Genomic DNA, 1153433 nt, shown 5'->3' on the forward strand with positions numbered 1-1153433 from the left:
GCAGCAGCTCGGCTCTGGAGGGCCCAGCTGCAGCTCCACACAGGTGCCTGCCAGAGCCTGGCAGGCGTCTGGCTGAAGTGGCACTTTGTGATCTGGCACGGGCGGGAGCTAGCTCCCCACATCTGAACGCTCTGCAGCGCCAGTGGATTCAGATCCAAACCAGGATCTGACTCCAAATTCACAGCTGGCCCCTTCCCCCGATCTGGAGCGGCCCGCACCGTGTGGGGGTGGTTGATTTCACAAGAGAGGGGGCTTCCCACAGACTCTCCAACTCCCTCACTGTGACAAAGTGGGACTGTTCTTAATGTTTCCTCTGAATACTGTAGGGGTGCCTCAGTTTCCCCTATGCATTTCTTAAGTCTCTAGGTGGGGGGATAAAGGCCAGTGTGCATAAATGGCCAACACTCTGTCTCCTGGCAACTAATGTCCGGGGCCCTTCCCCCCTGCAAGGGGATAGCTAAAGGTGTTGGAGAACAAAGATCAGGTGACCTCCTGGCCCGGGAAAGAGACAAAGGCCAGAGAGAAGGGGCTGGAGAGTTTCAGTTTGGAGCTGCCTGGGGACAAGGAGTGAAGTGCAGATGTGGGTGTCTGGCTCACTGCCCCCCAACTCCCTCACTGTGACAAAGTGGGACTGTTCTTAATGTTTCCTCTGAATACTGTAGGGGTGCCTCAGTTTCCCCTATGCATTTCTTAAGTCTCTAGGTGGGGGGATAAAGGGGCACTTGGTAGACATGCACCGCCCAGCCAGGAGCTCGGGGAAGGCTCGGTGTGGCTGGCGATGCAATGGAAAAGCAGAGGCGGGCAATAGAAGATTCTCCTACCTGGAGTCAGGAGTGGGCAGAAGCCAGCGTGTATATGGGCCACCCACTTTCTGCTACCAGTGGCGGAGCTGAAACGGCCGGATCAGCTTTCCCAGCGGCACGTGCCAGCTCTCGCTCTGCCAGAGCCTAGCCTGGCAGTGAGGGGATGAGGCTTTGGCAGCCAGCAGGGGGCGTGTCACAATGGGCAGGCGAGTCACAAGCCAGCCAATGTGTGACTGCCCAGCCATGGGATGCCCCAGCCCAGATTACTTTTGGCCTGGCCGGGGCTTTAGAGCCTGTCCTTCCCCACCCAGAGCAGACTGTCAAAGGCCAAACCCCTCTCACCACCGGCTCTGTAGCTCCCCCTTGCTTTTGGTCTGTCTTAGGCACCATCCTGGCCCTCATCCCCGTGGCATCAGAGCACTGCCCAACCTCGATTGCATTTATTCTAACCGCCCCCTGCAGGGCAGGGCCTGGCTGCTACCCCCACTGAACAGACAGGGAACTGCAGCACAGAGGGAATAAGGGATTTGCCCAAGGCCACGCAGAGCATCTGTGGCAGAGCTGGGAAATGACCATGGGTCTCGTGGGTCCCAGGCTGCCACCTTCTCTTCCATCCTCCTGCCCCCTTTGTCCCTGGTTCAGTGTAAGCTGTGAGAGCTCTCTGGGGCACAGGAGCTGGCTGGTGCCCAGATGGAACTACATTGCCTATTGCACATATCTCGCTTTTCCCGAACATTGAGTCTGCTGCTACAACCATACCAGGGCCCGCCAGGATCCTTGCAGCTGGTCAGTGCTAAGTTTTGAAATGTGCTAAGTAGGGAAGACAAAATAGATCTTCCATCACTAGCGCAGCTCTGTGTTACTGGGGACTCACTGCTGGCTCAACCCAACCAGCCCTCCTCACACAGAGCCTGTAAATCCTCCAGCCCTGCTGTTCTCCTTTGTATTTCGGCAGTGCCCAGAGGGCTCAGTCCCTGATCAGGGCCCTGCGGTGCTAGACATTGTACACACACAGCCCGATTCCCCCCACGCTGGGTCTCCTGAATGGCTCCTGCCCGAAGGCGGGACGGCTCTATTCCTCACCCAATGTCTCCTGCTGGCAGAGATGCTCTGAGAGACGTCTACGCTCTGGGTCTCTGGGCTTCCCGGGCTGGGAGGCAAGCGTGGCTGTCTCCGGGCGGTTCTGCTGACTCTCCAGCAGCTGTACTTCAGGTGTCCTAATGCAGCCCTAGTCCTCTCCAGCGCTCAGGGGCACTGTCCTGGCATCGGACTGTCCTGGTAAATAGAACAATGGCTCCTGGCAACCTGAGAATGCCTGTTCCCCCGGCAACCTCAGTGCCATTTCCTATGGAAGTGATGGTGTCAGTAAAGGTGATGGAGGTGGTCAGGCCTAGTGGTTGGAGCTGGACTCAGGGGGCGGGGCAGGGCATGGGTGGAGCAAGGCTGGAGCGAGACCAGGGCTGGAGTAGGACTAGGAACAGGGCTGGAGCAGGCTCAGCCTGTTGCCTATGTCAGGCAGGAGCGAGTTCCTGGCCCTGGAGTGATGTTGAGCAGACTGAGCTGCTGCTGTGAGACTGATATACCTGCTCTGGGAGTCACAAGGCCAGTTCCTGGCTTGTGGATTGGCTGGAGCCCAGCACAGGAGGGAATCAGCACCTTACAGATGGCTCCCGGGACGCTTGGCTCCTGGCCCCGCTGGGTATTGACATGCCAGGTGCAGGGGGCGAAGTGCAGCGCCAGGGAGGAGATTGGGGAGGCAGGAGCACTGAGGTGGGGCTGAGCGGGCAGGTGCTGAGGCGCTGCGGCTGGCTGGCCAGCAGAGAGGAGGAGCAGCAGCTCGGCTCTGGAGGGCCCAGCTGCAGCTCCACACAGGTGCCTGCCAGAGCCTGGCAGGCGTCTGGCTGAAGTGGCACTTTGTGATCTGGCACGGGCGGAAGCTAGCTCCCCACATCTGAACGCTCTGCAGCGCCGGTGGATTCAGTTCCAAACCAGGATCTGGCTCCAAATTCACAGCTGGCCCCTTCCCCCGATCTGGAGCGGCCCGCACCGTGTGGGGGTGGTTGATTTCACAAGAGAGGGGGCTTCCCACAGACTCTCCAACTCCCTCACTGTGACAAAGTGGGACTGTTCTTAATGTTTCCTCTGAATACTGTAGGGGTGCCTCAGTTTCCCCTATGCATTTCTTAAGTCTCTAGGTGGGGGGATAAAGGCCAGTGTGCATAAATGGCCAACACTCTGTCTCCTGGCAACTAATGTCCGGGGCCCTTCCCCCCTGCAAGGGGATAGCTAAAGGTGTTGGAGAACAAAGATCAGGTGACCTCCTGGCCCGGGAAAGAGACAAAGGCCAGAGAGAAGGGGCTGGAGAGTTTCAGTTTGGAGCTGCCTGGGGACAAGGAGTGAAGTGCAGATGTGGGTGTCTGGCTCACTGCCCCCCAACTCCCTCACTGTGACAAAGTGGGACTGTTCTTAATGTTTCCTCTGAATACTGTAGGGGTGCCTCAGTTTCCCCTATGCATTTCTTAAGTCTCTAGGTGGGGGGATAAAGGGGCACTTGGTAGACATGCACCGCCCAGCCAGGAGCTCGGGGAAGGCTCGGTGTGGCTGGCGATGCAATGGAAAAGCAGAGGCGGGCAATAGAAGATTCTCCTACCTGGAGTCAGGAGTGGGCAGAAGCCAGCGTGTATATGGGCCACCCACTTTCTGCTACCAGTGGCGGAGCTGAAACGGCCGGATCAGCTTTCCCAGCGGCACGTGCCAGCTCTCGCTCTGCCAGAGCCTAGCCTGGCAGTGAGGGGATGAGGCTTTGGCAGCCAGCAGGGGGCGTGTCACAATGGGCAGGCGAGTCACAAGCCAGCCAATGTGTGACTGCCCAGCCATGGGATGCCCCAGCCCAGATTACTTTTGGCCTGGCCGGGGCTTTAGAGCCTGTCCTTCCCCACCCAGAGCAGACTGTCAAAGGCCAAACCCCTCTCACCACCGGCTCTGTAGCTCCCCCTTGCTTTTGGTCTGTCTTAGGCACCATCCTGGCCCTCATCCCCGTGGCATCAGAGCACTGCCCAACCTCGATTGCATTTATTCTAACCGCCCCCTGCAGGGCAGGGCCTGGCTGCTACCCCCACTGAACAGACAGGGAACTGCAGCACAGAGGGAATAAGGGATTTGCCCAAGGCCACGCAGAGCATCTGTGGCAGAGCTGGGAAATGACCATGGGTCTCGTGGGTCCCAGGCTGCCACCTTCTCTTCCATCCTCCTGCCCCCTTTGTCCCTGGTTCAGTGTAAGCTGTGAGAGCTCTCTGGGGCACAGGAGCTGGCTGGTGCCCAGATGGAACTACATTGCCTATTGCACATATCTCGCTTTTCCCGAACATTGAGTCTGCTGCTACAACCATACCAGGGCCCGCCAGGATCCTTGCAGCTGGTCAGTGCTAAGTTTTGAAATGTGCTAAGTAGGGAAGACAAAATAGATCTTCCATCACTAGCGCAGCTCTGTGTTACTGGGGACTCACTGCTGGCTCAACCCAACCAGCCCTCCTCACACAGAGCCTGTAAATCCTCCAGCCCTGCTGTTCTCCTTTGTATTTCGGCAGTGCCCAGAGGGCTCAGTCCCTGATCAGGGCCCTGCGGTGCTAGACATTGTACACACACAGCCCGATTCCCCCCACGCTGGGTCTCCTGAATGGCTCCTGCCCGAAGGCGGGACGGCTCTATTCCTCACCCAATGTCTCCTGCTGGCAGAGATGCTCTGAGAGACGTCTACGCTCTGGGTCTCTGGGCTTCCCGGGCTGGGAGGCAAGCGTGGCTGTCTCCGGGCGGTTCTGCTGACTCTCCAGCAGCTGTACTTCAGGTGTCCTAATGCAGCCCTAGTCCTCTCCAGCGCTCAGGGGCACTGTCCTGGCATCGGACTGTCCTGGTAAATAGAACAATGGCTCCTGGCAACCTGAGAATGCCTGTTCCCCCGGCAACCTCAGTGCCATTTCCTATGGAAGTGATGGTGTCAGTAAAGGTGATGGAGGTGGTCAGGCCTAGTGGTTGGAGCTGGACTCAGGGGGCGGGGCAGGGCATGGGTGGAGCAAGGCTGGAGCGAGACCAGGGCTGGAGTAGGACTAGGAACAGGGCTGGAGCAGGCTCAGCCTGTTGCCTATGTCAGGCAGGAGCGAGTTCCTGGCCCTGGAGTGATGTTGAGCAGACTGAGCTGCTGCTGTGAGACTGATATACCTGCTCTGGGAGTCACAAGGCCAGTTCCTGGCTTGTGGATTGGCTGGAGCCCAGCACAGGAGGGAATCAGCACCTTACAGATGGCTCCCGGGACGCTTGGCTCCTGGCCCCGCTGGGTATTGACATGCCAGGTGCAGGGGGCGAAGTGCAGCGCCAGGGAGGAGATTGGGGAGGCAGGAGCACTGAGGTGGGGCTGAGCGGGCAGGTGCTGAGGCGCTGCGGCTGGCTGGCCAGCAGAGAGGAGGAGCAGCAGCTCGGCTCTGGAGGGCCCAGCTGCAGCTCCACACAGGTGCCTGCCAGAGCCTGGCAGGCGTCTGGCTGAAGTGGCACTTTGTGATCTGGCACGGGCGGAAGCTAGCTCCCCACATCTGAACGCTCTGCAGCGCCGGTGGATTCAGTTCCAAACCAGGATCTGGCTCCAAATTCACAGCTGGCCCCTTCCCCCGATCTGGAGCGGCCCGCACCGTGTGGGGGTGGTTGATTTCACAAGAGAGGGGGCTTCCCACAGACTCTCCAACTCCCTCACTGTGACAAAGTGGGACTGTTCTTAATGTTTCCTCTGAATACTGTAGGGGTGCCTCAGTTTCCCCTATGCATTTCTTAAGTCTCTAGGTGGGGGGATAAAGGCCAGTGTGCATAAATGGCCAACACTCTGTCTCCTGGCAACTAATGTCCGGGGCCCTTCCCCCCTGCAAGGGGATAGCTAAAGGTGTTGGAGAACAAAGATCAGGTGACCTCCTGGCCCGGGAAAGAGACAAAGGCCAGAGAGAAGGGGCTGGAGAGTTTCAGTTTGGAGCTGCCTGGGGACAAGGAGTGAAGTGCAGATGTGGGTGTCTGGCTCACTGCCCCCCAACTCCCTCACTGTGACAAAGTGGGACTGTTCTTAATGTTTCCTCTGAATACTGTAGGGGTGCCTCAGTTTCCCCTATGCATTTCTTAAGTCTCTAGGTGGGGGGATAAAGGGGCACTTGGTAGACATGCACCGCCCAGCCAGGAGCTCGGGGAAGGCTCGGTGTGGCTGGCGATGCAATGGAAAAGCAGAGGCGGGCAATAGAAGATTCTCCTACCTGGAGTCAGGAGTGGGCAGAAGCCAGCGTGTATATGGGCCACCCACTTTCTGCTACCAGTGGCGGAGCTGAAACGGCCGGATCAGCTTTCCCAGCGGCACGTGCCAGCTCTCGCTCTGCCAGAGCCTAGCCTGGCAGTGAGGGGATGAGGCTTTGGCAGCCAGCAGGGGGCGTGTCACAATGGGCAGGCGAGTCACAAGCCAGCCAATGTGTGACTGCCCAGCCATGGGATGCCCCAGCCCAGATTACTTTTGGCCTGGCCGGGGCTTTAGAGCCTGTCCTTCCCCACCCAGAGCAGACTGTCAAAGGCCAAACCCCTCTCACCACCGGCTCTGTAGCTCCCCCTTGCTTTTGGTCTGTCTTAGGCACCATCCTGGCCCTCATCCCCGTGGCATCAGAGCACTGCCCAACCTCGATTGCATTTATTCTAACCGCCCCCTGCAGGGCAGGGCCTGGCTGCTACCCCCACTGAACAGACAGGGAACTGCAGCACAGAGGGAATAAGGGATTTGCCCAAGGCCACGCAGAGCATCTGTGGCAGAGCTGGGAAATGACCATGGGTCTCGTGGGTCCCAGGCTGCCACCTTCTCTTCCATCCTCCTGCCCCCTTTGTCCCTGGTTCAGTGTAAGCTGTGAGAGCTCTCTGGGGCACAGGAGCTGGCTGGTGCCCAGATGGAACTACATTGCCTATTGCACATATCTCGCTTTTCCCGAACATTGAGTCTGCTGCTACAACCATACCAGGGCCCGCCAGGATCCTTGCAGCTGGTCAGTGCTAAGTTTTGAAATGTGCTAAGTAGGGAAGACAAAATAGATCTTCCATCACTAGCGCAGCTCTGTGTTACTGGGGACTCACTGCTGGCTCAACCCAACCAGCCCTCCTCACACAGAGCCTGTAAATCCTCCAGCCCTGCTGTTCTCCTTTGTATTTCGGCAGTGCCCAGAGGGCTCAGTCCCTGATCAGGGCCCTGCGGTGCTAGACATTGTACACACACAGCCCGATTCCCCCCACGCTGGGTCTCCTGAATGGCTCCTGCCCGAAGGCGGGACGGCTCTATTCCTCACCCAATGTCTCCTGCTGGCAGAGATGCTCTGAGAGACGTCTACGCTCTGGGTCTCTGGGCTTCCCGGGCTGGGAGGCAAGCGTGGCTGTCTCCGGGCGGTTCTGCTGACTCTCCAGCAGCTGTACTTCAGGTGTCCTAATGCAGCCCTAGTCCTCTCCAGCGCTCAGGGGCACTGTCCTGGCATCGGACTGTCCTGGTAAATAGAACAATGGCTCCTGGCAACCTGAGAATGCCTGTTCCCCCGGCAACCTCAGTGCCATTTCCTATGGAAGTGATGGTGTCAGTAAAGGTGATGGAGGTGGTCAGGCCTAGTGGTTGGAGCTGGACTCAGGGGGCGGGGCAGGGCATGGGTGGAGCAAGGCTGGAGCGAGACCAGGGCTGGAGTAGGACTAGGAACAGGGCTGGAGCAGGCTCAGCCTGTTGCCTATGTCAGGCAGGAGCGAGTTCCTGGCCCTGGAGTGATGTTGAGCAGACTGAGCTGCTGCTGTGAGACTGATATACCTGCTCTGGGAGTCACAAGGCCAGTTCCTGGCTTGTGGATTGGCTGGAGCCCAGCACAGGAGGGAATCAGCACCTTACAGATGGCTCCCGGGACGCTTGGCTCCCGGCCCCGCTGGGTATTGACATGCCAGGTGCAGGGGGCGAAGTGCAGCGCCAGGGAGGAGATTGGGGAGGCAGGAGCACTGAGGTGGGGCTGAGCGGGCAGGTGCTGAGGCGCTGCGGCTGGCTGGCCAGCAGAGAGGAGGAGCAGCAGCTCGGCTCTGGAGGGCCCAGCTGCAGCTCCACACAGGTGCCTGCCAGAGCCTGGCAGGCGTCTGGCTGAAGTGGCACTTTGTGATCTGGCATGGGCGGGAGCTAGCTCCCCACATCTGAACGCTCCGCAGCGCCGGTGGATTCAGATCCAAACCAGGATCTGGCTCCAAATTCACAGCTGGCCCCTTCCCCCGATCTGGAGCGGCCCGCACCGTGTGGGGGTGGTTGATTTCACAAGAGAGGGGGCTTCCCACAGACTCTCCAACTCCCTCACTGTGACAAAGTGGGACTGTTCTTAATGTTTCCTCTGAATACTGTAGGGGTGCCTCAGTTTCCCCTATGCATTTCTTAAGTCTCTAGGTGGGGGGATAAAGGCCAGTGTGCATAAATGGCCAACACTCTGTCTCCTGGCAACTAATGTCCGGGGCCCTTCCCCCCTGCAAGGGGATAGCTAAAGGTGTTGGAGAACAAAGATCAGGTGACCTCCAGGCCCGGGAAAGAGACAAAGGCCAGAGAGAAGGGGCTGGAGAGTTTCAGTTTGGAGCTGCCTGGGGACAAGGAGTGAAGTGCAGATGTGGGTGTCTGGCTCACTGCCCCCCAACTCCCTCACTGTGACAAAGTGGGACTGTTCTTAATGTTTCCTCTGAATACTGTAGGGGTGCCTCAGATTCCCCTATGCATTTCTTAAGTCTCTAGGTGGGGGGATAAAGGGGCACTTGGTAGACATGCACCGCCCAGCCAGGAGCTCGGGGAAGGCTCGGTGTGGCTGGCGATGCAATGGAAAAGCAGAGGCGGGCAATAGAAGATTCTCCTACCTGGAGTCAGGAGTGGGCAGAAGCCAGCGTGTATATGGGCCACCCACTTTCTGCTACCAGTGGCGGAGCTGAAACGGCCGGATCAGCTTTCCCAGCGGCACGTGCCAGCTCTCGCTCTGCCAGAGCCTAGCCTGGCAGTGAGGGGATGAGGCTTTGGCAGCCAGCAGGGGGTGTGTCACAATGGGCAGGCGAGTCACAAGCCAGCCAATGTGTGACTGCCCAGCCATGGGATGCCCCAGCCCAGATTACTTTTGGCCTGGCCGGGGCTTTAGAGCCTGTCCTTCCCCACCCAGAGCAGACTGTCAAAGGCCAAACCCCTCTCACCACCGGCTCTGTAGCTCCCCCTTGCTTTTGGTCTGTCTTAGGCACCATCCTGGCCCTCATCCCCGTGGCATCAGAGCACTGCCCAACCTCGATTGCATTTATTCTAACCGCCCCCTGCAGGGCAGGGCCTGGCTGCTACCCCCACTGAACAGACAGGGAACTGCAACACAGAGGGAATAAGGGATTTGCCCAAGGCCACGCAGAGCATCTGTGGCAGAGCTGGGAAATGACCATGGGTCTCGTGGGTCCCAGGCTGCCACCTTCTCTTCCATCCTCCTGCCCCCTTTGTCCCTGGTTCAGTGTAAGCTGTGAGAGCTCTCTGGGGCACAGGAGCTGGCTGGTGCCCAGATGGAACTACATTGCCTATTGCACATATCTCGCTTTTCCCGAACATTGAGTCTGCTGCTACAACCATACCAGGGCCCGCCAGGATCCTTGCAGCTGGTCAGTGCTAAGTTTTGAAATGTGCTAAGTAGGGAAGACAAAATAGATCTTCCATCACTAGCGCAGCTCTGTGTTACTGGGGACTCACTGCTGGCTCAACCCAACCAGCCCTCCTCACACAGAGCCTGTAAATCCTCCAGCCCTGCTGTTCTCCTTTGTATTTCGGCAGTGCCCAGAGGGCTCAGTCCCTGATCAGGGCCCTGCGGTGCTAGACATTGTACACACACAGCCCGATTCCCCCCACGCTGGGTCTCCTGAATGGCTCCTGCCCGAAGGCGGGACGGCTCTATTCCTCACCCAATGTCTCCTGCTGGCAGAGATGCTCTGAGAGACGTCTACGCTCTGGGTCTCTGGGCTTCCCGGGCTGGGAGGCAAGCGTGGCTGTCTCCGGGCGGTTCTGCTGACTCTCCAGCAGCTGTACTTCAGGTGTCCTAATGCAGCCCTAGTCCTCTCCAGCGCTCAGGGGCACTGTCCTGGCATCGGACTGTCCTGGTAAATAGAACAATGGCTCCTGGCAACCTGAGAATGCCTGTTCCCCTGGCAACCTCAGTGCCATTTCCTATGGAAGTGATGGTGTCAGTAAAGGTGATGGAGGTGGTCAGGCCTAGTGGTTGGAGCTGGACTCAGGGGGCGGGGCAGGGCATGGGTGGAGCAAGGCTGGAGCGAGACCAGGGCTGGAGTAGGACTAGGAACAGGGCTGGAGCAGGCTCAGCCTGTTGCCTATGTCAGGCAGGAGCGAGTTCCTGGCCCTGGAGTGATGTTGAGCAGACTGAGCTGCTGCTGTGAGACTGATATACCTGCTCTGGGAGTCACAAGGCCAGTTCCTGGCTTGTGGATTGGCTGGAGCCCAGCACAGGAGGGAATCAGCACCTTACAGCTGGCTCCCGGGACGCTTGGCTCCCGGCCCCGCTGGGTATTGACATGCCAGGTGCAGGGGGCGAGGTGCAGCGCCAGGGAGGAGATTGGGGAGGCAGGAGCACTGAGGTGGGGCTGAGCGGGCAGGTGCTGAGGCGCTGCGGCTGGCTGGCCAGCAGAGAGGAGGAGCAGCAGCTCGGCTCTGGAGGGCCCAGCTGCAGCTCCACACAGGTGCCTGCCAGAGCCTGGCAGGCGTCTGGCTGAAGTGGCACTTTGTGATCTGGCACGGGCGGGAGCTAGCTCCCCACATCTGAACGCTCCGCAGCGCCGGTGGATTCAGATCCAAACCAGGATCTGACTCCAAATTCACAGCTGGCCCCTTCCCCCGATCTGGAGCGGCCCGCACTGTGTGGGGGTGGTTGATTTCACAAGAGAGGGGGCTTCCCACAGACTCTCCAACTCCCTCACTGTGACAAAGTGGGACTGTTCTTAATGTTTCCTCTGAATACTGTAGGGGTGCCTCAGTTTCCCCTATGCATTTCTTAAGTCTCTAGGTGGGGGGATAAAGGCCAGTGTGCATAAATGGCCAACACTCTGTCTCCTGGCAACTAATGTCCGGGGCCCTTCCCCCCTGCAAGGGGATAGCTAAAGGTGTTGGAGAACAAAGATCAGGTGACCTCTTGGCCCGGGAAAGAGACAAAGGCCAGAGAGAAGGGGCTGGAGAGTTTCAGTTTGGAGCTGCCTGGGGACGAGGAGTGAAGTGCAGATGTGGGTGTCTGGCTCACTGCCCCCCAACTCCCTCACTGTGACGAAGTGGGACTGTTCTTAATGTTTCCTCTGAATACTGTAGGGGTGCCTCAGTTTCCCCTATGCATTTCTTAAGTCTCTAGGTGGGGGGATAAAGGGGCACTTGGTAGACATGCGCCGCCCAGCCAGGAGCTCGGGGAAGGCTCGGTGTGGCTGGCGATGCAATGGAAAAGCAGAGGCGGGCAATAGAAGATTCTCCTACCTGGAGTCAGGAGTGGGCAGAAGCCAGCGTGTATATGGGCCACCCACTTTCTGCTACCAGTGGCGGAGCTGAAACGGCCGGATCAGCTTTCCCAGCGGCACGTGCCAGCTCTCGCTCTGCCAGAGCCTAGCCTGGCAGTGAGGGGATGAGGCTTTGGCAGCCAGCAGGGGGCGTGTCACAATGGGCAGGCGAGTCACAAGCCAGCCAATGTGTGACTGCCCAGCCATGGGATGCCCCAGCCCAGATTACTTTTGGCCTGGCCGGGGCTTTAGAGCCTGTCCTTCCCCACCCAGAGCAGACTGTCAAAGGCCAAACCCCTCTCACCACCGGCTCTGTAGCTCCCCCTTGCTTTTGGTCTGTCTTAGGCACCATCCTGGCCCTCATCCCCGTGGCATCAGAGCACTGCCCAACCTCGATTGCATTTATTCTAACCGCCCCCTGCAGGGCAGGGCCTGGCTGCTACCCCCACTGAACAGACAGGCCTCGTCATTGATGACTGAGGGGCGATTGAGAATTGCTTCAAAGTGTTCAGCACATCTCTGGAGAATCTGCGTCTTCTCTGTAAGGAGCACAGTACCATCAGAGTTCAGGAGGGGAAAGCTCCCAGAAGACTGTGGACCATAGAGTGTGTTGAGGGCTTCATAAAACTGCTTATAGTCGTTCCTGTCCGCAGATGCCTGTATTTCATCTGCTTTGATGCTCAGCCACAAGTCCCGCAGTCTGTACTGTTCTGCGAGCGTTGATAAAGGCGGTCTTCTTTGCGACTGAGGATGGATCGTTTTGATATGCACGATGCAGGCAGTGCTTCTCAGCAAGTAAGGCCTGGATTTCTGCATCATTTTCGTCAAACCAGTCTTGTTGCCTGCATGTGGAGGGCTCCAATATCTTCGATGCAGCTGTATGGACAGTGTTGCGGAATCGCTCCCAGTCTTTCTCAGCGTCATCCTCAATATGAAGATCAGCAAGCTCATTCTCTAGGTCTTCCGCTAGATTTTCAGTGATGCCGCTGTTCTTCAGCTTCGACACGTTGATCCTTTTGAGAGCCTTACAGCCTTGTGGTTGTCTCTTCAGCATGATACGGAGCTTTATTTTGGATACTATGAGCCTATGATCCGTCCAACAGTCAGCGCCACACATAGTTTTTGTAACATCTTGTCTGTCCCTTCTCCTGATGATGACATAATCGATCAAATGCCAGTGGTTGGAATGGGGATACATCCACGAAGTCCTGTTACGGGTAGGAAGGCGGAAGACCGTATTGCTGATCAGAAGGTCATGTGCTGCACAAGTTTTCAGCAGTAACAGGCCATTGCTGTTACACTTTCCCACTCCATTTTTCCCGATGACTCCTTCCCAGGCTGCGGCATCGCATCCAACTCTTGCGTTAAAATCGTCAAGCAGAATCAGCTTGTCTGTGCGGTGCACTGACGATAGCAGAGTATCTAGTTCTTCGTAGAATTTATCCTTCACATCCTCTGGGTTGGTCATTGTAGGAGCATATGCGCTGATCAAAGTAGCTTGTTTTCCTTTTTGAAGCGGAAGCTGCATTGTCATGAGCCGGTCATTCATACCCTTGGGGGAACTGGCAAGTTTCCAAACAAGATGATTCTTGATGGCGAAGCCAACTCCAGACTCGCGACGCTCATTACAGCTGCGGCCACTCCAGAAGAATGTATAGCCACCGCCTGACTCGGACAGCTGTCCTTCATTAGCAAGGCGAGTTTCGCTAAGGGCTGCAATGTCAATGTTGTAGCGTGCGAGCTCTCTAGCGACAAGTGCTGTTCTTCTCTCCGGTCTGTCTGCCGTGATGTTGTCCAGTAACGTGCGCACATTCCATGTGCCAATAGCGATCGGTGTCACTCTAAGTTTTGTTTTTGTTTTTGTTCGACCGCTTTTGTGGGATCCCCGCCAGCCGCGGTGTGCTGGCCAGGGTAAGGTGAAGCACAGGGCCGGCTTTAGGCCGATTCCACCGATTCCCCTGAATTGGGCCCCGCCCCTAAGAGGGCCCCGCGCAGATCGGGCAGCGTCCCTGCCTGAAGCAAAGCTCTGTGGCTCTCCGGGAAGCAGCAGCTGTTGCTGCTAGGCAACCAGAGACGCTGGCCGGCAGGGGGCTGAAGCAGAGGCAGCAGCGGCTGTTGCAGGTCAGGAGTGGGAGGGGGGGAGAAGGCACATGTGCTTTGCAGCCTTCCCCTCCCCTCCCCCCAGCACTCACCTGGAGGAGACACCGAGGGGGCTTCCGGTCCGGTGGGAGACAGGAATCTCTGCAGTGGACCTCACTCACCTTAGCAGCTGCTGGGGCTTCGGTCGGTGAGTGTTTGACCCCGTGATTCCCCATAGGTTTGCAATATTGGGTTGGTTTTGTGGTTTTCGGTGGTGTTGCTGTTTGAGGGTGAGTTTGTGCCTGCCTGTGTCTGTTTCAAAACTAAACTCGGGATCATGTAACCCAGGAAGAAAGCCCCGAGCCAGTACTTAGTGCTGTGAATTCCAGGTGAGAGAGAGAGGGAGGTTTGGAGGAGGAAATCAAATACATCCAGAGGGGAGAATGCAAAAGGTCTGCAACACGGCAGGCTGAGACTTTTATCTCTCCCCCCTCCCCCGAGAGAGGGAAACTGAGGCACGGAGTGATCTGATTCCCCTCTCCAAATTATTTTGCAAAGGAGGGGGACGGGGGCTCCTATCCAAACCAGTTCCCTTCCCATCAACTCTGCTTCCCCTGCTGCAAGACCACTGTAGGGGCTGAATATTTCCATTACTCTGGCTTCTTCATTTGCCCTGCAACAATAAAATAGACCGGTTTTGGGGGGGAGGAATATCCCCCCCCAAAGCTGTGTGGACATTAAGTTTTTTTTGGGGGGGCCACGATAATATTCCGGATCGATCAAACACCCAGCTCAGCTTTCTAGCCATCCAGCAGCTCTAGGGCAGGGAAGGAAGGTGCTCTTGGTGCAGAGTGGTCGCAAAACAGGGGTGAATTTAGCGAGGGGGGGGTCCGGTTGAAATCCCACCCGATGCAGGCACACAGAATCGCTGGTGGCGCTAGGAGAGGCCAGGAGTGGAAGCAGGTGGCCCGGGGGTGGGGGGACATTTGCCCTCAGTCCTGGGCTCTGGGATGGACTAGGCTGGGTGGGTGGTGGGTTCAGTCTAGTCTTCCAGCCTGTTGCTCTCGCTGGGGTTTGTGGTTTTCATCTGGCTCCACCAGAAAGATCAAACAAGCCCAGTAGAAAAGGGGGGTGAGAGAGGCGGGAAGGGGTTTGTAAGGGGTTAAAGTGACCCATCAACGAAAGAGTAAAACCAGAGTTTGACTGGGTTTCCCCCCAGCCACCACTCCTGCAAACACTGGGCAAGGGGCAGTCCCATCCCCCACCGAGGCTATGGTGAGGGGCAGCAGGGGAGGAAGGAAGCCACATGTGATGGCAGTCCCCTCCCCCCCAGCACCCACCACCCCCTCTCCGGCCCCCAAACTCTGTCCCAGAGCCTGCATCCACCCCTCCGCACTCCCTCCCAGAGCCTGCACCCCTCCACCCATCCTGCACCCCACACCATGCCCCAGCCCGGACCCTGCACCCAAACTCTGTCCCACTCAGCCCTGGGCAAAGCTCTCCTTGGCTGGCTCTCAGCCCCTCTCCAAGGGTTGCAGCTGTCTGGAAGTGCCTGCCTTCCACACCTTCCTCATTCACACCTCATTCATTCAGGTCAATTGATTACAAAGTGGGGGGAAGATCTTATTCTACTTCTAGCAAAAAGACATTTTTCTTTTACCTTAATTATACTACCTTAGGGGCCAGCTATAACATTACCAAGGTTCAATACAAAGTCATATAAAAGTTATACAAAAATGCATAATGCAGCGATTTATCTACAACTGCACTGATTGACTGCTGTGTGCAGTAATATAGTGACCCCTGGGTCTTTGAATGAGGCTTTATACTTTGGGGGGGGCGAGCAGGTGGGCAAGCGGCGGGTGGGTAAAGAGGCAAGCAGTGAGCCAGCAGGGGTTCTAGGGGCGGGCATGGGGGTTTCTGGCAGGGGAGGGAGAAGGTGAAAGGAGGCAAGTGGTGGGTGGGGGACTGACTAGGAGGGATGCAGCAAGCCAGCGGGGGGCTAGGGGGTGAAGAGGGGTGTGATGGTGGGGCCGAGCGGGGAGGGGTCAGGTCCTATTTTACTGCTGTGATCTGGTCACCCTATGTGTGCCGTTTCTTCCCCCCCCCCCCCCCCCCCGCCAACCTTCCTTTTCGGCCCACAGCTGTTTCGGCGGGGCGGCGCTGGGGAAGCAGGGTTTGTTTCCGCGGGCCAGGAGGCGCTGGGGGGTGGGGGGGAGGAGGGCACAATTTTATATTAATAAGGAAATATTTTATAAATTTTAATAAAATAAACATTATTGAAGAAAATCAGTTGTACAACTATCAAAATATAAATTATTTTCCTAATATGAAAGTGAAAATCAGCTAATTAATATATGATGCAATGTATGTAATATATAATTTTGTTATTATTTATATAGTCATGGAAAATAAATAATACATGGAAGAAATGAAAGGGTTCTTTTTAAGTGGCTTTTTTTTTAGTCATCCCTGCTGGGGCCCCGTCGAAACTGTTCAAATTGGGCCCCGCACTTCCTAAAGCCGGCCCTGATGAAGCAGGCAATGTTTAGGGCACCTTTTCTAGCCCCCTCCTCATTCTACGGAGGTGAGCAGTGCAATCCTGAATAGGGCTGCTCAGTCGCTCAAGAAGATGCCGAGCTCCACTGCTGCTTCGGTCAGTGAGGAACGACCATTATGCCTGAGCCGCCTATGTGCAGGTCCGCGGCTACAGCTCCCAGTGTATCCACACCTGCTGCTTCGTCGCTCGCCCATCGCCACAGGACTTGATATGATGTAATATGATATGATATGATGTCGAGACTTGCGCGTGAATTGGATTAAAGTGAGGGAGAGTTGCGCGACGTCAGCCTCACTCTCTCTTCCCAGTTCCTATCTGTATCCAGTGGCAGGACAGAAGTCGAGACGGCTGGAGATAGGGCAGGGCGCAGTGGATGACCAGGACGCCTACGTGTCTTGTCGTGCTCTTAAGCGTTCCACAACGCTTGCTGTCATCGCCTTCCTGACCATTGAACCAGGTTGACTCAGTCAGCCGGATCCAGCCTTCACATGCAATGGGTAGACAGGCCCTAACTCACCGAGAGTCTCATACTCATCGGCTACCCTCACCTGGTTTAGCCCACCAGTCGAGACGGTCTCCGGGGTGTGGCCGCTGTCGCATGCTGACAGCTACTTGGAGCCACAGGTGAGAGCTGGGTGTTGTCAAGTGGGGACCAAAGTGGATGAGCTACTCCTAGGAGTACGACTGCTCCCCCATCAGAGGTACTACCCCTCCCTGACAACCCCATGTGAGTAGGTAACCGCTCGATAGCTTTCATCACCATATAGTTTTTGACAGGTTTCCACGCCCCGTCCCCATTGCCGGCGCCGTCCCCATTTTTCTGTGTTTGGCCGGGGTAAGGTTGCGTGCTTGTGTTTTGACATATTTAGAGAAAAAGTATGAAAGACTAGAAAGAGAGGCTGTAAGGGGTTTGCAGCTCCCTCCCCGTCCGTCTGGGCGGGAGACAACGCCCCTCGCTATGATACTGTGACGGGTTGGATCACAGAAACCCCCTTGGGAGCTGCCATCCAATATACCGAGACTACTTCTGCTCCTGTTTTCCCTGCCAGCTCAGGACTCCAGCACCCTGTCTTGCTGAGTCAGACACTCCTGTCTGGCTCCAACACAGACCAAGGGTCTGAATCACTTGTCCTAAAGCTGCAAGTTTACCCAAAAACAGCTCACAGGAGTGTTCTTGTCTTTAGCACTCAGATGCCCAACTCCCAATGGGGTCTAAACCCAGATAAATCCGTTTTACCCTGCATAAAGCTTATGCAAGGCAAACTCATAAATTGTTCGCCCTCTATAACACTGATAGAGAGATATGCACAGCTGTTTGCTCCCCCAGGTATTAATACATACTCTGAGTAAATTACTAAATAAAAAGTGATTTTATTAAATACAGACAGTAGGATTTAAGTGGTTCAAAGTAGTAACAGACAGAACAAAGTCACCAAGTAAAGTAAAATAAAATGCGCAAATCTATGTCTAATCAAACTAAATACAGATAAGTTCCTCACCAGTTCCAGAATGCTCCCTTTTACAGGCTAATCTCCCTTTAGCCTGGGTCCAGCAATCTCTCACAACCCCTGTAGTCACTGTCTTTTGTTTCAGTTTCTTTCAAGTATCCTGGGGGGGTGGAGAGGCTCCTTCTTTAGCCAGCTGAAGACAAAATGGAGGGGCCTCCCCCAGGTTTAAATAGACTCTCTCTTGTGGGTGGAGATCTCCCTCCTCCCTCCTATGCAAAGTCCAGCTCCAAGATGGAGTTCTGGAGTCACCTGGGCAAGTCACATGTCCCTGCATGACTCAGTCTTTACAGGCTGAAGCCATTGTCCACATGGTATCTTGCATGTCTCCAGGAAGACTTCTTATGTGGATTGGAGCATTCCAAGATGCATTGTTCCCCAAGTGTTTCCTGATCAGGTACTTAACCTGGCAAATTCCTTTCTAAAGAAGCTGACCAAATGCCTCCCAAAGCTTACTTAGAAACTAAGCAAGCATACAGCCCATATTCTTAACCTCAAGTAGAAAATGATACATATATATGTACAAATAGGATGAATAGATATAGTAGACCATAACCTTTACGGAGATATGTTACCTGGCACAGGCAGCACAAAACATATTCCAGTTATGTCATACATACATTTATAAGCACCCCCTCCCCATAAAGCCTTATGGGGTACACCGTCACAGATACTTCTGGGATATCTTGGTTCAGGGGGAAATTAGCTCAGTGTTAATGGTTCAGGCCTGCAGTCAGACCGAGCAAAGACAGAGAGTCTGTGTCGCAGGGCAACGATTCACCGGTGAGGGATGACCTCTTCCGGCCTCTAAGTGCCCTCTACAGGCTGGTGTCTCGCCTGCCGCTGGTCCCGGTGTACCTCCCAGACCCCGGTGCCCCTCTACGTCAGGCTCCTGCCCCCGGCAGTAACCCACTATCTGGGTGTCCAGGGGCCATGGGGAACCCCCAACCCTCTAACTACACCTTGCCTCAGTGGCTACTGCCAGTCACTGTCTAGCCCCCGCTCACTGGGGCGGACTGCAGTATATAAACCACGCATCATCGGCAAGGGGGGTTGGACCAGCTGCCTCTGCCTATCTCTGGGCTGCCCCTCTGCAGCCCGAGTACCTTTTGTAGGCCTTTATCTAGGCCTGCAGCCTGGGGTTTTGCCCAGAGCCCTCAATCAGGGCGGGGCGGCAATCGAGAAGGGGCTGTGGCCTACAGGCAGGCAGGCAGAGCAACAGAAGGTCCATTTGCCTGGCCATTGATCAGGGTGGGGCAGCAATCAAGTAGGGGGGCTCTGGCCTACAGTCCAGCAGAGCTGTGGCAGTCTAGGGGAGGTTCTCTCTCTGGTGGGAGAGTCCGCACAACCGTCTGGCGTCCGGATTCAGGTGGGAGCCAGACCAATGCAGGCCTCCTGACAACCAGGTGGGGAGGCTACCACTCCTGATGGTGGGTTGCCAGGGGTAGGAGAACCCAGGCCCTCCCACTCACCTACGTCCCATCCCAGGGCCCTAATACAAGCGGAGTGGCCTGCCACTGGGTCAGCGGGGAAAATCCGACTGCAACACACTGGCCGGCTTGTAGTCAATGACACAGCTGAATCTGATTCGGCTTCCCTGGGCTCCTTCCTACACGACCATTCTTTGTGTACATGGGTTCCAGGGTTGTTGTTTGCTTCGGACCACGAAAAAGTTCAAGGAGCTGAGATTACAGAAAAGTCCCATAAAATGTAAAAGGGCTTAAAGCCAATGGGGTTCTCTCTCTCCCTCTTTCTCTCTCCACATACACCACATCTATCTATCTATCTATCTATCTATCTATCCCCATACACTCCCCCTATCTATCTATCCCCATACACCCCCTCTATCTATCTATCTCCATACACCCCCTCTATCTATCTATCTATCTATCTATCTATCTATCTATCTATCTATCTATCTATCTATCCCCATACACCCCCTCTATCTATCTATCTATCTATCTATCTATCTATCTATCTATCTATCTATCTATCTATCTATCCCCATACACCCCCTCTATCTATCTATCTAATCTATCTATCCCCATACACCCCCTCTATCTATCTATCTATCTATCTATCTATCTATCTATCTATCTATCTATCTATCTATCTATCTATCCCCATATACCCCCTCTATCTATCTATCTACATACTCCCCCTCTATCTATCTAATCTATCTATCCCCATACACCCCCTCTATCTATCTATCTATCTATCTATCTATCTATCTATCTATCTATCTATCTATCTATCTATCTATCTATCTATCCCCATACATTCCCTCTATCTCTCTATCCCCATACACCCCCTCTATCTATCTCTCTATCCCCATACACCCCCTCTATCTATCTAATCTATCTATCCCCATACCCCCCCTCTATCTATCTATCTATCTATCTATCTATCTATCTATCTATCTATCTATCTATCTATCTATCTATCTATCGGGAAAGATGCTTGGGGCCTGTGTTTTTAGATAAGAATAAGGCAGTTAAAGGGGGTGCGTAGTGAGGGGAGGGGAGGGAGAGGGCTATTGTTTAAAAATCTTGGATTGATAGGATTGGTTCAGGAAAATGCATTCTATGACTCAGCTGTAGAACATTTTCTGATTGGTCCGCCCGAGAGGCGGAGATAACCATGCTGTGGGCTGTGAGCCTTGGGAGCTCTCTCTTTTCCCGGGGGCAGCCGCAAGGATAAGTTCTCTTCCCCACCCCCACCCGTCTCTTCCCCGCTGCGTGACCCCAGACCTAATGGAGACCACTATCCTGACAGAGACCCAGAGGGGCTGACAGAGCTGCAAGACGCCGGGGTCTCCGACGAGCTGGTGGGGCTGCCACTAGCCGTCTACCCCAGCGAAGCAAACAACAACCCTGGAACCCATGTACACATGGAATCGAATGTAGGAAGTAGCCCAGGGAAGCCAAATCAGATTCAGCTGTGTTATTGACTACAAGCCGGCCAGCACGTTGCGGTTGGACTTTTGCCGCTGACCCAGTGTCGGACAACTCCACTGCAGTTAGGGCCCTGGGCTGGGACGCAGTGGAGCGGGAGGGCCTGGGTTCCTCTACCCCCACCACCCCAACGTCAGGAGTGGTAGCCTCCCCACCTGGTTGTCAGGAGGCCTGCATTGGTCTGGCACCCGCCTGAATCCGGATGCCAGACAGTTGTGCTGACTCTCCCACCAGAGAGCTAACCTCCCCTAGACTGCGACAGCTCTGCCGGACTGTAGGCCAGAGCCCCCCTACTTGCTTGCTGCCCCGCCCTGATCAAGCGCCAGGCAAATGGACCTTCTGGTGCTCTACCTGCCTGACCGTAGGCCAGAGCCCCTACTCAATTGCTGCCCTGCCCTGATTGATGGCCTCGGGCAAACAGACTCTCTACCATTACTTGGCCTGACTGCAGGCTAGAACCATTTCCTCTAAGCCTAACCAATCTTTCTTTTTTTAAAACTCCTTTCCTTTAAGGCCTCTGTAGCAAGGGGGCGTGGTCTCCCGCCCTGACAGACAGGGAGGGAGCCATGAACGCCCCCTGTTGGGCAGAACCAGGACTTCCGCGGCCACCCCACCGGAAGCAGAAGGGCGGGACAGGAAGCGGAACTATAAAAGGCTGGTCCTCCAGCTCAGTCGGGAGAGAGCTGCCGGAGGAGCAGGACGACTCTTCCCCGCTGCGTGACCCCAGACCTAATGGAGACCGCTATCCTGACAGAGACCCAGAGGGGCTGACAGAGCTGCAAGACGCCGGGGTCTCCGACGAGCTGGTGGGGCTGCCACTAGCCGTCTACCCCAGCGAAGCAAACAACAACCCTGGAACCCATGTACACATGGAATCGAATGTAGGAAGTAGCCCAGGGAAGCCAAATCAGATTCAGCTGTGTTATTGACTACAAGCCGGCCAGCACGTTGCGGTTGGACTTTTGCCGCTGACCCAGTGTCGGACAACTCCACTGCAGTTAGGGCCCTGGGCTGGGACGCAGTGGAGCGGGAGGGCCTGGGTTCCTCTACCCCCACCACCCCAACGTCAGGAGTGGTAGCCTCCCCACCTGGTTGTCAGGAGGCCTGCATTGGTCTGGCACCCGCCTGAATCCGGATGCCAGACAGTTGTGCTGACTCTCCCACCAGAGAGCTAACCTCCCCTAGACTGCGACAGCTCTGCCGGACTGTAGGCCAGAGCCCCCCTACTTGCTTGCTGCCCCGCCCTGATCAAGCGCCAGGCAAATGGACCTTCTGGTGCTCTACCTGCCTGACCGTAGGCCAGAGCCCCTACTCAATTGCTGCCCTGCCCTGATTGATGGCCTCGGGCAAACAGACTCTCTACCATTACTTGGCCTGACTGCAGGCTAGAACCATTTCCTCTAAGCCTAACCAATCTTTCTTTTTTAAAACTCCTTTCCTTTAAGGCCTCTGTAGCGAGGGGGTGTGGTCTCCCGCCCTGACAGACAGGGAGGGAGCCATGAACGCCCCCTGTTGGGCAGAACCAGGACTTCCGTGGCCATCCCACCGGAAGCAGAAGGGCGGGACAGGAAGCGGAACTATAAAAGGCTGGTCCTCCAGCTCAGTCGGGAGAGAGCTGCCGGAGGAGCAGGACGTCTCTTCCCCGCTGCATGACCCCAGACCTAATGGAGACCGCTATCCTGACAGAGACCCAGAGGGGCTGACAGAGCTGCAAGATGAGCTAATTTTCCCCTGAACCAAGGTACCCGGAAGAGCTGAGCTAATTTTCCCCTGAACCAAGGTACCCGGAAGTATCATAAATAGTATAAGGGCCCTACCATCAATCAAACCCTAACCCCGCCCCTTCACCCCTTAAGCCCCGCCCCTTGACCCCTTGGTCCCTCTCACCTGTCACCGGAAGTCCCCCCCCCACTACCCTCTACCAATCAGAAGGGGTTTTGTGCCGAAAGAACCACCCCGAGAGGAGATTTTGACCAATCAGGGGGACTTCCGGGGCGGGGGTGACCCGTCTGGAAGTGGGTCGTGTGACCCCTCTAAGAACTCCCCCCACCACCCTCTACCAATCAGGAGGGGTTTCGTCCCGACAGGACCTCCCCGAGAGGAGATTTTGACCAATCAGGGTGACTTCTGGGTTGGGGTGACCCCCTCCGGAAGGGAGTCGTGTGACCCCACTAAGAACGCCTCCCAAGGCCTTCCGCCAATCAGAGTGCAGCACCATTACCCCATAAGTCCCAGCGCCAGACAGAGGAGGCGGCCATCTCTTACCAAGGACACGTGTTTTCGAAAGCGCGGAAAGGCTGCTGAGAGGAAACATGGACTCCTTCACCACCCCCGTGAGAACTTCGGACTTTGTTTTAGCCCCAACCGTCTTTGACCTTGTGTGGAGCAGGCGTTACATCAGAGACAGTTCCGAGGAGGAGGAGGGAGCGACCGAGGGGAGCCCTTTGGCCCAGCCGTTGCTGGATACGCTGGAACCCGATCCCGAAACCCTCGTGAGACACCCCGATGAGCATGGCGGTCTCTCTTTGTCCACCCCCTCAGAGGTAGAAGGCGTAAAAAAGTCGTGCGGACTATTGTACGCGTTGCTGTTTATGCTATCCTTAAACACTGCCTTAGGGAAAAGCTTTTTGAAGATTGTGAGGGCTGTGTCATAGATGTGCCAGGCCAAAGGCACCATGATTGTGTGACTTGGACTTCAGTGGATATAAACTGCAAGCTCCGGGGCCTGTGTGCTGAGCTGTGTTTGGAAAGCTTATTAAACACTGTTGTTGCCATAGGTTATGGTATGCAATGTCTGTGCCTAACCCAAGAACATTTAGCGCAAGGGGTGACCTTGATAAATGCTGTGCAATTCAGTGCAGACCCTGACCGTGTTCTAAGGAAAATGACCAAACCGGAAGATGCCTGCTTAGAGCATTATCTTGACCGTCTAGTCCGCACAAAGAGTTACAGAACCCTGCTTAAGAAACAAACTATTTGTAAGAAATCTAAAAGGATTAAGTTAGAGAATGATGAGGGGACAAACATGCGATATAAAACTTGGTAGCTGTAAATTTTTTAAAAAGGGGGGTTTGTGACTATTGTGTTTTGTTAGAAGACCTTTGGCCTTTAAGTGAGCTAAAAAGTTTTAATGAAGCATCTTGGTTTTGTTTTCAAGAAGCTGTATGTTTTTTAAATAAAAAAATAAATTGTTTGTGAGAATTAGCTCTTGTGTTTTTTGTGTGTGTGTATAGCAAAAAGCTGAAATGTATGTTGTGGTGGGGAAGGGGAAAAAATCCTAAAAATGTGCTTACAATAAAACAACCAAGGCTAGTTCAGACATGTGTCTGAGTACAATAGAGTTAATATGGAGATATACTTATCTCATAGAACTGCCTTTACTAGCAGGGCCAAATATTGATTTTGCCCCAGAGCCCTAAGTGGCCCTCAAGGCTTGAACTCCCAACCCTGGGCTTAGCAAGCCAAGGCTTAAGCCACTGAGCTATCCTTAGTCTGTTGAACTGAATGGGGTTTTAACCACACACACCCAGACAAAATGGTTTCACTATCCCAGATCACAAAAGGGAATGCTATGGGAGGGGTGATTAAATTAACCTGTTAGCAACCATGTTGAAGTTTTGTTTGAAACAATGGGCTAAGAGGGTATAAAAACCTCAGGTATGCAGCAGTTTGTCCTTTTTCAACAGAAAACTTTCTTGGATAGCTGCTGGACTGCAAAAAGAGGTAAGACTTGCTGTCTTTAACTCTGAAACTATATATTATATAAGGCCACTCTTTGCCCATGCTGTCTTAGTAAATAATGGTGCCTATGTTTATTGCAGTGTGATCTGTTAGCATGGAACCAGTAACTTTAAACTGCATTTCACCACCAGGACAAGGTAAAAACCATTTTAACTATAGTTGTGCTTAATACTGTTGAATTAAAAAAAAAAAAAAAAGTATTACACAGGCTGTATAGGGATTTGGTGGTAATACTAACTAACATTTTTGCTTGTTCTTGAACCTGAAGGCTCAAGCACACATGAGGGGGAACAGAACAACCATGTGCCTGCAACACTTTATCCCATAGTGAAAGGTAACTTTATTTTTTTTTTTTTTGCAACAAGCTTTTAAAATGCATGTGGGTTTTTGAAAAGTATATGGCTGCAAACTTGGTTTGGTGTGTTTTATAAAGCTGCTGGTGTGTGTGTGTGTGGGGGGGGCCTGTGCAAGGCATAGGTTTTTTTTTTTTTTTAAAGTACTTGGCACAGGGGTTTTGGTTTTTTTACTGTGCATAATGTGATGGGTTTTTAAAATGGGGTGGATGCTACTAATTAAACAAAGGCACATGGCTGGGGGTCAGAAAAAACCATGTGGCTTTTAAATGCATGTGGGGTTTTTGAAAAGTATTTGGTTGCAAACTGTGGGTTTTAAACTGGTGGTATGGGTATTTTAAACTAACAAGGGTTTCTCTGCAAAATGGATTTTAAAAGCAGTTTTGGTTTTTATTCTGCAAAATGAGATGTATTTAAAAACCTGTTTGTTGTACAGCCTGAAATGGATTATTTTGTTGTAAAGCTATGACTTTTTAAATAGAAAAACACCCTAATGAAGTGTGTGTGTGTGTGTGTGTGTGTGTGTGTGTGTGTGTGTGTGTGTGATGTATGTTTACAAGACGGTTTCATGTGTTTTATAATAATGTTGTTGTTTGCTCCACAGTACGGTCAAAACATGAGAGATCCTTAGACCAGAGGGAAAACAAGCTGAAAAGAAAAAGGAAAGAGACCGCTGAAAAGGAAAATTCACCAGCATCAGTGACTGATGGATGGATGAAGCCCTGTAAATATATTTAGCTTATTGGTTTGGTTGTTCTATGAGGTTTTGTTTTTTAAGTAAATACATAGGTGTGGGTGAGAGAGGTGGTAAAGTTCAGTTTTTGTAAAATGTTGTTTTTCCCCCGTCATAGGCCTGGGCAACTTTTCTGACAATGCGGTAGTCAGAGATACAAGGACATCTCCTCCAGAACTGCCAACGAACCAGGAATCTGCTTTGAGACCTTTAACAACGCAAAACAGCACAAGAGTGCAGCTGAAACATCCGGGCGGTCCAAACCTCATATACGTCAAACCCAAGGACAAAACAAAAGCCTCTGGTAAAAAACAACCATGCCACCACAACTCCAGTTCCTCAGTGGCCACCACCACACCAAGCCCTGAGGAAACTGTGGGCGAAAACACCCACATTCACAAACCCAGAGCACGCACTCTAGGGGTTCTGAATGTGTGCAAACCTGGAGCATGTGCTCTAGGGGCTGCGTTTAAAAAACCAAGGACTAAAAGCTTCTGCGATGCTGAGGTATTGCAATCACACAACCAGCACTCTAGTTCCTCAGCGGCCACCACCACACCAAGCCCTGAGGAAACTGTGAGTGAAAATGCCCACATTCACAAACCCGGAGCATGCGCTCTAGGGGTTGTGAATAAAAAACCAAGAACTGACAAACCATTCTCCCAAAACCATAAGCTTGTCCCAGCTCCCCCATATTCTAGTAGTTGGGAAGGGGTTGAGGCTTCCCTCAGAAAAGTGGTGGAGGATGTATCCTCGGGTAGTCTAAAAGAACGGGATTCTAGAAAGAAATGGGGAAAAATATGATGCTTGGTTCAGAGCCATGCTGAAAAACATAAGGGCTGGAAAGGGTGGCTCTGAGCAGGCATGACTAGTCGTGAAAAGGGGCCTGGGTAAAAGGGGCACCCTCCAGGGTACACATCAGCTCATGTGTAAACAAAAGGGGGGACAGCGCTTGGGGGATAAACAGATGGCTGCCAAAAAGTTCCAGGCCCGGGTTGTTGTAAAAATTTTAAAAAGGGCTAAAGAGGTAATGAGGAAAAAAAACAAAAACAAAAAGAGATGCCCCCTACTGGAGGCTCTCAAACTGGCTTGTCTGAAAATGGGGAGGCGGAATCAGACTCTGGTTTAGCAAATTCCCCAGAGGGCTCTCTAGACGGGTCCCGTTCTACTCCCAATGACCCTCATGGAGGCGCCTCAGAGACTGACTCTCAAATAGCATATGATGTAAAAGATGCCCCTAATGATCCCGTAGAGGAACCCCCAAGTAACCCCGAAAATGCCGAGGTGTATATGGAGAGAGTGAGAAGTTGGCAACGTGAAGTATCCAGATTTGGGGGGTCAGTGTATTGTGAGGAATTTCATTTTGTTAATCTTGAGCAAATAAATCCAGCTCAGCAGGTTGTTGATGCCATACACCGGGGGATACAGTTAGTGCTCGATGACATTAATGGTAGGGTAGGCCCTGATGATTATGTTCAGTTACGTTTAGAGAGCCGTAATTTAACTAACGCTTTGTTTTCGGTCAAAAGAACTAGGGATGAGCTGTCTGCTGAGGATTTCTTAAATCAGACCTCAAAACTGCTACAGAGCAATAGAGAGTTGCATCTCGATGGGACGTTGCGCCTTGTTGTGACAGTTGTAAAAAACAGGGGTGGGGGCGCTCGTAGAGTTTTAAATACTATCCTTAATAGTCAAATTATTCATAAAAAGAGACAGTGTTTAGTAGACCTGACTTACACCGGTACCAATTTGTGTTTTGCGGGTGGGCTCTTGGCCGTCATGTCCGATCGTAAACCTACGGACGCGGAATTGTTAGCGGAGGCGAGAAAGTTACATGAGAAACTGGGGTGGTCAGATCAAAAAAAGGTTATGCTCAGCGACGTAGCAAAGTTTGAACAGCATTTAGGAGTTAACATACAGGTGGTGCTGTATACGGCGAAAGGCGGCTGGGGCTTTTTTAAAACGGGGGGCACAGTGTACCCCAAGACTTATTTTATCCTGTTGCACGATGAGCATTACTATGGGGTTCTGGATGTAAAAAAGTTGTTTCTTTAACAGCGCCGTCTGTGTAGACATGACTGTTACTGGTACCGTCTTTTACTACCACGAGTATGAAAGGGGACACATTCATATGGACACATTTAAATAGGTTTTATTAATCGCCTGGTTTAACACAACCTTTGGCAGCCACCTATAAAATGGATGCCATGACCCCTACCATAAGGGAGTCTCAGATGGTTCATTCTTCCATTTTGTCCTTTTCGGCTTGAGATCTGTGTCTCAGACATGAGCAAAAGCAGCTGACGCACGATATGTTTACTCCCACAGGGCTTCCAATGTATAAGTTCTTAAAGGCCTCTAAAAAGGCATCGTCGACCTGTTGAGAGATTTTCAGAAAATAAACCGTGTAAGCACCTCCACGGCTTGTTTTTTTTTTTTTTTTAATTTATGCCCACCCCTCCTCGACTGCCGCTTCTTAAGCATTCATTTACCTGAGCGCCGTCTTTTCCATTCGCTTTGTCCGCCGGTGCCTCCCCCGAGCCGCGATCGCCTTCCACCTCTGAGGGGGTGGACAAAGAGAGGCCGTCACGTTCATCGGGCTGTCTCACGAGGGTTTCGGGGTCGGGTTCCGACGTATCCATCAATGGCTGGGTCAAAGGGTCCTCCTTGGAACTGTCGCTGATGTAACGCCTGCTCCACACAAGGTCAAAGATGGTTGGGGCTAAAACAAAGTCCGAAGTTCTCACGGGGGTGGTGAAGGAGTCCATGTTTCCTCTCAGCAGCCTTTCCGCGCTTTCGAAAACACGTGTCCTTGGTAAGAGATGGCCGCCTCCTCTGTCTGGCGCTGGGACTTATGGGGTAATGGTGCTGCACTCTGATTGGCAGAAGGCCTTGGGAGGCGTTCTTAGTGGGGTCACACGACTCCCTTCCGGAGGGGTCACCCCAACCCAGAAGTCACCCTGATTGGTCAAAATCTCCTCTCAGGGAGGTCCTGTTGGGACGAAACCCCTCCTGATTGGTAGAGGGTGGGGGGGGGAGTTCTTAGAGGGGTCACACGACCCACTTCCAGACGGGTCACCCCCGCCCCGGAAGTCCCCCTGATTGGTCAAAATCTCCTCTCGGGGTGGTTCTTTCGGCACAAAACCCCTCCTGATTGGTAGAGGGCAGTGGGGGGAGTTCTTAGAGGGGTCACATGACCCACTTCCGGACGGGTCACCCCCACCCCGGAAGTCCCCCTGATTGGTCAACATCTCCTCTCGGGGCGGTCCTATCGGGACGAAACCCCTCCTGATTGGTAGAGGGTGGTGGGGGGAGTGCTTAGAGGGGTCACGTGACACACCTTGCTTCCGGTCAGGCGGCACCTTGACCCCGGAAGTAATACCCCCATGGGGTGGGACTTCCGGTGACAGGGGGGAGGGACCAAGGGGCGGGGTTAGGGTTTGATTGACGGTAGGGCCCTTATACTACTATCATAGCAAAGGGCGTGGTCTCCCGCCCAGACGGAAGGGGAGGGAGTCGTGAACCCCTTACAGTCTCTCTTTCTACTCATTCATACTTTTTCTCTAAATATGTCAAAACACAGGCACACAACCTTCCCCCGGCCAAACACAGAAAAATAATACAAAATAAATTTTCAAAATGGCCGACGGCGCCAAAAACATACACAACCGGAAACGGGGACGGAGGGCGGGACGTAAATGCTACACAGTGCATGGAAACCTGTCAAAAAGTACATGGTGATGAAAGCTATCGAGCAGTTAACTACTCACATAGCTGCGCAGGGCAGGCGGCCAATGGGGAAGAAGCCATGCTCTGGTACGAAGCTCCCAGGGACGGGAGGTTGGCTTTTCCCAGAGCTAGGGCAGCTGGGCAGCTTCAATGACCGGGCTCTCCTTAGTACACGTTGTTCTTATCCACTGAAAAAATGTGCATAGGCTGCAGCGGGCTGGAGGGTGGTTCTTGAACGCCCCAGGATGAAGGTGGTCTGATAAGCCAGGCTTTGGACCAAGGAGTTGCTGTCCTCCTGCAAGCCTTTGAGGTCTAAGATTGAAAGGAAGGAAATGGAGGTCAGAGCCAAAGCCCTCTGGAGAGCCCCAGCAGACCAAGCCAGCGCTGTACCTCTCGGCCTGTGACAAGGAGGCAGCAGGCTGGGAGGCGGGAGGCAGGGGACTAGCAGGAACAACCAGCAACCCTCACTAAACATCCCTGCTGCCCTCCACAAATGGGGGAGCCTCCAGACACAGGCAAGAAGTCCCAATGAACCCCATTCACTCACTATTTCTAGGACTGCCCCGTCCCTGCAGTATCTGAGCACCTCATCCCTGCCTGTATTTACCCTCCGCCTTCCCCCAATGCACAGATGGGCACTTAGGTCCAGAGAGGGGAAGAGTCACAAAGGGGGCTTGGGCATTGTTAGGCTATGTCTAACTTTAGGTGCCCTGCTGCCATCCAGGAAATGCCGAGGAGGGAGCTCAGCCATTCTCTAGCTCTGGTTGGGAGGCCCAGCTGTGAACCTGTTCTGGGAGTGAGGAGTCTGATCTATATCACTCCCCCCCCCCCCGCCATTCGCCAACAAATGTGGAGATGCTGCTCTGCCCTGCGCTGCCCAGGGGTCCGGGCACGCAGCAAGGAGGTAGGTGACCGGACGTCACCTCGGCCTCATTTGGAGCAGTGGCTTGACCCCAGGCACCCCACGTGGAGGTGACTGCTCCAAACACTGGTCTAGTGAGTGCAAGGGGGGAGGCAGCACCCCACCTCGGCTGTGTTTGGGGGGTGGCAATCGTCTGCAAAGGCCAGCCAGCTCAGGCCCAGTTTGGGGATCTGCCAGGCCGCAGCTCTGAGGTCAGGGCTAAGTGCCTGGCACATGCCAACCAGCAGACACGACAGGGTGAGGGGGCAGCTGATCAGGGGTTTGGGGATCTACATTTTGCATCCCTTTGTGGCTCTCGCCTGAGATCATGTTGCTGGTGTCGGAGATCGAACCCAGCCCACGGCCCTGGGCCATTCATCCCCCTAGCGCTCAGTGCTCAAAGCAGGTACCACTCACCGTTGCAGATGGCATCCAGCTTGTCCTGGCTCCTCTGGTCCAGCTGCCGGGCAGTGAGCCCTACACATACAAACAGCTCGTCACATCCCCGCATCCCCAGCGAAGGTGTCAAATGTCACCCTCCAAACAACCCCTCGCTTCCCCCGCCCCTCGCTGGCCAGGATGCGCTCCCAAGGGTCCCCAGGGGAAAGGGTGAGTCCCCAGGAATGGTTACAGGGCTGGTTGCCAAAGGAGAGCACAGCACCTTGAGGGTCCACTACCAAGAGCCCATGGTGGGGTATGGGGGGGGAATGGGGGACTGCATGGGGAGCAGTGGGGTTAGAGGGGGCCCATCAACCGATCAGGGCAGTTTGGGGTGAGCTTGCTCCTGCGGACTTCTGACACCCTTGATCCTTCATTAGACAATCAGGAGCCCAAGGGTTACTTCTCGCTGCTGGCAGGGACTGAGGAGAGCCTGGGACCGGATCCAGCCCCCCTGCTAAAGGGACCCCTGCTCTGTGGTTACCTATGAACCTGAGGGCCGCTTCTCTAATTGGAGCCTGTGGGTTCTCCAGAAAGGCCATGGTCTGGCACAGAAAATTGTTGGCTCTCCCCTTGTAGCGCGTCAGCTAGGACCAGAACAAGGGAGCACAAGGTTATTAAAGGCCTTTCTGTCCCGCAGGCCGGGTTCCAGGTGTGTGGAGCGCACGTCCTGTTTTCACCCCTCCTTCCTGTGCCGGGGGGATCATGCAGAGGGACTACACCCAGGGCCAGGAGTGGTCCCGGGGCTGGGGCTCAGTGTGGGCACAGAGCCGGGCAATGGGGGGTGCCCTATCCACCGATTCCCCCGCTCCTACCAGCGAGGGCTGCGCAGTGAATGACCTGAGGGCTCCCTCACCAGGCAGTCACAGCTTTGCCAGATATCCTTGTGCTGGATGAAGCCACCGAGCTGGTGCCACTTCAGGAATTCCGCAGCACTGCTGAGGGTGTCCCAACACACCTGCAAAACAAGTGGGGCCAGGGCGAGCCGGCCACGGTTACGGGAGCTGGAAGCCACTAGCCTCGTTACCCGGAGGCCGTGCGTGCTGAATGCTTCCCGGCCCCAGGTTGCTTGCGGAAGGGCAGCGGTGTGGCTAAGGCAATGGCTGGAGACGTGACTCAATTCCCAGCTCTCCCTGCGGGAACTCAGACAAGTTGCTTAGGCCCAGGGGTGCAAAGGGATTTAGGTGCCTAATGCCTATGGGTGATCAATACTTTTGAGGCGCTAGGCCTCATGCTGTGCCTCAGTTTCCCACCTCATGGTGAGTAGGAGGGTGAATTCATTAGTGCTGGTGGTATTTGGCTCCCAAGTGATGGTGGCCATGAGCGCTAGCATGTGCAGAGACACCTGGGGCGGCGGGGGGGGGGGGGGGGGGCGCGGCTTGGGCATCTCATGTCTAGTACGGGCTGTCCGGGCCGCTTGGCCAAGGGCACACTGGGTCCTGCGCACCATCTGGAGACTGGGTAGCCCTGCTCCTGGTAGGGGCCATGGCCAGGGTTGTGCTCTTCCCATCAGCACAGCCAGGGAATGTGTGGAGGCCAGTGGCTGTAGGAGTGGTGAGGCGACCCCTCCCCCCACACAATCTCTCTGCCTGGCTGCAGGGGGGGGGAGCGTTGGGCTCAGAGGATGCAGGGAAGACTCAGCAGTTGGGTGGGGCGCCATGGTCATGGCGCTACTGCACTCAACGTTCAAGTGATTTTGAGCGCCTGACTGTCACAGCACTGAGCACCTGCCCTCTGTCAGCGAGACCCTTTAAAGGGGGGGTGTCACATGTTGCCCCCTCAAAACAAATTACTGGTCACTCTGTAATGGTATCCGCTGCAGGCTCCAGCCCGTGGCCTCACCTGGGACACGTTGGGACGCCCATCATGCACAAGGAGGAGCAGCGGGACCAGGCTCTGGAGCACATGCTCCTTCATCCGCCTCCTGTTGAGCCCCCTTACAAGCTCCAGCAGGTGTTTAAAGAGGGTGATGGAGAGCACCCGGAGCCTGCTGGACACCTGCAAGAGACGACATGGGGAGGAGACGCTGTGACAGTCACTCTCACCCAGCGGGGCAAGCGCTCTGGCTTCCTCAGGACCCCACCTGGGGGGACTCGCTGTGGGAAGCGCACGGAGGGGCATATGCTGAATGCTCCAAGGAGAGACCCAGGAAGGTGAAGCCGTGTGAGCTTCTTGCCCTGAAGACAGCCTGCTCCGAGGGAGAGGAGGCTCCCCAAAGTCCTGACTGGCTTTGTGGGGAGCAGTTCCAGAGCATCGCCCGGGGACTCCGTGACAGGCTGCAAGAGAACTGCAGACAAAGAAGGGCGTCGGTGGGCTCGGTGGCCTTTCTCATGTGCCCAGATATTGGGTGATGAGAGACAGAAGGTGGGTTAGGGAATATCTTAGATTGGTCTAAGACAAGTGTTGGAGCTTTCTGTGTTAGCTTCTCTCTCTCACCCACAGATGCTGGGCCAGCCAAAGACATTCCCTCCCCCACCTTGTCTCTCTCATGTGCTGAGCCTGACAGGGCTACACCAACGCTGCAGACAGACATGACGGAGGCTGTCTTTGCCCAGCCACACCTGCCAGAGCCACGCAGGAAGCGGTTTACGCCAGGCAGCGCAGGGTGGAGAAGTAGCCGACTGACAGCACAGAGGCTGCAGCCTGTTCCACGCAGGCGATTGGGAGCCGCGTCTCACCCAGCGGGGAAGGCGATGTGGCCGTGTCCTGGGCCCAGGGACGGGAGATGCTGCTGCGGTCAGTTCTGGGCAGCAGCCCCAGGGACAAGACACTCACCGGGCAAGCAGCAAGACGCCTTTGTGGTGCATGTCGGCGTTCATGAGCATGCTCCAGCCACCCTGCTTCTGGATGAACGTGGCTTGGTCCCCGTAGCCAGCACATTGGAGCAAGGCTTGCATGGCATTCACCACACACCTGCATGCAGAGCGAGCCTCTTGTTACTGAGCGAGCCCAAGCCAGGCCCTGCCGCGTGCCTGCGGGCAACGGTGCAGAACCGAGGCGGGGTGTCGGGCTGGCAGTACCTGACGGGGCTGAGGGGTGCGGGCGTGTCCTCCTGGTTATGCACCCTCTGGTTATCGATGGACGGCTCCACCGTGTAGGTTATTTGGAAGAGCAGGGCGACGGAGAGCTAGGGAAGAGCTCCTTCACCTTCTGACTGCAGCCCTGCTGCTTGAGGATCTTGTACAGGACTCTGGTGGCCTGCAGCCAAGAACAGGAGACAGATGTCACTGCAGGGCCTTCGTCCTTCCCACACTCCCCCAAGGCACCTAGAGAGGAGGGGTGGGCTGGGGGCTAAGGCCTGGGATGCTGGGTTCAATTCCTAGCCTGTGTGACCTTGGCTAGAACCACAGAAGGGACTTGGGCTCAGCGTTGCCATGCCTAGCTTCATGTGCCCTGCTGCCCAGTGGACTCACAGCCCTGAGTTAAGTGCCCAGGCTCCATATACGCTCCAGAGGGAGAGTCAGTTGGGCCAATTGTTAAAGAGGGTAAACGGGATGGCCTGGGTAATTTCAGGCCTGTCAGCCTGACATCGATCCCAGGCAAGATAATGGAGCGGCTGGTACAAGATTAAATTAATAAAGAATTAAAGAAGATAATTTAATTAATGCAAATCAACATGGGTGTATGGAAAATATTTCCCGCCAAGATAATTGCGATCTGTTTTTCGATGAGATTACAAGTTTGGTAGAGAAAGGAAATAGCATTGGCATAATGTATGTAGACTTCTGTAAGGCGCTTGAGTTGGCGCCGCACTCCAGTTTGATCGGAATCCTAGAAGGATACAAAAGTAACGTGGCGCACATGAATTGGTTATAAACTGGCTGACAGGTCTCAAAATGTAATTGTAAACTGGGAATCAGCATTGCACTGGTGTGTTTCCAGTGTGGTCCCTGCAGGGATCGGGTCTTGGCCCTACGCGATTTAACATTTTTATCAATGACCTGGAAGAAAACATAAAATCATCACTGATAAAGTTTGCAGATGACACAAGAATTGGGTGAGTGGTAAATAATGAAGAGGACAAGTCACTGATACAGAGCGATCTGAATCGCTTGGTAAACTGGGGGGCAATCGAACAGTATGTGTTTTACTATGGCTCATTGTAAATGAATACATCTAGGAACAGGACGGGGGATTCTCTCCTGGGAAGCAGAGACTCCGAAAAGGACCTGGGAGTCCTGGTGGATAATCAGCTGAACAGGAGCTCCCAGTGTGGCGCTGTGGCCAAAAGAGCTCATGTGATCCTGGGATAAATAAACAGAAGAATCTCGAGTGGGAGTATTTGGCACTGGTGTGACCCACTGCTGGGATCCTGGGTCCTGTTCCAGTGCCCACAATGCAAGAAGAATGTTGATAAATTGCAGAGGGTTCAAAGAAGAGTCGTGAGAATGATTAAAGGATTAGAAACCATGTCTTATAGTGATAGGGTGACCAGACAGCAAGTGTGAAAAATCAGGACGGGGGTTGGGGGTAATAGGAGCCTATATAAGAAAAAGACCCTAAAATCAGGACTGTCCCTATAAAATCGGAACATCTGGTCACCCTACACAGTGAGAGACTCAAGAAGCTCGATCTATTCAGCTTAACAAAGAGAAGGTTGAGGGATGACTTGATTACTGTCTATAGGTATTTCCCTGGGGAACAAATATTTAATTAATTGGCTTTTCAATCTAGCAGAGAAAGGTCTAACATGATCCAGTGGCTGGAAGTTGAAGGTAGACATTCAGATTGGAAATAAGGCATACACGTCACAGTGAGAGTAATTAATCATTGGAACAATTTACCCAGGGTGGTGATAGATTCTCCATCACTGACCATTTTTGAATCACGATGGGATGTTTTTCTTCAAAGACCTGCTCTAGGAATGCTCTGGGGGCAGTTCTCTGGCCTGTGTCATGCAGGGGATCTGACTAGATGATCACAGAGGTCCCTTCTGGCCTTGAAATCTATGAAGCTAAGAGTGGGGAGCTGCCTAAACCAGCCAATAGGAAATGCTGAGGAGAGGGGTGTGGCCTAAGCCCCACCCCCAAAGGGAATTCGGTATCTATCTCTACTTGGGAACACTTAAATAGTCATTGGAGCAGAGTTTAGACCCCGGGTCTCCCAGTTGGGTGCCCTAACCACTCGGCTAGAGACAGTGGTGTAGTCCAAAATCTGAAGGTACTGGAATGCCACTAAAATATTGATTTTCATAAACATGAATTATACAAATTCACATTTTATTTGTCTACTGAATTTCTGGTACAGTAATTCTTGGCTAAACCAGGCATGGCTGAAGACAGGCCGGCTGTCCAAAATAACAAGGTATTGGATTTTTTTTTTAATTGTATACACCAGGGGTCGGCAACGTTTGGCACGCGGCTCGCCAGGGTAAGCACCCTGGCGGGCCGGGCCAGTTTATTTACCTGCTGACGCGGCAGGTTTGGCCGATCGCGGCCCCCACTGGCCGCGGTTCGCCGTCCCGGGCCAATGGGGGCGGCGAGAAACCGCGGCCAACACATCCCTCGCCCGCGCCGCTTCTCGCCACCCCCATTGGCCCGGGACGGCGAACCGCGGCCAGTGGGGGCCGCGATCGGCCGAACCTGCCACGTCAGCAGGTAAATAAACTGGCCTGGCCCGCCAGGGTGCTTACCCTGGCGAGCCGCGTGCCAAATGTTGCCAACCCCTGGTACACACACACACACACACACACACACACACACACACACACACACACACACACACACACACACACACACACACACCTATAGTAGCTATTCAATTCATTTTAACTGTTGAAATCATTGTGCTGAAATGCCATTAATGTGTACACAGCACACTATGTAAAAGATATAAATCTAGACAGTACAGTGATAAAAACCCAATGAATGCGTAGCACGTTTTCTTTTTACTTTAGCCTATAAGCTAATGAAAATACAAAATAAATCACGCTGCTGCACTATAGACATTAGTCTATCAGGCGGAAATAATAAAAGTTTATTTTAAATTGAAACTAGCTAGTAGGCTACACAAGTAACACAAAATACATCAAGGCATAACAGGGGCTGTAGTAGCAAAGGCCTGCTGTAATGCATTTATCTAATTTCTACAAATATTTCCACAAAGCGTCTTTCTCCATCTTGTAATTTATGTGTCTGTGAATCAGAGGGAGAACAAGGATGTCTGAGCCAAGTTCTGGCACAGCTGAGAGGATGCCACATGGAAAATGAAGGGCCACGTAGCTTGCTAAACATGAGCAATGACATATGCGGAATAAGCCGCTTGCCACATTTGCCATTCACAATCATAGTCATGTGGCTAAATCCACGCTCACACTCAGCCGTGCTGCATGAAATCACACGCGTGGAGCTGAACAGAGGTTTCAGCTGAGCTGGCACTTCTGACCAGTATAGTCAAGAAAGTCATGCTAGGCATTGACTATTCCTGTCACTGGTAGACCAAATCGGTTGCACAGCTGCCCTACCTCCTTTTCACTTTATCTAAGAATAATGGGTCACTACAAAAAGTAATTTTCCCTCTGCTGATACTCACATCTTCTTCTTGTTCTTTCTTGGTTTCAGGTGACCGGCAGTAAAGCGTATACAGTTTGTCAAAGAATTCCAAGTGATTTACAGCTCTTACTTCACTTAACGTTTCAGCAGCTGCCAAATCCAACCTGTGATTCACACACTACCTCGCTAGAACATTTGGGTACTTCTTCACAATACAGCTCGCTACGCCAGAGTTCTTCCGAAGCATAACACTAGCACCATCACTCGCAAATACTACAAGAGTAATTGTAATCAGAATTCGATTTATTGAGGCATTTCAGCTCACAATCTACAGTGCCTGAAGCCGTCTGATGTGGAAGTGCAATCAGATCAAGAAACATGAAGTGAGGATAATCATCCTTCAAAGTGTCACATTTTAAATAGATTCTAACTGTTGATTCATTGCTCAGAGTAGTTGATTCATCAACAGACATGGCTATCTTTCCGTCACTCTCCGGCATCTGTGCGCACATTCGTCATTTGCAAGGCTTTCGGTGCATTGCAGATGAGATAGGGTCTAGCATGTCTGTAGCACTGAATTGTGAACACAGACCGATACCAATATCTACACCATGCAGTATCTGGAATTCAGTTAAATCGGGATGATCAGAGTAGGGTCTGCCATGTTTAGCAATGTAATAGGCCATTCGCTTTACCTGCACAGTTGTGTCAAGTTCTGATTTTGTCATGTTAACCACTTCATCTTCAAAAAGTTGAGGTTTCTGCTTCTGTTGAAAGCTGTAAAGCTACCTCAGATGCAGTTGAATCTTTGTGTTCCTTTATCTTCATTGGCAGAGATGTTAATCTGGACTCTCAGCTAGGTCCATAAGGAGAAACAGAAAACTACCACCATCCTACTGCTATGGAGAGACCTTGATGAAACTTTGCTACAGTTAAGGCATCCAAGCTTACCATCATGGCAGGACAACCAAGGATAATCCCTCTTCTTCAGCATCCACTAACCAGAATTCATGCCAGCTGGTCTTTGGCTGTTGAAGGGTAATCTTCACGGTTCGTTCTCACTGCAATAGCCACCTCAGTGAACTCCATTACAGGAAGAGCTCTGTTTTTGTGTTTGTGTCTGCAGTTGATGCACGGCTGCTGCTGTCTTCGTCAGCACCTTTAGCCTTCTCAAAGAAGTAGTTAGGAAGAGAAGAATTTCCTAATGCTCTTTTCACTGCATCAGAGGACTGCTGGCTGTAACAGACAGTTGTGCCGGAGATGTGAATCATGTCATTTAGCTTGCCTACTATGTGCGTTCTGGCTCGATTACAACATTGTTGTCTGGTGTTGTTTCACATCTTTATTAATGACCTGGATGTAGATAGAGAGAGCAAACTGGTCAAGTTTGCAGATGACACAAAGCTAGGAGGAGTCACCAATACTTTAGAGGAAAGAGCTAAAATTCCGAGGGATCATGGTAAATTGGAGGACCGGGCTATAGACAACAAAATGAAATTCACCAAAGACAAATGTGAGGTGCTACATTTAGAGAAGAAAAATCAAATGCACAGATACAGAATGGGGGTAACCAGCTTGGCCGTGGCACTTCTGAGAAGGATCTGGGAGCTGTGGTGGATCACAACCTCAGCATGAGTCAGCAATGCGATGCTGTTGCAAAAAAAGCAAATGCAATTTTAGGTTGCATTAACAGAGCTATAGCATGCAAGTTATGGGAGGCGATAGTACCGCTCTACTCAGCACTGGTTAGGCCTCAGCTGGAGGACAGTGTCCAGTTTTGGTCACCAATGTCTAGAAAGGATGTGGAGAAACTGTAATGGATCCAGAGGCGAGTAACAAAGATGATCAGAGGGATGGAACACAAGCCATACGAGCAAAGGCTGAAGGAACTGGCTATGTGTAGTTTGGAAAAGAGGAGATTAAGGGGGGACTTGATAATGGTCTTCAGATACTTGGAAGGCTGCCATAAAAAAAGATGGAGAAAAGTTGTTCTCTCTTTCCACAGAGGGCAGGACAAGAGGCGATGGGGTCAAACTACAGCACAGCAGATGTAGATTAAACCTCAGGAAAAGCTTCCTAACGGTAAGAAGAGTAGGACGATGGGACAGACGCCTAGGGAGCTTGTGGAAACTCCTTCGCTGGAGGTTTTCAGAAGGGGGCTGGAGCCATCTGTCTGGGGTGGGTTAGACACAACAAGTCCTGCATCGTGGCAGGGGGCTGGACGAGCTGACCCTGCGATCCCTTCTCACCCTGTGCTTCTAGGAGTGCTGCTGAATAGCACCAGGAGAGTGTTTCGGCGTGTTCCGGCTCGACTATAGCACTGGCTAGCGACACGCTCTCTCTCTCTTCGGCCCAATGACTACACCCCATGGGAGACTGAGAGACACCCTCAGGCAGTGATGGGGACACACGGCCCTCCTTCCCTTGCTGCAGGGGCTGGTACTTACGGCCCAGGGGGCCTCTCTCTGAGAGACATGATGGTGGTCCAGCGGCTGCTCCTGCAGCGTGTTGAGCAGCTCCTTTAGGATCTTTCCTGTGGTCTGGCAGTGGGATCTCAGCATCCTCCACATCTCCGCAGCAACGCTGCAAAGGGAGAGAGCCAATGGCACTTGGTCAGAGCCCCGCCAGCCTCCTGTAACCCCCCCCGGCACTGGCACCCTGCTGGGTCTCCTCACACCGGCCAGTTCTTTGTTGCCCTCCCGCTGCTGCTGGTGCAGGCTGCCTAGGGACCGGGTCTGAGTGTCAGCCCCAGGGGAGGCTGAGGGATGCCATACAGGGTTTTTCAGGCTGGCCTGTCTCCAGGGCAAGCCAGCCTGCAAAACCCTCCAGGAGAAGCAGCAGCTCTGCAGGGAGAAGGAGATCTCTGGAAGGTTCTGCACTCCCCTGTCCCTGGCAGCGGGACCAGTCCAGGGGACCCAGAGCGCAAGCGGCGGCAGCCCCAGCCCCGTACCTGTCACATGACAGCGAGCAGCCCAGCAGGGTTCTGACCACCTCCTCGCTGTACTGGTTGCCCAGCACGAGAAGGGTCCTGAACAGCTCCTTCCGGGACAGCGGCTCGCTGATGGAGTCCAGGTTCTTGTAAATACTCCTCACAGCCTCCGACACCTGGAAGGGAAATGAGGAGATGGAGGCCTCGGCTTCCTCGCACTGCTATTGATCTGGGGTGCCAGGGACCTGCTGCACCTGAGAGCCATCTGCCCTCCCAGATCCTCTTCGCCAGCCCCAGACCTAGAGCACAGGACCAGTTCCCGGCCTATCGATTCATAGACTGCAAGGCCACAAGCGGCCATGGTGATCACCTAGACCAGGGGTCTCAAACTCAAATGACCACAAGGGCCACATGAGGACTAGTACATTGGCCCGAGGGCCGCATTACTGACACCTTCTCCCCGCCACCCTCGGCCCCACCCCCACTCCACCCCTTCCATGAGGCCCCACCCCTGCACCGCCTCTTCCCACCCCTTCCCTGCCCCCATTCCAACCCCTTCCCCGAAATCCCCACCCCAACTCCGCCCCCTCCCTGCCCTCAGGGGGTGCAGGAGGGGTGTGGGGTGTGGCAGGGGCTCAGGGCAGGGAGTTGGGGTGTGGGGTGCAGGAGGGGTGAGGGGTGCTGCAGGGAGTCAGGGCAGGGGTGAGGGATGCAGGAGGGGGCTCAGGGCAGTGGGTTGGGGTGTGGGGTGCAGGAGGGGTGAGGGGTGTGGCAGGGGGTCAGAGCAGTGGATTGGGGTGCAAGAGGGGTGCAGCAGGGGGCTCAGGGCAGTGGGTTGGGGTGCAGGAGGGGTGCAAGGTGCGTCAGGCGGCTCAGGGAAGGGGGTTGGGGTGCAGGAGGGGTGTGGGGTGCGACAGGGGCTCAGGGCAGGGGGTCGGGGTGCGGTGGGGGCTCAGGGAAGTGGGTTGGGGTGCAGGAGGGGTGTGGCAGGGGGTCGGGGTGCAGGATGCGGCAAGGGGCTCAGGGCAGGGCGTTTGGCTGCAGGAGGAGTTCGGGGGGCGGGCTCTGGCCCGGCGCGCACCGGGGGCAGGGCAGACTCCCTGCCCCGCCCCGCCCCGCCCCCGCGCTGCTCCGGGATGTGTGTATTGCTGTTGCTTCAGGTACCGCCCCCAGCATCTCCCATTGGCCGGGAATGGGGAACCGCGGCCAATGGGAGCTGCTGGGGGCGGTGCCTGAAGCAACATCAACACACACAGCAATGTGCCCCCCCTTTCCCCACGTTCCGGCCGCTTCCCGGCACGGCGCGGGGGCAGGGCAGGCAGGCAGGGAGCCTGCCCTGCCCCCGGTGCGCGTCGGGCCGGAGCCGCTCTAGGTAAACGCTGGGGGAGGGCAGGAGCGGGGGCTGCGAGGGGCTCGTGGGCTGCAGAAAATTACCTCGCGGGCCGCATGTGGCTCATGGGCCGCGTGTTTGAGATCCCTGACCTAGACTGACCCCCCTCCCCCCCCGCATTGCACAAGCGAGAGACCTGTCCCCCAATAACACCTAGATTCTCCCACGGATGGGCTCCCCCAGCAGGGTGTTCTCACTGCAGCTCTTACCCCCTCCAACCTTGGGCCGGGGACCCCCAGGATCCCATGCAACATGTGCCTGGCCACCACCGAGTCATGGACGCTGGTGTCTCTCATGCTGTCAATAGCAGTGAGGAGGAAGTCCATGCGCTCGGATCCATTGAAGTACTTCCCAAACATCTGAAACAAACCTGGCAGTGAAACCCCTTTTGCTGCCCAGCGCGGTTCCAGTCAGTGGCCGAGCAGCCAGGACTGGCCCAGCCAGGAGTGCAGGCAAACCCCACTCTGCCGGGACAGGGCTGGGTTACTGCACCTGGGCAGCACAGTACCCAGCCAGCAATCAGGAACTGTCGTGCATGGCAGAGGCCAGCCGGGCAGTGCACGGGGGCACAATACTGCACAGCACGGATACACTCTTTAGTGCTCAGCAGGGGCTGGTGCTGGTGCACAGATGCAATGATGCCTTTTATTGCATTAATCTCTGGGGAAGCTCCCACCATGCCTGACAAGGAGCTGGGATCAGGTTTGGATGAGCCCCAGTGCATCTTGGGATGTGGCATGTAGGGAGGCATATTGGGCTGCATTAGTAGAAGCATTGCCAGCAGATTGAGGGAAGTGATTATTCCCCTCTATTCGGCACTGGTGAGTTCACATCCGGAGTATTGCATCCAGTTTTGGGCCCCCCACAAGAGAAAGAATGTGGACAAATCGGAGAGAGTCCAGCAGAGGGCAACAAAAATGATTAGGGGGCTGGGGCACATGACTTATGAGGAGAGACTGAGGGAACTGGGCTTATTTAGTCTGCAGAAGAGAAGAGTGAGGGGGGATTTGATAGCAGCCTTCAACTACCTGCAGGGGGTGGGGGGTTCCAAAGAGGATGGAGCTAAGCTGTTCTCAGTGGTGGCAGATGAGAGAACAAGGAGCAATGGTCTCAAGTTGCAGTGGGGAAGGTCTAGGTTGGATATTAGGAAAAATGATTTCACTAGGAGGGTGGTGAAGCACTGGAATGGGTTATCTGGGTAGGTGGTGGAATCTCCATCCTTAGAGGTTTTTAAGGCCCGGCTTGACAAAGACCTGGCTGTGATGATTTAGTTGGGGTTGGTCCTGCTTTGAGCAGGGCGTTGGACTAGATGATCTCCTGAGGTCTATGATTCTATGAGGTGGAGTGGGCCATAGGCAGGGCTCTGGCCCAGATGAATGGGCTCAGTCACACGCCTGGGTCTGTCCCTTCCCCCGACTCCTAGGGTGTTAATTTCTGACTCCTGATAACTCTGGGCACAACAATCCCATGAAGCACTGACTGTACTTACGCTTGCGATATCGCTGGTGTTGGTGAACAAGGTGTCCCAGGAGCCGTACAGGGTTTGCTCGTCCTCGAGGAACTGCCGATACTCTGCACTGTTCCCCACCATCATTGTGGCTGAACCAGGGTGGGGAAACAGACAGCAGGCAATAGAAATCAGATGTTCGGTTAGCAAACGGGAGTTTTGCAAGAAAGTTTAGAGAGGGTGTGTGAGAGACAAGTACATCTAACAACCATACTGTAAACTCAGGCCAATAACCCCCTCCCCAAAACCAAAACTAAACAAACGAACCCCCCTGGAAGAGTAAAAATAAACCAGGCAGAAGGGCAGCAGCAGCATGGGGCTCTCCAGTTGATTGCACTGAATGCAGCATGTATGATTACCAGCCCTATGGGCAGGTAGCATATGTGGGCATTTGGCCCAAGGAGCTACTGGCCCTCGGAGACCAGGAGGCCAGAGGGGCTGAACTGGTGGAGCCAAGGGAGACAGCGAGGTACATAGAGGAGACTTTTAGGGACACAGTAGAGTGGTCCCACCCCCAGTCTGACAGCCTCTGTGCTGCTGAGGAGGGTGAAAGTTTCGGGGAAGGAGAACATCGAGCTAGAGCAGAGGGAGACGATCCCATAGTTGGGACCCACCTTCCAGATGAAGTCATGATGTCCTCTCAAATTGAGGTAGGAACCCCAGTTACAAAGAAAAGCCAGGGATTCAATCAATAGACATATAAGCAGTTTGGTTTGTGATGACTGGGAGAACCACATGGTAAATTGCCTGCCTGGTGCAAAGGTTGCAGCTCTCACGAGACATCCAGACAGACTTATGTGCCCTGTGGTATGTAACCTAGCGTTTAAATCGGCCTTTGTATGAGATAGCTAATGTGACAGTGAATTTTAAAAAAGTCTCCAGATGTGATCCCTGGTAAGCCTGACTTCAGTACCAGGCAAATTGTTGAAACTATAGGAAAGAACAGAATTATCAGACCCGTCGGTGAACACAATTTGTTGGGGCAGAGTCAACATGGCTTTTGTAAAGGGAAATCATGCTTCACCAATCTACTAGAATTCTTTGAAGGGGTCAACAAGAATGTGGAGAAGGGTGATCCAGTGGATATAGTGTCCTTGGACTCCTTTGACAGGGTCCCTCACCAAAGACTCTTAACCAAAGGAAGCTGTCATAGGATAAGAGGGAAGGTTCTCTCATGGGTCAGTGGTTAAAAGATAGGAAGCAAAGGACAGGAATAAATGGTCAGTTTTCACAGTGGAGAGAGGTAAATAGCAGGGTCCCCCAAGGATCTGTGTTGAGACCAGTGTAGTTCAACATAGTCATAAATGATCCAGAAAAAGGGGTAACCAGTGAGGTGGCAAAATTTGCAGATGATACAAAATGACTCAAGATAGTTAAATCCAAAGCAGACTGCGAAGAGCTACAAAGGGATGTCACAAAACCGGGGGACTGGGCAACAAAATGGCAGATGAAATTCAATGTTGATAAATGCAAAGTAATGCACATTGGAAATCATAATCCCAACTATATATACAAAATTATGGGGTTTAAATTACCACTCAAGAAAGAGATTTTGGAGTTATCGTAAATAGTTCTCTGAAAACATCCACTCAACGTGCAGTGGCAGTTAAAAAAGCAAACAGAATGTTGGGAACCATTAGGAAAGGGATAGATAATAAAACAGAAAAATATCATAATGCCTCTATATAAATCCATGGTGCGCCCACACCTTGAATACTGCGTGCAGTTCTGGTCGCCCCATCTCAAAACAGATATACCAGAACTGTAAAAGGTGCAGAGAAGGGCGACAAAAATGATTAGGGGGATGGAACAGCTTCCATATGAGGAAGGATGAAAAAGACTGGGGGCAAGTCTACACTTCAAACACTGTATCGCCTGTCGGAGAATAACAGAGTTCTCACTCTTTTGGTTGGGTACAGCACACGCCGTAGCTGCACCGGCGCTGTAGCATTTAAGTGAAGATGCTCCTATGCCAACAAGCTCTTAATCCACCTCCCGGAGCGGCGCTAGCTAGGTCAGTGGGAGAGGTGCTCCTGCCGACAGGGGTGTGGATTTTTCACACCCCTGAGCAATGTCGTTATAACAATATAGGTCTGTAGTATAGACCTGGGACCATTTAGTTTAGATAAGAGATGACTAACGGGGGATATGATAGAGGTCTATAAAATCATGACTGATGTGAAGAAAGTGAATAGGAAAGTGTTATTTACCCCTGCACATAACACGAGAACTAGGGGTCACTTTATGAAATGAATAGGCAGCAAGTTAAAAACAAACAAAAGAAGGTATCTCTGCACACAATGCACAGGCAACCTGTGGAAATTGTTGCCGTGGGATGTTGTGAAGGCTAAAAGTATAATTGGGTTCAAGATAATCAGGGCATGCAAACCCATACTCTGCATGTCCCTAAACCTCTGACTACCAGAAGCTGGGACTAGATGTCAGGGGATGGATCACTCAAAATTTCCCTGTTCAGTTCATTCCCTCTGAAGCATGAGGCACTGTCCACTATCAGAAGACACAATACTGGGCTAGATGAACCATTGGTCTGAGTCAGTATGTCCATTCTTATGTGAGTTATGAAGAGTAGAATATAGATAGGGGAAGCTAAAGACATCAGGGGAAACTCCAAGGCTTGCAGGACTAAGGATAATAAGGAGGTTTTTTAAAAAAAAGTGTATTAGGAACAAAAGAAATCTTAGCAGTGGTGTAGGCTCATTACTAGATGGAGACTGTTTAAAAGGTTGCAGAAAAGGCAGAAGTGTACAAGAAATATGTTTTCCGTGTTTGGAGACCCCATGTCAGTGTATTTAGGAAGGACAAGGGTCTCCAGGGCTTTTACATTTTAGCTGCAGCATGAAGGAGTAGAGGTGGTAAGATGCCAACATTGACGATCGGCAGATCTCCTGCTCCAGATGGCACAGAGTGACACACCCCACCAGCTGGCCCAGGACTCTGAACTCCTCCGCTCCCTGATGGAGAGAGGGCGCAAAGGGAGTCACTCGCCCCTGCAGGCCTAGCGCAGCGTGTCCCCCTGGCATTGCCCTAGCAATGGCTTAGAACTGGGGGAGGCAGAGCCCAGCGCAGAGAGACTGGGGACAATGAGAGCAGGAGGAGCCGTGGGGCCCATCACCAGGGGCTGAGGAAAGCTCAGCAGGGACGGGGAAATCTGGTCAGCAAAGTCAGCAAACCTTGCTCCCGAGTGGGGACCCGGGTAACGAATGAACTATCGTCCAGTCTCCATCTCAAGGGCAAGCGCCTAATCCCAGCCCCTTCTCCCATCCCCCTCCCTCCATTGACCTCAGGCCCAGGAGCTTGGGGTCACCTTGGACTCCTCTGCTCTGCATCCCGCCTCTCTCACTCCATCCTGGAGCTCCCCAGAGCCCTCCCTTTCTGCGCCATCCCCAGCCTGCCGGCTCTCTCCCGCCGGCTCTCTCCTGCAGCCTTGTCCTCTCGTCTCCCCCTCCTGCCAGACCTTCCCTTGCCCCTCCTGCAGCCCCTGCGCTGGCTCCCTGCTCTTCCCCACCTCGCACCAAGCCCCTTGCCCTCCTCTCCAGGGGTCTGCACAGCCTCCCCACACCCACTCCCCAGTGCTCTGGCTCCTTTGGCCCCTCCCATCCCTTTCAGTGTGTCCCCTCCCACCTCCCTCCTTCTGTTCTGCTGCCCCAGCCTCTGGGGGCACATCATCCAAGCGCCCCCCTCCAGCTGCCGGAGGGGAGGCCCTGACACAGGGGGGATGGAGCAGCTGGAGCAGCTCAATGGCCCTGAGCACCCAGAGCAGGGGGCGTTCATCTGGCAGGAGCTGATGCCAAAGCATCCCGCGGGCGACTGACAAAGGGGGTGAACAGACACCTGGGTTCAGAGGCGGCTCTCAGGGCCATCCTGTGTAAATGCACTGACCCTGTGGAGCAGACTTTGGTGCTAGGGGAACCATGCTAGCGGGGAGAGTCCTTGGAGACAGAATTATGGGGCTCGACCCAAAGCCCACTGGAGTCAGAGGACAGACCCATCGACATCAGTGCTCGGTAGATTGGACTCCTACCGAGGATCTTGCTGAGTCACTATTCTAGGCGCGGGTTTTCCCTGCCAGGGTGCGCTGCACCGCGAGGCTGCTCAGTGCAGTTAGGAGGCGGCCAGGGTCACAGGCTGCTCACCTTGAATTTGGGTTTTTCAGCCATGAATTCCGTCAGGCAGGTGATCCTTTCCACTGCCCTCAGCCGCTCATGCACCTCCTTGGATGCGGTCCAGGGGAGCAGGACCTGAGAGAAACAAATTGGGACAAATTGCTGAGGAGAAGTACCAAAAAATAGCACAAGCACATAGGGAGAAAATCAGAAAGCTTAAGGCAAAAATGAGTTCTAACTGGCAAGGGACATAAAAGACAAGCAGAAGCAGCTCTATAAATGCATTTGGAGCAAGAGAAAGACAAAGGAAACTGAGGGGCCACTACTCAGCAGGGAAGGAGAGCAAATAATGGATGACACAGACAAAGCCAAGGTGTTTAATGCCTTTTTTGCTTCAGTTTTCACTAAAAAGGTTAATGGCGACTAGATGCTTAACACAATATTAACAACAAGGGGGAAGGAATACAGGCCAGACTCGGGAGAGAACAGGTAAAAGACAATTTAGGTCGGTTAGATGAATTCAAGCTGGCAGAGCCACATGATATTCACCCTAGATGGAGCTAGGCAAAGCAATCTCTGAACCGTTAGGAGGGCTGAGGTCCCAGAGGACTGGAGAAGGGCAGACACAGAACCTATCTTCAGAAAGGGGAACGAGGAGGCCCCAAGGAATTATAGACCTGTCAGCCTAACTTTGGTACCCAGAAAGATACTGAACAACTGATTAAACAGTTTGTAAGAACCTAGAGGAGATAATAGGGTGATAAGGAAGAGCACCATGGATTTGTCCAGAACAAACCATGCCAAACAAATCTAATTTCCTTCTTTGACAGGGTTACTTGCCTAGTGGATGGAAGGAGGCAGTATATGATGATGTATATGAAGTTTAGTAAGGCTTTTGACACAGTTCCACAAGACATTCTCATAAGCCAACTAAGCCAGTATGATCCAGATGAGATTACTATAAAGTGGGCGCACAACTGATGGAAAGACCATACTCAAAGAGGAGTTATCACTGACTCGCTGGCAAAGTGGGAGGGTGTCTCAAGTGGGGTCCCCCAGGGGTGTGCCTGGGTCCAGTACTAGTCAATATTTTCATTAAGAACTTGGTTAATGGAGAGGAGAGTATGCTTGTAAAGTTTGCGGATGACACCAAGCTGGGAAGGGTTGCAAGCACTTTGGAGGACAGATTAGAATTCAAAATGAGCTTGCTAAATTGGAGAGTTGGTCTCAAGTCAACAAGATGAAATTCAGTCAAAACAAATGTGATGTAACGCACTTAGAAAGGAAAAATCAAATGCATAAAAACAAAGTGGGGGATAACCGGCTAGGTGGCAGTACTGCAGAAAAGGATCTGGGGGTTATCATGGGTCTCACACTGAATATGAATCAACAGTGTGATGCTGTTGTGAAAAAGGGAAATGTCATTCTGAGGTGTATTAGCTTGTAGCACTGTGTCCAGTTCTGGGCACCACTCTTTAAGAAAGATGTGAACAAACTGGGGCCAGTCCAGAGGACAGCGACAAAAGTGATCAGCGGTTTAGAAAACCTGACCTGTGAAGAAAGGTTGAACAAACTGGGCATGTTTCGTCTTGAGAAGACGGAGGGGGCACCTGGTAACAGTCTTCAAATACGTTAAGGGCTGTTATACAGAGGATGGTGACGAATTGTTCTCCATGTCCCCTGAAGGTAGGACAAGAAGTAATGGGCTTAATCTGCAGCAAGGGAGATTTACGTTAAATATTAGGAAAAAGTCTAAGGGTGGCTAAGCACTGGAACAGGTGACCTAGGGAAGTGGTGGACTCCCCATCACGGAGGTTTTAAAAAACAGGCTGGACAAACACTCATCAGGGACGGTCTAGGAATGCTTGGCCCTGCCTCAGTGCAGAGGGTGGAGTAGATGACCTCTTGAGATCCCTTCCAGCCCTGCACTTCTCTGTTCCCTCTTCCCAGGCTCTGGAATCGAGGAGACCGAATCTCTGTCAAGGACATTTCCCTCTTTTTATCAGAGGGGTAGCCGTGTTAGTCTGAATCTGTAAAAAGCAACAGAGGGTCCTGTGGCACCTTTAAGACTAACAGAAGTATTGGGAGCATAAGCTTTCGTGGGTAAGAACCTCACTTCTTCAGATGCAAGTGAGGTTCTTACCCACAAAAGCTTATGCTCCCAATACTTCTGTTAGTCTTAAAGGTGCCACAGGACCCTCTGTTGCTTCCCTCTTTTTGGAGCACAAACCACCCACAGAATCTACTTCCTGTGGCCCCAGAACTAGAACGTTGGGGGAATCTAGCTCTGGGCTCTGGCCAGGTTGGTGGGGCCCATGGTGAACACAAATGAATGCCAGGGTCAGATGGGGGCTCAGTGGAGAACACGGCAGATCCTGCACTCCTCCACCCCCACCCCGTGCAGACGTTTTTCAGATATAGCGGGGGCACTTGGCCCTCCAGCCCAAGAACCTTTGTATAGAACGTACTTTGAGGAGCCAAAGGCACTGGGAGGGGGGGAGGGGGGAGTGTCCCATGCTTGGGATTAAATGGAGCCTTGGTCCCTGAGCCCCACCCCAGCTACAGGACTAGTCCCCTTCCTGCCCCCACGCCTCCAGACCTCCAAGATGTTCTCCACCACCAGAAGGTTGGGCTCCTGATCCTCGCACACCAAGGCCTTCACCATCTCGTCCATGGCTCTCAGAGTCTGTGTGCAGAGCAGAGGAGACACCAGAGCAAGTGGCGTTACCCAGCCAGGAGATGAACCAATGCCCTGGCGTGTGACACCCCCCAGGCCACAGCAGCCCCTGGTATTCCAGCTCACCCACTCACTTGTACCCACAGGGGACCTACTGCAAACTCCTCCTGGCAACAGGACGCCACCTGCCTTTGCTGTCCCCAGAAAGGCCACTGCATGCAGTCTAACCCACTGGAAGAGTCAGAAAGGACTGCACATTTGGGGGGGAATTTTCCAGCCAAGCTTCGGTTCCCCTGGCCTGTGTGCGTCTGAAGCAGCCGATCGCAGGCCTGTGCCCCCAGCCAGGCACTGGGGATGAATGTGCTTGTGAAGGGAGTGTCTGTTCCCCACTAATTGTCGGTGCATGTGAAGGATAAATGCCTACTACTGCTACCCTATGAGGGAGTTACTCCTTTATCTGCAGCGGTGGGGCCTGTGCTTTGGTGCTGCAGGTCCTGAGCTGAAGTCCTGCCAAGGAGCTGTGATTATTACACTCATGTGCCAGTGCCAGGTTACCCAGGGGACAGGTACACGAGCGACTGGCAGGATTCCCACTCGGTTTGGGGCGGCTCCGCGTGGCCGGTTTGGGGCTTACCTTGGTGTAGAGAGCAGCCTCCACGCCCTGCATGGTCTCTGCTGGAGGCAGGGAGAAGACACTGGAGAAGCAGGTAGCCAGCAGGCTGGATTGTTCCAGGCCCCGCAGCGGTGGCTTCACTTTGCTAAGAGAAGAGACACGTGCGGATTGGAGGGCTGAGGCGGGACTGATGCGCTAATGTTGGCGTCAGGCTCCCAGGACATGGAAACACCTTGGGGGGCTCCGGATGGGAGGTGGCGGATGAGAACAGGTCAGGGGGCGGTGGAGGGAGCTGGTGCTGCCTTCTCTCATACCAACAGGCAGGGACTTAGTGTAGCCTGCAGCTGTCTGCTGTGACCCCACCAGGACTCACCAGCTGGGGCAGAGATCGCTGCGCTTCGCCGAGAAACGACATCCCGCAAACGGCACGGACGGGAGACTAGAGCCTGCTGGCACCAAAGTGCCTCTGAAACAAGTGGCCACAGTGCAAAGGAGTCTGCCAGTCCTGTCCCGCTGGGGGCAAAGAGACCCTCCCACCAGAGCCATCTGCACTGTGGCTGCACAGTCCAGGCCAGCAGAGAGATGCTGCATCAGCCCGCAGCAGGGCAGAATCCAGGCAGGGATCCAAGCCCTGACCCTTGACCAGAGCTCTCAGCCTGCTGGACAGGGCACCCAGCTGTGTGCAGGGGGGCAGGAAGGTGGGGACAGCCCAGACAGCATTAACCCCTTCACCCCCACTGCCAGAGCATGGCCCCAGCACATGCAATGAGGTGCCAGGTGACTACTTGCCCCCTGCAGGACAGAGCCGTGCCCCTCGTGGCAGGCGGCAGCCAGTGAGGAACAGCTACGCCCACTGCTGATGCAAATCACCCCCCTCCGCCCCAGCAGAGACGGGATCGTGGCCATGCCCCGCTGTCAGGAAGCCAGTGCCCAGTGGGGAGAGCCGCTCCAGCGCCTGCCCCGCTTCCCCCTCCCATTCCTGGGGAACCTATTGAGCCAACAGCGAGAGCCCAGCTCCAGCCCGCAGCATCTGCCACCTCCGGACGCCTGATGGGCAGGCTTCTGGGAAGCTCAGAGCAGGGCACCAGCGGCACTGAGAGAGAGCCCCCCATGGCACAGGCAGTGCCACGGGCCAGGGCTCAGCCTGCCCAACTTCTCAGCCACAGGGGGTCGCTGAGTTGCCGGTGTGATGCAGCTGGCACAGCTGGCAGTGACTTTGGTTGCTCCGCTCCAGCAGCACCCAACTGCCCCTCTCCCCCCAGAGCCATCGCCTGCGGGGTCCCAGAGGGGACCAGTCCTAACCCCCTCACTCCCTCCCCCACATCTTCATAAGGCCACGTGGAGAGGTCGCCAGGCACCGAAGAATCCTCCACCATCTACCCACTGGTGCCAGCCCACATGCACCAGCACCATCACCTGGTGCCACGTGCCCGGCGGAATCAGAAGATGGGGGAGGAGCAGAGGGGGGAATGCCCTGGAGAACTGGCCATGCCAAGAGGCTGGAGTGTCTGGCTGCACACAGCACTGGCTGGGGCTCGGCCGGGCAGGCTGGGTACCTCAGCTCCATGATGGCGAGCATCGCTTGCTGACGCACCATGTTGGTCAGGGAGTCGACGGACTCGTGATGAATCAGCTCCTGGGGAGACAATGTGGGGAAATGCCAGCCGGGCTCCAAGCTCCTGCAAGGCTCCGACTGGGGAGCAAAGCGCAGGGCCTGCAACATGTGGGCTCGGCAGCCAGGTTGTCCTACTGCGGACTTGATGGTGTGCAGGGCTCCAGCCGGGGAGCGCAGTGCAGGGCCTGTGGTCAGTGCCCCAGTGTCACGCGCCAGTGCACTGAAAGGCTCCATCAGCATTAGCACCCAGGGACACCACCTGAGATCAGGCCCCCTTGTGCCCAGTGCTGCACACACACAGTGAGAGCCAGTCCCTGCCCCAGAGAACTCACGAGCTAACTAGACGAGACAAGGCATGGGAGGGAAACTGAGGCACAGAGGGGGAAGTGACTTGCCCAAGGTCTTACTGCAGAACTGGGAGTAGAACCCGGGTGTGCTGAGCCCCAGCCCACTGGACCACCCACCAGCCCACGCTGTCTCACGTTCAGGGAAGGGAGGTGAGCTCTGGAAAGCTTTCTGCAGTGCTGGAGAGCAAAGACTTGCCAAATCTACGGAGCAGATTTGTTGCTAGTTCCCTAGTGGGCACTGACTGCGGAGTGTTGGGGCTCTGGGCAGGGAGACTGGCGTATACAGAGCGACCCGGTGACTTGGGAAGCTGGGTGCAAGGGAACACTCTACATTTCCATACAGTTATATGTTTAGGAACAAAGAATGCAGGCCACACTCACAGCATGGGGGGCTCTAACCTGGGAAGCGGTGACTCTGGAAAAGACTTGGCAGTCAGGGTAATCAGCTGCCCATGAGCGCCCAGTGCGACGCTGGGGCCAAAAGGGCTAATGCCATCCTGGGATGTAGAAACAGGGCAAACTCCAGTTGTTAGAGAGGTTATTTTCCCTCTGTATTTGGCACTGGTGCGACCGCTGCTGGGATCCTGTGTCCAGGTCCGGTGCCCACAATTCAAGGAGAATGTTGATAAATTGGAGAGGGGTCAGAGAAGAGCCACAAGAGTGATTGGAGGATTGGGAAACATGTCTGATAGTGAGAGACTCAAGGAGCTCAATTAGTTCAGCTGAACGAAGAGAAGGTTACAGGGTGACTTGATGACAGTCTGTAAGTACCTACACGGGGAGCAAATATTTGATAATGGGCTCTTCAGTCTAACAGACAAACGTCTAACACGATCCAATGATTGGCAGCTCAAGTTAGACAAATCTGCAGAGATCTCCAGGCCAATCACTAAACCCGCCAGGTAACACAGCCCCAGTGTGTGTTTTACTCACCTTTATCTTCTCCACTAGCAGGGCTTTGCTGGTCACATTATCCATGTTTTTTTTTGGGCTCCTAGCCCAGATGGCTCTGCTGGGGATGATGATGTCCTTCAAAAATTTCATTTTCTGGGCCTCGTCCTACGCCCCGCAGAGATTAGACACAAACAGGAAGGTTAGCGTGGAAAGGAGCTGCCAGTGGGAGAGATGTTAGAAAGCTTCCCCCCAGTGCTGCTCAGGCTTTGATATGCCGAATGGCAGAAGGCCATTCATCTGGTACCAGGAGTGACTATCTGGGGAGGGCAGGGCAGCTCTGTATGAAACCGGACCAGAGAGGGAGCAGATCTCACGGGGTAGGTGTCCAAAGAGGAACTGCAACATGGGGGCTAAGCAGCCAGACAGTGTTACTGGGGGCTTGACAGAGTGGGAGGAACAGCTGGGTGGGACACCCTGACATCCCAATATTCGCCACTGTCATATCATTAGGATATGTTTTGTACAAAGTACGTATTGTAAGGTATCATTCTAAAAGTCTTTATCTGCTAGACATTAATGTCTCATTGGATTGTATGTGCTATCGTTGTATGTGAAGTTATGAAGTTCAGCTATGTCTGTGTTCCTGAAACATGTTGTGAGGTTCAAAACAGCCTTTCAGGTACAACAGTAAAAACGCCAAACAATGGCTTAGTGAGGAAATGCACATAAGCAGAAGGGTTACCCCAGGAACTGTACTCAATAGAAACCTCTCCAAGAGAACGCTACACAATGGGAACTGTTGGACCCAGGTCACAGCAAAAGAGTTTTCCAGCGGGTGGGAAGAGGAGATAAAAGGTGAACAATGACATCGGGGGGGACCTCATGCTCCCTGCAATAAGACACCTGGAAACACCTGAGGGACAAAGATTGAACTATGAGAAGTGATGGTCCCAGGCTGGAGAGAGATTCCTAGCCTGTGTAAGAAAACCTGGGAAATCCAAGCTGCAAAGCCAAGGCAGCTTGTGCCTTAAGAATCTGCCCACCTGTTTATCACTCAGGGTGAGAATTTGCTAATGTAGAGCCTATCTATCCAGTGTGGAAAGCTTAGTTTGCGTGTTGTGTTTATTTACTAGTGCAATCTGCTTTGTACCGTTTGCTATCTCTTATAACCACTTACAATCTACCTCTTGTAGTTAATAATCTTATTTCTTGTTTATACCATAACCCAGTTTGTGCAATTAGTAACTGGGGGGGAGGGGCAAAGAGTTGTGCATACCTCTCTCCACATCGAGGGAGGGGGCGAATTTCATAAAACCTTTGGGTCTGTACTCCAAAGGAGGTGGGCACCAGAGTACTGGGACAAGTCCCTTCAGCTGAGTCTTGCCAGAGCTGATCTCAGTGTCTGTGTCTTTCTGCAGCTGGGCGTGGCCCTGCCTGAGTGCATGGCTGGAAGAGGCTTGTGAGCCTAGCCCAGCAAGACAAGGTAAAGGGGGCCCAGGCTGGCAGAACAGGTGGGCTCGGTGGTATCCCGGTACATCAGGTGGCACCTCAAAGGGGGGCAACCCGTCACACTAGGGACGGGCCAAATCCAGTGCGCACAAGTCCACAAGGGGCTGGAAATTTAAGCTAGACAAATTCAGACTGGAAATGTACGTTTTTAACAGAGAAAGTAATAGACCATTGAAACAACTGAGCAAGGGGCATGGTGGGTGACCTTTTGTAACTCAAGACGGGACTTTTTAAGATGCTTAAGTTTAAACAGGAATTATTTGGGGGCAGGTCTCTGGCCTGTGTTATACAGGAGGTCACAGTGGTTCCGTCTGGCCTTAGAATCCATGCATCATCTGGAGAAGGGCAGATGTGCATGTGGACAGGGCACTAGCTGACAGGTCAGAGGAGGGCTCTTGGTACCTGTTCATTGTCCTTCAGAAAGGCATCTATGCACTCCAGGGCCTCTTTCTCATTCAAGTATAGCCCCTTAAAGCAGGAGGATGGTGAATCTGATCAAAGACAGAGCAGTGGTAATACCTGGGTCTGCCAAGCTGCAGTCTGGGTGACAGAGATCTTAGAGAAAACCCTTGTCCCCACTCCCGCCCCAGCAGGGGAGCAGCCCCGATGCACGGCAGGGTCTGGCACAGCGACCCCTGGCTTCCCCACCTCTTTGCTGCCCAGCCCAGCAAAGACCCAGTCGGAGCCCTGGTTCCCAGCGGCCACCCCACTTCCCCACCCAGCATGCAGGCTCAGTCTGGGGATTTGGGGAGCGCCACACCTGGAAGGAGGGACGATGTCAGGCCATGAGGGGTGTCCCCACTCTCCGGGCCATTGCTGGAGGGGGCAGAGGGACTGGGAGTGAATCGGTCTGGTCCTTGCGGCAGGAGAGGGAACAGCTGCCCAGTCTGCATGGGATATGGGGACCCAGAGCCTGCCCGTTCTGCTTGTTCTGACTGCCTCTCCTGCCACCAACAGCCAGCCAGAGCCACTGGGTGTAACCTGGGCAGGCACTGGGCTCCCATCGTCAACACTCCCCCCCAAATGCCCTGTGCTGCGACATGCGACAAAGGAGCCAGCCAGCAGATGGGACTGCAACATCAGGGAGCATCTTATGCTCTGGCCGGCGCCCTGCAATCCTAGGCTTTAACAACCCACCGTGCACCAAGCATCCCCTTCGACTGGTGGAAAACATCCTCCAACCCTGCAGCGTGACAGATCGGGGTGGGCGATTCAGTCAGTCTCCACCTGATGCTTCTGCCGCTATGCCCCGATCAGCTTTAGTGGCTGCAGCTGTTGCCAGCAGGAGGGGCCATTCCCCCCTGCCTGGGTTTTCCTGTCTGTCTCTCCATCTCGTGGCAACCCAGAGCAGTACAAGGTCTATGGAGTCTTCTCCCCCCAGTGACACCCTAGTCTTGCCACCCAACCCCCACGGGGGCCAAGCCCCACCCCAATGCAGGGCCATGGCCCCAGCCATTTTTGCAGCCCCCTCCGCCCACCCAGAAGGCGCCCACTCACCGGCACGGAAGGGCTGAGGCACACACAGCTCCTGCTGCTGCCATGGCCTCTTCCGCCGACTCTTCCCTGGGGGAGGTTTTGTCTCCTCCCAGGCGCGCCTGGGCTCTGGGCGGCCCTCCTCAGCCATCCTACAAGAAGCCAGGACAAGGCATTGCTTGTGAGTGATGAGAGGCGATTGCCCCGTTCAGCAGCAGGGCCAGCCCAGTTATTTCTGTCCCACCAGCACCTACAGATGCCAGGTGAGCTCAGGGCCCTGTTGCACCAGGTGCTGCAGACAATGGCTGGGCTGTAGGGCTCAGACTCTAACTAGCCAAGGCAGCCAGCAGGGAAACAAGGGAAGGGATGTGCTCAAAGTCACCCAGGATTAGAACCCAGGTCTCCGAACTCCCAGGCCAGCAGCCCATCCCACAGGCCAAACGGCCTCCTCTGGGTCACGCCCACCTCTCCTTCTCCTGGTTCACAAGCTGCACAGCAGACAGGCTGCATCCAACCACTCAGGATTCTTCCTGCCCAATGAAATGACCCTGATCCCTTCCCCCAGGAATATTGGGGCCGTGGCAGTTTGCAGGTGGGCGAGGCCAGCGGGGTGGGGGAGCTGGGGCGGGCTCGTGAGCAGCAGGAGTTGCTCAGACACACCCGTGAAGGGGCAGGAGCAGAAGGCAGGAGAGCGGCAGGGAGGCTGGTACCTTCTCATCTAACCTCGGTGTGGTTGGCGATGCAATGGAAAAGCAGAGGCGGGCAATAGAAGATTCTCCTACCTGGAGTCAGGAGTGGGCAGAAGCCGGCGTGTATATGGGCCACCCACTTTCTGCTGCCGGTGGCGGAGCTGAAATGGCTGGCTCAGCTTTCCCAGGGGCACGTGCCAGCTCTCGCTCTGCCAGAGCCAAGCCTGGCAGTGAGGGGATGAGGCTGTGCCAGCCAGCAGGGGGCGTGTCACAATGGGCAGGCGAGTCACAAGCCAGCCAATGTGTGACTGCCCAGCCATGGGATGCCCCAGCCCAGACTAGTTCTGGCCTCGCCGGGGCTTTAGAGCTTCTCCTTCCCCACTGGGTTCATGGGAGGGACCTTCCGCTCCCCACAGTCACAGACGTTAGGCCGGAAGGGACCGCTGGGCTCATCTAGTCCCAGCTCCTGCAGACCCCAGGCCAGAGCTCCTCCCGGCGTCCATACAGCTGGAGCCAGGGGGGGGTCTCCGGATCCCCGAGTGGGAGAATCAGTTCCATCCCGGTTCCTCCTCATTGTGACAGCGCAGAACAGGGGTTCCCGAACTCTCCCCTCCCCCAGCTCCCAGCCCACGCGGGCGGCTCTTTGCGCCTGCCCAAGCTGCTGGGCGCCTTGGCCGTAGGATGTAAAATGGCCCCATCTCTGCTTCCCATCCCACCGCGGCAACAACACGGAAACTGCTTTCATAGCACCCCCCTACCCCCCCGCAGAACTGAGTCTCAGGCCTTGCTAGCCGCTCAGTGCCATGGCAGCCCCAGGAGATGATGGCTGCGGGAGTCTCAGCCCAGGGGGAGGCAGTGACTCCTAGAAGCAGGGAGAGCAGCAGCACCAGAGATCAGGGAGGTCTGGCAATGCCAGTGGCTGGCTGGGGTCTGACAGCCCAGGTACCCAGAGAAGACTGTCAAAGGCCAAACCCCTCTCACCACCGGCTCTGTAGCTCCCCCTTGCTTTTGGTCTGTCTTAGGCACCATCCTGGCCCTCATCCCCGTGGCATCAGAGCACTGCCCAACCTCGATTGCATTTATTCTAACCGCCCCCTGCAGGGCAGGGCCTGGCTGCTACCCCCACTGAACAGACAGGGAACTGCAGCACAGAGGGAATAAGGGATTTGCCCGAGGCCACACAGAGCATCTGTGGCAGAGCTGGGAAATGACCATGGGTCTCGTGGGTCCCAGGCTGCCACCTTCTCTTCCAACCTCCTGTCCCCTTTGTCCCTGGTTCAGTGTAAGCTGTGAGAGCTCTCTGGGGCACAGGAGCTGGCTGGTGCCCAGATGGAACTACATTGCCTATTGCACATATCTCGCTTTTCCTGAACATTGAGTCTGCTGCTACAACCATACCAGGGCCCGCCAGGATCCTTGCAGCTGGTCAGTGCTAAGTTTTGAACTGTGCTAAGTAGGGAAGACAAAATAGATCTTCCATCACTAGCGCAGCTCTGTGTTACTGGGGACTCACTGCTGGCTCAACCCAACCAGCCCTCCTCACACGGAGCCGGTAAATCCTCCAGCCCTGCTGTTCTCCTTTGTATTTCGGCAGTGCCCAGAGGGCTCAGTCCCTGATCAGGGCCCTGCGGTGCTAGACATTGTACACACACAGCCCGATTCCCCCCACGCTGGGTCTCCTGAATGGCTCCTGCCCGAAGGCGGGACGGCTCTATTCCTCACCCAATGTCTCCTGCTGGCAGAGATGCTCTGAGAGACGTCTACGCTCTGGGTCTCTGGGCTTCCCGGGCTGGGAGGCAAGCGTGGCTGTCTCCGGGCGGTTCTGCTGACTCTCCAGCAGCTGTACTTCAGGTGTCCTAATGCAGCCCTAGTCCTCTCCAGCGCTCAGGGGCACTGTCCTGGCATCGGACTGTCCTGGTAAATAGAACAATGGCTCCTGGCAACCTGAGAATGCCTGTTCCCCCGGCAACCTCAGTGCCATTTCCTATGGAAGTGATGGTGTCAGTAAAGGTGATGGAGGTGGTCAGGCCTAGTGGTTGGAGCTGGACTCAGGGGGCGGGGCAGGGCATGGGTGGAGCAAGGCTGGAGCGAGACCAGGGCTGGAGTAGGACTAGGAACAGGGCTGGAGCAGGCTCAGCCTGTTGCCTATGTCAGGCAGGAGCGAGTTCCTGGCCCTGGAGTGATGTTGAGCAGACTGAGCTGCTGCTGTGAGACTGATATACCTGCTCTGGGAGTCACAAGGCCAGTTCCTGGCTTGTGGATTGGCTGGAGCCCAGCACAGGAGGGAATCAGCACCTTACAGATGGCTCCCGGGACGCTTGGCTCCCGGCCCCGCTGGGTATTGACATGCCAGGTGCAGGGGGCGAAGTGCAGCGCCAGGGAGGAGATTGGGGAGGCAGGAGCACTGAGGTGGGGCTGAGCGGGCAGGTGCTGAGGCGCTGCGGCTGGCTGGCCAGCAGAGAGGAGGAGCAGCAGCTCGGCTCTGGAGGGCCCAGCTGCAGCTCCACACAGGTGCCTGCCAGAGCCTGGCAGGCGTCTGGCTGAAGTGGCACTTTGTGATCTGGCACGGGCGGGAGCTAGCTCCCCACATCTGAACGCTCCGCAGCGCCGGTGGATTCAGATCCAAACCAGGATCTGGCTCCAAATTCACAGCTGGCCCCTTCCCCCGATCTGGAGCGGCCCGCACCGTGTGGGGGTGGTTGATTTCACAAGAGAGGGGGCTTCCCACAGACTCTCCAACTCCCTCACTGTGACAAAGTGGGACTGTTCTTAATGTTTCCTCTGAATACTGTAGGGGTGCCTCAGTTTCCCCTATGCATTTCTTAAGTCTCTAGGTGGGGGGATAAAGGCCAGTGTGCATAAATGGCCAACACTCTGTCTCCTGGCAACTAATGTCCGGGGCCCTTCCCCCCTGCAAGGGGATAGCTAAAGGTGTTGGAGAACAAAGATCAGGTGACCTCCTGGCCCGGGAAAGAGACAAAGGCCAGAGAGAAGGGGCTGGAGAGTTTCAGTTTGGAGCTGCCTGGGGACGAGGAGTGAAGTGCAGATGTGGGTGTCTGGCTCACTGCCCCCCAACTCCCTCACTGTGACGAAGTGGGACTGTTCTTAATGTTTCCTCTGAATACTGTAGGGATGCCTCAGTTTCCCCTATGCATTTCTTAAGTCTCTAGGTGGGGGGATAAAGGGGCACTTGGTAGACATGCACCGCCCAGCCAGGAGCTCGGGGAAGGCTCGGTGTGGCTGGCGATGCAATGGAAAAGCAGAGGCGGGCAATAGAAGATTCTCCTACCTGGAGTCAGGAGTGGGCAGAAGCCAGCGTGTATATGGGCCACCCACTTTCTGCTACCAGTGGCGGAGCTGAAACGGCCGGATCAGCTTTCCCAGCGGCACGTGCCAGCTCTCGCTCTGCCAGAGCCTAGCCTGGCAGTGAGGGGATGAGGCTTTGGCAGCCAGCAGGGGGCGTGTCACAATGGGCAGGCGAGTCACAAGCCAGCCAATGTGTGACTGCCCAGCCATGGGATGCCCCAGCCCAGATTACTTTTGGGCTGGCCGGGGCTTTAGAGCCTGTCCTTCCCCACCCAGAGCAGACTGTCAAAGGCCAAACCCCTCTCACCACCGGCTCTGTAGCTCCCCCTTGCTTTTGGTCTGTCTTAGGCACCATCCTGGCCCTCATCCCCGTGGCATCAGAGCACTGCCCAACCTCGCTTGCATTTATTCTAACCGCCCCCTGCAGGGCAGGGCCTGGCTGCTACCCCCACTGAACAGACAGGGAACTGCAGCACAGAGGGAATAAGGGATTTGCCCAAGGCCACGCAGAGCATCTGTGGCAGAGCTGGGAAATGACCATGGGTCTCGTGGGTCCCAGGCTGCCACCTTCTCTTCCATCCTCCTGCCCCCTTTGTCCCTGGTTCAGTGTAAGCTGTGAGAGCTCTCTGGGGCACAGGAGCTGGCTGGTGCCCAGATGGAACTACATTGCCTATTGCACATATCTCGCTTTTCCCGAACATTGAGTCTGCTGCTACAACCATACCAGGGCCCGCCAGGATCCTTGCAGCTGGTCAGTGCTAAGTTTTGAAATGTGCTAAGTAGGGAAGACAAAATAGATCTTCCATCACTAGCGCAGCTCTGTGTTACTGGGGCCTCACTGCTGGCTCAACCCAACCAGCCCTCCTCACACAGAGCCTGTAAATCCTCCAGCCCTGCTGTTCTCCTTTGTATTTCGGCAGTGCCCAGAGGGCTCAGTCCCTGATCAGGGCCCTGCGGTGCTAGACATTGTACACACACAGCCCGATTCCCCCCACGCTGGGTCTCCTGAATGGCTCCTGCCCGAAGGCGGGACGGCTCTATTCCTCACCCAATGTCTCCTGCTGGCAGAGATGCTCTGAGAGACGTCTACGCTCTGGGTCTCTGGGCTTCCCGGGCTGGGAGGCAAGCGTGGCTGTCTCCGGGCGGTTCTGCTGACTCTCCAGCAGCTGTACTTCAGGTGTCCTAATGCAGCCCTAGTCCTCTCCAGCGCTCAGGGGCACTGTCCTGGCATCGGACTGTCCTGGTAAATAGAACAATGGCTCCTGGCAACCTGAGAATGCCTGTTCCCCCGGCAACCTCAGTGCCATTTCCTATGGAAGTGATGGTGTCAGTAAAGGTGATGGAGGTGGTCAGGCCTAGTGGTTGGAGCTGGACTCAGGGGGCGGGGCAGGGCATGGGTGGAGCAAGGCTGGAGCGAGACCAGGGCTGGAGTAGGACTAGGAACAGGGCTGGAGCAGGCTCAGCCTGTTGCCTATGTCAGGCAGGAGCGAGTTCCTGGCCCTGGAGTGATGTTGAGCAGACTGAGCTGCTGCTGTGAGACTGATATACCTGCTCTGGGAGTCACAAGGCCAGTTCCTGGCTTGTGGATTGGCTGGAGCCCAGCACAGGAGGGAATCAGCACCTTACAGATGGCTCCCGGGACGCTTGGCTCCCGGCCCCGCTGGGTATTGACATGCCAGGTGCAGGGGGCGAAGTGCAGCGCCAGGGAGGAGATTGGGGAGGCAGGAGCACTGAGGTGGGGCTGAGCGGGCAGGTGCTGAGGCGCTGCGGCTGGCTGGCCAGCAGAGAGGAGGAGCAGCAGCTCGGCTCTGGAGGGCCCAGCTGCAGCTCCACACAGGTGCCTGCCAGAGCCTGGCAGGCGTCTGGCTGAAGTGGCACTTTGTGATCTGGCACGGGCGGAAGCTAGCTCCCCACATCTGAACGCTCTGCAGCGCCGGTGGATTCAGATCCAAACCAGGATCTGACTCCAAATTCACAGCTGGCCCCTTCCCCCGATCTGGAGCGGCCCGCACTATGTGGGGGTGGTTGATTTCACAAGAGAGGGGGCTTCCCACAGACTCTCCAACTCCCTCACTGTGACAAAGTGGGACTGTTCTTAATGTTTCCTCTGAATACTGTAGGGGTGCCTCAGTTTCCCCTATGCATTTCTTAAGTCTCTAGGTGGGGGGATAAAGGCCAGTGTGCATAAATGGCCAACACTCTGTCTCCTGGCAACTAATGTCCGGGGCCCTTCCCCCCTGCAAGGGGATAGCTAAAGGTGTTGGAGAACAAAGATCAGGTGACCTCCTGGCCCGGGAAAGAGACAAAGGCCAGAGAGAAGGGGCTGGAGAGTTTCAGTTTGGAGCTGCCTGGGGACAAGGAGTGAAGTGCAGATGTGGGTGTCTGGCTCACTGCCCCCCAACTCCCTCACTGTGACAAAGTGGGACTGTTCTTAATGTTTCCTCTGAATACTGTAGGGGTGCCTCAGTTTCCCCTATGCATTTCTTAAGTCTCTAGGTGGGGGGATAAAGGGGCACTTGGTAGACATGCACCGCCCAGCCAGGAGCTCGGGGAAGGCTCGGTGTGGCTGGCGATGCAATGGAAAAGCAGAGGCGGGCAATAGAAGATTCTCCTACCTGGAGTCAGGAGTGGGCAGAAGCCAGCGTGTATATGGGCCACCCACTTTCTGCTACCAGTGGCGGAGCTGAAACGGCCGGATCAGCTTTCCCAGCGGCACGTGCCAGCTCTCGCTCTGCCAGAGCCTAGCCTGGCAGTGAGGGGATGAGGCTTTGGCAGCCAGCAGGGGGCGTGTCACAATGGGCAGGCGAGTCACAAGCCAGCCAATGTGTGACTGCCCAGCCATGGGATGCCCCAGCCCAGATTACTTTTGGCCTGGCCGGGGCTTTAGAGCCTGTCCTTCCCCACCCAGAGCAGACTCTCAAAGGCCAAACCCCTCTCACCACCGGCTCTGTAGCTCCCCCTTGCTTTTGGTCTGTCTTAGGCACCATCCTGGCCCTCATCCCCGTGGCATCAGAGCACTGCCCAACCTCGCTTGCATTTATTCTAACCGCCCCCTGCAGGGCAGGGCCTGGCTGCTACCCCCACTGAACAGACAGGGAACTGCAGCACAGAGGGAATAAGGGATTTGCCCAAGGCCACGCAGAGCATCTGTGGCAGAGCTGGGAAATGACCATGGGTCTCGTGGGTCCCAGGCTGCCACCTTCTCTTCCATCCTCCTGCCCCCTTTGTCCCTGGTTCAGTGTAAGCTGTGAGAGCTCTCTGGGGCACAGGAGCTGGCTGGTGCCCAGATGGAACTACATTGCCTATTGCACATATCTCGCTTTTCCCGAACATTGAGTCTGCTGCTACAACCATACCAGGGCCCGCCAGGATCCTTGCAGCTGGTCAGTGCTAAGTTTTGAAATGTGCTAAGTAGGGAAGACAAAATAGATCTTCCATCACTAGCGCAGCTCTGTGTTACTGGGGACTCACTGCTGGCTCAACCCAACCAGCCCTCCTCACACAGAGCCTGTAAATCCTCCAGCCCTGCTGTTCTCCTTTGTATTTCGGCAGTGCCCAGAGGGCTCAGTCCCTGATCAGGGCCCTGCGGTGCTAGACATTGTACACACACAGCCCGATTCCCCCCACGCTGGGTCTCCTGAATGGCTCCTGCCCGAAGGCGGGACGGCTCTATTCCTCACCCAATGTCTCCTGCTGGCAGAGATGCTCTGAGAGACGTCTACGCTCTGGGTCTCTGGGCTTCCCGGGCTGGGAGGCAAGCGTGGCTGTCTCCGGGCGGTTCTGCTGACTCTCCAGCAGCTGTACTTCAGGTGTCCTAATGCAGCCCTAGTCCTCTCCAGCGCTCAGGGGCACTGTCCTGGCATCGGACTGTCCTGGTAAATAGAACAATGGCTCCTGGCAACCTGAGAATGCCTGTTCCCCCCGGCAACCTCAGTGCCATTTCCTATGGAAGTGATGGTGTCAGTAAAGGTGATGGAGGTGGTCAGGCCTAGTGGTTGGAGCTGGACTCAGGGGGCGGGGCAGGGCATGGGTGGAGCAAGGCTGGAGCGAGACCAGGGCTGGAGTAGGACTAGGAACAGGGCTGGAGCAGGCTCAGCCTGTTGCCTATGTCAGGCAGGAGCGAGTTCCTGGCCCTGGAGTGATGTTGAGCAGACTGAGCTGCTGCTGTGAGACTGATATACCTGCTCTGGGAGTCACAAGGCCAGTTCCTGGCTTGTGGATTGGCTGGAGCCCAGCACAGGAGGGAATCAGCACCTTACAGATGGCTCCCGGGACGCTTGGCTCCCGGCCCCGCTGGGTATTGACATGCCAGGTGCAGGGGGCGAAGTGCAGCGCCAGGGAGGAGATTGGGGAGGCAGGAGCACTGAGGTGGGGCTGAGCGGGCAGGTGCTGAGGCGCTGCGGCTGGCTGGCCAGCAGAGAGGAGGAGCAGCAGCTCGGCTCTGGAGGGCCCAGCTGCAGCTCCACACAGGTGCCTGCCAGAGCCTGGCAGGCGTCTGGCTGAAGTGGCACTTTGTGATCTGGCACGGGCGGAAGCTAGCTCCCCACATCTGAACGCTCTGCAGCGCCGGTGGATTCAGATCCAAACCAGGATCTGGCTCCAAATTCACAGCTGGCCCCTTCCCCCGATCTGGAGCGGCCCGCACCGTGTGGGGGTGGTTGATTTCACAAGAGAGGGGGCTTCCCACAGACTCTCCAACTCCCTCACTGTGACAAAGTGGGACTGTTCTTAATGTTTCCTCTGAATACTGTAGGGGTGCCTCAGTTTCCCCTATGCATTTCTTAAGTCTCTAGGTGGGGGGATAAAGGCCAGTGTGCATAAATGGCCAACACTCTGTCTCCTGGCAACTAATGTCCGGGGCCCTTCCCCCCTGCAAGGGGATAGCTAAAGGTGTTGGAGAACAAAGATCAGGTGACCTCCTGGCCCGGGAAAGAGACAAAGGCCAGAGAGAAGGGGCTGGAGAGTTTCAGTTTGGAGCTGCCTGGGGACAAGGAGTGAAGTGCAGATGTGGGTGTCTGGCTCACTGCCCCCCAACTCCCTCACTGTGACAAAGTGGGACTGTTCTTAATGTTTCCTCTGAATACTGTAGGGGTGCCTCAGTTTCCCCTATGCATTTCTTAAGTCTCTAGGTGGGGGGATAAAGGGGCACTTGGTAGACATGCACCGCCCAGCCAGGAGCTCGGGGAAGGCTCGGTGTGGCTGGCGATGCAATGGAAAAGCAGAGGCGGGCAATAGAAGATTCTCCTACCTGGAGTCAGGAGTGGGCAGAAGCCAGCGTGTATATGGGCCACCCACTTTCTGCTACCAGTGGCGGAGCTGAAACGGCCGGATCAGCTTTCCCAGCGGCACGTGCCAGCTCTCGCTCTGCCAGAGCCTAGCCTGGCAGTGAGGGGATGAGGCTTTGGCAGCCAGCAGGGGGCGTGTCACAATGGGCAGGCGAGTCACAAGCCAGCCAATGTGTGACTGCCCAGCCATGGGATGCCCCAGCCCAGATTACTTTTGGCCTGGCCGGGGCTTTAGAGCCTGTCCTTCCCCACCCAGAGCAGACTCTCAAAGGCCAAACCCCTCTCACCACCGGCTCTGTAGCTCCCCCTTGCTTTTGGTCTGTCTTAGGCACCATCCTGGCCCTCATCCCCGTGGCATCAGAGCACTGCCCAACCTCGCTTGCATTTATTCTAACCGCCCCCTGCAGGGCAGGGCCTGGCTGCTACCCCCACTGAACAGACAGGGAACTGCAGCACAGAGGGAATAAGGGATTTGCCCAAGGCCACGCAGAGCATCTGTGGCAGAGGTGGGAAATGACCATGGGTCTCGTGGGTCCCAGGCTGCCACCTTCTCTTCCATCCTCCTGCCCCCTTTGTCCCTGGTTCAGTGTAAGCTGTGAGAGCTCTCTGGGGCACAGGAGCTGGCTGGTGCCCAGATGGAACTACATTGCCTATTGCACATATCTCGCTTTTCCCGAACATTGAGTCTGCTGCTACAACCATACCAGGGCCCGCCAGGATCCTTGCAGCTGGTCAGTGCTAAGTTTTGAAATGTGCTAAGTAGGGAAGACAAAATAGATCTTCCATCACTAGCGCAGTTCTGTGTTACTGGGGACTCACTGCTGGCTCAACCCAACCAGCCCTCCTCACACAGAGCCTGTAAATCCTCCAGCCCTGCTGTTCTCCTTTGTATTTCGGCAGTGCCCAGAGGGCTCAGTCCCTGATCAGGGCCCTGCGGTGCTAGACATTGTACACACACAGCCCGATTCCCCCCACGCTGGGTCTCCTGAATGGCTCCTGCCCGAAGGCGGGACGGCTCTATTCCTCACCCAATGTCTCCTGCTGGCAGAGATGCTCTGAGAGACGTCTACGCTCTGGGTCTCTGGGCTTCCCGGGCTGGGAGGCAAGCGTGGCTGTCTCCGGGCGGTTCTGCTGACTCTCCAGCAGCTGTACTTCAGGTGTCCTAATGCAGCCCTAGTCCTCTCCAGCGCTCAGGGGCACTGTCCTGGCATCGGACTGTCCTGGTAAATAGAACAATGGCTCCTGGCAACCTGAGAATGCCTGTTCCCCCGGCAACCTCAGTGCCATTTCCTATGGAAGTGATGGTGTCAGTAAAGGTGATGGAGGTGGTCAGGCCTAGTGGTTGGAGCTGGACTCAGGGGGCGGGGCAGGGCATGGGTGGAGCAAGGCTGGAGCGAGACCAGGGCTGGAGTAGGACTAGGAACAGGGCTGGAGCAGGCTCAGCCTGTTGCCTATGTCAGGCAGGAGCGAGTTCCTGGCCCTGGAGTGATGTTGAGCAGACTGAGCTGCTGCTGTGAGACTGATATACCTGCTCTGGGAGTCACAAGGCCAGTTCCTGGCTTGTGGATTGGCTGGAGCCCAGCACAGGAGGCAATCAGCACCTTACAGATGGCTCCCGGGACGCTTGGCTCCCGGCCCCGCTGGGTATTGACATGCCAGGTGCAGGGGGCGAAGTGCAGCGCCAGGGAGGAGATTGGGGAGGCAGGAGCACTGAGGTGGGGCTGAGCGGGCAGGTGCTGAGGCGCTGCGGCTGGCTGGCCAGCAGAGAGGAGGAGCAGCAGCTCGGCTCTGGAGGGCCCAGCTGCAGCTCCACACAGGTGCCTGCCAGAGCCTGGCAGGCGTCTGGCTGAAGTGGCACTTTGTGATCTGGCACGGGCGGAAGCTAGCTCCCCACATCTGAACGCTCTGCAGCGCCGGTGGATTCAGATCCAAACCAGGATCTGACTCCAAATTCACAGCTGGCCCCTTCCCCCGATCTGGAGCGGCCCGCACCGTGTGGGGGTGGTTGATTTCACAAGAGAGGGGGCTTCCCACAGACTCTCCAACTCCCTCACTGTGACAAAGTGGGACTGTTCTTAATGTTTCCTCTGAATACTGTAGGGGTGCCTCAGTTTCCCCTATGCATTTCTTAAGTCTCTAGGTGGGGGGATAAAGGCCAGTGTGCATAAATGGCCAACACTCTGTCTCCTGGCAACTAATGTCCGGGGCCCTTCCCCCCTGCAAGGGGATAGCTAAAGGTGTTGGAGAACAAAGATCAGGTGACCTCCTGGCCCGGGAAAGAGACAAAGGCCAGAGAGAAGGGGCTGGAGAGTTTCAGTTTGGAGCTGCCTGGGGACAAGGAGTGAAGTGCAGATGTGGGTGTCTGGCTCACTGCCCCCCAACTCCCTCACTGTGACAAAGTGGGACTGTTCTTAATGTTTCCTCTGAATACTGTAGGGGTGCCTCAGTTTCCCCTATGCATTTCTTAAGTCTCTAGGTGGGGGGATAAAGGGGCACTTGGTAGACATGCACCGCCCAGCCAGGAGCTCGGGGAAGGCTCGGTGTGGCTGGCGATGCAATGGAAAAGCAGAGGCGGGCAATAGAAGATTCTCCTACCTGGAGTCAGGAGTGGGCAGAAGCCAGCGTGTATATGGGCCACCCACTTTCTGCTACCAGTGGCGGAGCTGAAACGGCCGGATCAGCTTTCCCAGCGGCACGTGCCAGCTCTCGCTCTGCCAGAGCCTAGCCTGGCAGTGAGGGGATGAGGCTTTGGCAGCCAGCAGGGGGCGTGTCACAATGGGCAGGCGAGTCACAAGCCAGCCAATGTGTGACTGCCCAGCCATGGGATGCCCCAGCCCAGATTACTTTTGGCCTGGCCGGGGCTTTAGAGCCTGTCCTTCCCCACCCAGAGCAGACTGTCAAAGGCCAAACCCCTCTCACCACCGGCTCTGTAGCTCCCCCTTGCTTTTGGTCTGTCTTAGGCACCATCCTGGCCCTCATCCCCGTGGCATCAGAGCACTGCCCAACCTCGATTGCATTTATTCTAACCGCCCCCTGCAGGGCAGGGCCTGGCTGCTACCCCCACTGAACAGACAGGGAACTGCAGCACAGAGGGAATAAGGGATTTGCCCAAGGCCACGCAGAGCATCTGTGGCAGAGCTGGGAAATGACCATGGGTCTCGTGGGTCCCAGGCTGCCACCTTCTCTTCCATCCTCCTGCCCCCTTTGTCCCTGGTTCAGTGTAAGCTGTGAGAGCTCTCTGGGGCACAGGAGCTGGCTGGTGCCCAGATGGAACTACATTGCCTATTGCACATATCTCGCTTTTCCCGAACATTGAGTCTGCTGCTACAACCATACCAGGGCCCGCCAGGATCCTTGCAGCTGGTCAGTGCTAAGTTTTGAAATGTGCTAAGTAGGGAAGACAAAATAGATCTTCCATCACTAGCGCAGCTCTGTGTTACTGGGGACTCACTGCTGGCTCAACCCAACCAGCCCTCCTCACACAGAGCCTGTAAATCCTCCAGCCCTGCTGTTCTCCTTTGTATTTCGGCAGTGCCCAGAGGGCTCAGTCCCTGATCAGGGCCCTGCGGTGCTAGACATTGTACACACACAGCCCGATTCCCCCCACGCTGGGTCTCCTGAATGGCTCCTGCCCGAAGGCGGGACGGCTCTATTCCTCACCCAATGTCTCCTGCTGGCAGAGATGCTCTGAGAGACGTCTACGCTCTGGGTCTCTGGGCTTCCCGGGCTGGGAGGCAAGCGTGGCTGTCTCCGGGCGGTTCTGCTGACTCTCCAGCAGCTGTACTTCAGGTGTCCTAATGCAGCCCTAGTCCTCTCCAGCGCTCAGGGGCACTGTCCTGGCATCGGACTGTCCTGGTAAATAGAACAATGGCTCCTGGCAACCTGAGAATGCCTGTTCCCCCGGCAACCTCAGTGCCATTTCCTATGGAAGTGATGGTGTCAGTAAAGGTGATGGAGGTGGTCAGGCCTAGTGGTTGGAGCTGGACTCAGGGGGCGGGGCAGGGCATGGGTGGAGCAAGGCTGGAGCGAGACCAGGGCTGGAGTAGGACTAGGAACAGGGCTGGAGCAGGCTCAGCCTGTTGCCTATGTCAGGCAGGAGCGAGTTCCTGGCCCTGGAGTGATGTTGAGCAGACTGAGCTGCTGCTGTGAGACTGATATACCTGCTCTGGGAGTCACAAGGCCAGTTCCTGGCTTGTGGATTGGCTGGAGCCCAGCACAGGAGGGAATCAGCACCTTACAGATGGCTCCCGGGACGCTTGGCTCCCGGCCCCGCTGGGTATTGACATGCCAGGTGCAGGGGGCGAAGTGCAGCGCCAGGGAGGAGATTGGGGAGGCAGGAGCACTGAGGTGGGGCTGAGCGGGCAGGTGCTGAGGCGCTGCGGCTGGCTGGCCAGCAGAGAGGAGGAGCAGCAGCTCGGCTCTGGAGGGCCCAGCTGCAGCTCCACACAGGTGCCTGCCAGAGCCTGGCAGGCGTCTGGCTGAAGTGGCACTTTGTGATCTGGCACGGGCGGAAGCTAGCTCCCCACATCTGAACGCTCTGCAGCGCCAGTGGATTCAGATCCAAACCAGGATCTGACTCCAAATTCACAGCTGGCCCCTTCCCCCGATCTGGAGCGGCCCGCACCGTGTGGGGGTGGTTGATTTCACAAGAGAGGGGGCTTCCCACAGACTCTCCAACTCCCTCACTGTGACAAAGTGGGACTGTTCTTAATGTTTCCTCTGAATACTGTAGGGGTGCCTCAGTTTCCCCTATGCATTTCTTAAGTCTCTAGGTGGGGGGATAAAGGCCAGTGTGCATAAATGGCCAACACTCTGTCTCCTGGCAACTAATGTCCGGGGCCCTTCCCCCCTGCAAGGGGATAGCTAAAGGTGTTGGAGAACAAAGATCAGGTGACCTCCTGGCCCGGGAAAGAGACAAAGGCCAGAGAGAAGGGGCTGGAGAGTTTCAGTTTGGAGCTGCCTGGGGACAAGGAGTGAAGTGCAGATGTGGGTGTCTGGCTCACTGCCCCCCAACTCCCTCACTGTGACAAAGTGGGACTGTTCTTAATGTTTCCTCTGAATACTGTAGGGGTGCCTCAGTTTCCCCTATGCATTTCTTAAGTCTCTAGGTGGGGGGATAAAGGGGCACTTGGTAGACATGCACCGCCCAGCCAGGAGCTCGGGGAAGGCTCGGTGTGGCTGGCGATGCAATGGAAAAGCAGAGGCGGGCAATAGAAGATTCTCCTACCTGGAGTCAGGAGTGGGCAGAAGCCAGCGTGTATATGGGCCACCCACTTTCTGCTACCAGTGGCGGAGCTGAAACGGCCGGATCAGCTTTCCCAGCGGCACGTGCCAGCTCTCGCTCTGCCAGAGCCTAGCCTGGCAGTGAGGGGATGAGGCTTTGGCAGCCAGCAGGGGGCGTGTCACAATGGGCAGGCGAGTCACAAGCCAGCCAATGTGTGACTGCCCAGCCATGGGATGCCCCAGCCCAGATTACTTTTGGGCTGGCCGGGGCTTTAGAGCCTGTCCTTCCCCACCCAGAGCAGACTGTCAAAGGCCAAACCCCTCTCACCACCGGCTCTGTAGCTCCCCCTTGCTTTTGGTCTGTCTTAGGCACCATCCTGGCCCTCATCCCCGTGGCATCAGAGCACTGCCCAACCTCGATTGCATTTATTCTAACCGCCCCCTGCAGGGCAGGGCCTGGCTGCTACCCCCACTGAACAGACAGGGAACTGCAGCACAGAGGGAATAAGGGATTTGCCCAAGGCCACGCAGAGCATCTGTGGCAGAGCTGGGAAATGACCATGGGTCTCGTGGGTCCCAGGCTGCCACCTTCTCTTCCATCCTCCTGCCCCCTTTGTCCCTGGTTCAGTGTAAGCTGTGAGAGCTCTCTGGGGCACAGGAGCTGGCTGGTGCCCAGATGGAACTACATTGCCTATTGCACATATCTCGCTTTTCCCGAACATTGAGTCTGCTGCTACAACCATACCAGGGCCCGCCAGGATCCTTGCAGCTGGTCAGTGCTAAGTTTTGAAATGTGCTAAGTAGGGAAGACAAAATAGATCTTCCATCACTAGCGCAGCTCTGTGTTACTGGGGACTCACTGCTGGCTCAACCCAACCAGCCCTCCTCACACAGAGCCTGTAAATCCTCCAGCCCTGCTGTTCTCCTTTGTATTTCGGCAGTGCCCAGAGGGCTCAGTCCCTGATCAGGGCCCTGCGGTGCTAGACATTGTACACACACAGCCCGATTCCCCCCACGCTGGGTCTCCTGAATGGCTCCTGCCCGAAGGCGGGACGGCTCTATTCCTCACCCAATGTCTCCTGCTGGCAGAGATGCTCTGAGAGACGTCTACGCTCTGGGTCTCTGGGCTTCCCGGGCTGGGAGGCAAGCGTGGCTGTCTCCGGGCGGTTCTGCTGACTCTCCAGCAGCTGTACTTCAGGTGTCCTAATGCAGCCCTAGTCCTCTCCAGCGCTCAGGGCCACTGTCCTGGCATCGGACTGTCCTGGTAAATAGAACAATGGCTCCTGGCAACCTGAGAATGCCTGTTCCCCCGGCAACCTCAGTGCCATTTCCTATGGAAGTGATGGTGTCAGTAAAGGTGATGGAGGTGGTCAGGCCTAGTGGTTGGAGCTGGACTCAGGGGGCGGGGCAGGGCATGGGTGGAGCAAGGCTGGAGCGAGACCAGGGCTGGAGTAGGACTAGGAACAGGGCTGGAGCAGGCTCAGCCTGTTGCCTATGTCAGGCAGGAGCGAGTTCCTGGCCCTGGAGTGATGTTGAGCAGACTGAGCTGCTGCTGTGAGACTGATATACCTGCTCTGGGAGTCACAAGGCCAGTTCCTGGCTTGTGGATTGGCTGGAGCCCAGCACAGGAGGGAATCAGCACCTTACAGATGGCTCCCGGGACGCTTGGCTCCCGGCCCCGCTGGGTATTGACATGCCAGGTGCAGGGGGCGAAGTGCAGCGCCAGGGAGGAGATTGGGGAGGCAGGAGCACTGAGGTGGGGCTGAGCGGGTAGGTGCTGAGGCGCTGCGGCTGGCTGGCCAGCAGAGAGGAGGAGCAGCAGCTCGGCTCTGGAGGGCCCAGCTGCAGCTCCACACAGGTGCCTGCCAGAGCCTGGCAGGCGTCTGGCTGAAGTGGCACTTTGTGATCTGGCACGGGCGGAAGCTAGCTCCCCACATCTGAACGCTCTGCAGCGCCGGTGGATTCAGATCCAAACCAGGATCTGACTCCAAATTCACAGCTGGCCCCTTCCCCCGATCTGGAGCGGCCCGCACCGTGTGGGGGTGGTTGATTTCACAAGAGAGGGGGCTTCCCACAGACTCTCCAACTCCCTCACTGTGACAAAGTGGGACTGTTCTTAATGTTTCCTCTGAATACTGTAGGGGTGCCTCAGTTTCCCCTATGCATTTCTTAAGTCTCTAGGTGGGGGGATAAAGGCCAGTGTGCATAAATGGCCAACACTCTGTCTCCTGGCAACTAATGTCCGGGGCCCTTCCCCCCTGCAAGGGGATAGCTAAAGGTGTTGGAGAACAAAGATCAGGTGACCTCCTGGCCCGGGAAAGAGACAAAGGCCAGAGAGAAGGGGCTGGAGAGTTTCAGTTTGGAGCTGCCTGGGGACAAGGAGTGAAGTGCAGATGTGGGTGTCTGGCTCACTGCCCCCCAACTCCCTCACTGTGACAAAGTGGGACTGTTCTTAATGTTTCCTCTGAATACTGTAGGGGTGCCTCAGTTTCCCCTATGCATTTCTTAAGTCTCTAGGTGCGGGGATAAAGGGGCACTTGGTAGACATGCACCGCCCAGCCAGGAGCTCGGGGAAGGCTCGGTGTGGCTGGCGATGCAATGGAAAAGCAGAGGCGGGCAATAGAAGATTCTCCTACCTGGAGTCAGGAGTGGGCAGAAGCCAGCGTGTATATGGGCCACCCACTTTCTGCTACCAGTGGCGGAGCTGAAACGGCCGGATCAGCTTTCCCAGCGGCACGTGCCAGCTCTCGCTCTGCCAGAGCCTAGCCTGGCAGTGAGGGGATGAGGCTTTGGCAGCCAGCAGGGGGCGTGTCACAATGGGCAGGCGAGTCACAAGCCAGCCAATGTGTGACTGCCCAGCCATGGGATGCCCCAGCCCAGATTACTTTTGGGCTGGCCGGGGCTTTAGAGCCTGTCCTTCCCCACCCAGAGCAGACTGTCAAAGGCCAAACCCCTCTCACCACCGGCTCTGTAGCTCCCCCTTGCTTTTGGTCTGTCTTAGGCACCATCCTGGCCCTCATCCCCGTGGCATCAGAGCACTGCCCAACCTCGATTGCATTTATTCTAACCGCCCCCTGCAGGGCAGGGCCTGGCTGCTACCCCCACTGAACAGACAGGGAACTGCAGCACAGAGGGAATAAGGGATTTGCCCAAGGCCACGCAGAGCATCTGTGGCAGAGCTGGGAAATGACCATGGGTCTCGTGGGTCCCAGGCTGCCACCTTCTCTTCCATCCTCCTGCCCCCTTTGTCCCTGGTTCAGTGTAAGCTGTGAGAGCTCTCTGGGGCACAGGAGCTGGCTGGTGCCCAGATGGAACTACATTGCCTATTGCACATATCTCGCTTTTCCCGAACATTGAGTCTGCTGCTACAACCATACCAAGGCCCGCCAGGATCCTTGCAGCTGGTCAGTGCTAAGTTTTGAAATGTGCTAAAGAGGGAAGACAAAATAGATCTTCCATCACTAGCGCAGCTCTGTGTTACTGGGGACTCACTGCTGGCTCAACCCAACCAGCCCTCCTCACACAGAGCCTGTAAATCCTCCAGCCCTGCTGTTCTCCTTTGTATTTCGGCAGTGCCCAGAGGGCTCAGTCCCTGATCAGGGCCCTGCGGTGCTAGACATTGTACACACACAGCCCGATTCCCCCCACGCTGGGTCTCCTGAATGGCTCCTGCCCGAAGGCGGGACGGCTCTATTCCTCACCCAATGTCTCCTGCTGGCAGAGATGCTCTGAGAGACGTCTACGCTCTGGGTCTCTGGGCTTCCCGGGCTGGGAGGCAAGCGTGGCTGTCTCCGGGCGGTTCTGCTGACTCTCCAGCAGCTGTACTTCAGGTGTCCTAATGCAGCCCTAGTCCTCTCCAGCGCTCAGGGCCACTGTCCTGGCATCGGACTGTCCTGGTAAATAGAACAATGGCTCCTGGCAACCTGAGAATGCCTGTTCCCCCGGCAACCTCAGTGCCATTTCCTATGGAAGTGATGGTGTCAGTAAAGGTGATGGAGGTGGTCAGGCCTAGTGGTTGGAGCTGGACTCAGGGGGCGGGGCAGGGCATGGGTGGAGCAAGGCTGGAGCGAGACCAGGGCTGGAGTAGGACTAGGAACAGGGCTGGAGCAGGCTCAGCCTGTTGCCTATGTCAGGCAGGAGCGAGTTCCTGGCCCTGGAGTGATGTTGAGCAGACTGAGCTGCTGCTGTGAGACTGATATACCTGCTCTGGGAGTCACAAGGCCAGTTCCTGGCTTGTGGATTGGCTGGAGCCCAGCACAGGAGGGAATCAGCACCTTACAGATGGCTCCCGGGACGCTTGGCTCCCGGCCCCGCTGGGTATTGACATGCCAGGTGCAGGGGGCGAAGTGCAGCGCCAGGGAGGAGATTGGGGAGGCAGGAGCACTGAGGTGGGGCTGAGCGGGCAGGTGCTGAGGCGCTGCGGCTGGCTGGCCAGCAGAGAGGAGGAGCAGCAGCTCGGCTCTGGAGGGCCCAGCTGCAGCTCCACACAGGTGCCTGCCAGAGCCTGGCAGGCGTCTGGCTGAAGTGGCACTTTGTGATCTGGCACGGGCGGAAGCTAGCTCCCCACATCTGAACGCTCTGCAGCGCCGGTGGATTCAGATCCAAACCAGGATCTGACTCCAAATTCACAGCTGGCCCCTTCCCCCGATCTGGAGCGGCCCGCACCGTGTGGGGGTGGTTGATTTCACAAGAGAGGGGGCTTCCCACAGACTCTCCAACTCCCTCACTGTGACAAAGTGGGACTGTTCTTAATGTTTCCTCTGAATACTGTAGGGGTGCCTCAGTTTCCCCTATGCATTTCTTAAGTCTCTAGGTGCGGGGATAAAGGGGCACTTGGTAGACATGCACCGCCCAGCCAGGAGCTCGGGGAAGGCTCGGTGTGGCTGGCGATGCAATGGAAAAGCAGAGGCGGGCAATAGAAGATTCTCCTACCTGGAGTCAGGAGTGGGCAGAAGCCAGCGTGTATATGGGCCACCCACTTTCTGCTACCAGTGGCGGAGCTGAAACGGCCGGATCAGCTTTCCCAGCGGCACGTGCCAGCTCTCGCTCTGCCAGAGCCTAGCCTGGCAGTGAGGGGATGAGGCTTTGGCAGCCAGCAGGGGGCGTGTCACAATGGGCAGGCGAGTCACAAGCCAGCCAATGTGTGACTGCCCAGCCATGGGATGCCCCAGCCCAGATTACTTTTGGGCTGGCCGGGGCTTTAGAGCCTGTCCTTCCCCACCCAGAGCAGACTGTCAAAGGCCAAACCCCTCTCACCACCGGCTCTGTAGCTCCCCCTTGCTTTTGGTCTGTCTTAGGCACCATCCTGGCCCTCATCCCCGTGGCATCAGAGCACTGCCCAACCTCGATTGCATTTATTCTAACCGCCCCCTGCAGGGCAGGGCCTGGCTGCTACCCCCACTGAACAGACAGGGAACTGCAGCACAGAGGGAATAAGGGATTTGCCCAAGGCCACGCAGAGCATCTGTGGCAGAGCTGGGAAATGACCATGGGTCTCGTGGGTCCCAGGCTGCCACCTTCTCTTCCATCCTCCTGCCCCCTTTGTCCCTGGTTCAGTGTAAGCTGTGAGAGCTCTCTGCGGCACAGGAGCTGGCTGGTGCCCAGATGGAACTACATTGCCTATTGCACATATCTCGCTTTTCCCGAACATTGAGTCTGCTGCTACAACCATACCAAGGCCCGCCAGGATCCTTGCAGCTGGTCAGTGCTAAGTTTTGAAATGTGCTAAGTAGGGAAGACAAAATAGATCTTCCATCACTAGCGCAGCTCTGTGTTACTGGGGACTCACTGCTGGCTCAACCCAACCAGCCCTCCTCACACAGAGCCTGTAAATCCTCCAGCCCTGCTGTTCTCCTTTGTATTTCGGCAGTGCCCAGAGGGCTCAGTCCCTGATCAGGGCCCTGCGGTGCTAGACATTGTACACACACAGCCCGATTCCCCCCACGCTGGGTCTCCTGAATGGCTCCTGCCCGAAGGCGGGACGGCTCTATTCCTCACCCAATGTCTCCTGCTGGCAGAGATGCTCTGAGAGACGTCTACGCTCTGGGTCTCTGGGCTTCCCGGGCTGGGAGGCAAGCGTGGCTGTCTCCGGGCGGTTCTGCTGACTCTCCAGCAGCTGTACTTCAGGTGTCCTAATGCAGCCCTAGTCCTCTCCAGCGCTCAGGGGCACTGTCCTGGCATCGGACTGTCCTGGTAAATAGAACAATGGCTCCTGGCAACCTGAGAATGCCTGTTCCCCCGGCAACCTCAGTGCCATTTCCTATGGAAGTGATGGTGTCAGTAAAGGTGATGGAGGTGGTCAGGCCTAGTGGTTGGAGCTGGACTCAGGGGGCGGGGCAGGGCATGGGTGGAGCAAGGCTGGAGCGAGACCAGGGCTGGAGTAGGACTAGGAACAGGGCTGGAGCAGGCTCAGCCTGTTGCCTATGTCAGGCAGGAGCGAGTTCCTGGCCCTGGAGTGATGTTGAGCAGACTGAGCTGCTGCTGTGAGACTGATATACCTGCTCTGGGAGTCACAAGGCCAGTTCCTGGCTTGTGGATTGGCTGGAGCCCAGCACAGGAGGCAATCAGCACCTTACAGATGGCTCCCGGGACGCTTGGCTCCCGGCCCCGCTGGGTATTGACATGCCAGGTGCAGGGGGCGAGGTGCAGCGCCAGGGAGGAGATTGGGGAGGCAGGAGCACTGAGGTGGGGCTGAGCGGGCAGGTGCTGAGGCGCTGCGGCTGGCTGGCCAGCAGAGAGGAGGAGCAGCAGCTCGGCTCTGGAGGGCCCAGCTGCAGCTCCACACAGGTGCCTGCCAGAGCCTGGCAGGCGTCTGGCTGAAGTGGCACTTTGTGATCTGGCACGGGCGGAAGCTAGCTCCCCACATCTGAACGCTCTGCAGCGCCGGTGGATTCAGATCCAAACCAGGATCTGACTCCAAATTCACAGCTGGCCCCTTCCCCCGATCTGGAGCGGCCCGCACCGTGTGGGGGTGGTTGATTTCACAAGAGAGGGGGCTTCCCACAGACTCTCCAACTCCCTCACTGTGACAAAGTGGGACTGTTCTTAATGTTTCCTCTGAATACTGTAGGGGTGCCTCAGTTTCCCCTATGCATTTCTTAAGTCTCTAGGTGGGGGGATAAAGGCCAGTGTGCATAAATGGCCAACACTCTGTCTCCTGGCAACTAATGTCCGGGGCCCTTCCCCCCTGCAAGGGGATAGCTAAAGGTGTTGGAGAACAAAGATCAGGTGACCTCCTGGCCCGGGAAAGAGACAAAGGCCAGAGAGAAGGGGCTGGAGAGTTTCAGTTTGGAGCTGCCTGGGGACAAGGAGTGAAGTGCAGATGTGGGTGTCTGGCTCACTGCCCCCCAACTCCCTCACTGTGACAAAGTGGGACTGTTCTTAATGTTTCCTCTGAATACTGTAGGGGTGCCTCAGTTTCCCCTATGCATTTCTTAAGTCTCTAGGTGGGGGGATAAAGGGGCACTTGGTAGACATGCACCGCCCAGCCAGGAGCTCGGGGAAGGCTCGGTGTGGCTGGCGATGCAATGGAAAAGCAGAGGCGGGCAATAGAAGATTCTCCTACCTGGAGTCAGGAGTGGGCAGAAGCCAGCGTGTATATGGGCCACCCACTTTCTGCTACCAGTGGCGGAGCTGAAACGGCCGGATCAGCTTTCCCAGCGGCACGTGCCAGCTCTCGCTCTGCCAGAGCCTAGCCTGGCAGTGAGGGGATGAGGCTTTGGCAGCCAGCAGGGGGCGTGTCACAATGGGCAGGCGAGTCACAAGCCAGCCAATGTGTGACTGCCCAGCCATGGGATGCCCCAGCCCAGATTACTTTTGGCCTGGCCGGGGCTTTAGAGCCTGTCCTTCCCCACCCAGAGCAGACTCTCAAAGGCCAAACCCCTCTCACCACCGGCTCTGTAGCTCCCCCTTGCTTTTGGTCTGTCTTAGGCACCATCCTGGCCCTCATCCCCGTGGCATCAGAGCACTGCCCAACCTCGATTGCATTTATTCTAACCGCCCCCTGCAGGGCAGGGCCTGGCTGCTACCCCCACTGAACAGACAGGGAACTGCAGCACAGAGGGAATAAGGGATTTGCCCAAGGCCACGCAGAGCATCTGTGGCAGAGCTGGGAAATGACCATGGGTCTCGTGGGTCCCAGGCTGCCACCTTCTCTTCCATCCTCCTGCCCCCTTTGTCCCTGGTTCAGTGTAAGCTGTGAGAGCTCTCTGGGGCACAGGAGCTGGCTGGTGCCCAGATGGAACTACATTGCCTATTGCACATATCTCGCTTTTCCCGAACATTGAGTCTGCTGCTACAACCATACCAGGGCCCGCCAGGATCCTTGCAGCTGGTCAGTGCTAAGTTTTGAAATGTGCTAAGTAGGGAAGACAAAATAGATCTTCCATCACTAGCGCAGCTCTGTGTTACTGGGGACTCACTGCTGGCTCAACCCAACCAGCCCTCCTCACACAGAGCCTGTAAATCCTCCAGCCCTGCTGTTCTCCTTTGTATTTCGGCAGTGCCCAGAGGGCTCAGTCCCTGATCAGGGCCCTGCGGTGCTAGACATTGTACACACACAGCCCGATTCCCCCCACGCTGGGTCTCCTGAATGGCTCCTGCCCGAAGGCGGGACGGCTCTATTCCTCACCCAATGTCTCCTGCTGGCAGAGATGCTCTGAGAGACGTCTACGCTCTGGGTCTCTGGGCTTCCCGGGCTGGGAGGCAAGCGTGGCTGTCTCCGGGCGGTTCTGCTGACTCTCCAGCAGCTGTACTTCAGGTGTCCTAATGCAGCCCTAGTCCTCTCCAGCGCTCAGGGGCACTGTCCTGGCATCGGACTGTCCTGGTAAATAGAACAATGGCTCCTGGCAACCTGAGAATGCCTGTTCCCCCGGCAACCTCAGTGCCATTTCCTATGGAAGTGATGGTGTCAGTAAAGGTGATGGAGGTGGTCAGGCCTAGTGGTTGGAGCTGGACTCAGGGGGCGGGGCAGGGCATGGGTGGAGCAAGGCTGGAGCGAGACCAGGGCTGGAGTAGGACTAGGAACAGGGCTGGAGCAGGCTCAGCCTGTTGCCTATGTCAGGCAGGAGCGAGTTCCTGGCCCTGGAGTGATGTTGAGCAGACTGAGCTGCTGCTGTGAGACTGATATACCTGCTCTGGGAGTCACAAGGCCAGTTCCTGGCTTGTGGATTGGCTGGAGCCCAGCACAGGAGGGAATCAGCACCTTACAGATGGCTCCCGGGACGCTTGGCTCCCGGCCCCGCTGGGTATTGACATGCCAGGTGCAGGGGGCGAGGTGCAGCGCCAGGGAGGAGATTGGGGAGGCAGGAGCACTGAGGTGGGGCTGAGCGGGCAGGTGCTGAGGCGCTGCGGCTGGCTGGCCAGCAGAGAGGAGGAGCAGCAGCTCGGCTCTGGAGGGCCCAGCTGCAGCTCCACACAGGTGCCTGCCAGAGCCTGGCAGGCGTCTGGCTGAAGTGGCACTTTGTGATCTGGCACGGGCGGAAGCTAGCTCCCCACATCTGAACGCTCTGCAGCGCCGGTGGATTCAGATCCAAACCAGGATCTGGCTCCAAATTCACAGCTGGCCCCTTCCCCCGATCTGGAGCGGCCCGCACCGTGTGGGGGTGGTTGATTTCACAAGAGAGGGGGCTTCCCACAGACTCTCCAACTCCCTCACTGTGACAAAGTGGGACTGTTCTTAATGTTTCCTCTGAATACTGTAGGGGTGCCTCAGTTTCCCCTATGCATTTCTTAAGTCTCTAGGTGGGGAGATAAAGGCCAGTGTGCATAAATGGCCAACACTCTGTCTCCTGGCAACTAATGTCCGGGGCCCTTCCCCCCTGCAAGGGGATAGCTAAAGGTGTTGGAGAACAAAGATCAGGTGACCTCCTGGCCCGGGAAAGAGACAAAGGCCAGAGAGAAGGGGCTGGAGAGTTTCAGTTTGGAGCTGCCTGGGGACAAGGAGTGAAGTGCAGATGTGGGTGTCTGGCTCACTGCCCCCCAACTCCCTCACTGTGACAAAGTGGGACTGTTCTTAACGTTTCCTCTGAATACTGTAGGGGTGCCTCAGTTTCCCCTATGCATTTCTTAAGTCTCTAGGTGGGGGGATAAAGGGGCACTTGGTAGACATGCACCGCCCAGCCAGGAGCTCGGGGAAGGCTCGGTGTGGCTGGCGATGCAATGGAAAAGCAGAGGCGGGCAATAGAAGATTCTCCTACCTGGAGTCAGGAGTGGGCAGAAGCCAGCGTGTATATGGGCCACCCACTTTCTGCTACCAGTGGCGGAGCTGAAACGGCCGGATCAGCTTTCCCAGCGGCACGTGCCAGCTCTCGCTCTGCCAGAGCCTAGCCTGGCAGTGAGGGGATGAGGCTTTGGCAGCCAGCAGGGGGCGTGTCACAAGGGGCAGGTGAGTCACAAGCCAGCCAATGTGTGACTGCCCAGCCATGGGATGCCCCAGCCCAGATTACTTTTGGCCTGGCCGGGGCTTTAGAGCCTGTCCTTCCCCACCCAGAGCAGACTGTCAAAGGCCAAACCCCTCTCACCACCGGCTCTGTAGCTCCCCCTTGCTTTTGGTCTGTCTTAGGCACCATCCTGGCCCTCATCCCCGTGGCATCAGAGCACTGCCCAACCTCGATTGCATTTATTCTAACCGCCCCCTGCAGGGCAGGGCCTGGCTGCTACCCCCACTGAACAGACAGGGAACTGCAGCACAGAGGGAATAAGGGATTTGCCCAAGGCCACGCAGAGCATCTGTGGCAGAGCTGGGAAATGACCATGGGTCTCGTGGGTCCCAGGCTGCCACCTTCTCTTCCATCCTCCTGCCCCCTTTGTCCCTGGTTCAGTGTAAGCTGTGAGAGCTCTCTGGGGCACAGGAGCTGGCTGGTGCCCAGATGGAACTACATTGCCTATTGCACATATCTCGCTTTTCCCGAACATTGAGTCTGCTGCTACAACCATACCAAGGCCCGCCAGGATCCTTGCAGCTGGTCAGTGCTAAGTTTTGAAATGTGCTAAGTAGGGAAGACAAAATAGATCTTCCATCACTAGCGCAGCTCTGTGTTACTGGGGACTCACTGCTGGCTCAACCCAACCAGCCCTCCTCACACAGAGCCTGTAAATCCTCCAGCCCTGCTGTTCTCCTTTGTATTTCGGCAGTGCCCAGAGGGCTCAGTCCCTGATCAGGGCCCTGCGGTGCTAGACATTGTACACACACAGCCCGATTCCCCCCACGCTGGGTCTCCTGAATGGCTCCTGCCCGAAGGCGGGACGGCTCTATTCCTCACCCAATGTCTCCTGCTGGCAGAGATGCTCTGAGAGACGTCTACGCTCTGGGTCTCTGGGCTTCCCGGGCTGGGAGGCAAGCGTGGCTGTCTCCGGGCGGTTCTGCTGACTCTCCAGCAGCTGTACTTCAGGTGTCCTAATGCAGCCCTAGTCCTCTCCAGCGCTCAGGGGCACTGTCCTGGCATCGGACTGTCCTGGTAAATAGAACAATGGCTCCTGGCAACCTGAGAATGCCTGTTCCCCCGGCAACCTCAGTGCCATTTCCTATGGAAGTGATGGTGTCAGTAAAGGTGATGGAGGTGGTCAGGCCTAGTGGTTGGAGCTGGACTCAGGGGGCGGGGCAGGGCATGGGTGGAGCAAGGCTGGAGCGAGACCAGGGCTGGAGTAGGACTAGGAACAGGGCTGGAGCAGGCTCAGCCTGTTGCCTATGTCAGGCAGGAGCGAGTTCCTGGCCCTGGAGTGATGTTGAGCAGACTGAGCTGCTGCTGTGAGACTGATATACCTGCTCTGGGAGTCACAAGGCCAGTTCCTGGCTTGTGGATTGGCTGGAGCCCAGCACAGGAGGCAATCAGCACCTTACAGATGGCTCCCGGGACGCTTGGCTCCCGGCCCCGCTGGGTATTGACATGCCAGGTGCAGGGGGCGAGGTGCAGCGCCAGGGAGGAGATTGGGGAGGCAGGAGCACTGAGGTGGGGCTGAGCGGGCAGGTGCTGAGGCGCTGCGGCTGGCTGGCCAGCAGAGAGGAGGAGCAGCAGCTCGGCTCTGGAGGGCCCAGCTGCAGCTCCACACAGGTGCCTGCCAGAGCCTGGCAGGCGTCTGGCTGAAGTGGCACTTTGTGATCTGGCACGGGCGGAAGCTAGCTCCCCACATCTGAACGCTCTGCAGCGCCGGTGGATTCAGATCCAAACCAGGATCTGACTCCAAATTCACAGCTGGCCCCTTCCCCCGATCTGGAGCGGCCCGCACCGTGTGGGGGTGGTTGATTTCACAAGAGAGGGGGCTTCCCACAGACTCTCCAACTCCCTCACTGTGACAAAGTGGGACTGTTCTTAATGTTTCCTCTGAATACTGTAGGGGTGCCTCAGTTTCCCCTATGCATTTCTTAAGTCTCTAGGTGGGGGGATAAAGGCCAGTGTGCATAAATGGCCAACACTCTGTCTCCTGGCAACTAATGTCCGGGGCCCTTCCCCCCTGCAAGGGGATAGCTAAAGGTGTTGGAGAACAAAGATCAGGTGACCTCCTGGCCCGGGAAAGAGACAAAGGCCAGAGAGAAGGGGCTGGAGAGTTTCAGTTTGGAGCTGCCTGGGGACAAGGAGTGAAGTGCAGATGTGGGTGTCTGGCTCACTGCCCCCCAACTCCCTCACTGTGACAAAGTGGGACTGTTCTTAACGTTTCCTCTGAATACTGTAGGGGTGCCTCAGTTTCCCCTATGCATTTCTTAAGTCTCTAGGTGGGGGGATAAAGGGGCACTTGGTAGACATGCACCGCCCAGCCAGGAGCTCGGGGAAGGCTCGGTGTGGCTGGCGATGCAATGGAAAAGCAGAGGCGGGCAATAGAAGATTCTCCTACCTGGAGTCAGGAGTGGGCAGAAGCCAGCGTGTATATGGGCCACCCACTTTCTGCTACCAGTGGCGGAGCTGAAACGGCCGGATCAGCTTTCCCAGCGGCACGTGCCAGCTCTCGCTCTGCCAGAGCCTAGCCTGGCAGTGAGGGGATGAGGCTTTGGCAGCCAGCAGGGGGCGTGTCACAATGGGCAGGCGAGTCACAAGCCAGCCAATGTGTGACTGCCCAGCCATGGGATGCCCCAGCCCAGATTACTTTTGGCCTGGCCGGGGCTTTAGAGCCTGTCCTTCCCCACCCAGAGCAGACTCTCAAAGGCCAAACCCCTCTCACCACCGGCTCTGTAGCTCCCCCTTGCTTTTGGTCTGTCTTAGGCACCATCCTGGCCCTCATCCCCGTGGCATCAGAGCACTGCCCAACCTCGATTGCATTTATTCTAACCGCCCCCTGCAGGGCAGGGCCTGGCTGCTACCCCCACTGAACAGACAGGGAACTGCAGCACAGAGGGAATAAGGGATTTGCCCAAGGCCACGCAGAGCATCTGTGGCAGAGCTGGGAAATGACCATGGGTCTCGTGGGTCCCAGGCTGCCACCTTCTCTTCCATCCTCCTGCCCCCTTTGTCCCTGGTTCAGTGTAAGCTGTGAGAGCTCTCTGGGGCACAGGAGCTGGCTGGTGCCCAGATGGAACTACATTGCCTATTGCACATATCTCGCTTTTCCCGAACATTGAGTCTGCTGCTACAACCATACCAGGGCCCGCCAGGATCCTTGCAGCTGGTCAGTGCTAAGTTTTGAAATGTGCTAAGTAGGGAAGACAAAATAGATCTTCCATCACTAGCGCAGCTCTGTGTTACTGGGGACTCACTGCTGGCTCAACCCAACCAGCCCTCCTCACACAGAGCCTGTAAATCCTCCAGCCCTGCTGTTCTCCTTTGTATTTCGGCAGTGCCCAGAGGGCTCAGTCCCTGATCAGGGCCCTGCGGTGCTAGACATTGTACACACACAGCCCGATTCCCCCCACGCTGGGTCTCCTGAATGGCTCCTGCCCGAAGGCGGGACGGCTCTATTCCTCACCCAATGTCTCCTGCTGGCAGAGATGCTCTGAGAGACGTCTACGCTCTGGGTCTCTGGGCTTCCCGGGCTGGGAGGCAAGCGTGGCTGTCTCCGGGCGGTTCTGCTGACTCTCCAGCAGCTGTACTTCAGGTGTCCTAATGCAGCCCTAGTCCTCTCCAGCGCTCAGGGGCACTGTCCTGGCATCGGACTGTCCTGGTAAATAGAACAATGGCTCCTGGCAACCTGAGAATGCCTGTTCCCCCGGCAACCTCAGTGCCATTTCCTATGGAAGTGATGGTGTCAGTAAAGGTGATGGAGGTGGTCAGGCCTAGTGGTTGGAGCTGGACTCAGGGGGCGGGGCAGGGCATGGGTGGAGCAAGGCTGGAGCGAGACCAGGGCTGGAGTAGGACTAGGAACAGGGCTGGAGCAGGCTCAGCCTGTTGCCTATGTCAGGCAGGAGCGAGTTCCTGGCCCTGGAGTGATGTTGAGCAGACTGAGCTGCTGCTGTGAGACTGATATACCTGCTCTGGGAGTCACAAGGCCAGTTCCTGGCTTGTGGATTGGCTGGAGCCCAGCACAGGAGGGAATCAGCACCTTACAGATGGCTCCCGGGACGCTTGGCTCCCGGCCCCGCTGGGTATTGACATGCCAGGTGCAGGGGGCGAGGTGCAGCGCCAGGGAGGAGATTGGGGAGGCAGGAGCACTGAGGTGGGGCTGAGCGGGCAGGTGCTGAGGCGCTGCGGCTGGCTGGCCAGCAGAGAGGAGGAGCAGCAGCTCGGCTCTGGAGGGCCCAGCTGCAGCTCCACACAGGTGCCTGCCAGAGCCTGGCAGGCGTCTGGCTGAAGTGGCACTTTGTGATCTGGCACGGGCGGAAGCTAGCTCCCCACATCTGAACGCTCTGCAGCGCCGGTGGATTCAGATCCAAACCAGGATCTGGCTCCAAATTCACAGCTGGCCCCTTCCCCCGATCTGGAGCGGCCCGCACCGTGTGGGGGTGGTTGATTTCACAAGAGAGGGGGCTTCCCACAGACTCTCCAACTCCCTCACTGTGACAAAGTGGGACTGTTCTTAATGTTTCCTCTGAATACTGTAGGGGTGCCTCAGTTTCCCCTATGCATTTCTTAAGTCTCTAGGTGGGGAGATAAAGGCCAGTGTGCATAAATGGCCAACACTCTGTCTCCTGGCAACTAATGTCCGGGGCCCTTCCCCCCTGCAAGGGGATAGCTAAAGGTGTTGGAGAACAAAGATCAGGTGACCTCCTGGCCCGGGAAAGAGACAAAGGCCAGAGAGAAGGGGCTGGAGAGTTTCAGTTTGGAGCTGCCTGGGGACAAGGAGTGAAGTGCAGATGTGGGTGTCTGGCTCACTGCCCCCCAACTCCCTCACTGTGACAAAGTGGGACTGTTCTTAACGTTTCCTCTGAATACTGTAGGGGTGCCTCAGTTTCCCCTATGCATTTCTTAAGTCTCTAGGTGGGGGGATAAAGGGGCACTTGGTAGACATGCACCGCCCAGCCAGGAGCTCGGGGAAGGCTCGGTGTGGCTGGCGATGCAATGGAAAAGCAGAGGCGGGCAATAGAAGATTCTCCTACCTGGAGTCAGGAGTGGGCAGAAGCCAGCGTGTATATGGGCCACCCACTTTCTGCTACCAGTGGCGGAGCTGAAACGGCCGGATCAGCTTTCCCAGCGGCACGTGCCAGCTCTCGCTCTGCCAGAGCCTAGCCTGGCAGTGAGGGGATGAGGCTTTGGCAGCCAGCAGGGGGCGTGTCACAAGGGGCAGGTGAGTCACAAGCCAGCCAATGTGTGACTGCCCAGCCATGGGATGCCCCAGCCCAGATTACTTTTGGCCTGGCCGGGGCTTTAGAGCCTGTCCTTCCCCACCCAGAGCAGACTCTCAAAGGCCAAACCCCTCTCACCACCGGCTCTGTAGCTCCCCCTTGCTTTTGGTCTGTCTTAGGCACCATCCTGGCCCTCATCCCCGTGGCATCAGAGCACTGCCCAACCTCGATTGCATTTATTCTAACCGCCCCCTGCAGGGCAGGGCCTGGCTGCTACCCCCACTGAACAGACAGGGAACTGCAGCACAGAGGGAATAAGGGATTTGCCCAAGGCCACGCAGAGCATCTGTGGCAGAGCTGGGAAATGACCATGGGTCTCGTGGGTCCCAGGCTGCCACCTTCTCTTCCATCCTCCTGCCCCCTTTGTCCCTGGTTCAGTGTAAGCTGTGAGAGCTCTCTGGGGCACAGGAGCTGGCTGGTGCCCAGATGGAACTACATTGCCTATTGCACATATCTCGCTTTTCCCGAACATTGAGTCTGCTGCTACAACCATACCAGGGCCCGCCAGGATCCTTGCAGCTGGTCAGTGCTAAGTTTTGAAATGTGCTAAGTAGGGAAGACAAAATAGATCTTCCATCACTAGCGCAGCTCTGTGTTACTGGGGACTCACTGCTGGCTCAACCCAACCAGCCCTCCTCACACAGAGCCTGTAAATCCTCCAGCCCTGCTGTTCTCCTTTGTATTTCGGCAGTGCCCAGAGGGCTCAGTCCCTGATCAGGGCCCTGCGGTGCTAGACATTGTACACACACAGCCCGATTCCCCCCACGCTGGGTCTCCTGAATGGCTCCTGCCCGAAGGCGGGACGGCTCTATTCCTCACCCAATGTCTCCTGCTGGCAGAGATGCTCTGAGAGACGTCTACGCTCTGGGTCTCTGGGCTTCCCGGGCTGGGAGGCAAGCGTGGCTGTCTCCGGGCGGTTCTGCTGACTCTCCAGCAGCTGTACTTCAGGTGTCCTAATGCAGCCCTAGTCCTCTCCAGCGCTCAGGGGCACTGTCCTGGCATCGGACTGTCCTGGTAAATAGAACAATGGCTCCTGGCAACCTGAGAATGCCTGTTCCCCCGGCAACCTCAGTGCCATTTCCTATGGAAGTGATGGTGTCAGTAAAGGTGATGGAGGTGGTCAGGCCTAGTAGTTGGAGCTGGACTCAGGGGGCGGGGCAGGGCATGGGTGGAGCAAGGCTGGAGCGAGACCAGGGCTGGAGTAGGACTAGGAACAGGGCTGGAGCAGGCTCAGCCTGTTGCCTATGTCAGGCAGGAGCGAGTTCCTGGCCCTGGAGTGATGTTGAGCAGACTGAGCTGCTGCTGTGAGACTGATATACCTGCTCTGGGAGTCACAAGGCCAGTTCCTGGCTTGTGGATTGGCTGGAGCCCAGCACAGGAGGGAATCAGCACCTTACAGATGGCTCCCGGGACGCTTGGCTCCCGGCCCCGCTGGGTATTGACATGCCAGGTGCAGGGGGCGAGGTGCAGCGCCAGGGAGGAGATTGGGGAGGCAGGAGCACTGAGGTGGGGCTGAGCGGGCAGGTGCTGAGGCGCTGCGGCTGGCTGGCCAGCAGAGAGGAGGAGCAGCAGCTCGGCTCTGGAGGGCCCAGCTGCAGCTCCACACAGGTGCCTGCCAGAGCCTGGCAGGCGTCTGGCTGAAGTGGCACTTTGTGATCTGGCACGGGCGGAAGCTAGCTCCCCACATCTGAACGCTCTGCAGCGCCGGTGGATTCAGATCCAAACCAGGATCTGGCTCCAAATTCACAGCTGGCCCCTTCCCCTGATCTGGAGCGGCCCGCACCGTGTGGGGGTGGTTGATTTCACAAGAGAGGGGGCTTCCCACAGACTCTCCAACTCCCTCACTGTGACAAAGTGGGACTGTTCTTAATGTTTCCTCTGAATACTGTAGGGGTGCCTCAGTTTCCCCTATGCATTTCTTAAGTCTCTAGGTGGGGGGATAAAGGCCAGTGTGCATAAATGGCCAACACTCTGTCTCCTGGCAACTAATGTCCGGGGCCCTTCCCCCCTGCAAGGGGATAGCTAAAGGTGTTGGAGAACAAAGATCAGGTGACCTCCTGGCCCGGGAAAGAGACAAAGGCCAGAGAGAAGGGGCTGGAGAGTTTCAGTTTGGAGCTGCCTGGGGACAAGGAGTGAAGTGCAGATGTGGGTGTCTGGCTCACTGCCCCCCAACTCCCTCACTGTGACAAAGTGGGACTGTTCTTAATGTTTCCTCTGAATACTGTAGGGGTGCCTCAGTTTCCCCTATGCATTTCTTAAGTCTCTAGGTGGGGGGATAAAGGGGCACTTGGTAGACATGCACCGCCCAGCCAGGAGCTCGGGGAAGGCTCGGTGTGGCTGGCGATGCAATGGAAAAGCAGAGGCGGGCAATAGAAGATTCTCCTACCTGGAGTCAGGAGTGGGCAGAAGCCAGCGTGTATATGGGCCACCCACTTTCTGCTACCAGTGGCGGAGCTGAAACGGCCGGATCAGCTTTCCCAGCGGCACGTGCCAGCTCTCGCTCTGCCAGAGCCTAGCCTGGCAGTGAGGGGATGAGGCTTTGGCAGCCAGCAGGGGGCGTGTCACAATGGGCAGGCGAGTCACAAGCCAGCCAATGTGTGACTGCCCAGCCATGGGATGCCCCAGCCCAGATTACTTTTGGCCTGGCCGGGGCTTTAGAGCCTGCCCTTCCCCACCCAGAGCAGACTGTCAAAGGCCAAACCCCTCTCACCACCGGCTCTGTAGCTCCCCCTTGCTTTTGGTCTGTCTTAGGCACCATCCTGGCCCTCATCCCCGTGGCATCAGAGCACTGCCCAACCTCGATTGCATTTATTCTAACCGCCCCCTGCAGGGCAGGGCCTGGCTGCTACCCCCACTGAACAGACAGGGAACTGCAGCACAGAGGGAATAAGGGATTTGCCCAAGGCCACGCAGAGCATCTGTGGCAGAGCTGGGAAATGACCATGGGTCTCGTGGGTCCCAGGCTGCCACCTTCTCTGCCATCCTCCTGCCCCCTTTGTCCCTGGTTCAGTGTAAGCTGTGAGAGCTCTCTGGGGCACAGGAGCTGGCTGGTGCCCAGATGGAACTACATTGCCTATTGCACATATCTCGCTTTTCCCGAACATTGAGTCTGCTGCTACAACCATACCAGGGCCCGCCAGGATCCTTGCAGCTGGTCAGTGCTAAGTTTTGAAATGTGCTAAGTAGGGAAGACAAAATAGATCTTCCATCACTAGCGCAGCTCTGTGTTACTGGGGACTCACTGCTGGCTCAACCCAACCAGCCCTCCTCACACAGAGCCTGTAAATCCTCCAGCCCTGCTGTTCTCCTTTGTATTTCGGCAGTGCCCAGAGGGCTCAGTCCCTGATCAGGGCCCTGCGGTGCTAGACATTGTACACACACAGCCCGATTCTCCCCACGCTGGGTCTCCTGAATGGCTCCTGCCCGAAGGCGGGACGGCTCTATTCCTCACCCAATGTCTCCTGCTGGCAGAGATGCTCTGAGAGACGTCTACGCTCTGGGTCTCTGGGCTTCCCGGGCTGGGAGGCAAGCGTGGCTGTCTCCGGGCGGTTCTGCTGACTCTCCAGCAGCTGTACTTCAGGTGTCCTAATGCAGCCCTAGTCCTCTCCAGCGCTCAGGGGCACTGTCCTGGCATCGGACTGTCCTGGTAAATAGAACAATGGCTCCTGGCAACCTGAGAATGCCTGTTCCCCCGGCAACCTCAGTGCCATTTCCTATGGAAGTGATGGTGTCAGTAAAGGTGATGGAGGTGGTCAGGCCTAGTGGTTGGAGCTGGACTCAGGGGGCGGGGCAGGGCATGGGTGGAGCAAGGCTGGAGCGAGACCAGGGCTGGAGTAGGACTAGGAACAGGGCTGGAGCAGGCTCAGCCTGTTGCCTATGTCAGGCAGGAGCGAGTTCCTGGCCCTGGAGTGATGTTGAGCAGACTGAGCTGCTGCTGTGAGACTGATATACCTGCTCTGGGAGTCACAAGGCCAGTTCCTGGCTTGTGGATTGGCTGGAGCCCAGCACAGGAGGGAATCAGCACCTTACAGATGGCTCCCGGGACGCTTGGCTCCCGGCCCCGCTGGGTATTGACATGCCAGGTGCAGGGGGCGAGGTGCAGCGCCAGGGAGGAGATTGGGGAGGCAGGAGCACTGAGGTGGGGCTGAGCGGGCAGGTGCTGAGGCGCTGCGGCTGGCTGGCCAGCAGAGAGGAGGAGCAGCAGCTCGGCTCTGGAGGGCCCAGCTGCAGCTCCACACAGGTGCCTGCCAGAGCCTGGCAGGCGTCTGGCTGAAGTGGCACTTTGTGATCTGGCACGGGCGGAAGCTAGCTCCCCACATCTGAACGCTCTGCAGCGCCGGTGGATTCAGATCCAAACCAGGATCTGGCTCCAAATTCACAGCTGGCCCCTTCCCCCGATCTGGAGCGGCCCGCACCGTGTGGGGGTGGTTGATTTCACAAGAGAGGGGGCTTCCCACAGACTCTCCAACTCCCTCACTGTGACAAAGTGGGACTGTTCTTAATGTTTCCTCTGAATACTGTAGGGGTGCCTCAGTTTCCCCTATGCATTTCTTAAGTCTCTAGGTGGGGGGATAAAGGCCAGTGTGCATAAATGGCCAACACTCTGTCTCCTGGCAACTAATGTCCGGGGCCCTTCCCCCCTGCAAGGGGATAGCTAAAGGTGTTGGAGAACAAAGATCAGGTGACCTCCTGGCCCGGGAAAGAGACAAAGGCCAGAGAGAAGGGGCTGGAGAGTTTCAGTTTGGAGCTGCCTGGGGACAAGGAGTGAAGTGCAGATGTGGGTGTCTGGCTCACTGCCCCCCAACTCCCTCACTGTGACAAAGTGGGACTGTTCTTAACGTTTCCTCTGAATACTGTAGGGGTGCCTCAGTTTCCCCTATGCATTTCTTAAGTCTCTAGGTGGGGGGATAAAGGGGCACTTGGTAGACATGCACCGCCCAGCCAGGAGCTCGGGGAAGGCTCGGTGTGGCTGGCGATGCAATGGAAAAGCAGAGGCGGGCAATAGAAGATTCTCCTACCTGGAGTCAGGAGTGGGCAGAAGCCAGCGTGTATATGGGCCACCCACTTTCTGCTACCAGTGGCGGAGCTGAAACGGCCGGATCAGCTTTCCCAGCGGCACGTGCCAGCTCTCGCTCTGCCAGAGCCTAGCCTGGCAGTGAGGGGATGAGGCTTTGGCAGCCAGCAGGGGGCGTGTCACAATGGGCAGGTGAGTCACAAGCCAGCCAATGTGTGACTGCCCAGCCATGGGATGCCCCAGCCCAGATTACTTTTGGCCTGGCCGGGGCTTTAGAGCCTGTCCTTCCCCACCCAGAGCAGACTGTCAAAGGCCAAACCCCTCTCACCACCGGCTCTGTAGCTCCCCCTTGCTTTTGGTCTGTCTTAGGCACCATCCTGGCCCTCATCCCCGTGGCATCAGAGCACTGCCCAACCTCGATTGCATTTATTCTAACCGCCCCCTGCAGGGCAGGGCCTGGCTGCTACCCCCACTGAACAGACAGGGAACTGCAGCACAGAGGGAATAAGGGATTTGCCCAAGGCCACGCAGAGCATCTGTGGCAGAGCTGGGAAATGACCATGGGTCTCGTGGGTCCCAGGCTGCCACCTTCTCTTCCATCCTCCTGCCCCCTTTGTCCCTGGTTCAGTGTAAGCTGTGAGAGCTCTCTGGGGCACAGGAGCTGGCTGGTGCCCAGATGGAACTACATTGCCTATTGCACATATCTCGCTTTTCCCGAACATTGAGTCTGCTGCTACAACCATACCAGGGCCCGCCAGGATCCTTGCAGCTGGTCAGTGCTAAGTTTTGAAATGTGCTAAGTAGGGAAGACAAAATAGATCTTCCATCACTAGCGCAGCTCTGTGTTACTGGGGACTCACTGCTGGCTCAACCCAACCAGCCCTCCTCACACAGAGCCTGTAAATCCTCCAGCCCTGCTGTTCTCCTTTGTATTTCGGCAGTGCCCAGAGGGCTCAGTCCCTGATCAGGGCCCTGCGGTGCTAGACATTGTACACACACAGCCCGATTCCCCCCACGCTGGGTCTCCTGAATGGCTCCTGCCCGAAGGCGGGACGGCTCTATTCCTCACCCAATGTCTCCTGCTGGCAGAGATGCTCTGAGAGACGTCTACGCTCTGGGTCTCTGGGCTTCCCGGGCTGGGAGGCAAGCGTGGCTGTCTCCGGGCGGTTCTGCTGACTCTCCAGCAGCTGTACTTCAGGTGTCCTAATGCAGCCCTAGTCCTCTCCAGCGCTCAGGGGCACTGTCCTGGCATCGGACTGTCCTGGTAAATAGAACAATGGCTCCTGGCAACCTGAGAATGCCTGTTCCCCCGGCAACCTCAGTGCCATTTCCTATGGAAGTGATGGTGTCAGTAAAGGTGATGGAGGTGGTCAGGCCTAGTGGTTGGAGCTGGACTCAGGGGGCGGGGCAGGGCATGGGTGGAGCAAGGCTGGAGCGAGACCAGGGCTGGAGTAGGACTAGGAACAGGGCTGGAGCAGGCTCAGCCTGTTGCCTATGTCAGGCAGGAGCGAGTTCCTGGCCCTGGAGTGATGTTGAGCAGACTGAGCTGCTGCTGTGAGACTGATATACCTGCGCTGGGAGTCACAAGGCCAGTTCCTGGCTTGTGGATTGGCTGGAGCCCAGCACAGGAGGGAATCAGCACCTTACAGATGGCTCCCGGGACGCTTGGCTCCCGGCCCCGCTGGGTATTGACATGCCAGGTGCAGGGGGCGAGGTGCAGCGCCAGGGAGGAGATTGGGGAGGCAGGAGCACTGAGGTGGGGCTGAGCGGGCAGGTGCTGAGGCGCTGCGGCTGGCTGGCCAGCAGAGAGGAGGAGCAGCAGCTCGGCTCTGGAGGGCCCAGCTGCAGCTCCACACAGGTGCCTGCCAGAGCCTGGCAGGCGTCTGGCTGAAGTGGCACTTTGTGATCTGGCACGGGCGGAAGCTAGCTCCCCACATCTGAACGCTCTGCAGCGCCGGTGGATTCAGATCCAAACCAGGATCTGGCTCCAAATTCACAGCTGGCCCCTTCCCCCAATCTGGAGCGGCCCGCACCGTGTGGGGGTGGTTGATTTCACAAGAGAGGGGGCTTCCCACAGACTCTCCAACTCCCTCACTGTGACAAAGTGGGACTGTTCTTAATGTTTCCTCTGAATACTGTAGGGGTGCCTCAGTTTCCCCTATGCATTTCTTAAGTCTCTAGGTGGGGGGATAAAGGCCAGTGTGCATAAATGGCCAACACTCTGTCTCCTGGCAACTAATGTCCGGGGCCCTTCCCCCCTGCAAGGGGATAGCTAAAGGTGTTGGAGAACAAAGATCAGGTGACCTCCTGGCCCGGGAAAGAGACAAAGGCCAGAGAGAAGGGGCTGGAGAGTTTCAGTTTGGAGCTGCCTGGGGACAAGGAGTGAAGTGCAGATGTGGGTGTCTCGCTCACTGCCCCCCAACTCCCTCACTGTGACAAAGTGGGACTGTTCTTAACGTTTCCTCTGAATACTGTAGGGGTGCCTCAGTTTCCCCTATGCATTTCTTAAGTCTCTAGGTGGGGGGATAAAGGGGCACTTGGTAGACATGCACCGCCCAGCCAGGAGCTCGGGGAAGGCTCGGTGTGGCTGGCGATGCAATGGAAAAGCAGAGGCGGGCAATAGAAGATTCTCCTACCTGGAGTCAGGAGTGGGCAGAAGCCAGCGTGTATATGGGCCACCCACTTTCTGCTACCAGTGGCGGAGCTGAAACGGCCGGATCAGCTTTCCCAGCGGCACGTGCCAGCTCTCGCTCTGCCAGAGCCTAGCCTGGCAGTGAGGGGATGAGGCTTTGGCAGCCAGCAGGGGGCGTGTCACAATGGGCAGGCGAGTCACAAGCCAGCCAATGTGTGACTGCCCAGCCATGGGATGCCCCAGCCCAGATTACTTTTGGCCTGGCCGGGGCTTTAGAGCCTGTCCTTCCCCACCCAGAGCAGACTGTCAAAGGCCAAACCCCTCTCACCACCGGCTCTGTAGCTCCCCCTTGCTTTTGGTCTGTCTTAGGCACCATCCTGGCCCTCATCCCCGTGGCATCAGAGCACTGCCCAACCTCGATTGCATTTATTCTAACCGCCCCCTGCAGGGCAGGGCCTGGCTGCTACCCCCACTGAACAGACAGGGAACTGCAGCACAGAGGGAATAAGGGATTTGCCCAAGGCCACGCAGAGCATCTGTGGCAGAGCTGGGAAATGACCATGGGTCTCGTGGGTCCCAGGCTGCCACCTTCTCTTCCATCCTCCTGCCCCCTTTGTCCCTGGTTCAGTGTAAGCTGTGAGAGCTCTCTGGGGCACAGGAGCTGGCTGGTGCCCAGATGGAACTACATTGCCTATTGCACATATCTCGCTTTTCCCGAACATTGAGTCTGCTGCTACAACCATACCAGGGCCCGCCAGGATCCTTGCAGCTGGTCAGTGCTAAGTTTTGAAATGTGCTAAGTAGGGAAGACAAAATAGATCTTCCATCACTAGCGCAGCTCTGTGTTACTGGGGACTCACTGCTGGCTCAACCCAACCAGCCCTCCTCACACAGAGCCTGTAAATCCTCCAGCCCTGCTGTTCTCCTTTGTATTTCGGCAGTGCCCAGAGGGCTCAGTCCCTGATCAGGGCCCTGCGGTGCTAGACATTGTACACACACAGCCCGATTCCCCCCACGCTGGGTCTCCTGAATGGCTCCTGCCCGAAGGCGGGACGGCTCTATTCCTCACCCAATGTCTCCTGCTGGCAGAGATGCTCTGAGAGACGTCTACGCTCTGGGTCTCTGGGCTTCCCGGGCTGGGAGGCAAGCGTGGCTGTCTCCGGGCGGTTCTGCTGACTCTCCAGCAGCTGTACTTCAGGTGTCCTAATGCAGCCCTAGTCCTCTCCAGCGCTCAGGGGCACTGTCCTGGCATCGGACTGTCCTGGTAAATAGAACAATGGCTCCTGGCAACCTGAGAATGCCTGTTCCCCCGGCAACCTCAGTGCCATTTCCTATGGAAGTGATGGTGTCAGTAAAGGTGATGGAGGTGGTCAGGCCTAGTGGTTGGAGCTGGACTCAGGGGGCGGGGCAGGGCATGGGTGGAGCAAGGCTGGAGCGAGACCAGGGCTGGAGTAGGACTAGGAACAGGGCTGGAGCAGGCTCAGCCTGTTGCCTATGTCAGGCAGGAGCGAGTTCCTGGCCCTGGAGTGATGTTGAGCAGACTGAGCTGCTGCTGTGAGACTGATATACCTGCTCTGGGAGTCACAAGGCCAGTTCCTGGCTTGTGGATTGGCTGGAGCCCAGCACAGGAGGGAATCAGCACCTTACAGATGGCTCCCGGGACGCTTGGCTCCCGGCCCCGCTGGGTATTGACATGCCAGGTGCAGGGGGCGAGGTGCAGCGCCAGGGAGGAGATTGGGGAGGCAGGAGCACTGAGGTGGGGCTGAGCGGGCAGGTGCTGAGGCGCTGCGGCTGGCTGGCCAGCAGAGAGGAGGAGCAGCAGCTCGGCTCTGGAGGGCCCAGCTGCAGCTCCACACAGGTGCCTGCCAGAGCCTGGCAGGCGTCTGGCTGAAGTGGCACTTTGTGATCTGGCACGGGCGGAAGCTAGCTCCCCACATCTGAACGCTCTGCAGCGCCGGTGGATTCAGATCCAAACCAGGATCTGGCTCCAAATTCACAGCTGGCCCCTTCCCCCGATCTGGAGCGGCCCGCACCGTGTGGGGGTGGTTGATTTCACAAGAGAGGGGGCTTCCCACAGACTCTCCAACTCCCTCACTGTGACAAAGTGGGACTGTTCTTAATGTTTCCTCTGAATACTGTAGGGGTGCCTCAGTTTCCCCTATGCATTTCTTAAGTCTCTAGGTGGGGGGATAAAGGCCAGTGTGCATAAATGGCCAACACTCTGTCTCCTGGCAACTAATGTCCGGGGCCCTTCCCCCCTGCAAGGGGATAGCTAAAGGTGTTGGAGAACAAAGATCAGGTGACCTCCTGGCCCGGGAAAGAGACAAAGGCCAGAGAGAAGGGGCTGGAGAGTTTCAGTTTGGAGCTGCCTGGGGACAAGGAGTGAAGTGCAGATGTGGGTGTCTGGCTCACTGCCCCCCAACTCCCTCACTGTGACAAAGTGGGACTGTTCTTAACGTTTCCTCTGAATACTGTAGGGGTGCCTCAGTTTCCCCTATGCATTTCTTAAGTCTCTAGGTGGGGGGATAAAGGGGCACTTGGTAGACATGCACCGCCCAGCCAGGAGCTCGGGGAAGGCTCGGTGTGGCTGGCGATGCAATGGAAAAGCAGAGGCGGGCAATAGAAGATTCTCCTACCTGGAGTCAGGAGTGGGCAGAAGCCAGCGTGTATATGGGCCACCCACTTTCTGCTACCAGTGGCGGAGCTGAAACGGCCGGATCAGCTTTCCCAGCGGCACGTGCCAGCTCTCGCTCTGCCAGAGCCTAGCCTGGCAGTGAGGGGATGAGGCTTTGGCAGCCAGCAGGGGGCGTGTCACAATGGGCAGGTGAGTCACAAGCCAGCCAATGTGTGACTGCCCAGCCATGGGATGCCCCAGCCCAGATTACTTTTGGCCTGGCCGGGGCTTTAGAGCCTGTCCTTCCCCACCCAGAGCAGACTGTCAAAGGCCAAACCCCTCTCACCACCGGCTCTGTAGCTCCCCCTTGCTTTTGGTCTGTCTTAGGCACCATCCTGGCCCTCATCCCCGTGGCATCAGAGCACTGCCCAACCTCGATTGCATTTATTCTAACCGCCCCCTGCAGGGCAGGGCCTGGCTGCTACCCCCACTGAACAGACAGGGAACTGCAGCACAGAGGGAATAAGGGATTTGCCCAAGGCCACGCAGAGCATCTGTGGCAGAGCTGGGAAATGACCATGGGTCTCGTGGGTCCCAGGCTGCCACCTTCTCTTCCATCCTCCTGCCCCCTTTGTCCCTGGTTCAGTGTAAGCTGTGAGAGCTCTCTGGGGCACAGGAGCTGGCTGGTGCCCAGATGGAACTACATTGCCTATTGCACATATCTCGCTTTTCCCGAACATTGAGTCTGCTGCTACAACCATACCAGGGCCCGCCAGGATCCTTGCAGCTGGTCAGTGCTAAGTTTTGAAATGTGCTAAGTAGGGAAGACAAAATAGATCTTCCATCACTAGCGCAGCTCTGTGTTACTGGGGACTCACTGCTGGCTCAACCCAACCAGCCCTCCTCACACAGAGCCTGTAAATCCTCCAGCCCTGCTGTTCTCCTTTGTATTTCGGCAGTGCCCAGAGGGCTCAGTCCCTGATCAGGGCCCTGCGGTGCTAGACATTGTACACACACAGCCCGATTCCCCCCACGCTGGGTCTCCTGAATGGCTCCTGCCCGAAGGCGGGACGGCTCTATTCCTCACCCAATGTCTCCTGCTGGCAGAGATGCTCTGAGAGACGTCTACGCTCTGGGTCTCTGGGCTTCCCGGGCTGGGAGGCAAGCGTGGCTGTCTCCGGGCGGTTCTGCTGACTCTCCAGCAGCTGTACTTCAGGTGTCCTAATGCAGCCCTAGTCCTCTCCAGCGCTCAGGGGCACTGTCCTGGCATCGGACTGTCCTGGTAAATAGAACAATGGCTCCTGGCAACCTGAGAATGCCTGTTCCCCCGGCAACCTCAGTGCCATTTCCTATGGAAGTGATGGTGTCAGTAAAGGTGATGGAGGTGGTCAGGCCTAGTGGTTGGAGCTGGACTCAGGGGGCGGGGCAGGGCATGGGTGGAGCAAGGCTGGAGCGAGACCAGGGCTGGAGTAGGACTAGGAACAGGGCTGGAGCAGGCTCAGCCTGTTGCCTATGTCAGGCAGGAGCGAGTTCCTGGCCCTGGAGTGATGTTGAGCAGACTGAGCTGCTGCTGTGAGACTGATATACCTGCGCTGGGAGTCACAAGGCCAGTTCCTGGCTTGTGGATTGGCTGGAGCCCAGCACAGGAGGGAATCAGCACCTTACAGATGGCTCCCGGGACGCTTGGCTCCCGGCCCCGCTGGGTATTGACATGCCAGGTGCAGGGGGCGAGGTGCAGCGCCAGGGAGGAGATTGGGGAGGCAGGAGCACTGAGGTGGGGCTGAGCGGGCAGGTGCTGAGGCGCTGCGGCTGGCTGGCCAGCAGAGAGGAGGAGCAGCAGCTCGGCTCTGGAGGGCCCAGCTGCAGCTCCACACAGGTGCCTGCCAGAGCCTGGCAGGCGTCTGGCTGAAGTGGCACTTTGTGATCTGGCACGGGCGGAAGCTAGCTCCCCACATCTGAACGCTCTGCAGCGCCGGTGGATTCAGATCCAAACCAGGATCTGGCTCCAAATTCACAGCTGGCCCCTTCCCCAATCTGGAGCGGCCCGCACCGTGTGGGGGTGGTTGATTTCACAAGAGAGGGGGCTTCCCACAGACTCTCCAACTCCCTCACTGTGACAAAGTGGGACTGTTCTTAATGTTTCCTCTGAATACTGTAGGGGTGCCTCAGTTTCCCCTATGCATTTCTTAAGTCTCTAGGTGGGGGGATAAAGGCCAGTGTGCATAAATGGCCAACACTCTGTCTCCTGGCAACTAATGTCCGGGGCCCTTCCCCCCTGCAAGGGGATAGCTAAAGGTGTTGGAGAACAAAGATCAGGTGACCTCCTGGCCCGGGAAAGAGACAAAGGCCAGAGAGAAGGGGCTGGAGAGTTTCAGTTTGGAGCTGCCTGGGGACAAGGAGTGAAGTGCAGATGTGGGTGTCTCGCTCACTGCCCCCCAACTCCCTCACTGTGACAAAGTGGGACTGTTCTTAACGTTTCCTCTGAATACTGTAGGGGTGCCTCAGTTTCCCCTATGCATTTCTTAAGTCTCTAGGTGGGGGGATAAAGGGGCACTTGGTAGACATGCACCGCCCAGCCAGGAGCTCGGGGAAGGCTCGGTGTGGCTGGCGATGCAATGGAAAAGCAGAGGCGGGCAATAGAAGATTCTCCTACCTGGAGTCAGGAGTGGGCAGAAGCCAGCGTGTATATGGGCCACCCACTTTCTGCTACCAGTGGCGGAGCTGAAACGGCCGGATCAGCTTTCCCAGCGGCACGTGCCAGCTCTCGCTCTGCCAGAGCCTAGCCTGGCAGTGAGGGGATGAGGCTTTGGCAGCCAGCAGGGGGCGTGTCACAATGGGCAGGCGAGTCACAAGCCAGCCAATGTGTGACTGCCCAGCCATGGGATGCCCCAGCCCAGATTACTTTTGGCCTGGCCGGGGCTTTAGAGCCTGTCCTTCCCCACCCAGAGCAGACTGTCAAAGGCCAAACCCCTCTCACCACCGGCTCTGTAGCTCCCCCTTGCTTTTGGTCTGTCTTAGGCACCATCCTGGCCCTCATCCCCGTGGCATCAGAGCACTGCCCAACCTCGATTGCATTTATTCTAACCGCCCCCTGCAGGGCAGGGCCTGGCTGCTACCCCCACTGAACAGACAGGGAACTGCAGCACAGAGGGAATAAGGGATTTGCCCAAGGCCACGCAGAGCATCTGTGGCAGAGCTGGGAAATGACCATGGGTCTCGTGGGTCCCAGGCTGCCACCTTCTCTTCCATCCTCCTGCCCCCTTTGTCCCTGGTTCAGTGTAAGCTGTGAGAGCTCTCTGGGGCACAGGAGCTGGCTGGTGCCCAGATGGAACTACATTGCCTATTGCACATATCTCGCTTTTCCCGAACATTGAGTCTGCTGCTACAACCATACCAGGGCCCGCCAGGATCCTTGCAGCTGGTCAGTGCTAAGTTTTGAAATGTGCTAAGTAGGGAAGACAAAATAGATCTTCCATCACTAGCGCAGCTCTGTGTTACTGGGGACTCACTGCTGGCTCAACCCAACCAGCCCTCCTCACACAGAGCCTGTAAATCCTCCAGCCCTGCTGTTCTCCTTTGTATTTCGGCAGTGCCCAGAGGGCTCAGTCCCTGATCAGGGGCCTGCGGTGCTAGACATTGTACACACACAGCCCGATTCCCCCCACGCTGGGTCTCCTGAATGGCTCCTGCCCGAAGGCGGGACGGCTCTATTCCTCACCCAATGTCTCCTGCTGGCAGAGATGCTCTGAGAGACGTCTACGCTCTGGGTCTCTGGGCTTCCCGGGCTGGGAGGCAAGCGTGGCTGTCTCCGGGCGGTTCTGCTGACTCTCCAGCAGCTGTACTTCAGGTGTCCTAATGCAGCCCTAGTCCTCTCCAGCGCTCAGGGGCACTGTCCTGGCATCGGACTGTCCTGGTAAATAGAACAATGGCTCCTGGCAACCTGAGAATGCCTGTTCCCCCGGCAACCTCAGTGCCATTTCCTATGGAAGTGATGGTGTCAGTAAAGGTGATGGAGGTGGTCAGGCCTAGTGGTTGGAGCTGGACTCAGGGGGCGGGGCAGGGCATGGGTGGAGCAAGGCTGGAGCGAGACCAGGGCTGGAGTAGGACTAGGAACAGGGCTGGAGCAGGCTCAGCCTGTTGCCTATGTCAGGCAGGAGCGAGTTCCTGGCCCTGGAGTGATGTTGAGCAGACTGAGCTGCTGCTGTGAGACTGATATACCTGCTCTGGGAGTCACAAGGCCAGTTCCTGGCTTGTGGATTGGCTGGAGCCCAGCACAGGAGGGAATCAGCACCTTACAGATGGCTCCCGGGACGCTTGGCTCCCGGCCCCGCTGGGTATTGACATGCCAGGTGCAGGGGGCGAAGTGCAGCGCCAGGGAGGAGATTGGGGAGGCAGGAGCACTGAGGTGGGGCTGAGCGGGCAGGTGCTGAGGCGCTGCGGCTGGCTGGCCAGCAGAGAGGAGGAGCAGCAGCTCGGCTCTGGAGGGCCCAGCTGCAGCTCCACACAGGTGCCTGCCAGAGCCTGGCAGGCGTCTGGCTGAAGTGGCACTTTGTGATCTGGCACGGGCGGAAGCTAGCTCCCCACATCTGAACGCTCTGCAGCGCCGGTGGATTCAGATCCAAACCAGGATCTGGCTCCAAATTCACAGCTGGCCCCTTCCCCCGATCTGGAGCGGCCCGCACCGTGTGGGGGTGGTTGATTTCACAAGAGAGGGGGCTTCCCACAGACTCTCCAACTCCCTCACTGTGACAAAGTGGGACTGTTCTTAATGTTTCCTCTGAATACTGTAGGGGTGCCTCAGTTTCCCCTATGCATTTCTTAAGTCTCTAGGTGGGGGGATAAAGGCCAGTGTGCATAAATGGCCAACACTCTGTCTCCTGGCAACTAATGTCCGGGGCCCTTCCCCCCTGCAAGGGGATAGCTAAAGGTGTTGGAGAACAAAGATCAGGTGACCTCCTGGCCCGGGAAAGAGACAAAGGCCAGAGAGAAGGGGCTGGAGAGTTTCAGTTTGGAGCTGCCTGGGGACAAGGAGTGAAGTGCAGATGTGGGTGTCTGGCTCACTGCCCCCCAACTCCCTCACTGTGACAAAGTGGGACTGTTCTTAATGTTTCCTCTGAATACTGTAGGGGTGCCTCAGTTTCCCCTATGCATTTCTTAAGTCTCTAGGTGGGGGGATAAAGGGGCACTTGGTAGACATGCACCGCCCAGCCAGGAGCTCGGGGAAGGCTCGGTGTGGCTGGCGATGCAATGGAAAAGCAGAGGCGGGCAATAGAAGATTCTCCTACCTGGAGTCAGGAGTGGGCAGAAGCCAGCGTGTATATGGGCCACCCACTTTCTGCTACCAGTGGCGGAGCTGAAACGGCCGGATCAGCTTTCCCAGCGGCACGTGCCAGCTCTCGCTCTGCCAGAGCCTAGCCTGGCAGTGAGGGGATGAGGCTTTGGCAGCCAGCAGGGGGCGTGTCACAATGGGCAGGCGAGTCACAAGCCAGCCAATGTGTGACTGCCCAGCCATGGGATGCCCCAGCCCAGATTACTTTTGGCCTGGCCGGGGCTTTAAAGCCTGTCCTTCCCCACCCAGAGCAGACTGTCAAAGGCCAAACCCCTCTCACCACCGGCTCTGTAGCTCCCCCTTGCTTTTGGTCTGTCTTAGGCACCATCCTGGCCCTCATCCCCGTGGCATCAGAGCACTGCCCAACCTCGATTGCATTTATTCTAACCGCCCCCTGCAGGGCAGGGCCTGGCTGCTACCCCCACTGAACAGACAGGGAACTGCAGCACAGAGGGAATAAGGGATTTGCCCAAGGCCACGCAGAGCATCTGTGGCAGAGCTGGGAAATGACCATGGGTCTCGTGGGTCCCAGGCTGGCACCTTCTCTTCCAACCTCCTGCCCCCTTTGTCCCTGGTTCAGTGTAAGCTGTGAGAGCTCTCTGGGGCACAGGAGCTGGCTGGTGCCCAGATGGAACTACATTGCCTATTGCACATATCTCGCTTTTCCCGAACATTGAGTCTGCTGCTACAACCATACCAGGGCCCGCCAGGATCCTTGCAGCTGGTCAGTGCTAAGTTTTGAAATGTGCTAAGTAGGGAAGACAAAATAGATCTTCCATCACTAGCGCAGCTCTGTGTTACTGGGGACTCACTGCTGGCTCAACCCAACCAGCCCTCCTCACACAGAGCCTGTAAATCCTCCAGCCCTGCTGTTCTCCTTTGTATTTCGGCAGTGCCCAGAGGGCTCAGTCCCTGATCAGGGCCCTGCGGTGCTAGACATTGTACACACACAGCCCGATTCCCCCCACGCTGGGTCTCCTGAATGGCTCCTGCCCGAAGGCGGGACGGCTCTATTCCTCACCCAATGTCTCCTGCTGGCAGAGATGCTCTGAGAGACGTCTACGCTCTGGGTCTCTGGGCTTCCCGGGCTGGGAGGCAAGCGTGGCTGTCTCCGGGCGGTTCTGCTGACTCTCCAGCAGCTGTACTTCAGGTGTCCTAATGCAGCCCTAGTCCTCTCCAGCGCTCAGGGCCACTGTCCTGGCATCGGACTGTCCTGGTAAATAGAACAATGGCTCCTGGCAACCTGAGAATGCCTGTTCCCCCGGCAACCTCAGTGCCATTTCCTATGGAAGTGATGGTGTCAGTAAAGGTGATGGAGGTGGTCAGGCCTAGTGGTTGGAGCTGGACTCAGGGGGCGGGGCAGGGCATGGGTGGAGCAAGGCTGGAGCGAGACCAGGGCTGGAGTAGGACTAGGAACAGGGCTGGAGCAGGCTCAGCCTGTTGCCTATGTCAGGCAGGAGCGAGTTCCTGGCCCTGGAGTGATGCTGAGCAGACTGAGCTGCTGCTGTGAGACTGATATACCTGCTCTGGGAGTCACAAGGCCAGTTCCTGGCTTGTGGATTGGCTGGAGCCCAGCACAGGAGGGAATCAGCACCTTACAGATGGCTCCCGGGACGCTTGGCTCCCGGCCCCGCTGGGTATTGACATGCCAGGTGCAGGGGGCGAGGTGCAGCGCCAGGGAGGAGATTGGGGAGGCAGGAGCACTGAGGTGGGGCTGAGCGGGCAGGTGCTGAGGCGCTGCGGCTGGCTGGCCAGCAGAGAGGAGGAGCAGCAGCTCGGCTCTGGAGGGCCCAGCTGCAGCTCCACACAGGTGCCTGCCAGAGCCTGGCAGGCGTCTGGCTGAAGTGGCACTTTGTGATCTGGCACGGGCGGAAGCTAGCTCCCCACATCTGAACGCTCTGCAGCGCCGGTGGATTCAGATCCAAACCAGGATCTGGCTCCAAATTCACAGCTGGCCCCTTCCCCCGATCTGGAGCGGCCCGCACCGTGTGGGGGTGGTTGATTTCACAAGAGAGGGGGCTTCCCACAGACTCTCCAACTCCCTCACTGTGACAAAGTGGGACTGTTCTTAATGTTTCCTCTGAATACTGTAGGGGTGCCTCAGTTTCCCCTATGCATTTCTTAAGTCTCTAGGTGGGGGGATAAAGGCCAGTGTGCATAAATGGCCAACACTCTGTCTCCTGGCAACTAATGTCCGGGGCCCTTCCCCCCTGCAAGGGGATAGCTAAAGGTGTTGGAGAACAAAGATCAGGTGACCTCCTGGCCCGGGAAAGAGACAAAGGCCAGAGAGAAGGGGCTGGAGAGTTTCAGTTTGGAGCTGCCTGGGGACAAGGAGTGAAGTGCAGATGTGGGTGTCTGGCTCACTGCCCCCCAACTCCCTCACTGTGACAAAGTGGGACTGTTCTTAACGTTTCCTCTGCATACTGTAGGGGTGCCTCAGTTTCCCCTATGCATTTCTTAAGTCTCTAGGTGGGGGGATAAAGGGGCACTTGGTAGACATGCACCGCCCAGCCAGGAGCTCGGGGAAGGCTCGGTGTGGCTGGCGATGCAATGGAAAAGCAGAGGCGGGCAATAGAAGATTCTCCTACCTGGAGTCAGGAGTGGGCAGAAGCCAGCGTGTATATGGGCCACCCACTTTCTGCTACCAGTGGCGGAGCTGAAACGGCCGGATCAGCTTTCCCAGCGGCACGTGCCAGCTCTCGCTCTGCCAGAGCCTAGCCTGGCAGTGAGGGGATGAGGCTTTGGCAGCCAGCAGGGGGCGTGTCACAATGGGCAGGCGAGTCACAAGCCAGCCAATGTGTGACTGCCCAGCCATGGGATGCCCCAGCCCAGATTACTTTTGGCCTGGCCGGGGCTTTAGAGCCTGTCCTTCCCCACCCAGAGCAGACTGTCAAAGGCCAAACCCCTCTCACCACCGGCTCTGTAGCTCCCCCTTGCTTTTGGTCTGTCTTAGGCACCATCCTGGCCCTCATCCCCGTGGCATCAGAGCACTGCCCAACCTCGATTGCATTTATTCTAACCGCCCCCTGCAGGGCAGGGCCTGGCTGCTACCCCCACTGAACAGACAGGGAACTGCAGCACAGAGGGAATAAGGGATTTGCCCAAGGCCACGCAGAGCATCTGTGGCAGAGCTGGGAAATGACCATGGGTCTCGTGGGTCCCAGGCTGCCACCTTCTCTTCCATCCTCCTGCCCCCTTTGTCCCTGGTTCAGTGTAAGCTGTGAGAGCTCTCTGGGGCACAGGAGCTGGCTGGTGCCCAGATGGAACTACATTGCCTATTGCACATATCTCGCTTTTCCCGAACATTGAGTCTGCTGCTACAACCATACCAGGGCCCGCCAGGATCCTTGCAGCTGGTCAGTGCTAAGTTTTGAAATGTGCTAAGTAGGGAAGACAAAATAGATCTTCCATCACTAGCGCAGCTCTGTGTTACTGGGGCCTCACTGCTGGCTCAACCCAACCAGCCCTCCTCACACAGAGCCTGTAAATCCTCCAGCCCTGCTGTTCTCCTTTGTATTTCGGCAGTGCCCAGAGGGCTCAGTCCCTGATCAGGGCCCTGCCGTGCTAGACATTGTACACACACAGCCCGATTCCCCCCACGCTGGGTCTCCTGAATGGCTCCTGCCCGAAGGCGGGACGGCTCTATTCCTCACCCAATGTCTCCTGCTGGCAGAGATGCTCTGAGAGACGTCTACGCTCTGGGTCTCTGGGCTTCCCGGGCTGGGAGGCAAGCGTGGCTGTCTCCGGGCGGTTCTGCTGACTCTCCAGCAGCTGTACTTCAGGTGTCCTAATGCAGCCCTAGTCCTCTCCAGCGCTCAGGGGCACTGTCCTGGCATCGGACTGTCCTGGTAAATAGAACAATGGCTCCTGGCAACCTGAGAATGCCTGTTCCCCCGGCAACCTCAGTGCCATTTCCTATGGAAGTGATGGTGTCAGTAAAGGTGATGGAGGTGGTCAGGCCTAGTGGTTGGAGCTGGACTCAGGGGGCGGGGCAGGGCATGGGTGGAGCAAGGCTGGAGCGAGACCAGGGCTGGAGTAGGACTAGGAACAGGGCTGGAGCAGGCTCAGCCTGTTGCCTATGTCAGGCAGGAGCGAGTTCCTGGCCCTGGAGTGATGTTGAGCAGACTGAGCTGCTGCTGTGAGACTGATATACCTGCTCTGGGAGTCACAAGGCCAGTTCCTGGCTTGTGGATTGGCTGGAGCCCAGCACAGGAGGGAATCAGCACCTTACAGATGGCTCCCGGGACGCTTGGCTCCCGGCCCCGCTGGGTATTGACATGCCAGGTGCAGGGGGCGAAGTGCAGCGCCAGGGAGGAGATTGGGGAGGCAGGAGCACTGAGGTGGGGCTGAGCGGGCAGGTGCTGAGGCGCTGCGGCTGGCTGGCCAGCAGAGAGGAGGAGCAGCAGCTCGGCTCTGGAGGGCCCAGCTGCAGCTCCACACAGGTGCCTGCCAGAGCCTGGCAGGCGTCTGGCTGAAGTGGCACTTTGTGATCTGGCACGGGCGGAAGCTAGCTCCCCACATCTGAACGCTCTGCAGCGCCGGTGGATTCAGATCCAAACCAGGATCTGGCTCCAAATTCACAGCTGGCCCCTTCCCCCGATCTGGAGCGGCCCGCACCGTGTGGGGGTGGTTGATTTCACAAGAGAGGGGGCTTCCCACAGACTCTCCAACTCCCTCACTGTGACAAAGTGGGACTGTTCTTAATGTTTCCTCTGAATACTGTAGGGGTGCCTCAGTTTCCCCTATGCATTTCTTAAGTCTCTAGGTGGGGGGATAAAGGCCAGTGTGCATAAATGGCCAACACTCTGTCTCCTGGCAACTAATGTCCGGGGCCCTTCCCCCCTGCAAGGGGATAGCTAAAGGTGTTGGAGAACAAAGATCAGGTGACCTCCTGGCCCGGGAAAGAGACAAAGGCCAGAGAGAAGGGGCTGGAGAGTTTCAGTTTGGAGCTGCCTGGGGACAAGGAGTGAAGTGCAGATGTGGGTGTCTGGCTCACTGCCCCCCAACTCCCTCACTGTGACAAAGTGGGACTGTTCTTAATGTTTCCTCTGAATACTGTAGGGGTGCCTCAGTTTCCCCTATGCATTTCTTAAGTCTCTAGGTGGGGGGATAAAGGGGCACTTGGTAGACATGCACCGCCCAGCCAGGAGCTCGGGGAAGGCTCGGTGTGGCTGGCGATGCAATGGAAAAGCAGAGGCGGGCAATAGAAGATTCTCCTACCTGGAGTCAGGAGTGGGCAGAAGCCAGCGTGTATATGGGCCACCCACTTTCTGCTACCAGTGGCGGAGCTGAAACGGCCGGATCAGCTTTCCCAGCGGCACGTGCCAGCTCTCGCTCTGCCAGAGCCTAGCCTGGCAGTGAGGGGATGAGGCTTTGGCAGCCAGCAGGGGGCGTGTCACAATGGGCAGGCGAGTCACAAGCCAGCCAATGTGTGACTGCCCAGCCATGGGATGCCCCAGCCCAGATTACTTTTGGCCTGGCCGGGGCTTTAAAGCCTGTCCTTCCCCACCCAGAGCAGACTGTCAAAGGCCAAACCCCTCTCACCACCGGCTCTGTAGCTCCCCCTTGCTTTTGGTCTGTCTTAGGCACCATCCTGGCCCTCATCCCCGTGGCATCAGAGCACTGCCCAACCTCGATTGCATTTATTCTAACCGCCCCCTGCAGGGCAGGGCCTGGCTGCTACCCCCACTGAACAGACAGGGAACTGCAGCACAGAGGGAATAAGGGATTTGCCCAAGGCCACGCAGAGCATCTGTGGCAGAGCTGGGAAATGACCATGGGTCTCGTGGGTCCCAGGCTGGCACCTTCTCTTCCAACCTCCTGCCCCCTTTGTCCCTGGTTCAGTGTAAGCTGTGAGAGCTCTCTGGGGCACAGGAGCTGGCTGGTGCCCAGATGGAACTACATTGCCTATTGCACATATCTCGCTTTTCCCGAACATTGAGTCTGCTGCTACAACCATACCAGGGCCCGCCAGGATCCTTGCAGCTGGTCAGTGCTAAGTTTTGAAATGTGCTAAGTAGGGAAGACAAAATAGATCTTCCATCACTAGCGCAGCTCTGTGTTACTGGGGACTCACTGCTGGCTCAACCCAACCAGCCCTCCTCACACAGAGCCTGTAAATCCTCCAGCCCTGCTGTTCTCCTTTGTATTTCGGCAGTGCCCAGAGGGCTCAGTCCCTGATCAGGGCCCTGCGGTGCTAGACATTGTACACACACAGCCCGATTCCCCCCACGCTGGGTCTCCTGAATGGCTCCTGCCCGAAGGCGGGACGGCTCTATTCCTCACCCAATGTCTCCTGCTGGCAGAGATGCTCTGAGAGACGTCTACGCTCTGGGTCTCTGGGCTTCCCGGGCTGGGAGGCAAGCGTGGCTGTCTCCGGGCGGTTCTGCTGACTCTCCAGCAGCTGTACTTCAGGTGTCCTAATGCAGCCCTAGTCCTCTCCAGCGCTCAGGGGCACTGTCCTGGCATCGGACTGTCCTGGTAAATAGAACAATGGCTCCTGGCAACCTGAGAATGCCTGTTCCCCCGGCAACCTCAGTGCCATTTCCTATGGAAGTGATGGTGTCAGTAAAGGTGATGGAGGTGGTCAGGCCTAGTGGTTGGAGCTGGACTCAGGGGGCGGGGCAGGGCATGGGTGGAGCAAGGCTGGAGCGAGACCAGGGCTGGAGTAGGACTAGGAACAGGGCTGGAGCAGGCTCAGCCTGTTGCCTATGTCAGGCAGGAGCGAGTTCCTGGCCCTGGAGTGATGTTGAGCAGACTGAGCTGCTGCTGTGAGACTGATATACCTGCTCTGGGAGTCACAAGGCCAGTTCCTGGCTTGTGGATTGGCTGGAGCCCAGCACAGGAGGGAATCAGCACCTTACAGATGGCTCCCGGGACGCTTGGCTCCCGGCCCCGCTGGGTATTGACATGCCAGGTGCAGGGGGCGAGGTGCAGCGCCAGGGAGGAGATTGGGGAGGCAGGAGCACTGAGGTGGGGCTGAGCGGGCAGGTGCTGAGGCGCTGCGGCTGGCTGGCCAGCAGAGAGGAGGAGCAGCAGCTCGGCTCTGGAGGGCCCAGCTGCAGCTCCACACAGGTGCCTGCCAGAGCCTGGCAGGCGTCTGGCTGAAGTGGCACTTTGTGATCTGGCACGGGCGGAAGCTAGCTCCCCACATCTGAACGCTCTGCAGCGCCGGTGGATTCAGATCCAAACCAGGATCTGGCTCCAAATTCACAGCTGGCCCCTTCCCCCGATCTGGAGCGGCCCGCACCGTGTGGGGGTGGTTGATTTCACAAGAGAGGGGGCTTCCCACAGACTCTCCAACTCCCTCACTGTGACAAAGTGGGACTGTTCTTAATGTTTCCTCTGAATACTGTAGGGGTGCCTCAGTTTCCCCTATGCATTTCTTAAGTCTCTAGGTGGGGGGATAAAGGCCAGTGTGCATAAATGGCCAACACTCTGTCTCCTGGCAACTAATGTCCGGGGCCCTTCCCCCCTGCAAGGGGATAGCTAAAGGTGTTGGAGAACAAAGATCAGGTGACCTCCTGGCCCGGGAAAGAGACAAAGGCCAGAGAGAAGGGGCTGGAGAGTTTCAGTTTGGAGCTGCCTGGGGACAAGGAGTGAAGTGCAGATGTGGGTGTCTGGCTCACTGCCCCCCAACTCCCTCACTGTGACAAAGTGGGACTGTTCTTAACGTTTCCTCTGAATACTGTAGGGGTGCCTCAGTTTCCCCTATGCATTTCTTAAGTCTCTAGGTGGGGGGATAAAGGGGCACTTGGTAGACATGCACCGCCCAGCCAGGAGCTCGGGGAAGGCTCGGTGTGGCTGGCGATGCAATGGAAAAGCAGAGGCGGGCAATAGAAGATTCTCCTACCTGGAGTCAGGAGTGGGCAGAAGCCAGCGTGTATATGGGCCACCCACTTTCTGCTACCAGTGGCGGAGCTGAAACGGCCGGATCAGCTTTCCCAGCGGCACGTGCCAGCTCTCGCTCTGCCAGAGCCTAGCCTGGCAGTGAGGGGATGAGGCTTTGGCAGCCAGCAGGGGGCGTGTCACAATGGGCAGGCGAGTCACAAGCCAGCCAATGTGTGACTGCCCAGCCATGGGATGCCCCAGCCCAGATTACTTTTGGCCTGGCCGGGGCTTTAGAGCCTGTCCTTCCCCACCCAGAGCAGACTGTCAAAGGCCAAACCCCTCTCACCACCGGCTCTGTAGCTCCCCCTTGCTTTTGGTCTGTCTTAGGCACCATCCTGGCCCTCATCCCCGTGGCATCAGAGCACTGCCCAACCTCGATTGCATTTATTCTAACCGCCCCCTGCAGGGCAGGGCCTGGCTGCTACCCCCACTGAACAGACAGGGAACTGCAGCACAGAGGGAATAAGGGATTTGCCCAAGGCCACGCAGAGCATCTGTGGCAGAGCTGGGAAATGACCATGGGTCTCGTGGGTCCCAGGCTGCCACCTTCTCTTCCATCCTCCTGCCCCCTTTGTCCCTGGTTCAGTGTAAGCTGTGAGAGCTCTCTGGGGCACAGGAGCTGGCTGGTGCCCAGATGGAACTACATTGCCTATTGCACATATCTCGCTTTTCCCGAACATTGAGTCTGCTGCTACAACCATACCAGGGCCCGCCAGGATCCTTGCAGCTGGTCAGTGCTAAGTTTTGAAATGTGCTAAGTAGGGAAGACAAAATAGATCTTCCATCACTAGCGCAGCTCTGTGTTACTGGGGACTCACTGCTGGCTCAACCCAACCAGCCCTCCTCACACAGAGCCTGTAAATCCTCCAGCCCTGCTGTTCTCCTTTGTATTTCGGCAGTGCCCAGAGGGCTCAGTCCCTGATCAGGGCCCTGCGGTGCTAGACATTGTACACACACAGCCCGATTCCCCCCACGCTGGGTCTCCTGAATGGCTCCTGCCCGAAGGCGGGACGGCTCTATTCCTCACCCAATGTCTCCTGCTGGCAGAGATGCTCTGAGAGACGTCTACGCTCTGGGTCTCTGGGCTTCCCGGGCTGGGAGGCAAGCGTGGCTGTCTCCGGGCGGTTCTGCTGACTCTCCAGCAGCTGTACTTCAGGTGTCCTAATGCAGCCCTAGTCCTCTCCAGCGCTCAGGGGCACTGTCCTGGCATCGGACTGTCCTGGTAAATAGAACAATGGCTCCTGGCAACCTGAGAATGCCTGTTCCCCCGGCAACCTCAGTGCCATTTCCTATGGAAGTGATGGTGTCAGTAAAGGTGATGGAGGTGGTCAGGCCTAGTGGTTGGAGCTGGACTCAGGGGGCGGGGCAGGGCATGGGTGGAGCAAGGCTGGAGCGAGACCAGGGCTGGAGTAGGACTAGGAACAGGGCTGGAGCAGGCTCAGCCTGTTGCCTATGTCAGGCAGGAGCGAGTTCCTGGCCCTGGAGTGATGTTGAGCAGACTGAGCTGCTGCTGTGAGACTGATATACCTGCTCTGGGAGTCACAAGGCCAGTTCCTGGCTTGTGGATTGGCTGGAGCCCAGCACAGGAGGGAATCAGCACCTTACAGATGGCTCCCGGGACGCTTGGCTCCCGGCCCCGCTGGGTATTGACATGCCAGGTGCAGGGGGCGAAGTGCAGCGCCAGGGAGGAGATTGGGGAGGCAGGAGCACTGAGGTGGGGCTGAGCGGGCAGGTGCTGAGGCGCTGCGGCTGGCTGGCCAGCAGAGAGGAGGAGCAGCAGCTCGGCTCTGGAGGGCCCAGCTGCAGCTCCACACAGGTGCCTGCCAGAGCCTGGCAGGCGTCTGGCTGAAGTGGCACTTTGTGATCTGGCACGGGCGGAAGCTAGCTCCCCACATCTGAACGCTCTGCAGCGCCGGTGGATTCAGATCCAAACCAGGATCTGGCTCCAAATTCACAGCTGGCCCCTTCCCCCGATCTGGAGCGGCCCGCACCGTGTGGGGGTGGTTGATTTCACAAGAGAGGGGGCTTCCCACAGACTCTCCAACTCCCTCACTGTGACAAAGTGGGACTGTTCTTAATGTTTCCTCTGAATACTGTAGGGGTGCCTCAGTTTCCCCTATGCATTTCTTAAGTCTCTAGGTGGGGGGATAAAGGCCAGTGTGCATAAATGGCCAACACTCTGTCTCCTGGCAACTAATGTCCGGGGCCCTTCCCCCCTGCAAGGGGATAGCTAAAGGTGTTGGAGAACAAAGATCAGGTGACCTCCTGGCCCGGGAAAGAGACAAAGGCCAGAGAGAAGGGGCTGGAGAGTTTCAGTTTGGAGCTGCCTGGGGACAAGGAGTGAAGTGCAGATGTGGGTGTCTGGCTCACTGCCCCCCAACTCCCTCACTGTGACAAAGTGGGACTGTTCTTAATGTTTCCTCTGAATACTGTAGGGGTGCCTCAGTTTCCCCTATGCATTTCTTAAGTCTCTAGGTAGGGGGATAAAGGGGCACTTGGTAGACATGCACCGCCCAGCCAGGAGCTCGGGGAAGGCTCGGTGTGGCTGGCGATGCAATGGAAAAGCAGAGGCGGGCAATAGAAGATTCTCCTACCTGGAGTCAGGAGTGGGCAGAAGCCAGCGTGTATATGGGCCACCCACTTTCTGCTACCAGTGGCGGAGCTGAAACGGCCGGATCAGCTTTCCCAGCGGCACGTGCCAGCTCTCGCTCTGCCAGAGCCTAGCCTGGCAGTGAGGGGATGAGGCTTTGGCAGCCAGCAGGGGGCGTGTCACAATGGGCAGGCGAGTCACAAGCCAGCCAATGTGTGACTGCCCAGCCATGGGATGCCCCAGCCCAGATTACTTTTGGCCTGGCCGGGGCTTTAGAGCCTGTCCTTCCCCACCCAGAGCAGACTGTCAAAGGCCAAACCCCTCTCACCACCGGCTCTGTAGCTCCCCCTTGCTTTTGGTCTGTCTTAGGCACCATCCTGGCCCTCATCCCCGTGGCATCAGAGCACTGCCCAACCTCGATTGCATTTATTCTAACCGCCCCCTGCAGGGCAGGGCCTGGCTGCTACCCCCACTGAACAGACAGGGAACTGCAGCACAGAGGGAATAAGGGATTTGCCCAAGGCCACGCAGAGCATCTGTGGCAGAGCTGGGAAATGACCATGGGTCTCGTGGGTCCCAGGCTGGCACCTTCTCTTCCAACCTCCTGCCCCCTTTGTCCCTGGTTCAGTGTAAGCTGTGAGAGCTCTCTGGGGCACAGGAGCTGGCTGGTGCCCAGATGGAACTACATTGCCTATTGCACATATCTCGCTTTTCCCGAACATTGAGTCTGCTGCTACAACCATACCAGGGCCCGCCAGGATCCTTGCAGCTGGTCAGTGCTAAGTTTTGAAATGTGCTAAGTAGGGAAGACAAAATAGATCTTCCATCACTAGCGCAGCTCTGTGTTACTGGGGACTCACTGCTGGCTCAACCCAACCAGCCCTCCTCACACAGAGCCTGTAAATCCTCCAGCCCTGCTGTTCTCCTTTGTATTTCGGCAGTGCCCAGAGGGCTCAGTCCCTGATCAGGGCCCTGCGGTGCTAGACATTGTACACACACAGCCCGATTCCCCCCACGCTGGGTCTCCTGAATGGCTCCTGCCCGAAGGCGGGACGGCTCTATTCCTCACCCAATGTCTCCTGCTGGCAGAGATGCTCTGAGAGACGTCTACGCTCTGGGTCTCTGGGCTTCCCGGGCTGGGAGGCAAGCGTGGCTGTCTCCGGGCGGTTCTGCTGACTCTCCAGCAGCTGTACTTCAGGTGTCCTAATGCAGCCCTAGTCCTCTCCAGCGCTCAGGGCCACTGTCCTGGCATCGGACTGTCCTGGTAAATAGAACAATGGCTCCTGGCAACCTGAGAATGCCTGTTCCCCCGGCAACCTCAGTGCCATTTCCTATGGAAGTGATGGTGTCAGTAAAGGTGATGGAGGTGGTCAGGCCTAGTGGTTGGAGCTGGACTCAGGGGGCGGGGCAGGGCATGGGTGGAGCAAGGCTGGAGCGAGACCAGGGCTGGAGTAGGACTAGGAACAGGGCTGGAGCAGGCTCAGCCTGTTGCCTATGTCAGGCAGGAACGAGTTCCTGGCCCTGGAGTGATGTTGAGCAGACTGAGCTGCTGCTGTGAGACTGATATACCTGCTCTGGGAGTCACAAGGCCAGTTCCTGGCTTGTGGATTGGCTGGAGCCCAGCACAGGAGGGAATCAGCACCTTACAGATGGCTCCCGGGACGCTTGGCTCCCGGCCCCGCTGGGTATTGACATGCCAGGTGCAGGGGGCGAGGTGCAGCGCCAGGGAGGAGATTGGGGAGGCAGGAGCACTGAGGTGGGGCTGAGCGGGCAGGTGCTGAGGCGCTGCGGCTGGCTGGCCAGCAGAGAGGAGGAGCAGCAGCTCGGCTCTGGAGGGCCCAGCTGCAGCTCCACACAGGTGCCTGCCAGAGCCTGGCAGGCGTCTGGCTGAAGTGGCACTTTGTGATCTGGCACGGGCGGAAGCTAGCTCCCCACATCTGAACGCTCTGCAGCGCCGGTGGATTCAGATCCAAACCAGGATCTGACTCCAAATTCACAGCTGGCCCCTTCCCCTGATCTGGAGCGGCCCGCACCGTGTGGGGGTGGTTGATTTCACAAGAGAGGGGGCTTCCCACAGACTCTCCAACTCCCTCACTGTGACAAAGTGGGACTGTTCTTAATGTTTCCTCTGAATACTGTAGGGGTGCCTCAGTTTCCCCTATGCATTTCTTAAGTCTCTAGGTGGGGGGATAAAGGCCAGTGTGCATAAATGGCCAACACTCTGTCTCCTGGCAACTAATGTCCGGGGCCCTTCCCCCCTGCAAGGGGATAGCTAAAGGTGTTGGAGAACAAAGATCAGGTGACCTCCTGGCCCGGGAAAGAGACAAAGGCCAGAGAGAAGGGGCTGGAGAGTTTCAGTTTGGAGCTGCCTGGGGACAAGGAGTGAAGTGCAGATGTGGGTGTCTGGCTCACTGCCCCCCAACTCCCTCACTGTGACAAAGTGGGACTGTTCTTAACGTTTCCTCTGAATACTGTAGGGGTGCCTCAGTTTCCCCTATGCATTTCTTAAGTCTCTAGGTGGGGGGATAAAGGGGCACTTGGTAGACATGCACCGCCCAGCCAGGAGCTCGGGGAAGGCTCGGTGTGGCTGGCGATGCAATGGAAAAGCAGAGGCGGGCAATAGAAGATTCTCCTACCTGGAGTCAGGAGTGGGCAGAAGCCAGCGTGTATATGGGCCACCCACTTTCTGCTACCAGTGGCGGAGCTGAAACGGCCGGATCAGCTTTCCCAGCGGCACGTGCCAGCTCTCGCTCTGCCAGAGCCTAGCCTGGCAGTGAGGGGATGAGGCTTTGGCAGCCAGCAGGGGGCGTGTCACAATGGGCAGGCGAGTCACAAGCCAGCCAATGTGTGACTGCCCAGCCATGGGATGCCCCAGCCCAGATTACTTTTGGCCTGGCCGGGGCATTAGAGCCTGTCCTTCCCCACCCAGAGCAGACTGTCAAAGGCCAAACCCCTCTCACCACCGGCTCTGTAGCTCCCCCTTGCTTTTGGTCTGTCTTAGGCACCATCCTGGCCCTCATCCCCGTGGCATCAGAGCACTGCCCAACCTCGATTGCATTTATTCTAACCGCCCCCTGCAGGGCAGGGCCTGGCTGCTACCCCCACTGAACAGACAGGGAACTGCAGCACAGAGGGAATAAGGGATTTGCCCAAGGCCACGCAGAGCATCTGTGGCAGAGCTGGGAAATGACCATGGGTCTCGTGGGTCCCAGGCTGCCACCTTCTCTTCCATCCTCCTGCCCCCTTTGTCCCTGGTTCAGTGTAAGCTGTGAGAGCTCTCTGGGGCACAGGAGCTGGCTGGTGCCCAGATGGAACTACATTGCCTATTGCACATATCTCGCTTTTCCCGAACATTGAGTCTGCTGCTACAACCATACCAGGGCCCGCCAGGATCCTTGCAGCTGGTCAGTGCTAAGTTTTGAAATGTGCTAAGTAGGGAAGACAAAATAGATCTTCCATCACTAGCGCAGCTCTGTGTTACTGGGGACTCACTGCTGGCTCAACCCAACCAGTCCTCCTCACACAGAGCCTGTAAATCCTCCAGCCCTGCTGTTCTCCTTTGTATTTCGGCAGTGCCCAGAGGGCTCAGTCCCTGATCAGGGCCCTGCGGTGCTAGACATTGTACACACACAGCCCGATTCCCCCCACGCTGGGTCTCCTGAATGGCTCCTGCCCGAAGGCGGGACGGCTCTATTCCTCACCCAATGTCTCCTGCTGGCAGAGATGCTCTGAGAGACGTCTACGCTCTGGGTCTCTGGGCTTCCCGGGCTGGGAGGCAAGCGTGGCTGTCTCCGGGCGGTTCTGCTGACTCTCCAGCAGCTGTACTTCAGGTGTCCTAATGCAGCCCTAGTCCTCTCCAGCGCTCAGGGGCACTGTCCTGGCATCGGACTGTCCTGGTAAATAGAACAATGGCTCCTGGCAACCTGAGAATGCCTGTTCCCCCGGCAACCTCAGTGCCATTTCCTATGGAAGTGATGGTGTCAGTAAAGGTGATGGAGGTGGTCAGGCCTAGTGGTTGGAGCTGGACTCAGGGGGCGGGGCAGGGCATGGGTGGAGCAAGGCTGGAGCGAGACCAGGGCTGGAGTAGGACTAGGAACAGGGCTGGAGCAGGCTCAGCCTGTTGCCTATGTCAGGCAGGAGCGAGTTCCTGGCCCTGGAGTGATGTTGAGCAGACTGAGCTGCTGCTGTGAGACTGATATACCTGCTCTGGGAGTCACAAGGCCAGTTCCTGGCTTGTGGATTGGCTGGAGCCCAGCACAGGAGGGAATCAGCACCTTACAGATGGCTCCCGGGACGCTTGGCTCCCGGCCCCACTGGGTATTGACATGCCAGGTGCAGGGGGCGAAGTGCAGCGCCAGGGAGGAGATTGGGGAGGCAGGAGCACTGAGGTGGGGCTGAGCGGGCAGGTGCTGAGGCGCTGCGGCTGGCTGGCCAGCAGAGAGGAGGAGCAGCAGCTCGGCTCTGGAGGGCCCAGCTGCAGCTCCACACAGGTGCCTGCCAGAGCCTGGCAGGCGTCTGGCTGAAGTGGCACTTTGTGATCTGGCACGGGCGGGAGCTAGCTCCCCACATCTGAACGCTCCGCAGCGCCGGTGGATTCAGATCCAAACCAGGATCTGACTCCAAATTCACAGCTGGCCCCTTCCCCCGATCTGGAGCGGCCCGCACCGTGTGGGGGTGGTTGATTTCACAAGAGAGGGGGCTTCCCACAGACTCTCCAACTCCCTCACTGTGACAAAGTGGGACTGTTCTTAATGTTTCCTCTGAATACTGTAGGGGTGCCTCAGTTTCCCCTATGCATTTCTTAAGTCTCTAGGTGGGGGGATAAAGGCCAGTGTGCATAAATGGCCAACACTCTGTCTCCTGGCAACTAATGTCCGGGGCCCTTCCCCCCTGCAAGGGGATAGCTAAAGGTGTTGGAGAACAAAGATCAGGTGACCTCTTGGCCCGGGAAAGAGACAAAGGCCAGAGAGAAGGGGCTGGAGAGTTTCAGTTTGGAGCTGCCTGGGGACGAGGAGTGAAGTGCAGATGTGGGTGTCTGGCTCACTGCCCCCCAACTCCCTCACTGTGACGAAGTGGGACTGTTCTTAATGTTTCCTCTGAATACTGTAGGGGTGCCTCAGTTTCCCCTATGCATTTCTTAAGTCTCTAGGTGGGGGGATAAAGGGGCACTTGGTAGACATGCGCCGCCCAGCCAGGAGCTCGGGGAAGGCTCGGTGTGGCTGGCGATGCAATGGAAAAGCAGAGGCGGGCAATAGAAGATTCTCCTACCTGGAGTCAGGAGTGGGCAGAAGCCAGCGTGTATATGGGCCACCCACTTTCTGCTACCAGTGGCGGAGCTGAAACGGCCGGATCAGCTTTCCCAGCGGCACGTGGCAGCTCTCGCTCTGCTAGAGCCTAGCCTGGCAGTGAGGGGATGAGGCTTTGGCAGCCAGCAGGGGGCGTGTCACAATGGGCAGGCGAGTCACAAGCCAGCCAATGTGTGACTGCCCAGCCATGGGATGCCCCAGCCCAGATTACTTTTGGCCTGGCCGGGGCTTTAGAGCCTGTCCTTCCCCACCCAGAGCAGACTCTCAAAGGCCAAACCCCTCTCACCACCGGCTCTGTAGCTCCCCCTTGCTTTTGGTCTGTCTTAGGCACCATCCTGGCCCTCATCCCCGTGGCATCAGAGCACTGCCCAACCTCGATTGCATTTATTCTAACCGCCCCCTGCAGGGCAGGGCCTGGCTGCTACCCCCACTGAACAGACAGGCCTCGTCATTGATGACTGAGGGGCGATTGAGAATTGCTTCAAAGTGTTCAGCACATCTCTGGAGAATCTGCGTCTTCTCTGTAAGGAGCACAGTACCATCAGAGTTCAGGAGGGGAAAGCTCCCAGTAGACTGTGGACCATAGAGTGTGTTGAGGGCTTCATAAAACTGCTTATAGTCGTTCCTGTCCGCAGATGCCTGTATTTCATCTGCTTTGATGCTCAGCCACAAGTCCCGCATTTTGCGCAGTCGGTTCTGTACTGTTCTGCGAGCGTTGATAAAGGCGGTCTTCTTTGCGACTGAGGATGGATCGTTTTGATATGCACGATGCAGGCAGTGCTTCTCAGCAAGTAAGGCCTGGATTTCTGCATCATTTTCGTCAAACCAGTCTTGTTGCCTGCATGTGGAGGGCTCCAATATCTTCGATGCAGCTGTATGGACAGTGTTGCGGAATCGCTCCCAGTCTTTCTCAGCGTCATCCTCAATATGAAGATCAGCAAGCTCATTCTCTAGGTCTTCCGCTAGATTTTCAGTGATGCCGCTGTTCTTCAGCTTCGACACGTTGATCCTTTTGAGAGCCTTACAGCCTTGTGGTTGTCTCTTCAGCATGATACGGAGCTTTATTTTGGATACTATGAGCCTATGATCCGTCCAACAGTCAGCGCCACACATAGTTTTTGTTACATCTTGTCTGTCCCTTCTCCTGATGATGACATAATCGATCAAATGCCAGTGGTTGGAATGGGGATACATCCACGAAGTCCTGTTACGGGTAGGAAGGCGGAAGACCGTATTGCTGATCAGAAGGTCATGTGCTGCACAAGTTTTCAGCAGTAACAGGCCATTGCTGTTACACTTTCCCACTCCATTTTTCCCGATGACTCCTTCCCAGGCTGCGGCATCGCATCCAACTCTTGCGTTAATATCGTCAAGCAGAATCAGCTTGTCTGTGCGGTGCACTGACGATAGCAGAGTATCTAGTTCTTCGTAGAATTTATCCTTCACATCCTCTGGGTTGGTCATTGTAGGAGCATATGCGCTGATCAAAGTAGCTTGTTTTCCTTTTTGAAGCGGAAGCTGCATTGTCATGAGCCGGTCATTCATACCCTTGGGGGAACTGGCAAGTTTCCAAACAAGATGATTCTTGATGGCGAAGCCAACTCCAGACTCGCGACGCTCATTACAGCTGCGGCCACTCCAGAAGAATGTATAGCCACCGCCTGACTCGGACAGCTGTCCTTCATTAGCAAGGCGAGTTTCGCTAAGGGCTGCAATGTCAATGTTGTAGCGTGCGAGCTCTCTAGCGACAAGTGCTGTTCTTCTCTCCGGTCTGTCTGCCGTGATGTTGTCCAGTAACGTGCGCACATTCCATGTGCCAATAGCGATCGGTGTCACTCTAAGTTTTGTTTTTGTTTTTGTTCGACCGCTTTTGTGGGATCCCCGCCAGCCGCGGTGTGCTGGCCAGGGTAAGGTGAAGCACAGGGCCGGCTTTAGGCCGATTCCACCGATTCCCCTGAATTGGGCCCCGCCCCTAAGAGGGCCCCGCGCAGATCGGGCAGCGTCCCTGCCTGAAGCAAAGCTCTGTGGCTCTCCGGGAAGCAGCAGCTGTTGCTGCTAGGCAACCAGAGACGCTGGCCGGCAGGGGGCTGAAGCAGAGGCAGCAGCGGCTGTTGCAGGTCAGGAGTGGGAGGGGGGGAGAAGGCACATGTGCTTTGCAGCCTTCCCCTCCCCTCCCCCCAGCACTCACCTGGAGGAGACACCGAGGGGGCTTCCGGTCCGGTGGGAGACAGGAATCTCTGCAGTGGACCTCACTCACCTTAGCAGCTGCTGGGGCTTCGGTCGGTGAGTGTTTGACCCCGTGATTCCCCATAGGTTTGTAATATTGGGTTGGTTTTGTGGTTTTCGGTGGTGTTGCTGTTTGAGGGTGAGTTTGTGCCTGCCTGTGTCTGTTTCAAAACTAAACTCGGGATCATGTAACCCAGGAAGAAAGCCCCGAGCCAGTACTTAGTGCTGTGAATTCCAGGTGAGAGAGAGAGGGAGGTTTGGAGGAGGAAATCAAATACATCCAGAGGGGAGAATGCAAAAGGTCTGCAACACGGCAGGCTGAGACTTTTATCTCTCCCCCCTCCCCCGAGAGAGGGAAACTGAGGCACGGAGTGATCTGATTCCCCTCTCCAAATTATTTTGCAAAGGAGGGGGACGGGGGCTCCTATCCAAACCAGTTCCCTTCCCATCAACTCTGCTTCCCCTGCTGCAAGACCACTGTAGGGGCTGAATATTTCCATTACTCTGGCTTCTTCATTTGCCCTGCAACAATAAAATAGACCGGTTTTGGGGGGGAGGAATATCCCCCCCCCAAAGCTGTGTGGACATTAAGTTTTTTTTGGGGGGGCCACGATAATATTCCGGATCGATCAAACACCCAGCTCAGCTTTCTAGCCATCCAGCAGCTCTAGGGCAGGGAAGGAAGGTGCTCTTGGTGCAGAGTGGTCGCAAAACAGGGGTGAATTTAGCGAGGGGGGGGTCCGGTTGAAATCCCACCCGATGCAGGCACACAGAATCGCTGGTGGCGCTAGGAGAGGCCAGGAGTGGAAGCAGGTGGCCCGGGGGTGGGGGGACATTTGCCCTCAGTCCTGGGCTCTGGGATGGACTAGGCTGGGTGGGTGGTGGGTTCAGTCTAGTCTTCCAGCCTGTTGCTCTCGCTGCGGTTTGTGGTTTTCATCTGGCTCCACCAGAAAGATCAAACAAGCCCAGTAGAAAAGGGGGGTGAGAGAGGCGGGAAGGGGTTTGTAAGGGGTTAAAGTGACCCATCAACGAAAGAGTAAAACCAGAGTTTGACTGGGTTTCCCCCCAGCCACCACTCCTGCAAACACTGGGCAAGGGGCAGTCCCATCCCCCACCGAGGCTATGGTGAGGGGCAGCAGGGGAGGAAGGAAGCCACATGTGATGGCAGTCCCCCCCCCCCCAGCACCCACCACCCCCTCTCCGGCCCCCAAACTCTGTCCCAGAGCCTGCATCCACCCCTCCGCACTCCCTCCCAGAGCCTGCACCCCTCCACCCATCCTGCACCCCACACCATGCCCCAGCCCGGACCCTGCACCCAAACTCTGTCCCACTCAGCCCTGGGCAAAGCTCTCCTTGGCTGGCTCTCAGCCCCTCTCCAAGGGTTGCAGCTGTCTGGAAGTGCCTGCCTTCCACACCTTCCTCATTCACACCTCATTCATTCAGGTCAATTGATTACAAAGTGGGGGGAAGATCTTATTCTACTTCTAGCAAAAAGACATTTTTCTTTTACCTTCATTATACTACCTTAGGGGCCAGCTATAACATTACCAAGGTTCAATACAAAGTCATATAAAAGTTATACAAAAATGCATAATGCAGCGATTTATCTACAACTGCACTGATTGACTGCTGTGTGCAGTAATATAGTGACCCCTGGGTCTTTGAATGAGGCTTTATACTTTGGGGGGGGCGAGCAGGTGGGCAAGCGGCGGGTGGGTAAAGAGGCAAGCAGTGAGCCAGCAGGGGTTCTAGGGGCGGGCATGGGGGTTTCTGGCAGGGGAGGGAGAAGGTGAAAGGAGGCAAGTGGTGGGTGGGGGACTGACTAGGAGGGATGCAGCAAGCCAGCGGGGGGCTAGGGGGTGAAGAGGGGTGTGATGGTGGGGCCGAGCGGGGAGGGGTCAGGTCCTATTTTACTGCTGTGATCTGGTCACCCTATGAGTGCCGTTTCTTACCCCCCCCCCCCCCGCCAACCTTCCTTTTCGGCCCACAGCTGTTTCGGCGGGGCGGCGCTGGGGAAGCAGGGTTTGTTTCCGCGGGCCAGGAGGCGCTGGGGGGTGGGGGGGAGGAGGGCACAATTTTATATTAATAAGGAAATATTTTATAAATTTTAATAAAATAAACATTATTGAAGAAAATCAGTTGTACAACTATCAAAATATAAATTATTTTCCTAATATGAAAGTGAAAATCAGCTAATTAATATATGATGCAATGTATGTAATATATAATTTTGTTATTATTTATATAGTCATGGAAAATAAATAATACATGGAAGAAATGAAAGGGTTCTTTTTAAGTGGCTTTTTTTTTAGTCATCCCTGCTGGGGCCCCGTCGAAACTGTTCAAATTGGGCCCCGCACTTCCTAAAGCCGGCCCTGGTGAAGCAGGCAATGTTTAGGGCACCTTTTCTAGCCCCCTCCTCATTCTACGGAGGTGAGCAGTGCAATCCTGAATAGGGCTGCTCAGTCGCTCAAGAAGATGCCGAGCTCCACTGCTGCTTCGGTCAGTGAGGAACGACCATTATGCCTGAGCCGCCTATGTGCAGGTCCGCGGCTACAGCTCCCAGTGTATCCACACCTGCTGCTTCGTCGCTCGCCCATCGCCACAGGACTTGATATGATGTAATATGATATGATATGATGTCGAGACTTGCGCGTGAATTGGATTAAAGTGAGGGAGAGTTGCGCGACGTCAGCCTCACTCTCTCTTCCCAGTTCCTATCTGTATCCAGTGGCAGGACAGAAGTCGAGACGGCTGGAGATAGGGCAGGGCGCAGTGGATGACCAGGACGCCTACGTGTCTTGTCGTGCTCTTAAGCGTTCCACAACGCTTGCTGTCATCGCCTTCCTGACCATTGAACCAGGTTGACTCAGTCAGCCGGATCCAGCCTTCACATGCAATGGGTAGACAGGCCCTAACTCACCGAGAGTCTCATACTCATCGGCTACCCTCACCTGGTTTAGCCCGCCAGTCGAGACGGTCTCCGGGGTGTGGCCGCTGTCGCATGCTGACAGCTACTTGGAGCCACAGGTGAGAGCTGGGTGTTGTCAAGTGGGGACCAAAGTGGATGAGCTACTCCTAGGAGTACGACTGCTCCCCCATCAGAGGTACTACCCCTCCCTGACAACCCCATGTGAGTAGGTAACCGCTCGATAGCTTTCATCACCATATAGTTTTTGACAGGTTTCCACGCCCCGTCCCCATTGCCGGCGCCGTCCCCATTTTTCTGTGTTTGGCCGGGGTAAGGTTGCGTGCTTGTGTTTTGACATATTTAGAGAAAAAGTATGAAAGACTAGAAAGAGAGGCTGTAAGGGGTTTGCAGCTCCCTCCCCGTCCGTCTGGGCGGGAGACAACGCCCCTCGCTATGATACTGTGACGGGTTGGATCACAGAAACCCCCTTGGGAGCTGCCATCCAATATACCGAGACTACTTCTGCTCCTGTTTTCCCTGCCAGCTCAGGACTCCAGCACCCTGTCTTGCTGAGTCAGACACTCCTGTCTGGCTCCAACACAGACCAAGGGTCTGAATCACTTGTCCTAAAGCTGCAAGTTTACCCAAAAACAGCTCACAGGAGTGTTCTTGTCTTTAGCACTCAGATGCCCAACTCCCAATGGGGTCTAAACCCAGATAAATCCGTTTTACCCTGCATAAAGCTTATGCAAGGCAAACTCATAAATTGTTCGCCCTCTATAACACTGATAGAGAGATATGCACAGCTGTTTGCTCCCCCAGGTATTAATACATACTCTGAGTAAATTACTAAATAAAAAGTGATTTTATTAAATACAGACAGTAGGATTTAAGTGGTTCAAAGTAGTAACAGACAGAACAAAGTAAGTCACCAAGTAAAGTAAAATAAAATGCGCAAATCTATGTCTAATCAAACTAAATACAGATAAGTTCCTCACCAGTTCCAGAATGCTCCCTTTTACAGGCTAATCTCCCTTTAGCCTGGGTCCAGCAATCTCTCACAACCCCTGTAGTCACTGTCTTTTGTTTCAGTTTCTTTCAAGTATCCTGGGGGGGTGGAGAGGCTCCTTCTTTAGCCAGCTGAAGACAAAATGGAGGGGCCTCCCCCAGGTTTAAATAGACTCTCTCTTGTGGGTGGAGATCTCCCTCCTCCCTCCTATGCAAAGTCCAGCTCCAAGATGGAGTTCTGGAGTCACCTGGGCAAGTCACATGTCCCTGCATGACTCAGTCTTTACAGGCTGAAGCCATTGTCCACATGGTATCTTGCATGTCTCCAGGAAGACTTCTTATGTGGATTGGAGCATTCCAAGATGCATTGTTCCCCAAGTGTTTCCTGATCAGGTACTTAACCTGGCAAATTCCTTTCTAAAGAAGCTGACCAAATGCCTCCCAAAGCTTACTTAGAAACCAAGCAAGCATACAGCCCATATTCTTAACCTCAAGTAGAAAATGATACATATATATGTACAAATAGGATGAATAGATATAGTAGACCATAACCTTTACGGAGATATGTTACCTGGCACAGGCAGCACAAAACATATTCCAGTTATGTCATACATACATTTATAAGCACCCCCTCCCCATAAAGCCTTATGGGGTACACCGTCACAGATACTTCTGGGATATCTTGGTTCAGGGGGAAATTAGCTCAGTGTTAATGGTTCAGGCCTGCAGTCAGACCGAGCAAAGACAGAGAGTCTGTGTCGCAGGGCAACGATTCACCGGTGAGGGATGACCTCTTCCGGCCTCTAAGTGCCCTCTACAGGCTGGTGTCTCGCCTGCCGCTGGTCCCGGTGTACCTCCCAGACCCCGGTGCCCCTCTACGTCAGGCTCCTGCCCCCGGCAGTAACCCACTATCTGGGTGTCCAGGGGCCATGGGGAACCCCCAACCCTCTAACTACACCTTGCCTCAGTGGCTACTGCCAGTCACTGTCTAGCCCCCGCTCACTGGGGCGGACTGCAGTATATAAACCACGCATCATCGGCAAGGGGGGTTGGACCAGCTGCCTCTGCCTATCTCTGGGCTGCCCCTCTGCAGCCCGAGTACCTTTTGTAGGCCTTTATCTAGGCCTGCAGCCTGGGGTTTTGCCCAGAGCCCTCAATCAGGGCGGGGCGGCAATCGAGAAGGGGCTGTGGCCTACAGGCAGGCAGGCAGAGCAACAGAAGGTCCATTTGCCTGGCCATTGATCAGGGTGGGGCAGCAATCAAGTAGGGGGGCTCTGGCCTACAGTCCAGCAGAGCTGTGGCAGTCTAGGGGAGGTTCTCTCTCTGGTGGGAGAGTCCGCACAACCGTCTGGCGTCCGGATTCAGGTGGGAGCCAGACCAATGCAGGCCTCCTGACAACCAGATGGGGAGGCTACCACTCCTGATGGTGGGTTGCCAGGGGTAGGAGAACCCAGGCCCTCCCACTCACCTACGTCCCATCCCAGGGCCCTAATACAAGCGGAGTGGCCTGCCACTGGGTCAGCGGGGAAAATCCGACTGCAACACACTGGCCGGCTTGTAGTCAATGACACAGCTGAATCTGATTCGGCTTCCCTGGGCTCCTTCCTACACGACCATTCTTTGTGTACATGGGTTCCAGGGTTGTTGTTTGCTTCGGACCACGAAAAAGTTCAAGGAGCTGAGATTACAGAAAAGTCCCATAAAATGTAAAAGGGCTTAAAGCCAATGGGGTTCTCTCTCTCCCTCTTTCTCTCTCCACATACACCACATCTATCTATCTATCTATCTATCTATCTATCCCCATACACTCCCCCTATCTATCTATCCCCATACACCCCCTCTATCTATCTATCTCCATACACCCCCTCTATCTATCTATCTATCTATCTATCTATCTATCTATCTATCTATCTATCTATCTATCTATCTATCTATCCCCATACACCCCCTCTATCTATCTATCTATCTATCTATCTATCTATCTATCTATCTATCTATCTATCTATCCCCATACACCCCCTCTATCTATCTATCTAATCTATCTATCCCCATACACCCCCTCTATCTATCTATCTATCTATCTATCTATCTATCTATCTATCTATCTATCTATCTATCTATCTATCTATCCCCATATACCCCCTCTATCTATCTATCTACATACTCCCCCTCTATCTATCTAATCTATCTATCCCCATACACCCCCTCTATCTATCTATCTATCTATCTATCTATCTATCTATCTATCTATCTATCTATCTATCTATCTATCTATCCCCATACATTCCCTCTATCTCTCTATCCCCATACACCCCCTCTATCTATCTCTCTATCCCCATACACCCCCTCTATCTATCTAATCTATCTATCCCCATACCCCCCCTCTATCTATCTATCTATCTATCTATCTATCTATCTATCTATCTATCTATCTATCTATCTATCTATCTATCTATCTATCGGGAAAGATGCTTGGGGCCTGTGTTTTTAGATAAGAATAAGGCAGTTAAAGGGGGTGCGTAGTGAGGGGAGGGGAGGGAGAGGGCTATTGTTTAAAAATCTTGGATTGATAGGATTGGTTCAGGAAAATGCATTCTATGACTCAGCTGTAGAACATTTTCTGATTGGTCCGCCCGAGAGGCGGAGATAACCATGCTGTGGGCTGTGAGCCTTGGGAGCTCTCTCTTTTCCCGGGGGCAGCCGCAAGGATAAGTTCTCTTCCCCACCCCCACCCGTCTCTTCCCCGCTGCGTGACCCCAGACCTAATGGAGACCACTATCCTGACAGAGACCCAGAGGGGCTGACAGAGCTGCAAGACGCCGGGGTCTCCGACGAGCTGGTGGGGCTGCCACTAGCCGTCTACCCCAGCGAAGCAAACAACAACCCTGGAACCCATGTACACATGGAATCGAATGTAGGAAGTAGCCCAGGGAAGCCAAATCAGATTCAGCTGTGTTATTGACTACAAGCCGGCCAGCACGTTGCGGTTGGACTTTTGCCGCTGACCCAGTGTCGGACAACTCCACTGCAGTTAGGGCCCTGGGCTGGGACGCAGTGGAGCGGGAGGGCCTGGGTTCCTCTACCCCCACCACCCCAACGTCAGGAGTGGTAGCCTCCCCACCTGGTTGTCAGGAGGCCTGCATTGGTCTGGCACCCGCCTGAATCCGGATGCCAGACAGTTGTGCTGACTCTCCCACCAGAGAGCTAACCTCCCCTAGACTGCGACAGCTCTGCCGGACTGTAGGCCAGAGCCCCCCTACTTGCTTGCTGCCCCGCCCTGATCAAGCGCCAGGCAAATGGACCTTCTGGTGCTCTACCTGCCTGACCGTAGGCCAGAGCCCCTACTCAATTGCTGCCCTGCCCTGATTGATGGCCTCGGGCAAACAGACTCTCTACCATTACTTGGCCTGACTGCAGGCTAGAACCATTTCCTCTAAGCCTAACCAATCTTTCTTTTTTTAAAACTCCTTTCCTTTAAGGCCTCTGTAGCGAGGGGGCGTGGTCTCCCGCCCTGACAGACAGGGAGGGAGCCATGAACGCCCCCTGTTGGGCAGAACCAGGACTTCCGCGGCCACCCCACCGGAAGCAGAAGGGCGGGACAGGAAGCGGAACTATAAAAGGCTGGTCCTCCAGCTCAGTCGGGAGAGAGCTGCCGGAGGAGCAGGACGTCTCTTCCCCGCTGCGTGACCCCAGACCTAATGGAGACCGCTATCCTGACAGAGACCCAGAGGGGCTGACAGAGCTGCAAGACGCCGGGGTCTCCGACGAGCTGGTGGGGCTGCCACTAGCCGTCTACCCCAGCGAAGCAAACAACAACCCTGGAACCCATGTACACATGGAATCGAATGTAGGAAGTAGCCCAGGGAAGCCAAATCAGATTCAGCTGTGTTATTGACTACAAGCCGGCCAGCACGTTGCGGTTGGACTTTTGCCGCTGACCCAGTGTCGGACAACTCCACTGCAGTTAGGGCCCTGGGCTGGGACGCAGTGGAGCGGGAGGGCCTGGGTTCCTCTACCCCCACCACCCCAACGTCAGGAGTGGTAGCCTCCCCACCTGGTTGTCAGGAGGCCTGCATTGGTCTGGCACCCGCCTGAATCCGGATGCCAGACAGTTGTGCTGACTCTCCCACCAGAGAGCTAACCTCCCCTAGACTGCGACAGCTCTGCCGGACTGTAGGCCAGAGCCCCCCTACTTGCTTGCTGCCCCGCCCTGATCAAGCGCCAGGCAAATGGACCTTCTGGTGCTCTACCTGCCTGACCGTAGGCCAGAGCCCCTACTCAATTGCTGCCCTGCCCTGATTGATGGCCTCGGGCAAACAGACTCTCTACCATTACTTGGCCTGACTGCAGGCTAGAACCATTTCCTCTAAGCCTAACCAATCTTTCTTTTTTTAAAACTCCTTTCCTTTAAGGCCTCTGTAGCGAGGGGGCGTGGTCTCCCGCCCTGACAGACAGGGAGGGAGCCATGAATGCCCCCTGTTGGGCAGAACCAGGACTTCCGCGGCCACCCCACCGGAAGCAGAAGGGCGGGACAGGAAGCGGAACTATAAAAGGCTGGTCCTCCAGCTCAGTCGGGAGAGAGCTGCCGGAGGAGCAGGACGTCTCTTCCCCGCTGCGTGACCCCAGACCTAATGGAGACCGCTATCCTGACAGAGACCCAGAGGGGCTGACAGAGCTGCAAGACGCCGGGGTCTCCGACGAGCTGGTGGGGCTGCCACTAGCCGTCTACCCCAGCGAAGCAAACAACAACCCTGGAACCCATGTACACATGGAATCGAATGTAGGAAGTAGCCCAGGGAAGCCAAATCAGATTCAGCTGTGTTATTGACTACAAGCCGGCCAGCACGTTGCGGTTGGACTTTTGCCGCTGACCCAGTGTCGGACAACTCCACTGCAGTTAGGGCCCTGGGCTGGGACGCAGTGGAGCGGGAGGGCCTGGGTTCCTCTACCCCCACCACCCCAACGTCAGGAGTGGTAGCCTCCCCACCTGGTTGTCAGGAGGCCTGCATTGGTCTGGCACCCGCCTGAATCTGTATGCCAGACAGTTGTGCTGACTCTCCCACCAGAGAGCTAACCTCCCCTAGACTGCGACAGCTCTGCCGGACTGTAGGCCAGAGCCCCCCTACTTGCTTGCTGCCCCGCCCTGATCAAGCGCCAGGCAAATGGACCTTCTGGTGCTCTACCTGCCTGACCGTAGGCCAGAGCCCCTACTCAATTGCTGCCCTGCCCTGATTGATGGCCTCGGGCAAACAGACTCTCTACCATTACTTGGCCTGACTGCAGGCTAGAACCATTTCCTCTAAGCCTAACCAATCTTTCTTTTTTTAAAACTCCTTTCCTTTAAGGCCTCTGTAGCGAGGGGGTGTGGTCTCCCGCCCTGACAGACAGGGAGGGAGCCATGAACGCCCCCTGTTGGGCAGAACCAGGACTTCTGTGGCCATCCCACCGGAAGCAGAAGGGCGGGACAGGAAGCGGAACTATAAAAGGCTGGTCCTCCAGCTCAGTCGGGAGAGAGCTGCCGGAGGAGCAGGACGTCTCTTCCCCGCTGCATGACCCCAGACCTAATGGAGACCGCTATCCTGACAGAGACCCAGAGGGGCTGACAGAGCTGCAAGACGAGCTAATTTTCCCCTGAACCAAGGTACCCGGAAGAGCTGAGCTAATTTTCCCCTGAACCAAGGTACCCGGAAGTATCATAAATAGTATAAGGGCCCTACCATCAATCAAACCCTAACCCCGCCCCTTCACCCCTTAAGCCCCGCCCCTTGACCCCTTGGTCCCTCTCACCTGTCACCGGAAGTCCCCCCCCCACTACCCTCTACCAATCAGAAGGGGTTTTGTGCCGAAAGAACCACCCCGAGAGGAGATTTTGACCAATCAGGGGGACTTCCGGGGCGGGGGTGACCCGTCTGGAAGTGGGTCGTGTGACCCCTCTAAGAACTCCCCCCACCACCCTCTACCAATCAGGAGGGGTTTCGTCCCGACAGGACCTCCCCGAGAGGAGATTTTGACCAATCAGGGTGACTTCTGGGTCGGGGTGACCCCCTCCGGAAGGGAGTCGTGTGACCCCACTAAGAACGCCTCCCAAGGCCTTCCGCCAATCAGAGTGCAGCACCATTACCCCATAAGTCCCAGCGCCAGACAGAGGAGGCGGCCATCTCTTACCAAGGACACGTGTTTTCGAAAGCGCGGAAAGGCTGCTGAGAGGAAACATGGACTCCTTCACCACCCCCGTGAGAACTTCGGACTTTGTTTTAGCCCCAACCGTCTTTGACCTTGTGTGGAGCAGGCGTTACATCAGAGACAGTTCCGAGGAGGAGGAGGGAGCGACCGAGGGGAGCCCTTTGGCCCAGCCGTTGCTGGATACGCTGGAACCCGATCCCGAAACCCTCGTGAGACACCCCGATGAGCATGGCGGTCTCTCTTTGTCCACCCCCTCAGAGGTAGAAGGCGTAAAAAAGTCGTGCGGACTATTGTACGCGTTGCTGTTTATGCTATCCTTAAACACTGCCTTAGGGAAAAGCTTTTTGAAGATTGTGAGGGCTGTGTCATAGATGTGCCAGGCCAAAGGCACCATGATTGTGTGACTTGGACTTCAGTGGATATAAACTGCAAGCTCCGGGGCCTGTGTGCTGAGCTGTGTTTGGAAAGCTTATTAAACACTGTTGTTGCCATAGGTTATGGTATGCAATGTCTGTGCCTAACCCAAGAACATTTAGCGCAAGGGGTGACCTTGATAAATGCTGTGCAATTCAGTGCAGACCCTGACCGTGTTCTAAGGAAAATGACCAAACCGGAAGATGCCTGCTTAGAGCATTATCTTGACCGTCTAGTCCGCACAAAGAGTTACAGAACCCTGCTTAAGAAACAAACTATTTGTAAGAAATCTAAAAGGATTAAGTTAGAGAATGATGAGGGGACAAACATGCGATATAAAACTTGGTAGCTGTAAATTTTTTAAAAAGGGGGGTTTGTGACTATTGTGTTTTGTTAGAAGACCTTTGGCCTTTAAGTGAGCTAAAAAGTTTTAATGAAGCATCTTGGTTTTGTTTTCAAGAAGCTGTATGTTTTTTAAATAAAAAAATAAATTGTTTGTGAGAATTAGCTCTTGTGTTTTTTGTGTGTGTGTATAGCAAAAAGCTGAAATGTATGTTGTGGTGGGGAAGGGGAAAAAATCCTAAAAATGTGCTTACAATAAAACAACCAAGGCTAGTTCAGACATGTGTCTGAGTACAATAGAGTTAATATGGAGATATACTTATCTCATAGAACTGCCTTTACTAGCAGGGCCAAATATTGATTTTGCCCCAGAGCCCTAAGTGGCCCTCAAGGCTTGAACTCCCAACCCTGGGCTTAGCAAGCCAAGGCTTAAGCCACTGAGCTATCCTTAGTCTGTTGAACTGAATGGGGTTTTAACCACACACACCCAGACAAAATGGTTTCACTATCCCAGATCACAAAAGGGAATGCTATGGGAGGGGTGATTAAATTAACCTGTTAGCAACCATGTTGAAGTTTTGTTTGAAACAATGGGCTAAGAGGGTATAAAAACCTCAGGTATGCAGCAGTTTGTCCTTTTTCAACAGAAAACTTTCTTGGATAGCTGCTGGACTGCAAAAAGAGGTAAGACTTGCTGTCTTTAACTCTGAAACTATATATTATATAAGGCCACTCTTTGCCCATGCTGTCTTAGTAAATAATGGTGCCTATGTTTATTGCAGTGTGATCTGTTAGCATGGAACCAGTAACTTTAAACTGCATTTCACCACCAGGCCAAGGTAAAAACCATTTTAACTATAGTTGTGCTTAATACTGTTGAATTAAAAAAAAAAAAAAAAGTATTACACAGGCTGTATAGGGATTTGGTGGTAATACTAACTAACATTTTTGCTTGTTCTTGAACCTGAAGGCTCAAGCACACATGAGGGGGAACAGAACAACCATGTGCCTGCAACACTTTATCCCATAGTGAAAGGTAACTTTATTATTTTTTTTTTTTTTGCAACAAGCTTTTAAAATGCATGTGGGTTTTTGAAAAGTATATGGCTGCAAACTTGGTTTGGTGTGTTTTATAAAGCTGCTGGTGTGTGTGTGTGGGGGGGGGGGCCTGTGCAAGGCATAGGTTTTTTTTTTTTTAAAGTACTTGGCACAGGGGTTTTGGTTTTTTTACTGTGCATAATGTGATGGGTTTTTAAAATGGGGTGGATGCTACTAATTAAACAAAGGCACATGGCTGGGGGTCAGAAAAAACCATGTGGCTTTTAAATGCATGTGGGGTTTTTGAAAAGTATTTGGTTGCAAACTGTGGGTTTTAAACTGGTGGTATGGGTATTTTAAACTAACAAGGGTTTCTCTGCAAAATGGATTTTAAAAGCAGTTTTGGTTTTTATTCTGCAAAATGAGATGTATTTAAAAACCTGTTTGTTGTACAGCCTGAAATGGATTATTTTGTTGTAAAGCTATGACTTTTTAAATAGAAAAACACCCTAATGAAGTGTGTGTGTGTGTGTGATGTATGTTTACAAGACGGTTTCATGTGTTTTATAATAATGTTGTTGTTTGCTCCACAGTACGGTCAAAACATGAGAGATCCTTAGACCAGAGGGAAAACAAGCTGAAAAGAAAAAGGAAAGAGACCGCTGAAAAGGAAAATTCACCAGCATCAGTGACTGATGGATGGATGAAGCCCTGTAAATATATTTAGCTTATTGGTTTGGTTGTTCTATGAGGTTTTGTTTTTTAAGTAAATACATAGGTGTGGGTGAGAGAGGTGGTAAAGTTCAGTTTTTGTAAAATGTTGTTTTTCCCCCGTCATAGGCCTGGGCAACTTTTCTGACAATGCGGTAGTCAGAGATACAAGGACATCTCCTCCAGAACTGCCAACGAACCAGGAATCTGCTTTGAGACCTTTAACAACGCAAAACAGCACAAGAGTGCAGCTGAAACATCCGGGCGGTCCAAACCTCATATACGTCAAACCCAAGGACAAAACAAAAGCCTCTGGTAAAAAACAACCATGCCACCACAACTCCAGTTCCTCAGTGGCCACCACCACACCAAGCCCTGAGGAAACTGTGGGCGAAAACACCCACATTCACAAACCCAGAGCACGCACTCTAGGGGTTCTGAATGTGCGCAAACCTGGAGCATGTGCTCTAGGGGCTGCGTTTAAAAAACCAAGGACTAAAAGCTTCTGCGATGCTGAGGTATTGCAATCACACAACCAGCACTCTAGTTCCTCAGCGGCCACCACCACACCAAGCCCTGAGGAAACTGTGAGTGAAAATGCCCACATTCACAAACCCGGAGCATGCGCTCTAGGGGTTGTGAATAAAAAACCAAGAACTGACAAACCATTCTCCCAAAACCATAAGCTTGTCCCAGCTCCCCCATATTCTAGTAGTTGGGAAGGGGTTGAGGCTTCCCTCAGAAAAGTGGTGGAGGATGTATCCTCGGGTAGTCTAAAAGAACGGGATTCTAGAAAGAAATGGGGAAAAATATGATGCTTGGTTCAGAGCCATGCTGAAAAACATAAGGGCTGGAAAGGGTGGCTCTGAGCAGGCATGACTAGTCGTGAAAAGGGGCCTGGGTAAAAGGGGCACCCTCCAGGGTACACATCAGCTCATGTGTAAACAAAAGGGGGGACAGCGCTTGGGGGATAAACAGATGGCTGCCAAAAAGTTCCAGGCCCGGGTTGTTGTAAAAATTTTAAAAAGGGCTAAAGAGGTAATGAGGAAAAAAACAAAAACAAAAAGAGATGCCCCCTACTGGAGGCTCTCAAACTGGCTTGTCTGAAAATGGGGAGGCGGAATCAGACTCTGGTTTAGCAAATTCCCCAGAGGGCTCTCTAGACGGGTCCCGTTCTACTCCCAATGACCCTCATGGAGGCGCCTCAGAGACTGACTCTCAAATAGCATATGATGTAAAAGATGCCCCTAATGATCCCGTAGAGGAACCCCCAAGTAACCCCGAAAATGCCGAGGTGTATATGGAGAGAGTGAGAAGTTGGCAACGTGAAGTATCCAGATTTGGGGGGTCAGTGTATTGTGAGGAATTTCATTTTGTTAATCTTGAGCAAATAAATCCAGCTCAGCAGGTTGTTGATGCCATACACCGGGGGATACAGTTAGTGCTCGATGACATTAATGGTAGGGTAGGCCCTGATGATTATGTTCAGTTACGTTTAGAGAGCCGTAATTTAACTAACGCTTTGTTTTCGGTCAAAAGAACTAGGGATGAGCTGTCTGCTGAGGATTTCTTAAATCAGACCTCAAAACTGCTACAGAGCAATAGAGAGTTGCATCTCGATGGGACGTTGCGCCTTGTTGTGACAGTTGTAAAAAACAGGGGTGGGGGCGCTCGTAGAGTTTTAAATACTATCCTTAATAGTCAAATTATTCATAAAAAGAGACAGTGTTTAGTAGACCTGACTTACACCGGTACCAATTTGTGTTTTGCGGGTGGGCTCTTGGCCGTCATGTCCGATCGTAAACCTACGGACGCGGAATTGTTAGCGGAGGCGAGAAAGTTACATGAGAAACTGGGGTGGTCAGATCAAAAAAAGGTTATGCTCAGCGACGTAGCAAAGTTTGAACAGCATTTAGGAGTTAACATACAGGTGGTGCTGTATACGGCGAAAGGCGGCTGGGGCTTTTTTAAAACGGGGGGCACAGTGTACCCCAAGACTTATTTTATCCTGTTGCACGATGAGCATTACTATGGGGTTCTGGATGTAAAAAAGTTGTTTCTTTAACAGCGCCGTCTGTGTAGACATGACTGTTACTGGTACCGTCTTTTACTACCACGAGTATGAAAGGGGACACATTCATATGGACACATTTAAATAGGTTTTATTAATCGCCTGGTTTAACACAACCTTTGGCAGCCACCTATAAAATGGATGCCATGACCCCTACCATAAGGGAGTCTCAGATGGTTCATTCTTCCATTTTGTCCTTTTCGGCTTGAGATCTGTGTCTCAGACATGAGCAAAAGCAGCTGACGCACGATATGTTTACTCCCACAGGGCTTCCAATGTATAAGTTCTTAAAGGCCTCTAAAAAGGCATCGTCGACCTGTTGAGAGATTTTCAGAAAATAAACCGTGTAAGCACCTCCACGGCTTGTTTTTTTTTTTTTTTTAATTTATGCCCACCCCTCCTCGACTGCCGCTTCTTAAGCATTCATTTACCTGAGCGCCGTCTTTTCCATTCGCTTTGTCCGCCGGTGCCTCCCCCGAGCCGCGATCGCCTTCCACCTCTGAGGGGGTGGACAAAGAGAGGCCGTCACGTTCATCGGGCTGTCTCACGAGGGTTTCGGGGTCGGGTTCCGACGTATCCATCAATGGCTGGGTCAAAGGGTCCTCCTTGGAACTGTCGCTGATGTAACGCCTGCTCCACACAAGGTCAAAGATGGTTGGGGCTAAAACAAAGTCCGAAGTTCTCACGGGGGTGGTGAAGGAGTCCATGTTTCCTCTCAGCAGCCTTTCCGCGCTTTCGAAAACACGTGTCCTTGGTAAGAGATGGCCGCCTCCTCTGTCTGGCGCTGGGACTTATGGGGTAATGGTGCTGCACTCTGATTGGCAGAAGGCCTTGGGAGGCGTTCTTAGTGGGGTCACACGACTCCCTTCCGGAGGGGTCACCCCAACCCAGAAGTCACCCTGATTGGTCAAAATCTCCTCTCAGGGAGGTCCTGTTGGGACGAAACCCCTCCTGATTGGTAGAGGGTGGGGGGGGGAGTTCTTAGAGGGGTCACACGACCCACTTCCAGACGGGTCACCCCCGCCCCGGAAGTCCCCCTGATTGGTCAAAATCTCCTCTCGGGGTGGTTCTTTCGGCACAAAACCCCTCCTGATTGGTAGAGGGCAGTGGGGGGAGTTCTTAGAGGGGTCACATGACCCACTTCCGGACGGGTCACCCCCACCCCGGAAGTCCCCCTGATTGGTCAACATCTCCTCTCGGGGCGGTCCTATCGGGACGAAACCCCTCCTGATTGGTAGAGGGTGGTGGGGGGAGTGCTTAGAGGGGTCACGTGACACACCTTGCTTCCGGTCAGGCGGCACCTTGACCCCGGAAGTAATACCCCCATGGGGTGGGACTTCCGGTGACAGGGGGGAGGGACCAAGGGGCGGGGTTAGGGTTTGATTGATGGTAGGGCCCTTATACTACTATCATAGCAAAGGGCGTGGTCTCCCGCCCAGACGGAAGGGGAGGGAGTCGTGAACCCCTTACAGTCTCTCTTTCTACTCATTCATACTTTTTCTCTAAATATGTCAAAACACAGGCACACAACCTTCCCCCGGCCAAACACAGAAAAATAATACAAAATAAATTTTCAAAATGGCCGACGGCGCCAAAAACATACACAACCGGAAACGGGGACGGAGGGCGGGACGTAAATGCTACACAGTGCATGGAAACCTGTCAAAAAGTACATGGTGATGAAAGCTATCGAGCAGTTAACTACTCACATAGCTGCGCAGGGCAGGCGGCCAATGGGGAAGAAGCCATGCTCTGGTACGAAGCTCCCAGGGAAGGGAGGTTGGCTTTTCCCAGAGCTAGGGCAGCTGGGCAGCTTCAATGACCGGGCTCTCCTTAGTACACGTTGTTCTTATCCACTGAAAAAATGTGCATAGGCTGCAGCGGGCTGGAGGGTGGTTCTTGAACGCCTCCAGGATGAAGGTGGTCTGATAAGCCAGGCTTTGGACCAAGGAGTTGCTGTCCTCCTGCAAGCCTTTGAGGTCTAAGATTGAAAGGAAGGAAATGGAGGTCAGAGCCAAAGCCCTCTGGAGAGCCCCAGCAGACCAAGCCAGCGCTGTACCTCTCGGCCTGTGACAAGGAGGCAGCAGGCTGGGAGGCGGGAGGCAGGGGACTAGCAGGAACAACCAGCAACCCTCACTAAACATCCCTGCTGCCCTCCACAAATGGGGGAGCCTCCAGACACAGGCAAGAAGTCCCAATGAACCCCATTCACTCACTATTTCTAGGACTGCCCCGTCCCTGCAGTATCTGAGCACCTCATCCCTGCCTGTATTTACCCTCCGCCTTCCCCCCAATGCACAGATGGGCACTTAGGTCCAGAGAGGGGAAGAGTCACAAAGGGGGCTTGGGCATTGTTAGGCTATGTCTAACTTTAGGTGCCCTGCTGCCATCCAGGAAATGCCGAGGAGGGAGCTCAGCCATTCTCTAGCTCTGGTTGGGAGGCCCAGCTGTGAACCTGCTCTGGGAGTGAGGAGTCTGATCTATATCACTCCCCCCCCCCCCCGCCATTCGCCAACAAATGTGGAGATGCTGCTCTGCCCTGCGCTGCCCAGGGGTCCGGGCACGCAGCAAGGAGGTAGGTGACCGGACGTCACCTCGGCCTCATTTGGAGCAGTGGCTTGACCCCAGGCACCCCACGTGGAGGTGACTGCTCCAAACACTGGGCTAGTGAGTGCAAGGGGGGAGGCAGCACCCCACCTCGGCTGTGTTTGGGGGGGGGGGGCAATCGTCTGCAAAGGCCAGCCAGCTCAGGCCCAGTTTGGGGATCTGCCAGGCCGCAGCTCTGAGGTCAGGGCTAAGTGCCTGGCACATGCCAACCAGCAGACACGACAGGGTGAGGGGGCAGCTGATCAGGGGTTTGGGGATCTACATTTTGCATCCCTTTGTGGCTCTCGCCTGAGATCATGTTGCTGGTGTCGGAGATCGAACCCAGCCCACGGCCCTGGGCCATTCATCCCCCTAGCGCTCAGTGCTCAAAGCAGGTACCACTCACCGTTGCAGATGGCATCCAGCTTGTCCTGGCTCCTCTGGTCCAGCTGCCGGGCAGTGAGCCCTACACATACAAACAGCTCGTCACATCCCCAGCGAAGGTGTCAAATGTCACCCTCCAAACAACCCCTCGCTTCCCCCGCCCCTCGCTGGCCAGGATGCGCTCCCAAGGGTCCCCAGGAGAAAGGGTGAGTCCCCAGGAATGGTTACAGGGCTGGTTGCCAAAGGAGAGCACAGCACCTTGAGGGTCCACTACCAAGAGCCCATGGTGGGGTATGGGGGGGGAATGGGGACTGCATGGGGAGCAGTGGGGTTAGAGGGGGCCCATCAGCCGATCAGGGCAGTTTGGGGTGAGCTTGCTCCTGCGGACTTCTGACACCCTTGATCCTTCATTAGACAATCAGGAGCCCAAGGGTTACTTCTCGCTGCTGGCAGGGACTGAGGAGAGCCTGGGACCGGATCCAGCCCCCCTGCTAAAGGGACCCCTGCTCTGTGGTTACCTATGAACCTGATGGCCGCTTCTCTAATTGGAGCCTGTGGGTTCTCCAGAAAGGCCATGGTCTGGCACAGAAAATTGTTGGCTCTCCCCTTGTAGCGCGTCAGCTAGGACCAGAACAAGGGAGCACAAGGTTATTAAAGGCCTTTCTGTCCCGCAGGCCGGGTTCCAGGTGTGTGGAGCGCACGTCCTGTTTTCACTCCTCCTTCCTGTGCCGGGGGGATCACGCAGAGGGACTACATCCAGGGCCAGGAGTGGTCCCGGGGCTGGGGCTCAGTGTGGGCACAGAGCCGGGCAATGGGGGGTGCCCTATCCACCGATTCCCCCGCTCCTACCAGCGAGGGCTGCGCAGTGAATGACCTGAGGGCTCCCTCACCAGGCAGTCACAGCTTTGCCAGATATCCTTGTGCTGGATGAAGCCACCGAGCTGGTGCCACTTCAGGAATTCCGCAGCACTGCTGAGGGTGTCCCAACACACCTGCAAAACAAGTGGGGCCAGGGCGAGCCGGCCACGGTTACGGGAGCTGGAAGCCACTAACCTCGTTACCCGGAGGCCGTGCGTGCTGAATGCTTCCCGGCCCCAGGTTGCTTGCGGAAGGGCAGCGGTGTGGCTAAGGCAATGGCTGGAGACGTGACTCAATTCCCAGCTCTCCCTGCGGGAACTCAGGCAAGTTGCTTAGGCCCAGGGGTGCAAAGGGATTTAGGTGCCTAATGCCTATGGGTGATCAATACTTTTGAGGCGCTAGGCCTCATGCTGTGCCTCAGTTTCCCACCTCATGGTGAGTAGGAGGGTGAATTCATTAGTGCTGGTGGTATTTGGCTCCCAAGTGATGGTGGCCATGAGCGCTAGCATGTGCAGAGACACCTGGGGCGGCGGGGGGGGGGGGGGGCGCGGCTTGGGCATCTCATGTCTAGTACGGGCTGTCCGGGCCGCTTGGCCAAGGGCACACTGGGTCCTGCGCACCATCTGGAGACTGGGTAGCCCTGCTCCTGGTAGGGGCCATGGCCAGGGTTGTGCTCTTCCCATCAGCACAGCCAGGGAATGTGTGGAGGCCAGTGGCTGTAGGAGTGGTGAGGCGACCCCTCCCCCCACACAATCTCTCTGCCTGGCTGCAGGGGGGGGAGCGTTGGGCTCAGAGGATGCAGGGAAGACTCAGCAGTTGGGTGGGGCGCCATGGTCATGGCGCTACTGCACTCAACGTTCAAGTGATTTTGAGCGCCTGACTGTCACAGCACTGAGCACCTGCCCTCTGTCAGCGAGACCCTTTAAAGGGGGGGTGTCACATGTTGCCCCCTCAAAACAAATTACTGGTCACTCTGTAACGGTATCCGCTGCAGGCTCCAGCCCGTGGCCTCACCTGGGACACGTTGGGACGCCCATCATGCACAAGGAGGAGCAGCGGGACCAGGCTCTGGAGCACATGCTCCTTCATCCGCCTCCTGTTGAGCCCCCTTACAAGCTCCAGCAGGTGTTTAAAGAGGGTGATGGAGAGCACCCGGAGCCTGCTGGACACCTGCAAGAGACGACATGGGGAGGAGACGCTGTGACAGTCACTCTCACCCAGCGGGGCAAGCGCTCTGGCTTCCTCAGGACCCCACCTGGGGGGACTCGCTGTGGGAAGCGCACGGAGGGGCATATGCTGAATGCTCCAAGGAGAGACCCAGGAAGGTGAAGCCGTGTGAGCTTCTTGCCCTGAAGACAGCCTGCTCCGAGGGAGAGGAGGCTCCCCAAAGTCCTGACTGGCTTTGTGGGGAGCAGTTCCAGAGCATTGCCCGGGGACTCCGTGACAGGCTGCAAGAGAACTGCAGACAAAGAAGGGCGTCGGTGGGCTCGGTGGCCTTTCTCATGTGCCCAGATATTGGGTGATGAGAGACAGAAGGTGGGTTAGGGAATATCTTAGATTGGTCTAAGACAAGTGTTGGAGCTTTCTGTGTTAGCTTCTCTCTCTCACCCACAGATGCTGGGCCAGCCAAAGACATTCCCTCCCCCACCTTGTCTCTCTCATGTGCTGAGCCTGACAGGGCTACACCAACGCTGCAGACAGACATGACGGAGGCTGTCTTTGCCCAGCCACACCTGCCAGAGCCACGCAGGAAGCGGTTTACGCCAGGCAGCGCAGGGTGGAGAAGTAGCCGACTGACAGCACAGAGGCTGCAGCCTGTTCCACGCAGGCGATTGGGAGCCGCGTCTCACCCAGCGGGGAAGGCGATGTGGCCGTGTCCTGGGCCCAGGGACGGGAGATGCTGCTGCGGTCAGTTCTGGGCAGCAGCCCCAGGGACAAGACACTCACCGGGCAAGCAGCAAGACGCCTTTGTGGTGCATGTCGGCGTTCATGAGCATGCTCCAGCCACCCTGCTTCTGGATGAACGTGGCTTGGTCCCCGTAGCCAGCACATTGGAGCAAGGCTTGCATGGCATTCACCACACACCTGCATGCAGAGCGAGCCTCTTGTTACTGAGCGAGCCCAAGCCAGGCCCTGCCGCGTGCCTGCGGGCAACGGTGCAGAACCGAGGCGGGGTGTCGGGCTGGCAGTACCTGACGGGGCTGAGGGGTGCGGGCGTGTCCTCCTGGTTATGCACCCTCTGGTTATCGATGGACGGCTCCACCGTGTAGGTTATTTGGAAGAGCAGGGCGACGGAGAGCTAGGGAAGAGCTCCTTCACCTTCTGACTGCAGCCCTGCTGCTTGAGGATCTTGTACAGGACTCTGGTGGCCTGCAGCCAAGAACAGGAGACAGATGTCACTGCAGGGCCTTCGTCCTTCCCACACTCCCCCAAGGCACCTAGAGAGGAGGGGTGGGCTGGGGGCTAAGGCCTGGGATGCTGGGTTCAATTCCTAGCCTGTGTGACCTTGGCTAGAACCACAGAAGGGACTTGGGCTCAGCGTTGCCATGCCTAGCTTCATGTGCCCTGCTGCCCAGTGGACTCACAGCCCTGAGTTAAGTGCCCAGGCTCCATATACGCTCCAGAGGGAGAGTCAGTTGGGCCAATTGTTAAAGAGGGTAAACGGGATGGCCTGGGTAATTTCAGGCCTGTCAGCCTGACATCGATCCCAGGCAAGATAATGGAGCGGCTGGTACAAGATTAAATTAATAAAGAATTAAAGAAGATAATTTAATTAATGCAAATCAACATGGGTGTATGGAAAATATTTCCCGCCAAGATAATTGCGATCTGTTTTTCGATGAGATTACAAGTTTGGTAGAGAAAGGAAATAGCATTGGCATAATGTATGTAGACTTCTGTAAGGCGCTTGAGTTGGCGCCGCACTCCAGTTTGATCGGAATCCTAGAAGGATACAAAAGTAACGTGGCGCACATGAATTGGTTATAAACTGGCTGACAGGTCTCAAAATGTAATTGTAAACTGGGAATCAGCATTGCACTGGTGTGTTTCCAGTGTGGTCCCTGCAGGGATCGGGTCTTGGCCCTACGCGATTTAACATTTTTATCAATGACCTGGAAGAAAACATAAAATCATCACTGATAAAGTTTGCAGATGACACAAGAATTGGGTGAGTGGTAAATAATGAAGAGGACAAGTCACTGATACAGAGCGATCTGAATCGCTTGGTAAACTGGGGGGCAATCGAACAGTATGTGTTTTACTATGGCTCATTGTAAATGAATACATCTAGGAACAGGACGGGGGATTCTCTCCTGGGAAGCAGAGACTCCGAAAAGGACCTGGGAGTCCTGGTGGATAATCAGCTGAACAGGAGCTCCCAGTGTGGCGCTGTGGCCAAAAGAGCTCATGTGATCCTGGGATAAATAAACAGAAGAATCTCGAGTGGGAGTATTTGGCACTGGTGTGACCCACTGCTGGGATCCTGGGTCCTGTTCCAGTGCCCACAATGCAAGAAGAATGTTGATAAATTGCAGAGGGTTCAAAGAAGAGTCGTGAGAATGATTAAAGGATTAGAAACCATGTCTTATAGTGATAGGGTGACCAGACAGCAAGTGTGAAAAATCAGGACGGGGGTTGGGGGTAATAGGAGCCTATATAAGAAAAAGACCCTAAAATCAGGACTGTCCCTATAAAATCGGAACATCTGGTCACCCTACACAGTGAGAGACTCAAGAAGCTCGATCTATTCAGCTTAACAAAGAGAAGGTTGAGGGATGACTTGATTACTGTCTATAGGTATTTCCCTGGGGAACAAATATTTAATTAATTGGCTTTTCAATCTAGCAGAGAAAGGTCTAACATGATCCAGTGGCTGGAAGTTGAAGGTAGACATTCAGATTGGAAATAAGGCATACACGTCACAGTGAGAGTAATTAATCATTGGAACAATTTACCCAGGGTGGTGATAGATTCTCCATCACTGACCATTTTTGAATCACGATGGGATGTTTTTCTTCAAAGACCTGCTCTAGGAATGCTCTGGGGGCAGTTCTCTGGCCTGTGTCATGCAGGGGATCTGACTAGATGATCACAGAGGTCCCTTCTGGCCTTGAAATCTATGAAGCTAAGAGTGGGGAGCTGCCTAAACCAGCCAATAGGAAATGCTGAGGAGAGGGGTGTGGCCTAAGCCCCACCCCCAAAGGGAATTCGGTATCTATCTCTACTTGGGAACACTTAAATAGTCATTGGAGCAGAGTTTAGACCCCGGGTCTCCCAGTTGGGTGCCCTAACCACTCGGCTAGAGACAGTGGTGTAGTCCAAAATCTGAAGGTACTGGAATGCCACTAAAATATTGATTTTCATAAACATGAATTATACAAATTCACATTTTATTTGTCTACTGAATTTCTGGTACAGTAATTCTTGGCTAAACCAGGCATGGCTGAAGACAGGCCGGCTGTCCAAAATAACAAGGTATTGGATTTTTTTTTTAATTGTATACACCAGGGGTCGGCAACGTTTGGCACGCGGCTCGCCGGGCCAGTTTATTTACCTGCTGACGCAGCAGGTTTGGCCGATCGCGGCCCCCACTGGCCGCGGTTCGCCGTCCCGGGCCAATGGGGGCGGCGAGAAACCGCGGCCAACACATCCCTTGCCCGCGCCGCTTCTCGCCGCCCCCATTGGCCCGGGACGGCGAACCGCGGCCAGTGGGGGCCGCGATCGGCCGAACCTGCCGCGTCAGCAGGTAAATAAACTGGCCTGGCCCGCCAGGGTGCTTACCCTGGCGAGCCGCGTGCCAAATGTTGCCAACCCCTGGTACACACACACACACACACACACACACACACACACACACACACACACACACACACACACACACACCTATAGTAGCTATTCAATTCATTTTAACTGTTGAAATCATTGTGCTGAAATGCCATTAATGTGTACACAGCACACTATGTAAAAGATATAAATCTAGACAGTACAGTGATAAAAACCCAATGAATGCGTAGCACGTTTTCTTTTTACTTTAGCCTATAAGCTAATGAAAATACAAAATAAATCACGCTGCTGCACTATAGACATTAGTCTATCAGGCGGAAATAATAAAAGTTTATTTTAAATTGAAACTAGCTAGTAGGCTACACAAGTAACACAAAATACATCAAGGCATAACAGGGGCTGTAGTAGCAAAGGCCTGCTGTAATGCATTTATCTAATTTCTACAAATATTTCCACAAAGCGTCTTTCTCCATCTTGTAATTTATGTGTCTGTGAATCAGAGGGAGAACAAGGATGTCTGAGCCAAGTTCTGGCACAGCTGAGAGGATGCCACATGGAAAATGAAGGGCCACGTAGCTTGCTAAACATGAGCAATGACATATGCGGAATAAGCCGCTTGCCACATTTGCCATTCACAATCATAGTCATGTGGCTAAATCCACGCTCACACTCAGCCGTGCTTCATGAAATCACACGCGTGGAGCTGAACAGAGGTTTCAGCTGAGCTGGCACTTCTGACCAGTATAGTCAAGAAAGTCATGCTAGGCATTGACTATTCCTGTCACTGGTAGACCAAATCGGTTGCACAGCTGCCCTACCTCCTTTTCACTTTATCTAAGAATAATGGGTCACTACAAAAAGTAATTTTCCCTCTGCTGATACTCACATCTTCTTCTTGTTCTTTCTTGGTTTCAGGTGACCGGCAGTAAAGCGTATACAGTTTGTCAAAGAATTCCAAGTGATTTACAGCTCTTACTTCACTTAACGTTTCAGCAGCTGCCAAATCCAACCTGTGATTCACACACTACCTCGCTAGAACATTTGGGTACTTCTTCACAATACAGCTTGCTACGCCAGAGTTCTTCCGAAGCATAACACTAGCACCATCACTCGCAAATACTACAAGAGTAATTGTAATCAGAATTCGATTTATTGAGGCATTTCAGCTCACAATCTACAGTGCCTGAAGCCGTCTGATGTGGAAGTGCAATCAGATCAAGAAACATGAAGTGAGGATAATCATCCTTCAAAGTGTCACATTTTAAATAGATTCTAACTGTTGATTCATTGCTCAGAGTAGTTGATTCATCAACAGACATGGCTATCTTTCCGTCACTCTCCGGCATCTGTGCGCACATTCGTCATTTGCAAGGCTTTCGGTGCATTGCAGATGAGATAGGGTCTAGCATGTCTGTAGCACTGAATTGTGAACACAGACCGATACCAATATCTACACCATGCAGTATCTGGAATTCAGTTAAATCGGGATGATCAGAGTAGGGTCTGCCATGTTTAGCAATGTAATAGGCCATTCGCTTTACCTGCACAGTTGTGTCAAGTTCTGATTTTGTCATGTTAACCACTTCATCTTCAAAAAGTTGAGGTTTCTGCTTCTGTTGAAAGCTGTAAAGCTACCTCAGATGCAGTTGAATCTTTGTGTTCCTTTATCTTCATTGGCAGAGATGTTAATCTGGACTCTCAGCTAGGTCCATAAGGAGAAACAGAAAACTACCACCATCCTACTGCTATGGAGAGACCTTGATGAAACTTTGCTACAGTTAAGGCATCCAAGCTTACCATCATGGCAGGACAACCAAGGATAATCCCTCTTCTTCAGCATCCACTAACCAGAATTCATGCCAGCTGGTCTTTGGCTGTTGAAGGGTAATCTTCACGGTTCGTTCTCACTGCAATAGCCACCTCAGTGAACTCCATTACAGGAAGAGCTCTGTTTTTGTGTTTGTGTCTGCAGTTGATGCACGGCTGCTGCTGTCTTCGTCAGCACCTTTAGCCTTCTCAAAGAAGTAGTTAGGAAGAGAAGAATTTCCTAATGCTCTTTTCACTGCATCAGAGGACTGCTGGCTGTAACAGACAGTTGTGCCGGAGATGTGAATCATGTCATTTAGCTTGCCTACTATGTGCGTTCTGGCTCGATTACAACATTGTTGTCTGGTGTTGTTTCACATCTTTATTAATGACCTGGATGTAGATAGAGAGAGCAAACTGGTCAAGTTTGCAGATGACACAAAGCTAGGAGGAGTCACCAATACTTTAGAGGAAAGAGCTAAAATTCCGAGGGATCATGGTAAATTGGAGGACCGGGCTATAGACAACAAAATGAAATTCACCAAAGACAAATGTGAGGTGCTACATTTAGAGAAGAAAAATCAAATGCACAGATACAGAATGGGGGTAACCAGCTTGGCCGTGGCACTTCTGAGAAGGATCTGGGAGCTGTGGTGGATCACAACCTCAGCATGAGTCAGCAATGCGATGCTGTTGCAAAAAAAGCAAATGCAATTTTAGGTTGCATTAACAGAGCTATAGCATGCAAGTTATGGGAGGCGATAGTACCGCTCTACTCAGCACTGGTTAGGCCTCAGCTGGAGGACAGTGTCCAGTTTTGGTCACCAATGTCTAGAAAGGATGTGGAGAAACTGTAATGGATCCAGAGGCGAGTAACAAAGATGATCAGAGGGATGGAACACAAGCCATACGAGCAAAGGCTGAAGGAACTGGCTATGTGTAGTTTGGAAAAGAGGAGATTAAGGGGGGACTTGATAATGGTCTTCAGATACTTGGAAGGCGGCCATAAAAAAAGATGGAGAAAAGTTGTTCTCTCTTTCCACAGAGGGCAGGACAAGAGGCGATGGGGTCAAACTACAGCACAGCAGATGTAGATTAAACCTCAGGAAAAGCTTCCTAACGGTAAGAAGAGTAGGACGATGGGACAGACGCCTAGGGAGCTTGTGGAAACTCCTTCACTGGAGGTTTTCAGAAGGGGGCTGGAGCCATCTGTCTGGGGTGGGTTAGACACAACAAGTCCTGCATCGTGGCAGGGGGCTGGACGAGCTGACCCTGCGATCCCTTCTCACCCTGTGGTTCTAGGAGTGCTGCTGAATAGCACCAGGAGAGCGTTTCGGCGTGTTCCGGCTCGACTATAGCACTGGCTAGCGACACGCTCTCTCTCTCTTCGGCCCAATGACTACACCCCATGGGAGACTGAGAGACACCCTCAGGCAGTGATGGGGACACACGGCGCTCCTTCCCTTGCTGCAGGGGCTGGTACTTACGGCCCAGGGGGCCTCTCTCTGAGAGACATGATGGTGGTCCAGCGGCTGCTCCTGCAGCGTGTTGAGCAGCTCCTTTAGGATCTTTCCTGTGGTCTGGCAGTGGGATCTCAGCATCCTCCACATCTCCGCAGCAACGCTGCAAAGGGAGAGAGCCAATGACACTTGGTCAGAGCCCCGCCAGCCTCCTGTAACCCCCCCCCCCGGCACTGGCACCCTGCTGGGTCTCCTCACACCGGCCAGTTCTTTGTTGCCCTCCCGCTGCTGCTGGTGCAGGCTGCCTAGGGACCGGGTCTGAGTGTCAGCCCCAGGGGAGGCTGAGGGATGCCATACAGGGTTTTTCAGGCTGGCCTGTCTCCAGGGCAAGCCAGCCTGCAAAACCCTCCAGGAGAAGCAGCAGCTCTGCAGGGAGAAGGAGATCTCTGGAAGGTTCTGCACTCCCCTGTCCCTGGCAGCGGGACCAGTCCAGGGGACCCAGAGCGCAAGCGGCGGCAGCCCCAGCCCCGTACCTGTCACATGACAGCGAGCAGCCCAGCAGGGTTCTGACCACCTCCTCGCTGTACTGGTTGCCCAGCACGAGAAGGGTCCTGAACAGCTCCTTCCGGGACAGCGGCTCGCTGATGGAGTCCAGGTTCTTGTAAATACTCCTCACAGCCTCCGACACCTGGAAGGGAAATGAGGAGATGGAGGCCTCGGCTTCCTCGCACTGCTATTGATCTGGGGTGCCAGGGACCTGCTGCACCTGAGAGCCATCTGCCCTCCCAGATCCTCTTCGCCAGCCCCAGACCTAGAGCACAGGACCAGTTCCCGGCCTATCGATTCATAGACTGCAAGGCCACAAGCGGCCATGGTGATCACCTAGACCAGGGGTCTCAAACTCAAATGACCACAAGGGCCACATGAGGACTAGTACATTGGCCCGAGGGCCGCATTACTGACACCTTCTCCCCGCCACCCTCGGCCCCACCCCCACTCCACCCCTTCCATGAGGCCCCACCCCTGCCCCGCCTCTTCCCACCCCTTCCCTGCCCCCATTCCAACCCCTTCCCCGAAATCCCCACCCCAACTCCGCCCCCTCCCTGCCCCCAGGGGGTGCAGGAGGGGTGTGGGGTGTGGCAGGGGCTCAGGGCAGGGAGTTGGGGTGTGGGGTGCAGGAGGGGTGAGGGGTGCTGCAGGGAGTCAGGGCAGGGGTGAGGGATGCAGGAGGGGGCTCAGGGCAGTGGGTTGGGGTGTGGGGTGCAGGAGGGGTGAGGGGTGTGGCAGGGGGTCAGAGCAGTGGATTGGGGTGCAAGAGGGGTGCAGCAGGGGGCTCAGGGCAGTGGGTTGGGGTGCAGGAGGGGTGCAAGGTGCGTCAGGCGGCTCAGGGAAGGGGGTTGGGGTGCAGGAGGGGTGTGGGGTGCGACAGGGGCTCAGGGCAGGGGGTCGGGGTGCGGTGGGGGCTCAGGGAAGTGGGTTGGGGTGCAGGAGGGGTGTGGCAGGGGGTCGGGGTGCAGGATGCGGCAAGGGGCTCAGGGCAGGGCGTTTGGCTGCAGGAGGAGTTCGGGGGGCGGGCTCTGGCCCGGCGCGCACCGGGGGCAGGGCAGACTCCCTGCCCCGCCCCGCCCCCGCGCTGCTCCGGGATGTGTGTATTGCTGTTGCTTCAGGTACCGCCCCCAGCATCTCCCATTGGCCGGGAATGGGGAACCGCGGCCAATGGGAGCTGCTGGGGGCGGTGCCTGAAGCAACATCAACACACACAGCAATGTGCCCCCCCTTCCCCACGTTCCGGCCGCTTCCCGGCACGGCGCGGGGGCAGGGCAGGCAGGCAGGGAGCCTGCCCTGCCCCCGGTGCGCGTCGGGCCGGAGCCGCTCTAGGTAAACGCTGGGGGAGGGCAGGAGCGGGGGCTGCGAGGGGCTCGTGGGCTGCAGAAAATTACCTCGCGGGCCGCATGTGGCTCATGGGCCGCGTGTTTGAGATCCCTGACCTAGACTGACCCCCCTCCCCCCCCGCATTGCACAAGCGAGAGACCTGTCCCCCAATAACACCTAGATTCTCCCACGGATGGGCTCCCCCAGCAGGGTGTTCTCACTGCAGCTCTTACCCCCTCCAACCTTGGGCCGGGGACCCCCAGGATCCCATGCAGCATGTGCCTGGCCACCACCGAGTCATGGACGCTGGTGTCTCTCATGCTGTCAATAGCAGTGAGGAGGAAGTCCATGCGCTCGGATCCATTGAAGTACTTCCGAAACATCTGAAACAAACCTGGCAGTGAAACCCCTTTTGCTGCCCAGCGCGGTTCCAGTCAGTGGCCGAGCAGCCAGGACTGGCCCAGCCAGGAGTGCAGGCAAACCCCACTCTGCCGGGACAGGGCTGGGTTACTGCACCTGGGCAGCACAGTACCCAGCCAGCAATCAGGAACTGTCGTGCATGGCAGAGGCCAGCCAGGCAGTGCACGGGGGCACAATACTGCACAGCACGGATACACTCTTTAGTGCTCAGCAGGGGCTGGTGCTGGTGCACAGATGCAATGATGCCTTTTATTGCATTAATCTCTGGGGAAGCTCCCACCATGCCTGACAAGGAGCTGGGATCAGGTTTGGATGAGCCCCAGTGCATCTTGGGATGTGGCATGTAGGGAGGCATATTGGGCTGCATTAGTAGAAGCATTGCCAGCAGATTGAGGGAAGTGATTATTCCCCTCTATTCGGCACTGGTGAGTTCACATCCGGAGTATTGCATCCAGTTTTGGGCCCCCCACAAGAGAAAGAATGTGGACAAATCGGAGAGAGTCCAGCAGAGGGCAACAAAAATGATTAGGGGGCTGGGGCACATGACTTATGAGGAGAGACTGAGGGAACTGGGCTTATTTAGTCTGCAGAAGAGAAGAGTGAGGGGGGATTTGATAGCAGCCTTCAACTACCTGCAGGGGGTGGGGGGTTCCAAAGAGGATGGAGCTAAGCTGTTCTCAGTGGTGGCAGATGAGAGAACAAGGAGCAATGGTCTCAAGTTGCAGTGGGGAAGGTCTAGGTTGGATATTAGGAAAAACGATTTCACTAGGAGGGTGGTGAAGCACTGGAATGGGTTATCTGGGGAGGTGGTGGAATCTCCATCCTTAGAGGTTTTTAAGGCCCGGCTTGACAAAGACCTGGCTGTGATGATTTAGTTGGGGTTGGTCCTGCTTTGAGCAGGGCGTTGGACTAGATGATCTCCTGAGGTCTATGATTCTATGAGGTGGAGTGGGCCATAGGCAGGGCTCTGGCCCAGATGAATGGGCTCAGTCACACGCCTGGGTCTGTCCCTTCCCCCGACTCCTAGGGTGTTAATTTCTGACTCCTGATAACTCTGGGCACAACAATCCCATGAAGCACTGACTGTACTTACGCTTGCGATATCGCTGGTGTTGGTGAACAAGGTGTCCCAGGAGCCGTACAGGGTTTGCTCGTCCTCGAGGAACTGCCGATACTCTGCACTGTTCCCCACCATCATTGTGGCTGAACCAGGGTGGGGAAACAGACAGCAGGCAATAGAAATCAGATGTTCGGTTAGCAAACGGGAGTTTTGCAAGAAAGTTTAGAGAGGGTGTGTGAGAGACAAGTACATCTAACAACCATACTGTAAACTCAGGCCAATAACCCCCTCCCCCAAACCAAAACTAAACAAACGAACCCCCCTGGAAGAGTAAAAATAAACCAGGCAGAAGGGCAGCAGCAGCATGGGGCTCTCCAGTTGATTGCACTGAATGCAGCATGTATGATTACCAGCCCTATGGGCAGGTAGCATATGTGGGCATTTGGCCCAAGGAGCTACTGGCCCTCGGAGACCAGGAGGCCAGAGGGGCTGAACTGGTGGAGCCAAGGGAGACAGCGAGGTACATAGAGGAGACTTTTAGGGACACAGTAGAGTGGTCCCACCCCCAGTCTGACAGCCTCTGTGCTGCTGAGGAGGGTGAAAGTTTCGGGGAAGGAGAACATCGAGCTAGAGCAGAGGGAGACGATCCCATAGTTGGGACCCACCTTCCAGATGAAGTCATGATGTCCTCTCAAATTGAGGTAGGAACCCCAGTTACAAAGAAAAGCCAGGGATTCAATCAATAGACATATAAGCAGTTTGGTTTGTGATGACTGGGAGAACCACATGGTAAATTGCCTGCCTGGTGCAAAGGTTGCAGCTCTCACGAGACATCCAGACAGACTTATGTGCCCTGTGGTATGTAACCTAGCGTTTAAATCGGCCTTTGTATGAGATAGCTAATGTGACAGTGAATTTTAAAAAAGTCTCCAGATGTGATCCCTGGTAAGCCTGACTTCAGTACCAGGCAAATTGTTGAAACTATAGGAAAGAACAGAATTATCAGACCCGTCGGTGAACACAATTTGTTGGGGCAGAGTCAACATGGCTTTTGTAAAGGGAAATCATGCTTCACCAATCTACTAGAATTCTTTGAAGGGGTCAACAAGAATGTGGAGAAGGGTGATCCAGTGGATATAGTGTCCTTGGACTCCTTTGACAGGGTCCCTCACCAAAGACTCTTAACCAAAGGAAGCTGTCATAGGATAAGAGGGAAGGTTCTCTCATGGGTCAGTGGTTAAAAGATAGGAAGCAAAGGACAGGAATAAATGGTCAGTTTTCACAGTGGAGAGAGGTAAATAGCAGGGTCCCCCAAGGATCTGTGTTGAGACCAGTGTAGTTCAACATAGTCATAAATGATCCAGAAAAAGGGGTAACCAGTGAGGTGGCAAAATTTGCAGATGATACAAAATGACTCAAGATAGTTAAATCCAAAGCAGACTGCGAAGAGCTACAAAGGGATGTCACAAAACCGGGGGACTGGGCAACAAAATGGCAGATGAAATTCAATGTTGATAAATGCAAAGTAATGCACATTGGAAATCATAATCCCAACTATATATACAAAATTATGGGGTTTAAATTACCACTCAAGAAAGAGATTTTGGAGTTATCGTAAATAGTTCTCTGAAAACATCCACTCAACGTGGCAGTTAACTGCAGTGGCAGTTAAAAAAGCAAACAGAATGTTGGGAACCATTAGGAAAGGGATAGATAATAAAACAGAAAAATATCATAATGCCTCTATATAAATCCATGGTGCGCCCACACCTTGAATACTGCGTGCAGTTCTGGTCGCCCCATCTCAAAACAGATATACCAGAACTGTAAAAGGTGCAGAGAAGGGCGACAAAAATGATTAGGGGGATGGAACAGCTTCCATATGAGGAAGGATGAAAAAGACTGGGGGCAAGTCTACACTTCAAACACTGTATCGCCTGTCGGAGAATAACAGAGTTCTCACTCTTTTGGTTGGGTACAGCACACGCCGTAGCTGCACCGGCGCTGTAGCATTTAAGTGAAGATGCTCCTATGCCAACAAGCTCTTAATCCACCTCCCGGAGCGGTGCTAGCTAGGTCAGTGGGAGAGGTGCTCCTGCCGACAGGGGTGTGGATTTTTCACACCCCTGAGCAATGTCGTTATAACAATATAGGTCTGTAGTATAGACCTGGGACCATTTAGTTTAGATAAGAGATGACTAACGGGGGATATGATAGAGGTCTATTAAATCATGACTGATGTGAAGAAAGTGAATAGGAAAGTGTTATTTACCCCTGCACATAACACGAGAACTAGGGGTCACTTTATGAAATGAATAGGCAGCAAGTTAAAAACAAACAAAAGAAGGTATCTCTGCACACAATGCACAGGCAACCTGTGGAAATTGTTGCCGTGGGATGTTGTGAAGGCTAAAAGTATAATTGGGTTCAAGATAATCAGGGCATGCAAACCCATACTCTGCATGTCCCTAAACCTCTGACTACCAGAAGCTGGGACTAGATGTCAGGGGATGGATCACTCAAAATTTCCCTGTTCAGTTCATTCCCTCTGAAGCATGAGGCACTGTCCACTATCAGAAGACACAATACTGGGCTAGATGAACCATTGGTCTGAGTCAGTATGTCCATTCTTATGTGAGTTATGAAGAGTAGAATATAGATAGGGGAAGCTAAAGACATCAGGGGAAACTCCAAGGCTTGCAGGACTAAGGATAATAAGGAGGTTTTTTAAAAAAAGTGTATTAGGAACAAAAGAAATCTTAGCAGTGGTGTAGGCTCATTACTAGATGGAGACTGTTTAAAAGGTTGCAGAAAAGGCAGAAGTGTACAAGAAATATGTTTTCCGTGTTTGGAGACCCCATGTCAGTGTATTTAGGAAGGACAAGGGTCTCCAGGGCTTTTACATTTTAGCTGCAGCATGAAGGAGTAGAGGTGGTAAGATGCCAACATTGACGATCGGCAGATCTCCTGCTCCAGATGGCACAGAGTGACACACCCCACCAGCTGGCCCAGGACTCTGAACTCCTCCGCTCCCTGATGGAGAGAGGGCGCAAAGGGAGTCACTCGCCCCTGCAGGCCTAGCGCAGCGTGTCCCCCTGGCATTGCCCTAGCAATGGCTTAGAACTGGGGGAGGCAGAGCCCAGCGCAGAGAGACTGGGGACAATGAGAGCAGGAGGAGCCGTGGGGCCCATCACCAGGGGCTGAGGAAAGCTCAGCAGGGACGGGGAAATCTGGTCAGCAAAGTCAGCAAACCTTGCTCCCGAGTGGGGACCCGGGTAACGAATGAACTATCGTCCAGTCTCCATCTCAAGGGCAAGCGCCTAATCCCAGCCCCTTCTCCCATCCCCCTCCCTCCATTGACCTCAGGCCCAGGAGCTTGGGGTCACCTTGGACTCCTCTGCTCTGCATCCCGCCTCTCTCACTCCATCCTGGAGCTCCCCAGAGCCCTCCCTTTCTGCGCCATCCCCAGCCTGCCGGCTCTCTCCCGCCGGCTCTCTTCTGCAGCCTTGTCCTCTCGTCTCCCCCTCCTGCCAGACCTTCCCTTGCCCCTCCTGCAGCCCCTGCGCTGGCTCCCTGCTCTTCCCCACCTCGCACCAAGCCCCTTGCCCTCCTCTCCAGGGGTCTGCACAGCCTCCCCACACCCACTCCCCAGTGCTCTGGCTCCTTTGGCCCCTCCCATCCTTTTCAGTGTGTCCCCTCCCACCTCCCTCCTTCTGTTCTGCTGCCCCAGCCTCTGGGGGCACATCATCCAAGCGCCCCCCTCCAGCTGCCGGAGGGGAGGCCCTGACACAGGGGGGATGGAGCAGCTGGAGCAGCTCAATGGCCCTGAGCACCCAGAGCAGGGGGCGTTCATCTGGCAGGAGCTGATGCCAAAGCATCCCGCGGGCGACTGACAAAGGGGGTGAACAGACACCTGGGTTCAGAGGCGGCTCTCAGGGCCATCCTGTGTAAATGCACTGACCCTGTGGAGCAGACTTTGGTGCTAGGGGAACCATGCTAGCGGGGAGAGTCCTTGGAGACAGAATTATGGGGCTCGACCCAAAGCCCACTGGAGTCAGAGGACAGACCCATCGACATCAGTGCTCGGTAGATTGGACTCCTACCGAGGATCTTGCTGAGTCACTATTCTAGGCCCGGGTTTTCCCTGCCAGGGTGCGCTGCACCGCGAGGCTGCTCAGTGCAGTTAGGAGGCGGCCAGGGTCACAGGCTGCTCACCTTGAATTTGGGTTTTTCAGCCATGAATTCCGTCAGGCAGGTGATCCTTTCCACTGCCCTCAGCCGCTCATGCACCTCCTTGGATGCGGTCCAGGGGAGCAGGACCTGAGAGAAACAAATTGGGACAAATTGCTGAGGAGAAGTACCAAAAAATAGCACAAGCACATAGGGAGAAAATCAGAAAGCTTAAGGCAAAAATGAGTTCTAACTGGCAAGGGACATAAAAGACAAGCAGAAGCAGCTCTATAAATGCATTTGGAGCAAGAGAAAGACAAAGGAAACTGAGGGGCCACTACTCAGCAGGGAAGGAGAGCAAATAATGGATGACACAGACAAAGCCAAGGTGTTTAATGCCTTTTTTGCTTCAGTTTTCACTAAAAAGGTTAATGGCGACTAGATGCTTAACACAATATTAACAACAAGGGGGAAGGAATACAGGCCAGACTCGGGAGAGAACAGGTAAAAGACAATTTAGGTCGGTTAGATGAATTCAAGCTGGCAGAGCCACATGATATTCACCCTAGATGGAGCTAGGCAAAGCAATCTCTGAACCGTTAGGAGGGCTGAGGTCCCAGAGGACTGGAGAAGGGCAGACACAGAACCTATCTTCAGAAAGGGGAACGAGGAGGCCCCAAGGAATTATAGACCTGTCAGCCTAACTTTGGTACCCAGAAAGATACTGAACAACTGATTAAACAGTTTGTAAGAACCTAGAGGAGATAATAGGGTGATAAGGAAGAGCACCATGGATTTGTCCAGAACAAACCATGCCAAACAAATCTAATTTCCTTCTTTGACAGGGTTACTTGCCTAGTGGATGGAAGGAGGCAGTATATGATGATGTATATGAAGTTTAGTAAGGCTTTTGACACAGTTCCACAAGACATTCTCATAAGCCAACTAAGCCAGTATGATCCAGATGAGATTACTATAAAGTGGGCGCACAACTGATGGAAAGACCATACTCAAAGAGGAGTTATCACTGACTCGCTGGCAAAGTGGGAGGGTGTCTCAAGTGGGGTCCCCCAGGGGTGTGCCTGGGTCCAGTACTAGTCAATATTTTCATTAAGAACTTGGTTAATGGAGAGGAGAGTATGCTTGTAAAGTTTGCGGATGACACCAAGCTGGGAAGGGTTGCAAGCACTTTGGAGGACAGATTAGAATTCAAAATGAGCTTGCTAAATTGGAGAGTTGGTCTCAAGTCAACAAGATGAAATTCAGTCAAAACAAATGTGATGTAACGCACTTAGAAAGGAAAAATCAAATGCATAAAAACAAAGTGGGGGATAACCGGCTAGGTGGCAGTACTGCAGAAAAGGATCTGGGGGTTATCATGGGTCTCACACTGAATATGAATCAACAGTGTGATGCTGTTGTGAAAAAGGGAAATGTCATTCTGAGGTGTATTAGCTTGTAGCACTGTGTCCAGTTCTGGGCACCACTCTTTAAGAAAGATGTGAACAAACTGGGGCCAGTCCAGAGGACAGCGACAAAAGTGATCAGCGGTTTAGAAAACCTGACCTGTGAAGAAAGGTTGAACAAACTGGGCATGTTTCGTCTTGAGAAGACGGAGGGGGCACCTGGTAACAGTCTTCAAATACGTTAAGGGCTGTTATACAGAGGATGGTGACGAATTGTTCTCCATGTCCCCTGAAGGTAGGACAAGAAGTAATGGGCTTAATCTGCAGCAAGGGAGATTTACGTTAAATATTAGGAAAAAGTCTAAGGGTGGCTAAGCACTGGAACAGGTGACCTAGGGAAGTGGTGGACTCCCCATCACGGAGGTTTTAAAAAACAGGCTGGACAAACACTCATCAGGGACGGTCTAGGAATGCTTGGCCCTGCCTCAGTGCAGGGGGTGGAGTAGATGACCTCTTGAGATCCCTTCCAGCCCTGCACTTCTCTGTTCCCTCTTCCCAGGCTCTGGAATCGAGGAGACCGAATCTCTGTCAAGGACATTTCCCTCTTTTTATCAGAGGGGTAGCCGTTAGTCTGAATCTGTAAAAAGCAACAGAGGGTCCTGTGGCACCTTTAAGACTAACAGAAGTATTGGGAGCATAAGCTTTCGTGGGTAAGAACCTCACTTCTTCAGATGCAAGTGAGGTTCTTACCCACGAAAGCTTATGCTCCCAATACTTCTGTTAGTCTTAAAGGTGCCACAGGACCCTCTGTTGCTTCCCTCTTTTTGGAGCACAAACCACCCACAGAATCTACTTCCTGTGGCCCCAGAACTAGAACGTTGGGGGAATCTAGCTCTGGGCTCTGGCCAGGTTGGTGGGGCCCATGGTGAACACAAATGAATGCCAGGGTCAGATGGGGGCTCAGTGGAGAACACGGCAGATCCTGCACTCCTCCACCCCCACCCCGTGCAGACGTTTTTCAGATATAGCGGGGGCACTTGGCCCTCCAGCCCAAGAACCTTTGTATAGAACGTACTTTGAGGAGCCAAAGGCACTGGGAGGGGGGGAGGGGGGAGTGTCCCATGCTTGGGATTAAATGGAGCCTTGGTCCCTGAGCCCCACCCCAGCTACAGGACTAGTCCCCTTCCTGCCCCCACGCCTCCAGACCTCCAAGATGTTCTCCACCACCAGAAGGTTGGGCTCCTGATCCTCGCACACCAAGGCCTTCACCATCTCGTCCATGGCTCTCAGAGTCTGTGTGCAGAGCAGAGGAGACACCAGAGCAAGTGGCGTTACCCAGCCAGGAGATGAACCAATGCCCTGGCGTGTGACACCCCCCAGGCCACAGCAGCCCCTGGTATTCCAGCTCACCCACTCACTTGTACCCACAGGGGACCTACTGCAAACTCCTCCTGGCAACAGGACGCCACCTGCCTTTGCTGTCCCCAGAAAGGCCACTGCATGCAGTCTAACCCACTGGAAGAGTCAGAAAGGACTGCACATTTGGGGGGAGTTTTCCAGCCAAGCTTCGGTTCCCCTGGCCTGTGTGCGTCTGAAGCAGCCGATCGCAGGCCTGTGCCCCCAGCCAGGCACTGGGGATGAATGTGCTTGTGAAGGGAGTGTCTGTTCCCCACTAATTGTCGGTGCATGTGAAGGATAAATGCCTACTACTGCTACCCTATGAGGGAGTTACTCCTTTATCTGCAGCGGTGGGGCCTGTGCTTTGGTGCTGCAGGTCCTGAGCTGAAGTCCTGCCAATGCCAGGTTACCCAGGGGACAGGTACACGAGCGACTGGCAGGATTCCCACTCGGTTTGGGGCGGCTCCGCGTGGCCGGTTTGGGGCTTACCTTGGTGTAGAGAGCAGCCTCCACGCCCTGCATGGTCTCTGCTGGAGGCAGGGAGAAGACACTGGAGACACTGGAGAAGCAGGTAGCCAGCAGGCTGGATTGTTCCAGGCCCCGCAGCGGTGGCTTCACTTTGCTAAGAGAAGAGACACGTGCGGATTGGAGGGCTGAGGCGGGACTGATGCGCTAATGTTGGCGTCAGGCTCCCAGGACATGGAAACACCTGGGGGGGCTCCGGATGGGAGGTGGCGGATGAGAACAGGTCAGGGGGCGGTGGAGGGAGCTGGTGCTGCCTTCTCTCATACCAACAGGCAGGGACTTAGTGTAGCCTGCAGCTGTCTGCTGTGACCCCACCAGGACTCACCAGCTGGGGCAGAGATCGCTGCGCTTCGCCGAGAAACGACATCCCGCAAACGGCACGGACGGGAGACTAGAGCCTGCTGGCACCAAAGTGCCTCTGAAACAAGTGGCCACAGTGCAAAGGAGTCTGCCAGTCCTGTCCCGCTGGGGGCAAAGAGACCCTCCCACCAGAGCCATCTGCACTGTGGCTGCACAGTCCAGGCCAGCAGAGAGATGCTGCATCAGCCCGCAGCAGGGCAGAATCCAGGCAGGGATCCAAGCCCTGACCCTTGACCAGAGCTCTCAGCCTGCTGGACAGGGCACCCAGCTGTGTGCAGGGGGGCAGGAAGGTGGGGACAGCCCAGACAGCATTAACCCCTTCACCCCCACTGCCAGAGCATGGCCCCAGCACATGCAATGAGGTGCCAGGTGACTACTTGCCCCCTGCAGGACAGAGCCGTGCCCCTCGTGGCAGGCGGCAGCCAGTGAGGAACAGCTACGCCCACTGCTGATGCAAATCACCCCCCTCCGCCCCAGCAGAGACGGGATCGTGGCCATGCCCCGCTGTCAGGAAGCCAGTGCCCAGTGGGGAGAGCCGCTCCAGCGCCTGCCCCGCTTCCCCCTCCCATTCCTGGGGAACCTATTGAGCCAACAGCGAGAGCCCAGCTCCAGCCCGCAGCATCTGCCACCTCCGGACGCCTGATGGGCAGGCTTCTGGGAAGCTCAGAGCAGGGCACCAGCGGCACTGAGAGAGAGCCCCCCATGGCACAGGCAGTGCCACGTGCCAGGGCTCAGCCTGCCCAACTTCTCAGCCACAGGGGGTCGCTGAGTTGCCGGTGTGATGCAGCTGGCACAGCTGGCAGTGACTTTGGTTGCTCCGCTCCAGCAGCACCCAACTGCCCCTCTCCCCCCAGAGCCATCGCCTGCGGGGTCCCAGAGGGGACCAGTCCTAACCCCCTCACTCCCTCCCCCACATCTTCATAAGGCCACGTGGAGAGGTCGCCAGGCACCGAAGAATCCTCCACCATCTACCCACTGGTGCCAGCCCACATGCACCAGCACCATCACCTGGTGCCACGTGCCCGGCGGAATCAGAAGATGGGGGAGGAGCAGAGGGGGGAATGCCCTGGAGAACTGGCCATGCCAAGAGGCTGGAGTGTCTGGCTGCACACAGCACTGGCTGGGGCTCGGCCGGGCAGGCTGGGTACCTCAGCTCCATGATGGCGAGCATCGCTTGCTGACGCACCATGTTGGTCAGGGAGTCGACGGACTCGTGATGAATCAGCTCCTGGGGAGACAATGTGGGGAAATGCCAGCCGGGCTCCAAGCTCCTGCAAGGCTCCGACTGGGGAGCAAAGCGCAGGGCCTGCAACATGTGGGCTCGGCAGCCAGGTTGTCCTACTGCGGACTTGATGGTGTGCAGGGCTCCAGCCGGGGAGCGCAGTGCAGGGCCTGTGGTCAGTGCCCCAGTGTCACGCGCCAGTGCACTGAAAGGCTCCATCAGCATTAGCACCCAGGGACACCACCTGAGATCAGGCCCCCTTGTGCCCAGTGCTGCACACACACAGTGAGAGCCAGTCCCTGCCCCAGAGAACTCACGAGCTAACTAGACGAGACAAGGCATGGGAGGGAAACTGAGGCACAGAGGGGGAAGTGACTTGCCCAAGGTCTTACTGCAGAACTGGGAGTAGAACCCGGGTGTGCTGAGCCCCAGCCCACTGGACCACCCACCAGCCCACGCTGTCTCACGTTCAGGGAAGGGAGGTGAGCTCTGGAAAGCTTTCTGCAGTGCTGGAGAGCAAAGACTTGCCAAATCTACGGAGCAGATTTGTTGCTAGTTCCCTAGTGGGCACTGACTGCGGAGTGTTGGGGCTCTGGGCAGGGAGACTGGCGTATACAGAGCGACCCGGTGACTTGGGAAGCTGGGTGCAAGGGAACACTCTACATTTCCATACAGTTATATGTTTAGGAACAAAGAATGCAGGCCACACTCACAGCATGGGGGGCTCTAACCTGGGAAGCGGTGACTCTGGAAAAGACTTGGCAGTCAGGGTAATCAGCTGCCCATGAGCGCCCAGTGCGACGCTGGGGCCAAAAGGGCTAATGCCATCCTGGGATGTAGAAACAGGGCAAACTCCAGTTGTTAGAGAGGTTATTTTCCCTCTGTATTTGGCACTGGTGCGACCGCTGCTGGGATCCTGTGTCCAGGTCCGGTGCCCACAATTCAAGGAGAATGTTGATAAATTGGAGAGGGGTCAGAGAAGAGCCACAAGAGTGATTGGAGGATTGGGAAACATGTCTGATAGTGAGAGACTCAAGGAGCTCAATTAGTTCAGCTGAACGAAGAGAAGGTTACAGGGTGACTTGATGACAGTCTGTAAGTACCTACACGGGGAGCAAATATTTGATAATGGGCTCTTCAGTCTAACAGACAAACGTCTAACACGATCCAATGATTGGCAGCTCAAGTTAGACAAATCTGCAGAGATCTCCAGGCCAATCACTAAACCCGCCAGGTAACACAGCCCCAGTGTGTGTTTTACTCACCTTTATCTTCTCCACTAGCAGGGCTTTGCTGGTCACATTATCCATGTTTTTTTTTGGGCTCCTAGCCCAGATGGCTCTGCTGGGGATGATGATGTCCTTCAAAAATTTCATTTTCTGGGCCTCGTCCTACGCCCCGCAGAGATTAGACACAAACAGGAAGGTTAGCGTGGAAAGGAGCTGCCAGTGGGAGAGATGTTAGAAAGCTTCCCCCCAGTGCTGCTCAGGCTTTGATATGCCGAATGGCAGAAGGCCATTCATCTGGTAACAGGAGTGACTATCTGGGGAGGGCAGGGCAGCTCTGTATGAAACCGGACCAGAGAGGGAGCAGATCTCACGGGGTAGGTGTCCAAAGAGGAACTGCAACATGGGGGCTAAGCAGCCAGACAGTGTTACTGGGGGCTTGACAGAGTGGGAGGAACAGCTGGGTGGGACACCCTGACACCCCAATATTCGCCACTGTCATATCATTAGGATATGTTTTGTACAAAGTACGTATTGTAAGGTATCATTCTAAAAGTCTTTATCTGCTAGACATTAATGTCTCATTGGATTGTATGTGCTATCGTTGTATGTGAAGTTATGAAGTTCAGCTATGTCTGTGTTCCTGAAACATGTTGTGAGGTTCAAAACAGCCTTTCAGGTACAACAGTAAAAACGCCAAACAATGGCTTAGTGAGGAAATGCACATAAGCAGAAGGGTTACCCCAGGAACTGTACTCAATAGAAACCTCTCCAAGAGAACGCTACACAATGGGAACTGTTGGACCCAGGTCACAGCAAAAGAGTTTTCCAGCGGGTGGGAAGAGGAGATAAAAGGTGAACAATGACATCGGGGGGGACCTCATGCTCCCTGCAATAAGACACCTGGAAACACCTGAGGGACAAAGATTGAACTATGAGAAGTGATGGTCCCAGGCTGGAGAGAGATTCCTAGCCTGTGTAAGAAAACCTGGGAAATCCAAGCTGCAAAGCCAAGGCAGCTTGTGCCTTAAGAATCTGCCCACCTGTTTATCACTCAGGGTGAGAATTTGCTAATGTAGAGCCTATCTATCCAGTGTGGAAAGCTTAGTTTGCGTGTTGTGTTTATTTACTAGTGCAATCTGCTTTGTACCGTTTGCTATCTCTTATAACCACTTACAATCTACCTCTTGTAGTTAATAATCTTATTTCTTGTTTATACCATAACCCAGTTTGTGCAATTAGTAACTGGGGGGGAGGGGCAAAGAGTTGTGCATACCTCTCTCCACATCGAGGGAGGGGGCGAATTTCATAAAACCTTTGGGTCTGTACTCCAAAGGAGGTGGGCACCAGAGTACTGGGACAAGTCCCTTCAGCTGAGTCTTGCCAGAGCTGATCTCAGTGTCTGTGTCTTTCTGCAGCTGGGCGTGGCCCTGCCTGAGTGCATGGCTGGAAGAGGCTTGTGAGCCTAGCCCAGCAAGACAAGGTAAAGGGGGCCCAGGCTGGCAGAACAGGTGGGCTCGGTGGTATCCCGGTACATCAGGTGGCACCTCAAAGGGGGGCAACCCGTCACACTAGGGACGGGCCAAATCCAGTGCGCACAAGTCCACAAGGGGCTGGAAATTTAAGCTAGACAAATTCAGACTGGAAATGTACGTTTTTAACAGAGAAAGTAATAGACCATTGAAACAACTGAGCAAGGGGCATGGTGGGTGACCTTTTGTAACTCAAGACGGGACTTTTTAAGATGCTTAAGTTTAAACAGGAATTATTTGGGGGCAGGTCTCTGGCCTGTGTTATACAGGAGGTCACAGTGGTTCCGTCTGGCCTTAGAATCCATGCATCATCTGGAGAAGGGCAGATGTGCATGTGGACAGGGCACTAGCTGACAGGTCAGAGGAGGGCTCTTGGTACCTGTTCATTGTCCTTCAGAAAGGCATCTATGCACTCCAGGGCCTCTTTCTCATTCAAGTATAGCCCCTTAAAGCAGGAGGATGGTGAATCTGATCAAAGACAGAGCAGTGGTAATACCTGGGTCTGCCAAGCTGCAGTCTGGGTGACAGAGATCTTAGAGAAAACCCTTGTCCCCACTCCCGCCCCAGCAGGGGAGCAGCCCCGATGCACGGCAGGGTCTGGCACAGTGACCCCTGGCTTCCCCACCTCTTTGCTGCCCAGCCCAGCAAAGACCCAGTCGGAGCCCTGGTTCCCAGCGGCCACCCCACTTCCCCACCCAGCATGCAGGCTCAGTCTGGGGATTTGGGGAGCGCCACACCTGGAAGGAGGGACGATGTCAGGCCATGAGGGGTGTCCCCACTCTCCGGGCCATTGCTGGAGGGGGCAGAGGGACTGGGAGTGAATCGGTCTGGTCCTTGCGGCAGGAGAGGGAACAGCTGCCCAGTCTGCATGGGATATGGGGACCCAGAGCCTGCCCGTTCTGCTTGTTCTGACTGCCTCTCCTGCCACCAACAGCCAGCCAGCGCCACTGGGTGTAACCTGGGCAGGCACTGGGCTCCCATCGTCAACACTCCCCCCCAAATGCCCTGTGCTGCGACATGCGACAAAGGAGCCAGCCAGCAGATGGGACTGCAACATCAGGGAGCATCTTATGCTCTGGCCGGCGCCCTGCAATCCTAGGCTTTAACAACCCACCGTGCACCAAGCATCCCCTTCGACTGGTGGAAAACATCCTCCAACCCTGCAGCGTGACAGATCGGGGTGGGCGATTCAGTCAGTCTCCACCTGATGCTTCTGCCGCTATGCCCCGATCAGCTTTAGTGGCTGCAGCTGCTGCCAGCAGGAGGGGCCATTCCCCCCTGCCTGGGTTTTCCTGTCTGTCTCTCCATCTCGTGGCAACCCAGAGCAGTACAAGGTCTATGGAGTCTTCTCCCCCCAGTGACACCCTAGTCTTGCCACCCAACCCCCACAGGGGCCAAGCCCCACCCCAATGCAGGGCCATGGCCCCAGCCATTTTTGCAGCCCCCTCCGCCCACCCAGAAGGCGCCCACTCACCGGCACGGAAGGGCTGAGCCACACACAGCTCCTGCTGCTGCCATGGCCTCTTCCGCCGACTCTTCCCTGGGGGAGGTTTTGTCTCCTCCCAGGGAAGAGTCGGCGGAAGAGGCCATGGCAGCGGAAGAGGACCGATTTTGTCTCCTCCCACGGAAGAGGACCGATTCACTCCCAGTCCCTCTGCCCCCCCCCAGGGCTCTGGGGGGCCCTCCTCAGCCATCCTACAAGAAGCCAGGACAAGGCATTGCTTGTGAGTGACGAGAGGCGATTGCCCCGTTCAGCAGCAGGGCCAGCCCAGTTATTTCTGTCCCACCAGCACCTCCAGATGCCAGCTGCGCTCAGGGCCCTGTTGCACCAGGTGCTGCAGACAATGGCTGGGCTGTAGGGCTCAGACTCTAACTAGCCAAGGCAGCCAGCAGGGAAACAAGGGAAGGGATGTGCTCAAAGTCACCCAGGATTAGAACCCAGGTCTCCGAACTCCCAGGCCAGCAGCCCATCCCACAGGCCAAACGGCCTCCTCTGGGTCACGCCCACCTCTCCTTCTCCTGGTTCACAAGCTGCACAGCAGACAGGCTGGATCCAACCACTCAGGATTCTTCCTGCCCAATGAAATGACCCTGATCCCTTCCCCCAGGAATATTGGGGCCGTGGCAGTTTGCAGGTGGGCGAGGCCAGCGGGGTGGGGGAGCTGGGGCGGGCTCGTGAGCAGCAGGAGTTGCTCAGACACACCCGTGAAGGGGCAGGAGCAGAAGGCAGGAGAGCGGCAGGGAGGCTGGTACCTTCTCATCTAACCTCGGTGTGGTTGGCGATGCAATGGAAAAGCAGAGGCGGGCAATAGAAGATTCTCCTGCCTGGAGTCAGGAGTGGGCAGAAGCTGCCGTGTATATGGGCCACCCACTTTCTGCTGCCGGTGGCGGAGCTGAAATGGCTGGCTCAGCTTTCCCAGGGGCACGTGCCAGCTCTCGCTCTGCCAGAGCCAAGCCTGGCAGTGAGGGGATGAGGCTGTGCCAGCCAGCAGGGGGCGTGTCACAATGGGCAGGCGAGTCACAAGCCAGTCAATGTGTGACTGCCCAGCCATGGGATGCCCCAGCCCAGACTAGTTCTGGCCTCGCCGGGGCTTTAGAGCTTCTCCTTCCCCACTGGGTTCATGGGAGGGACCTTCCGCTCCCCACAGTCACAGACGTTAGGCCGGAAGGGACCGCTGGGCTCATCTAGTCCCAGCTCCTGCAGACCCCAGGCCAGAGCCCCGCCCGGCGTCCATACAGCTGGAGCCAGGGGGGGGTCTCCGGATCCCCGAGTGGGAGAATCAGTTCCATCCCGGTTCCTCCTCATTGTGACAGCGCAGAACAGGGGTTCCCGAACTCTCCCCTCCCCCAGCTCCCAGCCCACGCGGGCGGCTCTTTGCGCCTGCCCAAGCTGCTGGGCGCCTTGGCCGTAGGATGTAAAATGGCCCCATCTCTGCTTCCCATCCCACCGTGGCAACAACACGGAAACTGCTTTCATAGCACCCCCCTACCCCCCCGCAGAACTGAGTCTCAGGCCTTGCTAGCCGCTCAGTGCCATGGCAGCCCCAGGAGATGATGGCTGCGGGAGTCTCAGCCCAGGGGGAGGCAGTGACTCCTAGAAGCAGGGAGAGCAGCAGCACCAGAGATCAGGGAGGTCTGGCAATGCCAGTGGCTGGCTGGGGTCTGACAGCCCAGGTACCCAGTGCAGACTGTCAAAGGCCAAACCCCTCTCACCACCGGCTCTGTAGCTCCCCCTTGCTTTTGGTCTGTCTTAGGCACCATCCTGGCCCTCATCCCCGTGGCATCAGAGCACTGCCCAACCTCGATTGCATTTATTCTAACCGCCCCCTGCAGGGCAGGGCCTGGCTGCTACCCCGACTGAACAGACAGGGAACTGCAGCACAGAGGGAATAAGGGATTTGCCCGAGGCCACACAGAGCATCTGTGGCAGAGCTGGGAAATGACCATGGGTCTCGTGGGTCCCAGGCTGCCACCTTCTCTTCCATCCTCCTGCCCCCTTTGTCCCTGGTTCAGTGTAAGCTGTGAGAGCTCTCTGGGGCACAGGAGCTGGCTGGTGCCCAGATGGAACTACATTGCCTATTGCACATATCTCGCTTTTCCCGAACATTGAGTCTGCTGCTACAACCATACCAGGGCCCGCCAGGATCCTTGCAGCTGGTCAGTGCTAAGTTTTGAAATGTGCTAAGTAGGGAAGACAAAATAGATCTTCCATCACTAGCGCAGCTCTGTGTTACTGGGGACTCACTGCTGGCTCAACCCAACCAGCCCTCCTCACACAGAGCCTGTAAATCCTCCAGCCCTGCTGTTCTCCTTTGTATTTCGGCAGTGCCCAGAGGGCTCAGTCCCTGATCAGGGCCCTGCGGTGCTAGACATTGTACACACACAGCCCGATTCCCCCCACGCTGGGTCTCCTGAATGGCTCCTGCCCGAAGGCAGGACGGCTCTATTCCTCACCCAATGTCTCCTGCTGGCAGAGATGCTCTGAGAGACGTCTACGCTCTGGGTCTCTGGGCTTCCCGGGCTGGGAGGCAAGCGTGGCTGTCTCCGGGCGGTTCTGCTGACTCTCCAGCAGCTGTACTTCAGGTGTCCTAATGCAGCCCTAGTCCTCTCCAGCGCTCAGGGGCACTGTCCTGGCATCGGACTGTCCTGGTAAATAGAACAATGGCTCCTGGCACCCTGAGAATGCCTGTTCCCCCGGCAACCTCAGTGCCATTTCCTATGGAAGTGATGGTGTCAGTAAAGGTGATGGAGGTGGTCAGGCCTAGTGGTTGGAGCTGGACTCAGGGGGCGGGGCAGGGCATGGGTGGAGCAAGGCTGGAGCGAGACCAGGGCTGGAGTAGGACTAGGAACAGGGCTGGAGCAGGCTCAGCCTGTTGCCTATGTCAGGCAGGAGCGAGTTCCTGGCCCTGGAGTGATGTTGAGCAGACTGAGCTGCTGCTGTGAGACTGATATACCTGCTCTGGGAGTCACAAGGCCAGTTCCTGGCTTGTGGATTGGCTGGAGCCCAGCACAGGAGGGAATCAGCACCTTACAGATGGCTCCCGGGACGCTTGGCTCCCGGCCCCGCTGGGTATTGACATGCCAGGTGCAGGGGGCGAAGTGCAGCGCCAGGGAGGAGATTGGGGAGGCAGGAGCACTGAGGTGGGGCTGAGCGGGCAGGTGCTGAGGCGCTGCGGCTGGCTGGCCAGCAGAGAGGAGGAGCAGCAGCTCGGCTCTGGAGGGCCCAGCTGCAGCTCCACACAGGGCGTCTGGCTGAAGTGGCACTTTGTGATCTGGCACGGGCGGGAGCTAGCTCCCCACATCTGAACGCTCCGCAGCGCCGGTGGATTCAGATCCAAACCAGGATCTGGCTCCAAATTCACAGCTGGCCCCTTCCCCCGATCTGGAGCGGCCCGCACTGTGTGGGGGTGGTTGATTTCACAAGAGAGGGGGCTTCCCACAGACTCTCCAACTCCCTCACTGTGACAAAGTGGGACTGTTCTTAATGTTTCCTCTGAATACTGTAGGGGTGCCTCAGTTTCCCCTATGCATTTCTTAAGTCTCTAGGTGGGGGGATAAAGGGGCACTTGGTAGACATGTGCCGCCCAGCCAGGAGCTCGGGGAAGGCTCGGTGTGGCTGGCGATGCAATGGAAAAGCAGAGGCGGGCAATAGAAGATTCTCCTACCTGGAGTCAGGAGTGGGCAGAAGCCAGCGTGTATATGGGCCACCCACTTTCTGCTACCAGTGGCGGAGCTGAAACGGCCGGATCAGCTTTCCCAGCGGCACGTGCCAGCTCTCGCTCTGCCAGAGCCTAGCCTGGCAGTGAGGGGATGAGGCTTTGGCAGCCAGCAGGGGGCGTGTCACAATGGGCAGGCGAGTCACAAACCAGCCAATGTGTGACTGCCCAGCCATGGGATGCCCCAGCCCAGATTACTTTTGGCCTGGCCGGGGCTTTAGAGCCTGTCCTTCCCCACCCAGAGCAGACTGTCAAAGGCCAAACCCTCTCACCACCGGCTCTGTAGCTCCCCCTTGCTTTTGGTCTGTCTTAGGCACCATCCTGGTCCTCATCCCCGTGGCATCAGAGCACTGCCCAACCTCAATTGCATTTATTCTAACCTCCCCCTGCAGGGCAGGGCCTGGCTGCTACCCCCACTGAACAGACAGGGAACTGCAACACAGAGGGAATAAGGGATTTGCCCAAGGCCACGCAGAGCATCTGTGGCAAAGCTGGGAAATGACCATGGGTCTCGTGGGTCCCAGGCTGCCACCTTCTCTTCCATCCTCCTGCCCCCTTTGTCCCTGGTTCAGTGTAAGCTGTGAGAGCTCTCTGGGGCACAGGAGCTGGCTGGTGCCCAGATGGAACTTCATTGCCTATTGCACATATCTCGCTTTTCCCGAACATTGAGTCTGCTGCTACAACCATACCAGGGCCCGCCAGGATCCTTGCAGCTGGTCAGTGCTAAGTTTTGAAATGTGCTAAGTAGGGAAGACAAAATAGATCTTCCATCACTAGCGCAGCTCTGTGTTACTGGGGACTCACTGCTGGCTCAACCCAACCAGCCCTCCTCACACAGAGCCTGTAAATCCTCCAGCCCTGCTGGGTATTGACATGCCAGGTGCAGGGGGCGAAGTGCAGCGCCAGGGAGGAGATTGGGGAGGCAGGAGCACTGAGGTGGGGCTGAGCGGGCAGGTGCTGAGGCGCTGCGGCTGGCTGGCCAGCAGAGAGGAGGAGCAGCAGCTCGGCTCTGGAGGGCCCAGCTGCAGCTCCACACAGGTGCCTGCCAGAGCCTGGCAGGCGTCTGGCTGAAGTGGCACTTTGTGATCTGGCACGGGCGGGAGCTAGGTCCCCACATCTGAACGCTCCGCAGCGCCGGTGGATTCAGATCCAAACCAGGATCTGGCTCCAAATTCACAGCTGGCCCCTTCCCCCGATCTGGAGCGGCCCGCACCGTGTGGGGGTGATTGATTTCACAAGAGAGGGGGCTTCCCACAGACTCTCCTACTCCCTCACTGTGACAAAGTGGGACTGTTCTTAATGTTTCCTCTGAATACTGTAGGGGTGCCTCAGTTTCCCCTATGCATTTCTTAAGTCTCTAGGTGGGGGGATAAAGGCCAGTGTGCATAAAGGGCCAACACTCTGTCTCCAGGCAACTAATGTCCGGGGCCCTTCCCCGCTGCAAGGGGATAGCTAAAGGTGTTGGAGAACAAAGATCAGGTGACCTCCTGGCCCGGGAAAGAGACAAAGGCCAGAGAGAAGGGGCTGGAGAGTTTCAGTTTGGAGCTGCCTGGGGACGAGGAGTGAAGTGCAGATGTGGGTGTCTGGCTCACTGCCCCCCAACTCCCTCACTGTGACGAAGTGGGACTGTTCTTAATGTTTCCTCTGAATACTGTAGGGGTGCCTCAGTTTCCCCTATGCATTTCTTAAGTCTCTAGGTGGGGGGATAAAGGGGCACTTGGTAGACATGTGCCGCCCAGCCAGGAGCTCGGGGAAGGCTCGGTGTGGCTGGCGATGCAATGGAAAAGCAGAGGCGGGCAATAGAAGATTCTCCTACCTGGAGTCAGGAGTGGGCAGAAGCCAGCGTGTATATGGGCCACCCACTTTCTGCTACCAGTGGCGGAGCTGAAACGGCCGGATCAGCTTTCCCAGCGGCACGTGCCAGCTCTCGCTCTGCCAGAGCCTAGCCTGGCAGTGAGGGGATGAGGCTTTGGCAGCCAGCAGGGGGCGTGTCACAATGGGCAGGCGAGTCACAAGCCAGCCAATGTGTGACTGCCCAGCCATGGGATGCCCCAGCCCAGATTACTTTTGGCCTGGCCGGGGCTTTAGAGCCTGTCCTTCCCCACCCAGAGCAGACTGTCAAAGGCCAAACCCCTCTCACCACCGGCTCTGTAGCTCCCCCTTGCTTTTGGTCTGTCTTAGGCACCATCCTGGCCCTCATCCCCGTGGCATCAGAGCACTGCCCAACCTCGCTTGCATTTATTCTAACCGCCCCCTGCAGGGCAGGGCCTGGCTGCTACCCCCACTGAACAGACAGGGAACTGCAGCACAGAGGGAATAAGGGATTTGCCCAAGGCCACGCAGAGCATCTGTGGCAGAGCTGGGAAATGACCATGGGTCTCGTGGGTCCCAGGCTGCCACCTTCTCTTCCATCCTCCTGCCCCCTTTGTCCCTGGTTCAGTGTAAGCTGTGAGAGCTCTCTGGGGCACAGGAGCTGGCTGGTGCCCAGATGGAACTACATTGCCTATTGCACATATCTCGCTTTTCCCGAACATTGAGTCTGCTGCTACAACCATACCAGGGCCCGCCAGGATCCTTGCAGCTGGTCAGTGCTAAGTTTTGAAATGTGCTAAGTAGGGAAGACAAAATAGATCTTCCATCACTAGCGCAGCTCTGTGTTACTGGGGACTCACTGCTGGCTCAACCCAACCAGCCCTCCTCACACAGAGCCTGTAAATCCTCCAGCCCTGCTGTTCTCCTTTGTATTTCGGCAGTGCCCAGAGGGCTCAGTCCCTGATCAGGGCCCTGCGGTGCTAGACATTGTACACACACAGCCCGATTCCCCCCACGCTGGGTCTCCTGAATGGCTCCTGCCCGAAGGCGGGACGGCTCTATTCCTCACCCAATGTCTCCTGCTGGCAGAGATGCTCTGAGAGACGTCTACGCTCTGGGTCTCTGGGCTTCCCGGGCTGGGAGGCAAGCGTGGCTGTCTCCGGGCGGTTCTGCTGACTCTCCAGCAGCTGTACTTCAGGTGTCCTAATGCAGCCCTAGTCCTCTCCAGCGCTCAGGGGCACTGTCCTGGCATCGGACTGTCCTGGTAAATAGAACAATGGCTCCTGGCAACCTGAGAATGCCTGTTCCCCCGGCAACCTCAGTGCCATTTCCTATGGAAGTGATGGTGTCAGTAAAGGTGATGGAGGTGGTCAGGCCTAGTGGTTGGAGCTGGACTCAGGGGGCGGGGCAGGGCATGGGTGGAGCAAGGCTGGAGCGAGACCAGGGCTGGAGTAGGACTAGGAACAGGGCTGGAGCAGGCTCAGCCTGTTGCCTATGTCAGGCAGGAGCGAGTTCCTGGCCCTGGAGTGATGTTGAGCAGACTGAGCTGCTGCTGTGAGACTGATATACCTGCTCTGGGAGTCACAAGGCCAGTTCCTGGCTTGTGGATTGGCTGGAGCCCAGCACAGGAGGGAATCAGCACCTTACAGATGGCTCCCGGGACGCTTGGCTCCCGGCCCCGCTGGGTATTGACATGCCAGGTGCAGGGGGCGAGGTGCAGCGCCAGGGAGGAGATTGGGGAGGCAGGAGCACTGAGGTGGGGCTGAGCGGGCAGGTGCTGAGGCGCTGCGGCTGGCTGGCCAGCAGAGAGGAGGAGCAGCAGCTCGGCTCTGGAGGGCCCAGCTGCAGCTCCACACAGGGCGTCTGGCTGAAGTGGCACTTTGTGATCTGGCACGGGCGGGAGCTAGCTCCCCACATCTGAACGCTCCGCAGCGCCGGTGGATTCAGATCCAAACCAGGATCTGGCTCCAAATTCACAGCTGGCCCCTTCCCCCGATCTGGAGCGGCCCGCACCGTGTGGGGGTGGTTGATTTCACAAGAGAGGGGGCTTCCCACAGACTCTCCAACTCCCTCACTGTGACAAAGTGGGACTGTTCTTAATGTTTCCTCTGAATACTGTAGGGGTGCCTCAGTTTCCCCTATGCATTTCTTAAGTCTCTAGCTGGGGGGATAAAGGGGCACTTGGTAGACATGCGCCGCCCAGCCAGGAGCTCGGGGAAGGCTCGGTGTGGCTGGTGATGCAATGGAAAAGCAGAGGCGGGCAATAGAAGATTCTCCTACCTGGAGTCAGGAGTGGGCAGAAGCCAGCGTGTATATGGGCCACCCACTTTCTGCTACCAGTGGCGGAGCTGAAACGGCCGGATCAGCTTTCCCAGCGGCATGTGCCAGCTCTCGCTCTGCCAGAGCCTAGCCTGGCAGTGAGGGGATGAGGCTTTGGCATCCAGCAGGGGGCGTGTCACAATGGGCAGGCGAGTCACAAGCCAGCCAATGTGTGACTGCCCAGCCATGGGATGCCCCAGCCCAGATTACTTTTGGCCTGGCCGGGGCTTTAGAGCCTGTCCTTCCCCACCCAGAGCAGACTGTCAAAGGCCAAACCCCTCTCACCACCGGCTCTGTAGCTCCCCCTTGCTTTTGGTCTGTCTTAGGCACCATCCTGGCCCTCATCCCCGTGGCGTCAGAGCACTGCCCAACCTCGATTGCATTTATTCTAACCGCCCCCTGCAGGGCAGGGCCTGGCTGCTACCCCCACTGAACAGACAGGGAACTGCAACACAGAGGGAATAAGGGATTTGCCCAAGGCCACGCAGAGCATCTGTGGCAGAGCTGGGAAATGACCATGGGTCTCGTGGGTCCCAGGCAGCCACCTTCTCTACCATCCTCCTGCCCCCTTTGTCCCTGGTTCAGTGTGAGCTGTGAGAGCTCTCTGGGGCACAGGAGCTGGCTGGTGCCCAGATGGAACTACATTGCCTATTGCACATATCTCGCTTTTCCCGAACATTGAGGCTGCTGCTACAACCATACCAGGGCCCGCCAGGATCCTTGCAGCTGGTCAGTGCTAAGTTTTGAAATGTGCTAAGTAGGGAAGACAAAATAGATCTTCCATCACTAGCGCAGCTCTGTGTTACTGGGGACTCACTGCTGGCTCAACCCAACCAGTCCTCCTCACACAGAGCCTGTAAATCCTCCAGCCCTGCTGTTCTCTTTTGTATTTCGGCAGTGCCCAGAGGGCTCAGTCCCTGATCAGGGCCCTGCGGTGCTAGACATTGTACACACACAGCCCGATTCCCCCCACGCTGGGTCTCCTGAATGGCTCCTGCCCGAAGGCGGGACGGCTCTATTCCTCACCCAATGTCTCCTGCTGGCTGAGATGCTCTGAGAGACGTCTACGCTCTGGGTCTCTGGGCTTCCCGGGCTGGGAGGCAAGCGTGGCTGTCTCCGGGCGGTTCTGCTGACTCTCCAGCAGCTGTACTTCAGGTGTCCTAATGCAGCCCTAGTCCTCTCCAGCGCTCAGGGGCACTGTCCCGGCATCGGACTGTCCTGGTAAATAGAACAATGGCTCCTGGCACCCTGAGAATGCCTGTTCCCCCGGCAACCTCAGTGCCATTTCCTATGGAAGTGATGGTGTCAGTAAAGGTGATGGAGGTGGTCAGGCCTAGTGGTTGGAGCTGGACTCAGGGGGCGGGGCAGGGCATGGGTGGAGCAAGGCTGGAGCGAGACCAGGGCTGGAGTAGGACTAGGAACAGGGCTGGAGCAGGCTCAGCCTGTTGCCTATGTCAGGCAGGAGCGAGTTCCTGGCCCTGGAGTGATGCTGAGCAGACTGAGCTGCTGCTGTGAGACTGATATACCTGCTCTGGGAGTCACAAGGCCAGTTCCTGGCTTGTGGATTGGCTGGAGCCCAGCACAGGAGGGAATCAGCACCTTACAGATGGCTCCCGGGACGCTTGGCTCCCGGCCCCGCTGGGTATTGACATGCCAGGTGCAGGGGGCGAGGTGCAGCGCCAGGGAGGAGATTGGGGAGGCAGGAGCACTGAGGTGGGGCTGAGCGGGCAGGTGCTGAGGCGCTGCGGCTGGCTGGCCAGCAGAGAGGAGGAGCAGCAGCTCGGCTCTGGAGGGCCCAGCTGCAGCTCCACACAGGGCGTCTGGCTGAAGTGGCACTTTGTGATCTGGCACGGGCGGGAGCTAGCTCCCCACATCTGAACGCTCCGCAGCGCCGGTGGATTCAGATCCAAACCAGGATCTGGCTCCAAATTCACAGCTGGCCCCTTCCCCCGATCTGGAGCGGCCCGCACCGTGTGGGGGTGGTTGATTTCACAAGAGAGGGGGCTTCCCACAGACTCTCCAACTCCCTCACTGTGACAAAGTGGGACTGTTCTTAATGTTTCCTCTGAATACTGTAGGGGTGCCTCAGTTTCCCCTATGCATTTCTTAAGTCTCTAGGTGGGGGGATAAAGGCCAGTGTGCATAAATGGCCAACACTCTGTCTCCTGGCAACTAATGTCCGGGGCCCTTCCCCCCTGCAAGGGGATAGCTAAAGGTGTTGGAGAACAAAGATCAGGTGACCTCCTGGCCCGGGAAAGAGACAAAGGCCAGAGAGAAGGGGCTGGAGAGTTTCAGTTTGGAGCTGCCTGGGGACGAGGAGTGAAGTGCAGATGTGGGTGTCTGGCTCACTGCCCCCCAACTCCCTCACTGTGACCAAGTGGGACTGTTCTTAATGTTTCCTCTGAATACTGTAGGGGTGCCTCAGTTTCCCCTATGCATTTCTTAAGTCTCTAGGTGGGGGGATAAAGGGGCACTTGGTAGACATGCGCCGCCCAGCCAGGAGCTCGGGGAAGGCTCGGTGTGGCTGGCGATGCAATGGAAAAGCAGAGGCGGGCAATAGAAGATTCTCCTACCTGGAGTCAGGAGTGGGCAGAAGCCAGCGTGTATATGGGCCACCCACTTTCTGCTACCAGTGGCGGAGCTGAAACGGCCGGATCAGCTTTCCCAGCGGCACGTGCCAGCTCTCGCTCTGCCAGAGCCTAGCCTGGCAGTGAGGGGATGAGGCTTTGGCAGCCAGCAGGGGGCGTGTCACAATGGGCAGGCGAGTCACAAGCCAGCCAATGTGTGACTGCCCAGCCATGGGATGCCCCAGCCCAGATTACTTTTGGCCTGGCCGGGGCTTTAGAGCCTGTCCTTCCCCACCCAGAGCAGACTGTCAAAGGCCAAACCCCTCTCACCACCGGCTCTGTAGCTCCCCCTTGCTTTTGGTCTGTCTTAGGCACCATCCTGGCCCTCATCCCCGTGGCATCAGAGCACTGCCCAACCTCGATTGCATTTATTCTAACCGCCCCCTGCAGGGCAGGGCCTGGCTGCTACCCCCACTGAACAGACAGGGAACTGCAACACAGAGGGAATAAGGGATTTGCCCAAGGCCACGCAGAGCATCTGTGGCAGAGCTGGGAAATGATCATGGGTCTCGTGGGTCCCAGGCTGCCACCTTCTCTACCATCCTCCTGCCCCCTTTGTCCCTGGTTCAGTGTGAGCTGTGAGAGCTCTCTGGGGCACAGGAGCTGGCTGGTGCCCAGATGGAACTACATTGCCTATTGCACATATCTCGCTTTTCCCGAACATTGAGGCTGCTGCTACAACCATACCAGGGCCCGCCAGGATCCTTGCAGCTGGTCAGTGCTAAGTTTTGAAATGTGCTAAGTAGGGAAGACAAAATAGATCTTCCATCACTAGCGCAGCTCTGTGTTACTGGGGACTCACTGCTGGCTCAACCCAACCAGCCCTCCTCACACAGAGCCTGTAAATCCTCCAGCCCTGCTGTTCTCCTTTGTATTTCGGCAGTGCCCAGAGGGCTCAGTCCCTGATCAGGGCCCTGCAGTGCTAGACATTGTACACACACAGCCCGATTCCCCCCACGCTGGGTCTCCTGAATGGCTCCTGCCCGAAGGCGGGACGGCTCTATTCCTCACCCAATGTCTCCTGCTGGCTGAGATGCTCTGAGAGACGTCTACGCTCTGGGTCTCTGGGCTTCCCGGGCTGGGAGGCAAGCGTGGCTGTCTCCGGGCGGTTCTGTTGACTCTCCAGCAACTGTACTTCAGGTGTCCTAATGCAGCCCTTGTCCTCTCCAGCGCTCAGGGGCACTGTCCTGGCATCGGACTGTCCTGGTAAATAGAACAATGGCTCCTGGCACCCTGAGAATGCCTGTTCCCCCGGCAACCTCAGTGCCATTTCCTATGGAAGTGATGGTGTCAGTAAAGGTGATGGAGGTGGTCAGGCCTAGTGGTTGGAGCTGGACTCAGGGGGCGGGGCAGGGCATGGGTGGAGCAAGGCTGGAGCGAGACCAGGGCTGGAGTAGGACTAGGAACAGGGCTGGAGCAGGCTCAGCCTGTTGCCTATGTCAGGCAGGAGCGAGTTCCTGGCCCTGGAGTGATGTTGAGCAGACTGAGCTGCTGCTGTGAGACTGATATACCTGCTCTGGGAGTCACAAGGCCAGTTCCTGGCTTGTGGATTGGCTGGAGCCCAGCACAGGAGGGAATCAGCACCTTACAGATGGCTCCCGGGACGCTTGGCTCCCGGCCCCGCTGGGTATTGACATGCCAGGTGCAGGGGGCGAGGTGCAGCGCCAGGGAGGAGATTGGGGAGGCAGGAGCACTGAGGTGGGGCTGAGCGGGCAGGTGCTGAGGCGCTGCGGCTGGCTGGCCAGCAGAGAGGAGGAGCAGCAGCTCGGCTCTGGAGGGCCCAGCTGCAGCTCCACACAGGGCGTCTGGCTGAAGTGGCACTTTGTGATCTGGCACGGGCGGTAGCTAGCTCCCCACATCTGAACGCTCCGCAGTGCCGGTGGATTCAGATCCAAACCAGGATCTGGCTCCAAATTCACAGCTGGCCCCTTCCCCCGATCTGGAGAGGCCCGCACCGTGTGGGGGTGGTTGATTTCACAAGAGAGGGGGCTTCCCACAGACTCTCCAACTCCCTCACTGTGACAAAGTGGGACTGTTCTTAATGTTTCCTCTGAATACTGTAGGGGTGCCTAAGTTTCCCCTATGCATTTCTTAAGTCTCTACGTGGGGGGATAAAGGCCAGTGTGCATAAATGGCCAACACTCTGTCTCCTGACAACTAATGTCCGGGGCCCTTTCCCCCTGCAAGGGGATAGCTAAAGGTGTTGGAGAACAAAGATCAGGTGACCTCCTGGCCCGGGAAAGAGACAAAGGCCAGAGAGAAGGGGCTGGAGAGTTTCAGTTTGGAGCTGCCTGGGGACGAGGAGTGAAGTGCAGATGTGGGTGTCTGGCTCACTGCCCCCCAACTTCCTCACTGTGATGAAGTGGGACTGTTCTTAATGTTTCCTCTGAATACTGTAGGGGTGCCTCAGTTTCCCCTATGCATTTCTTACGTCTCTAGGTGGGGGGATAAAGGGGCACTTGGTAGACATGCGCCGCCCAGCCAGGAGCTCGGGGAAGGCTCGGTGTGGCTGGCGATGCAATGGAAAAGCAGAGGCGGGCAATAGAAGATTCTCCTACCTGGAGTCAGGAGTGGGCAGAAGCCAGCGTGTATATGGGCCACCCACTTTCTGCTACCAGTGGCGGAGCTGAAACGGCCGGATCAGCTTTCCCAGCGGCACGTGCCAGCTCTCGCTCTGCCACAGCCTAGCCTGGCAGTGAGGGGATGAGGCTTTGGCAGCCAGCAGGGGGCGTGTCAGTATGGGCAGGCGAGTCACAAGCCAGCCAATGTGTGACTGCCCAGCCATGGGATGCCCCAGCCCAGATTACTTTTGGCCTGGCCGGGGCTTTAGAGCCTGTCCTTCCCCACCCAGAGCAGACTGTCAAAGGCCAAACCCCTCTCACCACCGGCTCTGTAGCTCCCCCTTGCTTTTGGTCTGTCTTAGGCACCATCCTGGCCCTCATCCCCGTGGCATCAGAGCACTGCCCAACCTCGATTGCATTTATTCTAACCGCCCCCTGCAGGGCAGGGCCTGGCTGCTACCCCCACTGAACAGACAGGGAACTGCAACACAGAGGGAATAAGGGATTTGCCCAAGGCCACGCAGAGCATCTGTGGCAGAGCTGGGAAATGACCATGGGTCTCGTGGGTCCCAGGCTGCCACCTTCTCTATCATCCTCCTGCCCCCTTTGTCCCTGGTTCAGTGTAAGCTGTGAGAGCTCTCTGGGGCACAGGAGCTGGCTGGTGCCCAGATGGAACTACATTGCCTATTGTACATATCTCGCTTTTCCCGAACATTGAGTCTGCTGCTACAACCATACCAGGGCCCGCCAGGATCCTTGCAGCTGGTCAGTGCTAAGTTTTGAAATGTGCTAAGTAGGGAAGACAAAATAGATCTTCCATCACTAGCGCAGCTCTGTGTTACTGGGGACTCACTGCTGGCTCAACCCAACCAGCCCTCCTCACACAGAGCCTGTAAATCCTCCAGCCCTGCTGTTCTCCTTTGTATTTCGGCAGTGCCCAGAGGGCTCAGTCCCTGATCAGGGCCCTGCGGTGCTAGACATTGTACACACACAGCCCGTCAGTTTAGCATCCTCAATGTGAAATGCTGGGACATTAGTCACACTTCATTTTACCCCTCTCACATGTGGGGCTTCATATATGAACACTGAACAGATCATAAACAAACTTATTCTCTTTCTGGAATGCTAGATGTGGATAACATAAACAGCAGTAACCTTTTCAAAACTGTGAGAACTATACCTTTACGAGGTTCAGGATAACAAAAACCTTTCTGTATGTAATACTGGCCTTTAACTCTTAAGCACAAGGGAGGATAGCCCAGATTCACATATGGTTTCCATCTATTTATAATATACCATTAGACAAGTGATTGTAAAGTTAATTCAAAATACATTCTCAAAGTGGTGAGGAAATTGTGCCTGTGAATGTTATGTTTGCATTACTTATATACATTCACATAGTCTAGACTTCTTATTTGAGTATGCAACTGACTTTACGGTATTAACATAATTTACACTCAGTGAAACAAACCGTGGCAGCATATAGAGAAGCTCTGACTTGCCAATAATGAATCATTGTGGCTTTGTTAGCTAGCTGCTATATCAAGTTAAAAGATTAAGAAGTGTACTCCATTTATGCTCTCCCTGCATCCATGCAGCAGGCATTGAACCACAGCGTATAGATGGGAAGCCCACTATACCAATCTCGAGTTTCCTGTTTTTCCTAATGGAGTCATAATAGGATTTAAAAAGTGATGGGAACAAAAGAAGACTAAACGTAACCTTCCCCCTCCTACTAATTCAACACATATCAACAAGATATAATAAACATCATGCAACTGTCAAAGTTAGTGTAAAATACATATTTTAGGACTGTCAGGTCACCAAGGAGTAAGAAGCTACCGTGTAGATCTACACTATGGAGTCCCTACAGAGATGCATTAGAGTCCAGGCACTAACAATTTGGTAATAGTGGTGACATTAATCATTATAATCAAAGGTGAATTTTCACTGTATTGTATAATCTGGAAGACAGGAGTTGGCTTGCCTCTTTGGAGAAAAGGGGGGATGGGGAAGGGGAATGGAGAAAGGATCTCCAGCTGCCTCATGGATTGACTACTGAACACAATATTCATTAAAGCAATTGTATTCTCTGTGTGATCCTTTGGAAACTATGGACCCTGTACACACATGGCAAATCTCATAACTGCCAATTTAAGGAGGTGAGCATGAAAACCTCTCCTGACAGGATGGCAACCCCTTGGCAGGCATGTATATGTAGAAAATTTACCTGTGCAGACACAATGCTACAATACTGTCATCACTATTGGGTTTATGCAAAGAGCAGCGAAAACTAGAACAACAAGACCATAAGATAGTGAAAGTGAAGGATGACTTGCTTTGTGGAGATCTTATTTCTTCCCTTTGCTTTCAGTGTTCACCTTTTTCGTATTGTCAAATTGACCTACCATAGCTATATACAGTTGTCATAACTATAAAGGGAAGGGTAACAGCCCTCCTATGTACAATACTATAAAATCCCTCCTGGCCAGAGACTCCAAAATCCTTTTACCTGTAAAGGGTTAAGAAGCTCAGGTAATCTGGCTGACACCTGACCCAAAGGACCAATAAGGGGACAAGATACTTTCAAATCTTGGTGGGGGGGAAGGCTTTTGTTTGTGCTCTTTGTTTTGGGGGGAGTTCGCTCTTGGGACTTTCTGAACAAGTCTCTTATATTTCAAACTTGTAAGTACAGCCAGGCAAGGCGTGTTAGTTTTATCTTTGTTTTCTCAACTTGTAAATGTACCTTTTACTAGGGTGTTTACCTCTGTTTGCTGTAACTTTGAACCTAAGGCTAGAGGGGGTTCCTCTGGGCTCTTTAAGTTTGATTACCCTGTAAAGTTATTTTCCATCCTGATTTTACAGAGATGTTTTTTACCTTTTTCTTTAATTAAAAGCCTTCTTTTTAAGAACCTGATTGATTTTTCCTTGTTTTTAGATCCAAGGGGGTTGGATCTTGATCCACCAGGAGTTGGTGGGAGAAAGGAGGGGGGATGGTTAATTTCTCCTTGTTTTAAGATCCAAGGGGTTTGGATCTGTATTCACCAGGGAATTGGTGAAGAGTCTTTCAAGGCTACCCAGGGAAGGGAATTAGCACATTGGGAGTGGTGGCAGCGGACCAGATCTAAGCTGGTAGTTAAGCTTAGAAGTTTTCATGCAGACCCCCACATCTGTACCCTAAAGTTCAGAGTGGGGAAGGAGCCTTGACAACAGTACATTCAATAGCCAGGGCATGTCTACTGTTTTATAAGAGTAGAACAGGAGTGGCCAACCTGCACCTGAGAAGGAGCCTGAATTTACCTATGTACATTGCCAAAGAGCCACAGTAATACATCAGCAGCCCCCCATCAACTCCCCCCTGCCTGCCAGCAGCCCTGCTGATCACTGCCTCCCCCTCCTTCTCCATGCCTCCTGCGGCATGCAGGAGGCTCTGGGGGGAGGGGGAGGAGCGAGGGCATGGCAGGCTCAGGGAAGGGGGCAGGAAGGAGCAGGGGCCTTGAGGAAAGGGGTGAAGTAGGGGCAGAGCCTGTGGCAGAGTCAGGGATTGAGCAGTGCGCACCCCCTGGCAATTGGAAAGTTAGCGCCTGTAGCTCCAGCCCCAGAGTCGGTGCCTGTACAAGGAGCCGCATATTAACTTCTGAAGAGCCGCATGCGGCTCCGGAGCCACAGGTTGGCCACCCCTGGAGTAGCATGTTAACTCTCTTGTCTGGGACCTGTAGTTCTAGAGCAGTTAAGAGCTAAGCAATAAATGCAAAAGTTTGTTTTTATTCAGTTTCCCAGCTGAAACCAGAGACAGAATCTGTCATTACTGATGTGGACAGTTCTGTGTTTGTCTGGGCCAGTGGTACCTTTATATGTGAGTTGTTTAGATTTTAGCAGTGCAAATGCAGGCACTGCGAAGATCCACCAATTCAGTGTGGCCCTGACCTAGCAAAGCATTTAAGCACTGGCTTAACTTCTAGCACGCGTGAGTATTCCTATTGGCTCCAAATGCTTTCCTGGATTGGGACCTATTACAGTTACTGTATGTTCGCTTTGGGCCTTATCCAAAAGCCTGTAAGTCAATAGGAGTCTTTCCATTAACATTAGTGATCTTTGGATCAGGGCCTTTTTGATTTTAAAGCCTGTTTTATGGGGTTTTTAACCAGTATGAAATGCTATCTAAGATGGAACTTGGTAGAATCTCAGTTATATTTAGTTTATTCAGAAATGGTTTACTTGCAGTGGACATTTATAGTTATCCAAAAAAGGTCTATTAGTTATAGTTTATTAATGTAGATTATGAAAATCCCTGCCCTGAGAAACTTAGAGTCGATAAAAAGGACTTTCCCCATTAAATGGTGCTATATCTTTGATAATAAAATGCAAAATAGAGTGCTCTAGAAGGAAACAGTTTATCAAAACAACAGCACATGTAAATATCACAGAGCACCCATGTAGTTCATCTGGGGGAGAATATTGCAGCTTAACCTGAAAATATGTGGAACATAAGGGTTATTTACATTTCAAAATAAAATGATAACAAGGAATATCAGTGGTAGCCACTGAAAACTTCAATGCTGATTTTTACGATTGCAAAGTGAGTAGTATAATTATATCTTGATTCCACTGTAGGTCATGTTGGGATGCCCTGAGTTTTAAAGGAGCTACTATATGGTGTATAAACTCTGGTTCTGTTCTATTTGTTTGTAGACTGAAATTGTAGTAACTAAAACAATTATTGTAACCCCAAGGAAAACTTCCATAACTCAGCTGTTGAAATGGTTTGCCATCATCTGTTTCCATTTGTTAGGTTATTTTATGGTTGTCAATTGATTCCTAGGCAAACAGAAAATCATAAGGTTTAAATGCAAGTTCACAGGCCGATAAAGATTTTAGAAAAGAGTTTGTGTTGATTTGAATCCCTCACTGGGATTCAGCATCACAAAGCAACCCCTAAAACAAACAAGACAGCTGCTATGGGGTGAAGTTGTGGTCCTTTTAAAGGCAATGGCAATTTTCCATTCACTTCAATAGAGTTAGAATTTCACCCATGATCTATAATGGATATGCAGTAGCTTTCTTCTGTCTCCTTCTTATGCAAGTCACTTCAGTTTCACCTTTTGTACTAGTCAGTTCCAACACAACTAGTCCGACTTACAATTTGAATTTACGTAAAATTTTCAGAGGAGCCTAAGATTCATAAGTCCTATTTTCAAAAGTGACTGAGGAACTTAGGAGCCTAAATTTCACTGAAAGTCATTGGGACTTGGGCTCCTAAGTGCCTCAGTTACTTTTGAAAATGGAACATAAGTGCTTTTGACAATTCTGTCCTTCCTCTCTCAGTCCTGAATGTAAATGCTACTGCATGTAGTGAAGATGACATAAGAGAGACAGTGTTTTGTAATGGTTAGAACAGGATATGTGATGTTAGACAATTACTTAACCTTTCCTTGGTTCAGTTCACTCATCTGTAAAATGAATATTGTGACAGGGTGGACTAAATCCGGAGGCCCTCTGCTGAAGGCTTTGCGTCCCTGCTTCACTCCACCCCAGAAATAGCAGAAGATAAGTTCTCCAGGTAGTCTGTCAATCAGAGGGGCTGCTGGAGCAACCAATCGGGCCAAAAGGGCCATATAAAAGGAAGCAGCAGAGGCAGAGCAGTCAGTTGCTGTCTGGAGCTGGAAGAGGGAGAACCAGGTGCTTGGCTCGCTGGAAGAACAGGAGGACTGCAGACAGCTCACTGCAGGCAGGACTGAGCCCAGGGAAGGCTGCCAAAGACCAGATTCAGTCTGGAAGAACAGCAGGCCCATGGACAGGTCAGTGCGGGCAGGCTGAGCCTAAGGGACTGAACCCAGAACCTAGCCAGCAAGGGTACTGTGATGGGCCCTGCTGGTCTGGTTGAAGACTGAGTCCAGGCAAAGGCTGCCAGAAGGACACCAACTGAGGGTACCGAGATGGGCCCCGTTGGGCTGTTAAAGAAGGCAGTGCCTCTGCGGAGGAAGTCTTCATGCTATGGCCCCATATTAGAGCTGTGAGAAAGAACTAGAGATTGTATACCCTGGAATGGGGGACAGTGTGTGTGACTTGGCCGAAGGGCTGAGTTGCTGAAGACCCACTGAACAATTATCGGCCAGGGGAGGGGCGCTTACGAGAGGCGGGTGCCACCCCGTTGTAAGACCAAAGAAAGAAGCAGGCTCACACCTGACCAGAAAGGGGGCACCCATCAGAGGTGGATGCCCCTTCATTCAAAACTGAAGGATTGCAGGCACGTATCAGCCAGAGAGGGGGCACTGGCGAGAGGCAGATGCTGACCCTGTTACAGGTATAATACATCTCTGATGTAGGCATTATTGTCTCTTGTAATGAATGGTTGTAAAATGCATTGAAACATTAGAGTGAAATTATATGAATTATGTAAATACAAAGTATTATTTGTTAGTATTCTTACTGTGGCATAAACTCCATCTCCAAAGACCCTCTCTCACTTCAAATAATACTGGTATCTTCTGAGTTGATTGCAGAAAGAACTTGCCCTCCAGAACTTGCTAAGTGCCATATATGTTTACAGTACTCTCTATACCTCAAGACTTAAATTAAAAGGTCCCTGCAGCCCTCCCATGCATTCTTCTTAAAACCTGCATCCATGTTACCTTATGCCCTGTTCATAACTCATAAACTGAACAAGGCCAGGCCTTGTTCATACTTGGATGGGAGACCTCAAAGGAAATCCCAGATGTTGTAAGAGGCAGAATTGATGATTCACTCTTCCTGCTGAGTCAGCATTTAGCTATTGATCCAACATAGTACTAGCAGACACTGTGTTGCCAGAGGCTTCATCTTCTGGATTAGTTATATTACCTGATTGGAGGCCCTGAGTAATTGGGCTCATGGGTGTAGAGGTGTTTGTCTCACTGCCCTGGGCAATTTCCAAAATTAGTAATCACATTCTATCTTTTAAAAATGAGTCCTGTGGCTTCATTTGTCGAAAATATATTTTATCGCTCCTAACCAGGAGAAACTGTGTTAGTGTTGATAGTGCAGACAGGCTGCACTTGGGGTCATTTGCCCTATTTATTCTGCTTGTAAAGCACTTTGGGATCATCTAGGATGAAAAATGAATTAGAATCAAACTTCTAATACCTGTGTAAATTGATTTGAAATCTACTGGTGCAAAGAGCTATATAAGAGCTAAGTATTAGTATTAATATTAGAAAACATCTTTGAGGCAGAAGGAATTCAACAAAGCTCTCCATGCCCTCACTACTAACTGATGTACATCTTATAGTCAAATGAAAGAGGAGACACTCTTACAGTATAGGAAACTTGTCAGACCTTATCTAGAGTGCTGTTTGCAGTACTAGGCACCATGACATAAGGCAGAGGGCCTTGCCTAGGAGAGGATGACCTCTGAGGAGCCCTACATTTAATATTAGCAAAATCAAATGGGCTTGCTTAGTTGAATCATACCATGTGTCAAAATATACCTGGTGACAAAGCTGTTATAGCAGCCAGGTTCTGTACATTCCATCCATGGTGTTCACAGTATCTGGGAAGCTACAGAGAATGTGTCAGCCGGGTGTATTTTTAGAAGTGTGAGAATTGCCCAGTGGAACAAGGTCCTTCTGTCCTCCTCCTCCTTTACTCTTGCCAGGAGGTTCTTCCCACCACGCACTTCTAAGCTTCAATTTATTTTATTTTAAAAAAGAAAACTTTTTTGGCACTGCTTGCGGCTTCGGAGATTTGGCCATTGGTGACCACAGGCAAGTGTACTTTTCTCGAATTCCAGTGATGCTATTGCTTTCCCTTAATTAGCATCTGTTACCATCATAAATATGGCTCAGCATAGCTGTACTTTTCAGAGAGACCCAAGAGATTGAATACCAGAGAAGGGGAAGCTCCGTCAGTGTGGAATGAAATGGTTGTAGCAGATGCAGTTTCAATAGGATTTTTCCTGGTGTTATCCTGTTGCAGAGGGAGGTGCACCCAGAGTTTCTTTTTTGGATTGTTCCTTATTTCAAGTGAATTAGCAGAAGAGGGAGTCCATTATTTGGCTGCCACTGACAGACTTCATTAACTAAGGCCTGGTCTACACTACGAGTTTAGGTCGACTTTAGCAGCGTTAAATCGAATTAAGCCTGGACACGTTCACACGACGAAGCCCTTTCTTTCGACTTCAAGGGCCCTTTAAACCGGTTTCTGTACTCCACCTCCGACGAGGGGATTAGCGATAAAATCGGCCTTAGGGGGTCGGAATTGGGGTAGTGTGGACGGAATTCGACGTTATTGGCCTCCGGGAGCTATCCCACAGTGCTTCATTGTGACCGCTCTGGACAGCACTCTCAACTCAGATGCACTGGCCAGGTAAACAGGAAAAGCCCCGCGAACATTTGAATTTCATTTCCTGTTTGCTCAGCGTGGAGAGCACAGGTGACCACGCAGAGCTCATCAGCACAGGTAACCGTGATGGAGTCCCAGGATCGCAAAAGAGCTCCAGCATGGACAGAATGGGAGGTACGGGATCTGCTCGCCATATGGGGAGATGAATCAGTGCTGGCCGAACTCCGAAGCAGTAAACGAAATGGCAAAATATTAGAAAAGGTCTCCAAGGCCATGAAGGAAAGAGGCCATAACAAGGATGCACAGCAGTGCCGCGTGAAAATTAAGGAGCTAAGGCAAGCCTACCACAAAGCCAGAGAAGCAAACGGAAGGTCCGGGGCTGAGCCGCAAACATGCCGCTTCTACGCGGAGCTGCATGCTATTCTAGGGGGTGCAGCCACCACTACCCCAACCTATGACTCCCTCACTGGAGAAACACACAGGGAAGAGGGTTCGGAAGAGGAGAATGGAGGAGATAGCTCACAGCCGCAAGGAAGCGGAGAAACCTGTTTCCCCAACAGCCAGGATATGTTTGTCACCCTGGACCTGGAACCAGTAACCCCCGAACTCACCGAAGACCCTGAGGGCACACAGGGGACCTCTGGTGAGTGTACCTTTGTAAATATTACACATGGTTTAAAAGCAAGCGTGTTTAATGATTAATGATTAATTTGCCCTGGCAATCGCGGCCAGTACAGCTACTGGAAAAGTCTGTTAACGTGTATGGGGATGGAGCGGAAATCCTCCAGGGACATCTCCAGAAAGCTCTCCTTCATGTACTCCCAAAGCCTTTGCAAAAGGTTTCTGGAGAGGGCTGCCTTATCCCGTCCGCCATGGTAGGACACTTTACCACGCCAGGCCAGTAGCACGTAGTCTGGAATCATTGCATAACAAAGCATGGCAGCGTATGGTCCCGGTGTTTGCTGGCATGCAGACAACATCCATTCCTGATCGCTCTTTGTTATCCTCAGGAGAGTGATATCATTCACGGTCACCTGGTTGAAATGGGGCAATTTTATTAAGGGGACATTCAGAGGTGCCCGTTCCTGCTCTGCTGAACAGAAATATTCCCCGCTGTTAGCCACGCGGTGGGGGGAGGGGTGAAGTGATCATCCCAGAGAATTGGGTGTGGGGGAGGGGAATTAGTTGGGTTTGTGCTGCATTTTAACCCTGAAACCGCAGCCCCTCCTTTTACATTGCAAACCCATTTTAAATGGCCAACCCAACGGGTGCTTGGTATGGGAAATGAGAGCACTACTGTTTGAAACCATTCCCACATGTTAACAAGGTTAAAAGAGCCAAAAGACTGTGTCTTACCATGGCTGCCTGCAAGCTGAAATCTGTGGCCTGGCACTGCGTGAGTGATCTCTCACACCAAACCGGCAGGCCCTCAATATAAGAGGGAAAATGCGATCTTGTAACGAAAGCACATGTGCTGTGTAATGTGAACAGCAAAATTTAACGTGAAAGAGTGTACCCATTGTTCTCTAAAATGTGTCTTTTTTAACCACCTCTCCCTTCTCCTCCACCAGCTGCAAATGTTTCTCCTTCACAGAGGCTAGTGAAGATTAGAAGGAGAAAGCGAAGGACACGTGATGACATGTTTACAGAACTACAGATGTCCTCCCACGCTGACAGAGCACAGCAGAATGCGTGGAGGCAGTCAATGACTGATTATAGAAAAGCCCAATATGAACGAGAGGAGAGGTGGCGTGCTGAATCGCGGGATGAACAGAGCAAGTTGCGGGCTGAAGATGATAGGTGGCGTCAGCTTGCAGACAGAAGGCAAGAGTCGATGCTCCAGCTGCTGGAGCATCAAACTGATATGCTCCAGCGTATGGTTGAGCTGCAGGAAAGGCAGCAGGAGCAGAGACTGCCGCTACAGCCCCTGTGTAACCAACAACCCTCCTCCCCAAGTTCCATAGCCTCCTCACCCAGACGCCCAAGAACACGGTGGGGGGGCCTCCGGCCACCCAGTCACTCCACCCCAGATGATTGCCCTAGCATCAGAAGGCTTGCCTTCAATAAGAGTTAAAGTTTTAAACTGCAGTGTGTCCTTTTCCTTCCCTCCTCCCCCACCCATCCCAGGCTACCTTTGCAATTATCCCCCTAGTTGTGTGATGAATTAATAAAGAATGCATGAATGTGAAGTAACAATGACTTTATTGCCTCTGCAAGTGGTGCTCGAAGGGGGGAGGGTAGGGGAGGGTGGGGTGGTTGGTTTACAGGGAAGTAGAGTTAACCGGGTGGGGGGGAGGGGCGGAGGGTTCTTCAAGGAGAAACAAACAGAAGTTTCACACCGTAGCCTGGCCAGTCACAAAACTCGTTTTCAAAGCGTCTCTGATGCGCACCGCGCCATGCTGTGCTCCTCTAACCACCCTGGTGTCTGGCTGCGCGTAATCAGCGGCCAGGCGATTTGCCTCAACCTCCCACCCCGCCATAAATGTCTCCCCCTTACTCTCACAGATATTGTGGAGCGCACAGCAATAACAATGGGGATATTCTTTTCGCTAAGGTCTGAGCGAGTCAGTAAGCTGCGCCAGCGCGCTTTTAAATGCCCAAATGCACATTCCACCACCATTCGGCACTTGCTCAGCCTGTAGTTGAACAGGTCCTGACTACTGTCCAGGCTGCCTGTGTACGGCTTCATGAGCCATGGCATTAAGGGGTAGGCTGGGTCCCCAAGGATCACGATAGGCATTTCAACATCCCCAACGGTTATTTTCTGGTCCGGGAAGAAAGTCCCTTCCTCCAGCTTTCGAAACAGAGCAGAGTGCCTGAAGACACGAGCATCATGTACCCTTCCCGGCCAGCCCACGTTGATGTTGGTGAAACGTCCCTTGTGATCCACCAGGGCTTGCAGCAGCATTGAAAAGTACCCCTTGCGGTTTATGTACTCGGTGGCTTGGTGCTCCGGTGCCAAGATAGGGATATGGGTTCCGTCTATGGCCCCACCACAGTTTGGGAATCCCATTGCAGCAAAGCCATCCACTATGGCCTGCACGTTTCCCAGAGTCACTACCCTTGATATCACCAGGTCTCTCATTGCCCTGGCAACTTGGATCACAGCAGCCCCCACAGTAGATTTGCCCACTCCAAATTGATTCCCGACTGACCGGTAGCTGTCTGGCGTTGCAAGCTTCCACAGGGCTATCGCCACTCGCTTCTCAACTGTGAGGGCTGCTCTCATCCTGGTATTCTGGCGCTTCAGGGCAGGGGAAAGCAAGTCACAAAGTTCCATGAAAGTGCCCTTACGCATGCGAAAGTTTCGCAGCCACTGGGAATCGTCCCACACCTGCAGCACGATGCGGTCCCACCAGTCTGTGCTTGTTTCCCGGGCCCAGAATCGGCGTTCCACGGCATCAACCTGCCCCAGGAACACCATGATTTCCAAATTGCTGGGGCCTGTGCCTTGTGAGAGGTCTATGTCCATGTCCATTTCCTCATCACTCTCGTGGCCGCGCTGCAATCGCCTCCTCGGCTGGTCCTGGTTTTGCTTTGGCATGTCCTGGCTCTGCATATACTCCAGGACAATGCACGTGGTGTTCATAGTGCTCATAATTGCCGCGGTGATCTGAGCGGGCTCCATGATCCCAGTGCTAGCTATGGCGTCTGGTCTGAAAAAAGGCGCGAAACTAGTATCTGACGGACCAGGGGAAGGAGGGAGGGAGGGAGGGGCGAGTGACGACATGGCATACAAGTACAGGGAATTAAAATCAACAAAGGTGGCTGTGCATCAGGGAGAAACACAAACAACTGTCACACAGAATGGCCCCCCCCAAAGATTGAACTCAAAAGCCTGGGTTTAGCAGGCCGTTGATTTCACGGAGGGAGGGGGGAAGCAAATGAATACAGAACAAATCTATTTTTTACATCTTAAGACGACGGTGCAGCATGACTGATAGCCCTCGGCATCTTCTGGGTGCTTGGCAGCAAATACTGGGCGCTTGGCAGTTATGATGACGATGGCCTTCAGGCCTATTGCACGATCTGCTGCTCAGGGAAGACTCTGCTAATGTGCAATGATCCAACAGGGCGCTTGGCAGAAAATGGCATACTACGACTGATAGCCATCATCGTCATTGTGAAGGCAGCAGAATATGACTGGGGGGATGGGGGACTGGGGGACATACGGAGTTCCAGCCACTGCTGTACGACGAGGACGGTTACCAGTCGTAATAAACCATCTACTGCCAAAAGGCAAAAGGCAAGGGCTGGTGCAATGCAGCCCTACGGCTGCCAGCCCCACAGCTGCCAGCACCCAGATCACCGATGAAGGCTACCAGTCATGCTGCACCATCTACCGCCAAAAGGCAGTTACTGCTGCTGCTGTGTAGCAATGCAGTCCCACGTCTGCCGGCACCCAGATGACATATGGTGACGGTGAGCTGAGCTGAGCGGGCTCCATGCTTGCCGTGGTATGTTGTCTGCACAGGTAACCCAGGTAAAAAGGCGTGAATCTATTGTCTGCCGTTGCTCTGACGGAGGGGGAGGGGCCTGACGACATGTACCCAGAACCCCCGCGACACTGTTTTGCATCATTCGGGCATTGGGATCTCAACCCAGAATTCCAATGGGCGGCGGAGACTGCGGGAACTGTGGGATAGCTACCCATAGTGCAATGCTCCGGAAGTCGACGCTAGCCTCGGTACTGTGGACGCGGTCCGCGGACTAGAGCACTTAGAGCATTTTATGTGGGGACACACACAATCGGCTGTATACAACCGATTTCTATAAAACCGGCTTCTATTAATTCGACCTAATTTCGTAGTGTAGACATACCCTAAGACTTTCAACTGTAACAGTCACAGGTGAAGTTGAGCCTGGCTTTTTTGTACTAACCTGAATTGGATTCTAGATAGGATTTGTATTTCTGTCCTTATTCACCTGAATCTGGAGGGATGTGGGGAACTCCCAGTAAATCAAATGCAATGAAATAAACCAATTTATTTTTGTGTGCTTATGCTAGAATGTGCTAAGTACCTGACATTGCATTGAAACTCTTGTTGATTTAGAGTGGAAATCTCTCACTATCTCTTCTTACAAGTTTTCAGTTTTCGGATTCAGTCCTTTTTTGCTTCAAAATTCAATTAATCAGATGATCCTTATTCAGAAACATTTGGATACCTGAAATGGGGATGCCAAGTCCTGGTGTTTTAGTCTTATGGTATATTAATTTTTATGGCAATTTATTATACTGCTAAAATCTTGTAAATTTTTTAATAGATTAGTGGAAAATTGAGTTCAGCAGCTCAATTAAAAATGATTTCAGCAGAACCCTGGCTAAATTTCTTTTTTTTAACCTATTTTTTGGGGCAAAGCTCTCCTACAGACGACTTGTTTCCATAATCTTTCATGGACAGTTTTGTGATATACTCAAGGCCAGGTCTTTCCTGTCATGTGTTTTTCTGAAGGGACTCTATGTAATTTAATCTTCTAGAAATAAACAGCACTGCCACCACCCACTAACCTTGGTTTTCTTCCTAGATTAAAGCTGCATAATATGCAAGACAGTATTTGGCTTCACTCCACTCTAGAATTGTTTGATGGCGTTAGCTTTAAATCAGAAAAAGGTGGAGCTTGCAAAATTGTAACATCTGTTTCACCAGACCAAAACAGCGTGTCATCTGCCTGGCAGGCACTCACTGCACTATGTTCATGATCTCAGCCAGGGCAAACGGATTTCGAGACAGGATGATTTGCCGTGGAAAAGAACAAATCCCCTATCATACTGTAACACTGTGATCCAATATCTTCCTTGTATTTAACCCACTTACTTGGAGCCACGGAGGTCAACTTTTTCTTTTTTTCTTGCTTTAAATTTTTAAGGAAGGAAGGAATCAATTAATCTGCCAATTGAAATAAGCTTCATAAAAGTTTAAACTGTGAATCTGCAGGCAGAAATTTCATAAGTATTTTTCTGGAAATTTAGAGCTGCCTTCTGGAAAGGTTTTAAGTTATTTCACTCATGGTTTGACAAGCTGTCTACCAGAAACTTTACTTCATCGCAACTAAAATTAGTAGCGCCCCCCCCCCCCCCCAGATTTGAGAAGTATAGAGACTGTTTAATTACAAAGTGGTTTGAAATCAAGAAATAGTGATAATATTTTTGGATCCTAATGTGAAATGTTCCATGGTGCATTATACAGAAGCTTTGAAAGGTCATGGATTTTGCATCTGAACTTTGAAATGTAATTTAGCTAAAAATACATCTGCATTGTACAAAGAAATATTGGTTCAGTTTTCTCAGTGCCTCTCCACCCCAGAGCTGGCTGGAGAGGAGATCTGGAGTAGACTGGCCCAAGCTGTATTTTTTTTCATTGAGAAATATGTGGACAACCCCACAGCTCAGAGCTTTCCCTAGCAGTATTCTTTGACTGCACTCTCAACTCAAGTTAGAAGAAAGCTTTCTGCAGACCAGGTGTTTAAAACAGGATGCTTCTGCCATGTGTCAGGTTACTAATTTAGCTCACTGGTGGGTATTCCATGCTCCATTTGAAAGCCTCTATTTGAGATAGTACAAACTCCCAATAACCAGTTTCTAAAATAGCTCAGAATGGATCTCACAAACCAGATTAATAGCCCTTCTCATTCACAGAAAGCAACCCTTAACTCCCAAGATACCAGAACTTTTAAGACCAGTATCAGTTATCTCCAGGTAATATATAGGCAACACTTCTGTCACCATTACTTCATATGAACCCTAAAATCATTGTGCAGAATTGCACGTTAGTGTGTGCCACCACTTTACCTGCTTATCTCAGTGGAAACTGTTCTACCCTCGCTGAAATTCATGCATTTCAGCATTTGAACAATGTAAAAAAACATCTTCACAGCTCTATCTTCAGAAGCACCAATTCAATTCCCATATATTCTCTCTTTTATGTTGAATAACTTACATTTGGAGCTTTCCCAGAGATTTCTGTGGGGCAACTCACAGAATAAGTGAATGTTCACTCATTGTAGATAAGGGTGGCAGAATCTCGGTCCTATAGTGATTTCAGTGGGAGTTGCATTCATGTAACTGAGGGCAGAACTGAGCCAATCATCTTTTAATGCTGTCCAGAGATGATCATCTTGCCAACAGACAAGCAACCTCTGGAGTAATTTCCCCTCATATGGGAGGCACTGGACTCCCTGACATCCATTGTTCTCATGATGTTCTCAGAGATGACCATATTTCCTTCTAACTAAATAAGACAAGTCTACAGAGTCTGCACAAGCCAAAGGCTAGAACCAGAGACAGAGTCCTATAGATTAGATGGGGAGACTTCTTGATCACTGAATTAGATTAGGTGCCATGGAAAACCAGAAACTCGAACACCCAAAGAGCTTCCAAACTGATCCAAAATGTCTGTTAAATGGGACCATTTGTTTTACAAATGTGGCACTGCTATTCCATTATCCCTCCCCCAGACCTTTTAAAAAATGTAAATGTATTTTCTCTGGCAGGACCTGAGCTTTAGGCTGTAGATCAAACAGGTTAAAACATTTTTCTGGACTCTTTAAACTTAGCCATTTATTTTGATTGTTTTTTTTATATTCCCATCAACAACTACTTATATTATATTTCAATGTGGTTTGGCCAAAAGTCTTGACATATAGTCAAAAGTCTTTATTACTGGTTAAACAAAACAATAAGATGTATATTTTCATCCTGAAGCATGGGATAGTCCTTGCAATATGCTGTAGATGTTTTCATCTTCACTCTTTTTTGGAAACTTCCAGTGCTAAATAAGCATTGAACTGGCAATCCATTGGCTTTAGGCTCAATTACCTCTTCCTCTACTCTGGAATCACAACTTCTAAGTTTCAGAGGGGTAGCCGTGTTAGTCTGAATCTGTAAAAAGCAACAGAGGGTCCTGTGGCACCTTTAAGACTAACAGAAGTATTGGGGCATAAGCTTTCATGGGTGAATGCCCCTTCATCAGACGCAAGTAATGGAAATTGCCAGAGGCAGGTATAAATCAGTATGGAGATAACGAGGTTAGTTCAGTCAGGGAGGGTGAGGTGCTCTGCTAGCAGTTGAGGTGTGAACACCAAGGGAGGAGAAACTGCTTCTGTAGTTGGATAGCCATTCACAGTCTTTGTTTAATCCTGATCTGATGGTGTCAAATTTGCAAATGAACTGGAGCTCAGCAGTTTCTCTTTGGAGTCTGGTCCTGAAGTTTTTTTGCTGTAAGATGGCTACCTTTACATCTGCTATTGTGTGGCCAGGGAGGTTGAAGTGTTCTCCTACAGGTTTTTGTATATTGCCATTCCTGATATCTGACTTGTGTCCATTTAGCCTCTTGCGTAGTGACTGTCCAGTTTGGCCAATGTACATAGCAGAGGGGCATTGCTGGCACATGATGGCATATATAACATTGGTGGACATGCAGGTGAATGAGCTGGTGATGTTGTAGCTGATCTGGTTAGGTCCTGTGATGGTGTTGCTGGTGTAGATATGTGGGCAGAGTTGGCATCGAGGTTTGTTGCATGGGTTGGTTCCTGAGTTAGAGTTGTTATGGTGCGGTGCGTGGTTGCTGGTGAGAATATGCTTAAGGTTGGCGGGTTGTCTGTGGGCGAGGACTGGCCTGCCTCCCAAGGTCTGTGAAAGTGAGGGATCATTGTCCAGGATGGGTTGTAGATCACTGATGATGCGTTGGAGAGGTTTAAGCTGAGGACTGTAGGTGATGGCCAGTGGAGTTCTGTTGGTTTCTTTTTTGGGCCTGTCTTGTAGCAGGAGGCTTCTGGGTACACGTCTGGCTCTGTTGATTTGTTTCTTTATTTCCTTGTGTGGGTATCGTAGTTTTGAGAATGCTTAGTGAAGATCTTGTAGGTGTTGGTCTCTGTCTGAGGGGTTGGAGCAGATGCGGTTGTACCTCAGCACTTGGCTGTAGACGATGGATCGTGTGGTGTGTCCGGGGTGGAAGCTGGAGGCATGAAGGTATGCGTAGCGGTTGGTGGGTTTTCGGTATAGGGTGGTGTTAACGTGGCCATCGCTTATTTGTACTTGGTGTCTAGGAAGTGGACCTCCGATGTAGATTGGTCCAGGCTGAGGTTGATGGTGGGGTGGAAGCTGTTGAAATCATGGTGGAATTCTTCCAGGGTCTCCTTCCCATGGGTCCAGATGATGAAGATGTCATCAATGTAGCGTAGGTAGAGAAGGGGCGTGAGTGGACGAGAGCTGAGGAAGCGTTGTTCCAGGTCAGCCATAAAAATGTTGGCATATTTTGGGGCCATGCGGGTGCCCATGGCGGTGCCACTGGTCTGGAGGTATATATTGTCACCAAATTTGAAATAATTGTGCGTGAGAATAAAGTCACAGAGCTTAGCAACAAGTTGTGCTGTGTCATCATCAGGGATACTGTTCCTGACAGCTTGTATTCCATCAGTGTGTGGGATGTTTGTGTAGAGAGCCTCTACATCCATGGTGGCTAGGATGGTGTTTTCTGGGAGGTCACCAATGCATTGTAGTTTTCTCAGGAAATCAGTGGTGTCACGGAGATAGCTGGGAGTGCTGGTGGCGTAGGGTCTGAGTAGGGAGTCCACATATCCAGACAGTCCTTCAGTGAGATTGCCAATGCCCGAGATGATGGGGCATCCAGGATTTCCAGGTTTGTGGATCTTGGGTAGTAGATAGAATAACCCTGGTCGGGGCTCTAAGGGTATGTTGATTTGTTCCTGTGTTAGTGTAGGGAGTGTCCTGAGTAGATGGTGCAGTTTCTTAGTGTATTCCTCAGTGGGATCTGAGGAAAGAGGCCTGTAGAATTTGGTATTGGAGAGTTGTCTGGCAGCCTCCTTCTGGTAGTCAGACCTGTTCATGATGACAACAGCACCTCCTTTATCAGCCTCTTTGATGATAATGTCAGGGTGGTTTCTGAGGCTGTGGATGGCATTGCGTTCTGCACGACTTAGGTTATGAGGCAAGCGATGTTGTTTTTCCACAATTTCTGCCTGTGCACGTCCAGACTGTATAGGTCCTGTATAGGTCCAGACTGTCATTTCGACCCTCAGGAGGAGTCTATGTGGAATTCTTCTTCCTGTGTTGTTGGTGGGAGGGTATCTGTGTATCAGTGCGCTGTTCAGTGTTATCTTGAAAGTATTCTTTGAGTAGGCTTCCAGATCACCGCAGAACTGTATCATGTTCGTCGGGGTGCTGGGGCAAAAAGAGAGTCCCCAAGATAGGACAGACTCTTCTGCTGGGTTGAGTGTGTAGCTGGATAAATTGACGATATTGCTGGGTGAGTTAGGGGTACCCCTGTTGTGGCCCCATGTGGCAGGTAGGATTTTAGACAGCTTACGGTCCTTTTTCCTTTGTAGAGAGGTGACGTGTGTAATGTAGATCTCCTGTCTTATTTTAGTAAAGTCCATTTGTGTGGAGGGTTGGTTATTAATGAAAGTCTCCAGGTTGGAGAGCTCTTTCTTGATGTTTTTCTGTTTGCTGTATAGGATGCTGATCAGGTGGTTCCTCAGTTTCTTTGATAGTGTATGGCATAATCTCTCACTGTGGTCTGTGCAGTATGTAGATAGCAATGGATTTTTCACCTTCAGTCCATTTGGTATGATGTCCATCCGTTTGCATTTGGAAAGGAAGATGATATCTGTCTGTATTTGTGCAAGTTTCTTCATGAGGTTGATAGATTTCCATTCCATACGGCTAAATGCAGTGCCTTGCATGGTGTCACGTATCAGAGGGGTAGCCATGTTAGTCTGAATCTGTAAAAAGCAACAGAGGGTCCTGTGGCACCTTTAAGACTAACAAAAGTATTGGAGCATAAGCTTTCCATTACTTGCGTCTGATGAAGCTTATGCTCCAATACTTCTGTTAGTCTTAAAGGTGCCACAGGACCCTCTGTTGCTTTTAACTTCTAAGTTGGTGTCCAAGTCCATCACCCTGCGCTTCTAATGCATCAGTAGGGAGCATGGAAGGGAAGGGAATGCGGAATGGTGATCACATCCATTTACCTAAAATGTGTTGCTGCTACCGCTAACAGTCTTTGTCTATGTTGAGGATATAGCAAAATATCTCCCTATTGCTGTAGCACTGGTGCGGCTCCTCTTGTGTTAGCGTTGGCAGATGGGACACGGCATCTTTCCAATGTGCATGATTAAACAACATAATGGTAAAAATGCAGCCAACACTAGTACTCCCATCGTTACTGACACTGGAAGTGCTAGTGCAACAGTGGAACATTTTTCACTAGAAACTTGGTGTAGGGGTACTGCCACTGAGAACTCTTGTCCCCCCTCTGCCAACAATTTTCTTTGCTTTTCTTCCTTTTTCTCCCGCATCACCTGGGTTTGAAAACATCCAGAAGACTCCTATGTAGGGAATCCTCTGAGGCTTCTATCTTGTTCTTCAGAATCCCAGCTTTAATTTTGTCTTGTAAAAAGTCTCTAGCTGTTATGGTGAGGAAGGAAAGCTGCAAAATGAATGTAACTGATGCAGAAACGGGTCTGCAGAGAGCCTGGTGTGACGTTGCATTCTATATGATTTTATAAATATATGCTAATAAGTGAATATAATGTAACTGGAATATGCTTCATGCAAAAGGTCTCTTGTAAGGTATCATTACAAAGCCTATAATCTACTTAGTGTGATCATCCTATTTGTATAAATATATCACTCTTGTATCTGAAACTAGAAATATGAAATATAACTCTGAGGGCCTATTGTAATTATGCAAAGTGTGGGCCATTAATGGTGGTTTGGAATCTTGATGGCTCCCATCAATCAGGACAATTGACTGTGGATGGCTCTGTTTGCAGGCAAGCCTTCCTGTGAGTCAGGCTGGGAGGAATGAAGGCTTGAAGTCTTACAGTGACATGTGATCATGTCACCTGAACTAGAATCCATCTTTAACCTGGTGTCTTTCCATTGAGAAGGAGGGGGTGGGAACCCAGAGAGGGACAAAGGATTCCCGCCTTATGCAAAAGATATATAAATGGGTGGAACAGAACAAAGGGGAGAGCCATCATGAAGAATCCCCTAGCTACCACCTGAGCTGGAACAAGAGCTGTACCAGGGGAAAGATTTGTGCCCAGGCCTGGAAGGTGTCCAGTCTGAGGAAAAAACTTACTGAAGCATCTCTAAGGGTGAGATTATCTGTATTCAGTTTGATTAGACATAGATTTGCGTGTTTTATTTTATTTTGCTTGGTAACTTACTTTGTTCTGTCTGTTACTTAAATCCTACTTTCTGTATTTAATAAAATCACTTTTTACTTATTAATTAACCCAGAGTATGTATTCATACTTGGGGGGGGGGGCAAACAGCTGTGCATATCTCTCTATCAGTGTTATAGAGGGCGAACAATTTATGAGTTTACCTTGTATAAGCTTTATACTGGGTAAAACAGATTTATTTGGGGTTAAACCCCATTGGGAGTTGAGCATCTGAGTGTTAAAGACAAGAACACTTCTGTAAGCTGCTTTCAGTCAAGCCTACAGCTGTTAGGGGACGTGATTCAGACCTGGGTCTGGGTTTGCAGTAGGCTAGCGAGTCTGGCTCAAACTAGGCAGGGCACTGAAGTCCTAAGCTGACAGGGCAGGGAAATGGGCAGAAGTAGTCTTGGCACATCAGTTGGCAGCTCCCAAGTGGGTTTCTGTGATCCAACCTGTCACACCTGGAACCAGAGCTCTGAGAGGCATGAACTTCCCTATTCATCTCAATGAGGTGTTAGTTCAAGTATTCAGTGGTGATGATTTTACAAGTCAGCATTAAGTATTTCATCCCTCATGGACGAAAGCAGAGAGAGGGTCACAGATCTGCACAGTTTCCGGTGGGTGACATCTCATTTTGATGCCACAAGTCAGTGACGTTTGGACGATACCTCCACTTATTTCCCCTCCCTGCTAATTAAGCAGGAGCCAGCAGAGCCCAATGTCGTATTCAAGCCCCACAGAGGAGGAACCAAGCTCAAGGAACGTAGTGGAGCCAAGCAGCACCATGGTCAGACTTTGAACATCTGCACACTTTACTGCAAGTGGCATCTCCTTTTAGCAACTCACCTGGATGGAGCTTATTCTGTATACTCTCCCCCTCCCCCATCGGACCATCACTTACTAGGGAAGCAAACAAGCAACATGTATTTATTCCAGTAGTATATTTAAGAATTAAATGAGTGACCCATGAACCCAGATTACATTTCAGTCCCACTTCTTCCAGAATGTTTTGTGGCACCGACAAAGCTTTTTCTTTCCATATGCCTCTGTGCCCTCCCAGACCCCCACCCATCTCTCCCTGTTGTGAGCCCGAGTGCAGCAGATCACAGAGGTAAGACCTAGCTCCCAAAATGTCATAGCAAATTGAATTTCCCCTTTGATCGTCACCCCTCCCCCCATGCTATGACACACACAAGTTCTGCTTTCCTCTAGGTCACAGAAAAAAAGGCGAAAATGCTTTTCTTTTCACAGAACCAAGCAGGGACTCTAATTAGCCCTTGCACTGAAACGTTTACAATCACTCATTCCCAGGCAACTGCTGGACACAAGCTCAGATTAATGCCAGGTTTCCAGGACTGAGACATCACCTCTCATTACTGCAGGAGAGCAACTTGACTAGAAAAGCCAGCAATCGCTGTATGCAAAGCTGGAAATAGAGAAAACATAGCGTTGTTGTAACACACACTCTTGACTGTATGATATTAGCTGTGCTTTAGCTGTTTATTTTGTTCCTTTGGAAAATTCTAATGAGAAACTGTATTGATTTCTCCATCTAGTGTAGTGATCATACAATCAGTGCTTAGCAAGTTATCAGTAAAAAGAATGCAAATCTCCTAGAATCTCCTTTAGTCTAGCATACTGGTTAATTGTGAGGCAAGGGGCTTTACTGGGTGTTCATCTCAGCATACTATTATGCTTTTGCTACCTGACATTTTGCACTGGGGGAATCACTCTGGTGTTTAGCTAGTGATTGACTTTGTATTATAATGGACTACAAACCATAAGAAATGTGTCAGGGATTGTAAAGACAGGAGCACCATCAGTGAGGGTTAGCGGTGTTTAGTAAAGACATGTCCAGGCAGTGGCCCTGTCTGTAGGTAGTCCAGAATTGAAGGTCAGATAGGGAGGTTAGAGAAAGGATAAAGGCAGCATGTTTTCATCATGTGAAAGATGAAATCAGTGAGGGTGATGGACTGGGAGAAGGCAAACTCATTAAAATTGGAGGAGACACTCGGGCCCCTCCCAACTGCCAGTTAGTGAAGGAAGAGAGGAAAGAGATGAGACTGGAGTAAGGGGAGATGGAAAGAAGTCTTGCCATGCTTCCCTGTGTATTTGGTGTGTGGGGGAGGGGGAAGGTTGTAAATGATCACTCATCTCACAGTGAGGCACAGCGTTCTGGAATGGGCACCTTTACTGGGGTGTTAATTCTCAGTTTAATGTATCTTGCATATTTTATTACCCATTCTCAGATTTGCTATAACAGTACGTTGCCCCTGAAAGCATTTAACGTTTCAGCAAAATTAACAAACAGTGAAGCTTTCCTCCCTTCTGTTTTTTAAAATGTTGTTAATATTTATAGTTTAATTACCAATTTTATGAGAAAATAGTTATTCTTAGACGTGGGGCCAGGAGGGGTCATCATAATCTTCCAGCCTGACCTCTTGCTCAACACAGACCATAGGATTTCACACAGTGATTCCTAACTCTAGCACAGCAATTTATGATAGAGCTAGAGCATATCTTCTAGACAGACAGACAGAGACAGACATCCAGTTGATTTAAAGATTCCACCTAGTGGAGAATCCAGCATATCACTTGGGCAGCTTTTAGCACTTTGTGTCATCTCCCTTCTTCAATTAAAAGAATATTAAATAAAAAAGGGAGTTAAAAAGCCTCTTAAAAGTGTACATTTCTTCTTGATCAGAGCTAAGCATTGTTTTAATGTCAACAATTTTCTCTGTAGTTAAAAGATGTATTAGTGGTAGGTCGGTCAGCCTGAATGAACCTTTCCTGGGCAGTTGTTTTTAACTTGGCTACAGTTGCTATGGGGACACCAGGAATGGAATAAATGTCTTGGGAGAACAAAATTTAATGATTCTAATCTCCTATCTTGTTTTGAAAAGGAAAATGTAATGTTTTTTTCTAGGATAGGAGTCCAGGCAGCTGGGAAGAACTTTTTTGTTGGCCCCTCTGGGGAGCCATTTGTTTACATGGACACATCCTTTTTCATGCTTTAAATGTAACTCTCAAAATTGTAAAACTCATATTAAGACGTGTAATCACTTTGAATGATGAACATGGCTAGATATTGAAGTGCCTAATTCTGCATTCCTTGTACACCCAGAACCCTCAGTGGAAGTTTTGGGCAAACAAGGAAAGTGGTATCAAGCTCAAAATCTGCTTCCAGGTGTGAATGGATCTTACTTGATGTTGAAGGCCTACATGATTTCAGTGTTTGGAATGGTCAGCTCTCAAATGTTCTACAGACAGGGGAAAACGGGTAAGCACAATGAATCAAACTTTAAATCCAACTCTGAAAGATCTGAAGAGAGCGCCAGTAAAGTCGGCAGTAATGTCAGAATGGCAGAGAAGTCTCCCAGATTTGAATTCACATGTAACTGTCTGAACTAGATTTTTGCGCTCACCAGGAGTGATTCCAAGTTATTCCTCCAGAAACAAAGGGAATGAGTGTGAGTTGGCCACAGAAGACTATGGGGCTAGATTTTTCAGCTTGTGTAAATCAGTATAGCTCCATTGAAGTCAATGGATTTACTCCCAATTTACACCAGCTGAAAATCTGGCCAATAATCTTTCTCAATGACGACAAAATTGCGAAGAGAGATTTAAACCTCAACCTAGAAAGCCATCAAAATATCCATGAAATAATATTCATTAAACCCTTTCAAGGGCATAAGACATGTCTTGAGGGTCAGCATTTTCAAAGGGGGCCTCTGGTTTTGGGTACCCAAGTTGAGATGTTTTCGGCACTAATTTTCAGACCTGTTGAATACAAGGAAGGATATAGCAGAGAATCTGCCCTTTAAGTCTATAGTCCTGGTTCCAATCACTCTTACACTGCCGATGTCAGTGGAACTACTGAGTTACACCAGTGCAAATTACATCAGAATCTGATGCTGTCTGTGGACACTTAGAGGTATCCTGTTACCTGCAGGCACAAGCTACTTAGGTGCAGATTTGAGGCTTCATAGACCTTGCAAGCTGCAGGGGTGATGCAAACCAGACCTGGTTCTTTTTTTCTTTTGTCTTTTTTTTCTGTTCTTTTCCCAGCATAACTCAGCATAACTAATAACGGCACAAAAGTTCTTGAACAGAGGTGTGGCTAGCCAACTACTCAAAAACTGTCAATGCAATGTTAAAGATGAACACTTAAATGGAAAGAAAAGTCAGGAAGTGCTAAAACTCAGAAGTTCTGAAAATTAGTCCCCAGAATATCTCAATTTGGGCACCCACCAGGGATATCAACTCAAGTACATGTGCATATTATATATTTTCTCAGATACACTTTATGACACAAACTGTAATATAGGGAACTCTATGTTTAACAAGAAGAATAATCGAAAAGAGTACATATTCACAACTTGGCATGGCTGAAGTAATGCTGCTTAATTCGGGCATTTCAGGGTCTTCTCTGATTTTTTAATTGTGCATCCCTTTTTGTATATTTAATTTACCAGCACTGTTTATATATACCTCATTATCAGCATAGCAACCAGAAAAAGGAAGAGTAGATTACAATGCAAAACAAGTTGTGCACACAAATATTCACTTCAATCTATTGTGCCAACAAAACTGACACTAGTATCTGAGCATATGAAGGCCTGTTCTCCGCTGGTGGGAAAGAGGGTTGGGGAAATGGGAAAGAAGAATCAACATTCAATAAACTAGTAGGTGAGGTGAAGGATCTGAGTAACTATGCCACACACAAAAATAGAGAATACTTTTAATGAAAAACTGGAGTCACAATGTTATTTCTCCAGTGGAAAGTCCCTCTCATAGTTTTCCCACTAGGCCAATACACACTGGCCATACAAGAATATAACCCTTTTCCACTTATATCAAAATAGCTGAGTGTGTACACGCACAACTAGAAAAACATGGGCACTGTACCATTAATATTTTCATGATTTTCTTGTTGTGTGTGTAAATCCCTGAGCATCTGAGGTATGCTAGTCAGTCTCAGTGTTCATGAGGTCTTCACCTTACAGAATCCCACTGATAGTTACACTAAGATGATGGACACCAGTACAAAAGATAGATAGTCATCTATTCGGTTGCACATGTTTGAGTAGTCTGCTAGCTGGTATGTCTCAGAAATTACATGTAATAAATTACTCTGAGTTGTATTGAGGAAAGAACAGAAACCAGTATCTTTTGCTCAGTGAATGTTTTCTTGATAGGGTTCACTTTTTTGGGTATGTAATTAATGGAAGGGCTCAACTTGAGGCCCTGATCCTGTAAATGGATCCCTAGTTGGGAAAAAAAAAACCTGTGAGGCTGTGATTATACAGGCACTAATTCCATTGCAGAATTAGGCCTAAGTGAAGAAATATATACAATTATTTTTCCTCTTCTTTATAAAGAGGTTTGTTTCTACCATGAGTCTTTTTCTTCTCCTCTTGCAGTTTGGCTATTAGTCCTGTGTGTTGTCTTAATTCATCTTATTTTTGCCCATAATCCTACAACTCCTTCTGCTCTGTTTGGCATCAAAGCATCTATCTTACTTCATGAGTATCATGTTCAGATATTGACTGATTTTAGGCTTGACTGCATGGAGAAGCCCTAGAGGCTCCCAGATCCTGCTGGGACCACTGTGACTTATAAGAATTGCTCTGCTTGCATGGTTTTTTCAGACTTTTTTGCACCCACATGAGAACTCTACTTTCCCCTTAGTTATTATTATTATTTATTTAAAATGTATGTTTAGGTAAATGATGGTGTCTTCCCCAAAGAGCGTACAATCTAAAACAGCACTTGCAGACAGGATCCCCCAGTTCAGCAAGGTATTTAATCATGGGTGGTGGTGTGTTTCTCACATGCTTAGAGCTAGGCTTGTGCTTAAGTATCTTGCTGAATCAGGGCTGATTTTTTAACAAACACAAAGGTATCCCTGTGTTATGAGCTTGCAAAGTAAAACAAAATCAAAACACTTATTTGGCAGTTATCCAAAAAGACAGCATTCTGTTAATGCTCAGAACTCTATATTCCAAAGAACAGGGCCGGCTCTAGGATTTTTGCTGCCCAAAGCAAAAACAATTTTGGCCGCCCCCCCCCCCCATTTTTTAATTACCCCCACCCCCGGCCCCGCCTCAACTCCGCCCCTTCCCCAAATCCCCAGCCCTGCCTCCTCCCCCCAGGCTCTCAAGCCTGGGAGGGAGGGAGGGGGAGCAGCGGCGCGCGAAACAACTGTTTCGTGCGCCGCAGCCGCTCGGGATCTCCCCCTCCCTCCCAGGTTTGAGAGCCTGGGAGGGAGGGTGAGTAGCGGCGCGCGAGCGGCAGCGGAGGTGAGCTAGGGTGGCCGGGGCACATTTTTAGGGGCGGCATTCTGGCACCGGCCATGCCGCCCCTAAAAATGTGCTGCCCCAAGCACCAGCTTGTTTTGCTGGTGCCTAGAGCCGGCCCTGCCAAAGAACTTGAGAAATTAAAATAGTTGAACATAATTTCAGGTTGCCTTAAGATAGCTTATCTTGCACTCCCCCATGGATGCTGGATTTTGCATGACTATTTAATTTTTTTATTTTATTTTATTAATAAGGCTGACCTACTATTGCAAACCCTGTCCGGCATGGAGTACACAGTATGGCATGTTTCCACTCAAATCAGACTAGTTTCCTCCTAATGTTTGTAAGCTGAGACTTTGTCATGTTTTGTCTTTTTAGAAGCAAGTATGTTAAAGTGCACAAACCTATTTCCATAAATCTAATTCTCTGTTTTATTAAGTGTTTCATTTGCAGAAAGAAAATGTTTCCCTTATTTTTTTTTTCTTTCTTCCACTTGTAACATTTATCAGAAAGCCAACAATTTAGACAATATGATAAAGAAATACGTACTCCTGCTTCCTGTGCTACAGCCCTTGCCTCACTCTGGCCTTATAGGTAGGGAGGAAACATCTTTATAAGCATGACACAAAGCCCATTGAAGTCAATGCAAAGATTCCCATTGACTCCAGTAAGCTTTGGCTCAGACCCTACAGTACCATGTTCAAACTTTCTTTTGAGCAACAGTAAATTCTCTGTATGGAAAGCCTAAAACAATCCACATGCGAACAATGTTTGAAGAGAAATGAAAGGTCACATTTTTAAATGGTAGAAACTCAGGCTAAATGAAAAAATACAAGTGCAAACCTGCATTCATGAATACAAGCAGATATTTGTGCATTTGCGTGAATTTTCTTTTTGTTTGCACACCTCAGCCTCTACCTTAAACAAATCTTTAAACTATAAAGATTTGGCATAAACCCAGAAATTCAGAAGGTGTCTAAAAGTCCATCTGGAACTTCTTCCTATCAAACTTGTTTTGTGTGGTGAAGCTAATAGAACAGAATTTGGGCTGCTGCTGGTGGTTTGTATATACATACCTATATGCTTTTATACTGAATGTATTGCAAAGAACTTTATCAAGTAATTATCAGCAAATGGAGCTGCTAGTACGTGTTCCACAATGACACACAGTCTGGAGCAGTGGCATCTGTCTTAAGAAGAAATACAGGTCACAACACTGGGGAATTCCTTTACTTAACAAACCTCAGGACAAGGCTGGTTTACAAACTCTTTGTGGGCCCTGGTTCCTGTTGGGTACAGGAAATCAGGGATGGCATATGTGCGCACAGTGGGGAGACAGGGAATGCCATAGGTCTGTGCTGGGGGACACTTGCACACCCTGTATCAGCTGCTGGAAATGCATGAGTGAACGCTGGCGTATACTTATGGGGCTACATAGCTTTGTGAGGGTTTTGTTCCCCTGTGAGGTGGCTGAAAGTCATTAACCATTCTTTCCTGGGGCACTGCACACATTAAAGACAATTAACCCAGTGGAGATGCCATGTTATATCACTACAGGGTTGGGTTTGTGCTGTGCGGGGTGGCAGCCGAGTTGTAATGCAGTGATTGTGCAGTGTTTTGCCTTCAGTATTCACACTTGTTTACGAACCTCTGTTATTGTGAGCACTTAATCTCTCTTACCTGCCTTAAGAAGATTTTCTTTGGGGTGATATGCAGCTATTCTTTTTTTTTAACTGTTCATTGTCAGTGGAGCTAACTGCACTTTGTGGTTGTTAACAGAACACTAATCCTTACTAGAGTTGAAACTGGTTAAGGTTTCAGTGGGAAGGGAAAGATGTTTATGCACATGGTAGTGGCAGATGCTGTCATTTCCTGTATTATTACTAGAATTGTGTTTCAATTTTCTGCATGTGAACTAAGCCACATAGACATTCATCTACCCCTTATCTGTGTTTTACACTTCTGCTGTGTTGAAAACGGGTAGTGCTTTCTGTAAGCACATAACACTAACCGCACTTTCCCCATCCCTCCTGTGTATCCTTGGGACTTCGGATAGTTCTGAACCTGGAGGCAGGGTGGGTGGGAAATAGACAAAAAAGTGTTTGCAGTATTATGGTACCAGATAGTTATGCACCATTTACTTTCATGTGCTGTGAATTGTGGGACCCAATCCCAAACCTGAAAACATTTTCAGTTCATCATACTTAGGCAAGAGGGGCCACGCACAAGTCAAGGAGTCTATAACATTGATTAAAAGTAGTAGGTAGAATATGTCATTGAAATGTTTTTAAAAAGAAAGGCCAACCATAAATCTTAAAAAAAAAAAAAAAATTAAGGGAATGCAACCGGGAACACCGGTCAGATGTTGTCGTCTGTGCATTGTCTTCTTGGCCTCCTCCTGCCATGGAGGGGCGGGGACGGAGAGGGGGGAAAATGACTCGTCGTGGGTGTCTCGTATGAGCTGGGCACAACCAGCATCCGCTGCTGTCTCTGCTCTGCCTCCATAGCTGGGTAGCTGCTGTGGGGGGGGTGGGGAATCGCTGCCATGCCAGAAGCGGAAGGGCGGGACAGGAACAGGAAGTATAAGAGGCAGGCCCTCTAGCTCAGTGGAGCAGGAGTCGCCGAGAGAGACGGACGCTTCCAGCCCGCTGTTGGGGCCGGAACCTGCGGAAGACTTGGGCTGTCCCGAGGACACATCCGACGTACCAGGACTGCCATTCATGCCTGATGCCGAGGAGCTGCTTGGATTGCCACTGGCAGTGTATCCCGGGGAGACGAAGGGCGACCCCGGGGTTCAGCTACAGCCTCAGGGGAGGGGAGGAAGTGGCTGTGGGGCAGCTGACTACTGTCTGGCTATGTTGCTGGCTGACGCTAGGTCAGCGTGTTGCATCTGGATCCTCGCTGACCCAGTGGCAGACCGCTCTGCCACTGTTAGGGCCCTGGGCTGGGACTCGGTGGAGTCGGGTGGGCCTGCGTCCTCCTGTCACCCACCACTGGGATGGCAGGCTCCCCACCTTAGGCCAGGAAACCTGGCCGAGTCTACCAGCCGATGAGCTAGGACCTGTTCCAGCTCTTTGTAAAAGGGGCATGGTACACTGAGCCCTCCCAGAGCAACTGTTGGAGTCTTTTGTCCTCCTGTACAGGAGCCTCAAGTGCTTGATGAGTTCCCAGCACTGAACTGGAGTCCACTAAATGCCCACTTGCACCAACCTCTGTGAAATTTCCCAGTACAGGTACAGGTGTATGTTGCTGCCGCTTTGGGTGAAGTAGTGGGGGATGGTGTGCTCCGACCACACATTGATCAGGACCCGGGAGTGATCAGCAGGCCATGCGGCTGCTCTTGGAGCAGGATCCATGTTAATCTGTATTGATCTGCAAAGAATATAGCAGAAAGCTATTCTGATATGGTCCGCACAGCTTGTTATTACTGGTCAAAATGTGGGGGTGGGAGACAGGGACCTTTATAGATTGGGTAATGGTCAGAAAGAAAAGGGTTCAGTGCATTGCGGGAATGGGGATGGAGGCCTAACGAAACCTGTGACCTGGCCCCTTTCCCCCGTCCATGCTGCACGCTGGCATGTGTACAGAGCTGTGCCACAGCCCGAGGCATGTACTTATCCACACCCCTTAGGCGTATTAGCCCTCTCTTGCCTTCAACATAAGCTTCTGGGGTACAGATGTGGACAATAGAGGGTATGGCACAACCACGTGCATGGCCACTTGTTCAGTCACTAGTGTTGACATAATTTAAGGGAGATTTAACTCTTTAGCCAGCAACAGAATATTTGCCACAGAGAGAGAGAGAGAGAGAGAGAGAGCATTCATAAAAATTAAGACAGATAATTCCCATGTTCTTCACAAGGACCCAATCCATATTTGAACCAACTGGGTAATTTTACCTTTGCATGGACTGCAGGATTGAGTACTTGGGGAAAGTAGGAAAATTTGCTGGTCTAAATTCTGACATCAGTTCCCTAGATATTAATACCATTGTGTTCAGTAGAGCTACTCTGGATTTACACCAGTGTAGATGAGATCAGAATCTGCTCCACTCTCATTACGTCCTCACACATGACCCAGAAATACAAACCCATTGTTGCTTCCCTACTTAATTCTTTGCACCAGCTGAGTTTCCTTTTTCTGCGTGCTGCTACGCAAGTTCCAGGTAATCTGTGCCGCATCTTTCCCTCTTGAAGGGCATGAAATTCACTTCAGGAGATATATTTAACCAATCCAAATATTTCTCACCTGCTTCCTCTCACTTACACAGAACAAAGACAAGTTCACTTCATGAACAGATGCATACCTTGAAGGGTTTGAAGAAAAAGTAAGTATCAGAGGGGTAGCCGTGTTAGTCTGAATCTGTAAAAAGCAACAGAGGGTCTTGTGGCACCTTTAAGACTAACAGAAGTATTGGGAGCATAAGCTTTCGTGGGTAAGAACCTCACTTCTTCAGATGCAAGTAATGGAAATCTCCAGAGGCAGGTATAAATCAGTGTGGAGATAACGAGGTTAGTTCAATCAGGGAGGGTGAGGTGCTCTGCTAGCAGTAGAGGTGTGAACACCAAGGGAGGAGAAACTGCTTCTGTAGTTGGATAGCCATTCACAGTCTTTGTTTAATCCTGATCTGATGGTGTCAAATTTGCAAATGAACTGGAGCTCAGCAGTTTCTCTTTGGAGTCTGGTCCTGAAGTTTTTTTGCTGTAAGATGGCTACCTTAACATCTGCTATTGTGTGGCCAGGGAGGTTAAAGTGTTCTCCTACAGGTTTTTGTATATTGCCATTCCTGATATCTGACTTGTGTCCATTTATCCTCTTGCGTAGTGACTGTCCAGTTTGGCCAATGTACATAGCAGAGGGGCATTGCTGGCACATGATGGCATATATAACATTGGTGGACGTGCAGGTGAATGAGCCGGTGATGTTGTAGCTGATCTGGTTAGGTCCTGTGATAGTGCTGCTGGTGTAGATATGTGGGCAGAGTTGGCATCGAGGTTTGTTGCATGGGTTGGTTCCTGAGTTAGAGTTGTTATGGTGCGGTGCGTGGTTGCTGGTGAATACGTCCACCAATGTTATATATGCCATCATGTGCCAGCAATGCCCCTCTGCTATGTACATTGGCCAAACTGGACAGTCACTACGCAAGAGGATAAATGGACACAAGTCAGATATCAGGAATGGCAATATACAAAAACCTGTAGGAGAACACTTTAACCTCCCTGGCCACACAATAGCAGATGTTAAGGTAGCCATCTTACAGCAAAAAAACTTCAGGACCAGACTCCAAAGAGAAACTGCTGAGCTCCAGTTCATTTGCAAATTTGACACCATCAGATCAGGATTAAACAAAGACTGTGAATGGCTATCCAACTACAGAAGCAGTTTCTCCTCCCTTGGTGTTCACACCTCAACTGCTAGCAGAGCACCTCACCCTCCCTGATTGAACTAACCTCGTTATCTCCACACTGATTTATACCTGCCTCTGGAGATTTCCATTACTTGCATCTGAAGAAGTGAGGTTCTTACCCACGAAAGCTTATGCTCCCAATACTTCTGTTAGTCTTAAAGGTGCCACAGGACCCTCTGTTGCTTTTTAAAGAAAAAGTAAGTTTCACGTGCTTTCTTTGTGCCTTAGGGGACCTTGCAGTTGTGCTCTCTCTCTTTTTTATTAATTAGAAAAAAAAAGGAGGATGTGGGGGATGGAAGGAAGGAAAGAAAAAGAAATGCTAATCGGGAAACGGAGTCTGGTGTTCCTGGGAAATGTGATCTGATTTATTTTGAAAAATCAGAGGTATTTCTGTCTTAAGTCTTAAAGTGCACTTACTTTTAGCTTGTCTTTTAAAAACCGCACACTCTGCACAGTGTGTGTAATAATAATGTCTTTTCCATGTCCTTCCGTAAGCTCGGCTATCTTATAAAATTTGAGATTTTTATTAGGAAAAAAGGGAGTAAGAAACTAAGCAAAGAACATAAGGGTTTGAGCTTTGAGCTTGTTGCTCAATGGCAGGAGTGTCTGTGTGATTTCACTGAATGCCACACAGGCGATGGCAGGTTCTCTGAAAGTAATCCAAGGGCCCTCACACTGGGAGTGGTGCTAAAGGCAGCATGTAGTTTTGTGGAGAAAGCCATCAAATCTTTTGGAACAATTCCCGGAAGGGTTTGCAGGCGCCAAGTGCTGGACCTTAGGAATAAATACAGCTCCATGCGCTGATTCCATTGTTAGAGAAGAGAAATGGGAAGAAAATTAAGTGGGAGATGAATGTGTTCATTTACAAGTTCAGTATTATCTATGTTTTTATTTTAATCAGCAGGAAGATTGCCCACTGTGGGCTGGATGGTTTAGGTGACTGGTAATGGGATATAAAGCGTTTCAGCTCTGGTCCAGGTTGGCAGCTATTACATCATTGATATTACTCATATGTGTGGTATATTGTTGATCTCTATTCACTTCTTATAGACAGGTGTCAGTAACATCAAAAATAGCATCACTCCTGCCCATCTTGTTGGCAAAGAGAACAAATGCACATCAAGATGGAATGAGGTGGTAAAAACGGGCAAAGAGCAGAGGTGTTTGAATGCAGCAATTTAACATTGAAAATGATATACAGTTAAAAGGACCATGTGAAGAATTTGCTTGCGTTTGAAGTCCCTAATTGTTAGATTGAGACACAATTGCTCCATCTTGCCATTGGTGAAGATCCATTAAAACAGGAACTCAAGCATATAGACTAGTGGTATTTTTATTGTCTATTTTAAATGTTTGCAAGGAAGACAACAAGTTTTAATAGATGTAGGGAAATTGACTGTAATGTGAACCTGTGTTTAGCAGTTTTGAGATTAAGAGATTAAAAAACCCAAAATGTATTCTTCCTTCGATATATCTGAGTAACTCCCATGAACACAAATGGCAAACAGCAGAGTATGCTTTGTCGGGGTGTACCTGGCAGTTGGTGGGCCCATGTTGCTTAGCAGGCTGCAGGGTTTGCTGTAGAGGTTTTGTCATTGGGGAAGGGATTGGTGCATCTGTCACTGGAGGCGTACCAGAGAGGAGTGAGCAGTCAGCACAAAGTAGGTGTCCTTGTAGGGCTTTAAAGGGTCTCCAAGTTGATCTTTAGAGGTAAGTGGTGGTCATAGCAGGGAAGCAGATGGTGGTGCTTTGGGGAGCCTTTGGTGCATGTTGTCAGGGAGTGCAGTGGGAGATGTGCTCTCAAAAGAGCAGGACCCATACAAGTCAATGGAAAGAGATCAGGCTCTCAGTACATGTCTAAAGCTAACCCTGGATGTTATACACACAGACATATCAGCGGATGAATTGGACTCCATTGTCTCTGATTTGCACCAAAGAATGAGCATCAGAACAAAATTTTTTTTGTGTTTCCAGTTTTAACAATAATTGTCATTTTTGTTCCGTCTGTTTTCAGTAGTAATAGTCAAAGTAACACGCTGCACTGCTTTGCAACATTCCACCGAAGGATTTCAAAGTGGTTTAAAACTTCAGTGCCTACATTTAAAAAAAAAATAAAGCATTTAGTGGTTTTTGGGTTCCTGACTTTCTTGGGTGCTTGGTATGAGATACCCAAGTCCTGACTTTTCAAAAGTGCTGAGAATCTGTAACTCCCATGGACAGTCCACAATTCAAATTGCACAGCACCTTTGAAAAATTAGGCCTTACATAGCTCAAGTTGGACACTCAAACCCCAAATCTAGAGACACTTTTAAATATATCATAGAAATATCAAGCAGGTAGGAATCTCAAGAGGTCATCTAGTCCAGCCCCCTGTGCTATGGCAGAACCGAGTATACCTAGACCATCCCTGGCAGGTGTTTGTCCAACCTGTTCTTAAAAACCTCCACTGATGGGGATTCCACAACCTCTCTTGGAAGCTTATTCCAGAGCTTTATAACCCTTATAATTAGAAAATGTCTTGATATCTAATCTAAATCTCCCTCATTGCAGATTAAACCAATTACTTCTTGCCCTATCTTCAGTGGACCTGGAGAACAACTGATCACCATCCTCCTTATAGCAGCCTTAAACATAATTGAAGACAGTTATTAGGTCCCACTCCATCTTTCTCAAGACTAAACATGCCCAGATTTTTAAATCTTTCCTCATATGTCACTTTCTTTAAATCTTTTATAATTTTTGTTCCTCTCCTTTGGACTCTCTCCAATTTTCCCATATCTTTCTTAAAGTGTGGTGCCCAGAATTTAGTAGAGGTCTCACCAGTGCCAAATAGACTGGGGACAATTAACTCCTGTGTCTTACATATGACACTCCTTTATATAATATATCCTAATATATCCCTGAATGATATTAGCCTTTTTTGCAACTGTATCACATTGCTGACTCAAATTCAGTTTGTGATCTACTATAACTCCCGATCTGTTTCAGCAGTACTACCACCAAGCCAGTTATTCCCTATTTTGTATTTGTGCATTTGATTTTTCGCTCCTTAATGTAGTACTTTACATTGGTCTTTAAGGAATTTCACCTTGTTCATTTCAGATAATTCTCCAATTTGTCAAGGTCATTTTAAATTCTAATCCTGTCCTCCATAGTGCTAGCAACCCTTCCCAGCTTGGTGTCATCCACAAATTTTATAAGCATACTCTCCATTCCATCATCCAAGTCATTAATGAAAATATTGAATAGTACCAGACCCACAGTGTCTTGCTCAAGAGCACATATCAAATCAGTGGCCAAGATGAGAAGGCACCCCATGTCCCTTGACTGAGAGTCCTATATTTTAACCTCTATACCATGCTTTCTCCTTATTAATGGGTAACTCTCATTATAATTACCAAAACTCTATATTTATCAAACCTGGTATTTCATCAGACAGAATTGGGACCTGATTGACATAGGTGGGGGGAATTTTTTAGAAATACCAATATTTGGTAATTATTGTTACAATTCATTAGAATTTGAAAATAGTTAATGAAACAAATTGAAATTCATTTTTTGTTAAAATATGAAAAAATATTTACTCATCACTTTAATTTGGGCCACTTGATCAAGATCCTCATTATTCTATGGGAAAAGGTGACATTAAAACTAGTAAGAACTTATTTGAATAAAGACTTACTGAACAGTATTTACCTGAATTGATGACCTTTCATGTGCAATTCCTAGATTCTCTTCTACTGACTCCAGGGAGAGCAGGATTGGGCTCATTAATGTGCTTGTTCTGTTTTTATAGTTTCTCCCGTAAGTCTTTTTTAAATAGAGGATTATTTATAAGGCTGAAAGTGAGGATAAAAAGGCAGTTAAGCAATTCTAACCTCTGTCACTTATTACAAATGTTCTTTGTGTGTGTGCTTCTATCAGAAGTAGCATGGTGAAATGATTCTATGTTGTTAGTGATTTAGTAACTTTAGTGATTTTGTAAACTATAGTGAGGTGCTTTTTGTTGCCATTCGATTTGAGAATAACCAAGCAGCTGTGAAGAATTTGGATGAGGCAGCTAACTTGGCAACCAGGCTTTCTCCAGGTGTGTTCTCACTTTAGTGTGTGCTGATTTTATTCCTGTCAGCAGAGGCTTGCTTCATGGCATGCTATGTGCTGAGGAGACAGAACTTTATATGATGAGAACATCCAGATCAAGCTTCAAGTTTAACAAGCTTCCGTCTTCCCAGCTTTTTCACACAAGCTCCCACTGATAATTTAGGATTGTTTATAAGTCTCAGACTGGTGGAAAGCAGTGGGTCAACATTCTCCTGTTCTACGTTTTCATTAGACTGATATATCAAGGGAGAGATGTTTATCTATCTATCAAATCAATCAAAAGCACTTAATGGGAGTTTTGGGCCATAGAAATATTAAGCCCTATAAAATCTTGTCTGCCTAGAGGAATTTTCTAAAAATGTCCCTGTTGCTAAAACTAGTGCAACTGCAATGTTGGTGGGGGGGCAATGTAGATCAGTGGTTGCTGCCATTTTCAACGTGTAGCAATTAAATTATCTCGGAAGCTGTCTGATCAAATGAGGAGCCCCGGCCCCCTCAGGAAGCTCAACCCTATTCCAGAAGGTTATCTGTCTTAACGACTAGTGAGTTGACATGTGCCCAGGGGATTCAACCACACCACTGCCCTCCCTCCCTCTCCCCCCACTACTCACAGCTGGCTGGCAAAGAGATCTATAGCTCTGCAAAAATGAGACCCACAGGAAGGAGGAGGATATTGTAACACCATTTGCGAATGATTACCGGGAAGCTCAACTTTGCTGGCACAGACACATACAGAAGATGAAAGAAGAAGCCCTAGTGAAGAAGGGGGTAGGAAAGAGACACGAAAATAAGATGAAGAAGTGATGGATTGATTGTGTCAAAGAAGGTGATAAATAGGTGCATATAGTGCCATCTCAGACAGATGAGGATGGAGGATGCTTACCTGACAACCCAACTCCAGATGATGGGATATGGGAAAGAAGCAGCAGCTAAGTGCCTGCCGTGAAGGTCCTACAGTATAAATCGACAAACAGACCAAAGGTGGGAGAAAGGAGGTATTATTATCCCCATTTTACAGGTGTGGAACTGAGGCACAGAGAGATTAAGTGACTTGCCCAAGGTCATGGGAATTGAATCTTGATCTCGCAAGTCCCAATTCAGTGCTGGCACCACACAACCATCCTTCTTATAAAGCTTTTCCAAAGCCAAACAATAGAAAAATTTCCATTTTTTAAAATTCCAGTGCAAACCATTCACACATAAATATTCCCCTGAAGTGAGCTGTACTGTGAGTGAGATATACAACAGCAGGCACCCTAGAGGCATCCTGGTTGACTTAGTCACATTACCTGGAACAGAGTCCGCAGCATTTTCCAAAATGTTTCAGTGCGCAGATCCCTCACTTCACACTGGCCTTGGGTCATAGCCCTGTCCTCATCCATCTTCTCCCCACCCCTCTGCGGAATGTTTTAAAAACTCCATATATAAATAATGCACAGGAACCCCGCTCCACATACTTCAGTGTTTTGTCTATTAACCAATTATTTACATGCAGACAGAGTACTTCTGTAATGGAGCTCAAGGACTGGACGTGTGGGTGGCCTCTAGGAATGTGGCATGAGCTGGGATGTAAGTAAGGATAGAAGGTATGTGCCTTGGGCTCAGTGCTTAATTTGTAATGAAAGAGGTGCCAGAGCTCAAGCAATTTTTTTACTTGTGTAACCTACACACCTGGGTGTGGTGTACTGTCCCATCTAGTGGCACTGAGACCACTTAAAGAGAGAGAGATTGAGTCTGCGCTACAGCCTTAGCTAATAGCCCGTTGGCTTTTAGCTTATGCTGTAGAGGCTCATGCACTAAGCTCCAGAGGGCCCCAGTTTGATCCTGACGAATGGGGTCTGTCGGTGTTACACTTGCACAACTGATGTGGTAAGCCCAGAGGTGCCAGGGCTATGAACTGTCAAGCTGAGAGATGTCAGGGCTCAGCCCCGGCAAAATTAAGCACTGCTCAGGCTATGGTATGGCTCTGTTACCATGCCAATCCGAAGTGTGGACAGGGAAAAGAGCTGTGTACCAGGTCCAGAGTTTCAATAGTCCCCTTCCCCAACTCCCACAATGCACTGAACCCTTTTCTTTCCCACGGCTGGGCCAGCCATGATCTAAACTAATTATTATTGTTAATGTTTGCAGCCCAAGCACTGCTGCATTTAGCTAGTGTTTTATTTACTGTGCACTAGGTAATAACTGGAGACAATTCTAGTCTTATCATACTAAACTCTCTCTATTAAAGCAATTATTTATTATACTGCTCCAAAACCAGCTCAGCATTCCTAGTATTGACACACAGACTGACTTCCTAGAGCCTTCTCCAACTCTTCCCTCTAGTAACCTGTACTCCCCATCCAGGTTCCAAACAGGTTCCTACCGCTAGTTCAGGAGAAACTGAAAGAGAAATTGACTAGAATCTAACTAGTCTATATACATTGCCCAAGTTGAGAGTAATGATAAACTGTAACAACATAAAACACTGAATTTGATCTTTATAATTTTATTCAGTTAAACGAAGGTGCTATGTGAAACATAGGTCATGAATTTTTAAGTCTATAGGACTAGACTCATCCATGCTGGCAAAGAGGAAAGTAATTTTGTAGCTTGTGTGCTGCCCCTGCCTCGATCCTCCCACTCAGAGATTCACTCTGGTGATGTCAACTAAGGAGATACACTTAACACATCCTGAGTGGAGCCAGCACAGCCCAATAACTGTGTGATACTGGCTGGAGGAAGAGGGGGTAGGGCATGGCCAGCTCAGACATGTAATATACTTTTTGACTTAATATACTTAGACTTCTGTAAGGCATTTGACTTGATACTGCATGACATTTTGATTAAAAAACTAGAATATAAAATTAAAATGGCACATACAAAATGGATTAAAAACTGGCTATAGGGTAGACTCAACATGTAATTGTAAATGGGGAATCGTCATCAAATGGGTGTGTTTCCAGTGGGTTCCATAGCGGGTCAGTTCTTGGCCCTACAGTATTTACCATTTTTATCAATGACCTGGAAGAAAACAAAATCTTCAAAGATAAAATTTTCAGGTGACTCAAAAATTGGGAGAGTGGTAAATAATGAAGAGGACAGGCCACTGATACAATGTGACCTGGTCACTTGGTTAACTGGGCACAAAAGCAACCAATACACAGTTTAATGTGGCTAAATGTAAATATATACATCTCAGAACAAAGATTGGGGGAATGTATTCTGGGAAGTGACGATACAGAAAAAGCTTTTGCGGGTGTGGTGGATAATGACCGCCCTGCACTCTAAGCAGGGGTGCCGTTGCCCAGGCTTGCCGGAGGAAGGCAGTAGTGCTTTATGGTGGGGGGTAGGTGGAACAAGGTCAGAAAGTGCTGCAAAAAAGTGGTGTTGGTCAGCTTTGAAGCACTGACTCACCTCCTTGGAATGTAAGGGCAGAAAGTTTTAAAGGTGCAAGCTCTGGCACAACCATTTGCGGTAAGTGGTCAGTGAGGTTGTTTCCACAGCACTACGGGGCTTCCAAAGTGTACTGGGCCGCCCAGAACCACAACATTCTTCTACACTGAACCCAGGAGATGGGGGTGAGGCTGATTCCAGGGATGAGTGTGTTTTGCAACAGACTGAGGTTGGGGGGACAGGTAATATCCTGCCTTAATGTGACAATGTGTGGTGGTTGCATGGGCCTCAGGGAAGTGCATCATCCAGGCTCAAATTGTCCATCTCAGAGTGTACTTGAGGGGGACAGGAGTGAGCCTTGCGGGGTAACCAACAGGCCAGGGCCAGGAATGGGAGTCCCAGAATCCATATCAGACCAATCTGGAGGGTGCGCCCCTGCTGGGGACACTAATGGTGTTGCGCAGCTGCTGCAACAACTTCAGGCATCTGTGGGGTGTGAGTAGTTTACAAGCTTGGAGTTCAGGTCATTTAGGACATTCTCTTTGGCCTTTTTCACTGCGGTGTGGCAGCTTGCTTTGCTTCTTTGTATGCGCTTTCATTTACACTCAATGGGTTCATTTGTTCTCCTTTACACATCCTTCTTTGTCCTGCTTGCACAAACGTCTCTGCTGCACTTGCCCATAACTTCCTGTACTTTAATCTTGTTCCTTTTGAGCTTAGTTCCCCCCTTGTCCAACGCTCTACTGCAGTCTTTGCCACAAGAGGTGGCCACATGACTCATCCTCTTTTTGAACCATGTGTTACCTATCATCCATGGATTAGCAATACATGTCTAGTAACATTTTCCCTTCCTCATTCATTGTGCCTGGGCACTTACAACTTAGGGTATGTCTACACTGTATAGTAAACATGGGTCTGTGGGACTTGTGCTTCAGCATTACACAGCATTGTAAACCTGAGTTTACAGTTGCTGGATCTGAGTCTCACAACCATGCTAACATGTCCATACTGCATTATGCAGTCCCTCTGACTCAGGTCTGCGGCTTGAGATGCATCTACACTGCAAAATGACAGGGCTTGGACCTGAGTCACAGTGGGACTTGAACTTGGACCTACCCCCCCCCCCCCCCAGGTGGGTCCAAGGACCTGCGTGTGGAGTGCTTGCAGACCTAAGTCAGAAAAATTTGTGTGTGGACAGCTGTGAAGATTGGGCTCAAACCTGAGTCTGATCCAGGGTGACAATGCCCTTACTAGGAATTTGTACAGGGCCTACCATAATGGGGCCTCAATCTTTGCTGGGGACAACAGGAGTTACTGTAATACTACTGCTATTCCTAATTTTTTTTAAATGGCAAATCTATACTATCTGATCCAAATGAGCTCCAAAAATTTAAAGTATGACAGAAAATATGGCTGAGTAGTGTCTTTTTTTTTTTTTCTTTCTTTTAATATCTGGCACAAGTCAGTAGCATCTGATGGCTTTGCAGCAGCCTGTGAAAATTGTTGGTAGTCAAAGTCCAGTTGCTAGTGAACAGCTGTTCAGCTCAGAAAAACTACCATTACAATTGCCATTAAATGGACTCCCTTATTGGTAGTTTTATCACAGAGGCAAGGATTGAATGGACACAGATACTGAAATACCCCATGCATACTTGAAGAACAATTGCATTTGACCTCTTGCTAACACACTGTTGTTATGGAAAGGCATTGAAACCAGTGTACATTCTAGAGATTAACACAACAGAGAGACCCCTTATTTTGAGGAATATAGTTGTGCATTCTAGGCATGTACTGCCAGAGGACCTTCATTAGCCATAAAATATTGTATGTCCTTGATCCAGCAGCTGACAGAAATTTTCTGCCTTGAACTTCAGCTGGCAAAAGGAAGGACTCTGGTATAAATCTGCAATTCTTCAGAACGATATATGAGATCCTGAGGTTAGGAGTTGGTCTTTTTTTTTTTAAAAAAAAATGACCCTGTGATACACTGTAACATCTGTGAAATAAAAATATGAAATGTTTCTTAATAGATAAATCTATAGAACTATTTGTTGTTGGTATACTAAATTCTTGGGGCCAAATTCTGAAGAGGGTCTGAATTGGGACTGAGTAAAGGCTTCAGGATTTGACCCTTGATGTTTATCCTTGTTAGAGCAATTGTCTCCATCTTCTGGGAATGAGATTTGTTCCTTAGATCAAGGATTATACATTTCATTCTGATTCTCTTTGCGTGACCATCTCAGTTCCCTTTGGATTTAGGTGAAGCTGTATTAGGGAGTATTTGAGTGAAGTCTATTCTTTCTGTGTCTTTTTTTTTTCACCACCTCTCTTTTGTTGGTGGGAGGCTGAAGGGGAAATTCAGTCATATAGTCTTTTTTTTTTTTTTAAATCATTAACACTTCCCATGGGTGATTGACACAATCGTACTGAACCCTAATACTCCACGTGGGAGGGGCCAAGATGGCAACCTGCCACGCTTACCTCTTTTTTGTTGATGTTGCTTGATTAATATTTTGTGTATGTGTTGACTACCAAACAACTTTAAACAAAGGCCACTTCCTTCTTCCTGAGCTGGAAACTGTGAGAGGACACTTCAGGGATTTCTCATACTTTTCTGCCCACATACCTCAACCTTTATTCTATGGGGACCACCCAGGGTTGGCGAATCAGTGCCTTCTCTCACTGAAAGTTGGGAATCTCTGATGCAACAGCAGCTGCTTATTCCAAAGTGTATGGCTATTTTGTGACATGGGCAAATCTCTCTTGGGACGCTGGAGAGATTCTCCTAATATGGATCAGAGAAAAACGCAGTGAATTTTTCAGTTAGCCAGTCCTTATCCATGTATGTTGCCTTTGAAAGATTGTAAAAGCCTTTGTTTGAAGCTCTCTATTCAAATCATACTTGCACCCAAGTGAATGATAAAGGCAGATGGATTGCAAACTCATTCCCCATGTCAGAGAGGAAAGAGGGGTCTTTCCTGTCTGATGATTTGTGATCAGCACAATGGAAAAACCAACTCTGAATCAGTAAAGCATGCTAAGAATATTTAAGGAAATGTGCTGAGACTAGCTTTAAGATTTCAGATCATGGGAACTGGACAGATAAGTCTGAATGAGAATTGACGTAAATAGCCTTAGAAATGTTTCTTCTTATCCCTTTTACAGCTAAAAAATTTTGAACTCTTGCCATTTAACACTAATTAAATTACAGAATGCTAATTCTGAGGATCATCCCAGGCAGAGGGTGAAGAATTAGAAAGGACTTCTAAAGGTGAAACCTCACTTTTTTTTTTTTAACCTGGCACGAAACTTTGTACAAATGTAGGGTTGGTTTGTCTGTTTGTTTATCTTTTAAACAAAGGCTTTGATTTTAATCTTACACCAGCATATGTGAAATCAGAATTAGGCCCATAGGCTTCAGTTCTTTAAATTAGCATCATCAGCAGTAGAAATACCCCAATCTGTCTAAATACAGTGAACTCTGGGTAGTGGGCAGGAAAAGGATTCCCAGTCTACAGTATTTTGGGAACATCATCTATATGCTGATTGTTGACTTAAAGGTTCATCTTTGAGATGTCAACTAGTTCATCCCCCTTACGCTGAGGTAGGACCAAGTATACTTACACTATCCCTGACAGGTGTTTGTCTAACCTGTTCTTAAAAATCTCCAGTAATAGGGATTCCACAACCTCCCTTGGTAACTTATTCCAGTACTGAACTGTTCTTATAGTTAGATTTTTTCCCCTAATTTCTAATCTAAGTCTCCCTGCTGCAGATTTATGCTGATTATTTCTTGTCCTACCTGCAGAGGACATGGAGAACAATTGATCACCATCCTCTTCATGACAGCCCTTAACATATTTGAAGACAGTTATCAGGTCCCCTCCTCAGTCTTGTCTCAAGATTAAATATGCCCAGTTTTGTAACCTTTCCTCATAGGTCAGGTTTTCTAAACCATTTATCATTCTGGTTGCTCTCCTCTGGACTCTTGCCAGTTTTTCCACATCTTCCTTAAAGTGTGGTGCCCCAAACTGGACACGATACTCAAGGTGAGGCCTCACCAGTGCTGAGTGAAATGGAACAATCACCTCCCACGTCTTCGATGTGACACTCCTCTTAATACACCCCAGAATGACATTTTGCCTTTTTTTTTGCAACTGCATCATATTGTTGGCTCATATTCAATGTATGATACCTAATCTATTGTAACCCTTGATCTGTTTCAGCAATACTGCTGCCTAGACACTTATTCCTCATTTTATGTTTTGAGCATTTGATTTTTCCTTCCTAAGTGCAGTACTTTACAGTTATCTTTATTGAACTTCACCTTGTTGCATTCAGACCAATTCTCCGATTTGTCAAGGTCATTTGGAATTCTAATCCTGTCCTCCAAAGTCCTTCACATCAGAATGTGGAGTACAATTGTTAAATGATCACTAAACACTTCTGTACCCTCTCCCAGCTGCTCTTCATGACGAAGGCTGTCTCTCACTTTGGACCCAAATGACCTCCTGTCCTACAATGACTGGCTACTATCTTATTAAAATTACTGTCAATAATTCACACTGGGAAGGCAGAATTGTGAAACACAGGAGGTAGAAAATGTTGTTCATCAGAAAGAGATGAATACCAAATATATTTTAAGATTTCGCAACTCCTCCTCCTCTCCCTGCATACACAAGTCCCATATTTGAGCCTTGCAGGCTAAGGTGTACCAGGTGATATGTACCCTTTGCATAGTTCAGTATGCCATAGAAAGACTGGTTTGCAAGTGATAAAGCGACTTAGAGCAGAGAAATGTCAGTGACTTCACTGGGACTGCTTGTGAGCAGGCTCTTGTGTGAGAAATTATTTTTTAGCATGCAAGGTAGATTTACATGTGCATATGGCCTCTTGTGCAAATAATCCAAGGGATTTTGTTTTGCGTTACATGGTTTGAATAAGACCATGTTAATTAAAAAAAACTTTAAGAAAAGACTATGGTCCAGACCCACAGATGGACTAGATCAGCATAGTTCCATTTGCATTCAACACAGGTGCACAAGTTTACATCAGCTGAGGATCTGGTCCTCTACCTCATTGTCTCCCTTTCAAGGTCAACAACAACCAGATGCTTGGTGAACTCAAATGTTAATTAGTCACAATGGCTTGTGATTGAAGCTGGTATTTATGAATGGTACGAAGCATAGTATCCGATGGACATAATAAACCTTGTCTACACTAGGAAAATTACCAGTTGCTGACATTGGGTGTTGGCAGTATTGCATCTGCACTGGAGATGAATGAGATTTAGCTACACACGTAGGCAAAGACAAACTGTGTTGAGCACCACTTCAGAAACTGTGATTAAAACCAGGGATGCTGAACATGTTTGTTCTGAGCTATCCTGGCAGTGTTCAGCACAGGTACAGTGGAGACCAGGATAAAGAGAATGACCTGGGAGTAGAGTGAGAAAGCAAATCTTCTGAATCAGAAGGGTAAAGTGGTAAACTGCTGGTGCAGTTGGAGAGCAATTTTATAGTCAATAAGCTAGCTAACAGGAAGCCAGTGAAGCGACTGCAGAGTGGGAATGATTTGCTGAGATAGATTAGTGGGAGTAAGTACCCTAACAGCAGCTTTCTGAACCATCTGCAGATGCCATTACATCCTACAAAGAAGTTAAGTGAGCAATAGATTACTAATGTTAACATGCTGAGGTGTAAAAATAAAACAGTGAGTTGGGGCTTTACTGAACTTTTGAAGTTGATGCCAGTATCCCAGGGATATTAATATGTTGTGACAATTTAAACAAAAAGAACTAGCAGAACTATATTGTACATTTGTGTGTGTGTGTGGGGGGGTGTGTCAGTAATTGTTACTAACAACAGATTCTCTGTGTTCTAGCTATCAGTCTGTCTTTCTACACTGTGCTCCTCATCACAGAGTCCATCACAGTAGAATCTGTCACTAATTGTGTCAGAACAACGTTAGCCCTAGTACAGTAGTAGAAAGAATGCAACCACTTCTCAGAGTTAATTCCAATACTGCACCTTAACTTGTGACCTTTGTGCCTGTATCTGGCAGCATCCAGGATGCAGTGTGTACTATAATAACATCTACGGATATGTGATTTCAGAAATGCCTAAGCACTTGAAATGAGTTTATGAACATGTGTTGGCCTGGTTGGATTTCTGTGTTTTAGTTTTTTCCCATACTAGCCTGCTGAATCTCAACTATGTCCTGATGTTTCAGTCACATGAGCAGAATTCCTAGTGAACCTATACCTGTTTTGTGAGCAGTAGCTGTTATTGCTAAGTGCCAGCCACGTGCTCTAGTCCCTGCTCTGACGAGATGACAGCCTACAAGACATACACAGAAGTGCACTGGGAAAGCCAGAGGAGGGAGTAACTTGGTGGTTGTTGTTACTCACATCTTGTGGGCATTGTGAATAAATCTTTAGGAGGGATTTGAATGAGGAAAGAATTTGGCAAACTGGGTATGGGTAATTTTTAATTTGTATCTTTGCAAAAATATTTAGGATGGGCAACCCTAAAAAAGAGTGTAAAAAACTTGGGGGGGGGGTCATAACATAGCCACATGGTTGGACAACATGATGATAGATCAGGTGTGGGCAAACTACTGCCCGGGGGCCGCATCCGGCCCGCCAGACGTTTTAATCTGGCCCTTGAGCTCCCGCTGGCGAGTGGGGTCGGGGGCTTGCCCTGCTCCGCACAGCTCCCAGAAGCAGTGGCATGTCCCCCCCCTCCGGCTCCTAGGCCTAGGGGCAGCCAAGGGGCTCTGCATGCTGCCCCAGCAGCTCCCATTAGCCATGAACTGTGGCCCATGGGAGCTGCAGGGTCGGCGCCTGCGGACAGGGCGGCGCGCAGAGCCACCTGGCTGCGCCTCCGCATAGAAGCTGGAGGGGGGACATGCCACTGGTTCTGGGAGCTGCACCTGTGACCACCTCCTCCACCCCAACCCACTGCCCCAGCTCTGATCCCCCTCCCTCCTGCCGAACCCCTTGGTCCCAGCCCAGAGCACCCCCCCTCACCCTAACCCCTAATTTCGTGAGCATTCATGGCCCACCATACAATTTCCATACCCAGATGTGGTCCTCAGGCCAAAAAGTTTGCTCACCCCTGTGATAGATGAACTTCTGTGTTGAAAAATGCAGAGTAATATGCATTGGACCAAATAATTTGAGCTAGTCATATCCACTCCTGGGTTCTAAATCGACTGTAAGCTCTCAGGAGAAAGACCTAGGGTATGTCTACACAGCCTGCAGACGCAAGCCACCTAACCTGGATTGACAGGCTTGGGTTTGTGGGGCTTGCACTAGCACTCTAACAATAACTGAGTAGACACAGCTTTAAACTTGTCTCAGGCTGCAGCTCAGGCTCTGAAGCCTAAGGCAGGGGCTCTAACCTGAGTTGCAACTTCAAAACACTGTCTACACAGCTATTTTTGGAGTGCTAATGCGAATCTGTTGACCCAGGTTGGGGGGCTTGCTGCCATAGGCTGTGTAGATGTAGCCTTAGTGTCACTGTGAATAACTGCATGAAAGGCTCTGCTCAGCCCACAGTAGTGGTTAGAAAAGGCAAAGAAGCTGTTAGGATATGTAAAGAATGGATAGAAAATAGAACTGAGAGTATTAGAATGCTGTTATCAACCCCCACCTCCCCCAATTCCAACGACCAGAAATAGAAGGGGTTCAGAAATGGGCAGCAAAAGTGATGAAAGTCCTTGGGAGACTTCCATATGAGGAGAGATTAGGACTGCTAAATTTAGGGAGGACACAAATAAGAAAAGACGTGATATATATATAAAATAATGAATGCTTTGAGAAAACCCATCTGTTTTTCTTAGCTACCCTTTTTCATAACACAAGAACAGGGGACTGGACTAAATGACCTCTCGAGGTCCCTTCCAGTTCTGTGAACTAAACTAGGCTAAACTAACAAGAGACCATCCAATGAAACTGGAAGGCAGTATATTTAAAATTATGACAAGAAAATACTTTTTTTTGCACAACACATCATGACCCAGCACAACCCATTGTCATACCAGCTTTGAATGAGCCATCAAACTGATCCAATGTGGCAAGGCCTATGTTCCTAGTGCCACCAAAATCACTTGTGTTAGCACAAATGTCTCAAAATGGTAAACTGACGACTTCTTTGAGTATATACTATAACACAATCAACCAGAATTCATCCCTATTGTCACGCCACTAGTTTCAATGGAGTTATAGGATCGTTGAATTTGGCTTCATATGCATTTAAAATGGATAAATATATATTCAGGGACATTTGATAACCTCATTACATTCTACCAACTCTTACTGAAAGAACTGTAAGGTTCTACCATCGAAGTATAATCATGTTTTATAAAATTAATAATTAAGCATATCTTTGAAATGCATGCCACAATATTCACTCAATTACTCTCTAGTTTTCAGGCCAGTTCTTGTTTGACTAACTTTAAATAGACTTCCACAATACATCCAAGTGGGCAGCAAGCTACAATCCTGCAGTTTCTAAAAGAATGTAAATATGGGTTGTGGGTTCTGCTATCTCTGATTGGTGACAGTCTCTGAGAGTGGGGTCCTGCTAATACTGAAGTCAGTGACAATATTCAGTAGGAACTGAAATGGATTCATTATCATACAGATTGGTGATTTGAGTGCAAATCAGTTTTACTCATATGGACCTTTTACTTTAATTTTCTTGTGTGTGTGTTTGTTTTAAAGGAGTTATATGAGCACATTGATACATGCTCAGTCTTGCTGATATGTAACAGAAGCCGAGGGATTTATATTCGTAAGCGGCTTAAAGAATACAGTATCTGACTTGGGCATGTCTTGACAGTGGGAGGTGGCTGGACTGATTACAAGTTACCCTTTTCATGCATGCCCGCTGCACATGTACACAGGTACAATAAGACTTTAGCATTTTCAGAAAGCTGTCATATGATACATTGGATTACAGACAAACAAGATGAAATTTCTTTGCTATTTAAGAGCTTGAAGGGCTTGACTCCCACTTACATTCCTATTCTGTGCAATCCTAGTTCCCAGAAAATCAAGGTGAAAGAGAAGAATTAAAATGGAGATGTAAAGATAACTTCCATTCAATCTGCAAACCACACAGTAGAGTTATCCTCCTAGCTTCTCCCTCACATTAAAGACCATTTGCACCATGCCACTGGAATAAAGCCAGTGTAGCCAGGCATGGGAGGAATCACCCAAGCAAAGGAGAATCCCCTAGTGGTTCAGAGTTCCCTGCCACCCCACCTTCCTGTGGCTAGCATATAAAGGAAAAGGAGGGACTGGCCAGAGGAAAGGGATCTCAGCTGGGGCTTCTCTGTGCTTTGGTGATCTCCAGCCATCCCTTGGAGCTGACGACAACTGGTGTAACTTAGTGCATTCTATGGGCTACTCTAAGTTATGCCAGAGGACCAACACAGAGACAGCCCAGGATAGGAGATGCACAAAGCCCCTTGCTGTCACTATGCACTCCTCAGCTGCAAACAAGAATAAAGGCCAAGGAGTCTGTTCTTAATCCTGTGCCTTGCGTTGAATGCTGGCACACAGTAAAAAACAGAACAAGTCAAGTCATGCCGGTTCTTTCCCCTAATCAATACCTACAGCAGACAGAGCTGTGTCCAAAATGTTAAGAGTTATAACAATGTTTTTAGTCCCTAAATAGGTTTAATTCCATGGCTCCCATCTTCTGCCTAGAGGCACAGATACTTTCTGATGCACTTAAACTCCCTGGCTTGTTTGAAGAGCGAAAACCCCCGTCTCTGAAGTCAAACATCTTTTGGCAAACATGCTCTGTAACATGCACCTACTTAATGTCTGTCTCTTTCTCCTCAGAAACCAGAGACAACTGGAGACTAAAAAAGGATTTCTCAAGAGTGTGTGATTTCTAAGACTAACACTAAGGCTGCCTATTAGCTCTGGTTGCATTTGGTGTGGATTCTGAGGTAACTGAGGGCCCTGGGGCTGCTTATTTCTGTGAATGGGAAGGTAAGCACAGTAAGATTAATGTCAGGTAGGATTAAAACCTTTGTAACTATTGCCTCACAGGAATGCCTTTGCCCACAAAGAGCAACAATGTTCCTGGCAGACTTGTAGGTAGGCTGTGGTGCAGAAGGAACCCTCCAAAAACAGCATTAAAATTAGTTTATTTTGCCAATATCTATACAATGTGCCAATCACAATCTCTCCAGGCAAACTGTCAAGAAAATTTAAACACCCAAAATAATACTCCCAATTATTACTCCCATTAAATGAGCAGTGTGGAGGCAGAGGCAAATAAAGGTAATAAGGAGGAACTTTACATTTTCATAACAAGATACATACATGGTCTCTTGTTTATAGACTTGCTTACACAGCCTGCATTTGAAATAGAATAATTGCATAATTGACTGTGTCCCCCATGTAATTTAAACAAACAAACAAACACAAAACCAATCCAATGCACAAGAATAACCAATAGCAACTAGGAGTAAAGGGCTGATAAGGACAAAGGGAAATTTTGATTAAATATCAGGAATAGATAGAGATGGTGCAAGGCTGGTAGACTGTCTATGGGAATATGGGCTTTTCTGTTGAGTTAGTCTGGATTCAGTTGCCAAAACCAGGCATAAAATTCAGGATAAATACTTCTTGCTGACAGTTGGATGTAACCAGGGTATAAAGCAGATGGGAGGGGGGTTTCATTTGAGCCAGTGGCACCTAGCCAAACACCAGGAGAGGGTTAGTTTGGACATGACCTCAGGTTATATGATCTGCTGAGGACAGGGTAGAGTTTTTGGCCTGTGCGGAGACCTATGAGGCTGTGGAATAGTTTTCCAGGAAGAAGTGAAGGGGTGGGCTCAGCACTTGAGGCATTAAAAACTAGGCTGGATTAAACATGTACAGCATGGGAACAATTCTGAGTTGGCCGACCAGTAGGTCTTTGCCTTCTCCAATTGCTCTGATTCTATGACCTAACTCTACTATAACACTGAAATGGTTAATGTGATATCAAGAGAGCACTCAATATCCTATAACAGAACATGTATAGTATGTTGCAATTTAGGGATATTGCAAATATAAAAAGTGCAATTTACACAGATCAAATGTCAGCATTTTTAGTCCAGACCTACATGTTTTCAGTTGGTTTGTAAGGTTGATTCTACATTAGGATGCTTGAGAAAGAACTTCTGCTGGCTTGAATGTGAGCTGTATGCTGACATTGATCAGGTACACCTTTCCACCTCATATCTAACTCTTACAAGTCAGAGAACATGAATAATGGGTAATATGCATATCCAACCAGCTTCAGTCACGCTTTGACTAATGGATGTATCATTAGAACTGAATCACTTGACAGCAAACTTTAAGGCCCGATTTCTTGGGCACATTTGCTATTCCTGGGCAGCAGTGACTGATGGTTAGATGAAACTCTTGATCTTGGGAAATGATACCAGTGTCACATTTCAATTACCCCTCTTTGGAAGGAACATATGGCTATCTTATGAAGCAAATTAAGTGCCAGCTAGTGCGGTGTGTCGCTATGAACAGATGGTGATGGGGTTAGGGACCAGTTGTTGAAATGAATGCACTGCAGACTAAATACAATTACTTGATATACCTAAGCTAGGAAGAATGGAAATTGCAGCCTGTAACGTTTTCATACTGGCATGCCATGTAAAAGGGCCACTTCTTGGAGCAGCTACCCCAGTGGGAGGGCAGTGAGGGAAAAGAGGATAAAGGAACTGTCAGCTGATCTTGGTGCAGTCTCTTGAGGGGTCCCAACTTTCTCCTAATTGGTCCCCTTCAATTCACCTACAATTAGACCAGTCTAGAACCTCTTAACTTAAATTGGGCCTATTAGCTCTTAAACGCCAGGGCTTGTAGTCTCCTTTTGTCTCCCTGCCAGTTTCTCAGAGGCAGCTTCGTATAGAGCTGTTGCCCCTCTGCTATCCTAGGCCTTCCTGCCTCTTTTTTCCATGTTGTTCTCCCTCCTCTATAGCTGGGCTTGTTTACTGATCATAGCTGTAGGTGCATCTCTCCACAGATGGGCAGTTCTGACAACTGCCTGGGGGTGTGGTCAGCCCAGTCCTCTCCCTTCTGTCTATGCTCAGTATGAGGTTTGCAAAGACCCTTACAGAAACATAAGAGCAAGTGATGGGAGAGAGTGAGGGAGCTGGAGTTGGCACTCATCCTTGCTATGTGGGCCAGTGCTGACAAATTGCCACAATAGATTAAACTATTTCAATAATTTATCATGTACATGACAAAACAGATGAAATTTATTGCATTTCACAGCTCTAATAAACTTTTATGTAATTAATATATTTTCAGAAAGTCTTTTTCCAAAGCCAAAAGGCTGCAGCCCCAGCAGCATTAGGCATATATAGGATTATCTCTGGAAATGCTTCAACCCACAAGAACTATTTTTTGTTTTTTCCATTTCAAACTGGATCTTGTTGCTCAGGATGGGGTGGCAGAGGTTGCTTAGCAGGATCATCAGTCCCTGGATGACAATCAGCCTGTGGAAGATGTGGTGGGGAAAGAGGCTGACATACGTTTCTTCTGTCAGACAGTTTTTCTTGACTCATTGTTTTTAATTTATATTTCAGCAGCTGAGGGACTGAAGCACTTCTTGTCTATTTTTCAAGGTCTTGGCTGCTCCTGAGGAAAGAAGTTTGACAGGTTCTTGTCAAGCAGTGATATTTCTGGATAATGTTATACCATAGTGCTCCCCTTTCACATGGCTTAGTGCTTTATGGTATGAGCCATGGTGCATGGCTTGGACAGGGGAGTGTGTATGTGGTGGAGCAGATGTACTACACTTGTAGTCTTGCATGCTTATAAAGGAAGTTCAAGAATCCCCCAGCCCCCATGACATTTCCTATGGAGGCTTCCCCTCCTCACCTCAAACTCTGATACACCTCGTGCCACACATAGTCATTCATAGTCCCAGTACTTCAACTGTGGAAATGGGTCACAAGTGTGGGAGACACACTGGGACACTGTGATGTGCACACCCCTCTGACTGACTCTAAGGACTCATTAAGTCTTGCTTGTGCTCACAGATGTTACTGACTGTATCATCGTGTCAAAGAGCTTAGGAGAACAGAATGTCTCACCTAAACAATCTGCTTAGAGGTAGCAGCAGACCTCCTGGCTGTCTTTCAGGCAAGGGTACAACCTGAGAGGACTTTGTTGGTTGGGCAGACTGCTCCTCAGGAGGGGCAGCTAGGAAAGATGAACAGGAAAGGTATTCATACAAGGAAGGCTCTAGAACATTTTGCATCTTGAGGTAGTCATGCCATGAGAAGACCTCACAGGGCAGTCAAAAGATTTTGTCAATATGTGGTGCCCTTCCCCCCCGCCTCGCTTCACTGTGGACTTTCTGTGACGATCCAATAGTTGAAGTGTGATAGGAGGTTTGGAAGGGCACGGTATGAAAGTCTGGAGGTGGTGTCTGCCTCTCCTGTTCCCCAGAGTCATCAGCAGGAAGTTGGCCTAAGTGAGATTTGGGTTCAAAGTAAGATAAGTCCCCCAAAACAGGTACTTCTTTCGCCATGTCTAAGAGTTCCTTGAAGTTGGCTATAAAGAAATTCAGATGTATGCCACAAGATATCCTCTGCCTTTGTGTGACATCTTCTTAAAAGTGCAAGTGAATGTCCATGTGTAGAAAAGTAACGGGGCAATATTCTCGATGTATACATTGTTTTTACTTTGCAGGTTTGATTCTGCCATCAGTGCTCTTTTCACTAATTCTTTACCTCCACAATTATTTCTAACTTTCCAAGTCGCTGACAGCTTCAGACAAGAATAGTTATTTCTGTAAAAAGAAACTGTCACAGAAATATTCCCTCCTTTCCATTTTAAAGGTGTATCCTCCTCAAATTATAAACATCCAAGGCTCAGGACTGATAAATAACAGACCTGGGCCAGTGACAGGTTCAGAGTCTGAAATCTCATGAACCTGTCCCGGTTACAAACAGATGCTTTATGCCACTACTAGTTTCAATAGACTGTATTTCTCCATCTGCATTTAATCAGAAGGTTGCACCTTTCTTTCTTGGATGTGCACTTTGCCACAGTAATCCATGCCAATGTCACTCTATGCTGGACTGTTGCAAGGAGGGCTATCTCTTACATTTATTCAGTAGCTACTGAGGAATGCACTGGACGGGTTGGTAAGTGGAGTATCCTGTCATGAACATTACACCACTACTTTATGATCTGCCTTGGCTGATGTCTTCCTTTTACATGAAGTATAAACTATTAGTTTTGACATATGAAGCCTTAAATGACTTGGGATCTGCCTGCCTGAGAAATGACCTCTCTCCCCATCTGATACTGCCTCAGTTACAATCAGTGAGGTGCTTCAGCTGGTTTATAAGGGGGCTGCTGGTAGGATCCCTCATTTTTAGCTTTAGTTCCCCTCCATTGGTGTGAGATAACCCAACCCTGCATGCTCCCAAGCCTTTTAGAAAGGCATTTGACAATAGCTCAAGTGTGTGGGATGGAGATGGGGTTTTTGGAGACCTGAAGGATGGCCTCTTTATGTTTTTTGTGGAAGGGCTGTGTGTTCTGTAGTACCTGCTACGGAATTTTCTAATGTGTATTTTAATGGTTGTCCTGGGTAGTATTTTATTGTTTTGCCTACATCCTGCTTATGTCTTAAATAAAATATTAATTTGGGTTCACGTGAATAACTCTCACTGGGTCAAGCCATGAATGAGTTACTCAGGTCGTCTACAACAAGTGATGATAAAACCTTTGTGGCACATGATTATTTATGCACTCTCATCTCCTGCATAGAATATATACACACCATACCCAAGATAAATGTAACACTTTTGAAATGACCAGGATGTTCCTGGTAAGACAGCCATTGCTAAGAGAGGGGATATGATTTAACTTGAACCTATTTTGCACAATGCAAAGGGTAAATAATGTTAGAAATGTAGGGAAGTTGAGAGGCATTGGTAAAACGAGGGAGAGGAAATCATTACTTGTACAATGTAAATCACACTTGCAAGTAATTTCCTTGTTACCATGAGACTCCACTTACTCAGAAACAAAGCAGCTTGTGCAGACAGGTTCCAGCTTTATTAAAGAAGAACATGTTCATTGCATGCCTCATGGAGTACATGTAAAAAGCCCTCTTGCAACATGACACCATTTGTTGCCAAGATCTATCTAATTATATCAATGTTCTGCCTTCTGACCCCTTTTGTAAGGTAAGGAAGAATGATTCTCCTAAGAAACCTTATTTGCTACCAGATAAAAATGAGCTGGGCTCAACACATCAGGAAAATGCTTATATGCCCACCTACTACCTAACCCTGCAAGGTACTGGATGTTTCTGAGGAAGTTCAGCACCTCACAGCAAACTGAAGTGAGGCGTTAACGGCAACGCCTAGCACCTTTCAGGGCTGGGCTCCTATAGAGTAACTGTGATGTTCTATGTACTTCCCACTCCACAAAAGAATATGTTAATCCGAATTTACTTAATAAAAAGAACTATAAAGCAATCTCCTCTGTATGCCTCTACATCTGATTTCCCTTAGCTGCTCAGCTTCTGTCTCTTCTTCAGTGTACAGTTTTGCCTGCCTGGGGTCTGAGCTGGAGTTATTTTTCAGGTTCTCATGAGGCAGACTGACTGTAGTGTGTTACTTTCTCTGATGTGGGTGTTAAAGAGCAATTGATGTCTCCTGGAAAACAATTCTGCCCTGTCACGTGTTCTGGTGGTTTTCCTGCTTCATATTTTACTGTTTAAAACACCAGCATGAAAAGCAGGATATTTTCTAGCCTAAGAAATTATGTGCTCTTGCTGTATATTCCTTTTTTGAAATCCTAATCCTCTGTGACACTATAATAATTTCTGCAGCAATTAGTTGTGATTATATAAGCAAAATTGTTTCAAAATCAACTTTTTTCCAAAAAATTCCATCTGGTGTCAGCAGGTCTTTAAAGGCCTCATTACTCTTAAGGTTATCAAAGTTTTATGATTGCTTTTTCCCTCCTGCTGCTTAATAAGTGCTTTGGAGCTTGGCTTTACCTTGTACTGACAATAATCCTGGAATTCCAAATGCTGTAATTATTTGCATTTCACAACTTTCACTGATAATACTTTAAATTTAGAATCTTGATACTCTCCTGGGTTACTTCAGCCATAGGCATATTTTACGAATTTGAGGAAGGGAAGCTGGATATATTTTAATTACCACAAATTCATTTAGGAAGAGACAGTGGCCTAGCACATTACTACAGATAGGGAGTCTGGTCCCACAATCCCTTGGGAAAATTTCCACAGATTGAAGATACTCAACAAAACTCATGGGCCAAATTCTGTACTCAGAATGTAAGCATTCTAGTGTAAACCAGGAGTAATGTCTCTGAAATAGAAAAAAATTGCACTGTAATGTGGATTTGACTAAATCATATCTTTTTGTCCACAGGGAAATTCCCCACTTTTATGCATTTTCCAACTGTTTTCCTATTTTTTCCTAGTGTGAGAAGTGGGTTCCCCCTACTTTTTTCAGAGGAGAAAATAGAGAGGAAAAGAATAGAATTAGAGAGAAATCTTGAAGACTGAAAAATAGAAAACTGAAACTTTTTAATTTCCAAATGTTTTATAAGTGAAAACTCAGTGTTATTTGGAAACTAAATAAAATAAAAATTCTCATGGAAAACCCCAAATATTTTGGCTGAAAAGTTTCAAAAAAGGATTGTTTTTTCCTGTGAAATTTCCTGTGGGAAATATGTTTGGGTTTTCAGACCACCTCTAGTCGAGACTGTGATGGAGTGGGGTTTGCCTCCTTGCAGAATGGGCATAGGCGTGACCCCTTATGCACATGACTGTCAGTGTCCCATAACGTGTCAGGAAATTCCATGGATCCCTGCCCCATGTGAACAGCTCCATATTCCTGCCTGCACAAACACGACACCCACTCCCTGCCTCCCTCTGTGCAGATCAGACACCCACTGGAATTAACTGTCAGGAATCAGGGCTTGCAGCACAGCCCGTCTTTGGTGACCTATTGAGCACAGGTGGCCTGTAGTGGGCTGCCTAATTGCCTATGCTGCCTATTTAGTTGGAAGAGTCAGCAGACTGGCTCTTAAGCCCAGGAGCAGCAGTTCACTGGCTGCTGAAAGCATTTGCCCATGGCTGTGATAGTGCCTGCTTCTTCCTAGCCTTGTTCCAAGCCCAGCCCCTACCTTGCCTCCATGTAATCCAGTTCTTGTTCCAAGCCCTGCCCTTTGACTCTGGCTCTGGTATTGGGCCTCTGATTCCAGCTCTGACTGTGGAGTCTGGTTCCTGCCTGCTGGCTCCTGTTATAACTAACAGGCCTGACAGCTTCTCCAACCATTAGGCATGACCACCCACATCCTGGTCACGTGTCAGTAACTTTCAGAGTCAACATTAATTCCTCTGGGCATTTCGCTGTGGGTTTGACAGAGAATCATGCTGCTCAGAGCAATTGTTCTCTATCCAAGTACACCCCTTGTGAAACCATGGAAGCCCAAATGCCTAGGACTTTGGGGCCACAGAGATGGTGCCATTTAGCTTGAAGACCACTCTGACTTCCCTTGACAGATTGTTGGCCATTCTAGTGGGTTTTCTATTCCTTTCATCCACTCTATGCCTCAAAGTGGAGGTTGTGGTTTGGCAATAGGTATTCGTGCTGACAAGCTGTACTTACATGTTACACAGGCAGTATATAGACTATATATAGAGATGTATTTTTCTCCATGGATTTCTCAAAGTGGAAATTGCATCCATAATTCATAAAGAAAACTCTAAACACCTACTTTGGCTCTTTATTAAGTTCTTGTTTTCAATTTCCCTCTGTGGAAATGTGCAGATGTTTATAAATGAGCATTTGAGCTTTGGGAAAATGTTACATAAAAAGGGCAGGATCTACACATCTCAGTGTTGCAGCATGCAAATATGGGATTTGTTCCAGCTGTGCTTTGTACATTTGAACTGATGCATGATGCTGTGGATGCAGTGAATGCATCTGCTACAGAAAGAGAGGCTGAAATGTACACGATAACCTGCAAAGCAACAAGAGAGTGATCTGTGGAACTTGTTTGTGTAGCAGCACTACTCAAAATGTGTCTGTTTTGCTGCACAGCCATAAACAGTTTTATAAATACCAAGAAATGGTCCATCTGGACAGGCAACTATATTGGTGAATACATACTCTAGTAACAACACAGAGCTACATAAACAACATCTACCCATAACTGATATATGGTATAACCATAGAGTTAGAATGCCACTACTTTAAAAAAAAAAAAAAAACTAGACTCCCGGCCCAATGGCTTGTGGGAATTGCAACAGCCTATTGCAGAACAATTCCAAGATGTCAAAAGTTAGCTTTTGCAGAAATCTTAACTTTTTTAAATTTAAAAATAAACAACAAGAGATGTCTGTGTTGACATGGCGTGAAAGTGTCTAAATCTACTTAATAAAACTTTTGCTGCAAGGAGCTGCCCCTATTTTGGCATCAAACTCTATTGTTCAGTCCCATGGCAGTGCCTTGTTTTTTAGCCTGATGGCACTGTCTGTGCCATTGTTTTCAATGGTCTGCAATTACCACACAACACATCAGTGCTCAGTGACTGCAGCTATAGTAACTCACTACTGGACACTATCCAAGCGTAACAGAGCAGAACTGACTAGAAATGGTTTGTATGAACTGTATCTTTTTTCACTCATATGTTATTTCATCAAGATTTCTTTGGGTGTGGTGGAAGGTGGGTCCTTCTTTTCCTTTTGGAGATTAAGGGGCAAATTCTCTGCTGGTATGAATTTAGCCTAAAATGTTCCTTTCAACTGCAGTTTATCGCATTTTTCCCCCACGTGCCAAGGCTCAGGGCAAAGCCACTTCCCTTCTGGCTGAAGAGGCACCACATTTGCAGTCTATCAATGGCAGCACTCTATAATCTACTACAGCAAAGCATTGTTACTGAGCAATGCAAGATGTCCTCTTCCCCACAGAAGGGCTAGCATTCAGGTACTGGAGTGAATGGCACCCTGGAAATACAAGAGAGGTAGAACTTCTTCCTGGGCAGAGACCACGGTTAGGAGTCAATTATGGGCCCTTTCCTCTGAATGAAATGATTCAGAAGTTAAATGTAAGCAACTTTTTGCTCACAGTCTAAGGGTCTGATCCATTGTGAGGCTTTCCATTGATTTCAATGGGCTTTGGATCAGGCCCTAGGTTAGAAGGGTCTAAACAAATGTAGGGAATAAATTATCTTTACTGCTGGTTGTTCTGACTTTACTGTAATTACTCACAAAATTGACAAGGCCACATCTGAAATGCACAGCAGCGAAAACCAAACCTGTATGTGATGGGGTGTACAAACCCCACACTGGAAATGAAGGGGTTAAAGAGTTGCTCTGGGCCCAGGTGGTCCTGCCCCACTGCACTTGCAAGCCTGCACTGGATTGAGGAAGAGGGAACGGTTTAAAAAGAGGGAAGCTTTAAAAAGGGAACGGAGCAGCTCAATAGAGATGAGCTGATTTACCTCTGAGCTCCTGAGGCCATCGCAGGAGCTCTCGTTGCTTGAGGCCTGGCTACAGTGACCTGGCCAGGCCTATGATGAAGGGACCTGTGACTCCCTGGAGGCTAGAGATTATAGTTCTATGCTTTACTCTGTGGGAGGAGAGAGGACTGGTAGGAAATGATCTAGGGAAGCAGCTGAATAGCACCCCAGGGTGTAGGGTTTAGCAGTCTACAATTGGCCCTGGACTGGAGCCTGGTGAAGAGGGTGGGCCTAGGCTTCTCTATCAACTCTTAATGAGAGATGACTACAACTGCCTGTCCCTGATGTGAGGAACCAAGTTGTGGGGGAGAGACCCTGAAGATAAAAGGGTCTGGGCTATGTTATTGCAACCTAAGTGGGGAGACCTGAGGCCTCTTGCTTAATCCCAAAGGCTCTCCTATTGCTGGACTCTCTCTGCATACCCTAGTATTGAATATGTCACCTGGTCCCTGAGTTGCTGGAGGGACAGACCACTGTAGGGTGAGTGGTAGTGAAAAAGGGGGATGCCTGGGATGAAGACAATCTGCCTTACACCCCTGCTGGACCATTAGGTGGTGCTGGGGGGGAGCGCCCCACTTCACACTTTATTAAAAAATTATCTGCCCAGGAGGGAGGATTTGAAGATCTCTTGGACATGAGAATGACGAAATATGGTGGTTTAGAGTAACCATCGCTTTTTCTCTCATTTGCCATAAATACGAATGATACAAAAACCTTTTCCGCACAAAGAGCCAACTAGCATAGCTTGGATTTAATAAGTGATTGCTTTGGCTAAAGCGTCACCTATCCTAAGAGGTGTGTATGTGCATCCTTGGCAAGGTTTGCACATGAGGTAAATGCTTTTGACATAAAATGGCATCTCCCTACTCCCATTATGCCTATTTGATTTTGTAGCTGGGTTGTAATTAACCATACAGACGTGCTATGAGCTAAAGGAACTGGAAACTGGGATTCCAGGAACACTGCAGATTGAGCTATTGCTGTGTAGCTCAAAAACTATGTTTTTCTTCTGGCTTGTCTACAAATGTGTCCGATCAATGCTACTGGCCAATTTTTTTTAGTGGCTGAGCTGGCCCTTGAGAAAGTAGATCCACTTCTATGAAGAGTATAGGAATTAAATTTGATTTAAGTAATAGATTGTCATCATCTACAAGTTTTCCACAGCTTTCATTCAGGAAGATGAGCAATATTTCTCACAAATTTTATCGGGCTCTGATGCAATTAGTACAGTTTAATCCTCTGGAGACTGTGGGAGAGTATCTAATCTATGTGAGACTCTATGTATATGCTAACATATTCATTATTGCCTCTTGGCCAAGCAGACAAAAGTCAGGGCCTTGCAGGTTAACTTCCTGTTGGAGGAGAAATCAAGGACACAGAGTTTGGGTATTTTCCTAGTGTAACTTTTTTATTTGCAAATATAGCCCAGTTCTGGAAAAGTGCTGGTCACAAACAGTGCACAGGCAACACCCCAGCCTGCCTCTCAGGCATCTCAGCCCAAACACCAATGCACAGGCCCCAGGGAACAACTCTCACCTCAGGAATTGACTGTAGTTTAGGGAGTTTAAGGCAGAGAGAAAAGTCTCTTGCTGCTAGCCATGGCTCCCCCAGAGAAACTTCATCAGAAAACCAACAATACAGCATATTTTCCAAGGCTTGCTTGCTTGATAAGGAAAAAGAACTGAGCACCACCTGCTGATCCCTGCAATAAGAATAGGACCTACATTTTAAAAAATGACTTGTGAATTTGGGTACCTCGCCTTTTCACTGCCCAACTTGAGACACTTTAAGGGTGCTCAGTCTGCTGAACACCCATTCCCTGATGGGCCTCCTTCAGGCATTGCGAATTGGCCACCCAAAAATGGAGGATCCCAAAATCAGTAGCTGCTTTTTAAATGTAGACGGGTATGTACATTATAGGCACACCCAGAAGATTTCTCCCAGTTTGAAAGTTCTGCTGCTTTAAAACTTTGCTGCTTTGCCTCTCAAAGAGGTGAAATCTTTAAGGCTGGGAGGAATGCTTTGTTTCCCCACTGTATATCGCAAGAAGGACTTTTGTGTGTGATCTGGAAGAGGCCAGCACTCTGGGTTAAGTGCATGGTGTGTAATGAACAAAGGCTTTAAGAACGGAGCTAGATTGAGGAGATCTGAAGTCCCTAACCACCTTATTCATCCAAGTATACTTTCACATGCCTGTATGAAATGCATCTTGGACATCTAATTAAAAGGAACTGAAATCTACTTACATATTTGTGCAAAGACAAACACATTGTCTAGTCAAGTTCTCTTCCTCCTATTACTATTCAAGTGAAACAAATGCCTCTCCCTCCCTGCAGAGGATACAAGAGACTTTGTGGGGGCTAAGAGAGGCTTAACTCTGCCCTTTAGAAGAAAAAGCTTCCTTTAAGGGCCAATCATGCCTTTATTTGTGGGTGTGGCAAGCCCCTTGGCAATGGAAGTGATGCTGTGCTGCTGCACAGGGCAGGATATGGGAGAACATACTGTGCTCTGCAAGGCAGGTTGCTGTGGGGCCTGACTGGGCCAGAAATGGGACTTCCCTTTTCTTTCATTAATGCATGTGTATAGTGTGGAGGAAGGAGAGAGGACTGGAGCTTGGAGGTGTGTTGTGAGATTTGGAAGACCAGAGAACCAAAGTAAAGGAGACCCTGCCCCGACCTAAGGGGGAAGAGGATAAGAAACCCGCAGGGGTTGAGAGGGGCTGGGACTCAGAGCAAGGAGCAAACTCAGACCCCTCCCCTGCTTCCCTCCTCTATCACCTCTATCACCTTCCCGGGCCACTAGCGGGGCCCTTGGTGCCCAAGAGCAGGGGTAAGGGGGGGCATCTTAGCCCCCCCAAGAAAAGCGCAGGACCCACCATACGAACATCAGCCATCTTGTCACAGTGTTCCATTGCACTGTCATTGTCTGCAGCGTGGGAGAGAAAGGATGACCCGTGAGTGCTAACGCCCACCATTGACAGTAAAAGATGATGCAGATCTGCTTATCAATGCACGCTTGTGGGGGAAACGTGCACCAAAATGTTTTGTTTCATGCTAGTCCTCATGCAGTCAAAATATTTGAGGCCTAGATCAATGTTTTGATATTAGGCTTGCCTGCAGATCGGTATGCAGGTCGCTTATGCTCCAACTGTTTTCATGACTTCAGGCGTAAAACATGTAGGCATCTCCACCTCATGGGGAAGCAGGCACATATTTTTTTCACTTACATCAGGCACAAGCTTCTTATTTATATTTTTGTAAACAAGCTTCTTATGCTTCAGATTAATATCCTGATTGAATTGCTGGTACAAACATTCAAATATTTAGCAGTGAGTTGCCTGCGTACAGCATGAAATCACACGATGAGCAGGAATACTGTTGCCAGCGGTTTGTAATCTGGTATCTGTTCAGAGCCATAGCTCAGAGACTGGAATTCTGTGTTCTGTTCTCTAGGTAGTTCCCCAGAGTATTGCTCAGGAATACAGCTGTTTCAGTTGCAGATCCTAAATCTTTTCATCCTAGCTAAGGAACATGGTTTTGGCTGAGACTGTAGTTTCAGCGAGTCTACCCATGAGACCAGAGAGTCTCCCCCCTGAACTTTATTTACTAACTGCTCTTACATGTAGATTGGAAGCAGCCCTGGACTTGCACAGACCTTCTGTCTCAAAGACGAGTTTAGTTTTAGGGACTCGAGCCTGCATGCCCTGGGTTCAGTGTTGCACACATAGGTAAAAATATAGTGAGCAGGGCAGGCAGTATTAAGTAACCTAATTTTGCATTTACAAGAGCTCTGTTGAAAGTTACCAAGCTACTCCTGCTCTTATAAAGAGAGGAGTATGTAGCTTTGTGCCTCCTTTCTTGCTATGGATCACACTTAATCTCATGTCTCCTCAGCTGCAGCTTGTCTAATCACATCCTCTCTTTTTTAGACCTGTGTTTTTGAGAATAAGGGACTGAAGATTTAGGACCAATTTAGCAAAGTACTTCAGCACATGCTAAAGTTATGCACATACTTAAGTCTATCCTTATTCAGCAACTCACTTAAGCATATGCTTAAAGTTAAGCACATGGTTAAGTGCTTTCCTGAAATAGTCTTACTTCTGCTTAACTCTACCTGCATCCACATATAGCCTCCATTCACATGCACTAGATCAGAGCCATCTAGTGTTCTTTGCTGGTTACTGTGCTTAGGTAACACTAAGGTATATGTATAGATTTGTTTATATTTTCAAAAGCTGTTGAATGAACAAAGTTTGTCCTGATAGTTTGCTTTTTAAAAGAGATGTGCAAATGTATAAAACTTTGATATCCATTTGCTTTGTTTCCCCTCAACTAATGAAGCCTGGTGTACAGAAACAGAAATAAACCATCCTCTCTTTTGTAAGATTTATCTGCAAATCTGAGTGTTTCCTTACAGAAGAAACTAAACATGGATCTCACTGCTCAGCCAACTGTGTGTCAGGTAATGGGCCAATGATTTGTCTCAGAAGTTGTTTGAACTGGATCTGACAAAGACTTCCCATTGGAGCCTGAAGCTGGCAAGAGGCATAGGAACACAGGAATTGCTATACTGGATCAGACTAGGGGAACAGCTAATCTACGATCCTGCATCCCACAGTAGACAGTACTGCCTCAGAGGAAACCGTAAGAAACCCTGCCATAGGCAGTCCTGGGATAAGCTGCCTACAGGGAAATTTTTCTCCTAACTCATGTCAGTTAAAGGTCAGCTTCTGGCCTGAGGTATGGGAGTTCATATCCCTTCCTAAACTCTTATTTTTTGTTTTTCATCTTTGCTATCATAACTCTGCATATGGTTATCTATATAAATGTCCAGTCCTTTCTTGAAGCCTACCAAGCACTTCAACTCAGTGATCTCTTGTGGCAATGAGTTTGTAACAGCGTGGCCTGCCCCTATAAGAGCCAGGGAACGGTTCCTTGGGCCAGCCTGCCCTGTTCAATTAACCCCTCCTATGCTTTAATTAACTGCCTCCCACCCAGAAGGAGTGGGACTAACGGGGTCAGGTGTTACCATGACAAATATGTAGGTCTTATAAAACAAGCTGAGGGAAGCAAGGAACTCAGTCAGAGGAAGGTGCTCCAGGAAGTAAAGTAGATGTGTGAGGTAATCATAGAATATCAGGGTTGGAAGGGACTTCAGGAAGTCATCTAGTCTAACCCCCTGCTCAAAGCAGGACCAATCCCCAGACAGATTTTTACCCCAGTTCCCTAAATGGCCCCCTCAAGGATTGAACTTACAACCCTGGGTTTAGCAGGCCAATGCTCAAACCACTACAGGAAGGTCCTTGGGAGTCCCCGGGGGAACTGCTAGGAAAAAGGGCTTCTAGGGAGAGAGCTCTAGGAGGCTGTGCTCTTCCAAAAGAGCAAGAAAGTGCTCTGCAGGTCCTGGCTGTAGACATAAAGAACAGGGAACTCCAATGCATGGAAGATTGTGAGAGAGAAGGACTCCAGGGAAAGGAGCTTGGGAGTGGCTCTCTGAACAGAGCAGGAAAGCACTGACAGCCTAGAAGGAGTGAGAGCTGAGTCTAGAAGATGGGCTGAAAAGTAGCACAAGTGGGTCAGGATGTTTGGCTATTTCTTTGGACTTTGTTACCCTAGAAGGGTTTAAAATTTGTCGTATTACCAACCTTGTCCCAGGGTTGGCCGAGGGGACCCACCTCAAGGCAGGGAGTCCCTCCAGCACCACATTGGTTCAGAAGGGGGTGTGATTGGGGAGCCAGGCCCAGTGACAGTTCCACAAGCTAATCACATACTGTGTGATACAGAATTTAATTTGATCAGCCTAAAACTTGCTGCCTTTCCGTTTAATTGAACATTTCCTTCACCCGTAGGCAACAGAGGCTTCCTGCCTAAAAGGCTGATATACAGTATGCTTACACTAAGCTTCAGAGCTGTGAATAACAGTCAACTTTGTTTATGAGCTCGCTATCTTGTTCTGTTAGCTAGACAGTTTCGGGTGCTGAAATAAAAGTAGCACTCTGAAAAATGTCTTTAAGAAAACTTATCTACTCTGGAACTCACATTTCAGAGACATAAATAGTCTCTCATAACTGTTAAGTCTTTGTGATTTCATCTGCAGCATGGAAACCAGCCCAGTGGAAAAATCCTAGGGTGGACTCCTGTTTTAAACATATAAAATAGCCTGTAAACGAAGGGGTCATTATGTGCCAACTGGGATGGAAGTTGTTGTGACTGGGAACTTACCCAGCAGGAATTGAAAAGAGACAACCAAACTCATTTAATGTAGACAGAAATAGTCCCTTTCCTAACCATAATGGACCTGACTCTCCTCATTTGCATAAGTATAAATTAGGAATAACTTCACTAAAGTAAATTGAGTTATTTTGACTTTATATTACTGCAAGAGAGAGGAGAATCAGGTCTCATAGCATGTGAAGGGTTGTAACTTACAAAGTAACTGTAAGGCAAAGATTTATGGGTAAAAGTGCATGGCTTCCATGGAAAAGAAAATAAGAGAATTGATCAAGTGTAAAGTTCAGAAAGCTTTTTTTTTTTAAACAGTATTTCAGCCCATAATCAATAGAACTCTGACATGCGTTGGCAAGAATAGCAATGGGCTGACAAAGAATCCGGAGTAAATCAAACAGCATGAAATCAGGCTATCCATCAAAACTCAGCCTTTTGTTTCGTGACCAAGCAATTGCATCACTATTCAAAGGGCTCATTCTTGTGTCGTGTGTGTTGCCTTAGGCAAATTAGCTCTGGAAATCCACTTGGAAGGGGGGGGGGGGGGAAATCAGAATTTTGTCAAGATTTATCCAAAGTCAATATTTGTGAAGTCATAATGCCATAGGAGGAGTCCTGGCTGTTTCAGGACCCTCGGCCTGTCACAGGATGTCAGAGGTGTTTTCACACCTTTCAAACAGGCAAATGACTTACAAAGGCAGCTAATGTACGAACAGCTTCTCCTCTCAATAGCCCAGACCACATCGCTGCATGTAGAAGGGTCGCACCCCACCGGTGCTGAAAAGTGGTTCAGCCACTTCTGTAGCAGCACCCTCCCCTTCCTTAGACCACATTGAGGTCTCTCTCTGGGGCCCCAAAGAGTGGGAAGCAGCAGTGGGCAAGCTTGGGTCAGGTGAAGGTGGGCTGAGGAGCTGAGCCGGGGGAATGTTTACATTCCCCTCACATCATTCCCCGAAGTTTACTTGCAGAAAGCAGCGCTCTGTTTTCTGCAGAGTTCCTCCACTGTGGGGCAGCCTCCCCTTTAAGATGTTCCCAGATAGTCTTTTCACAAGCTACCATACTATAATTTCAGGGTATAATGTTGGGGTTTTCTGGGAATGGGAGCAGGAGGAGGCAACAGCATAAGAGGTGGTCACTGGTCATTTTTTTTCTTTTTTTGTTAAGTTTCCTAGCTCTATATTGTAAGTGGCAATAATGAAAAACATCCATCTTCTCTTGATGTGCAACTGTAAAGTTCCTTCGTGCTTGTGGGAGTCCCACAGACAAATCAAGGACAGAGAGCGCGAGATCCCCAACATGACTTCACAACAAAAACAATGCCACTTTGTAACTAATTCTCCTCCTTGCTCAGACCATGTAGGGCATGTGCAGTCTAATGTTTTCCTAATATATCCTCCTAGCAGTTGGATTTTCATTTTTGAGTCAGAACTTCATGTGCTCCAGGAAAGTGTGAAAGGGGTCAACTTTTATGAATTTGCTGTCGTGCCAATTAGATTTTAAAGCTGAAGTCTAAGGTTGCCAACTGGGTAAGTGTTAGCCAATATAGAATAGAATCTAAATCAAGGGTTCTCAACCTTTGTCTTTCTGAGCCTTCCCCTCACCCCCCCCCCCCCCCAAACATGCTATAAAAATTCCGTGGCTGACCTGTGCCTCAACAACTGTTTTTCTGCACATAAAAGCCTGGGACAGCGCGGGGTGTAGCAAGCAGCGCAATTGCCTGGGCCCCATGCTGAAGGGAGCCCCGTGAAGCTACATTGCTCAGGCTTCAGCTTCAGCCCTGGGAGGCGGAGCTCGGGGCACTGGGTTTCAGCCCCATGCGGTGGGGCTTTAGCTTTCTGCCCTGGGCCCCAGCAAGTCTAATGCTGGCTCTCCGGGGTGGCCTCCCTGAAACTTGCTTGTGGCCCCTCAGGGGGACCTGGGCCCCTGGTAGAGAAGCACTGATCTAAAGGATAACGCCCCTCTATTGAGTTCATGGGGCATTAGCTGACTAACTTTAACGTTGGGTTCTTTTCAGGTGAACTTTCAACTCAAACAGTATTTCTCAAATCAGGACTTGCTTATTCTTAACAAGCCAACAATTTATTAATTCACCCAGAACCACATTAGTATACAATCAACAGTCTACAATCAAGTGTAGACACAGCCAATGTTCTAGGTGTGTACTACACATGCAATAGCCTTGCAAGCAATTATCACAGACTAGAGTTGAGGCTCAGTGGTTATACCTCGGAACAAGGCAAATTATTAATATAATTAACTTATCAACTCTCAATTTCTTTAGTATCTAACACAATTATCACACTTCCAAGGATGCTTTCGTCTTTAGGGCAGTGGTTTTCAACCTGCGGTGCATGGACCCCTGGGCGGTCTGCACTCTGTGTCTAAGATTTCCAAAGGGGTCCGCACCTCCATTTGAAATTTTTTTAGGGCTTTGCAAATGAAAAAAGGTTGAAACCACTGCTTTAAGGCACTTTTAAGAGTGTGGTTACTAATTGTCTGAATGGGTTGGTCCAAAAGAGACAAGTTTAGAATACCAAAAGCAATTGTTTAAAGTTTTTGTTTTCCGTCTCTCTCAGGCCAATTTACTTGGACTTACGAAGAAGTTAAAATCTAAAATATGGTTACTTGAGGACTCACTAGAGAGTGCAGACTTAGTAAGATAATCTACAGTTATTTGTACTTCCCCTTCTATTCTTTAATATAATCTTTGAAATGAAATCTCACCATTCTTATCCTCTTACCCCTGATATGGGGAAGAGTCCTTTCCACATGACTGGTTTGGGCATTGGTCAGTCAGGTGTAGCAGAGACCCATTAAGCTAAACTAGCAATGATTGATGAGCAATAGTCCAAACACTAACAGTGGTGGTCAGACAGCCAGATGTCAGAAAATCCATAGCAAAGAGGAGAACTCTGCATATGTTCCTTAATTGAGCAACAGAAGAGAGGATTTTATTCAAGGAAAAAAGGAGCCAAATAAACCAAATGAATTAAGCAGGCACTTACAAAGCCCTGAAGTGAAATTTACATAAACTTTTTACTTGACACAAACAATATCCTATTGGCTCTGAGAGAGGCCAAGCTATCTCTCCTTAATCTGAGCTCAAAATGTCAGGCAAAGAGATCTATAAAGTGAGCGTGATACAGTGCAGATACACATTTATAAGATCAGAGTCCGTAGATAGGGTGGCCTTATCTCTTGTTTTTATTTTCGCTGTCTGTAGCAAGACTCTTGACCTACAGCATGTACCAAGTCTGTTGTCTTATATTTGTGTTCTTCTTGTTTTTCTGTTGTATAATTTAAATCATTTTTGTATTGTATCACACTCCAGGACATTATAATATTTATAAATGGAGAATGACTTGGCATAATACTTAGTGCAGCCTGTCTGCCGTCAGAGAAGCATTCTTCAGATCCTCCTTGTCAAGAGCTGGGAAATCTAAGCTGAAACTTCTTTGAAAAAGGCTGGGCACTGCTTAGCAGCAGAATTGCTGAGTGTCCTGAGAACTTCAGCTGCTCTGAAGGGAATTAATGTGAATGCTGGTACAGAGAAGAGAGAAATGCATCTCAGCCTTGGACCTTGGTGTCAGTTGGTTTCCTTGATTGTAAACATCACCTGTTGTTGATGTGCAAATGCAGCAGCACCTTGACAGCCCTACTGCAGTACTGCTGATATAAAGGAAGAGCTGTAGAGCTGAATATCACATTAGGGCCCGATTCATCCCTGGCGTAGTGCTATAGGCTTCTGTAGAGTTACGTCAAGAATGAATTTAGTCTATTGGACCAAGTCCTCCTTTGTGAACAGCATGGGTCCATCAATGCCTCAGCTGTTTTAAAACCTGACTGAAAGGGATTGTGTGACTGAGAGCCAGGTGATACCCAGGAAGGAGCCTTGTATAGTTGTCAGGGTTCCTTCCCCACTCTGAACTCTGGGTACAGATGTGGGGACCCGCATCAAAGACCCCCTAAGCTTATATTCCACCAGTTTAGGTTAAAAACTTCCCCAAGGCACACATTCCTTTCCTTGTCCTTGGACGGTATTGCTGCCACCACCAAGTGATTTAAACAAACATTCAGGGAGGGGCCACTTGGAGCCCCATCTCCCCCAAAATATCCCCCCCAAAGCCACTTCACCCCCTTTCCGAGGGGGGGGGGGGGAGGGCTTGAGAATAATATACCAACCAATAGGTTAACAAAGTGAGCACAGACCAAATCCCTGGGTTTTAGGACACTGAAAATCAATCAGGTTCTTAAAAGAAGAATTTTATTTAAAAATAAAAAGAGAGAGTAAAAGAATCACACCTGCAAAATCAGGATGGAAGATAACTTTACAGGTTAAATAAAAAGATTTAAAACACAGAGGATTCCCCTCTAGGCTTAACTTCAAAGTTACAAAAACAGGAATAAACCTCCCTCTTAGCATAGGGAAAATTCACAAGCTAAAACAAAAGATAATCTAATGCATTTCCTTGCTATTACTTACAATTTCTGTAATTTTTAGATGTATCAGTTCAGTATCTTTTTAGGAGCTGGGTTACCTGCTTGGTCTCTCTCTTTGTCCCGAGAGGGAACCAACAAAGAGAGCACAACAAAACCTCCTCTCCCCGTCCCCAGATTTGAAAGTATCTTCTTTCCCCATTGGTCCTTCTGGTCAGGTGCCAATTAGGTTAATTGAACTGATTAACCCCTTACAGGTAAATGACTCTGTACCTCTGGCCAGGAGGGATTTATGTTACTGCATACATAAAGGTTGTTACCCTTCCCTTTATATTTATGACAATAGTGTTGTCAAGGACTACACTTTAGTAATTAGTGAGGCCTGTTCTGAGGAGTGAAGGGTTGTGTTTGAGATACTATTAGGGTCTGGGACAGGTGGAGTGATGTGAGTCTGGGATCATGTCTGTGCAACTGCTTATCTTTTATGGGTCCCAGACAATCTGACTCATCCAATACCCTACTGGATCATCTATAGGTCACAGGCTGGTGCATCTAGAGTGGGTGGGAGGAAGTCTTTCACTGTGAGCCAAGGGGAAGGACTTGACCTGGGAAGAGTGGCTGGGCATTCTTTTTGGTGTGGCTGGGTAGCTGCCGTGACACTGTAAATCTATACTCATGCACTTAATTTGTGGAGTTACTCTGGAATTACACAATCTATTCAAGTGACACCATCATAGGGCCTAATCACATCAGCTATACCATCAGTGGCTCGTTCACCTGCACATCTACCAATGTGATATATGCCATCATGTGCCAGCAATGCCCCTCTGCCATGTACATTGGCCAAACCGGACAGTCTCTACGCAAAAGAATTAATGGACACAAATCTGACATCAGGAATCATAATACTCAAAAACCAGTGGGAGAACACTTTAACCTGTCTGGCCATTCTTTGACAGACCTGCGGGTGGCTATCTTAAAACAGAAAAACTTCAAAAACAGACTCCAACGAGAGACTGCTGAGCTGGAATTGATATGCAAACTAGACACAATCAACTCAGGGCTAAATAGGGATTGGGAATGGCTGAGCCATTACAAACATTGAATCTATCTCCCCTTGTAAGTATTTTCACACTTGCTTCTTATCAAACTGTCTGTACTGAACCATCTTGATTATCACTTCAAAAGTTTTTTTTCTCTTACTTAATTGGCCTCTCAGAGTTGGTAAGACAACTCCCACCTGTTCATGCTCTCTGTATGTGTGTGTATATATATCTCCTCAATATATGGTTCACTCTATATGCATCCGAAGAAGTGGGTTGTAGCCCACGAAAGCTTATGCTCTAATAAATTTGTTAGTCTCTAAGGTGCCACAAGTACTCCTGTTATTTTTACAATCATAGCTGAGACCAGAATTTGGATTGTAAAACAGGTGTCCTCTTTCATTCCAATAGGACAATTTAGGTCTTGTGTAACTTTCCATCTATTTATCTCAGAAGCTCTTTCTCAAACATGAATATAGGGGTTGGAGGATCAATTCCTTAAACTAGAAAAAATGAGAAGAGAACTTTACTCATGTAATGGGGTGTCCCCAACCTGATGCTATATTCATGGCTACATTAGTCCCATGGATCCCAGTGGGAGGATTTATGCTTAATCGCATGTCCTTTAAGCTTTAAGAACTGTGGGCCACCTCCTCAGCTGGTGTACATTTTTATTCCTCGATTGACTTACAGTGACTTACACCTGAGGAAGACATGGTCCTTTGCTTTACACTGTGCGCCTCAGCACTGTAAGACACAGAAAACGGATTCTGTTTGAGTCTCTACATTCAGTTCTCACTGGATCTCTCTTGCCTTCTGTTTATCTCGTTCATGCTGGTTTCCAGCCACTGATGAGAGGAAGTGCACACCCAGTAGAAATTAGTGTTTTTACCCTCCTATGTTCTCAGTTAAGTCCATTCATGGCTATTAGTCAGGATGGGTAAGGAATGGTGTCCCTAGCCTCTGTTTGTCAGAGGGTGGAGATGGATGGCAGGAGAGAGATCACTTGATCATTACCTATTAGGTTCACTCCCTCTGGGGCACCTGGCATTGGCCACTGTTGGCAGACAGGATACTGGGATGGATGGACCTTTGATCTGACCCAGTATGGCTGTTCTTATGTTCTTTTCCAAATAATCGTCTGTTATTTAAGAGGCAATGTGACATGTGATCTCTGGACTGGAAGTCCTGGAATCCATATCTCCTTCCCAGTTCTGCCACTGGCTTACTTTGTGGGTTGGGACAAGTCCCTTATCCTGTCTGTACCTAAGTTTGCTCTTCTGTAGAATGAGGGCAATGATACTTTTCCTTTGAGATGAGCTTTGAGACCTCTGGATGTGAAGTGCTAAATACTATTATTCAAGTTTTCAAAGCAGCAATTCTGTTAAAACCTATGATTGTCAAGTAGTAATACCCAGATGTGGACATGTGAATTTTTGTCACTAATAAAGTGATTGATTAACATAGAGATGAAGAGGAAACCTGTAGAAACTGCATGCTCCATCCAAGCCTGTGTAGGGTCTAACATTCCACTCGCTCAGTATCTGGCTCTGCATTATAAGGCCTTGGAGCAGGTTTCCCAGCCTTAACTATGACACTGATCTGTTGGATCCTCCTGCAGATCTAAAATGGGCTTCCTTGTACTGAGCAGCAGACTTCCAACTCTCTGCAATGTTGTTTCCTGCTCTCCCAAAGAATTGGAAATAGATCCATGGCACGTGCTTTGTCTTGAAAGTAGAAAGATCCTATTTCATCTGTTAGTGGCTCACAAAGAGATATGGGGATGAGTTATAAGGGATTGAGACAATTTTAAAAGAGGGAAAACTTCAGTACAAGAGTTTCTTATTCTCACAAAATCTCATCTCCCGTGTGGTGTTTTTTTCTCCTTCCCTACTACTAGAGGGAAAGGACAGGGAGTGGGGTCCCTGGCAGGGCAAGATGCTTCCTGGTGAATAGTAATAGGTACAAAATCTTTTGCTTTCCTGGGCAATCCCCTGTTGTTGTACCATAACATTTCTTCCTCCCCCAGTACTTTTACCTTGGGCAGGAACCTAGTGTGGGATTTTCAAAGGAGCCCTGAAGTCCACTTTCCAGGCTGCTGTGACCAAAGCATTTAAATGAAACCTTACAGAAACAGGAAATTATTCGCTCACTGCAGCAGCTGGCCTAAGAGCTGGCATGTCTTCATGGGCAGGAGTATCTTCCAGCTGTGAAGACAGAAGGATCCTGGGTTACTCTGTGCATTTCAAATGGATGTAGTTGCAATGTGCCCTTTAAATTAAGCTGGTGGATACTCCTGCCTATGACCTGATAGAAGGGATCTGGCTTGGTCGTGATGTGCTGAGTGAATGATCAAGTTTTCTGTGTGCCTAGTGGCACTGGTTTCACTCAGGCCTTCCCCAAAGGCATACTGTTTCAATCTTTCATCTATACCTACAGTCACAAGCTGAAGTATCAAATATTTTCTTTAGGGATTACTGCAGGAGAAATACTTCTAAACTCACTGTCAGTTCTGGTCCTGGAGTGCTTCAGTGAATCCTGTTTTCCTCCTAGCACCCATGCTCTGCTTTTGGAAAGAATGGTGTCTGTTTCGCAGGGTCCTTAGTGTTGTCTATATTTTAGAAACATAAAACCGCAATCAGAACGGACTTTTGCCTTTTTCTAAACGCACTGTATGAGATTATGAAATCTCTGATGAAAGCTTTAGGATTTTATTGGAGCATGATGATAAAGTGACATTCATAGAAATATACTTGTTGAAAATAAATTCTGCATGTCAGCTAATCTGAAGAACAGATACATAGAAATGGAAACATTGTTCCTCTTCCATTCACCAGCTCAGCAACAAATTTCCTCTTTGGCTGATGGAAAATGTGATGGCAGCTGTACCTGCCAATACTTAATCAGGCAAACTAGGGGTTCTGTTCATCTCTAGGCTCCTGCTTTAGCACTGGGGGGAAGAACTCTCTCACAAAGAGGAAAGGGAGATGAATGGTGCAGAGGGAAAGATGAGTTGTGGCCAGAAATGACTGCAGAAGAAGGGAGGGGAGGAAAAGAGATAAGAAGAAAAGTAAAATGGTGAGATGGGTGAGTGATTGGGTATATGCTCTGTCCTCTGCTTTTTCTGATATTCAGATCACCAATATTGTGAGTCTGTTATTTGTGACTGTAATTAATTGTGAATGGTGAACTTCAAAACACTGAGCCTTCTTCTGAATGCTATTAACATCTGTTTCAACAGGCATTTTGTTCATCCCACATACCTCTCAGCAGCATATAAACTGTTGTTGGTTGGACTTCTTTGTCCTGGGCAACTCAAACAATATTGTCCTTCAGCTTGAGTTTTGACAAGATTAGGTGGCCCAGCTTCACATCAGCATTCAATTATAGACTAAATCATTTGTTCTCAATCTCAGGTGTGAGAGACTGCTGCAATCAGACTGTGCCAGGATGGCAAATGCTCTGCAGTAAAGTACTCCGCTCTTTAGGACAAGACTAACAATCCATTCTGACTGTGTGTAAGGACCCAGGAAACTGGCATGGTTCTTGACAAAGAGCAGAACCTGGATGCTGAGTAGAGAATAGGGTTCACTGAAGCCCTTTGAACGGCATAAAATGAGGTAATTGGCATTCTTTACCCAGGACAGAGCCAGAGTGGATAAACTAGGGGTAATGCAGATCAGAAAAGAGGCTCTGTACACTGGCCTGTCTATGTGGGGAAGCTTTTAGAATGTTTGCTCACACTATACCTGATTCAAGATACTGCGTTTAGTCACTTGAATGCTGCTGTGGGCAGGGTCAAGAACCAAGCAAGCAAGCATTCTGCTAGCTATCTGGCACAGCTTTACCAATGTACTATTGGGCTGGCCTCAATCTTCCTTTCTATTCCCCTCCTAGCCCTTTCCCTGAGCTCAAACTTCTAATCAGCTTGAACTGTGGGCTGGCTTAGTAAGGTGCATACTGAAAGTGTCCACTCTAGATACCACCAACCATGCTTTACATGTCCCCTATGAAGATTTAAAGGTCTCCAGGAGGGAAAGGAAGCTGTATGAATCCCCTGACTGTACAGCCTAGCTCTGTGCTTCTGAGCACTAAACATTCATCACAGTCCCCCTAAAGTTGCCTATGGGAAGTAGGAAGCAATGCAACAGGGAGTCAAAAAAATCTTCAAAGTTTCTGCATTGTTCTTCAAATTTCTCCTTAAAACTCACCTCTCGCACTATGGTGCCAACAAAACACTCAAGAGTGCTTAGGTAGCCTGGACTGTGCTGTGATAGCTGCTTATTATCCCTATCATAAATCTCTCTTGTTACTTTGTGCTCCTTTTCTGTTTGTATCTGCTTATGTCATTTTTGCACTGCTTTGGGGGCTGGGACAGTCCTTTCTTGGTGTGGTGTGTGTACACAATACACAGCACAGTGGGCAACTTATCGGCCCTGCTGGGACAGTGCTACTATAATACAAATGCTACATCCCTCACCCCAAAATTTTTGTAAAGAAAAGTAATCTGTTTTACTTTGGTCTAAGTGCAAGTAACAAAATGGCTCCACCCAGCACCAGAATAATAGTGATTAACTTCCTAAATTGCAACGAGTCTTTCCCTGTGGATAGCTTGTTATGACACTGAGATCTCATTATGGGACACTTCATCATAAGGAAAGATTGTTAGTAGTAGTACAGGACTGTAGCTAGGTTATAATTTAGGTTCCAGTATATTTAATATGGTGTGGAGAGGCAGGCAAATACTTAAAATCTATTGTACATGGACTTGAAGTTCAAACAGAACTCCCTGTGTTTGTACTCATTTTGTGTTCCACTTTCCGCAGACGTCAGAGCATCACACTTTACTAGCATGAATGTTGACAGCATCAAATTTCAGAGTCCCCTGCGTAGAAATAAAAAGTTAACCTTTCTTTAGTGAGTATTCATGTTAGAAGTACTTCCCCACTCATCCATCCAGGAAACAAACCATAGGCTGTGGTTTACCAGATCAATTCTAAAACCAGGTAACACAACTGTTATTACAAATATTCATTAGTGCAAACTTGCAGCGACCTTTAATGACCAATCTATAAATAAGAAAAACTTAAAAGGTTCTAATAATGAATACATCAAAGAAATCTATGGCTATTCCACAATCAGAAAAAGGAGCTAAAATAGTTGAATACATTGTTTGTTGGAAATCATTCACTCAATTCTAATAGGGACTTTTTTTCTCGAAGTCTCCCAGGAAGAGAATGGTCTTGAAATGAGATCACAGCCACACACACAAAACACTTTGGCACTTTGTAAGACTGTAGCAGCTAACATAATTGCCATGTATACACTTAAATGATGACTATATTGCTGGGAGACAAATATTCCAGCGCTCCCTCCCATGAAAGAGAGCTGCTGAGGGCATTACTGTCTTGGCACACAGCAAATATTCTCCTTGCAATAAATTAATTGTGTAAGAGCATACATGTGAGTTACTCTGCCTGCTCTAGCCTTTTGAAGTGCCAGAGGACTCTAGCCTGAGTACTCTTTTCTGTAATCTCTCTGGGTTGGTTGGCAGGTGTTGGGTGTGGTGTTACCAATCCTTTTCACTTTAAAGTAGGGTTGGTGCTAGTTACCAAGGGTATGTCTACACAGCTGACATTAAAGCACTGGGAGCCTAGCTACCAGTGCCATAGCACTGTCTACACTGCCACTTTACAGCACTCGCTCAGGGGGGTGAAGTAAAGAATTTCTAAGTAGGCCTGTGTGTGTGAATGGAATCTCTTATTGTAATCCTGGCTGAGCATTCCCCTTGAACCAGAGGCTAAGCCAGGAGGGAACAGAGGAATTGCCATACAGGGTCAGACCTCTGGTCCATCTAGCCCAGTATTTCCCCTGTGGGGGGCTGGCCCAAGCATGCGGTTCTCAGGCTTCTCAGCAAGTCCCTTACTACTCAGATTATTGTCGTTTTCCCTCTTTGCTCCCACTTCTGCACATAGCAAAGCTACTAGGAGCCTGGGATTCACCCTTCCACGGCACCTGGCTAGCAGAGCTAGAACTCTAGCAGTGTTTTAAAATCACCCCGGCCCAGGAGGACAGCACTAGCCGTGCTAGGTGAGGGTCAAGTCCACTGGATGAACGAGGGGGCAGAGAGAGAACGAGGCGCTGCCTGGCTCTGACTTGCAGTTTGTTAAATGTCCAACAGTTGTTAGTGGTAGCTAAGTGGTTTCAGCCTGTGCCGAGGTGCGGAGGGAACCGCTGTGAGCCGAGCGGGAGATGCTGTTCTCCAGAAGAGCCGCCGGGTGGCAGCAGGGGCAGCAGCTCGTCCGCCGCTGCCTGTTGACTGTGTGTTTCTCTGCCCATTCAGGCAGGAGGGAAAGGGGAACGAGGAAGGGCGCCCGCGAGAGAGGCGCTTTCCCCGCAGCCTGGGAACCCGCCTCGGATCCCGCAGGGGTTTCCAGCAGGCGCTGCCTGGCTGTGCACTGGCCATTCCTTAGGGCCTCCCCGTTGCTCTCCATGGACTGAGGCTGCTCGGGCATCAGGCTTTGCATCAGCAGCACAGAGGGATCCTCGCCGAGGGGGACTGGACGTGAGCTCCCGGTGACACTGACAAGGTAAACGCTCTGCTTGCTCCAGCAGGTCTCCAGCCCTGCCCCGCTCCCCAGCCGCCGCTGGAGCAGCCGGCCTGCAGGGATCCCCCCACTCCAGCTGCGGGGAAAGGAGAGAGGCAGGTCACTTGGATCGGAGAGTGACCTGGTGCTTTTGATCTGAGAGGCTTTAGCCGGCGCGTACGGGGTGTCATTTCCCTCTTGGTAACATGCTGAACGTGTCTCTCTGGTGGTGGTTTGAAGGGCTGCTGAGAGCCCCACGTGCTGAGGCTGGAGTTTGCCTCTGTGGGACACGTTGTATAGTCACAGTTCCGAGGGGGAATTGGCCAGTTGTTGGGCCCCACAGGGCGTAAGTGACTATTCAGCACTCCTGTCTCCCAATCTGCATCTGCTCTTCAGGCCCCCTTGATGTCCCCCAATGGATGGCACAGAGTCCTGGTCTGCTAGCAGGCTAATGTGATCTCAGATCATGTGGCTTGTAGCTTTGAAGGCGTTCTCTCCTACACATTTCTGATCTCATCTAGGGGATTCCTGGCCCTTCTTTTATTGTTACTTGATTCTTTTCCCATAAGGAACCATTTCAGAGCTGCTTTCGCCTTCACACTGACTAACCCCGGGGTGGTTGTAATCATAATGTATGTAAGGAAGAGGGAGCCTCTTCTTGTTTTGGAATTTGTCCCATCCAGATAACCCAAGAGCTCATTCCAGAGGGTTTTGTACAAGCGGTTAAGGGGAAAAAGTTAGTTATTTTTATGAAGGATGAAGAGCCAGTGACCCTAATCTCTTTAATTTGGTAAGAGACATGTTGGGCCATATCCAGGGGTCCAGCTTGATGAATTGTGCAAATTGGGAAGGGTGAGTGGGTGTCTTGCAGCTCCCTATAGCACTCCCCTGATGCTGCGCTGTGCCAGGCTGGACCCTGGAAACTGTGCTAGAACAGCCTATGAGTTGCTCCAATTTACATGGAGCTGTAGTGGCTCCAGGGGGCTGAAAATTCAGTGCAGGATTGGGGTAGTATAGAAACATCTCAAAATGCCACTTTTCCTCTGGCCGCACTATAACTGACACTTATAAACTTAAATAATATACTGCTGGGAGACAAGTATTTAGCAGCAAGGAAGAGTGGTGTAAGAGTCACTACTCCAGCTCTACATCACCAGAGGAACCTCTTTACACTTCCTGGGTGATCTCCCCTGGGCTGGTAAACTCCCCTTAGAGCCAGATTATGCCAGCAGCATGGAGCAAACTGGTTAAACTGAACTGTAGAATCTGGCTCACTGTTACCATTGGGCATTGCCATAGTCCTTTTCTCCAGGCCACTTTTTATAAAAAGCCCTTGAATGAACATGTCCTTTCCTAAAAATGTACGGTTTTTTTTCCTTTAGTCTAAAGAAGTTTCAGGTCTGACATGGCAGAATTAAATAGTCACTGTGGTGATATGAACTCTCAACAGAAATAGTAGAAATCATCATTGTTTTCTATGCATCCCTCTACTGATAAGACTTTGTTCTTTGGATTGAAGAATAGTATCACTTAATTTTGCTAGTGTCTCAAGCACAGCACAATTACACAATTCTGTGGATGAGAGAAGCCAGTGCTTATTATCTTCTGACATCCCACCAGTCTTGTATGCACAGTGCTCTTGTCCCTGTCTTGTGTTCTGTGACCAGGGAATGCATTGGAAGAGACCAGTCCTTTGCTGAGTTTATTGCTGACCATGGTACCATCAGTGCACTCTGACTCACCTAACTGGTCCATCAATCCTATGGTACATGTTTCTGCCAACCTGGACTTCTCCCTGGCACAAGGTCTGGTGATGGATATGATTCCAGGTCATTTAGATATCATCAAGGATTCAAAATGAAAGCTAAAAATGGTGACATTATCCAGACTTTTGTAATGCTCAACTCTTCTTTTTGGGCCTTGTGAAAATTTCAAATATTCTGTTGTAACAATAGAGTTGAAATCCTGATTCTCTAAACTATGCTCTGAGAGTGAGTGACTTCAGTGAAAAAGCAGATATCCTTCAAGGAAAAAATGCCATAAAATAACAAGTGTCAGGGGCTAGAAAGATCAGACAAGCTGCTCTGACTTGAGCTATTTTATAGGTGCCTTAAACATAAGTATGGTTGGAATACCCAGCACACTTACCTGAGAACCTAATGCCTTAATCTGGCCCCTGATTCTTGCTAGTTAGGTTTTAGGAATAGATCAAAACCTGCTCTTATTTACACTGACTTAAATCTGGAGTAGTTCCATTGAATAGTGTTTGCACTAGCTATGTATTGTACTTCTTTTTTTTTTTCTTTTTTCCTGCTTCATACAATAGGTTTGCTCACAACAGTTGATTTAGTTGCAGAAAATTAATTAGGGTTACTGGTGTGCGGTGCTGAGTTTTATGATGGGAGTATAAAACATTTGCTTTAGAGAACACGGATAACTGTCTTTTTTTTTTTTTTTTAAACCTGCTGTCAATTAAAACCAAAAGCTACAATTAAAAAAAAGAGACTTGGAAGCGGCCCAAGAGAGTAACTCTGGAGATTATTTGCTGTCATCATTTTGGGCCCAATCCTCCACACCATTACACTGGTTTTGTGGTGTTGTAGACCCTTTGATCTTAGTGGAGCTGTGTGAGTGTAAAACTGTGGCAATGGAGTGTGGGATTAGGCTCTGCATTTAAACAAAAATTCCGCCAAAAGTCCCCTGCATTAAGGGCCTCATGCAAAGTCCACTGAACTCAAGACTACCCAGGGTTTTGGATCAGGCCCTAAGAGAACATTAAGTTTGGGTAGGTAAGTGCTTAAAATCAAGTGTGTATGTGCAACTTTAACAATGGCCTCTGCACTATCATCATAGGCTTTAATTATGTAAGGCCATCAGTTCTGGCAAATAGAGAAAATGCTGTTCTCACAGGAAGATAATTGCCATGTTGGCTGAGACCAATGTTCCATCTAATCAGTATCCTGTCTCTGACAGTATCTTTTCTGTCGCCCTAGATGCATATGTAACATTTTGTAACTTTCCATTCTTTTATACTTCACTCCTGTCATCCTTGTAATGTTCCATTACAATAGGCTTGAAAACTTACCTGTGAGAGCGCAAGGCTTTTCATATGTGTCTGAACAATTTTCTTTTCAAACGGCAGCACAGCCTGCCATAAGTACAAGTGAGGGGATGAGTCACTTAACTATGAAGTTAATTTGGCTGTGAATTTAGCGGCCTATATATGCCAGCTGATTACTCTAGGCTATATAGTTAGCCTGTTGGATGTTGTGTACCAGCGGTTTATTGTGTACTTCTCATCTGAATGACTTCCCTGGACTGTTTCTCTGGCATTCGAGCTAGCACATGATGCTAGAAAATGACACTTACTAGATAGCAAGTGTGTTGGGATGGGGGTGGAGTGGGCGAAATAGGCGCCTATATAAGACAAAGCTTCAAGTATCAGGACCAGGGCCACCCAGAGGATTCAGGGGGCCTGGGGCAAAGCAATTTCGGGGGGCCCGTCCATAAAAAAAGTTGCAAAACTATAGTAACATGTATTTGGAAATGTAAAAAATAACCAGTGAAATACATTTAAAAATTAATTTTTAATAATTTGAAAATACACAAAATACATTATTTGAAAACATTAAATGCTTTAATGGTATGTATACATTTGCAATTACATAATGCTTCTTATGAAATTGTTTTTTTACCAATTGTTCTGAACATTAATTATACAGCTGCAATTTTTTTCCTCGCTTTCATTTTGGTGAACTCATTAATAATGTCATCAAAATGTATGTCTTTGGCCATTTCATATTCTATGCTCAGGCTGAACCATTTACTCACTTTTTCTTCCCCGGTGGCTGAACGCAAACGATTTTTAATCAATGTTAGCTTACTAAATGCACGCTCTCCCGATGCTACCGACACTGGCAACACTGTTAGTAGGCGTAAACAAATACAAATCTGTGGAAACACATTTTCCAACCCTTTTTTGAAGAGAGCATTAAGAAGTGCAAGTGCAGAGGTTATATGTCCATCAACTCTTAAATTGGAATCTTCTTTTATTTTGTAAAAGATTCTAAGTTCCTCTTTTAAGATCTTCTCTCTGGAGGTCTTTTGGATATGCTGTGGCCAAAGTGTCAACAAAATTTTCTATAGAAGATTCATTCACTTTATCTGGCGGACACAAAATGGGTGAAAATAAATTTGAGACTTCAGCCATTCTTTCACCAAGACCTCCTAGCTCTGATAGAAGCAAATCCATTGTCGGGAAGAACATCTGTACTTTGAACTGAATATCGGGCGAGTCAAACGTATAGTCTGCATCCCCTGTGTTGTCAAAGAATCGCTTGCTCTTCCGGATCCTTGAGTCACTTTTCATTTTTGGGTCAATGCCGAGGCTTGAAGTGACTTGTTTGGCTTCTTCAAAAAAAATTGGCCAAGAATCTTTCAGTGTTTGAATTACCTTGATTAAGTTGCTCATGTGTTTAGCTCCCTCTTCCATTGTTGATTTGGCGCTTTGTAGGACCTTGTTCTTATCATCAATACGCTGAAGCACGTTAAACCATATTGTAGTAAGAAGTACAAATTCAAATGACTTAAGCCACTTAATCAAACAGTCAACATCTGCCTGGATTTCGGAAGATAAATGAAGCGCCTGTGTGGTTTTTTTTGTTTGTTTTTTGATTAGGGGGCGAACAGCATCAACTCTTGCGCTCCACCTAGTTTTAGATACAGAGTGAAGAGATATATTCGCAGTGGTCTACAAAATTTTCCATCTCGCAGGGCTAAGAGCAAATACTTTATAGAGTTTCTGAACATTTCCAAAATTTGTTTTTACCTCTACGCTGGTTTCCATAGCGTGGGTGCCACAGAGGTTCAGCGTGTGAGCAATGCATAGAGAAAAATAGGCTTGGGCATTTTCTTCCAAAATTCTTGTCTTTACTCCCTGAAATTTTCCTGACATGTTAGAGGCATTGTCATATCCCTGCCCTATGCACCAAAATAGTTCTAAGTCACATTCTTTTAAAAATCTCTTTATCTGTTCTGCTATATCTGCACCAGTCTTCTTTTCAAAATCTACTAGTTTAACAAATCTTTCATGCACATCCCAATTTCGGTTTTTTTGCATCACATATCTGAGAATAAAAACTAACTGCTCTGTGTGTGAAACATCAGGTGTACCATCAACAACAATGCTGAAATATCGGGCTTTTCTTACCTCTTCAAGAATAGAATTTAAAACTTTCTCCCCACACAGTTTCAAGAACTCATTCTGATTACGCCATGACAGGTAGTGAGCCTGCATTCTTTGACCAGACTCTCTGCACTGAGCTACCATGTCTAGATGTGGTTTCACCTCAGTATTGTACCTGCCCACAAGCTTCAGTATTGACAAGAAAAGCCCACAGTTGTCATAATCAACAGTAGAATGGCTACCATGAAATGGCAGATTATTCTTTGCTAGGAAAATAATTACATCAACAATGGCAGTTAATATTTTACGCCATTTTTCCTCCTCCTGTTTAATACTATGTTGTAATGCTGCATCAATGCCTCTTTTATCACTGAGTGTCTGAAATAATTCCTTCCACTTAATGTAATTGCTCAAATGTAAAGCGTTTTCTTCATGACTCTTGATTTTCTCGTAAATCTTTTTCCAATTATTGGCAATTCCACCTTCGCCAAATTTTTAATGATGTAATTGGTTAGTTTGAGTTGCACTTCTGTAGAGACTGCAAGGGAAACAAAATATTGCTTCAGCATCTTTACTCCACACCATCCAGTCTCTTTCAATACATTCGCCATTACTCAGATGTTTAGAAAAAACTGTTATCGGCAATTTCCTGCCAAAAGAATCATGAGGAAAGTTTTTGGGCTTATGTGGTGGACCCTTCAATACAATAAGATCTCTTTTCTTTATATCTAGGTACTTCCAAGAGGCTGGGTCGTTACTGCACAACTCTTCTTCGTCATTCCCATCTACAGCAGCAGGACTAGTCGACTGTACCAGTTTCTCAGTTATAGCAGTGTTACCGCTGTGTTCTTCATTGTCTATCCAAAGAGGCTGGATTTCCTTCTCTTCCTCTACAACAACCATAACATTGTTTTCTGAATGTGGTAATATTTTGGATTCCTCACACACCGCCTTTTCTTTTTCTCTTACCAACACCACTTTCACTTCCCACCTCTGAAGAACCTTGAATGTCAGCATCGATCAACTCAGTCAGCTGACTGACTTGACTTGGATTGTGCCTGAAGACATTTGTGAAGAGTTATTTTTCCCTTTTCTTCTTGCGTCTGTCTGGCTTTCTTCTGCTTTCTCTTCTCAAAACCTGAAAGATATGTACGTTTCATTTTTCTAACCCCTACGATCGTTGACTGTGATGATACCTGCAAACAAATGAATTCCCTTGGTATCTTTCATTTTGTTAGGTAGTGTGACGCTGTACCCCATAATGCTTTATGGGAATATGACACAACTGGAATATGATCTACTGAATCTATCTGCTACATATGCTATGTAACATATCTATATAAAGGTTATGATCTACTGAATCTATTAATCCTATCTGCATGCATGCCCAGGTAACTCCTAAACTCCATCTTGGAGCTGGACTGTGCATAGGAGTGAGGAGGGGGTCTCCACCCACAAGAAAAAGGTCTATTTAAACCCCTGGGAGAGTCCTCCATGGTGGCTTCAGCTGGCTAAAGAGAGAGCCTCCCTACCCCCCAGGATACTTGAAAGAAACTGGAACAAAGGACAGTAACTACAGGGGGTGTGAGTGATTGCTGGACCCAGGCTAAAAGGAGATTAGTCTGTAAAAGGGAGCATTCTGGAACTGGTGAGGATCTTCTCTGTATTCAGTTTGATTAGACATAGATTTGCGCATTTTATTTTATTTGGCTTGGTGACTTACTTTGTTCTGTCTGTTACTACTTGGAACCACTTAAATCCTACTTTCTGTATTTAATAAAATCACTTTTTACTTATTAATTAACTCAGAGTATGTATTAATACCTGGGGGAGCAAACAGCTGTGCATATCTCTCTATCAGGGTTATAGAGGGCAAACAATTTGAGTTTACCCTGTATAAGCTTTATACAGGGTAAAATGGATTTATTTGGGTTTAGACTCCATTGGGAGTTGGGCATCTGAATGTTAAAAACAGGAACACTTCTGTTAGCTGCTTTCAGGTAAACCTGCAGCTTTGGGGCAAGTAATTCAGACCCTGGGTCTTTGTTGGAGCAGACGGAAGTGTCTGGCTCAGCAAGACAGGGTGTCGGAGGCCTGAGCTGGCAGGGAAAGCAGGGCTAGAAGTAGTCTCTGGGCACATCAGGTGGGTGTACCACATCACATGAGTTCAGAAATGCCAGTAGAAGCCATTTGAAACTTGTTTTCACAGCAATAGTGACTATCTTTTATTTGTTCTTTCTGTATCAAATAGGGTGGAAAAAAGGCCCTGGCCATGCCACTTACCCCCACCTCTCCCCTCTCTGGGAGCCTCAGTGCGCCACATCCAGGAGCGGCCCTCGACAGCGCTGCAGCAGCGTGGCTTCGCGGGGGGACCTGAGCTCCTCCCACTCAGAGCTGCATGGTAAGGGGGTGGGGCTGTGAGCTCAGGTCCAGACGGAGCCCCGCCCCCTTACCACGCAGCTCTGAGTGGGAGGAGCTCAGGTCCCGCCGCTGCAGCACTGTCCAGGGCCGCTCCTGGATGCGGGGTGCTGAGGCGCCGGGGGATGGAGGAAGGCGGGGCCGGGGGGGAGCCTCAGACATTCTCATGGGGATGAGGGCCCCTGCAGGGCCTGGGGCAAATTGCCCCACTTGCTCCCCCCTCTGGGCGGCCCTGATCGGGACTGTCCCTATAAAATCAGGGCATCTGCTCATCCTGCACGTATCTGTCATGAGATTGTAGAAAAATTTTATGGTATTATGTTGTACAGAGAAATATTATGTAATTAAGGCCCCTTAGCTATATCCTCAACTGGTGTAAATGGGTGTGGCTCAGTTTACTCATTTACACCAATGTGTGTGGGGGTATTTTTTAATACTGCCTAAGGCTCTGGCTCTGTATCCTACTGCATACTGCTTTGTGCAACCTTTGCTTTGGCATTTCATGATTTTTTTTTTTTTTTTGCGCCCTTACCCTAGTAACCTGATCATTCCCTTAACCTAGTTGTGTAATAGAACTTCCTTGGTTTGTTTTTTTTCTCAAAAAAAGAGAGGAGAGAATAAACAAAGGTAAACAGGAACTTCAGTCTCCAGGACTCCAAAGCTCATCTGGCTTGCGATACCTGGCAATAGCAAGTATTAATTCCACAAGCTGGAAATACTTGCCTACACTGCACTGGAATGCCCTGTCCCACCCTGCGTTCCGATCCAAGGCCCATTGAAGGGAATGGAAAGAACTACATTGATTTCAATGATCTTTGCACCAGGGCTGATTCTTACTGCAGGGCATGAGTTAGTCTCTTGCTTACCTTACAGTCACACAGCAGCCTTCTCAAAACCCTTCACACCTTGCAAGGGCCACAGAGATTGAGCCTCTAAGGGCACAGCTTATAAAAGGCACCTGCGCTCCTATGGAGTCTTGCCTCAGCTTCTGCGCTCTCTCACTATGCTTTTCACTGCACGGCTAAATCAGCCACACGTGCATGTGCACTGTAACCTTTCTGGAGCTCCTAGTGACAAGTACACTGTATGTGCGCACTGCGGTTTTGCTGATTTTTTTCAATCCAAATCCGTTTCCTCTAACACTAAAAAGTGTTTCTCATCAATAAAGGATATTTCCATGGCAAAGGGCAACATTCAGGTGAGGAAACTTTAAATGGTGGGTGGGGGAGTTTCAAGCACTTCTAAATGGGGAAAATGTACTTTTTCGCACTCCTGAGGCTTCAGAGTGGCTGACTTATCCCACTTTGCAAAGATCTTCATTTTGGAGGTGGGAAGGAGCCTGGGAAGGCAAAAGTTTCAGGAAGTTGTGAATCCCTGAGACAGGGCTGGTATTGGACTGTAAATGTTGCTGCAACCATAACTATAGCTGCTTCTGCTGTAATGACTTTTACGTCTTAAATTCAAGAGCCTTCCTCTGTGAATTATGATTATTGCATAAATGAAAGGTACTCGATTAATTTGATGGAACAGGATACAACCCTTACTACACTGATATGGTGAGAGACTGCCACACACTCTCAAAGAAACTGAGGAACCTCCTGTACAGCAGAGAGGAGAAGATCAAGAATGAGCTCTCAAAACTGGAGACTGTCATACAAAACCAAACTTCCATGTGGCTGGACTTTACAAAAACGAGACAAGCCATTTACAACGCACACTTTACTTCTCTACAAGAGGGGGAAAAAGGACAGTAAACTATCTACATGCCACAGGGAGCTACAACAGTGGTACCCTCAACTCATCTAACAATATTGTTAATCCAGGGCCGCCCAGAGGATTCAGGGGGCCTGGGGCAAAGCAGGGGAGCTGCGGCAGGGGGCCCTTCAGTCGCTCAGCGTCTTCGGCAGCACTGAAGGGCCCCCTGCTGCCGAAATGCTGCCGAAGACCCAGACCGCCACCAGGCCAGGGCTCGCGGGGCCCCTACAGGGCCAGGGCCTGGGCAAATTGCCCCACTTGCCGCCCCCCCCCCCCCCCCCCCCGGACGGCCCTGTGTTAATCTATCCAACCACACACTTGGCCTGGCAGAAGATTCTGTCCTATCTCGGGGACTCTCTTTCTGCCCCACCATCCCCACGAACATGATACAGTTCTGTGGTGATCTGGAAGCCTACTTTTGTCATTTCCGACTCAAGGAACACCATGGCAACACACCACTGAACAGTGCACTGACCCACAGGAACCCTGCTACCAACACTACAAGAAGAAGAATTCTGCGTGGACTCCTCCTGACGGTTGAAATGACAGACTGGACTTCTACATAGAGTGCTTCCACAGACGTGCACAGGCTGAAATAGTGAACAAACAGCATCACTTGCCCCATAACCTCAGCCGTACAGAACGCAACGCCATCCACCGCCTCAGAAACAACTGACATTATAATCAAAGAGGCTGACAAAGAAAGTGCTGTAGTCATAATGAACAGGTCGGATTATGAACAGGAGGCTGCCAGGCAACTCTCCAACACCACATTCTACAGGCCACTATCCTCTGATCCCACTAAGGAGTACCAAAAGAAACTACACCATGTGCTCAAGAAACTCCCTGTTATAGCACAGGAAAAATCAACACGGTCACACCCCCAGAGCCCTGACCAGGGGTATTCTATCTGCTACCCAAGATCCATAAACCTGGAAACCTTGGAGGCCGCATCATCTCAGGCATCGGCACTCTTACAGCAGAATTATCTGGCTATTTGGACTCTCTCCTCAGACCCTATGCTACCAGCACTCCTAGCTATCTTCGAGACACCACCGACTTTCTGAGGAAACTACAATGCATTGGTGATCTTCCTGAAAACACCCTCCTGGCCACCATGGATGTAGAAGCTCTTTACACCAATGACTACAAGCTGTCAAGAACAGTATCCTTGATGAGGCACGGCACACCTGGTGGCTGAGCTTTGTGACTTTCTCCTCACCAACAACCATTTCAGATTTGGGGACAACTTATACCTTCAAGTCAATGGCACTGCTATGGGTACCCACATGGCCCCACAGTATGCCAACATTTTTATGGCTTCCTCAGCTCTCGTCCCCTAGTGCCCCTCCTCTACTTGCGCTACATTGATGACATCTTCATCATATGGACCCACGGGAAGAAGGCCCTTGAAGGATTGCACTTGGATTTCAACAATTTCCACCCCACCATCAACCTCAGCCTGGACCAGTCCACACAAGACATCCACTTCCTGGACACTACAGTGCAAATAAGTGATGGTCACATAAACACCACCCTATAACAGAAACCTACTGACCACTATATGTACCTACATGCCTCCAGCTTCCATCCAAGACACATCACACGATCCATTGTCTACAGCCAAGCCCTAAGATACAACCGAATTTGCTCCAACCCCTCAGACAGAGACAAACACCTACAAGATCTTTATCAAGCATTCTTAAAACTACAATACCCACCTGGGGAAGTGAGGAAACAGAGCAAGACGAGTACCCAGAAGTCACCTACTACAGAACAGGCCCAGCAAGGAAAATAACAGAACACCACTGGCCATCACATACAGCCCCCAGCTAAAACCTCTCCAGCACATCAACGATCTACAACCTATCCTGGAAAATAATCCCTCACTCTCCGAGACCTTGGGAGGCAGGCCAGTCCTTGCTTACAGACCACCCCCCAACCTGAAGCAAATACCAGCAACTACACACCACACCACAGAAACACTAACCCAGGAACCAATCCCTGTAGCAAACCTCGTTGCCTACTCTGTCCCATATTTACTCTAGCGACACCATCAGAGGACCCAACCATATCAGCCACACCATCAGGGACTCATTCACCTGCACATCTATTAATGTTATATATGCCACCATGTGCCAGCAATGCCCCGTGCCATGTACATTGGCCAAACTGGACAGTCTCTCTACATAAAAGAATAAATGGACACAAATCGGACATCAGGAATGGTAACATACAAAAGCCAGTAGGAGAATACTTCAATCTTCCTGGACATTCTGTAACCGGTTTAAAAGTAGTCATACTTGAACAAAAAAACTTCAGAAACAGACTTCAAAGAGAAACTGCAGAACTAAAATTCATTTGCAAATTTAACACCATTAATTTGGGCTTGAATAGGGACTGGGAGTGGCTGGCTTACTGCAAAAGCCGCTTTGCCTCTCCTGGAATTGACACCTCCTCATCAATTATTGGGAGTGGACTACATCCACCCTGATTGAACTGGCTCTGTCAACACTGGCTCTCCACTTGTGAGGTACTCCCTTCTCTACATGTGTCAGTATATAATGCCTGCATCTGTAATTTTCACTCCATGCATCTGAAGAAGTGGGTTTTTTTACCCACAAAAGCTTATGCCCAAATAAATTTGTTAGTCTTTAAGGTGCCATCAGACTCCTTGTTGTTTTTGTGGATACAATGTAATGCGGCTACCCCCTGATACTTAACCCTGATACTTACTACTATATTTTGATGTTAATTCACTTTTCCTTCACTGAGACGGTCTCTCTGCCCATGCTTTGGGTGTGTTAATGTTAGGGTCCCCACTTTTGGTGACTGTCAGGATTTTAATGCTGCTGCAAGCCCCTGATTGCCCCCTATATTGCTGGGGCAAACTGCAGCCTCTGTGGCAGTGCAAAAGGGACTACTTCTTCATTAGATACTAACTGGCAGCTCTGAGCAAAGAGATCCTGGGAATATCGAGTGCACTCATTTGAAGCTGCCTATCTCTGCAGCTGCCCTAGAAATTGCAGTTTGGAGCAGAAGCAACCTGAGGCATTCTGTGGCACAGCCACGCTTGCTTCTGCAAGGCCAGCATGCTTCTCTTGGAGGTAGCATCGGGGCTTTTGTCACTGAGGAGGGGTGTCTGATTAGGCCATGCAGGGAAAGGATTGCTAGGAGGGAATCTCTATGCTGATCTTCTTGCCCAAATTTTTCCTCCCCCCACCCCCCCAAGCCAGAGCCAGCCAAGTTATTCATCTCTTCGGGTAAAGATGGGAATGTCCCTGTGACTCCTTCTCTGTGACACCTGCACCTGCTGTCTGCTTGGAGGGCAGAGGTTGTAGGAAAGGCAGATGAACAACTGATTTTGCAAAATCTCTCAGCTAAAATGCAGGAAACCGTATGGTTGTTTCCCCCCCCCCAGCATTTTCTAGGGAAGTAACACCCTCCCCCCCCCAGTTCTCTCCATTTTTATCATATTGATACAGGTGTTTCTTTCTGAGCAAGTCTAAACTGCAGCATTTGTAGAAATGGGGGAAGGAGCACAAGGGGATATGTCCCTATGTAGTTCCACATACTGGACACTCTCCCCTCCCCCAACACACCATGATTTTGTTTTGCTAGAGGCCTGCTTGGTGATGGGAACTCCTTCTGGATGCATTTCTTCTCTTGTCCCTAGTTTCTTCCTCTGGCATGCTGTCACACATAATGGCCACTAAATTTGGTAAAGACAAGGTAGGTGAGCTAATATCTTTTACTGGATGAACCTCTGGTGAGAGTAGGGTGACCAGATGAGGGAAAGAAAAAATCGGGACACATGGGGTGGGAGTGGGGGGGAAGAGCAAAAAAAAAAAAGCCGAGTGCTGCTGGAGGATATCGGGACAATTTGCATCCCGACCCCAAAGATCGGTCGGGACGCGGGACACACCCTGAAATATCGGGATGTCTGGTCACCCTAGGTGAGAGAGACAAGCTTTTGAGCCACACAGAACTCTTCTTCAGGTGTGGGGAAGGAACTGTATACTGAACTTGGTAAACAGAGGCCTATTGGTGCCAATGGGCAAAGTGTTCACTGTTCTTTAGAAGCAACTCCTGTCTCAGACCTGACAGACTCACTACACATGATATTTATCCATGGTATTTATCCATGAAGGGTTGCATGTGAGGGCTCTGACAGTTTGTCTCTTGCCAACACACATGATTGTTGTGAGATGTGTGTACCGGTAATGTTTAAGGAATAATTTAACTCTATTGAAAAATTATGCCCTTATGGTATTGAAGTGAAAGTGATGTCATGAGCAAATCATATGTTTCTGTGACAGCCCATTCAAGTGAATTATTGAATTATTGTTCAATTGCTCAATTTCCCACTGTCACAAAAACACAGAAAAGACAATGGAAAACCATCAAAGATGTACTGTCAACATCAAAACCACTTGGAGGTAAAAAGGAGCATTATACTAGACAGGGGATCATCCTGTCTGTGAATAAGGACAAAAGACGGATTCAGTGTATCACAGGGTGGAGAAAGATGCTCTGCATCCATTCACTGAGGAGACATCTTGTTGAGTGGTATGTTTCATGAAAGATTGAGTTCTGGTTCCTGGGAGGCCAGCCAGCTCTCCGACAGACTGAACTCTGGGGGTGGGAGGGAAACCTACTTTATTACATAGGAAATAAGTGTAGGCCCTAGTTTACGTTTAATGATTTTTGTTTTGTATTGTAACCATCTGTTTCTATTAGTCACTCTTGTTTCTAGCGGAACCTCTATTCTTTCTTAAATAAACCTTCTTATGTTTTGTTATGAGTATGCGTAAGTGCTGTGTGTTCTACAGGGGCAGTGATTTAAGGTTAAACTGGCGTATATGGCTCCTTTGGGAGCAGAGGATCTGGGATTTCTGAGTAGCAGCCAGTGTTGGGCTGGAGATCACAGGGGAATGATTCAAGGATTGGGGTGCACCTCTTGTTAACCTGCAAGGCAAAGACAGGACTGGCATAGCCTGTGACAGTGGCTGAAAGGCTGGCAGTGTTGGGGAGTTGACACCCAGCTACCAAAGGCAAGACTCCCTCTTGCTAGAGACAAGGGGCAACAAGGTGACTCACAGTCCTGGGTCCCCTGAGAACCATCACCGTTCCTCTTCCAATTTTGACTGACATTGGCAATCCAGTGGTTAATGCACTTTGCTATTGCACTCCCTCTGCCCAGCATTGGGCTCCAAAGCTGCCAGGCAGAAAAACAAGACGATTTTGCTTTGGGGCCCTGTGAATTTAAGGCTGGAAAGGCACCCACTTCTACATTGGCTTTTACAGCTGCAGAATTGTGGCATTCTTGGAGCTTTGGTCAGTATTTATAATCTTGGCAGTGGTTGCCATTAAACCATCAACACTTGCCAACTTCTACCACATAGTGGCAGCTGGAGATACCAAGTAGTGGTAACTGCTGGCAAATGTTTGACTTCTTAATGGCAAGCGTTGTACTTGAAATGTTACAGTGCAGTGCAAATTGGGCATAAATGATCATTGTAAATAAAAAGGCAATATTGGCTAGATGCTCGGATTGGCTGTCAGGAGCTGGGCTTTTACTTTTCAACACTGTCACTGACTTTCTCTGTGACCTTGATCAAGTCATCTAGCCTCTTTCTCTGTTCCCCATATTGGATATTAATATTCCAAATATTAATTAATATTCCAGAGGGATATTAATATTTACTGACTAGTGCTTTAATGTATTCACATGAGAAGTATATTAGGCATCAAAACTATAATGTATAAAGAAATCACGTGATACAGTGTGTGTCCTTTGGATTTATTAATGTCTTTTTTTTTTTAATTGCAGCTTTAGCACTTGCTTTTTGGCTATTTGACATGAGCCTGGCGGTTCTGTGCTGCCACCTTTTGGCATCCCATTCCTGTATTTATTTTGGATATTCTGTTAACAGGAAGATTCCATACCCCTTATGTGGAAGACAGGTTTAAAAAACTTACTATTATAAATTGTTTTCTCAGTATCTGTGGGAGCCACTAAGAATCTATTTTCTGTAAGGGCCTGATCCAAAGCCCATTGAAGTCAATGGAAAAGCTCCCATTGACTGGAATGGCTTTTGGATCAAGCCCTATATGCATGATGTAGGAAAGGAAACAGTGAAAAGGAACAGTGCTTGGTTTGTGGCACTCATTTTTGTTTTTTACAGATTTGTTTTTAACTTAAAAATCCCCAGGTTTTACAAAAGTCATTGTTTGGTCTTTACCAATTTTCACCCAAATGTGGACCACTCATATATGAAAATATTGATTGTATTAAGAAAATTCAATACATTAGGGAGATGTATTTATGTTGTTAATACATTAGTCTAAGTATAAATGCAAGGCTGTCTGTTTAAAGTAAGGCAACATAGCGGAAGATACACGTGTGTGCATATGTGTACGTTCTGTTAATGTGCACTCCATGAAACAAACCACAGCATTAAATTGCTTTTACTTTCAATACTTTTACTTTTCTCCATTTGTTGCTTTTTTCTGTCTTCCTGTCCCCCAATATTAACCCCTAAAACTGAAGTTATTTTTTCACTGTTTTTTTTTTTTACATTTAAAAAAAAATTGTTGTAAACACTTATAAATTCATGGGAAACTTCTTAAACAAAATAGAAACTGAAAATGAAGGGTCTTCTACACAGTGTATCAGAACTTCAAACACAATCCTCTACAGATTGTCAGCCTGTGGGTGTCCTTACCCAGGCATGGAAGGTAGTAATTACACTTGTGTCCTCTTTCTGCTAGCACACGGGGTACTTCTGTTTTGCTGGAAAAGTAACTGTCAGAGCCAAATTAAAAGCACGCTTTATGATTACTAATCGGGTGATACAAACTGGTGGAATGACTTGATAGAACAAAGAGATGTAGACAACAAGGTCATCTTCTCCTCCAGCATTAGGGCTGGATTCTCCGGTGGCATAAATCTCTGGAGCTCCCTCTAGTATTTACAGCATGAAAACAATAATAAAAAAAAAAGTTAATATGATCAGAAAGTAAATGGACAAACTCCCTAACTTGGAGATGAGCCCTGTCTAAAGAGACTTGGGTTTGGAGTTCTCCTGACTCAAAGATATTCAACCCTCTTGCTACCCCAGCACAAGGGACTATCTGTGCAATGGGAGAGGTGTTAACCCCTTGTTCGCCACAACTGGGTAGTGCCCCTGCATCTTATGTGCTAGTTTTAAGGAGCAAACTGTTTGTTCTATTTACACTTATTTATAGAGAGAAATGTATGTGTGCTAGTGAGACAGAAAGCAAGTCTCTATGTGATTTGTTTGGAGAAACGGCCAAGTCTTAAACCTCTCAAAATAAAGGTTTCTAGTGAGATGACAGATGTTGCCATATAGGCACCTCTGAGGCCCTGCTCTGCTATTGCTTCACTACCAATTTATTACTGTGCAGTACTACCAACACCATGCATTAAAAGTCATGTTAGTCCCCTAAAATCTTGAGATTGGCTTATAAATGATGAGATTTTAAATAATACATTTTGCTTTATAGTTTTTTGAGCCCTTAGGGTTGTTGTTCATCAAACTCTTCTCTGAAGCTATGAGGGTTAGAAACTTACTCTTGTAATGAAAGCTGGGATGGTGATGTCATCCAGTCTCTAAATATTGCAATACTTGTGATAAACTCTTGAGAGTTGGCAATGCTGGGAGAAATTTGTCCCTGTGCAGAGAGTTAGCCCAAGGCTTATTCACCACTTCATCCTTCATTTCATGTTCTGAAGGAATATAGCCGTGAGATGCCAGAGGCTTAACCGGGGAACAAGCTTTATGGTTGTCCCCTGCATAGAGGTGAATTTTGCCCTGCAATAAGAGTAGAAAGGAATTGCTGCCTTCTGAGATTTCCCTCCCCCCCCTTTAATAAAGATGTTAATCATATATAACTCCATATAACCCATGGGGCTCTGTAACTGGACAGTGTAATACTATTTTGTAAGGTGCTGGATTTTCTACTGCCCCTTTGTTTAGTTCACTTTCTGATTTTGTTCAGTTCTTCACGTGATTCCTGGACTTCTAAAAATGCTGCTGTTAATAAGACATGGCTGCTCTTAAATCTGATGGTATATATTATAATACTGAATGGTTAAACTTCTGCACTTGCTGACCTCTCTCTTGCTGTGGAACCCACATCTGGGGATCACTTTAACAGCAGAGGACAAAGAACAAAGTTCAGCAGAGAAATCTGTGTGAATGGGACCTCGATGAAGAGAAAAGAGCTTTAGGGAGATACAAATGGCATGGTAGCTCACCATCATCCAATGTGCCACTGACCTAGTTGGATGTATTCCTGGCTCCCACTGCCAGAGGTTTGGGAAGTGAAGGGGTCAATGTAGCTGTTTTAAAACGCTTTTCTTCGTGATGACTACTGGTTGATGAACACTCATGCACTCCCTTCGGCGTGCCAGCTGACATCACCCCCTCACTCTGCTGCATCCATAAGGATGCAGGGGTATGGTAGTGTTCCCTTACAGGAAAACTTCAGCTAGGTACCCTAATATCTACGATTCTTACTCAGGCAACACTCCCATTGACTGCATTTGGACTAGTGTGAGCTCAAGATCACTCACAAGCATAAGGATTTCAGTATTGGGTCTATAATAGCTAAATAGTTAACTAAGACTATATTTTAAAAATTTATGGCATAGTGTGAGGTCAGCAATTCTGTGGGATCATTTAAAAAAAATTATCTCCTAAAATTGTCTTTAAAATCCTTTAAAATCCATATGAGCACCTGTATCTGTTCCAGTATCTCGCACGGTGACTGTTGTCTCTCCCATCAATGGCTGATGTTCAACTCATGCTGAATTATTACCTGAGCAGTCCCCAGGAGGTTGGATACTCACAGAGTAAGGTGCTACTTAGCATGAATAGGAGTATTGCAATCTAGCTCTTCGTGAATTGAAGTTTGCTAAGGACCAGATTCTACTCCCCTGTACTTGTGCTGAGTAATAGCTACCTTGTTGAGCAGTCCCATTAATTATCTTAGTGGCAGAATCTGGCTCTAAATATTAAAAATTTTTATTTATTTATTTTTACAAAAACCAGTGAGAATTTACTTGAAGATAACTCTGAAACTTTCTGATTTCCAGTTCTTATGGCAACGCCCATTGTGTCAGTTCTATTTTTTGAAGTTGCCAAGGTGGTGGTCGTATACATCAATTGTATTTTTATTTAGGTATTGTTTTGTGTATAAGATATACATTTTGTTTTTTTTATCTTACCTTTAATCCGTCTATCTGGTTGGCTAAGAGAAACCAGGTGTCCAGTCCCACGCCAAGTAATTATAATAAAATGACATTCCATAAGCTGCCCAAAAGTCAGGATATCCTACAGGATGGACTCAATTATTGAATCTGCCAGCAGTGAAAACTGTATCTAATACTTCTCTAGTCCCATGGAATAGTGCACGGGATAAATGAACGTGGAACAGCGGGTAAACCTGCTTGCTGTGACCCTTTTGGGTCTGTACGTGGAATTTAAACATTCAACTAGAGCACCAAGGGGATTATGACTTAAAAGAAAAAAGGAAATTAACTATTAACTCTTAGGTCGCTAGTACTGTTCAGGTCTGGCAGCCAAAGAAATACTGTGCTTTTTTTCTAGATCTGGTAGCTGCGGGGGTTCAGGATGAATGTCAGTATTGATCTTGTAGTGATACCTGACCATTAAAATGCAATTTCCTTTACTCCTTAACGTTACTATTATTGCTTTTAACTGTCAATCCATGTTATTCAGCAAAAGTTAGATTTTTATTATTCTTTGCTAGCCTACAGGTTAGGGGTCCAATCCAGTAAGTGCTGAGCACTCTCGTTGGGGCCAGGGGGTTGGGAGCACTCAGCACCATGCAGGGGAGATTTACAATGTTGCAGGCTCAGGCCTTGATTTATTACAGTGGTGCTGACAACACTGTTCTAGTTAATTGTCTCTAACCATCATCATTACAGAGTTTATATCCTGTCTGCTCAGATCTGCTGTTGGCTGATGCTTAGCACAGCAGGTCTCTGCTCCCATGCAGTGTTTAACATAATTTAAAAAAAAATCCATTTGGCAGTTTTGAATGATTGGGGTATGAAAAAAATCTTAGAAAGTCGTACGATGCTACTTCTGTTCTCAGGGTCTGAGATTGGTTTAACTTCTTTTGAATATTTACCTGTGACTAATAGTTTAAAACAAAAACATGATTTCAAAAGACTCTTTTCAGAAACCAGGGTTTACAATAAATGTTCAGTAGTTTTTGTTTCTCCTAATGGAAATTTCACAAAGATGGTTTTAGTATGCAAGTTTACTGTGCATGTGCAGCACCTGTATTGACCCAGTAGATCTTTAACAGCTCCCAAAGAGCCATTACAGTTGAGGGGGTCGTTGATCCACAAACTAAGCTTCCTTAAGCACATTGGTTATGCTGGTTCTGGCAGTGTTTCACATTTCTGCTTTCACATGCCCCTTTCCCAAACTGCTGTTGCATGGGTTGAAATGGAAGCTCCTGTGTCATTGGTATTATGACCTGCTTTCCTCTGACTTTTCTTAAATGAATATGCACAGTTATCAACAAACTCTATAAATGAGCTTCAGTAAGCGAGGTGGCAGGAAAAGTACCCCCAAATTTTTCACCTTTGATACTTGGTGCCTCAACGTGGTGGGAGTGGCAAATTTCGGATCTTAAAAAAATCTGACAGTCCTGCAAGTTTGGGTCAAACACAAAAATCAACTTGGACCCCTCAACTCTCCTTTTAAGATACAATAAATCCTGAAACTAAACCAGCATTTCTAAATTATCCACAATACAGTAGCCTCCACCACTGCACATAATTTAGGGCCTTTTGCAGAATTCCATACTTGTGCAAAACTCCCAGGGATTTCAATAGCTTTTCTTAAGTATTGCATGAGGAGTTCTGAATAGGGCCCTGATTGTGTCAGGTGAAAAAGAGGTCAGTTGTTGGTAGATAGATGTTGAACTAGTTTGTGCTCAAGGGCAAATTATTATGGAGCAGTGACCCTCACCTGCCATCAGCTGAAGTTGCAGGCAAAATACCCATCTGTATACAACTGAAAAAAAGGGGATTCACAATTTATTGAATGAGGAACTTCTTGAATTTGCAAGAAAGGGAACAGCAAAACTCAGCCCAATGCAAAGCTCTGGCTAAGGCAAGCATGAGACTTTCCACTGTGCTGGAAAAGAAAGATGAGCATAAGAAAGGGCCATCTCTGCAGTTTTGTAATTCCTCAAGAACAGTCTTGCATCCATTGTGCAATTTTTCTTTTCAGTGGCCCATGGTGTCTCAAGTTGGACACCCACCACGCTGAGGCATCCAGTATCAAAGTACCTATGTCTGCCATGGATGATAGGCTTTACTTCCCTTTTAAAAGAAAGGAGGGGCAAATTTCGGATCTTAAAATCTACATGAGGGGTCCAAGTTGATTTTCAGGACTGTCAGATATATATATTAGACTAATATTTCATTAAATATGATAATTCTATGGCTTGGGTTATAATTGAGTGCAGATTAGATGATTTAATGATCTCTTCTGGCCTCAAAATCGGTGAATACAGTAATAACCTTTATACTAGTCCTCAGTCTATTAAAATATTTTAAAAATTCACATACGAATGCATTCTCCAGAGACACTATATAATATTTACCTTCCCTTTAAGAGAGACATTTTTAACGTAAATAGATGGTGTCCATTTAAATTGCACTTAATACCACAAATCTCTTGAGTTTAATGATACATCTTGTCTCAATGGCAAGTCATCAATTTTGGCAGAACATGTGGTGAAGTTCCTCTGACTACCTTGTCATCTGAACTGATCTTAAGTTACCTCTGTACATTTTTGTAATTTCAGCATGTGAAAATGCTGGTGTAATCCTGTATTTTGGATTTATATTCTTTTACAGTCACTAGCACTTAAGTTAGTGAACTAAGCAGCTTTGCCCAGTGATAATGTAAGAAGGAAGGAGAATCCAAATTTTAAGCTACATATTTTTATTGAAGGTTGAATGAAATAAGCTAAGACTTTTATTTTTGTTTCGATTCCACACATGGAACTGCTAAATTTAGTGAGGAGCAGCATTTCATTCTCCAAAGAAACTAACTAACTTTTTGTAATTAGTGAATTGAGTGCTTATAAAAGATACTCCATTACTAGCACAGAAGGATAAGGTTCTGATCAAGACTTGTTGAAGTCAATGGACTTTGGATCAGGCCCTAAGAATCTCTCTCTCTTCAACAGTTAGAACATAGGCATGTATGCAGTGTAGTTGTAGCCATGTCAGTTCTAGGATATTAAAGAGACAAGGTGGGTGAGATAATATCTGTTATTGGACCAACTTCTGTTGGTTGGAGAGACAAGCTGTGTGTGGCTCAAAAGTTTTTCTTCAGGTCCTGTCTCACCAACAGAAGTTGGTCCAATAAAAGAGGTTCCTTCACCTGTCTTGTCTCTCCAAGAACATAGGCATGGAAGTTCTACTATTCAGGACCGTGCTGTTAAGCCTGTAGCTTCAGGGCCCCACAAAGCTTGGTGTAATATTTACTGGTTATGTTGCAGTGCAAGATGATGCTGAAGTCAGGCAACCTCATGCTGACTGAAAGATGTGTGGGGATAATAACTTGGGGGATCAGAATGTTTCCCATTTTTATTGTGCCCATGACCAAAGCTCACTTTGGGTTTCCCCTGTTTATCGGAAACTTCCATCAGCCTAAATCTCTTCACAAGCACATCCAGTAGTTCTGGACACATTGCTTATTATTTTCCCTCGTCAGCCTACCCTGCCCGTGCAATTTATGCAGCATATGAATTTGTGGCATATAGACTGCATCTTGGCTTTGCAAATGTGGGTTCCGATTGAGTGACTCTGCAAGTGACCCCAGGTTGGTTTGACCATGCTGCTATTTAGCCAATTCTAAGGTCCCAACTCGGATATACCACCAGGCAAACTCCCTTTTGGAGTCAAGGGAAATTTACTTATAGAGTTAGGGAGAATCTCAAGACTAAAACCTGACCTGGAAAGGACAACAACTGGGGCTTAAAGTAGAGTACAGGCTTCATGGCCCATTCGTTTCTTAGCTTCTTTATTGAGACTACCAATAAGGGTGCCAATTAGGGTGACCAGACAGCAAGTGTGAAAAATTGGGACGGGGTGGGGGGTAATAGGTGCCTATATAAGAAAAAGCCCCAAATATCTGGACATCTGGTCACTCTAGTGCCAATGTTTGGTGGTGGGTTTGTGATGTGACTGTCCACTACTCTGGCTAAGACCATCAACTCATTAAGGGTCCTGGACAGCAGCCTCAGACAACCTCTTTCTAAAGAGGGAGACTTTAATATTCAGCTTGTAAAACTTTTTAGCCCTGATGACTGATAACTTGAGTCTCTTAACACAAGGTTATCTATATTTTTGTGTGTCTGAGCCCCCATAGGATTGTAACACTCAGTGTAGTTGACATTAAAATGATAGGAACACTGAGTGCACAAAGCACAGCAGTGAACCAAAATCTGGGTGTGTCTAAAATCTTTTCCCAGACTCTAACAGGATAGGAATAAACAGTGTGAGCCTTCACATCTGATGAGATCACATCTTGGTTGTAAAGGTCAGAAGGCAGGTATAAGCCAGGGACGAATGGTACCAGGAGCGGATCGTCTGTTTCAAGCCTGCACCAGAATGAGAACTATGCACTGAAAATGTCCACAGAGATCGCTCCAGGCTTACATTGGTGTAACTGAGAACACAGTTTGGCCCTCTCTTTGCAGATGTGCAAATTCTGTACCTTAAATATATCCCAGGCTGCCTTAAATACCATACTGTCTCTTCCTTTCTCTTTCTTAGCTAGTAATGAGCATATTATCTTGTTCTGCCATCCTTGTTATTTAGTGCAGCCAGGGAATTTAACCTTTCTTTTCTCTTCCTGTTTCAACTTGCTCATTTTAACACTGAGGGGCAGAGGTGTAAATATAGGTTTCTTGAGGATTAAATAGCCCCTCTCTGGGTGATAGAGGGTCAGCAAAGTAGTTCTGACACATGCTGTTGCTATTTTGATTTCCTAAATATTTTCCTGTTGATTCAGAGGAGAGACTTTTTTTGTAAGACTGGTGAGCTCAGGCCTGCCGGACTTTGTATTTCCATGGATAAAGATATTCAGTGTCTATTTTGTCATGTTGGCCTGAGGCTTGTTACGAAGCTACCTATGTAAATAAAACTCTATGGAGCAGTCTTCAAATAGGTATTCTTGATTGCACTCACATTATTTGTTGGCATGTAGTCAACCTGCAGGTGCACATGCAGTTTGGCATCACAAGCATTCAGTAGACTTTTTGTCACTCATGCAGGCGGCTCTGAGATCCATTTAGCCCTTCATTTTCCTCTGCTGATACTTCTGAGAATTTTGCAATAGATTATTTGGTTTCACAGTGCTCTTCAGACCTTAATTAGATCCATTATCATTCTGTAGGAACATAAAAGAAAGTAATAAATCTTCAAAATGTTTTGGTTGTAATTTTCTTGCAGTATATGGGGAGTCTGAGCAGACAATTTTTTAAAGAGGAAGAATTTGGAAACTCATCAAGCATATTGACTTGTTAAACTACTTCATTAACTAATTAACTTAAGCAATATTCTGCAACTAATCTGTTTCAAAATGCCATGTGCCAGGAAATGTGCATAAACTATGCCACTGGCTGCTATTCTGTCCACGATCCAGAGTTTGTTCCTTATCTTTATACTGACTTTTTTTTTTTTTAAATGAAAAGCAACACACATCACTCATTACTAGGTAATTTGAATTCCTTTAGGAGCAGCCTTGCAGCTGCATTTCAATCAGAATTGACATACTTACGTTTTATCTGACTACCATAGTATTGCAGTATTATGTGACCTGAAGTCAACACAGATTTCATGTGCCATTTATCATCTCTTCAGTGGTACCTAAAGTCTACCCCAGATGGGTGCACAAGAAGCTTCTACTTTCACTCCTGCACAGAAGCTTTTCATTACTCCAGGATGCTCTCTCATGCTGCTCTTCAAAGGGGTGTAGCAGGATCTATTCTGGCTCAAGCACCCCTGCCCCTCTGTTGGTGTTGTGCCTGCATTGGGCACAGTATCTGTGAGCATTCCTACTGAGGTAGTGGACCTCTGCTTGACCCCCCCTAGTATAGAACTGTGGCTTAAAGCCACAATTTGTCCTTCTAATGGCATTTGAGTTACAAGAGTGTCTGAGCAGTGCTAGGTTGGTTTAAGTGGGGCTTGATTTAGATGGGATTTGGTGTGGGGGGGGCAATTTGGTTCTTGCTGCCAAAATAAAGCAATTGAGTTTCTTAACTGCAGGGAGAGGACTGAAGGGGAGAGGCGCTCCCCTTATTTAATATTTACCACTTGAACCCCGGTCACAGTTTCTGGACACTGGTTAGTGCAAAATGTACATCAATAACTACTCACTGTTAATTTCACTCCTCCTCTCCTCGCCACTTATGGTAGTACTGAAATGTGTGATAAAACATTTGTCACTAAAAACTTGTGTTGAAAAGGATTTAATGAGTTATTTTGGGATGTGTGCCCATATTAATTTCCATTGGAGAAAGTACAGGAAGCCAATGTTCTGTAATGCAGCACTCCATTGAGTCACAATGGGGTGCTCATTGTACTGTGCCGCAGACTACAGAACCTCTGTGCATTGTTCTGGCAGTCTCAACATATTGGAGCAGGATATTTATTTGGCCATGGCCCAGTGCTATCCACCTGTAAACATAATTTCTTTGTCTATATGTAGATATGCTAATAATCCAACACTGAATTGTCTTGATTGTAACCGTACTGAGGAAGAATTTTTATTTTCCTTGTTTAATAAATGACCCTTGTGTCTAAGCCCTATTAAATACTATAGGGAATGGCAACCTCTCTTACAAAATTCTGTGAGTTGGATTAAACATTTGAAAGAAAATTTCACAGATAATTCTTTCTATGGGCCTGATTCTTATCCCATTTGCATCAGTGTAAACTGGAGAGAATTCTGCTGAAGCTTATGAAGTTCCAACAGTTTAAGTGACTTAGAAGTGGGCCCCATAGGTTTTTATATCAATTTCTATAGAACCCTATGTGATACCTAGAGATCTCTATTGGGTTAATTTCTGTTTCATTCTATAGGACTTTCCTGTAGAAAAGTGGGAATCTTTAGTTACTGTTTCACTGGCACCCCATGGAGTTGAGCATCCAACTCCCATTTAATTTCTTCCTTTGAAAATCCCAGCTGAAAAGGGCAGGATTTCAACATCACTGGACATTCTTCTGTTTTTCCACAGAGCAGGAGTAGCTCCTTACACTGCCTTGTCAGTGTGCACCAGCCCTGATTTAGGGATGAGAGGGCTCATCATTCTTCATGCCAGATTTCTCCTGGGTTTCTCTGAGACAGTCATCAATGGAGGGCCAGTTTTAGTGGCTACATGACATGGATGCCTACTAGGAACTAAAACACTTCACATAGGCCACCAGTCACCAAATAATGGCTTGTGGTCAGATTAAACACAAGATTAAACTAGGACAAAGGCTGGAAGACCTTTATAGTTCTAGGAGGCTTTGTCTTCCTTTGTTTGCATCTCACAGCACCAAATGAGTGCAGGGAAAGTCATTGGTAAACTTAGAAACAGTTAGCAGCTGTGGTTGTAGAACTGCTCCAGCTAGAACCAGCACAGCAAAGCCATGCTTTGTGTTAAGAACAGCGATGTTTTTGCCATTGGGATGCATAGGGACTTTTGCCATTTACAAAAATGGGGGAGAAATCAAAGTAAAATCCATCTGCCTTCATCCTAGTCTGTGTCATTCACCCCGGTCACTCCGCGACCTGGTGTTTCTATCTTCTGGAGAAGGGGCATGTGTGACATTCCCCTGGTGTTATCTGGACCAGTGATCCGCCAGGTCACTACAATCTTCGACTCTGGGAGTCAGCGTTACCGTGCTCTGCTGCGAGAACCCCCACTCCTGGGTTGTTCCCGCATAACCTCTAGCATGTAAACTGCTCCTGGGATTGTGCAACTGAATGACACTAGCCAATATCGCCGGTCCCAGACACAACCCTATAACCTCCTGTCAAGGCTGATTCCCTACTCTGGAACTTTGAGTGCAGAAGGTGGGGGCCTGCCAGGATTCTAAAAATTAATACTGGCCACTTCAGGCTTGTATTAAACTCCCAAGGTTACAGGTTCTCTCTGACCTTGGATGGGTAGGTGCTGCCACCACCCAAATGCAAAACCCCTTGGAACCCAGGAAGGCACACTTGGGAATTCCTTCCAGTGGGGTACCCTCAAGTCCTTTCACCCGCCCCCCCAGGGAAGAGCTGAGAAAGAAAACAAAGGAAATTAGCCGTTTCCCCCAGCTAATTAAACAACAGATGCACACACCTCTGAGGACACCAAAAATCCAATCCTGTTCTTAAAAAAGGTAAATTTTATTAAAAACAAAAAGAAAGAAAATACATCTGGAACTTAGGCTTTTTCTAGATTTAAGAAACCCACTTACAAAAATTAAACATCAAGAATAACCTTCTTGAGGTCCAGCTTAAAGTTTACAAGCAAAGCAAAAAGCATTTGGGGTTAGCACAGCGGAATCTACAAGCTAATAAGAAATAAACCTAATCGCATCTTTCTAGACATTTTCTGATTTATGAGTAGGTTTTAGGTATGATCTGATGATTTCCATACCTGACCAAAAGCTTTTTACAACATAGTCCCAGCCCTGTCTCTGCTCTGTCCCCTCTCTCCGGAGAACAACAACAGAACAGACAAATGGAAGTTTTTCCCAATTTTAAAAAGTTCTAGCCTTTCCATTGGCTCTTTTGGTCAGGTGCCCACTCCTTTTCTTTTACCTGTGGACATTTTAAGCCTTTACAGGTAAAGCAAGTAGAGAACAGCTACTAAGAGGGATTTTTATAGCTAACTGGCTGGCTGGGTGTCCATAAAAGGGAGCAATAATGCTCAGTGCATCAAGAGCCCCTGAAGACACCCGACATGACAAACTTTGCATTGCATACCACACAATCATATTATAAGGATGAACATGGGGGCACAGGGTGTTTCCCCAAGATACAGAATGTCACCGTATGTATTTGAGTGCCCTAGACGGTGAGTCTGCACTCCAATGGGGTCTCCAGACTAGCTGCAGTAGGACTTCAGCGAGGGCATCTGCATTTTACAGCTTGGCAACTGCTGCTTTAAATCTTAAAGTCTGCTGTCTTTAAATAATTATCTGACCCCACCCCATAATTTCCCACTACTGTGAACATTTAAATAGATAATTGTTAAGTATTTTTTTATTTTTAACATTGATATCTGTTGAAATTATAAAAACATAAAAAAAATGAATTCAGCCAGGCCTAATTATACTAATCTGTGGGGTTGTGGAGGAAAGACCCTGGAATGAGAGACCTCTGTTGTAATAATAAAGCAGATCAGGTAAGGGGTAAGTTCTGGTTAGGTGTAAGGGATAAGGCCCACAGCATGGTGTCCAGCTTAGGTGATCAGGAGTGAAGTTGCCTATGAAGACCAATATAGCAATTAGAAACTTTCCTTACAATAAATTCTCTCTCAAAGACAGTTTCTGGGGCGCAGTTCTCCTACTGCGGGATATGGGTAATTCTCATTGATGCTATCCAGGTATGGGCAAATCAGCCCCCCTCTCCCCCCAAACTACTGTAGTTGGAAGACAAAGTGAAAAGAAAGTGGATTCTGGAAACTGTGGAGAAGGGGAGAGACAGAGGGAGGTTAGTAGAAAATATGATGGTTAATAGAAACTGAGCAGGAATGGAGTCCAACAATACTGCCAGAAACCTAGTTGAAAACTCGCTTGGCTTTGAGAGAGACCAAACTCTCAATTTTCAGTGATTAATTCCAGGTATCGATCGGTGTTTCATTTATGACTTCACCATGAGGAGGTTTTGATCCATGCTGTGATTTGGTTGAGGATCAGAGTCTAGGTGGTTTGGGAGTCCTGTGGGCCCCAAAGAATACTGCTGACAAATATAATGGTCAGATGTTCAGCCCTAGCCACTGACCTTGCACACTCATTTTTGCATATAAAGCTGCCTGCAGTCTCAGATGTGAATGTACACCCATTTTTAGTCATACAAATAGCTATTGTGCGCACATGTTGGGATGCACTGCTACTCATGCTGTGTATGTGTACATCAGCTGCATGCACAAAAAGGGATTCCCTAAATCGCAGGTTTGCTGAAAATCTGTCCCTAAGTGTCTTGAACTTTTAATTTTGGAAGCATTGTGTGATTTAGATAATTTACATTTTAAAAAAAATTTGGTGGTTTGCAATATGCAGAGTAGTGAGTATTCATTTGACTGGACCCAGGGTTCTGTTTTCAAAGGTGGGCACCTTCTTAGAATGGCTAGGTTCTACAGAGGCTGATCTTAGGCAATGGAGAATGGGTATTTACACCTTGATTAAAAACTTGTGACAAAGCTTGAGAAGGTTGTTTGAGTAGTGACTGCATGATGGGACACCTAGATAAGTGGCTCCCAAATATGTTTGGTTAGTACCCCCATTTTGTGATGCATTGGTGCTTGGGGGAAGCTTATACTCTGCTGTAGTTGCTGGGTCTAACCTGTCTTTATCCATTCTCTCTCTGCCTTTGCCACCTCCTTTTCTTTCTAGAGACCCGATCCTCCTCTGACTTGTTAATTTTATTTTAGTTTAGCTGCATTGACTGAAGTAAAGTTACTCCTGATTTACACCACAGTACCTAGAGGTTTTGGTTTTTTTATTCTCACTACCCCTCCTCCCATTCTCGCAATTATTTATCCCATCTTTTCTCCCCTACTTTCCTCCTCTGCCCCTCCTCCCCCACCTTCCGCTGAAGGTGTCCTGTAGGATCAGGACCTCTGCATGCATGCATTCTCTCCCTGGCTTTCTGCTCCTCCTTGCAAGAATTAAGTAGCATAAGATAATAGTGCTGATTGCCAAATTAAATTAGAAAGAACAATGTCTACAATCTTGGTTAATAGAATGCATCTGTTAGACTGTTTACTTTTCATTAAATCTTTGGAGTGAAAACAATTTGACCATGTGGAGCTCCTTTAGTTCCCTTGCACCTGTGCAGTGAATATATCCATGTTAGATGGCACGGAGTTCTGTTTATCCCTGCTCAAGAGAGAGCTGCTTTTACAGGGAATGTCATTCATGCTGATGATCAGAGCAAAACATAATGAGTTCTTGTTTAACTGAGTGGCTCCTTAACAGAGAACTCAATCAAAAATGACTTATGGCAATTTAAAATATATTAAGACTTGTCAAGTAATATCACTCATTTCTCAGCTTAAGGTAACAGTTGCAAATTGACTGAGTAATAAAGCTCAAGTGGGCAGACTGGACAGCATCTTTCAGTATGCTCAAGTGTCAGTAAAGTCATTGATGGTCTCTTCTCTTCTCTCTCTCTCTCCCCGCCCCCAGCCCCCCAGCTACCAGATTTACATAAGATGTGGAGATGGTGGAAAGATTTATGAACAGCAGCCATTCAGGAGTTGTCTGATATGCAGAGGGGGTGAAGTTGGTTGAAATAGCAGAGAATTGGTCTATAGAGAATTGTGGCTGCAATACAGGATGGGGAGCCAGAAACTCCTGCGTTCTAATCCCATTTCTGATAGTGACTCTGCCAAATGATACAGGTGGATGAACTTTTTGCTTCAGTTCCCACTGCCCCTCCCCAAATATTAACCTACCTCACAGGGGTGGTTTGAGGATTAATTAAGGAGCTAGATTTTCCCTGACACTTCAGCAACCCCACTAAAATCAATAGAGTTGCACAGGTAAAACTGAAGAGGAGAGGGGCTAATATAAGAATGGGTTAGAAGTTTGCTTTTTATTGATAAGCATCAGCAGACATTGATTTCCCCTTATGCACAAACCAATGAAAACATATTTCTATTAATAATCGTGGAAATGTACAAATAGGCAAAGTAAGAAAAATGCTGCTTGAAAATTTTAGTTTGATTTAAGAATATTTACTGTGTATATTTTCAGGGGCGATGTTGACAATTTGTGTTTTAACAGTTATAAATCTTTAACTTTTTGAATCTCAGCATCCACTGTCATTAAATAACTGTCTGAGCTCCCCCTTAATTTCCTGCAACTCTGAACATTTAAATACATAAAACTGAAAAAAATGCTTAAAACCCATAATTTTACATAACTGGTAATTTAAATTGATAAAAGCCAAAAATTCTTAAAAAATAAACATTGATATAACCAATTGAAATTATTAAAAAAATCAAATTCTGCCAAACCTGCATAAGAGGTGTCATAGAAGTGAAGAGAAGCTGATTGTCCAATAGGAAGATAGGAACCTAGACATTTAAAACGTCTTCTTTTCTCTGAATGACAGCTTTATCCTCAAAGATGTCAAGTACAAATTGTCTAGCATAGGAAATATCATCAAGTATACCATAAGCATCTAAGACACGTATGACCGAAAGAGTTCCTAGAGGCACATGCGTCATGTAGGCTACAAATGAACAAGAAGCAGTGGTCTCAAGTTGCAGTGGGGGAAGTCTAGGTTGGATATTAGGAAAACTATTTCACTAGGAGGGTGGTGAAGCACTGGAATGGGTAACCTAGGGAGGTGGTGGAATCTCCATCCTTAGAGGTATATAAGGCCTGGCTTGACAAAGCTCCAACTGGGATGATTTAGTTGGGGTTGGTCCTGCTTTGAGCATGGGGTTGGACTACATGACCTCCTGAAGTCTCTTCCAACCCTAATCTTCTATGGTTTAATAGATCTGTATCATATCCTCCCCCTTAGTCGTCTCTCTTCCAAGCTGAAAAGTCCCAGTCTTATTAATCTCTCCTCATATGGAAGCTGTTCCATATCCCTAATTATTTTTGTTGCCCTTTTCTGTACCTTTTCCAATTCCAATATATCTTTTTTTGAGATAGGGCAACCACATCTGCATAAAGTATTCAAGACGTGGGTATACCATGGATTTATATAGAGGCAATGTGATATTTTCTGTCTTATTATCTAACCTTTTCTTAACGATTCCCAACATTCTGTTCACTTTTTTGACTGCCGCTGCACGTTGAGTGGATGTTTTCAGAAAACTATCCACGATGACTCCAAGATCTTTCTTGAGTGGTAACAGCTAATTTAGACCCCATCATTTTATATGTATAATTGGGATGTTTTCCAATGTGCATTACTTTGCATTTATCAACACTGAATTTCATCTGCCATTTTGTTGCCCAGTCACCCAGGTTTGTGAGAATCCACATTATTGTAAAAATATAATACTGCACATTAGGATGTGTTGGAGAAATTTTGAAAAGGGAGGTTCAATATCGGGAAAGTTGTCCCTTTAAAAAATTTTTTTTATCCTAATCATTCGCGAACATTACAATATAAATTATTCATTTTAGACATAATGGCCAGATCTGAGTCGACTTAAACTGGAACACTCCACTGAAGTCAGTGGAATAGTGCTGATTTATACCAACTGAAATGGACCTATGGCACGGCTGAGGATGTGGCTCAGTAAGTAGGGTGACTGACCAGTGATCTGAGTCATCCAGACTGAATTCGGTAGTAGGTATGTTGCATTTCGAAATCTATTACATCTGTGCCAGACAGAAAAGGAAACGTTACATCAACAGCTTCAAACATCAGTGTATCTGCTGCTACCCAAAACAGGTTTAGCTTTCTCTCTATTTGCAGATGATGTTTGATGGGCCGTTCTTGACTCTCAAAGCATATGGCCTGGTAGAAAACTCTAGGCAGAGGATACTAGAAGTGGCTCAGGGTATCTTTTTGTGGGGAAGTGAAAAATCAGCTGGGTTTGTAGAGCGAAGGTATTTTTATTAATAAATGTTGAGAAAATCCTGTTCTGTATTTGGCATGTAACATCATTTGGTAGCTTTCCAACCTGAAAATAACAAGAAAAGCCATCCATCAATTTCCATGAGCTACCTGTGGTCCACTGCTGAAAGGAGTGGGCTCAGGCCAGTGATCTTAGTTTCAGCTATAGCAATGGATCTGTATAACCTTGACAGTAATACAGTTATAAGTTGTGAAACTCTTGCCAAGTGTCATAGGTTATAGCCATCCCCAAAGCATTTCCTTTCTGAACATCAGCACCAGTGTGATCACTTGTGTAACGGTAGAGGCAAACTGCAGTATGTGGTGATAAACTTTTTCAGTTGTCTCTGACTTCAAAGAGAAATCTTATCTTGTGAAAACACTCTTCATCTAGCAAGTGGTGAAAGGAGAGAATAAGATAAAGACCATTTTCTGTAAGTTATGTAGCTGTACTGAGCAGTAGATGAGATTAGTATGGATCAAAGAAAGTTAAGGGTGTGGGAAATTTCTTATATAGCCACCCATTTTTTGTATATTATACTGTCTATTATACCAGTTCTAGGACTACAATCAGACCTGTTGTGTCTCTGTCATCTCCTTGCAGTAACATTAGGGCTTCATTTTATACAACACTGATTTTTCTTAAATGCTCTGAAATGCAGCCTCGCCTGTATTTTAAAAGGTATTTTTATTATTTGATTTTCACCCAAGATATCTATTAGGAGATTGCAGGGAAAACACAACCTATTTTAATGCCTTTCCCACTGAGCAATGCACCGGTTAGAGGAGACTGCCTTCCCTCTATCCTGTCCAGAGCATTTGACATAGAACCTCCTCATCATGAAGGATCTCAAAGTGGTTTATAAACTGAAGACATGAAAGACCATTCACAAATCCCCACAGGATTTCCCGCTCTTTACTTGTTGTGGAATGTTCCACTGCAGCAAAAGAGGTTCCTCCCAAGTAAAACACAAATTAATATTTTAATATATTTAAGTGTCTTGATTAGTAGAGAGACTGACACATAATATGTTTACATAGCTGTAGTTGGTAGCCCCCCTCAAAGTCATAAGCAACCCCTCACCATGATGAAGCTGTCAGAATAACTCCCCTTTCCTCCTCAGCTGTCCCCACATCCAAGTGTATGCGGAATACCATGCTCCTAAGTACCCAAACAACATAATATTATCCTCATGCAGTTTGTTACTGAAAATTAGAGGCCTGCAAGGGAAAAGAGTATGGAGCTTTCTCTACCTGATACTTCTAGAGTACGTTAGTTGGGGGTGGGGAGAATGCAGTATTTTTGCACACTTTCAGATGGCCACATGGTCACCAAATTTCTTGGTCCAGATCCTGGTCTGTGCTACAGCCACTTTGCAGTGCTGATGCAAAGCAGCTCCGAAGCTGGTATGGCTGACCACGAGAGGATCTTTGTAGTGTAGGGGCTGTTCCACCAGTGACGAGCTAGTGTAATGACTCCTACACTGTCTCCCTTCCTGCAGCAATTGCAGGAGATATAGCTGAGATAAGAGGCATGGCAAGGGCATGTTTATACCCACTTGTACCCAGCTGCTGTATTAGCATCTCGGGGCCATTGGCTTATGCCGAGGGACCAACCCAGCATGCTGCTGGGCCAGAATTGGAGGAGGACAAAGGAGGCTAAAAGCCACCTCTACATTCTATGATGTGATAACTGGCTCTGTGGATGAGGGGAAAGCAGTGGATGTGTTATTCCTTGACTTTAGCAAAGCTTTTGATACGGTCTCCCACAGTATTCTTGCCAGCAAGTTAAAGAAGTATGGGCTGGATGAATGGACTATAAGGTGGATAGAAAGCTGGCTAGATCATCGGGCTCAACGGGTAGTGATCAATGGCTCCATGTCTAGTTGGCAGCTGGTATCAAGCGGAGTGCCCCAAGGGTCGGTCCTGGGGCCGGTTTTGTTCACTATCTTCATTAATGATCTGGAGGATGGCGTGGACTGCACCCTCAGCAAGTTTGCAGATGACACTAAACTGGGAGGAGTGGTAGATATGCTGGAGAGTAGGGATAGGATACAGAAGGACCTAGACAAATTAGAGGATTTGGCCAAAAGAAATCTGAGGTTCAACAAGGACAAGTGCAGAATCCTGCACTTAGGATGGAAGAATCCCATGCACTGCTACAGACTAGGGACCAAATGGCTAGGCAGCAATTCTGCAGAAAAGGACCTAGGGGTTACAGTGGATGAGAAGCTGGATATGAGTCGACAGTGTGCCCTTGTTGCCAAGAAGGCTAACAGCATTTTGGGCTGTATAAGTAGGGGCATTGCCAGCAGATCGAGAGACATGATCATTCCCCTCTATTCGACATTGGTGAGGCCTCATCTGGAGTACTGTGTCCAGTTTTGGGCCCCACACTACAAGAAGGATGTGGAAAAACTGGAAAGAGTCCAGCGGAGGGCAACAAAAATGATTAGGGGGCTGGAGCACATGAGTTATGAGGAGAGGCTGAGGGAACTGGGATTGTTTAGTCTGCAGAAGAGAAGAAGGGGGGGGGGGATTGATAGCTGCTTTAAACTACCTGAAAGGGGGTTCCAAAGAGGATGGATCTAGACTGTTCTCAGTGGTACCAGATGACAGAACAAGGAGTAATGGTCTCAAGTTGCAGTGGGGGAGGTTTAGGTTGGATATTAGGAAAAACTTTTTCACTAGGAGGGTGGTGAAGTATTGGAATGGGTTACCTAGGGAGGTGGTGGAATCTTCTTCCTTAGAGGTTTTTAAGGTCAGGCTTGACAAAGCCCTGGCTGGGATGATTTAGTTGGGGATTGGTCCTGCTTTGAGCAGGGGGTTGGACTAGATGACTTCCTGAGGTCCCTTCCAGCCCTGATAGTCTATGATTCTCCCTCCTGAGTTATGCTGTGCGCTCACCTGCTGAATCTGGGCTATTATATTCCACCCAGTTCAGATTACCTGTTGGAAAAGACTTTTTTCCTTCATATCAGAAGGACATGGCAGGACGGATTACCTCAGATAGATCGCTCTCTTTATAGGACTCTTCTCAAAAAAACATTGTTTGGATTCCATTGACCCACTTTGTTGTTTGAGGACTCCAAAAGCTGTTAGAAAGGAGCAATGCTTGGAATTCAGTGGGCTTCTTTCCACAGATCTGTCTGCATGTTGCAGAGTCTTTAATAACTTCAGACATTAAATTAAGATAATCTTTTTTTGCTGCTTTCTTTTTCAGAGTACACTGTTATACCTCCATACAAGTGCACGTTTCTATACAAAGGACTAGAATCTATAATTAGAAAAAGAAACTTGCGTGTTTTTAATAAAAAAAAAAAGACTTCCTGAGGAAGCCTTTGTGCAGTCTCTATGTATTGGGAGCTCTCTAGCTCTACTCAGTTTTACACTGGTATTAAGTGAACTGACTGCAGAGAAATTACTCTTTTTATACTCTGGGCTGAGGGAGAACTGGACTGTAACTCACAGCTTTCTTCTTCATTGTAACCAATTATCCATGGTATCTTGATAAATTGACTCTTGATACAGTTGGTACATTATATTAACTTCTCCTTTTATCTGCTTTTATTCTGAAAAACTTTAGATCCTAAGCATTTCAGAGTGGAATACTTTGCAATACCATGCTCTCTCTTCCTTTGCAGACTATATGGCTATGAATTGCCATTGTTCTATTGCTCAGTTTGGTAACGCAAGAGTCTTTCCAATAACTTTTCATAATGGCTTTGGCTGGGATATTTTCATTATTAGAATCAAAGTCGTTGCATGAAGGATCGGCTTATGGGTTGCCCAGTGATGCTTTTGTGGCAAATGATTTCCCCACCTCTTTCATATCGGGAACATTTATACAATATAATGCAATATGTCACAACAGCACAAGGGTTTTAAATATAGGACATAGTCAGCTTGTCTATCCTTTCTTGATCTGGGGTATTATTATTTGTCTGGTTTTATTCTGTCTCCAAGGTCTTTTGAAGTATGAGGGCTGTTTTAATAGGACATAATGCTCAGTTTACCTACTTCAGAAAAAAATGTGGAAAATGTTAAACTCTGACTATTGTTTCTTTATGAAAGGAGTATAGTAAAGCCAGGAAAAGATCAATCATGTGACAAAGACATAGCCAAGCCCTAATTTTGACCTTTACATAAGCTTTTCTAAGAAGGTTGCAGTGGAGGACAACACCGACTGATTCAAACACCTATTAATGTTAATCAGAGCCAAGACTGCTAGGCAAAAGTTGTTGAACTGGAGATGAGGTTGTAAGTGCATATTAGCATTGTAAGAAAACCTCAAGAATTGTAGCTACTAAAAAACAAATGTTAAGATATTCTGACTTTCTAACATTTGGTTTTGGGTTTTTTTTTTTTTTTAAGATTAAAGGGACAATCTGAAATCTAGTCAATTTCTAAAGATATGTTGGGAGTAGTTTCAGGTAGGACACTTTCCCCTGATTTCCCCTGCCAATTCTGGGGGCTTCATAATTGCATTTCTCTGTGATTCATCTCAGACTTTGACAAAAAAAATTCTCCTCTTACTAAATAAGCCACACGTGGAAAAATTGAACACGAGCAATATACATGACCCAATAAAAGTCATATAGAAAAGTGGAAGGGGGAACAAACACAGGCTTAAAATGGAAATCTTATTACAACCTTGACCATGGAGAGAGATGCATTGTCCTGTTACAAGAAGATTCCATTCACTTTAGTGTTTTCAAAGCAACCCTATCGTCATTTTGGGAACTGGGTATCAACTTAACCTACCCCCCTCAGGACTTGTGTGTTTATAAATCTAAAACCTTCCTAATCAACTTGATACTGATATCATCCCTGTGGGTTTCCTCCTCACCTGACATCAATTAATTCAGTCTCTGCTCATGATTCATGTCAGAATAATACATTTATCATGTAATCATCAACCCTATCATTTCATCTACTAAATCCACATTTCAACAATTAGCATATTTATGAAGTTGAAAAGCTTTTCAATGGATTTTAGAGGCATATCATCATCTTCAAGTACAAATACATGTTCAGTATAACCTTCTCTCCGATTCCCATAGTGATGACTCCCAGGGTAGTGTAAGTTTAAATGAACTGATGAATGAACCGAAAACAATTCATAAGAAAGCTACATCAATACTAAGGGACTTGGTTATTCCCAGTACAGTGAAACTACCTCCTGTACAAGCCTTGTTTTAGATGATCACTTTAAAATCTGTCCAGAGGTTCCAGAAGCATTTTGTTTGACCTCAGTTAGGCAGCTGCTTTCTAAAATGATTTTTATAAGAGAGGTTTTACTTTATAATATTTATTTATGCCAAACAGAATTTTATCTCCCCCAAATGTGTTGGGAGGGGCAACCAGTTTAATACAGATACTAGTAATATTTCTACTTCTCTTGTTCCAGGGCTTAATCCCTATCCTATAGGGATCTCCTACATCATGAAGAAGCCAAGGGAAACTGCCTCCCAACAAACAGGGCCTTTGCTCTCTCATGTGGCGCTGATTCCTCTGTCTTACAGGAAACCATTAGCTTAGGCTAGATCTGTTGAAAATTTTGACTAGTCATTCCTTTGCATTTTACAAGGTAAATGCTTGAGCTCTGGTAATTTCTGCAGTAAAATGTGTATTTGCTCCACATAGGCTAATGCAAGAATATGCTTTAACAATGGCAATCTGCAGCACAACACAACCTCATTTTCGCATGACAGTGTTTATGAATTTTGTGGGAATTACATCCCTGTCATCCAGATTTCAGAGATGAGTTTGGTTTTTGTAATTAATAAACAGTTTAAGAGTTACTGTATGATTCAAGACCCCATGCCACCAACAGCAAAAATTCAGTGTCCCACAGCGTATACTGGATGTGCAGGGTATATACAAGTTATCCAGCTTGATAAAGTTGCTGTAGTACACACTGCTTTTTGAGAGTGTTGTGAATGTAGTGCACTGAAGGTGATCCAAAGGACACATACTGTGCATAGATTAATAGACAGGAGCAGCTAGTAGGTAGACCACACTTTACTGACACGTCTGTCATTTTATTCAGACTATCTATGCTTTAAGGGATATTTGATTTTTCTTTTTAAAAGACAAATCTTGCTCAATGTTATTTGCTATTGAACTTTCCTAAAGTTAAAAAGAGAGATTATAAATCACTAGAAAATACTTTTTAAAAGCCACTCAAGTTTCATAGCTACTTCAAGTAGCCATTGTCAGTAGCTGGCAAGATACCCAATCCTACCAGAAAGATAAATAACAAGGGAAATGTAGCTCAGCTTCCATATATTTAAGTCAACAAGATAAAATAGGTTACACAGCACATACCTATCCTGAGTTTATGTATAAATCTAGATGATGGAAGCTTCATGCTTCAGGTTAAAGTAGTTTTATGAACTTTCTTATTGCACATGTGTACACACAGATTAAAGAGGGAGCTTCTGTGTTTATAGCTAATACACAGATAATGGCAAATGACAGGATGTAGAAAAATGTACAGGTTGAAAGAGTGACTAAGTTTGCATGGGAGTTCATGAAAGTGAAATGCCATCTATTCACAATAAACAAAAGGTACAATCACTTGCAGAATTCCATATGAGAGGTCCCATGAGATTTAAAAGGTTAAGATATCTAATAAATTAGCTTTCTGCATATTTTCAAACCTTCTCTTCGGAGGAACTCTTTTAAACTTACTTATCCTTATGGATATTGTGTTTTTTAACATGCTATAGACTCCCCAGAATAGCTTCCTCTTTTCTTAACTTCCTGAGCCCCATCAGATCTCTCCAAGTGATTATGATGATTTAGTACTCTGGAGTACCAGATACTTTATGTAACTTTGATATGTGGTGCCAGGGCTTTATTAGTTTCTGTACAAAAGTATATTCTGTCCTAGATGGCTACTGTTCTCAGTCCCTGCCTTTTAGGGCAGTGGTTCTCAACCAGGGGTATGCATACACCTGGGGGTACGTAGAGGTCTTTCAGGGGGTATATCAACTCATCTACATATTTGCCTAGTTTTACAGCAGGCTACATAAAAACCACTAGCAAAGTCAGGACAAACTAAAATTTCATACAGACTATGACTTGTTTATACTGTTCTATATAGTATACACTGAAAAATACAATCTTTATATTTCAATTTATTTATTTTATAATATGGTAAAAATCAGAAAGTAAGCAATTTTTCAGTAATAGTGTGCGGTGACACTTTTTATTTTTATGTCTGATTTTGTAAGCAAGTAGTTTTGTGAGATGAAACTTGGGGTAGAGAAGACAAATCAGACTTCTGCAAGGGGTACAGTAGTCTGGAAAGGTTGAGAATAATTGTTTTAGGGCATCTCATTTGCAGTTATTGTATAATGCTCTGCTTTCTGATTCATTGATTAAGAAAAAACATGAAAAGGAGACATATTGTGTGATTTTTTTTTTTATTTTTTTATTTTTTTATTTATTTTACCACCACCAAAAAATATTTCTTAATACATTCAGATTTGTCTTTGGCAATCTCCTGGATTATATGGGATGTGCAGCTTGTCCCATTACCTATAAACAATCCATATTTCTGGTATAGGGCACCTAACTATATCCATTTTTAAAAAGTTCTCATAAGCCTTGTCTTTCTCTAGCTGGCTTTTAGTTGTCTCTGTTTGTCTGTCTGGTTGACAGAAGTTACTAGCTCTTTATCTTTGAGCAGCAATGCTCTAATGCAGGGGTTCTCAAACTGGGGGTTAGGACCCCTCAGGGGGTCACGAGGTTATTACATGGGGGGGTCGTGAGCTGTCAGCCTCCACCCCAAACCCTGCGCTGCCTCCAGCATTTATAATGGTGTTAAATATATTAAGTGTTTTTTTTAATGTATAAGGGGGGGTCACACTCAGAGGCTTGCTATGTGAAAGGGGTCACTAGTACAAAAGTTTGAGAACCACTGCTCTAATGTTTCTGTTCATCGAATTGCATTTCAACACATAGCTACTTGTAAATGGCAAAACGCAGACAGGGCTTGATCCAGCTCTGAGATGCATAGATATAGGTTCAATCCTAACATGAAATTAAATTTAGAACTATACTGTGCTCCTCTGAAGCAGATTTTCTAGAATGGGTCCAAGTCCCGCCTCCCCATACCTGCCTTGTAAGTGTATATATATATATATATATATATATATATATATATATATATATATATAAAATGGATTGGAAACAGTAAGTGTTTAACAATGTGGGTGTGTGTGGTGGGAGGGGGATGAGGGCTCTGGCTGGGGGTGCAGGCTCTGGGGTGGGGCTGGGAATGAGGAGTTTTGGGTATGGGAGGGGATTTGTGTAGAGCAGAGGGTTGGGGTTGAGGGGATGAGGGCTGGGGCTGAGGGGATTGGGGTGTGGGAGGGGCTCAGGGCTAGGACAGAGGGTTGGGGTGTTGGGGTGAGGGCTGTGGTGTGGGGCTGGGCATGAGGGGTTCACAGTGCAGGAGGGGGCTCAGGGTGGGGCAGAAGGTGGGGGTGAAGGCTCTGGCTGGGGGTGTGTGCTCTGGGGTGGGGTTGGGGATGAGTTTGGGGTGTGGGAGGGGGGCTCAAGGCTGGGGCAGAGGGTTGGGGTGCGGGCTCTGGGGTGGGGTTGGGGATGAGGAGTTTGGGGTGTAGGCAGGCTGCCCCCTGGCTGGGGCCAGAGAGGAGGACTCCATAGTCCCCCCCCCAGCCCTGTCCCTGAGGGGAGCTCTGAGGGAGGGGGCCCCCTCTTCTCCCCACCCCCCACCCCCCAGCACCACACTCACCCGGCACTGTCACTACACGTACTCCTAGAGGCTGGACCCCTCTCAGGTCCAGGAAGCCCCCTCACCTCCCCTGTGGTGGGTGCCGGGGGGGAGGGGAATGCCATCACATGTGGCCTCCTCCCCCGCTACAGCCTGCTGCCCCTCACCGTAGCCTCATGGGGGATGGGACTGCCCTTTGCCCAGGGTGGGGCAGGAGTGGTGGCTGCGGGCAAGGGGGATCATACGGTCGGACACTCTCACCCAAGCCCCAGCAGCTGCTCAGGTGAGGTCTAGACTCCATCTCCCAGAAGCCCCTCAGTGTCGCCTCCCGGTGGGTGCCGGGGGAGGGGAGGGCTGCCAGTCATGTGTGCACCTCTTTCCCTCCTCAGGTGCAGCAGTTGCCTCAGCCTGCCGCCGGCGCCACTCTTGTGTTGTAGGCAGGAACACTCCGGGGTCAGGGGGAGGCGCCTGGGGGCGGCAGGCAGGGCCGGGCAGAGACCTGGCTCTGAACATTGGTGGAGCTGGGCACCCAGGCCTTGAATATTCCTGGAGCCTGGGCACCGCGGGCCCATACAACTCGCCACCCCTGTCTCATTCATATTTCAAAATCCCACTGCCGCTACTGGACACCCAGTATGTTGACTGCAACTTTACCAGACAAAGACTCCCCAGTGTCCCAACAGTTCAGAACTTATGCGCATGATATAATGGGCTAACAGAACTCATGTTTGTGTTTGCAAAACTAAAAGGCACAAATATAAAATGCTCTATAACTAGGAGAGGAAGGTCCAGTGATTAAGGCACTGCCTAAGATCTGGGTGACCTGGGCTCAATTCCATGCTCTGCCACAGGCTTCTGGTGTGACTGTGGGCAAGTCACTTAGCCTTTCCGTGCCTCGATTTCCCCCATCTGTAATGTGGTGTTGATATCACTGCCCTACATCACAGGGGTGTTGTGAGGATAAATACTTTAAAAATTGTGAGGCACTCCGGTAACTATGGTAATCGGGCCATAGAAATATCTAAGATACCTAGACAGACTACGTGATGAATTCAGAGAGGATGTATTGGCTCTTGCGTTTTGGCTGGACCACAGAGGAGTCTTATCTTCTGCAGTGTGCACTTGAATGCTTAGAAACGGTATTGGTACTAACATTTGGAAACCCTTTAAAAAATCTTTGTCATATCCTAAAAAAAATAAACGACCTGAGCCTGTGTGAGGCAGTCGTGAAATAATGGCATGGTGCATGCTGGCGCACCAGAGGGGAACTGAAGCCACCAAAGTGCCGTAACAGAGGCATGAAATAAAAAGACAAGTACCTTTTTTAACACTGGTTATTTATACTTTGTTGTTCAGACCATGATCCGGCAGTCCATTCCTTAAGTCCCATTGACTTCAGTGGGACTTAAATGTGTGCTTATATTTAAGCACATACTCAAGTGCTTTGCTAAATAGGTGTAGACCTTAAGTTCTGATCTGAATTGCTGCAAAGTCCAAAGGAGTTCAGCTACAGATGTTTGGTTGGGACCTATCTCTAGTTTCATTGGCATCCTGGAAAGTATTGAATAAGTATTGACAAATATTTTTTTTTCTCTATTTCTGTAGGATTTGTGTGTAATCTGCATTACGTTCTAACACACTGTCTACCCCAAAAGGCTTCATAATCAAGGATCATGGTAGACCGTTTAATAGTATCTTTGAGGTAAGTTGTACAATACAATTATTTTTAATGATTTAATATGCTCTTGTCACAGTGCAATAAGTATTGATTGACTGTATATCTGTAGACTTTACAAGCAAGTGTTATTTTAACTATTTGGACCATTAGTAGTTTAATGCAAAGTCCAGTCCAAATGATTGAATGGTTAAGTGCATAGATCACTTAGAACAATCAGGCAAGGGCAATCTTTGAGGGGGGAGGGGAGAATTGGAAAGTTCCCAATGTCTTGTTCCTGTTCCAGGAGGGCTTCTTTTCACCTTGTGTCGGTGTCTTAGCAGGATTTCTTGTAATTTGCAGATTTTTTTATACCATTTTTGGTGAGATCTAATGACTCCCAATTACAGTAAATGCCTTTTAAATAATTTTTATTCATTATTTGAATGAATTGTATTTGAATTTTATTTGAATGAATTGTAATGTATGCATTAAAGTTGTATGTTCTTGGAATGATTCACTCACATGTTCATGACTGCTAGGGCATTGCGTGTTTCCTTTCATTTGTGTGAAAATGGACTGGAAGTGACTTCTCAGGTCCAACCCTCTCTCTTCTGAATTTCAAATGCCAGGCTTTGGACCGAAATCCCCAGATCCAGACCTGCTTCTGTCTTGAGCTTTCAGCTCGGATTTCACACTCCAATGGATCTTCTGTATATTGCAGCCTATAATGGTGCTACCTTTTCTTTGGAGACTTCTCCCAGCCTCCCCCCACGCAGACAGACCAAGAAGCCCCCATGCTCAGGGAAGTCACTCACCATGGCTGCCAGAGGCACAGGTGATACAGAGTGGCCCCACAGCTTATACCATGAGGAGACAACCATCCCCCCCACCATAATCAATAATAGGGGAGAAACTCACTGAGGGGCATCTTTCTGCCCCTTGGGTTTTCTGTGGGGGAGGGGGGCCTTTTGACACTTCTCCCCAGATAAGAGTATTAGTGTCTTCAACAGGAAACCTCCCCCCCAGACATTGATTTAAACAAAAGATGGCATTGCCACTATGGGGGGAGTATGACTGAATACTTTGCTGTATTCTCCACCTGGTGTGAGATGGATGTTTTGGTTTGACAGTTTGATAGATCCCTACATACTCCACTTCAAATGTTGTGCCTAATTTTGATGTGTGCTTGGTATTTTTTTTGGCTTTCCCACCTATTTAGAATGTCTGTAACAAATCTTCAGAGCAGGATAAACCTATTTTTGTAGTTTAGAGAACCTAGAACTAGTCAAGCATGATAAATAAAATTACCAACTCCAGAGAAGCGGCCAAAGTCAACTAAGTCAAAGTGAAATAACATGAAATTAAAAAAAAAAAAAATCACAACCCCTCAATCAACCCAGAGGCTTTCCTCAGGAAGGCTTAAGTATTCCTGCCAGATTTCCTGTGTGCTTGAAACAGTAGGTTGATAACAAATATTTTTGGCAGACCCAAGCACATACACAGAGACAAACTATAAACTACCCTCATTGTCCCTGTGTGCGCGTGCACACACATGCTGAATTGTAATCCCCCTTTGTAGAGACTGGTCAGGAAAAGGTTGGCACAGAATAATCACACACATGCTAAGGAGTTCAGTTTTGAAGTGGGAACTTTTAATCTAGTAAGTAATTTGCTTTGAAGATTATAGTCCTTGCTCACTTTAGAACTGCCACCCTCATGCAGGATTTTATTAAAATGTATTCATAGAAATGTGCTGCCCATCGACAGAGCCTGGCCTTTTGCTGTTTATGAAAGTTTTTCCCTATGCAAATGCTGAACTTCCTATTGCATCCTCTGAGGGAACAGGGAGAGTAGAAGCCAGACAGAGGGTGAAGACCTCTGAAAAAGTAAAGCGGGTATTCAACTGGAGCAAATCAGATGTTCCAAAACTATTATGGGGATCATATAATGTGAGGCTGCCTGGGGGTGTCTGTGATTTGTATTCTAGCTAGGAGTTTGTCATAGTTCCATTAAAACTTCATTGAAATGGGGCACTATGAAGGAGATCACCTGTCCATGGGGGAAAAGCATATGTGGCTCCTGGATTACAGGACACACTTGGGAAGGCAGTGTGTTCTGTAGTTAAGGCACTGGACTGGGAGTAGGAAGATCTGAGTTCTATTTCCAGTTTTGCCTTTTATCTGCTATATGACCTTGGGCAAATTATTTCCCCTCTTTATGCCTCTGTTTTCTCCCTCCCTTTCTCTGGAAGTGCCCCCTCTTCAGGATGGGGACTGTCTCTTACTGTGTATGCAGAGGCTCTGGAACGTCTGGGTGCTAATAACAATAAAAGATGCAGCATGTTTTTAAAAGGGCTTTAAAATGTTCTGATTTAAAAACAAAGAAAACAAGACTGGCACTTTAGTTTTTATCCTTTTCATGGTTATTGCTTTGTGCAAGAGGACTAGAACATGATAATGAGGTGGTGATAGGCACTATATAATACTTATTATCCAATGGCCAGTTCCCCCACCCCCAGTATGTTAGTGAAGGCAAACAAATATCTTTCTAATATAGAGAATGTTTTTTCTTGAGTTTTCTATGTTTGTGGTAACCAAATGGCAAGTGCAAAAAAGTATCTCTGTTTGTTAGACCCCTGTGACAGTGTGTATCAGGCCTTCTCTGCCCCTGCTGGAGCTGTCGCTGCCCTGATGCACCCTCTCGAAGGAGACGTATGACCTGGGAAAGAGGGGTAGTGAGTTTAGACCTCCACACGCTGCCTAGAGAAGTGACTCAAACTTGGTACTGGGGGAACCAACAAGATTTGCCCCTCTGTCAGTTAGAAGAGCCAGGAGGAGGCAGTAGGCAATCAGGATCTACCAGACAAGATAAGATGGCTTGCCTGCTTCTCCTAGGGAGGAGTGCTGGGTAGGGTTACCACCTTTTTGAAATGCAAAAAACCCAGCACGCTCCCCACAAGGCAAGCCCACCACAACCCCAACCAAAAGTAACTCCACACATCCACATCAACAGCCACTTTATAGTATCTAGAGAGATAACATCATTTTCTTACCTTGGTTGTGTTTCTCCAAGCTGCTTTGTTTGTTTCGGTCTTCACTGAGATCCTTTCCCCCCCAAACTTCATTGATTCTATATTTTTAACTGTATACTTGAATGTGAACTTTCTGGAACTTTATACATAAAGAAAATCCATTTAGTCTTTTTCTTGAATTTATATTTGCTGTTTGAATTTGCCATTTGCAGCCATTTCTTATTTTTAACAGCAACATCATAGCATTGTTAGCTGGACACAGAAACTTCTAACATTAGATATCCCAGTGTATTGTGATAATAATGAAAATCTTTAGAACCAGTTCAAAAAACCCTGGCAGATTAAATTCTGTTTCTGGCAATACATAAAAACAAACAAACAAACAGGCCAGGCTGGTCAAATACCAGCCAGGTGGTAACCATAGTGCTGGGTGAAGATGGGTCAGGAGAGGATTTCCCGGGACCTAACCCAAAATACTCAGGCCTGGATCAGGACCTAACAACTCAACAGCACTTTTGGTTTAAAGCTTGTGACGCTGTTCATTTTTGTTGTGGAGTTTAAATGCCTAACTGGCATTTTTTAGTAGAATTTCAGTTAACTGTTTCAAGACTACCAAGGGGTTGCTGTACGAGACCCTTGCTCCTGATGAGATTTGTCAGCCCCCCTCTGAAAGTGTCTGAAACAATGTAGAATATTTAAAGGGTTGTGGAGAAGGGTGCTATGAGTGGGAAGTGCAGCTGGATTCTGTCTGATCTGTTAGGGCTTGTCTTCATGGTGGGGTAATATGCCCTATGGGGTGACGATTTCTAAAGCGCACTAAGACGTTGCACGTTAATTGATCTGTGTATATCCTGCTGGTGTGGACTAAAGGTTACCTAGTGCATGGTGCGCTTTAGAAATATCACCTCCGTAAAGCAAATTACCTGACCATGTAGATAAGCCCTTAGTTTGCAGCTGGATTCTTTGGTTTACTATGTTTCATCATCTCCACCATTTTTGTCTTTGCTTTTGGAATTCATCAGACTACTAGGTGTTCATAGGACCAGGTTAATTTTTACTGTAAATTCAGTGGGCTTGCTCAATCCAAGTGAGTGTAGAGAGAGGTAAAGGTTGCCATAAATTGCCTGTCTGCCTTCCCAGATCCTGGGGCTTCCTAGGGGACACACCAATCTCTGGTGCAAATTAGAGCAGCCAAAGGACTGTTCTAATTTAGGCTAACTTGTAATGGCCACTTAAGAGGCATTGTGATGGTGAGGCTAGACAGATCAGAGTTTCTCTGAGCTTCATTGTCATTGTGGTCTCTTCAAGGCTGGGTGAGTGTGACTGTAAGCACCCCTGTATTCACACTATTGTAATAATCCTTGTGTAAAATATGCCTTGTGCGGTATGATATGAAAACTGACTCACCGATCATTCAAATTCTTGCGTGATGTGCATATGCAGTGGGCATTAAGAGTTATGAATATATGCTGGAATTACAACCAAAGTGCAGATAAACCAGATATGTCAGGGGGAGTTGGTAAACTGATCTGCCCTAAACAAAGGAATGTGTTTTCCCCACTGGGAATTACTTTCTATGTACTTTTAAGGACAATGAGAATGTATTTACATATCACATAAACAGACCCAACAAGCTAACAAGGGGTGGAGGCAAACCTATGCTAACAAGTGGGTGAGGAGACAGCAGGGTGTCTACACCCACCGGGGGAGAGAAGCTTGGTCTGGGTTTTACTTTTTGGAAGAATCCATTTAAAAGGTTTACTGGTTTATAAAGACAGTCGGCTGAACCTCAGATGTTAAGCAATTGAATCAACTGATCATACAGTATTACTGTATTAATGAAGTGTATAGAGTGAGGTCTTTGCTGAAAGCTAACGACACACTAATTAATATCATTGTGAAATGTATGTATTAAAAGTATAGGAGGAAATATGGATACTTAATGATATTATGTTTTAAAGTCTGTGGAGAAACAGGTTCCCTCTCAGACAGGAGGGCAGGCAGCTATCTACCTGTCTCCTGAGATTAAGCCAGGTGTGACCAAAAACCAATGGAAGCTGCATTTACGCAGAAATCAGTCAAGGGGTGGGAAGGCCACAGGAAGGGAAAAAATAGCATGAGGTCATTCTGCCTCTTGGAACAGTCATTGGACTTTGGAAGATAAACAAAGACAGAAGCCATCTTTTGCATCTATAACTAGACAAACACACACAACAGAGCTCATGCAAGCTGAGAAAGATGGGTTCTTCAACCAAAGGGTGGTTGAACTGTCTGGAAACTGAATATAGGTGAGAAACTTGCATAGGTAAAGGTTGTACCTTGATAGATTAAGTTTGACATTTTTAGATCTGTTTTCATTTTTATTTGCTTGTAACCCTTTCTAACTTAATCATAGAAGTGTGGGACTGGCAGGGTCCTCGATAGATCATCTAGTCCAGTCCCCTGCACTCGAGGCAGGACTAAGTAATAACTAGACCATTCCTGACAGGTGTTTGTCTAACCTGCTCTTCAAAACCTCCAATAATGGAGATTCCACAACCATAGGTAATTTGTTCCAGTAACTACCCTGACAGTTAAGTTTTTTCCTAATATCCAACCTATACCTTCCTTGCTGCAATTTAAGCCCCTTGCTTTTTGTCCTATCCTCAGAGGTTAACGAGAACAATTTTTCACTCTCCTCCTTTTGTACCTGAACTCCCTTAAAATCCTGTCATCTTTTGTAAATAAACTTGTTTTACCATCAATCTAAATTACCAGTGCTGTGTTTGAATTAAAGTGAATCTTAACTCCAGTTAATGTGGCAAGCTGGTAGGTTTTGTGTCTTTAGAGGAACAAACGAACCTTATTATTTCTCTGAGCTGTCCAGGAGCGGGCTGGACATTACAGAGCACACTGTTTGGGGAAAATTTGGGACTGGGAGCAGGGCCGGCTCTAGGATTTTTGCCGCCCAAAGCAAAACATTTTTTGGCCGCCCCCCCTTTTTATTCGTGCCCCCTGCCCCCGGCCCCGCCCCAACTCCACCCCTTCCGAACCCCTTCCCCAAATGCCCAGCCCCGCCTCCTCCCCCGGGCGTACTGCATTTCCCCCCTCGCCTCATTGCTTCCTGCGGGGCCCCCCACGACCTCCCGCCCTAGCTCACCTCCGCTCCACCTGCTCCCCTGGGCACACCGCCGCTCCGCTTCTCCCCCCCTCCCTCTCAGGTGAGGGAGGGGGGAGAAGCGGAGCAGTGGCACGTTCAGGGGAGCTGGCAGAGCGGAGGAGAGTAGGGTGGGGGGAACAGGAAGTAACGGGAGGGTAGAGGAACTGCTCCCCACTCCAGCTCACCTCCACTCCACCACCGCCGCCTCCCCCGAGCGCCCCCCCACTCGGCTTCTCCTCCCAGCCTTGCTGCGCGAAACAGTTGTTTTGCGCCCAGCAAGCCTGGGAGGGAGGGGGGAGAAGCGGAGCGGCGGTGGCGCACTCAGGGGAGCAGGCGGAGGCAGAGCGGAGGCGAGCTGGGGCAGTGAGCTGGGGCGGCAGGGACACTTTTTCCCCATGCCTCGGAGTCGGCACCTATGATGGCCGGCGCCAGAATGCCGCCCCTAGAAATATGCCGCCCCAAGCACCTGCTTGTTTTGCTGGTGCCTGGAGCCGGCCCTGACTGGGAGTGTGCTGGCTGTAACTAAAGCTGGTGGAAGCCAGTGTGTGATGGTGTGTTGTTTCAGGTTGCTGGGGTCAGAGTCTGCTAGACCAGGGCTGAAGCTATACACAGACACTCAGGGTATGACCCTCCTGCTTGTAGGCTGGCTGTGAGTGGCCCGGGTTGAGAGCTACAGCAACAAAGTATTGTGAGGCACCCAGGGTTACAGGGCAGGTAGTGACACAACCTCTCAGTGGTCTGGATTGCACCCCTGAACCGAAACCCATCACAGAAAAATATTAGGTGCAACTGGTGTGCCTCTGACCAACAATCCCTTTTGTGCAGCCTTTTGAGCAGCACAAAATAGCTGGCAGCAGGGCCAAGAATGAGGCCCCTCACTGAGCTACATTTGGACCCATATAGATGTGACAAGGAAGCCCCTTATTGATGGTGGATCAGCGTCTGCCTGGTTGGTGGAAGAAGGGCCAGAGAGGCTCAAAAGCAGCTTGGAGTTTGGGGCCTGTAGCTCCACTTGGAGTGGGGAGCAGAGGTTGCTCAGATGCTATCTGCAAATCCTGGGCACTCTTTCTCTTTGTTGACATCTCATGGATGGAGAGAGGCAGGGGGAATGGGGATCATAAACATTGAACCATGTATTGGGCATCTGGGTGTGGTGAGAGTCTCTGGAGAAAGTGACAGGTGAGTTGTCTTGCTGCCCCCCAGGTCTTATGCTATAAAGTCTAGTCAGTCTCCACAGCTGACTGGAGAGGAACCTGTTCCCTTGCAGTCATGGAGGTTCTGTGCGTGTTCAGTGCTTCCTCAACACTATTTTACACAACTGTACTGAGGAGTCATGGCCCAGAAAAGAACTAAGAAGTGGGGTTTGGTTTTGTATGTTTACAGTCAAATTTTCCTTTGCACTTTTGAAAATCAGGGGAAATGTATCTGTTTGGACACCCAAAAATGGAGGGGCACAAAATTAATGGAATGCTTCTGAAAATGTTAGCTTTCATCTTTATTCAAGCATAAAGTGGGATACGGTTTGTAGCAATAAAGTGTGTGTGTGTGTGTGTAGTTGTGTGGCTTGCCCAGTTCTACCCTCTTTATTATCATGCTGGTAAGTTGCTTGGTATATTTTGCCTTTAAGAAGGGCACATGCACACAAGCATGCTGCAGAAATACACATTATATGGTCCAAGAAATGTTGTGTTATGTGGATGTTTCATGTGAGACTACCCATGTCAGTAAATTTATTCAAGTGCCTAAGCTTTTGTAGGCTCAAGCTTTGACAGTTAGCTGGGGTACGTGGTGTGGTTCAGTGATTATCTGCAATACATACACATTCAATATTATCTATTTTTTGCAGACTTCTCAGTTTCATAGTGGTATTAGGATTTCAGCTGGTCATCCCACAAACGTCAGTTGAACACAGAAAGGTAAGCTACAGAAATTCGGGTTTTGTATCATTAGAAGTAACACGTATGGTGTGTTAGTGTAAGAAACATAAAGTAACTTGGTGCAAATACCTCTGCTGTTAGGCATTATATGCAGGATCTTATTATTTAAAAAAGATGGGAGGCTGTCTGGCCCTGTGCCCTTGTGTTGGTTAGCATACTCTGTTGCCAAATGCAGGTTGGATTCCCAGTCCCCTGCTAGGATAGAGACTGACTAGTGCCTTCCATACTGGATGATTGTGGACTGGTGTTGGATGGGCTCTGTTATTCACTCTCTGCAAACTCAAAGAATTGGCCTTCAAGGCAGGATCTTAAAGTGCAGAGAGGAGGGGAATGTCCCTGCTAAAATGACATCGTAAGGGAGGAAGTTTCTCCAACCAGCTAGCCTTCTTCCCTAGAGGCATTTTCTTCCTTGCGATATCACTAAGGATAATAATTTGACAGAGTTCACTTACTGAGCGTTTCACCATTGGGAGCAATTTGTGGTGCAGTTTCTTACCAGTTTTCTGGGATGCTTCTGGTTTTACATGTTGTCCCTTACGCAGGGCCGGCTCCAGGCACCAGGCAACCAAGCTGGTGCTTGGGGCGGCACCTGGAGGGGGGCGGCGCGGCGCTCGGGCCGCCGGGGAGAGCGGGGCCACAGCCGGGCTCGCCGCCCTCCCCCCGGCGCTCTGGCCGCCCTCCCCCCCCCCCGCGCCCTGCGCTCTGGCCGCCCGGAGGAGAGCCGAGCCCCAGCCGGGGCTCGCCGCCCTGCGCTCTGCCCGCCGGGGGGGAGAGCCAAGCCCCAGCCGGGGCTCGCTGCCCTCTCGCCGCCCTGCCCCCGGCGCTCTGGCCGCCGGGGGGAGAGCCAAGCCCCCGCCGGGGCTCGCCGCCCTGCCCCCGGCGCTCTGGCCGCCGGGGGGGCGGGGGGGGAGAGCCGAGCCCCCGCCGGGACTCCGGCCGCCCTCCCCCCCCCCGCGCCCTCACCCCGGCTGCCGGGGGGAGAGCCGAGCCCCAGCCGGGGCTCGCCGCCCTGCCCCCGGCGCTCTGGCCGCCGGGGGGAGAGCCGAGCCCCCGCCGGGGCTCGCCGCCCTGCCCCCGGCGCTCTGGCCACCGGGGGGGGGAGAGCCGAGCCCCCGCCCCTCCCAGGGCTCCGGCCGCCCTCCCCTCCCCTCCGGCGCCCTCCCCCCGGCCGCCGGGGAGAGAGCGGAGCCCCCGCCGGGGCTCGCCGCCCCCCCCCCCGGCTCCGCACCCCCCCCCCCCCGCGGGGAGGGGGGGGGGCGGCCGGAGGCTTTTTTGCCTGGGGCGGCAAAAAAGCCAGAGCCGGCCCTGCCCTTACGTGCAACAGATCGTAGGGTTGCCAACCCTCCAGATTTAAACTAGATACTGTATATGGTGGTTTCTCTGTAACTTGAAGTCTTTAAATCATGATTTGAGGATTTCAGTACCTCAGCCAGAGGTTAGGAGTCAATTTCAGGAGTGGGTGAGTGAGGTTCTGTGGCTTGCAATGTGCAGGATGTCAGACTAGATGATCATGATGGTCCCTTCTGGCCTTAAAGTCTGAGTTAAACTTCCCCAAGCCCCTCTGACCCCACCTATCAACTGCCAGACAACAAGAATGTTAGCTGCTCAGGCTGAGAGAGACATCTTTCTAATTAAGTGTAAACTCTCAGGCTAGGTCTACACTGCAGCGGGGGTCCGACCTAAGATACGCAACTTCAGCTACGTGAATACCGTAGCTGAAGTTGCGTATTTTAGGTCGGCTTACCTAGCGGTGAGGACGCGGGAAAGTCGACCGCTGCCGCGCTGCCGCCGCCTCCGCTGCCGCCTCCTGCCGAGGTGGATTTCCGGAGTCGACGGCAGAGCGATCAGGGATCGATTTTACCGCGTCTTCACTAGACGCGGTAAGTCGATCCCCGATAGACCGATTGCTACCCGCCGGATCGGCGGGTAGTGAAGACAAAGCCTCAGCTTTGTCACTGGGGGAGTTGTTCCTGCTTTTATGTTGAGATTCTGGTGTTTGTTTGCTGAGCGAGTAACTTTGTACCCCTGCTAGCAGCTTCTGTGTTGAGCTCCTTTTGCTTCTGTGGACAGAAATTGCAGAACAGCAGATATGTTCGGGGAGAGGTTTTCTGCAGTGGAGCAGTAGCTGTTTCTAAAATTCTAGTGAATGATACAACTTAACATTGTTTGGCAACTTTCTTATGTACTCTTACAAGGCTTTATGGAATTAAAAATTAGAGTACACATTAAATGGGTGGATCTGAGCCAGTCTCCGGGAATAAAGAGACTGTTTAGTCACTGGTCCTTATGCATGTGCCTTTGGCATATTCATAAATCTTTGGTGCTTTAGTTTGTGGTGCTAGAAATAGTATGATTGCCGGGGGTGGAAGTAACTTAAAAGTCTTATTGGTACGGGGACCCAGCTCTGGGCCCTCAGGCAGAAGGGGTGGGGCCTCGGGCGGAAGGGGTGCGGCTGGGGGTCAGCCTTCCCCAGCCAGCCCTTCCACATTGCTGGGGCTCCGGAGGCGATTTAAAGGGCCTGGGCCTCTGGCCGCTGCTGCAGTAGCAGCGGCTGGGAGCCCTGGGCCCTTTTAAATCGCCGGGCCATTGGACAGCTGCCGCTTTTGCCCCCACTCCTCTGGGCAGGGCAAAAGGGGCAGCGATGTTAAAGCGCTGCCACGGTAGCCCTTTAACGTCGGTTGTGTACGGGCCCATACCGGCGGCCACTTCTTACTGGTACGCTGTACCGGCCCATACCAGCCCACTTTCACCTCTGATGATTGCTCAGTTTGCACCTTGCACAGTTGTTTTTGGCTCTTAAAGATAAAGACAGGAAATATACTCTGAGTCCTGGATGTGAATACTTGGGTGAATGTTCTGCTAAAATATTTGTAAATAGTCCAGTTATTTTCTTACTCTGAAGCTTTCTGGAAAATGAAGAGAATCCCCAATGCAGCTGATGGGAATCCAATTTAACTGCACCTCAGTGCAGTTAACCCACTTACAGTGCAGCTGGGACCTTGTATTTTATGACTTTATAGGCAGAGGTTTGGGGGTGGTGGTTTTCTCTCTCTCTCTGTCATTATGGGGGGGTCTTACTATTTTATTTTATTCTTTATTTCTCTTCCTTAACACCCTTTCCCGCCACCCCTCCCTCAAAGGTATCAGTGGTAGAAATGTTTTTTTCCTTCAAAGCAGCTTGAAATAGGTTCCTGCTGGTTTGGAAGCTTACATCATACTTCAGCTTGTTTGGAAGTAATATTGCTTTTGAACTAAAGTTCACCTGTAGTTTTCCCATGTACACTAACATTTGTTTTAATTAACTCGAGTCACTGCTTTGGATATGTTTCTAATAGGATTTGGCTTATTGGCTGTGTTAATATTAGTGGAGAAATGAAAGTCTGGTCCTGCATGCCAACATATAGTAAAAAATATTTTAGAAGAGAAAAACTCTTCTTCAGCAAATCCTGCAGGAGCTGAGCTGAATAGGTTACTTTGCTCAGAAACACAAAAATAATCTATTTTTGGCACACTAGCCTAAATTTAGCTAGAGAGGAAAATTAGCCAAATTCTTAAATAGTGCAGAAGTGCAAATGGAAACAGGCTGTAGGAACAACAGTACTAGTTGGGAGACTTTTCTTTTTGTTTGCAGTTTCTTATTCTGAACTTCTGTTGCCTTCAAGAGCAAAACTTCTGTTTATCAGAAAACACATTAGTTGAAATTGAATTTCACTTAAAATTTTTGTGGTCACTAGAAACTGATGAGCATTGTTAAATTTATAGGGTCACCAGGTCCCGTGAACTAAAAATGAAGAACGTATTCATGTGACTTTAGGAACTAACATGCTATTTATAGTAGAGCTATTTGTACTGCTCTGCTATTAACTCTGAATCTGAATAAAATAGCAGTTATTTTTATTTAAGGTTTCAGAGTTGAGGATCCAAGGCCATTCACATCTCTCTAAGCTATTGTTCCAGGCTGTCTGCTGACTCAGGAACAGTTTTTACATTTGAAAAGTTAGACTTATCCCTAGGATAAAGGACAAATGTTTGCATATTCATATATTCCATACATATAATATGCACATGTAGAAGAATTTACCACTGAAACAAACATGTGGGAAGAATCCACACTAGCCTTTATGAACATAGTGAGTACCTCAAGTTAATTAAACTATTAGCTTGATACTCAAAAGTCTAGTGAAGATGAATTATGTAGAGTGAGAGAAGTTTTTTGTTTCCTTTTAAGTGAAAGCTTAGATTCTAGAGTATAGCTTGACAGCAGCAAGAGGTAGATTTTCAGCAAATTTCCCATCCTTTAAGTTGTGGGATAGAACTGGTAGAAACAAGACACGCTTTTTTTCACATAATGTTTGTGAAGAATGTTATCCCTCATCTTTTAATCAACACTTGTGAAAATCAGGGATTATTGAACAGCTTTATCGTGGAGCTCTGAAAATAGTTTTCATATACACAGAACTGTAACCACTTTAAGCCTGGGACCTTCCAGGGCCTACAGCAAGTGCTGTGACTGGAAAGCTGGGAGATTCTCCTTTCCAATTGTATAAATCTCCCATTTCTAGACCAGGTGAGTTGTGAGATATTGGACCTTTAAATCTCTAACAGGTACAGGTAGTGTTGCCAACCCTCCAGGATTGGCCTGGAGTCTCCAGGAATTAAAACTTAATCTTTAATTCCTGAAGATTGTCATTTGATGAAGAAGTTTCCAGGAATACATCCAACCAAGATTGGCATCCCTAGCTATGGGACCTAACTTTGTCTTTTCTAGACTTGGGGCCCAGTGTAAATTTAGGGGAGGGAAGTTAATCAGACTGCCTACATTGTGGGAATCGCTAGTTGCCCCTTTAGGGCTGTTTTAAGGCCCCTTTTTTTGCTGCTGGAATGATGCAAAGGGGACTTAGCCATGGCCAGGAATCTGGCCAATGTGTTCATATAAATAAAATACTTTGGGGTCCATGTGAATAAACACTGTGCAGTGACAAGAGCATCATTTTGGCATAGCAGGATTGATCCTGCAAGGTACTGAGCTCCAACTCCTACTAGGAGTTGAGTGCTGATGACTTCCGAGAAGGTGTTCAGCAGCCTAAAGGATCAGGGACATGTGATCATCCGTGACAGGAAAAGAAACAGTTTTGTTAAAATATTTTTGACCATTGGCCTGAATTTGGTAGTGACTTAACCTGAAGAAGCCTCTCAGTTCTATAACTTGAGAGCCTGATGCTGATCTCCTTTACCTCAGTCAGGGCTGGCTCTAACTTTTTTGCCGCCCCAAGCAAAAAAAAAAAAAAAAAACCCGCTCCGCCGTACCAAAAACAACCCCTACCCCCCCGCCGAACCAAAACAAACAAACAAACAAAAAGCCGAGTGCCGCCCCGCCACCCCAAGATTGGCCTACCCTTACAAGATGCCGCCCCAAGCACGTGCTTGGTCGGCTGGTGCCTGGAGCCGGCCCTGACCTCAGTGTAAATCAGGAGGAGTCAAGTTGCATCAGTGTAAAATGGCTGCAGGTGGGATCAAAACTGGGCTGTGAGTTTCTTTGAAAGTACATGATCTCAGCTGAATTCCCAGTGGACAACATTCTCTGTCTTGAACACTGAGCTCACAGCCAACAATGGATGTGCTTTTGGTGTGAAAGATTAGGCACAGTTAGGAGGAAGTCTCAAGCTCTAGTCACACAAAGACTGTGCTAAATTGATTCAGAGCAGCTTACTTTCTCAAGTGTTTAGAAAATATTTAAGTCCCTTCAGATGTGGATGAAATCAGTTGGTGGGGCAGTTAAGCTTCTCAGGCATTGTAGCTCTCTGCAGTGACTCATGGATACAAAAATCTTCTATTTCCAGGGTTTTTAGTCCTTTAATCTTCACAGGCACAGATGTTTAGGCTGGGTTTTTTTTTTATACAAAGAACGGAAACCCAAACCATTTAATCTGGTAGTATTTACACTTACCATGTACTGTAAAATTCAAACAGTTTACTGCATCTCTGATTAAAGGCTTCCAAAAATGCACGAAAGGATTAAAATAGCAGAGCTCACTAACCAGGCAGACATGTACACATTGTGTGGTGATGTTTTAGTTGGCCTGTGCTCCATTCTTCAGCCACTCATCAGAGATCTGAGCAACTGCTATCTAGAAGTGCTTGGACTTGTTTGTCAGGCACTCATGAATAAAAGCCACAAATATTCTTGTAATTGTCATTAAATATTAATGCTGCTGTTCCAAGTGAACTTATATAATGTAGACTCTGCAGACTTAACTTAAATTGCTGGCTATAAATTATGTCCAATATACACATGGCCTGCATTACATGTAGTAGTCAATTCATTAGAAATCAGCTGGGCTAAAAGTGGGATCAGATCTTTCCATGGAGAAGAGTAGAATGGCGAGAGAAATATACTGTGGCCTTGGATCAGCGCACAACACTGACGGTGGTGAAAAGTGAAGTGAAAAAATCATCTCATTGTACTTTGCGTCTTCTGCTACTTGTGTCCACCTGTTCTCTCTCATTTTATACTTAGACTGTAAGCTCTTCATGGTAAGTCTTTTTGTTAGGCATTTCTACAAGTGCCTAGTGCAATGGGGCCCTGATCCCCGATTGGGTCCCCATTGTGCTACTGCAATATAAATAATTTATATTGCCACTTTACAACCCAAAATTATTTAGGTTATTCAAGGTTAGGTAGGATAGTGAGGCTCTCCAGAAGGACCTAAGAAAATTAGGATACTAATATGGCAGATGAAGTTAAATGTAGGTAAATGCACGTTAATGCATACATTAGAATCCATTTTAAAGCACCCCTACATGCTGATGGATTCTGCATTGGTTGTAAGCTCTTAAGGAGACGACATCGGGGTGCTTGAACAATTTTTATAGTGGGTGTGCTAAGAGCCATTGAATCAAACTGTAAACCCTGTATGTGATGGAAACCACTTCAAGCCCGGGTGGCGGTGGCACCCCTAGTTCCAGCACCTATGGACGACATAGTTTTAAACAGTTGATATAATGATTTTTTAGTAAACCTGGAATCTTGCTGTAGAAAAGTATTACTGTGGGCAAACCACTTCATAAGATATTTAAAAATTTACCTTTATGCAATTAAACATAGCATTTGCAAATTTACAATTAGGGATTTGAAATTCCCTGAAATGTAGCTAGTTTGTATACAAATCCATTCAATTTCTAAATATTTGGCTTGATTTGATTCTTGACCTGACCCAGGAAAAATATGTTGACCTCTACTAGTCCCCTAACCACTACCATACTTCCTCTCTTTCCTCATGACCTTGAGATCCCTAAATTGTTTAACTCCCGGCTAGCTTAGAGGCTACTTCTTGTGTGGTACAAAGAAAGAAAATATCCAGTGAGGCTCTTGAGCCACCAGGATCCCAGTTTAGAGAGAAGGGAAATGGAAGGGAAATGGTGCAATGTGTTCTTAGTAAGAAGTCTTGTTTCTAAGAAGCCTGGGTCTGACAGAGCTACCAGGTGCTAGACTGGGTTGCAAGAGTTACTTGTTCTCCCAAGCTTTTGAGGAGGAGGGGAGAGTGAGCTGATTTGAGGGAAATAAATGTTAGTCATCTTGGGCTAAATGGGTAGTAAGGATGACTCAGCTCACTGGCATGAGAAGCATGAAGGAGCCAGTTGTGGCTCTCTGAAGAGTTGAGGCCAGTGGGGTCATGCAGAAATCACAAAACAGAGGTCTCTGCCCTTGAGTGCAGGTAGTGAGAATTTACTAGATTACTATAAAGATAAAGCTAACCTGTTCATTGCTGTGTGAGGTGTTTACCCAAGTGTTTATTCCCATACCCATTAAGTTTTTTAATATGACCAAATATTATAAAATATTAGGAAATTTTCATTTATGAAACATTACTACATCTTCAGTTTCATGCACAACCAGTTAGATGTGAAATATTTCTGGCTTAAAATACTAGTGTTATTTCCTCTTTTGGGACATTCTCACATAGTTTCAACAACTGCTGTCTAAATCCCAAGATGTGGATCTTGTTTCTTCCTTGTCTAATAGAGGCAATGTTAGAAATTGCACTGGATTTTTAATAGCTTATGGACTGCTGGTTGCAGTGAAATTTTTGATTCGGAGCCAAAGTGATTATACATATTGGAAATATATGAAGGCATGAGAAACTGCTTTTCTGTTCTACAGGCAACCTATGTCAACCCACCGAGGGCATATTTCATAAAATATAAACAAAGGTTAATTATAACATGGCATAAGGGGTGAAAGTCCTCTGAGAGCTCTGATAAAGATCTCTAAGTATTAGTAAACAACGAAATAGTTTTAGGTTGTATCAATGGAATCTGCCTTAAAAGCCAGAAAAGTATTCAAATTTCCATAGAATAACTTAAAATCCCTATACCCTCAAAAGTCGGGAAATGAACAATGAAGGGATACAGCTGCCTAACTCAAGCCACATATTCTCCCCATATTATTAACCAATGTAAGTTATACTATTCCACTCAGTCTCAACTTTGCTCCCTTATAATTTACATAAATATATGTAAAGTTAGAAAGATGTGAGTAGGTGATTGTAAAATCCTCTTATCTCATCATCAAGAGGTCCATTTCCAATTTGCTACAATTCTAACTTGTAATAGTATTGCTACTTTTTGGGAGGCAGGGGAAGAATACAAATATTAATGGATTATCTTAAGAATTAGAGCTAAATAAATAGTAGATTTAAGTAGACTTAAATAAATCCCCATATACTCAACATATTTCATAGCTCCAAAGGTGACTCTCTTCACTTTTATTCATGACCCCCTCCTGTGCCTCAGTTTCTCAATCTGTGAAATGGGGACAATGATCTTGACCTCCTTTATAAACTGATTTGAGATCTGCTGAAAAGAGCTAGCTATTATTACTATTATTATTCATAAAAACCTCTTGCTACACAGTTAAAATATATTAGTTCACACCCTTACTCCTCTCATCCTCTGGAGTGCCACAGACATCTATTTTATATCTGGGTGGAGGAATCTGCACTAGTGAGTCAGCAAGACCCACTTGACATCCTCTAGCCACCTGTGGGTTTTCAGGAGAACACTACCAGACTTTTACACTAAGGTATCTGTACAATTCCCTGTTGTCGTATCATTCTTCATCACTCACTGTTCCCACCTCTGATTTACACCACCCACTTAAACTTAACGTTGTCTACCAATAAAATTTTCAAAAGTATATGCAGTAGTAAATATAATAGATGGGTTTTTGACAATCTCCTACTAATTACTTTCACCTTTTGGCATATCTGTACAAATTTTCTTTGAGGCAATATTGGGACTGCATGAGCATTATGTATGTGTGTGCGGGGGTGATGGTGATGGAGTGTGTGGCAGTGGAAACTGGCTGGATCCATAGCTGTTCATTTCCAGGCTTTTTCTAAGTCTTTTGTAAAGGATTCCCCCCCCCCCCTCCCAAAATATGTAATGTGTTTTAGGGAGTGTTGTCTGGATTCTGTGGAAATGCACTTTTAACCCTGTCTTTTTTTTGTTTTTAAAGTTTGTTTAAAAAGAAAAGGAAGATTTGTAAATGGAAAAAGCCAAAAGTTTAAGCTGGGTTGGCGTTTAAGATGAACAGGATGAGAGCCCTTCTTGACAGAGTTTGTGGCCCACCAAAGCAGAGCTCCCCTCCTTTGGCTGTAAGCATAAGAATGGCCATACTGGGTGAGACCAAAGGTCCATCTAGCCCAGTATCCTGTCTTCCAATAGTGGCTAATGCCAGGTGCCCTAGAGGGAATGAACAGAACAGGTAATCATCAAGTGATCCATCCCTTGTCGATCCATCCCTTGTCTGGAAAACAGAGGCTAGGGACACCATCCCTGTCCATCCTGACTAATAGCCATTGATAGACCTACCCTCCATGAACTTATCTAGTTCTTTTTTGAACCGTTATAGTCTTGGCCTTCACAACGTCCTCTGTCAAGGAGTTCCACAGGTTGACTGTGAGTTGTGTGAAGCATGTCTGTAGGATGGTGTCTATGGGGGGGATCATATCTCCATGAGATATAGCAGTAGTGGATACTGGAAGAGAAGAGAGGGAGGCTTTTATTCACATGGAGAATGTTTAACCTCTTGCATTTCCCTATTCTCGTCTGTGTTTCCCCAGGTCCCTTACAACATGCATCCTATTTGTCTTCCCTGGTTAACCATTATCAGTAAGGAGGGCTTTATTAAAAAACAGATTACCAAAATCTACCATCAGATACACTTATACAACTCCTATTGACCTCAGCAGCAGTTGCATGTGCAAGAACTCAGTAAATACGTAATTATCTTTCAATGTACACCATGAACTATACAGGATGTTCCGTGTAGCCAGGTTAATGTTGTGGTAGAAATACTTTTTTCTGTTCCAGTAATTGATTTCTCAATATCAGTAATGCATTGCATCTAGATTTGCATTTAATAGATATACATATATTGAAGTTGAGCAAATGTGTAACATAGAGACATGAATATATAGATTATACAGTTATTAAATCACAATATATTTAAATAATTGGCATTGAATAAGTTGTGCCACAATGGTTAAAGAAGATTGCCATTTTCCTCAAGTGTAGCACACATCTTTCATTTCTGTTAGACCAACACTGAGATAAATTCAAGAAGCAGAAATCAGAATACCTTCTCTCCAGCTACTTAACTTACATTCACTCCTTTTTAGGTACAGGGAAGCAACGTTTGCTGAAAGAGCCCAGTAGTGGTAATGCAGTATGACAAGATCAGCACTAGAATTATGCCAAGGCCCTTCATTGCCCTGGCCATTGCTTCACATGAAGGGAGACCAAACTAAAAAAAAGCCCCCCCCCCCCCATTCTGGTAGCTGGATTCCAGCACAGAAAAATACACTATAGCTGTGGAAGTTAGTCAGACTGTACTTAACTGTATTATTAGCTAGTAAGCCAATACATCTACATTATATTGTTTTATATAAGGAGAAGGGACAAGGTCCTGCTACCTTGTGCTAATTATTATTTTCTAAATTCTGCTACATAGGAAACTTTGGACTTCATTTCCTACAAAAGGATTTCTACCTATTTTTTCACTAAAGCCCCAATTTAGCACTGTACTTAAATATGTGCTTCATTTTAGTCATCTGAGTAGTCAATGAGATTTAAATTTAGGCATATGCTTACATACGTTGCTGAGTTAAAGCCTAAAAGACTCAATTATGTGAAATCACAGTACCTCTTATCTAATTTAACCATGTCACAGTATTGTCAACAGCAGATATTCAGAAATCGTGAACAGGTCACAAAAAATGATGAGATTGGCATTAAAGTAATGATTTAAAATAAATAAATAAATGTTGGTATCTTTTTCTTTGCCTTCTGCTATTTCAAATTTTTTACAGGCCCATGTGCTCAGGGTTTTCTCTGCAACCATGAGGGCTAGAAAGTTGCATTTAAAAAAAAAAAGAGAGAGAGAGAGAACTGAGATTCTCATATAATCACATGACTCAGGAGCTGAAGTTTTTAAGAAAAACTGCAAATATCATGAGACTTGCAGTCAAATCATAAGAGTTGGCATTACTGACTACTCCTCTATTTGAATCCCTCCATTAGCTTCCCATTCACATTTAAAACTCTATCCAACTCTGTTCCTCCCTGTTTAGCCTCCTTTGTTGACCTTGATTGCTCCCTGCTGCCTCCACTCTGCCAGCATTCCCACTCTTGTCCATTTGTATGTCAGCTTCTCCCACAATAACGTTTGTGTCTTTTTTTTCTTCAAGTCAACAGCCTCCTCACTTGGTTGGCCTGCTGGTCCCTATATTATTCAGATTTAAGTTCCTCTTAAAGATCTTCTTCTGCTGTGTTGTCTAAGGATAATCTTACTGAGTTGTTTAAGAAAATAGGGATTTGGTCCCTGTTACAGGGTGAGTTGCCCCTTTAGGAGGGATAAGGCCCAGGGAATAAGACTAATTAACTGCCTCTCAGTGGGGCCCGGTTGAATGCCCATGGCTTCTCTAAAAAGCCAGGCAGTACGTAGGAAGAGGAGCTAACAGGAAGCAGCAGGGCACTAGTAGAAGTTGCCTGGGGAGAGTTGTGTGAATCTGGAGAGAGGGAAAGAACCGTAGTTGGGGTAAAAGAGAGAGAACTGAGGAGTCATTGGGACAGTACTGGCCAGAGCTAGGGAAACATACCAGGTAGAAGGCTAGTGTGGAGGTCCCTAAGTAAAAGGGAAGAACTGGCTCAGCCAGGGGCAGGCCAAACCCAAGAACAAGAGGCTGATTTTGGAGTTGCTCACAGGGTTAGGAATCTCATCTGAAGGGGCTTGGAATGCTTCTTGTAGAAGCCCTGAGGTGAGCGATATGACAGAACGGTAATAAGAAGTGTGAAGAATGGCTAGTGGTGTGGAGGCTCTGGAATAGAGGCACAAGAATTACAGAACTGGGTTTATTCAATCCCAGGTAGATGGAAAATGGGCCCTGGAATAAGGGCAGAGGAAGTGGGAACAGGCTGGTTGTAGACTCTTGGGTGGGTGACCTGGAGATGGTGTCCCTGGAGTAGGGATGGAAAACTACTGCCTTTGCATCTGTTGTACTTTGCAGGTTGGTGATTTAGAGGAATTGGAATCATAGTAAAAAATAACCCCCAGACTCAGGGCCTGAATTGGACTTGAAGAGGAACATCATTCTTCTCTTGTGTGGGGGAGCTGACCATCTGTCTGATCTGTGGGAGAAAAGATGGGCAATTTGGTTGACCCTATGGACAGCAGGGGGAAGCTGAGGCAGGATTCACCTGTATTGCCATGGTTGACTGCTCAAGGGTGCAAGCCGTGTTACATTCCTCGTCTATTGTAGTGCTATGATTCCTTATGGACATTTTTTTACAGTAAAATTTAATCCTGGAATGACTGATTTTTGCACTTAGCACCGGGATTGAAATCCTGGCTCCAAAGGGAGTTTTGCCATTGGCTTCATAGGGCCTAGGGTTTCACTCAAGGACTCTTCTCCAGACTATAAACTCTCTAGGGTGGTGGTTGTCTTTTTTTTTTTTTTTTTTCCTTTTCCTCTTCCCACCCCCCACCATTAGTACAGTGCCCAGCACAATGAGTCCCTGATCCCTTGTTGGCGATTTTAGGTACTATTGTAATGTTAATAATAGTTGCATATGACCCATTTCTAGATGCTTTGGTTTCATAATGTTTTTGAGAATAATATATAAAGTAATAAAGCACACACAATCTATCATATTAAATTTTCTTCTATAACATATGCTAAGATTGTACACATTAATAACAATGCTTTAAAGTTTACATTTTACTAGGAAAATAAGAGAACAAAATACTATATATGTGCAAGTTTTGGGAGTTAAGAGAAACTAAATCTTGAACTCTTTATCTTTTTTTGAGTGCTCTATTTCACATTTTTAACATAGTATTCGGATGAGCGTGTGTTCTTTTCATTCCCCTGGGTTTCTCAAGAGAAAAATCTAGAGATGTGCAGCTTACAAGCTCTGTAGCCTTCATGAATGGAACTTGTCCATAGGGCCGGTCAAGAAACATTTTGTAAAATAATTCCAGGTTTTGAAATTGTTTAACACGAAACAAAAATGAGACCTTTAGAAAACTTGTTTTTTAAACACTGTTCCCTCCACCCAAATAGCCAATAACCTGGTTGGGGTACTCACTCCAAATCAGGCTGAGCAGGGAGTTGAACCTGGTTCTCCCACATCCCAGAAAAGCATCTTAAACACAAGGTTATTGGCTATTCTGTCACTCTGTTCTTCTCCGTCCAGAAATTCAACCTTGGACCTGATGGAAACTATTGTCCATAATATTTCTTTAAAAATTTTCGATCAGCTGTATGTGTCAGTTCCTTACATTGCAGCTATTTGGTTTATGTACTCAGCACACATTGCCAGAGGAGCTTTTAAATTTCTCGGAAGCTAATGAATTTATGGAGCTACTATACAAACATGCTGTAAATTCCTTGGTCTGGAGCTCGGCAGCTGGCTGCATCTTTACAAGACCCAATACCCCTTGCTCTAAAGTGATTAATCCTCCTGATCTTACCTCTCTTCCAGCTTCAACAGCTGAGCTTGTAAATTCCCCTAACATACAGGGTTAATTAACTGCCTGTGTACTACATCAGCCTTCATGTGCATAGTTAAGAACTTGAATTTATTAAGGTCAAGAAAGTGTGTTGGGGTTACTGGCCCCTTAAGGGGAGATGGGCCTGGCCCCACATGTGACTAATTAGCTGCATCCCAGCTGAGGTTGTGGGGCTAAGGGTCACTTGATAGCCTGAAGAGGACCTGGTTCTTATAAAAGCTAGTGCTCAACTGGGCTAGAGAACTGCCAGAAGGCTTCTCTAATAGGGGAAAAGAACCCAGCTACTAGGTGACTCCCAGGTAGGTGGCCTGGAACATAAGAATTGAAGGAGAAGATAGGTGCCTGCAGGAAGTCCCTGAGTCAGGGCACAGATCTGGAGGAGCTGAGACAGGGGAGGAACATGTCTCTGAGCACTGTAGCCAAGGTGGGGCAGAGGAACTACTTTAGCTGGATATGTTGTCCAGATATTTGGCTTAACCAATGAATTGAAGTGCCTGAAACAGACTTGGCTCTTGTGTTGGTTCTTTCCTTGACTGATGAAAGAGCCCACCAACCTGCACAAAACCTAGTTAGGCTCTTAAATAAGTAACCTGATTCTTCTGAAGTGCTGAGCATCCAGCAGCTCCTACTTAAATCAACAGAGTTGCACCTGCTTAAGGTGGGGTTGAGTTTGGTCCTGAGATCTAGTTCATGCTTCTATTTCAACCTGGTTAGATAGTTCCTTTCATCAGTTTCAACTTTTGCAGATATCTGCTGCTAGTTATACTTAAGATGAAGACTTCCCACAATATCAGTCCAGTATATTAACAGAGTTTCCCTGACTGCATATTTCATAATGTTGGGGTATGTTCATGGCCTTTTTCTCTGTTGCTATAGAGAGAGAATTCAGTTAATCTTGGGCACATTTTTAGTCTTATCTTGGGCACAGATCAAATCTCATGATTATACTTGGGTGGGTTCAAATACAGCTGAAGGCTATGTGGGATTTGTCCTCTAGCTTAAGAGCTGTAAAAACACACACACTGATTCTTTCAGTTTCAATTAAGAGATACTGGTGACGTGGTCTTAATGACCCCTCTCACAAAAAAGTATAGCTTTCTACTACAGAGTAGAGGGTGTGGGACGGTGTCAGTCTTACCAGCATGAGGTTGGGAGAGGCATGTGAATTACAAATGAGTAATGCAAATAACCCTAAATGCATGCTGATAAATCCTTTACTATTCAACTTCATTATGTATTCTGTATATGGCACATTTCAGAAAAACTGTTTTAGGCATTGTCTTTAGCTCCAAATAAGCTAGTCAGGCCTTTGTAATTAACTACAGTGACTTTTATTGGGTAAGAAGAATAAAAATGATTAAATAAAACACAAATGAATTGAGTTAGTACAGTTTACAAACTGTAACCAGCACCTCTTTGTTCAGTTTGGTATCCACCCCAGCTCCAGAGGCAGCTGATGGCCTTGAACTTTGCCATACTCTGTCACAGCACTTAAAGGTCCCAGCAGCATTTAACTCACCAGACCCCACAAACATGTTTTAGAAAATTTTTAAATATTTTATAGGGACTTTTTTTTTTTTTTTTTATCCCTGAACCTATAAAATGAGGTGCCTTAGTTACCATGAGTCCCACTATACCAGGCATAGAGGGATTTATTAAATCCCTGTACACTTTATGGATAGAAGACCCTTTTCAGATCATTTTAGAGGTGTTTAAACCCACAAATTTAAAGTCCAAAAGCTGAGTCTTTCCGGGACCAGTGTGTGCTGGATTCTGTTAGTGCCTGAGGACCTCCCCTTTTCTATGTTGCAAAACCTCTGTTTTACCTCTCACAAGGGCTACAAGAGACCAGACTTTAAACTTGTGAATTTTTAATATGTTGAATCGTGCCCTGATTGTGCATTTGTAATTTTTTTGAGTGGTTACATAAAACATCCGTTCAGGTATCAGTCTGAGTTACAGTAGTCCCACATCCCTGAGTAATTCTTATCCAAACTATGGCTCGGATTTCCAAAAGAGCTTAAGGGTATTAGTGGACAAATCCTATTCAACTGGGTGCCTAACTCTTGGGCTTTGAAAATTCTACCTTTATTATTATTATTTAGTAATAATAAACTGTGTTCAGTATGCACTTCCCCTGCACTCTGCCCACTGCTCCATCTTTGCTGAGGCTAATTTGAATAGTCTAAATCTCAGAGCAGCTTTGAGCAGCCACTTGCTTTCCCCCAAATATGGAATTGCCAACAACATTTCTCTAAGCTGATGCCCGGGACAAACAATTGTCAGTTGTTGTTTGCTGGGACAGATCTAAGATCTAATATCTCACAACCCAGCAGAGTTAGAAATGGGAGATTTATACCCTTAGAAGGCTATATTTTCCTCTGTCTTTCATTGCACTTGCTTCTGGCCCTGGAAATTCTTGAGATTTTGGAGTTTAAATTAGTGACATTTTTATATGTAGAAAAGCTATTTTAGGAGGGTTGGGGAGGATTTTAGAAAATCTCTGACCTTGGGTTTTAAGAAGCTGCTGTTTGTCTGTATTGCAGCCTTTGTTTCAGAAAGGTGATAGATATTTTTTTTCATGAGTAAAAGTAAAAAATTATTTATTAATTTTACTTGTGTCTGAATTTGACTGAGAGTTCATACAAGGTGTTTCACTCATACGGTATGTTCTCTTCTGAACTCAGTTAACAAGTATCACAAAAGCCAATATGAAGTAGTAACATATGAAGGAAATCACTGACTCTGTTGTTCTTACTCACACACAACTGACTGATCAGTCTTTAGTGTGTTCTGTTTCCCTGCTCATCCTCCCCTGTACAGGTGTGCTGCAGAGGCTTGGCAGAAGACTTCACTCTTACCCTGTACCCATTTTCTGGTTGCATGAGAGCAGCTTCAGACAGCCTGCTACCACACTGGAGCAGTGCTGGTGGAACTGGAGATGGGAAAATGTTATCTTTCTGAAAGCTTTACAGATCAGGACTGCAGCCTGGAGTAGCATGTATTGTAGCAACATGAGGTCCCAAGTCTGGAAGCAGGCTGGCTCTGAGGGTTCAGGTAGTCCCACAACTGCATTACATGAACTTGGAACCCCACATCAAAAAGGCTTTTGGTTCCAGGTGGGGGAAACATGGACGGAGAGGAAGCATTCAGTGTGGCTTCCTGAAGGATTGTTCCTATACATCTTAAAGGTATTAAGAGAGTTGGCAAATTACTTTCTTATAGCACTGAAATTTTTTTATATAAATAATGGACAGTTGGGGAGCTACAAGAAGATTGGAGCAAGGCATATGTAGTACAGTAACTCCTCACTTAACGTAGTTATGTTCCTGAAAAATGTGACTTTACGTGAAACGATGTTAAGCAAATCAAATTTCCCCATAAGAATGGGGGAGAGGGGGGTTAGGTTCCAGGGAAAAAATTTTTTTTGGCCATACAGTACTATAGTTGGGAGGTTCCCCCGCCTTACCCCACACAGGCACAGCCCACTGACACTGGAGACAATGAGGCAGGCAAGGAGGCTGAAGGTGGTGTAGGCTAGGAGAAGCATGTTGCACAGCAGCAGCAGAAGCTTCCCCTACTCTGCAAGCACCAGGGGCGGGGGGCTCAACCTTCAGCCCGCCCACATTCCCCCTCCCCCCAAGCCCCCACCCTTAACCCGCTTCTTCTCCTCCCCCCTACACTCCCTTTACTCAGCACGCCACGTCCTAGCTCCTCTCCCCGCCCTCCTGCCCGTGGCAATCAGCTGGTTTGTGACATTCAGAGGGCAGGGGGAGGAGCGAGGACTCGGTGCACAGGCTCCCCCCTCCCTCTCCTGCCCGAGTCAATCAGCTGGTTTGTGGCGTTCTGGAGGGAGGGGGAGCCTGCACGCTGAGTCCTTGCTCCTCCCCGCTCCCTCCTGAACGCCGCAAGCCAGCTGATTGCCGCGGGCAGGGGGGGGGGGAGAAGGCGCTGATCCGCAGGGTCTGCCGGCGGGCGGGAGGTGCTGTGGGGGGATAGGGGGGCTGCCAGCTGTGGACAAAGCAGGCAGCCAAACGACGTTACAGTGAAGCATTGCACAACTTTAAATGGAACATGTTCTGTAATTGAGCAGGGACGTAAGATTGAAACAACGTTAAGAGAGAGGACGTTAAGTGGGGAGTTACTGTACTGATGTACAATAAAGGGAAAAGGAGAGATCATGGCAATTACCATCCTGCAGATGTAACATCTGTTCAGTTTGTCACCTCATTACTAGAAAGCTACCAACAAATTGAAAAAAAGTTCGAAGAAGAGCATAAACCTGATTACAGTTCCGAATGAAGCAAGATTACAGTATCTTCACCTGAAGACTTAAGAGGGCACATGTTTAGAGTGTACATACCAAGGAGAGAAAAGGGAATAATTTAGAATACTAAAAGGGGATATAACTAGGAATAAGGATATGACAGTAAAAAAAAAATGTCAGTGTAGACATCCTGGCTGTGGGGTAATCTCCTGAGGGAAGCAAAGGAAAACTTCTTTTGTTGGTGCATTTACAATTAGACTGGATAATACTAGTTAATATACAGTAGGAAGCAATCCTTCTCTGTGGGAAAATGGACTAAATGGCCTAATTGATGACTTCCATTTGTTGAATCTGTAGACAGATGGATTTAGGTTAGTGGAGAAAGGTACTATGTTCACCATGTGTTTCACATTCTCTCCTGACATACATGCAGGGGAGGAAATAAATGTTATAAGACCTCTAGATAATTTTAACTGCAAACAAAAGGTCATAGTGATAAAGAAAAGGAGGGTCCCGCTATCTCTTGTCAGGTTCTTCCTTCAGGCAAATCCAGATTACACAATGGACAACTGAAGTCTTGAAGGGAGAGTAACAGACATGGTTAGAGCACAGGATTCGGAGCCAGGGACCTCTGAATACATAGGTCACCTTAGGCTATGTCTACATAGCCCTGCATTTAGAACTGGGGGCAGATGTGTGTGGGTGAATGGCAGCACATGCTAGTGTGCTGTATGGTAACTTCTCCGTGTGGATGCTGTGGGTGTGAACTAAAAGGTACATAGTTTGAATTAACGTAGTTCAGTTTAAAGAGGTCTATGTAGTCCAAACTGCGGTGCTATGTACATGAGCCATCAGACTCCAACTCCTTTGCAGCCTTGGGCAAATCAAAATCTCTGTTTTCCCAGTCTGCAAACTGGGAATTATGCCCACTCAGTTACCTGCTAGGACTGATGTGAGGAGTTAGTTAATGTTTGTAAAGTGCTTTGAAGATGAAATATGCTATGTATATGCTGTCAGATCTGCTATCTAAACTTCCCCTTTTCCCAGAATTTCCCCAACCTGTGTGCGTAAGTCTCATTAATGAATATAGCAGAGTATAAGACATGCTAGACTTTTTTGTTTTATTGCCTTCTGATTTAAATACCTAGATTAAAGCCGGCGGTGCTATCTCAGCAGTAAAACTAGACATGAAGGTGAGTGAAACTACTTTCCCACTGCCTTTAGCTAATCAAAGTTTTATTTTGTCTGAAACAATTCTTGCTATATTGAGGTCTGACAGACGGGAGGGTCTTTCTCTGGCAGGTCAACACTTGTCACTTTTATGTCTGTTTCTCTTTCTACGGAACAAAATGGTTCATTTTTAAGTGGTTGTCTGAGCTTGTTTGCAAACTGATAGATTCTAATCATTGCCTGGATGAATGCCTGTGGCTTTGCAAAAAGTTGCAGTGAATCACCATAAAAATGATGACTAAGCAATCCAAACAAAGTAAGTGTGATGTTTCTGATGAGAATGAACGTTTACTTCCATGACAAGTAAATTTCACTGCAAACTAGGGCCGGGTGCAAGAAAGATGATGGATGATTATCTTAATCTAACATGTGGCAGTTTTATATTTACGATAGTGCTGTGTTAACCCAGTGTTTCTATATAAATAGTAAGTGTTCAGTGAAGAAACGGCAAACTGATGAATAACTTAGTTGTTTGGTCATATTATAAGCCAGTGCTTTTCTGTTGTTGGAAATAGATGCAAATATAACTGCCAGAAACCAATACCTTGTTGCATATTGTTCATAATTTCAACATTATGTAGTTATTTGGTTGTACAGGCAATTGAATTTAATAGGCTGATGCCAAATGGGCTACCCATGGAAAAAGAAATATTAAATACAGAGACATCTGCTCCTGTTTTCTAAGTAACATTGCAGAAACTGAGAACACATCACATTAATACAGATGCTTTTTATTATTTGCTAGTTACAATTAAATGCAGGGTTTTTTTTTAATGTGGTTGGTGATGAAAGAGTGAGCGGAACCTCGGAGTGGGGGGGAATGTTTCAGATTATGTAGACCACAGCTGATAGTTACATAGTCCACCACAAACCCTGTTCTGGCTTGGGTTTTCATTTTGTAGTAGTGTATTCAAGCCATATTTGCAAACCACATTCCACTAAAGCCTTCCCATGTTTGTAGCTAGCTGTTCAGTAATGTGCTCTGACTGGCTGAGGGGGTTTGCAGTTCAAGCAGACTTTGACTGGAGGCAAATATTTAGTTGTTAATCTCTCCCCTACTACATAATGATGCATGGAACAAAACCATTAATGGCAGTTATGTTATTAAAAGGCCATCCTTTGAAAAGAGAATGTGACCTAGGGAGAGATCTGTGTGTCTATCTTTTAAAGATATGAGATGGCTGCATATTTGTATATGAAGGAGTAAAAAATTATTCACGACTATTCCATCTTTCCCATTCCAAGTGAAATGTTCTTTGGAGTGTGTGGTTCTTGTATTCTTGTTCAGTGGATAGATCATTTATTGACAGGAATGTTACCTGAAACAGCAAGTTTCAGCAAACATTATAAGATATTTGTGTAAAAAAGACTTCTGAATATACATAATCATGAGTATTTGCCTTGGAAACTTGATTAGAAGACTAAAGGCTCATCCTTTAAGAGCAAATAAACTTGTCATGAACTATGTCTAATCAAAATGCCTTAACTCTTGAATTTCAAATATGAAATACTCAACCCAGTACTAAAAGGTCTCAGTCATGACCGTGGGCCATACAGAGGAATTAGGAAACCCATTACTGCCCTGTGCAGGCTATCCTCATTGCTAGACACTGCACATGAGGAAGAACAGGCGTGGGTTGGCTGCTGCTCCTCATGCCACTCATGCAGGTGATTGGGGAATAGGCTGTGCAGCTGAGGGAAGTAAGCTGCTCCAGTGAAAGCTGCATCATCTTATTTCTCTCTCTGAACAACACAGAAGTAGATTAATAATCCAGGTCCTGACCTGCTTCTGAAGTTGTAAGGTTACAATCCAGCCCATAGCAGATTGCATTAATAGAAAAAGAGGATGCAGTGCACTTTTTCAGTAATGTAGCTTTCTTGTCCTCTTTGGTTTTGCTGCTTCTGTAAAAAGTTCAGTTTGAAATGTCATGTAAGCCTCAATCCACCACTTGCAATCACTATTGTTCAGTCACAAGCAGGGGAGAAACAAGCAGAGACATCTTAGTCTCTGTCACAGAGAACAAAAATGTAACTCTGATCTTTTATGTTGTCTTTCAGTAATTGTGTGGTAAGTGACTTGAGGGTGTTTTTTTTTTTTTATTTAACTAATTTCCCCTCCCATCTGACTTTGCTGTTGATGTGGAGGAAAAATATAGTTTTCCATCTCCACGCTTCTGAACTTTGCACTGAGCAGCATTTTCCACCATGGAGGCCAAAGGGAAATCCACCCCTGTCCAGAAAGTCCAAAAACAACTTTTAGTCTGAAGGGTTGATGGTTCTAAGAGGGATGCTACCTCCTGTGCTAGCAGAGTGAAGCAAATGTCGAATAAATATAAATTAATCAGCTCCCGGTCAGCTTGGGTTTAATTTCCATGAGGATGGAATGAATGGCTTTTAAAAGGAAAGTAGAGCTTTCCTTTATATTGCAGTGTAATTTCTAGTTACCCTAATTCTGTCCATCTGTGTCCTCAGGTTCCCCAGAGGATAGAAGAACAAAGTTCTGAAGACAGCAGCGCAGGAATCCCAGGCATATGGGGCAGTTGGGGCCCCTGGTCTGCTTGCTCTCGAAGTTGCAGTGGTGGGGTGATGGAGCAAACCCGGCCCTGCCTCCCAAGCTATTACCACGACAGGGCTTATTCTAGACCAGGGCAACAGTACCCAGCCTTGGAAAGAACTCTTGCACCCCAGCATTCCCACCGTCGTGAAGATCCATTGACCCCTTATTCCGGCCATGTCATTTCTGCCATCCGTACATCCGTGCCACTTCACAGAAACGAGGAGCAGCTTCAGAGAGGTCTTTGGGCTTCAGTTTCCTCCACGGGCCGCAATGACAGCCATCTGAACAGAGGAACGTTGAGAGGCAGCCGCCATTCTCAAAGGCAAAGAACCAAGCCAGAGAGGAGGTACTGTTCCTGCACGTGTAATTGATTCCATAGCTTGGTGTGAATGGTGTGTTTGAAGAATGTGTCTCTTCATGCCAGATTTACATTAATCGATGGGAAAATCTCAGGGAAGAATAGCATGGGTCTGTAATATCCACAAACTGTTTTGGAGGGCTGTCTCAAGAGAGAGCTTGTGATACTCTGTGTATTATATTTCAATATCTGCTGTTTATGTTCTAAAACCAAAAACGAGTGTGATAATTTTGCCTGCAGGCAAAATAAAACTGCAAGCTATTTTAATATCTCAGCTTAAAATATAATTTTGTGATCTAGTAATTTCCCCCATGATCCATTACCCTTTGCCAACCTAATATTAAACCTAGTAAAGGATAACTGTGCTATGCCCCTCAGGTACCAATCTCATCAGCCTATTCTAATTAGAACTAGTTTGAAATTTTGTCTTCAAACCTACTTGTGATGAAAAATGGCTTTTTAACCAAAGTTTGCGTTCTGGTCAAAATTTCCTGTCTTTCAATAAAAAGGACTTTTCAAGGACTTTTTGGTTTTCTGGTTCGTTGTTTTTGTTTTGTCGTCCCTTCCCTTTTTTATATCCCTTTTGCTTTTTCTATAGAAAAACTGATTTTTTTTTGAGTAAATGAACCTTTTTCCTTAAAAAAAAAAAAAAAAAAAAAAAAAATTTAAATGCTTACCTTGACTAGCTCTGATTTTAATATACACTGACTTCAGTGGATATTAATCATTTTAACAATTCAGCTCCTCTCTTCTGATTTAATATTAACTCTGTTCCTGTCGCTCCCCAAAGACAGAACTTCATTAGTTCATGCCAGAATCTCAAAGCTTAAAATATAGTTGAGAATGCACTTACCATCAAGCTACCTGTGGCCATGCCCACCTTTGAGGCCTAATTTCTTGGGTAGACCTGCGATCCTGTGCTACCTTGTCAAAGTTTGCCTTTCTATGCTCTGTTTCTTTGCTCCTTCAATTTCAACTGGCTGGCTGGTTGAGAACCCTTGCGCTTACCCTGAGATAATCCCAGCAATACACCTGTGGCTCTCCATTTCTGGGGAAAAGGGGCTGACTTGACAGCTTGCAGGAAAAACTCTCCAGTCAAACAGCAGCAGCATACTTGTTCCCCCTATGTTTGTCTCAGTGAGGCCTGCACGTCAAAGCTTACTTGAAATCAGACTAGGTTCAGATGCTGATATTTCTAGTTCTGGGCAATTTCACTTTATTCTTGTTTCTCCAAAAATACAGAAATTAAAGAAATAAAATATGTGAATGTCCCTGAATCAGCAGTGCAAAGCCATTCTAAAACGGTCTGTCTGATCCAGCCTTCCCTGCCTAGGTGGAATCCTCTGGTGGGCTACAGCTTCTGTAGCATTTCCGCTATCAACCTGCTGGACTTGTCTGGTGTTTCCCTCTCCACTCTGGCTATCCCTAGCTGTGGTAGCAGCTCCTGGGGGCGATTGGTGGCTGGCGCAGCTTATAGCAGCCTTTGCAGTTGGAAAAGGAGATGAACAGAACATTTAGGAGAGGAGAATGGGCAGAACTCAGTATTGAACGTTGTGTAGAAGTCAGTATTGAACGTTGTGTAGAAGCCTCGTAATATGGAATCTTAAAATGAGGATAAAGCCTAATTCAGCTCTGCTTTCCTGTATGATGGAAGTCCTCTAGATTTATGTTGGGGATTTTTATTTTTTTACACTTCTCTAGGTATGATGCAAATCTGTGTACAGATGTATAGCAGTTTTTCCAAGGATGAAGTCTTGAAAAGACAGTGATTGATATTGAGGTGTTTAAGTCTTATTTATGTAACAAATTATTTCCTCCTTGTGTAAAATGGTCCCTTGTGGCTTTAGAGCCTATTATGTTGTGTAACTTTGAGATGTTTTGCTGGTGACTGTAAAGACACTAGGAATTTTTTATTTTAATTTAAAATGAAATGGATTAGCATGGCAGGCCTAATATGTGTTCTTAATTTTGTAAAGTCCAGAGGTCAAATGTTTGTTGCGAGGGGGGGTGGGTAGAAAATGAATTCCAAATATTAATGAGCTCTACATACAATTTATATACTGTAAAATGTGTTCTTCAATAGCCCATACAATGGGGAGGAACTGTTCCAAGTCATTCAAAAAAGTCTGTATTTTAATAATGTAGAGAATTAGTTCAAAGTTTTTGGAATATTTATAATTACTGTTTTCAGATTTATATATGATCCATAATTTTAGTAGATTTCTTTAAAACAATAAAATAGGAATTAAGATTTGTGACTGAGAAGAGCTAACATCTGAAGCATAGTAAGATGAAATGGGACTGCTTCCAAGTCAAATATATTCCACAAGCAATGGGCGTCCTTCAAAAAAGCAAACTACGTTTGTACCTTTTGGAAAGAAGTGGAAAAGTTCTCAGGCAGCCGACCAGGAAAGTAGAGAAATCAGCAAATGTGAATGGTCTCTTAATGCAATTGAGAATGTAGAAACACTGAACTATAAATGGCTAATCAGGTAGAGTTAGAAAATTTTAAATGGCGGGGGCGAGGGAGTGGAGAGCTTAGCCCAAATTTTGACCTACTTTAAAATTTTAACTGGATTCCTTTTTGGAAGGGGAGAGTAAACCAGCTTGGACCTTAGGGCTCCATTGTGGCTTTGTTTGTATTGTGTATATGTGGGGAGAGAGGTGTACTGCTCCAACAGGAATACCTAGAACAGTGTTTCCCAAACTTGGGATGCCGCTTGTATAGGGAAAGCCCTTCGCAGGCCGGGCCGGTTTGTTTACCTGCTGCGTCCGCAGGTTTGGCCGATTGCGGCTCCCACTGGCCGCGGTTCACTGCTCCAGGCCAATGGGAGCTGCTGGAAGCGTCGCAGACCGAGGGACATACTGGGAGAGCATAGAGGGGCTTTTTCAGTTAAGCAATGTTTTGATTAGAGCTAGTCAGCAAATGGAATTTCAAATTGGGATGAAAAGACAAAATTTATTGTGGAATGAAAATTCCAAAAATATTTTCTTTTGGAAAAACTGCAACAACCTTATCAAAACATTTTGGTTTGATAATGTCTAAACGTTATATAATATAAAATGTTATAATTATAATGCAATGTTAAAATTGATTAACATTGAAATTAAAATGACAAAGATGAAATGAGAAAGGCAAGACAAAACACCACAGTTTGAATTGTTTTGAAGGTTTCCCATAGAAAATATCATCAAAATGACATGTTCCCTTTAAGTACCGGTATTTTAATTTTAACTGAACGTCATTTGCAGAAAAAAAACCTGCTCCAATGCAAATTTGTCAACCAGCTCTTGTCCTAACTAATAAGCCTTTTTTATTTTTTATTAACTTATAAAATTTGATAATTATTTCTTTCTTCAGTGGGTCAGGATCTTTTAGAAAATGACAGCTCCATCATGATGCTCTAAGAAAAGCTTGCTAACGTGTCTCCAGGTCCTATATTTATCTATACGATCCTTTGCCACAATAAACATGTTTTTTGGAGCTGTGTGGTCACTGTTGATGGTGTCCGTGCAAGACTAAAGATGTTTTAGAAAGATACAGTGCTAGAAGATCCCAAATAAAAACAGTCATGCTCATTCCAGCTCCATTCAGAACTGAGAGGTGAGGATGGAGGGGTATGGGAGACAATAATTTTACCCAAGTTATAAAGAAGACTGTTGAAGACTTACATATCCTTGAACTTCTGAGACGTAATTACAACAAATAAAAAACATATAGTTTGAATACATTGTAGAATGCAGTATTTTATTATCATGCATCAGGAAGGTAAAGGAGTCTTGCACCTGTTTTGGATGAAATAACGGCAGTATCAGCCACAGTGTTCAGAACACTGGATGATCAAGAGCGTCTCTGATTTGACCTTTTCCCGCCATCAAATATAAATGTGGCTGAATTGGAAATAGGAAAGCCACCGTAAAAGATTTGGAGATCATAACACTGAGAGGATGTAAACTGTTCATTTCTTTGAGAAAATGCAGGACATACTTTTGCTATCTCCTGATAGGCCCTTAAGGGTTTAGTAGTCGTTAGAACTGTATTATGCATGTACAGACATGTTTCTATGGCTAGTTCTTATTTTATGTATAACCTGCATCTGTATGAGGAAATCAAATAGCATAGCTAGAGGCACAATTTGCATATACATGTGCAGGTTTCAAGGGGTGAAAATGGATGCTCGCACAAATTTTGCACACCCACAAACCAGTGGCTCACTGACAAAGTAGTCCTAAATCCCATATTATTTTTAAATGTTTATGAAAGGAGATTTTGACTAAACGTTAGTGGTTCTAATCCATTACTAAAGGGGATATAGAGTTGTAAGCAATCAGGATCACCTCATCCCTCCCTGCTATTCCAGGTGTACTGTGTATTTTTGTAAGTAGTGAAATTGAAGCGGGAATACTACCATAATAGGTGCTATGTGTATAGTAGGTGTGTGCAGGATTAAACCTTCTGAGGTGGGGAGCAAGCAAATTGCCTAGCACAGGCTTAAGTGCTATAAAAATAACAGAACACCACTGGCCATCACGTACAGCCCCCAGCTAAAACCTCTCCAGCACATAATCAGCGATCTACAACCGATCCTGGAAAACAATCCTTCACTCTCCCAGACCTTGGGAGGCAGGCCAGTCCTCGCTTACAGACAACCCCCCAACCTGAAGCAAATACTCACCAGCAACTACACACCACACCACAGAAACACCAACCCAGGAACCAATCCCTGTAGCAAACCTCGTTGCCTACTGTGTCCCCATATCTACTCTAGCGAGACCATCTCAGGACCCAACCACATCAGCCACACCATCAAGGGCTCATTCACCTGCACGTCTACTAATGTTATATATGCCATCATGTGCCAGCAATGCCCCCTTGCCATGTACATTGGCCAAACCGGACAGTCCCTATGTAAAAGAATAAATGGACTCAAATCGGACATCAGGAATGGTAACATACAAAAGCCAGTAGGTGAACACTTCAATCTCCCTGGACATTCTATAACAGATTTAAAAGTAACTATTCTTGAACAAAAAAACTTCAGAAACAGACTTCAAAGAGAAACAGAACTAAAATTCATTTGCAAATTTAACACCATTAATTTGGGCTTGAATAGAGACTGGGAGTGGCTGGCTCATTACAAAAGCAGCTTTGCCTCTCCTGGAATTGACACCTCCTCATCTATTATTGGGAGTGGACTACATCCACCCTGATCGAATTGGCACTATCAACACTGGTTCTCCACTTGTGAGGTACTTCCTTCTCTTCATGTGTCATTATATAATGCCTGCATCTGTAACTTTCACTCCATGCATCTGAAGAAGTGAGGTTTTTTGCCCACGAAAACTTAGGCCCAAATAAATCTGTTAGTCTTTAAGGTGCTACCGGACTCCTTGTTGTTTTTGTGGATACAGACAACACGGCTACCCCCTGATACTAAACAATACTAGTGAGATCTCATTGGAAAATAAAGTTTTCTTCCACAGAAAGATTGAATTTTTTGGTAAAAAATAGAAAACGGGAAAACTTTCAGCTGACCACTGAACATTTTTATTTGGAAGTACCGCTGTGGTGCCTCATGTGAGTTGTGGTTTGGGGGAGTTATGTCCCCGCTCTTCTCTATAGGCCAGGCTCTCTGGCAGGAGCACGTCTTCCATGATGCACTATGGTCTCCTCTCTTGTTGTGGTGAGTCATAGGAGATTGTGGTCCAGCTGGGTAGCCTGACCCATGGAGAAGGATGAAAGCATGAGGCATCCAGTACTCATCGCCATGGAACGGCAACTCTCAAGTGGAACCAGGGCGGCATTTCTGAATAATTTTTGATTTTTTGGTGTTAGACTTTTTTGATTAATAAGTGGAAAATTTGCAGTGGAAAGCAGACTCCTTTCATGAAAAATTTGTGTTACTCGAAAACCTAATTTTTGACATATATATATTTATTTAACGGGCCCTAATAAAAACCTCGAGGCTGCAAATAAGGGAGTTTTTAAAAAGTTGCTTTTAGCAGCACTGAAAAGTAATCCTGTTTGAAATGGAAAGACGCAGATTCTCCTTCAGAAATGGCTTTGAAAAATACTAGATGTTGTGACTGTTGAGGAAGCTGTTGACAATAATAATAATTTTTCTTTAAAATGTGGGGCAAAGCAGTTAAGCATCTCCAAAATACAGTCCTGCTGACTTGCTTTATCTTCCCAGGTCTTGTGGAGGGGCATTGATTTGGGATTTTGTTCTTTTCTTTCCTTTTTCCCCCCATCAATAATCCTTCAGGAGAATGCTTTTGTATTAGAGTTTACCATATGATCTTGAGGTCCTCTCGTTCCCCTAATGCAGGTCTCATATGGATCTCATAGGCATCAGTATATAGTATTGGTATGTTACTGGCATTCCTTGTCTTGTTCTTAATACTGTTTTGCAGACTGTGCAATCCTTACTCACACTTAGTAGTACATACTTTTTCAAATACTCAGTAGGACTAATTGCATGATTCAGTGATACAACACAGCCTCAGTCCAGGAAAGGACTTAAAGTTAACCGCGTGCATAAGTGTTGGCCCTAAAAATAGAAGTTTTCTTGAATCGGGACCCATGTGAATAAGGACTGCAGAACTGGGCCCTGTATCTTTTAAAAGGAATTCTGGTACTGATTATCAGAAAATTGATGATAAAAATTAAATAACATACATTTAAAAAACAAACCAAAGTTGCTTCCAATCTGTTCCCACTTGAATGCAATTACATTATTTGGCATGAAATAAAAATTCTTGTGAAACTGATTGGAAAAAAATACTTTTCATATGCAATGGCCAATTTTTAAACCTCAGTCTTGGCCATTCTAATTTGTTTTAATTCCAAGGGGCTCAGATTTTATGGGTGATTAATGGGCAAGCCAAAGTCCATTTTAAAATCAAAGCTATCTTTGAGTTATACTACAAAAATGTCCCAAATCACCTCTGTTTGTCTTTTTTGCACGTTTATAGTAATGTCTGAAAAAAATTTTTGGGCAGGGGGCTGCTTTATGATATGTTTGGACAGCGCCTACCACACTGTTAGTGTTAACAAACTGCAAATAATACATTTCATTAACAATTGCTGCTCTCTTGGAGCATTGTAACTAGAATTTCTTCATAGTGCATGTATTTATCAGGAAGCCATGAATTCAGTAAGTTGAAAGTGGGGTAGGAGTTAAAAAAGCTGCAGATCCCTTAGTTGCTAACTGTAAAATGGGGAGCACACTCGCTTTATCTGGAGAGCTAAGTGCCCATTACAATTGTTTAACTGTATGATAATCTTATGTAATGATTTTACTTCTTAAAGCATCATCTCTGCTAGCTGAGGTACTTGGAGCACTTCACAGTTAAAACAATAGGAACAGGAACAAACCAGCATAAAATCGGTAGGGTAAAAATCCAAGTACTAAAGCATCTAAAAAAGAAGCAGCCGCATTAAAAAGGGGGCTTGACCATGCAGAAAGGCAGAGCGTTCAAAACAGAAAACACCTTTGCACTAGAAATAGCTTTCACAGACTAGTGTTTAAAGCTCCGAGAGCTCTGCATTTCTCACCAGTGAAACTGCAGAAATGAAGAGAGTTGAGGCCCCAGTCATGCAATTGATAGCACATAGATTGACTGCTGGGTCTCCGTAGCACCCCACTGGCTTCAAAGGGACTCGAGGTGCGGGGGCCGGCTCACATGTTTTAAATTGGAGGATCGGGGCCTAAAAGAGCAATTCAGATCCTAGCAGCTATGAAAGTGATAAACATTAAAGAACATGGGTAGTTCCATTGATGTGGATACTGGAAGGTGTCAATTATCTCTGGCACCAGAAAGGATGCGGGATTCATCTTTAGTGGAGAAGGTGGGGTTGCCATTGCCTGCTCTCCCTTGGGGGGATTTTCTGGGAAAGGGCAGTGTTAAACTGAGCCTGCTAAGAAACTGTGCAGAGTCAGCATATTCTTTAGTGGTGTAAGGGGACTGTTGCCCCCTTACTAACATTCAGTGGGGGTGTTTTGATTGGCTTGCTCCCAGTACTAAAAGGGGAAGGGTCGATGGCAAATCAGGAGCCTGAGACTGACAGTCCCCAGGAACAATGGGGAGAGGCCAATGCTCCAGATCAGCCTGATTGACAGGGCGGGCAGGCTAATCAGAGGGTCAGGAGGCCAGGGAGGTCCCGTCCTCCGTGTGAGCTGAAATTGCCTGGGTCAGACAGAGTGGGGCCGAGCTAAGGAGAGAGCAGGGGCCCGAGCTAAGTTGCTGGGAGCAGAGCTGCAGCCCCAAAGCCAGGGCACAGCCCAGAGAGAGCAGACCTGCCCTGGGAGGAGAGCTGCAGCAACCAGAGCCAGAGGGGCCAGACAAGCAGCCAGGAAGCAGGTCAGAGCTGGGAGCAGAGTCACAGAAGCAGCCTGCAGAGCAGACCTGTCCTGGGGGCAGAGCTGTAGCAACCAGAGCCAGAGAGGCCAGAGAAGCAGCCCAGGGAGCTGAAGGCAGAGCAGCAGCAGCAGCCGTGCTGAGCCAGAGTGGAGCTGGAGCTGGGGCTGGAGCTGGGGCTGGAGCAGTCCGGAGCCGGGTGCGGTGAGCAGCTGGGGAGAGTGAGGGGGACCCTGGCAGTGGGCCCAGCACAGGGAGATACCTCAGCCAAGAGGCCTTGCAGGCCAGACTTGGAGGGGGATCGTAACCCTGACAGGGCGGGGGCGACGCTGGGAAGAAGGGTCCTGCCACCTAGAGCCTGAGAGCGTGTGGCCACCGCCAGAGCAAGTGTCCAACCCGCAGCGTCTCTGCAGCACAGCCAGGGCCTGAGAAGGAGGCCTGGGACCTACAAGGAACAGACTGTGAACTGCCCTGACGTTCCAGAGACACTGCTTGTGATGATCCCTGCCACAGAGCAGGGTGATGGGTTTTCCTTTAACCTTTCCCATTTTTCCTTATTCTTTTTTAAAAGTAATTGTTAATTAAACAACTTGTATTTGCTTTAAATTGTATAAAATGATCAGTGGGTCAGGGAGGTGCCCAGTGCAGAGAGAGTACCCCAGAGTGGGGACACCCTAGCCCCTGTCCTAGGTGACCACAGCAGGGTTGGGGGTCAAGCCCCCCAGGAATCCTGGGCCCAGCCTTGTCGGGGTTTACGAGGACTCTGCCAGACAGGAGAGTGGAAGGGGAGTCCTCAAGGGCAGGGAGGCCTCTGGGTAAAGGAAGTGGGAGCGAGGACTCGGATCCTTTCGCTAGCCCACTTCACCGGGGTAGTGCAGAAGCCAGGAAAGTTCCCCACAATAGCGGGACCATTCCCCCGCTTACAGTGGCAACCACAAGTTGAGCTGCACTGGCTACCTACACACCCACATGCAGTCGAAGGACAATTGCAACTTTTCTGTCACTGCTACTTCATCTCCCTCTGCAAATGGAATTTTTACTGTGGAGCCCTGTGGCTGCATCAACATTGGCAGAAGCTGATGTGGACTCTGGGCTGAACTAAGCGCGTATGTGTATTTTTATTGAAAGAAGGAAAAATTGCAAATGTCAGTGAGATTTATGAGACATTAATGAGGTGGGTGGGTAACACAGACTTAGATAAACAGTGCAAGTTGAAAGTAATTACATCTCCCCATCCCCGCACAAATGAAAAATCAATCTCACTATAGTTTTGGAAACCTATTAATGGGGGAAGAGTTTCCTTAAGGCATTTCTGTATGTGGAAAGGGGGTGAGAGGGAGGATTTGTACTGAGGAAAGAATCCAAAAATTATCAGCCTTTCACATTGCTACGGCTGCATTTCCTTTCTTCTGGTGCCAGCAGTTGAAGTGGAAAGTCTGCTGTGCTTCTTAGTACCACGTAGGTTCTGCCTGGGACTTGCAAGAGGGGTTGGGTAGTTCTCACACTGTACATAAGGGAAGGGAGAGAGTATAGGTTATCAAAAGTGGCTTTTCCTTTCTGAAGCTACCTCTGTTGTCTCATCTGATAGCATATTTGGTGTGGGAAATGTAGGTCCCGTGGAACGTCTAAACTTAACCTCAGTCTCAGTAGGACAATACAGCTGTTATGCCCTTAACCAATTTACGCCTCTTCTGATGTGACTTACCTTGACCTACTGTTGTCAGCTCCAGTTTGTGGAAGTGAACACATATCTCGTCGCCTTGTTTGAAACAACAGAAACTACGTTCTCAAGTTGTTTACATATCTGGACTAGAAACGCAGCTCATATACTTCTCCAGGGGCTAGCATTATTGTTCTATTCTAACCGAATAAAAATTTGATGTATTATAACCTACGTAGAGTGTTTGTGTCTAGGGGGAGGGATAGCTCAGTGGTTTGAGCATTGGCCTACTAAACCCAGGGTTGTGAGTTTAATCCTTGAGGGGGCCACTTAGGGATCTGGGGCAAGTACTTGGTTCTGCTAGTGAAGGCAGGGGGCTGGACTCAATGACCTTTCAGGGACCCTTCCAGTTCTACGAGATAGGTATATCTCCATATATTATATTATATTATATTATTATTATTATGTGAAAACTGAATTTTAAAAAAATAAAATAGGATTTGCTGCTTTACTGGGTGTAAGTTCTTTAAAAGTATCCAGGTCATCAGCATTATTCAGAGAAATCATTTCCACGACACTCGGAAGGCATGACAGCACCAGGGGGGGGAAACGTTTATTTTCCTTCTGAAAAAAATTCTGAACAGGTTCTAATAGCAATAAAGACCTCAGTGCAAGGTATTTCCTGGGAAATGAATAGCTAACTGAGGTTATTTTGGCCTCAGCTTGACTTTGTGCTACCCCATCTCCCATCCAGATATTAATTCAGGAAGTACCCTGGGCCTCAATTGTTTTTGCCTAATTAATACTGTTTTTTATTCCATTACTGTGAGCAGACTTTGTACAGTGCTGTCAAAAATTAAAAAAAAAAACCTAACAATTGTAAAGCACCTTGGAATGCTATAGGGGAAGGCACCATCGCTGGGGTGAAATAAGGCAAACATGTCTCCCACCATAATTTGAATACCTTGTGGATGAACCCGATAACACAGCTGGAGGCCATATGCATTTAAATTCCTGCTCTCGTTCTCCCCCCTCTCACACACCTTTTCTGTTATGTGGCTGCAGCTTTGATATACACGTTAGACAAGGACCTGAGCTGCCAAATTTGGAGCCAGATTTTGAAAACAAACTCTCAGGATGTTGGGATTTGGGGTTTTATTCAACCTGTTACAGAAATAGGGACCAGCTGTGAAAATTAGATCTGGATCTGGGTTCAAATTCTGATGCATCACCTAGCCCTTGTAGTCGGGGGTTTGGGTGAGCTCACCTTTACATGTAGTTATTGGAAAAGCAGAATAACTCTAGTGTAGTGCTTTACCTTAAGGTTCTTGATGGGAGGTTAACAAGGACTCCAGAGAGTCTTTTAAATTGTATTAGTTTTTCATTTCCTCAGAGTATAGTTTAAAAAAAAAATGCAAAGGAGAACTCTGTATCGAATCTGAAGCTATCTTCTATCTATACCAATGCCTGCTGTTAATGCTCAGACCAGTGGATGCTTAACGCTGCAAACTATAATTAAGCCAATGAAAGTTGCCAATGTTTATTACCTCTGAAAATCAACCCATTTTTATATGGATTGAGGAGCTTGGCTTTAGGCACTCAAGTTTAAAATTATTAACCAACCTGTTAGTGGTATAATTTTAATTACACTGCAATAATTAATTATTCAAATGCCTGCATTGGGCTAATAGCAGTGAAATGTGATATTAAAGTGCAAACAATGTTATAGGGGGGCAGAAAAGTGTGGTTACTCATAGGAAGATGGACTAGTGTTTTCCCAGGGGCTATAGATTAATGTGACCAAAGATTTGTCAAAGGTGGCTGTTCATCATTTTGAGCTATTGTCTAGATTAATGTGCAGATCTGCACATATTTTTACAACACAAAACGGAGTCAAAGTTCTCCCCTCTTTCGTTCATGTTTAAACTATTTCCTCCTGATTGATTTAAAGCTGGTGAAAGGCGAGTGTGTGGAATGCAAAGCTGTGCAGTGCTGTGGTATAGTACTGTGAGGTGATATATGGTGGTCTTTGCCTCAAAACAGTGGTGCAAATCCACCTGGCTCTTAAGAGCTCTCCCTTTCTAAGGGGAATAAATGGCACTACACTCTCCAAGACTAGTAAATCAGTCATTTTCAGTAAAAAAATATGCTGTGTGTGTCAGAATCTACTGAAATACTACAAAGTATAAGCTTGACAGAAGTAGATGGAGTTTATCTTGTGACTTAAGATTTTAAGAAAACAGGGCAAAAATTTGTGGGGTACAGTTTTTCCAGACTAAACTTTTGATTTTGAATTGGATGCTTTAAGAGTATTTAGAACACACAACAATGCAGAAGTAGTAAGAGAACTGGAGAGTGTGTATGAGTGGGACAATTTTAGAGCAATTGTAGTTTTGAATCATGGAGTTGACAATGCCAAGAAATAAAGCCTGGTATCACTCGTATAACGGCACTGGTTCAAGATGAACATTTTTTATATGGCTATATATAAATCTTATGTTTACAGGAGCTTAAACATTTTTTTTTTAAAAAGCCCTTCACTGTATTTATTGCATACTGCTGCATCTTCCTTACTGAAAATAGGTATCCGTCTTCCTATTTTTTTTTTGATAATTGCACTTTTTAAATTTTCAATGACTGGCAAAATGTTGCAATAATTTCATTGCAAACATGGAAGGTTAATGCATGCTTTGGTAATTTAAAAAGAAAATCATGGTAACCTATCTATAGCCTTATATTTTTGTTCACAACATAATGATTTTTGTATCAAATATGAATGCTTTCAGTGTCTTAAGTATAATTTTAAGTTTTTAAATGAATTTTCACTCTGACTTAAGAGGTTAGATTTGACGTTAAATCCTGCTATCTTTACAAAAAATAGTCTTATTGAAATTAGAAATGTGCATAAGGGAGAGACAAGGGATAGATGAGACAGAACTGGGGGGGGGGAATCAAATCAGTATCTTATATGTCTGCATACTAATGTGAGAAATATGGGAAATAAGCAGGAAGAACTTGAAATCCTTGTAAATAAACACAACTATGACATGGTTGGCATCACAGAGGCCTGGTGAGATAATACACATGACTGGAATATTGGTATAGAAGGGTACAGCTTGCTCAGGGAGGACCATCAGGGAAAAAAGGGATGAGGTGTTGCCTTATATATTAAAAATGTATACACTTGGACTGAGGTTGAGATGGAAAGAGGAGACAGACTTGTTGAAAGTCTCTGGGTAAGGATAAAAAGGGTAAAAAACAAGGGTGATGTCATGGTAGGGGTCTACTACAGCCCACCTAACCAGGAAGAGGAGGTGGTTGGGGCTTATTTGTTTTAAAAAAAATATATATCCAAAGCACAGGACTTGGTGGTGATGGGGGACTTCAACTACTCAGACATCTGTTGGGAAAATAACACAGCAGAGCACAGATTATCCAACAAGTTCTTGGAATGTATTGAAGACAATTTTTTATTTCAGAAGGTGGAGAAAGCTACTAGGGGAGAGGCTGTTCTAGATTTGATTTTGAGGAATTGGTTGAGATTTTGAAAGTGGAAGGCAGCTTTGGTGAAAGTGATCATGAAATGGTAGAGTTCATGATTCTAAGGAATGGTAGGAGGGAGAACAGCAAAATAAAGACAGTGGATTTCAAGAAGGCAAACTTTAGCAAACTCAGGGAGTTGGTAGGTAAGATCCCATGGGATGCAAGTCTAAGGGAAAAAATAATTGAAGACAGTTGGCATTAAAGAGACATTATTAGGGGCACAAGAGCAAAGTATCCCACTGCATAGGAAAGATATGAAATATGGCAAGAGACCACCCTGGAGATCTTCAATGATCTAAAAATCAAAAAAGAGTCCTACAAAAAGTGGAAACTAGATCAAATTACAAAGAATGAATGTAAACAAATAACACAAGTATGTAGGGACAAAATTAGAAAGGCCAAGGCACAAAACAAGATTAAACTAGCTAGAGACATAAAGGGTAACAAGAAAACATTCTACAAATACATTAGAAGCAAGAGGAAGACCAAGGACAGGGTAGGCCCATTACTCAATGAGTGGGGGAAAACAATAATAGAAAATGTGGAAATGGCAGAGGTGCTTAATGACTTCTTTGTTTCGGTTTTCACCAAGAAGGTTGGTGGTGATTTGACGTCTTGCACAGTGAATGCCAGTGAAAATGAGGTAGGATCAGAGGCTAAAATAGGGAAAGAACAAGCTAAAATTATTTAGACAAGTTAGATGTTTTCAAGTCACCAGGACCTGATGAAATGCATCCTAGAATACTCAGGGAAGTGACTGAGGAGATATCTGAGCCATTAGCGATTGTCTTTGAAAAGTCATGGAAGACGGGAGAGATCCCAGAAGACTGGAAGAGGGCAAATATAGTGTCAATCTATAAAAAGGGAAATAAAGACAATCTGGGAAATTACAGACCAGTCAGTTTAACTTTTGTACTTGGAAAGATAATGGAGTAAATAATTAAGTGATCAATTTGCAAACATTTAGAAGATAATAAGGTGATAAGTAACAGTCAGCATGGATTTGTCAAGAACAAATCATATCAAACCATCCTGATTTCTTTGACAGGGTAACAAGCCTAGTGGACTGCTGGGGGGTGGTGAGGGGGGCGGGGCAGCGATAGACTTGGTTTATCTTGACTTTAGTAAAGCTTTTGATACTGTCTCACATGACCTTCTCATAAACTAGGGAAATGCAACCTAGATGGAGCTACTATAAGGTGGGTGGATAACTGGTTGGAAAACGGTTCCCAGAGAGTAGTTATCAGTGGCTCAGTCATGCTGGAAGGGCATAACGAGTGCGGTTGAGCAAGGATCAGGTCTGGGTCCAGTTCTGTTCAGTATCTTCACCAATGATGTAGATAATTGCATAGAGAGTACACTTATAAAGTTTGCGAACGATACCAAACTGGGAGGGGTTGCAAGTGCTTTGGAAGATTAGGATTATAATTCAAAATGATCTGGACAAATTGAAGAAATGGTCTGAAGTATATAGGATGAAATTTAATAAGGACAAATGCAAAATACTCCACTTAGGAAGGAACAATCAGTTGCACACATACAAAATGGGAAATGACTGCCTAGGAAGGAGTACTGCGGAAAGGGATCTGGGGGTCATAGTGGACCATAAGTTAAATATGAGTCAACAGTGTAACACTGTTGCAAAAAAAGCGAACATCATTCTGGTATGTATTAGCAGGAGTGTTGTAAGCAAGACACGAGAAGTAATTCTTCTGCTCTACTAATGGAAAAAGTCCAGAGAAGAGTAACAAAAATGATTAAAGGTGTAGAAAACATGACCTGTGAGGGAAGATTGAAAAAAAACTGGGTTTGTGGAAAAGAGAAGACTGAGAGGGGACATAAGTTTTCAAGTACATGAAAGGTTGTTACAAGGAAGAGGGAGAAAATTTGTTCATAACCTTTGAGGATAGGAGAAGAAGCAATGGGCTTAAATTGCAACAAGGGATTGAACATTAGGAAAAACTTCCTAACTGTCAGGGTGGTTAAGCACTGGAATAAATTGCCTATGGAGGTTGTGGAATCTCCATCATTGGAGATTTTTAAGAGCAGGTTAGACAAACACCTGTCAGGGATGGTCTGACTGCCCTTCCCGCAGCCCGCATTGGCCTCGAGCGGCGAACCGCGGCCAGTGGGACCGGCTTTGAGAACCACTGGTCTAGATAATACTTAGTCCTGCCATGAGTGCAGGGGACTGGACTAGACAACTTCTCGAGGTCCCTTCTAGTCCTATGATTCTGTAATTGAGTAAGGCAAGCAGGATTTGGCCCCTAACAAACTGAATGACTATGCCTCAGTTCTATAAAAGACTCCAAATTGCCTCTTGCTTTAAAAAATTAGATGTAACAAAGTATGATAACCTTAAATTGTTTTATAAACAACAACAAAAACTGAATCAAGCTATCCCCTGAATATTCCCAAGATATTTTCATTTAAATAGTAACAGGAAACTATGCATTTCGCTTTTCCATTTTTGCGTGTGTTCTAGTTCATTCATTTTTTATCACGTTAACTCAAAAATATAATGTATATTAACTCAAAAGTATTATGTGTATTAATAGCATAGAATGGTCAGGGAGGAGGTGTTACTTGATTCAAAGACCGGGGGAGACAAAATGTAGCATTTGCAATCCAACTGGCTCAGTAAAGGCCAATCGTGATGATCTTGCATTATGTCCTGTATGAGATACATCCTTAAGCATATGTCTGCATTGCAATAAAACACCCCCATCTGACCCGTGTCAGCTGACTTGGGCTTGAGAGGCTGGTACTGCACGGCTATAAAATTGCAGTGAGCTATTTGTTTTGGGGAACTGTTTAATGATGTACATTGGGAATGCTGGAATCTTTTTCTTTTAATTGGTCCTGGAAGGTTTGTACTGGGTCTAATTCTGCAATTCTTATACTCATAGGCTTGGTCTACACTTACCCCCCAATTCGAACTAAGGTACGCAACTTCAGCTACGTGAATAACGTAGCTGAAGTTCGAAGTACCTTAGTTCGAACTTACCTCGGTCCACACGCGGCAGGCAGGCTCCCCCGTCGACGCCGCGGTACTCCTCTCGTCTAGCTGGAGTACCGCAGTCGATGGCGATCACTTCCTGGTTCGACTTATCGCGTCCAGACAAGACGCGATAAGTCGAACCCAGAACTTCGATTCCCAGCCGCCGAACTAGCGGCTGGGTGTAGACATACCCATAGTGACATCAGTGAAACTGCTGAGTCAATCAGTGTGGAGGGGGAAGCACTGAAGCATGTGCTCAGCTTTAAATATTCTAGTCAATGGGATATAAGCATGTGCTTAAACTTAAACATCTACTTAAGTGCTTTGCTGAAGTGAAAAACTGCAAGATAAGGTCCGTGCTGTGGAAACATTTTTAAAGGTGTTGAAATACACATCAAAGTTCCAAGGGACCAGAAACGGTGGGTCCCTCACTATATCACTGAGATGTGTATAATATTTGCTGCTGTCACATTAGAGCAGTGGTCTCCAACGTGGGGTGCGCAAGAGGATCCTTGGGGGTGCGCGGCAGGAGGAGCGCTTATTTTTTTTTTTTGCTTTGGCGCGGCAGGGGTGCATGCTCAAAAAATTTTTACTGATAGGGGTGCGCGATCAAAAAAGTTTGGAGACCACTGCATTAGAGCACAGATTCCTTTTAGTAAGGAAATGTATCTGGTTGGCAGCAATTTGATGATTTCAAGAATAAATGTGTTTAAAAATAATCCTCCCCCTTACCCCCATCAAAAAAAAAAAAAAAGCAACTGAAAACCATTTTTTAATTAAATGTACACGTCAGATGGGATGTCTGTTAATAAGAGCGATAAATGTAGTGAATTTCAATTACGCTTTTTAGTTATCTACCCCTCTTCCCTTTCTATGACAGTTACTATTGCATTCAGGGCCGGCTCCAGGCACTAGCTCAGCAAGCAGGTGCTTGGGGTGGCCAAGGGGAAGGAGCGGCACGTCGGGCTCTTCGGCAGCAATACGGCGGCAGGTCCCTCTCGCGGCCCTGATTGCATTACTGCCTTTTGCTTCAAGTGGGTAGCTGCAATATAATTCATGGGTCAGTGAGACTCCCAGAAGGTGTAAATAGTTAAGTTTCCAGGAAAACCTTTCAAATGAGGCATAGCCTGCTTTTCTTTGTTCATTCACGCTGCTTGCTGCAGCACTGCCAGTGACTACTTCAAATACTCTTGTAACAATCAAAGGCCCTGCAAGGTCTAGGCCACATGTACCCCTTGCTCCCTCCTGCAGTATGTATGCTGCAGTTTCAAATAAAATGGCTTTTATTGCCTGATCTTTGTCTCTTTCCTCTGCCAGCACATTACAAGCTTCTAATAATTTTTTTTATTGCTTATCATACTATTTTATGACCATCACCTTCTGTAACTTCAGCTTTTTCTCCCTTAAATAGTAATCAACATTTCAAATCTCTCTCTCTCTCTCTCTCTCTCTCTCTCTCTCTCTCTCTCTGAAACTGAATAAAACTGTACCGTATTACAGCTTGCAAAAGACAGTAGGGCATGCTCATATCTGTTGTAACTCCATTGAGATGACTTTATTCCAAACAGCACTAGAAAAATAATCACTTCTAATTAGCAGGAAATTTGAGGCCCAATCCTGCAAAGCCCTGCATGTGTGTTGGAATGGTCACTTATTGTTTCGGAACCTGATTCTGCAATGGGATTTGGAGGTGCTTGGACCCAGATCCACAAAGGTACTTTCATCCCTAAGTACCAATTTTATATGCCATTACAATCAACAAAACTCCTGCACTGCTGCTGCCTACCTGTAGGCACCTAGCTTTGATGTAAGTTCCCTAGGCATTTAAGTTCCTACCTTCCAGGTGGGTGCCCTAATCACGCAGCTACACAGTCATTCTCACACACTCTCTGTCCCAATGTTTCTTTACGTATATATCCCAAGTCGAACAGCTTCAATAGGACAGACTGACAAAGCCCCACATCAGAATATCCTATAGCTCAGTGGTGAGAACACTTTCCAGAGAAGTGCAAGAGCCCTGTTCAAATTCTTTCTCCCCATCATGTGGAGTGGGGAACCAGGCCTGAGTCTCCCACATCCTAGGTGAGTGTGGCTGCAAGTTATCAGGTGGGCAGTGGTACCCTCCCTTCCCCCACTCTCCACCCCCATTTCATGTGGAGTGAAGCTGGCATCTAACTTGTACTCAAAAGGAATGACTTAGGCATCTAAGCTACCTGATTCCAAGACAGGAGTTCCCAGTTGTGGATCACTATCAGAGCTGGGTGCCTCCCTGCAGCCCACACTTGGGCACGTTTCTTCATGAGAGGGCACACCCCTCTTATCAGCATCTCCCATTGGCTAGCTGAGGTGGCTTCATGTCTAGTTGCTGGCTTTTGTGGATCACTGGCTTAGGCTTCTCTCTCTCCCTATAGCGCAGGCGTCTGGTGTTCGACCAGAACGCCCAGTCGAAAAGGGACCCTGGCGGCTCCGGTGAGCACTGCCGAGGGGGCGGTTAAAAGTCCGGTTGGCGGTGCAGTGGGGCTAAGACAGGCTCCCTGCCTGCTGTAGCTCCGCATGGCTGCCAGGAGTGACCGCCAGGTCCCTGCAGCCCCTAGGCGCATGGGTGTCCAGGGAGACTCTGCGTGCTGCCCCTGTCCCTGGTGCTGGCTCTGTAGCGCCCATTGGCCGGGAACCGTGACCAATGGGAGCTGCGGTAAGCGCCATCAGGACCCCACACCCTGAGCCCCCTCCGGCACCTCTGCCCCAGCCTGAAGTCCCCTCCCACACCCAAACACCCTCCCCCTGCACCCCCAACCCCCTGTCCCAGCCCAGAACCCCCTCCTTCATCCCAAACCCCTCAGCCCCACCCCAGGGCTCGCACCACCTCCTGCACTCTGAACCCCTTGGCCCCATCCTGGAGCCCCCTCCTGCACCCAAACTCCTTCCTGAACCCCACACTCTCCCGACACCCTGCCCCAGCCCTGAGGCCCCTCCTGCACCCCAAAACCCTCATCCCCGCTCCCCCAAATCCTTCTCCCCCTGGACTCTAACTCCATGCCCCAGCCTGAAGCCCTCTCCTGCACCCTGAACCCCTCATTTCTGGCCCCACCCGGAGCCCACACCCCCAGACCAGAGCCCATACCCCGCCCTTCACTCTAACTCCCTATCCCAGCCCAGAGCCCTCCCCACACCCCAAACCCTTCATCCCTGGCCCCAGCCCAAAGCCCGCACCCTCAGCCGGAATACTCTTCCCCCTCCCGCATCCCTACCCCAGCCCAGTGAAAGTGAGTGAGAGTGGGAGAGAGTGAGTGATGGAAGGAGGAGGGATGGAGCGAGCAGAGGCAGGGCCTCAGAGAAGGGGCGGGGCACGGGCAGAGGTGTTTGGTTTTGTGCGATTAGAAAGTTGGCAACCCTATGCCTCACTCAGGCTTTGTGGATCACAGTGATGTTCCTGTGATTTTCTGGGCACCTAACTTATAAGTAGTATGCAATGCTCATTGTCACAAGGCCAAGTCCCTTTGTGGATTCAGGCCTGGGTGACTTGTACAACTGGGCCCTCTGTGATGAGGCTGAGGGTTTTTTCCCCCTGTTTCAATAATACCTGGGGCAAAGCTCTCTTTCTCACTGACAACATTTCCATTCCACAAAAGCCAAAGCAGGGGACTATTCATGTAATCAGAAAACAGTCAAGGCATCTGTCCATTATAAACAAAATAAAACATTCTCTCTCTCTCACTCTCTCTCTCTCTCTCACATGCTTTTAAAACAAAAACTGCATTTTTTAAGTATAAGGAGTTACCTTAAGATAAAGAAAAGATAATAAACTTTAATGGCATAGTAATACAATTTTATTTAAAAGTAGGAAACCCTAGATTGCATTTTTCTAGCAAAAATGTATTTTACAAGCTATCGGAGTTTAGTGGTGCATTAAAATATCCATGTATTACAGAAGGCTTAGAGATGGAATTACTCTGATATTAAAGAAGGCTCCTGGTACTGAGTTGTGTATATATTGCACTATAAGTCCTTGCTGATCATTTTTATTGTCTTTTTATTAAGTAATATAGTATGAGAGTGGAGATTCGTTTACCCTAATGGAAGTCGAACAACAAACTCAGAATAATTTTTTCCTCAGTTTGTATCAAACACTTTTAACGTTCTTCCTGAATTGTGTGTTACACTGTCATCAGATGGGGGAAAAAACATCTGATTTGGGATTGAAGATTTAATTGCAATCTAAGTCTGAATTCAAATACTAATGTTTCATTTAGCTCCTGGGTCTCATTTCCAAGATGTGATAAACTAAAACTAATTCCAGCTTTGGAATGCAATACTGTTTGGGCCTCAGCTAGACTCTAAAAGTATTTTCTTTTTACTTGGACTTTGTGCTAGAACTGAATTTTAGACATAGTTCTGAAAACACAATGCGTCTTCCTGGGAAATGATTGTAAATAGCACATCCTGGCTAGTCAGTTGCTGAAGACGTTGCACAATGTTGTCTTAAACTGTGGAAAGTGTCACTATTAATGTACTGAGTGGTCAGGAATACAGGCAGTCCTCGACTTTACGATGTTCAAATTATGACAAACAGCACTTACACCGCTTCTACATTGACACCCTGATTTGACTTACAACTACAGGTTTCGAGTTTATGACGCTCAGTACTGCAATGATTGCAGTTCCGAGTTCCGACGTTCCGACTTACGACGCAATTGTAAGGAATCAATTGTGTCGTAAGTCCGCGGACCGCCTGTACCCTGCATGGATGATGCCAGTGGCTTATATGTGCCTCAGGTCAGTGTTTGATCAGATTTAGTATCTTAATATTCATTTAAGTGTGAAGTTAGAAAACTGAAATAGTAGCTTGATCCTGTAAGGTACTGAGCACTCTGGCCTCAATCCAGCAGAGCACTTAAGCATGTACTTAACTGTAAGCACCTTTAATAGTCTGAATAGTCCCATTGAAGTCAATAGCCAAGCATGTGCCTAAGTGCTTTGCTGGATTGAGGCCCGAGTGCTCAGCAGCTTGTAGGATCAAGTTACCATATGGTTGGTGTGCATGTATTGCTCTGAACTGCATTGAAACGGCACATGTCTGTATGAACTAAAGGCACATCAGAGCAGCAGTTTGGAAACTTGGTAAATTCTAGGCTATGCACTTGCGCTGTTCCAAATCTCTTTCCTACTCTCATTCCCCTTGAGCCTTGCCTACCTAAGGAAATGTAGCTATTGCTGACAATAGGTGTCAGTAGCAAGCGTGGGTAAAACCGGCACTGAAAATGGATTAATTGCAAGTCTAGACAGGACTAAACCATGGACAGCACATTTCAGGAACCACAGTTTCCTCATGTAGATAGGTCTGTACATACTCTCAGGTGAGGAACATAAACTGGTGGGGGATTGATATGACTTTGTGGTGGGGAGACTGGGCCAGTCTCAGAAAGTTATTTGCTTTAGTTTCCATTTACGTTGTTCTTCTCTGGTCCCTTTCCATCTCCCCCCCCCCCCCCACAAAGACAGTTAAGTTTATCATTAATTTAAATGTAATTACTTAAGACACTTCCTTTGTTCTATCGAACACAAGTCCTACATGTACCTGCCACAATCAGCAAGTTATTCTTGGCGGTGCTATTACTGAGGCTCTGCTGACACCACCCGTGTGATTTATATGGTTGTATCATTATCACTGATTGGGAAACCTACACAGCTCACCCCATATTCTTCCCTCCCACCCCCGTGGGAACTTGTGAGTATATTAGAGGAGTTGTGATCAGGGAGTCAATGAAGCCCAGTGCTTTTGCAAAGCTGATCTCCGAAGAAGCCTTTAGTAAATAGGATGCTACCACCATTGTCAAGCTACAAATTCACTCAACTATCAATCACATCTCTTTGCTTTGGGGTCTGTTTGAATTCTCAGTGGGGAGCATGCATTGCCTGTTCCGAATAGCTGCCAATCTGAATTGAATTGTCCCGTGGCTGTACCACCAGGCCTCCCCTGAGCTCATGGAGTATTATTTTGTGAGTGGAAATGAGAAGATCCAGGAAAGGCACTACTGAGTCTGGTGCTCCCCCTTCAGTTTTTACTCCTCCTTCATGATGGCCTAGCAACTTAGGGATGTTACACTTACGGTAATGTTTCAGGAACAGAAACCTCTGAAAAATAGGATGAAAGGTAATGAACTGAAAGTGGGGGAAATTGGAAGTTTCTGTGGAATCTTGCCAAGAAAATATTTTGACCGTAGTACAACAAACCTGTCATTGTATCACTAATGGATGTTTGCCACTGTCCAGCTCCTATATTTTGTCATTTACTGTGATAGAAATGGTAACCAAGAATAGTGATGATGAATGGAATAAAAGGCTACAGTGTTAATGGAAAATATATTCCCTAGCTCATGCATATGAGAGAGAGTGAGAAATCAGTACACTTCAGGTTTAAGCAAGCCAGGTAGGATATGTCCAGGAAACTGTAAGAGAAATGAAAGGAGAAAGAGAAGAAGCTGAGGAAAATGAAGACAATACTGAGGTTTGGGGGAGTCTCTGGAGGGAGCAACCAAAGGAACAGATGGGGGTGGGGAGGGGGAAGCGTTACTGATGCATTTCATTTAAAGTTTTTTTCTCAATAAATGATTCAGTTCAAAGAATACTTGTTTTCAATGTAAACAACAATCCCTCAATTCAATACCCAACTTCATTACTTAACAAAACTCAAGAACACTTGAGTCTGACAGCATTGTTCCCGACCTAGATCAAAGCACTGTGAGGAAAGGACCATGCATTTTTTGTCTATAAATGGCCATGCATGTCTATGGTTCTAGGTAAATAATTAAAAACAAGGGGAGTTGCCTTGCTACAGCTATAGATCAGTTTAATCCTTTGGAAATTTAACTTTAGAGCCAAATACTTAGGATTGTGATTGTAGCGAGTCAATGGAGCTACCATGATTTACCCCAACATCAGAGGAAGAATGGTCCAGTGGTTCGGGGGCTACCCTGGAAGACTCTGCTCCACAATGTGTGACTGTGGGCAAGTCACTTTAGTCTTTATATGCCTCAGTTCCCCATCTGTAAAATGGGGATAATAGTCCTTCCCTACCTTACACAGGTGTTGCACATTAAAGATTGTGCGCTGCTCAGATACTTCAGTAATGGTGGTAACTAAAATAGATTTTGCTTTTGCTCATTGCTTGCTCTGTTGTTTTACCCCTGTGAACTTTACTGAATTATCAAGTCGATCAATGTAGTACTCTATATTTTAAAATACATAGTAATTTTAATACTTACTGTAATCCTAAAACTAAGAACACTGAAACTGATTTGTCAAATTTGTCTTCTGTCACTCATCTGTGAATGTAAATGGTACCTATAGTTTGCATTAAGTTTTAATGTGTCAGTCATTTAGGCTACCATGGGCACTGACTAGATTTGTCTGAATACTCCTTTTGGGCAAATTGTCCTGCAGGAAGGATATTGCCAGATTTAAATTAAACAAATGCCTCCATTTGTTTAAAGCACAGTGATAAGGGATGCTTGATGGCTATTGTCTGGCATGAAACACTTGATGGCACTTGTCTTTAAACATATGTTTTCTGTTAAGCAGCAATTTGTCTTTTGATGATAACTGTATTCCTGATGGCACTTTCTTCCCATATTCAGTTGTGCATATTAGATGTATTCTCAACACTGATTGTGAAGGGCACTGAACTCTTGCCCTTGCAAAGGATTGTACCACAAGGGCAAGATTTTACTGTTAAGGGTTTATTTGAGACTAAAAATAGCAGGATAATCAGCACTTATAACAACTCAACAGTATTACCACAGTTGGCCTGCAAATAGATAGATAGAATGCACAAGCTTTATAATCCTTAGGCAATGGGTACCTATTTTTCTGGGGTTTGTTGTATGTTTCTGACTCTTGAACTGGTGTTTGGTGTCTGTGTCTATCCAAAACACTGCAGAAAATCGTTGATTAATATTAAATGCTTATTAGAAACAGTTAAATAAGTGGGGCCTAGTCTACACTAGAAAGTTTTACTGGCATAGTTATGTTAGCGAGGAGTGTTTTAAAAAATAAAACAAAAACAAAAAAAATCCTTCATAGCTATGCTAATAAAAGCCATAGTGTAGATGCAGTTATATCAGCAAAAAATCCTTTTGCTGGTGTAGTTTATTCCATTCAGGGATCTCTTTTGCTGCTATAATCTGCATCTCCACTAGCAGAGCTATACTGATACTCCATCTGAAAATTCTTTTAAGTATAGAAAAGGGCTAACTTTCTCACTTGATGGCCAGTGCCCTAACCACTAGGCTTGGGATGAGAGACCCCCCCCAGGTTCAAAACCCTGCTTGCCTGAATGATCTGGGGTGAAAATTCTGCTAAATCAGGTAGAACAGGGACTTGAACCTGGGTCTCCTATGTCCCTGGCTGCTGGCTTGACCATCAGACTAAAGAATGTGAGTATCAGTCTTTCTTTCTCTTTCCTCCTTCCAACCAATGCAGAACAAAAACGAATTCTGAAACCTCAAAATTTGCCCCCAAAAGGAAGGATCATCCTCTGGACAGCTCTAACAGTTACTTGAGACCAGCACTGGACTGCACACATTTTACAATAAAAGACTGACAAAATTCACTTATGACTAGTACAATAAAATTGTGGCTGTTCTCCAAGTGCTAAATCCACCATTGGACCCAGATGAGGATGGGAGTGCCTTTGAGGAAATTCATGTAAGAGGTAAACTGATAACCAAGTTTGCTCTGAGATCCAAAAAAGCATGTGCAAAAGAGCCCTGAATTTACACAACAGAGAAATAACATTGTAAAGATGCTGTAATTGTAAGGGAAGGAGCTGGAATAAAATCAGAGGATGCTTTAGTGACCTTCCCATGCCTCTCTCCTTATTACCTGAGTTGTTTCACCTTTTCAAAAGCAGTTTCAGCTTTCAGATGCATGTTAGATGGGGTTTTCTCTCCTGTTGTATTTTAACTGTCTTTTATATAGTTAAATTAGCTACAAGATCTTTTTTTTTTTTTAAAACAAAGCAACCCTGATCATGGAAAAGATCATCCTTGACTTAATCCCAGTGATACACTCCTCGAATCTACTTGAGTTCAATCCTGCAATCAATCTCATGCTTAACATTCCAGCTTTTAGTTTTAATACCTAAATGAATCCTCCTATACACAAAAGCTGTTCTGTACTGAGTGTAGCAAGCCATTTTACCAGGAGAGGCTTACAATATGTACTTTAAAAGGTGTAAATATGACTGTGAATGCCTGTTTTAATGGGAGTTATGAGGAATTTCTATAGAAACATTTGATATGCGTCAGTACATTTAACACAATTGGGTGCAAGCCTCTGAGATGGATAATTATCTTATGTCAGTACAGCTTGGCATGGTAAATTATTTTCAAACGCTGGGCCAAATCCTGCCCTCAGATATATGCAAACATCTCCTATTGATGCACTGGGAATTGCAGTTGTGTGTGAAGGCAAAATCTGGCCCTTTGCCAAAAGAGCTATGCTAAAGCTTAGACTAATACACCAAATCAGGCTGGGTTTGGGTTTCTAGTATACCTATGAACATCTGTCCGAGTGGCTGAAAGTTCATCGGATCTGGGCTGGTGCAATTCACACAGCCATAACTGCTACTGTCAGTCATCTCCTCTTCCCAAGCTCCAAGGATCCCTCTTCTTACCATTGCTATCTTCAGAGGGAGTGGTGGTCTTTTATACATGTGCTGTTTCTTCAAGCTATTGCCCCCACCCTGGATTTTCTGAGTGTGCTGGGTGGCTATGCTCCCTGTAACAACTTGGGGAACAGGGACAATGGAGAGTAGTTAACCTTAACGAACTATGCTCTAACTCAGTAGTTCTCAACCTATTTACCATTGTGGGCTGCATCCAATACTACCTGTATGGTCCTGAGGATGTCACATGGGCTGCAGCTGTGTGCTGGTTGGGCCGCAGGTTGAGAACCATCGCTCTGACTGAATATGGGCATGCTAAGGAGGTTGGTTGAGGCTGGGAGAAGCTAGTTCCTCTAACTTGTCAACAGGAGCGAGAAGTGGAGAGTGAAAGATTCCCAGCAGCAGAACAAAGGAACCAGGTGCTGTTGATGGAACATATTCACTTGAGAGACTCACTGAGACAGGAACAGGAATCTGTGGGCCGGAGAGGTCCTGTTCAACTGCAGTTAGAGAAGGCTAAGTGAGCTCAAATGGCTTTATGATTCTGAAGGGAAACCAATGAGCTGCAAGGAAAGGAACCTGGACACTCAGAGGGCTCTCTCCAAGCCTAAAGAACTTTCCGGAGTGTTGAGGAACCTGAGGCAGGAAAATGTATGTAGGTGTTTATAACTTTATATAGATCTGTATAATTCTCATGCTTCCTAAGTGAAGAGGTATGATGTTTTAGAATCCTGTGTAAAGTCTGTGTGTGCTGGCTTTCAAACTATCTCATGCCCTTGAAGAGTTAACTAGAAACCAGAAGGCTCACACATTTGGTAGCATTCTGAGGAATGTGCAAGAGCAGCTGGGGAGGCATGGGAAAAACAGTACTAGTTTCAAGGCCTGTGCAATTTGACCACAGAGTCCCCAGGGCCAAGAGGGTTATCATACATATGGTCTGCACCTGGAGTGCGCACCTACTGGCTCAAAGCGAGGGACAGTGCTAAAACAGTGCCCAGCCTCAGCAAACTAAGGGCAGGTGGGATTCCACGTTTAGAGCCCCTCACAGCAGTCTGGCGAGTATGCAGCTATTGGAGCTTGACCAGATCTAACACACACCCAGTGGTAAAAGTAAAATTGAAAACTTACCGGTACTGGGGCCGGCTCCACCCCCCCGGAAGGGATGGGGCCTCGGGCAGAAGGGGTGGGACTGGGGGTCAGCGTCCCCCAGCCAGCTGTTCCAGGCTGCCTGGCCCATGCCGCCCAGGGCTCCAGCGGCGATTTAGAGGACCCAGGGCTCCAGCTGTTGCTGCCGCCCATACAGCCTTACTTTCACCCCTGCACACACCCATCTTCTTTGTTTGGGGGGGATCTATTGGTAATTGCCCGTGCTCTGGAATCTAACTCCCAGTGGTTCCCTGCTAACTGTGCACTGTGCTTTAGGCGGTGCCACTCCCTGCTGACTTTTTTTTTCTGTTGCTCGCTGCCTAGGGTGAGGGCATATCCTAACTCCCATCTTTGTTATGATGGAAGGGAGTGGCACCCTTAATTACAGACTGCCCAAAAAGGGATAATGGGAAGTGGCCATTTGGTTTCTTCAGAGTAACTGGGAAAGGGGAGCACTCAAAAGCAGGCTGTGGTGAGGAATTAGAGGCATGTAGGTTATTGGGCCCTGAGGGTTTGTGGGAAAGAGGGGTGTCCTCAGTGATTGTGCCATCCCGTTGATGGGTCAAATCACAGAGCAAGCCATCTAGGCTTAGCCTACTTTCATCCCCTTCCAGCAGATGCTTGGGGGTGGGGTCAGTTTTGGGTAATGAACACAGCTCTTATCATTCGATAAATCTTTTTTTTTTTCATGGTTCTTGCATCTGCATGAATCTAGATATTATTCTCTCCCACAGTCTTGCATGACATCATAAATTATTCCTGACACTCCCCAAGAAATGTAAAAAACTAATTGCGTCCAAGTTATTTTTTTTTTACTAGGGTCTTAATTGCATCTCTTAATGCAACAACAAACTGCATTCCTAACTTGTAAGGATGTTGCCAAGAGTGAATGAAAAATGCTTTAAGGCAAAACAAACAGTGCTGTGTGGTTTCATTCCAAACAGTATTAGTTAAAATGAGGGCATGAACACTGATAAAGATGTTAATAATTAGAAGCTGCACGTTAAGCTTTATATGGTGAAAGAAATCTGGTGTGTCCTGCCATGAGAGAGACACCGACTCTCGTATTAAGGGCAATGTAATCCTCTGGCCTGAGCTCATGTGTAGAATGTCCAGCCCAAGACCTGGATCCTAACAACCTCAATTCAGACCTTGATCCAGCTCTAAACTGCTCAGGACAGTCTTTGGAGTTACTGTGACTTTGATTTTAATAACAAAGTTCAAAGTTCAGTTCAAGAACATTCTGTCTCCTCTTTTTCCTTTTAATGCGCAAGAGTGGACTGTGTTTTGGTGGTATGGTGAGGACAGTGGCTCTACCAGAGCATTAGAAAGTAGGCAATTCGCACTCTGATCAAGTTGGGGTTTTTTTGAGTGTAGGAGTAATGAGGAGAGCTGGTGGAAGCAGGCCCCATTAGGAAGTGAGGAACCTCTCTAAAAACTCGCCCCAGGTAGATGGACATAGCGATGTTTTGGAAAAAGCTTGGGGCCATGTAGGGGGAGTGACTGTGTTGTGAAAGAAGACACTTATTTTTCATTAAAGCCCCATGGATTTTTAGTTTAGTTTTGTTAAAGCTGGTTGAGACTTAAAATGAGAGAATGAAGACATAAAATTAGTTAAAATGGGTATGGTGTGGGAAAAAAGGATTATCTTTTTAAAAATCAGTAGCCATGAAAAATAGGGATAAAATATGAAGTGCTTAAGGAGAAGCTGGATCAAACCCTTGCTCGCAATTGAGCATTGCTTTGGAGCAGTGTTTCCCGAACTTGGGATGCCGCTTGTGTAGGGAAAGCCCCTGGTGGGCCGGGCCGGTTTGTTTACCTGCCCCGTCCGCAGGTCCGGCCGATCGCGGCTCCCACTGGCCACAGTTCGCTGCTCCAGGCCAATGGGAGCTGCTGGAAGTGGCGCGGGCCGAGGGACGTACTGGTTCATGTTATGAAGAAATTATTGTATCGGGGAATGCCACTATATGAATGTGGAATCTACCATTTGCTGACAAGGGACATAGCACATCCCTACCAGACAGAGGTGACCATGTGCCCCCCCCCACTCCCCAGATTTCTGCCAGGGTTTATATGCCCTGCCCTGAACTCTGCTGCATACCACCAGCATCTTTAAATTGTGGACCCCCCACTATGAACAGATATGCGTCATCTCTGCTACCAGAACAGGGACAATGGAGAGTAGTTAACCTTAATGAACTATGGTCTAACTCAGGTTCTCAACCTATTTACCATTGTGGGCTGCATCCAGTACTACCTGTATGGTCCTGAGGATGTCACATGGGCTGCAGCTGTGTGCTGGTTAGGCCGCAGGTTGAGAACCACTGCTCTGACTGAATATGGGCCGAGGGACATACTGGCCGCCGCTTCAGCAGCTCCCACTGGCCTGGAGCAGCGAACCGCGGCAAGTGGGAGCCGTGATCGGCCGGACCTGCGGATGGGGCAGGTAAAGAAACCGGCCTGGCCAGCCAGGGGCTTTCCCTACACAAGCGGCGTCCCAAGTTTGAGAAACTCTGCTTTGGAGGAAAGCTGTCTTGGTAACCTACTGTTCTGTTATTGGGTTCTCCCAATTGACAGGACGGTTCTCACATGCTATATGCATAAAAGTGATAGGTAACAAGTTTTGGAGGTTCAGCTTGAATAAGATCCACAATTTCAGATGTTTTGACCACTAAAGTACCTGACTCTCTCCAGTCTGCAAAATATGTTTGGAAATATCATGTAACCACATTTACTGGTTCTTCCTGTTTTTTTGGTTTTGCTCAGAATTGGGAAGTGAGGAGGGATGTGAAAATGAGAAGTAAGGGGCTTGCTTTATTTGAACTTCTGAATTGGTTTGTCCCTTTCTGATGCACACTCGTGTCCTCCTGATTTGTCATCTTAGGGTACGTCTATACTTACCTCCGGGTCCGGCGGTAAGCAATCAATCTCCTGGGATCGATCCCGGAAGTGCTCGCCGTCGACGCCGGTACTCCTGCTCCGCGAGAGGAGTATGCGGAGTCGACGGGGGAGACTGCCTGCCGCGTGTGGACCCGCGGTAAGTTCGAAGTAAGATACTTCGACTGCTGAAGTTGCGTATCTTAGTTCGAAGTGGGGGGTTAGTGTGGACCAGCCCTTAGTAATTACCCTTCTTTCCATCCCTCCCCCCCCCTTAACTTTACAAACCCATAATATTTCAGTATGTTAAGGTAGAGAAAGAAACCTTGCCTCAACAATGACCATCAGTCTCACAGAGCAGATTAACTCATATAAACAACTTGAGTGCTAGCCACTTATCTGGCTGGGTAAATCAACACTCTAGTTCACACATCCTTGAGGCATGAAGACGGATTAAAACTCCATATGGCCACTAAAGTTAGAATGTAAAGTAAATTACTTCCAAGATTTGTATGTAACAAGAGTCTTAGGAGACAATAAAAAAGAGAGAGGAAGAAATAAAGACAAGGCAAAATGAATCCAAAGAGAGTCTTTGATTTGGGGACTAATGCCTGACATCTGTAACTTCCAGTTTCCTAGAAAATATATGTTAAAAATATAACATCATTTTCATTGTAATCCAAATTTATATGTAATATGTAATAAAACAGGTGAATAAATTTTACAGACAGGAGATACGTTTCCTTCTTTGAAAAATGTATTCCTCACTGACCTGTGGAGAGGCTATTCATGAACAACTTCATCAGGAGATAAGCATTTGCTGTACAGTTGGAAGAAAACTATTGCATCAGCTCTAGCTCTCCAGGACTGCAGCATAAAAAAACCAAACCGGCCTGAAGTGACTTTGAGTTACAGTGGGTGACAAGGAAAAAAAAAGTAGCCGCTGCCTACAGTGGTATAGAATACTGGGATTAACATATATACTGCAGTAAAGTCATATAATGTGACATTCTAAGTGTGGGATATGTGTGTGTGTGTTATGTGACTTGTGCTTAACTTGTCATTACATACTTAAAATAAATGTTCAGTTCCAATGGATCCTACAACAGGTCAAAGGTGAAGATTAAGTTAACCATGAACTGGACCATGTTGAAGTAGAAAGTTAGAGTTTACATAAACCTGTTCATCTCTGAGCCAGAGATTTGCATGGATTTGCAATGGTGAAATATAGTTAAAACTGAACTACACTGCAGCCAATCAGGACACTCAATTTACGTGTGCAGTTTGATTGACTGACATTGCTCCAGACCTCAGTCTTTACCTCTGTTGGTATATACTCAGTGACTTACCACAAGATCGCTTATAGCCAAAGAGGAAGCAGGAGTTGTTGCACTCTCTGAGGGTTTGTCTTCACAGCCTGCAGAAGTGTGCCTCCCAGTCCGGGTCAATAGACTCGGGCTAGCAGGGCTCACTCTAAAAATTGCTGTGTAGATAGCACTTTGAAGTTGAGTCTTGCACGGGAGCTCAGGCTCTGAAGCCCAAACACCACCCTAGATTTCAGATCCTGAGATCCAGCCCAAGCCACAACTCCAAAGCACTGTCTACACAGCAGTTTTTAGCATGATCCCCGCTAGCCCGAGTCAGTTGACCTAGGCTGGGAGGCTTACTTCTGCAGGCTGTGCTTAGTGAAGAGGGAGAAACAGTAACAGGAAACTTGGAAATGGCAGAGATGTTTAATGACTTCTTTGTTTCGATCTTCACCGAGAAGTCTGAAGGAATGCCTAACATAGTGAATGCTAATGGGAAGGGGGTAGGTTTAGCAGATAAAATAAAAAAAGAACAAGTTAAAAATCACTTAGAAAAGTTAGATGCCTGCAAGTCACCAGGGCCTGATGAAATGCATCCTAGAATACTCAAGGAGCTAATAGAGGAGGTATCTGAGCCTCTAGCTATTATCTTTGGAAAATCATGGGAGACGGGAGAGATTCCAGAAGACTGGAAAAGGGCAAATATAGTGCCCATCTATAAAAAGGGAAATAAAAACAACCCAGGAAACTACAGACCAGTTAGTTTAACTTCTGTGCCAGGGAAGATAATGGAGCAAGTAATTAAGGAAATCATCTGCAAACACTTGGAAGGGGGTAAGGTGATAGGGAACAGCCAGCATGGATTTGTAAAGAACAAATCATGTCAAACCAATCTGATAGCTTTCTTCGATAGGATAACGAGTCTTGTGGATAAGGGAGAAGCTGTGGATGTGGTATACCTAGACTTTAGTAAGGCATTTGATACGGTCTCGCATGATATTCTTATCGATAAACTAGGCAAATACAATTTAGATGGGGCTACTATAAGGTGGGTGCATAACTGGCTGGATAACCGTACTCAGAGAGTTGTTATTAATGTTTCCCAGTCCTGCTGGAAAGGCATAACGAGTGGGGTTCCGCAGGGGTCTGTTTTGGGACCGGCTCTGTTCAATATCTTCATTAATGACTTAGATATTGGCATAGAAAGTACGCTTATTAAGTTTGCGGATGATACCAAACTGGGAGGGATTGCAACTGCTTTGGAGGACAGGGTCATAATTCAAAATGATCTGGACAAATTGGAGAAATGGTCTGAGTTAAACAGGATGAAGTTTAACAAAGACAAATGCAAAGTGCTCCACTTAGGAAGAAAAAATCAGTTTCACACATACAGAATGGGAAGAGACTGTCTAGGAAGGAGTCCGGCAGAAAGGGATCTAGGGGTTATAGTGGACCACAAGCTAAATATGAGTCAACAGTGTGATGCTGTTGCAAAAAAAGCAAACATGATTCTGGGATGTATTAACAGGTGTGTTGTGAGCAAGACACGAGAAGTCATTCTTCCACTCTACTCTGCTCTGGTTAGGCCTCAGCTGGAGTATTCTGTCCAGTTTTGGGCACCGCATTTCAAGAAAGATGTGGAGAAATTGGAAAGGGTCCAGAGAAGAGCAACAAGAATGATTAAAGGTCTTGAGAACATGACCTATGAAGGAAGACTGAAAGAATTGGGTTTGTTTAGTTTGGAAAAGAGAAGACTGAGAGGGGACATGATAGCAGTTTTCAGGTATCTGAAAGGGTGTCATAAGGAGGAGGGAGAAAACTTGTTCACCTTAGCCTCTAAGGATAGAACAAGAAGCAATGGGCTTAAACTGCAGCAAGGGAGGTCTAGGTTGGACATTAGGAAAAAGTTCCTAACTGTCAGGGTGGTTAAACACTGGAATAAATTGCCTAGGGAGGTTGTGGAATCTCCATCTCTGGAGATATTTAAGAGTAGGTTAGATAAATGTATATCAGGGATGGTCTAGACAGTATTTGGTCCTGCCGTGCGGGCAGGGGACTGGACTCGATGACCTCTCGGGGTCCCTTCCAGTTCTAGAATCTATGTCCAATATACAAAATGAGACCAGAGCTTTGTACATATGTTGTTAAAAATAAACGAAAGCTTTTGGTTCACCTGTTTTTGTCTAGTTTGTTGGCTGTAGATAAAGTTCATATGCGTATTTTAATGTTCATACATTTATCAGTGCAGTAACTGTTTTATTTTATCTTCCTTTAGAAACAGAAACCAAAGTCCCATAGGCCCAGGGAAATATGGATATGGAAAAGTGCCATATATATTACCACTGCAAACTGACACTGGGCAACTGCCTCAAAAAACACGGAGGCAGCGACAGTCAACAAGGAACCAAGCGTATGAGCAGAATCAGGGTCTTGGGAACACACACAATCATCCATCTAACCCTTCAGTTCAACATGGGAATCTTTACCAAGAAGAACGTGGACCTCAGGTGTTGGGGCCCTCAATTTATCAGCAGGCTTCAACCCATTCACAGGCCTTTCCTGCATCTCAAAGTTTGTTTCATGGGACTGACTCAACCCACCATGGCTCTGCATCCCGCCAGCCCTTCCAAGGTCAACCTCACTCTCCAAGGGCTGGAGCTATTGTGTGCATTGGAGCCTACAAGCAGTACAAACTCTGCAACACAAATGTAAGTCCATTCTTTTCTTTCTCAATTTTAAAGACAGCTCCCTGAGCATGCTGGATTTCTATTCTTCCTGTGGCTTAAAATCAAAAGATCTATATTGATCTTATTAACTATGGGAAAAAAATCCCTTCATTCTGTTAGTTAGTCATGGAATAAAAGAACCCACTGTATGTTGATTTAAGAGAAGAGTGGCTTGGGGGGATGTCCATAGTTGCTATATAATCTACCATTTGCATAGCAGTATCCATCCTAGGGGTATCAAATGGTTGTTAAATCTCACACACCGGTGGTATAAGTATGATTCCTGTTAGATAGATGGGGAAACTGAGGCACTGACTTTGCTTCACAGACAGGAGTAGGCAGAGAATAGGATGGGATTGGTAGTCAGGTTTCCCAGTCCCACGCTCTACCCACAAGACCACATGGCCTTTTTGTGACAGACCTTCCTTTTTGCCACATTTGGGAATTCATATACCCCAAACTAAGGTTTCTGATTTTAGGTGCCTATTTTTAGGGTAAATTGTGGCTTTTTAGGAGTAAAAATCTATTGTATTAGAAATTTTTTTAAATAACATTTTTCTTAAAGCTGTTTTAAAATATTTGGCTTTGGTGCTACTCTGTGTTCTGGGATGACCTCCCAGTTAGTTGTATGAGACCTCTCAGGGTCTGCTCTTCTGCTCCACAAACAAATTTCAGCATTGTAAGAGCTGTAATTTTTGGCTGTTTTTCTTGAAAATTTCTTAAAACGTCTTTCTCCAATGTTTGCCTTGGCTGGGTTTTATCAGTGTTTAACCTAAAACAAGAGGCCTTCTCCTTTCCAGTCTCTAGTGAATTAATATTGTTGACTTCAAGAGCCATGTTATTTGGATATTAATAATGGTTTTTTTCTAAAGTATTAGTGCTGTTGTATGTTGATGTAACAGAGAATTGGGCCTTAGGGTGCATATGTGAGTCCTAATCTGCCTTTATAGCCTTTGGGCCTTTTAAAACTGGGAGATGTAGTCATGGGGCACATGACTAGGGACAAGCATGTGACCTTCAGGAAGCCAGATGGACACTTCCTGTCTCTTAGGTGGGGGCAGGAGAGACCCAGTGTCAAGGATGCTTTGCTGTATGTTTCCCCATCAGTAGGCAGGAAAAAGTTACCAGAGGAGAAACATGCGTTTCCCCCTTCCCAGTTGTGGCAGCCAGAGACAGCAGGAAGAGTCTCTGTTACCAAGTGTGTTGTATGATTTTGAACCTTTTTTGCATTTTCTGTTAATTAATAAACTTGCATTGGGGAAAAGGACGTGGAATGGAATTTGAGTGTTTGGGCTTTAATTTGAACTGCCGTGGCTGGTGAATCTGCACACTGGTGCACAGGTAGGGTAGTAATACATCTCAGTCAGTCGTGTAACTGAGGGTAACAGCAGGTAAACACAGTTTATCACTTCTCTTTGGGGAATATGGAGTTTAGCTTAGATTAGTTTACCCAATTTTTTTTTTTTTTTTTTTTAACCACTACACCCTGATCCCACTGGTTCAGTACCTCTGCTATGTGCTTTTGTAACACAGCCCTTTCTAAACCCTGTGTTACACTGGTGTCCAAGACTCCAGTTTCTGTGGTGAGAAGTTCTGCTTCTAAATCCTTTCTAGTTGTTTTTCTTTGTAGTAGGTCCTTGCTTTCTCAGCCCTGAATCCTGCTTCCCCTTGTTCTTCCCTCTATTTCAGCCCCAGCCATATCAGGGCAGGAAGGAACATAATCATCATCCTCATCACTACACATAAAGCATCAGAAGGGGTTTTTCAAGAATGGTCTCTTTACAGGCTTCTCTGTGGAAACTTCTGTTTAGTCAACACTATAACCAGCACCCTCCCAAGTCTCAGTCTGTTCCTTGTGTGGGAGTGTTATGTGGGATGGACGCACCATTGGTTTGTTGTTTGTCAAGTTATTGGATAGTTAAGGATTATTCTGTATTGTACACAGCCCTGCCAGACACACGAGACATGGTCCCAGCCCAGAGGAGCTTAGAATCAAAACCAGGCTGACAAATGTGATACAGTGGATAACAGCTCAGACCTAAGAAATGGGGGGGAGGGATAGCTCAGTGGTTTGAGCATTGGCCTGCTAAACCCAGGGTTGTGAGTTCAATCCTTGAGGGGGCCACCTAGGGATCTGGGGCAAAATCAGTACTTGGTCCTGCTAGTGAAGGCAGGGGGCTGGACTCAATGACCTTTCAGGGTCCCTTCCAGTTCTATGAGATAGGTATATCTTCATATATGAAATATATTAAGAAGATGGGTTGATGTCATGGAGATCAGAGTTGGAAGGTTCCATTAAAGAAGTGAGGTGTAATGAGGGATCTGGAAGAGGAGTTTGCAAGATAGATGTGAAACAGACTATTGCAAATATGGAAAAAGATGGTGAAGGGCAAAGTTGGAAGAGAGGACTGTGAGGAGACTTCTATCCTTATTATTATTATTGGTAATGCCCACAATATGCAAGGGGCTTTCCAAACTCAAAAGAAAAGCAGTTTTCTATTCGAAGGGGTTACTAGAGTAGTGGAGAGTAAGGGAAAATCAGAGCAGAGATTAGGTGGGGGTGAAAATGTTTACAGTAAAGCCATGAAAACAAGTGCAAAGATCTTGATTTTACTGTTTTGAATTATATTAAGATTATGATGCAAAGCAACGAGGTGGGTGATGTGGATTGAGTGGCACGAGGGGGAAGATGGTTACAGCAGAAATATTTCAGATAGAGTTGAAGGTGATTGGAGAGGGAGTTAGAAAGGAGGAGATGACAGTAGCTAAGAGGAGCGATCAAGGCATGGACCCAATGCTCTAATAGTGGGGATGATGAAGAAGGGTCATTATAGAGGAAACTTGGCAAGAGGTGCCATCCAGGGAGTGGGGTGAAGAGAAAGTTGTAAATGTGGGCTTGGGAGAACAGTGAACATGTTAGCACTGATGGAGAAGGAAAGGAGAAGTTAGCTCTGATGAAGTTTTGGATGGTGGCAGGACATACAGTTCAGTGTAACTTAAATATGTTTCAGTGTTCGTGGGGGAGCTAGAGTGAATATGCATTCAGAGTAAATAATTTTAAATTTTGAAGCTACATTTAAGGATAGGACAGCAACAGGATACCAACCCCCACGCCCCCCCCAAAAAACCCAAACGTGTGAGCATATCCCCATCATTTCCCTGCACCTCTGAATGTAATCAAATTCTAAAGAAATGGGTATGACTATTCAATGATCTTTTTAACAAGAGAGAAATTGCAGGTGATGCAGCTAGAATTTTAAGTCCTTGCAGGCACATAGCCCTGTATTCTGATGATGAAGTTCTCAGGAACCAAGTGGAAGCTGTAATTGCCATCAGGGATCAGTTTCCCCTAGGATGTGGTATTTAATAGTTATAAACAATAATTAAGTAGGAGCAATCATAGGAGTCAAGGCCAGACCAGAGCAAAGCAAAGCTGATAGTGTTTGTCCTTATTTACTTGTTCTTCCTGTCTCTCCACTTTTATACATGGACTTCGATTTAATTTATCTTCAGTGACGTGTTCCAGAGCTGCTGCTGGCATCTAGAGAACACTAGCTTCTTTTTTCTTTTCTTTTCTTCCTTTTTTCTTGTGTGTTCCAAGAGGTAAATATAATTTATCAAGGGGGAAAGATTCTATTAACTGGTACCCTGGTGTTTGGTTTCTCCTAAGGGTAGTTAATTAATTGCAAATTAACTCAATCTGCCTTGGCCTGTTAGGTCATTTCCTCATCATTGTGCATTTAATGTGCTTTCATTTATAGCTGAACTCGTTTTGCATGACTGACAGCTTGGTTCATAAAAAGTTAAGCTTATAGATTTTGGTTAGTGAGAGGCTGGGAAGAGCTTCTATTTGTTCAAGTGTTTTTGCAGATCACGAAACTCATTTTCTCATTGTACAAATGGCTTCATCTCTTCAGCACTTGCATGTGTGTTTCCTGCCAGTCAGCCAGCTGATGGCTGAGCAGTCTCCCTGATCTGCCTGCTGGGCTTCCAGACTTCCCATGTTGCCCACCGCCATGGGACACTAGGCTGCCTCACTCCCCAGATGCCTAGCCAGATTGAGAGCTGGCTGGCTCCTTGCCCAGAATTTTTTGAAAATTTTTCCATTCTACAGAAATTTGCATTTGAGGCTTTTTGTTCTGATTCAGAAAAAACATTTTTTTGGAAATGTACAATTTTCCGTGGGGTGGAAATTCTGTTTCCTGTATTGCTTTGTTCACTACCAACACAGGGGTGAGGTGAGGATGTATTCATTAATATTTGTGGGATACAAAAAGTGAATGGGAAGGCATGTAAGTATGTCAGCAAGAACTTTGTTATTAAAAACTCTTTTTGTTTGGGACATCTGTGTACCTTGTTTTTACTCATTTTGAGTGTTGCGTGGGCTCTGTATTTGATATAATTTCAAAATGAGGTTAAGATGATCTTTTTCCAAGGAATTTAGCTTTGACTCTAGTTCGGGAGTTTCCTTTTGAACAGTGTAGGATTGTATGTGCATTTAACAGTTTGACATTTCTAGGTGTACAGGAAAGCTTATAAGTTTACATTACTTTAGGCTGTACTGTGGTTTCTTTGATTCTTTGAGGTTTGGGGTGGGATTTTTTAAAGTATTAGCTCAAAGGTCATTAGTGTTAGTGGCAGAAGTAATATGCCAGCCATTGCTATGGGAATAACGGTTAAACGTTCTCCTGTTTGTACATCAGTTGATCATTTGTCCCTTCCATGTAGATGTTACCCTAAAGAGTGACATATAGGGTATCTTCACTGAAGATACTGGGCCAAATTAATTTCTGTTGTAACTCTATAGCTGTGGCTATAATGAGATTACTCCAGTGATAAACTGGGCCCACTGTTTTGAATCTCTTTTCCATATTCCATAGAACACAATGTCTTAGGCAGGTCTCATTAGAGTCTGACTAAATAACAGGGACTTGGCTGAGTTAAAACACTGGGGAAAATGTTTGCAGGGTTGCAGTTCAGAAGCCTTCACTTTAATGTGTTTTGTCTAACCTAAACTTGTTTCATAGCAAGTAGTGATCTATCCTATAAAACCAGCTCATGGTCAGTCAGTCATCACAATATATTGTAGCATCAAATGTAATTACAGATGAAGAAAGGCCCAAGACTGTGGATGTAACAAATGTAGTTAGCCATTTGACAGTTTTGTGTTGACTTCCCTCCCCACCCCCAATAGGACCATAAACTCCAAATGTAGGCATGTCCATTACACAAAATGATCACTAACATAGGTTGAGGGATGGGGACTACCAGTGTGTTAAGAAAATAAATTAAAAATACTTCTCCACCAGGGAATGTACATTATTTTTATTGCCATAGTGCCTAGGAGCTCCAGGCATTGTCTAGGATCCCATTGTGGTAGGTACTGCACAAATAGAGAACAAAATAATGGCACCAACACCAAAGAGCTTACAATCACATAGTGTATGCATGCCTATTACAATCCTAGGCAAATTTATGTTCTCCAGGCCAGAGAAAAGTAATTAGTAGAGGAACCTCTAATGCTTTAGCCAGGGCTTTCTGCACCCCAGATGACAGGATTTCAGTCTTCTCCAAAAATATTTTAGGTATTGTGTAGTACAGGGGTTGGCAACGTTGGCACGCGGCTCGCCAGGGTAAGCACCCTGGCGGGCCGGGCCAGTTTATTTACCTGCTGACGCGGCAGGTTCAGCCGATCGCGGCCCCCACTGGCCGCGGTTCGTCGTCCTGGGCCAATGGGGGCGGCGAGAAGCGGCGCGGGCGAGTGATGTGCTGGCCGCGGCTTCTCGCCGCCCCCATTGGCCCGGGACGGCGAACCGCGGTGCCGCGTCAGCAGGTAAATAAACTGGCCCGGCCCGCCAGGGTGCTTACCCTGGCGAGCCGCGTGCCAACGTTGCCAACCCCTGTACTACACAATACCTAAAATATTTTTGGAGAAGACTGAAATCCTGTCATCTGGGGTGCAGAAAGCCCTGGCTAAAGCATTAGAGGTTCCTCTACTAATTACTTTTCTCTGGCCTGGAGAACATAAATTTGCCTAGGATTGTAATAGGCATGCATACACTATGTGATTGTAAGCTCTTTGGTGTTGGTGCCATTATTTTGTTCTCTATTTGTGCAGTACCTACCACAATGGGATCCTAGACAATGCCTGGAGCTCCTAGGCACTATGGCAATAAAAATAATGTACATTCCCTGGTGGAGAAGTATTTTTAATTTATTTTCTTAACACACTGGTAGTCCCCATCCCTCAACCTATGTTAGTGATCATTTTGTGTAATGGACATGCCTACATTTGGAGTTTATGGTCCTATTGGGGGTGGGGAGGGAAGTCAACACAAAACTGTCAAATGGCTAACTACATTTGTTACATCCACAGTCTTGGGCCTTTCTTCATCTGTAATTACATTTGATGCTACAATATATTGTGATGACTGACTGACCATGAGCTGGTTTTATAGGATAGATCACTACTTGCTATGAAACAAGTTTAGGTTAGACAAAACACATTAAAGTGAAGGCTTCTGAACTGCAACCCTGCAAACATTTTCCCCAGTGTTTTAACTCAGCCAAGTCCCTGTTATTTAGTCAGACTCTAATGAGACCTGCCTAAGACATTGTGTTCTATGGAATATGGAAAAGAGATTCAAAACAGTGGGCCCAGTTTATCACTGGAGTAATCTCATTATAGCCACAGCTATAGAGTTACAACAGAAATTAATTTGGCCCAGTATCTTCAGTGAAGATACCCTATATGTCACTCTTTAGGGTAACATCTACATGGAAGGGACAAATGATCAACTGATGTACAAACAGGAGAACGTTTAACCGTTATTCCCATAGCAATGGCTGGCATATTACTTCTGCCACTAACACTAATGACCTTTGAGCTAATACTTTAAAAAATCCCACCCCAAACCTCAAAGAATCAAAGAAACCACAGTACAGCCTAAAGTAATGTAAACTTATAAGCTTTCCTGTACACCTAGAAATGTCAAACTGTTAAATGCACATACAATCCTACACTGTTCAAAAGGAAACTCCCGAACTAGAGTCAAAGCTAAATTCCTTGGAAAAAGATCATCTTAACCTCATTTTGAAATTATATCAAATACAGAGCCCACGCAACACTCAAAATGAGTAAAAACAAGGTACACAGATGTCCCAAACAAAAAGAGTTTTTAATAACAAAGTTCTTGCTGACATACTTACATGCCTTCCCATTCACTTTTTGTATCCCACAAATATTAATGAATACATCCTCACCTCACCCCTGTGTTGGTAGTGAACAAAGCAATACAGGAAACAGAATTTCCACCCCACGGAAAATTGTACATTTCCAAAAAAATGTTTTTTCTGAATCAGAACAAAAAGCCTCAAATGCAAATTTCTGTAGAATGGAAAAATTTTCAAAAAATTCTGGGCAAGGAGCCAGCCAGCTCTCAATCTGGCTAGGCATCTGGGGAGTGAGGCAGCCTAGTGTCCCATGGCGGTGGGCAACATGGGAAGTCTGGAAGCCCAGCAGGCAGATCAGGGAGACTGCTCAGCCATCAGCTGGCTGACTGGCAGGAAACACACATGCAAGTGCTGAAGAGATGAAGCCATTTGTACAATGAGAAAATGAGTTTCGTGATCTGCAAAAACACTTGAACAAATAGAAGCTCTTCCCAGCCTCTCACTAACCAAAATCTATAAGCTTAACTTTTTATGAACCAAGCTGTCAGTCATGCAAAACGAGTTCAGCTATAAATGAAAGCACATTAAATGCACAATGATGAGGAAATGACCTAACAGGCCAAGGCAGATTGAGTTAATTTGCAATTAATTAACTACCCTTAGGAGAAACCAAACACCAGGGTACCAGTTAATAGAATCTTTCCCCCTTGATAAATTATATTTACCTCTTGGAACACACAAGAAAAAAGGAAGAAAAGAAAAGAAAAAAGAAGCTAGTGTTCTCTAGATGCCAGCAGCAGCTCTGGAACACGTCACTGAAGATAAATTAAATCGAAGTCCATGTATAAAAGTGGAGAGACAGGAAGAACAAGTAAATAAGGACAAACACTATCAGCTTTGCTTTGCTCTGGTCTGGCCTTGACTCCTATGATTGCTCCTACTTAATTATTGTTTATAACTATTAAATACCACATCCTAGGGGAAACTGATCCCTGATGGCAATTACAGCTTCCACTTGGTTCCTGAGAACTTCATCATCAGAATACAGGGCTATGTGCCTGCAAGGACTTAAAATTCTAGCTGCATCACCTGCAATTTCTCTCTTGTTAAAAAGATCATTGAATAGTCATACCCATTTCTTTAGAATTTGATTACATTCAGAGGTGCAGGGAAATGATGGGGATATGCTCACACGTTTGGGTTTTTTGGGGGGGGCGTGGGGGTTGGTATCCTGTTGCTGTCCTATCCTTAAATGTAGCTTCAAAATTTAAAATTATTTACTCTGAATGCATATTCACTCTAGCTCCCCCACGAACACTGAAACATATTTAAGTTACACTGAACTGTATGTCCTGCCACCATCCAAAACTTCATCAGAGCTAACTTCTCCTTTCCTTCTCCATCAGTGCTAACATGTTCACTGTTCTCCCAAGCCCACATTTACAACTTTCTCTTCACCCCACTCCCTGGATGGCACCTCTTGCCAAGTTTCCTCTATAATGACCCTTCTTCATCATCCCCACTATTAGAGCATTGGGTCCATGCCTTGATCGCTCCTCTTAGCTACTGTCATCTCCTCCTTTCTAACTCCCTCTCCAATCACCTTCAACTCTATCTGAAATATTTCTGCTGTAACCATCTTCCCCCTCGTGCCACTCAATCCACATCACCCACCTCGTTGCTTTGCATCATAATCTTAATATAATTCAAAACAGTAAAATCAAGATCTTTGCACTTGTTTTCATGGCTTTACTGTAAACATTTTCACCCCCACCTAATCTCTGCTCTGATTTTCCCTTACTCTCCACTACTCTAGTAACCCCTTCGAATAGAAAACTGCTTTTCTTTTGAGTTTGGAAAGCCCCTTGCATATTGTGGGCATTACCAATAATAATAATAAGGATAGAAGTCTCCTCACAGTCCTCTCTTCCAACTTTGCCCTTCACCATCTTTTTCCATATTTGCAATAGTCTGTTTCACATCTATCTTGCAAACTCCTCTTCCAGATCCCTCATTACACCTCACTTCTTTAATGGAACCTTCCAACTCTGATCTCCATGACATCAACCCATCTTCTTAATATATTTCATATATGAAGATATACCTATCTCATAGAACTGGAAGGGACCCTGAAAGGTCATTGAGTCCAGCCCCCTGCCTTCACTAGCAGGACCAAGTACTGATTTTGCCCCAGATCCCTAGGTGGCCCCCTCAAGGATTGAACTCACAACCCTGGGTTTAGCAGGCCAATGCTCAAACCACTGATATTTTAGGTATTGTGTAGTACAGGGGTTGGCAACGTTGGCACGCGGCTCGCCAGGGTAAGCACCCTGGCGGGCCGGGCCAGTTTATTTACCTGCTGACGCGGCACCGCGGTTCGTCGTCCTGGGCCAATGGGGGCGGCGAGAAGCGGCGCGGGCGAGTGATGTGCTGGCCGCGGCTTCTCGCCGCCCCCATTGGCCCGGGACGGCGAACCGCGGTGCCGCGTCAGCAGGTAAATAAACTGGCCCGGCCCGCCAGGGTGCTTACCCTGGCGAGCCGCGTGCCGAACGTTGCCGACCCCTGGTGTAGTATATTTCAAGGTGCACGTGCACACACAAAACCAAAAAACTATACACCATCAACACCCTCCATTTTAATGTAAAGGTTCAGAGTGCATATCAATAACTGAAGGATAAATAATGATGTTATAGGTGTCCCAAAACCAGTATATGCATTTATATGCCCAGAAAATTCAGAGTTAAGGTTACACTTAATTTCACACATTATGATAAGAAATTACTAATTAAGAGAACCAAGCAACCTTAACTCTGTCCTGTAGTGATATTATGCAATAATACCACAATGATCATTAAGGCATTTTATGGCATGTTGTCCCAGCTTAGACTTATAAAGAGACATTTTTAATATTTTTCTCCTCAAGGTGTCATGAGTGAAATGCATGTTCTACATTTTGTACAGATGTAGCAAGTGCCTCAGAGTGTGCTTACCGCAAGTCCCCCTGGGTATAATACCTTAGGTGGGCATTATTATTACTCCTCCTCTTACATGTTGCAGCTGCTAAAATCAGGATCATGATGTCAAACCTTGCAAAATCTTCCAGTTTTCCACTTTAAATAGTTGTTATAAATAGTCACTTTTAATTTCAACATTATGTAGTTCAAACAAATCTGCCCTTTAAAACTCAGTGAAATGTAACAAGATCAGATTCCTTTCCTCCTGAAACCCCTCCCTCCTATTAAAAGTCCAGACATTCTTTTTGGTATTAACCCTAAGTTTTCCTTTTTTCTCTTTCGTCCCATCGCTCCTTGGTACAGCCTCCGTGAACCAGCCAAAGGTTCCCTTGTCTCTTCTTGGAGTTTATACCTGGTAGACAGTTACCATATCCTCACATAAGATTAGCCAATTCACACACATGTTTAGCTCCTTTAGTCTTTCCTCAAGTCACTCCTTCCACACTCTCCTTCTGTGAATTCTCTTTAAATAGTTTAAATCTTTCTGGGACTTGTTGTGAAAGTCAGACATTTGGTTCATATTCTATGTCTGAAAATATTTCATTGGCATCCACACAATATTGGAAGCAGTTTGAATTCAATGTACAGAATCCATTCTGTTTTTGGTGGAAGGGTTTCAGGTACTTCATCAAATTCACATATTGGCATTTCAGACTTCCTGCTCTCCAACCATTTTGTAAATCCAGGAGTTTTCAATTACAGATCATTGAATGTACATGGCTATAATCCACATTGCATTTATTTTGCTACATACACAATGTAATTGGGACCTTTTAGAGAGTAGTAGTCGTTATGATGCTGGAGAGTGCTGTGTGTGGCTGGGGAAGTGTTTTCATCCAGACCAATACAAGAAAAGTCAATTGTTTTCTTGTGAAGTGGTGAAAATTAACACTTTTTGGGGTTTCTGGTTACTTTGAGTTAGCATGTACATTTACTGTATTGAATCAGCAAGGAAGAGAATGCATAACACTCCTGTACATCATCCATGCTTTGTCAAGATAAGTTTATCCCAGGAATATATTTTGCACATAATACTCAGAATCTCCAAAATCCTAACAAGAGAATAGTTTATTATCCTAATATTCTATAACTCTTCAGAAACTTTTTTTCTTCACTATGCAGTGCAAAACCTGCATGCAGCTAAGATTCCTGCAGTAACATCTTGGGGCTTATCTACAATAGATAATACATTTTGGTATTGCAACACCTTTGCAGCACCTCAGTGTGCCTACAAAACACCCCATCTGCACTCAAAAATGCTTGCATTGGTGCACAGCTGTTCTTGCTACCATTGCAGTTGAAGTTGCTCTGAAAAAAATATCCCCGTTGCAATCTACCCTGGGTCACTCTGCTCTGTTGCAATGCCAGAGTGGACAGCAAGGCTTTATGTGTACTGTGCAGGGGTGAAAGTGAGCCGGTACAGGCCAGTACTCCGTACCATAAGAACCCAACCCGCCCCGCCCCATACCCAGCCCACATTAAAGCACTGCTGTGGCAGCGCTTTAATGTCCCTGCCCCTTTTGCCTCCCCTGTCGGCAGCCCTGCCGGTAGGGTCGATACCGGCAGGGCTGCCGAAGGGGAGTGGGGGAGGGATGGGCAGTGACGTTAAAGCGGTACGGCGGCAAAGGGCCCTGCAGCGCTTTAATGTCCCTGCCCCATTGGTCTCCTCCTCCCCCGCAGCCTCCGACGGGCGGGGGGGGGGGGGAGCAAAGGGAGCAGTTGCCCTGGGGCCAGCAATTTAAAAGGGCCCGGGGCTCCAGGCCCCTTAAATCAACACGGGAGCCCTGGGCAGCACGGGCCAGGCGGCCTGGAAGGGCTGGTTGGGGGATGCTGACCCCGAGCCCCACCCCTTCCGCCTGAGGCCCCGCCCCTTCTGGGGGCAGGAGCGCCCCCCCGCCCGTACCAGTAAGTGTCCTAACTTACTTTCACCCCTGGTACTGTGCTTAATTTTGTGCAACTGTTAAAATTTAAATAGATAAAAATTGAAGAAATTTTTTAAAAATAAACATTGATAGTACCTGTTGAAACTATTTAAAAAAAATCAAATTCTCCCAAAACTACAAATATCTCTTCATGAGGGTTCATTATGGTATATGTTCTAGTATATGGTTCTGTCACTGGATCTGTCTCTGTTGGTGTGTAACCCTCTTCTGAAGTTTGAGGGATGTCTGTACACTGTTTGAGGTTGGATGGGGGCGGGGGATCTGTTTCTCTGAAGACTCAGATCCTGATTTGTGTCTAGAAATAGTGTGATAAATGAATGACTAACATTTTTATAACTGGCACCAAATCCATATCAAATTATTAAAGAGATTGTTTCCTGAGCTTTTGGCCAACTAAGTACAGTCGGTTTGATTTAGTAATTGGAAATGTCTGGGAAGTTACCTTAAAGTCAATGGAATTCATATGTCACGTTAGAGGGAAGGGGAGGGGGAAAACGGCTTGCAACATCTGATCACCTCATCAGTTCCAAGTAACAGTTTTAGCACTAAAAATTGAATTGTGGTGGTGATTCAAAGGTCATCATTCTGCCGCTTGTCAAGTTGAATTGAATTTATTTTTTTCACAATAAAATGATTTAGATGCACAGCTTTGTTATTGTTTGAAGGTAACCGCTAGTACTATATTTTAAAGATGAAAAGCGATTAAAATAAAATTTCCAGTTCAAAACTTCAACTACCTAAAGTCAGGTTGTTACACTGACAAATATGTCAGGAATGTATCCAAAAAAGAGAGTGAGAACTGTGTTTTTCTCTGACAGTATGTTTAATATTAGTGTGTAAATTTGAATATCTGTCATTGATCTGCACACACAAATGTCCTAGAAGGTATTTTAAAGCATTTTAATGTGTCTTAAATTCTCTTTTGTCTTTTCACACAAGATGCTTTGTCTGAATTTTGCTGCATTAATATTAAACACAGCCATAATTTGAACAAGAAATTCACTTTTTACTTATATGTTGGTTTAATTGCATCCAGGCTTTGGAAGCAGTGGAAGTCTCAGTCTTCTGGAAACCTCATTCAAGGGAGATCCTGTGAATTCATTTACAAATGCCATTAAAATTGTTTTCCAAAAAATGATGCTTTTTGAACATTTGGTAACTATTCATCGTCGCTCAAAAAGAATACAATAAAATACACATTCTGTCATACAGCACCTTCTGCTGGAATGTCTGTTTTGGTGAGAGCAGATTATGGTATCAGCAAGTCTACTCAAGGGAAGAATCTATTTTTCTCTGACATTTTAAGAAGGTTTGCCCAATACCACAAGCTTAAGGTGATTTGCTTTTCTAAGGCTGTGTGGACAGGTTCAGAAGTAATTAGAACAGGGCTGATCCTATGTTTTGAAGGTACTTCTCCGAAGTAAGGTATGCAGTGTGCCATCCAGCTTCCTCAATTGTGCACATTCGTTACCCACCCTTCACCCCTGCCGCCACTGACTGCCAAGCAAGCATTGGGTTGTACCTAAGCCAGACAGCAGGCAAAGAGCACAAAAAGAGTGCAGATGAGACCTGGCAGGGAAAGAACGCTGCCTTGGCACCCTGTTGTGCTGGGCCACAGATGGGTGGGGAAGGAACAGAAACACTGAACCGGGCTGCGGGGTGAGAGAGAGTTTGGGGAGAGGGTGGCTGGAGGGTGCTGAGAGAGCAGGCAGTATATGTGGAGCTCTATTACTGAAGCTGTCAGCTGTTTGTTAGCAGGGGGTCAGAGCGATGCAAATACTTAAGGAGCATGGACCTAAGGTCATAGCTAGGTAAGGGTATTTCCTGGGACAGAGCTGAAGGATAATTTGGTTCAAGGGTGTCATAGACAGCCTGCTCATTCAGAAGAGCTGAAAACTGAAGGCTGGCTCTAGATGTACTGTGATGAGAAAAGCAGTTGAATAGGCATTTTCTATGTGGTCTATGAGGGCAAAGTTCATAGATAACACTGCAAAGGACAAATAATTAGAGCAAACCTGCAGTGCTCTGTTTCGGCTTTGTCAGGTACTGAGGCTACATCCTCACTACAGGGGGGGGGTCGATTTAAGATACGCAAATTCGAATTTGACGTATCAGATCCGACTTACCCTGTTGTGAGGACGGCGGCAAAATCGACTGCCGCGGCTCCCAGTCGACGGCGCTTACTCCCACCTCCGCTGGTGGAGTAAGCGCGTCGATTCGGGGATCGATTGTCGCGTCCTGACGAGACGCGATAAGTCGATCCCCAAGAGATCGATTTCTACCCGCCGATTCAGGCGGGTAGTGTAGACCTAGCCTGAGACAGTGTGCTATGTGCTTATGCAGTAATAATGTCCAGGAGAGAAAGCCACACCGTATCTGAAGAGACACACTCTCGTGTACTGAACTTTCTTTGACTTTCCTTTGAGCAACACGTACAGTAATGCTGTTTTTCCACAAACATTTACCTTACAGTTATGGGAAAGCTAATCCCAAATTCCTTGTATTATTTAAGGCGAGGAAAGGAGCTGGGCACACTATATGAACAGTAGTTCTGTCATTACTATGCTTGCAGGGAAGTGATTGATTTATAGGGAGAAGAAGCCAAGGAAATATCCCCCAACTCTCTCCTGCCAACTGTCTGTGTCTCTGACTGTAAACTTGCAATAACTTCCCAGCCAAGGAATGCATTTTTCTCCTCTTCTATTTGTCTGTGGTTTGCATTATCATTTGCTGAAGATAGTAAAGCATGCTAATTACCTTGGACTGCAGCTCTGAGACCTTTGCCTGGTGGCTTGCTGGTGACAACATCTTTGTGGTGTTATATAAATTACACACAGAAATATATTAAAAGAACATTATTAATCTTTAATTACATGATCACATGCTACTTTTTTTCTACAGGACCCCTACCTATCTAGTGCACGGAATGGATGGTGCTCACTTAATGAGCTGCTGTTCAATATTTTGTTTTCTCAACATTATTCAATGTATGGCCCCATGCCTTATTTACCATATACTGTTCAAACCCTGCTCTGAAAACAGAATTAACTTCATCATGGGCTTTTCTATAGTGTTCATCACTCTAATATTGGAGTGCTTCCCAAATATTAATTTATTTTCACAATCCCCCCTTTGGAGATGAGGGGTTGCTATTTTATTATTATATTTTATTAATAAAAATAATATGGCAAACTGAGGCAAAGATGGTAAGGTCAAAAGTATCCACTGATTTTGTGTGCCCAATTTTGGACACCCAGGATATGATTTTTTTTCAGAGTGCTTAGCATTATATAGCTATATTCAAAGCACAACTCCCATTGACTTCAGTTGCAGTTGTGAGTTCTCTGCACTTCTGCTAATCAAACACCAGGGACTCGAGACACACACACACACACACACACACACACACACACACACCCCACCTGTGAAAAGTTTGGTTTAAGTGATTTGCCTAGCAAAATGTAGGAACTCTGTGGCAGAGACAGGGATAGAATCCAATGCTCCAAGGCAGCATTCAGCTGCCTTACCCATGAGACTTTCTCTTTCTACAATTCCCTGCCACCTTCACGACACACCTTCCAAGCAGTACCCAGTGACTCCTTAGATGCCTTTGAGGTGTGGTGGGTGCTGTCTGGGGTTCTCTGCTGAATGTCCCAGTCTGGAACCCTGATTGTAAACCTATGACCCTCACTCTCATTCCATTCCATTTGTTGTCCCCCAGAATTAGTTGATCCCTGATTCCCTGGGGTTATTTTTTTCCCCTGGTATTTCCCCTCTGAACAAATGAGCCCCTTCTGGTTTACTAGAGGGATCTCTTTTGGGGATCCATCATGTACATAGGGACCAAATAGGTCTGTGCACTCAATGAGGCTGGAGTCCTTTGGAGGAAAAAATAGTATGTTGTCTAGAACTGGTCAAATAACTGATTTTTCAGTTTGCTGGCAGTTGCGGGGGGGGGAGGGAAGGGAGCGAAGGGCGGAGTTTGACCTGAACCAAAATTACAAAAAAAAAAAAAAAAAAGACAAACCGAAAAAGCCTTACACAAAATCATCCCTTGCCAAATTTTGAGTCCCCCCTCCAAAACCAGGTGGCATTCAAGCTTTGCTAAGAATTTTTTTTAACATTGGCAAAAAAACCCATATTTTTGACTTGCCTCATTCCTCAGCCTGACCAATTAATCTGGTAAAGTGATAAGCAACTAAAACCAGGGTCTTATAATGGAAAGTGTCGGGTGACCGTAAAAATAATAGGTCGTGCTACTAGTCCTGCCTATAATAATAACAAAGCACTTATAACACAGTGATAAACAGAAATATTAGATTGGAACATCTTTTTATTTTAAGTATGAACCAGGGGGTGGATACAACGTGTTGGTAAAACACTAATAGTAAGATCTTATTGCATCAGCAGATATTCAGGGTCTTGACTTTGGATGAAAGCAAGAACCCCCAACATGAGAAATGGCATAGTATCCATAAAAGCAACGGAAAGGTTTAGCATAGGTAACTCTTTGACATGCTGATTGAGGAGCATAGTGCTGAGCAGAAGCCTAGAGGAAGCTGCATTTATTGTGTATTAAAATTTGTTCTAAAGAAAGTTGCTTTTTGTCTGTTTTTTGTCTAGTTCCTTATTTGTATTAAGGAATAACGGGTTAGAACAAAGTAGATACTCAAAGCAGATTTGCACACAATGCCCACTAGAAATACTAAATTTCCGTTTGTACTTTGTAGAAAACTGTAAGCATTTTGCTTTGAAATGATTCTGTTAATATACCTGTGAATTTTAGCTGGTGGTTTTCCTTCATTTGCATTGCTGGGGACATGGAAACGGGATTGTTGTGGTCAGTTCATCTGCTCCTGCTGCTTGGTCCTCACTTGAAGTCGTGATCCTCCATTAGTATCATCAGGACTGTTTGCTGTGATTAGGATTATTACTTCAAATGTGAAATAAACAGCAGGAGTAAATGAGCAAACACAAGGCTCCTATCCTGCTACTGGATCTGTGTAGACAGAGCCCTGAGTCTGTGCAGAGCCCAGTTGACTTAAGCAGAGCTCCATACACATAGATATATGTTTAATCAATGGGACTCCACATAGGTGCACAGACCCAGTGATAGGATCATGGCCATAGGCTTTCTACTTATGCTAGTGACCATAAATAGAAAATGAGAAATGAAAGGCAAAACCAGAACGTGAAAATGTACATCTAAACCTGCTTTTAGGTATCCCCTAATGATCCAGCAAAAATCAGTTGCCTAGTAGAGACGGTCTTTTAAAACCAAATCAAATATCACTGGCAGTCTTAGTGCAGATTTAATTGCCAGCATAATTTTCTACAAACTGAATGTGCCAAACACCACATCTCTGCTTTAAGTTTATTGACTTCAGTGGAGTTTCACCAAGTATTAATTTGGTTTAGTGTCTTTCAAAATTGGCATTGATACCTTTTTAAAAACAATATTGGAGTTGACAATACTTTTTCTTGTATAAAGAAAACACTTTTTAGTTTATAAAAACTCTGCTTGTGAAAGCATTTTGATTTGTTTTTATCTCTTGTATTAGGGCAACTATGCTGTGGCACATTTTTTGGTGATGACTCTAAATATATGCCATAATTTTTTGTGTGTTTTTGAACAGTAAAGCCAGATGAGACACTGAAGAACCAGCTAATCTGAAGGGTTTCATGTTTAGACATTCTTAAGACTTTTTGCCAGGTTTTCTCTAATAGAAATAATTCTCATTGGTTTCTCATTAAATGAGACAACAGCATGCTGTTTAAATGCCTCAGGCATGACACACGGTTTCTATAAATGTGGTTTAGTGAAAGGATTTTTGAATTTGGATGGACTCCTGCAGCATATTTATATAAACATGTGAATGGGAGCAGCCAGGGTACAAAGGTAGCTAAGAATTTGCAGTAAATTTGCTAAGATCAGCCAAAGAAGATCCCTTGGACAGCCCAATCTGAATGCTTAATGGCCTGTCCGTCTCACAGTGAAATGGACACTGACAAAAACTTGGGGAAATAAAATGTGAAGACTTTTTTTTCTTTAAATTCATTTCTTCTGGAGTGAGGTGATAGACATCTGGCCGTCTGATGGATCAAGGGTTTGGAAAGACAAGCAAAAGTGTAAATCAATGTAGTTCTGTATTCTGTGGAGCTATTCCTATTTACACCAACTGAGGAGATGTTCCCACATGTTTAGTTTTTGTTTTCATTTTCTTATTGTTAAAAATCGGTAATGTAGAAGCTGGGTTTTTTTCAAGTGGGTTTTTATTTTCCTGGAATAAATATTTGTGACTGTGAAATTTTAGTAATAGACAGCAGTGGAAGCAGGAGTCCTTCTTAAAACTGTGGACTAGGTGCAGTGGAGGCACTTGTATTGTTAGTTTTCCCACACCAGTTCTCTTGTGGACCTATTCAATACTGAAATGCCAAGTATGCTAAATTATACACAATGGAGTGATATGGACTGTTTATCTATGACTGAACGGAGTCACTAAATTTTATGTAAGACTTGAGGCTGTACTTGAATCCTCCCACTGGCTGTGGAAAATGTGAGATGAGATGAGATGTTTCCCCCCAGTCATTTAAACAGCTCTCTGCTTAGCAGATTTGCACAGTCAGAATAAAATACAATAATGATAAAAGCTAGACAAGAATTTTTCATTTTTCAAGTGCTTTATTAACTGAGATTCCTTGCCACTGGAAGAGCTGTGATTTAAGTTGGAAAGTGTTATTGTGGGGAAACAACTGGCTAGAGCAATAACAGATATACTTGCTGCATTGTCCCTGTTTCTGATGCATTGCAAAGTTAATAAAGATTAGATTCAAGTAACACTTCAAAGGCTTTGGAAGTGAATTCAGAGAACTCTTCAGTGCTGCAAAGCTGAAATCAATAGTAGAACAAAAGGTTTAAGGTTCGAGCTGCACTATTAAAAAGCTGGAGACAAACTCCAATCTGGAGATAGGCATTGCCTGTATTGTGTTCATACATCCAAAAGGCATATTCTGTTAATTGCATTTTAGCTGCAAGGAATGCAGAAAACTTAATGCAGTTGACAGATGGAGAAAGGAAGAAAGGTTAACAACACAGGATTGGTAAAGGAGTTACCTGGTAAAACTGAACATATTCAATCAGCAGAGCTAGATGAGATGCACACCAGGGTTTTAGATGTATTGGCAAAGGAAATTGCTGAACCTCTAGAAATATGTTTCAATAAAGTATAAGAATTTGGAGAGGTACCAGATGGCTTGAAAGGTAAATGTTATATGTACCAGTATCTTTAAAAAGGAAAGCCCAGGAAATTGCTGATCAATTAGTTTGACTTCCATACCATATAAAATATTCCAACATAAATTAAGAGAGCAGGATTGTGAATACTTGGGAGAAAAGACAAATAGCAGGGGATTCATATAAATTAGATGATGCTGTCAGACTGTCTGGAGTGGCTCACAACTGAGAGTGCCAGCCTCAGGACAGACTGTTACAAACCAGGGCACAAGCCCCAACTAGTTGTGTGTTTTATACTTAGATTTCACCAACCAAGTATCAAGTGTGAACTCCTCAAGCATTATAACCAGGGCCGGCTTTAGCAAGAGCGGGGCCCGATTCCTGGGGGCGGGGCTTGCTGCAAGCCCCGCCCCCAGGAATCGAGCCGCGCTCTGGCCGGGGTTGCCGGGCTTGGGTCCGACCTGGAGCCGTGCCGGGGCCGGACCCGAGCCGCGCCGCCGGGGCCGGGCCGGGGCCGAGCCGCGCCGCGGGGGCCGGGCCGCGCCGGAGCAGGGCCGCGCCGCGGGGACCGGGCCAGACCCGACCCGAGCCGCGCCGCGGGGGCCGGGCTGGACCCGAGCCGGGCCTGCGTGCTCGGCGGGAACGGGCGGCGCCTCCCCGGAGCCCTTCTCGCGCCCCCACCACCCCAGCTTACCTTGTGCTGCCGGCCCGCCCCTGCTCCTTTTCAGACTTCCCGCGAATCAGAGATTCGCGGGAAGCAACGGGAGGGGGCGGAGCATTCAGGGGAGGGGAGGAGGGGAAGTGAGCTGGGGGCGGGGTGGAGAGCTGCAGCGCGGGACCCTCTTGGCGCGGGGCCCAATTCAGCCGAATCGGCTGAATCGGCCTAAAGCCGGCCCTGATTATAACAGCATTAAAATGGAGTCACAGACAGTCCCCTTGGGCACTCTGGTCTGTCTTGCCACCCAGGCAATCCTGTCTTTGTGATAGATGATCCTTTACACCAAAAGTCACAACAATATTCAGGTTACTCCCAGTCCCAAAGGACCAGTCACTTACCCCAGGTCAATTGTACCTCAAAGACAACACTTGTAGCCAATCCTGTAATAAACTAAAGATTTATTAACTAGGAAAAAGAAATGAGAGGTATTTACAAGGTTAAAACAGGTAAACATACACTCACAAATGAATTTGTCTTAAGTATCAAAAAGAAATAGAAGCTGCTATAACGTGCAAACTCTGTATGTCTATAAGCTCAAATGTAGTGCCCACTCAGAAAATATGGCTCATGAGATATTGTATGTGAATCAGAGTCCTGGCAGTATATAAGAGCAAAACTTAAAACCCACTACTGTTGAATACTTATGATTTACTGGGGTACTGCCTAGCAATTACACCAGGCCAGTGCTCGATTGTGCTAGGCATTGCACAAACGTATAATAAATGGCAGTTTCTGCCCCAAAGAGCATAAATATTTGAAGAAATTCGAAGGGCCCATCTCCAGAATGGTATAACTATAGGGAATTCAACATACAAAGACAGCCTGTAGGAGTTTCATTTTTTTGCATTCTGGGAAAAATGGAGATTGAGAGCTATTACATTATACCGTACGAATCTCTTCAAAGAAACACTGTCAAGAAAAGATTATTCAAGTTATCTGAAAGTGGTTTTAAAAAGAGAGAAAAAATGGCCTACAGCTAAAATTGGAAAGAATTAGACTAGATAACTTGATAAGGTACAGTAACTGTTCTTTTCCATCTACCATGAAGTTCAGATTGTACCTTAGGAAAATGGCTTGAACAGGGAGAGGTTAGGCACGGCAATAGACTGTTGAAAGACACTGTCAGTAGTGCTCAAATGGGAATTATATATGGAAATGCCTGGCATGACATTGAGTTGATTGAAGTGAAAAGTTCTAATTATTTATGTTTGCCCTGTCAGTGACTTTATGATTTGCAGAAGGACAAGACTGAATGAGAGAGGCTGATGATGTGTGAGCATGTTAAAAATTTATTATATGTATTTGGAAAGCATGCTAAGCATGCCAGAGTTTCAACGTGTGTAGAAGGCATGTAGCTAAAATGTTAATTCCTATCTTTCTCTTTTCAAATTTTTTCTTGTCTGTCATTGACTAAAATAGAGCTAGTAGATCATGGGTATTTTGTGTGTGGATAAAATGTATTTAAATACATTTAATAAATTGAGTAGATTTTATTTGGAAACTGTTCTTTAAGTGAATCGAAAGGAAATTAAAAGCTTTCATGTGAAGTCAGGACCAGGTTGAGGAATCTAGTGTATTAAATATACTTTGAAAAGCAATAACTATACTGTGAAAAGTATGCTCTCTATTAAAAAAAAAAACATAAGGGCAAACATTTGCTTATTCAAGGACCCAGTTATTGTCATTTGTGTGAATTACTGGAGAAATATAGAAACCCTTTTTAAACTGTTAAGACATACCTAGTGAGTGTAAATAGTCAAAGTTCATCTTTTTAAATGATTGTGGAAGAACATAAGTATTCATGAAAGCAAAGAATGAATACAGGAATTTAGTACCTCACATAAAGTCTAATCCAAAGCCCATTGAGTTAAATGGAAAGACTCTGATGGCTTTGAATAAGACTCATAGTGAGGAGGGATTGTCCAGTGGTTAGAGCACCAGTCTGAGAGACTGGGGTTCAATGCCTGCTCTATCACAAACAGCCTGTGAGACCCTGAGCAAGTCGCTTAGTTCCCCATCTGTAAAAAGGGGATAATAGCACTTCCTTATGTCACAGGGGTGTTTTATCAGAGTGTGAGGTGCTCAGGCACTACAGTGATGGTGTTCATATAAGCAGGGCCGGCTCTACTATTTTTGCCACCCCAAACAAACAAACAAACAAACAAACAAAAAAAGCCGCTCGGACTGTGCCTCCCCTTAGCATGTGCCGCCCCAGGCACGTGCGTCCTCTGCTGGTGCCTGGAGCCGGCCCTGCATATAAGTATCTAAAATAGCTTATCAGTGCCTGCCTGCATGCACTATCCTCCCCTAGCTCTGCATCAGTGCAACTCAGTATGGGTCTAAAATATAGCCTCTTAATGAGCCTTCCCTGAGTAGGTACTTTCAGCTGTTCTGAATTTTGGTGGAAGTATGGTGATTTTGTGATATGGACACAAGCCTATCCAGGAAACATGAATTAGACCACCAAGGTCGCTTTCTTCTGTGACACAGAATAGGCTTGAAACCAGCTATTTAGCTATCAAGAAGTGAAAGTCTCTTTGCATTACCTGCTGCCTCAAACTGTACTCAAACTCTCGCTTCAAAGAACACCATTCCTTAATTGTTTTGTGTGGCTAACCATAACCAGGCATAGAAAAGTACTGCAGCAGACATGTAGATGCAACCTCAGTGCTTCAGGCAGGGCTGTGATTTAGTCAATTCAGGTGCTTATTCCTTCTAAACATGCCAAGATACAGCACTACTCACAGCTGGTAATTTTCACTTCTTGCCAACCCATATGTTCATGGTTTACTATCTATGGTCATGGTCTGTAACTAGAGTTGATCAAAAATTTTCAAAGTTTTTTTCCATTTAATAATGGCCCTTTTATAACTGTTTTTGCAAGAAGTTGGAACATTGTCAATTATTTTGCTTTACATTACATTTTTTAATCAAAACGTTTTCTGAAAATATAGAATAACATTTACAACAAAAAATGTCAGTTACCATAAACCTGTTTTTGTAAACAAAAACAAAAAAGTAAAACGTTTTAAATTAAAAAAATAAATAATGCAAAACTAAACATTACAAAGGGTTTGTTTCAAACCTTCTAAACAAAACCAACTTAATGAAATTAGTTTATTTTTCAACCATCTGTATCACTGAATTCTGATGCATGCTAGGCAGAAGAAATGCTGTTACATAATATTTACTTTATAGTATATAATTACATTGCTGTGCATGTGCTTTGGACATACAAGAAGAAAAAGCTTGTGGCCTCAAGAACTTACAACGTAAGGGCCAAATTCTGCTCTCAGATACTGGCATGTGATTTCCATTGACTTCAGTGAGACTCATGCACATGCATGTTGGGGCAGAGTTTGGATTACAGTGGGTGATAATGTAAAGAGCTGGAGAGAGACTCATATAAACATAGGAAGGGAATTCTGCTTTTGATAGCACATTGTTTTTTTTAAAGAAAGAAGATGCTGAATCATTATTTCAGAAATTCCCTTTTGTTTTGGTGGTATGTTTCCTTTTAAGAATGGTCAAAGTGTCAGTAAGAATAGATAGGACTGTAGAAGAAATTAAATGGGCCATGAGACAAAGAAAGTCTAGATAGACTCCTGCATGATTTCACTTTATTATGAAGCATTTACTTTCTGGAAATACATGGAAGACTTTTTTTGGCTATCACTTTTAGAAAATCCCTTCTAAACCATTTTCATGAAAGGCTAGGAGCTCACTGTAACAAAGGTTTCAAAGGTGAGGTGAATTTTTCCCCATTTATTTATTTATATACACTGAAAGTATCAGGATGGATTTGATTTAAATCATGATTTAAATCACTAGTCAGGAAGACTCGATTTAATCATGGATTTCTTACATAAAAGTGCATTCTTGTTGGTTGTTACCAACCTGAAGATCCTGCATGTTCAGACATGTTCCTTTCATTATCTTTGAAGCAGCTTCCTCCGGAGAAGGAACACTTCTCATGATGTTGTTTCATTAGGGCAATCAGGCCTTACATTTCTTTGTTGCACTGTTTGCATTTTGCACGCATGCCTGTCTTACCCACAGGTAGAGGAACTTCATTAAAATATTCCCAAACTGGGTCTCTTTTACGGCCTGCTGCCATTATAGGTTTTCCCTTTTAGTGAGAGAATGGTATGGTAGATCTCAAATCAATGAAGACTGCACTCAGAAAGACTTCAAGACTTCTGGAATATGCTGTTCAAACAGTTCCACATTTGTTTCTACTGCTTGTCCCTCCCTTCTCACATTTATCTCGAGACTTCTTCTCCTTGTCCAGATCTATTCCGCCCCCAACAATTGATTGAACTTTTTGAAACTTGGCACTTTTAGAGAGAGGTAAGGGATTGACTCTGTGTACACAAATTTTCAGAGGGACAATAGGGTTGAGGTCTGTTATTTCTCACCTCTCTATATATTATTTATTTATTTACATACATTTTTGCTGTTAACAAGCATATCTCTGGAGACACAAATCCACAGTTTGAGAACTGCAAAACTAAGCATCTCTGATGGTATCTTCTAGGCTGAGCACTGAGTCCCATTGGGTAGATAGAAAGATTAACCTAAATAATCTATATAGAAGCCCCTGGAACACCATAAGATTGGGTCCCTAATCCATGAACTATTGGAATTCATTTTCAAAACTTTTCTTAAACATTTCCTGCATATATTGTCTCATACTATGGAATTAGAATTTATAATCCATATTCCATTATGAGATATCTTTGAGCTATAATGTATCTTAATTAAAACTATCTTTAGATAGGTTTTTTCCTCAAAACTCTGATTTAAATAAAAAAATCAATTAAAAAAAAATCATTGATTTCATCCACCCTGGAAAGTATTCATCAGTGAACCGTACTTGAGTCTGGGAAATCCAGTGGGACTGTAAGGACTAGGAAAAAGATTTTGCCAGTGACTGTAGGTCAGACAAACGAAACAGTGCCAAAATCTTAGTGAATGGTTTAATTGCTTTTAGAGGTGATTTCAGAGTTAGAACAACCCCTTTGTGCATTTCCAAAAGTGAATTATCCTAGTGCAGCTTTGGAACAGTTTTGCTAATTGCGGGCATGTGTCCAGTTTGGGAAAGTGATAGTAATTTTCTGGTATTTAGCCAAAAGCTATTTAAACTGATTAAGATTTCAAGAAAAATTTAAAACCCCTGTTTCAAATATTTTTGAAAGGTGAGGAATAAATGAGGAGATTTAGTTTTTAAATGTTACATGTGGTAACTGCTCCCCATTGATGCTGATTTTGAGGCAACACTAACAATATGTGACATATATAATAAAGTGCATCACAATCCTAGATCATGGGCTAAGCTCAAGAGCTTTACCCGATACTTAGTGGGAACTACCAACTGTCTTTGAGGATGCCAGTCTTCCTGGTGCCCACCAGAAAGAGTCTCCTTGTATAAAAGTCCTTGTTCTACAACAAACCGGGATCGGTTAGAAGAGCTGAGAGGCGGTGGGGTGCTCCGCGCCGCTGCCCAAGCTTTCTGAAGGCTGTCATCTGCTTCCTGCTCGGCCTGGAACTGTTCCCTTGATGCTGGAGACATCAGTTCCTCCTTGGACTGTGGACTGGGGCTTGGTCCCTCTGGAAGCGATGCAGGTGCTGGGGCTGTTTCCATTGACTGTGAACCGCTGTCCGCTGGTGCACTATGTGGTATCTCAGGCTCTGGCTGAGCCTTTTGGGTAGGGTTATCTGCTGCTTCCGCCAGTTTAGGCTCGCTGGTGCCCTCTGGCATTGGAGTTGTAGACGGGTTTGCAAGCGCTGGACTCAGTGCTGGCAATGGTTCTGGTGCTGGTTGCGTTGCCAGTTCCGGTTCTGGGCCTGGCTTTGGCTGGGTCTCTGGGATTGGATCCACTACGGCTGTTGCAGTCGTTGGCAGGGGATCCCGTTCCACTACCTTTGTTTGGGCCTCCGGTAACACAGACGGGGCCCTGGTGGACGGCTCAGGAACAGGGATGGGGGTGAAAGCTTGCTTAGCCTGGCTGCGGGTGACTATTCCCACCCTCTTGGCTAGCTTCACATGGTTGGCCAAGTCTTCCCCCAGCAGCATGGGGATGGGATAATTGTCATAGACTGCAAAAGTCCACATTCCTGACCAGCCCTTGTACTGGACATGCAACTTGGCTGTAGGCAAGGTTACAGACTGTGACACGAAGGGTTGAATGGTCACTGGATGCTCCAGGTTGATGAGTTTGGGGTCCACTAGGGATTGGTGGATAGTTGACACTTGTGCCCCAGTGTCCCTCCAAGCGATAACCTTCTTTCCGCCCACTCTCAAGGTTTCCCTTCGCTCCGAGGGTATGAGAGAGGCATCTGGGTCTGGGGATCTTTGGTGTGATTGGGGTGTAATGAACTGTAATCAGTTGGGGTTCTTGGGGCAGTGAGCCTTTATATGTCCCAGTTCATTACATTTAAAACATCGCCCTGCTAAGGTATCACCAGGGCGATGTTGGTTGGTGTAGACTGGTGTGGTGGGGCGAGAAGGCGTCTGGGGTTTCCCTTGGGATGTGGGTGGGGCCTTGGGTTGTCCCCGGTGGTAAGGTTTTGTTTCGGCTTGCCCCTTCTGGTATTCGCTCCAACTGCTACTAGTTTTTTTCTTTTCTGCCACCTCCACCCATTTGGCTCCAATCTCCCCCGCCTCGGTTACAGTTTTTGGGCTTCCTATCTAGGATGTACCTTTCTATTTCCTCAGGAACACCCTCTAAAAACTGCTCCATTTTTACTAGGGAAACCAGATCTTCCAGAGATTTAACATTTGCTCCTGATACCCAGGCATCACAATTTTTGTCAATGTGGTAGGCATGCCGGGTAAATGACACGTCTGGTTTCCACCTTAGGGCTCTGAACCGCCGACGGGCATGCTCGGGTGTTAGCCCCATTCTGAGTCTGGCCTTGTTTTTAAAAAGTTCATAACTGTTCATGTGTTCCTTAGGCATTTCAGCCGCCACCTCTGCTAAGGGTCCACTGAGCTGCGGCCTCAGCTCTACCATGTACTGGTTTGGAGTGATGCTGTATCCAAGGCAGGCCCTTTCAAAATTTTCTAAGAAGGCCTCAGTATCATCGCCTGCCTTGTAGGTGGGGAATTTTCTGGGATGGGAAGTGGTACCTGAGGAGTTGCTAGGATGGGCTGGTGCATCCTGCCTAGCCCTTGCTACTTCCAGTTCATGCTTCCTTTCTTTTTCTCTTGCCTCCTCTTTGGCTTTTTCCAGCTCCATCTCTCTTGTGGGCCCCCTCTTTGGCTTTCTCTTCTCTGTCTCTCAGCTCTATCTCTTTTTCTTTCAGCTCCATCTCTCTCTTGTGGGCCTCCTCTTTGGCTTTCTCTAGCTCCATAGTTCTCTTGTGGGCCTCCTCTTTGGCTTTCTCTTCTCTTTCTCTCAGCTCCATAGCTCTCTTGTGGGCCTCCTCTTTGGCTTTTTCTTCTTTTATAGTCATTTTCCTGTTTTCTTGTGCTGGGTCACACCCCTCTGCAGTTGACTGAAACTGGGATGCACTCAGCTCAGGCTGCTGCTGAGTTAACAGAGACTTTCTAACTAGCTACTCCCGAGGATGTAAAAAGAAAAAAAACAATTCAGCTTGTAAATTCCTTTTACCAGTCAAAGTTTGCTCATTGATTGAACCCTTCTCTTAACAAAGGCCCTTGTTTAAAAAAAACTTAACACCTCTGCCTTCAGGCAAGGAGAGATAAGATATGCATCTAGCTTCAGCTCTGCTTTCCAAGCAGCTAGAAGGAAAAAAAAATTTCTTACTGGCTTTTGGGTTTAAAATGTTTCCCACCGCTATGCCACCATGTCAAGGCTGTATCCCCACTTTGAACTTTAGGGTACAAGTGTGGGGGCCTGTATGAGGACTTCTAAGCTTAACTACCAGCTTAGTTCTGGTCCGCTGCCACCATTCCCTTCCCTGGGAAGCTTTGAGAAATCTTTCACCAATTCCCTGGTGAATACAGATCCAACTCCTTGCATCTTAAAACAAGGAGAAATTGACCCTTCCCCCCTCCTTCCTTTCACCAACTCCTGGTGAATACAGATCCAACTCCCTTGGATCTAAAAACAAGGAAAAATTAATCAGGTTCTTAAAAAGAAGGCTTTTAATTAAAGAAAAAGGTAAAAATCATCTCTGTAAAAGCAGTATGGAAAATAACTTTACAGGGTAATCAAACTAAAAGAGCTCAGAGGACCCCCCTCTAGCCCAGGTTCAAAGTATAGCAAACAAAGATAAACACTCTAGTAAACGGTACATTTACAAGTTGAGAAAACAAAGTAAAACTAAGACGCCTTGCCTGGCTTTTTACTTACAAGTTTGAAATATGAGCGACTTGTTTAGAAAGATGGGGAGAACCTGGATTGATGTCTGGTCCCTCTCAGTCCCAAGAGCAAACAACCCCTTAAACAAAGAGCACACACAAAAACCTTTCCACCCCCAAGATTTGAAAGTATCTTGTCCCCTTATTGGTCCTTTGGGTCAGGGGTCAGCCAGGTTACCCGAGCTTCTTACCCCTTTACAGGTAAAAGGATTTTGGAGTCTCTGGCCAGGAGGGATTTTATAGTACTGTACACAGGAGAGCTGTTACCCTTCCCTTTATAGTTATGACAGAGACAGACTAGCAAATGGGCTTTTTCCTACCATCACACTGTAACTTTTAGAAGTAGCCAAGACCTCATTAAGGCAGTGCATTTCTCAGCTAGTGCAGGATTGTTTTGAACAATGTATTTTCCTAGCTTTGTCCTGTCCAACTTTTAATGACTTGAGCTGGGGTTTTCACCATTTCCTCTGGGTGACTCTTCCATAACTTTAAAATAGAAAATCCAGTGATATAAAATACAAAAAAAAAGACTACTTTTCGGCAACCCAACAGTGAATATTTTGATCTTTTTACTCATGTATGGTCTGCAGTTAGTAGGGACAGGGTGTACAGGAAATGATTTATGTGCCAGAAATACAGTACAGATAGGCAAGAGCATTAGCTCAAGACTGCAGAAGGAAGAACAAGCAAATACAAAACCTCAGACTGTCAGAAGCCGTGTGCCAAAATAATAATAATTTAAAAAAATCAGTGACATTTAAAAAAACAATTTGTGACATGTGGATGTGGCTTTGGCACAATATATTGCCAACTGGGAGAGACTTAGGCTTCAGTGCCTCCATCAGCCAAACAGATACATCTCTGTAGACAGAGGATGGATAATGACCAGCCAGCTCCTATGTTGGACCTTTGGTACGCTGTCTTCCACTATAAAGAAAACTGCTCCTTCACCTGACATAAATATATGAAAACCAACACATAATTTCAGCAATATCTCTCTTCTCACTGTTTTTTTCCAAAATAAAGTCGATACAGATGAATTAGTTAATCAATGGTACTTATTGCTTTTGTAAAATTCTGGGCCCATTCTTTTGAAATCTATCGCTTCTCAGTTGAAGAACTTGACATGCTGGTCTGGTTCTTTGTGTGACACCCCATAGTCTTTGTATGTACACACACATGCATTTTTGGTCTTGGACATTGTTGTTGTTTAGTTTCAAGAATATTGCAGCTGGGACTAAGACACAAATTGAAATACCCAGTAATGGAAATAATAGAATTGTATGTAGATAGGAAGAAAAAATAAACAAACCGTAAGATGGAATGAGTTTTAAATATAAACTAGCAAATAACTGTGGCCAGCTTTTAACATTTCATGCAAGTGTTTGAGTTTCAACTGTGTTGAATCTAAGCCCAGTAAATAGAATAATTCAAAGCTATTGTGAAAGGGAAATGACTAAATCTGGTTTATTGTATTTCTCTTGAAATATCATTTGATTGAAAAAATGACAGTTTAGTAACAAAGTTGCTTATTTTGGACAACTATTACCCCATTAACTCCACAAGCTCACAAATGTTTTCTTTCCTTGGATACTTCAGATTTTAATGTTATTGTAAATAATAATTACAATTTTAGTTATGACCATGGCATGAATATACTCATTTGTTTCTTGTTCTTACATTTCTATGGTGCTCATCACTGTAATATCAACATTGGGCCAGAGCTGGGTGAAATTCTTCTGACAAATAGCTTATTTGCCAAAAAATCCATTTTTTGGTCAACCCAAAATTATTCACAGATTTGATACGAATTCGTGAAATAGTTTTAGCCCCAAATTTTGGGGGGACTTTGATGGTGTGTGGCGAACTAAACAGGGTTGTGTGTTTTTTTTGTTTTGTTTTGTTTTTATTCAATAATTTTGTTTTTCGATTTTTGGATTCAGTTGGACCTGACTTTTTTTTTTTTTTTTTTTAATTCAGAACTGCCTATTAACCAACCCCCCCCAGCAGTATTCACCCAGCTCAACGTGGGACCTGATCCTACCAAGCCATTACTCATGATCCCCTGTAGCAGGATCTCTTGCATGACTTTTGGTGAGCAAGTACATAAGTCACTGCAGTAGTGCTATTCCACATGCTGCACAAAGTAGCTGAGGCAATTAGCATGCTTAGCCCCAATATGTTCACTGCCTGCTTCTGTCTATGGAATATGGGAAGGGCCAGGCAATCCACATGGTGATTGCTCAGAGGCATATTCACTAGTGACTTTTGCTGGTGAGGTCCCCCTCATGGCAAGACTTCTACTGGATAACAGGAGTTTTGACTGCACAGGACAGCTACAATTCCTCTACTATGTTGCAGAAAAGATGCCTCCTGTAATGTAGCTTTTTGGATCTGAGCTTGGGACATCTTTATTAGTCTTTTAAAAGTAATTAATAAAGAAGAAAGTGATAATGATCTCACTGGAAATCATAATATAACACCCCTGTTCTTTATTGCAATAGATGTGTCCTGAAAGCAGCAGAAATATCAGAGAGGTACAGTGTGCATCATACAACAACAAACCATTTATGGGTCGATTTTATGAGTGGGAACCTTTTGCAGAAGGTAAGAAGTCAAATCCATGTTATAGTTATTACATGTCCTGCATTTTGGAAAGGGAAACATCTTTAACCCAGGAAATATCAACAGGTTTTAACTGTCCTTAAACCCTGTTGACCTTCCTCTCTTCATCCACTGTAGGTATATGTGACTGATAAAATCCTAACACCAATATTTCCCAGTTACCTCCTTAGTTAGTACAACCAGAGGGGACTGTTTTTAACTTCTGTATCTTCTCTTCTGCTTTCTTACATTTGGGGGCTATGTCCTCAACTGGTGTAAACAGAGTGTCGCGCCATTTAAGTAAATGGAGCTAAACAATTTTACATCAGATTAGCATCTTGCCCAGGGTTCTTACACATCCTACTCGAGATTCTCTGAATAGTCATAATGCATTCTCTTCCTATGGACATCCTCAGCAGTTGGGGTGGTCAATAGCAGAGGATAACTGTGCTAGGAATTTGCCCAGCTGGGACTAGAACTGAACACCCTGGGATATAAAAGCATCAGCAGGTTACTAGTGGCTTGCCATCCCTAGTAGGAAGATGGTCCGGAGGTGAGGGGGGTTAGAACCCCTCTCTTCTAGAGACATTTTTGTTTTGAACTTTGAGGTTGAAATTATTTATTTATTCATCTTCGTGTAAGCAATGGTTGGGTCCCCCCCTCAGGCAAGATCTGTGATTATCGCTGTATAAATATTTATGGTGTATATAGAAATGTATTCTTCAAATATTTCTATGTGGGCTGAGAGGAGGCTAGTTCATGTTATGCTTTATTAACTTTGTCAAAAAGGCGGTGAAGTCATCAGTGGAACAAAGAGAACTCAAGCGCAGAGAAATATGTGCACTATCAGGGCAAGTTCCTCCCTGCTGACTGCTGGGTAAAAGGGCTGGAGAGGCCTAAAAAGCCTTGTATCTGGCTGCAGGAGGATTTCTCAGGTTGCAGAGACTGTGGAGACCAGCAGGCTGCTTCTGAGGTACCGCTCATACGATCTGGTGTAGGTGGTGTCTCAGGGTTTGGACTGCACCACTATGGAGTTTCTAGACAGTGCTGTTGGCCCATTATGCTCTAGCTTCTGGAGCAGCTCCGGATTACAAGGGAGCAAAGGAGACTTAAAGTCATCACTGTCCCCCGTCCCACTGGGCTGTGATTTCTGTGCTGCACCTCTGAGTGTAGCAGAGACGGTCACCCTGAACTTTGAAAGTGAGGATGTTAAGAAGAGTTTGTTGATCCATCCATTTTCCTCTTTTAGTATTTCTTTTAAATCTTTACCTCAGGCCCCTCATTCTGGCTGTTCTCAGCTATAGAGAGCCCTGTATTATTCCTGTCACTTGGATTGTGGTAGCACTGCAAAACATGCAGCAAAGAGATGGACCCTGCCCTGAGAAACTCACAATCTAGGGAAGAGAATGTATTTGGATGATTTAATTAGATTTTTTTTTCTTATTAGCTGTGCTCCCTGCTTCTTCAACTGCCCCTTCTTCAGCATAATGCAACACTCAGTAGTTGAAGTAACACATTTTGCCACAGCCACATTAACTTGAATAGATGCCTTTTTAGTAGCTAAATCTACTTTACTGGATACTCTGACCCTCTCTTTTGGTTAATGTCTGTAGGAATTTCTCTCCCTGCATCAGGCTTTTCAATCACAGTGGCAGGTTCCAATGGAGCTATCTATAATAGTCATTAATGCAAAGAGGTATTTTTACTTTCACACTCTGCCCCTTTAAAATCTGAAGTCAGCGTAGCCACAATGTTGCCTGTTTTGTGCATGTCTTCCATTTAGAGATCTTTTATGCTCTCTAGGTAAATCCTCTGGACTGAACCTACTAATTAGCTACTTGGGTATGTTTTACTTAATCCCAGGTTCAGCACTATGCTGTTGATGGAGTAGCATTGCTTTCCCTAATCCAAACAGGAAAAAAATTCCTAAGATTTTTCTTAGAATGTCATAAGGATTCTCTTTGCCACTTTGGGAGTCTTGTGTCTCCGAGCCAAAGATTTATTTATTTTTTTCTCCCTCCTCATCCAAAAATGTCTAGCAAATGGAGAGAGAGAGAAATTGTTTCATATTGATGTTTAATAATGTTTTAACTAATGATTTGTGTTTGTGCAGCACTGCAAATTGAGACTCACAAACATTCCTTAGTTAGTATAGGAAAATTAATCTACTAGCTAGCTACTAGATTGGATTATAAAAATCTCCTGAATAATAATAATAATAACAATAATTAATAATAATAAATACAGTGATGCCTTTTCAAATGCACCAATTTCTTCTTGGGTTGCAATTCTGCACCCCTCATGTTGAGTAGAACTTAGGTACATAAGAAGACCTACTGAAATGCTGCATAGTCTGAATTGGAAGATTGGGACCTTAATTTATAAAAGGCCTGTTTTTAAATGGAATTGGAGTAGGACAGAGTATGCTGAAATACATGTTCAGGGAATGGAATTCTTAAAGTGAGTGAAACACATTTGGAGGGCTAATTGTTTCTTTCCTCCATACTGAAGTCAGTTATATTTTAACAGAAGTCCTCTTCTTTCCCATTGTTCCCCACTACAACCTGCATTTGAAAAAAAATATGGTGCAATTAGGGAATGAGTCTTTACAACTTCTTGTCTGACCATTTCTAAGAACAAGTATTTTTAAAAGATATTTTGTTGCTGCTGTTAGCTTTGAAGAGGAGGTGGAATATTATTGATTTTTGTAAAAGCCCAGAGATGGTAAATTGTAACTCCTTTGAAGGTGAACATGTGGGCCTGCTGACATGGAATACAAATCAACCTGCCGTATGGTGGAGGCAGGAAGTAAGATTTCATTTCAGCGAGGGAGGTCCCAGCAAGCTGGCTCAGTGCAGGGCTCCTCTATTTCTATACAACTTCTCGAAGGGCACAACTTGGAAGAGGTTCTCATTGCTGGAAAAAATCTGTGGTTCACATATTTCTAATCACATTAGTCTTGCTTTTATATATATATATATATATATATATATATATATATATATATATATATATATATATATATATATATATATATATATATATATATATATATAAAATAAGGGAGCTGTCCTACTGGTAAAGGTTGCTTATCTACAATATCACCTGGTGAGACGGATAAAGTAAGTTTCAGCAAAAATATGTATATCCGTGCAAGTCTCTTGTAATGAAAATCACACTTGTTTCAATCTCTCCCTTTTTATTTGCTGAGTGTGAAATTGTAATTTTGTTGGAAGTCTTGCATAAAGTGATTTAGGAATCTAAGAATTTCGAAGTATTGACAGGCTCTAGTTGTTAGTGGTACTTGAATATAAGAGGAACTGCCCTTATTTAGCTGAAGCTTAACTCATAATCTTTTCATTTCTAAATTTTCATGGCTTAGCCCTGTAAAATACTGTAAGGAATGATTGTTTGATTATTTAAATAGGCGTGGCATTTTCCCAAACTTTCACTGCTTGAAGGTTATGTGACTTAAGCTGTCATTGACTGTAAGAACTTTCAGAGGTACTATACCTCCAGAAAGAGAATGCAATATATCAGCCACAGATCAGTGCGCTATATTGGTCATAGATGCAGTATGCTGGCCATAGAATAGTGTGGCTTATTTTTCTGAGCTATAACTTCTTGCTTGTTATCTGTTTGCCCAGGTAATGAATTACAAACATACTCACCGCGTACATCACAGATAGTCACTCTCTATATCAATACTGTTCTCCAGAACAGGGGAATCTGTCACAAAGACTGATTTGGGCAACTCCCCTCTCTCACATTTTAATCCTTCTATATGGATAATCACCACATGCAGAGCCATAAAACTCCTCCAGTTGATTGCACAATGGCAAAACCTCCATCTTGAAAGAGCAGAAGATTGAATTCTTCAGTCCTTCCTTGGCCTTTTCTTGGGGGGAAACTCCCATTATGGTCCAGGAGTGTTGCAAGAGTGCGAGGATTCCTTTTTTCCTGACCCAGGAATAGACACATGCCTCTTCTTGCCTTCTCTGGGCTGAGAAATAGCATCATTTCATCAACTGCTTTAGCTTAACAGGTGTAAGGAGAGGCATAGTTGACCTTGCCTACCCATACAGCTAAACTTGGGTCAACAGCAGGTCAGCTAAATGAGTTGCTGACACCTGATTGGTGAAATGGTGTTAACCGTTGGTTTATCCAAGGCTTCAGTCCTGGCTTTAACTCCAGCAGCGTGCTGCAATTAGTTATACTTCTGTATTTAAAAGCATCAACAGGGAAGTTTCTACAGTCGATATTGTGTTGTATTGTCTTAATTTAAATTCTGCCCTGTCTATGTGGTGGCACTGAGGGAAAGCCCAGAGAGCTGTACCCCTTTCACCCACCACATTGTGCAATCACGAAGAAGCAGGGCAAGGTACACTCCTAGCACGAGTGCTAAGAGGGAGGCCTCTCCACACAAGATGGCCCCAAAGGATCATGATACATAGGGGTTGCCAGGTGTCTGGTTTTCAACCGGGACACCCAGTTGAAAAGCGACCCTGGCGGCTCTGGTCAGCACCACTGACCGGGCCACTAAATGTCCGGTTGGCAGTGCAGCGGGGCTAAGGTCCCCTTCCTGCCCTGGCTCTGGCGGCTACTCAAAGCAGCTGGTATGTCCGGCTCCTAGGCGCAGGGGTTGCCACGGGGGCTCTGCACATTGTCCCTGCCCCGAACATCAGCTCCGCATCTCCCATAGGCTGGGAACCGTGGCCAATGGGAGCTGCGGGGATGGTGCCTGCAGGTGTGAGCAGTGCACAGAGACCCCTGGTCCCTCTGCCTAGGAGCTGGACATGCCAGCCACTTCTGGGACCTGCCTGAGGTAACTGCCACCTGGCCAGAGTCCAAACCCCCAAACCCCCACACTCCAATTCCCTGCCCCAGCCCTGAGCCCCCTCCCACACCCGTACCCCTTCCCACATCCCAACTCCCTGCCCCAGCCTTGAGACCCCTCTTGTACCCCAACCCCCTGCCTCCCAGAGCCCACACCCCACAAGTCCTCCTGCACCCCAACCCCTGGGTTGATCCCCCTCCCACACTCTGAACCCCTCAGCCCCACCCCTAAGCCCAGAGCCCCCTACTGCACCCCAAATGCCTCATCCCCAGCCCCACGCCCCCAGCCCCACCCCACACTCCCTCCTGAACCCCAACCCCCTGCCCCAGCCCTGAGCTCTCTCCTGCACCCTGAACCCCTCATCCCTGGTCCCACCCTGGAGCCCTCCCACCCTCCCACACCCAACCCACCTGCCCCAGCCTAGAGCCCCCCCCACACCTAGATCCCCTAATTTCTGGCCCCACCCTGGAGCCCACATCCCCAGCCGGAGCCCTCACCCCATCCTAGACCCCAACCCCCTGCCCCAGCCTGGTGAAAGTGAGTGAGGGGGGGGAAAGTGGGGGAGAATGAGGGAGGGAGGGAGGGAGGGAGCGGGCAGTGGGGCCTTGGAGAAGAGGTGGGGCAGAGGTGGGGCCTTGGGGAAGGACCAGGGTAGGGGATGGGGCAAGGGTGTTTGGTTTTGTGCAATTAGAAAGTTGGCAACCCTAATGATACACAAGCTTAGGGGTCTGGCCCCATCTCCTTGTATGCATGCGACAATTGACAGCATACAGTAGGCAGTGTGTGTGCTGCTGCTCGGAGGAGGTGCTACTTAGACCACCTCCTCCGCACCCCCAGCCTCTTCCCCACAGCAGCCTTGTCTCTTCTGCTCTGAGCTAGCAGAGACAACTCAAGGGACTTTACACACAACCACCACCCTTTCTCTTTCCTTCCCCCACATTGCACAATCCCAATGAAGAAGGATTTGGGGGGGAGCATTTTGCCCCTAGTGTTTATGTTGGAGCAGTGAGAGCAGCTAAACCATGATTTACAGCCCAGCCTTGATGGTGGAGTTATGTATAATTAGTATTTTAAAAAAAATACACATTTTTTTATTTCTTCCTTGTTTAGATTGGTGCAGTTGCAGTTCTGAACTGTATTTTACATACTTCTGCTCCAACACAAACTTCTGTCTTTATTAAAAAAAAACATATTAAAGGGACTATAAACCCTGTCAATTTAGATTCTCTAATGAAAAATACAAGTTGATGTTGGAGGAACAATGGCATAAAATGGATTTAAGGCCAGGTTCTGGGAGAAAAGTCACATTGTGAAAAGGAAAAGGAATAAAAGGAGGAGTATAATAAAAACAGCAAACCATTTTAAAATTACCATAACAAATGTTCTTATTATTTAAATCAAATGTAATTGTAATCATGTTTGTTTTGGATTGGGGGGAAAGGTTCTTTAACCTAAAGAGAACCCCTAATATATTTTGATGGCTTATGAACAGGTAACTGAAGGTTCAAGAAGAAACAGAACTGCTAATTCCTTTAAAAATGTATGGGTTTATCTGACCACAATAGAATCTGTCAAGGCAGATGAACTATTGCTATTTTTTGGTGGGGAAGAGGGGTGGAATAGTTGAAGATTCCAGTTCATTATCAGAAAAGCTGTGCAGGTTTAAAGGTGAAATGAAGTGCTTTTTAAATCAATCAAAATCCTACCTCTATAGCAGAACACACAGGTTAATCGCACACATTCCAAATACACGTTGAAACACAAAGTTTGAAAATCAGTTCTTCCCTGATGCACCTGCCATGTACGGCCATTGGTTCACTTTCAGTTCCATTTGCTAATGATATATTAGTTGGTAAACCCCTGATAAAGCATCACCAGCACTGGTTTAGATGTGACTGATAATGCAGAGGAAACACAAAACCCTGAACTCAGGACTTGGCAGATAAGTTACGGGGGAAATGACTTTCAACTACTAGCCTTTTAAAATAGTCTGTGTTTTGAATTTGAAAGGCTAAACATACAGGGCTTATTTATGGCTTGTAAGAGAGTCATCTGTGCTAGGGAGGGGATTCAATGCACGTGAGGCTTCGGGAAGATGAGAATGTGTCTTTGAAAGGGCAAAGGTGCTGTGGGTACAGTGTGGGCGGCATTGCAGTCTGTGCTGGTTCAAGAAGTGTAACTGTTGTGGGAGTTATTCCAGCATTCTAATTAGGAGAGGTGGGAGAGATTGCTCTTGTGCCCCTCCCTGGCCACCCTGGCCTTGCTAAACCAGCATGGGGAGCCAGGGAAGGGCTTCCTCTCCCTCTGGTAGGGAACCTGTAAAGGGGGAGGCGTAACTGAGCCCTTATTGTGTTGAATGTTAAATCTTTAAGAATGTACCATTTTGGTTTTTTATACAAGTGTTGCAGTTTACAGGCAGATTTCCTGAAGAGCTCACACCTTACCAGCAAGACAGGTTGGGAGGCGTGATATTCCCAGCATGTTTGCTTCTGGTGGCTAGTTACACTTGACCTACAGTGTCCCGATTTTTAAAATAAGTATTTCCAATTTTGCAGACCAAAGCTTCAAAACTGGGACATTGTAGGTTAAGGAGAACTAGCCCACAAGGAAAAGCTTCAGAGACCAGCTTTCAGCAAAGTTTTTTTTTTTTTTTTTTTTTTTTTTTTTGACAAAACAGAGAATTTGCTTCTTTTTGAAATTTTTCTACTTTGGGGAGAAAAAAATCAAAACCTGAAAAGTTTTCCTGATTCCTGGAGCAGGGTTGCAGCATGGCTGGGAGTGAGCAACCTGAATGGAGGTTACTGCAACCTTGAAGCTGCAGTAGCGGCTTTAGAATAGTGCTGCTCCTGTTGCTTCCTGTTCTGTGGAATATTTCTTCCACCCTTGCATCCCTGGACATCTGTTGCCAAACCCAGCTGCTCAAGGAAGGGGACATTTACCTCCTGTGCTTTTAAATGCATATGGGCTCTAAACAAAATGAAATCTATTACTTGCTAAGGTGTGCAGCAGATACTGTACTTGGTGCAACTTTGGCATGTCATAAATGCTTCTTATTCCTCATGATCCAGAGTGATTTTAATAGCAAAAAATAGTCTTGGGATTTTATAATTCTGCTCTTCCAGACGGCTGCATTTATTTATACATATTTATTTTGCTGGATTTCTAATGAGAAGTTTCACTGTTTGTGATTCAACAAAGACAGCTTTAGTATAGCAGGTCATAAAATTAGTAAGTAGCACTCTGTAATAATGGCCTAGTTGAAGTAATCCATGGTGAATTGTATGGAAATCCTGCAGTGCACAAGTAAAGGAGCTCATCTTGATTAATACAATTATAACAAATCTAAAAGGGAATGAAATTGATCTTTTAAAAGTCTCTTTATCTGCGAGTGAGAGGTGTAAATAACATAGCAACAAGGTTTATCAGTTGGTACCAGACAAAGTCGATGGGAAATGGCAGGCCAAGAAACTGTGCATCCGGTTCATTGTAGAGGAAGTGTAGAGACAGGCCAAAGAAGCAGTGGTGGCATTACCTGTGGATCCATAATTAAATACAACAAGGGACTGGAGGGTGTTTAGAGGCAATATTGCCAGTTTAGAGCTGTTTAGAGCTGCTCTGCGGCTGGAACCGCAGAGCAGCTCTACTGGTGCTATCTCACATGTGGAGGATTCTGTCCCTTGGACACTTGTGGAGCGTTCATATGCAAGCTCATTTACTCAGACTTGTGCAAAGGAGAGGGTTTGGGCCTGAGAGGAAAGCATGTGAGCTCTACCACACTAAAAGGGATATAGCCCTTGGAGCCCCATTGAATAGATTTTATGGAGTATCCTTAGATCCGACCAATTAGCAAATTGAATCTGCCCAAGACTAGTGACCTCAGGACACTCCTTCCTGGAAATGCTGCAAGTTTGTTAAGTGCTTTCTGTCTTGAACTCCAATCAATCTGCACTCGAAAGCTTTGCTGCACAAGCCATTCTTAGCTGTATTAGCAACTCCAGTTAGTTAAATGACCAGCATCCCCATCGCTGAAACCCGCCTTGCTACTACTTTCTGTTACCACTTACCCTTCAGGATCACTGAGTCACTTGCTTCTACCTCTTTAATCTGGGAAGGGTCTGTGTAGTCATGCACAGGATGCTTACCCTCATACTCTGGTGCTTTTGAAAAATTTACTTATGTTCTATTTTCAAAAGTGGCATAGGCACTTAAGAACCTCTCCTTCAGAGCAACGGGGCTTAGGCTCTGAAGTGCCGAAGTCACTTTTGACAATTTGGACTGCTTCATTTGGTGCCTGATTGAAAGCCCATTAAAATCAAAGGCAAAGCATCCATTGACTTCAGTGGTGAAGAATCAGGGCTTTACACTGTAGGCTTAGCCTTATCTGAAGTATATTATAGTATTGTCCACTTTAAAGTAGTGGGAGCTCCCAGGATAATTTACACAAGTTTCCAAGTTTGAAGCAGGGATATGTTGTATATTGCAAACTGGCTGCATTTCCTATAGCTCCCCCTGACTTTTTAAAATCAGAAGGCCTAATGCTTCCTTTGGGTTGTCAAATGGTTGTATTGTCTATTACATTTGCCATGAAAATAATGCCTTTTAAAAATTTAAATATATATTTGCAGGTAGAACCCAGAACCTTTTATCCAAACCTCCCTGAACTGTGGAGACTGAGATAAGGGGAAGTTTATTTTATTTTGTTACAGAATGAAAACCTTCCGTACGCAGTCCATCTCTACTATCAGGATTGAAATATTGGCACTTTAATGTAAATGTACATATCTTGTGCTACTTACAAAGTTCTGTAATAGATCAGCACAGCCAAATCACCATATCATTTCTGACAAGGTTTCATGGCAACTTTTGCATTGCCTTACTCCTGTCAAAACAAAAGAAACAAAAAACCACCCCTGAATATAATTAACTTGCTTCTTGGAGTAAGATATCCTAGTAGTGCTGCCCCAAGTATCTGGCCTGTCTCTGCAATGCCAATATTCATTTAGGCACTTCAGAGAACATCATTGCCGTCTTTTAGACGATAGAAGCATCTGCACAGTGCAACAGCAAAATAAACCAAAATCAAACTATGCATTCAAATAACGTGAAGAGTGAATTAAAAAAGCAAAAGCGAAGATACACATTTAACGAAGAATATCAACTTTATCCTTTTGTGTCATGATACTGTAGAGGTTCACTAAGAGCGGATGCTGTAGATCTATGTACCCAAAATATTGCAATACAAAAGACAATGATGGACGAGTATTATCAATTCAGATTCGATTTTACTTAGTATTTAAAGAGACTTCAGATATCCAAGCTTGATTGGTATTTATTAATCAATAGTACGGCACATAATAGAAAGGCGTATACATTATAAGTCTGGAACTGAAGCTTGCAGCTGATAACAAATGACAGACTGATCACAGTGCTTTCTGATTCTGATTGCCTGTTTACAGTTTTTGAGGATGTCTGCAATTTTGGTTCCTAGTTGTTCCCTTGCTCTGATTCAAATACAGTATATCTTGTTTTTCAGTATATTTCCAGACGTTGTATTTCATAAACTTCCTAACTGCATAATTAACATCTGCTGCTGACTCGTTATTTTGTTGCTGGTACATTATATACTTTCCCATCTATTGCCATTAAAACATTGCTTGCTCAGTTAAAAGTCACTATATCTTTCTTCACAAGTTTAGCAAGCTTATATTTTTCCCTTTTTAGCCTCATCATAGAAGATTATTGGAGTCTGGTACATGAGCAAGCTATAGACCTTGTATAAGTCTGGTTCATGGGTCAACAGAAAGAGGACATAGTTTTAGCTTGATCTTTGAATTCCCAAGGTTTTGTAGATGGGCTTATTGTTTTTTAAATATATGGGGCCAAGATCCTCAGCTGGTGTAAATCATTGCTCCAATTTCCACAAGTTGAGGATCTGGCCCGCTGTGCTTTTGATTTGATCTCTCTACAGAAGATTTCTCTCTCTAGGGATTTCCTTTAATATTGTTTGTTTTCAGTCCATGTAGGTTTGCATGCATTGATTTTTCACTCTGAATTTTTTGTAAAATTGAACAAACTAACTCAAAATCTCAAAGTGAAATGTAGCTGAAATGGTTTAATTTTAACAAATCAGATGAAACAGCAAATTTTACGTGATCTTGATGCAGATTAGTCAAGTCTGCTCAAAACTGGGCCCTGTCTCAATTCAAAGCTTTGTTAATTTTAGTGAGGTTTTACATGCATCAACTCTCAGTTTTGATAAAAACAACGAGGAGTCCAGTGGCACCTTAAAGACTAACAGATTTATTTGGACATAAGCTTTCGTACCCACAAAAGCTTATGCCCAAATAAATCTGTTTGTCTTTAAGGTGCCACCGGACTCCTTGTTGTTGTTCTGGATCCAGGCTAACACGGCTACCCGTCTGATACTTAATATTGTCTCATTGTACTCCCCTGTCTGTCTGCATCAATCTGTTGTCTCTTACCTTATATGTAGATTATAAGATCTTTAGGGCAGGGATTGTTTTTTGTTGTTTTGTTTTTTTGTTCTGTGTTTGCACAGTGCCTGGGGTCCTGGTCCATGTCTAGGGCTCCTAGTTGCTATGGTAATACAAATAATAAATAATTGGAAATGAGAGATTTGCACCCAGAAGAGGAGTAGTATATGACTCATATATCATTAAATATGTCTCTAGAGGGTAAGCTACAAATGTGGCATCAGTTAGGTATGGGACAGGGTTATCATAAGAAACATACGATCCTGCCTCAGTGCATGAGGTGGAACTAGAGGACCTCTTGATGTCCCTTTCACCCCTACATTTCCTTGATTCTATGATATCTATGTCAAATTTTCAGCTGTGACTTCCCAGTTTTCTACTTACTCAAGTGTGTGGTCATCTGTTTTCCCTTCACAATCGGGTATTTGCATGTAGAGACCCAGCTACGCTCTTTGCATGAACAATTTTCCAGTACTTAACACTTGCTAATGTATTTTTTGAACCTGGTTTAAAGCCAGCTAAATCTTTGGCCCATAGAATTCTGTGTGGAGTAGTAAATCAGTAAATGTTCTGTGCTAACCCTGAATACTTTATTACTTGTTTAAATCAGCTTAGTATGTTGATTTTTTCCTCATTGCATGTTTGAAATGTGCATAAGTGATGTGTATATATATATATACCCATTATTACAAGCATTCCTTTGGCACCCATTTTCATGTGTGTGGGGGGTATCTGCATATATAATATCACCATAAATAAAATGACTTGTAGCATTTATCTTGAGTATTTGGAGATAAATGGTATCAGTTTTATCATCTTACGCCTTTTGGATTGGAGAATAGAACTTTAGCTTTTGATGGCTAGGAATTGGCTGTAGAATATTTTCAAGTCCTCATTTTGTCCATAAGCAAAATATAGTAAGGTAGGCCATGATGATGTATGTTTCCTGCACACCTGTGATTTCTTGGCTGGGAGAGTGCAAGCCCTCTGAGGCAAAGGTAATTTAGTCCAGGCTTATGAATTCTTGGCTTTTCCTGAACAGTGCCTGCCAGTTGTATTTGTGACTCAAGATTTGATATGTGAATTAGCATTCACTTAGTTCTTGGTGCAAAACTTTGACATTTTCATAGCGACTTTTTTCAAACAATAAAATAAGTCTTCCTCTCTATATTTTCCTTAGCAAATTATTTTTAGTTAGTGGACATGCAGATGTTTTGAATATATACACAGTATCTCCAGACATAATCCAGCTGTGCTGCAATTCCTTCAGCTGTAAGGTATTATATCCAATGGGCCAGCTGTTATAAATCTCCATTTCTCAAGGCAACGGACCTTCTCCCTACCCACTCTTTATCTCCACCTGTTAGAAGTCTTTTTGATTGCTTTCTTTCCATTTTTGGATTAGTTGTTGTTCTTAAAGCTTATGCTTTAATTGCATACACTGTTTTAAAAGCCATTTTTTTTGTTATCCCACATTACATGAACTACTGCAATCAGCCAGATTCATCAGAGATAACAAACAGAGAGCTTTGGGGGGATTGTAATGAACAGATGGTATTTCTATTCGTTAGTTACATGGTGGATACCACCCTTCTGCAGTTATACAAACCAGCACATAGATGACAACTCTATTTGAGATTTATGACGTTTCCTCTTAAGAAAGCAAATGGATGATTTTTTACAGAAATTTTTTGTTGCCTTTAGAGTCTGCATAGAAAGCAGCACTCTGGGTTCTCAGATCTCTTAGTTTCTCCCCTGAACTAGCTCACCACACAGAAGCATGCAAACCAAACATCAAAATCTGGCTATATATACATATACATTTTAAAAAAAAAGCTTCTAAACAACCATCCGGATGTCACTCCATTCATATGCTCTGTCATCCCATCCTATACTGTTGCTACAGCTCCACACATATTTTTGGTAGGCATCACAGTATATCGTAATAACTTGAGACTTAGAAAATAGTCCAGTGTGTATGGTTGCAAAAATATCATTCATAATATTTATTATGGAAAAATACAGCTTCAGATCTTCAGTTATTGCTGAAGTTATATACTAACCATAATGGAATAATCTTTCATTTTCCTGCTGAACTAGGATATTTTAAAATTTGGCTGTTCTTAACCCCAGGTAGTTCAATACCAAAGTAGCTCTAAAAACAAGTGCGGTTTAAACTGGTTATAGCATATTAATAGAAAACTGGAAAGGAGAAATGGTCTGTATCAAAAGATTTTCTAAAAGATATTCCTGAGTTTTTTAAAAGGGGGCTGTTAATGGGTTTAGGTGCTCAAGTCCCATTGAATTTCAGTGGAATATTGGCTCCTAACTCCTTTGAGCTACTTTGAAAATCACAGTCTACTAGAAAACTAGGTAACTGAGGCAGTGAAATGTCAGTGTTTTTTAAACTGCTGTACATGTATAGTAGTTACTTTTTTCAAATGAAACCTATTTTAAAACTGTTGAACTGTAAGAACAGAAAGCATTTAAATACAAACACAAAGTATGCTTATTTAATATCATGCCTGTTCTTTTTGCTTCATGGAATCTTAATTTGTGAATGGATCAAAGAGAAAGCAGATAGGAGTTGGCAGTTTTAAAACTGTGGCTATGTTAAAATATCTGAGGCATTTCTCAAATATGATCCTTAATCAATATTCCTGTTTCCTGGCCGTCGGTTATGTGGAGTTTGGACAGTTGTAAATATTCTGTGTATTACTGAAATATATAATCCCTTCTATAGGAGGCTTTAATAATAAATGCGCATGGAGACTTATATACTTTTCAACTGATTGCTTCAACATGGCAGCTTATCTTTCATGGTATTTGTCAAGCTGTCTGGAGTGGCTCATGACTGAGAGTACCAACCTCAGAGCAGGCTGTCAAGAAACAGGGCACGAATCCCTGTTGTGTGTTCTGTAATTACATTTCACCAACCAAGCATCAAGTGTGAACTTCTCAAGCACTGGAACAGCCTTAACATGGAGTCAGACAGTCCCCTTGGGCACTCCAGTCTATCTTTCCACCCAGGCAAGCCTGCCTTTGTGATAGATGGTCCCTTCTACCAAAAATCACAACAATACTCAATATTCCAAAGGACCAGATTAATTGTACTTCAGGTTTCAAATCACAGACACTTGTAGCTTGTAAGAAACTAAGGCCTGGTCTACACTACGATTTTAGGTCAAATTTAACAATGTTACCTCGATTTAAGCCTGGACCCGTCCACACGACGAAGCCCTTTTTTTCGACTTAAAGGGCTCTTTAAATCGATTTATTTAATCCACCTCCGATGAGGGGATTAGCGCTGAAACCGGCCTTTCCGGGTCGGATTTGGGGTAGTGGGGACGCAATTCGACGGTATTGGCCTCCGGGAGCTATCCCAGAGTGCTCCATTGTGACCGCTCTGGACAGCACTCTCAACTCAGATGCACTGGCCAGGTAGACAGGAAAAGGCCCGCGAAAATTTGAATTTCCTGTTTGCCCAGCGTGGTGGAGAGCCCAAGTGAACACGCAGAGCTCATCAGTACAGGTAACCATGATGGAGTCCCAGGATCGTAAAAGAGCTCCAGCATGGACCGAACGGGCGGTACGGGATCTGCTCGCCATATGGGGAGACGAATCTGTGCTAGCTGAACTCCGTAGCAGTAAACGAAATGCCAAAACATTAGAAAAAGTCTCAAAGGGCATGAAGGACAGAGGCCATAACAGGGACGCACAGCAGTGCCGCGTGAAAATTAAGGAGCTAAGGCAAGCCTACCACAAAACCACAGAGGCAAACGGAAGGTCCGGGGCAGAGCCGCAGACATGCCGCTTCTACGCTGAGCTGCATGCCATGCTAGGGGGTGCAGCCACCACTACCCCAACCCTGTGCTTTGACTCCATCAATGGAGAATCACGAAACACGGAAGCGGGTTTTGGGGACGAGGAAGATGATGATGAAGACATTGAAGATAGGTCACAGCAAGGAAGCGGAGAAACCGGTTTCCCCAACAGCCAGGATATGTTTTTCACCCTGGACCTGGAACCAGTAACCCCCGAACCCACCCAAGGCGTGCTCCCAGACCCTGAGGGCACACAAGGCACCTCTGGTGAGTGTACCTTTGTAAATATTATACATGGTTTAAAAGCAAGCGTGTTTAATGATTAATTTGCCCTGGCATTCGCGGCCAGTACAGCTACTGGAAAAGTCTGTTAATGTGTATGGGGATGGAGCGGAAATCCTCCAGGGACATCTCCAGAAAGCTCTCCTTGATGTACTCCCAAAGCCTTTGCAAAAGGTTTCTGGGGAGGGCTACCTTATTCCGTCCTCCATGGTAGGACACTTTACCACGCCAGGCCAGTAGCACGTAGTTTGGAATCCTTGCATAACAAAGCATGGCAGCGTATGGTCCCGGTGTTTGCTGGCATGCAGACAACATCCATTCCTTATCGCTCTTTGTTATCCTCAGGAGAGTGATATCATTCATGATCACCTGGTTGAAATAGGGTGATTTTATTAAGGGGACGTTCAGAGGTGCCCGTTCCTGCTCTGCTGAACAGAAATGTTCCCCGCTGTTAGTGATCATCCCAGAGAATTGGGTGTGGGGGGGAGAGGAGGGGGGTTAGTTGGGTTTGTGCTGCACGTTAACCCGGAAACCGCAGCCCCTCCTTTTAAATTGCAAACCCATTTTAAATGGCCAACCCAACGGCCGCTTGGTATGTGAAATGAGGGCGCTGCTGTTTGAAACCATTCCCACATGTTATGAAGGTGAAAAAAGCCAAAAGACTGTGGCTTACCATGGCTGCTTGCAAGCCGAATTCTGTTGCCTGGCACTGCATGAGTGATCTCTCACACCAAACTGGCAGACACTCAATATAAGAGGAAAAATGCGACCTTGTAACGAAAGCACATGTGCTGTGTAATGTGAACAGCAAGATTTAACGTGAAAGAGTGTACCCAATGTTCTCTAAAATGTGTCTTTTTAACTACCACCTCTCCCTTCTCCTCCACCAGCTGCAAATGTTTCTCCTTCGCAGAGGCTAGTGAAGATTAGAAGGCGAAAAAGGCGCACTCAGGATGACATGTTCTCGGAGCTCCTCATCAAGGAGAAACAAACATAACTTTCACACCGTAACCTGGCCAGTCATGAAACTGGTTTTCTAAGCTTCTCTGATGCACACCGCGCCCTGCTGTGCTCTTCTAACTGCCCTGGTGTCTGGCTGCGCGTAATCAGCGGCCAGGCGATTTGCCTCAACCTCCCACCCCGCCATAAATGTCTCCCCCTTACTCTCACAGATATTGTGGAGCGCACAGCAAGCAGTAATAACAATGGGAATATTGGTTTCGCTGAGGTCTATCCGAGTCAGTAAACTGCGCCAGCGCACTTTTAAACATCGAAATGCACATTCTACCACCATTCTGCACTTGCTCAGCCTATAGTTGAACAGGTCCTGACTACTGTCCAGGCTGCCTGTGTATGGCTTCATGAGCCATGGTATTAAGGGGTAGGCTGGGTCCCCAAGCATAACTATAGGCATTTCAACATCCCCAACGGTTATTTTCTGGTCTGGGAAAAAAGTCCCTTCCTGCAGCTTTTGAAACAGACCAGAGTTCCTGAAGACGCGAGCATCATGTACCTTTCCCGGCCATCCCACATTGATGTTAGTGAAACGTCCCTTGTGATCCACCAGTGCTTGCAGCAGCATTGAAAAGTACCCCTTGCGGTTTATGTACTCGGTGGCTTGGTGCTCCAGTGCCAAGATAGGGATATGGGTTCCGTCTATCCCCCCACCACAGTTAGGGAATCCCATTGCAGCAAAGCCATCCACTATGACCTGCACGTTTCCCAGAGTCACTACCCTTGAAACCAGCAGCTCTTTGATTGCGTTGGCTACTTGGATCACAGCAGCCCGCACGGTAGATTTACCTACTCCAAATTGATTCCCGACTGACCGGTAGCTGTCTGGCGTTGCAAGCTTCCATAGGGCTATCGCCACTCGCTTCTCAACTGTGAGGACTGCTCTCATCTTGGTATTCTGGCACTTCAGGGCAGGGGAAAGCAAGTCACAAAGTTCTATGAAAGTGCCCTTACACATGCGAAAGTTTCGCAGTCACTGGGAATCGTCCCACACCTGCAATACTATGCGGTCCCACCAGTCTGTGCTTGTTTCCCTGGCTCAGAATCTGCGTTCTACAGCATGAACCTGCCCCATTAACACCATGATTTGCACATTGCTGGGGCCTGTACTTTGTGAGAGGTCTATGTCCATGTCTATTTCCTCATCACTCTCGCCGCCGCGCCGCTGTCGCCTCCTCGCCTGGTTTTGCCTTGGCAGGTTCTGGTCCTGCATATACTCCAGGATAATGCACGTGGTGTTTAAAGTGCTCATAATTGCCACGGTGATCTGAGCGGGCTCCATGATCCCACTGCTATGGCGTCTGGGCTGAAAAAAGGCGCAAAACGATTGTCTGATGTTGCTTTCACGGCAGGGAGGGAGTGAGGGTGGGGCCTGACGACATGTACCCAGAATCACCCGCGACACTGTTTTTGCCCCATCAGGCATTGGGATCTCAACCCAGAATTCCAATGGGCGGCAGAGACTGCGGGAAACTGTGGGATAGCTACCACAGTGCAACGCTCCAGAAGTCGACTCTAGCCTCGGTACTGTGGACGCAGTCCGCCGACTTAATGCACTTAGAGCATTTTGTGTGGGGACACACACAATCAACCTTATAAAAACTATTTCTAAACAACCGACTTCTATAAATTCGACCTAATTTCTTAGTGTAGACAAACCCTAACTAAAGATTTATTAATTAGGAAAAGGAAATAAGAGTTATTTACAAGTTTAAAGCAGGTAAACATACACGCACACAGATGAGATACAGTCTTCGGTTCCAATAGATGATAGTAGCTGCTATAATATATAAGCTTTTTATGTCCTTTAGGGCTAATCCACACTAAACAGCTGGGGGCCCCTTGCTTATGCTTAGAAGTCTTCACCCCTCAGAGTTCAAGCAGCACAGGAATAACAATCCCACATAAAAGGGATTGTTATCCCCTTCCCCCAGCGTTCAAGTTGGGATGGGAGGAGCACTTGTGCATGTACCCTCTTCAAGAATGTGGGGGAAGCAATCAACAAAGTCTTTTGTCCACTGATGTTCCACAATGGCTTGTTTGGTGTCTATAAGCCTTCTTTTGTTGGGGAGGAGATAACACCTCTTGTGGTGAACTAGTATTTCACCCTTGGGCCTTGGCTACACTGGCAATTCACAGCGCTGCACTTGCTGCGCTCAGGGGTGTGAAAAAACACCCCCCCTGAGCGCAGCGAGTGCAGCGCTGTAAAGCGCCAGTGTAATCAGCGCCTGCAGCGCTGCACGCTCCCTCGCAGCACTGCAAGCTACTCCCCTCGGAGAGGTGGAGTACTTGCAGCGCTGCGAGAGAGCTCTCGCAGCGCTGGCGGCGCGACTACACTCGCAGCGCTGTGAATCCGCGAGTGTAGCCAAGGCCTTGGTAATGCATCTCCCCTGACTTGGGTGGGGGGTTTACAGTGTTAGCAAACATTTTTATAGTTATGGAGCAAACACTTAAATAAATCTTATAACATGGGATACAGATATTATAAGTAAGATTAATACATGAAGCATTCTACAAGCATTCCATAAAGTCTAAACCCTAAATGTTCTTATAACTAATTTATATTAACAATACTAATACAGAGGCGAGCCAGACTGGTTTCCTGCTATCCATTTGTGAGTGTTCATTGGGGCCCAGGGGACTTGATATGAGCTAGCACCTGGTCTGCCAGCATCACAGTTTTCTTCCTAAATTTTTTTTTTAAACAGCACTTTTACATCTTTTTTTGTCAGTACAGTGCCAGCATCTAGCACAATGGGGTCATGATCCATGATTGGGTCTCCTAGATTGCAATTCAAATAATGTATTCAGTTTTATTCAATGTTGCTTATTCAAACAAGCCATAATCCACTGTATAAAATCATATCTCTTCCTACCGTAGCAGGCCACTTACAGAAGGTAATCTAGTAAAGTGAGCAGACAATGAGTTATAGTGTGGAATGGAAAATTTCTCCCCCGATCCACATAACTCATTGCACCTCCCTTACAGATGCTACAAACTGTAGCCAAATACTTTGTGTGGTAATGAAGGTTATTAGAACAGAACGGAATGTGGATGAAAGGTCTGATTTTTTTCAAAAGCGCCTAGTGGGTTAGCAGCACAAATCCCAATAACTTTCACTTAAAGTCAAGATAGACTAAGGGAGTGTTAGAATAGATCATTCCTAATAAAGGTGATATCCAGTGACAGAGTATTAGAAACATTACCTGAAATGTAAAAACTAGGGATTTGTTTTGAAATTGTATTATTTCCAGTGATTAGTCAATGGTTTATCTTCAGACTAGAGACACATGACTGCATCTCTGTGGAAGAGGAGACTAGGACTGAATTATATATGTGCTTGCAAGTCAGGGTTGAGATAAATTGCCAAACCTGTGCACCGTGATCTACACCAGGTGATCTATACCAGGCTTGATGCAGTACTTTTAATCTCATACTTTCATGAGTACAGAAGGTAGAGCATAAGACTAATATTTAATATCCCATTGTGGTATTCAGCACCCATTTGACAAGAATTTAGGACAATATGGAATTCTTTGCTGGGGCAAAATTATCCCTTTAATCTGTGGAACATTTACATATGTGAGGAGAGCCAAAACCGAAGATGAGTCCTGTGCAGATCTGAAAATGGTGCCTTTATTCAGCAAAACCTGTCATTTTACCTTAAGGTAAAGATTTCAGATCTAGTCTCAGTATTTTTAAACATGAAGCTATGATGTATTGTTTACCCCGCACAAGTTGTGAAAGGGTTAATGTAGGCCTGAGGCCAGTTAACCAGCCTGGGTACACCTGGAGGGTGGGCCATGTCTAATTAGAAATGAAGCCCAGCTGGGCAAGAGCAGGGTTTTATCTCCATAAAGAGCAGGGAGAGCCCAGCTGTGGGGGAGGAGAACTCCAGGAGAGGAGGTGGGAAGTGCAAAGGGCCTTGTCTTGGGGGAGCAGCCTGAAAAGAAGGCTGGGAGGGGGGAAAAATAGAGAAGGCTTGATAGGCTTCTCCAGGGACAAGCTGGAAGCCTGACTAAGATGGGCCCTATGACAAGCCCTTGGATTGGGGGGATTGATAGAACCAGGGAGAAGTAGAAGTAGCAGCACCAGCAGAGGCATTCCTGCACCGAGGTGACTATCTGCTGAGCCCAGCCATGCTGAAGGTTTGTTTTGTCTATGTATTTTTTGTTGGACTTTGATAAAGGACTATGTGGCCTCAGAAGGGCTGTAAAGTGGTCTGGTCAGAGGGCCAGAACACTCCTATGCCCAGGGTAGTCCATAAGAAGGTGAGGGGAACTGAGGCAATGCTCCAGCCAGGAAGTGGCATGTTGGGGCAGCAACTTTGTCACAGAAGCAAAATCAGTTTGATATGGAATGTTTAGGATCAAATCTACATTAGTTTAAACAAATAGTATAGTTAGGTCAAATTAGATATTCTGCAGATGTAACTTTGAGAGCTGCATTTCGCGTTCTCTCGACTGATCCATATGGAAAATGTCTGTTTCTTCTTTTGCATGCAGAACTCCCACTGCCAATAAATGAACAATTTCCATGTAGTTAGGGAACACCTTTATAAGAGGAGTGTCCCGTTTACTGTACTTTAAGTTCAGGATCTAAAGAAATTGCAAAATTGCAACTATTCATATGAATATTCTTAAGTATATTTTTTAAAAAGCCAATGTGTGTTTGATGTAGCATTGATTTAGCTTTGTTTCCACTTAGTCCATGAAGCTCCAATAGACCAAGTTTCAGGCAAAGTCAGATTATGTTTTATATTTCCTCCAGAAGAAGAAATTGCCTAATCAATCAATAGCATGAAAGTGAAAATGCTGTTGAAAATCATTTAGGATTGTTTTATATGCCCTTTCCGAAGACCCAAAACCACTTCAAAGCCCATTCTAGTATTTCTGGCAAGTGCTATAGTTCTAGTGAACTCTACATCTAGAATTTACAAGGGAAATAATAAAACAAATGGATTGCTCTGGCAAAAGAAAGAGAGAAGTTCTTATTGCAAATGGATTTAAATTCTCTGAAATATTAACTGGGCCTTTATTGTGGTTAAAGCATAAAACTGTTTGTAGCTCATGGTTATTGTTTGTTTGTATTACGGCAGTGGCAGCAGGTCCCCAACTGAGATCAGGATTCCACTGAGCTAGCTACTATAGATATAAATAATCACACTGGTAAAGCATTGTTGTTCCCATTTTACAGATATGGATCTGAGGCCAGAGATTAAGAACTTGACCCTGCATCTATTGAAGTCAGTAGCAAAACTCCCATTGATGTAGCAATGGGTCAGGCTTTAAATGACTTGCCAAAGTCACTTGTTGAAGGACCCTGTGGCAGAGTTGGGAACTGAGCCCACATCTCCTGAGCTCCAGTTCAATACTGTCACCACGAGAGCACCTGTCTTTTCTTCTGCTCAGCTTTTAAATTATCCCCTGGCTATTTGTAATTGGAACAAGTCCTCATGCATGTAGATAAAGTCAATCTGAAAGAAGAGCAGGCAGAAAAAGAACTGATATTAAGCTACCCTATTTCTATTGCTGGAGATGGTACATCTGATGGTCTTGATGTCATTGCACTTGGCTTTTACTACAGAACTTTCAGCATCACTCTTGGCTGCTACTCAGTAAAGAGCAATGGCATATCATTTTGGTAGTGAAAAATTCTGTACCACTGAATTACCTAGCTAGAATGGGTGGGTGAGAAATCTGAAGGTGACATCCTGGCCCCATTAAAGTCAATGGGTAATGTCACTATTGACTTCAGTGGGGCCAGGATTTCATCCTGAGAGTTTCTGCTGACATCAGTACACTTACTGGGTTTCAATCTGGCCCTTCTTTCAGTTCTTTTTATTATTACCAGCGTTGTTTCTAAATGTACATTAAGATGGGAAATTATGGGAAACATAATCTCTGTGGTCTGCTTTGATAATGTCTGTCTCGCTCTTCCTCTGCTATTACCTACAGTGCCGCTTTCATGCAGCATTCATGGCTGCAGCATTAACAAAAGTTCAGATGCTGAGAAACCTTATGGTCAAAAGATTCAACTGCACATCATCATAGTCTATGCTTTTTCCTATGAAATAGTCTCTGATTTCATTTAACCATTTGAAAATCTCAGCCATGGTGTAACACTGCTACAAATATAGCTTATTTTCATTAATCCCAAAGTGACTTGCAAATTTATGCAAGAGTGGTAAAATTTAAGGATTCAGTAATCGTGTGTGTTGCTAGTGGTGTGATCTCCTGTTGTGAAATAAACAAATTAAGTGAATGAATCCAGATGCTACCAATTATATTTTATGTATTAAGAATATTACTTGTTAAAAATCCTTGAAACAAACAAGTTATAGGCACCTAATTTTCAGAAGCCAGATATAATAAGGAAATTGTCAGGTTAAAATAATATATGTATATTTAAAAGAGGTCTTTGTGACGAATAACACTAACAATTACTCAAACGTGAAAGTATTTTAAAAATCCAATCGACTTTTAATTATTCTGTTTGATTATTACTTTTCAGCTTGAACAATGAAAACAGGAAAGTCAGTCTTATTTTAGTTTAGAGTCCTTTAGTAATGATTTTCACTTCCAGGTTCCCCAGCTCTAGCCTAGTGCTGCGAAGTTTAGAGTTCAAACACAGCTGGGGAGATGATTCTTTGTGTGTGTGTGTGTGTGTGTGTGTGTGTGTGTGTGTGTGAAACTACTTTCACTGGAATTTAAAAAATAAATAAATTATTCCTATTCGTCTTACACTGTGTAAACATTTATTTTAACAAAACTTAAACTCTGTGGCAAATTTGACCTGATAGTGTTCCTCTAACAATGGCAAATGGAAGTGCATATTCAAATCCAGCGATAAAGCAAGCCCTGCACAAAAACCTTACTTGGCAGCCAAAGATACTGTCCATCTTGCATAGTAAGGTAAAGTGGTGACAAGTTATGCACAGAACTCCTGTGAAATATTGTGTGGTGTTTTGCTCTGGTTACATGCTGCATATATGTAATAATTTCATCGGATGCAGTGATAACTCACTGCAGTGTTAACACATTACAACATAGTGGAGTAAATGATGTATGTTACCAATGTAATAAAGGTAAAGCCCTAGATGTGGATTGTTAATCTTGGGGGAAACTTCATAAGTAAAAACATACTTTTTGTAAGGGCTATTTATGCCTGGGCTGTGTTTGTTTCATAATACATTGCCAAATGGATGACTCTCCTACAGTTTTATAACTTCTGGAGAAGAATCTATTAGTAGTCAAATTAATATGTATATTTATAAGGTTTTTAAGGGATTGAAGAGGAACCATGTCCTTTTAAAAAAAATGGGTATGTAAAGTTCTTCCAATTATGTCACTCTTGTGAAATATTCTGTGCTAATTTCATTGTGTAAGAGCTGTAAATAGTATTTATGACAACCAGATTTTTTTGCAGGGGAGAGAAATAAATACTGGAATTAGGTGTTGACTAACTGAATTATTGAAACCATAAATGAAAGACGTGTCTGTTTTCAATGATTGGATCAAGATAAAATTGAAACACATAGTGTTCTTCTGAAACACATTAACGTTTGCGCAAAGATTGTGTTTACAGGGTATTGTGAAGGGATGTGTCAGGACAGAGAGAAGTGAGGAAAGAAGACATACCTTACGTGTTTCTCAGGGGTAATTTGATTCTCTCGCTCTAATCAGTTGCCACCATTTGCTAGAAAAATACTTCCTTACACTACTGAGCCAAAAATAAATTCAGTGTAATAGTTTTTGATCCTTAAAACCTTACATCGAGTAAAACAGTGAACAGCTTTCTCAATGCCTGACTTAGTCATGAGGCAGAGCATTTGACAAGATGTTCCACAGTATGTGACCCAACATGAGGTACAAAGGTTTATGGGCCAGATCGTCTAGCCCTGAGGAAGCCTCATTGTGCCTTGCCGGTGGCGTCCCAAGAGTTGCCTTAACTGGGCAGCTGAGGATTCCCACATTGTGGGAAACTGCCCATGTGGCATAGCGGTTAGCATGGAGTGTGGCATAGGTCCAATTCCTTGCTGGTGCAATGGGTATGTTTATCAATAGCCCCAAGCAGCTCCAGAGACTGGATTTACCTTTGCCATGCTCCTCCCACTTGGGTCTTGTGCTAAGTACAGGTCACCCAGACTCAAGCATTAGGCACTCTGTGAATTTTTAAATTTTATATTCCCCCCCTCCCCCCCCCCCCCCCCCGAAAAAACCCGGGACTGATTTCAATGAGAGTTGCGTGGGTATGTATTCTAGAACGGAGCTGGACTTTAGGATGAAAGAAGTCTTCTCTCTATTTTGTAGTGTTAGATACCTGTTGTATAATCTGTTTGTGGGACTGATAGCTTTGGGGCTTGTCTACACAGCAAGTTAGTATGTGGCAAGCCAACATTCGCTACTTGGTTTGTCGTGTATTAACTTGCTGTGTGAAAGGCTTCCAATGTTTGGACTAGAACAACATGGTCCGAGCAGTCCCTCAACCCTCAGTGGTAAACAAAGCATAAACTGGGAGTACCATAAAGTGTACTCCTTATTTTAATGAAACCTTAAAAATTGTGCTCTTGTCCCCAGTATAGATTTTGAGTACATTTTCAGAAGAGGAGACATCTTGCCTTCTTTGGTGCATGTAAATTGAGCCCTCCAAATTACACACACACTTTTTTTTGCCAGCAGAAAGAATCACAGGTGCAAATCTGGCTACTTGTATTCATATTTGCTTCCACAATTCTATTGAAGGAAAAATGTTGTAGGCACAAATGCAACAGCAAAAGAGAAGCTGCCATTTTAGAAAAATTGTCCCTCCAAATCCCATGTCATATATTTTAGATTAGAGGTTTGTATCTGTGTACTTAGCTAAAAATGACATTCTCCCCCCACCCCGCCCACTGTTATGCAGTACATTTTGAGCTATTCCTTCCAGAAGGGTTTGCCTTTCATAGGTACGGTATGGATGGTGTATATGTCTGAAGTGCTTTGGGATCCTTTGTGATTAAAGTCCTGTGTGAGATTATATTGCTATGATTATTATATTAACTTCAGTGGAGGGTCCCACGTACAAAGAGAAAGCAGAATATTATAGTCATGATTCACAATGTGGCTCCAAAAGAGTTTTGCCTCCTACACCATGTACAATGTTTAAGCTACTGGATCCACATAGTTCTAGCTTCTGTGGCTCCTCATCCATAGCTTGTAGGGAGTACTCCATTGCCATGCATGGCCTTTTATGGGATATCCACACAAGGAAGAATGTACCCTTATAGCTGTTCTTTTAAAGCAGGGATTATTTTTGTATTAGACCAAGATACCCTCTAAAATTATTTATTATTTTAAAAGTAACTTCATTTCCCATTGACCTCGGCTGGAGTTATGGATGCTCAGCGCTTTTGAAAATTAGGCCTTAACCTGATTAAAAATTAAAATAGCTACATGCTATATTTTCAAAGGGGTATAAATATGTGCAATCATTTCTTGTGCTAAGGCTCTCAATATTTTGCAGGTGTGTAGTTTTTGCACAAACCCTACTGATCCTGTCATGACTGCTAGCTCTATGAAAAAGTCTGGAGAATTAGAGAGCTGTAGTGTTGCAATACTGTAATAATTTTAATGTGTGAAATGTTGACATTGGGGGAGTATTGAATAAACAGTACAACAGTTAAGCGAAGGATCATCACCGTGTGTTCTATCCTTGTTGTTAAATTCATGGACTGTTTTCCCAATAAGTTTCTTGTGTCGTTTTCAATTTGTGGCAGTATATGTTCTTGACATTAAATATATACCTCTGTGAAATGTGGGCTGGTCAACATATTAAGGATTCAAGACTGAAAAATGCATGGTAAATATCTCTCCATGTTTAAGCAGAAATGAAAAATTGAGAGGTAGGAAAAGCATAAAGTCAGTTCTATATGCAAGTAAAAGGGAAGATAGCCTTCGTATCTACAAAATCTATTAAGCAGTATTGTCTCCATTTGTTATATAACTGTCGGTCTCCATTTGTTATATTTTTGAAGGAGTGTTCGTCTATTAACTGTTCCACAAATAACCTTGATATCACAAGATCAAGGGTTTTTTGGATCTAGTTTTATTTTACAATTGTCTATTCCAGTCCACTCTGATTGGCCTAATCTGGTGCTGTGTATATTCCAGGCTGTGGATCTCCAGGTCAGGTTTCTGATGAAGTTAAAGTTGAAGTTCATTGTGAGAATAGAATAAAATATTTTGTGTTGTTGAGATATGCACTGTAAACATGGTTTTATGGGGCCTGATGATCCAAAGCCTGTTGAAATTAATGGGAGCTTTTCCATTGACTTCAGCTTTGGACCAGGCCCATGATACAGAAGCATTTCAAAGAAATTGTGACCAAGTAACTGAAAAAGCAATGAACTTCAGTGACACTACTCACTTTCCATAAAGTTAAGCATGTGCATACATCTTTGCAGCACTGGGGCCTGATGGCCACCATGTATCTTATATCTACTCCAATGCTCTGTGATATGCAGTGTCTGGGGATTTTGTGTATTAGTTGAGAGCTTTACTGTATGTGGTCCTGGGTAGGGACAGTTGTGGAAACAGAGATTTTAAAGTATTAATTCCCTAAAATACCATAAAATTAGGAAATTTACTTTTTGTTTAAAAAAAAAAAACACCCACCCAAACCACTAGTTCTTAGTCTCTATTTAATGGCAATCACCAGTAGTTTGTCTATTTCCCATCTACTTAAGGAGGGTGATTAGTTCTGAATATTTTCCATCATACTGAAAGAGTTACATATTACAATACTTTTAATAAATGATTTGTTCACTTTGGGCCTGATCCAATATCCATTGATGTCAAAGGAAAGACTGCCACTGACTTCAGTGGGAGTTGGATCAGACCCTTAACATTTTTCAGTTCTTGGCTTCTGTTTGTGCACTCATTTTGTCCACTTGTGCACAATTTTACATGTGTGCACACTCCTGCACCCTAACTTTTTCAGTACTAACGATCACCTGCACATTCATGTACTAAACCTATTTATCCAAATGCTATTTGTAGTTGCGTTGCATGGATGTTAGAAACTGAAGAGCTGGAAAAAATGAACATACACAAGCGAAGGTTAGGTTCAGGCCATACTGAAAATTAGAGCTTTCGTTTGATCAGTTTAAAGAAGTGGTATAGCTCTAGAGGGAGGTCTAGTCTAGTGGCTTGTGCTGGTCTGGGAGCCAGGAACTCCTGACTGATCTAGCTGTGGCACTGACTCTGCATTTTACAGCAGCATTTTTGGATGGGTCATTGGCAGTGGTGACTTCAGACCTTTGGGTCGTAAAGCATGAACCTCTACTGCCTGAGTAGAAAGACCAAGCTCTACTAGGCAAGGCTGTAGCAGACTCATCAACCACTATGTCCCAGCCCCCACTAGAGGGGGACAGAGCCCCACACAGAGTGGGTGTGGGTTACAGTTGCATTGGGCAAGTCACTCCATGGTCTGGGGAGGAGGGTGTGGGATTTTAAAACATCAAATATTTCAGAGGTTTTGGTAGTGATTAAATATTTAAATACCGTAACTTATTTGGAAGATGGAAATACCTAAAACAGTGCTTAGAACAACATTTTCAAGTGTGAGTGCCTAATGTTAGGCACCTAAATATGTGTCCTGATTTTCATATCTGCCAACTACTGTCAGCTTCTATTGACTTCAGTGGAAATTAGGGGTGGTGAACCCTTTGGAAAACCAAACTACTTCTTTAGGTGCCCAAACAGGGATTTGGACAGCCATGTTTGAGCATCAACACTTAAAATGTGACTTAAGTATTTTGTGATTATTTTTTTTGGGTACTGTTTAGGTAACTTTTGAATTCAGCTGTGCTGAGACTATTATAAACAGAGTAAGAAAGAAGATTATGACAACTTGACCAGCATATATAACTGGACTGACATTTTATAAATGCTTGATATTCCCATTGGCTTTGGTGAATTACTATTTCCAAAGAAAGGAAAATTTTACCCAGTGTGAAAGAAAAGGTTATAATATGGTCAGATGTCAGAAGAAACAGATTGCCAATGGTAGTATATAATGAAAAGCAGAACCAGCTTCTGTAGTGCACTATTTCCATAAGACCTCTTGGAAATTTTCTAAGCAGTGGTACATAAATATCTAAACCATAGTTGGAAATCATTTAACAAATGATAGATCGCTCCCGCTAACAGCATTTTGGGGGTCAAACCTCACTTTTGTACCCAAATAGATACAAATCTATCAAGCATTTGCCCAAAGGATCAATACATGAATCTAATTTGTTTTCCATATTGTGCTCAGTAACTGTAAATTTAAATCCAGACACCACTAGTTTAAATTAGGTTTGAAAGGTCCAGCGCAAGCTATACATTAAACTTGTTAATACATCTAGAAAGAAAGGAGATCTGTTTCCGAACAATTGGTCAAAGGGTAGGTTGGACATTAAGAAAAATGTCCCAACTCTCAGGGTAGTTAAGCGTAGACTGTAGACTGTCGGTCCTTCATCAGTTAAGACTGAGCTGATCACAACACGTCTTCCAATCTTCTCTCGCTCTGGCCATCCTTTGCCATGTTTCTCCATATCTCCTTGTTAAGAAATCATCCCACCTCTTTAGAGGCCAACCGCTTGGCCGTTTCAGCTCTCGCGGTAGTTAAGCACTGGACTAAATTGCCTAGTGAGGTTGTGGAATCTCCATCACTGGAGATTTTTAAGAGCAGGTTAGACAAACCACCTGTAAGGGATACTCTAGACAATACTTAGTCCTGCCATGAGTGCAGGGGACTGGACTAGAAGACCTCTCAAGGTCCCTTCAAGTCCTTCAGTTCTATGAAATGTCAGGGGTATCTCGCTGTATGATTAGTGCCAGTGAAATAATATTGTAACAGTGCTGGATGATAACAAGGAACAAACTATTTGGATACATTATGCCTCTGAGTTAGATATCAAGTATAAAAACAGACCTCAAAGAGTCAAGCCTGATTTCCCCTCCTTCCCCTTGCCCCAAAGAGAACAATACGAGTCTGACATCAGATCTGATGTCAAATATAGACTGCTATGATTTTTTTCATTACCCCTGATATAAAGGTAACTCCATGTATGTAAAATGTAATATAACAAATCCTTTACCAATTCCCTTCATTGTAATAAATATTGTATCTCATTACAGCAGAACAAGTCCCCAGTTATGTCACATAACATCTGCTTAATAATTACAAGTTCCTCCAACAATGATGCCAAAACAGCTAAACCTTCAACATCCAGCCCACCACTTTGATCAAATAAAGTAATAAAATTTTAGATAATGAGCCAAATTCAGATCTGGCAAAATTGGGAGTAGATCTATCAATTTTTGAGATGAGTTGCAACTGCTTATTTATAGTCTTGTTGCTAAGGCACAGGACTGGTGGTTTGAATTTCTTTTGTAAGCCAGGCTCCTGGCTCCATTAGACTTCCTGTGTGGCACTGAGGAAAATAATTTAATCTCTCTGTGCCTCGGTTCCCCATCTGTAAAATATGGATTAAAAATACTTTCTTTCCTCACTTAGGCTTTGCGATTCATTAATGTATATGAGGCTCTGAAATACTCTGGGTACCAGAGGAAAGCATATAAGCAAACAGCAAAGCAAACCTTAGGTGAAAATTTGGCACAAGATTTTTAATGGTAGCTATTAACTGATTATTTTGCAAGTAAGGTCAGCTTCAGTCAGGGTGAAAGTGAGCCGGTACTGGCCTGTACGCAGCGCACGTTAAAGCGCTGCCGCTGGGGAGGGGGAGGAGGGTAGAGAGGGGCAACAATGTTAAAGTGCTGCCGTGGCAAAGAACCCTCCTTAAAACGCTGCTGCAGCAGCAGTGCTTTAATGTCACTGCCCCTTCCCGCCCCCCCCCCCCGTCAGCGGCCCTGTTAGTACAGACCCTACCGGCAGGGCCGCCGACGTGGAAGGCAAAAGGGGCAAGGATGTTAAAGCGCTGCTGCAGCGCTTTAATGTCGTTGCCCCTTTTGCACACACCCCCCGGGCTGCCAACAGTGGGGGAGGCAAAAGGGCAGCTGCTCCGGGGCTGGTGATTTAAAAGGGCCCGGGGCTCCCGGACGCTGCTGCTGCTACCGTGGTGGCAGCCGGAGCCCTGGGCCCTTTTAAATCGCCGCCGGAGCCCTCAGTGGCGGGGGCCAGGCAGGGTGGATGGGCTGGCTTGGGGAGGCTGACTCCTCAGCCCCGCCCCTTCTGCCTGAGGCCCCACCCCTTCCGGGGGTCGGAGCCAGCCCCCTTACTGGTAAGAATTTATTATTACTTTGACCCCTGGCTTCTGTGAAGTGATGACCTATCTAAATGGTCACACCTGTAACTAGAATTGGTTGGAAAATGGAATTTCTGACCCATGGGAAATGTAAACAAATTTCAAAACGTTGTTCTTCTGACTCAGAATGAACTATATCTAATCATTCTCAGTAGAAATTCAAAGAATATTTTGTTTGGCAGCATCAAATCATTTTGTTTCAATAATGTAAAACTTTAAAATATAGAAAGTGTGTGCACGTGTGTGTTTGTGTGTGTGTGTGTGTATATATATATATATATATTGAAGTATTCAAATGATCAGCAGTGTGTATAACGTTCATTCTCCTATGAAATTATCACAACTCAGTCAATAGACGTTATGGTGTAATAAATCCTACCTTTCATCTATTGTCTGTCAGTTAATGAAGATTAGAGCAAATATGATCCAATGATGATGAATAAATGCATTCTCTTCTATTTGTTTCACTTCATATTGCATTAAAGCTGTCTGAATCCTGAATGTGCATATTATGTTAAGGAGATTAATCCCAGTTTGAGCTCAGACTCAAAATAAAACAAAACATTAAAAGCGAGGACAAATATTGAATATGGTTTCTCTCTCTCTCTCTCTCTCTCTCTCTCTCTCTCTCTCATACAAATGTCTTTTAAAAATAACTTTTAAATGAGTACAATTTACCTATACAAGCAGTAGAGCTGGATTAATGTAAATGGGAGATGCCAGTTCACAGAACTGCATTCACAAAAACCCTCCAGCCAGGATACAAAGTTGCAAGCAGTATATCAAAGCCAACTTGCATTGATTGTTTATAGTTGCTGTCACTTACCTGGATAAATCATCTTGTTATCACATGTACCATATGTGTGTGACATTGCAAAAGTTTTGTGTACATGATCTGTTGTCCTCATCTGTTGACTTACTACTAATGGGAATTATGCATGTGTACTGGGGGAAAAATAGATATGAAAATAATATGCTGTGGACTATTTAAGCAGAATCCTTGAAGTAAGAGAAATTTACTGTTTTGATTACTAACCTTTCACCCTCACTTCAGAAACAAATACTTTATTAATTTCTTTCAGAGTAGCAGCCATGTTAGTCTGTATCCGCAAAAAGAACAGGAGTACTTGTGGCACCTTAGAGACTAACAAATTTATTTGAGCATAAGCTTTCGTGGGCTACAGCCCACTTCTTTGGATGCATAGAATGGAACATATATTGAGGAGCTATATATACACATACAGAGAGCATGAACAGGTGGGAGTTGTCTTACCAACTCTGAGATGCCAATTAAGTAAGAGAAAAAAACTTTTGAAGTGATAATCAAGATAGCCCAGTACAGACAGTTTGATAAGAAGTGTGAGAATACTTACATGGGGAGATAGATTCAATGTTTGTAATGGCTCAGCCATTCCCAGTCTCTATTCAAGCCTAAGTTGATAGTATCTAGTTTGCATCAGGGCCGGCTCCAGGGTTTTGGCCGCCCCAAGCAGCCAGCCAAACAAACAAACAAAAAAGCCGCGATTGCGATCTGCGGCGGCAATTCGGTGGAAGGTCCTTCGCTCCGAGCAGGAGTGAGGGACCGTCCGCCGAATTGCAGCTGAACAGCTGGACGTGCCGCCCCTCTCCGAAGTGGCCTTCCAAGCACCTGCTTGGTAAGCTGGTGCCTGGAGCCGGCCCTGGTTTGCATATCAATTCAAGCTCAGCAGTTTCTCGTTGGAGTCTGTTTTTGAAGCTTTTCTGTTGCAAAATTGCCACCCGCAGGTCTGTCACTGAGTGACCAGACAGGTTAAAAGTGTTCTCCTACTGGTTTTTGAATGTTGCGATTCCTGATGTCAGATTTGTATCCATTAATTCTTTTGCGTAGCGGCTGTCCGGTTTGGCCAATGTACATGGCAGAAGGGCATTGCTGGCACATGATGGCATATATCACATTGGTAGATGTGCAGGTGAACGAGCCCCTGATGGCATGGCTGATGTGATTAGGTCCTATGATGATGTCACTTGAATAGATATGTGGACAGAGTTGGCATCGGGCTTTGATGCAAGGATAGGTTCCTGGGTCAGTGTTTTTGTTCAGTGGTGTGTGGTTGCTGGTGAATATTTGCATCAGGTTGTGGGGTTGTCTGTAAGCGAGGACAGGTCTGTCTCCCAAGATTAATTATTAAATGCATTCAATCTGAGGAGCATTCGGTACATTTTGACATTAGAGGCCTGAAATTAGGTCTAAAACAGGCTGGGATATGTGCAACAGTAACATACAAAAACTTTTACTTCCATAATTGCTGAAATGTAGTCATGGAGCCCAGCCCGGAGCATTCTACATAGCTCATTGAGTGCAGGGTTTCCCTGAGGATCTGTATGTTGTAGTGCGACGAGATTTAAAAAAAAACTTCTTTTTTTTTTTTTTTTGAATGCTGATTTTTTTTAATTATTATTTTAACTCTGTGCCAGAGAGTCTGAGAAATGTCAAGTGTTCGTTTTGAAATGTTGTCATGGAAATATTGAACTGCCTCTGGGTGTGATTCTTTGGGTTAATATATAGATAGATAGATATAGAGATAAAGTTAAATTTAGATAAAAATCGGTGTGGAGCCAAATATATGCCAAATTTTCAAATATGTATGCATATTAATTGGAAAGAAATGGGTGACTAGCTACTTGAAAATCAAAACCCACCACTTACTTCATTTTCATATCAGATGATCCATCACCAAGTGAAGCAATCTGACAGGATGCTGGAATATTGCTCCTGGAAGGCCAGGCTGTATTAATAGGGGAGTTGTATGGTGCTTTGGTAAAAGCGGTTGATAAAAACTGTGGAAGTTTTTAATGTCATACAAGGGTGTCTGATTTTAGTCAGTCTAAGAATAATATGGCTCTGTGTAAATCAGCCAGAATTGGACAATTGGTCTTACTGGGTATGATTACCCAGCATTCTGGGGCAAACCTCCTAGTCCGGGTCACAGACCTGGGCTAGCGGGGCTCGTGCTAGAACTCTAAAAATAGCTCTCTAGCCTTTGCTTTGAACTTGTCGCCGGAGCTCCAGTCCAAGCTGCAACTTCAAAGCACTGTCTATAGAGCTCTTTTTAGAGCACAAGTCTGTTGACCTGGGAGGTTCGCTCCAAACTGCCATGTAGACATACCCCACAGTGGTCCCTTTGAGCCGGCTCTCGTTTAGGCTTATAACACTTCATGGCTCTCTGCACAGCAATAAAGCTGTGTGAATAACTGATTGCGGGGCGGGGAGGGATTTGCTGGCTGAACTGAAAAATTGGGGAAAAAATAGTTTTTGAGTCAACCCAAAACAAAAACTTTTTGACTTTTTTTGGAGAACTGAAAGTTTTTAAAAATGATTTGGGGTTGAATGAAATGTTACATTTGACTGAAAACAAAACACTTAATCTTAAAATTTGTAGCTCAATTTTTGTTTTAAAAAGGTTCAATTTCAAACAAAGTCATTTGAATTGACAATCGAAAGATTTCATTTGGAAAATGTTGAAATTAAATGTGTTCTTTTTAATTTTGGGGGGGATTTTTAGACTAAAACAATTTGTAGTATTTGATACAAACTCGTGAAATGTTTGGTCAATCCAAATCTGCATTTTTTGCCACGCCACCCCCCCCACAAAAAAAATTCAGTCCAAAACTTTTGCCCAGCTCCACACATGAGGGATGTAAAGAAATCTCTCGGAGGAGTTCAGCACAACTGTGGAGGATTTGATTTGTTCATTATGTTCCTGTCAGTGACATGACCCATCAGGTCATAGTAACAAAGAGGCATGACAGAGCCTTCAAATTCCTTACTGAAGCCAGAATATATGTCAGCTGAATTAGGATTCAGAGGGGTTTCTACACTACTTTTTCTCATTCTACCAGGCATCTTAATCTCATTCAGTGACTGCCAAAGCTTGGAAGCCTCTCTACATAGTACACTTTATATAAGATACAGGGGAAGGGAAATAATATTTTCAACTGCCTGCTGCTGGCAGGGAGTAGGGATCTGTAGCAGGAGAGGCAAATTCAGAGTTGGCAATTTAGGCTACTGCCTTTTACTAGGCTTTTAAAACTAAATAGCCAAATAATTTTTATTGCTCTAATGCTGTTTTATTCAACAATAGGAAATAGAGTCCAAACATATAATATAGGATTATAAGACACAATTCAACTCCCATTAAAGACAATGGAGGACTCCTGTTGACTTGAATAGAAGTTGGATTTGGCCCACACCAACCAACCAGCATCTGATAAATTTTAAGATCCAATGTAATACTGATGCTGGTGAATGCATGAAGAGTACAGAAAGTGAGTACAGCGAGAGAATATACCTTCCCTGGAACAATAGGATTTACTCCTATTAGATTTAACACCATCCTCGTAGGGTGACCAGATGAGAGGAAGAAAATATCGGGACACATGGGGGGGTCACCAGCGGAGCCAAAAAAAATAAATACCCGGAGTGCCGCCGGCGGAGGAAAAAGCAACAACCCCGCAGTGCGAAATATCGGGACAAATTGCGTCCCGACCAAACATCGGTCGGGATGCGGGACAAACGCCTAAATATCGGGACAGTCAGGACGTCTGGTCACCCTACATCCTCGTCACCTCACTGACACAATGCCACATGGAAAAGAAAAGGAAAACTCTTACCTATTTTCCTTTCCTTCCTCTTTCCCCAGCTCCTAATCTCTAGGAACTATAACATAATCCAAGGTACAAACGTGTACTAAACCTTCTGGACTGTAATGTATTCAGTGGCAATTCCCAAATGATACTGGCCATTCTGTATTCAGAATTTTCCTTAATTTTCGATTAATAAATTCATAGGGTTTTTTAAGGCCAGAAAGGACCATTATGGTGATCTGACCTAACCCCCTGCATAGCACAGGCCATAGAATTTCGCCCAGTAATTTCTGCACCGAGCCCATAACTTCTGGATAAGCTACAGCATATCTTTTAGAAAGATATCCAGTCTTGATTTAAAGACTTCATGTGGCGGAAAATCCACTATGTCACTAGTTAAATTATTCTAATTGTTAATTACCCAATTATCTTCTCTGGTAGTGATTCTAGGGATGGTCTCCAGAGCTCCTAGAAATGTGTTATTTCAGATAGGATTTAATCTGTCCTCTTTCCCTATGAACAGTTATCTCTGTAAGGTGGATCTCAAGCATTTGGGTGTACTAGAAACCCAGCACAGCGTGTTTTTGCAAGTAGCTAATAAACTCAGACCAAGGCAGTTAACAATAGCTCAGGAAAGGTTCTTAACTGTAGAGACCTCTCACAACAACATGAGTAAGGGAAGCAGCCATATTTCAGTGTGTGGGTGGTTTGAGATAATGCGTTCCAAAAGGATGGAGCTAAGTGGGAGATCATGAGCAATGAATTCAAATGGCGTGGTGTTTTTTCCATGTTGGGAATAAGTTGTTAGCCCCAGGAATAAACAGACTCCTCAATGCTGGGGTGATAGACAATATATAAATAATCCTACAAGGGGTTTACAGGACTTCAGTTGCTTCCAACAGCTCTTTATATTCCCTGCCAAATCATTTAAAAAGGAAGAGAAGCCTGATTCCAGACTGATTAAATGTACATCAGAATAAGAGAATAAACCATTGGTTCATGATCCGTTCTGTTGCATAGAGTTCAGTTGAGATTACTTTTTAACTACCACCACCCTCCAAAGCACTTGTAAAATAATATAGTGAGAGTAATTCATTGTACTGTTTGGCACAGTTTCTCCTTTTTACTCTAAAGTGACTTACATTGGCATCTTGGAATCAGCTCCTCTTATTCCCCCTACACTCTTCCTTGGTTCATTCCCAAACTTTTCTTTGTATGGATACTGGCCTGTTGCACGTGCAATTTGAGACCAAGGAAAAGGTGCTTTGAGCAGTTGGATCACCTAACCAACACTTGTTGCAATTGAATTTGTAAAAACTATTCTCCCTTTAAAGAGGAGAAGAATTTTCTCCCTGAGTTGAATTGTGGGTGGCCATAACTTGATATAAATATCCAGTTTAACTTTGTGCCTTCTACTCAGAATAACTTTCACTATTTATTCTGCAGTGTTTCAATTGTTTTACTTCTATTTAATGGTGTTATTGTTACCTAAAATATCCATGCAGAGTCTTAATGTAGTTTAAGACAGAAAACCAAACTCTGCTGATGGAGAGAGATTCTGAGGGCAGATGCTCATCAGGTATAAATTGTCATAACTCTGTTCACTTCCAAGGAGCAATGACAATTTACAGCAGCTGAGGATCTGCATCATATTATTGAAATATAGGTTGTGGAAAATATCTCTGGTTTTGAGAGTTTAATAGGCAAAAGTAGCCTAGTTCAGAGCACCAGAGGTGGCGCTGTGATGACAAAAAAAAGAAAGCAGCTTCAGGGGAATTATTTAGAAATATCTCTTTCCTCAACTGACTTTTTATGTGGTGTAATTGGATTATTCTGTGTTAGCTATTCACCAACAACCACCCCTGCAGGCCAGACATACATCTGAAGTAAACTACTGTAATTCCATTTGAATCAACAAACTTGTATCAACTGACACTCAGTTTGTATTTGGCTTAATGTGTGTGATACACACCACCTAGATATAAATAGTGCATGCTGTGAGATGGGTACCTTCTTGCTATGGGGAGAAAAGGGGAGTGATGGGTCAGAGAAGGATCCCATGTTTTTCTACATGTTTTTTCCTCCAGTACAAGCACTGGAAGTCTGAGAAATCTGTGCAGTCTACAGGCAAATTTGTGCCTAATGTAGAAGTAATGGCTTCTCCAGGGAAGTCAATGAGGATATCTGAGAGAAATGTTGCCTAGAGGTCATATTTTCACAAAACATACTTTTCAGCAGCAAGCTCACAGAACAATCATTAATTTTATGACCACAGAGTACTAGAACGTAGCGATGGAAAAGATGTATTGAGTTCATCCATCTTCCAGTGCTCGACTCTGCATTATAGTACATTTTTAATGCTTTCTAGTCTAAGTTTTAAATATCCTGAAGGTTTCACTGCTTCCTTTTGGAAGAATGTTCCATTATGTAAAAGATCTCGCTGTCAGGTTTTGTTTCTGATTAATTTTTTTCTTTCTGAATCTTCTTTCTTCTAATCAACTGCCCCTAGTATAACCCTTACTAATCACGCTTCATTCCTGGGTTTATGCACTTCTAGTATCATAGAATAGAATCGTAGGACTGGAAGGGTCCTCAAGAGGTCCCCTGGATTAGATGTGCAGATGGCTATGGAATATCCCCTTATTTGTCACTTAGCCATACAGCTGTATACATATTTAGCTTTAAAAAAAAAAAAGGAAGGAAAAGGTTGACTGTAATTCTTAGGATTTGTAATGGGGCAGAGGAGGCAGGCGCTAGGACTCTTCTGAAGAATGAAAAGCTCTTCTTTTGAGTCACCCTAATCAGATGCTAGAACCTTGCATAAAATACATAGGCAAGATTGTGTCATCGTCCTAACCCAGCTGCTCTGGGAGAAAATCCCTCCCTTACATTCCTGTTTAGTCCTGCTTAGATGGCGATTTCAGCTGCACAGGGGAAGAGCTGGAGCTATTCACTCTCATCTCTCATGAGCAGTTGAGTTGGGAGATGGTGGTCAGGGTGGGGAATGACAGGAACCCAGGGGCCATGTCTTAACTCCAAAGTTGGTCGCACAGGTTGGCGGAAGCTGCTTCACGATAGAGCTGAAGCAATTTGCAAGAGGAGAGCAGAGATGCATTGTGAGTGAGTCACAGTTCAGTCTCTGGTCTATTCAGAGGATGGGTATAGCTAGGAACCAACTTTTTAATTGGGGCAGACTGTAAATTACAGTCCAGCCCTTAATAATTTCTGCTGACAGATTCTGGCTGGTGGATCTTGTTATTTCTGGCCAGGGTGTATGTGCAAGTGTCTGTCTAAATCAGAGAGAACTATGGCTGGGACAGAGAAAGTCCTGCAGGGAAGCGTTAAACAGCCAGGCTTGGGAAGAGAGCTCAGGCTGAGATTTGTTATGTTGTTCAAGTGAGCAGCAAAGTCAAATCCCAGAGTGGGGGTAAGTCTGGAGTATATGCGGTGTGTGCATACTTTTTTTTCCAGAGTGAGTTTTATGCTCTGTTTTAAAGCATTTGCTTTGGAGGCAGACTCCCCTGTGTGGAGGTGTGGCCTGTACTTCCCTAGTATGCATAGTAGTATTATCTACTCTGCAGAACTTTAGTTTTGAAAAAAAATATTGTCAAAACAGAACTGAGACCTATTAAAATATAGATGTATCCTAAAATCACTAATCCATACGTTGCCTCCAGGAGAGCCAAACATACAAACACAAAACTCCACCAGATGAACTTTCATGATGTGAATTCACTGGTAGATATTTGCATTGCAATTCAAGGTTCTTTAATGTGAATTTAAGATTTTCTTTTAGCTGATTGTTCAAAAGTTCTTGATGTTTCTTTTGTATCACTAGGGTTTTAGCTGCAGTTGAATTGTGTTGAAAATATCTTTCTCCATATTGGATTTCCTCTTTCCTCTCCCTCTCTCTTATCTGACAATCCCTTAGTCTTTCCCACTTCCATCATGAGCACAAAGAAGACCTGGAACTCATACGCCGTAGTGCCTGCATCCACCCATACCTGTCATCACTTTCTAAATTGTGTGATGTTTGGGACCAGGACAACATCTTCCTATATGTTCATACAGCACCTAGCCAGATGGGCCCCAGTGCTGTTGTAACATAAAATTAAAATTCTACAGCAGAAGACACGTTTCATTACTAAATTCTGTAGAGGGAAAAACTATAGAAAGATTATCAATTTGGTCTATAATCTTTGCATGCCTTACAATGTGTACCATACAGAAATGTACATCAGTGAACATGTCTCTGTCCTTGTAAACTAGTGTCTGTCCACTGTTGTTGAGACACAGGAACAGAGATCCAGTGGATTGTTGGAAGTATATTGTACTCTTATTGCACAGACTATGGTGTGCATTATATTAGAATGATATGAAGTTTTATCCTTTTGGGAGAGTTTTGGGGTCAGAGTAATAGGATTGTTTTTGTCATATAGGATTGTTTTTTGGCAGTTGTTCTAAACACATACTTTACTATGATGTCAGCTCTGGCTCAGACAGTAGTAACATTAATTTTGTATTTTTACCACTGTTACCCCCAAGGCCAGATATTACTTTAAGTTCTAGGTGATGAATTAACTTAGTATGTTATAAAATGAAATAGCTGGAATGATGTGATAACACCGAGGAACACCACAATCACATCCACTCTTCAGGTTAGTGTAAGTGAAATTAAAAAAATAACTTGCTCATCAATTGGAGTTTTACCTGATTACTAATTAAATGTTGATTTAGTTGCTTCAGCATTTACTGTCATTTACTCTGGTTGTGTCTACACATCAAAGTAAGCCAAGGTTTTAGCCTGGGTTCAAGCCTTAAACCCCACCCCCCCCTCGCGTCCACACCCCATTTGTTTTAACCTAGGGCTCGAACCTAGGGTTCCAGGCCTGCAGGGTTTTCAGTGGCGATCGATCGGCTCTTTGCAAAGAGAGCTGCTTCCTTTTCACAAGAGCACAGACAGATATTGGTGCACGCTGCCCGGGCATCCCTGCACACACAGCCTCAGGGAGGGCCCACAGGGCCTGGGAGCAAGGGACGGAGAACTGAGAGGGACCAAGCGGTTGCCCTGCAGGGAGGGGGAGCAGCAGAGCTCCTGGCTCAATATGGCCAAGGGAGGGATGATCCCCAACATCATAGCAACCAGGAGCCGCCTCCTGCCTTTCATCTGTGCTCCCTGCTCTGGTACTTCCGTGCAGCTGCACCACTGTAAGCCTCTCTAAACTGACAGGAGAGAGCTCTCCCATCAACTTAATTAATCCACACCCAACGAGTGGCAGTAGTTATGTCAGCCAGAGAAGCTCTCCTGCTGACATAGCACTGTCCGCACTGGCACTTAGGCCGGTGTAACTTACATCGCTCAGGGGTGGCTTATTCACACCCCTCAGAGATCTGAGTTATTCTGACATAAGTGGTAGTGTAGAAGTAGCCTCAGATTAGATGGTAGTTCAGTATAAAACTTTCACAAACTGCAGTTATTCTACTGAAACAGCCATCAAAGGAGCTAAATATGCAGTTTATATATTCATGGGCTCCTTATGAATAGCTTAACAATAGCACTGCTCAGTTAGGAAACAGGGTGGGCAGAAGAGTTTTCCCACAGTGCACCACATTCATAGGGCTAGAGTGTCACATCTGGAGGAGCACCAGGCACTCTGGGATAGGGTTACTTTGACTCGGGTCCGTGCACTGCAATCTGGATGCCAAAGCCCTACGTTTGAGCACGGTTCAGAAAAACCTTAACCTGGGGTTAAAATGCAATGTAGACGCTTAAACCCAGGGTCCCTGACATGGGTCAGCTCTCTTTAGTCCCACTAACCCAAGGCATATATTGCTGTGTAGACATAGACTCTGTCAAAAAGCAATGCAAAGCAACACAATAAAACAAGGTCACTGAATTAAGAACTAGCTTTCAAATCAGACTGTTTATACCCCTTTATAGTTCCCATGGTACACGTTGCAGGAGTGAAGTCTCTCCCACGTTTGCTGGGTCATGCTTTTAGATAAATGGATCTCTTCCATGGGACTGTAATTTACTGTTTGCAGCACATGGACATAACTTCCATGCCATGGAAGTTTACAAATAATCATTAATAAAGGGATATGATTGGTCTGAATTGAAACTTGGTTTTTAATTGAGTGAACTGCTCAGAAACCGATTATAAAAATATTTGTCCAGTCTCGTATCTGTTACCCCTACTGTAGCATTTTTACTATACTTCTCCTACCTCTATTTAATTATATCCGTGTGTGTGTGTGTGTGTTGCATATACACAACATATGAAAGGTTGCATTGGATATTGAATCATTGAGGTAACCTAGGGGGAGTGGCCTAATTAGAAGCAGCATTCTGAAACAAGGTTTAAAGTTTTCAGATGTGAATAGTTTGTTAAATAGGAAAAAAAATCAGATTTGCAAAAGGATTTTCCTACAGTTCAGGAACCAGGAAGATGACAGTACTACCGCATCAGCAACTTTGCTGAGAGCTTTGCATGCCAAGGTAGTAAGATCAGATGAGAAATCTGTGTTCTTGGACAGTTATGTTTTTGTAGACTAGAACTTGCCCATCAGGTCACATTCTACTGAAGGAGGAATAATAGAAATGTTCTGCTAGTTGCAAAGAGCTAGGCCATATTATAAATGTTTATGTTGCTGGTTTTTGTCTTTGAATTCAGTTGTCCTGCCCTCCTGCTCCCCATAATAGTCCTTTTATACAAATTATAACAAAGTTCATAATAAAAAAAAATGCTCAGACTTGTTGTTTCAGATCTCTGAACATTACCTCTTGCCAGTGTTTTTCAGCTACAGAGATCTTGTAAGGACAAATAAATACATCACTACTCCCCAGTTGGGCATCCTCACAAAAATTATTCACGATAATTGTTTTATGGAATGCTGGCACCATGTAAGTTCCTTACACTTGTATGTGAAACACTGAAAGTTCAACCACAGCTACAGTATTGTATTACTATAACTACCACATGGCTTTGAGTCACAGTTCAGACAGTATGCCTTTCATTTTTAATCAGCTTTTCATGTATGAAGCCATGTTGAAATAAATGTATCTCAGTTAAAAGATCAAGCAACTACTGTATGGCAGAGCCTTTTCACTAACTGATGCAATTATGTAGATACAGTATTTGGGGTGTAGAATAACAAAGAGAGAGGGACAGATCTAGAGGAATATATTGGTATGCAAATAGCAATCTGAAATCAAAGCATTAGGATTTTTTAATGTTCTGAAATTTCTGGGGTAGCAGAAAAGATTTATCACTAGGGTATTAATGTGTTCAGCCTTTGACATCATCCCAATCAATGCACAATGGATTTTGACTGGTGTTCTGCTCTTCCTGCACCCACAGAACTCCCAATGAGAAACCGAAGTATTGGAACAGAAATCTGTCCTGCAGCTATGACATAAAAATTCTAGCCTTAAAAAAAGCATATGTTATGAGAATTCTGTTCCTTTTAAAATAACTGATTGGCTGTAGGAAGTGAACCTTCTTATCTTCGTTTTCTAGGTTCAAATCTGTTCTAGGAATGCACTTACATTTTATTGCAATCATTTAATAAAATCTGAGAATCAAAGAAAAGTAACTTTCCAAAGTTGACTAGCAGAACAGAAAGGTTTGATTTCCATTCTAATCATGCATGGCACGTTACCAGGACAACATTGTATAGCATATTGGTGTTAGAAGACGTGTTCTTTCTTCTGATATCTCCCAAATTCGCAAACTCAAGAGATGCAATAAAACTCTTCTTAAAATTCTGTTTTGTCTTTGCTGGAGAAGCTCCAGTGAAGAGTTTGCTTTTATTTGAACAGTAGTTTTAGATTTGCAAGGTCACACAATTGTGTCCTAGTAAATGTCCATCTAAAAGTCACTAGTCTGTATATTGTGCTTCCTGGGGACATGTGCCATTAAAATGAACAGTAATGGATAACCACTGAAAATCTAGCAAATAATTTATTGAGGAAATCAAACAAAATGACCTGATTTAGCCATAATTTAAAAATTAAATACAGTTCAGCTGCCACAAAGTGAGTCTACGATTGGATGACTTTATAACCATTCATGAACCAGGATTATAAATCCAGACCAGCAGAGTTATAGACCAGAAATAAGGACAAAATGTGAGCTGAAGTAAACTAATATTAGAGCAAAATTTTGACATTGTCCCGGTTTCTCCTTTATTGTGTCTCTTGAGTAGGAAAGAGAAATTAAAATTCAGTTAGATGAGGATAATCCAGACTATACACTATATTGAACCATTGCCAAGGAATTCGGGTTTAGCTCTTGTTTAGGCCTGTTGTGTTTTGTTTTTTATTGTCTGACAAGGTTTTGGGAGTAATAGAGAAGCACAGTAATGAGGACTTCCAGAAGAAGAGAATTGTGTGGATTAAGAGCTGTAGTTTTGGAAAAATAAAATTACTTGGGGAGAGAGTGTCAGGGAGTGTTTTACTTTACAAAACTTTATTTGCATTTTCAGATTTTGCAGGCTGGTTTATCTGTTGCCTGACCTACTCCTGGAGTAGGATGGTTTCGGAGCCCAGTTCCCAGCAGACCAATTTAGAGGAAAATTAAAATATGTATCGGTGAAGCCTAAATCCCTAGAGAAATAGATTTCCCACAAACACACAGTTAGTTGGTGGGATATACATCTCTTAAAATAAGAAATATAAACCCAGGGTAAACTGACCATAGTAGCCAGGAAGATGCAGTTAATTGGGAAATTAACATCTTTCAACACATGGGTGTAATGAAATGACACTTAAAGTTTGGTGGCACTGATCCTGTCTAGATGTTGGAGAACATGTGATTTTTTTTAATACATACTTCTTGATTGTGAATTATATATTCGTTATTGTTCAACTGTAGGGAACAGTTAATGACAGATGTGAAAGTCTGACCCCTTGTGGTTGTAAGTAATGTTTGCAATCAATACTGTCTGAATAGGAAAGATCCAGAGACTATTTACTGAATTTGGGTGAACAGAAAGGGAGAATGGATTGCATGATAGGAATGAGTGATAAGCCAATGATACTAGGCCAGATTCTGATCTCACTTATACAGGTGTAAATCAGGAGCAACTCCACTGAAATCAATGGACTTACATTGGTGTAAAAACAGTGTGGAACCCAAATCAGATCTACTTTCCCCCCACCAAATCCAGTGAGGATGCCATATTCTGTAGTTGGCCGATAAAGTAAAATATTTCGACCTATGCAACTCAATGAATAATGCTATCCAGTAAATGCACAATGAGGTTAGACACCTATAAGAAAATCTTTCTCCATCAGGATATTAGGGAGAAGATTAGATCTTGAAGGCAGTGCCTAGACCTTGGTTCTGGACAAAGGGGAAGAACTACTGCTCAAAAAGGAAAAAACATAAGAGCTGCAATTCACATCTGGGCTTTTAGAAACTAACCATAAAACTGGGTTTATAAAGAGCATTTACCCATGTAAATATATGCCAATCTCTGTGTATAAGTACAACTGAATAAAATTAGTAATAATCGGTGGTGGTAATCTAGGGGAGCTGCTGAAATCCATTAGAGAGAGACCATGTATTTTATAGCAAAGAGAAGCAAGACTGTTTAGATGCAGAGTAGAGAAGTGTCTGTAGGAGCTCTTCTGGCACACAAGTTATATATAGTTTGCAGATGCATGAAAGGAACTATAACATCACATGCAGTAAAGACTTCTGCACATTATCTAAAGTACATTAGAAATGCTAGAACTGTTTGGTTTGTATGAGGTCATGAGTTGGAAGGCTGCCTTTGTGAATGTTAGGGTAGAGAAAGCATGCAAAATATTTAGAGTATGTGTTGATGCATGTCCTATAGATATGTGTACTATAGCAAGGCAAAGTCAAGGATGGACTTTTCAGGGAAAATAAATATTTTCCCTGAATTCAGGGTCAATAATTCAATATTTTTCTCCGAGTTCTCTCTCCCCCCCGCCCCATTTTTCTTACAATCAATCCAATTTATATCTTCGGTAAAGCCCTGAATGTGAAAACTACGCATGTGCTTAACTTTATTCCTGTGAGTAGCCCTATTCATTTACTTAGTTTGGCTTAAGACTTTTGACATCTTGAGAAGGTTTATAGAGGAGTTTCCAATAGACAAGCTCCTTTTTTCCTCCCCCAGGTACCCCCAACAAACTGTAAGCGTGTCATAAATATTTGTATGAAAGTCTGTAAACTTGTGACTCTACTAATAAAATATGGAGGCTATTTTCTCACACTGTAGGGGAATTTATAAAGAGAGCTCATCTCTATTTTCCCATCGCTGCCTTGATAGTCAGTCCTTGTAAATATCTGACAGGTATGATAGCCACTCTCCAGGAAAGAGACTTTCCATCTGGCCAGTCTATAGCTTTTTATTTTGGTAACCAAGTCATTCTAATTACAGTTCGCTTTAAGCATTCGTTATTTTTATTTTAGAGTACTCCATATACAATAATGTTTATTATATGAGACTCTTAGGACAATTTAGGCATCTAGTGGGATTTTGAAAAGCACCTAGGTTCCTAAAACTCATTGAGTTCAGTGGACGTTAAGCACCCAGATGAATTTAAAAATCACACTAAGCACCTAAATGTGCTTTAAAATGTGGGTCTTAGTTAATCGTAGCACCCATTTCTTGAAAACAATCTCTATTTTCTAGGGGTTATGGTAAGAAATGTTTATGCTAAATTCTGGCATACAAGATCTTGGCTGCAAAAAAAATTATTGGTGGTCCCAATATTGCCAAACCAAATCATTAAAAAATCATGAGACAAAGATTTCTCTGTTTTCCTTCTGGTATTTGGAACCTACAAAGGGGTGTGTATGTCAATTTTTTCAAGCTTTTCTTTGCAACCCTGAGGAGTAGAAACTTGCCTTTTTTCAATGGAAGTAGAGTTTACCATATATTAACTTAAGAAAAACACCAGATATCCTGAGATTCATGGTAAAATCCCAAAAGTTGGCAACACTGTAATGGTCCCTATTTTTCATTACTGAAAGTCAGTTGGGTGACAAGCTCCATAGAAATTAGACTTAAACACACACAATACTGATGTGTGTCTCTGAAGTCAGTGGAACCTGTGAATTCTTGTCACTGCTGAAAATCAAGCCAATTTATGTGTAAATGCCTAAAAACGATTTAGGTGTCTAACTACAGGCACCTAAGTAAACAAATATTAGACTTTATCTCTGTTGTTTAACATTTAATGTTACAGTAGCACTTAGAGGCATTAATGCTGTAACGGGGCTGGGACAAACGAGTGGGCTGGCTTGGGTTTGGGGTGACGGGATAACAAATAATATAATGGCATGCTGACAGTTCTTAGCTGGACAGCAGGAGTGATCACAGCTCTTCACCTGCCTACCCATTATCAGCTTGCTGTTTGCTGTATGGGTTATGGCAAAAGTGAGCTTTAGGGAGGGTCTTGAAAGAGGACAAGGTGGTGGCTTTATGGATATTGACTGGGAGCTTTTCCCACTGATAAAAGGGCAGCATGGAGAAAGCACAGAAGTGCATTGGAAATGTGGAGAATCGGACAATTGAGGCTGGTGTTATTGGTGGAGTGAAGACAGGACTCTGATGTTTGGGGAGGAGAGAGGTGCATGAATGATATAACATACATTAATTGTGTATGCTAGAACTAAAACACAGCTGACTTTAAATAATGAGAAGAAGCTATCATCTTAATATGGTCTAATTGGTACTTCGCAAATAAAATTGAAGCATTGATATTAGTCCTTGAAATGTAGCTACTGCACTTGAGTAGTAATTACTTGTTAAAAACATTTCATAAGGAATTTTATTGCTGGCACATGCCTGAATAGCAATATGTATTTCTGCAAAACACCTTAATGACTCCACTGGGCAAATACACATTTTTACAATCATTACCAAATCTCTTAAAAGGCCCATGGTGTTCCAAACTGCACTCTCAAATAAGCCTTAAAAACTGAATGTCTTTTAAACAGGAAATTCCTGTATTTGAGTTAGTGGTAAAGCCCACAGCATCCAAAGGGCAGAGCTATATGAAACTCGGTGGTTCTAGTTCACAAGGTTCATTGAAAGCTTTCCTTCTGTTTTGAGTTGGATGGATTTGCAGCCTTGAAGTTTTGCTTGGAAGTTTAGATTTGAATGAACCTGCAAGCTTAAAGTGAGATTCAGATGAAATGGCTGAACTGAACAATTCTGTGTGAATGTGACTGCTGTGGGGTTTAGATACGAGCGTCTCTATCAACCCAGGTTGTGAACCTTTTCAGTGAATGCAGGTTGAGATTTGTGTTTGTAACACAACCTGAAACTGGGCAAGTTTCACGTGGCTTTGGGTTTAGTAACAGAAGTTTCACACTGTTTGGGTAAGAGCCTCTTCTAAGCATTGCCAGTCCCGTTTTGTAAAGCTTCATATTATTATTGTAATGCAGTACAACCAATAGACATGTTGGCTGAGGTAAATTAAGCAGTAATAAAAACATAGCTGGTTTATTTTAATCCAAAATCTAACTGGACTTAATTTTAGTGAGTCCAAGTGATCAGCAATTGCTTTAATTATGGGCTTGACATTGTGGAAGGGTCACATTAAGGGACTGCTTAGTTCAGTACAGACTTGTTCATCTTCCTTTCACGCTGGAGGTGGAGCGGTGTGCTACCGGGTATACTGGATTCCCTCCTTTCTGCAGTATAGAGGAGGCCTCAGCAGTAGATTTCCCCAGCCTCTTCCCTGAAAGTGTCCCCTTTCGGGTCCTGTATAGCCATATAATGTAGTACCTGACATACCAAACAATTCCTCCAATAAGAAGACGGAACAAGATCCTACCATTTCCTGAATTAAACACTGATTATAGAATCATAGGACTGGAAGGGACCTCAAGAGGTCTTCTAGTCCAGTCCCCCGCACTCAAGGCAGGACTAGGTATTAGCTAGATCATGCCTGACAGGTGTTTGTCTAACCTGCTCTTAAAAACCTCCAATGATGGAGATTCCACAACCTCTCTGGGCAACTTATTCCAGGGCTTAACTACCCTGACAGGAAGTTTTCCCCACTGTCCGACCTAGATCTACCTTGCTGCAATTTAAGCCCATTGTTTCTTGTCCTATCCTCAGAGGTTAACGAGAAAAAAAAGTCTCCCTCCTTGTAACAACTGTTACATGTCCTCCTCCCCCATTTTCTTTTCTTCAGACTAAACAAAACCAATTTTTTCGATCTTTGCTCATAGGTTATGTTTTGTAGACCTTTAATCGTTTTTGTTGCTCTTCTCTGGACTTTCTCCAGTTTGTCCACATCTTTCCTGAAACGTGGCACCCAGAACTGGACACAATACTCCAGTTGGGGCCTAATCAGCTCAGAGTAGAATGGAAGAATTACTTCTCATATCTTGCTTACAACACTCTTACTAATGTATTCCAGAATGATGTTTGCTTTTTTTGCAACAGTGTTACACTGTTGACCCATATTTAGCTTGTGATCCACTATGACCCCCCAGATCCCTTTCTGCAGTACTCCTTCCTAGGCCGTCATTTCCCATTTTGTATGTGTGCAACTGATTGATTGTTTTTTCCTAAGTGGAGTACTTTGCATTTGTCCTTATTGAATGTCTTCCTATTTACTTCAGACCATTTCTTCAGTTTGTCCAGATCATTTTTGAATGTTAATCCTATCATCCAAAGCACTTGCAACCCCTCCCAGCTTGGTATCGTCTGCAAACTGTAGAAGTGTAATCTCTGTGCTATTATCTAAATCATTGATGAAGATATGGAACAGGCCCAGACCCAGGACTGATCCCTGTGGGACCCCATTCGATATGCCCTTCCAGCTTAACTGTGAACCGCTGATAACTATTTTCTGGGAACGGTTTTCCAACCAGTTATGCACCCACCTTATAGTAGCTCTATCCAGGTTGTATTTCCCTAGTTTGTTTATGAGAAGGTCATGTGAGACAGTTTCAAAAACCTTACTAAAGTCAAGAAATACTATGTCTACTCCTTTCCCCCCAACAATGAGGCTTGGAATCCTGTCAAAAAAAGCTGTTACGTTGGTTTGACCTGATTTGTTCTTGCAAATCCGTACTGACTGTTACTTATCACCTGATTATCTTCTTGGTGTTTGCAAATTGATTGCTTAATTATTTGGTCCATTATCTTTCCAGGTACTGAAGTTAAGTTGACTGGTCTGTAATTCCCCTTTCTAAATGTAAGCAGACCGTTGTCTCCTTACTAACATTCAGTGGGGGTGTTTTGGTTGGCTAGCTCCCAGTACTAAAAGAATGGGGAGAGGCCAATGCTCCAGGTCAGCCTGATTGACAGGGCGGGCAAGCTAATCAGGGAGTAAGGCCAGGGTGGGTACCGTCCTCCGGGTGAGCTGGAGTTGCCTGGGTCAGACCGAGTGGGGCTGAGCTAAGGAGAGAGCAGGGGCCCAAGCTAAGCTGGGGAGCAGAGCTGTGCCAGATCCAGAGGGGCCAGAAAAGCTGCCCAGGAAGCAGGTCAGAGCTGGGAGCAGAGTCATGGAAGCAGCCCACAGAGCAGACCCAGAGCCAGAGACACAGCCCAGGGAGAGCAGACCCTGTGCTGGGAGCAGAGCTGCAGCCACAGAGCCAGAGAAGCAGCCCAGGGGGCTGGAGGTAGAGCAGCAGCATCAGTGCTGAGGCAGAGTGGAGCCGGAGCCAGAACAGTGGAGCTGGGGCTGGAGCTGGAGCAGTCTGAAGCCAGGTGCAGTGAGCAACTGGGGCCAGCCAAGGGGGGACCCTGGGCAAAGGGCCCAGTGCAGAAAGACACCCCCAGCCAAGGGTCCTTGCAGGCCAGACTGGGAGGGGAATCTTAACCCGACGGAGAGCTGACGCTGGGAAGAAGGGTCCCACTACCCAAAGCCCGGAGGTGTGTGGCCACCACCAGAGCAAGTGTCCAACCTGCAGCACAGCCAGGGCCTGAGAAGAAGGCCTGGGACCTACAAGGAACAGACTGAACTGCCCTGACATTCCAGAGACACTGTTTGTACTGTTCCCTGCCACAGAGTGGGGTGATGTGTTTTCCTTTAACCTTTCCCCTTTTTCCTTATCTTTTTAAAATTAATTGTTGATTAAATAACTTGTATTTGCTTTAAATTGTATGAAATGATCAGTGGGTCAGGGAAGTGTCCAGTGCGGAGAGAGCACCCCGGAGTGGGGACACCCTAGCCGACCACACCTCTAGGCGATCACAGCAGGGTTGGGGGTCGAGCCCCCAGGAATCCTGGGCCCAGCCTTGTCGGGGTTACGAGGACTCTGCCAGACAGGAGAGTGGAAGGGAAGTCCTCAAGGGCAGGGAGGCCTCCAGGTAAAGGAAGTGGGAGCGAGGACTCAGATCCTTCCACTAGCCCATTTCACCGGGGTAGTGCAGAAGCCAGGAAAGTTCCCCACAACAGCGGGACCATTCCCCTGCTTACATATAGATGGGCACTTTATTAGCCCTTTTCCAGTCCTCTGGAATCTCTCCCGTCTTCCATAAGTTTTCAAAAATGATCACCAATGGCTCAGATATCTCCTCAGTCAGTCAAAGTAATTTTTAACTTGTTCTTTCCCTATTTTAGCCTCAAATCTTACCACATTTTCACTGGCGTTCACTATGATCTCTACTAATCTTTTGGTGTCAAGTATCAGAGGTCTGATACTTGCGTCTGATGAAGTGGGCATTCACCCACGAAAGCTTATGCTCCAGTACTTCTGTTGGTCTTAAAGGTGCCACAGCACTTCTGTCATTTCCACATTTTCTGTTTTCCCCCTCCCGCCCACTGAGAAATGTGTCTGCACTATCCTTGGTCTTCCTCTTTCTTCTAATGTCTTTGTAGAATGTTTTCTTCTTACCCTTTATGTTTCTAGCTAGTTTAATCTCATTTTGTGCTTCGGCCTTTCTTATTTTCTCCCTACACGCTTATGCTGTTTATTTATAGTCATCCTTTGTAATTTGACTTAGTTTCCACTTTTTGTAGGACCCTTTTTTGAGTTTCAGATAATTGAATATCTCCTAGTAAGGCCAAGGTGGTCTCTTGCCACACTTCCTATCTTTCCTACGCAGTGGGATAGTTTGCTCTTTTGGCCTTAATCATGTCTCTTTGAAAAACTGCCAGCTCTCTCAAACTGTTTTTCCCCTTAGACTTGCTTCCCATGGGATTTTACCTACCAACTACCTGAGTTAGCTAAAGTCTGCCTTCTTGAAATCCATTATCATTATCCATGTTTTCCCTACTATCATTCCTAAGATTCATGAACTCTATCATTTCATGATCACTTTCGTCCAAGCTGTCTTTCACTTTCAAATTCTCACAGTTCTTGCCTATTTGTCAAAATCAAATCTAGAGCTACCTCTCCCCTTGTAGCTTTATCCACCTTCTGAATTAAAAAATTGTCTCCAGTGCATTCCAAGAACTTGTTGGATAAACTGTGCCCTGCTGAGTTATTTTCCGGACAGATGTCTGTGTTTTGAATGATGTTATTAGTTTAAAAAAAGCCTCATCCACCTCTTCTTTTTGGTTAGGTTGTCTGTCGTATACCCCTACCATGACATCATGGTGATTTGGGGCCCAACTGTTGCCATCAAGCTCAATAGTCAAACTCACATTGACTTAAATGACAGCAGAATCAGACCCTTACAAAAAAAAAACCCCAAAACTTGAAACTGTAATAACAAAATCTCCACTATTTAGACTGGAGTCATGCTTTTTATCATGTAACTCATCAAGAGGTGGCATTGAAAAAGGCTAGTGTGTTTTCTGTGCAATAGATTCAGCCCAGATAGGAACTTTCACTGTTCCTCCTCTGGAGACATTTCAGCTCATCTGTCATAAAAGTATTTTGGCTGGGAGAGATGTTTCATAGTTGGTCAAACCATGTTTCACTTTCGCAGTGGCTGCAATGGCTCTTTGAAATTACCTTTACAATGTATGAATTAACCATGGCCCCAATTCTAGAAATCATTTAAACATACACTTAAGTGCTTTCTAGAACTGGGGCCCAAGTCACTGTCATGCAAAAAAAGTCACTGGATGAAGTTCAGGTTGCAGGCAAATATTAGAGGTTTGAGTGCATCTTACCTTTCAAGAACAGAGTTAAAAAATATCAAAAATCCCTCTAACATTAGAGACCTAGGAAATACAGAAGTAAAGTTACATTTGTCAAACAAGGCACCCAAACTACTGTAACTTTACTCTGCAGATATGCCTGCCCCCATCTTCCTTTCTTTGCATGCAGAGTATTGAAAATGTTCTTTAGCACACAGTGTGTTTCACATATACATTATATACAGGATGCCTACAAGCCTGCAGAGCCATGAAACTGGTACAGAATATTCTTCCTGCTCTGAATTCTGTTCACATAGGAAGAAAAAAAATCAATATTGACATTTAGGCCCATATTCTGTAATTGGCTCTATGTGGGCACAAGGGTCTACAAGTGTGCATCCAAGTACAGGATCAAAGTCTTAAAGAGAAGAGAAATGAGCACTAGTGTTGAGTGCTGTTTAGCTGAGGATTTAAACTGTGATGTTAACATGTTGAGCAAGGCACACTGCCTTTAACGTGTTAAGATGGTCAAGTTAAAGCTGTGTGGGGAGCCCAGGTTTTGATTCGACCATTTAACTTGTTGAAAGCAGTGTGTCTCATCTACACTAGTCATTAGGTTAAAATATGTTCATTTGCATGTTAGTTACAACTTGCTCACATCAGACCTTTAGATCTTAGTCTAGAAAAGATGGTGGGAGGTTGAGGAGGGACCCATACAAAATAAGCTGCACTAGTATCTGCATACTTTAAGGGTCTTTTTCTAGGGTCAGGGCAACATATTCAAGTATTTTAGCAAACATAATTTTGTGTAAGGAGGAAAGCAGTAGCTAATGTGAGTGAAATATGTTCTAGATATTTAATGTACTGTTGAAGCCAGTTCTTGGCAGGTTTCAATTTTGGCTGCTTCCAAACTGTCTCAGTTTAAATCCTGTAGATTTTAGTAAAACAATTTCCTTTAAGGGTTTGTTGTTGCAATTATCAAGGTGAGATTAGCATACCATACCTCTCCCCCCTCCCCCCCCCCCCGAATCCAAAAGGAAAACTACTTAGCTTTAAGAGGAACGGAATGTAAACATAGTTACCAGAAAAATGCAAACCAAAATCCACAGGAACTTTCAAGTCTTAAATGTTTCTATATGTTTAAAATCTTCATTTCCACTTTATGATGTAAGTTTATCCTCAAAAAATGTTGGTTACAACTAAAGTCAGACACAAACCAGGGAGATGAGGTTCCTATTGGGTGATGGGAAGGAGTGTGCTCTCCAGAAAAGACACTTAAACTAAAAGATTAAATCCATTATTAACAACGGGACAAATCTTGGTCCCATTCAAATAAGTCAGACTTTTGCAATTGACCAGAATTTTTGTCCTTATGAGAATTCATGTAGTCTAGGTCTCCTCTACAGTGGATGGATATAGTTTCTTCTGGTATTGCGCAAAAAAGAAAAAGAAAAAAAGATGGGGTTGGGGGGGGGGTACTGTAAGAAGAGAAGCCAGAAATAGGGGACGTTTCTACAATTGTAAATACTACGAGAAGAATAAAAAATCCTTCAGGTTGATCCTGTAATTCTCTCTTCCTCTTCATATTTTCCATTACCCACAGCTACTTAATTTTTCCACAGAGCTAATAACTCTTATCTCTTCCTCCCCAGCCCTCACCCTATTAGAAGCCTCTAAGAAATGTAGCTAAATAAACCTGGGATAGAGGCATATTTTTGGACCTGGAGTTACTGAATCTTGATTTCATTTATTTGAAATTAAATTAGATTCATTTGGCCCTTAATTGTCTCATTTAGAAAAAAAAAAGGTTAATTATGTCAGAAGAATCTAAGTTAAGGCATGAAGTAGTAGGTTAAAAAACTCAAATTTCTAAACCTCTCTGAAATAATCAAAGATCACTAAGCTTGAAACTATGGAAAACAACATCAGGTCCTGTAATATTAGAGTTCTATGTCTGTCTATAAATGGGTAGATTCATGTTGTAACTTGCCTTCATCCTTATTTTTGGCAGCTGTGTCCTGGAAATAAAATTTGACCCACCCAAATAGTTACAGTGGTAAAGATGTAATTAAATCAATGTCTTTTGTTTTTTCTGCTGATTCTTCTCCATTTTGTCTGATGTTTCTTTTGTATTACACGGTGTGAAATAAATAACAGGAGTACTTGTGGCACCTTAGAGACTAACAAATTTATTAGAGCATAAGCTTTCGTGGGCTACAACCCACTTCTTCGGATGCATATAGAGTGAAACATATATTGAGGAGATATATATAGGTAGTGTTGCATCCAAAGTTTGGAGAAATCTGATATATCAGGGCAAATAAATCCACGTATTTCATAGTTCTATCTATTAATTAAAAAGGTAAATGTGGAAGGTAAATAGACGGCCTAAGTATGACCCAGTTCTGCTTTTACATATCTTTTCTAGAGGTTGGTATTTTAAGGAGTTGCTGCCTACTTATAGCCTCCAAACACTCCAGAACTTACCTCTTGCATGACAAAATTTGATGAGTAGAATAGATTGCCAACATTGGGAGAGCAACGCAGGCCTGCAGTAAAACATTTTTAAAAATCTGAATTATTGTCAGCAAGTCTTGCTTGCATCCATGTTCTTTTCAGATGCAATTCATATTATTATAGTAGAGGTTCATCATTTTATAAAATATAGTGTTAAAACAAAGAACAATTATGGACTCCTGACTAACTCTGCATAACCCCTCAGAGCTAAAATTCAGTGAGAGGGTCTGTGATAGTTTAGTTCCATTTAGTGTCTGATCTGCATCTCGTTATGAATTTAAAACATTTCTTCAGCTGATGAAGAAACTTCACAAACTAACAAGTTTCTTTCTCAGAGCTTGTTTTGGAAACTGACAACCATGCATTATTAGAGACAAGGTGGGTGAGCTAATATCTTTTCTTGGACCACCTTCTGTTGGTGAAAGAGACAAGATTTCAAACTGCACAGAGCTCTTCTTCAGATGTGGGAAAGGTACTCAGTGTCACAGCTAAATACAAGGTTGAACAGATAGTTTAGCATAAGTAGTTAGAACAATGTGCTATCTGTTGGATCTTGTGCCTCTGGGGCTTATCAACCCAGTCAGTCTTCTCCACTCACTGAACTGGAAGAGAATATGGGGTGCTGATATTTGGTTGGGGGTGTGTGTTTAATTTCAGTAAAACAAGTAGTAATAAGAAATAGATAATACATTTAATAGCATCTTTGTATTATTTAAAATGTTCTTTTACCAAGTTGTCCAATATGACTTGAGGATTTTCTTATGTCATGCTGACCTATTGCACTTTTTTGTCCCCTCCTACTTTACACTGTTCTGTTGAAAAAGAACAGGAAACTATACAGATAAAGTATCAAGAACACATGAATTCAGTCTAGTTATAGAAAGTATGTGGTCTCCGCTGTATTGCTCACTGTGGTCTCCGCTATATTGCTCACTGTGGTCTTGTTTTGGCTGAAGAGGAGATTTGGATAGGGAGTCTTTTAGATGACCTATCGGTCACAATTTGAAATGCTTGGATTTTCTCAGTTTACATCATAAAAAAGATGTAAAGCGTGAAGATCGCTAGTTGCTCCTTCCTCCAATGGGTGCCTGACTTTACTATGCATTTTAGAAACACTTCTGTGGAGCTAGAAATGCTGATTGCATGGCTAGATTACCTGTTACCATTTCAGCTATAATGAGAGAGCAACTTTCATTTACTTCAAAGACTGCATTATCCCCAGTTAATTCTCTTTGTGCTATGAGGTGTTTTCACTTCTGCCCTCACCTTGACTCACACAGTAAAAGAGAATCTGGGAAAGGGATGAACCCAGTTAAGGTAACTACTGTGGTGTTTCCTGGTCTTCTGGTTTTGAAGGGACACATGGTGTCAACAATAAGGACCGACTCCTGTCCTGCTCCATCCTTGGGAGCAGGGATATGGCACAAGGGTGCTCAGCTCTGGAAATATTGCTAGTCAGGACAGGATTTCACTAGGCATATGTGAAGGATGGGGTGTGCTCATCCGTGAAGGAGAAATGCTTATCTCCCTGCTAGCATGTGCTGCTGACGTATACACTAGTAGATGAAGGGAGAGCCATATGTGTCTGCTTGCTGGCAGACTTCATCTCCGTGGGGCTGTGGAGCACAGGCCGGCATGTTATTCTAGCTCTCTCCTGCTGCTCTTGGGAGCACCCTCTCCTGCCATTTGTGTGTTCTGTATTTTCATATACCAGAAGTTACCATATACTTTGTTTGAAAGACTTGTTTTGTTCTCTCTTAATTTAAATTAAGCACAACAAAAGAAATGTGTCCCAGAAAGAACACAGTGTGTGTTCCTCTGTTCCATCAGCTGCATCTCATTTATAACACCTGCAGACAGGCAGACTCCTTAGAAACATAAGGGTTGGTACAAAGAAAACAAAGGCGTAACTGTCATTGGGTATGTACATCACAAAACCCTTCAGTAACTGGATGCAGAAGATGGACTTGACTTCAGTAAGACTACTCACATGAGTAAAGTTACATCCATGCATAAGTGGTGAGAGGATCAAGGTCTCAGAGTGTAAGCTCTCTGGAACAGACTTTCTATGTTTAAGTGAAGTACCTATCTTAAAAATAAATTTTAAGTAATATTTTGAGAGAGACAAGGTAGGTAAGGTAATACCTTTTGTTGGACCAACTTCTGTTGGAGGCAGGTACAAGCTTTCCAGCTACACAGAGCTCTTCCGGTCTGGGGAAAGAAATCAAAGTGTCTGAGCTAAATACAAGTTGGGACAGATAGAAGTTGGTCCCATAATTTACCTAGCTTGGTTCTCTCGGATCCTGGGAGCAACACTGCAAACAAATGTTCTTTTGGTAAGAGAGGTAAGGAATTCTTTTAAACTGTGGGTATCTTGGTAACTTCTTTTTTTAAGGTCTTGTATAAAATTAAACACTTTCATAATGAGAGTTCTCCCACTCCTCCCTGCAGCAAGAGTTAACTACCATTTCCAGACCTATTCTAACATCATGAAGCTACTTCAGCAACAAGAAAACAAACCAATTAAGGTTAAGGGAGGGCAGAGAGTGGGGTTTTTTTTTTTTTTTCAAATGGAAATGACTGGTAGAGAAAAGCAGTTTATTTTCAGGCTTCCAAAAGGCTGTTGCAAACAGTATTTTTAAAGAAAGGAAACGAAATAAATAGTTGAGTGGTTTTTTTAAGTATGCAATAATTCTTCTCTTATTCAATTTGCTTGAGAAATACAGTACAGGAAACAAAGTATATCATTACGTGTGTTACAGCTCTAGCACGGCAATGAAGAGATGGCAACATGGAGGGAATAGGAAGGAACAGATCAAGCTTTCAGAAGGGAAAATTTAAGGAGGCTGCTGTGTAATTTAGCACAAAGAACTGAAGAGATGAGTTAAGGGGCTGATTTGGGGCAACTTGCTCCCTGTCTGACCTTGGGCAATCACTTGACCTCATTGTGTCTCAATAAAGCCAACAGGAACTGGGCAGAATGCAAGACCAAGCAGGAGACTATCTCTGCTGAGATTTTCCAAATAAATTACTAAAAGAAAAAAGAAATAGAAACATTCAAGGGTTCTGACCATGGGGGGAAAAAGTGTCAATAGTAAAAGCAAATGTGATGGGGTAAAGGGATGGTGAGGCAATATTATGTATAATTCTATTGCACTCCCCCGCTTCCTGAACCTCAGCTTAACTCTGTTGAAGCGTAGGCCAGAATTCTGTCTTTCCAAAAAGCATTACACAGTGTTAAACCTCAGAGGTATTGTACGTTAAATCCTGAATGTAACTGTTATTAGTTCCCTGTCAACATCAAAGAGAGAGTACCATACAGTTTCTTAGTAAAACAAACATTTAAAAAACACATAAACATTGCAAGTAGTATAAAACATTGTAAAAAGCGTTTGGAATACCCTGAATAACTTAAACAAAAGCTATTATACAGCAAATCTACTAGTGTTCTTTATATAGATTTTTCCCAATTTGTTGCTGTTACATATTTTAAATGCACAGTTGAAACATACCACTATATTATACACCTTTACCTCGATATAACGCTGTCCTCAGGAGCCAAAAAATCTTACCGCGTTATAAGTGAAACTGTGTTATATTGAACTTGCTTTGATCCACCGGAGTGCGCAGCCCCGCCTCCCTGGAGCACTGCTTTACCGCGTTATATCCGAATTCGTGTTATATCAGGTCGCATTATATCGAGGTAGCGGTGTATGTGCTAAAGTACAGAAAACACATTCCCCTCTGATATTCTATCAGTGATGATTTCTCAGTGTTTAGTGTGTGACCATAGTATGTAGTGTGTGTTACCTGGACTCTTCAGCAGCGTCTTATTTTTTCCCAAACACTTTAGAGCCCTGTCAGCAAACAAAAGTCTCTGGTCTCTACAGCTAGCAGCATTCCAGCCCTTGGGTTATAGCTGGCTGGGCCTTGGTGAAACAGGAATCTGTGGACTATCCAAAGTGGTAAAGGTATTGGGGTCAGCAAATAAAACACCCATTCCCAGGATTTCTATAAGGCTGTCTTCCTACAGAGCAGGTGGTGGCTCCACAGTACCTAAGGGAGACCCCTGGGAGTGTTCAGGGAACTACCCTCAGGAAGGCTGTTTACCAGCCACCCACCCTCCCCCCCATGCATACAAGGAGACAATGACCATGATATGCTGGCCAGGATATGTTCGGCAAACCCCACAGCGAGCCATTCAGTGGTTGGTACTGCTACCTTTTACCCCTTTGGGGGTTAGGGAATCTGAGACCATACTTAGAAGGACGAGGGCAATGGGAGCCAGGAGCCCCATCTCCTTCAAACATAAGCAGACTGTTGCTCAATTTGTATCACAGAGACCCCTGCTTAGGCAGATGGGGGTGCCCTAAGGGTTTTTCAGTGTCTGTACAGTAGGAGGTGCCTGTCAGCACCCTGAGAACTGAGACAAAGTTCAGCAACCGGCAACAGTTAAGATTTGACATATCCCAGCTAGTAACCTCTCACCAGCCAGTAAATCCATTGATGTTAAACATCAGAGCCAATAATACCACTGGCTGATCTTTTCAACCATGTGCCAGCTTCCTGGAGGTGAATGAAACCACAGGAGTCATGGCAACCATCCTGCATAACTACCAACCTTTTTGATTTTATTTTCCAATCTTTAATAGAGCAGTCTTGCACTTGTTTTTAAGACCAGCAGGTGGCTGGTGTTTTTCTGAATGTGCAAGAATGTGTGTCGCTGGAACCCACAAAACTTGAGAACAGTGCTTAAAGAATAATTTCTCAAATACGTAAAATAGCCCTCGTAAAACAACCCTGCTTTCTAAAAGATCATGCACACTTATTTTCATGGGCTAGGAGTCAATCCTGAGAAATATTATTTTCATCTAAATTTGTCATTTGAATTTTAACTATAACAAGATGTGGCATCTTTAATTCTATTGAAATGTTTCATTGTAACTGTGTGTTAGCCAATCTCTTCTTTTCCCTCTCCACTATCACCTAATTACCAATAATTTGGGCAGGCACAGGCTGTTTTATCTGGCATCAACATTAGCCTCTGCCTGGGAGTCATTTGACACTCCCTGAAACCTAAATGGATCAATAGGCATTGAGACTAACAATGTCCTGTTATTTTGTGCCTTCCAGTTAAACAAGACAACTGTCTCTCAAATTTTTGTATGGTTTTTATATGGAATTGTTGGTTTATTTGTGGTTTAATCAACCTGATAATTAGATTAATTTGATTTTTATATGCATTCTGTTTCTGCTTTTGCTGACTTTTTGAGTTCAGTATAAAATGGAAAACCTGTGTGGTTTGGATGTTCCCTCCCCAGACATCAGGGTTCCAAACCTGAGAAGTCCTTGGAGTGAAGAAGAAGCATCTCTGTGACTTACCTTGTGGTGGTCCCATAAAACCGACTCTGGTGCCTGAACTGGAACAGTTTGTTTTCTGAGGGAAGGTTGACTTATGTACTGATCATTTCTTTGGCCTGGTCTACACTATGAGTTTAATTCGAATTTAGCAGCGTTAAATTGAATTAACCCTGCACCCGTCCACACAACGAAGCCATTTATTTCGAAATAAAGGGCTCTTAAAATCGATTTCTGTACTCCACCCCGACGAGCGGAGTAGCGCCGAAATCGATAATGTCATTTCGAATTAGGGTTAGTGTGGCCGCAATTCGATGGTATTGACCTCCGGGAGCTATCCCACAGTGCACCATTGTGATCGCTCTGGACAGCAATCTGAACTCGGCTGCACTGGCCAGGTAGACAGGAAAAGCCCCGCGAACATTTGAATTTTATTTCCTGTTTGCCCAGCACAGGAGAGCCTTTAAATTATTACCTTTAAATTATTTAATAATACCTTTAAATTATTTTTTGAAAACTTACAAACTCTGCTCACAGTAAAAACAAACAACCCCCCCCCTTTTCCTCCATACTAGAAACAAAAGACCAATGACTATAGACATGCCAATTACAATGTGTCTTATGGGACCGATAGGCAATGTAGAAACATTCTTACTTTTAGCTTGTCACCAAATAAGTTAGCCTTAATCCCCCAAATGCTGACCCATTAAATACAAAGCCATACCTAGCTGAACTGCAGTACTGTTCAGTGCAGTTGGGAAATTGAACATCATGGTGTCTAATGACACTGCTGAGTTGTTTTAAAATTTCCCATTAAAAGCACAAAAACAATCTATGTCTCAAAGAAATTTGTTACAGCAGTAAAAATACAGCATCCAGAATTGAGTTTCCTCTGCCGACTTTGAGAGTTAACATGGTTGGCAAGAAACCTTCAAAACTAGGCAACCACAGTGTTGATAATTGTGGCCAGAGTACATAAATCCTGGTAGAAAGCTAGATGTCTTTGGTTGGTTTCATTAAAGGCAGACTGGTCTGAATTGCAAATGGTAAAACATAAATTGCTAATATAAAACAGACTGTATTGTAACTGTTGTGCAATTTCTCTAGTTCACGTGTTTTGATAAACTACCATTGAAAATGCATTTCCAGCATGGCGCTTGGGGATTTGAGTGCATAAGCACTTCAGGTATTTCTGTTTTATGCTAGTTTGAGGGTCTTAATGTCCACAAGCTTTGCTTCAGCTTTATCCCACAAAGTCTTAGAATAGCAGGTGTTCTGGAGTGGGCAGAATTAGGTAGTCGGTGAGTACATACCTTTCATCCTTGGAGACCTTGAGGTTTAAGTCTGCCTTAGTTCACATGTGAAAATGGAATTTTGTTGTCTCCTCCAAGCTATCGATTGTACACATGTCAAAGCTACTTCACAATTTAGCACAGTTGGCGAAAACCCAAGACTGCAGTAATGAGATGTTGCAGGAGGTCAGGATTGAGAGGCACTGACAGTTTGTCCAGCATATGCCCTTACTATGAGCCAAACCCTGTAATCTTTCCTTAGTCCTTACTCAGGTACAATGTCTACTGACTTCTATTTAGGTTCTTTCCTTTGACTTCAGTGGGAGTGTTTTGCCTGAGAAGGGACTGCATGATTTGGCTCTTCAATGCTGTTAATTCCTCACTTTACTAAGCATGACATTCACCCACCAGTATTTGAGAGACATGGGGGAAGGAAATGCTCTCATCTTTTCATTGTGTTGAGTACAATCACATGAAGATCCTAAATGTAAACAGATGTCTATTTTCTAAATAGTCAGCATATTGCTGAAATGTAATATTTTCGTTAACGGCATAGACAGAAATTTTATTGCAGAACATTGAATCTCTGGTTGTTTTTAAGCAATATTAAAAGATCATTTCTGTACTGAAATTGGGCAGGACTCCAGTAGGATTACTCTCTGTTTTCTCCTGTCTGTGGAAGAAATGGGAATTACTGAATTCCTTTGGCTATTGATACTCACCATGGGGAGGACTGATGACATGCAGGATTTTTTTTTCTTAATTTTCTACTGTTGTGTAAAATATGACACGATTATGCATAACTATCTTCCCTTGGTTAAAACCAGCACAGGAAGCAGGAGTCTATGGTGGCTTAGACTCGTTACGCAGTTTTAAAATCAAGTCCCTCAGGCATCACTGAGGCTTTTTTTATTTAGGGTGGTGGCTAAATGAAGTGTCCTGGCAAAGTATAGCCACAGGAGTCCTTTTTGGCAGCACAAGGGAAGTATATATAGCGATTGCATTCCAAGTCTATGGAGAAAGTGGGGGAAATGAAGGGAAATTGTGAGGGGGAAAATTAAACATAAGGAAATACAGAGTTCCTTCAGGCACTGTGCAAATACCCTAGTTATTTTGTTCAGTAAAGCAAACTGTTTAAATACCTTGAGTTGTGTATGAAACTGAGCATTTCACAAATGACACGATAGTTGTTTTCCTGTATGTTACTATGTTCCTGTTCCTGTTCTACTACCAAAGGATTCAAGTAGCTCCTGTTAAAATCAAAATAAATTCTGAGCTACCTTTTCATGGTCACTTTTCCAATGTGTTTACAGTGCCCTCCGTATACCACATTTTAAAGAAAAGTTGGAAACATTTTCCAAGTGATGATGGTTAAGCTGGAACATTTGACTTCAAACTGTCAAAGGACCTATTGTCTGGGATTTAGTTGATTATTGTTTGTTTGAAAAATGACAATGAATGAACAAGCTCAGCAGTTATTGCCACATAAAGAATTCTGAAAGTGGCTAGTTTGGAAGGACCTTATAATCAGGTTGACAAGTCTGTCTTTCTGTGATTCAAGTCCTCTGTTTTCTTTTGGGGCAGAAGTAGAGGATGGGAGGAAAGATCAGAATAAGTATGGAATGTTTAGGAAAAAGCTGAATTTAACAAATATACAGTTTGGGTTTTTTTTACTGGAATATGTATTTTTCAAAATGAATACAGTGTACATCAGACATAAGAATGTACTGGATTAGACCTATGGTCCATCTAACCCAGTATCCATCTAACCCAGCAGTGGCTGGTGCCAGATACTTTAGAGCAGAGGTGGGCAAACTACAGCTCGCAGGCCACATCCGGCCCGCGGGACCGTCCTGCCCAGCCCCCGAGCTCCTGGCCCGGGAGGCTCGCCCCCAGCCCCTCCCCTGCTGTTCCCCCTCCCCTGCAGCCTCAGCTTGCTCACTCCTCCGCCAGCACAATGCTCTGGGCGGCAGGGCTGGGAGCTTCTGAGGCAGTGCAGCTGCAGAGCCCGGCCTGACCTGGTCTCTGTGCTGCGTGGCGGTGGTGGTGTGGCCCGGCTGTAGTGCCGCCAGCCACTGGTGCTCCAGGCAGCACGGTAAGGGGGCAGGGAGTGTGCGGGGAAGGGGGGTTGGATAGAGGGCAGGGGAGTTCGGGGGGTGGTCAGGGGGCAGGGGTGTGGATAGGGGTCGGGGTGGAAACAGGGGTTGAATGGGGGCAGGGGTCCCGGGGGGCAGTCAGGAAGGAGGGGGGGTTGGATGGGGGGCAGGGGGTAGTCAGGGGCAGGGGTTCCGGGGGGTAGTCAGGGGATAGGGAGAAGGGGTGGTTGGATGGGGCAGTTGGATGGGGCAGGAGTCCTAGGGGGGCCGTCAGGAATGAGAGGAGGGGTTGGATGGGGCGGCAGGGGTCCGGGGGCAGTCAAGGGACAGGGAGTGGGGGTGTGTGGATGGGGCAGGGGTCCCAGAGGCGCTGTCAGGGAACAGGGGGCGTTGGAGTGGCAGATTAGGGGTAGTGGTTAGGGGAGGGGGTGTGTGTCAAATAGGAGGTGGGGGCCAGGCCACGACCCCCTCCCCTAACCAGCCCTCCATACAATTTATTAAACCCGATGCGGCCCTCAGGCCAAAACGTTTGCCAACCCCTGCTTTAGAGGGAGTGAACAGAACAGGGCAATTTATCAAGTGATCCTTCCCTTGTCATCCAGTCCCAGCTTCTAGCAGTCAGAGGTTTAGGGACACCCAAAATGAGGTTAAATCCATGACCATCTTGTCTAACAGCTCCATGAACTACTTTAACTGGGTTCAAAAAAGAATTTTATTTTTGGCCTTCACAACATCGCCTGGCAAGTTCCATAGATTGATTTTGCGTTGTGTGAAGAAGTACTTCCTTATGTTTGTTTTAAACCCACTGCCTATTAATTTCATTGGGTGACCCCTGATTTGTATTTATGGGAAGGGGTAAATACCACTTCCCTATTCACTTTCTCCACAGCATTCATGATTTTATAGACCTCTATCATATCCCTCCTCAGTTATTTATTTTCCAAGCTGAACAGTCCATCTTTTTAATCTCTCCTCATATGGAAGCTGTTTCGTACCCCTGATAATTTTTGTTACCCTTCTCTGCACCATTTCCAATTCTAATATATCTTTTTTGAGATGGGGTGACCAGAAATGCACATGGTATTCTAGGTGTGGGCAGACCATGGATTTATGTAGAGGTATTATATTTTCAGTCTAATTATCTATCCCTTTCCTAATGGTTCCTAACATTCTGTTAGCTTTTTTCCCCCACTGCCGCTGCACATTGAGCAAATGTTTTCAGAGAAATATACACAACGACTCCAAGATCTTCCTTGAATGGTAACAGCTAATTTTAGACCACATTGTTTTATGTGTAGTTGGGATTGTTTTTCAATGTGCATTACTTTGCATTTGTCAACATTGAATTTCATCTGCCATTTTGTTGCCCAATCACCCAGTTTTGTGAGATCCTTTGTAACTCTTCGTAGTTAAGTCCAAAGCTGATTGTTTTAAGTAATTTTGTATCATTTGCAAACTATGCCACCTCATTGTTTATCCCTTTTTCCAGATCATTTATAAATATGTTGAACAGCACTGGTCCCAGCACAGATGTTTGGGGAACCCTGTTATCTACCTCTCTGCTCTGAAAACTGACCATTTATTCCTATCCTTTATTTCATATCTTTTAACCAGTTATGGATCCATGAGAGGACCTTCCCTCTTATCCTATGACAGCCTACTTTGCATAAGAACCTTTGGTGAAGGACCTTGTCAAAGACTTTCTGGAAATCCAAGTACCCTGTAGCCACTGGATCACCCTGTGACATACTATACCTTGGGGGAGCCTCTTGTAACCCCCATATTCCTCATTTATATATAATTGTGATCTTGCATATAAAGCATGCCATGTGAGGTATCAGGGGAAAGGTTATGATCTGCTGAAGGTCATTTCTTTATCCATATATGTATATCATGAATTCATATGAAGTTATGAGAATTGTGTTGTATGGTTGTCACTAAAACATGCTGTAAATTGGGGAATCATCCAGATATTAACTCCCCAGAGACAAGGAAAGTAACCAGCACCCGGGCAGGGTATCAAACAACCCATCAGGGGAATTGCTCAAACTTGCTTGGGGACTCAGCAATGCCCATGAGACATGCCTGGACTTGTGGTCCCCAAGCACATGGGAGTGAGGGTATAAAACAGAACACAGGGGCTCCATTCTTGGCCTTTCTCCTGCCCCTACCTATGCTGCAAGCAACCAAGACACTCACAGAAGACTGAAGACTGCAGCAGAGGAGACTGGCCCAGGTTTAAGGGACAAACTTGTATATTAAAGACGGCACTATCCAATGGGGTGAGAAAAACTGCTTAATCTAGATGTTGCTCAGTCTAATAGGGTTGAGAGTTTAGAGTACGTGCTTATATTTTCTTTTCTTTTGGTAACTAACTCTGATTTTTTGCCTATCACTTAAAATCTATCTTTTGTAGTCAATAAATTTAACTGTTTATCTTTACCAGTGAGTTTCCCTGAAGAGTGTTGCAAATCTGCTCAGGTTTGCAAAGGCTGGTATATATCCACTTTCTATTGATGAAGTGGTGAACCAGTTAATAAATTTGCACTGCTCGTCTTGAGCAGCACAAGATAGTATATTCCTGAGATACTGTGCTGGGAGCTGGGGGGTTTTGGCTGGTGCCTTTCCCTGTATGATTCATGAGTGGCTCTGGGAGCATTCATGCAATCTAGCTGGGTGTGGGGCTCCACATGCTGTTGTGCTGAGTGATCACAGAACCTGGAGGGGTTTGCTGCTTGTCACTAGCAAAGCATTGTGAGAGTCAGCCCAGGCTGGAGAGTTAGGGGGGTACAGCTGTCCCACAGTCCCGGGCTGCACCCCAGGGATCCTGTCACACACCCTTGTCCACATGGTTCTTGACACCCTCCAAGAATTCTAATAGATAAGTGTGGCATTATTTCCCTTTACAAAAGCCGTGTTGGCTCTTCTCCAACATATTGTGTTTATCTGTGCATCTGACAAATCTGTTCTTTACTATAGTTTCAAGCAATTTGCTTGGTACTGAGGTCAGGCTTACCAGCCTGTAAGTGCCAGGATTGTCTATGGAGCCCTTTTAAAAAATTTGCATTACATTAATTAATCTTCAGTCTTCTGGTACAGAGGCTGATTTAAGTGATAGGTTACATACCACAGTTAATAGTTATGCAATTTCATAAATGAAATTCCTTCATAACTTTTGGGTGAATACCATCTGGTCCTAGTGCAGGGTCGGCAACGTTCGGCATGTGGCTCGCCAGGGTAAGCACCCTGGTGGGCTGGGCCAGTTTTATTTACCTGCTGATGCGGCAGGTTCGGCCGATTGCGGTGCCTACTGGCCGCGGTTCGCCGTCCCGGGCCAATGGGGGTGGCGAGAAGCGGCGCGGGTGAGCGATGTGCTGGCCGCGGCTTCTCGCCGCCCCCATTGGCCCGGGACGGCGAACCGCGGCCAGTGGGGGTCGCGATCGGCCGAACCTGCCACGTCAGCAGGTAAATAAAACTGGCCCGGCCTGCCAGGGTGCTTATCCTGGTGAGCCGCGTGCCGAACGTTGCCGACCCCTGTCCTAGTGACTTACTTTTTAATTTATCATGTGTTTTTTTTTTTTTTTTTTTTTTTTAAACACTTCTATTGATACCTCAATCTGGGACAGTTCCTCAGATTTGTCTAAAAAGAATGTGTTGGGTGTGGGGATATGAGGGAGATTCTCTGCAGTGAAGACCAATGCAAAGAATTAATTTAGCTTCTCCACAACGCCCTTATCTTCCTTGAGTGCACCTTTAGCACCTTGATTGTCCAGTGGCCCCACTGATTATTTCCAGGCTTCCTGCTTCTGATGTATTTTTTTAAAATTGCTGTTAAATTTTGTGTCTTTTGGTAGTTGGGCTCTTCAAATTCTAATTATACAATCTGGTTCCATTTTGGTTTAGGTGAAACCCATCCTTCCTGTATAGGCTCCTCCTTTCCCCAAAAGTTCCCTATTTCCTAATAAAGCTAAATCCCTCCTCCAAAGATCATTGTCTCATCCACACATTGATATCCTGTAGTTCTGCCTGCCTAACTGGCTGTGTGTGTGTGGAACTGGAAGCATTTCAGAGAATGCTATCATGGAGGTCCTGGACTTTAATCTCTGACCTAGCAGTCTAAATTTGGCCTCCAGGACCTCTTTTTTCTACCTTTCCCTATGTCACTGGTACCTACATACACCATGACCCACGGGTTGCTCCCCAGCACTGTACATAAGTCTGTCTAGATGTCCTGAGAGGTCTATAACCTTCACACGCAGCAGGCAATTCACCATGCAGTTCTCCCAGTCATCACAAACTAACTATCTCTATTTCTAATAATCGAATCCCCCATTACTATTACCTGTCTCTTCATAATAACTTGGCTTCCTTCCCCGAGAGAGGTATCCTCAGTATGAGAGGATATGATGACATCATATGGAAGAAGGCTCCCAACTATGGGACTGTTTCTCTTCGCTCTAGTTTATGTTCTTTCCCCCCCTCAACAGCAAATAGGCTGTCAGTCAGGGAATGGGACCACTCTACGGTGTCCCGGAAAGTCTTGTCTGTGTACCTCTTGGTCTCTCTTATCTCCTCCAGTTCAGCCACTCTGGTGTCGGTAACCAGTACTCGGTCTCTGAGGGCAATGAATTGCTTGCACCAAATGCGCGCACACGCTACCTGTACACAAGGCAGGTAATCCATACATGCTGCATTCAGTGCAATAAACTGGGGATTCTTCCCTCCCCCGCAACACACACACTCACTCTGCTGCTTGACTTCTGCCTGCATGATTTTTACTCCTGCGGCTTTTTGTTTTGTTTTGAGAAGGGGGCATTTATTGGCCTAGAGAATGTTTGTATGATGTATTTGCCTGTCACACTCCCTTGCAAAACTCCCTCTGGTCACTTAGGAGCAAGCTTTTTAAACCTCTGTTCTCCCTGAGTTAGCTCCCCACCTTCATCAAGGGATCCTAAAGGGATTAGGGATCCAAAAATGGCAGGCTAGAGCCCCGCTAGGAAGCTCTCAGCCTTGCGTAGCAGGCCTCTAGGCTCAGCACACAGATCCCCAAACAGACCACACTATAAACTTTAATCAAGCAAGCACATGGCAAACAAGCAAGCACACAACAAGCAAACAGACAGCAAACTTGCCCCAAGGGTTCACATAGTCTTTCCACCTTCACCTGGAAACTCTCTCTCAGACCTCCCCTGTTCGCTGCTCCTGTTTGCTAGCCACTGGAAAATTAAATACATTGGATCAGTCGTATGAAAATTAGTTTGAGTTATCAATGTCCTTAGGGCATTGCAGAAACACCAGATAAAATCCAGTTTAAGATGAGGTGAGACTGTGCACTGTGATAATATTCAAACTGTCAGCTTGGTTTTCCCTGCCAAAAACAGCTGCAGATTGTGCTGATGCTGCTTCCCCTTGATGAAGATGATTTGTCGCTGTGCTCCTTGTCACTGATTCTTGCTTTCGGAAGCTACTTCGATTCTGAAGACACAGTGGGCCAGATTCTGTCACCTTTACACACCTGAGTATTACCTTACTTTGCACATAGCTCCATTTAGATCAATATGACTACTTGCAAGAGTAAAGTGCTACTCAGTGTTAGAAAGGATGGTGACTCTACCTATTTATATTGCCCTCATCATGGTAGTAGAGGTCACACAGGAAGTGTCTGGCTGAGCCAGGATCTGAACCTAGATCTCCTGAGTTCCAGTCCTGTGCCCTATCCACTAGTACATTTTTCCTGCCCCTAAATCTGACTCTTAAAATTCTAAGAAACTGAATAAAATAGGAAGATGAACTACCTTTGAGTGTAGAGAAATGATGGTTCTGTTCATAATGAATCACCATGTATTCTAGACTTGATTGGCTGTCAGATCACATTTAATGCTTTGTTTAATCCTTTATATCATCATGGCTTGAGCAGGTAGTGGAATCTCTGGCAGTGAAGAATTCTGCCTGTCCAACTGCTGTGAACTTTCTTGGCAATTATTTGGAATCCATGTCAAAAACCTCTGATTGTTCAGCGGTTAGGTCCAACACAAAGTGTTGCTGGTCTCTGCTGTTAGTTAATTGAGTCTATAAGGGAGAGAATTAAAGCCTATGCAAGGCCATACAAATTCTTCATGATACTGTTGCTATCAAACTATCATTAACAAAAAGGGTAATAGAGACTGCACCCCACAACCTTTCAATTGAAATATCTCTTGAAATATTGTTTTACCTTCCGACTCTGATTATTTGCCATTATTTGCTCTGATGAACTTCATATTTTAGCCAAATCCCATTCCCATTCAACCTGCCCTTGGGCAGTCCTCTGACTTCTGAAGGGATTTGCAGCCAACGTAAAGCAGAATGGTGTGGGAATTTTCCACAGGGAATAAGTCAAAATGTAGTTCAGTTTTCAATGAGACCAGTTCTTGGGACTTACTGGGAAAGAGGTCTACGAGGGCAGATGGGATTCAAGCAGCAGTGACCCTCTCTCCCCCCCCCCCCGGGCTCCCTGCCCCCTTACCGCGCTGCCTGGAGCACCGGTGGCTGGCGGCACTACAGCTGAGCCGCCAGGCTGGAGGCAGCCACGCCACAGCGCAGCACAGAGCACTGGGTCAGGCCGGGCTCTGCAGCTGCGCTGCCCGGCTGCCCAGAGCATTGCGCCGGCGGCACGGTGCGCTCAGGCTGCGGGGGAGGGGGAATCAGAGGGGAGGGGCCGGGGATAGCCTCCCAGGCCAGGAGCTCAGGGGCCGGGCAGGAAGGTCCCACGGGCCATAGTTTGCCCACCTCTGAGCTAGATAGTATCAACCGAATTTTACGATTGAAATGCAGGTCTAGTCCAGTTATGGCCCCACTGTGCCACTCGTGGCATAAAGGGGCTGTAATCCAGCCACAAATCACCAGCAGAGAATTCTATTGGTTTAGGAAAATCCCTGCTGGAGGGCCTGGCCCTGTGCTGCTTCTTCCCCAGCCAGTTGCAATGCCAGTCATCCACTGGCACTGGGTCCATTAAGGGCCCTACGTCAGTGACATAACGTAGAGCTGCCTGGCAACAGTTCTAAATTGAATCATGGCTGGGACTGGTGCTCAGAATCAGGGAACTGGAATCCAGTCCTTGACACATACACACACCCTTGCACAGTGCAGAGTTCTGGCTCAGGAGAAAATCTGCCAAGGGTCATGCTCTAGGTCCATAGCAGAGCCAGGGGTACAGTGAGTGCCAATTGTCTGCTTCGACTAATAGTTGTGCTGTACTGTATGGTTCTTCGTACTGTCCATCATCAAGGAAAATAATCTCAGTGAATTGGATTCCTTGTGGAGTATGCTGGGGGATACTATTCATTTTTCACTTCTGTATTGTGTTACTGTCACTGAAAGCTAATCAGTATAGAGGCAGCCAGTTTTAGAGCATCTGAAGTGTTAGTATGAGGGTCCTCTAGCATGAGCACTTTGAACAGTCATGCTATTTTGTATCAATCACCTTTACAGAGGCTGCCTGTCTTGTTTGTATTCTGGAAAGCCACAGTATGTGAAAAGTGTGTTTTTTGTCAGTAATCTCTTACCTTTTCATCATCTAGCTGATTACCTTTAAATAGTGTGCCATGTTTTCTTGTCTAGTGAATCAGTGATACGCTACTAATCCCAGAAGTGTTGTACATTATATGGTAGCCACTTTGACTGTGAAACTGCTATATTTTTTCCTGTGCTTTTAGTTATGTGTTTTCAACACTTTACACTGGCTCCAAGGTGCTGACTTTCAGCTTTCCCTGGGGATGCTCCACCCCCACTTGGCCCCGAAGCCCTGCCCTGACTCCACCCCTTTCCCCAAGGCCCCACCCCACCTCTTCCTGCCACTGCTCTGCCCCCTTCCCTGAGCGCACACTGCCCCCAACCCTCCCACTCAAGCCCGCCGACAGCAATTCTGGGCCCCAGGGCAGAACAGTCAATGGACCCCCACACACGCACAAGCCACACCCATCCGGACGCAGTCCGCCTGACATTTGGGCAGGGCTGCACCTGTGCTGCTGGGCACGCTCTTCCAGCATGTCCAGGGCTTCCACATGACTGTCCGGTAGGGTTGCCAACTGTCTAATCGTGCAAACCAAAGACCCTTGCCCTGCCCCCTTCCCTTTCCTGAGGCCACGGCCCTGTACTGCCACTTCTGAGGCCCTGTCCCCTGCTCATTCCATCCCCCCTCCCTCCATCTCTCACTCTCCCCCACCCTCACTCACTTTCACCAGGCTGGGACAGAGGGTTGAGGTGTGGGAGGGGGTGCAGGCTGTGGGAGGGAGTTTGGGTGCGGGGTCGGGCTCTGGGAGGGAGTTTGGATGCAGGAGGGGGTGCGGGCTCTGGGAGGGAATTTGGGTAAGAGAGGGGGTGCGGGGTGTGGGCTCTTCGAGGGAGTTTGGGTGCAGGCTCTAGGCTGGGGCAGGGAGTTGGGGTACAGGAGGGGATCAGGGGGCCAGTGCTTAACTCGGGCAGCTCCCAAAAGCGACCGGCACTCCCCTCTGGCAGCGGCTCCGATGCAGGGGGCCCAGGGGATCTCCGTGCGCCGCTGCCCGCAGCCACTGCCCCCGCAGCTCCCATTGGCCGCAATTCCCAGCTCGGGGCAGGGGCAGCGTGCGGAGACCCCCCCGCTCCCCAGGGGCCGCAGGGACATGCTTGCTGCTTCTGGGAGCGACATGGAGCGAGGGCAGGCAGGAAGCCTGCCTTAGTCCCGCTCCGCAGCCAGTGGCGGTCCCCGGGCCCTTTTAAATCACCCAGGCCCCTGGGCAATTGCCCCATTTGACCTCCCCCCTCAGTGGGCCTGCTCCCCCTCCGCCCAGCGCCTCCTGCCTACTGCTGATCGGCAGCAGGCAGGAGGTGTTGGGTGGGAGTGGGAGGAGCTGATCAGCAGGGGGCTGCTGGTGGGTGCTGAGCACCTGCTGGTTTTTTTCTGTGGGTGCTTCAGCCCCAGAGCATCTATATGCTGGCTACAGTTTTTGGCTCTTCCTGCAGTGAGGTAGAATAGTGCCAGCTCATGTTGGTGTTCCTGGTTCACTGCAGAGTGTTTTAGGATTGAGGTGAATGCCAGATAATAGAAGAATACTGGGTGCATTGGGATGTTTAATGCTTTTAATTATGCTGGTGGGGTATTGAATAACAGCCTAAAACACTCTTGTGTTTCTTTATAAGGAAAATAAAGCAATTTCTGATATTTATTTCACTTCCTTAATTATTCAGTGTGGATTGGGCATCACATTCACCAAGCTGTTTAAAGGACTTTTACTAGCTGACTTTCCTCAGAAGATCAGGCAATCATTTGAAGGGTGGGGGGAGACTGCTGAAAGGCTGTGTGTGTGTGTGTGTGTGTGTGTGTGTGTGTGTGTATGCATAGTTTTAAGTATCTGAGGGAGTACGTGGCCATGGAACATGGATAATATCAACTTTTGTAGAAGCTGCTTTTTTGGCTTAAAAGATGGGCAATTTATAGTTTGCAGCCTGGGTATGCAATTCATTATTTTTCACAACAGACTTTTCCTGAAGCTTCCCCTCTTTTCCCCCTTTGACTCTTTACAGTTAGTAAAGCCACCCCGGGCCATTTAGACAAGAAAACTCTCTTCATCAACGAGGCTTGTGTATTTAACCCTAACTCTGCTCCCAGCTCTTGATTTGTGGTGCTTTACCTTCTGCTCAGCAAATATTTTTGGAATAGTTTATGTATTTGGCTGCATCTTTAGTGCCAGACTCAAGGGGAGTGCACTCTATATACTATAGTGCTCTTGTGACAGCTTGAGGAGGGAATGTGGTAACAGGCGTTAAGACTGTTTGTTTTTAATATAATCTGAGAGTGTTGTGATGATACTTGTCCCCCCTCATGTGTTATATTTTCAAAGTGCTGCATACTTTAATTAGTTGATTCTAAAATGACTTGTCAAGTTAGATGTTTGCCTTTTTCTAGAACTGTGTTTGTAAAAGAAAAAAGGGATGAAAAGGCTGTTGAAAGACCCTGGCTTTTATAACTTTCACTCCTCTTTGTCAGGTGACCCCCAATCAGCCTCTCCAGGATCAGATGATCTAAGTCCCCCACCAGGAGATCTGGTTCTTAGATATCAGGCCACCTGGGCAGAACTAATTTTCATGGTTTGGCCACTTTCTTTAGTGTATCGATTGTATTGCCCAGGTAGGCCTATTGAAATGGGAATGAGTCTAGATAGTCCACTCACCCAAACCAGACATGCATGCACCACTCCCCTGTCTCCTTAAGAAACGTAGTATAATGCAAGAACACAGTACAGATAGTCATAAGGATTTGAACTTAACAGAGTTCATAATCTCAAACAGAATTCCCAAATTGTACATGGACAGATTCCACAAATTGCCACAATTGTACACTTAGCATCACTGATGGATCTTTCTACCACTTTTGTGTATAGAAGAACACTCTTACATTGTTCCTCAAACTTAAAAATGAATGTTTGAATTAAAAGTAGCCCTTGATGAAACTTCTGTTACTCACAGGTGCCGGCGTTTTCCTTTGCCTGGCGGTGCTCAACCCCTGCTCAGCCCCAGACCCCGCCCCCACTCCACCCCTTCCCCCCAAGATCCCACCCCTGCCCCACCTCTCTTCCCACCCGGTTCCACCAATCCCCCGCCCGAGTGCATCCCATCCCCGGTCCTCTCCCCTTCCCCCAGTGCCTCCTGCATGCCGCAGAACAGCTGATTGTGGCAAGTGGTAGGTGTTGGGAGGGAGCTGTTTGGTGCGGCCGCCAGTGCACAGGAGGCACTGGGTGGTGGTGGTGGTGGGGAAGCTGGCTGCCAATGGGTGCTAATCCTAGGCTATTTATGCTTAGTCTACAATTCTCTTTATCTTACATTCTCTTGAGATCTACGCCATCTATTGCTATGTTCCACCCTACTATTTGACACATTTAGTGTTTGAATTCCATAATACAAAATTAGGTTTGGGACTTGCAAGACTGTTAAGTAGCAGAAGGTTTTTTTAAAAAAAATGCAATTTGGTGCATTACAGAGGCACAAATTGAAACTTTGGAGTCATCTTTATGAGGCAGACTAAAAGTAATCTCTAGTACAATACTGGCTTGCAAGGGCGGCTCCAGGCACCAGCGCACCAAGCGTGTGCCTGGGGCGGCAAGCCGCGGGGGGCGGCCTGCTGGTCGCCGTGAGGGCGGCAGTCAGGCTGCCTTCGGCGGCATGACTGTGGGAGGTCCGCCGGTCCCGCAGCTTTGGCGGCAATTTGGCGGCGGGAACGCCAAAGGCGTGGGACTGGCGGACCTCCCGCAGGCATGCCGCCGAATCCGTGTTACCAGCGGACCTCCCGCAGGCATGCCGTTGAAGGCTGCCTCACTGCTGTGCTTGGGGCGGCAAAATACATAGAGCCGCCCCTGCTGGCTTGGCAGTGTCTAGAGCAGGGGTCGGCAACCTGCGGCACGTGCCAAAGGCGGCACGCGAGCCAATTTTTACTGGCCCGCTGCTGCCAGCCGGGGTCCTGGCCACCGGCCCCACTTAGCCCGCTGGCGGCCAGGGTGGACGGAATCCCCAGACGGCAGCATGCTGAGTGGGGCTGGCGGCCAGGACCCCGGCTGGCAGGAGCCGGCGGACGGAACCCCAGCCCGGCAGCGGGCTGAGCTGTTCAGCCCGCCGCCAGTCTGGGGTTCTGTCCACCGGCCCCACTCAGCCCGCTGCCGGTCTGGAGTTCTGGCCCCTTGCCAGCCAGAGTCTCAGCCGCCAGCCCTGCTCAGCCCACTGCTGCCCTGAGTGAATGGAACCCCCAGCCGGCCGCGGCTGAGCGGGGCCGGCAGCCGGAACCCCAGACCAGCAGCGGGCTGAGCCACTCAGCCCGTTTCCGGTCTGGGGTTCTGGCCGCCGGCTGCTTGCCAGCCGGGGTCCGCTCAGCCTACTGCCGGCCTGGGATACCAGCCGCCGTCCCCGCTCACCTCGCTGCTGGTCTGGGGTTCTAGCCGCCCGGCCCCCTGCCAGCCGGGGTCTGGGCCTCCGGCCTCCTCAGCCCTCCTGCCGGCATAGGTTACCGGCAGCCAGCCCAGGGCTCTGCTCCTGGCCTGGTTCCAGCGCTCTGCAGCCCTTATCAAAAATTACACTACAATTAGCTTAAAAACTTGAAAACTTAAAAACTTTGTATGTTACAGTAATCATTAAAAAATGTATATGTTAATAAATACATAGGTTTGATGAAACAAAGTAGTTGTACTTACGTGCCTGTGCTTAATTTGTGTTTTCGATGATTTACCTTCTAAAAAAATCTTGCATGTCTCACACCCCCAGAAAGGGCATCTGGCACCCCCAGTGGGTGTGTGCACCCCAGGTTAAGAACCACTGCACTAAACAGATAAGATCTGCATTTTAATTTAATTTTAAATGAAGCTTCTTAAACATTTTAAAAACCTTGTTTACTTTACATGCAACAATAGTTTAGTTATATATTATAGACTTAGAGAGAGAGACCTTCTAAAAACATTAAAATGTATTACCCGCACACAAAACCTTAAATTAGAGTGAATAAATGAAGACTCGGCACACCACTTCTGAAAGGTTGCCGACCCCTTGTCTAGAGAGGGGGCAAGAGCACCACTAGAGGCAGGAAAGTCTTTCACTTGGACACTGGGCACATCTGTTTCTCTGACTGCTTTGGGATATTTAAACTTCCTTGGGAGAAGCTACAGGGGGTGGCTCATGCATGCAGAGCCAGTGGTGAACTAAGATTATTATTAATAATCAGGAAAAACAGTAAAGGACAACTCTTGGAACTTGCAGTGTATATATATAGAAACATCTCATTCTTCTTCCTGTACATAATCTCTGTAGGAGGGAGTACATGGAAGCACAGCAGAACTATTCAAGATTCTTGATTTCCGGGCACGTGTATGTTCTCCTCTTTTAAGTTGGCTGTTGGATAGTTATCTCTAATCAGTCTGTGGCAATCTGGCTCCTTTGCAGCACTCAGACAGTGGAAGGGGCAAATTCTGACTCTGAATGGCCAGCAAAGAGTTCCCTTGGTGGAGCAAAGCTCTTCAATGGGCTAAAACTGGTGGAGGCAGCTCCTGTACCAGCCATCACTCTCCCATGCTAGAGTGGGCAACATGTCGGGGGTGGGGAGAGAGCTCAGTACATTAAAGCACAGAATGCTTCAACTAATCCCTAAGATTTTGTTTGTCTCTTAGAGACTGTGGAAGGAGGCCAAGGAAATACACTGAGACACTTTAGGCCCAATAAAGGCCTTAATAATATTTAACTAAACAGAAGCATATTCCAGTATTTAAGAAAAACTCAGCACCTCAATAATGGTTTTCATTTCATTCAATATCTTAATAATGTAATTATCCCTCCAGGTATATACACATTTATTTCCTAATGGTTGTAGCAGTGACAGAACCCACTTTCCTTTCAATATGGGGCTCACTTTTTAGTCACTGTTCTGATTCTGAATTCTGTACTTGTCCCCAGATGAATCCCAAAGAGATGGCTGTTTGATATTTTGCCACAGAAGCTTCAAGGACTGATGGGTCTGGGTCACTGTAAAAAGGGATTTGGTCTTCTTGCTTGCACACATTACCTGTGTGTTTCCCTTGTTTCTCAATAGCTAAGTGAATGCTGCCAATAAGTACACGGTCTCCTTATGGTTGAAGGGATTCATGATTGTCCAAGCATGGTCAGAAAAATGTCAAGTGACTTTGCACTTAGATAGTAAGCTTTGTGTCTGGCACGTTTGCTGCCTCTTGCGTTTTTAATAAACTATAGGAATGGGAGCTATTGTTCATATTTGATTATAAGGAAATATATTATTAAAGAGCAAAAGGTCAGACTGACTAAAAGTTAAAAAAATCACCATGTTACCGGGAAGAAAAATATCCCTGTTAATTGTCTATCGACAATTGTAAAATGTTAATGGAATCATTGCATAGTTTATAACATATAATGTAACAGTGCCTAAGGGGAAAGAATAATGAGGAGCTGAGCCATTGCTGGCACTTGCATTCAGGCAATTTAACTTTCACTAGAGACCTTTCTGTTACAAGGCTCTGATATCTTGTCAAGTGTGTGTGTTGCAGTGACTGTGCTGTAATATGTTTAATCAATGTGTGTGCATTACTTTACACACATTGCCGACATACCAATCAGATGTGCACAACTATATATTAACAGAAAAAATAAATTCTGTGGAGGATTAAATGAGATTTTTTTGAGCATTTTAGTTTTTTGTGTGGCTTTTTAGCAATGTAATTGCACATCACACAGAGAAACAAAATGATCCCAGTGTCCTGTTTCGTAGTCTCATACCTAACATACAAGGTTGGTTTACTGGATTAAAAATTGCTGTATTTTCAATATTTGTCTGTTTGTTCCTGTACGTATTCACTAATTCCCCCAACATACACAGGTGTACAATCTTCCTCTCCCGCCCTGTCCCTCTCTAAGGGTTGAAGGGTCGTCACTGCGTTCTTTACTCAGGTGTATTTACAAGAGTACTGTGCCAACAATCTGCTTGTGAAAAAGCAACAGAGCTATTTAATAAAGCTGAACCTGTCATCGTTTTGGTACCAGGAATTATGGTTTCCCACTATGAAATAGTGGGCCAGATTCTTAGCAGGTGTAAATCAGCATAGCTTCACTGAAATCAGGATTTACACCATCAGAAAATTTGACACAGTAAATCCAGTGCTGCTACCATTTTCTTAGCTGCAGTCTATGCTGTAAATGGGGAGGTATCCATCAGAATCCTATGAAATGATTTACAGTATGTTAAACAAATCCTGAGTGTTTCCCTGGAATCTGCTCATAGTCTAGCAGACCCACTTTGTACAGGAACTTGATGGCTAGATAAGTGTTCTACAGTAGGATTTCACTCTTCCATCGCAGTCAGAATTGGTTAATAAGTAAGAAGCTCTCTGATAGATTTCCCTTTATATCAAGGGAGGGCTAGGACATGCCTTAAACAGTCATTGAGGTGAAATGCATTTCTTTAACATGTAAATAGCATGCCATTGTGTACACAGAAGTCAACCTCCTTTTTCTGGGGTTCTTTGGAAGTCCCACAGAAAGCATTTGATAGTCTTGGAGATCTGAGTATTATACTCATTACTTTTAATTTCAATTAAAATCATTACCTTGCACATTGTTACTGTTCCAAGATAGAGCCCCAGTTTCAGTTGGAGACACCTAAGCCCTTTAACTTTGTAAGCGTAAGTATTTTCTCAAGATGCAGACTCTAGGAGCTCTTGCTTGGAATGTTGCTGGAGGCTCTGCAAGCCCAAACTTGAATGTTCTCTTCTCTTCCTCTACCTCATGTACTTGCTTTTTCTCTGATGTGATATGATGTCTTTGTTGAATGGAATTGTATTTTACAAAAATGTGCAAGCAACACAATAGGCTGCTAGGCACTCTTTAAGGAAAGATTGTGTCCGGCATTTGAAGGTACATTTACAAGAGTTGGCAAAGTCTGTCATTTAACATGGTAACTTGCATGATTCCCCTTTGCATATTGCTTTTGGCTACTCTCTTTCCAACAGAGATGGACTCAAACCACAGAATTCAGATCTAGAGACAAGTTGGGATTTCAAATGCCGCAAATTTGGGGAGGATCGGATTTAAACATTCTAATCTTTACATTTTTGAAGAATAACAGAACATGGTGGCAGGGAGCTGCCTTTGGAGTCAATCCTGCAAGGGACTGAACACCTACAAGGCTGAACACCTAACTCCTACTCAAGGCAACTCATAGCTGGTGGCCCTCAGTACCTCTCAGGAACTGGTCAGCATCTCACAGGATTGAGCCATTTTTGGTTGTATTTCTCACATCAGATAGTGCAATTCATACAATATTTTTCTATGAAGAGAGACAGAATAAAAGTAATAAAGCCTGGAAGCAGGTCATGTTAAAATACTTGTCAGCTGTTCTATCTTTAACCTTAGTAGGGTTTTCATGACATGTATTCCAAGCATTTTTCAAAAATGTGCTCATTTTGTGAATCTCTCTCTGATATTCCTGTGAAAGAGATGATTTGATGAATCCTAAACTGTCCCATAATCTCCAAATGACTAAATGATCAGGCAGTGGATCTCTTCAATTTTACATTAATTGGCCATTCACTTCAATTAAAGAGTAAAAGGATGGGAGATAAATCTATTTCAGTTTTTAGAACAAGCCACTTTCCATGTATACCTGCTGTGGAGCCTTACTGTTACAATTTTTGCTATCAATCAGGGCATAAACGATTTGTGTTGAGAAAAAGGCAATGTGTTTTTCTTCTAAAGGTCTAGTGACATTTGGGTCATTTTAATTGGATTGTATGTGCTGTGGACGGGACTATTAATCAGAGCTACCACTAAAGATGACACATTGAATTGTTGTGTAATGACACATTGAATTGTTGTCCCCTGGGATTTGAGGATATGGATCTCTTTGATTATTGTGCAGAAACCAGCCGTATCCATCAACGTGAGGGGTATACCAAAGTATTGCCTTTTTAGAGTCATATTTTTCACCGGCAGAGGAGTACTTTAAACTGTATTTGTGTGGAGCAGTGGAGACATCCAGTGGCTAGTTACTTAATAGCTCAAAAATTGCTCGTATTGGTAGATGGCTGAATCCTGACTGCATAACACAGGGGAAGTTTTATGAGAGTGGACATTAAAAAAACCAACAACTCCAAAACCCTCATTAGATTTGGGCATTTTAGGTATGGATTATTTTTAATTTTGAGAAGAGTTCCAGTTGCAACATAGTAAAAACTAAGGTTCTTAAAGGTCACTTCAGTGCCTGTCCCACTTGCAATTAAAAGGGGTACTGACCGTGATCTAGCAAAGCAGTTAAGCATATGGGTAACTTTAAGCATGTGATAGACCTATAAAGTTAATGGAACTACACACGTGCTTATGATTAATTACATGCTTCTGTATCTGGTCAGTCTGGACTAAAATACAGGTTCTTGTTTAAAAAAGAATGAAAACCTATTTCTTGGACAAAAATGTATTTATAATGACTTAAAATTTGAAGGTAAAAAACCTATTCCTGTGTGTCCATGGGAGAAACTGGTGCAAATGAGGGTCAGCAAAGAAAATTTACCTGTATCATGTTACCAAATTCTTGAGGCTGTGACTTTTCCTAAACCTTTAACTAAATCACAGTGATTTAAAGATATAGAAATACTATCCACTGTGAAATAATGGTGAGATACCTTAAAATCTATTCATAACTTTACAATATGCAATGATCTGAAGCAGGCACAAATGTTTATTGTTAATAGATGTTTTATTTCACTACACCTCTATAATGATATTCGTAGGATTTCTCCTAATGTCTGTACAAAGTGTAACCAGACTTAGTCCTGCTTTTTACCCATTCCCTCTGGCATTGTCCCAGAATTCAAAATGTTTGGAAAGCAGTTTATGGAGAGCTCAATAATATATTCCCAGTTCTCCTTCCTTTGGGTCCTAAGCTTTATCTTCTGGATATTGGTTTGGACAGCCAGACTGCAACTTCTGCTTTTTTTGTTTTGTTTAAAAAAACAGTATTATTCCTAATACACAACTATATTTTTAAAAACTGGACAACAGCACACTGTCCAGCCCTTCATTAATAAATTCTGGTAAAGACACTTTACCAGTGGAAAAGATCATTGGATATTATACCGAATGTAAAGATGTTTTTGAAGATAAATGGCTTCCAGTTTTGCTATATTTTAGGTGAACTGGAATAGATTAGTAATTTGTTATATAGAGAGCTGTTTGGCCTTATATTACAACTACCCAATATCGAATACTTGAAGACTAGTAAAGGATATCAGATGTACTTATGGTTTAATTTAAGGGCTAAATTTACCAACGTGAACTATCTTTTTTTTTTTTTTGAAAGTTTCTGAAAATTCCATTGTCAAAATTTTTCCTTTCTTTGAGCTTTTCCCTTAATAAATATGACTCTGTTTAGGTAATAGCATTTACAGAAGTTGAGTTTTTATTCTGGTAACAGCCTGCACCATTCACTGTGTAAATGCCAGATGTTTATTTCTTGAAGTAGTTATGCTACTATTACTATGAAAAAGCCCACATTTTGTATGAATTATTATTTCTACATGCTAGAAAAGGAAGCCTTTGAAAGCTGCTAAAGTAACTCTTTGGATTTCTTCCTCTGACAAAAGTAGTTAAAGGTGGCAGATATGATTGAGTCAATTCCAGCCATTTCAGGAGTTTTATTAAAAAGCCAAGCTTCCAACCAGTTCATTTCTCTTCTCTCAAAAAGGAAACCATATGTAATATTGATGATATGGTCAGTCATATTTGAAGCCAACTAGAACAAAGAGCAATTTCACAAATTTGTACAGTTTGTGCCATTTTACTGGTTTCCAGATAACTCATTGTCCAAAGGAGTTTTTATTTTTGTTCATGTACACTTTTGTGAATAAATTTTTTTGTAATAGGTTTCTTTCTAATTTCACCAAGGAATAATGGTCAACTTTCCAGCTGTTTCTATTGGCTGACAGCAAATCTGGTAGCAAATAGTATCAGTAGTAGTCATTAGTAAACAGACGGATTTTGGACAGAAAGCATTTGGGGGAGCTTGCAATAAATGACAGGCTTTCCAAATTGCTCCATAAATTGCATAACTCTCAGTAGGCACTAAAAATGAATCAGGGATATTTGATTATGGGGGATCAGAGCCTTTTAGAAATACTTTGGTACATTTTATTTAAAAATGAATTAGTCTTACTTCATTGGATGTTCTTGGCATCCTAATTTTGTGCCATCATTTTTAATTCCCAATAAAAATTGAGCTGAATCTATTAATTTTGTAGATCTAATATTATCTACTGCAGGGGTCGGCAGCCTTTCGTAAGTGGTGTGCCAAGTCTTCATTTATTCACTCTAATTTAAGGTTTTGTGTGCCAGTCATACATTTTAACGTTTGTAGAAGGTCTCTTTCTATAAGTCTATAATATATAACTAAACTATTGTTGTATGTAAAGTAAATAAGGTTTTTAAAATGTTTAAGGAGCTTCATTTAAAATTAAATTAAAATGCAGAGCCCCCCGGACCGCTGGCCAGGATCCGGGCAGTGAGAGTGCCACTGAAAATCAGCTCGCATGCTGCCTTCGGCACATGTGCCATAGGTTGCCTACCCCTGATCTACTGACTGTGTATAACATCAAATAATTCATGGAAGGAAGAAAAGCAGTAAATAAAGGAGGGATTTGTAGGTACAGAATGGCAAGAGACTCACTAGGGAAACACCAACAGTAGCTGCTCTCATATCACTGAAGGAACTGAGATAGAGACAGTACCAACTGGGATTTAATACATACAAATGTAAGCATGAAAAGATGAACAGTACAGGGGTTCTCAAACTGGGGGTTGGGACCTCTCAGGGGGTCATAAGGTTATTACATGGGGGGTCGTGAGCTGTCAGCCTCCATCCCAAAGCCCGCTTTTCCTCCAGCATTTATAATGGTGTTAAATATATTAAAATGTTTTTAATTTATAAGGGGGGGTCGCACTCAGAGGCTTGCTATGTGAAAGGGGTCACCAGGGGTCACCAGTACAAAAGTTTGAGAATCACTGGTATATGTTGCTTAAATGAATATGTATCATGCATTGGTCTGCTAGCACAAAATAGAGACTGTACAAATAGCATTGTACATACCCAGCCCAAAATCTGTGATTTAAAAATACATATTTTGGCAAGTGCAGAGTACTCAGAAAGAACTCTGCTTCAAAATGTATGACACACATTTTATTTATCAATACAAGATCTCCTCCCCACCCATCCACCAAAGATCAATCATTACTAAAACCTTTTGGGGTCCATTATATGTGACATTATGCACCTTAGCAAGGTTATAACTAAAACTTGTTCTTCTGTTTCAGTAGTGAGTGGATAAAGGGGAAACTGAAATTATTGGCTCTTTAAGGTTTTATCCATTACTTGTAAACGAGAGATACTGGAGATTTTGCTCCAGGGTAAGATTAACATTATTAAAGAAAACAAAATCATGAATGTATGCTTTCCTTAGTCTCCAAGATAAGTCATTTTGGCTCCAATCCAATTCTCAATGAAGACAATGGAAAGATTCCCATTTACTTCAGTGAGAGTTGGATAGGGCTCATTTTGAGAACTCTTTCTTTCTGATGTTTAATGTACTACTCTTGTAAGAAGCTAATTCTGCACCCATCCCATTATCTCACATGATTGTAGAAGTCCCAGTAACAGCAGACCTGGCCCAGTTCTATTGTGTGGGAGGGCAGTTTGTGAGAAGCCTGCATACTCCCTGAATTCCCTTGACCACAGAGCACAGGGAGTTTTGGAGCTTAAGGAGGGGCATGACCACTGGATCTACAAGTAGTCATCCCACCCTTCTTCTGTGTAGAGGAACTGCAACCGTTGCAGCTGCAATAGTGCCCCTGGAGGCTCTTCACTGCTTCTCTATCTCTTGGAGGAGAGAGAGACAGGAGGACTCCTTCTCTCCTCTGGAATGTCTTTAGAGCTCTCCATTTACTCGGGCTGTGTGGGGGTTCTAGGATGTCATCTCGGTTGAGGAAGCTAGCAAAGCCTCATAGATGCTCATGTGTAATTTACACAGGGCTTATGTAAGAGCAAGTACAAAATGTGTTCCTTGTCAATTCAGTTTTAAATAAGGAGTCTGTGTGATTTTTGGATATTCTCCCTCTTATTTTTTTATTTTACAGAACTTGTTTATGGTTCTACATATATAAAAATACATACATATTAATTGGGATGAAAAATCAGGAAGGAAAGAAACATTTTGCACTCTAAGCTTAATTATTTGGCATATATAAACTAGCCATATTTGTAACTACTATATCTGCTTGAAGATGCTTGTTAACAAATATACCTTCACAGTAAGATTCTGTCACCCTTACACTGAGCCGCCTCTTATCTGGCAAATATCCTGATTGGAGCTGTTATTGGAGTAAGGTACTACTTCAATGTAAATAAGGGTGGAAGAATCTAAGGGCTTGTCTAAACAGTACAGCAGTGTGCACCAGAAGGATGTGAATTCTAATGTGCTCCAACAAACTGTGCACTAATTAGTTGGTGTAGACCCTGCTGGTGCACACAAATAGTCCCCTCATGGGTGTTAACCTAGTACTGTGTCCATAGTGTGTACTACATTAATGTGCGCAAGAAAACTTTTGATGTGCACTAGCAGGGTCTGCATGGGTCAGTTAGTGCACAACATGGTGAAGCATGTTAGAATTCACACCCTTTAGATATGCATTGCTGCACCATTCATTTTCTATTTAAAGGGGGAAAATGAGTTTGGAGTCTTGGGAGGAAATTCTGCAATGGAGCCAAGTCACCAAGATGAGGTAATAGGTAGTGGAAATTGCAATCTGATGAGCGGAGTTTAAGTAGAAATACATTTAAATTTAAAGATTTTATCCTTCTGAAAAAATATGATTTAATGAATCTATTAAACCCCACCACCACATCTGTTACCTTCAGGGAGATCATTAACTCAGGGCATTGCAGTCTTAGAGAAAATCTAGGTGAAATCACTTTTCCAAAGAACATTGGTAGGATTCTCAACAGCTAACAGTTTAGGGGCCCAATCGTACAAAATAGTGGAGTGTCTTCAGCTCCTGCTGAAATTGATGGGACTTAGGAGTGTTCAGCACATGGCAGGATTGGGTCTGAAGATGGGCTCATGTCTGACTGCTCATTCAGAATCATTAAATTACTTACACTGATATACAGTGTATGCATTTGTGAAATAATTAAAGGTCAATCATTACACAAACAAGTAGTCCCATTGAAATGAATAGGACAGCTCATGTGATCAACTTTTGCAGAATATTATATTTTTATCTATATATAAAATTGGGCTTTTTGTTTCCTTTTAAAAATAAAATAAAAAATCCACTTATTTTAAAACAAAAATCATGACCTTTCCAGTACTTTAAAGGAAATCCCACTGTTAACACTGTGTGTGTCCTAATATTTGTAATCCAAACAGAAGTATGATTCACTTTTATCTTTTCTAATACTGTCTATGGCAATGAAATAAATGAAGAGCTAGTCCTTCTTACTGTATTTCAGTTTCCAGATGATGAAAATAACATTAAAAGACCAGACTTTATATCATTTTTGTCCCTATAAATATGTCCCTGATGCATAAAAACAAAATATTTGGATTTACCCCAACACTACCTTTTTAGGTGGGAGTGAGGATGGGAGTTGGAGCTCGGATGTATTTGGTTTTCTATAAAAACTCAAATATTTAGCTTGTCTTTGCACAACATAGAATATATGAAATAAAAAATTGCTAATGCAATGAGAAACAATCAGCATTTTTAAAAGGGGAGAAAGCAAACCTTGACTGCAAGAAATGGAAATATTGTGTACAGCTGTGGAAAGAAGAGCGTGAATTAATTTTAAAAATAAGAGAGAGAGGAATAAAATTTCCCAAAAGCAAATAAAAATGAAAGAGACATGGCAAAAAATAAACAGAACTGATGGTTATTGTCAAAAGATCTTCCCAAAACAAATGTTAGCCCTAATAAGGACAAAGCATCAAAAGAAGCTGAAAACTCCCCACAGAACTAGTCCTTCTGTTGGGACATACAAATGTAGTTACATCATATGACTGGTCTAAGCTGCTATTTGTTGGATAATGTTTGCATATTATTAATTGAATCTCTTGAAACAGAATAATTTATTGTTGTAAATAAATGACATTCTATCTGGGCCATTCCTATAAACTTTTAACTGGAAATCAGTGGAGAAGCAGATTGACTCTGAATGAGTTTTAGGTTACTGGCCTAATGGACTTCTGGCATCCAACCACCAAAAATTGACAAAACCTTCCAACTTCACTAATTAAACCAGCACAGGAACTTCATCATCTTAAATAATTAAGGCTTTAAATTTAATTAGTTGAATATTTCTTAGAGATGCTGAAAAGCTATAAGATTTTTGTCTCCGTCTTCTTACACAAAGCAGTATGACTAAAATGACTAGATAGTGGGGATTTAGCACACCAATATTTGCTATCCCATCTGTGCTCTGTTATGAATGGATAGGGAATCACTAATTTTTTTTATATGGTGAAGTATGAATTATTCCGTTTGAACTGGAGTCAAGCCATAGTGTGTTGCTTTAAAGCCACCATATAGCTGTGAGCTTAGAACTCCAATACTGCAGGTGGAGAGACAAGATGCATGAGGTAATATCTTTTATTGGACCAACTTCTGTTGGTGAAAGAGACAAGGTTTTGAGCTTACACAGAGCTCTTCTTCAGGTCTGGGGTTCTAATGCACAAACTGTTACAGTGCATAAAAGCAGATTGCTAAAAGCTAGACTAATAGAAGCATGTTTGACCTGTTCTTGTTCCCATGTGGTGTTTGCGTGCCTGGAATTATTTTCCACATGACAGTACAATCACATGTCTTCTAGACAGAATGGTCTAGAGAGATGGTGTGCTTATTCTGGACCTTTGGAGTAGAGGCACCACTAGGTGAAGGTATGTTGTTGGATTAATTAGGAAATGTATAATGAATTTTCAGGGTTTTCTGGTTCCCGCATACAGAGGGTCCATCACTTGGCAGACTCATTTCCTTTCCTTATACTCCCTCCATCCAAGCCACTGCAGGATGCCCAGCAGTGCCTTCTGTTGCTCAAACCTGAACTGTACAATGTCACTTACTCAGATGCTGGATTGAGTGAGGCATGGATAACTTTAACTAAAAGCAGGCATAGTGTGGTCAGATACCATGAAAGCTTTACCACATAGTACTGCCAATATCTGCTACCCCCCATTAGGCTTCCTGTTTTAGACCTCTCTTCAGATGACTCAAAATTTTATTGTGGGCAAATACTGATTGCAGACTAAGCCAATTCTGCCCTAAAATCAACTGGATTTCTTAGGGTGCAAGTCAGGGAAGAATTTGGCCCTAGGACCTGGGTTCTAGGCACGTTTCACTGACTATTTGTGGAGAAGTGCTGTAGCTGATTTTGTAAGGCAATGTGCACACAGGCCGTTAAATGACAGAATGGCATCCTAATTTGAAACCACTAAATCCATAATGTAGTAGCAGTGCTAATGTGAAGTTTGCAAGCAAAATGGGTATTGCATGCAATTTCTCCTTGGGTGCCCTATGTGCCTGCTTTTGAAAATGCAGCACTTGTTAGCTATTTTCAGATATTTATTTAGAATGAGAAGACCTGAAAAATGGCCAAAGCCTCTGGTAGTATTCTACTCTGGGGAGCTACTGTGGCCAGGCAGATTACAGTAAGAGGGTTTGGATTGCATAGTTATTTAAGTATAGTCTACATGAATAATTAGTTTACAGCAAGCTGGGGTATAAGTCCACCCTGCAATACCTGCCATGCACTAAGGCAGTGGCTCTCAAACTTTTTTACTTAGCAAGCCTTTGAGTGCGACCCCCCCCTTATAAATTAAAAACACTTTTAAATGTATTTAACACCATTATAAATGCTGGAGGCAAAGCAGGGTTTAGGGTGGAAGTTGACAGCTCACGACCCCCCATGTAATAACCTTGCGACCCCCTGAGAGGTCCCGACCCCCAGTTTGAGAACCCCTGCACTAAGGATATGTCTACACTGCAATTAATAACCCACAGCTGGCCCATGCCAGCTGACTCAGGCTTGTGAGGCTCTGGGCTAAGAGGCTGTTTAATTGCAGTGTAGATTCCTGAGGTGGGAGGGTCCCAGATCTCAGGCTGCAGCCCAAGCCAAGAAGTCTACACTGCAATTAAACAGCCCCTTTCCCCAAGCCCCGCGAGGCTGAGTCAGCTGGCATGGGCCAGCCACAGATTTTTAATTGCAATGTGGACATATCCTGAGTGTCCGCGTGGACCCTGCTGCCATGCATTAACAGTTTTAGTTCACTTTGATCTAGTCTTTTTTCAAATGGGAGTAGATCAAAGTGAACTAATCAACACAGCAGCAGGATCCACATGGACAGTTAGTCCTTGGCAAGTTAACGCAAAATAGATTCACACTGCAGCTTGCCGAAAACTAACTATTGTGTAGACAAGGCCTAAGATTTGGGTTGGGAGTCAGCCAGGTGAGGGTACACATTTCCCCATCCCTACTATGTGGCACAGAGAATGAGAACTTTCTCTTTGTATTATTATTTATTATGGTAGTGGTAAGTGCCTAGAGATCCTAACTGAAATCAAGGGCTCTATTGTGGTAGGTGCATTATAGTCCTTTTCTCAAGGAGCTTACAATCCAAATAGTTAAGACAGAGGAGAGAGGACAGAAGTTATTATTCACATATAGTGGGGGACCCCTTTGCACTACGGTTAAACTTTCTTTATTAGTTTAGTTATCAGTTTTGTTATCAGTTGCATTTTGCTTTGATTTGGATGTTGTTTGGTACTGGGCTATTTAACGATTGAATAAATTATCGATTAAACGATTGAATAAATTATCTAGCAAATGACCTGCACTTAGAACTCACTATCTTGTGTAACTTTTTCCTGTTTTTTAAGAATGTCATTGGAGTGAAATGTCTTGCACTGGCACTCTGCCTGTTTCACTTTCTTAGTTCTATCCCCTTAGATTCTTTCTTCATTATAGAGCAGCAGCACTGCTTAGCATTGGCCTGCTTACTCATTGTGCTGTATCTCTTACCACTGATAATTCTTGACTATTTTCTTAGGCTAGGGGCTCACAAATAGGGGCATTATGCATTGGAATAGGAGGCTGGGGGAAGAGAGTTGTTGGCATGAAGTTCAGAAAGGCTCTGTGTAGTTAACTCTTAGTATAGGATTTCTGGGATGAGGGTCTCATCTGGAGTGATAAAATAGTGCTAGGGAGATGAGAGAGGCCTACTTTGAGAGAAGAAAGGTCAGAAAGAAAGATGGGTATATTGCAGAAGAGGAGTAGGAGTATAAAAGGACTCAGGAGGCAGGGCCGGCTCCAGGGTTTTGGCCTCCCCAAGCAGCCAAAACGCCCCCCAAAAAAAAAAAAAAAGCCGCAATGGCGATCTAAAAAAAGCCGCGATCGCGCTCTGTGGCGGCAATTCGGCGGGAGGTCCTTCACTCCCAGGCTGAGTGAGGGACTGTCCGCCGAATTGCCGCCAAATACTTGGACCTGCTGCCCCTCTCCGGAGCGGCCGCCCCAAGCACCTGCTTGAGAAGCTGGTGCCTGGAGCCGGCCCTGTCAGGAGGACACAGTATGAGCAAATGTAGATAAATCATTTCAGTTATCTCCTCTGTCTCCATTCTCTGGGGCTGCATTGACTTTGACCAAGTGCGACCAATGCAATTCTGCTGCAGATAGGGTGAGGCTGGATTTGGGGCCCCCACATGGGGGTCCACACAGCCTGCATACTCTGAGGTTGGCATAAGCGGACAATGAAATATGACTAGAGCTGTCTGGAGAACGACAGTTCTGTTTCATGAAGACTTTAGAGGTTTTGGAAGTTGTTTTCTCACCAGAACAAGAATAAATCTTTTGAAAGTTTTCACAAGATGGAATTTTGTTGAAATATCTGTTTTTGGCTCAAAAAGGGCAGATTTTTAGATTGTATTCTTTCTCTGGAATTGACCAGAGAATCCACCCTGATCCTCGAAAGTTTTCTGTCAGAAATCTCATAAAAATAAATACGTTTCCACAAAACGTTTCCAAGAACCGGCACTTTCTGATAACCATTTAGTCCAAAATGTTCCTACCAACTCTATATTTGACTATGTGCACTCATTGGCCATTTGTTGGTGATGAAATGCACTGGCTGTGTGGGGTGTTCTTACATTCTCCTCCTTTCCTCAAACTTGTGTTGATTCCCCTTAATGAAGCCCAACTGACCTTAGAATTTGGTCCTTAATACTAACATTTTAGTTAGGTTAGACATTGACATTAACGCACTAAAGAATAAACCAGAAAACAGTAGCAGAGTAAAATGGGAACACATATTGCAGGGGTAGATACTTTTGGAGGACTTCAGGTTGATGAAAGAAAACCTACTACAGTAATATTGGTCACAGTGGATGATGGACATTAGCCAGGATGAAACTTGGATCATATGGGTTTCTCCTACAAAGGGGTATGTTCGTGCCTGTCCCAAGCCGTGAGTTGGGAAATAAGACAATGTCTGAGATGACCAAATAGTATTTCAAGGGACTGATTCCATCACCAAAATGAGAGGGGCTGTGGTGCTGAATGCTTCTGGAAAGTGCTGTTTTTGCCCTCACTCTTAGTGGAAGTTGACGGCACTTTCCCATTTCAGGAAGCAGTCAGCGTCTTTTAGCATCGGGCATAAGTTAGTGTCTAACAGCAGCAAAAGGGAAAAGGAACAAGTACACGTTGTATTGTGATTGGATATCAGCAGTAACGAGCAGGAACCGAAAATGCCCTAATCACATTCTGCTACTGAATATGTAAGAGCCAAGAAACTGAGATAAGGCCAAACAAGTAAGAGTTTAAACAAATGATGAACTGATTTTTCTTGTTGCTATTTTTCCATTAGATTTTATTTTTTTGGTCTTCACTAAACTTTAGTGGTCAGATACATGCATTGTGATGCCCTGGCTTTAAAAATAGACAGATGGCAGCAAGAACAGTTTACTGTTCTTGTAATTTGTTATTTTTAAAGGACCAGATCTGGCCATTCCTGAAGCCCAATTAAAGAGAATAATCTTAGTCATGAGCAAGAATATGCAGTTGGAGGGTGGTACTGCTTTAATTGTTGGAGAAGATGATTCAAAGGCAGTCCTTAAGTGAGTCGCTTGGCCTGTGGGCTGTAGAATATGGTAGTGGAGGAAGGGCTGTTTTTGCCATGCTTTTTTATGCTCCCAAACAAACTGTGCTTTTGTTCCCGCCCTGCTTTTCACCCAGTGCAACAAAGAAGGCTTTAGACTGAAATTTCAATTAAGTCCTGGTTTGATGAGCTCATAGAGTTCTTTATAGTGCTGTAAAATTGAAATCCCTCCCCTTCTTTTTAGGAAGAGGTGTATTGGGGTTGTGCAGTTGGGTTTTCTTTTCAAGTCTATGTAAATCTCCATTTGAACTAACTTTGTTTTTCATTAAGGAAATGAAATGTGTTTATATTTCTTTGTGACTTGGGGTTGATTGATTTGTTTAAAACACCTTCGAAGAATAAAAGCAAAGTAACAATTCATGTTGGGTTTTTTTTCTGTCTTGCATTCATTTTAAAGTGAGTATGGCTGACTGTGTCAATTTGATAAATAGTGTTCTAGAAAATCACCTTTTTGCCTCTTTTTCTCACACTTGCACACATTAGTCTATGTAAGCACACAAAATGCAGAAAAGATCTAAAGAAAGCATGTCAAAAAGCTAACGTGAACCTTAACACACTGATGAATAGGGCAAAATTAATTGGGGAGCATGGTGGATTTGCTTACTTGTTGACCTTACTACTGGTAATGACTGATTTCCAACTGCAGCCCTGTGGAGAGATTATGACTTCTAAATGAGTAAAAGTGCTCCGTTTCCAGGTCTTGATAAAACATGCAAAAAAGCCCCTGTGGTGGTAAATCAGAATAGAAAGAAGTACCTTGACTGGCTCAGTGACCGTTATGAACTCAGAGCAGACACTGATCAGGGGCTTGCAAGAGAAACATTGTCTTATTTTTGGTTATGTTACAATTGCGATGGAAACTTGAACTACTTTTCTGTCTGTGAAATGGAAATCAAGAGCCAGAAAAGAAATACTTCACTTTATCAGAATTGTTCATTAAAGATGCCTCCATCAATTCATTAAATAGTTATTAGCACTGACTGGCCGCGTAAGATAGTGTTAAATTTCATCTATGTTCTCTAGTCATAAGGTAGTTAAAACAGGGTAACTTGAGCATCACTGCAAAGACTGAATTGGGGTAAAGCAGGCATGACAATGAAAAAGCAGAGCTCCATTATGTGGCATGTGAAACAGTGCCTGTATAGTGAGCCTTCTCTGTGAATGTGTCATGGTTTTAAAGAGAGTCTGCTTTTGAGTGGAAATGCATCTTCTTGCCAGCTGGTCTGGAAAATCTTCACCTTGAAGTCTTACTTTATTCCCCAAAGTCAGATAGCCCCTTTGTGAAGCCCTGGATCAGATGACATAGTACTTAATGTGCTGCCTGTTGTGGAATCAATCGCTTCACAGCTCATTGCTTAATTGACATTTTATGTACAGTTGCCAAGCAAATGGTGTAGTTTGACTTAAGCCTAAAGGATTTAGAGGAACCAAAGAGCTGTGACAAATAATTTGAAAAAAGTTAAGATACATGTGAGGCTAATTAGTAATGGAGCATTCTTTTTCGACTAGCTCGGCACCTAGTTTTACAATGGAGTTCTAAGATGCATTTGCTAATGATCCCAGCACAGTAAGTTCTAACTATGCACCATGGCAATGAACATATAAAACCTACCGATGAGATCTCACCACTTGGGGCTCTAGTCACACAATGCGTTCTGCAACCCCTAGGCCTGCAGGGGGCAGTGGGGCAGAGGATATAAGAGAGGCCTCATTTGAGTGAAGGAAAGGTCCAAATCCCTCCAAAAGTGTTTTAGGCCATAAGAGACTTGTTGTATTAAAACAGCAGTTATCTGTATATGGTCTGAGTCATCAGCTGACCCCACAACCTTTCTCAGTTGAGGAACAATCTGAATATCAAAGAGTGGCTGGAGGCTGAGACAGTCATAAGAACTTGTACTGTGACATTAAACTTAGGTAAGGTGATTTTGTTAATGCCCTATTTCTGTAATATTGAAGTCGATTTTACCATTGACTTCAATGGGAACAGTATCAGGGCCTAACTGAGGAAATTAACTAGAAGTAAAGACAAAAGTTAAGAAATAAAAGCCTGATTCTGCAAAGCAGATGGCTACATGCTACATTACTGCTATAGAAAGTTTACATGTCTCAAAACAAGAAAATAAAACCAGACGCGAGGAAAGAATACTATAGTTAAATGGCAAACTTATTCAACTTCCTGGGAAATCTGCCCAAGTGAAGCCAATTTGGAGGACTAAGGTTGAATTTTCAAGAACAAATAACCTAATGGATCAAAAGCAAATAAGAAATTAATTTAAATATATTTGAGGAGAAAGGACAGGAAAATCACTTCTAGGTTACCAGTGAGTGAAGGGAGCAAACATTACAGAAAAGCTAAATGACTATTTTGCACCAGCTTTTACTATACAGGGAGATAAGGAAATGTATACTCCAGAGTTGCTGCTCTAAAACTGTTGTTTGCAGGTAATAAAAATGTGGCACTATCAGATGGAGATGACAAAAGAGGCAATGATGGAACAAATAGAGGATTTAAATTATGATAATCAGGACTGGCTGATATGCACTTGAGAATTCTGGACTTTTTAAGAGTCAAGTGTCTGAGCTGCTAACAAAAATATGCCAATTATCATTCAAATGCATTATAGGATTGGAAGGTTGGGAATATAAGTATTTTGTTTAAAGTGCTAAAGGTGATGTTATAGGTAGCAAACTAGTGAGTCTGTTTTCAATACCAAGCCAATTAATTGAAGGTATTATTTGAAAATCATCTAGCTGAGCATAATAATATGCTAAAGACAAGCCAGCATGGCTTCCGCAAAGGAAAATTGTCTGCCTCCAACTTACTACAATTATTTGAAGGGTTTAACCAAAGAAAACCAGTTTCAATTGACAAGGTGTACACAAGTGGCAGTTAAAATGAGGTAGTTATGGGCTGAGAGGTAAAGACTATCATGGATTAGAAACTGGTTATAAGAGTGAAATACCAGTTGAAATGAGTGATCAGTTTTTGACTTGAAAGCCCGTTGTTAATGGGGTGACCCAAGAAGCTATCTTAAGACTGATGTGGTTTAATAGATTAGAAGATCCTCTTTTGAAAACCTAAAATATCTAGCATTTTCAGGTAACCATCCAAGCTTTTGCGGATTTGGTTTCAAAGAAGCACCTACCAGCCAAGATTCTATCTGAATAGTTTGAAGCTCTTGGGTCTGTGAAAATGGACTGGAAATCCCACAAGTACTGGCTCCACCATGACATTTTCGGTATTTTCTGGATCAGGACTGAAATACCACAAAAGCAGCCTTTGCATGGCATTTGGCATGTCCTTCTGTTTCTGGTTGTGGCTTTTACCTAGTAGAGTAGAGATGAAGACTTGTTCTTGTAGTTGTCTGAAATTTTATCATACGTTAGAAATTTGGATCACTTCTTATTTTATCTGAACTGGTCCCTATTGGCATGTCCACTAAAATTTTGCCATGGGCTAGTCTTTTAAAAAGGAATGTTATTATTACATTATTTTCTACATGTGATGGAGTAGTTGGCATTCTGTAAAATGGGCTTTGAGTCTGGTCCTTTGTCCCTGACTATGCAAAAGAAGAAACCTACATTGCCAAAATAAAAGGAATTTCTTTCTGATTCATCAGTCACTATGGAACAATATCACTCTCAGTGTGAAGGAAAGTTAAGCTAGTGCCATTTCCCTTGGCAAATCAGGGGTGATTAACCTGCTACAACTTAAACATTACAGATTAAGTGTATTAACTGACTTGATAGCATGCAATATGTAGTTGTTAGAATATTTCTGTTTAAATGATAAATTGGTACCATAGCACACAGGATTTTGTTTCTGTTTTGAGGAGAATTTAAATCTGTGATGCTCTCACATAGGAGTTCAGGGGTTAGTGTTTCTTATGGTTTTTACATATTAACAGTGAACACTGGCACCAGACAATTCCGTAGATTTTACTCGTGATGAGATTTCAGCAATTTTCGAACAATGATGTGGCAGAGTTTTTTAAAGCTTTTCTTTACCCTCTCAGTTTTCCCTCAAACTAAAGAATGAATCATAGAATCATAGAATATCAGGGTTGGAAGGGACCTCAGGAGGTCATCTAGTCCAACCCCCTGCTCAAAGCAGGACCAATCCCCAGCCAAATCATCCCAGCCAGGGCTTTGTCAAGCCTGACCTTAAAAACCTCTAAGGAAGGAGATTCCACCACCTCCCTAGGTAACCCATTCCAATACTTCACCACCCTCCTAGTGAAAAAGTTTTTCCTAATATCCAACCTAAACCTCCCCCACTGCAACTTGAAACCATTACTCCTTGTTCTGTCATCTGGTACCACTGAGAACAGTCTAGATCCATCATCTTTGGAACCCCCTTTCAGGTAGTTGAAAGCAGCTATCAAATCCCCCCTCATTCTTCTCTTCTGCAGACTAAATAATCCCAGTTCCCTCAGCCTCTCCTCATAAGTCATGTGCTCCAGCCCCCTAATCATTTTTGTTGCCCTCCGTTGGACTCTTTCCAATTTTTCCACATCCTTCTTGTAGTGTGGGGCCCAAAACTGGACACAGTACTCCAGATGAGGCCTCACCAATGTCGAATAGAGGGGAATGATCCCGTCCCTCCATCTGCTGGCAATGCCCCTATTTATACAGCCCAAAATGCCGTTAGCCTTCTTGGCAACAAGGGTACACTGTTGACTCATATCCAGCTTCTCGTCCACTGTAACCCCTAGGTCCTTTTCTGCAGACATGACAATGGAAACTCGCCTTTTAAAGTTGCATATTGAAAAATTGAGAAGAGTCATTTTTTATTTCATCTAAATTATTTAGAGAGACTGTGTATTCATATGTCTCATAAGACGGGGAGGTAGAAAGGATATAACCCATTTATGGACCACTCAAACTATGTGCTTCTGATTCAGCCATATAGTTTAGATGCTGTTTCTAGTTGGCAGTGCCATAGCCGTAGCATGAATTTTTCTTTGTTGACAAAGAAGGGAACGTGCTTCTGTACCAAATTAATTTTTCCATCATCAGAAATACAGTACAGATCTCTGTGATTGGGTTTACCATGCCTTTGAGGCCCTTCCTGAATCATCATGGTTCTACCATACCCCACCCTAAAAGAGGAGCAGTAAAGGTGAGTCCTCCAGGCCTGCCTAGAAAGGTTGTGAGGAAGCAGCCAATCAGAGCACAACAGGCTTTGTTAAAAGGAGCTGCAGGGCCTAAGCAGAGCAGTTGCTGGATGGACTAGAAGGATGAGGAAGACTGGAATTCTCCAGGTCATCAGGCTTGGGAACAGACAGAACTTCAGCCCTGAGGTGAAGGTGAAGAGGAAGGGACTAGATGGAAAGAGGCCCAGGGAATAACAGTAGCAATTATTAAAGGAAGCAGCACATGGCTGCTATTTGTAGGGTTCCTGGGTTGGGACCCAGAGCAGTGGCCAGGCCCCGAGAAGGGGGCAAGTGTTGTTTAGAAGCCCAAGAAAGGGGCTAGAATTTAAAGGGCTCAAGGATGGGACTAAGACCCTAGAGAGGGCCAACCATTTGTTGAACTTTGTTACCCTGCCTCCTTCCCCCGCACTCCTCCAGAAGGGAACTGAATGTGAGAGGTGACCTGGCTGGAGAACTGCCCTTCTGGGGTAAAAAAATCCAGCCCTGCCCTTCTGGGGTAAAAAAGGTCCACCAATAACAATTGCTCTACCCTTGTTGGTGGCTGCAACCCTGTCTCTGGCCTCAATTCTCAGCCCCTTCTGTGCTAGCTTTAAGTCCATCCCTGTCCTGTTAGGAACTAGAGCTGGGTCTTCAGAGAGGAATCCCTGCTGGCACTGCTTCCTAACAGGACAGGGATGGACTTAAAGCTAGCCCAGAAGGGGCTGAGAATTGAGGCCAGAGACAGGGCTGCAGCCACCAACAAGGGTAGAGCGATTGTCCTTGGTGGACCTTTTTTACCCCAGAAGGGCAGGGCTGGATTAATTCAGGGGCTTGAGGGGCTGCAGCCCAGGGCTTTGGGCTAAGGGGGGGCCCCACAGGCCGGATGCAGCCTGCTGCTTCTTTTCATCTGGCCCGCGGTAAGTCTCTGTGCCATGGGCCTGATACCGGTACCCGAGCCTTGGCGCCCCCCCGGGACTGGAGCTGCAAGTGCCGGCTCGCCGATGTGCCCCTGCGGTGCCTAGGTGAGGGGCATTCAGGGAATATCTGTGCACTGATCCCACCCCCCAGCGCTGGCTCCACAGCTCCCATTGGCTGGGTACCGCGGCCAATGGGAGCTGCGGGGGCAGCTCCTGCAGGCATGGGCAGCGTGCACTGCGCAGAGTGGCCTGGTCCCTCTGCCTAGGGGCCGGACATGCTGGCCACCTCGGGGAGCAGAGCAGCGCCGAGCCAGGGCAGGCAGGCATCCTGCGCCGCCAACCAGGAGCCACCTGAGGTAAGCGCCTCCCAGCCGGAGCCTAAACCCCACACCCCCTCCTGCACCCTAACCCCCTTCCCCAGCCCGGAGCCCCCTCCTGCACCCAAACTCCCTCCCAGAGCCTGCACCCCAAACCCCCTGTCCGAGCCCAACCCCCAGCTGGAGCTGCACCCCCTCCCGCACCCCAATCCCCAGCCCTGAGCCCACTCCCCCACTCCAAACCCCGAGGAACTCCACAAAATCTAATAGCCCCAGGCCCACCAGAGAGTTAATCCGGCCCTGCAGAAGGGGTTCATCCATTTTAGATTTTGTGTGATTTAACTGGAAGGCTGAGCCACTGAAGATCTACCTGATGAGATTAACAGCTGAGATGGAGCGCCAGGAGCAGAGAGTGCAAATTCACACCTGTCTGACAGAAGGCGCTCACAAGAGGTGAATGGGCACTGTCACAACCTCTTAGTAGTTTCCCCACATGGGAAACAGAAATATGCTAATTAATGGCTTCAGACCTGTTTGAATATTCTGAACTGCCAGGGCACTAACCCTTGACAAATCACCCTTGTCAACCTTGAAACCCTTGACTAACCCTAGGCGGCTGCTAGCTAGGATATTTTCTCATGCTTACTGCCAGTGTTCCAGTTACACCCACAGTTTGGAAGAGGTGTGAGTGAGAGAGAGAGAAAGAGAGCAAGAGGCATGGTTAAGCCTCTCAGAAATTTCAAATGTACCTCAATTCTGAGGGCATGAAACATAGGCTGCTCCTAGGCTAGAATAGCTGCAGAACTACTTGACTGATGTGCAGTGTCTGGGGAAAGAACATTCCTTCCCACCCCTATGCTGCCCAAAAGAAAAATGTCAGCATTCAGGTAGGCTGCGTGGGCCTTGTGCTGGCTTCAGGCTACAAGTCAGTGGAAGTTTACATCACTCTTTTTTTTTTCTCTTCAGATTTGTGTTGGACTCAGACTCACAACTTCACATTTAGAGAGACAAGGTGTGTGAGGTAATATCTTTTATTGGACCAACTTCTATTGGTGAGAGAGACAGAAGTTGGTCCAATAAAATATATTACCTCACCCACCTTGTTTCTTGGGACCGACACAGCTAAAACTACACTGCATACCGCATTGCATTTGGAAGATTATAATCTCTACCATAAAGACTATTCAACCAGCTTTCCTGAAAATACTAGTTATTTGGGTTCCCTGAGGCTGCATATGCTGCCCAACAGGCCCTATCAGGCTGTTTGTGCACTCACAATTGCAGTAAAATGGTGCCAAGCATAACATAGTTTACATTCAACTACTACAGTGGTAAAGTGCAGTGTAATAATAAAACTGGGCAACAAATCATTTGAGGGGAAAATAGTATAGAATCTGGCAGTGAAGAGCTATTGTAAATTAATAAACAAACTTTGAGTTACAGCAGTGTCAAGCTGAGGCCTAAACATCTGGACCATTTCCTTTTAATTGGAGTAGACACAGTCTATGATATAATTTTCCCAGGTCTGGTTTAATTAAACTGGTAATTCTAGAATGCATGGGGTTTATTCAGGTTATTTTGTAACCCTTTCAAAAAGGGGAAAAGAACAAACGGTATTTCAATAGAAGAATTAAAATATACCAAACAGGTGGCCCTTTAATTTCTTAGTGTGTCAAATATTATTGCTCATATCCCCACCCTGATTTCCACATTTAATGAATGTTTTTACCTTGGGGGACTGGATGATGTTGGCAGTAGTTAATGAGCTAATGGTGCCTTTCACTTTGGGAATGCTAGTTCAAAGCCAGTCCCGATTAATGGTGACCAAAGCTGTTGTCCTTTGAAGAATGGTTAGCAATCTGTGCGTAATGACCTATCTTAACCCACTTCTTCATGGGTAGGCATCCACAACATGAGAGTGGGAGAGGAGTAGGTTGCCTAATAGTTTTCTCTCTATTTGCTGGAATCTTAGTTGACATTAATTGAATCCCTTGTTGCCAGTAACAGCAGAGAAGCAAAGGATTGAATGGGCAGGGAAATGAAAAATCTCAGCCGTTCAAGTGGATCCTACAGCTTAAGGATATTGGTAGGGCAGTGTGAAATAAGCTTGCTTGGTACCAGACCTGCTCTGGATACATTAACATCTTCATGGGCAAGAGCTGTCAACCTGGCATCTTTCATGAGCACCAAATTCACTTTTTTAAACAACATAAATAAATATATGTTTCCTCAAAAAAAATTACACTCTTTACAGTACAGTCTCATCTCAGCACAGGTCTCCTGGGAACTGTACTTCTGCAGGTTGGGGTCAACTCCAGCAAAGTGCTCACCTGAGTTGCTGAATGCCCTCAATTTCCATTGAAACAAGGAGGCTCTCAGCACCTTTGCATGATCAGTCCTTTACACAGAAATAGTCTGCTAAGTGTTTAGTTTAATGCTATATAACATTTAGCTTTTTAAAGAAAGCTAAATGTTACTGGATTTGCAAAAATAATTTCTGACTTTAGCGGTCTCCCCCACCCCCCAATTTATAGGCTTAATGAACTCAAGTGCTTTAAGAGCCCTTGCAGATTTTTTCCATCATTAATTTAATGCTATGAAGTGAAAGCTATAAATCAGGGTTTCTCAAACTATATATGGTAGTCACACAAATGGGACTTCATCTCACCTAATAAATTGGGAGTAACTCAGAGGATCTAATAACAAAAAAAGTAAATGAATTAAAACTACCTTTTAAAAATTCATCAGAATGTGAACCAGCCCCTGGGAGCTCCGGTCCCAGAGGGAAAGGAACTCTGTTATCTTGTATATGGTCACGTTGTCTTTTCATCTTAAATTCAGAACCTGTCCATGTCATTACAGCTTCCTACCCTGTGTTGTAGCCCAAGAGAAATGCAGCAGGGCTTGTGTTGGATTTACAACTGGCTTGTTCTCAAAAGGGCAGTTAAATATGTAGCAAGAACAGCATGTGTCACAAACTCTTCCATAAGAGGCCAAGAACTTTACCAAAATGACATGTGCTGCCCTTCTCCTTCTTCCCCACACCCCTGCTCTGCCTGGAGAGTGGAAAATTGAGCACTTTAAAATAGAATAGGAAGTTCAAGTACTTTGCAAATCAAGTGTGATTTGTTTTTTGACTCAGACCTCAGGGAGTGTTGCAGTGGATGAAGCCCATAGGCCCCAATCTAGCTAAGCACACATCAGGGCCATAATATCCAGACATCCTAGTGGTGGTTGCAATATGCATTATTTAAAAGTAATCTATTCCTTATAGAAGGTGTTGAAGTCCTCTGTTTGGTCACAGATTAATAAGGAAGAAGCACGGAAAACTTGCTTCATCTGGCCCTCTAGCATATCTCAGCCACATTTTTGAGAAACTACTAGTAGGAATAACAGGGTCATCCAGAGGTATCAGTAATGCAAGTGCCAGTTGCAATATGGACAGTTGGACTGAACTAAGATCATTAACTCAATACATGCAGGCCACTGAACAGCCATGAAATGGTAATGATTTTGTCACTTTCACCTAAGGATGGATTTGAACTGGTGACTTAAAGATGAAAGGCTTTTTAGCTTATTTCTAAATCCATGAGCCATCCATTTCCTACAGGAGTTGTGTATTTAATCTGCTGTGTGAGCATTATGAGCAATTTACCCCTTTATAACACTATACCTTTAAAAGCGTGGTGGATAGATTCTCTTTCATTTAAACAACATCAACTTTGGTCCATATGTTTTTCATCCATATATAGCAGGATGAATACTCTCTTCTTCCCATTTCTTTGCCATTGAACTTGGGGATTAATGAATATACATTATGACCATGGAGACTTTGCTCTCTTGTTGAGAAGGCCAGATTACACCCTCTGAGTATTTCCCATGCTTTGAAATCGATTCTTATTTAAGGATTACTGTATTTTGATATCTGGAGAGCCTGGTCTCTGACATTAAGGTGGTACAGTAGCTGTATTGAAATTAGTTGACGCATTATTGTAGTTGCGGTAATAAAACACTTTATGTTGGTTGCATTTGCAAGAAAGGAAACATTGATATCTGGAGGATTGTTTTAAAGAAGTGTCTACAGACATTTTCTTTCTGCCAAAAAGAAGTTTTCTAGAGACAGGGGTTTGTGTTGATAGGAGTTTTATGACTGTTTTAGAAAGAATTTAGAACACGAGGCTAAGCTGAACACTTGTAATAAGCAAGCAAAAATTTAGGGCATATAATACCGAACGTAATAGGACAGTCTGCTGCACTGCTCAGCTATTCTTCAGTACTTGAACTGCTGATGTTTCATCATGAAGGGAAAAACATACTATATGGAAATGTTTCTGTTGCTGGTATGGCACCAACAGTGTGCCAGGTGCCTTTGCAGACTAGAAGAACACATGGTCTTGCACTGAAGGATTTGCAATCTACAAAGACCACTTACAGATGAAGGCTGGGTGATGGGCTGAGATGCAATAGAAGTATGGGGTATAGGTTTTAAAAGTTGGGAGGGGTGGGTGGATGACCAGCTTTGTGCTCTCAAACACCTCAGGGAATCACGCAAAATATAAGAGTTGGGGAACTGATTCCAGGGGTGACTGCTAATGCCGAATCTGTACTGTCACAGGGGTCGTGGTGGGCTACCCTGGATCAATGTGAAGACACAAAGCTTCTTCCTGGAAGTCCTTGTGTCTCTAGTGATCCACTCTCTTTGGGAACTAGAGCCCCTGTTTATTTTGTTTGTGTTGACAACCCATTCACACCTACCTCAATGGAAGAATTTGGAGAAAACTCCCTCAGGTCCAAATGGGTTTTGCCACAGTGGAGGGCAGCTTGGCCCTGGGTAATTCAACTATAATGTTTAGAAAATGTCTTGTTAGTTGCACAATTTTTTGCATGGATTTTTTAAAACATTTTTGTTCATGCATTGTGTTAAGAGTTCATAGAATCGTAGAATATCAGGGTTTGACGAGACCTCAGGAAGTCATCTAGTCCAACCCCCTGCTCAAAGCAGGACCAATCCCCAACTAAATCATCCCCGCCAGGGCTTTGTCAAGCCTGACCTTAAAAACCTCTAAGGAAGGAGATTCCACCACCTCCCTAGGTAACCCATTCCAATACTTCACCACCCTCCTAGTGAAAAAGTTTTTCCTAATATCCAACCTAAACCTCCCCCACTGCAACTTGAGACCATTACTCCTTGTTCTGTCATCTGGTACCACTGAGAACAGTCTAGATCCATCCTCTTTGGAACCCCCTTTCAGGTAGTTTAAAGCAGCTATCAATCCCCCCCCATTCTTCTCTTCTGCAGACTAAATAATCCCAGTTCCCTCAGCCTCTTCTCATATATCATGTGCTCCAGCCCCTTAATCATTTTTGTTGCCCTCCGCTGGACTCTTTCCAATTTTTCCACATCCTTCTTGTAGTGTGGGGCCCAAAACTGGACACAGTACTCCAGATGAGGCCTCACCAATGTCGAGTAGAGGGGAATGATCACGTCCCTCCATCTGCTGGCAATGCCCCTACTTATACAGCCCAAAATGCCGTTAGCCTTCTTGGCAACAAGAGCACACTGTTGACTCATATCCAGCTTCTCGTCCACTGTAACCCCTAGGTCCTTTTCTGCAGAACTGCTGCCTGGCCATTCGGTCCCTAGTCTGTAGCAGTGCATGGGATTCTTCCATCCCAAGTGCAGGACTCTGCACTTGTCCTTGTTGAACCTCATCAGGTTTCTTTTGGCCCAAGCCTCTAATTTGTCTAGGTCCTTATGTATCCTATCCCTACCCTCCAGCATATCTAACACTCCTCCCAGTTTAGTGTCATCTGCAAACTTGCTGAGGGTGATCCTCTAGATCATTAATGAAGATATTGAACAAAACCGACCCTTGGGGCCCTCTGCTTGATACCAGGGATGGAGGGATGAGTATGGAGTAGAAAATATCAAATTTCTTTCTCTCTGAGCCTGTAGCCCTTTTACTCTGCCTCTAGCACATCCACAGATGTTGCCTGCTGATATATTATAACCCTTACATAGTCATGTACTCTCATTTGTATGTACAGATTGCCATCAGCTTTAGTATAATCTGTTGTGCCTTCCCACGGACGTCCCTTATTAATACACTTTATAACTTCTTACCAGTCCACCTCAAATGAACCTCCGTAATGGTGACAACTCTTCCTGCTTTCATTTCCTAAATAACATATTTGCAGAGCAAACTGGCTATTAGTGCATCTTTTATTTATTAAAGTATTTGTCTAGTTACGCACTTTCCAACAGAATCAAAAACATACAAAAATATTGGTCACTAAAACCGACTCAGACAATTGGCAGTGTCCTAATTCTCAACAGGAACTCACCTGCTGTAATAATAAATAAACTGACTACGTGTTGTATTTTGATTGAGCAGAAAAGACTTCAATGTGACCTGAAGCTCATCAATATCAGGGTTTCTCTGACCATCATAGGGAATGAATTTCAAGCTCAGAGACAGCAACTAAGAATGCTCTGTTGCTGATCCTGAGCAATTGACTTCCAGGCACTTTCTTCTTTAGATGTGATTTAAGGTGGAATCTGCACTTTCTCCTTTTTTCTTTTCTTTTCTTTTTCTCTATCATCATCCATCTCTGGGACTTTAGAATCACAGATGAGCCTGTGAAGGGTGCCTATAAGCTGTGGCCCAATTGTACTGGAGTATATTTTGATGGGCTCAGATTTGAGGATGTATTTCCTCAGTTTTGATTTAAGGTCTGGTTGAGGCTCCAATCCAGCAAAGCACTTTATGCACATGAATTGAACATGGAACTACGTATGCACTTAAAGTTAAGTATGTACATAAGTGTTTTGCTGTGTCATGGTCTTAGTAGTGTCAGGATCTTAGAGGAGAGTTTTGTTCAACCAAAGTATCCAATTTTTAGTTTTTCATTCTACGCTGACCTTTCTTCGTTAGGGCCCATTGTTGTTTTAGTTATTTAATTTTATATCTCCCAAGTTCACTGACTGACAAAAGGGAAGACACAGTCTCTGCTCTGAAGGACTTCTAATCCGAAGAGAAATCATGTAGACAAAGGAATAGGAACAGGAAAGGGAAGCAACAATCAGTACCAGGTGACAGAGCCATGAAGTTAGGCATTTATCATGTTAGTTGTATAATATGTGTGTGTTCCTCTCTTTCTGGGTCTCTCTCTCAGCTACAGTATTACATTCAAACTACTTGGAGTGAAGGCCGGGGTTTATAAGGCTGGTGTTTGGAAAAGCTATTCTGTTGTTTTAAAAAATCTTCTGTAGAATTCTCCAAAACCAGCAATAATCTTGAGGTTAAAAAATGATATTTTCCTATCCAATATTTGTTTGATATAGATAGGAAATTTATAGACTACTTGCCTACTTGGTTTTTTTCCTCTCCACATCAGGGGTAAGGTCTTAGCCTAATATTTAATTTCTTTTTTTAAACCACATCTGTAGACTTGGTAGCAGGAACTTATGCCTTTTTCTTTCTTTAGTGAAGGGAAGTCAGAAGTGTGAACTGAATTGCCGAGCAATAGGCTACCGGTTCTATGTGAGACAAGCTGAAAAAGTAATAGACGGCACGCCATGTGATCAAAATGGAACTTCAGTCTGTGTGTCTGGGCAATGCAAGGTAAGTCCAGCATCTTAATATGTGAACTTTAGCAATTCATCTTGGGGAGTCTCTTATGTGTTATGTGAGTTACAATAATAATTGATGCAATCTGATTTGTGAACGTCTGGTGTCTTGTTAACTTTACATGTACTGTATATTTTTCATAGGAAAAATACGTGCCCTTATCATACTTTAATTATATGTAAACCTGTAAAAATAGCGACTGAGAGAATTTTGAAAGGTTGTGTGGAAGTTTCTGACCAGAATTAAGATGGCTTTCAGTGAATTTCCTCATATATTTAGCTTCTTGCAAAAGAGGTGTTTATCCCTATGTCAAATTAAACTCCCCAGTAATTTTAAGCTAAACAATGGAAGTAAAAATAAAAAGTAAGAAAGCAACTTCACTTTAGCTTTGGAATGTAGATATCTCTCTTCTTTCTCAGCTGAAACAGATGGTAAGACTTAGTGGTTCACTTTTATTCAATTAAATGTTAAAGTACATGTCATTTAACCAGCTACACTGTAATTTTTCCCATCATCCCATATGTGCAGTTAAGAGATGCAAATTATTCTCCTTATTGGTTATCTACTGTTCTGTTGGTAGAACATAAATTATTGTATGTTGGATATACAGTCATTTCTTTGGAGTTCAAATGAGGTACTGTGTTGACTTTTCACAATCTGCTGTATGGATTCTCATCATAAAGGGTAAATGTCCTGCAGTTTCTGTGAGATGATGGCACTCTTATGCAAAATGTGATGTTTATGTTTATTTAAAACCTCTGATGCAATAAGATAAGAAAAATATGTAAAAAGCTCTTATCTGTTGCATTTGCAAAAGAGAGCTTGTTTTTCGAGTCTCTGGTATATGGGAAGGGGTTTAGAAAAGAAACCTAATAATTGCAAATAAGTGGCATTCAATGTTTGACGTTTCCAGTATCAGTAGGCAGAAGAAACATTGGGAAGTTTTAACAAGTGGTGTGAAATGTGACTTATGAATCCAGATATGAAAAAGGACAAATTTAGTTGTTGCTTTGCCAGAAGAAATCCCATATAAATTAGAACCCTTTTCTATTCCTCCTACTTGTACACATCTGGACAATGCCATGTATATGTCTATATTTGTATTTTTAGCAGTACAGGCAGTCTTAGATTTGAGTTTTCTTTGTAGATGACAGATATGTGTGAAGTTGCTTATCAGTAAAGATGCCTTGATCTAAAACTGATTCATAAGGAGCCAGAATTTTTTTTAAATTACAATTCTGATCGGTGGCCAATAGCGGAATTGAGATATGGACTTTTTATTGAACCAGCAGCCCTGTTTTCCTGATGCTTTCTGCAAATACAGAATATCGGATGATGTGTGTATATTTGGAAGTCTAGGGTAAAAAGGAATGATGGCTTCTCAGGAACCTAATGAGAAATATTGTTCAGAATTTTGCCATCATGAAGTTCATATGCAGTTTGTTAATTTCCAAATCTCCGGATGAGATGTCAAAAACCTAATACGTGTTCCAAATCGCTAGTGTGAATATGAAATGGGTACTACCTGGGATTCTTATGCTTTGTTACTTACTATTATACTGGTCACGTCTGTATTTATTTTTAAAGCTCCTTATTTCAGTAATGTTCAATGAATTGGCATAGCATATCGTTCCCAAAAGAACTTAAATGAAACCAATTCTGCCCACTTCTATAGGTGCTAAAGGCCCTAAAAGCACTCTACACCTCTATACTCTGTGTTGGTTCTCTCAACATCAGAGTAGAGTGAGAGGGTAAGATAAGCTAAGGACATGGATAGTGTCTCCAAATAGGCAGGAGAAGGGGCTCAATTGTTTGCAGGTACAATTTAGGTTATTTAGACATTAATGTACTTGATTCATAGGAACAATCAGGTGCTTGGACATTGAAATTATCCATATTGTGTATGCACGAATATATAGCTTCAGTAAAGGTTTCCTATTATGGGTTAATAAATCTAATTCATTCAATAGTGTAATTGTAATCACTGCAATGTGTAACATTTCTACTTGGACAGAAAAAAATCTTCTTTCCTAGATTTAATGTGTGGTGTTAGTGTATCAAAGGGGCAGAATATGTTCTGCTTGCTAGATTACATCAAATAAGTTAAATGTTTTTACTTAATGTTGAATCCTTCCTTTGTGGTTTTAAATCAGAACTGTAACATTATAGGATCTAAAAAAAAAGAGGGGGAAATCTGTCATGCAGGTATTTAGAAGATGACAGAATAGATTAGTTTATCATGTATGTGAATTAAGGTGACTTAAAAACACTTACACTTGATAAACTCTAACAGCTCCTATCATGTTAGTATGTACACAGCAATTATTAAGTTGATACAGCAATTTGCATTTCCATAGTGCTTTCCATTTGTGGAACTCAATAAACACTGCCAAATTAAGTGTAAAAATGTAATAAGAAAAGCCAAAGAAGAGTTTGAAGAACAGCTAGCCAAAAACTCAAAAGGTAATAACAAAATGTTTTTTAAGTACATCAGAAGCAGGAAGCCTGCTAAACAACCAGTGGGGCCCCTCGATGATCGAGATAGATAAGGAGCGCTTAAAGACGATAAAGTCATTGCGGAGAAACTAAACAAATTCTTTGCTTCAGTCTTCATGGCTGAGGATGTTAGGGAGATTCCCAAACCTGAGCCGGCTTTTGTAGGTGACAGATCTGAGGAACTGTCACAGATTGAAGTGTCACTAGAGGTGGTTTTGGAATTAATTGATAAACTTAACATTCTTATGCCATTCTTATGTTTTGATTAATACTCAATGTGTGATGTTGTGTATATGTATCCTTACCTCAGTTTGTGTGTGCATTTAGGGGATTTGGCTTAAATTGGGCATGCTTTTCTGCACTCTGCATGTGCATTTGGAGATATGACTACAGCTTGTTTGGTTTGAAGAAAAATTAAAATTTAAAACCTGTTTAATTATTGGACAAATGTGACTTCTCCCCTTTTGAAATTGTGCAAAATGCTGTTCTTGTATGGAAAAGCTTTCACACCAAGTACTACATAAGAGAAGCACCAGAAAGAGGATAAGTATTTAGAAATTTGGTCACTCTTTTTAGTGTATTCAGAGGAGGGTGGGCTCCCCAGCAAGCAAGCCAGAAACTTTAACCAGGTTCTTTGAATATTAAACTGATCCTGAAAATGCAAGTTTCCGAAAAGAGAACCTATTTTAAACTATTCCTAGTTTAACTATACTCACTAATGAAATCCCTTTTTTTTCCCTGTGACTTTCTTCAGACTTCTGGGATTATTCTGTCTGCTCCTGGAGTTTTGTCCGTACTTTAATTTCTTGACCACCTGTTCTGACATGATTCTGATTCCCTTCAGAATTCCTCCTTCCTGCTTTGGTAAATGCATTTCTTAGCCTCATCTGCTCGGACCTTCTTTTGCAAACACTGTGAGGTCAGTAATTCAATACTGGCTGTTAGCCTTCTTTAACCAGCATGGTAACATGAGTTGTTTGCATAATTATTATATGACGGGGTAGTTTATAGTTACCATTATTTTTCAGTGAAACTACTGTATACTGAAACTACTGTATACTTACTACAAAATCTTGTGCAGTTTTGCTATAACTATGGGATGTTCATAACTCATGTCATAACTGATCACATGTATCAGTTAACTTAATTTGGCGTGCAATTATCTCATTATTCTCCAGTTCAATAATTTAAAAAAGATTAGATTGTATAACTTGCATTTCTTCTCTGCTTGATGTTTTCTACTTTGATACATCTTTCTTATTTTTCACTATTTTTGCACCATCTTATTCCACCCTATTTTTTTTGTTCTTGTTTTTATCCCAATGATTTTGTTGCTAGTTGCAGTAGTGATAAGTGAACCTCAAAAAGTCAGGGTTCTCACTTGCTCTGTCCTAATCACGTGGGCCTGCAAAACTGAGCAAGACTTCTCATGAGAACAAGCTTTTGATGCAACCTTTCTGGCACTCCTTGTTAAGACAGAAATACTGCAAGCACAGTTTTTCATGTAGTATTTTTGCACTTCTCGTCTGTGGTTCTGGATGGGAAGACGAAGATGCATAAAATTAAAAAAGTTTTGGTTCAGGTTCTCATAGCCCTCCTTAACCCTTTTACAAGGCTGGTGGATGGTAAGGTCCAAGCCATGGGTCGGCTGGGGGACCTGGATGGAAACAAAGGGGTGCTGGTGAAAGCCCCGGAAAACTAATTTGAATAAGCATGGATTAAACAAAGGGGGGCTGGTGAAAGCCCCAGAGAATTGATTTGAATAAGCATGGATTTGCCTGCACTGTACACTTTATCTGCCGGGTAGTCCCAGACATATAATAAAGTTGCGGCCTGATTAAAACCCATAACAAGTCTCCTGTCCTCCTTGTGGTATACCCAGACAATGTCTTGGATCAATACATTAAAAATAACATTTGTAGGATCTTGCCCTTTCCTCATCGAGTAAGCAAACAAGTCAAGCTTGTCTAGTATTAGTGTAGTATTCCTAGGCATAGCAGTGAAGGAATAGGTGGGAACAAACGCTTGCTATCACATTACCGGTCATGGGTACTCCAGATGTGACCAAACAAGCATTGGTGCCCGGAGGAGCTGGATATTTTCAGCACAAGATTAAAGCTTCGGTCTTCAAACAAAAGCTGGTTGCATTGCAGGAAACTGCTTCTGAATGGAGCTGAAAGGTACAAAGAAATCTTGCCAATAAAACTGCACAGCTGAATGGAGCCCCAAAATGTTTTCCTTAGGGATCATGACTGTATTTGACTGCACATACCACCCTTTGGGTCGGACGGTATATGTCAGGGTTTTGATAATGGGATGCAGATTGTCAGATTCAGAACTGCACTGAGCCAGTTGATTAGAAAGGCCTTCAGAGAGTGAGTAATTAATTAGCTTATTTATGGAACTGTGGCAAAAAACATTTTTCATTTGTAGTTCTGGCATACAGTGGGCCAGATTCTGCCTTTGGATAGGTGAACGGGGATCCCATTGGAATCAAGTGGAAACATGTGCAACCTAATATTCACTAATATTGGGGCATAATTCACCCCAGTGTCTTGGTGCAACATAGTTACTAATTTAGGACTAGATTCGTCCACCTTATTAACCATGAAATAACGGACTAAGTTACTACTCAACATAAATAATGGTGGCAGAATCTGGCTCTTAGCCTCTTTGCAACTGGACTTTAGTGAGCAAAAACCCTAACAAGACACAAGCAGGCTTGTGTGTCAGATGAACAGCAATATGGAGGTAAGTTTCACTGCATTCTATCTTGAGATGAGCCATTTCAACTTGACTTCTTATAGTAAGATGGGAGAGTAACTAGAACAGTTTGTTTCCTGATGTTGACAGCAGGAGGAATGTATTAAATTACATTTTTTATTGGGTCAGTCACTTTAACCACAGGTTACTGAAAGGCAGTTATTCAAAAACTTTCCCTTAGTTGTAAGAAAGATCTTATGGGGGTGGAGAGGAAAGAACTTAAAAACAAATAAAACCCAGGAAGTTGGAAACCGATCTTTAATTTTGACAGGTTTCTTTTTTACTTTACTGTTTCCCATTAGAAATGTTCCTCCTTTAAAGTCAAACAAAAAGGTTCACAGGTTTTTAAAGTTTAACTAACAGGCCTGGAAAGATTTGAGGATAACTTCTGCGCCTACTTACACCATTGTAAATCTGGAGTAACTCCCCTGACGTCAGTGTGTTCCTCCAAAATGTTTATGCATCGTTATCAGCTGCTGACAAGCAAGAGATTACAGTGATTAAGACAAATATTTGCACATCCAAGTTTTTAGGGGATAAACAGTTCAAACTGTATCTCATGGCCTTTCCCTTTGCTAGCAAGGGAAATCATCAACACACTTCGTCATGTTCTAGTTCTGTTTTCTCCAGCCATCCAAAACATATCTTTACAAGCAAAGTTCCAACTGGCAGTGTTCATGTTTCAATCCTGTGCCATGCATTAGATACAGATACTTGATTCATGGCTTCATTTAGAAGAGAAGATTTGCTTTAATTTTATAAAAAAACATCTGTATGATCTTATTTGGTAACCTACCTTCTACCTCCTTAATTTTGTCCCCTCCACCCCCCCCATCTGCTCTATATCAGTTTGCTTGGCTGTGCAGAAGGATTTCTGTTTAAATGGGAAGCAATTCTTACATATGTATTATCAAGAATGTAGGAGAGGGGTAGCTGTAATATAATGTATGCCTATTATATGATTCTCTGTTTGCTTGCTTTATAGTTATCATTTTGCTTGCTAAACAAGAACTAGAGGATAATTTCCTGAAGATATGTGACTTCAGTCTCTTAGGTGGTTTTGCACATTGGCAGGAACCAAAGCCAATGGCTTCAGATAATCCAAGCGCTGGTAATTAACAAATAATACAGTGTCGATTCTTTGAACTTTTACCCCTGCCATGTTCTGAGCAACAGGCTGTCTGGTAGCTCCAAAGTGGGGCCAGGGAAAATCCAATCAGGGAAGATGAAACAGTGAACCTTGGGGGGTTTAAAAACCTCAGCCCTAAAGCTGAAGAGACAGAAGAAGGCATTGATTGCTGGTCTTGACGATTGACCCTTCAATGCCAGAAACAGGGGTGTCTGTGATAAGTTAGATCTACCTAAGCTTTAAGTAAGGTGTATGTGGCTTTCTTGTTGTTAAAATATTTTTGTCTGAATGCTTTGTTTCTATGGATAAATACATAATACTTTGTTTTGGTGAAGCTATTCTAAATTGTTGCATTTACCTACTGTTAACAGCTCCCATAGGGATGTCTCTTGCAAATGCCAAACCAAACCCAGTTGAGCGATCTCAGGACTCATGGTTGGTGAACAGGGGTGTTGTAGCCAGTGGACTTGTGCTGTGAGTGGGAGAATTGCAGGATTCCACTCTAAGAGGAATAGTGGTGCAGGACCTATCACTTAAAAGGTTGTATTCATTATAATGATAATTCAGTTGTTTTTTGTGCACAAAGAGCAACTTATAATTTCAGTGTGAATGACTTTACTTTTTTTCTTTCTTGGTTTTGATTTTAGTTTCCCTTTAATTTAAAATTAAAGTATCCTTGAGACAGCATAGTATGTGTATCTATGTCCTATCTTGGGCTGAACTAAACACACAATAGTAGCTGCATCCAATAGTCTCCTAGAAATGTAAAGGGATGGTACATAGGAGACAAAAGCATTAGTTACACAGCTATTTGCAGCACAATAAATGCTAGAATATTAATATAATCTGTGTGAGAGGTGCTGGGGTAAAGGCAATACATTTATCCTCTCATGTTGCTGAACAATGAATCTTCCATGGGATTAAAGAGTGGTGCTAATAGAAACTACAGAGAATCTCATTAAGTTTTCCTCAGCTGGAAATATGGCACAGATCACCTCCATCATTATGCAAGTAACTGAGGGAGCTATTCATGAAATATTCATCCTGGCTACATTCTTGTGCCCCTTGTGAGGGTAGCTATTACTGGTGAGTAGTGAAATTGGTAGTGGAGATTATATGGGTTTTTTGATGTTGTTGGTTTTTTAACTTTTAAATTCTAGACCATCCCTTGACAATCAGATCTAGGATCAGTAATGAGCAAGTCTATGTGAACATAATTAAACAACTTCACAGTCTTATGGGAAATTGAGCAATGTGGGTTTTAGCTTTATTTGTAATACCCCATGGAAATTTTGGAGAAAAGAGTAAATTTGAATTCTGCATTTACTGGGCTGGGTGAAAGCCAACTCAACCTCCTTGTATACATAAGATATTTGAATAAACTATATTTTTAGGGCCAAATTTTTTTTATAGTTTTGCACTGAGTTTTGTTTAATGTATTTTATTTATTTAAATAAGGTGTAAGGCTTTCATCACTCAAAAAGCATCTGGGTAATGTCTATAAAATACCAAAGTTTAAAAACCATAATGTTGACCCAGTGGTCCAGATATATAGACCTCCAGCATCAGTTTGCTTTCATGCGTACTGAGGGGTTGATGGAAATAAGGAAAATAAAATGGGGAGGATTGAAATAATCCAAATGTATTACCTAATGCTACAATTTCTGCAGTTTGCCTTCAGTGTTTATAGCATCTTTCTGTGGCCCATGACTATAACGCTACACGTATGCTGCTCAGAAAAAGCTTTGAGTAAATTTTAAGAGGGGAAGCATTTAACTACTGTTTGATAGCATGTTTGTTTGATGGTCCCAACACCCATTCTCAAAAGGAAATTAAATACCGTTAACCAAGAGGTTGCTATTTTTTCATAAATCTGGCATTTTGGAAAACTATGACAGGAATTGCAGATGCTCAGCACCTCTCAGAATCAGGCTGTATGGCATTAGCACTGGGTAAAGAGGGTTTGGGGTGGTTTTTTGCCACTTTTGAATCTTTCAGACATTTCCTGCCTGGCTGTGTTGTACTGCCTGATGAAATGAGGGGGGTTGCACATAGAACTCCTATTACACTGTTAGAATTCACAAGCATAAATCACTTGCACAGCCAATGGAGTCTGGTCTAAATGGTCCAGATCCACAGCTGGTGCAAATCAGTGTAATTTCACTGATGTCAGTGAAGCAATGCCATATTTACAGCAGTTTAGGATATGGCTCCTAATCTTCGTATTAACTCTCATTTTTTTTCAGTGAAGATAAATACCACAAAGAATAGGTGTCATTAAAGTAATAGTGGGACTGGAAATACCTTTAGAGATTTTCTGTAAATACTCTTAAATTGTGTAAAGTTAAAAACAAACAAACAAAAAACCCTTCCTCTTCAGTTGATGACTTGTATCTGATGTGTCACAGTTTACCAGGTGCCTTTTAATGCAGTAGGATGTGGTATTTTAGTAAAAGCAAACTTCGTAGATACCTCCAGCGTTCTCAATTTGCTGTCTGAAACTAAACTGAACTGCTAGTGTGACCTGTCTCGGATAGATTCTTCGGAACCTGTCTATTTTTAATTGTTTCAAAGCCCCGATTTGGTATTTTAAGGGGATCTTTCAAGGACATTATATTTCCCTAATCTTAGTATACAGTGTCACCTAGTGTTTATTACAGGTACTGTAGTTACCATATCCCACCTACCCCATTTATAGCTCAGATCTGCTTCCCGTGAAGTCAGTTACAAAACTCCCATTGATTTCCCTGATTGCAGGATGAGGCTCATGGTAGAGTGACACTATATGGGTGAAATCCTGGCTCCATTGACGTCAGTGACAGTGGGATTTCACCTTCTGTGTTGAAACAAAGTCCGTGTATGATATTGTAACTTACATATCAGATTAGCTGTCTCTCGTTTCGTGCCTTGCCTCTTGAGAATAATTTACCTCTTCTTGTGATGAGAAATTTTAAACAATGCAGTCTCAGTCATCAGCCATTTCCCATTGTATTTGAAATTATTGAGGGAGCCAAGTTTTACCTAACTTAATTGTCTTGCACCTTAGGGATTTCTTATCAAAGTAACTTGTGTACAAGCGAATCTTTAAAGCAGGAAATATTGCCTGTCTGCTTGGTTTGGGGGGTTTGTTTTTTACATATTTGGAAAGCACCTTGTGCTTTTAAAAACTCTGTAAATATCAATAACATGAGTCTCCATGGATTGTCGAATGAACACAATGATACATCACAGGAATGAAGTAAATTAAGAAACCAATAGATTTGTGTCTTTTGTGCTAAAGAGTGGCTATTTTTCTGAAAGAAGTATCCCCCCTCTCTTTCTCTCTGACTCTGCACACACATGCACAGAGTTCTGTTTGGGAAAATGTCTTTTAAAAATTTAAATGATTTTTGGAGTGGATGCTACTTGCATAGCTTGATTAACATGAAGCACCATATTCAATAACACATACATTTACTTTATTAAGCAAGTCTTACCCATTATGATTTGCTTGACAGTTTTCCCCTTAGTAACATATGAAATGATTCTCTTAATTTTGTCTGTAGATGCCAATGATGTTTTTACAAGTAGGGATGGGCAAACTGGTTTGGATGAAATAAGAACTGACCTGGAGCCCTGCCTCCTGTTGTAGCTAAATAGGTTGGTTTAAACTTTAAAAATATATTTTTCATTACAAAAATATACTACACAACAGCTGTTAGCAGTACTGGAGTCTGCTCACTCACAGACTACAATAAAATGCATCTCAAAATGATCAAGCTTACTGAGAATATGGTTATACACTGCAGTTATTCCTAATTTGCACATTATTTTGTTCTGCTATGGATTTTATGGAAAAATAATTTAGAAAAATGGCTGAATACACTGTCTAAAGAGCCAGTTTACATGGTCTGTATCACTATCTTCTGGACCCTTACTGAATGAGGGAGGCAACCTAGTGACTGAGGATGTGGAAAAAGCTAATATACTCAATGATTTTTTTGCCTCTGTCTTCACAAACAAGGTCAGCTCCCAGACTGCTGCACTGGGCAGCACAATATGGGGAGAAAGTGACCAGCCCTCTGTGGAGAAAGAAGTGGTTCGGGACTATTTAGAAAAACTGGACGTGCACAAGTCCATGGGGCCGGATGCATTGCATCCGAGGGTGCTAAAGGAGTTGGCGGATGAGATTGCAGAGCCATTAGCCATTATTTTTGAAAACTCATGGCGATCGGGGGAGGTCCTGGATGACTGGAAAAAGGCTAATGTAGTGCCCATCTTTAAAAAAGGGAAGAAGGAGGATCCGGGGAACTACAGGCCAGTCAGCCTCACCTCAGTCCCTGGAAAAATCATGGAGCAGGTCCTCAAGGAATCAATTATGAAACACTTAGAGGAGAGGAAAGTGATCAGGAACAGTCAGCATGGATTCACCAAGGGGAAGTCGTGCCTGACTAACCTAATTGCCTTCTATGATGAGATAACTGGCTCTGTGGATGAGGGGAAAGCAGTGGATGTGTTATTCCTTGACTTTAGCAAAGCTTTTGATACGGTCTCCCACAGTATTCTTGCTGCCAAGTTAAAGAAGTATGGGCTGGATGAATGGACTGTAAGGTGGATAGAAAGCTGGCTAGATTGTCGGGCTCAACGGGTAGTGATCAATGGCTCCATGTCTAGTTGGCAGCCGGTTTCAAGCGGAGTGCCCCAAGGGTCGGTCCTGGGGCCGGTTTTGTTTAATATCTTTATTAATGATTTGGAGGATGGAGTGGACTGCAATCTCAGCAAGTTTGCCGATGACACTAAACTAGGAGGCGTGGTAGATACACTAGAGGGTAGGGATCGGATACAGAGGGACCTAGACAAATTAGAGGATTGGGCCAAAAGAAACCTGATGAGGTTCAACAAGGACAAGTGCAGAGTCCTGCACTTAGGACGGAAGAATCCCATCCACAGCTACAGACTAGGGACCGAATGGCTTGGTAGCAGTTCTGCAGAAAAGGACCTAGGGGTCACAGTGGACGAGAAGCTGGATATGAGTCAACAGTGTGCTCTTGTTGCCAAGAAGGCTAACGGCATTTGGGGCTGTATAAGTAGGGGCATTGCCAGCAGATCGAGGGACGTGATCATTCCCCTCTACTTGACATTGGTGAGGCCTCATCTGGAGTACTGTGTCCAGTTTTGGGCCCCACACTACAAGAAGGATGTGGAAAAATTGGAAAGAGTCCAGCGGAGGGCAACAAAAATGATTAGGGGTCTGGAGTGCATGACTTATGAGGAGAGGCTGAGGGAACTGGGATTGTTTAGTCTCCAGAAGAGAAGAATGAGGGGGGATTTGATAGCAGCTTTCAACTGCCTGAAGGGGGGTTCCAAAGAGGATGGAACTCGGCTGTTCTCAATGGTGGCAGATGACAGAACAAGGAGCAATGGTCTCAAGTTGCAGTGGGGGAGGTCTAGGTTGGATATTAGGAAACACTATTTCACTAGGAGGGTGGTGAAGCACTGGAATGCGTTACCTAGGGAGGTGGTGGAGTCTCCTTCCTTGGAGGTTTTTAAGGCCCGGCTTGACAAAGCCCTGGCTGGGATGATTTAGTTGGGAATTGGTCCTGCTTTGAGCAGGGGGTTGGACTAGAATGACCTCCTGAGGTCCCTTCCAACCCTGATATTCTATGATTCTATGACACTTTGTTTCTTTAGTATAACAAGAATAAATCCCTATTTCAAATAACACGATCTGTTCTGATGACATTTGTGGTCTGTATTTTGTGTTTGTTGGGGGAGTAATACTGACACCACCAATTGTTTTAAATTCTGCTGTGGACTCTTCACATCTCATTCCAATTAAGACAGAAATGATCATTTCAGAAGAGTGATGTGCTGGGTACATGATCTTGTACGTACAGGGGGCAAACTTGATCTAAGGCTTTTCCACCTCTAATATTGTGTATTTTTTGAGCAGACTCCATATTTTCTATGGAAGGGGTGTGTGAAGGAGTTATATTTATTCAGCTAGACTTTCTTGTTCTGAAATCACTGTTGCCATTTTATGAGTGTCACGGTTACAGGGCTAGCTGCACTTCTGTCCCATCCCTCTGAGTGCAGGTGGCAGGCCTCATACTTTTACTTCTCTGGGGTGTAATCCATATGGTTTTTGCAAAAATAACAGGAGTACTTGTGGCACTTTAGAGACTAACAAATTTATTAGAGCATAAGCTTCGGGGCTCTGGACTACATGATGGATCAATCATGCTACCCCAGCAATGGTCTGGAATCTGAGACCAGTGGTGAATTCAGTGACAAGGCAGCCTTCTTAAACCAAAGTATTATTTAACCTTAACAGTAGAAATGTAGCATAACATGAGGTGGGGGGAAGGATTTTAGAACAGTGTCTATATGTATGCCTGTGTTTTACCTAAAGCCCTACCATCCAGGCTGACCTAGGTGACCCAGGCTGGCCTAGGCTCTTCAGACATGCCCAGCGCTGTCTGTGTGTGTGTCACTCTCAGAACAGCATCTCAGCAGCAACTTCCTGACCTCTGGACAAAGTGTCTCTTTATAACTGCTTAAATTATTTTTTGTAGTGACCCAGCCACTCCCAGTCTTTATTCAGGCCTAATTCAATGGTATCAAGTTTGCAAATTAATTCCTGTTCTGCAGTTTCTCGTTGAAGTTTTTTTTGTTGAATAATGGCGACTTTTAAGTCTGTTACTGAGTTTGTTATTGTTATTATAGTTTTCCCTCTGTTGATATTCACCCCTTCTTGTCAACTGTTGGGATTGGGACATGTCCACCCTAATTGAATTGGTCTCGTTAGCACTACCCCCCACTTAGTAAAGCAACTCCCATCTTTTCATGTGCTGTATATTTATACCTGCCTACTGTATTTTCCACTCCATGCATCTGATGAAGTGGGTTATAGCCCACGAAAGCTTATGCCCAATAAATGTGTTAGTCTCTAAGATGCCACAAGGACTCCTCGTTGTTTTTATGGGGAGGTAGTTTATCTCAATCTATTGTTTGTTTCCTGGTTGTTTTTTACAACAGCCTAACGCTAAACTACACCATTGTATTCATACAGTTAACATACCAGTAGCCACCCTATATACAGTATTAACAAATTATTGCAGAGCTGCCCCACATCCATCACAATTATTATGTGCTTCCTGGGCTGGACTCTGAATTCCATATGAAACCAGCCTCTTTCACAAACACTTTAGTCATTTAAAAATGACCCTGGGAAAAATAGGAAAGATTGTTAATACTTTTTTTCAGCCCACCCAAAAGCAGGAAGTACCAGAAATCTCCCAAGAGCCAGTTTTATTATTTATTTACTGATATTGTGGGTTTTGTGTGTGCGCGCATAATTTGCAGCCTTTGAACAGGATACTGCCTGGTGAGTTTTGGGGAAGATCTCACCTTTTGGGTGGTCATTTCATCAAACTTTGCCTCACTATTGTTGTTAGTTGTTGTTATGGCAAATGCTGAATAGCTGTGCATTGCTAATACATGTACACCAAAATACAGGTCTGGAAATAGTTTGTCAATATAATCTTTTATATTTGTCTTTTTTTGCTTTATCTTGCCCTCAGGTGTCCTAAACCTCCATAAAAGTAAGTTTCAATGACTGAAATATCCCTGGATTAAGGACAAATCTGTCTTTCTCCAGCATCTCCTCCAGCCATAAGGGTCATTTGATTCTAATGCCAGGAGACCCCTTTAGCTTCACATCAATATCAGCCTTTCTTGATTTTTTTAAAGTCAGGAAGGTGAGCTTCAAAGACTTTTAAAAGTATGAAAGAAGAGTGTAAATGGAATTCTGAAGGGTTTTTAACCACTAAGGGAAGAAAATCTGAGGAAAGATTTATTTTAAAGAATTTATAGTACAGGCCATCACTTTGATCTCATTTTTGTACTGTTAGTGGAAGTTTTGTATGTTAAATTCTAGACAATTTACAGTACTGTAGATATTTCCCACTCATGACGAATAAGTGGGAGAGGGCATGTGAACAGTGGAGCAATGTAGTTTTGAAAAGAGCAAAATAGTTATTCCAAAGCTGTAAAGCAAATGACAAAGCAGTTGATTTTGCAGAGAAACTAGTAGCCACAAAGTGGCGCACTTTACAAGAGGACATCACATGAAGACTGGATTGAGATAGAAATTATCTCGCTCCCCTGATGTTGCGCTAGACAGCAGTTAAAAGGCTCTTGTAAATTGTCTAAATTATATGAAGAAGCTATTTCCTTTCTCTTCTCATTTTTGATGTCTAATTTTCTCATTTGAGTGCTTGTTGATATTTCATCCTCCAGGTAACTTCTTGTAATATCTGATCGGTGAATATCAAAGCAGTTCCACGATGCAGTCAGTAAGTAGCTTTAGTTTAGTAAAGAAAGGACCCTCAGTCAAGCTGTAGACATTTTATTTTACAACCTTTCAAAGATATAATTTATACTGAGGAAAGCACGTATCATACTGAAATCCAAGCAGACTTTACGGGGTAGAGATTCAGTCAGCCATATGAAACATGGTCCATTCTTCTGCAGCTCTGGCATACAAAAGTGTGGTTAGGTAAGGAGCTCCCATGGCGACCTAGACGCCAGTGTCAAGTTAGCAAAACTATGGACCACACCATAAATATAAATTAGGAAATTCTAAAGATGATATATATAAATCAGAGCCAGAAAACATAACAGTAGGAACTGTGGAGTTTCCAGGTGTTAGTGCTTTTCTCATAACTCACAAGTGGTGGAAGGTAGACATTGGAAAGGTTAAGAAAGATCATTCCCATGTGGGAAAATCTATTTCTCATAGGGATCTCACCTTAATTATATACTGCTTATTCCACTTCCAGTATTGAAGATTATTACATTTCTAATATTAAGGGCCAGGCTTTATATCCCTTACCCCTACCTACCCTGTGTCTGTCTTGTCTGTATAGATTGAAAGTGCTTTGGGGCAGACACTGTGCATATACAGTATCAGGACAATGGGGCTCCATTTTAAATATAATAAACATGATTAATAGCACTACCATAATAAACATGACTACTAGCAATAATAGTGTGTGGTTGTCCCTTGCATTAGTGTGTAAGGGGGAAGGGCATGTGGACCAATGGGCTTATTCCCCGTTTGAACCCAGTCAAGTGAATTAGCTGACCATGGCCATCTGCTTGTCTTATTCCATGCTCCTTCTCATTCTGAGTGCATCCTCAGAGCTGGCACAGTGGGGGTGCTTTCTCCAACATGCAGGGAGCTTTTGTAAAGGTTTGTGCCTGAGGTACAATAGCTCTTGGAATGTCCTGTGGGGCCACAGCAGTTCTGCACCACCCTAAACACAGGCTTGTGCCTTAATGGCACAATGAGGTCTGCAGTGTTTAATTGGAACCACACAGGCACAGTGGGGGTCTGAGGTTTGGAACTTTGTTTGCGTTTGAGGAAGGGCAGATCTAATGGAGTGTGTGTACAGGTATTTGACCCCATTCTAAAAGCTAGTCTTGGAATATGCAATTATTTAAATTATCTTAAAAACTAGAATGGCATAGAGCTATATGTTACTGGTAGCTTTTGTCAGGATCGGACCACACACACAGAGATGTGCATCCCGGAGGTGGAGAAATAGGTTACTGTTGATATATTGAATAGCTTTTAAGAATTAAATAAAAGTGGCTTGATTGAAACATTCAGAAATGGTTTGTTTTGGGGTTTTATTAATGTCCACCATGATCGAGCATAACATGCGGTAAACTTGAGAGCTTAACACTGAATTTTTGTGGTGTACATTGTTTTCTTCATATAAAAAAGTAGGATTCCTTCACTATAAAATAAGCAGAACAACTTGAGCTCACTTGCTGTTTTCATACCTCGTTTTGACTGAGATTTTGCTGTTGTTGGAGACTCTGTTAGGAATGGTTATATTTACTGGCAAAAAAGTAGAGCTCCTAAATATGCAACAAAAATAATCCAGTGTGTACAAAACTAAAGAGAATTAAAATATATTTAATTATGGTAGAATGTGTTCTCTCACTGTGCTTTCTGCATACACTGTTATGTTTCCTTGGCTGCTGGAAATATGAACTCTCCATTGTTTCTCCCCATAACGACTTGCTAATGCCAGGCATTGCTTTGGGAAACACCTGCCTGGCATTAATAAGGTGTTAATGGAAGAAACAGGTTCCTGGGAGCTAAGAACCCTCCACCCCTTTGACTCCTGGTATAGTTTCATGTTAACAGTGTTTTCCAAAGACAGTGAGCCTCTGTTATATTGTAGATAGGTTCCTTCTGTTAGAATTTCCCTGTCCAAGAAGACTTTGCACACATCAGTATCTTTCAACTTGTCTTTTGCCTTCCTGTAAGTATAAAACAAGATCATTTTATTGTTGGGATATTATCTTCAGCCATGCCCTAATTTAAGTTTCTTCTGGAATATGATACACAGCATGTACAACTACTGCATGTAAAAGAGACTGCAAAGTCTCCCTCTGTTCAGTATCAGATTAACAGCTTTGTACTGAAATGAAACTGGTGCAAAGTCTGATGATAGGAAATACCTGAACATCTAAAGCATGCCGACAGATCAGGTAACCCAAGGAAGATGAGTATGCCCTAGACTCAAACTCCTGTGCCCTTTGTTCTGCACCCTGTTGACCTGAGGGAGGAGGTGTGGTTCAGAGGACAGGATGATGTTCTCTGAGTCAGGAAACGTGATTTTTTTCTTCACTTTTTGTCTCAGTTTCCCCATCTGTAAAATGGGGACAATAATGCTTAACTGACCTTTGGAAGGCAATTTGAGACCTAGAGATGAAAAGTGCTGTGCAAGAGCTGGGTGTGTGTTTACTATAAATTGGTTAAGGCAGATTTCACATAACATAGAAATAAATTCAAATTAACCATACTTTTGAAGATTTATGCTTGGAACCTAAATATGTTTAGAAAAATAACCAATCAAACAGAAAAGAAACCCTAGTCTGCAATACCTAGGCAGATTAAGATACATGAACGACAGTGGTTTTAACAAAAAAAGCTTGTTCAGCACTGGACTAACACATACCTTTTTGGTCTAGCGTAGGTAGCCCTTGAGCTAAATATTCACTGATTATCGGCAGTAATAGTAGCAACACTGATGTAATGTTAAAGGTCTTTCACTTCAGTCATCACAGAGTGTGAGTCAGACCATGTGATAATTAATCAGGGATAGAAGGCCAAAGAAAAGTGTTCTGTCAGAAAACCCTGGGACCTTAAAGGAATGTAAAATGAAATGACTTTACCAAACATTGTAGGACCTGGATTTTTTTCCCTGAGTAAACAAATCAATTTACATTTGCTTGTGTGTAAAAACATCCCCTATTTATTACACACTTTCCCTGGAAATATTTCCAAGCGGGAGTATCTGAGTGTTCCCCTTTGGGTTTTGCTTTCTGTTTCTAGGCTCTGCAGTCTTGTGTTCTGTTTCCGTCTTTGTTTCTGGGACTCCTTTATGATTCCACTGTCTGAAGAACCATCTTTTTCTCTGTCATTCTGTTCTAATCTCTTCTATCATATGCCACCTCTGGCTCACTCTTTCCTGCTCCTTTCACTCAGCCCAAAGGCCCATGTTCTCTGCTCATGTCAGACTCTGGTCTTCACAGTTTGCCTCTCTCTTTGTTCCATGCTCCAGGGCAAAAACTTTCAAGTGTGTTCAATATTTATGGTGCTTCCATTTTTTGAGACCTCTAACACCTTTGGTTTTTTTTAGAGGCACTGAACACCCAGAACTCCCATTGAAGTACCACGAATAAACAGCGTTCTCCTGGTCACTGCTGCTGTATGATCATCTAATAGCAGCTGATCATTCATCATTTCCCACAGATTGCAAACTCATGTAATAAATGACGGTCACACATCCTCAATCAAAGGGAAGGATGTGGGTTTTTTTCCACCACATCTTCCTACTGCTTCTCCCCAACCTATTAGCATTGCTTCCCTCTTATTGGAATCGTGCTTTGACCAGGAAGCCTTCATGCATGCTCAAATCTCAGTGAGATACCAGGTAAAGCAATTAACTGTACTGACTGACAGCAGGATGAGACAGAAATTTATGTGGTGGTATTCAGCATACTAAAAGCACAATAGAGCATGCCACCTTATTAACTCTCCCATGTAGGAGGCTCATGTACTACACCTCAAAATAATGAGAGAAGAGGTAGCCCTGTGAAGTGTGTCCTTGGGAATGATGAACAATTACCTAAAATTCATCCTTTGGAAACACTCAGCAAGAAAGTAATGGAGCCACCCAAGAGCAGACCCATCCACTCCCATTGTGATCCACAGGCAGGTCAACAACTTAGGATCAGTGGTCTCACTTTTAAATTAAATGTCTGTCCTGTGCCATGGTGACAAATCCAGTACAAACTGACATAAGAAAGTGGAGAAAATAATCCAGAATGCTGAATTCAAAGCCATTCTGTCTCTCCCAGTCCCGTTCCTAAACGCTAAAAGGACACATTCTAGCCAAACAAACCTGTGTCTGTACATTAGTGTAATGGGATAGCCTTCAGAATGAGGGAGAGCATCGTGGTACTGCATTTGCAAGGGAGGGGGAATAATGAAGAGTGAAACAGGCCCCCTTTCACATCTGCACTGCGGTTGAGGGGGCAGCAGCACATATGATGCCTCACATTCAAGAATTACTAATTTATAGTTAACGCCTTTTAAGTAAACAAGAGAACCAAATCTGTTTCATATTAAACTAACTCAAAATGAAGGAAGCACAGCAGTTCAAAGAAAAAATGCACAAGAAAACACAGCCTGCTGAAATTCATTCTGAAGAGGCAGGAAGGCAATTGTAAAAGAGGATCTTGCAGCTAGTGAGAGACCTTTGTTCTGAGGTTAAATAGCAAAGAGAAACAACATAATTGAGCTTTTATTGTAAAGAATCAATAAGCCTACAAAAGAAATAGGTTTCAACTCAGATTTTTAAGGGCTGTATTTAACACCTGGACAAGCAGTGGGAGGAAATATTTTAAAGGGAAGATTGGTTACTACTAAGAGATGCATGTACTGGCTGGCTCTCCTCGTTACAACAGAACATGGACTGAAACTTAGAAATAGGCCAGTAATTTCATACAGAAAATCTGTCCTAGGCCTCCAATTTCAGGATCCTTCTTTTCTGTTTAGATGGATTAGATTTAGTGCAGCAGATGTTACAGCTTGTGTTTAAAGAAGAGAGTGACCACTAAGGGTATGTCTACACTACAGGATTAATCCGAATTTATATAATTCGAATTTAGGAAACCGATTTTATAAATTCGAATGTATTCGGCCACACTAGGCACCATTAATTCGGTGGTGTGCGTCCAAGCTACCGTAGTAGCATCGATTTCCAGAGCGTTGCATTGTGGGTAGCCAATAACATCTAATTGCCAATAACATCGAATTGCGGCCACACTAACCTTAATTCGGATTAACAATACCGATTTTGACGCTACTCCTCTCGTCGAGGAGGAGTACAGAAATCGAATTAAAGGGCTCTTTAATTCGAATTAACTGGCTTTGTTGTGTGGACGGGTCAAGCGTTAATTCGAATTAAAGCAGCTAAATCCGAATTAAAGTCGTAGTGTAGACCAGGCCTAAGGAACTACTAAGGGTACATCTACATGGCAAACGGCAGCCCACAGCAGCAAGTCTCACAGCCTGTCCTTGGCATGAAAAGCAGCTGTGTTGATGTTGTGGTTCTGGTTGTTGCCTGAGCTGTGAAGCCCACCTTGTGCTCTAGGCTTCAGAGCCTGCGCTCCAGCCAGAACCTGAACATCCACACAGCTATTTTTAGTTCTGTAGCGTTAGCCCTGAAACTTGAGTCTGTAGACCCAACTTCTGAGACTCACTGGTGTGGGCTGCATCTTGCTGGGTAGATGTACTCTTAGTGGTTCCTTCAGTCTAGTCATTCAAAAGCCATTTCATGTAGCTTGGTGGGGGGTGTCTCAGAAAGTTCAGTGTCAGTTCTTAACATAATGCAGAGAATGTCTGCAGTGAATAGCAGAACTAGTAAAATCCACCCATGTACAGAGAACCAACATGAGACCTATGTGCTGCTTAAGTCCTATTTTGAAAAAGAATTGCTGTGAAAAGGTGCACATCATTTGTACAGTCCATGTATTAAACCACTACATTGTATGACATGGGAGAAAGTGTCCTAATTAAATTCCACCATACTAAATATGAAACTGGAGGTAAATGAAAAGGATGCTCTCTCTTTCTACAGCTAACCCCATTAGGAAAGTAAGGAATTCCTGGTGGGGATGAAGGCTGATAATAAATGAGTGAGAGTTTATGCCTGCCATACTATACAGAAGCTTACTAAACCTGGATTATAATTATTAGATTCATGGGGGCGGGGTCATAATTTTTGGTGGCTCTATCTGGCCTAGAAGTAAATAATTTTATTTTGTACTGAAAAGATTGGTTTGGATTGTAAGAATTCAATTGTTTGGGGCTTTTTTAAAATCATGGCCAGAAATGAAAAAGCAAAATAAAAAGTAGAAGAATATATAATCACTGAACGCATAAAGTTCCAATGCTAATGTTCTTATTCATACTCGGCTATAAAGTGTCTAAAGCCTACCAAGAAAAATGAACAGAGTTGGCAGCTGCTAATGGGTCTTCAAAAACTTTATTTTTATCTTTCTAAAAATTCTTTTGTCAGTTATTTGCTTTCTTTTGTTAGTCTTGGGGGGACTGTTTGTCTCTTTCCTAAGTAGTAGAAGATCCATCCTTAAAATTCTGCATATTTAATCTTTCTACACAGATATCAGTGGTTTCGAGTTCAAATCTAAACCCAAAAAATGTCTTCCAGGCTTTCAGCTAAAATTAAAACAAGCAACAACAGCAATCACTCAATGATGTATCTTAAAGAAGTGGTGTGGCTATTCTAACACAGTTATCTAAACTGACTAAAAAGCAAGCTTTTAAAGTGTCTAAAAATGTCTAGCCAGTTGCCTCTCCCTATCTTGCATTCCTGATGAAGGCAAAATTTCCATTGACTTGCACATAAGCCTTATTTTGAGGCCTTAAGTGTCATGGAAGTAGTGCAAAGGTGCAGAGGTGTACTGGTCCTTTGCAAAGAAGGAAATTTCACAGATAGTAAATTCAGTTTGAATCCATTTAGTTGTGTAGACCCAATCCTGCAAATCCTCAGGGCCGGCTTCAGGCACCAGGCAACCAAGCACATGCTTGGGGCGGCACCTGGTAAGGGGCGGCCAATCTTGGGGTGGCGGGGGGCAGCGCGACGCGGCATTCGGCGGAGGGGCGGGGGTGCTCCGGCGGCGCGGCGCTCGGCGGGGGGGGGCGGGCTCCGGCGGTGCGGCACTCGGCGGGGGGGGCGGCGCGGGGCGCGGCGGTTGGGGGGGAGGGTCCGGCGGCGCGGCGCTCGGCGGGGGGGGGGCCAGGCTCCGGCGGCGCGGGACTCGGGGGGGGGGGGGCTCGGCGGGGCGGCGCTTTTTTTTGCTGCTTGGGGCAGCAAAAAAGTTAGAGCCGGCCTTGCAAATACTCCATACATGCAGTCAATAGAACTACTACTGCATAAGTCCTTGCAGGTACTCAGTCCTGTTCGATCCAAGCTGTACCTTTAACTTTTTACAGAAACATAATAATTTCCCTCTTCTAACTCCTTTATTTGTATATTTAGTTACAGTAAAGCAATGTTTCTCAACCAGTGAGTGGATTGCACCCTTGGGTGGGTGGTGGTGTGGTGGTAGGAGTAGTTGTTGTATTACATAGGCATATCATTGTTACATTGTTATCACTGATACTTTTTTTTGTTCTTTCCCCTTACATTTGCTATAAAAGAATGTGAAAATGTTTGACTTCCAATAAGGGGTCACCAATCTGAAAAGGTTGCGAAACACTGCGGTAGAGGGTATATACATTTATATAAAACTAGTCAACATGTGGCCTAATAAGTTGAATGTGATGAGCCAAATGCTACATTGACTTACAGCCTGTGTGTTCCACTGATGTCAATGGGGGGTTGTGAGCTGTAAATTAGTGCAGAATTGGGCCTCATGAGTTCCTGTTGTTAATGTTAATACCTTGTGTCAACATGCTGTTGGAAAGCTGTGAGCTAGAATTTCTTTTTCACCAAGGGGCATATAGTATACCACACTCAGAAGTGGAAGTGGAAAAATTAAGCTTGTAATACCCATGAGTTAACTGAGAATTTTGTTAATACAATGGCGAGTCTTGTTACTATCACAGCTTGACAAAGACAAATGTAAATTGTGTTCGTTATTAGAGCAGGATGAATACCATGTATTGTATTTTGTGAATATTCACTCTGATTTTGGTTTGGGTCATACTTGTGCACCTTTTCTGTTTGCTTTTTGAGAACACCGAATGCTGGAGTTCTAATGCACAATGGGTCCCTAGTGCATGACCAATGCCCGTAGGCACTATTGCAAGATAGATAGTAACACTGTCATGAACAGAAGACAAATCACAAAGTTGCCAGTCTGAGTATTTGCAGAAACTGAATTTCAGATTTGCATTTACGAGTATTCATGTTGGAAGTGCTAAAACACCTCTTGAAGCACCAAATATGAATAATACCTAATTATTATCTCATTGTTTCCTTGTGTTCTCCCATCTGTTGTTTCTTGTCTAAGACTTAGATTGTAAATGTCTTAGGGCAGGACCATCTCTTTGTTCTGTGTTTGTACAGCACCTAGCACAGAGTGGTCCTGGAACATGACTGGGGTTACTAGGTGCTACCACAATATAAATACATAATAAAACCATGTAACTTATCTGACCAATCACAACAAATCAAAACAGCTCAAATAAAGAATACTGAATAGTCAGGAGCGCTGCCAGCTTTTCCGCCACCCTAGGCGGCGGAAGGTCCCGCCCCGAAATGCCGCCCCCCCACAGAGGCGGCGGAAGGTCCCGCCGCGGAAATACCGCCGCAGTCGCCGCCCCCCAAATCGCAGCGCCCTAGGCAACCGCCTAGGTCGCCTAATGGGTTGCGCCGGCCCTGTGAATAGTCCTAGAGAATTGTTCACCATCTAGGCATGATTATTTTAAAAAATAATAAATTGTATTGAATGCTCCCTGTGACAGATTGCTGAGCTCTGACAGCGGGGTCAGCACTCTGATGGCTGTAGCCTCAGTTAGTTTCCCCAGTAACAGCTGATTAAATAATTATTCAATCAGAAGGAGTGGCTGGGGAGGTAAGGAACTAATTAGCTGTCAGCTGACCATCCTGATAAAAAGCCAGGAAGGAAGTGTACAGATTGAGGAGAACAGGGCTAGCTGAGCCTGGAATGAAGGAGCTCCCTAGAGTGACGGAGATCTCCTTTCCTCCTAGGTTCCTAGAAAGAAGAGCTGTAAGAAGTAGAGGTTAAAACTGTGGTGTTGCACTATCCTGGTGTTGGTGAATTGGCTTAGAATAAAATACAGCCTGCACACAAGATGAAAGTGACTCTTAGCAGTTTCTAGGGCATCAGAGGACAGGGACAGAGCGTGGCCCCATCACATCCCAAATAAAGGCCATTTCAGTCTGCTCACCGATATTTTGCAATCTAAATTAGACTAAATTAATCAGTTAAATTGTGTTACTAATTATTTGCTTAGCTCTGTCCACTACTATACAATTATACATTTGAACCATTGGATGGATGTAATATTCATGGTATTTTAATTACTGTTTAATGCTAGTAAAATACACTGCTCGTTTTGATAGTGAGACGTTAATAGTATAAATTCAACCCCTTTTTTTTTAAGTTCTTTTGTTTTTTGTTTTTAAACTGCAGCATGGCTGAATTTCAAAAAGCTGTAAATGCTTTATATGAAATAAGGACTTGACTCCAATTTCAATGTATAGAGAGGCTAATCAACAAGAATTTTAGCATGAGTTTTACTTTAAAAGGAATTGTAACAAGCTGTAAGAATCCAACACTACAGAAGTCTCAAGTAAAACAGAAAAAGTAAAACAAGTAATGACAGCTCACTGGAATGCTGTCTGAGAGCCAAACTGCATTCTATTAAGGAACTAAATAGCAAGAACCCTCTTAATTTCATTTTGGTGATTTTTTTTTTTTAAATTAGCAAAAAAAATTTGAGCAAATTTTGGCATTAAATTACAGTAAAGTTTTGATACAAACCGCCACCAGAGGCAACAACATGAATTAAATTATTATAACATTAGTATTAGATCTTTAATCTTTGTTTGAAAATACAAATAAAAACTGTTACGGAAGATTCTAAAACCTCTGTCGTTTAATCAAGAAACATGAATGGCTTTTTTTGAAACCTTTCTGATCTCAGAGGAAATGAAGTATTTAGGCTGTGTTTTTCATTTAAGTATATTACAGTACTTATTTGAGAGACTGGAATGCATCCAATATGTATTTAGGCATTTCTCTTAGAGTATTAATTATGTATTTGATAGAGTGAGTTGGACTAGTTTGTTGTATGAAAAAGCAAGTCCTTGGAATCCTGTGTGTATGTGTGTGTGTGTGTGAGAGAGAGAGAGAGAGAGAGAGAGAGAAAGAGAACAGCTTTGTCAACCAACTTTATTACAATATATACCCAACAAACAGTCCATTAAAACTCTGAACATCACCTGGTTTCACCCATAAATTGTGAAATTGAATAGGATTTGGATACGAGACTATAAATTTGGTGGAAAACTGAGCCTGATCAAGCTTGGTTGATATTGGATTTTATAACAAAACTAGACAAACATTTTCGTGGCTTTCTAATGAAACTGTGGATTCCCAGTGTTGCCAACTTTCATGATTTTATTGCAAGTCTCGTGTTACTTGATTTTCGCAAAGCCTTAGCTACTAGAGTCATGTGAATATGTGAGAATCTCAGCTTTCAATTTAAAAAAAAGTAAGTTTCTAGCCCACATGGTTGTGGAGAAAAGCTTAAAAATATGAACAAATGTACCCCAAAAGTTCAAAAGGCAAATAAAAAGAACCCAGATGTTGTTTTTATAAAATCTCTTGACTTTTAAGCCAATTTCATGGTATTTTGGAGGGGAGAAGGGCTGATATATAGGTTTTGAATGATTGGGGTTGGTAGTACAGAATTTCATATGAAACAAAGAAAGATGCTCACCACCCTAGTTAAAGAGTAGTCCTAAAGAGTAGAAATGCTGTCACATTTTGAACCAGACCAACACAAATGTGGTGCTGTTATATGTGACTGACATTTTTAACCACCACTTTGTATGAACAAGGCTCCTTCACAGTCATAAGTCTGTTCTTCTTGAATAATGTCACTATTATAACCCATGAATGGTTAGCAAATTCATGTTTCCTGGCCGTTCTTTTTAAACATTTTACCAGGAAAAGAAGGCCAAGATATATCAGCCACAGCTGGCAACTCTGAATGTTTTCTGTACTTTGCTCAGCAGAGAAGTGGTTAAATTGCCTGTGGATAAATTCCTGTTTCTTCCATGTTGCAGACAGTGACACTTGATCTGCTGAAAGTCCCTAGTAAAATTCTAATTGCATACACAATATTAAATTTGATAGATTTTCTTTTTTAAATGGTGGTGCATTTAATTGTATCAATAATGTGTCTGCCACATGTCATTAAGACAGATTTGTAGTTTGCTGCAGTGTAGCATGGCATTCAAATGCTTTTCATAACATGAAAACTTTGCCAGTGGGTGAAAGCCTATTGTACCCACAGGCAGGCAGACCTAATGGTTCTTTGGCAGTATTTTAGTGTAGTTTGGCTTGTCTGTAGTTTTAACAAATCCCATGTAGTGGAAATTAGAAACATAAGTATGTGTATATTTTGTAGCAGGGGAAGATGGGTTTGAAACAGAAATCTGCTTTCTTTTATAATCTGAACATAAAATGTTTGTCCAGATGCAGTCTTTCCCCTTTCTTCACCAGATCTGTGCTTGTAATTGTAATAACTGCAGGTTACCAGGCTGTTAGAATCATAGAAATTAGAGATGGCAAAGACCTATTAGGTCTTTTAGTCCATGCCCTTGCCAATGCAGGCTGTTTTCTACAGTATAATTTTCTATGCAGTTTAGTTTAGTCTATACAATATTAAAAGCAGGTGGTACTCCTGAAGCAAAAGTACATATGTTAATTTTATAGGCTGGCTTCCTCATGCAAAAAACAACAACAAAAAATACTAGCAAGCTACAAGTAAAATCAGAGGTGTGGGGATTTTCAGGGGCAGAAGGTTTAACTTAATCTATGATACAGGCTCTTATTTATCATGCTTTAGCTGCTTATAAAGTTTTGCAAACCAAACTACTGCGTCTTTCAATGTAGAGAGGTTTGGACATTCAGACAACAGCATAATACATTTGTGCAGATGGCTGAAGGTTGTGCCCATGCCTCTCTACAAAGCGCTAGGTGAATTATCTGTGTAGTATATTCATTTTTGCAAAGTTGTATTAAACGCTTACCACAAGATTTAATAAACTTCCACAAACTAGATGGCTTCTCACCCTTCTCCCTCCAAACATTCCCGTCAGGTTAAGACACTTAAAGCAGCTTTATCTAAAACCGTTGTTTGAGTCATAGAATAATGGCTCCAAACTGAATTTAATCAAGCTAGAATATTTTTTGGAATCTACTGTGATGGTAGATTCCCTCAGTACATACAGTTTGGGTTTTGCAGATTTAGAGAGTTGCTCTCTTTTTATAGATTGCTTTCTACATCTTGTGAAATAGACAGTAGCTGCCCTCGTTACAGAAGCAATGTCAGGACTTACACTTACAGGGAATGTTTCTTCTGTTAAACCACAGTAGCTGTACATGGAATGCAGACATTTGTTAGCTGCCCTAAAGTATCATCATGTCCCTGAGCTACATGTTACCCCAGAATCAGAGAAGCCTCCAGGGAGTCCTCTTGCAGTTATGCAGTCAAAGGAATTTGCCATGTTTGGTAATACAGGTTCCGGGTCAGATTGTCCTCTGGACAGAATTTCTTTGCTTGGTTTTAATTTTGAAAATTTCAGTGAAAACAGCCTTTTTTTTTCCTGAAGGGATTAAACATTCTCCTTCCCCCCTTCCCATCCCCAAGGTGCCATACTAATCCATTAATTTCTATTTACAAAGTGCCCATCCAGTGCTCTGGGCATTGTACAAAAATTAAAAACAGTACCTCAGCACAGGCAACACACATAACAGGTTAGTCCCATAACATGCTGTGATCTCATAAAAATTGGTCATACGTGGCCTCCTCCAGAACTATTTCCTATCCCAACTCCTCAAACAGTCCTTCCACCTGCCTTGTAAAGAAGTATTTTACTAATGCATGAAAACCAGAAAGGGAAGCTGATTTTCTAGTTCACACATCACCTGTAATCAGGATGCTGCAGGGCCATTCTGCCCTCGGTTACACATGTGCAATCTTACCCTCTTCAGTGGGCTTGGAAAGATATAACTGAAGGCCTAATTGGGATTTCCCCAGTTGCAATTTAATTGGCAACTCTGTTGACGATACACAAGTCAGAGTCAAATCCGGCTCATTCTGACGTAGTTGTGTTGGCTCAGCAGTGACAACAGGAGTAAGCAGCAGTATACATAAGTTAGCATTTTGACTCTGATTACACACAGGGAGCAGATCTGTTGTGCAAAAGGGTTCCGTTTTTATACCTGTTGCTTTTCAGAATAGTAACTCTTTTTTTTTTTTTTTTTTTTAAAGTCCAGCTCTATCCCAATATATATTATTTCCTAGATTAGTGTCCAAATGGAATTTTGAAGATAATTGAACACTGAAATTTTGCAGTAAACCTCGCTGGTGCCTAACATCTGTACACAGCCACTGTAAACATTCACTGTGATCAATAACTGAAAATTGTTTACCTAGTCTATAATGACCTAATGTTTTATATTAGACAGCAGTTCAAAGCAGACCCTGTAGAGATACCTGTTCAACAGATTTGCCTCCAACTGTAGGCAATGATATACATTTAGGAAAATCAGATGGCAGATGGGAAAAATCCACAAAACTTCTACATCAATTGAAGAGTTTTGTTTCCAGCTCAGGTTTTCACTCCTAATGATATGTGTGAGAGAGAGACACAATGGGATATGTCTGTATCAAATTATGAACTCCATTTTGTAGTAGTTGTTGAATACAAAGCTAAACCTGGCTGAGGGCAGCCTATTGTATTGTGTTCCAGACAATTGCCTCATCCAGAAAAAGTATTCGGCCATTCATTGAAGATCTATCAGTGAGAGAGAATGATCTGGGACTATTGACTTTGAATAATTCTCAACTATTGGCCCACTCCCATTGAACAGTGAATTTTCTACACGGGCTTGCAAGGCAGATGGGGCAAGCATAATTGGGCTTGTAGCTTCTCAAGTTGAAGACATTACACAGAGACAGAGGCCTACTTAAGAATGGGAGTCTGCTCTATGTAGCAGGAGGCTGGCCAACACCAGCGCTGGCCGACAGACACCATACATAAGAAGAACTTACAGGAGAGAGAGAATGGAACAGACTCTGTCCAGTGTGAGATGCTGATGAACCATGGACTCACAGAAGCAGGTGAGATCAAACTAAGGTGCGGTACATCTCAGGACTTGTCGTATTTTCAAAGTTCTGTAACTCTTGGGTGTTTTAGGAAAGTCACTGTGGTTAAGAAATTTCTTTGCTAAGTCTGTGTTCTTTGCTTTCCTGCCACATATCCCCAAAGGGGTTAAACTAGCAGACCAGAGTTCCCACAGTCTAGATCAAATGCTGAGGGAGTGGGTGGTCTTGGGAGGTCTCACACTGGTTTTAGAGTCTAGGGCAGCTGGGTAGCAGAGCCCTATGTCCCAAAGGATGACAGATGAGGTCTGAGCCTGGAAGTGTGTCCTGTAATCCCTGAGTTAGAACAGTTATTAAGCTCTGGCCAGATCTAGTTGGCTTATAAGCGCATGGTACCAAGCGATTGAGTCCATTAGCAATAGACTGGTGACGATACAATGGGGAACAGGGTCAGGTTGTAATGGGGTTTAATTACAACTGTGTAGCAATAAGTATTATGCTGGTGGAAAAGGGGGGACTCAGCTCCCATTCATTTACACAGTGGTGGTGATAGTATTTGTTTGAGTGAAACTGTGTAGATTACAACAAAATGTAAATAAAATAAAATGAAAATAAAGGTAGTGCCAGCCATAGAAACTTACCATCTAGGTTTTGGGCAGTGACTCTGGTTTCTTTTTTTATTAAATATTTAATAATCTCACATTCCCATTAGGAACGTGAAAGTTTTCTCCAATTCCTCAAAGAAATTAATCTTTTGAAACTGTTGGTTCTGTTACTCCTGTCAGCAGTATTTGTGGTCTAAGATAATGTGATTATGACCTAGACCCCATTCTTGGAACTGAGAGGCCAAGAGCAACTCAGTAGGTTCTCATTACAATGTTGTTGCAATGGAGTGATAAGTATTCTGGATCAATCATATTCCTGCATAAATCTCCGTCTTTGTTTTTCCTCTTTTTCCGCAATGTGATGATGACTTTGAAGAGTTGCCTTCTTGGCAGCTTCTGCAAAAGCAAAGAAACGCTTATCAGTGTGAGCCCCAATATTCTCTGTTGGATGCTAAACACTTCTCTATAAAAAGTAGCATACAACCTTAGAGAACTGTTGGAACCCATTCTACGGAAACAAGTAAATAAGAACCCATGAGTGACGCAGTAAGTCTGCTTGAAATTTTGCTCAGCTCTAGTGCTGCTTTAGGAGTGTTTATAGGAACTCAGTGAGTTCCTTACCTTTTGTCTTGAGCTTTAATATACTTCCAGTCAATTGCCAGTTGTACATTCCAGCATTTTTAGGGAATGTATTAGGCTGTTTTGATTAGTACTTGTGCTATCTTGGTGTAAAAATCCCACATTATTGGGTTTCTGTTCACCTGTTTCAAACATGTTTTCAAGTACAGTAAAATATATAAGCTCTTCACTGTTCATTCTAACTTCCACAGTGTTTTTTGCTTCTTTTAGTTCATCACTGATATCTTCAGGCTATTCCAGTATGAAAGTCACACACCAATTTCAACTAGAAGACTATATGGCTCCTGTTATTTTGAAAGTAAAGAAAAACCTAAAATTAAATTAGAAGTTCAGCCAATTTGTATTAATGTTTGATCATGATACTGATTTTTTGAGCCAGTTAAAGGGACTGTTTTTTTCATAAAAGCCTTTAATTAGGTAGAATTTTTTTTGGATTTTATGTTTTCACCATCTTGGCTACTTAGAGCCAAAGGCTACTTCATCTGAACTAACTTCAGCCATGTCAAAAATTTTCTGTCTGGTATTTGCTAATGACAAGCCAAATTTGATTCTGTTACATTCATGTAACCCCACTAATGTCCGTGGGACTGTACGCACAGAGTCATAGAACTGTAGAGATGGACAGGACCTCAAGAGATCATCTAGTCTGTCTCCCTGTGTGGAGGCAGGATTAAATATACCTAGACCATACCTGGTCGATATTTGCTTAATCTTAAATAAGAGCAGAATTTGGCCCATTTTGTCCCACTCCATGAAATTCAATTCAAACTCATTCATGCAATAGTTACGAGTTTTCTTCATCAATAGATTTAGGCAAGATTCTCAAAAATGACTCAGGGTTTTGGGTGCCTCCATTTTTGACTGCCCAGTTTGAGATATCTTACTGGTGCCTGACTTTGAGGAGGCAGGTGCTCGGCACTTCCTAAAAATCATGCTCCTTCCTCAGGAAGGAAACTAGAATCCATCGGTGATCTTCCAGAAAACACCATCCTGGCCACTATGGACGTAGAAGCCCTCTACACCAATATTCCACACACAGATGGACTACAAGCTATCAGGAACAGTATCCCCGATAATGTCACAGCTAACCTGGTGGCTGAACTCTGTGACTTTGTCCTCACCCACAACTATTTCACATTTGGGGACAATATATACCTTCAAGTCAGCGGCACTGCTATGGGTACCCGCATGGCCCCACAGTATGCCAACATTTTTATGGCTGACTTAGAACAACGCTTCCTTAGCTCTCGTCCCCTAACGCCCCTACTCTACTTGCGCTACATTGATGACATCTTCATCATCTGGACCCATGGAAAAGAAGCCCTTGAGGAATTCCACCATGATTTCAATAATTTCCATCCCACCATCAACCTCAGCCTAGATCAATCCACACAAGTGGTCCATTTCCTGGACACTACTGTGCTAATAAGCGATGGTCACATAAATACCACCCTGTACCGGAAACCTACTGACCGCTACACTTACCTACATGCCTCCAGCTTCCATCCAGGACACACCACACGATCCATTGTCTACAGCCAAGCTCTAAGATATAACCGCATTTGCTCCAATCCCTCAGATAGAGACAAGCACCTACAAGATCTCTATCAAGCATTCTTAAAACTACAATACCCACCTGCTGAAGTGAAAAAACAGATTGACAGAGCCAGACGAGTACCCAGAAGTCACCTCCTACAAGACAGGGCCAACAAAGAAAATAACAGAACACCACTAGCTGTCACCTTCAGCCCCCAACTAAAACCTCTCCAGCGCATCATCAGAGATCTACAACCTATCCTGAAAGATGATCCTTTACTCTCACAGATCTTGGGAGACAGACCTGTCCTCGCTTACAGACAACCCCGCAACCTAAAGCAAATACTCACCAGCAACCACACATCACTGAACAAAAACACTGACCCAGGAACCTATCCTTGTAACAAAGCCTGATGCCAACTCTGTCCACATATCTATTCAAGTGACACCATCATAGGGCCTAATCACATCAGCCATACCATCAGGGGCTCGTTCACCTGCACATCTACCAATGTGATATATGCCATCATGTGCCAGCAATGCCCCTCTGCCATGTACATTGGCCAAACCGGACAGTCTCTACGCAAAAGAATTAATGGACACAAATCTGACATCAGGAATCATAATACTCAAAAACCAGTGGGAGAACACTTTAACCTGTCTGGCCATTCTTTGACAGACCTGCGGGTGGCTATCTTAAAACAGAAAAACTTCAAAAACAGACTCCAAGGAGAGACTGCTGAGCTGGAATTGATATGCAAACTAGACACAATCAACTCAGGGCTAAATAGGGATTGGGAATGGCTGAGCCATTACAAACATTGAATCTATCTCCCCTTGTAAGTATTCTCACACTTGCTTCTTATCAAACTGTCTGTACTGGGCTATCTTGATTATCACTTCAAAAGTTTTTTTTCTCTTACTTAATTGGCCTCTCAGACTTGGTAAGACAACTCCCACCTGTTCATGCTCTCTGTATGTGTGTATATATATCTCCTCAATATATGTTTCACTCCATATGCATCCGAAGAAGTGGGTTGTAGCCCACGAAAGCTTATGCTCTAATAAATTTGTTAGTCTCTAAGGTGCCACAAGTACTCCTGTTATTTTTGCGGATACAGACTAACACGGCTGCTACTCTGAAACCTGTCATTTTTGAAAATCTTAGCCTTAGTGTTGGGTGGGGACAGGGCCGGCGCAACCACTAGGCGAACTAGGCAGTCGCCGCCCAGGGCCGTCCTCAGGCATAAGCAGCTGGGTAGGCACCTGAAAATTTGGGGCACCACTGGGTCTTAGTGTCCACCCAACTGTCCTACCCCTGTTCTGACCCTTCCTGCAGACTCTGAGTCTTCCTGGGAAGGGGATCTAGTAGTTAAGAGAAAAAGTCTCCAGCCTGCCAGACCTATTAGCACAACACTGAAACTGTTAAAGAGCCATTCAAGGAGTAATGAAGACATTTAACAGGCATTTGCCAACCCCCTGGTATCTACTGTCAGTTTCTGAATGTACTGACAAAAACAGTTGTGCATGACTGTAATATTTACTCAGAACAGGTCAGTCTACAGGACCTTAGTTTAAAATTTGCTTTAAAAATATTTCATTAGTAAGTTGGTGAAGATTATAAAATCACATCTCTAAAAAATCCTTGCATAGATTTTTAGATGCACAATCATCTTTAGCCTTAAATGCTTGGATCTTCAGACATATGGTTTTTTAAATAAATTCTTCAAAAGACCACCCTTATCTAAAATACACATTTTAATTACTATAGTAAAAAAACTTACTTCCAAAGTCTTCCTGTCCTTTCTGTCCATCCCTTTCTCCCTTCACCCCCACTCCCAAACCCCCGCCCCATTGAAGGAAGCAACAGCCCTTTGCTTCCAGATAGCTGGACAAAGAGTTTCTATTTCTTTACTTCTGACTATCTGATGAACTAGTTTTAAGCAAAATCAGTACCTTAGTAAGATATAAAATCCTTTGTTATGCCTAAAAGCTTTGGAAACATATTTTTTAAAGTTGGTGAAATTTCATAAACGTGTATTGTTATGGAGATCACACACAGTAAATTAGCGTTCCCTTTTTCTAAAAGCAATGAACATTGTTATGAACACACTAAACCTCTGTGACTGATTAATTTAAAATAATGTCTGTTTCAGTGAGTTAAATATGTAGTCATCTGGAATGATTACTTTATGAAGGCTTAAGAGTACATTTAAAATATAAAATCAGCTTAGAAATACTGATTAAGAAAATATAAAACAGAGAAGAGCTGCATCATGTATTCCATAATATTTAATGTTGTATTCAGCAAGACAGCTTACTCACCCTTACTACAAAGTTTTTGCAAATAAATGTCTGACAAACTTCAGGCCATATCAAAAAACCTGTGACTGACATTTTTTATTCCCAAGTTTAGTGCTTTTGGTTTAGGGTTACCATATTTCAATAGTGCAAAAAGAGGACACTCCACGGGACCCCGCCCCTGCCCCAACTCCGCCCCTTCCCCGCCCCCGCCCCCGCCCCAACTCTGCCCCTTCCCCACCCCAACTCCACCCCCTCCCCTGAGCACCCCACATTCCCCCTCCTCCCTCCCGCCCCCCGGCTGCTGCTGCGCTGGGGAAGTTGCTTCGGCCCCTGCCGCGGTAGAGAGCAGCGGGAGCCGGGAAAGTTGGAGCCCGGGGAGGAGGCGGTCCCCTTACCATGCCTCCCTATTTTCCCGGACATGTTCGGCTTTTTGGAAATTCCTCCCGGACGGGGATTTGAGGACCAAAAAGCCGGACATGTCTGGGAAAATCCGGACGTATGGTAACCCTACCTCTGACACTCACCTCTCCCTCCACTGGAGGGACTCCCCTGTCCATATCTGTCCCGGGGCCTTCCTTTAAAGGGGCATCCCCATATCAGCGGGGTCTACTTGGAAAAGATAATATTTACTCCCTTGTGTGGCTGAGCTGGGCTGTGACAATCCAACCCATCATGAGTACTGTGAGAAATGGGGCACAACACTAACCAAGGCAGTGTCATTTCAGGGACTGTATGGGCCTCGAAGTTCAAACAAACAAGCTATATAAAGTCATTTTCTTTACTGGGAAACCAAATGGAAGTTTTTCTAGAAGGGTATTTTTAGAAATCTCAGTATAATGACAAATTTCAAGCTCAGTTAAATAACTTTTTTGTGAAATGATGCAGAGCACAATTAGTACAGAGACATGAATAGTGAGAGATCCAAGCTGGTTTGCCTGATATTGTGTAAAAATGTGTGTAACTTTGATATAGAAGGCCTTGCCAAACTAATTATCAAAGCATATGCAACCATCATCGTAGACAGTGACTTGTTTATACTGCTCTATATACTATACCAGTATTTCTCAATTTGGGAGTCGTGATTTATTTGATAATTTATATGGTAAAAATGAGAAAATAAGCAATTTTTCAGTAATACTGTGCTGTGGTACTTGTATTTTTATGTCTGATTTTGTAAGCAAGTAGTTTTTTAAGTGAGGGGTACTCAAGACAAATCAGCCTCCTGAAGGAGGTACAGTAGTCTGGAAACATTGACAACCACTGTTCTAATTGACCTGGATCAAGAATGTCTTTGTTTTATTTTCTATTTCTATAGTAAGGCTATTGGGATCTCAGCATTAAAATACAGTCTCAGAAGGATTTTTTGAATCATGTTTTTAAGAAATTTCATAAATGGACCACTGCACTTCCCCCAAATTAATGAGTCTGATGTTTCATTTTTTAAGACCAAAGGTCCCTGCATCTTCCAAGTATTAGAGTGAGTTGTTTTCCAGAAACCCAAAGATGGAAGTTCATTAGCAATCTATTTGTGTGTAATACATTTTATAGTAACAAATAAAAAGGAAGTCACAACTGATCTAGTCAAATTTGCTTCCTGCCCTCTAGTCAGGGACGTATCTCTCTGCTGTCAACAGTTCTCTCCGGAAACAGCAAAAGAAAGATCCCAGATCAATCTATGAAACTGAAAAAGGTATTCCCAGAAACACTGAGAAAATGAATGCCAAGGGCTTTTGTTATACTTTACCAGGGAGATCAGGAGTGAATGCACCAAACCGAAAACTCACTGCTGTGGAAATAAACACTCAGGGCTAGACTCTGCTTGGAGACAGCAGAATCTGCTACCATTTGCTGCTCTGAGGTGTACAGTGCCTCACAGAGCTGGGGAAAGGAGGCAAGACCGTGGCTGGCAGTGCAGGAGAGCGTAAGGTGCATCGCTGGCCTCCCCTCTGCGCTGCTATGGGGCCGAGCACCCCCCTCGCTGGGCCCCCCAGGTGGGGGGAGAGGTGACACCCCCACGTGCCCCAGGCCGGGCTGAGCCACGGTGGGGTCCCTGTCCCTTTAAGAGCGGGGCTGGGCTGAGCCGAGCCAGCGGGGGGTGGCTCCGCTCCCCGCTGCAGGCTGATGCCGGAGCCTGGGCTGAGAGCCAGACTCATCTCCTGCACCAGCTCCGGGCGGGGCTTTGCTGCGGCTCCCCCAGTCCCGGGTTGCTTGAGGCAGGGCAGGACCCGGTGGCGCCGAGGGCTGAACAGGCCCGGCAGGGCGGTGCGGGGGCTGCTGGAGGGGGAAGCTGGGGAAGGGGTGGCACGGCCTCAACCCCCTGGGGCTGCCTGCCCCACGGAGGAAGCAGAGGGGCGCAAGCCGCAGCAGGACCCCAGCCCCCCCGGGGGAGGGGATCTGGGGCCAGCCCGGGGAGGCAGGAGCAGCCCCGGGGGTGCTGGGCGTGTGCAGGGCAGAGCCCCGGGAGAGCCCCAGCCCCACGGCGGGCAGTGCTGCAGAGGAGGAGCCTGCGCCCCCCGGCGGGCGAGGGGAGCCCCAGGCAGGGGGAGCCGGGCCGCCCGCACCCGCCTCTCGCGGCCGCTCCATGCTGCTCCCAGTACCGCTTTCAGCCGGCGCGGCTGCCCTGTCAGCCTTTTGGGTCTTTAAATAGCCGTCGGGGGGAAATCCCAGACATTTTTAGCTTTTGACAAATTCCCCCCGGACGGCTATTTAAAGACCCAAAAGCCGGACATGTCCGGGGAAACCCGGACGTATGGTAACCCTATTTAATTAGGTACCTTCTGCATGTCCGTTCTGCGTGAGGGAGAGGATACAGGGGTCTCTGCAGGGAACTGTGACTCTCCGCCACCGTGATGCGGGCCGGGCATCTTGTTATTCTTTCTGCCTTGTCCCCCCGCCCCCACCCCGCTGGGCTCAAGCTCAGGCTGCTGTCAGGCATAGGGGCACCAGTTTAATAATACTGCATAGGGCCCCATAAATCCTAAGGATGGCCCTGGGGGCGCCAAAAAGTGGTGCCCTGGCTCGGCAGGGGGGAGCTGCCTTCCGGAGGTACTGGAGAGCCAGAGCGTCGGCTTGCGGGGGCAGTGAGCCCCAGCCATGGAGGAGCTGGCGCGGCACAGGGGGGCAGGAGCCCTGCAAAGGCGGCGGCACTGCTAGCGGGGAGCAGCTGCGCCCCCCGCCCCTCCTGTCCAGGCTGCGGCCTGGTGCCCCCCCAGGGGGCTCCTGCAGGCTGCAGCAGATGCATGTGCCCAGAGGCCCCCGTGCGACTCCCAGCTCCCCCCTCGCCGCGCTCGGGCTCTGCGGCTCCCGGGCATGTGAGCCACCGCCAGGGTGCGGGGCCCTGAGCCTGCTCCAGGAGGGGCAGCAGCAGCGGCGGCTCACAGTCCTGGGAGCCGCAGAGCCCGAGCGCGGTGAGGGGGGAGCTGGGGGGCGCACGGGGGCCGCACGGGGTCCTCTGGGCACATGCATCTGCTGCAGGAGTTCCCAGAAGGCAGCTCCTCCCTGCCGAGCTGCTGCAGCGGCCCAAGCCCGGCAAAGCCAGTGAGTGGACTCGGGGCGGGGGCTGCCGGGGTGGGGTGGGGTGGGGAGGGCTCACGGGGGGCTGTGCACCCTCCAGGGGAGTTCAGGGGGCGGGGAGGGGGGAACCTCGTCTGGGGAGCAGCCCCTGGGCACAGCTGGCCCCTGGGCACAGCTGGCCCCTGCGCTCTATAAAGGCTCGTTGGGATTTGCCCCTCAATGAATCGATGTTACGGGGGGGGACAAGGTGGAACTTTCGCCTAGGGCGCAAAATATCCTTGCACCAGCCCTGAGTGGGACGGGGGACAACCTTTCTGCATAATCACAGGGGACGGTAATAAGTCACATTTGAATCTTTTAGTAGGCATATGTGATCTTTCCATTGGCTCATGATAAAATTGAAAGAAAAACAATTTTATATGTAAACAGAAGCCATATTAGTGAGTGAAAATTCAGAACTATATGAACTGTTAGTGTATTAGACTAGCAAACAGAAAGCATAATCCTTGTAGTGTCCTTGAATCTACTACCTAAGCTCTTATGTGTAAGGGATTGTTGTAATTTATCCTAGCATTTCAAGAAATGGGGCATGACTAAAAGTCCTTGACCTATGGAAATCCTATCTGCATAAGGATATTGTTTTACAGCCTATAGAATTTTATGAAAACAAATACATTTTATTACTACAAGAATTGTTTGTTTAGAATTCACTGTATGTGGCAGATACAGTTTATCTTGATTGTACTATGCTTTTTAAGTCCCTTTACCAACACAAAATCATACCGTGTCAGACGTGACTTTTGAACTCTACAGTGTTTAGTGTGGAGGTCACTCACCTCTCTTATGACTTCTAATGAATTTGCACAGAGCTTATAGTTGGGCCGGAACTTGCTGTTGAAGTTTTCACATGCCTTGAATAAAAATAATTTATAGGGTTTAAATTTTCATTCTCAGAAAGAAATATACAGAAAAAAGGTATTATTTTGAGAGTGGTATTTGTACATTTATTTTTACTTCAATAGCAGCATTAAAATACACAGTGGCAGAAACTAAAATATTAGGGTTTTTTAAATAATTTCCATGCTGCTCTGAGATCCTTCATTCTCCCCAGTGACAAAATTGGTTGAGGTAGTGTTTGGGTTTTATATCATTTGGATGTCGCCCTTCTATTTACATGCTAACTGCTCATTAATTTTATTTCTTTGAACATTTTTTTTGTATATTTGCATGCATCTCTCCTTCTTATGAAGGCTTCTTTTGTTTCTTTTGGTTACTTTACTTTCTATCTATGCATAGTATGTGTAGCAGTCTCTCCATACAGTGAGGACAGCTTAGTCATCATTTCCAACCTACTTGAGTTTACTCCCTGATATTTAGGATTTGTATTTAATATACTGAGTTGGCTTTTTTAAACCCTGGAAAATGCTTTAAATATTCTTCCCCTTAAAATTGCTGAGATGTTTGTTGGCTTCATAATTACATAGTGTTCTCAATCATCCTTGTTTGTCTGTTTGTGGATACTTTGTGTACTAAACAAAAAGTAGTATTTTTAAAAGCACTGTATATGTTCACATATGGTGTATGTGTATGTTTACTGTAAATAATAGAGGGCCACAGCATCCCATAATATCAACGGTCCTATTTCAAATTTAACCAAAGAGATGTGTTGATGTCTGATTTAAAAACTTTCTGATTTCTAGGATGTTAATGTAGTTAGTGCTAATTTTCTAAATGATTTTGGTCTGATTTTATCAGCTTTTATAAACTGAGTTTGAGTCAGGTAAGTACTTTGAGAGGCATTATTAAAAATTATCAGCAACAAACTAGGTATTGTAAGAAGTGGTGTTAAAGATCCAGAACGGGGGTTCACTTTCCTCTGAGGCGGCACAGAACAAATTCTCAGCATGGTGTAGGGACTCTATCTTAAAGATGAGACTTAAAACTGAGCCTCTGACCACTTATGGTAATTACAGGCCTGTCCGGTCTCTAACTTTGGACAGAAACCTGTCAGCATAAACATAAATCACATACTGCCTTTTAAGTTCCTAAATACAGCACCCTATTCACTTGTAAAATATAGGTTTTGCGCATGAATTTTTGTGGTGCAAATGTAGATGCCAGGGCTCAAAATTTGTCCCTAAAAACTCTATGCCCCCTTTTCAAGTTGTTGAGATGTATGTCCCTATATCCTGTATAAAATCCAATATTGAATGAAGTCTGTCTGCATAAAATTACCTGGAATTTCAGATGTGTAAGATATTCTTTCCCTTTTGTCCTGAACAGTTGTGTAGTGATGGCGTTTGCCATTAAAGACTGCCTCCTTTCCCTGGCTGCATTTCACTGATGAATGAAGTACTAACAGTATATATCCAGAGTAGACGGTTAAGCTATGTGTATTGTTTTTCAATTATTTTTTATGTAATTGTCAGTGCAATGTCTCTAGTCCATCAGTAATGAAGTGTGAAGAGAATGTGACTATATTACAGACCCTTTATCTTCTTTGTAGCTTTTAAAAGCAGCAGAAATTGAATGGACAAATATATATAATGCGTGCTTTAATTTCATTTTCAGTGTTTTTACTGGGAAATAGTTCACAAGGCATCGGATCATGCTGACTAGAACCAAGATTAAAATACCTGGACTGAGCCCAAAGTAAATTAAGAAGAGTAAAGGCAGTCAATTGGATCTATCTAGGGTAACAATGCCCGTTCATCCCCTTCTGTAAAAAGGCTTGCCAACCTCTGCTAAATGCTCATATTTTTGAGTGTTTGGCGTTGATTCTTAACCTAGATAATATTGTGCTGAGACCTTGTTTCATGGTTTGTTGTACGTAAGGACTTTTGAACACGTGGAGAGACCAGGATGATTTTTCTGTCACTGAAACAAAATGGGAGAGCAGCAGGATGAGTCCTCACCTTTCTTATAGCTATCAGAACTTCCTCCCTGCCTTGGGTGAACACTTCCTTCAGGTATATTGTTCTCTCAGCCACTTTAAAACATAGTACAAATCTACAGTGTCATTTGAGAGTGCTGCACAGTTGTGTAAATGCTCTGTGAACAGTCTGTGTCCTAAGACTGTGGTATAAAGAAAAATAAAACCCAGTTGATAAAACTGATATTCTATGTCTACAAACTATTTATTGCTGTAGTCCTGATTGTAAGTACTTTTAACAAACCTTTTCCTTTTATTTTTAAGCTGAACCCTAAAAGTTCCATGTTATTAGAATTGTGGGCTGAATTCATCACACAATTTTTTAATAAAGAATGTTAATACTCCATCATTTGTGACATATACTTAGAACTATGTAAAGTTCTTTGAGAATCATTCAGGAGCCAGTAAAAACTCAGCAATGTACTTATTTCAGTGAATCTAATAAATTAGAAGTTTAAAGCTTACAGCTTGGTGTTTAATTCTTCAAGTTATTGTGCTTAATTTTAAATTCTGCACTGGGATATCAGCCATGATAGTCACTGAAAACACCTGCAGCTTCTCCACTAAATAAACACACGTGGAAATGCCCATTTGAGGCATGGGAAACAGCACTGAGGACCCAGCAAGTGAACTCCCAGTGGACACTAGTTGTTGTTATGATTTTCAGCAACAACAGTTAAAAGGTGGTTATTAACAATGTGCTGTTTCTCTAAAAAGCTGGTGTGCATTCTTAAAATTTAACTGATTATTTGTTCTCTGTTGTGCGGGTTTGTTTTTCATAAAGCCCTGGTTCTGTGCCAAATAGCACAAATATGCTCACATAGGCCTTGATTCAATAAGGTACTTAAACACATCTCTAACAAAGCAAGTGAGGAGTGCTCATGTACTTCAAGTTAGGCATGTCCTTAGGTACCGCGATGAATCAGAGACTTAGGGAATTTCTACACAGCAATTACCTGTGGTTGGCCTAGGTTAGCTGACTCCTGCTCTATCCTGAATGTCTACACTGCAATTTTACAGCCCTGAGCCTGAGTCAGCTGACCCTGGCCAGCTGCAGGTGTTTAATTGCTGTATAAATGTGCCCTTAGTGACTAGATGAGGATTGTAGTACTGAAAAGTTCCTCTAGGCACAGTCATGTTAATAGAAAGCTCAAATGGCCATATTTCTAGGAGAAGCTGAAGTGTGTGGTGAAGAAAAGAAAAACAAGTTACATAAGATACAAAAAGGAGTTTCAAATAAACCAAACCATTTATTGAGACACAAACAAAGCCCTTAAGGGCTGTTCTGCAGACCGTTGCATCAAAATAGAAAGACCAGCATACATGTTATTTACTACGTCTCTTACAGCAGGGCATAATTATACTCCGCCAATACCAATAGTTATGGAGGTAGTAGCTTAGTTTATCCTTTCTTAAGTCACAACCTTCTGTCAAGAGCTGACAGTGATACACTTGAGACTTTTGTCTCTGTGATTTACACTGGACCACTAAAAATCAACAAACAAGTTCCTTGAGTGACCCTATATTCTGAGTGTTGACCTCTTTCTGGCTTTATAATGGTAGGCCAGCCAAAGTCTGCTTTTTATAAAAACAGGAAGGAGGGGTTCTTTCCCAGCAGTGACACGGCTGTTCCTAGTTACAGAATGAATTTGGTTAAGTTAGTTAAAAGGCCCTGTCACAAGTCCTTTCCCTAGTTGCTGTTTAGTTTTTATTTTCAAACAGTTAAAATAGAACATCTCCAGACAGTTGCAGCAGTGTCCGCCTAAAGATCTTTAAAAGATAAGGTAGGAGGCAACTTTGTAGACTTAATGCCCATCACAATTGTAACTCTTTGGAGCCAATGGTATTCCATCAGGGTGGCATCTGGCTTGTTGTGGTGTTTTACTGCTGGTTTATCTCGTGTCATCCCTCAGTTTTACTACATCAATTCTAAATCTTGACTAACTTGGTGGTGGGGAGGGATAGCTCAGTGGTTTGAGCATTGGCCTGCAAAACCCAGGGTTTTGAGTTCAATCCTTGAGGGGGCCACTTAGGGATCTGGGGCAAAAATCAGCACTTGGTCCTGCTAGTGAAGGCAGGGGGCTGGACACAATGACCTTTCAGGGTCCCTTCCAGTTCTATGAGATAGGTAATCTCCATATATTATGGTATATTGTTTTGAACAGCATTGAACACTCGACACATGGTCCAGAACAGTCAAACACAACAGTGGATCTTCAGATCTTTTCTCAAATACTTTACAAAAACAAATAAACAAACATTCTCCCCTAAAATATACCGCAATCTATTTTTTAATGTTCCAAATATTTAGTAATTTTGACATGGCTGACTACATTTTCTGCTTTGTCACTATATCCCAAACTGCACTGCTTGTTAATCAGGATCAGTGTAAGTGTAAGATAGAAAATCCCTGGACACTGAAAATACAAGGTCATTTTGCAATTGTGGGTTGTTGGGTTTTTTTTTGGAGGGGGGGGAGTGTCTAGATGCCTGCTGACAAATAATTAAAGCTACAATAACTGATAATTTATTTATTGCCACAGAGGTTGATTAATTTTACCAAGTCTGAGCTTTTGCAGCAATTTCTTGCCCTTCTGTTGTAAAATACCCTCCTTGTTATTTAAAGGTTGTCTTGCCCTCCAGGAAGACTGCTTACATGCAGCGAAGCACATACTTAGGTGCCTTGGTGGATTGCAGCCGTAGTTATAGGCTTTATCCAGTGACTAGCACATCCTGTGACTGCAACATTGAAGTCAGTGACACTACACACTTGCTTCCATCTTTGCAGGATGAGAGCTTTACCTTGGGAAAATCCTCAGCTAGTATAAATAGTCATAGCTCTGTCTCTCCCCTCTCTCCCACCCCGGCCAATCTTTTACTTGTTACCTTTGAAATGGCATTCCCTTTCTTCTCTGTGATCTTTTGAGGGGGTGTATGCCATCATTTCCTTCTAGTGGTGAGGTTTTCCATTGACGTCCACAGGATTCTGTGCGGGAGTAAGGGGATGGAATCCTTTTATAGGGAAATAAAAAATGGAGAGAGATTTTATTGATCTGCCTATAATTCTTTGGTATGTGTTTGAGTTCATTGTTAATGTGCTGGCCCTGTGGAATCACAATGTGCAAATTTAATCCCTTTTGAGCTATGCGTTTTAGCTTCCTACTGTACTTTGGCTCTGATCTTGTAACCTGGCACCCACACTATAGTTAATTAGGAGAACTGCGAGATGTTGGCATGCAGAGAAAAGGAAGGGATTTAAGAGATGTGCTGACCAATTTTTCTTGTGTAAAGCCATTTCCAGGTTAAAAAGTTTTAATGACAGATTTACATTTACCATATTTTTCCTCCCTGGCCATTGTCTGTGAGCTAATGCTAGGTGGCAATTGTGTTTTATTTTGGAAACCAGCAATGCAACTCCCTCTTCTTATTTTTTGACATGGACATGCTAGGATTTATTGCGTTTTTGGTGGGAGTTGCTTCTGCACAATTCAAGATTTTAGTTAGTAAGGCTCTTGAAACAGTCCCAGCTGACATTCTCACGAGCAAACTAGGGTCTGAATGGAATTACTGTAAAATGGGTACACAACTGATTGAATAACTATACTCAGAGTAATTATCAATGGTTTGCTGAGAAACTGGGAGGACGTATCTAGTGGGATCTAGTCCTAGTCAATATTTTCATTAATGACGTGGATAATAGAGTGGAGTATGCTTTTAAAATTTGCAGATGACACCAATGTGGGCGGGGGGAGGGAGCACTGCAAGTACTTTGGAGGACAGGATTAGAATTAAAAATTGGAGAATTGGTCTGAAATCAACAAGATGAAATGCAATAAAAAAAAGTGAAAAGTATTACACTTAGGGAGGAAAAATCAAATGTGTGAATAGTTGGGGAATAACTGGCTAGCTGGTAGTACTACTGAGAAGGATCTGGGGGTCATAGTGGATCACAAATTGAATATGAACTAACAATGTGATGTAGCTGCAAAAAAAGGCTAATATCCTGTTGTATTAACACGGGTGTCAGATATAAGACATGTGAGGTAATTGTCCTGCTCTACTTGGCACTGGTGAGGACTCAGCTGGAGTACTGTGTCCAGTTTTGGGTGCCACACTTTAAAAAAGATGTGGACAAATTGGAGAGACTCTACAGGACAGCAACAAAAATGATAAGATTTAGAAAACCTGACCTATGATGAAAGGTTAAAAAGACTGAGCATGTTTAGTCTTGAGAAAAGAAAACTTCAGCAGTGAAGTTGTGGCAGCATGGGTTGTACAAGCCCACCTTGGTACCCTGTCTGTGTACTCACAGGGACTTGTTAAGGGCTGTTACAAAGAAGACTGCAATCAATTGTTCACTAGGACCAATGAAAGTAGACACGAAATAATCTGCTTAGTCTGCAGCTGGGGATTACATATTAGGAAAAACTTTCTAACTAGGGCTACGTCAACACTACAAGCTAGGGGCATGATTCCCCTGCTCGTGTACACATACTTGCGCTAGCTCTCATCGAGCAAACTCAGGTATAAACAGCAGTGTGGCTGCGGTACCTTGGGTAGCAGCAGTGGAGACACGGCTGTGCTGTGCACATACTCGTTGGTTTTGCTGGGGGGAAGAGGGGAAAGATCAGCTTTCGAAAAACAAAGTTGTATGTAAAAGTCTCTCTCTCTCTCTCTCTCTTTTTTTGTTTTTGTTTTGTTGTTGTTGTAGGCCCTAACTTCTGTCCAAATGCTGTGGATTGGTGCTTTTAAAATATACAATATAGAGGTTTTAAATTTGGAATATCATACCGTGGAGGTCATGTTATCCCTGATATAACTCTGCTAACTCCAATGGTGTTGTGCCATGGATAAAGTTGGCACTATGTATGTTTTGCAAATTTCATTACAAAAATTCTTTGTGAGGTAATGTTGAGTGCAGATTCCAGTGCTCTGTGTTCTATTCTGTTTCGCTGTAGCTCTGACAGAGCTGATAGGAGCATGGCATTTTCCTCAGATGTTTCCTTTTTTTATGCCCTATACATAAAAGGTGCTGTTAAACCTGTATAATGAAAATAAGTGCCAGAAACATGGACATGGACATGCACAATTGTTTTGGGAGCAGCCTGTATGTAACAACTTCGGTGATTTCTGAGCCCTTTGTTATTGGATGCTTTTCTTAGGTCTTCCTTTCAACAGATACTGTATAAAATGCACATTAGAAAAATCGAAGTACATCTTCAGCATAAATTCATCCTATCTAAATGATAGCTTAAATTATGAATCAGTCTGAAATGTGCACCAGATTTTCATGTTATGATCACCATCTCTGATGGTAAGGTAGATCTCTTTTTACTTCCCAACAAGGCTGGGGAGGTTTTCCACATTAAAATGCATATTCAGCCCCACCATTCCCAAAAGTTCACATTTTTGTGCTGACCCATTTCAGTCTCCAGTGCAAGTTGAGTGCAGACTTTTCATCAGACTGCAGTGACACTACTACAAGGTCTATCTCTTGGAGATTCCTGCAGCACAGAGGATAGTCCCCTCTTCTTGCTGCATCTGTCCTGGAAGGTTTTGGTCTTATACAGTGGTGATTCTTTATTTGACCCACAATGCTATTCTCTTTAGTATGTCTACACTGCATTCAAAGGTGTGACTGCAGCACATGTAGACATACTGGAGCTTAAATAACAATAGCAGTGAAGTTGTGGCAGCATGGGCTGTACAAGCCCACTTTGGCACCCTGGCTATGTACTCAAGTGGCTAGGCCACGCTGCCAGGGTTTCACTGCTATTGTTGTTCAAGCTAGATCAAAACTCAATGTATTGCAGTCACAACTGTGATTGCATTGTAGACGTACCCTTTGTCTGAATAGCAGCAGACTTTCTTTTTTCTGGACGTGATGTACCATGATGCTGAAGTGTGAAAACGGCTGCAGAATACATTTGAAAAAGATGCCTTCATTTTCACTGCAGAATTCTCACAAGTACTAAGTTGTATTCTGTGTCTTGCAGTTTGCCTGCCTTACATTTTCTCTTTGTCGGCATGATTCATTGTGCTCCACCCCAAGGGAGAGTTTATTGGTTTTCCTATTCAGCTCTGGAACTGCTGCCCTTAAAAGGACAGAATGAAAAAGCTAGAGGACAATATTTACATTCAGTATAATTCATAAGCAGCGTGAAAGTTCTGTTCTCAGTTACACTTTGGAAACCTGAGTAATTTCATTGACTTCAATGCAGTTACTCTGTACTTACACTGGTATAAATGAGAACAAAGCGTGGCCCTAAGTAATTTATAGAGAAGTGGCAGCATTCAGATGTTAACGTGTTCAGGCAAATTAGTGGTTGAAAATGTCTTTACCAAACCAGATTTTCCAATGAATGAATGAAGAGCTACAATCTCTAGTCTTGTGGTTATTCTTCAAGGTAAAATTTCTTGCAACATTAAACACAAGCATCAACCTTCATATCCATATGCAGTTGTGATCACAATTTTATTCCAACGTAGCCTGCACAAGCCACAGATATAACATTCCTTTGAACCAACAGTTTCTCTATGAAGCTAACGATCCTAGCAATGATTGTGACCCTGACGGGAGAGAACTTTCATCCTCAGTTTACTAAATATCTTTGCCATTTGCACTACTGTTTGAATTTAACCGCTTTATTGTTACTATTTATGAGGCTTCCAATAAGTCAAGTTCTATAACTGATTCACTTGTTAAATATATGTATAGAAAAATATGTTTAATTCTGAAAGAGGAGCCTTCAAGAGCCTGTCTTGGCAACCGTTCCCACAGAGCAAATTATCTCCTTCCCTGGTCGAGGCCCCTGTCAGTAGCAGAATCAGTGTGGTATTGGCATTGAATGAGGTGGTGGTGGGCAGGAGCCCACAAATCCTGTGTGCCATGCAGTCCAGAGCCACAGGGTCCCTTTTTCTGCAGCAATGCAGTTAGGGAGAGATACAAGGACAAAGCCAGTAGATTAATGACTAACCAGATGCACAATCCATTTTGTAATGATGGGGTCATAGGAGATGCAGGAGCTTCTACGGTCTTAGGTTGTATTTATACAAGTCTTGGGTGTCTATGGACTAGCTCCACAGAGGTGGGGTCTTGGTGCTGTAGATGTCAGTTACAAAAGATGACTTATATATTAGAATAGTTCAATTTGTCTCTTGTAAAGTAACTTACTGCATTGGGCTAAATTCTCCTCAGAGTTACAACTGTGCGATTCCTACCGATGGGAATTTGACCCATTTTGTTTTCTAATATACTGCTATAGATTAAATAAGAGAAAAATATGCTTGCTTATATTTTCCCCTTATACCATAAAATCCATTTCAACCATGAGAACTGAAGTCACCAGGTAACATATATCCAGTATCCTATTAAAATTCTAACTTGAGTACAATACAATGTCTAATGAAACCAATTCATTGTCTGCATGTCCAAAAACTGTTTGTATGAACAGGTAAATCAGATTTTCATTGGATCAGGGGGCACTGTCAATACTGTTAGTGCCATACACTCCAAAAAAGTACTCCGGGACTTTAACGAGTCACCTTATGCTGAATGGCAGCTTCTATGACATCATTCCGTCAACTAATTAGCCCGCACCCTTTAAGAACTAATCATGCTTTATGTATTCCTGGTGGAATTCTGCAGCTGTTTCATTTGGAACTATAGCAGCTATGCAGCTTTCCAACAGGAGCCTATATAATGTATTTCAATTCATAACATTTCTGCTCAGCTTGCCTCTGGCTTCATAACAATAAAAACTCAGGGAGACAATATGATTTGGAAAGAGAATTTTAGACAAAATACAGTACACCAGGATGTCTTTGTTGCACTGTACATGTACTAGGATTTCAGTGTTTGAAAGCCTCCAACATATTTTTGGTTAAAAGTATTGTGCGCATTCTTTTTAAATATGGAAGAAATTATCCAAGTATAAACAATCATATAAATATTAACAATGTCACATTCACACTGTGGAAACAGTTTTAGACAAAGACTGTTCAGTAATCTTTCAACACTGGATAAAACTGTTTTTAAAATGCTAAACAATGCTTGATATTTAGCTGATTTGTTTGGAACCAGTTGGATCTAAATTCATTACTATTTCCCAGATGAGCAAACTTGTAGTAAGATTACCTCAGAGGAAACACCTTCCATTTCCCTGAACATGAACTGCCTGATTAAAGAAGAGACAAGCTGGATGAGGTAATATATTTTATAGGACTAACTTCTGCTGGTGAAAGAGACAAGCTTTCGAGCTGACCTGAAGAAGAGCTCTGTGTACCTCAAAAGCTTGTCTCTTTCACCAGCAGAAGTTGTTCCAATAAAAGATATTACATCAGGTACCTTGTCTCTCTCATATCCTGGGACCAACATGGCTACAACCCTGTAAGCAAAAATGATTAAAAAAAAGAAAAAGATTCAGAACTTATCTTTTTCTGACATCATTGCAAAGGGCATAGACAGCAGAATAATCAACTAATCAGAAAACCTTTTCATCAGCAAAATACTTAATAAAGCTGGTATTGCACAAGGTATTCTAAATGCAACACTCCCTCTTCTCTAGAGGCACTATTCCAAGATAAATGACCTGTTGACAATGAATAGATTTTTGGTAAAGTTGTGTAATAGTATGGCAGGGATTGTCTCCTAGGCCATCCTGTTAACAGGTGTCTGAATCCTGCTGGGAGACTGACTGACACCTGCTGACTCCTTTTGGCTGCTATGGCTTAACAACTCCAACCTGCATTTCAAGGAAGTGGAAGTGGCTGTCTGAGTAGATATCTAGGACCAAGAGCAGACAGGTCCTATAGGATGAACTGTGGGAACAGCCACACCTGAGGAGAAGGCTTGAGCTAGATTACATTACTTGTATTGTTTACCTTGTTAATTAAACTCCAGGAAAGGGATGAGTTTGACTTTATTACAAGGTATGCAGGCTTTGTATAGAGCAGGGTGGTATCACCAAATGCTTACAGTCAGTAATAGCAGACACCTTTTCTTCATGTTTTGTGGACACATAGGGGAAAATCCCCTGCATAGGAAGAATGTGTTGTCAGAAGGGCAAGTTACAGGCTTTCAGTGAAAATTTGAAGCAACTCCCTCAGAAGCTGGAGCCCTAATCTAAACTGGCGCAGCAAAGCATGGCGCTTTGCCAACTTGGAATAGCCTGAGCCCTGCGTGCCCATCTCTGAAACTTCCTCCAATTGTCTCCTGCCACACATGCTCTAGGAACGTGCTGTCCTCACAGAATCAGCTCTTCCAGGCCACTTTTGTCATGTGACCATATTGTGTCATCGTGCAAACTTCATCCTCTCAGGACATAGGCAGTTCTTGGATTTGCCAGACTTCATGACTATAATCTAAACTGATCTAGACTCACCCAACGTGATTTGTCAAATCTACAGCAGTGATGGCCAACTCGGACACACAGTAATAGTATATCGTTTCCGGTACAACTCCGCATCATTTGTGATCAGTCTGACCAGTTAATCATGGGCCTGTTTCATTTTTAGTACATGATTTTCCTACAAGCAAACTTCTCTATTATTATTATTTTCTTGGTTTCGATCAAAAGGTAACAAAACCCTGGATAGTCCAGAAGGAACAGATGTCAGTTAGGAGTGTCCACACCCAAGAGAAATGAGAATGTACTTCCTCCAAATTATGCTTCCAGAGGGTCATCTGGCCCTAGTCAGAACATAAAAGTGAACAGTACTAAAATAATATGAAAGCCCTGGATCTTTGTACAAGGAACATTTTCTTATTGCAAGGGATATAGAAGCACTCTGCCAAGAGGTGCTATTTCCCCCCACATCCTTCTTGTACTAAATACTGCACTCTCCTCTTCCCCCTACAATGACCTTGGTCTCAGATTACCCACAGGTTTTCCTGAGTGTCCTTGTATGTGATTAGCAGGAAAGACCACCTACTAGGGCTTTCACATCCAGCAGGAAGTGGCAGGGTGAGAGAAAAACCCCAACTAGGCAGGAGATGTGGGCATTAAAGGAACAAACCATGTAGCCAGAGAGGAAGAAAAACAATGCTGCCCAGCTGCACAGAAGAGACTGCAGATACCACCTTGGTGGGTGGTGGAGAATGAGAACTAAATGAAAAACCTACCACTGCAGTGATTTATGCCGGGGCTAAACAGCCTCACCATACACCACTTCCACAAGATATCAAATTACAGACCTAGCCAACTGCTCCATGGCACAGACGAGAAGTGGCACAGCAGGGAGCCAGGGGCATGGAATGTGCTGCCTTCTCCTTCCACCGAAACAGGTGTCAGAGGTGAGGAAGGGCCAAGGAGGGCAGGATCCTATTTGCTGCAGCAGCTGATGAAGGAGACAAGAGAGTGCAGTGCATTGCTGTGCTGCCGATAACACTCGCCACAATCCACAGCAGATCCAATAACATGGAAATAACTTGCAGGAGTCCATCTGCTGCATCCAGAAAGGGATACGAGGCTGCTAGGGCCTGCGGAGAGTTAAGCCCATTGCCTATGAGTTAGCTGTACATGGAGGCCCAGCTAGGGATTTGTCTGTGCCTGAAGAAGGGAAGCCAGGCAGACCACACATATCCCAGGAGAGGGGCCTATAAACCAAACCCTAATTATGCCTTGAGCGTTTAAAAGATAGATCAAGGCCCTGTGCTGGATGGTGTTGCCACTGAAACTGAGGTGGTGCTCCACACAATTCACGCTCCCACGGAATGGGCAAATCATTGCTGTTTGGGGGATCCCACCTTGAAGACCTGTACCTGAAGCTGGAATCAAGCCTGAAGAGTCTCAAGGGTTTTGTAAGACCCTAAAGTAACAAAAGGGTGTGATGGACAATGGACATCCCCTATCTGAAAATAGCTTAGCTTAGCCCTGACTCCTCTCCCCCCCCACACCCACACCCTGACTCACCTCCCGCACACACATTCTGCTTCACTGATATCTGGTATGCAAAAGATGGTGTTGCAAGCATCATCCAACACTACTATAAAAGGTTGCCTGTGAGAAACCCTAACCTACCTGTCCTGTAGCACAAGGAAAGCACGGTACGCACATGTGGGTCAACGGACACTACTAAGAAACACTTCCGGACTCAGGCACACCCATGTATGTAATACAAATAGGGACCACACATCTTGGAGAAACTCCAGTTACAGATAAGTAACCTCCTCTTCCTACCAAGTGTCTATAGCTAACATCTATGATACAGTCTAATGAATGTTCTGCTTTAGAATAAGTTCGGCATGCATATGCACACAAACACATTGAGCCAACATACCCCTCACATGCATAAACAACCCGATAGGTAATCAAACTTTTTTTCTTACAGGCTAGGAAGGAAGAACAAGAGAGAGATTTTTATTTGTTTCTATATTTAAATACTTAGGAGACATTCAGACATTATAGTGATATAGGTACCTACTGGATAGGTAGATGAACTCTTGAATTTTCCTAAGCATTTGAAATAGGAAACTCTTAACTCTAGTCACTACAATTTTTGCTGTGGTTTGACGTAAAATAAGAGAAACAAGGAAAAGTAACATTACAAGAGAGAGCAAGAGAGAGCTTGCACATGTAACCAGCTCTTGAACAGAATAGTAATAATGGAATGAGATTTCCAGAATGGCTGCATAGTAAGGATTTTTTCTGTAATTCATGTGCCCTATTTAATTCTATACAAATATTGCATTTTATTAATATAAAGGTTTCGTTCTCAAGGTTTGGTGTCAGTAATTCCATGCTATTTTTGATTTGGGAAAGAAACTTTTTGTTTAGCAAAAATGAGGTGTAATGTTGCACTCCATATGTTTTATGGAAATACGTTTATAAGTGTGAATATGATGTCACTGGAATATTCTTCATGCAAAAGGTCTCTTGTAAAGTATCATTATAAAGCTTGTAATCTACTGAGTGTGTTCTTCCTATTTGTATGAATGTATCATTCTTGTATCTGAAGCTAGAAATATGAAGTATTACTCTGAAGTCCTATTGTAATTATGCAAAGTGTGGGCCATTAATGGTGGTTTAGAATCTTGATGGCTCCCATTGACCTGGACAACTGGTTTTAAATGGCTCTGTTTATTTGTAAGCCTTCCTATGTTCCTGTGAGTCAGACCGGAATGAATGGAGGCTTGGGGTCTCACAGGACATGTGACCATGTCACCTGGTACTGATCCATCTTAATCCTGATGCTTTTCCATTTAGAAGGAGGGGTGGGGACCCAGAGAGACAAAAGATTCCCGCCTTGTGCCAAAGCCATAAAAGGGGGGTGGAACAGAACAAAGGGGCCTGCCAGTCATGAGAAATCCCCTAGTTACCACCTGAGCTGGAACTAACAAGAACTGTACCAGGGAAAAGGATTGGGCCCAGCCTAAGAAGGAGTCTAGTCTGTGAAAGAAGCTTATTGGAACATCTCTGAGGGTGAGATTTACCTATATTCAGTTTCTTGATGTATTAGGCTTAGACTTTTTTGCTTTATTTTATTTGGTGACTTACTTTGTTCTGTCTGTTATTACTTGAAACCACTTAAATCCTACATTTTATTCTTAATAAAATCACCTTTGTTTATTGAACCCAGAATACGTGATTAATACCTGGGGGAGCAAACAACTGTGCATATCTCTCTATCAGTATAGAAGGCGGACAATTTATGAGTTTACCCTGTATAAGCTTTATACAGAGTAAAATGGATTTATTTGGGGTTTGGATCCCATTGGGAGCTGGGTGCTGGAGACAGGAGTACCTGCTGAGTGGTTTTCAGTTAAAGCCTGCAGCTTTGGGGACATGGTTCAGACCCTGGGTCTGTGTTGCAGGAGGCTTGCGTGTCTGGCTCAACAAGACAGGGTTCTGGAGTCCCAAGCTGACCGGGAAGACGGGCTCAGAGGTAGTTTCAGCATGTCAGGTGACAGTCCCAAGGGGGTCTCTGTGACCGAACCCATCACATGAGAATGATTTTCTTCTGGAAAATTAGTAACTATTAATTCAAACATTAACTTTTGCCTGTAAGCAGTTTGTCTACAGCAAATCATTAAAATGTTTATAGTATGTGTTTATTGCTTTCAAAATGGAAATGCAGAATGTTTTTATTTAAGATACATGGAATTTTTTTCTAAGACATTATAGACTAGAAATACAACACATTGATAATACTGATGTAATGAAAATATGGAATGTCTCTGTCTCTAGAATTTATACCGCTATTTAATTCTCTCCTGATTCTTTGTTCACCATGTTATCAGCTACAATATGCTGAATGACTAACAGATAATTGTCCCTTCAGCAGGTAAAGTTTTACATACATTTCTCATCCACTCAGTAGGATTTTACAAACTAAGTAGAATCTGGTCAACTAAATGCTTGGAGGGAGGTTCCAAGAATCACTTGGTGCTGCAGGTTTTGGTGATGCAGTAGTTGGTTCTCTTTCTAAAATGATTTGAGTGCTCGGTGATGATATAGTGGGGGGTGTTTGGATGAGCTGTAAAACTGAGATCCTGATCATTAAAGATTACACTTTTTGCAAGGGTTACGGGGGGTTGTTAAATTCCAGCTCTGGTGTTTATTTCTTACCTACTTAGTTTCCCTCTGTGGTTGGATGCAATATTTTTACTTTCTGTCCAAAAACTGATGTGTAGTGTTGATGTGCATTGTTAAACACTTGCTGAGTTACATCCTTAAAGGTAGTTACATTTCTCTGGTGGTTTAAGTGCTCCCTGTGTATCCTTGAAAAGTTCTTTAGGACTATTCACAATGAAAGGCTCTATATAAATGTAATATATTCATACTATTTTGCACAGCTATATATATTTTAATCCAAAATTTTGCTGTTAAAGCACAAAATACCTACCTGAATGCATCTGATCTATAGCTGACATATTTCTTTTAGTTGTTGCTTTTCTGTACATCAAACTTCACTGACCCAGAACATAATGCTCCACAGTAAGTGTAAATGTATTGTATAATAAAAGTATACAGAGCTTATTACACAACACTGAAAGAAAAAAGGTAAGTATATTATGACAAGATCCTTTCTCTGATATCTGATCCAAATATATTGTATCTTCCGGAAATGGAAAAACTATAACAGCACCTGTAGTTGTGTAACCATTGACCTAATGCCTTCTGCAAGTCACTGCATTATTTTTGGTCATTTGCTGTATATACAGTTAAAATACAAGGTACAGTCTACCATACATGGTATTTATAGCATTCAAGCTTTAGTCTGGATAAATATAAATGAGAAAGATGAATTAAATCATTTCACAGGGCTATGGCCAAGTTGGATTGATGATCTTTTCAAATATCATCTTGGCTTCCCGTTTCCAGCTGGAAGGGAGGGGGCTGGATTTTACTGCACTGGTGGTGCTGGCGGCTTTCTTGATACGTTTTGGCATGTCTCTCCTGTGAAAAATTTTGAAAATCTAGTCCTGGAAGTCCAGTTGTATTTGTGGGCCTGCTTTGCAGAAAGAAAACCGTATTGAGGGTGTCTACTCTTGGGGGAAATTTCATTTGATTCCTGTTGCTATGCAAACAACTTCCTCAGTTTGTACATATTTAGAATAGATACCTTATGTGAAGTCTGGCTTTCAGGCAATCCTGGATCTGGTGCCAAAATAGAAATAAATGAGAAAATGCATCAAATCTTTAAAACAATTTTCTAATACTCAGAGGGGTAGCCGTGTTAGTCTGTATCCACAAAACCAACGAGGAGTCCAGTGGCATCTTAAAGACTAAGGTGCCACCGGACTCCTTGTTGTTTTTCTAATACCGTTATATTCACAATACGTACATACAGCATGTGTATTTGTCAGAGTCTAGGCAACAGGTTCTTTGTATATGTGTTACAAGGGAAGTGAAGAGTCAAGAAGGATGATAAAGTTCTGGGTAAAAGAAAGAGGAAGATTGGTTGAAGATGATAAAATACGAAATGTCAGTATATATGGAAACAACAGTATCTATATCAGAACTAATTTCTGCTTAGTCTTGGGTCTAGACCACCTTTCTGACTCTTTCTATGTCACCCTTGGACTTATTTCACTGGGGCCAAGTTTGTGAACTCCTTGCTCTAGTCGATGAGCTGTCACTAACAAACCCATGTGATTAAGGAGTTCACAGTCTGGCCCTTGATGTTTGTCTAATTTCACATTCTTCATGCAGTTTGCGTTTGGAGTTCTGAAGTATTTTTAAGATGAGTAAATGTTCTGGTGCAGGTCTAGGACTAGAGGATACTAAACCATAAATACTACATTTTAGTTTGAGGTTTCAGAATGTTGAGTTGGGATTAAAAGCCTTAAAGAAAAACATCTATATCTGCAAATCCTGCCTCTTTCATGTGCTGTATGTCATCAGACATGTAACAAAGATGTGCGAGATTGATTAGTTGTTTAGGGGCCAAATTCTGCCTTTAGATATGTGCAAATCACTCCCACTGACTTCATGTGGGACAGAGTAGGCCCGTTACTCAATGAGGGGGGAAAGACAATAACAGAAAATGTTGCAATGGCAGAGGTTCTTAATAACTTATTTGTTTCGGTTTTCATCAAGAAGGTTGGTGGCAATTGGACATGTAAAATAGTGAATGCCAGTGAAAATGAGGTAGGATCAGAGTCTAAAACAGGGAAAGAACAAGTCAAAAATTACTTAGACAAGTTAGATGTCTTCAAATCACCAGGGCCTGATGAAATGCATCCTAGAATACTCAGGGAGCTGACTGAGGAGATATCTGAGCCATTAGCAATTATCTTTGAAAAGTTATTGAAGACGGGAGACATTCCAGAAGACTGGAAAAGGGCAAATATAGTGCCCATCTATAAAAAGGGAAATAAGGACAACCCGGGAAATTACAGACCAGTCAGCTTAACTTCTGTACCCGGAAAGATAATGGAGCAAATAATTAAACAATCAATTTGCAAACACCTAGAAGATAATAAGGTGATAAATAACAGTCAGCATGGATTTGTCAAGAACTAATCATGTCAAACCAATCTGATAGCTTTCTTTGACAGGGTAACAAGCCTTGTGGATAGGAGGGAAGCGGTAGTTGTGGTATATTTTGACTTAAGTAAGCCTTTTGATACTGTCTCGCATGACCTTCTCATAAACAAACTAGGGAAATATAACCTAGATGGAGCTACTATAAGGTGGGTGCATAACTCGTTGGAAAATCGTTCCCAGAGAGTATCTATCAGTGGTTCTCAGTCATGCTGGAAGGGCATAATGAGTGGGGTCCCGCAGGGATCGGTTCTGGGTCCGGTTCTGTTCAATATCTTCATCAATGATTTAGTTAATGGCATAGAGAGTACACTTATAAAGTTGCGGATGATACCAAACTGGGAGGGGGGACATGATAATCGTTTTCAAGTACATAAAAGGTTGTTACAAGGAGGAGGGGAAAAAATTGTTCTTCTTAACCTCTGAGGACAGGACAAGAAGCAATGGGCTTAAATTGCAGCAAGGGCAGTTTAGTTTGGACATTAGGAAAAACTTCCTAACTGTCAGAGTGGTTAAGCACTGAAATAAATTGCCTAGGGAGGTGGTGGAATCTCCATCATTGGGGATTTTTAAGAGCAGGTTAGATAAACATCTGTCAGGGATGGTCTAGATAATACTTAGTCCTACCTTGAGTGCAGGGGACTGGACTAGATGACCTCTCGAGGTCCCTTCCAGTTCTATGTGCATATCGGAGTGCAGGATTTGTCCCTAATTAATGTACTGCAGGAGGATTTGCCTTAAGAGCTTATGAGTAGCTGTCAGGCTTAACAAGGGCCACTGGCCTTCAGACTGTCCACCAAGAAAAATTTGTTGCCCTTGAGGGAAGTTTCCACTGCATTTCCTTTTTTGCTCTTTCTGATAGCTGTCAGAGTGGCAGCGAGACTAATAATGCATGTTATTTTTATTGCTGTATTAATTACAATCAACATTATGACCACTAAAGCAAACAAGCTGAGATGAACAGTAGCAGCTGTTGGCAACAGCGTACTTCTATGAATTTTACATTGTGCAATGAAGACTTTAATGGGTCTTGTGTTTTCCAGTGGAACTTTTGTTCTGATGTTAAGCTGTCAAATTTTGTAGCAAACAAGATGTTTCTCCACCCAGTGAGGATGTTTGGATGGAGCAATTGGCTTTGTTTAACTTTATTTACAATGTGGAGCTGAACACTTACATTTCTAAGACTTGTTGTATTTGATGCTTCCAGCAAGAGATATAGAACATACTGGTTTGTGTTTTTAGGGCATATTTTATTTTCTGAAAATGGAATAGTGAGTAGATGTGAATGTTAAAATGTAAAGCTTCAGCTCAGACTACTGACTATAAACACATTTTTTCTCTGCATTTTATGAGTTCTGTGGATTTTATTTTTAAGGGTTATCCTTTCACTTTATGGCAGTTTAGATGACTGAAGTTGTAAAGTGAAGTAGCAATGAAAGACTCAGCCAGCAGGATTTAAGTAGATCATTGCTGGGAAATTAGCAAATAAACAGGATATGAATGACCCTTTAAAAAAACTACAACTTCCCATCCAGATCAGGATGTTTGGCAAGGCATGTGTGTCTGAGGGTAGAGTCATGAGTAATGCACTGGTGTCTGTGAACCTGATTCCACCCTTGCTTAAACCAGAGTAAATCAGGGAGAACAAGAGGTTACCATGGTGTGGAACCAGTGACTTAGAAGCCTAGTTTTGCTGACTTTCAGTGAGACTCAATCTCCTAATTGCCTAAATCACGTTTGAAAATGGGTCTCAGGATCCCAAGTCACTTAGGCACTTTAAAAAAAAAATTGACTCAGTGTGACTAGCTTGCTTTCATCTACTGCATTAAAGACCATCTAAAATATGTAACACTTTTGACACTTCGTGTGTGCACTTATGGAAGTTACTACTGAGACGTTATGGAAGAGGACTGGTCCTCACAGTTAGGAGTGGGAGGGAAAGTAGTCTAGAAGGAAGGTTCTCTGTTAAGTAGTGGTTCTGTGAAGAAGCTTTATAACCCCTGGCTCAGGGAGTTAAAGCCACCGTGCTGTATATTGAGGAAATGCAATAAAAGCCATGTAACATCTGCCATCCCTGTGTGTGCTTTTTTGTTTGTTTGTTTGTTTTGCTATTTTTCCTCTTGAGTTATTTTTAAGTGACAGTATAGATTGCAATAAGCATATTTGTAAGGATGTCACAGGAGGCTTCCCTCCCAGATTGTTTGCCAGTCCTGTGCATCAAACAACCCCCCTCACGACCCACCCAACCGTCTCAACCCCACTGCTGTTGCAAATATAGATATAATCTAATTATTGTGGCAGGTAGGTCTCAATGAAACAAATTTCTATACTAATTTTGGCTTTAGGCTGGTCGTCTGTGGGCTTAAGACACCACCTGCTGTAGAAAACACATGCTCCAGTTGCACAGGCAGGACCAATACTTGAAAAACACTTCTTTGTGATGGCATGTTGTAGGGCATACCTGCGCTGCTGAGGTAGAGTGATGCTGCAGGTGCTCCCTGCCCTAGTTTCCCTTCTCTCAGGGCCCTTTAAGAACTCCATGCAGTCCAAATGGGATGTAAGACAACATTCCCCTGCTGGTATTCTACTTTATTACATCCCAAATAAACTTGAACTCTAGTCTCTCCCCTTAGGCTCATGTTGTGCCCAGTCCTCCTCCATGTGGCCTGTGGTTTTCAATCCTGAAAGCTCCTCTTCCTTGGGAGAACTGTGCTTTCTGTGAGCACCTCCCTGTAACTGAGCCCTGATGGCCTTTTATCAGGCGCAGGTACTTCTTACCTAATTAACTGCCTAACTGGGTTCCTTAAATTAGCTTGTCATGGGTAGCCTGGGCCTGGATTCCCCTTAAAGGGCCCAGGCTTCCAGGTCTTGGCAAGTGGGTTGTCAGGGAGCTGGGAACCTTGCCTTGTCTCTTAAGCTCAGGTATGAGAGTCCTGGCTCAGCTGGAGCTCGCAGGGCTTCCAGTTCCTGCTCAGCTTCCTCCTGGAAGCCCAGGCTGCTGAGGAGCAACCCACTGATCAGATTCACGGGTGCCGATTTTCTAATGTGACTGGGAGTGCTTGAACCTTGCCCAGCCTCTTCCTGCCCCATTCCATCCCCTCCCCTTCTCCCCCCAGCGCCTTCTGCATGCTGCTGAACAGCTGATCACCAACACACGGGAGGCGCTGGGGCAGGGCCACCAGTGGGCAGAGGGGGAGGAGCTGGGGGGAGGAGGAGGAGCTGATGGGGGGGGTACTGGTCGGTGCTCCAGCCCCAGACCACCTATGGAGTCAGTGCCTATGATCAGATTGCCTCTGTGTCAGGAACCACAGGGCTCCCAGGATCCATGGCTCTGGAGAAGCCCACTAGTTGGATTGCCTCTGAGGTGGCGACTTCTGGGTCTGCTGCTCTGGGGCAGCCAGGAAGCCAGGCTCCATTCCCTTTTACTAAGAATTTAAAATTCTTGTTTTTTGTTTCAAATTGGAATGAAACCAAATTTCAAAATTTCTAAACCCTCTGTCAAACAGAATCACCTTTCTCTGCACGGCTGTACATACATCAGAATTGGTCTCATATTTGCATATGAATTACTTCAGTATTTGCAGGGTTGCTTTGAGAGGGCAGATATGCCAAAATACTGGATTGCATAATCAAGGCCCAAGGGGCCTCTTCATTAGAGCCCTGTGCGGGACTATTTTTTTAATTCCACTCCCGTTCCGCCCCGCAATATCCAATCCGACCTGCTCCTGCATTGTTTCTTGCATTTTTATCCCACTTCCACCTGCAAAAACTTTAGATCCACCAAATCCTGCAAGAGAGACAGATTCCCCCATGCTACTGAAAAAAAGCAAAAAACCCACCACAGTTGGTTAATATATTATTCATATAAATGGAATTTTTACCACTAAAAGAATGAAACAAATCTTGCTTAAACCATGTAAAAATACTTTAATTCTTGTTATAATTGACATCAATTCTCTTTCTATTTCTCGCTTAAATTTAAGTATATAAATCTTTAAAAAAAAAAAAAAAAGAAGATTTTGTGTTTTCCCACAAATTACCGGTCTGTTTTTTTGTTGGTTTTTTTTTACCCACCCAATCCTGCCCACAACACAGTTCATTTTACCCACTCCCATTATTAAGGCAGTGGGTCCTTCAGGACCCATGGGATCATAGTCTTGCTGCAGGGCTCTACTCTTCACAGAAGAAAGTTAGGTACAGAGGTGATTTTTCTCTCTCTTTAGTTCACTTTGTTTATTTGACAATACTCTGAGTGTAGTTGGTTTCATTGCTTTCCCTGGGGTAGAAAGTCAGTCAGTGTCTCCTGTTTGTGTGGATTTCCTTCACAGCAATGGGGCGGGAAGGGACATTTTCAAGGTAAATGTAACTGAAAATCCACAAAAATTAGTAGGGAGACTCAGGGACAGGTATAGAGTCAGAAATTACATTAAGCTCCTTTTTGAAATGGACTAGTTTTCAAATTGACACTGTCCTATATATTCAATTGCAAGTAATGCTAGAAAATAATGAATATTTAAAAATTAGTTCCATTAAAGTATTTTGTTGGCTGAGACTTTTCCTGTTCCCTTTCCTGTTACAGATAGTATTTATTTCCTCCATCCCCACACTTTATATTTCCATATATTTAGTATCAGCTAAAGCAAACTGGACATAACCTAATATTCTGCTCCTAGAACATTTGAAATAGATATGCTGTTCCAGGACAGTGAGTAAAATTATTCAGGATTAATTACAGTCAAATGATCGAGCACATTTATTTCCCATAAATGAATATTTAAACCAATGTTCTCAATTAAGACACACATGTTATCATTCATCATTCTTACTATAACCACATTTCCTGTTCTGCCAAATGACAAACCTGGCTCTCTCTCTCTCTTTTTTTTTTTTTTTGGTTGTTTCTTTTATGCTTACACCATAAACATGCATGTTAGAATGTGAGTAAGCTGTTCTTTATTGTTAACACTAGTGGCCCACTGCAACCAGATATGTTTTAAATTGCTGTTCCTACTAATTATTATTTATTCTTCTTAGTGTAGCACCTAGGAGCCCCAGTCCTGGACCAGGACCCCAGTGTGCTAGGAACTGTACTCACACAGAAAAAGAAGATGCTCCCTCACCCCAAAATCTGTGATATGTTACTGACACCAATATTGGTACCAAAGATAGATTATGCAGTACACACTGTCCAAACGTTGGAAACATAAACTTACTGCCACTGGGATCATTGAAGGAATTTCTAACCTGTGCTTTACATTGTACAGTTCTCTTTTGCTGGTTTGCTTTCTGCCACCCCCTTCTGAGGCATCAGGTACCGGGGATATATGAAGCAGTTAATGGTTTGATCCAGTATGGCAAACCCAGCTCTTCCAACTCTGAGGTCCTGCACTTAGACTCACCTTTCCAGCTGGGTGGGATTCTCTTTAGAGCCCATTAGTGCTTCCCCTTCACTTTACAGTGGGATCACTGTGCAATGTAATAATCCCCAGAACCTAAGTGTGTTGCCATATCAGTACTCCCAGCCTAAGGGATAATATTTCCTTATTTTGTGGGTTTGGAACTCTGCTAAAGAAAGATTTCTATTCATTTGAAACACCAGTGCAACTGTAAAACAGAAATGTGGTTAATGTACAGATTCCCTTAATTCATTGATGAAGGAACAATCACAAGGCAGCACTAAGCAGCTCTTTAGATAGTAGTTTTTGTTTAATTTATTTTTAAGCATTTTCTCAGTAAGGTATTTTTTTCTTAGAAGTCTGTGAATGGAAACATAGGGGTTGATCCTAGGGTAGGGGTCGATCCTAGGGTAGGGATAGGATACAGAGGGACCTAGACAAATTAGAGGATTGGGCCAAAAGAAATCTGATGAGGTTCAACCAGGACAAGTGCAGAGTCCTGCACTTAGGATGGAAGAATCCCATGCACTGCTACAGACTAGGGACCGAGTGGCTAGGCAGCAGTTCTGCAGAAAAGGACCTAGGTTACAGTGGACGAGAAGCTGGATATGAGTCAACAGTGTGCCCTTGTTGCCAAGAAGGCTAACGGCATTTTGGGCTGTATAAGTAGGAGCATTGCCAGCAGATGGAGGGCCGTGATCATTCCCCTCTATTTGGCATTGGTGAGGCCTCATCTGGAGTACTGTGTCCAGTTTTGGGCCCACACTACAAGGATGTGGAAAAATTGGAAAGAGTCCAGCAGAGGGCAACAAAAATGATTAGGGGGCTGGAGCACATGATTTATGAGGAGAGGCTGAGGGAACTGGGATTATTTAGTCTGCAGAAGAGAAGAATGAGGGGGGATTTGATAGCTGCTTTCAACTACCTGAAAGGGGGTTCCAAAGAGGATGGATCTAGACTGTTCTTAGTGGTCCCAGATGACAGAACAAGGAGTAATGGTCTGAAGTTGCAGTGGGGGAGGTTTAGGTTGGATATTAGGAAAAACTTTTTCACTAGAAGGGTGGTGAAGCACTGGAATGGGTTACCTTGGGAGGTGGTGGAATCTCCTTCCTTAGAGGTTTTTAAGGTCAGGCTTGACAAAGCCCTGGTTGGGATGATTTAATTGGGGATTGGTCCTGCTTTGAGCAGGGGGTTGGACTAGATGACCTCCTGAGGTCCCTTCCAACCCTGATATTCTATGCTTCTATGATCCTGCAGTGTGCTAAGCGCCTCAAATACTGATCAATGTTAATGGGTGCTAAGAGTGCTCAGCACTTACCAAGAGCTTGTACACACTACCACTTATGTTGTTATAACTTATGTCACTCAGGGGTGTGAATAAGCCACACACCCTGAGTGACATAAGTTACTCCGACCTAAGCGCTGGTGTGGACAGCAGCTCTCCCACCGACATAGTTACCACCTCCAGTGGAAGTGGAGTTATTTTGTGGGTGGGAGAGCTCTCTCCCATCAGCATAGAGTGTCTTCACCAGATGTCCTACAGCAGCACAGCTGCATCAGTGCAGCTGTGCTGATGTAGCTCTTCTAGTGTAGACTAGCCCTTGAGAGGAGCTTTTTGAAAATACAGAGTAATTTGTTTTTCACTCTGAAAACAAAGCACATAATTAAGAGTGGTTGGGAAGTTTCAGGCTCACAGAACTCTCAGCAGCCCTTTCAGGAAAGCAGTTTAAACTGCTTGTGATGCAGCTTTCTGGAAGTGTAAGTACAAACGAATTGTTTTTTTCCAAAAGTCCTGAGCCAGTTACTTTAACACTGCAATGAATTTTAGCAGACCTTTTAAAGGTGGCACTGACTATGTCTGAGTCAATGTGTAAAGGAAGTGAACTGTATGTAATAACATTCTGAAGGATTGTGTCTTGAATGTAGTTTTTAAAAAATTACTATATTTCATAACTTAGGCAAACAAAGTCACATTGGTCTCATATTGGCATTAACTAAAACTGCAAAAAAAATGTAACTGGAGGAACATTCTGACAGGCTATTTGGTTTGCTAAAGTTCAGCTTGATCTTGTTAAGAATTACAGTTGAAACACTTTCATACATGATGTAGACTCCTGTTAATCATAATTTTGTGTGTCTGAATTAAGGTGAAGAGAATGTTGCAATAACAATAAGGGCATTGCAGGAGATATGACTATACTGAGAATAAGTAAGCCCAGAGAAAGTGTGCATTATTGTAGTACAGGGGTCGGCAACGTTCGGCACGCAGCTCGCCAGGGTAAGCACCCTGGCGGGCCGGGCCAGTTTTATTTACCTGCTGACGCGGCAGGTTCGGCCGATCGCGGCCCCCACTGGCCACGGTTCGCCGTCCCGGGCCAATGGGGGCAGCGAGAAGCCGCGGCCAGCACATCGCTCGCCCGCACCGCTTCTCACCACCCCCATTGGCCCGGGACGGCGAACCGCGGCCAGTGGAGGCCGCGATCGGCCGAACCTGCCGCGTAAGCAGGTAAATAAAACTGGCCCGGCCCACCAGGGTGCTTACCCTGGCGAGCCGCGTGCCGAACGTTGCCGACCCCTGTTGTAGTAAGTCATCATGATATCCCATGAAATACGGTTCCAGTTTTATGTGGTGTAAGTGAGTTATGTAAGGAAAGTAATTTGGAATGTGAAACAGTTTACCTGTATTGGGACATACTTTGCGTTAATGGTCTTAAATATGCATTTAATTTATAATTAAGACATTACTTTTCTAACAGTCTGTTAGGTGCATACCTCTTATAGAATTATATATATATATGAATAGTGATTAAATAACCTTATCTAATTCAAACCAGTTTTACACTGGTGTAATTCCATTGGCTTCAGTGGAGCTACTTTTGATTTACATCAAGATAACTGAGATTACCATTAGGCCTGATATCTGTCATTAAATAATCATGTGGTGTTTAATATTCAATAACTGACATATGGAGTCTTCCCATCGACTTGAATAGTGTTAGATTAGGGCCATGATGACTTCCATAAGGCAGTATATCTGACCTTGCGCAGAGGCTGCAAAACCTAGGAGAAGCTCTTAATCCCTTATTAACACAGGATGAGCAGTTGCTAATTCTCTAAGCTTTATTCTGCCTGCACTGAAGTCAGAGTTTGCAATTGACTTAACTAGGGATTTCTTCTGATACTGTCTTTTATTATATAATTGATACTGTTTTCAAATCTAGGATTCACAAAGTGTAGCAGCTATTTATGGGTCTCATTTCACCAAAGCAGAGTATTTGTCTAAAAACTATTTAAACAGAAATGCAGGAAGAATAATTTTTTATCCAAACCTCATCACTTTGATCTGGGAAAAAATAGCTAGTTGTTTTATTATTGTACCTTGAAAGCCAGGACTCTCTGTTGAAATTCTTAATGCATTCAGATTCAATCTTAATGACAACACAATCACTTAAAATAGGTTTATGTATCACTTTATAGTAACATCTTATAGAAAAAAGAAGGAAGAACTTTTTATAAAGATGAGAGTATAGAGAAAATACACATTAATGAATTCATTGTTGTCACATCCAGAAACTTGGAGTCCCATTGTCTTTCCACTGTTCTCTTGTATGAGCAGAGCTCAAAATTCTTAATGTACTCCTAATGGAAACTGAGTTTGGATAACTTTTGAATTTTTTTAAAATCATGGCACATTCTTTCTGCATATCATGTATTGTTTCTCATGCAGTATTGAAACATAAGCAAAATTTTGCAAGCACAATGCAAATATGCAATTAAGGGGGAAGGGTTCACAGCTGCTCATTATTTTGTATGTTGGCAAGGAGGCATTGTTTTCCTTGGATGCCATGAAATTTTTGTTTAAAAGAAAGGAAAAAGCTAGAACTGTCTGTAAAGATTAAGCTAGCTCATTGTGTTAGTATATGTAGAAGTAGAGATTTGGTAATGAATAGTTCCCCATATTTCCAAACTTAAAAGCATAGCCATTGTATTTGTACATGGTCCAGGAAGGCAATCTCTAGTAAAGTAGGACATTAAAAATAATGACTATAGGGCAAGATAACTCTTAGTCCGTTTTGTTTTGCCGGTTCTTCATAGTTTTTGGTAGGTGAATTCTTATTCTTTGGTTAGTTTCTGGTCAGGTAAAGTATGCTGGTTTATCTAAGACTGTTCTGGGGTATTTAAAAAAAAAGTAAGACCAGCATATAGCAGTGATGTAAAATGTACAAGGGTTTTAAAGTTAATTTTATTAGAAATTTTCTTAATGTGCAGAAAAGACTTGGCAATACATATTCTTTTATTACATGGAATTAAATAAAATACCATGCAAGGGTAACAGTAGCAGCCCTTATAGTGAGATTGATACATTATATTACACTAGTAGCTGAAATCTTGTGCTGTTGCCCGGGTGCAATTTGTCAAGTCATGTATGTAAAAAAGCCAAAAATGGCTGAGAACTTAAAAATTGAATGGTAACAGAGCACAAATCTCAGGGATGTTTGAACCTGCTGATATTCTGCGCAAAAAGAGCCATCAGCCACGCATGTATCTGTTTCCATCACTTCACGACTCAGTTTCTAGGTTTTAGAGTGATGTTTGAGGTAATCTGTGCTGGTTGTGTTATTGTGTGGGTGGTTGTGTTGACTTGTGTCTTGGGGTGTTGTGTTGGGAGATTTGTGTTTGATGGCAAATGAGTGATATGTGCTGCTGTGAGGGGCTGTGTGTGTTTGAGGTTCATGTGTATGCTACTTGTGTTGTGTTTTGAAGAACTGTGGCAGTTGGGCCAAGTAACCCACTATCTATGCAGTCTCCCTCGTTCAGCCAATAAAATGGTTGCATGCAAATTAGCTGTAGAATAGGAGTGGTGATTCGTTGAATCACCTCTATCATAATGGTCTAGGACTCTTGGCATGGCATAGATACATGCATTGCTGGGGGATGAGTGCAATTCGTGAAGGCAAAATTGCTGAGAACTTAAAAATTCAATGGTAATTCACTGCGAATCCCAGTGATGACTGTACCTGGTGGTATCCTCAACAAAATGAGCTCTCAGCCATGCTTGTAACTGCTTCCCTCACTTCACACTGACTACAGACATTTCAGGCTTCCGAGTGACACACAGCGTGACATTCTTGGAATCTTATTATATGGATAACTAAAGTGGGGTGAAAGGCAGTTTGAGAAAAAACTGTGTAGCATCCATTTCTATTGCTTCATGAATAGGGGTACTGAAAAAATGAGCTGTGGAAATGTTACACTTTGTTGCAGATTTCAGAGTTATTTTAAAATATGGACATTGATAGAAAAGTAACTGTGCAAAGGCAATTTCAAACTCAACAGATCTGTTTGTCTTTATTTAAAGTCACCTGAGCTTTTCAACAGAAGAGTCTTACAGCTTAACGTTGCTCTCTGTTACACCCACCCCCTTTGGGACTCGCTGAGTTTTGTAGATGTTACTGAAGAGAGTATTTGGCCTTTTGTATCTTAACAGACAATTCTGCTGTCTTAAAGTCCAAGATCTGTGTAATCTATAGGTGTCAGACTTGAGAAGATTAGATGTCTGGGTGTTAAGAGCAAGCTACAGCATGCAAGATGCTGTTGAGGAACTTGTCTGGTGCTGCAGGAGCTGCTTTTATGTCATTTTCAAATAAGGAAGATCATGGTCCCTTTCCCCCTGTTTACAAACATAATGTGTTACATTGGTTCAAAAATTGCTTAACCTCTGTAAGGAATACAAGAATTGGTTTACAACAACAGACAGTTCGTTCCACATCTCTTTTTCATCCAAAAGGGATAGGGCGTGTGAGCTGAAGCTGCTGCTGGCTCATACATCATCAAAAGAGTTTTTAGTGAAGAGGTAATTGATTCTTGCCACATTATACTGCCTTACTCCACTGAAGGGTTGAAGGCAATAGGTTTGAACAGGTGTAATTGAGGGCTTTGTTTGAATAAGTTGCACTGAAGGCAGAATTTGGCTTGTAGGGTTTTTATTACTGATGATGAATGTAAAGGAATGAACACAACCAAGGACTGGAAGTCAAACTGTATTTGTAGGGCTGCTTATTAGAACAGCAATAACAATAAAGCCTTTTAATTTGTAAATTAAGCAAATCAGAGTGTGTGTCACTAAGGCTTTGTCTACACTGGAACCTGAATGAAAAACCTTTTATTGTTCAGAGGTGTGAAAAAACACCTCTCTCCTCCCTCCCCTCCCTCCCCCCCCCCCCCCCCCCGCCGCCAGCAATAAAAATCTTTGCAGACGAAAAGCGCCGGTGTGAACAGCGCTTTGTCAGCAGGAGCTCTCTCCTGCCGACAAACAGCGGCTACACTGCGCACCTTTTAGCGGCACAGCTATAGTGGCATAGCTGTGTTGCTGAAAAGTGCGTAGTGTAGACATAGCCTGAGGAACAATAACCCTCCCTTTGCCCTTTTTACAGTCACTTTTCAGAGCAGAATTTAAAAATACTGCTTTAATACACAGGGAAATGCTTCAAGTCAGATCAACAAAACCTCTGGCATTTCTGGTTTGTGCCATGAAGTTTGAGAGTTAAGATGAGATGCCAAATTGCTGCAGTGTAATGTAGATGGGCATATGCATTTAATTATATTTATTATGTGTAATGTAAGTCGGAGTGAAGCTGTAACATGTTAGGGACTTTACAAGGACGTAGTGAGAAGCAGTCTCTGCATCCATGAGTGTACAATCCACATAGACAAGGCAGACCAAGGATGGGTGGTGAGACAGCAACACAGAGAGGTGAAATGACTTACCTACGGTAAAATAGAAGGCCAGTGGCAGAGCCAAGAATAGAACCTAGGTTTCCTATCTTCCAGTCTGTCCACTAGAGCACACTGTCTCCCATAAACATAGTATGTTTTTATGAATTGGGCTCTGTGTATATATTAATCTGTAACATGGGCGTTACACTTAGCAGGAGTTATGTGAGGTTTAACCCATTACCATGTACAAGAAATCCTTAGATTAAGGGCACTGTGAGTGCAAAATTATTATTATATATTATTTTATTACCACTGCCAGTGTCCTGATCTACTACATGCAAGAAAATGTGAGCTCATGCTTTACTCTTTCAGTGGATGTTAAGAAATTATTTTCTATATTGCTATACAATATATACTTCTGTATGCATTCTCTCAATGCAAATAGCAGTACATGGACAAAGGTAATATACCCTAAGTGAACATTGCTGGTGTATGACCTGCCAATCTCTAAAGTAAGGCCTGCAGACTTGTCTATAATGGATCAGATTCTTGAGCGCACAGAGCCTGGGGACTCTAAGCCCCCTTTCCACTTCTAGGATCTGGGGCCACTGGGGACCAAAACGGGTACTAGTGGAACAGTGAAGTTTTGTCCCATACCTTTCTAGCTCTGTTGTACTCTGTCCGAGTCTTGACATGCTCCCTAAGCCAGGGCTGTGCTAGCTTTATGTCAGGTTTGAATTTCCCTCACACTGGCCTTAGCGGTAGTCTATGATCTATGCTTATATTACTGATTGAATAAATAGCTACATATAATGCTATCTACCATGAACAATTGTTCTCAAGGGCCTGGCTAAAAATATTTTGGGCCATATTCTGCTTTGTTATATCAAGGCTCACTCTCAAACTGGGAGGACATATCTAGTGGGGTCCTTCTGGGGTCTGTCCTTGGTCCAGTACTATTCAATATTTTCATTAATAACTTAGATAAAGAAATGAACAGCATACTTATAAAATTTGCAGATGACACCTAATTGGGAGGGGTCTTAAGCACTTTGGGGGACAGAATTAGATTTAAAAATGATGTTGATAAATTGGAGAATTGGTCTGACATCAACAAGGTGAAGTTCAATTCAGACAAATACAAAGTACTACACTTAAGAAGAAAACATTAAATGTGCAAATACAAAGTGGTGAATAACTGGCTAGGAATTTGTACTGGTGAAAAGTACAAATGTGGGTCACATGTAAAACACAAGAGGTAACTGTCCCTCTCTACTTGGCACTGGTGAGGCCTCAGCTGGAGTACTGTGTCTAGTTCTGGGCACCATATTTTAGGAAAGATGTGGACAAACTGGAGAGACAATAAAAATTATAAAATTTAGAAAACCTGACCTATGAGGAAAGTTTAATAAATCTGGGCAAGGTTAGTCTTAAGAAAAAGAAGATGGGGTGTCCGGGGGGAACCAGATAAGTCTTCAAATGTCTTAAGGCCTCTTACAAAGATGTTAGTGATCACTTGTTCTCCATGTCCACTGAAGGTAAGACAAGAAGTAATGGTCTTAATCTGCAGCAAGCGAGATTTAGGTTAGATATTAGGGAAAAACTTTCTAACTATAAGAATAGTTAAGTTCTGGAATAGTTCACCAAGGGAGGTTGTGGAATCCTTGTCATTGTAGGTTTTTAAGAACAGGTTAGTCGGGCACCTGTCAGGGATGTTCTAGGTAAAGTTGATCCTTCCCCTGCACTGGATGACTCTTTTGAGGTCCCTTCAAACCCTATATTTCTGTGATTGCATGAATTAACTCCAGATTTATATTAGTGTAATTTAGAGAAGAATCTGGCTTTTTGTGTTATGGAAATAGTGAGATACCAATAAACAGTATTTTTATTTTGAAAGGACTCTAACCAGCCCGAGTACAAGCTTTGAACCAGCCATTGAAGTTAAAAATATGTTTTCAGAACATTGATTCTGTGGGAGGAATTGAATTATGGCAATCTTTCATCTACATAATACTACACTAATTGGGTGAGAGAGAGATCTAAACAGTTTGAGTGTTAGTGATATTTCATAGTTTGTCATGTTTTTGACAGGCATCACAATTTGTCCTTTTACATGATTATACATTTCACAGAGTAGTATCTAAATATTTCTGTGTATTTGTGAGTAGCTTTGAGTAGTTTGCACCTTTGCTATCTCCATCAGAGGGAAGATGGGAGCAGATTTGAGATGGTACAAAGCAAATCTTTTGCATTTGCTATGCTCCAAGTAGTATGCACTGCAGCTTGTTTAGTATAGTGACCAAGACCCTAACATTCTGAGGAACACAGACACATAATTTGTGCTAGAGATCTATTGGATTTGTAGATTCACTTGTTGAAGTGATGATAATTGTAACATTTTGAAAATGAAATATTTTATGAAGTTCTTATATAAAAATAGTTTTTTGCATTCCTTCTGGGATTCTGAAAGGTTGTTTGGCTGCTTTGTGACAGGAACTTAATTTTATTCAATTTACAACAAGGCCAAATGAGTCTCTTGGTTTCGTGGCACACATAATTAAAATAAATGAATAAATTAACTGTATGTGGTGGCATGCCAGCATTTAGTAAAGGTTTAGGGAGAGCGGGAATAATTGTTTGACTGTATATAAATTAAATGATTGTTTTAATATGGATTATACACTTAGCATCTAATCATCAGCAAAGAAGCAACAGATTCTCAGTCTGCTACTCAGGGATCAGGTTGGTTTCAAAGCATGCAGCCATATCTTATTGCCACTGAAGTTAGTCACAAAACTCCCATTCATCTCTTCAGTGATAAATTGCATCTAGTCTATTATTGAGAAGAATTGCATCAAACAAGCCACTAGTTATGATGTTTTTGACTGTTCTCTAGCAAAGCATTTAAGCGCATGCTTTACTGTAAGCACAGTTGTCTTCAGTAGGATAATTCATGTGCTTAAAGTAAAACTATGGATTGAGGTTATAGTGAGTTGTGATGCTCCAAAAATGGTGGCTTTCAGGCAGAGCAACCCCTGAACTGTCTGTCTTTAGATACCTTTGGGATTATCTCATCCCATCAAGGGGACCTAAAACCTATTTCCAGTCACAAAGGGCTTGTCTACACATACAGTGCTGCAGTGAGTCTGGTGAAGACGCTCTATGCTGATGGGAGACAGCTCTCCCATCAGCATAATAAAACCTCTGCGAGCAGCAGTAGCTATGTCTGTGGGAGAAGCTCTCCTGCCAACATAGCGCTGTCCACACTGGCACTTATGTTGGTGTAACTTATGTTGCTCAGGAGGTTGGTTTATTCACACCCTGAGTGACATAAGTTATGCTGACATAAGCTGTAGTGTAGACATAGCCTTAGAATGTTTCTTAGCTGTTTCTCCTCTTTGGTTTGTAATGACATGAGTATGACCTGCAGCAACTCAGACTAATAGAAGCTGGGTGGTGAAAAAGAATGGAGTTAATTAATATTCTTGACAGTATATGTATAGCTCTTCCACTTGCTAAGTGTAGAACAACATTTGGGTTTATACAGTGGCTTACGGTACTCAAAGTATGTCAAGGCCCTTTCTAAAACAATGAGTTAGGGGATCTTTAAATATTGGCCTGTTTTGTTTTTAGCCCTATATAGTTTCATTCTTTCAGGAGGAAAACTGGAGTTATACCCTCCTGTTTGTTTGCAGTACTTTTAATTTTAAAATTGTGAAAATAGTGTAAAAATAATTTTTGAAAAGCAACGATTTAATGAAGTTACTCTAGGCAAACACAGCAACCTTTATGCCAGTCTTCATCCCAGCTGAAAGTAGTTTTACTTTGTTGTTCTCTCACAAATGCTTTCTACCATATATATCTTTCCCTTAATCTCCCCCTCCATTTGTGGCCCCTCCAACATTTTCTCATCACCTCTTCTCTTTTCCTTCTCAGCTAAACAGTTTTCCATGGCTTTTTCCTTCTCTTCCCCTCCTCCCCCCCCCCCCCCGTTTTTGTTCTCCATCATTTACCAGCCTTCCGCCAAGATTTCACTGACTCAACTTTCCAGCATCATCAGCCATGAGGGGACATATGAGCATTTTGCCTTTCCATAGCCACTTTCAGTAACTTTCTCTTCTCTGCAACATTTGCTGCCTCTTTGATCAAGGACTTGATGTGCCTCAGAAAGTGATGCCCTGTGAATGGGGCGGCAGAATGTATAGGGGTCTTGCAAGGATAGTGTTTAATCCTTAAGAGGCTGAAGAAGCAAAAGAGGAACTCCCATGATGGGAGAAGGCTGCCAAGTGCAGGAGGCATTTAGCCCTATAAAAGGATGAGAATGAAAAAGGGACTGGCCATACCATTTGGAACCTCCTCACCTCACCCTTAGATACATGCATCTATCTGGAAGTGGGAAAAGCTCTCTATTGTTCGTAAGTCAGTTGATAATTGATTCCACATTTAGGAGCTTAGCAACAAAATTGTTTTTGTCTATGGTTTGTATTCATTTTGGCACATGCCAATTTCAAGTCCTTGGTCATGTTATGTTAGTTGATTACCATGGGTTAATTTCCATAATCTTTAAACCAAATTTCTAGCAACAGAACTTGGGGATGAGTCAAATACTCCAAGATAAACAGAACAGTAGCATGCATCTTATTTTGTTAACAATAATAATGAGAAAATACGTTGCACTATACAATATTTTACATTTTGTAAACATGGCCATTTTCAGCTTCAGAAATGACCATAAGAAAACATTAAAGACCAGGCTTAAGTTTGAATCCATCAAAGTTAGGAAATTAAGAATTATGAATCAGATGTTCACTATCTAGATACAGTGCAATACATTTAAGCCATAGTAATGTGACTTCCTGTTGTGACTGGATAGCAAAAGTGTGGTCACTAAATGTGAATGCCTTGTAGGTTTAAGCCATAGCCTTAATGTTCTTTCAATGTAGCTTTTGTCTGTGAATTTACTTGATGTTTTGCTTTTCTTAAAGGGTATTGTTTACACTGGGATTGGATCTCAGCCAATCCAAACCTAATGTAAATGTATGAAAAATCCAGATTTTTTGATAAATATGGTACATTGGTAACTTGAATTACTGCTTCCATGATAGTTCTGATAGCTATGTAAATATCTTGTCACCACAAAGCCATGTGTGCTACAATAATGATACTTATCACTTACAACATAAGTTTCATCTTGGAAACTCTCTCTATACACAATCCTCACAATATCCTAGTGAGGTAAGTATTGCTATACCGGACATAATACAGATGGAAAAAAGAGAAGCAGAGAGTTTGAGGGACTTACTCAAGTACGCAGAGGGAGTCATTCTGGCTACAGTCCAGCAAAGCACTTAAGCATGTGCTTGTTTTTAAGCACGTGAATATTCTCATTTATTGAAATGTGAGTATTCATGTGTTTAAAGTTAAGCACATGGCAAAGTGTTTTCTAGGGCTGGGGCCTGTCATAGATGGGATTAGAACTCCAATTTGCTGACCACCCAGCTCTGTGCTCAAATCACAGCTGATTTCATTACTCCTTATCAAACTCTTTCCCAATCCTTCACCGGATGTGAGTTAGACACTCACATTTTTGTACAGACAATTTGAAACATGAATTATTAAACTGTAGTGATCCTCTGATTTACTTGACCAGGTCTATCAATCAAATGTCTAAAGTAGAATGCTTTGAAGATATGCCATTATAATTTGTTGGCGTTCAAGTGTGTGGAGACCACATAAGCAAACCATGATTATTCACTCTATTTAAATATAAATGCACTTTGGCTGTATTCATGCCCCATTTCTGTTCACTTTCTATGACCATTTTAGTGAACAATTTTTACTTTCACAAATGTCTGTGGAAAGTGAATTTTGAACTCGCACATTTAAGTATTTGTACCAGAAGTGCCGTAATTTATATAGGATGGGGTCACTGCTTGAAACAGGGTTCCCAAAAATCCTCTCCTGTTATTGCAAGCTGACAGACCCTGTCAGCTAGATGTGTATGTGACCTCACCCAGGCCAGTGCATCTACACACAATTACGTATTGGAATGGGGCAATAGGAAAATTAAAACAGTTTTCACAAGTATAAAAGCACTATGCACAGGGCTGGCCTAAGTGTTAGCAAGGTGATCCTTTGGGTGCACCACAAATTTAACAGACTAATTTGCTATAAAAAGTGGGTGAGGGAGGAGGGCGGTCTTTAAATCCTCCACAGCCTTTTGATCAAGAAATAAAGTCCAGCTACATATTCCTTTGAAACTTAGCAAGCAGTTTGTGTTTTCAAGGCTTTCTTTACAAGGAGGTTAGAGTTTAGGGCTTCGTCTAAACATAAATGTTGTTCCACTTCAATGGTACTGGTACAATGAAAGCAGTACAACCTTCCTAGTGTGGATGCAATTATATTGATATAAAGGTACTTGTACTGGTAGAGCTTATTCCCTATATGGGATTAAGCTATACTGCTATAAGACACCATTATAACTGCATCCACATTAGGAATTGAACTAGTATAACTGTTTGGGTAAAAAAAATCACATGCTAACTAAAATAGTTATATTGGTACAAATTGCATGTAGCTCACGCTTTATTTCTAAAGCTGAGAATCAACTTTACAGGGCATAAAGCCTGGCTAACAAGAGGGTCTCATGAAAACCTTCCTCCAATCATGTTTGGAAATTAATTAGCCTACATCACACAATGTTAGCAGACAGAATTTTGCCTTTCTTGGGTGTAAACACAAATGGCAAGCAGGTGCCAAGGGTACAGTAACATTTTGAGAAGTTAATCATTGAAGAATTCCGACACAAAGTAACACTTGCACCCTCCAAATACAAGAAGATTCTCTCTTACTTCCTTCCCACCCCCCATTTTTTTCCTGTTGACACAAACAGAAATGAGGCTTGAATCAGAGGCCAGTAAGAGAGTTTGATGTTTTCTGGTAAGCTGTGTTTCACTTAGAGTGAGTTCATACAACTTTGCTAGAATCAAAACTTCAGCAGGTTTAGTCATAAGACTCACACATTTGGTTGAATTATTTTTAGACCCTTAGCATTAAGCCAGTGGTAGTGAAACTTCACATCTGTTTTTGAAAAGCCTGGGGGCAGATACAAGAAGCAGGACTAGGAGCATAATATACCTTAGACTTTTTTCACATATCTTCTAACCTATACATACGTTACCTTCTGTTTCTTTTGTTTTTAATTCTAAAACAGATCTCTTTATGGTCCTGATGAAATATTGTTATGAACGGCAATTACTTTGTTGCATATTTGATGTCTTTAATGTTTTCCAAATTATTGATATATCAGAACTACTTAAAACACCCTCTCAGAAATAACACTGGTAATAAATTCAGGTCTACAATTGCTTCTAGAAAAACTAGGCAAAAAGATCACAATAGTGATAAAAACAATTTTTGTCAAAGGCTGCAAGCACTCTGCAGCTCATGGAGAAGTGCACTGAAAATGAAAATAGATTTCTCCTGCCAGACAACTGTTCCCCCTTTCCAATGTATGTAAGTTTATGATTCCTTCTCAGTTCAAATCAACACTTTAACTGTCCTATGTTACTGGACCAAAGTCATCCCTATGTAACCCAATAAGTTATAGATACAATGAATTTGGCTTTAGTGAAACAGCTCATTTTGTTTAATGCCCCCAGCACCAAATCCTAGTTAATAATTATTTCTGCCTCCCTACCCCATCCCAAAAAAGTTTTAAAAATTCTATATGTTTTCACTCAAAAATTGACAGAACCCAGAGGCTAGTACTTATTCAAAATCCGATGTTGCCACTACAGTTTTAGGATACTATGTAAATACAAAGCAACATACAAATTAAATATTACCATGATCTGCAAACAGAAACCTTTGCAAATTCCCAAGACAAAATACTTCCAACCAGCCCGGTCTCCTAACAAAAGCATGTCTGCAGGCAGCCAGGTCGCTGACTACCCAAGGGTCAATTTTCACCCACATCCAGCTTCCCCAAGCAGACACTTTCTGTGTCATCAGCATTTGTCAGGTAGATGTTAAATGTCTTTTTAAAGGAGTGGGTTGGGACTTGCAATGCTAGGAGTCTAAATTCCTTTAAAAGTCATGGTTTGCAATGCTGTTGTAGCCATGTTGGTCCTAGGATATGAGAGAGACAAGGTAGGTGAGGCAATGTCAGGGCTTCCTTCCCCAGACCCGAAGAAGAGCTCTGTGTAGTTGAAAAGCTTTACCTTCCACCAACAGAAGTTGTGCCAATAATAGATATTACCTCACCCACTTTGTCTCTTTAAAAGTAGTTGGCAGCTTTCCAGAGAGAGGATATGGGTTTATACTTGGAGTATAGTTTCCTGGATTTTGAGGCAATCCGTTTATATTGGCCACTTGGTTAAGCATGACTTCCAGGCATCCATATACATTTTTTTTCCCAAAAAGGAGTCCATAGTCTTAATGGCAAGGTGCTGGGATTTATTTATTTTTCCTTACTGACACTGCATGCTAAAAGCAAACAGTGTATAGTCACAGCAAAGTAGAGGGATAGGATTCCATACATGATGCTGTCAGTCTAGTGTTTAATTAAAAAAAAAAAATATTACCATGTACAGATACATAATCCCCCAGCCAGTGTGTAGATAAGTACAGAATCTCTCACCTTCTAGAATATTTTTGTTTAATTCATTTTACAATTCATAAAATGAGTGCCCACCAAAAAGTCTATGGGAGAATCTATAAATATAGAAATTAAGAAACCATCATATTAACTCAATCTTCCCTGCATTGAAGAACATAGACCCTTCTCATCAACACCATCTAGCAAAAGCTAGGAGGGATTCAATATACGTTACTATGATTCAAGACAGACAAAACCAGCTGCCTACATCTCCTTTTCAGTTGACATAGCTTTGTTTAGGAATCTTGCTGCAAATACAACTGGCTGCTCTTTCTGTCTAATGACAGGTTTCAGAGTAGCAGCCGTGTTAGTCTGTATCCGCAAAAAGAACAGGAGTACTTGTGGCACCTTAGAGACTAACAAATTTATTTGAGCATAAGTTTTCGTGGGCTACAGCCTACTTCATCAGATGCATAGAATGGAACATATAGTAAGAAGATATATATACATACAGAGAACATGAAAAAAGTGGAAGTAGCCATACCAACTGTAAGAGGCTAATTAATTAAGATGAGCTATTATCAGCAGGAGAAAAAAAACTTTTGGGGTGATAATCAAGATGGTCCATTAGACAGTTGACAAGAAGGTGTGAGGATACTTAACATGGGGAAATAGATTCAATATGTATAATGACCCAGCCACTCCCAGTCTCTATTCAAACCCAAGTTAATGGTATCTAGTTTGCATATTAATTCAAGCTCAGCAGTTTCTCGTTGGAGTCTGTTTTTGAAGCTTTTCTGTTGCAAAATTCCACCTTTAAGTCTGTTATTGAGTGACCAGAGAGGTGGAAGTGTTCTCCTACTGGTTTTTGAATGTTATGATTCCTGATGTCAGATTTGTGTCCATTTATTCTTTTGCGTAGAGACTGTCCGGTTTGGCCAATGTACATGGCAGAGGGACGTTGCTGGCACATGATGGCATATATCGCATTGGTAGATGTGCAGGTGAACGAGCCCTTGATGGCGTGGCTAATGTGATTAGGTCCTACGATGGTGTCATTTGAATAGATATGTGGACAGAGTTGGCATCGGGCTTTGTTGCAAGGATAGGTTCCTGGGTTAGTGTTTTTGTTGTGTGGTGTGTGGTTGTTGGTGAGTATTTGCTTCAGGTTGGGGGGCTGTCTGTAAGCGAGGACTGGTCTGTCTCCCAAGATCTGTGAGAGTGAGGGAACATCTTTCAGGATAGGTTGTAGATCTTTGATGATTCGCTGGAGAGGTTTTAGTTGGGGGCTGAAGGTGATGGCTAGTGGCGTTCTGTTATTTTCTTTGTTGGGCCTGTCCTGTAGTAGGTGACTTCTGGGTACTCTTCTAGCTGTGTCAATCTGTTTTTTCACTTCAGCAGGTGGGTATTGTAGTTTTAAGAATGCTTGATAGAGATCTTCTTTTGGAAGTATTAACTCAATATTCAGGTTATTCTCCCTTTTCAATAACTCCCATTTTTCCAGATTATCAAGTGCAATTTTATGTTATCTGTTCAGGAACTTGATTTTTATCTTGCTTCATAGGACAACAGAGAACATATTAACCCATTTTAGGGGTATTATCCTTCCAGATAGTATGGATCTTGAAAATTCCTCTTATCTGTGTTTTTTTGTTTGTGAATCTGTGGCATTTATATCAAACATCTTTAACTTCATGGCTATGCATGTTTTTACACATCACATAGATGGTGCATAGCATTTAGGCCCCTTATAGATAAGAATGTGCTGAAGTGATTTCCTGAATACACTTGGACTTAAGCAACAAGGAGTCTGGTGGCACCTTAAAGACTAACAGATTTATTTGGGCATAAGCTTTCATGGGTAAAAACCTCACTTCTTCAGATGCATAGCAAATAAATCTCTTTTAGTCTTTAAGGTGCCACCAGACTCCTTGTTGTTTTTGTAGATACAGACTAACACGGCTACCCCCTGATACTTGGACTTAAGCAAATACTTGAGCATTTTCCTGAGTCAGGATCTTATTCTTTGAAAGCTGAACAATGCTGGTTTTTAAAAGTAGTTGTAAAGTTTCTTGCTTTTGCATGCAAATTATATATTAGAAAGTTCTATAAAAAGTGCTGATCCTGTCTGAAGTGTTCTCAGCTTCCCAGTGCATGTCCTGAATATGAAACTCTGTTTTAGATTTCTGCGCCATTTTCTTGACTTCAGTTCTATATACTTTCCTTGGATTAAGCTTGCATCATTATCTAAAACACAGTTTAAAGGATACAATTGCCTTTCAGAAAACCGTTTATTCTTATTTGGATTGCTGGTTTGGTTTCCTTCATTTCTAATTTTCTTTTTTCTCCAAATGAAGCCATACAGACCAGCTGTTCTTTCTGCACCAAGGTCACTTAGAACCCATATCTATGGTTTGAGCTTAAGTTCAGTCTGCTTGTTGTGTTAGTTTCTGCTTGAATAGTAAGTTTGTATACTAGACTCAAGCCCATATTTTATTAATAAGTCTTATGGCTCTTAAAGTTCACATGTTTGAGCTTTAAGTGATTCATATAGCCCTTGATTATGACATTTAACAAACCAATGTCTAAATCCTCTGTCTTCCTCCTCTTGCTCTTATATATCTGCAGTGTTGCAAGGCTCACCAAGGAGAGGAACCTTACAACCATTTCAAGTACTTTCTCCACAACTGCCCCTAGTGGTGGGAAAAAGAGGGGATCAGTTTGTTTATTTTTTTAATGTCAGTTACTTTTTTCCATACATTTCCAAATTCAAAATTTAAGATTTTAAAAAAAAATTACTATACCTGCTCCCTCCCCTGGTTTTCAACCAGAACTATTGAGAATATTGTCAAACTATTGCTTAAACTAATGCCATTTTTTCTGCAAAGTTTCCTTGCAAATCCAGTTGTGTTGATGGAAGTAATTGTTCCATTGACATAACTTTTGGCACTGTAGATGGTTTAGTAGAAACCCTGGAGTCAGGTTTTCCAGGAGAGGAAGAACATCTCTTTCTATTAATTGGATGCACACCTAGCTCAACCTGAATCTGCTCCGGCTACTGGGACATATGCAGCTCACACAAGACACAGTATCCATTTCACAGCATAATCACTCCCATAGTAACGTTACATCATTTCATTGCATGGTACTAATAATAACTTTATACCCAGCTTTACAATCAGCAATACCAACAACAGCTGACAGTACACATACATTACTTAGCTCTAGATAGGCTTCTTTACCCATTATATGATATCAGTCCTTAGAACACTTGCTGTGTATTTCAGATGTCCTAACGCAGGCACCAGGGGAACTTGAAATTAAAATCAAGTAACTTTAAAACTAATATGCATACAATCAACCTGTGGAGTTTGTTGCAATGAGAAGTCAAAGTTAAATATAATGTAGCTGTATGTATGAATAATTTATTGGCCAAAAAATAACATTTGCCTAGTGACCACTATTAAAAAGTCCATATTTACCAAAAGTTGCCATACCCATGTAATCTGAGAATTCAGTTATTTCTTTTCTAAGTAATTGCAACCACTTTACATGCCAAGAGGATCTGTTAGATCTTACAGTTTGGAACATTAGTTCATTAACCCTCAGGTGAGGATGAATTCTTCCTCTGTCATCCTCCTTAATATGTCACTGTACAATTAGCTAAGTGTTTTATGGTGTGGTGTTGGGGTTTGTTTTTGTTTTTGTTTTGCAGAACCTCCCTCTGAAGCATCTAGTACTAACCACTACTAAAGCTAGGAGGATACCGGACATGGTGAACCAGCTCTCCGGATAACAGATGTCTGCTGTGCTGATTAAGCAAAAAGAGGCAGAGAACAAAGCCTGCTAATCTGTGACTGGTATACTTTGCTATTAGATGGATTTATTAACAAATGGTCATATAGTATATTGTATACAGTGCTTATCTTTTTGAAGACATATTATTTTATAATTCATTTAGACCTGGCAAATCTGAGACTGCATTAGCCACGTGTGCTTGAAAATGTCCATCTGCGAATCACTAACTTAAAACCCCCTGAACTCTTCTGCCAAATATTGTAATGTAAACAGAAATTTAGAAATTTCCTCCTAGAAGAGAAATTGCAACGTTTTAGTAAAAGAAAGTAAAGTATAAAATATGCAGCCCTATCACCCCCCTACACACACACACACTTATTGAAGTTATATGTTTCTTCCATGTTTAGAAAGATGATATAGTAAAATACCTGATTCTAAACTGTAGAAAGGGCCTGATTCTCACTTATACTAAGGACTTTGTAAACCATTTTGGATGTGCTATAACCCTATGCAGTCATGAAAATTGTGACAGATTACTGGATCAAATCCATCACTGGTCTAACTCCATTGACTTCAGTAGTTATATTAGATATGAATTTGACCCTGTGTATTTAAAAGTGTTAGACTCACCATAAAAAAGGACATGTGTAGAGAGAGAAATCTCTATAATCAAGGGAGCAGAAAGACTTCATCTCAGAATTTAGACTAATTCATAAAAGCAGACTTGGCTGCTATTGGTATTCTGGCACACAGTGCAAGTGTATCAGGAAGTTTATATTTAACAAGTGGCATAACTGATCTAGGAGCCTAATGAAATTGTTCCACTGAAATACAAGATATGTAACCAGTAGCTGTAGGATTTCCAGATCTGGGAATAAATGGCGAGACATTGTTTCCTTGAGACAGTCTTTTTAAGTGAGATAAGATGGGAGCAGATAAAATGAGTGTTTTCAGTGTGTTGATGGGCTGGGGCTTTCCTTAAACTTATAAACTACAAAGAGGTGGACCCTGTGGTTTCCACTGACATTATGCTCCAGAGGCCGGTCCTATCCATTTCAAACTGAGAGCAAAAAGGATGGTCTGTTTTGTTCTGGCATTGAAAGGAATAATTTCCTTTCATTGATCTGAATGGGAAGGGAATCCTTTCCTTTCATTGGCTGGGGAAAATCCTTGCCTAGCCAACGTATTTGAAGATATGATTTGCTACCCAGTGAATGAAAAGGCTGCTGTACCTGGAATAACAATACTCTGACGGATGGTGTGATTCAGAGTGCTAGCAAGAGCAGTGTCTTGCTTATTCCTGGAGGTCTTAAGAAAATCTTCTGCCTTTATCTGTGTGTGGGAAAACAAACATCATTTAATTATTCTAAGATTAGCATGTTGTGCTGATGAGTTTGACAGCAGCTGCTAAACCTCATTTTAGCTGCTTCCCCACTGCAGGATTGTAGAGTTACTGCCTTTTCCTTTTATGTAAGTATGGAAGGAAGAACACACTGTGCCAATCAATTTCAATTTGGCCTGTGCTGAAACTAGTTAGAGTCAAGGGGCTTGTGCTTCCCCGGAATGAAATGCTGTCATGGAAAATCAGGTGCTAAATGATTTAGTCAGAGCTCTCAAACACACAGGGATATAAAAGCCTTTAAAGACTGAATGTTTTCTTTTCTGGGGACTCACATTAAATGAGGTTTGACCTACAACTGTGTAGGTTTGGGAGTAACTAATTATTGTGCATGTGATGGTTGTGGATGCAATCAGTAATGACAAGATACCTTGAGGTTTTATTAGGTGATACAAGGTATGGGCCTACCCTGAAGGGCCTGTCATCCTAATGGAAGGGAATGGGGGAGCGGTGTAGGTAGTTCCAGGATGTACAGTATGTCCGAAGAGTAGATGGTTGAAAGAAAGGTTTCTGGCAGTTTGCAGGAAGAATAGTGCCCACAGTACTTGTGATTTCATATTTCTGAAAACAATTTCCTCCTTTGCAAGCAAACTGAAACTACAAGGCTTGTATTTCTACAAGGCTGACAGTTTCTTGGGCTCCTGTGAATCTGTGCTGCACTGATGAAGTCCAGGAGAGGCCCAACATGTGTCTGTGGTTGCTGTTTCTGCCTTTGCATGCCCATCATGAATGCTAATTGCTTGCACCCTCCGCCTTTGCTGAGGAGTCAGCATTACTGAGCTAATATAATGGCAATGTGCATATGGATAGTGTTACACATGGGAGAGCTTTACAATTTTATTCTTAAGAGGCAAGGCAATAACCTTTTGGCAGCTTGAGGATCCACCTAAGTGGATGTAATCTTGTGATATGTATAGTCTGTGGTACCAGGTTGACAGACGGGTGGGCTGTTGTATGACCTTTAAGTTCTTTGTTGAAGTGCAGAAAAGAAACCTGCAGCATAGGAAATAATCATTCACCTATTTTGTAATAGGAAATGGTTGGTAGGAAGTCTAAATGCCTAACAATAGGTGGTGGATCTGCTTGAAAGAACACAGTTTTTATTCATTAAGATAATAATCACTAATGGAAATTCATTTGGTTTTTAATGGGCTGTAAATTAAATGATTCTGGGGAATGACAAGGCCATCAGAATTCATTACTCAAAATGTCTTTCAAGAGAAAATAAGCAGCCCAGGGAGTGTGTTCCAGGCCATCTGCCTGGTAGAGGACAGGCTTCAGCAGGCGGCCATAACAACGGCCTCTGAAGAAGGAAAAAATATTAATAATTACACTTCTTGACAGTTTGTTCCACACACACACACACACACACACACACACACACACACACACACACACACACACACACACACACACACACACTACTTTTTAATCATCAGAGAAAGGCTGCTCACAAAGCAGTTAAAAAAAAATCCGTGTGTGCCATCAGGAGCCAAATTCAACCACAGACTGCATATGTCATGCCCTTTAAAGGTGAAGGGCTCAGCTTTGAACCTTCCCACTAATTGGGGATGCTGTGCTCACTCTTCTGATGTCAGCTTTTTTCATTTTCTTTTGCAGCCGTCACCTGCTGCTTCATCACTGGTTTAAATGCATAAAACAAGATGCTAAGTAAAATGTTCCCTATAAAGGGAGTGATCTTTTGCAGCTGTGTTTCCATGTGGGATGAGGCTGAAACCTGTCCTTATGGCCATCGTCTTCCTAATAGGATAGTTTCCCATTCCGTTTTGTCCGTAGGTCTTTTCCCATGACATTATTTATGCGCACATCACCCTCTCTGAAGTGAAACTGCAGTTTTCTAGTGCCTTGGGTGGTCTCTTAAGGAAAAGAAAGTGTAACAAAAAAGTACAACTATGTTTTTCACAGAATGACCTCAGTTTTCATATGTGTTGTTTTTTAAAAAATTTAAGGGTTTAGTTATAACAAGGGAAAGATGATATTCCCCCTTTGACTAACACACTACATCATTTTGGATTTGAAGCCTGTGTAAAGCCGCTGAACTATTTTTTTTTTCTGGTTTGCTCAGCTCTTGCTTTGTACTGGGAGGAATTTTAAATCTCCACAATAAATCACATGGAAAAACATTCTTCCGGGTTCATGAAAAATAAGTGGATAACTGTTAAAGTACTTAAAATGAATAGTTTTTCCTCTGAAGCTCTGTTTGCTTGTGTAGCAGGATAGTGCAGTAGTAACTCTTAATACTGCATTGCTTAAGCATTAGATACTTATATTAGCTTACACTTTTGTGCATGGAAGTAAACCAGTAATTCACCTTTCGTCAGTGTCTTGATATTATTTATATATCTTAGGACCTTAATGAATGACAATAGTATGTGATACTGGACAAGTCACAGCAGTTTTTTCCAAAGTGGGTACTGCGATTGGTTGGTTATGCTTAGTTTTGTGTATTTCCCAGGGCACTCATACAGATTTCAGTGTGCACTTCAAAAGGTGTTTCAGGTTGTTAGAAAAAAGTCATATTAAAATTTGTACTGTTCCCTAGGGAGACTTGTATAAGAACTGGGCAGCAAATGCCATTTTAAATAAAGTTATGTGCTCCTTAGAGAGATGAGCTATTCAAGTATTATCTTGATGCCAATTAAAAGAATAGACTAATTTACACTTATATTGGACCACTTATCTGGGGATCTCAAAGCATTTCACAAAAATTAATGAAGCCTCACATAGCATTAGCTCTGTTTTTCCAATTGGTAAATAGAGGATCCCCAGAGAGGATCCAATATTTTCAAAAATGATCATTAATTCAGTTTGTCTCCTTTTTCAGAAGCTCAACTTGAGCCCCCTACTGCTTATCTAGACAGTACCAGCAATGGAGACGGACACAGAACAGCAGCAAAATACCAGCCTCCTATAAGTAGTGATTCTAATTCAGTCTTGATTGACATTACAGAATTTTAAGAGCCTCATGCAACAGTAGGGCTAGTTTTGGAATGAATGCAGGACCTGCCATTGGTAGAGAATCAGTAGTTCCAGAAGAACCCTCAGCATTTCTGGTGGGAGGAGGTCAAACTAAAATAATGTGGACCCCCTAGTTGTGGCAGCTGAGTTGCAACACTGAGCTTAATAGGCAGATGAGATGTGATTTCAGTGTGAACACACAGAAAATGGGACAAATTACACTGATGAGATTGTACTAGTAACTTGTGAGGTGTTCAGATGAAATCCCTGATCAGACGATAGGTGTGCTGTTTGCTACCCTTCAGAGCAGAGAGAGAGTTAGAGAACTTTCATCACTACATCACCTTTCTATATCTATCTTTAAGCTGTTATTTAAGTCTTTTCACAAAAGTAATAAAAATAGAATTAATGGGAGCATACCATAAGACAGGAACCTGTGCTTTTAGTGTCATTCTACCTTATAATTGCTGAGAGCAATGAAAAAAAAAACCACCTCTCTTAGAGAATAGATTGTATATAAGGCTAAGTAAAAAAAAAAAAAAGTCCACTAAACTTGGAATATAAGCTTTAACCCATGTATCCCTCATGCACTTCTTTGAAATGTAGAATCAGTTTATTTTGCCTTCCTATCCAGCCCCATAGAGGCAGGTGATGTAGCTACTTGGAGCTTTTATTGAAAAACTTCCCACACAACTAGGGGGTCACCAAATGAAATTAGTAGGCAGCAGGTTTAAAACAACCAAAGGGAAGTATTTTTTCACACAACACACAATCAACAGTGCAACTCCTTGCCAGAGGATGATGTGAAGGCCAAAACTATAAAAGCTTCAAAAAGAACTAGATAAGTTCATGTAGGATAGGTCCATCAATGGCTATTAGCCAGGATGGGCAGTGATGGTGTCCCTAGCCTCTGTTTGCCAGAAGCTGGGAATGGGCAACAGAGGATGGATCACTTTATGATTACCTGTTCTATTCATTCCCTCTGGGACACCTGGCATTGGCTAGATGAACCTTTGGGCTGACCCAGTATGGCTGTTCTTATGTAGAAAACTCCAGCAGCATAAACAAACCATTGATAAATGTGCTTAAATGTTTGAGTTTAGATTGCATTATTGTCACCTAGTTCCTAAAATTTTGTCCCTTGGTAAGAGACAAGTTACAGCAAAATGGCAAGATCTCAAACCAAAGATTTTCTGTAGAAAGGCTCCTGTGTCTAAAGCTCCAGTTTGAAGAAATACTTCACAATGGTGTAAATTACCCTCCGCAACTCAGATACTGTAGCAAAATTGCCTGTATGAAAATTGGTAAAATTAGTAAATTAAAAATATACTGCCTTCTCATGTGAGCCAGCTTCCTTTGCAGGGATCTAAACACTCAGTGAAGGGAAGCTGTAGGCAAATACCTTTGGATACTGCTCTGTGGTGATTGTTTGGAATGGATTTACATAAATATATTTCCCTGAAGTTATTACCATTAGGTCTCAGATTTCAATAAATGGCATATTATCTCAGTAACTGTGTCTGTGGCTTTGAGCTAAAGAATGTAACCATTCTGGAAATCATTATGTGATGCCAATTTCCACTCTGCAGAAATTAATTTCTATGATAAGGCTTTAAAAAGCCCAATTAGTAGGTTTACAATTACAATTTACTCTGTTTAAGTTGTCTTGCTCTGGAGTCACATTAAAAACAACCCATGACTTAAACAGACCCTCAGGTTAGTTCTTTGGCACTGTTGCCAACAAATCTTGTGTGGGGAAACTCAACTCCTGGCACAAAAGGATTAAGTATCACAGAGCTGGTACAGCTTCAGCATGCACAGCTCAGCCAGTTCCAGCAATACACTGTGTGTGACCTACAGCCCTGTTTCCAGGGCCAGTGTAACAACTTACAAGCTGCCTGAGAATGGTGGAAGACCATGAGTTTCTGTCAGATCCAGACTCTCTGTTGGAAAAGCCAGCCCATGAGTTGCAAGTATACTCGGGGAGTCAAAAAAAACGGATATTTTTCTGACCTCTGTGTTTCTCCGCCTTAATTTTTTTTGTTCATTTGTTTTTGAAAGTGTTAAACATGGAAAATAACCTAGCACCTGTTTTAAGTGAAGCAGGGTGTGGCTCAACCATTTGCAGTCTTTTTGGACACACACTTCCCCCTTTAATCCTGTTCATCATCACTGTACAGTGTCATCACCTCGTGCTGCCAAAACTCTGGGTGCAGGACAGCCTAAAAGTCCTGAGATTTTTGGGACAGTCTTGTTGGCTTGTAAAGTCTCCCAGAAGACCAAATCCAATGCCAAAAGCCTGAACTTTGCCAGGAATGGCTGCAAGTCTATATAGGGCTCAAAAATCATGGATTCCTATACAGTTGCTCATGGTTAAGGTCAACTCTAGCTGCTTAGATGACCGTATATACTCGTTCATAAGCCGAATTTTTTTAGTAAAAAAGGGAAGCACCAGAGAAGGGGGTCGGCTTATGAACGGGTATAGAGAGGGAGAGGTGGGACACAGCCCCTCCCCCCAACAGAGGGAGCAAGGAGAGGCAGCAGAGCCAGAAGGGAGGAGGCAGGGCCAGAATCTCTCCACTTCTGGCCATGCTGCTCTCCCCCCAACCTCCGAAGCAGCTGCAGCTCCGGGGCTGGCAGGCTGCCGCCCTGCTGCTTGGCCCCACCTCCCAGAGCAGGCTGTGGCCACGCCGCCCGGCCCGCCGGAGCACAATGCGGCCGCACCGCCCGGCCCACTGGAGCACGCTGTGGGGCGCTGGAACATGTTGTGGCCACGCCGCCCGGTCTGGCCCGTGGGACCAGGCTGTGGCCGCACCGCCCGGCCCGCCGGAGCACACTGCGGCCACACCGCCTGGCCCACCGGAGCACGCCATGGCCGCGTCGCCCAGCACGCTGGAACATGCTGCGGCAGTGCCGCCCAGTCTAGCCCGTCGGAGCAGGCTGCGGCCGCGCTGCCCAGCTTGCCGGAGCAGCTCCAGCCAGGCCAGAGACATCCTCTCCTGGCCCTCCCCAGATAAGGTGGGAAGGGATGGCATGGGGAGAGTGTGGGGGTCCTGGGCTAGGGGTGGGGTCATGTGGGGGGTTGTCACAGAGGTTACTCCCCTCACCCCCAGCTTCTCCCCCCCAAAAAAAATGTCCCCACCAGTTGCTGTCCCGGCCCATCAGGGTAAGCAGCTGGCGTGCCCGGACACTTTGTTTACTTAGGTTTACCTCTGTGCCTGAAGACGCTCGAGGTAAACAAACCATCTTGGCCCACCAGCGGCTTATCCTGATGACCCAGGAGCCAAAGTTTGCTGACCCCTGAATTATAGGGTCGACTTATGAACGGGTCATAAAATTTTTCCATTTTTACTTATCCATCTTGGCGGGGGGTCAGCTTATAAACGAACCAGCTTATGATCGAGTATATACGGGTAATTAAATTATATGAAATTTATTGGGGGCATGTTTAAATCCCAAATTTTGTTTGGGACTGACACATACACTCAGTATGTGCCTTCTGTAATCTGTCAAGCGTAATTTCTGCCATTTGAATCATCTTGATGGCCTATATTATAAATTTAATATAGACTTTAAGAAAACAATAATGGTTCTTATGTGTCAGAAGAATATGAAAATTCTTTCCTGTGGCAAATAGGATGAAGTTTCAAAAGCAACACCAACTCTGTGATTTGATTGGTTATAGATCTATTTTACTGATCTGAAATGGTTACAAAATGCACAGCAAAACTCTGGAACTAAGTCATTCAGTCCAGGCTAGTAAAACTGCTTTAAGTGAGTGATGGATGTTACTGAAAAACAGTGCACAATCCTTGTTGCTTCAGTGTTCTAGATCAGCTTAGTTCTTAGAACCATTCAGTTGTGTCGCTGTGGTCCTACACAGGTGCAGAGCAAGTTCAGAGCTTAAATAATGAAATGGTTGAGTACTGCTAAAAACATAGTATTCACCTGCTAAAAACATAGTATTCACCAACAGTCACTAGAATCCAAAAGAGCTGTTCTGTTCAACCATGTGTGCACCCCTTATTTATTTCCATCTTTTCATGAACAGGTTTTCATTCATGTAAGTGTTTACATGCAAAAACTGCATTTCTGAGCCAACAGGACTATTCATTAACCATTGTTAGTCACTCTCAATAGTCATTCAGTCAGGAAGCAGAAGCAATGCGAAGTTGACCAGTCACACACCTCAAAAAACAAGGGGGTCAGTTCACAAACTATTCATGTGGTGAAAATTGTTTGGCCAAAATATTTTAGGAGATCTTATGAGTATCAAGTATATTTACAGAAATCATATTGGCAAACAGGACAAAGGAGCAAATTAATTTGGATAATTTGTTCATAGTGAATAACTGTATCAGCTCTAATTGTCACTTTTAAATTAGATTCTTTATGCTTTTCACATTGTAAGGATAAAGTATGAGAACTAATTATAGATAGCATAGCCGCATGCTGATCACCATCAATGAGCTGGCCTGGAAGAGGAAGAAATTGGAAGGACAGTGATAAGATTTTATTTATTTATTTATTTATTGATTTGAAAAATGTATTGCTGCTGCTAGACACATGTCTTGGAAGAGCATTTAATATATGAAACATCTTCCAAAAAAGGCTGAAACAGTAGTTATTACACTATTAGGATGAAGTCACTTGGCTTAGGGACTTCTTGATTAATGGAGATGAGAAACAGACCAATGTTCACTTGTGTTTAGTAAGCTTGTGGTCTTTGTAAAATTTCATCTAATATGTTAAACTTTAGTTAACTTTTCACATTTTGCTTCGCTCCCTGTCCCCACCCATATTCCAACACACTTTTGAAAAATTTGCAGGGGATGTATACCTAAGATGTGATGTATAGTATTCAGATGTACAAGTATTTATAATAATATAATATATATACAGGAACCCAACTGAAAGTAGTAAAGCTACAGCTTGTTTTAAGTCTTAAGTAAAAAGGAATTCATTTCTACAAGAAGGAATAATTTCTTACATTCATACAGTGAGTTCTGAAGAATCTCAAAATGCTTAACAGACTCTATGCCATCACTTCACCACTGAAATGTAGTCATTTCTGGAGTGGAAGTCATCAACTAGCCAGACAACGTGCAGGCAGTACACTGAACAACAATTGGAGGGGGGAGGGGGGCAGAAATTATTCCATTATAGCACTGTCAGTTTGCCAGATGCCTTTTTTGTAGCCTAAGGCTCTGGGATAAACCCTGATCTTACTAAAATAGTTGTGGGATCTATTATGTCCATGCAAAGCAGATAGGAGCTGAGTTTCTCATCTGAATGAGCAATACATTGTAAACATTGTGTAATGAAAACAATGAAAGATTGGTTTGACCCTGCTGGGATTTCATTCTTTCATTCTAGGAATCCTTGATATTTCCAATCTGATGCATAGAAATGGAAGCTTGAGATTTATCAAAATATGTTTGTCTTTTTTACTGAAAGTCAGAATGTTATTAATTAATTTATATACTTCCTTTCCCCATCCACTGAAAACTTCAAAGCAGCATTGATTGCTATGGAACAAACAATGCCTGTAGAACAACTTAAAAAAATTAAGAGCATCAAGACTTGTGGCTGAAATTGTCAAGCAAGGCAGATTAATAAGCTGTAATGGTGAACTTCATAGCTTCCTTCTAGGATATGTGTTTTTATGTGAAATATTCAGTGAAAAAAGTAGCAGTGTACCCTAGAGTAATTCACAAGTAGAAAAGAGTGATAGCTAAGGGTTGGAAGTGTGGGGGGAGGTTACTTTTTGGTGGAAGTAATGTCTTATTCAATCAAGGATTAGCCATCTCTTTTCAGTATCGATTTTCAGTTTTTATCATCTGGAAAAAATGGTAATTTGACTTCTATAAAATAAACTGATTTTTTTGTCACGGGGGAAAGAAAAATTTTTGTCGTGTTTTTTGTTCTGTGACATGTTTTGTTGATATGCTTTAGATTCATCTAGAATTGACTGCAGAGCAGACAAGAGGACTGCTTGTTAAATTTATTCTCCTATCTCAAACATCATACCTGACATTATTACTTCTGCAACTGTCTTTCATTAAAGAATGCAAAAAAGCAACACCTGTTGCTATTTATTGTTACAAGATTATTATGATTATTAGTAAATATGTATATTGCTTTAGACTGATTTATTTATTTTTAAAGAAATATTTGGGATTAGAGGCAGAGGGGAAGGGAGTAGGAAAAGGAAAGAAGGGGAAGAGAAATAGCCACAGCTTGCCACCTGTCTAGCCATGACAGTAGTCAGAGTTTTGTAAGCATCATAGCTGAGGAAACTCATAAGGAGGAATTTGGAAGATAATTTTACTCTGTGACCAAGACACTTTTGAAAATGGGACTTAGGCTCCTCAGTCTCCGGAGCACTTTTGAAAATGTTCCTCTGAAGGTTTATTTATTCATGAGCATACCATTTAATTAGGCTTTGTGAAAGGTTTTTCTATTTTTTAAAACAATCTGAATTTGTGTACTAAATTACTTTCTAAAAACTCCTTTCAAAACATTGGCAATTTAAAACACTGACTTTTATCTTGAAATGAAACATATACCTGCAGATTCCATTCTCTCAGCAGAAGTTCGCGGCTGAATATGGAAAATGTGTAATTTCAAAAAGAAATGATATTCAGCTAATTTTATGGCTGTTGCAGTTGTTTTAATGGGAGATTTTCAAAAGCGCCTAAATAATTTAGGAGTATAGTTCCCAATGACTTTCACTAGGACTGTACTACTATCAAATCCTTTAGACATTTGTGAAAATTTCCTCTGTGAAACATGGCTGTGATGGGATATACAAACCTGCATACTGGCCAGGAAAGGGTTAACGAGCTGCTGTAGACTCAAGTCAGCCCTGACTTGCTATACCTGCAGTAGGTGTGTGGCTTGGAGGGAGCGTTCAAAGGGGAGAGCACAGCTCAGCTGGAGACTGCCTGGAAAGGAGAGCAGATTTCTAGCTCTAACTCTGCGACAGAGGCCTGCTTGGGGTCAAGAACTGCTTTGAGAGGTGGCTCCCTGTCAGAGCCTCCCTGAAGGAAGTTAGGAGGCCTGACATGAGACTATAGTTACAATGTCCTCCGAGAGACTTGCTTGAGAGCTGGCTGTCTCTCAGAGTCTCTCTGAGGGAAGTAGGCCTGATGTGAGGCTATCGTTCCCTACCAGTGCTTTGGTTGTTGCTGTGGAGTAAGGCTGCAGCAGGTGGTGCCCCGCCTCCGGGGGAGGAGGGGAGTGACAGCCCAATACATTCCTTTTTGTTTCATTACACCCGACTAAAGTCTTGGTAGTGGTCTGTCCGAGTCAAGGAAGGACCCTGGTCACAGTGGATTTTTGGCTTAGTGAGTTTCTTCAGCTACTCTTCACATCTGTTAAGCATCAAGGGTTAATCACAAGAGGAGTGAGATGTATTCCATTGCACATCTTCTTCATCAATTTCACATCCAACCATAACTAGTGAAGAGACTCAAATTCATTGTCTGTATTTGATTCCCTAGTCTCTCCTTACCTTTGATGCTAATGCTATGCCTTTTTGTAGAAGAATCTCAAGAAAGCTAGGGGAAGTGTTTTAACATAACTCAGTCCTACCATCTGATAATATCCTAAGAGACAGAATATATACAGTAATGTTTAACAAGCACTCCTCAGTGTTATGCATAGTACTTACTGTTAGGGAAATTTACAGTATATCTTTATCCTGATTGTTGGTAATCTCCTAGGACCCCTAAACAGGAAGGATAGCTTGTATGAAAGCTGATTTATGTTTATAAATTTTTGTGAATTGTGTCTGCTGGTCTCCCTCTGACATTAAATGGGAAAAATGTGGCTGCCTTCTAGAAAAAGATTAGACGTTTAGGGAAACAATGGAAACACAATGTCATTTTTATCACTGGACAGGATGAAGGTCAAAGTGATATATGACTATAATGTTAATACAATGTCACTCTTTAGTAGTTTTATCCATTACAATGAGAAGGACTTTCTAGTGCTTGGTAACCAGATGGGGGATAAAAATGAGATATTTCTAGTTTGCCAAGGTTTTTGAATGCTGGGCAGATTTTTTTTTATTTAGCATTCTTATAAATGCAGTTATTCTCTAAAATGTTTTGATCGAACTGTCTAAGCATTCATTTCTTCATTGAGTGCCAAAAATAGATTTAAGCAATTTTTTTACATTTTCCATTGTGATATTTATTAACTTGTGTCCCCTGGGGAAAAGTCCATGATTTACAACATTTGGAAAATTTTCAAATGCTGATTAACTAAAACTGAAATGCTTTAATAGTTAGATGAATTATGTATACCTTATTTTCAGATGTTCATGATAGTAAGTAACCCTACCAGGCACAAAAAAAAAATCCTCTCCGCTCCTGATAGGATTGTGTGGTTTCTGGTCCCAGTACGGACTGATCCTGCCCTGTGCCGGGGGAGGAACATGGTTTGTTTTTGAAGCTAATAATTTTGTCTCTTAGCAAGAATTATTGGTAACATTTTTACAGTGGGTGGCTAATCATCACTTGGATCCTGCCAACAATTTTTTTTAATAAAAAGTATGTTTTACTTGCTGTTCATAATCCATCCTATGAAACTTGAAAATAAGATTGCTTTTCCTTCCCATTTTGTTCTTGTTGTATTTGGCAAACATTTAATATTGTGGCTTGAATAATTTTTTTATATCATCCATTTTAATATTTCCTGAGATAGTCACTGTAAAAACATTATTCCTAAAACACTCACAAAGTGCTAATAATATGTGACTAAATAGGGATTACATTCCATTTTGACAGCCTCCTTCTATTGTGTATTAAAAATGTAGCTGTGGGAATTTACCATTAATATCCCCCTTAACTACCAAATATACCTCCGGTTATATGCAGAGGTTTCCAAATGTATGGAGACCCCTCTCTCTATCCTTAAGTTTCTCTTGTGGAATGTGGTTGGAAGGGAGCAGCAGCTTGACTTGTGCTTTGCCCAACATCCCCACAGCTGAACTTGGATGTAAGAAGTGGGCATGGTTAAAGTCCTAACCTGCCTCTAACGAGGATGCTGTAATCTGGAGAGACGAGATGTATGGATATAAATTTGAGTATAAATTTACGTTTAAACACACACTTTCTGCTCCCACAACCAATTCTGGTTCAATAGCCACCTCTGCTCTTGGCATCCCAACCCACCCACCATTGTGATGGAAAACCAATATGTTGCCCTGGCAATGAGCAATGAGGAATCACCCCCAAAGGTGGAGGAGGAGAAGCCATGTACCCCCAAGGCTGGGAGGATCGCAGCCACCACTCCCAGTAGGGTAGTGATGGTTGGTGACTCTCTTCTGAAGGGGGATGAAGGCACCCATCTGTCGCCCTGACATGGCATCCCGGGAGGTATTGCTGCCTGCCAGGGGCCCGTATCCGAGATGTTACGGAGGGATTGTCGAGGATCATCCGGCCCTCTAACTACTACCTCATGCTACTCATCGATGTGGGCACTAATGATATTGCGAGATATCACCCTCCGCTGATCAGAAGTGACTACAGGGCTCTGGGAGTACGGGTGATGGAGTTTGGAGTGCAGGTGGTGTTCTCTTCGGTCCTTCCAGTCCAGGGTAGGGGCCCAGGCAGAGACAGATGCATCCTGGAGGTGAATGCCTGACTGGAAAGCTAGTGTCGCCAGGAGGGCTTCAGCTTCTTTGACCACGGGATGCTGTTCCAGGAAGGAGGACTGCTAAGCAAAGATGGGGTCCACCTGTTGAGGAAGGGGAAGAGCATATTTGGATACACACTGACTAACCTCATGAGGAGGTCTTTAAACTAGGTTCGAAGGGGGCAGGTGGACCCCATCTTTGCTTAGCAGTCCTCCTTCCTGGAACAGCATCCCGTGGTCAAAAGCCTCAACAGGGAGGCTTTTTTGCCTGGGGCGGCAAAAAAGCCAGAGCCGGCCCTGGCTTGGGTGAAAGTGATCGTGAAATGGTAGAGTTCATGATTCTAAGGAATGGTAGGAGGAAGAACAGCAAAATGAAGACAATGGATTTCAAGAAGGCAGACTTTAGCAAACTCAGGGAGTTGATAAGTAATATCCTATAGGAAGCAAGTCTAAGTGTAAAAATAATTGAAGACAGTTGGCAGTTTTTCAGAGAGACATTATTAAGGGCATAAGAGCAAACTATCCCACTGCATAGAAAAGATATGAAGTATGGCAAGAGATCACACTGGCTTAACCAGGAGAACTTCAATGATCTAAAAATAAAAAAGAGTCCTACAAAAAGTGGAAACTAGGTCAAATTACAAAGGATGAATATAAACAAATAATATAAGTATGTAGGGACAAAATTAGAAAGGCCAAAATGAGATCAAATTAGCTAGAGACATAAAGGGTAACAAGAAAACATTCTACACATACATTAGAAGCAAGAGGAAGACCAAGGAGAGAGTAGGCCTATTACTCAATGAGAGTATAGGTGGGAAATAACAGAAAATGTGAAAATGGCAGAGGTGCTTAATGACTTCTTTGTTTCGGTTTTCACCAAAAAGGTTGGTGGTGATTGGACGTCTAACATAGTGAATGTCAGTGAAAATTAGGTACGATCAGAGGCTAAAATAGGGAAAGAAGAAATTAAAAATTACTTAGACAAGTTAGATTTCTTCAAGTCACCAGGGTCTGATGAAAAGCATCCTAGAACACTCAGATATCTCCCTGAGGAGATATCTGAGCCATTAGTGATTATCTTTTAAAAGTCATGGAAGATGGGAGAGATTCCAGAAGACTGGAAAAGGGCAAATATAGTACCAATCTATAAAAAAGGGGAAATAAGGACAATCCAGGGAATTACAGACCATCAGCTTAACTTCTGTACCCGGAAAGATAATGGAACAAATAATTAAGGAATCCATTTGCAAACATCTAGAAGAGGTGATAAGTAACAGTCAGCATGGATTTGTCAAGAATACATCTTGTCAAACCAACCTGTTAGCTTTCTTTGACAGGGTAACAAACCTTGTGGATGGGGGGAAGTGGTAGACATGGTATATCTTAACTTTATTAAAGCTTTTGATATTGTCTCACATGACCTTCTCATAAACAAACTAGGGAAATACAACCTAGATGGAGCTACTATAAGGTGGGTGCAAAACTGGTTGGAAAACCGTTCCCAGAGAGTAATCAGTGGTTCACAGTCATGCTGGAAGGGCATAATGAGTGGGGTCCCGCAGGGATCAATTCTGGGTCCAGTTCTGTTGAATATCTTCATCAATGATTTAGATAATGGTATAGAGAGTACACTTATAAAGTTTGTGGATGATACCAAGATGGGAGGGGTTGCAAGTGCTTTGGAGGTTAGGATTATAATTCAAAATGATCTGGACAAGCTGGAGAAATGGTCTGAAGTAAATAGGATGAAATTCAATAAGGACAAATGTAAAGTACTCTACTTAAGAAGGAACAATCAGTTGCACACATACAAAATGGGAAATGACTGCCTAGGAAGGAGTACTGCGGAAAGGGATCCGGGGGTCTTAGTGGACCGGACCACAAGCTAAATATGAGTCAACAATGTAATGCTGTTGCAAAACAAGTGAACATCATTCTGGGATATATTAAGAGGAGTGTTGTAAGCAAGACATGAGAAGTAATTCTTCCACTCTACTCCGCGCTGATTAGGCCTCAGCTAGAGTATTGTGTCCAGTTCTGAGCACCACATTTTAGGAATGATGTGGACAAAATTGAGAGAGTCCAGAGAAGAGCAACAAAAATTATTAAAGGTCTAGAAAACATGACCTATGAGGGAAGATTGAAAAAATGGGGTTTGGTTAGTCTGGAAAAGAGAAGACTGAGAGGGGACATAAGTTTTCAAGTACATGAAAGGTTGTTACAAAGCGTAGGGAGAAAAATTGTTGTTCTTAACCTCTGAGGATAGGAAAAGAAGCAATGGGCTTAAATTGCAGCAAGGGAGGTTTAGGTTGGACATTAGGAAAAACTTCCTAACTGTCAGGGTGGTTAAGCACTGGAATAAATTGGGTAGGGAGGTTGTGGAATCTCTATCTTTGGAGATTTTTAAGAGCAGGTTAGACAAACACCCGTCAGGAATGGTCTAGATAATACTTAGTGCTGCCATGAGTGCAGGGGACTGGACTAGATGACGTCTTGAGGTCCCTTCCAGTCGTATGATTCTATGAACATCATTAGACTTCTTGTCTGCACCTTAGTCCCTATATTGTCTCCAGCTGTTGGTCTGACTGCCCTCCTAGCATCAGCATCTTCTCCATAGCCATTTTCCACTGCTGTCACTAATTGAGCATCACCCTATCTCACTTCCGAACTCTTTCTTTACTTGAGCACCCTTCCTTTGCTTTCTTTGACTTCAATATTGCCAGCAGATATGGACAGAGTCATATTGCATTGCTGTTCATTTTCACACAAAGGACAACATAGGTGGAAGTTGTGCAAGGAGCAAGAAAATTGTCAGTAAAATGTTAGAGCTTCCTTTATGTAGTTCAGACTCCTTTGCCCTTTTTTGTGCATGGCCCCTCCCAGATGAGAATTTATCTTTAAATTTGCAAACTTGCTATCAGAAGCTTTTCAAAAATAACATCAGCCTCAATTCTTTCCAGAATACCCAACACCTCCCTCTACTTAAAATTTTCTGTCTCAGGTTATGTTGTGGCTGAGGGACAATGCATGGATGCACGTATACAAATCCTGGTTAAATAGTTATTAACATATACACCGATATGTAAAATACTGTTTGGTTATATTGTTTTAGAATATATACAGCCATGTTAGAGTATTATTTAGCAACAAAACTGTGAATAATTCATAAACTATCTTAATCTACCCTGTTTTGAGATAGAGAATATTTGCCTTGCTCCTGGAACACTGCAAGCTGATTAGATCATATCTAATTAAAAGGCTAAATTTTGATTAGCTCATGGCCAGTTCAAACTCACAATAACTTTCCTGCTGTTTAAGACTTCCATTAAAATATTTTAAAATATTTTACATTTTTGTACCTCAGCTGTGCTTCACTTCCCCTTGCCACAACATCTCTCAACCATGGCTACCTCTGACTCTGACACTGGAGATTTAGTTAAACCACTCTATAAAACTGAATAGACAGGAGCTGAAATCTGTTTGGTAAAAGACTACCTTTTTCTAGACAGTGGCCCACACTTCAGAAACTGAATGCTTGAAAACATAGAGTAAAAAACAAATTTGAGAGATATGATTGTTGCTTAATTAGGTCAAGTTTGACTAATATTAAGTTTGCCTGAGTATTCCAAGTCCAGAAATGGATGAACCTTTTCCTGCATAGCAAAACCAAAGAGACTTTACTGTATGTGAGGAGAACAAGGGTCCTTTGTTATGTTCACAGCATATATCCAGAAAAATTAGATGAAAACATAAATATTCTTGCTGGAAGGTCACGACGAAATGCTACTTTATTTTTTAAAATTTAGAACGATAACACAGAAGAACCTAAAAACAGGAAGAGAGAAAACAGGCTGCTACCTCAGGCAGTGATGCACAGTTCTCCCCAGCTTGCTTTAGGCTGTCTGTCTTCTGGCTGACTGCTGCTCTGCCCAGAATGCGCACACAGCCTCCTAGCCTGCAAGCAGGACCAAGAAAACCCCCTGAACATTTAAAGTGACAGCTTACAATTCTGATACAATTTTGAATACACCAAGCCTTATAGGATCTTGCACCTGCAAGGTCCTGAGAGCAAGGCTTCTTGCCTCAAGTCAACAAAGTCTTTCCACTTCAAGTTAATGTTGAGAAGTTCCATTGACTTCAATGGGAGTATTTGCATGTTTATGTGCGCTCTTGCTGAAGCCTCTGGACCTGATCACCTTGAAACTGAGCCCTAGCTGAGCTTAAACTATTTGTTCCTTTGAGTACCTACCTGTTTAATACAAAGATGTCTACAGCAGAAGACATGACACATTGAACCTCCATGTAGTTGTCAAGAAGAGAATGTGTAGTAACTGAATCCAACACTCATGGCCTCCTCTTTCTTCTATTGAAGTCAATGGCAAATTTCTATTGACTTCAATGGAAGCAGGAACCAGGCATGCTACTAATATGCCAGTCTTAACTTGACACTTCTTGGGAGGCTTTTGGGTTATGTGTTCCAACCTTAAAAATGATCTAAAGGCTCTTCACCTGAGTTCAGATTTCTGTGTTTGTCCTGCAAAACTTGATGACAGTGATCCCAAACCAACTTTTTCTCCTTCACTCAGAGTATCCCTTGCATTGCCCATTACATTGTCAGGATATCATCGACTATTGTGGACAGAATCGTACTGGGTTCTTAGAGAGTAATTTAAGCAGAAAATGATTGTCAACTCTGTTTTCATTTTTAATTTATGCATTAATTCTGTTGTTGATTTAGGATTTAAGAGTTTTGCAGTATAAACATCTGTTTTTAGGAATGTATGTATTAATGTGTCTGGGCTAAAAACCAGAATATATGTTGGGGCTGGAGAGGATTTAAAGAAAACATATAAGTTACAAATAACAGATTTATGAGAGCCACAAAAAGTTTACTAGTTTCGGATGCTTTTTTACTCAACAATTACTATGAAATATTTTTAAAATATTGGCAACTGAGTAATTCATAAAATAGATTTTTTTATTGTCTTGAGGATGGGGGAGTTAGAACAACCAGCTTTTAAACTCTTAAAACAACAAAGGGTTACTGTATATATACATATATGAGTCCTATATTGGGTTTATATGATCACTCACAACTGATCCCTTCCTAACTTGATTCACCAAAAGTATAATAAATGTTTTATACACTGAATTATAAATATCAAAGGTTATGGACAGATCAAAATAGGTTCAAAGTAAACGAGAAATATTTTGTGATGGAATTCTGTTTTAGTACAAAATTCATTTTTAACAATATTAAAGTGTTTTCACACACAAACAATTTATTTTTGTGGTTGTACTTAGAGGCCCTAATCAGAATTGGGACCTCATTGGACCAGACACTGTATGCATATATAATAAAAAGACAGTCCTTACTCCAAAATGCTTGCAGTCTAAAGCAATAAATGTAAAATCCAGTGGCTCCTCCTAAATATAGCAATATATAGTATTTGTTTACCCTGCTTTGCCTCTGTGGGTACATCTATACAGCAAATAAACACCTGTGGCTGGGCCAGGTGAACTAACTCAGGCTTGCAGGGCTCAGGCTATGGGGCTGTAAAATTGCTGTGTAAACGGTTGAGTTTGGGCTGGAGCCAGAACATCTACACAGCATTTTTTAGCCCCACAGCCTGAGTCCTGTGAGCCAAAGTCTGTTGACCTGGCCATGCTGGTCTTTTTATTCCAGTGTAGACATATCCTGTACTAAAATGTGAGCCTACCCCACTCTACTAGGCCAGAATTTATTCCCCTATTTCATTGTATGGGCACAGAAGGTTTTCATGATACTATGCTAAACAATCTTGAGCCCTGACTATACTAGTATTTACACTTTTGTTAGCACCATTTCTGCAGCATTGCTGGAAAAGGGTAGAATTTTTTTTTAATGTGGATTGTAGCTAGTATGGCTTGTTTAGTCTACTTGAACTGTGTAAGAGTATGTAATGGAGCTAGTACTGAGGAGATTCTGGAGGAAACTCTAAAGATAGCTAAACTAAAAGAAGAAATTTAGATTAAGTTTATGTTGTTGTGTTGGGTTACCAATAAAGCCAAACCCCTGTTTGGACACTAGTCTGTGTGTGTTTTGTTGTGGACAGGATAGGGCCTCTGCCCGTTTGCAATCACTAAACTACCATTAAACAGTCCATGTGGTTTTATAGTTTCGTGTAATCTGTACTCCAACAAGCATATGGCTAGACAGTAAAACTACACACAGCCATAAAATATTACATCTCCCACATGGACTTCATGAGCTCTGGGTGCAATTTGTGCTTGGAACCTTTCGTGGTTTTCCTGTGGGACTCAAGGTGTATGGGGAGATGCGGGTATGTGTCTCAAATTTTGAAACATTTGTACACAGCTGCAACTCAAACCATTCCAACTGGTTTCTAGTGATATCTAGACCATTTCATGCTTTTTACAAAGTCTTCAGATTGATCATGGTTTGTGATTTAGGCGTCTGGCACAGAAAGAAGCAGCAAGGGGGTTGGAAACATACCCTGGAGAAACAAATTGGTCAACATATTCCACCGGCGTAATGAAAAGCGTGCAGAGAAGTCATAAGTACGTTTTCACAACTCTTTTTAATGAGGTGACAGACACACGCAAACACAAATAGAGAGCTTGTTTTGATAAACCTAGCCAGCAGTCACTTCAAACAGATTAGAAGAGAGAAAGTTGTCATTGTTCATTGGGGAAGCTACATGTGGGGTCTCTAGGAGATTCTAATCTGTTATTTTCCTCACCTTTGCATTCAGTTAAGATTAGAGATTGGCCAAAAGGCAACCAAAGATCTGAAACTATTTGAATTTTGGAAGGTGGGGTTGGAGCCAATGTCCACCCACCTACCCCGATCTAAATCCAACCCCATAGTTTTGCTTCTGGGTCAGAATTTCCCATTCCAGATGTGGCCAAAATTGCACCTAGCAGCTCATTCTCCATTGGGTCTGAACTCTAGCCTCAAATCCTAATGTTGTATTTAAACCTAATTCAGATCCAGGTCTCAGTCTAAACACAGCCAGCTCAGTCCATTTCCAATTAGGAAATTTGCTGCAGAGCTAGGAACAGAACCAGATTTCCTGAGTCCCATTTGTTACTCTAAAATAAGACCCACCCTTCTCCTTATCTCTGATTAACTCTCTCATGTACAGTTTAACTACAGGGAGGGGAAAGAAATGGACTTAATCAAGAGATTAATTAATCTGAAACTATAAATTACGAAACACATGCACAAATTTGTCTCTCGTTCTTCTTCTCAGTATACATAACCTCTGTTAGAATCTTAGCACTGCTGCAGTTTTTTCTACTTCTCTTACATGGCAATTTTAATATACTCTTGGATCAGGGAAGCCAACTGCACAGCCTGTAAGACAAAGGGTGATGGGGCACTTTGATAGGGCATTGTTTTGCTCTGGTATGCAGATTGCTGAAGACTGTTACAAGCTCTGATTCAGTTAAAGTACTAAATGATTTTTTGTGAGTGAGAAAATTCAGGGTTTTAATATATTTGTCATATATCTATCTTTATTGCACATGGAGTGTGCTTAAGATTCTGCATCTGTGACCATATGCAAAATTAATACATTTATCATGGGGTTTGATTGCACATATTTTAATTTGGGGTTATATTATAATTATTCAGTAGTTTATGTGCTCTGCTGTACATTTATAAATGCAATGAAGTTTTGGCATGGTTTAAAATACTTTAAATATAGTCACATATATTTTATCTATGGGGTCTTTATGTTTTTAAACATGATTTGGAAAGACACCTGGCTGTATTCAGCATAAAATGCCATGCTTTTTTTCAAGTGCATGTTTGAAGATTTTTTTATTCTAGGTTTCCTAACAATGGAGTAGATGGTGGACCTCTTACTTTCATTGAATTGTGTCTTGTTTCATTACTGTCCCTTATTGATTTCAAAGGGATATTTTTAGAGCAGGGTGAGCAAGGGGATGTCAGTTTGGCCCAGCATTTGTGGTCACAGGCTCTGACTCTGTGGGTGCTCTGGGGCTCAAGCACCCACTGAAATAAAATAGGGGGTGCTCAGCACCCACGAGCCACCAGTATGTGGCAGGAGCATGAACAGAGAAACCGGAAGGTGGAAAGCACTCACTGGCAAAAACAAGTCAGCGCCTGTATTTGTGGTGATATGTGCTAAAATAGGGATGATCAAAGGTCAGACTTCAGGGCTGCATAAAGTTATCATTGCATGAGCCAGAAAGGAAATTTTCCTCCCATGGAAATTATAGCACATTTAATTGAGTACATATTATGTTTTACTTTTGGCCTTTAATCTGAATTGCATAAGGTTTTGGCCACTAACAGGCAGTATATTAGGCTGCTACTGATGGACCAATAGTTTTAGCCAATCTTGTATTTCTAGGCTATGAACTATGAGGCTTAAGCTATGGCAGACTAGGGTCAAATTAGGTGTTTCCAGGTATGCTTTTATTTCCCCTTCTATATTATCCTTTCCTTTCTTATATATAGGGACATCAGAACTGATTCTCTCTGTACAGGAGAGGTGTAATAAGTACCTTTCAGAGCTCAGTTAATGGTATTCCTGAATAGCCATGAGGTATCCCTTTGGGCAACATTTGACAGAGTCTGGGATTTAACTTTGACTTTCCCACTTAGATGGTATTTATTCTAATTCCATGACCCGAACATCCCTGATGTATTTTATTTTCTTAGTATCCATCAATATTCACACAGAAGCAAAGGAGGAAATGATGGTGAAAAATGCTATGTGTATTTAAAAATGTAAACAGAAATAGAGCTTTTATCCCAATGTCTGAATTGTAACAGAGATATTTTTAAGAGTAAATACTTGCTATCAATTTGAATAGCCTTTTTTGTGACAAAGAACTCAGAGAACACTTGCAGTTTGATAATCTCTCTTGTATATACAGTATAAGGTAGACACACTACACGGTATGCAGCCTAAGAACGGTATGCAGCCTAAATCAGATGGTGGCCAGACACAGGAGCTGAAACCCACATTTAAAAAGAAAAACATTTTACTATTGTGTTAGCTGAATGTGCTGATAGACATGCATCAAAGTGAATTTTTTTTTGAGCAGCAGGCTTCAGACTTCCCAGGCTAATCATAAACTCCCCAGGCCAATAAATCCTGTCTCTAGCCTTCTTATCAAGGAGGGACATAATGCTTGCTACTGACTAGAAAATTAGCAAAAGGAATTCTCCTGAATGTCTTCCATTAGGCCCCCAGTATTTTTTACCTGTGGATGTCTTGGTGTTGAATGTGAGATACCTATCTGGGTATGTCAGATTTACTCATGAAAAGGAACTACATAAACTGGCCATGTCATTCTCTTGCGTCTCTCTTTGTTAAATTATGCTGCGCTGGTATCCTGCTGTCCTTGTGCTAAAGAAGCTTTAGGGCCCAATAGATGTCTCATTCTAGTCCCAGAATATCATCAGCTCACTTGTGGTTTTTGAAGCAGAATTTTTCTTTTTCTACAATATCATTTTATTTAGCTTAAAAAAATCTAAAGTGTGTTTTGATAACATAAGAATTTCATAATAAAACACAACTTAAGACTAAAACATGTGTCACCAAGTATAAACATCCCAATTTGTCATTGCCAAAGATCTAGATTCTGAGCGGCGATGAGCACCTGCAATTCCCATTGAATTATCAAAGCAGAGGTACAGGCATGGGCACAGCATCAGCAAAATGGTAGATAGGGCCAGTGCACAATCCCTCTGAGTCCCCTGGGGAAATTGAGGCTCTCTGCCATATGCAATGTGGACTGGTACCTAAATGGAATGGTTTTGCTCATAGTGTTGCGGCGATATCCAGACAGTTTCTGACTGTGGGAAAATATTGCATACAAAATGGAAAGCCCAGGAAGACTAATTCTTTCTTTGTATGTGGAAAAGAAATCTCAAAGACCATCTGAATTTGCCAGATTTCAGCCTTTCTGTCAAGTTTTCCCATGACTCTGATGTCAACATGCACCACATATTTTAGCCAACCTCAGGACAGAGTCCTGTCCTATTAGACATTGTAAAAGTTCTGCCAGGGAATGGTTGAGCTGTGTGTGTAAGGGAAGTTAAAAGGCGACCCTTGACATTGGTGATTAGAATAAAGTGGAATTAATCCCAGTCGGAGATTTAGTACAGATGTATTTTCTCATAAAATTCCTAAATATTTGTTAAAACCCTTCCTTAATTAGACTTGCAAATGTAAAGGGAAAGATTGTACCATGATCAGCATCTGATCCACTAAAGAGAGGGAATGTAAAATTGCTTTCAAGAATTCAGGTTTGTCATAGCTTTCACCAAATAAGGACAATAGGAATTAGCTGCACTGTTAAGACTTGAAAAGACAAATGCACAGTGATGGGAAAGTACTATGAAAAGCATAAGATGCTGTTGGCAAAACATATGACTTAAAAAGTCAACAACAATTTTACTAGAGAAAAATAGTAGCAGTAGCAGGTGGTATTTTATTTTGCTTTTATTGTATTTGTTTTCACTGTTGTAAAGCATTCCAAGTGCTTTAGTGGGAATATCTACTCAGTTTATTTATTTTTATTATTAACGGGGTGAGGGATTTCACTATTACAAAGTGAAGATTAACCACATGAAGTGTTCAGCTCACTGCCACGTACAGTGTTCTGATTAAGCACAAGTGGGATGGATGTTTATCACAATGGAAAGATTGGAGCAAGTCTCTACTTAATTTATACTTTAAAGCTTGATCCTGCTCTCATTGAAATCAATGGAAACGTGCAGGCTTAGCACTTAGACCATGCCTACACTACAAACGTTGGTCAATGCAATTTACGTTGGCATGAAGCTACCAAAATTATTGTATTGCTCATGCACGTGCATACTTGGCTGCTTGTGCTGGCACTGCATATACTCACGAGGAGTACTTGTGTCGATGCAAAGTGCAGTGCACCACAGGTAGGTATCCCAGTGTGCCTTGCTCAGCTGTCCAGTGCAATGCTTCGTCGGATGTTTTTGCAGTGTGTTGTGGCATAGAAATTATTTGCTCAGGGATCTCTGGAAGGTGGGGTTCTAGTTCCTTGCATGCAGCTTTCTCCATCCCACAATGCCATACATATCCCATAATCCCCCCCCCTTTTTTTTTTAAATATGACAAACCCATGTGGCACTTCCTGCTGTCTGCCATCTCTGACAGTAGCATGGAGCCCACACAATTCTGCACTATTCTCGTGAATGTTGCAAATACGGGTAGAATGGTCCTCTGGTATTTGCAGATCTGCAGGAAAAAACACAACAATGATGATTTCTTTGAGGACAAATTATGAAGGGATAAGCACTGCCTGGTGGGATCACATCATAATGCAGGTTTGGGATGATGAGCAGTGGCTGAAGAACTTTCGGATGCAAAAGGCCATGTTCCTGGATCTGTGTTCCAAGCTTGCCCCAGCCCTCCAGGGAAGAGATGCCAGACTGAGAGCTGCACTTACAGTTGAGAAGTGAGTGGCAATCACATTCTCAAAGCTTGCAACATTGGATTGCTACTGGTCAGTGGGAAATCATTTTGGAGTTAGAAAGTACACAGTGTGGGCTGTTGTCATGCAAGTGTGCAGGGTCGTTAATCGTATCCTGCTACATGGGACTGTGACTCTCAGCAATATGCAGGTCATAGTGGATAGATTGGCACCAATGGGGTTCCTGAACTGCAATGACGCAGTAGACAGCATGCCTAGCCCTATTTTGGCACCAGCCCACCATGCCACAGAGTACATCAGGAGCACATTTAGTGTGTGGAGCTGGCATGGTTGCTTGGGTAGTTGGATTAGTTGTTGGTGTGCTCCCAAGCTTGGCAATCCAGAAAAGGCATTTCAATAATACATGGTGTTTTTAAAGGGGGAGGTGGCCTCTGATCTCCATGACCCCTGGGCAGTGGAGTTCACAGTTGTGACCAGAACGGTGGACTCTTCAGGTTGACATTGGCCACACAGTCTCTACATTCACGCTGCATTGACCTCTGTAGGTTGACCATGGCTCAGTGGAGATATGATGCATCACCTTAACAGGGCACTTACATCAGCCAGAAACAAATTTGAATATAGATATATGTACAAATAGGTTGATACAAGATGACCTAACTTTGTGGTGTAAACCAGGCTTTAGTGTCTTCCTATCCTGCACTTAATGTCTCCACTTTATTTATTAATGGGCTTAATCTTAGGGTCAGGCTGAATGGTTATATGTTCCTTCAAAGTAATACAGCTCCGAGTACATATTTTTGAAACATTGAATAAAGGAATCCATAAGGGACACAACCAACATTTGGCAGCTCAAAAGTTCATTTTGAGTCTCTCATGCTCACAGTCTTCCATATTATGGTCAAGATGGAAAACACTGTATTCCTGACGCACATACAGCTATGACAAACATGTTGTATAACCATAATTATATGTTTGTTTCTAACGTTCCACAGCAGACCAAAAATATTCATTGTAGCCATAACAGAATCAGAGCTCTATAAATTTAAAAAATAAAAAAAGCTATCCAAAAGTCAGGGCACACCTGATCAATTACCACTAGTTATCACTGCATAGCACCTTTGTCTATAATCTAATCTTTCCCATATCATGCATGCACTTCAAGGATCACCTTGAGCAATCCAGGTTCAGTTTGTCAATTGTTTTTTCTCATGTATTTAGACACAGAGAGACTAATGAGGTTTTGCTTTGGGCACATTTTTAAAAAAGTATAGTTGAGAGGTGATATTCTTTATCTTTTTAACATCAGATACATAATACTACAACCAATCAAGCTCCCCTTCTATTGCTTCTCGGTTTGTAAGAGGAATGTTAACCTAAATTAAGCATGATGTGATGACTCTTTTTTGGATTAAAAAACAGAGTATCCTTCCAATGAAAACAACGTACTAGACTATCCATAAAGTAAACACATAGTTATAGAAGACATCCATTGGAGAAGGGGTTTTTGAATGTTAGTTTTTAAATCTCAGATTGGAGAGTCCCTACTTCCCCTCCTTTGCTCTTGTTTATTTAAATAAATAAAATTCTTGATCAAGAGTCATTTTTTCTAAGCTGCTCATGTAGAATGTGGGAATATTATCAGAGTTTCTGAAGGTGAAGTGAACCTGGTGATTTTGGCATCCATTTTGCCAGTTTTACCACCAAATTGATTCCTTTTTTTTTTGCTGGTGGAGTTTTGCTGCAAGAGAAAAGCATGTTTTAGTGCTGAAACTGCTTAGGAATCAGCAACACAAAACATATGCATCATGCTATTCTTACCATTATAAGCCTTTTAATGACTTACTAGGATGGAAGTGTTGATGAAACTTGGGTTATGATATTTCACTAATCTTATGGCTGATCATAGAGCCTTGCAACTTGATGGGACCTGACTACAAGTGTTGGGTTTGGGTTGAGTCAGAAAACAACCCAACCCTCTCAGGCTCAAGTTGGGTAGTCTCTGATCACTACCTCCTGCCGATAGGGTCAGTGCAGCAACAGCTGTGAGACCCACTCCTACCTGCCATGATCACCTCACTGTGCTGTGGAGGGAGTGTCACTGCGCCTCTGACTCCTAGGTGTGCACAGTGCTCTGAGGTGGCTGCAGCCCCTGGAAGGAGTGCGGCATGCAGCTGCCACCCTACCAGCCCCACAGGCAGGAGGTAGCTGAAGATGTGGCTTGTTGGCATGGGTAGCAGGAAGCCCCCACCAGGCCAACGCCCAAAGACGAGGTGGCAGCACTGATACAGGTTGGGAGGAAGTGTTGGGTCTGAAAATGACTAGACACTTTCGAGTTAGGTTTGGGTCTGGGTCCAGCTTTAAAATTGGGGTCAAGCAGATTTCTAGTTGACTGTGCTGTCCCTCACAGTGTATGTATTATTGTTTGATACAGATCTGTAGGCAAATTTGAATTTCCTTTAGAAATTTTGCCTATTTACTGTAGATGTACTTCATGATGTTTATTTTGGTAAGTGAGAATACTGTACATCTGACTTTAAATTATCTTCAGTAAAAGTTTTTTAAGAGCACAGCTGGACCTCTGTTGATATAAATCTTGTATTTGCTGTGACTGTTTTTCTACTATCTGTAAGGTCAAAATAACCATTTAAAGTGACATTATGGCATGTTTATTGGAGTCAGCTTGCTGTTTCTAACATGACAATACTACACCTCTACCTCGATATAACGCTGTCCTCGGGAGCCAAAAAATCTTACCGCGTTATAGGTGAAACCGTGTTATATCGAACTTGCTTTGATCCACCGGAGTGCGCAGCCCCCCCCCCAGCACCACCAGAGCGCTGCTTTACCGCATTATATCCGAATTCATGTTGTATCGGGTCGCATTATATTGGGGGAGAGGAGTACAAGACACATGAATATGAGAGAAAAATAAGCAATGTGTGGCCTTTATGTTATATGTAAGTAAGGCTTCTGGTTTTGGTTTTAGGCCAATATTTACCTGCAAAAGCCTGCCCCCCAAAATGTAGACTGCTAGCAAAAATTTAGGCAATAAAAGATTATATTCTGCTGTGTCAGCTCTTGGCACGGTAGCCATTGTTTTTAATCAATTACAGTAATCAAGCTGAGAGTTAATGACAGAGCAGGGACTAATGCTTTGGGGTCAGAATGGAAAATAGTGTACACATTTTGGAAACAACATGCAGAAAGTAACACTAGGATTTGGTTAAAGTCAAAGCTATCAGAGCTATGACCTTGGATGACAACTATCATGATAATGGTGGTAGAATTTCACATTAGGGAATGGAAAATGACTGATTTGAGGTGAAGGATTGACATTCAAAATTGCTGAAAAAGTGCATGGAAGAGGGGCAGATTCTCCTGAGAATCTCATATTGGTCAAATATGACTTAAATGAGGCATCACTTGGGGCAAGGGTCTCCCTGTGTGCATCTCTTTGTAGGATGAAGGATTGAAAATTAAGATAAAAGACCAAACATGATAAAACTAAAACATAAAACTCTGTTTGGGACTCCATTGTTATATAAGAGAAGTAAGTATGTGTTACATATCTTACCATTGCTATTTAGTTGGTACATTTCCTTGGCGGGGGATAAAGAGAATGTATTTTATAGAAAATTTGCAATTCTTTAAAATCATGATACCATAGCAATGAACAGTGCATCCTGATTTCAGCCACACATCACCAAATTGCATCAGCCTTTCACCTAGTGACTCTAAAAACAAAATTTTATGTTCTATGACAAAAATATTTTTTTCACAAGCCCCAGGTAAAATAAAACTTAACCTTAATCAAATCTTGGATTCAGGGTAGGCATCTTACAGATGTTTAAGACATTCTATGGAAATGTCTTAGACATTTAGAGGGGGGAAATGGATTCTCTCTGCAGAATTAGTCAGTTAGTATATGTAAACCTGGATTTTCTACATTTTTTTATTTTATATATGATAATGTCCCAAAAATTGAGACATTCAAAAAGTTAGCAGTAGCAGTGAATGGCTTAACTAAAACATGTTAGCAAAATGGCTCAAAAAATCCTATTCATGGACAAAATGGCATAGATTTGCCATATCAGACACAAGAATCTCTGAATGCAATCTGGCAAGGGGTTACAGAAATCTCATGAGTTGGGTATGTATATTCTATTTCGCCAAAGAATGTCATGTGAGGTCTGAAATGAAAACCAGCTTCACACTGGTGAGATATATCTACAGAAATTATGTAGGGAGTTATGTGTATATATACAAAAATGTGTACCTAGAGTCTGTATCAAGGTATTAGCTTCCAGCACAGGTGAAAAACAAGAGATATTTATTCGCCTATCTCTCTGTTGGGATGTAAATTTTGTAAGCTAACACAATGGATGTCCATTTACATATGAAGAGATGTGAAATTAATGGGAAATGAGTACTCAGGAAAAAAGCCACTGGAGGTTATTCTGTCTCTCAGTAAAGACAGTGACCTTTGGGGGTATATCTTTAAAGGAAAAGATACACCTGCATCCTGCATCTAGGAAGTAAGTGGACAGTGTGATTACATTTATGAAATGTGATCTCATCCAACCTTGGCTGAAAATGCTGGAGTGGTCTTTGGGTTAGATAAAGTTCTTTGGCCAGGAGGTTAATCTGAAGTTAAGTTTAGTCTCTGGAAAGCATGTTATAATTTTATGGTTATATGTAACCATTTGCTTTCTTACGATCTCCTGAATCTCTAGGCTTTGATGGAAAACTTCTTCTTGTTGTCACTATAAATATATCTCAGTGTTTTGGTTAGGCAAAGTGCTCGTTCTGAGCTGACTCTTACAAGCTGGTGTGCACTGTTCCTGAGGGAACAGCAAGTCTGGTATTTCTGTGAGTGTTCAGTGGATAAGGGACTGGACACTACAGGGAACATTCAGAGAGGGCTTGGGGATTGGTGTGTGCCATTCACTAACCCGCACAGAAAGAATGAAGCCTGCGGAGGCCTAAAAGGTAGTGCTTGTGCTGTCAGAGGCTGTTGGTTTCATGGAGCTGAGTGACAGCAAGCACAGACCAGACTCCTTCACGCTAAGGGCAGTGGGTGGTGAGGTGCCTCACAACTCTGGGTACCACCCGGAAGTGTCACACTAATATAATGTAAGCACTGGGAATTCTCCATTGTTGGAGGGGTGCCATCAATCAGATGAGGTAAACCAATGTCTCTTTTGATCATTTGTGTTTTCAGGTAGAATTCAAAAGAACCCTAAGAAGCTGCAAATAAATAAACCCATGAATAGCATGGAATAATCTTTATCCCCAGGGTGAGCCAGCCAATATTCCCTTTTGTAGTGAAGCATGATTGTAATGAGCACCTGCTGCAGAGAGGATACAGGATTGTTTTTTACCTTTTGGTACTGCTTTAGTCTAAAGAGATGACTACTCACTCTTGGGTTGATCCAAAATACAAGTCTGATTTACCAAGCTCCTGTTCCCTGCTTTTCTGGTCCGTATCTAGTAAAACACTGAGGCACATGTGAGTAGACCCACTGAAGTCCATGAATTCACTCTGGAAGACTAAGGGGCAGATCCTCAGAAGGTGTAAATGGCCATCGCACCATTTACATCAATTGAGGGTTTGTAATTTAGGAGCACAATTAAGTGCTTTTGAAAATCCCACCCCAAAATTATTATGTGTATATCACTGATGTTGTCATTTATGAAGTCATACATTAGTAATACTACCTTCTTTTTCTTGAATGACCTATAGAATCATAGAATATCAGGGTTGGAAGGGACCTCAGGAGGTCATCTAGTCCAACCCCCTGCTCAAAGAAGATATAGCTAAGCTCAAGCCTGATATTTTCAAAATGTGTCGCAAGACTTACCTGTTTCCAAAAGCTTCCCTGCAATAACTGAACAAGGAACTAGAACCAAATAACAAACAATAGCAACAATAACAAAAATAGGAAGTTAAACCTAGGAAGAGGTGAGGAGCCTTGTGGACACTATGTGATACTTTTAACTGTTTTGGGACTCAGAAATGCAGAGATTGGCACACTAGAAATATCCCCAAATAAGCATTTTAAGAAAGAGAAAAGCAAGTATTTCCAATATTGGATATACAACCAGTTGAACAACAAGGGGCATAATGCAATACAGTACTACTGCTTGTTTCAGTGAGCATATGTTTATATGTTGAGCTCACTACATATCAAAATCAGACTGTTTAGTTAATGAGAAATACATTTCCTAGAGTTCACAGCAGGAAAATTTTCCTGAAACAATTGCTGAAAAAGATTTAAGACGTAATCCATACAAATGTCAAGTTATTGTACTGAAAAAATTTGGAACTGGACAGGAAGTCTTTTGAGTGTTCCTGATGCATCAACATTCAAAGAATTTTGTGTGGTTTTGTTCACTTGTTTTTTCTGAGAATGCTGATTGTTTTCCAGTCCATATGATGCTGTTAGCTATAAGATGTGCCTTTATGGCCCCATTTCTCTAAACAGTCAAGTTTTACAACTCTCTGGGGGGTCTTTCAGATTAGAACTGGTGTTGCTCCTAGCTTTGACCCATGTAGATCGTATGAGCATGGGGATCAAGTAATCAGCACCACTTGTACCTATCACTGGGGTTACAAAATTCATTTCCCCAATTGCTTTGTTCTACATGGACATTTAAGAATTCTTTTTTATTCTTCTTTAGTAGCATCCATATCATCTCTCATGAAATCCTGTATCATTAGCATTATATAATATATAATATAACTGTTTAATTAACATGTAAACATTTCCCAGGTCTGATGATAGACCTTGATACTTCCCAATTCTTTACCATGATATACTTTTATACTACATGCTAGAGGTTTCATTATTTGACTTATTACTGAGCACACTATGGTTAAAAAAATGCAAACAACTTTTAGACTGTTTCATATTTTAAGCAAGCATCTTACTTTTACTATTTTGCTGCAATCATTGCAGACTCAATTCTGCTACCCTAACTCTATAAGTAGCCTTCTTGAATTCAGTTGCGCTATTCACAGAGTAAAGTACAACTCAACATGAGGAAGTGTGGCAGAATCAGGCACTTTGTGATTATCTCAGTTTCATTTATTACAGACTAAATTATGTTTGATTTGCACTGAGTTCACAGTTGAACAAGCCGCTGAGATTTTAAGGATGTTAGTGTTTTTTGAGGGTTTGTTTTTTCCCCCCCTAAAATTCCCTATCAGTTTGCTGACCTATTAGTACCTGAAAAAATGAAACCTCCATGAGGCACTTGAATGCAGAATTAATGTAGGGACATTTTACTTTTGCTAAGGCTTCATGTTTTCAAAATGCATAAAACAAACATACAAGCTAGATTTAATATAATCAATGGGTTATATGTGTGTGATATATCGCCACTATACACAAAATCTTTGGACTATATTGTATTAAGTATATGAATGATTTATGCATGAATGCATGCAACTCTGGAGAGGGGTTGCCACAGCTCCACCAGGAACTAAGAACAATGGGGGTTGATTAAGGTGATCAGTTATACTATACACCTAACCCATTGCTCTAGCTTCCTGAATGGAATTTATACCTACAGGCACCTAGAGGAATCAAGCAGTGCCCCAAAATGACTGCTCTTCTATGTTTGCCTGCCAACCCTTTCAGCACATGTGACCACTTTCTACAATCTGGACAGCTGGCAGACTATAACATGCTGATACTGCACTTGGTTCTGACGGACAACATGTGTTTAATGTGATTAGTTCAAAAACAGGCAGACTTGTAAGATAAACTGTTCAGAAGTCTGTTCTGTAAACAAGCACATTTTCCACAGATTTTAATTTTCTTCAGTAGGACTAGACAGTTTCTCTTTAATTAAAAAGGGATCATTATTGACACTACACTTCTGGGGAAAATTAAAGCCTTGTTCTTGCATCAAAATCATGCTTCTAATTTGCACCAGTGATGTGTAACTGATCTGTTGATGCTTTGTGTTTCCTTGACCTGGCATGGACCCCAACCAGTGACAAATGAGCCCCTAGCCCACTAACAAGGTAGGGTTGTGACCCAGGCCTGTTAATTCTTTTAATTTGCAGTGTAATTAGAATTGGGAAGTGCTCTACAGTATGTTGAGATTAGCCTTTGACAGTTTTATTGGGAAGATGGAAATGGACAGTATGTGGAGGAGTTTTGACATGTGTAGCTACTTCTGTGACTCCGAGGTCTTGTAAATGGATGGGAAAGGCAACATGTGGTTGCTGCCCAAAGTATCAATAACATCGCTACAGGATTAGTTCTCCCTGACCGCTCATTTCATTTCTCTGCTGTGTGGTGAATGGCTTTGGATTTTTTTTTTCTGTTTTGTTTCAGGATGAAATAATGTGGGTTTTCATTTATAACTGCTGAACAAAGTTTAATCCAATGTGTTTTGATCAGTAGTGCAATTAAGTCCCAAGTCTTTGGCCAAATGTATTCATTGCCTTTAGCAACATACCCACAATGCTTATTTCTCTTAGTAGCATTTATATAATACAATACACCAGGTTTCTATTCTAAGTGGGATTTGATCATGAACATCAATCCTTTGGGTTACTGTGCTATTGTTTTTATACCTGAAGTCAGCTTATCAGAGAGGTGGTCTATGTGTTCTAGAGATATAAATCTCTCAGATGGCATCACAACTGTGATATTTACTTGCTGGCTTCTCTTGGGATTCTGGCGAGAGAGAGAGATCTGTATCTAATCTATATCTATCTTTCCCCAAGCTCATCTTTTTAGTTTGAGGCCATTTTTCCACTTTATAATACATCTCTTGATCCTCTTCACTTTGTTCTGTAGATCTCTATTGTTGCTATTCCTAGATACAGATAGTTATAGATGTGACTTTATGGATACCATTCTTGTGTCATATAAATTGTCCTGTAGTGTTTCTGTAGCTAACAACTAAGAATGAAAGTCATAGGTCAGGTTTTTATAGTGCTCTCTTTTCATCTTTAGTTGTGCAAGAGATTGTGTCACCCCTCAAATATAGATTTGACCACAATTGTCCACCTATGTGCCAGACTACTGTAATGTGCTGTACATGGTGCTACAATGATGACCTCTACGAGGCTTCTAGAAGTGCAGTGCATAGCAGCACAGAGAGGGTATGCCAGTGAGAACTTATTATGCAAGTGCTTCATACTCTGTGCAAGTGTCCAGGATGTTTCCAAGTGCAGTTAAGGATATTAATTAGTTTCTGAAATCTTAAATTATTTGCTCCTTCACGGAGATAGACTGTCTAGTTTTGTCCCTTAACATTGGCAAATATGCCACCAGCTTTCATTTGCCAGGTGGAACTTGTCCGGGAAAGCGGTAGAATGTTGTTATTTATGTATCTTTGTGTATTCTTATTCTTGCCACTATATGGGCATGATGAAAGACTCCTCTTTGTTGCAGTTATTATTTTGTACTGCTGTAGTGCCAGAGAATCTGATCACAACCAAGGCCCTACTGAATCAATCTGCACAAAAAGGTCCCCACAAAGAGTTTACAATCTAAGAGTTAGAGAACCTTCAGTCAGCTTTTCCTCTGTCTGTGGATGTTGGTGTGCCTCTAGTTCGTTTTCACTGTCCCTACAGTCACAAAGGATGACAATATTGTTCTTATACTCCCTAGAGAACAATATGGTTTGTATAGCCCTAGAAATACAAATACACTTTTGTCATCATCTGCCCCCCCAAATTCACTACATCCCTCTAGTTCCTTTTTCTGACACAGCCTGTGGAATGTTCTCTTAATCAGATGCAAACTACTAACTTCTTGTTGTTTGCTGGAGCTCACATTTCTTTGTATTTGATTAAAGAGGGCAGATATTATATAGTAATGTGATCCATAGACCCATTTTCTCCATCTGTGTTTAGAGTACTTTTGCTGATACATAGTGTTGGATACATCAGTTTTGATCTATCATGAAGAAGTTAAGTGTATTTTAATTCTTACTATGTAGCCCAGATTTAGCTTAAAATGTTTAATTAGTACAAGCCATCATCTGAATAGGAAATAACCCTGGATTCTCTGTACAATGTATATTTCATTTGTTTTGTTGTTTTAAAGGGAGTTTATTTTTTGTACTTGGATTTTGCAAGGTAGAAATAAGGTAGGAATAGCTCAGTTTCTTGTATTTGACTACATGTTCCTCACATGCCAGTGCTTTCCAATACTAAATTTAAAACCATTACAACTGGATGGAGATTATTGGGTTTCGTTTTATTTAAGGGGCATTGCTTAGCTCAAAAATGTGTCCATGTAAAACATCATGATTTTACTTTCAGTTGATTTTTGTTCTAGGCATGTTAAAAAGAGTATGTGTTCATTTTTATGTGGATTCGTGTTTACTACAGATTAAGATGAAACATTGGATTAAAGTGTTTTGTGTAAAAGTAACATGATCAAATACTGCCCTTTCCCTTTCTCTCTTGAGGTCTGTGTGTTTGTGTGTGTGGTGAGAGAGAAAGAGTCTGTGAAGGAAACTAAATGTTACGCACCACAGTCTACAGAGAGATTTCTCAAAGACATTTACTTTCTGGTGAGCAGAGTCTACCAGGTTGATAGTGTAGCATTGTAAATTTTAAATAAGAAATGTATCAAATGTAAGGCTTTATTACTCCTGAGAGGAGGTGGCAGGGGGCATGAGTACTCTAGGGATTGTGGTGTTATGAAAATAGAAAGGGAACCCTTAGCATAATATTTTAAAGAAGGCCTGGCTATTGTACAAAAGATCTTAATGTTTTATTTCGAGAGCAGAAAAGTTTAACAGATACAGATAGAAAATGACAACATCTGAGTCTTTGGTCCTATATGATAGGTTTTTAATAACATTCAAAGTTCAAAGCAAGGTTGCCACTTCTTTTTAATCAAAATGTAGTGTTGGGCAGAGGAATGAATGTTTTATAAACATCTTTTTATTCTGGTTGCACCACACTGCTGCTTTCTGGGAAGGTGGAGAGTTGCTGGGAGGACGTGGGATGGAAACCAGGATTCTGTCATCAAAATACAGAAGACTGGAGCATGGCCATGAAAAATAAGCACTGAAGTCCAAGACTGAGTAGGTGACAACCAAGGACCTTTTCTCCCTCCCCATGTGCATTGTCATGCCAAAAAGAAGGAAAAAAGAGACATTTTACCACTGTAGAAAAGATTCAAAATGATAAATCAACACAATGTTAATATTCAGTCAGCTCCATTAAGATGGACTTTTCAGTCAGGCCTGGCTGCAAGTATTTAGAGTTTGAGGTTATCAGACAATGGGGGCAAAAGTAAAGTGAGGTTCCTTTTCAGAATTTCAGTACAAAATTTAAAAAGTTCAAGTAATTGCATGAACAATGCATAGTGTCAATACAATGGGCAACAATCAGAGGAGACTGGTTAAGCAGACATGACTACAGGTGAAATTCTGGCCCTATTCAAATCAATAGCAAATTCCCTTTGACTTTAGCATGGCTAGGATTTCAGTCCAGCTGTCTTAATTTTATAGAGAAGTTTACTTGTAGCCTACCTAGTCTGTAGCTCTGTTTCCATTGAGCATCAGTAATGAATCATCTCAGTGGGATCCTCCCTTGCCATACTGTGTTCACTTTTAATCACCCCGTTGTGAGAAAAAAAAAAAAAAAGAGGGGGGAGGGCAAAAAAAGGCAAGGCGTACCAAAACCATGTTGCTCTGCTTTCCTCCTTTTGTATCAACATTAAATTTTAATTTTAGTGCCACAAGGAGCTAGAGGGCAGGCTGAGGGCAAGACAGACAGCAGGGTAGTAATTAAGAAGGGATGAAGCCAATTAACAAGGGCAGTGTGGGAGCATTTTCCCTTTTCCCTCATTGTGGGGAGAGAGGTATGCTTCTCTGTAGTATTTAATGTTTCTCCTGGAAGGGAAGGAATATCCCTCAAGAAAGGGAAAAGAAGAATATTCAAATTGCTTTTAAGACCGTCAGTTCCATATCTACATGCATGGCAGTTTCTAGAATCAGTCCACTCTTCAGAAATGTATCTATTGAAATTCTATCACAATGTGGGCAACCTTGAGAGAGAATGAAATAAATGCTTGTTAATACCTATAATGAGTTCCTTCAAAATGAGTGCAATAGATTATTCTTTTCAATCTGATTTGTTTCAGCCCTGAGTTAAGACTGCATCAGAGGGACAATATATTTTAAAAATACAGTTATATGGTAACTCACCCTGTCATTTGAGAAAACTCTTCTACATGAAAATGATTTTTAAAAACGCATCATGAAGTTATCTTTACAGAAGCATTTGAGATAAATAATATTTTTAAGTTCTATTGTGAAGATACATGTACAGTTTTCAGTAGTTATGTTCTTTTTTGGCAGGTTGCAGGTCTTGTGCATGCTGGCCTATGATAAGACATTTTGTAATAGGTTTGCTCAAAACTTGCAAAGGCTTCTTTTGGGTTAACCTGTCTGAGTTGCGTCTGTGCTTCTGCAGGTTTGTATTGTTGTATCTGAATTTATTTAGAGCAACCTATATTTAAAGGAGTGAAAGAGGTGAGGTTTTAGGGTAGGCATTATCTTGCAGGTTGTTGACTATGTTGTACTAAATGCAGGAGCGGCGCCAGGGTTTTTGCCGGCCTACACGGCAGCGCTCCTCCTCTATGCATTCAGGGGGCCTGGGGTGTTCGGCGGCGGGGGTCCTTCCGCTCCGCGTCTTCGGGGCACTTCGGCGGCAGGTCCCGGAGCGAGTAAAGGACCCGTCGCTGAATTTCTGCCGAAGACCCGGAGCGGAAGGACTCCCCGCCGCCGAATTTCCGCTAAGGACGGCCAAATGCCGCCCCCCAAATCCTGCCGCCCTAGACGATCGCCTAGGGTCGCCTAGTGGAAGCGCCGGCCCTGACTACATGTGTAACCCAATAGAACGAGGGAGCTAAGTGTGATAATTATTAATGCGAGAGCAAAAGATTTTTAATTTTTTTTTTTTTTTTTTTAATTAATGGAGATATCCTATCTCCTAGAACTGGAAGGGACCTTGAAAGGTCATCGAGTCCAGCCCCCTGCCTTCACTAGCAGGACCAAGTACTGATTTTTGCCCCAGATCCCTAAGTGGCCCCCTCAAGGATTGAACTCACAACCCTGGGTTTAGCAGGCCAATGCTCAAAGGTAAGATATGACTTGATCACAGTCTGTAAGTATATTCATGAGGAGAAGATTTCTGATGGTCGAGGGCTCTTTAATCTAGCAGACAAAGCCATAACAAGATCCAATGGCTGGAAGTTGAAGCTAGATAAATATACTTGAAATAAATCATAAATTGTGGGCAGTAAAAGTAATTAACCATTGGTACAACTTACCTTGGGATGTGGTAGATTCTTTATCACTTGAAGTATTTAAATCAAGATATAGCTCAACCAACATTATGGGATTGGTGAAGGAATTACTGGGTAAAATTCTGTGTTATTCAGAACTGCGTTATACAGCAGGTCAGACCACATGACTGTAATGGTCTCTTATAGCCTTAAAATCATGGGCAGAGTTTGGGGAGATGAGTGGGTGTTGCCCCCCCCCCCAAACTGCAAGCCTTAGGCAGGCAGCCTGAGTGTACAATGTATACTCTTGGGGGAAATCTGCGCTACTGTACATGCGCATAATTAATGAGCCAAATATATTTTTATTTTTTTTGCGCAAAAAAAGCTTCTGCCAAAATGTTGCTGCAGTTCCACCTTTTACCCAACAGAGGGCACTGTGGTGACAGAACATAGCAGCAGCTCCCAGCCAGCAAGGGAAAAGAAAAAGCCTGCCTTCTTCGCAGCGCCTGTCAGGCCAGGTCAGGAGACGGGCTATGGGGAAACAGACAGTGTGTGGTGCTGGGGGGTCAGACGGGGGCTTATAAGGGCTAGTGGGGGAAGACACACTGGAGCAGGGGCTGAATGGGAGTGAAGGCACAGGGCCACGGGGGGAGGGAGGTGCAGAGCCACATGGTGATGGAGGAGGAGGTGCAGAGCTACATGGGGTAGAAGAGTGGCTGACTGGGGGCACAGAGACACATGGGGACAGGGGGAGGGGGTACAGAGCCACATGTAAGTAGCCTAAATGATAGAAAGTAATTGTAGATTTTTCTACAGTTGTTTTGATTGTTGTATTCAAGAGGTAGTAACAAAGTTACTAATATCTTTCTTTGAGAAAATAATTGAGTTTTTAGACCAAAGAAATACAGTAGATCTAATCTACCTGGATATCAGTAAGGCATCTGATACAGTTCCACGTGAGAAATTATTAGTTAAATTGGAGAAAGTGGGGATTAATATGAGAACTGAAAGGTGGATAAACAACTTATTAAATGGGAGACGACAACAGGTCATAATGAAAGGTGAAGTATCAGGCTAGAGGGAGGTTACTAGTGGAGTTCCTCAGGGATCAGTCTTGGGACCAATCTTCTTTAACATTTTTATTACTGACTTTGGCACAAAAGGTGGAGTGTGCTAATAAAATTTGCAGATGACACAAAGTTGGGAGGTATTGACAATACAGAGGACAACCGGAATATTATACAAGAAGATCTGGATGACTTAGTAAACTGGAGTAATAGAAATGGGATGATATTTAATAGTGCAAGGTGCAAGTTCATGCATTTAAGGATGAACAATAAGAATTTTTGCTATAAGCTGGGGACTTATCAGTTGGAAGTGACAGGGGAGGAAAAAGACCTGCAAATATTGGTTGATCACAGGATGACTATGAGCCATCAATATGATGCAGTCATGAAAAAGTCTAATGCTGTCCTGAGGTGCATCAGGCAAGGTATTTCCAGTAGAGACAGGGAAGTATTTGTACCATTACAGAAGGTACTGGTGTGACCTCATCTGGAGTACTGTGTGCAATTCTGGTCTCCCATGTTTAAGAAAGATGAATCCAAACTGGAACAGGTGCAGAGAAGGGTTACTAGGATGGTTTGAGGAATGGAAAACCTACCTTATTAAAGGAGACTCAAAGACTGTGGCTTGTTTAGCCTAACCAAAAGAAGGCTGAGGGGAAGTATGATTGCTCTCTATAAATACCTCAGAGGGATAAATACCAGGGAGGGAGAGGAGTTATTTAAGTTAAGCACCAATGTGGACACAAGATGTACAAATGGATGTAAACTGGCCATCAACAAGTTTAGGCTTGAAATTAGGTGAAGGTTTCTAACCATCAGAGGAGCGAAGTTCTGGAGCATCCTCCCAAGGGGAGCAGTCGGGGCAAAAAAACGTAACTGGCTTCAAGACTGAGCTTGATAAGTTTATGGAGGGGATGGTATGACAGGACTGCCTACAATGGCGTGTGGCCCATCAGCAACTGCCTGTAGCAAAAATCACCAATGGCTGGACCCAGGACACTAGATGGGGAGAGCTCTGTTACTACAGAGAATTCTGTCACAGGTATCTGCCTGGTGGGCCTTGCCCACATGCTCAGGGTCTCACTGATCACCATATTTGGCGTTAGGAAGGAATTTTCTCCCAGGTCAGATTGGCTGAGACCCTGGTTGTTGTTTTTTTGTTTGTTTGTTTTTTTTAAACCTTCCTCTGCAGCATGGGTCATGGGTCACTTGCAGGTTTATACTAGTGTAAATGGTGAATTCTCTGTAACTTGACATCTTTAAACCATGATTTGAGGACTTCAATAACTCAGCCAGAGATTAAGATCTATTACAGGAGTGAGAGGGTGAGGTTCTGTGGCCTACACTGTGTAGGAGGTCAGACTAGATGGTCCCTTCTGACTTTAGTAAGAATATCTGAGTAAAAATATACAGTAACTCCTCGCTTAACGGTGTAGTTATGTTCCTGAAAAATGCTACTTTAAGTGAAACAATGTTAAGTGAATCCAGTTTCCCCATAAGAATTAATGTAAATAGGGGGGTTAGGTTCCTGGGAAATTTTTTTCACAAGACAAAAGACATTATACAGTATAAGTTTTAAACAGTTTTAAGCAAACAATTTACTGTACACAGCAATGTGAAGCTTGGTTGAGGTGGTGGAGTCAGAGGGTGAAAGAGGGCGGGATATTTCCCAGGGAATAATGAGGAGTCCGGTGGCACATTAAAGACTAAGATTTATTTGGGCATAAGCTTTCGTGCGTAAAAAAACCCACTTCTTCAGATACATGGAGTGAAAATTACAGATGCAGGCAGGTGAATGAGCCCCTGATGGTGTGGCTCATGTGGTTGGGTCCTCTGATGGTGTCGCTAGAGTAGATATGGCAACCAGGGCCGCCGAGAGCAGGTTCGGGCCCCGGTGGAAAAATTTTTTCGGGCCCCCCAGCAAGGGCGGACTGGCTAAACAGGGCCGATGGGGGGGGGGGCAGGGAAGCCAGGCCCTGGGCCCCCTTCCAGACCGCCGGGCCCCGGTAATTTGTACCGGCTTCCCCCCCTCTTGTCGGCCCTGATGGGGACAGAGTAGGCAAGGGGTTTGTTACAGGGGGCAGCTCCAAGGCAGACGGCAGGAGTAGCACAGCAATTGATAGCCTGGGTGCCTGCCCAGCCACACACCTACTTACAGGGAACTTAGGGGAGCTGATAGGGGGCCTGCCTGCCCACCCTGGTTCCAAGCCCCCACGAGGACGGGCTGCTCTTCCAGAGAATTCTGCAAGCAGTGGACAAAGCAGGCAGCCAAACAACTTATAAGGGAGCAGTGCACAACTTTAAACAAGCATGTTCTCTAATAGATCAGAAACTAAACAACCTTAACCGGGACAATGTGAAGTGAGGAGTTACTGTGCATTACAATTTTAAACCTAATCAGTGTCCCTTAAGTGACTTGCCACAAGATCAGAACATGTTAGTACTAGAGCTGAGTGGGTCTAATATTTATTTAATTTTCTTTCTTGATATAGGAATTAGATACAGTGCTCCTGTCAGATAATTTCTAAGTTATTATCTGCAAAAAACCTAGAGTTTTCAGTTGCCTGTGTAGTCCCTGGAATCACGGTTAAAGTTGCCCATTATCTCCTCCCCCGCCCCCCTGAAAAATCTGAAATGGCACCGCTGTGAGCAGGCACAGAATTTGCCCCCCCCCATGCATTACCCCATTGGCCTGACTGGAGCCCCCCACTTCCTCCCCATATAGAAGTCAAACTACGCCTATGCTTAAAATTTATGAATAATAAAACCCACAATCTAATCATTTCCAGAACAAGTGAAATCAGAATTCTCCAAAATTCACCTCCCAACAAGTGACTGAACACAGCTGTCATCTAGCTACATAAAACTAACAATGAAACAAGAGAATCTTCATTCTCTGAAACTTTTGTACCTATTGTTGTTACAAGTAACACACAGAGCTTTGTAAGAGAGATGTATTAGCAATTGAAAATCTTTCTTAATGTTTTCCATTTATTTACTTTGTACATTCAACAGCATCTTGTCATTTTCACTGCTTCTCTAGTAAATCTGTAAGTTCCCCCTTTTTTGTTTATTTTACACAGCAACAAGGGAGAGAACCTTATTTTTTAATTTACGTGGTAGGAAAATATGATTGTAATACCAGAAAAAAATTTGAGGGCGGAGAGTGGGTGGAGGTTCCGGGGTGGGTGTACTGTCTGAAAATACTTTGAACTCAGTTTTTAAGGGTTTTTTTCCCAAATAGACTAGACTTCAAGTGGACAATGAATCCGTTCATGGTAATGATATGTTAATAAAAGTAATTCTTTTTCCACTCTTCTTGTACGTTTTTTGAATACACTGAAACATTACAGGGATATTCATTGTCCACTTATCAGTCATTCCTTTAAAAACAGAAACTATTATTTGGTTGTCTTGGTTTCTTCTCAACACAAGAGTCACTTTATTTTATACTGAAAAATTAAGATAATAAATTTAAGCTGTAGGAGAGGGAGGGAAGTACAAATATATACTTAAAATATGTCAACACCAATAAAATAACTTTCAGTAGCAGAAAAGCTTGTTAGGTTTTTTTTTTTTAATGCTAGACTGTCATGTATGGGATTAATTAAGCTTCTGGGGTTTACTGCTACTTTCATGTTAGAAAGGTGGTCTTCATTCTAAGCAAATATGCCCCTAATAGAAAGAAGCAACGAAGTATGATTTCACCTGAGCATATTGTTTATGATTTCAGTTGAAATTATGGAAAAGCTTAGAGATCTGGAGGGAAACTGTAAGCTTGTAATAAGTTTGGAGAACTTGGCCCTGTGGTTTATTTCTCCGAGGGGGCAGCCAGGAAGTGTACTCCATAAACTAATTGAGATTTAGAAATTCCCTGGGGCTGGCAGTCAATTTGTCCAAAGATGAAGCTTACTATTTTTAAGGGGAAAATAATTATGCAGATGGATCCTGTGTGATTTGCTTTGTTGTTTGTTAATTTCAGAGAGCAAAAGTTAGAAATTACGCTGAAAGGAAATGTAATCTAATGCCTTTCCCATTAAAGTGGGAAGAAGGTGTGAGAATCTTACTCTAGATAATATCTCTGAAAAAATAATTAAAATAATTGTGGTGCTAAATTTCTGTGGTTCTAAGCAAATTAGAAGAGGAGTTTGTGCTGGTTTGGAGGAACTCTAGGAATGAATTAGACATTTTTTATTTACCACCCGCAGCAAAGTACTTTGGCTTCTCCATCCACTGCTGCAAAACTTGAAATGTGAGGTGGCTTAGTAGTTCTAAACTACCGGTATATCTTTCTCTACTAGACCAGATTATTTTATGCAGTTTCTGATCCAGTGGTTACTGAGTTTTGTGGACAAATACTGACCTCAGCTACAGGAGCGTAGGTTTGGGGTTACTTTGGATTTACACTGGAGTAACTAAGGCCCATATCCCACAAACACTTTATGCATGTGAGTTCTCCTGTTTAAATCAGTAGAACTAGTCATGTATGTAAAGTTAAGCATGTACATACATCTTTGCAAGATGGTGGCCTTCGACATTAATTTGACCTTTAGTGTTTGTTTGTTTTTTATAATTTTCTCATTATCTTAGTACTGTGCACTAATAAAGTACAGTGATGCCATCTAACAATAGAGGGTTTGGTCAAATGATAACACCTTTAATATAATATTAACAGTGTTAAAATAAGCCACAATTTTCTAGAACAACTGTTTGAAATGCTTCAGCTTTCAGTATCATTAGTGTAGTTCGGTGCATGTGTGTGGGATCATTATACCACAGGATTCTTTTTCGTAAGGTAAGGTATTTAAGGAAAGTTTTCAGTGATCCTGTCTAGTTCTTGGAGGGTAAGACTGTAAAATGCATAGCAGCAGTGTCAGCTGAGGTGGATAAAATATAAAAAATATGGTGAAGTAATATGTTGTTAGGAATGCACTTATAAAAGGTGAGTGAGGTAAGTGAAAGGGCTCTACAAAGCCTATCGCTGCAGAATTTGATCTTTTCTACAACAGTCTTTACACTCCATTTCAAAATGACTGATTTTTAAAAAGTATTTTACTCTAATAAGATTGAGCTTCCTAAAATGGAATGTAAAAGCAAAACTAACCTTGAAAAAGTAGTGAATATTCAGGGCCACAAAGCAAACAAGATGCCCTAGCATAACGGCTTCTCTACGGATTTTTATCAAGAATTTAAGGACTTGCTTTCCTCTTCTTTAGCAGACACTCTTAATGAAGTCTGTTTCTTGAGTTTTCTCCCAGTCACCATGTTATCTGTGTCTATCTCAATCATTAACAACAAAAAAAAGTGGGGTGGGAGGAGAGAAATGTACGGGAGTTTCTGTAGGTGAATATCCTTGCTTAAATGGATAATAAAATTATGCACAAAATGTCAGCATCTGGATTGGAGGAAATTCCGTCTACCAACTTCAGTTTAGATAAGATGTCTTTACTAAAAATTTAATTAGATGGATAGGGATTACAATTCACTCTGCCCATTCATAAAAACTCCATCCCTGATAAGTATATTGTTAGACACTGGAAAAAAAAAAAGTGACTGGGTGAAGTGGCTGTATCACTTTGTGGTGACAACAGCAAAAAACTGTTATTAATTTTTGTGGTCATCACCATTTTACCCACCACACATCTAGAAAAGGAAATATGCTTCTGTGCATACAGTATTAATTTACCATAATAATGAAAGTTGCTCTGTGCAGACAGACACTCTCTGCCCACACAGAACCCTGTTAACTTCAATGGGCTCCATGCAGGAACAAAGGTAAATCCGCATACAACAGCTTGCAGAATTGAGGCCTCCGTTTGTAACCTATGGACCAACTGGCACATTGTAACATTTAAACACCAATATTTATTCCATATGAAGTTTTTATTTCGAGTAACCAGTCCCCTGCAGTTGTAAGGCTCAGAAGAAGAGCTCTCCTGTGTAAAAATTCTATTAGAAATAATTGTGTGAACATTTGCTCAGTAGCATTTCCTCCCGTGGTATGTTTAGGTCTTTATGAAAACAGTGAAGGACAAGTTGGCTCTCTGACAGCATTTTGGTGGAAACATATTCTAAGTCTCATTTGACATGACATTTGTAATTCAGACACATTGCCATGGGCAATTAACACACACAAGTACTTGTGAGGACAGATCTTTACTGAGATGTCAGTTTGGTGGTGCATTTGGTAAGCCTGTGATTATTTAGCTTAGAGACAATAAAATGGTGACTTAACCCATCCCTTCCCCCATGTAGCTTCTGATTAAAAGTGCTGTGTTCATGAGATTAAGAGATTTAGAAAGTGCTGAAATGATTTTTACCATAAGCATCATTATTCCTCCCAAAGAATTACATGGTCTAGTTTTCAGAAGTGATGGGCTAGGCTGCTACGTCTTGCTGCAGCAACACTGCTATTGTCTGGTACCCCTTTTGCAGCTCACTTCCAGCTGTGGAGAGGACCCAGAGGGAGGTAATAGAAGGCCAAGCTGTATTACCTCCAACCTAAATTTCCAGGGACTTGTAAAGTATAGTTCTGCAGAGAGCTGCACCCACCTCTGACCTTGCATCCAGAATTTGCAGAGACTTGTGCCCAGAATACTCATGGAGGGGCATTTCTGCAAGGTCATCATCTTCTCCTCTCCTCAATTGCTAGAGAGTTAACTCTGTGCATGAATTTCCAGGGGATGATCTGGACCAACATATTTGAACTGCTGAAGAATTTCATTTCCACTTGATTTGAGTAGACAGATGATTTTTTCCTCCTATACTCTACTTTTACTCAGTAGAGGCTTTTAGCTGAGGATTAATGTTCTTTATTATAGGAATCCTCTAGGCTCCCTATATGTGCTCCAAGACTCTAACAGGTCTGCTTCCAGCTGAAGAAGTTGGATGCAGATATGTCTGAAATTGGTTAATGCTACTTTCTGGAAGGGAATCATATGAGAGACTCAAGTAAATCCTTCATCCCCTGGAGCTGAGTATGTTGCTTCCCTGTTATTCCCAGCTCTGCTTGGCCTAGATGATTAGGTACCCAAACCCAGATCCCCTGCTTGGCAGTCTATTTGGATACCATTTACACTACTAGTTGGTTTGTGGATGAACAATGTTTAATAATCTGACCCTGATTTATTTGAGAAAAGCATTTGCGACTTATCCAAGCCCCATAAAAATCAGTAGACTCTCCTGTTGACTGTAAGGGGCTAAGTATTTTTTAAACCCTACAAATACTATTAAATAAAATAACAAATGTGTTTTTAAATTCAGGGTTTTTAAAAATTAATTTAGCATTTATCTGTGGGTTAGGATAGAATTACCTAGTACTCCAGGCTGCCTACAGATGCTGCCTGATTTACCCACAGATAGGGCTGTGTGAAATTGTGGACATTTTCACTATTTCTTTTGTATTTCTTTAAATGGGATATTTGTAAAAGATGCATGAGAATGTGAATTTGTAACATTTTTTTACTGCAAAATCACTTAAGCTTGAAAATTTGCTCATTTTCAAGTGAACTTCCACTACTGTTGAGTGGATAATTAGCAAATTTTTCACAAAAATTAGGCAATTTTAGATTTTTCTTACCAAAATGAGAACTCACACTTTGAGTATTTTCAATTTCATCCTTAAAATTTTGTTCCAGCTGTTAAAATCATCTGCTGGGCTACATTCTCTGCAACAGAGGAAATGAAAGTTCTATTAATAGGAAGACAGGATATGCTGGGAGTTGCTCCACGCAAGAACTTTGGTTTTTAGAACTGGTTGTTGCATTTTTGATAAAATATATTTTTGTCGAGATATGCTGCTTCATCAAAGCTGAAATGTTTTACAGCTGGGAAGATTTCTGAGGTCCAAGGCTCTTTGGTAATTTCTGACGAGGAAGGGAGAGAAACCCAAATTGAAAAACTGACCTTTTAGATCTGAAAATCGACATTTCAACACATTTCTCAAGATCATTTGAAAAGTTCTATATCCATTCTATATTGGAATGAAAAAAAAAGTCAAAACCTCAAAAGTTGTTCCAAAACAGAATTGTCGGTCTCTGGCCAGCTCTACTCATAGTACTTGCCTTACACTGCACAGAAACACTTCTACTCCCAGAGCATGGCATCCCCTCAAGGCCTTAGATTTAGATTCTGTTATCAATTGCACATGTGATCGCTGAACTGACCATTAGAAATTAGCCAATTAATTCCCTGTTGTTAATAATGGTTTGGGAACTAGGTCAGTGAACTCACTATCTGTAAATAACTTTTGGCCAAATATGAAATTACACAACTACTAAGTGTGGTATGTAATCTATCATTTAAATCACCTTCTGTACCAGATGACTGGAGGATAGCTAATGTGATGCCAATTTTTAAAAAAGGCTCCAGAGGAGATCCCGGCAATTACAGACTGGTAAGCCTAACTTCAGTACCAGGCAAATTAGTTGAAACTGTAAAAAAGAACAGAATTATCAGACACATAGATGCATGTGATTTGTTGTAGCAGAGTCAACATAGCTTTTGTAAAGGGAAATCATGCCTCACCAATCTATTAGAATTCTTTGAGTGGGTCAACAAACGTGGACAAGGGTGATCCAGTGGATATAGTGTACTTAGACTTTCAGAAAGCCTTAGACACCAAAGGCTGTTAAGGAAATTATGAGTCATGGGATAAGAGGGGAAGGTCCTTTCATGGATCAGTAACTGGTTAAAAGATAGGAAACAAAGGATAGGAATAAATGGTCAGTTTTCAAAATGGAGAGGTAAATAGAAGTGTCCCCCCAGGGATCTGTATTAGCACCAGTGCTATTCAACATATTCATAAATGATCTGGTAAAAAGGGGGTAAACAGTGAGGTGGCAAAATTTGCAGAATTACTAAAGACAGTTAAGTTCAAAGCAGACTGCAAGGAGTTACAAAGGGATCTCACAAAACTGGGTGATGGGACAACAAAATGGCAGATTAAATTCAATGTTGATGAAAGAAAAATAATGCACATGAGAAAACATAATCCCAACTATACATACAAAATGATGGGGTCTAAATTAGCTGTTACCACTCTAGAAAGAGATCTTGGGGTCATTGTGGATAGTTCTCTGAAAACATCTGCTCAATGTGCAAAGGCAGTCAAAAAGGCTATCAGAACATTCGGAACCATTAGGAAAGGGATAGATAATAAGACAGAAAATATCATAATGCCTCAATACAAATCCTTGGTATGCCCGCATCTTAAATATTGTGTGCAGATCTGGACACCCCATCTCAAAAAAGATATATTAGATTTGGAAAAGTTACAGAGAAGGGAAACAAAAAATGACTGAGGGGTATGGAACAGCTTCTGTGTGAGGAGAGATTAAGTAGACGGGGACTTTTCAGCTTGGAAAAATGTTGCCTAAGAGCGGACATGGTAGAGGTCTATAAAATCTTGACTGGTGTGGAGAAAGTGAATAAGAAAATGTTATTTACGCCGTCACACAGCATAATAACTAGGGGTCACGCAATGAAATAAATAGGCAGCAGGTTTGAAACAAACCAAAGGAAGTACTTTTTCACAGAACACACAGTCAACCTGTGGAACTCTTTGCCAGGGGATGTTGTGAAGGCCAAAACTATAACTGGGTTCAAAAAAGAACTAGTTAAGCTCATAGAAGATGGGTCCATCAATGGCTATTAGCCAGGATGATTGGGGATGCAACCCCACGCTCTGAGTGTCCCTAGCCTCTGATTGCCAGAAGCTGGGAGTGGATGACAGGGGATGGATCACTAGATGATTGCCTGTTCTATTCATTCCCTCTGAAGCACCTGGCATTGCCCACTATCAGAAGACAGGATAGTGGGGTAGATGGATCATTGATATGACCCAGTATGGCTGTTAGGTTCTTACGAAAATTCTGCTGCCTTTATTTGATAAAAATCCCCATTGAGTTCAGTGGCAGTTTTGCTCAGTAGAGTTAAGCACAATCTTTACCAGTAAGAAGAAAACCAGTATTCTGTTATCTTTTAGCAGTCTGACTGTATTTATTTATTTACAATTCTTCAAGCTTCATTTTACATAAATATACTTGGCTGTTACTTGGGCACCAGTCTGAAAACTAAAGCAAGGAAGCCAGATATGCAGACCTTTCCTTTTTAGGGTAGAGAGAGGAAAGGATTGTTGTGAAGTTAAATGTCAAACAAAATACTGTAAATAAATTAAAAAAAGAGAGTGAGAGACTGGATGAAGCAAACCAAGGTACATAACAGATACAGGATCAAATGCAAAGTTACAGTATTTAAACCCCAAGGATTCAAAAATCATGAGTCAAGCCCCCATAAATCATAAAATCAGCATAAACATCATGAGATTTTAAAAAAGAATAAATTTGGGGTTGTTTTTTCTTTGCCTTCTGGATTTTGATACCTTAGGTTACACTCAGGACATGTTTTTGAACTTTTATTTGCTACCATGAGGGATAGAAACACATTTTTAAATTAAAGCTCAAATTCTCAGGTAAACACTTGACTTCAGGAGTTGGGGCTTTAAGGAAAACACCAAATCTGACATGACTTGTATTGCCAGCTCTCAAGATTTTATCAGTAATTAGAAGAAAGTAAAATGAGAAAGGGAAGAAGAGGAATTTTAGGGCTGATATAGAGGTCCCATAAAGTCTTAAATGTTACAAAATTGTTCTGTTCTGCTGTTGAGTGTGATGCATTTAGTCAATATGACTTCAGAACAGTCTTTTCATGTTTCATAAATATTTTGTATTAGTTTCTTGACGACAGCAGAAAAGAGCATCCTACAGAGAACTGCAGGAATGTTAAACAAAAGGAACCACTTCATCCTTTATGGCTCGTATTGTGCATCTTTGCTAGTTTCTGAGACATATAGCCGTCTATTTGGCAGATTGAATACTAAAGCTATGTTCCATATTTGTATATTGTTTTACTATTTGCTTGAAAATATGTCATGATCACCAACTAAAAACAAAGCAAACAAAAAGCTTCTCCATGTTTCCCTTATTTTTGAAACTGTAATTCTGGTCAAAGCAGTTTATCATTGTTGGGGTTTGTATCACTTTAAATCAAAATTTCTTTCGTCTGTTGTCTACATGAAAACAAGAGAGAGAGATTGTATATTGGTGATGGTGCTCAAGATTTACCATAAAGGATCCCAGTTAATCTTTCTATAGAGCCCATTCCTGCAAGCAAGGAAGCACCTTCTGAGAGGTAATGAGCACCCTCAACTCCTAGGAACTAGGCATGAGAGTTGAGGGTGCTGACTCCATCCCCCTGCAGGATTGGACCATTTGTGCTCTAATGCTGTGCTGATGTAAGGCTCCTTGTAAACTGAGAGGTTATATGTAGTTTTCTGAATAGTGTTTTAGTTGATTTTTTTGCTAGAAACTTCTTTAAAAAAGGGACATGCGGCTTTAAAGCAGCTCTTGCTGTCTGAGCATCAACAGGCATCTTTGCACTGCTTTAGCCTCTGTTCTCCAATCATGCCTACCTAAGTCAATAAGGCATTGACAGGCTTCCTTGTGTATTAAAGGTTACCTTTTAGCTTGTTTTATGAATCAGAGCAGATGCATAACTTGGCATTGACCATTTCTGTCCCTCCCCTTCTTTGCTTTATACAAACTGCAGCCCCCAGCTCATTGCTGTTTCGAGCCCCCTCCCCCAGCAGGGAGAAGTCATTACATGAAGAGATCAGCTTACCAGTTGTCTTCAGTGCAGTGGCTGAGAGCAAAGCTCCTGGTAGTACAGTGAGTCAGAAGGGGAGAGAGTGGTGCCCAGCAGAACTACAGGGCTGTGATACTGAGACACAAGTGCATCTGCTAGCTGTTAGTACTTGGCAGAGGGATTTCTCCTTTAGGGTAGTTCTAACTTTGGGTAATAATGTTTGTCAGCTACCTGATATTAACATTGCTCTACTTTCAAACAGCAGTGTTAGCAAGACCTGAGGGAGAGGTAAGCCTAGTATAAAGTCTTGTCAAAAATTATTGTCTTGTCAGAATTTAATTTCCTCTTCTATCTATCAACAGGGATCGTGAGTGATTTTATGTTGTGTAAGACTAATGTGCAGTGTTACATTTTAGAATTGCATTGTCTGCTACTGTATGAAAATAGCTGTTTGCAGAATTCTCTAGTTGCTAAAATGAAACTACCTATTGAAAGCCAGCTTGTTTTTAGTTGTCGCACAGAGGACACATCATGTTTTGTGGATTTTTCTCTGCTAATATGTAGAAAAATATAATTCTGTTTACAACAATCTGTAGTGTTGATGATATACCATGTTAAGTTCAAGTTTTCTGCAGGAAAGATGTATGATTGAAAAAAGTTTTTACTTGGTGTTTTTCGTATGTAAAACACTGCAAGTCTCCTTGTATGGTGTATATTTATAACTAGCCTCTGCATTCAATGAGTGTGAATTATTAGAATAATACATAAGAGATAGAAAAACTATCCCTATTTTAGAATATATATGATATCCCTAAAGAGGGATTTTGTGATATTCTTATTAATATGAGAATTCTAAGTGGTGGAATGGAACAGTCATTCCTATGCATTTGAAATTGCTGCTTCATTTGCTAAATGCACTTTTCCAGGTTTTTGCTCAGATCAGTCTAATTCTACATCAAGCCCTTATTGCATATTGAAACAGAAAATTTAAAATAGTCATTTTCCATTTAGGAAAGAATTCAGCAAACATAATTATATAGATATGAAATATCCTTATTAATGAAGTCACTGTCAAAAACATACCCACTCCTTGATACATTTGATACTCTTCTCTCCCCACTCCCTAACTAAAATGTGATGCATATTTATGCATTTTAAAAGAACAAATGGATATGCTATTCTTTAATAAGCCTTTTTTCTTTAAGTATGTCAACAGTATGCATAAGAGCTAAGTGAAAACTAAATCTTCTGAAGGATGGTGATTCTGCTTTAAAGCTCTGACTTTTGTTGTTGTTGTCAGAAGATTCTAATAGCCTTATAAAGCCAGACCAATTACTTTCCCTGGTAAAAGAAAGTGGAGGTGAACTGAAAACACATCTAAGTCAAAAGCTGCTGGGTTGGCACTGGTTATTAGCTCATAGTTCTAGACAGAGAGTGCATTTTGCTTTCAGAGTGGTTTAAAAAAGGAATGGTAATATTTGTGATTCCAGAAACAAGGTCTATTTTAATGAAATCGTGTGTTGGGAAATGCAGTCTTTGATCTAATTAAAAAAGTGGGGAAAAGTTTTCATCAGAGGCTCAGGGAATTTAAAAGGGTGGACGTTCAGCGCGACTAGAAGCTAATCATTGCCCTCTAGTTGTCACTGAGGTTTTAACTTTCCTGTTGATTGTTACTGAGTAAAGAAAATGATAGATGGACTCACCTTACCCAGGCGTAGGGACTTTGAAATGTGTGGTGGCTCATATGGAAAATATTTCTGTTACACTGCATGCACATGTGGTCTTCAGAGATCCATATAAACAGTAAATCTACTGCAGCAGCAGTGTTGCCTGCCAATTATCCTTGTTAGTGAGTAAAATAAAAGCAATGCTGTGTTCTTACCTGGAAATGAATTGCTGCAGTAGAAGTGCAATGTGGAATGTTTTAGAACTGTAATCCTTATGCCATATACTTAACACTGCTGTACTGTTAACTTGAGTTTTTCAGCTAATACTACAGACTAAATATGAAAAGGGGATTGGAGCTGTATCATTGATCATATGCTTTACTACAGTAATGAGAAGTCTGCTTTTTAAATCTAATTATATATCTAATCATGAAAGCCATATAATAACTAAAACACACAATGTCTGATAGCAATGGAGTAGTTCCTTTGTCTGTGAGTCGCCAGAGACCAATGGATAATCATGTGCATTTTTCTGCTGCAGCTGCAGAATCTTGGCTACATAAATATTATCTCTCTAGGAAATTTATTCAATTAGGATTTTTCCCTTGCTGGATAGACAAGGAAATAAAAAGAGGGAAAATAAGTGAGCAGCCATTTTAAAAAGTAGCCTGTATTATAGTTTGCTGATTTAAAGTGTTGCATTTACTTCTATGAATGTTTGTATTGCTTTATAGTTAGGGCCCTACCAAATTCAGCGTCCATTTTGGTCAATTTCACAGCCATAGGATTCTAAAAATCTGAAATTTCATGATTTCAGCAATTTAAATCTGAAATTTCTCTGTGTTGTAATTGAAGGGGTCCTGACCTAAAAGGAGATGCGGGGGGAAAGGGTGTCACAAGGTGGGGGGTGTTGCGGTACTGCTACCCTTACTTCTGCACTGCTGCTGGCGGCAGCACTGCCTTCAGAGCTGGGCAGTTGGAGAGTAGCAGCTGCTGGCCGGGAGCCCAGCTCTGAAGGCAGAGTACCGCCAGCACCAGCGCAGAAGTAAGGATGGCATGATATGGTATTGCCATCCCTACTCCTGCACTGCAGACTACAGAGCTGGGTCCTCAGTCAGCAACCACCACTCTCTGGGCACCCAGCTCTGAAGGCAGCAGCGCAGAAGCAAGTGTGACATGGTATGGTATTGATACCCTTACTTCTGCGCTGCTGCTGGCGGGGCGCTGCTTTCAGAGCTGGGCGCCCGGCCAACAGCTGCTGCTCTCCGGCCACCCAGCTCTAAAGGCAGTGCAGAAGTAAGGGTGGCAATACCCCAACCCCCCCAAAATAATCTTGTGACCTTTTGGGTCAGGACCCTCAATTTGAGAAACATTGGTCTCCCCCATGAAATCTGTGTAGTATAGTATAAAAGCACACAAAAGACTAAATTTCATGGGGGGGAGGCCAGATTTCACGGTCCGTGATGTGTTTTTCATGGCTGTGAATTTGTTAGGGTCCTATTTATAGTTGTGTGTGTGTGTATGTATGTATGTATTTGTTAAAGGTCTGCTCATAAAAACATCAGCTTGTGATGGTCTTTTTCTTGATGCTTGTTCTTTCCTGCATTGTAATACATGCTCTTTGGATATTCAAGAAACATTTGAGAAAATCGTGAAAATCCAACTGTTACAATTTCCTCCTTTGTGAATCTTAAAGAATTCCTGATTGTATCGGTCTGGTTATTTCATGCTTGTTTTTAGTCATTGGGTTATTGAATGACTCAACATGATGTCACTTAAACTGCATTGCACCACTTTTCCAGTCTTTTTAGGTGATATTTTAGTATCAAGATTTTTTTTTTTTTGTATCCAGTAGGGGAATGTGGCAATGTAACCTTGCAACTTGCTCATTGCTCACACTAGCCCAGTATCAGAACCCTTTTTGATACTGTTTGTGAGGAAATTGAAACTCTCTTCACACATAGCTGGATGCTCAAAATGTTACCTTCTTCCTGACTCAGTCTCTCTGCAGGTCAGAGTACAGATTCGTTCTCTACTGGGTGTCCAGGAGCAGTTGTCCCCACCAACAGACTGTACAATTGGTTCCTGTGACTAAGAAAGAAGTAAAGTTTATTTGGCATTGGATAGAAAATAATGAGAAAACCACAAAAAAGTGAAGCAGACTACCAGCTATCTGAATTTAACACTGCAGAAAGTGCAGCGCTCCGCTCTTATTTTTAAAATGATGATTAAGCAAGATTTTTTTTGAAATGCTGTATTTTTGCAAGTCCAGTGTCATAGCACCCAACTTGACCATTCACTGAGTTCCATCCTGTCACTGAAACTTTCCTCCAGGGCCAGTGTGTCAGGGCTTAGCAAGGTAGGTTGTCCTGGGAATTCTCCATGTGCAATTGGAGAGTCTCTCCTTTAGTAGTTCTGAGGGACTTTGTATACCCATATGTTAAGCCTTCATTAGCATGATCTACATTACCTCATTCCTTGGTTCAGACATCAGCACACGATTACATCATATTTGATTAAAATCATCCTTCTTTCTATTTCAAAATACTCAGACTTTTAAATGTCCCCTTTGCAGTTTGCAAGGTGCACATTTGAAGAGACTTATTTGAACTTCTATAAGGGTTAAATCTCTTCAGCTGAATACTCAAACCATGCCTCCTCTTCCATTGTGGCAGTTGCTTTTAGCATGGAACGGCCAAATTGTGCCACCTTACACTGAGACATACCCTACTCCCGGAATAGTCCTATTGATTTCTGTAGGTGTCAGTGGAGCTATGCTGACTTGCACCAGCCGAGGATCTGACCCTAAGGGAGTCAAGCTTTAAGTAGTGAAATATAAGAGCAGATTTCATTTCAGAAAATGAATATCTCAGAGGGTGACAGACATTAGGTTGTTCTTGGCATTTTAATCCTGACTTGTACTGAGTCTTATTTTTCAGATTTATTAGAAATTTGATAGAATTTCTCGCCCATTAAAAATCTCTGTGGTCTTCAACCTGGTTGTCTTTAATACGTTGTAATTTAATCCCTACACCCTTGTCCCACAATGAGTTCCATGTTAAAGATTCCTGCACTTGAATGGAGCACCTGCGAGGTTAGTGGAGCTTGACCTGGCATAGGGGTGCACCCAAATGGGTTCCCTAGCAGGATGGAGCCCTAAGGGTATGTCTACACAGCAGCTAGACACCCTCAGCTGGTCCATGCCAGCCCGCTCGGGTTGTGGGGCTGCTTCATTTCTGTGTAGACTGCCGGACTTGGGTGGGAGCTCAGGCTGTAGGACCCTGCGGGGTGGAAATATCCCAGAGCTCAGGCTTCACCTTGAGCCCAGGTGTCTACACAGCAATGAAACAGCCCTGTGAGCCTGAATCAGCTGGCATGCACCAGCCGCGGGTTTTTCTTTGCTTGTAGACATACTCTATGTTGCTCATGACCACTGACTTCAGAAAATAAAATGTATGTGGAAATGCAAAAATCTTTACAAAGAAATTCACCCAGCCTGGGCTCCTTAGGAAATTCTTATCCAAACCCATGTGATACTAACCCAAGGTCAAATAGTAAAATATCTGGATTTTTGGTTAGTATTGTTTGCAATTAGCATTTTTAAAATTCTGTCTGCCTGACAATAAATAGGTGTACATTATAGACATGGCAAAAAAAATAGCTTAAAATGTAAAATAAATGTCGTCTTCATCTGTGTTTTCATCTGTATGTGAACTACTCATAAAAGTATATTTCTAGCTGATCTTTTGGTGCATTTAAATGGATGGGAACTAGCTTGTAAACTTTTTCCAAATCCTTTTCAGCTCTAGGATGATATTGTGTCCAGGCAAAAGGATTTTTTCTGCAATCACTGTAGTAATTGGATTTGTTAAAGAAGAAGAACTTCTATTCAGACAGATGGGATGTCATTTGCTTTGTACTTCCTACAGCAGTCAGTATGAAGCACAGAAAATCTAACCACATTCTTAAAGGCTAGTTTCATCAGCTTTCTGTCGGAAATACAACACCTTTTATTAGTTTAATGGTTGTTAAAACATCCCCTATGAGTTTAGGCATGGGGAGGAGATCAAGACAGCAATGTGAACATACAAAAATGGGAAACAGAATCTATAGTCTTTATATCCCTGCCCTCTGAAACCACAGAAGATCCAATGTGTGAACTATGGATGTTTCAGACACTTTGATTTGGCTGAGTGGAGTAAAAGTTGTTGCTAGGAGAGAGTGCTTTACACAGCATCATGTATTGCAAAACTAGGAGGAGATATGCAGGAATGCAGTTGATCCCGCCTGCATCAATTCCTTGCCCACCTCATGGAATTGCAAACCCCAGTTCCTGACATAATATTTCCCTGGAAATGTCACAACTCTTGGAGATATAGGTCCTTGCTTTGTGGGTGGCCAACATATTTAGCAGAAAGGTTGGCTTGCTGTGGCAAACCATCATGGGTGGCCCTTTAAAATTTCCGTTCAGTTGCTTATCTGAACCATGCAAACTTTGCACTGAAAATCTTGCGAGAACAGCCTTTCTTTTAGTACTTCAGCATGTCTGTTCCCTTTTCTAACTGGAAGCAGGAAGTGCAAACATGGATAAAAATAAATAGAATATACTTATCTTTAAAATTAGACTAATTTGTTCACACCTAAAAAAAACCTTTTTGGTTCTAATTTAGGCCAAAGATTCAGGTCCATTCCTATTATATTGGAATGAGTTTCCCACTCCTAATTACTCTCTCCCATCCTGTGACAGAGCTGAGGTCCATGGTGCCAGCTTCTAACTGGGGTTTTGTTTCTAAAAATACATATACATTTTTAAATCTTTGCTGGGTTGCGTGGTAGGAGCCAAGTCACTTAACAGCCTTCTTTTAAAAGTATCTTCAGGTTTTGTGTTGCTTGTGTAGTAGTCTTCCTTGGCTGACCGGTCTATTTCTGAGGTCAGCCAAAGAGTATAGCTTATGCCAGCATTATGATTCTCTTTCCATACAGTAGGGTATAAATCATGCTCTCCCTCACTGTTATGAGAAATGAACTGCTTGAGCAAGCGAAGAACCCAGTAAACAACATCAGGCCATGGCCCTTTTAAATGTTTTCCCTGGTTGACTGACATATAGACTATCAAGGAAGAATTCACCCCCCGATCTAGGATGTATGAGCAATTTTCTTAGCACGCTCAATGGAATCTTCTGGTGTCATTCTAAAAAGCCCCACACATTGTGTCAGATGCTCTATCCTTGAGATGAGACAGTGTCCTTGAGATACTCTCCAGTCATGTGCTGCTGCTGCTGCTCTCTCTCAACTTTAACTTCAGGACTAATAGTTATCCTTTGCTATAGAAATGTATGCTAGGGTGATTTACCATCAATAAAGTTGTGATTTATATTGCTGTAGAAATAACTCCTAAAATGATTTTTTCACATTTCATGAATTTTTCCTCTCTCCCTCACCCCCCCCCCTCGCCCCCAAATCCTTAAGAATTTCTCATTCCTTCCCAAGTATTAACTGCTCCTGGATCCTCTCCTCCTATGGGAAGTCCAGGTCTGTAATACCAGGAATATTGCAGATCTGAGTGAAGTGCACTGGTAGTGAGTTGTGAATAGCTTTTGGCCCATAAAACCTAATCCAAAGCCCATTGACTTTAATAGGCTCTGGATCAGGCCTATATTACGTTTCTTGGTTATGCTGCAAGCATCTGAGGAACACAGAGATTAGGTTATAATAGTGCATACAACTTCTGACTATAGCCTCATATTTGCAGTCCATTATAGATTAAATTCATTTAATCATTGGCAAATAAATGGTTAAGCTTGATTGGTTAGCTCATTGATTCTTAAATTTCATAGACCATTTTTCCAGAAAGCTTTTCTCTGAAAAAACCCGTTAGATCACTTACTAGATAAAGACACATGTTTAAAAAAATTTACCATGAATTTTACACATGGAAATATCATTTTGTTCAGAAACTAATAGTGCAGTAAATGCTTTTTTTATTGTACTGTACTATTGGTTTACTTGCTTTATTTAGATTTTCTTTTATCTTTTGCTTTAAAAATAATAATCCCCTTAAAAATACATTCATCAGCATTTAGATTTAGCAATGTAATATTAATGGTTTTATTTACTCTGGCATAGCAACTTAATCTTGAATAGCAGAAAGTTTCTAAGAATGTTAAGATTGATCCAAACATGCTGAATATATAAATGGAACAATGAATGTACAAGGCAGGGTAGTTTACATTGTGATGTATTGAAAGATACTCACTTAAAAAAATGTGTGCCACAAAAGCAAAATAATTACTTTTAAATCATACAGTTGTTATACAAATAGTTCTTTCTTCTAAAGATCATTTCTCTGGTTTTCCTATCTCTTTATGGAAATGTTATAAGGATCTGATTTTCAAATGCTCTGATGTATAATGAGGCATAGGAATGTTTAAAGTTCTTGTAAACTCCTGGCTGTTGCCTGTGTGAGGTAATATCTCTTTTTATTAGCTCCCTACTTTAATATTTGGGTTTATCTCTATTACTTACAGCAGCATTTTGTACGTTCTCTCTCTTTGCACCTATGGTGTACACATTTTGAAGGAGACATAAGGAGGTTGGTGTATTAACGGAATTATCCAGCCTCTTCCCACTAGAACTCTTCCAAAAATAAGAGCCGGCACATAAAAAAAGCTGCTATAACTAAACACACACCCTGCTGTTAATGTCAAGACTGTAATTTTACTACAAGCTTTCCTGCAGGTACCGTGATATGGATGTATTACTAGCAATGCTCACTGGGCTGTCGATCAGAGTCCATAGTTCAGGTAATTAAGTAGTGATCAGGAACTTAAAGCACATTATCTTTGTGTGGTTGAAATACAGTGGACAGGAGACAGACTGAAATACATAAGCTGTATTCTCAACACTGCTGGATATCTGTAGCTTTCTCGATTATGCCTTCCATGTGACTCACTGAACATTGCTGCTAAAAGGACAGCACCAGCAACCGAATGTCATCCTCCAATGTGTTTTAAGACCCTTATTTATCAACATAGCAATTATATCATTGACAGCAGCTACCTTGCTTCTCTTTAAAGACTCTTTTTAAATGAGACACATGAAAGTGGAGCAAGTGAGAGAGAGAGAGCATTCAAGTAAAAGATCTATCTGTTTCTGTCTGCCTGAAGATATTGATCTGTTTCTTCATAGGTGCCAAAGAATCGTTTTACCTGGGAGAAAAGCCTGAGTGTGAATAAGAAGGAAGGATATGTCGGGAGGGCAAGGGTTCTTGAAGAGTTCTCTCTGATCTTCCCCCTCCTCCCCAGAGAGGTGGTGGAGATTCTGAGTGAATCTTCACCATTGAAACCGCAAAGCCGCCATTTTGGGAGATACAGTAGGCTAAGGACAGTTTTGAATGAATTTTCGCCTGCCCTGCAATTTTGTTTTGTATTTTTTTTTTTTAACAAAAAATGGTTTTTTGTTTAATTTTTCATTAGTTTCCCCCCAAAAAGTTAGGTTTTCATCAAAAACTCCAAAGTTTTTAGTTTTATACTTTAAATCAAAATGATTTTCATTCTTTTTAGACAAAAACTCAAATATTTTCATTAACATTTTTGGTTAACAATGTTATTTTCAACAAAAACCCATTTTTTATTTAAAAAAATGGTTGAAAAAATGTCTTCCCAACTCTATTGCTTAACTAGTCACAAATAAGGGAAATATGGGAGTAAAAATCTTTGATATTTGATGTTTCAGTGTATGATTGTTTCCTTTCTCTTTGGAAATTAAAATTATGAAAACAATGGTAAAAACATGTGGGAATGCTACATTTTAATATCAAACAGTCAACAGCTTTACCAGAGGAATTTACCCCCACTAAAGGAAGATTTCTTGTTTCTCTCTCCTAGTTTAGTATTTTGTTATTATGTTCCTTAGCTTTACTTAAGCTGTTTTTGATAGTTTTATTGCTGATGAAATCAAGTAGTCTCTTAAAGGTGGGGTATTAGGACAAGGCAGCATTGACCACCTCTGTTGTATTGGATTATATTGATGACGTTGTTTATATTAAACAATGTACTGTACTTGAATCAGGTCCGGAAACCAGTAATATAATTTAATTGTTAGAGAGAAAATAGACTGAGATTCCTGTAAGATAAGCATTTAGTGGGTGGGAAACATAACATCTGTACATAAGTAAAACACTTCAAACAGATGTGCTGAGCTGTTGCTTGTAGGTGCTTGAAAACTGAGATTTATTTTAGTTCTCCAATGAGCAGGTGATAGTGAAGTATTCTAGCCAGAGGCGCCAAGTGCTCTGATGAGGGCTCTGAACCCGTATCCTCTAGAAAAGCATAAGGACACAGAATGGCTATGTTAACTGCATTTATTGTTTCCTTGTTAACCAGGAAACTATCTGAGGTTATCTAGTAGAGTTACATGTTCTCTCCAATCTATTGAACTAAAAGTGACTTTAAGTGTCTGCTTAGGTGTCTAGATACTGAATAGCTGGTTTCCTCTGGGGCAGGCCATTCTCTAACATTTTCAGGGTAGGTGTTCAGTGCTGCCTAATGTAACAGGCAGCCAAGGTCAAATGCATCACAAGTGCTTCTCTGTGTATTATACCAGGTATATCTTAATTGATGTCCATGGTTTCCAGTGGAATGGTGGCACTCAAAAGCACAATGCAGCAACAAACAAACCAATAACTAAAAATAACTGAAAGTCGTAGCACTATATTTTGGTTCTTCAGCAGTTGCCTCCACTGTTATAGAATGCTGCAGGAAGAAATGGCAACTTAATGGAGAACAGTGAGCAGAAAAATGATGGAAAAGAGCTGAATTCTAGTGCCACCCAGAAAATGTCTAATAGGCCCAACTTCTGATTGCGCTGCCTAGTCCAGGATGTGACCAAAATAATTTTCTTTTCTTTTTTTTTCCAATTCAGCAGCAATGTGTGGTATCAAATCAGTGCCAGAATTACTAAATGCATCACTAATATTATGCTGACTTATTTTCAGTGTAAATAACAGAAATGATTAAGGTATGCAGTCATACACCCAGACAGTGGCATGATAATGCTTAATATTTAACTAACATTGAGGAGTCTGCTAGGTTCTTAGCTAATGAGTTCTCTCTTTCAGCAAAAATAGAAAGGAGATTGAGGGCCTGATTCTCATTTACACTAAGTCCCCTTTACATTACTCTGGTAATATAAAGGGGCCTTAGTGTGAATGGAAGGCCTGAATTTATTGAATTCCATTCAGTTTCTTTCTGTATGCAGTCTTCCCCACTCCTACTGTGTCCTAGACAGGGCCTCTGTCCTTTTTGATTTGTTTAAGGACCATCATTTATCCTCACCAGTGAAGTGCCATGAAAATAAAGTCAATGTCTTTGCCCAAATGCCCCAAAATATCTCACTGTAGTTGCTTCACAGCTTTCCCTGAATACACACATTTTTCTCTTGCTTTAATGATTTGGAGATATTACTTCACAGCAGATATTAATGAAAAGTGAAAAAGAAACGTCTTGTCTGTTGGCATTTGATACAGGCATACAATAATAATGTTAGAAATATTTGAAAGGTATTTGGTGCGAAAAGGATCTCTTTCCTATAGAGCCAGCACCTGGCTGCCATATGTAGGAAAAGAGAGAGAAGCGTAGAAAAATTATTGAAAAGTCATGTAATACAAAAGGCTGCAGCACTCATAAACTTCTACACAGAGACAAACTACTAGAGTTAGACAGAGAGCAACCCTGCATTTGTCTGGGTTTCAGTTACAATGAAGACTTGGAAAAACAATTAGATAGATTCGGCATGTGCAAAATGTATGGAGAGGAGCGGGATCTTCCTGGACAAGCCAGTAGATCTGGCTGCCCATGGAGGGGAGAGCATTCTAAAGGTTTCTAAGGAGTGGTTGTGCTCCATGGGATGGTTATTTGTTCCTGTGTCAGGTGCAGTACCTCGTGGGAGTGGTGCACCACTCACAGCTCAAGGAAGGGGAAAACTAGATGGGAAATCTGTGGGACCTGTTCAAAGATTCAAAAATGCATCCCTCACAGCTGCAACTTTGCAGGACTATTTCGTAAGGAGTTTGAGTTTTGGGGTGGAGGCTTGGCAAACAGATCCAGCATAGGAATCCCTCATAGATCTCATGGTTTGAACAACATCTTTGGATCCAGGAATGCTTACATGCATCAGTTTTGCGGTCTTTGATACATTTGTAACCTATTTAGAACTTTCCAAACTGCATGGGGCTTTAATTTCATTATGCTCAGGTGAATCTATGGCACATTTCATAGGCCACTTACCTTCTGATAAACATATGAAGTGCTTCATCTTGAGTTTCAAACATCAATCTTTATGATCATTGGAGTAGACATTGTTAAATAGAAGAGCTTTGTTAGCAGGAGATGCATCATAAAAGTTAGGGAGTGAAAAGACTTATTGGGCCATTTTATATACCAGGGGTAGGCAACCTATGGTACGTGTGCCGAAGGCGGCACGCGAGCTGATTTTCGGCGGCACTCACACTGCCCGGGTCCTGGCCACTGCTCTGGGGGGTTCTGCATTTTAATTTAATTTTAAATGAAGCTTCTTAAGCATTTTAAAAACCTTATTTACTTTACATACAACACTAGTTTAGTTATATATTATAGACTTATAGAAAGAGACCTTCTAAAAATGTTAAAATGTATTACTGGCACGCGAAACCTTAAATCAGAGTGAATAAATGAAGACTCGGCACATCACTTCTGAAAGGTTGCCGACCCCTGCTATATACCTTCTTGTGAATGCACAATTATTCCTTTTCTAGTGTTTTGATCAGTAACATTTTTATAGTCCCAAGTCTTCTGTTAGGTTCTTCTTCCTCCTCAGTAGATCTAACTAAGCGGCCAGTGACCACCAAATGCTTGTTTCTAATTGTTGGTATTTTTTTCTTGATTCCAGTAGAGACCTTTTGAATTTTGGAGTAATATATGGTAAAGTGGCCATAGGGAAGGTTGACCAGTAACTCCAGTAGTTTAGCTAAACTCTCTAAGAGACAGAAACACAAGACATTGCTTCCTGGTACCTTGTTGTTATGAATTTGTTATTGAATCAGAGGATGATTAGGGTCAGGGCACTAGCCTTTACCATGAAAATTAGAAAGCTGGGCTGAGCACAGAGATTAATATGTCATACTTATATTAGCAATCTAGAGCCCTGAACAGGTGGGTATCGGCAAACATAAACTGTTAGCTCTTCTGGCTGTGCTGATTAGGTTGTGCTGGTTGTGTAGTCCGGCTTCAAGATGTAGGAGGAAAGTGAGGGATGAAGGGCTTCTCAGGAGCGGGATACTGCATCCTCTCAATCTCTATAATGCTTGGTTTGTGCTTGATCATCCCAGCTCTGGATTTAGAAATGTTCCCTCTCTTCTTTACCCTCTCTTCTTTAGCTCCAGTATAACTTAAGAGGCTAGGGAACACCTGTGGCTTGTCTAGAATCTCTAGCCACTTCTGCAATCTGTAATAGCTTACCTGGCCTCCTTTGGCAGCCACAGTGTATCAATGAGTCCTGCTATCAGAACTGACAATGTGGCACTAATAGCAAAGGAGAGAAATGTCCTGTACAGCTAGGTTTCAGAAAAAGACTCGAACAGAGATTACTGTTATAGCTCTAGACGTTCACAGTATTGTGCATTCTTCTCCCCCTTTATCCACTAGCTTTGAATTTATTTCTTACCATTAGGGCATAATTTTCAGTGTATTAAATATTGGGTACATGCAGTTAATGCATTTCTATGAATTAAATGAAAGGTTGTCCAGACAGTCTATGCTTGGGGTCACTGTGATCCTACAGAACTTCTTTTCATAGTGCTCAGTTACGGGACTCTGGAAAATGAGGGGAAGAAGCTTGAAAGCTACATTCACTGCCTCGTCCATGTGAAGCTTAACACCTAGCAATTGCATTGGAACTGGGGAGAGAGCTGTTCAATTGCATAAGTAAAGTAATTGACTGGTCTCATTCCAGTTCTTGATTCAGAGGTGTCTACATGACAACATCATCATCACAACTGACACTAATTGGTACCTTGCTGGTAGTTTCAGCAGATAGTCCAAGTACTGAATGAGCCATGGAGACTGAATTACTCCTTTGCCTTTGGAGGTGATACCAACAGGTTGAGTTCAAGTCACTTTGGGGAACCGTAAGGAAACTTATGCCATCGATGTCTATCCTGTGACTGTCCTTTGGGTAACAGACTTTGCAGAGGATTTTGCTGCCTAAGGATGTTGGTCTGGCCCTTTTCATTAGCAATACATTTAATTTAAAATAAATTATCATTTGTAAAATGTTTGTTCCCCCACAACAGAGCTACTGAGTGCTATAATTTATATAATATAGAATATAACAGAAGTGCTATAATTTCTCAGAGTCCATACTCTAGTATCTGTTTGTCCTCTGACCTCCCACCTGTGCTAATGTTTTCTTTTGTTTAACTTCAAAACCAAGGACTATAATGTATTGTTATGTATAGCTCCCTAGCTAGGATGTAAAACTGCAATTTTTGAGATTACTGAGAAATGTCACTGTAATTCCCAATTTAATTTCCATTCAATCTTTTGGACTCACTAGTTGTGACATCATTCATTAGGTTAATCCTAATTGTGTCACTTCAATTATCATATATTTTAGTTGTGAAACGAAGACCTTTCTAATCCTTTTACAATTTTCCCCAAAGGCAGTTAGGAAAAAAATGTAAATCAGTGTTTGCAAGACAAGGTACAATGTGCAGAACAGGTAGGAGTTAACTTGCAGGATGTAATATACATTTCCATGTTGTCAGAAGTCAGTATGGCAATGCTGAAAAGTCCATTAGTCCTTGGAAGTGAGGAATGGCACTTGGTATAGCTCCAGCCATCTATGCAACTGTTCTTAAGATTTGATTGAGAGCAGATGAGAACAAAAGTTAACATCTGCAGCTGTTTTCAGCTGCTAAATAAGCACAGGAGAGCTGGTGAAGCAGTATTTAAGTGAAAGAGAAACACTTCAGGGCTGGAAGGAGCAAATTTCAACACTTACAACAGTACAGCACTCTTTCCACATGAGTTTCAGGACTGTGTTTCTTTGCTGTGTTCAGGGGGAAGCTCTGAATGTCTAGCAAGCAAATAAAATCCTGCAGAACTTTCAAAACTTCCATTAAAATATATTAAATTTTTCTTGGACAGGGAAGTAATGTTGCCAGAAGGTGCTAATGTTTCTGCTTATGGTCAACGAAAAAAACTCCACGTTATTGCAAATGGCTTGGCAAAAATTCAAAAATAATGAAAGAAAAAGTATTGAATACATTAGCTGTTTGCTTAACAAAATTGCCCTAGATTCTCAACAGGATAGTAAGGAAATGAGCTGAAAATATCAGTCCTGTGGAAATTATTGGGGGCTTCATTAGGGGTGCATGAAAGGAAAGCAAAAGGAGTGAATTACTGAACACCAAAATGTGGACAGCAGGGCGAAAGATAATGGCAACACTTTCATTGACTTCATTTGGGCCAGGATTTCACCCCAGCAGAGAGGCAGTACTCGGGTTTAGGGAAGAGATGTCATGGGCGAGTGCACTATACTCTGTGCAGACGGATCTGTTTACATGTGGGCTAAATTCAGACTCCTGGATTGGAAAGACCTGGAGAAAATGTTGATACCTCTTGTGACATTCTATACCTTGGGGAGCATCCTGTAACCCCCATATTCCTCATCTGTATATAATTGTGATATTGCATATAAAGCATGTCATGTGAGGTATCAGGGGAAAGGTTATGATTGGCTGAAAGTCATTGTTCTATCTAAATATGTATATCTTTAGTGCATATGAAGTTATGAGATTGTGTTGTATGGTTGTCACTAAAACATGCTGTAAATTGGGGAATCAGCCAGATATTACTCTTCAGAGACAACAGCAAGGAAAGCAACTAATGTCTGGGCAGGGTGTCAAACCAACCATGAACAGCCATTGTCCAGCAAGGGAGCTACAATTCAGTGACTCACCTGCATAAGGCCACACTGGGGGAATTGCTCAACCTTGCCTGGGGACTCAGCAATGCCCACCAGACATGTGTGGGCTTGTGTTCTCCAACCACATGGGCTAAGGGTATAAAACAGAACACAGGGGGCCCATGTTTCACTTTTCTCCTTCATCCACCTACTCTGCAACTAGCAACAAGGTCACTCAGAGAAGACTGAAGACTCCAGCAGAGGAGACTGGTCCAGGCTTAAGGGACAAACCTGTACATTAAAGACTGCAATATCCAATGGGGTGAGAAAAACTGCGCGGTCTAGATGTTGCCCAGTCTAATACGGTTGTGAGTTTAGACTGTGTGTTTATATTTTATTGTATTTTGGTAACTAACTCTGACTTTTTGCCTATCACTTACTATCACTTAAAATCTAACTTTTGTGGTCAATAAACTTCTTTTACTGTTTATTTTTACCAGTGAGTTTGCCTGAAGTGTGTGGTAAATCTGCTGAGGTTTGCAAAGGCTGGTTATATCCGCTTTCCATTGATGAAGTGGTGAACCAATTAATACATTTAAACTGCTCATCTTGAGCAGTGCAAGACTGTATATTCCTGAGGTACAGTGCTGGGAGCTGGTGGGATTTAGCTGGTGCCTTTCTCTGTGTGATTCATAAGTGGCTCTAGGAGCATTCATGTAATCTAGCTGGGTGCAGGGCTCCACATGCGTTTGTGCTGAGTAAGGGTTTGCTGCTTGTCACTAGCAAAGCATTGTGAGAGCTAGCCCAGGCTGGAGAGTTAAGGGGCACATCGGTCCCATAGTCCCAGGCAGCACCCCAGGGGTCCCATCAGCTCTCCACATAGGGAAAGAACAGAGCTGTTTTCTGACGCTTTGAGGGCGTGGGATGACTTTTGCTACCAATATTCCTAAAGGCAGTGGGAGCTGGGTGGCTAAATCTAATGTAGCTCATTGTAAATTTATGGCTGGCAACAGCTTTTTGTGGTAAGAAAGAGCCATCATAAACCTGTGCTTCTGGGGAAGGCTAACAGTATAGTATTGTAGCTATTGGATACTAAGTTCTTCATTCAGTTAACAAAAAAACCTCTCCAGGGTAAAGCCTCATTCATGGCCTGTGGGAGTGTAGTGGAAATGGTCAGTGCATATGAAAGAGACAATGACTTTGAACATGGATAGCTCTGCCAAAATGATAACGTGTCCTTCCCTTCCACTTTGTTTGCAAAATTCCCACTCTGACCATAGAAGATGGGCATTTTCAGATTCGTAGCATTGGTGAGATGAGACTTTGAGACTGTAGCTTTACATACCTCTTAGTTGTAAAGAATGTGTTATGTCAGCAAGGGGAAAGGTTATATTTGGATACATCTTAGTAAATGTCTGTAGCAGCTGGCTATGGACCTCCCCAGACAGGTGTGGGAGAATAGGGATCATCCCAGTTTCGGGTTCTCATTGGCTTTGAGGTTATCACTGGCCTTGGAAAAGAGAGGGGTGACTATGCATTCTACTAGTGCATGTTAATAGGAAGCCACAACATTTTCTGCATACATGATACCCTAGCATGAAGTGAGGTATGAGGAGAAGTCACTGGAATGGGATGTTAGCTGGACACATACACTTTGAAAAGGTAAATCTGCTTTCATCAGGAGGATTTCATTCACATTTCTTAGTTTAAATCATTCACCAGAGGTGTACATAATATAAACCATTGTGTATGTTTGGTTTATTTTGTTATAAATGAGGCTACAGCATCAATAGGTGTTTGTTCCCAGCATTAATGTTCAAGGGATAGGATTAGACACAGTCAGGACATTCCAGTCTGAGAAGATCATGTCCAATAGCATCATGTGATATAATCAGGGTCTCTTTATTGTGGTTCTGCATAGTACTTGTTAAATGCCTCTAGCTGATTGTACAGTATTCACACAGAGCCCCAATTCACTGACAGTCTGCCAGGGGAACCCAGACTGCAGTACCCTACCAGCCAAAAGTCATCTCACAGTGGGGTGAAGCAGTGTAAGCTGTCTGCGTCCCCTTTTCTCCAGGAGGCTCCTGCTCCAAATGTTTCTGGCCTGTGATGTGTGTGTAGATGAGATGTTCCCTTCAAATGAATGGATGTTTTGTTTAAAACCATTGCTGAAATGCATGGATGCTGTGAGAGTACTGAAGAGGTTAAAAGGAGAACTCCACATAAAAAAATTAATACAGTAGATGAAAAGGAGTGGAAAGCCATCCTCTGTGGAGCTGTAGAACTGACAAGTTTGATGAAAGGTAATGTGCATAACCTATTGCTTTGTCAAATCTTAATTGCCTCATACTTTTCTGCACTATTGACCACATCTTAAAGAATGACTCCCTGTGGCTGGCCTACAGGGATCACCCTCAGAGATTCCAGTAGTTATATCCTCTGTGTTTGAGCTCCAGTATTATCTCCTTCGGGCTTTTCTTAATCAGTTTGACAAGGGCAGTTCAGATTGATCAATCTCAGTCCAGCAATGTCATTTGCAATAGTATTTCCATGGTTTTTAGTGGGCTGCCTTCTCCAGGGATGTATTAAAAGACTGCTACTTTATTATTATTTTTTAAAGTTCCTCTGTGGTAAATATTCAGACAGTTCTAACTACTGCCGAGTTCTTTTTTTGAAGAACATGTATTGTGAGCTGTTGGTGTTCCACTGAGTTGGTCAACCATTAAATTTTTAGGCCCCAATTCAGCAAAACACATGTTTTTGTCCAATGCTTAGTAGTAAGGATTTGTTGTGTGTTGTGTCTTGGATTCCCTGATGTTCTGTGGTGTATATAGGATTGTGGCAGGGCACTGCTTGGAAAGCAACTAATCAGTTCCTGTCACCCCAGCCCCGAGTCAGGGGGAATGGATTGGGGCTGGGTAATAGCCAGCACTTGTCTGGGAACTGCCTGCACCTGCCAGCCTCATTAGCAGGAGCTAGAAGGCTGGGAGGAAGTGGAAGAAGAGGGGGCGGAGACCAGGAGGGGAAGGTCTGGCTCAGAGGGAGGAAGGAGCCTACTAATCTGTTGCTGGTCAGGCCTCTGTGAGGCCAAACCGTGTAAATAGCCTGTAAATAGTGGGAAACTGATGGTGGGAAACGGACCCAAAATAAAGAGCACGGGTGTTGCACAAGCTTGTAGCGTCCCTGAGTTTTTAAGGAGCAGGGCCAAGGGGCTGAATCCAATGGGGCATGGCGTGCACCCCGTTACAGGGATTTATGAAAAATTAATTAGGTCAAGAGTGCCTGCTGGTGCTGATGTCATGAAGGAAGTGTCTTGAACAATCAAATAGCAGTGTTGTGAATAATAAGCACTTCGCTAAGGATGGACTTTTTGATGATGTTTAAAAAATAACCTCATCACATCTGTTCTTTCTGTGAAAAACCTATAGTTGATTAGTTTGGGTTCATCTTGCTTCCTCAGAGAGAGAGAGACACACACACCCCCCCCAAGAGAGCACTATGGAAGAGTCTGGTCTCAAAATTGCTTATTACAATTTTTTTTCCTGACAAACTCCTTCTCTCCCCTATGGTCTAGCTCAGAGGTGGGCACACTTTTTGGCCTGAGGGCCATATGTGGGTATGGAAATTGTATGGTGGGCCATGAATGCTCACAAAATTGGGGTTGGGGTTCAGGAGGGGGTGAGGGCTCTGGCTGGGGGTGTGGGCTCAGCGGTGGGGCCAGAAATGAGGAGTTCAGAGTTCATGAGGGGGCTCCAGGCTGGGGCGGGGGTTGGGGCGGGGGTTGGGGAGCAGGGGGGATGAGGGCTCCGGCTGGAGGTGCGGGCTCTGAGGTGGGGCTGGGGATGAGGGATTTGGGGTGTAGGAGGGTGCTCCAGGCTGGGACTGAGGGGTTTGGAGGGCGGGACGGAGATCAGGGCTGGGGTTGGGGCATGGGGAGGGGTGAGGACTCTGGCTGGGGGTGCGGGCTCTGGGTTGGGGCCAGAAATAAAGAGTTCAGAGTGCATGAGGGGGCTCCAGGCTGGGCAGGGGGTTGGGGTGTGGCGGGAGGGCTCCAGCTGGGGGGGTGGGGGTGGGGCTGGGGATGAGGGGTTTGGGGTTCAGGAGGGTGCTCTGGGCTGGGATTGAGGGGTTCGGAGGGCAGGAGGGGGATCAGGGCTGAGGCAGGGGGTTGGGGCACGGGATGGGCTCAGGAGTGCAGGCTCCGGGCGGCACTTACTTGAAGCAGCAGCATGTCCCCCCTCTGGCTCCTACGTGGACAAACGGCCAGGCAGCTCTGCGCGCTGCCCTGTCCACAGGCGCCGCCCTTGCAGCTCCCATTGGCTGCAGTTGGGAGCTGCAGGGGCAGGGCTTGAGGCGGGGGCAGTGCACAGAGCCCCATGGCTGCCCCTAAACGTAGGAGCTGGAGGGAGGACATGCTGCTGCTTCCAGGAGCTGCGCGGAGCTGTGGCGCACGGAGCGACTCCTGACCCCATTCCCCAGCTGGAGCTCGAGGGCCGCAAGTGGCCTGCAGGCTGCAGTTTGCCCACCCCTGGTCTAGCTGAACCGCGATGTGAGACAAGGCAACATTTTGGGAAGGCCCATTGTTTTCAAGGTAGGAGAACATTGTGAGGCTGGCTATGAATCAAGATACAGAAGTTCAGATAGTCTTTGGCATTCTGGGGAGTACTGGAAATCCAGTCAATAAAACTCATACAATAAAAATACTGCTACAGTGATCATTAGAGATGGGGTGATGAGGCTGAGCATGGAGCTGAATAAGGCTGGATCAGATTTAGATTGGACTATACTGAAATCCCACTATCTGTTTTCATGAAATTTTGACTTAGTGATGGTTGGCCCTTATGGCAAATGGGGCTACAGAAAAGACATTTATTCTGGATGATAGAGGGATGTTATATATATTGTATATATCCCTCTATTATATATTTACACACACACACACCCTGAGAGGCAGTGATTTTTTTATTTTCATTGGGCTGAGGTTTCCTTTTCTTTTAAGCCAATATACTTGTGTGAAGCCCAGTTGTGCTCCTCATGTGCATTGCATACCAGACAATGATGGAGAGCCGTATTTTAAAATCACGAGTCTGGTCTGATGGTCAGGAGAGGTAGGCAGGGAGGAATGAAAAGTGGTCATTTAAATCCCAAGCATTTTTACTGGAAAATGGGGACCGTTTTTTTAAAAACAGGACCAGCCCTTTGGTGTTTTGAAAGCATTGAAATGTAAGCATAATACAAAACATATGAAAACTACTGGTGTCCTAGAGCCTGATCCAAAGCCTATTGAAGTCAACAACAGTTTTTCCATTGATTTCAGTGGGATCTGAATCAGGCCCTTAGTCTTCTCTATAATTAAACAATGAATGATATGTATAATTCCAAGCTACCACAGAAAAGTATCTGAAGTGTGTCAAGTTATTCTGGAAGAGGAGCTTAGTAATATATTTATGTATTATTTGCATTGTGTTAACACTGAATCCATGTCAACCAGTGATAGACTTTCCAAATTTGGAGAAGCCCTTGACTTGCTCTGGGGGTAAGGTGGAGTAGCTCATTTAATTGAACCTCTACCGTTGATAACAAATCATTTAAACTTAGCTCAAAAATGGAAATAAATTCAGGAAAGATGCATGTTTCTTCTAAATATGTTTCACTGGACTGTCTATTTGTGTTACAAATTCTTAGTATTTAGTAGACATCGGCTATTGACATCATGAAAGACTATCTTTTGATATTTTGATAAACATGTTCTTAGGAAAATGATTTTTATAATTTCTTGTCTATAACATAAATATGCATAAAAGAAAAACACACAAATTTAAAGTCTCTGAATACAAGATATATTCCATTTAAAAATGAACTTCATCTGGATCAAACAGGAAGAGGATCTAAGCTCAGACTCCAAGAACACTGAGAATTCATTTATTTGTCCTGTAGTTCTCCAGTAAAACTTTGGCAGTACAAAAATGGTACATGAAGTAAAATCATGATGATGTATTGAATGGCATACTTTGAGCATACAGTTACACTATCTTTATTTTAAATATTTCATGTCCATGAGTATAAAATCAGTTATAAATATAAGCACTGTCATATAAACATTGTTATAGCTGATATTGTACAATGAAATGTTTCATAAGTGCAGTAACATACTATAAATATACAGTGCTACTTAAAATATAGTGATGGTTACATAGTAATGGTCCCTCCCTATACTTCCAGTTTTTCCTGTTTAACTCAAATGAACAGTTCTGCTTTTTGGCTTGGCCTGATCACTTACAGAGGAACTTGTTGAAGGCTTGTGGAGAGTGTTTATGTAAGCTCAGAGGGAGACCGAAGCTTTTCTTGAGCAATTACTGTTCCAAAAAAGGCTTTAAAGGAATTGCCTGAAATCATCTAGAGTACCAAGTCTGGGTGCTTAGAAACCAAGTATACTCAAAATAAGCTAGCGGTGTGGTGTTGACTCACCAAGTTGTCAAATTTGCTAAAATGAAGTGGTAGCGAATTCAAAAACTTTATTGGAAGCTGTCGGTGAGGGGTAAATAGCTGACTGAATCTGCATTGCTCATTATGGTAATAGGTTTGGTTTGTTGCACTGGAAGAAATGGCCTCTTTTGACCGACAAGTCTTACCTGGCTGCTTTAGAGCACAACACTGACGTAGGTGTTAAATAATCTTCTATTGCTCTTTCTATGACCATGGTCTCCCAGAACTTCCAAGTCACAAAATGGAGAAATGTTGTACTAATCCCATTTTCTGTTCAGTAAGGGATGCCTTCCTCTAGTCTATGGTTTCAGTTTTCCATTGTTAATGGTTTTACAGGTAAGCTAGCTGCCAGCAGACACCTTTTGTTTCAGAGCTAATTAAATTTCTCTGTGTTGTTTTCTTTTCACTTTAAAGGAGGGTTAAAAGCTAGATTGTCAAATACTACACCGGAATATTACGTATAGCTTTCAGACTTTGTGTTCATTTGGAATCTACAGATTTAGAAACTGAAAACTAAGGGTAGTCTGTATATGTTATAAACTTGTTCTGAAATGTTTGTCAAAGATGGGTAAGAATTTATAGTTACAATTAAATCTAGTTACCCTTATTTCACAAACATTTGTTATAAAATGTGTTGCCTGGTTAATAACAGATCAGCTTGAATATAAGCCTATAAAAGTTAGTCTGCTAATAACAGTAGCCATTAAGTTTGTCCACCAAAATTTATCAATTATATTCAGATTATTATTCAGACTCTCTTTGCATTATACTATTTTGATCAAATATAAGCAGTAAATCATTATAGGTTAGATAGATTAATATTTCTTGGATTATGATTAAGCACTAGAAAATTTTCTTCGCTAATTCAAATAGGAAATTGCAGTTTCATTTGTTCCTAACATTATAGTGTCGTCATATTTTTGCCTGTAAATGTGATTACTTGTAAATTGACTTCCCTTCTATACATTTCCCATTTGTTTGCAAATTATTGTACTACAATCTTGAACAAAGTGTTTACATTATTAAAAAGCATCTGTTAGAATTAAGATGATCTTAATTGAAAAACACAATCATGCCATAAAAGGAGCAACATTTTTTTTCGTGGTTTAAAAAAACCAAACACACCAGAATTGTCTCTCTTTCCTGGAAACTGTTTTTTTTTCCCCCAGGACACCCAGGATTCAGAGACCTTTGCTTGTAGGAATAATACCAAATCCATTAATGAAAGCCCTCATTTCCCACTCAATCTTTTACTACTTGGTTGTTCCTGGACATCTTTGGTGTGATATTGACTTCTATTCGCCTCTCTGTCAACCATAAAGATAATGCGTTACTCGGTTTTCATGGCATCTTATAACATGGAGATGTACTGTAATAAGTTATCAAAACCAAATATACTGAGCTTAAAACGCATCCAAATGAAATAGTTTTCTGCGAGGGAGGGATGTAACCATGTCAGGTAGAATAAGAACCTCTGCACTCTGAGACTTTGCCCAAGAGTAAAACAAAACAAAACTACATTTCTTTGAACTTCAGGAAAGTGTAGTTAGCTTTTCTGATTAATTTGGCATTTTTACATGTTTTTATTTGTCTGCCTTCAGCAAGAAACAGAAGCACCAAAATCCCTTTAAAAATTGGTTTCAATGATATTTCTGACCTTTCCAGGAAATATACAGAATCCTGTTCAAGTTAGATTTCCGTTAGTGGTTTTCAGGCGCAAGAAATGTGGCTAAGATTCCAATGAAGCAAGCAAATGTTGTGGTTCTTATCCTGGGTTCGTATCCCAGGTGAGCTCTCAACTTTTTACACACACTGACTTCTCTGCAGGAAGTTCCTGTTCCCTCCTCTGTAGCCATGGGGGAGTTGTGCAAAGTGTTAACACCCCTGAGCCATTAGACATCGGTGCATAGCAGGCAGAAGATCAGTTGCTATGAAGGCTTCCCTGTATGGCAAGGAAAGCTTATAATTGCCCCATTCAGGCTACTCCAGTTATTGGGCAGAAGAAGCCTCCGCAGAGTGGTTCTGCAATCTGCAGCTAGGGTTGCCAACTTTCTAATTGCACGAAACTGAACACACTTGCCCTGCCCCTTCTCTGAGGCCCCATCCCCACTCACTACAGCCCCCCTCCCTCTGTTGCTTACTCTCCTCCACCCTCACTCACTTTCACTGGGTTGGGGTAGGGAGTTGGGGTGGGGCCAGAAACAAGGGGTTCAGGATGCAGGAGTGGGGTCTGGACTGGGGCAGGGGGTTGGGGTGCAGGAGGGGGTGAGGGCTCCATCTGGGGGTGAGGGCTCTGGGGTGAGGCTAGGGATGAGGAGTTTGGGGTACAGGAGGGGGCTCTGGGCTGGGGCCAAGGGGTTCAGAGTGCGGGAGCAGGCTCAGGGCTGGGGCAGGGTTGAGGGGGGGGAGGGGGTGCAGGCTCTGACTTGTGGTGTGGGCTCTAGGATGGGGCCGGGGATGAGAGGTTTGGGATACAGGAGGGGGCTCCGGGCTAGGGTCAAGGAGTTTGGAGTATGGGTTTGGGGTGTGGGTGGGAGTTTGGGTGTGAGAGGGGGTTCTTACCTTGGGCAGGGGGTTCTGGCTGTGGGGTCTGGGAGGGAGTTTTGGTGCTGGAGGGGGTTACGACCTGAGGCAGGAGGTTCAGGGTGCGGGCTCTGGCCAGGCGGTGCTTACCTCAGGCGGCTCCCGGTCGGTGGTGCAGTGGGGCCAAGGCATGCTCCCTGCCTGCCCTGGTTCAGCGCTGTTCCCGGAAGCGGCCACCATGTCCGGCCACATGGCTCTGCATGTGCTGCGTGCGCCCCACCCCCACCGCTCCGATTGGCCGCAGTTCCAGACCTATGCCTAGGGGCCAGACATGCCGGCCACTTCCAGGAAACTGCAGAGTCATGGCAGGCAGGGAGCCTGCCTTAGCCCTGCTGCGCCGCTGACCAGACTTTAAACGGCCAAGTCAGCGGTGCTGACCGGAGCCGTCAGGGTCCCTTTTCGACCGGGTGTTCTGGAAAAAAAAAAAAAAAAATGGACACCTGGCAACCCTATCTGCAGCTGATCTGGGGCCTGGCAGACAGGAGTCTTTTTTCCCCTTACCTACCATGCATCTTCTCTGCTCCTGGGCCCATTTACTAGGCTGGGTATTGGGTGGTGGGTATAATAGGCCAGGGGAGGCTAAGTCTCCTCTGGTGCTGCGGCCGCCGACCCCACCACTGGACACCTGGGCTGTAGTGACCCACCTCTTCTTGTCCCTGTTCCACCGCTTCTCTGAGGCCTCCACCGACTGCTGATGCCTGGCTGCTCCTCTCCAGCTCTCTTCCACTCCACCACCCCTCTCCGGATGTTCCCACCATCGCTCGCTGCGTCCCTCCTCTTCCCCCCCCCCGCCAATCGGCACCCCCGCTACCGCTCATTGCATGCATTCCTCCTTTCTTTCCCCCCCCCCGACCCTGCTGCCACTCACCGCATCCCTCCACCTGGCCCATAGCTCCCCTTTGGAGCGTTCCCAAGTAAGCAGCAGGCCGGCGGTAATTTAGGGGTACCTGGGGGCAGCGAATGCTCCCCCCAAGTTTTTTTACTTGTTCAAGTTCTGCAATGGGTGAGGGGAGCACTCGGCTCGGGGGAGCGGTGGAGAGAGCGAGTGGCAGGGGCCTCAGAGGAAGGGGAGTGTCGGGTGTGGAGGATAGGAGGGATGCGGTGAGCAGTGGCAGCCAGGCCAAGCAGGGGCGGGAGGAGAGGAGGGGGACACGCAGCGCGTGGTTGCGGGGGGCCAATTGGGGGGGAAGAGAGGAGGAATGCAGGCGGCAAGCAGTGGCGAGAAGGCAAAGCAGGAGAGATGGCAGGGCCTGGGGCGGAGCAGGGGTGGAGTGTGGGCAGGGCCGCAGGTGGAAGAGGCGGGAAGGGGAGCTAGCTTTCAACTTCCTTCAACTTCCACCCTTGGTATTGGGGTCTGGATTTCAGCCAAAGTGCAGGCAGAAAAGAGCAATGGGGTCACTTAGCATATTTAAAACAAAACTCGTCTCACTTTATTCTGAAGAAAAGTACTGCTTGATGCTCTATTGCTGCTTTTCTCATTCAGCACAGAAAGCAAATCCTTAGCTGACCAGTGGACACACCTGGTTATTGAGTCCTGCTGCATCTCTCATAGTTGTTTGGTAGCTTCACTGTACCTTACATTTAAAGACAAAAACATGACCCCAGTGGGTAGGTCATTTCTGTGGATTCTCCAGTGTTGAAATCGCCTGAAAAATGCAGCAAAGAAGAGCTAGTTCCGATGGGACAGCATCCAGTGTGCTACTTGCCCAAAGGATAGCCCTGATTTTTGAAATGGATGGTCTATGGTATTCTGTAGTATTATCACAGTCTCTCCACTTTCCACAGACTGAAACACATGTAATCTGATTGGAGATTTAAAAAAAAATATTTTGATCTTCTGCAGCAAAAGAATTGCCATTTTTCCTTATAATTAGATGTCCATTGTTCCTGCAAACTTGATTTCTGTTCATGCAACAAAATTTGAGGTCCATGGGCAAGTTACTTTTCTGTGCCTTTCACTGCGTGTTAAATGGGGATAATGCTACCTACTTTCCTTTGTAAAATGCTTTGAGATCTAGGGCTGAAAAGTCATACATGAGAGCTGATTACTATTATCACTTCCTTTGAAATCAGTTTCACTTTCCAAGTAAAATACGCCTTTCTCCTCTATAACAGTAAGAAGTGCTGCTCTACCGTGTTTCAAACATAGGTGGAGGATACCTGAGGTAAAATGGTGGATGACTCAAGCCAAAGAGCAGCATCAAAGTGTCCACAAATGGTCTTAAAAATTTTTGGTGTCACTAATCCCCTATTAGGTATAATGAGGCCCCACTTAATTTTCAAGCTGCCTTCATTAGCCTGGGTTGCATGTAACTTGGAGAGGCAGATGTTAAATGTCTTTGTTAACATAGCAGGAGAGGTTGTTAAAGGTTAATCCCTGCAGCATGACATTTTTTTATGTAGCTATAAATTTATTTGTGTACTTTAAAAATACAAATGGTTTAAAGTTCAGCACTTGCAGTCTGGAGCTAATCTCAATGCACAATTGTGGCAGATTTCCAGGCAGTGATTGTGCCAGGCTAAAGACCTGGTTTCCTTGTCACGGAGGAACAGAACCCACCCTATTCCACATAGTTAGAGCCGGATTACTACTGATTTGGTAGCAGTTATAGTCAGGTACCAGTTGCAAGAAAATGCCTAGCTACTTCCAACTATCCTTTCAGGGATGGGAACTTGTAAGGAAATAAAGCCATCTCTGTCCTTGAGATCCATGACGGGTATATTTTCCCTCGGAAATATGCATGGCTGGAAGGCATGCAAGAAGGCTGAAGTGGTATAGCTTGTTGGACTTGTAATGTTTTGTTTTCTATGAACTTCAACTCTGCTTCTTCCAAGATTTGCTGGACTGGGCTGCTCCAGCAACACTAGAAGTTAAGCTCTTCTGCTGCTCTCTCATATGTGGAAAGATATTTGATAAAATACATGGAGCAGCTAGATTTTGCCCTAGAGGAAGCAGGGAGGAGGAAATGTTACTTTTAAACACAACTTTGTGCCACAAAGGTTTAAACCCAGAATCCAAATGAGATGGAAAAATATGGTGAAATCTCAGAAGGGATCTGTTTTGACTTTTACCCACCCTCTCCCACCCCACTCCCGCCCTCTCTAAAATAGGAATAAAACCATTTTCATGTCTGAATTACTTGCTCCTCTGTCTCTTGATCATCTGAATCTGAGAAGTCTACCTTCCAGTGGCCCTCCATGATCAAATGTTTCTACATAGTGTGTTTTGCAATGCCATTCTATTTAGTTATAGTTTGAACTGGATTTAGTTTTCTTGTTCTCAGCCATACTGTGGAAACTGGTCTTGTGGCAGAGAAAGCAGTGTGATTTACATACAGGCCTAGTTAACACAGAGCTTTTTCTGGATGGATGCATGAATCTTGATGGTGCTCACAATCTTCCTTCCCATGCTTTCAAATATTTCTGGGGAAAGAATCACTCCTGTTTTCCTGACTTGGGGATATCATATTGGGAGCTCTCCACTTCTCCAGGGGAGGAGCTGGAGCTTACTGAGGAAGATGAGAGTCTGAAGTTGGTGTGTGTGTGTTTGTATGAGTGTGTGTGTGGCGGGGGGGGGGAGGGGGGAATCAGTCTACAACGTATGAGGGAGGGTAAGCCCTACCCCTCATCTTCTGATATGTAACTGGGGTTGAAATGCAGGAGCTACCACCCTGCAAGAGTCCAGATCCACCTTGTGGTAAGGAGAGTCATGTGACGTGCCAGACTCCTTGCCAAGCGGCTCTATTAATCAAATAGTAATGGGGTGGGTAAAGGGGGGGGGAAGACCAAGAATCCTTTCCTTTTTGGATTGGAGTGTGCAGTGAAAGGGTCTCTGGAAGAATTACTAATCAGCAAGGACTTTGCAGCTTGTTGAATCCCAAGTGCTAAAGAGAAATCACTTGTTATTGTGGAGGTGCTGAGGAGATTCCAACATGCTGCTCTTACTCGGTTTCCTTTTATTTGGCAGTGTGATGGTCTGCAGGCAGAAACAGTTGTGGCAAAGCTCCCATTCTATGCTTCCTGAGAGGAATTCCTCACAGATGGAGCACTGCTTGGTCTTTGGTTTGTTCTGCTTGGCCTGAACCTGCACAATGGGAGAAGGAAATATAATTAGCAGGTAGCTGGTCCCATTCCCAGAATGGAGCCCCAGAAAATGTTTGCTTCCTGGGGGAGAATGAGGAAATGGGAGGCTTTGTTTTTCTGCCCCAAACTGAGCTTTGAAAGCTAGGAAGTGATTGAGAAAGGAAGGAGCGCTGAACTGCTGCTCTGTTTTTTGCCTCCAGAAGCAGAGGATCTGGTTCCAGGGCAGAAGGGGCTTGGCTAAGCCCGAGAGCCCTACTGATAAGTCTGAGCTGAACTCGAGTATTTGCAAGAAGAGTTTCAGTCCAACTGTCTGAGCTTGGTGGAGAGGTCAGGATCCAAAGAGCAGCTAAGAAGGGCTTTGAGGTTGGCCCTATTGGAGGAAGGGGCAAAGAGAAAAGCAAGCAAGGCAAAACAATAAAACCAGTTTATTTAAAAAGAAGGTATTCAGAGAATATGGGCTGCAATCCAGAAACAGAGGAGCTTAAGCATGGTTGTGCAGAAAGAAAGGTGGGCTATATCCACAGGAGCAGTGGGTGTGTGAGAAATAGAAAGGGCACACTAAACTACTTTTAAGGCATAGAAACAGGTTCATTTGGTATAGCAGGAAGAATAGTAATAGTCTACCTATTATTTATCCCAACAGGTGGCCTTCGTAGACATATATCTCAGAATCATCCCATTCCTCAGATACCATGAAGAAGGTCTCCACAGCTCCCTAGTGGGGCGATGAGCTATTAGGGAGGGTATCTGTACTGTGTTAGAATGAGCCATAGAGAGCAGGCTGAGTATGAGGCAGAATCCTTTCATCAGGCTAGGGGGGTTACATAGTCACTGCCTTGCAGCTGAAGTTTATTGTTAGGCCTCCTTGGATGTTTTAATATTGCTAATATTGATGAAGTGAAGAAGGGAGTTGTTCTGGACGGCACTGAAAGTACACAGAAATAGGGCTGAACATCTTGCTCCCTGCTCCTGCCAGCACCACACAAATGGACAGCTACCTGCCACCCCAGAAGTGGGTGCAAAGAATCTCCTTTGAACAGGCTGGGAGCGTGCTATATACATGCAGCGTTGAATCTTGGTCACATTATTCTTGGTTTCTAGAGCATATGTGTATACTCTGAGCCAAACCCTGTAGTCCTTCCCCAGGCAAAACTCCCAATGACTTCAGTGGGAGTTTTACCTAAATAAAGACTGAAGGATTTGGATCACCAAACTTAGAACATAGAGTTTTCTATAACCTTGGACTGGACTGCACTGAAGATGGTGGGTGTTGGAAACAAAGAGGAAATACACTTCTTTCTACAATAATTTCAGCTTTGTTAGTATTGAAGTTAAAAGCATTCCTTCTGAGAAAACCCTGGCTTCTGAACTGTGCCAGCATCTGGGAGTGGGGATGTTGAGAATTACATTTAGATTTCTTTGTACTTTACTGCCAAGTACAAGGAGATACTCTTTAATGAATTATAAGAAGTATTAGCTTGGTCAGTGTTTTGTCATGTGGTTACAGAATAGATGTTCTGTGAAAAATAACGGTACTTTTAAAGAGCTTGTTTTTTTCTTGCTTTAAGTTTGAAATGAAGACTTATTTGTGCAAATAGTCCTCATATGCAAAAACCTCGAACAAGGTCCAGGAAATAATTATTTATTTACCCAATATAATAAATATACCAAAGGTTCATCTTCTAACCGTTTGCCGCTTACCACTTGTTTAAGGCTTGCCCAGTCTTCCAGAATATGCACTGAGGGACCAGTTCTCTTTTACCTTGTATTGTCCCCAGGTACCTGGTATTTACACACTGGTGTAAAATGCTACCTAGTCAGAATGTTAGTGTTTTACACCCACTTTCCACTTGTGTAAATGAATATAAAATATGCAAGGTAATGGAGAGTCAGGCTCTTTCAGTAGTCATACCAGAAATGCAGGTATGGTAACTTTCTAAGCAACCAAAATAACATTAGGATAACTAGTCCAAAGATGGACTAGAAATAGGGCACAAATTTTATCATGTGGGATCAGTTCCTCTTGCTGCAGATTGGTGGCGGCTGGGTGTCATAAATGTGTCTTGCTGAAATGTGGGAGTAGGCCAAGTCAGTGGCTGGTAGAAATTGGGGATAAGTGTTGGTTTTAGTTTAGCAGGAGCAGTTTATCTGCTTTCTTATTAGGTGGTTAGATTAGGTACCACAGCTGCTATAATCTATGGGATTCTGCATAGTCTTGCAGAGCACAAAAGAATGTAAGAATGGAATGGGGAAAAGTTGGTGAGACCTCATGGCGAACCCTGGCATCCTGAATCGCTGCCTCAGGATAGAAATCCTGTGGTATGTCCTGTGGGCAAAGGTAGGGGGAAGGGAAATCTGCCAGGGAGGTCTGGAGCCACACAAGACTTTGGGGAGAGAGTGGAAGAGCTGGATCTAAATCAGAATATTTTATTCAGGCCTACAAATTTTGTAGTCCCTTTTTAACTCTATAGTTCAGCACAAACTCTTTGTTACTGTTACAAACAGACTTTGAAGATTTTGTGTCAGAACTTCAAAGTGCTGCTAATTTTGCTATAGGGTAGAAAATGGACTATTTAGATTCTTAATTCTAGTATCAAGTTTCAGTGATTCTCTCAGTATGCCTGCCATAATTTGACATTTTTTGGTTACCCTGGGTATGCTTTGTATTCAGAATAATACAAATCAGCCTGTTGGAAGCAATGCTTTTTAATCCTTAGTTACTTGCTAATGTCCGGTTTACTTGAATTGTATCTTTTGCATAGTGATGCACAACAGACTGTAGTACACACATTTTTATTTTTTTACATCCTTGTGTTGGATGTTGGTTGCAGTTTGGGGTAATTGTGGAAAAACTGTATATTTAACAGATAATGTACAATTGTAACCGGCCAAATTCTGAATCTTTAGTCAGAGTTTTGTGGCCCTATGAACAAGAAACCTGTGCTAATGTCAGGAAACTTCTTGGGTTTCCTACTCATCCCTATCCAGTGAAGTGAAGGAGAGGGGAATTCCCCTTTATTGCAGAGTAGATTGTGTGTAGGACCTGAAAGACCATCCCAAGTACAGCAGGAGTACAGAGTGAGGGAATCCCATGACAGCATGGCTCTCCCAGCAGAGGTGTTGTTCTGCAAACCCTGCCTGCACTGGCTCAGCAGCTCTCTTCAGTGCTACTTTCAGATTATTGAGTCTGGTTTGATAGTGTAGGTTCCTGGCAGCGCAATGCTGACAGCATAGGGTGCTGTAGCCATTCCCATTTCGTACCCCTACTATAATCACTCCAACATAAGGGGACAATAGCAGGAACCTTACAGAGCTCTCTGGTCCCTTCTGTGACACTGCCAGGTAGATTTTTTCCATGGGAGGGAGAGGATGATTGTAACAGTCATTACAGCTAAAAATGGTCATTACATACAACTAATGAAGGGACATGGAGAGATTTTTCTTTTTGAAGGGAGAATTTCTTTTAATTGACATTTTCCCCTTAAAGCTATGTCTTAGACATCTTTACAGGTTTCAGAGTAGCAGCCGTGTTAGTCTGTATCCGCAAAAATAACAGGAGTACTTGTGGCACCTTAGAGACTAACAAATTTATTAGAGCATAAGCTTTCGTGGGCTACAACCCACTTCTTCGGATGCATATCTGTACGAGTTTTTTCATGAAGTTGATGGATTTCCACTCCATACGGCTAAATGCAGTGCCTTGCATAATGACAGGTTTCAGAGTAGCAGCTGTCTTAGTCTGTATCCGCAAAAATAACAGGAGTACTTGTGGCACCTTAGAGACTAACAAATTTATTAGAGCATAAGCTTTCGTGGGCATATGCATCCGAAGAAGTGGGTTGTAGCCCACGAAAGCTTATGCTCTAATAAATTTGTTAGTCTCTAAGGTGCCACAAGTACTCCTGTTATTTAGACATCTTTAGGCTCCATCTCACTGGGTATTGGACTGCCACACAATAACAACCAAATTGCAAAACATTAACTTTAATAAAAAAGAACCAACCAGCCGAAATATACATCCAGGAAGAATGCTGGAAGCTGGCCTAGGAAGAAACCCAATCAGCCTAATGTCAAGGCAAGTCATTCCACCAAGAAAAGGGAATCAATTCCATCCTGTAAAGAGGATATGAGGAGATAGCAGATGCGAGAAACTATGGATGGAGCCCACAAAATGGTAACATATAGGTCAAGTAAAATAAATTGGGGCTTGCAGTGTCTGCCCCTAAAAGTAGCCAGAAAACGAACTTTTGGCAGACTTTCTCCATCTGTGGATCCTCAGCGATGACGATCATGCCTCCTGCACAATCTTAACTGAATGGAGGCACTTGAGAGCAGTAGTAGTGGTTAAATCCCGACTCAGGAAATAAACAGAAGGAAAATAACTGGTACATTGGTTTGTATCAACATATTATTCTCGTAATTAATAAAATTGTGTTTATTCTAGTGTCAAAGTGATAATATAGTTAAGGTCAGGATTCTAAAACCCTATTTTATTATTTTTATTTGTAATTTATTTCACTCTAGTCTGAAGGCACAATACCTTACTTGGATCCCAAAACTGGTCACTGTAAACAGTTGAAAAAGTGAATCCATCAGGCAAAAGCTAAATAAAGACGTTCTTTTAAAGCTGCTTTATCTTTGGGCAGATCTCTTGTGCCAAATGGATTGAGATTTCTTATTTAAAGCATAGCACTATAATTTCAGCTAACAGCGTACAATCTGTTTCTGATTAACAATTCCAACCTGACTGCTATTTTTTAGCAATGACAAAAAGACCTTGTACTGTCAGTGACTAGTTTTTGTTTAGTATCAGAGGGGTAGCCATGTTAGTCTGAATCTGTAAAAAGCAACAGAGGGTCCTGTGGCACCTTTAAGACTAACAGAAGTATTGGAGCATAAGCTTTCGTGGGTGAATGCCCACTTCATCAGACGCAAGTAATGGAAATTGCCAGAGGCAGGTATAAATCAGTATGGAGATAACGAGGTTAGTTCAATCAGGGAGGGTGAGGTGCTCTGCTAGCAGTTGAGGTGTGAACACCAAGGGAGGAGAAACTGCTTCTGTAGTTGGATAGCCATTCACAGTCTTTGTTTAATCCTGATCTGATGGTGTCAAATTGCAAATGAACTGGAGCTCAGCAGTTTCTCTTTGGAGTCTGGTCCTGAAGTTTTTTTGCTGTAAGATGGCTACCTTTACATCTGCTATTGTGTGTCCAGGGAGGTTGAAGTGTTCTCCTACAGGTTTTTGTATATTGCCATTCCTGATATCTGACTTGTGTCCATTTATCCTCTTGCGTAGTGACTGTCCAGTTTGGCCAATGTACATAGCAGAGGGGCATTGCTGGCACATGATGGCATATATAAGATTGGTGGACGTGCAGGTGAATGAGCCGGTGATGTTGTAGCTGATCTGGTTAGGTCCTGTGATGGTGTTGCTGGTGTAGATATGTGGGCAGAGTTGGCATCGAGGTTTGTTGCATGGGTTGGTTCCTGAGTTAGAGTTGTTATGGTGCATTCCCTCAGATCCCACTGAGGAATACACTAAGAAACTGCACCATCTACTCAGGACACTCCCTACACTAACACAGAAACAAATCAACATACCCTTAGAGCCCCGACCGGGGTTATTCTATCTACTACCCAAGATCCACAAACCTGGAAATCCTGGATGCCCCATCATCTCGGGCATTGGCACTCTCACTGAAGGACTGTCTGGATATGTGGACTCCCTACTCAGACCCTACGCCACCAGCACTCCCAGCTTATCTCCGTGACACCACTGATTTCCTGAGAAAACCACAATGCATTGGTGACCTCCCAGAAAACACCATCCTAGCCACCATGGATGTAGAGGCTTTCTACACAAACATCCCACACACCGATGGAATACAAGCTGTCAGGAACAGTATCCCTGATGATGACACAGCACAACTTGTTGCTGAGCTCTGTGACTTTATCCTCACGCACAATTATTTCAAATTTGGTGACAATATATACCTCCAGACCAGTGGCACCGCCATGGGCACCCGCATGGCCCCAAAATATGCCAACATTTTTATGGCTGACCTGGAACAACGCTTCCTCAGCTCTCGTCCACTCACGCCCCTTCTCTACCTACGCTACATTGATGACATCTTCATCATCTGGACCCATGGGAAGGAGACCCTGGAAGAATTCCACCATGATTTCAACAGCTTCCACCCCACCATCAACCTCAGCCTGGACCAATCTACATGGGAAGTCCACTTCCTAGACACCACAGTACAAATAAGCGATGGCCACGTTAACACCACCCTATACCTAAACCCCACCAACCGCTATGCCTACCTTCATGCCTCCAGCTTCCTCCCCGGACACACCACACGATCCATCGTCTACAGCCAAGCGCTGAGGTACAACCGCATCTGCTCCAACCCCTCAGACAGAGACCAACACCTACAAGATCTTCACCAAGCATTCTCAAAACTACGATACCCACACAAGGAAATAAAGAAACAAATCAACAGAGCCAGACGTGTACCCAGAAGCCTCCTGCTACAAGACAGGCCCAAAAAAGAAACCAACAGAACTCCACTGGCCATCACCTACAGTCCTCAGCTTAAACCTCTCCAACGCATCATCAGTGATCTACAACCCATCCTGGACAACGATCCCTCACTTTCACAGACCTTGGGAGGCAGGCCAGTCCTCGCCCACAGACAACCCGCCAACCTTAAGCATATTCTCACCAGCAACCACGCACCGCACCATAACAACTCTAACTCAGGAACCAACCCATGCAACAAACCTCGATGCCAACTCTGCCCACATATCTACACCAGCAACACCATCACAGGACCTAACCAGATCAGCTACAACATCACCGGCTTATTCACCTGCACGTCCACTAATGTTATATATGCCATCATGTGCCAGCAATGCCCCTCTGCTATGTACATTGGCCAAACTGGACAGTCACTACGCAAGAGGATAAATGGACACAAGTCAGATATCAGGAATGGCAATATACAAAAACCTGTAGGAAAACACTTCAACCTCCCTGGACACACAATAGCAGATGTAAAGGTAGCCATCTTACAGCAAAAAAACTTCAGGACCAGACTCCAAAGAGAAACTGCTGAGCTCCAGTTCATTTGCAAATTTGACACCATCAGATCAGGATTAAACAAAGACTGTGAATGGCTATCCAACTACAGAAGCAGTTTCTCCTCCCTTGGTGTTCACACCTCAACTGCTAGCAGAGCACCTCACCCTCCCTGATTGAACTAACCTCGTTATCTCCATACTGATTTATACCTGCCTCTGGCAATTTCCATTACTTGCGTCTGATGAAGTGGGCATTCACCCACGAAAGCTCATGCTCCAATACTTCTGTTAGTCTTAAAGGTGCCACAGGACCCTCTGTTAGTTTTTGTTTGTTTCATATCCACTGGACAGCCTGTTAACAATTAGTGATTTGTAACTTTACTGAAGCTAGGAAAAGCCATGGGGTCATTGAAAGAAGAATTCCTGGCTTGAGCTGTACTGAACTTCTGAGGTGTCTTTTAGGAAAAAGGTGTGAAGAAATCTTGTCTAGCCGTGTAGGTATTTCTGACAATGCCAGGGCATTCTTTTATTAATGGACTGGCTTGCTAAACATGACCAACAGCTAGTGTTGTGATACAAAGCTGATACAGTACTATAAATAAGGTCCAGTTATAATTCTTCTCTCCACACAAATAGGCTTCAGTGTGACTCAATTCTCAGCCAGTGACACTTTGTTGATGATGAATTGCACAAGGATATTTAGCCCCAGCCCCTCCCCCCCCCCCACTGGAATGTTTTGACAGTGTTAAGAGTATTTCAGTCAACTGGACATTTACAGCAGGCATTCACTCTCCTCAGGAGTAGAGTTCCCATCTGTAACATTTCAGAGGTCAAGCTTAAGCCCTGTACAAATGCAACACCCTATGGAAACCAACATAAAATTTCCAACAAGCTGGAGAAGCTTTCCATGCTGCCTCATGAATAGCTGTGGACGGATGTCCTTCATGTGAACTATTTGCCCTGTTTGTTCTTTTTATTCCTCTCTTTCACTGTGGGTCAGATTGAAAGACTTGCAGATAACAAAGGCAATTTCTTCTACAAACACTGGAACACTAATGCAGACACCCTTTCTTTTGTCATATTTAAGCTACTCAGGCCCCTTGTCTCATTTCCTTTTTCTCTTAGAGTTTCAGTAAATGTTAAGCTTGAGACCACAATAAATACAATCTGAACTAGAAGGTTAAGCACTTTAATTGCTGTAAAGGATTTAACTGCCAGACCGGGCTATTAAGCACTAAGCCAATATCAGCCATTTAGTTGTTAGAGATACGGAAAGTTGAACGTTGGCATATTAAGTCCATTTTAACAGGGCCTCTGCAGCCAGCCCACCCAACAACTTTATAGTGACACAACCTAACTTTTTACTTGACAAAAAGTAATAAAAGGATAATGTAAAAGATAATGAGTAAATTAACCACAATTTATAAAAGCTGCACGTGGAATCCATGCATTTTTAACTGTATTTAAAGATGGATGGCCAGACTCTCAGCTGATGTAAATGGGGCTATGCCAGTTTACATCAGTTGAGGATATGGCCTAGAGTTTTTTAATTTTATAGCCACATTTCCGAGTCTTCTGCTTGTCATGTTGCTGAAAAGGCACTCATTGATAGTAGGGTGGGAACCTAATGTCACTGGCATGTAAACCATTAGCATTTAGTTTTAATAATGGTTAAATTATAGTAGAGATTTCAACAAATCAACAGGTTTTGTTTTTTAAAGAATAGGCAGTCAGGTTCTGCTTCTTAAAGCAAAACCAGAAAGTGATTTAGTTATGTGCAGTACTACGATTGTGTTAGCATCCCAAAATGGCATTGCATTTTCAGCAAAAACAACGAGGAGACTGGTGGCACTTTAAAGGCTAACAGATTTATTTGGGCATAAGCTTTAATGGGTAAAAAACCCCACTTCTTCAGGGTTACTTACTTATGCCCAAATAAACCTGTTAGTCTTTAAAGTGCCACCGGACTCCTCGTTGTTTTTGTGGATACAGACTAACATGGCTACCCCCTGATACCTATTTTCAGCAAGACAGCTTCCAACCATGGTTGACTTGGATTTAAAAGCTTTTTAGTCTGAAAAGTGTATTTTCCTCTTTTTGTTTGTATTTCTTACTGTTGGAAATTCCAGAAAAATAAGCTAAATGAAGCTGGGGTGGATTTCCTGTGTTCCTTTCCCTGTTTGTCAGTCACCACAATTCCTTATGAACTTGCAAAAATTGTGTGTTTGGAAAGAAGATTACCAACAACTGCAGTTGTGTTGTTAATTTGGCATATGGATGAGCATGTCTTCCACCTGAGCTGTTCAGTAGTCTTTAGGGATGGGTGGACCTAAGTCAGCTCCATATTTTCTAACTGGTGGGGGACAATTTCCAGGCAGGTGGGGGACAGTCTGCCACTTTTCCCAAATAGAAATATAGATTGAGAATATAAGGTTCTACTGCTTAACAGGTAGCTCAGTCTTTCTGAATATGTCACTGGAAGAGTCTTACTTCTGAGTGGTGCCCATCTCTTGAACTACTCCAGTTTGCCACTTCCATCATGTCATTCTTTAACTGTATTTTTGATTCACATGAAAGTCAATGAGAGAGAAGGTGGGTGAGGTAAGATCTTTTATTGGACCAACTTCTGTTGGTGAAAGAAACAAGCTTTCAAGCTTACAGAGAGCTCTTCTTCAGGTCTGGGTTCTGTGTAAGAAGAGCTGTATGTAAGCTTGAAAGCTTGTCTTTTTCACTAACAGATGTTGGTCCAATAAAAGATATTACCTCACCCGAATTATCTCCCTAATATCCTGGGACTGACACAGCAACAACTGCACTGCATGAAACTCAATGTTCTTTCTCATTCTCCTACTCCCTCTTCTGGACACTGGCAATTCCATCCATTTGACAATTCAGTTATTTCACCTTTCTTTTCTATTATTACTGTTTTATAAGATTTGTGAAAAATGATGTCATTATTTAACACATCGTTCATTGTAAAAATCCAATCTTCCACCAAGAATATTAGCTCCTCATGTTGTTTTTGGCTTCTCTTGCCATGAATGGGTCTCTGCTTCATTTCCAGAAACAGAATCATTTTACACTGGAAGATGGCTAAAACACTTGAAGAAAGGAAAATTGAAACCATGAAATATTGTGTACAAGTGCAATAAAGAATAAACATACCTGCAGCAATTAGAATTTTCCACTGAGGGAACAACATCAAATCAGAAAGGAGACAGTTCATAGAGCAGTGAAAAAATATCCAAGTGATAGTAATTCAGTGCTTTGTTGACGTGGACACAGCGGCAAAATGAGGACAGACACATGCATGAATTTAAGTGGCTTGCTGCAACTATTATTAAACTTACCTCCTCTATGCTGTGCTAATCTGCCCATCACCCATTCACTCTTATACCAGGTATTTAATTGATTCCAGTGTGGAGGCTACAAGGCTTCTTACCACATAACCAATAACTCCTTACCATATATACCCCCAGCATCCTTCTCCCTGTGAGGGGGACGGAGGCTGCAGCAGGGTGGGGACCTCGGCCTGTGAGGACCACAAGATCTGACCTTGGCCCACAAAGGCCACATGGTCTCACCATATCCCATGAGCCCAAGGCCCAACACCAAAATCCCAAGTCTTTTACCTCTGGGAACGGTTCGTTTTATTTTCTTAACTGTACTGAAAACTGGCCTCAAGTTGCAACAAATAACTCTCCCCCCAGTACCTTAGCTAGGCACAAGGCATGTTCCTACTCAATCCACTGTGGCTTGAAAGTGCTGAGAGGAAGGAAAAAACTCCCTGGTCCTCTGCCAATTGGTCCATAGAGGAAAAATTCCTTCCTGACCCTCTAAAATGGCAGTTGGCTAGACCCACAGCATCCATCAGTCCAGGTTCCCATTCCTGGTTCTGGTTGGTAGAGTGGGCTTCTGGTGTGGAGCCAAAAGAGGCTCCACGTGGCCCCTGCACTGAGCTAAATCCTGGGAGCTGGGGAATGCTGATCAGTCAGCACCCCTTTCTCTCAGCTGGCCAATGGGTGCCAGAGACTACCAGGGCTGGGAGTTACCTGTTGTCCCTTGATGAGTGTCTCCATTCCTTGCTACTGGGACTGTTCCCATTTCACCACTGGTTCCATCAGTTCTCCCACCCGTTGATGCTGGTGGGTGGCATTTCTGCAAATTTGTAGTTAAAAGCAATACTAATACGTAAATGTACTTAGTATAATGTAGGAGCAGATCCCCAGCTGTTGTAAAGAGATGAATGATGGTCCTGTATATAAGGGAATGAACTGTAACTTGGAAGAACTGGAATCAATTCCCAATTCTGTCACAGACTCCCTGTGTTATTTTGGACATATCCTTCTGTGCCATAGTCCCCTATCTGTAAAATGGGGATAACAACATATTCTTTCTCAGTCTGTCTTTCTTTTGTATGTAGACTATAAGATCTGCAGTTCTTACTAAGTATTTGTACAACACCCATCCCACTGGGGCCTCCAGGCACTACATAATACAAATAATAAATCAATGACGCTCTGTTGATTTCAGGGGAACAACATCAGTTTACACTAGGTGGGGATCTGGCCTCTAATGATTGTGTGCTTGGTAATTTCTTCCAGCGTAGACCATGCTGATCTAATTTGCCCTTATTTTCCTACTGATTAATGTTTTAATAGTTTTACCTTGGAACTACCTTACCTCTGCCAACACTGAAATTTTTGCATTTGCTGCTGATTTCACAACTGGCTCCATTGCCACTAAAACCACAGTGAAGTATTATTATGCAACATGATGTAATTCTCCTTCTATCTTTCTGTATTTTCTTGGCTACAGTAAACCTCAGCAGTGACAGTGTACAATCTGGTTTTTAGTGCCTCTCTCGAGTTTCATTTAAACTGAACTGTCAGGCAGATTTTTCTTCTCCTACTTTGTTAATATGAGATGGAAAGATTCATATTAATAATAGGATGGAAATTATACAGACAGTACTGAATGTGTTTCACATGTTCAGGAGGAACAAATTCTATATTGTACAAGGATAGCACGATGTAACAGGATGGCTTGCCGGAGGGGCTGGAGATCATCAGGCTAAGTCAACCCTGATTACAGAATGACCCCCACCTGATGGGAATCAGATGATTCCAGTATAAAAAGGAACCAGAAATTGTAATAAAGGGGGAAGCTCAGGAGACGGTAGTTATGTCTGTGTAGACGCTGCAGGGCGTAGTAAGAAGGCTTTTACAGGGCCCTGATTCAGCAGAGGGCACTAACTGAGAGGACCTGGGGAGAAGGGCAGACTCTAGGCAGGAGGTACTGAGAAGCAGAAAGACAGTCCTTCCAGGAGGAGGGGCTGTGTCCTGCAGAAACTTGTGTGAAGTGTGGGTGAGTTTGCATTCTATTTGGAAGACTGTTATTTTGGACTATCAGGAGAGAGACACTGAATGAGGGTTGACGCCTGGAGCACCAGTACCAGGAGGGGATTGTTTGAACTACTTTTGAACTGAATGGGTTCTTAGGAGGCGTACAGGCGGGGTCTAATGGGCAGAGTGCCTGCAAAGCGACCTCTGGCCACGGGGGGGGGGGAGGGGGGGAAGAGAGAGAGAGGGTGCTTGGTAAACGGCCACCCTGCTACACACTGAATGCACAAGAATCAATATGCTTCTATTATCTGTTCTACACATGATGCCACAGATGAGGTAGATAACCAAAATTATGATTCATATAATAATATGTGCCACAGCACAGCTTGTGACCATTTAAATAGCTTGCAATGGTTTTCCTATTGTGTATTTTAACACAGGGAGTTTCTACACAGTGAGAAGGGGCTTCCTAGTTCTTTTAATGATTAGTCAGTTATTGGTCTTCTTATTTTTCACTTTCAGAACCTCTGTCCATAAAGTGGTCATTTACAAGAAATGCATCCAGGCACCAATCCTGCAAGCCATTCTCCACAGGTGGATCCTGGTGTGCCGGCACAGGTATCTGCCATATGGAGCAGCTTCCAGGATTGGAGCTCTATGCTCTATGGAATCATCTTACTGTGTAAGTCAAGGATTTCAGCTCAGGTGCATGCATGGGCGCTCATTGACTAAAGCAGAGCTGTGCACTGAACAATCACCTTTTGCTTTGCGAGTATTTATTTAGTTATGAGTGAGTGAAAACTGATACATGAATGAATTTGCAAATTTGATCCGGGATATTAATTTGATATGCTAGCAAATTCAGCTGCCAAACTTCCACACTCTGGATAATGAATTTACACGAGGTGGAAATTCACCTTTTTTTTTAACTCCCTCCCCTTTCTTACATAAAGAACCTAATGGTACATTCATTGAATGATTAGTGCCAGGCTTGCTATGGATATTTCTTTGGCTGTTTTCTTATATCCTTTGGCTGTTTCTCTAAATGGAAAAAACTAACCATGCCATAAAAAATTATTGCCACACTGCTACCTGCTGTTGCGGTTATTTGTTTTCTACTACTCCATGCTATGGAAAATAGCAGTTTAACCCTTCCCCCGAGTGATATTGGATTCACTATAGGACTGAAATGAGGAAATGATTCAGGATTTTTTCAGTCAATTTATATGCACTAGCATGGGTGCATGCTGCAGTTACAATCTGATTTTACAAGAATTATTTATTAAGTGTTTATGAAGAGTCAGTATGAGATACCTGGTGACTTCCAGTTGGGTAAGACATTATTGGAACAGGAAGAATGATGTAATCATGTGACTAGGATGACCTCAGCAGAAGGATTAATTAATATATGTTGGATTCTTATTTGTACAGGTGACTAGAACTCCTGTTTCATCTATTCAATCTTAGTATTGATTGATTGATTCATTCATTGATTAGTATTATGGTAGTGCCTAGGAGCCTCATTCATTTACAGAACAAAAAGACCCTGCGCAGAGAGCATACAATCTGCTGAAGTCAATGAGACTGCGTGAGTGTGACTGAGAGCAGAATTTGGTCTATGAAATATGTGCACCAAAGTTTTTGTTAGAGCTGTTTGAATTGTTTGTTAAGAGTAATATTCATTATTAATTTAGCTCTTTATTGAAACCTATGCAGGTATTATATGTCCAGTTTCTCTGTTTGACCCCAGATATGAAGTTCCTCAGTGGCATTGGGGTGAATAGCATTTTTAGGGAAAGGCCCTTGTCTCTGGAATTCACTTCTTCAGCTTGTCTAAAGGACCCCGAGTCTATTACATGTGGGTCACTCTGGAAGACTCATCAGTGTCCCTAGGCCTTAGTTGTGCATGTCAGAGCACAAGATATAGGAATTACGTTTATTTATTGTGGACTGGAGTGTAATTTGTATTCACACTACAAATTATATGTGGAATTTATTGGACCTCTCTATGCATTTTTAATTTGCATATGCTGTAAAATAAATAAGTTAGGACTTTTTTTCATTCAATCCAGTCTTTTTAAGATGAGGGACACTTTCAGTCTTTATTCAGCTTAAGGCTTCCATTGCAGTCAAAATTTACAGTGCTTGAGTTAGGACTTCAGGTTTTGTCTTGTGGTGAGATTGCAGGCTTAGCAGCATTTATTAGAATGTACTAATCAAATAATGTTGCATGTCTTAGATGAGTGCTCAGTCCTCCTGGAGGGTATTTTGTTAATTTGTGCTAATTTGTTAAAAAGTTACTTTGTAAAATTTTGCGGCATTTTTTTAACCTTCCCTATATTCTGTTATTTATCCAGGACAGCTTTTGTGATTAGTCTGAGAACAAAATCCTGGAAAAGTCATTAATGCCTGGGTTAAGCCTGACAAACTCCAGTAGTGTACGTTAGTAGGTTATCTCAAACCGGCAAACTTACTGTGCAATGAAGAACATTCTGTTCTCCATCACTGTTGTTCCTCACCTAGAGGGGCTCTTAAAGACTATGTAAAATCTAGGTGCAAATGGAATGACAGGGCTGATGGAATTGGACAGGCTCCCCTGTGAACCTTTCTAGTCTTTGATAATGAATTTGCCAATGTTATACAAAGATTTCCAGTTTATAGAAGAATTTGCTTTTTTGTCCCTGTTTTCACATTAAGAGGAAGGATCAAATTGTACTGTTTAGCCACTGGCCTGAGCAGGGGAACTTCATGGGGAACTTTTTGGGGAGAGTGCTAATATGATGTCAGGGGTAATGCGCAAGCTGATTCCCCACACTGCTGAAACTGTGTGCCAGTGCGGGTACCCTCTTTCCTACTCCATTGGGTGCTGTGCAACCCTGATGGAAGAGTTGCAGGCTCCTGTTGTGCTGTTCAATCAGACACCCACTTGTGTAAGGGCCTGTTACAATCTGGCCCCAAATCAGTGAGGATCCAAAGCTGTTAATACAGATGTTAGTGTGTGCAACTGCCTTGGAATGGCCAATGTGTAAAACACATACGAGGGACAGCGAATGGGTTTCTTAAATTTAAATTGTTTCAAGGGTTCTGTTTTCTTTTCTCAGATATGATTAGACATATTTTTCAGTGTTAGAGTGTCTCACCCATTCTTACTTATGTTGTACTTCAGTGGTTGCCACATACGAGTCACCATTCGTCAACAGATACCATGCAGCAATATTTGAGATATCACAGTTTTCCCCTATAGCCCCAACAGGAACTAGCTGCAATATATGAGATACCATAAGGTAACTGGACAAATGCTGACTGTCTAATGACAACCACAGTATATCTTGTGAATAGGATATGTGCTGTGGTGTGCATAATGCTAACTTTAATCATAACTGTTTAAATCATTTTGTCTCCTTCCTCTGAAGCATCAGAGATGGCTGCAGCTGGAGATGGGACACTGGATGGGGTAGGCCAATGCTCTGAGGTGGTATTGAGCATTCTCGCTCTCCCAGGTGCTTGTCTTGCTGGTTCTTGCTCACCTGTTCAGGATCTAACTGATTGCCATATGTGGGGTCGGGAAGAAATTTCCCCCCAGATCAGACCGGCAGTGACCTTGGGTGTTTTTAGCCTTCCTCTTCAGGGTAGGGTGTGGGTTGCTTATGAGGATCATTTAATCAGTTACAGGGGCCTCGTAATCTGTCCCATAAGCCTGAGCCTAAGATTTATTTCCTGCAAGGCCTCTCTATCCCAGTCCCTACTTTCCTCTGACTCTGAAACACATTCCAACTCGGAGTTAACAAAACCCACCTGCTAAGTTGACTCAGCAAAAATATCTCTGCATTTCTATGGAAGTTTCAAACACCTGACATGAGGAGGATTCAACTGGACAATACCATATCCCCACACCAGGCCCTAGACTTTGCTTTTTGTTATACAGAAGCTCCCTGACTTATGCAAGCATTCTGTTCCGGAACGCCTTGCGTGTCAAATTTTGCGTAAGTCGGGAACGTATCTCCGACAATTACACACAAAAAAAAAAAGCTTACGGAATTTACGGAACTTTTTTGTAAGTCTGGTTTTCCATAAATTGGGTCTGCGTAACCCGGGGAGCATCTGTACTAGCATTTCTGGTATCTGTACAGCACGCATTCTGGATTGTCATAACATCACAGTATTTTTCAGGAGAGGAAGTGAAACATTTTTCCTATTAAAACTAGATGGAGTATTTTAGGCAAATTGGAATTTGGTCAGGGTGCCAGGGTTAAAACCTCCGCTCATACAAAACGTGCCACGGGGCCTTTAAAGAATACAAGTACTCAGAATCTTGGCTCTACCTCTCACTGAAGATGGAAAGCTCCAAAGGTTTAGAGCTGTGGCATTCTGAAGACAAAGCAAGGAGCATATTGTTGGCTGGTAGGACAGTTGTCTGGGATGTCTGGCTGTACTCCAGAGAATTTGAATCATTCATTTTGTGACAGGCATTTGTATTTTTACTAGACAGTCATAAACACTACAGCAACCTAAACATCAGACAAAGCTAGCACAGATCACACAAGTCCAGGTCAATAAATCACAAACCAGAGGCACTGGGAGTTTTGTATGGACAATACACGTATCCCATCTCCTGTTGCTGAGTACCACTGTTGAAAAAGTAACAGCTATTTATTCATAAGATCTCTCTTATGCTTTCAGTAAATGGAAGACAAATGCAGAAAGCCCTTCTTCCCACTGAAGACAGTGGCAGAATTCCCACTGCATTCATTACAAGTGGGACTGACACTTAAACTTGTATTTCAACAGTTAAGTATAATACCCACTGCCAAAAAACAATCTATTTATCCCATATATATATATATATATATATATATGTAGTGAAGTGCTAAATACAGTGGACAGTAAAGATTTGTGGGTAGTGTGGAGAGAGGAAAAAAATGGGGACTTGAATCCTGTGTAGTGCCTAATAAAGTAGTATAAGCATTTGCTTTCAGGGTATAGTAAATATAGGAGAACTAAGTGAAAGAAGCAGTTTTTTATTTGCAAATCATTGATTGAAAAAAGTGTGTGTGTGGGGGGGGGGGTTGCACAATTAAATAAGAGAAATTCAATTTTGGGATCAGATCAAAATTCACATTTATTTCCTCTGAGGTCCTAACTGAGGATTTGCCTTGAATAAAAATAGAGTAAGTACCTTGGTCTCCTTCAGCATATTTGCTTGACAATCTGACCATAGTACACAGAGAGGCACTAAAGAGTAAGGACCCTAATAAAGCTATTGCGGTGCTTTAGCTGGGGTTCAAGCACAGACAAGCTGTGGGGAAGGGGAAACCCATGGCTAATTCCAACCTTCATGTCCTGGCAAGAGCAATGTGCTGTAATTACATCAGTGAGTTCATGGATAGTTAGGGGCAAATGATTTTGAAAGGGTCTAAACGATAACTTGAACTGATATTACTGTGTTTAATTATTGCTATGTAATGAGTGATTGAGGGAGTATTAGCTAATCCCTGCAGCCAGAGTAATTTCGTAGTAGATGAATTATAAATTCTGACAGCGGAAGTACTACAAGGGAAAGAGCTGTTCGTAGAGAGGTCCGTATTGCTGTTAGCGTGCAAGTGCTGCAGATAGTTTCCCAGTGTTGAAATCAGGTTAGAAAAACAACACTGTTGAATGTGTTTGCCGAAAGATGCCTGAAGAATGGATGCTCTATTATGTGGTATTACGTCAGGGTAGAGGTAAATTATGCCCGATCTTCACTTGGGTGCACTTGGGGAATGGAGAGGGTAGTGGGAGATTTTCTTCCTCCTGCTATCCTGCATGTCTGTGCAGTGGCCTGGCATAATTGGCCTCCCAGCACATGGGGACTACCACTACTTAGGGGATATTTCTGGGCAGGGAGAGTGCTGGTTATTGCCTCATGTCCTTTCATGTCAGGAATCAGTATAGCTGTGCTGGGAAGGAGGAGGTTATAGGCTGTGACTTGTTCAGATGTAGCAAGGGATGCCCTTTCCCACATTCCCACCACTGCTTCTGGAGTTATCTAGAGATATGTTTAAATGGATGGATCAACAGATCCCCTTAAAGATGTGATGGAACAGATTCTGTCTCCCGTTGTGGCCCCATTAAGCCGTTTCACTGGTGTTAAGGGGATGAAATGGCTCCCTGGGGAAGGGGTGGTGTAGGGCTGAAGTAGACTGCTCCTTTCTGCACTGCACCTGTTCTAAGGGCATGCTAAGGTATGGCCAGAGGCAGGAGAGGAAGGAACAGTCCAGAAGCAGGGAGAGAGAGCAGTTGGCTTAAACCTACCTTCCACCACCTGGATTCCTGCTCAGCAGAGACTCTTACTTCTGCACACTGCTGGCTGGGCACACTGCCTCCTCTCCACCCCAGCAGGAGAGGCTGCTCATAAGAGTCCTAAATGAGCCCTTATTACTTATAACACATAAGTGGTGAGCCAAACTTTCCAATAAAATCTATAGTATTCTTTTATAAAGTATGAGAAAATGTTACCTAGCAACTTCTCATGTCATAAACATGTCAATCCTCTATGCCTGTTTTCCATTGGCACAGGATCTATTAAGGTCCCTGCATCTGGGGTGCAACTTAAAGCTGTCCTGAGCCTCAGATCAGGACCTCAGCTGGCCCTGAGAATCAAGGAAATACATGTAGAAAAATAGTATGTGATCACATAATTAGTATCTATATCATACACTCCAAGGGGCCAAACGACTGAAAAGTGGTATTTCTTAGGTCATGAGTGATTGATTTTGCAACCTTAATGTTTTCTTAATGGAGTTCATTGTATGGTCTCTCTTCTGTTTTTAAAAACAGCAAACTGAAGGGGAAAAAAACCACCAGAAATTCCATCACATGGAATCATATTGACCCACAGATAGGCCAGCAGCTGGTTTAAAATATTTAGTTCCACACCACAGACCACTGCCGCTTAAGTTAACAGAGTAACTGGCAACAGTTAAAAGCTGTTATCTATGTGAACCAGTCATTAGAAGGGAATAAGACACGTGCTTTTAGATGTTTACTAGATAGCATGGAATGCTGAAACTCAGGAATCCTGGGTTCAATTTCAGGTTCTGGAAGGAAGCATGTTCTGCTGGTTACAGACCCTTCTGCCCTGTCTCACCCAGCCTGTCCCCTCTGCCTCGGTCTTCTAGAATGCCCCCCTTCACCCTTGTTGCTGTTTCCTTACCTCCTATGGCTGTCACTTTCTGCACCAGCCCCTCTCGTTATAGTTCTGTCCCTCACTGGATGCACTACAGTCCAGCCTTTTCTTATGTCTCCTTCACATTGCCTGGGCATAGAGAGCTCAGGAGAATCAGCGACTCTGGTTCCTGGCACCACAGCAGCACTGCCCTGGCAGGGGCAGCAATTGCTGGAACAGTCCTCATCAGCCCCTGGAGTGTGCTCAGTACAGATGGAATCTGGAGAGAATTTTACTGTCAAATGCTAACACACCTCTGTTGAGCATCTAGAAATGGTGATTTTCAGAGGTTTATAACGTCACTACATTTGGGTGGATTTCACAGGGACAGAAAACGGCACATCCCTGACACTGGAATGAACTTCCTGACAAATTTCAAGTCCCGGCTGCAAAGCATTGAAGTGCTAGAGTTTCTCAATGAAACAGTTGTGTATTTTTTTAATATTGGTGAAACAACATATATTTCCCTACTCTTGTTCTGAGAAATGGCAGAACTCTTTCTACTGAAACTTTAAAATAAAAGACAATAACAATCAGCAGTAGCAGGCACCGTATATGTAAAATTTCAGCCCAAAGTGTTTAAATTCAGCAAAAACATAAGCAACTGAAAACAGGATTTTCTACTACAACGTGCCTTAGCTCTAAACCATAGTTACCAGTTCTGCCTATAATTTGCTCTATAAGCTGTAGTTTGGATGACTGCCCTTGTGAAGTGCAGATAGAACTCCAGAGGTTAGCACAGAGATGAAGCCATCTGCAGTGGACAGCATTTGGAGAAGATTAGCTGTGGGCAATGGTCCAGCAAGTCCTACTGCACACTCATTTCCCTTCATCTCAGTTTCAGTGGAGGTGCTGCTGCTTGGGCGGCACACCTTTTACCTCTCTTCAGCACCACAATGGCTTGTAATAGGCATAATCGAGCCCAGAGTACAAATATAACTGCAACATTGTTTCCAAGAGAGTGCCTTTTCACTCTCATAAAAAGTTAAACTAATTAAAGCAATGTTGAGAGACCATGTAGAAAAGGGAATACAGCTTTCTAAGCTACCTTTTTGTGAGCAGCTGAGTGGGTGGAAATAAACACCTGCAATTGTAGAACAGTACTGATGAGTAAGTAAGTGTTTATTGCACAGATCTATTCCTGTAACATTAGCTGCTGTTTCAAGATCAGACATCTGTCCTTAAAATATTTTGCTGCTTGAAGTTTCTTCTTTACCTTGAAAGGAGGCCAAGTGTTTCCTTCATAAAGGAGAACACTTGAATAAACACAACCCTAGTGTAAAGCCAGTTGGGACTAGTCTGTTGGCAATGGCCTGAACCCCTTTTACATTGGGAATTATTAGAGAGACACTGAATCTGCCATTTCTTTCCACAAAGTGGCTCATGAAGTCTTTGCATTAAAAAGAAAGTAGTAGCAAAAACATAGTTGGAAGATGCCAAGAGTGTTAGGCTAGTAATTAGATCATCTTTATATAGCATATAGTGTTTTATGTTTCAAAATGATTCATTTAAATAGTGTAAAGATATAACATTAGTCCTGTAAATCTATCCTTTAACTTTGCTGTGGCAAAATGTGCAAGCATCCATTTGTGTGCAAAATCCACACTTGAAGATGCAAACTGGGAAATAACTCACCTAAGCACTTGTTTTGCACGTGCAACTGACAAAACAAGGACATTTAGAGGTAAAGTTTATTCAAATAGTGAATCATTGTTATGCCTTGATATTCCAGGGATCCAGTATGTGTTTGATGTTACATCCTATGGACTTGAAGATGCAGACACCATTACACTTTGTTGTCAGAAATAGTCCCATTTAGAGCTGGTCAAAACTTGGAATTGCCATTTGGTGAGAATTTTTGAATTTTTTTTTTTTCTGAATTGGGACAAAACAGTGTAAAAATAACAAGAGTTCTATACAAATGAAAAAAAAATCTATGAAATAAAATACAATTATTGAAAGGAAAAAATCATTTTGAATCAAAATTTTGAGGTTTCTTTTCCATAAATGACATTTTCTAAATGAATAAAAGTCCCATTTCAGGTTTTTTCCACATGAAATTTCATTGCACGTGAAAAATTTGGGTTTAGTTGAAACAGCATTTTCCAACAGAAATCTGTTTTTGTTGTTTTGACAATTTTCCAACCATCTCTAGTCCCATTCTCTCATCACACAAGATTCAGCTGCCTGTGTACGTAAATGACAGACTTCCTTGTGTTTTGGAGTGAGGTAATGATTTGTGGTCAAGTGACTGTAATGAAGGAATTGGGAGTCAGAACACTTGGGTTCTGTTCCTGGTTTTGCCTGTGACTGCCAGTTTGCAAATTATTACACTCCTCTGTGTTTCAGTTTATGTAACTGTGAAATTGGTGAATATAATATCTGCCGCATGGGGTTTTTTCAAGACATAATAAATGTTTGTAAAATAATTTGAAATCCTTGGATGAAATGTGAAAATATGAGTGCAAAATATTATCATTTTTTGTTAAAACTGTAATGTTATTTTAATATATTTTTCTCTGTTTTCTTTTTTTCTTAGTAAAAGACACAAGGTCTAAAATATGCCAACAATGATTGCATGTTTAAGTTTGCCTCAGGCATTTTAATTTTTTAATTTTAATCCAAGCTCTAGTGCACACACAGCTTCAAGACATCCCAATGCATCTCTGGAGCACCAGACTATATTGGAGCCTGAAGAATCAATCCTGGGGCATAATACAATGTGCAGGCAGTATTTTAATAAAAACTAAATATGGGCACAGAATTCATACACAGAGAGATACTTCCCCTAAATTTCAGAGTGCTGGGTTTTGGTTTGGGCTGCTCTTTAATAACACTTCCCTGCCTATTTAATCTAGGTGTCATAAAGGCTGATTAATGTCTGTACAGAATTTTGAAGCTGTAAAGTGCTTTATATTGTAACTATTAAGAATTATTGTCAAATTTGATTTCACTGCCCTAAAGTCTTTTAGCTGTAGGAGCTGTTAATGAATGCACACTGCTTACATTTTCTGATCTGATAGCATTTCTAGAAAGTTGAGGAATATTATGAAGTAAATTTGCTCCACACGTTTAATTAGAACTACTTCCTAGTTTAAATGGCAGTAGTACAATACTTACCTACAGTGAATACATAAAATGGGAGCCCAAGTGCATGACAAATTACAAGATTATAGATGTACTGCAATTATGAGATTATGGGCACTTCAGGCAGGTTAGTCTTGCTTACCAAATCCAATATAATTTTCAGTGCACTAATTTAACTTTAATGTTGAGCTCAAATTTCACCTGAAAAACAAGCTACCAACTTTTTTTAAAAACTAAACTTCTGCAAACTTTCTATTCTCAATTGCAACTCTTTGAATGTTTAGGGCCAGATTTTTAAAGGTATTTAGGTGCCTAATGATGTGCATAGTGGGATTTTCAAAAGTGCTAAACTCCTATGGGGAGATAGGTGCCTACGTGCTTTTGAAAATCCCAATTAAATACCTTTGAAAAATCAGGCGTGAAAACAGCAAGGCAAAATGGGGAGTTAGGATAAAATTTTAAAAAGCACCTAAGTGAATGACCATGGTCATATTTGAGACTGGAACTTAGGCTTCTAAGTCACTTAGGCACTTTTGAAAATGTGAAATCTAAAAATCTAAATCTAAAAAGTGCATGTCACAGCTTAGCAGAGAACAGTAAGAAGACTATGTATTATTGATGTACATGCACAATACTCAGGAAAGTCATGAGCCTTAATGTGCATTTTGTCATCCTGCATTTCCAAAGCCTTGATCCTGTAATGAAATCTACTCAGTAAGACCATGGGTGAATCTAACTGCAGGGCCACGCAGTTTCATGCACAGTTTTAAATATACTGTTCATTGGGCATGAACTCATTCTGCTTGCACAGTCATATGTGTAAATTGAGTTGCTATATGATTTGTGGTTACAAATGTATATATTTTTTAATGTTGAAAATGGGTGTGTCCAGATTGGTGGGGTGCAAACAGTTGTGTGTGTAAAACTGGATACATGCATACGAAGGCTGACTTTCTGTTGGTTAAAATTTTGGATATGAATTTTTTGATGAGAGTTACAGCTATGCAAAACCTTTAATATCGCACCTGCCCACTTAATATTTGAAATTGAAGCCCCAAGGAGCCCAATCTTTTGCTGTTCAGTAGATTTTTGTGTGTAACTTGCAGATTGGGAGGACAATAAACCAAGTTAGTAAACTTGACTTGCCAATTGATAGACTAAAGTTGATGATAAGTTTAGAAATTGAATTAAAAACAAATCTTTAGTTTAATTTAATTTAGACAAATATATTTAAAATGCCCAGTAGCTGTCTTGTGAAATAATCCATTAAGGAAACAGAAATGTCGTGCATTTGGGGAAAAAATTGTATTAATACATCAGTTTTTCCTTAAATAACATTCTGGACAAGAATGCATAGGACAAGATGGTGAGCTAATATTTTTTATTAGAGCAACTTCTGTTGGTGGAAAAGACAAGTTTCGAGCTTCACACAGCAAGCTTATTTTCACTGAGCTTTTTGCTTAATTCTTGTTAATGCTGGTGCTTCTAGGTATTAAAAAAATCTTTACTTTTTTCCTAGTCTGAGTATACGCACTTGTGAATGTAAAACACTTGTTAACATTAGCTACCTTACCCACAGCATGGTGGCAAGCAGGCAACATGCCTCTGTATTGATACAATCTTGACAAGAAAGCAGAATTAATGAAGAAATCCTTTACAATGACAGTCAGCGGAAGACGGATTATCAGGTTTCTAGTGTTAGAGCAATCTTCTATTGCAGTGTTTCTCAAACTGGGGTCACCGCTTGTGTAGGGAAAGCCCCTGGCGGGCCGAGCCGGTTTGTTTACCTGCCCCTTCCGCAGGTCCAGCCGATCGCGGCTCCCACTGGCCGCAGTTCGCCGCTGCAGGCCAATGGGGGCTGCTGGAAGTGACGGCCAGTAAGTCCCTGGGCCCACGCCACTTCCAGCAGCTCCCATTGGCCTGGAGCAGTGAACCGCGGCCAGTGGGAGCTGCGATCGGCCAGACCTGCAGACGGGGCAGGTAAACAAACTGGCCTGGCCCGCCAGGGGCTTTCCCTACACAAGCGGCGACCCCAGTTTGAGAAACACTGTTCTATTGCATTGCGCTTAGAAATTGAACAACTATTTATATAGTTTGAGGTGAAAGGAAACACAAGGTGTTACTAAAAATAGTCTAGGTGAAAGTGACCAATGGAAGTGAAACATAAAGGGCCAGATTCTGTAGGCCTTACTCACGCTAAGTAGTATCTTTTTCTCCACAAGTCACCCCATTAAGCTCAGACACTATCCACTGTGAGTAAGGGAGACAGTAATGGGTCCAAATAATGTCATTAGCAATGCAATATATTAGCAGTTACATGGTTTGAGCTTTAAAAGTTTTCCTTAATTTTTCTGTCTTTGAATAGAAGTTGTTGACACGTCTGATATTTCCGCATGCAAAGCTGCAGTTCAGAACAGCTGAGATGCTTTTGCTAACAGTCCTTACTTTTAAATATCTGTGAATTATAGTTTTCAGTGAAGGTCCTTGAGTTTGAGGTTTGGTGCCCCTTCGTCTATCAGAATATAAGTCTGACTGAATTATTTTACTGAATTCCAGTTAGTTGTGCCTATGCAACCCCATTGTAGCCTATATGTCAGATATAACTGAAGGAATAATATGGGGCCTGATCCAAAGCCAACTGAAGTCAAGGGGAGTCTTTCCATTGATTTCAAGAGGCTTTGAATCAGCCACAAAGGTCCACAGAATCCCTTACTGGTCGTGTTGTGTGAGAAGGAAAGAACCCAGTTCTCTGTGCAATGTGTGCACTGAATGAAGCTGGGATCTTGCAGTATGTGACCATGTAATTAAACTATCGTAATGCAGGAATACAAGGGAGCAGAGTTAAGGTTGCACAGGCAACCCTAATGTTGCCATTTGCTGACTTTGAAGTGCTCCACTTTGCTGTTCTTTTAATATTTTTTTGTTTGTGTGAATATTTGTTGCTTGATATTTTTATAAGACACTATAGGCCACAGTGACAACATTCTGTGTATGGGTACAGTAACTGTTCTCTTTATTAGAATGTGTATTGAAACATTCCTTTTGAGATATATTCCCTACAAATTAGATTTGTTTTACTTTGTATTTGATTGATATCCCTTTAAATATATATGTTTTCTTTGGATTTACTTCTTTCTCTGTATGTTTCTGACCTGCTACTTAGAAACATGTAACCTCTCATATTCCTTCAATTTGTAAAACCCCCAACTGTCTCCAAAAGCATTGCAGTGACATAAGGAAAGATACTTGAGCTTGTAATTTCATATGGAGAGTGAATACTGACTTGGCAAATACACAGCATAGGCACACACAAGTTATTGGAAACAGAAGAAAGTCATCACCTTATCTTTAGCTATAAATGTAACTGGGTTTATAAATTAAACTAAGCGGGGATTACCTGGTATAGAAGTTATCTATTATTTGTGTTTGGTTATTGGATATTCGGAAAGTCAAAGGCACATTTTTATGACTTTAATGCTTCAGAGGCCCCAAACTACTCTGTTTATTTATGGGCTGCCGTCACTGACCATATTGCTGAAGCAGTTGGAAGATGACTGGTAGAAGCTTCATTCGGTGCCTGTGACAACCTTATTTAAAGCTATTTGATTTACTGTTTCCTTGACTTAATCTGAGGAAGGAATGGCATTCGAGTCTGAGTTTATCATTAGTCACATCAAGTACACTGTGAACTTGGACAGTTTGCCCACACATCATCATCCATTTAGTCTATAAGGTACTTCTGGAAACACCTTTCCAGATTTAAAAAATGGTTTGCCATTATTCTACTACTCCTAATATTTGCCTTGCAAGGGTGATGTGAAATTTAAAGTGTGTACATTGATTTGAGATCCTTGGATGAAAGGTTTTATATACGTGTGGCCCTGATTTAACAATGCATTTAAGCACATGCTTAGTTTAAAGCATATGAACAAACACATCACTATTAATGGAACCCTGCAAATCCACAAAGATCTGCTTTATATCTGCAGATATCCATGGATCATTTTTGCGAATTGGATAGCTCAGTGGTTTGAGCATTGGCCTGCTAAACCCAGGGTTGTGAGTTCAATTCTTGAGGGGGCCATTTAGGGATCTGGGGCAAAACAAACAAACAAACAAACAAAAAAAACCCTGTCAGGGACAGTACTTGGTCCTGCTAGTGAAGGCAGGGGACTGGACTCAATGACCTTTCAAGGTCCCTTCCAGTTCTGTGAGATAGGTATATCTCCATATATTCTATTCATTTTATTTTGTATCTGCGCAGAACTCTAACTATTAAGCTAAACATCTAAGCTTGTGACATCAGTGGGATTTAAGCATATGCTTAAAGTTAAGCACATCTATACATGCTTTGCTAAATATGGCTAGGAACATTTATTTGCTCAAAGTTAAGCACATACTTAAATCTTCACAAAATAGAGGCCTTTATTTGTGTCACTGAGCTGTTCAAATAAATCTGAACAATCACTTTCTTGAAGGGCTATTTTGATTTTCCCAACAAACAAATGGGAATAATAAGAGAAATGTGTGTTCCTGTCTGTTCATAAATATGTCCTAAGACATTTACTTCATGGTTTACAGCATGTACAGATTGCATCTGCTATACAACCTGTTAAATTTGCAGGCCAGTTTCCATTAATTCCTCTGTTTTTATCATGACCATGATACTCTGAAACATATTGGCACATCCTTTGGACTAAAATTTCCCATGCATGTTCTCTTCCTGAAGGTGAAGTGTTTTGCAAAACTAGGTCAAATTGCCACCAGCTTTTTTTTTTTTTTTTTTAATTCCAGGAGGGTGAAAAAAACACTAAGGGTATGTCTACACTACGAAATTAGGTCGAATTAATAGAAGCCGGTTTTATAGAAGTCGGTTGTATACAGCCGATTGTGTGTGTCCCCACATAAAATGCTCTAAGTGCTCTAGTCGGCGGACCGCGTCCACAGTACCGAGGCTAGCGTCGACTTCCGGCGCATTGCACTATGGGTAGCTATCCCACAGTTCCCGCAGTCTCCGCCGCCCATTGGAATTCTGGGTTGAGATCCCAATGCCCGAATGATGCAAAACAGTGTCGCGGGGGGTTCTGGGTACATGTCGTCAGGCCCCTCCCCCTCCGTCAGAGCAACGGCAGACAATAGATTCGCGCCTTTTTACCTGGGTTACCTGTGCAGACAACATACCACGGCAAGCATGGAGCCCGCTCAGCTCAGCTCACCGTCACCATATGTCATCTGGGTGCCGGCAGACGTGGGACTGCATTGCTACACAGCAGCAGCAGCTAACTGCCTTTTGGCGGTAGACGGTGCAGCATGACTGGTAGCCTTCATCGGCGATCTGGGTGCTGGCAGCTGTGGGGCTGGCAGCCATAGGGCTGCATTGCACCAGCCCCTTACCTTTTGCCTTTTGGCAGTAGATGGTGTATTACGACTGGTAACCGTCGTCATCGTACAGCAGTGGCTGGAACTCCGTATGTCCCCCAGTCCCCCATCCCCCCAGTCATATTCTGCTGCCTTCACAATGACGATGATGGCTATCAGTCGTAGTATGCCATTTTCTGCCAAGCGCCCTGTTGGATCATCGCACATTAGCAGAGTCTTCCCTGAGAAGCAGATCGTGCAATAGGCCTGAAGGCCATCGTCATCATAACTGCCAAGCGCCCAGTATTTGCTGCCAAGCACCCAGAAGATGCCGAGGGCTATCAGTCATGCTGCACCGTCGTCTTAAGATGTAAAAAATAGATTTGCTTCCCCCTCCCTCCGTCAAATCAACGGCCTGCTAAACCCAGGCTTTTGAGTTCAATCTTTGGGGGGGGGGGGCATTCTGTGTGACAGTTGTTTGTGTTTCTCCCTGATGCACAGCCACCTTTGTTGATTTTAATTCCCTGTACCTGTACGCCATGTCGTCACTCGCCCCTCCCTCCCTCCCTCCCTCCCTCTTCCCCTGGTCCGTCAGATACTAGTTTCGCGCCTTTTTTCAGACCAGACGCCATAGCTAGCACTGGGATCATGGAGCCCGCTCAGATCACCGCGGCAATTATGCGCACTATGAACACCACGCGCATTGTCCTGGAGTATATGCAGAGCCAGAACATGCCAAAGCAAAACCAGGACCAGCCGAGGAGGCGATTGCAGCGCGGCGATGAGAGTGATGAGGAAATTGACATGGACATAGACCTCTCACAAGGCACAGGCCCCAGCAATGTGGAAATCATGGTGTTACTGGGGCAGGTTCATGCCGTGGAACGCCGATTCTGGGCCCGGGAAACAAGCACAGACTGGTGGGACCGCATCGTGCTGCAGGTGTGGGACGATTCCCAGTGGCTGCGAAACTTTCGCATGCGTAAGGGCACTTTCATGGAACTTTGTGACTTGCTTTCCCCTGCCCTGAAGCGCCAGAATACCAGGATGAGAGCAGCCCTCACAGTTGAGAAGCGAGTGGCGATAGCCCTGTGGAAGCTTGCAACGCCAGACAGCTACCAGTCAGTCGGGAATCAGTTTGGAGTGGGCAAATCTACTGTGGGGGCTGCTGTGATCCAAGTTGCTAGGGCAATGAAAGACCTGGTGATATCAAGGGTAGTGACTCTGGGAAACGTGCAGGCCATAGTGGATGGCTTTGCTGCAATGGGATTCCCAAACTGTGGTGGGGCCATAGACGGAACCCATATCCCTATCTTGTCACCGGAGCACCAAGCCACGGAGTACATAAACCGCAAGGGGTACTTTTCAATGCTGCTGCAAGCCCTGGTGGATCACAAGGGACGTTTCACCAACATCAACGTGGGCTGGCCGGGAAGGGTACATGTTGCTCGTGTCTTCAGGCACTCTGCTCTGTTTCGAAAGCTGGAGGAAGGGACTTTCTTCCCGGACCAGAAAATAACCGTTGGGGATGTTGAAATGCCTATCGTGATCCTTGGGGACCCAGCCTACCCCTTAATGCCATGGCTCATGAAGCCGTACACAGGCAGCCTGGACAGGAGTCAGGACCTGTTCAACTACAGGCTGAGCAAGTACCGAATGGTGGTGGAATGTGCATTTGGACGTTTAAAAGCGCGCTGGCGCAGCTTACTGACTCGCTCAGACCTTAGCGAAAAGAATATCCCCATTGTTATTGCTGCTTGCTGTGCGCTCCACAATATCTGTGAGAGTAAGGGGGAGACATTTATGGCGGGGTGGGAGGTTGAGGCAAATCGCCTGGCCGCTGATTACGCGCAGCCAGACACCAGGGCAGTTAGAGGAGCACACCATGGCGCGGTGCGCATCAGAGAAGCTTTGAAAACGAGTTTTGTGACTGGCCAGGCTACGGTGTGAAACTTCTGTTTGTTCCTCCTTGATGAACCCTCCTCCCCCCCCCACCCGGTTCACTCTACTTCCCTGTAAGCCAACGACCACACCCTCCCCTTCCCCCTTCGAGCACCGCTTGCAGAGGCAATAAAGTCATTGTTACTTCACATTCATGCATTCTTTATTAATTCATCACACAACTAGGGGGATAATTGCAAAGGTAGCCCGGGATGGGTGGGGGAGGAGGGAAGGAAAAGGACACACTGCAGTTTAAAACTTTAACTCTTATTGAAGGCCAGCCTTCTGATGCTAGGGCAATCATCTGGGGTGGAGTGACTGGGTGGCCGGAGGCCCCCCCACCGTGTTCTTGGGCGTCTGGGTGAGGAGGCTATGGAACTTGGGGAGGAGGGCTGTTGGTTACACAGGGGCTGTAGTGGCGGTCTCTGCTCCTGCTGCCTTTCCTGCAGCTCAACCATACGCTGGAGCATATCAGTTTGATGCTCCAGCAGCCGGAGCATCGACTCTTGCCTTCTGTGTGCAAGCTGACGCCACCTATCATCTTCAGCCCGCAACTTGCTCTGTTCATCCCGCGATTCAGCACGCCACCTCTCCTCTCGTTCATATTGTGCTTTTCTGTAATCAGTCATTGACTGCCTCCACGCATTCTGCTGTGCTCTGTCAGCGTGGGAGGACATCTGTAGCTCTGTAAACATGTCATCACGCGTCCTACGTTTTCTCTTTCTAATCTTCACTAGCCTCTGTGAAGGAGAAACATTTGCAGCTGGTGGAGGAGAAGGGAGAGGTGGTTAAAAAAGACACATTTTAGAGAACAATGGGTACACTCTTTCACGTTAAATTTTGCTGTTCACATTACACAGCACATGTGCTTTCGTTACAAGATCGCATTTTCCCTCTTATATTGAGGGTCTGCCGGTTTGGTGTGAGAGATCACTCACGCAGTGCCAGGCCACAGATTTCAGCTTGCAGGCAGCCATGGTAAGACACAGTCTTTTGGCTTTTTTAACCTTCTTAACATGTGGGAATGGTTTCAAACAGTAGTGCTCTCATTTCCCATACCAAGCACCCATTGGGTTGGCCATTTAAAATGGGTTTGCAATGTAAAAGGAGGGGCTGCGGTTTCAGGGTTAACATGCAGCACAAACCCAACTAACTCCCCTCCCCCACACACCCAATTCTCTGGGATGATCACTTCACCCCTCCCCCCCACCGCGTGGCTAACAGCGGGGAATATTTCTGTTCAGCAGAGCAGGAACGGGCACCTCTGAATGTCCCCTTAATAAAATTGCCCCATTTCAACCAGGTGACCGTGAATGATATCACTCTCCTGAGGATAACAAAGAGCGATAAGGAATGGATGTTGTCTGCATGCCAGCAAACACCGGGACCATACGCTGCCATGCTTTGTTATGCAATGATTCCAGACTACGTGCTACTGGCCTGGCGTGGTAAAGTGTCCTACCATGGCGGACGGGATAAGGCAGCCCTCCCCAGAAACCTTTTGCAAAGGCTTTGGGAGTACATGAAGGAGAGCTTTCTGGAGATGTCCCTGGAGGATTTCCACTCCATCCCCATACACGTTAACAGATTTTTCCAGTAGCTGTACTGGCCGCGATTGCCAGGGCAAATTAATCATTAATCATTAAACACGCTTGCTTTTAAACCATGTGTAATATTTACAAAGGTACACTCACCAGAGGTCCCCTGTGTGCCGTCAGGGTCTTCGGTGAGTTCGGGGGTTACTGGTTCCAGGTCCAGGGTGACAAACATATCCTGGCTGTTGGGGAAACCGGTTTCTCCGCTTCCTTGCGGCTGTGAGCTATCTACATTTTCTCCATCCTCCTCTTCCGAACCCTCTTCCCTGTGTGTTTCTCCAGTGAGGGAGTCATAGCACACGGTTGGGGTAGTGGTGGCTGCACCCCCTAGAATGGCATGCAGCTCCGCGTAGAAGCGGCATGTTTGCGGCTCTGCCCCGGACCTTCCGTTTGCTTCTCTGGCTTTGTGGTAGGCTTGCCTTAGCTCCTTAATTTTCACGCGGCACTGCTGTGCGTCCCTGTTATGGCCTCTGTCCTTCATGGCCTTGGAGACCTTTTCTAATATTTTGCCATTTTGTTTACTGCTTCGGAGTTCAGCCAGCACTGATTTGTCTCCCCATATGGCGAGCAGATCCCGTACCTCCCGTTCTGTCCATGCTGGAGCTCTTTTGCGATCCTGGGACTCCATCACGGTTACCTGTGCTGATGAGCTCTGTGTGGTCACCTGTGCTCTCCACGCTGAGCAAACAGGAAATGAAATTCAAACGTTCGCGGGGCTTTTCCTGTCTACCTGGCCAGTGCATCTGAGTTGAGAGTGCTGTCCAGAGCGGTCACAATGAAGCACTGTGGGATAGCTCCCGGAGGCCAATAACGTCGAATTCCATCCACACTACCCCAATTCCGACCCCCTAAGGCCGATTTTATCGCTAATTCCCTCGTCGGAGGTGGAGTAAAGAAACCGGTTTAAAGGGCCCTTTAAGTCGAAAGAAAGGGCTTCGTCGTGTGAACGTGTCCAGGCTTAATTCGATTTAACGCGGCTAAAGTCGACCTAAACTCGTAGTGTAGACCAGGCCTAACACTTTTCCCATTAGGGAAAAAATATTAATAGCTATACTTTCAATGGAGCAACAACAATACTGGAGAAAATTTGGAAATTGAAAATAAGTATAGATATAATCTTCCCTGAGGTCTGTGGTTTTGGCTTGGATTAGGCATTGGAAAAGTGCATACATGTATAAATGATAAACAATTGAAAAATCCCTTCTGAGGATCCTCAGTAGTGCTACCAAGCACAGCTTCAACCTGCACCTATCCTTGTGACATCACTGAATGCTCTCCCTGTCTAATTTAGGTAGGGCACTTTTAGGGTGACCAGATGAGGGAAAGAAAAAATCGGGACACATGGGGCGGGGGGGAGAACCAAAAAAAAAAAAAAAAAGCCGAGTCAGTCCCTGCTGCCGGAGCACAAAAGAAAAAAGCACTGCCGGCAGATATCGGGACAATTTGCGTCCTGACCAAAGATCGGTCAGGACGCGGGACACACCCCGAAATATTGGGACGGTCCCGATTTTATCGGGACGTCTGGTCACTCTAGTTGGTAGTTACAGAGACTGCTTCCCCCAGTCTCCTGCTGCGGACCATTTACAGATTGCAAAAATATAAAACGCAAGTATATCTTAGAAATACCTCTCCCCGCCACCCTCAAAGCAAAACAAACACACACACACACAGAAATTCTTGAATGGGGGGGAGAAAAAAGTTCGAATCCTCAACTTTTAAAGTCTCTCTGAAATGTTAGCAGGTTTTTGCCAATATTCTGCCTATTTCAAGTCATTTTTAAAAAGAAACAAAACCGACAAAAAAAAACAAACAAACCCCTCCCCCCTCTTTTTTTCATTGTCAGAATGCATCCATCCCAATGCACAGTGGGTATACTTAAAAAGTTCATTTCAGTTTGAGAGAGATTACTGGTTCCAGCAATATTGCCCATATTTATAATTGCCTTTAAAATACTGCTAGAACCAGGAATATCTCTAGAAGTGGAATGAGTATTTTTAAATTATCCCACTGTAAGCAGGTATGCTGCTGCCTGGTTAACTCAGCTTAGTAGACAACTGTCTCCAGCCAACAACCACAGTAGCAACAGGCCTTGTTTCTACTTAGACACCTTAATGAAATGTGAACTTTAAAGCTTAACTGGGACTAGTTAAATATTGAAGATGCCATTTCTAAAAGCACCTCAGAGACTTAGGGGCATAACTCCCACTGATTTTGAATGGGGCTCCTGCTCTTAAATAATTTAGGTCCTTTTTTAAAATCTACCCCTAATATATTATTACAGGAAATTTCCTTCCCCCCTGCTTTGCTTAAAAAAGAAAAGAGAAATCATAATACAACATTAAGGGTGTACATTTAAATATCATAAACAGAAAACTCAGAAATACAAAGTTAAGATTCTAAGACCAATCATAACTCTGCCCTGTTGCCTGTCCATAGTATTTTCTCTCATTGCTCTTCTGGTTAGATGTGCAGTTGAATATATAATTTGTTTTTAAAGTATTCCATAAAACATACAGAATAGGCAATGAGACAACTTTAATATCACTTTTAGAAACTTGATATTTGCATTTCCCAATGTTTGGTGCCTGGAGTATAGTTTTGTTACATTTATGTACTTGGTAGCATTGGAACAAATTATTTTATTTCTCATAAACTTATAGACTTTAAGGTCAGAAGGGACCATTGTGATCATCTAATCGACTTCTTGCACATTGCAGGCCACAGAACCTCACCCACTCCTGAAATAGACCCCTAACCTCTGGCTGAGTTACTGAAGTCCTCAATTCAGGGTTTAAAGACTTCAAGTTACAGATAATTCACCATTTACACTAGTTTAAACCTGCAAGTGATCTGTGCCCCATGCTGCAGAGGAAGGTGACCCCCCCCCCCAGGATCTCAGCCAATCTGACCCAGGGGAAAATTCCTTCTCAACCCCAAATATGGTGATCAGTTAGACCCTGAGCATGTGGGCAAGACCCTCCAGGCAGATACCTGAGAAAGAATTTTCTGTAATAACTCAGAGCCTTCCCCATCTAGTGTCCCATGTCCAGCAGTTGGGGATGGCCAGTTTATAGATATTTGTTCTTGTGTCCACATTGGCACTTAACTTACATAACTCTTCTTCCTCCCTGGTATTTATCCCTCTGATGTATTTATAGATATCAATCATATCTCCCTTCAGCCTTCTTTTGTTTAGGCTAAACAAGCCACAGTCTTTGAGTCTCCTTTCCATTCCTTGGATCATCCTAGTAGCCCTTCTCTGCACCTGTTCCAGTTTGAATTAATCTTTCTTAACAATGGGAGACCAGAATTGCACACAGTATTCCAGATGAGGTCTTACCGGTGCCTTGTATAACAGTACTAACAGTTCCCTGTCTCTACTGAAAATACCTTGCCTGTTGCATCCATTGCTGCTACCAGGGAATAATCTAAATATATTATTTGTTCCTTGAACTGCTCACCTACATTCTGCCCACTAATCTCTGCTGGAAAATTCCCAATTCTAACAGCTTTTAGATAGCTACCATTAAAAAATAACTTTCCACAATTTTTTCTTCCATTTATCTTCCCAAAAATGTGGATCCAGGGACAAGCAGAATTTGAAAAATACACGAGCGGCAGCATTCATCTCTTTAGCCAATGATAGGTTTGAGGTCTGATAGCTGCAAGTGACTGTGTCTAGAAGTGTGCTTTATTACATTAAACATCAGGAAATCCTGGTTCCCCATTGATACAAATATTATATATCTAACTCCATCTTGTATCCAAAATTGCAAGATGTAGGACTTTCAAGTCATGACACATTTACTTGTAGAAAAGCTATTTTCAACCATTTTAGAGATAATATTACTTATTTCCCTGTTCTGTCAAGTCTGGAACATGGGGGCCTGGACCTGAAAAGTGTTGAGCTTCTTGTGTCAGTGCTGAGTGCTCACAGTTTGACTTCTGTAGACAGGTGCATCATACTGAATTTCAGTTCTGGAGTATGGGCCTCATCCCATGCCCATTTAAGTCAATGGCAAATCCCCGGTTACATAAGAACATATGAATGGTCATACTGGGTCAAACTTTTGGTCCATCTAGCCTAATATCCTGTGTTCCAACAGTGGCCAGTGCCATTTGCTTCAGAGGGAATAAACAAAAAAGGACAATTATTGTGTGTTGTCCAGTCAGTTTCTGGCAGTCAAAGGTTTAAGGACAGCCTGAAAATGGAGTTGAGTCCCTGACCATGTTGGCTAATATCCATAATGGACATATCCTCCATGAACTTATCTAATTGTTTTTTGAACCCTGTTATACTTTTGACCTTCACAACCTTCCCTAGCAGTAAGTTCCACGGGTTGACTGTGCATTGTGCAAAGTACTTCCCTCTGCTTGTTTTAAAACTGCTGCCTATTAATTTCATTGGGTGACCCCTGGTTCTTGTGTTATGCACGGCTTAAATAACACTTCCTTATTCACTTTCTCCTGGCCATTCTCCCTATCATATCCCCCTTAGTTGTCTCTTTTCTAAGCTGAATAGTTCCAGTCTTTTTATTCTCTCTTCAGATGGAAGGTGTTCCATATCCCAAATAATTTTTGTTACCCTTTTCTGTACCTTTTCCAATTCTAATATCTTTTTGAGAGGGAGTGACCAGAACTACATACAGTATTCAAGGTATGGGTGTTACCATGGATTTATATATTTACATTATGATATTTTCTGTCTTTTTATCTCTCCTTTCCTAATACTGAATTAGCTTTTTTGACTGACGCTCTGCATTGAGCAAATGCTTTCAGAGAACTACCGACAATGACTCCAAAATCTTTCTTGAGTGGCAACAGATAATTTAAACCCCCTCATTGTGTATGCATAGTTGGGATTATGTTGTCCAGTGTATTACTTTGCATTTATCAACATTGAATTTCATCTGCCTTTTTCTTGCCCAGTCTCCCAGTTTAATGAGATTCTTTTGTAACTCTTTGCAGTCAGCTTTGGACTTAACGATCTTAAGTAATTTTGTATCCTCTGCAAATTTTGTCACCTCACTGTTTACCCATTTCCAGATCATTTATGAATATGTTGAACAGCACAGGTCCCAGTTCATATTCGGAGGGGACCCTACTATTTGTCTTTCTTCGCTGTGAAAACTGATAATTTATTCCTAGCCTTTCTTTCCTCTTCTAACCAGTTATTGATCCATGAGAGGACCTTCCCTCTTATCCCATGACCATGTCAAAGGCTTTCTGAAAGTTCATGTACACTGTATCAACTGGATCATCCTAGTCCACATGCTTGTTGATTCCCTCAAAGAATTCTAATATATTGGTGAGGCATGATTTCCCTTTACAAAAGCAGTGTTGACTTTTCCCCAACATATCATGTTCATTTATGTGTCTGATAATTCTGTTGACATTAATGCTGCAGGCACAGGCTCCTCTAGCTAGTAATCTAGCAAGCGGAAATTCAAATCTTTTCGCTGTAGGATTGGTATAGTTCTTGAAAAAGATTCCAGACAGCATAATTGTATGCCGTGATCCTGCAATAACTCTTCATGGATACATGAGTCCACCTACATAGAGTCACTTTCAGGATCAGGAGCTTAGTTTGTAGATAGTAATGAGGATAGTATCAAAAGTAAATTTAGGAGGAGGAGATGGCTGTCGTCATAAAAAGCCTCTAATGGTATATCTATACTGCAATTAAAAACCCGCAGCTGGCCAGTGCCAGCCAACTTGGGCTTAGGGGCTTGGGGTAAGGGGCTGTTTAAGTGTAGTGTAGACTTCCGGAGTTGGGCTGTAGCCTGAGCTCTGGAACCCTCTCACCTCGCAGGGTCTAGAGCAGGGGTAAGCAACCTATGGCATGCATGCCGAAGGCGGCACGCGAGCTGATTTTCAGTGGCACTCACACTGCCCAGGTCCTGGCCACCGGTCCAGGGGGCTCTGCATTTTAATTTAATTTTAAATGAAGCTTCTTAAACATTTAAAAAACCTAATTTACTTTACATATAACAATAGTTTAGTTATATATTATAGACTTAGAGAAAGAGACCTTCTAAAAATGTTAAAATGTATTACTGGCATGCGAAACCTTAAATTAGAGTGAATAAATGGAGACTCGGCACAACACTTCTGAAAGGTTGCCGACCCCTGGTCTAGAGCCTGGGCTAGAGCTCAAGCCAGAGGTCTTCAGTGCAATTATACATCCCCGTAGCCTGAGCCCTGCAAGCCCAAGTCAGCAGGCATGGGCCAGCCGCAGGTTTTTAATTGAAGTGTAGATATACCCTAACTGGCATTATTTATCAATGTGAGAGAGCATGACTTAATCACATAAGTGTACGGATAAGATATCAGAGTAATGTGCATTGGCCAACATTTTAAATGTCTAGTGATTTTTAGATATCTCAATTTTGGGTTGTCCAATTTTAGGCACCTTGATGGAGCTTGGTTTACAGAGGGTGGATACTCAGCACTTTCTAAAAATTATTGCTCTTTTAAGGTGTCTCAAGTTAGGCACCCAAAACCACTAGTCCACTTTTTAAAATGTTGGCCATTATCCTATACAAGTTACTTGGAAACATGCAACCTGCACACAGTGCCAGATTCATGCATGGTGAAATTGTGGGCAAATCTGCTAAGAGAGAGGAGTTGCACCAACTTGAACAGGTCTGAATTTAATTCTCAAGACCAGATGTCATTTGTACCAAGGTCTTTTTGTACTACTCTGGCAGTGTAAAGGGGTCTTAGCGTTAATAAGAATTTACTCATTGTTTTTGAGATTGTAATACCACATCTATCGAAAAAAAACCTCTGTTAGAGATAATAAAGAGTAGAAGTAATCAAGCGTAAAGAAGTGTGTGCGTATATAAAAAGGAAAAAGTTTCAGTCATTTCAGCCAAGTTAAAATCCATCAGGCTTCCCTTATTGATGAGAGAGGATTCTGGCACAGGAAAATAACCTGACTCAGCCTTTGATGTTGCTTTCTGATTTTACATATTGTTAATCTCAATATTTGCAGACAAAAAGTGCAACCCTGACTCTGAAACTCTTCTCTGTGGGATTGTACTTGAATGACAACTGTTTCTACAACTTTAGAGTTTCTAGCATTTTACTGTTACCTAACATCTGTTATCCAAATGTGATCATGTCTTTTTCTTTTCTCCACCCTCTCCCCATTTGGTTTGCTTGCTGGTTTAAAAACAGCAATCAACCTTGGAGCAGAAAGGAGGCAGAATACTCACCACCTTCTGCCTATGTTCCCTCACCCTTTCCACACGCTTACAATAAACAGTATATATTAAACAAAACGTAAATCATGTGTTCTGCTGAAAAGGCTTCCTTTAAATATTACTCTGTAGTGTTCTTGCAATAAAGGTTGGTTTAGGAAGAGCTCTTAGGCCTAATGTGCACATACATATACACATCCTTAACTATTAAGCATATGAGTAGTTGCATTGAAATCCATTGTGGAGTACAGTAAAAGAAGACACTTTTATATGGTTACTATTGTTAGAGGAAAAGATACATAATAATCTCAGTGTGCATTTGCATATGTTATATATGGATTGCATGATTCCAAGTAAATTGTGTGCAATATTATGTTATTTATATCTTTTCCCTTGGCCGTTGTAACCACATAAAAGCACTTTTTTTCTGCCTCTTTCTGTTAAGAGGTTTGCAGTTTACATGAGGGATCATGTAGATAGAGCCAAATATTGAAATCTGAAATATTTGTAATCTTCTCTGCTGAGTGTGCCAACAAGGTTGCTAATAAATACTAACTGCAGTAGTAATCTGAGATATGCTAACACAATCTGCAAGAAACCAGACTGAACTCTCCAATTTATTTGAAAAAGGGTACTGAATGTTCCAGAGATTATATCAATTTTTATTCCTTACCATCCTGGCCTGAGATTAGGGTTGACAACTTTCTATCTGCAGAAAACTGAAGACCCTTGCCCAGCCCCCTGCCCAGCCTCTTTTCTGAGGCCCCACTCCTTCGCTCGCTCCCCAATCCTCCTCCCTCCTTCGCTTGCTTCCCCCCACCCTCGCTCACTCACTCATTTTCACTGGGCTGGCTCAGGGGGTTGGGGTGTGTGGGGGAATGGTGGTGAGGGCTCTGGCTGCGGTTATGGGCTCTGGGGTGGGGCTGTAGATGAGGTGTTTGGCGTGCAGGAGAGGGCTTCTGACTGGGCCAGAGGTGCTGGAGCGGGTGAGGGCTCCAGCTGGGGGTACGGGCTCTGGGGTGGGGCTGGAGATGAGGGGTTTGGGGTGCAGGAGAGAGTTTCAGGCTGGGGCAAGGGTTGGGGTGTGGGAGGGAGTATGTGCTCTGGGCTGGGAGTGCGGGCTCCAGGGTGGGGCCAGAAATGAGGAGTTGAGGGTGCGGGAGGGGGTTGGGGTGCAGAAGGGGGTGTGGGCTGCAGGTGGCGCTTACCTCAGGCAGCTCATAGGAAGCTGCCGGCATCTCCCTCCAGCTCCTAAGCAGAGGTGCGACCACGTGGCTCTCTGCACTGCCTGCACCTGCAGGCACTGCCTCCTCAGCTCCCATTGGCCATGGTTCGTGGCCAATGGGAGCAGCTGAGCTGGGGGATGGGGGCAGTGCACAGCTTCCCAGAAGTCGCACAGAGCCAAGTAGGGAGCCCGCCTGCACCTCCCACTGTACTTTTAACAGCCCAGTCAATGGTGCTGACAGGAGCCACCAGGGTCCCTTTTTGACCCTGGACGAAGACTTGGACACCTGGCAACCCTACCTGAGACATGGATGTATTTCAAAACCAGTGCCATGCACTCACACTTATGTGTCTCAGATACATTTTATTATTATTATATATTTATCATATAGTTATAAATTCAGACTGCTTGCCACAATTAGCCTCTGGCTCTTCGGCTTAGAATCATATATATGTGGGGATGAAAGGGGCCTCCAGAGGTCATCTAGTCCATCCCCCCCATGCTGAGCAGGAACAAGTATACTTAGACAATTCCTTATAGGTGTTTGTCTAAACCTGTTCTTAAAAACCTCCAGTGACTGGCATTCCACAACCTCCCTTGGTGACACATTTCAGTACTTAACTATCTTTATAGCATAGTAGAGCACATCCTGGTGGTGATAGATGAAGAAGGAAATACGTCAAATAAAGCAATGTTAAGGAGATGATGGAAAACATCCACTGTAGGTGAGTATCTCTGGGAATCCTGGTATCAACTAATGTGCAGGGAGAAGCTATAAGGAATGAGTTATAACAGAGTGGAAATTGCTTTTTCCTTCATATTAATGCACAGTGGTCTAGTTTATGATTTGTTGTCACTATTTTGGCCCTGGTAACAGGAGAGTTGCTGTATGTTACATGAACTTGTTGGTTAATTGCATCTAATAACTCTCTCACAAAAACATCAAAGTTGCCAGGGAAGTTGGTTGGAAAACAGAGGTTACTTTTACCTGTGATTTCAGCAGAAGTAAACTAAGCTTATAATTGAGGAATATTTTCAAAGCCTCTGGGGAAGTTACAGCACATGACTTATTGTTCTTGTTCTTGGCAGTTTATATGCTTTCTGGAGTTTTCTGAAATGTCTAAAGAATCCAGTGGGAATTTGTCTGTTATGGTCAGTGTGGTTTGCTTTCAAGTTGCTAATTGTGTAATTTGGGTGAGTATCTGCTGTTCTGCTAGGCCCTGATTCAGTAAAGCATTTAACTATGTGCTTAAGTTCTGTTGATTTCGGTGAGATTTAAGCAAGCGCTTGTGCTTCTGTGAATCAGTGCCTTAATTTCTAGAGTACATATACAATTGTTACACTTGTTATAGCAGCAAGAGAGAAGCTCTGTCAATCCTCTTTTTCCAGATGCGGGGTGGGGAGTGATGAAGCAGAACAGCATCTTATTTCCTTTCAGCTTTTAACCAAGAAGCTTCTGCCCAGTTTATATAGACACATGGATAATTAATGTGGTTTCAGTTTCCACCCCATATTCTGATGACAAGAGCTGAAGTACGTCTGTAAGAAAAGTATCAGGGGGGTAGCCATGTTAGTCTGGATCTGTAAAAATTGACCAAGAGTCCTGTGGCACCTTATAGACTAACAGACGTATTGGAGCATAAGCTTTCATGGGTGAATACCCACTTCGTCAGATGAATGTGATGAAGTGGGTATTCACCCATGAAAGCTTATGCTCCAATACGTCTGTTAGTCTATAAGGTGCCACAGGACTCTTTGTCGCTTTGTGAGAAAAGTAACACCAATATATAACTTGCTGCTTGAAGAAGTTGATCTTAGTTCTTGATTTGTTTTATGATGAATGTATGTGGTAGGAGCCTTTGAGAGCTCAGTGCAGATGGGCAGGATTACCAAAGCGTGTACAAAAATTGAGTTTTCTAGCTTTTTAAAGGAAAATGGAGAAAGTTTGTGCTCTTTTTTGCTTTTGTCATCATAAAAACTATGGGCCAAATTCTTCCCACACATTCCATGAAATGGCATTGTGGTGGTTTTGGTTGCACTGGTCTAACTTAGTAAGGTTTTGAAATCTCAAATATTTTAATTTATAAATGCCAAACCTCCCCTTGAGTGAGTTGTCTTTCAACTTTCTAGGTCATACCTTGTCCTTCCGAAAACCTCGTCCCTGGTAGAGGAGGACAAACTCTTGAGAAATCCAGTGACCTGCCCATGGATGTTGTATAAACAAGTTAATTGAAATCACAGTGGCTGTTGAGACTTGCAGTACTGTACAATTTTATAATGTACAGATAACTGTTTTTTTTTTTAAGATGCTACTATCGCTATAGACACTGCATTAGCCTGCTAGTTTTAAAACTATGTGGAGAAAGCAGATTTGTTGTTAAATCTTTCCAGATTTGAAAGGCCCAGGGCCTGCTTCTGGTCCTATGGTACTATATACTATTTGATTATCTTCTTTTCTGGTTCCAATCTACAACCTTGATGTAGTTCTAGATCCCAGTCTACAGCTTGGATATAGTTCCAGATGGTGCCCTCAGCCCATGTAATTTGGTTGGGGATTGTCTTGGGAGAGTAAGGGACTGCACTCCCAGAACTAAAGGCTGTACGTATCCACTGGGGAGGAGTAAGAGCAGAGGATCTGCAAATTTTGTAGCCCCAATCCAGCTTTATTTTGCTGCTCCAGGATGCACAGGGCATATGGGGATCTGGGCTTTTGTGACCATGTCCAATAAGAAACTGAAGACAAATACCAGAAATCAAAACCTGCTGTTTTAAAAAGTTACCTATATATCTATTATTCAGTAAACTGGGGTGGGGTGGTGGGGTAGAGTATTAGATGCTTACTAATCTTAATGTTCTTTTAGAATAAATAAAATACTTCCATCTATGCAATTAGAAACTCAAACAAGCTTTGCAGTATGTCTTCTTATCCACACAGCCTGTTAGGAATCTGTGATTGTTTGAGGAGATATTGGTCTATTGTAGTGAGATCCTGTGAGTTTTTGGAGTTTCCTTAATTTACTTGCAATACATTATGACCTTTCCACCAACATATTCTGAGAAGTGTCCCCTAGCTGAAATATAAAATTAATTGACAATGTATGACTTGATACCTATCCATTCTGTTATCATTCTATAATTTCTGCTGCACCATTTTATAATCAACACTTAGCTGCATATTATTTAAATACTAAGAGCAGTAGGAATTGTTTGGCTATTTCATGTATGTGTCTTTTGATATTTTTGTAAGACATAGTGATGGGAAAATATTTGAATTGTCCTAACACTGTAGAGGAGTTATTTATTATATTTCATTGTATTTATGGACATTTCTATGGTGCCTATCACCGCAGTATCAGGTTGCCATTGAAATCTAGAAATGGAGCCCTATTTTTTATCTCTGAGATTTGGAATGAATACCAGCCTCCAGAGTTACCTAACAGGGAAGAGTACAGAAGAATGTGCTCCTAGAGCTCTATTCTTCTTAATATGTATGTGTAACTTCCATTATAATGTAAATGTAAGTAGCATGCCCATATTGGGAAGTTGAATAGAATCCCCATAGCTCAGTCAAAGCTCACCATTGTTGTTCATGCTTTCTGCAGCAAGGAGAGTGGCTGGGAGACTGTATTAGTCTAAACATTCCAGCTGTTTGAACTACATGCTGGGAAAGATGCCATCCATTACCCAGTGAAGGGAAATTGGATATTTATTAATTTAATTTGTATATACAATGTGTAATGACAAATACTATAGTTATTCTTCTGTTTGCATTGATTATTCCAAATGAAAATGTTTTGGGAATAAATGACATAATGTAAAATTGTCTATAGTTTCCAAATGCTTTGTGCCCAGTCAAAATAGTCACTCTAGAAAAGACTGTAATAAATAGTTCCAATGAAAGATTAAATATTGGAGAGCTAATTCTCTCATAAATGACTTCCAGCGAGGTAGTAGCCAGAAGGATTGCCAGCTGTGAGGGTGCTGGGTATTTTACTGACATCTTTAAAGTAAAACAAGTGTTTTATAAGGAGAGACTTGGCCAAAATGAGGTGTTGCCTTACAAGTGCTATGATTACGATGGCTTCAGATGTAATTTCTGCTGCACAGACACTAATAAGAATCTTTTAGTTTGCGCTACAATTTCTTCCAAGCCACAAGGCCTCCTCTCTAAATATGGACATAAAAAAATCCCCAAACCAGATTTTTATTTTCTGTTTCCAAAAATTTCAGGTAAGGTGAAAGGGTGAAATCTTTGTCTCATTGACGTCAATAGGAGTTTCACCATTGATTTCAGTGGGGCTAGGATTTCACCCAAAGTACCTTAAATGTCATAACTTTAAAAGTTGTTTGCAGCATTGTTGTAGCCATATTGGTCCCAGGATATTAGAGAGACAAGGTGGGTGAGGTAAGCTACACAGAACCCAGACCTGAAGAAGAGCACCACGTATCTCTTTTTCAGGTTTGGGCTAGACGAATTCTGTGAACTTGAAAGCTTCTCTTTCACCAGCAGAAGTTGGTCCAATAAAAGATTTTACCTCATGCATCTTGTCTTTCTCAATCTGAATGAGAAAGTTGTTTGGATTTTGATTTCAGCATCTAATTTTGTTTTCACCAAATTTTAAAAATGGCTACTTTTGTAGTGAGCCCCATGGTCTTGGGTGCACTCCTCTGGGGCTATTGTGTTTAAATCCCACTCTTTAGAGCTGTTTAGGAAATGATTTTTGTTTCCAAGTCAAATTTTGACGATAACAAAAAAGTTTTCATTTTTATCGACATTTTTCTTCAAAATTTTTTAGTTTTTTTGTTTAAGAATCAAAAGACTGAAAACAGGAAAAATTTGTCAAACCTGGTTTCCAGCAGAAAAATATTGGACTTTTTCCATAAATATTTGTTTTCATGAAGAAGCTGTTTTTGTTGAAAAAATGTTTCAAATGAAAAATTTGTCATCTGTACCACTCTTTCCATTTCTGTGCTGACATCAATAATGCTTGTGCAGAAGCCTGTTTTGATATGACAAGATGTTGTAAAGTTGCAGTTAGAATTTGGCTAAAAAAGGAAAAGACTTATAGGCAATTATTAGGGTTTAGAAGTTTCATGTCTCTTGGGCAGTATTATAAACAATGAGTATTAAAAATCAGGGTGGATTTGATTTAAATCAAATTGATTTAAATCACTAGAAAGGAAGACTCAATTTAATAATAGTTTTCTACATAAAAGTGCATTCTTGTTGGTTGTTATAACCTTAATACATATTCTTCACCACTCAGAGATGTAGGTTTCATTTTTAGAAGGTACACACTATACATTTTTAAACTGATTTATTTTGAAAACTTTTCAGATTAGTTTTACAGCTATATCAGAAAATGAATGATTGTTTGGTTATTTCATTTACCAAAGGTAATTGAAGCTGATATTTATGAAGTCATTGGGAGGTGAACTATCTCCAATTCAACAGGTTAATCATTAATATTTGGAGGATTTTCTTGCCATGCTGTATTAGGAGGAGAACACCACCAGACAGACATTTAACTAAAACAACATTAAGTATTCTGGATTTTTTTCTTCAACAGCAAACATATAATATTTTAACAAAACAAGCATATGTCTCTCGCTTCTCACAGTTATCTCCAGACTTCTTCTCCTTGTCCAGCTCTATTCCGCCCCGAACAATCTTCTATTCATTGAACTTTTTGAAACTTTTCACTTTTAGAGAGCGGTAAGGGATTGACTCTGTGTACACAAATTTGCAGAGGGACAATAGAGTTGAGGTCTGTTATTTCTCACCTCTATATATTATTTATTTATTTTAAAACATTTTTGCTGTTAACAAGCATGTTACCTCTGGAGACACAAATCCACAGTTTGAGAACTGCAAAACTAAGCATCTCTGATGGTATCTTCTAGACCAGTGCTTCTCAAAGTTGTGCCGCCGCTTGTTTAGGGAAAGCCCCTGGTGGTCCAGGCCAGTTTGTTTACCTGCTGCGTCTGCGGGTTTGGCCGATCACGGCTCCCACTGGCCGCGGTTTGCCGTCCCAGGCCAATGGAGGCTGCGGGAAGGGCGGCCAGTACATCCCTCGGCCCGCGCCACTTCCCGCAGCCCCCATTGGCATGGAGCAGCGAATCGCAGCCAGTGGGAGCCGCGATCGGCTGAACCTGTGGATGCAGCAGGTAAACATAACGGCCAGGGGCTTTCCCTGAACAAGCAGCGGACTGGCTTTGAGAAGCACTGTTTTAGACTAAGCACTGAGGCCCATTGGGTGGATAGAAAGATTAACCTATATAATCTATACAGATGCCTGTGGAACCCCATAAGATTGGGTCCCTAATCCATGAACTATTGGAACTCATTTACAAAACTTTTCTTAAACCAGGGATCGGCAACCTTTCAGAACGGGTGTGCCGAGTCTTCATTTATTCACTCTAATTTAAGGTTTCGCGTGCCAGTAATACATTTTAACGTTTTTAGAAGGTCTCTTTCTATAAGTCTATAATATATAACTAAACTATTGTTGTATGTAAAGTAAATAAGGTTTTTTAAATGTTTAAGAAGCTTTATTTAAAGTTAAATTAAAATGCAGAGCCCCCCCGGACCGGTGGCCAGGACCCGGGCAGTGTGAGTGCCACTGAAAATCAGCACGCGTGCCGCCATAGGTTACCTACCCCGTCTTAAACATTACATAAATATATTGTCTCATACTATAGAATTAGAATTTATAATCCCTATTCCATAATGAGATATCTTTGAGCTATAATGTGTCTTAATTAAAGCTATCTTTAGATAGGTTTTTTCCTCAAAAAGCATTTTATCAAAAAAATCTGACTTGAATAAAAAAATCCGATTTTTTTGATTTTTTTTAAATCGTTGATTTTTATCCACCCTGTTAAAAATAAATAAAATATGTGACAATGCACTTTTAAAACCACACATCCCCTAACTGTGTAGCTCCTGAGTATTTCAGTGCTGAATTGTACTGTGGCTATCCATTTTCAGCACTTTGGTGCTAAACCTAGGCACCTCCATTAGAAGAATGGACACCATCAAGTTGCATTGAAATTGGGCCCTTTCAGAACTTTTCAATAGAAGGTAGTTTGTTGTATCGCAGCAAAATAAGAACTCCTCCCTAGTTAACCCCCCCCCCTTTTTTTTTTTGCTAGCTAGTCCCCTTCTTTTTGTGTTAGGAGGGGTTAATTTGATAGCATATTTAATTGTGAGCCTGATGATTATTCACATACTTGCACTGCAAAGTGCTGGTTGAAGGATGGCCCCTTTTATAGGCTGCGGGTATTTGGGAGGCAAAAAAGAAGAAAAGTGGAGTGCCATTTACGTATGAAGGGTTTTCACCAGAAATATTGGAAAACCTAGCAATGCAGCCAACGGAAAGCCACTTGTTATGTCCACATGGACACTTGAAACACAAGCAGACCTCTGTTTGCATCAGTAACTCTGAAAGGTCCTTCTGTGGCACTATTGTGTGTTTCTGATGAGGAAAGAATTTTAAGCCAATGAGGATTTAGCATCCATTGTGTGGCTGTGATGCATGCTAACTCATTTGAAGTACAAATATCCTTGGCAGCCACCTGCTTTTCAGGGTGATGCTGAGGAAGAGGATAGAACTAAAAGGTTCAGGGAAGAATAGCCTCATGCTCTTAAAGGCCAGTAATATCGTCAGACCTTTGGAAAGGGGTCACTAATGACAAATATCTTTGTGCTGTTGTCGTCGTAATACTCAAAAGGGATCAAGAACCTCTGAAAAGGAGGTAATGAATGTACTCAGGAGTGATAGGTTTTCAAAGGCTAAATGAGTTCAAGACTGCCAACTTCAGCTAATCATCCCTGATGGCGAACTGAAGGCCTTCCCTAAGCAACTCCTTCACTCTTTGGAGCTGAAAAGATGCCAAAATCAAAGGGTTTTCAAGTTGTTATTCAAATAGAAAAATATAAATAATCCTTTGGAGATTGAGGAGGTGAAAAACTCAACCCAGCTGTATGCAGTTGAATAGTATTTCTGCAGCAGGCTCTCAGTTACACCATGCTAGCTAATTTTTTAAGAAGTTTCCTGTTGCCTTTCTCTGTGCACATACACACATGTATGTTTATAGATGACTGACATTCACAGAAAGGTAGATGCAGGCTTTGCTGCAGCTGTTAACTGAGGGTGGGGGAATCAATCACTGTTATTATTTCCTAAACTTTTGAGATATTGCTGTGAGAACAAAATGAAAACCAAGTAATGCTTTTGTAGGATTTTAGTATTCTTCTAAAGTTTTATGACTGAAAATACCATACTGAGAAAAGTGCACAGGCTGTGAAATAATCCCCTGGTGAATACTTACAGCATGGTATATAAAGTGCATGTCTGTTGTTCTCTTTGTGTTAAGACTGTTTTTCCTAAATATTAACACAATACATTTAGTGGTAATTCCATGCCTGAGGATGATCCATGCCGGGAATCAGTGTACAATAGCTAATTGTAAACCTAATCATATTAAATACATAATGTAATGAAAGTCTTTTCTTTTTTAAGTGAGGTATCAAGAAATTTGTTTACATTATTTCATATTCAAGAATATTAGTATTCTTTTCTGTCTGTTTCTGTTGGGAGCTGTCGAATTAGGATTTTTCCCCACTTGTAAACTGTGTGGCATCTTTGAACTTCGGAAACATTTGAAATTGTCATAGTCGGATCTATTGTCCAGTAGATATACGGGGAATGTCAGTATCCCACATAAAGGGAAATAGGCGGTAAAGCAGAAAACTGAGTAGAGGAAGAAATTCAGTTGTAACCCATTCTGGAGATCACCATGTTATTTAAATACACATTGACGCTCTTTTCAGGTTGAGCAGATATGCATAGTATCTGGGAGTAATTGTTACTGGGAAGCTTGGTTATGCAATGGAATATCTTTGGCATTTAAGCATTATAGTACACATTTCCTTTTTGCTATAATATGTGGTCTACAAATACAACCAATCAGATTTGTTCTCTGAGGACTTCTCTCTCATAAGCAGGCTCCCACAGTGTGTTTTCCTCTGCTGTGCAAGTTCAGCAGGCAGGACCAGACCAATCCATCACCAGGAATTGGGGTTGGCTCCACTTTCTCTGAAACTCCCCAATTTATTTTGCCTCTGGGCTGAAGGAGGGTTTTTGTATGATCGGTAGTTCAATGAAAGCAGGAACTCTGAACTCTACATAATACAATTTGTAAGCATTGGACTTACTCAGCTATCAGTATACCACATACTACAGGGCTCTTTAACATAGTGAAGCAAGGCATAACAAGAATCAATGACTGGAAGTTAAACTCAGGCATATTCAAATTAGGAATAGGGCACACCTTTTTAACAGTGAGGGTAATTAACCATTGTAACAAATGACCAGGTGAAGAGGTAGATTCTCTATTTCTTGAAGTCTTCAAATCAAGATTAGATGCCTTTCTAAAAATATATATGCTTTAGCCAAACCCTAGTTATTGGGCTCAATATAGGAGTAACTGTGTGAAATTCTATGACCTGTGTTACATAGAAGGTCAGACTAGATGATGAAATGGTCCTTTCTGGCCTTAAAGTCTATGAAATATGAAAGTATAATGTATGCTTAATGTGCAGAATGACATGTATAAATTTTAAACTAAAATCTTCTAACTAGAAGTATCTCACTTGGTTGCCATCTTATGATTATGATCAATATTCATTCAAATATAAAATAGTTTTAAGTAAATATCCATATTTATTTTATAATTAAAGTGAGTTTTTTATTATCAAATTCTGATATTATTATCACTTGATGATTACCTGTTCATTACCTCTGAAGCACCTGGCATTGGCCACAGTCGGAAGACAGGATGCTGGGCTAGATGGACCTTTGGTCTGAACCAGTATGGCCATTCTTATGAAATCCTAGGAACCATGTCGTCAATTTTGGAGGTTGTCTCTCTTCTCCATTCAGTTTACAACAATAGTTTTTCCTGTCAATAAAGGATCCTTCCTTTCATTAGGCTTTGTCTCATTATTAAGTCTAACATACAAGCAAGGAACAAGTCTGGAGATTATGAGGAAGGGAAATATACTAATGTATCTGTACTATGTAATTGACAGTATAAAAACTGTTCTACCACAGGACACTCATCTTGCATATTTTCACTTCAGTTCAGGAAATCATCCTTTCATATATGATTTTATAAAGGTAAAGGAGAACCTATAAACTCGTTTTAAATAAATATGGCAAACCTTCAAAGGTTTGGAAATGTACGTCTTGATTTAGTTAAGAATCCCAAAATTTAGGTACATATTCTGAAGCTATGGAGATCTCCTGTCTCCCATTTCAGGCCCAGACCCTGATTACTTTTAGACCACACTCATGTAAGGATATACTGTAGGATCTAATTCCTGGCTCCCTCAGAGGTCTGGAATGGAAGAAGGAAGTCTGAGGCCAAGGAGAAGCCCAGATTGGTCTAGGTGCAAGTTGAAAATGGAACATGTTGAGGTTGGAGAATTTGCTTTCCTTAACTAGATCAATCCCAAATATTAAAAAAAAAGGAAAGGGGTGGGGAACCTGGTTCCTAGCAAGGGATAAAGGTGGACTCAGTTCCTAAAAATAGCCTCATGTAAGGGTAAAATCAGCTGGCTGCTTCTCTTTACTTCCAAGTTACTTCATTACTTTATCCTATCCCGTTTCCATCTGAAATAACATTAGCTGGAATGTTAAGATGTTGATAAATAGGTATTAACAAGGTGGGAACACCATGATTGATTATATTCACTCCAAAAATGCTTAATGTGGAGTTCTCTATTGGCGAGGGCAGTCACCAGACAAAGGATGCACTGGGGAAGTATTACCATTAGCCCATAACAATACTGATCACATTAACAGTAGATTGACATAGGATATTTTCCCAGTAAAATAATGGAGACAGTTTCAGCATTTATCATGTTCATTATAGGAACAAACCACAGCACAGGAGAAAAGTACCTTAGGTATATTCTCACCAAGTGTCTTATATATAACATGGGTGGGATTTTCAAAGCTGCTAGATGATTTGGGTGGCCAGTATCCATTAAAATTAATGCACCTTAATATGAAAAATGATCAGTAAAGAGAAGCCTTGTAACTAAACCAGAAAAAAGAGAATAGATATTAGTTAATTTTGTGTAGCACTATTTTTTTTTCTATGACCTGTTGTAAAATGCTTTTACAATTGGGTATATTTGTCTCTGCAAAAGTATATAACAGTCAGGGCACATTTTGTATAGATTATCAAAATGAATTGACCCACAAAATGCTTATATTATTGATGCAAAAATAACTGCTCCAAGGGTGAATTGATTTAAATCAAAGCGATTTAAATCACCTTTTTCTAATCAGGATTTAAATCAGCAGAGAGTAAACCTGGATTTAAATAATCAATTTAAATCGTGTTTTTCAGTTGTACTTTTTTGTTATTTTCCTAAGGAAAGGTTGATTCTCATTGGTTGGTAACCATTTAAAAATGTCGATTTGCAACTATACGATATCTGTACTTGGTCCAAGAAAAGAGGTTACCTCGCCCAGCTTGTCTCTTTAATGTCCTGGGATCAACACAACTACAACAACACTGCAAACACACATTTATTTAAGCAATCATGTAGTTTTACTTGCATTTATTCAGATTATTAATTTTTACATATTTTATTATGATAGAAAATGGCAAATGATAGATTTCTTATTTACAAGATCAATTTATTCTTTTACTTGTGGTTTGTGTCAAACTCTGTCTAGTTGGAAATTCAGATTCAATTGAAATGCACAAAAACAGCATTTTAGGCATTTAAGTTTCTTTAGGAAAAAGCACAGTCATTTAAAAAAAAAGTATGTATAAAGTAGCGATTGCTTGCTGTATTGTCTTTCTACTGCTATTCAGTGAAAGCTTAATGAAGCTGACGTATTGCTATTTTTATCTGACGTCCGGGAGGCGTGAAGTTATGTAGAATACAGTTGAATTATAAAATTAATTTCCTGTTTAGCTAAGGTAACGGTTTGGTGTCCTATTTCTTTTTCTTTCCTTCCCCCAAAGAGCCATTTTGCCATTCCTGTCAGTGCCTATGGTGGTATGGATGGGTGCACACACAGCCCAAATAATCTTTTCCAGTGTGCTGGAAAAAAGAGCCCTCATTTTTCACTGATGTACTCACATAACGGATAGTTAAACATAGTCAACCTTCAGTGAAGCCTCTAAAATACAGAGAGGTAGCCAAAGGAATGTGGAGAAGACAAATATGAAGGGATATTTTAGCTAAACTTTCCCAGTATGATTTTCCCCTAACTTTGCCCAGTTTATGATGCATTTTTATGACATTATTCAGCCTGGGTTTGATATTAAATGTGGTTCATGTATGGATTTTGATATTAATAAAGCCAGCCAACAAATAACATCAGGCACTTTGGACCTGATCCAAAGCCCATTGAAACCAATGGCAGTCTTTCCACTGACTTCAATGGGCTTTGGATCAGGTCTTTTATCTGGGAAAGAGGTTGGGAAGAATTTTTGCAACACTGATTATAAAGACAAGTTACAAAGATCAAACAAGGCAAGAGTGCCTATAGACTGTCAGGACCTATGGGTGATGAATGATTTATCACATCTAATCCACTTAAAAGTCTAAGCTAATACAGATGGAAATGATGCTTTTTTTTACAAACATAAAGCTCCATCCCTCTTTCTTTTTATCATTCCAAGCTATGTGCGATTTTTTAGGAAGCGATTTTATACAGTCGATTGTGTGTGTCCCCACTAAGCGCATTAAGTCGGCGGAGTGCGTCCACAGTACTGTGGCTAGCGTTGACTTTCGGAACGTTGCACTGTGGGTAGCTATCCCACAGTTCCTGCAGTCTCCGCTGCCCATTGGAATTCTGGGTTGAGCTCCCAATGCCTGATGGGGCAAAAACATTGTGCAGATTGTTTTGGGTACATGTTGTCAGTCGCCCCTCCCTCCATGAAAGCAATGGCAGACAATCGTTTCACGCCTTTTTTCCGTGCGGGTGCCATACTGCTTTCAGCAGACGGTGCAGTAGGACTGCTAACCGTCATCATCGAATGACCGCTTCCGCTGCCACTCTGCTCTCCTGGTGCCATGAATCCACCCCGCAGGTCCTCTCGTCATTCTGAATAAATATCTATTCTCATTGCATCTGCTGCAACTCTGCTCTCCTGCTCTTGTCTCGCCATACCACGGCAAGCGTGCAGCTGCTCAGCTCAGCTAAGGGACACCCCCACTGTTGTGTCCTGGTGCTACTGGCAACAGATGGTGCAATAGGTCTGCAAAACTGGTCTTCCAACCACCGCTTCCGCTGCCTCTCTGCTCTTGTCTCGATCGATAGTGAATTTCTCCATGTTGGCTGTCATGGGCTCCCTCTTCCGCTTCAACTCCACTTTCCTGCTCTCATGAATCCACCTCGCAGGTCCTCTCGTTGTTCTCTATAAATATCTATTCTCGTGGCATCTCTCTCTAAATATCTATTCCGTCATCCGATGCTTCCGCTGCAACTCTGCTCTCCTGCAGACGCCATACCACGGCAAGCATGGAGCCCGCGCAGATCACCATGGCAGTTATGCGCATTGTAAACACCTCGCGCGTTATCCTGCAGTATGTGCAGAACCAGAACCTGCAAAAGCAGGCGAGAAGGCGACGGCAGCGCGGTGACAAGAGTGATGAGGAAATGGACACAGACTTCTCTCAAAGTACGGGCCCCGGCAATTTGGACATCCTGGTGGCAATGGGGCAGGCTCATGCCGTGGAATGCCGTTTCTGGGCCCGGGAAACAAGCACAGACTGGTGGGACCGCATAGTGTTGCAAGTCTGGGATGAGCGGGGAGGGATAGCTCAGTGGTTTGAGCATTGGCCTGCTAAAACCAGGGTTGTGAGTTCAATCCTTGAGGGGCCATTTAGGGATCTGGGGCAAAAATCTGTCTGGGGATTGGTCCTGCTTTGAGCACGGGGTTGGTCCCCTGAGGTCCCTTCCAATCCTGATATTCTATGATCTATGATTCTCAGTGGCTGCAAAACTTTCGCGTGCGTAAGGGCACTTTCATAGAACTTTGTCACTTGCTTTCCCCTGCCCTGAAGCACAAGCATACCAAGATGAGAGCAGCCCTCACAGTTCACAAGCAAGTGGCAATAGCCCTCTGGAAGCTTGCAACGCCAGACAGCTACCGGTCAGTCGGGAATCAATTTGGAGTGGGCAAATCTACTGTGGGGGCTGCTGTGATCCAAGTAGCCAACGCGATCACTGAGCTGCTGCTATCAAGGGTAGTGACTCTGGGAAATGTGCAGATCATAGTGGATGGCTTTGCTGCAATGGGATTCCCTAACTGTGGTGGGGCGATGGACGGAATGCATATCCCTATCTTGGGACCGGACCACCTTGGCAGCCAGTGCATAAACCGAAAGGGGTACTTTTCAATGGTGCTGCAAGCACTGGTGGATCACAAGGGCTGTTTCACCAACATCAACGTGGGATGGCCGGGAAAGGTACATGATGTTTGCATCTTCAGGAACTCTGGTCTGTCTGAACAGCTGCAGCAAGGGACTTACTTTCCAGACCAGAAAATAACCGTTGGGGATGTTGAAATGCCTATAGTTATCCTTGGGGACCCAGCCTACACCTTAATGCCATGGCTCATGAAGCCATACATGGGCACCCTGGACAGTAGTCAGGAGCTGTTCAACTATAGGCTGAGCAAATGCAGAATGGTGGTAGAATGTGCATTTGGACATTTAAAAGCGCACTGGCGCAGTTTACTGACTCGCTTAGACCTCAGCGAAACCAATATTCCCATTGTTATTACTGCTTGCTGTGTGCTCCACAATATCTGTGAGAGTAAGGGGGAGACATTTATGGCGGGGTGGGAGGTTGAGGCAAATCACGTGGCCACTGATTACGCGCAGCCAGACACCAGGGTGGTTAGAAGAGCACAGCAGGGCACGCTGTGCATCAGAGAAGCTTTGAAAACCATTTTCATGACTGGCCAGGCTATGGTGTGAAAGTTCTGTTTGTTTCTCCTTGATGAAAACCCACTCCCTTGGTTCATTCTACTTCCCTCTAAGCCAACCGAAACCTCCCCCCTTCAATCACTGCTTGCAGAGGCAATAAAGTCATTGTTGTTTCAAATTCATGCATTCTTTATTAATTTGTCACACAAATAGGGGGATAACTGCCAAGGTAGCCCAGAAGGGGTGGGGGAGGAGGGAAGGACAAGGCCACACTGCACTTCAAAACTTATTGAATGCCAGCCTTCTGTTGCTTGGGCAGTCCTCTGGGGTGGAGTGGTTGGGTGCCCGGAAACCCCCCCTTGCACGTTCTTGGGCGTCTGGGTGAGGAGGATATGGAACTTGGGGAGGAGGGCGGTCAGTTACATAGGGGCTGCAGCGGTGGTCTGTGCTCCTGCTGCCTTTCCTGCATCTCAACCATACGCCGCAGCATATCAATTTGATCCTCCAGTAGCCTCAGCATTGCATCCTGCCTCCTCTCCTCTTGCTCCCGCCACCTCTCCTCTTGCATCCGCCATCTGTCCTCTCGCGCGTCCCTCCTGTCCTCGCATTCATTTTGTGCTTTTCTGGACTCTGACATTGTATGCCTCCACGCATTTTGCTGAGCTCTTTCAGTGCGGGAGGACTGCATGAGCTCAGAGAACATTTCATCGCGAGTGCGTTTTTTTCACCTTCTTAGCTGTGCTAGCCTCTGGGACGGAGATGATAGGGGGAGCGTTGAAACATTTCTAGCTGCAGGAGGGAAAAAAAAGGGAGAGTAGTATTTAAAAAGACACATTTTTTAGAGAACAGTGGGTAGACTCTTTCACGGTGAACCAAGCTGTTAACATTACATAGCACATGTGCTTTCGGTACAAGGTCGCATTTTGCCTCTGAATGTCTCCTTAATAAAATTCCCCTATTTCAACCAGGTGACCATGAATGATATCACTCTCCTGAGGATAACACAGAGAGATAAAGAACGGATGTTGCTTGAATGCATTTCAGTAGCTGTACTGGCCGCGAGTGCATCCCAAGTCTTCATGTTTAATGATTAATTTGCCCTGCTTGCTTTTAAACCATGTATTATATTTACAAAGGTACACTCACCAGAGGTGCCTTCTCCACCTTCAAGGTCCAGGAGCCCGCCTTGGGAGGGCTGGGAGAATATTGTCTCCAGGGTGATAAACAGTTCCTGGCTGTCGTGAAGAACACTTTCTCCGCTTGTCTGCTGTGCGCTACCCTCCTCCTCCTCATCATCTTCCTCGTCCCCAAAATCCTCATCCCTGTTGCGTGAGACTCCCGCCTTGCAGGAGTCCACAAACGGGTAGGATAGTGGTGGGGGCACCCCCTAAAATTGCATGCAGCTCATCATAGAAGCGGCATGTCTGGGGGTCTGACCCGGAGCGGCCGTTTCCTTCTCTGTTTTTTTGGTAGGCTTGCCTGAGCTCCTTAAGTTTCATGTGGCACTGCTGCGGGTCCCTGTTATAGCCTCTGTCCTTCATGCCCTTGGCGATTTTTTGAAATATTTTGGCATTTCATCTTTTGGAACGGAGTTCTGCTAGCATGGATTCGTCTTGTCATACAGCCATCGGATTCATGCTCCCGTTCGGCCCATGCTGGGGCTCTTTTGTGATTCTGGGACTCCACGGTCACCTCTGCTGATGAGCTCTGCACAGTCACCTATGCTGATCAGCTCGCCACGCTGGCCAAACAGGAAATGAAATTCAAAAGTTCGCGGGGCTTTTCCTGTCTACCTGGCCAGTGCATCTGAGTTGAGAATGCTGTCCAGAGCGGTCACAATGGAGCACTCTGAGATAGCTCCCGGAGGCCAATACCGTTGAATTGCATCTACACTACCCCAAATTCGACCTGGCGATGTCGATTTCAGCACTAATCCCCTCGTCGGGGAGGAGTACAGAAATCGATTTTAAGAGCCCTTTAAGTCGCCAAAAATGGCTTCTTCGTGTGGACGGGTACAGAGTTAAATCGATCTAACACTGCTAAATTCGACCTAAACTCGTAGTATAGACCAGGGCTAAGTAATTTTTCATACCCCAAGTCCTTACATACTACATAGGGTTCTCTTCAAAACAGAATTGTAGCATTAGAGGTGTGTACATCTGAAAAACTTCCAAATATTTTCTAAGAACATATTTTGCTATTTAATGAATCAGTCTCTTCTATGCCAAAAAATACCCAATGGGATATTTTCCATAAAGATACTTGAAAAGGTTAATCATAAGGCTTATAAGGGAGTGTAATATCTGAAAAAGTACTTTGGGCTCATAACTAGAGTAAAAATCTTCAGTAATGCTTATCCCATGCAGATGACTCTTCTAAATTAGGTACTGACAAGTGGTGAAACCTTATCAAGACCCATGTGTAGAAATACAACACAGAGACATTTTATCCTATGGGAGACCTCTAAGAACCTCTTATGGAAAGTATGCTGCTGCTGCTGGCTGTGGGCTAATTGTGCAGTTGGATGAATAATGAAATGTTTGCAAATATTAATGAATAATTTATTTGGTTGTAAATGGAATATTATTATTTAATCAGTACATTGTATCTGCATTGGTAGATAGAATACTATTTGAGCAGGTCTACCTAGCCACTGGATCATGGATCTCAAATAAGACAACTTTACAAAAGGAATGTAAACCAAACTCATGGATGAGTTTCACAGAATAAGAAATGTTTTGGGAATACTGCTAGTCTTTATACTGCATTTTGCTCTTTTGTTGAGATAGCTTCAGGGATAAGTCAGCTATAAATTGTCTCTTAATCTCATAGCAAACACCTTTGTCCTGAGATGTGGATTGTCTGGTCCCAAAGTGTATAAAAAGCACGTTAGCACATAGATGTTATCATTTTCAGCAGAAGACATTCATAGCTTTTCTGCAATAATAAGGCTTTTTTATATATATATATATATATATAAAAACAAAAAAACGAAATAAGTGTATATCAATAGAATGTTTGTCACTGAAGGGTACCTCTAGATTTGGTAATAATTATATTTGCAAATTTAATCTCAGAATGATAGGTCTATATCATTCTGCCAAACCTATTTGCGTCCATGAACACGCGTCTTCCTTCAACTGTAAAATCAACTATAGCTCTTTTTTGGCTCTTGGTCTACTCATCCAGTACGTCTTAGGAATACTTTCTAACCATATAAACAGTTACTTGATTTGGGCCAGATCGATTGTGCATAAAAGTTAGAGAAGGAGAGATTCCTACTGATTTCAGTGAGTGCTGGATTAAGTATTTGATGCTGACTGCCCTGCACCTTTAAGTGGGGGAGTGGGGGCAACTTGGATGGCTAGCTGAATGAAGGGAACAGTTCTTTATGGCGGAGGGGGGAGATGAAAACTGTTGCAAAAGGGGACAGTGTGGTTGCTGACTCATCCCCTAGGAATGCACGGTTTAAAAGGGGCAGCCCTGTGCCTAAACCTTCCTTTTACACAGAGCAGTCTGAAGCAGCCAAGCTAATTGCTGGCCCCTCCTTGTGGCAGATGTCCAGTGCAGGTACTCCATAGGAAAGGTATACAGTGACTGGATAAATGGCTTGGAAAAGGACTTAAAAAGAGGAGTTTGTTAATCATAGAATATCAGGGTTGGAAGGGACTTCAGGAGGTCATCTAGTCCAACCCCCTGCTCAAAGCAGGACCAATCCCCAGACAATTTTTTTTTACCCCAGTTCCCTAAATGGCCCCCTCAAGGATTGAACTCACAACCCTGGGTTTAGCAGGCCAATGCTCAAACCACTGAAGGAACGAATGGGGGGCGGTTGGGGACTCCTATGATTGGTACGGCAGGGAGCCAACTCCCCATTCTTATAGCCCACCTTAACCCTCCTACGGGGGGTGGGGGGGGGGTGGGGGGGGGGAGGTGGTAAGGTCCCGGCAATACATTTGCTGGAGGGACTTGGATGGAAAAAGAGGGGGAGCTGGTAAAAGCCCCCCGGGTAATTACAGAATAAACACGGGTTACCCACACTGTACACTTTTATCTGCCAGGTAGTCCCAGACATCTAATAATAATGTTGCGGCGTAATTAAACCCATGTCAAATGTCTCCTGTCCTTTTGGTATAGCCAGACGATGTGATATGTGGGTGGATCAAGTCCTTTCCCTTCATTCAGAAGGGAAGTGTGTTGAGAAGACTATAAATCTCTCTCTCAGTACTGTTACTTCGAGTCTGATTTTTCATAGAATCATAGATTATTAGGGTTGGAAGGGACCTCAGGAGATCATCTAGTCCAACCCCCTGCTCAAAGTAGGATCAATCCCCAACTAAATCCCCAAATGGCCCCCTCAAGGATTGAACTCACAACCCTGGGTTTAGCAGGCCAATGCTCAAACCACTGAGCTATCCCTCCCCCTCTCTCTTTTAGAGGAATTTTGGAATGTGTGGCATACAGAATTAATGGTACAATTCCCAATAGCACACAGATGTTGTAACTATGGTAATTCATCCCTGGGCATACTGTAACTGTATCTTAGGAAGCAACAACAACAAGAAAAAGGATAATTTTAATGGAATGCTACCAACAAATTTTACACATGGAAGCAAAGAGCCTCATGATCATAGGAAAGCTATTGATAGTCTCCTCAGTTGCTCAGCGCATTTGTTTGACTATTGTAAAACTCAGTCATACTACACCACCATATTATTTCATCCTGTCACATTTGATCTTGCAATGCTTTTACTGTTACACTGTATATAAAACATAAACAAAAAGGTTGGTGGGGAGAAAATAGAGGAATTGAGTAGGTTTGTTTTACAAACCAACCAGCTAGCAGCATCTGCCTGGCCCTGTGACCATATTTCCTCATACAGTCAATTGTTAAAATTGTCCCACGATGCTGGAAGAAAGACAGGAGGCAATGGATGTGGCTTAATAAGGCCTCAACTTTAGTCACCTAAAATATCTGAAAGTACTTGCAGTAAATTGTACAGTACAAGTAGTCATTATTTCCCCTAATTATTTCCACCTGTCTAGGGGACTGCTGTCAGCCATCCCCCTTTCCAACCCCAGCCAGCCCATTGCTGGGACCCTACCTCATATAAAGATTAAGGGGGCAGAAAAGGAAAGAGGGTTGATTCCCTGCTGTACCAGACATAGGAGTCCCAATCCCCCCTTTCCCAGCTTCCTTAAGGGATGCTTTCACGTGATCTTGAAGGAAGGAATTAACACAAAGAATTTAGCACTTAAGCCACTGAGTTATTCTCCCTAACAGGGAGCTCCAACCTTGTATTCATTTGGATTCCGCTGTTGTTAGGTTTGATTTGTTGAGCTCCCATTCCAAGCTGTGCTGTGGATGTAACCAGTACAATGCTGAATGAATTAATTGGGGTAACCTCATCAGTGTGCATTTTTTGATATTGCCATGAACTGATATGTCCTTCTCCGAGGTAACTCCTTTCCCTGTGAGGAAGGAGTGGCACCTACACAAAGTCTGCACCGATTTGACAGACTCCCCGGGCTCTTGTAGTATTATGACTCTCCTTGACATCCGTTAATTGGTTTGTTGACACTTTGTGAGTCAGGGTGTCAGGTCCCTCCCCACAAATTGCAGATCACCAAATTCCAAAGCTCTGTAAATCTTTCCTTGCTGAACCCCTGATTACACCACACTCCCAATATACACCTCTAAATGTTCAAGGTGCTAGGAGCTAGTTGCTCTGCATTAAGACAAAATAGGTCAATAAAGAACCAGGATTTCTGGAGGTCTCACTGCACCAGGATGGGCTCATCACTGGTTCCCTGTACCAGCTCTCCAATTCCATCCATCTAATACTCTGAGTGATTTGAAGAACTGCCCATTACCAGTGTGGACCCCTGCCTGAATTGCATCCTTTGCACCTGATTTCATTCTGGTAGGTAGTCACTGCCACTAGGACAGGAAAGAATGCCCATAGTCTTATGCTCCCATCCTTTCCCAGATCCAGTGATCACTGCTCAACTCCCAGGCCTGACTCTGACATCCCATCCTCCCTTCAAAGAAACTCGCTTGCACTGACTATGGGATTGTCCAGTTCTCAGTAAAACCTCCATCTCTTAATTTTCCCTCGGTACATTGGATCTGGTCATGAGGGAGGAGGCAGCCAATTGCTAAATGTAAAACACCCATTCCAAGTGCACTGTCTGGGGTATGAAATTGAAGATGGCTAAGCTTGTAGTTCTTGCAAAGTAATCTTGTGTGCTTTTTGTTCTCCTAGACAACTCCCGGAATCCTGCCAGTTTAGAAACAGTGTCTGGCTCTAACTTATCTCCAGACAAGGGAGCCTAGTGGGTGGGAGGGAGCAGGAGGCAGGCTTTCTGTATTTCGTTTGCTGTCAGTACTCATCATTTACCAACTGATGTACCCTTATAGGGTTAACAACCCCTTTTCTTCTGGACAAAGGACCCACCGCATACAGTTGGAGTAATCACATTTTCCAAAATAGGTGCCTGAAATTAGGCTTCTAGTCCTGTAATTAAACATCTAGTTACTCTGAAATTATTATTCAGTAGTTTCCAGTCACGCAATTATCATGGAAATTTATCAACTCAGGCATAAAATCTCATGCTTCAGGGGGAAAAAATATATTATTCATTGCCCAAAAGTAAAAACTGATCACTCTGGACGAGTGGGAGGATAACATGTTGCAAGGCTGTTTTAGAAGTATTAACGTTAGATAGTATTGGTGTTGATCTACTGTCTTTAAAATGAGTATTCAGAATCATTTAGATCATCATGTGATTAAGAATTGAACTGGGTGTCTCATCTCTAAAGGCTTTGGGATGAACTCTATATATTGCCTACAGTACTATATTGTGTAGCAGCTTTTATAATCCCATTTAGAGTTTTCTCTTTCACTATATGCAGTTCACTATCTGAGGGGCTAATTTTGCTTCTTGAAGTGCTTAATCTTTCTGTACCTAGGTACTGTCTCATTCAAAACTCACCATATGCAACTTTTTAGACAGGAAGAAGGAATTTGGTTTATATAATGGGTGTATTAGAGCCCTGGTGACAGCACTGTACAAGAAGAAATGTTTATACATCTACCTTTCAAGTCTGTTCTTCCCAATATAATCTTTTCCTTCTTTTTGTTGTCATAAGTCTTTCAAGCAGACATTTCATGGAATTCTGGTAAAGACTTTAGTAACTGGATTCAATTAGATAGAACAAATACAATATATTTCTATTTGCAGTTTGGCATCAGCTTTGGTTCAGTTTCTTCTTTTCCCAGTTGGTTCACCTATCCTTGTGTGATTTCCAGCTCTTTTGGCAAGCCCAAGATTCCACTACTTAAGCATTGAGGATAATAAAGCTTCCCCTTTGCTGGAGATCCTCTCAACATCCGGGTGGTTCCTCAAAAGAATTAGTGTTGAGGGGATGATATAAAAAATTATCAATAAAAAGTGATTCCCCCCGTAAAGACAAAAATGGGTTTTAGTAGGAATGCTTCTTGCCTCTGTTACTGGATAAACTCTGGGGAGCTGGTATTCGCGCAGTTTGTGTGTAAGACAGAGTGTTTTAGAGAAATCTGTTGGCTAATACATTTTAGTAGTTGTTATGTTTACTGACGTAGGTTAATGTGTTTTAGGCCTGTTCTGGTTCCTGTTGTCTTCAGATGGAGAGACATGACATCATGCTGCAAGTTCAAATATTGCACTAGGGCAGGTCAACACTGAAACTGGTTCACATGTTTTTCTTAACATGGGCTTCTGGCTGTTTCCTGTCTCTGTGAAAGCATAATATATAATGTAGATAATGACTGAAACAGCAGGTGTAATTAAGACAAATCCTGTCATTTGCTCAAATGTGAAAAATATTTAGGTTTTGTGATCCAGACAGGTGTCAACACAGGATAGCTGAAAAGTCTTACAAGAAACTCACCAAATACATTTTTACAGCCCTCCTTGGCTCATAAAACCTAATGTCTCTCACATGTCCATGGTGTTTTACAGAAATGAGCTTTATTCACCATCATTTATAGATTTTAAAGATGTACCATCTTTGTCTTGATTTATGAGGAGTCTAGTAAAGATTCATACTTATCAACCCCTGTTATGTGTTACCTCTCAAACTGTCCATATCTGAATGAAGAGGTCTTTGCCTGAGTCCAGATGCAAATTTAATTGAAGATGTTTTCATATTTCTGAGTGGCACAGTGAGCTTTTTGTCTGCTTAGTGCATTATTTCTTTCTGAAATAGGTTAACTGTGAAATTTATCAATTTACTTTGTTTGGAGGTATGGCACCATATTCCAGCTTTGCCTGAAAAACAAACAAAAAAATCCAAGTCCCTGTTTGATCCTATAAGAGGCCCCATCTGGACAGAACCAGATAGACTTCAGTGGGCCTCCACTCATGATCAGGGATCTACCTGCATGGAGCTCATTACAATATTGAATGCTGAAGTTGCACTTAAAAAAATTGGACATTCAGATACAATAAACTCTTGACTTAGAGTCCTATGTTTTGCTGAGGCACTGGGTTGATGATTTGCATTGTGCAGTTTTGTAGAATAAAGACTGGAATGGGATTGGGGAAGACTTATTCTGTTGAAGTTAGTAGAACTCATAAGAAAAAAAGATCTGTCTATTGATAAACCTGATTTTTCAGTATGAAGATTTCCAGCCCTCCATAATGACACAGTGCCATTTTAAAACTGTCATTTTGTATCAAAACTTCTGATCCCAAGTGATGGGCATAAAATGTGTTTTCACATATTAAAAACTCTCTCACATCATAAACAAATAATATAATGCATTTTATAGCACCTTCTACTTGAGATCCTCAGAAGACTTTATATACCTCAATGAATCTGGCCTCATTAGTCCTTTATCATGTCCTATGTTTGTCTGAGAAGTCAGAATATCAGTCAAAAATTTCCAGTGCAAATTAAGGATTAAATTCCCATTGTCAGCATGATGAAGCTGAGCACATTCATCTAAAGGTCAGAATTTGGCCCCAGGACTTTTTCCTTGTTTGTTTGCTATTTAAAATAAAGACGTGTACAGAGGCTTCTCCTGGGTGAGGACCACATCATGCAACAGTGCAACAGGTTTTCTTTCACATTAACTATAGTAGCGGTTATCAAACTGTGGGTCGGGACCCCAAAGTGGGTCGCAACCCCATTTTAATGGGGTTGCCAGGGCTGGTGTTAGACTTGGTAGGGCCCAAGCCCCACCACACGGGGCTGAAGCTGAAGCCTGAGAGCTTCAGCCCTGGGCATCAGGGCTCAGGTTACAGGCCCCGTGCCTGGAACTGAAGGCCTTGGGCTTCGGTTTTGGTTCACCCAGCCTGAGGGGGTGGGGTTTGGGCTTTGCCCCCCCCCACCCAGAGGGTGGGGCTTGGGCACGCTTCGGCGTCGGTCCCCCTCTCCTGGGGTCGTGTAGTAATTTTTGTTGTCAGAAGGGGATTGCGATGCAATCAAGTTTGAGAACCACTGAACTATAGTATCAAATTCTTAAATACGAAACCTTCTCCTCTCTCACCCCAAGCCTGACCACAAAGTTCTATTTCAAAATAAGCAAAAAACGGGACAACATTCCCTCTGCTGGTATAAAAAGTTAAAGGGCACAGCTATAAAATTGCATTGCAATGTACAGTTCCCTGGGGAGTTCAAGGACTCTCTACTGCTGGTGTAAACAGCTCCAGTTGTACAGCGCATGGTCAGTGAAAACCACCACACAATATTGTCTTAAAATAGCAATAAATGTATATAACTGCAGGCAGGGACTACTTAATTTGTTCCATAACATGACAGATTACATCTTGAGAATGAAAGCAACAGAAAGTCCTGTGGCACCTTTAAGATTAACAGATGTATTGGAGCATAAGCTTTCGTGGGTGAATACCCACTTTGTCAGACGCATGTGAGTCTTGAGAATGAGTGTGTATTGCTCATACTTCAGCATCCGGGGGTCTAATCTAGAAGTCACATTTAAGACATGAGTGGATGTTCTTTGTTAGGGAAGATCATTTTGTACAAATCAAGCTTTGATATATGTGCTAAATAAGAGCTCACAGAGGAACATAGTCCCAGCTGTGTCCAAGCTGTGTTCAACATCAGGGAGTGGTTGTAGTTCCTCAATCCTGAGCTGCCAAGCACTGGTGCAAGCTAGAGTTTCAGGGGTGCAGCTCTTACAGGTGTCACTGGCATCAGGTTCTTCTGGGACTCTATAACAGTGGCGAAATGTTATAGTGGGATTCTGCTCTGTCCCTTATACAGAAGATCCCAGAAACATTCAGTCCTCATTCTGGGGTTGGGGGTAGTTGTCACAAGGGGCAGCAGGTTTCCAATGACAGAATCCCCCTTGGATGAATTTCTCTCCATCTCCAACCATTTTATGTCCGCTTTGCAATATTTAATTGACCAGAGGATCTGGCCCTAAAGACTCTTGCTAATAAGTAGTTGGAAAATAAGGTGACATTTCATTCTTCAGCTTTCAAGGAGGAGGAGAACTATTTGAAATACAATAAATAAGAATAATTTGAGTCAATGTCTTTGTCATACCTGTAAAAACCCTTTGAAGGCAATTTAGTTCAATCAATTTAATTTTCCTTAGAAATACTATAATCAAACTTTTACATTTTCTGTGGGAGCCTAGTGAGCTACTTGTTAAGTAGGTTTTGAAGAATATAAAGAAGTGTTGGTGTACAAATAGTTTTTGGGAAAAGCAACTTCCTAAAACTGGAAAGATGCACTGAATCAAATGGGTCCAGAAATAAGTTCCTGCAGAGTTAAATACCAGATACCTCAGCTTGTAGCCTATGCAATCCCATTCAAGTCAATTCCTCTATGAGTTGCACAGGATGCAAGTCTGAGCAAAATGTGGTCCAATAACCCAAAGTAATAGCCCCCAAGCCCCATAATATATAAACAATCCTTTAAAAGAAAATGTTTAATATAAATCAAAGTCAGGTCTATTTTTGGCTACTTTTGCTACTTTGGAGATCTTCTATCTTGTATTAAAATTTGATGTTGTAGGTTAATTGTGAATCATTGGTAAATTTTGCAGAGATTTAAGTGTTTGTGATTTAGATACTATTAAATATTTGGGGCAAAAGTCCCTCTACTGGTGTAAATGGGCAAAATTGCATTGAAGTAAAGAGAGCTGCACACATTTACACCAAAAGAAAACATGGCCTCTGAATGATTCTCTTTTTCCCTTTGAAGTAATTATAATATTACCAATAAAATGTAAATCAAATAAGGTTTTGTAATTGGCACTCACTTGTTATGTATAACCAGAAGAGTTTTCATACCTAACATTAAACATAGCTTCCTTCAGTTCTGTACACTGGAGTTCCCATTGCAGAATAGCAACAGGATAATAAACTACATTGTCTGTCAAGATAAAAACAGACCTTGGTGCATTAAAACTACTAGGTATCTGCTAGTGATCGAGCTCTGAGTGATGAGACAAAATTAAAAGAACTAGGAACGGTAAAATTAGAAGTTAGCCAAACTTTTCCAGAAATATGCTCCATGGGTCTCTAAGGAGGGACTCTACGGGCAGGGCTGGTATTCATCTACTCTTTTGCTGATTACTTGTCACTACCAAATCCAGTAGAGATGAGATATCTGAACTCTAGATATCATCTTACACAACTGGATCTCTGCTCAATGTGAATTTCACTCTATTAGAGGAAACCTCAGTTGTAGGAATAGTTACAAAATAAATAGATTATTTTAAACAATTATTTAACATAGATGAGAGACAGAAAGGTATTTGGGCTGTATATGTTGGCAGAGTTCACTTACACTGAGAAGACAATAGAATACAGAATAACTTAGGTGAGTATGAGCAAAAGAAGCACCACAGCATGAGAATCTGATATAGGCCATGAGATAACAGGTGCTTTAACTGCAAGGTGACTAACACAAAGATTATCCAAATATGTGATAGACTGGTGCTAGGCAGAATATACCTTCTCACGTGGACGTGGTGATACTTTTCATTTATTTGTACTGCATATGGAAAGTGCTTTTTTTTGTTTCCTGCTACCCCTGGAAATTATTAGAATGACCATGAACCCCCAGTGTGCTTCTTTGACCTAGCCCTTGATAATAACCCCACATTAACAACCAGACAAATACAGTACAAGCTAAACAAAGTCCAGTTTTTGGCAGTTGAAAGAGAGGGGGGGGGTATACTATTACGCGTAGACTGGATAAGTTCAACAGGTGCTCAGGATCACATAAATTACCTCCAGAGAGCGACTGCCACAAAGAAACCATCTCTTTCAGGAATTGCTTAGATTCATAGGAATATGAATGTTCCTGGTTCTGCTACTTGTGATACTCTGAAAGCAGCAGTCTTATACCATCACATCCTCCGCTTCTGTGGCCTCCTCCTTTTTGGACTCCCACACCTCCTTCCTGTATAGCAGCAATGTACAGCCAAGAATCCAGGTGGCTGAGCATTAAATGTAGTTAACTAGTATGACAGAGCCATAATCCACCAGTTCCTTTTAAAAAAATCGGGTGAAAATGAGACTGCAGCAGAGGAAAAAGCCCTAGAGCCTTCAATTTCAACTTGTCCTGAGGGGATTTTGAATAATAGATATTTTTTCCTATTTTTTTTAAGGCTGCCATTTCCTGTAGGACAGGTGGAATTTTAAGATTCCTGCACTATAGGCTCAAATAAAGCCTTGTGAGAATATAAAATCTGTTATACAAAAAAGGAGTAAAACTCATCAAATGTGTGTAGGTTCAGCAGATTTTTTGTTCATGAAGTTTCTCAGTTATAGCTCTCTCCAGTGAACTATTTCCGTTACTCTTAATGCAGCAAAGAGGCAAAGCAAGAAACAGCACTTACAGCTGTTTGAAACCACCAATTTTTTCCTTGCTGCTGAACTGATATTAATTTTGAGAATATTCTACAGCAGTTAAGCACTAAGGATTGATGATGGGGAACTCTACAGGTGTGAGGGAGAAATCTCCCCTGCCTATGCCACAGGGCAGCAGCGCAGCTGCTCCATAGCCAATCTTGGGGTTAATCTACCTTTAGTGCACCCACATGCATGTTGGGAGAAGAGTTTTGAATGGCTGAGGAACCCAAGTAGCAAATCCACAGGCGCTATTCCTTTCTCCTCTTCTTCCATAACAGCAGCAAAGAAGGCACGCCCATAATGCTGATTGCATCACAAATCCTGCCTTTAGCAGACCACACCCTCTGTGGAAGGAAGGGCCCCCTGCTGTCATGGAAGTAGCAAAGAGAATTTGCTTGTAAGGGTATCTCTACACAGCAAAGAAAAAACCTGTGGCTGGTCCATGCGAACTGACCTTGGGTTCACTGCTGGTTCATTGTTTCATTGCTGGGTTCATTGTTTCATTGCTGTGTAGTCTTTGGGACCCTCCCATCTCACAGGGTCCTAGAGCCTGGGATACAGCCTGAGCCTGGAAGTCTACAAAGCAATGAAACAGCCCCACAGCCCAAGCCCCATGAGCCCGAGTTGGCTAGTATGGGCCAGCTGGGGTGTCTAGCTGCTGTGTAGACATATCCTTAGTGTTTAGAACAGAGCCTGGAAGCAGTGCTTTGTGCCAGGGCTAGTCAGGGCTGAACCCCGGCACCTCTACTCTTGGCAGTTCATAGCCCCAGCACCTTTGGGCTTGCTGCATCAGTTATGAATGTAAAAAAAAATTGCTTGAGCCCCAGCACCTCTTTCATTACAAATTAAGCACTGCCTGGAAGTCAAGACTTCTGGTTTCTACTACTCTGCTACTGACTCTCTGTTTATTTGTATTACCATAATGCCTAGAACCCCAGTCATGGACTAGGACTCCATTGTCCTATGTACTGGGTACATTCAAAACAGCAATATCTAAGCATTACTCTTTTTATGTACTGAGCATTTTCCAAATAAAATGTTCCACATAAACATCATAAGACTGAAAATAACTCTACTCAGCTTTAGTTATCTGTGTATTTCTAGCCCTCGGATCACAGATTTTGTTCCTAATAAGACCATTCTTATGTTTGTATTAATCTCATGGGAGGCTTTGTAGCTTTGAGCCTTATGATGTTAGTGAGAATCAACTTCAGAAACATATATCTGATCTTAATGTGGAGAATCTGGGAAACAAGATGTTGCTCTTCAAGAAGTGCAGTGATCTTTTACCTTTGCATGAAGCTGTATGAATGCTCTGAGGTTCAGATATTGAGATGTTGAAGACCACACATCTAGTAATGATTTTCTATGCTCCCATCTGAGCTATTGCACAATTAGGAGCGTGAATCTAGGATGTTATAGTTTTTGCAGTAGCAGGATTCTTCTACTGTTTTACAATGCGATGCTGAATGGCAGGTTTATGTGGTGCGAGGACTGGAACATTTTGTTTGGAAAAAATGCTCAGTATATTAAAAGAGTAATAGTTAGATATTGAATGTACCCAACATGTTGAGACCATGATGAAATCTTCTCCATTGCACATTGCATTGGGTGCTGATATTTATATTTATCATGAGTAATGAGTGATCCCATATTTTAGAAGGTTCGTTTCAGATAAGCACTCAAATTTGGATGCCTGTCTGGGCTATGGTCTTGTTCCATCCAAAGTTCATTGAAAGCTGTGGAAAGATTCCCATTGGCTTCAGTGGGAACTTTTAGTGTTTGCAAATTTTAATGGAATCTCTTGATTTTCAGTACTCCCTGCTCCTGGTTGGACTGGAAATGCTATGTCAACAGTCAGTCTTGACATATTTTTTGTCTGTAGCTGGAACCAAGAAGTGCAGATGTAATTAATTTTTCAAACAAAAGAGCTGAAAATAAAATGTTATTTGAAGTCTTCCAAAGTTCAAGAAACGTTTGGTTCTTATTTTTTCTATATCAGTTTCCCCATCCTTACTTTCACAATGTACCACTTAATCTAATCTAAAACAGTGAATGTGCCTGATTTAAAACATGCTGACTGTATTGTACAACAAAGCTTTCTAAGAATGAAGAGAAAGGACTTTTAAGCCCTGCACTCATCTTCACCATATGTTTTTCTGTCTTTTGTATAGTACGTAACTGATGGTTATTAGTCTTAATCTCTGACAATAAACTTTCCTCCAATAGAGAGACGAAGTGGGTGAGGTAATATCTTTTATTGGACCAACTTCTGTTGGTGAAAGAGACAAGCTTTTGAGCTGTGCTATCAGAAGCATCAGTATGAGAGGCATACTTTTTATTTTTAATCCTTTTTTATTAGCTGTTATTAGTTGATATATTTAAGGACATCTTTTCACATGATTACTTTTCCTGGATAGCTTTACTTTTTCCATTGTACACGAATAAAACCATTTTTTCCTAAGTAAATCTCTAGCTTGCAAGAAACTGTTGAATGTATTTGTGAAAGGGTATTTATATGTCTTTCTCTGAGTAGCTTTTTTCCTTAGACTGCTGTATATGCTGTGAATGTCATTTGGGTTCTTAGATTGCTGAAATGAACAGTTTGCTTCTATCTAATATGAGAGAGATCCCTGATAAAATGAAGTGCTGCATCAAATAAAGATAGGTAATGTAAATACCTACTGTGCAGGTAGAAAATCTGTATTTAATGAAGTAGCACCATGCAAATGTGACTGCAACATATTTGCAGACGTCTGTAAATAGCATCAAAGATTTGTGAGAATTAGGTCTTTAGACAGCAGAAAATATATGAAAGCCTACATAGGATGACCAGACAGCAAATGTGAAAAATCTGGACGGGGTGGGGGGGGGTGGGGGTAATAGGAGCCTATATAAGAAAAAGACACAAAAATCGGGACTGTCCCTGTAAAATCGGGACATCTGGTCACCCTAAGCCTACATAGGATCAAGTGTTTGGGTAAAAACAATTGCTATAGATAAACACAAATGAGAACCATTAAAATGTTTGTTGTATTGGAGTTGAGTCTCTGCATAAAGACTTGCATTGTTCCTTTTATTTGTAAAGTAAATGGGGAGCATGTTGCAACCATGAAGGGACATAATTCATAAACTAAGTATCCAAGCTATAATATCCATGCTCCATTCAAACCATCTGGAGTGCTCCAGATGTACCTTTAAAGGACAGGGATCTGCACTGCTGTGCACCTTCTCTCTTCATTTACAACCGTGCACCTTCTCGCTTCATTTAGAGCTGTGTAATTCTGTGTATTCTGATTGGGTAGCATTTCATACCCACTTTGCACTCACTTTGTAGAGGTGTGAATGATCACATAAGGAGCCTTGCATGGGAAAATTGGTCCAATTGAACTTAAGTTTTCTAGTTTCTACATAGTATGTAGAATACACTGCCAGTTCTTGAGCATTTAATTGTAATATAACTTGTTTGCTGTTCCTATAAAATGTATCATGTACATTTTCCACAGGGGCTGGAAAGCATTTCCTGGCAATCTCAATAATCTATCACAGGTAGACACATCTCAATGAATGGAATTATCTTTATCTATGTGTGGGAATTCAGATTGCTAGTTTAGTGCTATCTTTTTGTAATAGGCTTTAGCAGTGGCCAAAGAGTGACAGTGCTAGCATCCACACCCTGCCACCAAGTTAAGGAGGAGGATGACTTCCTTTCCCAAACCATGCCTTGGTTCCTTGTACAGAAGCTGTTTACCTAAATTTTGCAGGAGGAGACCACAGTTTGAGCCTTGGTAAACAATGGAAGGGACCTTGTGCAGCTGTTTTAACACTTAATTAGAGTTGTAGGAATCATGAAAAAATGTTACAAAAAGTCATGAAATAAATTATTCAACCAGCTCAATGTCTGTAGATTACTCTGGATGGAAATTAGGCTCCTTCCCTTTAGGGCCAAATCCTCATCTTGCGTAAATTGGCACGATGGAGCTGCCCCAGTTAATATCAGCTAAAGTTGTGGCCCATCATGTTGTAATTAAAATCCTGTTATGATTAGGTCTTAACTGGATAAAATGTAACAGAAATTTTACTATGTATAACTACAGCCCTGACTGTTTTGTTAGAAATGCCACCTTTCATGTGACTGGACCGTTCCTTTACTTTTATTTATATATATAAAAGTATATAAATGCCACATGTGAAATGTTATTAATCACAATAAGGAATTTGGAAGATTCAAAATTGCCCTAACAAGCTTTAACTTTGGTGACAAATATATTTTCTAAAGTTTTGGTTGGCTCTTATTTTAACCCAACTATTTTGCCCATCCTTAGCTTCGGACCATTAGGCTCCTGAATTTGTTTTTCTTTTAGAGGAATATTCACTTTTTGATGTGAATTTCATACATTAATATACTCCATCCTTAATGGAAGTTACACATGTGCATCAATGGGAGAATACAAATTTTCTACAACTTACAACCTGATGTGAAGTAAGGCAGCTAAGTTATATTATATAACCTTGGAAATTGGCGCTTAGAATGAACAGAGTGGAACTAGTGGTTTCTGCTATAATAATGGTGTATAAAGCTATATTTTTTTTTAAAGCACAGCTCATCATCTTCTTCATTAGTCCCTATTTTAGTTACTTCTGAAAATCCCTTTATTTTATAGATTTGTTATAAGGAAAAGTAAAAGTTTGTAGTTGCGTGAAACGAGCTAAATGTTCCTCAGGAGAAAATTATTTGTGCAATGGCTGTTCTTGCCAGCAAACCTTGGCCTTCCTTATCATTTTAAACATTTAGAATTAGAGTAATTCCACCATTTCTATATAATGATCATGAATTGAGCTTTGGCATGAAAAGAAGACACGAGTAAAGGTTGTTTAGCAGCAAGAGAGTAAATTCATAGCAAAGGATCATCACAATTAATACACTTTTTTTTTTTAGTTTAAATGGTGTATGGTTTTTAACACTAGTAGATAAATGAAGTTAATCCAAATCCCTTTGCTTTAGGAGACATAAAACTCATGTACCTTTAGCCAGTTTTAATCAGGTTTACTGCCTGCTGTAGAATGATTGCATCTCATAAACCTGACAGAGAGGGGATAAAAAAGGAAATGATGAGAGAGCAGGAAGAGCCATTGTTGGCAAATAGATCTAACTGAATAGAAAATATTGAAAAGGAAGAGATGCGGATCTTCTTCCAAGATATATGGTGGAAACACTTGATAACCAGCATCATTTTATTGTGAATTTTTTCCCATCCTTCTGTGGTTTGCTTACTTTTATATGTTTATACTTCTGGGTGTGTAATGAAATAGTATGGAGACAGGACGCTTTCTTTTTCTACTAATGAAAATGACCCAGCCATCTTTTATCATCTTAAAAAAAAACACACCCCAAAAAACTTCATGGTTCCAATTTCTGAAGAGATTTTGAAATGAAATTATATATAAAAATTTGCAAATTCTACAATGAAAATAGTGGCCAACAGGTCAGAAAATAATTAACCCTGGTATGATTTCCACACCCTTCCCCAACCACAATACCACATAGTGGTTGACAAGGATACCTGCAGCTTTATCTGTGATATCCAGTTCTCAAGTAAACAAGCATTAATTCTGCAGAATGCAGCAAGCATGTGCTATGCTATGGACTTCCCAAGCAGGGAAACCTCCCATGCCATTAGCAATGTTCTTTTCTACAGCATCCTTCCTATGCGGACACCTTAAGTACTGACCTCTCGCAAAGCATTACATTCCAAGCAGAGGGTTTGTACATATTCAGCCACCTCTGCTACAATTGAAAGACTAACGACTCTAACAGGGAATAACATCTCATTGAATTAAGGTACCTGATTTCTTGTAAGTCAGATGAAGGGTAAGCTACACTTCCTGTGCTCATTTCGCTTGTGACCTTTCTCAAATCATTCTTCTTACGTGTACTGTATTACCATCACATCTGGGTGGAATCACGTTGCATGAAATGGTGCATGGGTTAGTTGCTCCCACGTTGTACTAGTGCTATTAACCTGCCACTTCTATGAATGATAAATTCAAGCTACAGACAAGTATCGTATTGCTTGGCAACTCCTGTAAATGTCAATGAATTCGTTTTCATTACATTGTGCTATATTAGAGGGACTATTGGAGGTAGCATGTGTCTAGTGGTTACAACTGCTGCATGGAAGCCAGGAGCCCTGGATTTTGTTAAGCCAGGCTTGTGGGGTTCTATTAATGTTTGTAAAACCTCTTTGAGACTCAGATAATGTAAATGCAAGGAGTTGTTGCCAAGCGGAACTGGATACTACAGATATGAACAAAGAAATCTGGTCTGTCCTTCTGTCTGCAGTACTAGTCGGATCCCCATAACCATAGTATCTGAACATCTTTATATTAAACTTATTTACTATGAAATTATTCAAATTTCCAGCACAGAAATAAATAACATAACTCTCTTCCTGCCATCTTGATTTCTCATTCAAGATGCCAATCTTCCTGATTTCCATGTTAGAACTTCTCTGCTGCATGTACAGTAGTAGGCTGGAAAGTACCGGTAGGTAAATGTTGCCTGACATTGGCAATCATGCAGCATGGTAAATCTTTCTGAGTTCTTATGTTATCATTTCTAATGGGCAGCTTTAAGTGACATATATGAAGGCATATTTATACTTTTCAAATTCAGAGCTCAAGTTACCTTGAGAGAGAGAGGATGGCCTTGTGTTTAATGTACTGAACTAGGATTTAGAAGATCTGGGTTCAATCCCAAATTCCAGCAAAGCCTTTCTGTGTGATCTTGGTCTCTCTGTACCTCAGTTCCCCAGCTATAAAATGGAGATGCTAATGCTTCCTTTTTCCTACCTGTTATCTGTCTTGTCTATTTAGATTGTTTGGCGTAGAAACTGTGTCTTATTATGTGTCTATATGGTATCTTGCACAATGGGGTCCTGATCTTAGTTGGAGCCTTTAAGTGCTACCGTAGTACAAATAAAAAAGAATCAAGTGTGTTTCATTTCCCCCCCCCCCCCCCAGAAATATCTTCAAGGAGAGGATGCATGTGTCTCTGTCTCTCATACCTATATTCCTTCCTTCCTTCTGCTCTCTCACTCTTCTCTTACCTTTGACACATGATTATGAAGCCTTATTCAATTTTATTTGGTTTTCAGATTTCCAACCTTTCTTGCTATCAGACACATCAGAAGTACTACAAGACTTTCTGTGTTATTTTGGTGCTTTGTTTTCTGTTTCTTCTTGGCACCAGCAATGCTAATACAGGTGAACATCTATTTTTAAAATACGCCAACCAAACTTCTGAAAACCGCAAATTGATTTGGTAAAGGTTAGTTCAAATGTCGGGCAAAGATTCAGGTTGGTTCTTATTTTATCTGAACCAATTCATTCATTACCAACTTTGTTATTCATTCTCCAGTTTTTTACTCAACATTAATGCAGTAATTAGTGAGCTTCAGTCATTTCAATCTACGTGTGAAGTTATAAGAGTAAAAAAAGCTAGAAAGCATGATATCTGTTTGAGAGCTGCCTGAATTTTTGTGCGGCGTCTCATTTAAGTCTGTCAGACAAGTATATTCTATTATCTGTTATCCATTAGAAAAGGTTATGAAGACAATGGCAGTGAAATAGTTATGTCTTATCAAACCATACTAGGGCCAACTTCTATTGACTTTACTCAGGCAGAATTCCAAATGATGTCAACTGTTGAAGTCAATAGGATTTCATCTTGAGAAAGGACTGTAGGATTTTGCCCAAAATCTTTATTTATGACTGATAAATGGAGTCCACCTGGTCTCCAGATGAACAAGAGCAGCTGATGGGAAGGGTGGGGGGAATCAGTTCAAGAGTTTCTCTTTCATTCCTGGTCTGTGCAATATTCTTCTAGTTCACTTTAAGCTGTCTCCGGAGGTTATGGGATTCTATAAATTGCTGAGTGATGGCTGTCAGAAATATATTACTCAAGTGGTTTTTAACTACTCCAAAGGAGGAGAGCACAAAAGTTGCTCAGAGTTATTATGAGTATGAACTGTTTCACATAAACACAGAACAGAAGCATACTGTATTTTATTATTATGTAATATTGTGTCTTCTAATAAAGAATTAAACATTTAAAATGTTTCTGAACAGTGGCCTAATTTGCAGAAATGTAATTAGTTTTTGAATATGAGTTAAAATGATCTTCATCCAGTGCTATTTATTTTTCCTGCATAAGACTTCCTAAATTCAGGTTAGGTTATTACATTATAAAGCTTATAAGTGCCACCTTGTGGGCAAAAATATTAAATATGGTTTATCAGATAAAATTCAGTGGGGGTAAGGTAGTATAATTCATTTTAAAATGTGTGTGGAAAGGAAATATTTTGATACTGTTTGCTGTTTGCTACAAGACCTCAATTTATTTTATATTTGAGTATTGTTAACTGATACATGCAAAATGTGTAGCATCTTGATCCAAACTTTCTGCTGGCTTTCCATTGGAAACTTATACCTTCAAGTCAGTGGCACTGCTATGGGTACCCGCATGGCCCCACAGTATGCCAACATTTTTATGGCTGACTTAGAACAACGCTTCCTCAGCTCTCGTCCCCTAGTGTCCCTCCTCTACTTGCGCTACATTGATGACATCTTCATCATATGGACCCACGGAAAGGAGGCCCTTGAAGAATTCCACCTGGACTTCAACAATTTCCACCCCACCATCAACCTCGGCCTGGACCAGTCCACACAAGAGATCCACTTCCTGGACACTACAGTGCAAACAAGTGATGGTCACATAAACACCACCCTATACCGGAAACCTACTGACCGCTATACGTACCTACATGCCTCCAGCTTCCATCCAAGACACATCACACGATCCATTGTCTACAGCCAAGCCCTAAGATACAACCGAATTTGCTCCAACCCCTCAGACAGAGACAAACACCTACAAGATCTTTATCAAGCATTCGTAAAACTACAATACCCACCTGGGGAAGTGAGGAAACAGATTGACAGAGCAAGACGGGTACCCAGAAATCACCTACTACAGGACAGGCCCAACAAGGACAATAACAGAACACCACTGGCCATCACATACAGCCCCCAGCTAAAACCTCTCCAGCGCATTATCCACGATCTACAACCTATCCTGGAAAATGATCCCTCACTCTCACAGACCTTGGGAGGCAGGCCAGTCCTCGCTTACAGACAACCCCCCAACCTGAAGCAAATACTCACCAGCAACTACACACCACACCACAGAAACACCAACCCAGGAACCAATCCCTGTAGCAAACCTCGTTGCCTACTCTGTCCCCATATCTACTCTGGCGACACCATCAGAGGACCCAACCACATCAGCCACACCATCAAGGGCTCATTCACCTGCACATCCACTAATGTTATATATGCCATCATGTGCCAGCAATGCCCCTCTGCCATGTACATTGGCCAAACCGGACAGTCCCTCCGCAAAAGAATAAATGGACACAAATCGGACATCAGGAATGGTAACATACATAAGCCAGTAAGTGAACACTTCAATCTCCCTGGTCATTCTATTACAGATTTAAAAGTCACTATCATTGAACAAAAAAACTTCAGAAACAGACTTCAAAGAGAAACAGCAGAACTAAAATTCATTTGCAAATTTAACACCATTAATCTGGGCTTGAATAGGGACTGGGAGTGGCTGGCTCATTACAGAAGCAGCTTTTCCTCTCCTGGAATTGATACCTCCTCATCTATTATTGGGAGTGGACTACATCCACCCTGATAGAATTGGCCCTGTCAACACTGGTTCTCCACTTGCGAAGTAACTCCCTGCTCTCCATGTGTCAGTATATAATGCCTGCATCTGTAACTTTCACTCTATGCATCTGAAGAAGTGAGGTTTTTACCCACGAAAGGTTATGCCCAAATAAATCTGTTAGTCTTTAAGGTGCCACCAGACTCCTTGTTGTTTTTGTAGATACAGACTAACACGGCTACCCCCTGATACATTGGCTTTGGGTGAAACCCAAAATGAATACTACCATCCCATCCATGAAATCTGTCCAGGGTGCCTCAACATCACAGTTAACAGTTGAGAGACATTGTAGAATGAACACAGTAGATATTATAAAGTCACATTTTTCAGCCAACAGGAATTTTTGCCAACAGCAAAGTAAACAGTAATTTTTTGTACATAAATGCTATTATGTGGTATAGTCTCAGAACTTTCTTAGCCCTTTTGCTTACAAAAACTAACCCAGCCTTGCTGCAGATTCTTGCACCTCTCGCAGTTTTAGCACTTTCCTCTAGAGCATGTGATGCTGGCTGCTGTCAGAGACAGGATGCTGGCTAGACAGACCAAAGTTTGACAATTCCTATGTTGCTGTGTAGCCCATGGGAGCCTGCCACAGTGGGCCACAATTTTTTTTCCATTAAGAAGTTCACTTTTTAAAACAGAGTTTACCTGCCCTTTTATCTTTTCTGCTTGTCCCATAGGGTATGTCTGCACAGCAGCTGGAAGGTGTAATGCCCAGACCAGGTAGACGTACGTGCACTAGCTCTTCTCGAGCTAGTGTGCTAAAAATGGGGCTGTGGTCACATAGTTGACAGCTCAGGCTAGCGGCCTGAATATGGGGCTAGGACCTTGGGCATTATTATACTCAGGTTGCTAGCAGATCAGTGGCCCATATTCTGTCGTGTCCAGTCTCCAGCATCCAATTCCCAAAGACTTGATCTAGGATTTGCCTACCTTTACCTTTAACTAGCTGCGTATGTGCTTTGTAGAAGTAGGGTTCAACTTTAGCCAGTTCTTGATAGTAAATGGAAGGCATAAACCCCCCATGAATAACTTTAGTAGCCATCTTTACTAGTCTCGTAGAATTGAGCTCTGCTGAGAGGCAATGACTCATCACAGGGGATTGGACTAGATGACCTCCCGAGGTCTCTTCCAATCCTAATATTCTATGATTATCCTTTTCGTTTTCTGTTGGCTTCCAAGATTGTGTTTTTGAATCTTCATTGAGTGACCTTGAAGTTTGGGGTGTGGTATTACAGGCTTACGTGCTCATTGAAACTTCGTGAGATCAGTACAGGAGGAATTGTTCCAAAGTCAGTCTCCAGGCAGGAGGAACTCTGGAGAAATGACTATCTCGTGGGTTTATATGAGAAGAGGTTAAACAAATGCACAAGTATTTTCAGTATTTCCTCTGGAGAGTGCATTGGACCTTATATCCGTAATGACAAGCAAGCTAGCAAGACTAACATGCAGATCATCCTCCTTGTCAATGGCAAATACAATAGCAGATAAGTGAATGCCAACTTTTGTCAGTTTATTAGAAATCCCCCAAACAATCCAGATTTGTTGATATTTATAGGTCCATAGCAGTAGGAGAAAATTTCATGGAGATAGAGGAAAAACAGAAAGAGGGTCATTAAGTGATTTATTGGGCTCAGAAATGTGTGTGCAGACTCCTGCCTCAGAGACCGCAAACACATTCCAGAATGACTAACAAGAAGGAGAACAAAGAGTAAACAGCCCAAGTATCACCACTAAAAATGTTACCACAACGCTTGTCAATTTTATTGAAGAAAAACATTGCTAACTCAACAGGCAGAAACACTGGAACACAGCACCTAAAACCTTGGAAGATGGAGTCTTAAAAAGTGAGCTCAAAATGTTTTATTTAAGAAGACGAGGCAAATTGTGATTGAGTCCTAGAGGCTCTGCCGATGAAGGGTGAATATTAGTTCCAATGGCAATATTATATACAAGCTGACTAGTCAGTATCTTCCAAAGCAGGCATCAAATAGAAAAGATGATTAATGTTCACGTTAAAATGTTTCTAATTTATACTGCTTATATTTCAGTGAGTGGTTGTCGTGGTAGTTGAAACTTGGTTAGTTTAAGTTGAAATTTGCTTAAAAGAATAATATAATGAACCATACAAGATAATGAATGAACGTAAATCCCTTCAAATCCCAAAACCTAGTGAAAACAAGATCCAGAAGGTGTGTGGCCATCTGAGAGCCTTGGTAAGCCGTTGTCTGAGTTTAAAAGACTCTGAAAGGGCATTAATGATGATACTTAGCCCTGGTCTACACTACAAGTTTAGGTTGAATTTGGGGTAGTGTGGACGCAATTCGACGGTATTGGTCTTCGAGAGCTATCCCAGAGTGCTCCATTGTGACCGCTCTGGACAGCACTTTGAACTCAGATGCACTAGCCAGGTACACAGGAAAAGCCCCGGGAACTTTTGAATTTCATTTCCTGTTTGGCCAGCGTGGCAAACTCAGCAGCACTCAGCAGCACAGGTGACCATGCAGTCCCCACAGAATGTTTCTGCACTCCCCTTATCATCTCCATCCCTGAGGTTATCGCAGATTAGAAGGCGAAAAAAACGCACTCCCGATGACATGTTTTCTGAGCTCATGTAGTCCTCCCACACTGATAAGGCACAGCGTAATACATGGAGGCATTCAGTGGCAGAGGCCAGGAAAGAATTGCTGTGTTTGCTTAACAGCAAAAGTATCATGTCTCGCTAGCGATCCTGCCCGAGCCAGGTCGCTGTGTCACATGCACTCCACTCTGTGTCAGCCTTGGGCAGGGGCATGACCGCTTTGAGAGCAGGAAGGCCATAGATATAGACATTGCATTAGGTAGCTTCTGTAGCTTGAGAAAACATTCCTGTGCATTCAGCAAAGTCTATGGCAAAAAAGAGAAGCCCCGTAGTGTAGTGGTTATCACGTTCACCTAACACGCAAAAGCCCTGTAGTGTAGTGGTAATCACGTTCACCTAACATGCAAAACGTCCCCGGTTCGAAACCGGGTGGAAACAGGTCACTGTTCCTTTTTCTGACTCTCCTCCTGCATTTTTAGTCTTAGAACAGACCATGCTGTGAAATTTTACTTTGAATTATATCCATTATGAGTTAAATAATATGGAAGCTCTCTCTAAGTTATAGTCCCAGGTTCCTTACCCTTTCAGCTGCTCTGATAAATTAACATTTTTGTTAGGGGCGAGGGAAAATTTTCATGAAGCCTTTTATAGGGACTAAATGCTATCTAGGACTCTGAAATAATCTTAATGTGGCCATAGAGTGCAATCCTTCGTTCTGGATTTGTCATTCCACAAGTTGAACTGCTCCTTACTACTGTCCAAGCTTCATGAGCCATGGGAGCAAGGGGCAGGCTGGGGTAGGTGCGACCACTCGGTGCTGCCGGCTGGGTGAGCAGCCTGAGCCAGAAGCCTCCAGCTCGCATGATATTCCAGGCAGGACTGAATCTCCATGAGACAAAACTTAAAAAAGAGAATGACCTGGAGTCACTCCCATTTGGTGTTCTAAGAGGAGGATAGCTATGTCTGTCCAGGCACCTCTGATCGACCTCACCGAGGTCTGCCAGCTGAGCGGGGCTGAGCGGGACCCCGGCTGGCAGGAGCGGGCGGACGGAGCTGCCCGCTGCCGGTCTGGGGCTCTGTCCACCGGCCCTGCTCAGCCCACTGCCTGCCTGGGGTTCCGATCATCCAGGCAGGCAGCGGGCTGAGCGGGTCCAATGGACAGGACCCCGGAAAAAAGGCGCGAAACAATTGTCTGCTGTTGCTTTCACGGAAGGAGGGAGGGAGGGGGGCCTGACGACATGTACCCAAAACCACCTGCGACAAAGTTTTTGCCCCATCAGGCATTGGGAGCTTAACCCAGAATTCCAATGGGCAGCAGAGACTGCGGGAACTGTGGGATAGCTATCCACAGTGGACCGCTCTGTAAGTTGATGCGAGCCGCGGTAGTGAGGACGCACGCTGCCAACTTAATGTGCTTACTGTGGACATATGCAATAGACTGTATAAAATCGAATTCTAAAAAATCGACTTCTATAAAATTGACCTAATTTCATAGTGTAGACATACCCATAATTAATTCTAAAACTACATTTTGAAAATCTTTCAGAATTAATAAGGGGCATGAATAGTTGTAAAATCAGCAAGCTGCTTTTTGCAAACCAAGGAGCTCGTGAATTAGCTTAAAACATTGTGTAGATGGCATTCCACTGAAGAGTAGGACTAAGCTGGCCTGGTCCAACTCTCATTGATTTCAATGAGGATCTTTCCATTGTCTTCAGTGGAAATTGGATTGGAGGCCATAACAAACTGGCAGTACCAAGAATGTGTTTTTCCACAAAGTGATTACTGTTGGACAGACACTGGAAGACCTGGCCTGCTACCCAAAAGTCAGGGCTGGATTTCAGCTGAATGAATATTGTACCTGTAAAACACAGAAGGGGAGGACAAAAAGTACAGGTGGAAAAAGTCCTTACGAACTTTTGAAAGCGCCCACTCAATTTAATTGCTGTAGTGCTCACCACGTTAACTGACAATGAGCATGCCTAGACCAAAGTCTCTTAAATGATACATTTGAAATGAAGCAGTGCACCATCATTTAACACAGGTGCACTATTAGAGTGCTGAGAAATCCAGAGTTCAATAGCCCTCAAATCTATCCTTGCACCAAGGTGGTGGTTCATTATAAGCATATTGAACTGAAATGGAGATCATGATGAGATCTGGGGCAATTGGTGTGAGGGGACCTGGATGCAGAAAATGAGTCAGTAGGAAAATCAGGGGCTGAATTGTGATCTGAGTAGTGAAGTTCCTTCTTACACCAAGGTTGTCTAACCATTTTTGTTTCTATAAAAGTTTGCTGGGAACTTATATTTAGCATACTGTGGACTTAGGTGACTGGCCACACAACTCAAATAGGCCCTGATCAAAAGATTCTCATTGTCTTAATGAGCTTTGGGTCAAACCTAGAGTGAATTCTGAATACACACTGTTTGTGAGGGACCCATCGTCTCAAAGACATTTATAAAAACTGTTTGTTGACCAATTACAAATAGTGCACAAATTCATTATCTGTTTGCAGACAATTCACTAACAGGAAAAAGGGTCAAAACCAAGGCATGCATTGCTTGCAGGAACTGATTCAACCTGCTTTATCAGTAACCCTGGCTCACATAAGGAGCTTTACAAGGTATCATTAAGTAGCTATTAAAGTGTTACACCTCAAGGTAAATTTTCTACAATTAAAATTTAGTTAATAATTCTGTTGACGATACATAAACCAGAAAAGAATTAGTCTCTGTTTCCCATACCTCTGTTGGTTCTGCAGTGCTAAGATACAACTCTGAATTGATACAGGGAAGAGAGGAAGAATAATCTGGTAAGTAAGACATTGGACTGGGACTCAGGAGGTCTGGATAGTGTATTGGGCTCTGCTACCAATTTCCTGTGCCTTTGGGGAAGTCATGAAATTTCACTGTTCCCTATTTCTAGAGTAGGTATAATTGTACTTCCTTTTTCCCGCCTTTTGTCCATCTTGTCTATTTGTATTGGGAGACCTTTGGGGCACGGACTGTCTTCTACAATGTATATGTATAGTGTCCAGTACAACATGGCCCCAACTGAGTTAAGGACTTCAGGCATTTCTGTAATACAAATAATAATAAACTCTGAGGAGTCATTTATATGTAGTCACTTTTCTGACCATAACTGTTCATTAACAACTTGAAAGTAACACTGGATAGAAGGCATTTTTAAATGTGCTTTTTAATCTTAACAGTGTGTATTGAGCATCTGGAGCTGCCCCTTCATCTTACTGAGATACAAGTTACTCCTGGGGGAATTCTGCGCCAGTGCGCGTGCACAGAATTCATGCCCCCCCCCAGATTTCTTTGCTTCCCTGCAGAAAAATGACTTTCTGAAACTGCAAGAGCACTCACGCACCTCTCCCTAGCTCTGCGGTACATCATTTCAGGCACCCAGAGCAGCCAGCAGAGAAGTAAATCATGCCAACCCTGAGCCATGATCAGCTGCTAGTCCTTGCTGGGCTGGAGGCAGGAGAGGATGGGACTTCCTCTTCCCTTGCAAGGAGTGGCTGGGGCTGCGTCAGACCCACCCCCAGAAACCTCCCCCAGCTGCAGGAAGCTCAGCATTCTCCCCTGCTTCCTGCCCCCATCACTCCTCAGCTTCAGGGGGAGGGGTCACTATATGTGGAGCTGCTCCCCCATCCGCCCAATCATCATGCATCTGGACCTCCCATCCCAGAAACCACTGCCAAGCCTCACCCTGTACACCCAGAACCCCCCTAGCCCTCCAGACCCAAATCCCATCCCGTTGAACCTCAACCCTTCCTTTGGAGCCCCCTGCACCCAGATGTCCTGTCTCTGGACCACCACCCCTGCACCCAGACCACCACCCACTGAACTCCCTGCACACAAACCCCCATCCTGATGAGCCCCACCACCCTTGCATCACCCTGAGCCCCCACATCCAGACCCCCATACCACTGACCCCAATTAGCTGCACCCAGACCCCCATCCCACCAAGCCCCACTCCCCCAGCACCCAGACCTCCCTGCTGAGACCCCCACACCCAGACCCCTCCTCTGAGACCCAGCCACTTTCACCTGGAAGCCCTGGCAGAGTCCCATTGCACCTGGAACCCCCCAACAAGCATCTATGCATCCAGATCCCCCCACACCTAGACCCCCTACTGAGCTGCCTGCACCCAGATTGTCCTACGCAGAATCCTCTCACCTGGATCCCCCCCACACGGAGCCCCTCCACACTTGGATTCTACCTTGTTGAGCCTGCCTGCCCCACACCTGGTGTGCCTGGCACAGAGTGGCAGGGCCCCAGGGTGTTTCTGGGGCAGGCCCAGGTCTTGTGCTGTGTCAGGGTCAGGTGCAGCCTCACCACTGAGTCAGTGTCCCCGGCGTGGGGGGTGGGGAGGCTGCAGGGTGATCTCCCATCTTCGTGCAGCCAGTGACCTGTGCTCCTCACTGTCATGCTGGAGCCTCTGCATTTATTAACAAATAAAACTTGCAGAATTTTGCAGAATTTTAAAATATTGTGCGCAGAATTTTTAATTTTTTGGCGCAGAATGCCCTCAGGAGTAACAAGTGTATGTTGTTGAAGCTGAATCTCATGAAATTTGTTCCCAATGTGACATATATGTGGTATCCTAATGACCAGTGTGACTGTCTATACATGTGTGGTCACAAATTATTTCCACCTCCAGGTTATACATGGACCATCCCCAGCATGAGTATAGAAACTCAAATCTCATCTCAAGCTTGCCAACATAGTGCTTTGCTTAGCTGCCTCTATATGATTTTGCAGGACAGAAGCTGGCTTTGTCTTTTAGAAAAATTGTTTTTTAATGAAACCATTGCAAAAATATACAGTAGCTATTTTTTGTGTAGAAGGAGATTTCTGTTACCTTTGGTCACCGAAGAAGTCTCATTAGAGTCTCTGCTTGTGGGAAACCACTTTACATATTTTAAAAATTGTTACTTTTACCCAAATGCCCTGGGGGCAACACTAACTTTTTAATTCTGTCTACCGTATTACTGGCTGAATTGTTTAAAATAACATGTCTCTCCATTTCCTTTTGAAAGGCATGGGAAGTGAAAACATCAGACTGTGTGAGTGGGGAAGATATCCAACATGACAAGATAGCTGGGCTTGCATTAGAAGTTAGCTTAACACTAGGAAGTTGTTTGTTAAAGCAGGAATGAAATAAGGTCAAAGATGACATTCTAGCAGTAAGACCTGGAACCATGAAAACTGTAGAGCAGGGATTAGTTAGAAAGAAGAGGATACAGCAGTTGGTAGAAAGGAGGAGAAAATGGTGGAAGGACTTGGGAGATTTACTTTCTCATTTGATTTACTTTCTTCACCTTTCAACTTTAACCTGGATAGCTGTATTTCCCCTAATTTATCTATATCTATTTCTAACTTTTCTCTTCCCTGTTAAACCATTGCTCTCTTCATCCACAGTTAACACGTCAGAGCTGTCTTGGCTTTCTACTTTGACGTGAGCTTGATTTGCCTTGTATTTTATCAGACATTTTCTTACAGGTTTTAGGGAAAGATTTCAAAGATTAGGGCAAACTGAATGAAACAAACTTTAAACACATTTCTAATTTTTTTTCTTCCATTTTCTGAGATGTTTTTCCCTTGCAATATCCCTGGGAGGCCAGATTTTATTTTATTTATTTGTGAGGAGGGCTAAGGTAAGTGCAGGAATCTCTTCTTCTATGGTCTTCAGCTTGATGTGCAATAGGGAACTTCTTAGGCTTGAGATGGAGGGGAAAAGTCAAACAGAGGCATTTAGTTTCCACTGCTGTTGCTATGAACCACTTGCTCTTCTCCTGCTGTAATACCAATGAAATTAAGCTAGAGGGACAAGGGAGCCATTACGTACTGGGTTGTTGCTACGTACTGCTAAGTAACTAATAGAAACATCAAGAGACTAGTGCAAATACAGTGTTAGTTGCCAATACGGTGCTGTAGGAGAATTGATGTGGTGGTGTAGGAAAATGTAGTAGTCTCCTGAACCTAGGTACCTCTGATGAAATGTAAGACTTATTGTGGATAAATAAAAAGCTTTATGGAAGTTCTACATATGGAGGTACTAAACTTTTCTGTGCATGTTTCTGTCAGATACTAACCAAAATAACTCTACAAACCATTTCAGAGATTGGTAGTAAACCTGAACTTGATTAGAGAGGAGGAGGAGGAGAGAGAGAATGGAGAGTCTTAACTCAGGTGTTGAGCTTGTGATGGAACATGCTACTTGCTAACTGTTTATAAAATAAAAAATTCTGGAGACTGCTGATTTATACAGCAAATGAAAAATCTAATAATTGTGTGTCACTGCTATTCCGTTTTCAGTCAATGCTATGTGGCAGTTGCTTGTTTAGGATAGGTAGAGAAGGGAAACCAGACTTCTGAGAGAGAAATTATAGTAAAGATGGTCTGTAAATATAATTTCAAATATTACAGTCCTAATAATACTTGCTTATGCTTTAGGTAAACAAATTAAGGGTCATTTCAGCACAAATCTAAGGTTTCTGTTTGTTGCTTTCCCCAATTCATTAAGCGCATCTTGACTCTTGCTATCATTTATTCTGCTTGTCTTGTTCCACACACTCAACATCTCTGGGACATGGATCTTCCCTGTATGATACAAGTAATTAAACTTTAATAATAGCATAACAACAAAAATACCATGAGATCTGGAAAAATCAGGATTCCCCTTATCCCTTTAGAGAAAGGTCTAGCCTGCAGTGCTGTTCTGTGTCAATGGTAAATATGTCACAGGATAGCAAGGCTGAGTCACCATAGTGAGTGGGAGCGGGTGCTCCGTGGAGCAGAGATTGGCCCTTCACAGACCTGAGAAACAGCAACGACAACAGATGTAGTAGACTTCGGCAATATACTGAAAAGACCATGTTTATTTGAATAATCTAGTGCACAACACTTTCCTCCTCTCGTTTGTTTTTTCCCGCATGTAGCGGGGTGCTTACCCCGCTCCTGCCTGGAAGGGCTTAAAACAGCCCTGGCAGAGGACTGCAGCTCTGAAAGCTGGGCTGATTGGGGAAGTAGCCACAGCTGGGCCACACCCCAATCAGGGCACAGCTGGCCTTATAAAAAGGCTGGGAGCCAGAAGCCAAAGAGTCTCTCTCTGCATTCAGAGGGAGAAGGGCTTGGCTGTAGCAAGCTCGAGACAGAGTACCTGAGTGGAGCAGGGCTGGGGAAAGGCTGAGGAGCGGGGAGCTCTAGCCTGGAAAGCCCCAGGCTGTGGCCTAGTAGAAGGCCAAGGGGTACTGGGGGTTGCAGAGGGCAGCCCAGGGCTAGGCCAAGGCAGCAGGTCCAAACCCTCCTTGCCTGTGATGAGTGGCCTATACTGTAGTCTACCCCAGGGAGCGGGGGCTAGTTGGTGACTGGCAGTGGCCTTATTCTGAGGCGAGGTAGGGATAGTGGGTGGGGAGACCCTAGTACTGAGGGGTACTGCCAGGGGGCAGCACCCCAGATACAAAGGGCACCAGGGTCCAGGAGGGACACGGGGGCCAGAGGACAGGCGGATCACCGGCCTGCAGGGGGCGCTCCAGGACGCTGGAAGAGCTAATTCCTGAGACAACCAGTAGGAGGCGCCGCAGGGGTGAGTCCGCTCGTCTACACCGCATCATTTAATGGCAAGAATTCAAATTGATGATTTCACCTCCAGTCCATCCTTTTTTCTTATTCTTTTTTCCCCAAGACAGTTTGATAAGCAGTATGTTGTTTTTGCTGAGAGCAACATGTGTAAGATTTACAATGTGGATGCAACAAATGCCAGACCCCTGTAAGGAGAGTCAGTTATATTTAATACAAAAATTATCTAGTTAGAACCTTTTCTTCCACACTGTTTTTATTAATTTCAATGTGATATTAAACATGAATTTTGAAAAATGTAATTATAAATTACCATGGCTCATGCTACATAATGGAGATAAAACCTAGTCAGAGACATTTCCTATAGTATTTGGATAACAATATTACTGCTATTAGATTTTTTTAATAGGTCACACCATTTAACTTCACGGATGTCAAATCTAGAAGGGACCATTATGGAAATCTTGTCTGACCTCCTGCATAGCACAAACCATAGAATTTCAGCCTGCATGAAACCTATAACTTCTGATTGAGCTATAGCATATTATTAGAGACATCCATTATTGATTTAAAGACTTCAAGTGAGAGAATCCACCACATCCCTAGGTTAGTTGTTCCAGTGATTAATTACTTGCACGTTCAAAATCTGCACCTTATTTCTAGTCTGAATTTCTCTAGCTTCATGCTCCAGCCACTGAATCTTGTTATGCCTTTATTTGGTAGATTAAGGAATCTTTTACTGTCACAAATCTTCACCCCATATAGGGACTTACAGACCATGATCAAGTCACTGCATAGTATTCTCTTCAATAACTAAATAGAATGAGCTTCTTAAGTCTCTCTCACTGCAAGACAGGTTTTCCAGGCTATGAATCTTTCTAGTAGCTCTTTTCTGAGCCCTTTCCAATCTGTTCCTAAATCTTGCATTTGGCTCAATTGAAACACATCTTATGTTCTCTGCATGAACCAGGATACTCATTTCACTCTTTAATTAATGTATTTTTCAGGCAAATTTGCTTTAATGTACAACCATTAGTAATACCAACCAAACTTTAGCAATAGCATGTGTGGGGAGAAGGGAGTTGCCATATATGTTAACTTAGAAATGTAGAGACAATTTTCCTATTTTTAAAATCAGACTTTGCCATAAAGTCATTTTCACAAATTGGAGAACTTTTTGAACACCGACCTGGCCAAGCTGGCAGCCTACTGTAGCAGTTGGCACCTCCAACCAAGTGTAACTACGACAGTTTCAAGTACCTTCCACCACCACAATGCAAGCGCTAAACATGAGTTAGACGTCTCCCTCAACGGAAAATGACTGAAACTCAAGGCAAAACCTGTCTACATTAGTGTTACACTGGACCGTTCTTTGACTTTCCATGACCATCCAAAAAGACTGCTACTAAACTCAGGACCAGGAATAATCTAATCAGCAAATTGGCCAGTTCGACCTGGGGCGCAGGCACACAGACACTTCGCATGTCTGCTCTTTCGCTGTGCTATTCCTCAGTGGGATACTGTGCGTCTGTGTGGTATCATTCACCTCACTAAATTAATTGACGTCAACTTGAACTCAACCATGCTTATCCTAGGCATCCGGTGCCCCCACTCCTATCCCATGGCTACCAGTTCTGAGCAACATAGCTCCTCCAGACATTCGTCGCAGCCAGAGTGGTGGAAAAGCTATATGCCAATCCCGGTCTCCCACTGTACATGGCCATTTTCAGTCACCCCAGAGCACGACTTACGTCGAGACATCCATTGTGGTTTCAACCACCAGATCGGAATCTGTCAGCAGCAATCCTATGATGTGATGAGTAGTCAGCTAAAGATGTTTGGAATGGCTTCCTTGTCACTGATCTGACCATTTGATCTTCTGGATTTGACCTGCCATGTCACCTCTGGACTCTGAGGAACAGGTTCTGAACTGTCCAAGGAATATTTGCAGCCAACCTCTACACATGGGGTCTGTGCGATGACACACTTATCACTGTGGCCTCTGTCAATCAATGGTGCATGTTTTTGACGAGTATCAGCTGACTAGATTTCACAGTGGCCTTAGAGCCCTTCACTGTGCTGATGAAACTGCTGTTGGTTGGCTTGGCAAGCATTGCAAATGCTAGTAGAAGAAGTATCTGATCTAAAAGTGAACCTTTTTGCAAGACATTACTCTGTGGCATGACACTTCATATTCTTCATAGAAATATGCTTAAGATATGAATATGGCATAAATAAGATATACTTCATGCAAGGTGGCTCATCTAAGATATCATTGAAAAGGTTATAACTTACTGAATGTGATTATCCAATTTGTATGCATGTATCATTTCTGTATCTGAAGTTAGGAATATTGACTATGTAACAATTACAACTGTGTGTGTACTGGGGGGGGGGGGGGGGAAATACCCACCAGATAGTAAGTAATCATCCTGAATGAGCCATTTAAGGAGGACAGTAGAACTCTGAAGATACTAATCTCATACCTTCCTGAGGAGTTTCCTGGGATGCTGCATTGACACTACGAGGTCAGGTGATGATGTCACCTGATGCGAAATACTACTTGGACACTGCTGGTACTTTTTCACTGGAAACAAAGGCTTCCCACCTTATGTAAATCTTATTTAAGGCTGGGGAGTAAGGCAAACAGGACTCTCCTCCATTGCCTACCCATGAAGAAAGACTGCTGAAAATACCTGAAGAGACAGACAAACTAGCCTGAGGGGAAAGGCAGGGGTGAGTCCAGACTGACACGGGTCCAGTCTGTAAGAAGAGATAACTGGAACTCTAAGCTACAGAAACTCTGCATCCTGCCTAATTCAACATTTTGGGTGAGAAATTACTTTTTGTAAACTGTATCTTTAGTGAATCATGCTTAGTTTGTTTTATTTGCTTTGTAATCTGCTTTGTTCTGTTTTCTATCCCTTATAATCACTTAAAATCTGTCTTTTGTAGTTAATCAAGAAATAAGTTTTTTATAATATAACCCAGTTTGTGCAATCGCAAGAAGCTGTGCATATCTCTCTTCACATTGGGAGAGAGGGTGAATTTTTCTGAGCTTGTGCTGTGCAGATCTTTCTATACAGCGCAAGACAATATTATCTGGGGTTTATCTCTCCACAGTGGGTGTGCATGTGAGTGTTGGGTGAATCCTCTCTCACAGATCTGACTGCAGTCTATGCCTGCAGCTGGGTGTGGTCTTGCCTGGGTGTGTGCTGAAAAGGGGCTTGAGAGCCTGGCATAGCAACCCAGTGCAAGGGAAACCCAGGCTGGCAGGGCCAGAGGGCTAAGTGGGACCCCAGCACATCAGGTGGCATCCCAGAAGGGGGGGTCTTACCCTTCACATACTCCACACAATAAGGGATAACATACACAGCCCTATTTATTTCTAGTCACTAAATATTCTAAAGACTGCCTGGATCAGAATATGTTTGGTTCAAAATTATCATTTGTGGTTTGTTCCCTGCTAACTTCTAATAGGTTGAAAAAAGTAAATCTCTCTTCTATGGCTGCAAATTATAATTTTAAAGAGTCAACTATCAGCCACCAAAAACACTCGTTATTTTGTCCAGTATTCAATGATTTTAATTGCTTTCACCCACAAAGGGGCTGGCAATGCCATTCTTTAGGTAAATGAAATCTGCAAAAATATGTCTAACTGATTAGGGAATAATGTTGCAAAGCATCATTTTATTAGGTTCACACTGAACGTTTATCAGAACAGAGAGAGATGTGGCCTTAAAATTACACTGAAAAATAAAGGCAATATCTGGTGGTGTAGCTGCGTTAACATAAGTACCACCCACAATGCTAGTAGCCCAGCCGAGTTTTGTACCGTTATTACAAGAGGAAAAGTTCAAGACCTTGGCAGGCCCTGTTGATGCTACCTGTCTGAAGTTGGATGTTATGTTGTGCATGCAGAACAACAGAGCCTGCAGATCCCAAAAGAGGCTCTGCACTGCTGAAATTAATAGCCTGCAGAACTTTATGATCAGTTTCTGGTAAGTGGGATTTCTAGATAATTCACAACATACAATCAGGTCATCGGTCATATTTGAATCTTGCTGGTTGTGGCTCCACACCCCATTTCTTTAGTGGCTGAGTCACTTGTGGCACACATGTGTAGTTGTCATTTTGCCTTTTTGGCATAGGCATGGGAGTTTTTCAACTATATTTAAGTATAACTTGCAGCAATCTGCTTTGCTCCACAGTCTGCTAGGCACTGGAGCACACAGTCTCCAAATCAGTTATCTGACAGTTTTCTTCTAAATCATTTAACTGCAAATACTGGCAGTTTTAGAAGTGGACATTAGCAACATATTAGAACTCATCATTCTTTTTATCATTCATAAACCAATATAGCTAGAGCACAGAAGGCAAATCATTGTCACTTTGTATTGTGTATGCCACTGTACCAACATAGGTTTTAGTTTAGTACATTCATTTAGCACTGAAATTGTAACATCTGCTTTCCATTTCAAGAATCAGCACTTCATCTCTTTAAATGCCTGGCACTAACCCCATTCTATTGTGTATATACAGCCCTAAATCCCTGTGAAGTCCACCACTGAATATTTCATCCAGATTGTCCCTTGTTTTTCCCGGAGATTTCATTTAACTTAATGTTGGCACACAATTGTGTGTAATTCTTGAACAACTTCTTTAGTGCTAACCTGTAACTTATAAAGCTTTCTTAAAACATATTGCAAAAATTATTTGAAAATAGTAAAGATATTTGGCTTTTAATACAGTTCAAAAAAGTAGAAGTCTTTTGAACTATAACATTATTTTAGGGGACACATGTTCACTACCCCCCTTCCATTTGAAACTCAAGAACAGCTGCAAATGCAGTGTCATAAGAAAAGAAGTTATTGCAAGAGAAAAAATTCTTATTCCACAGGCAAGACAGGTCTTTCTTTATATGTGCCCATGAATCTGCTGTTAACAATCCAAACTGGGGTGTGTGGTTATATGGAATGCAAACAATTTGATAAGAAAGTTTAGAAGGGGGTTTTGATTTCTTTAAACATTTGTATATGTTTAATTGCTAATGAAATAACAAACTGGTGCTCAAATGTATGTAATCATAATTCCAAAAATTCTCAGGAAAAATATTGACCTTTTTATAGCACAGGAAGAGTGCATTAGCTGAACACTAATCAGCAAAGTGCATTCACTTTATTCTACCAAACAGCCATACTGGCTGATTCATTGCTTGTCCTAGCCAACCCGACCTACTTTCTGGGCTGCAGAATTTGGCTTCAGGCCACACTGCAGAAAGGCCAGTGTGAGTAGCTTCTGTGGATTATGCTGCTGTGACTTCTCCAGTCAACTTTCTGCCATTGAAATCCAGGGCCATTAAGTCATTAATTCTGGACGCTGTATACACTGAGAATTGTTTTGGGCTTGTTACGTTTTTTTATTTCCTAACTTCATTTTCTCTCGTTCATTTGTGTGTGTTTATGTAGAGATAATTATGTCCTGATTCAGCAAAGTGCTTAGGGTCCATACTATGTCACACGTGGTAGAGAGATCCATTCAATATCATGCATCTTTCCCTGCTTCCCCAGCACTCTACTAATTAATCTAACTCCACCAGGACTATTTCTAACATTCCAAACCTCTGAACAGCTTCAGACAGCTGCCTTTAAAAAAGAAACTCAAAATCAACTTGCCAGAAAAATATTTCCTCCTTCAGCCCAAAATTACTCTGGCCCAAGGCCTAGGACAGGCAGTATTTAGTCCTGGACCAGTAACAGAGGGTCAGATCTAATATCTCATGACCCTTCAATGCTAAAAATATGTATTTTATACAATTAGAAAGTCCCACTGATCCAGTGGGACACACAACTTGCTATACTGCTATCCTTGCCATATCTAGAAATACAGGCTATGCACGCATTTTTTTTTTTTTTTTTTTTTATGCATGGCTAAAATATTTTAGGCAATTTTAGAGGGTTTCTAAAATGAATGTTATAATTTGCCTTTCTCTCAGATCTTTGAGCAGTACTCATGTACAAAGGCACCTTCATTCACAGGCAGAAGGGTATGAATAATAGTCCCAATTAAAAATTTAAAATCCCTTGAAGTATTTCTAAAATACGTATTCTGTAAAATAGCTCTTTTGCTTGTTTGAATGAAGGAAACTTTATTAATCCGTAGAAGACAGAATATTCGCATGGAAGATCACTGAACATTTATACATGCAATAGATATTGTACAACATTTCATACACGAAGGGGATTCCTCCATATATTTACATACTGTCAGTGGAACACTTCCTGAATGTCACCGGATAACCTAAGAGGGTGATAAGCACCATCACATTTCTTTTCGGATAAACTTACAATGGAAAAAGTGTAAATCCTTTCAGCAAAAGGTCCTTAATAGGAAAAAGGCTAGAGCTCAATCAATCATCTGTAGTTATTGTGCAGAAGTCTTACATTCAGAGCACTTCATTTTTCAGATTTCTCTAGGCTTGTCTGAAATCTTGAAGGAGCAACACACAGTGGTTATTTCTGTAATTGTCCAAAGGCATGAAGTTATTAGCAAGTAAAATAGATTTTAAGTAAAAGGCAAAAATGAAATATGTACATGATTTTTCCTTCTAATGCTATGTATATGCTATGTAGTGTAAATGAAAGATGTTAAAGCAAATATTTCCATCAAGAAACAAACTCTCTTCTGAATGACGGGGCAATTCAATCTGGCTAAAAATGATAAGTTATAACAATTTTTCAGTTATCTCACACACACACACACACACACACACACACACACACACACACACACACACACAGAGTTTGGGACCTTGATTCAGCCTCTTGCTTTATGACCACAAGCAGGCATCATTTTCAAGCCCCACATGATACTGGCAGGGTTGAGTGAGATGGCTTAATCTGTGTTCTTTGGATAATCATAAAAAAATATGTAGGGGCTTCAATATTTTCATTGGAACTAAGCAGAATTTGGCTTGTGGTTTAGAACATTTTTCACAGCAAGGGACAAGAATTAGGATTGGGAACTGGAAAGAAACATAACAATGCCAGTGCTCCTGACTCTGCCCTTTGTTATGGGTTATTGGAAAAGCCTTCCGTATCCTTTTCATTTGGCTCTTTACTTGCAGGAGAGAATATGGAACAGGCATTAACCAGCTTTTGCACTAAGTATTGTGGCAATCTACTTAAAATAATGGAAGAATGCTTTTGACTTTAAAAAAAATACATAAATCAAACTGATAAAACTCATAAGTCTGATGGGAGGCTGTTTTATTGTAATATTTAATCAGGTTGGTTTGTCTTTCTCCATAAGGTCACACATTTTTTGAGTCATAATATAAACTGTAAGTTTCTTCCTTGTATGTGTGTCTCTGAAGCACTGTTTTGAAAGCAGACCTATTATATAGGTGAAATGAGAACTGTCTATCAGTATTCATGAGGAGTAATGATCTACAAAGAGGCTATACGTTCAATCCACTTATTATGAACAGAAATAAAAATGCTTGAAAATAAGGAGGAAATGTATGTAGTGCATGCATGTAAAGTACAAGTCTTGCTGAATTTTCCTCTGGTTTGAAGAAAATACCGAAGACATTTTCTTGCTTTAAATTTACATTACTTTTAGGAATTATGTTTTGTAATCTATACTAATGGATTGTCTTTGAGATTGTGCGCCCAAACCTTGGCCTGGCTGAATTGTACAGGAACAGGCGAATATTGAAGAGGGAGCCAACGTTGGCATTAGGCCACATTTCTGCCCCTCACCTGGATCACTAGGAGCAGCCAGGATGTTGATTTGGCTCCTAGCACAAATTAGAGACTTGTTTGTTTGAGAGATGCCTCATTGCTCATTCTTTTTGGGGTTAAAAGCATCAAATTTGTAAGAAAAGAAACAAAAGATTTCTATATAAACAGAAAAATCCCAGTTTGGGTTACAAGAAGTTCTTCTTCAGTGATTGGTCCCTATTGTAGTCCATTGAGGGCTTACATATACACACCATTCTTCCAGAGCCGGAGAATTTGAAAGTAGTAGTGTCCATTGGTCGTCACATCCACCCTTGCTTTGCCTCATGGTTTCGTTTGAGGTGATAAAGGGCAGGGTGAACTGGCCACATCTCCAGTTCCTTCTCACTGCCGCAGAGTCCAGATGAAGCTACTAGCGTCCTCTTGTGTGTTGTGTATATACTTAGTTTTTGTTGTAGTATTTGCTGTTTTTACTGTTTTAACATAGTTTTAGCTTTTTTTAGTAGTATTTGGAATAGAACTGAGACTTTGGGGGAATCTGTTTACTGGTTATACCCTCCCTCCGTACCCAGGCATGGGTACTGGACTATGCCGAAGATGCCAGGATTTAAGATCTGCACCTCCTGTCCATGTTCCTTCTCGATCAGCAACTAACATCAACACTGCCTCAACTGCTTGGGAGAAGCCCACATTTCATTCAGCTGCAGTATCTGCCAGTCCTTCCCAAGCCATACCCGAGAAGGCCAGGCTCTCTGCCTTAAGAAGCACCTCATGGAAGTCACCATAAGGTCTCAGTCGTACCTAGGCTGGGGAACTGCCCCCTGTATATTGGCCTGAGACAGCCAGGTATGCGTCTCCGGCTCTGGAGATCGAGTCCACCTCCAGTGATAGCACCAGTACAGACCCCATGCTGGGGCCTAGGTGGGAGATGAGAAAGCATGTGCATAAGCATGGCAGTAAATCTTCTTCCAAATTGAAGATGGGCGATGTGCCATCCATGAGTTCCACACCCTCCAGGATTTAAGAGCCACACTTCAATCAATGGGTATCTACACACCTGCACCCAAGCAGAAATTCTACCATCTGCTCACCTACACAACGGTTCAGGACTTCCCAGTTCTTCCACCAAAAACCATACGAACCATCATGCAAGCACCAGACGACCCAACAATCCTGTCCTCCAGGCCTGCCTTCATCCTCACACATACAACCCTCTTAGAAAAGATATTTCTGAGACCACTAGAGAGCCGCCAACCTTCTCTGCATGTCAGCCTGTCCCCCATTTCCCATTCCCACTTTCTCCGAGCTGCTAATGCACCACAACAGCAGGATCAGACATTCCGATCCACAGATGCTTCACCTCAGAGCATGGTATTTGGATGGGCATCTTCTCTAGAAGAGTGCTCGTTGGAAATGAAAGGCATCCTATTGAGCAGTAGGAAATAGTACATTAGGTGTTCCTACTGGACCATGTGGAAATGCTTTGCCTCCTAGGCCCAACAAAAAGGGCTTTTCCCAGAGGACGTGAAGATTCCACTTCTTTTGGATTACTTCCTGTTCTTAAAGATGTCAGGGATTGCCCTAAACTCTTTCAAGGTACACTCTCCCATGGAAGGACACTCTCTATTTACACATCCGTTGATTAGTACGTTTTGGAAAGGCCGTTTGAGAATGTCTCACCTGTACAACCTATTGCTCCCCAATGGGACTTCAACCTCGTTCTATCGGCACTGATGAAACAACCCTTTGAGCTGCTGGCTTCATGTTCTATGATCCTTCTTTCCATGAAAGTCACCTTCCTTGTGGCTATCACTTCAGTGAGATTGGTAGGAGAACTTGGTGCTATGATGGCAGATCCCCTCCTTTCATCACTTTCCATAAAGACAAAGTCTCCCTGCACCTACATCTTAAGTTTCTACCAAAGTTTCTCTCTCGGTTTCATCTCAGTCAACCCATCCACTTATCTGCTTTCTTCCTGAAGCCTAATGGCTTGGAAGAGGAGTGATGACTTCACTCCCTTGGCATCCACTGGGCCTTGGCCATCTACCTACAGAGGACAAGATTGATCAGAAAGTCTCCTAGATTATTTATCGCAATAGCGGAGAGTTAAGGGGCAAGCAATTTCCACATAGAGAATCTCCAAATGGATTTCTGGATGCATTGCACTATGCTATTGTTGTCGGACGTAGGGCCCATTCCACTTAAGGCCCAAGTGTCCACCATGGTCCCCTTCCATGATATACTGCTTAGGGACATATGTAGGGCGGCCATGTGGAGTTCAGTACATACCTTCACCATACATTATGCCTTGGTGCAGAACTTTGTGACAGATGCCTCATTCGGCATGACTGTCCTCCGCTCAACTGTTCCATCTTCAGCTTCACACCCTCCTCTGAAAAAGGTACTGCTTGTTAGTCATCCTCAGTGGAATACAATAGGGACCATCACTCGAAGAAAAAGAGGTTACTTCTCTGTAACTGAAGGTTCTTCGAGATGTGTAGTCCCTATCTGTATTCCACCTCCCGCTCTGCTGTGGATCTGTTGGATTTGCAGTAGGGAAGGAACTGGAGACATGGTCGGTCCTCCCTGCCCTTTATCGCCTTGGACTAAACTATGAGGTGAAGCAAGGGTGCGTGCGCGGACCAACGGACACCACTACTTTGAAATTCTCCAGCTTCAGTCACATGGCACATGCGTAAACCCTCAGTGGAATACAGATAGGGGCCACACATCTCGAAGAACCTCCAGTTACAGGTAAGTAACCTCTTTGGCTCCAACTACTGCTTAGTCCTGCCTTTGACAACCAGCCACTGTAGCTGCTTGTATAGGGCTCCTTGGCTTTCCATTGACTATCTGATGGAGACTAAAGTCCCTAGTCTTCCTTCATTATGCCACCCTGTCCACCTAAGCTTAGTGTTAACTCATTGCTTGATGATGTTCAGTAGGTCAAGTGCACTGTGTCACAGCAGTGCCCATATTTTGGTAAATTTGATTTGACATTGATGAGAATGAGAGTCCTACTGACCCAAGCATGGCAAGATCAAGTGCTGCAACACCCCTAAGCTCACTTGAAAATTCCAGCCAGAGTATCTCAATGTCTATTCTGAGACTTGGTATTTTATTACACGTAGTGTGTGGAAAAGCAAAGAAATGAAACAATCCAAAATGCCAATTCACTGAATCTCTGAAGTCTTTATATTCTGCGAAAGTCACATATGACTGTGTCCTATGTTGATTAATATTCTGAAGGATTCATGAGACAGTATTTGTAAGCTCTGAAAAAAAATATTGGTTTGATTTTTGCAGAGCATTGGCTGTGATGACTACCTGGGCTCAGACAAGGTGGCTGACAAATGCGGAATATGCGGAGGGGACAACACTGGTTGCAAGGTGGTCTCTGGCGTTTTCAAACACACGCTAACAAATCTTGGCTACCACAAAATAGTAGAAATTCCTGAAGGGGCTATTAAAATCAACATTACCGAGATGTCCAAGAGCAACAACTACTTGGGTAAGTTGTATTTCATTCCAGATAAAACATGATTGGTGTGATGATTCAGTTTGCCTGGAGGTTTGTCCCAGTTAGTGCTCTCTCAGCAAAGTGAGAGGAAATGCAAAGGCATGGATGAAAATTATTGACAAGAATACCAACTCATTGTTTCTGTTTCTCGGTTATACTGGCAGGACAAACTCCACGATTTGTATCTATTGCCCTGTCCAGGAGAGTTTTGCTTTACTTTCCCTGTTCATTCGTTCCAATGTGGGAAATATACTTCACACTTTCTAAATCTTCTCTAAAATGTTAGTGAGGCCATTGTCTCCAGCAAGGCAGGCTGCTAGTCAGTTGAAAGCCATTGAAAACAGGATTCTCCTATTTCCTTAAAAAAACACCACCACAACATGCAGAACTTTTAATGCAAAAGGTACCCTGATCACAGTCACAGCACCGAGTATTTGTGTGTGTGTTTGTTTGTTTTGGGAAGGCATCTGCAGAATACAGTGTCATTCAGATGTGAAGAAATATCATGAGAATTAAATAGGAAGTGAGAATCTGGGAGTATCAGGTAACACCAGACATCTGGAGGTACGTTTTCAGAGCTGACTGGTGTCTGGTATTGGGGCTGGTGTGGAACTTCCTGTTTTACAAACATAGACCTGCCATGTCTACCGTTTGTGAGTCTTTCCCTATTTGGCTTCACACAGCTCATCTGCAAGGCCCCTAGCCTGTCCTCATTTAAGTCCCTCTTAAAGACCCACTTCTGCCAGACTGCCTAAAGCAAATCCAGTTATATTGGTGCGCCCATCGTGAGTGCCATTAGCAAACATAAACAACAATGGAGCTCTGCCTGAGAGCTTTCAAAGATTCCAGATCAAAAGGGATCATTGTGGTCTTCTAGTCTGACCTCCTGTATAACACAGGCCATGGAACTTCCCCAAAATAATTCCTAGAGCAGATCTTTTAGAAAAACATCCAATCTTGACTTAAAAATGGTCAGGGATGAAGAATCCACCATGACCTTAGACTGTAATCAGATCACCCTTTAACATTCTCTTTGTTAAGCTAAATAGATGGAGCTGGAGTCTATCACAATAATAGGTTTTCAAATCCTTTAATCATTCCTGTGGATGTTCTCTGAATCCTTTCCAATTTTTTCAACTTCCTTTTGAATTGTGGACCCCAGAACTGGCCACAGTATTCCAGCAGCGGTCACACTAGTGCCAAATACAGAAGTAAAATAACCTCTCTATTCCTACTAAGAGATTCCCCCGTTTATGCATCAAAGGATTGCATTTGAACTTTTGGTCACAGCATCACAGTGGGATCTCATGTTCAGCTGATTATTCACCCCCTCCCCCAATTTTTTTTCCAAAATCTTCACCGCTGTCGTCCTTAGCCAGCCCTCCTAGAATTGTCCAAGTGCATTAGAAGCTTCAGACCCTAGTATTCCATTTAACAGCTCTCCTAACATCATCTATTTCTAATGTCTCTGCCACTGCTAACCAACAGAAAGAAGGGAAACATTATTATCCCTATTGTCACTTGCCATTTTCTTATCCTTTCTGCTTTTTCCTTTGCACTTCCTACTTCTTTTTCTTCCTGTTGCTAGCAAGAGGTGGAAAGGAATTTGACTAGTTTTACAGAAATCTCTCTGTGTAGACAGGAGTCCTTTGGGGAGGTAGAGAACTGTATATTGTAATGTGTCCTTGTACATTTCTTCCTTTAGCCAAAAGTGTGATTCTTCAGACTAATACAAGAAAGACTAGACTTGTGGTTCTGCTGACATACTAAAACCTAGACATTTTGGAGCTCTTGTAAGAGAGCCTATTCACATAGTATTTCTGACCCTGGCTACTTCCCAATCAAAGAATTTTTCTGATAAGCTGTATATAAGCATGAGTTTTTGGTTTCCTCTGTGAACTTTTTGAGCTGTGTCCATCTCTCTTAACTAATTTGGTGATGAAGGGAATGAATTATTCTGTATGAGCAACTTCCATAGATACAGTATGTTTGGAAGAAAATGTGGAATTCTTATATCAAAAGGGTGAAAATGTAGTTTGCCGGGCAAACTGCTGGAAGTCATCACATAATGAAAGCTGTCAAACCATGAAATTGCAGATAATTTTTCTTTCAGATGTACATGCCAGCATCTGAAAACAGCAGAAAAACACCCTTAACCCTAGTGAAATGTGCTGGGCCACGTCAACATTCTTTGAATGCACAGAGCAGAAAAATAGTAACATTTTTGCTTAAAAATAATCGAGACTCTTGGCATGTATGGGAAAATAGCAAGCCGTGTGTTTCCCATGCTTCTCCTTATTCCCAGAGCTCTTTCTGGTTTGTTTGTGCCACCACCAATTACATTTTTTTCGATACTGTCACATATGGTTCATTATGGATTTTAGATGTCTAAATTAACCAAATTAGCCTCCCTGACACTGAACATTCTCGGGTAGTGGTTCCATCCATGAAATTACTAGCCTCTCTGCTTATCCCATAAGGGCACAGCTAACTTCTCTGCTTTCACAAGTTGCAGTCAACTAATGATCAACAAATCTGCTTTTAAACAAGGCCCTGCTTTAGCATACAGGCAAAGAAGGTGAGCTAGAGGACCAGGATATGACCGCTTGCAAAATGTTCATTGATAGTTGATTGTGAAGTGCAATGGGGAATTAAAGGCAGACATTTCCCAGTAGGTGGAAGGCAACAAAGCTCCTGCAGCCAGCTCTGTGTTCAAAATCTGGGCACTCTGGCAGTTTTTGATAGAGAAGGACTTGAACCATAACATTGGATCTCAACGTTCCCCAACACTGAGCTGTTCAAAACCCAGATCTGGAATTTGCAAACTTCCCTACATTTAGTGGGATGAATAGAAACCTTGAATCTAAACATGCCAGAGTTCAGGGTCCCAATTCAACAAAGCACTTAAGCACGTACGTAATTGCTTTGATGAACTGTGGTTTAGGATCTAATTCTGCCACCTTTGCTCACACCAAACAGGGATTTATTACATAAATAATCCCACAAAGTCAACAGGGCTGCTTGTGGAGTAAGGTACTGCTTGATGTAAAGAAGGCAGAATTGGGTCCTTAGTTTTTTGTCACATAATATGCATATTGCATGTGTTTTCTTTCATTGCAGAATCGTGAATCACACTTCAGCAAATGCCCTGGGAACCTACGCTGAGTTTTTAGTTTGTAACAAAACATGGAGGCCATCTATGCTCCATGTGGTTTCATTACACAGTTTTTGCACAGCACCAAATTTATCACACTTCTGCTCTTCACAATTTTGTGTCTGACAAACCCCAAATGCAGTGAGGAAAAACATGTTCTCACAATACAGTATTTCCAGCTTGGCTGAAACCAGGAAGTACTAGAAACGGTAGAAGGGATCTGTGGGGTTTCAAGTTGGATTTCTTGACCAAAGAGATTCAAATTCAGCTAAAATTCATACAAACATCTAAACATTTGTACGCTTCTCCAAACCAGATTTGCAAACCTTTTGAAGTTGACCCATCACTAGCAATTATAATTGGGAGCCAGGCCCAGAGTGTGCTAAGCAGAACGGCTTTGACAGCAATATTTAACGAGGGTAACTTGTTCATTCTTGCTAGTTCTAGGTGTAGTTTTCTCAGCAATTTGTTCAGACTAACATCTATATGAAAGAGACAGTGGTTAGGGGATAATGATGTTTAAGTTGCTTATACTTTAAAACAATAATAAAATGTTGTCTTTAGAACAAAACCCTAGTGTTCGGAACAGGGTTTGTAGTGTTTCCAGAACATGTGATATTATCCAGGTATTCAGAAAATTCAAATTAAAAGAAGACATGCAGTAAATATCATAAGATCAGGGCAGACTGGTTCAAAAGTTAAGTATTTAAACACAGGTAACCTCATGTGTCTTTAAATTTGACATTTCAGAAGAGATCTTCATAATATCCTTGGACAGTGTTCATAGTTTTTTCAGCTTTGTTTGCTACCTAAATGGTCTCAAGTATAACACTATTATCTATGTATCCTTCAAAACACCTCAAAACTTTCCTAGTGATTATAAGTTTCCAGATTCTTTGTTCTGATTTCATTTCACATGACATCACTTTCAAACATCTTGGGTGCTACTTACTTTAAACATTAAGTAGTAATGAGCATATTTACCAACTCACTTATTTTAGTCTCAGCAGTTCAATTTGGAAATGAGTTACAATTCAGATTACCTACCTACTAACTACCTTAGGTTTAGGGCAGGTCCACACTGGGGCGGGGGATCGATCTAGGAAACGCAACTTCAGCTACGAGAATAGCGTAGCTGAAGTCGACGTTTCCTAGATCGAACTAAATTTACTTACTGCGGGTCCACGCGGCGCAGGCAGGCTCCCCCGTCGACAGCGCTTCCTCCTCTCGGCAAGCAGGAGTTCCGCAGTCGACGGGGGAGCGCTTCTGGGATCGATCTATCGCATCCAGATGAGACGCGATAAATCGATCCCAGAAGGTCGATCTCTACCCGCCGAATTGGGCGGGTAGTGTGGACCTACCCTTAGACTCATCTCGATGCAGTCTGAACTCTACATGTAATTTGCATTACTTCTTTTGAAAGTGGTTCTCAATAATGTCTGACAAGCTTGTCAGGTAGACATCTGATGCAACAGAGCAGTTGCCCACACTAAAATTCTTCATCTGGAGCAGCAGTTCTGTGACATGCCCAGCTGTGCATAGAAATGGGATGAAGGCCTATTTTTTTTTTTTTATCCCAATGGTAAAATTATGATCCATTGAAACTAATGGAAATTTTGCAATGGACTTAGGTGGGATCAGGATTTGTACCATTGACCTCTCTTGGTCTTACAATTCTACTTGAGCAGCAAAATGTTGTGTTTGAATGTAAATATTTTAACATCCTGGGGATTAAGACTTAGAGTAGATAAATAATTTAAAAGCTGTATAATATCAATCTGACACTGTTATTCTGAAAGTGGCTATTTTACCAGATGTCTTTAAGACCTAATTTGAAGGAGCTGATTGATTTTGTTATTCATTGCCTCTCAACAAATAGAGATCTTAGGGAAAGAATGTTCAGCATTAAGTATCAAAAGTTGGCTTATTTGTCTGAGGATATAATGGCCAAAAAGCCAAAAGTGATAAAAGTATATTAATCCTATCTAATGGTCTGATAATCTGGACAATCATATCTCCAGAAAAAAACTCCCATTCTGGACTCTGAAAACCTTAGCATCCAGTCCTACAAGCCCTTTAGTACCAAACATAGTGCTTACCAGTATTAGCAATACTGGGACATTTTATGGACAGAAACTAGTGCAGATAAGATTTTGGACAAGCCACTTAACCTCTCTGTCGCCTTATCTGTATATCTACTGCACAGACTGTGAGGCTTAATTAACTGATGATTATAAAGTACTTTAAGATCATCAGATAAAATGTGCTAATTTTTTCTTTATTATTTCTTCCTGGAATGGTTCATCTTTGCAGGCATTAAGAGATATGTGGAACATTAGAATTAATGCCAATTTTGCTTAGCATACAACAGAACCATATTTAGACTTTTTAGTGAGGAAATGGGAGGTTTATTTCCTCTAATAAATACAAAATAGACAGTATGTGTGTTTAAACAAGAATCTGAAAGTTCAAATCAAGTTTTGTTTGTTTGTTTGTTTTAGAACAAAGTCTGGGGGATATAGCTAGTGTCCTTTTGAACTGGACATATTGCTTAGTATGTCTGAATGTTTAAGTGGATTTAATAAATTTGTGTTGTGAAAATGAGATTGGATGAAGCCAAAAACTTAGAGAAGATTCTGTGAAAAATATTTTGATTCAATATCCCCTGCAGCAGAGAGAACATTTCAAACATAATGTCTCATGAGAAACATTATCAGCAGCCCTGAAGCTTGAAATAACATTTTTAAACCAATGTACATCTACAGCAAATAAATGAATTAAGTATTTTAAACCATTGACAGAGGAGTTTGAAAATAAACATTGTTAGAGGCACTCCTTTTTCACATTTAATCATCTAGATTCTAAAATGTCAAGGTAATTTGTGGCTAGCCGACTGACTGACTGTTATGTTAACTAGGTTTCGTTTTTATTTAATATATTTAAAATCAGAATCTGGAGAACTGGATTACAGAGGCCAAGGTTAATGGCTTGTTGTGTGCTATACAGAACAGGTGCAATACAGCTAGTCTGGGGATGGTGGGCTTGGAATTAGGATGTATGAGTGGTTTGAGGTCACTGAGCCAGAATAGCTATGAAAATAAAGAAGGAAATCAGTACAGTGATCTAAGTTCTCAACATCAAGGGCACAACTAAGCACCAGGAGCTTGATCCAGCACTAACTGGAAGGAAGGGGATCTAGGGGAAGATTTCATTATGGCCATGGATCTATTGGTAAGGGTGAAACACGTATTCATTTTTGACCCTATTGTGCCTTCGAACCACATCAGAAACAACTTTCTTTAGGTCTGATACTGCTTGTGCTTAGTCTCATGCCAGAGGAGGAGAATTTATTTAACCAAGTTTAATGTGCACAAAGGGATCTGCTTATAGTGAACTCATATGTAATGGTATTCTGCTTGTAGTTGAGCTCAGTGAGAGTCCCAGATTGCTAGTGAGAGCCATAGATGAATCACTAAAGATTCTTCCAATTTCTTTCCAATTGTGGGGAAAAGTCCCTGACAGTTTTTTTTATTTTGTTTTCACAATGCATAGCACAATTCAAAGCTCTGTGAATGCGGCTATGGTTTGTGAAATTCCCTGGGAAATTTTGACTGCTGCAGATCTGTTACCATATATAAAGTTCATATACTCTGTGTGTGTGTGTGTGTGTGTGTGTGTGTGTGTGTGTGTGTGTGTGTGTGTGTGTGTGTGTGTGTGTGTGTGTGTGTGTGTGTGTGTGTGTGTGTGTGTGTGTGTGTGTAGATCATTGTATGCATGAGAAAGGTGTATGTGTATGGTGCACTCATCATAATGCATATATTGCATATAACAGATGCAGTGATGATATCCAGGTTGTCCTGGAACCATCTTGTACCCATCCTGCCTGCTAATCCAGCTCCACCGGACGGACCTTTTCTCATCCTCAGAATGAGGAGCTCTTGCTGAACATGTATAGAAAATAAAGATGTAAAGAAATTTATTCACATAGAGGCTGAAACTAAGCATGGGAACTTAGATCAAAAGGAGAATTTCTGAGAATTATAAGCATGTGAATACAGGCGGTTACAATCAAAGCCTCTATGCAAAGTTAATTCAAGGATTTGCTTTAATATCACTAAAATGTGCCTATCTGTGGTAAAACAGCAAACCAATAGGCATTTGTATGTTGTTGTTATATTGTGAGTACCTGTATAATAATGGTTTTTAATGAGGAGAACTCTTTGTTGGCAATAGATGTAGTATAAAGCAAAACATTTGTAAGAGACTCATAGGATTGGAAGGGACCTCGCAAGGTCATCTAGTCTAGTCCCCTGCACTCATGGCAGGACTAAGTCTTATCTAGACCGTGTATTAAAGTTACTTGATAACTTTTGGTTATTTACTTTTTTTTGCCATTGAACTTGTTTTTGTAACTGATTCTTTTCCAATGGTGTTTGTCATGTTTTCCTTTTACTTTGAAATTTTTCAGATCTCTTCAACTCATTTACAAAAAATTTTTCCACCCCAGTAAGCTTTTAGGTTTATACTACAGCTAAATAAAATGCATTTAAATTCATTTTAATTTTGAAAACTTTTGAAGCATTTATTTATTGTCTTGTTCCCTTTAAGGTAACCATCTAATAGATACCTCATATGCCTGCTTTACACTATAGACATTTGTTTCTCACAGAATAATTGAAACATTTTTAAAATAGATTATTTTATGTGCTTATGAAAATGCCAAAGCATTCATACCTGCTTGTATAAAGGATGGAATTTCTAATGTGCTCTGGTAGAGTGCTACAGCCAAAACCTGAAAACAGTTGTTGGACGGGGTGAACGCAGTATTTTGTAGCAGTTGCTTGACTTGCATTTGCTTGCTGTAAAGTGAAAACTTAATTTGTGTCAGTGTAACACAGTGAATGTGAAATCACAAATCTCTTCCTCTCCCATTGGAGGTATTCAATCAAATTCTTCCCTCACTTTCTCCTTCTAAGAGATGCATTGGGTTATGGAAATGATCTGCTAGTTTTAATTGAGAATCCAGAGATTGAGTAAACCAGGTTTTGAAAGCTGCAGTGCTGGATTCCTGAAAATGATGCCCTCCAGTGCAGTTTTTCAAAAGCTCAAAAAGGTTGGAGTTTGGGTTTAGTTTCCAGAAGTATCCAAAAGTTCTGGGGTCAAATTATGTTCTCAGTTACATGAGTAGGAATCTAGGGTAATTCATCTGAGTTTGATAAATGCTGAAGGCTGTTGAAGAGTTACTTAGGTTTTCATCAGTTTAAATGATTCCTAAGCACAGCTTAGCCAAACTATCCTTACCACCTGAGTCTGCACAGTTGGGCTGCTAGCTCATGAGAACAGACTTCTGGCATATCAACTACAGGTCCCAACTGAAATACTGTAGGAAACTGTTTCTTGTTGCATTTTGTTTCTAGTTCTGGCTAGAACCTGGATTTGAAAATACAACACAAAATGGAGTAAAAAAAAAAATTAAATCAACATTTGACCTCCTCAGAAGGTTTGAATCTAGATCTGCACTAAAAATGAGTGAAGGCTCAAAGAAAATCTTGTTTTTTTTTCCAAGTCAGTTCACCCATTCCTACTCTACTGGCACTGGTTGATTATTACAGCCATAATTAAATATCTCAGGGTAGAAAAAGGTGCAAGCATTTTACTGAGGCTAGAATATGACCAGAAAAATCACTGTACAATATAGGTATTTGATTAAAATAATTAATAAAGACAAAAACTGTGCAATGTCTTTAAATTTTCTGAGGTATTAACCTAGAGCGGAGGACAAATGGCATAGGGTTAGTTTTATGTGAAGATGTATCAGTGAATACATATAAGCTTCAAAGAGTTTAAGGAATAGGATGGTACAAAGTTAATGAATGGATTCTTGTTCAAGGAAAATTTAGACAAGCTTTCCGGTACAGGGCTACTAATACAGGACTCAAATAAGGCTAGAAGTGGACTTTTTGAGAGGTGCTTAAAGAGCTGTATAAAGAAAAGAGAGGTCAGATATTTAATCTAATTTTCAAATTGCCATTTTTAAGTAAGAAAATAGATCCATGCTTACCTGAGTTAATACATTTGTTATGGTCAATTGCAATCTCTTTCAATTGGGTCATCCATAGTATGGAGATAGCATAGGTTTATGTGATGAATGAAGACAGACATCCCTCCAAGAAATGGAATTTAAGACTATAGTTACCCTTGTGCTGAACTGAGAGATACCAGATTGTGCAGGAAAGGTCCCTTCCTTAATTGTGGCTTTGCCAGAGAAGCTGAGTCTGATTTTTGCTGTGTTAACTCCTTAAGATTATTTATTTGTTATCTCCATGATATGAGAATTGGTGTAATACTGATTGATGTTAGCTTTCTTTGGGGCTGATGTTGTTTAAATTATGTTCATTGCCTTGAGACTTGGAATGGGTTTCAGTTTATAAATCAAGAAGTAAGTAAAATGATATACTAATTAATTCTGGCAAAATCTCTTTGTTTAGACTGATAGTATTCGTTCAGTGGTCTTTCTCTGCTGGATCTCAGCCTAAATATCTGATCCTTTTTTGGACCTCTTAGTTCTATAACTCTTTAATAGCTGAATTTTACAAGTTGAAAATGTCCTTCTGCTGTTTTGGGAAGGGTACTTTTATGTGTGAAATCAGACCTGGCAAACAGTCCCCTTACCGTCTTCTTAGAGTCAGTCTTGCATGGTTTGTAATCATGTCAGCTTTAATACAGGCAATCAGGCTGCCAAGTTGCATTTGATGAATACAAGATAGTGATGAAGAGGAGTGCGATTCCCTGACTTACCCTTTGACGGGACAGAAATTTTGGCAGCATAATTTGTCAGGAATCTTAGGGTCAGTCTTAACTTGGATTTTTCCTTATGTAATCATGTTGCTGTCACTACACGTTTGGGTTCTCTCCATCTAAAGAAACATAGCGAGGATAAGGTTGGCTGTCTGTGTTGTTGTGGAAAAATCCTCATCCTTCTTTTTCTTGCAATTTAAAGTTTGTTATTGGTAGTGCTGTTTACACAGCCCTTCCTTCTGCTGCTGTTATAATGTCCTTTTTTAACAGGTCCAGCATGTAGTGGCTAGACCTCCTATATGTGTGTTAATTCTAGATTACAGGGCTATTCAGATTACAGTTTCTTGTACTGTTGTCCACCTGTCTGGAAACAGCTATGTAGTGTAGTCAGTACTTTCCATGTCAGGTTAGCCTAGGCTGGCACTTGGACAGACCTTGCGTAGTGACATTAAGCAGCACACCCTGTGTCAATCTGGGAACTATAGTTCTTAAAGCCTTTCTGCGGCCAGCAGCTTTAGTGAAGATGCCCCTTTGTATTCACTAGAACCACATTCAGTCTCTTCTTTACCCCAAGGGATGTGATAAACTGGTTATAAGATATTATTTTGTACATAGGCACGGGAAGTAGGGGTGCAGAGGGTGCTGCAGCACCCTGGGGTTTTATGCGGGGCCACTGGCCCCGCGCCCCACTCCCCAGCCGCGGACTCCGAGCAAAATCCTGGGGGTGCTTCCCACACCTATGCCCTGGCCCGGCCCTCCGTTCCCCAACCCCTCACCTCACCTGGGGCTCAGGTCCCTGCCGCTGGCCCTGTGCCCGGGATCCTGTGCCCGGCCTCACCCCTACTCCCAAGTCTCCACTCGTGGGGCCCGCCCCTCTCCTGGCCCTGTGCCTGGGGCTCTGCTCCTGGATTAAAAGAATTAAAAGAACTATCCTTTGGGTAGTATCTATAGCCAATTCCTCTCATCAGTTCACATGTGAAAAGTTCTGACCAGAGTTATGTAGATGATGGTTTTTTTTTCTGATGGTACTGGACAAAGGGGCTAATTAGAGGTGGGCCTACATGCCTCAGAGAAATTTGGGTATCTAGGAACCTCACAATCCCAGTCTGCCTGGGATTTGTGTCATCAAGGTCCAGACACCCCAAAGGGAGAACAGATGGGTTAAATCCCAAAAATAAAGTTAAACCAACAAGTTGCATACTGTTTTGTTGTATTGTAAAATATATCAGTAAGCTCTTTTGTGAAAGCTTGAAATGTCTGGAACTTGATAGTTATGAAATATGTATACAGAATGTGGTTATGAATTTATATATCTGTATATATGAAAAATTGTAACTGTGGTGCAACTTCAGCATCACCGTGACTTTAAAAGCCTTAAACTTACATGTGTAAGTATCTGTCTCCGCCTCTGAGATACTGTAGTAAAATCTGTCTTCGGGTACATGTAGATAAACAAGAAACTGTGGTTTTTTGGCTATTTTATCTATCTGTTTATATAATAATTTTTCTTAATACAGTAAAAGCTGTGTTATCCAGCACTTTACCAGCCATAAAGCTCTAGAAACCAGCATTTCTGATATCTCCATTAAAAGTCCTGTTGGCGTGGGGCTGGCACGCTCCCTACCGGGCTCCATGGGGCTCCCCGGAAGCGGCAACATATTCCTGCTGCTCCTAGGCAGCAGAACAGCCATGGGGGCTTCGTGCGCTTGCCCTGCCCTCCCCGAGCGCTGGCTCCACCTGGCTGAACCTCCATCTAGGGACATGTCTCTGAGCATGAGCAGCAGGGACATGTTGCTGCTTGCGGGGAGCCGCCTGAGGTGAGCACCGCCCAGATACGGCATCGCAAAGCCCCTCCTGTACCCAACCCCCTGCCCCGAGTCCCCTCCCACACCCAAACTTCCTCTGAAAGCCTGAGCCCCCAGCCCTCCCGAACCCAAACTCCCACCCTCCATTGGTAAGTATAACTCTTACTTAACCAGAATTTTTGACTAGCTGGCACCCCCCCATTCCTCCAACATGCCGGGTAACAAAGCTTTTCCTGTATTTGGATTCCAACCAAACTGAAATTCTTGGTTTATTAAACATTTGAAAAATTGGGATTTTTTTCTGTATCTTTTGCCAGCAGAAGGGGGAAAAAAGCTAGTAATCATATCAGGTAAACACATCTGTTGTTCTGATGAGTATGTAGGACTCTACCCAAAACATGAGAGCATTTATATGCAAAGCAACATAAGAGCTTGGGAAAATTCTCAGAAGTGATATATGTTTATTGGCAAAATAAGCAGCCCATCATTTGTCTTATAAATTGCTTGACAGGAACTGAGGCAACAATGTCTAAATGTGTAATCTGTCTGCAGATGTTCAGCCATAACTCTTATATAAGAGTCCTTCAATAAATGGCAGATCTTTAAGGTAACTATTGAATTTCTGTCACAACATTTCATCATTCACTCGTAGGTTCATAGCCCAAAGCCTGCGGGGAGTGTGTGTGTGGGGGGTTGATTCTTCCTCCAAGTGAATCTGGCTGGTCTAGCACAGGTCACCAGGCTTCCAAATTAATAATCTGCTCCGATTTTTTGTTGATTTTACCTAACACTTTTTCTTTCCCTATCCAGTCTTGATTAATGCAACTCAAGGCCAAGAAAGGGGTTCCCTTTCTGCACACATCATCCCCTTCTTGTGCAGGATGAGAGTCAGTCACCTCCATAACACCTCTTATCTGCCGGTCTGCAGGATCAGGTGTCCACATGTGGTTGGGGCAGGACACATGTTATCTTCCCATACAGGGCATCAGTCAAGCTGCATTAACTTTTATATTATGCCTTCTCCAAGGGGAAACAGCAATTAATCATAGTGTCCATTTAGTTCGGCTCCAGTGGAGCCAGACAAGGAGTCAGGGTGCTTCAGAGCAAGTGCAGAGGCATTCCAACCTTCCCCTAATATATGCAGTGTTTGTGGGGTATTTCACTGCCTACTCCAGAGCCTTCCCCCAAAGGAATGATTTTGGAGAAAACTCTGCCAGGGGGACCCGTCCCTACAGAATTTTTCTCCTCAAGGCTCTCTTCCATGTACTGGTTTGTGGAAAGGGGTGATTCTCACCTTTAATATGTTTATAATTTTATATGACCCAAGTGAGTAGCCTCTGCACCTTAACTAAAATGGAAATGGCAAAACTGCCCCAGCTTATGGTGATGAACTCCTGGATTGCCTGTAGTGCTGGTGTTCTTTGAAGTGCTGCATGTACAAAATAACATACCAGCTTCTTTCTGACTGAATCCTTGTGTGCCAAGCATTAGGAAAGCAACAAAACCAGGATGGACTGTGCTGTCTAGACCAGGGGTAGGCAACCTTTCAGAAGTGGTGTGCCGAGTCTTCATTTATTCACTTTAATTTAAGGTTTCGCGTGCCGGTAATACATTTAAATGTTTTTTAGAAAGTCTCTCTATAAGTCTATATTATATAACTAAACTACTGTTGTATGCAAAGTAAACAAGGTTTTCAAAATGTTTAAGAAGCTTCATTTAAAATTAAATTAAAATGCTGATCTTACTCCACCAGCCTGCTCAGCCCGCTGCCAGCCTGGGGTTCGGTTCACCTAGGCCGGCAGCGGGCTGAGCAGGGCCTGCGGCCGGGATGCCGGCTGGCAAGGGGCTGGCAGCCGGGACCCCAGACCTGGGGGGGGGGTTTCAGGGGTCAGGACAGAGGGCTGGGGGTGTGTGTGGGGGGGTGCAGGGCAGAAGACTGTGGTGGGGGAGTTCAGGGGTCAGGGCAGAGGGGTGGGGTTGCGGGGCAGAAGGCTGGGTTTGTGGGGGGGGGTTCAGGGGTCAGGGCAGAGGGCAGTGGGGTGTGGGGGGATTCAGGGGTCAGGGCAGAGAGCTGGGGGGTGTGGAGGTGCAGGGCAGAAGGCTTGGTGTGGAGGGTTCAGGGCAGAGGGCTGTGGGGGTTCAGGGGTCAGGGCAGAGGGCTGGGGTGTGTGGGGGGTGTAGGGCAGAAGGCTGGGGGGGAGTTCAGGGGTGTGGGGGTGCAGAGCAGAAGGCTGGGTGTGGGGGGGAGTTCAGAGGGGTGGGGGTGCAGAGCAGAAGGCTGGGGGTGTGTGTGTGGGGGTTTAGGGCAGAGGGCTGGGGTGCTCGGCTCGTGGGGGTGCTCCCAGCCCCCTGCCTTGAGCAGCTCATGACAGGGGGCTGCAAAGGATATGCCCCGTCCCCCTCCCCGTCCCCAAGGCCCCGTCCCTACCTCCTCTACAGAGCAGCGAGCATGCTGCCGCTCGGCTCTGCTCCGCTCCCCTCCCCCTCACAAGGGCCATCAGCTGATCGGCGGCAGGGAGAGGGAGGGGGGGAGGAGGAGGGGCAGGAAAGCACCACGCTGGGGGAAGAAGTGGGGGAGGGGGGAAGCTTGGCTGCCGCAGGACCAAGCTTCTGCCCCCGCAGGGGAGAGCAGTGGGCGGGGGGGCTGAGCGGGGCTGGGGGCCGGGACCTTGGCAGCGTGCCACTCAAAATCGGCTTGCGTGCCGTGTTTGGCATGCATGCTGTAGGTAGCCGACCCCTGGTCTAGACCATACAGCAGTGGTGGGCAACCTGCCGCCCGTCAGGGTAATCCGCTGGCGGGCCACCAGACAGTTTGTTTACATTTGCACGGCCGCCCACAGCTCCCTGCGGCCCACGTCGCTTCCCGCTGCTCCCATTGGCCGGGAACAGCGAACCATGGCCACTGGGAGCTGCGGGTGGCCATGCAAATGTAAACAAACTGTCTGGTGGCCCGCCAGAGGATTAACCTGACGGGCCGCGTGTGGCCTGTGGGCCGCAGGTTGCCCACCACTGCCATACAGCAAACACAAATAGTGTTTTCACAAGCCACTCAGGAGGGTGGCGCTTGTCTCTGTCATTTGTCTTTACATAACAGATGGTTAAATGAACATAACAGCAGGCACAAGGCAGTGTTATTGTAACAATAAAACCAGAAAATTATTTCAAAGGTTCAAACCGTTAAGTAAACAATGTGACTGCTTGGAAACTTCTTAAAAGATGAGCATCAATTTGGGTGTTGTGTGTTTGTCGAGAATCTGGTGAAGCTGATGCCTTAAGGTATCTGACACTGTAACCTGAGAGAATCACATTCCTCTGAGGTAGATTTTCTTGGCTAAAGTTAACAGGCATAGATTTAAACAAAAAGTTGGAACCAAGGAAAGAGGGAGTCATAACATTTACTGCTCACTAGATTGTTTTACAACTTGGAATGTGTGATCTGTTTTGAGCCTCACCCTGTTCACTGTAAACACTTTTGAAGCAGATATGGGATCAAGCCACAGAGTCTAGCACCATACTTGAACTTCCCCAAAGTTCAGGGGACTATAGATCTTGGGATTTGGGTCAGGCCCATCTCTGATACAAACCATGTGTATCTAATAGTTCAAAATGAAATAATTTCTGGAAGTGAATTGATCGGGCTTTTTTTTCACTTTGTTAGCATAACTTTTGTTCAACAGAGCGAAAGGGCAACATATTCAGGATCTCTCTAAATTTCACCCAAAATCAAGCATCCTTGAGTTTACTAGCCTCTTGAACTAGTGTTAAAAACATTTATACCAGGGCTAGTACTTAGGGCTTGATCCTGGAAAGTGCTGAGCATCCCGGCAAAGTGCTGCAGGTCCTTAACTCCCATTGACTTTAGTGGGATTTAGAATGCTCAACCTTTTGCAAGATCAAGTCCTTAAACCCTAAAATGCTTGCTGGTTGTTAGAGCAAAATCTTAGGTACAAAAAGTGACTGAGCAAAGCTGTACCAACCTAACGATTTTTGCTTTTTGACACCCAATGTTTTCATGAATATTCGTAAAAACTTGCCAGTTTGATATGAGGAAAAATGTAATTTCAAATGATGATACGATTTTTTAAAAGTTTCGTTACTAGTGCGTTTCTCCAGGGCCTGATCCTGCTTCCATTAAAATCTGTGGTTAATTCTGCTATCCATCAGAATCATTATTTAAAATGTGTATAATTTGTTAGGACAATAGATGTTAAAGAATGTGCATGAAATTTTGTAACTAATCAGACTTTTCCTATGCACATCAGCATCACCTGAAAAATCTGGTAAGTTGGTCTGCTTTGGAAAAATATTTTCTTTAATATTCTGCTTACACAATATGTTGTCAACTCCGATTTTTATTTTATTTTTTTGAATAATTAGAAAGGTGGTGTGTGTGTTTTTTTTTTTTTTTTTTTGAGGATGCTATTTAGTTTGGAAAACAAACAATTGCCAATGGTCCGGTCTGTGACATCAGATTCCAGGACAATAAGTACACATACATGGGCTTTGAAAGCACTGAGATGCAGACTGATTAAATAAAGATCATATATGTATCCAGTTAACACTATGAATAGTATTTCAGGCAGTCATTTCTAATGGGGAATTGTTGTGGATTCAGCATACAGAGATGTTATCTTATCTTATGTTTATTAGAATTGTGATTGTCAGAACATATCTGTATCAGCTGTGTCCTTCAAGCTTCCTTTTTTCTTTACTTTTTTTAACTATTTCTTTTATATGCTGAAAGAAAGCTAAAGTATTGAGGTTGCCAGTGACGCACATAAATGACACACATATCAAGGGTTTTCTCATGGCCAGTGACAGAGAATATCTTTTAGCCTGACTACCATTCACTCTATTTTTACATTGACCAACAGTGATCTGAAACCAGTGTGGGGATAGAGAATTTAAATCAACTATCCCTTCATCCATGAAGGCAGATCACAGCAGGGAGTTCCAGGATAGTAAGATTGAAATTGCAACCAGCAATTGCACTGATTTGAAGTTCCTCTGCCTTCTTATCCTGGCAGTGGCAATTCTTCCTATTTATTGTGGAAAAGGGGGAATAAAGAGATTTGGGGCAGGCATTACAGGTTTTTAACCAAAGTGTAGATTTCGGATATGAATGGATTACAGACTATCGTGTGTGCGTGTGTATGTATACACATATATAAATAAAGGGGAAAAAAGGTTGAGCATGCAGGAGCACATTGCTGTTGCTTCAAGACCTCCACCCCAGTTGGCGGCCAGGGTAACAGTGGGGATTTTTTGAAGAATTCTCAGAAGGCAGCAGTGTGTTTTGCCATTGAGATGTTAATGCCTATCATCCCTACACAGACACCACTGTTAGACCTGTGGAAGGAGGTCTAATACAGAAATGAGTTCCCCTGTTTTTCTGTGCACAATATGATGAACATCCTGTTGTCACCCCCCCAACCAAGGTAGGAACCCATTCTAAATTATTAATCTGAAGATTGAAGTTCTTCCCTAATTTAGAAGGTTATTTGCTAGGTAAGGTATTGAGTTTCTCCTATGCTCCATGTCAAGTAATGATGGTATTAGTCAACATGATGGAGTGATTAACACTGGGGTGAGCCAAACTAAATGAGTTGTCTCAACTCCTCCTGTCCTGAAATGTTACTAAGTACAGAAACGTGTTGGAAATCTTAAGCCTTTCTGTTCACTTTACACAATTGGAAGAGGAATGAGAGCAAGCATGTGCCTGATGTATTTGAACAAAGTCCTGTATTTTTCCCTTGAAAGAAAAAAAACCTCCATTAAATGATTCGCTGGAAAACAATTGTAAGTTTTAGAGATCTTTTGCTGCTTTTTTGGCTTCATTTGATATGCCACTCAAAGCCATTATGTATTTTGTTCAGCCAGCACATTATTTATATTACAGCTATGTGAAATACCAGTCCATGACTCCTATTTTTTTTTTTTTAAGCATAGGAGGCGTTTAGTGCAGATGTGTGCTATGATTTTGTTGGCTTGAGTGAGAAAATTACTGTTAGATCAGCTGGTTTTGGTTTCTTTGGATGAGTTGGGCAGGGATTGTGTTGTAGTTTAGATTTTTTTTGGCCCTTAACAACAGAAACCAGCATAAAGTGAATAAAGGAAGAAAAAAGTTTTAAAGAAAATGGGGATTGGAAAGCAAGAGTGAATGGTGGGAGAAAGAAACACCACATGCAAATTCACTTACTCTTCCAATTTACTCGTTGGATTACTAAGGATACATTGTAACATGTATTGGTGTTTTTAAATGTCACTAGATTGAGTTACCAAATAGTACACTACTGTAGAATGTGTTTTTATTGATTTTTGTACAGCAAGTGGTCAGTTCTGCCAAAGTCACTTCTTGGGCTAGTTTGAGTATATTAATCAATCCTTCCATCAATCTGAATCTGTAGAGGTGATTGTGAATCACAGCTACATGCATATGTCTCGGATTCAGTTACCTTTTAAACCACATGTAGCTAATAACCCTCTGCTAACTTTGGCAACTACCAACTATCGCACTATACCAGCATATAAACTGTTTAAATACCACATGCTCTAGGACCCTGCAGGATCCTAACATTTGTTTTAGGGTTATATGCTTGACTTTCTGGGGTGTCCTTCTCCTCAGTACTTGTTTTCCTTGGGTCTTTGCCAGCAGCTGGGACATTTCTGTCTTTCACTATTCAGTAAAAATGTGTAAATTGGAAATATGCTTCCAATTTAACAGTTGAAATTAAACAACTAAAAGCCAGGAATAACCTGATGGTTGGCTGGTTGGCCATAAAATGCCAAGTTTGAAAAATATTGTTTCAATTTATTTTCTCATCTGCTCCCTGCTTTTCGACAAGTTTTCAAGTTTAGCTCTAATATTCATATTGACATAGCAGAGTAGCCTTCGCACTGGTGCACACCAAGTTTAATCATTCAGCATCAATGCCAAAGCATTCTGAGGCACAAAATGGCCATGGATTGGATTTGGTGAGTAAAATCCTGGCTCCATTGAAGTCACTGGGAGTTTTGCCACTGACCTCAGTGGACCCAGAATTTCACTTGGTGTGCTTGATTTTCTGTCTCCCCCAAGTGGAGCGCTTGGTGCAGAACTCAGGCATGGTGGAAAGGGAAAATGACAGCGAGCCAGTTGTGATTCCCGGCCACTTGGGCCTGGAGTAAGTTACAATTACAGAGGGACAACTTTCATTTTCATCAGCAAAGAATTCAGCATAGCAGAGCCTCACTCCATCATGCCCCCTCTGACACACTCCTCCTGCTTCCAGCATGGACCCTGCCTAGCCTTATGCTGGGAGGTAGGTAATACTGTTCAGGAGGTGGTGGAGTCAGGCTTTGCACTGGCAGAGACTCCCGTATATGGAAGGGAAATTCTCCAGGAGCAATTTCCAGTGGCTTTAAGTTCACTTTGCACCACATAGGACAAGAGAATCTGACCCTGTAAGTTATACTGGTATTCCATCCCACAATGTCATTTAATGTCATAACAAAATGATGTCATCAAGCTCAGGCTTTTAGGACTCATGCATAGTGCCATATGGAAATCCTCTGTTTATGCACAGAACTGGTGTAGCACAGGCATTGAACACTGCAGTCTTTCCCACACTGCTCTTTTCATGTGCCTGAGTATGAGAGATGATCTCCAGATGAGGAGGTTCTTGCTGTGGAAGGATTTGGGAAGGTTTTTGTCTCTGACTCTCAATCCTTTATCTTTTAACTGAAACTGCTATTGTTGATGCCGGTCATGGTGATATTGATACTTGCACGCAAAGTACTGAACTAAAACCATCACTTCTGTAATTTTGCACTGGCCACATTAAGTCGCTACCATTTCTGCCTTGGGTCAGATTCAGACTGGTGATTTAGAAGTTGAAGGCTCTGTACCCAGCTAATAACATGTGCCATATAATAATATTCCCCCAGGGACACTATTAGTAAAAGAATCATCTCTTTATTCAGTCTTAAGTATGGACAGTGTTCACCCATTTGAGCATTTGAGAAAATGCACTTTTATACACTGCATAAGGCAAAAGGGAAGATGATAAAAACTGAATGCTCCTCTTAATCAAAGTCAAATGAGTCATATTGGCTCATCTGCTGACAAGAGGCTGAGGATTACTCCACATTTGTTTTGATTTAAAGAGGCCCTAAGCCTACAGCTAATCCTTTTTCACAATTATGAAGAAATATTGGTATGGGAGAAATCCCATTAAAGTGGAGGAAGATTGAACTGATCGGATTTTTATATACATTATTTTCAGGGCACAGAGACAAGGATTTCTTATTTTACTAGCTGTAACTGTAAAGGACAAATAACAAAATTACATTTGAAGTGGTACTGGAGATTTGTACATTTCAGTTATTGAAAGTCAAAATAGTGCCAATTATGTTTTAAGCTACAAATTTATCTGTATATTTCTATAGATCTTTGAAACTCATTTATAGTTCAGTTTTTTTCTCTTATGCCTTCTTTATCTCTACCTGTTGTTTCTGTTCTTCTCTCTAACACAATCTCTGTTGGCAACTTATAATAAATCACAATGGATGATAAAACCCATAGTAAACATTTAAATAAGCAGTAATTATTTGATTCTTTGTTTAAGAAAGTGGACAAAGTTTCAGATGTGCTTCAATAGAATGACAACCTACTGTAGTTTTAGCTATATTTGAAAAAGTACCTTTTGCCAGATCTGCTTATCATTGCTATGATATCCAGTGGCAGAATTTCTCAAAGGTGCATGAAGACTGAAGGCATAGATTTGTGGTTTTGCACTCCTTGAAAGAGACTACATGTAATATACTGTCATTGGCTGGAACATCATAGGGCTCCAGTCCATGGACCCTATGAACTGCAACAATTGTCTTGGTATATTCTATGGCTAAATACTGTGTGCCAGTGTGGTTTCACAGCAGTCACACTAAACTCCTTGATACCAATCGACTGGCTCCTAGTCCTATAGTACATCCAACCTCCACCAATTAAAAGAGCTGCCCAGACATCTCAGTGGTTTGAGCATTGGCCTGCTAAACCCAGGGTTGTGAGTTCAATCCTTGAGAGGGCCATTTAGGGATCTAGGGCAAAATCAGTACTTGGTCCTGCTAGTGAAGGCAGGGAACTGGACTTGATGACCTTTCAAGGTCCCTTCCAGTTCTATCTCCATATCTCGCTTTCTCACCCAGGTCAATGCAAACACTAGGATCCCATTGCACAATGACCTGCAGAGCCCACCAAAGACCAGATTAAAATCCCACAATCTTCTATGGAACCTCATCTAGACCCTTACACTTTGACGCAGAGGCTCTATGGAGAGCCACATGGAGTGTTTCAACCATTCAAAACAAACAGCTTGCTGTTGACCCTGCTGAGGAGCCACTGGGTTTTGACTTATGTAGGAAAGACTGGTAAGAGAAAAGCAATTGCAGACTGCAGTCCCATAAAACTCTGTCAAATCTCTGCCCACACCTGTGGAATCCAACAAGATCCATTTCTTTATCCATCCAGTTCAACATCTATATGAAGTACTAAAATGCCAGAAATTCATCCCCGCCCCCTGCTGCCTCTACTCAAGACGACCAGGGAGGATTGTAGTTTTCTGTGAACAATTCTGTATTTTGGGAAAATACCAATTTATAGTCCAGATCCTCAGCCAATGTAAATTAGTATATCTCCATTGACTGTAATGGAGCTACATCCCCTTTCCATGAGTTGATGATCTATCCCTGTATTTTAGAAGTTCCTGTTCCCTGCTGCAGTTTCTCTGGCACTGGCTGTGTGGCAATAATTTGATGGACTGCAGTCTGGTGGGGCAAAACAGAATTTATATAACAATTTGTATAGAAATGACATCAAGTCACAAGCAGTGAAGCTCTTAATGATGTACATAATTATCTCATTGTATTTGTCCTCTTTCATTTGGAAGCCAAAAATGTTTCCCAGCTTTTTTTTTTTTTTGCCGCCTTTTTAAAATGTTGTTAATTTTATTTACGCTACCATATGTAACCATTTATACGTTACCTGTAATTCCTTTATAGTTCTTAATTCTTATCCTTTCAAAGCTTGACTGTCTGCTAGCAGTAAATTTACAGGCACTTATTGAGGGGAACAGTCCTTTCCTTATTAAAACCTACTTTATCAATCTTTTTTTTTTTTTTTGGTTTAAGAAATACACATGAAGCTAATCAGTTTGGAACAGTATTGCCCGGAAGATATTTTCTCCCTCAGTCATGTTGATTTTAATGAAGACCTAAATCCATTTTCCTTTGTTCACCAGTGACTGTCCTAGCCAAAAGATGCATTCACCAAGAAAATTTAAAGAAATATTTGTGAAGGAATTATATATATATATATATATATATGTGTGTGTGTGTATAACTATATCTATCTATAAACCAACCAAAAATGTGCTCTCAACAGCTTTCTGGAGACATTAGTATGAACTGAAATATAACACATGACTGATGACAGACATTATCTCCCTTGCTAGCATGCTGTTGTCTGTTGTGAAGAAAGAAGACACGTGCTAGATTAGCCATGTTGTCATAATTTTGGTATGCAGGAATTTGACAGACTGTAGATGTAAATGCAGTAACTATCAGGTGATGTAGGGAATTGAAACATCAACATGTAAGAAATGTGGCAGTCTCTGTTCAAATGAAAAGCAAGAGGGGCACAGGCCTGAAAAAGAGGGTTTCTGAAGATCAAGACTGGTATGTATTTAGAATCATTTGCATAATATGTACTTCGTTTAGAAAAAACACTACTTAGGAAATCATATTAGCTTTGTTGGTATTGAGCCATATCTTTTGTATCATCCTTGCCACAAATCAGTTTTATAAAACTTTAAATCCTGAATGCAAAGCAGCTGGGAGGTAATTTGTCCCAGTTATGCTCAAATGTAAATAATAATTTTTGTTAGCTATTTAGAGCCTGATCTCTGATGCCTTGTCTATGCTGCAAACAGTGGTTGCCGTTAATAAGGTAGCCTTTATGTTATAATGATATTGGGCCAGACTCATGTCTGTTGACTTCCATGGAACTCTAATGGAGTTTGACCCAGGAAAAATTTGGTCCATTAGCTTAATAGTTTAATTTACTTTGGTGATACCAGTAATGAGGCACAGTGATAGAATGTAAGTTTGAAGTGTGATAAACTCAGTTCAGTGATGCCTTTGCATTTGTAGTGTTCCTAGATCGGGGTGGGCAAACTTTTTGGGCCGAGGGCCACATCTGGGTGGGGAAATAGTATGCAGGGCCGGGGCAGGGTGTTGGGATGTGGGAGGGGGCGCGGTGTGCAGGAAGGGGCTCGGCAAGGGATTGGGGCATTGGAGGGGTGCGGGGTGTATGAGGAGTCTCAGGGAAGGGGGTTGGGGTGCAGGGGGCTCAGGGCAGGGGGTTGGGGTGAAAAAGGGTGCAGGATGCAGCAGGGAGCTCAGGGCAGGGGGTTGGGGTGCAGGAGGGGTGTGAGGTGCAGGCAGGGGGCTTAGGGCAGGGAGTTGGGGGGCGGGGTACAGGAGGGGTTTGGGCTCCGGCCCCGCTTACCTCAATCGGCTCCGGGGTGGCAGCCCCAGGGGGAGGGGGGGGCAGAGGGCTCTCTGTGCACTGCCCTTGCCGTGCCTCCAGGTACCTCCCCTGAAGTTCCCATTGGTTCCCGGCCAATGGGAGCTACGGGGGGCGGTGTATGGAGGCAAGGGCAATGCATGGAGCCCTCTGCGCCCCCTGCCCAGGGGCCGCAGGGACGTGGTGCCTGCGGCGCCGCGGGCCAGATCCAAAGCCCTGAGGGACTGGATCTGATCCGCGGGCCGTAGTTTGCCCACCCCTGTCCTAGATAGTTTTCTTTTCATGTAATACTACTGATGTACAAACTCTTGCCCTTGGACTGGACCCACACAAGCCATTAACATTAGAATTATAGAAACATAGGTCTGGAAGGGACCTCGAGACGTCATCAAGTCCAGCCCCCTGAGCTATGACCGGACCAAGTAAACCTAGATCATCTCTGACAGGTGTTTATCCAACTTGTTTTGAAAAGCTTCCAATGATGAGGACTCTACAACCTCCCTTGGAAGTCTATTCCAGAGCTTAACTATCTTTATAGTTAGAATGTTTTTCCTAATATCTAAACTAAATTTCCCTTGCTGAAGACTAAGCCATTACTTCTTGTTCTGCCTTCAGTGGACATAGAGGACAATTGATCACTGTCCTCTTTATAACAGCCCTTAACATATTGGTTGCCCCTTAGTCGCGTTTTCTCAGGACTAAGCATGCCCAATTTTTTCAACTTTTTTCATAGGTCAGGTTTTCTAAACCTTATATCCTTTTTGTTGCTTTCCTGTGGACTCTTTCCAATTTGTCCAAATGCTTCCTAAATTGTGGTGCCCAGAATTGGACACAGTACTCCAGCTGGGGCCTCACCAGTGCCAAATAGAGCAGGACAATTACTTCCCATGTCTTACATACAACACTTCTGTTAATACACCCCAGAATCATATTAGCCTTTTTGCAGCTGCATCACACTGATGATTCATATTAAGTTTGTGGTCCACTATAACCCCCCAGATCCTTTTCAGTAGTACTACCACCTGGATAGTTATTCCCCATTTTGTAGTTGTGTATTTGTTTTTCCTTCCTAAGTAAGGTACTTTGCACTTGTCTTTTTTGAGTTTCATCTTGTTGAATTCAGATCAATTTTTCAATTTGTCAAGTTCATTTTGAATTTTAAACCTGTTCTCCAAACTGCTTGCAACCCCTCCCTGCTTGGTGTCATCTACAGATTTTATATGCATGCTCTCTACTCAATTATCCAAGTTATTAATTAAAATATTAAATAGTACTGGACCCAGAACTGACCCCTGCAGGAACTCACTACTTCCAATTTGACAGCAAACCATTGATTAGTACTCTTTGAGTACAGACTTTCAACCAGTTGTGCACTCACCTTATAGTAATTTAATGTAGACCACATTTCCCTAGTTTGCTTATGAGAATGTCATGAAGAACTGTGTCAAAAGCCTTAGTAAAATCAAGGTATATCGTATCTACTGCTTCCTCCCTATCCACTAGGTCAGTAATCCTATCAAAGAAGGAAATTAAGTTGATTTGGCACGGTTTGTTCTTGACAAATCCATGCTGACTATTCCTTATAACCCTATTATCCTCCTGGTGCTTACAAATTGATATTTTAATAATTTGCTCCAATACCTTTCCAGATATTGAAGTTAGGCTGACTGGTCTATAATTCCCTGTGTCCTCCTTGTTCCCTTTTTTAAAGATAGGTACTATGTTTGCCCTTCTCCAGTCTTCTGGGACCTCTCCCATCCTACAGGAATTTTCAAAGATATTTACTTATGGTTCAGTGATTGCTTCAGCTAGTTCCTTAAGTGCCCTAGGATGAATTTCATCAGGCCCTGCTGATTAGAATACATCTAACTTATCTAAATAATCTTTAACTGTTCTTTCCCTATTTTGGCTTGCGTTCCTTCCCCCTGGTTGTCAATATTGTGCTAAACATCTGGTCATCATTAACCTTTTTAGTGAAGCCTGAAGCAAAATAAGCATTAAGCACCTCAGCTTTCTTGATTTCATCAGTTACTAGCTCTCCTTCCCCACTAAGTAGAGGGCCTACACTTTCCTTCATCTTTCTCTTGCTCCTAATGTATTTAAAGAATCTCTTCTTATTGCCTTTTATGTCCCTTGCTGAGTGTAACTAATTTTGTGCCTTAGCCTTTCTGATTTTGTCCCTATATATTTATGCTGTTCTTTTTGTACTCCTCCTTATCAATTTGCTCATGTTTCCACTTTTTATAGGATTCCTTTTTGATTTTCAGGTCATTAAAGAGCTCCTGATGGAGCCATATTGGCCTTTTACTATTCTTCTTCTTTTTCCTTTGCATCGGAATAGTTTGCAGTTGTGCCTTTAATATTGTCTCCTGGAGGAACTGTCAGCTCTCCTGAACTCCTTTTTCCCTTAAATTTTCTTTCCATGGGACCCTACCCTGCCAGTTCTCTGAGTTTATCTGCTTTTTTTCAAGTACATTATCCTTATTCTACTGCTCTACATGGGGGGAGGGAGGGGGATCGATCTAAGATACGCAACTTCAGCTACGTGAATAGCATAGCTGAAGTTGAAGTATCTTAGATCGATTTACCTTGGGTCCTCATGGCATGGGATCGACGGCCGCGGCTCCCCCGTCGACTCCGCTACCGCTGCTCGCTCCGGTGGAGTTCCGGAGTCGACGGGGAGCGTGTTCGGGGATCGATATATCACGTCTTAACGAGATGCGATATATCGATCCCTGATAAATCGATCGCTACCCGCCGATACAGCGGGTAGTCTGGACGTACCCTTAGAATCATGAAATCTGTCATTTCATGATCACTGTGACCCTAATTGCCTTTCACCTTCAGATTCACTACCAATTCTTCCCTCTTGGTCAGAATCAAGTGTAAAATGGCCATCCCCTGCTTATTTCCTCCATTTTCTGGAACAAAAAGTTAGTGAAAATATTAGCAAGATATTTCCACACTGTCCAGTTTATGAGAGTCAGGCTATACCTCTATTATAGTTACAGGAGTTCTCCATTTCAAATAGTTTGATAACTTCATTCAAATGAAAAAACAAATCATTTTCATTCACAGTGGATCTTCTTAACTTTCAGTGTGCAGGGTGTACAGCAATGACAAATGATAACATTTATAGGATATTGTTCTCTTGAGATTGCTAAGAGAAAAATAATGTATCAGAAAACAGATATCAGAAATGAGTCTACGTGATAAGTTTCCAACAATTTTTGACCACCCAGCTTATACCGCTAGGAATTCTCCTTGCAAAGAGTTCTTAGGTAAATGGAGACAGCCTTTCACTAGAGTATATATTATTTTTCTTTGCTGGCAGCCAAATGCTAGGGAGGATCCTTAATAAATTAATGTTGTTTTAAGCTAAAACCCAAAATTTATTTCTGAGTTGTCAGCTTTTATTGGAATGGAGAACAAGTGAAGAATGAAACATTTCTGTAATTAAAAAAATACTGTAGTAATTGGATTTATCCTTTTACATGCAGTATTCAAAACGATATAGCTCGAAGCTATCCACCTCACTTGGGCTATTGTGTAATGAATAATATATGTATAAAAACACTAACTAGTCTCAGCATGTGGTCTGTCAATATATAGCTAGTCATTTTTCATTTGAGACCATACAAGCCAAGAAATACAATACAAATGCTTTAAATTTCCCATCCCTTAAGTATACAGAAAAGGTTAAAATGAAGTCATCCTCCTTCACAGACAAATTAGAGAAACAATCTAACATCTCTTGGATAGTTCTGGTCAACTCACTCAAGATGAATCTTTCTCAGATAGAACTATTTGTTCCAGGTCCTCCCCGTAAGTGAACCAGATGCATTTGTGAGAACATCCACAAGACTATTTTACACTAGACTTAGGAAATGTGATGGGGGATTAATACTCCATACTATACTGTGAATGTAATTGTCCTTTCACCCACACTGAAATCAGTGGAACTACACTGCTGTAACGCTAATGTGAGAGGAGAGAAAGTCCCTGTTTCCTTACTTCCTGGCAGCCAGATGAAGTGCGCATTTTGAGTGGGAATATGAAAACCACTGATGGGGCTATAACAAAGCCAAACTGCATGGAAGGATCTTGGGAGACAGAATTTTGAAACATGCAACATTCTGTGCGCAATTACTTGTGCACACCATTTTGATCATTATCACTTGATAGAATTTACATGGCTAAACTCTATTTTTTGTGCTCTAGAAGCACAAATCAAAAACAAATTTGGCTTCAATGTATAAATGTATCATTTGTACACCCAAATATTAGTGCTCAAAAACTGTATATGCAACTAATTTGAGGCATTTATAAATGGTGATTTAGATTGCAGCTACTTTAAAAAATTGGCTCTATGCCTTTTTTTCCCTGTAAGTTTCTGTACTAAGACAAAGTTTATAGTAGGAACATAGGTTTGTTGTGATGGACCAGATAATTGATCCATTTACTCCAGCATCCTGTCTTTAACCACTTTAGAAGAATGTACAAGAAACCTTGAGATAGCAATTATGAAATAACCTGACCAAAGGAGAAACTTTTTCCTGTTACCTTAGTAGTTGGCATAAGTCCTAAATTCTATCTTATCTAAAGTAATTGTGAAAATTCTCACTATCCATATAAATGTTATATCTTTTTTTTATTAAGCTCTTGGCCTCAGTTGTATCATGTGCCCTAGTTGTATTCCTCTGTCATATCCTCTTTTATTCATTTCACATCTAAACTAAGCCAATCATCTCTCTTCATATGGAAATCTCTCCATACCTTATTAATGTAAGAAAATGAAGCTTGCCTGCACAGAGTTCTCCAACAACCCAAGGAAGACAGAAGATCCTTGTTGGAGATTCAATATTGAGAAGAATCGAAGGAAGATTTTGCAAGGGACAGGCAAACAACAGGACAGAGTTGCCTTCCTGGAGCCAAGACATGAGACATTACTCTAAGATTGGACAGTTTTCTGAAATCGATGGGCAAAGATCCATTGGTGATGACTCATATCAGCGTCAATGACACTGCGTCACAGGATATCTCACAGACAGTATAACTCAGAAGCATGCTGAAGAAGAAGAATGTCCAAGTGATCTTCTCTGAAATCCTTCCAGTCCCACAAGCAAATGAAGACAGAAGGCAGAAGATTCTGTATTTGACTTGCTGGCTAGGTAGGTGGGGTAGAGTAAAGTGTTTTGGTTTTGTGGAACATTGGTCTACCTTCTTTGTGGAGAGGGACTGTACAGTTTGGATGGCCTCCACTGCAGCACAACTGTGATCAGTCTTCTCTGGGACAGATTGACTACAGTAGTCAGGAGGGGTTAAACTAACAGCAAAAAGAGAACGTAAAAAGAGGGAAGATATGAGCACTTAGCACAAAATTGAGATATTAAGAACAAAATTAATCAAGGAACCAAAGGATGTGAGGAGAAGAAGTTCTTGAATTGCTATACATAAAATGGTAGGAGACTGGGTAACACACAACAGGAATTAAATTGCTCATTTATGAGCATAACTCCTACCTCGTGTCTGCTGCAGACCACCAAATCACACTGGGGAACAAGCTAACCGCCTCCTTATGCCCCTATTTGCAATGTGTAGGGGGGCGGGGGGAAGCTGCATGATCATGGGGGACTTCAATTTGAGTGACATGCTGGAAGTCCCATGCTGCCAATACTAAATCATCCTTGGAATTTCTAAGCATTATAGATGACACACTGCTAAGTCAAAAATTATTGCAGCCAATATGGAGGAATTCTTTATTAGGCCTTGTCCTAACAGATAACAAGGAACTCAAAATGTAACTGTAAATAGGGAGTCTTCATCGAGTAGGTATGTTTCTTGGCCCTACGCTATTTAACATTTTTTATCAGTGACCAGGAAGAAAACATAAAAGCATCACTGATAAAGTTTGCAGATAACACACACATTGGGGGAGTGGTAAAAAGCTAAAAGGAAAGGTCACTGGTTCATAGCGATTGGATCTCTTGGTAAACTGGGTGCAAGCAAACAATATGCATTTTAGTATGGCTAAATGTAAATGTATACATCTAGGAACAAAGAATGTGGGCCATACTTATAGAAGGGGGGACTCTGTCCTGGGGAGCAGTGACTCTGAAAAAGACTTGGGGGCCATGATGGATAATCACCTGAACATGAGCGCCCAGTGCGACACTGTGGCCAAAAGAACCAATGCAATCCTGTGATACATAAACAGGAATCTCAAGCAGGGGTAGAGAGGATATTTTACCTCTGTATTTGGCACTGCTGGGACCACTGTTGGATTACTTTCTCCAGTTCTGGTGCCCACAATACAAGAAGGATGTTATTAAATTGCAGAATGATTAAAGGATTAGAAAACGTGCCTTATAGCGATAGACTAAAGGAACTCAATCAATTTAGCTTAAGAAAGAGAAGGTTAGGGCTGACTTGATTACAGTGTGTGAGTATCTAGGTAACAAATATTTAATAATGGGTTCTTCGGTATACTAGAGAAGGGTATAACATGATCCGATGGCTGGAAGTTGAAGGTAGACAAATTCACACTGGAAATAAAGCATACATCTTTAACAATTATAATTACCTATTGGAACAACTTACCAAGGGTCATGGTGGATTCTCCATCTCTGACAATTTTAAAATTGATTGGGTGTTTTTCCAAAAGATCTGCTCTGGGAATTATTTTGGGAAAGTTCTATGGTCTGTGTTATACAGGAGGTCAGACGAGATGATCACAGTCATCCCTTCTGGCCTTGGAATCTATCAGTTTTTATCACTCATCGCTATACTCCTGTTTTTGCAATACCTTTATACGATGGGATAATCAGAACTAACCACAGCATTCCAGGTGAGGGCATGTCATTGATTTATATCATAGCAGCATAATATTTTCCTTATTATTTTCCATCACATTCTTTACACACACTTACACTTCGATTTTTTGATTGCTAGTGCACGTAGAGCAGAGATTATCACTGAGTGTCTGCAGTGATGCCCAGATTTGTTTTGTTTTGTTTGTTTTTCCCTGGTGAGTGGTTACAATTCATGTAGAATCCAGCAATGTATTTAAGCAGTTCAACTTATTCCTCCTAATATGCTTTACCTTGCATTTGTCAACAGTGAATTTCCGCTGCTCTCACTGTGTCCATTTGCATAGCAATGTTAGGTTCCTCTGAAGTTCTTCAGTCTTTTCAAGTCTCCATTTATCTAAATAAAATAAAAACATTTAAACCCCATCTTTTATAAACAAATAAACTATACTATGTCCATCAGTCCTTTGGGAACCTTTGGCCACCCCACTATTAACCTTTTGCCACACTAAAATTTGACTTTTATATTTTAATTTTTTTTTATTTTTCAGAGATTAGTTAATTCCCTATATGGGGTCAGGATAGACTTAGCAAATCAATTTGTAATTCAACATTTAGATAAAATTAGCAAAGCAGTTAAGGTATTGCCTCCTACAGCATTTCAGATGGTCTGAGACTATAATTTGTGGTATGGAAACACTGAGGAGTTAAATAATATGGACAAATAATCCATGTCAAAAGGGGCTCATTGCCAGTAGGCCATATAAGAGCTGTCTATAATGTGCACACATAAAAATACTCTTTTTCTTTTCACCCTAATACGTCCTGCTGATAGACTTTCTGCTAACATGGAAAGATACCATGAAAGCTTTCTGAATTGGAAGTGTTCGATAATGGCAAAACAAGCCAAATACTGACTTTGGACTTTTGTGTGGAAAGCTGCATATAAAAGCTATGTTGCCATTTCAAATCTAAATGATCTATATAAGATCCTATATAGTTTACACTGAAGAAATGATACAACTGGGGTAGGGAGTTACATTTGCACTGTGGACATTGATACGTGGTGGTGCATTTCAAACATGTGGTGACATTCCACCACTGGCCAGGCTTTGGCAACTAAGGGCCTGAGCCAAAGCCCACTTCAGACAATTGGAGTTTTTCCATCTAAGTCATTGGGCTTGGGATCAGGCCCCAAGTTAGCAAACAGCATACAAAGATTTTAAGATTAGAGGTACAATTTGGAAAAGTACATAGTTCAGTTCTTTCATTGGTTCTGAGAGTGACTTCCATACTCTCCATATGTAAAACTCAAATACATTGAGTACAACTCCCATTGTAAAATTCAGGCCAACTTTATCTGAAGGTTTATCCAAAGTGTATAAAGAATTGAATAAGAATTGTATAAAGAATATGAAGAAGAGCTCTGTGTAGCTCGAAAGCTTCTCTCTTTCACCAACAGAAGTTGGTCCAATCAAAGATACTACCTCACCCAACTTGTGTCTCTGTTATGGTGCCCAGTCATTCTCCTTAATTATCCAAATCTCACTCTATCCAAATGTGTTTTCTGTTCCTAATATACCTCAGATAAACAGAGTTATATGATGCACTGAAGAAAAGCAAATATCAGCTTTGACCATTGTATTATTTTTATTGTATTGTGTCAATCTGCAGTTTCACCACATTTTTGGTATCCAAAATTAGTAGATACATTCTTGATAAATACCTTCTGAAATTCAAAGCAGTTTGTAATTATTAATTAATCCCATTTTTACATTGCTAGAAATGCTTTTTTTTTTTTTTTTTTCATCTTCCCGTTTCACCTTTCTGTTATGAGGAGATACAGCATCGGCTTTCTGCCCAGATGATTTCAGAATCTGTTGTTTTTATTGCAATGATTCCAGCCCTTGGCAATAGTGTGAGTATAAGGAGTTATAAAAACTTTCTGTTGTGCCAACTGGACCAAAGTATGGGGTAAGTGCCCATGTGCACTTCACTAATCTGTGCTTTCTGACTCAAGTGGCCATGTTGTGATTGGATTAGGAGATAATTCAATTGAGTTTATCCAGCCTTAGGATTTATGCCAAATGTGTGATGTTTCTATGGTGAGTTAGTTAATGTGCAGTTGAGCTGTACAGGAACAATTTACGAGTTTAGTACCATTAATAGTCCATTGGATCAACTATTGTAATATAAGAACCAGATTCAATCTGGGGTTTTATAAATAAGATGACCGTTGAATATCTTTACAGGTTTGATGGGAGTTGCGTAGATAAAACATCACATGCTACACTGAAAAGTAATCCCCATCAGAGACTGCTAGTGTCCAGCTCTGAATATTGGTCACTGCTTCTAAGTACTGGATTTGCAGGTATTCACAATGAAGGAATATTTCCCTATTTTATAGTAGGAAAATAACCTCTATTCAAGGTTATTTCTTCAATGGGTGTAAATTAGTGCAACTCCATTGAAGTAGATGGGACTGTGTTGTTTTACACCAGCTGAGAATCTGGCTCACCATTTCTTAAAATTTTAACCTTCATTATGCCTTGCATTCCCTACAGCAGGAAATTAAAGATGCATGTCTAGGCATGTGAAAAGACTCCTACAAATTGGCTATAGAATAACAGGCAACTCTGAATTTTGGGGCTGTGGTTCTGTTGATTGATTGTTGTGACATCCTAAACCACAAGAGCAACTTGAGATAACTTCTGCCTAAAACAGAATAGGAGGCTCACAATTCTAAGTATATCTATTGTATTCTCTGTATGATATGCATGGTCTTCCCCTTCTTTCCTGCTCTCTCTAATGCTACCTTTTTCCTTCCTCTCCCCCTTGCTATTTTCTCTCTCCCAGTTTCTGTGTCACCCATTGTATCCCCTTTTCCCCAGTGTTTTCAGGATGATGGGTAAAATTCTGGCTCCATTTAAATCGGGGCTGGCAAACTTTTTGGCCTGAGGGCCACATCGGGTTTCCAAAATTGTATGGAGAGCCAGTTAGGGGAGGCGGTGCCTCCCCGGCCAACGCCCCCATCTGACCTTCCCCCCGCCCCACTTCTCACCCCCTGATAGTCCCCCCCGGGACTCCTGCCCCATCCAACCCTCCCCGTCCCCGGATAGTCCCCCCCGGGACTCCTGCCCCATCCACACACCCCTGCTCCCTGTCCCCTCACCACCCCTGGATCCCCCACCCCGACTGCCCTCCGCTGCTCCATCCAACCCCCCCTCCTTCCTGACTGCCCCGACCCCTATTCACCCCCCTGACCACTACCCCGAACTCCCCTGCCCTCTATCCAACCCCCCCCCCGCTCCCTGCCCCCTTACCGCGCCACCCAGAGCACCAGGACAGGCAGCTGTGCTGCCCGGCTGGAGCCAGCCACGCCACCGCACAGCACAGAGCACCGGGTCAGGCCGCGGCTTTGCAGTTGCGCTGCCCCAGGAGCTCTCAGCCCCGCCGCCAGAGCATTGCGCCGGCGGTGCAGTGAGCTGAGGCTGTGGGGGAGGGGGAACAGCAGGAGAAGGGCCGGGGGCTAGCCTCCCAGGCCAGAAGCTCAGGGGCCGGGCAGGAGGGTCCCGTGGGTCACATCCGGCCGTAGTTTGTCAACCTCTGATTTAAGTCAATGGGAGTATTGCCTGTCAATGAAACCATGATTTCACTTGGTGCTTCCTAATCTCCTACCTTTATGAAATTCCTATACAATTGAATAGAAAATGTTCTCCTTTCTATATATTTTTGGACCATCACATTGTATTTAACAGAAAAACTATCTCATATATAGAATTCTGTAGGATGGTATAGTAAAACAAATGTATAGAAAGGCTATCCTTTCTGTATTAAACTCTATAGGGCTGTTGAGTAATTTCTATAGAACCCTGTTTGTTTAACCTCAGTTGAGGATTATAATTATATTTCACCATGAGGGGACACTTTCGCATTTGCACTTATTACTGAAGTCAATTTTACCTCCTGTTTCTTGCTGTAGTGGCTTTATCACCCTTCTCCCACCTTCTCACTGCAGCAGCTATTGTGAGGGCTTGGGATGCAGGAAGTGGTAAATAAGTGGCTGTTTCCCATAATTCAGGTGCATAACATAATACTTGTGAGTTGTAAAGGGGAGGGATAGCTCAGTGGTTTGAGCATTGGCCTGCTAAACCCAGGGTTATGAGTTCAATCCTTGAGGGGGCCACTTAGGAATCTGGGGCAAAATCAGTACTTGGTCCTGCTAGTGAAGGCAGGGGGCTGGACTCAATGACCTTTCAGGGTCCCTTCCCATTCTATGAGACTAGGTGTATCTCTATTTAGGGGCTAATTTAGCTACAACAAGTCAGGAAAAAGATCTTGGAGTCATCGTGGATAGTTCTCTGAAGATGTCTACGCAGTGTGCAGAGGCGGTCAAAAAAGCAAACAGGATGTTAGGAATCATTAAAAAGGGGATAGAGAATAAGACTGAGAATATATTATTGCCCTTATATAAATCGATGGTATGCCCACATCTCGAATACTGCGTACAGATGTGGTCTCCTCATCTCAAAAAAGATATACTGGCACTAGAAAAGGTTCAGAAAAGGGCAACTAAAATGATTAGGGGTTTGGAACGGGTCCCATATGAGAAGAGATTAAAGAGGCTAGGACTCTTCAGCTTGGAAAAGAGGAGACTAAGGGGGGATATGATAGAGGTATATAAAATCATGAGTGATGTGGAGAAAGTGGATAAGGAAAAGTTATTTACTTATTCCCATAATACAAGAACTAGGGGTCACCAAATGAAATTAATAGGGAGCAGGTTTAAAACAAATACAAGGAAGTTCTTCTTCCCGCAGCGCACAGTCAACTTGTGGAACTCCTTACCTGAGGAGGTTGTGAAGGCTAGGACTATAACAGCGTTTAAAAGAAAACTGGATAAATTCATGGTGGTTAAGTCCATTAATGGCTATTAGCCAGGATGGGTAAGGAATGGTGTCCCTAGCCTCTGTTTGTCAGAGGATGGAGATGGATGGCAGGAGAGAGATCACTTGATCATTGCCTGTTAGGTCCACTCCCTCTGGGGCACCTGGCATTGGCCAGTGTCGGTAGACAGGATACTGGGCTAGATGGACCTTTGGTCTGACCCAGTACGGCCGTTCTTATGTTCTTATGTTACTGTGTTTGGGTTTTTTTGGTGTATCTGTTGCATATTTTGTACTTACATGGGTTTCTGGAGAATAAGATTATAATGTCTGTGGTCACCTAAGATTTGATCTGGAATGCAGGCCAGTTCAGGACAGCAGTCTAGCATGTGGCTAAAAGCACTGAAGTCAATGGAACTTAACCACATGCTTATAGTTAAGCCTGTACTTTAGAGATTTCCCGAATATGGGTCCTAGCGATGTTTTTAGGAAAATTAAAAATAAGATTAGGTCCATAAGGAAGTCATATTCTTAGTTTTAGAAGAATTCCTGAAAGTCAACAATACTGCCTTAATTTTTCTTTTCGTTTGCAACATACAGTAAGTTTTATGGACTCCCTATTTTAAAAATCAGAGCCCAAATATGGATTCAGGACTAGCTATATTTCCGGTTTTGTTTTATAGCTGGCTGACTATTATATTTTAAAAAGAGTTCAAAATGAATAACAATGCTATTTACAGTTTTTAAAATGGATCTTATGCAATCCCTCCACAGTGCCCGTGTCTGGGTAGATGATATATCCATTTTTGTTCCTCAGAGCACTTGTGGTCTCTTGGTCTGCATCTGTAGTTAATATTCTCCTCTGCTTTGCTGCTGTGGTTGCACTGGCGTGGCTTCTGATGTCAAGAAAGTAGGAAATATGGAATGTGTAGCTGACTAAAGAGGAAGTTAAATCATTGGAGTGGTGGATTGCAGGGCAGCATTACAATAAATATTCCAAGGTGAATGGTGATTCTTTCTGAAAGATACAGAAAACCATGCAGGCTGGGACCTTGACCCAGCCCCACACACTTTACTTTATAGTCATTAATTGATTGTTATGATACTCCTATTAAGCAGGTAAATATTCTCTCTCTTTTGTAGATAGGGAAACAAGGCAGAGATATTAAAGTAACTTTACCAAAGCCACACTGGGAATTATTGTCAGAGGTGATCTTAGAACACAGGTGCTTCGAGCTTGTCATGCTTAGACCTTAGACTGTGCTTATCTCTCTTTGGAAGATCAGAAAATTGTGGTAATAAGTAATAAAGGTTGCTGAAAGAAAGCAATAATATACTATATAAATGCTTCTTTTAACTCTTAATAGTGCCTTATGTGGAGACTTTACATACATTAATCTGTTTATCCTAGAACTAAATCTTTGGAGGCAGGACTTCATCATCTTATGTCTGTGAACAGAACCTAATATACCACAGTGAGACCCAAGGAACTTTGGTCATCACCATAATAGACATAAATAATAATAACAGTGAAAGTGTAGCCTAATTTAGAATTAGCACTCAGCAATACATACTTCTGATTTAACAAAAACCAGCCCCAACCCATGATTTAAATGTAAATCAGGTCTGTAATGTTCCTCTACATTCTTGGTTCTGCTAGCCAGGAAAAACAAAATAAGTCCTGAGTATGTGTGTAAGAAATCACGACACTGATATTTTATGAAATGTAGATGCATATACACCCCCAAAGTACTCCTGGCAATATTGTAAGATCTTCTCAGAGTTGGATTCTAGATTTTTGATGCCATCGAGTATTTGAGATAGCAGAGCACAAGCTGTACCTGCCAACATTATGACCTCCAATAATAGAGGATCTAAAAAAGATACCCAATCTGAAACACTAAATTCTGAAATGGGATCCCTTTCAGTTGTTCTGAGATTAGCAACTAGGGAACAGCTACAGGACAACAAAAGGGCAGATGAAATTCAATGCTGATCAGTGCAAAGTAATGTACATTGGGGGAAAAATCAAAATTGGAAAAGGTATAGAGAAGAGAAACAAAAATGATTAGGGATATGGATCTGCTTCCATAAGAGGAGAGATTAAAAAGGCTAGGTCAGTTCAGTTTAGAAAAGGGATGGCTAAGGAGGAGTATGACAGAGGGCTATAAAATCATGAATGGTATAGAGAAAGTGAATAGGGAAGTGTTGTTTATCTCTTCTCTTAACACAAGAACTGGGACTCACACAATGAAATTAATAGGCAACAGATTTCAAACAAACATTAGGAAGTACTTCTTCACACAACAGACAATCACTCTGTGGAACTTGTTTCCAGGGATGTTGTGAAGGCCAAAAGTATAACCGTTCAAAACTGGAGGACAGGTCCACCAATGGCTACTAGCCAAGATGGTCAGGGGTGCAAACCCATGTTCTGGATGTCCCTAAACCTCTGACTGCCTGAAGCGGGGACTGGACCTCGGACATGGATCACTCGATAATTGCCCTGTTCTGCTCATTCCCTCTGAAGTATCTGACACTGGCCACTGCCAGAAGACAGGATACTGGGCAAGATGAACCATTGGTGTGATCCAGTATAGCCATTTTTATGTTTATTCTATGAAATTTCCAGACAAAATAGCAAGGCTGGAGAAAGTACGAAAGTCATCAGAAAGGTGTGGCACTTAAACGTGATCTAGCAGTGAAACCTTAAATTATGCAGACAAAAGGACAATTATATACCATAGATACTGCAAAATATAGGCTTGAAATGCACTGTGATATCTATTAATTGCTAAATTATACCTACTGAATCTGCAGACAGTTATAAAAGGAATTGTCAGTAATGATAACATTTGTGTTTTTTCTTATAGGATTTTAGATCTCTGTTAGCAGGGTAGTTTGAACTTGTTTATTGTTTAGAAATGGCATTTTATGAATCTGAAGTAAAAAATTACAAGACTCTACGTCTCTTCTCGACAATGATTTGGCTCTTCCACGAACGCAATGCTGCAATCACTGAAACATCTCTGCACATAATTTGGTACTGAAACAGAATCAAGACTAAACTGATCATTCATTTCTAGCATTTGCCTGATAAATAAAGGATAACATTTTTTAGTAGTAACCAGCCTATTAGGAATTATGTTTTAGCCTCTTTGTTATACAGTCACACAAAAAAGATGTTTAAGATGCACAGAAAACTTCCATGTTCTTAGAGGATCTCAGAAATTTAAAGAGACATTGCCAAGTAATTTAGGGCCAAAATTCAGGTTAAATGGAGGGGGTGGAAGTGAAGGAGGAGGTCTTAAAAACTAGTATTAATAGAAATGGTTTTTATGACAGTTTACTCTTTATAAATATTTGCTGTGAAGGGACTGCATCTGAAGCATTCAGCACTTGCTGAATGCATAAGATCCAGAAAGTGAAACTGTCTAGAAACCAAAGTAAAATTGACTGATCTGTTTTCATCATCTCTGCAGACTGAATTGCAAAAAGTAAGCAAGCAGGGTAAACAGTGAAAAGTAAATTAACTTTTCAAGGTTCTTGCACTTTTAGCACTCTAACCTGGTATTACTGATACAGGTATGGAAAATATGGCCTGGTATATTCCCTCTGTGCAGGCGAGGTGTCCTCCATGTGCATACACCATTTGGGGACTGTCCCCACTTTCTGGGGCCCGAGAAAATCCCCTCCACTGGGGAATTGAGGCTCTGCAGAGTTTGGGGAACAGAACTGCGATACAGGAAGGTAGAGAACAGGGCATATGTGCAACATCATCTCCTATGGAATCCCCAGGCTTCCCTGTGAAAATCTGGCTGGAGGTAATACAGCCCTGAGCCACTTGAACTCACTCAGCATCCCCTCCATGGCTGTTATTGAGCAGCTGCAGGAGAGCCGGGCAATGGCAGCCAGAAGGGGGAGGAGGGTAGGTAAGCAGCACAGAAAGAGAAATCAAGATTCCCTTCCCCCACCCCCACGCCCTTGGTCAGCCTCATCTTGCAAGTATTTCCATGGCAGGGGGTAATCTGGACCTATATTTTTTAAATATTATTTTTAGTGTCACCGTTTCTGACTGTTACACACACACAATTTTTTTTCTTAAAGTAAATGCAGCCATGGTAAATACATCATTCTGGGATGTATTAGTAGGAGTGTTGTAAACAAGACACGAGAAGTAATTCTTCCGCTCTACTCTGCACTGATTAGACCTCAACTGGAGTATTGTGTCCAGTTCTGGGCGCCACATTTCAGGAAAGATGTGGACAAACTGGAGAAAGTTCAGAGAAGAGCAACAAAAATGATTAAAGGTCTAGAAAACATGACCTATGAGGGAAGATTTAAAAAAATGGGTTTGTTTAGCCTGGAAAAGAGAAGACAGAGGACATAACAGTTTTCAAGTACATAAAAGGTTGTTACAAGGAGGAGGGAGAATAAGTGTCTTCTTAACCTCTGAGGATAGGACAAGAAGCAATGGGCTTAAATTGCAGCAAAGGAGGTTTAGGTTAGACATTAGGAAAAACTTCCTAACTGTCAGGGTGGTTAAGCACTGGAATAAATTGCCTAGGGAGGTTGTGGAATCTCCATCATTGGACACTTTTAAGAGCAGGTTAAACAAACACCTGTCAGGGATGGTCTAGATAATACTTAGTCCTGCCATGAGTACAGGGGACTGGACTAGATGACCTCTCGAGGTCCCTTCCAGTCCTACGATTCTATGTATTCTGTGTGCATGCCCCGTGCACCAGAGCCAGAGAACTTTGCCTAACAGTACATCTTGATTCACTGAAGGCTCAAGGCCTGTGGTTGGAACAGGAAACTTCTCTACATGTCCATGTCCTGGAGCTTTGTGTTATCTACAAGGCTTGTCACACCTTTTAAGGTTACATCAAGGACTCAGCAATTCTCATACTCACTAACAATACCCACCATGATGTATTATCTGAATAGGCAGGGGGAAGCACACTCCAACATGCTTTGTCAGAAGGCAGTCAAAGTCAGACAGTCTTACATTAGGGAAAACATTTACCCCAGGGCCATTCATTTGCCTGTGATCCACAATCACCTGGTGGATCACCTCAGCAGGGCTTTCTCTTTGAATTATAATTGGTCTCTGAAGCCAGCGTCCTGTGGTCCATCTTTGTAGTTTTGGGCATCTCAACAATTGGCTTGTTTGCCATGAGAGAAAAACAGAAATGCTGTCTGTTCTGCTCTCGAGGGGATCTCAGTCCAGGCTCCTTGATCAACACTTTTCACCTCATCTGGGAATCAGCACTCCTGTGTGCCTTTCCTCCAATTCTGTTCATCCTGCAGTTCATTCTTAAGCTGCAATTGGACCATGCCAAGCTCATTCTCATTGCTCCAGTGTGGTTGAGACAATGTTGGTTTCCCAACCTCCTCACAGTATCAGTCAGACCTCCCATATCCCTTCCTCTTCACCCCAGTCTCCTGACTCAGCATCAGGGTGAGGTTTGGACCCAGCACTCTGCTCCCTGCATATCACAGCATGGATGATGCATGGTTAGATGAAGAAGAGGAATGGTTACTACCTGTAACTTGCTCTTTGAGATATGATGCTGATGTGTATTTCATGACCTGCCCTCTGTCCCCTCTGCATTGGAGTCTGCACTTCTGACAATGTGAAGGAACTGAGGGGGCCAGGGTGGTGCTGCCCTTATACAGCCAGGGGACGGGCTACAGCCACAAGACATAAGTGCTGCCCTTATGGGTACTGCTAGATGAAGTTCTCCGGCTCTGGTGTGTGGAGCGTGCACACCCATATAGAATACATGTCTGCATCACATTTCAAAGAACAACATTTACAGGTAGGTAATTGTTTTTCAAGTCTACAATACAAAATTGCAAAGTATTGAACTAAAGACATTGACTGAATAATACCGCATGACAAGGTGATATGAAAAATTATAATAAGTGATGGGAACAGTCTGTGTTAAGCAGTGGTCTTGACCCCTTCTTTACCATTAATATCCTGTAAGGAAAATCAGTAAAATTCATCATCCGTTTTTAACGGCAAAAAAGTCACGAGTCTAACATTGTCAAAAATTATTCTGTAAAAAGGTAGCCAACAAGTAGTACAAAATCCAGAAAATAAATGGAACAGGATTTAAAAAAAAAAAAAAAAAAAAGAAAAAATGCCTTCATTTTAATTTGATGAAATGGAACATTTCATGTTGGATTATTCAAGATGGTAGAGGAGGCATTTCTAAAATTAACTGTCTATTGACTTAAACCATCAATTTTGCTTGTAGAGAAGTCTGGCAAGTCCAGACTGATTCATAGAAATTGTTGCCTCTTACTTGACTACTCTATAATAAGGATTCTGGATTTAAGAGTAATTCTCTTTAGCATAATTATCTAGCTACCAATGCAATTAATTTTTTGAGTAGTGGTGAAGTCCCATTCAAAGTGATTCTGAATATTAAAGTATCTGTCTTTCAAATTGGTGCAAACATTGTAGGTCACATATTGTTAAAAACAAACAAACCTGTACCTTATTCATTGGGAACTGTATCAGTCCCATGATATATATGTGCCCTTGCTCTGGAACACCTGTAAAATACCCCAGATGGCAGGACATAAATCCCATGTGTAGTCCCTTCTGGATTGCTTTACCAGGGAAGGGTTGAACCTGCTAAAGCAGATTCTCTGGGCAAACTGGAGGGAAAGTATTTCATGCTACTCACTCTATCTAATTCTTCCTAATGGGAAGCAGAGGTCTCTTTGATTTATCACTTTGCGATCCTATACTGACCTGGTGCCTGCCTTCCTGCCTTTTTGGTGACAGCTTTATTGATGAACATTTTGAATAAAAACACATACTTCAAAAAGGACACATGGTGTCCTGTAAAGATAGAGACAAAATGATATGCTGTAGTGGGAAAAGACAGGCCTGATGATAACGACAGAAAGAGGAAAACCTGCTTTTATAAACATCTGTGTCCATCAGTTAAGAACACAGCAATTTCCATTCACTTTTAACTTTTTGCAGAGTTTAGTAGATTCACTGCACAAGAAAATGCAAAATTATTGCTCTTGATCGTCTAATTAGAAAACATTCCTGCTTGAAGAAGTGTCCAATAAATTGCCCATGTATTGCATTTTAATTCTTTATCTAATAAAAAGCTTAATTTAAATGAATTCAGAACCCTGTAAGTTGAGGCATGCTATTTAAAAATGTACCAAATGTTTTATTTAGCTCTTATTAATGCTTAAATAACTTTGTATACAGCATAACGAGCGACTATTTTTAGGATAATTTTTTCTAATTGCCTGCATCATTACTCATTGGCGAAAGAAGACAAAGCAATATCCTTTATGAGAAAGTGATTTCATCAGAACATAGCTTCTTTCATTTAAGAGGGTGTCTAGCTTAGGAGTTCCATAGTGTCATCCTGGAATGTAGTGACTTTCAATTCTAATATCCACCTCAAATTGGTATCAAGTATCAGAGGGGTAGCCGTGTTAGTCTGGATCTGTAAAAAGCAACAGAGAGTCCTGTGGCACCTTTAAGACTAACAGATGTATTGGAGCATAAGCTTTCATGGGTGAATACCCGCTTCGTCAGACGCATGTCAATTTGGTAGTAACCCAAAATCAGTAGTAGAATCTGCTGCCATAAAATTGCATAAGTGAAATGAGGTGGTGGTGCCAGTCCAGTTCTTAGTGGATAGCTGTCCATATATTATAAAGAGCATTTGAAGTGACATTAATTGGCTTCTTAGTTATCAGTCTCAGTGGAAAGGCCAAGGAATAAACAAACGTAGGGATCAAATTATCCTCCCACCTTGAGAGGTAGTCCCTCCGCATCAGGGGTGAGGCGTGTTGTTGGAGTAGTGTATGAAGTGATGCCTTCTGCTTTTGCTGCATTTGTTCTCTCGGGGAACAGAGGAATCCAGTTTCCAGGGAAGGTCACCCTGGGCTTTACCATTCTCTGTTCAAAGTAAGAATGATGGGGCACCATCCAGCTCCCCTGGACTGCTTTGTCTGACCAGCATTCCTATTAGTTATACAGTAGTTGGTGGTGAGATGATTGTGTCTTAGTAACCCCATGCACCACACAGATCACATATGCTTTGCAGCTACTATCTCAACAACTGTTAATCCAGCATCTTTCATCAACACTAAATTCACTTACCAACAAAAGATGTATTCATTTTATTACATGCTAACAAAGAGATAGCAGAACCATCAAGAGCTGACATTCGGATAATGAAGGGAGCCTGATTTAGCAATACATTCATTTTATGTCCACATTTTGTTGTTTCACATCTCCTACTTCATTTTTCACAAAATGAAAGAACCTGCTGAATACTTGTCATGGTAGTTTTCTTATGGTACATGTTGATATCTTTCTTTTTTCTTTAATTTGTGTAAGAGATAAAGAAACACTTTCAAAACATTAATCTGGTGTATACAATTAACTGAAGTACCTCACTGGTAAAAGTGAAATAAGGAACATTTGAAACTCATTTTAATTAGATAACATAAGCCAGAGACAGGTGTTTGCAGGGCACCGTTAGGGGGAAAATGCAGTTCTCCTGCGAGTCAGGAACACACACAAATGTATTCTTTCTACTTGGGAAACCCCCACCCAACATACAGTGTTGATTAACTCGTTTCTTGAAATAGCAACATTTGAAAACAAACAAACATAAGGCCTGATCCAAAGCCCATTGAAGATAATGAAAAGACTCCCTTGACTTCAACATTTTTTGGATAATTCCCACATTGCAATTTTTATTGTTATCATTCAAGTTTCATAGTTCACTTTCCATCGTAGAATCACCAGGATACAGAATAATAAACTAGAAATAATGTATTTTTCTGAAACTTAATTATTTTGTTGTTTACAAAATTATTCCCAATCTGCACATACCTGTGGTACTATGCTTCACTACGTAATATTTTAATTAAAAAAGAAAAACAAATAAATGATTAATCTTTTCATGAAAAGAAATAGTCCCACTGATATTTATATGATTGTTGTTTTATAAACCATAATTTTGTATTTCTATTTGTGCTATGTTTATAGAACCTTTATTGCCTACTGCGTATTTCAAAAATATTAATTTATGATCACCAGCATTAATAATGAAACTATAGACCTAGAAATGGAATTTACAAGTTAACGTCATGATTGTTATAAAGAATCAATTCCTGGAGAACAAGAAGCAATGTGGCTGGGAAACATGCAGGAGGGCAAGTCATGGGAGAATCTTGATGTCTAGGAGAGAGATTCTTTATAAGATTCTTAAAAGGCATTTTGTTAAGTTCTCAATAGACAGGAAGATCAGGAAGATCTCTCAGGAGGTGAACTATAGGATGTGTTTGGGGAAATATGTGGGAGGACAGAGCTGACAATTTCAGAAGGTTCAGTGATTCAAGTTTGAAAAGGTTCTGAAGTTTTGGATCCATATATGACAGGATCTGGTCTCTAGGCTTTGGAACATCAGCTGGAACTCTCACAAGATCAGGTTCACTCTCTGTTTTAGCCTAGCTGTAAACACCGCATTAAACGGTGTCTGGGGTTTGTTTGGTGTGTCTGCTTCTGGTCCTGGCTGAAACCAGGAAGTGCAGAAGTGTACATGTGTTTTGTTTTGTTTTTTAAAGTTTATTCATATATTAGAGTGCAAGTTCTTTGTGGCAGGGGCTGTGTAGTACCTAGCAAAACAGAGCTCTGATCCCAATCTGAGTGCATTGGACCCTACTTCAATATAAATAATAATAGCTTTGAAAATGCTAAAAAGTTTTGAAAATTCAGCAACAGGTTGTCTCAGGCTAGGATTTTCAAAGAAGCCTAATAGTTGGGGACCTAACTCCCATTTTTGCTTTTGAAAATCTCCCCCCCCCTTTTTTTTTAAATCTTTATTATTATTATTATTTATTTCTATTACCCTACCGTCTTCGTCTTTGGAAAATTGTGTTAAGGAGGCTCCGCCATCAAAGCCTGCAGACTAGGAGCCCTAGTCATGGACCGGGACCTCATAATGCACAGGCGGAGATGAAGCAAAGGACCTGAAGGGATGTTGTGTTATGTAGCAGAATCCTGATTTAGGGCCCAATCCTGTGGGCTGTTGAACATCTCATGAGAGTTGCTAGCAACCCTCCACTACCATTGGAACCAGTGCTTTATAGGATCAGGTTCTTAAGGATAGGTTGATCCTTACTGATTAGAATACTCCCCATTTTGTGAATAGCTCTTGAGCTAGGGTAGGAAGCTATTCACATCTAATTCAGTGGGAGGTTTGCATTGACCTCAATAGGAGCAGGTTTGATCCCTGAATATTTTATTTTCAAGGGCTAATAATAATGAATTCAATTTATAGGAGGAATTGTATATTAAATTTTTCCCACCAAATTTTAGCAAGTGATATTTCACCCATTTCTCTAACTATAACATTGAACTAGTTCTAGTAACAACCACATTTCTAACACTGAAAATAGTTATTTCATGACAATCCATGTGTGATACCTCCACTTATACACTCATTTTATTAAATTGAAAAGGCTTTTTAGATACTTGAGACACTTGGCATTTGGCTGCTTGCCACTTTATCCACCTGAAATGTTGTTTTTTTCCCTTTCTTAGCTACCAAGTACTATGTTACATGTTGTTTTTAGACGGTACCCACCTTGCCATGTTATTTAATGACATGTAACAGATTATACATCCCACACTGTTAATGTGTGTTTAGCCCAACAGACTGGCAGGCATGCTACATTTTGTAACATTTGAATACTAAAAAGTTTGTTGTCCTAAAAGGTTTTAATGGGGAGAGTAATAGGGAGAGTTTCTACAGTCCACAGACATTAAGAAGTTACCACTGGCTTAAAAAGTTATACTGCATAACTATGGTCAACGTGTGAGCTGTTAACCTTCACTATTCAAATTAGCAGATGGTCTGATACACACTAAACTGCACTGTTAGAACTTCCCTAATACAAGCCAAATATGTTTCATTTAATTTTTCCAATACCAAATTATGCATGGCATTTATCATCTGACTAGTTTTGTTCTCTTACATGGGATGCCATCGTATCAGATCCTTATTTCTCAGTTATACCATTATAAGATATTTAATCATCATCAAATTTATAAATCTTAGTAGGTTTACTTCTAACAATACTACTACAAACTGGTTTTCCTATATGAAAATGACTGGTAAAGAGGAAACTGTGTGTCTTTCTCACCTCTTTCATCACAGAGCCTAATCAACAGTAGTCGCATTATCTGCTGCAACTATTCTCTGGACAGCTGTCTCTGAAGAAGTGCTTTGTGATATCAAACAAAACAGTTTTTGCCAAAATGATATTTTAAATGGCAGAAGAAAATGCATTTTAAACTTGACTTTTATTTAATATAAATACCAAAAATATATTAAAAATCTGATATCATAGTGCAAAATTGTTTCATTTATGGTATGAATGTGAGTAGTTAACAAATTATGCCACTTAAGCAGTGCAAGTAATCAACAGAAGTCAGGAGAAATCTAAATTTACACCAGAGGTGCTATACTGTTGGGCTCCACTGTGTAAACTGGAGCTTCAATTGCAATTTGCTGCCTAATGATATGCTGATTGTGTGTGTATCAGCTTAGTACAGTGTAGTGAGTTTGTGTGCCAATGGCAGAGCTAATGTGATCAGTGTGTGATTAATGGTAAATATTCTGAAAATGTGCTATGTGCTTATTTAATACTATCACAAAAATTCATCACTGCTATGTTCTATATTGATAACACATTTTTAATTTAATACATAGTGCTGTATCAATCAACAGCACTTGTTCATTGCCCATTAAAAATACCTTCTCTTTTTTTTTAATGATGTGGTAACTGACTGGGTCATGCCAAGTACGCTTGCTGTCTGCCACCACGAAAGAGTGCTGTGCAGCTCTTGGCTCTCCCTTGCAGACTTGACTTTAAATTTGCTTCCCTTTGTCTTAATAAGCTCTGACATCAGCACTAACTGTGCCCCAGATGGTCTTGCTCTAACTAGGTTCTCTTTTCTTGAAGACTTGCTCTTTTCAGTCTAACAAGTCCCTTATGTATGCATGTACCTGCTCCTCCTTTTGCTGTTGCACCTTGTACTATCCACCCATGAATTTAGCCTATGGTGCATCTTTCTTGTGATAAATGTCGGATTTCTTGAGTGAAATCATGACCACATTGAAGTCAGTGGGATGTTTGCCATTCACTTCAATGGGGCTGGGGTTTCACCCTGTATTTCCCACTCCTGTCAAATATAAGTCTCCCAGTCTTCTCCCCAAAGAAAGGAAGTATTCCTTCATTTTATGATTGTATATGGTTATTCAGCAAGCAACAGGGTGTCAGTGAAGGTCCTAGTCAAGCTGGAGTATCCCTCTTAAGAAATCACATTGAAGATGGCACCGTTATTTGTTTGTTTTCCTGTATCTTCCTGTGTTCTTTCCCTACAGCTCTTTCTTTGGGGCAGGACCAAACAAAATGTTTGAGTGATTCTCATACTTTATATCCATTTTAATATAAGGGTAATCAAATTGTGTCCATCTGGTGAAGATTTTATGTGGTTTTGAAGCAATTAAGTAGGACTTAGGACATTGTTCCCTCAGTCCATAAGGGCCTTAGAATATGAAATAGATACGCTACATTACTCTATCCATGTTACTGCCAGATTTTGAGAGGTTTATGGGGAAAATATTTTTGTATGAATCTTTTTATTAGTTCAAAGCCTACATATTATAGTGATGGATGAATGGATTAAGGTAGATAACCAGCCAGTGTACAATTTTTTTCACCTGTCCAAGTTTTCGAATGTAAACTAGTTGGCAAAAAAAAGGTTTTATAAGGTAGTATTGGAAAAGAATCCCAAATCACTCTATGGATCTGTAAATTATCAGTGTTCTCTGAACTCCAAAGGGCACTCTGGTTATGCTGTTCCCTTTCTCATAAGGTCAGAAGGGACCATTGTGATCTTCTAGGCTGACCTCCTGTACATTGCAAGCCACAGAAACTCACCCAGTCCTCAAATAGACCTCTGACCTCTGGCTGAGTTACTGAAGTCCTCAATTCAGGGTCTAAAGCCTTCAAGATACAGAGAATTCACCATTTACACTAGTTTAAACCTGCAAATGCCCCATGCCCCATGCTGAAGAGGAAGGCAAAAAAACCCACGCAGGGTCTCAGCCTGGGGGAGAAATTCCTTCCCCACCTCAAGTATGGCAATCAGTTAGACCCCGAGCATGTGGACAAGACCCACCAGGCAGATACCTGTGGGATTAGAGTATTGATATTCTTTCTGGATCATCCAGAACCTTTCAGAAGCTCTCTTGTGCATTTGCATTACTGAACCAGGTACAACTTGCATATTATAGTTTGTGCTTGACTTTATATAGGCTACTTCTGGTAATGTACATAAATGCCATACCAAAATCTTTTATTAGGATGAATAAAATGGAAACTCTATTTTTTCCTATATGTGTGTACTAATGGGCCAGATTTTCACAAGCGCTCCTCACCTGCAGATCCAGTTGTCCACAATTAGAGCTGTAGCTGCTCAGCACTCTTGCAACTCAAACTCTATAGATCAGTGATTCTCAACCTATTTACCATTGTGGGCCGCATCCCATACTACCTGTATGGCCCCGAGGATGTGACATGGGCCGCAGCTGTATGCTGATTGGGCCGTGGGTTGAGAACCATTGCTGTAGATGTATTACATTTGTGCAACTGTACAGGGATACCCAGATGCCATAGCTGCATCATGAAGCCAAGAAGCGCAGGGTTATACCTGCATTTTTAAATAGCTTTTATTGTTTTGATTATAGTAAATTTTTTGTAAGAGTTGGCAAACGAGTCCTACCTCCATGCTTACCCTGAGCACCTGCACAATCAAAACCTTTGCCATGCCAATCAGATACTGTTCCTCTTTACATGCATGTATATATATTTTAGAGAGAGAGAGAGAGAGGTCTATATCCTCAGTCAAAACTCCCAGTGATTTCAGTGGGAGTTAGAATTACATGAAGGCTGCTGGAGCTAATGTGTCAGTAGATAATTCATAGGTATGAATTTTAGAGTCCTTTCTGTCCTTAGATATGGCAAACTGCCTGGAACATCTGCCAGGTCTTGCAGCACATGGATTTTTTCAATGTAATAAGTTAACAAGTAATTAACCTTACCTCTTTTTCCTACAGAATAAAACATATCAAGAATTTTAATTAAAAAAAAAATTAGCCAGTTACATTACCAGGTAGGATTTATGAGACTCACCATTAAATGTTTCACAAACTTAATTGGTTACAATTGGCAGCTAAACTGGAAAAGAACCTGGCATTGCTATATTCTTAGGCTTAGCTGAATTTGATTTTTAATTCTTTATAATTTTGACGGATGTTGGTTTATTTTTAAGCACCTTTTCAATTTTAATTTATTTAAATTTTCACAGTTGTATGGAATTATGGGGAGGGTCAGACAATAATTATTTAATGACTGTAGATGGTGAGATTCAAAAAGTTAAAGCTTTATAACTGTTAAAAAATAAACTGTCAACATCATATATCAAAATCAAACTCAAGTTCTTAAGCAGCATTTTTCTTTCTTTGCCTATCTGTATGTTTTGATTACTATCAATGGAAATATTTTTCATCAGGCTGTGTGTGTACAGTGAAATAAATGTTTATTGACATTTACCAGTAAAAATCTAATCTTTCCAAGCCTACACATGCTATACGAGTCCTCTGCTATCCACCCAGTCCATCTCCAAACTAACAAGTATGTTATGTTCCTAAACTTCACAATAAGTGTCCCACTGTGGATAATCCAATGCATGGAATTATGTCTCCCTTGAAAACCATTTGGCGTCTTTACTATTGACATTTCAATAGGATTTACAAGATTTCATATGCTTATTCTAAAGACTTATTCCTCTTCAAAATGCACAGCAAAGCATTTTTTCTCTTCTGGTTTGATGTGTGTCCATATGATAGCATGTGATGCTATCCCACGATATTGTTCTTGTGATCCATTGTTTAATATATTCCCTCTATACTGGCAAGTACATTAATACCTTCTGTTTCAATGTGCTTTTCCTATTCTATGATTGTTACACCATAATGTTTTGTATCATCTATGTGCTATGCTGTTTGCTGATATTATGTAATAACTCGGCATGTGTATTCTTCATGATACCCTAGACATAGACAACATGGTGTTAGGGTTTGGTTTTGATTATTGATTAACATTAGACTACTCAGCTCAATCAATTAATTAAACATAGTTAAACCAGCACAGAGAAATTGATACTTCACCAGTTCTGGGGAACAGGCTTGCAGCAATCACAGCTTATATCTTTTGTCTGTTTCAAAGTATGTCATGTGACTGGGACCAGGGAAATAAAAGGGCATTCTCTTGCCAATACTCTTTTTATAGTTCTATTTTACTGTATTTTCAGTCTTGTCAACTCTTGCAATTTTTAGTTTGTGATAGTTGATGGTTTAAAGCACCAGCTCCTGGAGGCCACTGGCTATTTGGGATTCACAGGTGTGATTTTTTTTTAAGTAAGTTTCTACCCCTTATGATTGTGGAGAAAAGCCTGAAAATGTGAACTGAGTAAGCCTTAAAGGCACAGAAGCCAGAAGACAACCCATGTATTTAAAAGAACCCAACCCATGTATTTTAAAAAAAAAAAAGTCAATGGGCATGAACCCGTTGTTTACAGAACTTCACTCTTTAGTGCTACATTATTTGTTTTAAATTGTTCCCTATTCTTCTCGGCATCAGATGCAGGAGAAGCAGAATAGAATCTGCAAGCATCAGGACAAGCGCTATGAAACATTATAATTAAAAGAAGTGTTCAAAGCTGAACTTGGAAAAATGAATGTTTTTTAAGGCACCCGAAGTTCAGATTCTATTTTATATCACATTGAGCTTTCCCCCATTAATTCCCAGCCCAAACAAAAGTGAGATGAGAATTTGAAGTCTGAGACGTATGGTACAATCGACGCAAAGTGTTATTGAAGGGTATTATAAACTATGCAGTTTTATTTAAGAAGCTGACAAATAGGGTAGATGAAATCATCAGTAGACTGTGCCTTAATGAGGAATCTGGTAATGCTTTTTATACTCTTTCATACTTTGGTTAAAAATATTAGCACCATAAAATTTCTAGATGGAGGGCAGTAGAGGTGATAAATGCAAGGTGATCAAAACACAGTAAGAGGCACATTTTCCTTTTTTATGTGGAGGCCTCTTTCAAACCTGTCATCTGATGAATGTCAAATTAAAATTTAATGGACTTGTTGGTTTCCAGACAGCCATCTTTCTACAGCTTTATTATTAACAATAATTTAATCTTTGCCAGCGCTTTTTTCATTTCCGAGTTCTTGATGTGCGGATTATTTTTTTTAAAAGTAACTGTATAAGAAAAATATTCAGATCATAAAGTTAAACCTTTATTAGAAGTGTTCCATATTAAAAATGATGCAACCCCAGGATCAATATAGTTTGCAAAGCAGCCCTGTACTTCAGGTGTTTGAATTAAAGTGTAACAGTTGTAACTAGCATGTTGCTTATAGTCATTTTCTTTCTGTCGGTATTTTATAATAATCCATATTTAATAGTGTGTGAACCTGAACTTTGCCTCCCAGAAATATGTGAGGAAAGAGAATATAATTGTATGGCTAAGCTAAAAAAAAAAGTTATGTGAAATATATTATTTGTCAGCCAACATCCGTAGGTACAGAAATTCTTTGTTTAGTAACAGGTGTGTCAGAAAATAAGAGATCCAGGAAACAAATGGACTTAAAATACTTCTCCAGAGAAAATATGTAGCATACATTACAATAAAATGATAAAATTACAATAAAAATTAATATACTATTGTGGGGCCTGATGCTGCACCATCATAGTCACTAGTTGGGCCAATTACCTCAATGTGAGTGGGATCTGGGCCATAAACAGTGAAGGATGTTTTTACTGGATACCAAGTATTCTAAGTTCTTGCTTGTGCCCTTGAGCATAGTGCTGTGCTGGGAGCAGTAAAGAGCCACCCCACCCCAGGGGGAGAACCAGGAGGCAGAATGCTTCCAGGAGTGCTCAGATGCAAGGTGGGTGCATGCCTACTACCACATCCTTTTCTGGGGTGCAGCTTATTAGTCTTTGTAAACTTAGTAAACTTCATTGGGTTCTGTGCATGAGAGCGGAGTACTTGCCAATCCCAGCCCCTTTTGGAGGATTAGTTGCCTAGAAGAATAGTAACAGAGCAGTCTTTATCTTCCCTTGAGAGCAGGGATTACAATGATGGTTGACCTCTACATGGCCTGCACAAAGTGGAGGTTTCTTTACGCCTTCTCTCGCGTGTAGGTATAATCTGGCTTTAGCTAGACACTTCTATCACTGTTTTTATATTTCCTATCTCACATTGTTATAAAGTTATATTTTGTTAAACAAATATATCAAATTCACTGCTTACGGTGAAGGGCACCCAGTAGGCTGAAATCTAATGCCCTCATTGCAATTTATGTAGTTTGAAACCTGTATTGTGTCGCTACTCATTTCTTTTTAAAGGTAAACAGATTTGTTTCCATTAAAATGGTTTTTTTTACATGAGCTAAGTGAATAAAGCACAATGGTGTGTACTCTGCTCGCAGAATATCCTTGTGCCGATCGCTCATGAATTCCTCACATATCACTTGTTTAAATGTATTGGGTGAATGTGTTTGCCAATTTCCTGAGCCAATAGCATCTCTGGCACTGTGTCTATTTGTTACTGAAAGGGTTCCTAAGTCCTGTCCAACTGGAATACCCACTTGTTTGTGGTGTTTAGAATACTTACACTCTCCCATTTGAAAACACTGAATACTGAGAACCAACAATATGGACTTATTCATTTTATTCTGCCCATAAATTCCATCCCCAGTTAGGAAGGAGACCTCTTTTTGATATGAGAGGCAATAGAGATAAAAGTTAGTTTTGTCTCTCATTTTCTATATGTGTCAATGTATGATGCAGACCATTGCAAACTGACCTGATGTCACTAACATACCGCAACTTCCGTTTGATTTAGATTTGAAAACTGGTAGTTCAAGGTTACCATTGTTTCTTAATAATAAATAAGTGACTATTATTATTAATTCACTATATATAACCATAGTATATGAGTACTGTTTACATAATTCAGTTAAAACAATATTTTCTTATACGTTCCCAGCATGGAGACTTCTCCTAGAAGTAGGTTTCACCAACAAGTTTATACTTGTTCTACTTCCCCAAAGGCAAACTAGTCAGCAGCAATCACTATCATGGGAAAAGAGAGAGGTCCAAAATTTGGGCCTTGCTGTTTAACCTTGTGAGAACCAGTCACAGAAAGAGCCCTACCCCCTCTGGCTCCTTGGTGTTCTGCTCAGGGCTCCCCGAATCTGGAGTAAATGTGTGGCTCCAGTGTGGCCATTGGTCTAATGCTATACTAGATCAGACCAGGGTCCATCACGTCCAGTACCCTGTCTGCAACAGTGGCCAAAACCAAATGCTATGAACTCTTGCAGCAGTGCACTGAGCAGAGGTTGTCATTGAGCTGTGTAGAGTGGTGCCCAGGTCCCTGTCTTGGGTTTATACAGTTACTTTAGAACCCTGTAAGGTGTAAAGATAGTTCAATTTTTTCACTCAAGGATGCAATAGGATCCTATTGTTCTATTTTATATATCTCCCTAAATGGTAGATAACCTCATTCTACACTTAAACTATAGTAGACTCAGGGTGGTCTCTTTGGGGTAGGGATTTTCTCTTTTCTATGTATATGTACCCATAGGCGCCGATTCCGCGGGTGCTTTGGGGCTGGAGCACTCACAGGGAAAAATTGGTGGGTGCTTAGCACCCACCGGCAGCTCCCCACCCTGCCCTCCCCTGCCCCAGCTCACCTCCGCCTCCGCTCTGCCTCCACCTCCTCCCCTGAGCGCACCACGTGCCCGCTTTTTCCCCCTGGCTCCCAGCGCTTGTGCCGCGAAACAGCTGATTCGCATGGCGAGCGCTGGGAGGGAGGGGGGAGGAGGGGGAACGCGGCGCGCTCGGGGAAGGGGCAGGGATTTGGGGAAGGGGTCCAATAGGGGCAGGGAGGGGGCGGAGTTGGGGCGGGGATTTGGGGGAAGGGGTTGGAATGGGGGTTGGGCAGGGGCGGGGAAAGGATGGGGCGGGGCCAAGGGTGGGGGGGGCCTGAGCACCCACCGGCGCCGGGGAAAGTTGGCGCCTATGTATGTACCGTGCCTAGCACAGTGAGGCTTCAGTTTTGTTTGGGCCTTTAGGCACAAGTCATAGTAATACAATGATTGTACTAGGTGTTGGGCATACATAAGATGTAGTTTCTGCCCCAAAGAGCTTACAATCTAAATAGACTAGGCAGAAAAAGGAATTAGTAGTATTAGTCTCCCTTACGGATAGGGAACAATGGTGTTTGCAGATACCTGTCACCCCAAGCAGTTTTACAGAACAGAATTTTGCAGATGTTTGGCAAAATGTGTATTCTGTAAAGGAAAATTAAAGATTTGCCAAAGGCTGCATTAAGAATATTTGGCAAACCAAAGTATTTTCTGGTTCATAAATTGTAGGGGTGGTAGTGGTTCTACATAGTCTAGTTGTTGTGATAATCTGTATCCACTTCAGTGCTTTACTGTGTCCAAACCACTAAATAAAGTTTCACGTGGATGTGGAGGAAGTTCAGGAAACCACTTCCCCGTTATCCATGTGTATTCAATGTACCCGTCTGGCTGGCTGAGACAAAATCACAACATGATATTCCATGAAAAATGAGTTTTCTATTGTAGCTTTGTATTTTTCTCTTCCTGCGGAATAAAATTCACATATTCAAATAAGAGTCAGGTTTTTGAGACTGGGTTTCTTTGTACAAGTATTGATATTATCTGCAATATTTTTTGTTCTAGCAATACTGCCTGATTCCATGAAGTCAGAGAATATACAGCAGCATAATCCAGTTACGTGAATTTGTTTGTGTTTGCCTCAAAAACCCTTTAACAGTCTGAGAACTAGTATATAAATGCCTTGTGATCAGCATTTGTGTGTGTGTGTTTTTTTTCTCCCCCTGACAGCATTGCGGAGTCGATCAGGACGGTCCATCATCAATGGAAACTGGGCAATTGATCGACCCGGGAGATATGAAGGAGGAGGGACTACATTCACATATAAACGCCCAAATGAAATCTCAAGCACTGCAGGGGAGTCCTTTTTAGCAGACGGTCCGACAGACGAAATCCTGGATGTCTATGTAAGTTTGTCAAATTCAGATTAACCTTCCTAGTGGAAAACAAGAGTTCTGGTCTTTGTTCACACATGACACTAAAAACACAAGTAATAACAATAGAATAGAATGTATTAATAAAATGTAATAAAAAGCATTCCATTTAATCCTTAGAGGTAACAGTGTTCTGGATATTACAATATCTTTGCTGTTACCTCTGTATTGCCCCAGATCATAGGAAATCTAAACAGTAACAGATATCTCTTACCACCTGGGTTTACTGACCCAGTAAAACTAATTTTTCTTGTTGAGTAAAATCAGAGGCAAAGCATATAGTATTCTTTATTTCATGAGAGCTGTATTTTCTCCAGACACTTTTCTACTGAAGCTAATTTGGCTTGGTTAGTTTTATAGTTACCCGAATCAAATGTCTGAAGCCGGTCAAGACTTCTGCTGGATTCAAGCCTTCTTGATTCTGTATATTTTTAAATAAATATAAATAAAAGCTACAAAATGAAGCATTCCTGGGCAGAGTTTTAATGGCAAACTTCATTAGGAAATCCTGAACAGCAGACACTCCGCAAAGCAATCGCAGAACCAAATTGCAGTGAAATCCTGGCTCCATTGAAGTCAATGGCAAAAGTATTGATTTCAATGGAGCCAGGATTCAACTCCATGTATTTCTGGTATTGTTCAACACTGAAATAAAAATGCTATTGTGGATTATTATAGCATACTATGAAATTAATTGTGCATATAGGCATGCTCATACACACATACACAAATATAAAATAAAATATATTGGCTGAAAGACCACATGTAGTATAGATACACAGTCTGAATTGATGATATTGGTTGCTTTAATTGGCCAGGGTTTGGTTGTCATTAAACTCAACAAGTGATGACACATGATAGAAAAATTAGTGCAGTATATTTTTATAGAAAGTGCACTGGCTCCTACAACTGGAAAAGTTACAAATGGCAAAATGATTAAAAAGTAACAATAATTATTTATTGTATTGCTTTAACAGGGCCCAGTGAGGGAGATGGGGAATGATTTTTCATTTGTTGTGATGTAAAATGTTGATGTAAAGATTAATAGATTCTGATTGCCCAGAATGCATATTACTAAAAAAAAAAAAAAAAGGTTATAATGAGCACTTACATAAAGAATATTGGCTGGTGTGAGCTGAGATGCTGTGATGTTTTTATTGCCAAGAAATTGATGCCTAATGTATGATGACTGTATTACCCAGAGAGAAGGGAAAGGAGCCATGCATGACTTATTCAGGTGTTCCCAAATAAGTATAATCAAAAACTTTAGAGCACCTTAAATTAATCAGAATAAAATGTATTTTGATTTTTAGAGCTCTTATATCTCATAGTTTGTTTGTGTCACTATTATGTATTGATTTAATCTTTGCCTGTTTATCTCCCTTCGTTTTTCCCTTCAAGACATCTTATTTGCCAGTAAGAAAACAGCAAGGTTGCCATGGGTTTGGGCACAGCTTAGTGACTTGATCTGTGGGTTATTGCTGTGGACTGGCCCCCTGGTTTGGCACTCTCTCTTTCATCATGCTCTCTGTAGGATGTCAGGACCGCTGGAGGCTTATCTAGGCTGGCTGATAGATCAGCATTCTCCCTTTCACTGCACTGTGGGTTGGTTGAGAAGCCATCTGTGCTGGTTTGTCCTAAAATGGAGATTGGAGGAGTGTTAGATGAAAGAAAATCATAGGAGCTTTGTTAATAGCATAATCACCCTCGCACGGGTCCTGACTTTCTAGTTACAGAGAGAGAGAGCTAATATTAACATAAACCAGTTTCCAATTCCTCAACTCTCTGAACCATACAGTCCTTGTCTTACCATTTCTGAATCTCCCACTTTTCCTTAGCTCCGAACCCTTAAGGGATATGAAAATGTTAATTCCAGCTGGCTATCAGTCTTTTCTCTCACTTCCTGCTATCTTTCTTTCATTCTCCAGTTGCACAGGAAAAGGCTCCCAAGTTATGTTATAGCAAAGTTTAAACACGTAGATAAAGAACAGAAATTCAGATCAGTTTGGTTATGCACATAAAGCAGCTATGGCACAAATACAATAAAGCTAAATTGTTACAAAAGCTTACATTGCCACTAACTCAAAGCAGAACTGTTATAACAGCTCCTTGTGAGTTGTTTTGGGAAACACTATGGAAGAATCAGGGGAACCATAGGAGAGCTTTCCTTGGAACTACCCAAACTGTAGGGTCCTGATCTGAAGAGATGTGGAGCACTCTCCGCTCCCACCGAAGTCAATAGGACTTGAGAGTGCTCAGCACCTCGCAGGACTGGGCACCAAGAGAGTGCATTTTGAAATTGTAGAGAGAGGTCGGAAGGTCAGCTCTTATAGAAATCATTACAGGTAGTGCATTCTCATATGATTCCCGAAAGTGGGTGCTCTCATTGGGGCAGAGCTTAGAGAAAAAGCTGTTGTGTTTGCCAGAGGAAACACTTTTCAAAGACAAAGGGTTGAATTCTAACTCGGAATAACTCTGTAGACTTCAGTGGATTCCAGAATGGCTTTCTGACTGCAAAACAAACCTAGTGCCACAAGTTTGTTGCTGGTGGGTCACAGGGGTGTTGAAGGGATTTTCTCTTGGTTGTAGCCCTTGCTTTGGCAGAACCAAGACACTTTTCATGTTCAAGAGGAAGTGTCTGGCTGATAAGGAAACCCAGGTATAAGGCACTAACAGCAATCTGTAGTGGTGATTTTTTTTTTAAGACAGACTTTTTTTAATTAAACTGGCTGAGGCTTCTACCAGAGCAATCCAACACCCCTGCAGAGGACCAAGTTCTTTTAAGGCAGCAGTGTGATCAGCCGCATTATTAAAGTAACCAAGGCCAGGCTAATAGAATCAACAGTACAAGTGTCTATAACTGATAATGCAAGCATCCCTATTCCCACTCCACCAGCATAATGTAGCGCTGCTAAGGGGTTCAAATGGTTTTCCAAGAGGCGCAAGTACCTTACAAGGGCTTTATTATGCAGCTCCTAGGTTGGTAGGCACTTATTCACACACCCTCCCATTGATTTCAATGGGATACTCATGTGAGTGCTTACTAATATGCATAAGGATTTTACAATTGGGCTCTAAAACCTCTACACTTTGTTGTTGTCTTTCTTAAAGCAGGTACGCTCAAGGTTCCCAGTGCTAGATAAAAATATTAAAACAAACCAAAAAAAAAAAACCACAACCAAACCAACCCTTTTGTCCAACAGTAGAAAAAATGAGGGACCTTTTCTGCATGTTTGGCTGTCTGTGGAATGTTCAGTCCAATTGCCTGAAAATGAATTTGGCGGTGGTTGGGAACACAATTCTATATCAGTGATACAGTCACCACAATGTGTATGTGGACCTCTGTTATCTATTTACTTGAGCACTGTTAAACGACTGCTATATAAATGGAATAGACATACAATTGTTAGCTATTTTTGCTTGCTGCTTTATAAATACTGTGGTGAGTGATATGTGCTGAGCTGCAAGGCTATAAAAGGGGACAACTTGGTATCTGAGGTAACACAGATGGGTTAATAAGAACACAAGAATGGCCATAGTGAGACAGAGCAATGTTCTGTCTAGCCCACTGTCCTGTCTTCCAACAGTGCTCAGTGTCAGATGCTCCAGAATGAACAGAACAGGGCAATTATCAAATGATAATACATAAGTGCTGTTTATGCGTTCTCAACTCAAGTAGAACTGACAAGCATTTGAGGAGAGAGCTAGTGGGGTTTGGAGCATTTGGATTTGGACCCTTCCCCCTCTTTCTTCTCCTTCTTGTTTATCTTTTCTCAGTTATCTGTCAGGTCAGTTATTTCAGTCCCAACCCATTTGTCGTCTGAACCTCTCTCGCCACCTAGTGTTCAGTGAAAGACTTTTAACAACACTGCTGTATTTTCACATTTTGCACCTGTACCGAGAAGACGTATATGATGTAGTTCTTCACAGTGATGTTTTTGAGTAACAGCTGTTCCTTCCTATTACAATTTAGTGCAATTTGCAAATGTAGAAACTCATCTTTTCCTTACTTGTCTTAGCCTCTCAGGAACAAATTGTTTTTTTTCATATTTCACTGACGTACCAAACAAACCTTTGTCTTTTCTAATAGTAGCAATCATCATGCTGTTGATTGGTTTAAATGCATATTTCTGTTAAGCAGTAGTAACCTAACAAGTGGTTTAAGTGAAAGGGTGATTATTTTGAATCAGGTAACATTTATTTGACTGTTTTTCCTCTTAGATGATACATCAGCAACCTAACCCAGGTATACATTACGAGTATATCATTCCAGAAGCCAATGTCATTAGCCCTCAGTTGCCTCCGCACAGAAGGCCAGGTAAATCATCATTGCCTTAAGCACATTCTGTAGCATTATGGGCCAGTAGTAATATTCTGGCCTCACTGAAGTCAATGGAAGTTTTGTTATTGACTTCATGAGGCCAGGATTTCACCCCTGATGTTCAGCTGGTGTAAAGCAGTGTAACTCCATTGACTTCGATGGAGTTACTCTGATTTGCTTCAGCCTAGGATCTGGATCTTTATTTCTGTTTTGAAGGTAATTTTGTCTTTAATGTGTCACATGGGATAAGAACACACTGTGACTTTTCCTTGATCAGTTACTGTTATGAGCTGAATTGCTCTGCCTGTATTTCAGAAATTTAAAATACTTTTTCTTTCTTTTTGGAGTTTGATATTTTGAAACAACCTTTCTCAGCTTCTCTCTCGCAATCCTGTGGAAATTTCTAAGCCCCCAAAGCTAAAGTTTCTCTAGACAGAATATATTAGAATTCTATAGCACGGAGGTGTGTTAAATGTAACAGTAATTCTGAAAAAAAAAGAGAAAATTGGCAGGCAAGTTTGGTACTATTTCTCATGTTTTTGATTCTCCTTGTCAGATTTGTATTGGCTCTATAGCCTGTTTCTTAATGAGGAGCAGCTGGAATTTGACATTAAGAGGCACAGAATATGGAGCATGGTGAAAAAACAAATCCTTGGAAAACTTGATTGACATTAGGTGCAATAATTATGCTAGAAAATGCCTGGTGAATTTCCACTTTTGTGTGTGTGTTTGCTTGCTGAGAATTGGGTGCCTCATTGAAAAGCAGCAAAGTCTTTGTCTGCAGAACAACCCAGCAAGTCTGTATATGGAGATAAAAGCTATTTTATCTTGACAACTTTGTAGACCATTGTTGCAACTACTAATTAGTGAATGCATTAGCTAATATTTGAAAGAGATGATCACTCTTTTAATTTGCTATTGTTGCCTGTCCCCAGGGGAGCCATTCAATGGTCAGTTAGAACTGACAGATGGTACAGATCACGAAGATGAGAATTTGCATAGGGAGACAGACACTCACACTGGACAGTCAACAGGGACCTTTCCTGTTATTCAGCCAGGAAGGTTTCCTTCTCATCAGCCAGACAACCAGGTGCCTGCTGTGCAGCCACCACGACGAAACCGAGAACACAACTGGAAACAGGTTGGAACAACTGAGTGCACCACTTCGTGTGGGAAAGGTAAATGCTTTACAGTGTATGCATAGTATTTATATTACACACAGGAGGATTCCAGGCCAGGAGAAGAAAAACATGGGGGAAAGAGCATGTTAGAAAACCCAGCAAATCCCTCTATGCATTAGACATATGTTTGAGCCACTGCTTTCTGTTGTTTCTCACTAAGTGATAGACAGACAAATCTGTAGCACAAAGTGGGTTCCAAATATATGTCAATAAAAATAATTTTAAAAGAAAAGAAACAGAGCATGGTGCACATAGTTTACAAACAGGCTTGGAAGATTCCAATTTTTTTTATCATTTCAACAGATAATATTGATGTTTATTTTTAAGTATTTTGTATCAATTTAATTTTTCACAGTTGTGCAAAATTATGAGTTTTAAGCATTTTTTATATTTTAATCCACTTACATTTTCACAGCTGTGGGAATTTTTTGAGGGGGTCAGTCCATAGAGGGGGTCAGTCCATAATTATTTAATGACAGCGATATTCAAAAAGGTAACGCTTCATAACCATTAAAACACAAATTGTCAACACACATCAAAATATACAAAGTAAATATCCTTAAATCAAACTCTAATAAGTTCTCAAGCAGCATTTTTCTTACTTTGCCTATCTGTAAATTTTAATTATTATTGATGGAAATATTTTTCATTGGTTTGTGTGTGTATGGTGAAATCGACATTTACTGATAAAAATCTAATTCTTCCAAGCCTAATTATAAAGCAGAACATGGTATCCATTGCTGAAATGAGAAATATTGCAGTCTTTTATGGCTGAGGACAATTGGCCTGAAGTTGCTTTTCTCATTTTTCCCTGATACACTACCATTATCCTCAGCATTCTCTGGTTTCCTTTCCCCGTTTGTTTAAATCCTCCATTTTCATTAGTACTTTTTGCACCTCTGTAAATATCTTCCTACTATTTGCCTGGATTGCACCTTTACTGGCAGTGATTCCTCCATCTCAGAGCTCCATTTGCTAGTTAGATGCCCTTACAATATATGGTGTGAATTACAAGCTTTTTGAGGGATTCGACCCCTTTAATTAACCTTTTGCATGATGAGGCATGGCTGTTTGGGGCACAAAAGCTGGTTGAACTAGCCAATGGTCGGAACAGAGGTACTGATGCTTTTGACAAACATCAGTGGTACATTCTCCAGAACAGGCGTGCAGGAGCTGAATACTTGAGCAGAAGATGATAGTAGAGTGTGTAGTTTCTAGAGATTTGTGATGTCCAAACACAATTTTTGTTAATGTTTACAGCCTCTCTCACTGTAGCAGCTGAGTACCCTTTTCCTATTTGGAAACCAACAAATTGTATTAAAATATAACCTAAATTGAGGTGCTCTAGTAAATACTGTCCTTTTTGTCTGGAATAAAACCCAAGAGTAAATAATAAAAACAATCAAAATAAGATATAATCTAAACCAAGTGAAAGTGCCTTCCATCATGCTCTGACTCCTGCTCTAGCAAACCTCTGACAGGAGTAAATTCTACTGGTGGGGAAGTTCACCTGAGAAGTCCTGCCACCAGGACTTATAAAATACACTTAACTCCAGGTATTGTCAACATATACCTCCTAGCTGAGCTTATTATAAAGTGGAAAGGCTCTCTCAGAAAGCTTGGCCAGTGAGGTATATGTCAGGGCTACTGGTATAGCTAACAAAACACAACTCTACACGTTCCATATAACTTGTTAAGTTGATGGGAAAATTTTGGTTCTGTTGAGCTAGAATAAAGAAAACTTTAACTCTGGACATAGAGGAAAGGTAACATCTTTGTGGCAGTGAGCATAGTCCTGAGGTGAGGGAAGACAATTAAAGGTGGTGATGTAAAGGGAGTTGATAGTGTATTCTGTTACTGGGAATATCGAGCTGTTAGACAGATGTGACTGCTCTGCAAACCTATTTCCTCTGGGGGGAAATTTTAGTTAATTTTCTTTAGCGCTCTCTCCTTGCTCCAAGATATGAAACTGAGCTTGTGCATGAAATCTTAATATCATGCTGATCCTTATGCACATCATCATCATAATGAATTCAAATTATATCTCTGTTGGGAAAGCTGGTAGTTAAGCACACTACATCGATGTTCTCTTTTTTTTATTGTTATTCCTTGCTGGTCCCGGACAATGAATTGGGAAATTGGCCCTACTTGGGGAAATTATGGCAGAAATGTTACAGTACTAAAATCAGGACTCTTGGGAGTCTGACACTTGGGGGGGGCAGTGAACGTAAATCATAATTATTTTGCTTGGACTTAGGAAATGGCTTTTAGATTAGAGTATGTGGGCAGGATCCTCAGCTACTGTAAATAGACATAAACTCTCTTGCAATCAGTGAGGATCATTAGCTGAGAATTGGAACAATCATATTTTCGGAAGGTGGAAGCTGAAGTTTCTTTGCAAAAGAATTGTGCATTTGAGTACTCAGATCAAGAAATTCTGCATGCAAATACAGGTGCACAAATCTGCAAGGGTTTTCAGTCATTTTATAGGAAGAATGTTGGAAGCTTTCCTTTGTAATCCCTATGATCAGAATTTTGCTGTTTTTAAATATCTGGCAGTCAGTGGGAAGCAGCTATGAAATCTGAATCCAGATTAAACAGCAGAACACTAGAAAAATATCATATCACAGGAAAGCTTTCAGCATGTTATGGAACTGAGATTTACTCCCTGAAATTAGAGAGGAGGAATGTCTGAAATAAATATACCTTCCCTAGGTTCTAACGGGGGGTGAACCTTGTGTCCCAGACTCTACCAAATTTAATTAGCAGTATACTGTACTGGGAGAACTATGATTTGCTGATAGCATGAACAGTTTGTTACAAATCTAGGCCTGAGTTACTTGGTTGACTACCTCTGCCCATATAATCCTCCAAGGCAATTGAGGTCCAACAGGTTCTTTGCTCTCTCTCAAAGAGAAATGATAAAGAGAGGCAAAACAATTTTTTGAAACAAAGTTGAAATTTTGAACTTGTTTCCATTTTGCAGAGTTTGTAAAGGAATATTTTTTATTTCTTTTTTAAAAAACATTCTGAGAATTTTTTTTGATAATTTTTGAAAATTTGAACTTTTTTCCACATTTGCCTTTTTTGCAACTGCGAATTTTTTTTTTGATGTCCATTGTTTCCTTCACTTTTTCATTTTTTCTTTTCTTCTTTTACTACTCTGTAATTTTTCATAACTTCTTCAACTTTGGGAAGTTATTGACTAGCAAAAGGAGGAAGGAAAAGAAGAAAAGCGCGTACACATCATTCATTCTCTTTCATTCTATGGCAGAATGGCATCAAGGAAAAATGAGAAGAAAATGATTGATTTTTCATTAAAAACTGGACATATTGGACGTACTTTTCACTGAAGTTTTTGATTTTGAAAAAAGGCCATTTATCTTTTTTTAAAATTATTTTTCAGATGAAAAGTATCAACCAGCTCTTGTCCTAAAGTTCTATCTGATCAGACTGAGCATGTAGTTTTTTAATACCAGGGTCCATGCCTGTGGAAACTGCTAACTTCCCCAAACGCGGTAGTGAGAGTATTTCTCTGGCACCAACTCTGTGCATCAGCCAGACACAGATGAGAGCATATGCCACTACAGTTTATACACTCCAGGAACCAGAGAAACTCCTCCTGAGAGCAACTCCTCTTCCCTGTTCCCCTGTCCTCCAGCACAGATTGTGGCTTAGAGCCACAATCTAGGCCTTAGCTTAGCTGTAAATGGAAACACATTACAGAAAGAGTGGTATGAATATGAAATTTAGTAACAGTGATACTGCAGTGTGCAGCATGTTCTTAATTGAAAAAGCAAATTCATAAAGAAAGCTAATGACTAAAGCACCCTGCTGATTGCTAAATTACCTACTTTCTACTAGAACTAGAAGAATGAAGATGGTTCTGTATGCAATTTTATTGTAAATTAGCATTTCAGATGCAAACCTTCTCATTTAAATATATTGCTGAATGACTTTAAATTTGGCAGACATGTAAGCTTTTAATTTCCTTTATTACAAATGCCATATTTTGCTGCATGTCAGCCAACAGCATTAATCAGAATCACACTTATTTTATTTAAACCATGGGTATGAGTTAAAGCTATTACAAAACTTTAGTGCAAGATCAATTAAAACAAATAGCTATCTGAATGCACTGTGCGCTCTCTCTCGCGCTCTCTCTCTCTCTCTCGCAGCCAACCTCCTGGTTAGATGAAGAAAAACGTAAGTTTTGTAAATACGGGATGAGATGCAGGAGTCTGCAGAAAATCTGTTAACACAGTTAAAAAACTTTAAAGTAATCACCAAAAGTTACCATTAAAATTGAGATTTAAAACACTGGGAGGTAGGAATGTGGGGCTAGTTAACAACAGATGCTAGACTTAGACAGCAGATTCAAGTGGATAATTAGATATAGAAGGAGCTGGAGCAGACTAAGCATTCAGTCCAATGGCATAAGATCTGCATTGTCAGCAATCATGTAAGCCAGTTGCAGTATCGATGGACTCTTAGCATAATAGCCTTCTAACTTATACCACATTAGCCAAGATGTTCAAGCTGTTGCTATTACAGTTTTACCCTTTTGTTCACTCCTCCCTGCCACATACACCACATACACGTACACAGCTGCATGTTGTCAGCAAATTATCCAGTTTCAGAGTTGTGCAGGCTTTTAGCCATGTGACTCATTTGGACATTTACGATGAGTCATGCAGCTTTGAACTCTGCACATGTGCGTGTTTCATATGTTACATGCTGGGTAACAACAGGAGAGGACTCCATGTTTCTACAATTAAACAGCTCTTTGTTAAGAGAACTATTTACAGAGGTGCAGCTAGCATTCTAGCCATTTGCACACAGACTGGCTTTCTGGTGCCTCCTGCATCCTGTACTCCTCCCTCTAAGTTCCATGCAGGTTGCTGCACTGTTGGCCTATAGTTTGGTTCTAAAATAGACACAAGCATATTTGGTGGCCGAAGGAAGGAATTAAGCTGCAACTCTAACATCTTGTGCCCTACTCTCTCGCATCTTTCCTGTAAGGATTTACTTCTCTTTACTCTGAGGATGTAAATCCTCTTGGTGTTTGGTCTACTCTAGACTGACCTTGTAGAGGATTGTGCCTTCAAGAAACCTGATACATCAGGAAGAACAGCTGGTGTTGGGTAAGGGTGGGAGATGTGCAATATGATCTCTGGAAAGCTGCAACAAGAGTCTGCTTGCTGAAACATAAACATTGTCTAATAGTTGTCTGTGTGTCTGATAACGAACTGGGGACTCTACTCTTCAGGTTGTAGACTGTTCTTCCCTACATTCCCAAGCACAGCAGCTGTTAACATAAATGAGAGTCAGTATAGTTTTACCCTAGTTTTACTTCAGAAACAAAGGTCTACCCCAGCTGTCACATAGGTCCATGGCAAAACTTCCATTGTTTTCAATTGAAACAGGATCAGACCCTAAATTTGGGGAGGAGAGTTAGTAAGATAGGGACAGCATATCAAGATATGTCTGTGGAAAGAAGGGGAAACAATTTAGCTGCATTCTTGTTTGAATTATGTGTTTTGTTTGTGGTTAGTTCATTTTGGGGTATAACCGTACTTACCTCTAACCTAAGCAGGATCTTTCCCTTTCAGATCAGAGTTTATTTTCACACTCCATTATTTCTTTTTTTGCCCACCCATCAGTCTCCACATTAACTGGGCCTATTCCAAAGCAACTATTCCAAAGTTGCTAGTGATTTGGGGTGCTTCACTTTATGATGCCCAACTTAAGATAACTGAAAATGGCCTGATTTTCACAGGTCTGGTGCTCAGCCAATACAGCGTAGCTCCCGAGAAGAATTAGAATAAATTGGTTACAGGCAAGGATGGAAAAGTTTGACATGGATCTTCTTTGGAACAGAGTAGCAGAAATGAGAAAGAACTGTGTGGGCTTTGAGGGAGTTTGTACAAACTCTTCTTTGACCTCAGAACTAGAGCTGTGTGACTCACTGAGCTGCTGGAATTGGTGAAAATTCTCTCTGTTCCAAAATAATGGAAGTGACACACTTAGCATTTTGGTCTGAATTTTTTGCCATCCTGAGAGACAGGTTACACAAGCAAAGGAAACTTTCTCTCTAAGTGCAAAACTTTGGCTAGGTCTACACTGCAGCGGGGGTCCGACCTAAGATACGCAACTTCAGCTACGTGAATACCGTAGCTGAAGTTGCGTATTTTAGGTCGGCTTACCTAGCGGTGAGGACGCGGGAAAGTCGACCGCTGCCGCGCTGCCACCGACTCCGCTGCCGCCTCCTGCCGAGGTGGATTTCCGGAGTCGACGGCAGAGCGATCAGGGATCGATTTTACCGCGTCTTCACTAGACGCGGTAAATCGATCCCCGAAAAACCGATTGCTACCCGCCGGATCGGCGGGTAGTGAAGACAAAGCCTTAGCTAAAGAGACAGCAGTTAAAAAAGGAGAGAAATAATAATACTTAACATCTATCCAGTACTTGTCATCCCTAAAGCATTAATTCACGAAGCCTCACAACACTCCAGTGAAGTAGGTATTATTTTTATATCCTTATTTACCTGATGATAATCCTAAAGTAGGGAGGGTAAATTACTTGCCCAAAAGCAAAAAGAAAAGGAATCTGACTCAGAGGCTGGATTAGTGCACACAAGTTCCTTCTCCCAGTCCTGTGTTCAGGTTGCTAAATTGCATTTTTTAAATCAACTACAGGCTGAAGCTAAAGACAGTTCTCCCCATAAACATTTAATGGAGCAAAACCACAACATTTTCTCAGACTCTCTTGCAATGCTGTGCTGTGGTTTGTGTTTGCAGGCAGCTGCAGTCGTCGTATTGCTGTAAGCAGCAAAGCATTCAGATTTCACTTATAGAATCATAGATTATCAGGATTGGAAGGGACCTCAGAAGGTCATCTAGTCCAGTCCCCTGCTCAAAGCAGGACCAATCCCCGTGTTTATTTGTGTTTATGTACATTGGATAAACTACTAATTTGGACCATTTTCCTTACCCTGTTGCTCTCTTGTGTTTAAGTTTTCAGTACCAGATCCTGTTGTTGTAGCTAAGTCACGTGTATGTTGAATGTTTTCTTTTTATCTGCACTACTTATTATTGGTTTGGTTTTTGTTTTTGTTTTATTGCCATTTCAGGGTTGCGATACCCAATCTTCCACTGTGTAAACAGAATATCTCATGAGGAGGTGTCTGAGAGCTACTGTGACACCAGCACCAAGCCCACGCCAGAAGAAGAAGCCTGCAACATCTTCCCATGCCCAGCCTTGTAAGTGCCAGAAAATACACTGGAAAATGAAGGCAGCAGTGTCACTGAAGCTTTGCACAAAGGAGGGTAGCTGTTTTAAATAGGACTCTAGGGTGAACATCTCAAGTATTTTCCACTTGTGACATGGAGTGCAGCTGATGGGTTCCCCTGTCAGAGGTGGTTTTTATTCCTTTCTAAGGAAGTGGCAGCCATAGCAGTTTATCCTCCATTCCAGCACTGTTATCCCATGTGAGATAAGGGAGTTAGGAGAGATTGGCAGTCATTTACTCTGGGTTAAATGCAGCCAATCCTCAACAGGTATGATGGTTAAGGGTGCACTGCCCCTGCAATCTCTCCCCTAGTCTCTCCCTTGGTGCTCTTTCCAAGAGAGAAGCCTCTACCTGCACTTCTCCTAGAGCAGAACTCCGCGGTTCACACCACTTTAGACTGAATCACCAGGTTACGTTCCCACTGTTCAGGGTAAGTGGTGCCTTATACGTTATACCCCTTTGCAGTCCCTCACGAGTGCAGCCCTGGCGACAGGTTCTGCTGCCTTCACCTCTCTGGGTGCAACCCCACCCTCTTCTACCACTCAGTCCCCCATCTTCTAACCATGTTAATATGACAGGCCCAAATGTACTGGGCACCTGCAAGGCACTTCTCTCTGGGAGCCTGTGATCAGCAGCTGATTAAGGTAACTCAGAACAGCTCCTTCCAAACAGCACACTATATATTCACCCAAGGGTATATAGCAAGCAGATAAAAGGGTTAACACTACAGAGGGTCTTGCCTAAGCTTTGAGGCAAGGGATAAGCTTTAGGCGAGCCTATACTGCCTCAGACACACTCTGCAGGGCCTCTGCCTCTGAATGACTGCTCCTGCTGCAATCTCTGCCTCTCTCTGTCAGCTTCTCTACACACACACTTCCTCTCCAGGCAGGGAGTTTTAAGGTTTACTGTCATTTTTTATCTTAGGGCCGCTGGCCTGGGAAAAATAGGCCTGTGACCTGGCTGGAGCCAGGTGGGCAATTCCAAGTAATAGCCCATCCAATGTTCTCAAAGGACTCTTGGAATACTTTCCCCAGAGATAGCTGATCTCTAGCCACAGCTTTGTTTCCTGCTTGTTCTTCTTAATAACCTTTAATTCAAGCTTTACGTTTTAATTCAACTCTGTCTAATCAGACAGAATACTGTCAATCAGGTAAACTGGGATGCATACAGTGCTGATGATAAATGATACAGCTATTGCCCTCATTCTCCACAAGTCTGCAGTTAACAGTGTGAAGGGCGTTTGTACTAGCAATGCACTCACCTCCCTGAGCATGACACCAAAAATGACATGAAAATGAAAATATGTATATTAATAAAACAAATACATATATACAGTCTTAATAGAAATCTTAATGGAAAGGAATCTTATTGTCACTGAAATAAAATGCATCTATTCATTGTTTGTCACACATCATTTTATTTGTATATGTAAGTTAATGCCCATTTAGGTGATCCATCTACCATTCCTCCTCCAAACAACTGTCTTATTACTGCTCTCCCTGCGTCATGTCCAGAAAAAGTCTGTAAGCTCCTCAGGGCAGGCATTTTGCTTTTACATGTTTTGGGAAGTGTTGTTAAAGTAATCAGAAATAATATATATTGCTAGACAATTTCTAAAAATACACTCAGATCACTATGTACCCAGTTCTGCAACTCTTACACATTTAATAGCGTAACACCTCATCCTTTGTAGACCCTTTGGAAATATGCAGTGGTCCCCTATATAAAGGATAAGTATTATTTATTTCAGTATTCAGCAAAAGACATGCAGATGTTTAAATATTATAAGACTTTTTTTTGTCCAAACACTTATAATCAGAATTGAAATGAGCTTAGTGTCTACAATATGGCACTGTCTTTATTAACAGTGGATCATTATTATGTTCTCCTTTTTCTTTTCTCTGTTAGCTGGGATATAGGGGAGTGGTCTGAGTGCAGTAAAACATGTGGCCTTGGTATGCAGCACCGACAAGTCCTGTGCCGACAAGTGTATGCCAATCGTACTCTGATGGTTCAGCAATACCGATGCCATCACTTGGAGAAGCCAGAAACAACCAGCACATGCCAACTGAAGATTTGCAGTGAATGGCAAATTCAGACAGAGTGGACTTCGGTAAATGGGAATGATTGGTTCATTTGGAGCATGAAACCTCAGGGGAGCTACAATGGAGTGGAACATTCCTCCAGAGATCTTTAATCAGATGTGATTGGATTACATTTGGCTTTGATTAAAAACCACAGAGGGGAATGTGGGAAAGCTTTCAAAATAGGTAGTAGGTGAGCTTAGACAATTTAAACAAGCCAGGTGGTTATGACCAATTAAAACTTGTTGTTTAAACCAGAGAGAATAGAGAAAAGGGACAGGGTAGACATATACTTAGTTAATTAAAATATCATTCAGAGTGCTTTGCAAGGTCAATGTATTTATCTGTGTTTTTAGGGAGGGAAGATTTGATAAAGGCTTGTTTTATAGTTAAGGGGCATATGTTATTATCCAGGGTTTGATTCCATGTAGGGTTAATTATTGTCTGTGTTGGTGGTAAGAAGCAGTACCTGGTTAAGGTTTTTTTGTTTTTATTTTTATTCAGTTGTATTTTGAATAATATTTAAATGCAAGGGCATCTAGAGGCTTGTATGGGTGTTTTTTATTTTTAAATACGTCCTATGAAGCAAAGTAAAGAAATATTATAAATCAAATACTGCTTTAGTAATTTTAGCTGGTGATATGAAATGGCAATCAAAATAAAATCCAGTGATTGATTTATTCCCCTGCCCCTCCCCCCCCCCCAAAAGAATCCTTTGGCATCAGGAGGAAAGGACCTACTGTAATGAGAGAGGCATTTAAGTTTGGAAACACTCTGGTTTAAATAGAGCATTTATTGTGTTAGGTTACTAGAGTACAAGTAAGGTTTCACTTTGGAGACAGCTCCCTGATTTTAAAAATGCATCTTAAGCAATTTGATGCAGTGCCATTTTTCCCAACACAGAAACATAAATGACAGATGCTTTGATCTGATTCTGGTTAGAAAAGATGGCACTCCAGATTTAAGGATGTTTCCGGACAGTGTCACCTAGTGGAAAGAGTACTGGACTGGCACTCAGAAGACCTTGGTTCTATTCCTGGGTCTGTTCCTAGACTGCTGGGTGACCTTCGGCAAGCCATTTCATCTCTCTGTGCCTCAGTAAGATGAGGATCATGATACTGATCTCCTTTGTAAAGTGCTTTGATTTCCACGGATGAAAAGAGCTATGTAAGAGCTGGGTGTTAGCATCATCATCATCGTTATTGGTGTTACTCCAATACGTTAGTGACTTGTTTCACAAGCCTAACCTGAATTTCTGCAAGTATCTTGGGCTCAGGGATTGGAGAAATAGATGCAATCCTACATGAGTGATGCTCTTACTGCTAGATGCTTTCATGGCTTTCGCATTTGCTTAGATAGGAAAGTGAGAAGTGTGTCCTGATGGGGAAAATGAAGGTTCCAGTTGCTGGCACTAATCATTTGCAGCCATGTAGATAATCATTAAAAAAAAATTTAAAAACGTATATTAAGAGAATGTTAAGGCTACAAAGTCAAGCACTCAGAAGTTAGGAAATGCCAAATATAAGGATGCTTGTGCAACCTTAATTTGTACCCCTTGTGTGTATGTGTTATCATGCAGCCTTTAATCATGCAGCCTTTAATTACATGGTCACATAGTGTTTGATGATAGAGCGATAGGAGCACTGGAAGGGGGGGTCCTATCCAGGTGTTCAGTTTTGGGTCACAACAGGCAGTGGAGTTCCTTAGGCAGGACTCCTTATCTGCCTCTCTTTGCCCTCCTTCCTGATGATCTGAGCTGCATACCTCGCCAGGCAGAGATGCTGCTGGCTGCTGTATGGAGCAGCACTCCATACAGAGAGGCCAGAGAAGAGCAAGGAAGGAGAGTCTTCCCCCCACTTTCAGTTGAGGATCAGGAGCAGCTGTGCTCCCTTGAGTTACTCTTTGCTTTATCTCCTGCCCAGGAGTGCAACTCAAAAGCATGCAGAGTATGTGGAAACCTTGAAACAACCTTTCTGGAGCTTAGAGGGCTAAGTTTCTGTGCATTGTAACAAAGCTCCCCAATGCAGCAGAACCACATCAGTCCCAATTTGGTTAGGTTCTTTATGGTCATCATGGTGGTGTTTGGCCCTATATTTTTAACTTTTGTCTTTCTAAATTCACCTATATGATTCATTGGAATGAGACCCACATCTATAGAACTATTGAAAAATCGCCCCACGAACAACCAGTATTTCTTCAGCTCATGTAGATTTTTGCACCCGTGGCATTGGAGGTAAATGGATAGATGATCTCCAGCTGGACCTGGACTATAGTTGCTAGGTCTTGAATGTAGTGCTGATGCAAAGTCTGTTTTATTACAGTGTTCGGTGCCATGTGGAGTGGGGCAGAGGACCCGAGATGTTAAGTGTGTCAGCAATCTTGGAGACATTGTTGATGACGAGGAGTGTAATATGAAGCTACGGCCAAATGACATTGAAAACTGTGACATGGGGCCCTGTGCTAAGAGCTGGTTCCTCACGGAGTGGAGTGACAGGGTAAGACTTTCCACGGTTTTTTGTAACTGTCCCATTCACCCTTCTGAGACATAAGAATTGAGTAGTTTGGCCTAAGTGCAAAAGAATATAAAATATCAATCATAAAAGGGGCAATTTTGATACTCACGATTTTACTGAATTGCTTTAATCTATAACATAGGCAGGTGCAGATAAAGAAAAGATAAACTGGTTCATGAGCTTGTTTTAGGTTCAAGAAGTGATAAAAAGGACAAGAGTGTGGGCTGAAGTCCCAGATCTGAATCTAGACTTCCCTAAAGATTGGGTGTGTTCAGATTTATTGTTTTGCTTTGGTTAGGCCGGAGTCCCTAAGTTTGGATCCAGATACTGCCCAAGTGTTCTTTTGGGTAGGAGGTTTCAGATTTGGTGTTCCGGTTTGAGCCCATTCAAGAAAAAGATTACCTGACCCCTACAAAGCCATAGAAATGACCCCTTTGGGCTCCAGAAAGGTTCTTTCAAAGTTTCCACATCCTAGGTAAGCTGGATATATGTTTTGTTCCAATGATGCATAGGCAGGGTCAAACTGTTGTCAATAGAGAGATGCTGATTTACACCATCTGATGATCTAGCCCAGGGAATTTGTTTAATAGTTGTAATATACGTATTATTTTATTAAGACTTACAGGATAGGCATAGCTAGCACCTACAAAATATTTTAGTCCCTCTTATGGGTCGCATAGCAGATCTTATCCATACACAAGTCAAACTCAGTGTTCATTGCATAGGCCTCGTCCTTCCATCCCTTACTCTGTTGGCCAGTCCTTACCCACAGGCAAGTAGTCACATTCAGAGGAAATACCTGTAAGATTTTATATATACTCCTCAGCGATATTCAATCCAGTGTGACACTTTGGGGTCCAACAGTTCTGGTTCAGAGGTCATGTCACGTGCTGACCAGCCTGCTTAGCCCGAGGCAACATGGGAACATACTGAGTGAACTTAGCGGAGCCACCAGGGTCTTGTCATTTCTCTCTTTGATGATGTGTTCTGGCAGTGCAGTAACATGAACGCAAACATTGCGGTATCTAGTCTGTCATGCTATAAATTTTAATTCCACGATGGGATCATTTTATGATTCTCTATGACTCAGTTTGATGACATAGAGGCTTTCCAGCTCTTCAAAATTCAGTACTCCTTAAATTTTAGAAATTTTCTAGCAGTGTTTCCCAAACTTGGGACGCCGCTTGTGTAGGGAAAGCCCTTGGCGGGCCGGGCCAGTTTGAGTACCTGCTGCATCCGCAGGTTCGGCCAATCGCGGCTCCCACTGGCCGCGGTTCGACGCTCCAGGCCAATGGGAGCTGCAGGAAGCGGCGCAGGCCAAGGGACGTACTGGCTGCCGCTTCCAGCAGCTCCCATTGGCCTGGAGCGTCGAACCGCGGCCAGTGGGAGCCGCGATCGGCCAAACCTGCGGACACTGCGGGTAAACAAACCAGCCCGGCCCGCCAGGGGCTTTCCCTGAACAAGCGGCGTCCCAAGTTTGGGAAACACTGTTCTAGCAGAGAGTAGGAAGAGGTGCTCAATTAAAACTGACTCCTGAGTCACCTCTTCAAAGCGTAATTGGAAAAAAATATCAGAATCCTACTCAGATCTGAACGACAAAACTCCAGACTGAGCCTTCCTTTTCAAATAGATTTGTTGAGAGAGAATCTTAGTGCTGCAATGGAATATTCTAGAAGTCATTGTTTGAAAGCAATATTATTTACCAGCCCCTCCACAGACTAATTAACTGCCACGTAATAAGAGGGACCCAATGCAATTAACTTTTGAGGCATTTTTTGTGGGCGGGAGCATGTCTCATTGAAGCTTAGAACATTTAAACTTTTAGAGGAAGTTGCTAGTCACTCAGGATAATGTTAATGTACAGTCTTACGTGGACTAACCCAGAAGTTAACAGCTAAAGTATCCTATTGCTGTACTGTAAACCACAAAGTGCCTTTCTATGTTTGTTTTTCTAGTGTGTAGAGCTGGATTCCTTGTAAAATGTTATTCGAGTGATATTTTATGTGTGGGAAAGAAAAAAAGCATTTTATCCTCAAAGATAGAAAAACTTAACTAGCCCTTTGAGAACATGCTGGGCCAGATCCTCATCTGGTTTAACTTGCTATAGCTGCAATGAAGCGCATCTTTACCAGTTGGGGATCTATCTCTCTCTTTTTTCTTCTCCAAGCCTGACACTTTCATTTCTGCAGGATTAAATATGTGACTTTTTTTAATAGCTGAGAATGTTTATTTTAAAAAATTAAAATAAATAAAAACATGCTGGGAGGAAGCTTTTGAATCTAGAATTGTGTTTTTAAATTTTACTGTATTTACTAATGTATGTTAAGTGAGAGCCTAGAGATGAAATATCTTATATTGAAAACTTTATTTTTTTTCTACTGTGACTGTTTTAAAGTTGGATAATAAATAATGGGCTTGTTACCTTTTCTGCATATGGAAGTAAGTGAACTAATTAATGATTTCCAAATGTTTGCTACTGTGTCTGGCATAATTTAGCAGCAACTCTGCCAGCAATGCATTTAGTTAGATTTGTGAAAAGAATAAAAGGAACAGGATTCTTCTCTACATGAATCAGAAAAATATACAGGCCAAAATTTTCAAATTGGACCCTTGCGTTAGATGCCTGCATAAGATATTCAGAGGTGCTGAACAGTAGCAATACCTGTTGAAATCAGTGGGAGCTCTCGGTGCTCTGCCAATCTGTCCCTTTGGCCCAAAATTTTATTTTTGCATGTCAAATACTACTTTAGTGATTCAGCAACCTCTCTCCCTTTTGATTGGGCGTGTTTCTGTTTAAGGGCATTTAGATGGACAGTTTTAAATGATATGGAAATGAGCACTCCCAGATTTGCAGGCTTTGTATCTTTCACTCGAATTTCCTAAAGCAACTCTTAAAAAAAATATTTTAAGCCAAGCCACAATTCAGCAATAAGTGTAGATCAGTGATGGGTGACCCACAAATAGTTCAGATAAGCAGCCAAAAGTTCAGATGCTAAAATAAAGCTTTTTCAAACCACCTGAGTCTGCAAAAGTGTGGTGAAATCTCACAAGAACAGACCTTCTTTATGAGATTTATTACATGTCTACTTCCACTCCCAGCTGGAAATACCACAGAACAGTCTTTCTCATTGTATTGTGGCACTTGTGGCTGGAAACCACAAGTGAAAGAACTTATAAGCTTTCACAACTTTGGAACCTTAAAATGTTCAGTTCAAATGTGTTTACAGCAATAAGTGAAGATTTGGTCCTTATTTTTACTTAGTGTATATGGATGTAGATTCACTATATGGCTAGATAAGGGGGCCAAGGTAATCTTTTATTGGAGCAACTTCTGATAACTTGCCTCTCTGCTGGGCATTGACATCTCTGCATTCAATTCCTGTATGCATTGGTGCTCAATACAGCTCAGTCATTATTGTCTGCTACAGTGGGAGGGGTCCAATACCTAAGCAGAAATTACATTTACAAGGAGCTAGAGGCCTGGGAGAGAGAGAAACCAAAGTCTTTGGGGACAGGGGCTTGACTGTCCAGCCAGGGCTGGAGCAGGAGGCAGATTGCAAAGAGGGAAGGAGCCTGGATAACTAAGGAAATATTGCCTAGACAAACCTACTATAATGCAGGTGCATAACTGGTTGGAAAACCGTACTTGGAGAATTGTTATCAATGGTTCACAATCAAGCTGGAAGGCCATATCGAGTGGGGATCTGTCGTGGGGTCCGGTTCTGTTCGATAGCTTCATAAATGATTTGGACAATGGCATAGAGCGTACATTTATAAATTTTGTGGTTTATATCAAGTTGGGAGGAGTTGCAAGCTCTTTGGAGGACAGGGTTAGAATTCAAAATGATTTGACAAGCTGTAGAAATTAACTGAAGTAAATACGATGGAATTCAATAAGGACAAATTCAAAGTACTACACTTAGGAAGGAATAATTAACTGCACAAAAACAAAATGGGAAATGACTGCCTAGGAAGGAGAACTGCAAAAAAAGATCTGGGGATTATAGGGGTTCACAAACTAAATAGGAGTCAACAATGTAACACTGTTGCTAAAAAAGCAACCATCATTCTAGATGGATTAGCAGGAGTGTTGTAAGCAAGATATGAGAAGTGACACTACTCAGCACTGATAAGGCCTCAAATGGAGTATTGTGTCCAGTTCTGGGTACCACATCTGGAGAAAGATGTGGACAAATTGGAGAAAGTCCAGAGGAGAGCAACAAAAATGATTAAAGGTCTAGAAAACATGGCCTATGAGGAAAGATGAGGAAAAATGGAGAGTCTGAAGAAGAGAAGACTGTGGGGGAACATGAGTCTTTAAGTACGTAAAAGGTTGTTATAAAGAGGAGAATGATACATTTTTCTCCATAACCACTAAGGACAGGATAAGAAATAACAAGCTTAAATTGCAGCAAGGGAGATTTATGTTAGGAAAAATTTCCTCAATGTAAGGGTAGTTAAGCACTGGATTGAGGAATCTCTGTCATTCAAGGTTTTTAGGAACCAGTGAGACAAACACTGTCATGGATGGTCCAGATAACACTTAGTCCTGCTTCAGTGCAGGGGACTGAACTAAATGACCTGTTGAGGTCCCTTCCAGTCCCACATTTCTATGTTTCTATGATTTGTTGAAGTAACAGGAAATGTTGTGTGTAGGGTGTGACAGACCCAGACCAGTGGGGTACAGGAGTCTGGTAGAGGGCAAATATACTGGTCACTGGATGAGTAGTTTTCTGTTCCGAGTGACCAGAGCAGGGGCTGCACTAGAGTAATCAGGAACCTGCTAGAACCAGTTAAGGCAGGCAGGCTAATTAGGACACCTGGAGCCAATTAAGAAGAAGCTGCTAGAATCAATTAAGGCAGGCTAATCAGGGCACCTGGGTTTTAAAAGGAGCTCACTTCAGTTTATGGTGCGAGTGTGAGGAGCTAGGAGCAAGAGGCACAAGGAGCTGAGAAGGTGTGCTGCTGGAGGACTGAGGAGCACAAGCATTATCAGACACCAGGAGGAAGGTCCTGTGGTGAGAATAAGGAAGGTGTTTGGAGGAGGCCATGGGGAAGTAGCCCAGGGAGTTGTAGCTGTCATGCAGCTGTTACAGGAGGCACTATAGACAGCTGCAGTCCACAGGACCCTGGGCTGGAACCCGGAGTAGAGGGCGGGCCCGGGTTCCCCCCAAACCTCCCAATTGACCTGGACTGTGGGTTCTTCCAGAGGGGAAGGTCTCTGGGCTGTTCCCCAACCCACATGGTGAATCTCTGAGGCAAGAAAATCAGCCAATAAGCGCAGGACCCACCAAGATAGAGAAGGAACTTTGTCACAAGGGAAATTTTTAAATAACTCATCCTTAAGCTTTTTAAAAAAGATTTTTGTGTCTGTAATACCAATACATTTTTATAATTTGAGTCACTCTGACCAGAAGTTGCTGTAGATGGTGTAGATTTCTTATGGTGGGCTTAACACGTTCAAGAAGAACCATCATGAACAGTTTGCTTGGAATGGAAGGCAAAGTGATGCTGTGGTGATTAGAGCACACCAGAGCATTGTCTTTCCCTTTCCAAAATGGGGGAATAATCCCATGGCACCAGTCGTCAGGTAGTTTCTCATGAATCCATTCTTGGTTGATAATATGGGTCAACCCTCCCAGAATGGAATTCCCACCGTGCTCAATTAGTTCTGCAGCTATGCCGCAAATACTGGCAGCATAGCCATTCTTGAGTTTACAGACTGTGCTTCAAACCTCCTCGACCATATCAGCCCTCCAGCTGCATACATTTGATCCAACAGTAGCTGGATGGAGAAGTCCTCCTGAACAACCTCACACATGCTGAAAGAATGTCATGGCTTCCACCCTCGCCCACCTCAGCCATAGTATAGGGCAGAGAACCGGGCTCTCTGAAATCTAGTGATCTGAAGGGTGCACTCTGTGATCCATGAGCAGGAGAATTAATGAAAAATTGTGTTAAATTATATACCTAATTGAGATACTGGGAGCAGTAATGGTCACAGCCCTAATGACATGCTGTAATGTATATTTGTAAAAATTTACTTATTGTCTATAGTATGAATTATTCAAGAACACACTGATAGAAATCAATTACCATTAGAAATTCTGTCTTAATAATAGAATTATACAACAGTCCATAAAATGAGCTACCCAGCTAAGAGTGTTAGCTATTATAGTATTGAGCATATTGGCAGCTGCTGTTACCTTCAGTCACTGCACTAACACTGAGTCATTGCTTGGTAAAATGCTTTTGTATATCCAAGGTCTGAAAGGTGCTATATAAACCCGAGTTCTGATTCCTTCCTAGAACAAGCCATCTTGCTCCAAGCAATCTCCCTGAAGCAAATCTTTGAAGAGTAAAGCGAGACACGGTTCTCTATAGTGCTGCTTCTGTCATAACCGAACACTATATGTAAACTATATGAATTGATGTAGTGACATGCTGTCTAATAACCACCATTAAGCAACCTCTGTTAAACAAAGAAACTAGAGAGAGGCTGCATGTCAGATCAAGGAGACTCATAACAGACAATTTCCAAACTACACAAAAATCATAGCATTACTTTAATTGTTATTTCAGGGAACATTGACAGAATCCCTGTGTATGCCCTTATGTAGAGTCTTATGGACTTTGGGGCTTATATACGTTTCATGTGCAAAGCTTATGGGTTGCATGACCACAGTGTGGATCGGGTGGTGTATCTTCTTCTGTATATGGTAGCCAGACCTTCCACGCTCATCCTCTCAAAAAATAAATAAATCAATCAACCACAAGTTTAGAGAGTGACATGATCCGGTAAATACTTAAAGAATTTAAAGTTAGGTGTCAAATACCTGACTCTGATATCCACTAAGCTCCAACTGAACATGCATCCGACGAAGTGGGCATTCACCCACGAAAGCTTATGCTCCAATACATCTGTTAGTCTTAAAGGTGCCACAGGACTCTCTGTTGCTCTTTACACTGAGAGAAATTTCCATTTATTTCAGTATGAAAAAGGGAGAGCAGTGGTAGGTTAAAGACCAAATATTGTTCCCATCAAAATCAACAGGAGCAGGACTGGGCCCAAAGCATTTAACAAGAACTCCAGTCTATTTCTATTTGTCATACTACATTCATTGTTTCTTTTTCTATGAAAAAAAAAAATTGTCCAGCTAATTAACGCTCCAAATTCCAAATGCTGCCTTTCATTATCTGTGATTTTTTTCACTTACTGAAAAGCTCAGTAGTAAAACTTGGTGAATTTACTATCATGAGTTTGCATAAACAAATTTGCATAGGTCTTCCCAAGTCTCTCTTGCAATGAACCTGACAGCTCAAAATCAGGGGCGCCATTTCAGATTTTGGTAGGGGGGGCAATTTTAACCATGATTCGTGGGACTCCTTAGGCACTTGAAAACTCTAGCTTTTTGGCAGATAACTTAGCAATTAGCTGACAGGAGCCCTGTATCTAATTCCTTTATAAAAGAAATAAAATAAATATTAGGCCCACTCAGCTCTAATAACAACATGTTTTAACATCTTGTGGCAAGTCGCATGAAAAGGGGCGGGCCGAGGGACACGCTGGCCGCCCTTCCTGCAGCCCCCATTGGCCTGGAGCGGCGAACCACAGCCAGTGGGAGCCGCGATCGGCCAAACCTGCAGACGCGGCAGGTAAACAAACCGGCCCGGCCCGCCAGGGGCTTTCCCTGAACAAGCGGTGGCCCTAGTTTGAGAACCACTGGCTTAAGGGACACTTGTTAGGTTTTAAATTTTAATGTATATTCTTACTTTATTACTAACTCTGTGGAGAGAGAGTCCCCATCAGGACTCCTGGGTTCTATCCCAGTTCTGGGAGGAGAGTGGGATCTAGTGGGTTACAGCGAGGAGCAGATGCATCTGGGTTCTATATAAGAACATCAGAGTGGCCATACTGGGTAAGACCAATGGTCCATCTAGCCCAGTATCCTATCTTCCAACAGTGGCCAATGTCAGGTGCTCCAGGGGGAATGAACAGAACAGGTAATCATCAAGTTGCCCTGTTGCCCACTCCCAACTTCTGGCAAACAGAAGTGAGGGACATGCAGAACAGGGTGTTGGATCCCTGCCCACCCTGGCTAATAGCCATTACTGGACCTATCCTCCATGAACTTATCTAGTTCTGATTGGAACCCTGTCATAGTTTTGGCCTTCACAACATCCCCTGGCAAAGAGTTCCACATGTTGACTGTGAAGAAATACTTTTCTTTTTGTTTTAAATCTGGTGCCTATTAATTTCATTTGGTGACCCCCTAGTTCTTGTGTTGTGTGAAGGAGTAAATAACACTTCTTTATTCAATTTTTATACACCATTCATGATTTTATAGACCTCTATCATATCCCCCCTTAGTCATCTCTTTGCCAAGCTGAAAAGTCCCAGTCTTTTTAATCTCTCTCCATACGAAACTGTTCTATACCCCTAATCACTTCTGTTGCCCTTCTCTGTACCTTTTCAAAATCCAATATATCTTTTTGAGATGGGGTGACCAAATCTGCACTCACTATTCAATATGTTGGTGTACCGTAGATTTACATAGAGGCAATAAGATATTTTTCTCTTATTATCTATCCCTTTCCTAATGATTTCCAATATTCTGTTAGCTTTTTTAATTGCCACTGCACATTGAGCAGATGTTTTCAGAGAACTATCCACAATTACTGCAAAATCTCTTTATGGACGGGTTCAGCTAATTTAGACTCCATCATTTTGTATGTATAGTTGGGATTGTATTTTGCCAAGTGCATTACTTTGCATTTATCAACATTGAATTTCTTCTGCCACTGTGTTGCCCAGTCACCAAGTTTTGTGAGATCCCTTTGTAACTCTTCCCAATCTGCTTTGGACTTAACTATCTTGAGTAATTTTGTATCCTCTGCAAATTTTACACCTCACTGTGTACCCCTTTTTCCAGATCATTTATGAATATGTTGAATAGAACTGGTCCCAGTAGAGACCCCTCAGGGACACCACTATTTACCTCTCTCCATTCTCACCTTTTATTCCTACCCTTTGTTTCCAATCTTTTCACTGAAGTGCCTGGCAGTGCATTCAGGATAATCTAAGGATCCTTAATCTACTTTAATGATAAGCCTTTTGTTATCTTAATCACCCTGCCTCTGTTTATAAACAAGTTCCCTGCCTCAAAGGCTGTGCTGCTTACAGCTTTGGAACTCATCACATATCACCCTCGAGCTGTTGCAATTAAGAGCTCCATCTAGGGTAGACCTCCCCTATGAAACTGGGGGCGGAAGGGGGGCTAAAGCCCTCCCCTGCCCCCCCTGCTCAAAATAATACTATGTTAAAACTGCAACGTTTCACCACATTTGGATTCAAATTCATAAATCAATCCAGGCCAGGGTGTAAGGTTGGTAACCCTTACCAAACATATCAACAAAACTAGGTTAACAGAAATTAGATGAGACCCATGTGGCCTGGAAATGTTGTTGCTAATGGTCCATATGGCTCTGATCTATAGTTCAGTTTACTGGAGAATGAGAAGCAGGGAACACACACTCTCCTATTTTACTATAGTGGGAGAATCACTCGTGTTCTCTTTCTACTGACTGGAGTGCTCAATTGTTGTTCTCTATTACCATATTTTTGTTTGTTCATTTGTTTCTCATTTTATATTTAGTACATATTTACAAGAGAGAGCTTTTAAAATGTTAATGATATTTGGAAGCCAAAATAAAAGCTGGGAAGAAAACAGCATTAGGGAACAGCAAAGCAAGACTAGCTTTGAATCTCAGCTATGCTACAATAAAATGAAATAATAATACTTACCTTATATCTCCCATTGGAGGGATTCTAGGGTGCTTCACATACACTAATTATGTAATCCCCATTTAACAGATGAGGAAATGGAGGCACATAAGAACAGGCATACTGGTTCAGATCAGTGGTCTATCTAGCCAAGTATGCTGTCGCTGACAATTGCCAATACCAGATGCTTCAGAGGAAATTAACAGAACAGGACAGTTATTGAGTGATTCTTCCCCTATTGTCTAGTTCCAGCTTCTGGCAGTCAGAGGTTTAGGGACACTTGGAGCATGGGTTGCATCCCTGACCATCTTGGCTAATAGCAATTGATGGACCTATCTTCCATGATTTTATCTAATCTTTTTAAACCCAGTTATACTTTTGGCCTTCACAACATCCTCTGGCAATGAGTTCCACAGGTTAACTGCAACAGAGGGTCCTGTGGCACCTTTAAGACTAACAGATGTATTGGAGCATAAGCTTTTGTGGGTGAATGCCCACTTCGTCAGACGCATCAGGTTAACTGTGCATTTTGTGTGGGGAAGTACTTCCATAGACAACCTTAAGGTTTCAGAAGTGCTGAGCATCTGACTTCCATGGGTTTGCAGGTGCTCAGAACAATTGAAGTTCAGGAGATAAATTTTATGCACAGGGTCACAAAGTGAGTCTATAGCAAAGCTGGAAAAATAACTCAGGGCACTTGAATCCCAGTCCTGTGCTTCATAATCAAAAGACCATACTTTCAGTTATGAAAGTTAAATGCCATAAATAAACAGTATGCCACAATAAGTGTATAAATTAGGTTGAGAAAGTGCAATGACATATCCTCAAGCCTGAGTGGCAGAACTGAGGGCAGGTCTACACTACAGGCTTAAGTTGACCTAAGTTACGCATCTCCGGCTACATGAATAATGTAGCTGGAGTCGACGTAGCTCAGGTCGACTTATTGCAGTGTCTACACCGCGCTGGGTCAGTGGGAGACACTCTCCCGTCGACTTACCTTATGCTTCTTGTTCTGGTGGAGTCAACAGGAGAGCGATCTGTGGTCGATTTAGTGGGTCTTCACTAGACCCTCTAAATTAACCCCCGGTGGATGGATCGCCGCAGCGATCCAAGGTAAGTGTAGACATGCCCTGAGATTAGGAGAAGATTTATGAAGTGTTGTTGTAGCTATGTTGGTCCCAGGATATTAGAGAGAGAAGGGGGGGTGAGGTAATATCTGTTATTGGACCAATCTCTGTCAGTGAGCGAGACAATGTTTCAAGCTTGAACGGAGCTCTTCTTCACATTTGGGAAATGTATTCAGAGTGTCACTGCTAAATGCAAGATGAAACAGATTGTTTAGCATAACTAGTTAACATGTATTTCAAGGACTTCTCAAGGTGAAGGGTTCAGTTAGCACCTTTCCAGTCATGGGGTGGGAAAGGAAAAAAAATCCCTCCCAATGACAGAATCACTGCCTGCCTCAAATATCTACAAGACAATGGACAACACTCAGATATCCACCTGACCCCAAATACATTGCCAAACTCACCCATTTCATACTCACCCATAACAATTTTACATTCAACAACAAACACTTTTTCTAAACCCTGGGAAAGGCCATGGGTACTAGGATTGTTCCCCAATATGTCAACTTTTTCATGGGCCACCTTGAGGAAGAATTTCTGGATAAATGCACCAAGAAACAAATTATATACCTGAGCTACATTAACGATATTTTATACTCTGGACAGACAACCAAAACTCCAACCTAGTTTTCCACCACCCATCAATTAAACTCTCTCTAGAATGCTCCCACACTAGCATCAACTTCTTTGACACCACGTTCAGCTTCAACAGTGACAACTATATATAAGAAAACCACAGATTGCCACACCTACCTTCACAGATCCAGTAACCACTCCAAAATACACCAAGAAATCTGTTAGCTACAGCCAGGAACTCAGACACCAGAGACTATGCTCCGAGGAGAAAGTCCAGGATATACACCTTAAAACCACCTTAATCAAACAAGGACACTCCACCAGAGAATTAAATTGCATCATGAAACAGGCCACACAAAATACCCCAGGAGACTCTGCTTCAATATAGATATAAAACCCCCTCTGACCGTGCACTCCTAGTTGTCACTTACCACCCCACATCGGAACCCATACAGAGTATCATTAAACAATTTCAACCCATACTCAATGGGGACCACATCCTGAAATAAATCTTTCCTGAACCTTCTCTTTGGGCCTACAAACAACCCCCACCCTCTCTAAGCTCATCATCAGAAGCCAGCTTCCCACAGACCAGGACACACCAACTCAAAGCAGTGTCAGGCCCTGCCAGAACAACAGATGCAAAATCTGTAGACATGTCTTCATTGCTACGATGATCAACATCCTCCACAACACACTTTTCAAGATCAATGGGCTTCTACACATACGTATCACAACCTCATCCAGTGCACTAAATGCCCCAATAACAACTATGTGGGTGAAATGAGACAATCATTACGCTCTCGAATGAATTCACACAGAAAAATTATAAAAGACAAAAACACCATATCACTGTGGGTGAACACTTTTCACAGAGCAATCACTCTATTTCTGACCTCTCAGTCCTCATCCTCAAACATCTTCAAAGACAAACCTGGGAGCTTAAATTCATTACTTTGCTAGACACTAAAAATCCTGGACTAAATAGAGACACTGGATTTATGTACACAGCGTTGTTGTAGCTGTGTCAGTCCCAGGATATTAAAGAGACAAGGCGGGTGAAGCAATATCTTTTATTGGACCAACTTCTGTTGGTAAGAGAGACAAGCTTCTACAGTGTAAGCTCAAAAGTTTGTCTCTCTCCCCAACTGAAGTTGGTCCAATAAAAGATATTACCTGATCTACCTTGTCACACTGGGTTTATGGCTTATTACAACAGTCGATAACCCACTTACACACACACACACTCAGTTTCCTCACACACCCATTATTGGAGAGGGTTTAACTGGCTACTTCACCCACCCTGTCTCTCTAATAAGGAAAAGATAATGATGAAAAATTTCAAAAGTACTTAAGTCTCATTTTCAAAAACAATTAAGTCACCTAGGAGTCTAAATTCCAACTGGACTTAGATGCTTTTGAAAATGTTACCCCTTGAGCTTTCTGTTTATGTATTGTTTTATATGCAGTTTTAGTGCTACCTGCTGCTTTTAAAATTCTGTGTCAATTTCAGATGATTTATACCCTTACCAGGATTATTCCTGTTAATACTGACTTCTTACTGGTCTTGAACATACAGCCTTGAGATGGCCGGTTGGAGTTCCGCCATAAAACTAGGCCTATCCACTGCAGTTTACTGCTCTGTAACTTGGCACAAATCTCATCCTCAACAGGCTAGCTGACTTATATTTCAGTGAAACTGTTTCCTGTTGTTTAGTGTCGTATATTTTGACAGTGCATTCTCCATCACTTGAGAAATTCACCCTAGAAATTCCAGGTTGTTTTTAGAAATCAATATACAATATAACCTTCTAAATTGTTAAATTATTCTGAAATGCCTACAGTTCTGATATTGAAGGCTGCCAAATTATCCTCCCAAAGCTGACTCTACAAAGGAGGTGGTTGCTTAGGGCAGCAAAATGTTCAGGGACTGTTTGTGTGGGTGACTAGTTTAGTACACTAGATTAGCTAGCTTGCCAGGAGCAATAGAACCCCTAGTTAATACAGGAACAGATTTACCATGAAACTAACCGTGCGGTTGCTCGGGGTCCCCAATGACAGTGGGGCCCCCAAAATGCAGGACAAATATCTGACAACCTGCCCCTGAGTCCCAGCCGGTGGTGCAGCAAGGCTCAGGCAGGCAGGCTGCCTGCATGCCGTGGCTGGTGGCCCCACGCCGCTCCCAAAAGTGGCCGGTTGCTGGCATGTCTCTGTGCGCCCCTGTTGGGGGGCGGGGGGAGGCTGCGGCTCCACGTGCTTCCCCCACCCCTGGAAGCGCACGGAGACCCGCTGTCCACCTCCCACCAAGGGGCGCGCAGAGACGTGCCAGAAGCAGGGCTAAGGCAGCTCCCTTCCCACTCTACCTCCCTCCCTCCGCACTGCTTCGTTCCCAGAAGTGGCCGACATGTCCCTGCGGCCTCTGGGGGGGGGGTGTCTCTGTGTGCTCCCCCCACCCCAAGCACCAACTCCGCAGCTCCCACTGGCCGGGAACTGCAGCAAATGGGAGCTGCGGGGTAGGCGCCTGCGGGCAGCAGTGTGCAGAGACCCCCCGCCCCCTCCTAGGAGCTGCATCCCGCACCCAAACTTCCTCCCAGAGCCCGAACCCCTTATCCCCTCCCACGCCCCAGCCCAGAGCCCACACCCAGCACCCAAACTTCCTCCCAGAGCCCACCCCCCACACCCCCTCCTGGACCCAACCCCCTGCCCCAATCAAGGTACCTCACTTTATTTTCATTTACTTCCCATTATTTATAATATAGGAGGAGGAGGAAGAAATAAAGAATGAAAAATGGAGAGGAGATGAGAGAGAATGTTCTTTTTCTTGGCTGGGTCCTGAGGCGGATGCCCCAAAAATGAAGCTGCGCCCAGGGCCATGTGACGTTCCCCTGGTTTTATCTGGACCGGTGATCTGCTAGGTCACTCCAATTCTTGACTCTGGGAGCCAGCCTTACCCTGCTCTGCTGTGAGAACCCCCACTCCTGGGCTGTTCATGCACAGCCTCTGGCAGGTAAATTGCTCCTTGGATTGTGCAACCGAATGACACTAGCCAATATCTCCGGTCCCAGACACAACCCTAGGAACCTCCGTCTTGCAGTGTCCAGTTATGCCCGCTCGATGCTGCAAGCTTATATGAGTTCGTCAATTTAACAAAGAAATTGATATGTACCAGGCTTGTTATCCCAAGGGAAGTTTCTGATACACTTCAAACCAAACGTACTGCTTCAGGTAGAATAAACAAACAAATTTATTAACTACAAAGATAGATTTTGAGTGATTATAAGTCAAAGCACAACAAGTCGGATTTGGTCAAATGAAATAAAAGCAAAACACATTCTAAGCTGATCTTAACACTTTCAGTGCCCTTACAAACTTAGATGCTTCTCACCACAGACTGGCTGGTTGCCCTTCAGCCAGGCGATCCCCTTTGATCAGTGCTTCAGTCACTTGGTGGTGACGTCTGTAGATGGAGGTGGAAGAGAGAGGAAGAGCATGGCAAACATCTCTTCCTTTTATCATGTCCTTTCTTCCCTCTTGGCTTTGCCCCCTCCCCTTCAGAGTCAGGTGAGCATTACCTCATCGCAGTCCCAAACTGACCAAAGGAAAGGGGGTGACTCACTCGAGAGTCCAACAGATCTTTTGTTGCTGCCTAGGCCAGTGTCCTTTGTTCCTGTGAGGATGGGCTGGGTTTGTACCATACATGCCCTGATGAGGTGTGAACTGCCTGGGCTTGCTTTAAGCCATGAGGACACATTTTCAGCCTCATAACTATATACCTGAAATTACAACCTATAACATTACTATAACAACGATTACTATAACATTACCATAACAACAATGCTCAGTGCATCATAAGCCTTCCGAAGATACCCGACATGACAAACTTTGCATTGGATACCACACAATCATATTATAAGGATGAACATGGGGTTGAAGGGTATTCCTCCGAAGTACAGAATGTCACAGGCCCCACTAACTCTAAATCCGACACTGCCTGTATCCCAGGGTCTATTATGATTAACAATGATTGTTTCTAACAGTGGACATATAAAAATCCTCCTGGTCCTGGTGAACTAATGGGTAAGGAAGGCCTGGGGAGAGCCATGGAAAGTGCAGAGGTTCCACCTCACAGGAGATCATGCAAATGTGTTTTTTTCTTCTGAGTTTTAAGTAAAATCAGTCAAAGTGTCAAGTTTCCCCTCATTTTGTGTGGAAATCCTGTAAGAGCACCAATTTTGCATTGTTTCAGTGCAAAGCCATAACTCAGTATTTAGTTTGCAATGAAACACAAAACCAGTCTAATTTTGAAGGACATGTTGATAGAAGTGTGGCCAATGCCTAAAGAAGCTTTTTTCCTCCTCCAGTTTATATCCCGTTCGCATGATGCAGCTGCTTCAGATTTCCTAAAAAACCTGTGACTGCCAAAAACAAATTGGTTTGTTTATAAGCAATCAGGCACTCATTGGTCAATACAGAATGCTATTATATTTTCAGACATTAATATAAAACCAGACATTTTATTACTGGAAACTATACATAGAGATTAGAATTACAGTAAAACAAGCTCATATTTTAGCACAGAATGCTGAAGTTAAGTACAATAGCACACCAGATTTCACAAGCAACACTAAAAATATTTCCCCCCTCAAGGATTTACATACATCTTCAGGAGTCCAAATCTCACCAAGGTTCAGACTCTGAGGTGGGGTGTCTAATTGTTCACATCACTAACAGTGGTAGTGCAATTCACTGTGTTGTGACTTGGGACAGTCACTGATCACACCTAATTCCTATTGCTATCCTATTATTGCTCTTCCACCACTAGTGTATTTCTAGTCATCACCTTACTTCTAAACATCTCACACACTTTCCCCTTGGTTTATGATACTTAATGTGTAGTAGCCCCAGCGTTCCAGTACAGTAACCAGTCTGAAGGAAAATCTTCATTGGCATCTCTCTGAAGAGGTCCTGTATCAGCTACTCCCCTTATTCTGTTGTATCAAGGCAAGAGAAAGGTTAAGCAATCACTTGACATAATAAAACTCCCTGATGTTGGGAGCAGGGGCATAGCTCTTGGATCTGAAAGATAATGAGCATATATTAGGACAATAGAGGTTAGAGCAGTCACTTTAAATAAAAATAAATACACCAACCAGGCAATACAAAAATAAAGTGGGAAATAAGCTGAATTTATCGAATAGTTACTGCATTTTTACTATTCATCTGGGAAAGATTTGGTTGGTTCACTATTTTAATGTAACTACCAATTAACACTAATTCTACAAAGTTTCTAGTGTCTCTGCTGCATTAGCTCATTTAACTCCACACTGAATAATTTTCCTGTGTGTTTAGTCTGATTGGTTTAAACATGCTTCATATCTCAGACAAATAGGAACCAGCCATTTCTATTTGGGACACTTATGACCAGATTTTCAAAGGAGATCAGCACTGCTCCCAGTACCCTGATCTCCTTTGAAAATCTGGCCTTTATTTGGGTTCCTAAATGGGGATTGAGCTCTCTTGAAAATTTGACCCTTAATCTATTGCCAGTAGATCACTGCTTGCTTCACCTTGGAGTATATTCCAAAAGCACTAGTGTCGAGTTTTCACATAGTTTAGATGGAATGGAGGTGAATGATTTTTGTAACTTTGTTTTTTAACTTTTCATAGATTGATATTTATTTTATTTTTGTGGCCCTCTTGTAGTACATAAATTGGAGAGGATTTGCACAATCTCCTAAATACCGTAGGAAATAATGTGTGGGATAGGGATGGGGTCTGGAGAAGGGATGTCAGCAGAAATTGGCAAGTTTTACCAATGCTTTACTAGAAAACATGTTACTTGTTTCTTTGGGTTTTTTTAAAACTTCAGTTAAAGCTAAAAATGGTGGCCTAAAACCACATGAAATGAGTGGTGAGAGGGGGCTTGGTTTAGCTCCTCATAGGCAAATGTCTACACTGCTGTTGTCACTTACCTGGAAGCCATGTTGACTGTCTCAGTTTAGAATAAGAATTGGAGTCTGAATTACCAATGTAACTCCAGGTTGGCACATCAGTGTGTGGAAGCTTGCACAATCACAGTTTACCTGTTCTACCTATCCTGTGAATAAACACAGAAATTCAGGCCTGCTGCTCCCGGAGCAAGTGGTGCCAGATCAGACCTCAGTTTTACCCAGAGGTCATTCTGACGACTTTCACAAACACTGGTTTCAATTTTTTTTTTAAGAATGTAGGGAATAAAAGGGTCATCAAGCTGAACTGATGAGGGAGGGAGTTTGGGAAGAAAAGAAACAGCACACCTCTGAATATCAGGGTGGGTGTCACCCAAACTTGTATTTTTGTGGGAATACAAAGCAACTTAACATATGTGTGCAATCTGTAAAAACTGGAAGGGAAAGCATGGCTTTATCCAAATACTCCCTCGCTGTACCTTTGGGTAGAGCCCTGTGCAGGACTGTTTTTTAATTCCGCTCCCATCCGCGCCTGCTATTATGGCAGCAGGTGCTGTGGAACTGTGGGATCCCAGTCCCGCTGCAGGGCTCTACGCTAGTCCTGTGCTGGGCTCTACTCTTGGGAGCCTGGCTTTCACATAGGAGGTTTTTACTTATGAAAAAAACAACATGGAAAACCAAATACTAAAATAAGAAACATTTGGGTTTTACGTTTGCTGCTCAGATCCTTTGTGGGTAGCTAATCTATAGTAAAATCTCACAGCACAGAGTGGGAAAGCTTGATACCTTCCCATTTGGTATTTCCTTTGTTATTTGAGACATTAGTCCAGCTCAGACATAATCATTTAAAACAGAAGACTATTGAGAATTTCTGGAAGACTTCACAGACTAAGCTTGTTCCCAATTCTGTTTTGTTTGGGAAGCAGAAAAGTAAATTAGATTGTCAGATGATTGTTTGCAGGATAACCCTGCTCCTGTCCCCCTCACCCCCCGTATATTTAACTATACTTTCCTAGGGTGTAATATGCTGAGTGGATACAAGACATATTCCCACTTAGAGAGACAAGATGGATGAGGTAATATCTTTTATTGGACTAACTTCAGTTTGTGAGAGAGACAAACTTTCGAGCTTACATTGAAGAAGCTTGTCTCTCTCACCAACAGAAGTTGGTCCAATAAAAGATATTACCTCACCCACCTTCTTTCTCTAATATCCTGAGACATGGCTACAGCAACAGTGCACATTCCTGCTTAGTTGGTTTGAAATACAATTATTTATAGGGCTCAGTTAAACACGTATGTATTGAGAACTATGAAGGTCATAGTATTAAATAGGGGACCAGCATATATTTTAATCCTTAAAGGCAGTACTTAACTTGTGCTAGGGCTGAGCCCCGGCACTTCTAGGCTTGGAAGTTCATAGCCCCAACATCGCTAGGCTTGCCACTTCAGTTAGGAACGTAAAAAAATTGCTTGAGCCCTGGCACCTCTTTCATTACAAAGTAAACAGTGTTTAAACAACCCATGTAAGTTACATACAGAACTAGCTATCAGATTTGTTTGCAAAGCATGATTCTTCTTCGAGTGATTGCTCATGTGCATTCCACAATAGGTGTGCGTGCTCGCCACGTGCACTGGTACCAGAAGTTTTTCCCCTAGCAGTACCCATAGGGGGATGCCCCTAGCGACCCCTGGAGTGGCGCCTCTATGGCGTGATATAAGGGGCGCTGCATGCTTTCCCCCCCCCAGCACACAGTTCCTTCTTGCTGCCAGTGAAGGTGCTTCAGAACTGCTCTGCTCCAGCTTTGCTGCATCTTCCCTCTTGGACTCTGTTAGTTCATAGTTAGTAGTACCTGTAGTTAAAAAGTAGTTTAGTTAGAATTAGCTTAGTGCGCCCAGGTCGGGGCGTGCCCCGTGCCCCGGGCTTTAAGTTGTGCGATGCTTGCAAGTGGCCGATGCCCACGAGTGATCCGCATGCGGACTGTTTACGCTGTCTGGGGGAAACCCATCTCAGCGATCGCTGCAAGATTTGCAGATCCTTCAAACCTTGGACCAAGAAGGAGCGGGACCTTCGGCTCCAAGCCATTTTGATGGAGTCGGCCTTAACTCCGACACAGCTGGGCCGCTCCAAGTCGGCACCGAGCACCACAGCATTGGTGTGCAGCGACCCTGCGGTGCCCTCCACCAGCCAGCACCTCTCCCCATACATGGGACACTCCAAAAAGGCTAAGAAGAGGTCTTCTCCGCCGAGGCACCGGAGCAAGACCGGGGTAGAGACTAGACCTGCGTTGGGCAGCTCTCGGTCCCCATCGGCCTCCTGGCCTCCGACTCAAGTTGAGCGGAGTTGCCTGGCCCACTCCGAGCCGGCCTCCCCAATGGCCATATTCGGGTGCCCTCCATACTGGAGGCCCTGCAGACGGCTCGAAACGTTATGTCTCTGCCAGTACCAGTGGCACCACCACCGTTGGCTCCCCGGTCCAGAGGCAAGCCACCGCTCGGATCCCCACAATTGCCGCCTCGATGGTACCGTTCACAGTCTAGGGAAGGTTCCCGATGCCGTTCCCCATTCAGTGACCACCCCATGCGCAGTCCACGCAGGACCCTGTCAACCCCCACTAGGTTATCTGGCTGGGTACCGACTGGCTGGGGTTCCAGGCACCGCTCCACCTCGAGGGAACATAGACCTTGCGAGGAGAGTGTGCCCTGTCAGGACAGATGGCACCAGAGGTCGTTATCTCCCAGAAGCTACCATAGCCCTTCGCGGTACGGACATTGACGCTGTTCCCGTTCTTCGTCTCGCTTGAGGTCCCCACCACAGCACTGTTCCCGCAACCCCAGGTGTCGATCGCCAGCACCTCGCTGTCGCAGATCCACCCGTTGGAGCCGGTTGTGGAGCAGCCGTGACCGGCGGTACTCCCGCTCCTCCACGCCGGGATCACGGTCTCATAGTCTGCACCATTCCCAGCGCTGCCGTTCGTCCCAGTCCCAGGATAGCAGTAGATCATATGCCTCCCTTCACGGTCATCAGTCGATGGGCCAGGCTAGTCAGGCTGGACAGCCCGCTCCGCCGGTGCCACAGCAGGTGCAGTGGCCCCAGATCTCTTGGCTGGCGCCATGGTACCAATGGGCCCCGTGGCCCCTGACGCAGCCCCCAGTGGTGGATCGCTTGGTGGCCGGAGCCTCGGAGAGACCGTCAGCCTCCCTTTCTCAGCCACCCAGAAAGGAGTTGGTGGAGCGTTCATCCCTGGTCCCGTGCTCAGAAGGGGACCAAGTGGTGGGGCCTGTGGCCTTCCCGGATGAGGCGATCACGGCCCCTCCTCTGCCTGTCCCTCAGGAGGACTCTAAAGCCCACCAAGAGTTGTTGAAAAGGGTGGCATCGAGCCTCAACCTACAAGCTGAGGAGCTGGAGGAACCCTCGGACTCCCTCTTCGATGTCCTCTCGGCTTCAGCACCGGCCAGGGTAGCTCTCCCACTCCATGAAGGGGTGGCAAAGATCTCGAACGCCTTGTGGCAAACCAAAGCTTCCTTGTCCCCCATCTCTAAGAGGGCAGAATGGAAATACTAAGTGCCCGCCAAGGGGCATGAATACTTTTATACCCACCCTGCCCCCAACTCTCTAGTGGTCGAGTCGGTCAACCACAGAGAGAGGCAAGGCCAACCCATCCCTACTCCTAAGAATAAGGACTCAAGGAGACTAGATCTATTCAGTAGAAAGGTTTATTCATCCTCGAGTTACCAACTGAGGGTGGCAAACCACGAAGCCCAGTTGGGTAGATAAGAATTCAATTTGTGGGTCTCTCTGCCCAAATTCGAGGATTCCCTCCAAGAGCGTGACAAAAATGAATTCAAGGCTCTGGTGGAGGAGGGTACGGCTGCCACCAGGGTGGCCCTGCAGGCTGCCTCGGATGCCGCAGATATGGCTGCAAGGTCTGTGGCCTCTGCGGTGTCCATGAGGAGAGCGTTGTGGCTCCTGCTGTCTGGGTTGTCCAGCGAGGCGCAAAACTCCTTACAGGAACTTCCGTTCGATGGCAAGGCCCTGTTTACGGAACAGACAGACGTGAAGTTACATGGTCTGAAGGATTCCCGCACAACATTAAAGACCCTTGGCCTCTATGTCCCAGCCCCGGCCAGGACCAAGTTCAAACCGCAGCAGGCTCCCACCCAGGCCACCCACTCTAGATATGAGCCCCCTTATAAAAAGTCAAGGGACTTTAAAAAACACCCGCAACGACAATCTTGGCCTGCGCCCCAACCTGGGTCCTCCGAGGGTAAACAGGCGGGAAAGCACCAGTTTTGACGGGACGCCTGGGGGCAACTTACCAGTTCATACCAGGGATCCAACCTCAATAAAGCTTCCCTTCTCCAACCAGTTGTGTGCTTTTCTCCCGGAGTGGTCGCAGCTGACCTCGGACCGATGGGTCCTCAACACCGTCTCCTGGGGCTACACTCTCCAGTTTACCTCTACCCCACCCACTCACCCTCCATCCCCGTCCCTCCTCATGGACCCCTCTCACGAGACCCTGCTCGAGCAGGAAGTGAGGCAGCTCCTTGGCCTAGGAGCGGTGGAAGTGGTGCCATTGGAGTTCAGGCACAAGGGGTTCTACTCCCGCTACTTCCTTATCCCAAAGGCCAAAGGGGGGCTCAGGCCCATCCTGGACCTGCGAGGCCTGAACCAGTACATGGTAAAGCTCAAGTTTCGCATGGTCTCTCTGGCCTCCATCATCCCCTCCCTGGATCCCGGGGACTGGTACGCTGCCCTCGATCTACAGGATGCATACTTCCACATTCATATATTCGAGGGACACAGGCGGTTCCTCCGTTTCACGGTTGGGCAGCAGCACTACCAGTTTACTGTCCTCCCGTTTGGCCTGTCCACTGCTCCCAGGGTATTCACAAAATGTATGCCTGTGGTAGCGGCCTACCTCAGATGTCGGGGGGTCCAGATCTTTCCCTACCTCGAGGACTGGCTGGTCAAGAGCAGCTCCAGGTCGCAGGTGCAGGATCATGTATCACTCCGCCTGTCCACATGCACCACACTGGGCCTGTTGGTAAACAACACCAAGTCCAGATTAGTCCCGGTGCAACACATAGAGTTCATTGGGGCAATTCTGGACACGACGTCGGCCAGGGCCTCCCTCCCACTGGACAGATTCGAAACCCTAAGGGAGCTCATCATCATGGTCACAAGGTTCCCCATGACCACAGCCAGAGTGTGCCTCCAATTCCTGGATCACATGTCGGCGTGCACATATGTAGTTCGTCATGCCAGACTCAGGATGCAGCCCCTCCAGCTCTGGTTGGCCTCGGTATTCTCCCAGTCCAGAGACAGGATGGACAAAGTCCTTACTGTGCCTGAACTGGTGATCGCCTCTCTGTGATGGTGGTACTCCCTGGGGAACATGCTCCAAGGGGCCCCATTGAAGGGCCCCATTGAAGGGCCGACCCACGTCTGTGGAGTTGGTGTCCGACGCATCGGACCTGGGGTGGGGACCCCATGTGGGAAACCAAGGTCTGTGGTCCACGTAGAACCTTGCCCTGCATATAAACTTCAAGGAGCTCAGGGCAGTCCGTCTGGCATTTGTAGCCTTCCGCTCGCATCTGGAGGGCAGAGTGGTCAGGGTTCTCACGGAAAACACGGCCTCGATGCTCTACATCAACAGGCAAGGTGGGGCCCGATCCTTTGCCCTCTGCCTGGAAGCCCTTAGGTTGTGGGACTTCTTCATAGCCCACAATATTTACCTAGAAGCCCACCACTTACTGGGTGCCCGGAATTCTCCGGCGGCTCTCCTCTCAGCACGAGTGGTCACTGCACCCAGAGGTGGTTCACAGGATTTTCCAAACATGGGGCATTCCCCAAGTGGACCTGTTTGCGACACGGCAGAACCGCCAGTGTCCCCGCTTCTGCTCCGGAGGGGACGGGGGGGGGGGGGAAATTGGGCGTGGGCGCCATCTCCGACGCCTTCCTTCTGTCCTGGTCGGACCAACTTTTCTATTCCTTTCCCCTGATTCCTCTGATCAGCAAGGTCTTGGAAAAGATAAAAACGGACAGGGCCCGGGTCCTCCTGATCACCCCGGCATGGCCCAGGCAACATTGGTACGGGACTCTCATGAGCCTGGCAGTCGCCCCGCCGTGGCCGTTGCCATCCCGCCTGGACCTGCTTTCCCAAGACCAGGGTCGCCGCCTCCACCCCAACCTAGCGGCACTCCACCTCACGGCATGGCTGCTCAATGGTTAGGCCGGGAAGAGAGGACTTGCTCGGAAGGGGTTCAGCGCGTCCTCCTGGAAAGCAGATGGCCCTCCACACATCAGGCCTACCTGGCGAAATGGTCTCGGTTTTCCCAGTGGGCCGCTGATCAGGGCATTTCAACTGTGGCTGCTCCGATTCAGCTTATATTAGACTACCTCATTCACCTTAGAGCCCAGGGCCTACCACCCTTGTCTGTCAAGGTGAACTTGGCGGCCATATCGGCCTTCCACCCGCCAGTGCAGGGCCACACGGTGTTCTCCCATGCCATGACTGGTCTATTCCTTAAGGGTTTGGATCGCCTCTTTCCCTATGTTAGGTCCCCAGTCCCTCAGTGGGACCTGAACCTGGTGCTGGCAAGGTTAACTGGTCCTCCATTTGAACCACTAGCTACATGCTCCTGGTCGCACCTCTCATAGAAGGTAGCCTTCCTGGTGGCGATCACATCCGCTAGATGGGTCTCGGAACTCCGGGCCCTGACCTCCGAACCCCGGTACACGGTGTTCCATAAGGATAAGGTCCAACTCCAACCACATCCTTCATTCCTCCCTAAGGTGGTCTCCGCCTACAATATGGGTCAGCACATTTTCCTGCCGGTGCTCTGTCCCAAACCCCACGCGTCCATTGAGGAGCGCTGCCTCCACATGCTGGATGTAAGACGGGCTCTGGCTTTTTACGTGGAACGTACAAAGCTGTTCGGGAAGTCCTTGCAGCTGTTCGTCGCCTCGGTCGAACGCATGAGAGGCCAGCCGGTCTCCACACAGCGGCTCTCCAACTGGATCACCTCATGTATTCATACCTGTTATGACCTGGCGGGAGTCCCCCCGCCGCCGATTGTGAGGGCACACTCGACTAGGGCGCAAGCCTCGTCGGCCACCTTTCTGACCCATGTCCCCATCCAGGACATTTGTAGGGCTGCCACATGGTCATCGGTTCACATGTTCACCTCGCATTATGCGATTGTCTCCCAAACCAGGGAAGACGCCAGGTTCAGCAGGGCTGTTCTCCGTCCCGAGTGTCTGTGAACTCCTACCCACCTCCAACGTATATAGCTTGGAATCACCTATTGTGGAATGCACGTGAGCATCACTCGAAGAAGAAAATACAGTTACCTTTTCCGTAACTGGCGTTCTTCGAAATGTGTTGCTCATGTCCATTCCACATCCCGCCCTCCTTCCCCTCTGTTGGAGTTGTCTGGCAAGAAGGAACTGAGGGTGGGGGGAGCGCGCAGCACCTCTTATACCGCACCATGGCGGCGCCACTCCAGGGGTCGCTGGGGCACTCCTCTACGGGTACTCCTAGGGAACAAACTTCTGGCACCGGTGCACGTGGTGAGCACGCACACCTATTGTGGAATGGACATGAGCAACACATCTCGAAGAACACCAGTTACGGAAAAGGTAACTGTCTTTTCTTGTACATATGAATACATTGCTAATTCATAATAATAGAGCAGAGAAGCATATTGGGGAGATGACTGTGAGAGCTGTGTACAATAAGTTTAGTAGCTGGGGTCTGGGTTTAGGTTGTCTCACAAAGAAACTGAGATTTTTATCTGTTACTTGCAGGCATCATTTAGAAGAGACTGAATTATTTTTATTTTTTAGATTCAGGAGGAAATTGGGGACACAAGTCTTAATTCAGAAAAATACTTAAGCATGTGTTTAAATCCTGAATTTTCAAACACTCCAAAATTATATTTTGATTAGTAATTAGTATTAACAATAGTAGTAGTAGTAGTATTCAATTAGTATCATTTGTAACAGTTAACTCACTTTACTTTCTTCAAGGTCCCAATTCAGCAAAGCACTTGTATTTGCTTAAGTGCTTTGTGAAAGGTGCTGGCTGGATGACAGTGGAAACTAAATTACTGATGTTAATCCATGGAACAGTTACAAAGCAGTATGTTTCCCACATTACCCTACTGATATGCATCAGGATGGTGAGGGGGTAATTTGTTTTCCATTGCCCATTCAATCCTTTGACCTCTCTTGAGAAGACCAACAGGAAAGGCAGCTAGTGCCAGTTGTGATTGTTTTTTTGTAATGTGGACAGCTGGAACTAGGCAGAGATCGCCAGTTCAATAAATCACTAGCCCCACAGATCACTAATGCGGTAAATCAGATAGTGAAGACTTTCTGTCACTGCTGACTGGAGTGAGATTCAAACTAGGAGAGAGCAGGTCTGTGTGCCATTACCAGTACTTTGAGTTATCCCTTTAAAAATGCAGTAAGGATACACTAACCAATGCAGAGCCATCCATTCATTCACAAGGAATGTTCTATACAGTCTCGCAGCAATGCATAACTTCTCCTAGCTAATGAAATTATATATTAAAAATAAAATTGCAAATGCCAATCAAACATATGTTTTTTACCATGTAACAAATTTTTATTTGTGGTTTTCTTTCCATGTGTAATATAATATAACTGCTTGTAGCTGTTTAAATTTAGTTATACACACATCTTTCAGCAAGCTGCACATTTTTTCTTTCTTTTTAATAATCCAGACACAAAATATCAAATTCAGCTAAGAAGAAAAATATGAGTAATAAGAACAAATAGACAAATCTAGAGTCTGTTATATGCAAAATACCAAATTAAACACTGGCATGTTAGGTTTGTTTGTTTTTAATGGCAGCAGTAGAAGCTGCACAGGGTGTTGAACTAGTAGAATTATTCCTAGTGGAGAAAGATTACAGGGCAGAGTACAAGAGGAATTGCTAAAGGTGTATGCTAAATGGAATCTAATCCAAGATGAGCAATGAATAACTGCATAGCATCTTCAGATTTGTGACAAATGTGTCTATGTATAGTAATAAACAATTTATTTAATGCAATGTTAAGGTTTCAGAGTTAGCAAAGTTTAGTAATTAAGTCATGAAATGTGAAAATTAACTCTTGATGTAAGCATTATAATACAATACAATGCACTGTAATATAGGTGTAGATTTTTCCTACAATTTTGGTAGTACCTTTTCATTTTCAATAACTAGAGGCCAAAGGAAAACCTCAAATTTGAACACCCCTGACCTTTTGTGAAATCTGGATCTGAACTTTCATAGATTCATAGATTTTTAAGACCAGAAGGGACCATTATGGTCATCTACTTTGTCCTTGCTGTGCTTTGACTACTTTGTGGTCATTTCTAAAGTCATCCGTGATCATGTAATTAATGACTGTATCTTAATGCATATTCAGTAGATAATTGTCAAATGCCCGTAACTTTGCTGGATTCAATCAAAAACCTAGCAAAAGTCCTCAGTGAGACCTACATCCATGGTAGGTTTCAGGCTTTCTATATCAATTTGCAGTAGGCTTGTATTCTGGGGAAAATAATAGCATGGTTAGACATTTTTTTAAATGGGAAAAAGTGGATTAAAATTGACTGAAGGGAGTCAGATCAAATTTTGAAATCAAATTTTAAAAAAATCAAATCTCCTTCTAGCCATGACCAGGAGGAATATGTGAGCCCAAAGGGAATTTAAAAAAAGAAAGTAAGTTGTAGGGTGGGCTATTCAAAGCACCTAATGTGCCCACTCCCCCCTTTGAAATTCATTGGGAGTTGAGTGCCTTAATCTCTTGGGTTCCTGTGAAAATCCCAACTGTTAGAAGTAAAAAGAGGAGGCTTTGCAATGTTACCTATGAGTGGGTGAGATTGAGTGTCCATTGCAATATGGTTAATAAGGTGTTTTTGGAACTTTCTGAACAAACATGATATACAAAAATGCATATAGATGTAAGATGCCATGCCTGTTCAGCAAGTGTGTGTGTGTGTGGGGGGGGGGGGGGGGGGGTTAGAAAACATGCTTTGGGTTATATGGAGGAAGTGTACAGTTAAGAAGTAACATTGAAAAAATGTGAATGTTAATGTATCACAGAATCAAGTTCTCTGGAAAAATTATAATCAATAGTTCTACACTGAAATTATTTGTTTAATAATTAGTGATGAGTTAATAATGATTGGGTTAGGGTTTGCCTGACCCTTTCATGTACCTTTTTATCACTCTGCCGTGGCTTTAGCTGTTGCACCCTGCAGCATGACCAACAGATTTCAAGACATGCTCTGCAGCCCGCCTCAGGACCAGTGCCAGGGTTCTAGGAAAGGCCTCCCAGACCCATCCTCTTTGCCAGCAGTAGGCTGTCACTATTGGTATATAAATGCCAATTGGAGCACCCAGATGTGAAACGGGGTGTCCTGCCTGAAGCACCTAAGTTTGAAAACTGAGCCATGCATGTCTCATATTCTTCCTTTGAGAAGCAGTTTGTCTAATTCATCCATTCCCCCTTCCTTCTGCTCACACCCTCTCCCACTGTGTGTATATAAGGAAACAAAACAAATCTGGGGTGGAGGAGAAGAGCTTTGAAGAACTACCATGACTTCATCCTGCTCACTGTCCTTATAAGTTACATCCTTCCCTCCCCACCTCATGCCTTTCATTTCTCTTGACCATTTAGATTGTAAGCTCTTTAAAGCAGGGACTGGGTTTTATTATGTTTGTACAGCACCTAGCATAATAGAGCCCTGACATGATATGGGGCCTTTTGACACAACAGTAATACAAATAATAATGAGCATTTAATAGTATCATTAGCGCTTTCAGGATTGTTCCCGCTCTTCATTTCATTGTGTAACCGTGGTCCAAAGAATGAGGCTAATAAGTGTCTATTTTGTCTCCCATCATACAGTGTTCTGCAGAATGTGGTGCGGGAGTCCGAACACGGTCAGTAGTTTGTATGTCCAACCATGTTAGCAGCTTGCCACTGGAAGGTTGTGGGAATAACAGACCCTCTGAAACAATCCCCTGCGACAATGGACCCTGTGTGGGTAAAGTGGAGTGGTTTGCTGGAAGCTGGAGTCAGGTGAGTTTTACCTCGAAATGATATATTTATATTTCTATCACCAAATTTTTATCTATACAACAATTTTTTAAAGTGGGAAAGTATTTTGGTTGTGCACCTTTAGGACTAATTACAAACTGTGTTCAGTTGATATGATATATATTTGCTGTCATTTTCTCCCCCTGTTTTTTATTACTTGGATGAAATTATTATGACACTTGGATGAAAATAAGATTTTTGTTTCTTTGCTCCTCTACTACTACACTTGTATCTCTCAGCTGGAGACATAAATCCAGATCTAGTTTCCTTTGTGTCACTGCCACAGAGCAGCTGGGGATTCCCCTGCAGAGGAATCCTCATGTGACATAAACCCAGCAACCAGCTCTTTGTAACATTTCCCTCCCCCATGGTATAGGTGATATTTCCTGGGTAGACCAGAGGCAGGGAGGGGTATGGCTGGAGTACACTGCTCTGGCCAACAAAGCTACCAGTAGAGGACTGTTCTAGCCAGCATAATTTAGATCATCCCTTAGGCTGAGTTAAATTACATCAGGGGTTTGATTGGTCCCAGGATCAGAAGCATGGACAGTAAAGTTAGAGTTACCCACTACCCCAAATCCAGGTACACAGTTCTCATTTGATGACAACACTGTCATCAGTAACTACTACGATATTACAAATCTCTAACGGTAAGTGAATTATAAGCAACAAAAGTTAATGAAACAGATGTTTTTTCATGAAACATTCCTTCATTTTAAAATAAAAAATGATAAACATAGGCTATATTCCCGCAACTTTCTCTGAATGGTATGTTTTTCATAAGATATCAGGGTGTCTTTAATGATAAGTTTGTCACCAAATAGCAAAAAATGCTGTCATTACACTTGAGATTTGCAAGTTTAATAACTGGTTTCAGTGACCAGTGGAAAGAATTTGTTTAATTAAAAAAAAAAGAGCGGATAAGTTTTTGGACTTCTTTGCCACAGTTAAACATGTTCAGTGATATTCCATTAGACAGATATAATAATAACCCAACATTTACTGTAGAACTAGTTGATGATGCTCAACAAGATTAATTATTGAAAGAATTACAAAGGACTCTTCTCTACTGCCAGCCCCAGTTCAAGGGATAATCTCCCTGTTTAGGTCCAGTCAACACTTTAATAAACGTTTTCCTGGCATAACTATGTTAGTTAGGTGTCATTTTTGCCAACCTAATTATTCTGGTAAAACCCCAGTGTAGGTGCAGTTACACTGGTAGAAGGTGCTTTACCAAATCAAAATAGGCTATGCTGATATAAGCACTTTTATACTGGTATAACTATAGCTACACTAGTGGGATTTTGCTGCTTTAACTGTGCTGTCATAGCTAAAATGGCAAAACTTCTAAGTATAGTCAAAACCTTAGTCTCCTTTTTGGAAATTGAATGAATTTGATTTAATCCCATTAGAGTACTGTACTTTATGAAGTATATATTGACCCAGCTTCCTCAGAAAATGAGAATGTCAGAAATCTGTGGACATTGCTTCTGGCAATTAAGGCAGCTCAAAAACTCACAACCAGCATTCTTCTCTTTGGACCCTTCATCGTAGAGCCATTGCAAACCCTGAACGCCAGCAGGGAGGCATGTAGGTCACAGCTAAAGCACTAAGCATGAATAGACAAAAGCAAGTGCTAAAAACAAAAGTTATTTTTGGTTTGGCTCCCCTGAGTTCTGAAGTGGCAGGTGAAGAGAACAAAATTTGGCCAGTGGCCAGCTCCCTGGTGCTTTTGTACTAAGATAAATTCTTCCCTTGTCCCACATCTCAATGTTTCTTTTCATTCTAATGGAAAAATATTGCTCTCGGCGGTAGAGGAATTTCAAAAGCTGTCAACTGGAGCCCAAAGAGTTACATCCCCTTTGTGTGGACTTTTATATAACCTCTAGAGGTTTTCAGACTGCTGGTACCTACATTCCATCAAATTATTAGGGAAGTGCCTCTTGGCTGGGCCTGTAGTTTCAATGTATCAGAGATGTCAAGATCCCCCGGGATGATAAAGGATGCTTTGATGGAGATTTAAGGGCTCCTATTCTGAAAATGCTTTGAAGTTGTGAAACACAATATAAGTGCTAATTGTTGGTATTTTTAAATAGTCACAATAGACTTAGTTTTAAAAGATGTTTAAATGTAATTGTAACCATATTTGAAATCTGTGTCGTATTACACAGAGTATTCCATACACACGAATAGATGCTTTGCAGCTGGTTCTGTCCCCATAGAAGAGAAGAAAGCTGATGTTGCATACAAGCCTTACATGACAGTTTTCTTGCACGTCAGGCTGCATAGAAATACCAGCTTCCTCCCATTGTAACTCTCAGGAGCTTTTGAAGACAAGTGACGTAACCTGAGGGGTTCAAAATGTACCCAGCACAGTAAATCTAATCATTCTGGGTCCTGCACATTGTTCCAGCAAGAGGAATTTGGCTGTCAGCAATCAGATAACAAATCACAAGGCCCTTTCAACATAAAGTGCCATTTTTACCATTTATAGTAGGGCTTTCTGTAGAAAAGGTGTGGTCAAAAACAATACTAAGATTGTTAATGTCCAAGCAAGTGCCAATAAAAACTGGGGCCACGAAGAAATGACCTGTACAGACGTTCAAAAGAAAGCAACTCCAACGTAGCCCAGCTGTCAGTATTGTCCACACATTCCTTCAGAGCAAAGACTGAACTCAGAGGGTCAATGGGGCAAGAAATAGTTGTAAACTATAAGCATGCTTCTGGTGCACCATCCCGTGTTCAGATATGATTCTGCCCAGAGGCCTTTTCTAGATATCGAGCCACAATGGAGATAGACTAGAAGCTTGAACACTGCACACATGAAATATATTATTTGTATTTTTAATCTGTGCTTTACAGCATAGGAATTTCTGCACATTTGAACATCAATACAATAAATAACATATTTAACAACCTAAAAAGGGAAGGTATAGAGTAAGGGGAGACCTGCATTGATTTAACGGATCTGAAGTATCTGTGTTCCAAAGAACAGAACATCTCAGAGGATAACCAGAACACCTCCTTTAAGAACAATGTGCCTGTTTTGTTGCTGCCCCATTTAGGTGACATATAGCACAGAAGATGGAAGACACTCTTTCCAGCAGCTTCTAGTGAACCCTTACTGAGGAAGGAGAATCCCCTCTATCTGAAAACATTACTGCACCTGTAACGGCACTTGCAGCTCCTTTTCTGATGGGTGATGGCTGTTTCCTGTAGCAAATTCTCTCAGGCGTTAACGACCTTTGAGACTATTTTCTGTTGTTGTATCTCAGCTTTTCCCCTGAATTCCAAATCTCCCTGCTCTCTGATCATAGGCAGCCTTCCCTTTTAAATGTACTCAGGCAACTGAAGGGTACCTCAGTGAATTGCTGTCAACCTAAAGACATCAAAAAAATTGAACTCTGGACATCAGCAGTTGTACAAAAAGTACACGGGCCTTTTACATCTTTCCCTAGGCCTGTTCAGTCCATTTGTGAGAGTTCGGTTACACACAGTGCTGCAGTTGGGAGCTAGATCCTAGTAAGAGGATACATGCAGCTTTACAAAGCTAATTGCAACCAAATCATCAGTGAGAAATCCTGTAAATAGTGGGTATTTTGTGGCTGGGAATGGAACTTGATGAGGGCATTAACATCTGCATATATCATAGTTACAGTTAAATAGTCTTTAGATCTCCCGGAGGTTCTTGAAGTGTTTCTTGACATCAGAGTCCATGTATGTGCAAGTGGTTTTCTTGCAGAAGTGGCTAGAATGCATTCTCTACAAAGAGAAATCTTCTTCTTGCAGTCGAAAATATATTCAGAATCACATATGTTGCTGTGCAGTTTAATTACTAGTTAATGATAAATCCTTTTACATTGATTGACAGCTGCTGCTCAAGTCCTGAATGTTCAGACCTGTTGTGAAGAACAGAAGTTATATGAAATGAAATTATACTTTTAGCTTTCACAACCATTCTCAAGAAAATCAATAATAAAATACTATCAGGACTCCAAGTGATTTGCAGCAGACTTGTCCTTTATTCAGCAGATTGTCAGAAACCACCTCCAAATTACATTATCTAAGAGCTATACCAACAACAATATTTTAAAAAATGAGAATTGGTATAGAATTTCACTGATATCGAGACAATGCAGTGGTTATCGCCTCCAGACCTAAAGCTGGGAAGCTGTATTCCAAAGTTTTAAATCATAAAAGCTTTGTTTTCCATTGAAAACACATATTGTGCAGTGCATAAGTTGAGGCAATGCTCAAATATGTGTATTGAAATGGAAAAAAGAGGCATTTTAAGTTTTAAAACCAGCTATTGGGTCTAACATGGGTGCCATTTTGGATTAATTTCTAAGAAAATTTCTACCTATGCCCATTTTAAAATCCTTAGACAGTCCCTTTTCTAGAACTTGGCTACTGCATTCTAAGCAGATGGATCTATCATCAGTATTAAACAATTAAATCATCTAAATTAATCTCTTGCAAAAATCAAGAATGTCATTCATTCGTTCAATTTTTTCCTGATTCCAATCTCATTTACTGTATGATAACTCATCAAAGTTCTTAGCAAATATAATTTATTATTTTGTACTTATACTGAGTCCTGTGGTAAAGCTTATTCATAACACTGCTCTACAGCCAAAATGCTTCTGAAATAAATGTAGTCAAACTTTACTAATTCTGGGTCACTGAGAACGAAAATGATGCTTAAAATTGTTGATTGGCTCTAGTTTTCAAGATATGCTATTGGGTCAGTATATACGACCCTTGACTTGGGAATGGCGGAGGATAAGTGAGTTATAAAGGGAAGGGATCTCAATTTAAACCAGAAATGACTAAAATACATCTTTGACTGGATCTATGAATAAATCTATGACTGGGTTTGGACAGTACTTGCTTTTTAGGCAAAACAATGAATGATGCTATCTGAAGCTGGTATTGTGTCATACATGATATGAATTGCATCATGTTATTCCTAGAAGTCATGCATGATGCAATCATAACGAAGCTTACATCACTCTGCTGAACAAATTGCCCTATATCAGCTCTAGAAATCATACAGTGTCGTGCTCTCTTATTTGTCAGTGTTTGATTTTGCAAAGGGACACATTTCTGTTTAGCCAAAGTGAGCAGAGATGCCTCGTACTTGTGTGAACAGTGCAGATAACTTCTGCTATATTTGTGGTGAAGTGACTTTTGCATCACAAAAGCGCAGTATAACCACTATGGTTAAGAAAGCCTATCACCTTTATTTTGGCTGCAAAATTGAAGATCAGGACAAGAGGTGGGCCCCACACATATGCTGCAACACTTGTGCAACAAATCTTCGCCAGTGGTTGAACAGGAAAAGGAAATCTATGCCTTTTGCAGTGCCAATGATTTGGAGAGAGCCAACAGATCATACCAGCAATTGTTACTTCTGCATGGTGCCTCCAGTTGGGAAAGGTGTGTCAAAGAAGAAAAAGTGGACTGTGCATTATCCAAACATTCCATCAGCTATACGCCCAGTACCCCACGGAGAAGGACTGCCAGTTCCTGATGCACCAGAATCATTCTCACTTGAGTCAGACGAGGAAGAGGAAGAGGATGAAACTTCTGGTCCTGAACCATCAATGTCATAGGACCCACATTTTCTCCCATCCTCCTCCTCTGAACCACACCTCATAACACAAGGTGAACTGAATGACCTTGTCAGGGATTTGGAACTACCCAAGAGTAAGGCAGAGCTGTTGGGCTCCAGACTACAGCAGTGGAATCTCCTGGCAGGTGATGTTAGGGTTTCCATGTTCCGTGACCATCAAAAGGATCTTGTCCCATTCTTCTTCGTGGAAGGTGATCTTGTAGCCTACAACAACATCGATGGTGTGATGGCAGCCCTCAACATCGTTCACGATCCAGATGAGTGGAGACTGTTCATTGATTCATCGAAGACGAGTCTTAAAGCTGTTTTACTGCATATTGGCAATGTTTTGCCATCAATTCCAGTTGGTCATGAAGTCCATATGAAGGAAACCTATGACAACATGAAACAACTTTTGAGGTGCATAAACTATGACCAACATCAGTGGCAGCTTTGTGGCGATTTGAAGGTTGTTGCTCTCTTGCTTGGTCTGCAGACTGGATACACAAAGTACTGCTGTTTTCTCTGCGAATGGGATAGTCGTGCAAGAGATTCCCACTCCACATTAAGAAAGATTGGCCACTCCGACAGTCATTGGAGCCTGGGAGGAAAAGTGTTCAGCATCCACCACTTGTTGAATCAAGGAAGATTTTGTTACCACCCTTACACATCAAGCTGGGTCTGATGAAGAACTTTGTCAAGGCCATTGACAAAACACAAGCAGCTTTCAAGTACCTCCGTGGAAAATTTCCAAGCTTAAGTGAAGCTAAGATAAAGGAAGGTGTCTTTGTTGGTCCTCAGATTCGTGAACTTCTTCGAGATGATGCATTTGACCATGCACTGCGTGGCAAGGAAAAGACGGCATGGAAAGCCTTCCGGTTAGTGGCAATACATTTTCTCGGAAACAACAAGGCAGACAACTACAGGTTGTTGGTGGAAAACCTCCTCAAGGCATACAAAAGCCTTGGTTGCAACATGTCACTAAAGATACATTTTTTGCACTCTCATCTAGATTTTTTTCCACCGAACTGCGGAGCAGTGAGCGACGAGCACGGCGAGCAATTTCAGCAGGATATTGCAACAATGGAGAAACGCTATCAGGGCAAATGGAGCCCATCAATACTTGCAGACTATTGCTGGACAGTGACAAGAGATGCTCCATTTAATGAATACAAGAGACAAGCCTAGAAGCGCCGAGTAGACACTGAATAGGACTAAACTATGTACATAATAGTTTTTTGCCTTTTGTTTCATAATAAATGTTATTTATATAACCCTTTTGCTGATTTTTAAAGTGTTACATAAACAGGACAGGTGAAATATTATCATGTAAAGCAACCATAAACACATGAAAAGACCTAGGTTTACAATTTATGATTAAAACTCTACTATCTACACAATATACATAGACATAAAATGTAAAAACTTAAATATCTTAGAAACAGTAGCCTATCAGTTGTTTTAATTGTCATATTTGAATTCAGCACATCAAAATACATAATAAATAGCACATTTTATCTCTGAAGCAGATGACTTCTCAAAAATTGTAGACCAGTGTAATCTGTGCATGTGTTTCCTTTGTAGCTATGCAGGAACAGAAGAAAATCTCTCTCATATTTCACCTAGCATACATGTCAAAAATCTATTAGTGCTACGTATCCTTGCAGTTACAATAAAATACACAAAACTAGGATCATTTTATATAGTCTGTGCAAATAGACATATGTTGACAATTGTGATTATTGATTACAAATTGGTAACACAGATGACCTGTTTCATAGCTTTATCTACACAGCTGGTCTAGAACTAAGCCAGAGTTTTAGTCTCTCTGAAACATGAGACCCCAAATTTCACTTCAATTTCTTTGTCACCCCTGAAGGTTCAAACTGCACCCAAAACTAAAAATCTCTTCACTCTTATCACACAAAGTCTCCACCCTAACAATGACTAGTTTGAAAAGACGACACTGTGGGGAATTTGTATGCATTAGTGGGAGTGGAATGGAGTGGCTGGACAAGTGGAGGTAACATACCGCTGAGATACTAAAAAAGCAGAAGATACTGTGCAGTGCTTGTCCATTAGTATAGCATGTGTTTTTATTTGCCATTTCCACGTTTTGTTCTTATTTCACTGACCTATCACAACTTGGTACCGGTTGTCCTTGACAAACTCACCACTCTGACTTCTCCGTTGAGTTAAACAAGTTTAAAACAGAGAAAATGAATCAATCAGAGCTATTGAACATTGGATCACATTCTACTTGTATAAACATACTGACCCCGCTGAAGTTAATGGCAAAACTCCTATTGACTTCAACAGAACCAGGATTACAACCAGAAATTCCACATATAACTGCATCTCTCTGAAATAGAAATAGTATTATCCTAAGAGGATATTAGCTCTATTCCATCCACTAAAAGGAGTGCGGTCAGGGCAGCTTCTGGAGCTTTGGCTGACTATTAAAACTTTCTGGATAGAATTGCTGAAGGAGGGGAGTGGCAGGGATGTCCTATATAGCAGTTAAAGAAAATGCAGCTACATTGTTTCTCCTGTTGTTTATTCTGTTCAGTAGCTGATTTGCTCATGTTCTTCCTGATAAGAGTATGACACAGTACCCATCACTGTGCTGTTAAGGGTAGTTTGGAGCCTCTCTGCTGCAGGATTTATATGATTCTGAGCTTATGCTATATGTGCATGTTAGCCTAGGTAAACTGTATGCTGATTTTCTCAACACACCCTGTACTTTTTCATTGGTGCCAAGGTTTTTGTGGTTATCTGGTCAAGGGATCACAAAATTCCACCCAAAACATAAACAGAATCCCCATTATTAATAACACTCAATTGTTTTAGGCCAGAATAAGCCTTTGAAAATCATACCCCTTTATGCAACACAGAAACCAATATGCGGCTGGAATAATCTTCTAAAGGCCTTTCAAACAATGCCAGGAACAGCATCATGTGTATTTAACCTTTAAACAAGCAATAAGAGCCCATGTGAGCCAAATTTCCATTTCAGACTGGAACCAACACCACCTCACATAGATATGTGCAAACACTAAAGGAAAACCCTGGCAGATTCAGGCGTTTTCTAAAAACTGCGCACACTATGAGAATTTGTAATGCTGCAGAAATGAACTCTAACCTTCGAAGGATTAGTGATTATAATCCTGCTTGAATCAGGAGCAGTATCAGTGAACACGTCCCTCCCTTTTAAAAACAACAAACAAACAAAGACGTGTGCCGGTAGCAACACAGTATTGGATTTCTCTAGGAGTACTGATTGTAACCATACCAAATAGGGTATTGCCAGACTGGATCAGATCCAGTACCCTGTACCCTGCCAGTAGTCAACACCAGATGCTTCAGAGGAGGGTGACCCTCCTTCCCCCGAAAGCAGATGTTGTGCCCTTCCAGCTAACTGGGAGAGTATTTATATCCCGCACAGTCCCAGAGAAGCCATCTTTCACCAAGACAGGGTTGGCAGCACCCTCCCAGCCATGTAATCATAGAAGAACTGGGTTTCCTCTTGACCTGCTCTGGGCATTACGCTAGTTGCCCTTTTCCCTTGGGGGCTGGGTCACCACTAGTCTGGGAGAGGTGGGGTAGGTTTTTTGCCTTCCCCACAGCAGGTTTGGGACCCAGTGATAGTGGAGCAGGGAGGGTTATGTTTAAATGTCACACCTTAGTAAGTAAGACTTGCGGCAGATGTCCAGTGCAGGTACCTTATACTCAGATTCAGCCGAAACTCTATTATCCAAGCCTTGATATTATCCGAATTCCTTCCTTGTCCCCCCTTGTACTTCATGCTGGGGGACAAGGAAGGGATTCAGATAATGCAGAGGTTTGCATACTAGAGCAGAGACCCCCTGGCCAGGACTGCGAGGATGAGAACATGCCCCAGGCCAAGTGGGAGGCCACCCTGCTGCTGGATGGCTCCTGCAGTAGCACAGGGAGCCCTTTGCAGGCCTGCTGTCATGGGAATGAGCAAGATGACCTAGACAGTGGAGCTGCAGAGGGATCCCTGTGTTGCCACAGGGCCAGTGACACCCGATCCCTACAGGCAGAAGGTGCAGGGAAGGCTGGTGGGGCAGAACAGAGTCCTGGATATGTGCAGTTATTTCACACATTGTGTGGTTGTTTGGTGAATGTAATCAGTTAGATTTTTTTTCTTTTGCTCAGTGTTTGCAAAAACAAACAAGTCACTAGCAAACAAAACATAAAGATTTGTAACACTTTTGGTAACCTAAAGGGTCTAGGGAGGTTTTGTATAGAGAGGAAAAAATCCATCTATTATAATCATAATAAATACTTAACTTTCATATAGTAGATGCAACAGAGGTCACTATCTTTACCCTATTTTACAGATGGGGAATATGAGCCATAAAAGCGTGTAGCTACTTGCCTAGGGTTACCTGGCTGGTCACTGGCACACTGTCCACTAGGCCACACTGCCTCTCTGGATGTCACCTTTGATCATTGTAGGCACATGTAGAAAACAGTGAGATCTGTGTGTAATGATGAGCCAATTTGCCATCCTCCTCTTTGGTTAGGTTTTCATCATCTGTCTTTGAGGATCCTGTTGGGTTTGTCTTCTCATCTGCTCTGACCCTTTGAGGAATGCTTTGGTGAAGACACAAGTCTTGCAAGGACTAGACTTTTTCTGGTCTCATTTGGAGGAGTGTTCCAGAGCCTAGTGGCTGCTGTAGAGATTGGGTACAATGAAGTGAACATTGGTAGGTGATGTGACAGGTCCTAGGACAGCTGGTCGTTGAGATAATATGGTTTAATTCCATAAAGGCTCAATAGAGCAATCTGAGGTTTCTAATGTAGATCCAGAAGTCCTTGCAAGATGCAGAGCATCAGTGCAATTTGTTCTCATCAACTCAACCTACACACTATGGTAGAAGCTGCAGCTTCTTCTTAAACATCTTATCTAGATCCAAGACTTACAATAAGTAAGCAAGGAGGTGATGAATGCAAGAGCCATCATGGCCAGCCCATATTTATAGAAGACTGGATGGAGTGTTTTTGTTAGCCAGAGACATCACAATATCTCTTAATGGTTGTTAATAGATGTTAAATAAGAGCAATTATTAAACCCTGTAGGACCTACATGAACTTTGGAAAGGAAGAGCAACTGCATAGGTGGCATACAACAACACTACACTTAGACAGCAGAAGTCCGTAGAGCCGAGTGTCCATGACCACACTATACACTTTATTCCTGGCATCTAAGAGCGCCACAGGGTTATTACTAATTTGGTGCAGCCAGATTAATCGTGGGCAACTGTGCGATCACTGCTAGTCCACAACCGGGCTGGGTCCCCTCCTGACATCAAGTCCAATCTTCAGAGCTCGATATGTGGGGACTTTGTGTAACCAGAAGGGCAGGCAATGTGATGAGAAAGTGCCAGCAGACAGTGGCCATTGATGACTTCAGTCCTCTCAAGGCCAGTTCTCAATGATACATCCCTATTAATGATAGTCAAACCATCTTATACCCAGTAGTTGCCATTGGCAATGCATATGAAAAGCCACCAGATGTCTTGTTTAAGCAATGCTCATGAGATGGAACTGGACACACCACCTCCCACCCAGCATTCACACAGCATATTTAGCAGCATGTCTCTTGGAGCCTGATGGTACCTGTGAGCATCACTGTCTTTTATCCTATTCTTATGCATTCTGGTGGAAGGCCAGTGGAGGCAACCCAGTGTTTTCTTTTGGCTGTATCTGTGATGGAGGCTCAGGGAGAATATTTTAATATTAAAACCCATCTTAGACCATAGTCCATTTAAGATTATAAGAATTAAAATATTGTTTTATTCTTTAATATGACATACATATTCACAAGGCCCTGTCTGTCTGTTAACACTATTTCAGACAAGAACTTGTGCATATGACCATTCATGGAAAGCAAAGGAGAGGTTGCATGCACCACTAAAGCAAATTCATGATAATACATGGTAAAAAACCACCTCCCCCTGCCTCCACCAGCATGTCTATCATTGCTGCCACCAGTGGAGAATTAAAAGAATCTGATTTTTGTTAATGCTTGCCAGGCCAGTGGTGTAGAAGAGTTGAATGATCAAGCAATATTCCCTCAACTTCCCAACCCTGTATCAACAGTTCACAACTACAGGAAGCCCATAAGAGAGTTCACCGGAAAATGTTTGTGGTGGTGATAGCCTTTTCCTATGAAAAGAAATAAAACTCTTCCATTGATGTCATATGATCTGTATTGTATGCTCATACATATATTCCATTCCACTAATGAAAACCAAGGCAAAACAGAAAGTCTTGTTTAGGCTATTATCATGCATTTGGCAAAGTAGAGGCTAGTTTGCTGGCCATAAGTAAATATTATTAATTGGTTCACAGGCTAGGACATAAGGTAAATTTTCTTGTGAGGCTCTCTTTAGGCCTTAAAAAGAGCTCTAAATGTACAAGGTTGTGATTAACATCCCTTAGTATTCTTAGGATATATCCTAACAGATAAGCTTCCTGATTTGTGCCTTGTTCAGACTGCGCTGTGATCCTTATTTTCAGATGGCTGCTGTAAGCTAAATTGGCTCCTAAAACCTAATGAATAAATATAGGGTTCTCAACGTTTATCCTCGACGTTCCTTTTCACAGAGCCTCACAGAAATTTGTATCCCATACTGGCCTGGTTCAAGTTATACGTTATCACATTACGAACTTTAATACCAGTCATTCTCAAACATAACAAAATGGAAAGCCTCCAACTTATTTCAGTTTAATATCATGAACTGATAGTTTAGTTTAGTGAAAGTGTATTGTCTCAGCGTTTAACCTAAGTTTCCTATAAAGTTTACTTTATGAGCAAAATCAATCCTTGTGATAAAAAGTGTGCAATAGTTCTCAAGACAACGATGGACCTTCCTCTTCCTATAAGTAAGAAAAAGAAACTGCCATATAAATATACTATGCTGAGACCAAGTACAGAAATCAAACAGCTGTGAAATGTAAAGATAAAGAATCCTGTGTTTACACCTTTTGCTTCTTTACTTTTAACATAGCTTGGGAAACTAAGCTAATGGTGTTGTCGTGGCTTTAGTTGGAGTATCCTTTTTGGTTTGGTTTTGGTAATGTTCACATTTGTTGGAATTTCATGCTCCGAATTCAAATCAACAGTTACAGCTGTCATATCCTCTACAGGAAACACAAAAGTTTCCTGATATAATCCATTCAGAATGTGATTTTTTTAGAAGTTTATTGGGGAAAAAATGTTTTGTTGGCTTTCACTAAATCCTCCAAGTGTATTTCTGATAACCCTTCTTCATCACCTGCTGACTAAATGCTGTGCATCTTCCATTGCTTCCAAGTGATCTACAAGGTGGGTACTTATATCGCTTTATCTATGCCAGTTTAGAAACTGATACAATTAAGGTGGTACAACTACCTAATGTGGATGCAGTTATACTAGTATAAAACTTCTAAACTGACATAATTAAAGCATTGTAAAAACTGTGTGTAGACCAGCCCTAATTCTCATTTGAAAGTCAATGAGACTTATGCTCCTAAGTCACTTAGGCACCTCTGAAAATTTGACGCTAATTTTGGGTAACAAGACCGGGGGGAAATAATTTTTTTTTTTTACTGTGTTGATTTTAAAGAAAATGTGATTATTTCATAAAGACTCATGTCTTATGAACAGTTTGAAAGGTATGCTTTTTAAAAAGTACTTCATTTTCTTTTCTCTTTCCTAGGCTTCAATTAAATTAATGTAATTGACGCCCCTGTAAAATGCTGGAAATGTGTAACTAGATTAGGTGGCTTTCTGAGCTGACCAAATATTACTTGTTTCTGTAGTCTTTAGAACCAAAGGTAGTGCTTTAGCCGCTTCTGTACGGTAAGTGTAAGGATTTCTTTTTTTAAACCCAGTAATCCTGTTTCCTTATGGACAGTTTTGAAAAATGTACTTTGGTGCCCAAATAAATAAATAAACAATGGAAATCTTGTGTGTCATTTGTTTATTGGCCAGCCATATGGAACAGTACAACGAACAGAACCTGTTAGCCTAGAACTTGCAAGTTCTTTCACAGCGCTCCGCTGATTGCTGTGCTCCAGCAAAAACGTGACAAAAAGCTGTATAGCCTTGAGCCAGTGAAGCACTTAAACACAGGCTAAACGTGAAGCATATGAGAAGTCCCAATGACTTTTATGGGACTACTCAGAAGCTTAATTATAAGCATGTGCTGAAGTACATTGCTGAATCAGGGCCTCAGGGCACAATTAAGGTTAAGTGCTATGTCTAATATTTCCTGGGGCAGCAGTATTTCAAGTCCACTTTTCACCTGCCATTTTCTAGCATAAAATAAAGTTGGGCTGTGGGCAGGGCATCGGAAAGAGTGAATAATCAGGTCTGCAGTGCTGGGGATGAGAAGAAAGATCTGCCTCAGTTCAGTGGAGGCAGGGAACAAGGATGTACAAGAAGACGTTAGAATGTTGCAGTCCAGATTTGTATCCAGGGACTTGGAGCATAAGCAAACCAAGCTTTAAAGCTTCCTCCTTCAGAACATTAATACTTATAAAGTGTGACTATCCCTCTGGTGGCACAGAACGCTAGTCTAAAATGCATATTTAATTTATGAGAGTAGCTAGAGTACGTGACTAGAATATCAGAGATATGCTGTTATGTGACTTCCACCACTCTTTCTGTTCCCTGATGCAGTGTTCAATTGAATGTGGCAGCGGAACCCAACAGAGAGAAGTCATTTGTATTAGAAAAACGGAAGGCAGTTTTGATGTGTTGAACCCTTATGAATGTTCGTTTTTGGAAAGACCTCCCAGCCAGCAGTCCTGCTACCTCAAACCCTGTGGGGCTAAGTGGTTTAATACAGAGTGGAGCACAGTAAGTCCTTTCTTCCTTTTCTATATTCATGCCAGATTGGTGCGTCTCTGACCATTTCCTTTGTATTTATATGAAAAACATCACATGGGGAATAATATTGACCTTGAAATGAGATTCATAGATTCATAGATTCTAGGACTGGAAGGGACCTCGAGAGGTCATCGAGTCCAGTCCCCTGCCCGCATGGCAGGACCAAATACTGTCTAGACCATCCCTGATAGACATTTATCTAACCTACTCTTAAATATCTCCAGAGATGGAGATTCCACAACCTCCCTAGGCAATTTATTCCAGTGTTTAACCACCCTGACAGTTAGGAACTTTTTCCTAATGTCCAACCTAGACCTCCCTTGCTGCAGTTTAAGCCCATTGCTTCTTGTTCTATCCTCAGAGGCTAAGGTGAACAAGTTTTCTCCCTCCTCCTTATGACACCCTTTTAGATACCTGAAAACTGCTATCATGTCCCCTCTCAGTCTTCTCTTTTCCAAACTAAACAAACCCAATTCTTTCAGCCTTCCTTCATAGGTCATGTTCTCAAGACCTTTAATCATTCTTGTTGCTCTTCTCTGGACCCTTTCCAATTTCTCCACATCTTTCTTGAAATGTGGTGCCCAGAACTGGACACAATACTCCATATTGTGACTTCATATTCTCTGCACGTGAATTATATTGTAAATAAAACCTGCTTTGTGCTGTCTCTGGGGGCAAAGCAGCTGGAAATCTTCCCTACAGGGACAGCCAAGGAGTCTCCCAACAGAAAGGAATCTCCAGGTAGTGTGGCTGACTCTGCATCACCCATGTCCCCCTCCATATAGGGGGCATGCTGAGGAAGAATGGAGCTCATGCTACTTCACCTGATCCTTGTCCCTATGAGGCCACTGCAGACAACATAATTTAGAGCAGTCTTTATGCTGCTCATGGCCCCCAGCTTGTCCATGATCAGGGGAGCAGAAAAATGGTGTAGAGCTTCCTCTGCACTCCCAGATCTCCTCAGCTGCAGTGAGGGTAAATTAATGTGGGATTTAGTTAATCAGATAAAAGAGAATGTACACATCTGAAATGCTATGGAGTCAAGCCAGATTCCTTTCTGTTGGGGGACTCTTCGGCTGCCCTGTAGGGAAGATTTCCAGCTGCTTTGCAACATTGACACAGCACGTTTTATTTACAATATAATTCATGTACAAAGAATATTAAGTTTCACTTCAAGGTCAGTAGTATTATCCATGGTACTGTAGGCCCATTGCTTAGGGCCATGCTCCTGGACTCATGCAAATACTTCAGAATTTCAACTTTATATTTTAAAAATTTGTCATGATTGTGAAAACTCAGTTGTAAGCAATACAGTGATTCTGCCTGAGTCTGGAGACAGCCTGAAAAAATAGCTTGGACTGTCCCATTCACCTTAATTGTTAGCTCTGAAATCCACTGCTTTGAGGGGTCCCACCAATACCATCCCAGCAGAGGACTCTGTGCTTGGGGGGTCCTTGTTGCTGTCACCTGGGTCTTGACTCTACTGGGGTGTTCTAGGCAGAGGTAACATTCCAGACATAGTCCTGTGTTTGGCAAAGTGGAGGCTGAGTCTTTCCTCCTCTGGGATAGACCCCAGCCTGCCTGAATAGAGGAAACTGTGGTCTGGGAAGTACATAGGCTCAGCCTGTCCGAAGAAGAATTGGTGAGTCCTTATGAGGTGAGGGTACTTATGAGTGAGAATCCAAGTTGGGATGGGGCTAGAGTGTGTGGGCCGGAGAGGAGGGGACACTTGGGCTGTGCAAGGACCCCAGATTGCCTGTTTAACTGGGAGACAGCAATCTGGCTTTATGTTGCCCTCCAAGGCTACGTCTACACTACCCGCCTGAATCGGCGGGTAGAAATCGATCTCTCGGGGATTGAATTATCGCGTCTCGTCGGGACGCGACAATCAATCCCAGAATCGACGCTTGTACTCCACCAGCGGAAGTAGGAGTAAGCGCCGTCGACGGGGGAGCCGCGGAGGTCGATGTGCCGCCGTCCTCACAGCGGGGTAAGTCGGCTCCGATACGTCAAATTCAGCTACGCTATTCGCATACCTGAATTTGCTTATCTTAAATCGACCCCCCCCCCCGTAGTGAGGACGTAGCGCAAATGAACAGTGAACCCCTATCCTCAGCACTGTGTCATTAAACTGGAAAAATGGAAACGGCTCTGCTGAGAATAGTCAGCTTTGTGTGACTGGTAAATCTGTGAATTAAAATGCCTGAGGAGTTTTATGAAATGGTCAGTCCATTCCAGAGTGGAACTGGCATTTGATCCCTAAGAAATAGCTAGAAAAATACTTCTGGCTAAATTCAGAAATCAGAAATAACTCAGCTTTAAATTCTTATTGACATTGATCTTACAGTGAAGTAGAAAGGAACTTATTTAACAGATATTAAATTAATGTCAGCGATTTTTCTATGACACTAGGTTAGAGATCTTACCACAGCTTTGCAGCAGCACAGCCGTCCATCACAATGTGGTGGTTTTGTGGTGTGTGATTGTGGTTTTAGCTGCCCATTTTAATCAATAATGCAACAATACTCCCTTCTGCAGCTGCTTATCAGAAAACTACCATTCTTCCAGCTGCTCTTTGATGGCATTTTTTCCTGATGTTTCTACAACAGAAAACAATTGCAGTAAAATTGATTAAATACGTTTTCAGTTGCAATTTAGTACAATCAAGAGTCTGTGAGGCTGACTTGTGTTAGTTTCCCCCCCCCACACACTAAAGAATATCCCCTTGTGACTGTGAATTTAAAATGATCCTGGGGCAATATTTATTCATGATATATGGTGTAACCCTGCAAGAAGCTGAACACCAGCAAATCCAATTTTAAATTAAAAGGGAGTAGAGATTTCTAATCAGGGTTTGGCTACCCAGGAAGTTATTCTGCAATAGCTATTCCTGATTAATTTCCTGTCTGGATGCTTTTATTCTGGAATAAAAGTATCTTTATTCAAGTGGATCAAACTAATTTGGATTAAGGCATTCTTATTCTGGGATAAGAGCGCTCACACAGGGAGTTAATCAGTAATAGCTATTCCATTTTAAATCCACACCCTATCTTAATCCAGATTAATTTATCTGTGTAGATAAGCCTTTTTTCATGTCTATCACTGTGGAATCTCCATTTTTTAAGATCGGGTCCATATTATTTAATGTTCTTCATTTGTTTAGGTTGTATACTATAAACTTATCAATAGGCTTAATAAATTAACGTTACTAATTATGGCTAATAAGGTTTTCTGATATTGTTGGGTTTCTTACGGCATGATCTAGCAAATCTTTCTATTTACCTCAGTGGGTACTAGTTGGACTCTTAGTATGGGCAATTTCCCTTATTTTCATCATGTAATGAATTTGCACTGTCACTTGTACAATGACTAGAAATTTTGGAGAGCCAGCTCAAGGATTGCCTAATACGATTTCTTGCTTCCCAGGAAAAATTGCAGAGCAATGTGTGTGCCACTTTCCCATATTGTCTGCCAAATGTGCAATGCAGTAGTCTCTAAATGTTCTGGAATATTCAGGATATATCAGGGAAATTCCCCACTGAGAGAAGAGCATGTCATTACTGTTGAGCTGAGTGAGACTTGCTGTGAGGATGTTTGTAAGCAGTATTGTAGCTTTACACTTGCTGCTGGGTATGAATAATCCAGGAAAGAAGGGCACCACCAGGGCAAGAGTGATTTGGAAAGGGTTTAAAAGTTTTTGAAGATTAGGATCTAAACCACTCAGCTACTGGTGGAATTGATAACAAACACATGCTGCAGCCCACTGGAGTTAATTTACCCGTTTTTATAAATGGAGATTATTTATGGAATTATTTTAACATAAAAAGAACTTGAATGGAACCTTCAAGGTGTGCACATACCATAGCTAAGTAAACATGTGATCTTCATATTGTCATTTTGTCTTGCCTCATCTCTGCAATTGTTTTTCTCACCCATCCATTTATGTAATAATTCCAGTAGTATGGTCCAGTACTGCAAAAAATAACTACAAGTGTAGTGCTCACAACTGTGAATGTTTCCATTGCAATCACTGTAGTTCCCCCACTAGTAGTAACTGTATTCATTAGTCAGTGTTGGCATGATCTGGTTATTTTGAACTTCTTCCATACTATGTCTTTATTTTTTTTTTTCTGCAAAGTGCCTATCCCAATTTGAGGCACTATACAAATAATAAATAACATCACCAGCATCATATCTCTCTCAAAAAGCATTTGGGAAATGTTGCAACTTATTTTCTAGTTTTGTGTATAATTTGAATACAATCCCAGTTTTCTATGCAATTAACGCAAAAGAAGGCTGCTTCCTAAACTGATATAACTTGGCATAGACACATTGACCTCAGAGAAGCTATATTGATTTACCCCAGTTGAAGATTTGGCCCACAAAATGTAAAGAGAACTAACATTCATGAAACCAATGTTTCAGAAAAACTACACCATGTTAGTAAAAAGTAATACTATCTGCAGGAATAATATCAGGAAAGAACATGCTGCTTATATCAGATTAAATAGAAATTCACTGTTTATAAGGTTGTTGGAAGGTATCAAATTCTATATAGTTCCAAGTGTTTGGAGGGTTTTTGTTTGTTGTTGTTTTTTGTCTGCTTGTTTGTTTTATTAGATTCCCAACTGACCACATCTAATAAAAGAGAGAGAGGGCATTTTCTGTCTAAACATTTTTTACACACAGACCAGTAATCCCTGACTATCATTGTATATGTGTGGGTTTGAATATGCCTTATGGGACAAAGAAAAGGGAGAAACCTTGCATTATGGCAATGTTTCAGGATGTTACCTGTAGTGACTTTCCACTAGTTATTTCACTGTGGATCAAGAGGTAGCACTTTTTCTTTCCTTCCTTTCTTAGTATGCAGTATGTTTCTGAATAATCCACGAAATCAGCATGAATGTAAAATTAAAATTTGGTACAGATGTTTTTCTTGCAACTAAGTCTGCATTGAAAAATGGCTATTAAGTATTTAGCATTGGAGAAGATTAAACAATGGATACATGCTGTACTTGGAAAATTAGTTCTGCAAAAATGGAAATGTTCTTACAACTGGACCTAATAATATTCTATTAATTAATCATGCATTTTGAATTATCCCCCAGTTCTTTGTATGAATCATGTTTCATTTGACTGCTGGGTGATGAGCAATGCCAATGAACTGTCCTTAGCATCTGTGTTTAGCCTGGGAAGCCTGAGTGGGCTTTTATTGGAGGTCCATTCCAGGGAAATGGGTGTAAATGATCAAAATCAAACTTGATAAATCCAGCTATCCTTTCAGTCCTTCAGCGACTAGATAAGACAGAATATAAAGCTATAGGGCCTGCTTACACCAGATATGAATTTGGCCATTTACAGCTGAGTATAATTATTGCAAATGATGAATTTTTTCTGTTACTAAGTGGTTTCATCCCTTAATGATATTACCCAGAGCATTAAGAAGTGCCTCTTTCCAGGATTATGGCTTCATTTAAAATTAAGGGACACTAAAGAATGATGGATGTGCTCCAGTTCCCAAAGCAATCTGATATTTACCATAAAACAGTCTACAACAGTTGGAACATCACTGAGAGTAGAGCTTACTGTGCAGAGAGTGCCATGTATCAACATTTTCCAAAGGAAGCGGGCCAGCTGATGTGCACCACTGCCACAAGTGACTTTGGTTTCATATATCTTCCCAACATAGCTCATCTTTGACAAAGTAGCTTATTAGAATTATGATTAAAAAAATCAACATTTGTCACGAAAATGAAAACCCAAAACTCCAGTATTTCCGCAGAAGGACATATGATGTGTTTGACGAGCACTTAGATGACATCTTATTAAATGCTGTAGTACACTCCTTTCCGTGGCCTTAAATCAAATCCAAAATGACAGTCCTCTGTGGGGAGAGCCCACAGATCCCTCATTTTGATTTTCTTTCTGCAAACCTTTAGTCAAGCGCCTTTGAAAGTAATATGATTCTAAATCCCTCCTGACATTTTTTCCCACATGACATTAAGGATAGAAATTGCTTTTTGTTTGTCCTCTTGCTTGCATTGCTCATTTATCTGGCCACACTTAGGGCATCAGAGGAAAGCAGAAAAGAAGGGGGAACACTTTAGCCACTTTCTTTCAGAGGCGGAAACAAAATAAAATAAAGCAGCTGAGCAGAATCCAGATTTCTCCCTGTAATTGTTTCAGGGGTGCTTCTCTGAAAACAAAAATGCATGTTTGGCTCTCAATAAAATCAACATAAATCCAGAGTAACTCAGCAGAAGTCAATCTAAAGTAAGACCCAGGTTCAAGTTTGTGCTCTGCCACAAACTTCCTGTGTGACTTTGGTCAAGCTGCTTAACCTCTCTGTGCCTCAGTTTCCCACGTGTACAATGGGGCTAATGATATTTCCCTACCTCACAAGGCTGAGGTTAAACAAATTAGCAACTGAGGTGCTTTCAGATGTTCCGATGAAACGCACTATATGAGAGTCAGGTATTATTCCTGTTGTTATTTTATGTCAGTGGAATTTCTTCAGATTTCTGTTGGTGTTGCTGGCAGCCAATTTTGGCCAAAGTGAATTTCCACTAATAAACCATGTGGCCCAAGTTTTCAAAAACAACCTTTAAATGCATTCCCACAAGCTCATGGACACAGTCATTTGCACCCACAAAAAGTACATTATGATTTTCTCTCTGATATTGTTACTGGTAGTAAGGGAAGTGTGCAGTTTATTATTATGAGATTTAAAGAGGGAGCTAAAAAATCTTTATGCGATTATTATCACTTAGAGCAGGAGGGAAGGATCAACCAGTGTTTAGGGCTCTATTATGGGATTTGAGAGACTCAGGGTATGTCTACACTACGAGAGTAGTTTGATTTTACTTAAATCGAATATGTGGAATCGATATTACAAAGTCGAACGTGTGTATCCACACTAAGGGCAGTAATTCGACTTTGTGAGTCCACACTAACGGGGCAAGCGTCGACATTGGAAGCGGTGCACTGTGGGCAGCTATCCCACAGTTCCCGCAGTCCCCGCTGCCCATTGGAATTCTGGGTCGAGCCCCCAATGCCTGCTGGGGGAAAAAATGTGTCGAGGGTGGTTTTGGGTAACTGTCGTCATCCAACCGTCACTCCCGCCCTTCCTCCCTGAAAGCGCCAGGGGGCAATCATTTCGCGCACTTTTCTGGTGAGTGACAGCGCGGACGCCACAGCACTGCGAGCATGGAGCCCGACGCGACCATCGCTGCAGTTATGGCCGTTGTCAACACCTCGCACCTTATCGTCCACCTTTTCCAGAGGCAGATGCTGAGAAATCGGGCGAGGAGGCTACAGCATCGCGGTGAGGACATGAAAGTCTGAGAGTGGCACAGACCTCTCGCAAAGCACGGGACCCCACGCCGTGAACATCATGGTGGCAATGGGTCATGTTGATGCTGTGGAACGGCGATTCTGGGCCCGGGAAACAAGCACGGACTGGTGGGACCGCATAGTGCTGCAGGTCTGGGATGAATCACAGTGGCTGCGAAACTTTCGGATGCGGAAGGGAGCTTTCCTGGAACTTTGTGAGCTGCTGTCCCCTGCCCTGAAGCGCAAGGACACCCGGATGCGAGCAGCCCTGACTGTCCAGAAGCGAGTGGCCATAACCCCCTGGAAGCTTGCAACGCCAGACAGCTACCGGTCAGTCGCGAACCACTTTGGCGTGGGCAAATCTACCGTGGGGGTTGCTGTGATGCAAGTAGCCAACGCAATCGTTGAGCTACTGCTGTCAAAGGTAGTGACCCTTGGAAACGTGCAGGTCATCATAGATGGCTTCGCCGCGATGGGATTCCCAAACTGCGGTGGGGCTATAGATGGAACTCACGTCCCTATCCTGGGACCGGACCACCAGGCCAGCCAGTACATTAACCGAAAGGGCTACTTTTCAATGGTGCTGCAAGCACTGGTGGACCATAGGGGACGTTTTACAAACATCAGCGTCGGATGGCCGGGCAAGGTTCATGATGCTCGTGTTTTCAGGAACTCTGGTCTGTTTAGACGGCTGCAGGAAGGTATTTACTTCCCGGACCACAAAATAACTCTTGGGGATGTGGAGATGCCTGTAGTCATCCTCGGGGACCCAGCCTACCCGCTAATGCCCTGGCTCATGAAGCCTTATACAGGCGCCCTGGACACTGAAAAAGAACTCTTCAACTACCGTCTGAGCAAGTGCAGAATGGTGGTGGAGTGTGCTTTTGGATGTCTCAAGGGGAGATGGAGAAGCTTACTGACTCGCTGTGATCTCAGCGAAACCAATATCCCCATTGTTATTGTAGCTTGCTGTGTGCTCCACAATCTCTGTGAGAGCAAGGGGGAGACCTTTTTGGCGGGGTGGGAGGTTGAGGCAAATAGCCTGGCTGCTGATTACGCCCAGCCAGACAGCCGTGCGATTAGAAGAGCCCAGTGGGACGCGCTATGCATCCGGGAGGCTTTGAAAGCTAGGTTCCTCAGTGAGCAGGGTAACTTGTGACTATTAACTTTGTTTAAAGAGAAGCTGAACCTGCCCCCTTTTCTTTACCCAGTTTATGTTGACTATCCTCTGCAGCTACATACCCCGTCCCCCCCCTTCCAACACACGTTTAAAAATAAAAAAAATGGAACTTTGTTAATGAACACCGTTTTCTTTATTACGGGTTTCGCGGTAAAGGGTTGAAACTGGGACGCAGACTGTGGTGGGGATCGGGCGTAGTGATGGAAAGAACGCATATAAACTCGAGGAATGACAGGCTCCTGCTCCTAGAGCGGTCAGCAGTGGTGGACTGGTTGTTTCAACGGAGCCTGCCACCCCTCCTTTTCGGGACTCTGTGTGTGGGGGCTATGTGACTTTGTGGCGGGGGAGGATGCTGCTGCGTGGCTCTGTGATCCAGGATAAGGACCGCTGCATAAGATCTCTAACCGCCCTCCCCCGCCACAAATTCACATAGCCCCACCCCCACACAGAACATGAAAACCACCTCCCAGACTGACCAGGGTGCCTAGTGACTGCAATGTGTGTGTGACCTGCTGCTGAACATGCCCCCCTGTCTGTACCCTGGTAAAGGTGACTGTCCTGTCCAATTACCAACCCCCTTCCCCCCCCTTCAAACACACTGTCCTCTAAAAGAACATGATGGAAACAGTAATTAACAGAAACGTATTTTTTATTAGCAACTAAACAGTTAGGGGATGAAACTGGGCGGGGGCTTGGGTGAGGCAGGAAGGAAAGGACTTATCAAATTTTGGGGAATGAGAGCCTTCTGTTACTTGAGCAGTCTGCAGGGGTGGAGTGACAGTTTTCACGGCCCCTGCCGCCCCTCCTTCTTGGGACTTTGGGTGAGGGGGGTATGGGACTTTGTGGCGGGGGAGGGCGGTTAGAGATAGACTGCAGCGGGGCTCTGTCCTCCTGCCTCCGGTCCTGCAGAACATCCACAAGGCGCTGGAGCGTGTCCGTTTGCTCCCTCATTAGTCCAAGCAGCGTTTGAGTCGCCTGCTGGTCTTCCTGACGCCACCTCTCCTCCCGTTCAATGTGTGATCGATGGATTTGCAACATGTTCTCCCTCCACTGGGTCTGCTGGGCCGCCTCGGCTCGGGAGCAGCCCATAAGTTCTGAGAAAAATGTCGTCCCGTGTCCTTTTCTTTCTCCGCATAATCTGCGCCAGCCTCTGGGAGGGGGATGCCAGGGTAGGTCGGGAGAGAGTCGCAGCTGTGGGATGGGAAAAAGGGAGTGAATTCCTCACAAAGATAATTTTTTGTGAACAATGAACATAGTCTTTCTCTGTGAACAAGACCATGCACAGCACCTATCACATGCGCACTCAGGACAAGGTCGAATTTTCGGCCTTCGAATTCAGTGCCTGGGGTCTTGCACTGGAGATCAGACAGGCGGGGCAGGACAGCGGAATTCGGGTAGCAGGCTGACATGGTAAGCCGTAGACTTTTGGCTGCTTAAAACTTAAATTATAGCAGTGCCCTCCTTTCACGTTCAAAGCAATGCTCCTAGCGTTGGCCAGTTCCTGCTGCCGGCAATCCGGCAAGCATGAACTCTGCCCCTGTCCCACCCCCTCGCGGCTGTCCCCGGGAAAGATCCCTGTATGCTGCCCCTCTCCCGCCTCCACCGCGTGGCTGTAAACCGCCGGTTACAGTTCTGTAAAGGAACAGGCAAGCAGTCCCAACAGTAACATTCCCCTAATTCTAAGCAGGTCACCATGAGCGACCTCACTCTGCTGAGGATTTCTGGGACAGAGAAAGACCGCATGCTGCGTGAAAGCTAGCAAAAAACAGGGCCGTATGCCGCCATGCTCTGCAAGGCAATGATCCCAGAGTACTTGATGATAGCCTGGCGTGGAAAAATTTCCTACCACGGAGGACACAATAAGGCCTCTCTCCCCAGGAACCTCATGCAAAGGCTTTCCAATTACCTCCAGGAGAGTTTCGTGGAGATGTCCCATGAGGATTTCAGCTCTATCCCCGGACATATAGACCTTCTTTTCCAGTAGCTGCACTGGCAAGGACTAAAAAGTAGAGCGCCTAGGGCAAACTAATCATGATAAACCGGACATTGTTAGATTATTTTGCAGTAGTTGCACTGCCAAGGACTAAAATGTGAAGCGCCTAGGGCAAACTAATCATGAAAAACCCATTGTTAATATTGTTAATATTCCTGTTCTGTTCAAAATAAATGTTTACATGTTTTAAACACTTACTGACTGATCCTTCCCCTGATTCTGGGTCCGGGTTAACGCCTGGGGACGGTTGGTAGGGGATCTCTGTGAGGGTGATGAAGAGATCCTGGCTGTCGGGGAAATCAGCGTTGTAAGCGCTGTTGACTGCTTCGTCGTCCTCATCTCCTTCCTCATCTTCCCCGTCCGCTAACATCTCCGAGGAACCGGCCGTCGACAATATCCCATCCTCAGAGTCCACGGTCAGTGGTGGGGTAGTGGTGGCGGCCGCACCTAGAATGGAATGCAGTGCCTCGTAGAAACGGCATGTCTGGGGCTGGGATCCGGAGCGTCCGTTTGCCTCTTTGGTCTTCTGGTAGCCTTGTCTCAGCTCCTTGATTTTCACACGGCAATGCGTTGCATCCCGGCTGTATCCTCTCTCTGTCATGGCTTTTGAGATCTTCTCGTAGATCTTTGCGTTCCGTCTTTTCGAGCGCAGCTCCGAAAGCACGGACTCATCGCCCCACACAGCGATCAGATCCAAGACTTCCCGATCAGTCCAGGCTGGGGCCCTCTTTCTATTCTGGGATTGCATGGTCACCTCTGCTGGAGAGCTCTGCATCGTTGCCAGTGCTGATGAGCTCGCCACGATGTCCAAACAGGAAATGATATTCAAACTGCCCAGACAGGAAAAGGAATTCAAATTTTCCTGGGGCTTTTCCTGTGTGGCTGGTCAGAGCATCCGAGCTCGGACTGCTGTCCAGAGCGTCAACAGAGTGGTGCACTGTGGGATAGCTCCCGGAGCTATTAGCGTTGATTTCCATCCACACCTACCCTAATTCAACATGGCCATGTCGAATTTAGCGCTACTCCCCTCGTTGGGGAGGAGTACAGAAATCGAATTTAAGAGACCTCTATGTCGAACTAAATAGCTTCGTTGTGTGGACAGGTGCAGGGTTAATTCGATTTAACGCTGCTAAATTCGACATAACCTCCTAGTGTAGACCAGGCCTCAGATTCATATCCCTGCTTTGCCACAGACTTCCTATGGACCCTAGGCAAGTTATTCGTGTCTCTATGACTGAGTTCCCCATCTGCAAACTGGGGATACTTCTCTACATCACAGGGTATTGTGAAAATAAATACATTAAAGACTGTGGAACACTCAGACAGTATAATAATGGGGGTCATATGAGATAGGCGGCTGTGGTACTAGCAGATCAGACAGCAGGTTTTAAATGACTGACTGATATTCACAGGAAGGCACATCATTATGTAAAATCTTTTGGTGACAATGACTGATGTCATGATGGTAACAACTATTTTTGTAATGGTGGCAAGCGAAATAGTTATGTCAAAAAAGACAGGAGGAAAACAGCCTGTGTAGTCTGTGGTTATTTCAGTTCTAATCCTTAAAAGTGAGGCAAGTTTAATTGAATAAATGTGAAGCTTGGGAGCACTGAGGATCATATTGGTCAAAGTGGACAAAATCCTGAAGAACTCATTCAGACAAAACTCCTGGAGTCAATAGGGACTTTGCTTGAATATGGATTTTAACTCAATATAATTGGCCTTGAAAATCCCATAGCTGCATGTACAAAAATCTTTGGCTTCTGGAGAGCTGATTTTGATGGAATACAGAAATTGCCTTGAGGAGTTGTGATTAGAAGTCAGTAATGTATAGCAAGCCTATAGGGCTGCAGGAAGTGGGACATAGTCAGCTGAAGAAAATTAAATTGGAATTCTTCCTGGTTAAATGTGCATGGAGGGAAAAGAGCAACAAAGGCCAATGTGGTTAAATAGTGATGTAAAGACTAGGGCAGTGTAAACAATAGGCAGGAGGCTTTTACAAGTATTTAAAATATAAACTGTGTGGTAATGAAGAGAATGGTGAGATATATAAAAATAAGCAGAAGGGAATAAGAAGAGTAATTAGAGGAGCCTGAAAAAATAATACAAATATAAAATTACAGAGAAAGTTTCTACCAAACTATAAAACTAACAAATTTGTTAGTCTCTAAGGTGCCACAAGTACTCCTGTTATTTTTGCGGATACAGACTAACACGGCTGCTACTCTGAAACCTATAAAATTGTTGTAGAATGTAAAGTAGGGAAAATAGACATTTATCTGATTTTTTTTAAAAAAAATAGAAATATGAGTTGGGATAAGGATGACAAAAATGTAAACAAACCCCAGGATTAGATTTCCTGACAGGAGTTAGAGAATGGGTGAAAAGAAATGGAAATGATTTTATGGCAGACAAAGCATCAGATTCTGATCACTGTCCTCCACAAGTGTTAAAGGAAATGAGGAAAGCTGTTAGTGAAAGATTAACTGATATGACTTGCTTTCCTGAAAGACCTAGATGTGGGGAATTTAATAACATTATTTCCAAAAGAACTGTGAGATTAGCCTGGAATCCAACACGTTTGGAGGAAAGCATTAGTGATTTAGAAGGATTTAATAAGGGAACACTTTTAAAAAAAATGTATTAAGGGCTAGATTGTACCATTTAGGCAAAGCAGTGATTAGGGAGCAGTGTGAAGCTGTACCACCCAAAGGATACCCATGCAACTGTTAAAAATACAACAAATTACTTAATATGTTTTATGCAAAAAATGTTAGCACCTAAACTCCCCAATTAAGACCCCAGCACATACAACATCCCACCTTCTGACATGCCAAATTGTTCAACCCTATCCACATGTAAATCCTGAAAGAATACACGAGCTTTGCAGCATGTCTAGTTTGATAACAGACAGTGAACGATAAATATCACTACTCTGCACTGAAAAATTTGGTGACCTTTCACCATAGGCTGAGAATGTCTCATGAATTTCCACTTAACCAAGGGTGTGGGGGACACTCTGACCTCACTCCATACCTCAGGATCACCAAATTTCAGTAGATGATGATGATAATATAATACCTAGCTCTTATGTTGGGCCTTTTATCAGTATATTCCAAAGCACTTTACAAAGGAGTTTAGTACAACACTGTATAAGTGGGAGGTCTTGCCTAGAATTAATTTGGAGTTATGGTACAGGGTGGATGGCGTGAACTGCAGTGAAAGTGCTGAATGTTACATGATGTACCTACTGTAGGTTTCAGAAGCATTTACTGAATGGCCACATTCAAGATTGTGAGTGAAGAATTAATGAACTGGCTTTTGGGGAGGAGAGGCTCTCAGATGATATTGTGAGGGGGGTGGTATAAGAACCTGAATAGAATAGAACAGGAAGTAGCCTTACACAAAGTCTGTTGTGCACATACTTGATAAACACATGTAGCAGTTCCATAATCATGGGTTTGGGCAACTGCACCATGCACCACATTTCAACTTCTGCGCTGGGCTTGAGTTCAACTTTTCAGGGGAACCAGGTGGTTCACAGGTTAATAGAATCTTCAACATCTAGGACACCACTTCAAATCCAGTCTTGTTTGTGGGTGATTGACAGCTATTAGCTAACTATGGCTATTTGGTGACTTGCGTGAAGTCATTTTCCTACTGGACAAGTGTCTGCATCACAAAGACTATCAGCATAGTTAATACTCATTCCCACCTTTCTGGCAATCTCAAGAGAGAGACCAAAGACTAAATAGACCATATAGACTGAAATAAGAGTCCTCAGCACATGGACTGGACAGAGTTGGGTTGTAGTGTTGCCACCTTTAATGTACCTCTTGTCTCTATAAAAAGAAGACCTCAGCCTCCAGATCAGGCAAACTGACACTTTTTATGGTTGCCTCCACTGATTCCCTACATTCTTTTTCAGAACAGTGGGTGTTGTCTGGGGTTCTTTGCTCCGTGTCTCCTTTTGGTTCCCATGTTTTAACTCTGTGACCTGTACTCACCTTCCTGTTTTTTCCATTCTTTGTCCCTGCTAATTTGTTGACCCCTGTTCTTTAGTAACCTTCCCAGTCCTTATTTTTTGTTGTGGAATGGCTGCTAATGTTCCTTTTGGATGGGTTCCACCGATTCCTACAGGGATTAAATAGGCTGACACCTTTTATGAGCACGAAATTCACATGAAATACTGAGGGTGGGAAGGAGGAGATGGTGGAGGAAACTTTTGCAGTTCTAGGGTATGTCTACGCTGCAATTAGACACCTGCTCCTGGCCCACGCCAGCTGACTCAAGCTGGCAGGGTTCAGGCTGCAGGGCTATTTAATTGCGGTGTAAACATTCGCACTTCCCACCTCGCAGGATCCTAGTGCCTGGGCTCCAGCCCGAGCCCAAATATCTACAGTGCAGTTAAACAGCCGCTTAGCCTGAGCCCCACAAGTCAGCTGGCATGGGCCAGCCATGGGTTTTTTATTGCAGTTTAGATGTACCCTTAGTAAGCCAAGGTAAGTAGTGATGGCTTGTAAGAAATTTGAAGGTAAAAGCCACGTTATTATTTTATGGTACATTGATCAAAGTACAATAAGAGAATATTTTCCTCTCAGATGGCTTTCTCCTTTTGTTAATGCTTCTAATTTAATACCTCAAGAAAAATACATTTTATTAGAGGTTTCTCATCAGCTATTGTCCTATGTTGGTTTTTTGTTTCTTTTTAGTAGCAAAGCTAACCACCAAGTAGCCTCAGGACATGCAATTCTTACCTCCATGCATAGTACAGTATTATTTAAGACTCTAAATGCTAATTTAATGAAAATTGGTATATTCACAGTGTTCAGGAACCTAGGGCTTTATGCAAAGCAAAGCATAGACGAGTCTCTTCATTTGAGAAACTACTGTTGGAAGAAAAGCTCGTTGAGGCTGCGCTTGGCAGTGTTTTAAAAGTACTGCAGGCACATGGTTGCTGTAAATGGACAAAAATTGATGGATGTGCTGTGAACTTCTAGTCTAAGCCATGGAACTCACACTGCTATTATTCTACATCAATGTTCATCTCATAATCAAGTTTGATCTAATTTAAGTTTTATTTTTTTTTAATGGAGTGAAGAATCATGCCCTAGGGTTGAAAGCAGAGTTTATCCATTACAATAGATAGATGAGGCTTGGCTCCTTACCATTTATCAGTACAACCTTTGTGTCTATTTTGGCTTTTGTCTAATTAGATTTTTCATTTAATGGTAGAGGGATAGCAGTCCCAATACACTCTTCTTTGTGAAGGAGTTTAGGATAAATAACACTCACATAATGTTTCTAACCCAGTTTCCAGAAACCACTATCAAAGATTGGAGTTTTTAAAGACTTTTGTGAAGATACTGGCTGTTTTGTTTAAAACACTTAATCCGCTTAGGGGGTTTTCAAGAATACTTGAAGGTGCTGTCTCTGTGTCTGATTTTAGTACACTTGCCAGAAACCGGAGCAGAACTCTCAGCAATTATCAATGGTATGTGCAAGTATAGGAGCAGGTGCTGAGACAGTAATAAGCCATCCTGCAAATCTGTGATCTAAATGTTGTAACTTCTCTTAGGGCCAAATTCAGCTCTTCCCTGGTGCAGCTCCCAGGGGGGGCTCAGGGCACCAGTGCAGCAAGCGCGTGGCTGGGGCAGCAAGCCGCGGGGGGCGGCCTGCTGGTCCGGTAGCTGCGAGGGCGGCAGTCAGGCTGCCTTCGGCGGCATGCCTGCGGGAGGTCCGCCAGTCCCGCGGCTTTGGCGGCAATTCGGCGGCGGGACCGGAGGACCTCCCGCAGGCATGCCGCTGAATCTCCGTGACCAGCGGACCGCCCGCAGCGTGCCGCCGAAAGCCGTGCTTGGGGCGGCAAAAAACGTAGAGCCGCCCCTGGCAGCTCCACTGCAGTCGATTGAATGGCACTCACTTTAGACTCAGACTGAACTTGGCCCTTTTGGTGAAGTCCTCCTGGCTCCCAAAATTGAGCAGCACCTCAGTGATTACACTGAGTAGGATGGTCCAAGAAGTGGAGAGGACACAGAGGAGAACTCTTGGCCCCCTGCAGTCCTCCAGCATGGTATGTGGGAGTGTGTAGGGGATTTAAGGTCAGCCCAAGGGAGTGGTAGAGACGTGGAAAGTGTAGTGCATTTGGGGATTAAGGAATCACAGTTCTCCCCCCACCTTCCCTCTTTTCCCTACTGTGATGCTGGCAGACCAGGTGCCAGCTCATGCTGAAGGTCCAGGCCAATTCACTTGTGTATTAGCATAGATCAAAGTGATTGTTAAACGTATAAGAGTATATTGGTGTTTAAACTTCATGAAAACTAGTGGGATGTTACCTGCATTGTTTTCACATATCTGTATCCTGTTGTTATGTAATAACAAACATTTACATTGTGTAAACCCCTGTAACTAAATAATCCATCAAAAGAGAAAGAAGCCTTGTGGAATGCAAATGAAGAACTTTAACAGAAAAGTGCTCATTTTGAAGCAAGTGGTCATTGTGATGATCGGAGGTCAAAGACTCAAAATGTGTTCCTCTCTCTCTGTCATCAAAGGAAAGGCCCACATGGGTAGTGACGTGTCAGCTTGTTTTCTATGAGAAGAAGCTATAAGTATGGATTCAGGGAAAAATCCTTCATCTCTGGACTGTATGGACTCCTAAAGGTTACAGGTGCAAAGTGGAGATCCCCACAGACAATCTGGGAACCCTGAAAAGTTTTTTGGGAAACTGGCAGTTTATTACATCACTGGCACCATTTGGAATTACAAACTGTGACTCACCTGTACATATATTTTACCTGCTTTAACTCTCAGTAACTCTTGCTTCCTTTTCTTAGCTAATAAACCTTTAGTTAGTTGACTATAGAATTGGCTACCAGCATTGTCTTTGGTGTAAGATCTAGAGTACCAATTGATCTAGGATAAGTGACTGGTCTCTTGGAATTGCAAGCAAACTGATGTGATGTGATTTTTGGTTTAAGTGACCTTTTATCACAAAGTCCATTTGTCTGGGTGGCAAGATAGATTGGAGAGTCTAAGGGGACTGTCTGTGACTCCATGGTAAGATGTGTATAGTGATCCAGGAGTTCACATTTGTCACTGGCTTGGTGAAACCTCAATATAAAACACACCACCAGTTTGGGGCGTCTGCTCTGTTTTCTGACAATCTGCCCTGAGGTAGGCATTCACAGTCATGAGCCACTCCAGACAGCATGACACCCACTTTCTGTTCAATAGTTTCTTTGAGGTTGATTTGGTGTGGTGTACAGGCCAATCCCTGAGCAAAAACAATGACCCTTGCTCATCAGACAGGAGAATAGCATTCCCATTGTTATCACACCGACAGTTATGAAAGAGCTGCAGCTGAGGAGGGGCGGGGAGTTCACTCCATCATGTTGGAACCTTCCGCCCCCTCCCCCCCCCCCACACACACACACAAATTGTTCCTTGAATTCCTCACATCTATAACAATCTTTCTGGCTTCCTGTCATACAGCTAACAGGATGGTTCATAAAATGTACCCCAGAAGAGGGTACTATGAGAGTATTTCAATTGAAGTGGTTTCTCTTAGAGAGAGCCTTGTCCTGCTCTCTTGTACTGGGGATTATGGGGACAGGGATTTTTCTTGAGCCCTAACAGGAAATGAATCCCATAACTTTCTAGTCAGCATTTTAAGGATCCCAATCCTATTGAAGTCAGTGGAAAGAAATCTGGAGGCTTTGGATAAGGCTATAAGTCCCCTTTCTCTGTAGGGGTTTCCTAGTACAAATTATCACCTTCCTGAATTTTAACTCATTTGATTTCAGTGTTCCAAATCCTGTGAAGGAGGATTCCGGGTTCGAGAAGTACGATGTCTGTCAGATGATCTGACACCCAGTAACCAATGTGATCCACAGCTTAAACCAGAAGAAAAAGAACCTTGTAACACTCAGGATTGTATACCAGAAATAGGTAAGGAGACAGGAAAACTAGACTGTTTTGACTGTGGAACTCCATCTAGTGGAGAAAATATTTAACAATCCTGTATAGGCTCTCTGGGTTCAGCGTTTATTTTCTGTTCCAATTTTAGGAGTTCGTTTTTAAACAAAACAAGGCTCTCTTTTTAAAAAGGTACAATAGGTTTTCATAGACTTTAAAGCCAGAAAGGATCATCATGATCATTTAGTCTGACCTAGTCACATTGCAGACCATAGAACCTAGGGTGACCAGACAGCAAATGTGAAAAATTGGGACAGGGGGTGGGAGGTAATAGGAGCCTATATGAGAAAAAGACAGAAAAATCGGGACTGTCCCTATAAAATTGGGACATCTGGTCACCCTAATAGAACCTCACCCACCCACTCCTGTAATAGACCCATAACCTCTGGCTGAGTTACTGAAGCCCTCAAATTGTGATTTAAAGACTTCAAGTTACAGAGAATCCACCATTTACTCCAGTTCAAACCAGCAAGTGACCTGTGCCCCATGGTGCAGAGGACGGCAAAAAAAACCCAGGGTCTCTGCCAATCTGACCATGGGGAAAATTCCTTCTTGACCCCAAATATGGTGATCAATTATACCCTGAGCTTGTGACAAGACCCACCAGGCAGACACGGGAAAGAATTCTCTGTAGTAACTCAGAGCCCTCTCCATCTAGTGTCCCATCCGGCTATTGGAGATATTTGCTGCTAGCCGTCACAGATCGGCTACCTGCCATTATAGGCAGTCTCATCATAACATCCCCTCCATAAACTTATCAAGCTCAGTCTGGAAGCCAGTTAGGATTTTTTGCCCCCACTGCGCTCCTTGGAAAGCTATTCCAGAACATCACTCTTCTGAAACTTTTGTCTAATGTCAAGCCTAAACTTGTTGATAGCCAGATTATATCCATTTGCTCTTGTGTCCACATCGGCGCTTAATTTAAATAACTCCTCTCCCTCCCTGGTATATATCCCTCTGATGTATTTAGAGACAGCAATCATGTCTCCCCTCAGCCGTCTTTTGATTAGGCTAAACAAGCCAAGCTCTTTGAGTCTTCTGATTAAAATGTTTTCCTTGAACACTATCAGAAATTGACTTCCCTTTGAAGTCCCAGAGAGCATGAGAGATTTTTGGATCTGCTAAAATGGCACATTTGGGTTAATTTTAGTGTGTATTTTATGGAACCTCATATTTTGAATGTTTGATTTGGTGGGTTCTTACTGCTTTAACCCTAAAACCAGAAAATTTAATCATGTATAATATTCTATGTCTTCTAATACCTTTTACAAGGAACTATGCATACAAAAGACATTTTCTTTATTATGAACTTCCCGGTGCTGTTGCATACATTCATAGATTCCAAGGCCAGAAGAGACCATTATGAGCATCTAGTCTCACCTTCTTTATAATACGGGCCATAGAACCTCCCCAAAATAATTCCTAGATTTCACTTTCCTTCTTGATTTTAAAATATCAACCTAAGATGTCAATGCAGAGTCAAATTTCTTTCATGAAATTTATTAACCAAAATGTAACACGTTAGCATTAATTTGATATTGTCAGGGATTTTTTTCATAATTTTTATGGAATCATTTTATTACTAATTATAATTACTAGAGAAGGAGAGAAAGATGTATTAAGAAATAGTTGGAACCTCATTCTACTCTGCAGCAACTTTCAGGTCAAATTTGTTCACAAATTTAGATTTTGTAAAAATTAGCTATTATGTAGCATAAGACTGATAGAAATGTTCTTCTTCTTCTTCCTCCTCCTCCATGTGGAAACAGTTTTGTTTAAAACAAATTAATACTGACAAGTCTCATGATTTTATTGTGTGCCTTCTGTTATTTGGTCTTTTTCTTAAAATCCCTGCTCCTTGAGTTATGTGATTATGAGAGAATCTCAGTTTTCATCAAAAAAGCAAGTTTCTAGCCCTCATGGTTTTTAAATGTGAATGGAGTGCATCCTAGTGGCTCAGAACCCAGAAGGCAAATATAAAGAACCCAACATTTATTATTTTTCAAAATCTCAATATTTATAAGCCAATCTTGTGATTGTGGGGGGCCTGATTCATGACTTTTCAGTGCTTGGGGGTTGGTAGTACTGTTAATATTCCCCTGAAGCATTAGCCACCCAAACACTGCAGCATGGTATTTATTACCTGAGAATCTGAAAGTGAAAATGACACAAACCTGACTATAAATACAAGTGCTACTGTCTAGTCTATTTTCATTATTCAAGCCAAATTAAGTGTAAAAAGCAAACACAAATTATTAAAAGTAAAGTAGATTGTTTTAAATATGTGCTTTTTTTTTCTAAATTTATTCAAATAAAAAAAGTTCTTGTAGTTTTAATAATTTAACTTACTTACATCAGTAGGCTATTTTTAAATATATGCTTTTTTCACCTGACAGTAAATCTTTAAAAATAAATTTGCACTCAACCATAATCTGCTCTGATAACATAATCTTTCTGAATCATAAAAGTCTGTGCTTTTTTTTCCCCCCCAGATGAAAATTGCAAAGACAAATACTACAACTGCAATGTGGTGGTGCAGGCCCGTCTCTGTGTCTATACCTATTACAAGACAGCTTGTTGTGCATCCTGCACAAGGGTGGCCAATAGACAATCAGGTTTTCTAGGACGCAGATAACAACTACTCCATCACCTGTAGCGTCCATGTTTAACTTCGATATGGGAACATAAACAGTGTTACTGTTTGGACTGCAACAGGTTCTACCTTCTTAAAGAGATGGTTTCCATATTGCTGAGCACATCAAGACTATGGTTATGTCTCACACATAACATGCAGCATATAATAGGAGCTTTTTGGCTTTTTAAAATGTTCATTGTAAAACCGTGATTTTTAAAGCATTATTTTTTACTGATACTATTGTATGCATCTGTTCATCAAATAATTGTTATTTAAGGAAAATACCACCCTTCTTGTTATGAACTGAATGAAAGGAAAATCAGTCAAATGCATTTATTGGAGGTGTTTGACCAGTACAGATACAGTAGCATGATCATTTGCTGAGTATCAACCCTTCTTTGGTGTTTTGGACTTAAATTAGTAGATGGTATCAGTAGAACATGTACATGAGAAGTGTTATGTCATAAAAAAACCCAACACCCTTAGGACCCATTTAAGCTCAATTTCCTGGCACCCTAATATGTGTGTTTTATTACCTCAACCCTTCATACTAAATTAGTGTCATGATTAAGCTCTCTTTCACTAACTTCCTGCCTTCAACTAAGCAGCAAATGTACACACATTGACTGCCTATAAGTGCCTTGTATCTAATTCATAAACTAGTGCATTAAAGTTATAGCCTGTAATTCTGTATGGATGTTGAAAGCAATATATTACCCACCACAGTGCCCTTAAGTCTTTTAAGTCTTCTCTTTAACATGTGAAGCTAACAGCTGAAGCTCAAATGGGTGACGTTCCTCCACTGATCTAAATTGTCAGTTTACACCAGCAGAGGATCTTCCACCATGATGTAGCAATCTCGCTGCATAATAATTTTTCATTATAGAAATGTTCAGTAAGTAATAGGATCAATCCAAATGTGTATAAGATTCAATTAGGATTGCCATCAGTTTCTGAAGCTGCCACCAAAGGATCTGGCCCTCTGTCTCTAATATGTTTTCATAACCCTTTGGTATCAGCCGTCTGTGGTGGGGATTTTATATATATATACTAACTGCTAGTGCAGTAGTTTGGAAGTCTGTATTAAGGAAATCCTGACTCCTAGCTGTTGAAGGATTATTACAGTGTAGTTTGTCTTGTTTTCATCCTGTTTTGATCCTCAGTAAACTTACTCTAAAAGAATAGCATCTATTTACACCATGTCTCCCTGTTCCAGTCAAGAATGGTTACAGATTTGCACCTGGGTTAGATGAGCTTCATTTTCTACACTTACTGTACTCAGTCCTGGAATTTGCTAGAGCTAAACAGAATGAGACATTCAGTGCAGATAAAGGCATTCAGTGCAGATTAAAGGTATTAAACTACCTGAAAATTTCACAGTTCATCCACTTTTATTGAGTCTTTTTAAATATTTCTGTGTAAGTAGCGCTGAGTTCTGTTGGTGGAAAAAAATAACTTGCTTATTGAATTACTCATTGCAATGTACTCTAAACCCTACTGATATCTTTAATCTTGAGTCCATTTTTAAGGTGTCCACTGTCTGAATTCAAAAACGGTGCCAAATAATCCTATTTATACCTGATACATGTTTACTGTTGAGCTTTATGCTAGTCCTATGTTGATTATCTCTGAGCCCTATTGTACCATCAATGTTTGATCAGGAGTCCCTATTGTAATCAGTGGGAGTTCTCCTTTGTCTCTAAAATTTGATGTCACAATAATGATTCTTTGTGATTAGAAATTATTAAATGTCATTAGATTTGATTACCCTCTAATTAATTTAATTAAACAATGGGAGACCTTTATGAAATTGAAAGACTAATTATATACCTTTTTTTTTTTTGAGTTAATGATCCCTTCTCAGTCCTATGCCTTTATGTCATGAAAAGTCATCCATCAAGGACTTTATATAGCTCTTGAAGATCTGAGATTACACTGTATACAGTAGATACTTGACCAAAGAATTATGGGGAGGAACTGCCAAATTTCCAATGGTGGTAAATATAAATTTTCATATGAATGTCACATTGTAGCAAATCCTGACAAACTGTATCTAATTTTGTTGTTTCTCTTTTGCCTTAAGAGAAGTGTATTTCATCTACTTTAGGGAAGTATCTGTAGCATAGAAAGATTATTTACATCCCAGATGAAGAAATAAATTATAGTTGACACAACAGTAATATATGACCCATAAACAGTTTGCACATACCTTTGGATAAGGTAAATAATTTAAGCTGAACAGTGAGTTGGTAAGTAGGTATGTGAACGTGGTGCCTTACACGGTTTGTAGGCAAGTTATAAAATGTGTTGCTCTTGAATACGTGGCAGTTGGGATGGCTTAAAAGGATTTATCTTTTTGTGGGCTCCATTAATGTACCATTGAAGACGGCAAAGTTCATAGGAGCCAAGTATAAAAGGGTATATATCTATGTATATATACCCTGTATTACTCCTCAGATTCATTGCTTTGTTAGTTGAATGTGGTCACTTATATTGATAGTTATATAAACTGAGCTATCTGGTGTAAGGCCAGTTTTCATATATACTATTTAAAAAGTATTAGTCTCACCTAATTAAACACCATGCAGTAAGGAGTCAGCCTGATTGTGGCCAGATTTAATCTCTTGTTGTCACTGGCAAGTTTCACTATAATTATGATAGATGTTTTTAGAATATAAACTAATCAACTCTCCTTTCCTACACACACTGATGCAGAAGGACTAATATTATCTATGGTAATATTTCATTGTCACATGAAGTGCACTTTTAAAACTATTCATTTAAACCAGTTATTGCATTTTAATTATTACAAGTGTTTGTTTTTATATAGCAGTGCTCCAGTTTAGCCTGACACCATGTATAGTTCCTGATTCTTTCACTTACATTGATGTAAATCAGGAATGGCACTAATGAACTCAGTGGAGTTACACGGGTATAAAACCAGTGTAAGCAAGTGCAGAATCAGGCTCATTAATTTGAACAACACCTTTTCTTTATTGTGTGTTAATACGTAGTAGAAAAAACATTATTTCTCACCTTTCAAATCTTCAGGTTACATGATCTGGGATAAAATAGAAGATCAGAGTAACTATGGGGACAATATGTGGATCGTCAATATAAGGCAAACTGGTGAAAAGTGATTACCTGAAGCCAGCACACAACAAAGGGAGCCCCACATCTGGCTTCTCAAACATCTGTAGAGAACCCATTTTGCTGATCTTACATGACAGAGGCAGATTTTGAGGGGTGATGCAAAAGCAAGAGGGCAAGGTTTGCATGGTTTTGCATGAACATCACACAACCCAGCCATGGTTTCAACACATTCATACAATTACGACTAATGTAATGTAATAATCTGTCTTTGGGGCATAATACATCAGGGTCTAGAATTAATGTTGTTTTTACAATGTTTATATGATCCCATTTCCATAGCCAAATGGTACAGATCCAAAATTGGGTCCTTTTAAATAGGAAAACACTTGCTGTATTTTCGAGATTTGTTAACTCAAAAGTTCATAGACAAGGCACATATGGATGAGATAGCCACAATTTAACTGAGTTCAGTGGGATTACTCACATTCAGGAGTGTTTGGAGTGCTAATAGCTACTGCCATACCTGCTTACTCAACAAGAATGTTTGATGTTTAGAGCAGTGCTAAGTGATCAGACCATTTTATTACCTTGAACAGAGGACTAGCTGGCACAGCTGTGGGAATTAATACAAGGTGGGTTTTTTTTGTAGTGAGCGAGAACAAGATAGCTTTTAACAGTTTGTGTCAGAAATAAGACTAGTTATTAGTAGAGCTATTCTCCTGATAGTTCAACCAGCTCCTGAACCCTTGGTGGTTCGTTTTATTAAAATAACTACTGAATGAATTCCTGTGCAATGAACCCAGAGTACCTATAACTGCACAATTATGAAAGTATGTATTGTTCCTGTATTCTCACATACAACATCTGCTGTTTTAAAAGTACCATTAGAGCAATCATGTATAGATTGAATAGCAGAAAAAATCTTTGCAGGACTTGGTTTTTATGGCACAGCTGTGTTTAATGCCTTTTGGCTCCTCTCTATAAAAGCATTTGTCGGTCTATGGGGCAGTTAATTGGGAAATTCAAACAATGAATGCTGAAAGTAAACTTTCTTCGTTCCTAACACGGCTTACAGAATATATTAGTGGGGGTTATGTTAGTTTCTATTTAGGGAGCTGAATCAAAGCAATCTACTAACACTTAACATTTTCATCTTTAGTGTTTTTAAATAGGCAAACTAATTTGCATTATAAGAAACAATTATTGGGTCAAATTCTGACCTGGTGAAAGCAGGTGCAACTTTATTAGAAATGCATCCACTAACACTAGGTCTGAATTTGGTCCTTTGTCAATTTTCAATGAAACACAAGGGAGTATAGTTACATTTTTTTAAATGGAGACTCCTTGGAATTTTAATGGATTGGGAAATGCAAACTCCCATTATCTTTTGGGCTTGATTATTCCCTTTGAAAATTCAACGCTTTCCCAGTGACTTTCTAACAACACTGCTTTCATTAGCCTGCTTTGTCATGGTGCACTGTGTGGGTCTCTTCAGAACTGACCCTGCAATGTGCTCATCATGGGTGGACGTAGGTGCCCTTGCTGACCCTCCCTGAAGTCAACAGGGACATTGTTAAGCAGGGATGTTGGAACAATTTGTATAGTTGGGGTGCTGAGAGCCATCAAACCACACTGTAAATCCTGTATATGATGGCAACTACTCGAAGCTAGGGGGTGCAGAAGCACCCTCAGCACCTCTAGTTCCAGCAACTATGTCTTCATGGACTGGGGCCTTAACTGTGCAGATCATCAAGCCTCGATTTGAGTGACACAAAAACCCTACTTTATATATGTAAAATTACTTACATTTCACCTTAACCCAGTCATCCATCTTGGCAGAAGGATACACTTTATTATAACTTATTTTTTGTTATTTGTAAATACAAGATGTTTATAGGAAATATGTATTCTGAGCTATGTCTATGGAACAAGCCACTGCACCAAAATAGTTCAATTATTTAGAATATGCAGATTTTTATTAAAGGGACCTAATGTGTATTTATTTACATATGCCATCTACATTTTTGTCCAGGTCTTTCATCATACTAATCCAAGTTTTCATGGAATTTTATAGCATATATATATGTCATATTGTAAATCCATAGTTACCATTTTGTAATTTTCTGATTAGCCAGTTTCTTGAGTGGATTTAAAGGGGGAGTATAAGTTAAAGTACTTTGTGACTAGTTCGGGAATATGTATCCCTGGCAATGCACCCGAACCTGAACTGTACAGCATCCTTTTCATATTGTATACATTTTCTCTTTGATGGAAAAAGTTAACTATTTTTGTTTATGACTAATTTATTTTTTATTATTGTGAAAAATAAAGTAATTAAAGATCAGCTTTTGTGACATGGTTTATTTCCTATTTGGTGAACCCTATGTAACTCCTGTACACAGGAGTTAAACATATGTATCAACAGTTGAATAGATCCCTGGAGGGATCTAATTAACATGCCTTATCTAGTACTGTGCAGAATATAGAAACGTTGCCAAAAAGAGATAACACTGTGCTCTATAACCTTACAGAGTATTGACAGTGTCATCCTGGTTTCCTGATAGACAATCATACCTATTAGAGATTGGAAAAGAAAGCCTTTTATTGATAGGTCATCATCTCCCCCCTGCTTCCAAACCAGGTTGTTTCCTACCGTATGTTCTCAATTACACTACCCAATTTTAAATTATTTTCTCCCACCACTTCCCTTGAGAAGCTCTGGCTCCTTTATGCCAGGTAAAACAGCCGGAGGGGTGTAAAGCAGTGCTAAAAACTGCCGTTCCAGCAGGGAGAGGATCCCCCGATGCAGGCGCTGTAGAAGACAAGTGTGAGGCTGTGCAGGAGGGACTTGCCCTCTCCTCTGGAGGCACTAGGATACAGGGGTGCTTCCCCTCCCCCTCCAGCCATGGAGGACCTTTGGAAAAACCACAGAGAGCAGCCATCCACAGACTCTAACCCAGTGATACTCAGACCTCAGTGGTTCAGGAGTCAAATTAGTGATCAACATTACCCAAAGAGCCACAGTAGTGTGAATTCATTGTTTCATTTACTATTTATATATCTGACCAAGTATTACTATTTTATCAACTACAATTAGTTAATAACATCGTTTAAAAGCAGCCAGATTGGTTAATAATTAAATCACACAGTGTTTTAACATCATGTGCTGCACAGAGCCGCAGGAGACCCATTAAAGAGCCACTTGTGGCTCTCGAGCCTCAATCTGAGCATCACTGCTCCAGCCAGTAGTATCAGAAGCAGCCAAAGCAGGGACTGCTTGGTGGAGGGAGGGCAGAGAGAATGGGGGCTGGTGGTGGTTTGGTTGGGGCAAAACAGGCACTAGATAAGACCACTCCCTCCCCCCAGCATCCTTGTGGACCCTGAAATGTACATGGGAGACCCACTACCACACTCGGCAGGGCACTAGGATTCATGTAGCCTTGGAGGAAAACCCCAGAGACCAGTCAGCCACAGCCTCCAGGTGGTAGGATCAGAAGCATCCAAATCAGGGTGCCGTGCTTCCTGGGGTTATCCAGCTTTGTGAGCCACTGTACTATCACCTGTCCTTAGCGTGAGGAAGCCTCATCTGTGTCTTGTAGGGGTCAGCTTCTTGACTCCATCAGCCACAAGCAACACAAGCCCTCCCCTCTCAGCCCACGCAGGCTCTGCTGTCCCTCTGCAGGTGAGCAATTGGCATACTCCCTCTGCCCCCCACCCCAGTCCTCTAAGCATCTCCCTAGAGTGCCTAGCCATTGGACAGCCACAGATCCTCTGGTCCGAAAGGAACAATACACCAAGGTTTAGCAGTTACCCTGTAGGACATAGCTCCACTTAACTCAGCACGTGGATTTGTTCATAGAGAAAGCAGGTATGAGTTGATTTAACAAAGAACAGAGTCAAATAATATCACATAGAAATATTGGCCACAGGAGGGTTACATATACAATTAAATCATAACACACATTCTAGAGCCTAAACTTAACTAACAAGCTGCTGCTTGTCTAATAAGGTTCTGCTTATCCTAAGTCCTTCTCTCGGTGTTTTTCAACCAGGATGGCTGAGTTCTTCTTTTCATAAAACCAAGCCTGCTGGCAACTTACCTCCCCAGATGATGGCTGCCAGGGGGTCTTTCTGCACCCCCTAGCTCTATTACACCAGCCCTTTGTTCTTCATCCCTAAACTGGGTTCCCTCCCACCAACTAGTCACCTCTTCCTGTTAAATTCATCTCCTGAAGTGCCCATAATCTTCTCAAGTATCAGGGGGTAGCTGTGTTAGTCTGTATCCACAAAAACAACAAGGAGTCCGGTGGCACCTTAAAGACTAATAGATTTCCATTGTAAGGCACACAGTACACAATGGTCAGCCAGGAAGTAAGTCTCTCACCTCCTGGAACCTGTCTTAAGGCATATTACCTCTGGGTCACCTGCCTGTAATGGCAATGCTTTAAACACATAATTTCCAATATATACATATCTATCTACAATATAGATGTGCACAGATCGCCTTACATATTATCTGCACATACTTTTTGCAACAATGATGATAGTCAGTGTAGCACAGGATTTCAGTACACATCTTATAAGACATTATATGGTGAACTAGTATGAAGATACTACCCCCTGGGGAGCCCTGTAACCCTTATGTACCCCTGTGCCCTCTGCCAGTTGGCATCACAGGGTCCTGGGGTGGCCATTTCAATCAACACTAGAGAACGTTCTCTGACTTGCATTGCATTATTATTAATTAATTTTTATTTGTATTATTCTAGTGCCTAGGAGCCCCAGTCATAGACCACCAACCCCCTAAGCTAGGCGCTGTACAAACACAGCCTGTAAGCTCTTTGGAGCAGGGACTCTCTCTTTTTTTTTTTTGTTCTAGGTATAAGATGGGAGGCACGAGATGGCGCTACAAAGATGGGGCGCACACGGACATAACGAGTCAATGGTGTCTAAATGGACATAGCCTGGGGGGAGGGGTAGCGCACACAAGCCGCGTGAACAGCGGGGTGGCGGCAAATAGCGTGTTAGTGCCCCGATTTGGTTGGTTGGGGTTTTTTGGCGGGGGGAGCTCAGCCCAATGGGAGCGTGCAGGGGCGGCAGGGTGGGTATGCGGTGAGCTGAGGTGAAGAGACGTGTGGCGGGGCAGGTTGGAGCCGGCAGCCAAGCAGCTGCAGCACAGGGCAATGCAAGGTAGCAACAGGTTAGCTGCGGCGGGGACAATGCGCCGTGCCTGCGGACAGCCAGCAAGCGCCCATTCGCTAATTCACACCTGCCTGGCCCCTCCGCTTCTGCTAACTGAGCGGACGTGTGACTGTGGTAAAGCAGCTGCTCCAGCGTTATGAGTTCATGACATGGCCTCCCGGAGCAACGACAGACCCCAGCCCGCCTTGAAGAACAGTTTAACCCCTTCGTGGCCACAGCTCGTTCAACGCTCCCTTGGTGAGCACGAAGTGTGCTCGCTTTTCCTGGATGCCCATAGGAGGGGAGAGTGCCAGTGTTTGGCGTCTAAAACCAGGGGACACTTTGTTTCATTACCTCTGTGTCCAGAACCCCAGGACTTGGAATGTGTCTGGACTAAGCGCCTTAGTATCTAGCCTGGTTTGTAACCCCGGGGGGGGGGGGGTTAAAAAGCACTAGGGTGGGTGCAAGCCGCGTGGTTTGGATCTTGATGAACGAGTTACACTAGGGAAAATGGGACAAACTTCCCTCTATGGGCTATAAATATACCCTTAAAGTCTGCTGGCTAAAGTGCTGTCCCACTAGAAAGCCCAGCAAGGGGGGACATCCCCGGACTCTGAAATGCTAGTTAGCTGTTTCTTAACGCTGCTGTTAGTTAAGATTGCACAGACTGAAGCTTAGGAGGATTTTTCAGTATCAGACAGTTGCCTTGGGTTCTACTAAACATTGTATGTCCAGAGACACACACGCAAATCCCTTTACTACCAGAAAGGGTCTCCTATAGCCATGAAACGGAGGAGGAGGCGATTGGAAATCCCACTCAAGTACTCAGTTACTTCCCATCAGGCAGAGTTAAGCACTAAGTAGCCCCACCCAATCTTATCTGTGGCTGTATGCATGGTGTGTACGATTGGTGAGGTGACCAGGGCTCAGGCTGCTAGAAATGGGGTGAGGTTGGGCAAGTCCCTGGGGTTGTGGTGGGAGCTTTGGTACAGGAGCCAGCCTCCTGGCAGCAGCAAGGAGAAGGAACTACGGTCCCAAACCTGACTGGTGCTGTGACCCGTGGGCACCAAGTTGTAAAGCCACTCACTCAATTTTGGACTTACCTCTTCTCCCATGGTGGAGGAGGCCAGGGGACAAACCTAAGTGGCACTGTGACTAGATTAATCCACCAAAAGGGATTATGTAGCAGAAACTCTATGGCTTCAAGACCAGTGGAGTTTTCAGTACAGCTGGTGAGAAAATGGGGTGGTTGGGGTTTTTTTTTTAATTGGAAAATTTAGACTTTTCATCAAAAAACTGAAAAACCCATACATTTTTGGTTTTCCAACAAAAATTCAAAAATTAAAGTTAGTAAAAAAAAAAATCAAGTTTTCATCAAAAAGAAGTTTCAGTGGAAAATTTCCATCAAACCCTAATTTTCAGTTTAACGTTGATCCTCCACAGCTTTTACACAGGAAGACATGCTCCAGCTCTGGATGGTCTAGCTCCAATCTTATTGTTTCCTGGGAAAAGCATTCTAATTAAAAAGTGTGTTTGCCTTGGAAGTCCTTTTTTTTTTTCCAACCCCACAACAAGGCAGGAGGTGTGACTGCAGCAGGAACAGATGCCCTTTTCCTTGTGAATTGGCTTTGGCTGGCATCCTCCCTGCTTAGAGACCATGGGCTAGCTGCTCTGAGAAATGCAATATGTGCCTTTGAGCGTCTGGTGAAAACCACTACTGCATATTTAGTACTATTGCCCACAATTACACTTTCAGGAATTAAACTCAGATTCTAGCCTTAAGCTTATCTGTCTCTGTCTGGGTCTCCTAGATCATACATTTATTTAGCCAAGGCAGAGAACAGTACGTAGCTGTGGCTTACAAATTAGATGCTCTTGATTGACAGCACATGACATCAAATTTCTATCCAATACACTGCAAAGTGTTTCCTATTTTTGAATCCAGAAATCAAACAACATTGATTCTTACCTACAGTGCAATCTGTAATCTTGACAGGTGTTTTCGTTAGCATCTGTTAGAGCTGCAATTAAACAATCTAGGAAGGTTGTTACCGGAGATAAGCCAAGTGGTGTTTGCATTTCTGTAGGAGGGTCGATAGAACATCTTTTTAATTTTGTTTGTAATTTGCATATTTAACAAGGCGTGGCCATAACAGTGCTGTGTAGACATTAAGAGCCATTCAAGCTTGCTGAAGTGCCAGGCTTATTACTGGACTGTATATCTCTACCAGGTGTTTTCACAGAACTGTTGGATAGAGATATTTTTCCTCCTCTGCAATGGCTGAAATCACGTTGGCTTTCCAGCTGGCTTAAAGTGTGCCACAATCCCATTACGGATACAGCATTGTGTATGGTTTTGTGACTAGTGGAAAGCTATGCCAAGCTTTCTTACTTAAAACTTTGAAATTTGCCGTTTTGCAAGCTTTTTCATAGAATCATAGAACTGGAAGGGACCTCAAGAGGTCATTTAGTCTAGTCCCCTGCACTCCTGGCAGGACTAATTATCTAGACCATTCCTGACAGGAGTTTGTCTAACCTGCTCTTAAAAGTCTCCAATGATGGAGATTTCACTACCTCCCTAGGCAATTTATTCCAGTGCTTAACCTCCCTGACAGTTAGGAAGTTTTTCCTAATGTCCAACCTAAACGTCCCTTGCTGCAATTTAAGCCAATTGCTTCTTGTCCTATCCTCAGAGGTTAAGAAAAACAATTTTTCTTCCTCCTCCTTGTAACAATCTTTTACATACTTGAAAACTGTTATCATGTCCCCTCTCTGTCTTTTCTTTTCCAGACTAAACAAACCCAGTTTTTTCAATCTTCCCTCACATTTTTTAGACCTTTAATCATTTTTGTTGCTCTTCTCTGGACTCTCTCCAATTTGTCCACATCCTTCCTGAAATGTGTGTGGAAGAAGAATTAAGAGAGGCCTCTAACTCTAACAATGCGAGAGTTGTACGAGATGCTGTTTTCGCCTCTGCTTTAGTTTTCTTGCCTCACTTTAGCTGATAAGGATGGAATGCTGATTTAAGCAGAAATCTTGAGATAAGGTAGTGTCTGAAGAAATTTGTATAAACAAAGGATAAACCACTAGCCACTGATGTATGTAACAGGAAGGTATAAATACTTGCCTTATATTGCTTGTAAAGCAGAGACCTGCCTAGGAAGGGGAAATCCCTGTCTGTGCACACTCTCCCCCTTGCAATTGCTTGAGAATAAACTGTCTCTGAGATGTTGGACACAAACTCAGAGTGAGGACTGGTTTTCTTCCACATGTGGTACCCAGAACTGGACACAATACTCCAGTTGAGGCCTAATCAGAGCAGAGCAGAAGAATTACTTCTCATGTCTTGCTTACAACACTCCTGCTAATACATCCCAGAATGATGTTTGCTTTTTTTGCAACAGCATTACACTGTTGACTCATATTTAGCATGTGGTCCACTATGACCCCCACATCCCTTTCTGCAATACTCCTTCCTAGGCAGTCATTTCCCATTTTGTATGTGTGCAACTGATTGTTCCTTCCTAAGTGGAGTACTTTGCATTTGGCCTTATTGAATTTCATCCTATTTACTTCAGACCATTTCTCCAGTTTGTCCAGATCATTTTAAATTTTATTCCTATTCTTCAAAGCACTTGCAACCCCTCCCAGCTTGGTATCATCTGCAAACTTTATAAGTGTACTCTGTATGCCATTATCTAAATAGTTGATGAAGATATGGAACAGAACTGGACCCAGAACTGATTCCTGCAGAACCCCACTCATTATGCTCTTCCAGCATGACTGAACCACTGATAACTACTCTCTGGGAACAGTTTTCCAACCAGTTATGCACCCACCTTATAGTAGCTCTATCTAGGTTGCATTTGCTCAAATGTAAAGTTTCCTGCAAAATTTCTTGAGGCAAAAATCAGTCAAAATTGGCCATACATCTTTTTTGCTGTGTGAATGTCACAACAAAGGTTTTTGTTTGCGTTTTTTGCCGTGGTACTTGGGGGAAATACGTGCATTTTCAAGTTTCAGTGAGCCTTGTAACATGGTTGAAGTCACATGGTATTTGGTATTCTTCAGGATCCCTGGCTGGGTGAGTTTACCCATGTGTTCAAGATCACCTGCAGAAGCCATTTTAACTCTCCACCCTCCAAGTAAATATGGGAAGGAAAGGAAGAGAGTGCCTCTGTTTCTCCCTCACGGCCAACTCCTAAAGGATGGTCTTGTAGAAAAGACATCAGGCTGGGGACTGATAGAAGAAGACAAACACAAGGTAAGAGTGAAGGGGTAGCTGTAAGCAGGTTATGTCATATGGCCTGCTGAGGGAAAAAGAATTGTGTGTAGTCAGAGGACTACATAGACTTGAGCAGTTCCTAGATGTGGATAGTTTGGATAAGAGCAGTGGGCTGGACAGGTAGGAAATCCCTAATTTGTGTGTGCCTGTTCTTCATTCTTAAATCAGCAATGTGTAGGTTCTGCCATTCTGCAGATTTCATTTTTAAAAATGGGTGTTTCTTGCCATCATCAATGTGCACATAACCTTGAAAACTTGACCTGAGTCTAGACAAATACATCAATGTCTTCCCAACTTTGCAGAAAGTCTGAAACAATAGCACTGAGAGGAGAGGACTGCTCCATGCACCCTAAAGTGTTGTTTACTCTGAATCCTAAATAGGACAGCTTGTTAAATTTATCTGGCTAGGTTGCAGAATTTCCATCAGTGTCACAGAGCTTGGATATAGTTTGCCTCACAGTACTCTGCCCTCTGGCCTTAATGTTTCACTAGCACTATTTTTTGTATTTAATTTCCCTTTTGACTTTTAAAGGGATCCAAAGGGAGTTCAGGCGACTCTCCTGGTGACTAATGTATGGGGGTCATGTCCTTAGCTAGTGTAAACTGGCATAACTGCAGTTGACACTGAAATCAATGGAGCAATGCCAACTGACGTCAACTGAGACTTTGAACCACAGTGTTAAAGCAGATTTCATACTTTACTGAGCTTTCCAAGCCTATTAAAGCCAGTCAACACCCCTGCCACCACCTCACACCCACACACAAATGGGTCTGGCGGCTTTTTTTCTAAATGATATTGAGTCTGAAGTGTCACAAACCAAACAGGTTTTCTTGAGAATAACCTTTCGTACCTGTCTGCAGGAGGTCAGAACCACCACTGTGGCTACATCTACTCTGCAACTCAGAGAGTAATTTGCAGCTTGTGTATACCCAGTGCTTAATTTGAAACAAAAGAGATGCTTGGGCTCAAGCAAGTTTGTTACTTTCATAACTGACGTGACAAGCCCAGAGGTGCCAGGGCTATGAACTGCCAAGTCTAGAGATGCTGGGGCTCAGCCCTGGCAAAATTTAAGCTCTGCGTACACCTGCGCTAGTCTAACTTACAAAAAATAGCAGTGAAGATGCTAGCTGTGCAAACCTGCTTGGCCTCCCTGAGTACATCCTTATGTTCCAAATCCAGCCTGCCCCACTACATCCTCACTGCTATTTTTAGCAAGCTAGCTAGTGTGGATATGTCAACGTAACATGTCAGCTGCAAATCATACCGGGGGTTGCAATGTAAACGTAACCTGTGTGAAAGGAACTTTTAGTAAAATATCTACTTTCCAGTGGTGTTTGAATTTAAATATTTGCTGGCTGGTATGTCACAGGAGTAAAGTTAGTGTTGTATCATTCTGATTGGTAACACTTTACCAGGCATACTTGTCTGTGTTCAAAATAAAATAAGCCCTTTGGCTGAGAGAAGTGGGCAGTGAGCCTGGAGGCGGGGGGGAAGAAGGGGGCGGCGCTGGAGGAACTGAGCCCTAAGATTTTAAGGGCATGCTCCAACACCCATTAAAGTCAATGGAAAGATTTTCCATGGGATGGGTCCAGGGTGCATCTAGGATTATGGAAGTTTTGATGTCTCTGGGATGCCTTCTTGCACATTCAAGTTATCCCCACTTGAAAGGAGAACAGATTTTTCTCACTGGGGCTAGGTTTTATTCTTATCCAGCTGGCAAAAGAAGTAAGGTAAGCTCATGATAGAAATGCCACTTTTTAAAAACCTGTATAAAGATACCAAACAAGTAGTTAGCTGTAAATATAGTTTACACAGGGCCGGCTCCAGGCACCAGCTTGTCAAGCAGGTGCTTGGGGTGGACGCTCCGGAGAGGGGCGGCACGTCCAGGTATTCGGCGGCAATTCGGCGGACGGGCCCTCACGCCGCCTGGGAGCGAAGGACCTCCCGCCAAATTGCCGCCGCAGATCGTGATCGCTGCTTTTTTTTTTTTTTTTTTTTTTGGCTGCTTGGGGCGGCCAAAACCCTGGCGCCGGCCCTGAGTTTACAGGAACAAAGCTTGAAAGTAAGTGTGTGTGTGAGACTGCATAGTAAAACAAACAGAAACAGCCATTACTGTGTACTCTTCAATAGCATTGTGCCTGGATGCTATATTGTGCTAGTCCAGTTTAGTGAGCAAGACCACTACTCTACAGCAGTGGATTTTTACAATGCATTTGTGTTGAGTCTTCCTGATATAGAATATAAACCTGCTCAACAGTAGCTTTGGCAATAAAGCTGGGTTGATTGATTCATACCACGGTGTAATAACCAAATAAAATCTGAAACCAACAGCCTGGATAAATAGGCATAGTCTATTTCCAAATGGATTTAGAATCTGATCTATGATGAATCAGTACCTCACAAAATGAGTTGGAATGCATTCCTACTCAACTCAGGGCTGACATTATTTATTTCCATGTCAAAACTCAGGTTGTCACAATTCAAAGTATCCTGATATGAGCAGCTTGTGTTTTGACATATAGAGCAAGATGCTCTATTGATGCACAGCTATGGATGGGTGGGATTAAATAAGAACTGAGTGGAACCATTATTGAGGTTTTTAAATTGTATTTTTTCTTTTTTTGTTTTTTTTAAAAAACAAGGGTTGTCATATTTTGGTTCTGCTTTCAACTTCCTGGGTTAGAATGGCACTGGAAACTGAAGAACCAAAATTTTCTTGGTGGAAGGGAAATTCTCATGGTATTTCTGGCTTGGCCTGAATGCTGAGGTACTGAAAACCTTGAGCAAAAGCCTTTTTCAAAATCAGATTATCAAATCCAGATACGTGGATGACTATTATCAGAGCATGCTATATGTTTGTGGTCATTGACAGACCCATCAGTGCTAAGGTTCATGATGTACTCTTGGGGGAATTCTGCGCCACTGCGCATGCACAGAATTTATGTCCTCTGTAGATTTCTTTGCTTTCCCACAGAAAAATGACTTTCTGATGGGGAAGCAAAGGGAAGCCACAAGACCGGTCATGCGACCCTCCCCAATGGTATGTTTCAGGTGCCCAGGGCAGCTGGCAGAGAGGTAAATCACTGTGGAGCAGGGAGCAGGACTGGGGAAGACCCGGCTGGTGGCTCCTAACCTGCGGTGGGCTCAGCTGCTAGTTCCGGCTGGTCTGGGGAGGATGGGACTTCCTCTTTCCCTACACCACATCTGGGACCAGGTTAGATCTACCCCCAGGTTTCTCCCTCGGCTGCAGGAAGCTCTGCAAACTCCCCCTGCCATTTCCTGCACCCATCGCTCCTCAGTTGCAGGGGCAGGGATCCCTGTACAGGGACCTGCTCCCCCATCCACCCAAACCCCTTGCATCCAGATCCTCTCATACACAGACCCTCCTGCCGAGCCTCATCCCCCCCAACCCTGACAGCCCCCCCCCCATGAGCCCCACTCCCCCGGAACATTCTGACGAACCACCTGCACCCAGATCTCCAACCCACTGAGCTCCAGCCAGCTGCAGCTGGATCCCCACCCCACTGAGCCCCAGTCCCCTAGCATCTGGATCCCCTGCTGAGCTCTATCCCCTCACACTCAGACCCCCATACTGAACCCCAACCACCGTCACCTAGACCCCCCTTCAGAGTCCCATACCACTGCACCCAGAACCCCCCAACAAGCCCCTGTGCATCCAGATCCCCGACTGAGCTGCCCATACCCAGATTGCCACACGCAGAACCCTCTCAACCCACTTGTGGATCTCCTCACACTAAGCCCCTCCACACTTGGATCCTGCCTTGCTGAGCCTGGCTGCCCACACCTGGTGCACCTGGCACAGAGGGGCAGGGCCCTGGGGTGTTTCTGGGGCAGGCCCAGTCCTTGCACTGTGTCAGCGTTGTGTGCAGCCTCACTGCTGAGTCCGTGTCCTGGGTGGGGGGAGCTGCACAGTGATCTCCCACCCTGTGCAGCCAGTGGCCTGTGCTCCCCAATGCCATACTGGAGCCTCTACATTTATCTGACAAATAAAATTTACAGATTTTTAAAATATTGGGCGCAGAATTTTTAATTTTTTGGTGCAGAATGTAATCAATGATGATCTTAAATTTACCCATTTCCCAGGTACACCAGGCCATTGCACATAAGATAACCAATCTCTCCTTTAGCAGGTGTAGTTAGATCCAACACGAGCAGTTTTGGCAGTTTGTTAACAAAATACTTTCATATACTAATGGGAAATACCTCTGTCCTCCTTTTACTCCAATGCAGGAGTAAATGACTAAAGAAATATCTCCAGCATATAATACAGCGTACCTAGAAAGGATTATCAGGACTGGTTGGTTGGTAAAAAGTTGGTAATCCTCCTCTCTGAATGATCTGTTAAAAGCCCAAAGTCTGGGAATATTTACTTCATCCTGTAGCTATAAACTTAATAGTAAAAGTCAGTTCTTCTGTATAGTGCCTAATATCCTTTCTAATCCTTAAATGACAGTACAAATGACTGTTGTATGGTTGACACGTTGTCTGAAATCTGGAGAGGAAATTTTAAAATGTATGAAGACAATTAGTTTCTCTCCCTTAATCAGACTTGAAAATAACCAGGATAGGTTCATTTTCACATTTCCTCCTTTGACATATTACTTCTACACAAATTTTACAGAATTCATTCTTATTCTCTTTAAATTGCACTGTGACTTTTGTGAATGATCTAGATTAATATCTGCTGCATTTTTTTCCTCACTAGCAAAACTATACAGTTCTTCCCCCAAGTCTCATATGTTGTACTTGAAAGTGCATTTAAGAAGAAGCAAAACCTTGAAAATTTTATTACTATGCAAAATACGTTTCGGAAAGGATCATTTTTACTGTAATATTATGATCAAAGACTTCTACTCGCTTTCATAGAAAGAAGTTTCTGTTGGAAAAGAATTATTTATCTTTTTGGTTTTTTTCCTTTTTATCCTCACTTCCTTTTAAAAAGCTTCCAGTGTACATCAGTCCCACTGAAAATCCAAAACTAATTACATACTCCCACAGGGAAGCTTTAAGGCTACAGCAGACACACAAAATTTCTCTGTTTGTGGACATTTGTTTGAAGAGTTAGAACCATCAACCATCCCTCAGCAAAATACTTAGCAATTAAAATGAGGGAGTCAAACAGCTGAAGTCTAGAATTTGTGCTCATCAAAATGAATGTGTTTCCATAACAGGGAGTTCATTGAAATTGACCCATGTGCTCTAATAATGATGTTTCATTGCGGCTGGAGGAAACCCCATCAATACTAAGGTGTTGGTATTGTATACTGTCCTGCTGAGTCGCCCCAGGAGTGGCATCTGTCAGGCAGATGTCATTTCTTTTTAGTGAAAGAGAACGCACTGTGATAATGCTTCACAGTGAACTCTCCAAGGGAAGGGGAACTCTTCATTGTTAATGCATTCCTCAAGCCTCCATAAAGGGGCTGTGCTGTATAGTCCATTCATACATCTCCCAATCCCTTTACTGTAAATGGTACCACAAATGTAGGATACAGTTCTCATTCTGTGAGTAATTATTTATATTTAATTATATTTTACAGCCTGTAAGCCAACTTGTTTTGTGCTGCATATTTTTAATGGGATGTGCAAATATTTTCCCAGGAAAACAGGTCAACACATAGTTTTGTTTTGAAAGAGAAAAAGGGTAGGCTTTTGTGGGTTGATTTAAGATGGACGTTTTGTGGGCTCTGATTTCTACTCTCATGGTTCAAGAAGCAGTAAACACTTTATTTAAGAAATGAAGGGCCTGATTCAGTTCCCATTGAAGTAAATGACAAGACTCCCGTTGACTTTAGTAGGCTCAGGATTAGACCCAAAGCACAGTTCTCTTCAGTCAATTATCTTAAAAAAAAAAAAAAAAAACCTGTGAAGAAAGGGCAAAATAATATGTTACTAGATTCCATGTGGAGGAGCATAATACCCCACGCTAGTAATGAAAGAGTTAATTGGAGACAGACAGCAATTAATGCTCGTGGTTGCACCTGGAGGGTGAGCCAGGCCCAGCTGGGGAAGAAGCTCAGTGGTAAGCCCAGAAGAGAGGGAAAGAACTCTTCAATCCTTCTGTGGTTGCTAGAGAGTTCGAGAGGTTTAGAGCAGGGCAGATGTGCAGTAAGCCCAGGGAGGGTGTGAGAAAGGGCCTGAAGAAAGACCAAGGTAGGGAGAAGTCCAAGGAGGGCTTTAGTGGCTCACCACAGAGTCGCTGGAGTGAAACCCACAGAGGGAGGGCCTGGGTTCCTCTGCGGATGGTGCAGAAAATCCTGACAAAAGGGGAGAAGGACTTTTGAGTGTGGGGCTAGGCCTCAATGGAGGAAGCCCTGCGAGGCGTTGCTCTGCACAAGCATTGGAGACAACCTCTGCAGAGCCTGGGAAAAGTTAAGAGTCTGCAGAGGAGTGAGTCCAGGTAGGACCAAGGAGTTACGTGTATTTTTAGTTTAGTTTATCAGACTTTTTGTTTCCCCTGAATGTGGGGGACTAAAGGTGACCTGGCCAGAGGGCCAAGTTGCAAGATGAACCAGATTATTGCAGGGCCAGAACAGCTGTTGTCAGGGATGCTAGAGAAGTAGAGCCTGTTGTGCCATGCCCAATCACAGGGGAGCACGTTAGCAGTGATTCCGCTTGTTGACAGGTCACTGTTAAAGTGGTTATTATTAGAAGGCTTGCACAGAACAAGGGCCAGAATTTGTCTGTAACTTCACAGGTGCCCAGTAGAGGGAGTTAATAAGGACTATTCCCCTGTCCTCCTGTAGCCCATGAAAAGGCCAGCCAGAATTGTAGCATCTGTGTTCTGGGGTATGTAAGGTGATTGGGGTGAGAGACAGGGCTATGGGTTTCCCGCTATGCACAGGGGGAGTAAGCCACAGCCCACAAAGCCATGCAGTAGTCAGTACGCAGAGGCTGTGTGCCCAGGAGATGGTGGTGGCAATGCCTTCTGGGCAGGGCCGGCTCCAGGGTTTTGGCCTCCCCAAGCAGCCAACACCCCCCCCCCCAAAAAAAAGCCGCGATCGCGATCTGCAGCGGCAATTCGGCGGGAGGTCCTTCACTCCCAGGCTGAGTGAGGGACTGTCCGCCGAATTGCCGCCAAATACTTGGACCTGCTGCCCCTCTCCGGAGCGGCCACCCCAAGCACCTGCTTGAGAAGCTGGTGCCTGGAGCCGGCCCTGCTTCTGGGGCAGTACAGCTCAGTTCCTGGGTGGAGGGGAATATTCCCCTTTACCTTTGTGACTTTCCCTGGATCTGGGGTGGCCAGGCCTGGGTTGTCTTGTTAATTCATAAGAAGAAAAAAGAGTCTGGGCGTTAAGAAGTAAGATTTTATTAGAACTAAAACAGAGTTACACAAGAGGGGAGCCATGAGCTCCTAGCTGTGTGTCTGGTGAAACTGCCACTACACTGCTTCCAAGTGATTCTCCCTAGCCCCAAATCCAGTTCCCTCTAACGTACTCTTAAAGGCACAGTACATACTCTTAACATCTCCCCTTTCCAGTAAAAGCAATCCCAAACCATTTAACATACATACCAATTGTTTCTGCACAGGTACCATAACATACTCAACTTTGTTAGCAGTGCTCAATGAGTCTTTCAGGTGCTCTACACAGTCTATTAGATCTATGAGGCAGTCCTTGCCCTAGCTGAATCAGCGGACTGCTCTGTGTGCTGATCTGAAGGATCCCTTGTGGTTTTCTCAGTGCTTTGTCCTTTAGCTGTCGGAGAAGTATCTGCTTCCATATCTCCCTCTTCTTCAGGAAGATGTTGCAGATGCCCGAACTCCAGCCTCAGTGGAGTCCACATGGCTATTTTCAGTGCTATAGCTCTGAGTCTCAGAGGGTATGTCTGCACAGTGAGTGGCAGCGAGTTTGCCCATTGGTGCTAAGAATGGTAGTGAATTTATGATTTGGGAGCTAGAACTAAAACATACCAAACTCATCTCATATTGGAGCCAGCATGAGTCAAAAACAACTTTCAGTCCTTACTGATCTGGGCTGGACTCAAAGTGGTGAACAACAGGTGAGAGGCTCTGAATCCATACAACGTCCTGAGAGATAGATATCCAGTTCCCCCACAAGTGCTAATAGATGGTCCCATATATATTAAAAAGTCCTGAAGAATGTTAAGAATGTTAAGAATGTTGAAAACTTAAACGCTCAAAGTTAAGAAGTGCCAGAGTTAAAGTTGTTCATGTAACCCTTAATGCTGCCCCCCGCATATGCTTTAGGATACAATCTTTAATTATCACATCCATGCTATTTTTTCCTACATGGGTAAGTAATCAGCAGAACTCGAACCAGGAATCTTCAGTTTCATAGCACAGACCTCTACCATAACTGGCGGGAATGAAAAAAGGGAGCACGAACACGTGTCTGACAACCTGAGAGGGTTTTGTGGGTGGGTAGTAGGAGCATGAGTAGTTTCTGACATTCTTTCTGCATCAGCCTACCCCATACTACCCTGTTGTCTCATCTCCTTCAATTTAATCTCCAAATTCAGCCACACACACACACCCCGTCTTATTTTTCTGCCTCTCCCAGCAGTCCTTAAAGGTTAATGCTGAAAGTATTGGTGAGACAAGGTGGGCGAGGTAATATCTTTTATTGAACCAACTTCTGTTGGTGAGAGAGAGAAGCTTTTGAGCTACACAGAGCTGAAGAGCTGATCTTAAGAAGAACTCTATGTAATCTCGAAAGCTTGTCTCTCACCAACAGATGTTGGTCCAATAAAAGATATTACCTCACCCACCTTGTCTCTCTCATATCCTGGGATCGACACAGCTACACCAGCACTGCATGCTCATGGGGGGAGGGGCAGAGGGGCACTATATGTGAAAGAAAATGTAGAATCAAATGAAGTAAAAATCTTAAATGAATCTACATGTTCCATAGAATCTCTCTGAATAGTAATTCCATGCTCTAATAAGAATATAACAGTAGGGATCTATTATCGACTACCCGACCAGGACAGTGATCGTGATGATGAAATGCTAAGGGAGATTAGAGAGGCTATCAAAATAAATAACTCAATAATAGTGGGGGATTCAATTATACCCATATTGACTGGGTACATGTCACCTCAGGACGAAATGCAGAGACAAAATTTCTCAATACTTTAAATGACTGCTTCTTGGAACAGCTGGTACAGGAACCCACAAGGGGAGAGGCAATTCTCAATTTAGTCCTGAATGGAGTGCAGGATCTGGTCCAAGAGGTAACTATAACAGGACCGCTTGGAAATACTGACCATAATATAATAACATTTAACATTTCTGTGGTAGGAAGAACACCTCAACAGTCCAACAATTTAATTTCAGAAACGGGAACTATGCAAAAATGAGGAGGTTAGTTAAATAGAAATTAAAAGGTACAGTGACTAGAGTGAAATCCCTGCAAGCTGCATGGACACTTTTCAAAGACACCATAATAGAGGCCCAACTTAAATGTATACCCCAAATTAAAAAACACTGCAAAAGAACTAAAAAAGAGCCACTGTGGCTTAACAACCATGTAAAAGAAGCAGTGAGAGATAAAAAGGCATCTTTTAGAAAGTGGAAGTCAAATCCTAGTGAGGTAAATAGAAAGGAGCATAAACACTGCCAAATTAAGTGTAAAAATGTAATAAGAAAAGCCAAAAAGGAGTTTGAAGTACAGCTAGCCAAAAACTCAAAAGGTAATAAAATGTTTTTTTAAATACATCAGAAGCAGGAAGCCTGCTAAACAACCAGTGGGGCCCCTGGACAATCGAGATACAAAAGGAGCACTTAAAGACGATAAAGTCATTGCAGAGAAACTAAATGAATTCTTTGCTTCAGTCTTCACGGCTGAGGATGTTAGGGAGATTCCCAATCTTGAGCCGTCCTTTGTAGGTGACAAATCTGAGGAATTGTCACAGATTGAAGTGTCACTAGAGGAGGTTTTGGAATTAATTGATAAACTTAACAGTAACAAGTCACTGGTACCAGATGGCATTCACCCAAGAGTTCTGAAAGAACTCAAATGTGAAATTGCGGAACTATTAACTATGGTTTGTAAACTGTCCTTTAAATCGGCTTCTGTACCCAATGACTGGAAGATAGCTAATGTAACGCCAATATTTAAAAAGGGCTGTAGAGGTGATCCCTGCAATTACAGACCAGTAAGTCTAACGTCAGTACCGGGCAAATTAGTTGAAACAATAGTAAAGAATAAAATTGTCAGACACATAGAAGAACATAAATTGTTTGGCAAAAGTTAACATGGTTTCTGTAAAGGGAAATCATGTCTTACTAATCTATTAGAGTTCTTTGAAGGGGTCAACAAACATGTGGATAAGGGAGATCCAGTGGACATAGTGTACTTAGATTTCCAGAAAGACTTTGACAGGGTCACTCACCAAAGGCTCTTACATAAATTAAGTTGTCATGGGATAAGAGGGGAGATCCTTTCATGGATTGAGAACTGGTTAAAAGACAGGGAACAAAGGGTAGGAATAAATGGTAAATTTCCAGAGGGGTAACTAGTAGTGTTCCCTAACGGTCAGTCCTAGGACCAATCCTATTCAACTTATTCATAAATGATCTGGAAAAAGGGGTAAAGAGTGAGGTGGCAACATTTGCAGATGATACTAAACTGCTCAAGATAGTTAAGACCAAAGCAGACTGTGAAGAACTTCAAAAAGATCTCACAAAAGTAAGTGATTGGGCAACAAAATGGCAAATGAAATGTAATGTGGATAAATGTAAAGTAATGCAAATTGGAAAAAATAACCCCAACTATACATACAATATGATGGGGGCTAATTTAGCTACAACTAATCAGGAAAGAGATTGTGGAGTCATCGTGGATAGTTCTCTGAAGACGTCCATGCAGTGTGCAGCGGTGGTCAAAAAAGCAAACAGGATGTTAGGAATCATTCAAAAACAGATAGAGAATAAGACGGAGAATATCTTATTGCCCTTATATAAATCCATGGTACGTCCACATCTTGAATACTGCGTACAGATGTGGTCTCCTCATCTCAAAAAAGATGTACTGGCATTAGAAAAGGTTCAGAGAAGGGCAACTAAAATGATTAGGGGTTTGGAACGGGTCCCATATGAGGAGAGATTAAAGAGGCTAGGACTTTTCAGTTTGGAAAAGAGGAGACTAAGGGGGAATATGATAGAGGTATGTAAAATCATGTGCGGTGTGGAGAAAGTGAATAAGGAAAAGTTATTTACTTGTTCCCATAATATAAGAACTAGGGGCTACCAAATGAAATTAATGGGCAGCAGGTTTAAAACAAATGAAGGGAAGTTCTTCTTCACGCAGCGCACAGTCAACTTGTGGAACTCCTTGCCTGAGGAGGTTGTGAAGGCTAGGACTATAACAGGGTTTAAAAGAGAACTAGATAAATTCATGGAGGTTAAGTCCATTAATGGCTATTACCCAGGATAGGTAAGGAATGGTGTCCCTAGCGTCTGTTTGTCAGAGAGTGGAGATGGATGGCAGGAGAGAGATCACTTGATCATTACCTGTTAGGTTCACTCCCGCTGGGGCACCTGGCATTGGCCACTGTTGGTAGACAGGATACTGGGCGGGATGGACCTTTGGTCTGACCCAGTATGGCCATTCTTATGTTCTTATGCAACAAAAGTATTGGTGGCATTTTAATAGCCCTCTCTCTGGTGGAGTGCTCTGACAATCCCATAGAGTATATCAACAGTTCAGTCTAGAAACAGCTACTAAGATTAAAATATTTTCTTATACAACATTCGTATTCTCATTATTCTTGTAGTTCCTATAAAGATACATCTATGGTAGGCTTTACAAACCCTACTTGGACCCAGAAGGGTTAATGTGCTGCTGTGAGTCCAATCAGCTGTGCCTGTGGAGTGTAAGGCCAGAAGGGAGGGGCTAAAACAGGGAAAGCCCAGTCAGCTCAGGGAAGCACAGATCAATAGCCCTCCCTGGGGAGAGACGTCAGGAGGAGTCTGGAGATGAACTAGGAATGATGCCTGATTGAGCCTCTTTGGAGGAAATTGGCTCGGACAGGGAAATATTTATAGGTACTTGGGGACCTGAGGAAGTTTCTTAAGCCCTGCTCTGGAAGTGGGGTGTCTCACCTGAAGGAGCAGGGGAGTGACAGAGCTAAGCCCTGATAGTGGATGGATGACCAATCTTAAAGGGGCTGAGAACTAAGCCAAACTAGAACAAAGACTCCTCTTTTTTGTTTGTCTAAACTGTAACTTTGGACTTTGCTGCCCTGAAGGGGATTGAACTTTCATAGTGATGCTCCTGGCAGAACAAGCCATATAGAACAGTGGCTCTCAACCTTTCCAGACTACTGTACCCCTTTCAGGAGTCTGATTCGTCTTGTGTACCCCCAAGTTTCACTTCACGTAAAAACTACTTGCTTACAAAATCAGACATAAAAATTCAAAAATGTCACAGCACACTATTACTGAAAAATTGCTTACTTTCTCATTTTGACCATATAATTATAAAATAAATCAATTGGAAATATAAATATTGTACTTTAATTTCAGTGTATAGTATATAGAGCAGTATAAACAAGTCATTGTCTGTATGAAATTTTGTACTGACTTCACTTTTTATGTAGCCTGTTGTAAAACTATGCAAATATCTAGATGAATTGAAGTACCCCCTGGAAGACCTCTGTGTACCCCTGGTTGAGAACACCAGAGCAGGTGGGAAAAATGCTGGTTTGGGAAACTGAAGTAGAGGACCTGCAGCACTGTCTTATCACTAGGAGGTGCACGGGGGTAATCCACTTACAACATGTAAATGACCATATATTGCCTTTAACCATATTTTGGTTTCACATTGCAAGATAATGAATGATGAATCTGAGGCCTTGTCAAACAACAGTGTCAAAGTGCTCTTTTTAGTGTGTGACAGCAAGATCTGCACTGTGCCTTAGTGTGTGTGGCAGGCTAGTCCATTGTACAGCTGCACCCTGGTTTGTCATGCACTACATCTCTGTGTGGCAAAGCCCTAATAGAAAATTAATATGATGTATTACCTATATCCAAAATGAAATTACTTTAGGAAAGACCACAGCACTGATGTGCAAGTGGACCTGGTTCAGAATGATATTTTCAGAAGTTTTTGAGGAAATCAAATGATCTGCTTTTAATTTAGCAGAGTCCAGCAAATTTGATATCATGAATCACTTCACATTTAGGCTGATCGCTGTATGGAATGATGGGAGTTTTACTCCAGCCATGATATCAGGTTAGCATTTGAAGGTCATAGTGGTGAGCTGTGCCTTTTATAATTGCGCTAATAATGAAATGCAAATAAGCGTTAGTGTTGCAGTACTGGAGCTTATATTTTAATCACAGAAAGCCAGGAAATCAGTATGTGATATTGTGCAATTGGGTGTGTGGTCATAGAGGACTGGATTCTGGAACCTTGCATTGCACCCTGAGTAAGGTTGCATTGGACCAGCAGCCAAGCAGAACCAGATTGCAACCATCCAGCTCCTGCTTTCCTTTCTGAGCCAGATCACAATTTCCCCCTTCTGCTCAGACTCTGCTGTATAAGCCCATGAAGTCAAGAGTCTACCCTTGCCTGCCCACCTGTGTGTGGGAGAGGAGTAGCAGTCCTGGCCAGGCTCCTATGATGTGGCCACCCACATGAGCGCTCCCTACTCCCCTGCACAGGCATGCCGTGGGGCTCACAATGGAGCCCACAGTGAAAATCCCTGTTGTTCGGCATGCATGCAGAGGACAAAGGTTAGGTTTCAGAAGGAACCACAGCACTGAGTGTTCTGACTTGTGTGAGGAAAACCTCAACCGTTGTATTGCATTAAAGCATTGCCCATGATGGTCTTGTTTTACTTCAAAAATAAAACAAATAATTTTTAACAGAGGCAGTTGTAACTGGTTGCCCCCTTTTAAGGTGCCACCTGATGTACTGGGATACCACTGAGCCCGGCTGTTCCGCCAGCCTGTGCCCCCTTTTACCCTATATTGCTGAGCCAGGCTCTTAAGCCTCCATTAGTGCACACAAAGGCAGGGCCACACCTAGCTGCAGAAAGACACAAACACTGAGATCACCTCTGGGAAGACTCAGCTTAAGGTGCCCCAGCACTCAGGTGCCACCTCCCTTGGAGTGCAGACCCAAAGGTATATTGTGAAATCCTCCCCCTTCCTCAGTGTGGAGGAAGGTATGCACAGCCTCTCTTCTCTCCCCCCCCCCTCTTTATTATGAATTGCACAAACTGGGTTTCAGAATAAACAAAAACAATTTTATTAACTAGAAAGGATAGATTTTAAGTGATTATAAGAGATAGCAAACAGGACAAAGCAAATTACTGAGCAAATAAAACAAAACACGCAGACTAAATTTAATACACTAAAGAAATTGGCTACAAATAGTAATTTCTCACCCTAAATGTTGTCTCAGGCAGATTACAGAGATTCTTGAAAGCCAGCTCCACTGGCCTGCAGCTTGAAACTTCACGTATTTTCATTCACAGGGCTGGACACCCTTATAGCATGGGCTCAGCTATTCTCCCCGCAGTTCAGTTCTTGTTTTCAGGTGTTTCCCCAGTGTCTCTTTGGGTGGGGAGGCAGAGGAGAACCACAATGATGTCACTCCCCTGCCTTCGATAGCTTTTGTGTATGATGGGAACCCTTTGCCTTCCAGTGAAAAAACACTGGCATTCCAAGTGGGGTCCAGTACCAGGTGACTCAGTCACATGTCTCTGCAGGGTTGTAGCAGCCATTACTCGCAGGCTGTTTGGAGCATCCACAGGAAGACTAAGATCTTTCACAGTCCACTGTCTCTGCTGATGGGCCATCAGCCCTGTCTGACTTTTTCATTGTTGTACCTGAAGGGCTAGTTGTGGGTGTCACCCAAAGTAGCACATTTGAAATACAGATACATGGTCAATATTCCTAGCTTCAGGTACAAAAATGATACATGCATACAAATTGGATAAACACATTCAGTAGATTATAACCTTTTCAATGATATCTTACGTGAGCCATTTTGCATAAAGTATATCTTAGTTATGCCATATTCATATCATAACCATATTTCTATGAAGAATATGGGATGTAGCGTCACAGCAGTGTCTATAAACTTGCTACACTTTACCCCCAACTCCACTTGTAGAGTTAAATTCATCCCTCTGTGCAAGTCCAGCACAAACCATGTCAGTGGCTGCTGTAGCAAAGTACCTGATATAGCCCACCCTGCCCCACTAGATAGTCTAAAGTCAGGATGGGCAGGGCCAGTAGCTGTGGCAAAGTGGCAGTGCTAGAGAAAAACTGAACAGCAGGGGATGTCACAGTGTTTAAATTGGGTGCATAATTCCAGGATTCTGCTCTCCAGTTCCTAGTCTGAGTCCTCCTCTACGGTACAAACTTATGTTCCTAGAACTACATCTCCCAGGGAGAAGCTCTCCCGTCAGCATATGTAGCATCTTCAGTAAGTGCTACAGTGGCACAGCTGCAGTGCTGTAAGTGTAGACAAGTACTGATTATCCTGGCTTTAGGTCAGTCAGAATATGTCAAGGATGGAACAAAAGATTCAGTCAGCCTAGGAAACTATTCTTTAATAAAAAGAGAAAAATAACAATGAAAGACATTAGCTTTTTAGCCTCCTACACTGCAGTTTTTTCTTTTTAAACTTTAGCCAATAATCAATTTTTTTTTAAATCCACAGATCAATAATCCCTCTTTTATTTTATTTACAAAGTTGGTATTTAGGTAGAAAATCAACTCTCAAATACAAGTTTGAGTCACACGGAGTTAATTTCATCCTACCTTTATTTTCCATCCATATGGTGTCACTGTTGCATATCAAGAAAGAACTGTAGATCTTCCTTGTCTTCAATAGACTTTGCTGTTCATAATTTATCCATAAAAAGTGAGGGTGAAGGAATTGTCAAAACAAGAAAGCAAACTCCAAATGGCTTCATTGCTTTACAGGGGTTATATGCATCTGAACCACTGGGAATGGTCTTTCCATATGGGAATTTGGGCTATTCTGTGATTTTCTTTATCATGTTGCTTGCAGTATATTCTATGAATCATATTATCCAGGACTTATGCAAGAGTTCTGTTCTGTACAGTATGTGAACTTTGCATTAAAAAGAATGTAGGGAGAAAGGATGGTCTTGCGTTTAAGGCACTCTCTAAGGCCTTTGGAGATCTGGGTTCAAATCGTGGCTTTGCCCTAGATTCCCTGTGTGACCTTGGACACATCTCTTAATCATCTCGGCTTTAGTTCTCTATCTGTAAAACAGAGATGATAATGCTTGCTTTCTCCCACCCTTTGTCTGCCCAAGCAGTGGCTGGTGCGACTGGCTAGGAGGCGCCCAAGCAGCTGGCCCTGGGATCAGCCGCACCAGCCATTGCAGCTGCGAAAGTCACGGATGTCATGGAACATCATGGAATCCACGACTTCCGTGATGGAATCGCAGCCTTAATTGTAAGCAATTTAGTACCGGGTCTTTCTCTGTGTCTGTACAGTATCCTGAATGCAACTGGTGGTAATAAGACTACTTTAAATGTGTGTGCAATATTATGGATGGGGTTTGTCATTCTGGTGCAACATTTGGAGTCTTTACTAATTATTGTATTTGCTCTGTATTTGCTCTATAGATAGAAGTACAACAAAGGGGGAAAACAGCGAAATCTCTTTTTGTTTCCTAACTTGTTCCTAACTGAGAAAATTCTTCTCACTTCACAATTCTTTGAAATAGACTAGAAGTAAACCATCAACAATATAGTCTTCAATCCTGCAAAACATTTAAGTGTACGTGTAACTTTAGGCATGGGAGTAGTCCCATTGGTTTCAGTGCTGAAAAGGCAGCACTCTTGGGGGATACTTAGTTGCCATGGTGCTATTAACATACTTAAATTATGTCCATTCATAAGTGCTTTGTTGGCTTGGGGCCATAGTGAAAATGATAATTCTGCCCTAGCAGAAGGATGAACAAGATGCTCTTCTATGCCTTTTCCATGTTTAATTTCTAATTTTCAATGCAGGATGACATTTTGTGTGGGAGACCTGGGTTTAGGTGCAGACTCTCTCTGATAATGAGGAATTGAACTGCTAATACAGTGGGAGCAGTGTACTGTTTTCACTGCTATTTGAATGACCACTGTGGGAAAACCAATGAGAGAACGTTCTGTTTCTCTATCTGGGGAGGCAAAAAATACTCCTTCCTTGGTGCTGTCCCTTAGCAGTCTGCATTGCTTGTAAATCAATGCAACTGCTCCCAATACACCACAAGTTAAGCGAGTGGTGCAAAGTATGTTCTTTGTGCTGAGGGATAAGCCAAGTTAAGGAAAAAAGTACAGTACCTGATATTCAAATGTCCCCTAGTGTACTTGCCAGCTAATCAGAAGTAGTAAAATTTGGAGGATATAAAAAAAAACCTACCAAGACCATGCTAAAGCCAGAGATATAAAAGTTATTTTTAATGAAAATCTCTTTCATTTAGCCAGTCAGAAATACCTTTAAACCAGCGGTTCTCAAACTTTAATAAATAATAATAATAATAATTAATGGAGATATCCCATCTCCTAGAACTGGAAGGGACCTTGAAAGGTCATCGAGTCCAGCCCCCTGCCTTTACTAGCAGGACCAAGTACTGATTTTGCCCCAGATCCCCAAGTGGCCCCCTCAAGGATTGAACTCACAACCCTGGGTTTAGCAGGCCAATGCTCAAACCACTGAGCTATCCCTCCCTCCTTAATAATCCAAGGACCCCATTTTTATTTTAGAATTTTTGCGGACACCCCCCCCCCCCAAAAAAAGCACCCTGCTCAGCCTCAGGCCTTGCCCCCACTCCACCCTTTTCCCCAAAGCCCTACCTCCACCCCACCTCTTCCTCCCCCCACTCCACCTCTTCCCCTTCTCTTCCCTGCCTCTTTCCGCCTCTTCCCCCGAGCATGCCCCATCCCCACTCCTCCCCCTCCCTTCTAGCACCTCCTGCATGCTGCTAAACAGCTGTTCTGAGGCATGCAGGAGGCACTGGGGGTGAGGGGGAGGAGTTGATCAGTGGGGCCGGTGGCCCCAGACATGATTCCGCCCCCTCTCCCGAGTGCATCCTGATTCCACTCCTCCCCCTCCCTCCCAGTGTCTCCTGCATGTCGCAGAACAGTTCTTTTTTGAACTCTTATAGTTTTGGAGTTCACAACATCCCCTGGAAGAGTTCCACAGGTTGATGGTGAAGAAATACTTCCTTTTGATTGTTTTTAAATCGGCTGCCTATTAATGTCATTGGGTGACCCATAGTTCTTGTGTTATGTGAAGGAGTAAATAATATTTCTTTATTCAACTTTTCCACACCATTCATGATTTTATAGACCTCTATCATAACCCTTCTTAGTCACCTCTTTTTCCAAGCTGAAAAGTCCCAATCTTTTTAGTCTCTCCTCATATGGAAGCTGTTCCATACCCCTAAGTCATTTTTGTTGCCCTTCTCTGAACCTTTTCCAATTCTAATATATCTTTTTTGAGATGGAGTGACCAGATGTGCACACAATATTCAAGATGCAGATGTACCAAGGATTTGTATAGAAGCATTATGATATTTTCTGTCTTATTATCTATCCCTTTCTTAATGATTCCCAATATTCTGTTAGCTCTTTTGATTGCCACTGCACATTAAGTAGATGTTTTCAGAGAACTATCTACAATCACTCCAAGATCTTTCTTAATGGGTAACAGCTAATTTAGACCCCATCATTTTGTATGTATAGTTGGGATTCTATTTTGCCATGTGCATTATTTTGCATCTATCAACATTGAATTTCATCTGCAATTTTGTTGCCCTGTCACTCAGTTTTGTGAGATCCCTTTGTAACACTTTGCAGTCAGCTTTGGACTTAACTATCTTGAGTAATTTTCTATCACCTGCAAATTTTGCCACCTCACTGTTTACCCCTTTTTGCAGATCATTTATGAATATGTTGAACACCACTATTTACCTCTCTCCATTCTGAAAACTGACCATTTATTCCTACCCTTTGTTTCCTATCTTTTAACTGGAGTGCATGGCAAAGCTTTCAGGATCATCTAATGATCCTTAATTTAATTTAATGACAAGCCTTTTGTTATCTTAATCACCCTGTCTCTGTTTATAAATGAACTCCTCCCTCCAAGGGCCGAAGCTGGGAGCAGCATAGAACTCATCACATATCACACTCAAGCTGTGCTGCAGGTAAGAGCTCTGGCTGGGGGTAGGGCATGCGCTGTGAGCAGACCTCTGGGTACGAAATTCAGGAAGGGGGGGCGCAAGAGCCCCCAGCCTCTTCCCAATGGTATTCCGGTCTGTTAGAGCAGAGCAAGGTTTGAGGAAATGTGCAGGTAGTGGGATAATTTTACTAGAGGGGAAGACACTAGTTTTTTTTGAGAAACTTACCAAGGTGATTCCTGCTGCTTTTTTCCCTGGATACTCTTCAAAGCTTTTGAGTTGTGCAGGTTCTGAGATCTATTTTTTCCCCTCCGATGGGGTCTTTCCCTGAATACCTGCCAGACACTTCAAATTTATTGTTGCAGGTCTTCAAGATCACCGGAAATAGCTGCTGCCAATCCTAAATCACAGAGAGCTTAATTCATAACCCAGCAGTGACAGTTTGCAAGGGCTGCTTCAGAGTGATAGATCAAACAGTGTGACTATTGAAGTGCAGGCAGGTGCTGTGCAGAAATTAGCACCTTATTGTCTGTGTTTGAAAGGAGAGTTCGCTATATTTTCTTCTGACTTATTACATAAAAAAGCAATAACCCTAGAGATAAAAAAGGCCATCATCTGTAGTGTTTGTTTCACAGCTACACCTTTTCTAAACCTGAATTTTTGCTGTATGTGAAGAAATCTCTGATACAGAGCTTACAGGGTAAAGATTCCAAGGATGTAAACATATTTTGTTTCTCCCCTCATATTTTAAGGCCTGAGTCCTGCAAACAGTTACGCATGTCTTAAGGAGAAAGAGGTGAGCAGGTGTAGGGGAGTGTTGGGGTTTGAGTGTAAAGATGGCTCTCCTGAACTTGAGCTTGTTGTGCACTGAGCCAAAACCCCTATATAAATCAGAGCACCCTGTAGAGTTGAGGGGTATAGGAAAGTCATGGTTCCCTAAACTGGCCACAAAGCGTGGGGTAACATACACGTCACTATGACAGCTCTTTACCTTCTGAGAATCTCACATTCTCGTTACTGGTTGAGTTGGCTTTGCGGGTCACTTCGTGGTGGCAGCACAACACATTGTGGTCTGGCTCTGAGGAGAATCTAGGCCACTGTATCTAATCTCCTTTTGGGACCGGGGTGGCATATATGATTGTGTCTGGTTGTCTTTTGCTGGAATGATACTGCACATGGAACATGGAACATTTACTACTTTTTGGTGAACAGCCTTTTAAGTGCTCCAAATGTTTTTGCATATCAATGGTCACTGAATGGGTTACTGCCCTTACATTAGCACCCTGCATGTTTCTCAATGGCTTCTGTTTATGTATTTGAACAGCTTTGAAGAACTAAGACAAGGTTTTCTTCTTCTCCTTCTCCTTCACTTGTGCCAGTGCATGATGCAACCTGAATGTTAACCAGGATTGAGGCATGATCCACCCGTCTGGGAAAAGTGAAATACAATAGTAATATCAAACCCATCTGGGGATGTACATTTCCCCATATATGCACTCTGTCATTTGTCTAATTAATATACTGAGGCCATGTCTACGCGCAGGGCCAATCAGAGGTGGGGCCAGGAAGGCTGTTTGGCCTGGGCCTCAAGCTCAATGGGGCCTCAAATTTTAACACTTGTTAATTTTTTGGCATTTGATAAGTTTTGTAACTTGTTTTTATGCACATCCCTATCGGACCAAAATGTAACACACACTCTCAGTTTAGAGCTGCAAATTTAAGCAAATGAGAGATGTGATTTGGTAAAAGACATAATTTTTTTGTTAATTGATATAGTTTATGAACATTTTAAACGCTTTAATATGACCAAGATTAATAAAAATATCGGTTCTGATGGCACCATGTGTCATCAATTTTTATTATGGCTAGGGGCCTCTAAAGCTGGAAGTGGCCCAGGCCTCTCTGGACCTCTGAGAGGACCTGTCTACACTAGTGCTCTTACAGCAGCACAGCTGTACAGAGGCAGCTGTGCCACTGTAAGATCACTCCAGTAGCTGCTCTATGCCAATGGGAGAGAGCTGTCCAGTTGACATAATAAAACCATCTAAATGTGCAGCGGTAGCTATGCACACAAGCACTTATGCTAGCAAAACGATCTGTCAATCAGGGGTGTGTGTTTTCACACCCCTGAGTGACACAAATTTTTCCAACCTAAGAGGTAGTGCAGACATGTCTTGAATTATATATTGGTTAAAATAAGAAATGTCTTCTCCCATTATATATTCATATAAGGTCTAGGTAAGTTAAAACGTAGGACTTTTTAAAGTTATTACATTGGAATTTTAATGCAAAGTCTCCATTCTTGTGTTTTGTTTTTATTCATCTGCAAGCTATTTAACAAATTGACTTTCAGAGGATCTAGATGTTAAGCCATGGAAAAACCCTCTAACAGCACCATATGGATCCTTGGCTATGTCCATTAGCAGCTGTTATGCTGCCTCTAGGCTAGCACATAACTAAATGAAGTTTGCCAAATAGTATGGAAAATATTAGAATAACTCAATTTCTATCTACATTTGGTTTATTTGGTAAATGTTAGAGACAGTTCAGAACAAACACTCCCCCTAGAAAGCCCCTACATGCCCTGAGCTTGGTGTGCTCAACAACCAAGTTATGTGAAACTGTCCCTTTCCCCTTCCACTATTTCAATGCAAAATCTAGTGTTTAGGAAACTTGACAAATTTGATATGAGCTGTTATAATGTCCAACTTTTGTTGGGCATGAGATTAAATTTAACTGTGAGCCAATTTTGCTGCTAGGAGGCTAAGATTGTTGTCATATTTGTGGCGTGAACACTTTTGCTCTTTCCCAGATACAGGTGGGCTTGAGCCAGGAAGGCTCCATTAGCATTTACCCTTACACTCGCATGGAGTCTGATTTAATGGAGCTCCATACAGGCACAGGGGCCCACCCTAGTGGATCCAGTTGCAGGATTAGGGCCAGGTTAGAGCCTGGGTCTGAACTTGACCTGAACACACCTCATCTTTAGTTTCCATGTTCTGATTTTGGCCCATTTCTGTAGAATAGGGTTTTGGTCCTTCTCTACCAAAGCATTTAAGCATGTGAATACTTCTACTTCTACTCTCACACCTGAAGTTAAGCATGTTTAAATGTTTTGCTTGATTCGGGTTTTTTGTTCTGGAGAACTTTTAGTTGCAATTCATCTACAATTAAGTGCAGCAAGAACAGATGGAAATTCCATTTACTGTATGTAATAAATTAACAAGTTACTGCTTTAGCTCTAAATCTTCCTTGGAAATGCATCTGTACACTGATAAATACATCTGAAGCATCCCTGGCTGTTTCAAATTATACTTTTGATAGAAAATCTAATGCTGATGTTACTTTGACAGCCATAGGCAAATATGGCTCGTCAGTGTTTCAGTTATCAGATCTAATCTTGCCTCCTCATAATGATCTAATATTGTTTGTCAAATTGATCTCTTTAGAAGACTTGTTCCACTGTGATGTATACAAATGAGTATCTCGGTTTATCTGCTCTAATAGAAGTGTATCTCTCTAAATGTAATTAGTTGAAAGACTGTCCCCAATAATGTAGGGAACGTGTAGGGAAACAGCTGACTCAGCTGAATAAGAACTTTACTCAGGGAAACATAGCTAATGACAGTGTTGGGCTAAATTTCTAAAAAAAATCAGGTGCCTAACTACCACTTTCAGAATCCCAACCTTAAACCCCAGTGGGATTAATAAAAAACCCAACTCAGCTACTGCCAAACCCTGCAGGTACCTAAAATCACTCAGCGCCTACATTTTTGCATTGTTACCTTGGCACCTATGTTTCTGCTTCTGAGTGTGCAAACTACAGCCCCATGCCAGGCATCTGGACACCTAAGCCTCCTAGTGATGCTTGAGCCAGGGAAAGATAGGCGTTCTTCTGCCTAACTTACCTTTGAGGCCAGATCTGGTAAGCATGTAGAGTGCCTAGTGATTAGGGTATTCACCTGGGATGTGGAAGACCCTGGTTCAAGTCCCTCTTCCCTTTGATGGGGAGAAGGGATTTGAACAGGGATTTGTCACTTCTCAGGTGAGTGCCCTATCCACAGGGCTACAAGATATATGCTGATGTGGGCTCCCCTCAGTGTCTCCTGTTGAAGCTGTTCCACTCTGGATAAATAATGAAAGAATCATTGGGCCAGAAAGAATCAGAGCAAGTGTGAGAAAGAGCCTGGTGGTTGGAGCACTCATCTGGGAGGTGGGAGATAAAAGATCCAGTCCCCCCACACCAATGACTTTTTAAAATACTTATTTATCTACATTGGAGCAGGACACATTGACAGAGCCCCACATCAGAATATCCTATAACCCACTCACCTGGGAGGTGGCAGATCCTTATTCAAATCCCCTCTCCCACTCAGGTGGAGGGGGACTTGAACCAGGAGTCTCCCACATCCCCCATGAATACCGTATCCACTGGGATAAAAAGACATGAGGGAGTTCCTCTTCCAGTGCCACCTAATGCCAAGAGAAAGTTTGCACCCGAGAATCCCAAGCAGAGGGGGGCATCTTCCTACAGCCCAGACTTGGGTACTGAACATCCTGTGAGGGACAGGGCCTAAGAGAGACCCCTCACCTTGGCATCTCCAATTGGTTAGCTTAGGGGGATAGCCACCTAGAGTGTGCTGGTTGTTGTAAATCCCATTCTGAGGCATCTCTCTCCCTATTCATTGGGGGGGGGGGCAGAGAGACAGAGAACCTGCCCTGGAATAGCCAATATCCCAATATCTAGCGCAATTTTCTGTGTCTACAGTATGGGCACTATAGTGGCACAAATATAGCACTGCAGTTATGCCACTGTAGCGTTGTAATGTAGATGCTTACTATGGCAACGGAAGAGGCTTTTCAGTCACTGTAAGAACTACACCTCCCTGAATGATGGGAGCCAGGTCTATGGAATCATTCTTCCATCAAACCAGCTGCATTTCCACCCGGGACTAGGTTGGCATAGCTATTATGCTGCAGGTTGCTGGCTATTTTGCGGTGAGCCTCGTGTGTGTGTGTGTGTGTGTGGCGAGTGGAGAGGGGTGTTGGTGAAACTTTTCAGAAGATGTTGGTTTCATCCTGATGCAGAATGAGAGATTTTAGAAATTTCATATTTTCACTAGGTGGAAAAACGGTTTCCCACCCACCTCAAATACTTACCTGCTTGTACCTTTAACTCACACAATATGAGCAAGTTCACACTCTCGATGGTTTGGGATAAACAGTGTAGGATGGAGCTAAGAAGCTGGTTATCAGAGAGGAATGTCAGAGCTTCCTTTCACTGAGGTCTCTCATTTTGTTAATGTGTAATAGTGGGAGACAACAGCAGCGTAGCTGGTGTTGGGTATGGCCAGATTCCTGTTCCTCCCCCTGCCCTGCTATCTAAGCAGATGTTCCTTTTTGAGACCTTACTTCAGCTCCTTGACTACTTTCCCAACCATTCCCCTCCCAGCTCCCTACTTGCTGTTTCCTGTGTTTCAGCAACAAGGCCATCCTTCCTCTGACTACATGCACTGTAGCTTTCATATTTCCAGCTGCCAGAAGTGAGTGTAGAAAGGTATGGAAATGAACTGTCACTGGAGTGCACTCAATCTCTCTGAAGCACATGATGAGGTGTCAAGAGCACCCTGTTCTATTTCTTCCTCTGGCACAGCCTTTCTGTGTGAAAACAAGCTACTTATGCCAGAAATTTCAATGTCCACTAATTTTGGATGCCTCCGTTCTCCTGTGCCCAATTCTGCAACATATAAACATGACTTTTAGATTACTTTCAACAGCTCCAGTTGAAATCAATGGTATCTCAAGTACAAATTATATTTTCTATTATTATTACTGCCCTTAAAGCTGAGTGATAAATCCTCCATGACGAATGAAGTAGACTGGCAAGTGCTGCATGAATATTTGTTAGCAAAAAGGCAGAGGGGCAGCCTGTACTGTGTGTTATTGATAGCCAATATGACCTGACAAAGAACTGAGTAAATCTTTTCTATTGGTACCTTTGCAGCACCTACTGCTGAAGCCAGTTCTTTTTGTCCACTAAAAGATGTTTCTTCTGGAAGTGACTTGTTTTTCAGTTATAGTAATGCTTTATATTGGGGATAATGTCAGCAAATCAAACCAATAACAGCATCAAACTGATTGCAGTCCTTGGTTGAGAGGCTGGTGTATGCTTCAGCTTGAGGCTGGTATACAATTCAGCTTTGAGTGTTCTTGGGTTCATCACTATATATGCCTGTAATTGCAGCAGTTACATCTTTTTCTCTTTTTTGCTGGTCAGAGAACAAAATGTCAATCAACACTGGCCAGAAATTGTCACCTTGCCTTTCAGTTTCTATTTGGCGACACAACCTCTGATATTCTGCATGAAATGCATCTTCTTAACCTGGGCTAAAAGGAGAAATGTTTTTACTTGGCTTAATTAATAATTATTACAAACTTTTAAAAAAAACTTGCACAGTATGTACACAAATTAAAAACACTTACACATGGAGGAAAAAATATATGGGTATGCAGAAAAAAGTACTTGGACACCTGATTTAGGAACACAGAACCTGTACTTGGCTCCTCAAATGGGCTCTTCTGCACTTAACTACTAGACTCTCCCCAACATCCCAGTTGATATCCAAATCCTGTATCAAATATCTATATCTGAACACCACCAAACATGGGAAGAGTTTGGGTGTGGATCTAAAGTTTCTACTCCTGGACTCCGTGCCTATTCAATCCATGCTGCTAGGCACATAGGTGTGCCTCTTTGAGTGTCCAAATGTGTAGGTCACATTATTATCAAGTCAAGTTAATTTACCTTCTACAGTACTTTACCATGTGAACGTACTTTGAAGCCATATGTAACCCACATCCTCTCAATATGTTCCTCTCTAGTGGTGACTGGGCCTCAGGTAGAGGTGGTTGAGTAGAACTGTGTGGGAATCAGAGTTTGTTTCATGGGAAATTCTGTGATTTTTTGAAACTACGTTCATTCTGAATCTAAACAAAACCAAAGGCTTTCTAAATAGCCCATGAAATGAAATTACTGGAAGAAAAATCATTTTGGATCAATCACAACAGCTCCATATATAAAAGTTTCTTTAAAATCAACACATTGCCACAGGAAGTTTTGGTTTCAACAAAATGCCATTTTCCAACAAGGAAGGCTTTCCACTGGAAAAATTTGGACCAGTTCTGATGAGCCTGCTACAGCCTTGGCTAACATGCCTGGGATTTTCTTCAAATACAGCGTGGTGTGAGTGAAGAATATGGAATTGCGCATTGCAGGTTTAAGAACCACAGTTGTGATTGGAGGGAATATTTTAAGATACCCTTCTATGCAACCTTATTGGTCCACTGTGAAAATTAACTTAAAGGAGAAAAACTGTGATGAAGGGGAAAGAAAAGCATTTAACTCTTTTATGAAGTGTTTTCTTATCATTGTTAATTTGATTAAGTTAAAATTAGCTTATGGTATCAGACACTGAAGGTAATGAAATACATTATCTTCTATTTACCTGTTACAAGTGTTTTACCATCATCTAACCTTAATGCACTCTCTAGAATTACTGTCAAGAATATGAGGGTTGTTTTCTAAGTAGGATACTTTTGTAACAGACTCTTGTACAAATTACTCTGTTAATGAGTTCATTAGTAAATTAACTCAGCACAATTTGTTCCAAGTTTAAACTGAGGTTCAGGTGGAATAAAATGTCATTAAGCATTGCCCTGTGCAAGGTTTCACATGGGGTTTTGTTAGTAATACTGCAATAATTATGGCCTGAAGGCTCAAGTCACAGCCCTGCTCTGGTACCATTTTCTAACAGAGCACCCTTTTAAATAATTCATAATAAAAATGCACTAGGGCTGTCAAGCAATTAAAAAACTAATCGCAATTTATCGTGCTGTTAAATAATAGAATACTATTTATATAAATATTTTGGATGTTTTCCATTTTCAGATATATTGATTTCAATTACAACACAGAATACAAAGTGTACAGTGCTCATTTTATATTTTGTGATCAATATTTGCACTGTAATAATAAAAGAAATAGTATTTTTCAATTCACCTAATACAAGTACCATAGTGCAATCTCTTTATCATGAAAGTTGAACTTACAAATGTAGAATTATGTACAAAAAATAACTGCATTCAAAAACAAAACAACGTAAAACTTTAGAGCAGTGGTTCCCAAACTTGTTCCGCCGCTTGTGCAGGGAAAGCCCCTGGCGGGCCAGGCCGGCTTGTGTACCTGCCGCGTCTGCAGGTTTGGCCGATCGCGGCTCCCACTGGCCGCCGTTCGCTGCTCCAGGCCAATGGGAGCTGCTGGAAGGTACTTTGGTACCTTCTTTGCGTTTTGTCAGATCTGCAGTGAAAACACGGAGTAGGAGACACACAGTTCTCCCCTAAGGAGTTCAGTCACAAATTTAATTAACACACTATTTTTTTAATGAACATCATCAGCATGGAAACATGTCCTCTGCAATGGTGGCTAAAGCATGAAGGGGCATATGAATCTTTAGGGCATCTGGCACCTAAATACCTAGCAATGCCGGCTACGAAAGTGCCATGTGAACGTCTGTTCTCACTTTCAGGTAACATTGTAAATAAGAAGCAGGCAGCAGTATTTCCCATAAATGTAAACAAACTTGTTTCTCATAGAGATTGGCTGAACAAGAAGTAGGACTGAGTGGACTTGTAGGCTCTAAAGTTTTACATTGTTTTGTTTTTGAGTGCAGTTATGTAACTGTAACAGGGTCAGGACTCATCACCGCTGGCGCCTCCTGCTGATTGCTCCGGGAATTAGCTCAGTCCAGCTCCGGAGTGTCCTCTGTGGGTGGTGTCCTGCCTGTTGTCTGCTCTACTCCGCTGTTGCAGACCCGCGTTGCTCCCCCGCTTGGTGGTGTCCTCTTCAGGACACTGCTCTCCAGCAGTGCCCACTACTTCTTTCTCACCCCCCCTTCCGGGGGTCACAGCAGTCCTTTGGCTTGCACCCACCCCAGGGGCCAACCACAACCCAAAGTCTAGCCCCTCACTTCAGGGGCAAGTTGCAGTCTGTATTGGCCATGCTCTTCCGTGACCAGGTGCAGTGCAAGGGGGAAGGGGGGGGGGGGGGGAACCAGACCCACCCACTACTCTGGGTCCTGTCCCAGGAACCCTGTAGCGGCAGCCTCTCTGCCCTCCTTCTCTCCCCTTGTCTGCCTATCATCCCTGGGCCACTTTCCCTTGGCCCTTGCACCTTCTGGGCCCTTTCTGCCAGGGGCCTGCAGCCTAGCAGGTAACAGGCCAGAGCTCACCCTCCGCTCCCCTGGAGCCTGTTCAGCACTGCTCTATCTCAGGTGCTGTCCCTGGGAGCCAGTCCTCCTCTCTTGCTTGTCAGGGAGAGACTCTCCTTCACTCTGCTGGGCAGCTCCTTATATCTGGGCTGCCCCAGCAGCTGCCTCCTAACAAGCCTCACCCTAATTAGCAGCAGGTTTCCACAGCCTCCCTGGCTGCTTCTGCCCCACCCCCTGCTGGAGTGGGCCACGTGCACCACTACAGTAACAAAAAAAATCTACATTTGTAAGTTGCACTTTCATGATAAAGAGATTTATGGTAGTTGTTTGAGGTACCATTATGGTACTTGTATGAGGTGAATTGAAGAATACTATTTCTTTTATCATTTTTACAGTGCAAATATTTGTAATAAAAGTAATATAAAGTGAGTACTGTACACTTTGTATTTTGTGCTGTAACCGAAATCAATATATTTGAAAATGTAGAAAAACATCCAAAATATTTAGTGAATTTCAATTGGTATTCTATTGTTTAACAGTGAGATTAGAACTGCAATTAATCATGATTATTTTTTTTGAGTTAATCGCATGAGTTAACTGTGATTAATCGACAGCCCTAAAATAAACGCTAAAATTAAACCCCAAAACCAATTAAAAAGTGTTAAAGGTTTTTCTGATCACTTGTTGTTTATATCTTTTCAGCAATGGAGAAAATGACTAAGGGTCATATATATATATTTTTAAAGGTGCCTAAAGGAATTTGAAATTGAATGGACGCTGGGTTGCCAAAATCTCAGCCTAAATGACGATAGAGAGGAAACAGTGACATTAATTTGACACACAATACTGTCCAATGCACAAAATAAAAAATCAGAATTTTTTCCCACTTAATGTTTTCACCTTGGGTGTTACTTGTAACTACAATAGATACAGAATTTTCAGACAAATCTTCAAGTTGACTGTGTCCCTTTAAATATTAATGTGTTGAATAGCTAAATCTCCCTGTAATGCTTAAACCTCATCTCTCACAGGGCTAACTTGCCATGGTCTGCAGATTCTGAATTAGACCACCTCAATATTTTGTCATGTCTGTCACAGCTTGTGTGCTTCTGATAAGACTCAAACACAACTTCTCCTGAAAGGTATTCTGGGATATAGCTGAACCCTAGGTCCAAGAGTCCATTGCTCTTCCACTAAATGAGCTGCAAAAGGACCAATAGCTGTTGTAGAGAGAATGAGAAATAAAACACTTGCAAGTGTGCCTGCCAAAAGGCAACCCAAATGTTGTTCGTGCTCTCCAGGGACTACTGTGATGAAGGAGACAGAAATGAAGTTTTTTTTGTTATAGTGGAGGAGGCGGCATGACAATTATGCTTGTAGGTAGGGACACTTTTTCTCTGCAGCAGTTGACAGTGGTGTCTCCTTCATGTATATGGCCAGCTAACAAATCCAGCAGGTATGTGTGCGCGTGTGCATACCCATATCCAGTCCGAATCTGAGCCAATTTTCCCAGCACTGGTTTCTCTTTCTCTTCCCCTACACTACCGACTGCTGGGGTGTGTTGTTGTTTTTTTTAATTTAATTTTATTTTTTTAAATCCTCTCAATAGAAGACACACTGGTTGTAACTAACTCTGAAGTGGCTCCTGAAATATACCGGGCTAGATGGCAATGTTTGATAATGACAAATTCTAGCTAAAGTAAATACTTGTGCTCCATCTCAGCTTTGTTTCGCTGAAAGGTCTCTTTGCTGTCTGGGTTTTATTTAGTTGTCTGTAATTTAAGGTAAACCAGCATCTAATCTCTCTGAAGGAACAGAATGAATCTGATTTCTTCTGTGCCTTTCATACTCCAGACTTGCCAAAGTGCTATACAAAATTGTTACTGACAGGCCGAGGCCCACATCCTGAGATTCCAAGGATGAAGCTCTTTCATGGCACATAGACTCCAGTGCAGTTTGATTGTCTGAGTGGAAGGGACAAGCAGTGGTTATTCTGTATTGTCTGGGGTTCTTTTTTTTTTTTTCTTTACAGAAAATAAGTCATATTAAGAAACTAACTCTTCTCTGAGTTCTCCTATCGGAATGATTGGATTCTGTCTCTTTCTCATTTTCAAAAGTGACAGCGAGACAGATTTAGGCTCCTTAATCAGGTATGCATTCATTCAGGTATTGCTGAGTGCAGCAATACTTAAATACCTTTAAAAATTAGGCCTTAAGGCCAAATTGTAAATGTATTTAGTGCCTTAAGACCTTTAAAAAACTGGCTCTCAGTGCATAATTCCTGTCCTTGCACCTCTTTCCTCCCTCCAACATTTCCCTCAAAATTCAGCCAAACTGGTTGAAGCCAATAGTTATTACTCAGGTGAGAGAGCCAGCAAACTAATCCCACTGCAGTTGAATTAAGCTAGAGTATTAGAGCTGTAGGTGCCATACAAAACAAGTTAGGTGATATTTTATTCAACCCAGAGGGTTTAAATAAATAATTTGCTCATATTAATGAGGCATTATACATGTCCTCTACATTAGCAGTGGGAGATCTAAAGCAACAAATTTTAAGCTCCTAGAAATGAATAAGATGTTAGATCGGGACACTTCACTTTGGGATGCTGTAGAAGGAATATCAGGTAAATCCGTAGGGGAATATGGTCTATACAACATCTAAATACGTTTTTATGAGGATTGTTTATTTGGTGGGGGAGAAGAAAGAAATAAGATTTTTACCTGTAAGAATGAATAAAGCTCTCAAAAAAGATCCAAAATTCTCCAGTGATTAAAAATTAGATATGAAACATTACAAAATACTTACTAAAAATCCTAATCCACTTTCTAAACATGGTCATAGGCAATTTAATTTATTCAGATAATTCAAAATTAATCAAAATGCAGATGCTTGGAAGCAATTCTTCAAAATGTGTTCTCAGGCACCGATAGTAAACTCCATTTGCACATTTATACTTACCACAAATAAGTTTAGTGACTACAAATTATCATTTGGGGTCTATAATTTGAAACAGTTAAAATCAGAAGGCTTACCCCTTGCTAAAGTCTGTACTTCCAGTGTTCAAATGGGATACAGAAATGTTAATTTGCTTGGGCATTTTTCTGTGGTAAAGGATAAATGTGTATCTAAAAATATTAAAGAAGACCTTGATAGGATGCAGTTTCTGAAATTGCATTTGCAGTCAGTGTAATGAAAGTGATTTTGCCTCCAATGTTTCATTTTATTTTTCAAATTCTTCCTTTTGGAGATTTGGGCCTAGTATTTATTAAGATGACTAAAAGCACGTCTCTGTTTATGCTGTCTGTCGGGACAAAATTTCAAGCTTGGGAGATCAAGAGTAAGACACAGAATATCACCCGGAGGTCTGAGACTTCCTGACCTGAAAATCAAGAGTCTTTGTAATTTTGCAAATCCAAAATAGTGGTATTAAGACAGTGTGCCTACAGTTGGTTCAAAGGAATAATGATTTATAAATGGGACTTTTCAGGTATCCCAAATCTCATTCTTGCCCCATCTAGACGTTGGTGTTAGCAGCTATGATCTTGCATAATAAACGCCTTGGGGTGTTTGCTTGCAGCCTTACCTTGAAAGAAAAACAGAGTATTCCTCAAGCATCTACTTTCTATATATGTAGAAGGCTTTACATAATGAGCTGGTATCAATGCACAGCAAAACCATTTGAATTCAGATTCTAGACTGTCGCTTTCCATTTGTTTGTCATAAAAAGTTAATTTCACAATTGGTGACATCTTTGAAATTTGCTCAGCCACTGATTGCAGTAATGCAGGGAGACTTCTATTTTCTGAGCAAGACCTTCAAGCTGAATGTTTCGGCTCTGGTGAGTTCACATCATTAGTATACCTTGCCACTTGACAGGGTTCATTTTTAATTAAAATTGCTGCTGTTAAAGAATTTAATTAAAAATGGACAAGTGTTAGACTTGCCTCCTTCCCTAGTTTTGTGCTGTTTTTTATTTTTTTTATTTTTTTATTTTTTTTTACAGCATAACATGTAGAAATCAGATCCTCTCAAACAGGGAAAGATTTCTCCCTTTACCCTGCAAAACGGGGGTCTGTCCCCTACTTGGATAGGCCTCCAGGAAGCCAGGTCATCCTTTCAAAGCTCTGTACCTCTGCTCTGGCTCTCTTTCCTCCAGCCTCCTGGTAACGCGTTGCCCACAGGACTCCTCTAGGGGGCTCTGTAGTAAAGTGAATAGAGCTCTGGTCTCTGTCTTTCTCTGGGAATATACACTGGCGAAACTATCTCCTTCCCCGCTGCCACTCTTTCCCTGTGTACATCCCATCGGGTGGGTTTTTGGAGCCAGAGAGAGGGCCCAGAGGAGGAGGGGGACAGTGCTACAGAGGCAGCTGAGGTCACCTTCTGGGGAGGAGATCTATATAGAAAGGGTGCTGCACCATTCATATACTAAGGGGGACAAAATCTGGAACAGGGTGGGGACATCAAGCATTTCCCCCTAAATCAAGCTTTCAAGTATAGGAGCCATGATCCTGAAAGACCTAAATTTTCTTGATCTACGTTATATATGAGCACTCACCTGAGATTCTGCTAACCTGTATCTTACGCTATAAACTTTTTGGATTTATTGGCTGCTGCTGGAACCCTGGATAATGGATCTCATCATTCCTTGGCATTTGGCTCTGGCATTCATTTAGCTTGGTATTAATCTTGCCTTCTTGCTTCATTGCAGCTTTTACATTCACTGCTGTATTTACGATGTAGTTAATCAGACGTGTTGTTTTTCAGCTCATACACTGACATACCGTTTCATGTTTTCTTTCCTCTGTGACCTTTTTCGGCAAAAAGGTTAAACTGCTCAAAATAATCTGTGACATAGTTTTATCAGAAAAACTCAACAGATGTTTCTGAAAAGCTGTGTGACATAACACAAAGGCTTTGTGGGAAAGGACATTTTCCACTGAGATGAACTAGGAGGCATCTTTGCCAATTTTTGTAAATAGTCTTCTGCTACTGAGTCCAATAATACGAAATCGTTTTTTTACTACATTTGCTGCAGTGTACAATGGCATCTATTGCTACTTCCGTGCTCTTGTCAGGCATCTTAATTCATACAGTAGCGGGAGGCTGATGCCAAAAGAGTAGTTACCAAAGATGTAGATTAGAAGGATTGACAGGAAGACACATGGAAGTGGAGGAGAAGATGCCTCGTTTTGATTAAATGGCAATCAACCCCACACTGAGTCCTTGTCAAGGTTTATAGTGTCTAGAGGACTTCAGGTGAATTCCCAGTACTGATGTGAGCTTATTAAAACGCATGGTTGGAATTATCTTGAAAGGCGCTGTGTATGTGTGAGACAGAGAGAGACACTGACTACTGATCAACAATATTCTATTAACATTCAAGGTCCATGATTTTGGGTCAGACACTTGGCTGTGCTGTGGTATCTTTGCCAGCCACTTGAAGATTTCCCAGCAGTTCAGCATCTGGGCCTTCATCACTAAGAGCACTTATGCGTGTCATATAAATTATTCATCACAAGCTCTAGAGTTTTTAAAACAGCTGATCACGTGGTGTGAGAACAAAAGATCATGCAAGTAGTTAAAGATGCATTATGCTGTGGAAAGACATGTTCACTGTGGGCAAAAGTGTTGAGCCTTGGAAATTGCTTATCAATAGATGGAGCATCTATCTCGTTTTATTTCCAATGGGCTTTTTAAAACTATTAGAGTGGGGGAGACCTTATCTAGAATAGAATATGCTGTAATAATTCTCCTCTGGAGGCCCCGATTACTTCTCATTTCTTGGTGCAGGGACAGGGCAATAGAAAATAAGGGCCTCAGTTGTGCTAAAGCCCCATTACACAGCTGTGGTAGTGTATAGGAGCTATGTTAAAACCCCTTTCCACTCTGAGTGGTATAAAGGAGTGTTAGTGTAAATGAGAATCAAGCCCAAAGTTTATAGCCATTGTGATTTTGTGAAGAAAGCATTCCAAATAGGAACCAATATGAAGTTGTCTAACTGCATCTAAACTGCATTCATTCATGACTGACTTATTAGGTCTGATAAAAACTTTAGGGTTAATCCAGATTTGATGCGCTGATTCTGGACACACATCTTACAACAATGGGCAGGAATGCTGTCCACTCTCTTTAGTTGGGCTGGAAAGTGCTGCACCCTTCCTTCTCTGATGAACCACACCTTTCAAACTTCTAGGCTAAGGCAACTCACTCCACCTGGAGTAGACATGGCCACCATCACAGGCAATCCACCTCATACAGCATGCAGCTGCCAGATGATTGAACAGCCAAGTGAGAACAGAGTGAAGCCTGAACAGCCCACACCAGAGCTTTACAAACTCCACTGGCTACCTATTCATTTCCAGAGTGAATTAAAAATCTTAGTTGTGATCTACAAGGCTCTTAATAGGTTAGAATATCCATCTACAGCCCACTGAGGCAACTATGCTTCACAGGAACTCACAAGTAGACAGGTCTGGAATCAGAGTGGGGACAGAGTACCATCAACAGAGGTACCCTGGCTCTAGAAGACCTTAGCACAGGAAAACAGGCTGAACCTGACTGTATTCTGTACTCAGCGCGCTCATCCTTGATAAGGCCTTACTCCAGTAGAGACCACCACATGAGGAGATGCTGCACCATTAGGAGACTGGGAGAGAGACGAGAACAGCAACAAAAAAAGAGAGTATCACCTAGGGAGGTTGACAGAAATACTGGGAATGGTTGTAAACAGAGAACAGGTCGTTTTTTGGGGGGCATACTTAGTTGCAAAAAGGCCTTGATATAATAAAAATGGTTTCAAGGAGTGCCTAAGTGATCTTTCTTATACAAGCCTGTATGAAAAGTTATGCTTCTGGTGAAGTTCTCTAACTACTTCCACTGCAAATTTAGAAATCAAAGGCTGGAGCCTGAGCTGGTGTAAATTGGTGTAGCTCCATTGAGAATCTGGCCCCATCGGTATGTTTGGATGTTCATTGGTCAGACAGCTTTCTGATGTTTTTTCATCAAGCAAGCACAGAATGCTCAGTGAGAATTAATGTGATATAAGAAATTATTTTATTGGGTCAGTCATTTTAAAAATATGGAATACTTCTACTCTGTGTCTTACACCAAAGGGCTGGTTCTTCATGCTTTCTCCTCTAGAAGCTCTGTAGCCCAGAAATGACTTTCTAGTGTTCTCTGAGTGCAGGGTGGGATTGACTTTGATCCTAATATACTAATGACATTAGAAGATTATTGGGACACTGAATGTTGAATGAGCTGAAATAACTGATTGACTTTAAAAGAAATGAACTAGCAGATTTCTCCAAAGGCTTCAGTGCAGTGCTTGCCAAAGAGATGTAACAAGGGACATGGAATGATCACAGGGTGCAGTAATGCAGCTGTCTTGAGTTTTGTAGATTGCGTTGTTCTCCCTGTCAGAAACATTTTAGACCGTTCAGGCTGTGTTAAGTGAATAACCCTCTGACCATATGGCTTTGACATAGCGAATAGAGTTCAATGCTCCAAATAGAAAAACTAATAGAATCAGAAAGTAGTAAAATTCCATTTATATGAAAACTCCATTGTTCAACTCAAAATTTGCCATAAACATTGTAATGAGTTGTCAAGGCTGACAGAGAAACTATATATCATTCCTTGAGCAATGAGTGCTTCATTTACTTTGATTTTGAAAGAAAATATTGATTACCGGCTCATACCATTGTAAATATCCTTTTAAATAATGGAACCCATTGATCTAACTTCTGCTGATGTGCTGAAAACATTTTTTCAAATCTGCTTTGGATATTTTTGTAGCAGGCTCTCAACATAATGAAGTCTGTGTTTATCATTGTCCATATGCCACTTGCGTTAAGGTTCAGTGGAAGGTCAAATGACAGTGTTCATTAAGGGTAGGTCTATGCTGCAAGGAGCCACAGCAATGAGTCTCAGAGCCCAGGTCTGCAGATTCAGGCTTTCACTATAGCACTGAAAGTAGCAGTGTATAGACATGCCTGCTCGGACTATGAAACCCGGCATGGGGGGTCAGTCTCAGAGCCTGCACGAGGATGCGTATGCTGCTATTTTTAATGCCATAGCCCTAGTCTGTAGACCCAGGTACTGAGACTTGCTGCTGCAACTTTTTTGCAGTGTAGACGTACCATCAGTGCTCCGTTGTTCTGGAGACTCAAATTGAGAGCAGTTCTGTAGGCTACATTCAGAGGTGAGTTTAACTACTGTGACTGTCTACCTTCTGTATACCATCTAAATAACATTAGCTTAGACTCCAGGGTTGTCAGTTCTCACAATACTTGGTGACTTTCTTAAAACCCTAGACCCTGTAGTCATGGGAATACTCCAGAACCTCAGCTTTTATGTTAAAAAATAAGTTTCGACCCTCATGATTACAGAGAAAAGCTTAAAGACATGAACTTCTAAAGCTCAAATGTTAGAAGGCAAATACAGCAAACTCCAAACTCATTTTTAAAATCTCATGATTTTGGGGGGCCCTATTCATGATTTTTGAATGCTTGGGGTTGGCAATATTGGAGTTACATTTGCTTACCAACATGTAACCAAATTTGGCCTCTGAGCTTAATGGAGTGTAACTGTACATTCAAGGGAAACAGAAGATGGAAGGGGGTAGCAGGAAAAGTTGTGTAATGAAGATGTTATTAACCCAGGCCTAGGCTCCCTTAGGTGCATTACTACTTTAGTCGCCTGAATCCATCTCAAAGGCTCTTGCTTTGAGGAACAGTTGAGTCTGGATGGATGCATTGCAATGTATAATCTGTGGAAGGGAGAAATGGAAGAGAGTGGGGCACAATGCTCTAGAAATTCTCAAAGGTACAAAATGAGTATCGACTTTGAAAGCAAATATCTGTCCAGGCTTCCTTGCTGCAAAAACGAGTCATGCCTAGATGGTGGCACTGATTGTCCCAAAAGGCTGAACTGTGCTCAATTCAAGACTGCAGGGTGGCCTCGACCTTAACTTTCCCCCCCAGTTCTGGGGTCTGGTAAGAGCAGCTTCAAGGTGCTCTCTTACTGAATGCTCTTTTGATCACAGCCTAAAGAAGCCATATCTAGCAGCTGGGATCACCATGGCATAGGGGGACCATAGTTAGCTGCCTTCATCTTGCTTATATCGCCCAGTATGGAGAGCTGGGAGAGATGTGAGGCAAGAGACACTACAGCAGCTCTAAACCACCCAATGGTTCTAGGCAAGAAGAATTCTCAGAGAGCTAGAACCACTGGCTTTACAGCTGGTTTGTGCTGCCAGACTGGCCCAAACAGTGTGAATAAGGCCCAGCAACTGCATTTTGAGCACATACCCCAGCTGCTGCTTTGTGATTGAGCAGCTTGACCCAAAGTGACCCCCGGTATAATCGTGCACAATTCTGTTGACTTCAGTGGAGTTGCACCGGTTCACATCCCAGCTGAACAAGTCCCTTTGATTTAAGTTAGGGATTCTTGGGCAGAGGGCATGGAGATATCTCCCTAAAACTCCAGTTGGAAGATTGACCAGAACCCTCCTACCTTTTTTAATTTCACCACATCAAATTAAAACAAAGGAAAAAAAGGCACCAAGGAATGTTAATAAGTAAATTTAACATATGTGAAGTGCTTTGCAGCAGGAATTATATGCAGCACTGCTTACATTTATTCCTCCCTTCTAAGTGTAAATAGTGATTGATACTCTAAATTAATTCTTGCTGTTTCCTCTGTTCAAAACTGGTGTGTGTACAATTTCAAATCCCCCTATATTATGATCAGCTCTGGTCAAAAGAGTTTTGCTGCCTACTGCAGATGGATAAGGATTTGGCCCTTAGTGTATAGAAAATGCATGTGCTGGTACCAGACACTCCTTAAAATAGACATCCATGTCCAGAACAAAAGTTTTACCCCCAAATTTGGTATTTCTTGCATTTGGGGTAGGTTGGTGAATTATCATTTTCTGTGTAGTCTGTTTTAATAGATAGATTGTATAAATATAAATTATAATCACTTTGTGAAGGCAAAAGTAAAATACCAAAGGAAATAAGCTGCAATAAATGTTAGCAGGGAATATCCAATGACTTCCAAATATCTATTAAGGAAACCCACCACGTTGTTGCAGACAATCTTAAGACAATTTACTGTTTATGGAGGACCTACAAAATATTTTACTCTGCTGATAATAGATTAGCATTTCCCAGAAGAAGGATTTCAATATTCTTTTCCCAAAAATGTTCCCAAAGTTAGTTTTGTTCTTTTTAATTACTGCATCCTGGAAGTGTGCCAGTGGGTCATGCATTACGTCAGTGTAGTTTTCTTATTACAACATCACCACACTGATCCTGAAGTCCTGATCTCATTGAAGTCAATGGGAGGTTGACTTCAGTGGGCCCAGGATTTCACCCTGAGTATTTAGTGCAGGACAGCAGGTAACTGTGACTGTGATTTAAAAAAAACACACAAAAAAACCCCTCCCCCTCCCAAAACCTTAAAGTAACTGAGCAAAGGTATTTCTGTATGCATGCACAATACATGCAAAGTAAATTACAATGAAGCAATTGAAAATGAAATCAAAACTAGTCAGGGAGCCTAGGTATTGCAAGCAACTTTTTATATTCACTTTCCATGAATATTTTAGCTAATGAGTATGCTGGCAGGAAAGTAATAGGAAGTATTAAGATAATGCAGAATATTTACAGAAAGTTGAATATTTGCAATGGAAACCTGATCCTAAGAGTTATGCCCATCCAATTAGGGAATAGGAATGTCCCATGTGATTTGTGAGCCCAACATTTTTATATATAATTCAAAACACATTCCAAAGGTCAGAAGTCAATTGACCCTCCAAATTATTTTCTCATTTAATTTTTAAATGGTGATGCTCTGTTTTATGGTACAAAACTCCAAGGAACAATGGCTACTCTTCAACTGAGCTGACTCTGGAGGCTCGATACAAAGGGCTTTAGAATAACAATTCACCAGGAAAAGAAAGTATCATTTATTGTACCACATAGGAGAACAGAAGGAACATCCCCTCTCCCCCGCCAATTGATTTCTTGTGTTTGTCCAGTACTGATTTTGCTAAGCCACAGAGTAAATTAATGATGAACAGAATTCAAAAGGTTCAGTTTGGCAAAGCTTCCACAATGTCAGAGGCGTATCCAATGCTCATTCATATCGAGAGAAACAGAGGACGAAAAGTTTATCTGCACCTCAAAAGATGTGTGTTTGATGCATTTGGAGGTGAAGATTTAAATTATCCATGCCAGGTCTCTGACAAATTGATATTAACAATTGTCAAACAGTAAAATTATGACCTGTCAAACTTAAAAAAATGACACATGGGCAATTGATTAATGGAAAGTCAAGTTTTCTAGCGTAAGATTGAGATCTCAATTTTTTTTTCAGACAGTGAATGGAGTTAAGCCCTTTGCTACAAGGTGTCCTTATGACACCTTGTTCTTTCTCAGTTCATCCAATTTTTTTACAATGTATTGTGAGCCACAGCTGGAGCTTTCTTATGCTAAATGAAATGACCTGTCATCTTTGAAATGGATTCTGTGACTGACATTTTTCTGTGGTTCAATTTATATACAAAGAAAATGCTTTCAGATTGGATTACTATCTGACATAATTTATCTTTCCAGGAGTTTAGAAACTTTGCAAGCACCAAAATTTAAATGTGCATAGTCTGTCATTTCCAGCTGCTTGTCTCGCTGACTATTAATATTCAGAACTTGAAAAAGTGAATATCTTGCTGAACTTTTTCTCAGCTTGTTTCCAGGTGAGGTCTAATCACTAATTTAATTTGCAAAACTTTCCCATGAGCTTAATTCCCTACTTTTGCTTTACTGAAATCTTATACTTACGTACCTCTCTCTTCCAAGTAGTTGACAATAACTGGTTCCAGTATTTCCTCTTATTTTCAGATAATTTCTTGTCTGTAAACTGATGATCCAGGATTGTTTGTCTTCTGGTTGTAGTCAGTATCTCTAGATCATGAACTGATCCATAGGTGACAGTATCTTGTGCTTCAGAATGCCTTGACCGTTATCCAGAAATGTTTCATCTTCACTTCCGTCTAGGCTTCGTGTCTAGAGGAGATGCCTATGGTGACCTCTCCCAAGTTTCTCGTGTCTTGCCACTTTCTACCCTTTCCTATGAATCTATATTAAGTTCTGTCCTTGATTATCTGTACTACAACCCCACTAAAGCCTGGCCTAACAAAGGAATGTGAAGATGCATGCAGGGAATCATTTAACTGGAATTCAGTTTGGCCTCTCACATCATAATTTTTTTCATCTACTAGTAACATTTATAGCTCTCCTTGTTTATTTCTGATACCCCTTATTTGATTTTACTTTCTTGTAGGGCCTGGTCCTATGCCCCTACAAGTCAATGGACATCTTTCCATTTATGTCAACTGGCTTTGGATCAGTCCTGTGTACTAATTAAACAAACCAGAAGATCTGGCCCCATGTTTCCCATCACTCCAAGATCTCTCTGCAATGCCTTTGGGATGGGACAGAATTTCAAACTCAGAAAGTCAGTGAAATGCAAGTAGCTGGGGAATAAACATTTCTTTTTCAGAAAGAGAAGATCAGGGTACTTTTGAGAAAAGATATATTGTCTGCTGATATTTGGCGGGGAGGAGGAACAAATAATGAAGGACCAAATGATAGAGGAAGACAAATCAATTGAAAAGGATGTCTGAATTTTGTATGACTAGGATAAAGCAGTACAAATGAAACCACTAGTAATCTTTCACCCATGAAGGGTTGGATGCTGAACATGCTAAAACTGACATCTAACTGCACCTTATGTACAGCAAGAGAAAATATGCTTCTCCTTTGCAAATCTCCTTAGTATAATTTATAAATGACAGAAAAGGCACTTAAAATAATGAGGTCTTCAAGGGATTTGATCATTGAGGTCCTGAAACTCTCTCACTCACCAAATCCCTAAAATGGCAAACATTCTCTTCCCACTTTTTGCTTAGCACCTTCAGCTAGTAGTAACCCATGAAACATTCATGCTTTATGGTTGTATTAGGGCTTAATATCTCCATAGGGTGCAGTCAGTAGACTGTTTGTATGATCACACATGCTATATTTGAGCTGCTCTGACATTCTCTTTAATAGAGAACCATTGTACAGATGCATGCAGTATGCAGCATGGAAGGAAAGACACAAATGTAGTGCATCTTTAAATATAGATATTTTTTCCTAGCTGGATTATATTTGGGGTAATGAGACAAATACCGAATATAAGCAGAAAACGTGCACTAGCCAGGTATTTCCTCAAAACTATAAGGTGTAATTGCATTTCTTTTCAGATGGGAGAAAAATATTCAGTTAAGTATTGCTTAAACAAGTGAGAGAGGAGCAATGTACTCCCACAATACTTTACAAACCTAATCCAAGGCAATCGCACAAAGACAACAGATAGGAGAGGGAAGATACAGTTTGCTGCAATTCCAGTAAAATTGTATAAAAGCTAAACAAATCTTGCAATCACTGTTTACAAATGGCACTGCACATAATAGAGAATGAAGGGCTGGGGGAACACTGAGTGTTTAATATTCAGCATCCATGTTCTTAAACAGCTTTTTTTTTTAATTCCACTGCCTATATGTGCATAGCTGCACTTTGAAATTCTGGGGATAATATTAGTGTATAAATATACATAATGCTTTTTATGCCAAAATTAGGACCTCCCCACTTTTTTATATACTCACAGTGACAGTGAGCTGTATTTTTTCCCGTTTCTCTTTGAACAGCTCTGTCAAATGAAGTGCCACTCAATCCTGCTTTTATTTTAATGTATTTTTAATTATAAGATAGTTTCCAGCATGCAATACAAACAGCCTAAGATGATTTATTTTGGCAGCACTTTAAGTTTTGTGTCTTGTAGTATGGCTGTAAGTTTATAATTAAAATGACAATGTTTGTATGCTAACGGATACAAATGGCAATAGATAGTGTCAGTTGATCAGTAACATACAATTAAAGACTAACTGATTATGTATTTGACACCTCATGTTTTCTCTTTTTAGTACCAGTTAGCCACTGCCTAGACATTCTCTGTTAAATGCTACTGAATTAGAATTCTCCACTTGCTCACTCTGGTGTTATATATGTTTAGAAGTATTCACACTGTAAGGAAGGTTAAATTAAATCTAATGACTACACTGTTTGGGTAGGATATAAGGAATACGTGTCAATGGACACATAATTCAAATCCCATTGACTAAGGAAGAGTGAGAACAAAGTTGTACCTATTTTAGGTACTTATAAGAGCTCTCACAATCTTTTGATGTATTTGTCCTTCCACTATCATCAGGAGGTAGGGAAATATCTTTATTCCCTTTTCACAGATGAAGAACTAAACACACACACACTGACTTGCCCAAGGGCATACAGAAAATCTTTGGCAGAGCAGGGAATTGAATGCTGCCTCCCATGAGTCCTAGGTGAGATCTCTAACCACTGAACCTCTCACAAGGTTTGTAAGAAATTGCTTGTGATTTGAATCAGTGATTTCACACATGCAGTTCAAAAACGCTATCATTATTTCAATAGGCCACAATATGGTCCTTGACACAACACTCAGTTCTCTGTTCTTTTGAGTACCCTATTATTGTGGTGAACTTTATTGTGCAGATATGTGGGTAACATAGCCAAATATTATCCTCTAACATTTATATTGCAATAGGAGCCAGATATCATGACCTCCTTGAGCTAGGAACTGTGTAAACAGATACAAAGGCAGAGCCCATGCCCCAAGCAGCTTGCAACCTAAGACCTTGATCCTCAAGCATATAAGTAATCTTGCTGACTGCAATGTATAGCTGCCAAGTTTTAATTATGTGTGATATTTTGTGCAGATTGAGTTAATTTGCATATTCACAAATCATTTGCATGTGACCATAAATTAAAACATACTCTGCCCTCAGCAGTAGCTGGAGCAGATCATGGAGCTATACAACACTTGGCTGCTCTGGCTGGGACAGGTGGGCGAGTGGGCAGCTGCTAGGTTACGTGAGTGGGTGAGTCTTGGAAAGTATCTGGGATGTGCAGATGGGTAGGTGCTAGACAGTGCTAAGGTGTCTGGGGGTAGGTGATGGGGTGAGTGCTGGAAGAGGTCTAGGGGTAGATAGGTGGTACTGGGGGAAGCATGGAATTGCTGACAGGTACCTGAGGCTGCTGAAATAGGTGAGTGTTGGGTGTCTGGGAATTGCTGGGAGGGAGGCCGGTGGCTGGAGGGCTGGTTGATGATGGGAAAATGAGGGCTGGAAAGGGCTGTCTGGGGATATAGCATTAGATGGCTGGGGAGGTGGTTTGGAGGGGCAAGCCTGCTATTAGGCTCCTCACTTCCTCCCACTCTGGCAGTGGCAGCAATAGAAGTAGTTTGACACTGATGTAACTGTGATGGTTTCCGTGGGGAAAAAATAGGTTGTTGAAAAACCAAACCCCAATTTTCTGAGGAAAGCAGACACTGATGGCAACAATTTTCATTTAGTCGAAAACAGTTTTCTGTCAAAAAAATGTTTCGATGGAAAATTTTTGACCAGCCTGAGTAAGACTCAGGAGAAGATAGAGATGGGAAGGATCCATCTCCTCATCTGTGGATCTCCAAAGAAGATGGAGTAGGAGGAAGTCTAGCTTCTATGGAAATCAGAAGCTTTGCAGGATGTTGCGAGGGAGTCAACCACACCTCTTGCTTCCTTGCCCCTCTCCCCCCCACCCCCACGTGCTTCCAGCACTGGCAGAGTAGAATAAATCTTCTGGTTCTTGCTCTGTTGAATGAGTTGAGGGTTGTGCAAAACAATTTTATTATTCTAATGCCAGTCTCTTCTAACAGTACCTGGCAACACCATCTCATAAGCGTAATGAACCATAGGCTCGAGAGGATTCTTCATCATCATCGTGTTTCCGTTATGCCTCTGGCGTTTAGGGCAATGCAAAGCTCCTCCACTCCTGTCTGTTTCTGGCAAGTCTTTCAATGGTTCCCCAGCTGTGCCCCAGGTTTTTCAGCTCAGCTTCCACAGCTCTTCGCCTATTAATATTTAGGATTGTTTCTCACACTAAAATTATATTGCTCTTTCTTTCCAGGCAAGTCTTGCTAAACTCCATTACTTCCCACACCTCTGCACTAGTGTTCTTATATGTATTTTCTATTGGCATTGCCACAAGTCAGCCAGTAACTTCAGTAAACTAGTACTGCTTATGCTACACAGGTACACTTAAGCCTGTAAGCTGGACTGCTTTTCTCCCCTGTGCAATGAGTTCTTGCATCTTGCATCCCTGCCCAGTTGGCTTGGTTCTATTATCGTTGCTGTCATTTGATTCCCCAAAGGGAATCACACCCCCACACTGAGGAGCAAACACTACACCCCTATCTAGGGTGGTGCAGCAAACTCCTCAAGGCATAGTGTCTGCCTGAGGCTTCAAATAGTTCCCACCAGGGTTGTGTGCCTCTATGCTGCTCTGTTCCTCAGGCAATGGTTTACTGTCACAAATTATTCCCTTAACTTGTCTCTCCTGAAACTGTGTAGTGCAGTCTCTCATTTCCTCTGTGAGTACAATAATGGAGCAAACTTTCTTTGTGTTGATTTGACACTGTTCTTTATGGAAATATTTACTGCATGTCCTTGTATCAGTAAATGACTAAAACCAAAATTTTGATCAAGGTTGCTATGAAAAGAAAAAGACATCATCTTATCCTCAGGGAGGAGAGCCAAGGATAAAAAGGAACAGCTGTAGAATGAAGGATTCGGAATGAGGGAGATGAAGAGGGTTGATATCCATCGATGTAAAGAAGAAGGTTGTGAAGTGTCATAGAAGCCTAAACCAATTTATGTTGCATCCTACAGAAAGTGTAGTAGTGTCACTATAAAGGAAGCCGTACAACATCTCCAAATGTTTGAAATTCTGTATGACTTTCTATCAGAATGCCCTGTAGAACTGAATATGCAAACTGAAGTAGCTAAACCACGCTGCCTATGTCAAGAACATTTTTACAACCATGCAGATGTAGGCAGATTGTTTTGATCTATCAGAGAAAAGGGAGAGCTTGTCAGTCTTCACCTGAAAAATCTATTTCATACATTCTGAAGAAGACCCCTGTAGATACAAAGAGACTTCAAGTGAAATCACTTAGCTGAAGCATACAGCATAATTTATCAACATCCCAGGTAAAGAAGAGTTGTCAAGAGCTATATACCAAGCTGGAGAAAGGGAGATCCAAAAGGAGATAAAGTGGTGCAAGAAGGATTGGACACTGATCTTTTTGTCAATTACAGTGTCAAATGGGATGTCAGAAACATGGCAGTAGGTGGCTTTGAGAAGGAAAAATGCTGTAAATGTCTTATATTGTGGTAGTAATAGCTAATGGGCTTGATCCTTGGGTGTGGGCATGGAGCACTCAGCACATCTTGGGAAGGTGCAAAGATGCTCTATGAGGGTCCCCCAACCCTGGGCCACTCTGCACTGGGCTGGTCCCCTGGTACTGACTAAGCAGCCTGAAAGATGCTCTAACCTATTTCAAGGGCCCTCATCCCCTGCACAGCTTCCTACTACATGCCACAAAGGATTGGGTGACAGTATAGAGGCCACTTTAAAGGTTCTTATCTGAATATTTTTCCCTAAACCAGGGGGATTCTCCAAGAGCTGGATCCCCTGAATTCAGGGCTGCTTTGCACCAGTGTATGTCTGTACATATTTGCATTAGCCCTTTGCTTAAGACAACTTATTTATTTCCATATATAGGGATGATTCTTTATGGAATCTGAACTGATTGTTGTACATAGAGCTCATCGCACAGATAGGAGTCTTTTGCATATTGCTTTATTTTTTCTAAGGTCTTGGTCATGCAAAACACTGTGCACTGCCTCTGAAGACATGAAAGAACATATGGAACAAAAATAGGTGAACGTCAAGGAAAAAACCAAAACATTATCAAAACCTGGGTGTGTGTGATTCTCTTGTGTTTCAAATGATGAGGCTATTGTAACAGTCAGCTTTACCAGCTGAGCTAAATAGAACTGTAAACATCTGGAGAGCTTTAATTACGTGGTGGATTGGAGTGGAGCCCCCATCCAAGCAGTTATTTTCCTTACTCTGTCCTTGCAGAACCTCAGGTGGCCCCACTTTCAATTTGATATTCCCAGGATGCCATTGCATGACAGTAGAAATCCCTGGAGTGCTGTACCAGCTGAGTGATAAAGCTAATTATATATGGTATCCCAGAATCATTAGCTCTAATAGCTCTACATGGTACGTGCTAAAGTTGTAGCAGTCCATTAGTACATGACGCTCATATGGGTAACTGGAGTTAGAATAGAGTTATCCAGAATGTTCACTGTTGGTTTTATTAAAAATAACAGGAGTACTTGTGGCACCTTAGAGACTATGTTAGCTTTTGTCCTCCAGGGCAGTAAACAATATATTTTAATGCAGGCTTTCATGGAAGGAATTTGCAGACTCGCTGACTACCTGAGTTAAAAATTTCAGTTTTTACCAATGTACATGTGAGCTCTGGCAGGCATTTCTCTGGTGCCGTCTCTCAATTAGTTATGTGGGAAGGCAACTCTGAAGAAGAGGGAAAACAAATACGATCTGGGGGAATTCACAAAGATAAGTGGGTAAATTTGTTAAAGTTCATAGGGTGTCACAACTTTAAACATACAGTAACTATATGCGTATGTGAGTTGAATATGCTTTCCTCCACAGAAATTACTTTCCTTTGACTACACATAAGACATCAATAAGATCACTCAACTGACTTGAATGGAGTCACTTCAGGGATGAGTTTGACCCAGCAATACTGCCAGAGCAGCAGCGGCTGAAAAGTACAGACGTACGCTTTTGGCCCCACTGCAGCTTCTGTGCTATGGGGAAACATTAACAGCCCTGGTTGAGTGACAGAAAGAGTCAAAAGATTCAGTGCTTAAATATTTTATTTTAATTTGTGTAGCGGTCTTGCCATTTATGGATTATATTCACTGAGGCATGCAAATGAAATCTGTTCTGAGGCCAAGGGATGCTTTTTTACTTAGGTGGCAAGACTGTGGAGACCTCTAAAAGCATAGTCTTGATGTTAAATAAATGTTTCTTTAACTTGTATACCACTGTAGCACTTATAGGGATTGATTGGTGCACAGCAGATTTATCGCTGACAAGTTCATAAATTTCAAAGTGCCTTATATGACAATTCTTAATGTAAAAATCAGTAGTAGCCTTTTCATTCATTTAAGAATTTTTATTCCTCTATACCAGAGGTGGGCAAACTACGGCCCGCAGGACCCTCCTGCCTGGCCCCTGAGCTCCTGGCCCGGGAGGCTAGCTCCTGGCCCGGGAGGCTAGCCCCTGGCCCCTCTCCTGCTGTTCCCCCTTCACAGCAGCCTCAGCTCACTGTGCCGCCGGCGCAATGCTCTGGGTGGCGGGGCTGCGAGCTCCTGGGACAGCGCAGCTGCAGAGCCTCGGCCTGACCCGGTGCTCTGTGCTGCATGGTGGCGTGGCTGGCTCCAGCCGGGCGGCGTGGCTGTAGCGCCGCCAGCCACCGGTGCTCCAGGCAGTGCGGTAAGGGGGCAGGGAGTGGGGGAGGGGGGTTGGATAGAGGGCAGGGGAGTTCGGGGTGGTGGTAGGGGGCAGGGGTGTGGATAGGGGTTGAGCAGTCAGAGGGAACAGGGGTTTAATGGGGACAGGGGTCCCGGGGGGCAGTCAGGAATGAGAGGAGGGGTTGGTTGGGGCAGTGGGGGGCAGTCAGGGGCAGGGGTTCTGGGGGCTGTCAGGGGACAGGGAGCGGGGGCGGTGGATGGGGCAGGAGTTCCAGGGGGGCAATCAGGGGGCAAGAAGTGGGGGGGGGCAGATAGGGGGCGGGGGCGGGCCACGCCTGGCTGTTTGGGGAGGCATAGCCTCCCCTAACTGGCCCTCCATACAATTTCCAAAACCCGATGTCCAAAAAGTTTGCCCGCCGCTGATCTATACAGTACCCATTTGAAATGTCTGAGGCATACAGAATGCAGTAAGATGCACAATGAAGAGTAAGATTGCAGACTAGTGGAGTTATGGAAATGTTCGACGACAATTGTCATAGAACTGAGAGGCCATAGACTGGCAAGTGCATACATGGAAAACAAAAGGTAGCTTTTTTCAAAAGCATCAAAATCACTTAGGCTTCTAAGTCTCATTAAAAGTTAATGGAAGTTCAGCATTCTGAAAGTTGTATCCCACATACAGTTCTGGCTGCTTCTGAGCCAGAAAAAAACATTTTGAAAACGGAGAGTTTGTTTAGAAAAGAACAAACATACATGCCAAGGGCACCAACAGAATTGATTTTATAGAGAAGTATTTGACTCTGTTAAATCTATTTAATCTGACAAAAAAAGGAGGGAAGAGTTTGAAGGATGTAAAAACTAAGAAGGAAGAAAAGTTCTCTTGGGCCAGATTTGTTGCCTAGGGCAAAGGGGATAAAATAAAGAGTAATGGAATGAAAAGTAGCAAAAATTCATATAAAAGGAAATACCAAGGCATGTGCCTTAACAATGACGTCTTCTAAACTAGAAAAACGTGTTGTCCCAAGAGTAGCAGTGACAGAACAAAATGCTCACCAACATACTGTACTACAAAACAATCGTTCAGTTTCAGGGGGATGGACGGACAGGATGATTTAATACTGTAGGTCTTGACCATCTCTAATTTCTAGGATTCTATGAAAAGAGAAGCTGATGAAGCTCCTGACAAAATTTTAACATTCAGAATAAGACCACAGTAGCATCATGAAGTCATTCTAGACAAGCATTCCTTTCGCTGGTATACTATGTGTAAAGAGAGCTCTCAAACTCTGTTTCACTTGTGCCCTAACCCAGAACTTGAACCTGTGTACTCTGGTGTGACTAATTAACTTACTGCACTTCCACTCCCTCATTGTGCACAATCTGTTTTACCTCTGGAAGTTAGCATAAGATTTTCTACATTACTCATAAAATTACAGCAAGTGTTACAATGTCGGTTTCCATTACAAGAGTTGTAATGTATATTATGTTAGTTAGTATCCACAAAGTGTTACCTTGAGGAGTATATGAAGCATGCTTTTTAATGACTTTTGATCCTCCTCACAGCTTACCTTGACCTTTTGAATTAAGTATATAAGGTAGTAGACATTGTCAGCATGCTGATATCTCCTGTTGGAGAACAAAGGACAAGGTAGAACATATATTTCATCTACTGAAAAATGACAGCTGGTATCTAAGTGTGACATTTAGCAAGATACACTCAGCTTATTACAATGTGAATAATACAAGGCAACGACAGAGCTATCAATTCTAAATGCATCACTGGACTGAGAAGTAACAAGGCTAATTTCTTGCAGTAGCTCCCTCAGACAGAGATTGAGAGGTATTTGGTGGCAAGACAGATGCCCTGGTGCTGCTAGTTTTAACACTCGTTCTGGCTAAGCTTCTACTCTGACAACAGCAATTGTGAGTGATTGGGAAAGCAGAAGCATGAATTATGGCTGTGTCTTGGAGAAAGTGCTTTCCTCAGCTCTGAGGCCCTGGCTCAATTGAAGTTTACAAAGCTTGGGTTTTGTCTGAATAATTATCAGGCAGCTTGAAGCATGGAAATTGAAATAGACTGGTAAACAACAAGCAGGTCAAGGCAGACTTTATACCAATATATAGTCATCAACTTCTTAAATAAAGCCAAGTCAGAACATACTTGCTGAAAGGAAGAGGTCATTGTGATAAGAGGGAAAATGTGCTGAATAAATTGCCTGAATATTTTCTTCCATATATACTTTGCAAGCAACTCTCACAACTTCTCAGCCTTTAGCTCAGCAGCTCCCTGCAGAGCAGGCCTATCATTAACTTTTTTACTATATAGCTTGAGACAGTAAAATATTTTTTTCAAGGCAAGCTTAAGTCTTTCTTGGTGTTCTTCATCAGGGTGTTACCTATACGTATCTAATTATATTGACTTTAGTCACTTTAATCAGAGCTAAATCAAGCCAGAGTTCTGGTAGCAAATAGGCTAGCATCCATTAAGCTACTTGGTTGTAGTCTTTTCAAATTATATTAATAATTGTTTTTTGATCCCTTTGTGGGAATTGCAATGATTATCCAGGCTGGAAATGATAGCAGACAAGAAATGTGATGTGCTGACTTGCTTTGCTAGTTAGTTTTGGGAGTGGAATCTCAGCACATGCAGTGAAAATTCTGCTCTAAGCTGTCAACTGTAAAGTCAGGAGACGGCATTGGTTGAATCCCAGAAGGATATTGTCCAGATTGTCATAAGAACATAAGAATGGCCATACTGGGTCAGACCAAAGATCCATCTAGCCCAGTATCCTATCTACCGACAGTGGCCAATGCCAGGTGCCCCAGAGGGAGTGAACCTAACAGGTAATGATCAAGTGATCTCTCTCCTGCCATCCACCTCCATCCTCTGACAAACAGAGTCTAGGGACACCATTCCTTACCCATCCTGGGTAATAGCCATTTATGGACTTAACCTCCATGAATTTATCTAGTTCTCTTTTAAACCCTGTTATAGTCCTAGCCTTCACAACCTCCTCAGGCAAGGAGTTCCACAGGTTGACTGTGCACTGTGTGAAGAAGAACTTCCTTTTATTTGTTTTAAACCTGCTGCCTATTAATTTCATTTGGTGACCCCTAGTTCTTGTATTATGGGAATAAGTAAATAACTTTTCCTTATCTACTTTCTCCACATCACTCATGATTTTATATACCTCTATCATATTCCCCCTTAGTCTCCTCTTTTCCAAACTGAAAAGTCTTAGCCTCTTTAATCTCTCCTCATATGGGACCCGTTCCAAACCCCTAATCATTTTCGTTGCCCTTCTCTGAACCTTTTCTAGTGCCACTATATCTTTTTTGAGATGAGGAGACCACATGTGTACGCAGTATTCAAGATGTGGGCATACCATCGATTTATATAAGGGCAATAAGATATTCTCCGTCTTATTCTCTATCCCCTTTTTTAATGATTCCTAACATCCTGTTTGCTTTTTTGACTGCCACGGCACACTGCGTGGACATCTTCAGAGAACTATCCACAATGACTCCAAGATCTCTTTCCTGATTAGTTGTAGCTAAATTAGCCCCCGTCATATGTTCTTCTATGTGTTTGACAATTTTATTCTTTACTACTGTTTCAACTAATTTGCCCGGTACTGACATTAGACTTACCGGTATGTAATTGCCAGGATCACATCCACAGCCCTATTAAATATTGGCGTTACATTAGCTATCTTCCAGTCACTGGGTACAGAAGCTGATTTAAAGGACAAGTTACAAATCATAGTTAATAGTTCCACAATTTCACATTTGAGTTCTTTCAGAACTCTTGGGTGAATGCCATCTGGTACCGGTGACTTATTACTGTTAAGTTTATCAATTAATTCCCAAACCTCCTCTAGTGACACTTCAATCTGTGACAATTCCTCAGATTTGTCACCTACGAAGGACGGCTCAGGTTTGGGAATCTCCCTAACATCCTCAGCCGTGAAGACTGAAGCAAAGAATTCATTTAGTTTCTCCACAATGACTTTATCGTCTTTAAGTGCTCCTTTTGTATCTCGATTGTCCAGGGGCCCCACTGGTTGTTTAGCAGGCTTCCTGCTTCTGATGTACTTAAAAAAACATTTTATTACCTTTTGAGTTTTTGGCTAGCTGTACTTCAAACTCCTTTTTGGCTTTTCTTATTACATTTTTACACTTAATTTGGCAGTGTTTATGCTCCTTTCTATTTACCTCACTAGGATTTGACTTCCACTTTTTAGAAGATGCCTTTTTATCTCTCACTGCTTCTTTTACATAGTTGTTAAGCCACGGTGGCTCTTTTTTAGTTCTTTTACTGTGTTTTTTCATTTGGGGTATACATTTAAGTTGGGCCTCTATTATGGTGTCTTTGAAAAGTGTCCATGCAGCTTGCAGGGATTTCACTCTAGTCACTGTACCTTTTAATTTCTGTTTAACTAACCTCTTCATTTTTGTATAGTTCCCCTTTCTGAAATTAAATGCCACAGAGTTGGGCTGTTGAGGTGTTCTTCCCACCACAGGAATGTTAAATATTATTATATTATGGTCACTATTTCCAAGTGGTCCTGTTATAGTTACCTCTTGGACCAGATCCTGTGCTCTACTCAGGACTAAATCGAGACTTGCCTCTCCCCTTGTGGGTTCCTGTACCAGCTGCTCCAAGAATTAGTCATTTAATGTATTGAGAAATTTTGTCTCTGCATTTTGTCCTGAGATGACATGTACTCAGTCAATATGGGTATAATTGAAATCCCCCACTATTATTGAGTTCTTTATTTTGATAGGCTCTCTAATCTCCCTTAGCATTTCATCGTCACTATCGCTGTCCTGGTCAGGTGGTCAGTAATAGATCCCTACTGTTATATTCTTATTAGAACATGGAATTACTATCTATAGAGCTTCTATGGAACATGTGGATTCATTTAAGATTTTGTACTTCATTTGATTCTACATTTTCTTTCACATATAGTGCCACTCCCCCTCCACCGCACGACCTGTTCTGTCCTTCGGATATATTTTGTACTCCAGAATGACTGTGTCCCATTGATTGTCCCCACTCCACCAGGTTTCTGTGATGCCTATTATATCAATATCCTCCTTTAACACGAGGCTTATTATTACTTAGACTTCTAGCATTTGTGTACAAGCACTTTAAAAACTTGTTACTGTTTATTTGCCTGCCCTTTTCTGATGTGTCAGATTCTTTTTTATGTGAATGTTTCTCATCTGGTCTGGCCCATACTTTATTCTCTTCCATCCTCTCCTCCTGACTAAAACCTAGAGTGATTTGTAAGGCAAGCCTATCTGGCAGTGTAATTCATTGCCCCAGTGAAGATGAAAGCCAGATCACACTGCATTCTTAATTTTTCACTTTTAATTCCATACTCCAAGTGATGCCCTACAGCAGTGTTTCCCAAACTTAGGATGCCGCTTGTGTAGGGAAAGCCCCTGGCGGGCCGGGCCAGTTTGTTTACCCACCACATCCGCAGGTTCAGCCCATCGCGGCTCCCACTGGCCGCGGTTCGCTGCTCCAGGCCAATGGGAGCTGTTGGAAGTGGCGGCCAGCATGTCCCTCGGCCCGCGCCGCTTCCAGCAGCTTCCATCGGCCTGGAGAAGCGAACCACGGCCAGTGGGAGCCGCGATCTGGTGGACCTGCAGACGGGACAGGTAAACAAACTGGCCCGGCCCACCAGGGGCTTTCCCTACACAAGCAGCGTCCCAAGTTTGGGAAACACTGCCCTACAGCTTCATTTCTTATTCACGGATTTGTTCATTGTACTAAATACTAATAGATCTGGAAACTTCTTCACAGCATGTAGGGCAGCAAATAAGAAATAAAAAGTGAATGCTTTTGTTGCTTTGCATCCTTGTCTTATATATTAGTAACATCACAAAGGTGAAACTCCAATCCAGGAAACGGCTAATAAGGGAATAAATGTAGTGTAGTGTAGGTAAAGAGTACCTCTTTATTATTTAATGAATAGTTTTGAGCTCCCCTGATGTAGTGTGTGAAAATCAGCACACAAATTGTATTCCATCAGTAAGAGAAACTCATTTTTCCTTTTTTTTTTTTATTTGTAGACCTAGATTGCCTTTCCAATTAAATGAAATGCCTGAAGTTCAAAAGCAAATGACAAGGAATTAATTCAGCATGTTGTGGTCACTTAGAGTAATAGATGAAAGGTGAATATTCAGCAATAATTTGTTTTGCTGAATTATTAGATATTACATATTCTCTTCTTTTGTTAAGGTGCAGCAGGTTACATACTGTGGGCCTCGCTATCCTTGAAGAAAGGAATGGTAGATTCTGATAATCTGGTAGAATCCAATAATGCACCTCGCTCATGCAAAATTATCATGTGAGAGGAAAGATCTTCTTGATTCAATGTGCCTTGAAGCATGACAATTATAGGACCAATCCACCCTCACACATCCAGACCTTATTTACCGTACCGATACTACTGATGCTGTGCTCTGTACAATACACAGAGACAGCTAGTGGATGAATAATATATATTGTAAGTAAACATATCATCAAATGTGGAAATAATGGTTGCAGGATTAGGCCCCCCAGTCCATATCCTCAAAGGTATTTAGGCACCTAACTCCTATTGATTTCAGTGGGAGTTAGGCACCTAAATACCTCTGAGGACCTGGACCTCTGTCCCCTCTTCTCTGTATTGGCTAGTACAACTTCAGATGTTATTCCTATTCATAGAAATAAATGCCTGTACTTCATATAAATACTATGATGGCCTCAGCTGCTGCATATTTGTGGGAGAGGGAATTGGTAAAGGGGATAAACATATTTTGAAAGAGAAAGTAGTTAAGGACATAAATTTAAATGGTAATTGGGATAAAATACAACATGGTTTTACAAAATGTAGATTGTGCCAAGCCAACCTGATCTCCTTCTTTGAAAAGATAACTCTTGTTTTAGACAAAGGAAATGCAGTAGATCTATTATATCTGGATTTCAGTAAGGCATTTGATACAGTCCCACATGGGAAATTATTAGTTAAATTGGAGAAGATGGGGATTAATATGAGAACTGAAAGCTGGATAAGGAGCTGGTTAAAGGAGAGACTACAGCGGGTCATACTGAAAGGTGAACTGTCAGGCTGGAAGGAGGTTACTAGTGGATCGGTCTTGGGACCAATCTTCTGTAACATTTTTATTAATGATCTTGGCACAAAAAGTGGAACTGTTCTAATAAACTCTGTGGATGACACAAAGTTGGGAGGTATTGCCAATACAGAGGAGGACTGGAATATCATACAAGATGATCTGGATGACCTTGAAAACTGGAGTAATAGAAATGGGATGAAATTTAGTGCAAAGTGCAAGGTCATGCACAAGAATTCTTGTTATAAAAAGCTGGGGATTTATCAGTTGGAAGTGACAGGAAGAGAAAGACCTGGGTGTATTGGTTGATCCCAGGATGACTATGAGCCATCAATATGATGTGGCCATGAAAAAGGCTAATGCAGTCCTAGAATGCATCAGGCAAGGTATTTCCAATAGAGATAGGGAAGTGTTAGTACCATTATACAAGGCACTGGTGAGACCTCATCTGGAATATTGTGTGCAGTTCTGGTCTCCTATGTTTAAGAAAGATGAATTCAAACTGGAACAGGTGCAGAGAAGGGCTACTAGGATGAGCCAAGGAATGAAAATCCTACTTAATGAAAGGAGACTCAAAGAGCTTGCTTATTGAGCCTAACCAAAAGAAGGCCGAGGGGAGATGTGATTGCTTTCTATAAATATATCAGGTGGATAAATACCAGGGAGGGAGAGGAGCTAATTTAAGTTAAGCACCAAGAACAAATGGATATAAACTGGCCACCAACAAGTTTAGGCTTGAAATTAGGCGAGGGTTTCTAACCATCAGAGGAGTGAAGTTTTGGAACAGCATTCCAAGGGGAGCATTGGGGGCAAAAAACCTAACTGGCTTCAAGACTGAGCTTGATAAGTTTATGGAGGGGATGGTATGATAAGACTGCCTATAATTGCATGTAGCCAACATTTGACTGTTATTAGCAAATATCTCCAATGACTGGTGATGGGACACTAGATGGGGTGGGCTTTGACAGTTACTACAGCAAATCTTTTCCCAGGTTTCTGGCTGGTGGGTCTTTCCCACATGCTCAGGGTCTAACTGATCACCATATTTAGGGTCAGGAAGGATTTCTTCCCTGGGGCAGATTGGCACAGACAGACCCTGGGGTTTTTTGCCTTCCACTGCAGCATGGAGTATGGGTCACTTGCAGGTTTAAACTAGTGTAAATGGTGGATGTACTGTAACTTGAAGTATTTAAATCACAATTTGAGGATTTCAGTAACTCAGCCAGAGGTTATGGGTCTATTACAGGAGTGCGTGGATGAGTTTCTGTGGCCTGCAATGTGCAGGAAGTCAGACTAGATGGTCATGATAGTGCCTTCTAGCCTTAAAGTCTGAGATTGATTCTAAATCAGTAATTTGCTTACTAAAGGCTTTGCTCGGACTATGATGCTGGGGGAGGGAGGAAGGGCAGGCTCAATGACTTCATATACAAAATATTTTAAAGTGAAAAATTATCCAACTTTTTGTTTTTTCCTTGTATAAAGAAATGTAACATTCTGTCAGCAGCGGCCTGTTTAGTTTCTGTAAAGTATGACATAGCACACAGTCTGCTTTTTCCTTCTAAAGGTGAGAATTTGTGATGCCACAACGTGAATATTTCAGTCTAGAGATGAATGTATAGGATATCAAGTTGTATGTGCCTTGTATTAGCTGTCTCAGATAAGGATGTAAAGGTACAATATTCATCCTTCTCCCAGTGAGCTCATAAAGGAAATTTCTAATGCTAGTGAAGGTAGGAGCCTGGAAAACTGGCAGACAAAGGGTTAATTATTTAATAGTGTGTTTGCTTCCCTATGACCTGCCAGTGGGGGGTAAATTGGAGGAAGCTAATTGCACAATCTAGAAACTCCAGGCATTGCAAGTGGAACAGGTGAAAATGTAATGGATTTTAATTGGAGGCTAATTATGCTCATTTAACAATCACACACCAGGTGTTCTGAGCCATACCAAAAAAAACCAACCGACCAACCACCTTTTCCTCAAGAAAGTAGGTATATGCCAGAAATTTCTTTTTATATCAAATCCGAAGTGAGTAGTCTGCTATTTGTTCACTTAATGGAGGACTTTAGCTGTCATGTAAGCTAAATAGTCATGATTTGTTTGTTTAAAAGCCGTTTTGTGTGTGGCTTTTCCTCGACCTGGGCTGAATAGCACTTTCTGAAATTATTTTGTTTCACTGTCTTGTTCATATAAGCTTACTTCAGCTGTTCCATTTACACGTCAGCACTTTTAACAGAGTAAAAAGTGCTGCAAATCTCCTACAAAAATTAATCCTTCTCAGTGTGAGTTGCACTTAGAGTTCATAACCATTTACTAGCTTTCTGTTAAAGGAGTGTAGTATACCTAGAGCAATCACTATATGTAGGACATCTCCAAAGCACCATTCAGCATTAACTAACTGGACCTAAGCTGTACTTTGCAGGGGCGGTGGGGCCGGGTCTGTCCCCTGGCCCCGCCTGCTGCCCTCGCGCACCTCCCCCGGAGCATCCCTGCCTGTGCCCTGGGCAGTGGGAGGTTGCCCTGCCGTTCTGCGTTGCGCTCCCTCACCGGCTGCTGCTGGCTACAAAAGGGAGCGGTGCCAGCGGCAGGCTGAGGTGGTGGCTGTGGAGGCGTACACACATGATGGCAGCCCTCCCGCCCTTGGCACCCACCACAGGGGAGGCGAGGGGGCTTCCCAGACCTGAGAGGGGCCCGGCCCCTAGGAGCACATGCAGTGACGATGCCGGGTGAGTGTGGTGCTGGGGGGAAAGGGGCTGGGGGAATTGTGGAGTTCTCCTCTCTGGCCCCAGCCCTGTGGCAGCCTGCCTGCATCCCCATAGCCCGCACCCCCAGCCAGAGCCATCACCCCCCCACACACACCCCAACCCTCTGCCCTCTTCCAGTCCGTTTTTATATTATTTTTAAAAATATATATCACTTACAAGGCATGTATGGGGCAGGGGTGGGACTTGGACCCGTTCTGGGCACCACCAAAAATTATACAAACCTGCCACCCTGGGTACTGTGGATTCTTAGTGTATCGTGTATCATGATACTTTGTGTATCATGTCTCTCAATGCCTTCTGCAGCAGTGTAGTAGAAGCTGCAAATGACTCTGTGGGAGTTTCTGGGTCCTGAGAGAATGTGGTATAGAGAGTGGCTGCCCTCCAGCCTGGCATGTTTGTCGTCTTCATGACAGCAAGGTCCCAGCTGGGTGGGATGAGGGGTAGATCGGGGACTCTCAATCTCTCAGTGATCAGGGCTCATTCTTTAGATGTTTATGTTCCCCTTCTGTGGTCCCTGATTCTCATTTACTTACTTTTCCTTCCACCTCTTCTGGACACCATATGTGGGAGGGGAGCATCAGGCCTCATGCACCTTATTTCCAATGGGTGGAAAGGGGCATCTTTCTTTGATCAAAATAAGTTAGATTTTATTTCTAGGAGAGAAATTGTTAAATTCTGCCCTGCCAGTGCTTCTGGTTAGCTGACCATGCTGGTTGTCCTGTGTGTATCCGGTAAGCCAATTGTGCATAAGCCCCGATTCCAGAATGGGTGCGTGGAGGGAAATCGGATATAGAGACAGAAATTAGTCTGATTAGATCGCTTCCTCTCTGTACTCCATGGCAACTGCGGTGGTCTTCAAGCTTAGTAATACAGTCTAATGAATCCATGACTTGTTGCCTTGTTACTTTCAGCAATGCTACAACAGTAATTAGATAATTCAATTTTCCAACATACTTGTTACAAGGTTGATTAATCATCTTCCCTGATTGCTCTCATTTTCTTTTCTAAAAATATTATTCCACAAAGTCAGGAGGAGCGGGTGAAAAATAAAATACCTGATATAAAAACATCACAGCTCTTGCTATGAAAGGGTGCAGTTTGGCAGAATAAATGTAAAGGATAATAGGATCATGCTGCCTTATTAAGAGTCCTGAAATTTGAATGCAATCAAAGATTTTGTATCTGGTCCCTAATGAAGACCTTCTGGTCACATTGTGTACTTTACAGTGGGTCTGTACTGTAAATCGCATCAAATATCTTGCCAACCAAGGGGACTTGCTAATCACCAGCTGTCCTTGGAAGACTGTCACTCCATCAGCCAAGTATGACATGCCTTATGTCATGGGCAATGGTTGGCTCAATTTATTTAAACATAAGTCTGTATTTACTAGAAAAGGCCCAGCCTCAGAGCAGTGAGAATTTTGGGTTAGATCCAGAGTTTGTTTAAATAAATCTTTTTTACTCTGGAAATCAGTCTTGGTGCCTTTTGAGATTAGTGACTCTGGGGTTGTTGTTTCTGGGGTGTGGGGAGGTGTGAGAACATGGCCTTGCCCCCTCCGTGCCACAATAGCTGCACTAGGCCCAGGGCCGGCTCCGGCTTTTTTGCCGCCCCAGGCAAAAAAGCCTCTGCCGCCCCCCCCGTCCCCCCGCGGGGGGGGGGCGGAGCCCGCGAGCCCCGGCGGGGGCTCCGCTCTCCCGCCGGGGGGAGGGCGGCCGGAGCCCCGGGGCGAGGGTGGCGAGCCCCAGCGGGGGCTCCGCTCTCCCCCCCCCCCACGGCGGCCAGAGTGCCGGGGGCAGGGCGGTGAACCCCGGCGGGGGCTCGGCTCTACCCCCGGCGGCCAAAGCGCCGGGGGCAGGGCGGCGAGAGGGCGGCGAGCCCCGACTGGGGGGAGGGCGCGGGGGGGGAGGGCGGCCAGAGCGCCGGGGGGAGGGCAGCGAGCCCGGCTGTGGCCCCGCTCTCCCCGGCGGCCCGAGCGCCCCGCCGCCCCCCTCCAGGTGCCGCCCCAAGCACCAGCTTGGTTGCCTGGTGCCTGGAGCCGGCCCTGACTAGGCCCCTAGTTCTGCAATTGCTTACACATGGAGTGCAGGGGTGCTATCCTAGGGGTATGGCAGCACCCTCTGACTTGAAGTAATAAAAGCAACTGTTAACTACATTATGTGACAAGTATTACCCTGTATTAGTTTTGAAACTCTGCTCAGAAACACAGGGATTTCTCAGAAGCACACCAGCTCAGAAAATGCAGGTTTTCCCCCATAGTTTTCTTAAATGCTCATAGCAAAAGTGGATATTTCACTTGGTAGGTGTACTAGGTTCTGTAATGAATATCAGTAACAGTAAGTGCTCCCTCTGTGTGAGGACTCTGAAACATTAAACAAACATCAGTTAGTGAAGCCTTGGAACACCCAGGCGAGACAGCGGCAAGCAGGTAATCTGCAAGTAAATATCTAAAAAGCAATGCAGTTTACCAAGGAAAAAAATCAATCCCTCTAAAGCCGTCTCATATGTTAAAATCTACAGTAAACTTACGTTTTAGAGGAACAAAGGGGTCATCTCCTCAGCAGATACTTCTGCTGCTACCCAAAGAAAACTTCCTGACTGGTAGCACTGAAAACCTCAGATTATGGGTCAGAAGTCATCCTGGGGATCCTTGCATATGAAAGAAGGACAAGGAATTATCAGGCTGAGGCAGATGTCAACCATGATTTGCTCCTATGCAGTGCTACTGATGTCTTGAAGGGCTTCCTACATAAAGCTACAGATGTGGAAAGAGATCCTGTCCTACTTCACCATAGTGGGATTCTGTTTGAAGAATATAGGGATGTTCAAAGTGATGCTCTTTGCATTGGCCAGTGTGGGTGTGCTTCTGGAAGGAGGGTCTGAAGGGAAAACTAGGTGCCCCAGACAGTCAAGTGGGGATGTTTGTGGTTTTTTCTTTTTTTTTTATTGTGTCTTTCTGGTGCTGGGTTCCAATCCTAAAGTTACAAGTAAAAATGGCAATCCTATTCTAATCCCTGGATAAAATAAAGGATGTCAGCTGCTGAACCACATGTTCGGTTTCCCCCATATGTCAGACGTGAAAAGTGTCACAACTTTTTGTGAAATGGTTCTGTTGCTTGTGAAGCAACAACAGTGAATTTCACACAATTCTTAAGCCGTGAAATAGGAGCCTCTCCTCTCAAGCTATCTGTAACTATTACAGGTGCAAAGCTATTATGCATATGAAGCCCCACTCTGTCCCTTCCACAGCTGAGGGGCTATACATGCTCTGTTTCATACATTGCGGCCTCCAGGCTGCAATAGGCAATAGCTTATGACAGCTGGCTACGTGTCCTGTGAATTGGAGAAGCAGAGCTGCACTCTGACCTTCTTCTCCTGAAATGTCCTGGAGGTGGTTGGGATAGGAATCAGTTTCAACACATTTATATCATCTGAGTTCCCATTCTCTCATCATGGCCACTTTTGAATGGGCACCTGCAGCCAGATTCTAGCCACTTAAACACCTAAAGAGCATAGAAGAGCTGGGCCTCTACTCCTCTCTAGCAGTACCAGTTAGAGCTCAGTTGAAAAATAAGCTAGTCAAACCGAAACTGATTTTTTAAAAACTTTTTCTTTTCTTGCAAAAAAGGGAAAAAAATGTTCAGGTTAAATGAAATGTTTTGTATGTAGTTTTGTAATAAAATGTCTAAACAGTTTGTTGAAAAAGTATTAAAACAAAATGTTTTGATAGTCTGAATTTTTTTTCTGGCTGAAACTATATGCTAAATTTGACCTGAACCATGAAGTTTTGGTGCCTCCCCTATGGAAATTTTTATTTATTTGTCTATTTATTTATTGGTAAATTTGCTACATGCTGGAAAGTAAAATGCCTGGCTCTAGCACAAAGGGGCTGGAATCAGGCAAGAGAACATGGTTTGTAGAGAGGAAGAACTCCTCTAGGGAAAGGTGAGAACAGAGTGAAAGGAGTCTGGCTCCAGAGGCGAGCTCCTCTCCTACACCCCTGGCATACAGATGTTTTCTTCATGCTTTGGTGGAAGATAAATATGTATATGAGCTCCTTTTATTTTAATCTTGTTTCTATTTCAAAAATATAGAGAGAATAAAATGTACAGACAAGGACATCAGTTTTGAGTACTGAGGCTTTGAGCAAGAAAAATGGAAGCTGGTCTCATGTGAATTCTTTCCTATGACAGACCTCCTCATTATGTTGTTAAAAGTACTTAAATGTTCGTTACACTAGCTGGTAAATAATGAGCTCCAGTTAGTCCTTCTTAGCGGTATCAGGGCTAAATTGATCCGTTGGTAAAGAACGAGACATTAGTCATTGGCGTTCTTAGACGTGTTACCTCCCTCTTTCTCCCACTTCAGTTGGCGTAGGAGTACAGGCCACCTGAATCATGGATTTTATAGTAGCTGGTCGAAAACTGAATGGTCTTGTAGGGAAGGGGTTCTCAGCCCTTTTCTTTTTGAAGCCCCTCCCCTCCCCCCCAGCATGGTATAAAAACTTCAGGGCCCACCTGTGCCACAACAACTGTTTTTCTGCATATAAAAGCAAGGGCCAGGGTTACGGGGTAGCAAGCAGGGCAGTTGCTTGGGGCCTCATGCCACAGGGAGACCTGCAAAGCTAAGTTGCTCAGGCTTTGGCTTGGAGCCCTGGACTTCAGCCCCAGGAGGTGGGGCTTCAGCTTTCTGCCCTGGGCCTCAGCGAGTCTAATGCCAGCCCTGCTTGGTGGACCCCCTGAAACCTGCTCGCAGCCCCCCAGTGAGCCCCAGACTCCTGGTTGAGAACCACTGTTGTAAGCAACTCCTTGTCACCCCGCTCCCCCATATTTTTAAACCATCTCTCCTGATCAGTGTATTGTAACTATTTCATGTTTGACCCCTATGTCTTCTATATAGTTGACTTTATATAATCATCTTGCTTTTTAGTAACCATCTTTTTGAGAGGGAAACATTAAGCAGTTTCTGCATGGCAAGAAAGACTTATTTTTAAAAGTCAGAATGCCCCTCTTAGAAAATCAGACTAATGATTAGTTGCTGGAGCTGTTTCTAAAAGATTGTTCTAGAAATCAAAGCCACTAGTAAAAGTCAAAAAGCAGCAATAATAAAGGGCAATTAATGCAGATGAATGCAGAGATGAAGAACAGTTCAGCTAGAAAAAGAATTTCATTTTTTTAAAAAGTAAACTGTAAACCCTTTATCAATGAATAGCATATGATCTGAAGCCATTCTGTCACTGATTCATGCTTGCAACTTGCACCACCATAGTGGATTGCGTGGGCTGAGGCAAAGAGCACTGTAATATTCAGACCTGAACATTATCAGGTCTGTTTTAAAAAAATAAAAATAAAAAAAAATGGGTTGTTAAGATTTAGGTTTAACGGATTTGCCAAATTTACACCAATATAAGGGTGGATAGTGGCCTGGTTTAAAAAACAAAACAGAACAAAAATATGTTCCTCCTTTACTTTTACAGTATCTGCCAGGGTCTGAGTATAGTAGTCCAGGACAAAGGAGAGAGAAAGGGGAGACAAAGAAATCTGAACTCAGATCTGCACAAATAGGTTGAGAGGAAGTATTTTTAGCAATAAATGGAATTGTTTCTGGACTTTTACACATTCTGCATTTCTTAAAAGGGTTGGATTTTTCTGTAGATGATTCTACTCTGACTGATGTATGGCATCACTTAGTTAAAATGCATGGAAAATGTAGTTTCAGTGTTCATATTTATTGCATAGTAAAATTGAAAGTTTGTTATTTATAGTAAGTAGTCTACAATTGGCAGCTGCTGTGATATACCAAAAACTAAATTTCTTTAAAGCAACCCTCGTGATTTACTGTACTGAAAACAGCAATTTATTTTAAACGTTAGTGACTTAAAACAGACAGAAAAGGGTTGAATTTTTATCAGTTCTTTTTATTGGCCATATCTTTCATTTGCAGTACACAATCATTTTTAGTCAGGAGAGGATGCTGATTTTGGTGGTTTGATAGAAATCATGTCTTGTTTATACCCTGATAAACATCTTAAACAATGTCAGTGATCTTCAAGGTACAGTCTCTTCTAAATTAGGATGATTAATCTAGCCATAAGGGGCAGAACTGTTTCCCTACCCCATTTTCTCCCCACTGGACAAAATCTACTTTAGATTGTGGCTCTGGGCATTTGGAAAAGCAGAGGGGCTGTGCCAGAGATCCTCTCTTCACACACAACTTTCCCATTTTCCTCCCTCTTGAGCAGGTAGGCAGGAAGGGATGGGGTGGATTGGGAGTAAGATAGAACCTTGGTTCTGTCACCTCTCTTATCAGCCACTGGAGCTAGATGGCCATATAGTAGGAGAAGGTGTAAAGGTAGAAGCAAATTACTCCCCATCAAGACACAATATTTCCTGGGGCTTCTCCTGGGGTTGGAATGCCTCTGCACTGCCCCTTGGTTCACAGCTTTGCTACAAGGCACAATCTAGCCCAATGTAAGCAAGCATCTTGATTCTCTTTCCGCTCTTCTGTGGTAAATGTATTAATTATGGTCATTGCCAGGAAAATCTCACAATTAAAAATATTTAGACTATGGTTTTCCATAACATCTGAAAGTTAGTATAAGCCATGCTAAGACTTCTCAATTTGTAGTTGGACACCTCAAAAAGTAGCCTGATTTTCAGAAGTAGTGATCTACTTTAGTGATCTCACAACAGCTCTTGCTTGACCTCACTAGGAGCTGTTAAACACACCTCTTGAAAATCTGATCACAGTTAAGACCCTGACTTAGGCTCCTGTTTTTGAAAATCTGGGCCTTTAAAATTTCCTTCTGCAAGCTGTGGGAAAAGTTTTCATGATGATGGCATACTAAGAATGGAGCAGGCACTAAATGGTTCTAATTTTAAATTACAATCTCCCTTTTAGGTTCATTGTTTCATGGACTACACTCAGGAAAATAGAGTGTAGGTTACTAATGGCACCCCCTCGACCCAGTTTCATCACTCAGTGACAATAACATTCTATTTGTCCTGGGAAGGAATTTGCATTCAAACAACATCCTGCGCTTCAAAGGGAGTGAAATGGAATTCGAGTGCCCTACCTATGGAAACCACACTGGTATTGGGTAAATGCCTGTGAACCTTATCTCCTGGGTACAAAGCAGCTGGATTTCTATTCATTATACTCAAGGAAAACTCTACATTTTCTGCTTGTTCAGGAGATCTGCAAATTCCAAAGGTAAGAAACACGTCTTGATATTTGATGTTTTTAATTACAGTTGCTGTTTTTTGAGCCGGCTCCCAAAAGTTGCTTTTTGCATAATCCAAGACCAGTTTGTCTCACATTCTGCATAAATTCCTCATTGTGTTCTGCCACCAAGCACTGTTTGACAAAAATCAGTTCTTACTGGAAAAAAAACTAACTTGTGAGGCTGCAAAATATTTCAGCAATGCCACTGGATTACTTAAAATTGCATGCTATATATATTTAAAATAAAAAAAATAATAATGAAAAAAGGGCATGGTACCTTTCCTTGACCAGGAAATACAGGAGGATTAGCAAATGTACTGTACAAATGGAAATTCTTAAAAATGCTGTTCTGAAAAATGTCAACTAAACTCTAGATGCAATGCAATCTGATCAGCTTTAGCTCTCTCTGCTAATGACCATTTTATACACATTAGTACTTTGGGTTAAATATATGTAAGGTGTATAAACTTTCAACTTTGGAAAATCAGGGGCCAAATTCTCTGGTGCAATGCAGATTCTGCTAATAGGGCCAGGCATATCCAGCCCTGGGAGTATATCTTTAGTGCAAAAAGGATCCTCCAAAAACATGGAGACAATGGAATGTCTTACGCTGACAAAACTGAGGGAAGCAGCGTAAGGGATGTGGCTGGCAGAAAAGGGCTGTGGCTTGAATGTTCCTATGCTGTGCAAATAACTGAGTATGGTTTGGGGCACCTGGTAATAAATAGGGACACTAGCAGCTGGCATGAGTTAGAACATCCTGTGGCTACTATAATTTATGCTAGAGGACCATCCCTGCTTGACAGCACCCTTGTATCACTCCAACCTCAACCTGTACTATGTGCAGTTTGGTTGGATTGTAGAATCTGGCCCGTATTTATTTTAATAGAAGCTATTTCAGGGATTTTTAACAGGCTTATTTCTTTAAAACATGGAATTTCAGAGAGGGTAATTTTGATTGCATAGAAATCTATTGAATGAATCCCTTAACCCAAAGTTCAGTGAAAGGCAGACTTATTTCAGACAGACAAATGGTGAAAAGTATTGAGTGCTGGGAGCTGAGAGTTAAAAGCATGAAGAAATGACACATTTCTCATGTTGCTGCAACTAACAATAGGCACATTACTGCTGTTCCCTAAATGCTTATCTATCTATTGCCAAGGCTTAACCTGCTCGAAGGGAATGGGCATAGGAGCCTCAAATGACAAAAGGAATCATTTAACATGACAAAACTCCCTTTTAAACTACAAAATAAAAATGGGGATCAAAAGAGAATATAAGAATATTCAGAGGAGATAAGGGTAATGAAAAATGTCACCCTAGTAAGGGAACTATGTAAAATACAACTGTTTTAAAGACAGAATAAATGTGTTGATCTAACAACTACAAATGCATCCATTCAAAAAATTTACTATCTTGATAGACGGATTTTTGTTTCTAATATGCTGTGCAACAGCAGCAAAATCAGACCTACAAAAACTGGTAGTAAATTCCACTGAGATTATTTCCCTCCCCACCTCCAAGATCTAATGTAAGGTAAGACTGGGCAATGAAATAAAACCTGGTTGGACTGAGGTTGGAGAAGGAAGGGGGCATGGATAACAGATCTTTCTATTAACACTGCCTTCTCTGGCAGAAATATCATATCTAGCGAAAGGTGATAATTTGCACGTGTGAAGATACATTTATACTAATTTTCTTCAGTGTTAAGATGATTAATGTGAAACCCTCCTCTTACATGTCTAAAGCTACCTGTGACCTAGTTCTCTAAATAAAATAAACCTACACAACTCGCATATGGAATTTTTTTGATCAAATAGTTGCAATATATTTTGTAAGCATCCTCCAGACCAAGTAGTACTTGCAGAAATTGTTTATAATAACTTCAAGTAATTCATCATATTGGACAATGTACGAACAGAAAGAGGTGATATTCCTTGATTAAATTATTCATTTTGAAATACTTCTTTGTCCCCAGACATGACAGCTCTGTTTTTCAAAGGACATTCTGACAACTTCCTTTCAGTTGACAGCAATAGATCTGCAGCTCTTGACAGTGAAACTGTTCTTTTGTTGCTTGTTGGTCAGTTCAATTGCAGATAATTTTTTTTTAAAACTTCCTTGTGTAGTTAATGCCATTTACTGTCAAATGCCCACCACTGACCGAAAGTTTAAAACCTCGTGCAAAGAGGAAAGGGTTATGGTGCATTTGTTTGTTGCTGCTATTGTGTATTGGATCTGCTATTCTACTAGTTTGGTTTTCAGAGCAATGGTAGGTTATTTCTGTAAGGGAAATAACTAGCTATGAACAAGAGGAAGGGTGGATTTGTGATTAAGACACTGGACTGGGACTCAGGAGATCCCAGCCCTGCCACAAACTTTTGGTGTGATCCTGGGCAAGTCCCTTACCTTCTCCATGCTGTTTCTATTTCCCAGATGTAAAACCGCTTTTTCTACCTCAACTGTTTAAATGGCAAAGGGCAGAGAATTTGTCTAATACGATGGGGGAGTGATGTCAGTAGGAGCCCCAGTTGCACTTCTAACTTTTAAAAAAATCTTGTTTGTGAAATGAAAGCTGCTATTCTGCGGAAAACAGCATAAAAATAGCCAACATTAAATGGTGGGATCCAGGGATGCTTCACACCTTCGAGTTTTTATGGGCTCTGCTTGTTGGGCAACTAAAGTGATGGATAAAATAATGAGGAAAAGCCCTCCCAGTATTTTCTCCTGTGTTGTGCCTCGCTTCTCAACACTTCTGAAGGTTTCATTGTTTGTTTGTTGTGTATAAAGGGCATATTTAATTACCTTTATGGAGAAAAGCACTAAATGGGATGTGTCTGCAGAATGTCTAGTGAGTGACAGGTGGTAATGCCTTTGAAATCTTACCAGTTTTCTAGGTTTGACTCTAAGAAGAGAATTCTTTCTGATATGGAAATTGGATTTTGACTTCAATGTTCTGCTCTCCCTCTTATGTATGGAATCCCCAGTGAAGTCAATGAAAGGTATGTGCCTGCAGAGAGGACAATATTTAAATCTTAATCCAGTCTAACGATTTGAAAGGTGACTTTTCCCCTAATGCATCACATCATTTTATGTAGGATAAAATTTGTCCCCTGCACCAAGCCCAAATAACCCGAGTCTGACCAATGTGTGGACACCTCAAATCTTCCCACCTCCATCCTCCCATAGCAGAATAGTACCAGTTCCATTGTAGTAGACTCACTACAGTCATGGAGGAAGGGTCCGGATTTTCCCTTATGTAGTCTATTATTCTGTCATAATATGCAGATCCTTTTTCTGCTCCATCTACATTTGTATGTCTTCTCTTATTTCAGGTTTACATCCAAGACCAAATTATTTGCTGGTATAACTCCAATAACTTCAGAGGTTGTTACTCTTAGGATGAATTGAGTCAAAGCACTTGGGTTTTCCTAATTTCAAGTCAACACAACTGCTATAAAATATACCTTTAATTAGTAGTATTTTACTGTCCTTCCATATGTGCACCTCCCATTGAAACCAAAGGGGGCCTTCCATTCAAGGAGATTACATGAGTACACTATATTTGTATAGCTAGAGCTTCTGGTCTTTGCTTTCAGTTTACTTTTTCTGTCAAAAGCCTGCTAACTCCCCTCCATCCAACTAAACTTGGTAAAAATTTAACCAGTTTATTGTTTTGCTGCGCTTGGGAACTGAAGTCCTTTCATTAACGTCAATGGGTGTTGAATAAGAAATTTGATGATTTCCTCTCATACAGATACTGAATCCTAGACAATTTGCATGGACTCCTTGCATCCTGGGACTAGCACTAAAGAATGATGGAAATGCTTGCAAAATTAGGTTCAATGGCTATTTATTTGTGGAAAAATATTTCACATGTACTTTAGGTCATTAATGCTAAAAGTCACAGGCTAGCCAATCACTTCAGTTTAGAAAATCAATTCTATTATGCCTGTAGTTTAGTTGAAATCATTTTTGCAAACTGGAGAGGCCTACATAATCTGTGACTAGCTATGAGCTAAGCACATCAAAAGTTCCTTTTTCTATATTCAACCTATCCAGATTCATTGTAACAAACTGGGAACATGGTACTAGTAAGATGAATTCATGTTTATACAGAGAGAGCAAAATATGAAATATTGCAACTTTTACAAAAGTTACAGGTTTGTACTTCCTTTCACACCATTCAATTTCTGCTAACGACAGTAAGAACAAATCAGCATTGAGTAGATGAAAAGTAACACATTTCAGTTAAAGACCATAAAATCATGACAAGGTAGACGGAAAAGAAAATGGTCCTGCTGATGTTGCATAACAAAAATCAGATATCGGGATCATATTTTTGAAAAGCTTTTCACTTAACATTAAAAAAGGATACCACTGCATTTTTTTAGTACAGTACATTTGCAGAGAGATATTAGTGAATCTTTTGTTACTGGATCAAACTTTGTTTTTAATGCTGACTAAAGGCTTGAACTAATTTTAAAACCAATCCAGAATATGGGGACCATTTTTCATTAAAAATATAGGTACATGATCTGCTTTTATTACAGTATTTTTATGGCAACTCCAAAGGTAGAGTAGAGACTATTAGTTGATTGCATCCAATGTAGGCTTTGCTCTCAGATCGCTACACATCTGCGTGATCACTTATCAAGCACCTGATAGAAAAATAAAGCAAGTTCCACTCATAAGTACAGCAGCATTTCTCTGTCTGATAGATTAGATGGTACATGTGCCAAGGAAAGACAGGATGCATCTTGGAAACAGTATACTCCATTAGTCTGAAGTCTAAATGTGGATAAGACTAGGGTTACCATACGTCCGGATTTTCCCGGACATGTCCGGCTTTTTGGGACTCAAATCCCCGTCCGGGGGGAAATCCCAAAAAGCTGAACATGTCCGGGAAAATCCGGCGCCGCTGGGTGCTGGGCCGGTGGCCGGGCGCCGGCGGTGCTGGGCCAGGGGCCGGGCCGGGGCCGGCGGTGCTGGGCCGGGGGCCGGGCCGGGGCTGGCGGTGCTGGGCCGGGGGCCGGGCCGGGGCCGGCGGTGCTGGGCTGGGGGCCGGGCCGGGGCCAGGGATGCACTGGGCCGGGGCCCGGGCCGGGGCCGGGGGTGCGCTGGGCCGGGGCCGGGGGTGCGCTGGGCCGGGGCCCAGGCCGGGGGCCGCAGTGCTGGGCCGGGGGTCGGGGCCGGGGGTGCTGGGCCGGGGGTGCTGGGCCGGGGGCTGGGGCCGGGGGTGCTGGGCCGGGGGCCGGGGCCAGCGGTGCTGGGCTGGGGCCGGGGGTGCGCTGGGCCGGGGGCCGGCAGTGCTGGGCCGGGGCCCGGGCCGGGGCCGCGCTGGGCCGTGGGCTGGGGCTGGGCCGGGGGCTGGCGGTGCTGGCCTGGGGGTGCTCGGCCGGGGGCTGGCCCGGGGCCAGCACCCCAGGGCCCGAGCCGAGCCAGGCTGGAGATGCCGGGGCCGGCCGCCGGAGGGGGCCAGACTGGGCCGCGCCTCCTCCCCCCACCCCCCACCCCCCCCAGCTTACCTGCTGCCTGCTTCAGGCTTCCCGCGAATCAAATGTTCGCGGGAAGCAGGGGAGGGGGCGGAGTTGGGGTGGGGACTTTGGGGAAGGGGTGGAGTTGGGTCGTGGGCGTGGCTGGGGGCGGGGCCGGGGCCCCGTGGAGTGTCCTCTTTTTGGACACTCAAAATATGGTAACCCTAGATAAGACAAATGTGTGTTCTGGAGTAATTAAGTTTTTTAGTGGATAGGAGCTGATGCAGGGGTTATTTGATTTGAAAAGATGGAATAGCCTTACTTTCTCTGTTTTCATAGGACCTGTGGGGTGGTAAGGAAGAATGGGGACAAGAGAACGTAGCCTCACACTTTTTAAATCTGGGCACTTAAAATTAGGCACACAATAAATGGTGTTCCACCCCACCCCCGTCTCCTTAGAGTTGCTTAGCACCCACAATTACCATTAATTATAAATGCAAGCTCATTAAGGCAGGGAAGCATAGGGGTAGTTTGACTTTTATATTTGTGGGGGCAGCTCCAGCCAGGCTTGCAGTTTTGGGGGGGGCAATGCCCGTCCCCCCCAAACTACACCCATGCAGGGAAGGGTTTGCATTTCAGCCGAAAACCAAGCCCCATGTTTAGATGGCTAAATATGGATGTTATCTACAACTGAGCTTTAGAGCCACAGGCCAGAATTTTATCTGCTGAAGCTTTGTGCTTGAATTTCACCTTCTAGTTGAGCATTGATGTTAAGCAAAATTCATTTGTTTTTTTTTAAATGTTAAACACCGATGTAAGCACTAGCTGCTCAAATTGAAGTATTGTGCTTAATGGCCCCATGTCATCTTGCAGTGATTTAGTACATCTGACAGTCAGATTTTACTGTCTTGTTACTGTGTGCTTTTGAAATGTGATGTACAGCAGATAATGAGTGGTGTGTTACATGAATGATGCCTACAAAAAGAGAAATACCAAGCCATTTTCATTTATAACACACTATTTCAAATTATATGGCATTGGTGATGGGGTAATAGTCTAATCTTATGCTAAATATTCAGTGTGGGGTTATATACATTTACTTTATGATATGTATCGAAGTAACTGAAACTGCTTCGGGACTTTCCAGCAAACAGTGCACCAGAATGGTTCATAGATTTTTAAAGCCAGAAGGTACCCTTATGATTCTGATCTCTTGCATAATACAGTCCATAGACCCTCACCCAGTAATTTCTGCATCAAGCCCAAGATAACACCAGATTTTCTCAAAAGCAGAGTGAACTGTGTACAGTTATCATCCAACAAATTAACCAATCCTCTACCTCATTTTCTTTATTCATATTGAGTCTACCATATGGTGTTATGATAGTTCCCCAATTGTAAGATGTCACCAGGAGAGAAGTATTCTGAGATGTACGAAAAACCAAGTATGTTACAGGATTGTAGATATGCACTGAACTTGGAAAAAGACCCTCCCTTTTTTTTTTTTTTTTTTTTTTAAATCTGGTGACAGTGACTGATGCGCATACTATATGATAAAGGACAATCTAGCTATGATCAGGTAAACACAGTTCATAGATATGGGTGTATAATGTGTCAACATCAAATATCACTAGATTGCAATGGTAGTCTACTAGCTACACCTGTCCGATGACTAGTGTATTTTCTGTCTGTCATATAGTTCCCTCGACACCCTGTCCCATTCTGTAGCCTATCTGAAAAGTTTTTAGTGATTACTTGGTTTTTGATAAGAGGCACTGAACTTTCATTCATCTAAATGCAATAATCTCTGCCTGGTTGGGATCTGATGTTCAAAATACCATGATGACTTCTTAGGCCTATCTCCCGCCAATGATTATTTTATTCATAGACTGAATTAGCCTTCTTTTAGATCTCAATCACAAGAATTCTGCATGCTCTGGGACAGCACAAATTATGATTCTGACAACACAAATCAGGCTTCTAGACTGGAGTTCACTTACAAAGGGATTTATTACAGCAAACCACCTGTATTATGTAGCTAACATCTCCTACTTGTGCCCTTAAACATGCTTTGTTTTCTTGATTTTGCTTTATATATAGATTGGTTCACAGTTAACAAACCTTATTCAAGGTATGAAGTAATGGCAAAATATTATCTTGTATATTGTGGCTGTGCTATGAGGAGAGAGGCCTTGTACCCAGTACTAGACTCATGCAGCAGCTAGACAGATGTTCCAGCTTAGTATTCTCTTGAATGGGGTGGGAGAGTAATTAATGGTGGCACCATATTCCCCAAGTAGGCAGATTATGTTTAGGCCCCTCCCTTTTGCACATATGCTGCCTTTGTCAACAGGGGTAGGCAGAGTGCACTTGTTGAAAAAAGAGCAGGAGATGGAGCTGTGAAGCAGACTTTCTCCAGACCCATCCTGACTTCTTTGTTAGGGAATTTACAAATGGTGGGACTACTTTTTGTTAACACTGGTTCAGCTCTACTGGGGTTAATAGCACTGGGAGCCCTAGCACTATCTACATAAGCTATGGTCAGACTAGCCATGCCACTTGTGTGACCCAAAATGGACAAAAGGGTAATGGAAAAAGGTGAGAGCAGAAAGGTAAGCAGGACTTAAGTTGTGCCAATCATTGAAGCAGGAGCAAGCACATAAATTTGATGTGAAAGGTATGACGAAGAGTGTGAAGGGATGGAGCAGCTAGGGGATAGGCAAGGTAGGCTGTATCAATGGCTGCGTTTTCCCCCATCTTGAAGGTGGCTGAGGAGACTTGAAAGAAAAATGAGGAAGAGGCTTCAGTAATTGAGGTGAGAAATGACCAGGGCCTGGTCAAAGGGTCTTGGCAATGGGAACACAGAGATCCAGTTAGATTATGGAGCTATTTTAGAAGGAAAACCCAGCAGAATTGAGTGATAACTGTGTGGAGAGATGAATAACCCCATGGAAGGGGATTACTGAATAAGCTTGAAGTAACTGAAATGGAACCATTGATGCTTCCAAAAGCCTTCTCTGCCCAGATTGGAGTACAGAATGAAGATACTTTAGAAGTCTCTTGCAAAAAGAACAGGAGTACTTGTGGCACTCTTGGTTTTATCTGCTGAGAACTTCCTTTTGTGGAAACTCACCTGGTCAGGGTGAATCAAGTATAATGGGCATTTTCCCAGATGGGTTGCTAAGCCCCTGGAAATAATTTTATTATTCTGCACCCTTGAGGTATGAGCAAGCTGGACATATAACCTTGGCAATCAAAGCACAGGCTTTCATTTCCTATACAGATCCAAAATATATGTGCCTGCCAGCAACTGGATTGTCAGCTAAAGTGTTTGTCTGCTTAACATACATAACTGCAGTTCAGGAATCTGACAATGAAGCATTTAAAAAAAAACTCTGCAGAGAAGTCAGCCACCCCAGGCACTTTACCTACACAAAGGATAGCTATAGCATTGCTAATCTCCTGGAGGGTGATGGGATTATTTAAATCCTCTTTGTCAGTCTGCTCAATGTTAGGCAGTGGTGATCCTATGAAAGAGCTTTTGATTTCCTGTAGACCGGAAGAGACAGATGATGTGAAAATGTCTTTCTAAAGAGTGTGGAAGACCTAAGCAATACCCCAGGAGCTAGCTAGAAAACTGCTATGATTGTACTAGATGGCTGGGATACAGGAAGATGCTTCTGGTTTTACTTCTTTTTCAAGACAGTAGTACAGGGACTACTTGCTCCTTTCACTTCCCAATGCACTGCTCTTAAGCCGCACAAAGCAAATTCTGCTTTTAACAATTATCCAGTTTAAATTTGTCTCTTCAGTAGAAAATCAGAATGTGGATGGATTCTTTTTCTAGAACTTTAATTTTTGTGTCTCATGTCAGTTTTCACCAATCATTCTATCCCCCTTTTAGGAAGTTGATATGGTTCCAGGGTGAGCTGTACCATTGGGCTTTGTCTCCCCATTGGCACTCATTCCAAGGGACAGGCTCACACCTGTACGTCTATGTGTGGAACCCTGCAGTTCACTTCCACTCTGAGAATGGGGTCCCAAAGTTACAGAACCCCTGTTCACCAACAGTGTCCTCAGAGGTCCAACTGGGTTTTGGTCCTGCTATCAACTCGCCAGTGACCAGTGTGAATATACAGTGACCGAGGAAAGCTTGTTCAAAAGAAAGTCTTATTTGTCAATAAGAACATAACCAACAGAGAGGAAAAGGGTTAAAACAATAAAAGGCCTTGTCACAGCCCCTGAGTAGGCTGATCCCTCTGATACCCTTTTCCAGCCACCTGAGTGCACCCTTATCAAGTGTCGGGCCCATGCCTTCCCTTCCCTTTGAGACAGGATGTGCAATCCAGCCACTCTGATTAGGTCTCTGGATTACAGCCTGCTTCTGTTTAGTGTCATAAATAGTCCTCACGTCTGTCAAATTCCCTCTGCTGACAAGGAGAAGGGGATCTAGCTTTCAGACAGATCTGAGTTTGGGATAATAGTTTGTACATCACCTAGCAGAATTGGGTCTTGGTCCCTGACTGGGGCTCCAAGGTTCCGTGGTAATTCACATCATTAATAATAAAACAAATATCCTCTTCCAAATACATTCATAGGTAAATTCTGCTCAGGTTGCAAGGATGGGTCAGAAAGGAAGTGTGCTCTACATAAATGTGTATATCTTAGTAATAAAAAATTATATATTGCTTTCAGCTGGAGCTGTATTAATGAAGACAGAAATCTATTCACCTTCCAGAAAAATTAATAATGGAAACAGGTCTGTTTCCTTATAGAAATGGAGAAAATATTTGGGACTGAAAGACAAGCATGTGCTCATCTGCAATGATGGGTCTGGACTCATTTCAGAATACACTAAGGAAATTATGTGATACTTTCTATTCTGCCTGACACTAATGGTTTGTAGTAGATACATCATCTCAACTGTCACTTTGCTTTACTGCGAATCACTTCAACACAATAGTATGTTTCAAAAAGTGAACACATTTGGGTCTCTCTCCCACCGCTTTGGATAGAATATCATTATTTGTCAAAGTGGAAATGCTCTACTTTCCTACTTCTCCTCAAGGTGATGCAATATAGTCCAATATGAAATGGGACTTCCCCTGAAGTTTGAAACTAGATCCCATTTAAAAAAAAAAAACGGGGGAGGAGGGGCGAGGCTTGAAATCAGTTCGATTCTCATACTGATGCTCTTAGGAAAATTGTCCTCTCATATTACACTAGTGTAAATCAAAGGGGCTACTCCATTTTCTCACCAGTATCAACTGGTCCTCTGCCGGGCCAGCTCCAGCTTTTTTGCTGCCCCAAGCAGCGGGGAAAAAAAAAAAAGAGAGCGAAAAAAGAGAAACCCAATTGAGCTGCCGCCGAAGTGCTGCCGAAGAGGAGGAGAGGGACTGAACGACCTGCCGCTGAATTGCCGCCGCAGACCCGGACGTGCCGCCCCAATAACGGACGCACTGCCGCCCCTTTCCATTGGCTGCCCCAGGCACCTGCTTCCTTCGCTGGTGCCTGGAGCCGACCCTGGTCCTCTGTAATGTGTATTTTTGTTTTTTTCTTTTTGTTTGTTTCTTTAGGGACTTCTTAAAACTTCTTAGGGAAAGTAATTGGTAAGACGATTGTGACCCCATAGTTTGTATCTCCCTCTGGACCCTGGAAGTGCTACTTGGGTAATTATATAATGCTTACTGCATTTCCAAGTTATTATAATGCCTTTTCTCCCTAATGTTAACCATATGTGTTCTGACTGTTTTATTCTTTTGAATTATTGAAATACAGCATTTTGTAATCTGTTAATATAATTCTTCTTTTGCGTACATGTCAGAAGTATTCTTTCCTTATGGCTATGAAAATAATTGAACCACAATAATAACCCCTGATGGCTCCTACTTATATGAGAGGACTGCATACGTTTAAGACTTGGAAATACTCCTGGCTTTGAGTGAGTAATCCAGCACCTCCAATTCAGGAGCTATAGCATAATACAACTTGCATCCAGTGAAAAGAAACTCCAATGCTTAAAATTTATATGAATCAACCTTGATACAGAAAATAATGTGAAATCATACAGCCTTTAATTAAAGTTTTGAAGAAACTGAAATTCATAATAGTATGAATTATAAAGGAGCAGATTTATTTGAAAAATCAAGGCCAATTGTGGTAGCTAATGAATTCCCAGAAGATTAAAACCACTGCCGAGAGACAAAGTGGCTGAAGTAGTAGACTGATTATGTAGCAGTGCATCTTAAAGTACTGCCCAAAAGAAAATAATTCCCCCAAAGCCTAGCCATGGCTTTAAGTGCTGAACTGCAAAACTCCATAGAAATAGAGAATTTGCAGCCTGCTGTAGCTTCCATTAAACTTTAAAATGATTTTTTTCTTTAATGGCTCAGAAAGGATGAGTCTGAGATATTCAAAATGAGTAATGCATCATAACAAACACTTTGCACTTGAGTAAGCACACTGGTTGGTGCAGTCAGCAGAAAGCTGTTTGGATCCCTTTGGTGCAGCTTGTGAGATACTGCAGTGGTTTGTGGGATTGTGTTCGATTTCTGTGTAACTGAAAAAGCTTGGCAGGTCATTTAGCAGAACCTGTGGTGCAAGTCCCCATCCCACTGTTCTAGCCTTCCATTGCTGTATTGTTTCAGTTCTTTTGACATTTTCATCTATTAATACTCCATAAACTGGCAGGCTAATATTAATACTTCTGCCATTGCAGCATTGCCATAAGAAGGTCATGAAATATACTTCACTGGAAAATAATTTTCAGTCTAAAGCATAATGGAGGTGTGGGAACCTCCTGTGTGGTATGTCAGTTCTTGGTTATGAAGAATAGATTCTTGTTTTCAAAGAACTTGCAGAATATCTGCCTCAGATATTGTGATTTTTGGGGTGGGTAGAAAGTTCAGATTGAAATTCAAGGAGCATGGGTCTTTGGATTTGAAGATTGCTGACCAGGTAATCAATGTTTAATCCATTGTCTCGAGGTAGAGAGAGTGAGTATCAAAGTGACTTAATATAAGAACTGGCCCTTTAAGTTACAAGTTCCCAACTCCCTTCTTAAGTCCCTAGCTAGAAAAAAAAAAAAAAGGAGAGAAGCAGGCATCAAAGACAACAGACATCAAACTAGGAAAAAAGACTCTGGACGCTATGGATGAAATCAATTTTGATTTCAGTGGGGCCAGAATTTTACCTCAAGACAAGGAATGACCAAATAATCCCAGCATAAAATAACGGAACTAGCCCCATTTGATTTGTTTGCTGTGCAGTGATGGATAAAGGCAACATGCATGCAGACCAGGACCAAATTTCTGTCTCTTACCATGAAGTGTAAGAAATTGTCCCATCCAAATACTGAAAAATTCTTGAATGGGACTTGCCTCTTACCTTGACTCATTCCTCTATATCTCATGCAGTTTGACTGTCAGATAGAATGGAAAAAATGTGTGGTGACATCAAAGGTCCAGGCTGGGTAGAGAAATTGGAATGGTTCTTCCACTGTCAACATAACCTCCAGAATCTTATACTTGGGGTATGAGGCATTAGAGAGAACATGGTAGAAAAATATCTCAGTGCGTTAACTGATAGTTGTATTACTTTGTCTCTGAAGCCTGGAAATGGCATTGTATCTTTCTAGTGTGTGTGTAGAAAAAGAAATAGGGGGCGAAACTACTGTAAATCCAAAAGAGAATCATAGAATTGAGGCAAAGAGAATGAGAGGCAAAGAATATAAAATGAGTGTATCTTAATAGGTGTTTGAATCCACACAAATGATTGTCTATGGATTTTTTTTTAAAAAAACTTGGTTTTTCCTCTGATATAGGTAATTTAAGAGCTCAGATCTCTATAAATTTAAAACCTTGCTTTTCAGAGGCAGAAATGTTACTCTGTAAATTATAGTTTAAAGAGTCCTGGTTAAAAAGATTTCTTAACCCTAAATATTGCTACTGTTTTCTTGCTGCCTTCCCTCCAGAGCTATCCATTTGTATCTGAATAATTCTGGCCTCTTTCTTGCTTGTGTTTTGGAAATACTACATGAGAGATCTTCCCCCATAGCTTTTCTGCTAGACATGGAGGAAGGTGGCATGATGAATTGGTTTGGATCTGGGAAGGCATTCCAAGCACAGGGCTGCCTGGGAGGGAGAGTGAAGCCAAGGATGACAGAAAGAAATGGAAGGAGATGGGGTGGACCAACATGGGAGGAAACACTAAAGGAGCAATTAAGATGGAGGAAGAGAACTGTGGGAACATGCAATCTTTGAAGCCAAAAGAAGAGAGTTTTGAGGAAGAGAGGAAGTTTTTGGAAAGAGATGGAGAAAGTCCTTAAAACTTTGAAGAAAAGGTCATTGGTGACTTTGTAAAGGGCAAAGTTATTGGAGTGCAGGGCTCAGGCATGCTGTGGTCAAAAGACATTGTAGGGTATCGAGGAAGGAGTTAAGTGAGGAGCTCAAGGCAGTAGAACTAGACAATGTGTTTGAAAGTTTGCCTCCAATGTCAAAAGGAAGGAGGGAAATGAGGTGCTAGCTGGAGAGGGTTGTACCATTAAAGTGAGCATTTTAGGATAGGAAAGAGACCAGCATGCTTGAAAGCAGATATTAGGAAGTGATTGTAAATGCTGGAGCAAGGGAGGTCAGCAGCTGGGATAAGGGAGCAGGTAAAACACTTGGATACCATGCTGATGTTCATAATATACATGCCTAAATAGATTGGAAAAGGAGAATAGCTCAACATAGATGCTTTCAGTCCGGACAGAACAGAAAGAAGAGCAAGTACAGGGTGGGAATAGAAGCGGAAGGATGAAGCTCAAGATGGGGATTGCTTCAATTTTCTCTTTTAAAGAAATGGGCAAGATCCTGGGCAGGCTTGAAGAAGGGCAGAAGTGGTAGCAGGGGTTATAGGAGCAGGAGATGACTAGGAAGAAGAAAAGTTGTTCACCCAGGAATTAACCAGGGTAATAGGATTACTGAAGGAGATAAGTACAAGCTATGTAGTGGAGGAAATCCATCGTCTCTGGATTCTAGTTCCTCGGGGCCCTCTACATCTCTTTTTAAGCCTTTAATTTCTCTGGCAGAAAATGCAATGAGCAAAGTTTCACTTAAAGTATTTTAGCAATTTTTCTATCAGAGGTGCAGGATGTGTGTGCTGAGTTATGTGAAAATGACAGAGAACAGGCAATCAAACCTCAATCTAAAACATTTTTGAGTTATGAGTAAAAGTTTGGGTCAGTTCTTTTGTTACTGGCTTATAGTCATCATAATTTGCCTAGACTGTCAATTTGGATTTGCTATATGGAAAGAGATGTCTTGCTTAACAGAATTCTTGAAGTCCATCCAAGTTATTACTGTCGTGTTATTACTATTACAAACTAAATTCAATGGCTATTATGCACCTCAGATTATCAAAATGCAGTTGGTAAGGTTTCATATTCACAAGCTGGCTACAGTACAGAAGGAACGGTGATATAGAGAGCTTGTGTGGTATACAACTGACTCATTAGAAAGTGAGCAACTATTTAAGATATCAGCTAGAGATGCATTAAACTTATGCAGTTTGAGGTTGTGAACTCTGCAAACTACTTTGGCATTTGTGGAGTTGGCAGAACTAGGTAAAATGTGAGCATTTATTTCTGTGATATGGATCAATGTTTTAAAATTTTTATTTTAAATGGTTTTCTGCATTAAAAAAGATTGCTTATGTATTGGGGATGGGGAAAGAAGAACCCCCAAAAGTGAGGTGGCAAAAGTTGAGTGGTTTCTATATTGTGTATTGTGTGTTATGTATACACATAGTGTGTGCGCATAAATAAATAAATAAAGGGGGTACATTTTCGAAGGGTTGGCTATCTAATGTACTTACTTGGCTCCAATCACCATAGTATCTGAGTATCTTTTAATGTATTTATTTTTGTAACGAGGCACAGAGAAACTATCTGTAAAATGTGACTAATTCCCTATGTTACTTGCCCACAAATTGTGCTGTCAAAAAAGTTTGTCCTTCTAAAAATTAAAGCCTCTTTTAAAAATTAGTATCTTTCTCTCTGCCTTTCTTTGCTCCTTTTCTTTAACAATCTTGCTGGTAGAGTAGTTGGGTATTTTAGGTGACTAGCCTAATAAAGGAAAACAGGCTTTAATGTAGATCAATATCAAATAATACATCTTGCATCAATACCCTCAAACCTAGATCAGATACTAATGGGAAATATGTAGCTCAGAGAAGGGATTAATGTCATGTTGTGGAATTCTGAAAACCTACAGTTTGGCTAGTAAAATAGGTAAAGAGGATGCCTGGATAAAATGAAAAAAGTAGTAATGATGTTTATGGCACTGGTAGTTGAATATGGTCTTGAATATACTTAAGTAAACCTTTTAACAGATGGTGACCTATTATCACTGCAGTGAGTATAAAGTAACAATACAGAATGCCTCAAAAATATTATTTAGAGAAAAGGCTACCGAGATTGCATCTTCTCTAATGAGAATAAACTCAGAAACTCAGTAAGTGCTCAAAAGGCTAATATTGGCAAATATATCTTAAATGTTCTTTGACTGAAATATGAGTTGAACTCTCTTTCTTTCAGAGTCACAATTATATGAAAGAAATTGCCAACCAAGTCCATCAAAGTAAACAGTATAAATGAGTAATGATGTAGAGAAAAGACCAGAGATAAGGCTGAAAGCAGTGTGATATTAAATTAAAGAGACAGGCTTGTTGTGCCAAGCTACCCATTCTGAATTCTAGTTCCAACCCCCTTATAAAATAAGTTAGTCTCATTAAGGAATCTACAGGTGTCCTTCGTATTACATGCTTCTCTTGATATACATATTGCTGGGTAGCACTTTCAGGGTTCTAGGAACCACCAGGGAATAAAATACTGGCTCTGTACATTCTGGGTCTGGGCACGGTGGGCATGACCTTTAATTTCAGCTATAGGGTTTCACTTATTTTCAATTCTCTCCATCTCTTAGTACCTTTCTCCTGATGTTTCATAAATATGAATGTTTCCTGGATTTTCTCATCTTCGAAACATAAAAATGCATAGGTTAGGAACCAATAAATACAAAGCACAGGATTATTAGTTTCTATGTTGCATAATGTTGCCAAGCTACAGTGTCACCCAGCGAATTCATATGTTTAGATATGGCATCTTCAATATTTCAAAAGTTTCACAGTTCTAATAATGATATAAGTTCTAGTTGAGTCCCTCCATGGCATAAAAAGTATAATTCCCTGGATCTTTTCTTTTTTGAGGGGAGATTTTCTGATAGAATTTAGAATAGGGTGACCAGATAGCAAATGTGAAAATCGGGACGGAGGCGGGGGGGGTAATAGGAGTCTATATAAGAAAAAGACCCAAAAATCGGGACTGTCCCTATAAAATCGGGACATCTGGTCACCCTAATTTAGAATGTTACAGTTTATTCATTTAAGAAACAATGCAGCAATTGAATGAAAGACAAAATGTAGGCCCTCAGTCTCCTCACTAATATAGTTCCTCTTGTTTTATACCAGTGTAACTGAAAGGAGAATTAGACCCTGGATTTCTTCATTCTGTGAACTCCAAAAGCAGTCTGTTTTCAGGAGACAACGTTACAATGTTTTGCAAAAATTGCCAATATTTTTATGGGTTTCTTGTCAAAATTTTCATTAAACTTGAAATGAACCTCTCTGGATTGCACTCTGAGTCTGATTATGGTTCACTGCTGGGCAGAAAGTCTGACTTGCTGCAAATATGAAGATACTGAAGAGGGAACATCAGAAGATCAACATAGCTTTCCATCTGATGAAGTACCATCAACATCCTGAAGTTGCCATAAGATAATGAATATAGATCCATACTGCATTCCCCTTAATAGTCTAGCATAAGGCTACCAAATGACAATTGTTTGAGTTTAAAATATAATGGACCAAATTCTCAAAGCAGCTTCAACCCAAGCCCCTCTTGTGTTCATATGCAAAAAAGCTAATTAGGCATGATTATGAGCAGTGACCTCAAGGCTGCAGACTGTCTTTACAAACAGGTGCCTTCAGTGGAGCATAATGTTGTAAATGTGAGTTCCTCAAAGTTTTTCTTTCTCCTCACCATCATCACCTTGTTCTTTAGTTTCAATGTGCTGATCTCTGCCAAACCCTTGGGTAGCTGGGAGATGGTCAAGGCATGAAGTTGATGTAGAAATTGGCTTCATCTGTGTATTGTTGGTATACTACTTCATGATGTTTCACAATATTCCCTAGTGCATCAATGAAATTTGCTGAGATTTGGGTTTAATATCCACATTTTGCTAAATTTGCAAGCAGGGGCTGCTCTATCATAGTTCAACTTTCTATTCCTGAGAGTACTGTTTGGTTCAATTTTTAAAGATGGTCTTTGGAATAAGGATTTTGCAATTTGCGTAGAAAGATGAAAATTTGCTTTTGTCCATATTCTATTTTAATTTAGGAGTTTACTGGTGACCACTGATTAGTGAGTCAGATTTAGCACTTAGTTTCAGCTACGTAAACCTATAGGATGGTGAATCTTATACAACTGTCATGTGTACACATGGTTTCAAGACAACACACAGGAGTTGTATCTGCATGGATCAGGATCAACCTCTTAGAAACAATTCTTAATTTGAGATAATATCCTCCCCTTATGTTACAGAGAAATCTGTGATAAAGCTGGTTATAAATACTTTAAGTTTATGCTTGTGTACCTATTGCCCTGGTGGATGGGCTATAAATCCTTCTATGGCCTGCTGTCTAGGGAGCTAGTGTGATCCATTGGAAAGGGTACTAGAAGGGGCTGAACAGACCTGACTTTTATTCCGAGCCTGCCCTATGACCTTCAACAAGCAACTTCATCTCCCTGTGCCTCAGTTTTGCCATCTGTAAAATGGGGATAATCTTACTTCACCTCTTTTGTAAAGAGCTATGAGATCTATGGATGAAAAGTTACATGGAAGCTAATTACAATCGTTACAATGATCAGTTATGTGTCTACAATGGAGTTGTGCAATTCTTCCTCAAACTATAGCCATCCGCTAATGTATAAACCTACACAGTAAAGGGATGTTATTTTAATGAGACTTATCAAAAACCCTAGCATGAAACAAAATTCTTGCAGGCAAACTAAAGCACCTAATCACCTTGGTTTAGAAGGAGAACTGGTTTATGAACAAAATATAAAACCTGACATTTTCACCAAGACTATTTAAACATAAAGTTTTAAAATGCAGAAAACATCTTTCATTTGCTTTAGGAATTCAGACTCATCAATATTCAAAACCCTTACAACTCTGACAAACTTTTGTTTCTGCCCCTCACTGCTCCTAAGAGTCCCAAAATATTGTTTCTCAGTAGTTGTTAACACCGGCTGTTCCATGTCATTTAGAAAAGATCTAATTCTGTATTTCCTCACAGGCTACAGTAATCTCTGAATAACTTTAAATACTGAACTTTAAATACTGGTTAGAAATAAGAGCTCAAAACTTATCACTGGTCTATTTTACCTTCATTGGACTACGAGAAAGGAACATTGAAGTGCCAAGGGGCAGATCCCCAGGTGGTATAAATTGCCCTAGCTCAGTTGACTTCAACAAACTCTACTGACTTCAATGGCACTATGACAATTTACAGTAGAACTGGTCAGGAATATTCAAACAAAACATTTTTAATGGAAAATGCTGATTTGTTGGAAACAAAACATTTGCAGTAATGTATTGGTTTTGATGAAACTACAGAAAGTTTTCCCCATGTCTAGTGTTTGGGAGTGAACCCATCCCAGACTAGGCAAAAACCCAGTGGCTCAGGCACGCCCTTCAGAGCAGGGACCTGAAGCTGGGTTTCCCACATCCCAGGTGAGTGCCTGAACCACTATGCTATTGGCTATTGGGGGAGGTGGGGGCAGGAGGTGAGAGAGGGGGCGGGGAGAGAGAGAGAGCGTATGTGTGTAAAATTTTGAAAGGTCTTGGTTTCATTTCACATCAAAATGAAAATAAATTTCAAAACCTAATTTTTTTACAAAATAGAATTTTTCTTTTGGGGCCAGCCCTACTGAGCATCTGCTCCACATACTAGTTCTTTTTCTTTTTCACTAATAAGAGATAAGTCCTGAATTTAATCCTGAAAGGCTTTTATGTTATATTCTTATCAGGGGATTAAGTCCATATCTTTTGGCATTTAGCTGTATTTTGCTGCAATAGCGTCAGGGCAAATTTCTCCTGGCACAGTTACATGTTAAAAAAGGTCCTAAACTGTTTTAGAATGCATGTATGTTTTAATGCCTTCAGGTAAAGCTGTGTGAGGCCAATCAGCACAGATGTAAGGGAATTTATGAAAACAGAGGGCTATGACTGCCATGGAGAACAAGACAGTGATATTATAATACTTAAATGCAGGTTTAATTAAAGTATTTTAATTCCCAACAATATCAGTCTGAGTTCAGATCCTACCCTTGCATGGATATCTGCTCTTTTTAACTGTGTTCACCCATCTGCCCCTTGACATCATGACTCCTGCTGGCTCCCTGCCTGCTGTTTCCTCCTGGGCCATCCTCAAGGCATGAGGTTTATAGACCCTACAAATATAGGTGAGGAGAATCTGGTGAAGCGCTGTCAGTAAAACTCATCTAAACCAGGCACATCTATGGATCTGGGTCCTCCATGGAAGTGCTTCTGTGGGGTTCAGGAGAAGAGGAGCATACCAGGGCTGGCTCTTCCCAACTTCTTTTGTGCTTTTCCCCAGCAAGGTCTGTGGGGAGCTAAAGATTCCCTCAACTAATAAAAACAGTGGTCACAGAGGACCCTTGATCTGAATACCAAATACCAGAACCACAGTAGCAATACAGGTAGTAAATCATATTTGTGTTATGAAGAGCTGGTTAGATGCTATGTCTCTGTTCCTCTTCTCATGATTGGGCCATTTATAGAGTTTTAGAGCTAATGCAGTAAAAGTTCATTGTTTTAGATCCAAAGGTCCCTGGTTCATTCTCCCTGGATAACCCAACTAGGGGCAAATATTTAGGGGTGGGAGTACAGTATAGAATGGATAGAATTCCTCCACTGTCATATAGAGAAATCTCTAAATATTTAAGGTACTGGGACTGACCCTCGGAAAAGGAGTAAATTGGGTGGTAGCCATACACAGAATGAATTACAGATATAGGTCCCCCAAAACCTTTAACTGAAGAATAATTATCAAAAGGATATCATGAGTACATGCAGGGAAATAAATCATGCATTGCACTAAAAGTTACTATTAAAATATGTTTTGAAAGAAGCAGTGATAGTCACTGATTATAGGTATAGATTTAGATGTTTTAAAAATACTCTTCTGAAATTACTGTAGATTACAATGATCTGCAGTAGTCCAGAGCCTAGATTTAATAGTTGGTTTATTGTGGTATACACTGACTACAAGATCACAAACATAAAATGACAGGGCATCTCTGCCAGAAACACACTTATTTATTTGTTAATTGGCCCCCTTTGGACTGGGATAGTGACACCTTGAGTACTGAGGTAGCTTTAGGATAGTGCAATCTGGAATTTATCCTGAACCAAGTTATCACCTAGGGCATTAACCATGATCATCTTGGCTTGGGAAACCTCTTTGCTCTGCTTAACAGCTTGAAGAGCAAGCCTCATAAACCCATGAATAATTTCACCAGTAGAATTACCTTGCTGGGACTTTGCATTGTTTTCCGAAGTAATTTTCTGTAGTCGTGGTATGTCTGCAAAAGAGCCCCCTGCAAGGTAAATTTATCTGCCAATTATAGCATTGCTACCTGCTAGCAATGATGGCAGTTGATGCAGAAGGAAATACTCATAAATCAAATACACAGTCAGAACAAATTGCAAAAAATATTATTAAAACCAGCAGTGGTAAGAAGGCAATAAATACTAAAAACTGTCCTTTTGAAATACCGTTATGCATTAAAGAAATATTGTGATGACTTCAAAGGAGCAAATATACCATTAAACACATTACAAAGAGTAATTACAGGAAATTGCACTTTCACACCATTGAGTCAGAGCTCACAGGGAAGTACTTTAGCCAAATAGCAGGCTGAGCAGTTTTCCACAAAAGACTTTTCTAGATCTTTAGCTGGTATAAACTGGCATAGCTCTTTTTACTTCATGGGGATTTACGCCACTTGCAGCTCTGATTTCAATGTAACTATGCTGATTTGCACTAGTTGAGGAACTGGCCTAGGCTCTTTGAGGCAGTTATTATTAATGTTTACTCATCTGAATGTGAGTTAGATTCCTAGCCTGGTTTTGTTCAAATATTGAAAGGAGTCTGGTAATCCCTCCTTAAATCTCGCCTTTGTTGTGATGCCTACAAAGGCAGCTGGTGTGTTGAGACCCGTACTTATCATGCTGACCACCTCTGTCTCAATGTATCCTTGTGGTCCCATCTGTTTCCACGAGGGAGTTGACAATTTAAATATAAGACAAAGACTGTCTTTTTGCTCTGTGTTTGTAAGGTGTGTGCCTTGCGTATTGGGGTCTTGGCCTGTGTCCAGCTCCTAGGTGCTTCTGCTATACAAATGATAAGAATAATAAGTAATTAATTAACTAAGCCCCAAACCATGTGGCACAATTCATAGATTCTGTGCAAGTGGAGCTAGGATGGTAGGGATAGAGTGGGCTGCGTTTTGGAGCAGGTAGGGAAGGATATCTGGTTACAGGTTAGCAACAGGATGAGCCTGCTAAAATGTCTCTCATACTGTGCCTCCTGTCTCATACTGAGAAAGCGGGATGATCAGCAAGTTATCTTAAGTGCCTATACACAAATGCAAGAAGCCTGGGAAACAAACAGGGAGAACTGGAAGTCCTGGCACAGTCAAGGAACGATGATGTGATTGGAATAACAGAGACTTGGTGGGATAACTCACATGACTGGAGCACTGTCATGGATGGATATAAACTGTTCAGGAAGGACAGGCAGGGCAGAAAAGGTGGGGGAGTTGCATTGTATGTAAGAGAGCAGTATGACTGCTCAGAGCTCTGGTATGAAACTGCAGAAAAACTTGAGAGTCTCTGGATTAAGTTTAGAAGTGTGAGCAACAAGGGTGATGTCGTGGTGGGAGTCTGTTATAGACCACCGGACCAGGGGGATGAGGTGGATGAGCCTTTCTTCTGGCAACTAACAGAAGTTACTAAATCGCAGGCCCTGGTTCTCATGGGAGACTTCAATCACCCTGATATCTGCTGGGAGAGCAATACAGCGGAGCACAGACAATACAGGAAGTTTTTGGCAAGTGTAGGGGATAATTTCCTGGTGCAAGTGCTTGAGGAACCAACTAGGGGCAGAGCTCTTCTTTACCTGCTGCTCACAAACTGGGAAGAATTAGTAGGGGAAGCAAAAGTTGATGGGAACCTGGGAGGCAGTGATCATGAGATGGTCGAGTTCAGGATCCTGACACAAGGAAGAAAGGAGAGCAGCAGAATACAGACCCTGGACTTCAGAAAAGCAGACTTTGACTCCCTCAGGGCAGGGCCAGCTCCAGGCACCAGCCCAGCAAGCAGATGCTTGGGGCGGCCAAGGGGAAGGGGCGACATGTCAGGCTGTTCGGCAGCAATTCGGTGGCAGGTCCCTCTTGGAGGGAAGCACCTGCCGCCAAATTCCTGCTGAAGAAGAAAGCGGTGCGGTGGAGCTGCTGCTGGAGTGCCGCCGATCGCGATTGCGATCGCGGCTTTTTTTTCCCCCCCCCCACCGTTTGGGGTGGCAAAAACCCTGGAGCCGGTCCTGCCTCAGGGAACTGATGGGCAGGATCCCCTGGGAGAATAACATGAGGGGGAAAGGAGTCCAGGAGAGCTGGCTGTATTTTAAAGAATCCTTACTGAGGTTGCAGGAACAAACCATCCCGATGTGTAGAAAGAATAGTAAATATGGCAGGCGACCAGCTTGGCTTAACAGTGAAATCCTTGCTGATCTTAAACACAAAAAAGAAGCTTACATGAAGTGGAAGTGGAATGACCAGGGAGGAGCATAAAAATATTGCTCGGGCATGCAGGAGTGAAATCAGGAAGGCCAAATCACACTTGGAGTTGCAGCTAGCAAGAGATGTTAAGAGTAACAAGAAGGGTTTCTTCAGGTATGTTGGCAACAAGAAGAAAGTCAAGGAAAGTGTGGGCCCCTTACTGAATGAAGGTGGCAACCTAGTGACAGAGGATGTGGAAAAAGCTAATGTACTCAATGCTTTTTTTGCCTCTGTCTTCAGGAACAAGGTCAGCTCCCAGACTGCTGCACTGGGCAGCACAGCATGGGGAGGAGGTGACCAGCCCTCTGTGGAGAAAGAATTGGTTCAGGACTATTTAGAAAAGCTGGATGAGCACAAGTCCATGGGGCCGGATGCACTGCATCCGAGGGTGCTAAAGGAGTTGGCGGATGTGATTGCAGAGCCATTGGCCATTATCTTTGAAAACTCATGGCGATCGGGGGAGGTCCCGGAAGACTGGAAAAAGGCTAATGTAGTGCCCATCTTTAAAAAAGGGAAGAAGGAGGATCGGGGAACTACAGGCCAGTCAGCCTCACCTCAGTCCCTGGAAAAATCATGGAGCAGGTCCTCAAGGAATCAATTCTGAAGCATTTAGAGGAGAGGAAAGTGATCAGGAACAGTCAACATGGATTCACCAAGGGGAAGTCGTGCCTGACTAACCTAATTGCCTTCTATGATGAGATAACTGGCTCTGTGGATGAGGGGAAAGCAGTGGATGTGTTATTCCTTGACTTTAGCAAAGCTTTTGATACGGTCTCCCACGGTATTCTTGTCGGCAAGTTAAAGAAGTATGGGCTGGATGAATGGACTATAAGGTGGATAGAAAGCTGGCTAGATCGTCGGGCTCAACGGGTAGTGATCAATGGCTCCATGTCTAGTTGGCAGCCGGTATCAAGCGGAGTGCCCCAAGGGTCGGTCCTGTGGCCGGTTTTGTTCAATATCTTCATTAATGATCTGGAGGATGGCGTGGACTGCACGCTCAGCAAGTTTGCCGATGACACTAAACTGGGAGGAGTGGTAGATACGCTGGAGGGTAGGGATAGGATACAGAGGGACCTAGACAAATTAGAGGATTGGGCCAAAAGAAATCTTATGAGGTTCAACAAGGACAAGTGCAGAGTCCTGCACTTAGGACGGAAGAATCCCATGTACTGCTACAGACTAGGGACCGAATGGCTAGGCAGCAGTTCTGCAGAAAAGGACCTAGGGGTTACAGTGGACGAGAAGCTGGATTTGAGTCGACAGTGTGCCCTTGTTGCCAAGAAGGCTAACGGCATTTTTTGGCTGTATAAGTAGGGGTATTGCCAGCAGATTGAGGGACGGGATCATTCCCCTCCATTTGACATTGGTGAGGCCTCATATGGAGTACTGTGTCCAGTTTTGGGCCCCATACTACAAGAAGGATGTGGAAAAATTGGAAAGAGTCCAGCAGAGGGCAACAAAAATGATTAGGAGGCTGGAGCACATGACTTATGAGGAGAGGCTGAGGGAACTGGGATTGTTTAGTCTGCAGAAGAGAAGAATGAGGAGGGATTTGATAGCTGCTTTCAATTATCTGAAAGGGGGTTCCAAAGAGGATGGATCTAGACCAGTGTTTCCCAAACTTGGGACACCGTTTGTTTAGGGAAAGCCCCTGGCGGGCCGGGCCGGTTTGTTTACCTGCCGCATCCTCAGGTCCGGCCGATCGCTGCTCCCACTGGCCGCGGTTCACTGCTCCAGGCCAATGGGAGCTGCTGGAAGCAGCGCGGGCCGAGGGACATACTGGCCGCCGCTTCCAGCAGCCCCCATTGGCCCGGAGCAGCGAACCGCGGCCAGTGGAAGCCGTGATTGGCCGGACCTGCAGACGCGGCAGGTAAACAAACCGGCCTGGCCCGCCAGGGGCTTATCCTAAACAAGCGGCATCCCAAGTTTGGGAAACACTGATCTAGACTGTTTTCAGTGGTACCAGATGACAGAAAAAGGAGTAATGGTCTCAAGTTGCAGTGGGGGAGGTTTAGGTTGGATATTAGGGGGAAATTTTTTACTAGGAGGGTGGTGAAGCACTGGAATGGGTTACCTAGGGAGGTGGTGGAATCTCCTTCATTAGAGGTTTTTAAGGTCAGGATTGACAAAGCCCTGGCTGGGATGATTTAGTTGCAGATTGGTCCTGCTTTGAGCAGGGGGTTGGACTAGATCACCTCCTGAGGTCCCTTCCAACCCTGATATTCTATGATTCTATGTGCCGTTTTTTTTTAATTCACTGTATTGTGGGTGTGAGTAAATTGTAATAGAGGGACAGAGCCTGATGGATCTCCAGGTAAGGTAAGCGGTATCATAGATCATAGTTTTTAATCCCTCCTATGCCACATCCCTGTGTATACTTAAGGAAAGTCCTTGGAGGGCAAGGTCATTTAAATTGACTGTCATGATTAAGAAGCAAGTGAGTGGCTAGCCAATTTCTTTCTGTGGAGAGCGGTCTCCATGTAGTGCTTAAAGGCAGATACAGGGACAACTAAAGGTATTTTGTTCCCTGTTCTCTATCATGAGTAACAGCATGTTTGTTTCACTGCTGCCAAGCACTGGACCACATTACATAATCTGAGCAGGCCTGATCCTTCTCTCGCACTGGTTTTACCCTTGAGTAATGCCATTGGCTAGAGTAGAGTTAATGTCTGGGATAGTAAGATCAGAATCCTGCCCTTTGTACTATTTTTGCTTCTTGTTTTATTGCCATTACTATCCTCTTGCCTTTCCCACTTCTCTCTCAGGGTGTGTGTCTATAAGGCAATCATGGGGTATGACTGATGCTTGTGTAGACATACATGAGCTAGCTTGGGTACCAAGGCAGCACACAAACAATTTTCTAGTGTTCTAGGTGGGCTTGTACTGCCTGCTCTGAAGCGTATGCTGTCGCGACTTCACTGCTTCAGTGCCTGAGCGAGCTACAGTAAAGCTAGTTCAGCTATGTCTACTCAAGCTGCAATCACACCCCAGGATACCCCTCAGTTGTTCTTCTTTCCTAACCCTGCCTCCATGGTTTCTCACTGACAATCTCTGTGCTGGATGCTACAGATATTTTTCACATTTATGAAACTCTTCCTACTTCCTAGTGGATGACAAAAACACAAAGTGGTGGTTCCTCAGCTGTAGTTTTATAAAGTTCAATAAATAAACTGAAATGGAAAACATACAGGTTTTCCCCCCTCCCCCAGTAAGGGATGGAAGAGAGCAAGAATCTACAAAGTAGGGAGGGAATGAGAGCAGCAGACATTTGTCCATCTTCCATGATTAAAAGGAGATAGTTTTTATTCATTTTTTTTAAAGCTCCTGGCAATTGTTCAGTTCATAGAAAGATTTAGGAGTATTTGTTAATGGAAGTGGTTGGCACCATGTCTTCTCCCTTCTATAGAATGACAGTACTTCTTTGTGGGGAAAAATAAAAGCACACATTTGTTTATCTTTAAAGAGTTTTACCATTGACCTTAATTAGAGTAAAGTTAGGCCAACACTGAGAGCTTCTGGTGAATAACAATTATTTAGATTAGGGAAAACCCAGCAAGCTAAAGCCCTGTGGATAACAGAATGGTTGTATTGTACTACATGTCTAATTTGGAACTACTATTCCATTGGAGCTATATAGCAATTTAGAACAATATAATCTTTACTCTATCAACAAGGTAGAATGTTACAGTTTTAACTGTAAAAAGGGAGTGGGGGAAATTTTTCCCTGTCATATTTCATTTTACCCATCTGATAATTCACAATATCTGTCTCAGAGCTAGTCATGAGAATCAGTGATATTCAGTCACGCCATGATCCTTTTTTTTTTTTTTTTAATAGGTAAAAGGGCAATTGTAAATTACAGCTAAAGCTCAAAAGCTATCAAAGGTTGTTCTAGGGCTGTTTTAAATCAGTGTAGCTGTTCCTCTTTCCTGTGTATGATGCTTCAGTGAGCAAATAATGATGGATGCCCGTAATGGTTTTATAGAATGCTAACTGAAGTAGAAAGCTCTTTCATTTCTTGGGGTATAAAATGGTGCAAGACCAATATTTCTGAAACACATGAAATACAAATATAATGTGTGTCCTTCTTGTTAACAAGTTTAAATCTGCAATGGAAAAGGTAGACTTCTTCAGTGAACATTATTTTATCCACCTCTTTGACACATCATTCCAAGCTGGTTTGATGTAGCTTATTCAATATTTCTAAGGTCAGAATGTGGCATATTTTGCTGTGTTCCACAGTGCCAGCTAAGAAAACAGTTGTCCTCCTTACTGAGTGTAAGTAATCATAATCAAAGTATACTGAATTGTAATTTTCTATTTCATGAATCACTAACTTCCCTTTAGTAATATAATTGCTATTTGTATATTGGAAACCCCTACATATATCAGATATTAAATATTAAAAATAACCTCTTTTAAAAAAAATCTCCTGGTTAAATTAAATTAGAAATGAATGTAGAAAGGCAAAGCATTTGAAATCAGTTACAATATAGAATTACCTTCTAATAATTAAAAACCTGGGTGGTGGGATGTAGCTAGAAATGAGTTATTTTTTGAACGTATCCATTAACTTTTCTGAATATACTTTTTTATAAAATACTTAGGGAACATGATCCACTTGAACACAAAATCAATATGATCAGTGATATCTGAATCACTGATATTACTGAAGACACGATGTGCATTTCACAGTTCATTAAAACAATGTTTAACTACTTAATATTTGTAAAGTTCATTGATGAAAGAGAATGATTTAGTGATGTGGTTAAAATCCCACATACCCTATCTAAAGTTCAGAAGTACTTGGATACTACCTTCATAATTTTAATTGATATGTTATAATGGATTCTTATTCTGAAATTACCTAAGACTCTCTTTGGCTAAAATTGGCCCTGTGATCACAGCCTGTGTACAGTTGAGAACCCATCTAGTGTAGCAGCACAATGCTGTAAATCAATTTCAATCATGGCACTATTGCTGATTGGCTTGCTGTGTTCAGCCTTAGAGAAATATCTTAACTTGTCTCTGCCTTAATTTCCTCATAATATAAAATAGGGACAATCTCATCTCAGAGGGATTGTGGGGATGTTACCCAATGTTTGCAGAATGCTGTGAAAATGTTCACTGATTTATAAGTATTAAGAGACCATGATACATTGAATGTTCCTCGTGTTTCTGCAGAACATTGTAGCTCACATTTCTGTTGTATTTCAATATCAGAGGATGAGGAGGAAGGAAATAGTTTGAGGAACACAAAACCATTAATCTAATGTGAGATGAGACATGCAACTGTTGTGGCTACAAATATTACAATGAAAAAGCAAAAGCTTCCCAGTTGGAGAAAGTGCCTTGGCAAAAGCTGTAGGCAGTGGAACTCACTAATGTGGCAGTATCCTACAATAATCAGAAGAATTCCAGAAGTCTCTTTCTCACAGTAGGAAGAGCATTGACCAATTCATGACTGAGAGGGGGAACCTCAGCTAATATGAACATTCTGTCCTGGGGGCAACCAGGGGGACTTCAGATCCTCTGCCTACTGACCACAAGTTTGGTGAGCCCAAACCTGAATTCCTCTTCCTGCCTGTGAAGTGGAAAAGGGATTCTTTAGTGCAGGACACTTCAGGGAAGCAGGCAGGTCTCTAATAACCTGGGCCCTAGGAAAAACACCAGTTGACGTCAGTGGAGCTGGGATTTTATTCCTGTGTTCTTAAAAGTAGCATTACACCACAGTGATAGCATGCCAGTGCCATACAAATGTGTTGTCAAAGATAGCAATCCTGTGTCTTTCAGATCATTCACAGTGTTTAAGTTCAGTTCAGCGTACTGGTTCAGGCAAGCTCAGATGAACCAGCATACTGGTCCAAGGATCCTCAGATTTCCATGTAGCCCTAGATGATAACATGCCTTAACTACTGATTTGAGTGAAGAAACATTCTGAATAACTGAGGCAGCAGGTATTATTTTAAACTGAATGTTCCTGACTCTGCCACCTACAAACTATCAGTCAGATCTTTAAAGGGATCTCAGAAATTATTCACATTCTTAAGTTTGGTTAGAAGGTTGCCATGGAAACCGTTCTTATTTGCCAGCTCTGGAATATGAATCAGAACATGAACATCAGAAGAGAACATGTTGCTTTCCTGACCCACCCATTTGCTGCCTCCATCATGACAGCTCAAGGCTAGAGTAGTTGACATCAGCACAGTATATACTACAGTACTGTGCGTTTGTCATTTCAATCAGGAACCTAAATAGCATGAGCATAGTCAGTTTCTTCCTTCCATGAACCATATTGGAATTAACTGAGAATAACACACCTGCAGATTGACTCTTGATTGGGGGGAGGGGCAGGAATTCATGGTATGAAATCCTGTTTAAAGGAATTTGTCCAAGTTACATTATATCATACTGTAAATGGATAGCAAAGCATGCTAGCTGACTCAGTGCATTTCTTATAAACAGCACATCAAACAGGGGAGCTACCTTAAGGAATTACTGTAAACTGCGTTGAGAAATAGGACTGGAAAGGAATATGGAAAAACAAATATTTTTCAGCCATTATGCCAAAAATTGCAGCTGTAAAAGGATAAGAGTAGGAAACTCTTCTGAATAAATGGATTTCACACAGCACAATAACCCCTGATCTTGGAGAATGAAAGAAACACTGTCTGATGGCTGTACTTGTTATGTGCATATTTAACAGGCATCAGTTCCAGATGAGTTGAAGTATCTCTCTATGGTACTGTAAAGAGGCACCATCTTTTGCTTTGTGTGTGTGTATAGCACCTAGCACAATGCGGTCCTGGTCCATGACTTGGACCTCCTAAGTGCTACCACAATAAATAATAGTAATTGTCTGTGCTAGAATTTTGTTTTCTCCAAATACTCCTACTATTCTACCGCTGGTGCAGTTCCACTGGTGGTAGCAAACCGAACACTAGTATTGACAAGGCAACAGTCAGCTGCCACTGTTATAAATAGTGAGTCACCTAATCCTGCTTGAGTATAGGTTGAAATGATACTGTAGTACTGTACTAGCACTCTCATCATTGCTACCACTGGTATCAATGGGGAGTGATTCTCCTGTGCTGTAAAACAGGAAAAGTAACTCGACTGAAATCGGTGATGATGGCACTGATGTAAACTATTGCAAGTGGAGAATCATTGGAAGAGCTGGATGAAATCAATATGTGACCCAGACACACACAGATTATTTGAAATGTATTTGCTTTTGACAATAAAACAAGAGAATTGTACTATTGCAAATGGAAATAGATGATACCTTGGGATATTGTTAGTGTCATGGTGCAGCATATTGTAAAAGAGAACTGGGGGTGGATAGGCTGTGGCATGCAGTATCTTGTATTTGACCAGTGTCCAAGAACTGTCACAAACAAAAGTAATCTATTTTTCATAACTCTTAACTTCCATTCTACTTGGCTAAAGCTAGATAGACTGTCCTAAATTCTTGCCTTCAGTAAAATATTTTAATGGGATATATGTTCCTACCAAGCTATATTAAGAATCTAAAGTGAAGAAAAACTTTTTAAAGGGAAGTTCTGTGTGCTCTTGGACAACTGGGATGTAACTGGCACTGTCTCTGGGGCTGCAGAACTAGCCCGTGGGGGCAGGGTGGCAGAAAGTGAACTGATGTGACTAGAGTTGATATTCCAAGTCTCTGGATTAGCCACTTGCTTTCCTCTGCCATTATAACTTACTATTGGCTGGGAGGAGATTCTTGGTAGAACTACTTGAAATTTTTGGAAATTCAAATTTAGATTTTTCTTTAAAAGGGAAAAACATATGAAATATTCATAGAAAATTCAGCCTCACCCCCATTTTTTTAACCACATCTGCTCACTCATTTTCCCCTTTCTTGTTTCTTTTTTTATGCAATAGGGCAACCTATTATTCTACTTTTGCTTAAGTGACTTTGAGTTCTGAGTTACTGATCATTACATACTGCATAGTTACTGATCATTACATACTGCATAGTCTGTTATATAAGTGGTCTTGCATGTTCTTAAGGCAGCAGCTGACTGCAAGTTTGGGGGCTGGAAAGGAATTGCCCCTTCACGGATGACTGAACATGTTAAAGCAGGCTGAGTTTCGGCTTTCACTGAGCATCCTGTTGGTTGTACAGCACTGTATGCTTTTCCTTAAGTCTTCTCTCATACTGTTTATATGGATGCAGTGAGAATTCCCCTTGTGTTGGGTTTATTCTTTTGTCACAGCTTTGCATTGTGGCTTTGTGTGTTGTCTGGTCTCCTGGTTCACCCCTAACCCAAGCCCTGTGACTGAGTCTGAGGCTGGATCTAGTTAGGTACTTTAAATATTATGCACACATTTAGGGCACAGTACCTTGTAGGAAATGGTCATATTAGTGAATCTGGGTCCAATTCCATGTGATTAAACACAGTATTTCCTGATTTCTAAGTGTCCTGACATGCCAGGCCATGGTTTGCAAGGAACCAAATGAAATGTATTTTGCCTGCCTGGCAACTGTTTAAATGATACTGTAAGTTTTTAGTAAATAAGTAGAAGTCTAATGCTTTATTGTAGCACCTGTCTTCGTTCTCTATCTCCAATCTACCTTGCAACAGCAGCAATTTTTTTCAGCCAAATGATTGTTTTCTGATGTAACAACATTTGTTTTCAAATAAATGTTTGAGGCAAATTTAGATTCTCTTGCTTTTTTTTTTTTGCCAATGATTAGAAGGTCTCCACACAAAGTTGTTTGGATGGAGCAAAGTAAGCAAGTTGGGTGTTAAAATTACCAGAATCCATGCTGTAGATGTCTGTTAAGGCCTAGAGACATTGAGATGGTTGTAGCTCCTAGCCAAGATGAGCAGAAGTTATATCATTGTGTTGTAATAGAGGTTATTTTCACATTTGGGTGGCTATTATGCATGAAATGGAAAAGAAAGGAGCATCTATTGCAGACCACAGCTCAAGGAATGGAATTCGATATAATCCCATCTTTGGCTATTTGCTGTCAGATGTTCCTGGTTTTGCATAAAAAGTGTCCGATATCAATCTCTTTTTAAGGGACACTGTAGAAACAGTGTCCTTCAAAAGAACTGAATGTATAAGTAATTAATTCTCAAATGGGTAGTCGCATCTGCACTAGAAAAATGTTGCCAAATTAGAAGGCATTTGGTGAAAAAGCAGCACAAGAGATAGTCTCTCTTTAAGAAGATAACTGATTTTCTAGACAAAGGAAATAGAGTAGATCTATCTACCTGGATTTCAGCAAGGGATTTCATACAGTTCCACATGGGAAATTATTAGTGACATTGGAGAGAACAAGGATTAAGAAGAGAATAGAAAGGTGGATAAGGAACTGGTTAAAGGGCAGACTACCACAGGTCATACTGAAAGGTGAACTGTTAGGCTGGAAGGAGATTACTAGTGGAGTTCCTCAAGAATCAGTCATGGGACAAATATAATTTAATATTTTTAATGACCTTAGCACAAAAAGTGGGAGTCTAATAGAATTTGTGGATGACACAAAGCTTGGAGGTATTGCCAATACAGAGGAGGATCAGAATTATGCAAGATCTGGACAGTCTTGAAAACTGGAGTAATAGAAAAGGGATGAAATTTAATGCACTTAGGGACTAACCACAAGAATTTTTGCTAAAAAATGGGGACTTATCAGTTGGAAGTGACAGAGGAAAAGAAAGACCTGGGTGTAGTGGCTGATCACAGGATGACTATGAGCTGCAAATGTGATGTGGCCGTGAAAAAGTAGTCTTTGCAATCCTATGATGCATCATGCAAGGTATTTCAAGTAGAGACAGGGCAGTGTTAGTACCTTTATACAAGGCACTGTTGAGACCTTATCTGGAGTACTGTGTGCAGTTCTGGTCTCCAATCTTAAAGAAAGATGAATTCTTTCAGATGCAGGGAAGGGCTACTAGGATGATTAGAGGAATTGAAAACCTTCATTATGAGAGGCATCTCAAAGAGCTTGGCTTGTTGAGCCTAACCAAATGAAGGCTGAAGGAGATATGTTTGCTCTCCCTAAATTTATCAGAGGGATAAATACGAGGGAGGGAGAGGAGTTAAGTGCCAATCTGAACACAAGAACAAATGGATATAAACTGGCCATCAACAAGTTTAGGCTTGAAATTAGATGATAGTCTCTACTCACCAGAGGAGTGAAGTTCTAGAACAGCCTTCCCAGGGGAGCAGGGGGGCAAAAAAACCAACAACAACCTAACTGGCTTCAAGACTGAGGTTGATACGTTTACGAAAAGGATGGTATTATGAAACTGCCTACAATGGCATGTAGCCAATCTGCAACTGCTAGCAGCAAATATCTCCAATGGCCAGTGATGGGACACTAGATGGGGAGGGCTAAGAGTTACTACAGATTGGCAGATTTTCACCTTCTTCTGCAGCATGGGGCACGGGTCACTTGCTGGTTTAAACTAGAGCAAATGGTGGACTCTGTAACGTGAAGTCTTTAAATCATGATTTGAGGACATCAGTAACTCAGTTGCAGGTTATGGGTCTATTTCAGGAGTGGGTGGGTGAGGTTCTGTGGCCTGCAATGTGCAGAAGGTCAGACTAGATGATCATGATGGTCCCTTCTGGCCTTAAAATCTATGAGTCTATAAGGGGCTAGAGGGAGAGAGACTTTAAAGAAAAAACTGATGGAGAGCTGAATAGCAACTGAAATATCTGACCGTGATAAACAGAACAACATTCAGGCTAAATGGACGGAAAAATTCCTAACAGTGAAGTTGAGTCATTCTTGGTGAACAGAAAGCACCCCATTGCTTGAGTCATTTAAACCAAGCCTGACCAATGCAAAGAATGAGCATGCAGGGAACAATTTGCACCAGCAGGGGGATGAATAAGCTTGCTTAATCAGTCTTTCTTTTATTTCTCTAATTGATGTGATGACTGTGAAACAGTGATGGAGGAAATGTTAATTCCCCAACCATTCATTTTCTGCCTAGGTTATGTCTGACGAAGACTAGATTAGAGAGAGAGAAATAGGAAGCAATGTTAACTTTAGTAATAGTACACCTTTCTCATGGTTCCATGTGTGAATAGCTTAGCATATGCCATGCCAAGTCAATGAATCCCTTTCTTGTTTTGGCAGAAGCCCATTGGTTCTGAGGGTCTCAAAGGGATTCTTCTACCAACTCAGTGCGACAACATTCTCCCATCGCCATGGTACAGATAGACCCCTACTTAGCCTTTGTGACTCACCACTGTGTGGTGGCTTAATATGCGTATTATGTAAAGGAAAGTCTAGTCTCTCTTCTCTCTCTCAAATGGAGTTTCATAAATGGAGTGTATTTTAAGTATTATGGCATGTATGAAATCTTAGTAAACATAGTAATCTGAATAGTAAGATCCTAATCGAAGCAAACACTTGACATTTGAGTGTGGAACAACATTAATGAGGCAGTCACTTCACTTTTTTCTGGACTGAGTGTAAGTTCTGCATACAAAGAAATAGCTTCAATTTAATGAGAAACTAATCGTTGGAACCCTATGCAGCTGTAACAAGACTACTTGTTCTGTAGCCATAACTTGCCTGCTTTGGATGGCTTTGTAAATTTGAGAACCAAATTTAATTTCATGTAAGAATAAGAAAGCATCTCTCCTTCTGAAAATAATTAATGGAAAAATCCTCATTAATACAATGTTTTGCTTACCTCTCTGAAAGAGGTGAAGCTGCATGTGGAGAGCTAGTACATGTGCAACAATTTCAGGGATTTACATGTAGAATGTAGGTGCCTGAGCTGTAAATTAACTGTATCATTGCAGTGATGTATGTATTTGTGTGTTGATTAATATTCATTACGTTAAGAATCAGTGTTATGGCAGAGCAGAGGAGACCTTTTTTTAAAACTCAAGCTCTTGCGTACTAATCGTTTTTCTCTACCTGTTACTACTGCAGACAACATTTCTACAAATAATGACTGAGCCAGTGTTGCTCCTGAGGGAGTCTCAGAAACAGCATCAGTCAGAATGAAGCCCCATGTTCCAGGCCTATTTACAGAAGCAGAATAAATACTCACTTTCGTATGAGTTTTTGTAGCCATTCTTCTTTTAAGTAAATAATTTACATTTTAAAGCCTTCAATTCATTTGCTTTTCCTCTCTCCAAATCTAAATGAGAATAACATTTACAAAATGACAGAATTATGGAGTTAGTGTGGATTTGAGATGCAAACCACATGCTTTCTGGGCCAAATTCAGTTCTCCCTTACATCTCCATCTCACCCCTTTTTACTTGAGTGGACTCCCGTAGGGTAAAAATAGCCTAGAATTTGACCTAAAATTCTTGACCTCAAAGGGTTGTGCTTTTCTTTCATACTGAAGTCAGGGAAGCATATGCTGGCATTAATTTGCATATGCTGTTCCCGAAGTCCCTCCAGTTTTAAGACATTTTGTAATGAACTGGTTCTACAGTGTGGTTTCATAACCTCTTGTTAAATGGTGTGAGGGTAAAAGCCATGTGGCATGTTACTGCTGTAACTCTGTCAGTTTCAGTAGTGTATATTGTATTCTGCATGTGGTGTGTCTTATAGAGTGATCTGTTTAGCGGGTATTTGTGATGAGTCCTGCAGAATTTATCAAGTTGTTCTGAATGTGTCAGGGGTAATAATTATTTGCACAGCTGCTTAATATGCTAATATTTAGGAGATTTCCAAGTTAATATGACTATTTAGAACACAAACCCCTACCACTGAAATTCAAACCTTATCCATAATTAACTTCTCTAATTGTCCCTCATAGGCGGACAGGTTTCTAAAAGATTGTATTATTTATAATTGTCAATATTTCCATGACAGATGCATGGCAGACATTCAGATTGCTTTGGCAGATGCCCTGTGTACTGACATTCAGAAGGCAACAGCCTGAGGGGGCATGAGCAGAGGGAATCATTCAAAAATTCCTCTGTTTGATGAGCTTTGATTGACAGAGATGCCAGGAATATATAGTCAGGTGCAATCCAAGGAGAGCTGGCATGCACTTGTGGCCAGAGCTATGGTGTGTGCTCTTGTGAGGGGTACACTCGAAAAAGAATTAAGCTTGAGTTCTCACCTAGGAGAAAAAATTACTGAGTGTTTAAAGCCAAACTGCTTGCCTCTAATTCAACACTGCAAAAATAAACAACAATGTGTAAACAAAAGTAGCTGATGGTACCACATAATTGTGCAAAGAACTTATTTTTATTTTTTATTTGGACCACCTAGTTTTGATGCTTACCAGGGGTACTTTGGCTTTGAGGCACCTCACCATCACCTACCCTTAGTGTGAGGAAGTCTTGTCTGTGGGTCAGCTCCCTGACTCTACGGGCAATACAAACACTCCCCTCTTAGCTATGCAGGCTCCACTGTCCCTCTGCAGGTTAGCGATAGGCTGCTCCAACCCCCAAGTCCTCCAAGCATCTTCCTGTAGTGTCCAGCCTTTGGCCCAATGGCCACTCTCACAGTGTCCACAGATTTGCTGCTCCCAAAGGAACAGTACACCCTGGCTTACCAGTTATGCCTCCAATCACCACTCCACTTAACCCATAATACTTAGATAAGTTTATAATGAAGACAAGTAAATGTTTATTAACAAAGTAGAAAGATTTGAGTGATAGCAAGTAGAAATATTGGAAACATGGTTTCATATAAATTATAATACACATTCTAAAGTCTAGACTCAGGTATCTGGACACTTGCATGTCTTAGAACAAATCTCACCACAAAGTCCTCCCACCATTTTTCAGCCAGGCTTGGCTGGGATCCTTTTTTCATGAGATAAAACACGTTGCCAGCTTGTCCCTAGATGAGGGATGCTGGGGATTTCTTGGAACCCTTAGATATCTCAGGATGGTCCTTTGCTCTTTTTCATAAAGAGGACACACCCTGATGGTTGTTTTTTCCTTGTTGATTTTGCAATCTTTTAATTGTCCTCTGGCTCCCTACACAAATAGACTTATGCTGTGAGACACACAATGACGAGGCAGGGAGGTAAGCTTGTCTTCTGGAAACGCACCTAGTATTGATTTGAAGTCAAGAGATGGTGTTTCCACCATTTCCCTTGAAACAACAGAAGGTTGACTTTAAGTGGGTTTGTCACTTGAATAGAATGATTTTGTGGTTCTGCCTATTAAGGAATTGGTAGCGACCCCACTGTATAAGGGTAACTCTCCTGGTCCAACAAATTGATCACCATTTTTGGGGGGTTTCTATTTCCTACATCTTTGGCACTTTGCATCTCTCTACTCAGCATCTCTCTCTCTTTATAGTGATAGCTCCTTGCTCTGAAAACCACTTCATATGCTAAACTAATATTTGTGTGATCCATATAGCATCAGGTTGGGCTGCATGAATGTGAAAAGACCCTTAACTTGGTCTGCTCTCAAAATACACACATACTGAAGGGGGGGAAATAGGAGGGAAGTATTCTTTGAGGAGCAAGGGAGGGATTTTACCCCAGACACAGCCCAGATGTCCTCTTCCCAGACATCCCTTTTTTGTCTCATTTGTTTTAAAATTCCTTTATTCAGAAATAATGAGCAGAATAGGTTATATTTACCAGATCATTCTGCTCCCTTCCTGAACACCCTCTGCCCCCACTACCCAGTTCATAAACATTTCCATTATGCTTGCTGCACTATCTGGACGGCTGTTGGCTTACTTCAGCACACCTAGGAAAAGGATGCTGAGATGCATCATCAGTCAGCTCTAAGGGAATGTTGTAGTGAATAAAGAGTCTGCAGGGATAGTGGGAGGAGAAGGGTCAACAGAAAGGTGAACCCTTAATCTTATGGGGAAGGTAGTTATCAGCTGCTACTTTCTGCACTTCTGGTTCCTGGGAGGTGGATGGACTGGGCTGCTGCTCTCTGCTTATCACAATCACAGCACTTCAGTAGTATCTGAATGTGGATATCATTGTCAGAATAAACATCTAATATTTAGTAAAAGCATATATTGTAGGCGATTTTATTATTATTGGATATTCTCTCCCCCCACAATACCACCTGACAAATCTTTAATGGGTTTTTCAAAGGCATACACATAGTCATCAATTTCTTTAATGAGATGGGATGAATGAAGGTTGAAATTACAAGGGCATGACAGAAACTCAATATCCTCCTCCCATACTGTAGGTCATTATAATATATCGTTCATCTCCATCAGATTAGTATTTTAAGATCTCTGACATTTTGATTGAATGCATTGTTAGGCTATTTATTAAAAATGAGAATATGCTGATTTTCTGCAAACTTTCCCACCTGAAGATAGGGTTGCCAGTTTTGTTTGGACATATTCCTGGAGGTTTCATTACCTGACATAATCTTTAATTAAAGATTAATCTTTAATTCCTGGAGACTCCAGGCCAATCCTGTAGCACTGGCAACCTTACCTGAAAGTCTTTATAAATGCTGATCTCATTCAGCTAGGGCAGAGCAAGGCTGGGAACACGGCACTGACCCTTCGGGACAATGTGTGTCACCAGGGGAACCCAACAAGAGCAATCTCTGTGATCTCTGGAACACAAGGACTCCAATTATTACAAGTGCTTTCATAAAGCATGTTTGAGAGGCTCCTTGCGTACTCCTTCCTCAACTATTACACGTGTAAAGCCCTGTCAGAATCTGGCCCATAAGCATCGTGTCACCCATAGTTGGTGTGGGCTTCCCTAGTCATTATGAAGTGCTGTTGGCACACTTTGGGTGGTAAATTGGAACACAATATCTAATTATAGTAGGAGTGGAAATGGCGCCAGCCTTATTCTTATATAATACAAGCAGCCCTGTACCAGAATCTGACTCCCTATTATAAAAAGGGATGAAAAATTAGTTAATAATTCTTTACAGAACATGGTTCAAAATATGAGTATCAGAATACTTATTAGCAGTATATTTAACATTTATAACAGTGCATGCATCATGTATATTACTTCATACCTGTTTGTAAAGATGCTACCTAGAATTTAGGTTGATACCTAACGCACTAGACATGTGTTCATGCATACTAATTCACTCACTGACAACTTATTGTTTAACCATACATATTTCACCCCATGCATACTCCATAGAAAGAAAGGACTTGATTCTCCTCTGCCTTGTGTCTTGTGTGGTCATTCCCATCCATATAAAGTGAGCTTAAAATAAACCTGCCATGTTTTATATCAAGGTGATTTAAATAGCAATTTCAATCACCAAGTGGAAAGCTGTGGGGATGTATCATCCTTACGCCAACCTAATGGAAAGTTCCATGAGAAGGTAAGGGTCACGATGGGACCAGGCAATGGCTCATGGCCTTGTAAAACAAAGGCGCCCCCTGGTGGTCTAGAGATTATATAAGATGAGGTAAACAAGGTAATAAATCATGGCCTTATGTAAGGAACGGTTGAACCAATCGGTGTGGGGCTATACATGTGATAAACACATGATTCTCCTTCTTGTCCAATCAGTAGATGTGTGATTATAGCCTAATTGTGTTATGTAATGTTAAGAAAAACTATAAAAGAAAGCTTGTAATAAACAGGATTCGATTCAGCTTGCAACCACATTGGTCGTGTGCTTTATCCGCTCCGCATGGGACCCCACAAATGGTGACCCCGACGTGATTCGGCTTGGACATCGAGGCAGCCGACTGAAGCGTTCGGTGAGAAAAGGCGGAGGTGGCAGCCGCGGCAGGAGGTACTGGAGGATACCGGCTCCTGGTCGTCCAAGAGAGACGTTCGTGAGCTCACAGGCAGCCGACTGAAGCGTTCGGTGAGAAAAGGCGGAGGTGGCAGCCGCGGCAGGAGGTACCGGAGGATACCGGCTCCTGGTCGTCCGAGAGAGACGTTCGTGAGCTCACAGGTGAGCGGCTGCATTTGATAAAATGGGCTCTGCTTTGTCTGCAGAGGAGGAGACGGTGCATGATTTTTTATTATGCATCGCTAAAAAGCGGGGAGAGAAGCTTCCCTCTGACGCGTTGTCCCGTTTGCTGAAATGGGGACAAAGACGCGGGTTTTTTGTTACACCAAATACTGTCTTTGATAAGGCAGTCTGGGAGAGTCTAGGCTCTGACCTCTGGGAGTCGGTCTCTCACGGCAACAAGGAGGCCGTGTCATTGAGCCAAATATGGTGCAAATCTAAGAAACTGATAGAGACGCTTGCGGCAGAAGCCGAGGTCCAGTCGGCCATTAATGACCTCTCTTGGCCAAAAGAGGAGCCGCCTTGTGTGTTGTCGGTGGGAGCCCGTGAGTTCTTTGGGGGTGAGGGCACTATCATACCACTCATCCCCAGTGCACCCGAAGCTGATTCTAGTACCGTCCCATTACCGGATGACCCCGCGGATAGAATGGAGGTCTCAAGCCCAGAAGGGGATAAGTTACAAGAATTTCGGGCGGAAATGTACAAACAGGGCCTTCAGCTACAGGACATGCTAAATCAGTTGTCCCATTTGGCCGGTGAGAGCCATCCCCCACAGTCCCACACATTGCGAGCCCTGAACCAGCCCAGCTTTCCTGTCACCAATAATGTTTGTACCCCAGAGTTCCAGGCGAAGTTCCAGGGGCAGGGTGAGCAGTTGCGGAATAGGTTGGAAAAAATGGCGGAACCGGGCTTATCTAGCTTTGAAAGGACATATAGGAAAAAACCACCGGATAAGATCCCTCCGGCGGATAATGTAGCTACCCCCTGTCCTCGTGGTTTGTGGGGCTGCGCGATTGGGTGCACCGGACGGGATAACGTGTCCACGCACCGGCCACTGGATGTCACCAACCCGTTTGCCCCGAAGCCTCCGGCGTACTCATCCGATGTTTCCACCGATGCGGGTCCCCGGTGGGTTCCAGCAAAGTGGGTCCAGCCGTGGCTCAAGACACGAATTGCTGAGGAGCCCGATGCCGCCACGCAGGAGCCGGACGATGACCCCGCGACACCGGACCTGCACTTGTTGTTTGTCACAGCCTAGACACCTGATAATGCTGTACTTCTATTTGTTCAGACTCCTTATTATAGGAGCAGGGGTCTTTGTATGTCCAAACTCTGTACCTTTTGTTAACCCACGACAAAATGTTTGGGTCACCTGGGCGAACCAGACTGGCCAAGAAGCCTTTTTTGCTTGTCCATGGCCACCCCATCGGATCCCTTTAGAAAATGTCCTTATTTAAGAAAAAGGGGGGAGGTGTGGGGATGTATCATCCTTACGCCAACCTAATGGAAAGTTCCATGAGAAGGTAAGGGTCACGATGGGACACTTGCCAGGCAATGGCTCATGGCCTTGTAAAACAAAGGCGCCCCCTGGTGGTCTAGGGATTATATAAGATGAGGTAAACAAGGTAATAAATCATGGCCTTATGTAAGGCCCCCTGGTGGTCTAGGGATTATATAAGATGAGGTAAACAAGGTAATAAATCATGGCCTTATGTAAGGAACGGTTGAACCAATCGGTGTGGGGCTATACATGTGATAAACACATGATTCTCCTTCTTGTCCAATTGGTAGATGTGTGATTGTAGCCTAATTGTGTTATGTAATGTTAAGAAAAACTATAAAAGAAAGCTTGTAATAAACAGGATTCGATTCAGCTTGCAACCACATTGGTCGTGTGCTTTATCCGCTCCGCATGGGACCCCACAGAAAGCCACAATTTAATCAACTTTTTCACATGTACTTCCTTTATTTTGTAGAGAAAGATGCATTCACGTTGGTTGATATAACAATTAAAATGTTGATTTACAACTAAATGGAGCCTTTATGCTAAATTTGGTACAACTTTTCACTACCCAGAAGGGTATATATTATGTACATTTATTTAAGCAATTATATAGCTTAATGTTTTCAGATCTTATTAATTGTACACTTTTAATACGTTAGCAAATTGTGAATGGTGTATTGCTTACATACTAGATAATTAACTTTTTGCTCATGATTTGTGTCAAGCTGCATTAGGATGGTCACTGGAATTTAATGAAACACACTACAACATATTTGTTTTTAATTTATATGTTTTAAGAGATGATAATAAATGTAGGCCTTAACATATTTTGTGTTTAAATGCAGCTTTCATTTTAAACAGGTTTATTTTTAAAAAGAAAAACATACCTATAATTTCAATTTTAAAAACTGATTTAAATCTGATGTTTTAAATTGATTTTTTTTCTCCACCGTGGTGTGAAATGCCACCAAATCAGAATATTCTATTAATGATATGTCTAAACCTACTTTGCATAACTTCATGAAACTACACATGATGCAAGACAGCCAGGAATCAAGCCCAAACTCTATTTCTGTGGGAATTGGTATGGAAAGTTGCAAACTTTAAACATATGCAGGGATTATGCTTAACCCTGCCATTTTTGGAAATAAGTAGGGATTCACACTTCAAACATTGCATTGGAGTTCAGTCAGCTGCTGTAATAGGTTGGTAACAGACTATATAGAGCCTTTCATCTTTAGGTGACCAAAAATCCAGCCTAGGTCTGAAGACAAAAAGTTGTTGCCATTTGATAGATATTCAGTGGCTTGTTACATGAATTATTGACATCAGGTCAGTCTTTAGTGGACATCTGCACACTCTCACTAAAACTACCACTGGCAGCACCCTGGCTGATAGTCTCATCAGAGAAATCAGTGATCCATGGTGAATGGACTTGGGTGCTCTCTCCTAGAGGTACTTCTCTAGGACATGGCTGAAGAGCAGTGTGGGGGAAGCTTGCACTTTCACTGCTTGTGCTGTGCCTGCCCAGTGGAAAGAAGCCTTTGGTTTCCAGTGTTGACCCATAAGCAAGTTTCATGATCACTCAAATGAATTTAAAAAAAATGTGATGAGCTCATTTGATCTGTTTATAGCTTGGCTCTTTGGGATGGTGTAAAAAAGACAGCATTTAATGATGGCTTTCCCTGAACTTGGAAATTCTCTTCAGATTGTTTCTCCTGAATCCATCTGTTTAGGTCATAGACCTATTTGGGTCATAGGTCAATCTAAGAAGTGTTTAACCTTAATTTTAATCTTTAAATTTACTAAAATAAAGAGCTTTTGCATATAATTTACAATTCGGGTTTTGGTCATTTGTTCTTCCCAGTATAGAAAAATGGATTTTAACCAGGAGTGGGGGACGTTGGCATCCTTTATTTCTGAGTATGAAGGGAATAATTCGCTAAGGATCTTGATCAGGAGTTGTTGGGTCACACTTGGCTTGTTAGCGCATGCCACTTACCCAGAATTACCTTGCAATCACTATTTTTCTTTCGTCGGACCGACGAGTGCAAATACATTACACTGTTCATTCTAACGCAGCCGCAAGCTTTAGGGTTCCCCCCCCAAAAAACCACCATTAAATAACGTTTTAAGAAAAGAGAGCTAGGGCCTGGTTTGCTAAAAGAGATTGTTGCCAAAGGAAAACAGTCTCTTGTATTTTGGCAGGATACTATATGAACCCAGCTGTCTACCCGCAGTTGCTTTTGGCTGGATTATTTGCCAGCATTTTAAAAAATTAATTCGTTTGTTATGGCGAATGAATTTTTCACTCTTGTGAATCAGGTTTGAACTACCCCTTATGGAAAGGCATATGAAAAGTATAATGGCATGAGTTCTTCATTCCCAACCTCCTCCCATTGGTCACTTACAGCTATTCCATGCTGGGGGTTTGCCTTATTAGCAGGAACTCAAGGGAATCCCATAGCAGAGCACAAACATTCAGGTGACCACAACTGTAAAAGGGCAATTCCAACACACAATAACTAAAGGATTGTGGGAATCCTGTGGTGTAAGGTGCCCGCCTTCCTCTGCTCCTAGAATTTCAAATATCTGGTGAGGCTCAGAAACATGGAGAATATTGAATTGAGCAAAATAATATATGGGGAAGAGACTTACAAGGGCCTTTCAGGATTTTTCATTATTTGTATTTCAGTAATTCTGTGGGGCCTGAACCAAATTCCAGGTCCCATTGTGCAAGGCACTGTACAAACATAATAAGACGGGACTTTCCCTGAAGAGCTTGCAGTGTAAATAGACAAGACAGATAAAGGGTGGGAGAAATTATCCCCATTCTACAGATGGAGAACTTCGAGATAAAGAAATGGAATGACTTGCCTAGGGTTACACAGTCTGTGGCAGGGCTGGGAACTAAACCTAGCTCTCCTTAGTCTCAGTCAAATGCCTTAACACAAAACAATCCTTCCCTCTTCCTCTTTCTGTCTTCTACACATTCAGCTTTTTTGGCATCCATTCTCTTTTTGTGCTGTGTTTGTACAGCATCTAGCACAACTGGGTCCTGGTCCATAACTAGGGCTCCTAGGTGCCCTGTAATACAAATATATGTGCCTGCCTTCTCTATTTAGATTGCAAGCTCTTCGGAGGCATCTCTTACTATGTATTTATACAGTGCCTAGCACATGGAGCCTTTATCCTGGTTGAAGCCACTCGGCATTATTGAAATACAAATAACTGTGGATGGAAGATCCTTGTAAGTCTCTTACCCACATATTATTCTGCTCAGTTCAGTATTCTCCATGTTTCTGAGCCTGGCCAGAAGTTTGAAATTGTAGGAGCAGGGGGAAGGGAATGCCTAGTACTAATATAGATGCCCCATAGTGTTCCCATAATCATTTGGTTATTCTGTATTGAAATTTATTTTGATTATTGTTTATAGTGCGGTAATGCCTACAAAGCCCAGACCAGGACTCTGTTATTCTAGGTGCTGTACAAACACCAAACAGCCTGAATTGCCCTTATACAGTTGTGGTCACCAAAATGTTTTCCTGTCTTCCTGAGGGGTTTCCTTGAGCTCCTGCTAAAAAAAGGCAGACTCCAACCATGGGACATTACAATGCTGTAAGTGAGCAAGGAGAATGGGTTGGGAGTAAAGACCTTCTGCTCTGATTATTTTCATATATATCCATAGGAAGCAACAAATTTAGCCTCACTTTTCACTATAGTGAAGGTTAATAAACGTATTCACAGTTTTGTGGACATGACTGGTTGGAAGTGCTCTAGGGTAAGTATATAATTCATTAAACACAACTTAACAGTGAAGAAATTCTGGTTGTGTTCAGTACCATTGTTGGTAGCCTGTTAGCAAATGCAAGAATGATCACATCCAGAAAGTGCCGTATATACTCGATCATAAGCCGGTTTGTTTATAAGCCGACCCCCGGCCCCCAGATGGATAAGTAAACATGGAAAATTTTTATGACCTGTTCATGAGCTGACCCTATAATTCAGGGATCAGCAAACTTTGGCTCCTGGGCCATCAGGATAAGCCGCTGGTGGGCCGAGATGGTTTGTTTACCTCGAGCGTCCGCAGGCACAGAGGTAAACCTCAGTAAACAAAGTGTCCCAGAGTGCCAGCTGCTTACCCTGGTGCGCCGAGACAGCAACTTGTGGGGAAATTTTTTGGGAGGAGAAGCTGGGGGTCAGGGGAGTAACCCCTGTGACCACCCCCCACATGACCCCACCCCTAGCCCACGGACCCCCACATTCTCCCCATCCCATCCTTTCCCACCTTATCTGGGGAGGGCCAGGGGAGGATGTCTCGGCCTGGCTGGAGCTGCTCCGGCAGGCTGGGCAGCGCAGCCGCAGCCTGCTCCGGCGGGCCAGACCGGGCGGCGAGGCCGCAGCATGTTCCAGCAGGCTGGGCCGGGGGGCACGACTGCAGCGTGCTCTGGCGGGCTGGGCGGCGTGGCTGCAGCCTGCTCTGGGGGGCGGGGCCTAGTGGCATGGCTGCAGCCTGCCAGCCCTGGAGCTGCAGCTGCTTCGGAGGCTGGGGGGAGAGCAGCGTGGCCAGAAGCTGAGAGACTCTGGCCCTGCCTCTTCGTTTCTGGCTCTGCAGGTTGTGCTGCCTCTCCTTGCTCCCTCTGTTGGGGGGAGGGGCTGTGTCCCACCTCTCCCTCTCTATACCCGTTCATAAGCAGACCCCCTTCTCTGGTGCTTCCCTTTTTTACTAAAAAAATTTGGCTTATGAACGAGTATATACGGTACTCCCCATAGTCATTCTGCCTGTTTCATCCTATGCAGCAGAACAGCAAAAGCAACTCTTGAAAGGCTTTAAAAGCTGAGAGCTGTCAGTGACAAAAATTAATAGCTGCTCCTAGACATTTAGAAAAAGCAGAAGCATCTTAACGTATGGTCAATTTAGGGACCACCTGTTGCTTGACTGAGTGAATAACTCCTGCAATGGCTCAGACTCTTCTTCATTTGCATAATGCAGAGAGGCCCGAGAGTATAAGACTGGACAGGAGGCTCTTGTGATATCTATGATGGGCAATACTTGCTGAATATGAAATGAAAGACTTTTTGTAAACAACCAGAACAAACCGAAACAAATGGATAGGTTGCAAAAGAATGAAGCTGATCATTTTGCTTTCAGTTTAGGGCTGCTACATAAAAGACAAAGAAAGCCATTAGACAGGCTGCCCTTGTTTCCTCTCAGTTTAGAAAAGATGACCCTCATTCAGCTAACTAGAGGTTTGCCTATTTAGTATTTATATAGTCAAGTTTATAAATTAATATTTTCTTCCTATTCTGCCCAATTGAGATAAAGGACATTATTGTGCACCTAAAGTAACTGTGGCTGCATTTTGGGTTAATGTTGGTAAATCTACCATATAAATACTTCTCCATTTACTACATGATTATATATGGATTCTCCCTGTTTAATCTGTACAGGTGGCTTTAACAATCTTTTCTGAACATGGCAGTAGATACAGTTACATAGCCCTTATCAAACTGCTTTTGATGTTTGAGCTCTTTTTAGCTCATATATTTCTCCTGATGAAAGACCCTAAGAAGCATAGGCGCTGACTTTTGTTTTTGTCGGTGGGTGTTTTTGCAGAGGTGTGTGTGTTGGCGGGGGAGGGAAGACAGGAGGTACTCTGCCAGTTTTGGGGGGAGGCTATTTTCTGCATATTGATACAGTTCTTTCATATTCTAGTTATTGAATGACTATCATTGGTATTTTTACTATTGAATAATGATTCAATTGTTATGAACTACATAATTACATTATCATGAATTACAGTATATTAAAATCATGGCAAACACCTACAAGCTATCTTCACTAACGTCCCAGTTTAAAGACATTGTCTCACTGTAACTTTTTGGATGAAGCGGTCAGCAATCTTATTTACATCTAGTTCCCTGATATTTTCTTCATGCAGATTAAGGACAGCTACATTATTCTGTTGTGTTTGTCCCATTGATGACTGGAGATAATTTTTAGGTCTTCTGAAGCTGGCGAATGAGTTCAGGATAATATAGGCACAGTGAGAAGGATTCTTATAAATTTTCAGTACTCTAGAAACATAGTGCTTCCAGATTACTGCAAATGACTCCAAGATCTCTTTCTTGATGGATAAGAGCTAATTTAGGCACCATCATTTTGTTGGGATTATACAGATCGATAGATAGTTGGGATTATATTTTGCCATGTGCATTACTTTGCATTTAACATTGAATTTCATCTGCCATTTTGTTGCCAAATCACCCAGTTTTGAGAGATCCCTTTATAACTCTTTTCAGTCTGTTTTGGACTTATCTTGAGTAATTTTGTATCATCTGCAAACTTTGCCATCTCACTGTTTACCCCTTTTTGCAGATCATTTATGAATACCTTGTACTGGGACTAGTGCTGTTCACGCCCCTCCTGGACACCACTATTTACTTCTCTCCACTCTGAAAATAGACCATTTATTCCTACCCTTTGTTTCCTATCTTTTAACTGGAGTGCCTGGGAATGCTTTCAGGATCATCTAAGGACCCCTAATTTAATTTAATGACAAGCCTTTTGTTATCTTAATCACCCTGCCTCTGTTTATAAACAAACTCCCTGCCCCAAGGACAGAAGTTGTTAGCAGCACAGAACTCATCACATTCCACACTCAAGCTCTGATGCCTGGTTGCTGAGTACCCACTATCTCCTCCCCCCTCTCCCTCCCCCCCCCCCCCCCCCGTGGGTGCTTGAGCCCTGGAGCACCCACAGAGTTGGTGCCTATGCTAAAAAGGGCAATTGTACAAGCATCTGTTTATAGGTTGGCTAATACAGCCAGCATTATGCTGCCATTTAAACCATTGGTCATAGTATTGGCTTTCTGTGGATATAAAGTGGTGTTACTGTGGCTGTAATTTATTAACTGTGCCAACTCAGGTAAAATTGCTTTGAATGTCCTAAGGAAATATATATTTCTAATTGGAAGGAAAATGCTCCAATTGAGGTGTTGAATGAAAAGTGACAGTCCCCATTATTTCTGGTTTACCAAAGGTTTTCTGTTTTCTGAAGAGACTTCTCAGCTACCTGCTGGCTATATCTCTGAGTCTGTCCCATTGATTCTGTTGAACTTTCACAGATCCCGTTTGGTAGTGTAGATACTCAACCCCTAAAAGCATTGCTCTGAAGCAGCTTCAAAATATATAGGACCTGATTTTGACCCCATTTACCAGTGTAACTCCACTGACTTAAATATACACTCTCATGTCAATACATCCCCACTGTGAATAACCACCTTACAATCATAGAAATTTAGGGCTGGAAAGTACCTCAGGAGGCCATCTAGTACATTTCCTCCCAATCCTGCTCCCCTTCCCCCCCAAGTATATCTTAGCCCACAGCTGAGGAAAAAAAAGTATGTACTCCTATGTAGTATGTCCAGCAAATAACTGCTCCAGAATTAGGGGTCTAAGTGCTGCAATTCTTGATGCAGGAGTTAAGAAATCTTAATCCCTGATACACTTTCATCAGCAATGAATGCAGGAGGCGCTCCCATTAGCCCATGTTTCTAGTTTCTAAGGATTGATCATAGAAATTTGTCAAGCAATAGAGCAAAATCTATGAATCCTTGCAAACTGGCAGAACCTGAGCCCCCTGAACAAAATCCAGATGTTGCCAATTCAGCAGAGGCTGTGTGGACACATGATGTTTGAGCTCACTGTCATCTCAACTTAGAAGAGCCTACATTTGGAATGACAAGCTGTCTGCATAGGCAAGTGGCTGGCTAAGAGTGTGGCCCTGGACCGGGTAGTTCTCCATTCAACTGGCACACTTCTTTCAACCACAATTCATGCCTACAGCACAAGCTCTGTTGGTCTGCTGTTGCAATGTAGTGGTCTTTATCATAAAGCATTTCAGCATGCTGCAGGCTGGGATTTTTCACAGATTCCTACAGGAGTTTGATACCCAATGCATTTTTTAGTCAATGGGAGGTGGGTGCCCAACTTCTTTTGGTGTATTTGAAATATCAGCTATAAATATAATGTTATGAGTTCACTAAACGTGGCTAGAATCTGAACCAAATCCTCCACCCATTTGTGTTTTCACCCCAGTCAATATTTTATAGAGCTAAGGAAATAATCTCAAGAGATACAGCAACCAAACTGCGTAACCTGCAAAAAATTTTAAGCTATATCTTTAAGGGGTAAGAAACATGAAACGAGTTCGCTATTGTGGTTATCAATTATTTGTTTGGTTTGGGACACAGGAATATATCAAAACCTTGGCTGACAGTAGTTGTTTCAGATTCTAATGTTTTGCCTCTAAGGCAGTAAGTGACCTAGTTCTTCCTGTATACTCTTTAGTTAGATTCATTAGAAAAGCTGTAATAAGTTGTACTTATTAAAGTAAGTTTGCTTTCTATCTTCATTAAACTTTTTTATGTATTTGTCAGGCCTTTTGCCTCATTATGAAACTGAATTACCCCCAGAATAGTTGACCTGCTATTTTCCCCTCCAGTCAAGTTGGGCTTCTCAGATCACATCAAGAAATGGAAAGTTGCCTGTACCAATTGGCTGTGGAGACAAAATACTATATAGAAATACTAAAAAAAAAAAAAAAAAAAAAAGTTGATGAGACTCAATAAATTGCAAGACTACTAATTAAATGAATAAATAAGTCTGTCTTGGTCACTTTTGTGCTGCATTTATTATTACAGAGACTATAATATCAAACTTGCATTATGCATGAGGAGTACATAAAAGAAGTACAGATGACTCAAACATTTAAAGCTTTGTTCTCTTTTGTCATTATGTGCCCATTGAATTCAAAGTGGCCTCTATTTGGTCTCTAATTTTGCAAACACAATCAATTATAGGCACTAAAGGGGGATGTCAAAATTTTGTCACTTGCACTTATTTGTAGGTAGCTATTTTTATACATTTAGCTCATCTGTAGACGCTGTGTGTGGTGCAAGGGGAAAGCTGAACTCCTTGCCTATAGTGCTGCCCCTTGTGGTCATAAAGATCTCTCCAAACAAGTTCACCAAGCCATCTCTTTCGCCTCATTCAGATCTCTCCTAATAACTCCCCTCAGCCATGCAGCCTGCTAAAAGTATGTAGGGGATGAGGGGATGAAAGAGCTTAAAAAAACCTGGAACCTTCAGGATGTGTACATGCTTTTATTGTCCTCTTATTACTGTCACCCTTGTGCGTCCTCTGCCCCCATCTTCTCTCCCACTATACACACCCTTGTTTGTTTAGGACCCTAGCTTGTAATCTCGTTAAATTTAGGGATGGTCTTTTTGTTTTGTGAGGCACCTAGCTGTTTGGAGGTAATGAAAAGTAGTAACAAATTTACAGTTTTTTAGTTTTGTGTTAAACTCACTTAAGGTCAGAGAGGGATGAGGATAAATCAAGATTTTTGAAGCCTCTTTCTAGCCTTGCAGAGGGTGACCTTTATGCACTGACCATCTGGGGATGTTTAAGAGGCATGAAAAAGCTCTTTTGAGGGCACTAGCATTGATATTCAGAGCTACTGTGGTCTCACTCAAGGTTCATTCATCCTTATTATACAATATCACTTTCCTATTTTGGTCTAGCAATCTAGCAGTAGCAGTGCTTATTTGTGTGTTGTGTATAGCTAGTAAATATGGTTATTCGGACCCCACTGTGCCTCTATGACCCCTTCATGTTATATTATATAAAGAGCAAACGTCGTATCAATCAGGGAGAAGGGAGGGGATCCTAACGCAAGAATGTGATAAATACCAAGTGACCGCAGAGGACGCTGGGAGTAAACCAATTTATGCTCAATGCCCGATTAAGTGCTCTGCATTTCTCTCATGAATCTTCCTATCAAGCGATTATACCCATCTCACAGCATGGAATTCAGGGTAGGGTGTGTGAGGGAAATATCCCCAAACTGTTCCATTGGACCAGCCAGGAGTTCCCCTCTCATGGGGAAGCTCTCTGCTGGCCATTTGCAGCCCCTCTGTACCTCCTGAGCGGCACAGAGGGGCCAGACCTCAATAGACAATCTTGCCTTTCATGTTTGTGTCAGCCACAGTGAATCAGCTCTCACCAGCATGGGCTTGTTCCGCAGCACAGAGTAAAGGAATTGCTTCTGCAGAGCCTGTTCATGCTGATGCTCATTGTGCTGCAATTTCTGATACATTAAAATCTACACCGTCACAATCACAGCTGCTGGTGTTATTTCACAGCACCTCTCAGACAATGGGTCAAGAGGCATGCTTTAAATCTATGCATGCTAAGATAGTAAAAGCTTTTTAGCACACATACCCCAAGACAGACCTATTGGTGCAGAAGAACACTTTAATATTACCAGCTGGTCTATGGCTCTGGAGTGATAATGGATAATAAAAACTAGATATGGCTTTGAAAGGAAATCCTGCTGTGCCTCGTTGCCCAGAGACAGTGTTTCAGTGAGGCAGGGGAATGGCAGCATAAAAGGTGGGATTTTTCCTTGCATAGTCAGGGGAAAGCAGCAGAAAGATTCTGATGTGTAAATGCCTGATGGTTTCTGGAATCATTGCCCAGTCAGCCCAGGTCAGAAGGACCTGCGGTGATCTGCCATGCTCTGTGTGTGTCAGTCGTACGAGAGAGCTGCCAAGGGGGCAATGTTAAGTATGAGAAAAGTCTGTGAACTCATGCCACCTCCTCCTCTGAACCAGTGTCTCCCTCCCCATTCCTCCCACCCCAGTGTTCTACATCCCTTGTAATGCTTCCAAGGCTTCCATCTTTTTCACAACTCCAAATGCTCAGACAAAATGAGAGGTGCCCAAGTATCATTTTGACTACTTGAGATGAGTTCTGTTCCCCCACCTTTCCATTTAAATTATCCCTGCTTTCATAGCTCAGGCAGAATAGAGCCCCGAGGTATCTTGTGGTTATGAAAACTGACTTGCAAATTTTTTTTCTGATGGTCAAACATCTTTTAAATATTTTAACTCGTTCTAGATGACCATCTCAAATCACTGAATCAGTGAATTAAGTTTTCACAATATCTATGGCAGATAAATATTATTTTTCCTGTATTCTGATATGAAACTGACAAGTGACTTGTCCAAAGAGACAGTCTTTGGTAGGACTAGAAAAGGAACCTAAATCTCCAGACTCTCAGTCCAGTGCTCTAATCACAGAGAAACTTTCCTCATTGTAAAACATTTGCTTGTAAGTACAATGAGTGAATAATAATATGGAAATTTCCATCTAATAAACTTTTAGTAAACTTAGTACAATGGGATGGGTATAATGGATTTTCCATCTACTGCACTGGTTTGGATAAAATAGGAAATAACCTGAATCTCCTTTAGCTAACACAAACCGATTTGAACCAAACCCTTTACATATTGGAAATATTTTATTTACTTTAGATATGTCTATTTCAAGGGAGTGGATGGCTTGTGCAGTTGATAATATAATTGTACAATAATCAGGTAGACTTTCCACCTTGCTCTGAACAGAATGTACATGCTCTTCATTGTCCAGACATCATCTTTCCTGGGGTTCAGCTTCATTGGTGATAACTGAGGTAACAACTAAACACAGGCCTTAACTTTTTCAGCTTGAATGTGAAAAAGGCCTTTGTGAAATGGATCCAGAGTCTAAAGAGAATTATGGGTAGAACTGAGTGCTCTTGAAAATCTGGTCCTTATTTAGGTGCTCAAATGGAAGCTGAGCTCGTTTTTGAAAATCTGGCCCTTAGTGACCAAATGGATTATCATAGTCAGTATCGCTCATGACCTGGGATCCATGTGAATTTTTCATACCTAGTAGCCCTGATGAGTTTTAGTTTGCAGTGGTGGTGTAACCATGATAGCCCCTGGATATTAGAGAGACAAGGTGGGTGAAGTGATATCTTTATTGGAACAACTTCTGTTGATGGAAGAGACAAGTTTGCAGAGCTCTTCAGGTCTGATGACTTTTAATCAGGATCTGAAAAACTCTCTCAGCTTGGGTTATTACTTCAGAAACCAGTCCTCAAGTCCTTCTCTCAGTAGTTGTCTTTTTAAAAAAGAAATATGAGACCTTTCAGTTCTACCTAGCAGACTGTGTTTTGACTTATTTTCAGGGGCTTCACAGTTAGAACTCGAAGTCACATGATCCTTTTACTGTGTTCAATACAGTTTGCAGAGAATCCGCTTTTACAGTGAGTGACTGTTCTTCCTAGTTTTGAATTTTAACATTCACATCCACAGAAATATTTTTCAAGCAAACTTTCTCTCCCCCTCTAGTTGTTGGAAATGAAGCATTTTTTAAATCCACAGATTGGCAGAAAAAATATTTCCTTCCCTTGCCACACTTCCAATAGTGTCTGCAGACACCTCATGTTTTACGGCTCTCCAACACCAGCCCCAGCTAGTATAAAACCATAGCGGGTAGATTCTGTTTACACCAATGCAGATGCTGAGTTTCAAAACTGAATAAAATCTGGCTTAGTGGATTCTTGTTTTCTAATACAGAACAAATAGTGTTCACTAGGACAAGAAATACCAAGATTATCATAAATCCAGCTGCTATTTGCAGGTGTACATAAGCATACAACCAAGCACTTTAAGCATAAAAGAAAATTTCAAACTTAACTACAGGGAAAAAAGTAAAGGGTTTACCTGTCTGGTAAGTGGTAACATCTGAACTGGCCCTGTTTAGCCATAGGCATTTTATGAGACCTGGTGCGAGTCACTTAGCCTCTGTCCCTCAGTTCCTCATCTGTAAAACGTTGATAACACTGGTGATAGCACTGGCAGGAGAAGTTTGGGAGGAGGAAACAGGTTCAGGAGCAGCAGCAGCTGCTGCTAGAAGATGGGCAGATCCTTATAGCCCCCCGCAGTGACATTTGAAAAGAGAGCACAGATGGAAGAGAGAGGTCCTGGAGCAGCAGCAGAGCTGGATGTTTTCCATGGATCAAAGGAGGCAGGCAGGCTGTGGTATAGCACTCTGACACCATGCTATTTTCATAAGTACCCATATTTGAAGTACCAGCAGTGTGAAATCAGCCTATTTCCAGCTGTATAGAAACCAGGAAGCAACGAGTGAAGAAGTTCAGATAGGTTTGGATAAGGCTCCTGTAGCCTACTCCTGAACACTTGCTTATTGCTAATGATGGCAAGCCTTTGATTTAGTCCTGGATCATTTGAACCAAATTCTGCAATTCTACCACTTCCAGGCAGGGACATCGTTTCAGAAAAATTCTGGGCGGGGTGGGGGAGGTACAACGTCGTGTTGTCATATAGAACATTATATCCTGCAAAATCTAGGGTGGGGAGGGGGTGACAAAACGTAGAAGACATAGTGGAGCATATATATCACACACCTATATGCCTCAGAGCAGTGCTTCACAATGACTCTATCCACAGAAATGTAGAGGGTTGGGTCTGAGGTTGGGATGGGGCAAAATATTGGCCAAGATTTTCAGAAATGATAAGTGATTTTGGGGTGCCTCGATTTTTGGATGCCCAACCTGGAACTCCTTAGAGGGGAAAGGGGATGCTCAGAAATTTCTCACAGCTAGGCCCCTTAGGAAGGCTCAAGATGGGTACCCAAAAACTGAGGCACCCAGAATCACTGCTTACTTCTGAAAACCTTGGCTAGATTATCTGAGGCTACGTCTTCACTACCCGCCGATCCGGCGGGTAGCAATCGGTCTATCGGGGATCGACTTACCGCGTCTAGTGAAGACGCGATAAAATCGATCCCTGATCGCTCTGCCGTCGACTCCGGAAATCCACCACGGCAAGAGGCGGCAGCGGAGTCGGCGGCAGCGCGGCAGCGGTCGACTTTCCCCCATCCTCACAGCCAGGTAAGCCGACCTAAAATACGCAACTTCAGCTACGGTATTCACGTAGCTGAAGTTGCGTATCTTAGGTCGGACCCCCGCTGTAGTGTAGACCTAGCCTGAGTGTGCATAGCTACTGGCCTAAACCCCAAAATGGTGATGGAGGCACAGCAAAAATAGATTATATCAGAATGTAGTAGTGGCTGCTTTGATAATCTGCATTGTAGGATGATTCTTTCCCTGGCCCCTACTGGTATTCACTGTGCAAGGCTCACTTACTCTGGATCTGCATGGGGGTCCAGAATTTGGGCTAGTCTGAGGTCATTTGCCTGAATAGGTTTTGCAGGATTGGACCTCACTCGTTTTGATAAATTGAGGGTTTCTGTCTATATTCATGGAAGCTTTATTTTCTTTTTTCAAGTCTTCCTGAGTTTAATATCAATGCATGTTCATGGATGGCTTGAGGATGCTGATGAAACAAGGTTTGACGCTATGCACTTCAGAATGTTTACTGTTTGTTTAACAAGCTCAGCTTGGCACTGTGTAATTTTTCCCATAAATTTCCCTTCATTAGCTCTTACCACTGTAGGCTGATGTAATCTGACTTGCTAACATCTTTTTAACAAGAGCATGTGTGTTTTTTTTTATTTTCCTCTAGCAAATTGAGATTAAGTCACAACAGCAGCAGAGAATCTGCAGCAATCACATTTATTTAGCTTATTATGTATTTGAGTAGGAACACCCCTCTGAGAGAGAACCATGTGCAATTGTATGCTTCAGTCAATAAACTCTTATTACCTCAGTGAGAAACATGTGTCAATAATACCTGTGGAGGTTATTAAAAAAATTCAGAATCTCAGTGTATTAATGTGCTAGAATTTACACAATTTGTTGCATCATTTAGAACAACTCTGGAGATGCAAACATAATTGTGCATCTTCCATCTTCCATCCATCATGTACTATTATTGATCCACGTTATTTGTCAGCATTAATAATTCGCTAATAGAATTTGAATGATGAAGAAAAAAGTTGGTTGACATTCATAACACAATAACATTAGATGGGGGAAATTTCCTCTTTCATATGATTGTGTTTTATAATGGTGTCAATTTTTCATTTACTTTTTAAGCTAAGTAAAAGCCTTGTTTCAGTGTTATAGATGCTGTGTAGGTTTAGTCTATCTCAGATATTCATTTTTGTACTGGAAATAAATATATTTTTCTACTATCAAAATGTTTTGACACTTGTAAAGTGATTTATTTCAATGAACAATAACAGGAGGTGATGGCTTAGGGGCCTGAACATCAACTTTGAAATATCAAGGTGCCTTGGAATTTCAGCTTTAAATCCCAGAAGGGCTGCCTGAACTCTGTGTCTCTTGGATGCTAAATGAAGTTCTCTGAAGTTTACTGTGTGTGGATCTTTTGGATGAGATCTTCCTACCCAAAATGTCTTCCACTCTGTGTGGCCATGAAAGATCCTATATCACAATTTGGAAGTTTGTTTGCCCCAGGATTTATAATTGGTGACTGTTATTTGCTAAAAGGCAATTTTTTCAAAGTGTGTTTTTTCGAGTTTTCATTGATTTTTAAAATCCCGCGGTAGTGAATGGTGAAACGAGCCCATGGTGTCAAGTGACAGCTCAGCTGTTCTGGACTCGAAATGGCTATGCAGCTCTTCTGATATTTCAATAATGCTCGTGATAATGAATTTAATAATTATGACTCTTTCATTGATGCAGTATAAATGTTACATTAAATTTTTACATTTAGAAGATAATGCTGGCTTAAAAATATTATCAATAACCTTTTAAATGAGGTTTAAATCCTTGAACAGGTCAGCTAAATGTATAAATTATAACTGGCTCCATTTTCTGTATTGATTCTTCAGACATACATATTTGTATCTACTGGGTCAAATTCTGCTCTCACTTACAAGGGTGTGACCCCAAAGAAGTGAAAGAGAAGTTCTAGCCATGTAACTGAGAACAATACTTTCCCCTGTATCATTTAAAATACAATTATTTTAATTTTAAAGTATTTTCATTTATATGTTTAATGGAAAAAATAGATCAAATTATGAACTTAGTTTCTTAGGGCTACATTGTCCCTCCTGCAGAAAAACCCCTGGAGATGGCCAGGAAGAGGAAACTGTAAGTTGCATCTAGCTGATTCATCCCCAGATTCTGTCCAGGGAGGTGAGAAGGGCTGGGTCTTTCCCTCCATTTGAGCTGAGCATGTTTCCCAAGATGCAATATGCCCCTCTTGTTTCCTGGCTGCATGACTTCAATGGGCTCCTCCACCTGCTGCAGTGCTGCTTCTTCTGGCACCTGCCCCACTTTATAGGGGTTTCATAGCATGCAGGGCTCCATACACAAGCTAACACAGCCTGATGTTCATTTTCCCCCCTGAGAGATTCTCTGCTTTTGTTTGTATGCTGATCCCCTTGCCCTGCTCCCTCCCTGCACCCAGATCCCTTTACTGTGAGGACAGCTCAATATAAATTGGGAAGGAAGGAAGATAGTGCAGCAGGGATACAAGATCACTCCTTCCATGGAGAAAGAGAGATGGAAGGGCTCTGCAGGGGGGTAAGATAACTTCATTGTCCCATAAGCCCTATGCACCTCTCCTGTATAAAGCCCAATAACATAGGCTTCATGTGGATGAAGTGAATTTTGCCCAATGTGCAGGTCTGGCAGTGGAAAGGGTTTTTCCAAACCAATGGTCAATGGTCAGTAAGTAGCTAGACTCATTGCTGGGGCTAGCTTTAAGTATGTAGAGCTGGTTTTAAAGTGGCTTGTTTGTTGTTCCCGCTGCCAAACACCCTCTCCACATATTATCCTAACTGAGGCTAACATTTAGGTTCATGCTGGGAAACCAGCAGATGAGCCATAAGATTGTTTTCATGATGGATTACCCCAGACAATCTATTTTTCAAAATGTTTTATGTTGTACACTGGCTAAAGCTCCATCCAATGCTGGGCCCTCCAAGTCCTGTTTACTGTCACCAAGAGGTTAGGATCCCAACTAACACAGTAGGGAGTTTAGCCTTCGAGGCCTGTGTCACACCTGCTTTTCTGCTCCAATATGATACATAGGTTCAAGCCATTTGTTCTCTTAGGGGCTGTGACGTTACACTCCATATGTTTTATGGAAATATGCTAACGAGTGTGACTATAATGTAACTGGAATATGCTTTATGCAAAAGGTCTCTTGTAAGGTATCATTACAAAGCTTATAATCTACTGAGTGTGTTCATCCTATTTGTATGAATGTATCATTCTTGTATCTGAAGCTAGAAATATGAAGTATTACTCTGACGTACTATTGTAACTATTCAAAGTGTGGGCCATTAATGGTGGCTTGGAATCTTGATGGCGCCCATTAACTAGGACAATTGGTTGTACATGGCTCTATTTACTTGTAAGCCTTCCTGTATACCTGGGTGCCAGCCAGTGAGTAATGAAGTCTCGCAGGACATGTGAACATGTCACATGATATTGGAATCCATACTTAAACCTGGTGCTTTTCCATTTAGAAGGAAGGGTGGGAACCCAGAGAGAAACAAAGGATTCCCGCTTTGTGTCAAAGATATAAGGGGGTTGAACAGAACAAAGGGGGCTGCAGTCATGAGAAAACCCCTAGTTAATACCTGATAGGGTGACCAGATGTCCCAATTTTATAGGGACAGTCCCGATATTTGGGCCTTTTTCTTATATAGGCTCTTATTACCCCCCACCCTCTGTCACGATTTTTCACACTTGCTGTCTGGTCACCCTACCACCTGAGCTGGAACTAACAAGAACTGTACCAGGATAAAGGATTGGGCCCAGTCTAAGAAGGAGTCTAGTCTGTGAAAGAAGCTTTTTGGAACATCTCTGAGGGTATTTTTTTTTCCATAGAATCATAGAATATCAGGGTTGGAAGGGATCTCAGGAGGTCATCTTGTCCAACCCCCTGCTCAAAGCAGGACCAATCCCCAACTAAATCATCTGGCAATCATCATTTGGGCAACTGTGGTGCTAGTGTCCTACTTACTCCTATGGGAACCAGCTGACTGGGGGTGGGAGGTGTGGGAGGGTAAACCATGGAGATTGGACTAGGAGCTGAGGGGAGTTGGAAGATTGGGACCGGATGGACAAGGTGACTGTGACAAGGAACCATTGGGGATGGAATGGGGAAGAGAGACAGATCTGATAAGGTGCTAGGGCTCAGTGGGAGAACTGGGATTGACTGGCCAAAGAGACTGGGACATGGAGCCAGAGAGAGGGAGACTGGAGTAGAGCAGGGGTAAAAGGATTCGATTGAGATTGCATAGGAAGCCTGGGGAGGGAGACTAGGACTGGGAGATAGTGGGGGAGAAGGGGAAAGACAGATTGGACAAGGAGGTGGGAGAGGAAAACTGGGACTGGTAGGGGAAGGAACTGGGATTGGCTGCACAAGGAGACTGGGACTAGGTGTGGGGAGAGGAAGACAATGGGAGTTGTGGGGGAGGTAGATTGGGACTTGGAAACTGGCCTGGACTGTGAGACTAGGCTTGGCTGGGCAAGAAGAAATGGGGTAGAATGAGAAGCCTGAGGAGTGGAGTGTGGACCTGGGATGGCAAGGAGACTGGGACTGGGATGAAGAGCCAGGGGTGAGAAAGAGATAGGAATTAGGACAGAGAAAGTTTGGTGGAAATGGGGCAGAAGGGTTCACGCTTGCAAGGAACAGAGAGAAGAATCTCTGTCTACTAGAGCACATTTACTTCCAGATCTGGGAATGGAACCCAAGATTTCCAAATCTCTCTGTTCGTCTGCTGTCAGCAAATATCTATGGGACCCACTAGCAAAATGTGTCTCTTCCCCCTTGAGGCTGGTTCACATAGAGGATGACAATCTACTAATGTTATCAGATACTGCCTTAGCTCAAATTGCGGAGGTATGTGTGGCAGATCTGAAAGTTCCAACCCTGTTAATGAACCATGTGGATGTGAATATGATGCCACATTATGGAATTTTTTTTTAAAAATGCAGGAAATTACGCACAGAGGAACACACAAACACTCTAGATTAAAAGAAAATTATTAAGATTGCAAAGAAGTAAAGTACTCAACATTCAGAAATGTCAGAATTAACATTGTCTTTACAACCTAAATTTACCCTTTGTGCATATACTACTTTGCGCATATACATTATGCTATAGTCCTCAACCGCATGATCACATGATACCCTTTCCCCCACCGGACCCTGCCTCATTCGGTGCACACAATGTAAGATTCACCTGTATTCAGTTTCTTAAATGTATTAGGCTTAGACTTGCGTGTTTTGTTTTATTTTGCTTGGTAACTTACTTTGTTCTGTCTGTTATTACTTAAAACCACTTAAATCCTACTTTTATACTTAATAAAATCACTTTTGTTTATTAACAAATCCAAAGTGAGTGCTTAATACCTGGGGGAGCAAACAGAGAGATATCAGCACAGCTATCAGTGTTATAGAGGGCAGACAATTTATTAGTTTACCCTGTATAAGCTTTATACAGAGTAAAATGGATTTATTTGGGGTTTGGATCCCATTGGGAGCTGGGTGTTTGGGTGCTGGAGAGAGGTGACCTGCTGAGCAGTTTTTGGTGAAAGTCTGCAGCTTTGGGGCGTGGACCAGACTTGGGTCTGTGTTGCAGCGGGCTAGCGTGTTTGGCTCAACAAGGCAGGGTTCTGAGTCCCAAACTGACAGGGAAAACTGACTCAGAGGTAATTCTAGCATGTCAGGTGACAGTCCCCATGGGGTCTCTATGACTGAACCCGTCACATGGGGCGTGAATGGATTTTTCACTATTATAATTCTAATATTTATTTTTCTTGGTACTGCAGTACTCTTCTTGCTCTTTGTGTTGCAGAATATTATTATAAGGCTTTGTTTTGAGGCCAGTAATGATGGTCTGAATTAAACCAAAGGTCTTAAATCATTCAGGACAGTAGAATAATCATTTTTCCATAAAAACAGCCTTGTTTTTCCTGAGGGTTTTTTTTTTTTTTTGGTGTGCTTTACTAATGTTTTATGGGTTAAAATGTTCTGTCTTTCAGTGATTTCAGTTCATGATGTTTGTGATATCTAAGAATGTATAACAGTAAAATTTCAGTAGCTGGTATTTTGATGTATCCCAGTTATGTGAAAAAATACTGTCCCAGTGGGATCTTTGGCTTATTAACTATACACACACACTTGAAACTAGACCCATACTATTTCAATCTGTCACAATGCTTTTGGGAGAGACTTAGCAGGAAACTCACAGTAAATCATTAATAACTAAAAAGAACATTGTGCTTATGCAGTATTCAAAACCACATGAATTCTGTAAAATAAACAAAGGGAAGAAAATGAGCTTAAAATCCATCATGAACATGACTTCTGTATGGGACTGCCTTTCACCTGAAGCTTTCAAAGCTCTTTCAGATTTAGTGGATCATTTTGTAGAGCTGCCAGCTAATGGTACTATTTGTACAGATGCTGAATGCTGTATAAATGTACAATAAACACCCAACATTTATTTAGAGGTAAAAAGTGCACATCTTATTACTGTGATTTACAGTTGTTAATCTTTTCATCAGCCTTAGGTCATGATCCATCTCCCACTGGAGTCAATGGAAGGTGGATGGGGCCATTATGTCCCCAGTACATCAGGGCAATTAAGCACATGCTTAAATTCCATTGAGGTCTTAAGCACACGTGTAAGTGTTTTGTTTTTGATTGCTGAATTGGGCCTTTAATCTGCTTTCTAAATCTGAAAGGTATTTTGGGGAAATAGTTGTAATATTTTAGATGATATTTATATACTTTTCCTAGGACTAATTTGTGTGGAAGGGAAGGGTGAAGGAAATAGGAAGGGGGTCCCTCTTTTATTCTGTACAGTAACTTCTTTTGGGGGTGGCAGTGGAGTTATTCTCTGAACGTATGTGTAACTCTCTTTGAGTTACCCAGGGTAATGAATCTGTCCCTAATAAATGACAACAGAGTTAAGAAAATATAGAACTGCTGAAGAATCTGGGAAAAATACTTTTTTCACTTGAAAAATAAAGCAGTATTTTTTCCCAGTTTAATATAAAGTTATGGCAGAGGCATAAAGATGAGGAAAGGTACATTTGTTGAATAGGTTTTTTTTGTACATATCAGTGTATTCTTCTCTCCTAGAAGTTAATACAGTTGAGACTAGTTGCCTTAGAGATGAGAGTTATCTGTTCATAAAAGTGAATGCACCCCAGGGAATTTAATAATAAAAAAAATACATCATGCACATATAGCTTGGGGCCATCTAAACTGCTCGCTCAGCCACTCACCCACCCACCCACTCACTCAGAATAAATCTAGCAGTGAATTTACCACATCTTCCTGCATTTTTGATACTAGCGGTTCTGATTATTAGCAAAGGATGGTTCTGCGCCAACAAAGAGGGTTATTTATTCATTGCCAGTCTTTAGTAACTATCAATGTAGTATCATAAATAGCTATGTCTAGGAAAGCTGATTTTCAAAAACAACAAATATTCCCCATTTGCCAATACAGCAGTTAAACACTTGTGTGGTAGGCATGTCTTCCCACAACAGCCCATGATGGATTGCAGTACCACAAGCTGTTGTTTTCACTGGCAACAATCACAACTGCAGTATGATTATACCCATGGTGAGCTCTCAAGATGGGAAGGAAATTAACTCATGTCATTACTATAGAAATCTAGGCCTTTTTCCTGTAATTGTATCTCCTGCTATGCTAATGATTTGTGCTGAAGCTTATTGGCAGGTAATATTTAATTTTCAAAGTCTGAGAAGGAAGATCACACCAGTCTGATTGGTGTTTTTTTCCTCCTGTTTGTATGAATAGCTTGCTTGGGCTGTGTGACCTCGAATCAACAAGGTTGTTTTGTTATAGGAATGCCAGTTTTAACCCTCTTTTCACAATGCCACATCCTGGAGGCCAAGAGAGGGAGAATATCTACAACTAGAGCTGGCTGAAAAATTTCCAATGGAACAATTTTCCATCTGGAAAAAGCTGATTCTGTAGGATTTAAATGTTCTGTGAGAATATGTCAATTCTGTCAAAAGTTTTGATGGATCCAGGCAGGCTGGCTGGCCAATGGGTTAACCTGCCTGCTTGCCTGGTTCCTACTAGCCCACCAGCCAGCTGTTGGGTGGCAGGCTGACTAGCAGGTAACCAGGTAGGCTGCCTGGCTTGCCAGCTCACCAGCTGCTCTGCTAGTGAGGAAGTGTGCTCACTAGGTACTTTGCTGGTGGGTGGGCAGGCCAGCAAAAGGGATTGTTTCATTTTTGAACTATGTAGAACAAAATGCTGACAACTCAGAATTTTCCATAAAACAGCAATTTCTTCTTCCATCAAACTCTACCCAGGACATCTCATGATTTGGTCCAAACTCTGAACCACCTTGTTGCCAGTGTGTGTACAGGTACACGTGTATGTACATGCAATACATAAAAGACCTTCTACAATACAATAGAGACATCTGTCCCCTCTGTTGCATCATCTTCACCCCGATAATCCATTTACCAACCTTAGGGTATGCCCACATTTGAGCTAGGAGATGTGATTCTCAGCTTGCATAGATGTACCTGGCTAGCTCAAGCACAGCTTTGCACAATAAAAACCAGCAATGTAGTGGGGGTAGCATGGGCGACAGCTCGGGCTAACTGCCCAAATGCGTACCCAAGGATTCCAGGTGGGTACACGTTTGAGCAGCTAGCCTTAGCCACCACCTGTGCTACCCCAGTTACATTGATACAGGTAATGTGCTAGCTCAAGCAGAGGTAGCATAGGTATGTCTGTGTGAGCTGGGAATTGCACCTTCTAGCTCAAATGTAGGCATACCCATAGGGTAGACAGGGATGTTGTCCCTCTGTTGGTCAGCCTTTTCCGTTGTGTATCTTTAAAATCCTATCTATATTTAATGACACGCTCAGGTATTCAATACATTTTTCCACATAGCTCTACTAATGTGCCTACGGTTGATATTTTGTTGCTTTGCTTCACCTGATCAGAAACTGCTAATCGTGACAAACAATGTCATGTGTTTTCAGAGGCATACATTCTGTATGTCCATCAGAAATGACTGAAACCTTCAGATTTATTTTTGTGTGACTTAAGCCAAATTTAAACTGAAGTATCCAGAGAACTACTAACCCTTCCCTAAGCCCCTAGCCACTTCAACTATATTTTTCTAACCATGGATACCCTTTCTGACCTGCAACCTGCATAAAAATGATTCCCCCTTTCATAACCCAATGGGTTAGTTTCTTTCTAGACAGGTTTGTTTTACCTTTAAATCTTAACCATGATATTCAAAGGCTTTGATGAACGACCTATATGAATGTCTTGGGAGACTGACTGACAAGTTTTTTCTGCTGCCTGTGCGTATATAACTGTGAGGATAAATCACCCTTGTCAGGAATGATTTTCCCTCACAGTTGGTCTGCCACATGGCACATTACTGTGGGCACTTCCTAATCTTATCCAGATCAAAGCCCTGTATAAAACTTAGTATAGGGTCTTATTCTGATGTTTGCTACGTTTTTGCCTTTTTTAGGACTCACTTCATTTATAGTAAATATTTTGTACTTAAGATGTTCTTGCTGTCTCTCTTTCCCCTATGAGATGATACTGAGCTATTCAGTAAGGACTTCAACTATTATTCTCTGTAAGGAAAGTTCTAACCTGCTTATGGTACAATGGTATGGACTTGTTTAAACAATTTGGTTCACAATGTCTGCATTGCCATTTCCAAATGGTACAGTCATTTTCCTTTCAGCTTTCCATGACCTTATTTTTTGGTAGCCTTAAATTTAAATATTCCCTTTGGTATTTATAAAGCCACATTATTTAAAAAGTTTTGGATTCCATGTTCCTATAGCTTTTATAACACAGAGCAAAGTACAGGATGATACTGTTTTTCTCAGTTCTGAGACTTGGTGGTGTAAGGTTCCCCTCTCTGTCTTCCCAGACACTCTTCTCTCATCCATAATGTAACAATGAAATCCTCTTCCTTGTTATCACTCTGACCAGGACACCCTCCCCCATCTCCCAGTAGGCTGCCTCTACTCTACTGCATCCAGTTCAAACTTCCTAGCCTTGTTTTGTGTTTCTCTACCCTGCCCCTGCACATCCACCTTGTCTCTTTTTTCTAGGCCTGTCTACAATAGAGAAATGTTCTAGCCATTTTAAGACTGTCTGGAAAATTTCTCCAGTCGAGACAAGCCTTTTGAGTCACACTGTTCCACAGGTTATGCCAATGTTAAGACACCATTTATCTGCTGCTACTCATGGTAATTTGCATGCTTTATTTCATGCCACTCCTTATATACAGAACACCCTTCCTGACCTAGACTGTAAGCCCACCGCTGTCCCTGCATTCAAATCCTTTGTCAAAAATCCACTGTCACACTACAAATGGCGTTGGCTGTCAAATCTAGAAAACTTTTTTTGTGGGAAGTGTCACAGGCCGGTTGGCCCTTTAATGGAAGCCAGGCTTTATGACCTAGTAGTTAATCCTCAGCTCATCGTGATCTGGACTGATTTACCCTGCTGTGGGTGGGTCAGGGAGAACTAAGTGAGTGGGGAGACCTAAGAGAGAGGAGCAAGGGGAGTTCCCTCCCTCTGGGAAGGGCCTGGTCAAGGCACGCTGGAGACAACCATGGGGAGCACATTAGGCTCCTGTTGGAGGCCATGAGAAAGGGCCTGTAAGAAGAAAGGAGTCCCTGGAAGAAGCTACCAGAATCCCTGGGGAGGAGAGGCAGTGGGGAAACTTGCTAGGAAGGAGGGCCTGGGAAAAAGCCTGGGGAAGCCATGCTCAGCCTAAGGAGCAAAGAAGAGCTCTGCAATGCCTAGCAATAGGGGTAAAGAGCAGGGAACTTTAATGTAGTCCAAGAGGGGTAGAAGGATCTTCTGTTGGATGTTAGTGTGGATTCTTTAGGTGGACAGAGGTGGCCTGACTAGCAGACTAGACCATAAAAAGTGTAGGCAGAGACAGTTTATCACAAGGCCAAAGAAGTGGTCAACAGAGATGAAGACCACTGCAACATCTCTGGCATCAGAATGTGGGTTGCTACAACTGTGAGTGGAACCACTTCCAAGAAGCTTCTGCTATTTTTCACGAGAAAAAATGTGAAAATTTCAAGTGTTCAAAGAATTCTGACCACAGCTGGACAAAAAAGCAAATGATTTTTGCAAAATATTTTCAAAAAATTCCACAAACTTTTTCATTTCACTTCAACAATTTTCAACCAGATACTTACAAGTTAAGCTGACTCGTTTTGCAGCTACCTACAGGGTCTTCTGGTTATTCTTTTGCTTGTCTTCTATCCTAATTTTCTCAATAGTTGGTCCATTTATGATGTTTCTCTGACAGGCTCCCACTGTGGTCAGTCAGAAATGTGGATTATCAGCACCTCTGAAAATCAAGCCGCTAGATTTCAAGGTCTTTCCCATTTTGAAGTTTCCTATTTTGCCATCACTTTTTTAAAATAAAATCTTGCTACAACAATTTATAAAAAGAAACCACTTGTTTCATGTAATGCAGTGATTATCAGAATATCAGCATTTAACAAATGGAAATCATTTATTTACCAGTGTATTTCTTTCATAGTGTTAGGAAGGAGTTAAAATTTAGCCAGCAAAAAACACAAAAACTGCTAAAAAGCAAAAACGCTAACAACTATAAACATTTAATAAGCTTATATGGTTAATGCCCGCCCAGTAACTCAGTTCTTAAAACAATGCTAACCCTCCCTTCACAACCCACTAAATGTCTGTAAGCACTCATCCCTACCGCCTCCTTCCCCCGCAAGGTAGTCATAAATGTTTAATGCAATTAGAATGACCTCTATATGTACGTACTGTTCTTATTTTTATCTTTGTTCAGGGTTCTCTCTTGACTTGTAACAATGTCTGTCTCCGTATGTACAAATAAATGGAAATAAATTAAAAAAAACAAGGAAATAACTGGCCACTATGGCACCATATTTTCGAAGCTGCTTGTCAGTCTTCCCGGTACCGTAAATAAACCCCCTTCAGTATTGAATTTGTCTGTGCTTGCCTAACTCTTTTTTTTTTTAAACTGTTTGCTTAACAATAGTAACAAACAAATGGTCTAAATTCTAGCATCATATTAAAATGTCACTTGCATAACAGGCGGCTTCACAGCTTTCCAGTTTTTAAAAGGAAATTGTTTCAAATGCCAGGCAAAAATTAGTGTTTCATAACTAGCTTTCCATATAGGGGTCACTGCTTTTCTTTCAGCTGTTTAGGAAATCAGTAGAAGATGTACCAACAAGAATAATAATGTATAATTGTAAAATAGCTTAAATAAAACAGCTGATCAAGCTTAGAAGTTTAATGATTCTATACTGGGAAGGTTTTTCTTAAATATATACATATTTCTGATGAAGGACTATGTGACTACAAGGTAAAAGTAAATATTATTTTCTCAGTATGTTGCCTAATAACTCTAGTGAATTCATTTTCTTTTTATCAAGTGTGTTGATGAGAATTTGTTAAATTTTTTTATCTAATCAGCTCTCTTCTGTACCTGGGGAACACTTTGCAGCAATAAAGCAAACTTTCAAAAAGCAAAGGTTTTTTTTTTCCTTTTTAAAATCAAAGATATTTCAACGGTGAATGCTCACATTCAAAATCTGTTGGCCAGGCTAAGTGTTGTGAGCATGATGGCCCCTTTTCATTCATTCACCATAGTGTAAGCTTTTGGGGGAAAGGAACAAGTGTCTAGTAAAGAGGGGCCTGATTTTGTGAGGCTCTGTGCATCTGACTCTTCCATTGGCTTCCATGGGAATTGAAGGTATTCTGCACCTTTTGGGCCCCAGAAGAGTAGCAATGCTAACTAAACTGGAATGCTGAGGTACACAAAATGCTAGTAAAGCTTTCCTTGTGTGTAGTACCGGCCAGTGTGCTGACTCTTCTCCAAGCCTGATGAGCTAGTGCCCTTATGCCGTGTGCCTTTACATTTGACAGAGTACTCTCTAATCATGCTAGGCTGGAAAGTGGCCCATCTAGTTCCATGCCCTACCTATCAATGTGTTTCCATCATGGGATGTTTCTTTCTCTCTCCATATTGCCATGCTGTAGTGTTGCTGTCTGCAGTGTAAAGATGTGAACTAAAGGAGTGATTTTCAAAGGTGAAAACTCCCTTTGACTTTGAATGGGAGTTGGGTACCTACCTGTCTTTTGCATCTTACTAAGTTGCCAAACAGTTTCTATTTAGTCATTGTGTTTCTTTATCCTTTACACAAAAGCAACTTTTGTAGGTTCTCTAATTATCTTGTTTTGTGCTACTAAAACAAATGGTAAACAAAATGCATCTGCAGATAGGGTTCTGTTTTCAGAATTTCCTCCTTGTGCGCTCACTCTTGTATGTGCACAAACAGCTATTTGCCATTGCAGCAAAAGCAGTTAAGAGACCATCTCCCCAGTTTGCACACTTCTGCATGTACAAAACAAGACTCCATTCTTATAACTGGGTCCACATGGTAGATTTTGTCCCTAGTTAGAGTGCCACTGAAGACATCGGGGCTCCACGTGGGTGCAAAAGTCATGTGTGGCTCTGACTGCAGATACCCCCAACTGTTGCCCGTGCCCAGCCAGACAGCTCCAAGAGCAAAGGATTGGTATTTTGGCATGTCTCTGAAGGGATAGCTGAGGAACTATTCAATAATTCTTTGTTGTCTTAACAACCACTTGCTAGAAGCTTTTTCAAGATATCGTCCATTTCCCTCTATAAACGTGAATTGAGGTTCTGTCATTAACCACAGTATCTCCTGGAAAACTATGCATGAGAGCACTAAATGCCTCATCTATCTGGGGTCGTAAATGTTTATAATATAATGGATTATTAAGGTTATTTTACAGTTATGCTGGTTATAATTCCTCAGGTTGAACTGCAATTTGTCTATCTGAGGCAACAGTAGCAGAGGGTGATAAAGTAGCTACAGAGCAACAAAGGAGCCAGATTGAAAGTGATGTGTAGGTGGAGGAAAAAACAATTGCAAGGTACACCACTATATATGGAGACGACATCCTGAAAGAAATCTTTCCCAACCTCCCCCAACCCCTTCTGCCCTTCAAACAACCCCCCAACCTCACCAAGCTCATCATCGCAAGCAAGCTCCCCACAGACCAGGACACCCCAACTGAATGCAGCACCAGACCCTGCCAGAACAATAGATGCAAAACCTACAGACATATCTCCATTATTATCATCATCAATACCCTCCACAACACACCTTTTTAAGGATCTGTAGGTCCTATACACGCCTGACACAACATGTGGTGCACCTCATCCAAGGCATCAAATTCCCCCAACAACTTTGTGAGTGAAACCAATCACTACGCTCTCAAATTAACTCGCACCAAAAAATGATAAAAGACTAACAGACACAAACACCCTGTCACCATGGGTGAACACTTTTCACAGAGCAATCACTCAATATCTGATCTCTCAGTCTTTGTTCTGAAAGGAAACCTGCAGAGCACCTACAAAAGACTAGCCTTGGAACTTAAATTCATAACTCTGCTTATGGCTTATTACAATATTTTAAGTGGTCTCCTGCAACATGTGTGAAACCCTTATGCTTAACAATATGTCACACCTTGTATTTGAGCTAAATACTCTGCTTACTTTCATAGAATCATAGAATATCAGGGTTGGAAAGGACCTCAGGAGGTCATCTAGTCCAACCCCCTGCTCAAAGCAGGACCAATTCCCAACTAAATCATCCCAGCCAGGGCTTTGTCAAGCCAGGCCTTAAAAACCTCCAAGGAAGGAGACTCCACCACCTCCCTAGGTAATGCATTCCAATGCTTCACCACCCTCCTAGTGAAATAGTGTTTCCTAATATCCAACCTAGACCTCCCCCACTGCAACTTGAGACCATTGCTCCCTGTTCTGTCATCTGCCACCATTGAGAACAGCCGAGTTCCATCCTCTTTGGAACCCCCCTTCAGGTAGTTGAAGGCTGCTATCAAATCCCCCCTCATTCTTCTCTTCTGGAGACTAAACAATCCCAGTTCCCTCAGCCTCTCCTCATAAGTCATGCGCTCCAGACCCCTAATCATTTTTGTTGCCCTCCGCTGGACTCTTTCCAATTTTTCCACAACCTTCTTGTAGTGTGGGGCCCAAAACTGGACACAGTACTCCAGATGAGTCCTCACCAATGTCAAATAAAGGGGAACGATCACGTCCCTCGATCTGCTGGCAATGCCCCTACTTATACAGCCCAAAATGCCGTTAGCCTTCTTGGCAACAAGAGCACACTGTTGACTCATATCCAGCTTCTCGTCCACTGTGACCCCTAGGTCCTTTTCTGCAGAACTGCTACCTAGCCATTCGGTCCCTAGTCTGTAGCTGTGCATGGGATTCTTCCGTCCTAAGTGCAGGACTCTGCACTTGTCCTTGTTGAACCTCATCAGGTTTCTTTTGGCCCAATCCTCTAATTTGTCTAGGTCCCTCTGTATCCGATCCCTACCCTCTAGTGTATCTACCACGCCTCCTAGTTTAGTGTCATCGGCAAACTTGCTGAGAGTGCAGTCCACACCAACCTCCAGATCATTAATAAAGATATTAAACAAAACCGGCCCCAGGACCGACCCTTGGGGCACTCCGCTTGAAACTGGCTGCCAACTAGACATGGAGCCATTGATCACTACCCGTTGAGCCCGACGATCTAGCCAGCTTTCTATCCACCTTACAGTCCATTCATCCAGCCCATACTTCTTTAACTTGGCAGCAAGAATACTGTGGGAGACTGTATCAAAAGCTTTGCTAAAGTCAAGGAATAACACATCCACTGCTTTCCCCTCATCCACAGAGCCAGTTATCTCATCATAGAAGGCAATTAGGTTAGTCAGGCACGACTTCCCCTTGGTGAATCCTTGCTGACTGTTCCTGATCACTTTCCTCTCCTCTAAGTGTTTCATAATTGATTCCTTGAGGACCTGCTCCATGATTTTTCCAGGGACTGAGGTGAGGCTGACTGGCCTATAGTTCCCCGGATCCTCCTCCTTCCCTTTTTTAAAGATGGGCACTACATTAGCCTTTTTCCAGTCATCCGGGACCTCCCCCGATCGCCATGAGTTTTCAAAAATAATGGCTAATGGCTCTGCAATCTCATCCGCCAACTCCTTTAGCACCCTCGGATGCAGCGCATCTGGCCCCATGGACTTGTGCATGTCCAGTTTTTCTAAATAGTCCCGAACCACTTCTTTCTCCACAGAGGGCTGGTCACCTTCTCCCCATATTGTGCTGCCCAGTGCAGCAGTCTGGGAGCTGACCTTGTTTGTGAAGACAGAGGCAAAAAAAATCATTGAGTACATTAGCTTTTTCCACATCCTCTGTCACTAGGTTGCCTCCCTCATTCAGTAAGGGGCCCACACTTTCCTTGACTTTCTTCTTGTTGCTAACATACCTGAAGAAACCCTTCTTGTTACTCTTAACATCTCTTGCTAGCTGCAACTCCAAGTGTGATTTGGCCTTCCTGATTTCACTCCTGCATGCCTGAGCAATATTTTTATACTCCTCCCTGGTCATTTGTCCAATCTTCCACTTCTTGTAAGCTTCTTTTTTGCGTTTAAGATCAGCAAGGATTTCACTGTTTAGCCAAGCTGGTCGCCTGCCATATTTACTATTCTTTCTACACATCGGGATGGTTTCCCAGACATGAGGAAATGCTCTGTGAATCTCAAAAGCTTGTCCTAGGAAAAAAAACATCAGTGGATGGGCACACATTTGTCTGCAGAGAGAAAAGGAATGTGTTAATCAAAATGGATGTTTTATTGCTCACTCTGCTGTCTGACCACCAAACCCGCTGGAGACCCTGTGGGCTGCAAGCTCTTAAATTACCGCAAATAGTAACAGGACTGGGTCACTGTGGAGCTGACGTGTGTCCTTCCCTTCCCCACGTCCCTGATAGTGAGCAAAGGTGGGATGCATGTTAAGAATAATTCTACCAGAGCTGACTAGAAGATACTGGGAAGTAGCTGGTGTGTGGAGCCTGTGCGGCCCACTGGGATGCTCAGGAGGGCTGGCTCTGTGCCCTGGCCTCCTACTTCAGAAGTGCCAGCCTCTCCATCAGGACCATACATGGATGGAAGGGACCTGTGGGTTGTTCCTACCCTGCACCATCTGGTGTGCTGTTAGCAAGGTTGGGCTGCCATCAGCCGCAGATGCAGCCATGTTTCTACCCTACATTAGCAGAAGGGAGCATTTGGTGCATGTAAGTTGGAAAAAATTGCCTGGAAATTGCAAGCATTCCTGCACATATATATATATATATATATATATATATATATATTCTGTTGTTTTATAGTAACACCATTCTGCTGTTTCGTAGTAACAGCATTGTTAATTCCAGCCATTGTTCTCTATGAGACTAGGTGTTTTTTTTTTAATATAGCAATAATGAAAACAGGGTTTTGGGGGGGCTTTTTAACTTCAGGATTTTCCAAAACAATAATATAGGGCAAACGTTAATGGCTGATTAAAAAACATAGAGCATAATGGCTGGAATTAACAATGCTGTTACTACAAAACAGCATAATGTGTTGCCATCTGAACCTATATTACAGCCATGTAGTACAGTAAGTTTAAATCTGGAATAAATTAGTTTGTTACACCCAGAGGTGAAAGTAAGCCGGTACGGTCCGGTACGGCGTACCGGCAAGAGCCAGTACACCGTGCCAGACTGCACCAGCTTCTGCAGCGGGGATTTAAAAGGCCCGGTGTTCCCTGCCACGACGGGGAGCCCCGAGCCCTTTAAATCCCGCCCGCAGCTCCGGCGGCTGGCCTGGGGCCGGGATTTAAAGGACTTGGGGCTCCCTGCTGCGACGGGGAGCTCCAAGCCCTTTAAATCCCGGCCCCAGCCCGGCAAGGCTCGGGGCTCCCTGCAGCCGCGGGAGCTCTGGGCCCTTTAAATCCACGCCCGAGCCCGGCTGCTGGGCTGGGGCCGGGATTTAAAGGGCCCAGAGCTTCCGCCGCTGTGGGGAGCCCCGAGCCTTTTAAATCCCCCCCCCCCCCCGCAGCTCCGGCAGCCAGGGCTGCAGGGGAGATTTAAAGGGCCCGGAGCTCCGCGGCAGCTGGAGCCCCGGGCCCTTTCATTTGCCCCTGAGCCCCGGGGGCTCCCAGCCAGCTCTGCAGCTGGGAGCCTTGGGTTGATTTAAAGGCCCTGGGGCTCCCAGCCACAGCCGGTGCCCCAGGGCCTTTAAATCTTGAGAGGCCCCGCCTCTTCCGGTTGAGGCTACGCCTCTTCCGGATGAGGCCACGCCCCCCTCAGGTCTCCAGCAGTACCGTTAAATCCTGTAAATTACTTTCACCCCTGGTTACACCCATAAATCGTGCAAGACTACCCTGTGGTTTTACAGCCAACAGCAAACATAGCAAGGTATGCAATGAAGCCATCAGATTGTCAATCATTAAGTAATCAAGACTAGCCCATGAGATGTAGCAAAAGATGTCTTCTTATAAAACATAGCTTGACATTAACCATCATTCCAAGAAGTAGATTTCAGGGTCATGCATATATGACAATAGCCCATAAGTTCTCTGTCTATAGCTTGATATAAACAAATTGCAATAAACTTCCTTATTCTACCTGGTCATTGAGGGTTTGTCTAGCTCCAATAACTGCATGCCTCACTCCAGTCTCCATTTTCTCACACTGCCCTATTTCCTGTCTTCATGTGGGCTCCTCAAATGTAGACCCCATCTTCAGAGGCACACATGTTCCTAGCACCTTTTACACAGTGGGTCTTTCTGTGCAATGCTTTCTCTCCACTTACATAAGTTCACCCTGTTCTACCTAGAGAAAACACCCTTTCCTTCAAAACTCATGGATTCTGATTTGATATCATCTTCTGCTTCAGACTCCTTCTGGGTGGGATAAGTTGCTGCTTTTTAATTTATTGGCTTATTCCAGAACCTCTTCTTTTGACACCTCAATCTCTGATAATGCCTCATCATTGTTACCAGGAAAGAGTAGATATCAGTAGTAGCATCAACATTATTTGGGGTGAAGGTGGAGGCAAAGAAATCATTTCTCTTCCTATGCTTCCCCCCTTTCTGAAGATTAATTATCTCCCAATAACAATACCTAACACTAAACGGCCAGATGGCGAACTATTTCAACCAAAGGAGAATTCTCAAAACTGCACTACTTTGGACTGAATGATGGTGGCACTGGCTTAGCTGCTGCTTCTGTCACACAATCTTTCCCATTCCTGACTGGGAACATTCTTTGAAAGAGGTAGTGCCTATGGCACAGTTTCTACATAAGTAACTGAACCCCAGCAGGATTCTCTAACAAAAACATAATATAGCATGGAAACTGTGTGGCAATATCAGTACAAAATACTGAGGTCAGAATTGTAGAGCTTGCGATAACCACTTTATGCATGAGGGCGCAGTACAGGCAATTGGAAAGAAAATTGTTATTCTTAAATAAATTATGAAGCAGTGTGATAACCTTTCTAAAAGAAAATGGCTTTTTGAAAGATTTGCTCCAAGCAACAGTGGTAGCATGAGCTTTTCAAGGTTCCTATTGTTAACATGGAAATCAAGCTTTAGATTATGTTTTATATTGGGCTGTCTGCCTTTTCAGCTAGGGTGACGTTGAAGGTTTTATTTTTCTTTTACATTTCATTTGGCATTTTAAACACTGAGCAGAATGAGCTGATTGGATCTGGGGAATTGGTCTGTTTATAAAACAGGCAGTGGACAGAAATGGGTAAAAGTGTACCTCTGAACAATGTTAAGATATGTAAAAGTTCTCTCCTATGCTATTTACGCCCTTAGAAGCCAATGTATATGCACCAAAATACTACTCCAGTTGCAACCTGTTCTCTAGAATGGCACAAAACATTGTGGGAATAGTTTGGGTAAAATCTTGCTCTGTTCCACTTTTTGTGTTCTGTTCTGTTGTATTTTCAGTGAATCAATATGGAGCGGTCAGGAAGACTCATCCACTGGCCAATAGTGCGTATCAAGCACATCCACTTTTAGCAATCCCTGTTTCATAGTGAATATATTTTATACCTATGGGCTATAAAAACACATAGCTATTAGAAAAGGTCACAGCCATAGCCTGCTATTGGGTACATAATTAGAAATCATTGTACAAATGTACTGGTAAATGTCAAATAAGATAGAATGTTGCACAAGTTAGGTAGGTTGTCGGTCAATGTACTGTAAGAAGATTTGAGCTTTTTTGGCCTCCTCAAAGACACACACTAACAAAATTGCTATGCAACGTGCATTTAAACCAACTCTTCTCAAACCAACTGGGAATTAAATTTTTAACAATATAGCCATGCTTTTAAAAAGGCCTTTAACATGAAAAAAGTCACTGACATGGAGATAATCGGTGGTATTGGACTGAGACAACGAAATGTCAAAGAAAACAAAAATCTAATAAAAATAATTCTTCTTTGGGGAATTTTTGTTGCTATTCAGCTTCTTCTGGTATGAATATAAAAAGAGAACCTTTAAGAGCATGGGTCAACACCTATAGCCACTGCTCAGGATGATGTATCATGTTTGAAAACACATTTTGATGTGGTGTGCAATTAATTTTTGTGATGAGATATAGTTTCACTGATCTCAGTTTGAATGATCTGCCCATGCAGAATTCTGGTAATAGCTTAGTAATACACCTCTACCTCGATATAACACTGTCCTCTGGAGCCAAAAAATCTTACCGCGTTATAGGTGAAACCGCGTTATATAACTTGCTTTGATCCGCCGGAGTGCGCAGCCCCACCCCCCCCTCGGAGCACTGCTTTACCGCGTTATGTCCAAATTCATGTTATATCGGGTCGCGTTATATCGGGGTAGAGGTATATAAAGAAATAGGGCTCATCACAATACTGGGTAGAGCTGGTGAACATTTTCAAAATGTAGCAGGTGGGGCAGGGGGTGAGTGTGTGAGAGAGAGAGAGAGAGAGCTTTGGTGTTTTTCAGCAAGCTTGTAGAGTGGAAATTACAACACAAAGGTCTCTGCCTAGTAGCACTATATATTGTAAGTCACAGGAGCTGCTCAAATCTTGTCATAACTCAGCCTGCATCATACTTTGCCTTCTGTATGGAGGCACCATAGTTTTACTCTTCATAGAGTAAGAAATTGGAGTCAAGAGACTTGGATTTTGTTCCTTACGCTGACATTTGAAGCTGTGTATGTGACTTCGGGGCAAATCATTTAATTTCTCTGTGCTTTAGTTTCCTCTTCTGTAAAATCAAGATAATAGTGTTTTGGGATCCTCAGACAAAAGGTGCTTTGCAAGTGCTATGCAATATTCTGTAGCAAAAAAAAAAAAAAAAGTTAAAACAATTTAACTGTTGCACAGCTAGGTAGTAAAGTCCTTAAATGTCCCAGTTATGGCATGTGCAACCTTTTGAATTTGGATCCTTTTGTCATGTCTGTATAACTGTACAATCTCCACTTCTGTTTCTCATTACATTGTTTTCTCTAAGTGGCAGAGATAAAAGGATGTAATAATAGAAACAGTACGGATGATCATCTTGCAGAGAAGAGCGCAGAAACATGTCTGCACTGAGTCTGTAAAATTTGGAAAGGAACCTAAGAGAATTAAGTGTTCAAATCCCATTGAAATTCATTGAGATGTGGAGCCTGACCTAACCATGAGAAGAGAAGAGGCTTGATTTGAGATAGGATTTTCAAAGCTGAAGAGAGTTAGGCACCCAAATCCCATTGGAAGGCTCTGAATTGAGAAGTCCTAGTAACAGAACAAGCCCCTCTGACCATCCTGGCTGGTGCTGCAGAACAACAATCCTTGCCTTAAGCTTCTGGATCTATCAAAACTGTTTGTGGGTCAGCTTTGATGGGCATCTCCAGTAGCAGGTCAACCAGCATATCTAACATTGGTGCCTGAGCACATACAGCACAGAATCAGGATAAATCCCATTGTTCTTTGGCTCAGCCGATTAGGGGCTCAACATGCATGAGCATGTGGATGTGATATAAAATATCTTCCTATTCCATGGCCGTTTCCCTGTGTCCCATGTGTCTGGAGCCAGAGAAGCAAGGTATAATCTGCATTTGGGATTGAGGCAGAATTGCGCACACACAATATCCACCACTTTTATAAAACACATGAAGTAGTTTCACTAAAGGTCAGCATTTGTCCCTAAAAATTTCCTATCCCTCATGATATCAATGTGTGGGTGGTTTTATGCATGCAAATTGATACTAGCAGCAAGATTATTGTGCATGGTTTATTTAAAGTTTAATTACAATTCTATCAATATGACTTGCATTATTCCTGCAGTATAAAAACCAACTGCTCAATGCATATAGTAATGTGGAGCTTGCAGCTTTTCCATTCTAGGAAAGGCAGCAGAAAGATAGAGGATTATAATTAAGCTAGCCATATATCTATGAAACATGTATAGCTATAAAATAGATCATACATTTCATTTTCAAGCTTCTTTTTGAAGCTGGAAGTATAAATGTTCAAGAATTAAGTTCTCATTTGGAATGCTATTGTGGTACTTACTGTATATCCTGTATTTTGCAATTAAGCAATTGTCACTAATATACAAGGGGATGGCCATTAGCGTGTGCACATTTTGCATGTGTGCTGTAAATTGGCACTTGGGAGAAAGGTTTACAAGAAGACCAGACTGGAAAACTGAAGTACTGGACAAAAAGGTGGTTATTGTATCCGGAAAAAAAAACAATATTAGGTTTATATTATTTTTATAAATACATTTGGCAACAGTTATCCCTCTTCTTGTTGTTATCTTAGGTTATGTATTCTACAACATTCACTTGTTGTGCCTGTTAGCATTTCCATTCTAAAGGTCCTTTTCCAGTTTCTGATGACTTTCCTAAGCTTCCGCATTTTACCTGCATCCGCACCCACGCACATGCACTCGCACATCCCTGAAAGTGATCAGTACTAGATTAATCCAACACCTGTAACAACTCAATAATTTTGGTTATGAAGACTGGACCTGAACTGCATCCTTGAACTGTGCTGAAAAGGTGACTAACCTTGGAGAGTCCACACAAGCATATATAAATCTATAGTTGGCAGACATAGGTACCGAGGAAGTATAATGTCACATGGCCAAATTGTGATCTTGGTTGTGCTTGTGCATCCACTCTGAAACCAAAATTAGGTCCTTGTATACCTTTCACCAGACTGTGTAGTGAAGTGGAAGGATTTGTCCCCAGTGTATATAGTAATTATTGTCACTTACTGTAAGCCCTAATTTTGCCCTTAGTTATGCAGGTGTAATTTAGGGAAGCCAGCGAGAGCTACTGCCCCTGAAGGCAACATTGTTCTGTGTGGGTTTTGTTACAGTAACTCCTTGCTTAGCGTAGTAATTATGTTCCTGAAAATTCTACTTTTAAGCAAAATGATGTTAAGTGAATCCAATTTCCCCATAAGAATTAATGTAAATAGGGTGGGTTAGATTCCAGGCAAAAAAAATTTGCCAGACAAAAGACATTATAAACATATGCAGTATAAGTTTTAAATAATTTTAAACAAACAATGTAATACTGTACTCACCAATGATGATTGTGAAGCTTGGTTGAGGCAGGGGCATAGTGGGGTGGGGACATGGGGGCTTGCCCCACTCCACCCACCCGGCACTCCTGCTGGAGAGCGGGGTCAGGGAGTGGGGCTTGCCCCGTTCCGCCCGCCCAGCGTTCCAGCCAGGGGTTGGGGAATTGGGGCTTGCCTCATTCCAGCCGCCCGGCATTCATGCCGGGGAGTGGGGTTGGGGGCTTGTCCGCTCCCTGGCTGGAATGCCGGGCGGGCAGAGCGGGGCGAGCCAAACAACCTTATAAAGGAACATCATGCAACTTTAAACGAGTATGTTCTCTAATAGATCAGCTCCCTAATAACGAAATAATGTTAACCGGGACGACTTTAAGTGAGGAGTTACTGTACTTATGATATTCCCATCTCACTACAACTCTAAAAGAAACTTTATATTATCATGGATAGTTTTACCATAGGCATGTTGATGTGTTGGGTAAGATGTAAGCAGGATGATACAGTTAAATGATTACCTAAGTCATTCCATTTTTTTCTATTCTTTAGATATGCTACATGACAGACTCAGCATTTGAAAACCTTCAGATGCACTATATCTTTGTCAGTTGTTAATCTGAAAGAGATACAGATGTGTAACTCACAAAATCAGAAAGAATGTAATTGGATTGTTGTCTCTTATATTCTGCTTCCCTTGCTACTATGCTGATTAATTGTCAAACTTTGGAGACTGATTAAATTTGACATTTTATAACTATATTTATGATTGAATTGGGGAGGAGTCAATCAATAACTGATGTATAGTAACTTGTGCAGGAGTCAGGACAAAAAATAGGACATTGATTTTTTTTTTCTGCCCCTCTAGCACAAAGAGGTGTTCCCAGGACCATTATTACTCAATCCCCAGCCAAAAAAAGATTCTCTAAAACAGTTGTTCTCAACCAAGGGTACACAGAGGTCTTCCAGGGGTACATAAACACATCTAGATATTTACCTAGTTTTACAAAGACTACATAAAAAGCATTAGCAAAGTCAGTACAAACTAAAATTTCATACAGACAAAAAGAAAGTAAGCAATTTTTCAGTAGTAGTGTGTTATGACAGTTCTGTATTTTTAGGTCTGATTTTGTAAGCAAGTAGTTTTTAAGTGAGGTGAAAGTTGGGGGTACACAAGACAAATCAGACTCCTGAAAGGGGTACAGTAGTTTCGAAAGATTGAGAACCACTGCTCTAAAGCAACACAAGTTAGTCATTTATAAGAATGTATTTTTGTGGTTCAGGGGAAATGAACACTGTGCAAAAAATGGGAATGCAATATAGTTTGAACACCTGTATGTTGCATATTAAGTATTTTGGGGATTTTTTAATTGACATTGTTGTCATTTTCTTCCCTCTCTTTCTATTTCAATTCAATGGGTATATCTTGGTGAATCTCGATAGGAGTTAAGGGCCTTTCCCTTCTCAGTTTGCAGGAAAATGGAAATGTCATAGACTTGAGTAGCAGCAGTAGCATCAGGCTGTAAGACTGTGATAAGTCCACATTCCATGGAAGAAGGGTTTAAAAGTGTACAGTGTGTGGCCTAAGGTATGTGGGAAAATGTTAGTGCTCCAGGATCGGCTCTGAACACAAATATATCATGCATTTTTATAGTGCAGTACTTAAAATAGTAGGAGATGGACTTCATCCTGAGCTCCAGGTTAGGAGGCTTCATTGTCTTCTCACAGTATTAGGAAGCTGTACTAAAGGCGCAGTCAGGGTCTGCCCCTGATGTAAGGCAGTTCTCATATAGCATAAATCTGGCATAACTGGCTGTATGTTACCAACTTCCCCACCCCGCAGCATAGGGCATGTTGGAGGTAGAGGGAGGAGGGCTGGTCAGGAGGAGTGGGGCTGGAGCACATCTGGCACCGCAACCCCTAATGGATTGCTGCTATCTGTTTAAAGCAGTTCTAGTTTATGCTGCGTGGCACTTTGTTTTCTGCAAACCCCAGGAATGGAGAGTCCAGAAAGGCGATTTAGAGAACAGATTCACCACACTATCTTGAATTCCTAAATAATTGAAAATAACTTACTTTACCCATTACTCTGTCCTGAGCAAGGACTGTGTGGTAGAGAGGTCAGGAATTTTTCCTATTGGCTATTCTGTGCTGGGTGTCTCTCAACTTCTCCTGTTTAAAGCTGTTCCACTTAGCATACGTAAATACTCATTGGGCCAGAAAGAGAGAGACTGACTCTGTAGCCTGGTGATTAGGACCGAGGAACAAGTCCCTGTCCCCAATCAGGCAGAGCAGGGAGTTGAACCTGGGCCTCCTACATCCACGGTGAGTGCCCTATGCAACAGGCTATTGGCTATTCTGGGGTCTCTGGCTAGGTTTCCATGAAAAAATGTTAAGGTCTCTGTTTCATCCCGACGAAGTATGAAACCTAATGCTGAATCCTTGAAAAGTTTTGTTAAATGAAATTCTTGTTTTCTGGCTAGCCCGAGTGTTTAGTGCTGTGTGGACATCAGAGGTGGCAGCTGCAGTCCACTTTAAACTAAATGGTACTGCTCATGTTGGAATTCACCATGTGTGAGTATCCTGGCAGGATCAGGGCCTAAATTTACACCTCCAGTTTTTTCTGCACCACCATACGCATTGCATGTGTCAGATTGCAATTAAATGTTTAACCATTTGGCAAACACAGATGCCATTTGCATGTCAAATAATTTAAATTTGTGCCTGAAAATCCCTGCAGGAGTTGAAATTTTGATCCTAAAATTCAAGGGGAAATATCTGTTGCTGGATTAATTCATATTAATGTTTACTTTAAAACTCTTCAAACTTTTTTTAAACCAAGATTAGGGCCTAAATTTTCAGAAGTGCCTGATTTTTGGATGCCTCAATTTTGCCCAGCCTGAGAATCCTTTATAAAAGGCCTATTTCACTGGTCTACAATTTTTGAGAAGTCGTCTGCTTCAGAGATAAAATGTGCTATTTATTATGTATTTTGATGTGCTGAATTCAAATATGACAATTAAAACAACTGATTGGCTACTGTTTCTAAGATATTTAAGTTTTTACATTTTATGTCTACGTATATTGTGTAGATAGTAGAGTTTTAATCATAAATTGTAAACCTAGGACTTTTCATGTGTTTATGGTTGCTTTACATGATAATATTTCACCTGTCCTGTTTATGTAACACTTTAAAAATCAGCAAAAGGGTTATATAAATAACATTTATTATGAAACAAAAGGCAAAAAAACTATTATGTACATAGTTTAGTCCTATTCAGTGTCTACTCGGCGCTTCTTGGCTTGTCTCTTGTATTCATTAAATGGAGCATCTCTTGTCACTGTCCAGCAATAGTCTGCAAGCATTGATGGGCTCCATTTGCCCTGATAGCGTTTCTCCATTGTTGCAATGTCCTGGGGAAATCGCTCGCCGTGCTCGTCGCTCACTGCTCCGCAGTTCGGTGGAAAAAAATCTAGATGAGAGTGCAAAAAATGTATCTTTAGTGACATGTTGCAACCAAGGCTTTTGTATGCCTTGAGGAGGTTTTCCACCAACAACCTGTAGTTGTCTGCCTTGTTGCTTCCAAGAACATTTATTGCCACTAACTAGAAGGCTTTCCATGCTGTCTTTTCCTTGCCACGCAGTGCATGGTCAAATGCATCATCTCGAAGAAGTTCACGAATCTGAGGACCAACAAAGACACCTTCCTTTATCTTAGCTTCACTTAACCTTGGAAATTTTCCACGGAGGTACTTGAAAGCTGCTTGTGTTTTGTCAATGGCCTTGACAAAGTTCTTCATCAGACCCAGCTTGATGTGTGAGGATGGTAACAAAATCTTCCTTGATTCAACAAGTGGTGGATGCTGAACACTTTTCCTCCCAGGCTCCAATGACTGTCGGAGTGGCCAATCTTTCTTGATGTAGTGGGAATCTCTTGCACGACTATCCCATTCGCAGAGAAAACAGCAGTACTTTGTGTATCCAGTCTGCAGACCAAGCAAGAGAGCAACAACCTTCAAATCGCCACAAAGCTGCCACTGATGTTGGTCATAGTTTATGCACCTCAAAAGTTGTTTCATGTTGTCATAGGTTTCCTTCATATGGACTGCATGACCAACTGGAATTGATGGCAAAACATTGCCATTATGCAGTAAAACAGCTTGAAGACTCGTCTTCGATGAATCAATGAACAGTCTCCACTCATCTGGATCGTGAACGATGTTGAGGGCTGCTATCACACCATCGATGTTGTTGCAGGCTACAAGATCACCTTCCATGAAGAAGAATGGGACAAGATCCTTTTGATGGTCACGGAACATGGAAACCCTAACATCACCTGCCAGGAGATTCCACTGCTGTAGTCTGGAGCCCAACAGCTCTGCCTTACTCTTGGGTAGTTCCAAATCCCTGACAAGGTCATTCAGTTCACCTTGTGTTATGAGGTGTGGTTCAGAGGAGGAGGATGGGAGAAAATGTGGGTCCTGTGACATTGATGGTTCAGGACCAGAAGTTTCATCCTCTTCCTCTTCCTCGTCTGACTCAAGTGAGAATGATTCTGGTGCATCAGGAACCGGCAGTCCTTCTCCGTGGGGTACTGGGCATATAGCTGATGGAATGTTTGGATAATGCACAGTCCACTTTTTCTTCTTTGACACACCTTTCCCAACTGGAGGCACCAGGCAGAAGTAACAATTGCTGGTATGATCTGTTGGCTCTCTCCAAATCATTGGCACTGCAAAAGGCATAGATTTCCTTTTCCTGTTCAACCACTGGCGAAGATTTGTTGCACAAGTGTTGCAGCATATGTGTGGGGCCCACCTCTTGTCCTGATCTCCAATTTTGCAGCCAAAATCAAGGTGATAGGCTTTCTTAACCATAGTGGTTATACTGTGCTTTTGTGATGCAAAAGTCACTTCACCACAAACATAGCAGAAGTTATCTGCACTGTTCACACAAGTACGAGGCATCTCTGCTCACTTTGGCTAAACAGAAATGTGTCCCTTTGCAAAATTAAACACTGACAAATAAGAGAGCACGACACTGTATGATTTCTAGAGCTGATATAGGGCAATTTGTTCAGCAGAGTGATGTAAGCTTCGTTATGATTGCATCATCCATGACTTCTAGGAATAACATGATGCAATTCATATCATGTATGACACAATACCAGCTTCAGATTGCATCATTCATTGTTTTGCCTAAAAAGCAAGTACTGTCCAATCCCAGTCATAGATTTATTCATAGATCCAGTCAAAGATGTATTTTAGTTATTTCTGGTTTAAATTGAGATCCCTTCCCTTTATAACTCACTTATCCTCCGCCATTCCCAAGTCAAGGGTCGTATATACTGACCCAATAGCATATCTTGAAAACTAGAGCCAATCAACAATTTTAAGCATCATTTTTGTTCTCAGTGACTCAGAATTAGTAAAGTTTGACTACATTTATTTCAGAAGCATTTTGGCTGTAGAGCAGTGTTTTCAGAGGGTGGGTATTCAGTGCTTTCTAAAAATAAAAATTTAGGCTTAGGCGTCTGCCCAATCACTTTACTGTTGAAAGAGTCTCTGAAAGGTTCTCTCTCAACTAGCTTATCCATTTCACCACAATGCAGAGATTCTGTAATGTCTCCCTTATTAACAGATAGCTTTGATGTAGTATCAAAAACTCTCATAAAGGAATACAATTCAGTTCAATTACTTAGGGCCATCTACTGCCCTTGTTCTGTGAATGCAGTTCTTATGGACCTCAGTGGGAGTTTTCAATATATAAAGGGGAGAACATGGCATTACACTAAAGGATCATACAGCATATCATTTGCATGTCATCTGGCTGTATCTCTAAACCTCCTTCAAGTTCTTTCACCCAAGAGCCTTCTTTGCCTTGTGTCAAACTCATATGCAGTAGCTCAGCATTACTGGGTGTTATTTCTCTTAATGTAGCCGAAAGATGATTACACTGGCCTAAGGATTTGCAAGTTGTCTAGTGCAATAGGGTGCCAGATGGTAGACTGATTATTTCTTAACGATTAAACCGAAGCTTTTACTTTTTAGAAATTGTCAATATTTCTGACCCTGAATTGTAGCAGAAGAATCTATTTCACTTCTAAAGAGGTGATCTGTCCCTCAGTCATTTTGCCCCACTCTGTATTGCTTTTCATTAAGCAATACATTAAGCTGCGGCTTAATAATACTTACCAGTTGGGGAGTCAGTTGTCAGAAGTGTAGGAAGGCCATACAGGAGTGCTGCTAAGAGAGGGTTACAAAAGGTTAATGCTAAGTCAAGTTGCAGGGGTCATTATCCACTCATAGAGCTATTGCCACAAGCTATAGCTTTCACACTATCTTCATGTCTTGCCCCATGTCCTCTAATCTAGGGGTGGCAAAAAGCATGAATCACTGTAGCAAGGTCCGGTTTGGTGAGAGAGCTGGCAAACAGTTAACTTGACAAAGATGAGAAAAAGATGCTGGTTACCAATGCCTTCAGAGACTCTAGGAGCACATGAGTGTGAGGTGGAGCAAGAGGCCAAAAGTACCACCACGTATTTAAACTGTTGAACAAAGGGTGGACAGAGCCCTCTCCCAAGGGTGCTTAAACCCCTCCTCCGCAGCATACCCACAACACTCTTCCCCAAAATCACTAGCATGACAGTAGTACTCTTATCTTTTTCAAGGGAAGCATTAACAACCCCAACAATCCCAAAATCTCCATCTTGATTTCACTACTCAACAGGATTAAGAATCTTGCAGGTGGATGGATAAGCGCCTCAGCTCAAAACTTTGTTCCCTCCGGACATGGATCTGCCCCATCACTGGCCAATCTGTTTGAATCTGGTTCACCTGACCCACAAAGTAAAAGCAATTCCCACACAACATGAGAGAGCTGACAATTTTTGTGAGCAGAGGTAAGCAGTTATCAGCTTAAACCCACAAGAGAGCTCTTATTTTGCCCCTGCCTCCCAGCCATTTATTTGGGCTTTGCATGGCATGGTCTCAATAACTGTGGATAATAAGGATGATTTTTTTTTTTTTTACTGTAAATCAGTCTACAAATTTGTTGTCCATATTGCCACCTTTAGAACAAACTGCCCTTGCCTGTTGCTGCAGAGACTTGCCACTGGAGGAGCAATTGCCCCACAGTTTGGATGTAGAGGAACAGCTAAAGAGGCTGAGGAGCTAAAGGAAAACCCATCCCAAACTTGTAGTTCAAACCTGTGCACCCTAACAGCTCTCTTCTGCTGCTACTGGTGTAAAGTGAGAAGAGGGCTGTTGCTGCTCTTGTTTCTGCGGCATTAAACTGGAAGCCAACTAACCTCTGTCTTTTATTCTTACAATAGAATTTTAGGAGCCCCGAAGGCTCCTAAACAAAATCATGGTCTTCTAGAGGATTGTAGGAGCACTGCAGTTGCAAGTACTCCAGTGAAGTTATAGAGGCATCCCAGCCAGAGGGAGCTGTTGTTTGCTCCTCCTGGGGGCACTCTGTCAGTGGCTGCCTTAGGCTTAATCCCTAGCTAAGCTGTATTTAGTGTTTTTGTTTGAGGGAAAACAAGTAGCTTGGGGCTTGGTGATAGAATGTTACTAAGAAAAAGGAAGAAGCTAACTGGAGCATCTCTAAGGTAATTTGCTTCTCCAGCTCCTTAATCTGTTTTGCAAGGAGTTGTGTCTCTAAGGCAATGGGGAAAAAAGGTTAAAATTCTCCCACCAAAGCTATTCATTCCATATCTGTCTTCTTCCATCTCTTAATGCAATAAGGAAAAATGCTGTTTTTAAAAAGTCTTTTGGAATCATAACAAAACCCCACTAAAATCTAGACGATTTAGCACAACTTTGGAAAATATTTCTTAAAGATTCTGTCTTCAGATAGCGGTGTGACTTGCCATGCTCTTCAGATTCTGCATTGAGAGACTTGGCTGCTGGTCACATGCAGAAAGATTAGCTCCAAATAGACAAAGCAGGCAGATTTTGCCCTTCTGACTTCTAGTCCCTCTCTCTGTTCTGCTATTACGAAAACCTTTCTAACTATAAGGGTATGTCTACACTACAGGATTAATTCGAATTTATATAATTCGAATTTAGGAAACCGATTTTATAAATTCGAATGTATTCAGCCACACTAGGCTCCATTAATTCGGTGGTGTGCGTCCAAGCTACCGTAGTAGCATCGATTTCCAGAGCGTTGCATTGTGGGTAGCTTTTCCATAGCTATCCCATAGTTCCCACAGTCTCCACCCCCCTTGGAATTCTGGGTTGAGACCCCAGTGCATGATGGGGCAAAAAACATTGTCGCAGGTAGTTCTGGGTACAGCCTCCCCCTCCCTCCCTGAAAGCAACGGCAGACAACCATTTCGCGCCTTTTTTCCTGAGTGAACTCTGCAGACTCCATTCCGCAGCAAGCATGGATCCCGTTGTGCTCCAGAACGCAGTCTTGAACATTATAAACACCTCGCGCATTATCGTGGAGTTTATGCTTACCCAGGACCAGAAAAAAGAGGCGAGGAGGAGGAGGCGGCGATTGCAGCGCAGCGACCAGCGTGATGAGGACATGGACACGGACACAGAATTCTCTGAGACCGCGGGCCCCGGTGCTTTGGAGATTATGATGTTAATGGGCCAGGTTATAGGCTTGGAACGCCGATTCTGGGCCCAGGAAACAAGCACAGACTGGTGGGACCGCATAGTGTTGCAGGTGTGGGACGATTCCCAGTGGCTGAGAAACTTTCGCATGCGTAAGGGCACTTTCATGGAACTTTGTGACTTGCTTTCCCCTGCCCTGAAGCGCCAGAATACCAAGATGAGAGCAGCCCTCACAGTTGAGAAGCGAGTGGCGATAGCCCTGTGGAAGCTTGCAACGCCAGACAGCTACCGGTCAGTCGGGAATCAATTTGGAGTGGGCAAATCTACTGTGGGGGCTGCTGTGATGCAAGTAGCCAAAGCAATCACGGAGGTGCTGCTACGAAAGGTAGTGACTCTGGGAAATGTGCAGGTCATAGTGGATGGCTTTGCTGCAATGGGATTCCCTAACTGTGGTGGGGCGATAGATGGAACCCATATTCCTATCTTGGCACCGGAGCACCAGGGTACCCAGTACATAAACCGCAAGGGGTACTTCTCAATGGTGCTGCAAGCACTTGTGGATCACAAGGGACGTTTCACCAACATCCATGTGGGCTGGCCGGGAAGGGTTCATGACGCTCGCGTCTTCAGGAACACCAATCTGTTTAAACGGCTGCAGCAAGGGACTTACTTTCCGGACCAGAAAATAACCGTGGGGGATGTTGAAATGCCAATTGTTATTCTTGGGGACCCAGCCTACCCCTTAATGCCATGGCTCATGAAGCCATACACAGGCAGCCTGGACAGGAGTCAGGAGTTGTTCAACTACAGGCTGAGCAAGTGCCCTTCAAGCCCTATATTTTGATTTAGATTGCACTAATTATCATGGTATCTGAGTACCTAGTCTTGACTTTTACTGTGATTCACAGGATTTATTTTCAGTTACAATAATATCAAATGAATCTTTACAGCAGAACTGCAGGGGTCAACTATTCATGTTAAGGCCATGTCTACACTAGCAAGCTCCCTCGGCCCGTGCCGCTTCCTGCAGCCCCCATTGGCCTGGAGCGGCGAACCGCAGCCAGTGGGAGCCGCAATTGGCCGAACCTGCAGACATTGCAGGTAAACAAACTGGCCCGGCCCACCAGGGGCTTTCCCTGAATAAGCGGCGGCCCAAGTTTGAGAACCACTGCCCTACATCCCAATTTAGCTTGAGCAATTTAGCTGTTTCACAACTGTTACAGCTGAATGATTAAAGAGTGAGTTAGACAACTTGCATGGGGTGGAGTAAGAGACTCAAGGAGTGCAATCTGTTTAGCTTAACAAGAGAAAGTTAAGGGATGACTTGGTCACAGTCCCTAACTAGCTAATTGGGGAAGAAATATTTGATAACGGGCTCTCCAGTCTATCAGACAAAGGTACAAGAAGTTCCACTGGCTGGAAATTGAAGCTAGACAAATTCAGACTTGGAAATAAGGCATCATTTTTTAACACCAAGGATAATTAACCTATTGGAACAATATTGAATTCTCCATCAGTGGCAATTTAAAAATTGCCGGGATCTTTTTGTCTATAAGATATGCTCTAGTTGAAACAGGCATTAGTTCAGGGACTTTTGTGGCCTGTGTAGGTGGGAAGTCAGACTGGATGATCACAGGGGTCCCTCTGTTCTTAGAGACCATGATCTTTGAACGGGTGGAATTCTCACCTGATAGCTTCCTGAATCCGTTCTGGAAGCACAGCAGTCTGATGATGGCTTTAACATGGCTTTGAGTATAACATGATACTCTTTCTCTTTAGATCACTTTGCAGGTAACTCATGAATAAAGCACCAATGGACTAGCAGGGAAATATACTTTAGGTTGCAATGTCTTTCCTCAAGCTGTCCTTGTTTTGTAAGTATTACAGTGATACCGTCCCCTCCCCCTCCACCCCATGCAAGTTGTCTAACTCATTCTTTAATACAAAGGAGCAGAGGTGAAAGTAAGCCAGTACTGTCCAGTACGGCGTACCAGCAAGAGTCAGTACGCCGTGCCGGACTGGACAGGCTTCTCCGGCGGTGATTTAAAGGGCCCAAGGCTCCAGACGCTGTGGGGAGCCCCGGGCCCTTTAAATCACCACCGGAGCCTGGCTGCCGGAGCCCCAGAGCCCAGACAGCTGGGCGCTGGCAGTGATTTAAAGGGCCTGGGGCTCCCCGCAGGGGCCGGAGCCCTGGGCCCTTTAAATCGCCTCAGGAGCCCTGCCGCTGCTACCCCAGCCCTAGCCCGAGCCCTGCCGCCCCGGGGTAGCGGCGGCAGGGCTCCTGCAGTGATTTAGAGGGCCTGGAGCTCCACGGCAGCTGAAGCCCCGGGCCTTTAATTCGCCCCAGGGCTCCCAGGTGCCTCTGCAGCTGGTAGCTCCGGGCTGATTTAAAGGCCCTTGGGCTCCCAGCCACAGCCAGAGCCCCAGGGCCTTTAAATCTTGAAAGGCCCCGCCTCTTCCGGTTGAGGCCACGCCCTGCTCAGGACTCCGGCGTACCGGTAGGTCCTTTAAGTTACTTTCACCCCTGCAGAGGGGTTACATTTTGCCCGAGTTTCTGAACTTCTCATCCAGGTGTTCCGGTTCTGTGATGACTCTCTAATGTGGGAAGGATGGGTTCTTTATGGGGTTTGGTGTGGTCATGACTGAGGGAGAGAAGGGCATTTATTTGAAGAGCTACAGAAGTTTCCCCCTATAAAAACCCACAGGGCCAATTCTGTTCAGTTACACTAGTCTAAATTCAGTGCAACTCTAATAGAGACATTCTGCATTTACGATAGACACAACTGAGAGCAGAATTGTGCCACGTATTTGTTTTAAGTGTTTTAAGTGTGCTTAAATAAATCATAAAATCTAAATCAGGTTCAGAAACTTTGTTCTTAGCAGATAGGGCTATATTCATTCGCTGTACAAGTGCTTGGGTGAATGCAGCATGAGCTGCTCCCCTCTGGAAATATTTCATACACATGATTGCTGCTATGCAGTATATTATTGTTTGCTTAATGTTGGTTTTGTGTCTTCTAAGCTGTATAAAACTATCAATCCAATTTGTTGATCAGATACCTTTTAGGTTTCATATTTTAATATATACATGAAAACTTACAAGCAGGAAAGAATTCTTGTGAGTTGGGGCAGCCTGCTTTGAGAAGAACTTTCAAACTATTTACTGGTAGCCTGTGTAAGAAAGCTGGACCTTTCAAATGAGATTAGTTTCATGGAAATAATCCATTGTAAAACAGTATATTTCAGGAACTCAGGCCTCTAGATGGTGCTACAACTCAATAACTAACTTGATAAGGGAGGCTTTTCTCTCTCCTGTTTCCTTCTTTCATGAGCAGTTGCATAGGAAACAAAAAGTCACTAGAAGCAATGGAGTCAACGGAAGTTGGGCCTGGCTAAACAGGGGCAGATATAGCCTATGAAGTCTTAGATAAATTTTATAATCAGAGACATGTTATAGCAATTAATATTAGTGAAATAGGTAAAATGTCCTGTCACAGTTACCAGGCCAACTGCACCTCTGATCCCTCCAGCTGTACCCCCTTTAGGTCAATTAGCATCATGTCTTTCTTGGGGCAAAATATTCAATCTTCCCACTCCGACCCTATGCTGGGCTGCCGTCCCCTGTGAATTAATTGTGATCACTTCTGCAGATATGATTTATGTGTAGACCCTGCAATTCAGTTGCAGGACAACAGTAGTGATAATTAAGGACCAAACAGCCTCCTTAAAACAAAGTATTTATTTAGAACAAAAACATTACAGAGAAAACACATCTTAAAAACAATAATGCACATTGTATGCATATCTAATTCTTTCCTAAGGCTTAACATTCCTCTGATCTGGGAAGGCCCAGTTCTTTCAGGCTCCTCCCAGCCTGTCTCTCTAGCCAGCTCTGACAAGTGGCTCCTCCTCCTTCCTCTCAGAAAGGTTGGTTCTTAGTTGCTTCTTAGTTCCTGGAGGAGATGTGATCACTCTCCCCCATGCAATTACATACAGTTCCTGGCCCACAAATTTAATACAGTAAAATTTTCCAAAGATATTTTTAGGAATTGCCGTACCTGTCACACCCTGCTAGGAGGAAAGATGGAAACATTGCTTTTAGAGCCAACTCCAGTGCCATTTAAATCTATCCATCATGTCAGTGTATACACAGAGCATAGTGGCTTTTCCAACTAATACTACCTTTGATGAACAGGTGAAGGTTGTTTATATTTCATTTAGAAGCATGTTGGCAAAATAGATTTACAGCTAACAAATGCATATTACTGCAATATGGATGTGTGATATTTCAATTAAATCAATAATCTCTTTTTAGAAACATTTGAACTTTCTGCATTGTTACACTAAAAGAAAAATCAAACACAAACAAGATCCAAACTTCATATTGTCCTCAAATATGAAATACACTGGCATCTTCTGAAATCACAAGAGTACTAATTGTATGAATTCCATGTGTTAGTGACACATGATCCTTCCCCCACCCCACCCTACCCCACCCCAACAAGTTTAGTAATGAACAAAATCATTGTAACAGAGATCCCAGATAAAATACATCTGACTCTGATAATTTATAAGAGTGTAAAACAAGATCAAGTCCAGTGACATCAGTGGAGTTACACTGGTGTAAACGAGATCAGAATCAGTGTCTGAGTCCACAGTATGGTGATGGCACTGTCAACGTTTGAACTGTTTTTTGGAACGTAGAAGCACTCTATTTCCTCAAGTTTTTCGCCGGGTAAAATCTCTATGATCCCTCCTGTGAAAACTTCCTCCATTACGAAAATGATCTTTTTTTCACAAGAGTACTGCTTCCATTTAGCTCTGCAAAGCAATTGCACAGCATCTGCAGAGAAAGACACCAGTTAAAAACCTTTGTATGTGGTATTGGGATCAATAAGTTTGGCTTCAGCAGTTAGTTTCCTGGGACTGAACAAAACCTCTTATCAGCTTCTACCACGTACAGTAGTTCTGATTATGAGCAAAATTTAATTTCCAAGTAGAGAAGCAATTTGTTCATCCTTGTGTAAATGAAGGGTAATTGGGAATAAAATAGACACCCATCTTAAAATACGAACATAAGAATAGCCCTACTGGGTCAGACTAAAGGTCCATCTAGCCCAGTGTCCTGTCTTCTGACAGTGGCCAGGTGCCAGGTGCCCCAAAGGGAATGAACAGAACAAGTAATCATCAAGTGATCCCCTGTTGCTCATTCCCAGCTTCTGACAAACAGAGGCTAGGGATGGAACTATTGATGGAACTATCCTCCATGAATTTATCTAGTTCTTTTTTGAACCCTGTTATGGCCTTGGCCTTCACAACATCCACTGGCAAGGAATTCCACAGGCTGACTGTGCGTTGTGTGAATAAATACTTCCTTTTATTTGTTTTAAACCTGCTGCCTATTAATTTCATTTGGTGACCCCCTAGTTCTTGTGTTATGAGAAGTAGTAAACAACACTTCCTTATCTACTTTCCCTACATCAGTCATGATTTTATAGACCTCAATCATATCTCCCCTTAGCCATCTCTTTTCCAAGCTGAAAAGTCCCAGTCTTATTAATCTCTCCTCATACGGAAGCCAGTCCATATACCTAATCATTTTTGTTGCCCTTTTCTGAACCTTTTCCAATTCCAATGTATCTTGTTTGAGATGGGGCAACCACATCATTTTATATGTATAGTTGGGATTATGCTTTCCAATGTGCATTACTTTGCATTTATCAACATTAAATTTCATCTGCCATTTTGTTGCCCAGTCACCCAGTTATGAGAGATAAGTTACAGGTTACAGTTAGTAGTTCTGCAATTTCACATTTGAGTTCCTTCAGAACTCTTGGGTGAATACTGTATGGTCCTGGTGACTTATTGCTGCTTAATTTATCAATTTGTTCCAAAACCTCCTCTAATGATACCTCAGTCTGGGACAGTTCCTCAGATCTTTCACCTAAAATGAATGGCTCAGGTTTAGGAATCTCCCTCACATCCTCAGCCATGAAGACCAATGCAAAGAATTCATTTAGTTTGAAGGTAACTGTTGCAAATCCTCCTCAAAGCCCTTGCCCCCCCCCCCCCCGGCATCAGTGTAATTATTTCCACATAAAGGATCAATCTCCTATGTTTTATCATAATGTTTGCATGTTGTCCTATTCAGAATTGTTCATTAGAGATAGAGCTCCAAAATCTAGACATAGACCCATTCCACAGTCCAGAGCACATGAATAACTCCTGTTGATCTCAAAAGGAGTTATGTACAGAGTGAAATTTAACCATATAAAAAGGGCCAGCCTATCTTAACCCCAGAGTTGAGGTCTTAAGTGGGGACTTCAGTAATGCATAAGTCTTGTGCTGGCCCTCTACATGCAGGTGAATTTCACCCATAGTGCATCAAGGGAAGAACATTACTTTTAGATTGTTCTGCTCATGCCACCTGTAGTGGGGTGGTTACCCTGCTCCTGAAATGAGGAATGAGAACAGCTGGGGGAAGCTGACTGAGTAGCTGACCACAGGTGTGGCCAGCTCAATCAGGGCCCAGCTGGGCCTGATAAGAGGGCTGGAGACCAGGAGCTACAGGCTCTCTCTCTCTCTCTTTTTTTTGCAGTGGAGAGAGAAGGACCTGGCTGCCTGGGAGCACGGTACCTGATGCAGAGGTAAAGGGCACCGGGGTCCGGGAGGGACACGGAGGCCTAAGGCAGGTGAGACACCAGCCAGAATGAGGTGTTCTGAGTGCTGAAGAGCTAATTCCCAGGAAAACCAGCAGGAGGTGCTGCGCTGGTGAGTCTCCATTGCCACACCACCACTCTATCAGGGACTGTAATTTCATTCTGTGTTTGTACAGCACCTAGCACACTGGGGTCCATGATTAGGATTCCTGCAATATTGGGACTACTGTAGTATTAGTGCTATCTATCATGCATTCAGAGCCTTATCCAACTTATTACATGCTGACCACTCTGTGCTCACCCATTGCCACATTCCCCTTATGCCCAAGCTGCAGAACTAACAGCTCTTTTGTGTTCTCTTTCCACTCTTGTCTTCCATTCCTAATGCTACATGATACACTCTGCCTTCAACCCTGTCCCTGAACCTGGTCTGCCATGCCTTCACTCTCCTTTCTCAAAGTACAATTATAGTCTTTAAAACAGCCTAATCTCACTCAACAGGGCTGCTGCCAGTGTGTATTCAGCACTTCAAAGATCAGAAAAATATATTTTCCTCCCCCTTTACTTATTTTAGCCGTGCAGAGCCAAAACAGCTGAGAGAGAGTGAACTGCAGCTTCTATTCTATCTCATACATCAGCAACAGAATTGTTTACCAAATTACACTCAGTTACACCTGTGCAAACCCATTAAAGGTAATGAGGCTGCACAAGTATCACTGAGGGCATAATTTTGCATGCAGGGTTTTTATTTCTTGTGATGATGCATGAGAAAGAATGAACTCAGTTTGACTTTAAGAGCACTGGCTGAGATTGCAGGGTTGGTACCTTGGGAAAAAATATTTTCTTATTTATAAATTGAGCATATTTGATCTGGAAATCACTGAGACGCAATAATTGCATTTTTACAAGGATGCTTTTCAGGGTATAATCACACTTTAAGACTCACTCCCTAAACGCCATTAACATCTCTCCCTCTGGGAGTGAAGACTCTACTTGCGAGAGAGGGAAAAACCAACCAAACAAATAAGAAACATTGACCCCCGAGATGTGTGCTGAGCATCTCTGCTCACTCTACCCCAATCCAGCAAGATACTTATGTACATGTGGACCTTTAAGCATATGTGTTGACTGAGTCAAACCAATGGGACTCATGGATCTCTTCCAACAGAAAACTCTGGATAAATCACTTGTCACCACTTCTGGTCCCGTGAAGAACAGCTGCCAGAGAGGGAAGCTACCTAGAGGACCCTTGGTGGGAGGGGGAAGCTTGGTTGGTCAAGAGCTATTAGGCACTCCCAATGGGTTCAAACCTGCAGTTCGTACAGAGACAAACTCCACCTGAAATCAATGAATATGGATCGTAGGATCAGGACTGGTATTCTTTATTGTTAGCCCACTTCTTTCTTCTGAATTTAAAATTCTGGCATACTGAGTGGGTTGAGATTTGGCATTTTTTAGCAGCAAGTTTAAGTGCACTTTTAATTGTCACATGCTGGAGCAATGCAAAACTGATGTTTTAGCATACTGTGGTATGGAACGTGTGAGCTGAGCACAGAACTTGGAGTACAGCAAATTGTAAGTTTGCTACCATTGAAGTGTTTGAAGCCTATAGGCCCTGAAGGCAGCTCTTAAACTCTTCTGTAAGTTGACTGACCCTTCACTGTTCCCTTTGAATAGAAGTAACCAATCAAAGTCTCTTCATTAACAGAGGAATAAATTTTGTTTTGATTTGATAGCAGACTAGCAAGGGTTTAATTCCCTGATCCTCTGTGGGAGGAGGATTGATCCCAAAGTCAATGGCAAAACTCCCATTGACTTCAGCTGGGGCAGGGTTTTGGCTCATTCTACCCCACGTCTCCTAGTACCTGATGCAAAACCCATTGAAATCAATAGGAGTGTTTCCATTGATTTCACTGGGCAGAGGAGTTTGGGTGAGGAAAGGGCCTGATCCTGCATTCTATCTCTCTCCCTCATCTTCTGTACTCTAGCTGTACTACCTGCATGTTTTACTCAGTGCTGAGTCACAGCATATAGTACTTGGTCAGTGACAGCGTTGCCCTTAAGGGGGTAAGCATTTTCAATAGGATGGGTAAATAAAAAAATTAAAAGAAACTGCTTTAAAGTGTGGTTATATTCTGAAAGGTGTCAATGTAAAAATGTGCACCTTATTCAACAGCTCTGCACTGTGTGTGTTCAGTGTCCAGAGTTGTTCCTTCAGGAACAAAAGTAAAGGTTTATTGTTTCTCACTGCTGTTAGTCCCGTGATCCTAACCCAGCTGTTAGAGAGCGACTTGGATTCTCTTCATCCTCATACACAACTGTTCAAGTTCCAATGGTAAAGCCAGATTTTGCCCTCTTTGGTTGAAGAAGCTGGGGTTGCACAGGTGCATGGTAATTGAGACAGCATGTGCCCTGCAGAATCTTTATTACTGAAGATGAGAAGGATGCATGAGCAGGACATAACCCAGATTGACTGCCAGACCCAGGATTAGTTTGCTAGCCTGGCAGTTGGATAGCCTGTCTTGTGTTGTCATCTGGGGGGGGATTGGATTTTAGAAGATATAATAAACCTGGAACGCCACAATGCCATTTTTACAGTCACCTTTCAGACTGCAACACACTTCAAGAGCTAATAGTGCCATTTCCATAGTTTCATTAGGCTGAAATAAAACTGCTGGAAACATAGTGTATCTGCATGTCTGACTTTTAAAAACTACTTATCATTGGGCATATTGATGCAAGTGAGTTAAACTGGTTTTAGTTGACGTAAATTCACATTAATCTAATAACCTTGTCTTCTGGATGAGTCAGCAGAATTACAAATGGTGTAATCTCATTTTCTCTGCTGCTCAGTTGTAGAAGTAGTACGCAAATAGCAAAAATAAATGGCTGTCAGTGCTGAGAAAGCAGGAATAAGCATGACTCTTTCCCACAAATCTTGTTTCATGTCATGTGCTACAAGACTATTGGATAAATGTGTAGCTTTTCAGAGTCCCTTACATTTTGCAGGGAAGTATTTAAACAAGGCAGGACAATTACTTTTCTTCAACCTACAAGTGGCAGAGTACATGTACAGAAAGATCTTTAAAGGCACAAATGGCAGTCTGGTGCCTAACCCCCTTTGACAGTAAATGGGAGGTTGGTACCTACTCAGTGGGAGGCAGGTGCTGAACTTCCTTTGGAAAATCTTCCTTGTAAAAGATACCTCAGTGAAACGGTAACTTAGGAGCTAATTGCCTCTCAAAAAATTAACTTGGGAAAAGGATCATCCTCTGAATTTTCTTTTGATTTGCTGAATTGACATGACATATTACCTTCAGCCCACAGTTCCCAGACCCTCTTCAGAAACTGCAACTCCACACTTATGCCAGGCCCAGCACTCCTGTTACTGTTTTTACCTTAGAGCATCTTTAAAGGGCCATCACCCTCCTACCCAAGCAGAATTGATCAGGGTGGATTCAGTGGCTATGTCCTTGACATGTCCTCAACTTTTCTCTTGTGCACTGACCTATTTGGAGGCAGTATGGAGCCCTCCTCCCTGTGCAGGAAGTGCACAGGGCCAAATTCTCTGCTCTGCTACACCCACGGTAACCCCTGACTGCAACGGGATTGCACAGTGTAACCGCCACAGTATCTGATAACTTGGGAAAGTGGCTGTTGAGTGCTTGCTAGACTTCTATAAAGCCTTTTCCAATTTTTCTCTCAAATACTTTGAGAGCTGTAGAGATGTCTTAAGAAATAATAGACATGTAAAACACATTTTTGCAGTATAAACTGTAACTGCTATGAAAGATCAGTTACACTCCTAATTATAATGTATCCATTTCCTGTGCACTTCAAAGAGATTTTTCTTCTTGTCTTAAAGAATAAACTCTCAGAACAAAGAAAATGAAGATGATGGAATAGCTCAGGGCTATAAGACTTTCTTTCTAGGTAACCAGCTGTGGTATAGCTGCAGAGTTTTGTGCAGCTCCTTGTGTAATGGTTTATGCAGATGATTTGTAGATATGCAAATGGACTCATTACAGTTTGCATTCTTAGTAATAGTTTATCTTTAATTATAAATGTATGATTCCATCAGAGGGGCAACTGGGTTTACAGGGGTGTCCAGGAATCTGGGGGAAACTCAGTGGCTGGGAGTGGAAATCTTCAGGGAGAAGCTGGGATGTGTGGGTTCTGGGGAAAAGATAAGGGTGTTTGCAGGTGTGCTGGATATGAGCTGCGGGGCTTGTCTGGGCAAAGATGAGGTCAGTCACTGGGCTGCACAGCAACTAAGTTTGTGGGGATGTCCCAAGTGGTAGAGTGGAGGAGAAGCAGGGAACACCTGGGTTTCAGGGTAGTGTTTGCAGACAAGATGAGGGCTTTAGGGGATGCGGCTGGCTGGGGTGGCTGCCTACTGGGAGGAAGCTGGGGGTGACTGAGTGGATGAGAGTGACTGATGGGCAAACTGGCTGGTTGCTGGGTGGGGAGCTCTGGAGGCTGGAGCAAGTATTGAGCTACCTTCGTCTTCAGTTGACACTGCTGCCTATTTGCTCCTGCTGGCTGCCTTTCCTCTGCCTAAGTCCAACATGGGGAACACCAAGACAGGGGCTGCTCGATTGCCTGGTCAGTAGGCACTACAGCCATTCCTGCAGCCCAGATAAATGTGTGATATCTTAGGGCTGCTAAATGCATGAATGTCATCAGTCCTGCATGAATCCCTGATTTAGCAAGATATTTGAGCACATGCTTAACTCAAGCTTGTGAGTAGTCCCATTGTATTAAAATATTGTAAAAATTATTTGAACAATGAATACAGTGGGACTACTTGTGCTTTAAATTACACATATGTTTAAGTCCCATGTTATGTTAGGGCCTGATTCTACATTAGATTGATAGTGACAAAAATTGTTGCCATTGGATACATGTTACATAGGCTTATTAAAACCTGGTGGTGGTCTAGATATAGTTCCTAATATACAGATGCTTATGTGCCTACATTCTCAGCAGAGAAAAGGTGAGTGAGGTAATATCTTTTATTGGACCAACTTCTGTTAGTGAAAGAAACAAGCTTTCAAGCTATGCAGAGCTCTTCTTCAGGTCTTTCTCAGCAGAAAAGAATGATGTAGCAGAAAAGCATGATGTACCTAGAGTCATGGCCCTCCTCAGTGCACCACACAGCTTGATCAGCTGTGGGAGATGTATTTCTCCATGGAGCATGGCCCATAGTTGCTGTATTTGCTTGGCTCGAGTAGGCAGGGACTGATTTTAAAACATGCAAAACAACTGTAGTTCTCACCCATTTTTCTGTTGGAGATAATATTGTACTGTTCTGGTCTTTTTTCTTTGTCTCACTAAAACTGGTTTGAAACTACAAGTACCATATTATGGTAAGCCTTCTGCAAATATTCTGTTCTGAAACAACCCCTCGGTACACTATATGCACTTTGCATTTTAAAAACCTAATTCACATAGTGCTTGATATAAATATCTGAAACAATCATTTTAACAATGTTGATTATATTATAAAAGTCACTGCAAGAGAAGTTTAGCCGTGTCCAAAGCTGCTTAGCTTCAGATCTCTTTTCCCCCCATTTTCTGTCAGTAGCCATATAACAGTTTACATCAACAAAGCAAGATTGCTGTCATCTTTACTAACACAGATTCTAAAACATATGTCAAATTCCTAGCTAAATATGCTTACGGATACAAGAAGTTAATTAGCTGGCATTCAGACTAATGTTACTGTGAAATCCACTGTAAGGCTAATGATTATAATGATATGGTCTCATTAAAAGAAATGGTATAGGTAAAGAAAGGGAACAATGATAATTTATTAGCCCACTCAAGTCAAATTAGGCTTGCACCAATATCATGCATCTGATTCATGATGATCCTTTGGAAATGTGCCTTTGGCTCACAGTGTTGAAAGTTACAAAGTGTATCAGACAACCTAGCTAAATCTCCCAAATTCAGCAATCTCCAAATAAAATATATTAATGGACTGTGGTGATGAGGCATCTTTTGTTAGCTCTTTCACAGGTGCAGGATTTAGAACTCCCACGTTGGCTGAAACTGCTTTTGGTTACCATGGTACAAGTTGAACTTTCCATCATTCAACCACACTGCATCTCATCAGCAATGCTGTGCATCTCATCTCATCAGACACTCTTTCTTAGGGTCATATTTCCCCATTATTATTTGTGTTTATAAGGAAATACATGTTGAATTTGTGTTAAACTCTAAGTCCCATGTGTAATGATGGGGATGAAATGTCATGTCATGGGACGTCTGCAGCAAGATACCATGATTAGACCTCACCAATATTAATTTCATGGGGTGGAAGCAATAAAATGGTCCAGTTCATGTTGAAGTGCTTTAACAAGTCTAGAGCTCAGTGAATGCCACAAAAATATTTATTAAGTGGTAGTTTTAAAATTAGTTTTGCTCCATTCCTGCTTGTGATGTTTTGGATTTTGCTTTCAATGGTGCTTTGGGAAGCCTGAAGGGAATCAGGAAGTTTGCAGGGAACAGCATAGTGTTCGTGTGTTTGTCACGTCACCACCATTAATAAAATTGTGCTTCTGGCCTTTCCAAATTTATTGTATTGTCTCTGTCATTAATTTGTTTTGTGTTATTGGCTAATAACACAGTATGAAGCTGAATAAAAGCAATCTTAAATAGCTAGTGTTGTCATAGTTACGGATTTGAGTGAAAAGTTTGTTTTTAAATCGGATTTTTTTCCTGATTCCATGACCGCTACTGAAATATACCTTTAACATTACAGTTCAGTACTCCTCAACAATTCTGATTTTGGGGCTGTTGTTACTCTTTGCATTGTTTCCTTTCCCTGCTGAGTTGGACTGCTGGCCACAGCCTATATTAAGTACAGCTGAGTGAAATTTTGAATTTCTATCCTGAGAGAAATGTGACGTTTTGACATTTTGTTTTAATTCCAAAACAGAATAAAAAGTTGAAATTTTTCCCAAAATGGAAATTCTGAAATGTCAATTAAAAATATCTAAACATTTCATTTTGACATTTGATCCAATTTTTTCAACAATCCTGAAGTCCAAATGTTTTGTTTCATTTAATCAGATCAGCATTAAATTGCGTTTTGCCTTGCCTTATTAGAATTGTAATTAGGACCCCTATTGTCTCCTATGGGCCATGCTCCCTGGAGGACAACATCGCCCACAGCTAACCAAGCTGTATGGTGCATTGAGGAGTGCCGTGACTCTGGGTGCATCATGGGAGATGTAGTCTAGTGAGGGAGACTGATGCCCCCATTCTCCCTCTATGGGCCAGGCTCCCCTGCTGGCCTACATCTTCCACTTTGTATTTTGTTTGTCTCTGCCTGATTGCATACTTCTGGTTCCAAATGCAGTGTGTGGTTGACTGGTCAGTTTATAACTCTGGTGATCATAACTCTGAGATTCTGTTGTATGGTCTTTGAAACTGGAGTGCTTAGAAATATTAGCAATGAGTGAAGGATACAGTGTCCAATTTATAATTGCATTCGATTTATGCTCAAGTTTGGATTTGATGACACCCAAATCTCTCAAACTGTGCATGTAAGATTTTGATCTTAGTTGATGGAAACATTAAAAACAGCTAATTTTTGCAAGATTTCAGACACAACCAATCAAAATCAGAAAATAGATCTCTTTGGGTTTGGATCTGACTTGGGTGAATCAAAACAATAGGAATGCATTCAGATTCAGGGTATTTGAAGCTGAATGCTCCTGAAATTCAAAGGGATTTGGATTTGAAGTTCTAATTTTGACCCTTCTTTAGAAATATAATACATCTGGCCATGAGATGTGTGGTGTACTAGCTTCTCATCTAGATTCTTACATGATTGGCTTCATTATAAGCATTTGTACAGCTTATAATGAAGGAACGTAGCAAGGAACGTGTAGTTTTTGTTCTGCGATGCAATGCAGAGAATGTGTGAGAACATAGTAATTAAGCACTCGGCATACTCTTTTGTGCAGAAGGAAAATAAGTCTATAGCTCTTGCGAATGCAGTGCTTACTCTTAAGAAATCAGAGGAAATTGGGCATGTCTGAGGAATGATCTTCTCCTATGGATGAACCTTGCAAGTATAAGGGCAGGGTTAAAAAAGTGGGGAGCAGAACCAGGAGCACAGGGATATCTGATCTCATAATATAGGCACTGTGTATGGACAATTTATTCAGGCCAAGTCGCAGGAATAATTTGAACACTAGCTAACTTAAAATGTTGCAATGTTGTTTTGAGATGACTGAAGGAAGCTGAAACAGAAAGCAAACCAGGAGAGCTATAACGTGTAAATCAGTTCATACTGGACAAAAGCATATATGGGAGGCTGAAGCTGGGACTAGTAGTCCAAATACACCCCTTTGGGATCGTATATCTGGATTCTGCAGCCTACAGATAAAAGAGCTGGAAAAGGTATATAGTTAGAACAGAACTTCGCCAGATTTAAGGCTTGTTTGCAGACCAGACAACCAAGTCTTGCAAATAAATTGCATGGAGAGCCCTAGAAGTACTTACAGAAAACATACAACTCCGAGGTGCTTCTGTGCCTGCAACCTGATCTGTAGAGCTAGCTGTTTTGGTTACAAAAGAGTTGCTTTCCCCCCTCTTCTTTCTCCCTCCCCAGTGGTGTGGGTTTTTATTTTTACCTGGTGGTCCCATTAGGCTAATGGGATTTATGTTTAATTTCTTAATCTAAAGCATTGTGTTCTCATGAATTTTATGTATTTTTGTTCACCCTGGTTTTATGCTTTTTAAACTCTTCTGTTGGCCTATATATGTAGCCTATTCTCAGATCTGTCTTTTTTAAAGTCCAAGATTAATCTTACTAAGAAAGAACAGCCCTGGAAGAGGGAACTTATGAGCCAGCAGGGCAGTTTTTAAAAAAGCATAAAAATCAGGGGGGACTGGTTTTGCCACCTAGAAGTAATTCACTAAACTAATGCAGTACATTAACTCCTTTATCATATCCCCCCACATGAACACTTCCAGGGGTGTGTGTGTGTGTGTGTGTGTGTTTGTCTATATATCTAAATCTAGATATCCTGCATTGAGAGAGGTATGGAGAGTTGCACCATAAACCCCATGTGCTGAAATTTTGCAGTACTTTAATGTGCCTTTTTATAATTTTAATTGTATTTCATCAGCTTTTCCCATTCTCCAGGAATCCACTGGATTTAATTCAGGGCTTAAATTCTTAGAGACTATTTCCTACAGCCTCCCCCTCCCCCCCCATGCCCCACCCCCATTCAGGGCTCCGGGCTTCAGCTGCAGGTGGGGTGGCTTGAGGCTTTAGCCCCGCAGGGGTACCAGGGCACAGGGTTTTAGCCCTGCAGGAGCAGGAGCGGCACCAGGGTTTTTGCCGCCCTAGGCAGCAGCGCTCCTCCTCTGAGCATTCGCCGGCGGGGTCCTTCCGCTCCGTGTCTTCGGGGCACTTCGGTGGCGGGTCCCGGAGAGAGTAAAGGACCTGCCACCGAATTTCCGCCGAAGACCCAGAGTGGAAGGACCCCCTGCCGCTGAATTTCCACCGAGGGCGGCAAAATGCCGCCCCCCCAAATCCTGCCGCCCTAGGTGACCGCCTAGGGTCGCCTAGTGGAAGCGCCGGCCCTGTGCAGGAGCACTGGGACTCCCGCAGATTTGAAAATGTTTACCAGGGCTATGCTCCAGATGGCTCCAGCTGAATTTAAACTCTGATTTAATTAGAATAACCTGGGTTCAAGTTCTAGCACTAAATAAGGATTTTGTCATGGTCTCATGCCCCTAATTGTAATTCTGTATTTTTTGGCTGTTATGTTGGTGCACAGGCACATGTGGTTTTCATGGCCAGTGCTATTTATTTTTGAGAAGGGCTTTTAAAAAAAAAGTATCTGAATTCATTTGTTTGTAGTCTAGCTGGTTTTATGTTAGAAAACTGGTATCTATTATCTAGGCAAAAATCCACCTCATACTGTGAGCAGTGATCCAAAAAGAAAAGGAGAAATAATTTATCCAAAGTGCTTTTTCCAAGAAATGGATTTTGAATGATGTGCTTGTCATATGCAATGGTGATTTATTTAATTATTTATTCGGTTGTTTGAAAATACATATAATGAAACAAGGGAGAATCAATTCATTATACCAAGCAGTCATAAAATATGAAGAAAAATAACTTTCTTTATGATTTCTGAATTGCAGCTAATATGAATTGCTGAATTGTCAATAATTCAAGTGTAAATGGGAGTTAAACTCTTCAGGTTCTATTCTGCCATGTGGAGCAAGGATTTTTTTACACACACCTTCCTTGTTAACGGGGACTGCAGTACCAGGACGGAGCTTCCCAAACTGTGCCCCATGAAGAGGTGCTGGTTACATGGTGCTATCCTCTCCTCAATTCCCATTCATAAAATTGCATTCGTAGATAGACAGCAAATATAGAAGCACTTTCTTGATACATGCTTTGATTACAAATGGAAAGGCAGGTGGCCTAAGCCAGGGATAGCAAAAGTCAATGCAGGAGGTCCAGAGACAATCTCTCTAAGATGTGGCCCAGCGTATGAAAAAGTTTGAGAAACCTCATAAGGAACCTCTGGGTTCCCTTTTCTTCTTTCAGGGTAGGGGGAAAAACAGAATTACTACTCTTTTGACTGACTGACTAGCCTTAGTGCTAAGTGGAATAAAAGGCCTAGTGAATCACTGACCACTCTTTAACCACGGTGATTGACATTGGCACTGAAGCATCCACTTCTTCCTCATTGCCCCTACAGACTTTCATGATCTTTTTTTCTACCTGTGACAGAGGGATGGTGAAGGAAAAATGGGAAGACAAACTCTGATGTAGGGAACTCCTGTTAGCATAAGCTCTGGTTGTGGAAGAAGCATCCAAAAGAAATCCCATCCTTCTCCTCAACATAATTTGCTAGATCACACCCCTCTGAACTCTTCCAGATCTTGAATCTCTTTGTTTGCTGGAATGCTCCCATTGAACCCCAAAAACCAGAACCATTGGTGGTGGGGAGGAACAAACTATTTTTGTGTACACCTTACGCTTTGGGGAGTGCTTATGGGTGGTGTATACTAAAAGAACAGAGATGGATAGATTGAAAAGGGAGAGCGAGAAGATGAGACTAAGGGCTGAATGTTCAAAAGGAGTTAGGCTCCTAATTAACTTCCATTGATTTCATTTGAAGCTAAGAGCCTAAATAGAAGTTAGGCTTCTAACTTCTTTTGAGCAGCCAGCCCTAAGTCATTAATTTTGTGCAATGATGATGCAGATTTTTACAGTGATGATATATTTTTATGTGTAAAAATTATATTGTGTGTAATAATGCCTTCTTTCCTTTGTCCTCTGTTCCTTCTAGGAGGCAAATTTTAGTTTGGGTAGAATATCAAATACTAATCTATAATTTGTATGCAACCATATTCATTAAAGTGCCATACATTAGAGCCTGGTTCTGTAAACCTTTACCCCCACAAGTAGTTCTGACTATTGGCCCATTAAATTGTATGGGACATACATGACTGTATTGGAGTTCAATGGTTTTGGTGGACATTGGCCCTATTTAGTCTTAATCCAGTTTTGCATTCCACTGTTCCATATGCTCCCTCCATTCAAGTGGATTCATGTTGAATATTTTAAAATATCTGGGGGTGGATATCATGCTGCTAATGCATTCCTCCTGCTGTGCAGAAAATCCATAGCCAAAAAAATCCATAAGCACTGTTTAAATATAGTAAAGCCAGAACAGAGCTCTCCTTTTGCTATCCTCCTGACTCTAGGAGTTTAAACCAACAGTAGGAATAAAAAATATTTTGCTCAGATACTTGTAAAATCCTTAATAATATCCGCTCAGGAGAACTTAGTTCTGTTAGCTGAGAAACTAAAACAAATGCCCTTGAAATGGTCTTTCTGTTCCTAGATGGACTCAAAACTCTAGCTAGGTGTCTGAAGAGAGAGGATTTTTTTACTTGTAGTTATAAACTGCTTTCTTCAGTTTCTCTCCCACTGAATCCTAAATGTGAAGTCTTATTGTCTTATAAGTCCTAAATGTGAAGAACTAATTATTATTAGTTCCATTAATCGATGTGAGGTTAAAATTAGGAAAGGATGAGTTTGTTTTGGATAATATGAAAACTGATCTGTACTTTTTCTAAGGTAAAATCATAGCAAACATTTTTGAGGTTCAAAAACATTGTTTGTCTTGCTACACTCCCTAGTTTTGCCTGGGACCAGAGAAAGGTGCACCAAAGCACTGCCAGAAAAGCCATCCATGTGGTAATTCTGGTGCAGCCAAAGCCAAAAATATAGGACATTAATTGAGAGAACTTTGATCTAGTGAGCATTTCAAGAAGTTCAGATTAAGTGGGTTGGATATATGTGCATGTCTGGATGCATATCTGCATCGATCTTCAGAATCTTTTAAAGTTTAACCATTGCTAATTATAAAGCAGTAAACAATTGCAATGCTGGCTATTGTTTACTATTTGGAGTATTAAAAATAATAATATGAGAATGCACTATCATGACTTTATTAGGCAGCTTGTAGGTTTCATCTCTAAAGATTCACAATGATTGAACACCACCAAACACTATAGTGCCTATTCTGAGTGGAGAAATGGGAGAAGAGTGTCTCATTTGGATATGTGAACATGGGACATACTACTTTTGATCATGTAGATTAGTAACAGGCAGATGGCAGCCAGGATGAAGTTGAGGATAAAAGGTGACTCCCAGATTAGTGAAGAGGACTAGGATTTTATTTTATTTTATTTTTTGGACGGTGGGAACTTTGGTGGGGAAACACCTTTGTTTCAAGATCTCTTAAAAGATATACAAAACCAAAGTTTTCTACAATTATCTAACAGACAATGAATTTAAAACCACTTGGTATATACTAGAAGTCGCAGTTGTAAAGGCAGGAAGCTATTTGATTGGATTATATGGAGTAGTAGAGGAATGAGAACAATAAGAAAAAAGGATTATTCAGAAACTGTTTAGTAACACCAGCATTTGTGCATTATCCTGTCACTCCAACCCATAATTGCAGCAGAAAAGCAAACTACCATTATTAAATGTTAGTTATAACTTAGTCTAAAAATAATTAGCATCATCTACTGTGCTCTAAGAATGTACTACCTACAGTAACTCCTCGCTTAACATTGTAGTTATATTCCTGAAAAATGCGACTTTAAGTGAAACAATGTAAAATGAATCCAATTTCCCCATAAGAATTAATGTAAAGGGGGGGGGGTTAGATTACAGGGAAATTTTTTTCACCAGACAAAAAACTATACACCTCTACCTCGATATAACGCTGTCCTCAGGAGCCAAAAAATCTTACCGCGTTATAGGTGAAACCGCGTTATATTGAATTTGCTTTGATCCACTGGAGTGCGCAGCCCCGCCCCCTGAAGCGCTGCTTTACCGCGTTATCTGAATTCGTGTTATATCGGGTAGCGTTATATCGAGGTAGAGGTGTATATTATATAGATATACACACTGTATACGTTTTAAACAAACAATTTAATGTGCAGGAGCAGCACATGGCAGTGGGGGGAGGGACAGCTGAACTGCCGGCAATTGATAGCCTGCTGGGCGGCTGCAGCACCGGGAACTTAGGGGAGCAGGGAGCTGATAGGGGGGCTGCCGGTCCACCCTGGTTACAAGCCCCCACCAGCTAGCTGCAACGGGCTGCCCTTCCTGCAAGCAATGTACAAAGCAGGCGGCTGCCAAACAATGTTAGAAGGGAGCATTGCACAACTTTAAAGGAGCATGTTCCCTAATTGATCAGCAGCGTAACAATGAAACAACGTTAACCGGGACGACTTTAAGTGAGGAGTTACTGTACAAGTCAATCGGATCTTTTCTGCCCGGAAGCAGGCAATACACTTCAAGCTTTGGTATTTGGGCTAATGTGGATTGCATGGTAGACAAAATGGCTCTGGGAACCAGTCGCATTGACAACCGCATACTAGTGAAGACTCCTAGCTGGAAGAAGCTTAACACCACGAGCCTGTGTACCAACCAACAGCCAATTTCACATGTGTGCATTTTTAATTTAGTTTATAAAGCTAGAGCAAAGAGATCCAATATTGCCTCGTACACACCTTAATTTTCATGTCATATCAGGGGGGAGGGGGATCTTCTAAACACATACTCACATGTGTATTTACAGAGCCTTGTGATAAATTAAATCTGTTTAGCCTCTTGCTACTTCACCTGTACTCTGTCCATGAATTCATTTCTCCTAGCACTTTCTCTGAACCTCTGCACAGCTTCAAACAGCTGCCATGTTTTGTCTTTTTTAATTTGCCTGAAAAACATTTATCTCTTTCACCCCAAATCTAGAATTTCCTGTGGTGCAGGACAGGCAATATGTAGTCCTGGACCAATGGCTGGTTTAAGATCCATAATCTTGAGAACTTTCAGAGCTAGAATAGGAGCTTTGTGCCTTTAGAAAGGGAAGATAAAAATCTTCCTGGTGGGATCTACAGCGCTTTCCTCTAGCTCTGGAAGGTCCTCTTGAGATATAGGTTATTACGTTTGTGACATTTTTGTTATAGAAAATATGTTTTAAGTCACTTTTTAGAGGCATGTATAAGCTAAATTATAAGTTTCCTCTTTCTCGGCTCCCTATATAGTTGAACTCCTGGTATCTAAGGTACTTGGATTTACAGATAGAGTGGGCCTGTTTCTAGGCTCAGTCGCATTTGGGGGTGGGGGGACCACACAGACACTCAAAAAGGATCTAAGAGTTCTTCAGTAAAAGGATCTAAGAGTTCTTCAGTAAAGTATGTGTCCTACACATAATACATGAAGGCATGTTGTGGTACAAAGGTTTTGTGTCATTTTTGTTGTAGATCAGACCATTACTCAATCTAGTCTGATAGCCGATCACCAGAAGTGGCCAATAGCGAGTACTTCAAAGGAAGGATCAAGACACCCCGCAGAAGGCAGTTATTCCATAACCAGCCCCCATTAATTAGATGTTGGCTTATGTTCTGAAACATGAAGGTTTATATCCCTTGCAAAATTCTTGGTTATTTTTTAATTCTTACTGTTATAGCTCTGAATATTCTTTTTATCCATATAAATGCCCAATCTTTTTTTGAATCCTGTTTAGCTTTTCACCTCAGTATCTTTTAGCAATGAGTTTGACAGGTTAATAGGTACATATTATCAAATCTCTCCCTATGTTTACTTCTGCAGTATTTTGGGTGCTAGCCCTCTTCTGTTTCTTAGTAAATTTGTATACTTGGTGTGATTGCAAGTGGCTATTTTATATTCCAAGTATTAGGATTTACTACTTAATTTGAAGTTTTTGACTTCCTTTAAAAGTTAATTTAGTGCTGGTGAAATGAAGATAACTAATGTATATATTTTTCTTAGCCACAGACCAGGTAAAGCTTGGATAGTGACAAAACTATGTTAACATGCATCAACCTTAACCTAGACATAAGGATTAGAGATTAAATAAAAGCAGTTCATGTGTCCTTTCAGTCCTTGGCTTTTCTGTTGGTAATGCTGTCAAAGATTCAAATGATCTCTATTGTGAAAGGTGATTTTTGTTTTTGTGATGTGACCAGCTGTACTTTAGGAACTGGATTAATATCACCAAACCATTTCTCACAGCCCACTAAACATCCATCATATAATTTATTTGTCAGATACTCATGTCAAAAGTCAGTGTTAACTCAAACTGTTCCTGTAAATGGAAAGACACTGTCCCCTATTACCAGTGTTCTGAGCCATCTAATCCCACTGACAAAGCTGTTTCCATTCTGATACCCACAAAAATTAAATTGCAGGAGAATAGCCTGATTGGTACTAAACTACTTCTGTGAAACCTCTGTGCTTGAACCAATCTCTGATAGCCAGTCCTGTTAATCCCAGCCTCAGCCAAGACAACATTCTGCCTTGTAAAAAGCCTACAGCTGTTGTATACCTACAACAATTAAAGTATGGCTTTTCTTATATCATGTATATTCTAAAGTTTACCATAAGTAAACTAATGCTATAAAGCCAACAATGGGATCGTTTGAAAAAGTGCATTAGAGGAATGCAGAATATGGAAGGTACTGTCAGTTAATTCATTTTTATACTAGCTAATATTTTCAAGAATGGAATTCTACTGGTGATAAATAAATTACAACTCAAAGTTGGCACAAATTAATAAAATTACCTACATGAGTTACATTGTGCTATAGTGCTGTCATGTATAACTTGGCAACTGTACCTCTATTCATGATTTTATTGTTCCTACTAATGTTCTTCCTTGTAGGGCAGTTGCCTTCTAGGAAACTTTTTCAGCATGCTTTTTTGAGGCTAGCCTTTCAAATGTAATAGAAACACAGCTGCAGCCCTAAAGTAGCCATTTTGGAACTGGTTTTGAATTCTGCTTCTCCCTCTCTTCTAACTAATAAACATTGCTATCATCTGTTCTGTTTTTCCCTGGCTTTCCCCTACTTTCCAAGTTCATTAAGCAGTACAAAACAATCCTCCTCACCTGCCTTCATATAATAGTTTGATGTATTATAATAACCTTTATCCAGAGATTTGAGTGCTAGGACCCAGTAGCCTAAACACCTCCTATAGGAGGAAGATATGGGCTGAACCCACTACCATCTCTGAGGCTGAGTAACAGCTGTGCAGCCTTCTATTGGCACTGTGCAGCAAAAGCCAGCAAGGTTAATTCCCCCCACAGATAACCTTTGCCCAAGACTCCTTTACTTAATTTTCGTACAGGGGTTGGGTTTTTCCCCCTAAATGTCTTATGCAAGATCACAGAGAATGTCTTTGACAGAACAAGGAATAGAATCCAGGATGCCTGAGTGCAGGAAAAAGGATTTTCTGGTAGAAAATATGTATTTTTGTAAAGGCATATTATATGAATTTTCATTTTAAAATGCAAGTAAGTTCTCACCATCGGACTCTTTTTCAACAGTAAATCACTATTAGTTTCACGTGAATACATTTGGTATGAAGAAAAATGGGAGATGATTTGGTTAAGGTATGTGAACAGTACTGTTGTCATTTTGCCATATACCGTTTCCATAGCACTTAGTGTTGCAAGGTTCATTAAAAAAAAAACATGGCAAATCCCAAGAGGCAAAAGCTTATGGCCCTCCAGTGAGACTGAATATGAAGATATTTTGAAATATCTTTTTCAAAAATATTCCTACAAAATGGAGAGCAACCAGTACTTCTGCTTCTGTGCAATCCAAATAGAAAATAGTTATAAAGGAGTTTGAACAAATAATTATTTCCGGTAAGTTACATAAATCTCTTTTCTGGTACTTTTTGATGGGAAAGCCATTTCCTGTCAAGTACGATAATTTTAAAGAGTGTGGACAAGTATATATCTGAAAAGGTTCTTAACAGGAGGAAAAGAGGCTAGTTATGGGCAATAGAGCACTTTTCATGAGCTCTGTTTATACTGACTGACATAGTCAATCTTACCACCATTATCATAGATGATGATGTTACCAGCTATCTGTGTGGTGAAGAAAAAAGACTAGAGAAATGAAGTCATTGAAACTAATCTCAAATCAATAGGGGAGAGGAGTAGTGGTGAAATTCAATAGTTATATTATTTTTAAGTTTGGGGTCCTCATCATGATGGTCTTGGTGGGTTTAATTATATATAAACACCACACAATATGCAGAAATGTTTTCCAGGTTTACAAGCCCAAGAGACATCTTAATATTCAATAATCAGATCTCTTCATCCTTCTCTCAGTCAAAACAACTTTGTGCAAGATTAAGAAAGATGATGGGGTTATGGCTTCTGATTTAAACACTTTATGCAACTCTGTCAGTCCTTTCTCCTAAACCTTCTTTATCCGGCCGATGTAAAATTTTCAGGCTTCCGATACTCTCATCTCAATAAAACACAGATTTTATATAGCAACTGGAGGATTATTGCTCAACAGATGCTTTTAAAACTGAGGATGGAATAGAACATTTTAATCTGACCTTAGTATCTCTTAAGACATTTTTATGACTTCTATAGAATGCCCGTGGATTGCAGTATTGTACTTTCTGTGCCCCCAAGCATATGGTTAAAACATTTTCTTTACTGAAATTTTTAACTTACCTTGTTCAAACAGTCCATGAAGAGTCTCCAGCTTGCTATAGAAGTAGATTACAAATAATTTGCATAAATTTTGACTCCCTTTAGTTACAGAATAGGATGCTTTCTCCAAAAAGCTGAAAAATTCTTGCACATGGACACATGACTCGTTACCAGCCTTCTGTGTGTACCACCATGTAATTTACAAGGTAAACAGAAACATGGATTAAATCCAAGTATAAGTTACCAGATAGCTAAATTTGGACCTTTCACTAAAAACGTCACTAATATGTAATCTACAAAAATAAGTACACCTCTACCCTGATATAACGTGACCCGATATAACATGAATTTGGACATAACGCGGTAAAGCAGTGCTCCGGCGGATCAAAGCAAGTTCGATATAACGTGGTTTCACCTATAATGCGGTAAGATTTTTTGGCTCCCGAGGACAGCGTTATATAGGGGTAGAGGTGTAGTTACTTTAGTAGCAGACATAGCCTATAAGTAAAAATTATTTCCAAGATACTTGCATAATATCAGAGGAGTGGTATGGAACTGAATAGAACTGGTAAAAGAGGGTGGCTGCAGAAGCAAGTTAGGAAGGAGGAAAGGCCATATTGCCTGACAGTACAGAAAATTATCTGTATTTAGGTGACAGAAGATGTGCTTGGACAAACAAGAACTAAGGTCCCAATTTGCAGAGATAAACAAGGCACCTAGCACTGGTATAGAATGTACCACTTCCTCAAGAACTGCCGAGTGTAGCTCACAGCTGGGAGCTGCAGCTTGACAAGAGGTAGCAAGTAGAACTGTGAGAATAATTACCTTTTTTTGGTTTGAATTCTGAAAAACTGAAAAAAAAATTGTTTTGGGTCAACCCGAAAATGAAAGCCAACAAAGGCTTTTCCCATCCACCATCTCCAAATCCCCACTCATCAGTTCCTGTGTAGTTTTGAGGCCTGCTGCAGGCTTGGAATAGAGGGAGTGAATCATTGTGAAGTTCCTGACACAAAACCCAATTACTTTGTCTTTATGAGGGAGGGAGGGATTTCATTCTCTGTGTTCTTAGGTGACTGTCAGAAGTCTTCAGATGTCAAAGCATAATTGTTGTGTGACTTTCAAAGTCTCCTTTGCATCTGTCAAGATTTCAAGCCATCATGAAGATTTATCGTCTCAACTCTAAGGGCTGCAGGTTTCACCAAAGAACCTGCTTTGTGCTTGTTGCACAACTGCATGAAACTCTAGTAGTTGTAATTTGTATGAGGCTCCTTCTCATTTCAGGCTTATTTGATTGCCAGTCTCCTCAGTTTGCTTAGAGTTTTGGATTCAAATGAATTGAAGAGTTCTGAGAAGTAAGACTTAATGCTTTGAGCACAGAAACTCTTGAATCCTAATCCTGGCTCTGATTCTGATACCGATTCCTAGTTTGCGCTTCAGTTTCTTCATATGTAATGCTTCCTTACCTCAGAGTCTTTTTGTGAGGATTAGAGCTCATTCATGCATGATGTAACTATTTCAGTCAGTAAAATTACACCAGCGATGGTGATTTTGTCCAATTATGTGTGAATACTCATGTTTAACATCCTATTATATAATATTAAGTGAAGCTCAGTCCTGAAACCTGCCCAACAGAATTTCACCTAGTTTCCTCCTGAAATATGAATCCTGTCCCAGGTTTACTCAACATTTAGGCCAGGTTTGCAAAAGATTAGCAAGGCTTCTCAAATCTGGCTTGAATTTCAGGTTGCTAATGAAACCTGACAGGCAGGGGAATGTTTCCTGGCTTCAGGTTTTGTTTTGAAAGTCCTCTCACAGCTTTATTTACAGTACCTGACTGCAAAAGAAAGTGTAGCAAAGAATTTGAGTAAATGATGATGGTTTCATTATCTTGATTTTTCTTTAAGAATTGACATAACACCTGAAGCAATGTTTATAATTGCTACATCATTAACTAGTCTGGAAAATGGAAATACTGTTATGGAATTGACCTGCTGTGAATATAAAAGCAACAAAGAAACAATTACTAGAATGCTCCTGTTAGGGTTCTTTAATGCTCACTGAGCATTTAAAGAGCAGATTTTTTTTTTAACTTCCTACTGTTTAATAAGAGCACTGACCTATGCCAGAATTTCATGGGAATCTGGTAAAGCTATTGTTGCAGTAACCTGCCACTAAGAGGAGGCGGTGAGGTTGTTTTTATGTTTTTGTTTTTGCTTTTGAAGGGACGAATAGCTGTAATTACAAAGAAACATAACCAAGCAGATAGAACTTGAAGAGTTAATGTTGTAACTCCATCAGACAACCCACTGGAACATCACAGCTTCTCGGGGAAATATCACCATGCCATTTGAGGAGGCTTCAGCCACACTGACTCACTTACACATTCCTCCTTGAAGTTGCTAAGAATAGCATTATTGGCTAGTTATTAAGTCCAATCTCTCAGCAGTTTCTGTCCCCACTTGCCTACATGTGAATGTGGATAATTTATGTTTAAAAAGAAAAATGCTACTGATAAAATACATGAGCTTCATCAAAACTTATGTTCCCAAATGTGTTTCAAGCTATTGAAACGACATCTTAAGCTGACTGTTACAAAGGTTACTGTCATAAGAATAAGTTTAAATTTAGTAAGCATTCCAGTTGACTGATTTCATCCAAACCCATGGTCTTGTTGTAGATTCAGGAGCATAACTCACCGCTGAGATGACTCATCCTTCTAAATGGCTTATACAGTACACAATATTTTTTCTTAATGATTTTCTTTGGTTTATCTGACACTATGAAAACTTCATGCTGCAGAAAAACTTTAGAAGAAAATGTATGCCTCTCTTCAGAGGTAATATCACTAACATAAAATGTATTATTCCTTCTAAACTGACATTGAACATTTCTACACTGCCTTGTAAACATTTAGTTCTTCTCCAAGTAGGGTACCTCTGAGTGCTCCACTTCTGGTGTGCATGCTTCTCATAGACTCATAGACTTTAAGGTCAGAAGGGACCATTATGATCATCTAGTCTGACCTCCCGCATGATGCAGGCCACAAAAGCTGACCCACCCACTCCTGGAATAATTCTCTCCCTTGACTCAGCTGTTGAAGTCCCCAAATCATGATTTAAAGACTTCAAGTCACAGAGAATCCTCCAGCAAGCGACCCCTGCCCCATGCTGCGGAGGAAGGCGAAAAACCTTCTCTCGAGTCCTTGATTGGAGATCTTCTGTTAGCTGCATCTGTTTGGCCATACATGTGCTCTAGACAACCTTGTGCTGCACGCCAAGGATATAGAGGGCCGTAGGGGTGAACGAGCCTCACTTTCTTCTCTACTGCCTTGGCCTGAGATGGCGTTCTAGCGCTTCGTGCGTACCTCAGCATATTTTGTAGTTGCTGTTTAGCTAGTTTAGTGTTTCTAGTTAGTGTTAGCTCCTGTTAGTATAGAATAGATCGTTGTGAGAGGATTGAGTTTTTCCTTTCCCTTTTTTTCTCCTCCCCCATATGCGCTTATTTGGCCTCCCTGGGTATGCCTGGCTCTCCAGCTTTAAAATGCCTCTCTTGTCAGGAGGCTATCCTGATCAGTGATGGTCAAACTAAGTGTATCTGTTGCTTGGGAGAGTCCCATAGCTCAAGTGTAACTTTTGCCTGGCTCTAACCTCTAGAGCTCAGAAGGATTGGGAGACCAAACTGAAGCTGCTGCTGCTGCTGATGGAATGTTCTCTTCAACCTGCTTCCGAGTCAGATGTACAGAGTAGAGGGGTCTCCTGACCTGTTTCCAGACAGATCCAGCATCCCACTGACTTTGGCTATGGACTCGCCTAAGAAGGGGAAGATCTTAGAGGACTCAGGGAAGGCTCCAAAGAAGAGGCACTTGGTCTCTCACCACAAGAAGACCGCTCCCAAGAAGTTCCAATCTTCTGCTAGGTCTACAGTGTAAGAGGTCTCGACCTCTCAAGTTGGTACTGTGGAAGCAAAAGACCCTTTCTCCTGTACATGTGGGGCAGGAAGATCCCAGAGCACTTCAGAGAAACATGGCATTGGCAGGGTCCCGGTTATCATCCTCCTTTAGATTGGCGCCATCTGTTTCAGACTTTCTAATGATGCCTTGCCACTCAGCTCTGTTGGTGGTAACAAAATCAAAGTACACACCTTCGTCCTTCATGCCTACGCACGCCAAACCAACAGTACTGCCCAAGTCAACTGTTGCATCAGTACCAGCGCACTCAATATCACAGGAATTTCATTACTCCAGGGACATGTCAGTGTTGGACGTGCTGGAGTCTCCACTGCTTATGGGTACCAAATGATGCTCAGTACCAAGTCCTTGGTCTCCAGATTACCTATGCTTCCTGGTCCCGCAGTGTTCTCCACCCTTTTCTACTGCCCCACCATTGGATAACATTGAGGCGGATGAAGGAGACAATCAATCAATCAGTCTCCTTGTTAGTGCAGGGTCCCCTCTGCATCTCTTTTTTTGACAAAGATCCTCACCAATGTCAGGGATGGTGGGATCAGTCCTGGGTCCCACCCCCTGTCCCATAAGGGCATCCCCAATGTCCATACTGGGATCCGTGGCCAGCAATTTTCTAGAGTTCCAGTTCCACTGCACAAGCAAACTAGGCTCACACAGTCTCCTCCACCAAACCCCCAAGTCAAGGGGACCTTTGAGGAAGAGGGCTGACAAACAGACTACCCCTGAAACCCCTATTCATCTTGGTCTCTGCATTAGACAGCCATGCCTCCGCCACCATCAATGGCCAATGATTTTCATCAGTTCAAGGACCTTGTGAAGAGGGTGGCAGACACTCTCAAACTATCTCTTAAGGAGGTTAAAGACTCACATCACAAGCTCCTGGACGTTTTACAGTCAATGACAGCCGCCCAGGTTGCACTACCCCTTAATGAAACACTCCTGGACCCAGCAAAGTCTGCTTGGCAAACTCCTGCCACTGTACCACCAACTTGTAAATGGGTGGATAAGAAATATTATGTCCCTCACAGGGGCTCAGAACTTTTGTTTTCCCACCTCCCACCTAACCACCTGGTAGTGGGTGCTGTAAATGAGCAGGGTGGCCAGCATTATTCCAGATATCCTCCTTAGGGACAAGGACAAGAAAAAGGTAGATCTTTTTGGACAGAAGGCCTGTTCATCCATGACCCTCCAATTTCAGATCACAGATTTATCCGGCAATCATGGCCAAGTATGACTACATTAATTACAACAAGTTTGCATCCTTTATTGAACATCTTCCACAGGAGCATAGAGAACACTTCCAGGCCATCATTAAGCGGGTCAGTCATTAGCTAGAACTTCTCTCCAAGCATCTCTGCATGCCATGGACACTGCAACTAGATCTGTCGCCACAGCAGTTATCATGCTCAGGGCTTTGTGGCTCCAGTTGTTGGGATTCCCAAGAGAGGTTCAGAATACAGTTGATGGGCAGAAGCTCTTCTTGGGAACTACAGATGAGTCCATGCACATGCTGAAGGACTCCAGAGCCATGTGAGAACTTTGGGTGTACATACACCCCTACAAACAAGAGGAGATTTAGGAGGTCTCAAACTGCCCAGAGGTCATACCCAGCTTGATTCTATGGTTTTGACAGAACCACCAAAACTGCTAGAAAAAGACAGAGATTTCAGAGGAAAAGAGCTTCCTACCCTCCTTCAGCTAGTACCCAGGCATCATTGAAACAGCAATTTTGATGGGTTGGTCAAAGGCTCAACTCCTCCCTCACCTCTAGTTTGCAAGCTTCAATTTTTTTGCCCACCTCCCCTCTTTTTGGAGATCACCGTTCCCCTTTCCAACAGGCCTGGTGGAGTATTAAAATAGACAAGTGGGTCATGGAGATTATAACATTGGGCTACACAATCCACTTCACTTTCCCTTCCTGCTTCAGGGAGCCTTCTCGTGAGACTATAAGTCAAGAAGTACGCGCCCTTCTTTGTTTAGGAGCAATAGAACAGGTCCCAGGGGAAAGGGTTTTAATCAAAGATTGGTCTCCACCCACCAAAAATAGATGGCAACTGGAGATCAGTCTCAGATCTAAGACAACTGAACAAATTTGTAAAGTCTCAGAAGTTCTGGAGCGTGACTCTGGCAGCTATAATCGCTTCTCTAGAGGCAGGAGATTGGTCTGGGGCCTTCAACCTACAGGATGCCTATTTCCACATAGTGATACATTGTGACAGGGTGGGACTCACCACTGTGACACCTCCTGCTGACTGTCCTGGGGGTTAGCTCTATATGCCAGTGCGCCCTCCTCTGGTGGCATCTTGCCACCAGCACTTCTGCTCCAGGGACCCATGTTGCTCCCAGGACCACGGCATCCTCTTTGTGAAACAGCCCACCAGCTGTGTCACACTCTGTGTTCCCCTCTTCCGGGGGAACATCACAATCCCTTAGTCCAGCCACTTCCTCAGTGGCAAGTGGGCATGGGGGGGGGGGGAACCCAGGCCCACCCACTACTCTGGGTCCTGGCCTAGGGACCCTGTAGATGGCTGCTGCGTTAGTAGATTTCCCTGGACCACTTCCCCATGGCTGCCAGCATCCTCTTCGCCCTTGCCTCAGGGCCTCAGCCTGCAAATCCCTGCAGCCTGCCAGGAGCTGCCTTTAGCTCCCCGGGTTTCTGCCTGCAGCACTGCTCTGTCCAGGGTGCTTGCTGCCTTCAGCCTGCAAAGCAGCCAGTCCATCTTCAAGCTCCAGGGAGTGACTGAACCTGCTCTGCTCTGCAGCCCTTCTTATATGGGCCAGCCCAGCCCTGATTGTCTGCTCCACACAGCCTCTCTCTAATTGGCTGCCTCCTGCACAGCCTCCCTAGGGTTCTATTAACCCCTTATGGGCCAGTGTGGGGCAGATGCCGCATCACGTACATCCTGCAAACAGGAGATACCTGCGCTTCACCCTCGGCCAGGATCATTTTCAATACTGAGTACTTCCCTTCAGCTTCTTTTCAGCCTCAAGGGTTTTCTCAAAGGTCTTAGTGGTAGTGGCTGCTTGCCTTTGGTGAGAAGAAATTTTAGTCTTCCCATGTCACGACGACTGGCCACTCAAGGGCCAATCTTATGAAGCAATACTAGCTTCCAGCCACACAGCTCTCTCCATCTTCTGGGAGTTGGGTCTCCAGCTAACTGTAAGGAAGTCCAAGTTAGCCCCTGTATAGAGAATACAATTCATACGGGCATTTTTTGATTCATTGGCAACCAAGGCCTTCCTTCACACAGACAGATTCATAACTGTCTAATCTGGTCAGGACAATTCATGGAAACTCTCATACTACCTCAAGGAACTGTTTGTAGCTTCTGAGTCGTATGACAGCTTGCACCTTCATGACTGAGTATGCAATATTAAGCCTTCACTGCTTTCAGGGCTGCTTCAGGAGGACCTATTCCTCAACTAGAGACCGCTTGGAGAAACAGTTTATGGTTCCCCTCCAGGTGAAGAACTCCCTGGATTACTGTTCTAAGAAGAAGAAAAGGTTACTCGCCTTGCAGTAACTGGTTCATTGAGATGTGTGTCCCCATGGGTGCTCCACTAACTGCCTGCCTTCCCCTCTGCTTCAGACTGTTCTTGTTGAATGTTCAGATAGAGAAGGAACTGTGGGCGGTTCACCCACCAGTCTTATATACTCAGAGCATGGTATGAGGTTGTATAGACAACACTCACAGGTCAAACAGAGTTGGCCAATGGACAATCTCTGATCAAGGGCTGCAGAGGCCCATGCACACCTCAAGCGGCGCACCCATAGAGATAGACATCTCGAAGAACCACAGTTAGTACACAAGGTGAGTAACATTTTCTTCTTTGAAAGCCTATTACATTTAGCTTTAAAAAAACCCCATTTATTTAGGAAGTTTTAAAAAGTTTACAAATCCTTGCCATGTAAATACCAGAAATGGAAAAAATCATTACAACAACTAGCTTTTGTTTAACAAAATGTTATACAGGAATATAGTCATCAAATCTGTCTATTTAAAGTATTTAAAGGTAGAGTGAGCATCTACCTTTTTAAAAAAAATGGAATTTTTTTTTTGAAACCTGCTGTTAAAGACTTTCAGATAACCTTTGCTGTTTGCATTAACTTGAAGAAAGCTGATAAGTGGTCTGAATTGTCAATGACTTTTTTGGCTATTCACGTTTTCACCCCCCCAAAGCATGTTGTTTTTTGTGTGTCATACTTCAGTGCATGCACCATTCCTGCTGACTAGCATCTGTTAGTCAGATAATGACAACTGAGGAATAGAAGAGGTGGCTGTATTGTGGAAGGAAATATTAGAAATTAATTTCATCTTAGATATTTATTATAATTTTTGCTTTATACCATACTGGGCTAAATTTAGCCCTAATGTAAGATTTTAGAGGGAATTCTCTTAAACCAGGGATACTGAATAATGTTGGCTGGTCATTTTAATGTAATTTGCTTATTTAAAGCTATGGCAGAGTGTTTGGGGGCTTTCTATATTTGCACATAGCGTCTTTTGGGTCTATCAAACCTTGAAAAGTCTCCCGGAATGGGATAAAGTGGAAATTCATTCCCATATATTAGTATTTTGGTTTCTCCAAAAGAGACATTACTCTATAATTGAAAGTAGACTATTCTGATTTAGAGGTTTTCAAGTTACTGGGATTCAACTACTTTTTTTTTTTTTTTTTTTTTTTTTTTTTTACTTGAACTAGCTACACTTTAGCTGAATTGGTTGCTAAAAACTGTCAATACTCTTTATACCTTTCTTCAGCCCAAATATCTATCTTGTACTGGGAGCATGATGTAATGAAGTCATCTATGCAACTTCAGCAGGAATTTTCCCTACCTCTTAGGACAGGTATGGACACTTCATTGTTTGGGATATTTTTAGTCCAATGTCATGAATGTTGTTCTGTTATACAGTAAAACCAAATGAATCAATAAATAATACTAGGAGAGGTTGAGAGGAAGTGGTATTGCTGCCTTCTCCGTTTTCATTGCTTTTACTTTGATGTGGGGTAAAGATCAAGGAGAATAATTGTTCAACTGAGAGACTAAAGAGTGAATAATTATTTGAGGGAAAATGGAAAATGAGTTGTCTGATTTCTGATATACACCATTAATGTGGATTTCTGTGTTATTGTTGACGGTACACATTTTCTCAGCTGTTTGGTTGAAATTCTTCACGTGTATAATAAAACTAATTGCACTGCCCTGAGGAGCACTATTTTAAATCTCAAATGACAAGTCCAAATCCCCCTCAGATCTACTTGGCACACGAGTTGAGGCCAGAAGATTTGGTCTTCCATTTCCACCCACACTTGGGAAATGTTCATGGCTTTTGGAAATACCAGTTCTCCAGTTGGGCACGTGGGTAACTGGATGAAATTCTATGGCCTGTGTTATACAGGTCATCAGACTAAATGATCAAATGGTCCCTTCTGGCCTTTAAAAATCTGACTCTCTCTTGAGCACTCCTCGTTCAACCAACACTCCCACTAAAGTCAAAGAGGGCTGGAGTAGTGCTGAACTCCCTGTGACTTCAGTGGGAGTTTTGCCTGTGCTAGGAGTGAGCAACAGGCTATACTGCCATTTATACCAATCCTTAAAATTTGATGAATAATCCATCCTTCCAAAGCATGTCATATGCCCTTTTTAATGTCAACAGACACTTCAATGAAATATTCATTAGTTCTAAATGCTTTTTTAATATCAGTTTCTCATTTAATTATTTGGTCCAATGAGTTTCTATTATTCCTGAAGCCACTCAGTACTGATATCAATCTATTATATTGTTTTAAATTAAAGAAAAGCTCTCCATGCACCATGTTCCCATTATCTTTCAAAACACTCTCTGGTATTACTGGGTTGTATGAGGTATTCAGTGGATCACAAGGGTTGTTTCCAAGTCTGTAAATAGAGATTTGAGAATTTCCCAGGTTTCCAATTAGACCAAATAATTTAAGAACCATAGTAAGTCATTGGCTCATTTGTTGCACCTGGCCTTTGAAGAGATGTGGATGGGTGGGTTGATGTGTTGGCATTTAATTGTCTGCTGTATTTTGTTTTTGTCATTTTAGATAATTGGCAGGACACTCAGAGCCTGGGCATTCGCACACTTCATTTATTCTAAATCAAAAGGAAATGCATAATTTTATAATCCATATCATAATGACCAGGAGAGCTTGAATTAGTCAGAAAGCCTCATTGTAAAATTATCCCTGACAAATTCCATAGCCTCGTGTTTCTATATTTCTGTTTCTAGCTAATTTCTCTCTTTCTAAATAAACAGTTTAAATGATGATGATCATCACTGCAGACTTCCGCACATGGTGTCCTCTCTACCATCTCCTGCCAGCAGCAGAGGCCTTTTCATCCCCACGAATACCCAAGTATTTTAATTTTGTTCCATAACTTTAGATTATTATCTTTATTTTCTGGATTAAATATTTTCCTAATTTTCATGCTTTTCCCTTATGTCTCTTACTAATGATGTCTGCATGTTCTATATATTACATTATGTGTAACTCATTTTTAAAGCCCCTGGAGTCAAATCATGCTAAGCATTACTTCATGTTAAATAAATCAGTAACCTGCTTAACACTAATAGTATATTGCCTGTTATTTTTTGTACTAGTTGCCCCTACACCTGTATTGTAAAATGCTATGGTTCTCTTTTTTGAGTATGAATACCCGCTTTGAGGGTTCACTTAATTTCAGCGCAAAAAGAAAAATACAGCATAGAATAAATATTTTACATATTTAAAAAATTCAAAACAAAATGCCAAAAATGGGATTAATTCTCCACTGGGTGCAATGGACGGATTGGGATGGGAGGCTGTCAGAGAGCTGGTCACAGCTGGTCACAGCTCCATGATTTTCAGCCACCCACCTCTAGTGCCAATTAAATTTGAAGGTGGCAGCTTTAACTCTTGTCAATGACACAAGGTCCCTCAGAAACCTTACTCCAGTGGAGAATTGAGCCATGACCCCTCCTTGTCTTCATTCTGTGGGAAGGATTCTAGTGCGGGGCATAGCAGAGATTTTTCTGCTAGGTGCCAAATATCCCCCTACATGATACAAGGGGGAGTTCCCCAGCGAGACTATCTGGCTGCTTAGCCCCTTGTGTCTGAAGTAGTCTTTCCTGGTTTCCATGTTGTTTAATTCTCCCTTTTTCTCCTTTCGTTGGCAATAATCAGTGCATCAGACCCTGTGTCATCCTTTCTGTTTTAAATCTTGTACGATATAAAGTGCAGTAAGTCTGTCGGTATTAGATGTACACAGCTAGAATGAACAAGCATGAGCCACGGATGGGTTAGCTTTAGCGGGTTTTACTTATTTATTTTTCAACAACTAAGGCTCAAGAGCTTGTCAGGAACCAAGTTTGCTATTAACTAAATTATTCAGACTAACGACGACTAACTACTGATGCTAAACTACCTGTTCAACCTTGTGTCTAGCTGTGACAACCTGAGTATCTTTCCCAGACCTGAGGAAGAGCTTTGTGTAGCTCAGAAGCTTGTCTATCTCACCAACAGAAGTTGGTTCAATACAAGATTTTTACCTCCCTCTTGTCTCTCTAATGACTAGAACGTTGTTTAAAATATGGTTTTATTTACTGCTTAATTAGCCTCAAGGATGAGGGAGAATGTCAAAAGGAGACAACTTCCACATCTGATCAGGTACGTCCGAAGCCAGAGCAGTGTCTCTGAATGCAGTTATGTAGTGTTCATCTTAACTACAGAATAGGCCATAACATAATCCATAGTTTTGCATATGAAATTATTTAACTTTAATGCATGAGTAAATGATTCTCTGAAAGACTTGGAAAGTTTAGCTTGATGGGGCACTGTCAAATGACTAGATGTAGGGTTACCAGATAGCAACTGTGAAAAAACGGGACAAGGGATGGGGGGTAATAGGCGCCTATATAAGAAAAAGTCCCAAAAAACGGGACTGTCCCTTTAAAAATGGAACATCTGGTCACCCTAACTAGATGTCTAAGTTTTTGCACTTTGACAAAAGTAGATACTGTACCAGTCTCCACATCCCCATGCCAATGTTTGTGGTTTTACAGTTATGCTTTTCATAGATCACCAAGATGCCCTGGATTCACAGATTAGATGGATGAGACTACCTCTCCTGTTTTTGAAAGTTTAAGGGAAAGTAGGACTACTCCACTTTGGGTTCACTTGTCTTGGGAGGATGATCTGAGATCAGGTGCTGGCTGGGAACTGATTTTACTAATATTGTATTGAATAATGTGGGTTTGAAATCTTGGGTTTATCTCTGGCTTCTATGGCTCTCAGCAGGGTGACTTCTAGCCACACATTCATTTTATTTTTGAGAAGTCTGGATCTAGAAGAATAAGATAAGCAGAGGTCTATAATCAGGGCCGGCTCCAGGCACCAGCTTAACAAGCAGGTGCTTGGGGCGGCCAAGGGAGAGGGGCGGCATGTGCGGCAATTCGGGGGCAGAAGGTCCCTCACTCCCTTTAGGAGCAAAGGACTTGCCGCCGAACTGCCGCCGCCGATCGCGGCTTTTCTTTTTCCCCCCCAATTGCCGCCACCGGTCACGATTGCAATTGCGGCTTTTTTTTTTTTTTTTTTTTTTTGCTTGGGGCGGCAGAAATGCCGGAGCCGGCCCTGTCTATAATTAAGCTTACCACACCTATCTTTAAGGAATTGGAAGGAATTTAAGATCCATTTTGTTTGGTTTTGTGAGGGGGCTTTGGGGGAGGAGTGGGGAGTTCCTGCTAGATTATTGGTTGTTAATTCTTAATGATTGACAGGGGTTACTGAAGTGGTACCTTTCATGGCTGTGTACTTAGGAATTGTCTAGAAGAGTCTAGAGCAAGTAATTGGGTGCTCCTTCTTAATGTATGTGTGTATAACACTAAATAAATGAGTGAGAGGGGAAAAAGGCGGAAGGCTTCAAAATACTGCCTGCTATAAATAAAAAGAGAGAAAATCCTGTGAAATGGTTTTTCAAATGTCATCCTTAAAGGCGAGAAACATGTTTTCAGTCAGCCAAGGAAATGATTTTCTCATGGTGCAGTGAAGGGAAATAATTTTGCTTCAGATATTAGCTGGAAGAAGGACAGTTTCTTACTTTTTGAAAGGTATTTTTTTTGCTATTTCTCTGTAGATAACAAGGATTGGTAGGGATTGTTGGTCAACAATCAAAGGGACTGTTGATCATGCTTCTACTAGTGGGGCTGTGCCAGAATAACAATACAGTTAAAGTATCTAAAGGCCTGCATTGTACTGCTGGTAGTGATAATCATTCAATGCATTTTTAATGTTATCAGCATGATCTTGTTTTCAATTTCTTATTACTGATATCTGACTCTATTATCATTGCTATTTTATTGAATCTAGGAAAGACCTCTTAGCTCATACAATCGGTTTTCCTGTCAATACAGGAGTGTTCCCTAGAGAATGCTGTCTAGCTTTAAATGTCCCACACAAGAGAACCTTGGCAGTTTTCTTTGGAGACTCTTCAACACCTTAACAGATCTCATACTCAAGAAGTTTTTCTCTAAACGCAGCCTAAACTTCCCTTTCTTAATTTAATCACATCTTCCATGTGCCACCCTGAAATATTCCTCTTATCCTTGGGGCCTTTTTGGGGCTGACCTTGCAGAAGTGTGCAAGACAGAGAGAGCATGAAAACCATCCTTTCCTTCTGCACCCTCCATACCACCAGTAGTGAGTGCAAGAACTTCTAGTCTTTCTCCAAAGGAGGTCTGAATAAGCAAAGGGCATTGTCCCACCCTGTGTCATAACTACCAGGAGAGCAGAGTGGATGTGGAATCCGAATTTTTCACACTGTGAAAGGGTGCTTTCCCCAAGAGCCACCGGAATAATTCTGAATGAGTCAGCCAAAAAGTCCTCATCCACCCCCGCCCCACGTCCCCAACCTGCATTGTGACTTAAAGGCCCAAATACTGCGTTTAGCATTTACACCTTCTAAATATTAATTTTTTGTCTTAGTTATCACTTTACCAAATGTGTGTGTGTGTGTGTATATATATATATATATATATATATATATATATAATGTTTTATCCTGTCCTCATAAGTCAGTCCCTCTAGCCCTCTGATCACTTCTGTTATTCTTAGTTCTCTCTAATTTGTCCCTTTCTGGTGATGTGATGCCTAGAAAAACTGAATGCAGCATTTCAGGAGCTGTCACACCCATCCAGTGCAGAGCAGAACTATTATGTCTACAGTCTGTGATGTGATGCCTCTATGCATACAGCCCAAAATTGCATTCTCCATTGCCAATTTATGTCTAATTTGCTGTCCACTATCACCACCAGGTCTTGTCAACTTTACTACTTCCTAGATTTATCTCTCCAAATAACTGTTGCAATTTCCCTTCCCCCCCCCCAGTAGTGTATTAGCTTGCATTCATAGAATCATAGAAGATTAGGGTTGGAAGAGACCTCAGGAGGTCATCTAGTCCAACCTCCTGCTCAAAGCAGGACCAACCCCAACTAATTCATCCCAGCCAGGACTTTGTCAAGCTGGGCCTTAAAAACCTCTAAGGATGGAGATTCTACCACCTCCCTAGGTAACCCAATCCAGTGCTTCACCACCCTCCTAGTGAAATAGTTTTTCCTAATTTCCAACCTAGACCTCCCCCACTGCAATTTGAGTCCATTGCTCCTTGTTCTGTCATCTGCCACCATTGAGAACAGCCTAGCTCCATCCTCTTTGGAATCCCCTTCAGGTAGTTGAAGGCTGCTATCAAATCTCCCCTCACTCTTCTCTTCTGCAGACTAAATAAGCCCAGTTCCCTCAGCCTCTCCTCATAAGTCATGTGCCCCAGCCCCCTAATCAATTTTGTTGCCCTCCACTGGACTCTCTCCAATTTGTCCACATCCTTTCTGTAGTGGGGGGCCCAAAACTGGACACAATACTCCAGATGTGGCCTCGCCAGTGCCAAATAGAGTGGAATAATCACTTCCCTCAATCTGCTGGTAATGCTCCTACTAATGCAGCCCATTATTCCAAGTGGATTTGTTTTGATCCAAGGTTCCAACATCTCTATATTTTCTATACCTCTATCCCTTTATATTGTCTCATTTAGTGTTTGCTACATCTCCCAGTGTAAGATAGACTTTGAATTTCAGTGACATTCTGAAGAGGGAATAAGCAATATCACTAATGAAGATATTTAATAAGACAGACTTAAATTGTATCTCTAACACCTCACTAGATACTTCTCCCCAACTCCATGTATTGTTATTTGTGAACATCACAACAACACAACCTTTGTGCACAATTGTTTAGTTTATTTTTACTCCATATGACAGGGCTTCTAAGCAAATGATATTTTCCAGTGAGGCTTCAAGGCATCATAGCAAATGCTTTTCTAAATTCCAAATATATTGCATCTGTTTCATTCATCCTCTAATTTTTTATAGAACAGCTCTGGTTTAATATTTAACCATCCTTGCAGGAAGTGGTCAACTTGGGCTGCAGGGGCAGGGTGTGGGAAGAACTCAGAGAAAATTATCAGGTTCTCTTTTAAGCCCTACCCGGCTTAAACCAAGCTCTTCCCATTGTTGCTTTGTTCTACATAAGAACAGGAAAAAAACATTGAAAGGAAGTGAAGATGTTAAAGGCAGCATTAACATCTCCTGCTTTTCCGCTAGTTATTTCCATTTCCAGCCTGATACACCCTCCCCCACCAAATCCACTTAGTCCCCTCAGTCAGGGACTTCCATATGTTGGCAGAAAAATGCCGCTCAGCCACTGTCCCCAGTCCTTTTCCTCTTCAACCATTTTAAAATATTTCCTGCTAGAGCAGGAGCCTTTATCCCTGATTCATTAGACAAATGAACAGACAATTAAAACTAAAATGTTTGTAGACTGCCGTGGTTTTCTCCTGATAGTTGAAATTAAACCACATTTAACTTAGAGCTCATCTTCCATCTGTGCAGTGTTTAAACTAGGGACTGGTACCTGTATCAGGTCAAAATTGTATCTAGTGTATTTCAAGTTAATCACCAGCTTTCCAAGCGCCAGAAATCTGGTGGGGGTGGTCAGTGGGATTTTAATTGCAGATGGGTTACCAAACTGGGCCATCAAGTAAAACAAAAATTAAAGGAAAGGCTTCAAACTTCATCCAGTTTGGTAAAATAATATCCTTTGATTATTAATATTTTTAATTCACTGTGCTTACTGCCAACACACTCACAGAATCATAAAAGTTAAAGGGGGTGAAAAACTTGTAGGCTTTTTTCCCTTTTTGATTTAAATAACCATTTTTTAAAATGTCCATACAAAAGGTCCAGGCACTTTATCAATTAATTATATTTACATTCACAAATGATGTCCACCCAGCAGCACAATGTAATCATCTAGAAATAATGAATGAACTCAGTCAGCTATAAATCAAAGCAATAAAACAGCCCCTTTAGCACACCCCCTTCTTTCTCTCTTTTCCTCCCCCCAACTTTGTGAAGTGTGCCCAGAAAGTCATTAAATTCAGGCTATTTCAGACCAAGATAAGAAGCAAGCTTCAGAGTCCAGGGTCCTCAGAGAGAATACTCTGCAGACAGTCCCCATATTTGTGTACTCAGCCTTCTTACTCGGTGCCAGATAATTCCCTACACTCCCTTTTCTACTGCTTTGTCCTGTCTATTTTCGTACTTCTCACGAACCATATTGTGCTTAATTAATACTGCAGCGCTCCTGTCAATTAAAGTGGTGGTGTTGATTTCAGTAGGTTCAGGTTCTGCGCCCATTCTGAACCATTCTTGTCATTGAGAATAATAGCTCATTGATGGTGCTCTAGGATGTACCTATTATGAGATCAGTTGATAGGTATGAAATTAATGCACATCATGACTTTATACCAAAATAAAAGTAAGCATCTGTTGCAGTTGAGGTTCCAGCCACTATATTTTAATTCTTATATAATCTATTCTATAACTCATCCAGTACACATGCATGAGTGAATTTTATTCTAAGATCAATACGTTGGTGTGGGAAAAAGTTCTTTGAAATTGCTAATTCACTCTTTCAGTCATGGAGTTGATTGGCTAAAGCAAATTTTTTTCTCAAATGGAGTACCACTATAGTTACTTCTGTAATTAATGTGGGGAAATGATTGCATTTAATTCCCATTATCATTTTTATGCACATTTCCTGGTAGTTTGACATAAATGAGGTTATTCCAAAAAGAACATAATCGTATTTTACTGGAAATATAAAGATAATTTACAGGGATTACACCTAAAGCACTTAAGAAGTATAAAATGATTCACTCACAAATAAAAAGAATGAATTCATTGAAATTAACACATTTATTTTAAAATGGTAAAATGATATTGAAGCTGAGACATAAAACTACAAGAGCAAGAAAAATCTGAATTGCTTGCCGAGCATTCTTAGCTCAATCCCGTTTTGCTTACACATTAAGAGAATGACACTATTGTTGATTCTTCAGAAATAGGTTGGAATTCAAAGTGGATAGTCTGAAAACTAGCCATCTGAGCACAGTTTTTATAAAAACAGGATGGAAAACAGGAGAGAGTAAGAAATAGAAAAGTAAAATGTGCCAAATGAAGGCAAAAATATTGCACCAAACTGTGAGAATACAGTGGCGTTGTAAGCATAGGTGCTAGAACCGGGGGTGCTGCCACACCCCCTGGCTTGAAGTGGTTTCCATCATATATAGGGTTTACAGTTTGGTTCAATGGCTCTCAGCCCCCCTACTAAACAAATTGTTCCAGCATGTGTGAACACAGGGCCGGCTCCAGGCACTAGCAAACCGAGCAGGTGCTTGGGGCGGCACATTTTCAGAGGCGGCGTTCCAGCCAGCCTTTTTTTTTTTTTTTTTTGGCTTGGGGTGGCAAAAGCCCAGAGCCGGCCCTGGCAGCAGCAGCGCGTCCTGCACGGGGGGCACTCTGGGGCCGCTGCAGTTTGCGTTGGGGAGCAGCGCACGCATCTTATGGCTGGGTGGGCTCCAAGCATGGGACAGTTGGGGTGGGGGCCGGGGCGCACGGAGCCACCTGCAGGTGCCGCAGGGTGGATGCCCCCCAGCACCACAGCCGGGGCTGGGTGAAGCGGCCCGAGCCACCCAGGGACTGTGGCAGGGCGGCCAGGAGTAGCAGCAGCAGTGGGGCCGTAGCGGGCGGAGCACTGCCGTGCGGGGCCCGCATCCCGCTCTCCGGGGCTCCGTTCCCTCTGGGGCTGCCCTGCCCCGGCTCCTCAGCCCCCTGCCGGGCGGTCCCCCAGCTCTGCCCTCCCAGGTCCCAGCCGGTTCTGGAGGCGGGAGCCCCGGCTGGAGGGACCCTGGGCTGAGGCGCGGCCCAGGAGCCCCTCTGCTTACCCCGACCCTGCCAGTGCCGGAGCGGCTGGAGGCGAGGGGAGAGTGCGGGGAGTCAGCACTGGTGGGGGAGATCCCAGGGTTGGGGCGGCAGGGGGTTCGGGTGGGGGAGGGTGGGGTGGAGCAGGGCCACCCGGGGGTGGGGGCAAGTGGGGCAATTTGCCCCAGGCCCCACAGGGGCCCTGCGAGCCCTGGCCCAGCAGCGGTCCGAGTCTTTGGCGGCATTTTGGCGGAGGGAGGCCCTTCAGTGCTGCCGAAGACATGGAGTGACTGAAGGGCCCCCCGCCACCGAAATGCCGCCGAAGACCCGGACTGCCACCAGGTGAGTACAAGCGGCGCAGCTCCCCCGCTTTGCCCCAGGCCTCCTGAATCCTCTGGGCGGCCCTGGGGGGGAGAGCCCAGTGCTGGGGTGGCAGGGGGTGCGGGTGGGGTGGGGGGGAGAGCCCAGCACTGGAGCAGCAGGGGGTGCGGGTGGAGTGTGGGGGAGAGCCCAGAGTTGGGGCGGCAGGGAGGTGCGGGGGGGAGCCCAGGGCTGGGGTGGGGGCCAGCCAAAAATGTTTTTGCTTGGGGCAGCAAAAAACCTGGAGCCAGCCCTGTGTGAATAGGGCTATTATTCTTCTGATGTTAGGACTTCCTTGTTTTAACCAGGCCAGAAATAAAATAAGAACATTCTTGCTCATTATATTTTGAGACTTCCGCTTCTTTTCCCATGCCAAGGGATTCAGAGGAACAAAAAAATGTTTATTAGAGCTTGTTACTCAAAAAAAAAAAAAAAAGGGGGGGGAGGGAGGGGCTTTGGGGTTTGACCCAGTTTACCTAACCTCTAGTTTCCATTGCTCCCCTCCACTGTGAGGGGCAAAAATGAGTCAAACTAAGCTAATTGGCTGAGAGGCCCTGAAACTGCAAAGGTGGAGGAACAAAACCAGTGCAGCGTGCAGCATGCAACCCTTTGCTGGGAACCTATGGAAGTCTCTGCTTAGTAACAGCACCAAGGCAGGCCTCTGTCAGCATCTGGTGGGAAGGTGAGCCAGGAAGCAGCTATTCTAAGCAACATGCAAAACAGGCAAAATTTCCACCTAAAACTCCCTGTGATGTTAATGATCAGCAGCCTCTCCTATGCATTGGGGATAAGGTGCAGGTGCTGTGTGGCCAGCTGTTGGCAGCACACCTCTCCAATCACATGACCAGGAGGGAGGAGGAGCCTAGAGAAGAGTGCAGTGGGCTAGTTCTTTCATAGTGTAATCCGGGGTAGTTAATTATTTTTTGTGAAGGTCCAAATTTCTTGGTCAAGGTATAGTCAAGGTCCAGACTCCAGAGAAAATAATAATAATAATGAAAAAAAAGATTTCGAGATCTGTTCAAAAGTATCTGGAGATCCAGATTGGCCTGTGGTACACCTATTGGCTACCCCTGGTGTACCCTGTTTACTAGGTGGTTAATGGCTGCAATAAAGGCTGTGTTCAATAGATCTAGGGGGTCTCTTGACACACAATTAAATTGGCCTCACCCAGATACCTGGAAAAAATGAATGCACCCTTCTTGGGTGCCCTTTACAGGCAGAGCTTCCCAGTTCACAAGTGCTCTGTGACTGTGTACAAACAAGATAATCTGTATTAGGGGAAAGGGATCACCACTGTAAACTTTGCAAAAAACAGAGCAGAGAACTAGATAGACAGTAGGCATCATATCTATGCCTATTTCTATCACGACTGGAGCCAGATGGTAAGCTTCTCTGTATTTCTCTTAATCTGGCAATAATGAGTTTCCTGGCTGACTCCACGGTCTGACATGCCAAGTGTAAATTATGGGTCATTGGGGCTCTCTATTAAACATCAGGAAATATGGTGGAACTCGACAGCAGCATTCTTTGTGGCAGTGTAGGCATGCACCAAAAAAACGCATGCTGGCCCCAATTTGACTCCTGCTCTGGATGTAAAGTCTCCAACGTAGTGTCTGATTACACCCTTCTGGCCAAGGATCACTATATGTGTGTTTAAAAAATCTAGGTCAGCCCCTTAATTACCACTATACTGAGCACCTCTTCCAAAAGGGGACCCTCAGTGCCCCTTCCTTGGTCCAAGTGTATCCAAGCTGGAAATTCATACACTGAAAAGTGTTTCTCCCCTTCCACAGCATTCAAGCAGTAGTGGCCTTCCTGCCTCTGCTCAGGTAGGCCTGGATGAAATGGTAGGTCACTACTGAAATGTTTCTCACATTTTTCTGGTACACCATTTTTCGGGTAATAGGAAATTGATTCTTACTAGCCCCACAGTCCTGCTACTACTGATGTTTTCCAGATATGCAGCTCTGGTGGGTAAAGTTTTTGTTTTCTCCCTTTCAACACAACGAGCACATCTCAGGTTTCCTGCAAATGTCCTTAGCCATCTGAGGCCAACAGAACCTGCTCCGAATGAGTTCCAGGATCGTTTCCATCCCAAGTGTCTGAAATCACCATGTAAGGTTCTTATGGCAAGGGCTTATAAGTGCCTTGGTGGCACTAATTGATTTTGCTGATTTTTTTTTTTTTTTGTAGAGCGTCGTCTGCTGTTCAGTGCAATGGTGCATTAATCCGTTTCAGTCTGTTCCAGTCTCTTCGCAGCAGTTTAACCTCTGGAGAGAACTTCACTGGTCCCTTCTTTTTAGCAAGCAGCATGTCATGGCTACTACTATCCTGGAATTGGGCCTCTTGCCAGCCAGCATCATTGAGCCTGGGCAATTGGGATTGATCCAACATAATGTAGTTTACCAAAGCTAATAGAATACTTTCAGCAGTATACCTAAAGTTTTTGCCATGCACCCGGAAGGGCCTTGACCCTAAGCAACTCATACTCCAAATAGCTTTCACTTCATCCGCAGGAATTACAGCCAGCTCTGGATCTCATATATGATGGGATAGTGCATCAGCATCTATATTTCTCAATTGATACTGAATGCTGAATTCCTAGCTTAGCCAGTGCATCCACATACTTCTGCCCTGTTGCATCTACCTTGGCACTTAACAAATCATTGAGTTATGCATTGCTATCTGTCCAAACTGGGAACTGAGCACTATTTAAAAAATTCAAAAATTTCTCATTGACAACACACTTTTAAGGACAGGAATTCCAATTGTTGTCTGGTGTATCAAGCCTCGCTTTCAGAAAGTCCTTGTTGTCAAAGGCCACAGATATCCATTTCCCTTCAACTTCTTGGTACAACACTGCTCCCAAACCTTCCACACAGGCTTCCATACGTAGGACAAAAGCCTTGCTTGGGTCAGCAAAGACTAAACTGGGCATGAGTTAATTAATTAATGATTTCCCGAAAGGCTTGTCACACTTCTTGTCCCATTGAGTCTCAGAGAGTTCTAAGGGATTAGAGTGTAGGAGACTCTACTAGATGATGTCTCGAGGTCCCTTCCAGTCTTACAGTTCTATACTTCTATTCAGAAGGCTGTGCAGACTCTTTTTAGTGTTTGTCTTGCATTTCCTTTACTGCTTGCTGGACTGGTATCCCCTGGTGAGGTCATTCAGTGGCTTTTCAAAAATAGTGTAATATTCTATGAATCTCTGGTGGCATCTACTAAATCCTAGAAACACCTTGACCTCTATAATTTTGTGGGCCTATATTGTATGATGGTATGTAGTTATATCTTCTTGTGATCCTTTGTGTCCCACATACTTGACTGGTGTTCTGCAGAAGTGGCATTTATCAAATGATAGCTTTTGAAAGCGTTACACCAGCTAGGTGTCTGTCTTCATACTCCTCCAGAGATCTCCCAAATACAGTCAAGCAATCCAAATCAACTAATGCCTGTAGCAAATTTATGTCTCCTCTGACTTTATGAGACACTCAAATGTTGCTGCGCTCCAAATATATCTTGGGGCATGCATTCAACCTGATAGCTTTTATCTGTCACTTAGGCTTCCATCTTCTCTTTATCATTTTGTCTCTGTGGGATCTGGTAATGAGTTTTGAAGGTCCAGCACTGAAAACCACTGGCCCCTAGCAAGCAGGCTAGCTAAGTAGGGCTAGCTTTAGGGGCAAGCAGGATGATCGCCCTGGATGCCAACTTCCAGGGAAGCACCACACTGCTGTGCCTCTTGGCCCTCTTTTTTTTTTAAATTGTTCTGACTGCTTTGGGGGGAATCAAACATTTTCCACCCTGGCCAGAAAAATACCTAGGCATCTTGTACAGAAGGTATGGGATACTGACCAACTACAGTACATCTGTTTAAGTTCTGGTGATCTATACAGATTCTGATATTGGCATTTTTCTTCCTAACCACCGCTATGAGGAGGTATATATATTGCATGATTCAGCAATAATGCCATTTGACAGCAATTCCTGGAGATCACATTGTACATCCTTGTAGTGAGGCGGCCTGGCTCCCAGCCGCCCCAGAGAGGTACGAGCCCCTCTGGATGCCAAAGTGGGCGGAGCCACTGGAGCCTGCGCCCGCCCCCCGAAGGTCAAAGCACAGGACAGGAAGTACAAAAGCCCCACCCTAGGGCTCAGAAGCTGCCTGGCCGCCGGAGAAGCCAGACGCTGGGGGCCTAGCTCCCGCTGGGGAGACTCCTGCAGCCTGTGACCGACCCGAGGACTGGCCATACCCGTCAAGGCCTGATGACGACCAGACCCCAGAGAAGCTGTTAAGCCGACCGGAGAGAAGCGACCCAGAGGAGCTGCCAAGGCTACCGCTCGCCGAGTACCCTGAGGAGCCCATGGTGCTTGATTCCGTGGAGTACACCGACCAGACGCAGGTACTGCTAGAGGGGGAGGTAGGAAGTAGCCCGGGGGCAGCCGGCCCTAGTCTAGCTGCGGCACACCCAGAGCCGATGTCAGTGTGTTGCGGCCAGGATCCCCACTGACACAGCAGCAGGATGCCTGCCGCTGTTAGGGCCCTGGGCTGGGATGCAGTGGAGTGGGCGGGCCTGCGTCCCCCCTGCCACCCCACTTACGGGTGGCAGTCTCCCCCTCGCCCCAGACGCCAGAACCGGGAGTCTGGGTTTTTGTTCCTGAACTATTTGCTCAGCCCCCGCCTGAGGGTCTGAGCCCCTGTTTGTTTACTGCCCCGCACTGACCCAGGGCCAGGGCTTGTTACTGAATTATTTTTGCTGAGCCCCTGCCTGAGGGCCTGAGCTCCAGATTGTGTGTTGCCCCGCCCTGACCCAGGGCCTGGGGCCTGATATTGAACTATTTGCTCAGCCCCTGCCCGAGGGCCTGAGCCCTTGACTGTTTCCTGCCTCACCCAGCTAGTTCCCAGACTCAGCGGACCTCAGTAGTGAGGCGGCCTGGCTCCCAGCCACCCCAGAGAGGGGCGACCCTAACAAAACCCCTCTATACTCCTCAATTTCAGCTTGCAGTATTTTCAGAGGATTCCTTTTCCTGCATGTGTTTTGGGTTCTGAAGGCTTTTTACCTTTTGCCTCTTCTGTAATCATGTAAAACTCTTCCTCCAAATACATCAATAAGCATAGACTCTCCAAGGCAACTGTGGAGGTAGTTTGCTGAGTCTTCTTTACCCTTCCTGTAGGGGGAGGCTTTTCCATGGGAGGGTCCAATTTGGTCCCTTTGCCGATGTATGGTAGCAAGAGGTCTCTGAAAAGCGGTGAGCTATCCAGTAAATTGAGGCCAGAGTTTTTCTATTCCAAGCTTGTGTCCAATTCTATTCAAATTATGAAGATGAATAGTGTATCAAAGAGAATTACCATAAGAAGGAGCTGACTGAATTTTAATCAGGGTCAAGTCATTGAACACAGCTGTGACAGATGAATTTAAAATTTCAAAAAGTATCTATTGTAAGACTTTAAATTAGATATCTCAAATAACTGACACATTACTTCATACTGTAATCATTCTAGGTTAAATAGTTACGCATAAATTATTTTTACAAACTGTTCATTGAGATACATCCTATCATATGACAAATTTAGTTTTAAATTACCTAAGAGATAAAAGTTCACTCACTGCTATTCATAATATATTTGGAAAAGGTTAGAAAACGTTCATTCCTAGCAATGATTACATTTAGGAGAATAGCCAAAGCAAGTTGGTTGATAATTTAGTAACATGCAGTAAGTGCCCAAACTTAACATGCAAATTAAATTCATGAGCTATTTCCTTTCAAGTGCTGCTAATGATATATGTTTGAAGGAGAATTACCTAGACGTAACTAGATGATTTCCTATTTACTAGAACTACAGAAACATCAATGAGTTCATTTTGCCTTGGCAAAATTTCTAGGCATATTTCTCACCAATGGAACAAACAAAAAAATCTTATTTCTTGTGATTTAATACAAGAGGAACAACAACAACAAAGGAAAAAATGTAGATGCATTAGTTATGACAAGCTCAAAAAAATCTCCTTGCACAACCTCCATAGCAATAGCCTGCTCCTGGTTTCATACTACAGGAAATATATGAAATGTGGATGTTTAAAGGAAAAATAGATACCTTGGGTTAAACTTTCAGACCCTGGCCATTGCATGTTCTATATCATACTTGCACATAAATAGAGGCTTCATTGTCCAGTAGTGGAAGCATGAAACAAAGTCAGGAGACCTGAATTCTAATCCCAACACTGCCTGGGATTTACTGTGTGACCTTGGACATCAATTAATTGCTATTCTTCAACTTCTGCATTTATTAAATATGGATGATAATTACCCACTTTTGTGAAATACGTGGCAAACATAAAATGAAAAGTTTTGTCAATGTACATTCAAATACAAATTTGTAAAAACAAAGCACTTTCAAAAGCCAAAATTTGTATGTGTGCACACTAGAATTCACAGCAGAAAGTATGTACAACTGTTAGCTAGGAAAGTGCACACCAAATGTTAGAATTATGGAATCATTTAAGTAGGTTTTTCCCGCTCCAAAATTGTAGACACGTATATGTGCATGTGCAATTTTGCACTCTCAAAAGTGAAGACCCAGTAAAAAGGCCTTTCGAGAATTTATGCCACAAGTACAAATTAGAATCAATAAACTATCTAATTTCAAAGAGAAGATGGAAGAATATAATTGATATTGGGGAATATGGCCTATAGGTCCTTTGTTATTCTGAAGGTCAGACTAGATTATCACAATGGTCCCTTCTGGCCTTGGAATCCGTGATACTTCGAGTATGTGCTTAAACCACAATGTAAATAGCAATCTCAACAGACAAAGGCAGTTTAAAAAAAAAAAAGAAAGCATCAAAAGGTAAGAAATTGAAGAGTTACAAGGCCAATGAAAATCAGGCCACAAAAGACATCAAAAAATGAAGTTCCCTGAAATTCGTGAATGCTTTTGAAAATGTTGGCCTTATTCTCCCTTTGTGCTTAGGGAATATCCAGAAGTAGATCGCTTTAGAACTCTTTAAAACTCTGGATTCTGAATCTGAATCCTTCCTACACTTAGGGCACAAACAAGGTTCCGCCTTGTCTATCCTGTGCCATGCCCTGCATCTCCTCTGTGTTGTTAAGTTCCTTAAGTTTTCCCTCTGAGTACTGCTCAATGGAGTGATTTTTTTCGGTTGGCCTCTTTTGCATGTTCCTCCAGCTGCCTAATGATACGTTTGCCACGGCATATGCTCTGGCTTCTTTCTTAACACATGTCCCAGGTATTTCCATCTTCTTTTCTGGATAACTTTTGATATAAGGGGTTGGTGAGCTCTCTCATGAATCTTGGCATTTGTTGTATAGTCATTCCATTTAATATCTAGTATTTTTCTAAGGCATTTGCTGTGGATTGATCATGTGTGTTAGCCGCCAGTAAGGAGGTGGAAAATAATTCTTGGCCTGCAATACAGCCGTAGCATAGGATTGAAGAATTTATTTGATTTTCTCAATGCCTGATGTCTTTTGACCTTTTCTGCTGCTTGGCTAGTGCCTAGTGTCTTTTGTCTCTAGTGCTTTTGTGGCATGAGCTTTCAATAAGCCATTGCTGAGATCATATTAGGATGGTATTTATTTTTCTGGATCTCTTTCCACCATTCTCAAATTGGATGATTTAGCCAGCTGTTCTAAACCTTCTGCTCTGAGCACTTTGGCAAATGAACATGTCTCCTCCTCTTAGATTAATACTGTAGACTTCCTAAATTTGGGGAATCTGTTTGCTTTTGAGGAGGATGGGTACAGGGCCGGTGCAACCCATTAGGCGACCTAGGCGGTCGCTAGCATTTGGGGGGCGGCATTTTCTTTGGCGGCGACCGCAGCGGCCCGATCTTCAGCCACCCCGGTCGGCGGCGGCATTTTGGCAGAGGGAGCTGGGGCAGGGGGGCGCGGGGAGGGCCGCCTGCAGCAAGTAAGGGGGGGTGGCACGCAGGGGAACTCCCCGCCCCAGCTCCTCTGCTCCGCCTCCTCCCCTGAGCACGCCGCCCCGCTCTGCTTCTCTCTCTCCCAGGCTTGCGGCGCCAAACAGCTGATTGGCGCCGTAAGCTTGGGAGGCGGGAGAAGTGGAGCAGCGATGGCGTGCTCAGGGAGGGGGCAGAGCAGAGGTGAGCTGGGGTGGGGAGCTGCCGCACGGCTCCCGGGTGGGGAGGGCGCCTCAGGGCGGAGGGGGTGGGGTGGGGAGCTGCCGCAGGGTTTGGGGAGGGAGCGGAGCAGAGGTGAGCTGGGGTGGGGAGCTGCCGTCAGGGGGGGGCGCCTCAAGGCGGAGGGGGGGTGGGGAACTGCCGCAGGGGGGTGCCTCAGGGTGGAGGGGGGGTGGGGAGCTGCTGCAGGGCTCGGGGAGGGGGCGGAGCAGAGGTGAGCTGGGGTGGGGAGCTGCCGCCGGGGGGGGCGCCTCAGGGCGGAGGGGTGGGGTGGGGAGCTGCCGCGGGGGGGGGGGCAGGGACCTGCTGCAGGGCTCGTGGAGGGGGGAGGGCACAAGTTGGAAGTTTCGCCTAGGGCGCGAAACATCCTTGCACTGGCCCTGGATGGGTATGATGCTAAGTGTTACTATAGTCCACAGCTACAGAGTAACTCGGCCTTTGGAAGCTATTCTGCTGCTTTTAAATTTCTATCAAAACCATGTATCTCATGGCAGCAGATTTCAATCAAAAACTGATTCCATAATTTGGGAGCACATTTAGAAAAGGCCCTTGTGCTTATTGTCTCCAAAAATATATTTAGGATGGGGTCTTAATAAGAGATCATCATATTCAAACCGCGATAGACAACATGGGACATATCGTAAGGCAAATCAGAAAGAAGGGCCAAACTATTAGCATTCAATACTGCACTTGAAAGTGTTCATAATTAACATTTTATTGATAAAAATAAAATATTGTATAATGCTATTGTCTTTAATAAACTCTATTGGAGGAAATCCAAAAGAGGACTCAAACATAAGGAACCATGTAGCAGAGCGTAGGAGCCAACCAGTTACAGTAAGAGTTAGCAGCTGAATCATATTCTGACAAAGCAAAAGCAAGCCAACAATACAAAAATCACACGTGAGGGCCAGAGTTCCAGATCTCTATGGCTAAGAACCAGGTCCCCCAGAGTCACAATTAGAGAGAAAATGTGAATAACTCTGCTTGAATGTCTATTTCTTTAATTTTTTTGTCATGTACAAATACAGCAGTCTAGCAGTAAGATGGAAGTGGGTCAGAAGTGTACAGTATAATACATAACTCCAGAGTATATCAGCGTGTGGTGAAGAAAATAAAATCTGAATGAAGTTAAGATTTGGAGGCTTTGTTTGCAGCAATGGGTTACATGGAAGGTGACTGGCATGCAGGCTCATGACAGCTACGTTCAGTTTATTTATGATTAGATGCAATAAAGTAGCCAGACATGTATTTAGTATTTATATTGAAGTAGTTCCTAGATGTCCCCCATTCTGCTATCTACAAACAAGTATTACAAGCAGCAGGACAACATTAGAAATGCAGATATATTCTGAACTGTCAGATTTCCTTAATCTGTTTTTAGTTTATTTGGATATCTGAACACACAAATTATATGTGCTGGCAATGACAAGTGACCTGTTAATCTGATTTACAAAAATCAAATTATAATATTTATTAATGGATTTGGTGAAACCTGCTCTGTCACATGGGAAGTGGGGGGGGGGGGGGGGGAAATGAAACACAGTTGATGTACCTGAAAGCTAGAAACCACTCTCCAACACGGTACATTTTAGGCAAGATAATGCCAATATGGTACCTTTCCTCCAAGGATTGTTAAGAGTTTTAAAAACATTAATTAAACTTCTTGGTTACCCCTTTGAGTTAGGTACTCAGAATTTAACCGAGGCACAGAAGGGTTGTGATTTGCCCCCAAATCACACAGCAAGTCCTGGTAGAACTGGGATTAGAACCCATGGAAAGAGTGGTTTAAAATGGGAAGTTTCACGCACCCTTAAGTATAGGTGGTGATACCACCTCCAATTATAATATATAAAACCACTAACAAATCTATTAAATAATAAGTGCTATATACTCAACATCCAGGACTTCCATTGATATTAATGGGAGAGAGAGTGGTGGGGGGTGGGTCCATACGTGCAGGTCATTAACACTATATGGACCTAAATCTTTGGTTCTATGACAGCTGTTTACATGTAACCCCTACACTGCTAAATAAGAGAATGTATCATGGGTAGAATTAGTGATCAGCATTATCTGCTAAAATTTTTGTTTCCTGAAGAAATCAGCCCTTATGACTTTTCCCATAGATGACCTATGATATGGCCTATAAAACTTCTTAAAATTTGATGTTAAACTCTTTTAATCAACAGCAGTTAAAGCCTGCTTTGTAAAGGTTCTGCCTTGAGTGTATGATACTCTCTGTTCTTGCTGAGCATTGTTCTACATTACAAAGTGAATCTCCCCCATTAAAGAGTTGTAATGGGGGAAAAACATTTTATCCTGGGGGTCTTGTTGAGGAGAGGAGAAATCTATTTCTTTCACAGGCAGGTAATTATTCCACAATTATGTGGCAAATGCACTCCAGAATTTGAGGGATTATAGCAATGTTTACCGAGAATTATGCTAACAATTCACTTAAAATTCCTGTTAATTGTAAACATGTGCCTCCCTTCTTTTTGTGTGCATCTCAGTTAATACTACTATGCATGTACTATGCAAACCATTGGAGTAACACATCAAATTATATATAAATTCCTCTTTCCTGGTAATTATCAGATCAGTAAAGAATTGCTTGCTGTAGAGCACTGGGCTCTGTTGGGAAAACATTAAATGAGTTTCATAGTGAATTAAAGTAGCCAAACATGGAAATGCAAATGGTTTTTCTTTTCTTTTTGCAGTAATAATGAGGATTTTCTTTTCTTTATTACTTAATACAAGTTTTTACATGGGAGTGGGGGTGGGGAGAGAGAACAGTTTTTCAGGAGCATACAACTAGATTTGAACAGAAAATGGAAATTCCTTCCTGGGGAAAAATGTCTCATTTTAGAAGAAAAATGATTCTGAACTGGGACAAGATATCAAATATGCAAATTTTTTCAAGGAAAGTTCCCTTTCAGGAAAAACAATATAGAATTTTTTGGCCCAGTTGCCACTTGGAAGGCTGTTTTCAGTTTCATTTTCAATGTCCCCAGAGCAAGGGAGGCAGAGCACCAGGGCTCTTTGGCAGTCTTCCAGGAAAACTTGTGCCAGTTTCACTGGCAGAAACTGAAATGGACAAGAACCTTGCAGCTGGGCAGCCATCATTTCAATTTTTCTGGCAGAAAATCAATTTTTTTTTCAATAAGACTGAAATTCTCTCATTGGTCAGAAAATCATTCTAATTGTTCTAATCCAACTTTGATTTCAAAGGCATATGTAAAGTAAGCAAACTTTTCAGAAACATGCGCATACACTTGCATTTGCCCAGCTTGAGTACACAAATATCCCAATTCATGCACATTTCTAAGATGTGTGGACATATGTGTTTCTTTACTTAGGCTGGAATTAGAATAATAGAATCATAGAACTGGAAGGGACCTAAAGAGGTCATCTAGTCCAGTCCCCTGTACTCAAGGCAGGACTAAGTATTATCTAGACCATCCCTGACAGGTGTTTGTCCAACCTGCTCTTAAAAATCCCCAATGATGGAGATTCCACAACCTTCCCAGGCAGTTTATTCCAGTGCTTAACCACTCTGACAGTTAGGAAGTTTTTCCTAATGTCCAACCTAATCTGCCCTTGCTGCAATTAAAGCCCATTGCTTCTTGCCCTGTCCTCAGAGGTTAAGAAGAACAATTTTTCTCCCTCCTTCTTGTAACAACCTTTTATGTACTTGAAAACTATTATCATGTCCCCCCTCAGTCTTCTCTTTTCCAGACTAAACAAACCCAGTTTTTTCAATCTTCCCTCATAGATCAGGTTTTCTAGACCTTTAATAATTTTTGTTGCTCTTCTCTGGACTTGCTCCAATTTGTCCACACCTTTCCTGAAATGTGGTGCCCAGAACTGGACACAATACTCCAGCTGAGGCTTAATCAGAGCGGAGTAGATTGGAAGAATTACTTCTCATGTCTTACTTACAGTATTCCTATTAATATATCCCAGAATGATGTTACACCCCCAGATCCCTTTCTGCAGTACTCCTTCCTAGGCAGTCATTTCCCATTTTGTATGTGTGCAACTGATTGTTCCTTCCTAAGTGGAGTACTTTGCATTTGTCCTTATTGAATTTCATCTTATTTACTTCAGACCATTTCTCCAGTTTGTCCAGATCATTTTGAATTTTAATCCTATCTTCCAAAGCACTTTCAACCCCTCCCAGCTTGGTATTGTCTGCAAACTTTATAAGTGTACTCTCTATGCCATTATCTAAATCACTGATGAAGATATTGAACAGAACCAGACCCAGAACTGATCCCTGAGGGACCCCTTCCAGCATGACTGTGAATCACTGATAACTACTCTCTGGGAACGATTTTCCAGCCAGTTATGCACCCACCTTATAGTAGCTCCATCTAGGTTGTATTTCCCTAGTTTGTTTATGAGAAGGTCATGCGAGACCATATCAAAAGCCTTAAAGTCAAGATATACCACATCTACCGCTTCCCTCCTATCCACAAGGCTTGTTACCCTGTCAAAGAAAGCTATCAGGTTGGTTTGACACGATTTGTTCTTGACAAATCCATGCTGACTGTTACTTATCACCTTATTATCTTCTAGGTGTTTGCAAATTGATTGCTTAATTATTTGCTCCATTATTTTTCTGGGTACAGATGTACAAATGTGCATTTTTGTATACAGAGCTCTCAACAGCTGGTTCAGCATTTCTATGTGCCTCCAGCCATTACTAACACATGTACAGCACAGTCCTAGGTGTTTATGCATATTTGCAGTCTGAAGGTTTGTGTATTCAGCATTGTCACAAGTTGACTGCTCCCTTTAACAGGAGATGGGCCTAGATCTCATGACTAATCAGCTGCCTCCCAACTGAGACTGTATGCTCGGGGTCAGGTGAGAGCTTGAGGAGCACCTAGTCTTTAAAAGGTCAGCCAAGAGCTCATGTGAACTGTAGGGAGTGGGCAGGCTCCTCCTGCAGGAGTCCCTGTGTCGGGGGAAGAAACCCACTTGTAAATGACTCCGACAGATGTCCTGGGGAATGAGAATTGCAGGAAGTAGGCTCCTGTGGGAGCCCTTGGGTGAGGCCACTGACTGAGAGGTTAGAGAAATCTTCTGGGAACTGTAACCCATGTTGGGCAGAGGAACTATTTTGTTTTGGTATTTGCCTCAGATTCTGCTTAACTGATACATAATGCCCTGGAACAGATTCTGGTGTGGCATCAGTCCTTCCTGGGCCAGTGAGCTAGCCTCCCAACTTACATGCATCATTCTTTTTCTAACAGTTGATTTACTCACCTGGGTGAAGTTACACCAACATAGATATTCATGAGAAGAGAGCAAACAGAGGTATCACTGCCATCAGGTTTAAACTGGGATTCCATAGGAGTCCCACAAGAGGAGGTTGCCTGGGAAATACCTTCCCCTGCTGGCCTTGCCCAGTTTCTGGGAGCTGGCTGGCCCTGGACCCCTCAGCCAAGAGGCTGTTGCCAGTAGTTTAAGCCTGCCGTGGCCCACAGCATTTGTGCCACTGCTGGATGAGAATCTAGTTTATCTGAAAGTTTTTGATCTCACCCTCAAGAAAGCAGAACTTTTCTTGGCTTTCACCACTCTGGGAATTTATAAACATTGATTTCCCTGAGTGGAAATTGGAGACCAAGACAAATAATTAGGTACCTGCTACTACTCAGTGATATTTTAAGCTGAAAGTGCTTGGTGGAGAGAACTGTTACCTTTCTCTTCTTTAGCTTTTCTTATGTTAGTCAGTAGGTCAAACAAATCAAATACTTTGACCATGTTTTCTTAGGTGTTGGTTTGTTGCCTCGGTGGGAAGGAAGAGATTGTTTGTGTATAAGGTCAGTACTCTATTGTTTTCCTACACCGTAACTAATTGATGCTTTTCTTTACCTGGAATAAAGCATATCAGAACGTTTTGCATACCGTTATTGCAAGATATGATTCTATTCAAAATTGTTAATTTATCTTTGCATTATTTTACCACCCACATTTCTTTCTCTAACAGGTGACTTTATTTTTTGACATTTGGCTATGCTCTTAATTTCATGACCTTGAATATGATTCACAAATCTTCTTGTCCTGAAATAATTGTAAAAATGCATGAAGATAAAAGTGGTAGCAATTGTTCTGCATCAAAAAGTGCTTGTTGATTTTTAGTGGAAAATTCACAGTATGCTACTTCCAGTAGACTGGCACATAGTAGAAAACACATAGTCAAAACCAATACCAGACATTGGTATCCTTTTCAATTAATATTTCTTAAAGTACTTCCCCAAATAGGCTTGAACTGTAGACAGTCAATATGCCAGGCTGCTGGGGAGGGATAGCTTAGTGGTTTCAGCATTGGCCTGCTAAACCCAGGGTTGTGAGCTCAGTCCTTGAGGGGGCCACTTAGGGATCTGGGGCAAAATCAGTACTTGGTCCTGCTAGTGAAGGCAGGGAGCTGGACTCAATGACCTTTCAGGGTCTCTTCCAGTTCTATGAGATAGGTTTATCTCCATATATTATTATAAGTACTGATTGATTAATTATTAGCATATTGAAACACAAAGTATTCACCATAATATCAACCCTTAAACTAATGTGTCTGCTTACTCTAGGGACACATACTGCTTTCATTCTATAGGTACAATTCTTTCCAAAGATATCAATAAGGGATCTATTATGGATTGACTATAGTATAAGGCCATTACTATGACGATGAAGATTTTCCGTGGAATTAGTACTATTTCTTATTTATTAAGAAAAAGTATTCTTCAACTTTCATTGGAATTTTTCTACATAGCTGAAACAATCAGGTCAGATGGGTTTTAAAATCTTGTTCAATCTGCATTCAGAGTCAGACCAAGGATAATTTTATTGTAAGGTTAAATCAAGGCACAATTTTTGGAAAGTGCCTTAGTTTCTTTAAATTCCAGATGGACAACTACGAGGGACTTCAATATTGCACTGATATAAGTATTGGTTTAGGCACAAACCCACAGCCTTGTGGTCTAGAGGTGAGAATGTTACCAAATGAATTTAGACCAAATAATATCACACTAGGATTAGTATTATAGTAAGGGAATAGCCACACGCTTGCATGTATCCATATGGGTCTATCTTAGAAGTCTTGTCGTAGAACTTCTTGAAGATTTGCTCCACAGAAATCTTGGAAATCTTGTACCAGTGCTCCATGACAACTTACCTCATAGGATGACTGATAATCTATTATGATGCTTTTTGGCAAAGTTTATTAACAGTATCTCTAAGAGATCAAGCATTATTGTTATAGCTGTTGACTGCTTTATTCAACCTGCTGTACAAAGTTGTAGTCTGATTTTGCGTCTCTTCTTGCAAGGAAGTAGCAGCTGTACTTTGTAAGAAGGATTTAAGGGATTTATTTTTGTCTGATGGCAAGTTCCTCTTTATATTGCTATGCGTATCATGTCACCTGAGTTTCAATTTCCTCCTGTAGTCCATACCAGCCACGTGTAGCCCGGGGCAAATGCAGCGTTATAATTTTATGTTGGTCTTCAGTGGAAGCTTCTGTTACTATCATTTAATTTTTTTGCAGGGCTGTGCACATGTGACTAAAATCAAGATATGGGTCTTTGTGGAAGTGCAGCATGCTTAAATTGGGGGGGAAAAACCTCTGTCAAAATTATTGGGTAATATGAGATTAAATATTTATCACACTACATTTGCTCCAACATCTTGCACTGTACAGAGATTCAAATTCTGTCCAGATTTTTATGGTTCACTGATGTTTATTTTTAAAAAACTAATTCCTGATACATTCAAGGTTGGGGATGAGGTGGAATTTTCTCCATGGTGCATTCTGTATATGGTCTTTTATTTTATTAATAAGTCTATTGCCTTGGCTGTACACACAATCACTGATACATGAAGTATCATGGAATATATTTCAGAAATCAATATTAACTGTTCTATTTACCTATAATAACTGTGCCATCTTCCCATAGTTAAAAGGAGATGCTACTTTGCAATTGTTTTGGTAGCTATTGTGTTTTTAATTCTTCCCATTATATAAGGTACTGTATTTAAAAGAACCATTTGTTTTTCGTAAACTACAATAAGAACGTGTTTGAAAGATTTTAGAATCCTCATTGGATAGGTTAACAACCAAAAAAACCACTAAACTTTTTCAGGTTGCCCATAGCTGAAAGTAACAGTACATTCTAGAAAAAAGAGGTGGAAACTTCCTGAGAAAAGAATCCTAATATGCATGCTTCTGACCCAGGAATCCAGATTACCTTGTTCTTTGTATGTAACTACTGCCAGTTTGTCTGGTGTAGCACACAGAAATGAATGTGTCAACTGACTGGATTTAAGTCTCTCACTGAGACCACTAAATATAGTGTTTTTCTCTGTCTCCTGGCTACTTCACCAAACATCCAAATGGGAGAGAGTTGTATGAGGAATAATATTTAACTTATTCATGGCATCTAACACTAGCAATTGGCTGAATATGGATGTGGAAGCATCTGTCAAGCAGTTATTGAGGCTTCATCTCAGGTAGTACAAGTGGTATCAAAAGCATCAGTAATATCAGGCTTTTGGATAAAAGTTAGTCTATGCAGTGCTATGAAGCCAAATGTTTTCCTGTGTGCTGAGCACTGATGATAACTGTGCAGTATTCAATATGATGTTGCTGAACTGTGTGCAAAGTGTTTTTTCTTTGATGCCTCAGATCCCTGTGGTACCAATTAAGTAATTTGTGGCTGATTTTATTTCTACATTTCTAAACCGCTGCCTATTTGATTAATAAAACATGACATTTATAAGGAGAGTAGATATAAACATCCCATAATATCCAATTACAGTCAAACTTATTTTAATAAAAATTGTAAGGGATTATTGACTTGAAAGTTCATTTTGCTGCCTCCTAAACTGTAGTGATGCCAAAGTCAGAAGCATAAAGGAAATGTGCTTAGGTTGCTGTTTGGGGTAGGTGTATAAAGCAGGAAATGTAGTGTACCCTTATAGAAAAATCCAATAGAATATAGTAGCATTTAACCCAACAGCATAGCATCCCTACTATTTCTGGTTGCTGAGTAAATACAAAATAACAGCATTGTGTGTGCTATTGCTGATTGATTGGCCAGCTGTAAACTGTTGTACTTACTCTAAGGTGTGCATGCTGCTAGTCAACATAACCTAAACTCAGTCACTTCTCCTACTGTTATTTGCAGTGTTGTTGTTGCCATGTTGGTCCCAGGATATTAGAATGACAAGGTGGGTGAGGTAATATCTCTTATTGGAGCAACTTCTGTTGGTGAAAGAGATGAGCTTTCAAGCTTACATGGATCTGAGTAAGTTCGAAAGCTTGTCTCTTTCGCCAACAGAAGTTGGTCCAGTAAAAGATATTACCTCACTCACCTTCTCTCATCTCTCCTACTCGAGTAAAGGCAAGGCCCATGTGAATAGCTATCATCCTTACAAAGCTTTAACTTCTATATATTAAGATTTTGTGACAAAGCAACAGGAGCAGGAGATGTACAGTTAAGTTAATGTATGTTCCATAATTAATCGGGTTGTATTTATAGTACAGTACAGCACACCAAATGGATACTTGAGACATCTGTAGTCCTTCCACAAAAAAAACCCAGTCTTAACATTGAATCTCCTTTCATCTGAATGCTTTTTTCCAACACTGTATGGCTTTCCATGATTCTTAATACCGTATATACTCGTTCATTAGCCCGTTCGTTTATAAGCTGACCCTCCAAGATGGTTAGGTAAAAATAGCAAAAACTGTATGACCCTTTCATAAGCCGACCCTATATTTCAGGGGTTGGCAAACTTTGACTCCCGGCCCGTCAGGGTAAGTCGCTGGCGGGTTGGGATGTTTTGTTTACTTGGAGCGCCTGCAGGCATGGAGCCCCTCAGCTCTCAGTGTCCACGGTTTGCCGTTCCCAGCCAATGGGAGCTGAGGGAAATGTGCAGCTTTTTCTTTTCTTTTTAAGTTGGCGGCACAGTCCTCTGCTCCCTCTAGCTGATCACACACACTCATATCTCATACTCATTTATTTGTTTTCCAGAGGAGTCTTCACACCCTAAGGGTAGGTCTACACTTACCCGGTAGTTCGGCGGCGAGCGATCGAACTTCTGGGTTCGACTTATCGCGTCTTGTCTGGACGTGATAAGTCGAACCCGGAAGTGCTCGCCGTCGACTGCGGTACTCCTGCTTGGCGAGAGGAGTACCGCGGAGTCGACGGGGGAGCCTGCCTGCCGCGTGTGGACCGAGGTAAGTTCAAACTAAGGTACTTCGAACTTCAGCTATGTTATTCACGTAGCTGAAGTTGCGTACCTTAGTTCGAATTGGGGGGTTAGTGTAGACCTGGCCTAAGTCTTTCAAAATAATGAAACTAAGTAGTTGATATCTCCTTTCCAGCTCATACAGTCTCTCTCATGTGTGAGCTTGTGTGTGCCAGGAGGACAAATTAACACTAATTGTGGGTTGTTTAACTTGACCAATTAGGTTCAGACCTTGCCCACCTTGCTCGCTCAAAGCTCCATTGAGCTCAGTGGTGTTTGACTAAGTTATCCAAGATCAGTCCCTGTATGACTGAACTGTTTAACCTGAGTGTTTCTTATGTAAAATGTTTGAGACTAGATATTGTGGGTCAAATCCTGCTCATAGTTCCAACGGCGTAAACCAGAGCTAACTAGTAGAGTAATTCTGGATTTATGCTGTTGTAACTGACAGCAGAATATGGTCCCGTTTCTTTATCTTGGTCCTAAAAAGTAATAAATTAATCAACCCATCAATGGAAGAGGTAATTAAAATGTTCATAAAAATATATCCTTAATTATAGTTGAACTTGCATCCTTATAAATAATAATGCATTATCCATTAGAACAAATGCAAATACATTATCCATTAGAACAATCTCTTGTTCCAGACGTTGGCATCTTCAGCTGTAACCTTAGCTACGGGGAAGCTCTCTTCTTCCCTGAATGCATTGCAACCATTTTGATTTACAAATTAATTTAATTTATTATGATGGCTGCAAAGTTACAACAAAGCCTAAGTGTGCTCAAAAATGCATACAAACTTTGCAGCAAATCAGACTTAATTTGTTGTGTGTTTTTAGTTTTTCAATAATAAAGTGAGAAGACGAAGAATATTTGAGCTATTTTAGTAGTTGGGGTTTTTTTTGGATTTAATGTTAGAATGGCTAGATCTGTTTCTGGCTGGTATTTTCAAAGCAATGTCTACTTCAGGTTATTTCTTTTCTTTGTGTAGACAACAGTCATCTGAAGTCACAACTTTGATTGCCAGCTGGGAGGAAGGATTGGTTCTGGGTTGAGATTATGTGCCAAACATCATGCTGAGATGAATTTGTACATCTGAGGCATAAATCTTTTAAAATATTGAAATTTCACCTGTAGCTGTATGAAAGGTTCCTTTATAACATACTACAAAACCTGGGCTGGCAACGGAGCCCAGTTGCTTCAAACGTACCGCAATACACTTTGTACAAGAGCACAGTAGTCACTTGAAAAGAAGGTGCTTTAAAGAGACATGGCAATATTAGGGCTGCACCTGTGCAGTTGCTCTGGGGAGGGAGAAACTGAAAGTGTTCCTCCTTGCACCCTTTCCCTCTGCCAGTGCACTATGGCTGTCTTTTGTGCTGAAGTGGATACTTTTAGTCTCTGAACATAGGCAAAGGACGGGGCATGGATGAAGGGCTACTTAGTGCTTCTATCAGTACTGCACACTCTGATGAGATGCCAGGGTGCTTGAGTTCATGGATGTTGCCTACTTCCCCTGCACACTGGCTAGCGTTGGCAAGGAGTATGTACGGCATCTTTCCTATAGGTGTCACTGCGGAGCATGTTCCTGCCCACACCCTGCAGAAACTGAGTACATCCAGAGTAACACTATTGCTTTCAGTGGGGTTAGCATCAGTGGAATGAGAGCAGATCTGACCCATTATGCTGGCATTGCAGTTACTTGCATTCCACACATACATAGCCCACGCACGCACGCGCACACACACACACACACCTGGAATTATGGGGATTTTTCAGAGCCTAATACTTTAAAAGAAAGCCTGTGGCTTTCAATTAATAGTGAATAACAAAGCAGTGGATTATATTGTGTTCAACTTAATATAATCTGATTTAGACTAGTTTTTACTGAAAAATGTCAATTACTAGAGGTAAATCCACAGGTCATCACTTTATGTAATCTCTTTACACTAAATTTCTATTTTTTACACAGCTAGATGGTACTATTAAAAAATGTGCATTTATGAGTTGGATCTGCTGTGAACTACCATCCTATGCCATTCAGAAGGCTAGCAGAGATGAATGCTCTTCATATTTGTTTATCCTGTGGCCCATTAACATTGCAGTCAAGATGTTTTACCATTAAGCAGTGAAGCCCCCTGAAAAGAACCAAAAGCAAAATCCACTTCATACAGAAATACAGTACAATGCAGACCTTTGGACTGCCCAGCATAAACTGGTTTATTTCAAAACATCTAGTGAATCAGCTCCAATAGTTTGGTCTCTTCCATGAATACTCTGTATACTTGGACTTCCTCCCCATTCCAAGGCACTAGTCCATCCCCTACTTGAATACTGCAATCTCTGGCCTACCGCCATCCCATCTCTTTCCAAACTAGTCCATCCAAATTAATGCCTCCCAAATAATTTTTCCATCTGCTACTCACACCATGTGTCTGGCCTTCCTCAATTTCTCTATTTTTTATTAAAGTTCATGCTTTCCCTCTTCCTCCAATCTGCTTCACAGCCTACAACTCCTCTGCTCTCCTCTATATTGTCCTCCATTCCACTCCAGCATCCTTCCTTGCTTCTCTTTTTAATTTTTCATTCACATCTTCATGTCTCTTTCCACATCAGAGCTATATAAATAATTCTTAACTATAGTTCTATATCCAAAGTTGAGGCAAACTAACGTTTTTTTTTCTTTTCCAGAGTAGAAGAATCAGGTAAATCAGGCTCTTTGCAGAACCACCTAATAATAATACTTATACAGTGCTCTTCATCTTCAGATCCCACAGCACTTTTATCGTTATTCCCATTTTACAAGTGGGGAAACTGAGGTGCAGACAGGCGCTGTTTAGCAGAGATTGGCACTGAATTAAGGTCTTCTGAGTTCTAATCCAGTGCTTTATCTACAAGGCTATAATGCCTCCCCAACTGTAGAGGGATATTTCCTGTGAGGCATCGCAATCTCCTAATCCAAACAAAAACATTTTTTGTAGATTTTTGATACTGTCTGCTTTGTTCTATTTATACCCATTGTTTAACTGTCTAGACATGCTGTTCCTGAAAAAATGACTTTCTCTTGAGTCCCCCTGTTAAAAGCAGTGCAAGTGTTACTGATACTGTAATAAATGTTTCTTTAGACAACCTAAGTTTTTATGGCAGATGAGCCATGTATATTACTTTTTGCTTTAATTGTTTACCAAGCTACTTAGAGAATTATTTTCTTCCCGTCTCTATCAAATTTGTTGGCTCTGCGTGTATTTCAGGCTAATATTTCTCTTGTTCCCATTCATTCTCCATCTAATTTCATTGCATGCTGTGTCACAACTATAAATTGTTTCCCAAACAACTGAAGACACTGTTTACAAAAAAAAAAGCAATAATGATCTAGAATAATCCTTCCAGTTAAAAATGATTTTCCTAGGGCTAGTGTCACTTTAGGTGAATGCTTTAGCCTTTATCTCTGAAGACTTGACTTGAAGTCCCAGGTTTCCATACACGTACCTCCAGCTAGGTGGTCATATCCTCAACCCCACATCATAAGAAACACCACAGGTTGGTTTGCTCCTGCTCCCATTGAAATCAATGGCAAAACTCTCACTGACTTCAGTGGGTCCAGGATTGGGCCCTCAAGACGGTGACGTGTATTGCAAGAACTTTCACAGCAACTGCCTACATTGCTGAGCTTAAGTCAGTGGTGCAGATCATCCCCTTCCATGGTACAACAGTTGTGAGGGGATCTCTGGTTGAGGAAATGTCTGAGGAGTCCCTTGAGGAGATCTCCTCTCAGAAAAGGCTTTATTGCCCCCCCTATATGTAGGAGATGCCAAGCCATTTGCACAAAGACCCTGTGTCTCCACACCTGTTCAGGCCCCGGGCAGCATAGCTCCATTAGAATGGTGTCACTTTGTTCTTCCTGGCCATGGCTGCTCCATAGGATGCCAGAGAGGAAACTACAGAAATAAGAGTCCCAGGCTTATTCTCCACAGGGCTGCACTGCATCTCCTCAGCCCGCTCTCTGTCCACCTCCCTCGCCCTGTGCAAATCTCAGATCAAGAGTACCCTCTGTGGAGTCAAGTGGAGGGTTGACAATACTGCAGGGGTGGCTGGGCAAAGAGTGATTTACCCTCTATATGTCGATCAAATGGGTACAATCCAGACCATTTACACCGTCATTTAATTTATTCAAAAACATTCTCTGGGGGAGAGGGAGGACGTTAAACCCGTGCATTTTAAAAATGGGTCAGCCCCGTCATGAGTCCAGAACTCTTGGATAAAGTCTTCTGTTCCTCTCTGTGACATCCAAATAAGCCCTGTCTATCTCAGCAAGTCTCTCTGTGTTGCCTTTGGAGTCCAAAATGTCTTTAGTCACTTTGCTGGGCACATAACTGGTGGTTTTGGTTGATTGTATGTTGTGGTTGGTTGGTTGGGTTACTTTTTTAATCTTGTGCTGACACTTGCAAAAGTCTCTCTTCTCTGATCTTGAAGTCTTAGCTCTTCTTCCATCTCTGAAATGCTCTTTGATTTCTACTAAACTAATCTCTCTTCCTTTGCCTTAAGGAGAAGGGGCACTGCAGCACTGACTCTGCCTGAGAGAGTTTTGTTGAGCAAGTGGAAAGTGCTGCTTGCCTGATACAGACACCAAAATAGATGTCTGAATTAGATAATGCTCCCTTAGTGGGAGAAATAAGATGCCTGATAAAATCTGGATCTTTTCTGATAGACTCACTAAACTAGTTGCACGAGCACTCATTTTAAAAGTGCTTGTCTCCCTGATACTAAGTCTCTGTGTATGCTTACATGCATGGGAGTATATCATCATTTTACCTCTTATCTGTGCTGTTGTAAAACTAACCAAAATTCTGCGATCCAATGTTACATTTTTCCATGTTAATCTCTCTTGGTTTTGTAACATTCTTTAAATAAATAATTAAATGGCATCTTGTGCTCTACGGAGCTTTCCCATCCCTGGTATGAGATGTCCTCCTGTGCCTCAGTTTCCTAGCTAATGTAAAGTATGGATGATACTTCCCATCTCCTACCCTTTGCCTGTCTTGTCTAGTTAGATTTCAAGCTCTCCGAGCTGGTCTCTCTCTCTCTCATATATATATATATATATATAATATAATGTTTGTATCCTCTGCTAGAGGCTCCTGCATCTTGTATACACCCCATAAATTATAGTTTACAAAATAAATTTAGATCCTGAATATTTAAAAATAATTTTGGTTTACATACACACAACATGACCAGTCCACTTATGCACAAAGAGGAGGTTTTTCCATTGACCCCATGGGAGCTGGACTGAGTTCTTAATCTCCTAGAAGTATTTCTTGTCTCTGGTATAACCATGTATCACTTTTAAAAATATGTCTGTCAGTTTTCCAGTGTAATAATCATAGATCATTTTAAGATTACAGCTGAATAAATTAAGGAAAGATCTTTTATTGTGACTAAAGAACATGGATTATGTTTTTCTTGAAATTTTAAGGTTTTCAAGTACTTTTTCCTTCCACCCCCACGTTTTCCAGTTTATTGTGCCTCAGAACTCCTTTACATTAGTGATGTGAAGCAATTCAACCTGAGTGACACATTACAGAGCACTAGGCCAGCCAAGGCAATTAGCAAAAGGTGTGTCTGAAAATTGTGTTGATCTTGATGCTCAAGAGTAATAGGAAAACTATACTATACTTCTCTCTTACTTCCCTTGTTCCAAATTATTTTATATTTTGGGGTGGATAAGAACCTGCCACTGCAGCAGACAACAGTTTTCAGAATATTTTTAGTAGATTCAAGATTTGGGCAAAGTGATTTTTCCCAAACCATGGGATAATAACCTTGTAACCCAGCATCAAAAGTAATTGACCAGTCTTAGTATACAGATACCTGCTTCCATGGTAACCTATTTTAATGACCCTATGCACTGGATAAGAAAAGATAATATATAGCAACTCTGAACCTGCTGCCCTTAAAATACAAGTGAGAAAAATATGGTAAGCTTCAAAGATCAAGGAATAAATGAGTGGCTCATGGCAGGGGTGCTGGAACAGAACCGGGGGGGGGGGGGGCAGAGGCCAGGGGCCCATGGCCCCTCACTTTTAAAATGGCCGTAAGGGCGAGTGATGGGGGTAGGGCCTCTGGAGGAAGGGGTGCTGTGGGGGCGGGGCCTCAGGGGAAGAGGCACTGCAGGGCCTGTGGCTCTGGCCCCCCCCCAACTTTTAGTCATGGCATTATTATTATTTTTTTTGGTCTTTGAACAGGTTATCACATTATTGCTCCATTCAACCCACACTGAAAACAGCCTTTCCAAAACTTCTTTTGTCCAAAAACAAGAGCTTAAGAAAAAATGTATTCCCATCCCTACCAAAAAAACAAACAAACAAAAAAACGCAAAACCAAAAACAAAACAACCAACTTTCACAAGATGAAAGAAAGATCAAAACCAATGCTTCATTAGCAAGATAATTCATCACAGTCTGGCTTCTACTGCCATCAATGTCAATGGGAGCGGCACTTGACACCATATTCACATCTTGTGTGGGCTGGGAAATGTATTTAAAACTAAATGTTAAAAGCAACTTTTGAGCTTTTTTTTCCATGCAGTGATCATCTTGCCTGAAAATTAGACCGTGTCAACATTTACAGACTTACATAGGCACAAATGTACTGATACAGCTGTGCCCCGTAAGAGCGCTTGTGTAGCTGCCAACAGGAGAAAGCTCTCCCATCAACACCATAAAACCAGCTCAACAAGCAGCAGTAGCTATGTTGGTGGAAGAGCATCTCCTGCTGACATAACGCTGCGCATACAAGCACTTATGCTGACAAAATTTACGTCGCTCAGGGGTGTGTTTTTTTAGATGGTTCAGATTTTTAGGTTTTTATGAACAGTTGGAATTTTCCATGGGAAGCAGGCACTTTCCACCAAAAAATCCCACCTAATTTAGTCAAACTTACAATTGTGAAAATAGTTTTGATGGACATTTTTTTTACAAGACCAGGTATTCTGTTTACATTATTCAGAGAAATAAATTGGAGTCTGGTTTTCGGAGTGACTACAGGGCAGAAATATTCCTGTCTGAAATAGTTTTTATTAAGAATGGCACTACACTTATCCACTCTACAAAGTCAATAAGACATTCCTGCATTAGGAGCAAAAGATACAAAGTGGAACTAGCATGTGGTACAAAGGAACTTGTGACTGTACAGCTTGTTACAAGAGGAGGTTATTGGCTGAGACAATCCGGTTGAAATTCAGCTGCATTTTTTTGACCGTTCAAGAGATGACAAAACCAATAGACCACATAACAAGCCTCTGCATATTAACTACTATTAATCTGCTCCTGAGCACACAGTTTGCCATCTTGATCCTGGGGGTAGCGGCCAAGTTTAATCTCAGACCTTACAAGCTCTGTGGCTTGAACATTGAAGATGTATTGCATTCACTAGAGTAAAATGAATCCATAGTGCTGTGTACTGAACTTATTCAGGGCAGCTGGTCAAATAATTGGGGTGGGGGAGGTGGAACAGGTTTTAAATAAAAACTTCCAATTCACTTGTCTACTACTTGTCAGTTGTTTATGAATATTCAGATGGCTGCCCAGTATCTATTAAATGTTCACAAATCCTGAAAGTTTCTTCAATTCATACTGAATTCATACTGAAAGTGCATTAATTGTTCACTATTCCAAATTCACTATGAATTATTTGCCATTCATTATTCCTCTGTTAAGTGTGGCATTCAATCAGGAATCTTAAGCCTCAATACCAATTCTCAGCATTGGATTCATCACCATAGATGGCACACTATTTACCTGGGATATTTGGTTAAACTTTAACAATGAAAATACGCACAAAACCTGCAATTTGTTCATGAATGATTTGCAAATCCAATTCTTCTCTCTCAAGGAGAAATATTCACTCAGTTTGCAATTCATGTAATGCTATTTTGCTTGTTCTCAAATTTCTCACTGCATGTAGTACATGGAGTTTTATGATAGAAATATTAGATACTAATGATCCTTTTCTGATTATCCTCTTCTGATGCAGAAGAGAGAAATTTATTCTAGCGTGAACTGAGCAAAAATGCATTTAGTTTGTATAAGAGATTGATGGTTTTTTGACCCAGACATGCTTCCTTGGAAACTCAAGAACAAAAGGAATGGTCAAAGAGGGATTTAAAAAAGAAACAACTAGGAGCTGCTGGAAGTTAGATTTCTTAATGAGGAAAGGGAACAGTCTGATGAAGAGAAGTTTCTGTGTGTTGGGCAGTATGGTTGCTTTGTAGTGAAATAGCTGAGCGTTTGAGTTGAATTTATGTATATATTTTGTGCTTATGCAACATTTTTTTGTCTACCTAAATTATACTGCACCCCATTTATGAGATCCCATTGATCAGATCAACACACCTAGTGACATTATTATAGTTAGGTTATCATCCAGTAGCCATCTTTCTGTAGTGTGTTTAACTGTCTTATTTCCTTTTCTTTCTTTGTTGTTTTGTTTTTTCAATCCAGCAATACACAAACAGGAGAACGCACCTAATTGACCTTAGGCATGTTTTTCTTTATATTCTTGAGATTAATTATTTATACTGAATAGCTATTTTGTTCTCAGTCCTAGGCAATTCTCTATCATTTTAAAGGAAACTGTGGATGTACTAATAAATTATATCATGACCGTGTCTTCAAACCCTGCAAAAGCTGCACTATTTTAATCTCTTCATTTTTCAATAATCTCAAGCCTCTTCACATTTAATTGATGTTTTATTGGCTCCCAAATCTCTAAATACTTTTCACTGTGTGAAAAAGTTGATGTTTAATCGATGAAACATCTATTTTTTTTTACCCATTTGTGTTGTTGATGCCAGCCAAGGGAGTTGTTGTTCATAATGATTTCAGTGACTTACTGTTTGCTGTGTGTCAAATTAAAAATCATCCTCCTAAGCACCTGTGGAGACCCTTACAGAAGATGTTCTACTCTGGTCATCTGTTAATCCTGGAGTGACTGTTAAGCGGATGTTTTATAGGTGCCATTAATGCACAAAAATAGTCGTGAATCTGAAAACTTCCAATGGGTTCCGATGCATCAGCTTGAAAGAAGCTGGTTCAGAACAACTTCACAGTGCAATAAAAAAATAACAACAAAGAAGTCTATATTCCATCAATGTGTGGGAGAGTTTAAAGGACTTTCATACACAGAAAAGCTTTCAGATAGATCTGGTTAAAAACATAAAAGCACCTGAAAAGTAATTTGAAGTCATGATCTTTACTGTGTCTGTTAGTTACCAAAGATGAGATGTTTTGAGTTTAAGTGAGGGTTTGCTGCTTTCCATCCCATTTTACCCTGGTATTTTATCCTGAAGTCAAGTTGATAATACTGGATTTGTGACAGCACAGTTATTCCCATAGCAATAGATTGTGATATCAACACATTAATGCACATGGGGGAAAATAATAAGAAAAAAACAGATTCAGTGGGGGAAGGGATTCTCGAAAGCAGTAATTTTGAAAAAGATCTAGAGGTTCATTATCAACAAGAAATTAGACTGGAGTTTGAAATGCAACATGGAAGGGGTTAAAAAAAAAAGACCCATCATTTCTGGATTGCATACACAAATGCGTCACATCACTGCATGGAGAAGTAACTCCCTTTCTTTGTCACAGTGGTGACATTATTGTATTCAATGCTAGACACTTCTGTGCTAGAGGATATAGATAAACTAGAGTGAGCTCTATGAAAATGAGTAGGAGCTAGGAGGGGATCATCTTCTAAGGGAAGTTTTAAAAGTGCTAAATGATCCATAACTTGGCTCAGTTCTGACTAATATGGGAGGCATAATAACTGTCTACAAATATTTGAAGGGTGTGAAAATCAAGGAAAGAGAATTATTTAGCATGATGGTGCATATTCAATGGATTGGATCATCTCTCCTTTTTTATGAGCAGAGGAGACTCCAATCTACTGGATTTCTCAAGGGTGGGAGCAGGTTAGCCCTGGAGCTGGGTCAGCAGCAGCATTCTTCTGCCATTTGCCTGTGCCAGCGCTCCATAAGATTGGTGCCAGGGGAGGATTAAGAGGGTGTAGAAAAGGGAACTAACCCTACTGATCCCATGGAAATCCACGCCATTGGAAGCAGTATTGACTCCTGCTTGGTCCCTTCAGTCACTGCAAGTATGCAGCCACGTGTAGCTTAGTCAATGGAAGCAAAGTTCCTGAAGAAGACATACTGCTTTGGGGAAGAAGGGGCCAGTCGAGTAACATGAAGGAGATAATCTTCCAGAAAGCCATTACCTGCCTCATTGGGATAAGGGGTTTCCCTTTATGCAGTTCCAGGCTTTATGGAGCCATGTCCCAATCTAGTAAATACTACCTTAAATTCCTTCCACCTGATAATCGGTAGGAAACAAGTCAAAGTCATCGTCTGGAGCTCTTCTACCTATTCCCATGAGTTTGTCAGAATGAGGTCTATGTTCATAGAACTCTGAGCATCTCGATGGCACTATAAATAAAAAATAAGAATCCTGCTATTGTGCAATAAAAATGGTAACATTAGTTCAAACCACCCTAAAAGGCAAGAGGCTCTTCACTTCCCTATCTTGAAGAAGGAATGGAGACGCACACTAAAAGGAGCTTGTATATTTGAAGCTAGTAATGACTTGAAAATCAACCAATGATTGGGATTCCCTAGGCATTTTATTTCCCATCATGTTAAAATGTTATCTGCAAAATTAAATTTAATACATGTAAGAAATGTATTTGCAGAACACTGTATTCTTTTACCATTGAGTGGGCATTCCTCACTGTGTGGGGATCATGGCAACATTTGGGGGTAGGTTTAAAAGACAGTGGCAACTCACTACCTTGTGCTACTTCACCAGGAGCCTCAGGTTTGTTTGCCTGGAATAAAGTTGAATGAGAGAGAGAGAGAGAGTGTGTGTGTGTCATTTTTGTATCACTGTTTTAGACAATCTGTTTTGAAGTATTGGACAACAGACACTGCTTCTATCAGAAAAGCCTGGATAATACTTAAGGGCTTCTGTGCCTGGAACAAATAATTTGTCAAATAGCTGAAAGTAAGGATGTCTTTTAAGACAAACTGCTGCTTTGTGGACAATAAAAAGAAAAATAGATTACCACCTGCCATAGTCCCTCATGGACAATTCTGTATATTCTGTATCTGAAAGACCTTGTGTAACTCACTTGTTAGGATTGATATTTGTGTGGGTTATTCTTTGCATCAACCAAACAATTTAAAAAAAAATTATCTCTGAAAAATAGGCCATGGATGGGTGTGATAGGGTGGACCAGGCTCTGAGGCCAGGGGCGTAGCCCTGGGTGGGGCCTGGGTGGGCCATGTCTCACCCACTTAGCCTCCAGGCCTACCCAAATCTGAAGGGTGTAGTGCTGCCACATCAGCCCAGAGTGTCACTTGGGCACCTGAAATCCAGGGCAGAGCTATGCGCCTGCCCTTCAAAAAGCTATGTTCTGGCAGCTCTGCTTTGCCATTTTCTGAGTCTCCCCATTCGTGTGCCCGCTTAGCAGGTGAAGTCCTGTGTGGGGGGGCACCAGGGCTAGGAAGAGGGTGTGGCGTTGGGGGAAAAGCTGGGCTAGTACAGTCTGTCATTGCCTGTCCACCCTAAAGTTTGGGCCCACCCAAATTTTCACTCCTCGCTATGCCACTGTCTGAGGCCCCCTGCTGGAGACCTTGTGGTCCTGCCACACCCCGCCCCAGAAAAGGGCAGTGGAGAGGGTCCTCCAAGCTGCCAAGAGTGGCTGCACTGGACACAGCCAATCAGAGAGGGGCTGCAGAAAGCAGCCAGTCTGGGTCCATCAGGCCTATATAAAAGGAACTGCAATGCAAAGCAGCGATCAGTTCCTTACTAGAGATGGACAAGAGTGGCTGGTGTGCCTGGCTAGCTGAGGGAGCTACAGGATCTCAGACAGCAGTGCTGGCAGAGGCTGGGGGGAATGCAAAGGTACTCTGAGCTGGCTGCTGGGACTCAATCAGGACAAGGCCCTGAGGTAAGGGTGAGGAATGTGCTGGGGCCCAGGAATTTTAGCAGTGATGCAGCTTATTTAAAAGGATGTGGCAGATGACTACTATCTATAGGGTCCCTGGGCTGGGACGTGGAGTAGAGGGCGGGCCCAGTTCCCCCCACTACCAGCCACTGTGAAAGTGGCCTGGACTTTGATACACTCCAGAAGGGGAACTGAACTCTTTTTGTTGCCCAGCTAAAGAGCTGGGTCCAGAGAGGCAAAGAGTCTCCAGGGAGGAAGCCCTGGAGATGTGGCCCCACACCAGGGCAGGGACAATTTGAAAGAACCCAGAAGGAGCTGAGAGATAGTTCAAACCACAGTACTGTGGTAGGTCCTACTGGGCTGATTGAAGAGCGAGCCCAGAGATAGGGCTGCCGATAAAGGGGACCTTACAGAGGGCACTGAGATAGGCCCCCTGTTGGATTTATATCCTGGATGGGTTTGATTTTATCTCACGTACAGATTGAGTGTGACATGGCCGAAGGGCTGGGTAGCTGAAGACTCACCACAAAGCAGAGAGAAAGTGCAGGCACATGCACTGAGATGGGGCGCTCGTGAGGGGTGAGTACACCCCTTTACAATGGGATTTTCAAAAGTATCAAAGTGACTTAATAGCACCTTTTGAAAATTCCAACCAATGTTTTAAAATAAAGGGCTTATAAAAGAATATAGAACTTTTCACCTCCAGGTTGCTGATTGAAATTGATCAGATGTTTACCATCATCTGATGGTGGTTTGGTTGCCTACCTATAATAGCTTCTGGCCATCACATTCCTGTCACAGAATCCTCAATAAATGGCAATAACTGACAAGCAGCAAAGTTAAGGATTAAATATACATAGAAACTGAATAGCTTACATCCTTACAGGTGATCCATCCTTATAGTTATGATAACTATCACGGTGATGGGGCATTGGGGGGGACCTTTCCCTGTCATTGTTCTTGCTGATCCTGTTCTTTGTGTAAACAGTCTCCAGGACTGTCTTTTGACTGGCAATTGATTTTATGTGAAAAGTGCTCAGATACTACAGTCATGTGAGACCATATTAAACCCTAAACAAAGAGTAAATTCACCCATTTAAAAATATTTATAAAGTAAAGTTTGAAAATATAGCAAATAATTGTAAAACACCACTGAAAGTGTCAGAAATAACTTGTAGGATAAGGAAGGGCCCTAAAAATTAATCACTTCTTTGAAAGGCATTCTTCCTCACTGCAGTAATGTAAGGCTGATATTGCTTGAGGCTTGTTTTGCATTTACTTGTCATTAAACTGATTATCTTTATAGCGCTGGAGATGCTTAATTTTTAGTCAGTGACCTTAGTTGCCAAAAATGACTGATGTGTCCCCCAGTAAAGAATTCTTTCATAGTAGCTTAGAGTGGACTTCATAAATTACTGCTTCATAAAGCTCCTGGATTGTTTTTACTTGCACACCATTTTGTAGTTCAGTTTGAATGAGCACAAATAGTGAGCATGATGGTAGAGAACAGTAATGCATCTCTCTAAACACGTCATCTGTTTAACCCCATACCAGTGGAGAATATATCAGCACTTGGAAATTCTATGTTTCTGTGCTGTGCATATACAAACTGCATATTTCTAAAAGTGGCATCTATGCATCTTTAGGCAGAAGAACGGTGTTACATATTGTGACAGACTAACAATATCCTGAATTAACTGTACTGAATTAAATTAAACCTTTTGAATTAGTTTTAAGATCTTTGGAGTTCATTGTATTAAAAATGCAAATATTTGTGTTCTATTGTGGGATTGTAAGGATCTTCAAAGGATCTTTTGAAAGAACGAGAGCTTTTAAGATTAAGGGGGTCTCTCTAGGAGGGTGGGGTATTTTATAGAACCTTTGATCTTTTTTGTTGTCCTCTGGACTCTCCCCAGTTTATCCACATTCCTACAGAATGGTGTCCAGAACTAAACACACTACTCCATCTGAGGCCTCACCAGTGCCAAGTACAGTGGGACAATTACCTCCCATGTCTTACATACAACACTCCTATTAATACACCCTGGAATATTAGCCGTTTTTGCAACTGCATCACATGTTGACTTCTATTTAATTTATGATATACAATGTCATTCCTTTGGTTATCCCCCTGGAGAAGTGTGCATATAGTAGTTCAAACTGAGTTCTCCTGGGACCACAGACAAAGGAAAGGATTTTGGGATAAATAAACTGTGTTTAGACTGACTCGGGGCTTTCTTCCTGATCCAGTAAAGAGACAGGACCCCTAGTCCATGGAGGGCCCCAATCCTTTGGGAAGGTTTGGAAGGACTGGACCTAGTCTGAGCTGAGGCTATGAGAATTTGTGACCACCAAGGAAATCCCATGTGTGCAGTGTTGAAAGACTGCTGCTGCCAGAGCCCATGTTAGAAGTGGGGTGATGTCTGGTTAGCTAATTAGTATGTGTGTAGATTCTCTTTTTGTTTTTAATATGGTTTCTCTGTAATGCTTCTTACCTTACAAATAAAGCAGGGTTGCATAGGAAGTGCTGTGCGCTACTGTACAACTGTAACAATTACTCCTGTTTGCTGCCCCCCCCAAGACAGTTATGTCCTGGGACAACCTGTCTGTGCTGGGACTAACACAGTGAAGTCGGGGAACTGTGCAGCCTGGGAATACCCCAGTCAGAAGGGGTGGGGAGAGAGACTCGGGTCTCCGCCTAGAAAGGCAACGGCTAGGGAGCTAGAAGCCTGAGAGTGGGTGCCCTTGCTGGACTAGTGAGGGGAGATACACATGCTGTTGCCCTGAACTGTGACACGCATTTTACCCTGATTTACTGTTGCATCCAACTCAACAATCTGATGCTAAATAGATCACAACAGCATTGTGAGTTAAAACTTCCATTAGTGAAGTACCTAAAGCATAAATAGGTTTAAAAATATTTTGCTTGCAGTCCTTGAGGGAAGATATACAATATGGAATAGCTGTCCAAAGTAGGCTAGTTTTAACTCTCCAAAGGGGCTAATGAAATAAACTTTTTAAAGAATAAATTAATACATAACAATTTCAGAAATCATTTTGCTGTTGTAACAAACCACTCTATGCAAAGTTTGAGGGTTTTGTTTTGTTTTATAGGAATTATTTTTAGGTGCGACAACAGAAAATAGGATATTTTATTATTGATATTTGATGGTGGGTTTTTTGTTTTTTTTGGCAATCCAACCTGGCATTAACTTTTCCCCTTCTATAGGGGAAGCTTTTAAGTCTCTCCATGCAAATGAGAGCAAGCCACAGCCCTAGATTATCAATGTGAAGTAATATTTTGATAAATATTCTAAGTAGGTAATTCCAACTGTCCATTAGTTCATGAATATTTATATATTCATAGACTGCACATACATCATTTATGATGATGGAATTGTATTTTGCTTAAACACTCAGCAATCTGAGTTCTCAGATTTAATTTGCATGATCCGCCTTATTGCTTGCTCTTCTGTGTGAGATATAGTCAAGAGATCAGCTCTTTACTCCTGAGTGGATTCTGTGCCAAAAATATTCAAAATTCTGCACCAAAAAATTCAAAATTCTGCAAATTTTATTTGTTAAAATAATGCAATATAATCACACCAGTTTCAATTGTTTTGGTAATTTATTTAAACTACAAGACAGAAAAAAGTCACAATAACTATTGAGCATTTCCTAAACACATGAAAGTTAAGTTACAAACACTTGGGAACTAATACCCTGCATTCTAGGTATAATCCTGGATTTTCATTTAAATTACATTACAGAACACCAAACATAAAAGAAAGTTGAATGTCATTTTAAATTGCTCAGACTTTCACACATAAAAGTCATACAGTTTTGCTAATCATTGTCCTGGACCTGGCTGGGTACTTTGGGAAGTGCTTGGTTCTTATTGTCCTGACATTTTGACTACTTGATAAATGTTTTATTTGCCCTTAAAGTCTGTTTTTTTCAAAATGAGTAAGTAAAATAAATCCTGAGCTGTAATCTTACCTCATTGTGCCACTTTGGCACAGGAAACAAGTGAGAAAGCGCATAGATCTTCCTAGCTGAGGATTCCCTTACTGTCATTTATAATAAGGCTCCTTTACATCACTCTGGCAATGTAGAGGCCTTAAAACTTTTACAGGTTTTATGCTTCTGGGGGAATTGACCAAGAATGGGAACAGTTAACTAACAATGGGAACATTAACAATGTTACTATGCGGGCAGGCTGCTACATTTCTGCCTCAGAGAATGAGATCAATTAACTAGCAAGACAGGCTGCTACATTTCTGCCTCTGGGACATAGCCTGCCTCATGCATAATAAAAAGCCTTACCCTTCCATGCCAGCGAGCTGCAATTGAAAGCGAGAGGGACAGAGTTTCTCTCACTTGTTAGCACGCACGTATGCTCAGCCCCTTCTCTCCCCCCTCCCCTCCCGACGGTGATCAACCATGCAGGCACACATGCCCAGTCTCCCTCCCCCTTCTCTGAGGCTGCTCCAGTCATGCTGGAACAGACGCGCTGCCGGGGAAGAGGCGTGTGTCCCCCAGCAGATTTTTTTGCATTTTTCTGTGTGTGGGGCACAGAAATATGTGGGCCATATGAATTCTGCACCCCCACAGGGCGCAGAATTCTGTCAAGAGTAGCTCTTTCTTCTAAAGGCTTTTCATTTTGGTGGAGAGATGCAGATCCTGCCTATAAACTCCTTTATTGTAATATTAAACACCCTGGAAAAAGTGTATTAATTAGTCTCCTCTCAATATTCTGGTTATAAAATTTTCTATTTATTAAAAAAACCATTTGGCTGGGAATGTCAAAGGCGACTGATTGACAGCTCCAGAGGTTGAAGTCCTCTCTTTGTTCACAAAACAACTATAGCATAGGTTACGTCAGTGCAAGTGTCCACGTACTGTATGCCAACCTGAAAGTACTGGACCCACTTCAGAGCAGCTGGGCAGTTGGCTCTCCATGCCTGTTCAATCTCTGGTCTCTCTAACATTACCAATAAAGAATTATCTGTTGGATTTTTCAGAAAGGTGCAAACCCAAAGGCTGGTTTTATAAGGGACTGTGTAGTAAAATTAAAATTTATTCATATGTATTAATTTTACAGTGCCCAAAGAGTGCAGCTACTCTGATTTGACCACCTGAGGACCTAGTTCATAATGGCCAGTGTAGCACAGTATAGTTGTAAGCCTTTGAGAGTAGATAGATCTCTCCCTCTTTCAATGTTTTTGAATCTGGGTTTCAATTTCCCACAAATATATTATTGGCAATGACTGGATAAATTGCAAACCCTGAAGTCAAAAAAGAAAGGTTTTACTTTTAATTTAAGAGGGAAAATGTAGACTCTGATAGAAAAATATTTCCAAGGTTTAATTTGGTTTAATTTCATCTCCTAGATGTTTGCTACCCTTTGGCTTCAGGCTGTTCTAATTTTTGTATAACCATATAAATGTACTGTTCTTCAGTGATCAATATCTTCTGATAGAGAAATCCAGCTGTTTTGGAAGAATAAACTTTTAACTTTAACACTGTTATATATTTTGAATTATTTAGTAGACCATTTGGAAATCAGACAGAGTTGCTTAAATAAATCCCTTGACATGTTTGACCTTGAAACTCAATCATAATATAGTATGCTATAAAAACTTGTAGCAAAACCTAACACTATTGTTTACATCAGGCAGGTACTGTGATATGTACACAGAGAATACTGAGATGTACCCTTGCTTTTTTTATTGTGAAATTACTCTGGAAGCAGTGATATTCCATTTTGGGGGTCTCCTCAATAATACAAATTAATTTTCAGGAAGCCCTTTGCCCATATAGCCTTACCTTACTTGCTTACCCTGCACTGTACAGCAAAAGCCTTGTAAATTTGTAGGGCCAAATTCTGTCTTTGGATGCACACATGGAGTTTCTGGTTCAGGAAGTGAACCTTCGGAGGGCTGACGTTAACCCCATGTATTTACAAGTAGACAATCACTTGCATCCAGAACTAAAGCATTTTCAGGAAATACTTATTCTTTTTCCTTCTTAATTGCCTGCAAAATGCCTAGAAAAATGTACATACATAGAGTGAAAAAGAACAAGAAATATATTAATGCAAGCTACACACCCTCCAATGTCTAGTCGTACTATGCAAGTATAACTTCCCCCAAAAATCAATATTGAATGAAGCCTCACATGTTCTAACATGCAACTTTAATCTCTGCATCTCATCCCACTCTCCCAACCCTAGCCACAATCCCTACCCACTTCCTCTCCATACTTTCTCTCCTTTTACATATTTTTAGAGAATATTAGTTACTAAAGGAAACTCCCATTAAAAATATCTAGTATAGATAAGGTTGTTTTTGCTGTCATTATGACCATACATTTGTATTTACAATATGAAAAGTTTAACCTGAATTATATTCCTATGTAAAGTATTTCTATCTTTATATTGGAATGCCGCACATCGAACACTGAAACTACAATGCACTCTTTATGTCAGTACCTCTTTCAGCCTGTGAACAAAAGTTCTTAGACTTACTATCCCTTAATTAACATAAAAAGCAATTTTAACCTTGGAAAGAATTCAAAGAGGTTAACTTAACTGAAAAGTTTTGAAACAGGTCAAAGCAGAGCTTGTATCACTCAGATTCATCCTGGAGACACAAAGTTAATAGCAGTATCTGTGGTGTCAGAGTAATTGTTCAAGGACCTATGCAAAGCTACCAATTTTCACTTAAGGACAGATTTAACTCCCCAAAAAACTCATAGAAAGGCTCCCAATGCTGAAATCAGTGGGAGCTGGATTAGGCCCATAGTGAGCATTGATAAATTTGAGTCATAAGATTAAGATTTCCAGTTTCCAACAACTCAATTCCATCCTCAGAGCAAAAAATCCTGCATTTGCCAAGATGGCAATTTGCCATTTTCATAACCAAGCCTGTTTTACACAGGCAAATGATTCAATAAAATTCCACCTACAAAAATATCTATTTACAGGGGGAATCCAGAACTTACCTGCCTCTGTCAAGGAACCAGCAAAAAATTGCTTACAATGGTCATGGACACCCCATTGAATAAGCAGGGATCTTCCTACTTTAAGCAGTGGCACTGCCCAGGAGCTACCTAGGAATTCAAGCATTCTAGAAGAGCTGAGTTTGAGACTCTCACCCTCCCCAACCACAGGGATGCATTACTGTATATAACTGTCTAGTTACTGGGGGGTGATGTCCAAGGACAGTGCCTCAACATCCACGTATTTTTTTTCCCAGCTGAGTGACATCTAGAATAGTCTATACAATGTCCTGATATGACAACTCCAACCTGTTAAGCACATACTTAAGTGCTTGGCTAGATTGGGACCAGAACGGTCAGCATCTTGCAGAATCAAGCCCAAAACTGGTCTAGAGTCTGGCCCATGGTAAAGTCATTTTGCCACAGGGCAACTTGGCTATACCTGCAGATTCACTATAGCCTGAATTTAAGTTGACATGTTGAAATGCACTTGACACAATCCAAGACTTTAATTCTGTCCCTTTAAATAGTTTTTCTACTAGCTGGTCCCATTGTATTAACTTTTCAGCCAACGCACAAAAAAGTGATTTAGTTTTCAGTTGTGAGGATTCTTCACAATGCACCATATCCACACCATTATTCTGCATTGCTCATACTGTATATTTGTCAGAATTGGCAATTTTCAGTGATGGTGAATGAATGAGAACCCCAGACCAGTGGCTTGCATCATCCCACTAACTGTTACTGGCAAGTTCCCTCTGTGCAACCTGAAGATGATTTTTGGTGTCTTTCTGATTCATGTTGATTTGCTAATATCTAAATTTGTTAAGCTTTCTTTTCATTTTTGAAAATTGCATTTTCCCCTTATGTGGTGGTGTTGCCAACAAGCAGAATGAACATACAGTGGCTTACACAGCCCAGCCATTTGATGTGTTAATTCAAAAAGCTGTCAAAAAACCTGAAAATAGCTTTCAGGGTCTCAGAAACCAAACCTTGTAGCTAAGCAGGTATAGATGTGAGTTTCATGCTAATGATTGCAAACTCTGAAGCAATTTCTCTTGTAAACGAAAATGGTGGTTCTACATTTGTGGTACCCTCAGGAACTGAATGTGTTTCTTTTGCCTAAAGCAGTTTCTCTATCAAATTTGGCATCTAGCCATCCTAGGTAACTAATATAAAAAGTGGTGGTGGCATTTCAGGCATTTTCATGCATACACTTATTTGTTAACAGTAAGCAAAACCACATAAATTAAGAGAGTGAGAACTAAAGACCATCATTTTGGTTTTGTTTGGGGTTTTTTTGTGGGGGAAGTAATTTGGTAAAACATCCCTTGATTAATAGTGACCTCAGCTGGTGCCTGGCCAGGTCATTTCTGTGTCAAGTCATTGGCATATAAGAGACTTGAACTCTTGTTTTGGGAGGACCTTGTTTTCACAAGACCTCAAACATTGAGGAGGAGGTACTTACAATTAGAGCTGGGCAAACATTTTTGGTGAATATGCTGAAAAATGTATTTTTGGGACACTGAAACTATTCATGAATTCAGGTTGAAGTCAATGTAAAGCTTTGGCTGGGAAAAAAATTTAAAAGAAACGGTTCATTTTGACCATTTTGAAACCAGCCAACACAATGTTATTCACTAAGCTGTACTATGATCACTGGGTGAAGGGCTGAACACCCCATTATTCTTTATCATGCCACCCCATGGAAGCCAGCTGCAGAGCAGCATTAGTGTGAGGCCCAAATCCTGGTCCCTGTGCCAAGTCCAAATAAAGAGCTTGATGAAGGTAGGATTCTGTAGTAGATAAGTGGGCAGAATCTTCCAATCCCTCTAGGCCAGAGGTGGGCAAACTACGGCCCACGGGCCACATCCGGCCCGCAGGACCCTCCTGCCCAGCCCCTGAGTTCCTGGCCCAGGAAGCTCGCCCCCGGCCTCTCCCCTGCTGTTCCCCCTCCCCCTGCAGCCTCAGCTCACCCCGCTGCTGGTGCAACACTCTGGGCAGCGGGGCTGTGAGCTCCTGGGGTAGCGCAGCTGCAGAGCTGGGGCCTGACCCGGTGCTCTGTGCTGTGCGGTGGCGTAGATGGCTCCAGCTGGGCGCCTGTCCTGGTGCTCTGGGCAGCATGGCTGTAGCGTCACCAGCCACCGGTGCTCCAGGCAGCGCGGTAAGGGGGCGGGTGGATAGAGGGCAGGGGAGTTCGGGGTGGTGGTCAGGGGGTGGGGGTGTAGATAGGGGTCAGGGCAGTCAGAGGGCAGGGAACAGGGGGGTTGAATGGGAGTAGGGGTCCTTGGGGGGGCAGTCAGGAAGGAGAGGGGGAGTTGGATGGGGCAGCGGGGGGCAGTCAGGAGCAGGGTTTCCGGGGCAGTCAGGGGACAGGGAGAAGGGGTGGTTGGCTGGGGCAGGGGTCCTGAGGGGGGGGCAGTCAGGAATGAGAGGAGGGGTTTGATGGGGGTCAGTCAGGGGTGGGGGTTCTGGGGGTGGTCAGGGGACAGGGAGCGGGGGGGTTGGGTCCCAGGGTGGATTGTCAGGGAACAGGGGGGTTGGTTGGGGCAGGAGTCCCGGGGGGGGGGCATCAGGGGGCAAGAAGCAGTGGGGGATGGGGGGGAGGCTGGGCCACTCCTGGCTGTTTGGGGAGGCACAGCCTCCCCTAGCTGGCCCTCCATACAATTTCCGAAACCCGATGCGGCCCTCAGGCCATAAAGTTTTCCCGCCCCTGCTCTAGGCCGCAGTCCAGCAGCAGAACACTCCATGCCTGTTGTTGCAGCCTCAATGCAGCAGTAGCTTTGTGACTGCCACAAATTCCTGCCCCCTCTGAGGGATTTTGGTTAGTGGATCCATCCTTTCCCTCAGTCTTCCCCCTTTGTACTCAAAAGAGTTTCTTGGTACACAAGGGGTGCAGGCCTATATTTGTGTAACTTAACAACTAACTTAAAAGAAAAGGATAGTACTTATTCTAGAGAAATACTTGTAGTTAAAGTGCAAGTCTGGAGACCATGTAGTCTGTATATATTGAATATGATCAAAGCTTGAGTATTAGAGAGAATGAACTGTAGTTTATTCTCTATTTGCATGATTAGCTTAGTGGTGCTGCTGTAAGCAAGCTTGGAAACCTCACTTACAGTAATAAAGAAGGGAGCCTATCTACTGATGACAAGCATGAGTTCCACATGGATTTTTATTAGTTAATACATTGGGCAGAAAATAGTGAATGGTGATAAATGCAGAACAAGTCGTATAGCAGTGAGGTATTAAAGAACAAAACCCGTTTCTATGAACTGAAACTCAGTAGCGTCAAGAAGCTAACCATACGGGGGGGGAAATCCAGGAATCATTATTTCAAAATCCAGAGTGCAACTGTGATGAAGAAAATCCGCAGTAGGTATTGACTTCCTTGATCATGAACTACTACAGGCCAATATACTATGCTTTTAGATGCTAATTACCTGGACTTCAAATGTTTACTGTTCCTGATGTAAGGTGTTACCTTAAAACTAGTTCTTTAATGACATTCGTGCATGACTCCTATTTTTCAGTAATTCCATTTTAACAGTGTCTACTGTGTCACATGGGAATCAGTGACAGGTCAATGTTGGTGTGTCGTAGTGACGTATTGTTGAGCTTGCAATGGTGAGTTTAACCAGCCAGTGGTCTGAGTTATTTTTCCTCAGAGCTCTAACTACATCATAATTCCTAGAAACAGTGTTGATTGACTAGCTGGGAATTTGGAGTGAAAGTACAATCTGTGGGCCCTATAGCGCCCTTCTGTGGGAACCCCCGTGTATGGAGAAAAAGATGTTAAAATATTGGCAGCTTTGAAATCGTGGATGCCTCAAATAATTACAACCCATACTCAATGGGGAGCACATCCTGAAAGAAATCTTTCCTGAATCCCCTTTTCTGGCCTTTCAACAATCCCCCAGTTGCTCCAAGCTCATCATCATATCTCCACTGCTAGGTTGAGCAATACTCCTCACAATACACCTTTCAAGATTCATGTGTTGTACACTTGCCTATCACAACATGTACTGTACCTCATCCAGTGCACTAAATGCCCCAGTAATAACTATATGGGTGACATGAGACAATCACAACAATCTCTTGAATGAACTCACACAGAAATAAGGCAAAAACACCCTATCACCTGTGGGTGAACACTTTCCACAAAGTAATCACTCTATATCACAGTACACATCCTCAAAGGAAACCTGCACAACACCTTCAAAAGATGAGTCTGGAAGCTTAAATTCATAACTTTGCTAGATACTAAAAATCATGGCTTGAATAGTGACACCGGATTTATGTCTTATTACAACACTCTATAACCCACTTAACACCCCCCAACCTCTTTTTCCCTCTCCTTCCCCCCTCCTCGTCCCCCCCCCCCGATATGACCGGAGAGATGTTAATGGGCCACTTCACCTTCAATGGTCCCTTGAGATATGTGTGAACTACTTATGCTAGCTAAACCATCTGTTCCACCTTGTATTTAACTGTGACGCACTGCGTATGTCTGCATTGGAATAAACGACCCCCAGCCCAGCCCATGGTTGGCCCAGATAGGCTGACTTGGGCTCCTGGGGCTAAAAATTGCTCAGGTTCTGGGACCCTCCCCCTCGTGGGGTCCCAGAGCCTGAACTTCAGCCCAAGCCTTAATGTCTCTACAGTAGTTTTACAGCTACATGGCCCGAGGCCCTGAGCCCAAGTCAGCTGATCTGGGCCAGTCACTGGTGTTTAATTGCTATGAAGATGTACCTTCTGAATACATTTCATAGACCTGAAGAAGAGCTCTGTGTAAATTCAAAAGCATGCATCTCTCACCAACAGCAATTGGTCCAGTAAAAGATATTCCCTCACCCACTTTGTCCCTCAAAGTTCCCTATCATGATGAGCACGGGTTTTATTGGGTTCTCAAAGGGACCAAACAGCACAGAGCCCAGGGCCTTCCTGCACATCTCAGGGTTGTGACGTAGAGGGAATGAATACTGCCACACAGTCACTGGCAGCACACTCATTGCAAGAGTTGGGCTGCCATTGAATGCCCATCCTGTATTGTGGTACCTTAGAAGCCATTGAAGGATTCTGCAATAGAGCTGATCAGGGAATGATTTTCTCATCCCAAATCAGGACATAAAGTCAAAATCTTCACTAACCGATCATGTGAATTTTTTTTGATTGGGTCAGTCAAAAGATTTTGCTTACATTTCCGTCTGGTTTTTTTTTAACCTTTTAGTATAAATTAACTAAAATTTCAAAACAAAACATCTTTTGAACTAAATAATGAAACTTTTCAGTTTGAAAATGTCATAGCGGGTCTTTTGTACAATTTCAAAACATTTTTCAACTTCTTGTTCGAATCAGGAGATTCATCAAACCTGGCCTTTCCCTGCAAACAGTTTTGGTTTTAGCAAATCAGCATTTTCTGATGGAAAATGCTGTTAGAAAATTCCTGACCAGCCCTACTCAGCTAAAGTTAGTTCTCCTTGAAGCAGCATTAGCTCTGTGTAGATTTCCACTGCAAATCTGTGGGGCCTTTTAAAGTGAGCATGCCATGGAATGCAGCTTCTTCTTGGCATCGCTGTCCCACCCAGCTCTGTCTCCTTGACAGAGGCTGCTCAAGATAATCTGCCACCCTAGGAAAAATTTCAGTGTGCTGACCCCCCCTTCCCCTCACACCAACCGTTAAAGATTCTAAACCCGGGGGTGCATATTAGACTTTCAGGAGGGTCATGGGAAGCCTTCTGATGGCTCAGTGGTTATTGTAGAAGTAGGGGGGCAAAGTGCCAGGTCTCAGTGCCACTCATTCAGGTTTGGCCCTGATGCCCTAGGCAGAATTTGCCACCGTTGGCAGCTAGTTTGCCTGTAACTAGAGTATCCCCTGCCCTGTGAAACCCACACAATATGAAGGTGCAAAGTAGGCCCAAAATGGAATCTGAGTTTTGAGGAAGGTATGGAGCATGCAGCATGGCTTCCACTTCCTGCAACAATTCCTGCAACTTTTCTTCTTTTTGGATTTTGTAATGGGGAGCAGCATAGGGCACTGGATGTACTTCCACAAATGAGGACTCGAAGGTGCTGGAACGAGGGGTGCTGCTGCACTCCCTGGCTTGATGTGGATTCCATTCTAAACAGGGTTTATAGTTAGTTCAATGGCTCTCAGCACCCCTGCTATACAAATTGTTCCAGCACCCCTGTGAGGACTGGGGGGTCAAAGACCAAGATTACAAGGGGAGCTCCGCTCTCTTATCAGAGGCCAAAATTTGGCCAATAATTTTGATTGCAGTTTGTGTGCTGGTAACTTGGTAGTGGCCAAGGAGAGAACTGGGAGGTTGGCTATTAAGAGGCAGAACCAGAGCTGGTGTTGATCAGCCTGGCTCCATTGACTTGGATGGAACTATGCCAGTTTACAGCATTTGAGGATCCAGCCCTCCTGCATATCTGGTAATCACAAATCTTTCTAAAGCTGAACAATCTGTTTCACCATCTACTGAGAATTTACAAACTCAAGACTCCTAAAACAACGAAATAAAACTCATGTGTTTGTAGTTTACAAAGTAGAGAATAGGATAAGGTAAGCAGCTCAGCTGCCGACACTAAAAGAAATAAAGCAAAGGATTCATCATAGTCTCATATGCTCTTTTGACTTTCATGCTGCTAAACTAATAAATCAGATACTTTTACAGTTGTGTCACAGACTTTTATGTGGCTAGCTCTTTTAACTGATGGCAGTGGTATAATTATTAGTCTCAAGGCAATAATAAAACTAATGTGAATTGAGGGTGAGACATGACACTAGCACATAAGGCTGTGCAATATTGTAACTCTAAGGACAATATATTGCATCTTATCTTATTTGCTTCCCATCTATTTCTATCTAAAATGAATCTGTTGTCTTCATATCACAGGAGCTCCTCAGACAGTTTCCTCGTACTTTTTTGATGCATTTGCTCAAGGATATTGAATTGATAATAAATTTTACAACTAGATGGCGGGGGGGAGAGAAAAGAGACAGTGTTTCATTGCTATGCTATAAACATTGCTGGGATTCTCTCTGAAAGCTAAAGTCCACTGGAGTGAGTCAATGGGAATCTTTCCATTAATGGGCTTTGGATCAGGCCGTGAATCAGAAGCCTTCTTTGGGAGAAAGAAAACAGTTAAAAAAGATGTGATGAAAGGAATGCTAAGCAGAACCACTGAGTACTTTAGCTGTCTGTCTTCCTACACATTCCTTCTTCTCTGAATATAAAAGGGTCAATGAGAATATTTGTTTATAAGTACTACTACTCTTTTAAAAATTACTTTTGGTGTGTGTGTGTGTGTGTGTTTGAAAATTATTTCCTAGCCATCAAAAGAAGAGTTTTTGCATGCACCAAAACAAGTGCCACTGATCTGATGCTTAAGAATAGATGATATTGGATTTCCTTCACCTCAACAGGACTAGCTAGCTTTTTACAAAGAAAACTACTTTATACAACAAATTGCAATAGTGATGAATAAAAATCACATTGCATTACTGCTTTGAGATGGCATTGAAAATAGGGGTTTATTATGGAAATGTTGACAGACCTTTAATTACAGAAGAGCAACCAGGCACTGCAGTGATACAGAAAAAACTGGAAACACAAGCCAAATAATGGAGCACTTAAGGGGATGAGAGAGAGGGTTTTAAAACAGTAAATCCTTCACAGAATACCCCTCTAAAGGAAATGGCTATATATAAAACCTAGCAAGGTATTCATGAAACCTGAGATGAGGTATTAATGGAAGATGTATTAAAATATGATTTATCAGCTGATGAAATTGTAATGGAATAACTTTGAATATTTTTGAAGAATTTCCAAAAGATGCTAGTTATAGATGTCAGTTTTTATCATATGATATCATCTCCTCCTTGCAATATGCCACTTTTATACTGTAATCTGTATATATGAATTTGTAGATTTTTATTAATTAAATGCAGCCATACAGGTTGAGAAATACAGGTGTATTCTTAAAAGTAGTATCATTTATGGAGTGGTCTGTATGTGGAACATACACGGTTCTAAAGATAAACCATCATGAACATTCAGTCACTCTTGTTTATGCATAGTTTATTTGCCTCAAAATACCTGTCTACATTTGTCCTTTATACATGAAGAATCTTATGTTGGTTTGAAGTCTTTTTCCTAGTCAATTTCTGTTCATGACTATTTTTTGGGCAGCACAATTTCCTTATTTAAGTAGTGCATGCTTTCTCTTTCCACATTCATTTTCAATCAGATTATTATCTAAGTTAACAGATGTTCTCTTCAACCAGGAAGATTAAGCAATTCATGAGCTATACTTTTGTGAGTCATATAGATAACTTTAACTGGCTAATGGAATTAACCTCTAGTGATATAGCAAAACACTACTCTATTTGTTTACAAATATAATAGCCATCTGGGATAGTTTTCCTGAGTGATTTGCCCATGGGTAAAGGGATTGTACACATTCTGCTATTATCTTTCATTTCCTATCACATTGAATGAAGTTCATTTTGTATTTGAACATATTAAAAAGCACAATACAGAGTATACTGTGCTTTTACCACTGCTTCCAATTCTTAATTTTAAAGACATAAAGTTACCATCAGTTTTTGGAAAGAAGCTTTCGACACATTCGTTATCCCTGACCCCCCCGCCAGAGTACGGCAAAGAGCAGAGCCATAGATTATCAGTTTCTGGTCAGTAAAGACTGAGACTGGAATTGTTAAAGGTGCCTAAGGGAGTTAAGCAATTCAGTGATATTTGGATGCCTAGCCTGCCTTAGGCTCCTTTGACTGGATCTATGATGCCCTGCTAAACAGTTTGTTTCAGCACTCATCTTCTCACTTGTTATTTTTTAAAGTCTTTTAGAAGTCAGGAATATTAAATTTCCATAACTAGTGGTCATACCCCAAATCTGGTTCCCGCCTGACCATTCATTGATCGCCTAACGGCACCAATGAGAGGCTTAAGCATGTTATAGATAAAATGCTGCGTCTCTGTTAATATTAGTAACACAAACAAATGGCGCAGACAGATAATTCTGGAGATCTTGATTGGTGGCAACTTGTCAGTCACTACTTGTACCCAACTTTTCCAGGCTGAAATGACTCCAAGTGAGAGCCCAAACATGAGAATGGCTCTATAGCCCACTCACCCAGCAGGTGAGACACCCAGAGCCAACTCCCCATACTCCAATGACTACTTAATTGTTTATCCACAGTGCAACAGCTTTAAAAGGAGATATGCTTATGATATGAATATGACATAACTGAGCTATACTTCATGCAAGATGGCTCATGTGAGATCATTGGAAAGGGTATGATTCACTGAATTTACCTATTTGTATGCAGGTATCATTTCTGTATCTGAAATTAGGAATATTGACTATGTATCTGTATTTCAACTATGCTACTTTGGGTGACGCTCACTGCCAACACTTCAGGTACAACAATGGAAAAGCCAGACAGGGCGGATGGCCCATCAGCAAGGACAATGGACTGTAAAAGAGCTTAGTCTTCCTGTGAACCTGTGGGTCAGCCTGTGAAGAATGGCTACAAGGGTCCTACAGAGTCAGGTGGTTTTGTCACCTGATACTAAAGCATTACCTGGGCCGCCTTGTAACTTTCCACTGTAGGGGGTGTGTGTGTCAAACTAGGAATCAAAGGACTCCCACCTTATGCAAATCCTATTTAAGGGTGGGGAGTGCGGTAATCCGTTCTCCCCTGCTACCCCACCCAAGATGACTGCTGGAAACAACTAAGACAGAACAGGGGGGAAGAAGTGGGCCCAGGCTGGAAGGGTATCTGGCCTGTGAAGAAGATTAGTAGAACCACATTTAGGGTGAGAACTCACATGTAACCAGTTTCTTTAGTGTATTAAGCTCAGTTTGCATGCTCTGTTTTATTTTCTTAGTAATCAGCCGTGTTCTGTCTGCTACCTCCTTAACTACTTAAAATACACCTGTTCTAGTTAATACATTTATTTCTGGTATATAATATAACCCAGTTTATGCAATCTCTAAGTGGGGGTGGGGGGTGAATTTCATAATATATCTTTGGGTCTGTACTCCAAGGGAGGTGGACATCTGAGTGCTGGAGCAAGTCCCTTAAGCTGAGTCTTCCCAGGACTGATCTGCAGCTGAGTAGGGGCCTGCCTGTGTGTGTTAGAGGAGGTTTTAAGAGCCTGGCTCAACAAGACCCATGGAGGCCCATGCTGGCAGAACAGGTAGACTTAGTGGTATCTCAGCACATCAGGTGGCTTCCCAAGGGGTCCAACCTGTCACAAGACCCACATCAGAATTTTCCATAGCCCAGTGGTTGGAACACTCACCTGAGAAGTGGTAGATCCAAGGTTAAATCCCTTCTCCCTCTCAGCTGGAGGGGAGACTTGAACCAGGGGTCTACCTTATTCCAGGTGAGAACTTTTAGCCCAGTGATTAGGGTTATGAAGGAGGTGGTCCTCCTCTGGCTTTTTGCAAAAATGGTGCAGGCACCTAACTCCAAAGAGGGTTCCCAGCTGTGAATCGCTAGCAGAGCTAGATGTCTCCCAGCAGATATGGATTAGAGGACAAGGCTTAGGGCACACTTTTCTCATTGGCATCTCCCACTGGCTAGCTTAGGCGGCTCCCTGCCAAGCATACTGGCTTTTGTGAATCAGTCTAAGGCACCTGTCTCTCCCCGTTCATTGTTCAGGAGCTTAACTCAGGCTTTGTGAATAACAGTGATTTTCTAGGCATCTAAAAGTTAGGTGCTGTGATGTTCAACGTCACAATACCTAACTCCGTTTGTGCATCCAGCTCCTAGTGAATTATTTTCTTTCTAGTATATTATCCAAAAACCCACCATGTGATACTTTTTTTCAGATTTCTGAGCATTGGAGTCAGAGTTAACATCCTGCTACCAATACCTTCACCAGTAACAATAGATGTGTACATATTCCTTCATGGAATTTCTTCAACCACAACAGTCTATTGCGGTATCCATTAATAACACAGTGGGACAAGTCTCTGAAGTCAAACTGAGGTCAATGGGAGTTTTGACATTGACCAGAATTTGGACAGCAATTTGTGGCAACATTACTCAGAGAACTCTGTTTTGCCACTTTTGCTGGTTATACCACATTCTCATTCAAACAATCAGTCACTGTCAAGTGCCTCCTGTTTTCTCCCAGTACCTTTTTTTCTGGTAACAAGAAGCAAAACAAAAAACAAAGCATTTGATCTGAGATTAAGAACACTGAAGTCAAAAAGTCAGGAATCTCTACTGGCTGACAAGGAGAATGTCATCGGATAGTACCTGGCTGTACATAACAGACCCTTGGTCCAAAGCATAATGAGCTGAGTAATCTGGGGTGAGTCATTCTAGTCAGAGAAAATCCTTTCTGGTGATGGAGACCCCATCTTTACATTTTGATCAAATGTTTTAAGATCTGTACAGCATTTCCTGGCAGCCTGTAACATTCAGGCAACATCCTCAGGACTTGGTGTTTTGAAGCAGAAAACCATTTGCAGCAGCTACATGGGGTGTCACTGCATGTTTGTGCATTTGCATGGTTTAATGTGGTCTGCCTCACAAGAGCACTAACAGATTTGGCAGGGAGCAGACTCCCTCTGCCAGCTGCTGCAGTCTGGAACATGGCTCACATAGGTATGCAGAATTAGAATCTGAGGAGGATATTGATTAAGAATTTGGTGGTGAGGGAGGATAAAATCCTATTCAGGTTTCAGAAGCAAGAGAAGGATTTGGAGTTGAAAATAAGTCCTATGTAAAATATGAATCATAAGGAAGCACAAAATAACCATCCCCCAATCTAATGCCAGTGTTTATTGGGGTGAGAAGAAATGAATTGCTGCTGCTGTTATCTAACAGGAACGTGACAGCAAATCTAGACAAATGTATTATATTTGCTTTAATCTAATGTGGAGGTCTTTGCAATAGAATTGTAAATCAATATAAAGTAGGATTCTATACTGGCGTTTCCACACATACATTTTCATTGTCATTAGGCATTAATATGTACAGTGCAAAAAAAGGCAGGCAGAATTTAAAATACCTATCACTTTATACTCCTGGATGATAAATTATTTGCTGTTTTTATCTGGGTAGGCACACTACACTTTAGGTTATATAATAATAACCCAGTCTAAAACAATTTTTTTCTTTAATAATCATAGTTGTACCTAACACTTATCTGTGAATCTCATAAAGCTTTAGGAAGATGCTTTATAGATGGAAAAACTGATGCACAGAGAGGTTACATGATATGCTTGAGGTCATATGGTGAGTCATCTTGAAACAGAACACAATGCTTAGGACTTCCAGTCCTATGCCCTGAACACTAGCTCCTGCAGTCTTCATTTATATCCTAAATCTGATAGTCACTACATTCATGGAAGAGAATTTTCCTTTTGGGAGAACAGAGCTTGGAAAAACACTTAAAAGACAAACCTTGTCTTGCTCCATAATGAGCTTTGCTGAAGGAGCCAGGAAATACCAGATGTGAAGCTATCTAATTTAGTTAAAACAACATAGATTTTATTGCCTTTTCTGTAACTTCCCAGACAATCATTAGGAATACATGTTTCTCCTATCAATATTTCCAGTAAAATATTTCTGGTTAAGGTTTTCTTTTGTCCTTAATTGTGGCCTACCAAAGTGTTTTCAAACAATTTAAATGAGAGCTGGTTGGGAAAACAAGATTTTTCCCATGAGAAATTTCAAATGAAAAATCTTTGAAAATTTTCAGTCAAATTTTTTAAATTTTCCTATTGGAAGTTTCAAACGGATATGGAACAAAAATGTTTGTTCTGAATTAACCATTTAGTTTAGAAATTTCCTTCTGGAAAACTGAAATCTTTCATTGGAATTGATATTTTTCC

General features: G+C 44.0%; 1 protein-coding gene across 2 annotated transcripts; it reads left to right on the top strand.

Moving 5' to 3' along the window:
- Positions 1-296211: 296211 nt before the first annotated feature.
- Positions 296212-894623, top strand: THSD4 (thrombospondin type 1 domain containing 4). 2 transcript variants are annotated; one of them, XM_065412285.1, is made up of 17 exons: positions 296212-296240; positions 304212-304281; positions 326346-326776; positions 360623-361055; positions 391989-392091; positions 497352-497488; positions 757510-757714; positions 812829-813004; positions 817253-817349; positions 818288-818530; positions 825666-825795; positions 827733-827937; positions 830230-830403; positions 858790-858963; positions 873291-873470; positions 891817-891961; positions 894481-894623. In XM_065412285.1, the coding sequence occupies exons 1-17, from the start codon at positions 296212-296214 to the stop codon at positions 894621-894623; spliced, it is 3075 nt and encodes a 1024-aa protein (XP_065268357.1). The 2 variants fall into 2 exon arrangements, with proteins under 2 accessions (XP_065268357.1, XP_065268358.1); XM_065412286.1 differs by lacking the exons at positions 296212-296240; positions 304212-304281; positions 326346-326776; ... (1 more) ...; positions 391989-392091; positions 497352-497488 and adding an exon at positions 630053-630124.
- Positions 894624-1153433: the final 258810 nt, after the last annotated feature.

Source organism: Emys orbicularis, chromosome 10 (assembly GCF_028017835.1).
Source record: "Emys orbicularis isolate rEmyOrb1 chromosome 10, rEmyOrb1.hap1, whole genome shotgun sequence".
In the NCBI taxonomy this organism is placed as follows: Eukaryota; Metazoa; Chordata; order Testudines; family Emydidae; genus Emys; species Emys orbicularis.

Bases quoted from the DNA above. Each gene is read 5' to 3' on its own strand.
- THSD4 (XM_065412285.1), top strand. From the start codon at position 296,212: ATGGTAGACCGTTTAATAGTATCTTTGAG. The intron at 825,796-827,732 runs GTAAGTGCCAGA...TTTCTCTGTTAG, and splicing joins ATCTTCCCATGCCCAGCCTT to CTGGGATATAGGGGAGTGGT. The intron at 858,964-873,290 runs GTGAGTTTTACC...TCCCTGATGCAG, and splicing joins TTGCTGGAAGCTGGAGTCAG to TGTTCAATTGAATGTGGCAG.